We start from the raw sequence: 1,119,977 nt of genomic DNA, 5'->3' as shown, positions 1-1,119,977 counted from the left end.
TTATCAAGTTGTAAGAGTTTCTATATATCTTCCTAAGATACATCAGTCTCATTAGATCCATAATTTATGAATATTTTCTCCCATCCCATGGCTTCCTCTCTTTCCTTTTCTTTCTTCTTTCTTTCTTTCTTTCTTTCTTTCTTTCTTTCTTTCTTTCTTTCTTTCTTTCTTTCTTTCTTTCTTTCTTTCTTTCTTTCTTTCTTTCTTTCTTTCTTTCTTTCTTTCTTTCTTTCTTTCTTTCTTTCTTTCCTTCCTTCCTTTCCTTCCTTCCTTCCTTCTCATTTCACTTTCTTGATGGCATTATTTGAGCACAAAAGTTTTCTGTTTTGATGAAGTTCTTTTATCTATTTTGTTGCAAAGCCTTGGTTTTTGAACTACTTCTTGACGTCCCCTTCAGGGCCACTGAAGTGAGAGAAACCCCCAATGTCAGGGTTCTGCCTACAGTCTTCTGCTCTCCCACTTATTTCAACTTAGCGAGTTTGGCCCTTCTTTGTTTGGCACAGCTACAGAGCAGGATAACGGGTAAAGCCGAGGCACCAGAGTTCATTAGTCGTGGGGTTGAGTGATCCTGGGAAACTTTCCCAAAATAGCATCTGCAATTGTTTCAACTGCTGATACCATACTTGGTTAAGTATGAAGTAACTTCTGGATAAAGCAGCCATTTTATGCAATGCATTTTTATCAGGATGTAGATCCAGTATCTTATGTGTGTTATGATGGAAATATGGATGAAGGGCAGGTAAATAATTAGGGGAGGATGGTGATTTATACTCCATGGGTTTATGTTACTTTCTGATTAAACAGCAAATGGAAAAGATTTGTTAGGGGTGATCCAGCTTTTTTCCCTATAATTTGAGGTGGTATTTTGTGTTGGATAAAAATGCAGTAATGCTTTTGAATCTTTATCAAGCCTGAATCCATGTTGTTCAACCTCAAGGTCATGTTTCTCTAAAAGAAATATCCACCACAAAAGGCAGTATCAACGTAGTTCAAACTCTTTACTTACATTTTAAGAAAACTTCAGAATGGATCAAAAGCAATTCAGAGTTATACTTCTTAAAATTCTCTCCTGTGCATTTTTATAACAGTTCTTTCTGCCCAAACCTCCACTGAGTCTTGTTCTGGAGACTCTCCCTCCATAAAACTTTTATTTTCCCCTCTACCCTCTCTCTTTCGCACTCTCTCTCACTCTTATTTTGGCTGAACTGGGGGTAGGGGTTGGGGAGACCAAACACTTCTACACACACCTGTCTTATTACCTGAAGTGTTAATGTAATGTCTGTCGTGGTAGAAAGCAGTCAGTGATATCTTGAAATTACAGAAAATAAAGCAGAAGGAAAAATAAAATAGGAAAAACAAGAACATAATCCTAGCAACTTCAAATACCCCTATGGAATTTTATGTTTTATTTCTAGGTTTTTCTCCATATTTAGACATTTTTTTACATACCTAAGATAAAAAAGGATCATACTGTCTGAAATTTTTTTTTTTTGTAAATTCTGGAGTGTTTTTTCCAACTCCTGAAGTTTTTATCTGGTTAATCTATGTTTTTGTTAATGTCATTTTACTTTTTTCTAATTTACTAATTAGTTCCTGCTGGAGGCATAGAAGTCTGTTGGGATTTTTGTTTTCGTTTTTTCCCGGGGTATCAGTATGGCCTGGGACTCAATAACGGACTCATAAATACTGGATCTCTAATCCCTGGTCTCCTATGAATCATGTGACCTGTCACATTCTCACCATTTTACTGGAAAAAGAAAAGTTATTTCTGGTCAACTTGAACTATGCTCAATCTCAAATCCGGAGTCCCCTAGGAAAAAGAGTCATGCAGGGATATTAGTGTTCTGGCACCCCCTAGTGGCCACATTGATATTCCGTAAAATCTGATTTTTTTCCCCTTGGTAATGTGCTGACAGGGAGATGCTGTTTTGAGTGGAGCATCAGGTTAAACTAAACCATCCCTTAGAGACCACCACTCACATTATTCTTCCTTTCTGGTTTTCTTGGATGGGTCACATTCCCCCCTTCTAGTTTATTTAATATTCACTCCATTTTCGGACCTTTTAGAAAATAAGAGGGAAAATCATTCATATAGAAGACATTTCTAAAGTGTTGAATCCCATTAGTTGTACATTTTTTGGGGGAAGCAACCCACTGTGGCTTCTGCATATTTGTCCCACACACGGTTGAGGTAGTGAATGGCTGATTGATAGGTGATGAATTTTAATTTTAGCATTTGAAATAATTTTTAAACCTCTGAGGTAATGCTATTTACATTGAAGTTTAAGGATGAAATGAATCTGTTAGCCTGATCAGTAAGATCAAATAGTAACTGTTGAATGAATGAAGAAGTACATATTACATAATTGGGAGTTTTCCATAAATATATGCGTCTTTGGATACTACTTTATTCCTTCAATATTATATTGTGGTCAGTGTTCCATTGTTAAAAATTCTTCAAAAATATGATTTAAAATTTTAAAATTTTTGGGATCCCTGGGTGGCGCAGCGGTTTGGCGCCTGCCTTTGGCCCAGGGCGCGATCCTGGAGACCCGGGATCGAATCCCACGTCGGGCTCTCGGTGCATGGAGCCTGCTTCTCCCTCTGCCTGTGTCTCTGCCTCTCTCTCTCTCTCTCTCTGTGACTATCATAAATAAATAAAAATTAAAAAAAAATAAAATAAAATTTTAAAAATTTTATTTAAACTCATTTTAGTTAACATGTAGTGTATTACTAGTTTAAGGGGTAGAATTTAGTGGTTCATCAGTTGCAAATAACAGCCAGTGCTCATTACATCAGGTGCCTCTTTAATGCCCATCACTCAGTTACCCCATCGCCCACCCAGCTTCCCCCCAGCAACCCTGTTTGTTTCTTGAAGTTCAACGTCTCATATGGTTTACCTCCCTCTCAATTTTCATCTTATTTTATTTTTCTCTCGTTTCCCCTATGTTTATTTGTTTCTTTTTTTTAAGATTTTATTTATTTATTCACAAGACACCCCCCCCCCGCCCCCCCCCCCCCCCCCCCCCCACACACAGAGGCAGAGACACAGGCGGAGGGAGAAGCAGGCTCCTTGCAGGGAGCCTGACCTGGGACTTGATCCAACCTGGGACTTGATCCCACCTGGGACTTGATCCGGGGTCTCCAGGATCACACCCTGGGCCAAAGGCGGCGCTAAACCGCTGAGCCACCCGGGCTGCCCATTTGTTTTGTTTCTTAACTTCCACATATGAGTGAAATCATATGGTGTTTGTCTTTCTCTGACTGAGTTATTTTGTTTAGCATAATACCTTCTAGTTCCATCCACATCATTGCAAATGGCAAGATTTCATTCTTTTTGATGCTTGGGTAATATTGCATTGTATATATATATACCACCTCTTTATCCATTCATCTGTTGATGAACATCTGGGCTCTTTTCATAGCTTGGCAGTTGTGGACATTGCTACTGTAAACATTGGGGTGCATGTGCCCCTTCGGATTACTATGTTTGTATCCTTTGGATAAATGCCTCTAGTGCAATTTCTGGGTCATATGATAGCTCTATTTTTAACTTTTTGAGGAACCTCCATACTGTTTTCCAGAGTGGCTGCCCCAATTTGCATTTCCACCTACAGTATAAAAGGGTTCCACTCTCTGCATCCTTGCCAATATCTGTCATTTGCTGAATTGTTCATTTTAGCCATTCTGACGGGGGTGAGGTGGTATCTCGTTGTGGTTTTGATTTGTTATTTCCCTGATGCTGAGTGATGTGGAGCATTTTTTCATGTACCTGTGAACTATTTGTATGTCTTCTTTGGAGAAATGTCTGTTCATGTCTCCTGCCAATTTCTTTACTGGATTATTTGGTTTTTGGGTATTGAGTTTGATAAGTTCTTTAAGATTTTGGATACTAGCCCTTTATCTGTAATGTCATTTGTGAATATCTTGTCCTGTTCCTTAGGTTGCCTTTTATTTTGTTGATTGTGTCCATTGCTGTGCAAAGGCTTTTTATCCTGATGAAGTCCCAATAGTTCATTTTTGCTTTTGTTCCCTTTACCTAAAAAAATGTGAGTTTTAATGGCTACAAACATTTCATCATAGAGCTAGATCATATTCTCTTTTGCTGGGTAGATTGTCCAAAACTTTTGCTATTATAAAAGAGGCTGAAATGAAATCTTTGGACAACTAACTCCCATTAATATTTGCAAGTCTTCAGTTCCTGCAAATTATTTGAAGCCACCCAATTATTCTGGTCCTGCTAGAATAATAATGTATTAGACTGATAGCCCGAAACCTTCAGTATTGAGTAATTGCTTGATATGAGAAGGGAAGTCTCTTTTCCTTACCTTTTTTTTTTTTAAATTCATGCCATGTGTCATGACTTTCAGTTCTTTTAAGTTCAATACAAAGTTTAGGCACAAGGGGGAGATCCTTTAGCATAGTAAAGTGGCTAGATTTTCCTTCTGTATTATTTACCACAGAGATTTCATTTCAGCAAGAAAAACTGGTGGAGTATAATTTTCATTGTTGACTGCACACATTCTTGTGGTTTCAACTTTAAAATCATTACAGTGGAGCTAGGATTCTGGTGTTTGCTGTGGTAAAATGGAGCAAGGTCAATGACAAAAAAATTGTCCTCATTCCTTTCTTGGCTGAAATTTTATGTATACATATATTTGGAACAAAATATATAGCAGTTTATCGTAGAAGTATATCAAAATAGGTGAGAAAATACAATTAAAACTCAAGATGAGTAAAAAAAAATTTTAACAATATACAAAAATCACACCAGAAAAAACTTTGTAAGAAAATAAAAATAATTGCTTTCCATTCATTTAGCCTTTGCTTGAAGGGAAAAAGCACTACTACTTTTGTTTCCTTATTTGGTTAATTTTAATATAGCAAATTAATTTATACTGTGATTCAGAAAATTTAAAGGAAATGATATGCCAATCGCACCTTACATTTAAGAAGATATGAATTGAAAAAAAAAAAAAAGAAAATACGAATTGGGGCAGGGGACGGCGCCTGGGTGGATCAGTCAGTTAAGTGACCTACTCTTGATCTCAGCTCAGGTTATCTTCTTGGGGGTGAAGATAGAGCCCTGGGTCAGGCTCTGCGCTCAGCCAGGCGTCTGCTGGAGATTCTCTCTCTCCCTCTGCACCCCCTCCCAGTTCACCCTGTGTGTTCTCTCTCTCAAATAAATAAATACATAAATCTTTAAAAAAAATAAATTGTGGTTTGCCTTCAATGCAGAAATTTTTCAAGTGGTGTCAAGTGGTTCATCAGACATATCCAGGCAGACAGTAAACTTGGCTGGGAAAAAGATTCATCTTTATTTTCATTAATCCTGAACTGAAACTTAGTATTTCCTTCAGCTTTTTATGTCAATTGTACATTTTTTAATGGCTTAATGATTTTTAATGATTTTAGTTGCAGAAATATTGGCAAAATTTTTTTTTATTTTTTAAAGATTTATTTACTAATTTATTTATAATAGACATATATATATATAGAGAGAGGCAGAGACACAGGAGGAGGGAGAATCAGGCTCCATGCCAGGAGCCCGATGTGGTACTCGATCCCGGGACCCCAGGATCATGCCCTGGGCCAAAGGCAGGTGCTAAATCACTGAGCCACCCAGGGATCCCCCCCAAAAAGTTTTAAAATGTCAATAATACACTCTTAATTTTTTAGCTTATTCCCTTTCATGTAATTCTATGTTTATACCATTGCGATTATAATGAGCACATTTTTAGGTTTTTACGTGGCTTCCTAAAGTACTTCCTCCAGTTTTCTATCTGGGCCATAAACTTGAGCAATATTAGTGGTACCTGTCCCTTTGTCACCTGTGGAAATCATAGAGCTTTTCATACTACATAACAGTTGTTTCAGCCCTCTTGAATTATTGCTTCGTCATTATGTCAAAACTTAAGACACTTTATTTGGGGACTTGATAGCACAAAAACAGTTAAGAAGAACTGCTCTTATTTTTCTCATTTCCCCCCAATTTTTCTTCTTTCTTTTTCACAAAGCCAGTGGAAGACATGGCTGGATTTATTCTGCCAGAGTTTTTTTCTTTGAGGCAAACAGGAAACACGTTCTACTGTATTTTTTCTTCTCATCTCAACCTTCACTTCATGCTAATCCTCTATCATCCAGCTTGGCTTCTTTCAGGGATCCTTAAAAAAATAAAAGAAGTGGAAAAATCTGACACATGCACATGGGTTGAGTCATCTTTAATCAGTGGATATCAAGCACATATAGATATGTTATCATCAGAATAGATACCATTTATGGAACACTATGTTCCAGGCATGGTATTAAGAGCTTCACTCATAATGTGGCATCATATCCTCATAGCAATCCAGAGGACAAATATCTGTATTCCATTATACATACAAGAGCATGGAGTCTCAGTGATTTCAAGTAACAGGTCACAAGGCCACTCATGTAGTCAATGACAGAGCCAAAATTTAAACTCCGATTGGCTAAATTCCAAAACTCAAGTTATGGCTTTTATTGAAGTTGTTATGCTGTTAGCATAATCTGTAATCATGTAATTAATTTTTTAAAAAATAAGTAAATATACTATCATTAGAAATTAGAGTCATAAGATTATGTGAATCATAAGCCATATTATCAATTATTAATATGTTGAAATCTTAGTAGAAGTAGAAAAAAACCTCAGCTCTAAATATCAAAGATACATTTTAGAATAATGATCTAGAATCGATGAGGCAGTAATAAGGATTTTTTTTCTGAATTATTACATTTTGTATCATTGGACATACATGAATTCATGGAATTTTACAACAGGCTGAACATCACACTGAGAAAGGGAATCTTCTCTGAGTACTTTGGTGCATAGGGCTAAACATTGGCAAATCCGGTAATGAAATGGAAGCCTCTCATGTTTCAGGCCACCAACCAGCTGAAAACAAGTGGGTAGTTATTTTGAAGGGAAATTATTTTTGTGAACAGATGGAAGTGATTTGACAAGAATGAACTGGTTCATTCTTCTAACCAAAGGGATGATATAAAAATGTTTTGCTATCTTGGTGAAATCCAAAATCTGTTCATGTAAATTATCTCAATTCTTGCCTGGTCTTTAATAGCAATGCTGATAAGTTGTTTTATACTAAATGAGGCACACTTTATACAAATCTGTAAAAGTATGCCTTAATTTTTTATTTCTATTTCCTTTCTCATAAATTCCCAAATAGACTGTGATTTGAACTTCTGAAACCCCAATAATGGTGATCTTAGAGAAGACCTGTCAGCCACCTTCCATTTCTAAGGTGGGTTCTTGTTCAAAGAGTTGGTAACTGGGGCAAGGAATCTGAATTCCCATCCCAGCTCTGTTATTAATTAATTATGTGATTTTCAGTTAGGTGTTCAATTATTCTACTACTTAACGTTATAGATTGCTAGAGATATAATTATATATGTTTGTAAAACCTGAAGGATACCATTTATTTTCAGTTAAAATAGTTGATTGAAAATATTCCACATTGTAGACTGCAGGCACTGTAAACAGAAGTTCTTCATGGAGTGGAGGAATATTTTATTTTATGGAGGGGCTTGTCTTAGCACCAAGGACTCCAAGGATAATACTTAGAGGATAATATCCTAAATGAAATGAGTCAGACTGAGAAAGACAAACACCATAGAGATCACTCATATGTGGAAGCTAAAAGACAAAACAGGGCAGCCCGGGTGGCTTGGCAGTTTAGCGCCGCCTTCAGTCCAGGGCGTGATCCTGGAGTCCCGGGATAGAGTCCCCTGTCAGGCTCCCTGCATGGAGCCTGCTTCTCCCTCTGCCTGTGTCTCTGCCTCTCTCTCTCTCTCTCTCTCTCTCTTTGTATCTCTCATGAATAAATAAAATATTTAAAAAAGTAAAAGACAAAACAAATGAGTAAACAAACAACAAAAAGCAGAATCAGACTTATAAATGCAGAGAACAGACTGATGATGCCAGAAGGAAGAGTGGAGGTGGGATGGGCAAAGTGGGTGAAGGGGAGTAGAAGGTACAGGCTTCCAGTTCTGGAATGAATAAGCCATAGGAATAGAAGGCATAGTATAGGGGGAAAGCAAGGTTGAAGAAGAGACTAAGACAGAATAGAATGGTCAGTGAAAGCCCTGTGAGCAGATCAGATCTGACCAGAGACCTGAATGAAATACATCAGTGAACCACGCAGCCATCCGGGGAGTTAGAGTTGCAGGCATAGGGAAAGTCAAGTGTAAGGTCCCTAGGCTGGGACCACCCTTGCCATGTTTGAGCAAAAATAAGGAGGTGTAGATGGTACCAGGGGAGTGGAGATGAGGCCAGGTCATGTAGAGTCTTGAGGGCTATTAAAAAGCATTTGGATTTTTATTCTTCGAAGTGTGATGGGCAGCCAGTGGAAGGTTTCAAGCAAGAGTGAGCTGCTCAGATTTATATTCCATAAAGTCTACTCCTGTTGCTGGACAGAGAATAGACTCTCAAGAGAATGTGTGCAGGGGTTCCTGGATGGTATAGTGTTGGACTCTTGGTTTTGGTTCAGGTTGTGATCTTAGGGTTCTGAGATTGAGTCCTGAAATGGGTTCTGTGCTCAATGCAGAATCTGCTTAAGTTTCCCTCTCACTCTTCCTGCTCTATGCTCCCTAAAATAAAAAAAATAAAGCTTTAAAAAGAGAGAGAGAGAGAGAATTGTGCAGGATTGATTGGAAGATTTGGAAGAAACTGAGACAAAGCAGTTCAGGGCCTGAGCTAGGCTGATGCTAGCAAAAACTGGAAGAAAGATGAATGTAAAAAAATAATATTTTAAAGGAAAATAGAGTTTATTGTGTAAGATGTTACACAGGTTGGAAATTTAAATGATTTCCAAAAGTGCAGATAAGCTGGTAGATGACAAGGCAATCATTATAAGAGAAACTAAGGATGTTTAGCATGATGTTTAGCATGACTGTACCTGTTATTGGTGATTGAATTAATATAAATTGTGGCTTTTAAATTATGCTCTTAAGTGCCCCCTGGGGTTTTGTAAAGTTGTTTCCAGGGATGCCTGGAACAGTTTGGGGATGGAGCCACATTTTCAACCCCACTTCAACCAGAGCAGTGCCAGGATGATCTGTTTTATATGTTTACTTTCCTATAAAATTTCACTGGAATAAAGTGTTACACAGAAAAAAAAAAAAAAAAAAAAAGGAGGAAGGGTTACTCTGTGGGAAACCATACACTGAAAACCTTCTTATTCAATGAACGAAGAGCCCCCCCACCACCCGGCCCTCCAAACACTCTTCTGGCGCACAGCATAGGGGGCAGGTGGGCAGAGTGGATTGAGTGGGAAGGGCACAGCTACTTATATTGCAGATCTGTTTTAAAAAAATTCCCCTTCAATAATTTTATCTCTCCATGTTGTTTTCTAATGGTATCTATACTTACAGATTTGGTTTTACTCACTATTCAAATACTTTACATTTTACTTTAAAAATTCTAAACATTCTCCAACAAAAATTCTCCAAAAATTCTAACATTCTCCAACGAAATTCAGCAGGATCACATGTCTTTTTGCTTTAGTTTTCAGTGTTTTAAAAATGACACGTCATATGTGCTAGTTGTTATACTAGGTAAACACCCAAAGCTCAGCAGTTTAACAGAATAGAATGTACTCTTGGAAGTCCAGTTGCTTGGTATGGGTGTGTGGGAAGTAATGGCATTATTTGCTCTATGCAGACATTCAGGGGTTCAGGCTGTTCAATCTGTGGAGGTCATCCTGGAATCAGAATCCTGCCAGAAGATAGGAGAAGAGAGAGCATACCAAATCACACAAGAGGTTTTTAGGGGCCACACCTGGAAGCCACGGACCTTACTACCAAAGGCCAGAATTCAAGGTCACATCTAACCAGGCTTAGTGAACAGCTAACCAGTCTCTGCCACATTACAAGATTGTGATGTCAAAATCGGAAAACAAGCCTGAGTCCTGGATTTGGTTTTGCTGTGGGGCAAGTCAGGCTGCATCGCTGTTTGAGGTTTTTGTGACTATGTGTGAGCACTGCACCATATAACAATGGATTCAGTGCGTTTTGTTCACATACGTGTTATAAAATGGTGGCTCCTGAAGCATGTTGTGCTGAGTTAGGGAAGTTCTTACTTTTTTCATTGTCTCTTTGCAGTATGGTAAGAGTCAGCTCCTCAGTGAAGTCTTTCCCTGGGTATTATCAGGTGCTTTTACTCCAGCTATAACTTACCATGTTTGCAATATTGCTCAGTGACTGATTTTGTGTGTGATTGTGTTCTATGGTTTTCCTCTTTTCCAGGCCTCATGGTTCCTCATTAATCTGAAAGTCCTTGAGGTTAGACTAAAATACATTTTCCTCTCTTTTTAACTCACCGTACATTCTGATCACAGCTCTGTATGGGGCAGGTATTAAGTAATTGTGGCTAATTTATCCAATGAAATAAAGGCAGTTTACCCTCATAAATCAGTGTTTTATATCAAGGATGAAACTTTGAGAAACAACCTCAAGAGACATCTGTCTTTGGGAAGGCTAAGGCATTCATTAAAAAAAAAAAAAAAGATTATCTGAGGCTCAGCTTTCTGTATTTTGCATTCTTCTCTTTCTCTTTTATTAGAGGAAGCTTTGTTGATCAAGGACATTTATAACTAGTAATGTAAGTTTATAAAGAGGTTATTTTAATTCAGGCCAAATCTCTGAATCAGGAGAAGATAAAAATCTCTTTCAAAAATTAGGCTAATTTATGATAAAATTAGGCTAATTTTATGATATTGTTGAGAAGAGTAGAGGAGGATCGCTTTATTTATATATATCAGTTTTAATATATATTATATGTAATATAGTTGTTTAAACTCAGTTGGTAGTAAAATCTAGCCTGGTCTGAATCAGAAAAATCATCAAAATGTTTTTGATTACTTTTGTGAAAACCTCAGCAGGAAGCCAGGACCAATCCTGAGAAGCCAGAGCAGTGCATATGAGAAACTCTTCACTCTCAACTTTTATAAACGTTTTATTAACAAGAATTATTTGTTGCTTTTTGAAAGAAAGTTGGCATTATTTTAAAAGAAATTTAAAGCATGTCTAAAATGAGGTCAGGAAAATCCCACACTCCCCCACCCAAAGCTGTAAGATTTTCCAAAATAATAAAGACATTTTAAAGATCCAGAAGAGGCTGGGATTTTGCTTAATTTAGAAACCATATTTGCTTTTGAAAGTTGATTTAATGGAATGCTTGGCAAATTATCATATTTTTTGGTGGAATTTTTAACATTGGTCCTGCAAGCCCAATTGTTCCAACTTGTGGGAGCAAAAAGAACCTGAAAAACTGCATTCATTTTCTTTCATTGCTGTTTTAGAGTATGCTGTGACATTAGGGTCCTGTTCTTGGAACATTCCTGACACATTCTATGAATGAATGGGGAGACTAGCCACAGGTTTGCAGGCTTTGAGGGTGGAATCTGGATCTTCTAAAATCTCCAAAGCCTATTTATTAATTTTGATGAGAAATAAAGTAACACGTGGACAAAACATTAACATTTGAGTTCCAGGGTCTTTCCCGTGAGTTCCTATTATAGAATAATCTCTATTGTGATTATCACATTCCCTTTTTATGTGTGTTAAGGTACTCAAGTTACAGTCCTATCTCGGCTGGAGAAATGGCTCTTTATAAAGTATCTTGCATATCTCTGTTTTGGTTTAATCAAAAGAGCCCAACTGATTGCTAAATTTTTGGAGATAAGACACTTCCGTTGCTTCCAGGTGCTACCTACAAACCCTTTCTAATATCCTTATTTTTCAAAGTAAAGAAAGTACTTTAAGAATTTGTTCATATATACTGAGTAGTTAAAAAAATTTTTTTAAGACTATGATTTTCTAAGATGCCTGGGTGTCTTAGGGGGTTAAGCATCCAACTCTGGATTTTGGCTCAGGTCAGATCTCAGGGTTATGAGATTGAGCCCCGCAAAAGGTTCTGCTCTGGGCTGGGTGTGGAATCTGCTTGAACTTCTCTTTCTCCTCCACTTAAAAAAAAAAAAAAAAGACTATGATATTCCAGAGTTCTAGGTAATTTAGAATAAGAATTGGAGTAAACAGGGGATCCCTGGGTGGCTCAGCAGTTTAGTGCCTGCCTTTGGTCCGGGGCATGATCCTAGGGCCCCGGAATCTAGTCCCACATCGGGCTCCCTGCATGGAGCCTGCTTCTCCTTCTGCCTGTGTCTCTGCCCCCTGCCCCATCATGAATAAATAAATAAAATCTTAAAAAAAAAAGAATTAGAGTAAACAATTTTGCCTTTCTAGTCCTTTTTGCAGTGTTTTTTGAAGGAGCTTTCTGTGTTTTAAAATAACAGTGCTAACAGCTAACACTTACTCTGTACTTTGTTCCAGGTTCTGTACTAGGTACCTGAGATGCATTTACTCATGTAATCCTTACAACAACCCCATGGGCTAAGTACCATTATTATCTTGATAGTACAGACCAGGAAATAGGCCCAAGGAGGCAGAGAAATATACCTAAGATCTAAGGCTAGGCAATGGCAAAGCCAGGATTTCATCCCACACAGCCTGACTCCAGGGTCCATCCACTTGACCTCTATTTGAGAGCCTTAAAGTCCAGGGATAATAAATCCAAGGACTTTTACTATCTTTAAAAAACAAAAAGATCTCTCACAAAATCTTATATTTTACTGGTACTTTTTCTTCCCCTATATATATGAAAAGAACTAGATCTCATTTATAATCTGATTTCAATTAAGAGTGAATCTACTGATTGCCAATTTTGTTACAGCAGGGGAAATGCTTGACCCTACAACATTTTCACTTGGTAGTCTATTATTTCCAGCTCCCAAGGAGGGCTGGCTTTTGTCTTGGAAAAATCTGCCAACTACATGGATCAAGTTTTAATTTTTCAGTAATACATCTACTGAAATAATATGGCAGCAATAGTCTTTCAATACTGTAAACCTCTCTTTTAAAGAGTATATCATTGTACAACAGACAAAATATTTTTCTAAGCATTATTGCTTCATTTTTCTTCAGAGACTTTCACAATTTCATAATATGATGCTTTCAACTACACAGTTGTTTGCAGCCTTTGGCCAACGTTTCATTCCATTGTTTAGAGAAATATTTAAATCAAATATGGTCTTTTAAAACAATCTTTAGACAACTAAAATGTCATAGGGGTGGTTTCAGCGACAGGTTTCTAAATATAAGTCAAAAGCCCCCAAAGTTATTATTGTATTACAAATTTTCCTATGAGAAATATATTTGCAAGACAAACAAGCAAACTAACAAAAGGAGAAACCAGAGCAATAAATTTGAGACTTTATAAGAAAGCCTGTTTATTTAACATATACCTCAGTAATGCCAGGTTTATAAACACAATTCAGGATAAAAATTTAACATTATAGTAGAATGAGCTGGAAATTCTGGTTTAAGCTGGATGTGCCCAGGACTTCCTGTTCCCAAATTGCAGAACGTTTGCCTTTTTCCTATCAGCACCTCAGACTAAATTTGTCCCAAGCTGAACTCTTTTCTCTCCTCCTTCCTCTGCTTTATCTCCTTGCTGCTTCTCAGGCCTTCCTAGTGGGGCTGGAAGCTCGGAGTCCACATCCTCCCCCCTCCTCCTCATCTCCATCCCCAGGACACAACTGCCAGCTCTCAGGGGCTCCAGGACAGCTCCTCTGGAAGACCTCCTCGCTCCACCTCCAGCTCCTCTGACATCTTCTGCCTCCTGTTGCTCTGTTGACTTTCTGTGCAGCTTCCCAATGCTGCAATTCCAAAACTTGAGCAGCAGAAGAGTGCCTAGACACCATGGCCCAAACTCAGCCTGGCATCTTATGCTGAAGGAGCAGTTATATGAGGTGTACTCAGCTGGTAGCTTTCTTTCTCATTACAAAGAAGTCTGTATGGAGGTATGATGGATCCTAATATATTGTCCATGCGTGCAGTTTTGTGAGAAATCTGGACCTGGAACTTGCTTTGTGCATTTTTGCCTCCCTCCCTTGCTTAAACTGTCATCATGTCCAGCACTCCCCACCGCGCCCACTGCCAGCCTGCATATTCTATCATCATGCCAACTAGTCCCTTCCAGGGTCCAGCTCAGACCTAAATCCAGACTCTGTCCTCCTTCTCAACCCTCAAAGACACATCATCAGATACTGTCTTGAAGACTCACTTGGCTCATGCTTTGACATCCCAGAAAGTTCAAAGGCAGCTGGGCAGAGGCCAGCCAAGCACTTTGCTCCCACTTAGACACAAGTGCATTGCTATCACTTAGAGAAAAGTTTGTTTTAACACTGATTAAATTTTTTTATTGTGCATATTTGTTTTTCTTCAGCTTTACTGAGTTATAATTGATAAGTAAAGTTGTAAGATATGTAAAGTGTGCACAGTAGGGATCTTTGTATGCATTGTGAAAGGATTCCTCCCATCCAGTTAATTAATGCATCCATCACCAACACTGATTTTTCTTTTTTTAAAGTTGGCTCCATGCCCAGTGTGGAGCTCAATCCAGGGCTTGAACTCATAACTGTGAGATCAAGATTTGAGCTGAAATCAAGAGTTGGATGCCTAACTGACTGAGCCAACCAGGTGCCCCTGACTTTTATTTTTCTTAAAGATCTTTATTTTTGAGTAACCTCTACACCCAGCATGGGGCTCAAACCCACAACCCTGAAAGATCAAGAGTTGCATGCTCTACCAAGTGAGCCAGCCAGGCACCCCAACCACTGCTGACTTTTAAAAAGACTGTGGGAATTCATGTCTTGTGTTGTCAGGAGGAAGAATTACAAGGTTGACACAGTGACCAGAATTAGACTTCATAAAATCGAGTTCTGAAATAACTAGATGCAGAGTTAATAGAGAAGGGACTTTCTCAGCTTGGTTCTCTGCCAGATGTTTTGGGGTTTCATCAATTTATGTTTCCCCCCTGTGGTGTCTTTTCCCTGAAAATTTAAAAAGTGTGTAGTAATTCCACTGCAAGGAAAAACTGCAACTTGAAAACATGGGTTACTAAAAACTATACTATGCTAAAAATTTTTTTTAAATAAAAATTATACCATTAACAGGAGAATTCTGAATGCCTTAGTTTCCCTCAAGGATTCTTTTTTTTTTTTTTTTTCTAATGGTGCTCCAAGTGAAAATCTTTGAGATGATTATGGATTGGATATGTGGCAATATTGACTGTAAAAACAGAAGCCATTGTCAAGGCCAAGATATCCTCAGCCAACAGTGGATGCATGTAGGATACCTGGATGGAATCCAAGGAGAGCTGCTATCTCTCCGATTTTGTTTAATTTCGGTATAGCACACAGGCCCACCATGCCTACAAGTGAGGTGAGTGGGGCTCCACTTTTAGGTTCTGCTACAAAGAGTGGAACCTTGGCAGGATACTTACCTTCTCTGTGCTTTAGTCTTGTGGTCTGGGGTATGATCCTCATTCTGCCCCTGACCAGCTCTATACTCATCAATTTATTTCATTTCCTTGTGATTGTTTTCTCACCTTAAAAATGGATTATTCTAGGGATATCTGGGTGGCTCAGTGGTTGAGCATCTCCCTTTGGCTCAGGTCATGATCCAGAGGTCCTGGGATCCAGTCCTGCATCAGACTCCCCCATGGGGAGCCTGCTTCTCCTTCTGCCTATGTCTCTGCCTCTCTCTCTCTGTGTCTCTTATGAATAAATAAGTAAAAAATTTAAAAGCATGGATTATTCTAATGTCCACTTCATAATCTTGTTTTATTCAATAAGATCACACCTGAAAGCACTTAGAATAGCTCTTGTAAGAACACAGAAGTATTTCATAACGAGAAGCTATGGCTGTTGCTAACACTAGTATTACTATTACTTATATTTTCCTGCAGGTTGTTGAGAAGCTCAAAAGCAAGAACGCTCACCAGGACAGGCTACTTAATTTGCAGAGCCCAGTACGAAATGAAAACGTAGGGTCCCGTGTTCACACATCATTAAGCATGTCAAGGCTGGTACAGCCGAACGTTAAACCAAGCGCGGGACTCCCCGGAGCACAGAGCCTGTGCCGTGGCTCGGCGCGCGCGCCCTGGAAGCCCGCCCCCCGCCCCAGAGCTAGAAGGACTGCAACATTTGCACACAGTAGGTGCTAAATAAATGCTCTTGACCTTTGTGTCAGCACGCTCCTACCGCTCAAGCGCGCCAGCACGGCAACGTTGACCTTAGCACTGGCCACTCGCTGTCCCCTGTGCCTGCCTGGCAGGACACGACCTGGAGCCGTGCTCGCGGGGGGGGGGTCCCACGGCGAAGACCGGCCTCTCACACCGGGGACCAGCCTCGGCCTGGCCGGACCGGGCCGCCTGCGCCGCCCAGGACCCCGTCGGGAGGACCCGGGTCTGTCCGCCGCGCGCGGCGCATCTCAGACGCTCAAGGGTGCGGGGCTCCGCGGGTCCTGCGAGCGTCGCCAGCGTCCGGGGTGAGCCGCCGGGCCCTGTTTACTGGCTGCCCGAGGAGACGCGCCCCGCGCCCCGGCCCGCCCCCAGCCCCGCCCCTAGCCCCGCCCCCAGCCGAGCCCCGCCCCACCCCGAGCCCCGCCCCCAGCCGAAACCCGCCCCCAGCCCCGTCCCCAGCCTAGCCCCGCCCCCACCCCGCCCTGAGCCCCGCCCCCAGCCGAGCCCCGCCCCCAGCCTAGCCCCGCCCCCACCCCGCCCTGAGCCCCGCCTCCAGCCGAGCCCCGCCCCACCCCGCCCCGAGCCCCGCCCCCAGCCGAGCCCCGTCCCGCCCCGCCCCGCGCCCCGAGGCTCGAGCCCCGCCCCGCCCCGAGCGCGCCGTCGGGTCCGCCGCGGCCGCTCCTCCCGCTGCAGGCGTCGCGACCCGGCCAGCGAGGCCGCCCGCAGCACCTGCCGCCCGCAGCGCCTGCCGCCCGCGCCCGAGGTACGTCCCAGCCGGCCCGCCCGCCCGGGCCCCGAGGCCTCCCGGAACGCCGCGGAGCACCCGCGGAGGGACCGCCGCCGAGCGCCTGGGCGCCGGGTCCTTGCAGACTTCTCCTTCCCAGGGCGTGGGTGCCTCGTGGGCATGGCTCCGCCTTGGAAGCGGCCTGAGGCTGCCGGCGGCCGGTTCCTGCGAGCACGTTAGGGCCGGCTGTGAGTCTGTGAAGTGCCGCTCAGTTGTGGTTGGTACCAGTTTGCTTCTCTGAGCATTTAAACGGGTGGAATTCGAGAGCGCCTGTAGCCCCTCCGCGACCCCCGCCCCCCCCCCCCCCAACCTTTCATTGCACTTACACTACCTGCCCGCTGAGAAGTGATTCAGAGCAATGTCTTCAAAATCTGGTGTGGCTGGGTTAATGACGCTCCAGCCAAGTCGCTGGCCTTCGTTGCTGGTGACCCTAGAGACGTTCAGTTGTCCTTGGATCCGTTTACTCAGTTACTCTCAGGAGGTGCTTAGGCATTGAGGACTTTGGGCCTCAGGCTCTAAGACAAACACATGAACTTAGGGCTGGCTTGTACCCCCTTTTGGACCTGGCATCAGGGTCCCACCACGCATAGTTTGTTAGGCGTGTTGCCAGAGCCAGGGGAGGAATTGTGTTGGGCAAAGCTGCTAACCCAGGAGTTGTCCTCAGCCTAACCATACTGACCTCAGAAATCTCTGGGGGACGCTCTCAGAGTCAAGCATAGGGTGGATTCTCCAACATGTTAGAGGAATTCTAATATTTAGAAACTTTGATTGGTGCCTTATATGGGACCTATGTTTAGATTTCTCTGTTTCTTGGCTTATTGTGGAAAATTAGTAATATATTGTACAAATAAAAGTGATTTTGTTTCCATTTGACATCTGCAAATTTTATCCCAATATGGTATCCTCTGTGAATTAAGAATGTTAGCTCAGCGGTGCCTCAGTGGCTCAATCCACTGAGTGGCCCACTCTTGATTTCCCCAGGGGATGATCTCAGGGTCCTAGGATGGAGCCACCACAGCTCCCTGCTCAGCTAGAGTCTGCTTGAGGATTCTCTTCTCCCTCTGCCCCTCCACTGCTTGTGCTCTCTCTCTTTGAAATAAATAAATAAATAAATAAATAAATAAATAAATAAATAAATAAATCTGGGAAAAAGATGTTAGTCTGTGCATAAGTATATAGTGTTTTTTTTTAAATTTTTATTTATTTATGATAGGAACACAGTGAGAGAGAGAGGCAGAGACACGGGCAGAGGGAGAAGCAGGCTCCATGCACCGGGAGCCCGACGTGGGACTCGATCCCGGATCTCCAGGATGGCGCCCTGGGCCAAAGGCAGGCGCCAAAACGCTGCGCCACCCAGGGATCCCAGTATATAGTGTTTTTATATTATTTATATTTGTTTGGAAGAACAATTGAAAGTGAACTGTAGACATCATGGGTCTTCATTCCCAAATATTCTAGTAGGTATCTCCTAAGAGCAAGGGCATTCTCCAACCAAAATGCAATGATCACATCCAGGGTGTTTGACATTGTTGCAGTAACTTTATCTAATGTACACTATCCACAAAAATTTTGCCAGTTGTCCCAATAATACTACTTGCTGCAGAATATTTTTCATTTCAGGATCATGCATTGTATTTAGTTATGTATCTTTAGTCTATAAATGTGGAAGAGTTCCTCAGTCTTTCTTTGTCTTTGGTGATCCTGATAGTTTTAGAGCCCAGGTCATTTGTCTTGCAGAGTAAGTTTGTCTGATTGGTTTTCATTAGATTTTTGGTAGAGGGATCCCTGGGTGGCTCAGTGGTTTAGCACCGCCTTTGGCCCAGGGCGCGATCCTGGAGTCCCGGGATCGAGTCCTGCCTTGGGCTCCTGGCATGGAGTCTGCTTCTCCCTCTGTCTCTCTCTCTCTGTCTCTGTCTCTCTCTCTATCATGAATAAATAAATAAAATCTTAAAAAAAGATTTTTGGTAGAAATACTATAAAGTGATGTGCCTTAGTGTATCACACCAGGAGGTGCATGATGTCACTTGGTCCCACTTTTGGTGATCCTGATGGGGGTGGTATTTGCCAGAGTTTTCCACTGTAAAAGTGGGGAAAATAAGCTTTAGCAATAAATAAGTGATCATATTGATTAATCTTATTGATTCATGTTGAGATTTTTAGGATAAATTTTACTACCCACATAAAGGAAATTATTCAGGGTGCCTGAGTGGCTCAGTTAAGTGTCCAACTCTTGATTTTTGGCTCAGGTCATGATCTCAGCATCATGGGATTGAGCCCCGTCTGGGGTTCTATGCTCAGGATGAGTCAGTTTGAGATAACTCACACCTTCTCCTTCTGTCCTCCCCCCCACCTGTACTCACACACATGCACTCTCTCTAAATAAATAAATAAATAAATAAAATCTTAAAAAAAAAAAGGAAAATACTCATCAAGCCCAAGATTTTAATTGACCCAAAAGACCTAAATTTTACTGAGACAAAAAGTAGAAGCTGAAAGAGCAGCATTTATCATAGTTCATTTTTCAGTTTGCTAAATACTTATATCTGAGATAATCTTATAACTCAGGTAGGCAAGGCAAGAATTTCCCATTATATAGATGTTAAAATGGCTTACCCAATTAGCAGCTGATGTAGCTGGGACTTAAACATCTATCTATCTATCTATCTTTCTTTCTTTCTTTCTTTCTTTTTCCTTTCTTTCTTTCTTTCTTTCTTTTTCTTTCTTTCTTTCCTTCTTTTTAAAGATTTACTTATTTATTTATTCATGATAGACATAGAGAGAGAGAGGCAGAGACACAGGCAGAGGCAGAAGCAGGCTCCGCTCCAGGAGCCTGATGCGGGACTCGATCCCGGGACTCCAGGATCGCGCCCTGGGCCAAAGGCAGATGCCAAACCGCTGAGCCACCCAGGGATCCCTCTTAAACATCTTGTCAAAGTTTAGTACTTTTCTGACCACAGTATCATGCACTGAAAAGCAGACTAAAATATAATAGCATGCAGCTATACGAGGAAGTAAAATACTGCAGAGACCAAAGGTGCTAGTTTGGGGTTCAAGCAGTCCTGATTATATCCCTTATCTGTGATGACATGGGCAAAGAAATTACGTATATCTCTGAGTTTTAGTTTCTTCATCTGAATCGTGGGATCAGAGCACTTACCACAGAGCGTAGTTTTGGGACTTCACGGTTAATATAGATAATGCATCCAAGAAAGAGAGTAAGTGCTTATTAATATTAGCTATCTCTCTGTAACTTTTGGAATATGCCTCAGCATTTACTCCACAACTGCCAACTCAACAATCAGTTATTGAGGATTTGTACAAGGTACTGCAGGTAAAAAATGAATTTGACATAGTTTCTGCTCTCAGTGAAGAATCAAGAGTTCATAATCAAGAGAAACAGACACATAAACAGATAGCTTTTGTTGGTATCATCCATGAACCAAATTTAATGCTGCATTTTTCTCAAGGTGGGTTTACCTCTAATCAAGTCATCAGCAGAGTTGTACTAGACTAGAAAATGTTGTGAATACTGCGAGTGGTATTATGTGACTTGAAGTCTAACAGCTCAAGCATGGAGGGCAGAAACACCCTTTGGGGAAATTTACAAATATAGCTTTGAGCGGAACAGGTTAACTTTGTTGTGGTGTTTGAAATAAGGTATTGTGGGGGGGGGGGAGAAATAAGGAATGGAAGCTGAAAAATGTTACCAAATTATTAAAATAATACCAGTTAGCAAAAAGGTTTATCAGCCATTTGGTAAAAAGTGATTGGATTTGGTATCATAGGTCACAAATATATGGTGGCTCTGCTCTGTTAGTGTTTTCACATACCTAAAAGACCTGAACCAAGTTGAGGCTCTCGTATGTAGCACCTTTGAGACTTTGAACAACTTTCTTCTCTGTAAAACAGGTTTGCTAACTGTCTTATGGGGTTGTTATGAGAAGAAGATGTAAATAGCAACACAGATTATCAACAGCTATAGCTCCTCAAAGCAAAGGCCCTGGAGCTGGTCAGGTATAATTATGAAGGAAGTACAGTCAGTTTTCCCTTTATTTCCCCACTGTTTCCAACTTTAAAAAATTATGAAAAAATACACCTAACATAAACTTTACCATCTTAACCATATTTACGTGTACAGTGCAGTGGCAGTCAGTACATTTATATTATCCTGCAACCATTGCCACCATCCATTTCTAGAACTCTTTTTTTTTAGAACCGTTTTCATCTTACAAAACAGACTCTGTACCCACTAAACAATAACTTCCTATTCTCCTCTTTTCCTTGGCCCTGGAAACCCGCATTCTATTTTCTGTTTCTGAATTTGACTATACAAGGTACCTCATATAAGTGGAATCATTCAGCGTGTCATTTTGTGACTGCTTTATTAAAATAATGTCCTCAAGACTCATCCATATTGTAGCATGCAGAATTTCCTTTCTTTTTGAGGCCAAGTAATATTCTATTGTATGTATATATCACATTTTCTTTATCCTTTCATCTGTCCGTGGACACTTGGGTTGTTTCCACCTTTTGGCTCTAGTGAGTAATTCTGCTTGATCATGGGTGCACAAATATCTCTTCAAGACTTTGCTTTCAATTCTTTTGGGATTGCTGGATGATATGATGTTTCTATTTTGAATTTTTTGAGGGACCACCATACTGCTTTCCATAGTAGCTTAAACCATTTTACATTGCCATCAGCAGTGTGCAAAGACTCCATTTCTCTATATCCTCATCCACGCTTATATTTTTCTTTCCTGCCTCCTTTTTTCTTTTCATAGTATCCATCCTAATAGGTGTAAGGCAGTATCCATTTGTACTTTTTTAAAATAGTATTTTTATTTGAGAGAGAGCAAGAGAGAGGGAGCATGAGCAGGGGGAGGGGCAGAGGGAGATAGAGAAGCAGGCTCCAGGCTGAGCAGGGAGCCTGACATGGGGCTTAATCCCAGGATCCTGGGCCCAAGACAGCTGCTTAACTGACTAAGCCACCAGGCGCTCCTCCATTTCTACTTTTTAAAGAATCATTTCTTCCCTCTCTGGTTTGCTTTTTTTGTTTCCCCTCTTTTTAATCAAACTCAAGTTTAAGAAAAGACATGACTCTAATCACCTGTCTTTGTGATTAGAAGACATCTAATCTTCTTCGTGATTAGAATATTAATTAGAAACATCCCTATTGAAAAAAGCTTATATCCCCCAAAAAAGGCAAGAAAGAAAAAAGAAACAGAAAAAGCAGAGGAAAAAAAAAACCCAGAATGATGGTGGAAATAAATATATTAGTAATTACAATGAAGGTGAAAGGACGAAATGCTCAGTCAACTGACAAAATTGTCAGATTGAATTTTTTTGATCTAGGCATGTGATATTTGTGAAAGACATGTAAACAAAAGTACATGGAGAAGTTGAAAGCAAAGTGTATAAAAAGATTCATCAGGCATGAGGTGCCTGGGTGGCACAGTTTGTTAAGCCTCTGACTCTTGGTTTCCCTTCAGGTTCTCAGGGTTGTGAGATGGAGCCCTATGTGGGCTTCTGGTTCAGCTCAGAGTCTGCTTATGTCTTTCTCTCCCTCTGCCTGCCCCTGCCACGTCTTTCTTTCTAAAATAAATAAATAAATTTTAAAAATTCATCAGGTAAAAGAATAAAAGAAAACTGATTAGAAATACTTTTAAGGAAAAATGCATTACTGATGTAAAAAGTCACTATACAGATTATATCACTACCGCATAATAATAAAAATTTTCATTCAACAGGAAGGTGTAAGAATTCTAAATATATATATATATATAGGTATATATATGCAATAACATGGCATCTAAACTTGGTATTCAAATATGCAAAATAAAAATTGTCAGAAGCAAAAATCTGTAAGGACATATAGACAATCAAACTAGAGTAGAACTTTTTCAGTATTCCTCTGTTATTATCTGAAATAGCAACCAGGGAAAAATTTGGTAAGAGAGCTACTTACTAAAGATACAAACTTGGTTAAGTAGAACTAAAATGTATAAGATTTTGGGATGTGGCTGTGAAAGTTAACAGGATTACTTTTTCTTTTTGTCCAAGGGAGAAAAACACCATTAGACTAGGAATCAACTGGACAAAATCCTAGAAAATATACTCTATTGGTAGGGAGAGGGAGAAGCAGGTTCCCTGCTAAGGAGGGATCCTGATCCAGAACTCTATCCCAGGACCCCAGGATCATGACCTGAGCCAAAGGCAGATGCTGAACTGACTGAGCCACCAAAGTGCCCCCCAGTGTTGATATCTTATGAATGTTTGATGTAAGCAAAAAATGAGATGTTGAGAGGAAATCTGAATCAAAAATATTTTGCTTAGTGAATTATACATCGAGTTAGTCACCTATTTGGCAATCTCCCATTGAATCCTTGGCTTTCTGTTAGGCACAGAAGATAAATTCTTTACTTGAGCAGCTATAAAGTGGAGCTGTATTCTGAAACTGTCACTGGAAATGACGGCCATGTGCTTAAAAAGAGCCCAGCTTGTAGAATGTTCCTCAGTTGGGGTATGTCCAGTGTTCCTGCATAGATTCAGCTCAATCCTTTTTGGCATTTATGGTAATTTTCTATGAGAGATGTGTTCTCAGTATAGTATGTGAGGAGCCCTATGTCAGTTTATCTCATTGCTGATGTTATGAAAGTCAAAGAAAGGCTGAGGACCTATTGCACATCAGACAGGCTGAAGGTACTTGACAATACATGCCATGCAGATAATAGTTGCTCCAAGGAACATTATTGAGATAATTGGTAAATAATATGATGTCATTGTCAAATTTTGCAGATTTGACTGTTTTATGCAAAGGGATGTTCTTGTTCTTAGGAGATACATGCTGAAGTATTTGGTAGTGAGGTCCATGATGTTGGCAAATTAGCCATGATTCAGTGATCATAGTTGTAATAAACACTATTCCTATGGAGAAAGGAATCATCAAATGTGGCAAAATGTTCTCACAGTTGGTGAATCTAAGTGAAGCATATACTTGGGTTTATTGGATTATTCTTGCAACTCTTCTGTAAGACTGAAACAAAACTTAAAAGACATATGCCTGCAACAAATGGAGTGACAAAGTAGAAGACAGTTTCTAACTACTGAGCTTGCAGTGTAGTTAAGTAAACAAGAATGGTAATACATAAAAGTTTTAAAAAGACTGGAGGAATGCATGCCCGGGGTCAAGGCATGGTCTCAGAAAAGGATCTAGCAGGAAATACAAAATTACACAGTCTTCTCTAGTAGACCAGGGGCAAGGATGGAGGTGGGCAAGTTTTGCTTCTGGTGATGGCGGGAAGATGATGTTGACTTTGAAGTACCAGCAGGACATGTAGGTGATGTTCAGTAGACAGTGGAAATAGGAATCTCTAGCCAGAGGTGCAGGTTTGGGAGCCATCAGACACTGGGAATGGTTGAAATCTCAGCAGTTCAAGAAGTTGGCCAGAAAGAGTATCTTCAGTAACAGAGGGTTGAGGACAGAACCCCATCAGGTTGAAGAGTGGTGAAGGATGATGAGCTACAGGAGGGACAGAGGATGAGGGCCAGGAAGTCAGAGGAGGAAGCAATGCAGGGAGGCATGGGAGACAAAGAGGGGTTCAAGGAGAGTGTGCTTTGTGTGGCACATGCCAGAGGGAGGTCAAGTCAGATGAGGAGCAAGAGTGTTCCCTGGAAACACTCTTACACTCTTGGTGGGAATGCAAACTGGGGCAGCCACTCTGGAGAACAGTATGGAGATTCCTCAAAAAGTTAAAAATAGAGCTACCCAGTGATCCAGCAATTGCACTACTTGGTGTTTATCTAAAGCATGCATAGCAAACATAGTAATCCAAAGGGGCACATGCACCCCAATGTTTACAGCCTAACTGTGCAAAGTTGTCCATCAACAGATGAATGGATAAAGAAGATGTGGTACATATACACAATGAAATATTACCCAGCCATCAAAAATAATGAAATCTTGGCAATTGCAGTACACAGAGGGTATTATGCTAAGTGAAATAAGTCAGAGAAAGATACTCATGTGGAATTTAAAAAACAAAACAAATAATCATAGGGGAACAGAAGGTAAAAGAAGATTAAAATTGAGAGGGAGGCAAACCATAAGAGACCCCAAACTCTAGGAAACAAACTGAAGGTTGCTGGAGAGAAGGTGGGTGGGGAAATGTGGCAATTTGGTGATTGGCACTAAGGAGGGTACTAGATGTGATGAGGACTGGGTGTTATATGCAACTGATGAATCACAAAATTCTACCCCTGAAACTAATTTAAAAAAATGTTCCCTGGTTTTGGTGGTGAGGGCAGTCTTCTCCCAGGAAGTGAATTTTAAGCTGAGCTTTGCAAGGTAAGAGTTGGTGAGGCAAAGGATCAGGGATGGTTGTGTTGGATGTCTTCTCGATAGCACAAAGCGTGGCTGATGGCTATGGGAGAGGAGGAAGCAAAGTCCCCTCAGGCAACTGCAAGAGGCTGGTGTGGCTGGAGTGTGCTTGGAGAGCATAGTGAGGTGAGAACAGTCATGGGTGAAGAAGCTGGTGAAGTAGGCAAGGGTCAGATCATATAGGACTTTATAGGAGTTTGGATTTTGCCCTAAGGGCGAGGGATGCCACTGGAGAATTTTAAGTCTTGGGATATATTGAACAGTTCTGCATTTAAAAAAGATCCCTTTAGGGAGCACCTGGCTGGGTCTGTCAGCAGAGGATGTGACTGTTGATCTTGGGGTCCAGAGTTCAAGCCCCTACTTAAAAAAATAAAAATAAAAAGATGCCTTTGGCTATAAATGGACTAGCATCTTGTTGTGGGGTAGGGTGGGGATAAGTCTGAGGTTGGGGAGACTCTGGAGGCTAGTGTGGTAATCTAGAGTAGCATGGTAGGCACAGATGTTGAAAGTCAACAGTTACTTAGGTGTGAGAATCAAGATAGAGGCCTTGGAACTGGGAGGAGAGAGAGAGAGAGAGAGAGATTGTAAAGTATGGGCTTCTGGCCCAAGGAACTGGGTGGGTGTTTGCTATCTTTTGCTGAGATGGAGAAAGAACAGGTTAGGGGAAAGTAGCATGAGTTCAGTGTTGGACATGTTGGATGGGAGGTGTCTGCGTTATCTGGGTGATATCCACTGGGCAGTTAGATCTAGATCTTGAACCTAATAGAGAGGTTTTGGGTAGTGATCATCATATACTTGAGCTCCTCAGCACATAGGTGGGCCTTGAAGTCAGGAATACAGGAAGGTCAGAGAAATAAGAGGTTTTCCCAGGAGATAGTGAGGAGGAATTTTTAAACCATTGAATTTGACCATGTCATGGTTGAGGGGGAGCTGACAGGAAAACTGAAAAGGTCTGAAGGGAATAAATACTTCCTGTCATAGGCACCTATTAAGAAAATTGTTTACTGCGCACCTGGGTATCTTCAGGTGCTCAGGTCATCCTGGGGTCCTGGGATCTAGCCCCATGTTGGGCTCCCTGCTCACCGGGGCGTCTGCCTTTCCCTCCACACCTGCCCCTCCCCCAGCTCATGCTGTCTCTAGCTCTCTCCCTCTCTCTCCAATAAATAAATAAAATTTAAAAAATTATAAAAAGGAAAATTGTTTACTCATCAGCTTATTCATTTATTGAGCAAATATTTGCTGGCCTAAAAAGAATATTAACCTTGGAGTGAAGAGACCCGGATATTATTGACTCTGAAACAAGCTGACTTAATCTCTCCAGGTCTGGTTTCTTTATGTTGTCAGATTCACTTCCACTTCAAATTTTCTAAGAAATACTAAAAACTAATCATAGCTTCCAAAATATTTTATACCAGAAACCTATATAAAATAGTAAGTTAGGACATACGGTATAAGTCAGCCCCACTGATTGCTAAAGGTGAGACCTTATGAACGTCCCTTAACCCTTCCAGGCCTCACTGTCCTCTTTGGAGCATGAACACTTGATATGGGCTTTTCACTCAAGATAGACTGAGCACATGTGTTTATGTCCACTGTTTCACTGAACCGAATTAAAAGAGGAAAGATTAAAAACAGCATAATTTCCCAAGACTGCTGGGAATAAGACCAGATTGTGTGTGTGTGTGTTTGTGTGCCCATTCTGGAAAATATAAAAGCAGTAGCATCATCAGGTATATCAGTGACAGAGGAGAAGGCAGCAGTGGAGGTAGAACTTTTCTTCCCAGAGACTTCTGGAAGCTTCCATGCTTGGAATTGGCAAATGTGGATATAGATTATTAGGAAGTAGGCAGAAATTGGGCAGAAATAATTGATGATTGGAGATGTGGATCAACTACTTAAATCCCCAGCGCCCCACAACTGCTTATAATTTGGATTTATCTGTTCCCACTCTGTGCAAACTCAGCTTGCAATCCGTTGTGCATTGGGTGCTTGTGTCCCTCCCAAATTCATAGGTTGAAGCCCTTACCCCCAGTAAGGGGGTATTACCCCCAGTAATACCAGTGTGATGGTATTTGGAGATGAGGCCATCAGGAGGTATTTGGACTTAGATGAGGTCATGAGGCTGGGCCGCCATGATGGGATTAGTGTCCTTGTAAGAAGAGGAAAAGACTAGAGCTCTCTCTCTGCCTGTTGAGGACACTATGAGAAGATGGCTTTCTGCTAGCTAGGAAGGGACTTCTCACCAGGAACCAAGTCAACTGGCACCTTGATCATGGACTTCCCAGCCTCCAGAAACTGAGGAATGAAATCTGTATCTGAAGCCACCCAGTCCACCTGTATTTCGTTACAGCAGTCCACCTGATGAATAGGCAGTCTTTGCAAAAGTTAGCCTAACCACTCATATCCTCAGAACTCACCCCCAGCCCTCCACACTTCGGGCCACAACCTTCCAAACAGATACGAAGTGTTCTGATGACACACAACGGAGGGTGTCTTCAGTGCAGAACCTTTCTCCGTGGGAAGCTTTCTCATCACATTTATCCGTAAAGCTGAAGCACATTCACCTGTGCCTTAAGAAGTTACTTCTCTGGTGAAATACTTACTGCCACTCTAATGTAGAGAACCTGAGCAATATCTAGTTAACCTGTTTCTATTACTTTCTTGCTCACATGAGGATATTTTTTAAAATTTATATTTAAATTTTTAAGTTTTTGGTACTTAGCAGAGGATCGATGGCTCTCTCAGGTGAGTGCCTAAAGTACAGATACTACATAGGTGGTGAGCATAAAGTAGTGTATTGTCACCTAGGCTGGTAAAAATGAAACTTTTTGTAACAACTTGGCTTAACTCAGGAGACACTGTTTCCTCCCTTTAGAAGAAAAATACCATCTTGTCACTTCAGAGGAACTTACTCCAATTGTTTTCCTCACTCTCTCTCTGAGGTGAACAAAGTTTCTGCAGGTGGGAGTGGGTGTGGTTTTGAGGATCTTGGCACTTTGGGCTGAAGACCACCCTCCCCACCATCCCTTGACTTGGATCTCAGTCTCTGCTGAAGTCCTTTGCTTCTCTCTGGCTTCTGAAGGTCCATCAGTGTGGCATGTTTCTTATTCCCACCTCAACCCCCTCTATGTCTAGAGTCTTCTCTATGTCTACCTTTTTGCTTTCCTTGGGACAAATGGGGAACCAGGCTATGGTTTCTCTTCCCTGCTTGAGAAGTGAATTCTGGGGGCACCTGGGTGGTTTCAGCTCAAGTAGTGATCCTGGGGTCCCGGGATGGAGCCCCGTGTTGGACTCCCTACTCAGTGGGGAGTCTGCATCTCCCTCCCTCTCTCTCTGTCCCTACCCCTGCTGGTACTCTCTCTCTCTCAAATAAATAAAATCTCACACACACACACACACACACACACACACACACACACACACACACAAGAGAATATAGGAGGCAGAGCTGCCTGCAGGCCCCATGGACATGTCATTCAAACATTGTTACTCATTTCCCAGGAGCTGTGCTCCTGCCTGTAGGGCTCTCCAGCAGCCATCCATCTCCAGGGGCAACAGCGTGGGAAGCTAGGGAGTTAGCTGGAGTTTTTATTATTCTCCTTGCTTATTTCAGGTGTTAGGTCCCAAGAGGGCAGGTAATACCTAGGCACTGGTCATGTCTCCTTTTTCCAGGTACTGGAGCCACACATCCTCTTTTGGGTGGGAAAAATGATTCTCCAGCATGGACTGTTCTCTACAATTTAAAGGAATAATTTTTGTGCTGTGAATCCCAAGGATTTGTTATTTATATGCAAAGCTGTGCTTTTGAAATTTTAAATATTTTAAATAATTCTCTTTCAGAAAGCCCAGTTCTGAAAACACAGAACATGATAGCTCTTTTTTTTTTTTAAAGATTATTTATTTATTCATGAGAGACACAGAGACATAGAGAGAGAGGCAAAGACATAGGCAGAAGGAGAAGCAGGCTCCATGCAGGAAGCCCAATGTGGGACTCGATCTTAGTACTCCAGGATCACACCCTGAGCCGATGGCAGATGCTTAACTGCTGAGCCACCCAGGCATCCCCATGATAGCTCTTGAAAGCTTCCCTGGATCCTCTAAATATGGGCCTGAGCTACATGCCCATGGACCCACTGGCAGTATCTACTCACATGATGTACTCCCAAGTAATGGAATGAGTTGACTTACTGGATAGAATAACCTAGAATTGACAATTAGAATTTTAGGGAATAGCTGCCCAAAACAATGATTATGGTTTTGGCCATATTGGCTCTTAAATTTTTTTGATAGTAATTAACCAAGTTTTCAGATTTTATTTTAAGGATTTTTATTTATTTGAGGGAGAGAACACAAGTGGAGGAAGAGGCAGAGGGAGAAAGGCAAGTAGGCTCCCTGCTGAGTGCCGAGCCTGATACAACACAGGGCTCATCCCAGGACCCTGAGGTCATGACCTGAGCTGAAACCAAGAGTTGGATGCTTAATCAACTGAGCCACCCAGGTGCCCCAATAATTAGCTAAGTACTTTATTTATTTTTTATTTTTTAAGATTTTATTTATTTATCACGAGAGCCAGAGAGAGGGTCAGAAACATAGGCAGAAGGAGAAGCAGGCTCCCTGTGGGGAGCTTGATGTGGGACTCAATCCCAGGACCCTGGGATCACGCCTTGAGCCAAAGGCAGATGCTCAACTACTGAGCCACCCAGGTGCCCCTAGCCAAGTATTTTACATCCATTTTTGGTTCATGATTTTAAAATCATGCTATCTGGGTAGAGAAGACTTAGACTTTTTCTTAGACTCCTGTTCATGAAGGCAAATGGGTAGGCTGGCATTTCCTTAAAAGCAATAGTAAAATATTTCTATGTATTTAAGTTTATGACATTAGGGAGATGAAACTGTGTATGGAAGCACTGTCTAGAAAGCATTGATAAGTAATAGAAGAGGTAATACTAAGAGATAGGTAATGGAAAAATTATCTTAACATTGCTTGCTCCTTCCGTAGGCTGATGTAGAACTGTTGAGTACTGAAATGAGGTCCCAGAGGAATTAAGTCTCTTCATGGCAGTTCTCTGGTGCTAAAGAATTGATTTTTTGGAAGATGGGATAAACTATGTCTCAAGTCTCTTGCAAGGGAAATATTTCTGAGAAGCCTGTTTGAGTAAACAGCTTTTTAAAGTTTGAAGCACACTTCTCTGCATAGCAGCTAAAATATTACATCTTGAAATCTTTTTTGCTTTACAATAGTTTATTTACCAAGTGTTTTATAATAGGCAGAGTGAAGAAATCTCATTTGGGAAGAGTTCTAAATCTTTAACATGTGAAAAGATATATATATATATCATGCACATATATATCATACATATATATATCATACACATATATATATCATACATATATATATCATACATATATATATATGTATGATAATCACAAATAAAGTATCCCACCTGGTTGTCAATGGAGATTTCTGTTTCCACCATTTCTCTCACAAAAACTAATCCATATGTGGCATGTTTTCAAATCTGCATTCATTATCAGTCTTAAATTTTTTTTTTAATTTTTTTTTTTTTTATTTATGATAGTCACAGAGAGAGAGAGAGAGAGAGGCAAAGACACAGGCAGAGACAGAAGCAGGCTCCATGCACCGGGAGCCCGGTGTGGGATTCGATCCCGGGTCCCCAGGATCACGCCCAGGGCCAAAGGCAGGCGCCAAACCGCTGCGCCACCCAGGGATCCCCCTCATTATCAGTCTTGACAGTCAAACCCAGTACCTCCCATGAGGCTGTATTCAATATGAATGCTGAGAAACTGCTAGCACTTAAAATACCGCCTGAAGTTAATTAATTTGCCTGTGATTTTCCTTGCATTCAGTCTGAGAAGTTATCTGGCTAATGTAAATAGATTTAAAACAACTTCATAGAACTTTATATTGAACTAAACTATTAGCTTATAAATTGGCTGGATTGGTTGGACTTGACCTGTACAATATTTATGAACTTGTAGAAAGCAGAATGCACCTTCCAAAATGTAGTTGGAAAGTTTAATTACGAATTTATTAAAGTTATATTCTTTGAACTTGACATAACTTATGGAAATGCAACTCATTATTATGACTGCTGGATAGCAGACAGCAATATTGAGAGTGAGAAAATAATTCAGTTTAGAGAAAAATGATCGTTTCAACATTTAACGAGATATATATGCGACAACAGAGGTGTGACTAGAAGCATGGGCTTTGGAGTCAGACAGCCTTGGTTTTGATTTTGGCTGTGCCATTTCATTCAGTCCTTCATTCCTTTTTTTTAGTATTTAACCGAAACCCAGTCACACAGTGGTGAAAAAAACAAGCATTTTCCTGCCTCCTATGGATCTCATAGTCTAGCAGGGGAAGTGGGTATGAAATAAATAATCATATAAATAATGGTTAAGGATAAGTACTGCGTGTCATGAAATCAAATAACACAAGAACTAATTTAGATTGAGGCTCCTGAAGGCCAATGTAAGGAATGAAAGCAGACCATAAGGTGGCTGGGTAGAGGGAGCCAGAATAAAGAGACTGAGAGAGGAGGGGATGAGTCAAAAATACAGCTGTAAGATTTAATCAGTGTTTTCCTTTTTTTTTTTTTTTTAAAGATTTTATTTATTCATTCATGAGAGACAGAGAGAGAGAGTAACAGCTGCACATAGTTCTCGGGATCAAATAACATTGTATTTGAATCATGCTTAATACAGACCTAGCATGATAAGTATTTACTACCCAGTGGCTATAAATAATAATAATAATAATAATAATAATAATAATAATGCCCTCATGGAGTTTACATTCTGGTGAGGTGATAATCTCCACTGTAGGAATAGAAATAAGCAAAGAGGGACTGACAGTTGCTTAAAGAGCTTCAGAGAAAAGTTCTACATTTTTAAGTAATTATAGAAATGAGTTAATCATTACAGTCACAACTGAAGGAAAAAGGCAAGACAAAACATCTTAATGCTTTCTGAGTGAACTTAAGTGACATATCAGCAAGGTCACAGAATAAAGATACTGAAATTATAGTTGATTGATGTAATTTCCCATGTATAAAACTTTATCTATCTAATCTGTAAAACCTCAAGATCAAGACTGCCTGTTGCTTGGGCCCTGGCAAGCTTGTAAAGGCAGGATGAGTTAAGAAATAATTGCAAACTTGTTAGCTAAGATATTTGCCTAAAAAAATCCAGAAAAATTATAAATTAAATAGTAATGGACCTTCATTGTAACAAGGATTAAGATTCATTATTTTGGTTCCTTTAAGGGAAGCATTTTATAAATGTTTTGTACTTTTATCCTTATCTGACAAGATGTGGATGAACAATTCATGGCCTCTCCTCCCCACTATACCTTGGTTAACTATCTCCTGTCCTCTCCAACTTCTTCTAAAGCTCATCTCTCTGTTCTAGGTTGACCTCTAGCCAGAGTTAATTTTAAAAATATGAGGTCTATTATTTTCTATTTTTATAAGAGGTGAGTGAAATTCCATTTATACTTCTTCTGAGGGGCCATGGTTTAGTGCTAGTAAGATGTTATTAGAAATAAGTAAATAAGTTCAATGAGATATTTTTATGTTTGATATGTTAACCTTAGAGATGTGAACAAAGGGGAAGAAGCCTTTCCATTCTGTTGTTTTATTTATTCCATCCATTCATTTATTCCACAAATATTGAATAGATATCTACTCAGAGGACATTTATGGAGGTGTTCATCATGTCCTAGGAAAGGTACCTCATTCTAGGGATACAAATATAATTGATTTCTAGGTTTTGCCTTCAAATGTACAACTTTGTAGCCAAATTGTTCATTCATTTATTAGTATTCTACATATATTTCATGAATGCCTTCTTTGTGCCCAACATTGTTGTAGACACTGGACACAGGATGTGCCCTGTAGTAGACACTGGACACAGACACAGGGTGTGCCCTGGTGCAGCTTATATTCAAGTCGTAGACCTGAAAACAAGTGTAGAAGGTTAGGGTGGTGCTTCCTAAAGTGCTCTGATGACTACAGGGAGTGTACAAAATTATTTATGAGAGGTTCAGGAAGAAAATATTTTGATTTTTATTTATCTTAATCTCATCTTGCTTTATTTATATTTTTGTATATATTTGGTAATATACCTAATCTGAATAGTAGTACTTGTACACCATTTATACGTAAATAAATATTTAAATTCATTAATTTCATACTTGATAAACATTTGCAGACCCCAGGATGAAAGCTGGATTTATTTACTTATTTATTATTTAAAGATTTTATTTATTTATTTATTCATGAGACACAGAGAGGCAGAGACACAGCCAGAGGGAGAAGCAGGCTCCATGAAGGGAGCCCGACGTGGGACTCGATCCTGGGTCTCCAGGATCATGCCCTGGGCTGAAGGCAGCGCTAAACCGTTTTTTTGTTTTTTTTTTTTAAGATTTTATTTATTTATTCATGAGAGAGAGAGAGAGAGAGATAGGAAAGCATGGATTTAGAATAAGATGGACTTATGAGTTTGAAGTCAGTTTATCACTTACTACACGTGGGTCCTTGGGCTAGCCAGAGCTCTGCATCCTTACAGAGATGTTGTAAGGGTAGGCTGTAATAATGTTAGTAAAGTGCTTATATTGTGTCTGTTTATATCAAATCCTCAAAAAAATGATAGCTAATGTTACTATTGTTATTATTTATGTGATCAATATTAAAATACAGGCATCTTCAAAGTGAAAAAGAGAATTTTGAGAAGGGACTGGTTAAGCTGTGACCCTAGTGCCATGAAACTGTTATAATAAATTATTGCTGGGAATGTAAATCGGTGCTACTTTTTATGCACTTATATACCAGAATCCTTAAAATTTTTATTTGCCTTAACCCGGTTTGTTTCCCTTCCAGAAATTTATCTTAAGGAAACAATCAGAATTCTAATAGATTTATAATAGTGACTGATAGGAAAAAAGTAACTAAATGTCCAAATATAGGAGAATAGCAGGTTAAATTACAACTTTATGATGGAATATTGTACAGCTTTTAATATTTTTAAAGAATACTTGGGGAAATAGTAATATTTAGTGAAGAAGATAGGATATAAAATTATAGTGTAATCCCAATTATGCTTTTTTTAAACATATAATTTAAAAAACCCCACACAACTTAATTAAATGGTATTGGGAAAACTGGACAGCTACATGGAAAGGAATGAAGCTGGACTACTTTCTTACAGTATACACAAAAATCCCAAATGTAATAAAATACCTAACTATGAGGCTTGAACCCATGAAACTCCTAAAAGAAAACATAGGTAGTAATCTCTTGGACATTGGCGTTAGCTACATATTTATGAATGTCTCTGCAGGCAAGAGAAACAAAAGCAAAAATAAACTTTTGGAGCTACACCAAATAAACTCCTGCACAGTGAAGGAAGCTTTTAAAACAAAAAAGCAAGCTACTGAATGGGGGAAGATATTTGCAAATGCCATATTCAATGAAATGTCAGTATCCTAAATATATAAAGAACTTATGCAACTCAACACACAAAAAAGAATAATCTAGAAAATGGAGAGAAGACATAACAGACATTTCTCCAAAGAAGAGATCCAGATGGCTAACAGACATGTGAAAAGATACTCAACGTCACTCATCATCAGGGAAATGCAAATCAAAACTACAATAAGATGTCCTCACACTGTCAGAATGGTTTAAATAAAAGATATAAGAAACAACTAGTGTTGGCAAGGATGTGGAGAAAAGGAAATTCTCTTGCACTGTTGGTGGAAATGTAAATTGGTACAGCCACTGTGGGAGCAGTACAGACGTTCCTCAAAAAAGTAAAAATAGAACTATCCTGTGATCCAGTAATTGTATTACTGGGTATTTATAAAAACACTAATTGAAAGGATATATGTACTCCTATGTCTATTGCAGCATTATTTACATAGCTAAATTGTAGAAGCAGCCCAAGTGTCCACTGAAAGAAATTGAGTCTTTTCATTGGGTGGGGAGGAGCTGCAGTTAGAAAAACTGAGATGCCAAACCTTTGGGAGATTTGCTAATCCTAGTGTAATTCATATATATATATCATTCTGATGTAATTCTGAAAAATCCCCATATATTGTGTGTGTGTGTGTGTGTGTGTGTATAAAACACATTATATATATAGGATATGTATTTAAGATGTATATATGTATAAGATATATATATATATACACACACATATATATACATACACATAACTAATATTCAGTGAGCCATAAACTAATTCCATTCACTCCTCTTTTTTTTTTTTAAAGATTTTATTTATTTATTTGAGAGAGAGAGTGCACAAGTCAAGGGGAGGGGCAGAAGGAGAGGGAGAAGCAGACTCCCAGCTAAGCCTGGAGCCCAACACAAGGCTTTATTCCAGGTCTCTGGGATCATGACCTGAGCCAAAAGCAGATGCTCAACCATTGAGCCACCCAGATGCCCCGGAAAAAATATTTTTAAAGACTTATTTATTTATTTGAGGGGAGGGGGAATGGGGTTTGGTAAGGGCAGAGAGAGAGGGAAAAGCAGACTCCCCGCTGAGCGCAGAGCCCCACATGACCCTGAGATCATGACCTGAGCCAAAATCAGGAGTTGGACATTTAACTGACTGAGTGACCCAGGCACTCACCCAAAATACTTTTTTTTTAATGGTCTGAAGGATACTCAATGAACTTATCAAATAATTACCTCTGGACTGGAAGAAGAGGGTCAAGATTACAGATCATAGGGGATCCCTGGGTGGCGCAGCAGTTTAGCACCTGCCTTTGGCCCAGGATATGATCCTGGAGATCAGGGATCAAGTCCCACGTTGGGCTCCCTGCATGGAGCCTGCTTCTCCCTCTGCCTGTGTCTCTGCCTCTCTCTCCTTCTCTCTCTCTCTGTGTCTATCATGAATAAATAAAATCTTAAAAAAAAAGATTAGAGATCATGGAGAAAAGAAATTATAGCTCCATTTGTGATATTCCAATTCTTAAAAGAAAAGTGACTCTAATTTTAATATTAAAATTAATTTCTTAATTAAGTCAAAGACAACTGAAAGTATGCTTAAAGAGTCTAGTTTACTAGGTTCTCAATTTTCACATCCCAATCTCCAGCCTTAAGAAACCGAATATTATGTTTGTGCATTCCTTCCTGGCTGCAGAGGCAACAGGAAACCCCAAACTTGAACCTCAGTGTGCACAAAGAAGGCAGAGGCAGGAAGCAGAATCACTGAGTTCCCAGCAATACTTGGAATGTGTTTGTTATGCAAGTACATCGTTTTGACTACATTTGGGACAGGAAGTTCACCATGAAAATAAGTGGAATATAAAAAATGGTATAGCCTAAATAGTAAGTGTCTTTAAGGATTAAAACAAGAATTCAGTGATTTCTAATATTTTCATTAACTGTAAAAAGATCTCCAACTAACAAAGGACAAGCTGGAGAGAGAATGTGACCTACATAGCTTGTGTGTTGCCGCTAGATCCCTGCTTTCTCTTCCAAGGTGACTGGCCCTTACCTCGGCCCAAAGAAAACTCAATAAAAATTCTGCTGCTTAAAAAAAAAAAAAATGCTGCTGCTTCATTACTTCTAGTGGCATTGTTCTGTGAGAAGGAAGCCATGATGTCCAGTTTACACATTCCTGATAGCAACAAAGTCTCCACAGAGGCCTGCTTTGTTAAAAAAAAAAAAAAAAAAAAAAAAAAAGATGGCAGGGAAATGTTAGCAATATATATAATCCCCACAGGTTTCACTTTAGAAAGAAATCAAATCATGTTTCACCTTCCTGTAAGCATCTCTGCAGGGAAACAAAGCCAGATCCACAATTAAGTTTTTAGAATTAATTTTTCTCTCTTTTCTGTCCAGGAAAGTTTGGATTAATGGCTGATTTCAAATCCTAAACCTCCATGCTGAGCAACTTTCGTGGCTTGTCAAGAAGAGGCTAAGGATGTCCTCGGCACGCTGTGTAGCACAGACTAAAGTGAGTAGACTCCCATTTGGGAAGCCCTTTCTTCTGAAACATAGAGCCCTTGATCTCCTTTTAACTGGAGCTCCTCCTGGGAGTGTTTCTCCCCAGGACCTGTATCACACCCTCAGTGCAGGCCTGACCTGAGCACAGCAGGAGGTTGCTGGGCAAGGCAGAAGAAGGAGGGATCAGAGCCAAGGAAAAAAGTCCCCTAGTGGGCAGTGTATTCACCTAACTAGCAATCCTGTCCCTCCTTTCATATTTGCAATTTAAAATTAGTCTCCCTAACCCATTTTCCCTCTAATTTTCCACAGAACCTGACCAATCTGACCACATTGCTGTCTTTCAGTTATTCTCCATAGCAACCAAGGCTTCTCCTTCACAGCACTTAACAGAATGGCAAATAATAAATTATATGTGTAATTAAGTATTTAATGACTCCCTCCCTCAGAAGATTTGCGAAGTTCACAGAGTCGTCCCTAGCGCTACTTGGGACCTCACAATGAAAATGCTCAACAATTATTTGTAGAATAAGTGAATGAATGGATGGGTAGATGACCACTCCTTTTTACCAGTACCCCAGTCCTCCCATTTGATTCATCCTACAACCTCATCTCATTCTACTCCGCTGTACCAAATTCCATCAGCCTGTGCAGTTGATTGACCTCTTTGGAGCCCCCTGCCCCAGCAGTGGGCTGGTTTTAGGAAGCCCGCAGATTCTAACACTGTGCCCCATTTCACCCTGTCTCTCTCCAGTGGCATTAAGAAACCAAAATTGCCTTCCTTTTAACTCTGCAAGTGTTCTGAAACATCCTCCCCAGTAACTGAATAGCTTCTATACCATGGCAGGATTATAAACTAAAAGCAAGTCCCCACCCTGCTAGCCTTTCCAATAATCTTTGCAGATTACCGAAGGTCTCCATCTCAGAGAGTAACTTCTGACTTCCATCCAAAGTTTCAGATTTATTTCTCATCCAATGTCAAAAAAAAGAGAAGACAGTAAATGGCAATAAAGAAATATTAAAAAAAAAGAAATATTAAAAGAGGGAAAGCATGAGAGGATGTGAAAGAGTATCACGCATATGCCACTGGTGCTGTGCATTTATGCAAGGTACGCCACCGTTTGACTTGGCTCTTCCAAGCAGATCAGCAGGAGTCACACAATCCACTAAGACCACAAGGTGGAGCAGACAAGTTGCTCAGTAACAGCATACCTGTTCACTACAGGAAATCTTGACAAATTTCAAAACCCATGAAACAGTTCAGTGGCCTAATGTAAACCATTGTTCACTTTTATAGCACTTTTATAAAAGCACTTTTAAAGCAGAGTCAAAGCAATGGGGTCCAAATAGACATCCCTCTGAGGTTCTGGCTTTTCAAGGATAATTCTGAAGTAGAGCCTAGGATGCATGAATGCACATTCTTCAGCCAATTCTCTAAATACCACTTGACAACATTAATTTGGTTAATATCAGAAACATATTTCTGAACCTCTTGTCTGAGTATGAAGGCTGCATTCCTCATCATTTGGATCTGGCTTCCTGCTGACAACAGGGAAGTATAATATCTTGTCACTTGAGGGTAGAGGGCTCATCTGTCTAAATTCAACTTATGGCATATATTCTAAACTGATGTAATGATTGTAAGGCATTTCAACATTAGGCTTGAAAATGTCCTTGCCAAAGCTTCATCCAAAAATAAATGTAGGCTGATGCAATCACCTCCTGGCTGTTCTCCCTTTCTTCCATCTCCCTTTGCACTGATCTAATCTTTTCAACACCACAGAGGAGATACAGTGACATGCAGACTTGATTAGGTCCCTCCTCTGGTGGACAAGTGCTGTCCACTTTAGACAAGGTGAAGAATACAAAGGCTCCTTGGATCAGCCAAATCACATTACCAGCGTCTAATATCTAGCCAAACCTTCAGTCACTTGGGAGATTAGATTTGTCTAAGCTTGCCATGTATCTTTAAGTATAACTGTTTCTTGTCCATGGTGCCTTCTGCCCTCCTTCCCAGGCTCCTTTTCTACTTGACCAGAGTTGGAATTAGCTTTCCTGCAGAGTTTTCATGGGACACCCAGGAAGAAATTTTTATTCCAATTGCCACTTCAGCCTTCATCCTCATCTCATTTTATCTATTTTGGTTAATAATTCTCTCTGCAATTAAAAAGTCACCTCCATTACTACCAATCAAAAAACGTTACCAATATATTTTGGTACATTTCTTTATAGTACTGTTCCTATACATATATATATTGTGTGCTTTTAAAAAATTATTATTGAAGTGTAGTTGACACACAATGTTAGAATAGTTTCAAATATACAGCACAATTATTTGACAATTCTATAATTACTCAAATGTTCACCACAGTAAGTGTGGTTACCATCTATCACATGCAATGTTGTTACAAAATTATTGACTATATTTGCTGTGCTGTACTTCTCATCTTCATTTATTTTATAACTGGAGATTTGTACTTCTTAATCTCTTTTACCTATTTCATCTATCCCTCCACCCACTGCCCCTCTGGCAACAATCAGTTTGTTCTCTGTATTTAACAGTCTGGTTTTTGATTGTTTGCTTGTTTGTTTTGTTTTTTAGATTCCACATATAAGTGAAATCATATGGTATTTGTCTATCTCTGTCTGACTTCTTTTTTTTTAATTTTTATTTATTTATGACAGTTACACACACAGAGAGAGAGAGAGGCAGAGACATAGGCAGAGGGAGAAGCAGGCTCCATGCACCGGGAGCCTGACGTGGGATTCGATCCAGGGTCTCCAGGATCGCGCCCTGGGCCAAAGGCAGGCGCCAAACCGCTGCACCACCCAGGGATCCCTCTCTGTCTGACTTCTATCACTGAGCATCACACCCTCTAAGTCCATGCATGTGGTTGCAAATGACAAAAATCTCATTCTTTTTTGTGGCTGAATAGTATTCCTTTACACACTCCACATCTTTATCCATTCATCTGTTGATGGATGTTTGAGTTGCTTCCTTATCTTAGCTGTTGTAAATAATGCTGTAATAAACATAGGTGGTGTGTATATCTTTTCAAATTAGTGTTTTCATTTTCTTTGCAAATATTGAACCACCCTTGCTTCCCAGAAATAAATCCCACTTGATCATAATGAATGATTTTTTAAATGTATTGTTGGATTTGGTTTGCTAATATTTTTTTAATAAAAGATTTTATTTATCCATTCGAGAGAGAGAGGGAGCATGGGCAGGGGTAGAGGCAGAGGGAGAGGGAGGAACAGACTCAGAGGGAGAGGGAGGAACAGGGAGCCTGATGGGGCTTGATCCCAGGACCCTGGGATTGTGACCTGAGCTGAAGGCAGATGCTCAACTGACTAAGTCACCCAGGTACCCCTGGTTGCTAATTTTTGTTGGGGATTTTTACATTTATGTCCATCAGAGATATTGACCTGTAGTTCTCTCTCTCTCTCTGTCTCTCTCTCTGTCTCTAGTCTATTTATTTGGTTTTGGTATCAGGATAATGCTGGCCTGAAGAATGAATTTGGAAGTTTTCCTTGTTCTTCTATTTTTTGGAATAGTTTAAGAACAGGTATTAGCTCTTCTTTAAATGTTAAATAGAGTTCACCTGTGAAGCCATCTGGTTCTGGACTTTTGTTTGCTGGGAGTTTTTTGATTAATGATTCAATTTCACCGCTGGTAATTGGTCTGTTCAAAATTTTCATTTCTTCCTGATTCAGTTTTGGGAGGTTATATGTTTTTAAGAATTTGTCCATTTTTTCTAGGTTGTCCAATTTATCGGCACTTCATTTTCCTAATATTCTCTTATAATCCTCTGTATTTCTGTGGTGTTGGTTGTTATTTCTCCTTTCATTTCTGATTTTGTTTGAGTCCTCTCTCTCTCTTTTTGATGACTCTGGCTAAAGTTTTATCAATTGTTAGTCTTTTCAAAGAACCAGTACCCAGTTTCATTGATCTATTCTTCTTCTTTTTTTAAAATTTCTATTTCATTTATTGTGCTTTAACCTTATCATTTCCTTCCTTCTCCTGGTTTTGTTTGTTCTTTTTCTAGCTCCTTTAGGTATAAGGTTAGATTGTTCATTTGTGATTTTTTTGCTTCTTGAGGATAGCCTGTATTGCTATCAACTTCCCACCTGGAACAGCTTTTACTGCATCCCAAAGGTTTTGGACTGTTGTGTTTTCATTTTCATTTGTCTTGATGTATTTTTTTAATTTACTTTTTTGATATCTTGGGTGACCCATTCATTGTTTAGAAGCCTGTTCTTTAACCTCCATGTATTTATATTCTTTCCAGATTTTTTTCTTGTGGTTGATTTCTATTTTCATAGCATTGTGGTCAGAAAAGATAACTTTTCTATGACATAACTTCAGTCTTTCTGAATTTGTTGAGACTTGTTCTGTGGCCTAATATATGATCTATTCTGAAGAATGTTCCATGTGCACTTGAAAAGAATATGTTTCCTTCTATTTTAGGATGGAATGTTCTGAATGTATCTGGTAGATCCATCTGCTCCAATGTGTCATTCAAATCCATTGCTTCCTTGTTGATTTTCTGTTTCGATGATCTATCCGTTGATGGAAGTGGGGTGTTAGAGTCCCCTACTATTATTGTATTACTATAGATTACTTCTGTTATATTTATTAACTGCTTTGTATATTTGGGTGCTCCCATGTTGGGTACATAAATATTTACAATTGATATATCTTCTTGTTGGATTATTCTCCTTATGATTATATAATGTCCTTCTTTATCTCTTGTTACAGTCTTTTTTGTTTGTTTGTTTGTTTATTTGACAGGGAGAGAGAGTGTACCCAAGTGGGGGGAGGGGCAGAGGGAGAGGGAGAAGAGGCTCCCAGCAGAGCAGGGAGCCTGCTGTGGGACTTGATCCCGGATCCTGAGATCATGACCTGAGCTGAATGCAGATGCTTAACCGACTGAGTCACCAGGTACCCACAGCCTTTGTTTTAAAGTCTATTTTGTCTGATATAATTATTGCTACCCAGATTTCTTTTTGCTTCCATTTGCATGATAAGTGGTCTTCCATCTGTTTGCTTTCAGGTCTGAGATGAGTCTCTTGTAGACAAGATACAGTCGGGTCTTGTTTTTTTAATCCCTTTCATCACCCTATGTCTTTTGATTGGAGTGTTCAGTCCATTTACATTCAAAGTAATTATTGATAAGTATGTACACATTGACATTTTGTTACTTGTTTTATGGTTGTTTTGTTGTTCTTCTCTGTTCCTTTTCTTCTCTTGATCTCTTCTCCCAGCCAGGTTTGCTGGCATTCTTTAGTGACATAGTTGGATTCCTTTCTCTTTACTTTTGCATATCTATTACTGGTCTTTGGTCTGTGGTTACTATTAAGTTTTTATTTGATATCTTATGTATATAGCAGTCAAGTTATGCTCACTTAAGTTTGAACCCATTCTTCACTCCTCTCACCCACTCAACCCTCTCACCTCTTCACCTACATTTTAGGTATAGTATGCCATAGTTTACATCTTTTTATTTTGTGAATTCCTTGACTGATTTTTATAGATATGCTTATTTTTACTACTTTTGTGTTTCCTGTTTTTCTTACTTGTACTTATGGTTTTTCCTTTCCACTAAAGGAGTCCCCTTTAACATTTTTAGATCATGAGCTCTGTTAGCTTTTGTTTATCTGGGAAACTCTTCATTTCTCCTATTCTGAATGATCCAGCCTTTACTGGATAGAATATTCTTGGATGCAGGTTTTTGTCATTTAATACTTTGTTTTTTTTTTTTTTTTAATTTTTTTTTAAATTTTTATTTATTTATGATAGGCACACAGTGAGAGAGAGAGAGAGAGGCAGAGACACAGGCAGAGGGAGAAGCAGGCTCCATGCACTGGGAGCCCGATGTGGGATTCGATCCCGGGTCTCCAGGATCGCGCCCTGGGCCAAAGACAGGCGCTAAACCGCTGCGCCACCCAGGGATCCCTGTCATTTAATACTTTGAATATATCATGTCACTTCCTTCTGGCTTTCAAGTGCCTGCTGAAAAATCAGCTCATAGCCTTATGGGGTTTCTCTTATATGTAACTGTTTTCTCTTGCTGCTTTTAAAAGTCTCTCCTATTGCTACACTTTGCTGTTTTAATTACTATGTGTCTTGATGGGAACCTCCTTTGGTTGATTTTTTTTTGGGAGATTCTCTGTGCCTCCTAGATCTGGATTTTTGTTTCCTCCCCTACATTTTGGAAGTTTTCAGCTATTCTTTAAATATTTTTTTTTGGCCCTGTTTGTCTCTCTTCTCCTTGTAAGATCCCTATAATGTAAATGTTATTACACTTGATGGTGTTACTGAGTTCCCTAAGTTGGTTTTCATTTTTTTATTATTATTTTTTCTCTCTCTTCTTCAGCTTGATTGCTTTCCATTAAGCAATTACTCCAGGTCACTGATTCATTCTTCTACTTCCTCTAGTCTACTACTATTTCATCCAGTGTTTTTAAATTTTAGTTATTGAGTTCTTCATCTCTGGTTCTTTTCTATGTTTTTTATATCTTCGTTAAGGGTCTCTCTGAGGTCCTCCACTCTTCTCTCAAGTTCAGTGAGTATCTTTATGACTATTACTTTCATTTCTTTATCAGACATCACTTATCTCTGTTTTGTTTAGATCTCTTGCTATGGTTTTTGTCCAGTTCTTTCATTTGGGACATATTCCTATGTCTCCTCATTTTGTCTAACTCTCTGTGTGTGTTTCTATGTGTCAGGAAAGTCACTATGTCTTCTGCTAGTGAAAATAGTGGCCTTATGAAGAAGATGTCCTGTAGTGTCCTGCAGTTCAATGTCACCAGCGCCTGGAGCTTCAGGGGTATCTCCTATGTGTGCTGTATGCACCCTGCTGTTGTGGCTGAGCTCTGTTTACCATTAGTCTGGTCATCTGCAATGGCTCCCTTTGCCTGTTGTGGGTAGTGTTTGGTTCCTGTGGTGTTAGTGGGCCAATCTGAGGCCACCTCAGGCTTAAGTCAGACTAGGTGTTTAACAGAGATTTAACACCTTCAGGAGAGTGTGGGGGTGGGGTGCACAGAGCTAGCAACATCTGTAGTAGTGGGAGAGGAGCTGCATCTGGGTTGGCTCTGCAGGATGTGTGGTGGCAGGATGTGTGGTGTTAGCAATGCTCTCTACAGTGGTGTGGCTCCACAGGACAACATGCGAGCAGGGCACATAGCAAGTTAGACAGCAAATGTTGGCTCAGGGCTTATTCCCACAGGTGTTTGTGTGGTTATTGGGAGGAAGGGGGGGTAGGAAATGATGTGTGCCACCAGCTCCTGTGTTCCTGGAGAAGTCTCCCAATGGTCCTTGCCCCATTAGCCCATGCTCTGAGATAAGTAAAGAAATCTCTGTTCCATATACCCCAGCCAGATATTCTTAAATTCCTGCTTCCATGCTCTATCTCTGTGGGGTTATGTGTTGCACTGTTGCTTAAAGTGCAGGGGCTCAGTTTCCTCTTGTGCTCCTGGTTCTCCCACAAACCTACTATTTTTAAAGTTCTAGGTTTTAAGCCCCACTGATTGTTTTTTATTTTTATTAAAGATTTTATTTATATATTCATGAGAGACACAGAGACATGCAGAGATGTAGGCAGAGGGAGAAGCAGGCTCCCTACAGGGAGCCTGATGCAGGACTTGATCCCAGGATCCCAGGATCACGCCATGAACCAAAGGAAGATGCTCAATCACTGAGCCACTCAGGTGCCCCTAAGTCCCACTGATTGTAAGAAATTGTAGAATTTGATCCCTGTGGTTTTGAAAGCCAGATGTTATGGGGATTAATCTTCCCTGTGCAGGCTTCCTCTTGTGAGAGTCTGTTTTCCTGCCTTTTCGGCACCTGTGGTGACTCTCACTACTGGGGTCAATTCTGTAGGTCTGTTTTCTGCCAACTTTGTCTCAGCCCTCCCTACCCTCTTCCATGTGGCCTCCTCTCTACATTTAACTGTGTTTGGTTAGTCTTTGGGTCATTTTCTGGGTCATTTACACTGATGGAGCTGTTATCTAGTTGTATCAATAGGATGAGGTGAATGTAGGGCCCTCCTACTCTGCCATCCTCCTCAGAAGGGTTTTTAAATGAACAAGAGTGACATCCAAGTGGCAAGAAATTGGAAAATAATGTAAAAGCAATAGATAAGCTTTTTCACAAAACTTGATTTTGTGTAGATATGTCTTCTGAACCTTTTCCCATAGCTGCTCAGATTTATTTCCTGGATGCCGCACCCATCACACTAAGCCCTACAGGCACTTGTGAGCCCCAGGAACCGAATCCACGTATACAAAGAAAGAAGATTAGCAGGACCAGAAAAGTCCCTCAAATTAGGGATAAGAACTAATGAGTGGTCGAAAATCAACCAGAGCAGTGATTCTGTTAGAGAAATACAACTTGCAAGACTTAATTTATACACTGTAAATTAGGGAAGAAACTTTATTTTGTGGGAAGAAGTTGGAGAGCAGAGGAGAGGGTCTTAGAGAAGGGATTGCTCATTGACACAGCATTGGAAGCTTGACGAAGGGGGAGGGAGAGAGAGAACGGCTACTGGAAGCAGTCCATACTAGGGGAGCCTTGGTCACACACTTGTGCACTGCGGTATGGGATAATGCTAGAACAAAGGGAAGATTAGGTATGGCCTAGGGAGATAGGAATGGATTAGGAGCTTTTGTGTGTCACAGGTTGGCAGTGATTTTCTTGTCATTTTTTTTGTCCATGGGGTAATAAGACAACTAAGTATCATAGTAGTAAGACTGCCCAAGGTGCTGTCCTCAGGTCAGATAATTGGGCACATTATGTACTAAATTATGAATAAATTTATATCTCTTCTATGCCATTGAGGTTTGGAACCATCCTTTATTCTGAAAAGATTATGAGCCACCCTGTGAGTCAATTTCAGTCATTATCATAATAATATCAGTAGCAGACTCAAATAATATGTAGTTGGTTTTCTAAAATTAATATGAAATTGCTTCATGGCTTAGCTGAGAGATGCTTAATAACTATATTATCCTCACGTGAGGCTAAATGGGTGAATTTTTAATCTTGCCATTTTGAATAGGGTAAAATTAGTTTTTTTAGAAGTGGAGATTAGAAAAAAGTTGAAGAATTTAAAAAAACTATTGCCAACTACAAAGAAACTTAATTAAGAGAGTAAATCCTCTGAAATGTCTGCTGTCACATGTGTTGAGCCTTCTATGCTGCCTAGTGGCTTCATTGTGTTCATATTCCCTATAAAGACACTTCATAGTAGGGTTTGTGATTTTTATCTATTCTTGGCCTTGCTCTTTTTCTTCATTCTTTTTTTTAAAAAAAGATTTTATTTATTTATTTGACACTTTCTTATTTTTGTTTAATGATATATTTTGGAGATATTATTATGTTCAAACATACAGATCTAGTTCACATTTTGTGTTGCATGGTATTCCATAGTATGGAGATGCCTTGTTTTAGTAATTTCCCTGTCAATGGGAATTTATATGGTTTTAGCCCTTCTCACTTCCTTCTTTCGCTGTTATAACTAATGGTGTGATGACTATCCTTATACATATTTTATGCACATGTATGAATACTTTTCATGGGGAGATAATTGGAGAGTAGAGCTGTTTAGTCCAATGGTGTTTACATTTAATAGATAAAATACATAGATTTTATTTTATTTTACTTTAAACTCCTGTTTCTTCTATTTATTTGTTTAATTAATTTTTGAGAGAGAGAGCGCAAGGGAGTGTGCATGAACAGGAGGAGGTGCAGAGGGAGAAGGAGGGAGAGAATCCCAAGCAGGCTCCCTGTTCAGTGTGGAGACTGACATAGGTATTGATCCCATGACCCCAGAGATCACAACCTGAACCAAAATCAAGAGTCTGATGCTTAACCAACTGAGACAACCAGACACCTCAATACATTGATTTTAATACAGCCAAACCAGTAGAACATCCAAGGGTTTAGCCATTTCATATTCCTAGCAGCTACATGTGAAGATAACCTTTCCTTATACTGCTAACACTTACTATAAACCTTTTATTTTTTCCAAACTGATGTACCAAAAATGGTGTGTCTTTGTTTTAAATCTTATTCACCTGATTATTAAGGAGATTAGATGATCTATTTATATATTTTTCAGCCATTTGTATTTGTCTTAATGAGAATTCTCTATTTATATGTATACTTATTTTTTTGGGTTGTGACTTTCTTATTAATTTGTAGGTGTTCAGAGTATTCTAGATTTTAGTTTTGTGCTCAACGGAGAGTCACTTGAGATTCTTGCTCTCCCTCTCCCCTACTCCCTCACTCTTTTTCTCTAAAATAATAAATAAATCTTTTAAAAATATTCTATGTTTTAATCCTTCATCTGGTACATATAAAACAATTTCTTTCAGTCTGTTTAGTGATTTGTATAAATTTTTGAACATGATTGGGATGAAACTGTATGTTCAATTTTATATTTTGTCTTTTTCCACTAAAATTATATTGCATTTTCCCCTATCACTAAAGAGTCTCCAACAGAATGATTTTTAATGACAATATAATTTTATTGTGTGAATATAACATTTTATTTTTCTTCTTTTTTCCTTCATGTTAACATGCTTCTGTTGTTAAGCTCTTAATTGTGTCTGCAGTTTTGCTATTGAATATTTTTGGAAAATTTTGCCAATGATTACTTTTCTGAATATCTTTTTATTTAATCTTTGGGTGTATTTCCATTTCTTTAGATAAGATTATAAGAGGGAAACTCATTAGAGCAAATAATATTAATTTAAATTTCATTGATACATACTATGAAATTTTTTTTAATGGAAATTTTGTATCAGCTTATCTTTCTATGAGTAGTATGTCAGCATGTCTTTCTCACAGAACTCTCTTTTTTTAGAACTATCTCTTAATATAGCTGATTATTAAGTATATTTAAAATGTCAGTTTTAAAGATCAGGAATAATACTTCACTGATAGAATAATTTGTACTTAATTGATGACCAAGGAAGAAGGATACTTCTCAATTATTAGCCATTTATAGTTCTTCGGATAACTGTTAGTTCTTTTATATAATTTTTCTCTAGGTTATTTGTTTTCTTACTGGTTTGAGTAGGTTCTTTGCATATTATAGTTTTTGTGTTTTTTATCTTTTAAATTCATGAGAGACACACAGAGAGAGGCAGAGACACAGGCAGAGGGAGAAGTAGGCTCACAAGGAGCCTGATGTGGACTCGATCCCAGGACCCTGGGATCATGACCTGAGCCGAAGGCAGATGCTCAACCACTGAGCCACCCAGGCGCCCCTGCATATTACAGTTTTGACTCTTTATATTACTTTTGCAAATATTTTTACAGTTTGCTCTTCACTTTAAATTCTGTTTCTATATTTTTAAATAAAGTGTTTATCTTTTTAGTATCTAGAAGTTTAAGAATTTTGTTGTCATATGTTTTTTTCTTGATGTTCTTTCATTGCTTTTATGCTTAGAAAATTCTTCTCAAGATAAGATACATATAAATTTATAGTACTTTTTATGATTGCATTTTTAATATTCAGTACTTCAAGTCTATCTTAAATTTATTTTGGCTTATAATGTGTAATACAGCTCTAAAATTTTTTTCTTTAGTAATCAGCTTTGTTATTCCTTGACCGGTATTTTTCCCCTATTATTTAAAGCATCACCTCTTTTGTCATACACTAAATTCTTCTGAGCACTAGAGACTAAAGACTGTTCCTGGGGTTTCTATTGGTCTTTCTGTTGATTTCCTGCTGAGTATGATTGTTTTTGATTTTTTTTTTTCAAAGTGAAAATTTTTAAAAGGGTATTTTTTTCGAATCCAGCAAAGGGCTGTTTAGTTAAAAAAAATCTATCTGTGTAGGTATTTCTAGTTTAGAAGTGATGATACGCAGGTATCATTTCTCTATTCTATTCCTGGAAACTAGCCACAAGCGACAAAGAAAATGAGAAATAACTTCCATTGTTGGCACATCCAGGAGGAGATGGCTGAAATCTTGCAACACAAAGTAGGTGGCAGGCCTTTCTAAAGCAGCAGATATTGAGGGGAGGTGTGTGTGGGACACACCACGGCTGCAGAGCGTGGGAATTGTTGGGAAAGCTTATTTTGCAAAGATGAATGGCAAACTCGGAGGAATCAAGCCAAAATCTCTTGTTTGCAGGAGAGGGTGGAGGTGTGTGGACTGGCAATGGGAGCTTCTCTGCAGTTTCCTGGCTTCCAAAAAGTAGGAGAGCGAAAGCCAAATAAAAACCATGCCACAAACCAGATTTATAGGAAGGTATGGAGCAGGGGACTTGTGGAAAGTCTGCATTGTGGTAAGCTCTCTGGTTGCCTCTCTCCATGGGCAGAATGACAGACAGGTCAGATGAAGTTATGCACAAATCCTGTGTTTTAGGGAAACTCCTGCTTGGCTGGAACATGAGTGACTCCACTTTCCCATCCCTGTATGCACATTAACCTCTTCCACAGCTGGCCCAGCAAGCACTCACCTTCTGAGCAATCAAAAAGGAAACAACACAGGAATTACTTAAAGATACAACAAACCCTCCTTAACTGCCCAGGAAGAAAAGGAGGTAGAATAGGAAAGATGTGACAGATGAAGAATATCCATCAGAAAACTATTGCTGTGATTGAAGGAAAAACGACCTAACATTCATCATGAATAAAACAATTGAATAAAATCAAAACAACAATTGAATAAAGCCAACATGTACCTGAGGTGTGTTCAGAAAGCAAGAGCTATAGGACTTCAAGAAAGATACAGCAAGGTGAGGAGAGAAGATAAAACATACCTGGCGGGGCTCAGGAAAGAAAAGACAAAAAAAGTGAAGCCATCACAGAAATAACAGCAAGACTGAAAGGTACAAGGGAGGCAGGCAAGTATAGAAAAAAAGTGGGAAGAATAAGAGAATTGGAATGGAAATAAAGAATAGAAAGGAACAGAGAGGAAGTGAGTGAAATGGAATACATACAGAAGAGATTAATAAGCCTGTGCATAATTCTTCTGAAAAGGAGACACCACCATAAGAGAGGAAGAAAGGGAGAGAGGTAGTGTAAGCATTTTGGTTTCTTCCATCTAATAACTTGCTGCTACACTAGCAAGTATTTAGAATGAGAATATAGAGATCAAAAATTAGAAGTCGTAAGGGAAGAACGAGAAGAACAAGGAAGAGAAGATACACTTGTAATGAATTAACAGATGTTGTCTAAAAGGTATTATTTAAAGTGACAGGTTTTAAAAAAAGAACATTTTGTTTATTTGTGTGAGAGAGAAAGCATGCACACAATAGTAGGGGGAGGGGCAAAGGGAGAAGCAGATTCCTCGCTGAGCAGGGAGACCAACGCGGGGCTTAATTCTAGGACCCTGGGTTCATGACCTGAGCCAAAGGCAGCTGCTTAACCAGCTGAGCCACTCAGGCATCCCAAAGGTTATAGTTTTAAATTTAAATCTAGAACAAAAATACAAACCTTCCCAATGATCAGACCAAACAAAGTAAAGCAAACAGATTCGTGGTGAAAGATTTTTGGAAGAGCGATAAAAACAAGAAGCGTAACATAAAATATTGCAACAGAGCTAACACCAAAACGTATCTGTCATGTGAACGGGTGTAAAGGTGGAGTCATCCAGTGTGGGAAAAAGAATTTTAGGATTGATGACAAAGCCAAACCCAACTGTGTTACATATGAGACATCAAAAACAAAGTGATCCAGGAGAGTTGAAGATAAAAATGTGGATCAAAGATATATGTCATCAGATGCAAACAAAAAGAAGTCAAGGATCATGGTCTTAATATGAGAAAAGGCTGGGTTCAGAACAGAAAGGAATAAGTGAGCATGTTATGATGCTACATCATAAGATAAAGCTCTGCACCCCTAAAGCAAGAAGACAGCGGTACAAGGTGATAGAGATTTATAGTAGTGCGGTTAAACTCACCTCTCAGCTCATGAGAGAGTAAAGCATAGAAATGAGGTTGGGCTAGAAGTGCCCAATTAAAATAATAAGTAAGGTAGAATTGACAGATGTTGAACTCCATGCCCTGAAGACAGAGAATGCACCTTCTTTTCAAGTGCCCCTAAAACATTTAGAAAATTGAGTATTCACAGAAACCTCAAGAAATTCCCCAAAGTAGAAATAACATAGACAAGGATGATGGGGAAAATAGGTCCTGGCTGGTAGAGCAAAGGTACCTTCCAGTCCGAATAGACCTAGTTCTGAGTGGAACATGGCCCACCTCACTGAAGTACACCAGTGAGCATCAGCCCCGAATGTGGACCAGGTGCTCCGAGTGCAGTAGAAGTAGCATAGTCTACTTCTACGGAAGTAGAAATCCATAACAAACCCGGCAAGGAAAGAGCCGTAACAATAGCAAAGCTCTTAACTCAGGTGAAAGAAGAATTCCAAACCAAACTGGAGACTTCTAGGAGATAGTATGAATGCTACAGAAGGATCCATCGGGGGTGCTGAAGAGCTTTGTCATAAAGAAATACATTCAGGTATTATTCTTTGCCGCTCTTGTATTGTCTTTTCTTGTCTCTGTAACCCTCTCCTGCTACCGAGATTCATTTCTTCTCTCTCAGGCTACCTCGAGTGTCTTGAAGGAATGGATTTCCGTGGCACACTCCAGAGCCCTCTCAGCACAGAGGCATCTCTAACGCACAGGGTTTTCTAGATTATATATAAATATTCTTCCTATATATATATATATATATATATATATATAAAGAAAGAAATTTATGAAAGGGATTTGGTTTGTGCCTAACGGAAGCTAAGAAATCCCATGATCTGCAACCAGCAAGCGGGAGACCCAGGAGAGCTGATGGTGTGACTTTTAGTCTGAGTCTGAGTCCAAAGGCAGGGCTAGACTGATGTTCCAGCTGGAAGCCAGTCTGACACAGAGAGCAAATTCTTCCTTACTCCGCCTTTTTGTTCTATTCAGACCTTCAGCAGATTGAAGGAGACCCACCCACACCTGGGAAGGGCAGTCTGCTTTTCTCAAGCTACCAATTCAGTTACTCATCTCACCAGGAACACTCTCACAGACACACCCACGATAGTGTTTAACCAAATATCTGAACACCCTGTGGTCCAGTCAAGTTGACGCATAAAACAAATCATCCCGACTACTAAGAGACCAATGAGAATTCCTGAACAAATGGGAAAAAGAGTGATTTTTGTTGGAAGCCTTAGTATTTAAAAATGTCCGTTCTCAAGTTTATTTGTAAAATGAACACGATCCCAATACAAATACCAACGGGATTTTGGGGAATTTGATAAGCGGATTCTAAATTTCATATAACAGAATGCACAAGTTAGAATAGCCAGGAATATTCTGAAAAAGCAACCCTACCTGGCAGTAATGTGTGTGATTGAGCTCCTAGCTGCCTTTCAAGCCATTGTTCCCACTTGCTCTTGTCCTTCAGCCTCATTTTCTTTGCTCAGATCTCTGACCATGCATGTTCCTGCCACAGGACCCTCGCTCAGACTTTGACTACTTGCATGATGTACGTTTTGGCCTGCTTCATTACCTCTTGCCTGTTTAATACCTGCTCAGTCATCACTCCTTTAGAGAAATCTTTCCTTCCCATTTCTCTGATCATAAGTCACTTTCCTTTGTTCTCTTCTTTCTTTCTTGTGCGCATTTCAGTTTGTAATTATGCAACGATTAGTGTTGTTGTCTGATAAATGCTCTTTTTCTAAGTAGGGTGTAAGCTCAGTGCCTGACTGTGAGTGAGTTTTCAGTAAATATTTGTTGGCAAATAATCTCCTCTCTGCTGGACTTTGAAGGGTGATTTAGACCCACCAACTCTCCTCCGAACTCAGTACTCAGGAGTCTGCACAATGTGGACCCTGTTCTGGTGTCCATGGTACTGAGATCTTAATGTGTTATTTCTTTCACCCGTGCCCATCTGAAGATGTAAGTGATTTTTGGTAGTGTTTTGCATTAGACTGTAACCTCCTACAATGAAGAGCCATATCTGAGCTGTCCTGTATGGCTTTTAATATCATGTCCAAGGATACTATTTTTTCATAAGAAGGCAATATAAGATTATGGAATGATTATATCATTTCCTGAAAAAGGATGTTAGTCATTGAAAGAAATAATCATAGCTATTGAAGAACTTAACTCTCCTGATGAATTTTATAAAATAATGTGCATACAAAGATTCCAGGGAGGCTCAGTTGGTTGAGCATCCAACTCTTGTTTTCAGCTCAGGTCATGATCTCAGGATCGTGAGAGTGAACCCTGCATCAGACTCCCCACTCAGTGTTTAGTCTGCTTGAGATTCCCTCTCTTCCTCTGCCCCTCCTCCTCCTGCCCCCCCCAATAGATAAATACATAAAATCTTTAAAAATATAAAACGAAATGATGTGCCATGCATACTCTACTTCAAACATCTCAGAGGTCCTTATGTGGCCTGTTGTAGGAAATCTTGCTGTGGTGGTTAGGGTGGAGAAATCACTTCTGAATATAAAGCTAGGCTGAACTGGATGTGGTTCTCTTATGATGTAGTTAAACTTTTTATGTGTTCTCCCCAGGAGTACATACCTACCATTTTCTGGGATATGTTGTGATTGGCAAATACGGGCTGTTACTAGGTGCACTGAAGGTTTTGTTTGGCATTTTGTGCATTGAAACACACTAGTCATGACAACGCTTGTTGTAAAGTTAAGGGCTTTGAGATGACTTTTGCATTCATGAGTATTTCCAAACAGTAGTCTTTGGCAGTTCAGTAGCTGAGCAGTCATAAACCAGTTTTACTAGTGTGTCCCCTGTGGCCTTGTGGATAATTCCAGGAAACTCTCCTTTATGTGACCTCTTTCATATTCCTTCAAAAAGGAATGGCTTTCCTGTGTGTCTTTCACAAAGACCACGGGCCCTAAAAACTTCACAGAGGTAGACACATAGGTATCTGTCCAAGCTCAGGAATAATTCTTGAAGGAAGCAGGCTTCATGGCCTGAGTAAGATGGAAAAAGAACTAGAGGTTGCAGACTACAACCCACAGGCCAAACCCATCAAATCTGCTCTGCAGATGTGTTTATTTGGATCATATGGTGTTTCTTTTTTAAACATTGAAATTCATTGCCAAGCTGCAAAAACTGTGAATTTTTACTTCAAAAATTCTGAATATATAACTTGTCTTGAAAAATTGGAAAAAGTTGGCCATGCTGGGATCCCTGTTCCTGCATTTGGCAGCCATAAATGGAGCGGAGAGCTGTTTCCTTGTGGCCAGGGCAAGGACTCCTCAAGCACTGCCCCACTATTGCTGGTCTCCTGTATCTGTGTCACCTTCATGATCCAAAGATGGGCTATGGGGTTGAGAATAAGTGGTATAATGAAATATTAGGAAGGAGAGAGCCTTTTGCATTTAACTCAGATGATCTCTTTGATAAATGACACATTTCATTTGAAAGATGAGAGGAGTTGATAATTTTTGTAGTCTGGAAACAGAAGGACAATGAAAACTGCCTTGCTGTGGACCTTGTCACATTGTGTCTCTTCTGACAGTTCTTTGGGGACTCTGTTGGTTCTGGTCAGAGGTCAAATGGCATTTGAGTTGGGTAGAAGGAGGCCCTCTAAAGTGGCAAAGGCCAACTCTTTATTTATTTATTTAGAGAGAGAGAGGGAGAGAGAGCATGAACGGGGGTGAGGGGCAGATGGAGAGGGAGAAGCAAGCTCTCCTCCGAGCAGGGCACCCAATGCAGGTCTTGATCCTAGGACCCTAAGATGGTGACCTAAGCTGAAGGCCAATGTGTAACCGACTGAGCTACCCAGGTGCCCCTCAAAGGACAATACTTAAATGCCATCCTGGGAGAGCACATCATTCATTCCTGGGCTGCCTCCTGCCTCCTTCAGAATTTTGAGAATGAAATGTTCTGGATGAGACACTTCCCTGGGCAGCATGTTTGAGACATTTGCACTACAAAGAATGCTCTGTTTATCTTACTTTGCACAGCTGCACAGAAAAGATTGTTTAAAACTCTTTTTTGCATTCTGTCTTTTGGGGGAACCCTGTCAGGAAATTTATGACCATCTCCTGGAAGTCCCAGTCTCTCGGGACCAATTAAACCACTATCGGAATGTGGCTGAAGACGCTCGAAGTGAACTGGCGGCAACTTTGGTCAAATTTGAATGTGCTCAGTCTGAGGTAAGACTATGCATCTTCATGACTTAGAAATGGGCCATTTTAGCATCTTACAGAGTGAAGCAGAATGTAGAAGTGAGTAGAAATAGGATGGGAGGACACAGCTTTATATCTTTTGGCAAAGGTGATAATTACTCCTATGGTGCGCCTGCTCCCCTCACTGTAGAGAATTCCTGAAAGGTTATGCATTTGCCATGGTGCAAAGCATGGTGACATGGGCTGGATCCTAGAGGTCAGAGATGCTTCACAACCTTGAGAGACCTGGGGACACCTGATGACTTTGGTTGAAGCTTGGCATTGGGGCACTTTTAGCATCACCCTGAATATGTACATTTAATATAGTTTGCTTGGCAATCTGGATCTCTTAGGATAGAATTCTGGGTCCCTTTCTAGTGCTGGTTCTGACTGGCTGGGGGAGATTCTAGGACGATGATTGGGATCCGTCTATCCTCTGGGCTGGATCAGGTCTGTTGTGGAGTTTCTGAGAGAGTCTCTCTAGATCCATTCTGCTCACAGCCTGGTGGCCCTGAGACATCCTAAGCTTGCCTGTGAGGTAACGAGTGCTGCCAGGAATCCACTGAGAGATGATTTTATACCTTGTGTGTGTGTGTGTGTGTGTGTGTGTGTGAACAGTTGTATGCATGTATACTCACAGTTGCAAAGAAGTACATGCATTCATAAATTCTTCACATAGGGTGGACCTGACATCTTAATAGGGGGTACATACATTGTTAAGTATTTTGATGCCATAGAATTCATGAAAGTTAAAGTGCTTGTTTTATATAAATTCTATAAGGATTTTCCTTTTCTTCCATATTTTTCTCAGAAATCTGAATATTATTTTTTTATTATTAATATATATATATATTTACCATCCACAATAAGGATCCATCCAGAAGGCAAGTGGGAGAAATACAGTGATATATCAAACAGTCTGTATCTTCTTAGGAACCAGTTATGGCCATGAAATAGCAAAGGTTTCTTTTTTTTTTTTTTTAAAGATTTTATTTATTTATTCATGAGAAAGAGAGAGAGAGAGAGAGAGAGAGAGAGAGGTGGAGACACAGAAAGAGGGAGAAGCAGGCTTCTGCAGGGAGCCTGACGTGGGACTCAATCCCGGGACTCCAGGATCACGTCCTGGGCCAAAGGCAGGCACCAAACCGCTGAGCCACATGGGGATCCCAGCTTGTAGGTTTCTTGTTTCGTTGTCTGTCAGCAGCAATACAGATTTATTTATTTTTTAAAGATTTTATTAACTTATTTGAGAGAGAGAGAGAGAGAATGAGCAGGGGGAGGGGCAGAGGGAGAGGGAGAAGCAGATTCCCCACTGAGCAGGGAACTCGACTTGGGCTCGATCCCAGGATCCTGGGATCATCACCTGAACTGAAGGTAGAAGCTTAACCGAATGAGCCACCCAGGTGCCCCAGCAATAGATTTAGAAAACGAGTTACCATTGCAAAATATTCCATTGCTTTTTGCAAAATATACCATAAATGTCTCTGAGTGACACTAAATCATCCCAAGACATTGCTCAATTGATGTCAAAAGAGACAGGATACGAAGTCCATTATTTGGGCAAAAGTTCCCATCTGGTGGTGCAAATACACATATGAAAAAAAAAAGAAAGTTGGATTAAGTCACGAACGAAAGAGTGAGATTTGAAATTACAGTTTTGGGTTCCTTAAAAGTACATCATACTTAGGCCATCGAAATCGTTTTCCTCCTTTTTATGTTTTTTCTGTGTTAGCTTCGAGACCTCCGCTCCAAGCTGCTTTCTAAAGAAGCCTTCTGTCAAGAGTTGAAAGCTGAAATGGAGAATTACAAAGAAAATAATGCTAGAAAATCATCTCTCCTCACCTCTCTGAGAGACAGAGTTCAGGAGCTGGAAGAAGAATCAGCAGCACTTACCGCTTCTAAAATTAGAACGGAAATCACAGCTCACACTGCAATCAAGGAGAACCAGGAGTTAAAGAAGAAAGTTGCAGAACTAGATGAGAGCTTCCAGTAAGGGTATTTCAATATATTTCTTAGTTGTTAGCATTAAAATACTAGCTCCTGTAGCTGGATATGCCTTGGAAGGTACTGGTGTGTTGTTGTTGTATTTGGCCCTGAAACTCAATTTGAAAAAAAAAAAATTTGAACCTCAAATATCTTTGGAGTCTTGAAAATTTTTCTCAAGCTCTTTTCCAAATGTTACGAGGGATCTTAACAAACAAGGCATTGTCCTAAGCATGTTTATGTACGATTGATTAGGGCTGCAAATGTTCATATATAGAATTTGGAAGATTTTCTGTAAGTAGAGGTTTAACCAGAGGTGGTGGAGTAGCACACAGAGGGAGGTGTTTATTCAGAAGCTAGCTATAAAAACTACCCTGGAAGCCCAGACCACTCCAGACCACCCCGAACGCTCCTCATTAGGTTTTATTGCAGGTTATATGCAGAAAACTCACGAGACCTGGGTTTTCCACACTTAGTTCTGGCAAAAGGTAATTTTGAGACAAAACTGGGAACTGGTTGTTCCTAAAGTATACTTTTAAAATTTTACATGTAATAACTTAAATAACTTTAATAATATGATACTTGATATTTATTTTACTTATTTATATTTTTATTCCATCTTATTTTTATTTTACTTATTCCATCTTAAAAAAAAAAAACTCAATACCTCCCACTCTTGTCTTCTTTTTCTTTTTCTCCCTCCACTGACAGCAAAACTCCTTAAAATGTTTGCATAGACTCACAGTCTCCAGTTCTTCTCCTTTCTTCTCTCTTGGGTCTCCTCTCCCGAAACCACTCTCCGCAGTGACCAGTGACCACACACTGCAGATGATATGGTTAGCCTTTATCTCACGTGATCCACCAGTATATCAGGCACAGTTGGTCTCTCTCTTTGAACCACCTTCTTCTTCTGGCTGCCAGGGTATGACACATGCCTGCTTTGTATCTTTCCTTTCTAGATGCCGTGCTGTAGTCTCTTTTGTTTTTCCCCCTCTCATCTTATTGACTTCCAAAGACTGGAGTGCTCTGGCACTCAATCTTTGAATCTCTTCTGGTTTCTATCTAAATTCACTCTCTTGATGATCTCATCTAGTCCCATGACTTTAAATATGATTTAAATGCTACTGACACCCACGTTTCTCTATCTTTCCTGGATGTCTTCTTAGAGCTCAAGAAAGACCCACATGGTTTACTGCCTGGTGGGAATTGTCACGCAGATGTCCAATGGGCATCTCAAACGTAACATGGGCAAGACGGAGCTCCTGCTGTTCCTACAGAACCCTCCTGCTCCTTTCCTCATCTCTAATGATAATCCCATGCCTCTAGACATCAGGTCAACAATCTTGGTCATCATCCTTGGTCCTCTTGCTTTCACACTCTGTGTCTGTTCCTTCAAGTCCCCTCGTCTCTACCTTCAAAATAAATTTACATTTTAACTACTTCCCATTGCTGCCCTCATTGCCACTAACTTGATTCAAGGGACTGCCATCTCTCTCCTGGATTTTTGCAGTAGCCTCTGAAGTGATTTTCCTGCTGCTGCCTGTGCCCCTCACAGCCAGAGTGATCCTGTAAAAATACAAATTAGATCTTGTCAGTCCTGTGCTCAAAGGCCTGTAGTGACTTCTCTTCTTACTCAGGGAAAAGACAAAGGATATTCTGTGACCTAGAAGACTCATCCTGACCTGGTTTTGCTTCCATTCTCTCTTATTCTTTCCATTTCAGCTCACTGGCTTCTTTGCTGTCCTTTGAATGTAAGAGGTGTATTCCTACCTCAGGACTTTTTCACTCACTAATCACTTGGCCTGGAAAGCTCTTCCTCTAAATATTGCATGGCTGTCCCTCTGCTCCCTTTAGGTCTTCACTCAGAAGTCACCTTCTCAGTGAGGTCTTCTATGAGTGACAACATCTAAAATTTTACTCTGCTCCTCTCCCCCCACCGCAAATATTTCTTACTTCCTTTCCTGCTTAATTTTTTCTCTCCAGCTGTTTTTTGGTAGCAGTATACATTTTATATACATTGATTTTGATTACTATCCCTCTTCCCAACTAGAACGTAAGCTCCATGAAGGCAAGGATGTCCATCTGTTCTTTAACTATTATATTTTTAGTACCTTTAATAGGGCTTGATGCATTGTGAGTACCCAACAAATATTTATCAAATAAATGAGTAACACAAATGATACGTACTAATTGTAAAAAATATTTTTAGGATATATAAAATTGCCAAAAATATTAAAATTACTCAAGACCTTATGATTCCTGAGAAGCCATACTTCAGATTTTAGTGAACGGGTTTTCAGATAGTTGTACATCTATGACGACATGTAATGAATTCTTTTTTTTTTTTTTACTGAATAATATGTTGTAGATACATACTTTTAAAGATTTTATTTATTTATTTATTTATTTATTTATTTATTTATTTATAGATCTGGAGCAGGGGGAGGGACAGAGGGAGAAGGAAAGATAGAATCTCAAGCAGGTTCTGCAGTGAGTATGGAGCCCGATGTGGGGCTTGATCTCACGACCCTGAGACCATAACCTGAGCTAAAATCAAGAGTCAGACGCTTAACCAACTGAGCCACCCAATTGCCCTTATGTTGAAGATATTTTAAAAAGTCATTCATTATATCATCTTCAATGGCCCATGGTACCCAATGCCTGAAATATCATAATTTACTTATCAATTCTTTTTGTTATTTCCTATAGAATTAGTTTCACTCAAAAAATTATTATAAACCAAGATGCATGGGACGCCTGGGTGGCTCAGTGGTTTAGCACCTGCCTTCGGTCCAGGGCGTGATCCTAGAGTCCCAGGATCAATTCCTGCATTGGGCATCCTGCATGGAGCCTGCTTCTCCCTCTGCCTGTGTCTCTGCTTGTCTCTCTGTGTCTCTCATGAATAAATAATAAAAATCTTTAAAAAAATAAAAAAATAAACCAAGATGCAATGAATATTCATGTATAGTCATATTTTCATATTTATGTGATTATGTCCTTAGGGTAGATTCCTAGAACTTTGTTGGGTCCAAGTGAAATGCAAATAGAAGTGAGAATAGTTCGGCCACCCTTAAGATGAAGAAAGCAAGATTGAAGTCTTGGAGTGGATGGGTGGAATCATACACATAAATCAACCCATGTCATAGCATTATCTGTGCCTTTCATGAGTCAGAGAGACTGAATAAATATTGCCTTTTAAATGCTGCAAATAAGATCTTAGAGATATATTGATGTTGGTCTTTTATTGTTATACATTTTTCTAACTAGAAATATACGCTTCTGAATGTATGCAATTATATGCTTTGTTAATCTTTGAATAGAGTGAAAGAATTTGCAGTAAACACTTAACATGGTAAAAAGGGAAAGCAATAATCATGTTTATTATCTTGGATACTGAAAAAATGATACCAGGTTACCAAAATGATTCTAATTTGCTTTTAAAGTATGTCCATTTTTTTATGATCTTTTAGTCTCTGACATTTCATTAGAAATAGACCTGTGCTATTTCAGCAAACTTATCTGAGATTTGAAATGAAATATTCAGAGCAGAGATAATCAACGGATTTTCCTTGACTGGCCCATATCAATACTCTAAAAACTCTGGATGTGTGAAAACTAATAATGATCTTTGCTGATGATTGAACATCTCTTTTCTATAGGGAGAGTATCCCCTGCTCCTGTTATACTTTTTATTATAGTTATGCTTGGCCATTACCTAGGGTATGCCCTAAGCAACCCATATAGATCACTGTATAACATCTGAAAATAAAACAAACGGATAGAAGAAATACAGCAGCACTGTCCTTCATGAGGACCCAACAGAGACTCATGACTAGATACATCCATTGTGACCTAGAGATTTACTGCCACTTTTACAGATTCTAAACAGTAGGAGATAAGAGGCAGAGTCTATCTCCTCTGCTGTTACTAGATCTAAGATGCCATGAAGACTTCTCTACATTTCTGCAAAGTGTAGGTGCCTGTTTTTCACTTTTCTCCTTCCCTCACAGAGCTTGCGTGACAATGATGTGCTCTGTGTTCAGGAAACTGGGGTTATGATAAAAATGATGATTGGATCAGAGAACTTAAGTGCTGAACTTTGTTTGAAGAATGATCTCTTCTGTTGTGTTACAACTTGACTTATGTGTTATTTGCCTTCTAGAAAGTGTTTAAAGGAAAATGAGGAGAATAAGAGTCAAGTCTCAAAGAATTGCAGACAACATGAAGAATTTCTAGCTCAACTTGGTGACTGCTTAGATCCAGACAAGAAGAATGAAAAGGCATCATATGAAGATTTAATTCTAAAGGTGTATGCACATGAACAAGATGATAAATGTAGTGGTCATTCTGACATGTGTCATGAAAGGAAGTGCTGTGGTTGAGTCTGTGTGTGGCAGGAGAGTGGGATAGTAGCCCAAGTATAGCATTACTTGACTGTGCGACCTGGGATAAATCTTATTACGTCTCTGAGCTGAGTTCCAAAATCCTTTCTAACATTATTTGGGATTAATACTCTCTGGAAAGGATTGTTTTGTCCAAAATACATTTACGCTGCCAAATACAATTAATTATCCATCATAGCAATGAGTTTTAGGTCGTTTTTTAAAATTTTAGTTACAAACAGGACATATACATACAACTCAAAGCAAAACCAACTGTGTCAGTTTCGGGATACTTACTGAGTATAAGGTTAAGCTTAGTTCTAAAGTACTTTTTAATTTTCCATTGAAACCAAATAATAGAAATCCTACTTTAATGGTAGGTTGCCAGTAAGAAGGAAATTAGTTAAATCAAGTGAATAATTCACTTGGCACATAGTGATTCATTAGGGAACCTGACAGTGTTGGAGCTCTCACCATGTCTTTGCTCATTTCACACCTTTCATACCTTTGCTTCCTGACAGATCTTCTTGCAGCCAATTTTTTTTAAATTAAAATTCGGGTGTAATTGACATGCGACATTATATTCATTTCAGGGGTACAGGGTAATGATTCAACACTTGTGTACACTGTGAAATGATCACCATAATAAGTCTGGTCACCATCTGTCACCATGAAAAGTTAGAAAAAATTTATTATTTTTTTTCTTGGGATGAGAACTTTCAAGAGATACTTTCCTGGCAACTTTCAGATATGTACTATGATACCTTTGACTGTAATCACCATGCTGCATACCACATCTCTATCACCTATTCATTTCACAGCTGGAAGTCTGTACCTCCCAACCACCTTCACCCATTTCACCCACTCCACAATCCTCCCCCCACTGGCAACAACTGCTCTGTTCTCCATATTCTTGAGCTTTTGTTTTGTTTGCTCATTTGTTTTTTAGATTCCACATATAAGTGAAATCATAGAGTAATTATTTTTCTCTGACTTATTTCACTTAGCATAATACTCTCAAAGTCCATCCATGTTGTCACAAATGGCAAAATGTTATTCTCTCTCTGGTGGGGTGGGAAGAGAGAGAGGGAGAGAGTGAATCTTTTTTTTTTTTTTGAAGATTTTATTTATTTATTCATGAGAGACACACAGAGAGAGGCAGAGACATAGGCAGAGGGAGAAGCGGGCACTCCGCAGGGAGCCTAATGCAGGGCTTGATCCAAGGACCCCGGGATCATGCCTTGAGCCAAAGGCAGATGCTCAACCACTGAGCCACCCAGGCATCCCAGAAGAGAGAGAATCTTAAGCAGGTTCCATGCCCAGCACATAGCCCAGCTTAGGGTTCCATCTCATGAACCTGAGCCAAAATCAAAGTTGGATGCTTAACTGACTGAGCCACCCAGGCACTCCATTTCATTCTCTTTAATGGCTGAGTAGTATTCCAGATTTTATATGTATACTTTTTATATGTATATAATTTTACATATATATGTAATTTTTATACATGTATCTTTATTCATCTATTGATAGACACTTAGGTTGTTTCCATAGCTCAGTTATTGTAAATAATGCTGTAATGAACATATGAGTGCATATATATTTTCTTTATTCATTTTAGAAAGATAGAGAGAGCGTGTGAGCATGAGCAGGGTGAGGAGCAGAGGAAGGGGGATAGGCTGAGTCCATGCTGAGCATGGACTCTCATGTGGGGCTTGATCCTAGGACCCTGAGATCATGACCTAAGCAGAAATCAAGAGTCAGATACTTAACCTACAGAGCCACCCAGGCAATCCACATAAATCTTTTCTAAATAGTGTTATTATTTTCTTGGGATAAATACTCAGAAGTGGAATTTCTGGATTGTATGGTAATTCTATTTTTAATTTTCTGAGGAATCTCCATTCTGTTTCCCATAGTGGCTGCACCAATTTGCATTCCTAGCCATAGCGCACAACGTTTCCCCTTTCTCCACATCTCCCACAGTTATTTTTTATCTTTTTGATATTAGCCATTCTGACAAATGTAAACTGAAACCTCACGTGGTTTGGATTTGTATTTCCTGGATGGTGAATGATGTTGAACATCTTTTCATGGGTCTCTTTTCCATCTGTATGTCATCTTTGGAGAAATGGCTATTCAAGTCCTCTGCCTGTTTTTTTCCTCTATGAGTTCTTTATATATTATCAATATTAACCCCTTATGAGGTATATGATTTTCAGATATTTTCTTCCCATTCAGTAGGTTGCCTTTTCATCTTATTGATGGTTTTCTTTGCTATGATGTAATCTTGCTTGTTCACTTTTGCTTTTATTGCCTTTGCTTTTGGAGTCAGATCAAAAAAAAAAAAAAATACATTGCCAAGACTGATGTCAAGGAGCTTACTGCCTGTGTTTTCTTCCAGGAATTTTATGGTTTCATGTCTTATATTCAAATCTGTAATCCATTTTGAGTTCATTTTTGTATGAACTATAAGATGGTAGTCTAGTTTTTTCTTTTGCATGTGTCTGTCCAGTTTTCTCAACACCACTTATTGAAGAGACTGTGAATCTATAGATTGCTTTGAGTAATAGGGACATTTTAACAATATTAACTCTTCCAGTCCATGAGCACAGAATAGCTTTCCATTTATTTGTGTCTTCTTCAATTTCTTTCTTCTATGCAGCCATTCTTAAAGGTCACTTCTCAGACTTTTATTAGTAAGCTTCCCCACTGTATTTCCTGAAAGCTGTAAAATCATTTCAGTTAACTTCAAGAAGTGTTCCACTTCACTGATGGGTTTTGAAAGCTCAGGCCTGATAACCTCGAGAGTTCTGGATGCATCTCCTCTTCCTTGTTGCTCCATAGTGACCAGGAGCCTGGCTATAAAAGTCCACAGGGCAGTGTAGCTTGGGAGATTGTTTGTAAAGCCACATGATGGGGAAAAGAGAATGAAGAACCTCTCCTTTTATGACACACTTTCCCCACATCAGAGCCTAGCTCCACATGCTAGTCTGGGAGTTGATACTGTATGAATTATGCCTCATTGTTTTCTGTATTTCAAATGCTTTGACATTCTCCTTGCTGACCCAGGAGAGACTGACTCAGAGGGTTAGCCAGTTCCTTATAAATGACTCTCCCTGGAGCAGGGCTTCAATATGCAAACGAACTGCTCCCACATTGTAGCCATTTTCTGTCTCAGGCTCTGGGCCACTGTCCAGCTCCCCTAATCACCACAGGGCTAGGTACCAGACAACTAGGAACAGTCCCTGCACCCCTCAGATTTCTCAAACTCGCCAGGCCCAAACCTGCTTACTTCACCTCACTCCTTCCCGGAGAAACTGCAATAGGGACTCTTGCCCCTGGTTTTCTCTTGCTGTCCAAATCTCCTGACTGGCCCGGTGCCTCCTTGTGTGGCTATGGCATGGTGTGCCCCCTCTTCTTACTACACTTGATCTTAGCCAAAAGGCCCAGAAGCGATTGTGCCCCCTCCTCTTGAGAACTGTGAGTAACACATGGTTTTTCTTTTCTTTTCTTTTTTTTTAATTTTTATTTATTTATGATAGTCACACAGAGAGAGAGAGAGAGAGAGAGAGGCAGAGACACAGGCAGAGGGAGAAGCAGGCTCCATGCACCGGGAGCCCGACGTGGGATTCGATCCCGGGTCTCCAGGATCGCGCCCTGGGCCAAAGGCAGGCGCCAAACCGCTGCGCCACCCAGGGATTCCAACACATGGTTTTTCAATGGCGGCTCTCTCTAGATCTGTTCACCTCATTGTACCTGAATAACAGAAGAAACTATATTTTATTTTTTTTATTTTTATTTATTTATTTATTTTTTTAAAATTTTTTAAAATTTTTATTTATTTATGATAGTCACACAGAGAGAGAGAGAGAGGCAGGGACATAGGCAGAGGGAGAAGCAGGCTCCATGCACCGGGAGCCCGACGTGGGATTCGATCCTGGGTCTCCAGGATCGCGCCCTGGGCCAAAGGCAGGCGCCAAACCACTGCGCCACCCAGGGATCCCAAGAAACTATATTTTAAAACAGATTCTGGGATTCTAGGGCTTCAGCATCTCAAATTAAAAAACAAAAAGTCACTGGCCAAGAGCAGAAAGGCTGTTGTCTTGATCAATATTTACCAGGAGTTCCCCTGAGAAGAGGAACAAAACCACTCCTTCAGTTTTTAAACCATTTCCTAATGGTTTCCTAACCACATGTGCACACATACTCCCAAGAAACCAAGAAGGCATTCCTAAGGACTTATTTGACATTGATCTATTTCACAGATATTTATTTGTCTTTATTTTTAAGAAAGATTTTATTTATTTATTTGAGAGAGAGAGAGAGAGCGCGCACAAGTAGGTGGAGAAGCAGAGGGAGAGGGAGAAGCAGGCTCCCTGCTGAGCAGAGAGCCAGATGTGGGGCTTGATCCCAGGACCCTGAGATCATGACCTGAGCTGAAGGCAGATGCTTAACTAACTGAGCCACCCAGGTGCCCCCATTTTCCAGATATTTAGTGAGTGACTACTCTCTGCTAGATGAGGTCCCAGGTGCTGGTGGTGCCACAGTGAATGAGATAAGACTAAATCTGTGCTCTTCTAGAAGTTTGTTACTGTGAGATAATGAAGAAATAAATAACTAATATCCCACATAGTAAAGGTTAAGAAAAACAAATGGGGGTGTGGGGATAGAGAATGAGGCATATTTAGAGGCATGGCAGGCTAGTTTAGGGAGACAGGCTGAGGAGTGCCCCTTGAGGTAGGGACATTTATTAAAATTATTTTTTAAATTCAATTAATTAACAATAGTGTATTATTAGTTTCAGAGATAGAGTTCAGTGATTCATTAGTCTTATATAACACCCAATGCTCATTACATCACATGCCTTCCTTAATGCCCATCACCCAGTTACCCCATCCTCCACCCTATCCCCTCCAGCAACCTCAGTTTGTTTCCTATGATTAAGAGTCTCTTATGGTTTTTCTCCCTCTCTGATTTCGTCTTATTTTTCCTTTTCTTCCCCTATGAACCTTTGTTTTGTGTCTAAATTCTACATATGAGTGATCATATGGTATTTGTCTTTTTCTCATTAACTTATTTCACTTAGCATGATACCCTCTAGTTCCATCCATATTGTTATAAATGGCAAGATTTCATTTTTTGATGGTTGAGTAATATTCCATTGTACATATATCACATCTTTATCCATTCACCTGTCGATGGACATCTTGGCTCTTTCCACAGCTTGGCTATTGTGATATTGCTGCTATAAACATTGGGGTACAAGTGCCCCTTTGGATCATCACATTTGTATCTTTGGGGTAAATACCTAGTAGTGCAATTGCTGGGTCTTAGAGTAGCTATGTTTTCTACTTCCTGAGGCAAGTCCACAGTTTTCCAGAGTGGCTGCACCAGCTTGCCTTCTGAAGTTGAGACTTTGGAAGATGTTGGGGACTGAGCATACACATATGTGGAAATGTATTTAAGAGAGTGGAAACAGCCCTGAGTTGGGAGCAGGGCACTATGTTGGCCAGGTGCTGAGGCTGAAAGCTGTATTCCTTCCCCCAGAGTGCCATAACACAGATACTGACTCTGTAATGTGGGGTCCTAGCTCTTCCTGTAGGCGTCCTCATGGCTTTAACAGACTAAGCTGTCTACAGGGCTGGTTCCCTGGGCCAACGAGCGTGTCTGATTTCATTTTCTCTACTTGTAAATCTTAACAAATCTTATTAATGCTTTCAGCTGACAATCCAAATGCACAACATAGAGAGTGAAAAGCTCTGCTAATCCCAATGGTAGCCACTGTATGAGCATGTTATTCAGGATTTTTCTGTGCTTGTATTAATTAGAAAGATTTTCTTTTTAAAAAGAGTCTGGCTTTCTTCTCCGTATTTCCTCCCTGTGCCAGGTAGTGCCTTGCATGCAGTTGGTGCCAGTGGACGTAGGCAAAATAGAACTCCTTTGCTTCCTCGCCCACTGTAATCTCTGTAGACCATCACCTTTCCTTGATTATTTAAACTGGGGGCTTGCTGACGCTGGCTCTGTTGGGAAGCATTTGGCAAGACTCTCAGCAATGTTGCCCTGGAGCTATCTTTTGATTAATTTTAATTTGATCACTGGGTCTGTGCATAAAAACAGAGTTTAGAAGCTGCATTTGAAAATGTGTTCTTTTGAGTGGAGGGAGGAATAGTGCTTTCAGTGGTTTCATGTGATAATGCAGTTAGCAGGGTATGTAGATCAGAGTTGCTTGGAGGAAGCTGTATGAAATTGTTAATTTTTATAGGATAGCTGTAATTGCTTTCTCTTCAGCTTAGAGAGCTGTGCGAAGAAAATGCATTCGTCAAAGGACAGATTGTTACTCTTGAAGAGACTATAAATGTCCATGAGATGGAAGCAAAAGCTAGCAGAGAAACCATCATGAGGCTGGTTTCAGAAGTAAACAGAGCGCAGGAAAAAGCTGCCTCCTGCACTAAAGAGAAAGGCAAGCTGAACCAGGTACAGTATGTGAAGTGTGAGTGTGCATCTCTGATCATGTTTATGAAGCAGAAATTGAAAACCAGATGTGGGTGAGCACACTGGCATTACTGACCACAGTTTCCAAAGGCTGCTGTCAGCAGGAGGGCTGTGGGGGGAACTCAGTGACCTGAGCAGGCCATTTGATACAGTTTTTCCCTAATTAGAAAAAGAAGAAATACAACACACTTAAAAGTAGAGTTTGTTGAGACTATGTCCGACTTCAGTTAGACTTGAAGGATTTTTAAAACTCACACATTAATTTTTTTTGGACTAATAGGTAACGCATCCAGCAGATACAAAGTTCCAAATAGACATAAGGGTATATGGTGAAAATCTTCCCCTACCCTCTCCCGCCACCCACCCAGTTCTCTGTCAACAATTATTTTATATATACCTTTCTAGATATGTTCTATGATATATATACTTATTCTTTTTTATTTAATTTTAATACAAATGGCAACAGGTTCTGCATTATATATTTTTCTTTTTTGCATTATATTTATCTTTAATACAAAATGGTAATATACCATGCACTATTATGAGCAAGGCTGCTATGCATAATCATTTATTATTTGTCATGCATGAGAATGTATCAATAATTAGACAAAACCCTTGATGTATACTTGCGAGGACGAAGGATATAGGTATTATTTAGAAGATACTGTCAAAAGGAAGTGCCTCACTGCTAACTAGACCTTCATTTGCACAATGAATTGTTTGTTCTTTTCAAATTACCTAAAACCCTGTTTGAGCATGCAAATTGTATGATTTTTGAACACTCTATAATCTTTCAGTTATATTTTTATATTTTTGCAACAAAGAAACTAATAATGGGATTAATAATAATGATGAATTTTCAAAAGTGAAAGTGAGCCAGGGCAATCAGTTAAGAAAATACATAAGAGACAATTAAGAGGTAAAGAAGATGTAGTATATATATATTTTTAAGATTTTATTTAGTTTTTCATGAGAGATACAGAGAGAGGGGCAGAGACATAGGCAGAGGGAGAAGCAGGCTCCCTCTGGGGAGCCTGATGTGGGAGTGGATCCCGGGATCATGCCCTGAGCTGAAGGCAGATGCTCAACTGTAGAGTTACGCAGGTGTCCCAAGGAGATGTAGTTTAAAATTAGGTAATGACGAGACTGGATTCAGGTTAAATGTTTCTGGCAAGGATATTTCAAAGGTTAAGTTGTATACTTCATGTTGTAGGCAAGTAATGCTAGTTATTACTCATTGGCTGACACTAAATTTGATTGCCCATCTCTTTAGCATAAAGGGACATTATTTCTGATAATTGGCAGGTTATTTCTGTTCCTCATTAACTTTACTAAGTGGTGTTAGCATCATTGATTCTTGCCTGGATTAATTTACATCATGGATTGCAAAAAGGTAGTATTATAATTTTACTATTCCTTTTCCTTATTAGCTCTATTCTCCTGTAAAGAATAGCTTTTTATTTCTTTTCAGTTCTATGGACACATGGATTTTTATTTATTTAGTATGTTACAGTCACTTTTTTTTTTGAACTCCAGATTCATTAAATTGGCCCAGCAGCAGCCCCTTCTGGATGGTCTCTGTGATCTTGTAACCTGACTCTAGTCCTTTAACACTTCTTGCTTTTCCTGACCGAAGACAGCATTTTAGGCTCACTTAGAATTTTCAGACCACAAAACTAAAATCAACTTATTCTGTAGGGAGCATTAGTTCCTTTTACTGGAGAATGGTGCTTAAAACCAAGATTTAGGCTGTAGGTGTGCTCATTGCTGTTGGGGTATCATTTCTTTTGGTGGAAAAAGCTAGAAATACATTTTTAGTAGTAAACTAATGTTGGTATTTTTATTTTTTATCTTTTTATTTTAAAAAGATTTTATTTATTCATGAGAGACACACAGAGAGAGGCAGAGGCATAGGCAGAGGGAAAGCAGGCTCCCTGTAGGGAGCCTGATGTGGGACTCTATCTTAGGACCCTGGGATCACACCCTGAGCTGAAGGCAGATGCTCAACCACTGAGCCACCCAGGTACCCCAATACTGGTATTTTTAATTAAAAGCAATATTTAGAGTTTTAAAATATCTTTTTGTTATATATTTTTTGAATCTTAATCATAATATATACTCGTTTGCTTTGCCTTACAGTATATATAAAGTTATTTCAAAATTAAACTTTTAATATTTTACATACAAGTAAGCCTTCTGAGTGAAGTTTAAGGCTCTCAGAATTTTTGCATAATGTTATCAGCAGTCATTACTAACATGGTCACCATTTATCGATCATTTACCATTAGCACAGTCATTATGCTAAGTGTACTTTGCCCATGTTCACGTAGCAGCAAAGAGGCAAGGCTGGGATTTTAACCTTGGTCATTACATGATTATGTTATCATCAGTAACCCCTTGCCATGTACATTGACAGCTATCTCTTACATACCAGTCTGATGCCAAAAATTACTTGTTGGTGGAACAACAGCAATAAGTAGCTATGCAGATTTCCTTAGTGAATGAATGACTTTAATTCAATTACAAATAATAATTATTAAATTAGCAAGCTTTGAAAATTAGGAAGAATTTAATATTTATCTATAAAAATACATTTCTGAAGATTAGCAGTAGGAAATGAAAATGTGTTAAGAGTACCTTAACAAAAACCAGAACTATTTCTTTTCATATATGTGTCTTTACTTGTAAATGATGCCATGTTGTTCAGACCTGGAAACATACTCATTTTGGAATGAAGTTCCTGCCAAAATAATAAAAATTGTAAAAAAATATATGGGCAATAAAAAACTTGAGGTCTTTAATAAAGTGCTCATTCATAGGATTATGACTCCAGAGATTTACTACTGAAAAATACTGTCATGTGGTTTTAGTGACACATTAATGACTTTATGAAGGGTCTTCATAATGCTTTCTAAAGCTCTGTTTTTGAGCTAGGAAACTTGCTTTATTAGTGAAGCCCAGAATGACTTCAGAAGTAGTAGTATTTGCAGGCTGGGGTGCCATTTTTACGAAACTCAACTTTTGTCATTTTTCTTAATTACTCTGTTCACTTAATGACTTTTACTTTATGAAAATTTCCCAAGTAAAAATCAAGATGATTTATTATATATATGGAAAATATATTACTTGAAAATCTTGAGTTAATATTGAAGTATGTTTTAACAACTATCAAAGATTGGCACTTTTTCTTTCAGTTATTTTGAAATAATCTAGTGTTGAAAAACGTAGGCACTTTCCTTACACAAGCCACATGCACTTTCTATAGACTGCACAAGTTCAGATCAGCAGATCAGAAACTAAACTTACTTATGGGATTTCAGACAGCTTCATTTCTTTCTTACTGTTCACATTTCCTTTAATTCTGCTAGCTAGCATTGAAGCTAAGAAAGAATATTGGTTTTGGAGTCAGGCAGGTCTGGTTTGGAAGGATGTCCCTTTTGCTTTTTTTGGTTTGTTACTCTAAAGTAGTGAATGAAAGAGAACAGAATGAAACAGTTAACAGGGAGAAGAGGGGTTAAGAGTCTAGGCTGTCAGGTTTTTATCCAGGCTCCAGAATCATTTGGCTGTGTGATCTGAGGCACATGACCTTACCTCTTGGAACCTCAGTTTCTTGTCTGTAAAATAGAAAAATAATTTAAGGATCTATCTCTTACAATTATTCTTAGCATTGCATGACATAACATACATGAAGTAGTCAGGACATGCCCATCACATAATTGATGCTTAGTGTTTTTATTTCCTTTTCTTTTTTTTTATTAAAGATTTTATTTATTCATTCATGAGAGACACAGAGAGAGTGGGGGCAGAGACACAGGCAGAGGGAGAAGCAGGCTCCATGCAGGGAACCTGACGTGGGACCCGATCCCGGGTCTCCAGGATCAGGCCCTTGGCTGAAGGCAGCCCTAAACCTCTGAGCCACCTGGGCTGCCCTATTTCCTTTTCCTAGTTATGTACTTTTACTTAGGGATCCAAAGAAAAAATTATTTTAAGGGTACGGGCATATGGAAATAAGTTCCTGGAACTGAGGACTTACTAGGATAAATTACGAAAGGAATAGAAGATCTCTTTACTATCCTAGATTCAGGACATTGGAAGTGACCTTAAGGCCTTTTAGAATCTAGATCACATAACCCTGTATGTGAAATCAGAATCTTTAAAATGTTACTGTCTAGCTAATTTCCAGCCTTCCCTTGAACTCTTCCAGAGACAGGGAACTCACTACTGGACAAGGAGGTCTATATTCTCTCTATAGTTCTTCTTCTTTTTTAAATATTTATTTGAGAGAGAGAGAGAATGTGTGGGAGGGGCAAGAGGGAGAAGGAGAGAGAATCCCAGGCAGACTCTGCATGGAGCTAGGAGCCCAGATGCAGGGCTCGATCCCATGACTATAGATCATGACACGAGCCAAAATCAAGAACGGGCTGCTCAACCCACTGCAGCCCCCAGGTGCCTTGCCCCTCTCTGTGTAGTTCTAATTGTTTGACAGTTCTTCATTATAGCAAGTCAGGATCAGCATCCCTATAATTTACATCCTCATCCTGGTTCTTCCTTAATGAAACTTCATAGAATAAAATAAAATTTCTTTCTTATGGCTAACTTTAAAGCATTTGAAGACATTTATCATGGATTTCTAAGTCTTTTCTTTCGGTTAAACAGCCTGTATTTTTCAAACTTTGAACCTTCTTTCTTATCATCTGTGGGAGGTTGGGAAAATTCTAGCCTCTGGGTGAGGAATTAAAATGAAAATAAACACTAAAATAATATCTGCTCATATTATAAAACATTAAACTGTTATAAGACTCTGAAGTAAAATTTAAAACCCTCTCTGCTTCCACTTCTAGCCTTACTGGGGCATTCATGTCTTAGCTTCTGATAGTTACCACTGAGACTTTTAAAGGAATACATTTCTATTACTGATTCACCGACATGAGATAGTAGTTTTAGACTTTTTGCTACAGTGTCAGAGGAATTTAATGCCTCTTAGTTTTTTACTTTCCTCTACTTCCCTTTATTTTATTATTGTATTTACATTGTCAAGGTTTGTAATATTTATATTTTGTTCTATAATTATAATTGAGTCTTCCAAGATTTGCCTTAGGTTCATTCTATGCATTTAAAATAAATAAAAATAGTATTTTAGATAACACAATTACAATAAATATTTTTACTACAGCTTTAATGCTAGCATGTGATGCTGATCCATTCCATTTTGACAATGTCCCTCTTAAAATTTCCAGCTGGGAACTGTCCATGGTCCTCCAGGCACACTCTGACCAGTTCAGGGCAGACTGTTTTCAGTATGGTAGTGAAGCCCAGGAACTCATTGGCCTCATGTGCAGCCAAATTCGTTGTCAACTTGTGTTGTGTTTGTCAATAACAGGAATTTCAAATTTAAGTTGAATTCTTAGTATTTTCAAAGGTTGATGATGCTAGTGGGACAGCCTAAGGGGTGTATGTGTATGTGTGTATTCCTATCACATTTGACTCAGCACTTCATTTATTTTTGTTTTTTTATTTTTATTTTTTCACTTCATTTATTTTTAAAGATTTTGTTTATTTATTCATGAGAGACACATACAGAGAGAGGCAGAGACATAGGTAGAGGGTTATGCTCCCTGCGGGGAGCCCAATGTAGGACTTGATCACAGGACCCCGGGATCACGACCTGAGCCAAAGGCAAATGTTTAACCACTGAGCCACCCACGTGTCCCACATATCAGTGAATATTTGTGTAGTATCTAATTTTTGGCTGTATTTTAATGGAAGAGCTTTGCAAATATGTCATTTTCTACATTTAGTAATCCATCCTACAGATCTATTCTTGGACCACAGGGTATGTGCATATTCTATTTTGGTAGATGTTTATACCAGAATAACACCTATTCACACTCCCACTAACAATGTATTGAGCACCTATTTGGGGAGAATTTCTAAGTTTGTTTGTTAATTTTAACTGCAGTAGGTAAAAGTAATCAACTGGTTTTTAATTTTATAAAATTTGTCTAGGGTTGGATGAATTAAACTCAAGCTGGAGGTTTTCCACTGGATGATAATTAATCATGTATTTTTGAGAGGCAGTTTGATCTCAGGCATATCCAAATCCACATAATAGTTAGCACCATTAAAATAGGAAACGATTGCATTAAAAAACAAAACAAAACCTTTGAATGGTTTCATCACTTAATGGATTTTCGTTGGGAATTGATAAAGACATGCATTTAATTGGGAAGGTAAATTGAATGCCTTAATCATATTATTTACAACCGTTTTTGTTAAAAGTAATTGTGAAGGGGTCATTATTCATTTCTTGTATTTGGTAGGTCTAAAGCTAAAGACAAATGAAAAGTTAAAAAATTTTGTTTACCAGGTGATCCTTATCACTATCTCTATAAGGGCTGTCCTTTTTTGCAAATGTGATTTCCTATGTGGAGGTCAGCCCTGATTTTTGCTCCGAGGGAGCTACTTGTTTCTTATTCTGTGTGTCAGTGTGGTCTGACAACAGTCTTCAGGACCTGGCCAGTGATACTGATGTCACATTACTTGAGTGTATCCTTGAGGTAGCCATGCAACCAGATTCCACTCCAGCACTGTCTCTGCTAGCTCTGTGGGTAATTGCATTTGTAGTCTGAGGACATCTGTTTCCAGCAGATCGGCTTAGTGCTTCTAAATCCTGAATCACTTAATCAGAGCACTGAGGAAACAGCCATCCCTAAGGCCTTGTCAGTGGCTTCCAAGGCCTGTACTGCATGTGAGAAGCACCATACAGTTCATTGGGCTGAAACGTGCCCAGAAAAGAAGTCTGGCCTGCTGCCATGTGCCTTTGTATTTTATGCCCACACATGCATTTTCTGATTTTTAGCAGTCGTAAGGGTTTCTGCTTTGGATTTGTTAGGGAGTGTTATGTTTATTGGTCTCTGGGCGGAGCTGCCAGTTGATTAGTACACTCCAAACTGACAGTCTATAGTACTCAAATGAATGTTATATTTTTTTGTGTGTGTATTTTGAGGATCTTTTGTACTTAGTCAAAAATGTCACTCTCTGGGTCATGGAAACTTGTCTTTTGCATTAGGGGTCTTCTCTCCATAAAAGTAATAATATTCTAGAGCTTTCAGGGGATTAGTATTAATTTTCATCTTTATATCATTGAATTTGGAGTTTTCTAACCGCATGTTAGATGGTCGTTTCTAAGTGAAACACGGGCCTAATTTGTTATCATTAATACGGATCCTGGTTACTTGAATTGAGTAGCTATTGTATTACTCTCCGAAAAGAAATCTGTAAAGTGTTAAAATATTGTATTTGGAATAAAGTGTCCTTGACTCTACTTTGAGGGCCGTGATTTAATTAGCAGCAGTGGGGCTTCTCTGCAAAGAGGACTGGTATCGAAAGGGAATGGGGAAACTGGTTGCTGTTGCCAGGACTTGAGCAAAGCATTTCACAAAATAGGTTCCACAATTAGTTTAGCCATTACTTTTCTGAAGGCCAGGCTTCTCTAACTTACCTATCCACACTCGATGACTTTTATTTCGAATTGATGCCAGGGACTCCTTGATTTTAAAAAAGAAATCACCAGAAAAAAAGTAAGATATTCTCTTTTTATAAAATAAAAAGTAAAGAAGTAGCATTTTAAGGAACGTCTTTCTTGTCTCCAAGCTGTTGGTGGAGATAAATTCCTTTTAAAGTCCAGTTCTGGTGCAAAAGGGATGAGTGTATTTTAACTGGCAGCCTGAAATGTTACTGGCCTGTTTAAAGGTAGAATCTGTTATTCAAAGATATTTGACCCTAACATGCTCTTTTGAATAAAAAAAATACTTTTTTTTTTTTTTTTTTTTGCCAGTTAACTAGGCTACAATACTGTAGCAATGCTGGTTAACAAGTTACTTATTCTTACTTAATGTGAACTCATGTATTTTAAAAATTGATATCAACAAGTTTTTAAAAATTATTTTTAAATATTTTATTTACTTATTTGAGAGAGAGACAGAGAGAGCATTGAGAGAGAGAACAGGAGCAGAGGGAGGGGCAGAGGGAGAAGCAGACTCCCTGCTGAGCTGAGAGCCCAATGCAGGGCTTGATCCCCGGACCCTGGGAATCATGACCTGAGCCTAAGACAGATGCTTAACCGACTGAGCCACCCAGGTGCCCCTTTAAAATTACTTTTAAAGATGTCCCTTTTATGCCTCTTTTGACCATTCTAGATTATAGTAAATAGAAGTAGGTGCACAGGTAGCCTCCTTTATGCCTTTCATTTATTTTTGTGAACCTAACAATACACATTATATTCTTTCAATGTAATAATTCAATAATAATTCTTTCAAATTATTATTTTTGGTGTGGTACTTTATTTCCCTCTACTTTTAATTCTCCCACCCACCAAATGGCTGGATATTTCTATATCTTTTCTTTAGGTTCTATCAGTTTTATGAGACAAGGAGATACATAGTAAGTAAGTATTGAAAGAAAGATCTGATTCTCCTTTATGCACTGATGTTTTTATGAAAATGCCACCCTATTTATTACTTAGAATAGTGTTAAGGAGGCATCTTTCTTTAAACAATTTTTAGTGTGTAGGACTTTTAGTAGGTAGGACTCTAAGGGTTTATGGTTTATTCAGAATCAATTTCCATGTATATCAAGCTTTATTCTTTTTTTTTTAAGATTTTATTTATTTATTCACAAGAGACACACAGAGAGAGGCAGAGACATAGGCAGAGGGAAAAGCAGGCTTCCTGCAGGGAGCCCGATGCTGGACTTGATTCCTGGACCCCATGATCAGGATCTGAGCTGAAGGCAGACGCTCAACCACTGAGCCACCCAGGTGCCCTAGAACAGATAATTCTGTAAACATTTCTATCTGTGGATTGCCTCTACCAGCATGCTAGTCAGCAATTTGTTTTTATTAACTCTTTCTCAAGGTCCACACAGAAAAGGGTTATATGTCAGTTTCCTTCTTTTCCTAGCCGTGATTTTATATCCCTTCTCTTTCCTAGGCACCTAAGTTTACCTGACATAGCCTTTACAATTCAATAACTTTATGATGAGATGGTGGGGAACTTACAGTTAAACTGGGAATGTAGAGACGCCTGAGGGGCTCAGTTAAGCATCTGCCTTTGGCTCAGGTCATGATCTCAGGGATCTGGGCTTGAACCCCATATCAGGTTCTCTCCTCACTGGGGAGCCTACTTCTCCCTCTCCTCTGCCTGACACTCTGCCTACTTGTGCTCTCTTTCTCTCTGGCAAATAAATAAATAAAATTTTAAAAAGTAAACAATGTAATGAAGTTAATCCTTACTCCATGAAGTCTGTAAGCAAGGTAAATGAGAAGCAAATGCAGGTGTCCCTCAATGGTCGCTAACATTCCTGTCTTCACTATCTGTAACTGTTTCAGGACTTGCTCAGTGCTGTAGAGACAAAGGAAGCTCTTGAAATGGAAGTTAGGATCCTCCAAGAGAGGCTGCTTGCTGGCCAGCAGGTCTGGGATGCTTCAAAGCAGGAGCTGAACCTCTTGAAGAAAAGGTTTTGTGAGTTGGAGAAGAGTCTAGAGGCCAGCGTGGATGCGGCTGCGGCCTCGCGAAGCCAGTACTTCTCATTTAGGGAGAAAGTCGCAGCCCTGCTTAGAGGCAGCTGGGGCACGACTGGGCCAAAGGAGGATGCCATTTTGGAAAGGATCCGAGAAATAACCAGCCAAGAGGAAAGCAGGAAAAAGGCGAGTGGGAAAGGGCCACTTGTAAGATTCTTAAGGACAGTAATTTGCTGTAGCATTTAAATGTGGTTTTCATTATTTTTTTTTAAGATTTTATTTATTCATGAGAGAGAGAGAGAGAGAGAGAGAGAGAGAGAGAGGCAGAGACATAGGCAGTGGGAGAAGCAGGCTCCCTGTGGGGAGCCTGTTGCGGGACTTGATCCCAGGACTCTGGGATCAGGACTTGAGCCAAAGGCAGACGCTCAACCACTGAGCCACCCAGTGGTTTTTATTACTTTTAATTATATATCATATTTAGGGAGCCTAGAGAGTCACTTAAGTGACAGCTGACTACGGAGGAGGGTTCTGGAGTCAGAGCTACCTGTGCTGAATCCTGTCTCTACTGTACACTTGCTCATGCCAGGTGTGACATGGACAGGTTCCTAAGACGACTGCCCCTGAGATTCTGTATTCTAATCTACTGGACAGAGAAGGCTTTGGGGCCACACTCCTCATCTGAACCCCCTGGGGTGCAATGTGTTTTTGAATTTAAAATTTTTCAGGACCCAGAAAGGTAAAATAGTAACACAGAACACAAAACGCTCTTGCACGTTGCCCCTCGGTGGGGTCTGGGGCAGCACTCCATACTCAGCCACATTCATCGTTCTGCAGCCAAACCCGCGGCAACTCCATCACATGAATGTAGCGGGACTGAAGAGGTTCCTGTCATTTCGGGTCAGGCTTTGCTGCCAAATCCTTTATCAGAGAGTTATGAAAGAGCCATCAGTTTTCAGATGCATTTGAATTTTGGAATTGCAGATAAGATACTCATAGACCTGGAGGAGTACCTGTTTTGCTAGGTTATTGTTTATTGAAAATATTAAATTAAAAAAATTGTTAGGAAGTCCTTAACACACTGCCTGGCCAATAATGATGATAAATTTAACTCTTGCTGCCACTGCTTGTCCTCCTCTCTCTTCTCCTCTTTGTAATGGTGCCTGAACAGCCTTTTCAGGAAATTATTTAACATGTGGAGAAAGATGTTTTAATTCACGTATATGACTGAAGATTGTAGAATTTTGTTATCTCGTTTATACTATTAATAATGCTTCTTTACTGTATAGCTTTGCTTAGCAGAGTCAACTTCAGCCTGACTCTGCTTAAATGACCATCAAATCCAAATTATTGAAGTCCTAATTAATGAGTTTTTAAAGTAAATAATACCCAATTCAATAATACCAAAGTAAATTATACCCAATGGTATAATTCCATTGTGATCAATTTCTTCTGTGAGTTCATGCTGGTTTGAAGGAGAAATTGTTTTTTTTTTTTTTCTCTCTCTCTCTCTTTTGATGTTTCTAATATACCCAGAGCAACCACTCAGAGTTTGGGATTGCATTTGATAATTTTCTTTAATGATCAAATATTTTAAATTCTCTTTAAAAATTCTCTGAAATTTGGGGTGCCTGGGTGGCACAGTTGGTTAAATGTCCAGCTTTTGGTTTCGGCTCAGGTCGTGATCTCTGGATCATGAGATTTAGCCCTGCATGGGGCTCCCCACTCAGCGCAGAGTCTGCTTAAGTCTCACTTTCTCTCTCTCTCTCTCTCTCCCACCCCCCCGCCCCTCCCCTCATGTGTGCGCACATGCACATGCACATGCTCTCAAATAAATAAATCTTTAAAAAAATTTTTTCCGAAATTCATGTATATTCTTAGGAGCAACCCAAGTGACCCCTTGACTAGCAGTTGATGTACTTCAATCGCTAATGGTTCTTTACCATTTCGTTTTATTGCTTCCCTCTTCTGTTTTCCCAAAATTATTTTAATTTAGCATGTGAAACATGGCATAAAATTGTCAGCATGATGTATGTGTTTATTTTCTAAAGCAAAATGATGTAAATTGGTTAAGCTGGCTATGCCTCCCCCAGCCCCCCATAAAAATCAGAATGATTCAGAGTCTTTTTAGTGTCTTTGTGTGCCTTTTCTACCATGTAATTTTTTTCAATAGCTCTTCTCACTATTTAAAAGCCTGAAATCAAGCATATAGCTGAGGTCCTGTGTGACTCATCTTCAAGTGAAATCAGGAGAAAATGGATTTCGTATATTGTCTGAGAAATGTTTCTGCAGAATGGAAGCTCTACAGATGGATGAACCTGTTTGTTGAGGAGGCTGTGCACCCCTGCCAGCTGTCATGGTTAATCGCACACCCAGTGGTTGAGTAATGCCCATGGGAATGCCCAAGGCTGAGTTTAAGCTGGGCCTGGCAAATTCGTGGCTTCAGGTCAACTCCTACTTTCTGAACCTTGCTATTCTTGTTTACCTAGTTGCTACTCATTCTGATTCCCCTATGTTTGCAATTCTCAGAATTCGGACACCACCCAGACTTTTTCAGTCGTTTTTTTCTGGTTAGAGCAAAACCACATTCTCTTTTTAAAAGCTTTACTAGATCTTAGCACTATTGACATTTCAGGTTGGATGATCCTTTGTCAGGGTCCCATTCTGTACATTGTACGCTATTTAGCAGCATCTCTGGCATCTACCCACTAGGTATCAGTAGCACCACTTTTCCCCTCAATTTATGACAACCAAAGATATCTCCAGATAAATGTCCTCAGACAGTAGAATTGCCCCCACTTGGAAACCACTTTTCTCGAGGAATGCCCTACTGTTAGGTTCCTAGCAATTTTAAATGAGCATAGATGTTATTTAGCCTTGAAATTTCAGTACATTTTGTAACAGGTGTTTTTGAAATGATGATGTCTTGCACAATGACAGAAAGTTGCGACATTTTAGTGTGCAATTGAGGCAAACATTTTTGTCTTCCTTTTAGATATTTCCTAATTGGCTAATTCTCTGGATGAGAAATGATTATGTACAGAAAGTACATGGCCATGATTGATTTCTATGTCATTCCCTACGTTAAAGAATTCATACAAGCTCGCAAATGTTTACATGGCTCTTTTGTTCTTCTTTAGGCACACATAGGGCTTTATTTCCCCCACTGGAATGTTTCTTGGTCCAGTGGCTCTGTGGGAGCTCTAGGGACCCAGCCTGATGCCCTAAAGGACCAGAGATGTGTTCCACCTCCTCCCCCTGCTTCCCTCGTTTGTTCTGATCATTCTGCTATGTTCTTAATCCTTCAATACCAGCTTTGGTGGACTCCCACTGACATTTCATTGCTCCAATTTATTTTACGTGGTCACACCTGGCTACAGGAGCATCTGGGAGAGTGAAAAGGTAGAGATTTTGGCTCTCCTAGCATCTACAGTGTAGTAATTTCCTAGGATTGCCATAACAAAGTCCCACTTACTTGGTGGCTTACACAATAGAAGTGTATTGTCTCCCAGTTCTGGAGGCTACAATTCTAAAATCATGGTGTCAGCTGGATTGGTTCCTTCTGAGTCTGTGAGAGAGAATCTGTTCCAGGCCCCTTGCCTAGCTTCTGGTAGCCTCAGGTATCCTTGGCTTATGGGTGGCATTCTCTATCTTCACATTATTTCCCTTCTATTTGTGTGTGTCTCTGTGTCCAAATTTTTCCTTTTGTATAAGGACCCCAGTTGTATTGCATTAGGGCCCAGCCCTGTAAAGACTCTATTTCCAAATAAGGTCACATTCTGAGGTACTGGGGGATTTGAACATACCTTTTTTTTGGAGGACCCCATTTAATCTGTAATAAAAGTTGACATGCACAAAGATGAAGGGAGTAGGGATAGCATGTCAGTAGGGTTGGCCATATAAACTGATATGAAGGAAGGAGAATTTGATTGATGTTTTATTCCTGGGTTCTGACAACATATTTTATATATTTCCTAAGTAAAAATTATAGCTTGAATAATAAAAGAGTTTTATGTCTAAAAGGCACTGGTTCTTAAGTGACCCAAGTGGCTCTTCCCTCCATTTAGAATTCTTATGCTTCCATTTGGCTTAATTTTAGGATAAAAGTACCTTTCTCGTGAAATTGACAACTACTTGTCCTTGGGAAGTGAATTCTTTTAGGGCATTATGACTTGACTTCCAAAAACCAGTCTACTTGTTTTTTTTTTTTTTTTAAGATTTTATTTTTTCATGAGACACAGAGAGAGTGGCAGAGACAGGCAGAAGGAGAAGCAGGCTTCTCGCAGGGAGCCTGATACGGGACTTGATCCCCAGACTAGGATCACGCCCTTAGCTGAAGGCAAACACTCAACCCATGAGCCACCCAGGCATCCCAAGTCAGCTTGTTTTAGAAATGTGATTTACTTCAGTGTCTTTTTTGTTTTTTAAAAAATGAAGTATGTTTTCTTTATTATAATTCCCCTCCCTGCCTTACATCGCTAGTATTGAAATCCTTTACATATTTTGTCCCATGGAATATCAGGGATGTATTAACAGATGATACTGAGAAAAAGAAGAAAAATAAAAGGAAAGAAAGAAAAGGTTACTGTCCTTTGGAGTTCTTGGTGTGAAAAACACAACACAAAAACAATGCAACGTGTTTTGGCAAGACTTGTATGTTCACCCAGGCACTGATATTTGATGTTCCCAAGGACGAAGTCAGATTGGAATGTTAATTTATTTGAATAAATTTATGTAAATTTATCTCTGAAAAAAGATGCTGTGATATTACATGTACTGAGACCTAAATAAGCTTAGTGCTGGGATGCATAGCAAATGAAGAGCTTCTCAGCTGTTTGCTCTTCTCTGGACACCAGAATCTTGGCAGGGCAGTTTGTAGATTCTGCACTGTTCAGCCATCCCCATACTGGTGGTTTTAAAAGTTATACTCTGCTGAGTCTTCAGGTTTTGTGGAACACTCTTGGGTTCACACAGAGTGGGGATACAGGAGGAACCCTTTCATCTTTGATTTAGCACATTGTCCCTTATTTGTCACTGCTCATTTGTTTTTACTTGAAAAACAGGCTCTCTAGGCTGTAAATGGTTTGAGAAACCTGACATAGGACAATTCCTGAAGGGCCCCTTTAACTCCCTATGACAAAAGCATAGGATTGACTGAACCAGCATACTGGCATAGTAATGCTGATGATAAAAAGGGATGCAGTGCGTTGAACTTCAATTGGGTGTAAAATACTGTGCTACTCAAATGATCTAAATTATCATCTGATCAAAAAAAATTATAATCTGATCATCATGGCAAAGACACAGTTTCAGAGAGGTGATTTACTTGCTTCAGTTAACATGCTGGTGAGTAGTAGAGTGGGAAGGAACTCTAGACTGGGACTATCTGACTCCAGAGACACCATGCTGCAGTCTGGTCTCCATCGAGACATCTTTTTTCTTCAGGGTCATTACCACTTTCTTAGCCTAACTTCCTGCAGGTGCCTAACGGGTCATCTTCTTAATGGAGTTTTTACTGATCAGTTTCTATGATAGGCACTGCTTTCCTCAGGGAAGGTCCTTTGCGTGTGGATGGTGGTGCAGTGGTCACACGGTCCTCTGTCTCTCTAGCTGAGGCTCCCTGTGATACGAGAAGTATCTCCCTGTGATTCTCCCTGAGATTCTCCCTGAGATACGAGAAGTATTGAAGGACCTTCAGGTGGAAAGGCTCACTTCCTCCTCGTGGAATATGAAACCACATTTCCTACTGTGCAGAATCACGGGCCATACCTTGTGTAACATAACATCATTAAACAGTCCCCTGCACCCCAAGACAGTATCTTGGGAGTGTTTTTTGATGGCTGTTGTTTTGTAGGTTACTTTGTATATTGTACCAAGACAAGCACACCTTTCTCTTGCATTAAGATCATATCTGTTATTAGGAAGTGCGAACAGTAGGAAATACGACATGAGGGTTCTCTGAGGCTCATATTCTGTAATTAAATTTGAAATTTCCTTGGAGAATATAATTCCTTGGATGTGATGCTAACAGCTTGCCATCAAATATTTTATTTCAAGCCCCAACAGAAGTGTAGAATTAATTGAATTATAGGCCTGGGACCTTGAGAGCCATAGAAGCACAGGATTAGAGCATTTAGAGATCCAGTAGTATACCATTCCTGATTGGAGCACTTCAGTTCACTCCATAACACTGTTAACACATGGTTGGCCAGTTCCTACCATCTCTGGTGACTGGGAGTCCACTCGCTGACATGGGAAGATGCTTAAAATAATGAGGTAAACACAGACATAAAATTGCAAATATAGTATCTTAACTCTGTCTTAACAGTGCATAAACAAATTTAAATACTTTTTTTTTTTTTTTTTAGGGTGGGAGGGAAAGAGGAAAGGGAGACAGAGAATCTTCTTTTTTTTTTGAGACAGAGAATCTTAAGCATAGATCCTGTTTAAGATGTGGTATTGGATCTCACAACCCTGAGATCATGACCTGAGCTGAAATCAAGTCAGATACTTAACCAACTGAACCACCCAGGCACCCTATTTGAAAACATTAATAGTTGTTGCTTCTGGGTGGAGATTATTATTTTTTTATTTATAGTTTTTTTATCCTTAATGATAGTGGGCATGTATTACTTTGTAATTATGGGGACCAGGAGATATTCTTCCTTATATTGAAGTGGAATCATTTCTCTGATTTCTGTCTGTTGGTCCTTAACTTAAGCTCTGAGGGCAACTCAGAACAAACCTTATTGTTCTTCCATATAATAGCCTTTCAAAATATTTGAGGATGGTTTGAGTGTTTTCTTGCTTTTAAAAATGGTTACTGATAGGGTGCCTGGCTGACTTAGTTGGGAGAGTGTGCAGGTCTTGGTATCAGGGTCATGAGTTTAAGCCCCACATTGGACATGGAGCTTACTTAAAAAAGAAAAATGGTTACTGATAGGTAATCAGAATTTTTTTGAAACTGAAATTGTAAACCTGAAACCATCAAAATATTTCAATTTTTGTAAGAATGGTCCTGAGTATTATGTAAATATCTACTTTTTTTCTTTTCCTCTTTTGAAACAAACCATCAGAACAAAACAAATTTTATCACCCTAAACTGGTGTTTTTATTGAATTCAGTGTTTCATAAAAACTGGATTTGGTAGAATCAATTCTCATGAGTATTCTCAGAGTGTACCTGAGATCTTTGGTAAACTAATGTTCTTCATTAAGGGAAGATGAGTACAAAAGAGAAACTTCAGGAAAAGGTGGAAGCATTGGGCAAGTTAGGGGTGTGTGAAGAGGATTGGGACTTTTAATGGAGAAACTGTGATTTCATTTTGTAGGAAAGGAGGTAGTAATAAGATTCTCCTGCCTTCTTGTATGTAGAGTCGCTGTATTAAATTTGACCTTTCAAGTGCTAAAGTGATAATATCACTACATAAATACGCAGCTCAGAGGTAGCACCACTGAAGTTTGGTGCGTGAATAACCAATATTTAATGGAAATTGAAAAGGCTTGAAAAATATCTTTATGCATTTGAATTCCTGATAAGTTTACTATCAGAATGAACTCACTGTATAACCTTTAATACAGTATATATGGTGGAAGATTTTTTTCTGGAGAATGACACTTACATGGGTTTAAAAGCACTTTCTGTCTGAACTTCTTATTCTAGCTAAGCTTTGAAACTCTTAAATTAATGGCAGTTTAGGAGTAAGTAAATATTATCCATAAATATTTATCGAGTAACCTATTTAAGAATTATATAAAAATCAAAAATACCAATAAAATATTTTGTTAGATAATGAATGCAGATTTCTTTTAAGGAGAGGCAAATACAGCTATCACATTACCTGTTTTTTATTAAAATTTTACAAAGAATCTGGAAGTTGGTGTTATAAATAGTTATGTTGCTTGGTCTGAGCACTAGATTTTAACACTTTGTTGCATCTAAAACAAGGCTTATCCTTGTCTGTTTCTTTGTTTCCAGATGGTCTCCCAGCTTGAAGCCCGAATATCTGAGCTTGTTGAACAGTTGGGAAAGGAGTCTGGGTTTCACCAGAAAGCTCTACAGAGAGCCCAGAAAGCAGAAAACAAGTTGGAGGTTCTTCAGGGTCAGCTGACACACCTGGAGGGAGAGCTGGTTTCTGGAGATGTTTTGCGAGATAACTTGAATTTTGAGAAACAAAAAGTAATAACCTGAGGGTACATCCATGGGTAGAAAACATCTGTTGCATTGTAAAATTTTACCTGAAAATATTCTAAATTTATAGTACTTTAGTAGAATGGTTACATCTGAGTAATGAGTAAATGTCAAGGAACAACAGATATTGTCTTGGGGTGTCTTCCTATTATTGGGTCTTTCTTGAGTCAAAATAATCCAGTTAAAACCCAGCAGATATTTGTTGCTTATTCTATATGAGACCCTGAAGGTCTGAGGGCTGATGTATGAATAACACAGAGTTCTTGATCATGAAAGGCTCATAATTCAATAGAGACAGACCTATTAGTAGTTTGCTGTGGCTATAAAGCTGTATGTGTTATAAGATGTATTGATTGATGAAATGCTATCGGAACTCAGTGAAGGGATTGAATACTTCTGGATAAGAGGAAGATTTTTACAGGAGAGAGAATAATGAAGTTCATCTTTGAAGAAGTAGGATTTTAGTAGGGGGAGGGAGCAGATTCTGAAGGGCAAATTGTTTGACAAAGGAATGAAAGCCTGTAGGTGCATAGTACAGTCAGTCCAGAGCGATTGTTCTAGTTTGGCTGCAGCACAGCACTCTTCATGGGGCTGTGGCAGGAGAGAAGGCAAGAGTGGTTTGGATTATGAAGATTCTTTATTCTCTGCTTTGTAAGTGACTTTGAGCATTGTGATGTTTTAGAAAGTTGGCGTGATGTCACTGTGAGGCTGAAAGTGCAAACTTTCAGACTCAGAAATGCTAATGGTGCAAACCCAGTGGGTGAGAAGGAGGGGAGAATGAGAAGAGGAGGGATCCCCATGTATTTGACCATGGGAAGATATTCTGTGGCCTTCAAGAGGCAGTTCTAGGGATAGAAGGAGAGGGAGGAACAGACAGCTTGCTGAGCAGGGAGCCCTACTGGACTCAGGGCTCAAGACCTGAGCTGAAGGCAGACATGTAACCGACTGAGCCACCCAGGCATACCTGTAGAAGTAGATTCTTATGAAGTCTGGTGACCAGAGAAAAAGAGGCATTAGCAGGAGGACCAAAGAAAGATTTTATTGGATGGAACAGGAAGGTACATATTTGTGGGTCACAGGAGTCTGCAGGGGAAGAAAAAGACAAATGAGATTTCATTTGGCATGAAAAGTGCTCTTAGGTTAAAAAATTTGTACTCTGGAAACTCATTCATTCTCATTTTTGTGTACTTAAAAAAGTTGAGGAAGCATCATGCCTGCATTGAGGGTTGGGCAAAGACACAACACATATACCTTATACGAGGCAAAAATGCGTAAGGAGTCTGTAGAAAATCCTAGTCTCAGTGGATGAGACAGGTAATTGAGGACATAATAATTAATTGATGGAGATAGGCATACAATTCAACAGGAGCTTGGATAAAGTTTCCTATTTGTGTGTGTGATGAAGTAAGCCCTCTTCACACAGGAGGCAGCATTCACGAGAGGCTATATTTTTTATTTTATTTTTTAAAATATTTTATTTATTTATTCATGAGAAACACAGAGCGAGAGTCAGAGACATAGGCAGAGGGAGAAGCAGGCTTCCCATAGGGAGCCTGATGCAGGACTTGATTCTGGATCCCAGGATCATGACCTGAGCGGAAGACAGCCACCCAACTGCTGAGCCACCCAGGCGTCCCTCACGAGAGGCTTTAAAGAAGGAGTAGGACTTGGTCAGGCAGAAGAGGTAGGGAAGAGGTTCAAGGTACAGGGAACAGTAGGAGGGATAAAGGAACAGAGGGGTGACAGGGTGCTTGGGAGATTGAACACGATACATGGTGAGGCCAGAGGCATGAGGTAGCTCTAGAGGCCTGAGGTATGGAGGGATAACGGATATGGAAGGCTAATTAATTACCCAAGGCTTTATCCTATGAGTGATGAGATGCCATAGAAAGTTTTTGAGTAAAAGAAAGGTTTCTCTGAAGGCAGACAGGCTCTGAGGGTCTAGAGACTAAAGGTAGGGAGCCCAGCTGGGGGATTCTTAGAACTGCAGAATAGAAGATAATAACTATTTGGACCAAATAGTGGTTTTATGAATGAAGGAGTAGATTTGAGAACTTTGGGAGGATGAAGGCTACCTGAAAAAGGTGTGTTGGTTAAAATATTGAGTTTGAAAGGACACGTTGCATCTGAATACAATATGTTAAACTGGAAGAAGTCTGACTGATGGACTGTCCACCTAGATGTTCCATGAACACCTTGCACTAAACATTTTCCAAATGGAAGTGATCACTTCTCCACAAATTTGTCCCCTCCTGCCTCAGTGATGATGAGGTAATCTGCCTCCAGGTGCTGGAGCTGACAGCCATGACAGCCACAGTCATCCTTAGTGCTTTCCTCTTTTTAACCAATTCCTAAACACTATAAATTTCTTCTTAATGTATCTCACATACTCCCTCACCCCCTACTGTATATTTATACACTGTGTATTTGCAGTGCTTTGATTCCAAGCATTATGATCACTTCCATGGGCTACAGAAACAACCTTCTAACAGCTCCCCACTGCTGCTGGGGAGGGCTCAATAAGATGTATGTCTCGTCTTAAATTTCTCCATCTTAAAACTGGCCAGGGGCTCTCTGTGGTTCTCAGGTTCAGCTACAGATTCCTTCTTTCCATGGCTGAGCATTCTGTGACCTGACCAGTTTGCCTCTTCAGGCTGCCCATCACCTGCCATCTCTCCAGCCCACGATGGCAAACTCAAGGCCTCTGAGAATCATTGGGGCCCCACAAGGGTGTGTGGTGATTGAGTCCAAAGATATCCACATTCAAATTTGTAAAAATACTTTCCTGGCCAAAAAAAAAAAAAAAAAAAAAAAAAGAGAGAGCCCCTGTAGAATTACAAATTGCATGTTGCTATTCTTTCTGAGAAAATGTCCTTCTTATTTTCTTCAACTGTGGCTGTCCCTTGATGATGTGGCTCCAGTATCACTTCCTCTGGGAGTCCTGTAGAGACTTGGTTCTCCTTTGGGACGCTTGGGTGGCTCAGTGGTTGAGCGTCTGCCTTCAGTCCAGAGTGTGATCCTAGAGTCCCTGGATCGAGTTCTGCATCTGGCTCCCTGCATGGAGCCTACTCTGTCTGCCTATGTCTCTGTGTCTCTCATGAATAAATAAATAAAATCTTTTTTTTTAAAGATTTATTTATTTATTTATGAAACACACACACACACACACACACAGAGAGAGAGAGAGAGAGAGGCAGAGACACAGGCAGAGGGAGAAGCAGGCTCCATGCCAGGAGCCGGATGGGGGACTCGATCCCGTGACTCCAAAGGCAGGCGCCAAACCGCTGAGCCACCTAGGGATCCCCAATAAATAAAATCTTAAAAAAAAAAAAAAGAGAGAGAGTCTTGGTTCTCCTTCAGGCAACAAACACCTATGTCTATCACAGCACTTTGCCAACTTAAGTCTTCAGTTTCCTTTATAAGATTTATTTATTTATTTATGAAGGGGGGAGATTGTGAGCATGTGTGTTCGGGGGGAGACGCAGAAGAAGAGGGAGAGAGGGGGTCTTGAGCAGACTCTGTGCTCAGCGTGAAGCCTGTGGTGGGACACAGTTTCACAACCCTGAGATCACCATGGAGTGGAAGCCAAGAGTCAGACACTTAACTGACTGAGCCACTCAGGCCCTCCCCCACATCTTGTATTCAGTTTTTAATTGTTTTTCTCTAGTCAACTCCAAGATTCTTGAGGCCAGGAGAAATATTTGTTTTCTAAGTTTCTCCAGCACTAAGGGGGAAGGGTCAATAAATAGTATTTAAATTATGAAGAAACAGGGCAGCCCTGGTGGCCCAGCGGTTTAGCACCACCTTTGGCCCGGGGTGTGATCCTGGAGACCTGGGATCGAATCCCGTGTCGGGCTCCCTGCATGGAGCCTGCTTCTCCCTCTGCCTGTGTCTCTGTATCTCTCTGTGCTGTCATGAATAAATAAATAAAAATAAATAAATTATGAAGAAACATAATAAAAGGCAGGAATTTTAGGTAGATTGATGTCTCTTTCCTGTTTTTTTCATAGAAATGACTCATTAATTTTAATTGAGATTGTGTCAAAAGAACTCTCAGTTATGAAAGCAAATTATGTAAACAGATTCCATCCTGGTGAGTAGTCTGTAGATAACTGTAAACTGAAAAAGCTAAGTTGTACAGAGTTTAGATTTAGATACAGGTGATTGAAGTTCACACTGAATAGAATATATTTATCCAAATCTGTGACTCAAAGAAACAAGATGTACAGTAAATCCTTCTAGTAACCCTAGCTTTCTAGGCACAGCCAAGATCCTTGAAATAGGATCTTGTTCTGTGGGGTGTTGGCTTGGACCTTTCTTTATCATTTTTTGCCTCTTATAGATCCTTGGATGCTAAGTGGATGGGTCACATATAGACATAGCAAAAAAGGCTTTATACCTCCACGTGAAAGGTACTGATTCTATTTTATTTATAAAACAAACAATAGTAGTTATTTTCCTTTCATTCATACGTATTAGAAATGAGTAATTCCAAGGGCACCTGGGTGGCTCAGTCTGCTAAGCATCTGATTCTTGCTTTCAGTTCAGGTCATGATCTCAGGGTCATGAGTTGGAGCCCTGCATTGGGCTCTGCACTGGATATGGAGCCTGCTTAGGTTTCTGTCTCTCCCCCTCTCTCTGCCCCCACCTCAACTTATATATGGGCTCTCTCCCTCTCTTAAGGAAAAAAAAAGAAAATAAATGAGTAATTCCAAGGGGAGAGCTAAGAGCATTAAGAAGTAATAAACTGATAACGTGGAAACAAAAGCAACCTGTGGTCTTGTAGCACAACACAGGAGCCCATGGTCTTATAACACAACACAGTAACCTGCATCTGGTAGCATAGAAAATAAACAATATCTGCCATGGCTGTGCCTCTCGAAGAAGAGATTAAATTTTAAATATGCCATTCAGCAAAATTTGAAAATGCAATTTCATCTTGATGCCTAAAAGTATAGATAGTTCTGGGCTTCACACTGGCATGCTTTAGTCATCAAGAAATTATACTTATTTAAACCTATAAATGCCTCAAAAATGCCAGATAGATGAGGATTTACTGCAATGAGAAGAAAGCTCAAAGAACCCAAATCATGAAGTGATGATACAGAAAACTCATTGATTGGTTCACTCATCCAGTAAGCACTTAAGAAGCATTACTCTGTCTGATATGGCCAGATAAACCACAGAAATCAAATGGAGGACCCAAAAAATACTGGTTTGAAGGGATATGTGCACTCTGGTGTTTATAGCAGCGCTATCAACAATACCCAAAATACGGAAAGAGCCCAAATGTCCAATGACTAGTGAGTGGGTAAAGAAGATGTGGGGAGGGGTGTGTGTGTGTGTGTGTGTGTGTGTGTGTGTGTGTAGATAATTAAACATGGATGGAACTAGAGAGTATTATGCAAATAAGTCAGAAAAGACAAATACCAAATGATTTCACTCATATGTGGAATTTAAGAAACAAATGAACATAAGGCGGGGGGGAAGAGAGGCAAACCATCAAACAGGCTCTTAATTATAGAAAACAAACTGAGGACTGCTGGAAGGGAGATGGTTGAGGGTGGGCTAGATGGGTGATGGGCATTACAGAGGGCACTTGTGATGAGCACTGGGTGCTGTATGTAAGTGATGAATCACTAAAGCTTACACCTGAAACTAATATTACACTATATGTTAACTAGCGATTTAAAGAAAAACTTGGAAGAAGAAAAAAGGAAATCAAGTGGATAAAGATCCTAGAACAGTTTTGTAATGCTAACCTATTAAAATATGAACCTAGACTTTCTCAATACAGCTCTATTTTATGGTGGTGTTCCTTAAAGTGTGATACATTAAAGATTCTTAAAGACATTTTCTTTGGTATAGGATTTTAACTTAAAAAAGCAAAAATGTTGTCCACGTGTGTTTTTATGGAGAGCTTTGATTTTGGAGTGATCTGTAGAACCCAAGGAAAGTACAGTGGTGACTGTTGTCATTTTTTTTTCACATTTGAGGCCAGAGTCCACTTAGGTGAGAAAAATTGCCTTGGAAGATTTGTGGGTGAGTAGATCCCAGGGGCTGGATTAACCTGGAAGAGGCATAGTGACAGCAGCAAGTAGCCTAAACAGAGATGTGTAGATGTAGTCAGGGCAGTGCCAGAAGAGTGTGTAATATTAGCTTGAACATCAAGATTGCCGACTAGGAGAGTCAAGCGAATTTGGACAAGAAGCAGGACATGGAAGTGGCAGGATGTTGAGGCTTTCATTACCAAACACTAGGGTCAGGAGCTAAGCTACGGGCTGGGTTTAATGAGACCAGTCTGTAAGCTTCAGATGAAGAGAAGGATGCTGTGAGATCACCAGTTAACTTTGTTTTTGTGTCTCATTTTTATTTTTGTTCTTGGGTTTAGTATCTTAAGTTTCTGGATCAGCTCTCAGAGAAAATGAAACTGGACCAGATGGCTGCTGAACTTGGCTTTGACATGCGTCTGGATGTAGTTTTAGCTCGCACGGAGCAGCTGGTCCGTCTTGAGAGCAATGCAGTCATTGAAAACAAGACACTTGCCTACAATTTACAGAGAAAGGTAGGGGATATTGAAACTTGCTAGTGTTGATAGAAGGAATTGCTGAGAGACTTAAATATTGAGAAATAATTTACTCCTTCATATTTGCCACTGTAGTTCGGAAACATGCAAATATGTATTTAGAATTAGAGTCTCTGTTCAAGTGTGAGGGATGGTAAGTATATCACCTAAGGTTATATTTGACTATGAGTAATAGAGACCCCAAATAAAAGTGACTTAAATGACTAGAAGTGGTCCCTTCCCCCACTTCACATAAATTTCTGGAGGTAGGCCTCAGGGTGAGTGCGGTAGGTCTGCTCTGTAAAGTCGTCAAGGGGTTAGGTTGATGCCAGCTCCTTAACCTCTCATCCCTAGGGTGGTCCCCATCCTTATGGTTCAGAATGGTACCTAGAACCATCATGTCTGTGTTCCAGACAGAAGTTTGGAGAAGGGATGAAGAACAGGATGCGAAAGCATGTGTGAGCTGTCTTTTGACGGAGCCTTCCAAAGTTTGCTATGTGAACTTGTATTTATATTCCGCAGTTCCGAAGGCTGAAACTAACTGCAAGGGAAGCTGGAAACTGTCGTCTTTACTCTGGGTAGCCACCTGCCTAGCTAAGAGACTCACTGTTTCTGTTGTTAAGAGGGATGAGGAGAACTGGGGAACATGTAGCAGTTTCCATTTGGATAAACCCTCTTGCTTTGGATAGTAAAGCAAGAAGAGCTTATTTTCCACTCACCCAAAAGAAGAGTTAGAAACAGTTTAGATGAAAGAAATGAATGAGTAGATGAAAAGGATAAAAATATAATTATTGGTTATATAATTATTGGCATTGGTGAAAGAAAGAGCAAAACACAGATGTGTTCTTATAATAGTTCTTAGGAGAAAATTCTATGGTGGAATTATAGTGTACAGGCTGTGTAATGAGTCACATCTGGGACCCCAGTTTGGTTCCACCAAGCTGTGTGACCTTGGGCAAATTATATACCTCTCTGTCTCCTCATATTTAAGATAGTGATAATGTCTTCCTTGTGAGGTTGTTCGTTTTTAATAAAATACATTTTTAAACTCTTGGCTTATAGGTTGTACTCTATTCACATTTGACCTACTCTCCATTTATTAGATTTTTAGGAATATTTTATAAAAGAAAGTAGATTACCCCATTACCACCAGAGACATTGAATTGAGCTACAGTTCTTTCAGTTCTCAGATCATTGATTTCTTCCTTGATATCCAACACTGTTCTTTAAGTATTATATAATTATTAAAATTACCAGTGTACAGAACTTATCAGTACAATTTTGCAGGCGAGTGGAATTTGACGCGAAGAAGCTCAAGGAAGGGCACTTGGTTAGAGAAACATGAAAAGGGCTTTGTTGAAGATGGATCTGGGTATAGACCATGCTGTCGTGGTTAGACAAGATCTATAAGCCTGTGTTTCAGTCTGCCCTGCACATCTCTGAACACTTTACAAGTGTGCAGAGTATATAATTAGGGAAAATGCGACAGTCTTATGCTCTAACATTCTAGATTCCAAAGCTTGATGTATGCAACAGATGAAAGAGCTTTCTGCATTTAATATTCTACTCACTAATTGTGTTATTTGAAGCCTAAGAGGGTTTTTTCCACCCTTAGAGTCCATAATCTTTTTCTAAAAACCACTATAATTTCCTTCATCAAGTTTGAGTGTGAATGATAAGTGCTGTTTGAAAAACTTGTTCTCTGCTTGGTTTGTGGATGATACAGGCCAGGCATATAATAAACACCAATGAACTAAAACCTTATTGAAGTCCCTTCTATTTCAGAGTTTTTAAACATGAAACAAAGCTTTCTTTAAATTCTCCCTGGTATTATTTACTTTACAGATATATCAACTCTCATTTTGGTGTCACTCGGTCTGGACCTAAGGGATTGAAATTAGTCTAGGTTTTTGGTATTAACCTGCACTCTCTCTTCTTTTAAAAAGACTAGTGTAAAAAAAAAAAAAAAAAAAAGACTAGTGTGAGTGTAGTTGCCATGGGGTGGTGGAGAGGATTTTGTCTCTCTACCCTATTCTGATCTTTAGTAGTTTTATTTTATTTTATTTTTTTTAAATTTTTTTTTTAGTAGGTTTAAAAGTAATTTTACATGTCTGTTATGATGTACGTAGTGTTGGAAGGAATCACATGTTGAAAGCTTACTTTTTTGTGCATTCTGTGGCTCTTTTGTCTCATCCTTTCCAGCTACAAAATTAATTCTTGGAAAAATAATTAAAAATGCAACCAGGAAAAGGAATCTAATAGCCTTTTTTGATGGTTTACCAATTAGTCTGATTAAAATGTAGATAAAGATCAGCATTATCTGAGTGATTCATTTATATTTACTGTTCAGTTATTATTTTTTAAAAAAAAGATTTTATTTATTTCAGTGAGAGAGAGGGAGAGCGCATGAGCAGGGGGATGGGCAGAGGGAGAGGGAGAAACACACTCCCCACTGAGCAGGGCTTAATCCCAGGACCCCAGGATCATGACCTGAGCTGAAGATAGATGCTTAACTGACTGAGCCACCCAAGTTCCCCTGTTCAATGATTATTTTTTAAAAAACGCTGTTTATATCAAATCAGCTTAGGACTCAGAAAGAAAGACTGGAGAGCAAAGAACTGCATATGAGCCTCCTGCGGCAGAAAATCGCCCAGCTGGAGGGGGAAAAGCAGGTGCGTTCGGCCCTAGCAGTGGAGAGAGATGAAGCCAGTCTCACCCTAAGAAAGTTGCAGAAGAAGGTGGAGAGGCTGCAGAAGGAACTGAGTGTGTGTCGAGAAGCGAACACGGAGCTCAAAGCCAAGCTGGCTGACACCAGTGAGCTTAAGGCAAGTGCTCAGCTTCCTTCCCTTATTGCTTTTTGCAAGTTACTCTTTTAGTTTATGTGAAAGAGCAGCAGTCTTACAACAACCAGAAGAGAAAAAGGGACAAAATCTTCCTCTGATTTTCTAGAGTTGTGGGGGAAATGCAAAAGCTACACAAATCAGCAAATTATTATTATTATTAAGATTTTATTTATTTGAGAGAGAGACAGCACTAGTGGAGGAGAGAGGAGAGGGAGAAGCAGGCTCCCTCCTGAGCAGGAAGTCAGATGTGGGGCTTGATCCCAGGACCCTGAGATCGTGACCTGAGCTGAAGGCAGACGCTCAAAAGACTGAGCCACCCAGGTGCCCACAAATCAGCATATGAGATCAACTGAGTGTCTCAAATGAAGCCATAGTTGCTACGTGAAAAAAAGGGTGATGCAGGTGGAGGGAATGAAGACATTTACTGTGATGAGCACTGAGTAAGCTATGAGAGTGTGGAGTCACTGTCTTATCACCTGAAAGGAATATAACACTGCATATTTGCTGTACTGGAATTAAAAGAAAAAGAAAATGTTAAAAGGGGGTGATATTAAGTACAGAAAATATAAACGTTTCTTCCTAATGTGGGTAACTGATATTTGGAATCATGTAGGGAGTTATGTAGAAATTTGCTCAGGAAGAAATGAGCAAATGAGCATACCTCTTTACTGAGAAGTCAGCCAGATAACAGTGTTTCATGAGCTCCATGCGATGACTTGCACCATGAAGTGAAGCTGGTACCCAGGTCAGGACAGTGTGCTTCCTGGATTTGAAGTGTTCAACTCTTTTTTTTATTTTTATTTTTAATTTTTTTTAAGTGTTCAACTCTTAATCACTATGGATAAGAAAGGCATTAAAACTTAAAAGAATTTTTAGGGGATCCCTGGGTGGCTCAGCGGTTTAGCGCCTGCCTTCGGCCCAGGTCATGATCCTGGAGACCCGGGATCAAGTCCTATGTCAGGCTCCCTGCGTGGAGCCTGCTTCTCCCTCTGCCTGTGTCTCTGCCTCACTCTCTCTATCTCCATCTCTCATGAATAAATAAATAAAATCTTTAAAAAAAACTTAAAAGAATTTTTAAAAAAGATTTTATTTATTAATTCATGAGAGACACACAGAGAAAGACAGAGACATAGGCAGAGAGAGAAGCAGGGTCCCTGTAGGGAGCCTGATGTGGGACTCAATCCCAGAACCCTGGGATCACGCCATGAGCCAAAGGCAGATGCTCAACCACTGAACCATCCAGGTGTCCCAAAAACTTAAAAGAATTTAACCAAAATCTTGAAATGTCCTGTATGCATGCCACTGGAAAGAATGTGTTACTTCTTATGCACATATCCTTTCTGGCTGATGTGCGTGTTGTGAGTACAGATGCGAAAAATGTCCTGGTTCTTTGCAGATGAGTGCTCTGTACTGGACTTTTGGAATGTTTCTGAATCAGGAAACAGACTAGTAGGGAAAGGGAATCTGTTTTTTTTTTTTTTTAAGATTTTATTTATTTATTCACAAGAGACACAGAGGCAGAGACATAGGCAGAGGGAGAAGCAGGCTCCACGCAGGGAGCCTGACGTGGGACTTGATCCTGGGTCTCCAGGATCACACCCTGGGCTGAAGGAGGCGCTAAACCACTGAGCCACCAGGGCTGCCCGGGAATCTGGTATTAAGTTAGCACTTAAATATGTGTGGTGGGGACATTATTTTAGGGAATATTTCCTTTTGTATTTTTTTCTCCTGAATCATTAGCTCTTTTCCTCTGAAACCGTTCTAAGTTGAGGCTTATTTCCCTAGAGAAAAAAGGGCAGACATAGGCCAGGGGAGGGAACAGAATTAAAAATAAGGAAAGCAAGAAGCAAGGAAAAGCAAGCATCTGATGGGGTGCAAAAGCTGGCGAGCAAATATCAGGGTAAATGTCTTCCACACCCTCTCACCCCTTGAGACTGATCTTTGCAGTGGGGGTGGGGGAGGGTGGTGGTGTGCTGGGGAGTCAGCAAGCCACCCCTCCCAGCAAGGTCTGGAAGGGGCTGCAGGAGGTGTTGAGGCAGCATCTGTGTTGTAAAGCCAGGTTTTCAAATGTCCTACAGTGGATACAGAGTGTTTCTAGGTGGTGCATGATGGGGCATAATATAATGTTCCGTCCTTAAATGATAAATGGGTTTCCTTTAATTTTTTTCTTCTAATTCTTCCATTGTCAAGGAGAAAATCTTAATTAGAAGTTATTGTGTCTTTACTATTACTATTGCTATACCACTGGCCTTGGGCCTAGGAAGAATCTGTTATGCTTCCTCGTGGTGAAGGAAAGATAAGAACAGTTCCCATAATTGGTGTTAAATATGCAGGTAGCAAAACACAGACTAGAAGCATAAACAAAGTGAACTTAGATTTGAAAACAGGGAAGTAAATTCAGCCATAAAGGAAGGGACATGTTTCACTGTAACCATATGTCTGTGGAATAGTTCAAATTCTTCAAAGAAATCTGTGACAGGAAGAAAGGGCAAATAGCACTGTGGATTTTCATACACTGAGCTGCAGAACTCCACAAAGCCCAAGGAGAAGGGAGTGACATGGAACAGTCTGAGTGATTGCTAAGGATAACTAAGCAGTGGTGGTGGGCGGCACTAGCACTTCCCAGAGGAAGGGCCTGAGTGAGGATTTCCTAATAAGACTACACTGTGGGGCACCTGGGTGGCTCAGTGGTTGAGCATCTTTTGGCTCAGGTCCTAATCCCGGGGTCATGGGATTGAGTCCCCCATCAGGCTCTTCTGCAGGGAGCCTGCTTCTCTCTCTGCCTATGTCTCTACCTCTCTCTGTGTGTCTCATGAATAAATAAATAAAATCTTAAAAAAAAAAAAGACCACACTGTGTTTCTGAAACAAGGTGAGGTGGTTCTGGAAGGTACAGTATGAGCTGCCTGGTTTCTTATCCCAAGCTACCTCCACCCTATAGCTAGGGACATCTGGCCCTACCAACAAATTTTTCCCTTCTTATGTACTGTGGTTTTCTGTCCTCAGGAGAAATTAAGAAGCTTAATTGAAAAAGTCAGGGTTGACTCAACCTCGCTGTGTATTTTACTGCTAACCTAGGTTGTGAAATCTGCATCGCTTCCGTGGCTGAGCATCTATTCTCCATAATTGGGTGGCTGTTGTGTTCTTTCTACTCCGCCCATCCCCTTATAATCAGAGAGAACCTTGCTTCCCTTGATACGAGAGGCCTGCCTTGCTTTTGCCAGTTGCTAAGAATGGAGATTCCGTCTCTGGATGAAGTGGGTTGGGCCCAAGAAGGGCTGTCAGGACTCCGTGACATTACCTTGCAGTTCCAGCTCACTTTCCGCATGTTTCTAGATACTGGAAAGCTAAAATAGAATCATATGGTGAATGAAGATACTATAAAAGCTGGTACAAACATTAGTTGCCATTATAGCTAATTTTACAACTGCCGAGGGTGGCAGTTGTACTGTGGGGTTGGAGGAGCCCTTAGAATTGCCACAGTTGAGGAGCCTGAGTAAGATTGGCCTGCGTGGAGTGTAGCAGCCCACAGTTCAGCCACTAAGGAGGTAATGACAGAACAAAAGATTCCCCCCAGGTGACACCCAGGAACCAGGCCCAGCATCTGCTGGGGGAGAGTGGATAGAGTGGTTTTAGAAGTGGGGCAGCTCTTGGTGAATGGCAGTGCTGGGAACCCTTAGTCAAGACAGCCCCATAAACTGGAAGTGGTGTTGGGGAGAGAGTAGCCCACACTTTCTTCTGTAACAGAAGAAGGGAAACAGCTAGTGGGAATTGAGCCCTGTATCTCTCAAATATGTTCCTGTTTGGTCCCAACAACATCTGCTGCACATCTGTATCATATTTTGCCTGGATTACTGTAATTATGTACAAGTGGTCTTTCCACTTAACCTTTCACAAGCAAACTTGATTCTTGTAATTAAATTTTGCTCTTTGGGTGATGTGATTACACAACATGTAGTTCTATTGACAGTGTCAGGCTTAACAATTTCTTATGCCAGTGTCAGTGGTGTAAAGCAACGTTTTCAAGTTGGGGCACATAGCTCTTGTGGCATATAAAATGCTTCTAGGTGGTGCATTATAGAGTTCAGTCATGAGGTGAAAAATGGATTCCCTTTCATTTTTCTTCCAATTCTTTCACAATGAAGGAGAAAAATCGTAGAGGTTACTATGTTTTTATGTCCCTTGAACATTTACTAGTCTATTTTTTAAATAAAGAATAAGCCTTTAAGCTCAGTGCTGGGAACAAGCAATAGTACCTGGTAATACTGTTTTATTTTTATTATACAGTGGTTTCTTCTTCTCTCTCCTTTTTAAAGATTTTATTTATTTAGAGAGACACAGAGAGAGAGGCAGAGACATAGGCAGAGGGAGAAGCAGGCCCCTGTGGAGCGCCTGATGTGGGACTCGATCCCAGGACCCTGGACCTGAGCCAAAGGCAGAGGCTCAACCACGGAGCCACCCAGGAACCCATTTTTCTTTGTATTAAAACATTTTAATCCCAGAATAATTAACATATAGTTACATTAGTTTCAGGTGTACAATATAGTGATCAGCTATTCCATACATTACTCAGTGCTCCCCATAGTATGTTGTATAGTATTTGCTTTTTTGTTATCTTCCAGTTGTGGAAAATTCTATGGAAATCATACAGAATTCCTTTTAATAGAAATAAATTTGGGTAAGTTCAAAAGGTGGTTGAGTTAAAAAATTATCATCATATGTGGTATGTGGATATGGGAAGAATTGTGGGTGTGGAATGGGAGTAACAGAACTACAGACAAATAGATGGGAGAAGGGAATGATACCAGTGATAACCAGATTCAGTAAGCAGGTGAACAGAAGCTCTGGCCAGTTGCTCCTGACACCAGGATGATTTCCAGAGTCAGGGAGTGGTGGAAGAAGCAGCTGGGCAGCACATAGGGGCCAGATCACCCAGGACCTCATGTGTTTCCTAAGATGCTTGGACTTGTCCTCTGGTTCCTGAAAGCCATTGCAGACTTTCAGGCATGAGAGTTAAATCATCAGGGAAGAGACTAGGAAAAAGGAAACAAAGACATGGGAGAGCAGGGGGTCTCCAGAATGAGGCTGTGACCAACAGCATCATGTGCAGCAGTAAGGTAGAGGTTGAACAACTATCCACTGTACTTGGCGCTGGGGCACTTATGGCTCAAGCACCTGTAGTGTAGATAGTTGGGATTGTGGGTGAGGGCATTGAGAATAGACCAAATTCCAGTATGCTGAAGGATGAAGGAGAAATAGAAACAAAAGTCAGTGGCCTGCTCTTCTGGGATACTTGGATGAAAAGGGGAAGAGTCGGGAAAATAAAGTTGGCTTGTTTATTTGCTTTATGTTGCATAAAGAGATCCACACCTTTTTATAGCTAAGATTATGGGAATGGTGTAGGAGAGGTGTGATTTGACTGAGTCAGGAATTATTCAGGCCTTTGCCAAATAGGATGCTCTCTCTAACTTACTAACATGGTGAATGCTCACTTCATGAATTTGTCAGAGATCTTAGCTACAAATGACTTTTTATTTTTTTGTTTGAGACATATATTAGTGTCCAGGACAGACTAATAATATCAATATCTTTGTGTGTTGTCTGTGCTTGTCCTTGTATTGACTTTATTATTCATAAGGTAACATTTCTGAATGTTAGCAAAGATGGCTTTTCTGTATAATTTTCTACGGGTGCCATAACCAGTGATCACAAATCGGGTGGCTTAATACAATAGAAACTTTTTCTTCCATAATTTTGGAGGCCAGGAATATGACATCAAGGTGTTGGCAGGGTTGATTCCCTCTGGGGAGGCTGAGGGCCCATCTGCTCCATCCTCTCTCTGGACTTCTGCTTGCTGCTTTCAGTCCTCAGATTGCATCTGCAGGATTCCTCTCTGCTGCCACCCATAGATGACCATCCACTTGTGTGTCCCTCCTTCTCTGTCTCTTATAAGGACATCCATCATTGGTTTTATGGGCCACCCTATTCCAACATAATCTCATCGTGAGATCCTTGCCTTAATGATACCCCCAAAGGCCCTTATTCAAAATAAGGTCACATTCTGAGGTTCTGGATGGATATATATTTATTATTTGGGAGAAAGGAGACACACACTTCAGCTCACTACACTTATTAAGTTAAGAATTAATTTCACCAAAGTCAATTGGAGAAAGACAATTACATGGTTTCACTCATATGTGGAATATAAGAAATAGTGAAAGGGACTATAAGGGAAGGAGGGGAAACTGAATGGGGAAAAATCAGGAAAACAAACCATGAGAGACTCTTAACTCTGGGAAACAAACTGAAGGCTGCTGGAAGGGAAGTGGTGAGGGGATGGAGTAACTGGGTGGTGGGCATTAAGGAGGGCATGTGATGTGATGAGCCCTGAGTGTTACACTATATGTTGGCAAATTGAATTTAAATTAAAAAATTTCATATTCCAAAAAAGAATGAATTTCACCACTTATGGAGTTTGATATAAAAAATAATAATTTGAACTATATTTCTGTGCCTTTAAAAAAGTCAAGATATAATTTACTTGCCATAGAATTTGCCATTTTAAAGTGTATAGTTCACTTTTAAAAATATTCTATTTATTTGAGAAGGAGCATGGGAGGGAGGAGCAGAGGGAGAGGGAGAGAAGCAAGAAGTAGGATCCCCTCTGAGCAGAGAGCAGGATGCAGGACTCTATCCCGAGACCCCGGGGTCATTATCTGAGCTGAAGGCAGACACTTAACTGACTGAGCCACTCAGGTGCCCCACAATTCACTGGTTTTTAATACATTGATGGGGTTGTACAGGCATCACCAGTTCCTAACACTAGAACATTTCTACTCTGCCCCCAACTCCCCCTCAAAATCTCATACCTGTAGCAGTTCCTATTTTTCCCTTCCCCAACCTCTGAAAACCACTAATTTATTTTCTGTCTCTATAGATTTACGTATTCTGGGCATTTCCTATAAATGTTTTGTACAACATGTGGCCTTTTGCCTCTGGCCTCATTCACTTAGTTTCCTTTCAGTGATCATCCACATTGGGCACGTGTCAGGACTTCATTCCTATATTAGAGCTCTCCAGAGATACAGAACTAATAGGAGATGTCTGTCTCTCCCCACCCTGTCTGTTACATACAAACAGAATTAATAGGATATGTAGGAACTAATAGGGTTTTTCTATATATATTTATTTATATCTTCTATCTATCTCTGATATATATATGAAACGTATTTCATCCAAGCATTCCAGAGGAGCAGGCTTAATATATATATATACATATATATATAATATATATTTCATATATATTATATCAGAGAGAAAGGGAGGGAAGAAGTGGAGGAGGGTGATAGTGAAGGCGACAGGGATTAGTTGATTTTCAGAAACTGGCTCACATTATAATGGAATTTGTTAAATTCAAAATCTATAGAATAGATGGGCAGGAAGAGCTGATGTTGCCATTCAAGTCTAAAGATTGGATTCTTGTAGAATTCATTCTTGCTCTGGGCGACTCACTTTTGTTCTATTCAGGCTTTCAATTGACTGGATGAAGCCCACCCACACGATGGAAGGGAAATCTGCTTTACTGAAAGTCCACTAATTTAAATGTTGATCTCTCTCCTGAATACCCTCACAGAAATATCCAAGTTTCACCAAATATCTGGGCTCTGTGGCCCAGCCCAGGTGACATGTAACGTTAGCCATCACAGTTCCTTTTTATGCTGAATAATATTCCATTGTTTGGATATACCATACATCATTTATGCTTTCAGCATCTGATGGACATGATTGTTTCCATTTTTTGGCTATTATGAGCAAGGCTGTTAGGAACATTTGTATGGAGTTTTTGTGTGCATTTCTCTGTTGCAAAACTATGCTTGAAGACCTTGACTTCTAGGTCATCCCAGTCTTCCTTTTTAAGACTCATGCAGTGCATTTCTCCCTGAATTCTCAACCAGGAAAATGTGGACCTTTCCAGATAAACTATTAAATTTTAAGTTGGCAGGCAAACATGATGATTGTAGAAAATCTCTTTTGGAAAGAAAAATATTCTTTCATGGATGGCCCTTTCTGTGTTGAGTCAAAATAATTTTATTATAATATTGCTTTCATTTATACAAATTTAATAGCATATAAAAATTTCTTAAGCTTGGGCAGTCCGGGTGGCTCAGCGGTTTAATGCCACCTTCAGCCCAGGGCCTGATCCTGGAGACCTGGGATTGAGTCCCACGTTGGGCTCCCTGCATGGAGCCTGCTTCTCCCTCTGTCTGTCTGTCTGTCTCTCTCTCTGTCTCTCATGAGACAGAAATAAATCTTTAAAATAAATAAATCTTTAAAAAAATTTCTTAATCTTGCTACATTTTTTAAAAGTGGTCAGCAGATTTCCCCCCCCCCCACCATTTTAGAGATTTTATTTATTTTAGAAAGAGAGAGAGCACGCAAGTTGGGCAGGGGGAAGAAAGGGGAAAGAATCTCAAGCAGACTTCCTGCTGAGCATGGAGTGTGATATGGGGATCCATCCCATGATCCCGAGACCACGACCCAAGCCCAAACCCAGAGCTATAGGCCCAACTGACTGAGCCACATAAATGCTCCAATCTTGCTAATTTTTTACCATTATAAAATTCAAACCAATTTGGAAAACAAAATGAAGTGTAAAAATCAAATTAAAAATATTAATGCTATTGATTCAATATGCTAGATTATGTTATTTCACTACAGTCACCATTAAGAATGTGTGGTATCAATTGCTTGTGGTACAGGTTCTTTTGAGTTTGGCATGCCTGTGGTTTGTATCGTCTAAGGACAGAGCATTTATTCTACTCTGTGCTTTAATAGAATGCTGCAGATACTTTGTTTGTATATGTACCGTGACATAGTTTGGCCTTCACTTGGCATGAATACATTATTTATGTATTAACTCCACCTTTGCTCTTTTCTCATTAATCTAGAATAATTAAAGTAGTACTACTAATTGGCACAAACAGATTTTTGCACAAATGCAAATACAGACACTGAAATCATAGGATAGAACTCCAGAGGATCCAGAAAATGCTTTGTGTAACTCATATAACACTAGTTGCCTCTTAGCCTGCATTGGTTATGATTTGTTTCCACTAAAATTATTTAAACATCTCATAATAACAGTGGCTTAGGCAAAGGAAATATTTATTACTTTCTCACAGAAAAGAAGACCTGCCATGCTTAGCAGGATGGCTCTATGGTCATCAGCAACCCTGGCTTGTTCTTTCTCCTTCACTGTCCTAGTGATAGCTTTCATCCTCAATACTGCTTCTTCTTCTTCTTCTTCTTCTTCTTCTTCCTCTTCTTCTTCTGAAAGATTTTATTTATTCATGAGAGACAGAGAGAGAGAAGGAGGCAGAGGCAGAGAGAGGTAGGCTCCCTGTGGAGCTGGGAGCCTAATGAAGGACCCTGGGATCAGGACCTGAGTCGAAGGCAGATGCTTAACAGACTGAGTCCCCAGGTGCCTGCTCAGTGCTGCGTCTTAACACAAGCTTGCTGCTGGGGCTCTGGCCTTATCCCAGCCACCAGCACGGAGGAGAGGTGGGAGGACATGCTGTAGGCCACTTTCCAGGAACTGTACAATGCTTTGTATCCCACTGGCCAGACCTTCGTCTCTGGGCCTCACTAAGATGAAATCAGCCTGAGAAATGGATCTATCCTGGGCAGTAAGAACAAAAGAAAGAATAGATACTTGGTGGCGAGGTGTCAGCTTCAGTCTGTATCACATGGCCCAATTTTAGTAGGGAGCTGTGCCCCCAAATCAGTAGCCAGACAACCAGAAACTAGTGGAAAGTCATTGTTATCTTCCCTGTAGTCTCCCAAGGAAACACTGAAAGGGAATAACATCCTTTAGCCAACAGCAAAGGTCTCTTCCCCTTGCTACCTCTCTTGATAATCTCCCACACAAGACAGCTGCTCCCCATGCTCCTTCTCTGCTCTAGAACTTCTCCAGCCCAGTCAGTGCAGCCTTTCTTTATATGCATTTTTTGTAATCTACCATCTTGGACCTGGACTTGCTTTGAGCTCTCCCTACCAAGCAGAACCCTACAGTAAGAACTCGTTGGGCTGTAGAATGGTATGGGAGTGTGCTTAGGCTGCAAAGTCAAACATCTTCCTTTGTGGTCTGCCTCAGTTTCCTTCTGGTAAAATCTTCGTGGTTCTCTTTAGTAGGGACACCACATGTATTTGGGCCTAGGGGAGAGTCTCCTACTTGGTGGTCCCACTGTCTTCAGGGAGCCTGTGGACATTGCCTCACTCCTGCAGGGTTGCATTTTCAAACTCTCCAGCTAGAGGCTTCAGATCCTCTGTGGGATTCAGCACACTACATTTTAAATTCAATCACCATCTCTTTCAGGGCCTTGGGCCCTTTTAACTGAGAGAAAATTATTCACCAGATTTTGGAATGTTTTTCACTCCAGGAGGCTGACACCACATATGGTGTTTACCGGAAGTTAAGCACACTTGGAGCCTTCTCCATCTCTGCTGGGGGGTCTGGGTGGCACATTGGTCTTCTTTATGACCAGTGCTGGCCCCCCTAGAAGAACATTAGGGGCATAGGCTCTTGTTGAACTCTGGGCTGGATCTGGGAAGCTCCTTAGCCACGCCCCACTTCCAGGAATCTTGTTTGTTGGGTTTGATTTAGGAATCCGAGGTCTCTATCATCCCCAGGCTTTCAGTTCTGTTCTGGTGGCTTGGCTCAGAGCTCTATTACTTGCCTTTGCTCACTGAAGACAAGTATTGAGGCAGCCCTTAAGATTGTGATAAAGTCTCATATTTTTCAGACATTCTTGGCTATGGATTCTTCTCATTAGGACCTGATTTATGGACTTCTAGCTCTCCAAGCTGTGTTCCATCACTTTTGGTAGATAGCCCACTGTAAATGTTTTTCCAATCTGAGCAGAAAGGCTGAACATATCTGTTCATACAAGGTTTTGAATTCAATATTCCATTCCCAGCAACTTCCCACTTGGCCACATATTTTCTCTGCAACAGTGTGATAGTTTGCACACGAAGGGAAGCTCCATATTTTAAAGTGAGATAACTTTGTTTTAAAATTGATAAATATTTCATTCATGTAATGTCCCTCAATTTGTAAAATGTTTGATAATCCACAGACTATATTATTTAGAACAGTTGCTTATGTAATTTATAAACAAACATACATGTGTATTCAAAATCTATACTGGCAGGATTCACGTTGTATTGGTCATGCATGGGACAGTTCCCTTTCTTGACTTTTTATTTTGAAAAATTTCACATCTATAGAACAGTGGCACGAAGGAGAGAATTCTCCGATGTGACTCCTGTACATCGTCATACCCAGGAAGCAACGCTGGGGCAATTGTTTATTATACTGTGTCCATCGTGCTGTTCATTTTCCAGTATGGGTTTTGATAGCTTGGAATCCATGAATGATCTTCAAGGTCAGCTTCATAGACCTGTGCTTAGTGGGTGGCATTAACTTGGCTCAGGTGCTGGGTCTTCTAGTGTCATATCATTGGCTCAAAAACTGAGTCCGTGTTCCTTCCCCCAACTATTGTTGGGATAGTATTGCCGGCAGATTTCTCAAGCTGCAGTGGTGCTTTCCACCTTTCTTGCCGCTGTCAGTTTCCCAAGCATTTCCTCTCTCCTGAATGAAATCAGTTCAGAGCTTTGAACTTGTTCAAAGTATGGTTGCCATTGGCCTCCTGTCTGCTGGAAAAGGAGCTAAATATCTTAAGTTGTGTGTATGATAGTAGATGAAAGCACATTTCCATTATCCAATTTCAAAACATTTTCATCATCCCTGAAAACAACCCAAGTTCCTTCCCATCTCCCCTCCCTCCAGTCCCTGGCCTTTTCTAGATCTTTCATTTGAATGGAATAATACAAGGAGCGGTCTTTCGTGACTGACTCCTGCCCCTTAGCAGAAGGTTTTCAAGGTTCATCCATAGTTTGTATCAGTACTTCACTCCTTCTTATTGTTGAGTAATATTCTGTTGCATGGATATTCAACATTTTATTTATCTACTCATTGGTTGATGGATATTGGGTTATTGTTACTTTTTGATGATTGTGAATAGTGCTGCTGTGAACATTTGTGTACAGATTGTGTGTGACAGACATTTTCGATTATCTTGAATATATAAACCTTGAAATAGGATTGCTGGCTCATGTGTTAACTCTGTGTTTATTTTGAAAACTGGTAAATGGTTTCTCACAGCTGTACCATTTTGTCTTCCTATAAGCAGAACGTGAAGGTTCTGATTTCTCCACACCCTCGCCAACACTTGTCACTGTCTCTCTTTTTTGACTGTGGCCACAGTGGATGTTAAATGGTAGCCCATTCATTTTTATTTTTAATGGTCAGTGTTAAAAATTTTGTGTTAGATATATAAAACTACTTCCAATTCTTTTTTTTTAAAATTGTGGTAAATATCTGTAACATAAAAATTACCATTTAAACCATTTTAAGTATACAATTTGGTGGCAATAAGTATATTCACAGTGTTTGCAACCATCACCACCATCCATTTTCAGAACTTTTTAATAATCCTAAACTGAAACTCAGTTTGCATTAAATAACTCCTCCTTCCTCCCGCGGGGATGGAATTCTATTCCACGTTTTATCTCTATGAATTAGCCTATCCTAGGTACCTCATATAAATGAAATTATACAATATCTGTCCTTTTGTGTCCGGCTTATTTTACTTATTGTAATGTCCAAGGTTCATCCATGTTGTAGTATTTGTCAGAATTTTGAATTTTGTCAGAATTTCAACTTTTTAATTCAAATTCTTTTTAATTCAAATTCAAATTCTTTTTGTAAGCAGATGTGGCAAAAATTTAAATACTAAGCTAATAAAGAAAATGTACCTCATGCTCCAGGATGCTCTTTGTTTTGGCTTTAAGATCCTGGGACAGTTTCCTTAGAGAGAGACCCCTCCCCCCTTGTTTGCAGTGGAATGCTATGGCTGCCTCAAGCCTTCCATACTCATTGGTAAACTCAGAAGACCTTCTGAAATATCACTGTTCTAAGTTTTCCTTACATCAGTAATGAAGACTTACTGAGGGGATTTAAGATGAGCTTCCTTGTCATAGACTACTTGGAGGGGAGATACTTTACTGTTGTAGTGTTTCTATGCCAGGGATGACCCTTTGGTAGGGCCAAAAGTACAAGTTGCTTTTGCCTATGGAGCTCATGAGAATCTGTATAAGTACCAGCAGACGTTATTTTAATATTTAACCCCAGAATCATGCTACCATTTGTCTCATTGATTTTCCAAATAATGGTCCTCTGACATGTTGATAAACTGTAACTGCCTTAAGACATGTTTGTCCAGTGTGTATGCTTAACAAAGTCTGTTTAACTGGGATGGATTCCATTCTTAATTCATAAAAAGTTATTAAATGAATCTCATTGACTTCTAGTTTATCCTGTTGATACAATTGTCATAAACAAATATGAAAAAAATTATTAGCATTCCCTTGATTTCTTTTTTTTTTTTTTTTTTAATTAATTTTTATTGGTGTTCAATTTACCAACATACAGAAAAACACCCCCCTTGATTTCTTAGATTAAAACTTTGGAACAGACCAAAGCCATTGAAGATCTAAATAAATCGAGAGACAAACTTGAGAAGATGAAGGAGAAAGCTGAGAAAAAGCTAACGTCTGTCAAGTCAGAACTGGATACCACAGAGCGCGAGGCTCAGGAGGATAAAGAGAGAGCCAAGAACATGATAGAAGTGGTAACCAGCGAAATGAAGACACTAAAAAAATCTCTGGAAGAAGTAGAAAGGAGAGAAAAGCAGGTGGGTAGAAATCTGGGGGTGAAATCTTGTTTAGGAAAGATAGGACAATTCGAAAGCTAGATAATTATTCATAGGTTTCTTCAAAAACAATTTACAAAGCTTGCTTTATCATTCCAATGTATCTGCTTGCCCTCTAGCATCTTTTTAGAATTAAAATAACCATTATGATTTATTCTGCTAAGAAAAGCAATTCACATTTTCATGACACAAATCTTAGGAAACAAAAAGACATTCTCATCAAAGCAGTGGAAAGCTTATGGAGAGCCAGGTTCTGGTAGTGGAGAGGTTTTGATTATGTTCACTGATGGCCTCTGAAGTTTGCATCATCCCAGGCTTCAACCTTAGGATGGAAAGCTTATCTCCAGGAGAGATCAGTGGCAGGAAACAGTCCCAACTCTGAAACAGTGGCACTCAGACTCGATGGCCAATCTAGCCCAGATGTAAGCCATAAAACAGTACTCGCTGGCTGGTTGCAAGGAGGAGAGTTTTATCTGGTGAGCACATCGGGAGGTCAGTCATAAAGAGACTGTACTGGGCAGCCTGACCCCCGTTGCTTTTGGCTTTTAACTCCCTCTCTTTCTGAAGCTGAAAAGGGCAGGGAGTGGACTCTGATCCTAGGATATTTTTTTCTCTTTGACTGCCTCTGCTTTGGCTCATGTGTCAGGCAAAGTTGAGGAAGGCTAAACTATAAAGTGCGTGTTCTCAGAGGGAAACCTCCCAGGAATTAAGAGCTTTGACTGTATTTGAAAGTGGAGAAAAGTTTGAGGGGAACTTTTTCATCAGGGACATTAGGCTGGAGAGAGTATTATGTTCCCTAAATTGGACTCAGCATAGGAAGGAGGTTGGGAAGTGAATGAACACATGGTGAAAATGTTTGGAAGGCAGTTTTCCTGGAGGGAACATCTGTTGGATTGCATCTTTTCTAAAATGGAAGGTACCTCTAGCAAGAGGTTACCCAGATAGCCCTGACTTACCTGCTTCCACTTTTGCACAGAATCACAGCAACCAGTCTACGAGAATTTGAAGGGGTATGAGGTACATCTTCATCCACTGTCTCCAACCCCTTACCTCTTCATTTTTCCTCTCGTGATGGATGGTTGTTATGGGTTGTGAAGGAGGCTGTTTATGTGATGTGATCTGGTCATTATCAGCTAAGACTTTCTTGCCCTTTGTTCTTTTAGTTTAAGAGATTCCATGCATAGGGGTGGCTCAAGTCAGGTAAGTGACTCTTGCTTATGGCTCTTGTATAATCTCACAGTTGTGAGATTGAGCCCCACATCAGGCTTCACGCTCAGCATGGAGTCTGCTTGAGATTCTCTCTCAATCTGTCCCTCTCCTCTCCCTCATGCATGTGCTCTCTTTTTCTAAAATCAATCAGTCAATCAATCAGTCTTAAAAAAAAAAAAAGTTCCATGCTTAGTTAAAATTCCAGTGCAGGGTAGCCCAAGTGGCTCAGTGGTTCAGTGCCTGCCTTCAACCCAGGGCGTGATCCTGGAGACCCAGGATCGAGTCCCACGTTGGGCTCCCTGCATGGAGCCTGCTTCTCCCTCTGCCTGTGTCTCAGCCTCTCTCTCTCTGTCTCTCTGTCTTTCATGAATAAATAAATAAAATCTTAAAAAAAAAAAATTCCAGGGCAGCCTGGGTGGCTCAGTCGTTTAGCGCTGCCTTTAGCCCAGGATGTGGTCCTGGGGATTTGGGATCGAGTCCCAAGTCAGGCTCCCTGCATGGAATGAAGACTGCTTATCCCTCTGCCCATCTCACTCTCTGTGTCTCTCATGAATGAATAAATTAAGTCTTTAAAAAATAAATAAAATTCCAGTGGGTAGGTACTTATCACCCATGGACACAACCACACCTTCGTAAAGCACTTCTTAGTATGCAGAACACAAACGTAGTCATTGTTTCAGTTGATCCAAATTTTAGAACATCCCTGGGAAGTAGATATATGGTTATCCCCACCTGAAAGTGAGAATATGGAGCATCTCATTCATGGTTGCTTAACTGAGATTCTTGACTTGGTAGCCAATGCTACACTAATTGGCTCATCAGAAAAGAAGTTATGAAATCACTGAAAGTTGGGGACGAAAGCATTTTAGAGGTAATTTAGTAGATGTGCCTTCTTATTTTAAGGTTAAAGATGGTGAGTAATTTACCTACCTCATGCACACCTGGGTTTTCCGCAGGGTTTCTTTTTTTTTTTTTTAATTGTTTGTTTGTTTGAACTAGCAGTAGTCCTCACCCTTAATGTGTGTGTTTGATACTGCAGCTGGTGGACTTCAGAGAGGTGATTTCCAAGATGCTGGGCTTGAACATGACCAGTCTTGCGCTTCCTGACTATGAAATCATCAGATGTCTTGAAAGACTGATCCATTCACATCAGCATTATTTTGTCACCTGTGCCTGCCTCCAAGATGTGCCGCCTAGAGGAGAGAGGCACACACAGAGCCACTTAAAACTTCTTCATTAAATACCATCTCTCTTGGGGGAAGTGGAGCTAAGAGATGGGATGCAACTGTTGATTTCACAAATTCCCCAAACCTTTGAAATGTGATCAGTGTGTGAATAGCATATACTTTGATGATGGAGTGAGAATCCATCATTTGCAAAAGAAGATCTCAGAGGTTCCAGCTGTAGGTAAATGTTTCACACTAAAAACACCTATTATTTTATTTGCTAGCACTATGGGACCCAGAAGGATTCCAGTAGATTGAATATCTAGATGGGCAGTGGCAGTTGGGAATTAACATTTATGGGATTCCTTTTATAAGTTAGGGGCTTTACTACCCAATTTAATTCTCATAATAGCCACATGGAGAAGCTTTAATGTTTCATTTTACAACCTCCCTGGGGCTCAGAAGGTGTTACCTACTCTGAGATCGCAATTGGTGGTGATTGAACCAACAGTCTTACCACATTGGCTCTGAATCAAAGGCTGTGCCTTCTCTGTTATTCCACGCTCCTCTAGCTTCTTCTGAGATCCTGTGATCCTGGTGAAAATTGCCCCCATAAGGGACTGAGGATGTCCGAAAAGTGACTGAGATTCATGATTGCTACCCATATGATTTCTTTAAAAAGCAGTATACCTAATTATTTGGATAAAACATACATAGGTCTGAGGTCCTATAGGAAACTTACGTGCTTTAAATGTTGCTGCCAGATTGCCTTTGGTGGTAATTTTTCATGTTTGAATAGGGTTGGTCTCTGTCCTTTAAGAATGAAACCTTTAATGTGAAACCTTATAAAATGAAGGAATCCTGCACAGGTTTATTCCCCAATATGTCACATGTCTGACGGCAAGAGTACTTTTTAAGGATCGGGGTTTTATTATGAATTTCCATCACTTTCTGCCTTCTTTTTAAATTTCTATTCCCCAAGTATTTTTTTCAGAAAACTGTATTCTTAACTTTATTGACAGAAATTTTTACGTTTTGGGGGTGATTATCTTATTTTTGCCATGTGGAATTTTTTTAAGAGTCTCTAAAGAAAGCACTAGGGTCTGATTAAGGGAAAGGGGAAAATAGATTAGAGCCAAAATTAAGAGGAAAAACAAATTCTAGAGGAAAGGAAATGCATTTGACACTTAGAGTTTGAATGACAGATCACACAGAGGGAGAGTGATCAAGAATGTGTTCCCTGGGGGATGGATCATGGTCACCCAGCCTCTTCCTCTTGTGCAAGGACAGTATGAGATAGTATTTATGATAGAATACACATACCTGCACAGCCCTGATTGAGGACATGAGCTAGATTTGCAACAGGCAGGAGAGGTGGCCTTGTATTTTCCCAGCAGAAGGCCTGCAGTCTCTGGAGACCCCTCACATGATCCAGAGATACAGTGGCTGCTGCTCGAAGCCACATTCACCCAGAGTGGAGGAAGCGATTTTTCCATGTGGGTCTCTGGAGGCCTGAATTGCTGAATAGCTCTGCTTCATCCACACCATGGAAAGGTGGAGGTGTTTATAGATGCAGGGATTGTTTTTATACCTTCCCTCTGTTTTCATTTTCCAAATACAATCTTTAATGAACTTCATTTCTTTTCTCCGTAAATTCATCTTCTACACTCTTCAAAGACACTTTTGACAACATCACTTTAAAAACATCAACTGTCAGGATGCCTGGGTGGCTCAACGGTTGAGCATCTGCCTTTGGCTCAGGATGTGATCCCTGAGTCCTGGGATTGAGTCCCACATCGGGCTTCCTGCATGGAACCTGATTCTCCGTCTGCCTGTGTCTCTGCCTTTTTCTCTTTATGTCTCTCATGAATAAATAAATAAAATCTTTAAGAAAAAAACATCAACTGTCATAATTTTTTTTCCATTTCTGGCAGAAAGACTACATGGCATAAGAAAGGTAAGTTCTGCCTATGTATATAGGCCATATGCACATTAACTATTTGTCATTTGGACAAATTGAAATCCCTAATAAAGCCATCTCCCTTCTTGTTGAAATGCCAGTTGATTATTGGCTTTCTCTCTGTGGCATTCACTCTGGAGTTGGCAGCCCAGCCTCACATTTTTGTGTTAGATTTTGTTCTTCCATAATATCCATGTATATTTTATGTTGGCCAATAAAATGTGTTAGGCTGATGAGATTTTTCTAAATAGAGCTTTAAAATATTTAACACTAACTCTCCTACCGAATACACTTGAGTGATAATTGCCTTTGAGATTATTATTCTGGTCATTGTCTGAGACATTTAAATGTATGCATAAAAACCTCAATTTGGAAGAAAAAAAGAATTAAGCCTGAGCTATCTAAATTTTCTGTTCTACCTTCTAGTCTTACAGATGATCAGTGAGTGTTTCAAGGTCAAGGTGTGGTGGGCTGAAAAGTGGTTAAAGGGTGTCTGTTATTTATATTGTTATAATACTTAGTACTTAGAAGTGGACTTTATTTTTCACTGGGAAGCATTTCGTGGCTATATAACCTTGGATGAGGAAGGCTCTGCCCACTGTATGCACAGCTCCATTTAGCTTCTCGTCAGTAAGTGGGGTTTGGACACTTCTCTCTCCCCTATGCAGCCTCCATACTGTTATGCCCGCACTTTTGTATGAAAACCATTGCTCATTTGAGGCTCCTGCTGACTGATATATAACTTTCTTCTTGCCCTCATTGTAGTTACCTACTAACATCCTGTCTCTTCTTCCTACTTAAGACCGTTGCAGGTGGTTCAGAGGTGTCTTCTTCACCCCCACTAAATACTGCCTTCATCTTGGATGACTTTAGTGTCCATAAGGAAAACTCATACAACACTCTGTCTTTAGTTCCTTGGCTTTCTTGACCTTGACCCTCAGACCTTTACCTCCTTTTGTTTCAGTTACTTAAACCTTAGATTGCAGTTTTATAGTAATCCAATTTAGACTACCTAAAGCCAGAGAATTGGTGGTGGTGGCGGGGGTGGGGGGGGTTGGTGGCGCTCATTGGAAAGATTCAGAGGGTAGACTAGCTTCAGCATGGCTAGATCTAGCACTTTCAAATTGCTATTTGGATTTTTCTTGATTCTACCCATCTTTCATTTCTCATTGATTGCTTATCTTTGCATGTTGGTCTCACTTTCTCCTTCTGGAGGTGGTTCCTCCATGCTGCCAAGAAAGTTGGTCACAAGTAGCTACATGGTCTTTACAACTCATGAGCTTAGAAAATGGGAGACTGTCCACCTCCAACATTCAGGGAAGGGATGTCAGAAAAGAATAGTGTGATCATCTTTTCTTAGTCATGTACTCATCCCTGAACTAAGCACTTTAGCCAGGGGATGAACTCACTGGCCTGCATCCCATGCCAACCCTTCTGCAGCAGAGGTGAAGTGAGGTGAGGTTCTGGGGTGATCTGTTCAGCAATGACAGAAGGAAAGCTCCCCAAAGGAAGAGAAGCTGGACAGGCACACAGCACCCATCTATGAAACATGGTCAAATTTAGGATTTTCTAATCACTTACAACTTCTCCACCTCTGGAATCTTCAAATTTCCGTAAAGTCTTATTGCAGACTTCTATCTCTTACTCCTACACAGCTATTCTTTGAGTCTCCTTGGTTCTCATATTTTCTCTTTAGTAGCCTTGCCATCTGGGGTCTGTCTAGATACTCTGGTTCCTTTCTTCAATTATTTCTTTTCCCAACACCTTGAACTCCTTGTGCCCTAGCCCCTTTCCCCTCAGATTTCAATTAATCCCAACTAACAATGTTTCTGCTGCTTTTCCCTCCATGCCAGATGAAGTTGGATGAAATCACAGGTGGGCATGCCAAACTCAAGCCTGTGGTCTCACCTGAGCCCTCTGTACTAACTGGTAATCTTTCACACTTTTCCAGTTAGAGCTCACTGCCATTTTCCAAAATGACTGTTGCAAATCTTCTTCACTTCCTCAAGGCTCTTAACCTGTCTCTTTCTTCACTGTCAGCACATAATCTCGTCTCCTATTTCATCCACAAAATAGAAGTCATTACAGGAAATATCTTCAATATCAGATCCTAAAATAGCCTGCTGTGTGTGCACACCCATCACTGTCTCCTTCCCCATTCCTGTCTCTGACTCTTCCTTCCACCCAGCTGCTCAAATCCTCAGCAACTTCACCCGTCAGTTGTCCTCTCTCCAAAGTGTTTTCAACCTCATGTTTGTTTATGCCTCCTTGCCCTCTGCATTTAAATGTATTCATTTAAATCAGTCCCTCTACTCTGCAACAATATCTGTGTAGGGCCATACTTCCCTCTTTTTCTTCAGAGTCAAGGTACTTGAAAGTGGTTTCTGTGGCTGGTTTTCTGGTCAACTGGTTCCTGCCACCATCCATGGCTTTGGTCTCCACTCACCCAACTCTCACATTTTTTTGTTAGCAAACCTCTGTTAGTTTTAATATGCTTATCTTGGTCTTTCTGTAACATTTGATACAATTGACCATTTCCTTCTTCAACCATTCTTTCCCATTAGCTTCTATGATGCGGCATTTCACTCATTTCTATCCCCCTGCCTCTCTGGGTGCTTAAGTCAAATTATTTTAAGGTTATAAGAAGCAGAAGTGAAATGAAAGTTTAAAGTAAGGAGAAGTATGGATATAAGTGTGGGTGGGAATCTTGACCTCATAGTCAGAACTCAGTGAGGATCAGTTAACATCTCAAAAACCAGAATGTAGTTGACGGTCCAACAACTGCCAAATGCAGGATACAGTGAGGCTCTCATGGCTGGATGCTCTTGCTTGTCCTATACATCCTGGTTTCCTTTGATGCCATGAAGACTCAACTTCCCTCTGTTTCTGCTTCTATTGTTTCAGCTGGTATCTCAGATATCTGGCCTCCAAACCTCTGTGACAACACATTTATGTTGTTTAAACCACACAGTTTTTGGGATTTTGTTATTGTAGTCCTAAGAACCTATGCCCTTACAAGATTGCTCTAAGGATTAAATAATGTAGCATTTAAAAGATATCCTGGCACGTGGAGAGTACTCACTGCATGTTAGCAAATACATTATTGTCAATACCACTAACTAGTTCCACCTATTCTTGTGGCTTTGATGACCATCTATACAGTGATGATGCCAACTGTTATCTGTCTAGATCAGATTCCTGTCCTTCTCTTCTCATCTGTAGGATGGTGTGGAGAGGACACCTGTAAGAATTGTGCAAGATAGACTTGGGTTCAAATATAAAGTCTGCTGAGTAATTTGGGCCAGGTAATTAACCACTTGAAAACCCATGTGCTTCAAGACTAAAATAGGAATAACAAGACTAGTTTTGTCTATGAGTCAATGAGGAATCCATATATATATATATATATATTTTTTTAAATTTTATTTATTTATTCATGATAGACACACACAGAGAGAGGCAGAGACACAGGTAGAGGGAGAAGCAAGCTCCATGCAGGGAACCCAACGTGGGATTCGATCCCGGGTCTCCAGGTCCTGGCCCTTGGCTGAAGGTGGCACTAAACCACTGAGCCAACTGGGGCTGCCCAAGGAATCCTTATATAAGGATTGAATGAGTCAATGTATATAAGATGAGTAGCTTAGAACGTGGATGTTGCAAGTGCTCAGTGAATGTTGTTATATCCTACAGATATCTCAAACTCTACATAGGCAATAGTGAATTTATAATTTCTGCCTCCATCCTCTTCTCACTGATAACTTATTACTCTCCTGGGCTCCCTGCCTCAGCCAACAGCCTGGCATCTGCTCAAATGTCCAAGGCAGGGTCAAGGGAGGGAACTCTGACTTGTCCCTCTCCCTCCTCCCATAGCTGATAAATCACAATGCCCTTTCTACTCTACCTCCTGTCTTTTATCTGTCTACTCTTTCCTTCCACATTAATACCACAATAGTTTATACCTCATTTTCTCTCCCTAACTCACACCTCTCTGGGCTCTGAGAAGATGCTGTGATTCACCACGCAGGTCCCCCCTTTAGGACCAAAGTGCTCCTCCTTCAGCTTCCCAGAGCTGTTGGCTCTTGACAAACCATGGCTGAGTTCCTTGCAAGGACTTGCTCTTACTGAAGGGAGCTACCTCATCCTGGGTTACAGACTTTTCCCAAAGGCAATTTATATCTAGTGACTGGTCAATGTGGGGCTACAAAGACCTGGCCTTCTTGCCTGAATTCAGGACCACCCTGAAGGGTCATGTCAGATTCAGAACTACACCTCCCTGCCCCTGTCTCCCTGCCCATGAGATCAGCCAAGGCCTTCGTGGCACCTGCATCACACTTCAACTGCTTCCTCTGCTTAGTCCTGCTTTCTGACTTTCTTACAGGTTTCATCCTGAGCATGCAATTCAACAAACCCCCTGCCTCCATATCCCCATCTCAGGATCTTTCCAGGACCCCTTTTTACGGTCTTAGTTCAGACAGATTCATTCATTCTCCTTGCAACTAGTTACGAAAGTATGAAGCCATTTGGTATTTTTCCATTGTGTGTGTGTTTTTTTAAATCCATGAACAATTGTTTATTGATCACTTGATGGTGGTATAGGACCCACAAAAACCAGAACGACAACAAAAACTCCCCAAATATCTATGACTTTAAATTATTTGGGTTTTTCCTTCTTTTCAGAATTCTCTGTTAAGATTCATAACTAGGTTCCAGTATAGTGTTGAGTACCAAAAGAAGATTTTATTCTATTTTTCCATTTCCTGTTAGTTTTAACAGTGTAGAGCACAGAATAGACACTACTCCAAGTAGCTTAACCAAGAAAGGATTTATTATAGGGTATTAAGTGGCTTGCAGAATCATGTGAGGGCTGAAGAATAGACTTGAGGTTGAGTTTTCCACAGCAATTCCCAAAGGCACATCATAGAATGAAACCACCAAGATTGCTGCTACTTCTGTAGTCAGAACACCAGAGGATCCAGAATCTCAATGATACTACCAAGATCTGGAAGCTACCACTTTTATGGTGCCTCCTCTCTTGCTAAATCCATTTCCTGCTGCCATCTGGACCAACAGGAAATGGATGCCTTGTGCCTTGCCTCTCAGAATCCACGCGTCTTGTGACTGTATGCTGCATCCTCTGCCAAGGATGCCACAGAAATCCACAAGTGCCCACCACGTGCTTGCCAACAGAAATAGCTGTGGAGTAGAGGCATTACCACTGTCATTTTCCAGATCTCATACATGGGCATCTAACTGGCAAAACCCAAATTACACCTGGAGTCTTTTCTGGAGGGATTCTGGGAAATATTGTATCTAGTGTCTCAATGTCAGAGGTACAGAAAGGTGTGCCAGAACAGTGTTTTCCAAGCTGTTTGATAAACTCTACTCTAAAATTCAATTCACACGTACACACAGTTGCATTCATATCTACCTGAGATAAAAGATTCACAAGACAATGGGATGCCCTGATAGATTCTATTTTAGTATTTGCTGTGCAATTCATTGCTACTCTAGGATATGCCACTCCATTAAGAAATGCCAATCTTGACTCCCTAAGTTGATTTCAAGGCAGACTAATGGATGGCAACTAGCAGTTTGGAAAAAAAAATACTGCCAATCCACAATATTCATTACACTATACTATTCCCTCTTCTGCCCCTAAGTTAACAAAAAGGATTGAAGGCTGCTTATAGAGGGACTTAGTGCATATCGTGCAGTGGACTGAGAATCAGGAGAATGGGTTCCAGGCCTTCTAGCAGCTGTCTCTCCTTCTGTAAATGGGGGCATTGAAAAGCTCTGTGTGCTAATGACCCAACTGATCCATACCTGGAAAAACTGAGAGAAAGGGTGATTGGTATCTTGTGTTTTTTTTTTTTTTTTGTAGAGGATGGATGAAGCTCACGAGGCCTTCTTGGCAGCAAATGCACTTTTGCATCAACTGTTGTACTCCTAAAAAGTATTAGTTGGCTTTTATTATGTTCCTGGTTATGCACATAGGTGTAAAATCTAATGATTCATTCTAGAAGCATGATGGTAGGTACTGGTGAACTGTATGATTAGTTCATGTGCTCCATGTTTGGAAGGCAACTGTTAATTTCTCTGTTAAGGTTTGCAAAGAATTTAATCCCTTAATGTAGAGCTTTTAGGTAAAAGCTTATATTTTGCCAATGACTAAGGCTTTTAATAAGGACTTTTTTTCTAATGTGCAGATTTGAAGGTAATTGGTGTTAAGAAAGAAAAGCCTATTAAGAAGGCAGAACAAAATAAACATTTAATAAATGCCTGTTCTGTGCCAAATGGTGTACCAAGCATTTTCATCCACAATGACTCATATAATTCTCACGTCAATTCTCAAAGGAGGAATTATGATTCTCATTTTTACAGATAAAGGGACTCACTCTTGGTCACTAAACGAGCAAGTGGATGAATGTGGAGTCTGCAGTTAGTTCCAGCAGATTCAGCTCTCGCTTTTCCTTCTATACCAGGATGTCTCAATTGCTTTCATTATTTGTTCAAGGTGCGTGAAAGTGAAAAAAAATTCAAAACAGACCTTATTGAGAAGACTGAAATTTTCATGTTTTAGAAAAAGAGACATTTGAATGGATACTTACATTTCCCACTTTATATAAAAGTTTCCTAAACCATCCTTCAACTCTTTAGAGGACCTTGATTTCCGTAAGCAACAGGGAATTGTGAAGATTATTTGTGGGCATTATTCTGCTTTCATATCTTTCATGACTTCCTTTTGCTTGTGATAGTGTTTAAAGGGACCAGAAGAGTTTGTACGTGACACAAAATACTTCCCTAGGCACCTTCATTTTGTAAACTTCACACAATGCTCATCATACATGTGGAACTCTAGTTGTGCACAATTGTAGCAATGTGAGGAATGCTAGTCTTGTAAAATACATGAGAAAATCTACAAAGTGTTTATGTGTCTTTAAACATTAGACTCAGTACTTGTTTTTGAATTTTTCTTCTTTTAGCAATAATACATAAAATTAAGTAAAATATTAGATTTAAAAGAATGCATTTCCATGTGATTCTTCACCCATGTGATTTGATTTTATTACCCTTAGTACAGAGGTTGAGCTGACATACAAACAGACAGGATATATAATATATGACTTTGGAAACATGGTTTGCATACTTTTGAGAATCACGTTGCCTGTTTTTTCCTTTTTTTCTTTTTCCTGGCCAAGTCAATCAAGTAGCTTCCTTAAAACTTTTCTTTGATTATTTCTTATAAATAAGATAATAGATAATCTACATGTTTCTGCTGATTATCCTTAGAAGGATCGCCACAGGAATGAAAAAGCCCCAGAAATGCTTCTCTCAAATATATGACTAGCAAGGAAAAGGTGACTTCCAAAGAAGTTCTGAAAAGCACTTAATCTTAATAACAATAGTTACCATCTATTTATGTACTAGAGATTGCAGTTGAGTTCCTTGTAAGCTTTATCTAATTTAATCTTGCCCTAAACTCCCTGAAGCAGACACTGTTATTAGCCTCTTTTTTAAGCTGAAGAAACAGTCCAAGGGAGGTTAAGTGACTGGTGTCAGATCATGCTGCTGGGTGGTCTAACTGGTGTTTTTCCTACTGTGCTGTTCTGCTTCCTCCACAGAGGAGCCTAGTGCCAGGCTCTGAAGCGGCGGTAGCTGGCCAGGTTGTGTTCTACCCTAAATGAGAGGGAACTGTATCTAGGTATGTGTCACCCGAAGTCAGGTGAATTGGACAAGGAGAATAGAAGTCTGCTCAGCAGAGGGCTTTGTTGACAGGAAGCCATTCTGACTCACTAGTTTGGGACTTGGGGTGATGGACTTCAATTTAAAGTTAAAGAGTAATTTTTAAAGACATGCCACTGTCACTACACTGGGGACCTCTATACCATCCATTTCAAAGTATGATAATATGGGGATTAAGAGCATGAACTTTGGAATTGTACTCACTGGATTCTCACCCTGAACCCTACCTTTTACTGCTGGCTTCCATATCTGAGCATTGGTTCTGTGGTCCATAAAATAAGGATTTGTAAAGGTACTAATCTTGTAAAGTTGGAATGAGGGTAAAGTGGAATAGTAAACATGAAATATTTAGTTCAATGCCTGGCATGTCATAACTGTCAATTTGTATATTAGTTATTATTGATATTAGGCCCTTATATGTCCAACCATTGTTTTTATATTTAATGTCTTTGTTCCTAAACTAAATCCATTCAATCAGATAATTATTTTTTCCTCCCTCTGGGTAGACTGTTACATGGACAGCCACCACAGAATCACACCTCCTGCTATTGATGCCCTTGTATAATCCTTGGGCTTGGCCATGTGACTTGCTTTGGACCATGGAACATTAGCAGATGTGATGTAAGCAGAAGTTTGGTGAAGTGCTTACACACTGAGGCTTGCCCTCTTGGGACCCACAAGTCAGATCTGGAAAGAGATCCTAAGATCACATGGAGAGTAATTTTTTTTCAGCTGAATGCAACTACATGGGGGACCTAACTAATGAACAGGAGTGCCCAGACAACCCATAGAATTATGAGAAAGGAAAAATCAGTATTGTCTCAAGCCACTGATTTTTGGGGAGTGGTTTGCTGTGCAGCAGTACATGATTAAAACATCCTCTGTGATGCATGCATAATACTGTGAAACATGACTATTTGCCAAACCTGTAGTAATAAAAATACAGCATGAATACTATAATTCCTATGGCATATGGACAGCTGTGGAGAAAGAGAAGAGTTTTCAAAGACCTTAAAGTAGCACCTTTGCATCATGAGCCTGGGTCCTGTTGCCAAGAAGTCTATCAGAAGGTCCCTGGAGAGTTGCCAGGACTCCTGCTTGATGAGAAAGCCATCACTGTGGCCACTAGCCTATGGAAATATGAAAAAAAAAAAAAAAGAAAAAGAAAAAGAAAACCGCAGGCACTCCAACTGCCTTGCCACAATAATTGTAACTCATATTTCCATTTGCCAACAAAACCAGTGCTTACAACAGAAAAATAAGACAATTTATAGTTTCAGAAATAAATGTTTTATTTGGAAAATATCAGTGCCAGTTGCACCCTAATGGTGTTTTTCCAAAACATGTGGTTAGTAAGAAGAGTAGAGTAAGGACTCGGTCATTTCCAGAGAGCTCCAAGAAGTTGACTACATAATATTGGACATTCTTGTATTTCGAAGGGATGAGAGCGTTTGTACTGTGGCTGTTGAATAGATGTGACATGCAACTTAGTCTTCCTACATGGGCCAACTCAGGTACATGCACTGAACCATACTGATCTCAATGATTCATATTCCCTTTCTGGAACTTCTTTTATTCATTGCATTTAGCTGAAATGAATTGAGTAGTTTGGCCATTGGAGAGGATTATAAATCCTTAGGGGAAAAATCCTTAGGGATTAAATAATCCATGACTAGGATAGAGTAAATAAAATAAATTTTAAATGAATAGTTTTTTAAAAAATAGACTTTACTTTTTGGAGGAGTTTTATGTTCACAGCAAAACTGAGTGAAAGGTATAGAGATTTCTCACATACTTCCTCCTCCCCTTCCTTCTCCCTCCCCCCAGCCTCCCTGACTGTCAAAATCTCCCTCCAGAGTGGTACATTTGTTACAATCAATGAACCAATATTGGCACATCATTATTACCCAAAGTCCATAGCTTACACTAAGGTTCTCTCTTGCTTTTGTCCATTCTATGAAGTCTTGACAAATTCATAATGACACATATCCATCATTATAGTAGCAGACAAAGTAGTTTCACTGCCCTACAAATCTTCTGTGCTCTATTAATCCCTCCTCCTCTCAACCACTGAAAATCTTTAATCTTTTTTTTTTAGTGGTCTGCATAGTTTTGTTTTTTTCCAGAATGTCGTTTATAGTTGGAATCATATGATATAGCCTTTCATATCATATCATATGATATGTAGCCTTTTCAGTTTGGCTTCTTCCACTTAGAAATACGCATTTAAGATTTATCCATGTCTTTTGATGGCTTGGTAGGCTTATTTCTTTTTAGCATTGAATAATATTCCCTTGTCTGGATTACCACAGTTTATTTATCCTTTCACCTACTCCTAGAACATCTTGGTTGCTCCAATCTTTGGCAGTTATGAATAATAGTGCTATAAACATCTGTGTGCAAGTTTTCATGTAGACATGTTTTCAACTCCTTTGGGTAAATAATAAGAATCATGGTTTCTGGTTTATATGGTAAGAGCATATTTAGTGTTGTAAGAAACTGCCAATCTGTCTAACAAAGGAGCTGTACCATTTTGCATCACCATCAGCAATGAATGAATGGTGGAAAGTGCCTGGCCTATGGTAGAAGCTCAACAGATGGTGACCATTATTATGTTATAAATAAAATAGACTAATCTGATGCATAAACAATCATAAAATTGTGTTTACACAAGCTGAAGGAGGAATGCCAACTCTTACTGGTTGGGGCAGGCCTACTCCTGGTAGGGACAGGAATCGAAAGGTAAAATTAGAATAACACAAAGAGTGAACCTTGCCTTAGTACAGGGTGCATTGGGTGACCATATTTTTCTGCTGAGATTCTTTCTCTATTATCGTAGTTAAATTTAGGCAAGGACACTGCTCTTATGGATTCCTGTGACACAGGCATATCCTAACTGTAGGCAGGGCAGGAGTGGGTAAAGGGGCAAGGTTATGAGCCAGCTTCAATCCGAGAAGTCACTGCCATCCTACTAGTGACCCACTAGTCTTTAGAGACCCTACAAGGCTCCTACAGAACCCCAAGTCCCCAGGTCCTGGGATTCGGATCGATTCATGATAACCGGTGATTTCTTAGTTTGCTATCGACAGTCATAAAACCCCAAAAACTAAGAAAACATTGTTGATTACGTGATTTTCAGTCCTGCTCCACAGTTTTCTCTGTGGCCTAATATGGAAGAGAGTACTAAGGGTGACAAGAAGTTAACTATTAGAGTTATTGATGTTTTTACAGAGGAAGCCAAGATATGTGCTTTTGCTACTATTAGGAATTGATGTGCGGCTCATGTAGTATTAAAAGGTTTCACTGAAGAGATAATAGGGGCAGATGGATAACTGCAGGCAGATAAATAATTATTCCTCTTCAATAAAGAGTCCCATGAATGTGAGGCCGCTTAAGTAGAGACAGAACTGGATCCATTCTGGGTAAGATTCTGTGGTTCCAAGCTTGTTCTTCACTAAATTCTTTATCTACTTCTGATTCTCAATGACAGAAGCATTAACCACATTAAAAGAATGACAGCCAATGGTTCTTACAGCCCCTGACCTGTCAGGTTTTTCTACCTGATGCCTAAGCTGGATCACAAGAAATATAAATTACAAACAATTTGTAACGTTTATGTGTAATGTATATTTTAATGTATCTAGATAGCTATTGAATATATGTTTCTTCTTGTTTATCAGCAATATGTCTATCTATCCACCTACTTAATCTTGAATGAATCCTCTCTTAGCTATTTTAAAGTTTTCTAGAATTAAATGTTCTATGGATTCTTCTCCAATAACCATGCAGTGTTTTTCTCTCAAATTAGTAGACACAGAACTCCTAGATAATGTGATTTCTTTGCAGCTTTGATCTTTGAAGGAGTTTCTAGATCCCATATGTGTAATATATACCAATACATGCATTGTTCATGAAGCCTCAGATATTGCCCAGAGCCCCAAGGAGAGAAGGAAGAGAAGAATTGCTATCACTTGAATTAAAAAAAATATGTATATTTTCCCCATGAAAATAAAATATGAAAATTAACAAAATACCAGGTAAAGTAAAATTTCTCTCACCATGCCTAGTTCCATTCCTCTATCTAAATACAGTCACTGATACCAGTTTGTAAATGTGTGTGTGTGTGTGTGTGTGTGAGAGAGAGAGAGAGAGAGAGAGAGAGAGAAGAGGGAAGGAGAGAGAGGTATAGATTTTTGAATGTATTGTAAACATAAATGGTATTACATAGTATGTATTACTCTACATCTTACTTTCATCACTTAATAGGATGTCTTGGATCTTTCAGTACATATAGATCTATCTTCCTTCCTATGATGTCCTGCATGGAATTTCATAACATAGATATTTCATAACCTGTATAATGATACGGTTGGATATTCCCAGTTTTACATTATTACCAAAAAATGTTGCAATGAAACACCTTATGTATCCTCATTGCACATATTTCTCTAGGATGGTTATGAAGATGCAGAATGGCTAGGTTAACGTGTGTACTCACTTCTCAAGTTGCTTTTTTGTGTGGCTAAACCAATTTACTTCCAGTAGTATGAGAAAATCTGTTTCTCCACAGTCACCGATAATTGATATGGTCCAATTTAGAAATTTTGCTGATCTCAGTGAGTGAAAAATGGAGTGTGGTTGTTTTATTTTGCAATTCCCTAATGCAAAAACAGTCAGGGGTAGCAATTTTTACATGTGATGCTAGTTCAGGTCATCTGAGAAGCAGAAACCAAGACAAGGTTCAATGTGCAAGAGGTTTATTAGGGATAATTCTTGTGAGGAGAAAAGGGGAGAGAGCAAAGGATGTGGTGGTCAGATCACCATGCAGGTCTAGGCTCACAAAAGAGGGAGGGGGAGGGGAAGGAGGAGGACAAGGGACAAGGCAAGTAGGGTAGGCTGACTGACTCTTATGGTACCGTGTGGTTATAAGAACCCTTCACCCTTGAGCCAAAGTCACCTGTCAGAGGAATCCTGTGCTTGTGCCTTGCAGGAAATCTGTGCCTAGCAGCCTTGCCTTTCTTAGTCACTGACTTGAAGCAATGTAAGGGAATCATGGCCTCAGTGTGAACACAGCAGTGGATTTGGCCACAGTAGCCAGGATGTCTGTCAGTTGTGCTGCCCACAGCAGAAGATCTGAGTGGTGCATTTTCATGGTCACCATGTATGTTTGTTGAACATTTGATTTCCTTCCTCTAGGTAAAGTTTTTCTGTAGAGGATCAGATGGTAAATATTTTAGGCCTCTGCCTTTGTAGCAGTGAAGCAGCCCTAGCCTGTGTGCAAAACGACTGGGTGTGGCTGTGTTCTGATAAAACTTTATTTACAAAAGCAGGTGAGGGGCCAACCTATTATGTAGTTCCCTGAGTGTTGGTTAGTTTATATTACCCATTATTTGAGAATTTTGTAGAGTTTGTCTGTAAAACTATTCAGACTTAGTGTGTTTCTTAGGAGATAGACTTTGACTAATTTTCTACTTTACTCTGTAATTACTGGAATGTTTAGCTTTATTTATTTATGTACCAATATTGATAATTCATATTTTTTGAAGTTAACCATAATCCATAGATTTCACTTTTCTTGCTACCAGTTTTTACCTTGACTGCCCTTACTTTTCAAAGTCTCTATATTTACCATCTTTTTAATTCTACTTTTAAAAAAATTGATGTTTTAGTTTTGGATAACCAACATTAACTCTTTTTAAAAGCCTTAATTACAAATAGATATAAATCAAAATTAATGTATAGAGCTCAAGGTGATATCAATTCATTTGTCTAAATCTTGTTGTTCTGTGGATGAGGAAAAGTAATAGCCAGTTATGTTGACATTTTATCAGCCAAATTTGTTAATATTTTTCTTTTTAAAAATATTTTTATTTATTTATTCATGAGGGACACACAGAGAGAGGCATAGGCAGAGGCAGAGGGAGAAGCAGGCTCCCCGCCGGGAGCCCAATGGGAAACTTGATCCCAGCTCCCTGGGATCACGACCTGAGGTGAAGGTAGATGTTCAACCACTGAACCACCCAGGCGTCCCAATATTTTTCTTTTTAAAAAATCTTCATAAATAAAATCATTTACTGAGTCAAGGTGTTCTACTGCTCTTTTGATTCATGTCTGTTGTAGCTTTTTAAAGTACTGGGATTATTTAAAGTGGCTAAGAGCATTGATTCAGGAGGCAGAGGCTTGTATTCAAATCCTGGCTCTACCATTTACTAGCGTTGTGAACTAGTGCAAATGAACTAACTGCTCTGTCCAAGCTCTTACTTGTCAAATGGAACTAACCATAGCATTTATATAGCCATATTTTGACAATCAAAGGGGTTAATACACATAAAGGACTTATGCCCCGCATGCCTAAGTACTACCTATTGATGGCATATTATTAATTCCACAGCTCTGCTTGTAAAGGTTGCACTCCATAGGGTTTTGTTTCCTTGGGTTTGACTTTGATTCATTTTACATAATCATAAATGTGCTTTTGGTAAAGTTCTTTTGTGAAATTAAGCAAATGTGGGTTCATGACTGTGTCAATACCAGAGATTGCTGAGGGGTCTGTTGCTGCGCCCTCAGAACCTCAGAGGAGGTCTCAGAGTGAGGCCCATCAGTGGTCCCCGCCATCCCACTGACGGTCTTTTACTCCCCACTCTGGGTATTCTCACCACCTTCAGGATATTGTAATGTGGGAGAACTTTCACATTGGCTGAGGTGGTTTCCATGAGCATCAGAGGAGATGATGGTGAAAGCACATGGATGCTGATTTTGCAGGGTTGGGGGAAAGGTACGTTGTGGGAGGACAGTGCTTTGGAGAGTGTTGCAGTGAGAGATAGAAAAAAAGCAAGTCATACAGAGAGCACCTCCTCATATTATTATCCTACTTTACTGTTCTTTTTGAAGAAAAGAAAGAAAAATAAAAGCAGTAAGTCTGATTGGTTAGTAATTTAAAAATTAACTATTTAGTTTATTTGTAGATTTATTTTTTCTGCCTTTCTCTTTATTCATTCCTTTCTTGTATTTTTTTAAGGGGGGAATGTTTTGTTATTTAATTTCTTGAGTTGAGGCTTACCTCATTTTTTAGTCTTTGTGGTTTTCTTTCTTTTTTTTTTCTTTTTCTTTTTGATTTTCTAGTGAATACATTTGAATACACTGACTTTTTATCTGAATACTGCTTTAGTGGCACACCCTTGGCTTTCCTCTCTTCATAGTTTATTGTAATCCTTTTCATTATACACCAATGCTCATAATACTATCTATGGAACTATCTAGTTATTTTAAAAACAGCTATATTGAGTTATAATTCATATGATATACAATTTACCCATTTAAAATTTAGAATTCATTTTTTTTGTAGAATTCAATTTTTTTTAGCATATTCGCAGCATGTACAACCATTACCACAATCTAATTTTATAATTTTTTTTCTCCCCTAAAAGAAACCCCATTCCATTACCTCACTCCTGAGCCACCACTGATCTACTCTTTGTCTTTATAAATTTGCCTATTTTGGATGTTTCATATAAATGGAATCCTATAACAAGTGGCCTTTTGTAACTAGCTTCTTTCACTTAGCATAACGTTTTTAAGTTTCATCCATGTTGTAGAATATATCAGGGCTTCATTTTTTAAAAGATTTTTATTTATTCATGAGAGACACAGAGGAAGCCGAGACATAGGTAGAGGGATGAGCAGATTCCCTGCTGAGGAGGGAGCCAGATGCAGGACTCCATCATGCGTGTGGGATCACGACCTGAGACAAAAGCAGACGCTCAACCACTGAGCCACCCAAGTACTACAGTGTGCTTCATTTTTAAATGGCCAAATATTATTCCATTGTATGGATGACACAATAAATACATTTTAAATCTGGTTATCTGTTGATGAACATATGGATTGTTTTACCTTTTTTGGTTCTTGTGAGTTATGTTGCTATAACATTTTGTACAAGTTTTTGTGTAGATACCTGTTCTCATTTCTCCTGTTTCTACACCTAGGACTGGAACTGCTGGGTCATATGGTAGCTTTATGTTTATCTTTTTGAGGAACTGCCAAACTGTTTTCCAAAGCAGCTGCACTGTAATACATTCCCACCAGCAGTGCATGAGGGTTCCGATTTCTCCACATCTTATTGTGGTTTTGATTTGAATTTCTCTAAAGACTTGTGATATCCAGCCTATTTCAGGTGCTCATTGGCAATTTGTATATCTTCTTTAGAAATATACCTGTTCAGACCTTTCGGCCATTTGTAAAATTGGATTATTTGTCTCCTTTTTATTGAGTTGTAGCTCTTTAGATACAAGTATCAGCTATATGGTTTAGATATCTTATCAGCTATATGGTTAGATATCTTATCAGCTATATGGTTTAGATATCTTATCAGCTATATGGTTAGATATCTTATCAGCTATATGGTAGATATCTTATCAGCTATATGGTTTAGATATCTTATCAGCTATATGGTTTAGATATCTTATCAGCTATACGGTTAGATATCTTATCAGCTATATGGTAGATATCTTATCAGCTATATGGTTTAGATATCTTATCAGCTATATGGTTTAGATATCTTATCAGCTATACAGTTAGATATCTTATCAGCTATACGCTAGATATCTTATCAGCTATATGGTTCAGATATCTTAGCTATATGGTTCAGATCTCTTATCAGCTATATGGTTCAGATCTCTTATCAGCTATATGGTTAGATATCTTATCAGCTATATGGTTAGATATCTTATCAGCTATATGGCTTAGATATCTTATCAGCTATATGGTTTAGATATCTTATCAGCTATATGGCTTAGATATCTTATCAGCTATATGGTTTAGATATCTTATCAGCTATATGGTTAGATATCTTATCAGCTATATGGCTTAGATATCTTATCAGCTATATGGTTTGAAATTATCTTCTATCATTCTTCTGTCTTTCATTTTCTGATAGTATGCTTGAATTCAAAGGTTTTAATTTTTTAAAAATTTTTATTTATTTATCCATGAGAGACACACACACACACAGAGGCAGAGACACAGGCAGAGGGAGAAGTAGGCTCCATGCAGGGAGCCTGACATGGGATTCAATCCCCTGTCTCCAGGATCATGCCCTGGGCTGAAGGCGGTGCTACACCGCTGAGCCACCAAGGTTGCCCAAGTTTTAATTTTGATGCAGTCCTAATTATCATTATTTTAAATTTTTACTGTTTCTTTTTAGTGTCATATCTAAGACACCATATCCAAGGCCACAAAGTTTTACATCTCTGAATTCTTAGAGTTTTATAATTTTAGCTTTTACATTTAGCTATTTTATCTGTTTTGAGTTAGTTTTTTGTATAGAGGTAAGGTAGTTGCCCTACTTCTTTCTTTTGCATGCCACCATCTAGAAATACCCCATTGAAAAGACACTTCTTTTTTCTCACTGAATTATTTGGGTGCCCTCACCAACATCAGTTGACCATAACTGCACATGTTTATATCAGTTCTAGTCCATTTATCTATGTCTCTCATTATGCTCATCATCATTGGTTTTGGTCTCACATCTCTGTCTTGGATTAATTATTTTCTTTAAAACATCTCCAGTAATGCTTTAAATGATAGTTGGTGACTAATGAACTTTCTATAACCTTGCAAGTTTGATAATTTGCTCTTACACCTTGCTTGGGTTTAGAAATATTTGTATTATGACCATTGAAATGTCTACTTCCTGTCCACAGGACATTAAAAATAAGAAATAGGAACTAGACCTTTCCTTTTTTTTCCACCCCAATTTTAGGGATGTGCAATTGGGAGGAGGCAGTTCAGTCCACCATCTTGTTTCCCTCCTACCTAATTAAAAAACCTTTCTGGTTTTTTAGACATTTTCCTTGAGATAAAAAAAGAAAGTCATCATAGAATTATATAGTCATGTGAATTATGGAAACAAGATTTATTCAATCTCTATCTGACTACATAATTTCCAAAAATAACAATTTAACAAATAGTTGTTGACTGCCTTTTATATGCCAGGCACAGTGATAGGTTTTTAGGACACAGTGATGAATAAGACAGTCTTGGCTTTTTAGAAACTCTCAGTGGAATCCAACAGGTTGAGAAAACAGAAATTTCCATCACTTAGCATTCTATTACTAATAACCAACATTTGTATGGAAATTAATAGGTTACAAAGTGCTTTTTAATAGAGGGAGTTTTGGGGATCCCTGGGTGGCTCAGTGGTTTGGCGCCTGCCTTTGGCCCAGGGCGTGGTCAGGGAGTCCCGGGATCGAGTCCCGCTTCAGACTCCCAGCATGGAGCCTACTTCTTCCTCTGCCTCTCTCTGCCTCTCTCTCTCTCTCTCTGTCTATCATGAATAAATAAATAAATTGATTTTAAAAACCCTCTAAAAAAAGGAAATTTTTTAATGGAGTTTTTGGTTAATTCTCACTACAACCTAAAATGTACATATTGTTTTTGTGTTTTTTTTTTATTATGCCATTTTGCTATGAGAAAACAGTTGGACTATTTTCCCCAACTGTCAAAACATAAATTATTACAGATTATGTATATATTATTAAATGACATATAAAAGGTGATAGAACTGGCATGAAGCAGAGACACAACTCAAATTCCAGATCCTAAATTTTGAAATCTTTCTGCTATCTTCTCTGGGTCTATGTTACCTTGGAATGTTACTTAATCTCTCTGATCTTCAGGTTCATGATCTAAAAACAGAGGAGGGGGATGATGGCTAGAGTAATAATTTCTAATGTTCTTCAAATTTAACATTTTATGAGCCTACCTTGAATTGAATTTCCATTTATAGATAAAAAGTTTTAATAAATTACTCTGGGCTCTTAATTATATTATTGAAATCATCATGAGAGCTAGCTCCTATTTTATGGCCTATGTCTCGTTTCACTGATGTACTTTATTGCAAGATACATTTGCTAGAATGATCTATTTTTCCAACCCCAAATGGGATATTGTTGAAATCGCAAAATACAAAACATGGAGAAAGAATTTTTACAAGGCCATCTTTTCTCTAACAGAGGAGCACTAAGAAATCAGATTCTGTTCTGGCCTTGTACTGTCACACAGTCAAATGCCCATGCCTATTTGACGCTGATGCAGTACAGAATGATATGTCATATATGCCATCCTTGTAGAGTACCATTGAGGCTTATGTCCTTTAGGTAACATAACCCAAAATATTTTGTATATAACTGTCCCAGTTTTAGGACTAGAGTAGGGAACAGTTCCAGTATCCATTTCTTTTATACACATATAAAACTTTTTTTTCTTCACACATAGCCAAAGACATTATTTAAGTCACAATACCAGCGATAGTTATATCCTGATTTTTGGCATGGGAGTTGGATATTTCTGAATTAGACAGTTGCAGGTGTGCCAAAAATAATTGTTCCAGAAAAAAAAATATGAACCAGGCAGGGGATATCAGAAAAGTAGGGTCAGAACTTTGATTCTGGACCTGGCTCTGTCCTTTACTCAACATGATGCTTCAGTTTCTCCCTTTACAGTAGGAAAAAGAATATTTGCTTTATTTCATGTGTCTGTTGCAAGGACACAATGAATGATATAGATAAAGTAACATGAAAATTTAAAGCATCATAAGTTCTTTTGTCTTTAGGGGACAGGAAGGAGCATTTTTTTCCCTCTTCATTCCTCCTCCTCCTCCTCCTCTTCCTCTTCTTCTTCCTTCATCTTTAAGTTGTCTGATGCATGGCCAAAGTCTTAAGAAATATTTACTTTGTGCCTGACAGTTTCAGGAGTATTATTATAGAAACTCTTATTTAGTACTCCAAATAATCCATGAGATAGTGATATTACCTTCAGTTTTTGGAGAAGAAAACAGAAGATCAAAGAGGTCAGGTCTGTCACACAAGCTCTGAATACCAGCACAGTGATTGATGACCAGGGTGTCCAGTGAGGTCTGTTGGATTCCAAACTCTGTAGCCTTACTTATGATTAATTTATTGATTTCCTTTGCTTAAATAAAATGCCAGAGAATGAAGACCATCTGACCAAAAAATTGATCTGGGAGAGAAAACTGGTAGGTGAAAGTTCCAGTCTGAAGACCCATAAGACACAAATGATAAGAATCTGCTGTTAATTTTTGGCAGAGTTGGAAATATTTTAATTTGAGCTTTTATTATTCAAAGAAATTATAATCTATGACCAATTGTCCCTAAATGGAGGAGAATTCATGAGAGGACAAATTCACTTAACACTTTACTTAAAATAAGCCTGGATAAGACACCATTATAATTGTATATAACTATAGTCATAGTTCTTTGCTCACCAGCTTCAGGTAACTCAAACAAAAGGGAATGTACTGGAAGAATGCTCGGGAGATCACAGGATTTACAAGCCATTGGAAGAGCAGGGCAAGTGCCATGTGACCCCTCAGGAATGAATAATCTCTGACTGTCTTTCCTTCATTACATCAGATGTAAAGCCCTGGAGAGATGGTCGAGTTAGACCAGCTTGGATTGAGTCCCTAGGCCTTGGCTCTGAGAGGAATTTTCTTACTGAAGTCACATGTGATGACCATTCTAGATGCATTTGGGTTGAAAGTATAAAAGCTCCTTGATTGAGAATTCCATTGCCTTGTGTGCAGTGTGGGAATATTTATACCATTTTACTCCAAAAGGAAATGAAATGATCTCAGAAAGGAGGAATGGCTGCTTAAGCAGGCCCCCTTTCCCCTCAGAATTGTCCATTATAATGTATACTTTTGAAATATTTTTCTTTTAGAATAAGTTTAGACTTACAAGAAGTTACAAAAACAGAACAGAGAGTTCCCGTGGAAGTTTTATCTGGCTTCCCCCAATGATAATGTCTCATATAAAACCATAGAACATTATTACAATAAGGAAATTGTCATTGGTAAAATACTATTAACTGAACTACAGACATTATTCTGGTTTTGCCGGTTTTGACATGTCTTAATTTCCTCTTCTTATAAGGATGTCAGTCATGTTGGATTGGGCCTACCCTAATGACCTTTTACGTTAATTACCTATTTAAAGGGCTTATCCTCAGTACAATCAACATTCTGAGGTACTTATAAATTTTTTTGGGGTACAGTTTAGTCCATAACAGCTCCATTTTAAACTTGTAATTTGGGGGCACCTGGGCCTTGTCAGTTCAGTGTCCTACTCTTAATGCTTAGGTCTTGATCTCAGGGTTGTGAGTTCAAGCCTTGTGTAGGGCTCCACACGGGGCGTGGAGCCTACTTGAAAGAACAAATGAACAAACAAAAAACCCCCAAACTTATAATTTGGACACATGAATGAACTGTCTTTCACTGCATCAATCTTAGTTTTAAAGCAATGCTTGATTATAACCTGTAGGGTAACTCTTCTTATTCCATTTCAGATATATTTAGTCTTATTCTCATGTGCTTATTTCTTCAGGAGGCCTCAACTTAGAAACTAATTTTGAAAATAAAAATACATTTATAATACTAAGTTTCTGAGCCTATAACATTGTGTATTTTTAGAGCTTTTCTATGTGTATAGATTTTTTTGGTTTTGCTTTCATGAATGAGGTATTTTTTCAATTATATTATTTTGAAATGTAGATGAGACAATAGGAAAGCTTTTTTCCCCCTTCAATGTTGAGATTTTGAGCTGAAGTCATTTCTCTCTAGGAAGGCTATAACAATTTGTGCTTCCACTGATAATGTGTCAGAGTGCCTATTTCCTACATCATCAGACCATAAATGTAATTTCACAAATGATCACATACAGCCTTAAAAATTTACAATTCTTTGATTACCAGTGGGGTTGAACTTTAAAACATTTAAGTTTAAAGACTTTAAGTTTTCAGTCTTCTGTAAGTCTTTTGCTAGTTTTTCTGGTCACATGTTCCATTTTAATTTTTTTATTTTATTAAAAAATTTTTTTTATTGGAGTTCAATTTGCCAACATATAACACCCAGTGCTCATCCCACCAAGTGCCCCCCTCAGTGCCCATCATCCACTCACCCCAACCCCCTGCCCACCTCCCCTTCCACTTCCACTACTTGTTCACTTCCCAGGGTTTGGTGTCTCTCATGTTTGTCACCCTCACTGATATTTTTCACTAATTTTCTCTCCTTTCCCTCTATTCCCTGTCACTAATTTTTATATTCCCCAAATGAATGAGACCATATAATGTTTGTCCTTTTCTGATTGACTTACTTCACTCAGCATAATACCCTCCAGGTCCATTCACATCAAAGCAAATGGTGGGTATTTGTAGTTTCTAATGGCTGAGTAATATTCCATTGTATATATAAACCACATCTTCTTTATCCATTCATTTTTTGATGGACACCGAGGCTCCTTCCACAGTTTGGCTATTGTGGACATTGCTGCTATAAACATTGGGGTGCAGGTGTCCTGCATTTCACTGCATCTGTATCTTTGGGGTAAATCCCCAGCAGTGCAATTGCTGGGCTGTAGGGCATATCTATTTTTAAACATGTTCCATTTTTAAAATAGATTCAGGGACGCCTGGATGGCTCCATTGGTTAAGATCTGATTCTTGATTTTGACTTGGGTCATGATCTCAGGGTTTGGGGATTGAGCCCCACTTAGGGCTTTGTGCTCTACATGGAGTCTGCTTGGGAACCTCTTTCTCTCTCTCTGTCTCTGCTTGGTTGTGCATGAGCTCTCTCTCTCTCTCTCTCAAAGGATAAGTAAGATCTAAAAAAAAAAAAAAGAAAAGAAAAAAGATTTAAAAGAGCACTTTATATAGTAAAAATATTATGCCATTGTCTGTTATAATTAGTATTTTGCAGCATCTCTTTTCTCAATATACATTTTCACCTCTAAGGCTCAGAATGCAAATACTTGTTACTTGTTACTCCAACTTTTTCACTAGCTTGTGCTGTGTCTGCCCTGAACACCAGTGGCCATCTGCACCTCCCTTCCCTGTGCCATCTTTTGAAAAAAAATTACTGGTGTATTTTGAGATAGTTGTTCTGTGCTTTCTGAAAGCAGAAATGAGTCTCTCAGGCATGCTATCAATGCCTAAATAAACAGTGTTAGCTTTGTCCAAAAAAATATTTGATTTATAGATCTTATTTTGGTAGGTTCTAAGGTTCTGGTCAGTCAGATAAATGAACGTGTAGCTTCAAATATTTTCAGAATCTGGTACCAATCCATTTGATTAGGAATTACATTCTGTAGCTCTCAGAGAAGGTAAGTTTTATATTTTTTTCCTTGCTACTAAATTTACCTCAGATAATCAAATATTAGAATTGCAAGGAAAAGATGTAATCAGACCATGGCCTTGCATATTATCTTAAAATCACATAAAGCAGAAAGAGTACTCATCTCTTACAAAGTGATGCTGAGACATGAATGTGGGATATATGTAGGCACAGTGGTTGGTGTCTTCAAGGATTTGATATATGATTCCCAGATTTTCAGAGCTCATAAATTATAATGACAATCTTTTTCATTAGGAGAATTTTTAGATTATCAAGGAATGAAAGTCAAACAGCTCTTTAACTATATTAAATAAGTCAATATCTTTTGTTTGCTTGCTTGTTTTAATTTTTTTGTTTGTTTATTTCGGTAAGGTTATCACCTGTCATTCTTAAAAATTCAGATTTTAGATTTATGGTTGTAAATAACTCACTGTTGTGTGGAAATTTAAAATTATTTTTAAAATGTATAGCAAAATATAGATGAATTTCAGATTTTAAGATCCACTGCACCATGGAAAAAGGGACATTGGTCAAATCGCACAACTTCTGAAGATATGAACCTTTAAAAAAACCTTTTTCTATTATATGGAAAATTGAAACATTTAACTATTCATTGTGAAGTTAAATATTTAGGGTGGCAATTGTAGTCTATATATGTTCACAATCTGCATAATCTTCTAAACAAAACAATTCTTTTTTGGGGGAAATTATTCTCAAATTTGATGGTTAGATGATCTCACTGCACTAACATGGTTTACTGGAGTGGATCTACCATGCACGTTTATTTTTGTTTTTTATGAAATGTGTTGGGTGAAATTTTTCTGCATAACTGATCAACTTTTTGTGCTGGTTTTTCAATCCCTGAGTTTAAACATAATGTAATTTTTTTCTCCCCCCAATTTCCCTCAAATCTGAAAAGGCTCTAGAAGAAATAAGCAAGAGTTTAGAGCGGATACAGTAGACCGGTATGTACCGACTTAAAAAAAAAAATAACACATTGAAATGAAAGTTGAACCATATAAAATTTTTAGTTGCTCATGTTAAAAAAAAAAAAAGGTTGAAATTGGCATTTTTTATATCGTTTGATCTAAAATCTTTCTTTTGTGAGGCCATTGACAAAAAATTTGTGATAGCTAGAGAACTGTTTACTCTTTCTCTCAGAAGCTTTTTGTTTTAAAATATTTTTTCTATGTTAGAGTGATACAGGCATATTCTAAAAAACATTGGAAAATTTTGGAGGCTGGCTTTTTTTTCACCATGCTTTTTTTTTTTAAATGGATTTATTTTTGTATTATATTCTGTTCCCTCAAATTAGATTGTAATCATTCAAGACAGGTACCTTATTGTATCCTTCTTAGTAATTCTCCAAATCACTTAACCAAAAATGTCTTGAGTGCAGTAAGCACTCAGTAAATATTAGTTGATGGTCGTGATTATGGTGTGATGACATATGCTAAAGGTAACTTAAACTTTTGTCAATAAAATTTGAGTTCAGATTACTTTGACCTTTTTAGTTTCTCTAAATATTCTCTTTCATATAGAGGAAACAACCCACAAAAGCACCTCTTAACTCTGCAGTCCTTTTTCCTTTCTGCATTTCTGAACTCTAAATTTAAGACGTATTTTATAATCCTTACACTCAAACACAATCAGTGTTGTTGTTTTCTTCTTTTATTAAAATTGTGCCCATGAGTAGTCCTTTTTAAAATAAAAGTCAGCGATTCCCCAGGATTGCACAAAGCACTATTCTAAAGACTGTTGTTCATTTCAATGAGCTGGTAACATTGCTTTGTTTTTCCTTCTGTGAAAAAGTTAGATGCCAGTATTAAATATATATTTGTAAATAATATCTGTTTCTATTTAAAAATTGTTTTTTAAAAAATAATAGTAGATGTATAGTAAGCACCTAATGTGTTGTAGGCACTATTCTAAGTACATTAAAGTTATTATCTCATTTAATCCTCATGCAATCCTGAGAGGAAGGAATGTTATTGTTGTTTTATGGGTGAGGAAACTCAGATTTAAAGCCTTTATATCTAACTAAGATTACAGAGTTAGCAAAGCAGCCAAGCCCACATCTAAATCCAATTTTAAATACTATAGTTCAAAGGTGCATAGATTAAGCTAGGAAAAGTTTTCCTGAAAATAGCCAGCTCAGGGCTTACTAAAGGGAGATGCAAGGAGCATCAACCAGGAAGCACTAAGGCAAACCTTGACCAATAAACAGGGAGACCAGAACCCCACACTTTTTCAGTCCCTGTGGCAGCCTTTCCTACATAGAATCAGCTAGCCACTCCCACGCTTTTCTGGTTGCATTGTTTTTGAAAACTTCCATTCATAAAATGATTTCCTATTTGGTTTGCCCAATGATGCAAGTGTCCCAGATTTTTGCCATTGAATTTCTCACGGCTAAGGAATAAATAGGTATTTGGGTTTATTTGTAGGACTCAGTAAACCAGCCTGTTAAAGATGGCTTCACACCCTAGCTATAGGCAAGGTCTGGGGGTTAGATCCTTGATTGGAGTAATTAATCAAAACAAAAGTCTTCTTGGTCAAGACTCCTAACTTCACCAAGACATTTCTTTTCAAAACAAGTTTGAAGGTTTATAGGGTGAATCTCAACTAAGTAAAAAACCAAAAAAACACAGCAACCCAGGAAAGAATATACATGATGTATATGTCAAGTCATAATGTTTACCACTGAAATTTATAGCAGATTATGGCTGATCATTAAAGCCAAATTAAGGAGGCAACAGATATGGAAAGAAAAGGAATTATTAGGTATAATTTGCCTTTAAGACAACACATTACTTTTCACAGTTGCTTGTGAGAAAAACCTACCTTTATTTAATATGGCAAAAGGATAAGAGAATTGATAGCATTTATACCTAATATATCTAAGTAGTAGACATGTCTGTGTAAGTCACCAGTGTAGCACTTTAAAGTTCAAGAGTTTCAAAGAAATCAGAATGGACATCAGTTCTATACACTTGCTTGGTAGGTGAAATGTGTATATCCATTCTCTGGAAAGATGTAAAATTCCCAATAAACTCTGCACACAACTGTGTGACTTGCTCTGGCAACTTCAGTAAGCATAGCATAGTTGAGGCATGGTGAAATAGCATAGTTTGTGTTTCTAAATTTTCAACTTTGTTATCCAGAGATTTGACTTCCCATGTTCTTCACAATTTTGTGGCAAGTTCGGTACGATGGTTAGCTAGTATAGTTCAACAGGTAAGCTTTGAGATGAACAGATCTATGTTCAGATCTATTTCTACTACTGTTAGAATGTGGCTCCGGTCAAAGTACTTGCTCCTTCTTTTTTTCTTTTTTTCATTTGTTTTTATTGAAGTTCGATTTGCCAACATATAGTATAGGGATGCCTGGGAGGCTCAGTGTTTGAGCATCTGCCTTTGGCTCAGGTCATGATCCCAGGGTCCTGGGATCGAGTCCCGCATCAGGCTCCCCACAGGGAGCCTGCTTCTCTCCCTGCCTATGTCTCTGCCTCTCTCTGTTTCTCTCATGAATAAACAAATAAAATTTTTAAAAAGAGTGGCTCTTTCAAGCTTCACTTTGCTTCTGTGTCAAACCCATATTGAGATTTTTGGGGGCATTAAATGCAAAATGTATAAAATTAATCAGGTATAATTTTGAGTAAAAAATAAGGCACAGAAGAATATATCTAGTAGAAATCAGTTATAAAAATTTGAAAACTGGCAGAAGCAAATGATATTTTTTTGGAAGTACAAAATCTATGAAAAAAATCATAAAGGTAAAAAAAAAGGAAGGAAAGAAGGAAAAAAAAAGGAAGGAAAATTCTAGATAGTGGTTATCTGGCCAGAAAGAACAAAGAACACTAAAGTGGGGAACAAAAAATAAGCTTTACAGATTTTGAAATATTCCAGTTCTTTAGTTGAGTCCACTCAACTATTTGATTGTTTTGGCTGTTCTTTTTCCTGTTGTAATTTAAAAAATATATACATATATCATGTGGGATCTTTTGTATGTGTATTTCACTCGCATTAGATACTTCTGAGGAGCTTTTTTCTTTTTCTTTTTCTTTTTTTTTCTGAAGAGCTTTAACACATATAGTGATGCTCAGGTTCACCCCCAAACATCCTGATTTAATTGATTTGGGGTTGGGACCAGGCATTAATATTTGTATAAAATCTTTCCAGGAGATTCTCACATGAGGTTAAAATTAACTAATACTGGAATTGCTTTATAAGAATTAGTGCAATAGGGGTTAATTAAACTAGTTCAATATTACAGATTTTTAAAGAGCACTCATGTAGATATCATGGGAAAAACCATAACTTTGTTGGACTTCCTTATAAAGATTTTGCAGCTTAGTGTTGCTTCTGTTTTGAAGTATGTATACAGAGGATTAGGGTGCCATGTGGAGAGCTGCTGTATAATGAGACCGTGCCTTGCAATAGGGTGTCTAGATGAAAGGTAAGGGCTAGCTAAAGTCTAGCTGGCTGGCTCCCCAGAGTGTCTGTCTCCTCAATGTGTGTCTCCTAGTGTGGGGTTGCATCCAAGAGGAGGAAATAGTGCTTTTTCTTGTTCACACCCAGCTTCCAAAGGTGCTTGCTTACTTAAGCCCCATAGGCATGGCTTTCATTTTGGTGCTTAAGACTACTACTGAATGTCACAAAATATTCTTAGAGACACAAATAGATATTCATAATAGTTACAGGTACAGCCTGAATAGTATAGACACCAACCAACTAGAAGGGATGTGGCCAGTGGCACATGAGCAGGGACTGGGGTGTCTCTCCCACCGCTCATCTACCCCCGTGCCAGGTACAAACCCTTGAGCTCCTGGGTGGGGACAGATGGGAGGAGCCCTGGCAGCTAGGGTGGCTCAAATGGGCACTCCAGGCGCTTGAGTTAGTGGCCTTTTAACAACTGGTGTGTGGATATTTATTTTGATATTTTAACAACCCACATGGCCTTCCTGGTGTGTACAGAGTAGTTATTAGCTCTGCCTGCCACTTATGGACTGCAAGTCCTTTCTTTCTCCATTTGTTTATCCACTAGCATACAGTTTATGGGCAACAACATTACTTCCAGTTCTGAGAAATAATAGTCATAGTTAACATTCTTGAGAATCTATTGTTCCGTTGCACTTTCACACCTACCTTTGGGATAAGCATTATTTTAAAGAAGAAGGAAACAGATAAATAACTTGCCCCCAATCATCAGTTGGGAAGTGAAAGGAGCACACTTCAAACCCAGGTCTGTATGAGTCTTGAGCTGAGCTTGGAGTTGGTAGCACGTTGTTCAGGAGTGCTGCTGCCAGTTCTCTCTGGCTCCTTGTCCCTTACTTCTGCATCAGCAAATCAATGGGTCATGACATGAAATGCAGAGAAGGCCACAGGTAAGTGAGCGACAGCAGTCAGAGGACCCAGATCAGTAAGAGTGCTTAGAGGCTCTGTTCTTTCTTCTGTGGAGCAGCCCTTGGTCCCAGGATTCAGGAAGTAGAGGGAAATGAGTAACAATTGCACCACTTCTCAGTTTCTATTCAAAATAAGTTGTGAACTAAATTCTACCTCTGAAACTAATAATGCACTATGTGTTAACTAAATTGAATTTTAAAAAAAGGAATAGATTTAAAAATCTTTAGCAGGGGATCCCTGGGTGGCTCAGTGGTTTGGTGCCTGCCTTCGGCCCAGGGAATGATCCTGTAGTCCCGGGATCGAGTCCCGCATCCGGCTCCCTGCATGGAACCTGCTTCTCCCTCCGCCGGTGTCTCTGCCTCTCTCTCTCTGTGTGTCTCTCATGAATAAATAAATAAAATCTTAAAAAAAAAAATCTTTAGCAAAAGAGCACCTGGGTGGCGTAATTGGTTAAGCATCCGACTTTCGGTTTCAGCTCAGGTCATGATCTCAGGGTCGTGAGATTGAGCCCTTCATTGGGCTCCATGCTCAGCGTGGAGTCTGCTTAAGATTCTCTCTCTCTACCTCTTTCCTTCTTCACCCTACACCCTCATGCCCCATGCTTGCTTGCTTGCTCACTCTCTCTCTCAAAATACAATTAAAGTCTTTAGCATGTGTTTGGAAAACAAAGGCTTTTGTTTATTAAAAAAAATATGTGGAGTGTTCCCAGGCTTCTCTGGAAAATTCTTGTTAAACCTTTGTGCAGCTAGTAAATGAAGTCATTGTTTATTCTATGTAATGGAAAGAGTGCCTGAAGTGTGAGTCAAGAGACTTGGTGTTCGGAATGGTTCAATCCCCAATTCCCTGCCACTGGCCAAGTTACTTCAACTACCTGAGCCTCATGATTCTCATCCAATAAACCCAGGGCCTGGGCTAGTCTACTGGCAAGGTTTGCTGACTGCAGGCTCTTGGACATGTTCTCTCATGTATTGAGCCTCGGTTTCCTTTTCAGTGATTATTCAGTTACATGATGCAATAAAAGAAGAGCATTTATATAGAGTCTGGGACACAGGGTATTGAACTTGTGTCTCCACTATAGGAAGGAGTTGACTTAGAAATTAGTTAAATAATTAGGGGCCTGTGGATCATTACAGGAGTTGGGCACTTCAAAATCTCATTCACCTTTACCTACTCATTGCTTTTATTTCAAGACCTTTTCTTCTGCTGTGACTGAGAATTCTGGACAGTTATCCACATCAGCTCAGGATGTTTAGGAAGAACTAGGCTAGTACAGATGCAGACTCTGCCCTCCAAACGGTTGGTACCTTTAGTTTCTAAAATTTTTCACATTAATTGCCCATAATGATTGAAACATTGGTGCAGTTCCTTTGGGTTATTAATCACTGACAGGAAAATTAGGTTTGTTCTTCTTTGTTCAATGCCTTTCATTTCCTACAGAGCTTTCACTGTGTTCCTAGAATTGTGTGATGTGCTAACATGACCTTAAAAAGTAGGGTCTTATATTCAAAGAGATGACAGTCTCATTGGAATAAAAAGCCTTCTACATGGAACAACAAGGGAAGAAGAACAGGAGACAGAATAACACATAATGGAAGTTTGGGTTGTATGTGCTTTATGACTGTGGTCTAAAACAAATCACCAGTTCTTCCAGATTGTGAAGAAATAAGACTTAAAGAATAGGCAACCTAAAAGTGAAATGAATTAAAAGAGAAGTCAGAACATGTAAGTTTCATCGAAGCTCTATTGTTGAGTGTGGGCTATATTTCTTAGTGGTGGCTGTGTTGGATGGAGCTCTCTGCCTCACACGCTGTTCTTTGGAGATGTCCTTTCTCTGAAGGATCATGGATGTGTTTCAGCAGTTTTCCCACCGCCCTGTGGTTTAGGTTCTTTGGTGCCATGCCAGTTGCATCACACTCTTTTAGGTGAGTGAAGGTAAGCATAATTTAAAGGACATTTAACAAAAGAGATAACAATGGTGATATGGAACAGAGTAAATACAGATCCCATAGAGAAAATCATATTTATTTTAGATTGTAGACCATGCTGAAAACTCATATTACCACCAGATGAAGTGAACGCTGCTTTTACAGATTACTGGGACAAGGTCAACCTTCTGTACAAGCAAATAAACAAGGACACCATTACCATATCTTCAAGTAAATTAATTTGGAGAACTTAAGTAATACTGATTTTATCATAGTTTCTAAATGATCTACTATTAAACCCAGTAGCTTATTGGAAACTATTACCACGAAAGAACTATTTCAAATGTAGCAGGCTATCATAAGGGCAAAGCTTTAGATAACATGAGAAGGTAATTTTTCTTTAGGCAGAAAAATACCAGGCACAGATTTATCTTTGACAACGTGACCTGCCCAGATCCTTGCTCTCCAGCCCATCTGATAAAGGTCAACGACTGAACACCCAAACAAATTCATACACACAGCACCTGCCTGACAAAAACAGTGAAATTGTTTTTCCTGACCCAAATTGTGCCATTTTCTTAGAGTTTGGAAAACAATACATTGAATTTCTCAATCTTGTATGTAAATTTTTATTTTCTTTTTTTCATATTAGAGACAGGTCAGTGTTGTTCTGAGCATCAATGAAGATGAGTGTGATGTGTTTGGTTTTTTCTGCTTTTAAATACCTCTCACAGAACTCTTTCATGTCTAAATTGAGAAGGAAATTAGGAAAGGAAGACTATGAATTGTCTCTAAAATGGTCTTTGAAAAAAAAAGAGATAACACTCATAATTGTTTTATTCTTATGAAAAATTTGGGTTTACAAAGTAATAAAGCATTTTCCAAATTACTGCCTTCAACTGTAAATTAGGTAGAAAACATGCCAAATCTAACTGCCAAAAAACTTGCAGTCCCTAAATATTTTTTGTAACATTACTATTATTATTATGAACAGAAATAGCAGTGATAAAAATCAAATGAAGTTTTGTGAACACCCCAAATTCCATTTGTGTGGGGGGTGGTGGTGGGGAGGGTAGTTTTGAAGTAACAGAAATAATGTTCTTCCTTGCTCACAGCTGTGTCCTGCACAATTGCTTTCATGATCTCATTTTCCTGGCTGGGAGCCCCCTCTATTAACTCAAGAAAACAAGGTTTGGAGGGGGGCGAGATGGTCAGAGACATAGCAGGTAACAGGGAATTTGAACTTGAACTCAAGTATCTTCCAGTCCATTGATTTTTTTAACTGGTTTGTTTTTTAGAAGAGTCTGTCACGACATATAAATCATTGTTAAGGTCATCATTAAACTAGCTTTAGAGACATTTTGTTTTAAAGAGACAATGCAAGTAGAGAATCCTGAGCCCCAAACTGGGAAGAGCAGAATTCCAGAGCTGGAAGCCCTAAACCTGCAAACCTGTGCAGGTGCAGCTCCAGGTGATTGGGGCCGTAGGTTTGTTTCCTGTCTGCGGGGCCCACTCCCCTCTGCACGACCTTTTACTTATAGTTGCTCATGCCTCCTCTCCCTCCTCTTTCAGCCTACCTTGAGCTTAGTGGAAGTTAATGTTGACTGTTTTATATTCAGGGTGAATTTTGATTTTTGGCAAATATTGAGTTAGTGCTCCCTCTTTGTATCGATGCCCTAATTGGAGGTGAGGGGAAGGCGTGACGACCAGCTGGTCACAGTGACGGGGATGGCTAGCTCTGCCGTCATCTCACCAGGCCAACTCTGTTCTTTCCACCATTCCCAGCACCTTTAAGATGCCTTCTTTTCTTAAAAAAAAAAAAAAATAGATCTTTCCTCCCTTTTCTAGTAGCAAGACTTAAAAGGTTTCAAATACTTCAAAAATAAATGATTTCCAAATCACTTCAGACTACTAACATAAAATGTTTTATCACATTTCCAAAAGCAGAATGGCATATTAAGAAGTGATTTCATTCTTATCCATATTCTCTTTTAGGGATATAGAGACATTATCTCAAATTATCACTCCAAAGAGATAGAGACAAGAATTTTGCACCATTCTACTTCTCAAATCATTTCAGTTATTTTATTTCAATTCCTCCAAATCTCTTGGACAGCTATTTCCTTCTGTATTTTCTTGTATCACTTAAAAATTATATTTTACTTTGTCGAGGTCTAAAGAATTGCATTGAAAAACTAAGAAATTATTGAAAAAGAATTCCATTAGCACAACTATCGTGATCAGAAGAAATTGGCTAATTTCAGTGTCTTTCTTTGGGCTTTTCATAGAAAATTGTTGAAATGTATCAACCCTAAGTAACTGGCATTTTGAAATTGATTTCAAGCTGTAGAGGGGAAGAAAAGCTACATTGAAAAAAATTAAATCTTAGGTTTGGAGATATTAAAAAAAATCTACTGCCTAGAGGATCCCAAATACTGGCCCTTTGGTTCAGAAGTGAGAAAAAGAAGTCACAAAGCTGGTGTGGAGGGAGAGAAACATGCTTCCTTTAACTGTTATTGTATTGAAAAGTATTTTTAAAGAGAATTTTTGGTTAATAATCTCAACTATTTCTGTAGAGAGCTGCATGTTCCTGCTGTCCTGTGGAAGTAATAATCAGGTTCCCAGTGGATGAGTATCACAGAGGTACCCACAGCTCCTGGGCCACTTGTCTCCTCTATCTGACCTCTACTGACCTTGCCATGCCTACTGCAGTCATCAACTTGATCTAGCTCTATGATCTCTGAGTTCCTGGAAAGTGCTGGGGCTCCTGGTCTTCACACATCTGCTTCTGTGGCCAAAAGCATGTCCACTGTGGGGCCAACCTTTGCTTGGCCAATTCCTACCCACCCTGATGATGTTTCTACTGCCCCCAGGAGACACGTGGTTGGCAGTGAGTGTTTGCGGAGTGATCACTGCAGGTACTAGAGAAAGAAGGCTCTGTTATCACTCTCAGAGCCCCTCAACTCAGTGAAGTATCTTGAACTCTTTGTGTAGGGACTGTTGTATGCTCATGGGAATACATGGAGGATGGATGGGAGGGGTTAGGGGAGAGGCAGGAAAGGAGGACGGGAGGGAGGCAGTGGAAAGATGGAAGAGTAGTTGGAATGTCATAGGAATTCAGAGCCAGAAGAGGAGGATTAGTGGAAAACAGAGCTAGAGTTAAAAACAGTGCAAGAGACAAAAGTTCATGGAGTTGCTACCTGGTCCAGATCTCACTAGCTAACTAGATCCTGTCTCCTTTTTGCTGACTCATCTCTCTCTCTCTTTTTTTAAGATTTATTTATTTACTTATTTATGATAGACATAGAGAGAGAGAGAGGCAGAGACACAGGAGGAGGGAGAAGCAGGTTCCATGCCGGGAACTCGACGTGGGACTCGATCCCAGGACTCCAGGATCGAACCCTGGGCCAAAGGCAGGCGCTAAACCGCTGAGCCACCCAGGGATCCCTGCTGACTCATCTCTCTCTGCTCACCCTTTACCTCCACCTGCTTTTCTTCCACTGGGAGGCTGTAGGTTCTCATGGAAATCTATGCTTTGCATATCAGAACACTAGTTGACATTTTATTAAAATTGCTTTTTGTTAGCTTTCTTTCCTGTTAGACAATTTCATGAAGGGTCTTTTTTTTTTTTTTTAAACCATAATGACCCTAACACCTAGCACAGTGATTGCTGGTCATCGTAAATAACTAAATATTTGTTGAAAGGCTAGCATTTGGGGTAAGTCATTTCAGGTTTCTGGACTGCATGGGCCTTATCTGCACTATGAAGAAATTGGTCAGGTTGATAAATCAACATGCCAGCCTAGCACTGGTCTTCTATGACTCTGTACTTACATGGTACCCAAGAAAACAGGGATGTTGTTTGTAAAGACATTGAAGATCTTGGGATGCAAACTGTGGCTGCCTGGTAGACTGTTCATACATGAGCTTCGCCTGGGCCAAGGTGGGAGGAGGTGTGGAGGGTAGGACCAGTCCTTATTATCAGGGAGAGGAAGAGAGGAATGAGTCATTTCTATGGAAAGACCGAGTTGCCCATCAATCTATCATGAATGTGAAGATATGTTGATGAACTTCGGCAAGTTCACTGCAGAGACAAGCCTGATCCTTCAGAGTGATCAGGGACAGTGATCCAGAAAAGGAAAGGGCAATGAATTATATCTATTTGCATACACTGCTGTATGTATATATTTGTTTGGCCAGCAAATATTATTGACTGTACTCTTGGGCAAGTGCTAAGGGGATAGAGATAAATTGGACTTCAAGGATAATGAAATCTGGTGGGGGAGGAAAAACCTATGCATACTGAGAATATAGCAAAGACGATGGTAACTGGACTGAGACAGATATTCCTCTTGGCTGTCAGTCTTCCCCATTTGGTTTTCCCATTTGTTAAGGCGTTAACGGGAAAGGAATGTTACCTCCTACTGCGTCACAAAAGAAGTGATATTTGAGCCTGGCCTTTAAGAATGGTGGGGTTTAGGCATTTGGAGATTAGAGGTGACATCCCAAACAGAGAAGCAAGGAGAATGGAAAAGCACCTGGCATTTCTGGGAATGGGTGGGAGTCCCATTCAGCTCTAGGAGATTACACGAAGCTGGCTCATGGCAAATTAATTTGGAAAGGTGGCTTGTGACCAGGCTAAAGCCATTTGGACTTTGATCTATAGGAATCCGTGGGATCACGGCAGTTATCTGAGTAGGGTGTTGGCTGCAGCTGGGTTTCAGAAAAATCGACAGCTGTGGTGGGGAAGCTGGGAGCTGGGAGCTGGGAATAGGACGCGTGTGGAAACTATTATAGAGGTCCAGGTTGGGGTGCAGATTTCTGGAAATGAGGCCATGCCATTGTGGAGGAAGGAGAACAATTAAATGTGGGCTACAGAGGAACCACAGGAGGAGTGGAGTAGGTCTTTAACAATACGAAATCTATAGAGGACTTGAGGAAGGTAAAGGAGAAAAGGACCCAACACCCTTGAGAAAATTGTCTGAGGAACTTGAGACAAAAGTCTGATTCCAAAGAGGGAGGGGACACACTCCGCAAGCCCCAGGGGCACCAAGTCTGGATTAAGAGTGAAGACTATGACACTAGGAAGTTTTTTGGTTTTGTTTGTTTTGTTTATTTATTTGGGAAAGAGAAAGAGCACAAGTGGGAGAGAGAGGGAGGGAGAATCTGAAGTAGATCCCGTGCTGAGCCAGAGCTTGATGTGGGGCTCAATCCTACAACTATGAGGTCACGGCCTGAGTCAAAACCAAGAGTCAGACACTTAACTGACTGAGCCGCCCAGGCACCCTGACACTAGGACATTTGTGTCGAAATCATGGGTTGCCACTTGCTAGCTTCGTGAACTTGGGTAAGTTATTAACTACTTGGGCCTTAGTTTCTTTATCTGTAAGATGGGGATAACAAGAATAGCCATGTAATAGGGTTGTTGTAAGGATTAAATGGGTTACTAAACATAAATCTTTGTACTATCTGTGTCTGTTATCATTAGGATGCTTTTTAAAGAGTTCATTGAAAACAAGTATAAAGGGGTCTGGCTGATATGAGTAGCAGAATCAAGGGGAGTTTCTTTCCTTTAATTAGTGGGAGATCTTTAAGCATGTTTAAAGGTGAAGGGAAGGACATATGGAAGAGGGGAGAAATGGGACCTAGAGAAGAGGATTTGTTGGAAGTAAATTCAGACCCAGGCTAAAAGCTGTAGAATAAGTCCATGGGGGTAAATGTAGTCCCAGAGGGAGGAAGAATGGCCCCACTTTGCTCCTGGGCCTTGGACGTAACCTAGGAACTGGCTTCTGTCAGCTTTCCAGCTATAACTCCTCCCATTTCTCCCTACAGGAGTTCCCCCTTAGGGGTGGTTTCACTTTCCGGTTTCAGTTCCTTGGGTCAACTGTGATCTGATCAGGAAGTAGATAACCCTCTGGACACAGCATCAGGTCCACAGCAGCCTAACACTGTGTCACAGTGCCTATGTGATTCCCTCATTTCATCTCTTCTCGTAGGCATTTTATCATCTCATATCATTGCATGAAGTAGGGTGAGTGCAGTGCCATAAGATATGGAGAGAGGGTCCACATTCACAGAACTTATATTGCCGTATGTCGATATAATTATTTTCTTTTATTATTAGTTATTGGTATTAATCTCTTACTTTATAAATTAAGCTTTATTGTAGGAGTGTATATATAGGTTAGCATATTTAGGATTTGGTAATATTTGCAGTTTCTGGCATCCCTCGGGGGTCTTGGAACATATCCCTGGGGGATAAAGGGGTAACTCTATTGTCTTTTATATTTCTTGTGTTTTCTCAGCCCTGTGGAGATTATTCTTTTTTTTTTTTTTCCTTAAAGCTTTTATTGATTTATTCATGAGAGACAGAGAGAGAAAGTCAGAGACATAGGCAGAGGGAGAAGCAGGCTCCCTATGGAGAGCCTGATGTGGGACTGTATCCCAGGAATCACGGATCATGATCTGAGCCAAAGGCAGATGCTCAACCACTGAGCCCCGGAGGTGGCTGGGTGTGTGTTACAGCAAGTTCATTTCTGCTCACTTCCCTTCGTTCAGGTCCTTACTTGGCTGGCCCCTTTGTTATTGTTATCTCTCTCTTTAAATTTGTGAAGACCTTCCCTAAGTATCCAATCCAAAGCAGCTGTGCAGTGCTTATCCCATTACTCACTTTCCATCTCTGCATTGCATTTCTCACCACTCAATGTTTTCTTGTTTATTTATTGGTTCAATGTCTGCCTCTCTGCACCAGATATAAGCTTCAGTGGGGCAGGGGCCTCTTATATTTTGCAGTCATGGTTTCCTTCTACACACACAGTGGGAGTGAATGAATGAATATGGGAGAAAAATGGGAAGCAAGTATAGGTAAAGATGGATTTTGAAGTGGAGAGTTAGGATGTTGAGGAATTGGAGCCATGTTACTCTTCTTTTTCTGTAAATCATGAAGTAAAATCTACAAAATATGTAGAAAGGAGGGAAAGGGGGCACTTGCGTGGCTTAGTAAGTTAAGCCTCTGCCTTGAGCTCAGGTCTTGATCCCAGGATTTCCTGGGATTGAGTCCCACATTGGGCTCCCTGCTGAGCAGGGAGTCTGCTTCTACCTCTCCCTCTGCCCCTCCCCTCTGCTTGTACTCTCTCTCTTTCTCTCTCAAATGAATAAATAAAATCTTAAAAAAAAAAAAAAAAAAAAGAAAGGACGGGGGTGAGACTGAGGCTCTGCACTCAGAATAGATCTCAAAAGATTATCTTACAGAATCATAGAGAACATGGAGTGGTGCACAGAGAGGGAGCTATAGGGCAGCTATGCCCCCAGGGAGTGGAGAAGAAAGTTCCTGGAGAGGGGGCCTGGGAATTCTGTTTTATTTTATTTTATTTTTCTTTGTTTAGGTATATTTTTATTTATTTTATTTATTTATTTTTCTTCTTTTTCTCCTTTTTTTTAAATTATAAATTTATTTTTTATTGGTGTTCAATTTGCCAACATATAGAATAACACCCAGTGCTGATCCCATCAAGTGCCCCCCTCAGTGCCCATCACCCAGTCACCCCCGCCCCCGCCCACCTCCCTTTCTACCACTCCTAGTTTGTTTCCCAGAGTTAGGAGTCTCTCATGTTCTGTCTCCCTTTCTGATATTTCCCACTCATTTTTTTCTCCTTTCCCCTTTATTCCCTTTCACTATTTTTTATATTCCCCAAGTGAATGAAACCATATAATGTTTGTCCTTCTCCGACTGACTTACTTCACTCAGCATAATACCCTCCAGTTCCATCCACGTCGAAGCAAATGGTGGGTATTTGTCGTTTCTAATGGCTGAGTAATATTCCATTGTATACATAGACCACATCTTCTTTATCCATTCATCTTTCTTTTTTTTAAGATTTATTTATTTATTCATGATAGACATAGAGAGAGACATAGAGACATGATAGACATAGAGAGAGAGAGAGAGAGAGAGAGAGAGAGAGAGAGAGGCAGAGACACAGGCAGAGGGAGAAGCAGGCTCCTTGCAGGGAGCCCGATGCGGGACTCGATCCTGGGTCTCCAGGATCACGCCCTGGGCCAAAGGCAGGCGCTAAACTGCTGAGCCACCCGGGCTGCCCAAAATGCTATAGTATTAACGTCACTCTTTTTCATAGCTCATAGGCACCTCTGCTTCTGTCATGTAGTAGCGGGCCTTTGGATTCATCTTTCTAAGACTATAATATCTCAATCTTGAGTTTATCCAGATAATCTATAAAAAATTCCATATCATTCTTTTCCATTTTTTAAAGACTGTGTATCCCCAATATGCTTAATTTGAATATTCGTTACAACCAAAAGATTTTTATATTATAAAAAATAATGCACAATTTTCTATAGGACCTAATTTGCATTTCCATTCTACCTAAGACCATTTAGATTCACCAGTCCCACTACATACCTTCCAATGTAGAGGTGTAATTTTTAGATCACTATTTTCTGAGCCAGAGCAGTGAAGTGCTTTGGTGATTCATAAAAATAAATAAATATTTTCCTACTTCCAGGCCCATTTTTGACCAGTAATATGGAGCATAAAGGTAGGAATAACCAAGGCCATGAGAGGAAAGAGGATGTGTATATACTATTAAGTATCTGTGCAAATGACAAGCAGGTGCTGTAACTTCCAGGCTATATAAAGTAACAAATATTTATAGTGCAGTGAATGAAGGTATGGTTTACAAAGTGCTATTAATTACATGTGCATACGTTCATCTCTTCAACGAATATTTGTTGAATATCTGCTAAATACCTGATTCCAGCCAGGCGCTGGTCATGTGGAGGTGAACATGTCAGGCACATATGCACGTCCTGCTATTTGGGTATGAATGGCTGGATGGTTAACTCAGTGTCTTCAAGTGCTGGAATTTGTTCTAACAAGTTTCTTGTTTACCCAGTAGCATAACTCATTACCTGCAAGTATAAATTCTGAATTGTTTCAAAAACCAAGTATTTCCTCTTCCTCTTCCTCTTCTTTCTTCTTTCTTCTTCCATCTCATTTGTTTCTACTATAGGAAATTTGAAATAGAAAGCAAGAAAAAAATTAATATTACATAAATAGTCGGTTTTTGGAATAACTCCATATTTATATACTGTGTCCTAGTGACTTTTGAAAAAATCCATCATTTCAAGCTGGACTTTTCGGAATGCTTACCACGCTACCACTGTTCTGCATTTACCTTAAAATGCTTTCCCTAAAGTAGCTTGTTTACCCACTAGCATAACTCATTACCTGCAAGCATAAATTGGCTATTAAAAATGAAGAGTTTTTTGGAACCCATGCATTAAGTCAGGCTACAGTGAGACAAAACTAGCAAAATTCGAGTTGTTGCCGGAAAATAGGTGAAGCTGCTTTGGACTGAAGGGCCAGTTTGTCAGATTAACCATCTGTAGATATTGCTGTGGACCAGGTGGGGGCAGCAGAGAGCTGGTTGAGGTCCACCAAAGGTTAGGGCCACACTTCCCTTAGGATCCCAGGGGACAGGTGGAAGTGGCAATGAGACTCTGTATCTGAGAGAAGGGGAGGAACACAAGAGTGTTAGAAATATCACAAAATTCAGGATGCAAAGGAAGCAAGGATTGAGGTAGAACTGATAGAAGTCCAAGAGCTGGGGGACAAAAGCAAAGTGAGCAGGGGAAGGAGGAAGGCCAGTGTGGGTGGGTACGCAGGAGGTACCAGGAGGATGACAGCCTGCATCCCTAGCATTTCTTCCAGTGCCTTCCCAGCACAGCGGCAGGTTCCTACTTGGTCCTAGTTGGTCTTCCAAGGGCAGTGGTTCCTACTGGATAGAGATATGGGAGGTGTCAGCCCCATGTCTCTCTTGAGCTGAGACTGTAATTAAAGTTCTCATTTCACTAACAAGTACCCTCAGCATCATCCTGTCCATATTTTAGAAGATTTTTCGCAACCACCCAGGAAATGCTGTTCAGTACTCCTGTTTACTTGCTGGTCTACTCCACTTGAAACATCATGCTCTCCCTGTGTGGTCTTGTCACAATTATCTTCAAATGGTGCTAATTAACAGAGCCAACACATGGGCACCATTCCCTCCCCTGACTTGGCATCCTCACACACCGCAGTTAGCATTCCTCGTGGGAAGGCACTCTGGTGATCCCTTCTCTGTACTCTCTCCATCTACCTTTTACCACTCAAGTAAGCTGCCTCACCAGAGAAACTGTCATCCAGTAAAGAACATTACCGAGTCCTAGCAGATGGCTGCTTATCTCAAGACACAGATAGTCACCAACATCCTAGCAGTAAAAAGACTTTTCTGTGGCCCCTCAGAGCTAATTATAACAGTTTGAATCAAGGAAGGCAATTTGGAAATGGAGCAGTGCACAGAGAAAGACAAAGGATATAAGACTGTTCTTGCAAAGGAAGGAAAATTTGGGTAAGGCTGTAGACAGAAAACTATAGCCATCAAGGAGATTGTTGGTTACTTGGGGCTGTGCCTGGAGGTAGCTCAACTGCCACTTTGTGCATCAGAGTAGTCAACCTTTTCCTGTCTTTATCTCCCTCTTTGTAAAATGGAAGCTAAAGGCTGACAATGTTTCAACAAGTTCTCTAAGGTATGAATAGAGACTGTTGGTGACAGCCCAAAGGTTCTCTGAGTGAGAGTTACTGTGGAAACACAGAACATTTTATTAATGAAGTTCAGGGTGTCCAGTTTTTCTTTCTAGAACAAACACACGCCCAGTAGTATTGACTCATTTTACATTGTTCTGTTGCGTTGTTTGTAAATCTTTTGAACTATTACCCTGTATTTCTTCTCTATTGTTCAAAATACTCTTTTAAAAGCTGGATATAGAACTTCAGTCCTGCTGGTTTTGTTCTTTTCCACTTGGCAAAGGTTGATTGATATTATCTTTCTTTTGGCCTGTGTTTCTTGGTGGCTTGAAATGAGCATGGTTTTTTGTTTTGTTTTGTTTACTTCTTTACCCACATTGTCAATAATAGAATCTGGGAACGGGGTGCACACAGTAATTTCTGCAGTAGAGTTTCCAAAGGGAGGAGGTCTTGGTGTAAATTTGGAATACTGTATTGTTTCAGCTTTCTTTTCTCAGATGCTACACTGTTTCTTGGGAGTAACTACTTTTTTTTCACAAATGAACATTCACACATTGTCTTAAGCAGTACTCTAAGCCATGTTAAACCTGTAACATGGCATGAAAAATGAAAAATGCTAAAGCAAATGTAATGAAAGAAGCAGGAGTGAGAATATAGAAATGGTACTATGAGGCACTGGCTGTGTCATGGTCTGGTTGGATTATATTTGTGTGAGGTATATGAATGGGCTTGAAGGGGACAGATTTATAGAAATGGAGAGGAAAGATTTATCCAAGTCAGGGGTTTATACGTCTCATTGCACATTAGAATCATTTGGAGATTTTTTTTTTAAAAATTGATGGTTGGGTCTCTCTACCCAATCAGAATGTCTGAGGGTGTGGTTTAGGCACAGACATTTGTAAAGACTCCTCAGTTGCCAGCCAGGATTGAGACCTACTGACAACCAATAGAAAACCACTTCTTAGAAGTGTCTCTAGGCAAAGGTCTTAGCCTCATACCAGATACCTGTCTGGGCCAACACATACTTGTGGATTTTATCTAGCTTTGAACTGACCTCCTCTTTTGGCACTGCTCCTGTGTTATCTGGCTCTTGCTGACTTTCAAAAAAAAAAAAAGTTTTTCTTCAGTTGAATGCTCAGAGCATTTACGATACTGTGAAAATGCTGAATGAAATGATATGAAATAATATTGGTTGCCTTTCTTTTCTATTTCTTTCTTTCTTTCTTTCTTTCTTTCTTTCTTTCTTTCTTTCTTCTTTCTTTCTTTCTTTCTTTCTTTCTTTCTTTCTTTTTCTTTCTTTCTTTCCTTTTAAAAAGATTTTATTTATTTATTTATTTATTTATTTATTTATTCATGAGAGACACAGAGAGAGAGGTAGAGACATAGGCAGAGGGAGAAGCAGGCTTTATGCTGGAAGCCGGATGTGGGACTGGATCCTGGGACCAAGGAATCAGGACCCGAGCTGAAGGCAGACGCTCCCCTGAGCCACCCAGGGGTCCCTGGTTGCCTTTATTTAAATGGTAATGGACATATATACTTTTTCAAAGGGCCTGATCCAAATGTGGAAAGAGTATTTTTGAATGTGGATTACATGCATCTTAAAGGCAATGCCTTCAGGCTTGGAGCAGCTGTCTTCCCCCAATCAATTCAAAAGAGGCTGCATGTCTCATATGTGATCTGCTTCCTTCCTTTGACATGGCCTAAGAGTCCCCTATTCAAAAGAATTCATATCAGTTTAGAAACGGCAATTTACAGACATCTAAATTATACCCATTCATTTAATTTATATATATTAGTCAGTTATACTCAAAGCAGAATGCTCTGAGAGAATGGGACTCCAAAAAAGTAAATGTGTTTGGGGTAGAAAGAGGTAAGAGCCAGGAGCAGGGAAAGTGAACCTGGGCAAAGCCAGATAATAGGGACATAATAGGCAACCTGAGAATAGGGAGGGCAGGGCCCTAAGAAGCTGACCAGAAGGAAAATGATGATGGTATTCAGTGTAACCAACCTGAAGTCATGGTCACCAAAGCTCTAAATGCCATCTGTGTACGGATGACCCTCAAATTGATATTTCCATTCAAACCCTTTCTATTGACCTTCAGTTGCCCATATGCCATACCCATTTGGCTCTCTAGATTGGCATCTTGAATTTAACATGTCTAAAACTGGATTCTGGAACCCTCTTTGACATTTATCCAAATAAATTTTGGATACACCAAAATTGCACCAGCTGGGTGGGGTCTTCCTATCTCTAGCAAATGATAGCTTCATATTTGGGTTCTGGAGGCCAAAAGCTGGAGAGTCAGTCTGACTTACATTCTTTCTCTCACTCCTAGAACACCAACTCTATCAGCAAATATGTTTGCTCTACCTTTCAAATACACTGAGAATATAACTCCTGTGCGAGCACCATTGGTTCTTACCTGGACTGTGGAAGTGGCTTCCTAGTTGATCCCTGCCTCTCCCACCTCCCCACCACACTCCTGTCTATACAATCAGGTGTAGCAAACTCTCTAGAACATGAATCAGGTCATGTCAGACCTGCTCAAAAGCCCTCAGTAGTTTTCCATTGTACTCAGAGTCTTCTCCCTTTGGGGGGATGGCCTGTGAGATCCTACACAACTTGGAGCTCCTTTACCTTTCCTTCTATTCTCCTTCTCCCCTGGGGCATCTATTCAGCCACCTTCACTTCTTCCCTATTCCCAGACATGACTGAGACACTCCTGTCTTTGCACCTGCTATTTGGGGCTTCTGAACATCCAGAATGCTCTCCCCCCAGGCAGCTGCTTGTCTCCTCACTATCTTCAGCTGTTTGTTCATTGTCCTCTTCTTGGGTCACCTTGTCTGGCAGCCCTACTTAAAAGTTTCACCCTTGTCCTTATACTCGTCCCCATACCCTGCTTTATTTCACCTCAGTTCTTGTCACTATTTGACCTTTTCTCTATTTTATCTATTGCATATCATTTATTCCTCTACTTTCTCCACTAGAGTATAAACTGGATGAGGTCAGGATTTTTGTCTCTTTTGTTTACTACTATGTCCCTAACACCTACAAAAATGCCTGGCACATTGCGGGTACTCAGTAAATAATTATTGGATAGAAAAAAAAATGAGCTGATGTCTTAGATAATCTCTAGAATTCTCTCCAAGTGACTGAGTTTGCCTTGCTCATCTATGACCCAGGCTTGGCCTTACACCCTCGTCTTCTGGATGAAAGACTCCCCATGCCTGGGAGAACCTCAGGCCTCATGGCCTCTTATGCTACCTCCTCACTTGTCCTGCCCATCTGGAGCCCTGCCAATTGCTCAAGCCAGTTGCTGGTCCCTTCCTTGTCCTTTCTCAGCCAGCCAGTTGGAGTCTTGGATGGGAGCCTTCACTCTCAGCACTCCTGCTCCCTCTGCCCCCACCTCTCTGCACTCATTTCCTGGCTGAGACTTCACTTGTGCTCACATCCTTACTTCTCCCTTAAATAAACACCCCTTGCCCTCACCAGCTGCTCATCTCTTGAAATCATGATATATTGGTCAACCCCAGTCCTGCTTGGGCATCCATTTTAATAATTCTTAGTTATACTTCAGTTGGCTCTGCGTAGCAGACCGCATAAAAAAAATTATTCTAAGGTTGCATTCTTGAGAGGGCGGGAAATGTGCTTCAGGGTAATCGGAATGTCGTTGTTCTGAAATGAGTGATGAACAGTGAGTGGCCAAACCTTGTGGCCTCCATGAGCTCTCATGGGGGAGGGGGTGGTGCTTGATGGGGGAGGGCCTTGAGCCTGCCATTCCTCATCTGGCTTCCCCAGCTCTAACCCTAACCCCAGAGCCCTGGGCTCACAGAAGCTTCTGGGGGCAGGAGTGGCTCTGGAAACTGGAGGTTGTCCCTAGACTATTTCACAACACTTTTCTCCAGGAAAAAGAAAAAAAAAAAAAAAAAAAAAAGCAAAAGCCAACCTCATTCTCTTCATCCCCAGTGTTACATAACCTAACATTTCCCTTGCTGGTTGAAATGAATATCCTTTCTCTGCCTGAATAAATAGGACACAAACTCTTAGGATAGGCTGCTTCCTCTGTTTAAGCGCTTCTGAGGGATCCGGCTGCTTGTGTTGGTTTAGCGGTGGGCCGCAGCTCGCCGCTGGCGTGGGCCAGGTCTTGCCTCAGGCTCCTTCTGGGAGTGTGGATTCTGTCCAAACACCTTTTAAATGTCTCAACAAGTAGCACACAAAGCCCCACTGTGGCACTTGTGGTGACTCTGGAAGGTGGCTCACCTCTGTGTGCGGGGCCGGCCTGTGGCCCTTCTCCGCTGGAAATCTACTGTTGCTCCTCACACAGTCCCAAGGGTAGCAACCCCACAGAAGGCACCGAAAATGGGCAGTTTAAAAAAAAAAAAAAAAAAAAACAGAGTTACCAACACAGCCCTATCAACTGTCTGTCCCGCCTTTCCAGGATGGCTATTTTCTTGATAACTTGGTACAGATCTTCCTCTACCGACAATAGGATTATGTCTCCATAAACCCATCCTAAGTTGAAAATATCGTTGAGTCAAAAATGCATTTAATACACTAGTACATTCTCCGTTTCCTAAAAGACTAAGCGTTAGTGGTGTAAGGCAAAAGAATTGGATCTCTTTGGCACGAAGTCCGTGTGTTACTCATTCTGAACTCCAGGAGCTGCTTCATATCGCAGCTGGAAATTGCTGAATAGACCTAAAGTTTTGGAAATCAGGACCTCTTTGGAGTTTTACAGGTAGAATGTTCAGAAATGAGAAATTGACTATCCCAACTTATTGTAGAAGAAAAGTGCAAATTGGATAACTTTATTAAGTTGGCAAAAGGTGCTAATTTTTTTTAAAGTTTATTGGAGAGAGAGAGAATGAGCAGGAACAAGGGGAGGGGCAGAGGGAAGAAGGAGAAGCAGGCTCCCCACTGAATAGGGAGCCAGATGCAGGGCTCGATTCCAGGACCTTGAGATCATGACCTGAGTCGAAGGCAGACGCTTAACGGAGTGAGCCACCCAGGTGCCCCAAAGGTGCTAATTTGGGAAAGGAAAAGTAATCATTTAGTCAGTGTTAAAATGTTAAAGAAACAGTAGTGTATGTGGTAGCACATTAAACATTCTGTTTACAACCATAAGCCCATTCCTCTTAATCTTGCTTAGGCTTCTTAAAAAAATCAGATGAAATTTCTAGACTGTTCTCAGAAAAATGCAGATGTGTTTATGTATTCAAAAGATTGGATATAGGGATCCCTGGGTGGCACAGTGGTTTGGCGCCTGCCTTTGGCCCGGGGCGCCATCCTGGAGACCTGGGATCGAGTCCCACATCAGGCTCCCCATGCATGGAGCCTGCTTCTCCCTCTGCCTGTGTCTCTGCCTCTCTCTCTTTCTCTCTGTGTGACTATCATAAATAAATAAAAAAAATTAAAAAAAAAAACCCAAAAGATTGGATATAATTTCAGAGGTTTCCAAAATCCCTTGGTAGCATCCATGTGGATCTTTGCTTTAAAGAGTGGAGTAAGCAAACTGCTCAAGGCTAGGATGATTTTATGAAAGAGAAATATAGATGTACAGTAATCAACCAAAATTTAGCTATGAGGAAAATGATGTTAAATACATTTCCCAAGTGACAGTACAAAATTGTACTCATATTACTATCCATTTTAAGCACATTTTATACTTATGGTGACCTAGTGATCCACATGCTTGCTTTTTAAATGTTATTACCTTCCCATTTAACTTAATGCCCAAACTGCAATTTAAATGTCCTGTCTCTAATGTAATTATCTTTTTTTGTTCCTTGTTTCTATGTTTTATTTTTTACTCTGTGTCCCTATTTCAAGGACCATGAAGGTACTGGGGCTTGGGGAAAAATAGTTTCTAGTATAGATTTTGACATTGTAGAGGAAGCTTTCTAAAGTGATGTACTTGGGCTTTCTACCCTCGGGATGTGTGTGAGGAGCAAGCTTTCTAAAGTGATGTACTTGGGGGTTGGGCTACCCAGTACCCTTGTAAATGTTCTATTGCTCAGAGGGCAAGGTGTGTTCTACTGCTCAGAGGGCAAGGTGAAGGTAGGTCTCTAGGCCATGGGAGATGGCAGAGGGTTGTGGATTGGAGAAGAACAGGCCTTTCTGTCTCTTTTATTCAAGTTGAAATTTGTTTGAATGAAGAAAAAATCTGTGTGCCAGGTGCTGTGTGAATTACTGCCATTGGGTAGGACACATTCCCATTCAACTGCAGTAGACTAGAGGTAGGAGGTGTGGGAGATACATACATAACTGGAGCCAGACTAAATTTGCCATTTGCCTGAGAGTGTTATCAAGTATTCAGCAGAAGTATGTTTCAGTTCTAATGCCTCAGTTACCAGGGTGTCCTGTAAGTCATCTGCTGAAGTGTCTCTCTCCCTCCCCAGATATAAGCTCTTCAAGGTCATGTCTATTCATCCTTGTCTGGCACAGAGGAGATGCTTCCTAAGTACTTGTAGTCAGAAGGGAAAAGTGCAAGCAATGTGCTATTGGGACTCAGGTGGGTGAGACCAGGGTGATGTTGAGCAATCACAAAGGGCTGCTTGGAAAAGGCCATCTTTGAGATGAATGTGGAAGGAGTGGTAGAGTCATAACTCACCTGGATAGGGAAGAGGCAGAGACCAAGGCATAGGATACTGGATGTATGGAAGGAGGCCGCTGGACCAGAGCTTGAGGCTGGAGGGGTAGGCTGGGACCAGATTAACAGAGAAATGGTGAGTGGTTCGTACAATATTTGATCTTATAGTGACACGATGGTGATGATTAGTCAGGTTATCACCAGGTTAGGTGCATTCAATGGGTTAGAAATGGGAGAGGCTGGAGGCAGTCAGACCAGTCAGGACCACACTACATGGTCCAGCTGAGAGTTGAAGAGGCTTGAGTAGTGCTATGGAGAAGGAGATAGAAGGGATGGACTCTGGAGATATTTTGGAGGTGGAGTCTGAAGTTCTTGTAATCCACAGTTCCCTAGAATAAACCAGCTCAGGGAAACAATAGGAAGCAAACAATAACGAAGCAATATTTTTCTCCCCCTGCTCTCCACGACCGTTCAAAATCTTCCTTTCCTGTAGCACCTGGTGAATAAGCAGATGCTATAGTACTTGTCACAGGTACTGAGCATCACTGCAGGCCTGAGGAAGCGACCAAGGTTGGTCAAGTTTGTTGCTGCTGCTGGTCATTGGAGGCACCAACATGGGCAGGACCCACTTGCCACTAAGGTAGCCCACTCTATCCTCAAGTGGGGAGTACTTCTCACCCCTAATCATGATCTGGTTTAGGCATCAAGGCTTCCCTTTGCGCTTGATGTCTTACAGCATCTTTTTTCAGCCTTAAAGGCAACTTCCCCTTTTGCTAGGATTCAAGGGTTTGTGCTAGTTGCTGATGAACTTAGTGACAAATACTATGCTGTAGTTAGAAATCATTTTTCTCTGGCACTGGCTCTTTGACCTTGGATGATATTTATGGAATTCTTTTTCTCCTTAGATGTGCACTTTTGTAGTTGATGACAATAAACTACTGGAAGGGTTACCCCTCTCTGGACCCTAGCTGAGACTTTGCTTCTCTCTGAAGAAGAGTATGTGAATTTGTGGGTCTGCCTGGTTATTGAGATTGATGTGGTCAGGTGACAGTTAGAAACTGGTATTTGGGGAGAAGGAAAACTAAGGGACAGGGTTTTGAGGGAGTAAGAAGGGTCAGGGAGTTATTTTCTATGCTCAATAAAGGGAATAGCTTTTCCATTTGTAATCATTGTATTCTTCAGATGTTATTTCTTTTGTTACCCTGATAAATAGAAAATCCCTTTTATTCTCCTAGTAGAATTTTTTCAATAATATTTCTTCATATGGGACCTTTGTGGTTTGATATACATCTTTTTGTATATAAATAAGAGGCATGTGATTTGTGAAGGCAGGATTTAAAATTTTTTTTAGTTTATATTCAATTTAAGTAACCTGTACTATATTAATAGTTTCAGGAGTAGAATTTAATGACTCATCAGTTGCATATGACACCCAGTGCTCTTTCCATCCCGTGCCCTCCTTAATGCCCATCCCCTAGTTGTCCCTCCCCTCCAGCTCCCTTCCAGCGACCCTCAGTCTATTTCCTTCAGTTAAGTCTCTTATGGTTTGCCTCCCTCTCTGTTTTCATCTTATTTTATTTTATTTTTCCATGAAGGCAAGTTTTAAAAGTCTTTCTTAAGATGAAGTATAAGTTTTAATTGAATTTATTGATCATTTTTCATAAGTTTCTTGTGTCTGAACTTGTTACTTAAAGAAAGATAGTCTTTTTTTGTTTTTGTTTGTTTGTTTTTGAAAGAGACTATCTTTTTCCCTATGAACTTCAACTACAGGGCATCAATGTTGAGTAAATGATAGTAGAAAGACTCATCAGGCATTGGTCATATGAAGACTCTGTTTCAAATATCTGGGACCTGTACACCGCAACCAAGACTCCTGGATTTTGTGCCTTCTGCTACAAAAATTAGTACTTGTGATCCAGAATGAGTGTTTTAGTTACAATCTTGATGGGAAAGAACAGAGACTCCCCCTTGGATATGTGGTAATAAGAGTTTGTGGAGAATTTGTGTGACATCCACAATCCCACCAGTGGCCAGTGCAGCCATAGCCAGGCCCTGCCATGTGCTCAGGGGCTTAGGGCCCCCTATCTTTCATTTTGGCTCACTGGGTTTTCCTATCACTGCATAACTTTACTTGCTAAAGGGCCTTTGCCTACTGTGGTCTCTGGTCTGCCCCAGGACATCCTTCCTGCCTGTGTGCCTTACTAGCTCACTCTAGTTTTCAAAATTCATACTCCAGAGAGCTAGAATGTGATTGGTCAAGTTCATCTTTTCACTTTAGTTCATGTCCTTGGTACTATCTATCTTGGTTAGTTTCCTATCCCTGGCCCAATTAGCTATGATCTGAGGGTCATTGGGATGTGATGTGGTTTTGGAAACAGGATGGGGGAGGGACTGAGCAGGTTCCCTTAGAAAGATGAGTAAGTTGATACTCAGGTACTGACAGGTATCTTAAGGCAAGCAGAGTTTTCAATTTTGGTTGCTCCTCATAAGGAAAACCAGAAGTTCAGAGCTGCTTGTATAGTGTGATGGAATCCAGATAGTGGTTAAAGCAGTGTCCAATAGAAAAATCTTTGCTAATGAGGACAAGTGAAGAATTTGGGCCACTATCTGTATAACTGAGCCCCAGTTGAGTCTGCTGTCATCTGAGGTGTTAGACAAAAACACACACTCCAAATCAAACACCTGATTTTTATTCCAACCCAAATCACCCAGATCACAGCAGGATTTTGCTTGGTCAATTTTCTGCTTTACTTTGCTTGTGGGGACCAGGCTGTTAGTAGTTACTTCTGGAATGAGAGAATGTATTTTAAAAAGGTTGGAACTTGGGAAGATTTCTAGAGTAGCATTATATGGCTTTACTTAAATTGTTCTTTTCTTCTTACTTTTTTCATTATTTAGTGTAATCTAATAATGGTGAATATAATTTAATTGGAAAATGTTCCTCACAAGAGATTTTTTCTCTATAAGAAAGCACAGAATATTTTAAAGCATTAGTCTGAGCCAACATTTTAATTTTTTAGTAAGCTCATTAGAATGATAAACTTTAAGATGATTCATAATAACACTTCTATATCAATCTATAGAAATTGTTCTTAGCCATCCATTGATAATCTTCCCACATTTTCTCCCCAACACACATAGAAAACATGTGTGTTCCCTAGTTTTGATTCTGAAGTGGGGTGTTAAAAACGTGGGTGCTTATGTCCTTTGAATCCTGATTTCAGCTATAACATCTTGGTACAGGTGTGTAATGTTGGCATCCCATGATTTCCTCCTCTGTAAAATGGATTTGCGATAGTACTTATTTCACTGGATTGTTGTAAACTTGCTTAGAAGAGTATTCGGCTTCTAGTTTGTGTCCAGAAGACATTTACTGTTATTTTTATTCCCTCCTTGAGAAGGCACATATGGAATGCAAATGAATGTCATAATGGTCTTTTAAGAATAATTAATCAAATGCATATTTTGTAAGAATCTTATGTTATATATTTATATTTTCTAATGAAAATAGTAATCTATAGCCTTCGGTTCAGAATCCAACAGATGTCGTATTTTGAGAACTGTCACTCTAAGCGATTTTTTTTTTTCTGTATTGATGTGTACAGTGGATTTTAACAGGTAAGTAAATCATGTTTGAAAAGCATAGGTCATTCTGCAAAATAAAATAATTGAAGAATTTAATTAGTTTAGACAAAAATATTTTGCTCTCAAGATGTTTAGACTGTTCAAAACATCTTATTAAAGAATTTATCTTTTGCCAGGAACCATAATAAAAATAATAAAAAGCTAATAAAACCTGATATTGCATTAGTATGTGTGATCATTCTTTTTTGTAAGTGAATCTTGTTGAAATTTAGTTTTTTAAAACAAATTAAATACTGTACATACTAGCTAAAATATGTCCTGTTCTACATATTCTGCAGAAATCAATCTTAGACAAATTTGCATGTTCAAATTATTTTATGGGCTAACACACTTATAGGCAATATTGAAGATAGTTAAGATGCTTTATTTTAAAATGTTTTAAAGTGTTGATTATGAGAATTCTCTTTCTTTCCTAAGCCTGTTTAGAGCTGCATCCCCTGCCCTACAGATATCAACCTGCACTTGGAGATTCTAGAAAGCCCAGTAGCAAAATAGGCTCCTTCACTTTCTCCTCTTTCTCAATTCTAGAAAGCCATCCTCTCCTAAGACTTGAAGAGTAGAAAAATCTAACATATTAAAAAACAATCTTTTAAAATATATACTATATAAAGCATATCTGTTAATATTTTAATGTTATTTCTTTAATTTCCATGTCACTTCTGAGCCCATTTTCTACTTCAGAACGTTTATCTCAGTGTAAACAAAACAAAAACACTGCATAAACTCTTAACTGGCTGCAGGAAATGCCAGACAGTTTGTGGAAAGATCAGATGACAGAAGGAATGGCCTAGGAGTTGGAGAGAAGCTAAGCGTCTGCAGGTTAGTGAAGTCAGGAACCTAATTCATCAGTGACAAGAAGTGCAGAGTGAGTTGTTGAGTCAATGGCTGAAGGAGAAAGTTATGGAAATGCTCGCAGAAGACATGTCCTCACTCCTGCTCTTAGCTGTAACTAATTTTGGATTAGCAAAATTTATGTGCTGAATGAGTGCTTTATTTTTTTTCCAACCCGACATGCCTGTCTAGACTTCAAACTTTATTAGCAGTGAAGAGAAAATCAGCTGGATTACATAAAAAATTTTCAGGCAGATTAACAAATTACTAACCCTTTGTTAAACATCTGTCCTGACCAAAGCGCTAAGAAAGTTAGAATCGGGCCTTGTGCGGAGAAAGGAAGGCCACCCCCTCCTCTATTTTGTACAGGAGATTTTCCACTCCTAGTCAAATGGTGGTGCTAGCTCTTTAGTTTTGAGTTGCTGCATTTCCTAATTTCATGGTCATAACAGCCTCCTGTCTACTGCCTCAGAACGGATTTCACCAAAACTGAAAATGCAGTCTCCATGCTCAGAAGCGCCTTAACGGGCTCGAAAGGTTAGTGTTCCTTTCTCTTGCCCATTCTGTATCATAAGAAGACAGTCTTTGAGTGACATTCTTCTCCTCAAGTAGGTACTCCTATTTCTTTTTCTCAATATAAGTTTTTTTCTTTTTGCTCTATGTGCTGCTGTTTACCAGCGTGATGTAACTTTAGAGCTTCCCTCTCATGTTAAAAGATGTTCATTTTTCTCTTAGTGCTCCAGGGATATTTTGCAAAGTTGTTGGCAAGCATTACTGCGACATTAAAATGTTGAATCTAAACTTGGTACAAAGTGGAAACTCACTTTTGGAATAATGTTCAGCTGAGTCAGAGGGCAATACAACTACCCTTTTCTTAGTATAGCACTGACAGGCTGTCTGCCTGCCTCAGATAACGTATACTTACTGAATCCAGCCCTAGCTAGGAGCTACCGTATTGTTGAAATGCGTTGGAATTTTAGAAGTTCTTATTTGGACTGATCACAGGCTGGTAGGAGCACACTACCTGCTTTCTTAATCTTTGGTGGCATAACTTGTGTTGAGTTTGAACGAGGCAGTCTGAACAAGCCATTATTTGTTTCCCAAAGGCAGTCAAGTTTTCTGAAAAGCTCCGCAATCTAGCAATACAAAAGTGAGACAGCCTGTCTTTAGATTGCCCTGTGATTTTAGGCAACTTCTTTTGAGTCCTGCTGCCTCAGTGTGCTATCACGTGAAAACAACTCGTGGTCATTTTTTGCAGTGGGACAGTGTGTACATTAATGCCTCCCCCACATATGGCAGTGAGCTACTTGAGTAATGATGTGGCAGTCACAAAAGACAGGGCAGGATACTTTCATTTTGGTTAGAGGAATGCCACACGTTTCAGGAAATGTGCGTTGAGTTGTAAGTTTCATGCTTTGTCAAGAGGGTAACCACCTTTTGTTCTCTCAGACATGCTCATAGAAGCCAATCTGATTTTTTTTTTTTTTTTTAAATAAGGTTTGGGCTTTATCAGAACTTGGGATCATCACACTGATGCTTGTTCCAATTTCTTTTGGCTCTTTGGGCCAGATCTAATAGGCTTGCTGAGCAACTCACACGAGGACGCTGGGAAAGTCATCTGGTTTTGAATGTGATATGTATTAATGTTATATATTATATATGTTAATGTTGAGACTGAAATTATGAATATGAGGTAGAAGTATTTGAATTTTATATTAAAAAGCTCTGAGAGCCAAAAGAAATGAAATTGGATGAGAACTTCGGAGACCAGGGGTTCAGAGCCCATTTCTGCTCCATACAATTCCTTCCTAATTCTCCAAAGCAAATGTTTGTTGCCATTTTGTTACTATTTTATGAAGACTGTCCACTGGGCCTTGGCATGCATGGCTATAATGCTCCAGAGGTTAGATGCAATGCTGTAGAGGTTGTTAGATTTTCAAAGAAATTAGGAATAAAAATAATGTAGGTATGAGAGATATAACATGTAGTAAAAAAGCGCAAAATTTTGGTTGTAAAAAGAAAGGTCATATTTACCACCAGGATCTTTTTCTTGGATCCTTGCAAATATAGGTTTTGTTTTATTGTTCTTGACACTCAAGGAAAGGGATAAAGCTCATGTGTCTTAAACTTGCTGCAAGAATGGTAAAAAAAATTAACTTTAATTTAGATTTTTTCATTTAGATTTCAATTAGATTCTAATTTTTCATTCAGCTTACGATTTAGAGCTAGCTACCTCCACCTTCTCCCCAACACTCACTGGAAACTTCTATACAGTATAAATATTTATATTGGGTGTCTGCTAACCATTTTTACATAGTTATCTGTGGGTTCTTTGAGTATTTGTCTATATTCATTCAACCCAGTTGGTTGGAGCAACGTCTCGGGCTTCAGTTTGCTTTGAACAGTGACAGTTGTGTTCTATGGTAGCAGATTGGCTACAAAGAAAAGTAGCCAAGAATGAGAGTGACCAGCTCAGAGTAGACTATCCACATTGTGAAATAGCCATGACATATGTTTCACTAATATCAGTTGAGATGTGGTCCTGCCCACCACAGGGCAGGGCTCTTCTATCAGGGCTCTTCTCCATTGTGAATCCCTACAGAGCTTCCTACAACAGGTGTAATAAGGTGCTATTTTTTTTTAAGGGAGGTCCTTTACAGGTGGTTTTTGATGATAGTGATGATGGTGAGGTTGCCTTCTAGGCAACATCTCAGTAGACTTCCTCTGGATCATTCCCACTGGACCACAGCAGCAAAACCTTGCACATCAGTGAGTTTTTTGGTTCTTTCTAAGGAGTATAACATTTTGCTCTCTGAAAGCATGTGATTCTTTTTGAGGATGGAGAGCCTTGAACTGTCTATTCACCCATAAAAATATTTTGCTAGAAAGCTTATACTTCTGCTTAGGTCTTCCATAGCAGTAATTCTTTGGTGAGGATGCAGACATTAGATGGTTCAATTCAATCCCCAGAAGATGTCTGAATCCAAGCCATAGTATGCCCCTTGTGCAACCTGTGCAGTTCTTCTCTGGCCTTACATACCTCATCCAACAAAGTTGGGAAAATAAGAGCAGCTGTTGGATATAATTGTATGGGATAAGTGAGGTGAAAGTCATTTTTAAAAGATTCGTTTATTTATTTATTTTAGAGAGAGAGAGTGAGAGTGAGCATGCAGGATGTGGGGGGTGGGAGGGAGGTAGAAGGAGAAGAGAAGCAGACTCCCCACTGAATGCAGAGTCTGACACAGGGCTCAACCTCACGACCCTGAGATCACAACCTGAGCTGATGTCAAGAGTTGGGGGTCTAACCGACCGAGCCACTGAGCACCCCAACAAAGTCATTTTTATTGCAAGCATAGTACAGTGCCTAATAATAAGTGTTGGTGGAATAAATGACCAAACTCATGGTGAGCACCATGGCTACTAGGAATTTATATCCATCTGATTATAGCTTTTGACCTATAAAAGAAATGGGCAATAAATCCAGCCAGCTGAGCGTGCCACCTGTAGAAATGCCAATGCTTTCGTAATGAGCACAAAGTGTTGGAAGAGAAAGCACAGACACCTCCAACATCCCTCCCTGCATTATTCCTTTCCTTTGTGTCTGTTAGGATAGCCACATCCCTTAGTGATGAGAAGAGTAGCAAAAAAAAAAAAAAAAAAAAGAAAAGAAAAAAAAAAGAAAAAAGGGGGGGGGGAGGGCAAATTCTTGCTGAGACAAGTATGTAAAAAACTTGTTACAAATGCTTCACATTTGTTTAAAATCAAAAGAAGCATTTTGCTTGGTTGTTAGACAAGACCTGAGTCTGTTCCATGTAGAGTTGTATGCTAATTTCTGATTCAATGTAATGCCCAACATCTGGATCAGTCTCTCACTCCACAGCTCCATAACAAATACTTAGTGCCCATGAAGTGGTAATAAGAGCAATTATACTAGCACCTGAGGTGTGGGGAGCTCTTTGTATAATACTTTTTATAGATATTATCACATTTAATCCTTACAATAACCCCAGATGATAAACAATATTATGATTCTGATTTTACAGACGAGGAAACTAAAGCTTTGCAAAGTTAGTGTCCAGCATTAGACAGCTTTATAAGTGATGGTCCTAAGACTTGAAGATAAACCTTTGCAAAGCCCATGCTCTTAGTCATTACTTGATACAATATTATTTTCTGAAGTTTTTGATTCATGTAGTCCTTGCCTTGGAGAAGCAAGGTGAGCATCTGGGATGCTCAAGAGATAATAGTACACCTTTTCTACACTGCAGTATCTTTGTAAATGGAGAATAATGAATCTGACTTACAAAAGTTTTATGGCTATTGATGAGGTTTAATTAAATAATGTGTATGAAAGGGTTTTTATAAAAAGCTCAGTTTTATAAAATAAAGTTTTTATATGGAACACATAAATTCTTACTTAGTTACATATAAAATCTTGTTGCTAACTGGATGAGAGTAGCCCTGGTGAGGTGCTATGAAATGTCCTGAAGAACTGAGTCTGTGCACCATGGTGGAAGTGTGGGTGGCAAAGTTGGTGAATTTGGCAGGCGGGATGGGTGCGGTTTTGGAGGGAGAGTGGTGGATAGACTTCAAGGCCAACATGTTACTTCTCTGAGTAATCTTCCTGGGACCTCCCTGGAGTCTTTGGGACGCTCTCTGACTTTTTTTGAGAAGCCAAGTGACTAGAAGCTATCCTAACCTTCTATTTTAAAAGCCACAAAGGTTTATCTTGGTTGCACACCTGGAACTCCACTTTCCTATTCCCCAGCATTTTAGAGCTTAATGTGACTTCACTCTCCTGTTTATAGGTGTCACTCATTTTCAGTTCTTTGGTGTTTCTTTTGTGGATACTGCCAATCAGAAGGAGGAAGAAATGCCATACAAAAATGACAATTCTGGGGAAGATGAAAAGTTGTAGCGTTCCTTCTCTTTGCTGGGATAGTACGTTGCCTTCCTTGTCTTATTCCTTATGTGTTTATCTCTAAGAAAATGACATATATATAGTTTACCTTTTGCAAATAAGACCCCTTATAGTTTTATAGCTTAAGTTATATACAAGCTGAAAATGCAACTAAATTAAGTTTTAAAATGAAAACAATAGAAATATTATCAATACAACTATGGAAATAGAAATGGTTATTTGGGATACTCCTAATTTTGGTTCTTGAAATTCTAGTTTAGAATTAAAATTAAACAGGAACTATTTCATGTGTTTCGAATGTAAAAAAAATTTTTTTTGAAAATCCTACTCGTGTCAAGTTTATACTAAAGAATATTTAGAGATTAGGGTTACTCAGAATCCAGTGTAGTTTAACTTGCCACACGCTGTAAAATTCTTTTCTGATTTTATTTAAGGAAGAGGTAATATTTTAAGGGCACTATCACAGAGTCTCTGCTCCTTCACAAACCCAAAGTACCTCAAGTACAAAGATGGGGTATTTAAGCCAGGTTTGCCCTCCTGTGCCTCGGGAATTTCACAGCGATTTTCAAAAATCCATAACAAGGACTCCAGGATCACTCCCTGGGCCAAAAGCAGGTGCTGAACTGCTGAGCCAGATGATCCCCTAAAAATAAATTTATAATCATATTTTCACATAGTTTTAGAGTGATATATATATAAATGGATTATTACAGGTAATGTGCTTGTCTTTATTAAATACCTTTCTGTACATGGCATTAAGAAAATAGATCTTAACAAATGATTGGCCATAGTAAATAAAAATGAGAGTACAAAAGACTAATGTTTTAGTCCCAACACCAGGGTCTTAGGACATAACTGTTGGGTGCAGTAGAGCCTGATGTGTTCTTTGACACTCACTCTCAGTTATGATCAGTAAGGCACATAAGGTGACAGGTGACTATTACATAAGTGTCATGTGCTCTATAGGCTGTAATGTTACAGAAGGTAAGGCAGTAGAGTAGAATGTGCTGGGTACTTTGAGAGTGATAAGCACTGAGGTGTGAAAGCACAGAGAGGGGAAATTATTTCTGGTTGAGATGGGTGGAAGATGGGTGGGGGAGGGAAGAGAAGGGGGGGGCAGGGAGTGGTGAAGGATGGTTGCATATAGGAAGTTTTATATACACATTTGCCAATGAGCTTGGAGGATGGGAGGGAAGAGCATAAGCCAAGGCATGAAGAGAAAGGCTTTGGGGAATCATTCATCAACTTGCAGGTAAGAAGAGTGCTGGGAGGTAGTGTGAGATGATCTAGGAATGGAGATGTCAATCTTTGGGCCTGATAGTGTGGTTGTGAAAGATTTTCATGTAGGGCCGGAAGGAGATACAAACTTAAGCTAAGGGAAATACTGTGTCGGTTGATGTTTTCAGACAAAGAGTGAGTACATCAGTTTGGAGGTGATTGGGATAGTTTAATACAGTTTAAACAATCTTTTAGGACATGCTTTTTGAAGTCATGATTGTTTATGGTTGTAAGGAAGGTTTGAGGGCCAAAATATATTGTTCTGCCACCAATATGCTGAGTGACCTTAGTAAAAAACTTGCATGCTCAGTGCTCTGTGTTCCCAACTGTAAAATGGGCATGATAACTACCAAACTCCTATCAAAGATTCTATTGGTGATACCGTGAAGATTAAGTGATAGGACTTTGAAAAGTAATATACCACATACATGTATAAAACGCTATTAACTTGGAATACTTTTATAGCAAAATTATTTTATTTGGACAAGCTATAGATTCAGAAGACAATTGTTCCTATTTCTATTAGATTGGATGAAAATCATTATACTTTGTTTCTAGTTATTAAATAGCTACTTATATTGGGTACTGAACAAGTCTTTTTGAAGAAGTTCATTGTGGTAAGAAGAGTTAACATAGGATCTATCCTCTTAACTAATTTTAAGTCTACAATACATTGTTATTGACTGTAGGTCCAGTGTTGTACAGTAGACCTCTAGACCTTATTCATCTCAATTAACTGAAACTTTGCATCTATTGATGAATAACTCCTCCCCAGCCCTTGGTAACCACCATGTCGGGTCTTTGCTCTTAGGAATTTGACTGTTTTAGATACTTTGTAGAAGTGGAATCATGCAATAGTTGCTTTGGTGTGCCTGGTTTATGTCACTTAGCATGATGTTCTTAAGGTCTGTCAATGTTGCATGTTGCAGAATGTTCTCTTTTAAGGCTAAATAGTATTCCACTGTGTGTATATAGCATGTATTCTCAATCAGCTCATCTGTTGGCAGACAACGAGGCTGTTTTCACATTAAACAGACTACTTTGAATATGATTCAAAGGAACATGGGAGTGCTAATAGCTCTTCCATATCCAGATTTTAATTCCTTTGGATATATACCCAGAAGTGGGACTGCTGGATCATCTAATAGTTCTATTATTATTATTATTATTATTTTATTTTTATTTTTTGTAAAGAGAGAGACATAGAGTGTGAGTGGTGGCATGGAGGGGCAGAAGGAGAGGGAGAGAGAGAATTTTAAGCAGGATTCATGCCCTCTGGGGAGCCTGATGCAGGGAAGGGGGGGTCCATCTCACAACCCTGAGATCACAACCCAAGCTGAAATCAAGAGTTGGGTGCTTAACTGGATGGCATCCCCTCATAGTTATATTTTTAATTTTTGAAAGATTTTATTTATTTATTCATAAGAGACACAGAGAGAGAGGCAGAGACATAGGCAGAGGGAGAAGCAGACTCCCTGCAGGGAGCCCAATGTGGGACTCGATCCTGGGATCCCAGGATCACCCCCTGAGCTAAAGATAAATGAGCCACCCACGTGCCCCTATTTTTAATTTTTTGAAGAACCTCCATAGTGGCTGAAGCATCTTGCATTCTTACAGTGCGCAAGGGTTCTAATTTCTTCACATCCTTACCAATACTATTTTGCTGATAGCCATTCTGTCAGGGATGAGGTAATATCTCACTGTGGTTTTGATTTGCATTTCTCTAATGATTAGTGATGATGAGCACTTTTTTATATACCAGATGGCCATTTGTATGTCTTCTTTGGAAAATTGTCTAGTCGGATTATTAGTTTTTCTGTTACTGAGTTGTAGAGTTCCTTATGTATTTTGGACATTAGCTCCTTATTACATATATAGTGTGCATATATTTTCTCCCACTCTATAGATTGTCTTTTCATTCTATTGATTTTTAATTTTTTTTTTGCTGTGCAGATGCTTTTTAGTTTAGTGTAATCTTGCTGGTATTTTTAATTTTTTTTTAGTTTCTAAATTTTTTATTGCTTTAAAGATTTTATTTATTCATAAGAGACACAGAGAGAAAGGCAGAGAGATATAGGCAAAAGGAGAAGCAAACTGTTGCGGGGAGCCCAGTGTGGGACTCCATCCCAGGATCCCAGGATCACGCCCTGAGCCAAAGGCAGACACTCAACCACTGAGCCGTGCAGGCATTCCTTGCTGGTGTTTTTAATTTTAATTTTTTGTTGTTGTTGCCTGTGCTTTTTGTCGTATACATGAAATCATTGCCAAGTTCAATGTCATGAAGCTTGTCTTCTATGTTTTCTTCTAGGAGTTTTACAGTTTCAGGTCTTAACTTAAGTCTTTGATGCATTTGGAGTTGATTTTCATGTGTGGTGTAAGATGACATCAAATTTTATTCTTTTACATGTGGATGTCTAGTTTTCTCAAAACCATTTGTTGAAGAGATGATCCTCCCATTGTATATTCTTGGCACCCTTGTTGAAGATCAATTGATTTTATACATGTGGACTTACTTAGAGCTCTTTCCTCTGTTCCCTTAGTCTACATGTCTGTCTAGGCCAATACCTTACTGTTTTGATTATTGTAGCTTTATAGTATATTTTGAAATCAGGAAGTTTGATGCCACTAATTTGAGCAAGTATTTCATTTTTGAGGTCCCATTTCCTCACCAATTAAATGAAGATATTGGATGTGGGAAACTGTATGGTTCCCTTGCTCAGACCGTTTTATGATCCTATAATTCTTGCTTTCAGCAATCTCCATTTAGAACAATGAGTTGAGATTCTATCACAAGCACACATAGGCACCTATGTTGAAAACAAAAGAACGACATGTTATCATTGATTTAGAACTTGAGTTGGAGAAGACAGTGGTGCCTCTTGCTGCTGCCTAAACTGCTTTCTGCTCATGGGAATAGGGGAGCTGAATCCAATGATTTGAGGATAGAGAGAAGGGTACAGATTGTGTTTTCTATTTTCCTTTCTTTTTCTTCTATTTTTTTTAAAGGGGAATAAAAGACAAGGACACCAACTAAAAAAAAAAAAAAAAAGCAGAGTCACTGGGGTGTGTGATGAAGGGAAAGGCCAAGCACACTAGGTAATTTAATTTCAGTTACAATAAATCTTAAATTATGATACTATACTCTTGAGAATGTTCCATGGTGGGCAATGCCTGGGCTTTGCATTTCAAGCCTAGAAGTACAGGGAGAGGATGACATTCAATTATTCAGCATGAGGAACATAGTTCATATTGGTTTGTTGGTTATACCTCCATGTCATTGAGGCCTCGCAAATCAAGGAAAGAGGTACTTCAGATCTACCTTGTGAAGGAAAAGTCTCATAGAAAAATGTTTTCTAGGAAAGGAAAAAGTAGAAAGCAAATGTTTCCTGCTTATGGCATTCATGTTGCTTAAGCAATATTAACGATGAGTATTAATCATGCAGATCAGTTCACAAATTATTTACATTCAGACTACGCAGGGTCCTTCCTTTACTTTCTTCACACCATCTGGATTTTATCCATTTTACTCCTCCTCAGCACTTGGAATAGAAATGAGATTTAAATGTGCCAATTTTTACTTGCTAGCAGCCATGGTAATATGTTCAGTGGGAAAGGGATTTATCCTGTTAAATAGAAGGAGGTTTTTGGATTAAGGCTTTAATTTGTTGATGGGATTCCTAGAATCCACTACCATCGATATTTGAGGACTGAGTACATTAGACAAGTTTGTAGATTTACAAAAGTGTAGTTAATGAGGGCTGCACTTGATTTTTCTTATCCAGCCCTTTAGTTCTAAATTTATTGCCAATTTTATTTATCAGACTTATTCTCAGGGGAGTAGTGTTTGCTGTGGCCACAAGGAAACATCTGTGAGCTTAAACCTTAGAGGCAGTTAGCCAGTTAGAACATTTGGCATATGAGACTTGCATTGCAGAAGAGAAAAATTAATCAAGGCAATCCGTAAAAATATTGAGAAGGCAACTAAGAAAAATGTCTTATCACTGACACACTGAAGTATTGAGTTCATGTTAATTAAGAAATGTCAGAATACATAATGAATCAACTAGGAGTGTCATATTATGGCAAGTTTGGAAGTTGATGTCAATCTCTACTGCCAGGATTTATGGTAGATTATATAATGGAATCCGAGTTCTAAGAGATCAAAGGAAAATGCTGGCTCTTTCTTCATCCATTTTCTTAGGTCAAACCTACCCAGCAAGAAGCCAAGTGGAGAGTTGAGCAATTATCTGAAGTGGGCAGTAGAGACAGCCAAAACCAGATAAAACATAACCAGAAAGTCACCATGGAGGGAAAATGTGGACTGAAAATAGAAGGGATGGGGGTAGAATGTCAAACAATTTGGTCAGTGTCCACAGTTCAAATTCACTGGATAACAGCCAATTCCTTGCTTCGTATAATTAGAGCAAATCTAAAGGACTGGGGTTACAAAAATCAGTTCGTTACCAAGGTTGTTGCATGTTTGTGCAAAATTTCTTTCTATCCGTGTTACTATGACATGTCTAATTCTGAGTATTTCCAGGGATCACATTTCACAATTTTGGATTAATGGGTTGAGGTGGTTGAGGAAGCCCATATAATCTGTAGATTTATGTGGAGAGAAATTGTTTTTCAGAGATTAATTGAATATTGTATTTAATTAGTTCCCTCCTTCTCTCCCCCCCCCCCCCCCCCCGCCCCCACCACAACTCCAAGTATATCCGTATGGATTTTCCAGTGAAAACCCTTATAGTCTCTTACTTTATCATTTTTTCATTCGGCATTTTCTGAATCCCCTTAATTTTAGGAGAATATATTGATGAGGCATACAAGTACCCTATGATAGGATTTGCATTATTTTTGGTTAAAAAAGTCTACCAAAATCTTAGATCAATGTGGTGGTTTTTTTTTTTTTTTTTCTTTATTCGATGTGGAAATCATAAACTACTTATTCTGAGCAGGTGTTTTCTAGACCTAAAATAAAGTTACCTGTCCATTGCCCCTATAAATATGTCATTGTATACCTGCTAATCTTGAAGACTCCCTAATTCAATATTAAGATTTCCATTTGTTGTTTTTATTTTTTTCCATTTGTTATTTTTAAATTGAGAAAAAATTCATAAATTAGGTTCACTGCTGTTTGGAATTAAGAAAAAAAATTTCACTCTCATATCCTGTATATTTGAAGCTGTTGTATAGCATTTCTTAAAGAGATTGTATTTATTTATTTGAGAGAGAGAGCACTAACCTGCTGGGGGTTGGAGGTGTGTGGAAGAGGCAGAGGTAGAGGGAAAAGCAGACTACCCACTGAGCAGGGAGCCTGATGTGAGGCTTGATTCCAGGACGCTGAGATCATGAACTGAGCTGAAGGCAGACGCTTAACTGACTGAGCCACCCAGGCACCCCTGTTGTATAGCATTTTAGAAATAAAAAATAATGCAGGGCCTCTTTTCAGTAGCTCAGTTTGATGTTTGAAATCTGGCGTAAAAATTGCCCATGGAATATTCTTGAAGCACCCCAAGGGAATCTACTGGAATATCTTATAATAAAAATTTAAAGAAGACTTTTTCTTGCAAGTAAGGATTAAGAAAGCTGTTTTATAAGTAATAGGATAAAGCTAAGTATTAAGTGGCGTTGCTGAATTCCTTACTTGTTCGGTGCAGTGACTGCTTTTCCCATCATATTAGCAATGACTGAATCTGTGGAAAACACATATCACACAGCCACAGCAGGTACATCTCTGCTGCTGAACACATATTTGAGAGACTATGAGCCAGGACTTTTTGGTTTAATGGCAAAATTGATCTACAGAAATGGAGGTAGACCTGAATCAGATCTACGGACCTGAGTTGGTATAGCTGGTGGTGGCATTTGCTTTCTCCATAAATGCTTGCTAATGGTGTCAATGGCGAATAGCTTCTGCTCTGCTTAGCTTTGCAAAAGGAATTGATCAAGGAATTTGAACTGAACAGACAAGCAAAACATTGATTCTTCAGTGCCTATTGATGAATGAAACCACTTTGATCTTTAACCACCTTTTTTCATTTAAGTGAGAATTAAACCAGCTTTAATTAAGGAAATCTTCAGAAACTACCTATATCATCCTTTTGTTTTCTGTTCAAAACAAAATGATGAAGAAAACTAGAAGAACTTAAGCACAAAAACTTCTGCACTTTTTCCAGGACTGTAATACCTAATCCTAGTACAGCTCTTTTCAAGAAAGGATATAGATATTAATCTGAATTTTGAATCGCCACTGAGGTATGTGTGAACATGTCAGTTTCCTCTTTCTCTCTCCCAACTTCTTCCATGAATACATTAAGACCTAATTTGGCCACTGATTTTGGAAAATGATTTTTCATTTAACTTCTGTGATTATCAAGAGTGTATTACAGGGACTTAGCAGTACACCCGATATCTTATGAACACTCCACATTTGTTTCCTGAGTTGAAGTGAAGCATATAGCCTATGAGCTATCATCATTTTAAAAAATCCTCTGCATACGCTGTGTGGTCAGTTTCTTTCATGTCATCAGGGAGGTTAACAAATTTATCTACAATGCTCAACAGTTTATTCACCATACAGAAAACACAACCTTTTCTTTCTTTCTTTCTTTTCTTCTTTTTTTTTTTTTTAAAAAAAAAAAACTCTTTTGTTTAATTCTTTTTCCCTCAGCATAGCTGCAAGCAAGTGAAAACACTTCCCGATTTGAATTTCACAAGCTTTTCCCCTTGCCAGTTGTATGGTGCTAACAAGAAGCAAAACGTCTGTGTCTAACTTAACCCTAAAATAGGAGAACATCTTTAGAATATGACTTTGCCTACCCCAAAACAGAGACATGAGGCTTATAGTCTCAATCCTTGAGAAATGTTTCTATTGAATTTAATTATTCAAAGTGACAAGTGGCAGTTTCATAACGGGGGAAAAAAAAGCCTATCAGGTGGACAAGTAACCATTTCACTTGTATTTATGATCACCAAGTAATCACATCATTTTTTATTTAAACGTAAAAGAGAAAAATAACTTACTGACTTTCAAGTCCATTTCTCATTTCCTCCGTAGAGTACTTCTACACCAGTTAGCAGACTTCTTAAAAAGACACACACATATTTCAATGAAAGCACAAGTTGTCATCATTGCCTGGAAGCCAACTAGAGAGGCTGTGTGTTTATTTAGCAGTTTGCAAATCCAGTACCAGGCATGTGACATAAAAGATTAAAAGCCTCTCTTATTTGTAAATACCATGCTGTCCCCCAAAATGGTCAAATGCACAGGAAGTCTGAGTCAGTGGAGTAGTACCATAAAGTTTATTTTTGTGAAACCTGTCCGAATTGCAAGGGAGGGCTGCAATGTGGGACACAGGTCTGTTTGCCAGTCAGCTAGTGGACAAAATCTGATTTCACTAAGGACCAAACTGGTGTGTATTGTTCAGCGGGATAACTTCCTTGTTGTAGAACTGGCCTGTTTTCATGAATTATTTCAGGAAAGTCTCATTTGGACCTGGTCTACCCTGCTGTACAGGAAATGAAGGTTTCTAGGCAAAGACTTTACTTAGTGACTAACCAAAATGTTTAATAATGTCACCAATTCCAGACTTTTCCACTGTCCTCCAAAGTGCAGTGGGACTGGTCAGGCCAGTCTTCTAAGGGCGGATGCACAACGGTTTCTGGGCATGTAGAACCTCCAGCCTCATCAGCAAGGACACGGCTGACTGTAGGCTATTGTCCGAAGAAGCCGCAGAATCTCCTCTGGCTTAGGAGTTTTAAACAGCTCCAGTTCTATTCCTTCTCTTAAGAGTCTGAGCATCTGTGAAGGAAATTTCATGTGAATCACAGAACTGCAAATAGGGTAAAGTGCCACAGCTTTCTACTTGCAAGGAGATAGTGCCTGTAGCTATTTGGCAGCTCAAGGCTCGTTGGAGAGCCAGGAGAAAGCCAGTGAAGAAAGAGGGAGGAAGGAAAAGCTTCTGACAAATCCAAGTCCTCTCCTCAACTGCTGCTGAAGAAAATAGAGCCAGTGCAAATCATTGGGAGTTGGGGTCCCACACGGTTTTCTACTTCCTTTCTCAATTTTGTGTGTTTCTACACGGGGATCAGTCTCTGGGTGGTCTCAAGTTTCTCTTTGTACTTTGTGATCCTGGATTCAAAGTTTGTTATTCTGGAAAGGCCTAGGGTTGTGCTGTTGCTGGGACTTTGATAAAGGTCTGAAACAAAACCATTGGGATTCTAGATGCCATGGAACCTTGGGCTTGTTGTACGTCTATCTGAATAATTCTGTCACTTAGGCAATAACACCAGAGTCATACTCCCTCCTTTTAATTGCCTTTCCATTTATTAACTGCTCATAACATCAGTGTTTCTTCCATTGAGAAATATTTGGCTTTGTTAATATTAAATGTTGGTCTTATGTAGAAAGAATCAAAGGGTTAAAGAACAAAATACATAAAATATATATTAGTAGGTTACTGTGGTGCCCACATATAGACATTGATATGTGTGTGCATGCTTTCTTTCCTTCTCCCTTCATTCCTAGCTCCCTCTCCTTGTTTTCCTTCCTTCACTTCCTCCCTCCCTTCATCCATCCCTCTCTACTCTTTTTCTTTCTTTCTTTCTCTTTCTTTCTTTCTTTCTTTCTTTCTTTCTTTCTTTCTTTCTTTCTTCTTTCTTTCTTTCTTTCTTTCTTTCTTTCTTTCTTTCTCTTCTTCTTCTTCTTCTTCTTCTTCTTCTTCTTCTTCTTCGCCGTCGTCTTCTTTCTTTCTTTCTTCTTTCTGTCTTTTTTCTTTCTTTCTTTCTCTTTCTTTCTTTTTTCCTTCTTTCATCCAGCTCTCACGCTACAAAAATCAATTCTATAAAGGCTATTGTTTTTAGGATCTACTTTGCTCATTCCTGGAATAGTCAGTTCAGTCAAGTAATTAATATACTGACAGTAATACTACCTCTACACTTATTGGTCACATTTTCTGCTAGATATGGGGCTGTGCACCTCACAGAGGATAGCTTATTTAGTCATTACAACATCTCTAGGGGTGGGTATCATTTTACACACTTTCTAGGGAAGCAAAGCAAGGCTTAGAAAAATCAGGTAATTTGCTGAAGATCATCCAGTTCGTAAATGGTATAATAAGATTTGAACCTAGAGTAGTAAACTCAAGATCTTGACCACTATAAATATGGATTTTCAGATTATGTTTGCAAGCAAAGGGCTTAGATGCTGAAGAAAGTATAGAAGCAGTATAAAGAGGAAAAATCTCTTACCTTAAGGTTATAATTCACTAGAATGAGGCTCAGATCACCACTGTGAAATGATATTTATGTCCTCATTGCATGGGACAAGTTCTTATCATTTTCTCTTTGCCGTTTGGAACTCATCCTCTCAAGTCGAAAGCTCTAAGTCTGAGCTTTTACAAGGCATGTGCAGTGACTTTTCTATTTTTCCTTATCACATGAGTACCTTTTCTTGCCTATAAGTGACATTTAATAGAGTTGATTGATTATATCTGGATCAGTTTTACTTAGTAAAAAGACAATAGACAAGGATTAGCTGACCAGTGTCTCAGTTTATTAAGTTCAATTTCCACTTTGACTTCTCTTCCACTAGTGAAATGTGTCACCAGATTTGATCTCAAGCTAGAGAGGTAAAGGGGTTCTTTGACTACCAGGCCGTAGCCATACAAATCAGGTTTGCTCTGCTAATGAAGTTTGACATAGATTAATGGTAAACATTATTTTGGACACATATGAAGTAAAGATGGCAAGAGATGACTCAGATGTAAAAAGACTGGTGGAGGGAAGGATAATCCACAAAATTGATGAATCACTCATGAATAATCAATAACTGAATACAATATAATAATATATGTTCATTTCTACTAATAAATAAGCTATCATTATGCTCTCTTCACTCTTCATTTGGATCAAATTACTTCTCTGCTATATTTCCACTCTTACTGGTACCTATTTGCTGTGATTCATTCCAGTTTTGACTCTATCTCGTGGCTCTAATCTTGCTTGTCTCTACTCTAGGTAAACTGCAAACCAGTATGTTTCAGTATTATTTACTGTAATTCTTGCCTTTATGCCAGGTGTCAAGAGAAGGACTTCTTTTATTAATGTATCTGTCAGGATATGTGCTAATATGGGCCTTAATACACACTTTGATTATGGTTGGTTATGTCTAGCAGATTCATTTTGGTTCATTTAAATTATTTTGGCCTGTCTACATACATGACAGTGCCACACAGCTAATTATAGTAGTTTTCTACTCATTTTGTTGACCCGACACATAGTAGCAAGTGGACCAAAATTTTCTATCCAGTCTGAAGTTATATGTATACAACAACAATGTATTCTCATAAGAGGTGAAAATCATAGTCATCTGGAAGTTTGGGTTCCATGATGCCAAAGAGAGCTGGACACCAGGAGTGAGAATCAGCTGAGGACATGCATACCCACATTCATGCCTACATTTCCTTCTCATTGCAACATGCAGCCATTGTTTTGGCACCTACTTAAATAATAGCATGCTATTGCCCTTTAAGGTATGAATAATATTTTGTTACTGGTTGGGTATTGGAAAACTTTTCAGAATAGTTTTGTGATTTTTACTTAGCTCAGGCGTGCAGAACACATTTCTTCTACCTACTTTGCTAACGAGAGAGGTTGACTAGAATGTTTTTAAAAAGTGTGTTCCTATTTCTGTTGATCTTTGTTCAGTCCTACTGGGACAAAATGTAGTGTGGGGAATCCTTGTTGTGTCAACCACAATGCAAAAGACTTTCCAAGGGATGAGTGGGAAGAAGGTGGGAGGAGAGAAGCATGCCTCATAGAGTTCATTTTTATCTTGTTGGTTTGTTGGATCCTCTCAGGGAAGATTTTCTGAGATAAAAACAACAAATCTTCTTCATTGTCCTTGCCGTGCCATGAGGTTTCACCAGCTCCCTTCATGGCAGGCTTGTCTTTCCATACCGGTGTCTTCACTTTGCATTTCAGCTGAAATTTTCTATCCGGGAGGAGAACCAAGAGAAAAAATGGAGCAAGTGTTTTTAATTTTGAGACCTCAGACCAGAACTATAGAAATCTACTCTAACTGGAAATCTGAAGAAATTAAATATGAATATTGTTCAGTAGAGGCAATGGAAAACACAGCTTTGCTGATTTTCATAGGAAGGCTTTCTGGATAGCCTCTCTGAGGCCTGACCTGAAAGATGCATCCTCAAAACTTGAGAATTCATAGTGTTCTGGGGTTTATATGAAGCTGAAAGGATGGTGTGACTGTTTTGTCAAGGACTCTGTACTTCAACTTTTATCTGAGTGCTGTTGACACAGGTTTACATTATGAGAGACCTGGTACTGCTTTCTAATGTTGCAGGAGCATTGGAGAAAAAGTATGCTTCTGAATATTTAAAACTGACTTTTCATTTTTAAATGAATTCATTACCTTTATTATGAAATAATAATATGGATTACCATTTTGAAATAGTTACTGTGATTTTGAATAGTGTAGAATGCTTAATAATTTTAACAAATTTTGAGAAGAATAAAGATCTAAATAGAAATCATCTCTATACTAACCAGCCATAGATAATTATGAATAATATTTTAGTATATTGTCTTATAGTCATTTGCTTAATATGTATGTATGTATATTAAGTTAAATGAAAAAAAATTCACACAAAATAATAGTAACAAAACTAAATATATAACACAATTTCCATTTGCAAAATACACATATACATATATATCCATATACAAAATGTATATTTATAAATTGAAATTATATTGTATCTTGGGTTTTCATTAATATTATATTGTATGGTATACATGTAGAACATGTTTAAAATACACACATAATGTGTATATACACATACACACAGGTATGTATTTTGCAAATTGAAATTGTGTTGTGTCTTATAGAATTCATTTAACATTATAATTTATTTAATTACTTAGGTGTTTTTTTTTTTAAGATTTTATTTATTTATTCATGAGAGACATAGAGGGAGAGAGGCAGAGACACAGGCAGAGGGAGAAGCAGGCTCCATGCAGGGAGACAGACGGGGACTCGATCCTGGGTCCCCAGAATCATGCCGCAGGCTGAAGGCAGCACTAAACCGCTGAGCCACCCAGGCTGCGCCTACTTAGGTGTTTTAAGAAGCATTGTGTTCACATCTCTGTTTACTTCCTTAAAACTAATTCCTGAAAGTAGAAATACAGTGTCAAAAGGCAAAGCCACTTTCAAGGTTCTTGAGGGAGTATTGCCAGATCTTTTCTATTTCCTTTTAAACCATTATTATATTGCAAAAACTCTTTAAAGTTTCCAAGCAAAAATTATTGACAATCCCATTTGGAAATCAGTATTTTATTTGACTTTGTCACCTCTGGTTCTTGTTTATAAGTTTATTCTATTCTTATTTTCATTACTGCAATGGATAGAATTTATTCTACTCTTTCTTTTGTCCTTGGGTTAGGCATAGTTTCTATTATACTATAGTCTTTGTCTTTCTTCCTCTTCCTTCCTTTTTGCTTTGCTTATATCCCTTTAGAGAAATCAATGAATACAATTTGATGTGTGTCCTCTACTCCTTCCTCTATGCTTACACACCCTATACAGACACATCCAAGGGGATGGATCCTACGTCTTTTAAAAGGTATAATCAGGCCATATACATAGTATATATATATGTGTGTGTGTATGTGTATTACTCTGTATCTTGGTTTTCTCACTTTGAATGAGACTTTCTCACATTTTGGAGACTCTGAGAAAGATAGACCTATTTTATTCTTTTCACTGGTTGCATGAGGTTTGAATTTGCTAAAATTTATTCAAGTGTTCTGCTATCATTAGGGATTCTGTTGTGAAAAATGTTTTCAACACATAAAAAAGTACTGTCACCACAAATATTTGTAGATACATATTCTTAGCTATTGGTGGCTTTATTTTTATGGTTTAATTCCCAGAAATAGAATCACTGGTTCAAAGGGTATGTGTATTTTAAATTTTAATGGGTTTTCCCATATTGTTTTCTAAAAATATTATAGCAAATCACATCCCCACAGCAATGTTTAAGAATATTATTTTCCTTACATTTCCACTAGTGCTTTTATTTCTCCACTTTCTAATTTTTGCCAATCTGATGAGTCAGCATTATTAATTTAATTTTAATTTTCTTGACTTCTAATGAGGTCGAGTGTCTGTTCCTATTATTACTATTCCTTTGGATTCTTTTTTCTTTGGTGAAGATTTTATTTATTTATTCATGAGAGACACACAGAGAGAGGCAGAAACATAGACAGAGGGAGAAGTAGGCTCCCTGCAGGGAACCTGATGGGGGACTTGATCCCAGGACCCCGGGATTATGCCCTGAGCTAAAGGCTGATGCTCAACCACTGAGTCACCCTCTTTTGGATTCTTTTTTTTTTTTTTTTTTTTAAGATTTATTTATTTATTTATGATAGACGCAGAGAGAGAGGGGCAGAGACACAGGCAGAGGGAGAAGCAGGCTCCATGCCGGGAGCCCGACGCAGGACTCGATCCAAAGATTTCAAACATCCAAAGGCAGGCGCTAAACCGCTGAGCCACCCAGGGATCCCCTCTCTTTTGGATTCTTATCTGTCAATTACCTGCATGTATCTTTGCCCCATTTCCTTCAATATAGTTGCCTTCTTCTTATTAATTTGCAAAAACTCTTTGTATATTACAGATTTTTTGTCACATTAGTTGCTATATCTTTCTCACCAATAACTTGTTCTTTGATTTTATTTTTGTAACTTTCTGCCACAAAATTTTAAAAATAGTCTTATGATATCACATCTATCTCTCTTCCTTTACAGAATCTGGATTTCCTGCCTTAGTTTAAAAGGTCTTCCTGCCTATTTTCTTATCCTCTAATTTAAATTCTAATCTCTATTTTTTCTCTTTTCAGTGTGTTAATATTTTTTTCCATCTGGAATTTGTTTTTGCCTGTATAGAGGGTCCAACTGTGTTTCCTTCTAGATGGAAAGCCAATTGTTTAAGCATCATATATTTAATAAATTGTCTTTTTTAAAAAGTGAATTAAATTTCTGTATATCCTAGTGTCTGGTTTTTAAAATTTTTTCTCTGGCCCACTGATCTATTTTTCTACTTCTAGGCCTGGACATATTGCTGTGAGTGTAATAGCTGTGAGTATATTTTAATGTGTGGCAAGTTGATGCCTCCTGCTCCTTCTTCATAATTTTAATCTAGTTTTCAACACTTCTGTATGAAAATTAAAGAAATTTTATTAAAAATGAATCAAAAAAATAAGAGCAAAGCATATTCGGTTTATGATTCTCATTAACTTAAAGATATGTTCTGATTTTCAGTGGTTTGTCAGTTTTGTGGTCTTTACATTTGTTTAGACCTTGTGTTAGGTTCTTCCATAGGATTAATCCTCACGTTGGTCTTGTATCTTTCTCATTATGTTTCCTTCTGGAATAAGAGTAATCCAGTAAGAGGAATAATACTGGAAGGAAATATGTCAAACCATTAACATTAGCTGGCCCTGGTGTTAGGATTATGAATGAATTATTTTTGCTTCTTCAACTTTTCTATATTTTCCAACTTTTCCTTATGGATCATGCCTTATTTTTATAATGGTAAGAGGTTAACAAAGTTTACTTAAAAAAAAAAAGATTTTATTTATTTGAGAGAAAGAGAGAATGCAAGGATAAGAGGGGCAGTAGGGAACAGAGGTAGAAGGACAAGCAGTCTACCTGCTGACAGTGAGCCCCACTCAGGTTCTTGACCCTAAGACCTTGGGATCATGACCTGAGCCAAAGGCAGACATTTAACTGACTGAGTCACCCAGGTGCCCCAATAAAGTTTACTTTTAAATGGAATGGCAATAATAGTATCTTGGAAGATTACATATACAATAGTTCCACATGGAATTCTACTAGTATCTCCCTGGATCAGTGATTCTTAAGGAGGAAAGGTGGTAGGACATAGGTAAAAGCCCTTGGTTAGTGTTATGTATGCAATTTAGGAAAACATTTTCTCTATTAGTCACCATTTTAACCTAGTACTTGGCTGGTATCTAGGAGCACTCTGAACATTTGATAAATGAATGAATGTTATACAACATTTTAACAAAATGTTGTAATACTTTGTATTTGGAAAACAAATTAAAAAAATCTATTGTTTTCTTAATGTGAAATAGGAAAATGAAATTCAATAAAAATATCTCTTCAATTGGTGAAAATATGAAATATGAAATTGGTGAAAATATGAAATATGAAAGATACATGTTTTCTTCTATGAATCAGTGATAAGAAGTTGTACTGAGAAAGCCAGTTCTCTCACAAGGGTTCCATCTAGAGAGGGAGCATGAGATTCATCTATTTATACAAAGGAAGAGAAACACTGCAATGGATTACAACAGAGGCTAGCACTTAGTAAGTACTCACAGAGTATCGATAAACTAATTAAAAATATTGCGTTATTTTTGGTGGCCAAAGAATTGAGTATTATTAAGCTTCTAATTTTCTAAACATACATTAGATTTCTGCATTTCTACCTATTACTGAAATATTATACTAGTGAGAAAAATTATACAAGGTCTGGGAGAAAAATTCACATCTGTCTTTGCCAAGGGGCCGAATGCGGAGGTGATGGAGTGGTTTTACTACCTAAATGACTGAAAAGCAGGTTATGGTGCCCCAAGGAAGTCCTTGTTGCTTGCTGATAATTAGTAGTGCTTGTTTAAATCACACTGTTTTATTGGGCCTTAAAAATATCTTTCAGTTAGTTTCAACTCCAGCAGGAAAAATGAGCTGAGGAGGGTGGAATGCTGCTCACTGTTTTGCTGGAAGCTTTAAACTTCATTCTGTCTCTTTTCAGATGATGGCCTTTTGAAGTTCTTCCTCTTTACCATCTTTGTTTTACTCCCTTCTTCTTTCTTATCTTAGTCTTTCTTTCCTTCCTCCCCATCTTTCCTTCTTCCCCATCAGTAAGAGGCAGGGAAAGGAGAAAAGAATCCATCTTGCTGTTTCTTCATTCTGCTCTCTGCTACCTTTCTTTCATCAAGCTCTGCCTTCATCTGCAACCCTAGATACAATCCAATTTTTAGTGTTGATGTACTCATTCTAAAGATATTGAGCTCCTACTATGTTGAGGTAGAGTTTTGGATGCTCAGTTCCAACACGTAATTAGCACAAAGATCTAGCTTTTATGGAATTTGCATCTTGTGATGGAGGGGGACAGATAATAAAAAGTGAGCATAATGAGTAGGTATAGATGTCACAGGTGGTAGGCGTTCCAGCAAAGAGCAACAGTAGAGCAAGAAAAGGTGGAAGGGTTGTGTGAGTGTGGAGGGAGGATGCAGTGGGATGGTTAAGGTAAGCCTCCCTAAGAAGGGAGCATTTGGGCTAAGACATGAATGAGATGAGGAAGTGAGACACTAGATATTCAGGGAAGGAATTTCTTGGTAGTGGGAAGAGCCAGTGCTGTGCCCTTGTGGCAGAAGCATTTCTCCTGGGAAGCAGTGTGCTTAGAGCCTAGCAAGGGAGAAGTCAGAGGGGTCAGGGAAGAAGAGGTGCAGGTGAACTGCTTTTTAATTGGAGAATTCAAAAGTTAGTGCTTTGATTAAGTTTATATTAAAACTTTCTCAAATTTGTTTTCATACTATTTATAAAAGTCACTTTTGATGAAAACTTGATTGGCAAGAAGAAAGCTATGTGTTTAACCTTCCCTCAGAACTCTAGTTAATATTATCTCATAAATTTTTCTCCCTTTTTAATTCACCAGTAGAAAAAAGAATTAGAAGAGAGCCCCCCCCCCCACCTAATTAAAGCAGAATTGTTCCAGAGCTACTGCGATACAAATATGCTGGAGTTGGAGACAACAGCATACTGGAGTGATCCACGAAATTCTAGAATGTGGAACAGTGATGGATGACTGGTAATCAACTTAGCAGATCAGTTCAGGTGAAACCTAGGCCTGTGGGTAAAGGCAGACATTAAGAAGCAACTCCATTAAACTACGGAGTCCAGAAAGGCTTGGCATTTGGAAGTAATAGTTGCCTCAAGGTTAGGGTTGGCATGCAGCTGAAAACAGAAGAGTTGGTTGAAAGTCTTTAAAAGGAGCAGTAAGAGCTGCAGATACCCTCTTGATTTCAGAATCCTCTACAGTTTGGTGGAAAGAGAGAAACATCTTCCTGAAAATAGAGGGATTTAATAAAGGCTGTCATGCCAAATGGGAGGCACCCCAGCTCCTTCTACCTCAATACTAATTGCGAGGCGTATATCACCCAGGCAGGAGTTGGAGTGGTCTCTGAGAAAACTAACCAACCGCTCCAAATGAGAGGACCCTCAGAAACTGACAGTTAATGGTCTCCCTTTGAGGTGACTAGGTCCCCACCTGATTACTCTAGAGATGCACACACAGAAATGTGATTGGACAATCAAGGATCACCACATAATGCTGGTAACACCAAAGATAGACCCCCCTCCCGCCACACTTCAGTTCTGTTGGAGTGACTTTATAGAATGATGGAAGATTATGATGTTCCTTGAGCTACTATTTGCCAAAAAGAATGACTGCAAGTGTTTGTGGCTAAGTTCATTCCACCCTTCAGACAGATGTCTGTGAGGCAGAGAAAATCTGCTTGGTGTTAATAGAAACAGTGTCCTGGGGCCATCCTGGTCTCTGCCCTTGCTCTTTCTCATTTTCAGATTCAAATCCAGATTTATTACAGATTATAATACCTAGAACAAATTTATGAATCTATTTTCAAAATTCATCTTATCTTCTAGGAATCTCAGGCAAACTAGGAAATATGCTTTTGTTTAGTCATTTTAAGAGCTAAGTTTCTGGATTTTAAATATTTTATCCAATAGTGTCAACAAAATGAAATTAGGGAACGCATTTGCTGTGATTCTATGCATTTTGCCTCATATTTCATATTCAATGTGAAGGATTTAGAAAGATAAGATCTTTCATCTCATGTATGACCACATGGAGGGCTTTCTGCCATAGACTTATTATAATTCTCCCACCTCTGGTCTTAGATCAAGGAATTGTAGACTCTTCTCCATGACAACTCATTAAATCCATATTTTTTTCCCTCAGGGTAATTGGTCTACTCTAAGTAGTTTTGTTGATTGGAGCTTTAGCTTTTGTGTTTGCTGAACAGCCATTCATGGTTTTGAGGTCATGAGGGGGTGGTATGTTTAATTGTGTCCCTCTAGTATTATAAAACTCCAAGAACTTTTGTTTGCTTTTCCAGGAAACTTTGCAACTATGTTCTTTGATTTGGGACTACAGAATTTCTGGTTAAAGTTTCCAATTCTTAGTTTTCTGGGTAAATTCTTGGGAATTGGTAAGGCTCCCAAGATGATTGTCATACTGTTCAAATTAAAGGGAAAAGGCCATATAAATCTTAGATTTCTAAGCTATTGGGATATTGCATCTACTTGGTTGGAACCAATGTGTTGTCTAGTTCTTATCCAGTAATTGTAGCCACATCTTGCATATGAAACAAATTTTACTTGTACATGTGTGCTGAGCATTTCCTATGTGGAAAGCATTATGCAAGAATGAAGCAAAGAAATAAAAGATCTCAATATTTTCTTCTTGGAGTGAAGACATTCTAGTTGGAGAAATGAGTTGTGAAAAGTTGAATTAACATATTTACATAACAGATGCTATAAGAATTTGTAAATATTAAGACTAATTATATATCTAAAGTATTATAGAATTCAAGGCAAGAGAAATGGATTTGAAGAAGGAAGAACTGATTAAAAAGTGGAATTTTGTTTGAATACTGGATTTGGGTAGAAATTGAAGAAAAAGAGGAGAAAAAATGAAGAGGTGAAAAACCACAGGGAATATCAGATTGAGAGGAAGGAAAGGTGTATAGGGGAGGAGCACCCTCAATTCAAAACCTCTGTACCAGTCAGTGTGCTTGGGTTTTAAGGAGTTTAAGCCAGGTCTGGCTTACTTAGGCAGAAAAGGAATTTATAATATTCGGTCTTCTAATCCATGAAGATCACCTTCCATTTATTTAAGCTTCATTTAATTTCTCTTTATTTTTTGTAAGTTGAATAATTTTCTTTGTTAGAAGACTTGCACATCTTCTATTACTTTTTTTTCCTAGATAGTTGATACTTCTGTTATTGTCAAAAATATTTTAGTTTCTAAATGTTGATGCTATGTAGAAATACAGTAGATTTTTGCATATTTGCATTTTTTTTGTCCTTGTATCCAGCAAATTTGCTAATTTAACTTATTAATTATAATAATTTTGCCTATAAATTCTTCTGAATTTTCCAAGTATATGATCATAGCATGTATGAATAATGAATAATATTTTATTTTCTTCTTTTTGGCCTTATAACTTTATTCTTTTTTCTTGCCTTATTGCACTGACTATGACCTTTTAATACAATGTGGATAGAAGTGATGGTGGGCTTTCTTTTCTCATTGCTGATCTTAGAGGGACAGCTTTTAACATTTCACCATTAGGAGTGATGTTTATCTATGGGTTTTTGTAGCTACTTAAAAAAAAACCCAGATTAAGATAGTTAATCTTAACCAGTTAGCTAACAGTTATTTTAAAATACTGAATTCAGGCACCTGAGTGGCTCAGTTGGTTAGGCATCTGCCTTTGGCTCAGTTCAAATCCTGGAGTGCCAGGATTGAGCCTGCTCCCTGCTCAGCAGGGAGTCTGCTTCTCCCTCTGTCCTTAACCCTTCTGCTCTCTCTCTCTCTCAAATAAATAAATAAAATCTTTAAAAAATAATGAATTCATATAACATTTAAGTAACCAACTTGTTATAATTTTATTAATAATATATTATTAATTAAAATAAATTTTATCAAATATTTTTTCTGTATCTATTGGGTAATCATATGAATATTTTCCCTTATTCTGTTAATATGAGGAATATGATGAGTTACATTAGTTGATTCTCAAATGAATTTTTCCTTTCTGAACTACATCCAACTTGATTGTGATATATTTTCTTTTACCAAAGGACAAGTTCATCAATCAGACTCATAAAAAAATAGGACTTAGGACAGGGGAGGACAGAGCCCCTTGATTAACAGTCTTCAATGGAAGAAGAGGTCTTCCCCCAATTCCCTTAAAGTCAGATCAGGAGGCAGCATAGCTTTGTGACTAAAAGCATATGCTCTGGACTCAGACTGCTGGTTTGAAATTCCAGTTCTGCATCTTACTTGGTGTGTGACCTTCATTCTAAGGGCCCTTCTCTATAAATGAGGATAATGCTCTACTTCATAGGTTCATATTGAGGACTAAATGAGGCAAAACGTTAAAGTCCATACGTCATTCTAGACCATAGAGAATGCTTTATTTCAAGCTATTATTATTGTTTATTATTAGAAAAAAACTCTCCTCACAGCCTATAAATAGAAAATTCAACTGAACTCTGAGAAATCTGTAAATTTATCAGAAAAATTTTCATTAGCTAAAAACACAGTTATTTGATGTTTCAACTTGATCCAAAACCCTGAATAATTTTAAAAACTAATTTATAATATCTTAACTGTTCAATGATTTCCATCCTTTAAATTTTCTAAACACCTTGATCGAGGTATGATCAACACGCAATAAATTGTGCACATTTAAGTTGTGCAATTTGTTAACTTTTGGCTATATATGTACACCTAAGAAAGTATTACTGTAATCAAGATAAGGGACATATTCACCCTCTGCCCCCAACGTTTTGCTGTGCCTCCTTTTTTAATCCCTCTTCCCAGAACCCCCTACCCCCACCTGGCCATCAAGAGATGGCTGCTGGTGCTCTGAGGCAGTGCGATCCTGCCTCAAAACTCCATAGAGAAAGACAGCAAAAGTGCTTCTCCGCTCTGGAGTTCTACTGGCTTTTAATGGACATAGATGTGGTTTGGGCCACATATACCTAGTACTAAAATACAGGATTCGTTCCAGAAAGACAATGCTAAAAATGCATGTAGATGAAAGCATTTATTTGTTTGATTTCCAGTGACTAAGGTGAGACTAAGTCTGCCATGACAAAGAAATACTTTCATATTCTACAACCGTTGTACCATCCTTTCATTGTCCATTCACTGCCAGTCAATCCACCACACTGTGTGCATGGGGCCTATGTGTCGCTGGCACTGAGGCAGAACTGTGCAAGATACACAGGGGAATTAATAAGGTTTGGGCCTATTTTTAAGAATCTTAGAGTTTAGTAAGACTAAAGTAAAAAGGCTAGCGGTGTAAAGGAAAGTAATGTTTGTTGAGCCCTGCCACATGGTAGATACCATGCTGATATGGTTTGCACACATTATCTTATTTAAACCTCTCTCTAGGTGTATAAGTCCTATTACCTATTTTTACATGGGGAAATTGAGGATTAGAGAGGTTCAGTAACTTGTCCAAGGCTCCAGAGTTATCTGTGTCAAAATTGAAAGTGATAAAAGGGAAATTTAGAAAGCTTGGGGTATTCCTTCTATAACTCAGCATCACATTAGTTTGGTTGCTACCTCTGTTCTGAATTGTACTTAGGTCTAGTAGCTAATACCTTCTTGGTCTCTGCTGTAGCATCTGCCTCTCCCCCAGGTCCAGTTTTTATGTACACCAATATGAGTTTCTGAGGCCCTAGGCTTTGGGCTTCTGTCTCGCCCCTCTTCTTCCCAGGGTCAGTGCCAGGCATCTGGGTTCCCAGTGTGCCCACTGGGGTATCTCTTCCTGCTGCCTTTAAAACCCTGTTGTAACCACCTGCTGGCTCTGCCTTTTATCCTGCCTCCTTCACCTTCCCCATCTCAGTCTGTGTATCCATCATTTTAAAAAATTATTTTATTTATTTATTCATGAGAGACACACACAGAGAGAGAGAGAGGCAGAGACACAGGCAGAGGCAGAAGCAGGCTCTATGCAGGGAACCTGACGTGGGACACGATCCTGGGTCTCCAGGATCACGCCCTGGGCTGAAGGCGGCGCTAAACTGCTGAGCCACCCGGGCTGCCCAGTATCCATCATTCTCGATGGGAATTCCCTATTTTGTCTTGTTTGTCTGGATCTGGCCCATTCCTGGGTCCTCCTCTCTCTAACCTTCTTCTTTTGGACTGGGCCAACCTTCCATTTTCCACAGCTGATCTATCCTCAGGGTCTGTTCCTTCTCAGAGGGGCTCATGTTCCACCTGTTCAGGTCTTAAGGCCGAGAGCCACCCTTCTCACCTGTCTCATTTGACTTTGTCACTACCTCCTTTTTGGAAATTCTTTCCTTTTTTAATCTAGCTTTGGCCCTGATGCATGAATCATTAACAAACAAATATATGTCTTCTTCACAACTGATCACTTCCAATTTGGCATTCACTCAGGTCTAGTAGTTTCGAGGAAGCAATAGCTCATATTGAATGACTTGACATCACTAAGTAGGACTAGGCTGTCTGTGTTTCAAGGACATGTGATGATATGAAGGTCACAAGCATAAAGTATAGCAATGTAGGCATTCTTACTAGTCTTTCCTGGTGAAATGTTCATCCTCATTTCTCGTTTTGTCTCTGAGACTATGTTCGTACCATCTTTAATAGGTCATTAAACAGATTCAATTTTCTCTGTCTATCCAAATTGTAGTTAGAAGGATCTTTGTATAAAACTAATCATTTTTTAAATAAATTTATTTTTTATTGGTGTTCAATTTGCCAACATATAGAATAACACCCAGTGTTCATCCCATCAAGCAAGTGTCCCCCTCAGTGCCCATCACCCAGTCACCCCCACCCCCTGCCCTAAAACTAATCATAAAAAGACATCTTACCTCATTTCTCTGAAAGGCACCTATGTATTGAGTCACCCAAGGAGGAGAGGCACACTGTTCTTTGTGACTTCTTCCTCTGCTCCTGAGAAATAGATTAGCAGACAGAAACGTGGATACAGATGTGGTTTTTGAAAAAAGTTTTTACAGTTTAAATCCTTAGAAGGATTGGGCTTGGCTGGCCAGGCACCTAAGAATAATATGGACATGGAACAGCAGCTAGTGATGCCCACATGGGGGCCTAGCACAGAGTCACATGGGAAGCGATTTGAGATGTCACGGGTCTCTGTGGCCTCTTGTCAGTGCTTGATCCCCACATTAAGTTTTTGTATAAGACTTTTATAAACTCCCTAAGAGTTTACAGCAATCCAGTGCCTCATCCCTGCGATAGGATACTAATTAAATTTCATCCTGACCTCATGGAAAAATAGCCAAGGAATCCAGTGAGATGAAGTTGTAGGGCCTTTGGGTTCTACTAGCCTTCATAATCTCCCTTCTTCCCTCATCAGGGGGAAAGCTTAAGGTGGCTCCATTGCCACTTTCACTATGCAGTGGTAAGAACCAGATGGAGGTGAAATCTGTGGTTATGACAAGATAGACTGCAGCAAGCAGGCACCTGCCTTAGTAGGCAATGCTGTTTTTCCACTTATTGGAAAGAGAAATTGCTAGTCATAATGAAATGGGCCACGTGAAATGGAAGACTGGGTGTGTGGTACTAGGAGCAATGACAGAAGGTATCTGCATTGCCTTTTCCACCTTATATGTCAGATCCCTGCTATTCATTGGCTGCTGTTTACTCTGAAAGTCTGTTCAGTTTCCCTTTTAAAAGAAAAGATGCAATCTGAAAATGCAAGTTTCTTTAAGTTATAATGAGTAACTTTTTATAATAAGATTTTAGAAAGCTATGCTTCTTTTCTTCTAGGATAATATTTTTATTTCAATTATAAAATTGCTGCTATAAATAGCCAGCTCAAGTTCATAGGGTATCAGTCTTATCAGGCAGTTAGTTTACATTGTGAAAAAAAAAGTATGAGTCATTAAACCAAAAAAAAAAAAAAAAGTAACTGGTATCTTCTTGTCACATATTATATATGGCCCTTTTTGTCAGAAATGTGAAAAATTTTTTTATTTTTAATAAAAAATAATAAAAAAAAGAAATGTGAAAAATGATTTCTTAGTCTTGCCAGTATAATTTCAAAGCACTAAGAATTTACTTGTATTTGCTAATTGAAGTTATTCTGGTTATAAGCAAGGTACCAATTTCTCTCATTAATAATAAAGAAGACTTAGGGTGCCCGGGGGGCTCAGTTGGTTAAACGTCTGACTCTTGATCTCAGTTCAGGTCTTGATCTCATGATGGTGAGTTCAAGCCCTGCTTAAGAAAATAAATAAATAAAATAAAAATAAAAAAGACTTTTGACTTTCAGGATTTTCATATAGGTATATAGCGTTTCCTTGATTTTGAGTGTGTGTATGTGATTATATGGGATGCATATAACTCATACTTCTATGCTAGTAGGTGTTAACCAATTTGGTTATCTTTCCAGTTGACCTACTGCATTTTAAGAGAACTTTTTGGATACAGTGCCTTAATCTAGAAAACTAACTTCTTTGATGTGAAAGACTTTGTGTTCTCATAGAGGTTAGCAAGGGACATATTTTGGGGCAGAAATTCTTTTTACCAGCCATCAGATCCAATTTTGTAGACCATGGCTACTCTAACCATGACCTATGATGGGTGTACAAACCATGATATTGAGATTTAAAGGGATGATTCCCTTTTGGACAAGAGGGGAACTAAAAATTTTTGACCTCTTGAGTCTAACCTCCTTGGCCACATCTCCCAGGGCTGCCCAGCCACATGCCATGTACTCCAGTCTCTCTCCTCCCATGACTACTGCCCTAGGTTTCTCTTATTCCTTCATCTGGAGTTCTCATATCCTTCTGAAACTGTGAAAAACACAGACAACAATAACATAACATTCATTTCTGGAGCACTTGCACTGTTCTAGGTACTTTACACATACTGAGTCTTTCAATCTTCACAACAACCCAATGAGATAGATTCTATTCATACTCCTGTTTTACAGTTGGGGAGACAGGCATAATGGGGCTAAACAACTTGTCCCAAACCATACAATTAGCAAGCAGTGAAGCAAAGATTTGGATCGAGGCAGTACAATTCTAGAACCCAGTTTATTGGCCACCATGCTATTCTGCAGCTTGAACCAAGTCAAATGTATGGCATTGGCCGAGGTTGAAGAGGTTGCTGCCTATGTTCTCTTCTAGGATTTTGATGGATTCCTGTGTCACATTTAGGCCTTTGATCCATTTTGAGTTTATCTTTGTGTATTATGTGAGGAAATGGTCCAGTTTCATTCTTCCACATGTGGCTGACCAACTTTCCCAACAACGTTTGTTGAAGAGACTGTCCTTTTTCCATTGGATATTCTTTCCTACTTTGTCAAAGACTAGTTGACCAGAGTTGAGAGTCCCTTTCTGGGTTCTCTATTCTGTTCCATTGATCTGTGTGTCTGTTTTTGTGCCAGTACCACACTGTCTTGATGATTACAGCTTTATAATAGAGCTTGAAGCCTGGCATTGTGATGCTACCACCTCTCATTTTCTTTTTAAACATTTTTCTGGCTATTCAGGGTCTCTTCTGGTTCCATATAAATTTTAGGATTATTTGTTCCAGCTCTGGGAAAAATGTCGGTGGTATTTTGATAGGGATTGCATTGAATGTGTAGATTGCTCTGGGTGGCATAGATATTTTAACAATATTTGCTCTTCCAATCCATGAGCATGGACTGTTTTTCCATTTCTTTGTGTCTTCCTCAGTTTCTTTCATAAGTGTTCTGCAATTTTTAGGATACAGATCTTTGGTCAGGTTTATTCATAGATATATTATAGTTTTGGGTGTAGTTGTAAATGGGATTGATTCCTTAATTTCTCTTTCTTCTGTCTCATTGTGCATGTATAAAAATGCAACTGATTTCTGTGCATTGATTTTATATCCTGCCACATTGCTGAATTCCTGTATGAGTTCTAGCAATTTGAGGGTGTTTATTTACCCCAAAGATACAAATGTAATGACCCAAAGGGGCACATGCACCCCAATGTTTATAGCAGCAATTTCCATGATAGCCAAACTATGGAAAGAGCTGAGATGTCCATCAGCAGATGAATGGATAAAGATGTAGTATATACATACACTGGAATATTACTCAGCCATTAGAAAGGATGAATACTTACCATTTACATCGATGTGGATGGTACTTGTGGGTATCATGCTGAGCAAATTAAGTTAATTAGAGAAAGACCATTGTCATCATATGGTTTCAAGAAACAGAGCAGAGGATCATAGGGTAAAGGAGAGAAAACTGAATGGGAAGTCATCAGAAAGGGAGACAAACCATGAGAGACTCTTAACTATAGAAAACAAACTGAGGGTTGCTGGCGGGGTGGTGGGTGGGAGGATGGGGTAGCCAGGTGTTGGGCTCTTTAATAAGAGAGCATGTGATGTGATGAGCACTAGGTGTTATATGCAATTGATGAATTATTGAACTATACGCCTAAAACTAATGATGTACTATATGTTGGCTAATTGAATTTAAATTTAAAAAAAGAAAAAAACCCCAAATGTATAGCATCATCACATAATATAATCAGCTCACGTCTATCTCTTCTGCTTACTTGTATGCTACTGGTGGTGAGAAATATATGCCATTTCCAGCACTGGGGGCTAAACATAGCAGATGCCCTATAACTTAATCATCTTCTTCTTCATCATCATCATCATCATCTCTCACATATTAGGCACATTCATGTGTCAGGCACATTTCACAGAGTTAGATTTAATTATCACAATTATCTTATGAACTTTATGATATTATCCCCATTTTATAGTTAAAAGAACTTGCATTTAGAAAAGTAATATATTTTTTAAGATTTTTATTTATTAATTCATGAGAGGCACAGAAAGAGAGGCAGAGACACAGGCAGAGGGAGAATCAGGCTCCAAGCAGGGAGCCTGATGTGGGACTCGATCCCAGGACTCCAGAATCACACCCTGGGCTGAAGGCAGATGCTTAACCACTGAGCCATCCAGACGTCCCACATTTAGGAAGTAATAAAATGGGAATTTGAGACCTCTCCATTGGGTTCCAGAAACCTCTCCATTGGGTTCCAGAATCCTTTCCCTTTACCACTGTACCTTACATGCTCAATTAATTAACACAAAAGGAACTGAGTAGATGAGAAAAAAACCCAAAACGATGGCATGATGAGTTTTTCTCCCCCAGGTGTTAGGATTTCTTTCTTCCTCATGTTATATCCTAGAATTCCCAGATCACATGTAGCTGTCTTCACAAAGTGATGGGCCATGTTTTTTACCTTGGTTTTCTTGCAGTCACAATGGTTCCTCTCTCTGCCCTCCACTGCATACCTCTTCCTTACACAATTATTTTCTTCTACGCATTCTGTTGAGTACATATTCACTTGGGATAATTAGATTATCCCTCCCATTTTAAAACTGAGACAGTTCACTTAATTTCCAACTTAGCATGAAGCTTTTGAATCAGATTGTTTTGTTAGTAACACTTCAGCTTGCACTCCAGGAAGGGGAATTTTAAATGGTTGCAGAATTGAGAAGTTATTTTGCAGCATAGGGGTACTTTAAAAGAGACAAACTGGTGTTGAAATAATGAAGCATTTCCCTGGGCTTTCTAGGACTGCCAGCTGGCCATGTCAGAGGCCTGACTGCTTGCAAGGGGTTGTGAAAGGTTATTATGTATAAGGGAGATGCAGAAAAAGAAGTAGTCATAAACCAATGTGAGTTCCATCCTTCTGATTTGCCAAGACCAGATTGGCAGCTATGATTCTAAGGATCACAAAGGGCATTTCCCCTTGAGCTGTCTTTGGAGACTGTGCCAATACCTTCAAATGCCAAGTTGTGACCACCTCAGCTGCTATGACAAGATTAATTTATGAAAACTTCAAAGGAACTGCAACTTGGTCCTCCCTGGCATCTGACCCAGTTCATTGCTCCTGACCTCCTGGGGAGTGAGCCATACACCCAGGGCAAGAAGGTTCAGGAACTGTTGCTGCACTTTTGGGCAGGTTGCTGCTTTCTATATAAATGCAAAGCCAAGAAAAAAAAAAAAAAGAAAGAAAGAAGAACGAAAGAAAGAATGTGTAAACTGAAATGAAGTCCAGGTCTAATGGATCATTGGAAGATTTAAGAATTGACTAAAATAAACCATTTATAAAGCAGACTGTGAGCAAATTATATTCTTTGGCCGTTCCTTCATTAGACAAAATCATATCTTCCATAATTGTGTTATTTTGGGGATAGATGATAGCTAATAAAACCAATCTAACATCTGCAGGGTTTTTTTTTTTCAATAGTTCTGGACTAGGTTTCTTAGAATAATGTATTGTCGTGATCCTTATGGGCTGTGATTCTTTTTGCCAAGCCTACTTCATCAGTCCCCTGTTGTCCTGCAGATTTTTGAGGCGTTGGAATCCTAGCAACAGATTTCTTGTTTAAGTAGGATCATCCTGATTACCGGTCTCCCACAGGTTGGTAAAAGTTTTGTGCTGCTTCTTATCACTCATGGAACATCCCTAGAGCATTTTTTTAAAGCCTGATCTTCCGTCACTAAATAGAAAAACACACCTTACTTGTGAATCTATGATCAGGTGTCCAAATGAGAAGGCATGCTCTCTCTTAGGAGATCACATTGCAGGCCTCACCTCAGTGGGGAGGTGGTTTTTATTGGTTCATTTGTTTGATTTTGTATAAGAATGGGAGTAATAGAAAGGCTCTTTAGGCCTCTTTAATTTGGAAGGCCAAATTAATAGTGGTCATGCCATCGCAAGAGTCTTGTATTAAATATTTTTTTCATTCACTGTTCTCTAAAACTTACACATTTGTTTTTTTATTCTTAGCAACATGTAATAAAGTGAACGTTGAAATATATAATGGATCATTAACTGGAGTTTTTGAAAGATTTTCTACCTAATACTAAAAGTAAAAGCAACCCTATTAGATACTATATTCCAGGCACTGTTCTGAGCACTGTTCTCAATTAACCAATTGAACTCACAGTAACCCTTTGAGGTAGTAACTATTATTACCCCATTCTACAGATAGGAAAGTGAAGCGTAGTAATGAAGGCACAGAAAGGCAATGCAATTTGTACAAAGTAGCAAGTAGCAGCATAGGCTTTTGAGTCCTGGCCACCAGCTTCTAAGCCCATTCTCCTGACAATGGAGCTGCATTTAATGCAGAGAAGTGCAGGGCAGCCCCGGTGGCGCAGCGGTTTAGCGCCGCCTGCAGCCTAGGGCATGATCCTGGAGATCGAGTCCCACGTCCGGCTCCCTGCATGGAGCCTGCTTCTCTCTCTGCCTGTGTCTCTGCCTCTCTCTGTCTCTCTATGAATAAATAAATAAAAAATCTTAAAAAAAAAATGCAGAGAAGTGCAAAAACATGGGGAAAAGTAAGAGAAAAAATTGCACATTTCCCCACCATTCAGCAATAGCTGTTAAAAGGAAACAGTTAAAACTTAGCTACAGTACCTGTAGAAAATCAGCCCATTGTACATCTTCGACTTAACGTCAACTATATCTCAGATAAAGCTGGGGAAAAAGCTACATGTACTTTTCTGAATTTTTATGTGCATTTAAACTTGTACAAAATAAAAATGGTAGTTTGTTTGCACATTCTGTTTTGCAGTTTTTCTCAAAACATTCTGCTCTTCCACCATATTTTTTGGCTGCATAATGCTCTTCTGTATGGAAGTACATATGATTTACAAAATTAAATTTCTTATTAAAAGGCATTTATGGCATTTCCAAATCTGTAATAAATGTCATGCTACTTTATCTTTAGATGTATGTTTGGTTATTTCCTAAAGATAAATTCCTAGAATCACTTCTGGCTGATTGAGGCTGAGGATAGGCACATTTTAAGTTCCTTTATTCATCTTGCCAGTAGGCCTCCAGAAAGGTTGTCTCAAGTTACATTAGTATTAGCAGTGAACAACAGTGCCTATTTACCTGGACACTGGATGTCCCTGGGTTATTATTCTTTCTACTATTTTTATCAAATAGACAGAACAAAGAAAAAAGTTCTCATTTCAGTGTGCACTTTTTGATTTGCAAGAAGTACAAAAATTAATAAAATTTATTTATTTGTCTCTTGAATAAATATATATGGTTCAAAATGTTAAAGAAACAAGATATAATCCAGTGGAAATGATATGTACTTTCAACACCTGCTTCTCAGACACCCATCAGTAACTCTTAGAAGGCAACCACTGTTATACTTTCTCTAGTAGTTTTCCTAAAATAATTATTCATATACACACAAAGATGCAGTTGAGCAAAAACATGTGTGTGCGCACATGCACGTTAATTTTTCCTTCATGAAGAGAAGCATGCAACACATCTTGGTTTGCCCTTTGCTTTTTTCACTTCACAAAATATCTTGGAGATTATTACATATCAGTAAAGAAAGAATTATCCTATTATTTTTAAAGTCTCCATACTATTGCATTATAAGGAAATGGTTGCAAATATTAACATTTGTTTATTGGCTAAGGGAATTCTTTTTTGTGTTTGCCCATCAGTGTTTTTTAGTCTTTTTTAAAATTGTGGGCTTAATTTTTTTGTTATTGATGATTTGTAGAACTTTGTTGTGTAATAAGGTTACCAGGACATTTGTGTTAAATGAATGCAACTTTCATTTCACATTTCATTGCTGGCCTTTTAATTTTGTTTTGTGGTAGTAGTTTTTGTTTGCTTATTTGTTTGTTTTGTTTTGGTGTGGATATAGAGAAATTTTTTTATGTAATGAAAACTATCAATCTTTTTGGTTTGGTTTGTGAAAGATTTTCCTGAATGATCAAAGGCTACCACTGTCTCTGTTTACTTGAATTCTTTTGACATAGAATCATGGGATTTGGACTAGAAAGACCTTAGAGTTAATGGAGGAAAAATTTCCAGTCGGCAAAATCTGTATAGCGGTGCTAATAGATACAGGTCTTCCTTTGCTTGAACGAATCCATGACCAGGAGCTTACTACCTTAAGAAAACCCATTCTACGGGATCCCTGGGTGGCTCAGCGGTTTGGTGCCTGCCTTTGGCCCGGGGTGTGATCCTGGAGTCCTGGGATGGAGTCCCACATCAGGCTCCCGGCATGGAGCCTGCTTCTCCCTCTGCCTGTGTCTCTGCTTCTCTCTCTCTCTCTCTCTCTTTCTGTGTGTCTTTCATGAATAAATAAATAAAATCTTAAAAAAAACAACAACCCATTCTATTGACCAGGTCTGATTTTTATAAAGCCTTTTGCTGAATAAACCTTAACACAACTCTGTGAATCTTCTATTTTTGCCTCTTAATAAACACAAAACAGATTTGTTTTCACTTCTATGGACAATTTTAAAAAATAATTTATTATTTTTAATTCTCTCTTAAGCAATTCATATTTTAGATGTATTACTTAAAATCGAAGACATTGCAAGAAAAAAAAACCCCAAACAGTATGGAAGCATTACCTTATAGTAATGTGTGTATGTGTATGTTAACCATTTTGAAGTATATAGTTTACTAGTTTTAAGAGTATTCACATTGTTGTGCAACTGATCTCCAGAACTTTTTATCTCACAGAACTGAAACTCTGTACTCCTGAAATAACTCCCATTTCCCCCTCCACTCAGCCCCTGGCAAATACCATTCTACTCATTTTTTTTTTCTCCTGTGGATTTGAATATAGTGGATACTTTATATAAGTGGAATCGCATGGTAGTTTTCATTTTGTGATTGGCTTATTTCACTTAGCATAATGCCTTTCAGGTTCATCCACATTGCAGCATGTAACAGGATTTCCTTCATTTTAAGGCCACATAATATTCTCTTATATGTATATGCCACATTTGTTTGTCCATTCACCTATTGATGGGTATTTGGGTTGCTTCCACCTCTTGGTTATGGTGAATATTGCTGCTATAAATATGGAGGTGCATATATCTCTTTGAGACCTTGCTTTAAATGTCTTTGGATATGTACGCAGAAGAGGAATCACTGGCTTGTATTGTAATTTTATTTTTAATTTTTGGAGGAACCTCCATACTGTCTCCCATAGTGGCTGCACCATTATACAATCCAACCAACAGCCACTAAGGGTTTTGGTATCTCTACAATCTCACCAGCACTTGGTATTTTCTGGGTTTTTGATATTAGCCATCATAATGGATGTGAGAATCAATAATTTGAATATAACATTTCTGTCAGAATTTATTATTTTAAAACAGTTTCCAACATCCTTCAAGTTTCACATATTCCATAAAAGCAGTATCATAAATTACTATGAGTCCATGAGAACTTGTTACTGGAAGACTTTTGTCCCTTATGAATGATTTTGATTTTATATATACCTCATCTATAAAATGATTTCTAATGGGCATAAGCTGAAATTGAATGTCTATGGCCAAAGTGGCCTTAATTTTGATTTTGAATTGGAGTTAAGATAAAATGGCTGACTAGGGGGAAAAAAGGAAAAAGATAGAAGAAAAAAGAAATGATTGATTAGCTTTATATTGACATTATATTGGGATTTGTTGGTGGTGAAATGTCTGTTAAGAAGGTATTGGGACAATGTTGAAAACTTACTTACCTCCATTCCTATTTTTCTTAGCTTTGAATATTGGTCTTGCTTTCAGCACTCAGCAGGTGTTTCCTAGTGTCTGAAGGACACTTGCTGCCATTTCCAAATCATGCAATATGAGCTACTGGTAGATATTTCTCTTTCCTGAGTATCTTCTAATATTTCATACTTTATCTTATTCATAAGTTGAGGCTTCACCAAGTAAGACTATTTTGGCTTGACCACTAGGTGACTCAGGGTCAAGCTTCTTCATCTGGGTAGATAATTGTTAGATTTCTAATATTTAAAATAGGGGTAGTAATATTAATACTAGTACCTATCTCACAGAGTTGTTGAGAGGGCTAAATGAGCAAAGACATGAAAAGCATTTAGCAAAGTCCCTGGCTTGTAAGTGTAATATTAAGGTAATGACTATTGATGTTATATTTCGTAGTTATATTGTAGAGGCCAATCAGATTTTATTTACTGCTCCAAGTACTCAAGATAAAAGTCTAAAACCATGTGGTTTGCTTTCTAGAATTTTACTAGCACAAGATTGTCTTCTGTTTATCTTCAGTGTAGATGGTCTTTCTTTCTTCTCATGAACATGAAGGAATTCCAAGTTCAGTTTTGATTGCATGTTATCAAACAAAGTGAAAAACAGCCATTGTCAGGACTATAAAAGTCTTTAGCATGCTGGGTGTAATATACTTCAAGGACTTGTTTTTCCCTAAGCCATCTACTCTCAAGTGACAAGAAGTCCCTATGGGCTATAGCCACAAACCTCTCTGATCTCATTTCCAAAATATGATTATGCCATAGATTAAATTGCTTTATTTCACCTTGTTCAAGCTCTGAGTTGATTTTGAACTCCTGTTCTCATATATAGGTATCATACTTCAATTTGTTTGGCCGAAGTTCTTTCCTTCCTTAGCAATCATCTACTACATGCTCCTTATTGTTGTCTCGTCCCTCCCTTTTTCCCTTCATCCCTCCCTCCATCCCTCTTTGCTCATTATCCATCCACAAATATTTATTGAGAGCCTACTGTGTGAAAAGCACTGTAGTCCTTAAGAACTGGACCGGACCTGGTCTTTGCTTGTTTTGTCACTGAAGATTATCAGGTCAGTTGAGATTTATGGCTGTGTCATCTCAAGGGTTCTCCTATACATGTTAAAACAAATGTTCTTTGAAGATCTTTGCATCTTCTGTTACTTATGAACAGACTGGTATTTAAGCTGCTTGCCAGGCCTGACTCCACTGTGCTATCCTGTAGTTGGCAAAATGTGCTTCACCTCTGTCTTGAGCCTCTCTGTTATTCTCCAGAGACATTCTTCATATTTTGTTGGAGTTTCCTGAGTTAATTTTTGGTAAATATTTTTCCCTCTCTCTCCTCTCGCTATGTATTTAAACGGACTATTACAAGGACTTGTTTCTGGCATGCCTGTGAATGTCTGGGTTCACATTTCTTTGAATTTGATGCCCAATCTACTCAGAATTTGGTTCACTCTGAAAATTTCTCTTTACTCATTTGTTTAGCATTTCTACCTCTTCTTAAACTCTAGGCTTTTATTGAAGAAATTTCAGGGCGGATGTCATGTTTTTCAGGTGGGTGAGTGTGGCTCAAGGTTCACTGATGCTTCAGCAACAGGCTTTGGTGTCACCTCTGCTCACCGTGGCCCCCTGTGGCATCCCCAGGGTCCCTGTCAGGAGAGATGTGGGTCACTGCTGTGGCTGTGCAGCCAGGTTCCTAGCGGGGAGGAAACATCTCCATCTCTGACTGGGCCTGAGAGGTGGATCTGTTGCTCTCTGCTGCTTCACAACAGTCCACAGCAATGCTGATTTTCTATCCTCTTTCTCTCCCTGATGGTAATCCTTCCAGTATCATAACCATCTCCTTCCCTTTCTCCCCTGTCTCTTCTTCCTACTTATTTTCCTCTCCTTCCTCCTCTTCCTGGCTCCTCAAGCAAGGCTTATCTTAAATGTTTCTCATTATAAAGCCTACACATTTTGAAAATAAAATTAATTGAATCCTCCTCTGTGCTTCTATGGTTATTTCTCTGTTATAGCACTTTGTCATTTCATATTATAGCTCTCTCTGCCCTGCTAACCCCTGAGCTCATACAAGATAAGTACAGGATATTATTAATATCATTTCTCTTAAGCCTAGCCTATTCATGTGGAGCAAATACAGTGCAGTAGTTATGAGGGCTGACTCCGGAATGAGCCTGCTGATGTTCATATGTTGGTCTCGCCAGCTCTTAACTGTGTCATCTTGGGCACCTTACTTCTCTGCACCTCAGTTTTTTCTTTTGCAACTTGGTGGTGATCATAATGATGTGTAGAACAGTTTCTGCTATATAATAAGTGCTATTTAAATGTCTACCATTAAAAAAATAAACATCTACTATTATGTGTTGAATTCAGTTTAACAGAATTACTATAATCAAGTTCATCATTCATTTATTAAGTGAAGAAGCATATGTTGTACAATGATGGTCATTATACCTAAATGGGACTGAGGATACAGTCCTTTCAATCAATATTTTTGAATGGATGAATGAATGACTGTGCTGGGTAGTATAGATACAAAGAAATGCAAGTCCTGATTTCTTTCCTTCAGGCCTCATATACTGGGAATACAAAAGGGAGATAGGAAGTTATCTGAATGTATATAGATACACCATTCATCTGGCTATGGTCACTTTGGTTGCTTCTGCATCTTGGCTGTTGTGAATGATGCTGCTGTGAAGATGCAATGATCTCTGTGACACCTTGCTTTCAGTTCTCTTGGGTATACATTCAGAAGTAAGATTGCTAAATCATATGATAGCTATATTTTTAATTTTTTGAGGAACGGCCTTAATGTTTTCCATAGTGCTTGCACCATTTCATAATCCTGCCAATGCTGCATAAGAAGAGTCATATAATTTTTCAGTTGATCTTAAAGGAAAAATAATAATTTAAGTTTTTGTCTCTTGTGTTACCTGTGCACTTCCAGCATCTTTATAGCTTTAAAATATATGTTCCCTACAGGGAACTATCAAAACACATCTTTTCACCTTCTAAGGATTGTATATATAATTATACTGTATAGATAATTAAAATGAAGGCAATTTATTTTCCTTTGGATTTTCTGGGTCCATAGTTAGCATCTTTCTAAACTCATTGAATAATCAAATAATTCTCAGCCAGTGACTCATATTTCTTGATTTAGGCTTTTCATTATTTTCATATCTTTGGATTTTGCTTCTTTTAAAATATATCCCATTAGGGAAACCACAAACAAGTTGCTATGTGAATTCCACCTGCGTATGCTTTTTTGTTCAAACAGTGGAAGTACTAAAGTTTACCAAACTTGAAGACCTTAAAATACAAACAGATCAATTACTATTTTTACCATTGGGCTACTGACTAGCTCTATATTACTCCATGAAGACATTGTGCAATTCAGATATTTCATCTTAATGAAAAAGGAACAATGAGTTCCTCTCTTTTTTTAGGAGTATATAACCTCAATATTTGATGGATTTAAGTGTTCTTTTGCCTCTATTAATTTATGAGGATTCTATCATTTCAGATATAACACATGAAGAGGATGATTGTTTGAAACTGTTCCTGTGACAACTAGAAGAGATTTCAGTAATTTTCTTAAATGACTCATGATTATTTTTGTGTCTTATAACATACCCTATGTACTTTAATCCCAAAGTTAAATTTTTTAATACTTCAAGTTTGTTTTCCATCAAAATACAGAGCACAAATACTTATTGAAGCCCTCTAGCTAACGGATAACATGACTGTGATTACATTCAATATGATAGATGAAAGTGATGTGCTATATGCAATACAAACGAATCTGGTTGGGGAAGACTAAGGTAGATGAGGGTAAAATTAGGGTGACCATATGCATTTAATTTTAAGTTTTATATTTATTAAAACTATTATTAGAGAAAACACAATATTGTGTCTCTTTTTTCCATATCAAACTGGGATTTAAATAAGAAGCGGGAAGAATAGGTCAAGGGCAGAGATGCTAGAGTCAGTGTTTGGTGCCAATCCAGTCTCTGCCACTTACTAATTGTGTGATACTGGGCAAATTACTCGAAGCCTCACATTCTCATCTGTATACTACAGTTACTAATGGGTTGTTATGACATTTAAATAAGTTAATATACGTAACTTGCTAGAACAATATCTGTTAGGGAGGATGTACTATGTAAGATTTTGCTATTGATTTTCTAACCAACCATGAATTCTTAGATTGTTCTATGTACTATCCCAGGCATCAATGCTATTGTCCTCTGAAAAAAATGGAATCTTCTTTTTCCTGAATGGTTTTGAAAATTTGGACTAACCAAAGGTCTAAAATCTCTTTTCCTTTAGTCAATTAGTAGTGCATAAATTGAAAGAATGGTGGATTGAACATTTTGTACCCCAAAAGCTCTTAGATCATAAATATGCAGGGAACATCCAGAGATTCAGTGAGTGCATCACAAATATTTTTTGGGTGATTGTAAGAGTCTTTAATGAATGAATCATTGACTAGGCAGATGGGCTGTGGGAGGTAAACCCCTAGTAAGCTTTTTCTTTTACTACAGAAATATTTCTGAGCAGTAAATGCCCACCATTCATGACTGTAAACATTCTTTAATAATAAAGTGATTGCTGTTTTTTATCATATATTATCTCATCTGATCTTCACAATCACTTTTTTCCAGGCAGAAAGATCAAATGAGATAATGTATTTTTAAAACAATTTTTGACAGCTTTATTGAGCTATTTCATACAACACAAAATTCACCCATTTAAACTGTATACAGTTCAGGAGTTTTTAAGGTATTCATAGTTGTGAAACTGATAGTATAATCTAATTTTAGGACATTCTCAACTCCTTTATGTTTGGGTGAGACCTATTCTGGAATTTTATATGAATTGAATGATATAGTATCTGGCCTTTTGTGTCTGGCTTGTCACCTACGTTGTAGCAGGTGTCAGTACTTCATTCTTTTTATTACCAGATTATGATTCCATTGTATGGATGTACTCCGTTTTGTTTTTCCATCATTAGTTGATGGGCATTTGGGTTTCCACTTTTTGCCTATTATAACTAATGCTGCTATGAATGCTTGTGTACAAGTTTTTGTGTGGACATGTTTTTTGTTTTTGTTTGGTTTGGCTTGGTGGGGAGAGAAAGAGAGAGAAAGAGTGAGCGAGAGAGAGAACATCTTCAGCAGGCTCCACGCTCAGTGTGGAGCTGGATGTGGGCCTTGATTTTACAACCCTGAGATTGTGACATGAGCCAAAATCAAGAGTTGGGTGCTTAATGGACTGAGCCACCCGGATGCCCTCTGGATATGTTTTTCATTCTCCAGGATGTAGACCTAGGAATGGAATTGCTGACTCATGATAACTCTATGCTTAGCATTTTGAGGGACTGCCAAACGCTTATATACTTTTACGATCCTACTGTATGAGGGTTCCGATTTCTGCACATCCTGGCTAACACTTGTCATTGTGTGTCTTTTTTATTTTAGCCATCACAACTGGCAGGAGGTGGTGAAAATACTTTTTTTAAGTTAAATAAAGCAGTATAGAGTAAAAGTAAAATATAAATAGTACAGAAAACACTATCCAAGTCCAGCCTGCCTCCAAGAGTTATAATTTTTCTATAGTCCTCCAAAGTGGTCTCTACATATACAATATATCCTTAGATATATAATTTAAAAAGAACATATATGGAAGTATACTCTTTTGTATTACTCTTTTCCACTTAATGCATTTTTAGAGCAATTTCTATAGAAGAACGTGTTGATCTACCTTATTCTTCTTATTCTCAGCAGAGTATTCCTTTTTGAAGATATAAGCAGTTCATATAAACAGTTTTCCTATTGAAGAGCATTTTTCACTGTTTCCAGTATTTTGCTGTTAAAAGTAATGTCCCCTTGAGCACCCTTGTGCAGTTGTCTTTGAGTACATTTGTGAAGATACTCATAGAAAAAATTAATTATGCTGCTTCATGTTTCACTGATAAGGGATGAAAGTACTTGTCAGCCCATGGTTTCCCCAACATATAAAACCCATGACTCTACATTTAAAAGTAAAGCATGAAGGAATAGCCCCAAAAGTAGGTATGAGTTTATATAGCACAATATCAAACATAACTTAAGAGTCATCAGATTTTCCTGTCATGGCCAATGTGGTAACTAAAAAATAGCTTAATAAAAGTGAGTTTGATGTAAAAGAGTGAATCAAATGTATATTATTATAAAGTTTGAAGTTTAACTTTCTCAATGTATTGAAGTTCAACCCTAGATAATATGTTAAGCTTTCAAATTTCTGAAATAAATTCAGGCATAGACAGAGTCTAAATTTGCCGTAATAATTTGGAAAACCGGGGCAGCCTGGGTGGCTCAGTGGTTTAGCGCCGCCTTCAGTTCCCAGCGTGATCCTGGAGACCTGGATGGAGTCCCACATCGGGCTCCCTGCATGGAGCCTGTGTCTCTGCCTCTCTCTCTCTCTCTCTCTCTCTCTCTCTGTCTCTCATGAATAAATAAATAAAATCTTAAAAAACAACAACAACACATATTACTCCCTAGGAGTACCTGGTCTAGTAAGGGAAACACGCATAGACCAATTCTCAAAACAGACAGGGAAGAGAGTATGGAGAAGTATGGACAACTGTGTGTAAGCTGTGTGTGTTAGTAGGCCATAGGCTAGACTGCTGTTTTTTAAAAAAGGCCCCCAAACACTGGGGAGATTGCTTTGGGAAGAGACCAAAAACGCTTGTGGAAGAGTAGTCATGGGGGAGTATGCTATTTCTTCGTAAGCAAGAAACTTGGAAGTTGTACACTACTACTCAAAATCCATTGGCAAGCCACTTCTGGTTGCAAGATAAGCTAGGAAAATAAGCCCTAGCTGGGTGACTCCACACCTCCATATTACTCTGGAGAAAGGGGAGGATGAACTTAGCTCTACAGTCTGGGAGGCAGATAGAGGGGCAGCTATGGTGCCACTGTGATGTTTTCAACACCACAGGGAAGGGAACCCCTGAACCTTGTCAAAACAGAGGTTATAGTCTGTTGACTCTAACAAGTCATAGAGATCCCAAGTGATTAATGAACAAGATTATTCTATACAAAATAATAAATATGATTCATGTGATCATATAATAAATGCTATATAATAGGATTTATGTACAATGCCAATTGTGACATAGATGCTTATGTATAAAAGGAACAAGGGAGGGAGAGATGTGAACTAGTGCCATCAAGAAGAGACCCTTAAGATATGTTTGATATTGTGTTACGTAAACTAATACCTACTTTTTTTTTTAATTATTTATTCATGAGAGACACACAGAGAGAGGCAGAGACATAGGCCATAGGGAGAAGTAGGCTCCCCGCAGGAAGCCTGATGTGGAACTCGATCTTGCGACTTTGGAATCACACCCTGAGCTGAAGGCAGATGCTCAACCACGAGCCACCCAGATGTCGTCCCAAACTAATGCCTACTTTTAGGGATATATCCTCATGCTTCATTTTTAAATGTAAAAGCATGCGTTTACATATTCAAAACTGTCCATGAAAAACATGGCTATGGTTCTTTATATCCACTTTTATTAGAAATTGGGGATTCCTGGATGGCTCAGCAGTTTAGCACCTGCCTTCAGCCCAGGCGTTATCCTGGAGTCCGGGAATAGAGTCCCACATCTGGCTCCCTGCATGAAGCCTGCCTTTCCCTCTGCTTGTGTCTCTGCCTCTCTATTTCTCTCTCTCTCATGAATAAATAAATACAATCTTAAAATAAAGAAATTAAATTTTTCTGGGGTATGCATATATGAGTATATTTCCTTCAGCAAAAGTTTTCTGGAAAACAAAACTTACCCGTGTAACTGTTCCTGATAACCAAAGCTGTTTAATATTTCTAAAAAGTGGCAGTTTGGATAGAGAGTTGGTGGCTAGTAATATATAGATTATAGTTAGTGGGACAGTAGATGAGGAGAAGTGCTATTTGGTTTCTTCTCCCCATTGTCTTCCGAGATTTGGGTCAATGCTCCCTATTAACCCTGCTGAGCAAGGAGCATTCAGAGTTGTAGGGATTGCCTTGTTTCTAGGTATTTTCAAAGGGATATTTTGTAATTTTTCTTTTAGAACTAGCAGAAGGATATCTCCGATGACGAACATTTACCAGGTTTTCAATAACAAATTTTTTTTTGAGTGGGTATAATTTTGCTAAGTGTAACTTTTCCCAATAGTTTTCCTTTAGAGTGAAAAACCATTCTCTGATTTTCTTGAAGTAGTAGTCTCTACTTTTGGGATGCTAACCTTAAGACAAGACCCTTTGAGGCAAGTTTTCAATTTTGGCCTGTACAAATGTACAATTTCTGAAGATATAGGATTGGAGAAGTCATTGCCAAGCTTTGTTATGGCAATCAGTTCTAATTTTATGATTATGATTTTAAAAAATCAACTTCTCTTGATTGGAAAGGTCAGAGTACAGACTGTTCATCCTGCCTCTATAAACTTTTGTTCTAGGAATCCAAGATTTATTTGAGGAGAAACCTGGAAAACTAACCCAAGTGGAGAAAAGGAAATTGCTTTTGTGTGAGATGCAGTAAAAGCAGACAGTCTTGAGGAACTGCAATCTAAATAGTATAAATGGTTTCATCAAAGTCTTCAGACACTTTTAACAGCACTCCATGGACTACTTAGGTCTTTTGTTTTTAAATTTATTTATTTGAGGGAGAGACAGAGAGACAGCAAGAGCAGGGAGAGGGGCAGAGAGAGGGGGAGAAGCAGATTCCTTGCTGAGCAGGGAGCCTAACATGGGGCTCGATCCCAGAACCCCAAGAGCATGAACTGAGCCCGAAGTCAGAAGCTTAACCGATTGAGCCACTCAGGCACCCTCCATAGACTGTTTAGAACTTAAGGAAGCATGACAATCTGCCACGTGTCATTATCAGTAGGTTCAATCTTTGGATGACCCTGACTTTGCCATATGACCCTGGGCAAAGTTGCCTGAAACGGGTAATATTAACTTCTTTAGGGAAAGGCTCTCCATTGGAATTTCCTGCAGGTCATGATCTGTGGGGCCTCAGGTGTGAAATAGGAGGGAGCATATAATGGTTTGTTTAATATTTACATTTGTTTGGTCAACAATTGTTCAGCTGGGAAATTCATTCCTTGGACATTTGAGAGTTAAAGTCACTACTTCTGGATTTTTCTCTCTTCACTTGCCCTAAGTAATTCCCTTGCAATAACTCTCTCATAGAAGGTGTCTAATGCAGGCAATAAGACACAAAGAGTCTTGGTATACGAATGGAAGCAATGATGCACATAGAACATATTTATCAGACCTTGAATGTTTTAATGAATTATTGTTAGAGAGTACTGGTAAAATGTCCTGAAGCTGCAAATTTAGAGGAAAAAAAGGGGAAAGACTTCATATTCAACTTGAAGACTTACCTGGTAAGTTTTACTTAGCTGGTAAAATGTGGTCCAATTTAAACAATGTGTTTTTAGTTTTCTCAGAACAAACATTCTACATAAACACAAATGGTGATGTGAGACACAGATAGAATTTAGTTCACGGTATTTTCCAAAAATTCAGTCTACCAACCAAGTGGTAAGACACACCAAAGAGAAGATAATTAAGAATGTGCTAGTTGAAATTCATTTTGTAGCTCACTCTACCAGGTAGGGGACTTGCAGTAATATATTATAGTAGGAAGATACTCTACCGAAATAATATTTTAATGGGAATACTTAGTCTGCATGAGGAGGTCCACCTTTTCTTGCAGTGATCTTGTAAGTGGCTCTTTAAGATTTCTGTCTTTATGCATTTAAGCAAAAGAGTTGGCTCCATATTTTGGTAGGCAAATTTTGCACATGTGTAGCTTGGGTAGAAGAGAGGTACATGCGTGCCCTGTAGGTTGGTGAGGCAGCACTACAGCAACAGTAGCTTTTAGCAGCTACCAGATTTGCTAAAAGCAGCCACATCCAATTAGCAAGAAGTGCCATGCACCTGCAGTTACTAGGAATTCAACCTCTTTGGCGGCTGAATCTTAATGCAGCCTTTTTTTTCTTCTTTTCTTCTCTTTCTTTCTTTCTTTCTTTCTACCAAAAATCTTATACCCTGGAAGAATAAGGAAAATTAGTAATGGCAAAATAGAAACACTCTGAAATGTATTGTTAATATTGATTTAGAATATAGAGGGAAGTGTGCGATCAATGGCATTTAAAAATCTATATTATTTAAAAATACTGTTTTCTCACAGTTTACTTCCAAATCTTGAATTTCTTTTTCATATGCATATTGCAATTATTTTCTTAGAAATACACAATGTGGTCACTGTTCCTCTATGTATGTTTCCATCGTTTTCTGCAAAATTGTTTACCAGGATAATAAACATAACAGTTCCAAATTACAAATACATAGAAAAAAATGTTCAACTTCTTTTCAGGTTTTCAAATTTACTGCAAAGGAAAGGACTCCTGCATACTATAAAAATGATATTTTGGGATCCCTGGGTGGCGCAGCGGCTTGGCACCTGCCTTTGGCCCAGGGCGTGATCCTGGAGACCCGGGATCGAGTCCCACGTCGGGCTCCCGGTGCGTGGAGCCTGCTTCTCCCTCTGCCTGTGTCTCTGCCTCTCTCTCTCTCTCTCTGTGACTATCATAAATAATAAATAAAAATTTTAAAAAAGATATTTTCAACATATATTACTTTTTTCAGCATATAATACTTATTACTTATTTTTAGCATATATTATTTATTCTCAGCATATATTGCTTAATGTTTTTGGCATTTTTTCCTTGAACATTTGATTCTCTTTCCCTGAAAATGTTTGTTTACACTCTGAAAGTATGTCCAGGAGTTCTGGGCAGTATAATCTTCCTTCTTTGTACTTTCCTGCTTTTTCTCCCTTAAAGGATATTATAGAATGAAGACATCTTTGAGTTAAGCATTTTCTGGAGTGACTACTTTCTAATAAGACTAATAGACTAATAAAATAATCTATTGCAACTATATCTTTTCAAAAGTTCTCATCATAATTCTTTTAAAGGTGCCAGGAAAATCAAATAACCAAATCCGATGTAGAATATATCAAATAAATAAATAAATATGTAGAGCATATTTAGAGAGAGAGAGCAGGGGGAGGAGAAGAAGGAGAGGGACAAGTAGACTCTGTGCTGACCATGGAGCCTGATGTGGGGCTTGATCCCATGACCTCAAGATCATGACCCGAGGCAAAACCAAGAGTTGGCCGCTTAACTAACTGAGCCATCCAGGTGCCCTGAACATCTAGCAATTTTTGTTTTCTTTAATGAATAATAATTGACATCTTCAACTGTTGATGTGCTTTAATCCTAGGATTGTGATATCATGGTAAGAGGATCCTACAAATTGTCACTCTTTTAGTTTGTACTGCCAGTCTTTGAGAACTCAGCAATTTCTATATGCATAAACCCCAGTTTGGAAAAATTATGCAAATGAGAAATTATTCCTCAAATTTGTTATTTTTACTGAACTTGAATAGGTTGGTTTCCAATCAGTATCATCCCTTGAGGTCATAAGTAATGCCATAGTGTTTACTAGGTATATGCAATTATTTAGGTAAAAGTGTGGTTGAACTCTACCAGCATGGAATTTCTAAATCCTGCAGTTTCTGGTTTATCTTCTATATGTGGAAAATAATGGAAGCACACAGTGAGTTAAGGCTCCTCCTCCAGCTTCCCTCTTTCTTTCTCACCCATATTTGCCCTTGCTTAGCTTTCTTCTTGCTGGTGTGTTCTTAGGATCCATTATGTCTGTCAGTGACATCAAGTCTGCTGCTGTGGGAACCAGTAGAACTTTGTGATGCTCAAGATGGGATTGATGGGAGTAGTGCAGCCTGGGGAGCTGGAGAAGAGTCTGAGATTGCAAGCGGATGAGACCAAGCGGGGGTGGGAGACATCAGAGATGTACACACAAACAGGAAGTCTACAGAAGTAGTAGGAAGGAGAGAAAATAGAGTACAAAAATTCACAGCAAAGTAGTCAACAGAAATATACATTTTTGCATTTCAGGTGTGATTGATGAAGGGGAAAAGTTTATTTTTTAGAAAAAAAGAAAAATCACCTGTAATTTCCAAAGTCTAGAAAGCAGAGAGTATCTCTACCTCCTATGAAGTTAAGCCTTTTGTTATTAGCTAAGAAGTGTTACTATTAAGTCTGTCAGTGGAGAGAAAATAAAACTGTCTTTTTCTAATGTAATATTTGGGAAATAAAGGACAACTGAATATATAAAGTTTCCCCCCCTGAGATCTAATTATTTAGCCAAAAACTTGATCGATTTCTTTGGCTCAGGCTGGCAGCCATATTTTAGCAGCAGTCACTTCTCATGACCTTACTTGGGATAATTGCTAAACCCAATATCAGTTTTCAGGCATTATTTTATTTGACCTGTCAGCCACATTTGACCCAGTAGATCACTGCCTTCATCTTGAAACGACCCTTCACTCGGCTGCCAACATACTCTGCTGTCCTGGCTTTCCTTCTTGTCTTTTTCAAGTCTCCTCTGCTAGTTACTCCCAATTTCCACAATCTTTTAAAGTTGGAACTTCCCCGGATGATCATTCCTTAAGCTTCTTTGTGTGTTGTGTGTCTCAATCATATCTGGTATCATGGCTTTAGCTTTAAATACTATCAATCATTCTTATACCATACACAAAAATAAACTCAAAATAGATTGAAGACCTAAAAGTGAGACCTGAAACTGTAAAATTCCTAGAAGAAAACAGGCAGTAATTTCTTTGACATGGCCATGTAAAATTAAACTACTGGGAATAACCAAAATAAAAAGCTTCTGCACAGCAAAGGAAACCATCAACAAAACAAAAAGGAAACTTACTGAATCAGAGAGGATGTTTGGAAGTGACATATCCAAAAAGGGATTATTTCCAAGATATATAAAGAATTTGTATAACTCAATACCAAAAGAACAAATAATTCGATTAAAAAATAGGCAGAGGAACTGAATAGACACTTTTTCCAAAGAAGACATACAAATGGCTAACAGACACAAAAAAAGATACTCAACATCATTCATATCAGTGAAATGCAAATCAAAACTACAATGAGATACTTTAAACCTGTCAGAATGGCTAAAATAAAAAACACAAGAAATAACAAGTGTTGGTGAGGATGTGGGGGAAAAAAGGAACCCTAGTACACTGTTAGTAGGAATGTGAATTGGTGCAGTCACTGTGGAAAACAATATAGAGGTTCATCAAAAAATAAAACTGCCATATGATCCAGTAATACACTACTGAGTATTTACTCAGAGAAAAAGAAAACACCTATTAAAAAAGATACATGCATTTTATTATATTATTTATGATAGCCAAGATATGGAAGCAACCCAAGTGTCCATCAAAAGATGAATGGAAGGCAGCCCCGGTGGCCCAGCGGTTTAGCGCTGCCTTCAGCATGGGGTGTGATCTTGGACACCCGGGATCGAGTCCCATGTTGGGTTCCCTGCATGGAGCCTGCTTCTCCCTCTGCCTGTGTCTCTACCTCTCTCTCTCTCTCTCTCTCTCTGTCTGTCTGTCATGAATAAATAAATAAAATCTTAAAAAAAAGATGAATGGATAAAGAAGGTATGATATATATACAATGAAATATTACTCAGCCATAAAAGGAATGAAATCTTGCCATTCACAACAACATGGATGGACCTAGTGATGAGTATAATAAGTAAAATAAGTCAGACTGAGAAAGATAAATACCATACGGTATCACTTATACTAGAATTTAAGAAACAAAACAAATGAATAAACGAAGAAAACAAAGATGAAAAACCAGACTCTTAGATACAGAGAACAAACTGGTGGTTGTCACAGGGAACTTAGGTGGTGGTGGGGTGTGGATGCATGAAATAGGTGAAGGGGATTAAAGGCTATACTTATCTTGAGGAGCACTGAGAAATACAGAGTATCGTACACCTGAAACTAATATAATACTGTATGTCAATTATACTTTGTTTAAATACATACCAGGTATCACTCTCTCTCCCCTTGGAGTTTAGACTTGTCTATCCAATAGCCGACTTCATATCTTTGCATGGATGTCTAAGAGGTTTCTCAAACTTAAGGAGTCTGAAAACACATCCCTAATATCCCCCCTAAGACTGTTTGTCTCACAACACATCCCACCTTGATTTATGGCAAATCCTTCTTCCATTTCTCATGTCAAATGCCATGAAATATTCTTAACTCTTCCATATCACCCATCTAAATACCAGAGAATCCCATTGACCTTATGATAAAAATCCATCTGGAATTTAACCATTTCGTACCTCTACCGTCCGCACCACCCCGGTCCCAGCTACCACTGTGTCTTGCCTGGAGAGCTGTAGCAGTCTGTAACTGCCTTGCCTGCTTCTGGCTTACCTGTTCATCAATGGTCAGCTCTGTCCTTTAAAATGGAAGTCACGTCATGCCATGACTCTGTTTAAAAGTTCCCAGGAACTTTCACTTTCACTGAGGAAAAACCAAATCTGTCCCTGACCCATCTTGACCTTTTTGACTTACTGTTAGCTCTTCCTGATTCTGCCTTAGGCACATGGACCTCCTTACTGTGCTCTGGACGCACTAGACATGCCTCTGACTTGGAACTTGTATGTTGGCTAGTTCCTCAAACACGTGGCTTGCTCCTTCATTTTCCTGAGGTTATTACTCAACTTTTACCTAGGGTGAGGGCTTCCTTGGGCACCCTATTTAAAATTGTTGCCCTCTCCATCGTCTCCCCTCCTCCCTGCACACACTGCATTTCCTTCCTTAATTTTCTCTTATCACTTCCTAACTTACTCTGTACTTTATTTTTCTATCTCCTTACATTGGAATATAAATTCCATAAGGGCGAAGTCCTTTATTTTGTCCATTGCTGTATGCCTAATACTTAGAACTGTGCCTGGCACGTAGTAGGGGTTCAATTAATGTTTTTGGAATGAATTGAAAATAATAAATGGTGATTGGTCAAAATAAATGAGATGACCTCATGATCTATCATTCCTTGATGGGATTAGGAGGCACATGTGTGTGTGGTGGGGGGAGGAGTTTCAAAGAACTGTGCTTGGCATTACAGTGGGAGATCACATGACAGGGATCTCCCCTCTCTACTTGGTGGGTCCCATTCCCTGCTCCTGAGTCAAATCAGAACTACTCTTGAGCACACTTTTTACTAGTGCTGAGGCTATTTTAACATTCCATTAAAACCATTTAAAGTACAAAAACAAGGCTGTACTACTTTAATACTGACCTTAGTAGACTCTCAGTTTTATAACTATTTAGAGAAAATGTGGAAAGGTTGACTATATTTGCTGGCCCCAATCTTTTCATTACTCATCTCTATAAAAGAGGCTTTTAGGGACATATTAAAAAGTTTCCAGCTCTCTTGTCTCTTGCCTTCCTTCTCATCTTCCTTCATCGCACCCCAAATGGTAGAAAGCAAGACCTTGAGAATCTGGAGGAAATGTGTTCTGGTCAGAGCAGACCGGGGTGGAGCTGGTCTAGAACCTTGGGTCTTGCCTTCAGGACTGCTACACAAATTATTGCTTCTAACGGAGTGAGCTCATGCATGTTCACTGCTGCTGAGAACTTCCTTAGCTGTTGTTTGCCCTAGAAGGAGAAGTTCTCTCTTGGATGCTTTCCTTGTTCTGCTTTCTCCCAGGTGTTTCTTCACGTCTGACTAGAAAGAAGATGAAAGCTTCGGGGCTGAGGACAGGTGCTGCAACCACGCAGGCAAAAAAGACTTCGAGTGGATTGTTGTCTGTTAAACAGAGAGAGCAGGTAGTTTTTTGACAAAGTGAAAGCCAGTAATGACTTCATCCATTTCCTGTAATAAGGCAATGGTCTGACCTTGAGGAACCTATTAAAGTATGTTTCCAAACACAGAGGCCATGTCTATGGCTCCATGTTGAGTGGTATTTACCCTCAATTGTATTCTGAGACCTGGTGGTTTATAAACTATTTGGTAGCTTCTAAAATCTTAGGAATATAAAGCAAAATCTCCAGAATCACCGAGTTTTGAAGTTCAACATTTATACCGTGTGAATTCTTTTTTTTTTTTTCATGGCTATTTAGCATTCTTTAGAGGCACCTACATGATAGAAATCTAGCAGGGATTTTGTTCAGTTTTGTTAGTTATGGGCTGGATTGTCTGTTTTTTTTCCTAATAGTGGTATCAAGACAGATGCAAAGAAGCAAACTGCTTTTATTAATATGGATGTCTGGCGGTGGAGGGGGGCTCCTTTCATGAATGTGGCTTAACATATACTTATCTTTTCAGCTCTTTTTTATGCATTTATTTAATATTTTTCAGTTAATTTGTTCTTGCTGAGTTGTTCCATAATAGTATACCAGAAGAGTAATAATAATGATCATGATGCATTTAGAATCATAAAATGACAGTGTATTTGAGCTCCAGGAAACTTTATGGAACACCTAGACAATCCTTTATTTTACAGAAGAGGAAAAGTGAAGATGGGCCTTCACTTGCCCAAGATCTTACACTGAATTGCTGGTAGAATTGGGCATTAAAAGCTGTCTCTAATCTCTCTCTTGTCATTAAATCACAAAGAAGCTATTTCCTAAAATGAAGAAATAACATGAAGTTATTTTTCAAAATAGCCTTTCTATATTTTTCAATCATACAGAAAAATAAAAATTATTATATACTCTGGAGTTAACAAAACAACAAAACATTCAACATCTACTATGTACTCTAGAGAGCCAAAAATAAAACCAGAATCTTCCTGTGATTTCATTGCATATGAACAACCTGGTGCTGCTAATATATTTTTAAAACTGGGTTTATAGATTAGATTTTTATTATTGTATTTAAATGTTCAAAAAATGTTAAGCTTTGTTAGTATTTCCATGGTATGTCCAGCCTTGTTGTACCATGCCATGGAGCTTTGCACTGCACACCACCACCTGGTAGCTTATATCTAGACAATGGAAATCTTGGGACACATTTTCACTTTTCCTAAAAGTGCACAATATTGTGATTCCACTTTGTAAATATTTTTGATGTTTTTGAGAGAGGTGGTATACCCAAGAATAAGCAGCCTTGCTCAGAGGTCATTCATAGAGAAGTGCAGCTTCACTACTCTGATATCAGAATGTTGGGTCCTTCTAGAACCTTTATCAGAACCAGAAAGTGTTAGTGGAAATCTGAATGTTATCAAGTTAGTAAAAGCTTAATCAAGTGTATCTGAATCTGTACTACAGATTAAGCTATGTACAATTTATGAAGCACTTTGACAGAAGTATACATGCATATGTGTGAACAAGCTATGGGTAGTGATCACTACCAGGGAAAATCTAGGTAAGATTGCACAACCCTCAATTTGGGAGGACCGTGTATTACTAGGAGGCTTGTTTCTTCTGGGCTGTCTTTGGCCAGCTCTTTATTCCCGAATTAATTTCATGTGGGTCATTTTACCCTCTTGTGGGTCATGTCTATGTTCCATAGTGAGTGGATTCAGAGATGGAATTAATTCTCTTTCTTTGATTTCTGCAAAAGGCCACTCAGACAAGACCTTGCAGTTACTGCCAGATCCTATCAAAGAAGAGTTTACAGCATAACAAACAAGCACCTAGAAATAGAATCTTAAAATCCCTCTCCTTAAAAATCCATTGCCCAACTCAGACTCTAATGTCCTCAATATTCCTGTCGACTTTTTTCCTTATATCCATCTTGAGAATGAGCCCAACCTCGGTGTTGTTTTTGTTACTGTTTTCTTATTTTGGTTCATTCTTTGTTTTTGTCCTCTCCTTCTGGTCTTCCTTGACTCCGCACTAAAAAGCCAAAAACCAAACCAAACCAACCAAACAAACAAACAAAAAACCAAACCAAAACAACAATAACAAACCACCCCCCAAACAAACAAACAAAACAAACCAACCCAATGTGCCATTAAATTATTTTTCTAAATGAAGAATATTTACCCCCTGTAAGGTGCCACTTGTTACGGTTTTGTAAATACATGGATAAATTATTAGACACACACACATATTTAACTACAATTAATACACAGCTCAAGTAACATATGGTCCTGGTGTTAATTCCAGTCCTTGTGCTTGAAGGATTGGTGAATATTTTAGCCCCGTGTAACTAAAGGAAAATTGCCTGCTATATTTTACATATGAGTCTTCTTTTAATTTACCCAACTTGTACATCTTCAATCAATCTTTTTGGAATAATTTTTTCCTTTTATATGGGCTACTGTACTAATCACTGAGAAAAATCAATTTGTTTACAATTGCTTAAGGATCGATTTTACTGTAGAGTCTTTGGAGTATAGTTCTAGGTCTTAACTTCTGTCCGGTTAAATGCACATTACGGAAGTACAGCTCTTTTAAGCACTTACTATGTACCTAGCAACATCTGCCTCTGAATTGCCCTGCAGCAATGGGAATTTTGGCTTTTCTGGCTTTGGAGTGGAAGAAATAAATTCCAGGTTGAGTGTTCCATCATAAAGTCTTTTAGTTATTACTCAAATATTATGTCTGGTTACCTGTTGTTTTGTCCTAGTCTATGTGGTCTCTATTTGCAGCAACTGGGATTCTATTTAACTTTTTCTTGTCTGCTGTGTAGAGGGTATATTAGCAAAATGGGTCACTACTAAAATGAGTGGGATAGCTAGAAATACCCCCATATGATTGTTATTACCTGAATATAAAAACAACAACAAAAAGCTACCTGTTCTATGCACTTACACCATTTAATTAGGAATGTTGAGGCATGTTTTTTTGTTGTTGCAAAATATTCCAACTTTGAGGAGTGTGGGATCTATTCATGGCAAGAAAACAATGAATAGTTCTCTCTTCATGAGAAGGTAACCAGAGTATCAAGATTGGTTTAAACAGAGGGGAAACAACTGAAGTGCAATGGAGTTAGTATTTCATTGATCATGTTTCTCCAAAAGTCAAAGTAACTCTTTTATGCCACCTGTAGAATTTAGTACAGATATTAGTCAGGGTAGTGAATTAGGATATATCTCTTTTATTTGCTTTAGAAAAATATTCATGGTCCCACAATAGTTAAAGTCTTATGCTTTTCATGAAGAAATATGGGTGTAGAAATTTTTTTAATGAAAATTACTTGGATCTCTGTTAAGGAAAAAATGTCATTGTAGAAATGTTGACATGCCAGTAGATACATGGCTTTGGTCATGGGTCTATAATGGTAAGTGTGGAATCCCCAGATAGGTGTCTTAATACTTCTTTAGCCTGTTCCCCAATACTTGCTTACAAGAAGAGAGTCCTAGAGTCTTTCTAGGCTAGTTGTGCTTCCCAGAATCTCCCCCTTCTTCTGACTATGACAGTAAACTCCCTGCCCATGACTAATCCATAGACTGTTGTGATCACTAAATGAAAGCTATTTGCAAAACTGTAGGCTCTTTGAAAAGAGCTAGACAAATTAGTAGACACTGTTATTTTGGTAAGATGCTCAGAAAATATCAATGGATTCCTTAAATTTCAATTTCTAACCTCTTAAAAGATTAAAAACTCTCTTTATGCCATGGAATACTGGAAATCTGTGTGAAAATATATGTGCTGTGTATGCATGATATTTTGCATATCAATATATTTCACTACATATCTTATAGATTTATGGTTAAGGGTATTACTTTTGAGAAGATATGCATACATCATATTCTGCTTACATTCTGTTCTCTTCCTGAGGAATGGTGGCTGGGCTGATGGTGTTCAGATGATTCTTTATATCTAGCCCTGTACCATTTTTCCCATGGCTAATTACTTGACACACAACTGTTGATCAAAAATATAAAGAATTAACCATAATATACTAGTGTGATCACTTAGGTATTCATTTTAATTTTACTTTTATATATACTTTATATATTTTATACTATATTTATTTTATATATGCCTTCAATAATATTATTGAATAATCAATATTCAATAATTCAATAATACCATTCTCATAGAGTAGTTTAAAATCATAGAAGCTACCATGAGTGGAACTGAAAATTTAGGCATTAGGCTTCTTTAACATTTCTCTTTCACTTATATTCCTTATCTTTTGCATGGGAAAATAAACCGCAGCCCTTCTTTCTTAGAATAAGATTCATGGGCTCTGTGGCATTTTTCCATTACATTTCAGGCTGGAGAGATCAATGTTCAAATCTGTCTTCTGCTTCTCTACTCCTCAGCTCTATGGCCTTGAGCAATTTCTGTACTCTGGTTTCCTCATCTGTGACATCAGATTGTTGAAGTGATTACATGAATTAGTCAATGCAAGATAGTATACCTATTTGCTAGCAGTAAGCCTTCTATAAATGTTAGCCATTATTAGTAGTATTTAATTTCCAGTGCCACTCTGATGAGTCATGTGACCTTGAGCAAATTATTTAAAGCTGGATTTCAGTTATCTCTAAATGAAAGAATTGAACTAGTTCGGTGGTTCTCAAACTTAAATATGTATCAGAACCACCTGGGTGGTGTGGTAAAACATTGGGCCCCACCCTTAGAGTTTCTGATTTAGTAGATCTAGAATGGAGTCTGATAATTTACATTTCTAACAAGTTTCCAGGTGAAGCTGAAGCTGTTGATTTGGACACCACACTTTGAGAATCCTTAGTTTACTCTGAACAAAGCAGTGATTCTCCTTCTCGACTGCACATTAAAATCACTTTGGAAGTTTAAAAATCCTCACACCCAGGCTGTAGCCCAGACCAATTAAATCCCAATCTCTGCAGGTGCTAACCATATCTTACAGCTCTTAAAGTTCTCTTTGTCCTTCCAATGAGTAGTCAAGGTTGACAACCACTTCTAAGGTCTTTTCCAGGTCAAAAATAACCATAATTCTAACTTAAATGAAGAAGAAAATAAATCTGTCAGGAAGACCCTATTATTTACTTCTTCATGCATGGGTTTACCCCCTCAGAAATAAGCATTTCTTTACTAAGGTATGTATTTATCTTTGGAGCATCCATTGGAGCACATTTTGTATAGCCTGTAGCAAAACAGCATAGTCTGGCTGAAAATTGGTTTGGACTTTGCAGATTATTTTATAAATTAGTTTTGCTTATTTGTTATTTTATTGTTGGAGGATAGCGCAGGCATCTTTCTTTGCATCCTGAGAGTTGCTCTCACTTTAAATCCCAGCTCTTCCATTTGCAAATTCTATGTTCTGAATAAGTTTCCTCATTTCTCTGTACCACAGGTTTCTCTGTAAAATGGGGATAATTATAGAACCTAATTTGTAGTATTTTGAGAATCAGATAGGTTAAGTTACTTTATATTATTAGCACTCAAAAATGACCATTCATGACCTAATGTTTAAAAAAATATGTATATTTGAATACTTATTCATTTGAGACACACAGAGAGAGAGAGAGAGAGTGAGCACAAACAGGGGTGAGGGGCAAGGGGAGAGGGAGAAGCAAGCAAACTCCCTGCTGAGCAAGGGGCCCAAATATGGGCTTGATCCCAGGACCCCAAGATTATGACCTGAGCTGAAGGCAAATGCTTAACTGACTGAGCCACCCAGGCACCCATTAAAATATATTTGATACCATAAACATTTTGAGTATATTTCAATATGTTATTTATGTATAAAGATATGTAAATTTAAACATGTTAAAATATATAAGATTAAAATACATAACAAATATAAAAATTAATGTTAGAATATTTAACATGTGTTTAAATATTTCTCTGTGTTTCTAAAAGTAATTTATTTTCTTATGTGTCATGTAATAATTATAAACTATATTTATGTAATTTCCAAATAATATCCTCTGTAGTTCCTGGTAAAGTAGGACTGTGTCCAATACTCTTTTGCATCTCTCTTCATACCTGCCACTTGGACAACCACTTGTCACTGTTCCATATGCAGAAGCCTCTAGGTATACTTCTTTCACTTGTTCCAAACATTCTCTCTCCACCTTGCTGCAATCTTCAGTGGCATAGACAGATTGATTCTCTTTCTTCTCAGAAAATGGAAGCTAGTTTTTTGTTTGTTTGGTTGGTTTTGGTTTGGGTTTTTTTGTGGGAGGGATTATTGCTGTTGGTTTTTGGTGTGTGTATGTGTTTTGGAGTGTATCTCCCTCCCTCCCCACCCCCTGGAGTTGAGGGTGGCAATGGAGTCAGGCAGGGGTTAGTAATATGAGCTGGTATTATCCACTGTGTTGTGGGGGCTAAGAAAAGGGAAAGATTCTTCGAGGCTGAGAAATGGACATCCAGGCTTGAAAACACTTGTAGTTGGTCATTGTGGCAAAAGAGGGGTGAATTACTTGGAAGAAGGCCAAGGAAATGACTCAGAGCTCAGGTGCTTTTCTAGGACACCTCAATGTTCATTCATTCACACGTTCAGCTTCTATGAGAATACACAAATGAATGCCACCTGTTCTGACTTCTGGGTGCTCACACCTGATGGAGCCTTGGGGAATGGACATTTAAAACTTGAAAAGATTACCTCTTACCTTAGCCCAGGGGAATGAGTGAAGGATTTGGGGAGTAAACTATACTTGAAAGATTAATGTGAGTCAGATCAATTAAGGGGGTGGTGAGGAAAAAGACAGCCTGTTGGTAAAGGAAAGGAAGCCAGTTACTACAGGGGAACAAGGCAGCAGGGTGTACTGGAGCAGAAGCTGTGAAGCTCACCTCTCTCTCTTGCTTTGCTATCAACAGGTCAGATTAGCAAGTAGGCTGACCAACCATCCTGGTTTTCTCAAAGGTGATACTTCCAATACTGATGGTTGAAAAAACTATCTTTGTGTGGGTATCTACCAGCTGAATTGAGGGCTTGTTTGTTTTGTTTTTGTTTTCTGAGTAACAGAAGAAATGTGTTGAAGCTGGGATCTGGAAATGAAGGGAAGGAAAGGTATGGTTTTTGTCATTGGGAAGAGGACATCCTCCATGAAGGATGTGTTCATATAATGGAGGATTGTTTCCACAGCTAAGGACAAAAGGAAGGCCCACAGAGAACAGTCTGTGCCCTGTGCTGGTGAGAATGGAGGACAGTGGGAGATTGTTGGGGGCAGTCCTTGAAAATACAGAATGTGCAGATAAAATGATGGAAGTTGGTGGAAGAAATGGAGCAAAATGTGGAACAGGGGGCAAACTTACTGGAATTTTTTAAAAATGTGTTTTCTGTGACCAGTTCATTAACTACAACAAAGATGGTTATGCAGTTGCATTCATCAATATTCAAATTTCCTACCATTTTTAGATAATTATCAGTCACAATGATCATTAAAGATGGCATTAGATAATTTCTTCTAAAACTTGGGTATATTTACTCACACCAATACCAGTGTCTGCTGCATGCTTTTTATTAATCTTGGGGTCAGATAGGACCTAAGAAATTTTTATGTATAGCACTTCATGCAATTCCATGGACACTTAATATATTTACCCATCTCTCTCTCTCTTTTTTTACTTTTAAATCAATTAAAACAGTTCTGTGCAATGGAAATATAATGTGATTCACATGTGTAACTTGAAATTTTCTAGTAGCCATATTAAAAAGTAAAAAGAAGCCAAAGAAACTAATCTGAATACCTTAATATGTCCAAAATACCTTAATTTCAAAGCATTATCAATATAAAAATTATTAATGAGACATATCCTATTTGTTTTGTACTTTTGAAATTTTGTGTATTTTGAAATTTTGTGTGTATTTTTTGTTCATAGCATATTTTAATTCAGATGCTAAATATTCCTTGGGAATATTTGATCTGTGTGTAGATATCTTAAAACATACAGTTAAAAGGTGGATTCATATACCTAAGTTGTTACAAACATACTTAAAAGTTTTCTAATAACTGAATCCATTGTCAATTTTAAAATTTAAATTAATAAATTAATTGAATGAAATAAAAAAATTTTTAGCCCCATTTCTCAGTCACACAAGCCGCATTTCAAGTGCTCACTGGCCACATATGGCCCGTGGCTGTTATACTGGACAGCAGAGAAGTATAATATATTTAGTAAGATCAATGTAAAAGTGGGCACATTTTAATACTCTTCTGTGTCATGCCATTTTTTATTTTTTAGGTGATGACAAAAATGAAATCCCAATAAAGTCCTTTTTATAGACATCAGTTCCATGTGCTCCCTATAGATGGCAGCACTTTCTTCCTGAAAGTGTAAAGGGGAGGAGTTGCTAAAGACTTGTCACTTAGATTCTAGCATTTTCATAGAAAGAGTCAATTCTATGGAGAATTCTTTGGTAGAATAGGTTAGAATCTTTTCAGCTCCATTGTCATTCTGTACAGATGGTTCTTGGTTAAGAAAACAGTCTCTAATCTACAAAATTGCACGTTCCTAAATTTGAGGTAAGAGAAAAAGAAGCTCTAAGGTGAGAGGAGAAAAAGATGCAATTAAAGACTTTTATCAAAATGCTTAATTTGCTTATATCCACACTTTGGAAATGGTGATTCCAAGTGCCACTTAATAAAACTTTTTATGAGTACATGAACAGTAGATTTTGTTTTATATACTGTGGCAATGTTGGTCTTTTTTTCTTTTTCTTTTTCTACTGGGTTTTATAATTGAATTTTTCAGCATGCATAGAGTTTCATACTATATAAGCGGAAATTATATATACCTATATGAGATTCATGCTTTCACATTTCAAAACACCTCTCCCGTCTCTTTCACACTGCATTTGTGGTAACGGAATAGGAGATTAGGATTTGTGGTAACAGAATAGATTAAGATTAGCTACCAAAAAGAGGAGTTGGAGAGAATCAAGGTAGGTCTCCTGAGGACTGGTGCACATCTTTGTATATAGCACCTGAGAGCCTTCTGGTAGGAACACCCAGCAAATCGTGGTGTGTTTTCTTGATTATCTTTCATTGATGTTTTAAAATCATAGGCTCTCTTTCCTACAATTATCACTCAATCTATTTTCCAAATAGAATGTCAAGGTTCTGTTTGAACTCTAATCATGATTTTGCTTATTCTAGTTTTACAGCTTACGAATTCATACTGAACTAGTGTAAGTCTAATACCTATGCTGTTGACTCAAAAATTATAGTTTTCTTCATGTACTTTTTAATTCTTGTTAAACTCTAACATATTCTGTGAAATGGTAGAGAAGAATGGAAAGTTTGGAGAGAAAAAGAGCTAACTTTATTTAGTGACAGGTACACATAGGAAGTTGTGCTAAGTTTCTTTTGTGTGTATTTTGCTTACATTTCCCGTTTTAATCTGAATAGCAATTTTTAAAAAGATTTTATTTATTTATTCATGAGAGACACACACACACACACAGAGAGAGAGAGAGAGAGAGAGAGAGAGAGAGGCAGAGACATGGGCAGAGGGAGAAGCAGGCTCCCTGTTGGGAGCCCGATGTGGGATTTCATCTCAGGACCCTGGGATCACAACCCGAGCTTAAAGCAGATGCTCAACCACTGAGCCACCCAGGTGCCCCTGAATAGCAATTTTTTTTTTTATAGACAGGGAATCTTAGAGAACTGCCATTCTAGTCACTTAGCAAATTTAATTTATTGAGAGAATATGGTGTTATTTATTTATATAATGTCTTACACCATATATTTAAGGTTTTCTTCCTATTATTCAGATAATTCTTCTCTATTCTTCCTTAAGAGTTTTTGTATTGTTTTTTCAAAGTCCAGAACTTGTTTTCTGTTTTTTTTCTCTACTTTTTCTTCAATTATCACATCCAACCTCATGGTTTCAACTATCTTCCTGTGCATATTAATTTCCAAATTAGTGACTTCATTTTTTTCTACTGGTTGGAGTAGGATACTTGCTGAATGAATAACATCATAAATCTCAGTGGCTTATTTCTCTCTCACACACAAATTCTAGTGCAGATATTCCCCATCTGTTTTCTTGGTGGCTCCCCACCCAGTGGTGACTCAGGAATCGGCTCTCTCCATCTTAACCTATCTTACGTTGTGGAACCCATTAGAGGTCTGGTGATATCCATGGGTGTCCTTTAAGAATAATGTTTCTAAATGTGAAAAAGAAAAAAAAAAAGATGCAGTGACCTAATAACTAAAATTCAAAGTTAATTTCAAATTAGCAATAGGTAAATATATTTCAAGATACATTATACTTGATACAGATGATGTGAAATATTTGCAACTTTTATTACAAAGCCACATTTTGCCAACACTATTATAATTGTTGCCCACATTCATAAATAAAAGAAATGCCAAGTTCCAGGCAAAGGTTTATGAAAATAAAGATAGATTTTTTTTTCTGTCCAACTTTATAGGATTTCCTGAATGGTATAGATCTAAAGTTCTAGGGACTCCCCAATTAAAAAAGACTTCTTGGAACCTGTTACTAGATCTTATGCATGCAATTGACTGACATGCAAATGCCTTGTAGGATAATGGGAGCCAAAGCAGGGAAGGGCATATACCACTTATGATCCTATCTTCTGGACTAGAATAAGTTGTATTGGCCCTCCAAGAAAGAGAGCCAGGAACCGTATTTCATTTGCATAACCAGGAAAAAGGTAAGGTGTGGGGAGCATGGAACAATAATTATTTTAAGCAAAAATCATTGATGGATGCTAAAAGTAGTAAAGAGGGGTGTGCTTGGGTGGTGCAGTTGGTTGGGTATCCCGCTCTTAGTTTCAGCTCAGGGGTTGATCTCAGGGTTGTGGGACTGGGCCCCATGTAGAGTGCCATGCTCAGTGCAGAGTCTGCTTGGGACTGTTTCTCCCTCTGCCCCTCCCTCCTGTGCTCTCTCTCTCTCTCTAAAATAAATGGGTAAATCTTTTAAAAAAAAGATAGTAAAGAAAGACACAATGAGAAACAGGATATTTTTTATAGTCCCAAGTTTTCCCACACAAGATACTTGCTAATACTTGTGAAGGGAAAACAGTGACTTTATAGAATGGAAAAAAATCTAGCAGGCATCACCTTATTCAAGTGATCAAAGGTGACATCACCAGCAATGGGGCAAATTAACATTGTGCTTCCTGATATGATGCACAAAGGAGGAACAGCATTATTTGTGTGGTGTTCCTGCCAAAATTGCATAACTTGAATTTAGTTACAAGGAAACATCAGAGAAACCCAAGTTGAGGGATAGTCTACAGAATAGCTGGCTAAAACTCTTCAAAATTACCAAGATCATGAACTGTTGCAGATTAAAAGAGACTAAAAACACATGATGACTAATACAAGTGTGATCCTGGATTGGATATGGAATCAGAAAATGAGCAAAAGTAAGACAATTGGCAAAATCTGAATAATGCCTGCAGGTTAAATAACAGTATTGACTCTTTGTGAATTTGTGGATTTTGATGAAGAGTGCTATGGCTAAGTAAAATGAAATGACTTTTTCTTTTTTTTTTTTTTTTTGGATGTATATTCCGATGTTGGCAACTTCCTCTCAAATGTCTCAGGGAAAAAGAATAGATGATAGAATGATATTAGATAGGTCACAGAATGATAAAGTAAGTGTGATAAAATATTAACATTTAGAGAATCTCGGTAAAACATATATGGGAGTATTTTGTTTTGTTTTTGCAAGCTTTCCCTTAAAGCCTGCAATTATTTAAAAATTGAAATATTGTTAAGCTTCTTATAAAACCAAGGAGGATGGTCCAAACTTTCATATGCCTTGTGCTTTTCTCTTTATCGAAGAACCTGAGGGAGTGTGATAAGCTGAGTTGGTCACTGGTATTCTTTTTAACTTCAGAGTATAAGTCTAGGAGTTGGGATCCCTGGGTGGCGCAGAGGTTTGGTCCCTGCCTTTGGCCCAGGGCGCGATTCTGGAGACCCGGGATCGAATCCCACGTCGGGCTCCCGGTGCATGGAGCCTGTTTCTCCCTCTGCCTATGTCTCTGCCTCTCGCTCTGTGTGTGACTATCATAAATAAATGAAAAATTTAAAAAAAAAAAACATTTAAGTCTAGGAGTTTCTGGGCCACCTGGAAAGAACATAGTTCTCCATATTTTGATTTATTTTCCTCATAAGAGTAATTTGGTATGCTTTAATGTATGGATATTGCCTAGTAATTTGCATTCCAATCCTGCAGATTCTGGAGCATTTTATTATCTTGTTATTAGCTTACAGTTTGGGTAAATTTGAATGTCAGATTGTGGTTTTGCCAAGACATCATTGGGAAATATGGAGCTGGAAGTTTATTTCCACAAAGCATCTCTCCAAACATGGCTGCTTGAACCACAGAAGAAATGATCTAATCAAACACATTTATTAAGAAAAACTTATGATATTGAGTGGCAGCCTCTGAGAATCTAGGGAAATATTTACTTTCACTTCTTATCAGGGAACAACCACAAGAGTCATTTTATATTTTTTAGAAGTGATGATTTACTATTAAATGTATTCGGAACCTCTATCTCCCTAGCTTGACTTTGATTGCATGTGAGCATCTACCATGTGCATGCCAGATTATGGTGATGAGGAGGTTAAAGTGGAGTTAAAGATTCCTAGAAGTTTTGATTATTATTTTGATCACATTTAAGTAACCTATTGGTAGCATTCTGATAGCCACATTTTGGAGAAGATACACTTTTAATTGATGTCTTCAAATGTTAGATTTCTTGGCAGCAATTTGACTGTCGTTTGCCTTAGAAATCGGGTAGGAAAAGAGACCTCCAAACTAAAAGATCCTAATATATTTGTCAAGCAATAAAGTGAATTTTCTTTGCTTCACAGCAAATAAAATCCAGTTGAAGTTACCTCAACCTTACGAAGATTAGATCCTTATGTAAATAATTTATCTGTTCAAAATATGTCTTTTTTTTAAAGATTTTATTTATTTACTCATGAGACACACACACACACACACACACACACAGAGAGAGAGAGAGAGAGAGAGAGAGAGACAGGCAGAGGGAGAAGCAGGCTTCATGACAGGAGCCTGACATGGGACTTGATCCTGGGTCTCCAGGATCACACCCTGGGCTAAAGGCGGCGCTAAACCTCTAAGCTACCTAGGCTGCCCCAAAAATATATCTTAATAAATATCAGTGAGAGAGTTTAGGCCCATCTCTCAGGTGCAATGCTGCAGACTGCTTAGTGTACCTTTTCTCAGGTATTTATAGAGGAATTATAAAGATGTAAATTTCTACTAATGAGAAAGAATTACTGAACCATACAGCCCTAATGGATTGTCTGCTGAGAGCTAAAATATGATCAACTAATTATTAGCAACTTTACAAAGTTTCCAGAAAATGATTTGACTCCAGGATTATTTAAAATCTATTTGAAAAAAATTTTTTAAAGAAATAAAATCTGTTTGGATTGTACATATCATATAAATAAGTTTAACTACAAATGGCACTAAAGAAAAACATTTCAAACATGTGAAATTCCACTATCTTAATCATGATTTATTTTGTGTGAGTGTGGGTGTATGTGGATTCTGCTTGAGTCTGTTCATATGGATTTATGTTTTGTAGTTTCCAATAGAAACATTTATGCATTATGTTTTTTAAACTTATAAATCCTTTTCAGTGTTCCTATATAGTGTTAATAATTACTTGTACTATATATGTAATATTCTATTATTAAGTTTTGTGCCAGAATTTATTCAGTTAGTCCATTATTGTGTGGATATGACATTCTTTCCTCCAATTTAAAAGATGATAACAGTCCCTCCCAGGAGCATCTACATACTTTTCTCTTCTATTGAACTGTTTTCTGAGGATGAATTTCAAGGAATAAGATTGCTATGTCTAAGAATATGCAGATTAGCTAGCTATTGCATGTGTGTATGTGTGTACTCCTACCATGTATTATTTCCAAAATGCCTTTACCAGTTTGCAGTGGTATACACATACCATATAAATGAACACATACCATTTTTTACCATCAGTTTACCAAATTTGGGATTAGACCCAGTTTTTGTTAAACCTAATTATGGAAGGCAACAGAGTAGTGGAGGGTGGTTTGGTTTTAAAGTTAGTTCCAGGATCTGGTCCTGGTTCTTAGGGGTTCTATTATTTTAGTCAAGTTGTTTAACCTCTATGACTTCTTTCCTTTTCTAAAATGTGATTAATGGTTACTTCACAGAGTTTTTTGTGGATATCAAGTGAAGTAGTTGATAAAACACCTTAACAGGGAATGTTTAAATAAATATTTGTTGAATAAGGAAAAAATGAAAAAGTATCATTCTTTTAATATCTACCTTCTTTACTACTCTTGCAGGAATAGTTCTTTCAGTATAAATAAAAAGTAAGATCAAGTTTATCTTTATTTATTTTTTTTTATAATTTTTTTTTTTTATGATAGTCAGAGAGAGAGAGAGAGAGAGAGAGGCAGAGACACAGACAGAGGGAGAAGCAGGCTCCATGCACCGGGAGCCTGACGTGGGATTCGATCCCGGGTCTCCAGGATCGTGCCCTGGGCCAAAGGCAGGCGCCAAACCGCTGCGCCACCCAGGGATCCCCAAGTTTATCTTTAAATAGGAAATCCTTCCCTCAGTATTGTTAAAGGCTGATTAGTACTTCAAACATCCATCCCTCCACCCCCCAGAAAAAAGCCTGTATCAGCTCTCTTCTCAACAAACTATCTTTTATAAGGTAATTATCAGGATGCATTTTAGCAGAAAACCCAAACTGGCTGAGAAAATTAGGAAATTTATCTTACATAACAGAGACTCCAGATGTGGGATGGAATCCATAGTTGGTTAGTTCACTGGTTTAACAGTAGTTATCAAAGATTCAGGTTCTTTCCAGCTTTCTGCTCCATATATCTGCTTTACCCTGAAGCTGGATCACCGAACTGTCCAAAAATTGCTGCCACCAGTCTCTGGAATAATATATTTTCTTGTTCACATCAATAAGGGGACAGAGAAAAATTCTTCCCCAAAGCATGGGATGTTGGTTGTTCCTTTCAGTCTGATTAGCCCAATTTAAGTGTTGTATTCATCCTTGGACCAATGGATTGGCTTGAATTAAACAGGATCTCCTGCTAACCTGGGGATAGTTTGATGGGGGAATATAGGATGATTTAAATTGGGATTCCATTAAACTAAAGGAAATAGATTTTTGTTGGCACCAGTAGTGTCCACTGTGAGAAACACAGGTTTTGGACACATAGTGCAAATGCAATATCAAAGACATTGCATTACTAGTACCTAACATCAAGCATAGCATGTAATAAGAACTCTAAATGATTGTTGAATACATGCACAAGTTTATTATCTCTTCATTTTATTGGACTACTGTGATGTAAAACCCAGTTTTTATTTATTGTTTCTCAACTAGAAGTTTTGCTAAAAGCTGGTTGAACTTTGGCCCATTGCTATCAGAAGGGACAACTCAATAAATTACCCAGACTTAAGCTCTTTGTTTAGGATGGGCTTTCCCCAACATTTAAATGGACAATCTCAAATAGCTTGAGCCAACAGTTTGGTTCATTTAGCAGCACGTATCCTAATACAGCCCCATCAGTACATCGTTCTTAACAAATACTGTGGCATAGATATCATCTTTATTTCTCCCATGGATTATCATAATGGCAGTTGAAATCATGAGTAATGGAATGACAGAGAACATTTAGGATCTATCAGACGGGCTCAGTGATTGGACAGTGAATACATTTTGAAAGTAATTGGATGTGGGGGAATGTAGTGACAGAGAATGCTGAAAGGAAAAAAGATTGAGATAGGCAGAGTAGCTTATATATTCAGTCTGAGACATACTAAATTTGAGGTTTGTCTTAGCCCAGGCTGCCATAACAAAAGACCATAAACTGGGTGACTTAAACAACAGACATTTATTTCTCATAGTTCTGGAGACTGAGAGTCCACCCTCAGCTTTGGTTCTTGGTGAGGCCCTCTTTCTGGCTTGCAGGCAGCCATTATCTCCTTTTGTCCTCATATGACCTCTTTTTTGTGTGCTCCCAGAGAGAGAATGTCTCTTCCTTTTATAAGGACACCAATCCCAACATGAGGGTACTACCCTTATGACTTCATCTAACCCTAATTACCTCCCAAAGGCCCCATCTCCAAAGACCATCACATTGGGGAGTAGAGCTTCAACATATACATCTGGGGGGAACACAACATTCAATCCATAATAATATTTCTGTAAAATGCCTATGTGAAGATGTCAAATAAGAAGCCGGATATTTATGTGTATATTCCTATCAGTCAATAAACTTCAGAGAATATGTGATTTTTAAGACTCCTTTGAATAATAGGAAAGGAAGATCTTAATAAAATACGACGGCCTGATGTTCTGTTGAAGGGTTATAAAGAACTGCACTGAAGGGGGATGAGTGAACTCAGGTTATATTCTTCTGGATAGAATAGTAGAGTGTGGGGAAATAGGAATGATAGTTAAGAAAGAAATTCTTGGGGATCCCTGGGTGGCTCAGTGCTTTAGTGCCTGCCTTCGGCCTGGGGCATGATCCTGGAGTCCCAGGATTGAGTCCCACATGGGGCTCCCTGCATGGAGCCTGCTTCTCCCTCTGCCTGTGTCTCTGCCTCTCTCTCTCTCTCTCTCTCTCTCTCTGTCTGTCTCTCTCTCAATCTGTGTCTCTCATGAATAAATAAATAAAATATTAAAAAAAGAGAAATTCTTTGCCTTAATAACCAACTCAGGTGATTTGTGAATCTAAATTATGTGGTGATATTCTAGTGGATCCAAATCAAGTCACTTAGCATTATGCGCTCTTAATATTTCATTTATAAATAAGAAAATATTATACAATACTTGCTACACTTTTCTAAGAACTGAAAATGTTAATGTGCTTAAAGTGGAAAAACATTTTGTTTGGAAGAGAATTCATTATAAATATTTATTAAATTAGGGTAAGATACTCTAGAAATATTTCTTATGCAGCATTAAAAATGTCATCACTAACAAAGCTGGGCATTATTTTGATTAAAAAAACATTTTAAAAAAAATTTATTTGAGAGAGAGCAAAAGCCAGGGATGGGAGGAGCAGCAGAGGGAGAGGAAGAAGCAGGCTCCCTGCTCAGCAGGGAGCCCAGTGCAGCTTGATCCCAGGACCCTGGGATCATGACCTGAGCTGAGGACAAACACTTAACCAACTAAGCTACCTACGTACCCCATAATTTTGACTTTTATAACACTCTAGTTATTAAATATAATTGATGTATAACTGTAACTAATATATAATTGAACTGTAATATTTTATTTGATATAACTTATAATTAAATGTAATTGATAAAAATAACTGGAAAAGGTTAAAATTTAAACTGTCTGTGGTGCCTGGGTGTAGTTAAACATCTACCTTTAGCTCAAGTCATGACCCTGGGCTCCTGGGATAGAGCCCCATGTTGGGTTCTTGCTCAGCCAGGAAACTGCCTCTCTCCTTCTCCCTCTGCCACTCCCCCTGCTTGTGTTCTCTTGCGCTCTTTCTGTCAAATAAATAAATAAATAAATAAAATCTTTTAAAAGACCATCTTAAGACGAATTCTAAAACTGCTGCTTTTCAAGAGGTGATGGTGGTGTGATTAGGTCTGTATACATAAAAGAAAAAAGAATTAAGCGAAGTCTAGAATCCTAGACAGAAGCGTTTTTGGTATAATTGATGTTATGTATATAATTTTGTTATAAATCTGATTGGATCTATATTTTTTTAGATTCTGTTATAACCAGAAGAAAAAGAAGGTTAGAGAGGTGAAGACTCTAGAAATCTCTCTGTACCTCAAATTAGATCTGGAGATAATTAGTTTGGCTATTTCAGTTGTTTCTGAGGAAAAAAAAAAGTAATCGTTCAAATCAGAGGGAAAAAAGTTTGAAGGGGGAGAAGTAGAAACACAGACAGTACCTAAACGGGTAAGATATGCCAGATATGCACCAGTAGCATGGATTATACTAGAATTTTCTGAAGTATTGTAAATCACTGAGAAATAATGTACAACTTATTTGCTTAAAATTTCCAGTTAATGTGCTTCAGCAGCATTTTGCAGATAACGATTCTCACTCCACCTTATTATAGAGGCAGAGCTGTTTCTCTTTGTCCTGTTCTCCATCCTATGATATACTTTTTATTGCTCAAGAGCTATAGAATTGTGTCCATGCCTATTGTTGTCTGCCTGATGGGAATTCATGTAATTGAAAGCGTTTATCCTCTCTTAGTAGAAAAATTGGGCACTTGGAAGTAATGAAATCCCCCACCTTTGTCCATGGCACAGGAAATACTGTTCACACAGCTTTGTTCTAAAGTTTCCACTTTTCCCAGTATAACCTGTTGAAAATTTAGTCCTGCACAAGAAAAAAGCTGGAATTTCTTGTGGCAGGCTAGCTGTCCATGCTCACATAGTTATATCTGTGGTCACTATTTCACCGTTGATCAAAAAATAAAATTGTATTCTCCCAAAAGAAACATAAAATGACATGAAGAAAGTTCATAATACATTGTGAAGTGAAAAAAAAGTTACAGTGCAAATGCCAAATGAACTCTATCTTTTGAATAAACAACTGTATAAGTAACATCTAAGTATAGATGTGTAGGTATTTGGTTAATTATGAGTGGTGATTACCTCTAGGGAATGGAATTAGGCAACATGAGGAGAGACTTACTTTTTTACATTACACTGTTCACTTCATACACTTCTGTATTGTTCACATTTTAAAAATTGAGCAAGTGTTGTTTTGTAGCTAAACAAAAACAACTGACAAAAAACTACAGGTAGTAAGAAATTACTTGGAATGGAATATGTTTAAATAATTAATTTGTCAATACACTGCTTGACCATTATTTTCTTTTGCTAAATCAAAACTCCCCTGCTTTTCTCAGGAGGTTGTTTTGAAGAGGAAGGGTAAATGTTTGTAACAAAATGAACAGCTCAACCTTCCCACCTCCAGCCTAAATTTTGGTTTTGTTAGTAACAAATGCTACATGCAGATTTTAAAGGTAAATCTAGGAATGTGGGTGTTTAACAGGGCAGTGCACTCCACCGTAGTCAATGGGAAAAGGTGCTTTGCAACAACTGCTTTATCAAATTGGATCAGGAAAGGAGATTTGGAACAACAGGACATGAAGCACCAGTAGGGGTCTCAGCTGTACTGGCCACTGTGACATGCACCCAATGTCAGGAAAGAGTGACTCTGAATTTATGCACCAATCTGAATCCCTCTGAACTTTCTTGATTCCACCACACTTAAAGTAAGAGAATGTAGACATAGTTGATAATAACTTTTGCATCCTCTTACAATGGGTGGGCTGTACGTTGTGTGGTCATGGGTATATGCAAAAAAAAAAAAAAAAAAAAAGAAAGAAAGAAAGAAAGAAAAAGAAAGAGCTAGACTCAAAGTCCTTTTGGGTTTTAATTTTTAAGCAAAGTTTAGAAAAATATGTGGCAGATTCTTCAACTATTTAATAAATAGACGTGGTATACTTTTCAGGGGATATATGATAGAGGTCCTCTTTGGAGGAGTTGGGAAAGCAGTGCAGCCCTGGAGAGTACAGAGAGGAGACTGGGGATTGCTACATGGTAAACTCCCTGCTGGTGAACACTTCACATTGAATTCTGTCAACTGGAAAATGCAGAATTGTAATCAACAACTACAAATGTTGTGTTATTATCAGATGGACAGTGTCAATAACATATGTCAATGCCAAAGGACTGCTTGACAGGGAGTTTACAAACATAAAGGCTCCGAGTGGTTGTAAAGTAGACAAATTGTAAAGCATTAATGCTAGTATTCTTTCACCAATTCATCTATAATATTCTCCCCTATATTTAACTATACCTATAATCTATTGCTTCTTGGATTATGAAACAGCCTCTTCCTTCAGGTTCTTTTTTTTTTTTTTTTAAGATTTTGTTTATTTATTGAGAGAGAAAGAACATGATGTGGGGAGGAACAGAGGGAGAGGGAAGTAGACACCCTGCTGAGCAGAGAGACAGAAGTGGGGCTCAATCCCAGGACCCTAAGATCACCACTTGAGCTGAAGGAAGATGCTTAACCAACAGAGCCACCCAGGCACCCCTCCTTTAGGTTCTTAAAATCTCTCTGTTACAGTTTGCGTGATTTCCCCAAAAAAGGTATGCTGAAGTCCTAATCAATAGTATCTAAGACTGTGATCTTATTTGGAGATAGGGTCTTTACAGAGATTGATGAAGTTAAAGTAAGGTCATTAGGAGGGCCCCTAAAGTGATATGACTGGTGTCTCTGTAAGAGAGGGAATTTTGGACATAGACACAGGAAGAGTTAGGACAGAAGCAGATATTAAGAGGACAACAGCCTGTTACACAGAGGAGGCGTAGCCAAACAACAGAACTGTTCATTGATGGAGACAAATACTAGCAAGTTAACATAGTCTTGGGGGTTACAACTTAGAGTAGTGGACAAAGAGAAACTCTCTTGCAGGAGATGGATGTTTTCTGGCCGCTTGCACGAGGTCTCAGCACTAGGACTGGGCAGGCTGAGAAGTCAGGCCCAGAGGTCTGGTCTAACCAGAAAATGTACTGAGTTTTTAAGATTTGGACAGTAAAGGTTGTGGTCATAAAGTCAGTTACTACAGGAATGAATATGTGAGGTCCTTAAATCTGAGAAGAGAAGTGGAGTGAAGAGAACGAAGGATGGATAGGCAACTTTGCTTGCATGTACGAAGGTTCAGGACTTAGAGGCAGGGAAGGACAGGTAATACAAGTTCAAGGGAAGAAGCTGGGTCATAGTGGATCTGGCAGCAGGAATCAGAGACATTACTGGATGCCTGAAGAGCATGGTAGAGGAGTAGAGAGCTTGGAGAAATAGGCAACACCCCAGCTGGAAAAAAATGGACACAAACAGACAGATGCCATGGCACTAAAATAGGAGTCCCAGGAATTCAGTTCAGGGCAGAAGAGAATTACGGGGGCAATGCCAATGGTTCTTTGCAGCAGTTTTATGGTGAGAAATACCAAAGCAGAGGCTGCTTGTTCTCTGGCTTTGATGGGAACAGACAGGCAGGGTTGTTTGATGGCTAAAGTGAACTGTAGAGCCATGGGTGCTGGTGGATGTTGGTTGTAGGACAAATAGCAATCAGTTCTCACTTGCACAGAGGTAGGGAAAAAATGTATTCAGAAGATTGGCCACAGACTGGCTGGTTGGAGAAAGACTTGTATTGGAAGACCTAAGACGTTGGGTTGATGGGGTGGGCTGGCAGGTAGATAGTCAGCAAGACTATGGATAAGCAAGAAGTTCCAAAATGGTTTTTTGAGGATTAGAATGGCATCTGAGAAAGGTTAATCCAGGCTTTTGTGGAAGCTAGCTTTAGCTTTGAGCTAGAAGAAGCCAGAGGAGGGCATGTCCAGGTCTGAGGTTCGGGTTAGTTTTTTCTTTTCAAATAAGTCTCAAATAAGGGCATTGGTTAGGGTGGTGGCTGTGGAAATTGGGGAGGAGAGGTGAAACTAGCAATTAGGAATTTCCCTGGACACAAACGCTGGATGGAAAGAGCCAGGAGTCGTGGTTAGAATGGTGTTAATGTAAGAATGGACACGTGAGGACCAAGACTCACAGGAGGTAAACAGAAGCCAGAATGGTTAACACAGAGGAAACAGGTGACTGTGAGTGATTGATATGTGTGGTAGACTACAAAACCAGGAAATCCACATCTTGATTCTCAACTACCCAAGACAGAATTAGTTCCTGGCCTAATTTTAAAAAGAGGTTTCTATTCTCCTCAGGAAGTCACAGACAGTTGCTGTCCCTTTGAATTCTTCCCTTTTGTCACATAAATTTTCATGGTTAAGCCCTTTTTTTTTTCCTGTTTTGTGCACAGTGCTGGGTGTAGAGTCAAAAACCCAACCCATGTACCTATACATTGCTAAGAAAAGCCTGTCCTTTTTTTGAGCACTACTTACTTTTCTTCATAGGTTTCTTATTTAACCCAGTGGTTCTCAACTGGTAGCACATTAAAATCACCTGATTAAAAAAAAAATACCTATAGCTACCTCCCCCAAGTTTCTGATTCATTGGTATGGCATGGGCACCACATATATTATGTGAAAGCTCTCTTATGATTCTAACATGTAGCCACGATTGAAAGCCACTGGACTTTCAAGTTTCTCTGTAATTCTGAAAAGGTGAAGCCCAGCCTTGGGCAGAACTCAGGGGAAGGTTTAGACTTATGTTCTTGGTTGATTTCATTGGTTGTTAATGGTCAGTCCACCCAACATGTTCCAGGATAGCATTTGGGATGAACAATTGACCCACAGTCAGTCTGCTAATCCTTTATAGTCCTGAAAGGGTTTTTGCTACTTTGTCCATATAATCATAGTGTGGAAATTTCCAACTAGACACTGTCTCTTTATTTTACATCTCTTTTAATAAAAATCTAACAGAGTTATTAAATATAAGTGGCTCATAAGTCATTGCTGTAGGATGCAAATACCAGCAAAATGATTTTTTTCTTTTAAGATTATACATTTCTTCTCCAAAGTTCTTTTAAAATAAGATTTTAGACATAGAAGAACCTTTGAAAATTATTCTAGTATGATGCCTTAGTCTTATGGAAGAGAACACTGAGAATCCACAGGATGAAGTGATTTATTTAAGGGCACACAGCTAGGAAAGGACACAGAAAGTGAGACCCGGACCTTCATGTGCCTATTCTCACCTCAGAGTCTTCTTTCTCGTGCAATCCTGTTTTCCCCTGTTTTTATTCTTTATGTTTTCATTTATTTGCAACACATATTTGCTAACTGCTATACACCCAAATTGTATACCAGATAGGTCAGAATGACTTCAGGTTTTTATTTAGTGGAGCAGAATAAAATATCTTTCTAATAAACAGTGACAAATATTTGTTAAAAAGATACTGTGTAAAAGATACATTTTCAGGATAGGATATGCTTTCCAAATTACATTTTTAACAGAAACAGCAGAGCTCTTAAGAGTAGCTGGTATAACTGTTTTTATTGTAGCTCTGCTTTTTTAAAAGAGTATGAAGCAGAGGTAAGTGGCCCTGAAAAAACAATAACTAAAATTCTAAAAGGTGAGAAACATTTGGGCAAAGTTCTCTGTTAGCTGTGATAAACTATGGAAATGTATAATATCGTCATGTAAATCAAGAAATCAGGAAAAGTTTGGAGCTTGCCTTGTTGGGCCCAAACCCTTTGTTTTAAAAATAAGGACTTCAAAGTTTGCTTGACTAAAGGTCAACCAACAATCCCTGGGAACTAGAACTTGAATCTGATTCTCTATCCTTCTTTCTTGGCATATTAAAAAATAAAAGAAAGAAGTTTATCAGATGTTTTCTTTTTATTTATGAAAGTAAAATGTGTTCATGTGGAAAGACGAATACAGAAAATATTAAAAACCATAAGGAGGCAAACATATCATGTGTTTTTAGAATCTGGTTTCTTTTTTATTTTTTTTAAGATTTTATTTATTTATTCATGAGAGACACAGAAAGAGAGAGAGAGACACAGGCAGAGGGAGAAGCAGGCTCCTCACAGGGAGCCTGATGTGGGACTCGATCTCGGGACTCCGGGATCACGCCCTGAGCCGAAGGCAGATGCTTAACCATTGAGCCACCCAGGGGTCCCATAGAATCTGGTTTCTTTACATGAAATGGCAGGTCTATTTCTGAACAAATTATTTTTGATAATAGTATTACAATTCAGTATTATAATTGAATTTATTTATGGATAGTGATTTATTAGTCATTTCCCCATTATCAGGTGTTTGGTTATTTAGTTTATTTCCAAGCGTTTAGTAAGTGACATTCAATAAACATCTCTTTGTTATCTTAGATTAGTTAAGATAAATAATTTGAAAAATATAAATATATGTATGACTCTTGATAAATACAGAAATGTGTACATCAATTTGAAAGTGTGTGTGTGTGTATGTGTGTGGGCTCATTTCTCTACTCTCCATTGTCCTGGCCGCCTTCTTTAAATCAAGCTACCCTGATGTTACGGCTCCCCTCCAGAAACCCTAATCATTTAAATACAGGAAGTATATGTGTGAATGGAAATCAAGTTTGGAGCAAATGTGGAAAAACATTAAGAGTAAATCAAAGTCAGCTAAAATATTAAACACACCTCCATCCTCCATCTTGTCCGTGCCCTTCCCAACACCTCCCTTCACTCACTAAAATTTGAAATAAAACTTAACCTTATTTTATACGACACTTGAGGATTATGACCCAGGGATGTGTCTATGTGAGTTTCATTGTAGCACAGACTGGCTTCCCCACTCCAGCCCCCCAGCAGCAGCCTGCAAGACATCCTGCATCTTCCAAGGCCACTACCACAATTTGTGTGGCTGCTTGTGCTGGGCCATGGGGGCAAGTGGTGGTTGTCATCCAGCCCTGATCTGCTCCCCAAACCAAACAGCTTTGCTGTGTGCCTGGAAGAAGAGGCACTCTCTGCCAGTTCCTGCAGGGCAGCAGCAGGTAGCCCCGGGGCTACCTCTCCCTCTGCTGGGGAGATGCCAGTTATTTTGCTGGCTGGGAAAGGATGGATGGTTTGTTGCCAGGAGCCAGGTTCTCAACTACCATGGGTCTGTGCAGGGCAAGACAGGCAGAGGAAACCCTCTAGTGGCTGCAGGAACCTCATAAGCCGTAGGTATAGACAATAACCCAAATGGGTTCATTCCAGAGTCTTCTAACAGAAAGGGGTACCAGAAATTCCATGTATCTGTTCAGAAAATAATTTCAGCTTTCACAGAAGTTGTATATGTGTGTGTGTTTATTTAAAGGAACTTTTAATTTTAGAACAATTTTAGGTTCATAGAAAAATTGTGAAGATGGTAGAGCTTCCCTATATACTCCACACCCAGTTGCCCTATTAGTAAGATCTTATATTAGAACCGTATATTTATTGCAAGTGAGGAACCAGTACTAATACATTATTATTAACAAAAGCCCATACTTTGTAACAGTTTCCTTACTTTTTGCCTAATGTCTTCTTTCTATTCTAGTATCCAGGATGCCATATGACAGTTTGTTATGTCTCTTGACTGTGACAGTTTCTCAGACTTGCTTTGTTTTTTTTATGATCTTGACAATTTTGAGGCAGACTGGCAGGTATTTTGTAGAATGTACTTCAACTGGCATTTGTCTGATGTCTTTCTTATGCTTAGATGGAAATTATGGCTTTTTTGGGAGGAGGATGACAAAAGTCAGATGGCATTCTCATTACATCATATCAAAGGTATATACTATCAACATGATTTATGACTATTGATGTTGACCTTGGCTATCTGGCTGAGGTAGTGTTTGTCAGTTTTCTTCACTGTAAAGTTATCCCCTTTCTGTGCTTTATTCTTTGGGAAAAAGTCATTATGGGCAGCCCCGGTGGCCCAGCAGTTTACTGCCGCTTTCATCCCAGAGTGTGATCCTGGAGACCTGGGATCAAGTCCCATGTCAGACTCCCTGCATGGAGCCTGCTTCTCCCTCTGCCTGTGTCTCTGCCTCTCTCTCCCTCTCTCCTCTCTGTGTATTCTCATGAATAAATAAATAAATCTTAAAAAAAAAAAGAAAAAAGTCACTATGCACAACCCACTGTTAGTGGTTATGCTCCCCCTCCTTGAGGATAACGTATGTACAGAATTTATTTGGAATTTTTCATGGGAGTTTTGTCTGTTCTCCATTTAATTATTTGTTCAATCACTTATTTATATTGGTATAGGTTCATGGGTATTTATTTTATACTTTGGGTTATAATCCCATACTCCTTTATTTTGTTGCTCAAATTGTTCCAGCTTTGGGAGAACACATATATTAAAATATAAAAACACTCTATCAATGAACTATGTCAGCTTCAGTAACAGGAGAAAAATGCTTTGTATTTCCCTTAATGGGTCTCATTTATACTATTCTTTCATTAAAGAAAATTCTGACTGCTTGTCACCTAGAAATTAGCATTTGTTTCCTCATGTGCTAAGATCAGAGAACAAATGACAAGGTTTCAAGGTGGAGTCAGGTAGATGTGCCACTCAGTGTTATAAGACATACCTTTCTCAATCCTCTCCAAGCCTTTTGGTAGTCTGTTGCTCCTGGGTTCAAGATGGACCCCTTGACATGGCTCTTCTTAGGCCACACAGTATAGTCACTATGGCCACTGTCACTTTCCTCATTGGTTTCCAGTTCCTGAAACTTTTTAAGGTTCCTTAAAGAATTTTTTTTAAGCATATTATCTTCCCCCACCAAAAACCTGTTGCATATACTAGTTTCTCTTTTTAGAAAGTTCCTCCATGAGTGCTCCTCACCTTAAACCTCGCTTTTCATGCTTCAGTAACATTTATTAATTGGCTCATTTAATTGTGGTGGCTGACAACTCTAGGACAGTTTGGCAGGCTGGAAACTCAGGTGGGAGTTCATGCTACAGTCTTTAGGTTTAATTTCTTCTTCTCTGGGAAACCTCAGTTTTTCTTATGAAGGCCTTCAATTGATAGGGTGAGGCCCAGCCACAGTATGGAAAGCAATTTAAAGTCAACTGACTGGAGATGTTAATCATTCTACAGACTATATTCACAGAACCACCTCCATTAGTGTTTGATTGAATAACTGGTTACTTCAGTCTAGCCAAGTTGACACGTCAAACCGGCCATTAGAGTGACCAGGATAGAAACATGTTATAAGTAGAAAACATTGTAATGACAGGACAGTAGGAGATGGGAATGGAGAAGGGGTGTGAGGGAGCACTTCCCTTGGAGTGGTGGTGGGGAGATGACATTTGAACTGAGGTATGGACAGATAAGAAGGGAAAGAACCAGTTATGCCAAATATTTGCATTTCTACTGATTCCCAGGTGATATTGATGCAGTTCTTTGGGTCCATTCTTGGAGAACCATTGTGCCTTAAGGGTGCACTTCTTTTATTATATAATTAATCCTGGGGCAGCCCCTTATCATCTCAGAGTGATAATTTTTCTCAAAATCCCTATATTACATGCCCTGAGAAACTGAAAATTTTGTTGAGAAGGTAAAAATCTCAGAAGGGAAGCTTTGCAAAATGCTAGAACAAAGTGAAGGTAAAATAAAGGGCTGTGGCAGGTAAGGACGTGGCTTACCGGGAACCGACACTAAACACTGAGTTCATCCCCTTTGTAACAAGACCATGATTCTGGGTTGTCACTCACCCCACAAAGGCCTGCCTCCATGCCCCATCTATGCAAAGAAAAGGTGTCACAGACGTGCAGTTCTGGACTGCGCTATGGTGACAGTCTTGTGGAATGGGACTTGCCAGAATGATATGGTTCAAGCACTGTGTTGTCAAATGATGTACGTGTGCTTTACATAAAGGCCTTATTTCCATATCATGTACTTTTAGTGGGAGGAGAATCTTGGTGCAGGAGGGTTGCAGAGAATCTGGGATAGGACAGGTGGATGTGCAAGCCTTTATGAGCCTTTCCCTCCATGTGGGTGGGTGGTAGGGGGAAGATTGTGGTTGGTTTACCCAGATGACCTCTAAGATCCTGTCTGTAGCCCTCACACCCTGTTGTCCTGGCTTGTCCTCATGGCATGCTCACAGCACTCCTGACTTTGACAGAATTTTAAAGCTATGAGGCTGCTCCAGATAACAGCTGCTATAGAAATGGCTGGTCATAGTATGTTTCTCAAGAGAATTTTCATGATTCTGGTGGGGCCAGGACCAACCAATGAAGTCAGATGATCTTTGCAAACCCTGTGTGCCTGACTCTCCTGTCCACTCTGCAGGAAGAGGCTGCCTTTTCTGGCCTTGATCTGGTTCCCAGTGTGCTGCCAGGCAAGGAGCTGTGCTGGAGACGGGCCATCCTGAGAGTGGAGACCTGCTGGGCCCTGGTGCTCTGTTAGCTGAATATACCCTTTCTTCACTTCATCCTTGCTGGACTTGATTTAGGGAATAGTTAATGAAAAAACACGTCCCCCTTTCCCCTCAATTTTCTGTTTTTTAAACAACACCACCAACAAACAACCATTTATATATACAAATGTTGCTGAAGGAGCCATTTGGCTTTATACAAGGGTATAAACCTCTTTATACAAGGGAATAAACTGAACCACTTGGAGTGCCTTTTGTTGACTTATTTAAAAAATCCATAGTTCAACAAGTGAAGAGTTATTAAGGCATTTTATTCTGGTGGGCATTAGTGTGTCCTTGAAAAGAAATAGCTGGTATATTGACTTCCTTGGCTTGGCAAATTTTACTCCAATTAGTCTCAACAACCAGTTATAGAATCCATTTGTTCTATTTATTGAAGACACTATGGGGAAGGGTGCGTGAGATGCTTGAATTCCTTGAAGGAACATAAATGTGACTGTTATGCAGAAAAGCAGGTCTCACGGAATATAGGAAGAGAGTATTCACTGTGCCTTTAAATTTGCTCTGTGGGACTGCTTGTTTCCCTGGATGAAATGCAAAGCAAATCTCTAGGCTTTCTGGTCACTTCCAAGTAATAAAGGACCTCTAGTCACTAATTAATATAACCAGTCCAATGTAAATATCAAACCATGTGAGTTTCATTTACTGTCACATCTCCTCCCCTTTCCCAGTTCAGACCCAAACAAGCTTGCTGCCTGCAGCAGCATAGAAGGCAGTTGGCCTCTTTTTCCTTCTCTCCCATTTACTTCTCTTTGTGCATCTTGCCAGCTAAATGTTTGATCCCTGCAGGGTTGAAATGGTTGGGCCCAGCGTAGAGGAAAGAGAGATGAAACATTGTGGTGAGGTGGTGTCATGCTTTCTAGGTCTGGCAGGTGTTTGGAGCTCATTCACGGGTGCTTTTGATACACCCCCTGTACCCCAGCTCTGGTGATCTCTCACTTGTGGATCTCTGCACAGGTAATGCCACATCCTCTGGCTGGTTGTAGATGGTCCCTCCTCAGCCTCAGGGAGTCAACAATACACTTCCTGTTGAGGTCACCTGTCCCCTTCAGGCTGTCCTCTTAGGCTGAATCCAAATTGAACCAACATTAGTTCTTTCTGGCAGTGGCCATCAGCTCCATCCTTTGCTTCCACAAACTTTGTGAGCATAGCCCAATCCCAACACAGCCATCTCTCCTGGTTGCCATCAGAGTAGTGCGCCAGTTTGTTTTGTCTTTAAGATTTCCAGTTGGACCAGCAGCCACTGTGTCTGCCAATTCTCAGCAGACACTTACCAAGTCTTCTCAGGAGTTGTGTTGGAGCCCCTTTTCCAGGGCTGGGAATGAATGTGGGCATGTCCCACTGTCCTACCTCTTCTGTCTGAGGTGGAGTAGATACACAGCAAACAACTTTCTCTGAAAATCCTCTAATTCCCAACTCCTGATCCTTTCATACTCTTGATGTGTGAGAAGAAAGAGTGAAATCCCCCTTGCTACCCTTTGCTTCCCTCCGCCCCCACCAAGTACTGCATGGTGGCTTTAGACTTTACTTTGAGTGTGCCATATAATATTTAGGGATCTTAGCCTAACATTGCAGCAATATAGCAATATGGCTCCATTTTAACATTCTGGTTTTATATATATATATATATATATATATATATATATATATATATATATATATATATCTGGTTTTATATATATATATAAAACATGGTTTTATATGATATATATATATATATATATATATATAAAACATGGTTCAGAAACAGAAAAACATGGTTCAGCTTTTTTAACATATTAATTATCAAATCACTTAATAATAAATAGGCGAAAATAATGAGCCCAATCTTTCTGCTTCCAGGAGTCTCCATCATGTCATTCTGAACTGATTCCTGAACTTAGTCTCCACCTTCAAGGAGTTTATCATATTATTTAGCAAATTAGCTTTATCATTGAAATTTCTGGACCTAAATAGAAGACTGTATAAAGCTGGATATCATGAGATTTTCCCAAAACACCTATATAGGCAGTAAATGCTTGTAATGATCATGAAGAGTTCAGGGTGATTGAGTAGCACTGTTGCATCTGGTCATGAATAAAGAGAGCACCTCTCAGTAGCTGGTCTGCTTTTGGATGTAAGGTGTTAGAGCGCCCCGAGATCCATTCTCTTCATACCTCTTAAGTTTTGTCAGCTGTGTAGGGAATCTGTGGCCACTGGGCCACATTGTTACAGAGTTCCTGGGAATCGTTAGGAGAAACTCATGCTGTGGATTGAGTTGGAATTCAAGAATTTCACAGGAGACTTAGTGTTAACTACCACAAAGAGCCTGTCTTGGTGGGCCTGGGACACCTGGACACATGTGGCTTTCAGGGCATCTGCTGATAAGAACATGTATTCCTTGCCTATACTTCTTGAGGAATGGATATTGTTTCAATATTTCAGATGGTAAAATATGGTAAAATATTATTTTATTTTATTATTGAAGCTAAATAATAAATTGAATAATTTTATTTATTTATTCATTCATTCATTCACTTTCCGTATTTTTACTGAGTACAAATATGTGCCAGGGGTCCAACAGGATCTCAAAATCTAATAAGAAACACAACACTACAGCAATATGTGTGGTTCAAAGTGATAAATCCTATAATAGTAGATTGCCTATCTACTCCCTATGGAGGATTAAATCTACTTGGTTAAGTTATTCATTTTAGATATATGTATTTGTAATGTAAAAACACATTTTAAAAAATATTAGGGGAAGAGGATGTTATCTTTAATGAGAGGCTATTTAATTTTCTCTTAATGGATTTATAAAAAATTGGAATAGAGTACATTTAATTGTGGAAAGGAGTCTCAATATAAAATTCCTTGATGTCTATGCTATGGATCAGAAAACATAAATACATAACAGTTGGGTTTCCTTCTAATATAAAAACAACTATTTGGCTCCTTTTGCAAACAATGAAAAATTAGTCACAAATATGAAACCTCTTCTTTCCAAGAAAAATACATTGAAGGTCACAATCATTGTCTTCCTGTCTCTTACTGGAACCCACAATATCCAAATGCAATAGTCGTATTTATGAATATGATATACATGGAAAGACTAAAAGATAGAACTAAGGAAAATTGGGCGATTTGTGGTTTCAACTTTCCTGATACATTTGTACATAGAGGGATTCTAAATTACGTTTGTCATTTGAGTTCCAAGCATTTTAGTAGTATATTAAAGCATCTCAACTCCTGATCTTGACAGTCTGTTTCAAAATATTTTTTAATTTTTTATGGGAGCCTGTCATCCTGGATGACAGCCACAGTTTGTCAACAATCTACCACTTATTTGCAGAGGTTTACAATCTGATGATGAGTATTTACTTCTGCTGTACAATGCCTCGGTGGGAGCAATAGAAGGTGGTTTGCAATGGGTCTGAAAACATTGTAAAAGAGTAAAAACTGGCATTTCAACAATTCATTCCAAAAACACACTGGATTCATAAGTGAGTTTCTGTTTTTCAAGTTTACATAGCTTGCTTCTGGTATTAATGTTCAACTCCACACCTAAGGAGCCACTCTGCATGGTTATTTTTTATCCTTGGGGAAACAGTCCTGATTTGTACTGAATTTCAATGATGTTGTGTTAAGCAAACTGTCATTTTGGAAAGGTAGAAAGCAGCCTTCAACAACAGCTCTTTATTTCATCCAAATACTTTAGGCTGCACAACCCTGGCCTTTATCAGACTTTCAGTTACCTTTATTCACTTGTGCTTCTGGGGTCCCAGTCATTGTTAACTACAGGAAAAAAAAATTATGGTAGAAATTAACAAGGAGGATGTACGTTTCCTCTATCATTTCATTTAATCTTTGCAACACCCTTTTGAGTTAGGAATTGTCCCAACTTAATAGATTGTAGACTTTAATTTGTTCAAATTCACCTACCTCTGGTATAAAGATAGTATTCATACTAAACCATGTGGAAAGATATCCAGCCTCACTGATTGTAGGAAAGTGCAAGTTGAAACTGCATGAAGATACTATTTTGAGAAAGATCAAAAAGTTCAAAGATCCACCATATCTGTGAGGGTGTGGGTGTTCAAACTGTACAGCCACTATGGAGGGTATTTGGCAACATCTGCTAAAATGGTTACTGCACATGTTTACTTCCATGAGAATTGACTGTAGAATTGTTGATAATGTCAAAAGACTGGGGACAAACTGAATTGCCGTTAATGGGAAACTGGTAAAAAAAATTGTTTCTTCCATGCAGTGGAATACTATGCATTCATAAAAAAAGAGGAAGATGTGTATGTGGCAAAATAGAAAGCTACCCAGGATATATTATTAAAGGAAACAAAACATGTGACACAAAACAGGATATATGCTACCATTTGGTTTTTTAAAAAAAGAATGTGAAAGAGAGAGAGAGAGAGAGAGAGAGAGAGTGTATTTTTTCTTTTATCTGCATGAACCATGTCCAGAAGGAAACTTCTGAAAACTGTTAATATCCGGGGCGCCTGGCTCAGTTGGTTAAGTGTCAGACTCTTGATTTCAGCTCAGGTCTTGATCTTGAGATCGAGCCCTGCATAAGCTCCACCTCTCTGCTTGAGATTCTCTTTCTCTTCCTTTCCCTTTACTCCTCCCTTGTCTAATCAAAACAAAGCAACAAACCTGTTAACATCCATTGTCTCCAAAGGGGAAATTGGTGAGTGGCAGGCAAAGGTGAGAAGAAATCTCAAGATGTCTAAAAATAGCTTTGGCAGTTTAAAACAGAAACTGCATTATATACTTAAAATTTTAGAGAAGTAATATCTGTAAAGAAATGATAGATGCTCAATTAACAACCATCCGGATTTACCTTAGGCCTCTGATGAGGCTTAAAGATATTGGTAAAGAAAGGCTGTTTTGGGATGTTTTAGTTGTTATAACACTGATCTGAAGGAAAAGTCTCCAGAATTGGTGATCATGTTCATACTGTACTAGCTTGGAGTGAACAGAAATAATCCTCACCACTAACCTAGCTTACAGAGAGGTTAAGACAATCTGGTTTCCTCTGCCAACGTCTTTCCTCCCCACATACAGGTTGGAGTGACAGATGATGAAGTTCTCAGTAATACACATGAGGCGCTCACAGCCACTGTAAGCGAGGCCCCCAAGTGGTGCAGGCTGAGACTCATAAGGTTCTGGTTCAGAGTTTCTATGGAAATTCCTTTAAACCATGTGAAGAGTATAAAACCACGGTTGCAAGTCCTACCCACCACTCAGCAAATGTTAGATTACCCAAAACAGGCAGCAGGTCTGGGGGTAAGAGATGAAAAGTGTGTTAACTATATAGTTACAGGTGAATTTGGGCTGACTGAGAAACATTCATTTGAATGAATGCAACATTTACTTTCGAGAAATAAGCATGCCCAGATTCACGAGAAGAACTGTATTTAGTTCAATCATTCTCATGCAGGCTCTGAAAAAGCTAAATTATCATATCAGAAAGAGTTCAAGACCACATTTTTCATGAAAAGAAAAGCCCATGGGAATGGGTCTGTCAGCCTTAAACTTTGAGGCATTTGACACAAGCCTCTAGAACATGACTTTATCACTTTTGTGTTCCTCTGTCTCTAGCATCACAAAGTATGGAGGGATGACATTTTAGGTATTTGGAATGGTCTCACCTTCAGTTTTCCTTTGGGAAGGTGGTTAGTCTCTCTGATTGGACTGCTATGGAGCACATCCTATGAGAGCCCTAACTTGGCCCCCAGGCACTGCTTGTGCTTATTTATATTGGATGGTTAATTGGTTATGCAAGAACAAAGACTGTCCCTGGGAGGAAGAAGGGTGTGTCTTTATTGTAGCACTTCAAGGATTAACCAAGAGATGATTTGATATAGCTCATTTCCGTTTCAAATTTTCAAACCTCTTGAGAAAGACAAGCATGGGACATACTTTACATAGAGATACCTCTTCCCAGGCCCTATGCTTTCCTTTTCATGCTTCTGTGGCTTCCACAAGTAGAGATTTCTTTGGTTTAATAAGATTTCCTTTTTTTTTTTTCTTTCAAGATTTTATTTATGTATTGAGAGGCAGAAAGAGAGAGAGAGAGCATGAGAGTGCAAGAGGGGAAAGAAGAAGCAGACTTCCTACTGAGCAGGGAGCCCCACACAGGGATCGATCCCAGGACCCCAGTATCATGACCTGAGCCAAAGGCAGCCGCTTAACTGACTAAGCCACCCAGGTGCCCCAAGATTTCCTTTTTTAAAATTCAAATACCTGCATGTCAGGTAAGGATGGATATTGGTATATTCAGATGGTATTTCTATAAACTGAAATTAAGGCCTTCAGCAAACTGGAGTTTTGATGGGAGATTTTCAGCTTGAGCTCTGGGCACCCTACTGACATCTACCAAAGGCCCTGGGATGTTTCTGTCCAGAAAGGAGTATGTGACGGAGCTGCTGAAAAGGAAGCCGAAGGAGTTGAGGACACACCTGTAAGACAGAGCACATTGCCTGGGCAAACATTTTTTTATGTTAGGATTCTGGTCATAGTGGAGCGACTCACATTGATGGAACTGGCTCTCAAAGACTTCAGGGAAGAGAGAAGCTTACTAGCAGGCAAGGAGAGGTGGAGAGGTATTAGGGACAAAAGACTGAGGGGAAGGGCAGGGCGGGGTTAAGGGGGAACGTTGTGGTTTGTACAATATAGCCATTTATTAGCATTTGGCATAAAAGTCTATAGTATTATTCTTTCTTTGTCTTTAATGGTGCAAAAAGCTGTATGTCTTTACTCAAGAATTGGCCAAAGGTTTGCCACTAAATTCTTCTGAATCTTTGAGTGTTCATTATAAACACTCAAAGAATGAACTCAAATGAATCTTTTGAGTTCTTTTAAGAACCGAGTGGGGAAAAATTAAAGAGGAAGACAAACCACGAGAGACTCCTAACTCTGGGAAACAAACAGGGTTGCAGAAGGGGAGGTGGGTGGGGAGATGGGATAACTGGGTGACGGGAACTAAGGAGGATATATGATGAGATAACTGGGTGACGGGAACTAAGGAGGATATATGATGAGATGAGCACTGGGTGTTATACTATAGGTTGGCAAATTGAATTTAAATAAAATATTTTTTAAAAAAAGAAGCCATAGTTTTTAGGAAAGCTAGCACGTTTTGATCATTAAGTGGTTTTCTTGATGAGTGCCATAACAAAATGGAAAGGACCTTTAAGTCTTTCAAATTGGATTCTCTTGATAATTGAAACGTATCAAAACAATGAACTTTTTTGGTTAAAGGGACTATAATTTGCAAGTTTTGTATAACTTAGCAGATACAAGAAGGATTTAAAGTTTTTTTTTCTTTTTTGTTTTGTTTTGTTTTTAGCTAGAAAGTTTGATTCTGATGCTATGGTCCTAAGAGTCAGACCTAAATGAACTCTCTTCTGAGGAGTAATGAACAGAACTCATTTCTTCATGTTATAAAGGCAAATTATTTCTCTCACCACAGGTTGCTTCAATGTTTTAAACTTTTTTTTCTCAAATCTTTCTCCCCATTGCTTTACCAGTGATTTGAGAATGTGGGAGCAATCTTGTGTTTTCCAAAGAGATTTCTAAGACTCTGGGAATAGCCCCCTGAGCCACCAAGTTTATATCTTAATTTAGTTTATCCTAATCATGGCCCACACTAAGAGAAGAAAAAAATACGGTATCCACCCAAAGCGGCTGGGGCATGGGGTGAGGTGGGGTAGAAAGCATGATGTATCTTAAATTTGGAAGGCCCACGTGCCAGTCCAGTTCCCCTAGCCATATGACCTTTTGCAAGTCTCTTATGCCCTTCTGGGTCACAGTTTTCTGTGATAACTGAATAAACCTATAAAGGGACTATTGATTTTAATAGCCTGTTAAGTGATAAGAAATTGGATTTATTTGGAAAATATGAATCTGCTTCCAAACTTCCCCCTAAGCTCTGGTTCTAAAGTCTAGCCAGTATATTCATTCCTTTTGTCATTGTTAACTGACTTCCTCAATAACTTAACACAAAAGGAATGAATATACTGGGATGTCTGGGAGGGATTTAAGCAATTCATTTTTCAAACAATATTTATTGGGGGTCAACTGCACATAAGGCATTATACTAGGCAATGCACTTGTGACTTGGAAAAAGAGAGCCCTTGTGTGCCTTTTTTGAATTAATGGGTCAGTGGGAGGATACAGAGAAATATACAGGAAATTCCAACAGCACGATAAGAACTATAACTGGGGGTGTTTAGAGAGCTATGGGCTTTTATAGGAGAAGCCCATTTTCCATTAGGAAATCAAGGAAGACTTCCTGGTGGCTGTGATGTCTCAAGGGAGACTTGGAGGATAGATAGGAGTAAGTCTGATGAAAGAATGGGAAGAAGATTTCAGGTAGAATAAATAATTTATGTGAGTATTTAGACTTAGACAAGATCCAGAGGGTTGGAGTAACTTGAAAAGAATTCAACATGGCAGGAGCACAATACCTGTCTGAGAATGAGAACTCCAGGGAACTCTGGAGAAATGAGAAGAACAATTCAAGTTCTTTTACTGTTGAGGAAGATTACTCTTCTTGCAGTGTGGAGAATGGACAGTGAAAGAAAAAGGCTAGAGGCACAGCTTGGGAGAGTAGAGAATGGCCTGAAAACCATAACAAGGATGAGAAAAGAGAGTAGACTCAGAGCAGTCAAGGACATGGAAATAAAGATTTGTGATGGGTCATATCTATGCAGTAAGAAAGAGGGGCAAGGCTGCAGGCTGGATGTTTTTGCTTACACAGTTAGACGAATAACCGTGCCATTTGCTGAGATAGGAGACATAAAGTAGAATAGGTCTGGGGAAAAGAGAAGTTAATTTTGGACAAGTTGAGCTTCCAATGGCCAGCCCATAGGAGGTACTCAATAAATATTTATTGAATGAATGAATATGCAAGTAATGTGGCTCTCCTAGCCAGCAAAGAGATGTTGGGTGGAGAGATCTAGTTTTTTTTTTTTTTTTTTTAAGATTTTATTTATTTATTCATGAGAGACACACAGAGAGAGGCATAGAAATAGGCAGAGGGAGAAGCAGGCTCCTTGCAGGGAACCTGATACGGGACTCAATCCCAGGATCCCAGGATCATGACCTGAGCCAAAGGCAGATGCTCAATGGCTGAGCCACCCAGGCACCCTGAGAGAATCTATTTTTAATAGATTCACCTGTACTCTTCAATGTACAGATGAAACTTAGAACCCTGGGAGTGGTTGAGATCATCCAGGGGAAGAAGTACAGAGGAGACAGGAGGCCCTAAGTGCTAAAGCTGGAGGAATATCAATACATAGGCTCAGACAGAGGCAGAGATGCTCTTGTAAGTGGCAACGTAGGAGGGGTCATTAAATAGAAGTAAACACTAGCTCCTTAGACATAAGTTCTGTGAGGGCAGAGATACTCATTTTGTTTATATTTTGGTGCTGCTAGGAGCAGAGCTGTGTTTCTCCAAAATTTATATGTTGAAGCCCTAACCTCCAAGGTGACTGTCTGGAAACAGGATTTTTTTTTTGGGGGGGGGCGGGTAATTAATGTTAAATGAAGTCATAAGAGTAGAGTCCTAATCCAATAGGACTGTGGCCTTTTGAGAAGAGCAAACTCTCTCTGCTCTGTGAGGACACAGGGAAAAGGTGACCATCTGAAAGCCAGGAAGGGAACCTTTACTAGAGTCTGACCATGCTGGCACCCTCATCTCAGACTTCCAGTCTCCAGAACTGTAAGAAAATAAATTTCTGTTTTTAAGCCACCTAGGCTATGGTATTTTGTTATGGCAGCCTGGCTAACTGAGATGGTGCCCCACACTTAGAAATGGTCCTGGTAAATAGGGAGTAATCAGCATTTAAAAAAATTTAAGATATAATTGACATAGCATTGTATTATCTATACATTTTTTTGAGTCAATTGAATAAATGAGTCATTCTCTGGCATGCTCATAAGCACACCACTTCCTTGAGACAGCGTGTTTGTAATGAGGGGGCTGGGAGAAGGGAACACTGGCTAGCATGGAGATCTGGGTGCTTAGGGGGAGTGGGAGGGAGCCAATTATCCAGATGAGTATGGTAACAAAATAGGAAGAAAGACCTGAAAAAGCTCAAGATGCACAAATCTCCTTTTTTACCATTTGGCTAAGGCTGGTTCTGAAACTGGGCAGGTTTCTTGGTTGACTATTAGGTGTGTGTGCATTTGTGTGTGTGTATGTGTATGCTTGTGTGTGTGCAAAGGCCCTCCCCAACATTAATTAGATAGGACTATTTGAACCAAAGTGAATTTAGGCCCAGTCTGGATATTGCTCTCTACAGAGAATACCCTTAGCTGGCAATGAGATCTCTCAAGTACATAACAGATAAAGGGAGGAAAAGGGACACAGTGTAATAATAATTGGAATAATTGGAATTCTTTTATCATTCGTGGCACTTATAGTTAAAGTACTTTCTAATGTGTCTTTTGCCACATGCGATATAAGTAAATTATATTAAAGGATTCTAAAATTAAAAAAAAAGTTTTTTAAGAAAATGCAAGATGAAAGTTACTAAATTCCATTATAAGCTGATGAATGAAATCTGCATCATTCACTGATTCACAGTAAAGAGTTGCCATTCTGCCTGACAACCCAAAATTCAAGCCATCTCTATCAACTCCTGGGTAAAAAGCCCGGAAATGGCATCTGAATCCCAGGGTTTGTAAGATTAAGCATCTTGGGGTTTGGTTCTTGGCTTACAAATTATTTTATTTATTTTTTTTATTTTTGGCTGGCAATGGGAAGAAAAGACTGTTTAAGAAAATGTTAGAGAATATGGATTCCACTTGGCTTTTTATTAATTTGTATCTTTGCGGGCTTATGTAACATTTGATCACGTAAAGCCTGTTATACTTTGTGAAGAAGCTGACTCCAAGGAAAGGATTCTTGCTGAGAGGTTAGTTCTGCACTTTGATGCCTTGGCAAAGCTTCATGCCCAGCACTTGACTGATTGTGTCATTGGTTGGAAATGGGGTGTACATGCTCCAATTTGTAAGAGGTCATGGTCCACATTCTGGGCCAAGAGGCAAAATAAATATATGAAATTAGAGCCGAAATTAGAACAGTGGTTGCCTAGAAGGGTTAGGGGTCAACTAGGGCAGGGCATGAAGGGAACTTTCATGGAAGTTCTGCAAATACTCTGTCACCTCACTGAGATGATTGTTACGAGGGCATGCCCATTTATTTAACTCACCAACTGTACACATTAAAATATGTGCATTTCACTGCATATACAAAATTCAAAGGTCAGCTGTAAAAAGTCTAAGAGCACCAAAACCCTTAAAACAAATAGGCTGAATTCTTTTTAAAATGAGCAAAACTTAAAAGGCAGTTCCTTTTTCTTTTACTTTGGAGGAAAATGAATGGTGTCAAATAAATGCACAAAGACAAGCTCCCAAACAGAGCATTTTAATTTTTTTATTCTTTATTAATTTTATTTAGAGAGCGTGCACAAGTCAGGGAGGGCAGAAGGAGATGGAGAGAGAATCCCAAGTAGGTTCCACATCCATCATGGAACTTGATGTGGGGCTTCAAGTCGATCTCACGACCCTGATATCTTGACCTGTGCCGAAATCAAGTCGGATACTTAACTGCCTGAACCACCCAGGTGCACCCCTAAACAGAGAATTTTTAATCAAAGTAATGATCAGTTTAGACACAGCTATACCTTCATGTCTTGGAGTGAAGGAACCATCTCTAGTACTATAAGCTGTTTTGGAAATAATTCCACATTTATTTCCTTTCATGTTTCTGTTGGGGGAATAATGTTTTTGTAAATGTAAAAAGCTTTTAAAGGAGCTAGAGAAGAAACTATGTTTGGTCATAGTATTATCTGGTTACGAACTAAAAATTCAGAGCTCTCTTGTGAGTCATGCTGCCAAGAATTGCAGGCTTAATCTTCAAGATGGTATGAATTTGAATTTTGACTTTATGGCTTCAGACAGTATGAGGATACAAAGATAATCATTTGGCAAAAACACTTTTGAAAATGGTAGAATGTGACATGGAAATTTGGCTTTTAGAGATGGTTATCAGATAAATGTGATACTGTTTTATTCATCTAAGTATCTGGATTAATAAATTAGCCAATATTTGATGACCTGATATGACCAGGCACAGTGCTAGGCACTCAGCAAATTCCCAAATAATTCTATTCTATACGGGCCTTGTTCTCAAGGAGCTTCTGAGCAGGACAGGGGGGAGTTTTTAACATATTAAAAAACATATTAATAACTCTTTTTAAAAAAAGATTTTATTTATTCATGAGAGACACAGAGAGAGAGGCAGAGATACAGGCAGAGGGAGAAGCAGGCTTCCTGCAGGGAACCTGATGTGGGATTCGATCCCAGGACCCTGAGATCAGTACCTGAGCCAAAGGCAGATGCTCAACCACTGAGCCACCCAGGTGCCCCTATTAATAACCCATTTAAAGAAGATTGTAATAAATGTGTGAGAATATCATTGGTGTTCAGTGGAGAGGAAACTCCTTTTAAGAAGGAATAAAGGAAGACTTTACGGTTGTGGTGGGATTTGGTCCGGACCTTGAAAACGAGTGTGCTGGCCCCTGACAAACCAGCAAAGCAGGGGTTGTAGGCAGAGAGGATGTCATCAGGAAAGCTGTGAGTGCTCAGTGTGCTGGGGGAGGGGGGGGTGTTTGTCTGCAGCACGGGGTACAAGTTGTCTACAAGTTGTTAGAGGAGGTACAGGAGGCAGAAGGAAGGCCTGAGCCCCCGGGGGAGCTATGAACTGGGGAAGGGCTAGAGCCAGCTCCTCAGAGGATGGATCCTGAAGCAATGAGATCCTCGGAGGTAAAAGGCAGCAGGATTTAAGACGTAGGGGGAATAGAGAGGCAGACAGGTCCCTAGGAGGCTCTTGTTACGAGTAAGGTAATGCCAGCCGAAGAAGCCTGATGGAAGCGGAGGGACCGGGAGAGGCAGCTCTTCTAGAATGCTCAGCAATGTGGCAATGTGGAAGGCCAGGGAGGGAGAGACAGCCATCCCAGAAGACTGGGAGACTGTCGTCCTGCGACTGACCAGAGGGACAGGGATGCTGTTCATAGTCCAGGGTTGAGAAGGACGTCATGTTTGTGGGAGAGAACAGGATGACTCATATTTCGAGCCAGCCAGAAATGCCCAGGAGACGCTGGAAAAGTGGGTCCGGAGATATACTCGGCGGTGGAGCAAGAGAGAGAGCGAGAGCGAGAGCCGCCCCTTCTTCACCTGCCAGGACCGGGCAGTCGTGACAGTGGGTGAGCACCTGAGCACCTGCAGCGTGACCCCCGCGGAGAGGGAAGGGGGGCGGGCAGAGAGCTGGGAGCTGGCTGCCCTGGGGAGGTTGTTTGCCAGAAGCAGTAAAGGAAAACTGGCAAGGTGCAGTACCTCCCCCGACCCTGTCCCCAAGCCTGGGAGATGGAGCTGACCAGGAAGAAGGAAGAGAAGGCTGGAGAGAGAGCAGTCAAGAAAACTGCCTTTAGTGGACTCACCTTGACTGCTGCTCTCAGCAAATCAAAGTCTAGGAAGATTATTTACAGAGTCTCCTTCGTTTTTCTTTCTTCCTTCTTTTCCCCCCTAGCCTTCCTTCCCTTCTTCCTTCCTGCACAGTTTTGGACTGGCCCAGTGCATGGGGGGCCACCGTTAACCTAAGGAGGTGTTGGGATTCACCACTGTCACCAAAGAAGTGTAACTGTCATTTCAATATTTGTCTTTACAGCTGATTGTGGAGGGAGCTGCTTCTCTGCTCTAATGTTGCAACGTTTTGGGTCTTTTAAAGCATGAAAGATATGTTTGCAACATGACATTAACATTTTTGTAACTCTGTTTTATATAACTTTTTACTTCTTTCTTCGCACTGCTCTCCAGAGCCACTCATAATACCTCGGTAACTGCGTAGGGTCCCAGGGCCAGAGACTGGCCACTCCTGGCATTGTGATGAGAGTTATTTAATACCCAAGGCCATGACTAATGTCTGGCAACAAAGGTTCCACTAGGCGTCACGTGTCCTGGGACCTTGGGTGAGGGCAAAAAAGGGAGCCACCTTATTATTGTGTTGTTAGTACCATGGTCAGGAGAAAAGTTGAGGACCAGGTGGATCCATCCAGGCAGGGCACCTCTTTGAAGTGAGAGACCCTCGCTCTCCATGGTCAATGCCAGCACACCCAGAGAGCCTAAGATCAGTTTAAAACAGAGGTGTCCACCTTTGTCTTATCTTCATACCCTAGGCTTTCAATAATATATATTTTTTGTCATATGTTTACAGAAAGCAGTCAACTGAGCTATTCGTGGAAAGGTTTGTGGGTTTGGTTAACGAGGTGGAGGAGTATTACATTTCAGCTGGAAACACATCCCTAGAATGCCAAAACATTTATTCCAAAGTCTGGTTTCCTGGTGCAATCGGAGGCACGGCAATAGTGTGTCTGTTCAGAGACTAGGGGGCTGGGGCCAGCAAGGCATTTGATCCAAGTGTATTCCAGAAGGCTTTTATTGTTAAATTATATTCTTCAGGAAAAACCGCCCATGTCACATTTTGTAAACTTGATATCCATACACTTTTGACTGGCATTCTATTTTAGCCATAAGCCTATGATTTACAGCAAGCCTGTTTTCCCTCTTGCATAGGGTGGCAGCAGAAAGCACGGGGTGCTTTCCAGGCTCCAAGGATAAGGAGCAAATGGGGCTGGGGTTTTGTTTCTCCCCAATAACGCTGACTCTAGCTGTGCCACTCTGCTCTCCATGAGCAGACAGCAAGCTTCTCCTTACTCCCCACTGCCATTCATCCAGCTCCCTGCAGCAGCCCAGCTGCTGTGTTTGTCGGGAGGGGCTGCCAAGTGCCCTGCCTACTGGCTGCTTCCCGAATCCCTGCCATTCCACACACAAACACATCCACACACGCTCTGCCTCGCTCACACACGGAGCTACACGCACATGCGAGCACATTCCTTCCTTCCTTCTCACTGCCTCAGCCCTTGACTTCTACAAGCCCATGGAACATTTCTGGAAAGACGCTCTTGATCCAGCAGGGTAGGATTGTTTTGATTTCTCTCTTTGTAGCTTTAGCATTTTGAGAAAGCAACTTACCTTTCTGGCCAGTGTCTGTATCCTAGCAAGGAGATGAGGATTTGCTGTTTTCAGTGGGTCTATGTGTGCATCTCCTTTTTCTTCCAGGACTTGTAGGATTCCTTGTGTAATTTATGTATAATTTGGTGGGTGCAGATTTTTAAGAGCCCTATGAAGTGCTTTTTGTATGTGCTTAGAAAAGACATTTGAAAATTGAAAGTGTGATTTATGGGAACGAAATCATCTGTAAAAAAAATTGCTTTGGAAAGTAATGGTTGCTGACCATAAAGAGAAATATCTGTGATTTACCTAATGTGTTTTTAACCCTTTCTTTGCTTACAATCTATGGTTATTGATGCTAAGCTCAATTTTGTCTTCCTATTAAACCAACGACTCTGCATACTGTCCAGAAATGGTCTGTTTGTTCTTGTAAGAACCAGGTAAAATGTGTAGTTATTAGTATAAAAAGATTAAAAAAAATATTGTTAGTCACAGTAACTGTGGCATTTATGTGTGCCATGAATGTTTGTTAGGTAGTCTGTTGGGTGTTTGGGATAGCAATTAAAGCAAAGCATTAATGGTCATATCAGATAGTTGTATCAGAGTCTATTAGGCTGGGGCAAGGGAAGTTTATTAGGAAAGTATAGACTCTCCAAGATTGTGGGTGCACAATATATTTGCCACCTCTTGTGTGAATACGTACATATATATTGTGTTGGTGTGCATGTTTAGATTTTAATTCAGTTCAAAACTTTTTTCTATTCCTTTTTCTGATATTCCTGAATATCTGACTCTGCATATCCTAGCCAAGTGAATGGAGAAGGTTGAATTGCAGGAATAAAGAACAGAAACGTAGCATTGCATTTCCGAATTTGTTGGTTAGACCCACAGTGTAACATAGTGGCCAAAGATCCGGTTAATGAACTGAGGTTACATTTTGTATGAAAAGGTCACATTTCATATTTAGCTTTCTGAAGTTTTGGTTGCATAACCTGTGGAAGACACGAACACCCATGTGTGCCTAACCAAAGGTTTTTGTGAATCATCATTCACATGAGAATTCATAATGGGAGCTAGTACAGTACCGCGGTCCAACACAAACATACAAGTCAGGCTGGGAGCATCTCAGAAAGGTGGCTAGGAGGGACCACTCTAGGGCAATTTTGCAGATGGGGAAACTGAGGGCTGGCATCATTCTGCTGATTGCAAAGTGCGGCTCTTCCTACAGGTACACCTTGAATCTCCTCCCCTCTTCTCCCCAGATGTCTCTCTCCTCTCAGTCCCTGCAGCTGCTAAATATAGCTGTCTGTGGCTGGCTGCACATGCAACCGCACACCCCACTCTATCTGCCATATCTCAGTTACAGAGTGGCCCTCCCCAGGGTCATTCTATGTACACACCACGTATTCCCAGCCAACTAGGAGAGTGGATCAAACAGAAAGAGAGACAAACAGAGATAGATTGGAGTCTGGCATGGGGGCACATAAGGCAGCGCGGTGGAGAAAGCCGGCCCCTGCCTTGGTCTTGCGAGTTTGTCGTACACGTCGTCTTCCCCAGGCCACCTTTAGGAGATCCCTCTGCGCCCCCGCCCTCCTGCGGTGAATTGTAGCCTCCCTGCAGCGGCGACCAGTAAAGTAAAGTTCAGGGAAGCTGGTTTTTTTGGGATCGCTCCAAAACGAGTTGCGCGCCCGGGAGTGATGTTTAAACCAATGTCAGTGCAAGGCAACAGCCCCTGGCCGGCTTCCAGCACCTTTGTAATGCATATGAGCGCGGGAGACCGGTACTTAAAGTTGGAGACCGGGAGCCGGGACTCGGCTGAGCGCGCCCTGCGCCCGGCAGCCCTGCAGCCCTGCAGCCCTGCAGCCCTGCAGCCCTGCAGCCCGGCTCCGCGGGACGCGCGGGCTCCGCTCCCGGGGCAGGGCTCCGGCTCCCGGGGCAGGGCCAGGCTCTCCGCCGCGGGACCTGCGCGGCGCCGCCTCTAACAGCGGGCTGTGCTCTTCTTCCAGGTGGCCGGCCGGCTGCTGAGCGCCCGCCGCGCCCGGGGACGGAGCGCGCCCTGCCCGCCGCCGCGGACCATGACCATGACCCTCCACACCAAGGCGTCCGGGATGGCCCTGCTGCACCAGATCCAAGGGCCCGAGCTGGACACCCTGAACCGCCCGCAGCTCAAGATCCCCCTGGAGCGGCCCCTGGGCGAGGTGTACGTGGACAGCAGCAAGCCCGCCGTGTACAACTACCCCGAGGGGGGTGCCTACGACTTCAACGCCGCGCCCCCTGCGCCCGCGCCCCTCTACGGCCAGTCGGGCCTCAGCTACGGGCCCGGGTCCGAGGCGTTCGGCGCCAACGGCTTGGGGGGCTTCCCGCCGCTCAACAGCGTGTCCCCGAGCCCGCTGGTGCTGCTGCACCCGCCGCCTCAGCTCTCGCCCTTCCTGGGGGTGCACCCCCACGGCCAGCAGGTGCCCTATTACCTGGAGAACGAGCCGAGCGGCTACGCGGTGCGCGAGGCCGGCCCGCCCGCCTTCTACAGGTATCCGCGCCGCCCGCGCCTCGTGGGGTGGCAGCTGCGCCCCCGCGGCCGGGAGCAGCCGCAGGCCGCGGGGCCCTGGGGCCGGGCGCGGGGCAGCGGGCGGGGGCGGAGGAGACTTTGCCCATCTTCGAGGGAGCCGAGTTCTCTCGCTTGGCAGCAGGAGGAAAACCGTATTCTCCACCCCCAACCCCCCTCCCCATCTGCATGAGCGGCAAATCTGAAAACCCGTGGGCTTCCAAACTCATTCTGGAAAACCGTACAGGGCTGCGCTTATTTTTTGGGGGAGGGGGGCAGGGAAGGGGGAGGAAGACCCCAAAGCAAATAAACGCAAAGCTCTTGGAGTTCCTAGTGAATGCCCCGCTTTGGTATTTAAGGTTGGAGGGGTGTGTGTGTGTGTGTGTGTGTGTGTGTGTGTGTGTGGTGGGTGGGGGGGTTTAGCGGAGCTCATTTTAATTTATTATTATTATTATTATTATTTTGAAATGGTTTTTAATGTGCTTGCGAAATCTTCTTTCATCCAGCATTTCTGATTGGAAATATGCGCGCTATTATTATGATGACAATGGTTTTTTTTGTTTGTTTGTTTTAGTAAGCAATGCTAGCACTTACTCCCCACCCCACCCCCCACCCCCCCTCCTCTCCATCCCAAGCTCCAGGGCTTTAGGATTGCTCCTTAGAAGAGCCGTAGAGGAGTTGAAGGAGTCTTACTTAATGAGTTTCTGATTTCTGAGTTATCTGGCTGGGTCCGTGGCGGAGCAGATTGCTGGCATAGGACTACTGACAGCCGAAAATTTATAGGTGTCTTGTGGGTTGAAAACATGCCGCATCGAGGAGTGTTTTGAAATAACTCCCCTGCCAGCGAAGTTACAGTTCTGGCCTACCCGACAGAGCGTGCCCCGGGAATGGTGTTCTGGGTCAGCGCGCGATTCTGTGCCTCTTGGTTGCTGTCGAAGTGTTAGTAAGCCCAGCACACACAGGACACGTTTGTGACTTGAGTGGCCAGTATTTTGTGTCCTGATGTCCCCCACCCCCACCTCCAAGGATTTTATACTCCCCTCCCCTCCCCTCTCCTCTCCCATTACCTACCTTGGACAGTTTCCTCTGTTCTCTTCTTGATGGACCTTGGGAGGGCTTAGGTGGATGATTCTGATGAACACCTGTGCCCTAGGCACCCAATGGCCAGATATACTCTGGAGTGGGTTTGCAAAGCCTCAGGACACCCACGTGGCTGGGTGCTGAGTTGGGCACAGCCAGACTGCAGACTGGTGTCTGCACTAGCCTCCCTGTCTCACCTGGACCCTTCTTCTGCATTGCAAGCAGTGGACTCTTTTCTATTCACTGTTCTATTTCCAGAGATATTCATAGCAGAAGAAACAGGAAGAAGGTGCAGGTTGGCCCCAGAGAATATCAAAGGGCACACTCTTCAGGTATCTGAACATATCCCATAACCTTTGGCCTCCTCGGAGGACTTTAGAGCATCCCACAGCCAGACAGGTTCAGACTGAGTTATTACTTAAAAGATGAAGAATGAACAAAACTTTTAAAAAGTTGGCATATTTCAAATTCATTTTACTTGTTAAAATTCAGGCTTAAAATGGAAAGAGAAATAGAATTTATTCTGCTCACTTTTTTTTTTTTAAGTGTGAGAACAAAATATAACAATTAAGTCTTATTCACACAACCTTTTAAACTCCTTGATGTGAAGGAAGGCACTGGTATGATGTGAATTCCATAACCTTATGGTGGACTACAGAAACTATTTTCTTTTCCATTTAATTTTCAGTTCTTTTATTGCAAATTAATCCTACTGAATTTCAATGGGTGCTAATGAGACTGCTCCTCGGTGGATTATTTACTGCTTGCTAATAATTACAAAGTGAGCATGGTCAAATAAAGAGGGGACCACATTTAATTCAAAATTGTTCCATCATCCCAGTGGCAAATAATATCACTATAATATGCCCCATCTTAAACTTTTTGCATTAGATGATATTCAAATATGTTTAGGATAATGAAAAAAATGACCTGGAACTTGAATAATAAAGTTAAAAACTCATACAATGGATTTTAACGTGGAAACTCAGTTTTAGAATGATTTTCCCTTTGCAGTTTATTTCCTATAACATCCTTACTCTTTGGTTTGAATTTGGCTTCTGGGTAGCCAGGGAGGAAGAGTTGACACTATGCAAGTGTTGTTTCAAATGGACAGATGTTATTTAGTATTTTTGCCCTCTCAGTTTTCCTGTTTGAATAACTCTGGGTAAAAAGAAAAAAATCGATTAAGCTCTTTTAGAAACCATCTGTTGTCTTCAGTAGTTATCAAAGTTTTGGGGGTTGAAAGCAGTGTTTTCAAACTGCTTGTTATGATCCAGGGGATCATGAAATCAGCTTAGTGAGTCTGGAACACTTTTTTTTTCTTTTTAAGGAATAAAATAGAAAAGAATATAATAAAAAATATCGGAGGGCATAATATTTAGTAAGGGTGGATTTTGTTTCCTGAAAATTTGTTTTAATTATATATGCTTTTATGTGCTGACTCCGATATAAAATGTATTTCTTACCATGGACATTTGAAAGTTGGAGGCCTAACATGTTATGGTCAGTAAAAAACAAAAAAAAATTTAGGTAAGTGACTAGTTGTTTTAGCTACACAAACCAAAAAGGTATTTTGGTTGTCTTTATTTTCCCCCTATAAATTAGCTGATGTCTTCAGGCCAGTTGGAGTAAGCTTTATTACTTCTAATTCTTAACTTTTCCATTTGTAAAATGGTGTTGTCATGTGAATTGTCTACTTGAATGTCCCACTGGGATGTTCAGAGAATTTATGTGAAGTTCATATTATTTAGCATTAAGATGCTATGGTTACTTTATTCTAATGGCCATAATGTCCAGCCATATCGGTATAAAGAAATGCAATAGGTAAAACTACCCTGGGCATATGTGAGGAAGATTGTCATGTGCCCCAACAAATTGTTGAGAGGGGATACATTGTAAGCAGGCATGCTGTGGCTTTGCAAGGTGTATTACTTAAAATTTCCTGATGAAGGTAAATGAGAATTGCCTTATCCTCAGTGCCTTCTTAGTGTTCAAACAACTTAGGAGGTTTAAATAAAACTAAAGATGAAATATATTATTTCCACCGTGTTTTTAAAAATTCAGATTAAGTATTTAGTGCTCCGTGTTCATTTCAGTTTTACTACTCAGTATTCTTTTTTTTTTTTTTTACTACTCAGTATTCTTAAAGGCTAAATTGTACCCACTTCTCCCCCCAAAACTTGACAAACACACAGATCTTTAGCATCAAAATCAATGTCGTAGGAATTTGCCTGTTGGCTGTATGCATATTTTGAATATGTGTTCATTGGCCATCATTTAAAAACGATGTCTCAACTTTAAATAAGGCTCATTTCTAGAGAGAGATTTGAAGAGCTAGTTTTCAAGTTTCCAGTAATTCTTTCCTTGTATTTCGGTGATATTTTAGCACTCTTTCTGTCTGTTCTTACTTATTTCATTCATTTGAGTTGTTACTGTTCACCTGACATTTTGTGTTGGTTTAGGGAAGGAACCACATATTGCCTTGGGAATGAATGTATTTTAGGTTGAAAAATGGATTCACATCTTGAATCCCCGTTTCATTTTCACCTACTCCATGTGGCTTGTACCTGTTTGGTAGAAAGCCCCTGAAGGATAATTGCCACTTATTCTAATCTTCTTTCTCACACTCATTTAATTTGGATCCTTGGATTGCTTTTGTGAATGTATTTCGGATATGACATTCATCGTTTGGGAAAATTCAGATTTAGCATTTGGGTTTCTTATTGTTTTAAGAACATAAAAGACAGGGGCAAGATATCAACAATGACAGGAACAACAGATATAGGAAAAACTATAAAAGATGACATGGTTTCTGTTAATGATAAGATATTAATAATTTTGTCAAGTGGATCATGTATAGGAAGGTAGTACATAAGCTACACAAGCATTCAACATTTTATTATTTCTTTCACATATTAATATTCATTCCAGTGCTTTTGCAAGCTAAAAGGTAGTAGGAAAGGAAAGATTTAAGTGCTCAGGAGTTTCATTACAAATATTAATTAATGACAATGTGAAATCATTTTCTGTGGAAGTCAAATTTAAATAAAATCTTTATTAAAATCTGCAACATTTGTTTGCAGCCTGGGTTATCATAAATAACATTTATTTGTAGATACATTAAAAAAATCAAAACCCTGATTATATGAAAATAGTTTTACATAAGGAAATTTATTAATTGTAATTATATTTTTTTCTAAAATACCCACTCAGCACAAAATGAATACATCTGACTCCTCCTTGTGACATCAGTATTATTTTTAATGTAACTTTAGAAGAACGCAGTACAAGGAACGGCATACTAAGTGTGTTCCCTCCTTTTCCAGGATACATTGACTGGATAGGACAAGTTAGTCATTTAGTTTAATTCCAAGACTCCGTTTGCTTTTTGAAGAAGGAAAACAGGATAGCCACAACTGTTCAGAACCAAGATGCACACTCCAGAGAAAGATGATTTATAAATCCCCAAAATACAGCCACTCAAACACAAAGCAACCAAAGTGAAACTGTGAGGGATTTTATAGAAATGAGGCAGCCCATCAAAGCCATCAAATAGTTTTGTTTTAGATTTTAAACTCTGCCAATGAGTTGATAGATAATACCCCTTTTAAAAAAAGGTGTGTGTGAGCTGTTCTCTGCTGTGCTCCTAAAACATAACCCCCTGCTGCCCTCTGAAATCTGAAGACTTCAGTGGGCTGGAGGTTAAGGATGCACCTTTATGATATTCTCGATCTCGAGAGGGAAGAAACCATAATTACCGAGTTCTGCACTTTGCAGGATGTTATTAGGGATTCTGAGGGAAGCTTGGCATTAATCAACATTTTCAATCATATGTGTATGTTTAGAACCTATTAAATATATGAAAGATAGAAAAGACAAGTATTTTGGTCCCAATTGATGAAATTTTATGTAGTTTGGTAAAGTAATAATTTCAAGAAGCTAGGTCAAATAGAAAATGAGGTGACTGACACTTGTAAGTGATATGGTGGGATGACGGAGGAATCATAGTGGTGGTGAGGATGAGGATGGTGACAGGGTGGCAAGAAAGTACTGGTGTCCACTGTGGTAGGCAGTAGTTCTAGATGCCTGTTATATAGCCTGGAGATGTGTATCCTACTCAGAAATCAAATCCTTTTAATGTACTTCATCTATTTTTGCGTAGTTATAATTTAAGAAACAATCAATGTCAATTGAGTAATAGTCAATTACTGATGTTATCAATAATATTAATACCATAATTCTAATAAGTACTACATGAGAAATTTAAAAAGAAAAATCCAAACAAGCCTGGATTTTTTTTTTTTATGTCTCCTTTTTAGATGGACAAAATTAGGTCCTCAGTCTACTCCCATAACATCTGCTTTAATGAAATGTGTTACCGTGGGTGAGATAGTAGGCTACTTTGTCATGTATTTTTCTACGTTCTGTGAATTATGCCTTGGGAAAATTATAGACATTCACTTAAAGCTAATGAAGCTAACTGAAAAATGTTCAGGATTAGATATTTCCAAATAAGTCCTGGGTAAACCCAGATCGGGTTCTTCTTTTTTGAGAGTTCCCCAAATGTAGTTAGTTCCTAGGGGGAGCAAATGGCCTCTGTGATTTAGTGTTCACACACTCACATCCATCGTCCATGGAGCTCTGGAAGGAAGCTGCAGAGCTGTCTGGTCCCAAAGCCTCCCTGGGCTCCCTGCTCCCACTCCAGCCTGCATCCTCCCCGGGGGTGCTCCTCCCTGTTCCCCGGCGGTGCGCGGAGGGCCTGGCAGCCCGCAGCCGACGCGGGCGTGCTGGGCACTGCTTCTTGGGCAGTGTTCTTGGCAACTGGACTCACTTTTCTCATCGAAAGATTTGAGATTTTTTTCTGAGACCCTGCAAGTAAAAGACAATTTTCTTTTAATTTCCTGCAACTAAATGATGTTAGAAATAGTAATTTTTACGTTGGCATATTTCCTCTTTCCTCTGCTGAATTTTTTTTCGTGGTAGTCCGTTTTCATATTTTCTTTTCTCTTTGCTTTGTTTTCTAAGGTTCTTTAAACTCCTTTTGGCTTCTTTTCCCCTATCAAGCTTGCTTCCTTCCTTTCTTCCTTTTTTTTTTTCTTTTTTCTTGTTTTAGTTGCCCCGTCTACGTATTCCCAGATTTTTTTCCCCCTCCTTTTCCTGGTTTATTTCTTTACTGACCTGTTTCTTCTGTTATTTTAATGAAATTTGGAACAGAGTTCAATAGAGTTCCTACCTAGCACGGAAAAGCCAGGGGTGTTAAGTATCACCCAGAATAGCATTAGCTACATTAAAAGTTTTTTCTTTTTCAAATATTTTATTTTTTTATTTATGAGAGACACACACACACACACAGAGGCAGAGACACAGACAGAGGGAGAAGCAGGCTCCTGCGGGGAGCCGGATGTGGGACTCGATCCGATCCCAGGACCCTGGGATCACCACCTGAGTCAAAGGCAGACTATTAACCACTGAGTCTCCCAGGCGTCCCTACATTAAAAATTTTAAAAGCATTTTTTCCCTTGTCTCTAAGCTTAAGACAAAACAGAACAGGAAGAAATTTTCACTTAGTGGACTTGCTTTGACAACTCATTCATGGATTCATTCATTTGACTACCTTGAAATTGTGAAATTGTGTAGCTCATCAGTGGCATAGGTGAAATAGAATGCATTTTTATATTCTGAGCAGTTCACGTATCAGTGTTAGCACACAGTTGCCAGGAATCTCCTTGCATGAATGGGTAGAGTCCTAAGGCCCCAGTCTTCTGAATGTATATTTGGTGAAGTGCGACCTGGACCACTCTCTCCTGTTTCAGGGTTCTAGATCCATGTGGCAGTTGAAGCTGATTGGAACTTCTGATTCTGGCGACAAAAACAAAAAAATTGTTGCTTTTCCAATAGGCATAGGTGGTACATCTGTGATTCATTTTATTTGTATGAGGAGAGTATTTTAAATTGTGCTTTTTTTTTGTTTTTGCTTTTTGCTTTTGTAAGATTTTCACAATACAACATTGTCAGAAACATAATTGATTTTAGGGGTCCATTATGTTAACTGTTACATCTGTTTTTTCTTGGAAGACCATAAAAATGGTTGTATTTATTTCTGCTGGAATATTTCAAGCAATCCAGAGAGAAAGGATGTACATTCTAATTTGAGTACAAGATACAATTTAATTACACTGAGAAGTTATTTTCTTTAGTTATCTGGAAAACTTGTGGGACCTTTGGAACTCTCTTGAATTCTAATCCCTGAGCATTGGTCCAGACAGAGACCATATCTTATTCACTACATTTCTCTCAGCATTAAGCAGTGCATGGCACATGGAAGTCTTGAGCAACTTTTAGCTGAGTGAATGGCCGGTGCCAGGTAGGAAGCACCAATAGTGATTTGCTCAGGTTGCTTTGTGGGAAAATAGCCTGTCAAGAGTGGATCTTTAGATGGGATTGGAGGAATATGGGGAGTTTGTGAATACCCCTCTCTCAGGAATAAAAGTTTCTACTTTTAGAAATCCAACGGGTATTCCACATACAGTTGATTCCCATTATTTGCAGATTCCATCTTTACGAATTTGCCTCCTCACTAAAATTTATTTGTAACCCCCAAATCAGAATTCATGGCACTTTCTGCATCACTCTCAGACATGTGGAGAGTAGTGAAAAATTTGAGTCATCTGACATGCATGTTCCCAGATGAGGTCAAACAAGGTGACTCTCTGCCTTCTTGTGTCAGATCTTCTGTTGTAAACAAGTATCCTGTTCAGGTCTGTGTGGTGCCACGTTTTTTGTTTTTGTTTTTAAATTTTTATGCTTTTTGCTGGTAACTTTGCTGTTTAAAATGACTCCCAAGCCTAATGCTGAAGTGCTGGCTAATGCTCCTAAGTGCAAGAAGGCTGTGATGTGTCTGATCAAGGCTGTGGAAAGTACGTGTGTTAGATAAACTTTGGGCCTGAGTTATAGTGCTGTTGGCTATGAGCTCAATGTTAATGAATCAATAGTATGTGTGAAATAAGATATCTTTAAACAGAAACACACATGAAATGAGGGTATGTATTGACTAGTTGATGGAGATAGTATGATCAGAAGCTTGTAGGAAATACAGGGCTGTATTTCCCCTTGGAGCAATGGTTTAGTATTCACTGATTTACTATTTATGGGAACTTTAAAGTCATCAAATAATGAGAATTGCTAATATGTAATAGGGTGAGTTAAGTGCAGGTTTGGGAGGCAGGCAGCTTAGGTTTCTGACTTAACTCCTTCCTGGGTATGATCTGTGTGGCTCACTGTGCCTCGGTTTACTCATCTGTAAAATGCCAATCAAATTAGGACCTACATCTTTCAGTAGTTTTGGGGATTAAATGAGTTCATAGATGTCAAACTTTTAAAACATGCCTGGCTCATAGCAAGCCATTATTTTTATGGCTCCTGTAGGAGGGAATTGGCAACTCTAGAGTGAAGAAAGTGAATATAAGGGCTCTTTAAGAGTCTGGAATGTTTGTGACTTCCCTATATTTGTTTATTTTGCCTTCAAGGGACCAACTTTAATACCTTATTGTGATTAGAAGTTAAATTTTCCAACCTAAAGGAAGCAGGAAGCTAATTTTTCTGGGAATGCTTAATCTGTGCCAGGTGCTATGCTAGAAAAACAAAACAAAGCAATTGTAATAAACTCCAAGTAAGTAAAAATAAGTAAATCAATAAGAAGAGTGAGGGTTATCAGGTACCGTGGACTGGAGCAGGCCCAGAGAGGGAAATAGTTGAAGTTGAGGAAAGCAATTTATGGAGAGGCTCCGATGGACGATGGACGGAGGAGGGCAGGGAAGGCATTTTTCTGTGATTTGGAAAACAGGAACACGCAGCAGGAAGAGGGACGGAAGCTAACATTCTAGTGTGTCTGCAAAAGTGGATTTTCAATGCTGGCTGCACATTTGAATCAAGAATGACTCCAGAATCACCCAGGTGATTTTGCTGTGTGCCCACTGTGGAGGACTATTTAAACCCGGTCTGCTTGACTTCCAAGTCTCAGTTCATCAGGGCCATGGGTCTCAGAAGCAGAGGTTAAAAGGAGTGCTGAGAAGAAGGATGACCGTAACATTGATTTCTCCTCATCATCCTTCCAAAATAAGATTTGAAGTAGACAGGTGCATTGGATGTTGACTAGATGTCAAGCAGACAAATGGAAGAAGACCATTAGGAAGCACACACACCTATGTGAGTTAGCCTGCATGATGAGGGTTTAGAGGATTGATGGTGATTAAAGCCTTTATGCCCCTCCCCCACCCCCAGCCTGCTCCTCCCCCTCCCCCGCCCAGGGTTCTCTTTACTTTATTCTTCTGATAGTTGCCACACACCAGACTCTAGCTTGTTTATTCAACTTTAAGCCCCTAAATATCAGTACAGTTAATTGCACTAAATTTCCAGTTGTGTGTTGGGTAAGTGCCCTGGAGTCTTGGATGTGGAAGGCTTAATTAGAGCTCCCCTCGTGTACTCTTTTTCCTGCCATGAAGTATTTGCAGAGTTTTTTCGGCAAATAAAATGTGTGCTATTTAATGCTCCCTCCCCACCACCACGTTTTGCATTTTAGAAGACTCATTTATCCATAAGGGAAGTTGGTGGTATCGAGGCACTCCACCTGGGCACGAAGGTCCAGGATGCAGTTTGGTGAAGTTTTTCCACATTGTTCAGTTCTAATGGCTGCTCATTTCCTCATGTGACTGCCAAGAGTCATCAGCTAAAAGCATATCCTTGAAATCACAGAATGTAAATAAATGCAACTCTTTGATTCAGAAGTGAACATAGGTCTCCCCGAGTGCCCCACACGACTTGCAGTATGAATTTTAGCCCCACCCAGTGAGGGACTGTTACCCCAATGGTGTGAGACTTTCTGGTTCTTTGTTCTTTGTGGTGCTCAGCAGTTGTGACTGATGAAACCAAAGCCATTTTTCTTTTCTTTCTTTCCTTCTTCTTCTTCTTCTTTTTTTAAAGATTTTATTTTTAAGTAATCTCTACACCCAACATGGGACTAGAACTCATAACCCAGAGATTAAGAGTCACATGCTCTACTGACTGAGCCAGCCAGTATCCCCAACGCCACCCCATCCCCCGCCCCACCTAAGTTGCTTTTTTATAACAAGTCCAGCCTTGTTCTAAGAAGTCTGTGTTTGATGTTGAGGAATGGCTAGCAAAGTTATCAGGTAACTTGGAGAAGTGTTCACAGGTTCTGGCGTTTTTATATTGAAGAGCTGTAATTTCCAGAAATGCGGTATCAGTCATTTACAACATCTTAAAACACACAGACAAGAATTTTCTTCTCAAATGTCTCTCACGTCATTCTCTCTGTTCTGCACACACAGCCAGCTCTCTATTATTGCTGCAATAAGTTCCCTACTGGCTTTTCAGCTTTTAAGCTTTCAAACTCTGATTTTTCAATTTGCTACCCAAAGTATATACTTGATTTGATCTTTCGTCTGCTTAAAACCCTCCGGTGGCTTCTCACTAGTCACAAAACACATGCATATTCCGTAGTGTGGCATTCAAAGTCCTTGTAATTTGATTTAGACTAATCTCCTCCTCTCATCCATGAAGCTCCTGTTCAAAGCCATATTTAAGTGGCACTTTCTCACTTCTTCACAGTAATTTCCATTTCTAATGTGTACCTTTCTTTCTTCTTGTCCCATCTCTGTTAGACCAGAAGTCAAGGTTCAGGTCAAATGTCAACCTCTACTAACTGGGTTTTCCACCTGGCATTTTCTCAAATGTTCATGGTGCACATATAGCACCTTTTCTGGGTACTTCTGTTCTGGAAATCACCATAGAATGCCTTTCATTATGGTTGTCGATAAATTTGTCTATGGATTTTATTAATTTTATAGGTTAGAGTAATTTAATAGAATTATTTCTTAGTGAGTATATTCACTCACTCTGCAAGTTCTATTAAATGTTGATCATGTACTGACTTCTTTTTTTTTGTATATTTTTTTTTATTGGAGTTCAATATGCCAACATATAGCATAACACCCAGTGCTTATCTCGTCAATTGCCCCACTCAGTGCCTGTCACCCAGTCACCCCATCCCCCTGCCCACCTCCCTCCACCACTCCTTGTTCGTTTCCCAGAGTTAGGAAGTCTCTCATGTTCTGTCTCCCTTTTGGGGGAATATCACCCAAATTGGTGATATTTGGTGTGATAAAAAATATTATATATATATATATTTGTTTTTTTTTTTTTTTTTTGAGGAGCAAGAGGAGGAGGAATCATTCTATTCCACAGGCATCAATTTCACTAGGTCTTTGAAATCTTAGACATTTACTTTCAATTATTTCTAAGCTTTAAGGTGGAAGCCTGAGTAAAAGTGGCTCTGTTTCAGGACAGGTGAAGGTGCTCTGTCCAGTTTGCCTGCAAAATGTGTTGGAGGGCATTTCGACTTGTAGTTTCTGTTGTCTTTTGAAGAGCTGGCTTCTCTAAAGAGGTCAATGGTTCTGGAGTGCTACAACCTGCACAGCAGCAGATGTCACCAATCTGCGGATAGGGAGTCTCTCATGTCCCTGTCTCCCTCCCTCCTTTTCTCTCCTTTCCCCTATAATCTCTTTCACTATTTTTTATATTCCCCAAATGAATGAGACCATATGATGTTTGTCCTTCTCCGATGGACTTACTTCACTCAGCATAATACCCTCCAGTTCCATCCACGTCGAAGCAAATGGTGGGTATTCGTCGTTTCTAATGGCTGAGTAATATTCCATTGTATATATAGACCACATCTTCTTTATCCATTCATCTTTTGATGGACACCGAGGCTCCTTCCACAGTTTGGCTATTGTGTACATTGTTGCTATAAACATTGGGGTGCAGGTGTCCCGGCGTTTTACTGCAATTGCTGGGTCGTAGGGCAGGTCTATTTTTAACTCTTTGAGGAACCTTCACGCAGTTTTCCAGAGTGGCTGCACCAGTTCACATTCCCACCAACAGTGCAAGAGGGTTTCCCTGCCTCCACATCCTCTCCAATATTTGTTGTTTCCTGTCTTGTTAATTTTCACCATTCTCACTGGTGTGAGGTGGCATCTCATTGTGGTTTTGATTTGTATTTCCCTGATGGCAAGTGATACGAAGCATTTTCTCACGTGCTTATTGACTATGTCTGTGTCTTCCTCTGTGAAATTTCTGTTCATGTCTTTTGCCCATTTAATGATTGGATTGTTTGTTTCTTTGCTGTTGAGTTTAGTATGTTCTTTATAGATCTTGGATACTAGCCCTTTATCTGATAGGTCATTTGCAAATATCTTCTCCATTCTGTAGGTTGTCTTTTAGTTTTGTTGACTGTTTCTTTTGCTGTGCAGAAGTTTTTTATCTTGATCAAGTCCCAATAATTCATTTTTGCTTTTGTTTCCCTTGCCTTCATAGATGTATCTTGCAAGAAGTTGCTGTGGCCAAGTTCAAAAAGGGTGTTGCCTGTGTTCTCCTCTAGGATGTTGATGGATTCTTGTCTCACATTTAGATCTTTCATCCATTTTGAGTTTATCTTTGTGTATGGTGTAAGAGAATGGTCTAGTTTCTTTCTTCTGTCCAATTTTGGCTGTCCAATTGGCTGTCCAATTTTCTCAGCACCATTTATTGAAGAGACTGTCCTTTCTCCAGTGGATATTCTTTCCTGCTTTGTTGAATATTAGTTGACCATAGAGTTGAGGGCCCTTTCTGGGTTCTCTATTCTGTTCCATTGATCTATGTGTCTGTTTTTGTGCCAATATCACACTGTCTTGATGATCACAGCTTTGTAGTCATGTACTGACTTCTTTGGTAGCTATAGAGATCAGACACCTTATCTCTTGGTCCAGTTGCTGATAGACTAATGAGGAAGATGATAAATGTAGAGACAATAAAAAAATAGTGGTCTAAGAATTTATATGGAGAAGAGACTCCTAGGAAAACTGTGGAGGGGCACTTAACTTGATGGAGGGCTCCCATCTATGAATGCAGAGATCTAAAAGGTTTGATGGAAAGAGGATTTAGCCAGGCAAAGAAGAGCAGGGGGAGGCTGTGAAGAGATGCCAGGTCTTGTTCCCTGATACATTTCTACATTTCTAGCCCAGTTCTTTCGACAGAATAACTGCTCAATAGTTTATAGAGCCAAACTGTTGAATTAACCAAATAAGGGTAAATTGTTTAGAATCAGAGAAATAACTTTGATAATACCAATTGCTAGTATTTTTTGAGCATAGTGCACCAGAGACCTTGCTGAAAGCCTTAAGTGGAAGATGTTGTTCTATCCGCCTATCAACCATAAGATGCTGGTACAGATACTACTCTCATTTTATGGATAAACCAAGAGTGAGAGAGGGGAGGTGACTTGCCCATGATCACACAGCCAGTGATAATTCAGTAATGGAGGATTAGGGATTCTAAGTGGACAAGTTGGACTTTGCAGCTCAAAAATACTATAGTATGCAGAAAAATTGACCAGATGTCTTCTATCAGTGATCAATTTACTTGACAATTGGTTTGTTAATTCTTTGTAATATTTTTATAGTTAGTTGTGACAATGCTTTTTAATCTTAGATTATGCTCCCAGGCTGCTTCTTTTAGTTTTATGGGAAGTGGCTATTTTTATGATGTTTGCTAAAAGCATGTTTCAACATTTTTTTCTATTAAGAAGGGGGATGGTTTTCCCTCTTAATGTCAGTAAGAGCCATTGAACAAAATCCTATAGGGAATTCCTGATAGCAACCAAATGCTTTTTTCTCTGTATGTGAAACTCACCTAAGAGTGTTAAATCTGGACAGAATTACGTTTGTTTGGTCCAGTCTTCTCTTTACATAGAAAAAAAAAATCATGAAATCAGTATTTTAAATCTAGGAAGGACCATAAGCACTATGTATTCTTACTTCCTTATTTTCCAAGCAAAGTGATTAGAATCTAGAGAGGTGAAGTGGGTTCCCCAAAATATCCCAGCTAGTGCAAGCAGAACAGGATGAGAACCATGAAACCTTCAGCCCATGACTTCATACTTAACACATGGAAGTATGACCAGCCTCTGTTCACTGAGGACATACAGTGCGCATGTCATGGTGCTAGCAGGGAGAGTAGAAGCTCGAGTCAAGTGGGATGAAGAATGCCTGATGCTGACACTACAGAACAGTAATGGTGGTGGAGGAGATTGGACCAGCTGTGCCTGTCTGGAAAGGCCATCAGTTTAATTGGTATATTGGTCCGAGTGAGAATTTGTAACCTTGGTTTGCCATTTCAATTTCAAGGCTCTAGTAGAAATGTCTTTCCTGTACTTACATTTAGATCATTTCCTTTCAGGTCTAATAACCAAGTCTTATTTACTTTGTGATTAAAGATTTCCTTTCTTGTCTTTCTTTTCTCTGTTTCCGGTGCTTAAAGGTTAGGTAGAAATTACTAGATTTCTCTGTAGATTTACACCAGCTCTTTTCAGATTTCAAAGGCAGCTGGATGCTATTTTTATTTCACAATTACCAGTGTGAAAATGGAACTTGCATTATTTCATAATTGATATTTCACCTTTGTATTGGCAAAATTAAAAAAAAAAATTCAATGTGTGCTTGACCCAGCAGCCAGGTCAGCATAGAAAAAAATTTCTTTTTGTAACATGGTCCGTGTGTTGAAAAACATGTGTCTTCTTTGAAGCTAATTAGTAAACCCAACATTGGTTATATACTGTTTACTATTAAACTTTTCCCCTTGTAGTTTAATATTGTTCCAGGAAATGAAATGTAAGTTTAATAAGAATGGCAGTTGGTGGAACCATATGTCCTAAGTATAATTCATGTTCCTGAAGAAGGGCCCACGTGGTTGATGGGTTATAACCTAACTATACCCAAGATCTTTTGGCACCATTTATTCTGTAGAGATTTATATTGATCAGGATAGGATTTATAATTAAAACTATGCTTTTTTTTCACTTTTAATTCTTTCAGTGTTATGGAACTGTTAATGAATTTTAACAGCTCTTTAGCTGTTTGAAGCCAGTGAAAATATATAAAAAAGGAGTTATTAATCTTGTAATTCACAGCACTGTGAAGAGAATCATGGAGAAATTCAATCTGCTTTTATTAACATATTATGGTTTTTATATGTGTGTGAGGAAAATAATTCAAGGTGGTAGGAGCTACTATAGACTCCTTGAGGTGCTCTTTCTTTCTTTCTTTCTTTTTAAAAGATTTTATTTATTCATGAGAGATACAGATAAAGAGGCAGAGACACAGGCAGAGGGAGAAGCAGATTCCTCACAGGGATCCCAATGTGGGACTTGATCCTGCACCCCGGGATCATGCCCTGAGCCAAAGGCTCAGCCACTGAGCAACCCAGGCCTCCCACCCTTCTTATTTCTTTTCTGTTTTGTGAAGAATTGTAGACCAAAAAGTATTTACTTCTGGTTGGGAAACTGCTATCGATATGCTCCCAGCAAAATGATTTCCACCAGGAAGTTGAAAACAAAGCTACCTGCAGTGGTCTTTTGAAAGGCTTTTGCCCTGCGTTCTGTGCTCTGGTGGCTCCTTGTGGGCAAGTGATGCTGTGCACAGAGAGGATGATTAGGTCAGTGGCAACTTTTTCTAAGTCAATATTTCTCCTTGGAAAACGATCATTTTAATCTTCTCTGAGTCTAGGCCAAAAATTTCTAATTGGATCTACATGAAGGAGAGTGGCAACAGGGGGACAGAGTGAGAAAGATCAATTAAAGCCACATGCCTCACAGTGCTTTGCTAGATAGTACTTAGCCGTGAATGACCTAAGCTGTGTGAGTCAGAGGGTACATTAGTCTTTTAACCTCCTAGGTAATTTTAGTAAATGGGTGAACATTAATTTAATGTGATATCCCATTGGCTGAAGACATAATACACTACAAATTGCCTCATTTTGTCCAAAACAGACTTTTGTCTCTGGACGAGAAAAGCGTGGTTAAGCCCGTTATGATTAACCTTCTCCACTGTCCTGAACTCAACTCTGTAATTTCTGCTGAATTCATGTATCTCTGTTGCCTTCTCTTAAAAGCATCCTATTTGGGATTGCCAAACAAAATATAGGATGCCCAGGTAATTTTCAATTTCAGATAAATAACAACAAATTTTGAGCATGACTATATCCTATGCAATATTACACTGAAAAATTCTTTGTTGTTTATCTGAAATTCAATTTGCTGGGTGTCTTGCATTTTTATTGGTTAAATCTGGCAGGCCTAGCTCTGTTGCCTCACTGTTTACTGTGTTTCATTTTTGAAGCCTGAAGGTTATTTTTTTTATGGCTCCCCCTTCTAGCAAGTACACAGATGCCTGCCTGTCTTTTCCTATCAGGAAAGGAGGCAGACCAGTATGGACTTGCACACTTATTTTTGTCATCATTGTTAATTGTAATTAAGGATGTAGTTTTAGAGTAAACACAGAATAATGTATCTGTTCATTCTGTTACCTGAAAAGATAGGGAAAGATAAGGGTAAATATTACAATGTAATATTACAAGATTACAATTCTGCATGAGGAGAAAATTGAGAAGTCGGATCTGGTTAAAAGAGACCTTGTGGCCAGATCTACTAGTTGGGTAACTCCTGTTGAGTGAGTAATATAGTGAGTGCCACAGAAATAACACTGTTCTTTGTTGTCTTTGGGGGAATTCTCTTGTATTTTGGTAGCATTATCAGATCTCGGAAAATAGTAGTTTAGGAAAATAATTCTCTGAAATGCTTTCTAGAGTGTGAAAGATTAGGAAGACAAAGCAGGAGTCTTATCTAAATAGCATGTTAAACAGAGCTGCATTTCCCTTCCTCCATCTCTTTGGTTTGCAGCATGTTGGGATGGCTTACTTGATAGGAGAGAACTTGAGCTTGGCCATGGTGGCTTGGAAGACTACCATGCTATGTGGGGGCTTGTGGGGATGGTATGTGGCGTGGAGATCTCCAGTGCACAGGGTTCAAGGGGGATTGCAAAAAAAATCAAGGCTATGGGGTGAAAAAAGGAGGTGTACTGGAGTCAGTGGGATAAGGAAATTCTCCAATATTCTTCTGAGTATAGGTCAGATAACTGTATGTGTGTAATTTTCTGGGGGGAAAGTCTCTGAAGTCTTTTGAGTGGAGACCACAGGGAATGGAGTGTGAGTGAGAATTTCCAAGTCCTTGGAAATAGTTCTTTTTACTCCCTCCCAACCCAAGGGCTTTGAAGAATTCCCATAGTCCTACTCCAAGATGTATCTGGGAGGTAAGAGTTGGAGCAGTGCTGGATGGGTTTTTCTCCAGGGTTCTCAGCTGCTAAAGAAACTTGTTGCTTTAGAGGATGGCAGCCGAGGCCACTGGTTACCAGCTGAGTGATTTTGTCCCAACTATATGTGAGCCAGGCTTGAGCAGAGAGCTGGAGATGGAAAGGTAGTGAATCAAAGGTTGGTTTGTTCCATTTTTTTTCCTTTTGGCCTCATAGCAAGCTTATGCCTTGCAGAACTATGGCAGAAGAATCAGGAAAAGTATTTCAGAGCTAAATATAAAAAGTTGTAAATCCTACTTCTAAGGGTAATAAAGATATATAATGTTGATTCTTTTCTGACCAAGGCACCAAGTCTTATATGAAGATGGAGTAAGTTGGGGTAGAGATTGGAGATCTGAGTCCTTATCCCCAGAGATTTCAGGTTGCTTCTGACTGTGCTGTCTAGACAAAACCACCAGAGGATACTATCTAGAAACTGGAGGAAGAGCTCCAGGCTGCTGTCCAGAAGTGAGAGGAAATTACAGATGCAGAGCTCCATCATGCCAGCCTGTGCTGGGAAGCCCGAGACCCTACTGTTTCCAAGGAGTAGCAGAGTAGCTGTCTCTCCCCTTCTTCCCCATTTCATAGCATTTATTAATTCTATTTCCAAGATCAGATAATTTACAAAATCACCTGAAATTTATCTCACATAGTATACCTCTACTTATAGCACATTTTGATTATACAAAGGAACCAAAGCCCTTTAAAAACAAATTCTGCTCAATCCTGGGCAGAGTTTTTGAGCATATCCATTCTAGAGAGTTGCTTTGATCCCAGAACCCCAGCCCTGACTTTCTCGGCTGCGTTGTGGGAGGTCAGTGGTTCCAACTTTGCACGCTGGCCACCGCAGTGGTGAGGCCTCTGCTGACCTGTCTATAAGCCCTGGGTTCAGTCTTTAAGAATGTCATGAGGTTCTAAGGAGGGTGCAGGATGGCTGCAGGCCCAGGGGTACATCACTTTGATCAGGTGGTTGATGGTGGAGGCTGGCTGCTTGGTGGAGTTCAGGGTCAGCTCAGGGATCTGTTGGGTGTTCTGGTTACTTCATTCTCAGGCGGTAGAAAACTTGGCTCTATGTACTTTGCTGACTCCCTGGGTACCGCACTGGACCATTGAAGTCACTGTTTGGCCTTTGGTTTAAAGAGATCAGTGCAACCTGCTTACCTGCTCTGGCCTCACCATGATGTTGCAAAACCACCTAACTTCACTTGGATGGCTGACCCAGTTTACTCACTCATGCGTTTGTTCATTGGTTCATTCAATAAATATTTATTGACTGTCTACTGTATGTCAGGCACTATTCTAGGCACTGAGAATAGACAAGCGGACAAATCAGACAAATCAGTAAAGGTTCCATTGTGAAGGTGACATTTAAGCAAAGATTTGAAATAGGGAAGGGAATGGTACCATGAGGATATCCCAGAGAAAAGCATTTCAGCCTGAGCTCATGGCAGTGAAAAGCCCTTGAGGCAGGAGCATACCTGGTGTGTATAAAACAGAGGGGCCAGGATGACTGGAGTAAGAAGTTGGAGGTAAATAAGAGGAGGCTGGGGCAGCCCTAGTGGCTCAGCGGTTTAGCGCCGCCTGCAGCCCGGGGTGTGATCCTGGAGACCTTGGATCCGGTCCCACATCGGGCTCCCTGTGTGAAGCCTGCTTCTCCTTCTGCCTGTGTCTCTGCCTCTCTCTCTCTCTCCTCTCTGTGTATTCTCATGAATAAATAAATGAAATCTTTAAAAAAAAAATAAGAGGAGGCTGGGTAAGACTCCTGTGAGTAAGTGAATGAGGCCCCTGTAGGTCATTGTCAAGACTCTGGCTTTTAAAACTCTGAATGAGCTGGAGGTCCAGTAGAGGGTTTCAAAAGAGGAATAACATCTGACTTTTTATTTTTAAATAAATAAAATAAATAAATAAACTTTATCTGCAAGTTTGCAAACCTTTTTACCGAGATGGAATAATATAGTGATTCTTCATGTGCTCAGTTCCCAGCTTTCTCAATTATATTTATTTGTAAATATTTCTGTATACCTTTTCAAAGGATGATGACTTTAAAGAAAACCACACAATCACACTAATTAACTTTTAAAAACTAATATTATTTCTTTAAATGTCAAGAATTTGAATTGTTAGGTACTTTGAAGGTAGAGAAGATGGTGTTTTCTGGTAGTTTGCAGGTAGCATGTGAAAGAGGAGTCAAAGATTGGATAGTAATTAAAACCCTCTTCACTGTTATACATTTATTGGAAGACTACTGTATACATATTTCAAAATAAGTTTTAAAGATTCACATCAGCATCTGGCTTTAGGATTTTTAGTGGTTTGGGTTTTTTTTGTAAACATTGTCTAGTATCATCAATTACTCTGCTTCAGAAAATAATAATTCTATTTTCAAATGGGGCAAAGTGAGAGTTACTTACATCTTGAGTAACTTGTTCTAAAGTCCCTTATATAGTGATTTAGAAAATTCTGAAGAACTGGAAGTGACTTATCCAAACTTGCAATTTCTTTTGCTCTATTATCTCTTCTTGTCTATGAGAAATTTGGGCAGGTGATTGGACACATTTCAGGACTGATTTCCTAACCTCTTAAGGTATTTCTAGTTATTTTAAGGATGCCATGAAAATAGTTCCATATAATTCACTGAAATGAGTTCAGTGTAAATACATTCAAAACATTGATTGGCTGCCTCCTATATATCAGATGCTGCTCACAAGGTTTCCATAGTCTAACAGGCAGACAACCTGTGTAACCGTTTATTGCAATGTAGTGTGAAAGAGCGTTGAGAAGATGTGGGCACATGTATAGAGGTAGCAGAGTGGAGAAGGTGAGTCTGAATGCTAGGATTTCTCTAGGCTCATGGGGCTGGGCAAGGGTTTTCTTGGTAGGAAACAATATAAGCAAAGGCATGAGGAGAGAAAAGGTATGTCAGGTCAGGAAATAATTGGCACATAATTGGTTGCTGGAAGATGGGCAAAGTAGCAGCAGGAGATGAATCTAGAGGAGTTTGAAGTGTCCCAGAGGATACTAGGTACTTTCACTGTAAGCATCTTTGCTGCCAGTATCTTTGCTGCACATGTTTTCAGTGCATAATTGGCTGTAAAGCAGTTTTGCCAGAAAAGGAAGAAAAAAAAAAAGATTGATAGTTTGGTTTGTTTGTCAGTTTGGTTGATCAAACTGCTTGACAGTTTGGTTTCCTTTCTCTATTGACACAGTGCTCCCATTTTTTATTACATAAATCTTAACCCTCAAAATGCTCTATATAGTAACACAGAGTTTTGAATACACATTTCCCATTGAATTTTGGAGTATCTTATCAACAAACATGTGACATATGCCAAGAATAAATATCAATGCAAAAGGCTTTTGCAATGCAACACAAAGCTTATTTACGAATATGCTTCTTGTATTGGGAAACTGATGTGTCTTTTAATGGAGGGGGAAATTTTAGCAAAAAAAGAAAAAAGTAATGGGGCACTCTGGTGGTTCAGTTGGTTAAACATCTGTCTTTGGCTCAGGTCATGATCTCCAGGTCCTGGGATTGAACCCTGAGTTGGGCTCCCTGCTCATCAGGGGGGTCTGCTTCTCTCTCTCCCTCTGCCCCCTCCCCTGCTAATGCCCTCTCCCTCTCTCTCCCTCAAATAAATAAATAAATAAAAATTTTTAATAATAAAAAAGAAAAAGTGTAATGAGATGAGTCAACCAGCAAAAACAAAAAAAAAAAAACAAAAAAAAAAAACCAAAAAACTTCAAACAACTTTGAAGACAAATCCATAGGTGCAATCCACAAAACAAAATCAATTACTTGTACAGTATTGGCATAAATCTCCACTATACATTTTGAGTGTATCCAAATATTTTGTATTTACAATAAAGTCTTTTTAATTTTGTTACTTGTTTTCATGTTTCATTATGTTCTTTTTAATGAATGTTGCTCTTCTGATTTTTGTGATTCTTTTACCACAAAATTGCCTTATGCGTGATTAGTTATGTGGTGAAAAGGCTTGCAGCGAAGATGTTTCTGATGAAGACACATGAAGGTTCCAGAGATCACTTTGCAGATGTTAACCTTAGTCAAAGAGGTAATTATAGCCAAGTCAGAATCCAAAACTCTCTGAAACTTAATGGAATCGCTGTCCCCCAAAAAGCAGATCATGCACACTAACCCAATCTTTCACCCTGAGATTTATATGGTGTGTGGCTCTGTGTGTCCCATGTGAGTTCCTGCATCTGCATCTGTGGGCATCAGCACATCACAGAGCGATTTACTGTGTCTTCTTAGAAATCAGCAAAAGAATGGGCTGGTCTTTGAGCTTGCTTCCTGTTGAGTGGCTTGGAAAATCAAAGAGTAACCCTGAAGATTCAATTTTAACTTCCACATCTAAGAGAGCCATTGGTACCTACACTAAAGTGTTACAGTTCTGGTCACTGATTAAGTTTAAGGATTTGAAGAAGTTGTTCTGTGCAACAGAATCTCTGTTCATTTTAAACTGTATCCAGGGATCCCTGGGTGGCACAGCGGTTTAGCGCCTGCCTTTGGCCCAGGGCGTGATCCTGGAGACCCGGGATCGAATCCCACGTCAGGCTCCTGGTGCATGGAGCCTGCTTCTCCCTCTGCCTATGTCTCTGCCTCTCTCTCTCTCTCTCTGTGACTATCATAAATAAAATAAAATAAAATAAAATAAACTGTATCCAAATTGTCTCTTATTCTAGAATCATCCATTTGCTTTGGAACTCTTTCCAGCCATGCATGCTTGCCTGGGCAGAAATACACAGTATATGAATTCTACTTACTTTGTCTTTGATACCTCAGCTTTATTTTCTTCTATCAGGCTCCCACTTCAATCATTGCTGGTAGAGTTCAGTGAACTAAGAAAATGTCAAATATACAGAAGTATTTTCTCCTTTTCCTCTGTCTCTCCATTTCTTATGTACTTTCCTGCTAGTTTTTTTTTCTTCTGTGGTTTCTCATGTCACATATCAGAGAAGCAACTTTTTTGTGGACACATCATGTTAGTAGTTAGAAACACAGTGGCCATCCCTGACAGCTCCCTCTGATGGAATGGGTGTTTGTCATCTTTAATCAGTCAGGGTTGTGGGAGGGAGTGCTGAGCACGCTGAAATGCAGTGCTACCACCTTTCCCCAATTCATCTGTACACCTTTTATTACTCTTGGGAAAGAGTTTTGAAAAATGGGCTCTGCATTCATGAGATCCATTGAAGAAATTCTCGCTAGCCACAGATGTATCATTGGCCAGAGCCATGGGACAGAATCATGGTCATACAATCAGAGCTGGAAAGGAATTTAGAAAACATGATTGGGGTTTCTTATTTTCCAGAGAAGCAGCTGAGACCAGAGAGGTTTTCTGACTTTCTTAAGCCATGCAGCTGTTATTGGCAGCCATTTATCTAGAACCCAGGGATTCTGACCCAGTCTAGATCTTTTCACCATAGTACCCTGCCTCTTGTTAAAAAACAAAATTCAACTGAGTAGATTTGAAGATTTAATTGGCTTTATGAAATGATTCACGAATCAGTGAGTATCTCATCTAGCAAGGAGAGGGGCACTCTGAGGGGTTGTACAAAATAGAAGGTTTCTATAGGAAGGAGGGTGGGGCAAGGGAGTTAGAAGCAAAAGAAAAGAAAGGATTATTCCAGACAAAATCTTCTCTTGGGGTTGCAGGGGGTCTTACTATGCAGATTACTTCATCTTCCTTTGGGGCATTGAGAAGGCACAGGTGACAGATTACCTAATTGGTGCTTCTCAGGTAATTAATTCCTGGTTGATAGTTTAAGACCTACATTTTGGGGGAGGTTGAAACTGCAATTAGGTTAGGTATCGAGCCCTGGTTTACTGACTTGAAGCTTTCACCTAAGTGATGCCATCTTGGACCTGTGGTTTTCTTTTCAACAGTCCCTTATTTTATTATGAAGTTTATTATGTTTGTCGCAATGTGATCTTTAATCCCAAATAATTTTTGTTAGTAAAAATTTCCATTTGCAGTTCTGGACATGTTTGTGTAGACTTTTTATGTGATGACATATTGTTTCTATCTCTTGGAGAGGATCATAAACAGAATGATTTATGGATCACACTCAAAAGCTGACCAGAGGCCAGTGTTAGAACAGGACTGTATTTGGTATTTGGAGTTCTGTGCCTGGAGGGTCTTTTCCCAGAGGTCCATGTCTTCCTCTTTGAATTGTCTGCTTTCCCGAGGCAGAGGGACATTTTTCTTCTCTTCCCTTTCCTTCCTCCTCCTCCTCTCTCTTCCCCTCCTTTTGTAGCTGTCCTTTGTCCTAGTATACTCCTTAGCTGGCAGTAAGTACATGTTTATGCAATGCTGCTGAATGAATGAATGAATGAATTTCTTAGTATTTCTGCATATGAGTAGATTATCATTTTCCTAATATATGTCATATTTTGTGTGGATATGAGGCTGGAAATCAGACTCGTTTTAAGAAGGTGCGGTGTCAAACCACAGCTCTCTCTTGACTTAGCTCTTTTGTGTCATCCATATGCCTTGTTTCTTGCATCTCACTTTGGGCTTCTTGTCCTCACCGTTCATTAGCACTTGCAACAGGTTGGTGTGAATAGAGAAAGGAGAGGTGAGGAAACTCAAATCAGGTCATTTAGTTACACATTAGTAACTGAGAACAGATAAAAAGATATTGCCTAAATGGGATTTTTAAGGAACTTTATGCCAGGCTATTCTTATTTCCCATTAGTGTGGAAAATCAGCACTTGCTTGTATTTTGGGGTGAAGATATTTTTCTTAAGTGAGTGGGAAAACCTCTTGACATTTTATGGAGAGCCTTACATTTTGAATGGTGAATCCTAATGTTCTTTGTGCAGAAAGAATTTTCAGAACTCTTATATATGAACATTAATAACACATCACTTTTCATTTATTTATGAGTTAAAGTAGATATTTTCTGTAATCATATCTTAAGGAAATATTCAAACTTTCATCTGGCTATTCTCATGTATGACTGTTAGCTCCATTAAAGCTATGGAACTCAACAGAGTTCTTAACCTTTGTACTAGAAATTAGAGGAGTACTTTTCCCCAAAAAAGTATTATTGGCTGGGTAATAAATAATTGTGGGCAATTTCAAATGGGCTTATTATTTATGAGATTAGGGATAATATCTGAGGTAATGACTTTTTCCCAGAGCATGTAACATACTCTCCCTCTGGCTTTTGTTGCCTTTGGGTGGAGTTCCCAAGGATTCCATTCTCTGTTGTGAGTTGGGGCTCTGGGATCAGATTGCCTGATTCCTTGACTTCACTGTTGCTTGATTTTATCACTTTAGTGACCTCCTTTTCCCTCTCTACCTTGCTTACCTCATTTCTAAAACAACTGCAGTTATAATAGTACTGCTTGGGATAGATAGTTTGAGGGTTAAGGGGATGGTTTACACATAAGGCACTTAACAATAGTGCCTGACACAACCATCATTGTCCTGTGAAACTTTGCTTGCCTGCCCTTCCAGCTCCCCTTATCTTGTTAGGCCAGGAGTCATTGTTGGTTTTCCAGAAATCCAGGGCGTGGTTCAAACTTTGGGCAGAGTTTTGAACCAGCAGCTGTAACTCTCTCTCTTGCTCATTTGGTGGAGCTGCTTTCAATGGTATGTATTGCCAGTCATTATTTGGAAGGAGTTTTCTTTTCCATCTCTTAGGGAAGAATATTATCTGCCTCTGTTTGTTAACTAGAAGACACATAATCAATATAAACAAAAATTACACTCATTAAATGGATAATATGAGGCAAGGATAGATGAAGTTTTCAGATGAGCATTGTCAAGGATCTAAAGTCTTAGACCTATTTTTGTCATCCAGAGGATAATTTTTAGCTTGCTTAAAATACCTAAGATTGCTTTAAAAACTTGCCCAGAAAAGACCTATGATATGACTTAATGGGTTACTCAAACCTGACCCAGAACTCAGTTAATTGGAGCTTTTCTAAAAATGAGGTTCAGGATATTTCTTTGCTAGACACTACCATTTTAGCTCAATTTGTCCATTTAAAAAATATCTATTTATTGCCATGGAAAATAAATAGAGATTATATTAAAATTCAAACACAAACCTTCACAGAGAGAGGAGATACACACAGGTAAGTTCTGGTCATAAGTACAACCACCACTAACTTATGCCCATTCATGTTTACATTTAAGGCAGAGAGAAATACAAGGAACTCACAAACAGATTGATATGGATGTTGATACACACACAGGCATTAATAATTGGCTTCTCATTATCTTGATACATCATTCTACTATTGCAACAGATTCAACTATGCCTCTTGCAATGTTGTTCTTAATTCTTTGCTGATTAATTTATCCAGTAGGGTTTTATTAGATATTTCTTTGTGCAAAGTACTGTACCAGGTTTTTTGGTGATGATAAAAAATATTAAAATATAGTTTCCATAATCTTGAAAATCTTACAGCCTAGTTGAGAAGGCAAGACACATAGTATGGAACATATAATTTTACTTATTCCCTGATGACTATCAAATTCATACTATTTGCCTGTACTTTGCTGGAAACTAGAAAGCAAAAGTACGGTAATAGGATCTCTTTCCTGGAGATACACAGTGACAATGATGGCTAGCTCAAAATAGTTATGTATGTGATATTCTAGGAACACATGTTGATTCTGTTGAGAAATTCAGTGGCTGCTACCTGAGTGGGCATTTTCACTCAGGAGATTTTTCCTTTTGGCAAAGATAGGAAGCAGTGTGGGCATAGGTCCAGAGATGTACTAGGTTGGTCAGAGAAGGGCAACACATAAAATTAACCATTGCAGGGAAGGGTAGGGCTGGAGCTGGAACAGTGGCCAGGTCACATTGGCTGTGCTATGGAGTCTGCATTTCTTCTGTTGATTGGGAATTCTTAGTCCGAAGTCTTCTGGAGGGACCATTCATGGACTTCAGAGGCTAATGAATACCCTAAGATTTTTTTTTTTTAATTTTTTATTTATTTATGATAGTCACAGAGAGAGAGAGAGAGGCAGAGACACAGGCGGAGGGAGAAGCAGGCTCCACGCACCGGGAGCCCGACGTGGGATTCGATCCTGGGTCTCCAGGATCGCGCCCCGGGCCAAAGGCAGGTGCCAAACCGCTGCGCCACCCAGGGATCCCTACCCTAAGATTTTTAAGCAAAATCTGTGTTTCTGTAAATAAGGGTATTTTCCTGTGGTCCACCATCTAAAGAAGATGAGGAAGCCTTTCCAAGATGTTGAGGAGACATGAAGGGTTTCAAGATTGCACTAAACATGGATTAACATATCCTCCCAAAGAAGCATGAAGCCAAAGTGCCATGTCTTTGACAGATGCAGCTGGGCAAGGCTGGGGATTGGGAAGTAAAATAGCGGTCCATTTTACAAATAGAGCCATCACTCCTATTGTAGTATGGAGGACAGGTTTGTGATATGGGAGTGTGCAGGCATGGAGCTGGGAAGGCTTTCACTGTGTCCATAATTCATTCAGATGGCGAATACTGACAAATCACTTTACTGTGTGTCTGGCTGCTGAGCATGAGCTGGGTGACTATGATAAGAAAGGTAGTCATAGTCCCTGCTTGGTGAAAGTTATGGTGCGTGGGTAAGATAATTAAACAGAGGACAACAAAATGATAGTTCATAGCATCAACATTTATTTATGCATCATGATTTCTATACTAAGCTCTCTTCAAGGTGCTGGGGAATTAAGCTTCCATTTCAGTGGGCAAGACACATAATAAAATAAATTAAAATTTGGTTTGATGTCAGGTAGTGATAAGTGCTATAAAGGAATAAACTAGAAGAGGTTGGAAGTAATAGGAAAACTACTTTAGCAAGGTAGAAAGAAATACCTTGAAAAGAAATAGCAAGGTATTTCTCTCTATCAAGAAATGGCACTTGAGGGATCCCTGGGTGGCGCAGCATTTTGGCGCCTGCCTTTGGCCCAGGGCGCAATCCTGGAGACCTGGGATCAAATCCCACGTCGGGCTCCCAGTGCATGGAGGCTGCTTCTCCCTCTGCCTGTGTCTCTGCCTCTGTCTCTCTCTCTTTCTCCCTGTGTGACTATCATAAATAAATAAAAATTAAAAAAAAAATGGCACTTGATAAGGAGAGGAACTGTATGGAGGTGGGAGCCTGTCAAGGAGAAGGGCTTGGAGACATGGCGGTGTTTGGCGTTTGTGGGGCAGCTGTGACTGGCTCAGTGCTTGGAACTTGGGAACCAGGGAAGGAACATGAGGAGTCTTTGGAATGACAGGCAGGACACTGATCATGCTGGGTTTTTTGAATTTTATTCTTGATGTAGTAGGAAGCTGCCAAGAGTTTTAAACAGGGAGGTGTGACTCTGACTCTGTGTGTGTGTGTGTGTGTGTGTGTGTGTGTGTGTTTATATGTGTGTGTGTGTGTTTAATATACCACCAAGCAATTAACTCTATTGCGACACTATCTACTTGGAGATAGCATCAGACTCTACAGTCTCAGCCCTATGAGACTGCTCCTACTTCAGATGCAAATCACAAGCCCAGGTTTTTACCTGTGCTTCTGACTAACTATAAATGAGCTATAAATCAGAGGTTCCAATGAACCCCTTGTTGGGTTTGATTAATTTGCTAGGGTTGCTCATGGAACTCAGAGAGAAACATTTTACTTACAAGATCACCAGTTCATTATAAAAGGATCTAAGTCAGGAATGGCCAGGTGGAAGAGGTGCTTAGGGTAAGGCATGGGAAAGGTGTGAAGCTTCTGTGTCCTCTCCAGGTACACACTTCCCCAGCAACTCCACATGTTCACCAACCTGGAAGCTCTCTGAACCTTATCCTTTTGGGTTTTTATGGAGGCTTCATTACATAAGGGTGATTAATTAAATTGTTGGCGAGTGGTGATTGATTCAGCCCTCAGGGCCTCTCCCCTGAAGGTGAGAGATGGCATGACAGGAGATTGAAAGTTTTAACCCTCTGGTTGAGATGATTTCTCTGGCACCAGCCCTCATCCTTAGGTGAAGTCCAAAGGTTATCTCATTGACATATAAGAGACACCTTTGTTGCTCTCATCACTTCGGAAATTCCAAGGGTTTTAAAAGCTCTGTGCAAGAAGTGGGACAAAGACCAAATATATATTTATTAGCATTTACAGTATTACAAGGAAAAAAAGACAGCTACTCCACTAGGGAGAGTCTAGGGTGGGTGTAATCTAGCTGCTGGAGGTCAGCAAAGCTCCCTGGAGAAAATTAAGTTCAAGCTGTTTCCAGGGATTGGGAAGCAGGGTGAACAGTTCTTCAGGGGCTGGGCAGAAGGAACAGCATACTTAAATGCCTTGGTTGGATCCTAGAATAAGGCCAAAATAAGAATGTAGGAATATAAGCAGGCTTTCTGGGAAAGATACTGAGCTCAGGTTTGTGCATATTAAATTTCAAGTTTCTTAGGGTCATACAAGAGGAGCTACAGAGTGGGTAATTCAAATCTACACCTACAAAATGGGTTTTCGAAGTCCAGGAGAGCGATATGGGATGGCATTTGTGTGTGGCCACACACATGGCAAGATTTCCACAAAGAAAATGTCAGCTAAGGATGACAGAGGGCTGAGGGCAGAACCCTAAGGAACACTGCCATTTAGGAGCCTGGTAGAAGAAGAAAATACTGCAAAGGAAATAGGAGTGGTTGCCAGAGAGATGATAAGCCAATGTCTAACTAGGTGTTAGGAGAAGTGGTGAAGGCTTGAAGTGCTGTAGGAGTTCAAAGTTGAACCAGCATGAGTTGGAATACTTAGGATAATAATATGGAAGACGGGGAACTAAAGCTTGCATTTCTATGAGAGTTGAAATGTGATGGCTGATGGGAAACAGACTGTGGAGAATGTTGTGTGAGCAATTTCTCAAAGATGGAGTTGATAAAATTTTGCTCAGGGAGCTGTAGAGAGAACTGGTTGGATCAGGGAATTCAAGAATTTGAGCTTAATTCTATATGTCAATGATTTTTAAATTTTATTTTTCTGGTTTATTACTCTGCTAGAATTATAGGCACAAGTTTGAGAGTTTATTTATGTATGTTTTCTAGAAAAGATAGTTTCAGAGTCTTTGTTATATTATTAAACAGATCCCTGTTCCCCCAGAAAGGTAATACACTCAGATATATGTAATGAGAAGTTTTTGAAAGATGAAAGTTGTATTTTGTGACCATTCTTTTGACAGACTGTCTGGGGCAGACAGACTGAGTTTGAAGACTTGTGGGAGGCTGAAGACTACTTTTAGTAATTCAGTTATAGGGTTATTTATGTCTTAGGCAAGAATGATGAAAATAAGGAATACAAAGGAAGATAGGCATAGTGTTTTGAAGAAATAACTGATATTTGGTCAGAGATTAGATGGAAGAGGTATATTTAGCTAATGTTTATTAAGGAATTAATTGATGTGTGTCACTTAAAATTGAGAGGAGATGAGACTTGATCTCTGCCTTCATGGAATTTACTATTTTTTAGGGGGAACATATATTTGTCAATAATCACTCAAACTTAGGACTGGAAATTGTGGTAAGTGCCATCAAGAAAAAGTGTAAGACACTTTGGGTGCACATAACTTTGGGGATTTGATTTGGGGATTAACCTTATGAGGTTATCCCACTAAAAATTAACCCACATCTCTAAGGAATGGGCATCTGTTTGTTCTTTAAATTTAGCTTTGCAAGAACATTTCTTCTAGAAACGAAAGCTTTAAAAGTTTTTTTAAAATGCTTGACTCAGCAGGTGAACAATGCCTTTGGATTGGCTGGTGCCATGATTTATGGTTAGAAAACCATCAGTATTTGATTACGCTGAGCTTCAAATTCTTCCTTTAATTAATGAAAATATTCTTGATAAATGCACTTTATTATGCTATGTAATGACTTGTTCTATGAGAGTCCCCTCTCTGGACTCAATAAGAATGCTTTCAGACTTCTCTCTTAATCACATTGAATATGATTGGATGTGATTGATATAGCAGTGTGGCATCCATTGGGGAATGTTTAATAGTCAATGGATGTAATGAAAGGGAACTAAATCTAGTCAGTTGAGTTTCCAGCTTTCATAGGTGCAGTGTTGTTGTCTCTTATTATCTGATCTCTCATGTTCCTGCCTTTCTTTTCTCTGCCATCACTTAGTTCCTTAGCACTTGTGTGCCTTAGAGCTGCAGTGTGTTCAGTCACTCTCAGAACATCCTTCCACTTTTCACTTAAGCTTCTGCCTTACTTCTTTTTAGAGAATCTTTAAACATACCTGTAAGGCTGACGAACATGTAACTTGGTAAACTAGCAAACTTCTTATCTGAGTCTTGTGCCCAAGATGACAAACCATAGAGGTTTGATGACAATTCAGTGAGAAAGGGATAGAATTACAAAGAGAGAAATATTTTAGCAATTTGGCTAAGGAATTAGTTAAATCTTCACCTAGAGGAAAGAGATAAGGGCTTGGTTAGGGTTTCTGAAGTCTTTTATCAGGAAGGCAGACCTGATGACATCTAGATCATGAAAGTGAGAGTAGTTAATTTTAGTTCTGTGAAAATAAGGAGAAGCCAAAGGACCTCTGAGGTTGACTGAGAAGAAGAAAGATTGCACTAAACATGGATTAACATATCCTCCCAAAGAAGCATGAAGCCAAAGTGCCATGTCTTTGACAGATGCAGCTGGGCAAGGCTGGGGATTGGGAAGCAGGAAGAGATGAGCCTGAGACCTCTAATGAGGCTCATTCCTGGGGGCTGATCTAACCGCAGGTTGGTGCCTGGCCTACCCTTGTGGCTTGGTCTGAGTCCAGGCACGGACACCTCCCACTCTGCTCCTTTCCACTGCAGATGAGGCCAAGTGAGTCTGCATTCTGGGGACACAGATCTCTGTCTGGAGGTAGTTGTACCAAATTACCTTGGCCTAGTGGATATTCCAGAACACCTGAACATATTTCAAGGTGCCACAGTATTTTGCAGCCCACGAGAAGATCTCACTTGTCTTTTAGGTTGATCTGGATTATATTTTTATGACATCCCTATTTAGGAGCATTCACAGAGCAGGGCTGGGCCAGAATGATAATTGACAATGTTACATGTATGATTTTTCAAGTTGGATAAAAATGTTCCTTTATAGAGAGGAAATATGGCCTGTGAAATTTCCTCTCTTCTTTTTTGGAGGCCTTCTGGTTTTATGCCCTGTGTCTGCAGTGGATTTTCAGTATTCCAGGGACATCTCAAAGATAAAGTGTAGATGAAAGCCATTTTGCTGCCAGCATGCCTGTCTGCTAGATCTGGGGAAAATGAGCTTTTGCTATTACACATTTTCTACCAGCACTTTTTTTTTTTAAGATTTTTTTTTTGTTTATTCATCACACACACACACACACACACACACACACACACACACACACAGAAGGAGACACAGGCAGAGGGAGAAGCAAGCTCCCTGCATGGAGCCTGATGTGGGACTCGATCCTGGGACTCCAGGATCACATCCTGGGCTGAAAGCGGTGCTAAACCGCTGAGCCACCCGGACTGCCCTTCTACCAGTACTTTTAAAAACAATATTTGCATATTCCATTTAGATTGTAAAAATTATTACTATATTGATTCAGTCATTGATTAATTCATTTGATATCAATATTTATTGAGTCTCTATTTTGGATGAGGCACTATGCTATAAACAATTGGGGTTCCAAAGATGAATAAGAGACCAGCAACTTAGCAGCTCTGGAAACACATGAATATACAAGTGAAGGAGTAAGAATATAACAAGCAGTGGAAGAGAAATAAAGAAAAACAGGTTACTGAGTTCAGAACAGGAATAAATTATTACCAGTGTTGGGATTAGAAGAGGTTGGTAGTAGAGGTGATCTTAAGATCCAGTGATTATCTCAAACCCATCAGGATGGCTACTATTAACAAAACTATACAAAACAGAAAAAAATATTGGAAAGGATGCAGAGAAATTGGAACCCTTGTGCATTGTTGGTGGGAATGCAAAATAGTGCAGTCACTATGGAAAACAATCTGGCAGTTCTTCACAAAATTAACAGTAGAATTACTATATGATCCAGCAATCCAGCTTCTGGGTATACATCCAAATGAATTTAAATCAAGCTGTTGCAGAAGTATTTGAACATCCATGTTCATGGCAGTATTATTCAAAATATGGAAGCAGCCCAAATGTCCATTGCCCAATGGTGGCTGAACAGATAAACAAAATATGGTATATATGTTCAATAGAATATTATTCAGCCTTACAAGGGAAAGGAAATTCTGACACATACTACAACACGGCTGAGCCTTGAGGACATTATGCTAAGTGAAATATGCCATTTATAGGGGGTGGGGCAAGATGGTGGAAAAGTAGGGTCCCCAAGTCACCTGTCCCCACCAACTTACCTAGATAACTTTCAAATCATCCTGAAAACCTACGAATTCAGCCTGAGATTTAAAGGGGGAACAGCTGGAATGCTACAGAGAGAAGAGTTTGCTCTTCTAACAAGTACAACTTGTTTTTAGCCACTCTGCACTGAGCAAAATGACTAGACAGAAAAACTCACCACAAAAGAAAGAATCAGAAACCATACTCTCTGCCATTGAATTTGGATTACAATTCGATGTCAGAAAGCCAGTTCAGAAGCACAATTATAAAGTTACTGGTGGCTCTGGAAAAAAACATAAAGGATTCAAGAGACTTCATGACTGCAGAATTTAGATCTAATCAGGCCAAAATTAAAAGTCAATTAAATGAGATGCAATCCAAACTGGAGGTACTAACGACAAGGGTTAATGAGGTAGAATAAAGAGTGAGTGACATAGAAGACAAGTTGATGGCAAGGAAGGAAGCTGAGGAAAAAAGAGAAAAACAATGTAAAGACCACGAGGAAAGGTTAAGGGAAATAAATGACAGCCTCAGAAGGAAAAAAAAATCTATGTTTAATTGGGGTTCCAGAGGGTGCCAAAAGGGACAGAGGACCAGAAAGTGTATTTGAACAAATCATAGCTGAGAACTTCCCTAACTTGGGGGAGGGAAACAGGCATTCAGATCCAGTAGATAGAGAGATCCCCCCTAAAATCAATAAAAACTGTTCAACACCTTGACATTTAATAGTGAAACTTGCAAATTCCAAAGATAAAGAGAAAACCCTTAAAGCAGCAAGAGACAAGAGATCCCTAACTTATATGGGGAGAAATATTAGATTAACAGCAGACCTCTCCACAGAGACCTGGCAGGCCAGAAAGGGCTGGCAAGGTATATTCAGGGTTCTAAATGAGAAGAACATGCAGCCAAGAATATTTTATCCAGCAAGGCTCTCATTCAGAATAGAAGGAGAGATAAAGAGCTTCTAAGATAGGCAGAAACTAAAAGAATATGTGACCACCAAGCCAGCTCTGCAAGAAATATTAAGATGGACTCTGTAAAAGAAAGAGGAAGTCCAAAGAAATAATCCACAAAAACAGGGACTGAATAGGTATTATGGTGACACTAAATTCATATCTTTCGATAGTAACTCTGAACATGAATGGGTTTAATGATCCCATCAAAAGATTCAGGGTTTCAGACAAGACCCATCTATTTGCTGTTTACAAGAGACTCATTTTAGACCTAAGGACAACCTACAGCCTGAAAATAAAAGGTTGGAGAACCATTTACCATTCAAATGGTCCTCAAAAGAGAGCAGGGGTAGCAATCCTCATATCAGATAAATTCAAGTTTATCCCAAAGACTGTAGTAAGGGATGAAGAGGGACACTATATCATACTTACAGGGTCTATCCAACAAGAGGACCTAACAATCATGAATATTTATGCTCCTAATGTGGGAACTGCCAAGTATATCAATCAATTAATAATCAAAGTTAAGACGTACTTAGATAACACACTTATACTGGGAGACTTCAACACGGCGCTTTCTGCAACTGACAGATTTTCTAAGCACAACATTTTCAAAGAAACAAGAACTTTAAATGATACACCGGACCAGATGGATTTCACAGATATTTACAGAGCTTTACATCAAAACACAACTGAATACACATTCTTCCGAAGTGCACATGGAACTTTCTCCAGAATAGACCACATACTGGGTCATAAATCAGGTCTTAACTGATACCAAAAGATTGAGATTGTCCCCCTGCATATTTTCAGACCATAATGCTTTGAAACTAGAACTCAATCACAAGAAGAAATTTGGAAGAAATTCAAACACATGGAGGTTAAAGAGCATCCTGCTAAAAGATGAAAGGGTCAACCAGGAAATTAGAGAAGAATTAAAAAGATTCATGGAAACTAATGAGAATGGAAATACAACCGTTTAAAGTCTTCGGGATACAGCAAAAGCAGTCCTGAGAGGGAAATACATCACAATACAAGCATCCCTCAAAAATTGGAAAAAACTCAAATACACAAGCTAACCTTGCACCTAAGGAAATGGGAGAAAGAACAGCAAATAAAACCTATCCCCAGCAGAAGAAGAGAGTTAATAAAGATTCGAGCAGAACTCAAAGAAACAGAGACCTAAGAACTGTAGAACAGATCAACAAAACCAGGAGTTGGTTTTTGAAAGAATTAATAACATAGATAAACCATTAGCCAGCTTTATTAAAAACAAAAAAGACTCAAATTAATAAAATCACGAATGAAAAAGGAGAGATCACAACCAATACCAAGGAAATACAAACGATTTTAAAAACATATTATGAGTAGCTATACACCAATAAATTAGGCAATCTAGAGTAAATGGACGCATTTCTAGAAAACCACAAACTACCAAAACTGGAACAGGAAGAAATCGAAACCCTGAACAGGCCAATAACCAGGGAGGAAATTGAAGCAGTCGTCAAAAGCCTCCCAAGACACAAAAGTCCAGGGCCAGATGGCTTCCCAGGGGAATTCTATCAAACGTTTAAAGAAGAAACAAAAAAGCTGTTCCAAAAGATAGAAAGAGATGGAATACTTCCAAACTTGTTTTATGAGGCCAGCACCACCTTAATTCCAAAACCAGACAAAGAACCCACCAAAAAGGAGAATTATAGACCAATATCCCTGATGAACAGAGATGCAAAAATCCTCAACAAGATATTAGTCAATAGGATCCAACGGTACATTAAGAAGATTATACACCATGACCAAGTGGGATTTATCCCCGGGATGCAAGGTTGGTTCAACACTTGTAAAGCAATCAATGTGATAGATCATATCAACAAGAGAAAAACCAAGAACCATATGATCCTCTCAATAGATGCAGAGAAAGCATTTGACAAAATACAGCATCCATTCCTGATCAATACAGCATCCATTCCTGATCAAAACTCTTCAGAGTGTAGGGATAGAGGGAGCATTCCTTAGCATCTTAAAAGTCATCTATGAAAAGCCCACAGCAAATATCATTCTCAATGAGGAAACACTGGGAGCCTTTTCCCTAAGATCAGGAACACGACAGGGATGTCCACTCACCACCACTATTCAACATAGTACTAGAAGTCCTAGCCTCAGCAATCAGGCAACAAAAAGAAATAAAAGGCATTCGAATTGGCAAAGAAGAAGTCAAACTCTCCCTCTTTGCAGATGACATGATACTGTACATAGAAAATCCAAAAGACTCCATCCCAAGATTGCTAGAACTCATACAGCAATTCGGTAATGTGGCAGGATACAAAATCAATGCCCAGAAATCAGTGGCATTTCTATACACTAACAATGAAACTGAAGAAAGAGAAATTAAGGAGTCAATCCCATTTACAATTGCACCCCAAAGCATAGGACACCTAGGAATAAACATAATCAAAGAGGTAAAGGATCTATACCCTAAAAACTGCAGAACACTTCTGAAAGGAATTGAGGAGGACACAAAGAGATGGAAAAATATTCCATGCTCATGGATTGGAAGAATTAATTTTGTGGAAATATCAATGCTACCCAGGGCAATTTACACATTTAATGCAATCCCTACCAAAATACCATGGACTTTCTTCAGAGAGTTGGAACAAATCATCTTAAGATTTGTATGGAATCAGAAAAGACCCCAAATAGCCAGGGGAATATTGAAAAACAAAACCAGAGCTGGGGGCATCACAATGCCGGATTTTGAGTTGTACTACAAAGCTGTGGTCATCAAGACAGTGTGGTACTGGCACAAAAACAGACACATAGATCAATGGAACAGAATAGAGAATCCAGAAGTGGACCCTCAACTCTGTGATCAACTAATATTCAACAAAGCAGGAAAGACTATCCACTGGATAAAGGACAGTATCTTCAATAAATGATGCTGGGAAAATTGGACAGCCACGTGCAGAAGAATGAAACTAGACCATTCTCTTACACTATACAAAAAGATAAACTCAAAATGGATGAAAGATCTAAATGTGAGACAAGAATCCATCAACATCCTAGAGGAGAACACAGGCAGACTTTGGAAGGAGTCTCGGTGTCCATTGAAAGATGAATGGTTAAAGAGATGTGGTCTATATATACAATGGAATATTACTCAGCCATTAGAAGCAACAAATACCCACCATTTGCTTTGACATGGATGGAACTATAGGGTATTATGCTGAGTGAAGTAAGTCAATTGGAGAAGGACAAACATATGGTCTCATTCATACGAGGAATATAAAAATAGTGAAAGGGAATAAAGGGGAAAGGAGAGAAATTAATTGGAAATATTAGTGAGGGTGACACAACATGAGAGACACATAACTCTGGGAAATGAACAAGGGGTAGTGGAAAGGGAAGTAGGCAGGGGGTTGGGGTGACTGGGTGATGGGCACTGAGGGGGGCACTTGACGGGATGAGTACTGGGTGTTATGCTATATGTTGGCAAATTGAACTCCAATAAAAAAATTTTAAAAAATACCATTTACAAAAAAGCAACTACTATATATTTCCACTTTTCTGAATTATCTAGAGTAGTCCAACGCATAGAGATTGAAAGTAGAGTGGTGGTTCCAGGGCCTGGCTGGAAGACGCAATGGGGGATTGTTTAATGGGTGTGAAGCTTCAGTTTTGTGAGATGGAAAAGCTCTGGAGAGTGGTTGCCACTAATGTGAATAGCTTAACATTATTTAACTCTACACTAAAAAAAATTGTTGGGCAGCCCTGGTGGCTCAGCGGTTTAGCGCCACCTTCAGCCCAAGGTGTGATCCTGGAGACCCGGGATTGAGGCCCACGTTGGGCTCCCTGCATGGAGTCTGCTTCTTCCTCTGCCTGTGTCTCTGCCTCTCTCTCTCTGTTTCTCATGAATAAATAAATAAAATATTAAAAAAATAAAAAAATTGTTAAGATGATAAATTTTATGTTATATTTATCCTGCCACAATTTTAAAACTTGCAGTATTTTATTATGCAGGGATGGGTGCAGGATGCTTAATACTTGGGAACTTTTGACGGTGCATATGTTATTCACGCCTGCCTTCTTTCCTTCTTTCCTTCTTTCTTTCTTTCCTTCCTTCCTTCCTTCCTTCCTTCCTTCCATCCATCTTTCCTTCCTTCCTTCTTTCCTTCAGCAAACATGTATAGAATACCTGCTGTGTGCTGAGCCCTGAGCTAGGTATTGAGGCTACAGTACCTAAGATTTATAAGGCACTGAAACTGTCAGTGTTAAGCTTGCTAACTACACTGCCCCCCAAAGGCACTAAGCTTCTATAGTTAAATTTTTAGGGCTGCTTCCTAAGCACTGGAATAAGATGTTAATAAACAAACAGTACAAAATTTTGAGCTTGATTGGGGAGAGGGGAGTTCAATAGCACTGTGATGAAATGGAAGAGAATAGGCAAAAGAATATAAACTAGAATTGAAAACTGCAAGCTACTGTCTCTAAAGATATTAAAAAATAAAGAACTTCCATTTGAGGCTGTCAAACTAAGAGCTATGTCATTTAGAATGGAAAAAAAAAAATGGCCAAATCAGAGATGCTCAACTCAAGGAGCCAGTATTTTGTGAGTATTATGGCAAGCATTGTTTGAGAACCTCCACCACAAAATTGTGGACAATATCAATGAGTGATCAGGGCATGGAAGGGTAATAAAATTTTCGCTAAAAGGAAAGACAGGGCTTGTGAAAAGGAGGGCCAGTGAAAAAGTCAATGTGGTTTGGTTATTTGGGTGGGGAGTAGAAGCTGGAAGCATGAGCTTCTTTAATCAGAGACCCTGGAAGCTTTATATTCAGTTCACTTTATTTCATCCTAGGTTGCTTTGTTTAAATTTTATTTTTTAAAAAAAATTATTTATTTATTTGAGGGAGAGAGAGAGAGAGAGAGAGAGAGAGAGAGAGAGAGAGAATGAGCAGGAGGAGTGGCAGAGGAACAAGCAGACTCCTTGCTGAGGGAGGAGTCTGGCATCCCAGGACCCTGAGATCATGACCTGAGCCAAAGTTAGACGCTTAACCAACTGAGCCACCCACGCACCTCAGCTCTCTCTCTCTCTTTTTTTTAGTGTTTTATGGGACCCTTCACTCTATGTATCCTTCCAATATCTTTCGACTTTTCTTCTTTTCCTGTATACCCTAAAACATTCTATGAGTTCATTTAAGATATTACCAAGTGCCAACTACATACCAGGTACTGTGTTGGGCTCTGACCATACAACCTCAGTTCTCTTCCACTGCTTTTATTCAGTTGCATATGCCTAGCAAATCCTGGATTGATCTAAGTTCCAGTCCTATATTTGGTTAAACAAGAGATGCAAACTTCATTTCATCTCCTTTTCTTACCTCTTTTCTTTCTGTCTTCTTCAAGGTGTCTTTGTTGAGGCTGTGCCTTCTACCTGTGACTTGAATCCCAACTGCTAGACTTCCCTTGACTTTGCTCTGTTCTGCCTTACTTTATAGCCTCAGCTCTTCCCTCTCTACTGCCCATTCCCTTCATTCTAGATGAGGCTTCCACTTCCATTCTGAAAATCCTTTTTTATCTTTATGTTCTTTAGCAACCACCCCATCTCTTTCTCTACCCATTGTCATCCAAGTTCTCAGAGGAATGGCCTTCACTCATTTTCATTTCCTCATACTCCATTCACTTTTCCACCCACTGGCTTTTGGCCTGTGCTTGGACTCATCTACCGAAATTCCCTGCTGAGGTTCCTCTTCGTCAAATCTAACTGCATTCCATCAGTCCTTGCTTTATTGGACTTCTCTGCCCCATTTGGCAGTATCAATCACTGTTTCTTCCTTCTTAAAATTTTTGACTTCTTCATTTCCTTGGTTATCCTAGAACGTACTGTTAATTCTCAGGTCTCTTTCTGGGATATATATCCTCTGTGCACTTTGTAAAGTTAGAATAATCATTTGTTTTTCTCTGCTCTTCTTATTCTACACACTCTTAAAGAGCAGTGTTGAATATTGAATGGCACCTTGAAGGTATAGTCAAGTGATAAAAACTGGTATCCAGGGTTACATGGTAATGATGACTTAAAAATTTGAATTGTTACCTTTCTATAGATGTTTTATGTTGTTCATCAGTTCATTTGAGTTTCAAATGCTCCCAGCTGGTTTATACTTTTTCTCTATTTCCTAAAGATCCGTAGTGTGTGTAGAATTTGAATAACCATTGGTCTCTGATGATTCTTCATTAACTGTGAATCCCTGAAAAAAAGTGAATAAATCTATTAAAAACCAGCTAATTTCATTTTGTCATTTTCTGAATAATATATTCTGGTGTAGGCAGTCCATTTTTTAAGCAAGTTTGCAATAAACAATTTCCCCTCAAGGTTAATAGAATAGGCAAACACCTTTTGCTGTAACAGCCGGCAAGAGGTAATGAAAGATTAGCTTACATTATGATTCATTATTTCAAAATGTCAGAATAAAGTGGATCTGCTGCATCCCCCAAGCCTCTTATTCTTTAGAAGAGTGTACATGTTTTGCTTTTCTAATGTTAATAGATTCACTGTTTTTATTTTTTCCTATTTTTTTTTCCAGGCCAAATTCAGATAATCGACGCCAGGGTGGCAGAGAGAGATTGACCAGTACCAGTGACAAAGGAAACATGGCCATGGAGTCTGCCAAGGAGACTCGCTACTGTGCAGTGTGCAATGACTATGCCTCAGGCTACCATTATGGAGTCTGGTCCTGTGAGGGCTGTAAGGCCTTCTTCAAGAGAAGTATTCAAGGTAATAGTGTGTTGAAAACAACTTATTTCCCTTTAATCTTGAAGGGAAGCAACTGAAGAAAGAAGGCATATGAGCATCCATTTGTAGAAGAAAACACTAATACCTGGTAGGTCCATTAGTATCTCTGGTAGAAACATGAAGATAAAAAAGTTCTCAGTAGAAAGAGTTGATAAAGACCAGGGTAGTTGTGGCTGGCTGAGTAATTATGCTTCCTCCATTGGCAAGATCCAAGCAGTCTTGAGCAACTCAACAGGAAGGGGATTTTAATAGCTGGGTTTCCAGAGGTCTGTGCTCAGATATTCATGTGTTGCAGGCAACGGGGCTTATACAATACATGTAATATGAATTGTCTGTACATTACTACCTTCCACCTTGGTTGTGTCCAGATATGGATTCTGTTCTGATCTTTGCTCCAGAGCACCAGTTCTTTGCATCAACTCTAACTTGACTTGTTCTTCTCTTGCTCTTCCTCCACCTCTTTGTTGTCTCAGTAGATGATATGACTTTTGCTAAAATGAGAAGACTCAATAGCTGGTGACCTGTAATGGGGGACGTATTATCAGTATAAGCAGTTAGTATTTACTTGTAACATTTCATTCACCTGTGTGCCTTGATCCTTTTTCTATATGTGGCTTACCAAGTCACCCTTATACTGCCAGCTGCAATTTATTTTTATTCTAAGAATGTCTATATTGTTGCATTTTAGAGCCTGCCCTGGGAGAAACATCAATCATTTCTACTACCCAAAATATGTATGCTCAAGATTCTTTGTCTGACAGGCATAGCAGTCTGACAGGAGTTTAGGTTAGCTGAATTAACTTTATCTTGGTTCATTTTATATATTTAAAATATATATTTATAATATTTATTTATCTCAGTCCATTTTAAAGCAGTTTTTTTGACAGTTCTTACTTTCAACATCTTTTAGAAATCTACTGTAAGATTTGCACTTTTTTTGTTGGGTTTCTTAAATAAAATTAATGATATTCTCTGATAGTAAATTTTTGTTTATACATGAATACACACATATGTAATATATATGTATAAATATATATAAATGTATACATGGATATGTATATATACACATATCTATGTGTTAAAACAACATAGATTATTCAATTTTACCAAATGATACTGTATTAATTTAGAAAAATGGCATTTCTATTTGGTTTAAGTTAGGATAAGCCCTGAAAGGTCTTTCAACAACCATATTCATTTGTGATATTACTGTTTATTTGCTTTTATATATTCTAAAATAGCATTATTTTCACCAAATATTTAATCTGGTATTGACAAATCATCTGACAGAGGTAGGTTTAGTGAACAGGTTCAATTATAAACTTGACTTATCTGAAACTGAGTTCTCTCATCTGTAAAAATCATTGATAGCAGTGTTCAGCAACAATTTTTTTTTGTAAAAATCCAGATAGTAACTATTTTAGGCTTTGCAGTCATTGTTGCAACTACTCAGCCCTGACATTGTGGCCCATAAGGAGCCATAGATAATATATAAGTAAATGGGTGTGTGCCAATAAAACTTTATACACAAAAATAGGCCAGAACTGACCAGAAATGACCTATGAGCCATAATTTGCTAACCCTTGATTTAATGCATGGAAAGGGAATAGATGTTTCTAAATCTAAAGTTTTGACTATTCATATTTATTAAAAACTTACTCTGTACCTGTGCTAGATGTTCTGAGAGAAATCAAAATATGTGTCAGACATAATCTGTATTCCCACAAAATTTGGAATTTATTTGGGGAACTTATTGGGGTGGCAAAGATACTTGTTCTTATGATACAATTAGAGAGTAAGTCAGTATAGGTAAAGTGCAATTATATGATAAAGATAAGGAATATAATAGAAGAATATAAAAAAATAAATATTTTCAGTTATAAAGGTCAAATTACTAAGATTGAAGATAAAAAGGACCTGTCTTCAAGGAACAATACCAATATTCTCACAAATTATTTTTATCCTATTTGTTCAGCATTGAAGATTGTACTCTATAACTTCACATCATACTGAGTACTCTGAGCATTAAAGTATCAGAGCAAAAAAAAAAAAAGGAAAAAAGAAAAATACACTTATAAAAATAGTGAAGGAAATGTGAGCTAATAAAAAATGTTTTATTGGTATATGGCATTATCAAAAGTTCAAACATTTTTAAAAAATTTCTGCTTACTCTTTGATGGTTAAAATATATATCTTATCTCCATCTTACATATACAGACTAAATAGTAGGATTTCATTGTACTATAAATTATATAAAATTGTACTATATATAAATTGCATAAGCTACAATTTCTGCCTGGCTTCAGAAACTTTGTATTATGGTATGAAGTCACTTAAATACGCTTTACTAAATGAGGTGAATATTGAGTCCAAAGTTTTAGAAGAAGCATAGAAATGAGACAAAGATAGTACCTTTAGACATGAGGAGGGACCTTAAAAATGATTCTGTTTATTAATTCATTTATTTATTCATTGATTGCCTCTCCTAGCCAGAACACTGTGGAAAGCCCTGGAGATAAAATTATAGGAAAGACATACTCCTCATTCTCATAGACCCTAAAAGGTAGTGAGAGAGTTGTGCAAAAAAAATTGGCAACTAAATTACAGTGTGACAAGTGCCAAGATGAGGATGAGTGGAGGGTCTTATAGAGGAGTCCAAATGTCACTCAGTCCTGGTGGGGGTTGAGTCAGGCTATGAGAAGTTTTCTTGATTTAAAATTAAGTCTGGAGGATGAGTCGAGTGAGCAAAATAAAGGAGGGGATGGATGTTCACTCATAGGAATGAGCATATAAGCAAAAGACCAGGAGGTGAAAGGGAGTTTGGGGAGCTCTGTGAATAGAAATTAATGAAATTAATTGATCATTAGATTAAACAAAGACATTCTTGGCCATATATTTATTCTTGGATTATGTAAAAACAAACTAATTTATTTCCTTTTTACTTGAATGGCATTTCTATGTATTTGGCTTGTTTGTGCATATATAAAGGAAATACCAGAGCAAGTTCACTGGTTTCTTGTCCCATTTTCTCATTGTAGTTTTGAAAACTTGCAACTAAAAAGTTTTTACTGAACTTCTTTGGCTCTTTATAAGTCATACTGCCCCTCAAACCTATTTAAGGACAGTGAAGGGTCTGATATGTAGGTAGAAACTTCTGAAGATGCTGTAGCTGTCCCTGTTTTTCTTGTTATTTAAGAAGAGAGCTAGAAATGAGTATCCATCAGATTACTCTAGTGCTCTAAGTGTTTTAGTTGAAGAGGTAAAGTGTTTGATTTGAAAGCATACAAATTTTCATCCACTACTTACTGTATAAACTTGATTACTCAAGAAATTGAGTAATGGCTTTCAGTTGAACATATTTTTTTTTTTAAAGCAAAGTCAAGGATGCTATTTAAGGGAGGGGTAAAATGGGATAGTACATGAGCTTGTTAATCATTGCAGATGGAGAAGCAGTGTTTCTTAAGTTGTGTTGTAGGCAGAGACCTTGGATGAGTTATATAAGCAGATTTGATTATTGGTTCAACAGCCCAGTACTACCTTTGAATATTATTCCAAAGGACAAAGACTCCACTGAGCTCACTGCTTCTCTGACATTATTATTTCTAATGGTCATGAGGTACAGTGGAGTCCCAAGCCTATTTGTCCCAACCACTAGCTATGCTGCCACTTCATATTATCTTTCTCAGATGTACAAAGAAGATAATTAACATTAGATCAAACAGACATGGCCCAGGCAGGTGTTGATTTAAAAGTTAGCTGAGGATCCCTGGGTGGCTCAGCGGTTTAGCACCTGCCTTCGCCCAGGGCGTGATCCTGGAGTCCTGGGATCGAGTCCCACATCAGGCCCCCTGCATAGAGTCTGCTTCTCCCTCTGCTTGTGTCTCTGCCCCTCTCGGTGTCTCTCATGAATAAATAAAATCTTAAAAAAAAAAAAGGGTTAGCTGAGACCAGAAGGACATCAGGTGGTATCAAAGTGGAATCTGGTTATGATTCAAGGCAGTGAGGTGTTAGGTCCAATAAGGATAACTGACAAGCATTAGGTCTTGGAAAGCATGGGAGGGGGAGGGGAGAGCATTCCAGCACCCTGGATAGCTCCCCAAACAGCAACTGAGGGTAAGCAGAGCCTGACTTTCTGAAGAACCTTGCCTATTTAGCTGGTTCCATCCACTTTGTAGAGCTGTATTAAGAGAGAATTTAGGCCTTTTGTGCTTAGGAAATCACCATTATTCTTCTAAGACAGATTAGTTTTTGCATATAGTTTCACATTTCTAGTCACCTTCTGGCTTGACATATGTACCCATGCCTGGAAAAGGCCAGTGGGTGGGGAAGAAATGGAGGCTGCTTTCTCATCTTGTAACTATTTTATCTCTGGAATCCTTTCAGAGATAAAGCTCAAAGTTGAGGCCTTGATAATATATGCACACAATAATACTGAATTTTGATCTCTGTATTCCACACTTGCTCCTCTATCATCTAGTCTCCATGCAACAGCAGGAGAAATCTTTTAAATATATTAATCAGGTCATATGGTCTTTCCCCTAAAACTCATACTGCACTTAAAGTCCAGGTTCCTTCCTATGGCTTCAGATATTCTCCACTATCTTAAACCTGCTTATTTCTCCTCCCTGTTTAGTGCCATCCAGCTACACTGGCCTTTCTTTTCCTCCAGCACACCAACCATGTTCCTTCCTCAGGACCTCAGCACGTTTTTCCCTCTGCTTGCAACACCCACATCTTTACTTGACTGGCTTCTTGTTATTCAGATCTCTGCCTAAGATCATTTTCTCAGAGAAAAAGATCATGTCATGTCATGATTGTGTCAGTATCTTTAGAGAAGTCTTCCATGATTACCTTACCCAAAGTAATCCTACAAACATTTGCTGCTTGTGTGTGTGTATGTGTGTGTGTGTGTTTTATACTCCATTACCCTTATTTTTTAAGGCCCTAAAACCATTAATGAAGTTCTCTTATTTAATCATTTGGTTGATGATTGTGTTTCTGTACCAGGTGCTGCTTCCCCAGATTCCTGCCTGAACCTGAACGTACGCTCAATGAAAGTTGATGTCAGGTCTGCTCTGCCCTGTTGGTTACTGTTGCTCCAATGCCTCTACTAGTGTTGAGTACACTCTACTAACATAAGTAGAGTATGACAAACGGTCAAAAGAGTAGTAGATAAGACCTGCTAGAGGACCTCAGAGAAGGAAGAGATTTCACTAGGTAAGGCTGGCAGGAGAAGCATTAATGCAAGTGGCATATTTGATATAGGCCTCGAAAGAAATGAAGGATTTCCATAGGTAACAAGCAGTTTGGAAAGTAATTCCAGAAATGTAAAATGGCATAAACCAAGATAAGCTCAGGGAAATAAGCCTTAAGAGAACAGAGGGCTATTGTCCTCTTTATGCCTCTTTACTTTTCCTCTTCAGCTTTTTAAAACTAGGCATTCTCCAGCATCTGCAGTCTCTTTACCTTTCCATCCTTTTCTCTAACCAGTTTCCTAGGTGGTCTCATGCATATCTGTTTTGGGCTGAATAGTGCTTCCCCCAAAGCCATATTGAAGCCCTAACCCCCAATACCTCAGTATTTCCAAATAAGTCATTGCAGTTAAATAAGTTGAAGTCATATTGGAGTAGGGTGGACCCTTGATCCAATAGGACTAGTGTCCTTACTAAGAGGGACATTTAGAGGGGCACCTGGGTGGCTCAGTGGTTGAGCATCTGCCTTTGGGTCAGATTGTGATCTAGGGGTCCTGGGATCGAGTCCCACATCTGATTCCTCACAGGGAGCCTGTTTCTCCCTCTGCCTATGTCTCTACCTCTCTCTGTGTGTCTCTCATGAATAAATAAATAAAATCTTAAAAAAGAAGACAGGCAGGAGAATGCCATAAGACCACTGAGCTAGAGATTGGAGTAGTGAATCTATGTGCCAAAGAACCCCAAGGATTGCTGGCAAAAACAAGAAGCTATAAAGAAGCAAGGAAGTAGTAGTGTTCCCCACAGCTTTCAAAGAGTGCGTAACCCTGCTGACAACTTGATTTCAGATTTTTAGCCTCCAGAACTATGAGATAATACTTTGTGTTGTAAAATAGTACTTTACATTTGTGGTACTTTGTCACAGAAGCCCTTGGGAAACAATATTTAAGATCTCAAGGGTCATAACTATGCAGATATCTTCCACATATAGCTCCTGCCTCAACCTGGCTTCCTCAGGACTCCCATGGATCTTTTTTTTTTTTAAGATCTTATTTATTTATAGACACACACACACACACACACACACAGAGAGAGAGAGAGAGAGAGAGAGAGGCAGAGACACAGGCAGAGGGAGAAGCAGGCTCCATGCAGGGAACCTGATGTGGGACTTGATCCCGGGTCTCCAGGATCACACCTAGGATCACGCCACCGGGGCTGCCCCTCCCATGGATCTTCATCTGACACTAGCCACTCCTTTGGGGAGTGTTGTTCCCTTAGGCACTTACACTTAAAACCTTAGGGTCAGTTATCTTTAGCTTCTCACTCCTGATGTTTCCCATCAGAACTGTAGTGGAGTTCTGTTGAGATCACTTTTCTATTTGTCCAATTCTTACTACCTTTCCCCAGGCTCAGTGCAAGAACTTAATTTTTCTTTTTGCTTTTTCTCCTTCACTTAACCCCTTGCTTCATTTGGTTTTCCTTCTTCCAAGTCATTCTGCATACTGCCAGTTTCCTACTGTGCTTGAAGAAGATAACTAATCATGTCAGTACCTTGTGCAGAAGGCTCTAATGACTTCTATGGCCCAGAGAAGAATCCTTCGACCACCATTCAAGGATTTCCAAGTCACCGTTTCTACTTTTGAAGTAGTATTTTTATGACGGACTACCTGTTGTTACTCCAATATGAGCATTCCATTTCTTTGCTGGGAATTCTTTTCCAAACCTACCTGTAAAAGCTCTTCCTATTCTAGTCAGGAGTCATTGTCATCAAACCTTCTCTGCTGTTAATGCAGAAGTTCTCTCTCTCCTGTGGCCTTCTGTGTCTAGGACTGCAAGTACTTGTGTAGATGTGTCTTTTCTTCTTACCGAATGTGAGCACCTCACAGGTAAGGTCCAGATCAAGGTTTTGTATTGTAGGAATCACTCAGTGAATAAAAAAAAAAGTATGAGAGGAAGGTTAGGATCCGTTTGTGGGCCTCAGGTAACACCAAACCATTACATTTTTTCAGTCATGGGAGAGATGGGACAAGACGCACTTTAATTAAGATTAACCTCCCAGAGGCATTACAGGAGAGATTACAGAGGGAGAGAGTGGAAACATGGCTGGTATTCTAATATGTCTGGGCTTTTGGGTTTCTGTGAAATGAAGAAAAAAGGGGTTAGATAGAAGGATATTATAATGCAAGAATCTATGTTGTTTTAAGGTAATTCAGTATGAGATGTCTGGGAGAGAAGGAAGTTAAGAGGTTCACATACAGAGGGAAAATAATAGCATCATCACCTGAGCTGAGAAAAGCAAGAGAAAGGCCAATCAGAGAGGGGTTGTATGGTAAGTTCGATTCCATACATACTGGGTTTGACATGGTAGCTGGGTATCCAGACAGTATTACCCAGCAGCTACAAAGAGATAATTAGCACTCTGCAGACCATCCAGGGGTGAAGATTTGAATCGATTGCCTCAATTATTTTTAAAGAAACTTGGTGAAAAGAATGGTTTAACTACTTCCTGAAGGTTGCCCATTATTAATAGTGGAGAAATAACTCTGGAAACTTCCTCTTGATTCTCATAATAATGTATTATGAGTTCCCTGCATCTTCCCAAAACCTTGTAAGAAACACTCTCATTATTCAAAGTGTATGTTCAAGGCCCTTCTAAAGAGGAAAATGACAAATTAGCCCAACAGGGCCAAATGCTGCTCTCAAGGAGCTTACAATTTAAAAGAGAATATGCTAACTCCATCATAGTAAGCTGTAACAAATAGTAAACAGCAGGAATAAATATAAGCATTTTTATGATTTTCAAATAAAAAACAGGTTTTTTGTTTTTTGTTTTTTTTTTTATGGTGGGAATCCACAGGCATCTTTTTGGACCCAGAGCTTGCCTAATCCTTCCATTATTTCTACTTCTCATTTTTCCTTTACATCTTATAGTAACATGCATGTTGTACAGCAAAGAAGTAAGACCATTGAGGCCAAAGGGCAGTAGAGTTTCCATGTGTACACATATAACTATCATATAATTTTCAAACGAAAGCATTTGTGATGAAACATTTTGAAAGAAAGTCCTTACCCCTAGGTATTGGTAAATGTGCTAAATGTTTGGCTCCTGGTTCTCATCAGACAAAAAGAAAGGCACAGCCTTGAAGTTCAAGAACTGAAAACTTTCTTCCATGTAAGAATGTCATTCTCCTTACTGATTTTAAGTGCTTGTTACTCTACAGCTATAGTATGAAATTTGATGTGTGTGCACATGAATGCATACACTGGAAGAAGGCCTCAGAAAAGCAAAATCACAGTCTTTTTTACCTGTGAAATGATAGTGGCTCTTCCTTTTTCTCCCTTTGGCCAAGTAATCTTTATCTTGGAGATAATTAAGACAAAATGCATCTGACAAATAAAATCAGTATAGAACCCCTATTTCTTGGCAGCTCTTGTGGACACAGCTGAAGCTTTCAGAGGTCTTTAAAAACCATGGCAACAAATGCCTTTGAAGGGTAAGCAAAGGTTCCAAATGTTTTTAATCACTGGTGTTTTTTATGCTACCACTTCAAGCATTCTTCTCCATTTTTTTGTTCATCTGATTGAAATTAAATTTCCAATTTCCCTACTAAGTGGTTCTGTCCTGGTGATGGCATTGACTGTTTCCGTTAATGTGGTAGAGTTTGTGCCCATTTGCAGTGGTTAAGCATATCAACAATTCCATTAGAAAGCCCTATTTCGCACAAAATTTCGCACAAAATTATAGATAGCCTTTAATTGGCACGTTTTCAAAGGGCATCAAATAGCCCTCACAATTACGTGTTGACATTGTTCTTACAAAACCTACCAATGGTGGCCCACGGCCCAATTCTGCCCAAGTTTCTTTTCCTTCATAGAAAGCTGCTGTCAATACCCTTATTTTTATTTATTATTTTTTAAAAAGATTTTACTTATTTATTCATGAGAGACACACACAGAGAAAGAGAGAGCCAGAGACACAGGCAGAGGGAGAAGCAGGCTCCAGGCAGGGAGCCCGACGTGGGACTCGATTCCAGGTCTCCAGGATCAGGCCCTGGGCTGAAGGTGGCACTAAACCGCTGAGCCACCCGGGCTGCCCGTGTTAATACCTTTAAAACGCCATATCCTTTTAAATAGAATGGCCTGTTTTTCTGATATTCAGAAAAAAGTATGCTTTGAGATGTAGGCTGCTCATTTCTGAACTATATAATATACCTTACTATTTCAGATCTCTATACACAGGTTATACTATAACCTCCTTGCAGGCAAGGACTGTTTTTTTGACTGAAAAATAGCATTCAAGAAAAATCTACTTCAAATAGGTATATCATCTAATTTGTAAAATTTTTCTTGCTATAATGTTAATTCTCTCCTCGTGTGCAAGTTATAGGGCAGATTTGATATATATATATATATATATTTTTTTTCTTAAGATTTTAAAAAATTTATTTATTCATGAGAGAGACAGAGAGGCACAGACATAGGCAGAGGGACAGAGGGAGAAGCAGACTCCCGCAGGAAGCCTGATGTGGGACTAGATCCCAGAACTCCAGGATCACCCTGAGCCGAAGGCAGACGCTCAACTGCTGAGCCACCCAGGCATCCCAGATTTGATATTTTTAAAGGAAAGAAATATTTGACTTGAGAGAGAATATAGTGAGGAAGAGCACTTCTATTATTTTCCCCACATTTTATTTTTTGTTAGCTGCAATAAAAAGAGATTTTATTTTTTCAGTTGCTAAGAAATAAAGGAAAAAAGAAAACAACTTAATTATTATTAATTATTAACTATAATATCTCTCTGCAATTAGGTACTGTTCCCCATTTTCTTAGAGAAAGAATACATGGATTTAAATTTTTTGTCTGAATCATTTGGCAGTTTCAAAATCATGTATGATGTATTAGGAAGTATGGAGTGAATGGGTGGCTAGATTACATATATAAATATGATTTTTTTGTGATTGAAATCTAAACACAGTGACTTAAAATAATGGCTGCATCACTTCAATATATTTCATTAAGTGACACATGCAATATTTTCCTTGTACGCCAGAGAATATAAATTACAATTCTTAAGATAATCAGATTTCATGATCGTTTTGTTCCTTTGACACTTCAGACTTACTAATAAGGAAATTCATTTGAGCAGTGTGTAAGAGTGCATTTGCCACTACTGTTAACTAATGCCATAGTGGTACCTTATAGTCATCATAGAGATAATTTTCTCCTTTATTTTTATTTATTATTTATTTATTTATTTATTTATTTATTTATTTATTTATTTATTTTTGATTGTTAGCATGCCCATTACTCCAGGGATACCCTTGCCACTGCACAAGCCCCTGCAGACCAGCTCTGTCTTTTCCTCTACCTCATGCACAGTCCCTTGCACTGCTCCAATGCTTTTCAAGTTAATTTGCTCCATGTCATCACCAAACCCTCGTGGGACTTGTGTTTCCTTACCTGTGTTATCTGGTACATACCATTCTCTCCCCTTTTCACCACCCGACCTGACTTCTGAGGAGTGTGGCCTCTCTTCTACTGGACTCAGTTCTTGGTTTTTCTTACTGTACTCGTTCAAGCACATGTGTGCACACCCACAGACCTCTCTGCATGAGTTCCTCACAAATGCAAAAATCTATAATCCAGAGACCCTGAAGTCCAATGAAGGATTCGGCTTGTGCACAAAGGGAAAGGTTGTAATAATACATATTACACCATAGACAAGTTAAACACAGCACTGTAAGAGATGTTGCAAAGCAGGATACAGGAACAAAAGGGTGTTTAGAAGAAGTTATAAGTTGAGAGGAGGGAGCAGTCACAATGTTTTGGAGTATATCCAAAGACATTGTGGAGGAGATGGTGCTTCAACTGGTGTCTGTCCTGAGGACCAGGCAGAGAATTCTACTGATAATATGTTGTGCTCCATGATTTCTTGTTGTGATTTACATCCTCCCTTCTGCATGTTCCATGCTGTGCAGTGATATATAGTATTTTAGAAGAGTGTGAGTTTTCAAGAACCACACATTTAAAAAACATATTCCACATGTATATCTGTACTGCTATTATTAGCAATTAAATCTATTATGTATCCAGAAGTTAATAATACTTTCTTCATTTCCAGGATGTGAGTAGTGTTTTATTTCAACTTATTTTTGAAGTTGGACCTGAGTGATGTTAATAAAAATCTAAAGATGTTCCTCTAGTAATATATTCTGGAGGTAAAAATATGTGATAGTTGATGCAGAAGAAAACAGTTGGTCCCAAGTTAAGGTATATTTAGGGAGGCTCGTCTTAGACTTCATAATTTTTATGTTTGCAACTTTCTTGATATTTTTCCTGGTTTTAGTTTTATGAGATATTTATGAAGGGATGTTTTGTAAAACGACCAGAGACTTTTGCTTTCGAGAATTGACATAAACTTTTCCATGTGAACCATTCCAATGGTTCATGTGAACCATTAGTAGGTGATAAACATGTGGCAGCAAACTTGATCTTGGAGAAGGAAGACAACAGTTTGGTTAGTTTTCATCAATTGTATGCAGGATATTTGAAAGAGTTCATTTCCCCTCCCTCTGTTCTCTCTATAATACTTGGTCTTAAGGTTGGGACTATTGATGCAGTTGGTGTATGCATGAGATGCCACAGTGTATGAATGTAAATCCCAGAAACGGGTTTTTTTTCATTCTGCTGCCTATATTTTTAAAGATTTTATTTGTTATTTGGCTGAGAGAGAGAGAGAGAGAGCGTGCGAGCGAACACAAGCACAAGCATGGGTACCAGCAGAGGGAGAGGGAGAAGCAGACTCCCCGCTGAGCAGGGAGCTCAATGTGGGGCTCAAACCCAGGACCCTGGAATCATGACCTGGGCTTAAGGCAGGTGCTTAACTGACTGAGCCACCAGGGTGCCCTCATTCTGTAGCCTATTTTGGCAGTATTCCTTCCCGAGTTTTTGTAAATCCAAGGGAGGGGCAGGAGAAGCAGAGTGTGGCTGGCTGGGCTTTGGGACATGGGGATCCATCTCCTTTTTCATGCTTTTGTTCCCACATCTGATTTCTGAACCAGTTAAGGGTATCAGAGTCACAATCCCTAATTTTGGATTTGTTTTTCCAAGAAATACAAATACTGTTAAGAGCCTTGTAGACCATCATTGCTCATAAAATGCTTCTTAGTTTTTCTGAATACGAGATAGGAGAAGGAGCTTAAGACAAAGGTTTCTTGTAAGCACATTCTTTTATGTTTGAGTGTATATGTGTATATTTTGCATATACACATGCACATGAACATAGGTATATACATAATTATGCATATTCATATACATACACATATAGAGGGAAAGGAGTATGAACAAATTTTGGAAATATGTACTATAAAATATTAACAGTGAGTATCTCTGTATCTCTGAGTGAAAGGATCATGGCTAAATTGTATTATTTTATTTATGTACATTTTAATCTTCCTACAATAAGCATTTTTTACTTGTAGAGTAAAAACAGTATTTTAAATATCTATGTTGCAATTGATTAACTGATTTCACACTAGTATTTTCCTTACTCCTTTCTAAGTAGAGAAAGATTATTATGTGCCTAGCAAATCTTCATTCTTTATAATCAAAATGTCTTTATTCTTTGTTTGCAAGAGGACAAGTTTGCATTGAAGTACAGCTTTCATTTTATTATTCATGAACCCAAGCGATATTGCATCAGGTGGACATTAGGTAGCTGAGTCCCACAAAATATTATTTCTTTTGAGTTGTTGAGAAGCTTTAACAAAGGAAGAGAAAGAAGGGCCTTGTGTTAATGATACCACTGGGAATCTAGGTCTTTAGAGTAGCTAACCAGACCAGCAAGGATGAAGTATTATTGTCATGCAGCCAAACAATGATTGTTTACTCTGACCATACATCCCAGGGAGCAGGAGCCAGCCTCTGGGAGGGGCTGGGTGTTACCACTTTGTTGATTGCAGTTGTTGGTAATTGATCTGAAACCTTGCAGAAAGGAAAAATTGCAATCCTGATGCCCAGATGTAGGGGCTCTTAACTTCATTTTCATATTTCTCAGATCCCATTACCTTCAAAAGTCTTCTTTATAATCCTAAAAGATGCCCTCAAAGTCTTAAAATTTAGTCATTCAAGATGACTAGGATTAGTGAGAATTTTTTTCCTCTTTGATTTAAATATGGCAGTACAACCATTGAAATTCGTGAAGCTCTGAGTTGGGATTTGGCTTTCATCCCTTGGTGTCTTAGCTTTTGTCTAAGGCGCTAGACTATGTATGCATTAGATTGACATTTCCAAGACCTTTCAAGAACAAGGAATACTTTAAGAGGAGATAAAATTTGAGGACCTGCACATGATGGTGGTTATATTGTTCCTCAGTGTCCGCTAATTGAGTAAGCACATTCTGACAGTTAGCTTTCATGAAAGGAGTGGTGCTTTCCAACGCATTTGCATCTTAGTTTGCCATGAAGCCCACACATATTTGAATTACTGCATACATCAGGCCAGTCTGGAGACAGTGCTTGATTGTCACCTTGACTGTCTACCCTATACCATGAACTCCCTGTGCCAGTGGCACCAGAAGCAACTGATGCAGCTCCAGCAGTTCATTCTGCTCCTACTTCTTTATTTAGAAATTTTGTATTTTTTTAATTTTGAAGATAGTTGGATAAAAGGTAGGAAAGTCATCTTGAAGTAGCTGGAAAAATTGAAAGCAAAAAGTTATCTTTGACTCTAATGGACTAATCACTGTAATGATTCTATTTTTTTTTTTGTTAAAAAGTAAATCTATATCTTTAAGAAGGCCAGGGGAATAGAAAAATCCCCAATGACAAGGAGCTGACACTGTCTTTTGGTCTAAACTATCTGAAGTCCCAGGAAGTTCTAAGCTAAGCTCTATGTTGGCTTCTGGCTGCCCCAGTTCAGGATCATTAGTGCAAACGTAGAGCATCTTCTTGCTGCTCATGTGCCCCTAGTATAAGCTGTTTCTTCTTTCCACAGGGCAGAGACAGAATATTTTGTTGCATTAACTCTTAGAAATATCACAAGCATCTTGGTGAAATTAATTTTAGTTTTTGAGGTCATTCTCTTTTAAAAGCTCTTCATTTCCTTTCTTTCTTTTAAAAAAATATTTTATTTACTTGAGAGAGAGAGAGTGTACAAGATGGGGGAGGGAAAGGGAGAAGCAGACTCCTTGCTGAACAGGAAGCCCAATGTGGGGCTCGATCCCAGGACCTGGAGATTATGACCTGAGCTGAAGGTAGATGCTTAACCAACTAAGCCACCCAGGTCCCCTAAAGTTTTTCATTTTCACCACCCTGAGAAGAGAGCTCTTTTAAAATACTGTCATGACTACTAAATCAGTCCATTTACTCTTGTAGAATTTGCTTACACATGGCAAAAGCTTTAAGAGCCAAGGAACCATTGACATGGACAAGGTAAAGAAAGTTGGAGGGGACTGGGGAGCAGAACAGGATCATGGGATGTGCATTCTGGCAGCTGTGTGGGTCCTGCCCTCACGGTATGGAAAGGCTGCTTTGCTAGAGGCGAGACAGCAGCTGATTTGGAAGTAGACCTGGCAACCAATCACAATAGACAGACAGGATTTTGAGGGCGAGGACGGGGAGGATTCTGAGATGTTGAGTCAGGATGCTTAGATTTTTTTTCTTTCTTTTTAAATGGTGCATTTGGACGACTGAGCAATAAGACTGGAAGTTGAATTTGAGATGTGTCCTAGCCTACTATCCTGCTTCTTGATCCATTCCTGTTTGTACTTAGTATTTTATCTGTGAATTAATATACTACATTCGATTGCTTTATTCTTTGCCCTAGTGAGTTTAGCTTTGTATTTTAAGAATGCACAAGATCGCTCACACCTGGTCCAGTGGAGTCCCTTTAGGATTGCCCTTTTGCTTAAAACTGTAACTGGATTAGGGATTGCTGTGATTTATGCTTCATGGTATGAAGTCACTTAAGTACTTAATAGTGTATTTAAAGTGAAAGGAATAGAAATTAAAGACTGAATGATTTACCGAGAAATAACAGGTCAGATTGATTTATTTTTGCAAAACTTAGTAGAGATTTGTTCCTTTCTTCAAAATCGGCTTTGTTTCAATTACCAATTAAGTGGGGTGAACTATTATAAGAAGGCGTATGAGTCAGGCTACGGTAGCATTCTTCCAAGAAAATCTTTACAAGAGCAGTCATTATGGGACTATCTGCTTTGTACCTGCCGATATGGCAGTAGATCCAGAAGGGGTCAGAAAAACAAGGCTTCATGTTCATTAACCTTTTACTTTTTCCTTCTTTCACTCATTTTTTTTTTCAACTTGCATGACTTATGACTTGCAAAATAGCATGACTGATCTTTATCCTCTATTTTTTGCACTTTTGATCCAGGTCATAGTTTGTCACAATTTATAGAAGATAGCTAATAAAAATGATTATAATATGAGAATTTGCTGTATAATTATAAATTGCCATAAAAATACTATGGTTTATCAGCTATATAATCTAAGAAAATGTATTTCATGTATTAGATAGATCTTGTTTCAAGTGACCAAAATCAAATTCAAATTAGTTTTGGGGTGGGGGGCAAAGGGTAAGTTTTGGTGGAAGGCTACTTGAGTGTCTTGGTCAGTCAGGACCCCAGCCTTGCCTCTGTGCCTCTCCATGTGCCAGCTTCTTGCTGTCTGTAATCTTGTGTTTTCCCTAAGAAGGGAAGCAGGATGGGCGGCAGCTGCTACGCTTTATATCCTGTGACATTCTTCCATTTAGAAGATATTAGCAGAAGGGCTCTGATTTGCTCACCTTTGTTCAGGGACATACCACTAAACCAACTGGCTGTTGTTGTGGGACAGAGTCACATTTCACAGTGGTCCTGGGAGCTTACCCTATATAGGGGGCTGTTCCAGAGAAAAGGATAACATTGTGAACCAAATACCCCTGTTAGTGTCTACTTTTCCTGGTGTTTCTGAACTTCCATTTCCTCAGTCCTAAGTGGCACAGTGATTTCAACCTTGCTAGACTGATAGAGTGGTTAGGGATTATGTTTAACCTATAAATGGCCATCATCATTATTACCTCTAACTGGCTTTATCAAGTTTCCTCTAGGATATCTTTCTACTCTACAGCTAAGTAGAGTAAATACCTTACCATTTCATTATTTTGCTTCTATATCAATCTTTACCTTACTTCTTAAATATAAATTACTCTCTCATAGCCAACACCTGAAAGTTAGTTCACATTTCCACTCCCATACCAAAGGAAGAGTGTCAGAGATTTGAAAACTTCTCTGTGGATGTCTACCTCTTACCTGTGCTTCTTTAACTTACTGAGAATGTTGGAGTGCACCTGGGTGGCTCAGTTGGTTGGTCTTCTGACTCTTGATTTCAGCTCAGGTTGTGATCTCAGGGTCATGGGATCAAGCCGTCCATCAGGCTCTGTGTTCATCAGGGAGTCTGCTTCTCTCCTTCTCTCTCTGCCCCTCCCCATGCTTGTGGGCATCCTCTCTCTCTCTAAAATAAATAGATAAATCTTTGTAAAAAAAAAAAAAAAAAAAAAAAGAATCTCAAGCTGGGGTACCTGAGTGGCTCAGTTGGTTGAACATCTGACTCTTGATTTTGCCACAGGTCATGATCTCAGGGTTGTGAAATAGAGCCAGCTGTTGGGGTGCTGGGCATGGAGCTGCTTGAAATACTCTATCGCCCTCTCCTTCTGCCTTCCCCTTGCCTTCTGCTGGCACACGTGCTCACTTTCTCTCTCTAAAAAAAAAATGTCAAGCTTTGGAAGGATGCCTGAGTGGGTCAGTCAGTTAAGCATCTGACTGATCTCAGTTTAGGTCTTGATCTCAGGGTTGTGAGTTGAAGCCCCCATGATAAGATCTATGCTGGGCATGGAGCTTAAAAACAGTTCAAAAAAAATAAAAATATTGAGCTTTGGAGAGCACAGTGTATCCTTGGGTCTCTTAAAATATCAAGTATAGGTATCCTTTGTTTTCTGAAAGTTCATGTTAGGCCACTTCACTTTTATGAAAGATGTACATTAGTAATAGCTTTTATTGTAAAAGCTAAAGTCCTCTTCAGATTTTTTTCGGCTAGTAAAAGGAGGTACTATAATGTCAGTCTTCTGTAAAAGCAACGTGGCCCTAATGCAAACTTTTGGAAAGCAGTGGACACTCTTTGCTTTACACCATTTTGTCTTACAAAGGCTTTCATAGGAAAGTTCTGCTTTTGAATGGGGAGGGGGCAAAAACCTATATATAGCTTCTTACATGTAGCAGAGACTCAAAATTACTTGAATGTTTTTTTCTGCTTGCACCACTTCTTTTTGTAAAACTTTTATCTAGTCTTTCCTTAGTTAAAATATCCTTTAAAAAAAGAGCAAATATAATGTTTAACTTGCATTGTATAGAATTAAGGGCAAACACTTTTTAAATTAAAACTTGTTGGATGTATAGATCATTGACATAGACTTTATCCTATGGTTGGATGAGTCTAAATAGTCTGTTTTAAATCTTGCCATGTCTTTGATAGTGACACTAAAGAGTACAATTTCTTTTTATGAAAGCATTCCTGAAGAGTGGGCTCTGCTTCCAAATTAGTCCAGAATATTTTAGTAAATTAGAAAAAAAACACAACTTCATAATAACCTTTATAATTGCCACTTCAGAATGGGAATTTGGAGTGGTACCAAATTATTAATCAGTAGAAAAGAGTAGATTTCAAAAAGGTAATTATACCAAATTTAACACCTCTTGAAATATATTTTGTTTTATAAATGTAGTCCTTCCTTGTTCTTATTTGTAAGCAATGAGGATAATTCAGGTACCTTGAATCAGAAATCAGAGTACAGATTGGCTTAATAGTTTGGGGCTTACTTCTGGCTATAGATGGCTTTTATCCTTTATCTTCTTGGACAGAAAAGGCGGCAACATTTTCCTTAAAGCCCAGAAATGAGTTATTAGGGTAGTTTAGCTCTATTCGAAGAAGCATGTTATGACTTCCCCACATTCCTGGACAGTTAGACTGTAATTCTTGGTTGTTTAGAAAGGTGTTTGAATGTATTTTAAGAAGCTCTAATAAATGGATATTTTTCTTACAGTTTTGCTTGCTTTTTCAAGCACTAGAATAGTTTCCAGCTCTGACAGTTAGCCTTATGCTGACTGGAGTGAATTTTTTTGATATGACGAACTATTTTGGATGATTTACACTTGACTGTATAACTGTAGCCTCGCAAGTTACATGATGTGAAGAGAATTAGTTATGGCTTTTCTATGGATCATCTTATTTAATCTTCCACAAAATCCTAGGAAGTTAGCTCTACAGTTGCTCCCATTTTGTAGGTGAGGAAGCTGAGGCATTTAAGAAATAAAACCAGTATTCAACCCAACTAGTTGGAATACAGAACCCATTGTGTTCTCTCTTTCTCCCCCCCCCCCCCCACTGTGTTCTCTTAACTATTGTGTTTTATTGACTCCCTCAAGGGAGGAATGCTTCTAATAGGGTCACTGGAAATGGGGGCTGCCACTGTAGCTGGCTCCTCATCCCACTAGGTTTAAAGGCAAGAAGAGAGAGGAACAGAGTGGCTGGGATTGGTCCTGCTTGCCAAAGGGAATGGGGCTGTTAGCATGCATTGGGCAGAACCTGGGGCACCCTGTGTGCCTCCTTATATCCTACTTGGCAAAGGTTAAAGGTGACTGATGACTTCACCCTCTCTATGGAGAGGAGACCTCGGTCCCTCAGGAATAAAGGTTTGGGTCAGCAGAAGGGATGCCAGACCCAGCAAGAGTAGGGGGAGGGTCACAGATACTCAGGATGGCTTTGTGACAGGAGCAGAAACAGACTGGAGCCTCTGCCTGTGGTTTGGGTGGTTTGGGTGTCTGCTACTTGTTCTTTCCTGGAGTTTCTGCAGATCAAAAAACACAGCTCATGCTAGCCCTTTTCCTATTCTTTATAAAATAAATGTGGTAAATTTTCCTTTGCTTAACAAGGTTCTGGTGGTTAAGTTTATTACTCAGTCCGTGGGTTGTAAAGTAGAGAGAAATAACCATTGAATGGGTGGTAGCAGAACTAGAAAAGGAATGAAGATTGTTAATGCCAGGTTGGTTTTGGTTGGAAATTTTTAAAACACTTTTTTAAATTGTTATTTTGATTATTGTTTAAAAAACTATGAATACACATGCTACATGTTAAACAGTTTAAGATGATACATGATATAAAGTTAAGACCTTCCTCTGGTCTCTACCAAAATCCATACTTCCTTTCTTGATCGGTAAACTCTATGAATAGTTTCATCCAAAAATTGCATATATACACACATACACGTACACTTACATGCATATATATATTTTGGTTATATAAGTGGCATTATACTCTACACATTATTCTGTGAATAGCTTTCCTCACTGAATAATATAGATTGAAGATTTTTCCGTATCAGTAAATATATGTACTCATTTTTTTGGTCTCATTTTTTAAAATGGCTATATTTTAGTCGATAGGGATACATTCTGTTGGCACAAAGTTTTATGTTTGACCAAATGTTTACATATATTATCTCTGGGCCTCATAGCAGCCACTAAGGGAGGTATAAGAGGCCTGGTTCACCTGGGATCCCATGAAGCCTTGGACTCAAACATGAGCCAGTGCTCTGAGCACAGTGATGTTCCCCAGATACACCCATATTCCTTCCATTTAGTGCAGCAACCATAGATGGAAATCAGTTCTTCAGCAGAAAAAAAAAAAAAATCAATCCAGAACACTAAGAAAACAAATGAAAAGTAAGTATGTCTGTCAGGAAGGGAGAAAAGAGAATAATCAAAGTTTAGAACCAGAATGGGCTCTTCTTCCTTTTCCTTTCATAGATGAGAGCATGAGGCCAAGAATCCAACAATTTAGCTTGTGTGGGGCACTCAGGCCATTTTCTTTCTGGAGGTTTTTTCCTAGGTTTGTGGGGTGGGGTGGGTAGGGAGGAGATTTTAGATTTTTCCAAGCTCTCTTGTTTTCGTTAGTTGGAATGAGCTGTGGACAGGCATATAGACTGAAAAGTCTGAACACCCTTGAGAAATGAGAAAACTCCTTTCTGAGCATTGTGGAGTGGCTCTTCTGAGAATTCTCCTCATAAGGCAGTCTGGCCACATAGACCTGCGCTGTCTGGATGCCCAGGAAGTGTGGATTTCATACATTCCTGCACATTTGTTTACTGAGCTTCTAACATTCATCTAGCTCTTCACTAGGCCACAGGGCTATGTGTCAGAGAAACTGTCCCCAACCATGAGGACTAGAAAACATGTGAGATTATTTGTGCTATTTTGGGTTAAATTTACCATGAAAGGTTCATTGGCAATATTGAATGAACCCATTTATTTCTATCTGTTGGGAGAAATTGTTACTCAAGCCAAGAATGTAGAATGGTAGTCATTTCTAAGTCTGACTGACTATCTTTTGGCTTATTTCCTCACTTTTGAAATAGACTTAAAGATAAAAAGAGTAACTAAACTTGTGTTCAAATGTGCTGGGGGAGTCTTGACCATTGAAACAGAAGCTCTTGCCTCTTCTTTCATGACTTTTATCAGGATATCTGGGAGGAACTTCCCTAGGAATTTCATCTTGGAGGGCTCCTGAAGAAGGATGAGACCCCTTATTTACCAATTAGGTGGCCAGAAGCTTAAAGGACCTTCATATTCCATACCATGCTAGATCTGAGTAAACACCTTCTTTCCCTTCTGTCTCAAAGCACCACAGTGCCTCGTGGGGGAGTGAGAGGGTGAGACAGTGGCTTCTAAGTGGTCCATGGAAGCCAGGCCGGTAAGCACAGTGGTGCTCAGGGTTTCTGAGTTGTGCCCCCTTGCTCTGATAGCCACCCCATTTGTCTCTTACTTGCTTCCTCAGCTTTGGACTGAAATAGTTTATACTGCTTTTGATGCCAGTATTTGGAATTTAAATGACTCTAAGTTGAGAGAAAGCTTGGGGAACTCTTTGGAAACAGTGGAACAGAGCAAAGGAGAGGGGGTATCTGGAGGTGAGCTGAATGCTGCCTGGCATTGGACTAATCACACTGGTTGTCACATTGCTTTCTTTTATGTGATGCTTATCTATTGTCCCAGAAGGAGCAATTTCAGAAAGTCCTTTTCTGGGCTGTAGAACAACCCTGGCTTATTTGTTGAGTCTTAAGAGGCATTATTGAAAGTGGTTCATTGTCTCTGGTGTATTACAATGAGATGGTGGTCACTGATTTCATTATGTTTTCCTTTATTGCAGCTGTTGGTTTGATCCTGTGCCAGGTGCTTAAAACAATTGTGGTTTTGCAGATGGTAAGCAATGCTGGACAAGGAGAGGGATCATGTCCATTACCCTGGCCAAAATTTTTAGCAGACTGGGGTCTGACGAGGGCAAGTAAAGGATTTCCTCTTCATTTTCACTTAGAAAAAGAAACTGTTCAGGACAATTATCTTTCTTAGAATTCCTTTAAATATTTTTTACTTTAAAAATATTCTCAGATGCAAATAATATTTTTATTTCACTTAAAATATACCAGAATTGACTAGCTGTAAAAATATAATTCAGGATGCATTATTGAGGCATGCTGTTTTTATTTGTATGCCATTACATACAGATGTAGTTGTGAAATAGTTCAAATCATGGCACATTGAATGTCCTCACTGGATTTTTAGGAATGTGTTCACTGAGACAGCCAAATTCTATTTCATTTTGTTTGGCTCAATGCACTGGCTATAAATCAGAGAATATTCACTTTAATATCTGAGTCAAAATTTATTTCCAAACATAATACTGCAGTTGTTCTTTTACAGAAAGTAAATTTCTTATTTATTTCCCTAATACCTTGCCTTCTACTCTCTCTTTCTCTATTTTGTGCTGGAATGTGCTGGAATGTCATCTAGGGAGAGTTTGATAATATATGCCATAATCTACTGCTAAATATATTTCATATGATTAATCTCTCGTATCTTTACCTTTGGGAGTCTTAGGAATCACAGGTTCTGGAAATTAATTTCATTGCTGCTTCTGAAATGCCCCCCTGATATTATAATATTGTAATTACATTAGGGAAAAACATTTTGATTGTAGTTTAAAGTATAATAGTATTTAGACATCTGGCTAGGTCTAGGTATTGAGTTCTTTCTATGACACCAGCCCAATGGTGGGTATTCCTGAAGTAACAAGACTTGTGAACGAGGCAGACCAAGGCTTTGATTATGGACCCATCTCTAGTAGTGGAGTGACTTTGAACAAGTTAGTCAATCTCTTGGGATCTCAGTTTCTGCTTCAATAATATGGGAGTTACAATGACCTGACTTATTAGTTGTGATGTATAGATGAGAAAAAGAGCTAAAGTCACCTGGCGTGGTGTGTGGTCCATGGGGACCACATGGCCAATACTGCTAGCCAACCCTTGGGCCCAAGGACATTTTTTTTTTTTAGAGGGAAATCTAAACAGGCCAACTTAAAATGCACATCTTTAATTCTTTTTCCTGCCTTACCTCATGAAGATGCTTCCTATACACCCAGCTTTGTTTAAAACAGTTGTGGTAAAGTATACATAACATAAGATTTCCTATTTTAATACTTTTTAATTCAGTGATGTTAACTACATTCACATTGTTTTGCAACTATCACCACTGCCCATCTCCAGAACTTTTTCATCATCCCAAATGAAAACTCTCTACTCGTTGCACAATAAATTCCCCATTTCCTCCTTTGTAAAACTCTTGATAACTCCTATTCAGTTTTCTGTCTCTATGAATTTGACTACTCTAGGTACTTGATCCAGGTGGACACATACAATATTTGTCCTTTTGGGTCTGGCTTATTTCACTTAGCATGTCTTTAGGATTCATCTATGTTGTAGCATGTATCCAAATTTTATTTCTTTTGAAGGCTGAATAAAACTCCATTTAATGTATATACCATATTTTCCCCCCATTTATCTGCCAGTGGACATTTGGGTTGTTTCCAGCTGTTGGCTATTGTGAATAATGTACTATAAACATGGATATGCAAATATCTGTTTGGGTCTGTGCTTTCAGTTCTTTTGGGCATATACCCAGAAGTGGAATTTCTGGATTATAGGATTTCCAACTTCATTTTGACATGCCTCCCAAGCTTTGGTACTACATTTATAATAATTGTTTGGTAGTTGCTTGTTGGTGTGCTACTGAGATCTCAAATACAGTATGCTTCAAAATTTTCCATACCTCTTCTTCCCACGCTACTCCCAAATCCGATCCTCTTTTTGATTAATGATAAGAATAATTTTTGAGACATCCTGGCACAAGCCACCAGAATCTTTGACCTCCTTCTCCCCTGTTCCTCCTTCTCTAGCCCTAAGAATTTGGCAAAGCTAATTTAAGCTTTTTTTTTTACCTCTTCTTTTTGCCTTGTCTGCTCTACTACTCAGAGATGATTATTTTGGTGCATATTTTGGTATTTTTTTTTCTTTGGCATTACCTTGAACATTTTTAATCCTTCATTTTCTTTTTTTAAAATAAGATTCATTTCTTTATTTGAGACAGAGAGAGAGAGAGAGAGAGAGAATGAATGAGTTGGAGGGGCAGAGGAAAAGGAAGAGAGAATCTCTAGCAGACTCCAAGCTGAGTGTGGAGCCTGACATGGGACTTGGTCTCATGATCCTAAGATCATGATCTGAGCAGAAACCAAGAGCCAGACGCTCAATGTAATGTGCCACCTAGGTGCCCTAATCCTTTTCTAATGAATATTAATATATGATTTTCATTAAAAAATCTTTTGAACTCTCATTTCCAAACAAATTTCTTAGGACCAAGTTTTGCCCTTGTGAACCTCAGTTTTGGGGTCCTGGGTATGGCAGCCATTGTTTTGTTTGGGGTTATCATCTTCTCAGTCATTACTTCCTTTATAGAACTCCAACCTGACCCCTCAAAAGACCTGTTCTCCAGACGGGATAAGGGTGGGGGCAACAGAGTTTTAGCAATTACATTTTGTTCAGGTAACAAATATTTGTTAAGCTCCACTGTGTGCCTGAGAGTGTGCTGGGTACAGAATAAATGATGATAAATGAGACAGATACAATGCATCCCTCATCAAGCCTATAGTCACCTGGGGATGGTGACAAACAATTAAAGTCCAATGTAGTAAGCACTGTGATAGGACAAAAGCTAGGCATCATTGGAGGGGCAGAAAGGAACCCCAGCTTAGTTGATATCTCAACTGACACACTTGAGAGATTAATGGGAGTCAGTTGGGCTAAGTGTAAGGGAAGTGTGTCCCCCCAGGAAAGAATGGTGTATGCAGTCCTGGAGGTAAGAAGGAGAAGGGAAAAGAGAGAACAGAGGACATGGTTAGAACTTAGTGTAAAAGATAAGACCAGGAAGGGAGGTAGGAGCTGATCAGGAACAGCTTTATAAGCTGTCTTGAGGCATTTAGATTTTATCCTTAGAGCTTTGAGGAGCATCAGAATATGAAAGCAGGGTAGAGGCATGGTGGTGTATGATTTTAGAAGAATCACCTGGCAGCACAGTGGGGAATGGTTGGTGGGGGAAAGCTGGAGGCAGGGGGTGGCTTAGTATGCTGCTGTGATAATCTGGGCTGGAGACAGTGTGAGTGATGGTAGGGATGGTGGGCCCTGGGAAAAATTGATTTTGCTTTTTAAAAGAATTTAAAAGTAATTGATTGGATCAGTGTGTACATGTGTGTGAAGGTTTGAGTGAGGAAGAGGGTAGAGAGTCTTGAAATAATACCACGTCTCAGGCTTTGTGGTATGGTGGTAAGTTGGAAGAGATTAATGAGGAAAGATGATCATCAGTTATGTTTGGGACACATTCATCTTGACGAAGCTATGAAAAAGTCAAATCTAAATGGACTGTGGGTGAGTAGGTATATGGATGTGAAGCTCAGCAAAGAGATTTGGTCTGATGTGACTGCCAGAATGTGGTGAGGGAAAAGTGTAGCAAAAGGAAAGATACCCAGTGTTAAATTTCTCTCAGGATACTACTTATTTTATTTTTTTCAGCTTTATTGAAGCATAATTGACAAAATTATAAGATATTTAAAGTGTTCATTGTGGTGATTTGATATACCTATCCTTTGTGAAAGGATTCCCTTCACTGAGTCAGTTGACACATCCATTGCCTCATATGTTTACTTTTTTATGGCAAGAACATTTACATTCTACTTTCTGAGTAAATTTCCATGATACAATACACGTATTATCAATTCTTGTTATCATGTTATACATCAGATCCTCACACCCTATTGGTCTCAAGATGCCATATAAAGTGATGCCATGCAGTATTTGTCTTTCTCTGCCTGGCTTATTTCACTTCACAAAATGCCCTTCAGCTTTATCCATGTTGTCACGAATGATAGGATTTCCTCTTTATTAAGGTTGAAGAATATTCCAATATATTTATATAAATACCATCTTTTCTTTTTTAATTTATCTGTCAATGGACACTTGAGTTGTTTCCGTTCCTTGACGATTATGAATAATGCTGCTATGAACATGGTAGTACAGATATCTCTTTGAGTTAATGATTTTGTTTTCTTTGAGTAAATACCCAGTAGTGGAATCACTAGATTGTAGGGGTAGTTCTATTTTAAATTTCTTGAGGAACTGCCATACTATTTTCCACAGAGGCCACACTGCTTTGCATTTCTACCAAACAGTGCACGAGCACGAGGGTTTCCTTTTCTCCACGTCCTCACCTGCTTGTTTTAATATGGTCTGTTTTATATTTTTTAATATAAGACTATATTAATTATATTAATATAATATAATTATATATATAATATAATATAATAATATATTATTAATTTCTAACCATGAGTCATTGCTTATTTTTGTAGCTAGCAATTGTGATCTTTCTATGTGATGGTAACAATGCAAAATCAGCTACTACTGACAGAGGGAAAAATAAGAAGAAAAGGAAAAACAAAAAGTTGAGAGAAAGAATCCCAGAGACATGTGGGGAAAAGCTGTGTATGAGCCCATCTGCTGGCCTAGGAGCTGTGGGTTGGCCTGGTGGTTCCTGTTCTTCATGCTTTCTGCTTAGGTTTCATTTATCTCCTCTTCTCTCTATTTCCAATTATTCAGACCCCATATTAGTTCAAAAGCTTTACTTTTATTTTTGGTGGGCAACACAGTAGTGATTATTTCTCTAAAACATCACCTGAGCCTCACATCTTGGTTTTGGCCTTTCACACTTCATCCAGGCCTAATGTAAAAGGCACATTAGGGCCTATCTGGTCAGAGGTACATGGAATTCCTCACTGTCTTCAGTGAAAACACTGTATATTTCATTCATACAGTTGGTGTGATTTTTTTTAAAAAATTAACTCTACTTCAGTAGGATAGGCATTGTTTTCACAAGAACAAATAATAAAGCTTAAAATAAAGTTTCTTGTTAAAGAAACTAATTTTGAATTGCTTCAATTGCTTTAATAGCACACCTTTACTGAGGTGCCTGGGTGGCTCAGTTGGTTAAGTATCTGACTCTTGATCTTAGCTCAGGTCTTGGTCTCAGGGTCATGAGTTTCAGCTCCACCCAGTATGGAGAGTATTTTAAAAAGAATAACAACACACCTTTACAAAGTTATACTCAGAGAACAAAAACCTACCTGCTGTTTTCCTTCTCTGATGTAAGTTGAAGACTTATAAATAGTTAATGGTGTTTAGTTAAGAAGATTTTGTTTTAACCAGATGTATCAAATATGTACCTATTCATTTTTTTGTTGTTGTTGCCAATTTACCAATTCTAAATTTTAATGTAGTCGGAGCAGAAAATCCACTTTATCACCAAGAGTTTGCATTACAAACATGATTCTGCTGTGCATCTATTTTCTTTCTAGTTAAGGGATGAATTCAATTGCACAAATCCAGTGTGTTTTATCTGTTAAACATGTTAGTTCAGGAATTTCACTTGGTTCTATAAAGATACACATCTACAGGGATGGCCAGGGCAAACATAACATTTTGCCAATTGGGCTCTGATCCAATTCAGTTCTCCCATCTTCTTGCTTGCAGAACAACTGGTTTTTGAGAAGAAAGTGTATCAGGGTTAATTTTTAGTTTGAATGATTATTGACTCTTTTCTTCTGAGACTTAATATAAACTCATTTTTAGATTTAAAATAAATCAGCACGTAGAGCATAAACATCATAGGAAACCAAACACTGAAAATTTCTTTGAGGTGTCAGAAGACGGCAACTTTTGCTTAAAGTTAACATCTGCCTAGGTAAGTTTTGTTTCTGATTCTATGATTTCCTCAGCTTGTCTGTGTTAATAAGGGCAGTTGTAAACATAAAAACTATTCCTGGATATTTGAGGTGGTGTGTGGTCTTTTACTGAAGTTGTCAGTTTACAATTTTGCTGGCTAGTTTGCTGGTTCCTATTATGGTCAGAAGAAGAATGTATGTGTTAATTTGATCTGAAGCCTGTTTATGTAGTAATTTTTATAATGTATGTCTAAAGATGGAGAAGCAAGTTTTATGAGACCAACATTTCTTGTTAAGGTCCCACTCCACCCTATTCTAATTGAGATTGACCCTTAAGCTGAATAAGGAACAAAGAGTTCTATAGTGAAAACACTTTAATACATGTTACATCTTGCCCTTAGTGAATGGGAAAATGGAGACACAGATGATCTGAATTAGAGGGGGCAATATTTCCTCACTTTTTTTTTTTTGAGAATGGGAAACATTTAAAAATAATATATATCATCTCCATAGTCTAAATTCAGGCCTAAGCATTTGGGTTTTAGATAAATGGATTTCTTCATTAAACATGCCGATATTTATTAATTTGTGGAGTTTAATATTCACATCAGAAACCAGACTTCTTTTGAGGGATAAAGAAATGGAGGTGACCTCTAAATCTTAGAGCAGAAACTTCTTATGGGCAATAGGCCCTATGTAGTCAGAACTCAAAGAAGAGGGTTGGTCTGGGAGTATAAATCTGCGAGTCATCTGCATTTATGACCGCGGGAGCTGTAGCCATGGAATAGATTCTCTTGTGGCAGACTTTGGAATCAGAAGAAGGGCTTGGGGCAGCCCGGGTGGCTCAGTGGTTTAGTGCCACCTTCAGCCCAGGGCCTGATCCTGGAGGCACAGGTATCGAGTCCCACGTCAGGCTCCCTGCATGGAGCCTGCTTCTCCTTCTGCCTTGGTCTCGCTCTGCCCCTCTCTCTCTCATGAATAAATAAATAAAATCTTAAAAAAAAAAAAAAAAAAAGAGAAGAAGAGGGGCTTGACACTGAGTCCTGTGCTGCTCTAGAGTGGATGTTGGAGAGAATCTGCAAATGAAACTAGGAAGCCACAGCCTGAGGGGTAGAAGGAACATGGGGGAGTTCTTTCTTTTACCTCATGTTTACTGCATCTCTGTTGCTCAAATTCTCTTTCTCATTCACATCCATGATATACAACTCTGTTGCACAGAAAAGGTCTCCCGGGACCTCACATCACTCTCAAGCCTTCACCTTACATCCCTTCTCCACTTCTCAGTTCAACTCTTCAGAGAGGTCTACACACTTAAGCTCTGCATTTTCCTCACCTCTCCTGCATAGCTCAACCCACACCTGTTTTCTATCTTAGCTGTCCCACAAAAGTTGCTTAAATCCTTATATCTAATGACTCCTATTACTGAATTCAACAGATATTTCCAGTCCACATCTTACCTGACCTATCAGAGTATCTGCAACACAGTAAAGCCAAGTAGATGACAGGAAAACATCCTCCAGGCAGTTTCCCTCTAGATTCTGACTACATCTCCTGAAATAATATTAATTCTGTCCTCTTGCTTTTATTAGGACATAATGACTACATGTGTCCAGCTACCAACCAGTGCACAATCGATAAGAACAGGAGGAAGAGCTGTCAGGCCTGTCGGCTGCGCAAGTGCTATGAAGTTGGCATGATGAAAGGCGGTAGGTACCTGCCTCCCAAGGGCACCCACCCAGGAGGGGCGTCCATGCCTGCCCCCCAGTGCTGGCTACTTCTGTCCTAACCACCATGGCAGTGCAATGTTTTCCCTTCTAATTAATTGTTTCCTAGTCCTATTTTTCTTTGCAACAAAAGTATTTTTATAACACTTTTTTTTTTTAAATAGGAAGTTCCTGGAACTGGAGATTCTAACATGCCATTTTGTGTTTTATATTTTAGATGTAAATACTTATATTTTGAATCAGAGGTGCGTGGGAGGTGGCGGTGGAAGGAAAGGAAGACTGCTCAGTGAATTAATCTAGAAATATTTTTCAGTGACTGTTTATGTTGCTAGTGCTAGAAAACGGTGTCTGAGAAGAAGCTTTCCCTAAAGTGAGACTTGTAAATGTGAGAGCTAAATAGCTAATTTATAGTCTTCCAATGTCTTCACATCCTTCAGGGAGTTCGAATGTCAATCAAAAGGCAGCTTTCTCCTTTAGAAGTTGAGTCAACTAGTGGCTCCTATAACCTCAGCATCTGGCATGGGGCTTGGAGCAGTGGAATCGGTGCTGAGTGCTGACAAATCATGAGGCTTTCAGGCTTTGTGCCCGTGTGCTTCTGTCTTTGTGGCCATGTGCGTGTGTGCATGCATGCGTGCATGAGTGTGTATGTGTGTGTGGTTTTCTGTCTTCTCATGTATCCAGTTTTCCATTTTCTTTTATGGGAATCCAGTTTCTGGTTCTGGGGGTATTTTTTGCTCCATAGATGTGGTTGCCTGATCTTGTCTTCTTGGAGATCTAGTCTTGAGGAACACAGATGCCAGTCTTGGGTAGCCTTCAAACTACTGGAAGAGAACAAATAGAAACTGTGTAATTAAAGCCATGGTGTATTCAGTGTTTTCAGAGGATACCGAGGGGAGGGAGGGGCCTGGGATTTTGTTGCCTGCTGACTGTAATAGGGGAAGAGCTTTCTGAGGAACAAGAGGCGTGGCATGAGTTAAGGAGAAGGGAATTAGCATGAAAAAGAATGTTGATGGCGCAGGTGGAGGACAGCTAATCTTTTCCCTCCTTAATACTTGCCGGAAAAGGGGAATCAGAAGGAAAACCAAGAACCTGGTTGGAAGGGAGTTTACAGTCAAAGATTCCTGAGTTCCATGGTCACAGATAAGACTGCCAGGTTGAGATTTTAGATACAGTTTGAGATAAATTCTCTCAAAACAGACGAAATATTGAATTTATTATGCATTGTGTGAGCTGAGACTCTGTGTCTCAGATGTCTGAAAAAGCAGCTTTAATTCAAAGTAATTTATTCCAAGAAATTAACAGCTACATTGAGAAAATCACACTTGGAGTCCTAAATGAATTAAATATTTAAGGAATCCATCTTTCTTTGTACCATTGGAGAATCAGTCAAAGCTTAATTAAACTTACAAAAAGCTTCTTAAGGTAACTTGATAAGTGACAGTAATGTAACAGCTATATGTAAAAAGTTTAATTTGAACCAGTGGAGTGTAAATTTAATGTGCTTCCTTGGTGACTACAGGTAGGTTAAGCCGAGTCTCTTAATGTTCTGTCTGAATGCTGAAATAATCAACTTGTGAATATGTCCAAAACATTTTTTCCTTTGAGAGTACCCATACATTGGCCCCACTTCATAAAAACAATCTCTGTTTTTTCCTAATTTTTATCCGAATACAATCTGGCTGTATATTTAACATAAATTATATATGCTCATTTTTAATCTCAGAAAAATTCTAATATGCAAAGATATGATAAGAGTTTTTAAATACAGCTGTTTTTAAATACTGCTCTAGATAATTTGACTATACCTAGGCAGTCTGCATGTGCATGCATATACTTACATGGGCATATTTATGACTAAAATGTACTTATCTGTGTTAGTCTGCTGCTATATTAGTCTCCTTGGCCTGCCATAACAAAGTCTATGGCCTGGGGGGCTTAAACAACAGAAATCAATTTTCTCACAGTTTCTGGAGGCTAAAAGTCCAAGATGAAGTTATTGGAAAATCCAGTTTCTGGTAAGCGCTCTCTTTCAAGCTTAGAGATAGCTGCCTTCCCACTGTGTCCTTTTCTCTGCGGGCACAGACATAGAGGAAGCATTCTCTGTTGTGTCTCTCTTCTTATAAAGGTGCTGGTCCTATTGGATTAGGATCTCACCTTTATGATGACTTCAGTTAACCTGTAATTGCTTCCATGAAGGCCTGATCTTCAAATACAGTCACACTGTAGCTTATGTGACTTCAACATATGAATTTTGGTGGGAAATAATTTAGTCTATAACATCTGCTGTATCAAAATACTATAGATGGGGGGCTTAAACCATAGAAGTGCATTTTCTTACAGTTCTGGAGGCTAAGAAGTCCACGGTGAGGGTGCCAGAAGGTTTGGTCTCATTTGAAAGTTTTCTCCTTGGCTTGCAGATGGTCATCATCTCACTGTGTCCTCCTTTTTTTTCCCTGTATTTACACACCCTTGGTGTTTTTCCTTCTTATAAGGACATAAGTCCTGTTGGATTAGGGCCCCACCTGTATGACTTCATTTGATCTCTGTTATCTCTTCAAAGACCCTGTGTCCAAATAAAGTCACAATCTAAGGTACTGGGGTTAGGGCTTCAATGTGCATTTTGGGGAGAACAAAATTCAGTATATAACAGTATCTCATAGAGAGTTCTCAGCAGTTTATTCAGTATCTGTCTGCATATAATAAAACGTGTCTTTCTGGCAGTTTATATATGTGTGTAAATTTTATGCCAAGCTTTAAAGTTGTAAATTTATAAGCTGTGCATACATCTCATTTTAATGATATGTATAAAGTGTTTGCCATTAAAGCAATGTAATTTATTGTATTTTCTACAACATGGAATACCACACATAACCTTATGACACCTTGTATAACAGCTCCCGAAATCCCACTGAATAAAGACTTAATTTACAATTGGAAGTACAAATATAACTATAAAATTTGAAATTACTTGTAAAAACAGCTGTGACTAAATAAATCTTTATAACATTTCCTCCTGGTTTCGTAAGAATACAGTTTCGTAACCAGGCTTGACAGCAATTAGAATATCGAATCTCTACATATGACATAAAATGGTTAGTTTCTGATAAAAGAGAGATAATTATTTACCCACCCCCTGTTTTTATAGCAAGGTTGAATACATTTACTGAAATATTCTAAAGATACAAAAAAGTACATGATTTACCTACATGAAGAAATTATTTGAATCTGTTAACGATGCCTTTATTACCCTGAAAATCCCGACATCATTATTAGATTTGGTTCTGAGCCACAGTAGTTCTGTAAGATGCAGAATTTAAGATATGCTTTAGGGAACGCGTTTCCCCATCTTCATACATGTACACATCTCTCTGGTTCAGCTGCATTTTCCTCCTCATCTGTATCCCTCCTTTTCAACCTTAGAAGGCAGATTCAATGTGTTTCCTTTTGGGAGGCCTTCCCTGTTGCTTCATGCTATGTTAATTCCCAGTGTTCTACCTTTCATAGCACCTGGCTCTTGTTGAGTTACCATAATTATTATTGTTAGCTATTCTACAACTGTCCATAAACTCCATGATGACAAGGACTCTCTCTGTCCTGTTTACTGAGCTAGCACTAAGCAAGTCACAAAGTAAGTGTTCAAAATTTTCTTTTCTTTTCATGAATTGATGACTTAATTTATTTAAATAATTATTTGTTTAGACTTTCTTACACATGAGCTATTATGGAGCAACAAGAATAAGACCCGGTCCCTTCCATCACTGTGTTCATGGTACAAAGAGGACATTTGTATATGAAGTGGCAAAAAAGTCCAGAATACAAGTTGAGAGTGAGTTGGAAGATGAAGACCAGAGGAAGCATATAACAATGCTTATGTTATATGCTTGTTCAGAGCCAATGGTAGTTCAGAGCTTTAGCTAACCGCTCCTGGGTTAGTTCAACCCAGGGTATTACTCAGATCATCTAACTTTCAAGGTGTATATATTTTTTTAAGATTTATTATTTATTTTAGAGGGGGGAGGGTCAGAAGGAGAGGAATAGAAATCCTCAAGCAGACTCCTTGCTGAGCATGGAACCCAAAATGGGGCTTGATGCCAGGACCCCAAGATCATGACCTGAGCTGAAATCAAGAGTTGGATGTTTAACTGACTGGTGCCCCCACAGTGTGTATTGTTATCAAAGAATCTACTATTCTAGTTTGGTTTGGTGGAAAGGGGGAAGACTTCAGAGATCGAATTCCTGGTCCAAATACTGCTCCTCCTCTGAGCAATCCGGTTATAGTTGCTTTTATGAACTTCATTATCCTCAGATGTAAAATAAAAATAGTTTCTACTTCACAAGTTTGTTACAAAAATTGCAATTCATAACTTATAAAAGTACTTTTTAAATTTAAAGTACCACACAAGTGTTAGCTATTACATCTTTTCTCTCTTTCTTCTTTTTGGAAGAAAGAAAAAGAATGGTAATTTCATCACTTCTACTGGGTATAAATATCTAAGTCCCTGTGGGGAATAAAAACTTGGCTCAGACACATCTGCTTTTCTTTCTTTTGGTGCCATATATTTGATATAGCTTAATGAGGAGCAAGATTGGTTGTGTATTTCATTTTATGATGTCAGAGATTTACACAAATTTGTTAAAATTCTTTTCTCAGAAAAAACTCAGCTGTGTGTAGGTGGTAAGGTTTTCACTCTTCAGATGAGGAAATTGACACACAGAAATTAACTGATGCAGGACATTAATTGATAGACATGCACTGCCCATCCTGATTATGTTTGCATATAACGCATTAAGAAGAAATTTGAAGGGGAGTAGGAGATACAGGCTTTCGGATATGGAATGAATAAGTTATGGAATAAAAGGCACAGTATAGGGAATATAGTCAGTGATATGTTATATTGATATATAATGACAGATGGTAGGTATACTTGTACACGTAGCATAATCTGTAAACTTGACAAATCACTATGCTGTATAACTGAAACTAATGTAACATTGTGTGTCAACTATACTCAAATAAAAAAATGAAATTTGAAATAAAGTAATAAATACTATTTTTTATTTTGATAACAATGTTACAATTTAATTTTGAGAAATACTCCCAAACAATAACTAAATTAAATAAATTAATGTTATAATTTTCAAGTGAAAAGATAACAATAATATAGACAGGGAGATGTATGTTATGAGCCCAGTATAACTCAGAACCCAATGAAGAATTGGAAAGTAAAATATTTGGTTATTGCCTAAGTTTAATATTTATCATCATGGGCTACTATAATTGATTGTACTGAAGAGATAACTCCCAATCCAGAAAATTAGTTTTCCTTTAATCCTACATTGACTGTCTTTTACCAAAAGTAGTCAACTGATTATTTTCCTTTTTAAAGATTGTATTTATTTATTTATTTGAGAGAGAGAGTGTGTGTGCATATGTGAGCGTGCCAGTGGGAACCTGGAGAGGGGCAGAGAAGGAAGAAGAGAGACAAGCAGACTCTGTATGGGGTACAGAGCCTAGTTCTGGGCTCCATCCTATGGCCCTGAGATTGCCCTGAGATTTCCTGAGTGGAAACCAAGAGTAGGACGCTTAAACCACTGAGCCATTCAGGTGCTGCAGTAATCAACTGATTGTTAATATTAGTGATGATAGAACCAAATTGACGAATTTAGAATGTAAATGTGAGGTTCTTTCTTGGGATTGTCCAGTAATTCATGTGAGAATTGTAACTGCATGTGAATCTAAGCTTTTTCAGAAGGCATGGTTAGGGGTACATGTTTAGGGTTTGATTTTAGAAAAATGTTAAAGAGAAGCTAATATTTCTTGGCCAAAGAGATTTGGCAGTAACCTATATATTTATGCTATTAGAATATTATTTTATTAATTCCTATTATGGATAATTTATTCAGAGTTTCCTGCATATGATCATTTTTTATTGGAAGACAAAGAAATACACTGAATCCAGTCCTTGTATCATATATAGGGCCATAAAGATTAATGAATCTTTAATATTGCTTTGCAATATTTAAATCCATCAAATATTTCTACCAGCAATAGCAGATTCTCAGTCTCTAAGACAGATGAAAGCTGATTTGGCATAGCCTCTCTTCACTCATTTTGTTGTTCCTGAGAAACCCAGGCTCTTGGGAACACAGTTTACAAACCACTGATCTTATCTAATTCCTTCCTCTTCTAGGTAAGAAAACTGATCTAGAATGATCAAGTGACTTGATCAAAGTCTCAGAACTACTTAGCAGAAAAGTTGAACTTAGAATTCTAGATTCTAAACTCAGAGTTCTTTCTTTCCCCCAGCATACCTCTTTACTGTAAGTACTCCATGCAACAATTGACATTTAACATGTAAAATAATTGACTAAAAATATGAGTGGCATATAACTAGGTTAATGCACACAAACACATACATATACTCCAAAGAGAACAAATCTAGAGGTAAGAAACCACCTACTAAGACTTCAGTAATCTGTTGATCTGGAGAGCTAAGGGAATTAGGCCTACCAAGTTCATAGCTAACCTATGAATACCACTCTATTTCTGCTTTAGCAGTGGTGGCAGCAATGGCAGTAGTAGGGGATGTGGAATATGTTGGGACTCACCTTGAATTTAAAGAAAAGAGAAAGTGTGTAATGACACCATTGGGGCCCCTTAATTTAGCACAAATGAGAACAAGATGACTAATTAGTCATTCTATCCAAACATTGGTAAAAATGAAAGAGATAATCCTGATACATCATGCCCTCAGCTACCTGATGAGAGTAGATGCAGGTCAGCATCTGTGACTGTTAGTTCAGTTGGGTGAAGCATGGTGGTGGGTAGCCTAGTGCTGCTTCCATCCTTGTAGGAAACATGCTGCCTTCAGATCTCTTATGTAGACAGAACAACTTTCTTACAGATTTGGCAGAGTATGATGGGATCAGATCAATTTGAAGATTGGTGCCCTACTGATGACACCACCAAAACTACTTTTGTTAAGGTTACCAATGACCTTATGTTGCTAAATCCAATAGTCAAGTCTCAGTACTCATCTTGATCAATTAGCAGCCTCTGACAGGGTAGATAGTTCTCTCCTCCTTAATCTACTTTCTTTACTTGGCTTCCAGGACTATATGCTTTGTAAGGTGGGTCTTCAGAGTTACATGCAAAGGTTGAAAAAATTGGGTATATTCTTGTAATTTATCGCAATTAGAAAGATGAGCTTTTCAGATTTTAGACTGAAAAATAATTATAGAGTCATAGAATCTCAGATGTGGAGGGGGCCCAATGGGTTTATTTACTCTTCCTCACTCAATGTAGGAATTCTGTAGACAGCAATCCTGACAGCTTGTGTTGGAGTGCTGAAAACAGATATGTATCTTATTTTCATGCCTCTCTTAGATATGTGATAAATGAAATGGACATAGTAAGTTAAAAAAACCCAGAAGTAGATGTAAACCAGTATTCCTGGAAAGATGTTGGCTAGTTTCAGATATACTAGATTTCACTAATTTATTCAGATGTGGGTTTAATATATGCGTGTGTATGTTACAATTGCTTATGAATGCAAATTAAAAAGGAATTAAATGTAAGGCTATTTAATATTTCAGTAGAAATTTCCTGTGTGTACAAAATTAACCAAAGAACATTGACAATCATGCTTTTATTTTTATTTAAGTTATAGCTAGAATACCATTTTAATTTTTTCATTTTAATTTTTTTTGTACTGAAATAATTTGGTTGCTTATTTAGAGGTCAGTTTAGTTCTTAAAGGATGGAAAGAGAGATCTTCATTTACTTTTCTAGGAATGACCTAGGAAGTTAGAAGGAATGCTGACAGTTTTTTAAGGCCAGGCAAAAATTTCAGGACTGATCTGTCTTACTCCTATGAGTTGCTTTTGCAAAAGTAAATTGGCCTTGAGATGATATAAAGACCCTTTCTGTGGATAGAACTTCTAAAATGTAGAATTTTGGGGGCAGTAATTGTATGAATGAATTGCTGCTTTAAATTGTGTAAACCTAAGACCTCATGAATTTTCATGTGTTTACTTTCAGTTTCAATGAGTGTGATGAGGATAGTGAAGGATGTTTAGAGCTGAAAAGAACTTAAAGATCGCCTAGCCCATTTCTTTGTTTTTTAGTTATTGTTCAAGTCCAAGTCACACAGCTAATTAACTGCTCAGACAAGTGGTCAAGACTCTTTTGACTCCTCGTTCAGTGCTCTTTTCATTGTACTACACTGCCTTGCTGAACTAGAGTGATTTAGATCATCATGAAAGAGAGACAAATGCATAAGTAAGATATTAATATCACATAGACCACAACTGTAGACACAAAATACTACTCTTCTTCAACAAGAACATTAATCAGTGCGTTTGGCTTAGTTACACAGCTCATGTACCAAAATAAATTTATATGGTGATGGTTTTTTTTAAAGAGTTACTTAATATTCAATTACTTAATATTGCATAATATTTAATATAATTTAAAAAGGACATTTACTCCTTCAGGCCACAGGTTTTCACTATTTTCCAATAACAATTTCAATATTTGTTGTAAAGCCTCTTTGTTTTCTTTTTTAAATGTTTAGACTGTTCCGGTATTAAAAAAAGTGACTCTGCCAGGTAGAAGGAAGCCTGGCTTAGGATTGAGTGTATGAGCTGGCTCTTCTGAGTACCCTTGGACAGATCACCTAGTTTTCCTGAACTCAGTTTTCCGTTCTGAAAACTATGGGCTTAGGACTCAGTGGTCTCTAAAATATCTTTCAAATCTTAAATTTTATGTTGCACAATCTAAGTTCAGATTAGTAGTGGAAAGGTCAGAATCTAAAGCTGAAGTTAGTGTATATTCATTTCTGGATATAAGGAACCACCTTAGCAGCCATCATATTTATATATCATGTTAAAATTTGTAGGGGATCCCTGGGTGGCTCAGTGGTTTGGTGCCTGCCTTCAGCCCAGGGTGTGATCCTGGAGACCCAGGATCGAGTCCCACGTTGGGCTCCCTGCATGGAGCCTGCTTCTCCCTCTGCCTGTGTCTCTGCCTCTCTCTCTCTGTGTCTCTCATGAATAAATAAATAAATAAAATCTTAAAAAAAATTTGTAGAACAACTAGCACCTGGAAAAATCTGCTGGCATGGACAAAGCTTTCTCTTCAGTAATTAGCATGGAAAGAGAATCTCTTCTTAGTGGCTAGTGTCACAAAAATGATTGTGGTGTAGCCATGATAGTGGTTGAACTATAGAAGGTAGCTATAGCATCACTACAAATTATTCAACCACATAAATGAGAGAATTCAAGAACAAAGTTTGTTGAGATAGGACTTTAATAAAACTAAGCTCTTTCTGTTATTAGAGATGTAATAGTTATACCTAAGACTGGAGTCCAAAGAACTGGTAGAAGTTTCTAGTTTGCCTTGACGAACAGATGAAGGAAGAGGCTAGACAGTAGCTTTTGAGAAGTTCCTGACTAAGTATCACACAAGCTAGTCCAGTGACATTTGCTTGTATCCAGTAGTGTAAGCTCAGACTTCTGGGAAATATATGCCAGGCCTAAGAGAGAGCCTAAGGTAAAGTGTGGAGTCATGTATAATAAAGTCATGTCTGGTTACACCTTGAGGCAATATGTGGTTTAGTTTAAACTTGACTGAGCAAATAAAAGTTAGTGAGAAGCACACAGAATTATACTTAGGTGTTTATATCTTTAGAAGCTTGCTTTAAAAGACTGGCCATTATTACATTTATTTTGTAATAACTTTTTGGCAGTTTTATTTAGAAAGTTTTACATAGCAAATGCTAGGCTAAGCCCAAACTCCTTAGCCAAATCATCTACAGATAACCATTGTTTTAAAGATTTTATTTATTTATTCATGAGAAACACACACACACAGAGGCAGAGACGTAGGTAGAGGGAGGAGCAGGCTCCCTATGGGGAGCTTGATGTGGAACTTAATTCCAGGACCCTGGGATCATGACCTGAGCCAAAGGCAGATGCCCAACCACTGAGCCACCCAGGTGCCCCTACAGATAACCTTTATTGAGCATTTACTGCATGAAGGTCTTGGAGACACAAGGGGAAGACCACAAAGTCCAGGCAATCTAATGGTGGAAGGAAACCATTTACATAAAAAGGTGACCAAACCCCTTCATTTCCTCATGAGACCTAGTAGTGGAGTTGACCTAAAAATTTCTGCCATCTCAGCTCACCCGGAAGTTCTGACCCTAATGATATCAGTGCTCTCAAGGATCCAGTAAGCTCCAGTGTGCTGGCTGGCCCATTGTACTTACTTCTGGCTAATGTTCTTGGGGATCTGTCCTATTGCCATGTTAAGTCCTGCCCATCCTAGATTTATTTATTTTTCCTTGTGGGTTCCAGTCTCATAGAAAACATACCTGTGTAAAAATACCAACTACCCCATCAGGATATTCTGAGAATCAAATGGACGAATTATGTATTTTGGCAATTATGAATTGGCTTACAGATGTTAGGTATTGTTATTCATATATGGTGTAGCATTGTGGTCTTTTGCTTTTGGAATCAGACTGCCTGGATTCATTCAAATTTTAGCTTTGTCTAGAAATGTGACCTTGAACAAGATTCTTAACCTCTCCAAACCTATTCCTTCATTTTCCAAATGAGGATTATAATAATTCCTACCTAATAAGATTGTGCAGGAATTGAAGTATAGCTTGTAGTATTGTATTTGGCTTTTTGCCAGCTCTTCATAAAGTTGTTTACAATAGGTAATAAGGAGCACACGCAGTTTTTGCCTTATATACTTAATCTAATCTCCAAATACAATGCTATTCCACATACTATCATCATCACCACAATTAATCAAGAGTTCTTAAGTAATTAGTTATTATGTATTTAGTTAAACCTGGGTAATCAGTAGTACGTAAGATGTAGTGTCTAGCTCCAAGGAACCTACAATTTCGTCCCTGCTTTATCCTGGCATTCAGACTTCTCCACCCTCTGAATCACGCTTATTTTTTTCCTGCTTCTTTGCTACTCTTAGAAACTTTTGGCTGCAGCAACCAGGTCTGCCCATTGAGCACAGAACATACCTTATCCCTTCTTGCCTCAATGTGAAGTTTCAATGTGAAGTTAGTTATTAATACTTTATTTATTAGTAATAAATTTTCCCATTTTCAAAGCCCTTCTCTCTGACTCGTTTAAGACTCCCTGGAAACCATAGCCTTTTTTCCTCTGAGTACTAAATAATATTCATTCTCTGTTAATCAGAAGGTCAGGTGCGCTGCTGTTAGAGCTCTGTGTTAATCTAGGTACTAAGTTTTTTTAGTCTTGCCAGCTTGAGGACAAGTCAGACCCATTGGTGTGGAGTCAATTCAAGCTGTAAGAGCGCACTCTCCACCATCTCAGCTCTGAGTCGTTTGACCTCAGCTCCTTTGATTTTAACATATACTTGGATATCTGTCCTCTCTGCCTCACCGCCATTTCTAATCTTTGACATAACCCCATCTACACAGATGCTTTCATTTTGAGTTCTAGGTTATTCAACTGACTACTTATTCTGTCATTAATAGAGTTAATTGCGTACAGACTTTGCTGCCACTTATCAGTAGAGATGCCAACCACTTAGCTCTGCCCTCAACACTGTCACCAAGTCTCATCCCCAGTCTGGCCTCTTGAGTGGCAAGGTGCCCATGCCAATTATTTTCTGGACCTTTGTGCTATTCTACCAGCACCCAGCCAACTGGCCTGGTAGTGCATGTAAGATATCTTTATTTATGGAATACTGAATTGAATAGGGCATAGGATTCACATTCTATGTGTCAGACAGTGGATCCAAGCTAACAGGTTATTGTATTTTAAAAATGTGTATATTATATTTTAAATTGTGTGTAAATTGTATATGGTATTTTTTTTTTAAGATTTTATTTATTCATCACACACACACACACACACACACACACACACAGAGGCAGAGACACAGGCAGAGGGAGAAGCAGGCTCCATGCAGGGATCCTGATGCATGACTTGATCCCGGGTCTCCAGGATCATGCCCTGGGCCGAAGGTGGCGCTACACTGCTGAGCCACCCAGACTGCCTGTATATTGTATTTTTAAAAATATGTTTATCTTGTCTTCCAATTAGAATTTTAATTTTTATAAGGATAGTCATGTGCTTGTTCTATTCATAGCATAGTGATATTTTTGTAAGTATTTGTTATTGATTGGTGAGATTAAGGAAAACAGAAAAAGGAATAGAAGTGGTTTATCTTTTTTTTTTTTTTTCTTTTTTAGAGAGGGAGAGAGGGAGAGGCTGGGGAGGGGCAGAGGGAGAGGAAAGAGAGAAAATCTTAAGCAGGCTCAACACCCAGTGCAGAGCCTGATGTGGGGCTCTATCCCATGACCCTGAGATCATGACTTAGCCGAAACCAAGAGTCATATGCTTAACCAACTGAGTCACCCAGGCACCTCACGAAGTGGTTTATCTTAATGTTTAGCTAAACAATTCCCTTGGCGTTAGTACATTATTCAGGTTTTATGAGCATGAGTGAAGTAATACCACAGCTATAATTATCTTACGCTCATTCCTCCTTCCTTTTTGCATATGCATAGACTTATGGAAAATTTATTATGGAATTTTAAACATGAAAAGTAATAACACCACATACTACAACTATCATAACAAATAAATAAAACTATACATTTAGTCAAAGGAAAGCTCATTTGAAGGGAGTAAAAAATCCACTTCAAAAATTATTAAGTTAAAGTAAAATTTCCATCTTATTGAGTTATTTTAATAATATTCAATATCACAGATAAGATGAACTGTTTCATTGGTTGCTGAAACTTTTTATAGGTATTTGTTTTGAGAAGTTCTAGGTAGAGGTAGAGCATCTTTATTGTTGAATGTCAAATTCCATTTTTTTCCCTTGAGCCTAATTTTTAGGTTTATTTTATTGTTTTGTAGAGGATTAAAAAATATCCCTTTCACACTACATGATGGGGATTTCCTTTAAAATATTAGATATAGGGATCCCTGGGTGGCGCAGCGGTTTGGCACCTGCCTTTGGCCCAGGGCGCGATCCTGGAGACCCGGGATCGAATCCCACATCGGGCTCCCGGTGCATGGAGCCTGCTTCTCCCTCTGCCTGTGTCTCTGCCTCTCTCTCTCTCTCTCTCTCTCTTACTGTGTGCCTATCATAAGTAAAAAAAAAAAAAAAAAAAAAAAAAAAAAAAAAAAAATTATAGTATGGCAGTTCCATAATGAATTTTCCAGATATTCTTTATTGCAAGCAGAGATTAGCTCTTTTTTTTCTAGCGTATTCACACACATTCTCTTTCCCTCTCTCAATATGGTTTTAATTCATTGCATGAAAGTTTTTTTTTAAATCGTTCTAAGCATTTTTATTAATAACTGATTTTGGAATATCTTACTATGTTTGCTCCAATGCTGCAGTTCACCATCTACTCAGTTGAGTCCTTCCCCAAATTAATTGTTGTACATGTGGAATTGATTCACTTCCCTTCGTTGTCCTGTTACCCATCCATACGGGTCATATATTCATAAAGAATCTTCTGATACAAGGATGAATCACAAGACTAAACAAAACAGACAGCAGGACAAATCCTAGCACGATACATTTAAAAAATACTGAGAATATTTAAAAAATAAAATACTCCAACAAAGCATTCAGGTCAATTCCAGAATACTGAAACAGAAAAAGGCAGAGCCAGCTGCAGGAAAGCCAGCCAGGGCACATCCATGGGATGGCATCTGGAGGGAAGGTAGATGAACTGATGTTACTTTAAAAGATAGAAAGGAAAAAGAGAGGTAAGAATGGACAAGGGAAATGATAGAAGACCAAAAAGAAAAAGAGAGGTAAGAACGGACAAGGGAAATGATAGAAGACCAAGATTTTATGCTCCGAATGTGCTCAGAATGCTAGAAGCCATGACAGGGGATGATCTGAAATTTAAGCGAGGTTGCACAGAAGTGAGTCACACAAAGAGCTGATGATAATTCAGGTAGAACAGGTGGACCTAATGATAGGAAAAAAGAGGTTTGAACTTCAAATAATTGGGTGATATGGGAAAATAAACCGAGGCATATCAAATATAGGCAATATTCCTGTAGTTAAGGACTAGATTTGTGACATAATCCTCAAAAACAGACTAGACAAGTAGAACCAGCTTTTCCATTAAAAAGAGAGAGAGAAACTTTTGTGTTAAAAGTAAGATGTTAAACTGTTCCAAGAGCTTACTTCTCCATATTTTGGGGGCATTTAAGGATTGAAGGAAAAAAAATACAGAAATTGAGAAAGATTCCTGAGCATCATGAGCATAGCCTATAGGCAGGCTAACTCTTCTCTTTGAAAGCAGGAAGATATTAGCTCAAGATTTACACTGTAAAAATTAATGCCTTTAAACTTTCAGTGAACATCTAAATCAGGCTTTGCTATTAGGCCCCACACCCACATCTGAAAAGATGAAAAGATGATGGAAGACAGATGGAAGACATTTAAAGAGTAGTGGATCAACACATTAACCAAGGGTGGATGTTAGAAGATAGAATACATGATTATGTTAGACGCCATATTTTAAAAAGTATCAGAGCTTGAGAACTATGAGATATTTTAAAAACTTTTTACACAGGTGGTGAAACAGGGGAAGAGGGACAAATGCAAACAATGAACTCAATGACAGAGTTTACTTAGTCAAGTGAGGAAATCAAAAACATATTGTTTTTTAAACAGATGACTGTTTTTAAGAAACTGTGTTAGTTAAGATTAATTTTGACTTAGGAACAAAACAGTTTAAAATCCAGAGAGAGAAATAAAAAAAAATACATAATTGCCATTAAAAATCAATTGAAAGTGAATTTTATCCAGGACTCAAAAATATTTTTAAAATTAAGCAATATGGACTAGACAAGTGCTAAAAAAAATAATGAACTGGATTAAAAAATATCCCTTCAAGAGAAACCTATAACAACTCTGAATTTTTACATCCAAATACTATAGCAGCAAAGTACCAGCAAGAAAGATGTATAAGCAACATCAGGTTGCCTTTCTTATTGATTTTTCAGAGCTCTTTGTACCTTCTGAATTTTAATTTTTTATTTACTTTGTGTATTGCAAATGTGTTAATATAGTAAGTAGCTTGTCTTTGTTGTGTTTTATGGTGTCATCTATTTCATGGGAAATTTTAATTTTTAAACTATGAAATTTATTCTTTTTCTTTACAGTTTGTGCTTTGAATTCTGTTTAATAAATCCTTCCCTGCCTGAACACTATTAAGTTATTTATCTAATATTCTGTTTTAAAAGTATTAAAGTATTTTTTCACATTTTGTTACTTACTCCAGCTGAAAGAATTTTGTTTATGATATGAGGTAGAGATATAATTTTATTTCTTCCAACTGGATAACCAAATTGTCTCAAAGCTATTAATTAAATAATATGTCCTTTTCTCATTGATCTATAAAGCTACCTCCATTATATGTGAAATTCCCCTATACGAGAATCTGATTCTGGGCTCTCTTTGCTATTTTTTTCCCTCTATTTGTTTATGCCTTCACGAAGCCCAGTTTCAGTTTCCATAACTTTGTAATTACTTTGACTTTATAATCCTTCTTGGAAAGGACTTTGTTCCTCTTCAAAACTGTTTTGGCTATTTATGGCTATTTTTACTTCCAATGAAATTTTTAAATTAATTTTTAATGGAATTGCATTGAATTTGTAAATTAATTTAGGGAGGATTGACATCTTTGTGATATTTAGTCTTCCCACCCATGGACATTATAAAACTCTCCATTTATTTTAGGTCTTTTTAAATGACTTTCAGTAATATTGTAAAATTTCCTCCAAAAGGCCTTCCATATTTTAAAAAATGACTCATATCTATCTCATTTTACTGATAGTGGTAAGTCCTATCTTTTAAAAATTACATTATCTTATTGGTTCAGATATATCATGTATTTTTAAAAAAATTATAACTTTGGAATTATATTTCCAATTTGTTTACCATAGTCTCATGCTATCCAGTATTCTTCAAAACAAGATTTTTAGGGTGGCTGCACTAACATTTCAGTGTGGACAAGCCATAATTAATTTAACTATATTTAAAATTATTGGTATTTATATTGTTTCTAACTTTCATGATTTTCATTCCAAGTTTTGTATACGTGCTGCTGAAGCAAACACCTAACTTTCATAATTTTTATTTAATTTTATTTTATTTGAGTCCAACATGGGTCTTGAACTCATGAGCCTGAGATTGAGACCTGAGCTGAAATCAAGAGGTGGCTGCTTAATTGACGGAGCCTCCCAGGAACCCTATCTTTCATGATTTTAAACAAGACTGTGAACAGCTTTCTTGCTACGTCTTGGCACACAACACTAATTATTTATTTAGGATTCATTCCTAGAACTTGAATTGTTGAGTCAAAATGTATACACATTTGATATATATTGTCAAAATCAATCTAATGGTGCTTTGTTGAGAAATCATGGTATATTGTATAAAAGAACATTCTGCAAATTATGGTATATTAAAATGTACTTATTGACATGGAATATATAATGAAGAAAGTGGATTACAAGTAGTACTTAGGCATTATAATTTGTATAGGATTGTATTGAGCAGTAAAGAGAGGAGTGAATAAATGAATGAATAAATGATTCTGGAAGGAGAGACAATTGAGATGCAGCAGCAGTTAGCCCTGGGTAAGGGAATTATGTATGATTTTTATTTTCTACTTTTAAAATCCTCTATATTTTCTGTTTTCAGCAATATGCGTGAATTATTTATGAATAAAATTATAAGAAACCAACTTTGATATTCTTATATAGATTTAGTGGGATAACATCTCTCCATTTTTTTTTCATTTTTAGGAAACTTTATTCATGGCAGTTCTTTTTGTTTTTATGTTTTTTCCTGTCAGGAATGAGATAGACTAGGTATCTTACTGTGACACTGTAATACATTGTTATAATTGTATTTAGCTGATAAATTGCATGATTAATTATTTTATTCCTCATTTGGTACTTAACTATATTTTAGGTGAGTTCAGAAATACTTGAATGAGTTTATTCAACTCACCATCACGATGTTGAAATATCCATATCATATCTCTGGTGTTTGGGATATTACTATACTTGTTGGTTACATTTGTGTCTTTGATGATGGAAGGCAGCCATCATTGCAAATGGCAAGAATACATGAAAGCCACTAATTGCAAACCCTTCCTCCTCTTTGCTTAAAACTGAAGCAAAAATGACTAGTGTAATTCACTCATGAGATACTTCATGAAGCTGTGGAAAAATAAATTAACTTTTCCATCCCTTACTAGCATGTTTTCAATCCCTCTTGAAGGTAAGTGGGATAACACTAAGAACAAACAGATTTTACGAACAATGAAAGCTTTCCAAACAATTGAGAAAAAAAGATTGTTTTGAAACAATGACCTATGCTCCATCCTTTTATTTGAATGTGTTTTCTTTCTTCTTTCTTTTTATTTTTTAAATGTGTTTTCTTTCTTTTTATTTTTTAAATGTGTTTTCTTAAGGCAAAGAGTTGAATGATTTTATGTTTAAAGCAATTTTTTCTCAGCAAGATACCCCACTGTCATCAGGTCTCTTTTCAGAGGGATTTTGAAACTGATACATGGTCGCTTATTCTGATTGCTTGCTCTACATCTACTCAGAGTGCACAATGTTCAAAAAAAAAATCACAAAGTTGAAATATTTTTATTTGGGCAACTTCTGCAATCAAGGTAATTCACTTTATCTTCAGAGAATAAAATGGAAAAAGGCAACCCAGTCTCTGTGACCTTAAACTTCTATTGAAACTTAGAGGCATGTTAGCTCATCTGGTGAGAGCTTGGTGCTACTGACACCACGGCAGTGGGTTCTATTCCATTACAGGGCAGTGAGACTCAAAGGGAAAGCCTCATCACATTGGTGCAAACTCCCTGGGGTATCTGCTAGGCATTCTCAGTGAGTCAAAGGAGTGTGGATTTTTTAATGAATTATATCATAACCTAGGGATTATCCAAACTTGAAGCTATTTGTGGGATCAAGGAAGAGGGCCAACTGAGGCTGAGTGAGAGGCCCTACTGTACCTTAGGCCAGAGCACAGTAGAAGATGAAAAAAGTTAAATGAGCTTCAGGAAGTCCATGTCAGTCCAAGACACTGCTTTGGGCATACCGAATAAGATGGAGTTTGGCTACTAGGAAGATTTGCAGATGGAATCACTGTGTAAACCAATGTCAGGATATCTGTCAATAGGGATTAGGACCAATCATCAGGCAAGGGCTCTGGGAATGGAGTCCATGTCTGGAAGGCATGTGGGCAAGTGCTGTAGACAGTTCCTCAGCTACCACTGGGTTCAAGGCTGAAAAGCTTGGACAGAAGCAAGACCTCTGGAATTTGGCCAACTGAGCTGTTAAGGAGTGGTGAAGGGTGGGAAGTGGGGAATGTTTGGTAAACTACACAGATATGTGCCCAGGCATTAGGTGTGGTTGTGGAATATATGCTGTGGTGTGTCTGGGAGCATGATTTAATTATAAGCTTCACCAGACGGATGAAGAGGAATGCTGACATCCCGTCTTTCTCTGCATTGGCTGGCTTGGGGACAGGGAGGGAATAAGGTGGGGGCCACAGATAAATCCAGCTGTAAGATGCTATGAACATAGAAGGAGAGGATAAAAGAGGGAGTGGAAAAGGTGTGAACAATTAGCAGTATTGCAAAAACGAGGTGGAGAGGATGTTCTATTGGCAGCAACACGTTTTTCATCCCTGACAGTTCCAGAAGGATATACTACATATCTAATGTAGCACTGTTTAATAGAATTTCTGCTTAATATGGAAATGTTCCATCCATTTCTTTTGAAGTAGGTTTTTCTACAAATTGTGGTAAAATATACAGGAGAGAATTCACAATTTTAACCATTTTTAAGTGTACAGTTCTGTGATATTAAACACATTCACATTGTTGCACAACCTTCAAGTGAATTAGATTTTTAAAATAGTTTTAATGATGACCAAACTCAGCCTCAGAGAGTTTGAGTAATTTGAATATTTGTTGGTAGTAGAATGAAGATTTGAGCTCCATGTTTGTCCAACTACAAATTCCATACTTTTTTTTATACAGCATACAGTGCCTTTATCAGAAATAACTTAAAACTTATCCTCATTTGATTATTTATTACTTTTTATTTTTTTAAAGATTTTATTTACTTATTTGAGAGAGAGAGAGAGAGATAGAGATAGCGAGCGAGAGAGAGAGAGAACAAGCAGGGAGGAAAGGGAGAAGCGAGCAGGGAGCCTGGTGCAGGGCTTGATCCCAGGATCCTGAGATCAGGATCTGAGCCGAAGGCAGACACTTAACCAACTAAGCCATCCAGGTGTCTCTGATTATTTATTTTTATATTGAAGTGTGGTTGATATATAATATTATATTTGTTTCAGGTGTACAGTATAGTGATTCAACAGTCATATGCATTGCTTAGTGCTCACCATGATAAATGTAGTTACTGTCTGTCACCATACAAAATTATTTCCATATTATTAACTATATTCTCAATGCTATGCTTTTTTATTTCATGATTTATTTATTTTATAATTGGAACTTTCTACCTCTTAATCACCTTTATCCATTTTTATATCCATTAGTCACATGTAGCTATTGAGCACATGACATATTGCTAATATGAGGAACTTTTTAATTCAACTTAAATTTAAACAGAAACATGTGACTAGTGCCTACTGGAATAGACAGAGCAGATCTAGATGCTAGAGTAAGTGATAGCAGCAAATCCTATATAGAGAATGATAAATTAATAATTATTAAAAAAGAGCGGACAAAACCCAATCTTTCTTGTTGGCCTTGGTCATGCTCCTGACCTCAAATAGATGGCATTCAGATTTTAACTTATAAAATGTAAACTCTGTCTGTAGTGATGAAAGTTCATTTTTAATACTGAGATTCTTCACAGAGAGCATTGAATTCATTTTCTGGACCTGTATTGTGCCAGAGTTTGTCCATCTGTAAAATGGTGATTCAAATCTTATTAGTATTTATCACAAGCAGTAGCTAATGAGTCAGTTTCTAAATATTCCTGTCAAATCATTTAGTAGTCGTTTTATAAACAGTTTCAGAAGCACACCACACAATCTATTCAAGTGTAAGAGAAAAAGAAGATAATTTCTTACTTTTTTTTGGTCTCATTTAGAATATTGTGTTGTATTCATGTCACATGTTAGTACATTAACACTTTAATGTAATTAAATATATACATGTATTGCAAGTGCTGGCTCAAATATTTTTTCCTAATAGAGATGTACAATCAGAAAAGTATAGAGCTGTCTGGTCAGTAGTATATCCTACAGAAAAGGCTATCCTGGGCTAATGTGATTGAATGTTTATCCTAATCTCAGATATTTTGATAACATTGTTATGAAAAATACATTTTTAAAAGGCTTTTCTTTACAGTATATTCAAGAACTATATTAGCTGGTTCAGTTGTTAAAAGTTTGATAATTTTGTTTTATACTCAGTTTTTCCCATTTCTTCCCATGTCTGTATCTTTCCTATATTTCATTTTCCTATATCTTTATAGCTCTTTGTAACTACCTCTGAGAATCAATCAGAAGCTTTAAAACTCTACAGTCTCACTTTGTAACCTGCTCTGGTTCTGGAAAGGGCTGCCTCCCTACTGACATCTGCCTCCACAGTAATGTAAAATGAATACAGTTCTGGAAACTCTAGTCTTGAGAGCATCTTCCTTACTTATTTAGGTTCATTTATTGTTCTAATTTAGAGATAGCAATTCTGCTTCTATTGCCCTTCTCCAAATCAATTAGGTTAAACTCTGAGGTACAGTCCCAGAATGGTTTTCAGAATTCCTCAGATGATTCTATTTTTTAAGAAAAGATTTGTTTATTTATTTGAGAGCACTTGCATGACACAGTGGAGGGAGTGGTGTAGGGGAGGGGGAGAGGAAGAGAACCTCAAGCAGACTTCCTGCTGAGCAGGAGCCTGTCCCAGGGCTTGAGCTCATGCATGAAATCATGACCTGAGCTGAAATCACAAGTCAGATGCTTAATTGACTGAGCCACCCAGGTACCCAGAGAATTCCCTAGACATTCTAATGTGTATCTGAAGTTGAGCCCCACTGAGATGGCTGTTTTTTGTTATCTCTGAGAACTGTTAAGCATCATCAAATATTACTCATTGTTACACATTGGTCCACTAGTGGCCACTCACCACTTGTGGCCATTTAAACTTAAATCAAGTGAAATCAAATAATATTACAAATGCAACTCAGTTGCATGAGTCTCATTCAAATGCTCAGTAGCCACAAGTGGCTAGTGGCTGGCTACTTTATTGCATAGCCCAGCTATATATAGAACATTTCCCTCACCACAGAGAATTCCATTGAGCTATGCTAATGATCAGGAAACATCAATTTGGAAAAGTGAAGGAGGGAGGGTCCACTGTAACAGAAACCCAAAGCATTCAGTGTGGTTGGTAGATGCTGTGTCTTATATTACATGGGAATTTCGTTTATGAGTCTCTTAATTTTTAAATTTAGTTGAAATGAATTTTGGTTAATATAACTGAAAGACTGATTTAATTTGATATGACTTGCTTGGCTTACCTTGCTCCATTGTTAAGAGTGTTTGTGGCTGCAGTTCACTCTATCCTGACTTGTTTTTTGTTATGTGTGCCATTTAAAGACAATTGAATCACAGAGGTTATCCCTTCTGAAATCTATATTTTTAATGGAAGAAGTGAACAGCTGGTGAAAAGTAGTCCCAAGGTTTCTAATCCCACCAAAGGAAAATATGGTGTCAGTCATTGCCTTGCACCATGACATTTGTGAAATCCAGGGAGGGACAGATCTCATGCTCTAATAACACGTCAATAGAAACATCTTAGTTTTCCACTACTGCAGAATTTTATGGTAAGAGGAACATTAGCAGTAAGGGAATATTGAACTTATTATCATTTTCACTTATTAAAAAACCTAAAAGCTGAAAGTAGCCATTTTACAGCTGAGGATTTGCATACTGACTTTTGGTATATAAATTTGAAAATCACTTTCTTAATTGATTACATGATGGCTCCAACTCAACACCATGGGATGGATTTTCACATGTACCTGCTATTTCCCTTCATATGCCCTCCTCCTATTTCGGACACTTTTATTAAGTCCCCCCCTAGCATGTAAACAGAACACATCAGTCCATTAATGGAACTCATTATGCTCGTTTGTCTCTGCCAAGAACTATTGAAAATGATGACAATTGACTATGTAATTATAATTAAGCTTTTGTAGATGCATACACTTCATTTTTAACAAGTTCATTCTGTTAAGTTTCACCCTGTTTCAAATAATGACATTCACTGGTACAAAGTAGAATTATTCAAATGACAGTTTAAGTAATATGTTTGGCAGATAGCCTAGTTATTATATTCGATAATTTTAATCGTTGGCTCATAGTATCCAGATAGTAACTCTAGGAAGTTTATTCGATTAGAATACCTATGAAGATTAGGTAGTATGGCTTATTCTGATAGGGTCTGATAACCAATGTGATCTTTTTTCCCACTTCAGTTCATATATCATCAGATTTAATTTCCTTCTCCCAAAGAAGGCTGTCTTTCCCAGTGTGATACTTCAGATTTTGTAAAAATGTAATATTTTGAAGAATAACATATTAAATTAGATCTTCTTTTTACCTACTGAGCTAAAAATTATAAGCATCACCAAATTACCAGAAAAATTCTTGTAACTTTCAGGTCCTTAATTCCAAAATGATTCCTTTTAAAAAGTTGTGATAATCTGGTATTTTTCAAAAGTAGCATCATTAGAAACTCCCCTTTCCCCCTCATTATTTATTATTTTCCCCCTCATTATTATTAGTTTCTGTTCAGGGCATTTCATCAAAACTTACATTTTTCCTTCCTCTACTGTATGTGGTCTTTATATGCTTTCTCCCAGAAAAATAAAATCTTTAGTTTCAGGAGCTCTGTGTTCTATTCCTTCACTTTAAAATCATGGGAAAAATAACTGTCATTTCCTTATCCCTGTCTCCAATTCCCTCATCATTTTCAGCAAGCCAATTTTCTTCTCTTTCTTCTCCCTACTGTAAGAAACTTTATACTCTGCTCCATTCTCTGCAATTCAGGGCTCACAATTTCTTTGAGTTTCTTAGATTATCCTTTGTACTTGTGGCTACTTTTTCATTAAAAAAAACCCTTCAATCTTTTTTTGACTTCATCATCTGTATATTGCCATATTTAAAGGCCATTTGCTTATTGATTGAAACTGGCTTTCCATCCTACTTAATCATATTGAATGCATAACTTCTAAATGAGTTAAAAATCATCATGTGCTGTGAAAGAATTTCTAGCATATTCAGGTTACTACATTATGTGCAGTGAAGCTGAAGTGAAATAGCTTATAATGAATATAATATCAAGAAATAATAATGAGAATCTGCTTATCTGTGCACTGGGTCAAACAATCTATAAGGCAAGTCACCATTTCATTAGAAATTTGACAAATCATACTAGTATTTGGGGAGGTATAGCAGGGAAAAGAGCATGGACTTTTGGACTGGTGTCTTGAATGCTAACGTTTGTCACTACCTAATTGTGTGAATCCATTGTTACTCTCCTAAGCCTTTCATTTATAAAATGAGGGTTAATATCTCAGGTGTTTTCAATGAAGTGATGTGTAAAGCACCCTCCACAGAACATAGGATAATAGCCCTCTGTAATGATAATTCTCTCCCTTCCAAAAAATGGTTACTTGTGCTTTGAATTCTGAAAAAGTGAACTGCATGTTAGATATAACCATTTTAATAAAGGAACACTTATTTTTTTTTAAAAAAAATTTAAAATAAGAGAACATTTTAAGAGAAATCATTACTGCATAAATGTGCTCCATGGTGGCTAAACTTGCTTTCACCTCTTTCACTGACTAAAACCTTGGTATCAGCTCTAATGAAAATATTAGGTTGAATATCTCATCTGCTTAAAACTCAACTAAATATTCTTTCTAGGTTTTAAAGTATTTCTAATTCAGTTACAAAGCAAGCCTGTCATTCGGCCCAAAACAATTTCTGCTACCTTTTCCCCAGGCAGACCATTCAGGCAGTTTTTCACTGACAGAAATTAAACAAGCCTTTTCTGGAAGGCTGGAGGTCTTAGACAAGAGGTAACTTTATGAATAAATCTAAAAGTCCATGTGTTCAACTCTAGTGGCTTCTTTCTTAATTGAAACAAAGGCCTGTCAGTTTAAATGGGATTTTTTCAGATAGTTTATTGGAGACATATAATCACAGCAAGGATATACTTTACATACCCTAACCATTTCCAAGCTTCATAAAAAATGGCAAAAGTCCTTATGTTCTTTCCAGAAGGGAAAGGGTGCCTCTAGAGAGGCCCTTTCATTACCAAGAAAACTTGAAATTTCCTTATTAATTTTCCACCTATATCTTCTTTTGGAATGCATGTTAATTATTTGTAATTTCATAACCTACGAATAAAGTCTAAGAAGCTTTCTCAGAGATTATACCAATAGGAGCAATTTGTCTTTTCATTTGGGCTCCAGTATTCAGAATGAATCCTCCTTTATCTTTTATCATAACTTCTGACTTCTACCAAATGCGGGCAGAACGAATGGCTTTTAGAAATGGGTGCAGGTGCAGTAAGTACAAGGCCAGGGAACCACTTCATTGTCTTTACAAAATATCAGGACTTCAAAGAATCAAATGATGAAATGCACCTCACTCTGGGTGAGTTAGACTTATAATTAGCCTGTTGACCATGCCTGATGACTTACCTAAGTCTTGAACTATTTCTACAGTTTTTTTTTTAAATTTTAAGATTACATATGTATCTTATCTGGATTTAAGAGTGTTCTGGCCAGCTTATTTTGGAATTTTTTCTGCTACCTAACTATTGTAGATATCACTGATGTCAGCTTTTGCATTTCGACTAAAGGCTTTTTTCTTTCATTCTTTCTCTTTCTCTCCCCGCGTCTCCAGCAATAAAATCTAGGTTTTATAGGAAACCAATAGTTATGTCAGGTTGCTAAGTCTCTTCCCACTGAAGGGCAAGTATTCTGGAGCAGCATATATTTAGCATTTGACATTTGATAAACAAGCTTGTTTAATATATTTCCAATACAGTTTCCACTCTGGCAATTGCAAGCAAAGAGTCCGGTTGGTATTTCGTGAAGCAAACAGATGTGGACATTCTGTCTGCATCAAGATGCATTAATTTTTCTGAAAAGTGGTAAGAAATTGTGAGAGTGAATAATAGAATTCAAATCAGATGGGGCAAGATAGTTGATATTCAGGAATAAATCATCATCTAATGAATTGGCTACTTTGGATTGAATGAGGAGTCACTGATACTGAAATATAGTCTGAGAAAAGGAACATGGGGATTCTGTAGTAGAGAGGCTAGCACTGGGATCCTCCTGCCCACAGTGGAATGTTGTCTTTGAAAGTCACTGGTTCAGTTCAGTGCATAAAACATCCATTGATCATTACTCAAGAAAGGTAATTTATTTACAAACACAGAGTTAAGTATAGTGGGAAATACACAGAACTAGGTACAGTTTTTATTATTATGAAAATTTTAGATCAAAGCATGTTTCAGAAAGAGAAATTTTCTGGCTCAGGGCACTAGATGACTTTTTTGGCATAACCATGTGAGAAAGAATTGCTCTTGATAGATCAGTGATAAGAATTAAATATTTCGTTTTGCTGAGCTCTCTATTAAAACAAGGGTGGTGGAACTTTGTGATCATTAAGGCTCTTGAATAATTCTCAGTTCATCATCCTTCTAGTATTAGTACTTGTCAGATCAGTATTTTAGGAAAGGAGCCCTGGTGATTTCTGTTAGTCACAAGGATATGACATAAATTCGTCCTTTAACACGTACTTACCAAGCCTCTAATTTTCCCAGCTCTGAGCTTCCAGGACTATAAAGCATATCAAAGATCTCTGTTATATTGAAGGTGACAGAGTTCGCAAGTGAAACTTTATAGAAAAGAATAACCCCTTTAAGCTTCAAGAAATCTAACATGCCCCCATTTGAGGATTTGTTAAATCACCAGCTAAAGGTGAACTAGTTTGTGATCAGTGGTAGGATTATTGTTTGAGACTGTCCCACTGGCAGGCACTACTTGTCCAGGAGAATGTAATTGGGTGTTGGTGACTCCAGCGAGGCTGGGAAGATTCATCCATGACCAAATTAAAGACAACAGGGACTTTATTTGTATCTAACTCTGCACCGATTAGCGGGAGACGAAGAGACCCACGGGGAGACTGGGAGACAAACTGTTTCTTTTACAAGTTGGAGAAGGAAAATTGCAGGTCTGAGTTGCAGAACAGCTAAGGAATGGGAGAAAAGAGAGAGAACTTCACAGACTGAACCTTGGTGTCTTATTTATTCCTCTTGGCTACAGAATGCTTGCCAGCGGGAGACTCATCACTAAGATATTACAGGGAAATGAAGCCAGGCAAGAAAAATATGTATTGCTTTTCTCCTCACCCCATAAATTTTGTTATTAATAAATCAGATTCTTATAGAGCAGCCTGCTACAGCTGTCCTTAGAAACAAAGTTTTATTAGTAGAGTTTTTATTAAAATGCACAGTAGTTTTAAGAGTGAACATTATACTTTTAAGTCAAAATGCATGTCACCGAGAACACATGTGGTTGTTATTTACCCTTTACTTGATTTGGACTTTGAATCTTAGTTTTTTTTGACATGCCAATAAAGGTGTGGTGACCTGTGATTTTTCCATTTTTGACACTCCCTACCCAGACTTCTGGGAAAATTCCAAAACAAGGCATTCTTATTGGTGGGCAACCTCTTTAGTTGCCTCAGTTTCCACGAGGGACATTTTTTTTTTTTAATTTTTGTTTATTTTTTCATGAGAGACACACACACAGAGAGGCAGAGACATAGGCAGAGGGAGAAGCAAGCTCCATGCAGGGAGCCCGATGCAGGACTCAATCCTGGGTCTCCAGGATCAGGTCCTGGGCTGAAGGCGGCACTAAACCACTGAGTCACTGAGGCTGCCCAAGGGACTTTTTTTTTTTTTTAATAAATTAATTTTTATTGGTGTTCAATTTACCAACATACAGAATAACACCCAGTGCTCATCCCGTCCAGTGTCCCCTTCAGTGCCCGTCACCCATTCACCCCCACCCCCCCCCTCCCCTTCCACCACCCCTAGTTCATTTCCCAGAGTTAGGAGTCTTTATGTTCTGTCTCCCTTCCTGATATTTCCCACACATTTCTTCTCCCTTCCTTTATATTCCCTTTCACTATTATTTATATTCCCCAAATGAATGAGAACATACACTGTTTGTCCTTCTCCGATTGACTTACTTCCAAGGGACGTTTTTAAACAGAGCAGCAACAGTCAGAATAGGAATGCTGTGATCATTTTTTAAAATTAAATTTGAGATAAATATCATCAAAGTAAATTATAATTTTCCAATATGATTCGACAAAGAGAATGATTAATATTATATGCACTTGTTTTACAGAAAAATTAGTTTTAAAAGTTATAACATATATGGTTTTTGTTTTCTTGATTTTAAACATGCTAGTTGCAAAGAAGAATCAATGTGTTGTTTTGTGGTTCGTGTTTGTCAAGTGCTCTTCAGTCAGACAACTCCAGTTCAACAGGGCAGAGACTTGGACTGTTGTACACTTGTGGGCACATACTCTGGGGAGGGAACAGGCATGACCAGGGAGGGAAGACGGCATATTAATTACGTTTTCTTCAGTGGTAATGCTGCAGCTGCTCTCTGCCATCATTGCTGAGCTTCTAGTGTAAATAGGAACTTTGTTCCGGGGCTGGGATGAAAGAGAGCCCAGATTGGGTTTGGATAACATGATTGGCCACCATGGTGGGCCCTGGTTTCTCCTGTGCAACTGGAACAATTAGAGCAGGTATGACTGGAGTTCTAGATCAGGAGGAAAGAGGAGGAAATGTACCCTTTGCACCCCCAGGAGGAATCACTGTTCATCTGTATCCAAGTAGACTCATCAAGGACAATTAATTCACAATAGACCCTAGTGTTAAGAGAAGTTGTCAGTTGATTTGAATTTGGGTGCTGGAAGATGACATCATGGGATATTATGGTTACTTATGAATACAGCTATTTATTGAGAAGATGGTAGATAAGGTGCTGGGCTGGGAGAAGGGCGAAGTTGGTAAATAGTCCAGGGGACAATTGAGGTTAGTTGGTGGTTGTGATTGTAGCATGATGGAAAAGTTGGTAATTAATTACCTTGAAAGAAAATTGAGCTAATGAACCAATGCTATTTGTATCATATACACAACTTTCTCCCCACTACTAATAGACTTATTCCCAAGTTATACAAGATACTGGAAACAGAGCATAACAATATGGGGGAGGGGGCAAAGGGATAAAACCATAAATTGGATCTCAGGCTAATTAGCTTACAGAGCTGGATCAGGAGATTTAATGCAGAAACATGGATTCTAACTTACTTCTTTTATTTAGCAATTTGTATAAGATTTCTCATACTGAAATTGATTATGTAAAGTGAATTGCCTTACCAGAAAGATCTGTTTGGAGGACTGCAATAATAAAGTTTCAGCAACTGATAGTGGCCAAGATGTTTTTAATGTATCAAATTTGTGTTATTAATATATTTTCAGTATGACTTTGGGTCATACCAAAACTCATTTATGTATTTAACTAACTTAACTATTGAAGTCTAAGAGGTAATTATGTCTAATAGTAGACAAGACAGATATAGTCTCTGCTCTTGTGTGGTTTGCAACTGAGTAGACTGATATTTTGTTGTGATTGTTTTACTTCTTTAATTGGAGAAGCTAATAATTTCGACTTGTGTTAGGTTCTAGTGTTAAAAATGAAAATGTAAAAAAAAAAAAGAAAATGTAATGTGCATTTCTGAGGTTCAGCAATACTTAGTTTTTCTTTTCCATTTAAAGATAAATCTAGTGTCCAACATAGGCTAATATATATATATTTCTTAAACACATATAGGTTTTGGAATCATGTTGCTAAATATCTAGGAGTCAGCTTTATTGCAGGAATTATTTTCCTGGTCCTAGAAGAGAGTATTAGCTCTGAAAATGATAATAAACACACTATATTCATATATACAATAAATGTTGAAGCCCACTACAGAATTGCATTAGAATTGGAGGTTATAAAGTGAACTTCATGTAGAATATGTTGACTCCATCCCTGTAATTAGTTTGGTATTACACAGTCATTTAAATATTAAAGTGTCAATTCGTATTTTAGTTGTAATTTTGGTAAATGCTGAGAGGGAGTATTAGTGCTATGAGAACAGCATTTATTATTATTATTATTATTTTATTTATTTATTAGCATTTATTATTATTTATTATTATTATTGTGTTAGTGTGGAGAAAATTTCCTTGAGGCATTTATTATTATTATTATTTATATTATTTATTATATATTATTTATTTATATTATTTATATTATTATATTATATATTATATATATTATTATGTTATAATATAATATATATAATATATATTATTTATTTATATTATTTATTTATATATTATTTATTTATAAGCATTTATTATTGTTATTATTTTATTTATTTATTTATTTATTAGCATTTATTATTATTTATTATTATTATTGTGTTAGTGTGGAGAAAATTTCCTTGAGGAAAGAATGTTTGATTGGATTCAAAGAGATAAGTAGGAGTTAAATAGACAAGAGAAAGGAGAGGGTACGTGAAAGAGGAAGAACCTTCTAGACAGATTTCTTGTTATCTCTCTACCTCTATCTTCACTTCTGTTTCTCTGTCTCTCTATCTGTATCTCCCTCTATCCTTATATTTTAAAAAATATAAAAAGATACAGTAGGGATAAATTTATGTGCCAAATTACAAAGCTTATTTTATATCCTGAAGATAGAGATGAGAACTTTTTAAGCAGCAAAGGTATCATCTTTGTAGTTTCTATTTGTTTATGTATACTGTTTCTGGTAGCCTTAACTTTCCCTCTTGACTAGCTTTATGGTCTTCTCCAGATGACAATGCAATCATTATTATAAAATTATATGTATAATTGAGATGAAATTGGCATATAACATTACATAAGTTTCAGGTGCACAATATTACAATTCAATATTTATATATACTACACAGTGATCACCGCCATAAGTTTCATTACCATCTATCACCATACAGTTGGGTCTTTTAACCCATTTTGCCCACCCCCAACCTCATTCCTTCTGGTAGCAACTAATCTCTTCTCTATATTTATGAGTTTGTTTTTGTTTTGTTTTATGTGTCCATTTGTTTTGTGTTTTAGATTCCATATATAAGTGAAATCATATAGTGTTTTTCTCTGACTTATTTCACTTAGCATAATACCTATGGTTAGGTTCATCTATGTTGTTGTAAATGGCAAGATTTCCTTCTTTTTATAGCTAAGTGATGTTCTATTGTATATTTATAAACTACATTGACTTTATCCAATCATCCATCAATGAACACTTAGATTGTTGCTATATCTTGACTGTTGTAAATAATGCTTCATTGAGCACAAGGGTGCATATATCTTTTTGAATTAGTGTTTTCTTATTCTTTGGATAAATACCCAGAAGTGAAATAGCTGGATCATATAGTAGTTCTATTTTTAATTTTTTAGGTATCTCCCTACTATTTTCCACAGTGGTTGTATCGATTCACATGCATACTAACAACTGCACAAGGGTTCATACTAACAGTGCACAAGGGTTCTCTTTTTTCCACATCCTTTCTAGTACTTGTTATTTCTTATCTTTTTTTTTTTTTTTTTTGAGAGGTAGAAAGAAAGAGGGGGAAGAGAGAGAAGAAGAGAGAGAATCTTAAGCAGGCTGTATGCCCGGCATGGAGCCCAACACAGGGCTCTATCTCACAACCTTGAGATCATGACTTCAGGGTCATGAGATTAAGAGTCAGATGCTTCTCACTGAGCCACCCAGGCATCCCCATTTCTTCTCTTTTTGGTAATAGTCATTCTAACAGGTATGATGTGATATCCCTCTGAGGTTTTAATTTGTATTTCCCTGATGATTAGGGGCATTGAACATCTTTTCATGTGCCTGTTGGCCATCTGTATTTCTTCTTTATAAACATGACTATTAAGATTTTCTGTCCATTTTTAAAGCAGAAAAGTTGTGGGAGTACTTAATATATTTTGGATATTAATCTTTTATTGGGTATATGATTTGCAAATATTTTCTCCATTCAGTAGGTGGCCTTTTCATTTTGTTGATGGTTTCCTTTGCTGTGCAGAACCTTTCTAGTTTGATGTAGCCCCATTTATTTATTTTTGCTTTTTCCCCCTTGCCTTTGGAGTCAGATAAAAAAAAAAAACTTTAAGACCAATGTCAGTGAGCTCACTGCCTATGTTTTCTTCTAGAAATGTTATGGTTTCAAGTATTATGGACATTTTAACAATAATTAATTCTTCCAATTCATGAGCATAGAATATTTTCCATTTTTTGGTATCTTTTTCAATTTCTTTTATCAGTGTCTTGTGGTTTTCACTGTATAGGTCCTCACATCCTTGTATTCCTAGGGATTTTATTCTTTTTGATTCAATTGCAAATGGGATTATTTTCTTAATTTCACTTTCTGATAGTTCATTATTAGTATATAGAAATTCAACAGATTTCTGTATACTGATTTTAACTTTGCACCTTTACTTTTTTCATTTATTGTTCTGTTTTTTGGTGGAGTCTTTAGGGTTTTCTATATATGGTATTAAGTCATTTGCAAATAGTTTTACTTCTTCCTTGCCAATTTTTTTTAAGATTTATTTATTTATTTATGATAGAGACAGAGAGAGAGAGAGAGAGAGAGAGAGAGAGAGAGAGGTGCAGAGACACAGGAGGAGGGAGAAGCAGGAAAGGAAAGCAACTGACTTTTGTATATTGATCTATATCCTTTACTTGGTGTAATCACTTCTTAGTTCCAGGAGGGTTTTATTTTGTTTTGTTTTGTAAATTCATTGGAATTTTCTGCATACACAATCATGTCATCTGCAAATAGAGACAGTTTTATTTCTTCCTTTACAATCTGTATACCTTCATTTTAGTTTTCTTGCTTTATTACACTTGCTAAGATTTTCAATGTGATGTTGAATAGAGAGTGGCAGAGGACATTCTTGCCTTGTTCCTGATTTTAGGGGGAAAGCATCCAGCTTTCATCATTAAGGAGATGTTAGCTATAGGTTTTTGGTTTTTAGTTTAGTTTAGTTTTTTTTATGGATGTCTTCTAAGAAATTGAAGTCATTAACTATTGCTACTTTACTGAGAGTTTTTTTTTAAATCATGAATGGGTATTCAGTTTTGTTAGATGCTTTTTATGTGTCATTTGGTATGATCATATGACTTTCTCTGTTGATGTAGTGGATTAACATTGATTTATTTTCAAATATTGAACTTGCCTTTATGTACCTAGAAAGGATTCCAGTTGTATAATTGGTCATGATGTATAATTCCTTTCTTTCATTCTGGATTTGACTTCATGACTTTAGTTGAACATTTTTTGTGCCAATGCTCAGGGCAGATTTGGTCCGTAGTTTTTCTTTCTTGTAATGTCTTTATATCATTTTGGCATCAGAGTAGTGCCAGATTCATGGAATACATTTAGAAAGTGCTCTCTCTGCTTTTGTTTTCTGAAAGAGACCATAGAGAATTGGCATGCTTTCTTTCTTAAGTAGATTTTTTAAGAAACAATTCATGAACCACCTCAGCCTAGTGAATTTCTAGGAAGATTGTTAATTATCAATTGAATTTATATTATAGATTTAGGGATATTCGAGGTACTTGTATCTCATGTTGTAAGTTTTGGTAGTTTGTGCCTTTCAAAGAATTAGTATATTTCCTATAAATTATCTGATTTATGCATATATTTTGCTCATGATATTTCTTTGTTAACCTTTTAATGTCCAGTCAATAACGGTGACTCTCATTTGTGCTATTGACAATTTATGGCTTCTTTCTTTTTTCTCAAGTATACTGGTTAGAACTTTATCAATGTTGTCTAACTATCTTTTCAGAGAACCAGTTTTGGTTTCATGATTTTCTTTGTTGTGCTCCCATTTTCAATTTAATTAATTTATGCTCTGATTTTTATTATTTTTCTACTGCTTGCTTTAGGCTGACTCTTCTTTCTCTAGTTTCCTAAGGTGGGAGCTTGGGTTATTGACATACTTCACTTATCTAATGTGTGAATTTAATGCTGTAAGTTTTCTTCTTGAATGCTATAAGTATTGCTTTTCCTACATCCCACACATGTCATGATAAGTTTTATTTTCATTTTCATTTAGTTAAAAATTATTTTTTTAAAAAGATTTTATTTATTCATGAGAGACACAGAGAGAGAGAGAGAGAGGCTGAGACACAGGCAGAGGGAGAAGCAGGCTCCATGCAGGGAGCCCAACGTGGGACTTAATCCTGGGTCTCCAGGATCCCGCCCTGGGCTGAAGGCAGGTGCTAAACCACTGAGCCACCCGGGCTGCCCTCATTTAGTTAAAAATTCTTAAAAATTTCTATCAAGGCTTCTTCCTTGAGCCATATGTTCTTTAAAAGTATGTTGTTTAATCTCCAAATATTTGAGAATATTCCAGTTATCTTTCTATTATTGATTTCTAGTTTATTTCAGTGCTTTTTAGTTTATTTAGTGGTTTATATTATTTCTTTTTAAAATATTTGTTAAGGGTGTTTTTATGGCCCAGAATGTGGACCATCAAGTTCTGTCTTGGAACTTGAGAATAATATGTATTCATCTGTTGTTTGATGGAGTATTCGATAAATATTAGCTAGATCAGGTTGATTGATAGTGTTGTTGAAGTCAACTTTATCCATATTGATTTTTCTGTCTACTTAGACTTATCAGTTATTGATAGGGAGATGATGAAGTTTCTTTCTAGCTGTAATAGCAGATTTGTGCCATATTGCTTCCCACCAGAAACATCTAAAAAAATAAACAGGATAAAATATATGAAATAAGAGTTTATAAACCTCCGATATCAGGCAGTGTGAGGCACTACTTCTTGAGAAAAAGAAATTAAATGAAGTGAGTCGTACAATTGCTCCAGTTTCTTACATAGAGAGAATTCTAGACCATAGCTCAGGGAAAGGGAACTCAGATGTAACTAATCATAGAGGCAGCACATGATAGTTGTTCAGTAAATCACACAGGAAAGAAACGTTACAAGAAAGGAAGAGGTAGAGCCACTAGACTGGGGTGCATCCAAAATTGACTATAGGTGAAATGAGATTTTACTTGGGTTTTGGAGGCCAATATAAGAGGATTAGAAAGAGAAGAGATGGTGATGTTGGAAAGTATCATCTAAAAATAGGTACAGGTCCAACCCTGTTTCATAAAAATAAGTTTGTGGAGGGAAATTGTAAAGGTAGACTTGAAAAGTACCGTGGGATTATTTATGGAAATTCATGAGACTTAATGTAATGTTTGATTTTATTTAGTGGGTCAGTGGCTTTCTAAATGTAAAGTAGAACCAGTAAACCTCTTAAAAATAAATTATTTCCCTAATCCCAACACAACACACACACTCAGACATAGTTGCTTTAGACACGGGGAAAATGTGGTGACCAGAAGTCCCAACTACACCACCTGTGATACTTCCTCAGAACTAAGTTTTCAGAGCATAAAGTTTCTGTAAGCTAAGGAAGTCTTTGAGAGATTCAGACAGAAAGTAACAGAATGAATTGGGTGTGTAATGAAGATAAACCAATTGCCAATTGCGAGGTAATTAGATTGGAAGGGAAATTGAAGTTAGGCAAGGAAATGCATTAGAGTTGCTGCATTGATCTAGGCAAAAAGGGATGGGAGCAAGAAGTAGGATGGTGGCAGTAAAGGCAGAAAGAAAGAGGCTCAAGGAAGAAATACACAAGGGAATACTAGGTTGTGGTGATTTCTTGGATGTGAAAGAAGGAGGCAAAGAGCATTAAATTGCTCTTAAAGAACTGGATAATGCATAGTCCCTTGACCTGGTACACTTAGGGGCCATGACTATATAAATAACAATTTATGGTTACATAATTCTCTTTGGTTCAAATCTCTGAGCTGTCCTTGGGACCTAGGGCATACTAGTTACCTAGGGCACACTAGTTATTCTAAACTTATTTCTCCTGTTAGTGGGCCACTGTAACAGCTTCCACCTTATAGGATACATGTCTAATATTTGAAGATAAAGCATTAGAATTGATGCAGGGGAGTTTCTCTGGAGCAAGTTTTATTAGCTCTTACCTTTATTTAATTAACTAATTAGCACTTCTGTTTTCTTCAACATATTGAATTAAAACACTTTTAGTGTATTTCTTTGGCTTTTTAATATCTCATGAATAATGTGAAATTTTTGAGAAACAAAAGAAAAGTGATTATGTAAATGTTTGAAATATTTAATAATACATTAAAGTAGTCTTAGGGAACTGGAAAAATTACTAGTTATACTTGCTTTTTTGTAGAGGCACAGGGTATTAAGAAAAAAGATCATTTCAGAAAAAGTTTAAAAAGGAGAATGCATTACAAGCAAATAATCCAATGAATTATTTTAATTAATGAATATTCAGATAACGTATTAATTTTTCCTGAGATACAGAAGCCAGGCCAAGGAATTTAAAGAATGGGGAAAAAAAAAAGAGTGATTAAACAAACTTAATTAGAAGTAATCTTTTAAACTAACTTGTATGATCCATAGGACAGATGTTTTTACTTTAGGACCAGGACATAATTGTTGAAGCAATTGATATGTGTGTAGACCATTTTTCCTTGCTTGAACTCAGCCCCTGAGCTGCTTTATAGCATACCTTGCAGATCCCAGGCAGCCTTGGGGGACATTCCCTACAGCTTGCCTTAACCTGGAGAGAACCATATGTACCTTCTCTCTCCCTTTTATTCCCATTCCAGTTGCCCATGTTACTTAATTTAATAAATTCCTTTAAGTTAACACTTCCTAGTGGATTAGAATCATTCAAATTAACTTTGAGTGCTGCTAAGTGGAAGTTCTATACTCAGTCTTTCTAAATCCTTGCAACAGTGTGACAAGGATATTAGAGAAGGCTTAACCCAAGGGTATAAAATTCAAACTGGTGGCATTTCACACTAAATGGTGGGCTTGCTGGATGAAAGATAATTTATTTTCTTAATCCTTCATAGGAAACCAGTGGATAATCCTTGAATTATTGCAAGCTTAACATTTTAAAAAGAGAGTATACAGGAATTTGCTTTGATGCCAGTGTTACCTAATCAGTAACACAACCTGAGAGCTAATAATGTGTGTACACTAGTATATCCATAGCAAGATATTTGTATTGTGCTGCTGAATATTTAACTCAGCCACTCTGGAAAAGGATATTTTAGTGTATTGAATGACACTACGTCTTGTTTATATGACATTACAAGCTAAAATGCTATTTGCTGAAAAATAAATGTCTTGATGTCAAGAGCTGCCTGTTTAATATTTACGTGATTTAAGCTAATTGTTTTTTTCTCTCTGCTTTGTGAATTCAGTTTTGGTCTTTTGATTTTTTTTTTTTTTACCGATAGTTAAATTAGACAAAGGGAAGTGAGCTTAAATAAAATACATATCAATCTAGGTTACTGCTCTACAAATAATTCCGGAAAATGTCTTGGTGGAGAGCATAGAGTTTTTAATTTTACTTTTGGATTATAATTATACATGTCATTCCTATGCCCCATTACTCTATATAATTAACTGGCTGTATGTTCCATAGCAACACAGCCTGTAATCATTGGCTCTGATCTGTGATTCTCATTTAACCTAGGTTAAAATAGAAGTAGAAAATGGGTCATTTTTTTACCTTCTTCCACTCAATTCCAATTTGATTTTTTTTGAACTCATATAAAATATTTGTGCAATATTGTCACTGGTAAATGACACTGGTATGTGACAATTACCATTTACAATGTAAAAGGATGCCTTCCTCATTGAGCTATGCCCTAGGGTCCTGCCACATGCAGTTGAACAAATAAAATGTACAATATTCTATTTTTGTTCTGTTTGTGTGTTTTTAAAAAAGATTTTATTTATTTTAGAGAGAGACAGAATGAACTGGGTGGGGAGGAGCAGAGGGAGAGAGAGAGGTAGGCTCCCCACTGAGCAGAGAGCAGGACACACAGGGCTCCATCCCAGGACCCTGGGATTATGACTTGAGCAGAAAGCAGATGCTTAACCCACTGAGCCACTGAGGTGCCCCCTGTTTGTACATTTTGTAGGGACTTTGATGTTTGAAAAATATAGTACATTGAAGGGTAGAGAAAATACTTGTTAATGCTAATTGAATCCATCTTTCCCTGTTTGACTATCTGATGATTTAATAAATATTCTACTCTCTCCTTGATATATCCAGTTGTGTCTATTGTGGCCATTTTTGTTTGTGTTCAACAACCTTAGATCATCTATTTGTGACACTCAACTCCTCTGAATATACTTCTTCTAAATTTCTCCAGAAAAGGAAATTTCATGATTTGGCTTAAATGTAACTTCCTCTCTTAGAGAAGTCTTCTCCTCCTTGATCCACCTCCTCCCTTCCATTGTGTTTTGGGAATTTTGTTCATTCTTTCATTCATCCAGTGACTACTGAATGATTCTTGATTGATGTCTTTCTCTCTCTAAGCTGAAAACTTAATGGATGGTAACATAATCTATTTTTGTTTACCACTGTATCATCTGTGAATATTCATTATAAGTAGTGAATACATTTTTACCAAATGAATAAATACTTTGATAAATTTGAATTTGATAACTGCTACTACTAGTACCTAAACTGAGCCTAAAATCCTTTCCTGGAAATCATATTGTCTGTACAATGACTGCTGGGGACTTTTAAAGTGGGTGGTAATAGTATTTTGTTCTGTTGTATAAACCTATCCTTACCTCTGAAAACTTTTTTTTTTTTTAAGATTTTATTTATTTATTCATGAGAGACACAGAGAGAGAGGCAGAGACAGAGAGAGAGGGAGAGGCAGGATCCTCGTGGGGAGCCTGATGTGGGACTTGATTCCCGGACCCTGAGATCACACCCTGAGCCAAAGGCAAATGCTTAACCACTGAGCCACCAGGTGCCCCCCTTTGAAATTTTAACAAATAAATTACATTTATAATCACATTTATTTTTAAAAAGTAAATTGCTTATGTATAGTTGTGATCAGGTAACTCTTGATTTCATCCTAGGAAAAACAATATCATTTTTAACCATTTTTTGTTTAGTCAAATCCCTTGATTTTATCTTTCAATGTAGATCAAATAATAAAAGATTTTCATGGCTGCTGCAGATTTCCTCTAATATCTAGTCACATTCTCAATCTTTTTCTAAAATTGTAGAGTAGGGAAATTAAGAATATTTGAATAATACACTAACATTAAAGAACAGTGCACTTTTCTTTTTATTCCAGTCCCCAACCAAAGTATGTAAACACCAGTCACAATTCATCTTCTCAAATTTCTGACCTCTAAATTTCCTAAGAAATGTGACTGTAAAGTAAGTTTTTGCTTTTGACCCCCCCACCCACCTTTTTCATTCCAAGGCTACTGGTCTTACATTCCAAATGGAAGACCATAGAGTCATACAGTCTTGAGAAAGTATATTGAAGGTCACCTAGTGCAAATGTTCACTTGATAAATGAATCCCTTCAGTAATATCCCCATAAAGTCTTCATGTGGCTTATTATTGGGAATCCCCAGTGATCCAAAGTATCATTTCCCGTGGCAGCAGATTCTTTGTTGTCAGCTTTGACTATTGCATACTGCTTCCTTATATTGAACTCTAATCAAAGTTTCCACATATTTCTTCTAGGTTACCATTTGGGCTCATAAAGAACAAGTCGAATCCTTCTCTCACTTAGTTTAAAGAACAAGTCAAACTCATCTCTTACTTAGTTTGGGCTGCTATAACAGAAATAGTATAGGCTGCATGGCTTAACCACAAACGTTTATTTTTCACAGTTCTGGAGATTGGGAATTCCAAGATCAAGGTGCCAGCAGATCTGGTGTCTGAATAGGGTCTGCTTCCTGTCTTGCAGAAAGCTGTCTTCTCGTATCCTCACATGGTAGAGAGAGCAAGCTCATAGTAGCTCTCTGGCCTCTTATAAAGGCACTAATCCTATTCATGAGGGCTGTATTTTCATGACTTAATTACTTACTGAAGGCTCCACCTCCAACTACCATCAGTTGGGGATTAGATTTTAACATTAGAATTTTGGGGGATACAAACTTTCAAATCATAACACCATCTTTACAGGATAGGCTAGCTCAGTTGAGGGTGACATTCATGTTTCCTCTAAGTCTTCTTTTCTCTATGTTAACCCCTCTTAGTTGCTCAGCGAATCTCCATGGGACCTGATTTCACGATTTCACATCTCTCCATCATCCTAGTTACTCTAAAAAGTTTATTTTTCTTATACAGGTAGCATCCAGCAATGGGTATGATAACTCCAGGTCTGCACTAATGAGCTGAGAGTAGAGAGTATCGTCTTTCTTAATTCAGATAGTCTTCTCTCATTAGCACCCCTGGCAGTGAACTAGTTGAAATGTCTAAGGACAATGATGGGTCAGATACAACTGTTCTCATCTGAGTTATTTTACTTCTGGATATTTTTAGATTTGTTAACTTTGTTGATAATTGCTAAGATTTTAAAACTGTTAACTGAAAAAACATCTTCATTTTAGAGCCAGGATCTCAAATCATACTTAATATAGAATGGTCTTGGACAAGTTCATTTACCTTTCTACGTAGCTGTTTCCCACTATTTACCTTACAAGATCATTGTGAGGACTGAATTAGTTATAAAGTGCTTTTATGTAAGTGTAGATAAAGTGCTTAAAATACATGGCGGTGCTGTGTATTAGTGATGATAATCTTTACTATTATTACTTATTCCAAGAGTTCTTAGAAATTCTTATTTTAATACTGAATAAATAGGGTCTGTGACTTTGTTATATTTTGAAGGTGTTGTCTAATATATCTAATCTAGACATAAGAATAAAAGTTACACTTAAAAAATTCACAACCACAAATTTTCTCAATTCTTTGACAAATTAGAACAGAATAGAACAAAGTTCTGACATTAGTTATTCATTTGTTATGGAGAGAACAGGTAATATATTACAAAAGTGTAATATATTACAAAAGTGTACTTCTCATGTCTTCAATATTAAAAATAATTGTATTAGCTTTTTACCAAAATGATTATTTTTTCATATAAATCTAAGAACTGTTGCTGTCCAACATATTTTGGCGAGAGAATATTTTTTAAAAGATTTTTTGTTTATAATTTATTCATTTGAGAAAGAGAGTGAGTGAGAGCATGAGCAGGGGGGAGAGGGTGAGGGAGAAGCAGACTCCCTGCTCAGCAGGGAGCCCAATGTGGGGCTCAATCCCAGGACCCCAGGATCATGACCTGAGCTGAAGGCAGACGCTTTACCGACTTAGCCACCCAGGCACCCTGATGAACATTTTTGAAAATATGGAAGCTTGTGTTAATTTTTGTCTTTTTAAGATATTTGTTTCTGCTGATACATTTCAGCACTACAGCATGGCCTTTTCCAGGTTAAGACGCTGAGCTGAAACCTTGAAGAATCACTGCAAAAGAGATTGGATTCTCCTTCTCCCTATAATTTAGTTAGTGAGAACCACAGCTGGGTAAGCCTTTGGGGGGCAATTATTTTCAATTATTTTAAAAGCTTTTATATTAGGGAAAGAGAAATACATTTGTGAAAATCTTAGAGCCAGGTAAATGACTTGGCGGTCTTAGGTTAAGTACTGAGTAAGGTGATAAGGTGCAGCTTGGCTGCAATCAAAGACTTGCTGAGCACCTGTGGGAGCCAGAGGCTGTCAGATGCATTTCCAATAAGTCATTTCCCTTCAGTGTCTTCCATTAAATGGCCTACTTGGAAAATAAAGATGGTTAGAAAGTGATTTTTTTCATTGTCATTTAAATTTCTGTTAAAAGAATATTCACAGTAGAAGTCTTTGATGCTAAGCCATATTTCAAGAATAACTAATTATAATTCCATTCTATTTGTAGCATCTGTGACACACCTGCACATGCACACACACACACACACACACACACATACACAAATGGTTTGTCAAAATCAGCTTGTACTGGCCCATAAAAGTCTACTGTTAACTTTTCAGGAGTTTTGTAAACCACTTAATATCAGACAAGTAGCTTGAAATTTATCACAGTGGGAGCATTTACACCATGAAAATTGGCGAATGCTACACATCAAAGCCTGTTTTTCCTCTTAGGCAGCTGGTTGGTAAACGCTAGTACACCTGTGCCTCAAAATATTTCTGTAAATAAAATAAAGGCTGTTAGCAATTAAGTTGATTTTAGTATGAAAGTTTATATGAGAAAAAGAAATAAACAGGGTGCTTTTTTCCCTTTGTTCTCAGGGATACGGAAAGACCGAAGAGGAGGAAGAATGTTGAAACACAAACGCCAGAGAGATGATGGGGAGGGCAGGAATGAAGTGGGGTCCTCTGGAGATGTGAGGACTTCCAGCCTTTGGCCAAGCCCTCTCTTGCTTAAGCATACTAAGAAGAACAGCCCAGCCTTGTCCCTGACAGCCGATCAGATGGTCAGTGCCTTGTTAGAGGCTGAGCCCCCCATAATCTATTCCGACTATGACCCATCCAGACCCTTCAGTGAAGCTTCGATGATGGGCTTGCTGACCAACCTTGCTGACAGGGAGCTGGTTCACATGATCAACTGGGCAAAGAGGGTACCAGGTAAGAACTCTAAGCTCAAAATTGATTTGAGTCAATAACTACTCATGACTTGATTTTGCTGTCATGGGAGAAGTGGTGGGAAACAACAGTTTGCTGTCGAATTGGTTTCAAGGTTACATCTGAATTTATTATTTTACTATCAACATACTATAATTCTCCTGGAAACTAGGAAATAATGTTTTAAAATCCAAATCTGGAAGATTAAAGTCTTTAACCTGATATTATTTTTAACCAAAGAACCTTGGATGGTCACAACATAATAAGCGTATGTAATATTATGTGTTCATATTGTCAGAAATTTTTAACACAAAATGATCCATGTGCTGCAAATTTGTAATATTAAGAACTTCTGTTTAAAACACCTCAATTGTTATAGACAGTTTTACTTTAAAGTATTTTCTTTTAAGGTTTTTATTGACTAGAGAGATAATAATAGGTATCTTTACTGAATGTCAATTATTCACTCAACTGTCTACTCATAATAATTTAGGAGAAAGGCAATACAAAAGAAAAATAAATTAGGTTCTCATCCCTGAGAGGAGCTGATAGAAAGATGCACTGGCTGAAGTGACACTTGGTCATTCAGTTGGTTCTTTCAGAACTGGTGTTCCTGTAAAACTTGACTATTGCTCTTGTTGTTCAGGGAGAAGAACTCTAGTTATTATGGAAACAAGACTAGAAAATGACCTCCTCCATGCTCCAACATATCCATTCAGGAGCTAACATAGATGAACCAAGGCAAGAGGAAGTTAAATCTTTTTTCTGGGCTTATAGATCAAATGAGTAATGGTGTTAGACAGAGATTGTCTTCCTTGGTTTCTTTTAATAGATGAAATTAATTATTACCTATGAAGCATGAGATTTTTTTTTAAATCAAACTAAATAAATGTGGGGTTTGGTTCTTGCATTTCACAGTTCAGTTATAGACCAAGTGAACAAATGTCTGCCTTGGAGACTATTTCATGTATTTGCATATATTAACATATAAACATGTGGTCCTTTGAATAATGTTTGATTCCCAACTTGATAGAGGGCATCCATTTAGGTGGTGGAGCTTGCATTAAATGGAGACATGGGGATTGACAGGCATATTTAGATTTTTAGGGTCAATCCAACTGCCATATCAAAAATATTGGCCATCTTTGAAATTAAGAGTTTTATTGAGCACCTACCTCGCTTACCATTCTCATGTGAAGCAGATCCAGGTAAGCAAGTCTAAATGTAATGTGGTTATTATAGGCTTTATCTTTGTATTTGTGTACCACCTTTTAAAAAATACTTTGGGAAAAGAGAAAAACAAAACAAAACAAATAATGACCATATATCTGAGAACCGACTCTTGGTTGCTGTTAAGTTTTATTATCCTATAAGCATATATTTTCCCTCTTGAAGTCTTGTCAGTATTAGTTCAGAACACTGTCGAACTCAAGTATATATTTTCATACTTATCTGTAGATTTCCTTCACAACATTTTTGTAATTATAAAAATTTGAAGGGCATGTGAAATAGTGGAATGAAGTTCAAGTATATTAGCAGTAAATGAAGCATTCATAGCAGTAATCTTCTAAATTTAGGAATGAAATGGAGACAGAAATCAAGGGAAAGAAGATATGTCCATGCTTAGCTATCCCATTGTTTAACCCAGAATTAAACAAAATTTATGATAATAAGATGTATAGCAAAACCACTTGATTCTATTAGTTTAAAAGACTGAAATGATTCCAAACCCTTGGACCAAATGATGCTTTATTACTTGATGGTTAAAAAAAAGGATTATAAAGGCAGAAATGAAATTGTGTGTTTGTGCACTATTGAAATACAGCTGTTATAAATCAGAAGCCTACTTGTCTGACCAAGCAGAATAAAAATAGTCATTGATTTTAAAAAGATAAAAAAAAAGAAGAAAAAGTCTTCAGGAAAAAATTTGAAGATAATTACCAAGTTTTACAGAAAACTGACAAAATCACATTTTGGAAAGCTTTTACATATCCAAATGCCATCTGTCATTTAAAAAAAAAAAACCAGTACTAAAAATCTAATATAGGCAATGTTGCATGGTGATACTTCAAGGTTAATATATAGGGAAGACAAAAAAAAAAAAAAATCATTGTTAAGAGTAGTAAGAAAGCCAGTTCTAAGAGAAGTACTTGGAATTAACTGCATGATACAAAAACCTGCATGGAACATTTGGTTAGTCTTTGTTTTTTATTTTTTAAAAAGAGTTTATTTATTTTTTATTTATTTATTTATTTATTTAGAGTGCAAAGCGGGGGTGGGGAGGTAGGTGGGTGGGGCAGAGGTAAATAGAAAGAATCTCAGGCAGATTCTATCTCACAACCCTGAGATCATGACCTGAGCCAAAATCAAGAGTCAGATGTTCAACTGACTGAGCCTCCCAGGGGTCCTTGGTTAATATTTAGATGCTATCGATAAAGAAGAAATCGTGAGTTGATTTCATTTTTAAAAACTTCAGTTTCAGTGAAGTATTGACAAAATTATAAGATGTTTAAAGTTGTGCTGATTTGATAATACTTAGGCTTTGTGAAAGGATCCCCTCCCATCTAGTTAACTAACACCATCCATCGCCTCACTTTTTTTTTTTTTTTTTTTTTGGTGAGAACATTTAAGTTCTACTCTCAGCAAATTTTAATTATAGGGTACAGTGTTATCATTGATAATCACCATGATTTAGATCTTCAGACCTTTTTCATCTGCTAACTGACAGTTTATATTCTTACCAACCTCTCCCTATTTGTCCCATCCCCCAAATCCTGGCAACCACTTTTTTGCTCTGTTTCTGAGTTGGACATTTTTGTCTTCTTTGATTCCACATCTAAGTAATATCATACAGCATTTATTTCTCCCTCTTTGGCTTATTTCACTTAATATAAGGCATTAAGATCTTTCCATGTTGTTACAAACAGCAGGATTTCCTTTTTCTCTCATGGCTGAATAATATTCCACTATATCTGGATCTAGATTTGTCAGATCTTACTTGTTTATCTGTTGATGGACACTTAGGTTGTTTTCCTCTCTTGACTATTATGTATAATACTGCAGTGAACAGGGGAGTACAGATATCTCTTTGAAATGCTGCTTTCAATTCCTTTGGATATATGCCCAGAAGTGGGATTACTGGGTCATATAATTATTTTAAAATTTTTTGGAGAACCTCTATCTTGTTTTTCACAGTGGCTGTGAAACACTAGGTTACAGTTCCATGAACAGTATACAAGAATTCCTTACTCATCAATATGTATCTGTTGTCTTTTTGATGACAGCCAATCTAACAGATATAATGTGATATCTCATTGTGATTTGATTTGTCTTTCCCTACCGATTAGTGATGTTGAACATCTTTTTATCTATCTCTTGGCCAGTTTGTATGTATTCTTTGGAAAAATGTCTATTCAGTCCTCTGCCATTTTTTTTTAAATTAAGAAAGTATGCTTGCAATTTGCAAGGGATGGGGTGCGGAGGGGCAGAGGGAGAGAAAGAATCTTAATCAGGCTTCAGTCCTGGTACAGAGCCCAATGCAGGGCTTGATCTCACAACTCTAAGATCATGACCTGAGTTGAAAGCAAGAGTCAGATGCTTAACTGACTAAGCCACACAGGTGCTCCCTGCCCTTTTTTTAAATCACACTGTCTTTTTTGCTATTGAGATACATGAGTTCTTTATATATTTTGGATATTAACCCCTTATCAGGTATATGATTTGCAGATATTTTATCTCATTAATAGGTTGCCTTTTCATTGTGCTATGCTAAAGTTATTTTTAGTTTAGTGATGTATTCCCACGTGGTTATTTTTGCTTTTGTTGCCTTTACTTTTGGTGTCAGATCCAAAATAATCATTGCCAAGATTGATGTGAAGGAACTCTTTCTCTTATATTTTCTTCTAGGAGTTTTTTGGTTGCACATCTACTTTCAAGTCCTTAATTCATTTTGAATTGATTTTTTGGTATGATGTAGGATGGAGGTCCAGTTTTATTCTTGTGCATGTGGCTGTCCAGTTTCCCATCACCTTTTATTGAAGAGACCATCTTTTCCTCATTGTATATTCTTAGCTCTTTTGTTATAAAATAATTGACTACATATGCTTGAGTTTATGTCTGGCCTCTCTGTTCTGTGCCCTTGATCTATATCATTGTTTTTATGCTAATATCATACTTTTTTATGACTATGGCTTTATAATATAGTTTAAAATCTGGAAGTTTGATGCTTATGCCTCTAGTTTTGTTCTTCTTTCTTAAGATTGCTTTGCCTATTCAAGGTCTTTATAGTTTCATTGGAATTTTAGGATTTTTTCCCCTTATTTCTGCGAAAAACCTCATTGGAATTTTGATAGACTACACCTGAATCTGTAGATTGCTTTGGGTAATACAGACATTTTACTAGTATTATTTTTTCTAATCCATGACCATGAGATACCTCTCACATTAAGTCTAGTGAGTTGTTTAAACCCAATGTTTCTTTATTGATTTTTTTTGTCTGGATCATCTATTCATTGTTGAAAATGGGGTTATTTGAAGCCCTTTATTATTCTTGAATTGCTGTCTGTTCTTCTCTCCAGGTCTGTTAATGTTTGCTTTATGTAGTTAGGTGCTCCATTGTTGGGTGCATAAATATTTACAAATGTTTTTCTATCTTGTTGGATTGACCCCTTCAACATTATGTAATGATTTTTTTTGTATTCTTACAATCTTTCCTTTAAATTCTTGAATTTTATTTTATATTTCAATCCTTTCTTTCTTTTGATTTCCATTTGTGTAGAGTATCTTTTTCTATATTTCACTTTCAGTATTTTTGTATTCTTAAACCTGAAGTGAGTCTCTTGTAGATAGCATATAATTGGATCTTGTTTTTTTATTAGTTCAGTCACTTTATGTCCTTTAGTTGGAGGATTTAGTTCATTAACATTTAAAGTAATTATTGATAGATGTGTACTTGTTGCCATCTTGTTTATTGTTTTCTGGTTGTTTTGTAGTTCCTCTGTTTTTTTTTTTTTTTTCTTTCTTTCTTCCCTTATGGTTTGGTGACTCTAGCAATGGTTTGCTTAGATTACTTTCTTATCTTTTCTTTATCTACTATAGATATTTGCTTTGTAGTTCCCACTAGGCTTACATGTAACAACTGGTATTTATAACGTATTTTGGTGATTTTTGACAAGTTAAGTTTGAACACATTTTAATCTCTATTTTTTTTTTATTCTCCCTCCATGTTTTATGTTTGATGTCATAATTTACATCTTTTTACCTTGGACATCCATTATAAATTATTGTAGTTATACTTATTTTTACTACTTTTGTCTTCTAACTTCCTACTAGATTTATAAATGATTTATCTATCACTATGGCATTAGAGTATTCTGAATTTAACTTTATTTTTATGTTACCATTGATGTTTATACTTTGATATGTTTTCCTATTACTAATTAGCATTTTTAATTTTAGCTTGAAAAAAATTCCTTTAACATTTCTTGTAAGGCAAGACTAGTGGTGATGGAAGTCCTCCAGCTTTTGCTTGTCTGATAAACTCTTGACTTCTCCTTCAAAATTCTGAAGGATAACTTTGCTGGGTAGAGTATTCTTGGTTGGTGGTTTTTCCTTTCAGTGCTCTGAATATATATTATGCCACTCTCTTTTGACCTGTGAAGTTTCTGCTGAAAACATGCTGATTGTGTTAACTGTAGATAGCCTTATCTGGTGGTAGCACCGTGTGTAACAAGTTGTTTTTCTTTTACTGCTTTTAAGATTCTCTTTTGTCTTTAACTTGTGACACTTTAATTTTAATGTGTCTTTTTTTTTTTTTTTTTTTTTTTTTAATTTTAATGTGTCTTGATGTGGCTTTCTTTGGGTTCATCTTTTTTGTAACTCTTCAGGCTTCCTATATCTGGATGTCTCTTTCTTTCCCCCAGATTAGGGAAGTTTTTAGCCATTGCTTCTTTGAGTGAGCTTTCTACATCTTCCATTCTCTCTTCTCCTGGGATCCCTATAATGTGAATGCTGAGTTTCTTGATGTTATCCTATAAGTCCCTCATGCTATCTTACTCTTCTTCATTCTTTTTCTCTTTTCACTCCTCTGATTGGATGAATCCTCCATCCTGTCTTTGAATTTGTGGATCCTTTCTTCAATCTGATCTAGCCTTGTATTGAACCCCTATATTATTTTTTTCAGTGTACTTATCATATTCTTCAGTTCTGTGATTTTTGTTTAGTATTTTCTTATATTTCCTGTCTCTTTGTTGACATTCTCACTTTGTTCATGTATTGTTCTCCTGATTTTGGTAAGCATCTTTGTGATTATTTTGGACTCTTTATTAAGTAAAGCACTTCTCTCCATTTTGTTAGTCTGTTTCTGGAATTTTATGTTATTTCTTTTGTTTGGAATATATTCCTCTGTTTCTTCATTTTCCTTGACTCTGTGTTGGTTCTTGTGCATTAGATGAAATAGCCCCCTCTCCTAGCCTTGATGGAGTGGTCACCTCATTGTTCAGTCCAGCCTGAGCTCTTGGTTGTCTCTCAGACTTCTGTGATTGTCTAGGCAGGCTTCTTTGTTCTTAGTGGTTCCCTTAGTTGAGGGTATGCCAAGACTTGTCAGTATCCCAAAGGGGTGGATCTCAGGGAACACCTAGATTCAGGCTAATTGGTAGCTGGATCTTTGGATAGCAGCTTTTAAAGGATACAAATAAATCAGTTTCAGGGAAAGACTGAGATGAGAGTTTTTATTTGCTCTGTTCTAAGCCCTGGGGGATAGCCCCTTAGGAACTGTTTCTTTGTTTGCTACAGGCCTGTGGGATTGGCAAATATAAGCCCTGCTGGCCAATAGAACCAGGTGATCAAAGGATGAGTTCCCTGGGCAGCAGCCACAAAAGTTGGGGCACCAGAATGTGTGTACAAGACCCTTTTAGGGAGAGATAGGTGAGTTTTGGATCAGACTATAGGGATAATGGTGTTTATTTGCTTCCCCAGTCTCTGAAGACAATCACAGCCTTTAGATGATGCTAAATTAGACTCACAAATAGCAGCTCTTAAAATATGCAAGTAGACCCCTTTCAGACAAAGACTAGGAGATGTTCACTTTTTCCATGCTGAATCCTGGGAGAATAGACAGTGAGTCCTTATAAGCTCATAAAGAAGTTTCTTTGTTTGCTGTAGTCTTCTATTTCTCATGTATTTCAGAGCCACCTGTTTTGGTGGCTCATCTGTCAGGTGAAAGTCTCAAAAGCTGGAGTGTTATATGTTGGTTCCAAATCTTTTACTCCTCAGAGAGATTATGGGAGTTTTGAGTTCCCTCTTGATTGTTTGTCACTGTTCCGGGGGCGGGGGGGGGGGGGGGGGGGAGGTTTATGGTAATAGTATGTCTCTCACCATACAAACAATAGGTAGTCTTTACTACCTATTCTGATGAGGGTTTTTTTTTTTTTTCATTTTCCCAGTATGTAGGAATCACTTAGCTAGTTTCAGAGGAAATTGCTCTTTTTAGTTAGAGATTTACTATATCTATGGGAGTATGTGAATTCAGGAATTTCCTATGTCTCCATCTTGGACTGGAACCCCCCAAATTGATTTCATTTTGCATGATGAATTTTAATAAAAATAATTAATTGGATTATTTTAGTAGTTCAAGAAGTTTGTTTTTTTTTTTAACCAATAGAATATTGTCAGGATTTTCAAATGTTGGTGATTTTAAGTTGAATTTTCCTTTTTCTTAACATGTGGGGCATATTTTTGAGTGGATGATATATTTCTTCACTTAGACTCAAAGTATGAACAGCATTATGATAAAATACATCATGCAGTTGTGGTAGTCAAGTTCCAATCTGTAAAGTAGCTATATTAGACCTGACTATAGTTTACAGCAATAAATTATTTTTTTCCCTTTGCAATTTAAAAACAACAGCAAGAATGATAAAATCTACCTACCCAGCTCTGGCAAGGGATGCTTTTTTAAAATAATGTGTTTATATCTGCTTTTTGATATCTAGCTATAGAAAAGGCTTTTCTCTTTATTGTGAAATTTGTTCATCTTTTAAAAAGCACTTTACATTATGTATCCATGGATAGAAATTTAGTTTTAAAAGGGTTATATCACTAAATATTAATTTACTATTATTCAGTACATGGTGAAAACTTCTTAACAAGAATAGTGTTTATCTGAAGATCAAGAAAGGAAAAAAATGACTGTGAAGTTGTTATATTTTTAATATCTGCATCACACACAGTTACGTCATTACCTGGCTGATTCTTAGTTTCAGTGCTAGTGAAATACATTTAATTTTTTTTCCTAGAAGCTTGAATCACATTATAAAACTGTTACTTTGATTTATTGAAAATTATGCCTTTTCTAAAATTTTCTGTAATTATACATATCTCAAGGACAATTTCATACTTCAAGTTCTAGTTCTATCTATTTAAGGACTATTTGGATAAATATCTAGTCCTGGGCTCTTTGTTGTCTTTTGAAAACTGATAACCAGAAACCTGACAGCCTCATTGACCACTGGGCACAAATCTGGGACTGTGTGCCTAAGCTGCTGTCCCGGGAAGAAGAATAAAGGAAAATGATAGTTGAGCTCAGTTTCATGGGAAATATGCTACCTTAAGCACTTCATCATTCTTTTGGTGGCAAAATAGGCAACATTTCCCCTTCCCTTTTCCTGCCTCAGTCACTGATGACTCAATGCTGAATTAAGCCCCACTTCTTTCTGTGCCCCTGACTCCCCATCATTTTCTTTGCATTCTCTTCTTGCTCAGTTTTGGCCCTGGGGGGAGAGAATCCACTTTTTCTGGACATGCTTCCTATTGGCTACAAGCTGTGTTTCTTAGAAGCTTCTTGTGTTGTCTCGAGAGTGTATGATTTTCTTAGCCATTCCAGGGCTCAAGGCTTCTTCTGCTCCTGTGTTCACCACAGATCTAGTAATTAGCTTTACTGACTCTGTACTCTTCCTCATCACTTAAATCAGCAGTGAAGCACAGGGAATGCTTATTGAATGAATGAATGAATGAATGAATGAATGAAGGGATTTTTTTGGAACTTCTGATTTTAAAAAATCTCTGAGCCCTGTTAGAACTTAATTTTTCCATAAAGAAGAAGTGATTTTTAGGGCTGTGGTGTTATTCTCTTTTACCTCTCTTCAGAATCTACCTACTGTTCTAATATCTCTCTAGCAGCTGCCTTAGCAAGATTTATTTCCAACCTCTCTTTTGTAAGGGGCAGAGCAATATTCAGAGGAATGTGCACAGCTTGAGCTCTGAGGACTTTAACAGGCGTCTGTTGGCTAGCAGCAAGTTAGTTTCACTTAGTGTATGTAATTTAAAACTTAGAATGGGTAGGGACAAGGGGGCAAGGAGAGGGCACAATACCTCAATGTGGGAACTGGGAGCATCTTCAAGGAACATATTCTATTCTGGGAGGTTCTTGTGGATTCCAGGGACTTGGCTATCCTATCTGGTGCTCTGATCCCCAACCTGTAATTAGACCAGTGGACCCTGCTCTCAGGCTGTCATAGTGTTCCAGCCTGTTTTGGCATGGCATAGTGATGAAAGATAACATGACATGGAAGTATGGTGACATCCTGGAGAGGTGACAAATGCATATGTTTAAGGGTAGATTCGTGGTTTAGATTTTGCAACCATTCAGTAAATAAAAGCCTGGGGACTGGGTTAGAATTACCCTAGCATGAATGGTGGCAGTCCCTCTGGGCTGGCAATGCAGAGCTTTCTTTGGAGTGTTCCACTTCCAAGTCAGCCCAGCTCGGCTTTTCACTACTCCTGTGGAAGCTCTGGTTGGAGCCCAAGGAAAGCAGCTGCTTACTAGATTTGTCTCTCACATGAAACTTTGAGGGCCCATAGATGCTCCCTGGCTCAGATGCTTTAAGCTTTTAAAATCCTTTTCTCTTCTTGAGAGTATTTGAGGAAAATGCCCCATTTGGCCTCTTTGCCTCACCCTACCCAGGGTTCTGTTGCAGTGAGTGTGAGTTGGGACCTTAGAATCTGCATGTTTATCATGTTTATCTCTAGTTGGGTGACATGTGGTGCCGGATGTCTCCAGGTCACCCTGTGGGAAGTGTTGGCCTGTGGCTCTGCTACTCCCAGGGGGATTTGGCATGGAGAATGTCAGTTTTTTGGTCACTATTTAGATGTATTACTATTAAAATGTGTTAAAGTGGATTGAATTGTGCTCCCCCAAAAAGATATGTTGAAATTCTAATGCTTTGTACTTCAGATGTGGTCTTAGTTGGAAATAGGGTCTTCAAGTTCAAATGAACTCATTGGGGGTGGGCTCCAATCCTTATAAAAAAGGGGAAATTTGGATGTAGAGATAGAAATGCCCTGAAGGAAATAATATGAAGACTCACAGGAAGAAGAATGGCCATGTGAGTGGAGCAATGTGCCTCTAAGCCAAGGAATGCCAAAGGTGCAGCAGACACCAGAATCTAGATGAGGCCAGGAAGGATCCTCCCCTAGAGCCTTCAGAGAGAGCCTGGTCTTACTGACATCTTGATCTCAGACTTCTATTCTAGCCCCCAGAACTGTGAGGCAATAAACTTCTGTTGTTTTAAAGCACCCGTTTTTTTGTACTTTGTACGACAGACCTAGGAAACTATTACACATTGTATTAAAAAGAAAAGGTGCCTGTATTTTTGAGGCAAAAGAAATAAGGAGCTTTTGATTTAAAGAGGAATGTTTGGCTCACTTAGTGTAGGCCTGGCTAATCATTTACTCTTTTTTGCCCGCCCAAGTGGTTCACTGAACTTCTGGCTTTGAAGTTGATTTAGGATTTTAACAGTTCCGTGAATCTACCTGGCAAATACCTTTAAGAAAATTTTAACCCCCAGAAAGAATGTTTTAATCTGGTACCTTAGTAGTTTCCCTTTTTGCATTTATATCTTTGATCCATTTGAGTTTGTCCTACTATACAGTATGAAAGTGGTTCTAGAATCGTTTTTATACAGATGGCTGCACAGTTGTATCAATTCCATTTATTGAACAGCTTCCCACAGAAGTAGTTTTAAAACTTCCTTTACAGTTGACTTTCCAAGTTTGCTCTTTGTTAGAGTTTTCAGAGTAAAGAGATATTGGTTTCTGTGCTTGGTTATTTTTCAGAATTCTGAAATCCAGAAGAAAAAAGAAAATAAGCTATTTAGTCATAAGTTATATGCTTTGCTTAACTTATAATAACTGAATAGATAGTGTGAATGAGTCTGTCCAGGGTAGATATATTTCACAATTCTCCATTAATCTTAGAAATAGAGGCAAGAGTTCATGAGACTTGATATGTTTAGAAAAGCCCAGAGCCGAGAAGAGGTCACTGGGTAAATTACTGTTCGATATTCACAGGACAGAAAAATTGTTCCCAGGAGAGAAGAAAGAAGCTATACTAGGCTATCCTTCTCTTTTTTCCCATCTGTTGTATGTGTCTCCCATTACTCTAGTACTTGGCCCTGGCTGCTACTGTTGCTTTAAACCACCTTGAAAAGTTACTCTCCTCAGAGCTTCACCTGTTAACTTTTTAGATTCATCTGAAACCAAACTTGCCAAATTTTTAACTCAATCGTTGTCTCCTCCAAAATTTGTATCTACCCAGAACCTGTGAATGTGATCTTATTTGAAAATAGGGTCTTTAGGGATGTAACCAACTAAGATGAGGCCTTAGTAAACTAATTAGGGTAGATCCTAAATATGATAGACCTGGTATCCTTAAAAGAGGAAAAATTGAACACAGACATACAGGGAGAACATCACATGATGACAGAGGCAGAGATTAGAGAATTGCATTTTCCCCTTTCTCTCCTTTAGAGCACACTTGTTTGTTTCTTCTGTTCCTTTCCATTTCTGCAAGAGGCTCTATCCTTCTTTATCTGACTTTGGAATCATTCATGTGTCTGGCTCTTCTTCACCATGTATTATCAGTTCTTTCTATTCAACATCTCTAGGTTTTGGCTTTGTTTTTGTTCCACTGTCACTAGCCTGGCCCACATCCTTCTTGTTTTCCAAGACTGAATGACTATAATATCCTCCTCACTGGTCTTTTTGGTTCCAGCCTCTCCCCCTTTCAATTCATCCCACTCATCACTGCCAGAATAATTTCTGTAAATCATCATTTCAGAATGCTTCACTCCCTGCATTAGTTTCCTACGGCTGCCATAACAACGTTTCACAAACTGGGTGGCTCAAAACAACAGAAATTTATAGTGTTGGAGGCTGGATGTCTAAAATCAAGGATTCAACATGGCCATACTATCTCCAAAGACTCTGTGGGAGGATTCTCCTATGCCTCTTTCTAGCTTCTGGAGGCTGCTGGCATTCCTTGGCATTCCTTGGCTTACAGATGCAATTCTCTAATCTCTGCCTCTGTCATCATGTGATGTTCTCCCTGTATGTCTGTGTTCAATTTTTCCTCTTTTAAGGATACCAGGTCTATCATATTTAGGATCTACCCTAATTAGTCTACTATGGCCTCATCTTAGTTGGTTACATCCCTAAAGACCCTATTTTCAAATAAGACCACATTCACAGGTTCTGGGTAGATACAAATTTTGGAGGAGACAACTATTGAGTTAAAAATTTGGTAGTGGACTTGATTACCTAGCTTAGTAAAGGCTTTAACAGATAAATGATAGTGCCCTTGAAGCCTGAAATACAGAATCTGACTATGCCTCAGAGCACCTAACCCTCAGCCTTTTTTAGAGTAGAAAAGCTGTTCACCAACTGGCACCCTCCCATCTTATTTGCGCTCTACTTTCCGGTTTGATCTCCTGGCCCCGTTCTCCACTGGCTATTCTCCCCTTCACACAGTGTGTTCATTTTATTTTTTTGCTTGAATTCCTGCATCTTCCTCACTCTGTTTCAATTCTGTGCTCATTTTTTCCCCTGAAGGGACACCTCAGCTTCTACTTGCCTTCTGAAACTTCAAATTACTCTAACCAGCATAATCATGTGTTAAGTTTGCTGTGGCGAGACAGCCAGTCCATGGTCCAGAGTATCTTGTCAGATGTATATCGCTGAACTAAATCAGCTGGGGTCTAAAACATAGCAGCAGCTATTAAACTGTAGTCTTGTTTCACTAATAGTAGATTTGTTGCCGGATGATTCATTTATACTGTGGTTGGATTTCTTCTTTTAAATGGAAAGATGGATAGTTTTTGTTGGCTGGGTATCTATTTTTGTCTCGGGGACTTTGTCAAGGGAAAAGTATTTCTACGATCTGAGTTTGACTTGCTTAAGCCATAAGCTTGTTTTTGAAAAGTTGTGTATATGAAAAATGAGTTTATATTAGGTGAATTATATTTTACTTGTGGTGTGTGTTTCATTTAAAAACCTACTCAAAACAAATGTTCTCCTTTCTATGGGAATATGATTCTTCACAAATTGAGATTTCTTGACATGATGACCATTTGGACTGACTTTGTACAGTTGCATTCTTAGAACGATGCCAAAATTGTATGGCTTCTCCAGGATACATGTGGCTGACTTTCTGGAGTGATTACGCTTGACCTTCCAGCATCACCAATTCTTTATCTGGATTTAATACCCAAAACAGTAGTATATTTAGACCCCCCATGTGCTTAGCTTATGTGTGTCCTAAGCATCAACACAGCCACACTGAAGTTTCAATGTCCCTGCTAGCCAGTGGAGGGTGCATCTCAGTGAGGTAAGATGTTAGCTTTCTGTAGAGGATTGAAGAACAGAGAACTGCAAAAAAGGAGAGAAAATCAGCGCTGGCCCTAATAAGATCTAAGTTTAAACAGAGCCATAAAAAACAATGGGAACCTTGGAAACATTCTCAGTAGTGGAGTAGAATGAAAAGAATTCACCCTTTCCCCCATACATTTCTCTATCTAACCAATAATTTCTGGAGAAATGTCAATAAGTAGATTTGAAATTTGTTTCATACCCCTACTATGTTATTGCTTTCTTTTGCAGGAACTGGAGAGCTCTAATCAATGGGTTTACACTGTAGTCTTTATATTAGACTGTTGTTCAGTTTATTTTTGGCACAATTATTACCTCTCTCTCCTCAGCCCACCCCCTAGCTCTCAAATACTCACCTGTTAAGCATTTTTCTTGCTAAGGTGAAAATAAACCCACTGATTCTACCAGGTGGTTAAACACTGAAACGAATTAGAAAGTGTTAGTATTTGGACTAGATAGAACAACATAGCTATGTGTTCCTTTTCTCTCAAATACTTTATTTCCCAGAGAAGGCCGTGTAACTGTTCTCTTAAGGTGATTCATAGCTGAAACATAATAGTCATTCATTAGGTAAATGGATGCCCACTCTCTACCCCTGCAGCTACACAGAGGGTGAAAAATAAGAATAACTGCAGTGGGAAAGGCCTCTTATGGCTTGTGGTATTTCACCATTAACAATAAGGTAGGTACAACCTTGGAGTTGTTTATGTTTAATTTTCAAACTCACCTGAGTCACCATAAGCTGCTTGGTGTTCAATTCATCTTCTTCAAAAGGCTATGTGACAGAATTAGCTGTTCCTGGTTGGGAACCCCTAGTTCCAGGGAATCTTAGGATTTCAATCCTGTTGCCTTGGTTACTAAACTGTTCCGTGCAGTTTGCTCAACTTTGAGTGAGTACTTCTCTTAAGAACATTCTCCCTTGTAAGTAAATTGCTCGATGTATTAAATATAAGTTGTGTGTAAAAATTCTGGAGTCAGGTTACCCGTGATGCAGTTAAAAAAAAAACAAATGGCTTTGTCCTCTTGGTCTAGGATTTATCCCTTAGTTGTACCTTGCAAAGCCTCTAACACAATGATATGAAAAATTAGAAGTGTAATTGCTAAATAAAGGTGAGATTTAATAAAATGATGGCAGTGCCTTTCTCCAGAAGAAATTAAGTTTATGTTTGTAGTATAGCATGTGTTTGTTGTGTGACCATTTCATAAACATGAAATCTAATAAAGTGGTGGCCAGTTTCCTTCTCTGGAGGGGATTAAAAGTGTCTCTTCACAGAATAGCATGTCACACATTGACATTGGTTCTTTTGTCCTGGTCAAGATGTTTGCCGAAGTTTGCTTAGGACATTTGAAATGCATATTTGAAAACTAGCAGATAAAGCTGTAAATTTGAAAACTCATTCTCATTCAAGGCCTTAAACTCTGGAAGAATATTTTCTAAGGCAGGCATTCTAGTTGTGTCGGGCAGTGTTTTTCTTCTTGTATCAATAAGGTAGAAATGGGATATAAACAGATGTTTTTTTCTGTTGACTATACACAATTCAGAGATGAAGGCTGAAAAAACAAAAGTATCTTGGCCTTTCCCGAATAGATCTTAAAATTCCCTAAACTGCAATCCAGAACAATGCTACCTTTATATTGGGTCTGTGGGATTAGAAGGCTCCACTGAGATTGGCTGTAAAAAGCTCAAACTTAAAGGGTTTACAAATATATAGATGTATAATCGACTAGTTAATTAGTGTCTGATAATGCATGTCAAAACTCGTGACTCCCCATCTCATGAAATCAGAAAGGCTGACCTTAAATATCTTTAATTTTCTTGCTTAACAAGTAGCAGACCACTTTGACAGAATCTTTATTGTTAACGTGATTGTCAAAACGGGAAAACAGTTCTCACTGGCCTAGGTAACCAATTTCTGAGTTGTCTCAACAGTAGTTAATAAATAGAACTTAAAGTATACCAGGAGCCATATTTTTAAAAGGGGGGTATTTTCTAGAGATGGATAATGATGATGATTGCATAACAATGTGAATGAACTTAATGCCACTGAACTGAATGCTTGAAGCCGGTCAAAATACTAAATTTTGTGTTATGAATACTTTCCCAAAATAAAAAAGGAGGTATAATACTTTATGTAAGATATGTGAAAGGGGAAATACGCATCACATGGCGAAAAAAGCAATAGGTAAAAATGGTACTAAATTCAGTGATCATTTCTCTTATCTGGAACTTAAAATTTGATTTTTAGATAGAGTATAAACAGTGCAAGAAGGTAAATTAATCAACCAGCGAAGTTGGGTGGAATAATGAAATAGAAAGGTATGCCTTAGGTTCCTACAGAGTTTTTTTCATAATAAATACACTAAACCAGTTCTATTTATTTAACAGTAATGAGTTCCTTGTGTGTACTATGTACTGTTCTTTGTGTAGGGATGTATTGGAGGACAAAACTGACAAAATTTCTGCCTTCAGGGGGCCTCCATTCTATCAAGCTAGTTATTCTATGAGGAATATGGACACTGTTGTAATGGTTTGCCCATCTTACACATGAAGAAGTAGAGGCAGAGCTGACTTTAGTATAAACTTATCTGTTACAGGGACGCCTGGGTGGCTCGGCGGTTGAGCGTCTGCCTTCGGCTCAGGGTGTGATCCTGGAGTCCTGGGATCGAGTCCCACATCGGGCTCCCCGCGAGGAGCCTGCTTCTCCCTCTGCCTGTGTCTCTGCCTCTCTCTCTCAGTGTCTCCCAAGAATAACTAAATAAAAAAATATTTAAAAAAAAAAACACTTATCTGTTACAAATAGTAGCTGACTATGGCAGGTACTGTTCTAAGCATTTTAACCTGTATTAACTCAGTTTTTATTGCATTTATTATCTTAGTTTTATGGATGAAAAAACAGGCATAGAGAGGTTAATCTTAGAGTTTAGTATTGGAGAAACAGTTTCAATTCTAGAACACTTGCCTGTGTGAATCTCTTAGAATAGGCTAAAAAAGGGATGGCACAAATGCAGAGTTGTATCATTTTAGTGTTATTTGATTTTTTAGAAAACCTTTTCCCCCTCTCTTGCTATATGACACAGACATCATGAAGGAGGTCTGTATATTAAGTGATTTAAAAACATGACCTCTGTCTTTGGACAACCCTGGTCTACAGTAACGATTCAGTAAATACTAGCTATTGCTATAATTGTTGATTTGAAATGGCTTGATATAATTAATTTTGGGTCTAATCGTTAAGACTATTATGTAACTATTAATTAAAATCATGAGATAACCTGGCATTTTGAAAACTAGGCTAGAAACCAGTTTTCTAATGCACTTTTAATATTCAGCCCATGCATTTCTTTTTACTTGTGTTATTAAATCTGTCTTCATGCTTCTATGTATTTTTTTCCAAATAATCTTATTGATGCTAAGACTAATTCAGATTTGATTGTTTCTTTGCTTTTGTTTTATTTTTACAAACAATGTTCTGTTTTTTTTAAAGGTGTTACAATTAAGAAAAAAACATTCCTGAGGTATATCAGTTCCTGCCAGTTTTCTGAGTTAATATAACTAGAGGTTTGGGCTACACTTGGAAGCTTTAAGCTATCCTCTAGGCTTAAAGTATTTATACATACAAATATTTAAATGACGTAAGAAAGAATGTAAGGGTAAGAAATCGTATATACTGTAAAAGAAGTCCTATTTCAAATATAACTGTTTTAAGCTTAGAATTAACCACCTATTATTATAACAGAAAACACTAAAATAACAGTGGCTTATACAACACAAAGTTTCTTCTCTCATATAAAACAAATCTGGACTTCTTTACCAGTGGTACAGCAGCTCTGCAGTCAAAACGACCCAAGCTCCTTCTGACTTTTTATTCTCTAACTTAGCTTAAGGCTTAATTTTCAAAGTCAGTTCCTAGGCACATGTGGCTACTGGAGCTTCAGCAGTCATAGCTGCATTACAGGCTGCCAGAAAGTGGACAAGAGGAAAATCGGTAGGGACACACTTTGCTGAAGCAGCTTCCTTTAAGGAGACTGCCGGGAGCTCTTACTCAGCACGTCCTCTTATGTCCAACTAGTCAGAACTTAAGCTCCATCTACCTGCAAGAGACATTGGGAAATAAAGTCTTTAAATTATGCACATTATACTTGGAATAAAACCTGAGGTCTGTTAATAACAATAAGTGTCGAATACACATTTGGTGGGCAAGTGGCAATCTCTCTATAAGAATATGCTTCAAATTACAATTTGAATATTGGATATCCCCCCCCCCTTTTTTTTGATATCCTCTTGAATAAGTATTCTGGCTTACTGAGTGTGAACATATATCAGAGATCATCAGTTTAAGAAAGAACCAGAACACCAAACACCAAAATTCACATGAAAGCCATATTGGAAAAAAAAAAAAAAAAAAACTACTATCCATTGAGTGTATTGTGAAGCGTTGTATGAAATATCTTCACAGCATCTTTATGAGTTAGATACTATCATTGTGGCCACTTCACAGATAAAGAAACAGAGGCCTCAAAATGATAAGTGACTTTCCCAAACGTGGCATGAACTAAGGAAGTTGCAGAGCACAGATTAGTCTGGTTCCTCATCGTGTGCCCTCAAGGTGATTGCATCATGATGCTTCATTTTGTAACTCAGAAGGTGTTTCAGGATGTTCCAGTTGGTCATCTTGAGCATCAATTATCATTTTATGGTCCTGTTAAAAATTTCGGCCAAACTATTTGATCCTTGGGATCTGTACCCATGTGGTTGTACTGCGCATATTTTTTTTTTAAATGTATGCTATAGACCAAATTACGCACACTCACATTTAACTCAGAACAGTTCTAATATTGACGGGAAATTTCCCGTATGTGAGAGAATGTGTTCTGAACACAAGTGGTGAATAAATATTACATACTTGTTTTCAGAAAGCACCACTACCCTGAGTCCCAGAATGCAGCCTCAGGGCCATGGAGAGCTAGCAGCTTCGGTGACCTGAAGTTTTTGTGACACTTCTGCTTTTGCTCCTCTTTGGGATTAAAGATGATAAATTTGAAGTGGTGTCCTACACTTCCATTGGAAGAGATGGAGTTTCTGTGTGTGTATGCGTGTATGTGTGGTTAGAAGTTCCGTGCACCTGAAGGGAGTGCTGCCATTAGGGAGGAGAGTGGAGTGGAATGGAGAGGAGAGTGGAAAGAGGAAAAGTTTATAGGGCCAGGTCTGGCATCACTTGGGGACTTCAGAACCAGTCACCTAATTGTGTAAATATTTACACACCCCAGTATATTAACTGGTCATCTTAGAACTGAAATGTTTAGCGGGAAATTCCCTCTTCAACCTTCACCTTTTTGGATGCAAAGCTTGGCTTGTTTCTTCTATTTTTGTTTGAATCATTCCATTAATCAGCCTTAGTGAGAGATCACTTAATCATCTGTGAAAGCATAAACTCTTAATTGTTAAAAATCACTGGTGCAGCACACACCTTTCTCTACCCACCAGCAATTTCAAATGCAGATTTTCTCATGGTTTTTTTTTTTTTTTTTTTAAGTTTCTTAGGCTAAATAATAAGAGTTTTTTTTTTTCTTGTGTCCCTCTCCTTCCTAATCTTACCTTTCTCAGTCCATATATTCCCACATTTCTCCATCTTGTGTCCCCATGCCAGTATTGTGCTGTGGGTGGCTCCTATCTAGCCACCAGCTTTTGAGGGACCTACAACCCTCAGAGGTTACAAACCTGGGCTGGGGTAATTCCTGGAGCATGGGAAATTAATCTGAGACCCATGAACCCAGGGGACTTAACACATTGTAGCAATGTTTCCCAATCTTTTTTTTTTTTTTAAGATTTTATTTATTTATTTGAGAGAAAGAAAGAGAGCTCAAGCAGGGGGAGCAGCATAGGGAGAGAGAGAAGCAGGCTCCCCCCTAAGCAGGGAGCCCCATGTGGAGCTTGATCTCAGGACCCTTGGATCATGACCTGAGTTGAAGACAGACACTTAACCAACTGAGCCACCCAGGTATCCCTCAATTTGTTTTTTTTTTGTGTGTGTGTTGACTCCATCAAGTTGAAAAATCCAGTTTGGTGACAACAGTTGATACTAAGAAATAAGACTTTGTCAGATACTTGGGCTTTAGAAGACCACAAACCATTGTAATATGTAAGATTTCTTGATCCTTCAAAACCAAGTTTTGCCCCTCACAGGTGATAAGTACCTTGATGAAAATGCATTAATATAAGTCCACTACTGTGTATGAGCACAATAATACATCTTACACATGTATGAACTATGTTTTCAAATGTTTACAAGCCCATGGAAACAGTAGATTGTACATTCTTTGAGAGCGGACTTTTACTATCTTTGGTTTCTAACACAGTACCTTGGAACATAGTAAGTGCTTATTAAATATTTGATGACATTGCATGATGATATTTCATTAATACAAATCGATTTCCTTGGCTAATGGAACAAGGTAAAAATACAGATTCAGTCTATGCATTATTAATCTTAGTATTGTTTGGGTTATTATGTGTTTTCCCAAGCAACCCACACTCAAGGGACATTAACTTATGTGTGTGTGTTGGGGATAGGTCCTCGGACTTTTCTGATGTTCAGATGTAGTCTCTGCAGTTAAAAAAAAAAATAGGAGAAACACTGCCCTAATGAACCTGTGGTATGATTGGAATTGGAAGCTTCACTCATTGCTTTGTTCATTTAGCAGTTTTAACTGAGCTTGCTGAGAGCCATCCCTGCCTCCCTGGTGCTTACATTCTAGTGGTGGAAACAAAAAAGCAAGCATGATGAACAAGTTAATTATATTTGGAAGACACGGGTATTATGGACAAAGGAAAACAAGAACTAGAGATAAGGGAGCAGCAATGCTGGGGAGGAGGAAGAGACAGTGTTAGAGTAAGCCTTTTGGAGACATTTGAGCAGCACTTGAAGGAGGAAGTGAGAGAGCCATCCAGAGACAATAGCATTCCAGGCAAAGGCCCCAGCAAGTGCAGAGTCCTGAAAGCAAGAGATGCTCTAGAATATTCTAGGAGCCAGCCTTAGTAGAGCAGAAGGAGGCAGGAGTCAGGAGTGAAAGAAAATGTGGTAAAAAAGGTAAACAGAGGGGAGACATTGAGTTCATGTGGCAACAAAGATTTTGGTTTTATTCTGAGGCAAATGGGGACTCATGCAGGACTTTGAGAGGCAAGATATGACTTCTATTTCAAGTTCTCACTTTGGCTTGCTGGGTTGAGAAAAGACCCAAAGGAGGCCAGCGTTTGAGGCAGGAAGAACTGTTAGGAGACTATTACAGTAAGGTGGTGAGAAACGGGTTGATGAGCTCTGACAATGGTGGTACTAAAGCAGACAAGAATTTGTTGATGGCCTGGGTGTTGAGTGTGAGAACAGCTTTAGGGATGACTCCATTTATTTTCACCTAAACAATTAGAAGGTGGAATTGTCAACAATTGATATAGGAAAATCTATAATGGACAATGTTTTCTTGGGGGGAAATCAGTTTGGTTTTGGCCATGTGGAGTTTGAGATGTTTTTAGACAATGCAAGTAGAGATGTCTGAGCTTGAGGAGTGGGTCTGGACTTGATATAATGTCATGAGGCCTCAGCACAGAGAAGATAAATGAAATCTCCAAGGGAGCGCATGTAAAGAGAAAAGAGAAGGAGACCAGAGTTTTCCTATTCCTTTTTCCTTATGTGTCTACTATGTTTTTAGATTATGGCACTTTTTCTTAACATCTAGGATTTTTCAAACATTTGAAAAAAAATGAGAGAATGTTATATTTCAATTCCTTTCAACATACTTTTGTGTTTATGTGTGAGTTCTTAAAAAGAAAGTCTGAGACATTATATTTTACATCCATAATATTAATACCTCAGTGTATATCCTTACCAGAGAAGGACTTTTAAAACTATAGTCCCATACATTGCAATATTTAACAGTGAAATGAATAATTTCTTTTTCTAAAGATTTTATTAATTTATTCATGAGAGATACACACAGAGAGGCAGAGACATAGACAGAGGGAGAAGCAGGCTCCTCGCAGGGAGCCTGATGTGGGACTTGATCCCCAATCCTAGGATCACGACCTGAACCAAAGGCAGACACTCAACTGCTGAGCCACCCAGGTGACCCAAAATGAATAATTTAATATTAAGTTCCTTGTTTCTCCACCACTCACCTCAGAAATGTCTGTTTATAGTTAGTTTGTTCCAATTGTCATCCAAAGTCCGAATAGTGCATTTGCTGGGTATGACCATCCTTCCCTGCCCCCTTCTTTGCCATTTATTTGCTGAAGAAATGACAGAAGTTGTGTAAAATATTCTACACTTTGGAGTTAGCCAATTGAATATTTTTGAAAGCATTTAGCATAATCTCCTATAATCCCATCCTTTATTACCTGATAAATTTTCATTATATCTTAAGGCTTAATTAGACTCTTGTTCAATATTTTTGTAAGAAAACTACTGAATTGCACCAGGAGGCCATAGGTTCTGGAAATACCATTTTTAGTGATGTTAAGATTTATCAGTGATTCAGGGGTGCCCAGGTAGCACGTTGGTTATGCACCTGACTCTTGGTTTTGGCTTAGGTTGTGATCTAAGGACTGTGAGATCAAACCCCATGTTGGGCTCAATGTTCAGTACAGAGTCTGCTTATGGCTCTCTCGCCCTCTGCCCCTGTCTCTCACTCTCTCTCAAATAAAAAATGAATGAATGAATGAATGAATGAATAAATAAATAAATAAATCTCTAAGAAAAAGATTAATCAATGATTTGGTGTTAACAACTTAGCCATTATTAATTTTTCCATGAACCTTTTGTCTAATAGTTTTAGTCACCACTCATTGCCTAGATTCATTATTTCATCAAGGTTGAAAAAAGAAAAAAGAGAAACCAAAGACCAAAGTCAGAAAGAAGAGGAAGAACTGATGTAGGAGATTTGAGATGGAGGCCCCCTTTTTGTGGCATCTTGAAAGACAAATGAGGAAAATGTAGGAAGAAAAAGTGATCAGTTGTGTCAAATGTTGCTTTTAGGTCAGGTACACTGAGAATTGATAACTGGCCACTGGAATTAGCAACTTCATGCTTATTGGTGATCTTGTCAAGAGCAGTTTTGATGGATTGGTCAAGGAGGTCTAATTGGAGTGAGTTCATAAGAGATTGGGAAAAAAGGAGTTGGGAACATCAAGTACAAACATTTCCAAAGGAAGGAGAAAAAAGAATCATGGAGTAGAAGAAGGGTAGAACTTAATGCACTAGTGAAGGGATTGTTTTCCCCTAGGAGGGTGTGCAGGATGACAGAGTTTAGGTGCAGGGCCCATAGGTGGGCAGTAATGGGCACTGTTTATGCATCTTTGGTTGCCTCAAGTCTTAGGGAATTAGGAGCAAGGTCATCAGCTGAGATTGAGGGTGAGGGAAAATGTTTGAGATGTTGAGGAGTCTGATCTTTTCAATCAATTCAGCTCCATAGGTGGCTGGAGGAGAGTTGCATTTAACCAAGACAGCAGTTCTGTATGATGAATCAAAAGAGAGTAGAACCCTCCTTGTCCCTTGTAATTCAGGTCAAGAGCCTCTTGCATCTCCTAGGAATTCTGCTGGTTCAAGGGACTCTGATGTGAGATTCTTCATGGATGTTTTAAAATCTGCTGAGACATGTGTTTGGGAGACCTGCATTCTGTGTATCCTTATACTGGCCCTTTGGGAGACCCTGCGGAAAATTTCTGTGGTTAGTTGAAACTGAAGTGGGTTACCTAAGCCTATATTAGTTCCATCCTGTGTTCCCTGTGAGGATCACCAGAGCACCCCCCTGAAATGGTTTTTCTGTTCTGCTACCCTCCTGCCTGCTTTGATGTGATCACAGCCTTCAGCAGATGTCCTCAAGTGTGATGTGGGGCTTCTAGATGATGTAATACCTTTCCAAATGAATCTTATAGAGAAATATAGCCAGGAATGGAATAGTGATTGAGTTGTTTTTTCCTTTACAAACCTGAAACAAGGTGTAGGGGACAAACTAAAACAAACAGAAGAGAAAACAAAGAGCAGTTTAATGTCAGAAACCTTGAAATAGTCCAGTCAATGAGGCAAAGTGACTTGAAATTTCTTATAAATGAAAATTCTCCAACACACATGCTCAGAAGCAGCCACTAATGTAAGTTTACTGTTTTCTTCACTAAATCAAACCAATACAGTTTATCCAGGGTCTTCCAGACCGCAAAAACCTGTTATTAGAAAGCAAAAGACATGGTTTTTAAGTGACTACTATAAGTGGAGCCACATGATCATTTTTGATTTTCTGCAAGAGAAAATATGCAGAGATCTTTTTCTAGTTATAAACAGGAGAGAAAAAGAGATGAGTATAGATAAATGTACTGCATAGCTGTGTTATTGATGGGTTATGCCATCACAGTGTTACATGAACAGAGGAAATGGAGCTGGAGAAAACTAGTGACATGGAACTGGCCCAGTGGTTTACAGGTTTGAAGCTTTGGGCAAAGCTTTTACCTGCTGATGTTATTTATACAGCAATGTCCTCTCAGAGGTGATCTGAAGAAGCCTGTGTGAAGCATTCAAACTAATGAATGAGACAGACTTGGATCAAAAATCCAGCTTTGCTACTAATCAGCTGGTTAACCTTGGAGAAATCAATCTCTCAAACCTTTTGTCATCTATACTAGTATAAATTTCCCAAGGTTAATTGTAAGCATTGAGACGATAGATACTTTTAGTTACAAAAGTCTAGTACCATAATAAGATTTATGAGAGATAACTGTTCTCTTACACCTCAGATACAAGTTTCTTGTTATTAACTAATGCAGTTATATAGAGTCTGTGGTATGGCAATATTTCTTAACCTGCTTAGCAATTTAAGACCCATTAACTCTTTGCTCATAATTGTGGAAGATAATTTAACTCAGTGCAATTTTCTCTTTCTTCCTTTCCCCCAATATAATAATTATATCACAATTGTTGACTAAGTCATTACTGTGATGCATAAACAGTGCCCATTACTGAGCCACATAAGGGAATTACAGCCACAGTTTTCTTTTTCTTTAGACCTTTTATTTTTTCTATGGTTAACAACTGCATCATGTTCTCTGTTGCCCAGTTTTTGCTTTTTTTTAAAAAAAGATTTTATTTATGAGAGAGAGAGAGAGAGAGAGGCAGAGACACAGGCAGAGGGAGAAGCAGGCTCCATACAGGGAGCCCGATGTGGGACTCAATTCCGGGCCACCAGGATCATGCCCTGGGCCGAAGGCAGGTGCTAAACCACTGAGCCACCCAGGGATCTCCTCTTGCCCAGTTTTTAAACTCTGATTTTTTTACCCATATACTTCAATGTTTCTGTGATATACCTGTCAATAATATTTTTCATATGCTCAAATACAAAGTTACAATTTTTACCCCTGGAATAATGCCTGGCAAAATCTTCCATCTGTCTGCTCCAATTATGATCCTAAACCTTCAAATGGTTTATTTTCTTGTCTCACTTTATGGGGTAAATCCCTGAGGAACTTCCTAAGAAAGGACACGTTAGCTATATTTCTAAAGTTCTTGCTTATCTGAAAATGTCTTCTTTCCTCTCTGCTAGACAAATGATAGTTTGGCTGGGTATGGTATTTTCCTTTATTCTTTTGAAGCCATTTTTCCATTGTTTTCTAATTCTCCTTATTGCTACTAAGTAATCCACTGCTAGTGTTATTACTGGTTCTTTTACTACAGTCCTTTCCCTCACTCAAGTCTTTTGCCTGTTTTATCTCTAGTATTCTGAAGTTTCATGATTATGTTTTTTTTTTTTTTTTTCATTTATTGTGCTGGCCATACACTCAGAAGATCCTTTCTGGTTTAGGGGTATTTTTCTTTTTTTGGTGGTGGCGGGGAAAGGTCTACTTTTCTAGATTTTGTCAAATTTACCTTCCAACTCTTATGATGAACTTTAAAAAATGATTTCTCACCTATTTTTAATTTCTAAGAGATATTCTTTGTCTTCTAAAGGTTTCTCTTAAAAATATAAAATTAATAATTATATTTTTTTGTAAAAGATTTTGGCTCACTGTTACAGTATCCTTTTTAACCTCCCAGAGGATATTGATTATATTAATTATAGTTGTTTTTAAAACACCTTTCTTCTGCTCCCTGAAATATTTCTTTTCTCTAGTCTTCCTCCAACTCTCCATTCCTTCCTAATTTCTTTTCTTTTCTCTTGCTCTTGATTTTGGAAGCTTATCACAAATACTTAACCATCCATTCAGTTGTAACTGTGAAGAACTAAAAATGTTGATTGGAGACTCTTGAGTGTGTAGCTTGATTTGGGATTTGGAATAGTGAGTTTTAAAACAAGGCTTTCCTGGGACTGATGAAGTTCTCCAAACTATGATTTCCCAATGTCCTTTTCAGGGACTAGGAAAGCCTAGTTGCCTGTGGAGTTCCCTTATGGAAGTGCAAGTGAGGATAGAGGAAGTCCCCCATTCAGAATGCAGACTCATTAATTTGCTTGTTTGTCTTCCACCACCCTCACTCCACTTGGTATCCTAAAGTGTGAACTCCTTGATTATTTTTTCCCAGAAAATTAAACTGTAGTATCTTGACAGGGGTTTGGAGGGATGGTGAGTAGAAAGTAAAATGTGAAGCTTGATATTGCTGGGTCAGATGGTAGGCCTCTTAGTTTAACCGATATACAGATTTTCTACCAATTCCTCTGGCATTTTAGCCAATGCCTATGCTGTACTTTATCCCTCTGAGCCATTTTGGGATTCTTAGGGACAATTACTTCTCACTGTTATTTGTTTCTACCCTCATCCCTTTTGTCATCCCTAAAAAGGATAAAACTATTTCAAAAGATGAGTTTTAGATTCTTCCTTAATACAAAAAAAGAAACATAATTTTCTCCCCATTAGAAACATTTCTTTCTGGCTGTCTACCTACTACCTTCTGCTGGAAGAGCTCTCATATGACTGGACACACAGTAGGGTCCACTGGCCATAGGGATTCCAAATCCTTTTGTTTTCTGTTTTCAAGTTTAAAAAGTGCTATAAGCTCAAAGTAAGGTATGATATGCAGAAGGCACCTCTACCTGACATTTTTCATTGGCAGAGTGAACATTTTTAAGTTTTAAGGACTCTTTTTCATACATGATTCTTCACAATAATGTGAAGAAAATTCCATTAAAGTAAAAAAACAAACATCAAACTGATGCTTCCAAATGAACATTGTCCTTCAAATCTTCTTGAGAAACTATATGCCTGAGACAATAATGTTGCATTTCTCAAAATATTATTGAAAATATTCTAAGATTTCTTTTAGATCCAACTTGTAAGCCTGACATATCATTATGTTGCTGTTTTTATGATCCCTTAAGTGATATAAAGGACTTAATTAACCAGATTTCCATTTGTATAATGATGGGCTGATAAAAAAAAATTTCTTTCACTTATTGCCCTACTTTGTGTAAATAGAGTTCCATACCATTTGTAGTTTAAGCTAGAGTTTCTACCATATGACTCAGTAACCAATAATCAAAATTGGTATAAGCAAATAGAATCTGTAGAAAATGCTGATATTTGTCAGAGTCAATGAATGAATCCTTTATTGAGTTTTTTTTTAAGAATAACTCATTATGTGTGATTATTAGGATAACTTACTGTGATTATTTGGTTAAGGTTTTTTTATGTTTTGTTTTGTTTTGTTTTTGTTTTTTTTGTTTTTTTTTTTTTTTTTGAGAAATGCTTAGCTCATTTATCACTAATTCTGTTCCCGTTAACCTCCTCACCAGCCAATTTGTATAATACCGGTCATAAATTTTATAGTAATTACTTTTGTTCTAGAAAAATTTTGAAATCAACATACTGTATTTTCTTTTCAGGTAAGCCCCTAAGTTTTAATTTTCAGAAATTAAAGTTGTGGTATTTGGTGTCCCTCTAGATAGTCTTATGGTGATCTCTTAATGATATTCATTTGTAGAAGGGAGACGTATTGAAGAAAACAGGGTCTTCCAATCATTTGTGGCTCTTCTGGAAAGCAATATAAAATGAACTAGATGCATTTTTTTTTTTTTAACCCTAACACATTTAGTGTCAATTTAGGCTAAGAATTTTGGTTGCAGGGCAAGAAGTATATAAATAATCTGCAAGAGATAATTACTTTACAGATGGAGTTTTTTTTTTTTCCTATAATAAATAAGATAGCTCATTAATTGTGAAACTGTTTGACTCTTGGTAGTGTGCAATCAGTGCTATCCATTTAGAGATAGATGTTGCTTTGCCAAGCACTATATTAAAGTTAATCTAAATTATAGATCATACAGTGTTGTAGACCTTTTTATACTGATGTGAACAATTCTCTTTGTTTAGGAGTAATATATTGATCATATGCTTTCTTTTCTTAGTTGTGTGATGTATACAGACTTTTTAAAAAATCTAAATGATAAGTTTATAAGTTTTAAGTTCATAAGCAAAACAACATAGTTTTTGCTTCTCCAAACCACTCCTTTTAAGATTGTTGTGATTTATAATTACTATTCTGTAGTTATAAAATACATTCATGTTTCATATAAAAATTGATTATATAGCTAACATTTCCAACATTATTGTTGTGATTGCACAAGGAAGCTCAAAAAAGAATTTGCTAAGCATAGAGGTGTTTTTTTTTTGTTTGTTTGGTTTTTTTAGATTCCAGTTATGAATAGAACCATATGGTATTTGTCTTTCTTAGTCTGATTTATTTTACTTAGCAGAATACCCTCTAGGTTCATCCATGGTGTCTCAAAGGACATGATCTCAACCTTTTGTATGGGTGTGTAATATATATATATATATATATATATATATATATATATATATATATGTGTGTGTGTGTGTGTGTGTGTGTGTGATTCTTCACAATAACGTGAAGAAACTTCCATTAAAGTAAAAAAACAAAACAAATATCAAACTGATGCATCCAAATGAACATTGTCCTTCAACTCCTCATGTATATATATATATATATAATATATACATATATATACATAATATATATATTATATATATACACACCTCATCTTTAACCATTTATCTATCAATGGACACTTGGGTTGCTTCCATATCTCAGATATTATGAACAATGCTGCAATTAACATTGGGGTGCATATATCTTTTTGACTTAGTGTTTTCATTTTTTGGAGGGGTAAATACTCAGTTCAAATTATTGGGTCATATGGAATTTATTTTTAATTTTTTAAATTAATTTATTTTTTAGAGAGAGAGAGCATGAGCAGGGAGGAGCAGAGGGAGAGGGAGAGAGAAACTCTAAGCAGACTGGACTGAGTGCAGAGCTTAATGTGGGGCTTGATGTTACCACTCAGAGACCATGGCCTGAGCCCAAACCAAGAGTCAGACACTTAACACCCAGGTGCCTCTATTTTTAATTTTAACCTCTATACTGTTTTCCACAGTGTCTGTACTAATTTATATTCCTACAAATAATGCATGAGGGTTCCTTTTCTCCACATCCTTTCCAACAATTGTTATTTCTTGTCATTTTGATTTTAGCTGTTCTGACAGGTATAAGGTGATATCTTTCTACGTGTCTGTTGGCCATCTGTAGGTATTTGGAAAAAAGATCTTTTCAGGTCCTCTTCCCATTTTTAATCAGTTTTTTTTATTGAGTTGTAGAGTTTATTGAGTTTTATTTATTGATTTTTTTGTATATTTTAGATATTAACCTTATTGGACATATAATTTGCAAATATCTTCTCCCATTCAATAGATTGTCTTTTTGTTTTGTTGATAGTTTCCTTTGCCATGCAAAAGCTTTTTTTTGGTATAGTTCCAATAGTTTATTTTTGCCTGTGTTTCCCTTGCCTTAGGAGACATACCTAGAAAACTACTGTTACGACTGATGTCAGAGAAATTACTGCCTGTGTTCTCTTCTAGGATTTTTATGGTTTCAGGACTTACATTTTAGGACTTTAATCCATTTTGAGTTTATTTTTGTGTATGATGTTATAGAAAGTGATTCAGTTTCATTCTCATGTAACTGTCCGATTTTCCCAGCAATATTTGTTGAAGAGACTGTTTTTTCCCCATCATATTTTCTTGTCTCCTTTGTCATAGATTAATTAACCATATAAGTATGAATTTATTTCTGGGATCTCTCTTCTGTTCCATTGATCTGTGTGTTTATTTTTGTGTCAGTACCATGTTGTATTGATTACCACAGATTTGTAGTAGCCCTTGAAATCCAGGATTGTGATACCTCCAGCTTTGTTCTTTTTCAGAATTGCTTTGGCTATTTAGGGTCTTCTGTGGTTCCATACAATTTTAGTATTATTTGTTCTGGTTATGTAAAAATACTGTTGGTATTTTGAGAAGGATTGCATTGAATCTATAGATTGCTTTGGGTAATACGAACATTTTAACAATGTTATTTCTTCCAATCCATGAGCATGGAGTATCTTTCGATGTGTTTGTGTCATATTCAGTTTCTTTCATTAGTGTTTTATAGTTTTCAGAATGTAAGTTTTCACCTTGTTGGTTAAGTTTATTCCTAGCTATATTATTCTTTTGGTGCAATTGAAATGGTATTTTTTTAAAAATTCTCTTTCTGCTACTTTGTTGTTACTTTATAGAAACAACTGATTTTTACTGATTTTGGGGTATTAATTCTGTATCCTGCTACTTTACTGAATTCATTTATTATTTCTAGTAGTTTTTTGATGGAATTTTTAGGATTTTCAATGTAAAATATCATGTCATCTGCAAATAGTGACAATTTAACCTCTTCTTTACCAATATGGATGCGATTATTTATTTTTCTTATCTGATTGTTGTGACTAGAACTTCCAGTATAAAGCCCTTTTCTTTTTTTTTTAATTTTCAATTTTTATTTAAATTCAAGTGATTAACATATAATGTATTATTGGTTTCAGAAGTAGAGGTCGTGATTCACTAGTCTTATATAATACCCAGTGTTCATTACATCATATGCTTCCTTGATGTTCATCACCCAGTTATCCCACCCCCCGACCCCCCACCCCTCCAGCAACCCTTAGTCTCTTATGGTGGTCTCCTTCTCTGATTTCATCTTGTTTTATTTTTCCTCTCTTCCCCTATGATCCTTTGTTTTGTTTCTTAAATTCCACACGAGTGAGATCATATGATAATTGTCTTTCTCTGCTTGACTTATTTTGCTTAGCATACCCTCTAGTTCCATCCACATAATTGCAAATGACAATATTTAATTTTTTTGTTGGCTGAGTACTATTCCATTGTGTATATATGTATATATATATACATATATACACTACATCTTCATTATCCATTCGTCTGTTGACAGACATCTGAAGCCCTTTTCTTTTGATTGGAGTATATTCTTGAGTTATTTTTTGAAATAGATATAAGGTTTTTTTTTTTAAGATTTTATTTACTTATTCATGAGAGACACACACACACAGAGAAAGAGAGAGAGAGAGAGAGAGAGAGAGAGGCAGAGACACAGGCAGAGGGAGAAGCAGGCTCCATGTAGGGAGCCTGATGTGGGACTCAATCCCAGGACTCCAGGATCACGCCCTGTGCCAAAGATAGGCGCTAAACCGCTGAGCCACCCAGGGATCCCCGGATATAAGGTTTTTAAACTTTCTGATTTCTCATGTGTCTAAGAAGTTTGCCTTCCTATTTACTAATAGTTTGATGGAGTATAAAATTCTGGGTTCAAATTCTTTCCCTGTGAGAACTTTGAAGATAATGCCCTATTCTGCTTTAGAATTTATTGCTGCTTATGAGAAATTTTGATACCAGTTTGAGTCTTATTTCTTTGAGGAATAAACTTCTTCTAGGAGACTATCCTCTGAATGATGAAACTTCTTTATCATGTCTCTAGGTGTGAGACGTTTTGTTTAATTCTGTAGGTCTTCAATAGACCATTCAATTAAAGTCTTACTTCAGGTCAGTGAAATTTTCTTCTGCTGTATTTTGGTTTCCCTATTCCCCTTTGTTGTTTCTATTCTTTCCTTCTTGAAAGACTTTTTGATAGGTACTGGATTTCCTATCACTATCTTTAAAAAAATTCTTTATTTAAATTCAGTGTAGTTAATATATACTGTGTTACTAGTTCCAGGGGCAGAATTTAGGGATTCATCAGTTGCATATAACACCCAGTGCTTATTACATCAAATGCCCTCCTTAATGCCCATCACCAGTTATTCCTCCCTCCCCACTTCCCTCCAGCTACCCTCAGTTTGTTTCCTAGAGTTCAGTGTCTTTTATGGTTTGCCTCTCTATTTTTATCTTATCTTATTTTTCCTTCCATTCTCCTATGTTCATCTGTTTGTTTCTTAAATTCTACATATGCAGAGAAGATAATTTGCAAATGTCTTATCAGATAAAGGGCTAGTATCTAATTACCATCTTTCATATCTTTGAGTTATCTTATAGTTTCCTATCTTGTTTTTTTTTTTCCACTATATTTAGGATACTCTTCACTTTAGGACATCATCTATTAGATCTTTAGTTATGTCACTTTTATTATTAAATTTATCTTTGCTTTTAAAATTTTCAATTTTGGTAACAATATTTTTAATTTTTTAGGAATGTGTTATTTGTATTCTACTTTTTCCTGAAACCCTATGTTATATGCTGCAGTACTCACTTTTATCTAGAGCTGATTAAATGGAGTCACTCAGAGTGCAGAATGTGGTGGAACAAACATTTTGTTACTATCCTCAGGTTTCCCCTAATGCTCAGAATTATCACCTCCTTCATCATCCTTACTGTATCTTCTACTCTATCTTCACTGTCACCCCTGAGTTCCAACTTTATTTTGCTATCTCTCTTTGTAGTGAGATAAACAAACCTGTGTTTCATGTTGTTGTCACTTTGATCTGCATTGTTCATCTTGTTTTGCCTGCTTTTATTTAGAATGAGTTCAGAAAAATATTGTGAAAGACGAAGAATCCAATCCCACCATACTTTTTTTTTCATTGAAGTCTTCTTCTATTTTATGGATATAGTAACCTGTTGCAGATCCCTCTGAGCATGGACAAAAGAATGATTAAAGTATTCTTGTATTCCCAGAATGACCTCTATTTTTTTTAATGGCTCATTAATTCTTTTTGTTCATCTTGTGTTCTTTCTTGCTTTTGGTTTTCTTCAAACATCCAGTGGTCCATTGTGGTCTGTTTGTAGTGTTTGCATTTATTAGAGTCAAGGTTGGTGCAGATAGCTGTCGTTGATTGCACTGTAGCTGTGGGAATCTGTTTCCTTGACATGCCTCTCGCCACACTGGGCGAGCTGATCTAGTTCTGGGTCAGTGGATGGAGCATTTCCTCCTGCAGGCATTCCTCCAAGCTGATGGGTGAAAGCAAGCAGAAAGATGGTCTGGAAAAATGTCAAGTTAGAGAAGACTTCCTCTGTGCATGGTTCTAGTCAGAGCTTCCTTCTTGATTTATTTTTCCTTTTTTTTCAGTTTACGGTTAAGAGCTAGATTTTCTTAGGCTCTCTCTGGAATCAAAACATCTGGCAGGAATCTTCTTCATTGGGGCCACCCACATTTTTAACACACAGAGCTAAGGCTTTGGGTGCAGGGTTAAAGGCCCAGGTTTATTGGGAGAGAGGTGGAAGGATGTAGTTTTCCAAGCTTTTCTGAATTCAGTTTTTTATTTTATTTTTTTAAATTTTTAAAAAAATTTTTATTATTTATGATAGTCACACACAGAGAGAGAGAGAGAGGCAGAGACATAGGCAGAGGGAGAAGCAGGCTCCATGCACCGGGAGCCTGACGTGGGATTCGATCCTGGGTCTCCAGGATTGCGTCCTGGGCCAAAGGCAGGCGCTAAATTTACTGCTGCACCACCCAGGGTTCCCTGAATTCGGTTTTTTAATGAACTACTCTGATAATTGCTCCAGGGTGCTTTGCATTTGTGTACTTCCAGCTTCTAGGAAGAACCTCTAGTGTGTTAGGTTTCCTCTGCTCTAATTTCTGTGCTCGTCCAACCGCTAGAAAGAAGAGGTACAACGTGGGTGTGCTCTGGCCCTTTCCTGAACCAGAGCCCTCTGATTTATTTTAAGTAAGATTTTATATTTTTACAGACTTACAAACTTTATTGTTGTAGCTTATTAGTGTTTAGTCCAGAGTCAATAAAAAAAAAAAATCAGCCTTTATTTTCATGTGCAAGGTAAGAGCAGATGAAAATGAAGTTCTATATCCCAGAATGCTTTGAGATGTTTTTCCAAATGAGCTATTCAGATATACAACAGGCATGAGCCCCTGAATGTATGTGCATATAAATACACACATGCACACACACACACACACACACACACACACACACACACACACACACTGTATTTTTCCATGTCTCCTGTCATCTAACTATTCCAGCAGAAACAGGCAGTAATTTCACCATTTGCAGTGCCAGTGGTAGAACTCTGTGCAGAGCCAGTCATGTCAACCGTAGGAGTAAAGTTTTGAGTCAGAAGGAAATGACTTTCCCTCCCACTTACCTGTTCTCTTCAGCAGACAACTCCCTCAAATAGCAGTGGGGGCAGCCTCAGTTGACTTGCTTATTAGCCTATGCTCACTGTGAACCACAAACATTGAAAACATTTTGTCATTTCAGAATTCTGGAGCTCCGTGCAATTAAACTCATTGTTTCTCCTCATGCCCTAAATCCTGTTATAATGCTTCTTTGTTAGTGGCACTCTCCCTCCCTACCTGATCTTCCTTTTGAAACATACCTAAATGTTTTCCCTAACTTTAAGTTAGTTTATTCATTGTCACTCATGGGAGTCCCCTCTTTTCTAGTGACACTACTGTTCTTCAATCCCTATAGTCTGGACTCTGGTCTCTCCTGGGCTTCAGCCTTCGGTCATTTATACCCTATGTCTCCAGGGAGGCCCTTCCAGGTAGTGTATGGCTCTGATGATAACTAGATTAGACACTTTTCTGTTTGCTTGCCTTTCTACCTGCTTGCCACAGTGACCAACATTCAGTGAATAAAGTTAGTGAAGTCCCGTGATATGTAGCCGGTAGAGAATGGAGGTCAAAGAAAGCTTGATTTCTGCCACCACTCCTTCCCTGCATATCTTTCACCATGGCTTCCAGCATCTCTTAGTCTTTCTGTCATGACATGCATGGTCAAGGACACTCACATGAGCATACCCAAACTTCATGAAAATAGATAAGAATTTGTAAAGAAGCAAATCCCTACAAGGCTTCTTCCTTCTGGGCCTCCTGAAGGGTAACCAATGCAGCAGTCACAACTCTGGTACTTAGGGGATGCTGTCCCCTTTCTTTCCCATACCAGAAAGAAGACACAAGGTAATGAAAGAACTATTGTGACAGAGAGTCCTTTAGATTTCCTTCAATTTGTATTTTAAAGGGAATTATTCACAATTTATTATTAGTAATAGATCATATGGGAAACACTAGGTGGCTGACCAGGAAACCTTGCACTTAGAAGAACCGAAGCCTCTAGTCCTTGGCATGGCAGCAAGCCTCTTGTCTTGGGGTACCAGCGCTTTTTGTTCTCTGTGCACTCTGAGCTCCTGGTCAATGGGTCGACTTTCCATTGTGTTGAACTCACTGTGTCTTTTTCTTGTGTCTTTTCCCATTCCCTTCTCTCCCCCTACAGTGCTTTTCAGATCCTCCAAGGCATGCTTAAATGCTTTTTCTGTGATGTTCCTTACCCTTTTCCCAATAAAAATCTTGGTTCCATCTAACTATTGGTTTGCATTTTTATTATATTATGGTTCAGCTGTATCAGGTTTTTTTGTAGATATGCCTATTTCTTCCAGACTCAGTATATTTCACTCATTTTTATACATTTCATATATAGTGCTTAGGTGCCTTGTACACCATAGATAATTAGCAGATACTTATTGACTGGATTTGTATTAAATTGGCATCATTTATTTGTCCTGGCTAGTAGAGTTCTAATCTGGGGGAAGACATTGATAGCTAAATATTAAATGTAGCTAATAGCCTGCTTGGAAAAACAAATGTTTAACAACACCATAAGATTATCTCATTTAATCTTTACAACGACTCAGTGAGTAGGGATTTATTTTCATTTTACTAAAGAGGAAACAGGCTTAGAGAAGTTCAAGAATTTGTCAAGAGGACACAGATGGTATAAAATAGTAGCACCACTGTGTTCTGTGTTCAAAAGTGTGTGCTGGGTTATTAGTTCCTGCATCGTAAACAAGCTAAAGAATGCAACTAGATTTTCAGTCTACCCCTGTTTTTATAATTTGACTTACTGTACTGCAAGGTCAGCTAAGGTAGATGATCTTGCCCTTGAAGAATACCAGGGAATTGCCCTGAGTGCTTAGGATACACAAAGCTCTTATTACACAGTCATTGTTACCATTTCCCGAGCGCCTACTGTGTTTCCAGCCTCACATGTCCCCTGGTCTCCTGCCCTCCTCCACTATGTTAGAGGCAGGAGCTGAGAAAGTCATTGTGGGAGGTACCATAACTTTCCAGATGCTTTTGGAAACAAGACACAATTTTATAGGCGGGCCAACGAGTGCCTCTTAGTAGAAAGTGAAGTTTTGCATCCTGTAAATACTCAGTGAATGTTTCTTGAATAGAGACAGGATTGGAAGAACATATCTCCCTGGCTTTCTTGATTCTCAGAGGGTTCACAGACCCTTCCTGTTTCTGTAATTTCCTTAACCTCTTGTCAGATACATAGCAGGGTTGTTAGTTTTGTTTTCCTTCCATTTTCATCATTGATTTAAAGCAGAGGTTGGCAAACTTTTTCTGTGAAGGGCCAGATAGTATATGGTTTAGCTCAGTGGGCCATTCAGTCTCTGCCATACCAACTCAACTGCCACAGACATGAAAGCAGTCACAGACAATGTGTAAAGGATGGAGCATGACTGTGTTCAAATAAATTTTTATTGAAAAAATGAGGAGTCAGCCCATGCTGTAGTTTTATAATCCCTGATTTAAAGCAAAGACAGAATGTGCTTTGCTTATTAGATGTCACTGTGTTTGAATCTGTGTTTCCTGTATTTTTCTAAAACTTACTGGGCAGGAAATGACTAGGTTGATGATACAATCATCTAGTTTAATAATTGAGGTAATAATGGCTAACACTTACTGAGTATTTGCTATGTGTCAGGCACTTTCTGAGCACTTTACATGCTTTATGTGATTTATAAAGCAAGTACTATTCTTATCTCCATGGAAGCTGAGGGAACTGAGTCAGAGAGAGCTTATATAGCTTGCCAGAGTTTATATGATAAATCGATACAGGTGGTCTAATTGCAGGATCCATGAACAGCAGTACTGATAATAATGTACTGAACTGAGAGGGAAAAGCATAGGACTTGTCATCAGAAGTCTGGGTTTGCATCCCAGCTTCATGCTATGGCAAATTGTATTAGCGCCTAGCCTCAGTTTCCTCAGAAATCATGGGAGAATAATAATACGACTTGACCTACCAACTTTAGAGGTTGCCTAGAGAGAAAAGGGTACATGAATGTACTTTACTTACTGCAAACACAATACACTTTTAGTTTTTAGTCTGTCACTTGGCTATATATTATATATATTTTTCCATGTGAAATAAACACTTAAGACAACAGTGAAATTCTTGAAACTCTAAAATTTAAGAAAGTGTCAATACCTAAAGCCACCTTCACATTTCCTTGTTGATCTCTCTCTGCTCTACAGCACTAACCTTTCCTGGGAGATTGTTGTACTGTATCCAGGCCCATCTCTGCTATAAAAAAGGAAAAATAAATAAATAAATAAATAAATAAATAAATAAATAAATAAATAAATAAAAATAAGGTATCCTGTTCATTCTTTTTGTCCCTCGCCCTGCTGAGCAAGATTAAATTTTTTAAAAAGGGTTTTTCCTAGGTTGCTTGACCTGGGGAGACATGGGGTGGGTAGAGATGAGGCATAGTTAGGGCTTTTTTTTTTTTAAGGTTTTATTTATTTATTAATGAGAAACACACAGAGAGAGAAAGAGAAAGAGAGAGGCAGAGACACAGGCAGAGGGAGAAGCAGGCTCCATGCAGGAAGCCTGATGTGGGACTTGATCCTGGGACCCTGGGATCATGCCCTGAACCAAAGGCAGATGCTCAACCCCTGAGCCACCCAGGCGTCTCCATAGTTAGGTTTTTATGGAGTTCAAATGTGTTATCTTAATTTAACCAAGTCTTGTTAAAGGTCAACTTGGTTGGCATGGTTTTAAGGCACCTGCTCCCCAATCCCCTCTGCAAAGCCTCTGGCCAGATGTTAGCAACATAGTCACTATGGGGTCAATGGTGCACATCTCCCCATCTAAGAGGGTGCACACAGGAGTCAGTGGTGCACATCTCACCATTTTAGAGGAAACAAAAAGGGTGGAGAGATTCTTGAATGCTGCTCCTTTTCCACCTAGGCAATTCCTTTACAATATTGTGCTTAGTAAACTCCCCTTTACTTTTAACACAGCTCTCTTTTGTTATCTCTTTAGATAATAAAAATCTGTATCAATTCTATTAGTCAGAATTCCCTAGGGAAATGAACCTGGTCATTTCTATCTATCTAATCTATCATCTATCTATCTTTATTTTTAAGAACTAGTCATGTGATTGTAGGAGCTGGCAACTCCAAAATCTGTAGGACAGGCCAGCAGACTGGAAATTCCTATGTTGTACTTCTGTAGGTTACCCTCCTCTTTCTTATTCTTCCCATTTTAATTCTTTCATTTAAAAAAATGGGAAGAACAAGAAAGAGGAGGGTAACCTACAGAAGTGTGATTGCCTATTCTTTGATGGCATCATAATTATTTTCATATAAGGTTCAGAGATTTTGTTTTGCTTATGTGGGATTTTGGCCAAGTTTAAGAATTATTCAGATCGCTTGCAAAAAAAAAAAAAAAAAGTCCATCTACCAGTTACATTTAGTGGGAAAGGGGAGTTTAAAAAATAGTCAGATATTTAAAATTTTCAGTGACTTGATTTAACCAACTGCTTGTTTTCTATTGTACTTATATACATTTCCACATCCTTCATTTGAATTCTTGCTTTTAATAACCATAAATTTGGGGGATTATTTGATACTGAAAAGTTGGATCCTCCAACTTTGCAGTATCAAATAATCCTCCAAAAGCAAGGATTCAACTCTGTGGTTGAAAATTAAGACAATGCTAATGAATACTTTCAAAGTGATCCCAGGATAGTAAGTTAGAATCATTTGAATTTATCCATTTTTAGATTTTTTTTGTTTTCCCTAGCATTTATACATTTCTGCCACAATATAAGCTTCTTGAATTCTGACTAAGCTAGTTTAAAAGCAAATTTCTTTAAACATTCTAGCACTACATCAATTTAAAAATTTCTTTAGTTTTTACAAGGCATGAAAATTATTCATATAAATTTACATAAATTTACATATTTAAATATATGTTTTGTAATTGTTGCAGTGAAGCTGTTTGTGGTTGTTTAAGGCACTAAAAAATAACTTTTACATTAAATATCAAGATGTTAAAACTCTTTGCTAAAAATTTAAATGGAGTGTTGCTTCATGGCTATTGATATGATGGGACAATTTCTCCTAGTAAAAGTAACACAATATACTACATTATTTTGAACACAATTCAAGATTTCAGTAAGCATTTAAAAATATGTGCCCTTTCTGAGTAAATAAATAATTTTGCTGCATCAAAACTAAAAATTGACATAATCAAACATGATATCTCTGTGGAGAGTTTTTATCATGAAATATTGTTGAATTTTGTGAAATGCTTTTAATACATCTATTGAGATGATCATATGATTTTTACCTTTCATTCTACGTGGTATATTACATTTATTGATTTGTGTATGATGAAGCATCCCTGTATCCCAAATATAAATTCCACTTGGTCACGTTGTATGATCCTTTTAATGATTTGTCGAATTCACTTTGCTAGTGTTTTATTTTATTTTATTTTATTTTATTTTATTTTATTTTATTTTATTTTATTTTATTATTTTATTATTTCATTTTTAAAGATTTTATTTGTTTATCCATGAGAAACACAGAGAGAGAGGCAGAGACATAGGCAGAGGGAGAAGCAGGCTTCCAGTGAGGAGCCTGATGTGGGATTTAATCCCATATACCTGGGATCACAACCTGAGCTAAAAGCAGACGCTCAATCACTCAGCCACCCAGGTGCTCCTGCTAGTATCTTATTGAAAAGTTTTGCATGTATATTCTTCAGGGATATTGATCTGTAGTTTTCTTTTCTTGCAGTTTTTTTTTTTATTTTTATTTATTTATGATAGTCACACAGAGAGAGAGAGAGAGAGAGAGGCAGAGACAGAAGCAGGCTCCACGCACCGGGAGCCCGACGTGGGATTTGACCCCGGGTCTCCAGGATCGCGCCCTGGGTCAAAGGCAGGCGCTAAACCACTGTGCCACCCAGGGATCCCCTCTTGTAGTGTTGTTATCTCACTTTAGTATAAGGGTGGCACTGGCCTCATAATATGCTTCCCCTTCAGTTTTTTGAAGAGTTTGAGGAGGATTGGTATTATTCTTTCTTAAATGTTTGGTGGAATTCACCAATGAAGCCACCTGGTGTGTTGGGAGGTTCTTGGTTACTGATGCAATCTCTCTACTTGTTATTGATACTTTCAGAACCTTTTTGGTTTTACAGGTGCTACTTATCTGGAAAGTACAGTGAAAGTACAGGTGCTACTTATCTGAAAGTACATGAGAATAGGATTTCTTGTGGTGTTTCATTATGTCTTGATTTGGGTTAATTGAAAAATACCATAAAACTAATCACTCTCTTACATTTAGCTCTTATTTCCTATCCCAACAAATACAACATAGAATAACAAAATCTTAAAAGCAAAATTTTAGCCATTGATAGAAAGTAAATTATCTCTGCATTAGCCATTCTCAACTGAGATCTTAAATATTTAGCCTTTTTATAGTGCTCTCCCCTTTACTTGGGTAATCCTTTAACAATACAAAGTTTTGATAATTCTTTCCCTTTTAGCACTCATAGAAACTCCAAAATTTCTGTATGTTATCTATGTATGAAATATATGTAACTCTATAAATACATAGTTCAAAATGAAATCTACCACTCAAAATAGTAAGGGAATTTTGAATTGAGGCTTTTTGAAACCCTTACAAATTTATTTAGAGACTTTGTTGGTAGTATGTTGACTAGATATCCTGGGTAATCCACTGGAAACAAATATAATTGCTGGATTACATGTTAAATAATAGCTTTCAAAATGCATCACTGAACTGGCTAGCAAGTATGACATCGTAAAGAACAGAAAAAAGTAAAAGCTGGAATCCTGGGAAATAAGAGAGCCTGGAGATATTTATGAAACCTGATGGCTTCAGTTCTCCACTTTGATCTACACATAGTCCAGTAGGAGATTCCTACATAAATCTGGGTCTCCAAAAACTACACCCTCAGTGTTAAGATGAATGAGGAATCAACTTTTTGTATGGAAGGGAACAGTAACAAAACTTGTCTTAGGCAACCTCAGTTCTGCATATAGGAAAGGAAAATATCTTCCTTGTGAAATGATAACCACAGTTGGCCCTCATGTGAGTTTACACCTAGGATTGATGTTATCATGTAGTCTAAAAAAAAAAAAAATCCATAGCCAGACTTTGAGCTTTAATTCAGACTCAGGTTGATAGTGAATGTAGGGCATGGGGAAAAGGAAATACATATCCTCACTGGGAAATGGGATTTCAAATTGGGCCTCAAAGATTTCCCACTAAAAAAGTTTCAGAGAATAGGCACTCACAGTCAGAAATCACCAGCCACTCTTTCCACAAGCACACTAACATGAGCAAAAGTGTAGGGAAAAAAAGAAGAAAGTAGAACCACATTCAGAAACTTCAGATACTGAAGATTTAGACATATAATGCAAAAGATGTGTGTTAAATATGTTTAAGAAACAAAAGGGGGATTGAATATTTCAGCAAGGAGTAAGAAGCTATTAAAAAATGATGAAACAGATTAGAAAACAGAATCAAATAGAGCACCTGGAAATAAAAAGTATAATAATTATAGTGAAAAAAATCATTAGACGGGTTACATAGTAGAGTGGTTATAGCAGAAGAAAGTTTAGTGAATTAAAAAACATTGAGACAGTTGGTCAGGAATAAACCTTCAGAAAACAGGTAGATAGCAAGTATGAACTTCAATTTAAGATACAGAAGACAGAATATGAAAGTCTAATAAATTCTAATCAGGGTTAACAAGGAGATGGTAAAAAGAATGGAAAAATACAACACTCAAAAAAAAAAAAAATAGTGGCTGAGAATCATCGAGAAATGTTGAAAGACACCAAAACTCAGGTTTTAGAAGTCTATAGTTTGCAAGCAGATAAAGTAAAAAGGAATCCACACCCAAACCCCTCTTGGTGTTTAACAGAATATCAAAGATGTGGAGCTTATCAAAAATGCAGCCAGAGAAAAATGACAGATAACCTTCAAAGGAGGAGGCAGTTAGAGGATTGATTTCTCAATAGTAACAATCAAAAATGAGAAACTGGTCAGATGATCTTTTAGAAATCCTGAGAAAACCCATTAACCAACTTAGACTACATAGTAAAGTCATCTTTCTAGAATGAAAGTGATAGGACACTATCAGATGGAAATGGAGTTTCCTACAAAAAGCAATCACTAAAGGAAATTTTGGAAGGTATATTTTAGGCCAAAGAAATACGATCCTAGAAGGAATGTTTGATTATGCAAGGAGGAATGGTGAGTAAAAATTGTGAAATATGTGAGTAAATAAAAATAAGGTTTTACTAGTGAAACAGTGTCTAGCTTGAAGATTAAATAATTAAGTAGATCTATAATATGGGACAATAATAGTATAGAAGTTGAGAAGAGGATGATGAGATCTGAGGGGTTCTATGAACCTTGCGTCCCTGGTGTCTCCTTTGTGTCCACATTTCCTTATGGGGACACCAGTCCGATTGGATTAGGGCCCACTCCAATGCTTTTATTTCAACTTAATCGCCTCTTTAAAAGGCTTATCTCCAAATGTAGTCATATTCTGAGATACTAGGGGGTCAGGACTTAAACATATAGATTTGAGAGAGACATCATTCAGCCATAATCATTATAAATGCAACTTTTGTAATAACACCTCATCTTCTGGAACAGAGGATTTTGGAGGATTGAACTTGTCTATTTAATTTAAGATAATTTTGGAAGAAAGCAGACATTAAACATACCAGGTTCTGTCCTTTATAAACCATAAAAAAGCTCAATAAAATAAATAATAGGCTCATAATCTTAACTCAGTTTCCTGCTGCTTATTTTAATGTTACAGAACTATTTCTATAAAAATAAAATCATAGGGACGCCTGGGTGGCTCAGTTGGGCATCTGTCTTTGGCTCAGATAATAATCTTTGGGTCCTGGGATTGAGCCCTGCATCAGGCTTCCTGTTCAGCAGAGAGCCTGCTTTTCCCTCTCCCTTTGTTCCCCCCTCCTCTCAGGCTCTCTCTCTTTCATAAATAAATAAATAAATAAATAAATAAATAAATAAATAAATAAAATATTTTTTAAAAATCATAAAAAAAATCATTAAACTTCAATTTACTTTTAAGAATGTATGGGAACTCAAATTAGGAAAGCAGAGGGCTGCTTTAATGAATAGATAAAAATGATTGAGAATGAAAAATTAATTACATGTAGTTCTAAAATTCTTAAGAATAATTTGATTTAACGGGGATAAATATTCCTCCTCTTCACTATTGTTTGTAGTGTTGCTTTTCTTGATTAATCTGGCTTTTTTTCTAGATAACGGAACATAAATCCTGGACACATTTGCCTTCTACATGCCAATAGCACGTGGAATTAGAATTTAATGAGCTTGTAGTGCTGTGATCTCAACTTGTATAATCTTTGCTATTGATTTTTTAATGAGAAATATTTTATTGGGTCATACAGTGGATTGTATAAGAACTTTAAAAATAATCGGAGGGACAGATTTCCCAAATTGTATAATGCGACTGCCTAGTTAATTGCACATAATTTTTTTGTGTGACAGCCATTTTGCTCAATATGTGCTTGCCTGAGCTTGAAAGATTCACACAACACACTTTGATTTGTCATAGTTTGGAAAGGGATCTTAAGAAAAAATAGCCTTTAGTTGGTTGGTAAGTGATGAAACACATCGCTTGCTAATTTTACTAAACAAGAAAATAAATTCAAATGGTCAGCTACATTCCAAATTGTATTCTTCCTCTAAAGTCCTCCCCTTTTGCAGTCTTGGACTTTGACACTCCTACACACCAGTTAAAGCACTTGTTAGAGTGTTCAAAAGGAATTGTTGCAATTAATTTCCTGGTTTCTTCTTTCTTTGATGTGTCACTATAATGCTTTGAGTAATTTTCAGTGCCTGGCGTCTGTTCAAGGACAATTTTTTTGACTTTGAGGGCAGAGGGAAGCAATGAAGGAATGAATGTGTATTTTTTTCTTAAATAAAAGATAGAAACTATTTTTGTCCAAATATTCTAAAACATTTTTTAGGTGGGTGATGAAAAATAGATAACTAATTGGCACAGTTAACTACCATTAAGATCCTTTCTCTTTGGGATGGTCATTAAGGACAGAATTAGACCAGAGGTTTGTAATATCCAAAAGGCTATCTTGCCCTAAAGAAATTCAGATAGATGAACCTTGCAAACTGGAGCCATCTGAAGTTTTAAAATGGCTGCAGGTGTCTTAGTAGGAGACTAATTTTATTTTCTAATGATTAGAAAGAATGACCAGACCATGAACTCTAGGGTTATGCTTCGTTTCTTGTGTCCTGCACAGAATGTTCTGAGCAGTTTCTATTTGTAGTTGAACAGTGGATCTGGTCTTCCTGTTCACTCTCTACTTGCATTTTAAGGTTTAGAGGTATTTGATCTTGCCTTGCTTCTTTACAAACTTGTTTTATTTTTTTTCCTATATTGCCATTCCCAAAGTAATGACTAATTTTCAGTAGTGGGTAAGAAAGGAAAGAAATGATAAAACTATCATCTGGAGGATTTTCTTATTCATGGTCTTATTCACTTTTTAATAACCAGCACCTAGTAAGGTGACTGGCACCCAGCAGTCATTTGGCTGAAGTTTGTGGCTTGAATTGGATTTGTCCCTAGAGTAAACAACAATGAGAAAAATAATAATACAGAAACTTTCAATATAAGGAAAGTATCAAGAATAAAGTTTCTGTATTCTCCTTCTTAAAACCTGAGTTTTTTTTTCTCATAAAACAAATCCACATTTAAACATAAGCATTTCTTAGTGACAGATCAAGGCCAATAGAATGGACTTGTAAACTATGTGGAGAATTTCTATTTAAAAATCTGTTGTGGGGCAGCCGGGGTGGCTCAGTGGTTTAGCGCCGCCTTCAGCCCAGGGCGAGATCCTGGAGACCTGGGATCAAGTCCCACATCGGGCTCCCTGCATGGAGCCTGCTTCTCCCTCTTCCTGTGTCTCTGCCTCTCTCTCTCTCTCTCTGTGTCTCATGAATAAATAAATAAAATCTTTTTTAAAAATGTGTTGTGAAATATAAACCTAAGAATATAAGATTATACTAACTCTTCACATAAAGTCATTGCTGCTTTAGTTTGAGCACTTTCAACTATACTGACTTTAAAAATTCAGATATGTGCAGTCTCTTAATATTCCTTATGTTCTGGGTAGACATTGTTCTCTGTCCCATCTGGTTTCTCAGTAGCCTGTCATTGGGCTAAATTCCCTCAAAAAAAATTTTTTTTTATTTGAGTGTAGTTGACACACAATGTTATATTAATTTCAGATGTAGGCTAAACTCTTTATGTTCATAATGAACATGTTTTCCTCCAAAGAGTCCTATGTCTTCAGTCAAACATCAATGCCAAACTAAGGAGTTCTGAAGTATTTCCATACAAATCAGATGTGTTTTCATCCTCTCTGTCAAAAGTTGACTTTAACATTGCGTAGATATTTTTATACATTACACATATATTTACATAGATAATCCCATTGAATTTATTCACTCTGTGTCTAACTTAATTAAAATTCATTGCCTGAATACTGTATGCAAGTTGGTGAAGACCCAAATATGGTTAAGGCTGGGTCTGTGCTCTAGAGAAGCTCTGGAAAGCTGACACACACAGATACCGAGCAAAAGAGATGATGAGAGCTGGGACCCACAAGCCGTAGAGACCCGGTTCAAATCTCACTATAACTGCTCCCCTGGCCATGTTAATTATTTCTTTTTAGAAGCCTGTTTCCTTTCTGGTAAAACAGATTTAACATATAAAATTCTTATCTTGCTAAATAGCATTAGAAAGTGTTCACAGAATGTCTACAACACGACTTGTCAGATAGAAATATAATTCAGGCCACATATATAACTTAAAGTTTTTTACTAGCCACATTAAAATGATGAAAAGAAATAGATGAGATTAATTATTATTTTTTAAATTTCACCGTCCCTCTCCTGATAACCAGTTTTCTCCCTGAATCCATGAATCTGTTTCTATTTTGTTCTGTTTGCTGATTTGTTTTGTTTTTTAGATTCCACATGTAGGTGAAATCATATGGTATTTGTCTTTCTCTCTTTGATTTATTTCATTGAGCATAATGCCTCTTAGGTCCATTCATGTTGTCAAAAATGACAAGACTGCATTCTTTTTCATGGTTAAGTAATACTCCATTCTAAGTATACACCACATCTTTAGCCATTCATTTATTGATGGATGCTTAGGTTGCTTTCATATAATGGCTATTGTAAATAATGCTTCAAGGAATGTAAGGGTGCATATATATCTCTGAATTGTTTTTTTTTTTTCATTTTCTTTGGATAAATACCCAGAAATAGGATTGCTGGATTGCATGACAGTTCTATTTTTAATTTTTTTGAGGAGTTTTTATAACATTTTCCATAGTGGCTCCGTCAATTTACATTCCCACCAATAGGGGGAATGTATGAGGGTTCTGTTTTCTCCACATCCTCACCAACACTTGTTATTTTTTGTCTTTTTGATTTTAGTCATTCTGACAGGAGTGAGGCAATATCTCTTTGTGGTTCAGGTGAAATTACTTTTAATGATATATTTTATTTAATCCAATATATCCAAAATACTAGAATTTCAACATGTAATCAACATAAAATATTATTAATCAGCTATTATGCATATTTCGTTTTGCACTAAGTCTTTGAGATTTTTATTTTATACTTATAGTATCTCAATTTGGGTGTTAAATATTCATTGAGAATATTTGATCTGCATCTAGATTTCTTAAATTTTAGGGCACCTGGATGGCTTAGTCAATTAAGTGTCAGACTCTTGATTTCAGTTCAGGTCATGACCTCAGGGTTGTGAAATAGAACCCTGCATGGGGCTCCACCCTGGGCATGGAACCTGCTTAAGATTCTCTCTCTCCAGGGATGCCTGGGTGGCTCAGTGGTGAGTGTTTGCCTTCAGCTCAGAGCCTGATCACAGTCAGGGATCGAGTCCCACATTGGGCTCCCTGCAAGGAGCTTGCTTCTCCCTTTGCCTATGTCTCTGCCTCTCTCTGTGTCTCTCATGAAAGAGTAAATAAAATCTTTAAAAAAAAAAAGATTCTCTCCTTCCGCATCTACCCCCCATCCCCCTCACCCCAGCTTGTACTCTCTCACTCTCTCTCTAACAAATTTTTTTGATGATTGAATTATTAATTTTTTAAATGTAAGTGATTAAAACTAAATAAAATTTAAAGTCCTGGGGATCCCTGGGTGGCTCAGCGGTTTCGCACCTGCCTTTGGCCCAGGGCGCAATCCTGGAGTCCCCGGGATCGAGTCCCGCGTCGGGCTCCCGGCATGGAGCCTGCTTCTCCCTCTGCCTCTCTCTCTTTCTCTCTCTTTATGTCTATCATAAATAAATAAAAATAAATTTAAAAAAATTTAAAGTCCAGTTTTTTAGTTACACTAACTGCATTTTCAGTGCTCAAGAACCAGAGGTGGCTAGTAGCTATCATGCTGGATAATGGAGCTCAAGGATGACAGTTTGGTATGATAAATGCAATAATAGAGGCATGAGCAGAGAGCTCTAGGGAGACAAAAAAGGAATCAGTGAAGTGGATCTTAAAAACCCAGGAGGAATTTACCAAATAGAGAGGAAGAGGGAAGACTCTGTAATTTGATCTCTTGAAAGCATGTGGAGTAGCAATTAGTAGATTCTAATTATTTCACAGTAACTTACTGAATGCACTTACAGGTGCATGAGCTAGGTATTGGGGCTTTATTTAGATAGATATGGTCCTTGAGCTCAAGTAGTTTAGAGTCTAAATATTATTCATGGTCCCATTCTTCAGAGAGGTGGATATGGGTATGATGTAGGTTGTGCCAAAATGCTGTTACTTCTATAGCCAGATTTCTAGCTTGTCACTTTTGTGATTTCCTTGTGAATTAAGACTTTTTTGTACTGTAAGCAAATTTACTTTGCTTATTCGTTTCCAGTGGAAAAAAGCTACTTGTTTTTCATTTTGTTTTATTTTGTTTTTATTATTGCTTATGATTGGCAAAGATAATATGGCCCATACTGAAAGCTTTTTGTCACTTCTGGGGTTTACTAGTCATTTGCTTGTTGGCATTTTAACTGTCAGCCAAATTTGGGCCAAATTCCATTCTTGTCTTTGGCTCTTTCACTTGAATACATGGGGCAATGGTGGGAGTGGTTGCTATTCCCACATCTAACATCCCAAATAAGTGACTCTCACCAGGAGTCAGATGTTAGACCTGTCCCCTAGACAAATAGATGATTTAGATTCAGATGACTCTTCAGCGGCTAGCTGAGATCAGTATATTGCTTATTTTGCAATTCTGAATCCCTAGTAAAATCAAGTGAACTCTCATATTTGCAGATTTCTATTCAATTGACTTAGCGTAGATTTTGCCTTGTGACTTTTGTTTTTACCAATTCTCCCTCAAGATTGGGGGAACAAAAGAGAAACAAACTGAAAAAACAAAATTGAACGAAAGAGAAACAGAGACTAGGACAGTCTGGTATATTTAGAAGGATTCTCAAGATTATTTTTTTGACAAGATAATTATTTACTCATTACACTTTACAGTAAAGGAGATTTTTTACTGCCATCTTTGATTGTTTTTTGGTGTCTCATAATCCTCCTAGTCACAGGGATCTTTTCCTCAAATTGAATCTGTATGTCTGTTTTCTTACTGGATATCTTCAATAATGCTACTTCTTATCAGTCATAAAGTCTCTCCTTTTCTGAAAAATACAGGTGAAGATGAAACCAGTGGATCTTTGTAGAAAACTAGCAAGACTGCTCAAGCCCAAGTGAACATATCTAAGTGAGATTCAGTCTGAGAACCTAAACACCAGAAATAATGAACTTAGTGAACAATTTTGGCACTTTAAAATAGGCTAAAATCAATCAAGTTATGGCACCTATGTGTACAACTGCAAAATTTTTTATGCAAAGTGATTTTTTTATCTCTGTTAATGATTTCCTATCAGTGCTTGAGTAGAATTCACAGTGTACCCTGAGTTGTATAATCTGAGAACTAGTGCATGTATTTTGCATGTATTATTTTTTGCATGTGTTATTTCTGTGTCTGGTTCTTCATCTCAGAACTGGGGATGACTTTCTTTATTAAATGAGCCACATCATTTCTTATAGCCATATGCTGTGTTCATGTCATCCTTGTATCTGCGTAATAATCTATACCCATGTTGAAATTTCAGACAATTTTAACAAATATTTAGAAAACTTATTTTTTCTTCTATTTTAAGTGTTTTCCTACCTTTGCTTACCATACTTGGATACTTTAGGACATCTGTAAAGAAAACAATCCATCTTTGAAAATGAGTATAATCTATAGATAATGTCATCAATGAATCATCTGAGTTTTCCCACCCAAATATAGGCCTTATACTGCACGAAGGAGGGCACAATTCTAAGCTTTAAATTGGGGCACCCACTTGCCCTCAGGGATCTTGGTCAAATTTTCCTCGTATCAGTTTTTAAGGTTGTCATTTACATGTGTGGTGTGGGATAAGGGGGGTAAATGTTATATTCATATTGTTGATGAGATTGTGTATAATATGAAATTTTGGTGGGTGCTCTTACTTGCCTTCATAACAGAGGTGGGATTGGGGAGAGATTGGTGAGGCACTTGCCTTGGGCACAAAATTTAAGGCTAAGTCAGAACACCCAATAGTCAAGACAGATAGTATTTTAATGCAATATCCTAAAAAATCAAAAGTAATGCAAAAGTCTATGATGAGCAAAATATTGAGATTTTAAATAAAGACATCATTCTTTTCCTCTGTATTGTAACACACCACTGCTTAGTGATGAACCAAGTTTTTACTTACCTCCCTCCCCATATAACAAGTTAGGTTCATTTCCATATCTAGTTCTTGTGCAACCATATCTTCTAAATTCAATTCTACATCTGTACCAATGCACTGAATTTTTTTGCTATTATGATCCCTTAAGAGAATGGTGTCTTAAAGGAGAATGCTAAGCAAAAAGCCCAAATCACATTAGCTCTCTACTGATGATATATTAATTTCTTGAGATCTATGACTCCTGATTTTCTGTCATGACAGAGGAAATACTGCTAGACTTCTAGGTTACTCTGACATGTGGAGAAATTGAATCACTGTTTAGTGCAGCCTGAACTTCTTTATCCATATATGAATTATTTCTCTGGAGAAAGCATTTCTTTTGTAGAATTGTGTTTGAGTTTCATTTTTATTTCTTAGAAGACAGGACTTGGAAATTTAAGAAGAATTCAACTCCAGGAACATTTATTAGAAATAATTTTGAATCTCACCTGCTAGATACTGTGAGAGACAAAACAATACATAGTTTCTGCCCTCAAGGGGCTAGAGTGTATGATTAGAAACAAAACAAGTAGTAGAGAAATGTCATGAGAATGTTGAGAAAGGGAAGAAAGTCATAAATTATCTTGAAAAGAGAAAATTTGGCAAAAAATTGGCCCTCAACAGGTGTTTGGAGGATAGATCAGATTTGTCTAGATGGGACGAGGGGCAAGGAGTAGATAGAAGAAATGTGGTGGATATGATACTGTGAATAAAAGTGCCTCTTCTGCTTCATGCCTTACCACTCTGCCTCTCACCTGTGTTTCTGCAGCACTAATATGCCTGAAGTGCCTCACACAGACCCAGTCCCTCTCTCCCTCCAGGCTGTCCCTTTGCACAACTGTACTATCCCTGTTGTTCTTCCCATTCACCTTGTCCCTGCCACCATCTCTTTCCAAACATCTTCAAACTACTAGTTTATTTCCTTTTTAATGTCATGAGGTGACATGAACAATCACCTCACCCAGGGGAACTTTCTTTGACTCTGGGCTTAGTTGTCCTTGGCCTTTGGTGAAGTGTGATACATACTCCTATCAGTACATCTACTATTTTGTTTAATGATTGTCTGGTCGCCCTAGCTATACAGTGGACTCCGTGAGGGCAAAGACTGTGTCTTATTCATGTTTTTGTTATGCTTATTTTTTCGTTGTGATAAAATATAACATTCCATTTAGTATTTCAGCCATTTTAAGTGTGCAATTCAGTGGCATTAAGTACACTCATATTATTGTGCAGCCATCACTACTATCCGTTTCCAGAACTTTCCTTCATCCCAAATTCTGAACCCATTACAATAATGCCCCACTTTCCCTCTCTCCTTACAGTTCCTAGTAACCTCTAATTTATTTTCTGTTTCTTTTTTTTTTTTTTTTTAATTTTTTTTTTTTTTTTTTTTTTTATGATAGGAACACAGTGAGAGAGAGAGAGGCAGAGACACAGGCAGAGGGAGAAGCAGGCTCCATGCACCGGGAGCCTGATGTGGGATTCGATCCCGGATCTCCAGGATCGCGCCCTGGGCCAAAGGCAGGCGCCAAACCGCTGCGCCACCCAGGGATCCCTATTTTCTGTTTCTATGAATTTAATAACTCTAGGTACTTCATGTAAGTGAATCATACAATATTTATCCTTTTTTGCCTGGCTTATTTCACTTGGCATGTTTTCAGGGCTCATCTCTGTTGTCTAATTCATTTTTAAATCTCTTTTATACTGCCTAGCACATAGAAGGTAAATAATATTATTTTGAATGAAAGTAGAAGAGCAGAAAGAAATAGTTTGTTATATTCTAGAGACACACAAGAGTTTTTTCTGGGGACAAGGACACTGTAGCTTAGGGTTTGGAAGAAGATTGGGAGAGATGAGGTTGGCAAGGTAGGCAGGGTAAAAATGGGAAGGTGTTGAATTTCTTGAAGTGTTTGAATTTGATTCAGAAAAAGTGGTAGGTCACTGAAAATTTTTGAGGAGGTAGATATCTTAAGTTTTCCTGGATATACTTATGCCTATTTTAAAAATGATAGTTCTTGTGGCTTATATGAGGATCACTGTCTCATCCCAGTGAATTATTTATTTAACTGGTAGAGAAGAGAGGCAGATTAAAAAAGGAGTAGAGCCAGAAATAATGGGGAGTGCCTACTTTTTTCATAAACATGTCTGACATACTATATGTTGTTTAGTATTTATGGTGTCCACATAGGAGCACATTGTATTGTGCAGTTAAGCATACTTAGCTTGTTAATTTTAGTGATTTTGTTTGCATTGCAAAATGTTGATATGAAGAAGAAGAGTTTATCCTCACTCACACATTTTAAAAATGAAATTACTAAAAGGAAAATAAACTTCATGAAGTGAACAGTACTCCATGATAGAAATGAGTTATTATATTTTAGGTGGTTATTCTGCAAATTTGGTCATCTGGCTCTTCTACAATCTAAGGTGCATGTGTATATACATATACATTTATATACGTTGTATAAACATACACATATACTGTGTGTGTGTGTGTTTAGTTGTCCTGGGGAACTACCCATCTAAAAGTGAGAGAACCATCTTGAACTCCATTGAGATCATAAAACCACATTCAATTGCAAAGTGCTACTGACATATAACCCAAAAGGATACCCAAAACCTTTGTGTTATAGCCAACAAGATATGGAAAAAGATGTGTTAATCTAATATTACCTTCTCTTCTCTGGGTCAGACCTGGTATATAGCAAGTGAACAGAACCTATCCCCTTCTCACAAGTCATAGTTTCCTGACTGTTACAAAAGTCATTCCACAAGGGAAACAAGCCAAGGAAAAGATACATGATTTTCTCCTGAGTTCCTGGGACCAGCACCACCTCACAGGTCCTTGTTCAGAGCTCTCTTCTTTAGTTCTCTGGCTTTGGCTCCATTTCCTGCCCTATGATTCTTGATATATACAGAACTTAGGAATTTACAACTTGCACTATTATTCAGTATCTCAACTGAACCTTTCAACAATCGGGCAGAAAATAGAGTGGGTATTATTGTTCCCACTGCATAGGTAAGGAAATTGAGATTTATTTATTTATTTATTTTTAAAGATTATATTTATTTGAAATAAATAAATAAAATCTTTTTTTTTTAAAAAAAAGAAAGATTGAATGGTTTACCCAAAGCCACACAGCTACTGATAGAAAAGTTAGGATGTGTACTCTTGTCTTACATTATATCACATTGTCACTTAATTTGATACTTATTTTTTCTTTATAGATGAGGAAGTATTGAGACTTTGGTACTAGATATCTCCTGAAATTTTATACTGAAAAATAATGATAATAGTAATAGTGAATAACTTCTAGAATGCTAACTCTATGCCAGACATTCTAAATGCTTCATATGAAGTAATTTACTTAATCTTTCCAACAATGAGGTAGTTACTATTATTATCACTATTTTTTTAAATGGAGAAACTAAGACACAGAGATATTTAAAAAGTTGCCCAAGGTCACAGAGACAGTCTGATTAGTAGAAAAAAAATCTGAGATTATTCAGCTTGAATCCAGATGCTCTGTGTGATATAGTTCACACTAAATACCTTTCTCTCTATAGGCCTCCCATTCTGGGAGAACAAGTGCCTCTGGCTTACTGGTCTGCCTACCTATTTGCTTTTCTTAGTTCATCTACCCATCCATCTATCCATTCAGCCACTGAAGATTTGTTGAACACTTATGTGCTAGAAAATATGATAGAGAAACAAAAGAGAATTGTACACAATTCTTCTAAGAGCATGAACTCATATTTAAGAAAAATTTCAGGGATCCCTGGGTGGCGCAGCGGTTTGGCGCCTGCCTTTGGCCTAGGGCGCGATCCTGGAGACCCGGGATCAAATCCCACGTCGGGCTCCCAGTGTATGGAGCCTGCTTCTCCCTCTGCCTGTGTCTCTGCCTCTCTCTCTCTCTCTCTCTCTCTCTCTGTGACTATCATAAATAAATAAAAATCTTAAAAAAAAAATTTCATATAGGAAGTGATGCTTGAAGTAAGAATAGAACTTAAAAATGTGTATTTAATATTTGATGAGGGTATTTTTAACTTCAATGCTATAATTCTAAAATATATTGTGTTCTTAATTTCTGTTTTCCAATTATACACTTTTTTGGTCAAATCTTCAAAAACTAAATTATCAGTATTATTGTTACTTTATTTTGTTTATTTCACATGAATTGCAAGAGTTTAGAGGAAATTGATTACCCTAGACACAAAAATACTTTTACACTAAGCTGATGCTACCACCTCGAACCAAACAGATTCTATCACCTTGAACCATAAGGAAGCTGTTTTAAAAGCTTCATATTTATTTATTGGTTCATTTATTCATCATAGTAACCTTATGAGGCAGGTGTTTTTATTTATTATGTTTGTTTCAAGTTTTTATTTAAATTCCAATTAGTTAATGTATAGTGTAACATTAGTTTCAGGAGTAGATTTTAGTGATTAATCACTAATATTGAACACCCAGTGCTCAGAGTGGCTGGTGTGGAGCCTAGCAGGCACTGTAATACTCCTGTAGAGAAGGAGGGCAGATAGCCCACTAATGTATGCATGATCTGAGGATCCCCTGGGACACACTGGGAGAGATGACTCCCCTTTCTTGGAGAGCATTGGAAAGGTGGCATTGCCTTTCTGGAAACAAAAGAGCCAGCAGGCATCATTACCATACCCTACCCCTCAACATAGGCACAGAGACACCTGCTGAGGGTGGCTAACCTGGACACTGGCTCTTCGCATTGTTTTACTCCCAAATCTGCCCGTTTTGCTTTGGTACAACTGCCCTCTTGGGAGAGACTGGCATCAGTCCCAGAATTGCTTGACTCTCCACCAGAGGACCAGAGTTAATCCCTGCCATATCAGGTCCTTAAATTTTGGAGTTTTAAAACTCAGCCATTTCCTGGGATAGAACACAGGTATACTGCACTGCTGGCAGGCAGATGGCTCAGACACAGTCAGGATGAAGGCAGGAATCTGAGAGACACCTGAAACACAGGAGGGGAGATTGTTTGATCTTCTGGGAGCACTTCCTGGAGAGTGGTAGGTGTGAACTCCCCTCTCTAGGAGAAGGATGGAGGGAGTTGGTTCCATTTTTCCCCTTCAGCATAAACCAACTTTGGTAAGCAGCACAGTGCCAACAGTGGTGGCTTAAACCCACTTACACCAAGTCCCACCCTCTTGTGCTCTGCTGGTGCTGCTTTTCTTAGGCAAGTGTGCCTGAGAACCAGAGCAGTGGGCCCCTCCCCCAAAAGGCCAGCACAAATCCCTTGCATGTGCCACCTCTACTGATCCTAGAGTCCTGGAAAGCTATAGCTCTAGTGGAAATAGCATCAGGTTACTTTTAACAAGCAGACCAGAGAACATCTAGTTAAAACTCGCCACACTGGCCAAGGTCCAAGCACCCCCATTGCAAGCAAATAAAAACTCTGTAGAAGACTGACCTGAGGTAAACAGCAGCCAAAACACAGCAGAGTGAACACAGCATACACCAGAGACACTTTCTGAAGCCTCAGGCCATGGACAATATATGATTTCTTTTTAAAGCCATTACTCTCAGAAGCAGGAAACGTAATAGGCTTTCCTAACATACAGAAGAAGACAGAGACCTATACAAAATGCCAAGATGGAGGAATTCATCCCAAAAGAAAGAACAAGAAAAGGTCATGGCCAAGGATATAATTGAAACAGATATAAATAATGGGCTTGATCCACAATTTAAAGCAAAAGTATTAAGGATACTAGCTGGGCTTGAGGATAGCATAGGAGACACCAGGGAGTCCCTTACCCCAGAGATAAACAACCTAAAAACTAGTCAGGCTGAAATTTTGAAAATGCTATAACTGAGATGTGAAACTGGATGCAATCACAATGAGGATGGAAGAAGCAGAGGAATGAATAAGTGATACAGAAGATATGATAATGGAAAATAATGAAGCTGAAAATAAGAGGGAAAGAAAAATATTAGATCATGAATGTCAACTTAGGTAATGCAGTACCTCCATAAAGTGTAACAACATTGGGATTATGGGAGCCCCAGAATAAAAAGAGAGGAGAAAAGGGCAGGTTTATTGGAAGAAATTATAGCTGAAAACTTCCCTAATCTGGGGAAGGAAACAGACATCCAAAACCAGGAGGTACAGATAACTCCCTTCAAAATCAATATAAGCAGGCTAACACCAAGATATATCACAGATAAATTTGCAAAATATAGAGATAAAGAAAAAAAAAAGCAGCAAGAGAAAAGAAGTCCCTAACCTACAAAGGAAGACGAATAAGGTTAGCAATAGAGCTCTCCACAGAAACTTAGCAGGCCAGAAGAAAATAGCATGATATATTCAGTGTGCTGAGTGGGAAAAATATGCAGCCAAGAATGCTCAATTCAGCAAGCTGTCATTCAGAATGGAAGGAAAGATAAAGATTTTCCCAGACAGATAAAAACTAAAGGAGTTCACAGCCACTAAGGCCATGCAAGCAGTATTAAAAGGGATGCTCTGAGAGGGAAAGAAAGACCAAAAGTGACAAAGACTAAAAAGAAACAGAGAAAATCTCCAGAAACAGTCACTTAACAAGTAATACAATGGCAATAAATTCATATCTATCAAATATCATTCTGAATGTAAATGGACTAAATGCTCCAATCAAAAGAAATAGTGTCAGAATGAATTAAAAAAACAGCACTATATGCAGCATCTATATGCTGCCTACAAGAGAGTCATTTTGGACCTAAAGACAAATGCAGATAGAAAGTGAGAGGATAGAGAACCATTTATCATGCTAATGGATATCAAAATAAAGCCAGAGTAGCCATACTTATATCAGACAAACTAGATTTTAACCAGATAGTCACAAGAGATGAAGAAGGGTGCTATATCATAAGAAAGGGGTCTATACAACAAGATCTAACAATTATAAATATTTATGCCCCCATGTTGGGAGCACACAAATATATAAAACGTAAAGGAACTAACTCACTGATGATAACACAATAATAGTAGGGGACTTTAACATCCCACGTACATCAATGGACAGATCATCTAAGCAGAAAATTAAAAAGGAAACAATGGCTTTGAGTGACATACTGGATCAGATGGACTTAGCAGATATATTCAGAATATTTCATACTAAAGCAGTAGAATACATTTTTTTTTCAGAAGTGGAAGTGCACATGGGACATTCTCCAGCATATATCACATACATAATAAATCAGGCCTCAACAAATACAAACACACTGAGATCATACTATGCATATTTTTGGACCACAACACTATGAAACTTAAAGCCATCCATAAGAAAAAATTTGGAAAGACCACAAATACATGGAGACTAAAGAACATCCTACTAAACAATGAATGCGCCAACCAGTAAATTGAAGAAGAAATTTTAAAAATACATGAAAATAAGTGATAATGAAAACATGTTGTTCTAAAAATCTCTGGGATGCAGCAAAAGCAGTTATATGAGGGAAGTACATAGCAATACAGGCCTACCTCAAGAAGCAAGAAAAATCCCTAAATATACAACCTAACCTTACACCTACAGGAGCTAGAAGAACAACAACAAATGAAGTGTAAAGCCAATGGAAGAAGGAGAATAATAAAAAATGGAGCAGAAATAAGTGATACAGAAATAGTAACAACAAAGAAACAGTAGAACAGATCGATGAAACCAGAAGCTGGTTCTCTGAGTTTAAAAAATTGGTAAATTCCTAGGTAGACTTATCAAAAAGAAAAGAGAAAGGAGTCAAATTAATAAAATCACAAATGAGAGAGGAGAGATCACTGCCAATACCACAGAAATACAAACAATTATAGGAGAATTTTGTGAAAAATTTTATGCCAACAAATTGGGCAAGCTGGAAGAAATAGACATATAAACTACCAAAAGTGAAACAAGATGAAATAGAAAACTTGCACAGACCAATAACCAGCAAAGAAATTGAATCAGTAATCAAAAATCTCCCAAGAAACAACAGTCCGGGACCAGATGGCTTCCCCGGGGGGATTCTATGAAACATTTAAAGAAAAGTTAATACCTATTCTCAGGCTGTTCCAAAAAATAGAAATGAAAGGAAAACTTCCAAATTCATTATAGGAGGCCAGCATTACCTTGATTCCAAAACCAAAGACTCCATTATAAAAGAGAATTACAGGCCAATATTCCTGATGAACATTGGATGCAAAAATTCTCAACAAAATACTAGCAAATAAAATCCCATGGTACATTAAAAGAGTCATTCACCACAACCAAGTAGGATTTATTTCTGACCTGCAAGGGTGATTTCGTATTTGCAAATCACAACATGATATACCACATTAATAAAATAAAGGATAAGAACCATATGATCCTCTCAATAGATGCGGAAAAAATATTTGAAAAAGTACACATACATTCTTGTTTTTGTTGTTGTTGTTGTTGTTGTTTTGAGAGAGAGAGAGAGAGAGAGAGAGAGAGAGAATGAGCAGGGGAGGGGCAAAGGGAGATCTTTCAAGCAGACTCCCTGGAGATCCCACAACCCAGGAGATCATGACCTGAGCTGAAACCAAGAGTTGGATGCTAAACAAACTGAGATATCCAGGTGCGCCCCTACAGCATCCACTCAATAAATATCCTCAACAAAATAGGGATAGAGGGGACAAACTTCAAAATCATAAAACTGAGTGCTGAATATGTGATGAATCACTAAATTTTACTCTTGAAATATTACACTGTATGTTAACTAACTGGAATTTAAATAAAAACTTGAAATTAAAAGAAAACCACTCAGGGCTCATCACAAGTGCCCTCCTTAATTCCTATTACCCACTCACCCCACTCCCGCTTTCCTTCCCCCACTGCTTCCCCTCCAAGCAACCCTCAGTTTGTTCTGAATAGGCAAGAGTCTGTTTTATGATTTATATCTCCTTTTATTATTTTTCCTCTGTGTTCATCTGCTTCATTTATTGAATTCCACATATGAGTGAAAATTATATGGTATTTGTCTTTCTCTGACTGACGTATCTCACGTAGCATAATACACTTTAGCTTCATCTATTTCATTGCAAATGGCAAGATTTCATTCTTTTTGGTGGTTGAGTAATATTCCATTATATATATGTATATATATATATAATGGAATGTGTATATATATATATATATATATATATATATATATATATATATATTTATACCACAGCATCTTTATCCATTCATCAGTCGATGAACATTTGGGCTCTTTCCATAATTTGGCTGTTGTTGATAATGCTGCTGTAGACATTGGGGTGCATGTGTCCCTTTGAACCAATGTTTTTGTATCTTTTGGGGAAATACCCAGTAACGAATTGCTGGATCATAGAGTAGTTCTATTTTTTACCTTTTGAAGATCCTCCATACTTTTTTCCAAAGTGGCTGCACCAACTTGCATTCCCACCAATATGTAAGAGGGTTCCTCTTTCTCTGCATCCTAGCCAACACCTGTTGTTTCCTGTGTTGTTGATTTTAGCCATTCTGACAGTTGTGAGGTGACACCTCACTGTGGTTTTGATTTGTATTTCCCTGATAATGAGTGATGTTGAGCATCTTTTCATATGTCTGTTACCCATCTATATATATTCTTTGGAAAAATGTCTATTCATGTCTTCGTAGGGCAGGTGTTTTTTTAAATCTCCTTTTTGGATGTAAAAACTGAGGCATTGAAAATTTAAATAGACTTCTCAAAGTTTCTCCACTATGACATGGCTGAGCTGGGATTAAGCCAAGGTCATCTATTCCAAAGGTCACACTCTTAAGTAATCATGGCTACATCACACCGAATATTGCAGCTACCTCTAGTGCAGTGTCCTGTGAGAAAAGACCTTTCCTATCAAGACCTTTAATATCTTTTCATAAATGACGATGTTTTCTCAGTCACGATGGAATTTATGGAACAATGTCTTTATTTTCCTATAGGAACTTTTTGTAAACAGATACTGTCTCTTCCTATATAAATGCTCTTCCTAGTCTTGGCCAAGACAAAAACAAAATGGCAAAATACAACAAAAATATAATGTGGAGAGCATCTCACTGTTTATTGTTTTGCCCAAATCTAGTTGATAGGACTAGATATGATCAGTTTTAGGGGGGAAATCAGTATTGATATATACTTGGGTCCTGAATTTCTTTTTTTTTTTTCTGAATTTCTTATACTTGTTTATTTCATCTATTCAGTTAACATATAATTTACAAATCAACTCCTAAATGAAGGGATCTATGGTAGATCATTCAAGACATAGAAATTAAGCATTATAGGAGTGTAAACACTAACCTTCATGCTCAGTTTGCATCATTTCTTTTCGTAGCAGCCTTAATAAATTTAGAATGCTTTTTACACTTATATTTTTAAAAGAATGTGGTTTTTTTTCGACCTCCATCCCAGGATTGCAAAATGAGACAGAAGACGGAAAGTATACCAGAGGGTTAACATTATAACTGTAGGAACTTCAGGAGGACAAATATAACCCATTACAACTGTTAATAATGATGCATTCAGATAAAACTATGCCATGAGAAGTAATGTGCAGAGTAGCTATGATTGCTGGAAGCTGATTGATCCAAGAACTGGAGTTATTTTTCAACAAACCATTGTGCCTCTTTCTGCCTCTTTCTTGACATTGACTATGCTTTTAGCAGGGCAAAAGTGATTTGAAATTTTTCTTAGAGTTCAAAATTTAAATTGTGTTCACTTTGCTGAAACGCCATTGGATAATGGAGTAGCAGAAGAGAATACCATGCAAATAAAAGAAGGAAAGGAAAAGGAAATGGAAAAGCTTTAGAGATGCCATCATTGTGAAAAGATTAGAAAACTAGCCACCAAAAGCCAAGGGCAGGGAAAAGAGCACTTGGAAGTGTCCCTAAAGTTTTCCAAGAGTTGTGAGAGCATTCCTAGTCCATCTCATTATTTGTTAGGATTTTGTTATTAGGAAAATTATTTATTTTCGATCTATTTCTTTTAGATTCTTCCATGTAGTGAGGACTTTTATTTGTCTCTTCATCTTTGTTGTTTCTCTGAAGTATCTCAATTTGGGGAGAATATTAAATGTTTAGGTAAAATTTATGTGTAAATATGCCATTTACATACAAAGATAATGAGGCCCCACCTGGGAGATTATACCATTAGGATATTATAGTTGCCAATAAAATCAGCATGAGTTTGTTTCTTTTTCTCTGTTCTTTTTTTAGTTCCCTGCAAATTTTCACTCAGAATCTTTCCAAATATCAGTTTTGTGAAAAGCACTGTTCTGAGTTCTTTGGGGAAAGCAAAGATGAGAGAGTCTGCATCTTTCTCTCTAGGAAGTCTACAATTAGAGCAGACCCTGTAAATCATACACTGGAAGGGTAGTATATCTTCTAGAACTGGGGAAAGACTGAGAAAAGAGTCAGAGACCTTTTTCAAACAACCATTCAATTACTTTTTTCTGAAAGCATGTCACTAATCATGCACCATCTTGCAGACTCCAGATAGAGATGATATCACTGGTCTGTGTAAACAAGTATAATCAATTCCCATATGATCTGGGATTCCCCATGTATTTTTGACTAAGATCTGTTTCTTCCTGTCAACTCAGATTCAAAGTATAGGTGTTCTTCACATTTTTATTCTATGCAAAGCAGAATTCTTTCACATAGCTGTATGCTTTGAGTTGATTTGGCTTTCCTATAAATTTCTAGTCCAAAATTCGACTTCTATTGGTACCTAAGCTGGCCACAGATTATGGCAACTCCTCATAATGGTCATGTCAAAGCTAATGGTTGAGTGGGCATCCTAGTCTTCCCGGCCAGTCCTCAGCTAGCCATGTATGGGTCAGATACCAGATAAACTCCACATATCTGACAAATCTTTATGAGAGATTTGAAAGATAAGAAATACATATTTTTGAAGTTTTACCTATTTCATGAATAACTCCTTATTAACAGATTTTGCTCTCTCTCTCTCTTTTAAGATTTTATTTATTCATGAGAGATGCATAGAGAGAGGCAGAGACATAGGCAGAGGGAGAAGCAGGTGCCCTGCGGGAAGCCCAATTCAGGACTTGATCCAAGGATCCCAGGATCGCGACTTGAGCCAAAGGCAGATGCTCAACCACTGTGCCACCCAGGCATCCCAGATTTTGCTTAAGAGTAAATAAACGTGTCTTTTAACATTCTGAATTCATTTTATAATTCATTAAATTAATAATCTTGTTATTTAAAGACTTGCCATTTACCTTCAGTCTTTAAATCCTGATGAATTTTCACAGACATTCTTTAGTTAAATAAGGATATTAATAATTTCCCTTAATAGCTTATGAAGTGAGTCAGTGAAAGTGAGTCATTAAGGCCAACTCCTGTGTGTGTTCTTTAACAGCAGTTGTTGTACTAGGTCTGTATTACAACCTTTTTTCCCCAAGATCTCATCTCAAATGTAGGCAGCATTTGCAATAGTTAATAACACTCTCTTTGCTTTTCAGTAGTTTTATGAGAGCATTCCAAGCAAAGTGGGGGAAAGGATGAGGAGGTTCCTGTTGTAACGTGATGTGCATGAAAATACCAGTAGCCCTTGGTCACCTGAGAAGTCATTGACTTCCATCCTTTCCCTGTGAAAGGTTCTTCATTTGGCATCCATAGACACACTGAATTCTTAAAAAGAACTGGATTTCAGGGATGGCTGGTGGCTCAGTTGGTTAAGTGTCTGCCTTTAGCTCAGGTAATGATCTCAGGATGCTGGGATTGAGCCCCAAGTCAGGCTCCCTGCTCAGTGGGGAATCTGCTTCTCCTTCTCCCTTTGCCCCTCAGCCCCCACTCATGCTTGCTGGCTCTTCTCTCTCTCTCATAAATAAATAAATAAATAAATATTTAAATAAATAAATAAATAAACAAATATTTAAATATTTGTTTATTTATTTATTTTTTAAAAAGAACTGGATTTCAGTATAATTAGTTTTATTTTGTGATTTTTAAATATTTTATTTCATGCATTCAGAACCTTATTCTGAGAAGCAGCCCATGGACTTAAGACTACCAAATTGAACAAAAATGTTTAAGAACCTTGTCATAACTCTGTATGAAGCTATGCATTATAGATGGTGCAACTCATGATCAGGGTATGGGAAGAAAATTTGTCATCTGCGTAATATTTGGCACTTTAATTATTAATAAAGAATTAAAGTGGGATTGCCTGAGTGGGCTCAGTTGATACCACATGTGACTCTTGAGCTTGGGGTTGTGAACGAGAGAGTCCCACGTTGGATGTAGAGATTTCTTAAAAAAATAAAATCTTTGAAAAAAATAAAAAAGTAACTAAAGCAATGGCAGTGACCATTTATTTGTTGGCCACCAGTGTTTTCTAAGCAATGTGATAGGCTCTTTATATACTTTTAAGTTGTCACCATAACATAGTGCAGGGATATTATTATCATTCCAACTTCGTAGATAAAGTAACTGTGAAGCCTAGGGCTATTCATTCATTCAAAAAATATTCGTGGAGCATACACCAAGAGAGACACTGTGCTAGGCACCAGAGATGAAATAATTCACCTAAGGTCATATACCCAGTAAGTGACAAACCTGGTCTCAGCAAAACCCATTACCCCTCCCCTCACACACTGCATCTTCATAACTCATTCTACATTTGAAACATTAAAAATCCTATTGAAAAACATGGAACTCTTAGAAGTTGGCCAACAGAAGTTGGCCAATTTTCTCTTTATGTAAATGTGAAACATAAATATGTCTTCCTGGACAGTGGTACTTCTGCTCATGCTTTTCTTCAATCTAGCATTGCCTGAGCAAACCAGAGCCCAGTCCATGATTTCTTGGATTAAGCTCCTTCTCTTCTTGGGCCATCACTAATCTTATCATGAGAGAGACAAGAATATATGTCATTTCAGTGATGGCATTTGTGTGTCCTTGTATTCAAGAAAAAAAATCTACTCCTCTGCCTTGCTAACTAGTCATAAACTTTATTTCTAACTTGGTAGATGTGCTATTGGTTTGTGTGTTTGTGTGTGTGTGGGGGGGTTGTTTTGTTTTTTTCAGTGACCTTAAGATTTTATTGGTGGTTTGAAATACTTAGAACAAGAGATTTTACAATCTTAAAAAAAAAAGAGAGATTTTACAATATTGAAGACAAAATATATTTTCACTGCTAAATGTGAAATAGATCTGTGCTGTGAATCAAAAGAACCACCTTCATGCCCATCTCCAATTCTGGCTCAGTTCCTCTTTCTGAGTTGGAAATAGACTTGAGAAGCTGAATGTAACACTAGAGATATTGAAAGTGTGCTGAGGAATTCTAGTCTATTGTTTCCTGAAGAATTTCCTAACTGCTTCATAGGTGGTAGGAAGAGAGAAACTAGATAGATATAGATATATAGATATAGATAGATAGATACATAGATAGATAGATAGATAGATAGATGATAGATAGATAATTGGTAGATAGATGATAGATGATGATAGATAGATAGATGATAGATAGATGATAGATGATGATAGATGATGATAGATAGATAGATAGATAGATAGATAGATAGATAGATAGATAGATATAGATAGATAGATAAAGTTCTTCCCTTTGGTTTTATGACAGTGTAAGGTAGTTTGGAAATCTGACTACTCCAAAATTGTGGATAGTGTCTTTAATCTTAATTTATACAAATAAAGACAACTTCTATTTAAGAAGAAAAAAAGTAATTCCATTCAACATTCATTTAGTTCCAGGAACTCAAAATAGACAAAGTAATTTTGAGTTTTATTTTCCTCAAATTTTATTCCACACTATTACCTTGCTTGCCAGCTTTGTGAGAAAAAACTGTCCTGTGGCTCTGCTCACTCCCCTCAGGGGAGGGCATGGCCAGCTCCAAGGCTAGCAACCCTTGGGGCAGCTCAGTGACATTTAGCTCCCCAAAGAGGAAGCTGGGGCAAGGTCTGTTGGGAAGCAGGAGGTGACATCACTGCTAAGACAACCCTGCATTTGCCACTGAAGTGCGTTTTCACGAGGCCCAGGTGGAGGGGGGGTGGGGGGGTGGGGGGTGGGGGTGGTTAGGGAGAACAGAAACTCAGGCCTCCAGCTGCAGGAGGCTCTTCAGAGCTGGGACCCCTGTCTCTCTTCAGGAACCCTTTTGAATTAAAGGAGAGGGACATAGGTGACCTTCTGAAGCTGATCTCCTAATTTGATTATGTAGAAGTGTTGTATCACCCTAGGCAGGAATGATCAAAAGACAAGGTATTTCATGCCATTTATGAATTCTTGTTATTGAAAGTATTTTGACAAAAAGTCACGTACATAGCCAGAATTGATCTTTTTCAGAATCAGTAGATAACAGATGTTTATTTTTCCCTTTTTGAGTTTCTATTTAATGGTGTTGGACATAATAAGTACAAAGAAAGGAAAGCATATGCTAGCCCCATACTGTATTATTATTATTATTATTTTACTTTGAAATAGTCTCTTTGATGCACTGGCATTTTTCATGACATTTTTGCCTCTTTTCTCTCTGCATACTCCTTCTAAATGGTACCACCCATCCCCAGTGATTTCAGTTTTTACCTCTTTGCTGATAATACCCAATTGATGACTTGAGGCTGCCCCAGACTTTTTCGTTTTATAGCCTTACTTCAGCAGTCTATTAAGACTTTTCTCCATTATTGCTCCTCAGGAAGTTTAGACTAAACATATTCAAGCTGGTGCTCACTGCCTTCCCCATGAGCCCTCTCTTCCTTATGTATGCCCATCACCATGGCCAATCACACTGGCCAGACACTTAAGAGATCATTGACCCTTCCCCCTATTTTCATCCCTCAGTTAAATTCAGTTAATTCTCCTCCTTCCTTGCTAATTCAGCAATGAGTCTTTCTATTCATTCTCTTTACCTTCACCCTAGCCAAGAATCCTATTTTTAAAACACTCCAGTGGTTTGTCTTTGCCTCAAGGATGAAGCCAAAACTCCTCAGTATCCCCTGGCTTCTGCTTCCTTTGACATTTCTGACCACTCTTCTCTCTATGTTCTGGACCCCTGCATGTCTGGTATAGAGACAGTTTCTGGGTCATGCCATACCTTTGGTCCCTCTGTCACATTGTCTCTCTTTCCATCAAGTATGCTATCGAGATGCAAATTAGAAATCCCAGGAAGTCTTACATCTCTGGATTAGGTACCAGTCCTGTGTGCTTCTAGTGAGCCCTGGATTGTCCTTCAATGTGGTCTTAGATACTGTTTCTCAATCAGTTATTAATTGGATTGTCTTCTCTGATAGCTTTGATGTCAGAGACCAAGATTATTAAATTTTTTTGATCCCTTACATCAATCAGTATGTGCTTGACACCTAGTAGGTGTTTAAAATAGTGAATCAATTAATTTTTCTGTAATTAATGCATGCTTTTAAATACTCCAAAGAGTACTATATTTAGGAATGTTATTAAATACTTTTCTTTGTAGGAAAAAGATGTAGTGAGTATTTAAATTTCACTCTTTGCTCCTTAAAAAATTGGGTCTACACATAGATTATACTGAATTTTAGGACTTAAGTGACATTATATTCAGGAGGACAATTTTCCAGTTAAAGGGAAAGATACATTAATATTTTGTTCTATGATCCTATTTAGACTGATTTTTAGTTAGATTGGAGAATCCAGCAGTTCTATTTCCCAAGTATTTTACTTGCCCATCCAGCACATTCTCTCTTTCTGTCTTTCTCCCTTTCAGTCTCTCTCTTTCTCTTACCTTTCCCTTGCTCTTGCTTTCTTCCTATTTCCACAGCAACTATTTCAGTTCTTCACTAAGCCCCTCTAACACCCTACCCTGTCACCTCCTTATTCTTCAGGGTAGAGGATCTCACCTCTGCTTCACTGAGAAATTGGAGACCTTCCAGGAAGTCCTTCAAATTGCAAAAGATAACTTATTTACACTCATTCATTTATTTACCTCTTCCCCCCTGTTTATTTGACAAATATTTATTTAAGGACCTTTTTTTCAACCAAGTACTACATTAAGTCCTGCAGGTATAATATCCTCAAGACATAGTGTTTGTGCTCAATCTGTTTCCCATCTGGTGAGAGATATGAATTAGCAAATAAGCCCTGATACAGAGAAGGGCTACTATAGGAATAAGCACCTAATCCTGGTGTTGAGAGTGTTGAAGTCATTAGAATAGTGTACTTGGAAGAGGGAAAAACATATGTCATAGCCTAAGGAATAACCTTTCCTCAAAGATTGAAGGTGCCCACTGTTCAGATATTTTCCTGTATGTTGACACTCAACACATATCATTGTGGTCTTATGACATTTTTCTTGATTCTTCTATAGATTATGACCTTTTTGAGAATGAGAATGTTGTCCCATCTCTGTACGCACACTACCCAGCCTCATGCCAGTTTTATATATACTGGAGATGCTCAATGACATTTGGTGAATGTTGAGCATGACTATGTAAGAGATACAGGTTTACAGTTTGTTATTGGGTTAAATTGCATCTCCCCAAAAGATATGTTGAAGTCCTAATCTCTAGTACCTGTGAATGTGACCTTACTCGGAAATAATTTGCAGATGTGATCAAGTTAAAATGGGATCATACTCAATTAGTGTGTGTCCTAATCCCACATGACTGGTATTCTTATAAAAAGATAAGAGATACAAAGACATACAGAGAACATCATGTGATGATGGAGGCAGAGACTGAAGTGATGACTCTGAGCCAAGGAATGCCAAGGATTTTTAGCAACACCAGAAGCTAAGAGAAAGGCATAGAACAGATTCTCCCCAATGTCTTTGAGAAAGCATGGCCCTGCTGACACTTTGATTTCAGACTTTTGGCTTCCAGACTATTGTTTCCTGATTTCTGGTTTTGTTTTTTTAAGTTACCCAGTTTGTGGTACTTATTTATAGCAGCTTTACAAAACTAATAGTTATTTTTTTTTTTATGAGAAAATATTGTGGTTCCTGTTGTAGTCCTTAGGAAGTCATCATTGTTGATGGAACCCAATACCAAGGCAAGGGCCATGTTGAACTAATAAGAAATGAAATAATTCTTGCTTTGAAGGTAATTAGCATTTAGAGAATCTCTCTTATAGTTTCTCCTAGCTACCTACTTTATTTTTAGTATGGTTATTTAATGGCCTGGCAAGATCTGTTGTGCTCATAGAAGGATCCATCATGGGTTAAAGGAAAACAATCTCTGGCTCTCTAATTTCTTTATGGCCTCTCTCTACAGTGGTATATATAAGATCAGTGATAAGTGACTTCAGTTCTTATCACTGAAGAACGGATGGAAGAGGCTGAAATAATTCTTTCTCCTTTATTTTGATGTTTGTTCTCTCTGGTGCTGAAATTTGTGTAGCTTAATGGTAAGAATGTAAGAGGTGAGTTGTGGGAAGACTGGAAGGGAGGAAGCAAACTTTTCTAAAGCCATTGCCTATGTACTTGTGAGACTCTCAGATCCCTACTGGCCTCAGACTTGGGACTGCCAACCCCTTCTTGGTATGGGGTCCTGTACGTTGCTCTCTGTTTCTCAGAGGCAGTATTGTTATGTGATTTGATACTCAGCATTTCTATAACTTCTGGGTGATTTTGCTTTGGAAGACTCCCATTTTAACATTCTGAATTTAAGTAAAACAAGAGAGAATAAGCCTCTGTTTTGCTCATAATTCATTCTAGAACTAGATGTCCCTGGGTCATTAGTAATAACAGGTGTTCCTCTAGCAAAAAAGTGTGTATGTACGTCAGAAACCTAAGACTGTAAGTTGATCATCAATTCTGGTTCCATTGAGGGGCTTAGGCAGGGTGGTGGTGGGAAGAAATCATCATTGTCCATTTGTTTGGGGAACTTGCTTAAAAAGAATTGTCTGCTCCCCTCTCAGTCTTTGTGTTGACATTTGTAGTGTTTCCCGGGAGCATACAGTTATCCGGAAAACTCATGCTGATGACAATGACAATAGTATTTGAAATGCTTCTGTAGGTCTGCTTCTAGGTAGACAGGAAAAAAATGTATGTTCCAAGGTACAAGTGCTTGTTGACTTTTCAAACACAGCCAATCCATGCTTTTTATGAGCGAACCCAGTGCCGCTCCCAAGTGCTGGCCTTCCTGTGCATTTGCCAAGCACGTCAAAGGACAGGCTTGAGTACTTTATAGTTTATTAATTTTTTTCCTCCTTTAGTTTGCAATATACTCTCAGAAACTGGAAAATAATTTCTTTTACTCTTTTCCCCTTCTGCATTTAGGCCAAAATTGATTTTTTTGAGCTTATAAGGAAAAAAATTAAGCTAGAGTTAATACTGTTGCCCTTGCAGAATAAAAATAAAAGACTAGTTTACCTTCATGCTGTGCTGTATCAGAGTAAAGATCTTTTCTGTCCCTCCAAGGGGGATTTTGACAAGACAGAGTAAAAAAATGTATACTGTCAATAGAGAATAATTGTAGCCAATATAAGAAGTAATAGAATTGTTTATTTGGTGGATGGAGGGAATGGTTTTTTGTGTGTGTTTCAAAAATTGGGAAACTAGGAGACACTCTTAAATCCATCAGCTTCTCCAGAACTCTTCTCAAATGCTTATTGTCATGACAACCATCTCTTCATAAACCAAGGCTCTGAGTGTAATACAGATGGGGTTGGTAACAAGGTAGAGTTGCCATCTGCTTTGTTTTCTCTGAGGGACATTTTTTTTTGATCCCCACATCTGATCCTGATATCTAAAAGTCTTGACTTATTTTTCTTTTTGGAGTCAGATATGGTTGTAAGATTAATTCTTTTCTTCTGACAAACCACTTCCTTATCTGTCATCATATAACTTACTTATTGTTAAATGGAAAGAAAAAAAGGGGGGCATAATTATGTATGTGTAAAAGCAAACATATATTTTAATGATTTATTTCTCTAGCTACTTGGCAAAGTCTGATATATGAGGTGCATTGTAATTCAATACTACAGTCAAAAATAAGTCCAGAAAAAGTAGGAGTAAGGTGGTAATTATCCAAGGAAACAGGTACAATTGTTTTTGCCTTTGAATATTCTATTAATGTCCATGCTTCCTAACAGTAGGGCTACATGCAATCTGTAGTAAGCTCTGTTGTCTTACTTTCCAGCAAAAGGAGCACATCAGGTCTTTAGAAGGGGAAAATCTTTCCTTATTATTAAATTTAGAGAGAAATTTGCAGAATAAATAAATGCTTACATGAGGGATGCAGCCCAGTAGTTTCCTCTACCCTTTCCTAAAGATGCAATGACATATTCAAAACTGAAAGCATCATTTTTATAAAGAAAATATTCACCATTTCACAAGTTCATACTTGCCATGATCAGAATTAAGATATGTACAGCCTTAGAAAAATAAGAAAATAGGTGTCTGGCCATTTAAGGGTGTTGTCAATGAAATTGCTAAAGAAAGGTTAAGGGAAATATTTTATGAAGTTTTATTTATGATCAAGAATAATTTACTTCTTTGCATTATAATTATTTTACATATGCTACAATATATAATCCTAAATTTTAAGATCTTGAGGTGCTTTTCAGTATAGCTCTACTTTTCTTACTAATCAGAGATGTTCTATAATTACCTCTTTAGATCAGGCACAATTTATTTCCATATACTTTCTTCATATCCTATGTGTTGATATGTAAAAATAATCAAATACTGGTAGGTAAATAAAATGTAACCTATAATATTGGTAGGTAAGTAAAATGTAACCTATAGTATATCACACACACAAATACATACCTAGAAACATGTATGGTAACTAAAGAATAAATATGGCCTAATGTCCAGAGCAGGGAAACAATGCTAGACAATTTTTGAAGTAGATTCTGAATATGCTTCCATGGGTAAGTCTAATAATTTTTTGAAGGAGTGTTATATGGGATGTAGTTCCTTGAATATAGTGTGGGGGATGGTGGTTAAAGTCCAACAATGGTTGGTGTGCCTGGATGGCTTGGTCAGTTAAGGTTCCAACTCTTGATTTTGGCTCAGGTCATGATCTCAAGGTTGTGGTATTGAGTCCATGCTCAGCACTCAGTGGAGAATCTGCCTGAGATTCTCTCCCTCCTTCTCACTCTGCCCCTCCCCTCACTTGCATAATCATGCACTCTCTTTCTCTCTCTCAAATAAATAAATCTTAAAAAAAAAAAAAAAACAGATTCAACAACAGTTGAGTTGGCGATGATGTCATAAATGTCTTCATTATATTATGTCAGAACATGGTACTTTTGTCAGTCTTCAGAGTCAATATTGGCAAGTTTGGGGATTTATATAGATATCATGATATCATCTGTAATTCTTTTAACATATGATCATCTTAATAAGCAATTTTCAAGATATACACCATTCATTTTAAAAGGCACTTTTTCTGTTTACTTTTAAAACTCTGTCCTGAATTGTTCAGCCTCTACTCACATTAATTGGCTGTCAACTATGCTAAATGTGACATATTTTTAAAATATCAAAATTTTCACATTCAGTTCTTTACTTACCACTGGTTTTTATTGCTGAGCATTGCCTAGAGAACACTGTTTTATTTCCCAAGGCAGGTAGTCATCACAGGGCAAGTTTCATTCTATCTCAAGGCAAATAAGGGCAGCAAACACTGTGGAAGTCTGCTGAGTGCAGTAGAAAACCATCAACCGTTTATATGGGGGTATACAAATACAGCTGCATTCTGGATTTGCTAAACATCTTGAAATGCTTTGAGTGTAATAAAACCCCAAACGTGCTTTCTTTTCTCATTTCTTTGCATATGTATTTTAGGAGAAATATAATCCACATGCTCTTGTTCCTTCCACTTTTAAATCATGAAAATGTTGTTTTGTAAGAGCTGTTTGATGTCCAGGAAGTCTTTTATCCTTTTTATTAGGTTATTTTTGTGTATGAATAAAGAGCAAAATATAAACAGAAAACACAACATGACTTAGGCAGGGCAAACACAAAGTGCCCAATTTAAGTTTGAAGCTCTAAATCTAAAATATTTTGAAGCAAAACATTTCTCTTGGTGCTTTGTAAAAGTTGTGTTCCCTTCTATTAGGAAGAAGTTCCAGGCCTGTTGGGATGAATAGGAAGGAGAAGAAATATTCACTGAATAGGACTCTGGTACTCGGGGACATCTGGCAACTCCTTAATTTTTACAATAACCCGAAGTGGTAGGTCAGTCCATTTGCATTTTACAGATGGGAAGAGCTTTCAGAGATCTTAAGTAACTGGCCAGGGGCCACAGAAGAATTTCAAGCCAGGCCTACTTGACTCTTCAGCTAATACTCTTTTCATTACTTTTATCCTCCTCATTCCATTGGGAGGATGAAATGGCGGGGGGGGGGGGGGTGTTGTATCCTCCTGATAATAATAAAAAAAAAATACCAAGTTGGAAATACCTCATACTCAGGCCTGAGAATTGAGGGCTGTTGTAGCTTCAGGAAAATGTCACCTTGGTATTGGCAAGGTGGATGTCTATTAGTATGGTGATAAGAGCATTGGATAAGTGGTATTATGGCAGAAGGGGGCCTGTGCACACTCCCCTTTATTATAGCAGAGGAAAGCTGAATACACACAGACATGGTGATGTAGAGCAGGCCGGGGAGAGGCCTATGCTCTTGCATTGTGATTCAATATTTCTAAACAACTGATAATCTTTTGCCATTTATTGCAGTTTGTAACAGTGGTATATATTTGGTCAGAGTGTTGCATGACAATATTTAAATAGATTCAGCTCGTTTCTTAAAACAATTTTTCAGTGCTTATGTGTTATTGGATATAGCTTAAAGTGTTACAGAACGGGAATCACAGTTTTAATGGGTCTCTCTATAATGGAACTGCATAAAAGGAGAATCTAAGGTTTTATTTGAGGTGGGAGATCATACCATGAGGCACATGTCCATAGTATGACATCAGATGACCATTTCTTGAAGAAAAAGAGAAAAAAACTACAAATGAAGAGCATGAGGACTGCTTAGCATTTGAACTGGGATCTCGGTTCCTCTGGTATTATCTGTTCTATCAGCTTTCTCCCAGAAATCCCAAATTTTGTTCAGCTAGTAGCTGTCTTTATGCTACAGTCTCATGTTCCATTCTTCTCTCCCCGTTCCCCTACCACCTACTCTTCCTCTCCCTTCCTCCTTCTTTTTCCTCCCCCCTCCTTTTTCTCCTTCTTCGCTGAATCTTTGGCATCCAAAGGAAGAGATGAATTATTTAAATCTTCTGTTGAATTAAAGCAATCTAAAAAGAGTTTAATAGGCAATTTCATAAATGACATTCTGGAGAACATTGGGGTCATTGTATGACTGAGAACATGATTAATTTTTTCTGAAGGTCAGGAAACTAATATTTTTTCCAGTGGATTTACTAAGGGAACCAACTACCTGTGATTTACCTTTTACCTCACTGCAGTGCAGAACTTTACAAGTGTTCATATTTTATTACTCGTTTTGCTCAAGGATCTCAGTACACTTTCAGTGTCATTTCTGAGAGCCTTGTTGTACCCCACAAGGGAGGCTGAGGCTTGATGGATTGCCTGTGTGCCAAGGCAAATTAAATAATTTTTTTTGCAGTCTCCAACAGAGTGATAAAGAGGGTTTAGGATCTCATGAGCCCCAAGGGAAGGAGGAGGACATGTCATGATCTCTCTTCACAGTTAAACCTAAGATAAAAGTCTTGGAGGAAAAACAGTTTATAATGGAGGACAGAAGGATAGAATGTATTTATGCGATGATGAAACTGGAGATAATAAGCTGGTTGTATGTATAGGGGGTTATTTCTCTGGGAAAGAGACCTTCCTCAACTTCATTAGATCCTTGCCCACACAGTGGGTGGGGAGTAGGAGCTAAGGCGTTTCTGTTTCCAGGATAGCCCATCCCCAGGATACTCTATTACTAAATCTGTGAACGTTTCACTGTCACTGTCGCTAAAATGGGAGTCCCCAAGTGATGGGAGGTGAATCATCTCTCACTATGTCACCCATAAAAATATCTGTCACTGATGCCTCTATCCATATCCTGTAAATGCTGCTCCCTTCCATCTTCATATTGGCAATACTTTCAAGTGTTCAAGAAAGGCCTTGTTGAATGCCTCTAAATTATTATAGCAGATCCAGCTGAAATTGCACATTAGATCATTCCTCTTATTTATAAGGAAAATAACCAAGGGTTGAAACTCGATGTCTATAGATAGATAATATAATTGTATTTGGGATTTAGTACATTATTTGTCTCCTCCATTGGCTATGAATTGAGAGTCTTTAATGAACAGTCTTCAGTAGTCTTCACATTCATTGAGAAGGTGGATTGATAGTCATCTCTGCACCCCCACTGCTGTCTCCAGGAACTTGCAGAGGACACTATGCAAGAGATTCAGTGACCCTTTCTGAGGGCAGTATGCATAGCTGGGAAAGAGAACTAAAGAGACCATTTATTTTTGAGAGATCTACATCATCTCAACAGAAGGGCCTAGCGATTCTATTGGACTCAGACTGAAAACTATTGTTAACAGACATATTTCAGAAAGATTTCATAATCACCAGATTTGTGTGGTACAAATGGTTATGGTGAGCTTCTGAGGCTCCCAAGAGACCACTAAAACTGTCAGGCTTAAATAGCACTGAAGTTTTGAAGTGAGAATTAAAAAGTATGATTCAGTTTGATATGTAAGGCTCCTACCAGAAAATACTCCTTTGGTTTTCCAAAATCAAGTGGTTATGTGGCCAGCTGTGGTCCTCTCGAAAGATACTTCCAAATCTCATCCTGTGTGATTGTTTGAGGTTTCTGGAAGGTATTGGAGAGTGTGGTGTACGTGTCATCATGGATGACATTATCACGTGATTATATTTTTTCCCATATAAAACAGCGAATGCCATAAAAGAAGACTTCAATTTTTTTTTTAGATTTATTTATTATTTTAGAGAGGGAAAGAGAAAGGGAGCAAGTGAGAGCATGGTGGGGAGGGGCAGAGGGAGAGGGAGAGAGAGAAAGTCTCAAGCAGACTCCACTCTAAGTGCAGAGCCTGATGCAGTGCTTGATCTCACAACTCTGAGATCATGAACCAAGAGCTCAACCCAGTGCGCCACCCAGGTGCCCCAGAAGACATCACTTTTGAATATTAACATTTCTGAAAGTGAGTTTAATTGACAATGTCCATTTACATTTCTTTTATGAGATTTTACCCAAAAGATTGGGGTAAAATCTTATAGAATTAAAACTTCCTTGAGAGCTTTCCTTTTAAGTACTACTTACTAGAGTCAATTTATCCCATTAGACATTGGGCATTGAGAGAAAGAAACAGTTCCCATTTCCTCAGGCAGTGTTTCGTCCAGAACAAAGTTAGTCCATTTTGACCCAGTGTACTTTAGAGGCAAATAGTTGCAGGTTGTACAGATACCCGTTCCTTTTTCTATCCAAGAGGCCTGAAACCCAGTCACTGTGTTTTTAATCTTTTAGTTTTTTTTTTTTCTTTAATGAACAGAGCTACCATTTTTTTCTCCAGTTGCAAACCCTGCTTTATGTGAGACCCACTTTTTCCAATGGGAAGACACCTGCTCTGAGGAAGTCTACACTGTTATGGGCCTTAGAATGGTTAATTAATTGGTGTAGGAAAAGGTGCAACAAATTGGATTTTAAAAAGCAGAATTTGATAGAATCATGCATTTGGTGCTTCTAATGAATACAAAACCTAGCAGGATTTACAGATACTTGCATAATTAACTTGAATATAATGTATGATAACTATCTGTTAGAAGAAGCACATGAAAAAATGCACAGCATCATTAGTCATTAGGAAAATGCAAATTAAAACCACAGAGCCAGTGTGATACCTCTGTTCACCTACTAGACCATCTATAATTAGAAAGACTGACCGTACCAACTCTCCATGAGGATGGGAGCAACTAGTGCTCTCATCCATTGCTGATGGGAATAGAAAATGGACAATTTTGCAATTTCTTAAAAAGTGAAATACACATCTACTGTAAGATCCAGCCAATGGACTCTTAGATATTTACCCCCAAAACTGAAAGTGTATGTTCATACAAAAAATTAGTACATAGATTGCTCATAAAAGCTTTATTTGTAATAGCCACAGACTGGAAACAATCTAAATGTCCAATGAAAGGATAAGCAAATTGTATTTATTTGTTGTATATATCGACACAATGGGCAATAAAAAGAATCAGCTATTCATACATGGAAGATCATGGGTAAGTGTCAAAATAATTATGCTGAGTTATAAAAGTCAGATGGAAAGGTGAAAGACTCTTAGGAATTAAAGTAGTAACAGTGGGACTATAGAAAAGAGAGGAAGAATTTTAGTGTTACCTCAAAGATAGAATTGATGAGTTTGATTAGGGGATGATGACTGCAGGGGGGGGCATAGACTCTGAGATCTTTCTCTAGTTGGGGTTTCTCGATGTGGATAGTGGTAATAAAGGCCCATCCATGTATCAGAAATGATGAGCTAATTGTTTAATGCTGATCCTGTGGTAGCTTCAAGACCCCCAAAGGGAAAGATACAGTAGGCAACCATTCATCCTTGACTGCTTTGAGAAATAAATTTATGTTTTGGCTTTTTTATAAACATAACCATTATGTAGCTAATAATAGTATAAATTAGTGAGAATGAATAAAGGAGAGGACACAGGAAAAGGGATTTCTAGAACCAGTCTCATGGATGACTGAGAACAAAGGGTTGAAAGCAGAGGGAGAGAGGAAGGATATAGCCTGTGATATGACTGGGAGCTGATTTGGAAAGCAGCAAGATTTATGGTCATCTTGTTCACATAATGCCTGTCATTCTGGCAGATCTTCATTTGTGTGGTTGTATTTATTTAGTTTTTGATCCAAATTCTATAATTGCAGCTCATAAGAGGTGGTCAAGGGCACAGGTTCTGAAGATTATATTCTTTTTTTTTTTTTTAAAGATTCTATTTATTTATTCATGATAGTCACAGAGAGAGAGAGAGAGAGGCAGAGACACAGGCAGAGGGAGAAGCACGCTCCATGCACAGGGAGCCCGACGTGGGATTCGATCCCAGGTCTCCAGGATCGCGCCCCGGGCCAAAGGCAGGCGCCAAACCGCTGTGCCACCCAGGGATCCCTGAAGATTATATTCTCATCTCTGATCTTAACAAATGTATAAGCTCTCTGAACATCTGTTTTCTTACCTGTAAAAAGACATCCCCATCAATTTCTACCTCTTAGAGTAATTGTATTAATAAGGATAAGAAAATGTGCAGGAAATACTTCGTATTGCTTCAAGACCATGGTAATGGCTCAGTAAATTGATCTTCCTGTTCTTCTTCCTCTTCCTCCTCCCCCTTTCCCCTTCTACTCCTGCTTATTGTTGTTGTTGTTGTTATTGTTGTTGTTGTTATCATTAGGCATCCACCGTATTGTTAGTGTTGATTTGGAAAAGCTTTCATCTCCCATTAAGGCCTTTGGCAAACAAGGACACATTAGTGTTTATTACCAGAAGTATTTACGATGTCACTTTATTCATCTGATTCATTTTCTCCCAAGATATTTATTTACACGTACTGTTTCATTAGCCTTTCTTTTACACAGTGTGAAAAAAAGAGCATGGCCTAGTGATGAAGCAAATAAATAGAAATTTAGTGACTTTGGTCTTGCCCTTGCTCCAATTCCTGTTTGGTTTAAGGCCAGTAGTTTAAATTTCTTGTACGTAAATATATTCAACTGAATCAGAAGTGAAATATAGTAATCACATAGAGCTATTAGAGATGTCTAAGTAAAAAAAGATGTCTAAGATCTTTTAGACAAAAGATCTTAGACAAGTTTTAACATTGTTTAAGTACAGAACTTTATAGGAAACTAAATGGGTTGTATAAGTTAGTATATTTCTATAGATACGACACTAAGGCACTTAGAAACTTAAATACTACATTAAAGTTCCTTGATATACTAGGTATAAAAAAAGTTACTTGACTTTCCTATTAAGTGTGCTTCCATTACATGTCATACGATGTATTAGAAAACAGACCTCACCAGTTCAAATCCCCAGTTGCATTCATTTCACTAGTAATGATGACTTTTAATTTTAAGTCAGCAAGCTTTTCTTGTCTTGTTTTAGGCTTTGTTGATTTGAGCCTCCATGATCAGGTCCACCTTCTGGAATGTGCTTGGCTAGAGATCCTGATGATTGGACTTGTCTGGCGCTCCATGGAGCATCCAGGGAAGCTCTTCTTTGCTCCTAACTTGCTCTTAGACAGGTAAGTGACCTGGCTGTAGCTTGGGGAAGTACATCTTTTATAATCACCAGTTTATTCCTAAAACTTTTATTCAGTACTCCGTGAAGCACCCAAGAACTTTGTCTGATATGTTTACATTACAAAGGGGTGAATTTGAGAGATGTGGTCTAGAGAAGTTCACGGAAACCTAAGGACAACTTTCTGCTAGATATCTCTAGGATAACATCTGCTAGATGATGCTAGGCCATCAATAATCAAGTATCCTTAGAGGAATTCTGATATAAAATTTATATATTATATGTACATATACATATAAAATATGTTTGCATGTATATACACTATGTGTGTGTGTATATATGAATCTATATAACTGTGGACTCTAATTTTCTAATTTTGCCTTCATCTTGTGTTACATATATTTTTAAAAAAGGATATCCTCCCTTAACTAAGGTCTCTTTTGACCCATGTATACCCAAACTACAATAGCCTCTTCATTTCCTTCTCTAATTTTCCTATCAGTTAAATGAGGAAATTTGACCAGCATTCTGAAGGCCACGTCCAGTTCTATGAATTCATAAAAGCTACTTGTTTATTTTCAAAAGTGAAGATCTCTGTTTTCAAATATGTTACCTTATTTAATGTATTGTATTTCGGTTGACTTAGAATGTGGGTCCTATTGTTTCCTTTTTGTTTCCTAAGCAATGATCCTTAGAGAAATAGGATTTAGACATGCTACATCAGCTATCACTGATGGAGTCCCACCTTGGCACCAGTCACTATGTTCAATATTTTATATACCTGATGTCATTTAAACATCATAGCACACCTGAGAAGCTTATCAGTCTCACATGACTAGAAAGAAGCCAAGTTTCATAGTCATTCTGCTACTCGCAAACAGCATCAAACTAGCCAATGGTGAAACTAAGATTGGAATTCAAGATCTACCTGGCTCAGTACTATCCTGCCTCTGTCCTGTGCTCATGTTCTTCATCCTCTTTCTTGGTCAGTGATGCCTCCTTTGGCTTCCAGGCATACCTCGTATTTGTGGGCCACATAACAATTTGATTGGTAAAGGACCATCTCCTAAGTCTTTCTTGCAAACTTCCTCTGCCTCTGTTCAGCAGTCCGAGGCTGCCAGGTTGCTTATGATGCATCCTTCCATATTCCTTTGTTTTGGAGCACCACAATATCTCCCCATCTCTTGTCTCACTCCAGGTTTCCCTACCCCTGGCAAGTCCCCTGGAGCAGAGTCACAGCAAGGTTTAAGTACTGGAGAATTATACAAGTATTGGTTATTTTCATTTTGTGTTTCATGGCTTTAGAAAAACAGTGATGATACTGTTCAAGAAGCAGATTTTGCGCTTGTGGAATAGATTCCCATATTAGAGTTTAGCCAAATTTTGGGGGATGACCACTAGTCTTGCTCCTTAGAACTGCACTCACACTGTATTCTGTGTCTTTTAAAGGTTGTCTCTACTATTCCATTTCCTTTCTTTCCCTTCCCCTTGTTTCTCTTGTCTTACCATTTTCCCCCTTCCACTCCTTTTTTGTTGTTGTTTCCTTTGTCTCTTCTTTCTTTCTCTTCTTCTCATCCACCTCTTCCTCTTCCTCCCTGTCCCTTCCTCCTCTTCCTCTGACTTCTTTCTTAATTTTCTTGTGTTATAGTCATGTGGTTCTGTGATTGAGTTATAACAAATTTGCAGACCACATACAATGCTTCCTTGCTACACACTGGAATGGATCTTCAATACTTCATTTTTTTTGGATGTTCACAACTGATCTTCTCCATGATACCCCGTTTCATTCATATCTTTTTTCTTGGATCCACACTTCCTGAAAAGTCATCATGTCATTGCATGTTAAATATGAAAGGGTTGGGGCACCTGCCTGGCTCAGTTAGTAGAGTGCATGACTTTTGATCTTGGGGTCATAAGTTTGGGTCCCATGGTGGGGGGAGAGTTTACTTCAAATAAATGTGAAACAATTTGTGACATTACTCCATCTCAAAGAACTCATTTTGTAAAGGAGGTGATGATATAGCCTAGGATTTTGTCAGCTACCTGCTTCTTTTTTTTTTTTAAGATTTTATTTATTTATTCATGACAGACACACACACACACAGAGAGAGAGGCAGAGGCATAGGCAGAGAGAGAAGCAGGCTCCATTCAGGGAGCCTGACGCGGGACTTGATCCCGGGTCTCCAGGATCACACCCCAGGCTGAAGGCGGCGTTAAACCTCTGGGGCACCAGGGCTGCCCCAACTACCTGCTTCTCTTTCTTTTCCATGCATTCTCATTGTGGTTAATGCTCTCTCAAATTTCTTACTGCAGTATGAATGAATGAAAGTTCTCATCTCCCTCTGTTCCTTCAATTCCAGATTGGAAGTTCTCGCTTCCCCTAAACCAAGATTTCTCAACTTCTGCACTACCAACATTTTTAGCAGGTTCATTCTTTCCCATAGTGACCATCCTGTACATTTTAGGTTGTTTAACAGCATCCTTGGACCCTACCTCCTAGAGGCGCATAACACTCCCTCTCCCCAGTGATCACAACCTCAGATGTCTCTAGACATTTCTATACATGCCCTGTGTGTGTGGCAGGAGGGGAGGTGCAATATTGACCCTGATTGAGAACAATTCTTCTAGACTTCTACTTCAGTGCCCTATAAGGTCTTCAGATTCACCATATCCCTCACTTGAATGCATTATCTTCTTTATCCATTTTGTTCTTTTTCTTTATTTTCTGTGTTTGTGACATCAACATTCATATGGGCACTGAAGCTATTAAGATACAGTCTTGATCCTGATGCTTCCTGACTCACCTTTAGTTGGCTCTTTCTATTCCTTAAAAGAAACTGTCTAGACTTCTTATCTTGATAATCATGACTCTCTCTTATGACTCTCTAAACAAACATCTGCAGAGACAGTCAGATCCTGTGAATGAGGAAGGCCAGTGGGTGTGAGTCCAAAAGGCAGTGATGGGGATTAAGTGAATTTAGTGAGCTCTTGTCCAGGCCAGAAACACCCAGTTACTGAATTCAACTCAAGAGGCATAAACATAACTACACACTTCAGGATTTTCATCAAGTTTTTCTCAAAGGTCCTCTGCCTTTAGGATTCTTTGTCAGCAACTTATCCATTCTTTCTGGCCCATTTCACATGTACTCTTCCATTAAACCCTTTACACTCACTCCTCATCAGGTGAAGAGGATCTTTCCTTGGCCTCTGTTCTTGTGTGTGGTCTGCTCCCAGTCCCGTTCCACCTTGTATACACTGATTGTGTGTCTTCTCTTCCTCACCAACTCATAGGCTTCCTGTGGGCAGGAACGAGAGCTTGTTCATATTTTTGTTTTCTTCAACGTACAAAGTCTTCTATAATTCTCAGTAAGTGTTTGTTAATCTCACTGGCTGAGGTCACCCTGGTGGCTAGTAGTAGTCTATAAAGTCTACATCTTCTGATGGGCATTTCAGCTACTCTTGGCATCGAAGTCTCTCACTCCTTATTCATTGCTGCTCATCAATTTCTGGCTTGGTCCCTTAAAGATTTTGCAGAAATTAAAATCTGTCTGTTCTGAGAGGATTTTTGCAATTACTAAATGCATTTGGCTTATGCTTACCCTTCTGCTTATACTCCACCAACCTGTTCTGCAGCTTCTGAATTCCAAACAAGGATAAGCCTAATTCTTATTTTTTCCCATAACTAGACCCACTATTGAGTAAACTTCTCAAGATCTTAATGCATTTAATGACACTCAGGGGCAGCCCAGGTGGCTCAGCGGTTTAGCACCACCTTCAGCCCAGGGCGTGATCCTAGAGACACAGGATCGAGTCCCACGTCAGGCTCCTTGCATGGAGCCTGCTTCTCCCTCTGCCTTTCTCTCTCTCTCTCTCTCTCTCTCTCTCTCTGTCTCTCTCTCTCTCTGTCTCTCTCTCTGTGTCTCTAATAAAAAAAATGAAAAACCTTAAAAAAAAAAGACACTCAGGTACATTTTACTAATTAGAAAAGTACATAAAAAAGTGTAAATTATACAAATAATATAGAATACAAAAAATAAAATTTGATCTATGGTATAAAATTCTCTACACTTTCCTAATTAGCATGCACCCAAATATTAGGACATTTCAATATTATTAAATTACCCCTTATATTGGAGGGATGGATCCCTTTGATGGCACTGAGCTAAATATGTGATCTGGGCAGTCTGGGTGGCTCAGTGGTTTAGCATTGCCTTTGGCCCAGGGTGTGATCCTGGAGACCTGGAATCGAGTCCAATGTCGGGCTCCCTGCATGGAGCCGGCTTCTCCCTCTGCCTGTGTCTCTGCCTCTCTCTCTCTCTCTCTCTCTCTCTCTCTTTTTCTGTGTCTCTTGTGGATAAATAAATAAAATCTTAAAAAACAAAAAACAAAAGCAAATATGTGATCAGCAGCCCATTTGAAGTTCCAGATACCTGCAAGATGGTTTTGAGTGATAGCAGAGAACGCTGTTGATGTTTTCACCATTCAGCCTCCTAACCCTTTTGATAACATTCAACTCTCTAATTAGCATAAATCACTCTGCTCCCCTTTCCATCAGAGTGTACACAGTACACATTTTTTTTTTTTTGGTAACAAACTGTAGAAATCCCTAAGTCTCAAAGCTAACTGACCGCTGCTGGTAAGCTCAAAATGAGCATTAGCTTCCTTTTTTAAATTTTAGCTCAGGCTTGGTGACACGACCTTTGAAAAGTCAGCCACTTCCATAGGCTGTTTACTTTTACATAGAAACAGGGAAAAAGGAAAGCCAGGAATCCCATGTAGTCCCATCACCCATGGATTACCAAGGTTGCTAACTGGAGACAGGGTTTATCTGTGATTGATTGCAATGCTGTCCCATGCTCTCAAACCTTGTGCCTTGCAAGGCCATCAGGAGGATAAAATTTGCCCCAGTCTTTCCTTGTAATTACTCAGATGTCAGTGCTGGTAAATGGGGTTTAGTGATTACAGGAATATAAAAACCTGCTGGGTTGCCATCCCACATTTGTGAACAGAGGACATATTTCCTATCTTGAGTCTACTTAAAAAGAGTTATTGCTTGATTTACTCCCTGATGACAACCCATGATATCTTGATTCTGGTAGTTCAGAGCCTTCCTGGTAGTCATATGCTCGAAGGCTAATTTTACCCTTGGCGTGCTTAGCCTACCCACACTTTCCAGCTCTTCCCTGTGTCCTGCAGCAGTGAGTTCCAAGCACTTAATGCAGTCATCTCTTCCTGCGAAAACCGAGAAATAAAGGTTATTATAAGGTATAAATAAAGAACCCAGTAATTTCTCGTGCTGTGTGTGTGTGTGTGTGTGTGTGTGTATTTTACAAGAGGAAAGTTAAAGATAATAAGAATGCCTGTGAAAGTAATCAGGAAATGGAGAGAACTATTTTCCATTCTAGCACCTAATCCTCTGGTGTGTTTTGGCACCAGAAAACACAAAATATGTCCTCTGTGTCAACTAGGAATGCGTCTCTTCGTTTAGTCCTGCTTGAGTGCTCGCCTTGGAAAAATATAGACTGAAAACAGAAGCAAAAATGCTCAACATAGATCATTCCTGGTGGGGTCTCTTTGTTCTTACAGGAGTACAGTTTACTATCGCTGGAAGGCAGATGTAATGTTAGAGGAAACAATGTAAATTGTGTGTTTGGTAAGACTATATCCAGTTTCTAAGGGACAGTCTAATTCTGTTTTGCTGGCGCCATCAGTGCTAACAAATTCTGAGAAATATTTGCGGATTTCTCAGTGAAGCCAAAGCACTCTGTTTTGAGTCCTGTTCACTCTCAGAGAAACAACCGTTCATCCACTTGAAAAGCAGGGCTTAATTCAACAAGCAGAATATTCCCTTCACCAAGTGTCTGTCCAGAGGGTTGTTGATCTAGCTCTTTCCTTTGCTCCTGTATCAGGAGGCTCTGCCTGTAGGAAATAGTATTGAACAGCAGAAAGTTCTCCTTGTAGGCATGGAATAGGAAAAAGTTCTCTTCCTTAAGAGAAAAACAGGTTGCCGTACAAGAGAGAACATTTGGCCTCTTCTACTAAATAGCAGACTGTTTCCAGATGATACATTCATTTTAAATGGAAAAGTCATTTTCTAGAAGCAAGAACATTCTCAATTTAGCTTGTTTACTGTAAATATTTCAGAAAAAAAATGTAAATAAAAACATGCACATAAAACAATGTTTCCAGCAACAACTTTACTGGCTTAAAAAAAAAAAATCGCCTCCCACACCCCCCTGTGTAAGGCTTGATTTAAATTCTTGGCAGATATTTTACTTGGAAGAGTAAATTAATAAAGTTCTGAAATAAGTTGATGAATTCAGAATGTAATCTGTCCAAAGGTTTCCTGGGTATGAAGAGGGACCCCTCCAAATAGTCCGTTTTCAGATTTCTCCTCTCTGAAAAATGTGTGCTGCATGAAAGGAAGGCATTGTAGTAGTTGGGGAAGCAGGTGCAGTATTGGGGAGGGGAGGGACGAGTGATCCGCCCATCAGAAAAGTCAGTCCTGGACAGTTTTCATCACTCTGGTAGTTCCACTGGATTCCCTCTATAACTTTCTAGGTGTGCTTTGGTTCGCATACCCATTTGCTTCATTCATATCTCAAGAAATGTGTTCATAAACTTTTTTTACTCTAAAGAATTGAATTAAAAAAGGAAGAAAGGGATCCCTGGGTGGCGCAGCGGTTTGGCGCCTGCCTTTGGCCCAGGGCACGATCTTGGAAACCCGGGATCGAATCCCACGTCGGGCTCCCGGTGCATGGAGCCTGCTTCTCCCTCTGCCTGTGTCTCTGCCTCTCTCTCTCTCTCTGTGTGACTATCATAAATAAAAATTAAAAAAAAATAAAAAAAAATAAAAAAGGAAGAAAAAGGAAGGCAACATTTATTAAACTTCTTTAAAGTGTACAGTACTGGGGTGGGCTGTTTTCTATGCTACATCTTATTAATTGTATGAGAATACAGGTAAAAGGATTTATATTCTGACCCTGGATCAATTGGTTCTTTCTAGTTCTGAGTCCTTAATTACTCAACAGTGGATGCCAATTGACTGATTTGTAAAAGTCTTTCATTTAGCATTCTGACAAATCCTGGGAATATGAAATTGTAAACAGTACAGGAGAAAAATTGAGGCCAAAAAAAAAAAAAGGGAGAAATTAGCAACTTGCCATTATTACTGCTTACTTGTGATTGAAAAGGAATCAAAATATTTATTGGACTAAAAACCAATAGCATTATATACTTTAAATGGCTAATTACATTATATGTGAGTTATATCTCATGAAAGATATTAAACATACACATATTGGAATTTCAAGAGAAGTCATTTTGACCATCACGGCATAAAAGCATTTGTAGAGGTTCTACTGAAAAAAGTAAAAAAAAAAAAAAAAAAAACCTAAACATTGAAACCAAGGTTTCTACTTAAAAACAAAAGTAATTAAGTAGCACTATATTATAAACCTTGCTAAGCCACAAGTCTTTAACTTCTCAAGAGGCATAAGCCTGTAAATAGTAAGAATCCACTCAATGTAACTCAATGTAAAATTGCCCCAGAGGAAAAGGCATAATTCCAACCAAAGAATTAATCCTGTGTAGGAGGTTAATTTGACTTCTTATAGTTTTACATACCATATTATTTTTGTATTTACCATTTATTATTAACAATTAAACATCAGCTTAATTGACTTAAATATAATCAAAATAGTATTTTTGATAGTTTAATTTTTAAATATCTTAACATTACCTAAGTTATACATGCTTCACAGGGATAATCAGTAATCCCCTTCAGATCTGCTTTCATCAAGGTACTTCTCCATAGTCGGGGTCAGAAAGATTCTCATTAATTTTAATGTGTCCCATTAAAATCTAATGATAAAGGAAGGCAACTAACTTCAAGTCTGTGTTAGTAGGATTCAGTGTAAATCAACTCAATAGATATTTATGGAGTACCACCATATCTGTGAGGTTCTGCAGGATACTGGAGGATTGAAAACAAGATGTGTAAGAAGCAAACCTATCCTCAGGGAATCTCCTGTCTAGTGGTAGAGTGATATTAATATACAATCAATGGTGGTATACAATTGGTATACAGATGAATGCAAGTAAAAGCAAGACATAAGTGGGTCCCCATCCCACTTCATTCATGTGTAGTGTATTTTCCTCCATCAATTTCTAATGACTATAGATTCTGAGTAAAAAATCACTCCTTGGTTTACATTCGCATTTATATGCTTATTCACTCTTGACATTCCCATGTTGGCATAAATATACTTACTATACATTTATTTAACCTAAAAGTATACTCTAATATAGATAAACCTAAAGGTGAGATCATACCATGTGTTGGTCCTTTTGGAGCTGGCGGGAGGGCAGCAAGAATTTTTGGCAAAGGCTTATCAAGATCGACAATCACAGATTATGCATCATTGAAACATTACTTTTGTCAAGGTATTAGTACTGCTTGGATATTTTCCTGTTGATGACAGCTTTTAATTTTATGAGTGCATTGAGGTTTGGCTTCAGGATAAATAAAATTACTATGTTTGTTTCCATTTCCTAGTAAAAGTCAAAATTGTCTTTATTGTTAGCATCACAGTTATATGACCTTATACTCTATGATTAAGTTCCTTGTGTGTGTGTGTGTGTGTGTGTGTGTGTTATTGACTTCTCCTTGTGGGCTCCTAATACAGAGAATAAGGATGAAGTTACTGTTCTGATGCTTCTAGTGGCATTTTAAGTCATTAAATATTGTTATTTGTTATTTTACCTGTACTTTCATTTTATCAAATGGAAAAGAGATGTAAAAAAGCACTCCATTGGTATTTTCTTTGGTTTTATACCATAGTAGAGAATCCGTTTCTTAATGTGTTTACATGATTTACCGCTCTTCACTGCCACTAACTCCAAGATCCATCAAGACTTTATCATTGGAAAGTAAGATGCAACAAACATGTTATGATCCTAAAGAAAGGTTACTTACTGCCTACCCCTGGGAGGAAAAGGGCTCTCCTGTACCTTCCAGGTTTGGTCAGGACGAGCAGTTGAGGCTGCAGCTAGATTCACTTCAGCCTCTGAGGAGAGCAGAGACTCAGCAAACCCTTACTTCAGTATGGGCGTGTCAGAGAATGCCCAGATGAAGAGGTTTTCGAGATCTGTGGCCTTGGCCGTTGAAGGGATGGCAGTGCTATGGACAGGAATTAGGAAGACAGGGGAAGGAGTAGGTATTGGGAAAGCTGATTAGCTTTTCATTATGCACATTGAGTTTCAGGTGCAGGGAGGCTATCCTGAAGATTGTGTTCACCAGAAAGTTGAATATCAAAAGAAAGATGGAGATAGAAAAATCGAGTCATCTCCATAGTTAAAAATGTGGAATGAATATGAGAAGCAGGCAAGAGAGTGGAGAAGGAGATGTCTGAAGGACTGAGGAAAGACCTCTTAAAAGGCTTATCTTTAGGAGTTCTAAGTAGAAGAGAATCCCTGCCTGCCAGCCTGGGGCCAAGGCCAAGTTGTTTGAGAACAGAAGCACAGTCTCTGATTCCAAGGGCAGGAGGATTGGGGGTGGTGGTGGTGCCCGGGGTTCACAAGCATAGATGGCTTTCAAAAGGAAAAGGATGGTGAATTATGCTAAACACTACAGAGATGTATATAGGAGCAAAAGGAAGAGACTAAGTATTTGTTAATTAGGGATCACAGTTGTCCCTAAAGAGGACATTTTGTGTAGTGTAGGAAAATAACAACAACTGGATTATCAATGTGTTTTTTTTTTTTTTTTTGGATTATCAATGTGTTAAATGAAAGTATAACGTATAGAAGAGAAAATAGGCGAAAAAAATAGGGAAAGGAAATGTAAACTAGCTTTTTGAAATGTTTGGTGGTAAAAAGCCATGGAGCTGTAGTTCTCGATAGCAGCAGCATCAGGGAGAGCTGCTGTCTGAGCTCCATCAAGTCATATCCCACAAGAATTTTTTAGTGGCATGACATTATGAGCTCGTAGAGTTTTGTTTTATCCAGTGTGTATCAATTAGTTTATTATCCTTTAGTACTTCAATCGTCCCATCTGTGGCTAACAGAGCTCCTTCATGTGACTTTTGTGTCATTTTGTCCTAAGCCATTCATCCTTAATGCCTCCTTGAACATGTTCCAACCTTGTATTGTAAATTCCCTGCCCCAGAAGTGGAACCAACCATTTCTACAAGGAGTGCTCATTTGTTTCATAGAAGTTGGTATTTATTTATTTTATTCTTTATTTTTTTTAAGGATTTTATTTATTTATTCATGAGAGACACACACACACACACACACAGAGAGAGAGAGAGAGAGAGAGGCAGAGACACAGGCCGAGGGAGAAGCAGGCTCCATGCAGGGAGCCTGATGAGGGATTCGATCCTGGGTCTCCAGGATCAGGCCCTGGGCTGAAGGTGGCGCTAAACCACTGAGCCACCCAGGCTGCCCAGAAGTTGGTATTTAGAACTCAGTCTTGGCACTTGGTGTGTTCACTATATTTGAGTTCACATCACTTCTAGGCCTTTTCAATGGATAAATTAGGATATAAGCACCTTTGAAACTATATATATATATATATATATATATATATATATATATATATCCCCACTTCCTACATGAAAGTAATTATTATATATAATATTCTGCATATTGCTTTGGAGGTTATGGCATGTGTGTATATAAGGAGCTTCTTTATTCCTTTTCATGGTTATTTTATATTTCTTTGTGTGGAATCCCCTATGGAATGGAATGTAGGTTCTTTCCAGTTTTATGCTGTAAACAACAAAAAAGGCCACAATAAATAACTTTGTGAATAAGTCATCTGTATTTGTAATAGAGTCTTAGAAGTGGGATTATTGGGTCAAGAGATACATGCATATACATCACTAGTCATCAGAGAAATGCAAATCAAAACTGTAATGAGATATTGACTCCCACCTGTTGGAATGGCTAAAATCGACAACACAAGAAATAATAAGTGCTAAAAAAAAAAAAAAAGAAAGAAAAAAAAAGAAATAATAAGTGCTGGTGAGAATGTGGAGAAAAGGGAAGACTTATATACTGTTGGCAGGAATGCAAATTGGCATAGCCATTGTTGAAAAAGTATGAAAGTTCTTCAAAAAATTCAAAATAGAACTACCCTAGGATCCAGGAATCACACTACTGGGTATTATACCCCCAAAATACAAAACCACTCATTCAAAAGGGATCCATGCACTCTGATGTTTGTTGCAGCATTATTTACAATAGCCAAACTGTGGAAGCAGCCCAAGTGTTCATCAAAGATCAGTGGATAGAGAAAATGTCATATATATCTATATATCTATACAGTGGAATATAATTCAGCTTTAAAAAATGAAATCTTGCCATTTGCAACAACGTGAATAGAACTAGAATGTATAATGCTAAGTGAAATTAGTCAGAGAAAGATCAATACCATATGATCTCACTCATATTTAAGAAACAAAACAAATAAGCAAAGGGAAAAGAGAGAGACAAATCAAGAAACAGACACTTTATTATAGAGAACAACTGAATCATTGCCAGAGGGGAACTGGGTGGGGAATGGGGAAAATTGGAGATGGGGTTTAAGGAGTACACTTATTGTGATGAAATAAAATGATAGAAAAAATACATGCATACACAATTTTGCTAGATATTGGGGAATATATTTACTACCTATGACATTGTGTCATTGTGATTTTTTAGCAGCAATGTATAAGAGGGCTTGTTTTTTCACAGCTTCGCCACAGAATATATTGTCAAACTTGGATATTTGCCAATCTGATAGGTAAGAAGTATCTCAGAATGGTTTTAATTACATTTCCTTTTATTTCTGGATGAAATCAAGCATCTTATTTATGTTTAAGGGCCCTTTCACATATTCTTTGTTGAGTTATATCCTATATTTTTGCACCAGCTTGTCTTTTTCTATTCCTTGATTTTTAGGAACTGTATGTATGTTAGAAATACACTAGTTTTTTTCAGTATAAATTGGCCAAAATCTTTTCTCAGTTTCTCATTTGCATTTCAACTGTTTGTGGAGGATTTTGCCATGCAAAACACTTTTGTAAGTTAAGATTTATAGCAAAAATATATTAATCTTTTACTTTATTGGAAGGGTTTCCCTGCCACCAAGTTATAATTATATTCACTTCTGCTCGCTTTTAGTACTTTTTACTCTTATGTGGTGGGTCCATCCAGTTGGAATTTAACTTGATATACAGTGTGAAATAAAGATTGACTTTTATATTTTTCCAGATTGCTTTTCAGTATGGCCAGCACCATTTATGAAAACATTATTTTTTCAAGTGATTTGAGATGCATCCTTAATTACATGCTCAATTTCTTCATAAACTTAAGTCCTTTTATGAAATTTTACTTATCATTTAGGGCTTATCTATTTATGAATCAGCATCACATAGCTTTATTTATGGCGGCTCCAAATTTGGTTTTAATTCTGGTCAGACTATATCTCCAATGCTGCCTGCTGATTTTTCAGGGGTTTACAGATAATTCTTCCTGGTTTCTTTTTACAGGTAATCTTTGTTTAACTCCATAAGAAAACTTGTTGATAATTTTATTAGGATCATGTTAAATTGGCTTAGGAAGTAGTGTCTTTATGAAGCTGAATCTTCCCATCCAAGAACAAGGTGCCTCTTCATTTGTTCAGATTATTTTCATGTGTCTTTCAGAAGTGTTTTCAAGTATCTTTATATCTATTTTGCATATATTTTTAAGATTATGCCTAGTCATTATATATAGATAGATTAATGTTGTTTGCATATAGATAATTGATATTTACATGTTATTTTTGTACACTACTACTTTACTGAATTTGCTTGCTGTTTGAAGTATTTTTTCCATTAATTTCTATAGACTTTCCTAATATGTAATCATAACATAGATTGTTTTATAGATTGTTTTACCTCTTCCTCTCTATCCCTAAGAGTTGAAGTGTTTTTTCTTATCTAGTTGTGTTGAATAATACCTCATAAAAATAGTGGCAAAGTAGGCATCATTTCCTTGTTCTTCTACATTCATATTTACAAGAGTTTCTATGGATTTCTGTGTTATTAGGTGTTTTATTAGGAATGAAGGTTATTGTTTTTACATTAGAATTTATAAGAAAGTTCGGCATGAAATTTTCTCTTTGGGTTGTCTTTACAAGTTTCTGTTATCAGTGTTACACATTTCTCACAAAACTAGTTTGGAAGTTTTCTTTTCTATGCTCTGAAAAGTTTAAGTAGCTTTGGGATTATTTGATCTTTAAAACTTCAAAGTTTGGAACTCTCTGTTAAAAATTTCTGGACTTGGTGGCTCTCTCAGAGAGGAGCTCTCTGGAAACTAATTCTTCTGTAATAATTAGTCTCTTCAGACTCTTTATCTCTTCTGGAGTCAGTTTTGTTATATAAATCTGATAAAGTTATTTATTTTATCTAGATTTTCAAGTTTATTGCATTGAATTGGATAAAATTTCTGAGATTTTTGGAAAAATTTCCTCTGGCTTGATGGTTACTTCCACCTTGTAATTTATTTTGTGTATTTATCCTTCTTTTAGAAAACTTAGGTCAGCTAGTGGTTTCTGTATTTTGTCAGTTCTTTCCCCCCAAAAGACTAGCTTAAATTTTTTTTATTGGTTCTACTGGCTTTCTACTTTCTAACTCATCATTATATTTTTAGCTTTATTAAGTCCTTCCTTTTGCTTTCATTCAGTTAACTTTGTAGTCCTTTCTCTAGCTTTTTGAATTGGTTTTTAAAATCACTTATTTTCATATCACAATATAGGTAGTTAATGCAAAGAGTTTTCTCAAAGGTTTTTTTTTATTATGTCCTATAGATTCTGATGTATCTTGTTTTTATTATCCTTATTTTTAGGATAATAAGTAAGATAAATCATAATATAAATTATCTTATTATCCTATATTCCAACAACCTCACATTTTATTTTCCCTTTTATTCAAGAGTTGTTTTAATAAACAGTTTAATTTCCAGAGTATTTTTTGGGGGGGTTTGTTTTGTTTTATTTTTAATAATTTTTTTTTTTGGCTTTTGGATCAGAGAATACTGCTTAGATTATTTCAATTATTTTTGGAACCTATTAAAGTTGTCTTTGTAACTTAATGTAAGTTCACTTTTTCTAAATGTTCCATATACATTGGTATGAAAGCTTATGTATTGTTATTAATTGATATATTCTGTAATTTGTGCTTAATGGAAATCTATAACCTGTTATCTAATGCATACATATTTATATTTTTTTAGCTGTCTTGACCATTATAGATTTCTGTGTTGCAAAGTTTTTTATTCATTTGATCTTTTTTTCTGAATTGAATTTTACCATCTAATATCAAGACCATGACCCCTGGTTTCTTTTTATTTCACTTAACATATTTTTCTCATTCTTTATTTTTAATATCTGAATATCTTTGCTTTGTGTCTCTATTTTTTATGGTCAACAATTGGACTTTTCCTTTATTAGTCAATCTGGGAATATTTTTTAATAGGTGAGTAAAGCCAACTTAATATTTATTGATACAACTTCTATGTTTGATTCAAATTGTTAGTTTATATTTTCCACATATTAAATGGTCTCTTTGCTATTTTTATTTGCCTATTTTCTTTTGTTGTTAGGTCTTTTGTATTTTTGGTTTGGTTATATATTTAGTCAGTTCTTCCTGTAGAAATCATGAGTAGTAGTGAAGTTAGCTAGCAGTTTACCATCCTCAACCACCCTCAAATTTTAGCCACTAGGGTTATTTTTGTGTTAAGTTTTGCAGTGTTAGGTATACTTAAGCTTCTACTACTTTTTTTAAAATAATAAATTTATTTTTTATTGGTGTTCAATTTGCCAACATACAGAATAACACCCAGTGCTCATCCCGTCAAGTGCCCCCCTCATGCCCGCCACCCAGTCACCCCCACCCTCCGCTCACCTCCCCTTCCACCACCCCTAGTTCGTTTCCCAGAGTTAGGAGTCTTCCATGTTCTGTCTCCCTTTCTGATATTTCCTACCCATTTCTTCTCCCTTCCCCTCTTTTCCCTTTCACTAAGCTTCTACTACTTGATTTGTCAGAGACAAATACCAGTTTATTCAGCTAATATCTATGAGGTAACCATTAGCTAATAATTTCTAAGACTCTTCCTTACTCATCTGATTTTTATCACTTGTATTTTTATACATTGTTGGAGCTTATAATACTTAGATTGGGGTTTTCTTGGTAATACCTAACCCCAATTTTTAGTGTTAACTCTATTTTTAGCATATTTAATGTCCACCTTCAGACCATATGCTGATGATTTTCTAATATTTTTAGGTTTTTTTTTTTTTTTTTTTTTTTGTCTGGAGCTTAATTTATCAGGAAAGCTTCATGAGAATGTTTTTTTTTTTAATTTTAAAATGTTTATAATTGTTTTTCTGTGTCCTTTATGTGAAAAGTCTTTGGTTCACATTTTTCCTCAAGTATTTTAAATTTCATTGTTTTCTAGTATGAAATGTTGCTGGCAAGAAGGTGGATGGTAGTCTGATTTTCTTTTCCTTATTAGTGGTTCGGGTTCTGAATGCTACAATGTTGGGTTTTTTCCCCCACAGACTTAAATTTGGTAATCTTATTAAGCTGTCTCCTTGCTGACCATTTTGGGTCAGTTTTCCCATACACAAAGGATACTCTTCACCTGTACTTTATATGTATGACTTTCACTTAAATCCTTTTATCCTTTTTCTTTAGTATTTATCTTTGCATCCCCCACACTACGTTGTCTATAGAGCCTATTTGGTGTTATGTCCTGTCCAATTTAGTTTGCTTCTGAATGTTTTTTTTCTTAATTTTCAGATTTATTTCTAAAATGTCTCAGTTCTTATTTGTTTCTGTTGCCTGACCATATCATTTCTGCATTTTTGGTTTCCAATATGTGCAACTATTCAAGGATTTTTACCATATTCTTTAGTATTTTAAATTCTGAAATACAAGGCTACAGTTTTCATTTACTCTGCAGAAGGAGTACCACAAAGAGCTCAGTTGTCAAAGTGTACCCCAGTGAATCATAGACCTCATTCAACACACCAAGTTTTTACTAACAACTAGCAAAGGATACAAGCTAAAGATGGGTCATACTACCCACTTTCTGGATTTTGTTAGTATTTTTATAGATAAAAAGTCTATGAGGTTAGCTTCCATTTTTTAGCAGCTGCATCTCATAAAATAAAAAGATTCCAAGTTTCTGTTTTTGTTTTTGCTTTTTTTACCATGAGCAATTTAGACAAACTCAATATATCTGATTTAAAACATTCTTAGACAAGAGTTTGCCTTGTTATCTTTCTGATATTCAGTTCCAGCAGAATGTTTATAAGATCCAGTTAATCAATATATGACATACACAAAAACCAAATCTATTTTTTTACACCAGCAACAAATATAAAATTAAGGTACATACATAATGTATTAAACATATATGTAATTAAATATTACATAATTAAATATGTATTTAAATATACTTTAATTTATAAATTGTATATGCTTTATAGTAACAAAAACTATAGTGTAATTTGGAATAAAAATTTTTTAAAAGATTTTATTTATTTGAAAGGAAGAGAGAGAGAGCATGAGCAGGGAGAGGAGGAGAGGGGGAGGGAGAGAGAAAGAGAGAATCTCTCAAGCAGACTCCTCACTCAGCTGAGCCTGAGACAAACTTGATCTCACAACCCTGAGATCATGACCTGAGCTGAAACCAAGAGTCAGATGCTCAACCAACTGAACCACTCAGGTGCCCCTTTTGTAATAAATTTAATAAAGAAATGGCAGGAGCTCTATAGAGATAATTAGGTTCTTCTATTGAAAGACATTAGGAATATAAAGCATTGTAAAGAAAGCTATACTTTTTTATACATGTTTATGACTAGGAAGTGTTATTATTGAAAAATGTATTAATTCTTCACAAATCAATCTATAAGTTCAGTGCATTTCCAAACAAAATTTTGGGTTTATTCTAAAATTTATGTGGTAGAGGTCAAAGACCAAGTATAGCTTAAGTGCTTCTGAAGGCTGAGATTAAGATGGGAAAGTTGGGTAAAAAACCATAATAACTAACTAAGTTATGAAGCCATAAAGCTATTTTAATTAAGACAATGTGGTATGCCATAGAAATAAGCCTTTTGACTAATGAAATAGAAAAGGGAGTTCAGAAACTGATATTTATGAACAATTGACCTATGGGAGAGAAAACATTGAAATTTTTAGGGAAAAGAAGAACCATTACATTAATAGTCCTGGGACAACTGATTATCTATGTAGAAACACAAATAAATAAATCGGATTCCAATAGATAACGTGAAAAAATTAATTCCAGATGAATGAAGGACTTGAGAGACAAAGCTAGAACTTTTTTTAAAAAAGATTTTATTTATTTATTCATGAGAGACACAGACAGAGGGGCAGAGACATAGGCAGAGGGAGAAGCAGGTTCCCTGAGAGGAGCCTGATACAGGACTCAATCCCAGGACCCCAGGATCATGACCTGAGCCAAAGGCAAATGCTCAACCAATACACCACCCACGTGCCCCCAAAGCTAGAACTTTTTATAAGAAAATGCAAGAAGATGTCTATGATGGGGTCTGAAAAAGGAGACTAAAAGAAATATTGATAAAGTGAATCTCTCCGCAATTAACAGGTTTTATAAAGAAAATGAAAAGAAAGTTGTAGAAAAGTGACTATTCATTTTTTATTATGCTTAAAAAAACATATATGATTCAAATCCCTTTGTTTGAATCAAATAGGACACTGACAATATAGTAAGGAAAGAAAGAACAACCTGAACAGCTCAGGACTGCCTTCCTTTTCCATCCACCGCCAGCTAAGTCAGGAACTGGCGCCACTTAAAGTTCTCTGAAATGTGAAATGGAAATACTTGTGGAGAGCCCTCACAGATGCATTTAGAGATTGTATGCTCAGGAAAATGGAATTGAAATGTTTTAGTAAGAGTCATGGGCCCAATCCTTGAAATAGATGTTGGTCGAGTTTTCTATAGTATGTAATTACAACACAATAAGACTCAAAAGCATTTCAATAAAGTGTGGGTGGAAGAGAAGCAGCTTTCTTCAAGGGCTTCATTAGCTTTCTGCAGACTGGAGCTCTCCAAGCCCTTGGGAGGAATCCTGTTTACCTTGGTTCAGAATCAATTTTAACCATCACTGAGGCCTGGGGGGGTCAGAGTGCAGCACGAAGTCCTTGGGAATACATGGGATAGGGAAAGAAAGGATGAAAATGTTTTTCTAAAAGCCCAGGAATGGGTTCAAGTTTTGTTTACTAGTTGTTTCCAGAACAATACGTTATAGTGCCAACCACTGATGAAATGATAGGATTATACTCCAATTCCTACTTTAGTTTCTTTAAGAAGTTCCTGGTAACTTAGAGTAATGGCATTGGCCTGGTTTAGTGTTATTCTGTTAGACTAAAAGTATAATTTCTACATGTACTGCGGCCTGAAGCTTTGGAAATATTTAATAAGGGGAGAGAGAAAAATGAAAGAGTAGGAGATATCAAAAAAACAAATGAACAACAAAACACAGAGGCCAGAACATTGCCCTTCATGGTAAGGATGATGATAAAGACACATTTACCCATAAAGGACACACAGATCATCTCTCATTTCTTTCCTGAAAATGCCAGTACACATGACTCTGCTTGGAGTAGAACAGGTTCACCTGGCCTTTGAGGTCACATAGATGGTTTTGAGCCTTGCTGTTAATAAGACTCAGTGAAGTTTTCTTAATTTTTATTTGTTTCTAATAAACATTCATGAGCTATTACCTTTACCTGTCTTACACTGCATTACTTTTAAAAAAAGCCACAGAGTTAACCCTTTTAAGAGAAAATAAGGTAAGTCTTCAGTGTGATGGTCATTCTAGAGTATTTGTCATCCTCATGGTTTATAATGTGCTCTCCTACGCATTCTCTCATTTATCCTTAGAAGAGCTCTGTGTGGATATAAAGATAGACATTATAACTGGGGGAATATGTGATTTATAGCTGTTAAGGTATCTACCTATGACTGCAAGACTGGTCTGTGGCAGGAATCAAGACTCTTCATTCCAACGTCAGTGCTTTTTCATTGCACCATGCATAAGTGGTATTGACTGTTAATATCAACATTTTCCTAGGCATTAGGAATAGAGAGAAAAATAAGATACAAACCTATCCTCTGAGTGCCTATTATCTACTGAGGGGAAAAGGACAGTTACATGAATATATAAGGCTTAATGTGTCAATAAAAAGTAGACAAGTACCAAATGAGGGGGAGACGTAATAAGTGAGTCTGTGGGTATGCCAGTAGTCCAGGCCTAATCATACGAAAGGTGGCACAGGAGAATAGATGGCAAAGCACAAAAGTTATTTACTGTGGGCAAATGAACGGCCCTCTCCCAGGGCAGAGGAAGAAGATAAAATTTTGTGGAATATTCAATCTATGGATCTAGTACCCAGCTTCCGAGTCTTATTCCCAGGACAGACACTGTGCACTTGATCATTGAACACACTTTGGAACCTTTGAGAAGAGAGTTGTGGGTATCTTCATAGTCTTAGCACAGCAGTAGCTTGGAGATCAATGAGGACATGGTTCTCCACACTATTGTTCAGATACATAGATCTACATGTGTGAGGAGGGTCCCAGAGAGACCTTTTAGGAGGGTTGAGCCTGGGATAGGGCACAATAAAGGGTAAAGGCCATGGATATGAGCCCAGCTGGTGAAGGGAATGGTTGTAGAGGGGCCATTCTGTGTGATGCCGGAGAGCCCAGGCTCTGGAGCCAGACTGCAGACTGGCTTCCAACTGCTTGTGAATTGGAGCAGTTGCTTAACTTCAATTTCTTTTTTCTGTAATCATAGTATCTTTGTCATGGAGCTTGATAAGGATTCTATGAGTGGATGTCAAGTGCTTGGACCACACTTGTTAGCACACAGTAAGAAGAGAATAAATGTTAGCTTTTATGGCTATTATGTCACTATTGTTAGGTCCATAGTGGAGCTGAATTGCATCATGGCCTAATCTATGAGATTTTGTTGGTACTAAGGAAAGAGTAACAATCTTAGTAAGTGTGGTCACCAAAAATGGAGCTAAGTAATTCAAGAGAATGAGTAAATAATTTTCCCTTTTTTGCAAATGTTAGTAAATCTGCAGAATGTTGTTTCTATGAGGTATGATTTTGGGGACTTACTTCATTTGCACTTACAAAGTCACTGAATCATTATTTAAGAACTGAAATAGCTTTAGAGACTTAGGGTGGTGCTCTTCAAACTGCCTGCTGTGAGTCTTTCCAAGGAGATGACTAAGGGGTGGCCTGGAAGGAAGGAAGCAAGGAGTGGGTCTGTGGGACATGCTCACAGTTCTTCCAAAGCAGATGCACTTTATTCTGTTTTATAGTTGGAGTATCACATATTTTATTTAATAAGGGCACCACTTTAAAAAATGGTTTGAATACCGTTGATTGGTTCAGCCTGTTGTTTACAGATGAAATAGCATTTCAGAAAGGTTAAGAATTTGCCCAAGGTTGCACAGCCATTTACTGACAGAGCAGGGGGCCAAGAACACAAGTCCACTTTTCCTGATACAGTGCTCTTTACTATTTACATGGTACTACCTATTGCTACACAGTGCAAGATTACTACATTTTTCAGATTTTAGCAAAATCGAAAGGAAAATTCAAAAATATACTTTTCCTAGTTCCTAAATGTGAGAACTATGTATGAGAAGCAACTGCCAATAATTTGGCAGACACATATCCACTGCCCCCATCACACTGTTTTCAGTATCACTTGTAGGTATGTTTGTTCCATGTCCAAATTTTTATTTGATGAAAACTTAGATTTAGAAACATTACATGAAGTTATTAGAAAATAGAAATTATAAGGTAAACACTAGGCAAGGATTGTTGACAATAAAAAAAGACAAAAAGGATGAAGGAAGCAAAAGAACACCACAAGAATGACAAGCAGTAAAGAAAGATATGTTCAATGAAACAGAATTGTTTCAAATGTGAGCTCAGAAGTTCTGGTATCTTCTGTTGACTCTGTTCATGGGCCTGGTTTGTGAACTGGCTTCAAGCCCTTTTTTGCTTAATGATTGCAGTTCCAATTTCATTATGAAAAGCCTGCGATTTTAAGAGGAAGATAGTGCTCAGGTCACTTCTGAGTCTACTTTTTAAACTCAAGTTTCTTGGATTGTTTGGCAAAATGGTTTGCGTTTGTTGGTCTTCCTTACTGGATTTCAAAGCCAGAACAGTGCATCCTAACTTTAAAACTAACACTAAAATAACTACCTTGTTCTATTTCTTATTCTAATGAAAAATACAAAACATTTCTTTTCTAAAAATGGAGTCTGGATCACCTTAAACCGTCCTATACTCAGTTCCATGCCACCTGCTCAAGGACAAGCTAGCAAAGATGGCCTTCTACCAATTCTCCTGCTGTTCCCTTTTAATTCCTAAAAGCACTTATCACAATAGGAAATTATCTTATATGTATTTATTTGTGTGTTATCTGCCTCTGCCACTTGAATGGAAGCTTCAGGAAAGTAGAGGGCTTTGATTAACTTGCAAAGTGCTTGACATGGAATAAGAGCTTGATAAATCCCATTGAATGAGTGACTAGGATCCCTGTGAGAATTCTAGGTCATTGGTTTAGTTATCGGAATTTCAACACTCTCTATTGAATAGTGTCATTTGTCTTGAAGGATGGTGAATGGATTAAGATATTATGTTTTTTTAAAAAGTTTTTATTTATTTATTTATGAGAGACACACACAGAGAGAGAGAGAGAGAGAGAGGCAGAGACACAGGCAGAGGGAGAAGCAGGCTCCATGCAAGGAGCCTGACGTGGGACTTGATCCCGGATCCCCAGGATCACGCTCTGGGATGAAGGTGGCGCTAAACTGCTGAGCCACCCGGGCTGCCCAAGATTTTATGTTAAAATAAAGAAAGAAAAACATTGTGTTTTCTTAGGCCCTTCAATGGCCATGACTGATTGTAATTTGTGTATTTTGTTTGGTTTTTGCGTGCATAAGAACTTTTGCAATTGGGATGGCCAGGTTAAGCAATGTGAATTTTATTTTCTTCCTGCTATAAGGACATGGGGGAATTTCCTCCCCCTCCCCACCCCCCGTGAGTCTCATCTTTGGAAAACACAAATCTCAGTCACCCTTCTCTTAAATTCTTTCAGGAATTCTCATGAAAGTGCCATGGCCTCTCTTGGCCTGGGGATGAAGACCACCTTGCTGATCAAAGCCTGAGGCCCTGTTTCTATGGCTGCTTCTTCAGTCTCATCCAGGACCACTTGTGTCTGGGACCTCCGAGTTCCAGAGTTTCAAAATGTTGACTTTCTCTTAGTTTCTCAAACTTATCAAGCATTTTCTTGCTTCCAAAATCTACACACAAGTCTCTCTCCTTAGTACACTCTTGCCAGTTCTTGTTCTAACTGCTAGTTGTGCAGGCTCCAGATTAAATGTCGCCTCCCCAGAGCGGCCTTTTCTGATACCCACAGTCCCCTTATCTCACATAGTTCCCCAGTTAAGCTCTCTCATCTGACCCCATACTCTTCCTTCTTGGCATTTATCACAATGAATAGTTTTATTTTATTGTTTGTGTATGTGTGTTTGTGTTCAGTATCTGTCTACCTGACCAGACTGTATACTACAAGAGGGCAGTGGTCTGCTCATTGTTATACCCTCAACACCTATGCGGGGCCTCCAATGGTAGATTCTGACTCAATAAATATTTACTGAATGAATAAAAAAATACATGAATAAAATTGATCTTTGAGTGTTTAGTGTCTAGCACAGAGTATAACATATATAAGGGACTCAAAAAATAGTGCACAACTAAAATTGGATTAATGATGATGTGAGGTGTTAATTGTATTTTCTCTATGAAGAAACAATGAATGGCTTATCCAAAACAGAAACCCTGTTCTCACATCCAGACGTAGCACACCTTCTGTGTTCATTGGTTTTCCGTCACTCCCAGTAACAGGACCTGATCCTCTAAGTACAGTGGAGAACAACTACTCAATCATTTTGTTTGTATAATTCCAAAACATCCAACTGAAAAGTGAATAACTGAGGCATCCTTTTTTATGTTTTACATACTTGATGTAGGTATCTTAAAAGATTGATTGAATCTCTTTTAGCTGGGTATTTGAATAGACACAACCATTAGAAAATTTTTTCCCCCTGGGGACCTCCTTTACCTCTTAAACTGTACACGCTGAACAAGCAAACTCAAGTGGATCATTGTCTATAAAAGTACAGAATTCCATCTCCTTTTGACAAACCATTCAAACCCAGAAGTGTGTTTTACACGTTCTGACAGAAGCATCTGTGATTACCAACTCTAACCTCCTTTCTCGCCACTTTAGCATCCAAAAGTATATGAAAAGAGTGCATGTTAAGGCTTGTTCTATTTATTAGAAAATATCTCTTGGCTTAAAAACTCTTTTGACTATCAGCCTCCTGATGTGAGAAAAGTAAATAGCAAAGAGTTGCCCGGAGTCTTACTCCTGTGTAACAGCTTAATAAAGATAATTGGACATTAGATGACTAAGGTTGGAAGCTAATATCCAGACATGTCTCACAGATAGGTCAAGCTAAGGTTTCCTATATAATTTTCATGATAGCCATTTGCAATGTTATGAACAAAGAGGGTCTGAATCTTTTTAGGTGAATAATAAGTATATCAATTATCTGTACCCTGTCACCAGGATTGAAGGTAGGCTCCCAACCATGTTTGCAAAGCTGGAGCCCACCTCAGGGACTGGCATAAAGAGGGAGGAGGAGGGAGTGAGAGTCCTCCAAGTCCTGTGTTGGGGCATGGGTAGGGGGCATGGATATGGCCTTCATTCTGGAAGGGGTTGGGTATGGAGTTAGGTGTGTGTGTGTAGCTTAGTAACTATTAGTAGCCACTTCTACACTTCCATCATCAGCGAGTTAATACCTCAGCAAGGCAACTGTGAAGGAGAATGACTTTTTCCTTGAGCTAAAAATATCCTGAGGACACTGTGAGGAAAATACTTACCCCTTTCTTTGATTACAATGAGCATGTCTTCTTTACGCTAAATGGATCTTGTTGGCTTTTCCCTCATTTTCAATGGAAGTCCATTTACTGGACACTGATGTTGTGTCAAATGGTTGTGTGTCAAATGAAAACAGCAACAGTGACAAAGCTAAATATGAATTTAAGCTAGGAAAGGCAGAGAGCTAAAAACTTTCTTTTAAGAATCACATTTCCTAACTTCTTCAACAAGGTCTGCTTCACTTGAAATGTGGCTTCTGAGAACTTTACATTTCTAGAATGCTGCTAAATTGCTCCGTGCATTGATTCTTCAAACACTCAGTGAAGATAGCCCTGGCTTTCGGTCTCATAGCAACTCTTCTCAAGAAAATGGACCCAAATTCATTTCCTCTTGAAGTCCAATCCTTCTCTGAGTCATATACAACATGGTTTTTAGCTCCCTTTCTCAGAATCACTCCAAGAGGATGATCTTTTGGCCATTTTCCTAAGATTTGCCTTATTGATTGTCATTTTATTCCATTTTCTCCCATAATTCTCTACCTAAACAGTACCTTTTTTAAGAGGATTGACATATTTTGCTAGTTATTATCATGTTTTTAGCTCTATTTCCTTGACATATAGCCTGTGATAGTTAAAGTTCACTAACATATAAAGCACCGAGTTTGGCCCAACTCCACAAGGTTCACATTGACAGGTACACAAAGGGAAGGCTGGGAATGAGAGAGGAAAGCTCTCTTCCCAGTGAATTTGCTGGGCCCTATTCTTGTAGCCTTCAGATCATTGCACTTGTTCAGAATAGTTATACAAGGAAAAGACCTCATACTTGGGAGGTCTTTGAAGAGTCTGAAACAAATGAGCCCTGGGAAATTTTTTTAAAAAGATATTTTGTCAATTCTTTATCAACTGCTCAATATTGTGCTTTGTTATAACAACAGAAGCATTGGTCTCAGTGTTTGTAAGGGTCTACAATCCAGTTATTTGGTTTCTTTTCTACTTAAGGAGATGCCACCCCCTGGAAACTCTACCACCAGCAGCATCATAAATTGGAAACTCCCTTTCCAGAGTATATTCTCTGTAGCTCCTACTTCCTCTCCCCTTATTCCTATTGGACTGATTTTTTATCTTTGACACTTAATACCTCCTATTCTTTGATTACAGTCTTCTGATTTCATTTTCCTCCTGGTCTATCCTAAACCTCATTATGAATAACTGCAAAACTACCCTCCAGAATCTCTGCCCCCTCCACTTTTCTCCATGCTTCCAGAGTCAGTCTTCTTACTTTGAACCCCATCCACCATATGCTTGCTTCCCTTTCATCCCCAGGCTACTCAACAGTGCTAGAAAAAGCCAAGATGCCATCATAATTGGGACTCAATCCATGCTTATCTTCCTTGACTTCTCTAACCTACTATGCAGAGATTATTCGGTACTTCCTGACACCTTCCTCCCTGGTTCTTTTTCATCTTCCCCACTAGTCCTCTTATGTGTCTTGCACAGACTCATCTTCTTTTATTTATTATAAATAAGTAAATAGATAGATGATAGATAGATAGATAGATAGATAGATGATAGATTTTTAAAAATTTTATTCATTTGAGAGAGACAGAAAAAGTGCAAGCAAGAGGAGAAACAGAGGGAGAGGGAGAAGCTGACTCCTTGTTGAGCAGGGAGGCTGATGTAGGGCTCTATCCCAGGACTTAGAGATTATGACCCAAGCCAAAGGGCAGACATTCAACCATCTATGTCACTCAGGCACCCCTCATCTTCCTTTTAGGCAATATCCCCCCACCATGCCATCTGCTCCTCTCTCTCCCCACTCAGACACCCTCCAGTGGCAGCTCCCAGAGCTGAATCTCCAGACTTAAAGGTTTTTCTGAGCTCCAGGTCTCTGAGATCTATTAGGGTGGCCTCTCCCACATATGGCTTCCTGTTTTTACTATCATAGCACCTAGTTTTTTCCTCCCTTTGTACCACTAATTAAAATTTTATCAAATTGCTCCTTTTTTCTTCTTTTTCTTTTTAACTGTCTGCCTCCCAAGTAGACTATAAGTTCTTTTGAGGCAGGCACATTCCTGTCTTGCTCATTATTATGTTCTTACTACCCAACATGGGCATGTAGTTGGTACTCGATAAATTCATTGAATGTAGAACAATGTACACAGCAGGTATGAGCAAAGCATGGCCTATGGGCCAAATCTACTCTGCTACTATTTGTAAATAAGTTTTATTGGGACAGAGTCTTGCTCATTAGTTGTATATTGTCATTGGCTGCTTTCACCATAAAAAATATTGAGTCAATGCAACAGAGACTATATTGCCCATAAAATCTAAAATATTTACCCTCTGGTCTTAAACATTAAGCATCTGCTGGTCACTAATATAAGGGATACTCTCAGAGCACAAAGGAAGAGTGTATAACACAGCAAAGAATGGTAGACTGTCAGGGAAGTCTTCCCAGAAGAGGAGATACCTATCTAAGCCTTGAAAGATGAGAAAGAGATATCCAAGGACAAAAAGGGGTGAGGTGGGGATAACAATCAAAATATCACAAGCAAATGCTTTGGATCATCTGCACATGACCTGCAGCATGAATTGCAAGGCAGGCAGTAAGAAATGGACTTGAGAAGACTGGACAATGGTAAGAAATCCAAGGACATTTTTTTTTTTTAAGATTTTGTTTATCCAGAAAGAGAGAGAGAGAGAGCATGAGCAAGTGGGGGCGGGGACAGAGGGAGAGGGAGAGAGAGAGAGAAAACCTCAAGCAGACTTTGCACTGAACGAGGAGCCCAACTTGGGGCTCGATCTCATGACCCCCCCTTTGGTTCATGACCTGAGCCAGAACCAAGAGTTGTACTCTTAACTGTCTGAACCATCCAGGGGCCACTCCAAGGGCATTCTTAAGCTTCACCCAACCCCAGGGCCCTCACAGCATTGACACTTTCCTCTCATGTCCCAAAGTGTCCAACCTCAATCTACCTTCTCTATTTTCTGCAACTAATATCACTTCTTATTTACTAAACAATTTGAAGTAGTATTATTTCTAACCATAACTGCAGAGTTTCTCTGTTTTCACATTATTTCTTCTCTTATTCTTTCTTCAGTTAAAAAAAACACATTCCTTCTCCTGCAATGATCTTAAGTCTGCACTCCTTCATTTTCCATGTCTCTCTCCTTCCATCTCTGCCACCTATCCTATGGCATGCCTTCTCCTGGCCACCTTGAAACTTTCAACATTGTAGTCTCTCTTGTCCTGCCACTTCTGTGCCCACTTCTTTTGACTGGTTCAACTTTGGCTCCCAGCCAGAGATGTTTCACTCCTATTTCCTACCTCTGCTTCTTTCTTCTGTCTCTCCAGCTGTCTGTCTATATTTCTCTCTCTCTCTCTCTCTCTCTCTCTCTCTCTCTCTCTCTCTCTCCTCTCTGTGATGAGCTCACTCCCTTTCCCAGTTTTATTATTTAAAAAAAATTTTTGGATTTATTTATTATTTGATGGGGGGGAAGGGGCAGAAGGGGAGGGAGAGAATCCATAAGCAGACTTCCTGCTGAGCATGGAACCTGATGTAAGCTCAATCCCAGGACCTGAGATCATGACCTGAGCTGAAATCAAGAGTTGGATGCTTAACTAACTGAGCCACCCAAGTACCACCCCTTTTCCAGTTTTAACCGTCTCTATTCAGATACCTCAAAAATCTCTATTTCCAGACATTTTTTTCCTAAAGATTTTATTTATTCATGAGACACACACACACACACACAGAGAGAGACAGAGAGAGAGAGAGAGGGACAGAGACACAGGCAGAGGGAGAACCAGGCCCCATGCAGGGAGCCCGAGTGGGACTTGATCCCGGGTCTCCAGGATCACACCCTGGGCTGAAGGCGGCGCCAAACCGCTGAGCCAACCGGGGCTGCCCTTTTCAGACATTTTCATGCTCTGTTTGGGGCAGTGTAAATTAGCACAACTTTTTTGGAAGGCATTTTGGCAATATTTGTTAGAATTGTATTTTTTTTACTGCTTGACTCTGATATTACAATTATCAGTTTTTTCTATACACTTTGGCAAGTGTGGAACCTATGTGTGCAAGCATGATAATTGCACATTGTTATTGTTTATTGTAGCTAAAAATGAAGAACAATATAAATGCCCATCAGTAGGGAAGCACTTAAATTAATATGAATATAGTAAAATACTAGGCACTCATTTAAAAGGTGAGATACATTTTGATGTGTTGTTTTGTAGATGCCCACTATTAGAAGTGGAAAAAACTAGTCCAAATTCACATATTTAATCCTGGCCTCTTTCCCAAGTTCCAGACATACATTTTCAGTTTTCTGCATGTCATCTCTACTTAGATAGTCTTAAGAAATTTTAAGTTCAATATTTTTTTTCTTCTACTGGCATATGACAAATCCTTGGAATTTCTTTATTTCTGCTAATTTTTCTATTTCTTTCATCATCTTTCCAGTCATTCTGGCATACAATTTCAAAGATGCCTTTAAATTCCTCTTTTCTTTGCCCAACACTGTAGATCAGTCACCCAAATATGTTGATCTTTCTTGCAGAAGTTTTCCAAAATATCCCTTCTTTATCCTCGTAACCGTGGTCACAGTCTTGTGCCTTCTCTTCCTTCCTTTTTTTTTTTTTTAATTAACTTTTATTGGTGTTCAATTTACCAACATACAGAAAAACACCCAGTGCTCATCCCGTCAAGTGTCCATCTCAGTGCCCGTCACCCATTCCCCTCCAACACCCGCCCTCCTCCCCTTCCACCACCCCTAGTTCATTTCTCCGAGTTAGGAGTCTTTATGTTCTGTCTCCCTTCCTGATATTTCCCAACATTTCTTTTCCCTTCCTTTATATTCCCTCTCACTATTATTCATATTCCCCAAATGAATGAGAACATACACTGTTTGTCCTTCTCCGATTGACTTATTTCACTCAGCATAATACCCTCCAGTTCCATCCACGTTGAAGCAAATGGTGGGTATTTGTCGTTTCTAATTGCTGAGTAATATTCCATTGTATACATAAACCACATCTCCTTTATCCATTCATCTTTCGATGAACACCGAGGCTCCTTCCACAGTTTGGCTATTGTGGCCATTGCTGATAGAAACATCGGGGTGCAGGTGTCCCGACGTTTCATTGCATCTGAATCTTTGGGGTAAATCCCCAACAGTGCAATTGCTGGGTCGTAGGGCAGGTCTATTTTTAACTCTTTGAGGAACCTCCACACAGTTTTCCAGAGTGGCTGCACCAGTTCACAGTCCCACCAACAGTGTAAGAGGGTTCCCTTTTCTCCGCATCCTCTCCAACATTTGTTGTTTCCTGCCTTGTTAATTTTCCCCATTCTCACTGGTGTGAGGTGGTATCTCATTGTGGTTTTGATTTGTATTTCCCTGATGTCAAGTGATGCAGAGCATTTTCTCATGTGCTTGTTGGCCATGTCCATGTCTTCCTCTGTGAGATTTCTCTTCTTGTCTTTTGCCCATCTCATGATTGGATTGTTTGTTTCTTTGGTGTTGAGTTTAATAAGTTCTTTATAGATTTTGGAAACTAGCCCTTTATCTGATAGGTCATTTGCAAATATCTTCTCCCATTCTGTAGGTTGTCTTTTAGTTTTGTTGACTGTATCCTTTGCTGTGCAAAAGCTTCTTATCTTGATGAAGTCCCAATAGTTCATTTTTGCTTTTGTTTCCTTTGCCTTTGTGGATGTATCTTGCAAGAAGTTACTGTGGCCAAGTTCAAAAAGGGTGTTGCCTGTGTTCTCCTCTAGGATTTTGATGGAATCTTGTCTCACATTTAGATCTCTCACCATTTTGAGTTTATCTTTGTGTATGGTGAAAGAGAGTGGTCCAGTTTCATTCTTCTGCATGTGGATGTCCAATTTTCCCAGCACCATTTATTGAAGAGACTGTCTTTCTTCCAATGGATAGTCTTTCCTCCTTTATCGAATATTAGATGACCGTACATTTCAGGGTCCACTTCTGGGTTCTCTATTCTGTTCCATTGATCTATGTGTCTGTTTTTGTGCCAGTACCACACTGTCTTGATGACCACAGCTTTGTAGTACAACCTGAAATCTGGCATTGTGATGCCCCCAGCTATGGTTTTCTTTTTTAAAATTCCTCTGGCTATTCGGGGTCTTTTCTGATTCCACACAAATCTTAAAATAATTTGTTCTAACTCTCTGAAGAAAGTCCATGGTATTTTGATAGGGATTGCATTAAACGTGTAAATTGCCCTGGGTAACATTGACATTTTTACAATATTAATTCTCCCAATCCATGAGCATGGAATATTTTTCCATCTCTTTGTGTCTTCCTCAATTTCTTTCAGAAGTGTTCTATAGTTTTTAGGGTATAGATCTTTTACCTCTTTGGTTAGGTTTATTCCTAGGTATCTTATGCTTTTGGGTGCAATTGTAAATGGGATTGACTCCTTAATTTCTCTTTCTTCAGTCTCATTGTTAGTGTATAGAAATGCCATTGATTTCTGGGCATTGATTTTGTATCCTGCCACGCTACCAAATTGCTGTATGAGTTCTAGCAATCTTGGGGTGGAGGCTTTTGGGTTTTCTAGGTAGAGTATCATGTCATCGGTGAAGAGGGAGAGTTTTACTTCTTCTTTGCCAATTTGAATGCCTTTAATGTCTTTTTGTTGTCTGATTGCTGAGGCGAGGACTTCCAGAACTATGTTGAACAGCAGTGGTGAGAGTGGACATCCCTGTCTTGTTCCTGATCTTAGGGGAAAGGCTCCCAGTGCTTCCCCATTGAGAATGATATTTGCTGTGGGCTTTTCGTAAATGGCTTTTAAGGTGTCGAGGAAAGTTCCCTCTATCCCAATACTCTGAAGGGTTTTGATCAGGAATGGATGCTGTATTTTGTCAAATGCTTTCTCTGCATCTAATGAGAGTATCATATGGTTCTTGGTTTTTCTCTTGCTGATATGATGAATCACATTGATGGTTTTACGAGTGTTGAACCAGCCTTGTGTCCCAGGGATAAATCCTACTTGGTCATGGTGAATAATTTTCTTAATGTGTTGTTGGATCCTATTGGCTAGTATCTTGTTGAGAATTTTTGCATCCATGTTCATCAGGGATATTGGTCTGTAATTCTCCTTTTTGGTGGGGTCTTTGTCTGGTTTCGGAATTAAGGTGATGCTGGCCTCATAGAATGAATTTGGAAGTACTCCATCTCTTTCTATCTTTCCAAACAACTTTAGTAGAATAGGTATGATTTCTTCTTTAAACGTTTGATAGAATTCCCCTGGGAAGCCATCTGGCCCTGGACTCTTGTGTCTTGGGAGGTTTTTGATGACTGCTTCAATTTCCTCCCTGGTTATTGGCCTGTTCAGGTTTTCTATTTCTTCCTGCTCCAGTTTTGGTAGTTTGTGGCTTTCCAGGAATGCGTCCATTTCTTCTAGATTTCCTAATTTATTGGCGTACAGCTGTTCATAATATGTTTTTAAAATCGTTTGTATTTCCTTGGTGTTGGTAGTGATGTCCCCTTTCTCATTCATGATTTTATTAATTTGAGTCTTCTCTCTCTTCTTTTTAATAAGGTTGGCTAATGGTTTATCTATCTTATTAATTCTTTCAAAGAACCAACTCCTGGTTCTGTTGATCTGTTCCACAGTTCTTTTGGTCTCGATATCATTGAGTTCTGCTCGAATTTTAATTAACTGTCTTTTTCTGCTGGGGGTGGGGTCTATTTGTTGCTTTTTCTCTAGTTCCTTTATGTGTAAGGTGAGCTTTTGAATTTGAGATCTTTCCAGTTTTTGAATGGATGCTTGTATTGCGATGTATTTCCCCCTCAGGACTGCTTTTGCTGCATCCCAAAGATTTTGAACGGTTGTATCTTCATTCTCATTAGTTTCCATGAATCTTTTTAATTCTTCCTTAATTTCCTGGTTGACCTTTTCATCTTTTAGCAGGATGGTCCTTAACCTCCACGTGTTTGTGGTCCTTCCATACTTCTTGTTGTGATTAAGTTCTAATTTCAAGGTATTATGGTCTGAGAATATACAGGGGACTATCCCGATCTTTTGGTATCGGTTCAGACCCGATTTGTGACCCAGTATGTGGTCTATTCTGGAGAAAGTTCCATGTGCACTTGAGAAGAATGTGTATTCAGTTGAGTTTGGATGTAAAGTTCTGTAGATATCTGTGAAATCCATCTGGTCCAGTGTATCATTTAAAGCTCTCGTTTCTTTGGAGATGTTGTGCTTAGAAGACCTATCCAGGGTAGAAAGAGCTAGATTGAAGTCACCAAGTATAAGTGTATTATTATCAAGGTATTTCTTGAGTTTGGTTATTAATTGGTTTAAATATTTGGCAGCTCTCACATTCGGGGCATATATATTGAGGATTGTTAAGTCCTCTTGTTGGATAGATCCTTTGAGTATGAGATAGTGTCCCTCTTCATCTCTCACTATAGTCTTTGGGGTAAATTTTAATTTATCTGATATAAGGATGGCAACCCCTGCTTTCTTTTGAGGACCATTTGAATGGTAAATGGTTCTCCAACCTTTTATTTTCAGGTTGTAGGTGTCCTTCTGTCTAAAATGAGTCTCTTGCAGACAGCAAATAGATGGGTCCTGCTTTTTTATCCAGTCTGAAACCCTGCGCCTTTTGATGGGGTCATTAAGCCCGTTCACGTTCAGAGTTACTATTGATAGATATGAGTTTAGTGTCATCATATCTATTCAGTCCTTGTTTTTGTGGATTGTTCCACTGAACTTCTTCTTAAAGGGGAATTTTAAGAGTCCCCCCTAAAATTTCTTGCAGAGCTGGTTTGGAGGTTACATATTCTTTCAGTTCCTGCCTGTCTTGGAAGCTCTTTATCTCTCCTTCCATTTTGAATGAAAGCCTTGCTGGGTAAAGTATTCTTGGTTGCATGTTCTTTTCATTTAGGACCCTGAATATATCCTGCCAGCCCTTTCTGGCCTGCCAGGTCTCTGTGGAGAGGTCTGCTGTTACCCTAATATTCCTCCCCATAAAAGTCAGGGACTTTTTTTCTCTTGCTGCTTTAAGGATCTTCTCCTTATCTTTGGAATTTGCAAGCTTCACTATTAAATGTCGAGGTGTTGAACGGTTTTTGTTGATTTTAGGGGGGGATCTCTCTATTTCCTGGATCTGAATGCCTGTTTCCCTTCCCAGATTAGGAAAGTTTTCAGCTACGATTTGTTCAAATACATATTCTGGCCCTCTGGCCCTTTCAGCGCCCTCAGGAACCCCAATTAAACGTAGGTTTTTCTTCCTCAGGCTGTCATTTATTTCCCTTAATCTATCCTCATGATCTTTTAATTGCTTGTCTCTTTTTTCCTCAGTTTCCCTCTTTGCCATCAACTTGTCTTCTATGTCACTCACTCGTTCTTCCACCTCGTTAACCCTCGTCGTTAGGACTTCTAGCTTGGATTGCATCTCATTTAATTGATTTTTAATTTCTGCCTGATTGGATCTAAATTCTGCAGTCATGAAGTCTCTTGAGTCCTTTATGGTTTTTTCTAGAGCCACCAGTAGCTGTAAAATAGTGCTTCTGAATTGGCTTTCTGACATTGAATTGTAATCCATATTTTGTAACTCTGTGGGAGAGTGGGCTGTCTGATTCTTTTTTTTGAGGTGAGGTTTTCCTTCTAGTCATTTTGCTCAGTGCAGAGTGGCCAAAAACAAGTTGTATTGGGAAAAGGAGAAAAAGAGAGAGAAGGAAAGAAAAGAGAAAAAGAAAAAAGAGAAAGAAGAAAAAAAAGGGGAAAAAGAGAAGAAAAAGAAAGCAAAAGAAAGGAGAAAAAAGAGAAAAAAAAAAGGGGGGGTGGGGGAAGCAATCAGAAATCAAGAAGAAAGGAAGAAAAAAAAAGCACAAAACAAAACAAAAAAAAAACAAAAACAAAAACAAAAAAACAAAAAACAAAACAAAAAAAAACACGGGGGAGTATCTTCCGATTCTGTGTACTTTAAGTCCCTTGACTTCCCTTGGAACTGGTCCGTCTCGCTGGTCTTCTGGGGGAGGGGCCTGCTGTGCTGATTCTCAGGTGTTAGCACTTGGGGGAGCTGTTCTGCCCCTGCCTGGTGCAGGGCTCAGTGGGGGTTGTTCACCCCGTGAGGCCCCGGGAGGAAGCCACAGTGGCGGGGGCAGCTCTGGGACCCTGGAGTCAGCTCCCGCAGTAGCTCCGGGGCTCTCCGGCTGCAGGGCCTGGGGGCTCCGGGGCGGGGCCGCTGATCTGCTCAGTTCCAGGCAGGAGCGTCCTCGCTGTCCTGGGCCCTCCCGGCCTCTGCCTGTCCCGGGGGGAGGCCGGATCCTGGGCTGTGTCCCGGCGCCCTGTGCTCTGGGGCCTGCGCTGTTGGATTCGCGCTCCCGGCCGCAGCCCCCTCCGCGGAGCCGCCGCCCGAGCCCCTCCGAGCTGTTCCCGGAGCCCCGCAGCCCCCTCCGCGGAGCCGCCGCCCGAGCCCCTCCGAGCTGTTCCCGGAGCCGCGCAGCCCCCTCTGCGGAGCTTCTTCCTCTGCCCGAGCCGCCGCCGCTGAGCTGCTCCCGGAGCCGCGCAGCCCCCTCCGCGGAGCCGCCGCCTGAGCCCCTCCGAGCTGTTCCCGGAGCCGCGCAGCCCCCTCCGCGGAGCCGCCGCCCGAGCCCCTCCGAGCTGCTCCGGGTCCCGCCGAGCGCTGCAGCCCTTAGTGAGCTCGGCGCACTCTCCGGGGCGCAGGTGCCTGTTAGTGTCCCAGGGAGCCCGAGGGCATCCCCGCCTTTCTGGGGATCCTGCTCCAATTCCCCGGGAGGCCTTTCCCCCGGGAAGGTCGGTGCAGCTCCTGCTCCTCCGGGACGGGGCTCTCCTGTCCTGGGGACACTCGCCCCGGCCTCAGCCCGGCTCCTCGCGGGGCCCCTCCCCCTTGGAGGCCTTTTGTTTCTTTATTTCTTTTTTCCCGTCTTCCTACCTTGATAGAAGCGCGAACTCTTCTCACTGGAGCATTCCTGCTGGTCTCTCTTTAAATCTCAGGCCGAATTCGTAGATTTTCAGGATGATTGGATGGTTTTCTAGGTAATTTGTTGAGGACAGGTGACTTGGGGACCCTGCTCTGCCGCCGTCTTGCCCCTCCCCCCCTTCTCTTCCTTCCTTACGCCTGCAGTCTCTTTCCAGACTCTCCTCTCTGCCTTACCCTCCTCTGCACACTGAAGCCAAATTAAATATAACAAAGCACTTATTTGATCATGTCATCCGCTGATAAGCTTTCATGGTCTTTCCTTACATAGTATCTTTTAAGCCTTTTATTAACCATTCCACATGCTGACTAAGTGCTTTCTAAGTCTCTCTCCTTACAAACACCAAACTCTACCAGCTGGATTCCTCATCATTCCGTCATCACTTCCACCTATCAAATTTTACTGATAGCATTTAATCTGCGTGGAATGTTCTTCCTCCTATTCGATCTACCCATGGAGACCTAGATCAAAGGCCATATACTCCTTGACATTTTTCTTAATCATGCCAGTTGGAAGTGATTAAAATCTATAAAGCAAGTTGCCAGAAAATACATTTCTTATATCCTTGTGATCAGTCAGTAGCCATGTTTACAGAAGTTTATCTTTGTATCCTAAGTGTGCCTGTGTGTCAGTGTGACAGGAGTGAGTTGGGGCAGGTAGTAATCAGACTCATCCATCTATTTTATGTTATGGGGTTCAGGCTAGTGGTTACCACAGATATCCATAAATTTTCAGCTGTCAACACATGAAAATTCATTTCTTACTCAGGTCATTGTCCAGTATAGGCATCCTGGGGGGTTATCTTCTCATTCAGAGACCAAGATCCTTCTAACATTTGGTTCTGTCTTTTACTAAGTCCTGGAAATGCTCTTCATTTGGGAAGTAGATGAGGAAGAGGACTGGGAACGGCACACCGGTTTCTTTCCTATTTCACCACAAAAGTGATGTCAGTCACTTCCACTCACTTTTCACTGGGCAAAATCTAGCCACATGGCCACTCTTAACTGCAAGGGATGCTGGGAGATGTGTTTAGGAGGAAATACAGGAGAAAAAGGAAATGTGTTTTGGTGAATATAGCAATATAGCAGTCTTTGTCAGTCTTTACTTCTGGTTACCAAATAGCCATTCCTCCCACACACGGAACACACATTGCTTCTCCCCTAGGGAAACAGGGCAAAGCTCTAGCCATGACTGTGCCCAGCTCCAAGGCCATTCATTGAAAGATTTCTCACTGACATGAAGTCCACTCCATCGAGCATGGATATGACTCCTCCTGGTTTGACAGCCTCACCCCACAAATACACTTAATATCTGGTATTGGGATAAGGGAAAACTCAGTAAAAACTCCCCCTGAGAAAAAAAGGGAGGAGGGAATAGTCAATGTCACTCTTGTGCAGAAATTGTGATGTTCTATTGGGCATAAAGAAGAGGCTTCTATGGGGAGGAGCCTGAAAGTTCTTTGATTAGCCCCTGAATCTGTTCTCTAGAAAAAAGGAGCTTTCCACTGTTTTCCATGTAGTCTGGCTTCACCCTCTGGGAGGCTCTTTCTTTCCATTATTCTTCTTGGCCATATCTGAAGTGAGTGGTGAGAAGCTGGTCCTTCAGGTGAGCTAACCAGTGTTCTCAGCGCTTCCTGCTAGTGCACATCCTGTGCTTGCCTCAGCCCTTTCCCCAACAACTTGTCACAAAAAGAACATTTCAGGGACCTAAACAGGGCAGAATCAGAGTCCAAAAGGATCCTGGGCCCCTGAATGAGAAAGTCGCCTTACCATGAAGATGCCTACATTGGGCAGTGATGAAGAAAGAAAGAACTTGGAGCACCTGGGTGGCTCATTTGGTTGAGCATCTGCCTTTGGCTCAGGTCATGGTCCCAAGGTCCTGAAATTGAGCCCCATGTTGGGCTCCCTCTCCCCCCAACTTGTGCTGTCTCTCACTCTCTCTCAGATAGATAAATAAATATTTTTAAAATTAAAAAAAAAAGAAAAAAAAGAAATTACTCTTGAATTTCTGAACTGAAATGTTAGGATTGGAGGCGGGAAACTCAGAGGCTTTTTAGAGGGGGAAGAGGTGGAGAGGAGTGGGGAGGGGCTGCGGGAGAGAGAGCGAGAATCTCAAGTGACTCTGCACTGAGCATGGTGCCTGACGTAGGGCTCGATCTCATAACCCTGAGATCATTGACCTGAGCTGAAATCAAGAGCCAGAAGCTTAACCAACTGAGCCACCCAGGTGTTCCAAGGCTTTTGTTTTTTAGTTCAGGCTTGTGATTTTTTTTGGCAGTACAACTGTCTCAAAAAAAAAAAAAAAAAAAGTAGGCTTCTATTCTATTTGCTCATCGGTTCTATTTGCTTGTAACTGCAACCGAAGTGCTTTCCCAGTGTCCGTCCTCAAGACTGCTGCTCCTATTTGCTTCTTTCTCCTTTGGCCCCTCCCTCTAGATTTACTGGTGACTCCTTGAGGCTTTTTAAAACAGTGTGTTTGGATGGGGAGGTAACACCCTGTAAGTGTCCCCCTTACCCACCTGAAGTGCTCTGAACACTGAGTTACTTTGTAACCTGAGAAACCTTCTAGATCTTTCCTCATGCACTTAGGTGGCACCTAAGGATCATTCGATCTTTGCCTGAGCTCACCTCTTTGTAACACTTACTAAGGCAGCTGTCGAGTCCACCACACACCGTCACTCTGACTCTCTCCACCCACTTCCCCAGGTACGTGGTCTGCCTTCCAAGTTATTTCAGAGCACAATTTAATCAGATATTTTTGCCATTACCAGATAATGTTGTGACAGAGTCCTCTGGCTTGCTCTATCTGTTTCTTGCTATTTGGCACTGGGGAGCAAATAGTTTTTATGGCACTGACCCACTTCCAGTATGGTTTCTTTGTTGATCCACGTAGGCAAATGGCTGGCTCAAACAGCTGTTACATCCCAATGGATTAATTATTTCTTATTCAACTTACAGTCCACGGTGGGTGATTCTCTCTATACACTCACTCAGGCACACAGTTTAAGTAATTGGTTCAAGGTCACACAATTGATAACTAGATGCACCAGGATTTGAACCCAGGCAGTCAGACACCAAAATCTTAACCACTTTCATCAGCTTTGAGATACAGCCATTCAAATTTTACATCTTTCAAGATGTATTGCTTATAATTTGCCACTTTTGGCATTTTGTTCCACATGCCAATGAGTTGTATATGTAAACCTCTTGATCATACAAATATATATGGAGTCACAGCATTTCAGAGCATGTATTGAGAGCTTTTGTAGCATCAAAGATACAGAAACTCTTTAAATACAACCAAACCTGCCACTGTTGATTTTAAACAGCATCTTAATTTATAGTCTTTTTCCACCCCTAATTGCACTTTCTTTGCAGGACAACTAAATTAAATGTCTTACATTGCTCTCCTGGGTTTTCTGTTTCCATCTGTCAATGTCTTTTCATCCAGAGAGGTGATGGGGTAACTACATTTTGTAAGATTATTTTTGAAGATGTACAAGTGAAGGTTTGATCTGCCTACCAACATTAGGACCCTTTATCTCCCATGTGAAGGACTAAGTACCTAAAAGCTTTCATTTCTACAGAGGAGACACTTCCAGAACATGCCATGAGCAAGTGTTCTTTCAAGTTCTCTTCCTTCTCCCACTACTTAAATGCAAGTGGACTGTATATGAAGAGGGCAAGGAGCAGAACAAGGTTTCTTCATGTGGGGACTCTGAGGTGCTCTGAACGTGGACTGATGCAGTGGGTAGAGGAGCTCATTGTCACAAGCTGTCACATCTCACGATGCGGGGCATGGCTGGTCTGCTTGGTAAACTGCTTCTGGTCTGTGACTATGCTTCCTCTAAAATTAAATTTTGGTCTTTATACCCTACATGTTTCTCTACCTCAGGAGCACCTCATGGATTTAGCCTAATTTTGTCTTATTTTGATAACTTTACTTCCAGATTCTTAGTAATCACCCATTTCTGGTGCTGTTGATTCATGCAGTTAAATGCTCTAGGCTGATTGGGTTCTTGAGGTTAGTAGAGAACATTTCAGCAGGACTTTGAAAATTAAGCCCTGACCCCAGCATGTTAATGACTTTAGTGGACAGTAAAGGATCCTTTGTGTTAGGCAGGTGACAAGTGTCTGTCTACCCTTTGGAGTCCACATAGGTTTGTACCTGATCTGAGGGTGACACATTATCCATTCACTAGCTCACATCGCCAGCCTTTTCACCTATGTGAACAACACTGGTGGGAAACCCACACATGCCACACAACCAGGCAGTTATTTCCAAGAGAGCAACTTTCTAGTGATTTACCAGAAACATCTTCAGAGTCACATATTTTTATTTTATTTTATTTTTTCATTTCATTTCATTTTACTTTATTTTCTATTTTGAGACGGAGGGGGGAGGAGTAGAGGGAAAGGGAGAGATAATCTTAAGCGGGTTCCACACCCAGCGTAGAGTGGGACTCAGGGCCTCCCTCTCACAACCCTGATCACTACCTGAGCCGAAACCAAGAGTCAGACTCTTCACCGACTGAGTCACCCAGGCCCCTCAAAGCACATATTTTTAATTTATTACACAAATAGTGGATTGGCTGAAGTGTTTAGAACAAGTGAGTTTTTCCCATTGAAAGGACAGTGAGTTTAGTCTTATAGAGACATCAGTGTGAAGTTCTTCAGGACTCTCACAGCACTGCTTAGACTATTGCAACTTCACTGGAATGAATGTCCCCAGGGGCCCTCAAAGTTGAGGAGCACTTGTTTGCATGGGAGGTAAGCCCCAGGATCTTCTTATCATAATGTCTCAATGACTTATATTTGATGTCTGCTCCCTTCTCCTCCTCTAAAGGGACACACCCACACACTCACCCTCGCCCTCACACATTCACACACATGCACACACTCACCCTCACACTCATGCACATGCACACACTCATACGCACTCACGCAACACTCATAGACACTCACCCTCACACACTCATGCACAGACTCATAGACACACACGCACATGCACACACTCACCCTCACACACCATGCACATGCACATGTTCATACATACTCACCCTCACACACTCATGTACGTGCACACATGCATACACATTCACCTTCACACACTCCCACTCACACACACCCTCACAGACTTCCACTCACACACACTCACACATACCCTCACACATTCTCACATACTCCCGCTCGTAGCACTCTCGTACAGTCACCCTCACACGGTCATGCACATTCACACACCCTCACACCCTCCCACTCACACACACACTCACGGACACTCCTACTCCCACACCATGAGTTGAGAGCTCTGGCTGGGCGCCCTTGCTGGGGCTCCAGCTCTGGCCCCTACTGGGTGCTGAGGAGCACGTGTGTCTCGTGCTTGGGTGACAACTGCTGATACGAAACGACACAGATGTCCTACGTCCAGGGAGAAGAAGCTGAGAGGGATACACTTCTCATGGGAAAATGTGGGGACTGCTGAGAAGGTGCGAGCAGAAAGGAGAATTGTTAAGGCTCCACTTTCTTGATTACTGAGCTGAACTTTTGCTCACAGCAGGTGAACACAGGCTCCCTCCCACACTGAGATTTCCTCCCCTGCCGGCCTGCAGTCTGTTACGTAAACAGAGACTTTCTACTGAGAAAGGAACATTTCTCTATTTTGGCTATGGGTTGTTATTTTTAAAGCTTCCTCCTCCAAACATTTTCCCCTGTCCTTGTTTATTTTTTCACTAGAAAGAAAATGTGCTCCTTTAAAAAAAAATTTGAGTTCAGGACAAGAAACACTCCATTGTAGTGTGCTGTCCCTGCTTACGGCCAAGTCACCCTTCGGCGTGACCACCGTCTCATCCCCTTGTTGGGCAATGTAGCTTTTAAAGATTCCCCTCCACTTCCATAGAGCTTCCGTGAGCCTGGGTGCCACAGTTGAAGCAGAGGGCTCTGTGGCAGTTGTTTTCTGGATACTTTAGAGAAAAAGGCCAACCTCTCCCTGAACATCTATGTCTCTATTTACCCACCTATCTCATAGTAATTGTTAATATAGCTGCTACGGTGTACCGCGTATCATTCTAAACACTTTACATAAAACCTCATTTACCTTTATCTGAGAAGACTATGGCAATAGCTTCAGTGTAGATGTGGGTCAGATGTGGAGAGGCTGACATTAGTTGTAAGGCTTTCTTTCTATACTTTTTCTGGAGGAATGTAGCTCATAGCCTTGCACCTGCCTTTTCTCTGTGTCTGTCTTGCCTCTGTTTTGGATCTCTTTATGAACAAAGCCCGTGTCTTTCTTCTCTGTACCCTAATGTCTAGCCCAAAGCTTGGTATATAATGGGCAAGTATGAATTAAAATAGGGCAAGAAGGGAAAAAAAAGAAAATCTTGTTGGAATTCTTTCCTGGGAAGTAGGTAATATGGTTTGACTTTCCAGTTTTGGGTCCTAATACCCTCATTTGGACAATGACAAAAATAATATTACCTTAGAGGGCAATTGTAAGAAAGAAAGGGATTCATTGAAAGCACTTAGCATATTTGAAATATGGAATTTTCCATCAGAGTGGAAAAGATGGTTTACTCCACAAGTGGTGTTAAAATGACCTAGCTGCTTGGGACAAATACTAATGCTGAGTTCTATCCCACATGTCATTCGCACAGAATAAATCCTGAACAGTGGGTGCACAGCTTTGGGAATATACTAAAATCCGTTGACTTGTCCACTCAAAATGAGTGAATGATATGATATGTGACTATGTTTCAATACAGTTGTTACAAAAAATAAATCTCAGAAGATGAAAGATTTAAGCATAAAAACATGGAACTATACTAGAGGGAAACATAAGATGATTTTATGTATGTTACTGGAAGGGAAATGACCTTTTCAAGTAAGACATACTATTCTAAACAACACAGTTGGCCAATCGATAATGTAATAATTAAATATTTTGTAGAAGAAAACACCAGAAAAAAAAGAAAAACATGACAAACCAGTAGAAAAGCATTGAATGTATATAGATCAAAGGGCTAACTACTACAATATATAAAAAGCAGTTAAGAATCAATGTGAAAATGCTAATAACCCAACAGCAAAGGATAAGAACAGGTCTCTTAGAGAAAGAGCTTATACCAATATATTCTTCTACCAAAAGCCTATTAGTACAAACTCCTTGGAAGCAGTATTTGAAGTATTTATCAATATTAAAAATGCATAAGTCCTCTGATCTAGCAATTCTACCTCTAGAAAATTTTTATAGCTATTTATACATCTAAAGACCTAAACATAAGAATAGTTATTGCATGAAATATTTGTAACAGCAAATACTTGAAGTCAAACAGAGTGTCAGCTGAAAAAGAAGTGGTTAAAAAAATTTTAGCAATTTGTTCAGTGCAAAACTTATGCTGTTGGAAAGTTATGCAGCTGTTAAAAACAGCTGATGAAGAACTCCAAAATACATTAATTAAAAATAAAACAAAATCCTGGACAATGTGCTTACTGTTCATGTTTTAAATTGTTATATTTTTCACAAATATATGTTTGCACATACATAGGATATTTTAAATTCTTCTTGCCCCCCTCGAAGACAACATGCCCCCAATTCAGCTTGTGAACAGAAAGATCAGTGAATTTCTTTCACATGTATTATCCCATTTAACTTCTGCAACAACCCTATGGAAAAGATACCAATATTTCTTTTTTGAATATTACATATTATGAACCTTCGGGTTTGCTTATTTAGTAGTTGCAACTACCAATGTTAAATTCTTGATGCCAGGGTGCTGTTGCACAGGGAAAAAGGCTAAATTTTTTATAATATAGGACATCCTTTATCACCTAACCTTTTCTTCCTTTCCCAGATTAATCTCTTATCTCTTTCGTACATCTAGCACACTGCTCCATGTTCCTTCACTCTGCTCTTCCTTCCCGTGTTTAAGACCCTCTTCCAGTGATGCTTTCACACTCCTGCTCCATGAAAACCTGCATTTCTTCAACTGTCAACTCAAATGCCACCTACTAGGCAAATCCTTACCTGTCATCTTTGGCAGCGTAAATGGCTCCAGCCCAGCCACCGTCCCTTGCTAGAGTTCCTCCTGTATTTCAAAAGCACTTTATAAAGTCTGTTGGAGCTGATTATATTATTTCAAGGTTTTGAGCATATTTAGAGTAGAGGCTCTGTTTTTATTCCCATAACTACCACAGTGCCTAGAATATAGTAGCAGAATAACACACACTTAGAATAATCATTTATCTGAATCTTAATCATTTTTATTAGGTTGAAGAACTCTATATTTTTTTAAAGTTCTTATTTTAATTCCACTTAGCATACAGTGTTATATTAGTTTCAGGTGTACAAGATAGTGATTCAACAATTCCATACACCACCCGGTGCTCTTCACATCAAGTGCCCTCCTTAATTCCCATCACCAGTTTCCCCCAATCCACCACCCACCTCTCTGCTGGAAGCCATATTTGTCCTCAGTAGTCAAGTGTCTGTTTCTTGGTTTGTCTCTCTTTTTTCCCCTTTGCTCATTTGTTTTTTTTCTTAATGTATTAATGGAATAATATGGTATTTGTCTTTCTCTGGCTGAGAAAGACATTTAGCATTACATTCTTTAGCTCTATCCATGTTGTTGCAGATGACTAAATTCCATTCTTTTTATGGCTGAATAATACTCCATTGTATAACTGTACCACATCTTCTTTATCCATTCATCAAGCAATGGAGGACACTTAAGACCCTTCTATATCTTGGCTATTATAAAAAATGCTGCTCTAAATATAGGGGTGCATGTATCCCTTTAAATACGTGTTTTTTACTTCTTTGGGTAAATACCCAGTAGTGCAATTACTTGTACATAGGGTAGTTCTATTTTTAACTTTTTGAAGAACTTCCATATTATTTCCACAGTGGCTGCACCAGCTTATACCCCCACCAAGAGTTCACAAGTGTTCCTTTTACTCCATATCCTTGCCAACACCTATTGTTGTGTTGTTGATTTTAGCCATTCCAACAGGGATGAAGTAATATCTCATTATGGTTTTGATTTGCATTTCCCTGATGATCTGTGATGTTGAGCATCTTTTCATGTGTCTGTTGGCTGGCTATATGACTTCTCTGGGGAAACATCTGCTGATGTCTTCTACCCACTTTTTAATTGGGTTATTTGTTTTTTGGTTGTTGAATTTGATAAGTTCTTTATATATTTTGAATACTAACCTTTTATTGGATATGTCATTTGCAAATATCTTCACCCATTCAGTAGGTTGTCTTTTAGTTTTGTTGATCATTTCCTTTATTGTGCAGAAGCTTTTTATTTTGATGTAGTTCCAATAGTTTATTTTTGCTTTTGTTTCCCTTGCCTCAGAGGACCTATCTAGAAAAAAGTTGCTAGGCTGATGTCAGAAAAATTACTGCCTGCGTTCACTTTGAAGAACTAGGTATTTAACATGGCAGATTTAGGGATTGGACAATATGTCTCTTCTAAGAATTTGAAATGAAATGTTTTATTGATGGAAAAACTTTTTTTTGTTTCATTTTGCCTTCCAGAATCCAAATGAATGTTCATGTTCCATGAAAAAAATGGGCTACAGTTTTTTTTGTTACAGATTAGGAGCCAGTAGATTTTTATGAATGTGAACATTATCAGGGTCTGGAACCTTTCTGTTCTTTATTTTTTTTTTAAAGATTCATTTATTTGAGAGAGAGAGAGAGAGAGAGAGAGCAGGGAGAGGGGCAGAGGGAAAGAGAGAATTTCAGACAGCCTGCTGAGTGCAGAGCCTGACTAGGAGCTCCCTCCCAGGACCCTGAGATCATGACCTGAGCCAAAATCTGGAGTCGGACACTCAACCAACTAAGCCACCCAGGCACCCCAACTTTTCTGTGCTTTAATACTGTTTTTTTTTTTTCTTTTTATATTCTATGTTTTCATAGGAACCAGGGAAAATGTGTAGAGGGCATGGTGGAGATCTTTGACATGTTGCTGGCTACGTCATCTCGATTTCGTATGATGAATCTCCAGGGCGAGGAGTTTGTGTGCCTCAAATCCATCATTTTGCTTAATTCTGGTGAGTTGATAACATGGAGGAATTTAATGATGGGTTACTGGAAGAAAGATTTATTTGTATTTCAGCCAGATACATACAAGCTATTACAAGGGCATAATCATAAATTGAAAGAAACAACTGATGCACATTTAAATTAGCCTATTGTCATTGTAGATGGCTTATCGAGGTAGAACCTACAGTGGTCAGATGTGGTAAATGAAGAACAAAAATTGGACACTGAGTCAAATGGCTTTTTTGTTGAAATATTTGCATCCCTTTATAGATATTTGGGATGTTTTATTTGATTTATTTATTTTGAGCTGCATAGTTTTACTAAAGTGGCACAGGTGTATAGGCATATATCTTTTGATAGTTGTAGATATCAGAAAGTAAGTAGACCAAGTGACCAATAATATCAAGCTCCAGATCATAAAGAAAAAGGCTTGAGACTGACCATGTCTCTGGTCAAAATGGATTAGGTGACAAATATAATTGGCTCAGAGATAGAAACACCTGATCCTAAAATTGAGACACATAGAGTGCAGGCCCAGCTGAAAAAGAAGTTTTCATTAGGTCTCTGATGACTAATTCAACTGTGCCCTCCTATTGATTCATTTGAGAAAGCTTAGCTGAGCATGGCATCTGGTTAGGGGTTTGTTTTATTTTGTTTGCAGTAAGGTCGGCTATTGTGTAGAGTTTCTCTAGGTCACCCAGATGGAAACCATGGCTCAGCCTGAATTAGCACCACCGTGTTCCTCCTGGCCCTCGGTATTTGGATCTGAGCACTAGATCTCCAGTCTGTGGGACCTGAAGTTAAACAACAGGGTGCCAGCCACACAATAGATGCCTGTAGCCTGGACCTTTACCCCCATCCATGGCCCTCCTTCATGCCTCGGACCTCATTCTCACATAGAAACCCTAGCTATTTTAAAGCCCTGGGCCTGATTTAGAATCTGATACAGTCTCGAATTTCCCAATAGCTGAACTAGAGTTTGTATCAATCCTATGCAGGGAAAATCGGCACTTTCTTCTCTTTTCAGATGTTTTGTCTTTTCCTGATGAACACCAACCCCTGCGCACCTCCCCTACCTGTTTTCAGCTTCCCTTCCACACCAGTGCTAATAACCTACATCGCTTCATGGTTAGAAAGCAATCATTCTCACTTATCAAGTGATAAATGGAAATCTGTACTATTCCACTAGGCAAGGACTGAATTACAGAATGAAGTTACCTGAAAAATGATGTGACCCACACCAAGGAAGTGATTACCACTGCATTCAAGTTTTCTGGTTCTACTCACATGCATTGTGCTTTTCATTTCAGTCATTTGTCCGGTACATTGAAGGGTTCAGATCCCACAATGGCTCTTTATTGGACGAGAGTTCTGGGAGCAGTGCCACTCGGCTGCGCGGCGCCAGGTCCTGAACCTGTTCCTTCTTCAGTGGAGGGCTGGCACATGCTGACAGCTTTCATATGGGCAATCTGTTAACTTCAGGGAAGGCAGGCCTATCAGGTGCTGGGACTTTCTTTCCACTTTTACTGGGAAATAATACTCCAGACAGGAAGCGAAAATTACCCGGAGTTATATAATCAAGCACAAGTAGATGCTCTGATCTTGGTAACCAGAAATAGCCCCTCCACATCTGTGTAGCCTCTTTCTCCTTTATTGTTCTGTTCCTATGACAGGATAGGATTTTTAAAATATTATATAAAAAAGGGCAACACTTTTTGCCATCAACATACTGGATTTGTAGACCCAAGTTTTTTAAATCCTGGAGGAAAAAAATTCAGCCCTCATAAGAAAGTCTTTTGTTAAAAAAGTGGCCCCAGGAGCACCTGGGTGGCTCAGTGGTTGAGGTAGAGGTTGAACCTTTGGCTCAGGTCTGATCCTGGGATCCTGGGATAGAGTCTCGCATCGGTCTCCCCCCTCCGGCAGGGAGCCTGCTTCTCCCTCTGCCTATGTCTCTGCCTCTCTGTGTGTGTGTCTCTCATGAATAAATAAAATCTTAAAAAAAAAAAAAAAAGAAAAGACATATTTCCCACTGCGGGATTTGGACCTCCACCTGATTCCTCCTCACACGGGTTAAATTTTCCTACTCTGTGTTCTTCTGCATCTTTCTCAGGATCCTCTGTGAGATTCCTTGCACTTAAGCGTTGGAACACTGTTTTGGAAACACAAGGCACTGTATTCTGACAGAGTTTATAGTTGTCCCTCTTATGAGAGAGATATCAGTGTGGCAACATGGCTTTTCTGTCAAGGACAGCACTGCTGGCTCACAAACAGTAACAAAACAGAATCTGTCTCCTAACCTGTAAAAAGTGAAAGCACTCTTCAATCCAGAAGTGAGCTATGTTTGGAAAGGCAGGTCTGCTGCTGACCACAGCTCGTAGTGTCTCATATTGTTCCTGAAAAACAGAATCAGAGAGGACCAGACTGAAGCACAATGGTATGGTATTGGGAGATTTTCAGAGTAAAAAAGCAGTCAGTCCTGGGGTGACCACAGTCCTAACAATCTTTGCCCACAACTGGAAGTATGGATTTTTCTAAGAACCCAACCAATTCGTGACTCCCATCCAAGGCAATTTTTCACCTGTTGTGAGATAAAGAACAAAGTGATGGTCATTCCAGGAATCTCTGGCAGAGGCCAAGCTGGAAAGGATTCAGGGAGCCTGAGCTGGAAGATGCTTTTCTGATTCCTGGGAGACATAACCTCAGTGTATGGAGTAACTTTGGGTTGTGCTCTGTGCCCCTGTCACCAAAGTCTGAGGGGGTGTGTTTATGTTGCCTTGACTTCAAGGCAGAGGCACAGGGGTAGTTGAAAGGTTGTTTTGTGGGCTACAGGAATGACTTTCTGCAAGTCTCATGAGGGTCTCCCAAATGCCAAGATTTCCATGGGAAGCCCCCATCACAGCTGTTTGGGAATGGGGAGATAGTCATTATGATTTATGCCTCATGAAGAATAATTCATTACATTGCTTACAAAAGCCTGGAATCATTCATAGTACAAACACTATTTTTCCACTCTCCACTAAAGGACAGAGGCATTCCTGGTTAATCCAGAGATGCTTTAGCAAAATCAATGCCATCTTCAAGGTATTCTGAGAACTAGCTGGACAGAACTCAAGCAAAGGAAATATGAGCAGAGCAGATGAGCTCAGGGCAGAAGGCCAAGAGGGAACCATGACAGGAGGCAAGGCCAGTGCTGCAGAAGGGGACCAGGGGACCAGGAAGGAGTTATCTGTGCCTGTTTACCATATTCCCTCGGTGTGCTTTCAGTCCTTCTTGATAATTCCAGTATTTCTAATTCTTCCAGGTCCCACTCTGACCTCATCTCATTAAAGAAATCTTGCTACCACTCAAGTCCACAATGAGCTTTCCTTTACTAGACTATTTTAGTTCTGAAAGCCAGTACTGGACAATCTAGCATTTGGTTAATTGGTTGACTGATTTAATTCGTTGTTCAATAATTCAGAAACTGTGCAAAAATAAATGACACAGTTTTTTTATTTAACCTGGATGGATTCTTCATGCATGTATATCCTGATTTCCCTAGAAACTATTTAAACTTCTTTTTGACATTCCCCACATCTTTAACCTGTGAACTGTCAACAGGTACCACACCATTCAGTCCCTCAATATATATTTATTTGCTATACATGCCCAGGAGGTTGTGGAAAGTTCCCATTTGTCATATGGTCTTTCTACCATCATGAAATATATCATCCCTTTTTAGATCCGGCTAACATTAGACTATTAAATGAGAAAAATAATGCCCATCTCCTTGGGTTACTGTGAGCTAAAAGGGAAATTGTATATAAAATGTCAAATCCAGTTTATGAAACACATAGGCCTTCAATCAATGACAGCTATCACCATCACTTGGGAAGCTCTGGTTCAAAGGGAGCCAGTCCAGGGGCGCTTGGGTGGCTCAGTTGTTTAAGCTTCCGAGTCTTGGTTTTGGCTCAGGTCCTGATCTTAGGGTGATGAGATTGAGCCAGGCATTGGGCACCTTGCTGGGTGTGGAACCTGCTTAAGATTTTTCTCTCTCCCTCTGCCCCTGCCCCTCTACCCCCTGGCTCACATGTGCACATACTCACTCTCTTTCTCTTACTCACACCAATTTATTTATTTTAGAGATCTTACAACACTGAGACCATGACCTGAGATGAAATCAAGAGTTGGATGCTCAAAAGACTGAACCACCTAGGCACCCCATATACCTTTAAAAAAAAAAATATATATATATATATATATAATAAGTATTTTAGTTTTAAAGGTTTCCTGCTAGGCTCATAAAATACGCAGGGACTGCTAGGCTCATAAAATACGCAGGGACTGAAGGATGATAATAACAATAGAGACTGTGACTCTTCCCCTGAGACTTGGTTAATTGTGCTGTTTAATTTTATTGAGAGAAATTTTACAGCAAGATTGATCCTGTGGATAATTATCGAACCTTAATATTGGCCGACCCTGATGAAAACGCTGTGGTGAGCAGCAGACAAATCCCAGTGTGCTCACCCATCCATTCACTGTGCTCATTTTCATCCCCTCCCTTCCAACATGAGAGTTTCACAAGCCTTGAGTCTGCTCCCATTTGGATCACTACCCTTTTAGTGAGTGTTTTTTAAGACTCAGAAAAATTCACACATCAAAGCTTAACATGGATAAATCTGCAATCTCTAATAAATGTTTGGTTTGGCCTTCAAAATTCAACTCAATAATTATTTCTGCCCCTTTTCTGAACCCATTACTGACCATAGTTCTCTACATTCCACAGTAATTCCAAAGAGTGTCACATCTCTTACTTCCTGGTGACTTTATCCCCCTGGCTCCCGGAAGAGCCCATCAGGCCCCAGGTCCCAGACCCCTGTGCCCCTGTCCCCTATTCAGCAGTAGAGCCACTTTTGTCTCCTGACTCACAAACAACTCCAGCCCCCCCCCAAGTCTTCCTTCAGACAGCTGGATCCTTGCGTCCCTCCTGCAGTGTCTTTCTCTGTAGAAATGTTTTCTTTTGATTACTTGTTTGTCACAATGGCCTTCAGATAGCATTTCTCTTTCAACTGGTGGAGTAATTAAGAAGAGTGAAGGTAAAAAACTATAGGGTGAAAAGGAAAACAAAATACCAGAAAGAATTATGGCCACATTTCTCAAGTGCATACCCAGATGTTCATTTAGGGAAAAAAGGGATATGGAATGTCAAATGGATGCATACATATTACTCAGAAATGTAAAATTATTTTTATAAAGAATTTAAGCTGAGAAATAAGACAACCATTCAGAGTCCCTATATTTAGATGAAAGAACATTTTAAAAAAATATTGACTGTTAACATTGAGGAGCATTAATTCTCAATAGTTGAAAGTTTCTGATAGGAACAGGGCTTGGAAATTGCAAATGGGCACATTGTCAGGTATGCCCGTTGTTGGCATGGTGGAGAAGAGTTGATTATATTATCTCTTGAGTTCTTTGTGATGCCAGGCTTTCTCCCAGGAAGCCTTCCTTTATGATTTTGAGATAAATGACACTTCATAGTTGTTAAGTGGCTCATTGTCTCCTTCTCTCTGGCTGACTGGATTCTATAGGCAGTGGCTTCAACTCTTTAGAGCCTTTTCCTGCTACAGACTTTTGATGTGACTTGAAACAAGCCTAATGTCTTCAATAATTTCCTGAAAATTTGGTGTGGCATGGATTTTGTCATTAGAGCGGCCTGTCATTCAAGAGAAGCAACTCTGCCACTTAATTTAGAGAATGTCGGGTACCCTTTGATATGCTGCTTCCCTATGAAAGGAATTACTGTGTTCTTCTTAGCAGATAGATAATAAATAAATTCCTGCCAGGAAGTTCTGAGGCGGGGTTTCACCCCTGCCATTTGTGGTTAAAAAAATTGCATTCTTATGACCAAAATATCCTTCTTGTGAATGGAAGAGTCTCAGGCCGCAGACCAAGTATATCAGGTCCTATATCTTGCACACACCTTTTGGAGCTTCTGTGGAACTGGAGAAACCAACCAAGTGCCTATAACCTGGGAAAGACTTGGGAAGTCCTAATGTGACCTCCTGGGATAGTAGAAATAATGCAGCAGCTCTTGGAAGACTAGAAATCCTTGCATTCTGATATTAGGAACGGTTTCCAATCATACTCAGAGCCTTGGGGAGGGACAGCTGCTTACCATTTTGTGCTCATTAAGGGGACCAGGAAAGGGGGAAGCTATCTCCCAGGTCCTTGATCCAACCACCCTTTGGATCAGGATCCAGACATGATGAAATCAGTATCCTTAAGTCTGACCCATTTAAAAGAAAAAAGTATCACAGACTCCCCTAACACTGACTTAAATGTTCTTGTTCTTTGAATCATAATGCTGCTTAAATATGTATAACTATATTTATTATTTAAATAGACAACCAAGTATAAACTCTGTTTATAGCTCTTATATAAGGACAAAACCAAAACAATTTCACAAGTTAAATACAAACTAAAAGGTAAACTGATAATGTTTTTGTAGAAATTGAGTTGCTATTTCTAACATGCCTGGGGTAGACCCCTGGTCTGCTGGTCTACCAAGTGCTCTAGTGATGACTCAGTTTCCCCACCACTTGCCTATGTCCAGAATGATCACAAAACCTTTGCTCATGCAGCATGCTGTGACATCATATGGCTTTGGCAAGAACATATCAGTTACATATTTTGTTGGCTTCTGTATTTATTTATGATATACTTATAATACAACTATTGGATTTGAGGCAATCATAAATACTGGTGGAAAACGTGTTACTTAGGAATCAAAGATGGTCTAGATTGGTGAGTATCAGTGCTCCACACATTTCAATCATCTGGGGGCCTTTAAAAAAATCTGTGTGGGGACCCACCTCCAGAGATTCTGATGGAATTGGTTCAGATGTAATTCAGCTTCAGAGCCTGAATATTAGTATTGATTAAAGCCCCCCACCAAGACTCCAATCTCACCAGGATTGAGAACCATTGATATAAGTGATGCAGAACATTCTGATATTAATGTCTAATGGTATTTCTTAGAATATCATTAAAATAAAAACACAAAACTATAAAACTCTAAGACAATATAAATATCTCTATGGATCAATTTTTAATTCTCAGGAATATGTGAAACCTTGTTTGAAAACTACCAGTGTAGAAGATGATGTTTTAGCTACATTAAAATAGTTCTCTAGTGTACTTTGAAACTAGCCATTCTGCAGACCCTGAGGGAGCAGCTGCTCATGCTCAGAACTATGCCAGCATTGGAAGCAAATAAATGATTGAGAGCTGGGGTCACAGATAATTAACTTGTTATTTGCATATCATGAGATAAGGGCTGTCATATAGTAAGCACATGACAGTAAGGTCCCTACATGAGGACTGATATGTCAGCTGAGCCTTGAGGTCGACCAGGACTTAGCTGGAGTGAGAAAAAAGGCCACCAGTCATTCCTCTAACAGTGAGGATCTCCTCAAGCCACTGGGATTCTCTTCATAGGTTTCCTCAACTAGCAAAGAGAAAGAAGAATTCTAAACAGTCCTGCCAACCTTATGGGTTGTTATGATGGAGTAAGATAGCAGGATGATATAAGCTAATATCATCATTACAATTATAGTCCTTTTTTTTCCAAAGGGAAAATATTAAGCAATCGAATACCTACTAAGATTTTGGTGTCAAGATCACCCTGTTCTAATCAAAGGACTAGAAGTACACTTAAGGTCTATATTTGGAAGGGCCTTACGTGCCCTCCCTTTACTCTCATGCCCGGCATATTGACCTATAGTTTAAAAGTGTTCTGATACTTGAACTGAAGAAAACCACGAGAAAACAATAAAAACCCACTAATTTCTTGAGCTCACTAGTAAAATAAAATATTGTTTTTTAATGGGTTTATCTTTCCCCACAAGCTATTCATTGAATAATTAAAAACCATAATAGAACATGTATACTTCCTGAAAGATTTAAATGGAATGTCAAACTGTCCCGTCAGGATTAGTCTAAACTGAATTTAGTTGGAAGTCTTACTTCTGAGTGTTGCTTTTCACTCAGGGCCTCATGGCTTTCTGACTGCTTCTGTCATGGTAAAAGAAAGATGGAAAAAACAGACTTCCTGCTGCAAGTTCTATCCTCCCCACCTCCTCCCATAGGGGTCCTGAGCACAGCCTCTCTCAATACCGCACTGAACTGAGTGACATCCATGGCTTTATAAGCTATCATTTGGTAGCTTCACTACCATTTATTGAGCAATTACTACTTTTCAGGCCAGTACTAAGTGATGGAAATGCAAAATTGCCTTTAGTTGCCTTATCTGTAGTAGTTTTTACCCAGTGGTTTATATGAGATGAGGCATAGGAACTACTCCCCGGTGTATAAGAGTGGTGACATCAAGGTTACCCAACGGGTAGTGATAGAAATAGTGGTGATTACTAAGGCAGTTCCTACCTCAAGGTCCTCATAGTCTAATAACAGAGACAGATATATTTAAAAAATATCTTTTCAAAAATAAAGTTGCAATTATAAATAAAGAAGTATGTTCACCTGAGACCATTTAAGAATATAAAATATATACCTAGAGAAGTTAACAACCCAAAGTTAGCCAACCATTTGGACTTTTTGATGTACGTCATTGCAGTCTAGTGTAAGGGTTAATGGACGAGTGTTGCTAACACCCTTTGTGCTTCTGTTTCCTGGTCCATGAAATGCAGATCATAATAGCGCCTACCTGCTAATCCGAATTAGTTCTTCAAACAAAGTCTACTTAGGCTAACACTCCCACTTGTTTGAGATACTATTTTCTTCCTTTTCCCTACTGTGAATGTGTATAACCATATTTACATTTACGTATTTTAAGTGTTATACACATATACTTTCCATAAAAAGAATATTTTAAATGGCTGTATAATCATTGAGGCTATGTGCTCATTAATTCGACAAACCTGATATTGTTAAGCATTTAAGTATTTTCTTTTTTTTTTTTTTTGCATTATAAACTATGCGTGTTTTGCATTCTTTTCATTATCTCTTGCCCACATTTGCTTATGACTTTGGATGTTTGTAGTGGTTTGCTGGTGAAGGGATATAAAAAGGTTCTTGATCCGTGTTACCTACTGTTCCAGAAAGCTTTATCAAATTTCACTTTTGCATAAATGTAACCTTATCATGCAATTTGAGAGACAGAGGTGAGTGCAGACCGCTGGCCAGTTGGGAGAGAGAGACCGCTTCCTCCTGCCCAGCTACTGCCTTCTGCTGTGACGGACCCATAGTCAGCAACTTCTACATAGGTCAAATTATAAGTATCATGTCATGAACCTTCCAAGCTCACCTCATTTGAAGCAGATTATCATGTAGAGAATTTTGTTTTATTTTATTGTCTGTATGGGTGCTTGTTGGGCTAAGCTTCAGGTTTGTGACTTACACAGACTCTGAGCTGAGGAACTGGCCTTATTCCAAGCTCTTGGGGTGCACATGGGGCTGCCATTTCATGTCTGACCTTCTTCTCTTGGCTCCTTCACCACTGATTGCTTAAAGTGATATTTATAAGAGAAAGACACCAGGTCGAATGGCTGGAAGTGGACTTCTCTTCATTGGTTTCCTCAACTAGCAAAGAGAAAGAATTCTAAACTGTCCTGCCAACCTTATGGGTTTGTTATGACAGGACGAGATAGCTTAAAAATATAAGCTAATATCATCATCAATATTACAGTCTTTTTTTTTTTCTTTCCAAAGGGAAAATGTTAAGTAATCAAATAACCTACCAAGATTGAAAACTCATCCAGGGAAAGACAACCTGGTTCCTCCCATGGTTTCATTTGTTCTGGATTCTGAGGCTCTGTGACAGTGACATGACCTTTCTTGGTCCCTAATGAACTTGGAAGAAGCAGCTTACCATGTGAGCCCCCTATTGCTCCAACCATGCCATTCTTTGGTGATGGCTCAAAGAGTGCCCTGTCCAATGCCGCTGACACTCCAAGGATCAAGTGCAGGCCTGCTCCACACTCACAACTGGAAGCAGACAGATGCTGGCCAAGCTGGTCCATCAAGAGCTCAGAACAATAGTCAACCCTGAGGATGGCTGATCAGGACTCTTAGGAAGGGACTGACAGGAGCATTTTATTCATTCTTTAAAATGGGTATCAACAGAGATGAATTAAACCCAGAATGTAAAATTCATTTTCATCTTGACAGGTGAAGTATCTCCTCTTTTTCTCGGCATAGCAAAAGTCACTCTTTTTTTTTCCGACTTTTTAAAATTTAAATTCAATTAATGAACATATAGTTTATTATTAGTTTTCAGAGGTTGAGGTCAGTGATTCATCAGTTACATATAACACCCAGTGCTCATTACATCACATGCCCTCCTTAATGCCCATCACCCAGTTACCCCATCTTCTCCCACAAATGTCACTCTTTGAGTGAGAGAATATAATCTTCACATCCAGTGAAAGCCAAACACTCAGTTCCTCCTAATAAAACCATAGCACCACACTTTCTTTGCATTCCAACTTACAAGTACTCCGGGGACAAAAAGGGTTGCCAGTCTTTGAAGTTAATCTTCTTTTGTACTTAGACATGTTCAGGTTATCAATGACGTGTCAGAAGCATTTCCAGCTAAGAAAATTATTCTCAGAAGCTTTAGTGACACATATTAGTTTTATTTCTTGTCAAAATGACAAGCCTGAAGATTTCAGGCTTAGAGCTGATAGAAATATTATGAAAAGAGTAATAAGTAATATCCCTACAGCAAGCTCCTTAGTCCTTGGAATTTCCATTCACCAGCTGTGTTTCTCTCTCATCAGTCCAGGCATTGACAAAGCTCATGAAATAATAGGAATAAATGGGACTTAGATTTTGTATTTTTAATAGCATTTTCCTCCACCGAATTATAAAAATCATACATGCCCAAGGCAGAGAACTTGGAAAATACAGAAAAACCACCAAGAAAAATAATCTCCTAAGGAATCATAATTTTGCTACACAAAAAGCGTTTATTGTTAACATTCTGGTGAAAGTTCTTAATTAAAGAGACTCTTAGAAGATGTCTGTGCACATGGTGTGCCTTCGTTTCTCCACACCATCCTGCATGATTTGCAAAAGCTGAATTGTTCCTAGGTCATTCCAGGAAAATTCTTAGTGTTTTCAAATATCTCTGGAGGTGAGTCCATTGGCAATCATTTCTAGTTTCTCACAGTGCTTGAAGTTAGGAAATTCTTTGTGTAGTTTTTGCATGGTGATCCAGATGTGAAGGATATTTGAGTTCTGATGCCAGCTCTGCCAACTTATTTACCCACAGGGTGACCCCAGGCAAGTCTGGCCTAGCTGCTCTGTCAAAAACCCCTCTTAGAGCTCAACACATCATTTCTTTTTTAGTGCTGAGTAATATTTTATTGTCTGGATGTGCCATAGTTGATTTATCTGATCACCTACTGTAAGACATTTTGGTTGCTTCCAAGTTTGGGCAATTATAAATAACAGTGCTATAAATATCCACATGCAGGTTTCTGTGTGGACATAAATTTTCAGCTCATTTGGGTAAATACCAAGGAGCGTAATTACTGGATCTTATGGTAAGGGGATATTTAGTTTTGCAAGAATCTGCCAAACTGTCTTCCAAAGTGACTACATAATTTTTCATTCCTACAAGAGTTCCCATTGCTCTGTATCCTTGCCTGCATTTGGTGTTGTCAGTGTTCTAGATTTGGGGCATTCTAATAGATGTGTAGTGGTATTTCATTGTTGTTCTAATTTATAGTTCCTTAATGGCACATGATGTGGAATATCTTTTCATACGCTCATTTGGAATCCGTATATTTCTTCTTTGGTGAGGTGTCTCTTCAGGTCTTTTGCCCATTTTTTTTTTTTTTTTAGTATAGTTGACACACAATGTTATGTTAGTTTCAGGTGTACAACTTAGTGATTGACAAATTTATGTATTATGCTGTGTTCACCACAAATATAGCTACCATCTGGTCCATTACATCATTGCCTTCGCAATATCACTGTATTCCTTAAGTTCTGCTTTTTTGTTCCCATGCCACTCTTTCTCCATAACAGGAGGCCTGTATCTCTCTCTGTCCTTCACCCATTTTGCCTAACCACCTATCTCCCTCCCTTCTAGCAACCACCAGTTTTTTCTCTGTGTTTATAGGTCTGATTCTGCCTTTTGTTTATTCACTTTTTAGGATTCCATTTATGAATGGAATAATATGATAAATACCATAGCCAATCTTGTTTCACTTAGCATAATACTCTCTAGGTCCATCATTTTGTCTCAAATGGCATGATCTTATCCTTTTTATGCCTGTGTAATATTCCATTGTGCATGTATACCACATTTTCTTATTTGTTTGCCCACTGGTGTACACTTAGGTTGCTTCCATGTCTTGGCTGTTGTAAATAATGCTTCAATAAATATGGGGGTGCATATATCTTTTTGAGTTTGTGTTTTCCCTGAGTAAATACCGGATAGTGGAATTACTGGATTATATGGTATACCTATTTTTAATTTTTTGAGGAACCCCCCTAGTGTTTTCCACAGTGGCTGTACCAATTTATATTCCTGCCAACAGTGCACGAGGGTTCCTTTTTCTCCACATTTTCATCAACATTTGTTTCTTGTCTTCTTGATTTTAGCCATTCTAACAGGTGTGAGGTGATAGATATCTCATTATGGTTTTGATTTGCATTTCCCTGATGATTAGTGATTTTGAGCATCTTTTCATGTGTCTGTAGGCCATCTGTATATCTTCTTTGGAAAAAGGTCTGTTCAGATCTTCTGCCCATTTTTAAATTAGATTGTTTGTTTTATTGGCGTTGAGTTGTATAAGCTCTTAATATATTTTGGATATTAACCCCTTACTGGATATGTCATTTGCAAATATCTTTTCTTGGTTTCTTGATGGTTTCATTTGCCGTGAGAAAACTTTTTAGTTTGATGTAGTCCAAATGGTTTATTTTTGCTTTTGTTTCCCTTGCTTTAAGAGACGTATCTAAAAAAATGTTGCTACAACTGATCTTAGAAAAGATTACTGCCTGCACCCTTTTCAACGATTTTTATGGTTTCAGGTCTTACTTTTAGGTTGTTAATCCATTTTGAGTTTATTTTTGTGTATGGGTTAAAAAGTGGTCCAGTATCATTCTTCTGCATGTGGCTGTCCAGTTTTCCCAACACCTTTTACTGAAGAGCCTGTCTTTTCCCATTGTATATTCTTGCCTTCTTTGCTATAGATTGACCATATACACATGAGTTTATTTCTGGGCCTCTATTCTATTCCAGTCTATGTGTCTCTTTTTGTGCTAGTGCCCTATTGTTTGGATTACTACAGCTTAGTAGTAGGTCTCAAAATCTGGGATTGTGATACCTCAGCTTTGTTCATCTTTCTCAGAATTGCTTTGGCTATCTGAGGTCATCTGTTGTTCTATATAAATTTTAATATTATTTGTTGTAGTTTTGTGGCCTGTTTTTTAATTCATTTTTCTTTTTCATTTCTTTTTCTTACTCTTGACTTTTAAGAGTTCTTTGCACCTATTGTATAAGAGTCCTTCATCAGATGTCTTTTGCAAATATTTTCTTCCAGTCTGTCTTGCCTTCTCATTCTTTTGCGATCGTTGGTTTTTAAAGTTCTGCTTGAAGACTTGTGTTGTAGAAGTAGCCTCTGGAGGAGGAAGAGAGGTTGAGTGAATGGGATCCAGCACCCTTCCTTCATTTCTCCTGCTTTTGAAGTTTCACCTCACCTAGTTTATATGTGAGGAATTCATATGAGGTTCACAGTTTTCAGAGGTTTTGATTCTCCAGTTTGAAAACTACTGAACTAGATGAAATTAAGGCCCCTTATAAATCTATAATTCTGGAATTCTGAGTCTCCTTTTTTACAATGTAATGTAACCTTTCTCTCCTTAAGGAGAAATGAAAAACTCATCACAGTCATGTGACACTTTTTAAGATATAATTTTCATCTACTGTAGTGTTTACTCAAAAGGACTGTAGTGTTTACTTGAAATGATAAGCCTAAAGAGCATGCACCATCCACATGCCCACTTGTCTTTTCAAAACAGTAATTTTTGACACTAATTATCTTTTCCAAAATAATCAGAAAGAACTCTCAGCCATTTCAGTTTCTGTTTCGTATCTATCTGAAACTTTGTGGCCCTGGATATAAACATAGAATGTGCAACCTTTGTCTATTAGCAAACAGTGCTGAACTTTGCAAGGCATTCAAGCTGTGCTGTTCAATTCAGGGTAATGAGCACAAGTGCATTTCAGCCTACTATATATTCTTAGATCATATGGCACTTTTTTCTGGCTTTGAAGCTAAGTTAGATGAATGTTTTATAAACATTTGCATTCACACTGTTTATTGATTTGGCAGGAGATGGAGGGATGTCTTTTTCATTACTTTATGGATATATTGCCTCTTCCACAGAGAATTTGAAACAGCTTGCTAAATTTTGTGCAATGCAAAGGTAGTAAACCAATCAATGACAAAATCTGTTTAAAAAAAAAAAAGGAAAGTCAAGTGAATAAAATAATAAATCCAGGAGTCAAATTAGCACACAGAAGTACATCTGTACGGTTCTTAGGAACAGGCCACAAATTTGGCTCTAAATTTCCTTCTTTTGGCCAAAGCATAGAGAAGAACACATTCCATTATAGGGTTCTGAGACTTTTAATGAAAATAGAAGTAAACAGACCAGTTGTTTAACATAAAAATTCTCCTTAGGGCAAATCTCTACAAAGTCTATTTCTCACAATTAAGGCTTGATAAGGATAGTGCAACTGAAAACTCAGAGTGTTTTATTCTATGGTGAGAAACCAGATGGAGATATTTTGGGTTGCCAGTTAGGAGAAGATCCAGATGTTTTGATAGTAGGCTAGGCAGTGGTCAAGGCTAATGGCTCCCAGTGAAAATTGTTAACTGCGCGCAGTACCTGATAGGATGAGTTCAAGCCCTTACCGTTGTACCACGAGTGAAGGTCGAGGGCTGGATGAAGGCATGAATAGGCAGTAGGGTTCATAATGTGGGGGAGGAAGTATTCAAATGTAGTTTCATTTCATGATGCATCAGAACAGGAATCCAATCTCCAGCCTGCCTATTCTGGGTCATTTTCCTTTCTGAGTGTGTTGTGCAGCAATCCCCATGTGCTCTGCCTACTGCTGCTGTGTAATTCATTACCCCTCAAACGTAACAAGTTAAAAAAAAAAAGTTTGGCTTCCTTTGGTCATGAATTTGGCTAGGACACAGAGGAAATATCTTGTCCTTTCTCCACCATGCCTCAAATGGGGAGACTCATGAAGTAGGGGTAGTTTGATAGTTGTGGGTGCCGTCATCCTAAGGTGTCTTTATTCACATGCTGGCAGTTGATGTGCACGGTCAGCTGGGACATCAGCTGGAGCTGTGGTCTCCCCCAGGTGGCTCCCCCACAGCCTGGTACACCACGCCTTTTAGAAGGTGGCAGGGGCTCCAGAAGCCAGTGTCCCAGCTGATGAGGTTGCATGGCTTTGTATGACAGCCTCTTAGACATCACACAGCATCACTTCCAGCTACCCCACCCCTTTTTTAAATGCAAGCGAGTCACGGTTCCACGCAGACTCAAGGGAGGGCATAGATTGGACATCTCTATAGGAAGAGTGGCAGGATTATGTTATAGAAAAGCATGTTGGATGGGAAATACTATTGTGGTCACCTTTGGAAAGGATAGTCTGATCCAACGTGTAAGAGTTGCTTCCTGTTCTGTGTTGTTGATCCATTGCCCTTAAATGCCAAGGAAAAAAAATGTGAGATCCAGGGAAATGAATTTATGCAGATTATTTTGGCCTCCCTTCTCTGGGGAAAACATGAAACCCTCAAGGCCTTCTGAGACCAGGCCAGCTCACTGGGACTAGGAGTTCTGCATGGAACCTTGTGAATAAATCCCTCTGTAATAGAAGGGCTGCACATTTTCATCAAATGTCCCTTCAGAACATCTTCTTCTTGACCTCAGAAACCTAGTATTTGACTGTTTGGAATAGGAAAATCAAAACCCTGGCTGTTTCTTTATGTATTAGAAATGTAACTAAGCCAAAGGCAAAACATAGATCCATATTGATTCATTCTAAAAGGTATAAGGCTAAGATATGATTTAGTACAAAAATTAAAAACTGCAATATTAAAAAATTTGACTGTAGTTGACACACAATGTTACATTACTTTCAGGTGTACAATATACTTATTCAACAGGTTTAAACATTATGCTGTGCTCATCCAAGTGTAGCTACCATCTGTCCTCATACATCACTGTTATAATACCAGTAACTATATTTCTTATTCTGTGTCTTTTATTCCTGTGACTTATTCATTCTGTAACTGGAAACATGTATCTCCTTTTCCCCTTTACCCATTTTTGCCCAATCTCCCCCACAACTGCAATTTAATATGTAAAAGCTACATGCAAAATAATGAAACTAGACCACTCTGTTATACTCTATACAAAATAAAATGGATTGAAGACTTAAACATAAGACCTGAAATTTTAAAAATCCAATTTAATAAAAAATGGGCAAAGGACCTTAATAGAAACTTTTCCTAAGAAAACATACAGATGGCCAACAAGCACAAGAATAGATGCTTAATATCATGAATCATCATGGAAATGCAAATTAAAGCCACTATGAGTTATCATCACACTTGTCAGAATGGCTATTATCAGAAAGACAAGAAATAACAAATGTTAGAGAGGGTGTGGAGAAAAGGGAACCCTTGTGCATGGTTTGTGGGAATGTAAATTGGTACAGCTACTGTGGAAGTTTACTTTAAAAATTAAAAATAGGACTACCATATGATTCAGTAATTCTCCTTCTGGGTATTTATTCAAAGAAAATGAGAATGTTAATTCAAAAAGACATATACACCCCTCTGTTCATGACATTATTTACAGCAGCCAAGATATGGAAGCAGCCCCAGGATCCATCCATCCATAGATGAATGGATAAAGAAGATGTGAAACACACACGTGCACACACACACACACACACATACACACAATGGAATATCACTCAGCTATAAAGAAGACTGAGATGTTACTTTGCAAAAACATGGATAAAACTATAGGGCAATATGCTAAGTGAAAAGATTCGGAGGAAGACAAATACTGTAAGATTTCACTTATATGTATAATCTAAAAAGCAAAATAAATAACAAACAAAACAGAACAGAAACAGAGTCATACATACAGAGAACAAACTGGTGGTTGCCAGAGGGGAGGGGGATGGGGAGATGGATGAAATAGTTGAAGGAAATTAAGAGTTCCAGTCTTCTAGTTATAAAATAAATAAGATACGGAGTCCAGCACAGGGACTATGGTCAATAATATTGTAAAAACTTTGCATGGTGACAGATTGTAATTAGACTTGTCATGGTGATCATTTCATAATCTGTGTAAGTATCAAATTACTATGTTCTATATCTGAGACTAATATAATATTGTATGTCAATTATACTTCAATAAAAAGTGAGACACATGGCTTCCACTTAAATTATTTTCTTAAAAAGTGTACATTTGGGGATGCCTGAGTGGCTCAGCAGTTTAGTGACTGCCTTTGGCTCAGGGCATGATCCTGGAGTCCCGGGATCGAGTTCCACATTGGGCTCCCTGCTTGGAGCCTGCTTCTCCCTCTGCCTGTGTCTCTGCCTCTCTCTCTCTCTTTGTGTCTCTCATGAATAAATAAATAAGTAAAATCTTTTAAAAAATATTAAAAAGTGGACATTTAAGATTTCTTCTCAAGTCAATTGAATCAGTTCATCAATTTCACTATCTGAAGTCATTAAGGGATTTGTCCTTTGTGATAGCTTGAAAGCATTGACATAGTGAGTATTTACCTTTTAGGATTTCTAGATTTCATTAAAAATTATACTAAAGTGATAAATATCACTTAATCATTAGCATATGATCTAATAGTCATCTGTGCCAACAGGGAACTCATGAGTACATAGTGATGCCAGATGGACCACCATGTTCTCATGCTGGATTCTGGCAAGGACACTTATCTTCATTGTGATTCCTCTCACTTTGAGTCTACTTAAAGGAGGACTTGAATGACTGTGTGATTTTACAAATACTAGTATAACAGTAAATATTGTTCAAGAATTAGGTTTTGAACACGTTTTTCACTTTCAGGTAAATAATCACATCAGTAGAAGGATGAGTTTCCTACTTATGTACAAATATTACTCAGAGCAATACTCTTGTTCAATTCATAAAACAAGGTGTCAGTTTCTACATGGCATAGTATAACTTTTAAATTCTTGGTAATATTGGAAGCTGCATCTTTCATTCATAACTAATTAAACATTCTAATGTCCTGGGCTTGCCCCTTGATTGTTTAACTTATCAGTTCCTATCAACTATGCTAGTATCTGAAGTGAATGGTTAGCATTCAGGAGAAAATGAGGTGGTTCTAGAATCTAGATCATGGTTTCCATAACAAAATGTGGCAATACTGGCATTTGGGAAAAGAAATAACTTCTAAGTAAACTAAGAAACTAAGGTCTTAGAAATGTGGAAAAATTTCCCAGAGGATTCTGAAAAACAACCACATTTGAGAATCACAGACCTTGGAGAAAAATCTAATAGAATTGCCAGTAAACAGTACCAGTTTAATAAAAAACACAGGGATGCCTGGATGGTTCAGTGGTTGAGCACCTGCCTTCAGGTCAGGTCCTGATCCTGGGATCCAGGATTGAGTCCCACGTCCGGCTCCTAGCGGGGAGCATGCTTCTCCCTCTGCCTATGTCTCTGCCTTTCTCCTTCTGTGTCTCTCATGAATGAATGAATGAATGAATGAATGAATGAATACATAAATAAATAAATAAAAATCTTTTAAAAATAATAATAAAAAATACATATCCCTTTGAGCAGGCTAAAATGAAATAAATACTAGTTTCTCTATACACATAGTTTTTTTTAAAAAAATCAATGTGATTTTATAACTCATATAAAGGAGAAATAATATTAAACTAATGTAAAATAAAATGATATGTATTTCAATGCAGATGCACAGGCTTGACTACAGTAGAAAACATAATGAAGTAGTAAAATACTTGTACCTATCTACAATAAATGTTCAGATATAAGATGACCAGGAGCTTTTTCTTTTTTTAGATTTTTAAAAAATTTATTAGAGCATGCAAGCATGCATGCGTAGAGGGAAGGGACAGAGGGAGAGGGAGAAGCAGACTCCCTGCTGAGCAGGGAGCCAGATGAGGGGCTCAGTCCAAGGACCCCAAGATCATGAACTGAGCAGAAGGCAGATGCTTAATCAACTGAACCCCCCAGTGCCCTGACCAGGAGCTTTTCTATATAAGAGGTACAGACATATGAAAAAGCAGAGGTAGAGAGAAATATCAGAATAAGAAAATTAAAAGCTAACTAAACCTATCTATATATGGTAAGAAGAAATAAATAAATTAGATTGATTTAGCAAAACATTCTGAGAAAAACCAAAGACTGTCAAAGTGAAAAAAATAGTGAGGAAATAAGAAAATTTGGCAAATGAGGTGCACTTTATTATATGTATTGTCGAAGTAATTCCATCTGTTACGACATAGGATAAATAAGAGCAGAAGTGTATAGAAACATATTCTTTTTTTTAATTGAGACAAAATTGATATATAACATTAAATGAGTTTCAGGTGTACATTATAATTCAATATTTGTATGCACTAGAAAGTGAGCACCAGAATAAGTCTAGTTATCATCCATCACCATACAATTAACCCCCTTTACCCATTTTATCCACCCTCGACCCTCTCCCCCTCTGATCACCAACTTGTCCTCTGTATCTATGAGTTTTGTTTTGTGTTTTTTTTTTTTTTTTTAGATTCCATATATAAGTGAAATCATATGGTATTTGTCTTTCTGGCTTATCTTACTCAGCATAATACCCCTACCCTAAGGTATATCCATATTGTCACAAATTACAGGATTTTCTTTTTTATGGTGAGTAGAATGCCACTATATATACCACATCTTCCTTATCTATTTATCCATTGACTGACAAGTAGGTTACTTCCATATCTTGGCTATTGTAAATGATTCTGCAATGAATATAAGGGCAAACATAGCTCTTCAAATTAATGTCTTCATTTTATTTGAATAAATATTCAGAAGTAGAAGAGCTGGATCATATAGTAGTTCTATTTTTAATTTTTTGGGGAACCTGCCTATTGTTTTTTATAGTGGCTGCACCAATTTACATTCCCACCAACAGTGCACAGTCCACATCCTCTTCAGTACTTCTTGTTTCTTGTCTTTTTTATAATAGCCATTCTGATAGGTGGGAGGTGATATCTCATTGTGGTTTTGATTTGCATTTCCCTGATAATTAGTGATATTGAGCATCTTTTCACGTGATTGTTGGCCAGCAATAGGTTTTCTTTGGAAAAATATCTACTTAGATTATCTACTCACTTCTTACCAAATTGTTCATTTTAAGTTGAGCTCTTCATATATTTTGGATATTAACCCCTTATTAGATATTGGTGTGTAGATATTATCTCCCATTAAATAGGCTTTTTTTCATAGCTTGTTGATAGTTTTCTTTGCTGTGCTGAAGCCTTTTAGTTTGATATGGGTCCCACTTGTTGATACTTGCTTGCTTCTACTGCCTTTGCTTTTAGAGTCAGACTAAAAAAAAAAAAAAAATCATCACAGAGTGATGATGTCAAGGAGTTTCCTTTAGGTTTATGGTTTGAGATCTTACATTCAAATATTCAATCCATTTTGAATTAATTTTTGTGCATGATACTATAAGATAGTAGTCTAGTTTTTGCATGTGGCTGTCCAGTTTTCTCAACACCATTTATTGAAAAGACTTTCCCCATGGTATATTCTTGGCTACTTTGTTATAAAATAATTGAATATGTATGCATGTCTTTATTTCTAGACTCTCTGTTCTGTTCCACTGAGCTATGTGTCTGTTTTTTTTTTTAATTTTTATTTATTTATGATAGTCACAGAGAGACAGAGAGAGAGGCAGAGACATAGGCAGAGGGAGAAACAGGCTCCATGCACCGGGAGCCTGATGTGGGATTCGATCCCGGGTCTCCAGGATCGCGCCCTGGGCCAAAGGCAAGCACCAAACCACTACACCACCCAGGGATCCCTATGTGTCTGTTTTTAAGCTGTACCATACTGTTTTGATTTCTATAGCTTTGTAGTATAGTTTGAAATCAGGATTGAACCTTGAAATCTTTCTCAAGATTGCTTTGGCTATTTAAGGTCTTTTGTGGTTTCATGCAAAGTTTAGAATTATTTGTTCCAGTTCTGTGCAAAATGCCATTGGGATTTTGGTAGAGATTACAATGAATCTGTAGATTGCTTTGGATAGCATGGACATTTTGACAATATTAACTTTTACCATCCATGAGCATGAATATCATTTGATTGATTTGTGTCTTTTTCAGTTTCTTTTGTTGGTATCTTACAGTTTTCAGACTATTGGTCTTTCATGTCCTTGGTTAAACTTCCTAGGAAGTTTATTCCTAGGAATTTTTTTCTTTTTGGAGCAATTGTAAACAGGAGTGCTTTCTTAATTTTTTTTTTTCTGATGGTTTCGTATAGAAGCATAACAGATTTGGGGATATTGATTTTTGATTCTGCATCTTTACTGAATTCATTTATTAGTTCTAACAGTTTTTTGGTGGAGATTTTAGTGTGTTTTTCTTTTTCTAAGATTTTATTTATTTATGAGAGAGACAGAGAGACAGAGAGACACAGGCAGAGGGAGAAGCAGGCTCCATGCAGGGAGCCTGACATGGGACTTGATCCCTGGTCTCCAGGATCACACCCTGGGCTGAAGGCGGCGCTAAACCGCTGAGCCACCCGGGCTGCTCATAGTGTTTTATATATATACTGTCAAGTTGTCTGCAAATAGTGACAGTGTTACTTCTCCCTTCCAACTTAGATGCCTTTTATTTCTGTTTCTTGTGTAATTATTATGGCTAGAATTCTAATACCATATTGCCAAAAGTAGCAAGAGTGGGCATTCTCATCTTGTTTCTGATCTTAGAGAAAAAGCTTTCACCTTTTCATTGTTGAGTATGATGTTACCTGTGGGTTTGTCATATGTCCTTTATTATGTTGAGGTACTTTCCCTCTATAGCCACTTTGTTGGTAGTTTTTTTTTAAATCATAAATGGATTTTAAATTTTGTCAAATGTTTTTTCTGCATCTATTGAGATGATCATATGATTTTTATTCTTCATTTTGTTAGTGTGGTATATCACATTGATTGATTTGCAGGTATTAAATCATCCTTGCATCCCTGGAATAAATTCCACTTTATTGTGGTGGATAATCCTTTTGAGTATTATTGAATTTGGTTTGGTAATATTTTGTTGACGATTTTGCATCTCTGTTCATCAGGGATATTGGCCTACAATTTTTGTGTGTGTGTGATGTCTTTGGTTTGGTATCAGGGTAATGCTGGCCTCATAAAATGAGTTTGGGGGCATTCCTTCCTCTTCAATATTTTGGAAGATTTTGAGAAGGATAGGTATTAAATATTTGGATGTTTGGTAGAATTCACCAGTGAAATCTCCTGGGTGTTTGTTTTTTGGGAGTTTTTTCATTACTGATTCAATCTCCTTACTAGTAATTGGTCTATTCAGATTTTCTATTTGTTCATGATTTAATCTTGGAAGATTTTATGTTTCTAGGAATTTATCTATCTTTTTCTAGATTGTTCAATTTTTGGCACATAATTATTCATAGCCATGTCTTATGATCCTTTGTATTTCTGTAGCATCAGTGGTAATTTTTCTTCCATTTCTGATTTCATTTATTTGTGCCCCACCCCCCACCCCCGCTTTTTTTGGTGAATTTAGCTTGAGGTTTATCAGTTTTGTTTATCTTTTGAAAGAAGTAGCCCTTACTTTCATTGGTCTTTTTTATTTTTTGTTTGTCTTTATTTCATTTATTCTGCTCTGAATAAATGCTTAATTCTTAATTCTTCTGCTTAATTCTTTCCTCTTACTAACATTGGTTCTTTTTCCTAGTTCCTTTAAGTATGAAGTTAGATTACTCATCGGAGATTTTTCTTATTTGTTGAGGTAGGCCTGTATTGCTATGAACTTCCTTCTTAGAATGGCTTTTGCTGCATCCCAGAGATTTTGAACCATTGTATTTCCATTTTCATTCATCTCAAGGTATTTTCTTTCTTCATTGACCCATTGGTTCTTTAGTAGCATGTTGTTTAATCTCCATGTATTTGTGATATTTCCAGTTTTCTTCTTGTCCTGCGTTTCTAATTTTGTACCATTGTGATCAGATAAGATGCTTGATGTGATGTCAGTCTTCTAAAGTTTACTGAGACTTGTCCTGCAGCCTAAAAATTTATCTGTCTTGGAGAATATTCCATGTGCACTTAAGAATGGGTATTCTGGTTTCTAGCAGCAATATCCACAATAGCTAAACTGTGGAAGGAGCCTCGGTGTCCATCGAAAGATGAATGGATAAAGAAGATGTGGTCTATGTATACAATGGAATATTACTCAGCCATTACAAATGACAAATACTCACCACTTGCTTTGATGTGGATGGAACTGGAAGGTATTATGCTGAGTGAAATAAGTCAATTGGAGAAGCACAAACATTATATGGTCTCATTCATTTGGGGAATATAAATAATAGTGAAAGGGGATAGAGGGGAAGGGAGAAGAAATGGGTAGGAAATATCAGAAAGGGAGACAGAACATGGAAGACTCCTAACTCTGGGAAACGAACTAGGGATGGTGGAAGGGGAGGAGGGCGGTGGGTGGGGGTGAATGGGTGATGGGCACTGAGGGGGGCACTTGATGGGATGAGCACTGGGTGTTATTCTGTATGTTGGCAAATTGAACAACAATAAAAAAATAAATTTATTATTTAAAAAAAAAAGAATGGGTATTCTGCTGCTCATGGATGGAATGCTCTGAATCCATGGATGTATTCAGAGCATTCCATCCATGTTATCTAACGTGTCATTTAAGACTGGTGTTTCCTTACTAATTTTCTGTCTGGATGATCTATCCATTGATGTAAGTGGGGTGGTAACTCCCCTACTATTATTGTATTCCTTCCTTAGGTCTGTTAATATTTGCTGTATATATTTTGACCCTCCTTTTTTGAGGCATAAATATATATAAATGTTATATTCTCTTGTTGGATTAACCCTTTTATTGTCATGTAATGCCCTTTGTCTTTTGTTAAAGTTTTTATTTTAAAGTCTGTATTTCCTATAACAAGTGATACACTCACTTTCTTTTCATTTCTAGTTGCATGGAATATCTTTTTTCATCTCTTCTCTTTTGGTCTGTGTATGTCCTCATATCTTAAGTGAATCTCTTATACAAACACATAACCTATCTTAAAAGCTCATGAATTTCAAGACAAATATTCAGTGCACAGAACTTAAAAAGCCTTGGGAGGCTATATCCTTTGGATGCAATGGAGATGAGATGATGAATCGGAAGAGGAAATAGTAGTACATGTAAGATATGATCAAGAAGTCTGTGGGAAACCTAAGGGAGACAATGTCAGTCCAACACAGAAGACAAGAACCCCAAAATAATTTTAGTATGTACTTTTCACAAAATGGATTTCTAATTATGCCACAAAATTATTTTAAAACACATAGGGGCAATAACACAATATTTCATTGATGTCTCCTGTTTTATAATAGTTGCTTCTAATTTTGTTTAGAGGACTCTTTTTTTTTTAATTTTTTATTTATTTATGATAGTCACAGAGAGAGAGAGAGAGAGAGGCAGAGACACAGGCGGAGGGAGAAGCAGGCTCCATGCACCGGGAGCCTGATGTGGGATTCGATCCCGGGTCTCCAGGATCGCGCCCTGCGCCAAAGGCAGGCGCCAAACCACTGCGCCACCCAGGGATCCCTGTTTAGAGGACTCTTAAATCTGTTCTATATATTGACTGCAACCAGTCACATTGCTTCTGTAGTACCTGTACACCTGCACTAAAATCCATCTCACCTCAATGTATAGCTGGCAAGTGTATGTAATACATTCAATTGGCTGCATGAAGTGAGTAAATTATTGAATGCTTTTGAGAAAAGGTATTCCATTTAAGCTTCCCTTTCTATAACCAAGCTGCATACTAGATGTTTTGTCTACAGTCTTGTAAAAACTTTTCACTACAAAATTTTGATTTGTAGTAGGGTTAATTCATTAGCACGTTCAAGGAAAAAAATCCTTCATCACGTGGAATGGTCCCACGCCTTGTAGGACATCCCACAGGTTCTATCACTAAATGGCTGTAACAACCAGCACCCCACAAGTGACAACATGAGCCCCAGGAAGAACTGCAGTCATAGGTGAAGCACAAGACAAATGGAGCACTTGCCACACTGTTGGTCTCGAAGGCACTTCTGAGCAGACATGCTTCTTGCTTACTTTCAGGTTAAAGGCCTAGAGGCTGACCTGCAGATTAATCACTGGGTGAACAGAGAAGTCCTTTTTATTTTATTGCCAGTGGAGTGTCATGCTTGCTGGCCCAGACTACTTACCACTATGAACTTTGAGGAGTTTTCTTTGCTACCACTTCCTTTTTAGTCTTTTTTTTTTTTTTTTAATTTGGTTAAGCTGCCATATACTGAAGGATTATCTCCAGTTCCACTGGCATATTCTTTGTTTTGGAAAAGAAAACATGTGTCCTTGCTTGAAGAATTTGTCCTGAAGCATCTGCTGAGCTGTGGGCCTCATCACTTCTCATTTCTTTAGGAACAGCTAGGTGTGCCCACCAGTGCAGGTCAGTGGTTGGTTATGCTAGTGCTTCCTTCTGGCCACAGCCACATGCATCCACATCCTCAGTGTCCACACCTACATTGCTCCTACTTCTGGAAGACTCCATTATCTGGAAGAGTGACAGAGTCTACGCAGAGGTTCCTGCGAAGTGGAGAGAGAAAAGGAAGAAGGAAGAGTGAGAGGATCCAAGCAGAATGAGAGCAGAGAGAGAGAGTAGAATCCAGAGTCAGTGAGAGCAAGAGGGTGAGAAAGACTGAATTGAGATCTCTTTTATGGGGGGTCCTTGTGGTTTCACTCTCCATTCTTTTCTGCCACCAGATTTCTACATATACTCTTCCTGCATCTTCCAGCGTTGGCCAAGATTCAGAATATGTACAAGCTCAGATTTGCTAATAACACTTAAAGACTGGATAATGACATCCAGATTGTTTTTTTCCATCTTGGAGATTTGGAGCAGCTTTGAGAGTTGCAAAGCCAGCCTTATTGCAAGAATATTTCTGAAGGCCCTCACTGTATGATCACTGGCTCTGTGCTGCTGGGCACAGTGGTACAGCCGTCCAGGGTGGCAGAGACCACCTGGGATATGGAAATTACCAGCATCTCAATTTTGCATTTGCCGGACCATGTGAAGCATTCTGGGAATTTGGAGTTCTGCTGTTTCTCTCAAGCATGCCCTTAGGGGCAAAAGGCAGCAAACTCAGACCACATTTTGCCAGAAAAACCCAAAAAGCTGATGATGGCTGCTGTTGTCAATTATTGGCATTTCAACAGGACCATATTTTTTTTTAAGAGTACATTTGCATAGCTTGGAAGCATCTGCTGACAAGGATGAAATGATAAGCTGTATTGGTGCCAAAACAGGACTAGAGAAACAGGCTTGTTCTGAGAAGGCCTGAAGCCCCAGAGTCAGTGTTAAGAAAATTATTTCCCCACAGGCAATATCTGCACTTCTGCAATTCTGCAACATCAACACTTCAGATAAAGCTTGAGCAAGAGGATCCCTATTAAGTCACACAGTGCACACACACAGTAGGTCCTTAATGAAAGCCTCCATAGGAAGGAATCCATGTGTGCACATGGAAGAAGGCAGGAGCCCAGAAGCCCGAGAAAACTTTGCCTCCTGCCATCTGGGTGCCAAGGCTCTTTACCTTCACTGGAGAGAGCATGCTGCCAACTGGCCCTCAAGATGTCTGAGATCCTAGCCCAGTGTGCTCCATCCTTGAACACACAAGGAGGAAGAGCAAGTGTGGCTGGGTGTCACCTCGAAGCTTGCATGCTCCTTGAATCCACAGTTCCCTTGAAACAGAACGGGATTACTGGTGAAGGAGGCCAGCATCCCTGGTGGTGACAAAAACGGAAATTGGTAGAAAATGCATCATCCAAGTTGGATTAAGTCGGTTCTGTGGCCTGGGCACGTTCCCAGAATATCCATCCAGATGCAGGGCCTCGGGGACATGTGAGGCTAGAATGGGTGTGATGACAGAGGGGGAAGTTAGAGGTAGGGCCAGAGGGGGCTCAGAGGTGCTCCTGACCTCCAGCCCTCTGGTGCACCACTCTCCTGCTATCCATTGTCTCGAGGCTGACCCCAAGGTCCCTGGACAGTTGCCCATTTTTCTGATGGACACATTCATTCTCTATCAACAGTTCACATGGAACATAAGTGAAGGAATCCAACAATTTCTTACTTCACTGCCTGTCTGTTGCTTACTCATTCTGTGGTCTGTTTGCTTTGGATTGAAGTGCCTCTGGGTACCAAAAGCTACATTATTCTATTCAACTGCATGTAAGCCAGGTCCTGACCATCCTGGTTTTGTTGTTGTTGTTGTATTTGTTTTAAAGCTAAGCTACTTTCCATTCTGGGCAATTACAACTCTATTTACTATGGATTCCACTGTGGAGGTGCTTTCTCCATCTCCAGCCTACGGGCTGCAGTGCGAGCAGTAACTTGTCACCACATTACCAGTACACGGGCAGGGATTAATAGACTTGGGGGCCTTAACTTGAAGGTACCATTGAGGAACCAGAGGGGAAGGAGAAGTCTCTTTAGGAGAGGGCCAGTGACAAAAACAGACACATAGATCAATGGAACAGAATAGAGAATCCAGAAGTGGACCCTCAACTTTATGGTCAACTATTATTCAACAAAGGAGGAAAGACTATCCCCTGGAAAAAGGACAGTCTCTTCCAAAAATGGTGCTGGGAAAATTGGACAGCCATGTGCAGAAGAATGAAACTAGACCACTCTCTTGCACCATACACAAAGATAAACTCAAAATGGATGAAAGATCTTAATGTGAGACAAGAGTCCATCAAAATCCTAGAGGAGAACACAGGCAACACCCTTTTTGAACTCAGCCACAGTAACTTCTTGCAAGATTCATCCATGAAGGCAAGAGAAACAAAAGCAAAAATGAACTATTGGAACTTCATAAAGATAAGAAGCTTTTGCACAGCAAAAGATACCGTCAACAAAACTCAAAGACAACCTACAGAATGGGAGAAGATATTTGCAAATGACGTATCAGATAAAGGGCTAGTATCCAAGATCTATAAAGAACTCATTCAACTCAACAGCAAAGAAACAAACAATCCAATCATGAAATGGGCAAAAGTCATGAACAGAAATCTCACAGAGGAAGACATAGACATGGCCAACAAGCACATGAGAAAATGCTCTGCATCACTTGCCATCAGGGAAATACAAATCAAAACCACAATGAGATGCCACCTCACACCAGTGAGAACGGGGAAAATTAACAAGGAAGGAAACAGCAAATGTTGGAGAGGATGTGGAGAAAGGGGAACCCTCTTGCACTGTTGGTGGGAATGTGAACTGGTACAGCCACTCTGGAAAACTGTGTGGAGGTTCCTCAAAGAGTTAAAAATAGATCTGCCCTATGACCCAGCAATTGCACTGCTGGGGATTAACCTCAAAGATACAGATGCAATGAAACGCTGGGACACCTGCACCCCGATGTTAAGCAATGTCCACAATAGCCAAACTGTGGAAGGAGCCTCGGTGTCCATCGAAAGATGAATGGATAAAGAAGATGTGGTCTATGTATACAATGGAATATTACTCAGCCATTAGAAACGACAAATACCCACCATTTGCTTTGACGTGGATGGAACTAGAGGGTATTATGTTGAGTGAAATAAGTCAATCGGAGAAGGAGAAACATTATATGGTTTCATTCATTTGGGGAATATAAAAAATAGTGAAAGGGAATAAAGGGGAAAGGAGAAAAAAATGAGTGGGAAATATCAGAAAGGGAGACAGAACATGAGAGACTCCTAACTCTGGGAAACGAACTAGGGGTGGTGGAAGGGGGGTGCGTGGGGGGTGGGGTGACTGGGTGACAGGCACTGAGGTGGGCACTTGATGGGATGAGCACTGGGTGTTATTCTATATGTTGGCAAATTGAACACCAATAAAAAATAAATTTATAAAAAAAAAAGCAGAGGGCCAGTGGGCTGAATAAAGGCAAGACTGAAAAAAATATTGCTGCATACATGATGCATCGTCTGGAGAAAAATACAGCATCATCTGCTCCCTAGAAGATGGTATAATTAGGCAGAATGGAGCTTATTTCTGGAGAGTTCACTTGATAGGAAATCCACCCTTGTGGTCCCAAGACAAGACTAATGCACCCTCCCACCTCTTTATCACTCAGCTTCCTCTGGTCCTCGGGCTGAGTTCACAACTCAGTCAAATAGTCAGATTCTAAAAAAAAAAAAAAAAAAAAAAAAAAAAAAAAAAAAAAAAGATTCTTTTAGTTACAAGTGATAGAAACCCAACTCACACTTTCTTAAGTAAAAGGAATTTTTGGATTCATGTGTGTTAGAAAGGATACTGTGAAAGTTCCAAGGTCAAAGGAAAACAATGTAAGAGTAGGATCTTGTTGCTGGATCCAGACGTCCCCCCTGTGCCCCACTACCATGTACCTAGCACCCTCTGTTTACCGTGGCTCTGCTGAGTTCTGCAGGTGGAGCAGCCTGTGAGCAGGGGAAGAGGCCGCTACTAGAAGGTCCCATACCTTCTCACCCTCCAAACTCAGCAACCTAGAGGGAAGAATTTCTTACAACTTCCATACACAGTCCCAGAAAAGCTCTGATTGTCTAGCCGAGGGTTAATACTGTCCCAAAGAATCGAGTGAGCTGATCGTCTAATTTCTGTCCTGAGTCTGCTCATGGCCCAGGAAGTAGGTCGATTACCAGAAGAAAGGCAAGAGTGGAAGAAAAAAACCACCACTGAACCAAACATGCCTGGCAGTGAAAAACAGCAGTTCCCAGGGGCCTCTCTACCCCCTCCCTCATAAACCTTTCAGCTGAGGATGAAAAGGCCCTACGCCTGACCTGAAACGTAACAGCACATTAGATCCTCCCTGGAAAAATGACTTGTCAATCACTTTGCAAGTCATCCTCACTCCCTGTGCATCTTACCAAGTGTCATATGTCTCCTGAGAGGCTCCATGATCATGACCACATGTGGAGTCAGCACGTGGGGCTTCATTCCCAGCTCTGCTTTGTCCTGAGGACTTTTATTAGCAAGTTAATGCATCTCTCTGCCCTTCAGTTTCCTCATGAGAAAAGAAATAGTAATGCCTCTCTTGCAGGGTTGGTCAGCATGGATGGGCTAGTTTGTGTGGGTGTCAGACCTGACAGAGAGGGGGTAGCCCCAGGCTGACAGTGCCCTTCCTGGGAATCTTGAGTGAAATCCTAAAAATTGGCTCAAACACAGGAGGCCAAATGAGTTCCTTAGCGCTCTCAGACATGTATATTGAGAATTTTGTAGAGCTGCTTAGGTCAAATGGGTCCCAAGCTTCCCCATTGCTCTGCAGAGGGTAGGAGGAGACACTGGCTGGGGAACATAGCCCACGGATGCTGCGAATCTCTAGACCTCATCCTCTTTGAATTTCTCTCATTGTCTCCTTGCACATTCAGGAGTGTACACATTTCTGTCCAGCACCCTGAAGTCTCTGGAAGAGAAGGACCATATCCACCGTGTCTTAGACAAGATCACAGACACCTTGATCCATCTGATGGCCAAAGCAGGCCTCACTCTGCAGCAGCAGCACCGGCGTCTGGCCCAGCTCCTCCTCATCCTCTCCCACATCAGGCACATGAGGTGAGGCGGTCTTGGGTTCCCACTTGAGCACCATAATGAACGCGAGCCCTCAAGCATGTTACAGATGGGCCAGAATGTGCTGAGGCCTGAATGCAGACAGCACACTTGGCACAGTTCCTGGCATGTGTATAAATGCTGTGGGGAGGCCAGAGGAGGGAGGAATGAGATCAGTCTAGGGCATGGGGCCGGCGTTAGTTAGAGAGCTTACAGAAAGGAGGTGCCATTTGCACTCAGTTTGAAGCCCCCACAACAAGGTCCCACCAGGGCAGGGGTGCACAGTGTGCAGGTTGAGGGAGGATGGCGATGTTTGGCCACTCGCTTTGTCCTACTGATCAAGGCAAGACACTTATCCTCTGAAGGCACTGGGCGCAGCTGTTAAGGTTTCTACTTCATACTCCCGTCAGAGACACGTAGAAGCCCTGAGAGAACTTCTGTCCCTAAGCCTCTCAGAGTCAACACTGGTTCCTCCAGTCCAGTGTCCATTCCTCTCCGATACCTTCTTGCCACCCCTCATTCCCTCTCCCCTCATCCATGCCACCATTTCCTTCTGGATTCCTGCAGTGACCACCTAACACACCTCCCTGTCTTCAGTCTTGACCTCTTCTAATGCATTCTCCACACCAGAGCCAGAGTGACCATCTAATACCACATCTGCTCATGTCATTCCTTTATTTAAGACCCTGAATTAGCTTCCTATTCCTTTAAACTATAAGTCCCTTCATTTTGCTTATAGAATTTCTGTGCTCTAGTCCCTCAACTTCCTAGAGCTTCCTGAGATCTGAGCTCTGGCCATAAATGATTGTTCTTTGAGTCATGAGCAGGATGCAGATTGGCTGGCAGCTCTGTTCATCCCACCCACCTAGGTTCACTCTCACATCTGTGGGACAGCTTATGGAGCCCAGGCTCATCTGAGAGATGCTGCTCCCAGGCTCATCTGGGAGATGCAACCCACAGGCCTACAGGTTGGCCAGGTGACTCTGCACCATGTGTTTTTTATCCTCCTCGCCCCCGCAGGTTAACTGGGACATGCTCTTCTCATAGTGATGGCAGAAGTACAAGAAAGCAAGCCTGTAAGGGCAAGTACATTTTAATCTCTGAGTTAAGTCACATTGACTGGCCAACAAGTCACACTATGAGGGTTAAAGTCAAGATCAGGGGCATGTGGCCTGAGGAATGCATTTTTGTCAACAGTAAACTAATCCATCTTGGCTTAGATATTCTTTTCAGGAAGCATCTCCTGATCCTTAACCCAGTTGGGATTTGCATTCTGTTCTTCCTGATTGCTGCCCCATTTTATTTTTCTCACTACCCAATTAGACCGTAAACTCTCTGAGGCAGTAACCACAACCCATCTTGGATAATCTGTGTACCCAGTACCACTGCGTAGGGCTTAGCATATAGTAACTACTCGATAAAGATTTTGTATAGGAGTTAAGGAAGGGTATTAGCAAAGGAAATGGGGCCTTTCTATGCCAAAAGGAGAAAGTGGTCTCATCTCCACTTCAAACAGTCATGTAATGTGGCTGGCCCAGGGCTGAACTCAGCCTGCAGGGCACAGATAAAGAAAGTAGAATATTACTCAGCCATTAGAAACGACAAATACCCACCATTTGCTTCAACATGGAAGGAACTGGAGGGTATTATGCTGAGTGAAGTAAGTCAATCAGAGAAGGACAAACATTATATGGTCTCATTCATTTGGGGAATATAAAAATTAATGAAAGGGAATAAAGGGAAAGGAGAGAAAATGAGTGAAAATATCAGTGAGGGGGACAGAACATGAAAGACTCCTAACTCTGGGAAATGAACAAGGGGTAGTAGAAGGGGAGGTGGGCGGGGGGGGGTGGGGGTGACTGGGTGATGGGCATCGAGGGGGGCACTTGGCGGGATGAGCACTGGGTGTTATGCTATATGTTGGCCAATCAAACTCCAATAAAAAAAAATAAAAAAGAAAGTGGAGAAAAAGGAGAAAGAAAAGATTATTTACTCCAAAAAGGTGATAAAAATGAGGTGAAGTGATGATACTAGGGATCAGATACCCATGCATGAGGAAGTCTGTATGACCTTGGGCTTACACCCAGACCCTAGGAATGAAAACGAAATTTCTTTTCTTAGTGGCTGTGAGGGAAGGGCTGTGGTGTCTGGAGGGTTGGCTTAATTTTGAAGGGACTTTCAAACCTTGAGATTATGCATCAGGTGTCAAGAAGCTTGTCCCATCAAAGTCCCATGAGCCACCCTCTCTGGAGAGATCTTTGAAAATTGATAGCTTCTTGAGAAAAAAAAATGTATGTTTCTTTCTATCCCTTCACAGTCCTACATATGACGACCTCTGCTATGTCGCATATGCTCACAACATTATTGCTGAGTGAATGAACACGTGAGTGAATGGATGAATAAGTTATTTGTGTAGTTTCCCTACCCCATGAATTCAAAATTCCCAGTTGGTGACTTCCACTTGGCAAAGTTTGAGAGAGAGTGATTGTCGTTTCTGTGCTCAGGGGATTCCCTACATATCTGGTATCACAAACGGAGGACTCACCTTGGCCAGGTGATGACTGCATTCAGAGGACACTTTCCAATCCTTTCCCATGTGTTTGTTTTTATGAATATAAAAAGGGAGGCAGGGAATGTGTCAGAATAGCAATTCTCTACCAAATTTCCTGGCTAGAGAGTAAGCTTCCCCTTGAAGAGCTGTGTTAGCTTTTACTCTGGGCTAGGAATTTTCAAAGATGTCGTAGAAATCACGTATTGCAGATGAAGGTTTTTATTTGTTGGTAGGAATTGCTGAACTTTCAAATCCGTCAACTGCTTTCAGCATTAGCAAGCCTAATGAGCTAATACCCCAATATATCTGCACTAAATTTATAGGGCTCTGGTAGTTTTATTGGCAACCTGTGGTGGAGGGCAACAGCAGTGAGAGAGCTCTCTAGAGTTTGTTTGACTTGTGTGAAAAGCTGGAGAGAAACTGCTATTCTGTTGAAAGCTTTGAGCATTTTCTCTCTCCCTGGGGTGCGTGTGCGCATGCGCACCCATGCACAAAATAATGTTTTGGTGCCTTGTTACAGCCAGTCTAAATCACAGAACTCTGTTTTATTAAGTTTGACCCAGCCATATGTTGTTACTCAGAGAACTTAACACCAGATTCCATGTGACTATAAATGTGATTCGTTAGGTTGCAAGAGCAAGACAGTGTGAGATCCAGCCAGCATTTAACATTAACAGCATTTTAAATGACAAACAAACAAACAAAAACCATGTAGATATGTAATTAGGTTGTAGTGTTGTAAGACCTGAATAGCTTGATGCTGTGTTTTCTTGGCATGTCTCCAACTTGGGCTGACTTTTCCTCTATTAAAAATGTAAATTAAAAAAAATGTAAATATTTTCCAGGATAATACTCTTGGTCCTGACTACTCATGATACATGATTCTTTCTAAAAAATTTCAAGCTTGATAAGAGTTGTTCTGTATTGTTCCCATTGGTGGTGGGGTGGGGAAGACAGTGGTCAAAAGAAGAAATGACATTTGTCTACATTTCCTTGTGTCCATTTGCCCCGTATTTTTCTGCGCATCTACTGCATCCATGGCGAGGGTCGAGGCCGGCAGGTTGGGCAGTTCTCTGTCCCTCCAGGAATTTGCCTGGTGCATGTTGGTGTGTGCGTGTGCGTGTGTGGCTTGTAGGTCCAGGGGTGCTTGGGGGCAAGACCAGCATGCACTCATCCAGAGAGGAATTTCAGGTTGTCCTAGAGCCAGGAGGAAAACAGAGTAAATGCAAGAGGACAGGTAAAAACCGCAGGACCTTGAGGTGACTGCCACCCGTGGCAGCAAAAGGCTCTTCAGAGAATGTGGCTCTGGAAAGAGCACACAAGTAGGGGAACAGTAAGTATAAACACTTGCATCTGGTAGTAAAGAGCCCAGTTTCTTCAAGCTCTTTCTTAAAAAGCTGTTTTTGTTTGTTTCTTTTTTTTTTTTTCCCCCAGCATGGCTAAAGAGTATGAGCTAGCGGAGAGAGGCAGGAGGAGCCCTGAGAGGTCGACAAAAGCCACATCAGTTAGACCTTGAGAGCACGGAAAGAAATTCAGATTTTATTCTGATTAAATGGAAAACACTGGGGAAAGTCTGAAGGAAGGGCAGTTCTTGAACCGCTTTTATACTTAAAAAAACAAAAACAAAAACAAAAAAACCTCCCTCCTACATGACCATATGGCCTCTGTTCTCTTTTTAGATACAATGCTAACAGTGGGGAATAGAATCTTATTGGAATCAGTGGAAGGAAATCACTTGTATAGCAAATCCTGAAATGGCTCTTTAAACAGGGAGAGAGGTTGGCCTACAGGTGTCTTTGGAGTTTCCCTTACTTTGGTCCCTGCTGAGGGGTCGCAGCAGCTCTAGGGCTTACGCTACTCTAAAGTGGTCCCTCTGTGTGTCTTCCCACCCACAGTAACAAAGGCATGGAGCATCTGTACAGCATGAAGTGCAAGAATGTGGTGCCTCTCTACGACCTGCTGCTGGAGATGCTGGATGCCCACCGCCTGCACGCCCCAGCCAGCCGTGGGGGTGTGCCCATGGAGGAGACAAACCAGAGCCAGCTGGCCACCACGGGCCCAACTTCATCACATTCCTTGCAAATGTATTATATCACCGAGGAGGCAGGGAGTTTCCCTACCACAGTCTGAGAGCTCCCAGGCTACCCCACGGTCCTGAGAATCCCTGTACCATTTTACCCACGTCATGTATCACAATAGCAGAGTTCTTCTGCTCCTGCACACGCTCCAGCATGCATCCACCACCATGGCTTTCTAATATGAGTGGCCATTTGTTTGCTTGCTCAGTTCTTAGTGGCACACCTTCTTTTGGGAACAGCCAAAGGGATTCCAGGGCTAAATTCTTTCACTCTCTCTCTCCCTTTGCTATAATACTAAGCATGAGGATTCTATAGCTTTTCATGATCGAACTCAGTCTATGAGCTGGGACTCAGGTGACTGTGCATTTAAGCTACTTGTTGAGACCCAGACCTAGAGAGTGGACATTTCATCTCTGTGAAGCACTTTTTAACAGATCTAAGAAAAAGCCACAGGAAAGACTTGAAAGTGGCCCCTTTAATTTGCTGACTTGGAGAAAGCTAGGTCAAGGGTTCATTATGGCATCATCTTGTATTCCTGTAGTAATGTAACATTTTATTAAAGCTTTTGCTCTGTTGCATGGCTGGAGCTGAATATGCAGTGATTGTCTCTTCATTTGCCCTATAGGAATACAAGATGCCCACAGAGAAGGAAGGTCCCCTAATTGTCAAAACTCTGTCAACTTAATACACTGCACCTTCAGATTTGCTGAAAGCTCTTCCACTGGTTTTTGAGAACACTATGTACAGGTCATGGGTTCCAGTTAATTCTTGCTTCCCATGGATCTATGGAAAACAGCAAGTTGATCCCAGTTAAGTCACCTCCACATATACCAGTTTCCTTTTAAGGGATAAATTCTTGGCATTTGTTTTTTGTTTTCATTTTATGAAAGAAAGCCCTTTCCCCGCAGGACTTGGAGTAAATCAGCTTCAGAACCTGCTCTAGCGTGGTCTCACAATTACCAGCAGAGGGCGCTCTGCTTGGTTCTTCCTGGTGTGTAACTGACACAGAAGGTCAATTAGGGATAGTGCCCAGCATATGACCAAGGGCAGTTTAAATGAGTGGGTACTTGGTGACATCGTTAGCCCTAGGGCACTTGGGTAAATAGTAAACGTGCACGATTATTGTACATATTAGAGAACAGGAGGAAAGTAGGGTGGAAACTAAAACTGAGAGGCTCACGGTGGCTCTGCCACATGCTATAGCTTTACACAGGAGTGGCCCTGGCAGGCCCTGTGTGCACTGTGGGGCAGCCCTGGGATCCATGGGCAGCCCTCCTCTTCTTGCCCCCATGATTGGAAGGAGCAGCAATAGACAAGACAGCTGCATTCCTACAGCTGGCCCTGCACATGGTTGGGTGAGGCTGGAGGGTGAGGATAGGAGGCTCACTACTCAGGCTGCCTGGGATCTGGTAAAACTTTACCTGCTCTTGGTTGTTTAGAGCTCATCCAAAAACCACGGTTTGGTCTTGGAGAAAAAACTTTACCCAAAGCTCATTTCATTAAACTTCATAAGCCAAGAGAGCGAGATTAGAATTGGGCCATAGGAATCCTTTGACCTATAGGCTAAACAAGAAAGACTCACTCCAGCCACAGGGCAGCCTTCCCAAGGCCTTTGCTTCTCCAGATCAACTATGGTTTATCTTTCTTCTCAGTGAGTTTCCTCTGGTGACCTCATTGTCTATAACTCAAACCCCATTGAGAGGTGATGGGTTAGCGAACAACCCAGCCAAGATTCTAGGGCTTCTCTTGGGATGCCTGTTTCAAAAAATGGATTTCTTTCCTTTTTGATTACTTAGTAAGTGATCACCAAAGGACTGGGAGCCTGGGAGGGCCAAAAAAAAAGTTTTTTTTTTATATATGCGCATCTGAATTTAGGGGCAATATTGTGTATCTGCAGTAAGAATATGTTTAGAACATAATTCTTTTGTTGTTGTTTTGTTTAAGAAGCACCTTATATAGTATAATATATATTTTTTTTGAAATTACAATGCTTGTTTATCAGACAATTGAATGTAGTAATTCCGTTCTGGATTTAATTTGACTGGGTTAAATGTGCAAAATCAACAAAAGATATTTAGTTTTTTTGTATAGCTACCTTGTCATGTATGCAGTCATTGATGCCTACGGCCTGGTGATTATTCATTTTAATGAAGATCACATTTCATATCAACTTTTATATCCACAGTAGACAAAATAGCACTAATCTAGATGCCTATTGTTGGATATCGAACGATAGACAATCTTATGTAGCAGAGATTATGCCTGCAAAGGAAAATTATTCAGGGCAGCTAATTTTGCTTTACCAAAATATCAGTAGTAATATTTTTGGACAGTACCTAATGGGTCAGTGGGTTCTTTTTAATGTTTATACTTAGATTTTCTTTTAAAAAAATAAAAACAGACAAAAAAATTCTAGTACTATAGATGATGTAATACCAGCTAAATCCAAACAATAATGAAGTGGAGGGTTTTGCATTATTCATCTAATGTGTTTGTATTCATGTTAAAGATACTACTACATTTGAAATGGGCAGAGAACACCAGATAGTTGGAATGTTAGCACAGCAAAATTCAAATAATTTTAGAAATCTCTTTTTATTCTTATTTGAAGTGCCACTAATGGACAGCTGACACTTAGCAGCTGATACTGCTGTTGGGGGTAGGGAACATGTTGTATTCCGCCCCCCTCCCCACTCTGAGGCAATTTAAGTTTTGAAAGACGTAATCAACCTGGGGGGTTAGGGTAGGGTGGGGAAGTAGGTTCAGGAATTTCAAGACTGGGAAATACAGTAATAAGAGCCTTGAAATATTTTGAGGCAGATCAGTTCTGGCACCTGGAGTATGAACCAGAGTTCCATATTCCACTTGTGCCCTGTGAACTACAAATGACAAGCATTTCTAAAATGGCAGCTGGAATTCTATGGAAGAACAAGCGACCGCACAATCTACGGAGTAGCTAGTGGTCTGGGTTTCTTTTGGCCATTGCCTAGCTCCCGGCTTGCGGTAACGATTCTGGATTGCTGTCATGCAACAATCAGAGACGCTAGTTCATCCAAAGAGAAGACCCTACAGAGGTTGCAAAATCCAGCCCCTAAGGAAGGGCAGTCATTGGTTAGATTTTCTGATGAACCTTGCAAGGCTGTCTAACCATGCCACCATATCCCATACCTTTTGGGGACTGAACAAATAAGGGACTTACTGATAATTTACTCTTGATCACATTAAGGTATTCTCGCATTAAAATCTTATACACTGAAATGGCCATTGATTTAGGCTGTTGGTTTAGAAACCAATTTCAAATCCCTTCCTGTTCATACTTTCCCACTCTGAGATGGACTGTGGATGCCGGGAATGATCACTAGGACTGTAGTAATATCTAATATTCACAGGCAAATCTGCTTTGGGAAACTAGTTATTTGGAAGGCAGATAGTCATATACTAGTTTCTGAGGCAATCCTGCTTCCCTTTGGTGCAAGTCTTGGGAGGATGATCCAGATTACACTGCACACTTCCTAGGTGAACTCCCTGAAAACTTACTCTCAACTGGAGCAAATGAATTAAACTGTGGTCCCAAATATTCATCTTTTTACTACTAGTGTAATTTCTCTCTTTCTAACTGCATCTCCTTTTCATTTGGATTAAAGTGAGTGTGGCCTCTTTCTATGTCGTTTATAATTGTTTTCTAAGTAACTGCTGCCTCTATTATGGCACTTCAATTTTGCACTGTCTTTCAGAGATTTGAGAAAAATTTCTATTCTTTTTTTTTTTTTTTTTGCATCCAAATGTGCCTGAACTTTTAAAATATGTAAATGCTGCCATGTTCCAAACCCATCTTCAGTGTGTTTGTACAAAGCTGTGTACCCTGGAAACAACATACAGCCCCATGAGCAGGTGCCTGAGATGTGGACCCCTTTGCATTCACAGAGAGGTCATTGGTCATAGAGACTTGAATTAATAAGTGACATTATGCCAGTTTATGTTCTCTCACAGCTTATAAACAATGCTTTTTGTGCACAACATATTCTTCAATGTAGAGCTCTTGTTTTATGGGAAAAGGCTTACATGCCAAATCGTGTCTGATGGTTTAATATGCCTTTTCGCTGATGCATACTATTATTGATGTGATTCTGTTTTGTTGCAGCCTTGCTTTGTTTACTGAAACACACTTGTAAACCTCTTTTGCACCTTTAAAAAGTAAGGAATCCAGTGGGATACTCAAGCACCTGTAAACAATTTTCTCAATCTATTTGATGTTCAAATAAAAAATTGAACGAATGATAATGGGCTTATTTTTTGTAAACTCCTTTCTTGCTAATGGCTCACCACTGACTGCCTCAAATCAAGGTGATGGGATGCAGTGAATCCTGAAGATCACTCTGATGATCTTCCTCCCAGGCTCCTTCCTCCCAGGCACAGGAGGAAGTGTGTGGACATCTGAGGCAGGCCAACCTGGCCTCACTTCTTGGCTCTACCACATACAAGGTTTATGATCCTTGGCAATGAATTTTTCAGAGCCTCCACTTCCTCATCAACAAGATGGTTACGGTAACACCTAATTCACAGAGTGGTTGTGAAGATTATATGAGGTGTTCTTTAAAATAGTAGCTTTCTAAAAAAAAAAATAAATAAAAATAAAAAAAATAAAATAGTAGCTTTCTAATGGCTAACCCTATCCCATTCCCTGTAGGGGAGAAGAAAGAAGCTTGAGAGTAATTACTCCTGAATGAAGAAGTGCAAATTGGAATGAACAATATGAAATTTACATGATTTGCTCAAAAACAATTTTTTTAATCATGACCTTAAAGCAGGAATGACCTGCTTCCTACATTGCCTTCCCATCCCACCCCATCCCACCCCACTCCACCCTAGGGTTTCTGTTGTCCAATGGCTGCTCCCTTTTCAGAGCTACCTCTTGCCCATTTTCTCTACAATTTAATGAATGAGTTGAGGGAAACTAATGTGACTAATTAAGAGGCAACAGAATACGGCAACGCAGGCTCTGCAGCTAGATTACTCAGTTTGAAGCTTCATTCTACCATTTCTCATGTGACCTTGCACAAGGCAATTTCCCCATGCCTCAGTTTCTTTGCCTATAAAGAGAGAAAATAATAGCGCCACCTGCCTTGAAGTGTTGCTGTGAAGACCACAGGGGTTAACACAGGAAGCATTTACGGACAGTGGCTAGCACTGCTCTGCTCTCCCTGAGTCCTCTCCCATGCCTGTCTGTATTCACTTCTTCACTAACAGGAGTGTAGGTTTACCACACTGAGTCACTTTGACACCAAGAAGCTCTTCTGTTTTCTTGTTTTATCATCCCTGGGCAAGTTCTTCAATCCCATTTTACCTTGTTTCCTCCTGCCTAAAGTGGAAATGAGAACTACCCACCCTATGGGACTATTACGAGGATTATAAGAGAAAACTATCTAAAGTGCCTGGTCTAGGACCTGCTCCTATGAAGCTATCCTGGGGATAGCTACCCTAATTGTACTTGTTACCACCCTTTGTGAGAATTTACATTTAATGGAATCATTGATAGGTTTGGATTTACATTTGCCATTTTTGGTATAAGTCTCTTATCTTTTTCTTTTCTGTGTTCCTCCTTACTGGCCCCTCCTTTTTTTATTTGAATAAATATCTTTAGGATACCTTTTTTTTAAAATATTTTTAAATTTTCTTAGTGATTGCTCTTATAGTGTGCATCTTAACCTACCATGGTCTTTTTTCAGATTAATACTCACTTAAATCTGACAAAATAAAATAAAATATTACAAAGATATTTATAAAATAAATATCTTTGTAAGAGACTTCCATTCTTTCTCCTTTATATTATTATGTGATATATTTATATATATAAATATAAATATATATATTATTTATATTTAATATTTATAAATATTTATAAATATTTATATTTATATTTATATTATTTATATATAAATATATATATATTATTATGTGATATATTTATATATATTTATATATATCTCCTTTATATTATTACTGTGATATATATTCTATCTATATGGAATAAGCCCAACAATAAAATGTTATACTTATTGGCTTATACAACTTTGCATCTTTTAATTTAAAAAAAAAGATTTTATTTATTTGATAGAGACACACACGAGAGGGGTTGGAGAGGCAGAGGGAGGGAGAAGCAGATTCCTACACCCCACCCCCGCAGCAGGGAACCTGACTCTGGGCTCAATCCCAGGACCCTGAGAGATCAGGGCCTGACCCAAAGGCAGAAGCTTAACTGACTGAGCCACCCAGGCACTCCTAACTTTGCATCTTTTAAAGAAGATAAGACGTGAGAAAAAAATTACTTACATTTTTTCCATCAATCTACATATTTTACCATTTTCAGTGTTTTTCATTTCTTTCTGTGGATTAGAGTTACTGTCTGGTGTCATTTTTCTTCAGCCTGAAGGAATTCCTGCAGTGTTTCTTGTGGGCAAGTCTACTTGAAATGACTTCTCTTTGTGGATCCAATTATGTATTTATTTCATCTTTATTTTTGAAGGGTGATTTTTCTGAATATAGAATTCTTGGTTGACAGTTTTGTTTTGAGCACTTTGAAGGTACCATCCCTCACCTGGCTTCTATAGCTTCAATGCTTATGATTCTCACCTCTATCCGATGAGTCATTTTCTCCTTGCTGCTTTTCAAGATTTTCTCTTTGTTGAACAGCAGAGGCTATGATGTCTGTAGATGTCAATCCCTACTTGGGATTTACTCAGCTTTCCAGATATGTACTCTGATGGTTTTCATCAGGTTTGTGCAGTTTTCAACCATTATTTTCTCAAATAATCTTTCTCCCCATCTCTTCTGTGACTCTCATTATATATGTGTCCCCACGAACCACAGTCTATTTGTCCCTTATTATCCTTCTCTGAATCCAAGGAATGGAGTTGTCATCATGTGCCATGTGTTATTTCCAGGGCTCACCAGCTTTGGGGAGAATGTTTAGCAGTCTGTGGAACTTTTAAATTTATCCAGTTGGAATACTGCCTGGAGGTAGATTCTACTCATGAACTTGTTCCAGATCACGTTCTCCAACATGATATATTCTTAAGCCTTTAGGGACAGTTATATTCAGAATTGCCATATTTAGATTTGCTTCTCCTCAAATACAGGATATATGCCTCAGGGAAGCAAATTTTCACAACTTTTATTATTTAGCCTATGGACTATGTGCATTAAAAAGCTAGTTTTATGTTCACATTCATGGTTGCAATATTTATAGTTACCACCCAAAAAGTAGTGCTAAGTCCAGGGGAGAGATGTTCATTCATGATAGAGATATACTCTCTAACGGAACTGCCTGCAGACAACCTGGGACACCTGGTTGATAGTACAGGTGAGGCGAATGCCCAACAGGCGAACTTCCCAACAGGAGTTATGGCTGCATGGATGAGATAATCCCCAAGCCAAAATGTTGAGGGTTTTTTCAGCATAAGAAATGATCCTTGATTTTCCTTTCAACCCTGAGTTACAACACACACACATTCATACACACAAAGTACCATTTATGAGGTGCTTCACAATGCCAGGTAACAGCTTTATACAAATTTTTCTAGGTAATCTTTATAGCTATGATATGAGGGTAGATATATTACTGTCCTTACTTTACAGGTAAGGAAACTGAGGATCAACAGTTAACTAAGGTTCCCAGGATCAGAAATCTTATGAATGGCAGACATTCAGTCAGTTTTTCTGACTGTAAACATGATTCCCACTTCAAAAACTGGAGTTAAAGCCACACAGGACATATGAAATTTTTCAAAAGATTTATTTATTTATTAGAGAGAGAACAGGTGCATGTGTGAGCAAGGAAAGGAGCAGAGGGAGTGGGAGAGAAGGTCCCAAACAGACTCCCCCTTGAGCATGAATGGAGCCCAAAGCTCCATCTCATCACCCTGAGATCATGACCTGAGCAGGCTAAACCCACTGAGCCACCCAGGGGCCCCAATACATATGAAATTTTAATCAAGACCAGAGAAAGTGCTCATTTTGTATTTAGACAAATTTGACATTTTGTGAGTAGAAAAATTCACATGAACTTTTAAGGGAAAATGTGACTCTTTAAAGAAATAATGGCATTTTGGACAGGAAGCCTAATACCATGTACCCCAAGTTCTGAAAAAATGTGTCCCCCTCTCTTTCCAGTGGGTGGTCCTTGGATAGGAAAGCTTGAGAAGCACTTCTTTTGCTATCGTCCCTTACACTTAGTGCCAATGCTTTCTGGTTTCTGAGGTTGTACCAGGCACCCTTCCTGCCCCAGCTTTCTGCCAGGAGTGGCGGGTGAGCTGAGGAACGATTTTCCTCTGTACCTTGGCACCAGGAGGAGCTCTATTTGTAGCTGATGGCCTGAGACCTTGAGATCTGGGGCAGCGGCACCCCACAAGCAGTGGTGCCTTCAGAGGTGACAGCACCTAGGCTAGGCCTACTCCCTTTCTTTGCCACAAGACCAGTTCCTATCTCATGACCTGTGGTCCATGGCCAAGGCACCTGGTAATCGTGTAGAAATGACAAAATGGTAGCTTTTGTCCTAAGTAGATGAAAGTGAAGGGGGAAAAAAACTGAAGCAAGGAAGCATTTGGACAAACACTTTCAAAAGTGATTTTGAAACTGGGTGGGAAATCTCAGTGGCCAGACCAGCTAGGAGCAGAGGAAAGGACTCCAGAGTGGCTGATTCAGAACACTTTGTGAAGAGCCAGTCACTCAGAAGGCCATGACATAATGCTCCGGGTGACTTTGCAGACTCAGTGCACTGCTAGGCCTTTCTGCAGCACTCAGTCCATCATCAGATGCCTTTTCATTGAGAAATCAAGAATTGTGGGAAAAGCCAATGAAAGGTTTGTGAGCTGGTAAACATGTTTTTGGGCTGATTGAATTCTTGAGTTCACCCCAGGCTCAACAGAGTTTAAGCTGTAAAGATTCTTGAATATTTCCACATTTACAACAAGAAAGGACATGTTGTATATACCTAGCATCTCCCCAAACACAGGCCAGAGGGGAGGTGGGAAGAATAAAAGAGGGTGCAGTCTCCGGAGGGGTCCCATCACCATCAGCGGGAGCTGCTCTGTGTGTCACCCTAGTCCTTCAAGGACACCAGGTGCAGCTGGCTTTCTGGGGCTCCACAACATTAGGGAAGCATGTCCTTTAACATGAAGAGGAGGGCTGAAGGTGCCAAACTGGAACTGCCACGAGCTTCACTAGAAAGGATTACAAACCAGAGCAAGTAGTCTATCCATCTATTTTTGAATGTATTATTAAATGTTTAAAAACTCCCCTTAACAATCCTTACAATCTGGGTGCCTGGGTGGCTCAGTCAGTTAAGCATCTGACTCTCTTTTTTTTTTTTTAACATTTTATTTATTTATTCACGAGAATACACAGAGAGGGGAGAGAGAGAGAGAAAGAGAGAGAGAGAGATTGAGAGAGGCAGAGACACAGGGAGAGGGAGAAGCAGGCTCCATGCAGGGAGCCTGAGGTGGGACTTGATCGCGGGTCTCCAGGATCACGCCCTGGGCTACAGGCGGCGCTAAACCGCTGAGCCACCGGGGCTGCCCAAGCATCTGACTCTTAATCTCAGCTCAGGTCATGATCTCAGGGTTGAGTTTGAGCCCCATGTTGGGCTCTACCCTGGGGATGGAGCCCACTTAACAAACAAAACAAAACAATCCTTACTTTCTAATCCATTCTTTAATGCAAAAAATAAAATGTGTATAAGGAAAAGCATTAGCGGGTTTATGAAAAAAAACAAAAACAAAAACAGGAGGTTTGGATAGAGAAGTTTTTTTCATTACTTGGCAATGTTGATACGAAGCCCTTCCAGCCTAGGATCATGAGGGCCTGGGTCCAGGAAGTAGAAGAAAGATCTGGACCCCAAAAAGAGAGAACCCAAGGAGGCTCCAGGCTTCTTACTATGGAAAAAGCTGCTAAACTTTGGACTATGTTTAAAAACAATAATGAGAAGTGAATGTCAGAGAGCTTCAAGTAATATGGAGATTTTTCATTTTTTTTCTGTGACTGCAGAGAGGCAGAAAAATAAAATAGGAAAATAGGTGCCCTCTCAAGTTTCCTGTGTTCCACTTCCAGTAAGATACCCTGACAAGTCCTCCTGTTCTCCAGCCCCCTACCCCTCTGTGGTATTGGGAGACTCAAGCTCTCTGAAGCTGGCAGGGCTGCTAGGCCTCTAGGGTACCACAAAGGTCACCACGAGAAGAAGCTGCTTGGTGAAGCCCCCAGGAAAGTGGTGCCAGGACATAACAGAATCGAAAGAATCCCAAAATCTTGAACAAACAAGGTTTATCACCTGCCAAATTATGTCACCATCTGGACCCCTACTTCCCATTCATGCTGAGCTCTGGGAGGCCTTGGGAAGTGCCCGGCCCTGAGAGAGTAGCTCTGTGCAGGGGTCAGAGCTCTTGTGCTCCTGATGTCAGCACTCACAGTGGAGGGAACAACAAGGACCATGGGCCTGGCTGGTGCTCCAGCTAGGACACAGGCAACGTGATCTCTGAGAGGCCAAAGGATTTGCAGAACCTTCCATGCCTATTACCTGGGAGGGAAGATGCCATTTCCATTCCAAAGATGAACATTATAGCCCTGGCCCTCCCCCACCCCCAACACAATCCAACAACAACTGGGGAAAGAAAGAAAGAATTTTTCATGGAAGCTGTAGAAGTGTTTTCAAGGGAGGAACCCCAAACGGTAGGTAGCCAGATGGAGGTGTGGGAAGACTGATCAAGTGCTGAGCTGCCCCAGCAGGGATGTGATTCTGAGAAATCCTATCAGGACGAGGGAGTCTGAGTGGGGCCCAAGGTCACGATGAGTGTGGCCCTGCAGCTAATCGGGTTACTCTTGGGCAACTCTGTCTCATGGATCAGAAACCCTGTCAAGGGCCAGAGAGTATGTACATAATGTGGCTTGCAAACATTTTCTGTTTGTCCATTTTTGTTTTATACCCCTTTAAAAATAGGAAGCCCATTTCTGTGGCAACACACAAACACATGCCACAGGCTGCAGTATGCTGACCTTTGTCTTATTCTATAGTCTGCCACAATTGTCAGGCTTATTAGCTCACAAGTCTCCTCCTCCCTACTCAGCCATGAAGAGAACAAGAGTCTAGGGGGGTCCTACTTGGGAAGGGCAGTGAGAGGATCTGGAAAAGCACACACCAGGGAGAGGGGCCTTTATTCCTGCCAGCTGGTTCCAGAGTTTCCAGAAGGGTTTTCAAGATTCTAAGAGCCTTTCTCCTCCCATAAAAGGTTAAAAATTAGTATGAAGTCTGGAAAGTTCTTCCCCACAGCTATTTCTGACATCAATTCGAAACTAGAGGAAACAATCATCAAAGAGCCAGTGTATCTGCCCCGTTGTACTGTGGAGGCCGAGAAAATCAAGGCCATTCCACTTTAAGTTCAGAGTTAGCACAAGTACAGCCATCCAGGCCCCTGGGAATAAGAGCTGAAATTTACATTACTTCAGTTACAAGAAAAAAACAGTTTACAGCTTAATGTCCTAGAAAGCCCCATATTAGAATAAGAACAGAGCTCAATGCCCTTGAAAGCCCCATATCAAAATGTAAACAGAACTTGAGAAATTCCTTCACCCCTTCTGGAGGTCCCCTAGACCAGCCCTTAAAACTAATCTGGCACCCACCTCGGGGGTCCAAGTCCCTGCTCTGCTGTGTTGGGCATACTTGGACCCAAGCTCGAGCTTGTAAATAAATCCTCGTGTCTTTGCACTGGCGTCGGCTCCTTGGTGGTTTCTTGGATTCGCAATCTTGGGCACAACATTTGGGGGCTCATCTGGGATAAGAGAACCCTCCAGGACCTCATCCGGAGGGTTTCACGCATGGTGACCGCACTCAACTTTTTCCACCTTTTGTGCGTATATTTTCTGAGAGCTCTAAACTGTACTTTTACCTGTAGGAATTCCAATCTGTATTGGGTCGGCATTGGCTTAGGGGGACGCGCTGGCGGGCCGTCAACTGGGGGTCTTGAGGAGATGTCCCTTGCCCCCGCCTGGAGGATGGGGTCCTCATCTGTAAGGAGGACAGGAGTCCTCGTCTGTAAGGAGGGCTGACTGCCAGCCCTATGGGTTACTTTCCGTTGTGTCTCTGCGGCCGCACTGGAACGTTTCTCTGTTACTATGTCCTGTTTACTGTGCATTTGTCTGTGTTGTTGGGTCCTTGTTAATAGCCTTTACTGTGTCTTGGTGTGGTTTGGGGACATAATGGGGGAGAGAGAAACCACTCCCCTGTCTCTTATGCTCTCCCACTTCTCGGATGTTAGGGAAAGAGCTCGTATTCTGAGCACAGACATACGGAGAGAGAGATTCCAAATTTATTGCATATCAGAATGGCCAACCTTTGGCATGGGATGGCCCCAAGAAGGAACTTTTCACCTACCTATTATCTTACAGGTTAAGGCTGTGATTTTCAGGGACAAACCGGACGGCCACTCTGACCAAGTTCCCTACGTCCTGATCTGGTAGGACATGATCGAGAATCCCCCTCCTTGGCTAAAACCATTTTTACCCCCCAAAGCAGGATCCACCGAGATTCTAGCCCTGCGGAAAGCCAAGAAGGAGACCGATTGACTCTACGCCCCAAGCGCCCCTTTATCCGGTCTTCCAGGATTCCTCCCCAGAGGACCTCATTCTCCCGCCGCCCTACCGGGCATCCCCTCCCCTTTCCGCCCCTCCATTGGAGGCACTAGGGGCTGCAGAAGGGGTGCCCCCCCTTCCCTGACGAGGGAGTCCCTGTGCGCAGGCCAGCAGTGGGGACACGCGGTCGGACCCACTGGTCGGCCCCACCTCCAAATGCGGGCTGGCCGACTCCACCGCCCTTCCTCTCCACGCTATGCCCTCCTCTCCCCCTCCCCCCCCCACGAGACTGGCGGACAGCTAATGTTATATTGGCCGTTCTCCACCAGTGATTTATATAATTGGAAAACCCAAAATGCAAAGTTCTCTGATAATCCGAGAGATCTAATCGGGCTTTTAGATACTGTTCTCTTTACCCACCAGCCTACTTGGGATGACTGCCAACAGCTCTTGCAGGTTCTCTTCACCACCGAGGAGAGAGAACGAATTCAGGTGGAAGCCTGGAAGTCTGTCCTGGGAGAGGACAGACAGCCGACTCAAAACCCAGACCTCATAAATGTTGCCTTCCCTTTATCCCACCCCACCTGGGACTACAACTCGGCTGAAGGTAAGGAGAGACTCCGGGTCCACCGCCAGACTCTAATGGCAGGTCTCCAGGCTGCCGCGCACAAGCCTACCAATCTGGCCAAGGTCTATGATGTGAGGCAGGGTAAGGATGAGAGTCCAGCAGCCTTCTTAGAGAGAGTCATAGAGGCTTTTAGGCAGTACACCCCTATGAAACCAGAAGCCTCGGAAACAAAGGCTGCAACTATCATGGCTTTTGTTAACCAGGCTGCTCCGGACATTAAAAAGAAATTGCAAAGAGTAGAGAGACTGGGAGAGAAGAGCTTGCAGGACTTAGTAATAGTAGCAGAACGAGTCTATAATAATAGAAAAAGTCCAGAAGAACAACAAACCAAACTAAGTGACTGGCAGACCCGAAACCTGGCCAAGATCCTGCTGGCCACAACCATGGATGACCCACGGGAAAGATGGAGGCACCTCAAGAAGCTGGCTTCAGGGACAGGTAAGGAGGATGGCCCTGGTCCCCGTCGGGAGCCCCCTAAGCTGAACAAAAACCAATGTACTTATTGCAAAGAGGAGGGCCACTGGGTGCAAAGCTGCCCTAACAAAAGATCTAAGGCCCCTGCCAAGATCTTGGAAATGGAGGACCTGGATGATTAGGGGAGTCAGGGTTTGGCACCCCTCCCCGAGCCCGGGGTAACTCTTAAAGTGGAGGGGCAACCTGTTGAATTCCTAGTGGACACTGGGGCACAACATTCGGTTTTATTACAACCCCAGGGGAAATTGGCAAACAAGACTTAATGGGTGCAAGGGGCCACGGGCACCAAACAATACTCATGGACTACCCGAAGAACTGTGGATCTCGGCATGGGCCAGGTATCCCACTCCTTCATGATCATCCCTGAGTGTCCCTACCCGTTGTTAGGTCGGGATTTGCTCACCAAGATGGGGGCACAAATTTGCTTCCACCCCGAAGGGGCAAAGGTCCTAAACAAGGAGGGGCACCCGATTCAGGTGCTTGTCCTGAGTTTAGAAGACGAATATCATCTCCACCAAATGCCCTCAGCCCCAATGACTGACATTGACCATTGGCTGAGGGAATTTCCCCAAGCGTGGGCAGAAACTGGGGGAATTGGGCTGGCCTGGCACCGACCGGCCATATACATAGAACTAAAGCCAGAAGCAGACCCTGTCAGGGTCCGCCAATACCCCATGCCTCTCGTAGCACGAAAGGGAATCACACCCTACATACGGTGACTACTGGACTCGGGCATATTAAGGCCTTGCCAATTGGCATGGAATACTCACTCCCTTGCTGCCGGTTCAGAAACCGCACTCTAATGATTACAGGCCAGTCTAGGACTTAAGGGAAGTCAACTGATGAGTAGAGGATATGCACCCTACATTCCCAAACCCATACACCCTCCTCTCCACCCTGCCTCCAGACAAAACTTGGTATATGGTATTAGATTTAAAAGATGCCTTTTTTCAGCCTGCCTTTAGTGCCCAAGAGCCAAGACCACTTTGCCTTTGAATGTACGGACCCTGAGAAAGGCATCAATGGCCAGCTCACCTGGACTTGACTATCACAAGGATTCAAAAATTCACCATCTTCGATGAGGCCTTACACAAAGACTTGGGTGAGTTCCATTCCGAGCACTCTCATTTGACTTTATTACAATATGTAGATGATATCCTGTTGGCAGTGGAGGACCAGGACACATGCCTGCGAGGCACCAGGGACTTGCTCCAAACCATAGCGGCCCTAGGATACCGGGCCTCAGCTAAAAAAGCCCAGGTCTGCAGAGCAGAGGTGAGCTACCTTGGGTACAAATTAAAGGATGGACAAAAATGGTTGACGGATGCACGGAAGGAAACCGTCTTAAGGATCCCACAGCCGCAAACCGTCCTCCAGGTATGTGAATTCCTGGGGTCAGCAGGGTTCTGTCGCTTATGGATTCCAGGTTTTGCCGAGATGGCCCGACCCCCCTATGAGGCCACCAGGCACCAGCAAAATTTTGAATGGACAGAGGCCGTGAACAGAGCTTTAATGACCTTAAACAGTCCTTGCTGTCTGCCCCGGCTCTCGGGTTGCCGGATCTAGCCAAGCCCTTCTACCTGTATGTGGACAAGAAAGACGGGGTGGCAAAAGGGGTCCTTGTCCAGTACTTAGGCCCCTGAAGAGACCCATAGCCTATCTCTCCAAAAAGCTGGACATGGTGGCTGCTGGATGGCCCCCCCATGCTTAAAAATTATTGCTGCGGTAGCCACTATGGTCAAGGATGCAGACAAGCTCGCCATGGGGCAAGAACTGCATGTTACCACCCCACACGCTATTGAAGGGGTACTCAAACAGCCCCCAGACTGCTGGATCAGCAATGCCCATCTGACCCATTATCAGAGCCTACTGCTAAACCCCACCAGAATTTTATTTAAGCCACCAACAACCCTAAATCCAGCAACGCTACTCCCTAACCCAGACTGGGACACCCCTCTGCATGACTGTTAAGAAATTTTGGCACAGGTGCACAGAATCAGAGCTGATCTCCAGGACCAGCCACTGTGGAACTCGGACACCACCTGGTATACAGACGGCAGCAGTTTCATTTGAGAAGGAATCAGATATGCGGGGGCAGCTGTAACCATGGAAATGGAGACCCGCCCCTGCCCGACACCCCCAACTATACTGATGCTGATTTACAATGGATCAAACGCCCATGACCCAGTGCTTGTGTGGCTGGTGGAGGGCCGCAGACTCCAGCATCATCTTGCCAAAGGAACTAGGACAGCGGGTCCTATCCAAAATGCATCGGAGTACTCATATGGGGACAAGGAAGATGGAAGACCTCATACGACATGCAAAGATCACTATTAAAGACTCTCAAGCAAAGATCGAGCAGATTGTGGCAAGCTGCCACACATGCCAGTTAACTAATGCTACAGCCCACGGATCTAACCCGGGCACCCGGCTCCGAGGGGACTGCCCAGGAGCCTACTGGGAAGTGGACTACACTGAGATAAAACCTGGAAAATACGGATACAGGTATTTACTAGTGTTTGTAGATACTTTTTCAGGATGAACAGAACATTAAAGGAGACCTTAACTAAATTAGCCCTGGAGACTGGTGGGGACTGGGTGACTCTCCTCCCCTTCGCCCTAGGTAGGGTGAGGAATTCCCTATATAAGATGGGACTGACTCCCTATGAGATCATGTTCAGTCTTCCTCCACCTTTAATTTAAAACCTGAGGTGCTTGTTGAATTTGATGATCACCAACTTCTTTTCTCCCTCCAAATGTTACAACAAACCCATGAGCAGGTGTGGCCTAAGCTGAGGGCCCTTTATGAGACTGGGCCACCCCTGGACCCCCATCGATATCCGCCAGGTGACTAGGTGTACGTGCGGAGATACCAACACCAGAGACACTTCAACTTCACTGGAAGGGACCTTATATCATGATCCTGACCCTCCCACCACTCTCAAGGTCGACGGGATTAATCCCTGGGTCTACTACACCCATGTCCGGCCAGCTGACCCACACGTTGTTCTCAAGGACTTTGTTCCAGAATGGAAAAGCCAACCAGACAAGGACAATCCCCTAAAGCTAAGACTGTGCCGTTCTCACTTATTTCCCACCTCCAAAACTCCCTAGTCTGAGGTTGTCCTTCAAAATAGAAGGGGATTAGATTTAGTCTTCTTACAACAAAGGGTGTGTATGTGGGGGGGTTATGTGCTGCCTTAAACGTAGGATGTTGCTTCTTCGCTGGAATGTGGGAGCGAGAACAGCAACAAGGTTGGTTCGAATCCTGGTTTAATCATTCCCCCTGGCTCACTCTGAGAGCAACCTGGACCCATGATTGGGTCCTTCCTTAGGTTCCTCTGAGAGGGGGAAATGTGGAGGCCGAGAAAATCAAGGCCATTCCACTTTAAGTTCAGAGTTAGCACAAGTACAGCCATCCCAGGCCCCTGGGAATAAGAGCTGAACTTTACCTTACTTCAGTTACAGGAAAAAAAAAAAAAAACAGCTTACAGTTTAATGTCCCATATTAGAATAAGAACAGAGCCCAAGCCAAGGGCAGGAAGCCCCTATTAGAATAAGAACAGAGCTCAATGCCCTTGAAGGCCCCATATCAAAATGTAAACAGAACTTGAGAAATTCCTTCACCCCTTCTGGAGGTCCCCTAGACCAGCCGTTAAAACTAATCTGGCACCCACTTCGGGGGTCCAAGTCCCTGCTCTAATCTGGCACCCACTTCGGGGGTCCAAGTCCCTGCTCCGCTGTGTCTGTGTCGGGCATACTTGGACCCCAGCTCGAGCTTGTAAATAAACCCTCGTGTGTTTGCATTGGTGTCGGCTCCTTGGTGGTTTCTCGGATTCGCAATCTTGGGCACAACAGTACTTGCCAAGAACCATACAGCACAGAGTGTGAATCTATCATACTCTGATGTATTCAATCCTCAATACAACCTCCTGCGTTCTGTGCTAGTATATTCCTTTGAACAGAGAGATTAAGTGACTTGTCCAGGTTACACATCTAGGAAGTGGCCCAGCTATGGGGTTGAGCACAGGTACTGTGGCTCTTGAGTCTCTGCTGTGGGTGGAACCTCCTTAGTGAGACTGGACAGAAAGGACCTTATGAAAGTCCAGGTCCTTTGTTACCCTATCAGTTTTCCATTCTGATCAGCAGACTCCCATGAGGGTGATGGAGGAGAGGAGGGGCCGAGCCCCACACAAAGCCTGGCTTTCGTAGGCAGGGTATGAAGGGAGGCTGTTGATTAGGGGCAGACTTCAAGGAAAGCCAAGCAGGTGAATCTGCAGCACCTATACCAGGGAGGAAAGGTATATTAGAAGCTGCCTGGGCCTTTTCAGGGGCTGTTGCTGTCCCTGCTCCCACCCCTTCAGGTGACCAGGCTGCTCCTGATAGGACTGCTCTCCCCTGCAAGCAGTGACTTCTGGAGGAGATGGTAGTTTAGAAAGCTGGGGTTTTTCTTGAGTCTCCTGGGAGGACATCTCTTCCAGGAAAGCTCTTCTCTGGGATTCATCATGAACCCTGATCAAGGAGCCTCCTTGTCTGAAACTGGGGCTTGCCCACCTTGGCTCTTACGCCCTGGAAATGGAACCAAAAATAAAATCAGGATGATTGGGGCACCTGGGTGGCTCAGTGGCTGAGCGTCTGTCTTGGGCTCAGGGAGTGATCTTGTGGTCCTGGGATCAAGTCCCGCATTGGGTTCCCCGCAGGGAGCCTGCTTCTCCCTCTGCCTGTGTCTCTGCTTCTGTCTCTCATGAAGAAATAAATAAAATCTTAAAGAAAAAAAAATCAGGATGACCACCCAAAGCAGAGTCAGCCATTAAGATGCTACTTTTAATAAATGACCCATCACCATTAATTTTTAGCATACCCAAATTATTTTTTTAATTAAAAAGCAAGTCAAATGTCTCTCATGCAAGAACAGAAGTACTCTTTTGTTTGATTTTTAAATGATCATTACAGCAATTAGCATCTCAAAAACAAATCATGCTCCTTGTCATGGTTTAAGTAATGTGTTTAAATTGTTTCCCTGATGATTCCATTCATGATGTTAAGTCTTGAATTTCATATATATCTTTTTAAAAATTTCCTTGCCTTAGGTAATTAATATGGGTTTTCTTCCTACAAAAATGGGAGCCTATTATAGAAGCTATTATATGTCTTTTTAAAAATTTTTGACATCTTCCTCATAAATAAGTATACATTGATCTCATTTTAAAAAATAGTTGCATTATAGTAAACATTATATATGCACTATAATTTATTCAACAAGCTTTATGCTCACTTTTTGGATGCTAAAAGCTAGTAATAAAAGGATTTATCCTTGTCTTGTTTTACTGGCTTTGGGATAATTGTTTGTTTGGAAATTGATAAAGTGGTTTCTTCACTAATTACAATTACACCAATTACACCAATTACAAAAATGACTCCAGATTATAAATGTTCTAGAAGGAAATACAAGCAACCATTTTCATAACTTTGGAGAAGAAAAGACCTTCTTAATATAGACTATTCAGAAACTATAAAGGAAAAAGAACCTGTCAGATTTGATGACATAAAAATGAAAACTTTCTGTGTAACTCTAGGAATTATATAAAGTCAAGACAAATTGTATACAGGGTTAATTTTTCCAATATACAGGGTGTTCCTTGGAAGTTGCATAAAAAAGTAAAAAAAAAAAGAAAGAAAAACAGAGTCTACAGAGGACGTAAATAAAGCACAGAGGTAACACAAAAGGAATCATCATATGAACAGGTCAAAGAAATGCAAATTTTAAAAACAATGAGCTACTGTTGCCCTCAGTTGGGCAATATTTTAGGAAGTGATAACATTTGGTCCAGTCCTTCCAAACTTGTCTTACTATGCAGAGGAATCACAGAGAGCTTCATACAAGTACTGATCCTCAGAGACCATGAGTTAATTGGTTTAATGTGAGGTGGGTGTGGTTCTACATTTCTGTAAGTTCCCTGAGACATTCTAATGAGCAGGATTTAAGACATTAACAAACTGGGAATAATTCCCATAATTTGGAAATCGTTGCTCTAGATTGGTTTGAGGAGGGGTGAGGTCTGAGGTAATAGTTCTCTTCCCCACTGTGGGGATACCATAAATCACTACTTTTCAAAAAAAAATCTAGCAAATTTATTAAAATTTAGAATGTACATACCTTTCTGATTCAGTAATTCCTCCTAGGACAATTCTCTTAGGGAAATTAAAGCAGGACTACACAAAGATATACACGCAAATAAATACATGCAAGCATGTTTACTACAACATTGTTTGACAGCAAGAATCTGGAAGGAAACAACTGTTGAAGGAAGATACTGAGATGTCCAGTGGAATTAACACATATATACTGTGCTAAAAATGGAAGTCACAGGATAATAAAAATTGGGCTATAATTTTTAAAAGCAGTATGTGTATGTTGTTTGAATAAAAAAAATCGAAAAGCATAGAATGGTAACATCAAATTGAGAGATGAATGAGAGGGAGATCAGAAACTTCATTTTTCTTTAGAAAACAAGAGAAAGTTTTGAGATTCGAACGGTTGACTTTAATAATTAGCCTTTAAAATGGACACACATAAAAAAGAGAAAGAAATGGTGTTTGTCCTAAGATGTATTAAAACTTGTAACAAAGTAACTGATACACTGTGCCAGTATATTAATAGTCATAATTATACTATTTATTTACTGTATATCTGTATCTATAGATATATACATTATCTTTATAATCAATTATTCTATTAAGACAACAATGAAAAGACAGATCAACAGCACAGGACAGCATCCAGAACAAAAATCTAGATTTACATGGATACCTATTAGTTGATGAAATGTACATAACAAGTCTGTGGGGGAACATGGGGAAATGGCTTACAACATTTTCTATGTGGCCAGCTAGGGAGAGTTAACCAGTCCCAAGATGGAGACATCTGGGGCAGGTGGTGGCCTAGAGCCCAAAGTGGTACTATCCTAATGAGTTTCCAGGTAACACCGATGCTGAGGATCAGAACCACACCCGGAACACACTGGCCTGGACAGACCTCATCCCTACAGTTTCCGGTCAACCTGTAAATCCCATAAAGAGGTGTTGTAGGGAGGGAGGTGAGCTGTGCTGGGTGCTTTGGGGTTGGGGTGACTGCCTGGGAACTGTCCATAGTGTTGGCAGCTGCTCAGCAGCCTCACTTTCTGGGCTCAGCAACTGCCTCAGAATGGGTCTGGCAGGATCTAGGGCTGGGCTTGGAATGCACATCTGTGCGTCCTGATCCTACTACTCTGCTGGGAGACCTGGATTTCTTCTCTACTGCCTATGGCATCAATGCAGTCAGCCAGGTGAGCACAGGTTACCAAGGACTTTCTTCTGATAATGGGTTTTCAAATTCAGTTATGTTCCTGCTCCTGTATTAGGTAACAGGTTAAAAAAATTTGCAAGGTTGATTTATTTTACTGTGACTTTTGTATTTTAGAAAGATTGTGTCCACGTCCCAACTAGTTTCCTCGGCTCCCCAGACTAAATGTTCCTTGTTCAGTGTGTGGTGTGCTGTTACAGCATATCACCTTTTTTTATTAGCAATTCTCAATTGTCTGACTTCTCTAGCCTTCCAAGATGCTCCTTCCTCAACACACAGTTCAATGAATTCCCCCAGCGGCCGCCTCTGCCCAGTGTCCTGCCCAGTGGCAGGAAGTGCCCCCAATTCATCTACTTCTTTCACTTACTCCTCTGAATGTGGGTTCTTCCCTAAATTCAGGCTCCTCTATGGCATTCACATATGGATTCCTGGTAGAGATTTTAAACTCTGGGGGAGAGGTTAGTGAGAAGCCAGGAACTGAAAATAAAAGGCATTTCTTTTAAGTTTCATTGTCTCTGGATTCCTTTGGGTCTGACAATCAGCCTATTATCATCACAGTGTATTATTAAATCTAAAATTGAAATGACCCCTCTTGGTAAAACGTCCCTTCGCATCACCCGAACTTGGTGCTGCTCACAACAAAGCTGGGAATGGCCTCTGTGCTTGTGCCATCACCTCACCTGTCTCTGTTTCCACAGACTATCATTCATGCTCTTCAGAAACGCAACCCACCGTAACATAAATCAGGTGACAAAGAAGTTAAAAGAAGAAGTGTGCTGGAAAATTAACAAGACTTAACCTCCCTTTTCTCCCCTAAAACAGGTATTGTTCCTGTGTCTTAGTTCCCCTTTTGTCTCATTTGCCCTGATTGCCAGTTTCAGGACATTGTGGAGGAAAGGACAGGTTCTTCTGTATGTCAAAGGCCCTGTGAGGGTTGCCTTGATGGATAATTAAACGAGAAGTGATGGGGTCCTGGTGGAGCCTGGCCTCAGGAGGTCTGGGGCAGATCACACGTCACAGCAGGCATTTGATAAACACCATGATAGGAGGGATGCTGCTCTGCCTGGCCTGTCTGAACCTATTCAGTGCTTACTCTGAGACTCTTACTTACCCAGTTTCCTGAGGACACATTTGGTGATGCTGGACTGGTGGGAGGCAGGGGCAGAGATCCCAACTATTAGGACTGGTCTCAGGCCCATCCACCCCAGCTCCCAGAGACCCTGTGTTTTTGGCCACGATTGCCTTTCATAAATCAACTCGCTCTACTTTTCTTTGCTTTACGATCTATTCTGTGGCTTGTCAATAAAGTCCTGTAGCTTTAGTTTCTTAATAATTGGCCCCAGAGCATAGGCTGTAAATCAGTCTACCACAACCTGCCTTTCGAACAGGAAATCTCAGACCTCAGCTCGCTGAATTCTCATCCAAGCCTTTTGAAGGTGTCTCTCCTCTCTTCTTACAAAAACAAGAGAGGCTACTGCCGCCCCATTTTCCAGGAGGCAATGTTCCTGCTCCCCAGGGGCAGTTTTCCCGAAAGTCTTTTACTCTTCTCTGGATTTCTTGGTAAGTTGCTGCTTTTAGTTTCCAAACTTTCATTTCTCCATGTTAGCTCTATGGATTTTCTCCTTCCTCATTATTTCTAATATTTCCTTTTTGCCTGTGCAAATCTCATTATGCTCCTAGCCAGCCGATGGGCTCTGTGCTTTGTCCTTCCTCACCCACCACTCTCGGGATCACTGGCCACCTCTAGACCACAGCAGGGCCCTTGGCAGTCTTCACTCCAGGAACAAGAGCCCTTTAACTCCCTGAATAATCTCTCATCTTGTTCCCAAAGCCTTTGCTGAATCATCCTCTTTCTCTGTTACCAGGACTGCTCCTAATGGTGTCCTGTGGCCCCTTCCTCAAGAGGCAGGTGAGAATATGAGGGCTCTGGGCAGAGGTACCAGACTCAACTGTGGCTGGCTTGGCCCTCACTGGACTGGTCATATCATCACCTGGGGAAAGCCATGACTTCACAGCTTCAACGCTTCCACTCATCAGGACTTTGCCCTTCTGTTCTGTTCTGTTCCAAGGTTGGATTGAGTCTTCAACAATGTAATAGAAATGCACATCATGCATCCCTCTGGGTGATTCCCAGGGGTTTCTAGAAAGACACAAAAAGACTATACTCCAAGATTCTTCTTAATCAAAACCAAACTTTTTTCTTAGCCACATTTATCACTTGATTCTTCAGGGATGGGAGATGCCTAATTAGTCAGTTAGGCATAATGTGGAGAAGCAATGGCTCTGCAATCTCTTGGTGCTGATCTCTTCCATAGCTAATGTCTCATTGTGCACTGATTTTCCTAAGGGCTGGACTGTTCCCAGCTCTCTACTTCCCGGAGTTCAGAGCAGGAGTGGAGGGGAAGTAAGGGAAGGGCAAGGCCCAATCTCAGATAAGGGCACCAGCAGCTCCAATCTCTGCCCCTGCTCACAGCCTTTCCAGAAACAGGAAGGGGAGAAACCTGTGCTAAGGTTTCTCCTCTTTAAAACAGAACACCTCAACTCCAATCTGTTCCTTGAGCAGGGTTCCAGGGACATGAGACAGGAATAATCTGATGGTAGGTAGAAAGCAGAATGCCCATGTGAGGAAAATTCAGTAGAGGGAAATCTTAAATATAGTCCAATCACTGATCAGAGAAGTCTTTAGGGAGCTGGTGACTCTGTAAGTTGAGTCATAGGAGAGAGGAGTAGTCAGAACAAAACTGTGGAGGTAGAAGGGATGGGACAGTGCTTTTCAACAGTTAATGGGGCAAAAATCACCTCGGGTGTCTGTTTTTAACGTAAACTCTCAGCTTGTATGCCCAGAGATGGGACTAGAAGTTCTGCGGTGATCCCAGGAATTGGGAACCTAATAATCCTCAGGAACCCTAGTTGAGATGGCATGCAGGCTACAAACATCATGGAAACCATGGTGGGCAGTTTCAGGTAATGTTGAGTACCTCAGTTTGGTTTAAATTCTCCATGTAGAGTATCTGTAAACTAATACTCACAGGAATTAGACTGGTTTTAGTGAGAGGAGTTAATAGGATATAAAGGCAAATGTAAAAATTATATCTTCCTGTTCTTCAAGGGACAGCAACCAAGTCACCCCAGCAACCACGTCATCCCAGGAATATGTATCCAAGGCACCAGGGATTCCCATTTTCAAGAGAAGCCTCAGACCTGGGCTTTCTATAAATCCTCCTCTTCCAACTATTAAAGGATGGATTAAAATGCCATGAACACCAAGCAATCCCACGATGGCCGCTGGTTGGCAAGATCAGAGGGGCAGAATAATCTTTTGCATCTGGACTTGAATGGGGAATGAAAACTGTATTTCTTCTGGGAGACAATGAAAAGCAATAGAAGATTTGGGATTAGACTAGGGATGTGAACAAGAGTCCTATAAAAAAATATCCACACAGCCATTGTGTATCCTTGAGATGGAGTGGGGATGGGGCCTCAGTCAGGAGATTAGGTGGAGTTTCTTCTAACTAGGCAAAGGGAATAGAGAGAAAAGGGGTCTGTAAAAAAATGTTGGGAAGTAAGAGGTCAGGAGATATGACTAGCTGTGGGAAGAGGAGGGGGAAAAATCATCCAGAGTCCCTTATGTCTAAATGTGCGCCACTTGTAACCACCCTTTTTCTTTACTATGTATTTATGTTTCAGGTTCTCTCATTCTGCAAAAAAGATCATTTAGGGTGTGCTCTGATAAGTGCCTGCTTAATACATAAATTTAGAGTCATTTTCTTAGGGGGAAGAAAAAAAAACACAGACAAAATATTTTATAGTATCTATAATAAATGCAGAGAAATCAATACAAACAAAACTTGGCTTTAGCAAACTGTACATACATAAATATCTTTTTTTTTACTGTAACATTCAACTTTTTTTTCACATAAAGCCTTCCATGATCTTATTTATTACATCCAGTTTTTCTTTAGAGCTTTAAAAAAGTGCCTTTTAGATTTACAGCTTGTGCTTCTAAAGCAAAGGTTAGAACATCATGCCCCAAAGGAAAACAAGGTAAAAAGAAAGGTGCCATATAAGCTCTTAAAAATTGTATGTTACAAGGTTCTAAAATCTCTTCAGTACTGGTTGGTTGGTAGATTGTTCAATGCCAACCTGGCATTCAGGGAGAAGCCTGTGTTGAATGGATGGAGCAGCACCAGGGGAGAGCTGCTCAGTTACTTAAGTCCTTGGGTGTGCAGAGGATTCATCCCAGAATTCATGCGTCCAGAGAACGCTGGAGGTCCTGGCCCTCTTTAGCACTGAGGCTCAGAGTTTCAGACAAAATTTCCTCCCAAACTGTTGTCTGTCTGTTCTCCTCTTGTCATTTTTTACTATCTCCGAAGCCATAATTTGCACACATGGGATACAGAGATGAGCTAAAGGTGCCACATCAAGGACATTCGCCAAGATTCCGGTCCTCTTTTTACTAGTTTGGGATTGCTTTTGGCCAAATCCTCCTTATGCTATCAGCACTGCTTCAGATGGCATCTGCTTGATTCAGAGCGGAGGAGGGCCATTTGTGTATCTGAGCATGGGGTGGAATGATCGGGCAAAGTTGTTGGAGAGGGCACAACTATAGTCTTCCTCTGACATTGGTACAAGGCAGGCGAGCCCGATGAGGAGAAGCAGGAGAAGCTGAAGTGGAAGAGCCGCTCGGAGGACTCTGAATAGGAAGGCTCGGCCGGACCGAGCTGGCTGAGGCTCAGAAAGGGAGGAATCGGAGCCACCTTTTATGGACCTGAGAGGAGAATCAACATAAATAACTCAAATATCTCAAATGCTGGGTGTATGCTGCTTTTTGCTTCCTCACCTTCGTGGAAGCTAAGGGACCATCCCAAATACAACCCAACCTGGCAATTAGCTGGCAGCCATCTGCAGTATGCCCACGTCATCTTCCCACCACCATATGGAAGGTTTTTTTGGGAAACTTCGCTGATGAAAAATAAATATTTAGTCAGTCAACTAAAGGCGACTAATTGGGTTCAAATTCTATCCCTTAATTTGGTAAAACATTTTCCATCAACAAAGAAAACTGCTCTACACACATTCTATCAGCATAGATTAAGTAGGTCCAGGATAATTAAAATGTGGATGTTTGATGCAGGGCACTTTTGGTTTAAGAGTATCAGTAGCATCATAAGGCAAAATTAGTTGCTGTCAGAATTATGCAAAATGTCCATCTTGTCATCCCGAATGTGCCAAAATCTATGCAGCAAGGTTAAGAACAGCGCAGCCATCTTGCAGAGACTCATAAAGTTTAAATAATCTTAGAGTATACCCTGGTTTTATCTTGCACTGAATCAGCATCTGGCCCTGACCCAAGTGGGTTCCAAAGCTGTATGAACAAGGTGGCAGCAGGGTTAGCCTACAGAACACTGGTCTGGAATGGCATAGATTCTAGGCTGATCCCATTTATCACCAGCTCTCTGACTTTGGGAAACAGATATCATTTTCTGATGGGAACAGATTGTCCTATTGAAAGCGTCTTCTGGACTCAAAGTTTCAAGTTTTCTTATCTATTTCCATTTTCCCATCTACTTTTAAATATGGAAGTAAGTCCTGGGTGAGGTGCACTATTTTCTCTTTGTGAGCATCCATTAACATCTTATTTGGTTACTAGTAGAAAAGTCATAGAAGAAAACGTTATTTACAAGAGGCATTTTGTATACACACATGCACACACGCGCACACATGTGCACACACAAAACATTCTGGGAGCAAAAAAGAATGTATGTACTAATGAAACACATTCCCCCATACCTAGTATGAATTCCCTAATGGGTATGAGATCACTAAAGGTAAGGACACTGAATGTGAGGCCACTGGAGAGATCTGAAGGTGTAAAAACTATATTGGTTATTCTGTACATTTTTTTCATAAGAAAATATTATGTTTCCAGATATCCTATTAGCCATTAATTTCTGAAAGTAAATTACATAAACATCAGTGAGGGATAAGAGGTGGCACCAAAGAAAATAAATGTTAAGATAAAAACAGACACAATCCCCTTAAAAAGGAACAGAGGGAGTACTCAAAGCTTTCTCATTACACCATCAAAGACATATGTGAGACAAGCAGACTAGACCTGCAGAAGCCCTAAACAGCCACATACCATACTGTGTTCCTAGTACAATTCTTGCAGTGTAATGAAAAAAAACAAATTGTTGGCCAAAACTGGGATTGTATTCTTTTCCAAAGTCTGCAACTTACATTTGTGTAACTTTGAATAACTCACTTCACCTCTACATGCCAACTTCTTCAAAACCTTCAAATTAGATTAGATGTTCTTCCAAGTTGAAAGTTCCATATTTTATACATTTAATGTCTTCTACTAGTTGGTCAGTAGTCTACCAACTGAGAGGCCATAAGAGTTTAATCACCATCTAGTGGTCAAATTGATTAACTGCCCTTAGGCTAAGGCCAATGAGTTATTCCTCATGAACTGCATGGGAAAGGCTATATATTGTGAAAATACAGTAAAGCATAAACAAAGTATGTCACATTCCTACTAATGGAAGGAGAAAACAGAAACTGCTCAAGCTATCAAATTATAAAATATTCATGTTGAAATAAAGTCTTAAAGAATATCCAATCCATCTTCTAACTTTGTAGATAAGTGGCTAAGGAGAGTTAATATTTATTCTTCTAATTGCTGGGCAACACACTAAGCATTTATTCTATTCTCTTACTTAATCATCATGGTAGTCTCTGTGTGCTCATTATCTTCATTTTATAGATAATGAAAAGGAGACTAAAAGAGATAAAGTAGCTGGCTCAAGATTATATAGCTAGCATATGGAAAAATTAAGATTTTAACCCTGAGATTTTTAGTCCCAGAACTTGGATTCTATGTATAAATCACTTGCCCCAAATCACACAAGGAAATGAAGGGCTCCAGCAGGAAGTCAGGGTTCACAAGTCTGCAACACTGTGTTGTTTGATGACACAATGAGGTTGTCCAGGTCATATTTATGTATCTCACCTGTAGAGGCAAAGAAGACAATACCTGTATCCTAAGATACGTGGAAGTGAGTGGTTTGAGTCTGAAATAAATGCCTCTAATAGTGAAGCCTCACAGTATTATGCAGATCCAGTCTGTATATGGAGCTGAGGACATTTTGTCTCAAGGCAACTGTACAATCTTGGGCAAGTAATTTAGTCTCTTTGGTCTTAAGCAAGTAATTTAGTCTCTCTGGTCTTAATTTTTTCATTTGCAAAGACAAGGGGTGTGCATTAATATCCTAAAATTGTTTTGGCTCTGTTTATAATTTCAGTGGTTTGCCTTAAAGTGTCTTGAGAAGAATGGGATAGTTACTGATGAACTCTGGATTGAATTTTCTTTCAATGTGTCTTTCTTTGACCTGAAAATATGCCCTGGCAAATGACACTCACCATCTATCCCTGGATGAATTATAACAGGAACACAAAAGACAGTTCTACATTTCCTCATTATTCAGTATTTAAACAAAATGAAAGAGATTTCTGAGTCTTTTTCTTTAGAAGATATTTAAGGACATTAGTTATGGGCAGGTTCATGCATATACTTAATTATACAATTTGACTGACAGAGATGAAGAACTCCTGTTTGTCAATTATTATCTTCTTTGAGCTAGTAAGCCAAAGATCAAAATTAATACAGGGGCCACACATTGACAAATCCACTCCCACAAAAAACTAGAAAGGTCACCATCTTGGAATATGGGTTCATGTGTTATAGAGTCTGTTGAAGGACATGGCACATTTAACAGCATCAGAGCATTTCTGATTAAAATTTAATTAGTATGTGCCTTCTAACATTGAAGAATGCCAACCTGGGAGAAGTAATGGGCTGAGAGGGGACAAAGAGAACACTGAGTGCTTAGTGAGCTTCCAAGCAGTTGACTGCTCTTGGAAACGTCCACTTTATCTACTGAGAAAAATGCCACCTCCTTGGGGGCAATTCCCAGGGTTTCAATGTTGCCCAAAGTTGTCTCTTCTTAGATGAATCTGTACTAGAGCTTCTAGTACCAACAGGATAATGGTGCCAGGGTAAGAGGGTGCTTTTAATATTTACCCGTTGATCTAAGATCACCTGTTTCAAGAGCCTTGGGAAATTTGACAAGGGAAAGAACAAAGACAACTCATTAACTAGTCACTCATCACTCTCCAATGGCCTTATTACATAAATAGATGTGAGTTGAGATTGTGTTTATATGGGAAAAATGAAATAAATGTGAACTTATCCAAGGAACTTAATTGATGGAGATATTTCAGATAATTCTGTCCAGCAAAAATGTGTTTATTCTCTACAAGTAAATATTTATTTTATCATTTTTCTCACTCCCCTGACTCATTCAAATTTCTGGGTAAAAAACTGCCCAGGAGTTGTTTCATCACAAATACATATAGTTGCGGAAGAAGGAAGATGGTAAAGGAGGAAGCAGTTATAATAACATATCACACAAAAGAAAGTATGCCCCCCCACAAAAAAAAAAAAAGTATGGCCCAAGGATGTAAAAAGCCTGAATAGCATGTGTGAAGTAGGACTCATTTCAAAAATTTTACATAATCAAGGAGAATAAAATGAATTACTTCTGGGCATACATTATTTAAAAGCAAGTGAAAAGAAACTTTCAATTCATTTTGTTACTTGTTAGCTAACACTGGCAGTGTAGTAATAGGAATTTACTCTGAGAAAATACCGAGGATGTGTATGATCTTGTTGTCTGTTCTTGTGTGGACGGTCTTTGTTCCCTGGATGTGTGGTTCAGAGACATATTTCCAGAATCAATTTAGCATTTCGGTCTTCTTTTTTCAAAAAATGAACTGGCTGGTCCTAGGCAGTGTCAGGCTGCCTGGGGCAGCCGAAGCCCCAGAACTATCATGCAAAGGATTCCACACCCCTTTGGCAGAGTGAAGTGCTTTACAAGCTAGGATCCAGAGTCAGGTAGACCTGGTTCAAATCTTTAATCTTCATACCTCTGATCCTGTGTCCTTGACTGTAAACTTGCGAATATAGCCATGCCATGGGAATGTGGTAATAGTTAAATGAGGTAACAAATATACAATGCTTAGCAGAGTGCTTAGGACACTTAAGTGCTAAATAAATATAATTTATCATTAATAACTTATTATCATTGTTAAAGCAAAGGCGTGATAACTCATACCATTAGAGATTGGCTGTATTTAGCCTTGTCTCCCAGGAGAAGGAGAGTCCTGGTTTATTAGTAGCGCTTTCAATGATGTGATACATTTGCCAAAGTGACTGGCTTATTCCTGGGAAACACTGGGGATGCATACCTCAAAATATTAGAAAAGGAACATTTGGTTCCTTACCCTATAACTGCCCTCAGCCTTGGAGGCCAGCCTGTCCCAGAAGTGCACCTGTGTAGATTGAGGCTCTCTGAATGCTATGAATAAGTAGATCCCCGGGGAGGAGCCTGATAGGAAAGACTTGAAAAAAATTCCATAAGAAACTGAACAGTGAAGTGTTCAGTTTCCCTCCCCCTTCCTTCCGTTTGCTGCTTCTCATTTCACCTTGTTCTCTGTGTAGAAAGTGCCAGAGACCAAAGGTGCCCAAGGAAATTTTGCATGTTAGAATTTTTTGAAAATTTTTTTCAGAATTTTTGGTTAAGTTTTGGAATGAAGTCATCACCTCATTATATCCAGACTACAGAGCAATTAGTCCTTTGCCTTGCTGGAAATTGGAGTAATCTTCCCGTTTGTCAACTTCAAATAATCCACTTTAGAGTTGTGAAGACTTACTGGTGATTGAGTTAGATTATTTTAAGTCAAAGGTAGAAAAAAAGTCCAGCTGGACCATTATAAACATTGCTTTTTAAACCTTTTTAATCTAAAAAATTACGAATAATTATTATGAATTTATGCAAGATGTTTTTCCAATGTTTATAATTTTAAAAGAATCTTAAGGAGCTTCTTATAATTGATTTGTGGAATCTGTAGATTCTGACATATGGTAGGAACCGTACAGCATTTTGTAAGCCCAGTGCCTAAACACAGTAGATGTACAGTAAATATTGGCATCAATCTATATGTAAGCTTAGACTATTACATAAGAGGACATAGAAGTGTGGCTATAAAATCAACCTGAAACCATAAGTAGCAGATAAACAACTGTATTATTAACAATAGACTTTAAACAACAAAAATAATATAAGAGCCCCCTCCCTTCAAACTAATACCCAGTTTCTTCCAACTCAGTCTCTTTCCTCTCTAAGAAAGAATATGTGTCTAAAATTTTCCATTGTAGATCGGTGGGGTCAACATTCTACATTGTTTGTGCTTTCAAATTTGCTAGACCAGTGCAAGATCAAACAACAAGGTACTCTCTAGTCTCAATGTAAAGGAACACTGTAACAGGCTGGATTATGAGTGAAGTTAATTCCTTCTTAGCAGACTCCACATTCCGTCGTTGGGGTTCGGTGTATCCCAAAACAGAGGTGTCAAGAAGTTAAGAAGTCCAAGAATGTTCAACCACAACCTGTCTACCAAGGTGTTTGATGAAGTTTGCCATTCGAGTGTAGATCATTTGTATTCCAGAGCCTCTAGGTAGCAAAGTAAACACTGTGCTGTATGCTCAGAAACATGTTAATAAATAGCGCTGTACAGAGCAGAGCTGAGTGAGAATGTGGCTGTCCCAGCTGCAAAGCCCTGTTAGGAGACATGTTGAAGCACTTGCTGCCCTAAGAAACAATGCGTTTGACATTTTCCGAAGACCCATGCAACTAAGAGGATTGGGGGAGCAGACTGATGTGATATTTGGGAACCAGAGGGCAGTTGCTATTGGTGTTGCATAATAACGTAAGAGCTTTCCCCCTTGTCATCACCATCATTTAAATCAACCAAAGAATTGATCTCTAGTATCGCTCTGGGGAGAGTCCCCATCTTTGTTCATGGCACATCAGCAATTTGTGGGGAGAAGATGGACCAAGCAATGATCTGTCTATAGTACATGATTGGCTTTTCTCATAGGGGACTAAGACAACATCAGAGCACCTGTAGAAGTCCATCACTATCTTCAAAAATTCTTGTGAGTTTTTCTCCATTCATATTCCATTATTGATTTATTATGGACAAAAAAAAATCTCACAAAATTATTGTCAAACCAAACCAAAGGGAAAGAAAAAAAAAAAAAGCACAGTAAAGGGAGGCTTAAAACCAAAAAGCACATCAGGGTATGTTCTGCATTACTTCAGCTGAGTAGGAATGACCAAATCAAATATCTAATCCCTTCAGCATACAGCTGGAAAATGAAAACTATTACTCAGGGGTTGTTTATAGTTCTACACTTCCTCATCCCTCACCCTCCTTTCAGGAATTTGATTCCAGCTCAGTGGTGATAAGTTTCCAGAGGGGCAAGCTACTTTAACAGTGAACTGCTTGGGACTGGAATGAAAAATCAGCTCCAGGGACACTATTTTCATTTTTAAAGAGTTGTCTGAGGGAACATGAATTGATTAGTGAAAGGGCAGGGGAGCACAGACATCACACCAACAACGAAGAAGGCAAAAGCACCGCTAACTGCAGAAATAAGGGATTGTTGGAAGCCAGGCGTAAAGCACGAGTGGCAGTTGTGAGTAGGCTCTCTGGACATCCCCAGGCAGGAGTACTGATTGCCCTTGTTTCTAGCGTGAAAGAGCTTGCCAAGTGTCAGGAAGGTGAGTGACTGAGTGTGCTGGCAGAAGAGAAGTATTAGGGTAAGCAAAAGAGAGAAGGTGCTTATAAATTTTAAATAATACCAAATTAGGACTTGTCATTTTGAGAATTCAAAACCCACAATCTGGATAAAACATTAAAATAAAATAAAAAGCTGGGGATGTTAGTATATTTTATTCAGATTTGTGGGTTCTGTGAATGATAAAATAATTCATTGATCTATTACCTGTCTTATTGTAAAATCTAGAAATAAAGAGGATGATGAAAGTCTGCCATGAAACAAATGTTGGCTATACCATTCATTGCACTGAATCCTTAAGTGCACACAGAATATGATGTGATGAAAAGTATCAGATAGCCTAAGTATAGCTAGATAAAATTCTGCTGGGATCCAAATATTTTGTGCTCTGAGCTTTACTTATACTTTGCACTTAAAAAAAAGTCTCTTTAATTTATTAGAAAAAGGGTCTGGGATGAAACAAGTAATTTTTCAACTACCCTGAGGCAGACCAGATAGAGGTCTACCAAAATCATGGACAATTTTCATCATCCTCTTGGAGTTCTAGAACAGTGTGGAAACCAGGAGAATAAGGTACCTGCTATGTGGACTGTTGACAGAGGGTCCAGGCTGTGAGAGACTACATTTGCCTCGTGGCTGTTTGCAATGAACAGGGGTAAAGAAAGAAGAATGTTCAGTCCAGGCAAATAAAGACAAGCTACTGAAAAAAAATTTAAACTAAAAATGCGGCAAAGGAAAAAATAAATCAAATGAAATGATCAGTACCCATGAATTCAGGAAACTGGCTTTTCTTTTGTTGAAGAAGTGAAACAAATTCACATCTCTATCATTAGTCACTGAGGAAACAGAAATTGTGGTTCAGGAGTCCCCACCACAGTGGGCATATTTTCCCCCATTTTTCATGGTGGAAACACAGATAACTCTGCACAAGCCAAGGATCTACTTACAATAAATATAAAGGTCAGTGTGCCATGTCATGCCATATTTTTTCATCTTCTAGAACACTGAAATAGTATTGAAATTCTTGGTAGATAAAAAAATACCAATGGCAATATGAAATTGTTCTTTATAAAATGACAAGAATCAGACAAGTTAAAATAGGGCTAGAATTTGACCTGAAAAGCCAGTATTCCTTCACATTCTTAAACTAGGATCTATAGGAAACTAGTGAATGTAGTAAAAAACAATCCTAAATAAGATAATAACATTTATCAGCATAGGACTTAAGTGTTTATAACAAAAAGAGTACAAACAAAATCAATACTTCTAAAAACTAAGGAAAACGGGATGTAATAAAAATGAATATAGTCATAAAGCCGGACAAAAAAAAAATAACAAAACAAAAACAAGCTTCTAATTACACAGAGAAATCAAAGTATAGAGGGTAGTAGGGGCCAGATTCGTCTTTCCATCCTCTTAGAACGCCAGCGAGGCAGCCCCCCAAAGGCTCTGCGGGTGAGTTCTCTTGAGCTGTTGCCTCTTTGGGGGCAGCACAATTGCCAAAATCCTTCACGAGCTTCTTTGCTTGAGAGTTCAACAGAACCTCCACGTGTCTCATGCATTTAATGGTCTCATGAGACGCTCCCTATTTTGTCTGCTTCTGGCTGAGGTGCCCCTTTACATGGTACCTGCTGTTTTTAAGTGGACTATGGTGGTAGTGGTTTGAAGGGAGGAGCCACCAAGGAAGCAAGGGAACATCATTCTAGCAATGGCCCTTGGAGCAAGAGAAATAATTTGTCTCCCTGTACCAACCACACATTGAGCCCTCAATTCTTTTGAAAAACAGAATGTTCTTTTCCATTCCTGAGTGCATGTGGGAAAGGCATGTGGCAGGGCTGAGGAAACAACACTTCACTGTGTTACAGTGTGACAATGCTCTTTTGTAGGGAGACTCTCACTTTCCTGGGGGGAGCCTGTGGAACCTGAGGAAGGTATAAATACTGTTGCTCCCCAATGTTCCCACCCATGGGCCAACTGACAAGGACCAGTGGAAAGTTACCGTTCTTTGTCTGTTTGGGGTGCTTCTTCCTGATGTAGGACTCACAGATCCTGAGGTGTCCAGTTCATCAGCAGAAGACCAGGAAGACAAATCCTGCATAGGAAATAGATTCTTTTAATGACTCCATGTCCCAAAGCTATGATGGCTTGGTCATAGGCAATGAATTTACCAGCGCATCCGTACTGATAAAAAGCAAACCATTCTTTCGGCAAAACAGAATCAGACATATAAGAACAGAACCTAAATCTTCTAGTGTATTAGGCTCTTCTGGGCATAAATTTGGTCCTACTGGAAAATACAGATATAGTTTTGCTATTACTATGTCACTTGTAGATTTACTATTTCTTAGTGACGCGGATGTGGATGAAAGGAAGTAAAGGAGGTGGAGGAATGGGTCTTACACTACAGGTGTCTCACGCCAGAGAGAAACTAATTTTAAGTTAGAAATGAAAGATATTCATCCAGGAGCCTACTTTTGTAGTATTTCTAACATTTTTCTGTTATTCGGAGTAGACTGCTCTTTTGCATGCTTACAAGAGGGCAGGGTAGGGTGTTGGTGTGTTCATAACAGGATTTGACAACTGAATGTTCGAAGTCTTACCAAGCATCTCTGTATCTACAAATGCATTTCTCAAAACCAATAGTAGTACCATGATGCAATAGATTTAAGAAAAAAATATAAAAAGTAAATGAGCAGAGGATATTTTCTATGAATTAATTGCCATCTATGTCAGGAGAACACATGCCTTTAGTGTTTGAAAACAAAACTCATATTGCAATGATTGGTTATGATCTACCATAGCTGTGTGGCTGAAAACATGTGAATTCTTAAATAAACAGGGTAAAATACAATGCCACAGTAGTGATGGTAAAGGGTTAGCAGTAACAATTGCAAGAAGTCTTCTTGATGTAATAGAATCAATAACAGTGTCCTATTATAAAATTTTATGAGTCCCTTAAATTTTTTTTCTTTTAATTTTGAGACAGGACTCCTAAGAGCAGTGATTGAGAGTGGGCACTTTATTCTGACAAGTACTACATTCAAAGTCCTTTTAAAAATGGATAAAGATGATGCTTCTATGGTTTCCTGTAAGAAATGCTACACAATGATGTCTGCTTAGAGCTTACCTGCTGACTGCTTGACATATCTAATAACTTCTCCAGCTCCTTGATGTGACGACTGACCTCCTTCAAGAGAAGTTTGAGCCGATTTCCAATCACATGGACTTTTTCTTTGGCTTCTAAACAATCTGTGCCTTCAGCATTCACCAAGAGTTGGCAAGACATGTCTTGCAGTGAGGCCACTTTGAGCTGGGATTCCAACAGCTCATGCCTTATTTGCTATGTACATGATAAGAAATACTTTACTAAGAATTTTGGATCATTGTGGAAAATTCCAGAAAGGCGGAGTGACATCAGTTTAAGTTAGTGAGCCATCAATACCTGAATATCTGAATGCTGTACTCACACAGGAAGAATGAAGCATCTCATGGCATTCAGGAATTGGGGTCTGGGTTCTAGCCCTGCTTCTGCCAAAAATATTCTATAAGGCCCCTGAATCTTTCAAATTTCAAGTTTTCTCATTTGGTAAAATGATTATACTATTTCCTGTCTCATCCACAGTAAGTATATTGGAAGGTTCAAACTGGTGAATATATGTGAAAGTGCTTAAAATATCAAGTATTATGCAAATGAGACATAAGATATTATTTTATACAGAAAGTGAAACATTAACATAAATATAGCAAAACACATATGTCTAAGTATACTCTGATATTTGTTCAAGATTTTTTTTTAAAGGATACAGTAGTGATTCATCATTTACAACTAATGTCTGAGGTCAAAAGTCAGTAGAAATGCCATTGCATAGCTCTTCCCCCTTGGTTTCTAAGACCTTTATTGTACTGAATTAAAAGCTACCAATTCTGTTGCTTAGGTTAGTAAGTATAAGTATTAAATGTTGAGAAATGACATTTTAAAAATACAGAAAGCTACAAAATGCAAATCATTTTCTCCTAATGGAACTGAAATATACTTCTTTATTTTCTATAATATCCCTTAAGTACAGTGTACATTATATTGTCCAAAGTCCTTTGTATGAGAATCGACAACTTTCCTTTTGAATTCAGTGCTAGAAAAAGTTTCTTTCTCCTTGAGAACTAGAATGTTGTTTTTTTTTTTACCTCAGATAATGAAAATAACTTTTCGCACTTTCCTTTTTGTCTTCATTTTCACAAAACTTGGTGACAAGGTTACTGTTAAATCTGGTAAATTTAATTTCTTCTAAGGAGTCTGAATAATCTCTTTCTATTTTAATAGTTTAAATGCCCATAAAAATAAAATTTAAGCCACTCAATATACTTACTTTATACAGAGATGTAGCAAATACAGTTTAAATTTAAAATAAGTGTCATTGCCAAAGATCTGCTTTAGTAAAAACAACTTATTTAAGATGAAGAACATCTAAGATCTCTACAACTGAGCAATGACTTTAGAACCAAATTCTAAAGCTCATAGACGTCATCTTCTATGAGCATGTTTGCCTCACAAAAATCAGAAACTATGATGAGTAAAAAAGAGAAAGTTAGAGACAGGTAAAAGGTGTAAAAAAAAATTATCACCTATATTCTTTTCCTATAAATGAAATGGATGGCTGCTATGAATAACCAGCAGCTGCCAGAGTTCACACATCTTACCATAAGCTGTTTGTGATGGTCCTGAAGTGTCTCTGCATCCTGGTTAGAATCAATAGGGACAATTTCATTTTTCCTTCTGTCGATGTTCTCCAGCATAAGCAGCAAACCATGACTCATTTCATGGAAATCCTATGAAGAAAAAACATGGGATATAAAATCATCTTAAATAGTATGTTTTTTTTCTCTCATAGCTTAAATTCCCATCCTTTCCAATTGCTACCACTGTGGGGTTTAAGCTCTTATGCACAACTCCTTTCTGACAAAAGCACTGGTGCTGTTGTAATTATCAGAGTTCATATTCTCCCCCAAAACATCTAGTTTATTATTTGAGGGAGAGTTTAGACATAAGGAAAAACTGTCATGAAATACTTAATTTCTAGGGTTACTATTCAGTTTGGAAGAAATCAGCTCTGCTCCCCTTTCTTCTCCCTGTATCCAAACCTTTCCATCTTGTAAGGCCTTAATCTGATTACCTATACGCTTCATTCATATTCAATGCATAGTTCCTGAAGATCTCCTATGTGGATAGCACAGGCCTAGGAGGCGGTACAGGGATGAAAAGTGAAAGGGGGTCTAGAGGTGAAACAACAACTTGTGTACCTGCTTTCAAGGTATTCTTGGGGCACATAGAAACCTGAAAAGAAGGCTTACATTGTGCTCAGAATACAATGCACTCTCAGCCAGGACCTACAAGGCCCTGTGTGATATGGCTGCTAACCATCTCCTTGATCTTTCTTATCACTCCCTGACTCTCTGACTACATTCTGTCACACTGGCCTCTTTTCTGACCTTAAAGACACTAAGCCTTTTCTTGTTTCTGGGACAACCCATTTGCTCAGTCGCCTTCATGGCAATGTCCCTCCAGTGTTAGCTCAAAGATTCATAGAAGTTCCCTGACCTCATGTCCACTCTCACCACTGCTATTCAACATAGTACTAGAAGTCTTAGCCTCAGCAATCAGAAAACAAAAAGAAATAAAAGGCATTCAAATTGGCAAAGAAGAAGTCAAACTCTCCCTCTTTGCAGATGACATGATACTCTATATAGAAAATCCAAAAGACTCCACCCCAAGATTGCTAGAACTCATACAGCAATTTGGCAGTGTGGCAGGATACAAAACCAATGCCCAGAAGTCAGTGGCATTTCTATACATTAACAATGAGACTGAAGAAAGAGAAATTAAGGAGTCAATCCCATTTTAAATTGCACCCCAAAGCATAAGATACCTAGGAATAAACCTAACTAAAGAGGTAAAGGATCTATACCCTAAAAACTACAGAACACTTCTGAAAGAAATTGAAGAAGACACAAACAGATGGAAAAATATTCCATGCTCATGGATTGGAAGAATTAATATTGTGAAAATGTCAATGTTACCCAGGGCAATTTACACGTTTAATGCAATCCCTATCAAAATACCACGGACTTTCTTCAGAGAGTTGGAACAAATTATTTTAAGATTTGTGTGGAATCAGAAAAGACCCTGAATAGCCAGGGGAGTATTAAAAAAGAAAACCATCGCTGGGAGCATCACAATGCCAGATTTCAGGTTGTACTACAAACCTGTAATCATCAAGACAGTGTGGTACTGGCACAAAAACAGACACATAGATCAGTGGAACAGAATAGAGAACCCAGAAAGGGAATCTCAACTCTATGGTCAACTAGTCTTTGACAAAGCAGGAAAGAATATTCAATGGAAAAAGGACAGTCTCTTCAACAAATGGTGTTGGGAAAATTGGACATCCACATGCAGAAGAATGAAACTAGACCATTCTCTTACACCATACACAAAGATAAACTCAAATGGATGAAAGATCTAAATGTGAGACAAGATTCCATCAAAATCCTAGAGGAGAACACAGGCAACACCCTTTTTGAACTCGGCCACAGTAACTTCTTGCAAGATACATCCACAAAGGCAAAAGAAACAAAAGCAAAAACGAACTATTGGGACTTCATCAAGATAAGAAGCTTCTGCACAGCAAAAGAAACAGTCAACAAAACTAAAAGACAACCTACAGAATGGGAGAAGATATTTGCAAATGACGTATCAGATAAAGGGCTAGTTTCCAAGATCTATAAAGAACTCATTCAACTCAACAGCAAAGAAACAAACAATCCAATCATGAAATGGGCAAAAGTCATGAACAGAAATCTCACAGAGGAAGACATAGACATGGCCAACAAGCACATGAGAAAATGCTCTGCATCACTGGCCATCAGGGAAATACAAATCAAAACCACAATGAGATGCCACCTCACACCAGTGAGAGTGGGGAAAATTAACAAGGCAGGAAACAACAAATGTTGGAGAGGATGTGGAGAAAGGGGAACCCTCTTGCACTGTTGGTGGGAATATGAAGTGGTGCAGCCACTCTGGAAAACTGTGTGGAGGTTCCTCACATAGTTAAAAATAGATCTGCCCTACTGCCTCACACCAGTGAGAATGGGGAAAATTAACAAGGCAGGAAACCACAAATGTTGGAGAGGATGTGGAGAAAGGGAACCCTCTTGCACTGTTGGTGGGAATGTGAACTGGTGCAGCCACTCTGGAAAACTGTGTGGAGGTTCCTCAAAGAGCTAAAAATAGATCTGCCCTACGACCCAGCAATTGCACTGTTGGGGATTTACCCCAAAGATACAGATGCAGTGAAATGCCGGGACACCTGCACCCCGATGTTTCTAGCAGCAATGTCCACAATAGCCAAACTGTGGAAGGAGCCTTGGTGTCCATCGAAAGATGAATGGATAAAGAAGATGTGGTCTATGTATACAATGGAATATTACTCAGCCATTAGAAAAGACAAATACCCGCCATTTGCTTCCACATGGATGGAACTGGAGGGTAGTATGCTGAGTGAAATAAGTCAATCAGAGAAGGACAAACACTATATGGTTTCATTCATTTGGGGAATATAAAAAATAGTGAAAGGGAATAAAAGGGAAAGGAAAAAAAAAGAGTGGGAAATATCAGAAAGGGAGATTGAACATGAGAGACTCCTAACTCTGGGAGACGAACTAGGGGTAGTAGAAAGGGAGGTGGGTGGAGGGTGGAGGTGACTGGGTGACCGGCACTGAGGAGGGCACTTGATGGGATGAGCACTGGGTGTTATTCTGTATGTTGGCAAATTGAACACCAATAAAAAATAAATTAAAAAAAAAAGAAAAAAAAGAAAAAAAGTTCCCTGACCTCTCTCTCAAAGTGGCTTTTCTCAGTTACTCTTATCACCCTTGCTTATCAGCATCTTCGTTAAACAATTACTTGCATTTTTATTGTTTGTATTTCCCAACAAAAGTAGAGGCAGTGTTGTATCCTGACTGCTCAGCATAATGTCTGTTAAAGAGTGGGTACTCATCAAATAATTTTGGTAGAATGGATGAATAAATATTTGTAATGTTCACTTTCATGTTCAGAAAATGTCTACCAACATGCTCAGTAAATATCTGTTGAATGAATGTGTTGGGGCTGAGATAAACTTGTGGGAATAGTGCAGTTAGCTGGATAAAAGATGGGATTCACTGGCTTTGAACTTCTGTTCAAATGTACAGATTCTCCAGTATAATGGATAGTTTGGGCACAAATTTATCTCACTTAAATCCCAACTCTGGGGAGCAACTACATCCCTCTAAGTGACCTTGATAAATCAAGTCACAGACTCAGCTATAGTTGAAGTGTCTGACTCCAGAGCATAAGCAGTCTGATGTCCCACCAACCTGACACTGCATCAGTGCATCTTGGAGCAGGCCCCGCCACTCTTCTAGCAATGAGCACACATGGTCCCAGCGCCCGTTCATCTGGGATAGGCGATCTTGCAGATCTTGGCTTTTTTCACTGTCAGTCTGGGTGAACTCAGAGCTGCACAGGTTGATGGAGAGGATGAGGGCTTTGCGGTGGTCCACAGCTTTCTGGAGCTCCTATAAAGAGAAAGGAGAACAACCAAAGAAAATAACAATAAAAACATTTAAAGCATAGTTTAAGACCTTAGGAAATGCTTCACCCAAATTAAAAGATCCACTCATTAAAACTGGCCTTAACCAAATGGCTAGCTATAATACAGTGGTACACACTACCGAGGACTATACTGTAGTTAAAAGAAATGGATTGTATTACACTTGACAACTTGAAGGGATTTTAAAATATGGTATAGTGTGAAAAGATTCAGAAATAGAACACTGTGTGTGATACAATAGCATTGGTGTTATTTAAAAGGCACGTGCACACACACAAATCCACATTTTTCATGCCTATATGAACCAATAATTTAATAAAAATACTCCTTTAATATTTAAGAATGGTTGCCATGGGTTTCAGGAATGAAAAGGTTAAAGAGAGTGGGGGAAGAGTGAGATTAAAGAAGAGTGTGGGGGGGGAAGGATTAATAAACACAATTACGAGGAACTTTGCAGGAAGCACTGATGATCCTGAGCAATGAACCAAGGAGTATGATTAACTCAATCCACAGCACGGGAGTTCAACAACAATAAGACAGAACAAACGCAGATCTGGCTCTAAGAGTTCTGGGCAGCAGGAAATGTCCTGGGGAAGAATCTCATTTCACTAGACCATTGGTACTTAAAGTTGTGTGTAGAATGAAATGGGAAACCTGTGAAGCAGGCAGATTCCCAGGCCCCAGCCTCCAGCTGTTTGTTTAGTTAGGGCCACTAACTCTCTTGACAGGCACAGAGAGTTAGTGGCCCACAAAGAAAGAACCGTGCTTATGTCTTAGGCCACATTCTTGTGATGGCAAAGAGAATAGATTGGGTATTTCATCAGCTAAACCAATTTAGTTTGATTTCACAAAAAATTAGGCAACTGATTTTTGCCTCATGCATTTCCCACAAATCTAGAACTGTTCCAAGAACTTGTGCAGCACATGATTATGCACTAATGATTCAATATCTGGGTACTATTTAAACATCCCTAGATTAGTTTAGGGGTCAGTGATCCTGCAAATCACATCTACCCACGCTACATTTTCTTCTAAGTTCTCAACATTTCCATTAGGCCTCCAGCTTGTCTTAATTTTTCACTTTCTAATATATTTAAAATGCAGTAATACAGATTCAAATACAGAGACATTATAAGATCAAGAGATATTGTGGAAAGATACTTGGTTATTCTACAGATTTATCCTCAGGGAACAGACCGGAAAGACTGGGAAAGCACACGGAGGGTGGCTTTTCCCTATCACACAGGCTGACTTTCAAGGTCTCATTTTCCCAACCTAATTTCACTTAGGTCTCAGACTCTGGCCAACATTTGCTTTATCAACTTTTTAAGGAGCCTGGTCATAATACACACTGCCTTACATTTTTCCCAGAGAAGAACTAAAATAATTTAAGTACTCTAGAGAAAAATGCATTTTATAATCCAGATAATATAAACTGCATCTCCGGGCAGTCCCGGTGGCGCAGCGGTTTAGCACCGCCTGCAGCCCGGAGTGTGCTCCTGGAGACCCGGGATCAAGTCCCACCATCGGGCTCCCTGCTTGGAGCCCACTTCTCCCTCTGCCTGTGTCTCTGCCTCCCTCTCTCTGTGTGTCTCTTATGAATAAATAAATAAAATCTTAAAAAAATATTAAAAAAAATAAATTGCATCTTCAATCTGATGCTTCATCTAGAAATTGATGGGGCTAGTGCAGAGGCTATTCTATCAATCAAGTCGTCTGAACAGCAGTGGGGAAGATTCATTTCTCTGAAAATTTGTAAGAAACAATATGCCACAATAACATCCACCCCCAAATAAATAACATACACGGAAACGGAGTGACACAAAAGCAGCATGCTTAATCCTTAAGCCTGGCGAGCCTAGAGGAAGAACACATCTTAATGCTCTCCAAACAAAAAGAAATGACTGAAGGAGCTATTAAAAACAAACTGGGCTCTCAACCCATAGTATGTTTACAAAAGTCTCCATATATTAATGCATTTCAAGAATTGTGCTAAAGCAGAGTGTTAAGATCTAGAGACGGAGCTAAAGGACATTATCCAGTGTCCTACATCATCCAGGCCAAAATCAAATGCACATGTCAGGTGTTTTACCATAATGACTCCACAGTTTTGTTTTATTCATTACACTGCAAATTGCTTCTGTTACTACGATAATCTATTTCAGATGTTCTGCTGATTCCAGAATCTCAAACAATTTCAATACGTCTCTACAAACTCACAGAGACACAATCTTGGAGAGGAAACCTTTCTAGCTCTAGATACAGACTTGCAGGAAACCTGGTCATTGCTGCATTTCCCTTAAAAGAAATTAAAGAGGTTAAATAGGTCCCGGAGACACCTGGATGTTTCATGAACTTTTAATTAGTCTTTCCTTAAGAACCAGGTCGTTAAATCACAAATGTTTATTTACGTGGGGGATAGTTCTACAAGATGATCCATCTCTCTGTCCTTCCAAGCCTTCTGTATAAATACTGACTGGGATGGTTGGGGGAGAGGAGGGTATCTGAGTTCATTTCTGTTGACAACTTCCCTGCTGCTGTGTGATAACAGAGCAGCTAGTACTAGTGGTTTCATCGGAGCAGGCATTGCATACGGCAGCGTTCTTTCTGGCTGCTGTGGGAAAGGCTGAGGGCAGCTACCTTGAGCTTTTTTATCTGGAGCTCGATAGCCTGGATATCAGTGCTAAGCTCTAGGCGCTGCAGCTGTTCCAACTCTTCCTCTGTCTCCCCCAGCCAGGTCCAGATGTTGTTCAGGTCCGAGTTGAACTGCTGCCACTTCTGGAGGTTCTGTTTCATTCTCAGCTCCTTGCTAAGGGCCTGTGCTTGGATGAGTTCCCATCGGTCAATCACACCTGGAGAGACACGCCACACACAGAATAGTGAGTTGTTTTTCTCCACACAGTGTGTTTGGGAAATGCTTTAAACATACATTAGTGGCCAACTTTAGATAACAACAAAAAGAGAAGTAATTCTAACGGGGACTTCTGTTGTTGTCAGTTATAAAAAAAATCCAAACAATCAGTATAATGGCTGTTTCTCCTACCTGCATTTTTAATCATAATGGGGTAAAAAAAAAAAAAAAAAAAAACTACGTAGGATTTAATACCATAAAGAGTTTTATGAAGTAATAAGCAGTAATGTGCATGAAGATAACATTCAATTGGTTGTTTTCTGCAACAGAACTTGGAGAGCAAGCATAAAATGCCAAACGAGAGGCACCTGGGTGGCTCAGTCAGTTAAGCAGCCAACTCGATTTCAGCTCAGGTCATGATCTCAGAGTTGTGAGACTGGGCCTCACGTTGCCTCATTGCTCAGTGTAGTTTGCTTGAGATTATCTCTCCCTCTTCTGCCCCTTCCCCCACTCACACTCTTTCTCTCTCTCAATAAATAAAAGCTTTAAAAAATGTAAAATAAAATAAAATGCCAGATGAGAGATATTGAGACAGTGCATAAAATAAATGGTATGTGAAAGAAAACACTATAATGCTGTTCACCCCCTCTTCTGTTAGATCACTGTAATGCAGAGAAAAGTTCTCAGGAGAGAATCATGTAGAATGAGATGAGCATCACAGGGTAACACAGGGCACAAGGTGCTTCAGGATCTTCTATTTCCCTCTTTCCTGAACTGAGCATCACTCACTCACCAGCTGTTTGGGTTTCCGTACTATTCAGGTTAACGAAGCCTGGAAAATTCTCTTCTTCCTCCCTTAGTTTGTGTTCCAGTCTCTTCACTGAGTCTATACTGCCGCTGCACTCACCCAGCAATTTCATCTGTTAAGACATAGAATATAGGCTCCTGTCACAGAATTCTCAGGTTCTCACAAGTGCAAGAGCTTCTGGGGGAAAATATCTTTCTATTCCTTAAAATGGACAGTGGCTGTGTTTTATTATTCTGTGGGAAAAAAAATCCACTGAAAATAGAAAAGTCAAGTTCAGAAACATTCTCCTTAAACACAGGACAGTTTCATACACACAGAGAACAATGCCTTGAAGATACACTTCGCATACTGGGTTTTGCATGAGAATCCCTCAAAATTTATTTTAAATTTCTGAGTCAAAACAGACTAAAAACCAATCTGGGATTTAAAACTCAGAGCCCTCAGCTGGCAGTACAATATATAATTTTTGGCAAGTTGCTTCCTCTTTCTTAAACTGAAATGTGGGAACAATAATATTACCACAAATCTCAAAGGAACATTTTTTTGCATTAAATAATTAAAATACTTAGAAGCAGAAAGTACTATTAAAGCCAGCTGTTTCACAAGAAAATTTAAGCAATGTTTAATAGGTGTTAGGGGAATAAATTCTAACATCAAAGGAAAACCTTCCAACCCTACGTAATGTCATGCACAACATTCAGAGAATTCTTGCTATACTAACCATAAAGTTATGTTTCAAGGTCTTTAACAAGTAACACTGCCATGAAATTACTTTGACTATTTTTGATTGAGACTGAATATAATCTCAGTGATATCAGCATGGTCACCATAAAACCTGAATATATTTTAAGAAGAGAATATATTTTATATATTCTGTTCACTATAACAGAAGTTGGTATAACAGACTACACTGGACAAGAAATGAATTCATGATTGCTTCCTCTCTTGTAATTGTGAGGACATTAATATCAGCATATATAACTATAACAGTTCTCTTCCCTGGTTTCAAAAAGCAGTACATTTAAGTTGTCATTAGACTTAGGGAAGTAACTTTTTTTTTCCTTTTACTAGGCAGTCTTTTGGGTATGAAAAGTAGGGCTGAGCCTTGGAAGAGATTTGGTCTTAAATTCTCTTGCTTAAGTATGTGTAGGAAAATGGGTAGTTCTCCAGGAAAAATTATTTAGTCAGTAACTTGAGCAGAGCAAATAAACTTAGTATATACTTCACTAGGTATGAACTTCGAAAACAGAAGTTAGTAACGTATACAATCATCTGCCATTTTTTCCCAAATCCCTCTTGTAAGTCAGATTTGTTTTCTCCAGAATGAGTATATTGATAACAGAGAATAAAAACATTCCCAAAGCCAGTAAGTAAATCAATAAACCCCAGAAAAGAACTACAAAAAAACAAAAAAACAAAAAACAAAAAAAACCAAATCCATGTTAGTAATCCATTAACCATATCTGCTGCTTCAAGGATAACTTTGGCCCCAAAATTATTAGCTGAGTTTGGAAAAATGCCTAATCATGTTTGGGAGCCAAAGCATTTTGTTGCTTTCAATTAAATAGATCTCACTGAGTTCTCCATGTAAAGGAACAGGCTGGTCATTGTAGTAGGTTAGTGTGTCTGAGCACGGGCCAGTTTTACTCAAAAGGTAACTTGCTAGCGTGGCTTCATTTTGTATACCCAAACCAACGAGTTCAAGGGCAGTGTGGTGCTTAGAGAGCTCAGAAAGCTCTGTGCTGCAGACAGACTGTTCTTTGTCACACAACTATGATTTCTAGGTACATGTTGGGATCACAAGGGTCAGGATACTTACATAGCCTCTATAGCTGGAATCTAGCTCCGGTCCTGTCGGAGTTTTGCTGCGGATAATATTTTCAGTTTGTTGCATCTGAAAACGGCTCTCATCCAATGCTTTGTCCAGTTGTCGGATCTGTGACTCTAAGGCACTGGGAGGTCCTATAGCGTCAACCACAAGAATCTTTACATGCTTGACATTCAAGAAGTTTACGAAATTACTTCAGCTAAGGTGATACAGAAATGGCATATGTGTACGCAATTACGAAGCGAATTTAGTACTAACGTGCTGGTGAGTTAGAAGTTCAAATGACCAGACCAATCAATGAATGTGGTTGGCTAAGAGTCCTAGCAGCAGATATTGCAAAAGGGCTCTGCAATGGGTTCTAACAGCCTGTGTATCTGCTCCTTTTCCAGCTGATTCCCTGAAAATCTACATGTCGTAAGTTGTGGAAGGCTTCTCCAAAAGCCCAAGGTGGTGCCTTATGCACTCCTGCAAAACAGGAGGCAGTTATTTCTCATATTCCCTCTGCAGGCACTTATCAAGCAAAATAGATATAATCCTTTGTTTTCTTCCTGCATCTCAACAGAAGACAGTGCTCAGTAGAAGACAGTCTCCCCTGGCTGCATCCTTCACTTAAGATATGTGACCCAGAAAAGACTAGCTTGAGTTACATATGGGTGGAGACACTAAATTACCAATGGCTTGCTTTTGTTTAAAACCCAAAACAAAACCAGGAGAAAGCTAAGATTTTAGCATTTGCATCTAAGCATGCTCTCAGGGCCTGGAACTCCTGGCTTATCACCTTTCAGAGATATAACACCTTTTGTGCATGCACAAAATGTGTGTATGCAAAATGTGTGCGTGTGCGCTTGTATTATAATTTTTGAACTAAACAAGAACATTGATTGTCAGAGTGAAGCTAACACAGAGTGAAAGCAGAACGTGTATTAGTAAGCTTTATTAATTTCTTTTGTAAAAAGGCTAAATACACCTGGAAGAGGTCTCTCACTGGGGTTCACTCAGGAAGTTATCATTTCAGTAATGCTACTTTGCTTCCTGTTCTTTAGCTTTTCTTCAAAAACTAAGTGTAAACTAATATCTTTGCAATTCAGTATCATATTGTTGTGTTTGAATCCTATTCTATCTTCCCCCAAATTGTTTAACTATGCTAAACTATAGTTTATTTAGTGCAACATTAAACAAAACTGGCTCCATTTTCCTTTATGGGGCAAGACTTATTAAAAATTATAATTTTTTTAGAGCCAAACATCTGGTCTCACCCCTTGTCTTACATATGGAACAGAGGTCACAAATGCAGGCTGGTAGACTTGGGCATGAGAGTCCCCAGTTGCCCTAACTGCACAGGTTAAGGCCCAGGTAAGTCTATAAGCCCTGGAAATCATGAAGTCGGTATGGCTACAATCAAGCAGGACACTAGGGCACAGATGCTGAATACTAGTAGTTCCATCTCCTATTTTCTGCCATTCATGGGCATCTTAGGTCTACACCTAATGAAACTCATTCCCCTTTAACAAGATGAGAAGTTATTTCACTGAAACTTGATTGCTAAAATCTTATTCTTGTTGTTATCAACAGAATACTTTTGGATTCTGTTTGTTTTCTACTGTAGCAGTAAGAGAAAGGTTGTTCTTAACATGCTGGTGTCACAGAGCTGTGAGAAGTACAGCAGATGTGCTCAGAGAGGAGGCTTGTTACAGGTGAGGGAAGGAGGCTTGCTGGCTTTTTGTGCCTACCAGAGGTATTTCTGATTGCACTTTCTGTGAGTTTTACATAGGCCTCGGGACTTTCGGGGATCATTACATCTGCAAAAAGAGCACAGTCTAAGTTGACAGCTAGATTCCTTGTGGCGGGAAATAACTTTCCTAGAGAAAAAAAGGAAGTTAGTCACTCTAGATAGACAGCTCTTGAATATACAGAGGAGTGTGAGCATGCTTACCCAAGATTTCCTGAAATAAATCTTAAAAGCTCACACTGAAAATGCTTTATGAGTCAAGCACTGTTCTAAGCACTCCTTTATCTTTGAAGAAACTGCATAGGGTACATGGAAGTCTTATTCCCATTTCATTGATAAGAAAAACTGAGATCCAGAGGAATAAGTGACTTACCCAAGTTTCAATAGCCAGTAATTGGCAGAACTGAGATTTCAATCTAGACAGATTCTAGAGCAGTGCTGTCCAATAGAAATAAAGTGAGCCACGTATATAATTTTAAAGGTTTTAAGAGACATATTAATGGTGAAAACGTTAGTTCTTTACTTTGCTAGACCAATATATCAAAATTGTAATGTATTATCAACATAGATATTATCAATATTTTGCATTCTTTCTTTGTGCTAACTCTTTGAAACATATAAATTCATGTAAGTTCATTTGACATAGCAAAACACAATTTTGCATGGTCACATTTCAGGTCTCAAAAGTCACATGTGGCTAGTGGATACATACTGGTGAGCACTGCTATAGATAAGAAATACCTAGTAGGCTCTACTGTGAAAACAAAATAGAAATGAGGGAAATCATGTTCTTTTTAGATCATGTCATATCCTTGGGAATCCAAACGTGAACCATCAGAAACAAGCAGAGGCAGCCTTTTGCAGAATGTTTGAGATGCATTTACAAGGGCTGCAAATTGGCCTCTATTCCATTTTTCCTCACCTTCTGTACAATATTCCTCTTTCTCTGTCCACCCCTTCACTATACGTTTCTTTCTTTCTTTCTTTCTTTCTTTCTTTCTTTCTTTCTTTCTTTCTTTCTTTCTTTCTTTCTTTTTTTCTTTTCTTTTCTTTTCTTTTCTTTTTCTCTTTTCTTTCTTTCTTTCTTCATGGATAGCCACACAATGTGCATTTCCAGTTCTAGAATTTCAGACCCATGCATCTATTGCTGGGTATTCTATTTGCATATTCTACAGTATTTCGAATTCAGGTGTGTACCACCAAATCAGCACCTCACCCTTTCTCATTGCCCTGTCTCCTGGCCCACAGACACCCACAACATTCTCTGCATCTTTCACCAAGATGCCCAAGTCTGAAAGTTGCTTCAATCCCAGTTCAATGAACCATCACTGAAGGAGGAGAGTTTTCATGATTCCATTGTCTCCATCCCTGATGTTTTTCCCTAGTTCAGGCCACTATCCCATCTCTATCCTTGATCATAAAATGTTTCCATCTGAGCTCTTCTCCAACGTGATCCCTTCCACCTAGTATTGAGACAGGTTATGTGAAAGTATGTATCTGATCATGTGAACTCCTCCTTAGAGATCTGTGGTGGTGCCCCTGTGCCTTCAGGAGAGAACTCCCCTCTGTGGTGAGCAGGCTGCTTTATGACCAGGTCCTGGTTTGCCTTTCCACCTCCTCTTTGTCCACTCTATGTCTCCCAATCTACAGCCTTGTCATTCTGGACAAACTTCTGGTGACCAAAAGCTCTGTGGCTGATCATAAAGCTCGGTGTGCACCTCTCTTCTTTTCCTCTGAACTTTGCTGTGTCTATCTAGGTGACTCATTTATTCTTCAGGTCTCAGCTCAAGAGTCTTTTCCCTAAAGCCTTTCCTCAAAGCTCTGGTTAGTCACCTCTTGGCTGTATTTCTGTACCACCATGTGTACATTACTATCCTAGAACCAACACTTCACACAGCTGTTTCTTATCTGTCAGTGTTCCACACTAGAATGAACCATGTATCCCTAATACTTATACAGTGCTTGTCATATAGTAAGAATGTAACACTATGTGGGATAAACCAATGGTCACGTCAACTTTTGTATTTGATAATCACATTAAAATGCAATTATTCTATTATGTGCAATTTGCTCTAATGGTAGAAGGAAGAAGAGAGTTCTGCTTAGTTTATGCATTTCTAATACCATATTCAGTCCTTTTTATTTTCTTTCAAGTTGGCCTATTGGAAGAGCTCTTTCCTACCTGATAAGCCAACAGCTCCCCTGAGGTAGAAATCTTTATCATCCTGACCCTCTTCATCCTCAGAGGGCAGAGTTCTAGACACAGCAGACTCCAGGTCACGACTGAGGTCATAGTCATGGTCCCACTCCAGGGGGATGGAGTCCACACTGGCAGGCGTGTCTCGTCCCGACCGCTCACTCCGCAGGGGCTGGACGAGTGAGAGGGAGGGGTTGGAGGAAGGCTGGGGAGAGAGCACGCTGTCTGCAGAGGTGTCACGCCAGTGGAGGTCTGAGAGAGCTGCAGAGTCATCCAGCTCCAGCTCCCGGTCAGAGAGGTCATGCTCATCATCTGGGAGCTAGAAATATAGGCAACCCAACTCCATTACCACAGTGGTCAGATGATGCCCTTACCACTTCTTGTTCTGCTTCTCAGGGCTCAAGCTTATCTGGGCCATATTCCTACCTCAGTGGGGGTAATTTATAACTTCCTAACATCAAATAAGTAAGAATCCTTTGATCACTTTTTAAAATGTTGTATAAATTAATCTAGCAAAGCTCCAGTTTTATCACTGGTGAAATGGAAATAATATTGAAATGTACTTCAAATAATTAAGATTAAATAAGATTATGTAAATAAATGCAGCAGAGTAGTGTGCCTGCAACACAATGGGTTCACAATGGCACATTTCAGGAATAAAAGGAAATTACTAAGAAAACTTTACCTGGTCCTTTTTTTACCTTATATCCCAGATGCAAAATATATTTTATCACAGAATATTCCAAATATTCTAACATTTTGTGATGTGATTATGGTAGCTATTAGGAAAGTGGAAGGGAAAAAATTTCAACTAAACAACTTCATCAACTGAGCAACTGTTTTCACTGCTCACTATCATCTCCTTATTTATTCTAGAACCTTCTTTACTTTCCATAGAAGATATCTGCCATGTACTAAGTTTCTTACACATATACTGACTTGTTTCCTATCTGAAGTGATCTTGTCTATAAGGTAGGTAGTATTATTAGATCAGTGTTACATTTGAGAACACCAAGGCAAGAGATGTGACTTGCCCAAGGTTATGTAGCCAACACATGTCAGAGCTCAGAAGGGAATCCAGGCATTCTGGCTCCAGAGTCTAGGGTTTTCCCCACTGTCCAATGCTACCTAACCCTATATAACTAACTCTCTTTAGACTTTGTGACAATGAAAAAAAGAAAAAAAAAACATCACATACAGGCAGGCGAATCAGTTTCTTATGGTATCTTTCCACACGCCCAAAGACTTCCTGACAGTAACGCCGGAGTTCATCTAGCTCTTCCTCAATGACTGCCGCATCCAAGGGCTCACTCTTTTCTATAAGCTGTTCTCCTTGGGCAATTATGTGCTCAATCTTATTGTGGTTCAGTGAAATTTCTTGCTGGAAGGCCTAGGGAACACAAATCTCATGTAATTTTTTTGTTGTTCACAGTGACATAAAATAATTATAAGATATATATTTAGAAAAACCATGCAGGGGATATTGAATTTACCATATAGGGTGATAAGCCAAGAGGCTATTACTTTCTAAAGTCAAACATAAAAATTTTAAATCAGAACAGGAGTCAGAAATGGAATCATCAGAATTCCATGACCAGAACGGCGCCTTTGGCTAATAAAATTTACCACCATGGACAGTGTGGGTAGAGAATCACAGAAAAAAAACATTTAAACCCATCATAACATTGATAGTATTGGTTATCCCTAATGAAAAGCAATGGTAAGCAATACAGTGCCACTGAAATAAATTTAACATTTTAGAGAGTTAATTAAATATTTTAATTTTAGATTTTCTGATCATTTGTCAAACATGACTAAGAGAAACCAACTAAATGATAACTAATGTCACAAATTCTTCTCAGATGATTCTTTTATTATTTCAGGACATAACCAGAAAAGATTATAATTATTTAAAAAACAAGGAATTCTAGAGGATTATTTATACTCGTTATATAAAGTTGAAATGAGTTAAGCTAGTAGGGATAGATTTCAGGGATAAATTTTAATTCAATACAAGAATAAACTCTAGAAGAGTTGAAATTATCCACTAATGAAAAGGGAGCATGGTGGTAAGTTCTGTGACCCTGCCAGAGTCTAAAAAGAAAAGATTCAACTGCCACTTGGTAGAAATTTCCTGTTGAATGTTTTAAATATTGGTTTGTCTATGAAACAACTTAGAATAGTCAGTGGGGGAGGGATCGGGCATAGGATCAGGGCTCACTGTAAAAAAATTTTTTTACAATTTTTTCATCCTGAGAATCTATTTTATGATTTTTTTCATCCTGAGAATCTATTTTATGATTTTTTTCATCCTGAGACTTTATCCTTGCATAATATTCAAGTTGTTAAAACACTTTTCCTTTTTAGGGACTCCTTATATTTAATGTGTATCACTCTTATATAAATTTTTAATTAGTCACTGCATTTGAACTGCATGGTGAAACATAACAATTATGCTTAAAAATTAACTTGGCCTCTAAGGATAGGGAATAATAATGTGGACTGAAATTCCAACATGAGAAAGTTGGAACATGGAGGTCAAATAAGCTATTTGAAGGCGGTAGCAACAAAGCAAAAAAAAAAAAAAAAAAAAAAAAAAGAAAAGAAAAGAAAAGAAAAGAAAGAAAAGAAAAACAGCCAAAAAACAAGATTCCTAACACCCTGGCAATGAAGTTAATAATTTAAAGTATATAGGCTAATGGTAGCGATCTCTGGGTAATGTTCTTTATTTTTTTAAATATATTTTGTATCTTCTGAATTTTTTTCCAATCAAGAACTAATTTTTTTCAAAAGAGTTCTTTACTATGTTCTTTACAAAAGGATCTACAAATCTCTTCCTCTTCACAACTTCTTCACAATTTGAAAAATCACTACTATATTACCTTGAGTTGCTTTATTTTAGCTTGAACATCACACTCAGAAAAATGCTCAATATTAGTGAGCTGTAGATCCATCTCTGTCAGCCACACCAGAATGCTGTCCCGTGCAGTCTCAAACTCCTCACGCTGGCCAATGAAATGCTAGATGTGAAAAGAAAATGATAAAAATTAAAGTCCATATGCACATATAGAGATGGTACCACCAATTCCAATGTTCTTATGGGAAGTCATTTTCTCAACAAACAATGTGAACTCTGTAATCCTTTACAATGTAAATTATTATATAAACCACTCTTGCTACCCAATCTTACAAAATCACTAAGATTATGTCTAATGTGTTCAAATGGCCCAATCCTGTCCTCTGGGTCTCTAAGCGACAGAAGAGGCGTAATTCAGACCTTGAGTCTGCGCAAGATGGAGGTGACACGCTTTTGCAGGTTGTCCCATCTCTGGTTGCCTTCATGAACCATCTGCTTTAGGCTACAAGCAGAATCGGTGCGGTTCTCTCTGGCCAGGCGACGGTACTGCTTGTTGATTAGTTCTAGCTGGGTCAGGCTCTCGTGGACCTGTCGCTGGAAAGCCTAAGACCACAGAGAAGCACGCATGTCAGTGAGGGGATCAGTGAAGGGCTCTCAGCGAGAGCACCTGGCCTCATACTGTAGTGACAAGGAAAGGACAATTTCTAATGAGGGTTTATTTTCCCTTGTTAAAGCAGAGTAATATGACCCATATGGCTTAAGGAAAGGGCGTAGATCAAACAAAAATATGAAAGAAATTGGTAAATAGTAATAACTATATGTGTATATATATAAATACATATACATGTATAATATATATATGTTGCTGTATTATAGCTTTTAAAATACTGAACAGCCCCCCAAAATTTTCTCATGAAACAAATGGATTACGCAAATATTTATGTGTGCTCAAATGTGAGTCTGAAAAGTTCAAAAAAAATTTTTTTTTAATTCTTCTTTATTTATGATAGGCACACAGTGAGAGACAGAGGCAGAGACATAGGCAGAGGGAGAAGCAGGCTCCATGCACCGGGAGCCCGACGTGGGATTCGATCCTGGGTCCCCAGGATCGCACCCTGGGCCAAAGGCAGGCGCCAAACCGCTGCGTCACCCAGGGATCCCCGTTCAAAAATTTCTGATGTCAATACTGAGAAAAGATATATCTGCCAAAGAATTCTCTATTTATGAAAGATGTATTCAAAAAAACAAACAAACAAAAAGAAAGATGTACTCTAAAAATCCAGAAACTTCAATTCTGATGTCTATTAAAATAATTAAACCCACTTTTGGCAGAATGTGTCTGAATGCGAGCTGTTATATCTTGGGCAAATTTCATAACTATACTGTCATTTTAATGATTAAAAGTTAAGTTTTTAAATGATTAAAATATTGTCCAATCCACTTATGGCTGTTTAGTTTTGAGGTTATCCTATGTACACTTTAGAGTTTCAAAAGGTAAAATACTCTTTCTTCTTTCTCTCTGCAATATAGCATAGTTTTATCATAAGAATCATTTAGTCAAAATAAAATGAAGCTATTTTTTTCCAAATTCATGTGTATGATTTATGACTGGTGTTTATCCTGACACTGGACAGAAAACTGTACAGTCTAGCAGTCTGTACTCATCTAAATCACAAAACTCTGCTTCCTTTGGCTCATTACACTGTTTATATACTACTACATCTGTGCCTCTGATACGGCTTTCCTTCTGAGAGTTGCTTTAAGAGACTTGGTCTTAGTAAGTCTAATCTCCAATTCAATAACACAACTTGAGTTATTTCCCCAGAAGAGGAAGAAGGAAGGGAAGTTCAGCTTTAGCCATTACTGGGAGTCATAGAGTTTGTTTTCCCACTGGAGCAGTGATAGGCACCACAAGTGGGTACTCAGACCCATCTCAAACTGTTATTATTTGAACAGGAAAAGGGTGTCCTCGAACAAAATCTTGTTTTTTTTAAATTTATTTCTGTCTCTCAAGAACATTAACTAAAAAGTAAATGATAAAATCATTTATGATAGAAGCTAGACATATGGCTAACTTTTGCCATAAAATCTGATAGTCTAAAATAGCATCAAAAAGGACCAGACATAATCTGCTTTGTAGTGTAAGCCAATTACAGAAGGTTTTAACCTTTATGAAGCAGAGCATAATAAGACGGAGTACATGAATACCTCACTACCACTGGTTCATGCCAGGAAGACCTGAACTCCACTGGATAGTGGCTCTTCACTAGAAATTTTCCAAGAGAAAACATTTTAGATATGAAATTATTTTCCTGGAATTTAGTGGGCTTGTTACACATAAATCCATATTCAGACATCGGAATAACTTTTACTTATTTTACACAGTATTTGAACATTTTTATAGATTTCTATAGCTGCTCATCTAGGACTCTTTGATTTTAAACCCCACAAGCAAAAAGCCAAACTTCATATTTATTCTGACAGGCCTCAGTAAATGCCGGGCAAACTGACATTACAAAGTAAAAATAAATTCAACTGGATTTGGTTTGATTTTTAGTCTTATTTTTAATCATCTCAGGGAGCTTGGGGCAGAATTAGCAACCAAGAATGATTTTTGTAAGACACACGCATCAGGACGTTGCTATCAATATCTATGGGTACACACCTGCCTGTCAGAGGGAAGTGATGGGAAAAGAAACTTCAAATTAAAACATGGTGAACTTTAGACTGTCAGGTCCTCTGTGGAAGTGAGAGGCAGCTGTTAGGGTTGTTTTCATCCCATGGGGATAGAGTAGACCGAGATCACACAAATAGGCAGTACACTGAAGTCAGTTACTGAGAGGGGCATTCATGAATATGATTATACTGTTGCTGTTTTTGTCTCTGTAACTGAAAAGTCTTGGGGATCCAAGGATGGCATCATTCTTCATTTGTCATTAGAAATGGCTTATGATTAAACGTATTTTATTTAATTCTGGAGCCAACTCTACATTACAATGATTATATATCTATATCTATCGATCTATCTATCTATCCACATCTATTCTCTAATTATAGATAAAATAAAAATCAAGAAAATATATTTGGAAGAGAGATTACAATGATTGTATATCTTTATCTCTATCTATCTATCTATCTATCTATCTATCTATCTATCTATCTATCATCTATCTATCTACACATATCTATCTATCTATATACACATCTATTCTCTAATTGTAGATAAAATAAAAATCAAGAAAATATATTTGGAAGAGAGATTTTGATAGTATAGAACATCATATTTTCACCTTAGATGGTGGATAGTAAAAAATTATGAAATTTTTAAAAAAGCCAAGATCTTTTTTTTGGGAATCATGATTTGTGTTTTGTAACAGAATTTCTTGTCATTATGACTTTGTTTGTAATTCATGAGAACTTAACATAAAGCCCTCTTTTTCCCCCTTCTTTGCCTGTGTATGAGGTAGTAATAAAGATGACCACAAAGTCATCATCCAACTGTTTCAACAAATAATGTGCAGATGAACAGTTAGTTTATGTCTTGAGACACCAACTACTAACTGGCTATACTCATAGCAAAATAAGGGCCAAGTATTTAGAATTATAAATCACCTCAAATTTCTTTAGTTCTTCCTTGGCAACTGTATAGAGCACCCCAGAAGAGCTGGGGAAGGCAGCTGTCCTTTCTGAAATCTTGAGCCAATCTTCAAAACGAGAATAATCATCGAGAAACTTCTGCCACAATCGCCATGTCTCTTCAATTCTGAGACAGAAAACGAAAAAACAGTTTCTGATTGTTTGAGACTGTTGATGCTTTAGAACTCTAATGCCTGCAATAGGATTAAGAGTGCCCAAGCAAGCAACTATTGTGCCAAACAATAACTGTGCCGTCCGCCAAATTTGACCAGAGTGAAAAAGGGACAACTGTCTGAGCTAAAATGAAACAGCTGTGAGTTTGGAAATTTTTTTTTTTGTTTTTGTTTTTGTGTGTTTTTTTTTAAAATACACATCCTGAAGCTCTGGACTTGGAATTAGTAAAATTATGTATTACAAACATATAAAACCCGAACTGTTCTGTATACATGCAAGGGAGCTCAAAAGTGCAATGCCATGTTTGCAGGGCACACTCATGCTAAGATTCCACTGAAATTAAACCAGAGTCTCAAGCTGCATGTAGGTCCAACATCAAACTCACCCTCACTAAAATTAACCAACCTATCACAGCAAGACAAATATTAACCTTTCAAGAGTTCTCCAAATAGTACACAAGATGATTTTCTAACCCACTACTATTTATTACTGCTTAGAATTTCAAAGGGCTTTTCCAAAACCTTTAAATTTCATTTTTATGTAATTAATATTACTTTTCACACCACCAATTTTTTAACAATATACTTATTCGAGGGCGTATTTTTATTTTTCTGAATTACATTTAAACTATTAGGTCAGGCATAATTATTTCATAATATACAGTATATTATATTTGTATATAGTAAATTTATATATAGTAACTCCCCCCATCTATGAGGGATCCATTCCAAGACTCCGTATAGATACCTGAAACTGTGGATAGTACTAAACCCCTGTATATACTATGTTTTATCCTAGACATACATATAATAAAGTTTAAACTATAAATTAGGGACAGTAAGAGATTAACAATAACCAATAATAAAATAGAACAATTATAATAGTACACTGTAATAAAAGTTACATGAATGTGGTCTTTTTCTCAAAATATCTTACTGTACTGCATTGACTCATCTTTTTTATTTTTTCTTAAGATTTTATTTATTTGAGAGAGCAGAGGAAAGAAGTAAGAGTGTGGGGGAGGTGCAAAGGGAAAGGGAGAAGTAGACTCTCCACTGAGCAGGGAGTCCGACCACATGACACATGGAGCTCCATCCTAGAACTGATCATGACGTGAGCTCAAGGCAGATGCCTAGGTACTTAACTGACTGAGCTACCCAGGCACCCCTGCATTTACCCTTCTTGTGATGATGTGAGATGATAAAATGCCTACATGATGGATGAAGTTATGTGAATGGCATAGGTGTTGTGACTATTGTTAGGCTACTGTGGATCTTTTGACCCTACCCCAGAAGGAGTATCCTCTGCTTCTGGATTCTGCCCGACCATGGGCAACTGACACCATGGAAAGAGAAACTATGGATACCGTAGCAGGAGAAACTATGGTATGACTTTTATGCTTACTTGTTTTCCCAGCTAAATGTAGATGATGGCAACTTTGGAAAATCAATGCTCCTTTTGGACATTACAACCAAAATGAAATAGTAAACAGTGAATACTCTGGGTAGGTTTTTTTTTTTTCCCTTCTATTTCTGGTCCTTCCTCTTTCCCAGCTCTTTGAACCTGCCCACTTACTTGAGCCTTCTTTCCATGGACATGGCACAGATATTTCTCCATCGCCGGTCCAGGTTTCGCGTCGCCTGCTGGATGGAATCACACTCTGCATCCGTGGCGCAGGCATCACAGTCATGAAGCAGGACCTCACATAAGTTGAGAACAGAGGCCACGCCTGTGCTATGTTTCTCAATGTCTCTCTGAAGCTCCTGTGGGGAATGAGACATGCTTTATTAAAATACTTGGATACAGATGAGAAAATCTCTCCTTTCCTTGAATCCATGAGGTTTCTTCAATGTCTTTAATGAAATATGGCAACCAAAACGGGAGAAAACAAATCTAGAGATATTTTGGCTATGTGAGCAATGCCAAAATATAAACGGAACAAGTGAAATAGACTACATTAATTGTATTAAGAGTAAAGTTAGCCACATGGGCTATCATTCCATTTATTTGTATCTTCTTCAATGTCTATCTGATTCTTACAGTTTTCAGTGTAGAGATCTTTAAACTCCTTTGTTAAATTTATTCTGAAGTATTTTATTGTTTTGGATGTTATTGTAAAGAAATTATTTTCTTTTTTTCACATAATTCATTGCTAGTGTATAGAAGTGTAACTGATTTTTGTATGTTAGATTTTTTTATTAATTTATTTATTTATGATAGTCACAGAGAGAGAGAGAGAGAGAGAGAGAAAGAGAAAGGGGCAGAGACACAGGCAGAGGGAGAAGCAGGCTCCATGCACCGGGAGCCCGATGTGGGAATCGATCCCGGGTCTCCAGGATTGCGCCCTGGACCAAAGACAGGCGCCAAACCGCTGCGCCACCCAGGGATCCCTGTATGTTAAATTTTTTTCCTGCAATTTTACTGAATTTATTAGTTCTAAGAGTTTTTTAGTGGAATCCTTAGGACTTTCTTTACATAAGATTATGTCACCTACAAGGACAATTTTATATCATCCTTTTTTATTTAGATGCCTTCTATTTTTTTCTTCTCTGATTACTCTAGGAGTTTGAGTACTATGTTGAACAGGTCTGGTGAGAGTGGGCATCCTGGTCTTGTTCGCATCTTAGGTGAGAAGCTTTTAGCCTTTCACCACTGGGTATGATGCCATATAGTCTTTATTATGTTGAAGTGTACTTCTTTTATACACTCACTTGGTTGAGAATTTTATCATTTGAATTTTATGAAATGCTTTTTCTGCATCTATTGAGATATTTTTATACTTCAGCCTAGTAATGTAATGTATCACATTTATTTTTATATGCATTTCAACTAAATCATGGTGTATGATCCTTTTAATGGGCTATTGAATTTGGTTTGCTAGTACTCTGTTGAGAATTTTTGCATCTACATTTATTCATGAATATTGGCCTATAGTTTTCTCCTCTTGTGTTGTCCTTATCTGGCTTTGGTATCAGGATAATGCTGGCCTTATAAAATGAGTTTGAGAGTGTTTCCTTCTCCTTAATCTTTTGGAAGAGTGAAAAGAATTGGCTTTAAATGTTTGGTAGATTTCACCTGTGAAACCATCTGGTCTTGGACTTTTCTTTGTTGGGAGGATTTTGATGACCAATTCAGCCTTCTTATTCATTTCTAGTCTGTTCATATTTTTTTAAAGATTTTATTTATTTATTCATGAGAGACATAGAGAGGCAGAGACATAGGCAGAGGGAGAAGCAGGCTCCCCACAGGGAGCCCAATATGGGACTCGATCCCACAACCCAGGATCACGGCTTGTGCCAAAGGTGGACCCTCAACCACTGAGCCACCCAGGTGTCCCATATATTTTCTATTTCTTCATAATTCAGTCTGGTGGGTTGCATGTTTCTAGATATTTATCCATTTCTTCACGGTATGCTATTGTGATCCTTTGTATTTCTTGTAATCTCTCCATTTTCATTTATAATTTTATAGATCAGACGGTGCTACTGGCTGGACTCTGTGACTGGGTAGAGCTATAGGCTGGGCTCTGCAATCACTCCTGGTTAGGTAGGATAGCAGGCTGTGATCTTAGATCAGACGGTGCTACTGGCTGGACTCTGCATTCAGGTAGAGCCACAGGCAGGGCATGGCAGTTAGACTGGGTCTCAGGTTGTGTTCTTGGATTACATAGAGTTGCAGGCTATGCCCTGGAATTGGGTGAGGTGATAGTTTGGGCTTTGCTTTCAGGTGGGGCACTGGCTGTGCTACTCTATTGGGCAAGGTCACTGACTGGGCTCTCTGATAAGGAGGGACCCTCCAGCTATATTCCAAAGTGTGTGGAGCTAGAGACTATGCTCCATGGTTGAGCTGGGTCACTGTCCAGGCTTCCTTGTCAGGTGGGGTCACAGGCTATGCTTGGTGATTGGCTGGGGTCACTGGCAAGGCTGCCTGCCTGAATAAGGTTGCAGGCTGTGTTTAGTGATCAGACAAGGCCAGAGGTTGGATTGCACTGTTGAGTGGGGTTGTCATCTGGGCTCCATGGCTGGCTAGGTTGTAGGCTGGACTCTGTGGCTAGGCAAGGATGTAAATTGATATCTGAGGTTGTCCAGGGTCACTGTCCAGACTCCCTGATTATATGGGGCCAGAGGCTATGCTCAGCAGTTGGGTAGGGCCGCTGGCTTGGCTCCCTTCTCAAGCAGGGCTGTTGGATGGGTTCCGGGGCTGCCTGGGTTCTCCGGCCAGACCTTCTGGTGAGGAAGGATGAAGGCTATGCTCAGCTGTTGGGCGGGGCTGGGAATTGGCTTCCCTGCCCAGGTCAGATGGTAGAAAAGGTCTCTAAGGTTAGTATGGCCCATTGTCTGGGGACTCAAATCATGCAGAATTGCCAAGTGAACTCCCAGGTCAGATAGGGCCACTGGCTAGGCTCTGCTGATGGGCAGCACAGGCTGGAATCTTGGCTTGGGTGCAGCTGCAAACAGGAATGCAGTCTGCCAAGATGTGAGTGCTGGTTGCAGTTAAGCCTCAGCCCCGGTCTCCCTCACTAACTGATCCCCAGTAGTCAAGCCACACAAGTTCCCTTAGTACTCCCCATGAGTTGAGACTAAGACTCCTGGGAAGGGTGGGGCAGCCGGGGGAGCTAGATGCCCATTTTGGTCAAGTGGTGCCCTTTTGGTACAACTCTGTGACAGCCAGGAAGGATTTTTGCGGTCTAAAGTGTGACCACTTCTCTTAATCTTTTAACGTGGTCCTTCCTGGTCTCTGGGGTCCAGGCTGGTGCTTCAACCTTACCCTTGGGTTTTGGGAGTTTTACAGAGGTCTTTTGTCTATAGAGAGTTCCTTGTTGGTGAGGGGAACTTAAGTCAGAGATAACCTACATAGCCATACTGATGATGTCATTTCTCCACATACTTTTGGATCTACCCCAGTGCAGAAACTCATGGGGAGACCACTGTGGTAACCAGGGTGAGGGTATGAAAACCAGAACTGTAAACTGATGGATTGTTGGAGGCTCAGTGTAGACAAAAAAGATAAAAATTCCAGATGAGCTAGTCAATGGATGGAGGAGCCTGCACAATTTTTTGAAATTTACTCCAGGAGATCAACCAGGTTCCCATAGTAAATATCAGAGAAAAGACTCCTTGCTCATCTGCTCAAAAGGTTTTGTTAAAATCAATTATATGAAATAAGCTTGAAGAGGGTTATAATTATTATCCATATAATTATGGATAAGCTCTAGTACAGATAAAGATTTCAGTCTTAGTTTTAACCTCCATTGGTAATGGTCCTGACTTGACACAGTGTCTGAATCTGTACTTCTTTATCTATAGCACAGAGAAATTTGACAAGATGTTCTCTGAATCATCTATGTATATTCTATGTATATTTATGTCCAATTAAATATGTAAGAATTAACTACATTGGCAAGAGAAACATACAGAAATACTAAAGAGGAGAACGGAAGAAAATGTATTTCTTTTGAGTGTAATCTCTTTTTAAATATTTAAGAGAATCTTCCTCTTTGGAGATAGATTACTATTTATCTATCTTTTACAGCATGGATCCCAAATGCTACAATTTTTACAGAATCATGGTTAAACATTTGCCACAAAGGAAACTGCAGTGAATATGATAGGATTGACATAAAATTTACTAAGTATGCACTTTGTGCTTGGTGCTGTGCTAAGTGCTTTTCACATTAATTTTTATAATAATACTGTGAGCCATGTACTCTGATTATCAGCATTCTATACACATGGGGGTTAAAATGGTTCACTATTCAGGTCATGCAGAAAAGTGGTGAAAATCAGATTTGAACCCAGGGAGCCCTTACTTTTAACCACTGATACAGAATTATTTTTTCAACTTTAACTTTAAATTAAAAGGCAGTATGAACATATATTAATTAGTCAAAAACTACTACTAAGCTTCCAGTGAAATAGTTCCCTTTTCACTCCTGATTCTCATTTTCCAGAAATAACCTTTTCTATCTCTTGTATCTCTGTCTTCTGGTTTTAACTTCCATATTTATAAGTGGCATGTTTATGTTGCTAATTCTTGATTTTTAAATTTTAGACATTATCTATGCTTCTATAGTAGAGACAGAATACACTTCTACCTGACTCACATGGCTCCAGTTACTGTTTCAGCACATCTTATAGCTGGAGCAATAATGATTGTTTGACTGTGGTTATTTAATATGGTTACTTAATATTTTTCATATATGAGCAACAAACTATACTACGGTTATATTTCTTTTCTTACATAACTTTTTGTGTTTATGGAACTAGTAGCTCTCTCGTAATAGTTAGACTGTCTTACTCCTTGGAGACATCCCTCCTGTAGCACCCAATGCCTTACTTCAGTCTGAACAGAGGTGCTCCAGGCTGCACGACAGCTGGCATCTGGGACATTCCTGTTCCCTCACCATCTGTCCTGAGAGTTTGCTTCTCTCTCTTGTGTAGAATATTCTTCTTGTTTTTGTTTCAGTATGTACATCTTTCATTAGCTTCTTCAGAACGTATGTGTAGGAGGTATTTTATATATAAAATGGCAGGTACAGTGCTCTAAATTATAAATAATTTTCTCAGTTTTTTGAAGGCATTGTGTCATTATCTTTTTGCTTCCACCATTATTTTGGAGAAGTCAGACTTTTTCATCTTGGAAACCTTCAAGATCTTCTCTTTGTCTCCCATGTTTTGAAATTTTATAATGGTTTTGCCTTGTTTTTAATTTTCCTGGGCATTTGTAGGACTTGTGCTCTAGAAGCACAGTTGATCCATGAACAATGTGGGGGTGGAGGTTGCCAATTCCCCACACAGTTGAAAATCTGGATATCACATTTGACTCTTCCAGAACTTAACTACTATCAGCCAACTGTTGACTAGAAGAGGCCTTTCCAAAAGCATAAATAGTCAAATAATAAATATTTTGTATATGAATTATATACTATATTTTTACATTAAAAAGCTAGATAAAAGAAAATCATAAGGGAAAGTAATCCACAGTACTGCATATTTTATTGCATAAAAAAATCCACAAATAGGTAGGCCCACACAGTTCAAACCTGTGTGGTTCAAGAGTCAACTTTACACATTTTTCAGTTTGGGAATTTTTTTTTACATTACTACATTAATAATTTCTTCCTCTCTATTTTCTTTCTTTCTTTCTTTCTTTCTTTCTTTCTTTCTTTCTTTCTTTCTTTCTTTCTTTCTTTCTTTCTTCTTCTTTCTTTCTTTTTCTTTTTTTTTTTTTTAGGGGCCTTTATGGAAATACTAATTGGATTTTAAAACTCTTGCATTAACCTTGGCTGTAATATAAGACTAGCTAAGGGGATCTCTGGGTGGTTCAGTGATCCCTGCATGGGGATCAGACTCCCTGCATGGAACCTGCTTCTTCTTCTGCCTGTGTCTCTACCTCTCTCTCTCTCTCTCTCTGTGTGTGTGTCTCATGAATAAATAAATCTTTTTTTTAAAATTTTTATTTATTTATGATAGTCACACACAGAGAGAGAGAGAGAGGCAGAGACACAGGCAGAGGGAGAAGCAGGCTCCATGCACCGGGAGCCCGATGTGGGATTCGATCCTGGGTCTCCAGGATCGCGCCCTGGGCCAAAGGCAGGCGCCAAACCGCTGCGCCACCCAGGGATCCCCCGAATAAATAAATCTTAAAAAAAGAAAAAAAGACTGGCTAGTGACATGGTGGGAGCTGAGGCAATGGGGTAGGAGTCATACATACCATTTGGTACAGAGCATCTTACTTAATCTCTTTATTTTTCATATAGTGACTCCAGCTTCATTGGTGCCCTGTAGCCTCAAACCCAAAGTCCCTCTGGTTTGCCTTCTCCAGAGAGTAATCCTCGGGTCTTCCACTAGAGTGAATGAGGCAGAGTTGCCTGGCTAGCTGGGATTAGGGGGAATCTGCCAGTCAAACCACTCCTTATTCAGACTTTCAAGCAATCTTCCATTTAAAAACCCTACAGACTTACTCTCTCCACTCCCTGAGCCTTCTTGGAATTCTGTAGCATGAATCAGCTTTTTCCATCCTCCAGTCTGCTAACACCAGTAACTATTCATCTATCCACTTCTGCCTCCCAAAATTCTGATGGAGGTCTGTCATCTTTATCATCTTCTTTCCTGGTCTCTTTGCCATTGTGGGTCTTGACCTCCCCCGCCCTTTCCTATCATTTTATTGAGGTTTAGAACTAGGTAAGGCTATAAATGCATATGATCGATTTGCCATATTTAATTAGATACTGTTTTGATTTTCTTACATTTGCTAAATTATAATAATGGCTATTAGGATTTTAACTGTTTTTAACCAGTTCTCATTGGTAGATACCATTACCATGTTCTCCAGGAATATTCAAGGAGCTGGAGGCCAACTATAACCCCAACAGCTCAATTATTGAATTTCAAACATGAGACAATCCATCACAGGGCTTTACTCTTACAAACATAGAAAAATGTTCTGCTATCAATTCTTTTTTTAAACAAAGAAATGCTACTGAAATAATCCCAATATCTAAAAACTGTATTTTAATATCTATTTGCATTGGTTTAAATAGTTTGTAAAATAAAGTATATGAACTATTTCATAAGATTTCATAAATAGGCCTGTATATATTTTATAGTATTTTTAAGTTAAGAAACTTGGCTATAATGGCCTAAATGCAATGGAAGTAACCAGAGTGTGGATAGGTTAGATTGTTAGGAGAATCTAACAGCATGGAGTATCAAAATTTCTCATGGACGATTTATGGTATTTACTACTAACAACTGGAGTCTGCTAAGCTTAGTAAAATCAAGGAAGGGAAAAAAATGAGTAAGGGGAATAGGAGTTAAAAGTCCTTTGTGTATGTATTTTTCATGGCCACTCTTTTTTACTTTTTGGGGTAGTTTATCATATGCCAGTGTGTTGTGTTGTCTTTGCTACATACATTAAGGTAAAATTACACTCTGTGGTCTGCAGGTCATGAAACACTCCTTGCAAAACAAAATTGTTGTATACTCTAAAAACTCTAAGAATACCCTGTAATATTTCTTCAAACAGTATATGCAGGAAAAAAAGGCTCTTATCTATGTATATAGTAGTTGGCTCATGACCCAGAAAGAAATAAACAAAACGTCAGCACTGTTATGGATACATCATGGCAGCTCAAGCAGCTCCTGATGTCTTGTTGGTGGACTGACAGCATCAACCCTATGAGACCATATCTTCTAGACTCGACATAGGACCCATTTGTCCCAAACACCTGTCCTGCCCAAGCCTCTCCTTTCTCAGCAATCCTGTCTAGCTTCCTCCTGATTTTCCATCTCGATTAACCATCTCACATCTGCCTCTGTAGCCTCATCAGGAGCGCAGATGTTCAAGAGCCTACTTACTTCCTTTGGTTGTTTTAAGTTTTACCTGCTGCTCAGTAAGCTTTTTCTGTATTTCATCCGAGTCACAGGAATCATAGACTATGGGCTTGGCCAGCTCTGACTCGATGTGAGCCAGCCACGTCCTCAGGCTGCTCATGTTCTTATCCAGCTGCTGTACGGCAACCAGGGTCTCCTTCAGCTTCTTTACCCTGTGGGCAGAGGAGAGACTTAACCCTCAGTGAGAGGCTTCACTCAAGTGTTTCTTGTGGGCAAAAGTGAGCACTGGATTTAAAGCTAAGATGCCTAAAGCCAAAGTCCAGCCTAGCTCAGCCACTCAGTGTCTGGGGACTTCCGGCAATTGCATACCCTTCCTGTGTCTCTGTTTCTTCATCTATAAAAATGAAAGTAAAGAAAAAATATCTGTGAGATTTTAATGAGTTGAATAATACATGGTCCATGGGAAACATTTAATAAATACCAGCTATGATGATGCTCTACATAGTATAATGATATAACAGTGACAGAAACCTCATAGTGTCATAAAAATTGTTATTGACACACATTATGTAATTTATACTCCTATGAAGAATACCTGGGAGGAAAAAATGAACATTTCCAATGGATTGTCACCAAACAAATCACAAATTCACAGTTCTGATTACTCCAGCCCTGGTGGGATGTATTTCAGCACCCTCGTGGCAGAAACTCAGTTAAAAGAAGAAAGCACACTTAAGATGAACCATCAGTGAGTGATCATATGTACTTAATGCCAGATCACATCAGAGGAGCATTTGGGCTGCAGGTGGTAGAGGGAAGATACAAGGCCAACCATCGTCCAGTCTTCACCCATGAAGCCTTGTTCAGTGCACTATTTGCTACACAGCAGGTTTAAAAAAAGTTTTCCCCGTTCTTTCCAGGAAAGAGTAAAAGCCAATTTGCTTAAGACTGCCACTTAGATCTAACAATCATGTGTGGATATCCTATGTGTCAGATGCAGGGAAGACAGAATAAATAAGACTTTATTATTTTCCTAATGAAATGTACAATCTGACTCAGAATATGGAGACAGAAACAATGAAATATAACAGTGTGGTAAGAACTAAACTAAAGAGATGAACCAAGTACCCTGGCTAATAAAAAAGGAGGGATTGATTCCATTTGGCTGCTTTCAGTAACCATTCACTCATCCATTCCCCATTTTTTTCATGTCTGTATTCCTTCTACAAACATCTATGATGCTAGGTAGACAGGTGTTAAGGGACAGAAATACAGTGATGAAGTTTCATTCCTGCCACTGAGGAAATGAAGTAACATTAGAGCTGCATCTTGAAAAAGGTGGATATAAGCCAAGCTGAACATTTCTGGCCTAGGAAACACAGAGAAGAAGAGAAGAGATTCTGAAGGCACAGTGTTATAATGTCCAGGGGGCTGGGGAGGGTGGGGAGGGTGGGGAAGAGAAGCAGAAGAGGGTTGCAGTTGCACTGCGGCAAGACAAATGGACAACCTGAAGTAACATTATACAGGTCTTGTGGTAACATGACAAAGGCTTTGTGTGGAGTTGAAAGATAAATAGGAACTTTGCCAGGATGTGTTAGCCAAGGAATGATAGGATCTGTCCTGATTTTGAATGTGTAAGTTTGAAGTGAGGTTCATGTGGAAGTCCACTCAGGAAGTCAAGAAAACAGCCCAAGCATCAAAAGCCTATAGCTTGGGGGTGTTACACGCAACTGATAAATTATTGAACACTACATCTGAAATGAATGATGTACTGAATTTAAATTAAAAAAAAAAAAGCCTATGCTTGGGAAGCCAGGGATAGAGGTGAGGTGGGATTGCTAACTTCATGAACTGACATGAGAGGAGGCAGAAGGAGTTAAAAATGATGTATTTTCCAGCTAGGTAACTAGATGGATGCTGCCATCTTAGAGAATGCAAGATGAGGAGCCAGTTCATGAGATTAATGGTGTAGGAAGTTTACAGTATGATGAGTCTGGGGGATAAGGTAGACCTGTATGGAAGGTTCTTAGGTTCATAGGTCCAGAGGAGAGAACGGAGTTTATTCCATTGCTTTAGGGATTGTTGGCACAGAGTGAGGTCTATGAAAAGATGTGTTTCATCCTGAAAGGGAATGGATGAAAAGAATGGATTTTAAAAGGCTGGCTAAAGAAGGAGGAATCAGAGACAATGGGAGAATCAGAAAGGAAGAAGGTGAACCAGGAAAGTGTGGCATGTAACTAAAGACAGGAAAAGCTTCAAGAAGGAAGTGTGGGTAGGGGGATAAGATTGAGGTTGCTTAAGGGTACAAACTTGCAACAAGTAGTAAGTAAACTAGTGAGATTTAATGCATGAGAAATGAATAAAAACAACAATCTTGTGCTGGAATTATGTAATGTGATAAATACTGATACAATGGTAACCATATTATAACCTATAAATGTATCAAAGCAACATATTATATACCTTAAATTTATACAATGTCATATGTCAAATATATTCAATAATTTTTTTTTAAAAGTGTTGGTTTAACTAGAAAAAAAAAGTGTGGGTTTAGTGTTATCTGAATATCCCCTTGATTAGATTCATCTGGTTTGCCTCATATAAATGCAGACCACCAGCTTGATTCCAGGCCAGTTCTCTTGAATCAGAACCTTTGGGGATGTAATCAGGGAACCGGCACAAAGACTCCAGATAAGTCTTGTACATATTAAAGCTTGAGAACCACTGTTCTACTTTGTCAATGCACAGCAGGATAGTATAATGAGACCTAAAAATGATGCACTTGGGTTAAGAAATACACTTATTGGTAAAGCAGTGTGTTAATTATTTTTAAAAATTAGGCAGTGAAGGTGAGTAAATATGGCATGAAATCTGTGGAATGATGTGGCTACAAGAAAAATTGATTTTTTTTGTTTTGTTTAATGTAGTTTAGTATTTGGAATAACTTTAGAATTAAAAAAAAGATTTATTTAGTTATTTTAGAGAGAGAGAGAGTGCATGTACACAAGTGTAGGAGGGGTAGAGGGAGAGGGAGAGAATCTCAAGCAGACTCCCTACTGAGTGCCTAGCTCAATCTCATGACTCTGAGATCATGACCTTAGCCAAAATCATGAGTCAGAAGGTTAACTGACTAAGCCACCCAGGCACCCCAAATTTGGAATGTTTTTAAGAAGAAAAGAGAGGGAGATGGAAAGGAGGAGAGAAATGACAGCTGAATGCAGATGATGGAGCAAGGATGCAGAGGAGACAGGGTCAAGGGCCTAAGGCAGGGGTAGTTTTGAAAGGTGCAGGGGGTAAGCAGGAGTTTGGGAGGGACACAGCTAGTATTTCTCAGCTCCATTATTATCAAGTAATAGCTAGCAGCAAAAAATCCATTACTGAGTTCCTGGTGCAGGTATGACATGGCTGAGTATCCATAGATTGCTCTAAAGAGAAAGGTGATTGGGGGGGGGGGGGGTAATGAGCAAATGACCAATGATTTCCTGGTACAGTCCTATTTAAAATTCACTTCTGCTTTTAGACCAGGAATCCTGCCTCAGGTTCAGGAAATGTGGTCACCTTAATGACGGTGCTTTATAATATAGATGAATGCAGATAAGCAAAAGACTTCAATGTCTGAGGTGTCAACTTGGCTCAATGGAAGAGGTATCTACCCCCCCCCCCTCCAAAAAAAAAGGTCAAGAGCAACACGGCTTTTAAAACTCTAGGAATGTGATATATTTCAAGACAGGAATCTGCAATAGCAAGTTCTAAGACTAACAACTGACCCACAAAGTCATCAAGTATTTCTCAGCTTTTTTACTTTCAGGTAGTAGAGAGGTGATTCTCAAGCTGGGACTGTTACAGGATCACTGGTGCTTTCAAGACCCAGATACCAATGTCAACTCTCTTCCTGCCTCACTTAAGGACTCCCTGGAGGACTCTGATAGGCCGCCTTGGTCAAGAGTCATGCTCTGAAGAAAATGTCTCATAACCGTTTTTTGAGCATTTTCCTTTCTTTTTTATTTATTTATTTATTTATTTATGATAGTCACAGAGAGAGAGAGAGAGGCAGAGACACAGGCAGAGGGAGAAGCAGGCTCCATGCACCGGGAGCCCGATGTGGGATTCGATCCTGGGTCTCCAGGATCGCGCCCTGGGCCAAAGGCAGGCGCCAAACCGCTGCGCCACCCAGGGATCCCTCCTTTCTTTTTAATGACTTAAAACTGATATCACTATTTCTATGTTTATAAACCAATGTTTCTCTCTCAGATGAAAATCTAAGCATGATACAATCTCTTCTTTTTGCAACACAGATGCTTTTAAAATGATTTTCACTATGATTGGTTATTAGTAATAATACCTGTATTTCATTAATTATAATAGTGCCTATATCTGAAAAATGTTTTCTGTTTATAAAGGCACTCTTAGGCATTACCTTATATTGTTTTTGAAAAAAATGTGTGTTTAAAAAATTACATTCATATGCCACAATATAGTCTACTGACAGGAAACCAAAATCATGTGTTGCTCTGTTTCATGACTCAGAATTCCATTCAAGGTAAGACTTCTCTAATTAGCTTTGTAAAGTACAAATTGTACCAGCCCCCAGGGAACTTCAAATATTGGCCTTGCATAAAAATTCCAAGAATATTTACCTACAACCTACTCACATGTTTTTCACATATAAGACAAAATTCACTTGCATGTCGGTCAGTGAATAACGGTTTTAGAACGTCTCCTGGGTGCGAAGCTCTGGGTACACATTTTGCAAATGATTCTGGTAAGGGCTCACAACTTGACATGATCCTGGACATCCTGCATTAGTGGCCCAAACTAAAAGGACAATCTACAATTAATAAACACATGGGAACGGGACTACAGAAGGCTTGTTGCACTGAGATGCCTGTCCTGTTTTTACCTCTGTAAGAAAGTTCTTTTGGGAACCTCTGCCACTGGACCAGCTTCCTGTCTTCAGACTTGGTAGGATCTGCATGCTGACCATGCTTTTTGGGATAGTGTTTTATAGGAACCTCAAAATATAACCAGGATTTTGTGTGGAGCTAGAGACTGGAAGAATACCTCATTCAGTGCTTGCTTCCTTCTTTCCCTTATTTTAACTCCCTGGCATTGCTTATACACCAGTTCCTCTCCTCATGTTAAATTCCTTGGAAAACTGGAACTGTGAATTTCTACTTTTGGTTTTCCCTTCCCCTGCAATGCTACATTCAGTGCTTGGCCCAAAGTTGGGCATGACTTAAATGCCTGATAAACATTAATAATTAGTATACCTTTATTTGGTTAGCATATTTTATTTTCAATTTAGCTGATATTAAATATATACTTAAACTATTCCTCCAAGCCCAACATTTGCAAAAGGACTGTCAAGTACTAAAATTTATTCATTTTCTTGGTTCAAAATTCACTTACAAAAATGATCAAAAGAGCTAAGGCACAAAAGAATGTAAGTAAACATTGTTCCACTGGATATTGTCTACACTAGTCAAATAATTTACAAGATTAGTAATCTTGTATAATATTGAATGAGTTCCAATAGTCAGAGCAGTTAGTGTGCAATATGTCAAGGGCATCGTGACATGGAAATGCTTATTCATATAGCCCATTAGGGACAAGTTCCTCCTTCAAATGAATGTGTAAATCTTAGTAAAGTCAATGGGAGTGAACATTTAAGTGGTTTTCCTTTCTCATTTTTTAAAAACATGTATTTGGGTACAAATAGCACAATGCATTGTGAGTGTGTTGGGGGGGTGCAGATGTGAGCTGAGGGAAAGTGGGTAGTTAAGCCCAAACATCTTCCTTGAACTAAGATTTGCAGGACATGGATCTTAGTTTCTTTCTTTCTTTCTTTCTTTCTTTTTTTTTTGTAAGAGAAATGTTCCATATTTTTTCCATTATTTCTTTAAAGAAAATCCTTGGGTAAAGTGTCACAATATTGTTATTTATCTATCACTGTAAGAAGTTTGAGCAACATTCTTTTTGGTAGCATCCAGGATTATAATTCAAAATGGATGTTTGCAGATGTTACAAGTCTGGGTAAGTTTAGCAAGTCTTGTACATCCATAAGTCCCTACAGCTGATGAGTCTCTTCACAGTCCATTGTGCCTCATAGGACTTTACCTTCCTGAGTAGGATTCTACTACTAAATCTAGTTGCATGAATATCTATATATACACATTTACATAACATGTATATATTTATCGCTACTTTCCTTCAAGCTAATTTAGTAAATCCATAAACCAAAACAAAAAAATTCATATTCTGAATTTAATAGAACCAAAAGTACCATTAGTAAATCCTGTTCACCAGTAGGAATTTATTCGGGGGATGTTATGGTACAAGAATAATATTTTTTAAAATGGGTTAAATTTTGTGATATAATGTTAATATTCTAACTGAAAAAAAATAATGAAATAAACATTTGCATAATGTACAAAATTACCATTTTAGATATAAATCTTTACATTTTGCACGTTTTAAAACCTTTCTACAAGTCAGTGACCAAAACTTAGTGACAAACCTATTCAGAAACAACTTTTTCTCATACACAAAACCTCCAGGCCCCCGTACTATGAGCAGATTTTTATTTAATAAAGGGAAAGCCTTCAGCTACAAAGCTGCAACTGTGCTAAGGTTGAATTTCAATTTTATCAGGAGCTTATCCTTTAAATAGCAGATGATGGACCAACTGGATCTTCTTACTGGGTCTCTTTTAAATCTCTTTCCTGTGTCTCAGGCTCTCTACTGTAGCATTCCCCTTGTATGACGCATACAGTCCAGAGACAACTGGAATACCAAACCATAACCAAGTCCGTTAACCTTTCCCTCCGCATGCCCAGTAGGGGGGACAAGAAAACAAACCGATAAATAACTCTTGGGAGTCCATGGCCAACGATCTACTAACACCAAATCATCTCCATTTAACATTGGCAAAAACGATTACGGATTAAAGATCCAGCATCTATCCTATGAACCCCACGTAACATGAAAGCTATGCACAATGGAAGAAACTCAAGGAGATGCCTGCCTTGTGACATCGCAGTTACATTCTGGGAGATCTGCATCCACACAGCCGTCCTCTGCCATCCTCAGGGCACACAGATCTTCTGCCACCACCATGAAGCTTCCAGCTTGCAAAAGTTAGGTCTGCAGAGTAAAAGGCTAAATCCTGTGTGGGGATGAAAGTTTCCCCTTGTCTGCGTATGGAAGTATGAAAATGCTCACTCTAAACAAATGTTGGTAGGTCTCTGCCTGATAATATGACACTGAGCAGTGACAAGTGGTCATGTTTCTAAATAAAACCTACATTCATTAACATGTGCCCGGCCTGATCTCCTGGAATGTAGGCCACGAGTGTAAGAAGGGGAAAGGCTCAGTGTAATCTGCAAGGAGGGGGAGGCTTTCTAAAGAAAGAAGGCTCTCAAAAATAAGGCCGCTGCAGACACTTTGCCATTCTGGAAGGACGGGCAACTCTTCCTGTGGGCTGTTTGTTAAGTTGGAAAGGATTTCTGAAAAAGACAAATCACTCAAATGCAAACAAAAACAAAACCTCTACAAGTACGGCAAGTTGTGGTAGCAAAAAAGAACAACTCTTTTTTTCCTTCTGTTTGAAATGCCAGCTACGGTGGTGTAAGTAGGAGTTTTCAGGGGTTGTTTGGGAAGGTGGGATGGAAAAGGTATTCTGTAGAAAAGTAATTGGTCTTCATTTTTGAATAGACTGTTTAAGCAAGAAAAGTAATTGAAGAAATACTATTCTTCCCTTACATATTCAAAACCTTTGTCCTTTTAAAAATGATGTAAAGTGATAAAAGTAATATGTCCATTTTAAGGTAATAATAAAAAAAGTATGTTCATTTGCTTGGTGGGATTCAGAAAACTTTCTTTTGTAAGTTTCAAGAGTTTCAAATTTTCTGCACTGAACCTATATTAATTTCATAATTTAAGCTTTTAAAGAAAATGAGCTCTCAAATTATTAATTACTGGTAATTTAATAAAACATGATGAATGCTGACTGCTTTAAACCCTTTTCAGATCAAGGTATACATACACACAAATAGATTACAAATAAATAAATAATGAAATTTGCTAAGTTTTTTTTTTTTTAAAGCCCTCTATGATGAGCTGCAAAATAAAACAGAGTATTTGGGTCTGATTGTATGAGATAATTAATTTTAAAGCAGGAATATATTTTCTTTTTTAAAGGCAACAAACCGATATTTTACATAATAAATTATTTATAAATAAAATTATTTTTCAAATCCTGATATTTAAAGATATTCTATTGTGAATTCTTTATAAAGCAATCACTCCTCTAAAATATTATTTTTAACAATGAGGAAGATAAACATATAAGCTTTGGTTAAAGGAATATATTGGTCATGATTCCAAAGCAGTAGGTATATTTATTTTTTCTTGATTATGAGTAACATTTCTGAAAATTTGAGATCATTAAAAAATTGTACTGCCATCATTTTCCTAGTTCAATTCCTTTTTACTTTATTTAGTTCTCCTCATGGGCTCAAATTTTGTTCCTATGCTCATTATCATTAGGACAACATATTTATTGCAACAGATTAAACATAAAGCACGGCTCTAAAGACACAGTTACTATGAAAGTAAGATGGTAATATCAATGTCAATGGATGGGAGAAATATTGGATAAATCATGGTATATTAAAACTATGGCATACTTTGTAGCTCTCCAAAAGAACAAGATTGACACATGTGGCATTTTGTAGTATGCATGGCATTGTCCCTTTCCCCCTGCATTGTCTCTTTGGAGCAATGGCAATTATTTTAATGAATATTTTGAAAATGAGGAATCTAGGTCTCAGAAAGGTTATGTAGTAAGCCCTAGGTCACACAGCCATAGCAAGGTGGACCAAATTCAGGACTCTTGATCTGTTCTGTGCTATTTACATGCTTGACGCAGCAATACATTCCTGATCCTGGCCAGTTTTCCGAATTGACCCCCATGAGGTAATGGCAGCCATAAATTCCAAGAATCAAGTTTTATTTTTCCTCTAGTGGTGGTGGAACACCTGTGAAACCAAAACCTGTTCTAATGGCAGCTGATCCAACTTCACAAAGCTATGCATACACGGTTCACCTACACAGCCTCTAAGCTCCCTCTGGGCTGAGAACTGTCATTTGCTGTGTGCTGTGCTAAGTAGTTTACAGGGACTTTATCATTTAGTTCTCCTAATAACTGTTTACACCTGTGGTTATTGAGGTACTGAGAAGGTAAGGAACTTGCCTAACATCCCATTGTTGGCAAAGCAGAACAACGCGGTAATTCAGGCAGGTGAGGCTGTAAGTGCATGCTCTGCTTTATTATCTGCATTTGCGGCACTTTTCAACCTGTCTTAGATTGGAGAAATGCACAAATACTGGATTGACCATTATGTGCAAGGAGCTATGTTAGGTTCTGGCTTCATACAGATACACCTACACTGTAGTAGAGAAGAGAAACTGTAAACAACTGATCGCACAAGAGACCTATTACAGCAGGGAAATTCCATGGAGAGCACAGAAAGCCCGCTGAGAAGGTAAGAAGAATCTCACCCAGTCCAAAGAAAAGGAAGACCCTGACGAACAATTAGGAATGGGCCAGGCCAGACGGGGGCAGGAGAGTGCACAGGCAGACGCGATGGAGGGAGAAGACCTACGGTGAGTCATGTGTACACTTGCTCCATTCCCTTACTTGGTTAGGTGCCATTTCCTCTCCCATTTTTACATTCCCTAGAGTGGTGTCAGCCAACTATGGCTAGACACCTGTTTTGGTAAACAAAATGTTATTGGAACCCAACTGCATTTTTCTGTTTCTATGGTGTCTAGGGCTGCTTTTGTGACATGGCAGAGGGGTTTCAGTAGGGACCATTTAACCTGCAAAGCTGAAAATATTTACTAGATAGTCCTGTGCAAAGAGTTTGCCAATCTCTGCCCTGTAGCAGCATCCACAGTACTAAATATGCAGGAGACATTCAGTGATTTTTTATTTTAAATTTTTTAAATTTTAAAAATTTTTTAAAATTATATTTGTTTTTTACTCTACTTCTATGTAGTTTTTAAGGGGATTTTAATAAATACACAGTTTAAAAGCAGCCAGCTGCAAAGGACCACAGATTGTATGATTCCATGTATATGGGCTGTCCAAAATAGATAAATCTGTGGAGGCAGAAGGTGACTTAGTGGTTGCCTGGGGCCAGCAGGAGGGAGAGTGGAGGCGAAAAAGGTGAGTAAGGCATTTATTTGGGGATGATGAAAATATTTTAAAATTGATTGTGGTGATGGATACACAGGTCTCTAAATATGCTAAAAATTACTACATCATATATTTGTGATAGATGAGTTGTGTGATATGTGAAATTATATCTCAACAAAGCTATTATTGGAGAAAAAGTATGCTTTTGTTTTGGTGATGGGGAGGTAGGTTTGGCAGATGCAAGAGGAATATCCTTATGTTAGAGAGTACAGTTAATTAAAAAAAAAAACATAATTGCAACAGAGCACACTTGAGTCTGACCTTCCTAGATACCCAAATGGGAAATATTCAATAAAATACTGTCTAGTATAAAAAGCACTGAACAACTAATGCTAAACAACAGATTTCCTATTATTCTGAGCTCTAGAAAACTACTATGTGGGTTTTTTCATAGGGTTCACAAGCAAAATTAGAGCCAGAATCCCAGCAGACGGTTTTACAGAAAGTAAAGTACACCAGTGACTGTTTCTTATGTTGACTGTTAAGGAAAGCCAAGGGCTCAGAAATGCTTTCGCCAATTGTCTTGGCCAGTGTTGATCAAAAACTTTCTGGGATGAAGAAAATGTTCTGTATCTACAGTGCCCATAAAGTAGCCATTGCCCTCTTATGGTTATTGAGCCTGAGGAAATGTGACTAGACAACTGACTATAATTAAAATTAAACAGTAATTTAATTAAATCCCATTTCAGTTCATTTAAATAGCCACAGGTAGCTAATGACTGCTATATTAAACTGAGCAGGTCTAGAAAATATGGACAGGATACTAGAGCATTAACCACTGAGACATAACTAAGCAAATTTTGTTGTCCAAAAAAACTGACAATTCTTAGTGACAGTTTAAAAATGCAATGGAAAACACATTTACTTTGTACTCATAATGGTCTAAGCTAATCCACTAGTGATAGGAAGTTGGCTCAAAGTTATGCATTCTATTTGTATGCAAATAGGGTTATTATCAGTAAATATATTTCTTTCTTTTCTTTTTCCTATTTATGTTAGCTGGGAAACTGTTCACCTGAAAACATGATCTTCAAAAATAACCTCTCCATTCCCACACGAGCACCAAAACAGCATAGAAATATCAAAAGGCCCAACTAAGTTGTGTTCTGCCTTAATGAATCAGTGTGAAAAAAAAAAGGAAGAGCTAAGAGTGGTGAATGGGATTGAACCATAGAAATCTGATATTTGAGCTGGCTGCTCATAGTTGAAGATGGGGGTGGAGGACAGACATTTAGTTTGTGTACTCTCAAAGCTCAGATAAACAAGGGAAAGAAAAGTAAATATGAAGACCAAGTATCATTTAGGAGAGGCTTCAAAGAGACTTTGAATCCAGTGTGGCATTAAACTCTAAAACAAGTGAATGGTCAACACATCATCTGGTGTGAGTGAGGCAATCAGAAATGTACAACACATCTACAAAAATCTACATCTGTATATGATGAGACTCTACTAAAATAGAAACATATGAGCGTTTTAGTGACTTTAGTGACTATAGATCCAAAAATATTTAATTGATTCAACTTTACTAATGTGTTTTTGGAAAAATAAATAACATTTACAAAATCCTCACTTGAATAACAGAAAAGTTATTCAAGTTAAACATAACTTTGAGGAGAAAGTACTTAACTCATTTGATGTAATGTTGGCTAACAGCTGGGTATACACTAAGCTAGCTTATGAATAAACTATATTAAATTCAATTTAAAACATCTTTAACATAGTGTATACCCCATTCTATACCACTGAACCACTAAAGATTAAAAAAGAACATTAACTAGTTTAACTGGATTACATGGCAATGCAAGCCAATCCATGAGTCATAATCTGACCAAAAAAAAAAAAAAAAAAAAAAAATCAAGGGATGTTTACCAACTGGGTGGCTTCCCTAAGAAGTGTATTTATAGTACAAAGGGCTTTGATTTGTCCTTCTGAATAAGATTTGGTTATCACAAACTGAGAAGTGAGGCTAAACATAGCAATGGGGTTCTAAAACCTACATATGCCAGAATATTTGGAAATTATATATATTTTGAGCTGAACCGTATGTTTCCATCCCTTTGTAATAGCTTTATCGGGGCATTTAGCTTGTCACTTTACTTGATTTCTTTGCATGTTTATATGCCCACCATGAGCTCCTCAAGGAAAGGGGCCTCAAAATATCTCAGAGCTGCTGTGAGCACTTTACAAAGGACTAGGAAATTAGATTGTTGAAATAATTATAGAATGTAATTTCCTTTTAATTGCATTCTTTAGAACAGGGACAGGAAGTCATAAAATTGGCTGACGGGAGCATGTAGTGCTCCAGAGCATGGGCTGCAGAGTCAGAGTGCAGGCTCTGCCCCTCAGCAGGTGTGTAACCACGGGCAAGCCTGGGTGTCAGCCTCTGCATCTGGAAAATGGGTATAATAAGAATGCCCACCACAAACGGTATTGTGAACAAGAAATGTGAAGACATATATGAAGCTGTAGCATGGTCATTGACACATACCAAGTGTTCAATAAATGTCTGCTATCAGAGTATTGTTAAACATTTGAAAATTGGTAAACATTTATTCCATTTTTGTTTCATTATTGCTAAAATAAATCATAATTTCATCTTCTTCCTAAATTGGCTTCTCTCTGAAACCCCCTTGGAGAAAACAAATATACTATTTTCAGAATCAACATATAGAATTGCCCATACACAATTTTTGTGGGCACAGAGCATTCAAAAAGCACTATTTCATGCCCACATTCATGCAGCATGGCTGAGGAAAAGAACCTAGATTTTTAAAAGTGTATTCTCAGTTAGTTCCAAATCAGAAGCATTTGTAACTTTCTACCTCTCCTAACTGCCGTACAAAAGAATGTCCATTCAAATATTCAAGTATTCATTCATTCATTCAAATATTTATTGAGCCCAAATTGTATTCAATTACTGTTCTTGATGCTCATGATATATGGTGGATAGATACACAAAGGCGCCTGCCCTTGCAGAGCCTACATTCCAACATAAAGCCAAATTCACCTGAAGTAAAGCACTTACTTCGTCATTTGCTTTATATCAAACAATATAGTGCCTCATTCATTACATCAGACTCTATATTGTTAATAAAAACCCTTACATATTTTTTCTTTCTTTACATTTCTGTTTTTCCTAACCTGCCCTTCAACAGAAACTGAATATAATATCCCTCTCAGATACAAAGCAGATACATATTAACGCTAAAAACAAAATTGCAATAATGCAGCAGATTATCTTAAAACTATGCTGAATGGCAATAATTAGCTTTATTTCCACTCTCTGGTAGCCAGAAATATGGTAGGAAAGTAATTATATATATATCTTTTTTAAAAATTTTTGCTACTACAGACAAAAGTGCCCGCCATGGATACTAGTCAGCAGTTTTACTTTCTTCCTCATAGAAGGATGCATACCCATGAAGCCCTGAAATAAAGAATTTTTGGGGGGAATGGGTTTTGTTTGGATATGACTTTCTTTCAGCTGAGTGAAAACACCACTGGATTTATTAAATAGGGAGAATTTCAAAGTTAATGAAACTGACATTTATGAGAAAAGCTAAACTAAAATGGCAGGATAAAGAACACACACAGAGAGAGAAAGTCATTGGATTATCTTGAGCTGCAATGAAAGATGGACAAAATGTTTTTAAAATTCTGCACACATGTCCTATTGACCAGGATCCTTTTTACCTGGCTGCCATGAGATCCAGGAGATGCTGCCACCTGTCATTAACCTTTCCGAGTTTGTATTCAATCTCAGAGGCTTTGCTTTCATGGCTGGCTCTAGCAAGTCGTTCTCCCATTTGCTGGAGCTGTATTTTGTTCTCTTGGGCAACAGCAATTTCCTCTTGATAATCCTGCATAATAAATAGCAATCACGGAGATCAGAAATCATATTTTTAATGCATTCAGTCTGGCTCTACTAGAAACATGATAATTACTATTTTCTATTGCTTGGAATAGTTTAGACATGAGGAATACTGTGTGAATATCAGTCTATGTACACAAGAATTAGTGGTACCTATTATTTTCAGTATGTGCATAGACTCTAAATGGAATTTTCAAAGAGATTTTCTTAAAGAGAATTGAGATATTTTTATTTACTTAAAATGGGCATTAAAATCAATAATAGTAAATAAATAGAAATAAAAGAAAAAGCTTGAAGGATTTTAATGCTGGGAAATTATACCTTATTTTTATAATCACCAACCTGGTGTTATATTTAGAATCAATCCTTATAGTTGCTAAGAGGCTTAGAATATGTGTATGTGCCTGTGGGCAATGCACAATTATATATGTGCAATTGACATATATGTGTATTTACATGTAAATGTATATTATGTGTTTCTGTTATTTGTGCAGAATGCTTTCAAAAATAATACTTTCATTTTAATGAGCTATCCTCTATACAATGTCAATATTTTACAAATAAATCAATGGGAAATTAACTTGAAAGAATAATAACCATTAGTCTTAGGGGATCAGTGGGTCTCACACCTTTTTCATTTATCCAGTATTCACTCCTCTTAAAGATTGTTTTGGATAGGGAAACACTGGCTTCATATGCAAGACAGAGGCCACCAATGGTATGTTCTAAGTGATGATGAATGGATATGCCCTGTGCTCCTCAACCCTCACCACCTGACCAATGATCCTCTTACTCTTGCCACAGTGACAGAAGCCAATCTTTAGAATCACTTTTTCTTCATTTTGGAATCAAACTTCTGTCATGCCGCATATATTATCTTAACAAAATAATATACAAAGACAGCTTAGAGGGTCATGGGTATTTTAATGCTCTCTTGCTCTAAAGTTAGTATGGCAACAGGGCTATCCTTTCAAGTGAGTTATCAAAGCAAGAGGCCCCCTAAAAATGGGAGAAGCCAGTGTAGTTTTATTCTATCTTGGTGTTGAGTGCTCTTTTTAGGCCCAGAAACCCCACCCCACCTCACCTACCTTCCATTTTATGTTACTTCACCACAGTGGGATTCAATGGCCAATATGCTAGATGCACTCACACCACGGAGGCAAGCTCATAGAGATGTCTTTTTAAATCTCATAATTCATTTTATAGACAAAATAGTATAGCTAATATTTTAAAGATTATTTCTGACATTGTGCCAAAAAGTAAAACATAATTAGGTGAAACACTAAAGTTTTTCTAAATTTTTTTTTAGTTTTTCTAAATTTTAAATTGTAATTGTATTTTGTCTAAGAGAGAGTTTTATCCACACCCCCAAAATATGCATCTTAAATTTCATGAAGAAAATCAATAAGAATATAGATACACTTATCCAAAATTTATTGTATAGCAAGCTTCACTGTAATACATATAGTACATTGTGTCCAGTAGAGCATTCCCTGATATCCAGAAATTATTACTGCAAGCTATTAGCAGATGTTATAGTGAAATCTGTATTATCTTAGTTCACATTTTAAAGGTTTACCATATCAAATATACAAATGCTTATTGCTAGAATTTGAACATTTTAAGTGGAAATCTTAAAGTTATACTGCATGCTGACACTGGAGTTGTTTTTTTTTTTCTCTTTATGCGTATGCATGGATAAAGATAGTTTTTCTTAACAATTATTTATCTTTATTTTAGAATGAATAAGGCTATAATCCATTTATTCAGTAATGACTGAGTACTTATAAGAAGTTCGGAGTTCAGGAGATACAACAATAAACAGACAAAGACACTTCCAGCAAAGCTGACAATCTAGTAGGGCATCTACTGGACAGAGATAAAAAATAAGTAAAGAGGGAAAGTATGGTGGAAGCCAGATAGTGATATGTGCTAATAAAGAACATAAACTAAAATAAAAATGATTAACTGTTCAAAATATGGAAGCATTACTGATATCACCAAAAACATTTTTAAATGCTAGTAAATTTGGTCAGCCCAACGGAGACATGAAATATGTTCTAGAGCCAGATGATATATAAAGTAATTTAATAGTCATACATAACTTGAAAATAATATGAAGCCAAATCTCAGGGAGGTTTTCGTTCTTTTTTACCTTAAAATTTATTTATTGAGAGAGAGAGAGAGAGAGAGCCCACAAGTGGGACAGAGGGGGAAGGAGAGGAACAAGCAGACTCCATCTGAATGAAAGCCCAAAGCAGGGCTTATCCCATGACCCTAGGATCCTGACCTAAGGTGAAATCAAGAGTCTGACACTCAACTGCTCAACCAACTGGGGTGCACAGGGAAGTTTTTGTTCTTTTTTTTTTTTTTTTAAGATTTTATTTATTTATTTATGAGAGACACAGACAGGCAGGCAGAGACATAGGGCAGAGGGAGAAGCAGGCTCCCTGAGGGGAGCCCAATATGGGACTCGATCTCAGGACCCCGGGATCATGATCTGAGCCAAAGGCAGACAGATACTCAACCACTAAACCACCCAGGGACCCGAGAAAAGTTTTTATTCTTGCAATTGTCTGTGCATAGTGTTTTATAGAGAAAATGTCAGTTTAATGAATCCTAACAATTTTTTCTTTTGGTTCCTCTCTAGTGATTTTACCTCTTTAAAAACAAAAAAACAGGACACCTTGGTGGCTCTGCAGTTAAGCATCTGCCTTTGGCTCAAGGCATGATCCTGAAGTCCCTGGATCAAGTCCCACATGGAGCCTGCTTCTCTCTCTGCCTGTGTCTCTGCCTCTCTCTCTCTCTCTCTGTGTCTCTTATGAATAAATAAATAAAGTCTTAAAAAAATAAAAACAAAAAAACACAAAAGAAGACTAATACACATAAATGATTCCTTCTGAACAGGTAGCTAAAACGGGAAAATACTGAACATTTATCTATCAGCAGATAATTTACTTCATCATATCCACATATATTGTATATAAAGGAGGCCTTTCCATGCAAGTTTATTTTGTATTAAAAAGATAAAACATTTAAAAGATAGTACTCCTTTTACAGGAAAGTAATTTAATAATGAGTAAAACCATATTTTATACCTGTTAAAAGTACACCTAAGTGTTATGAAGAGTAAAAATATACATAGTTAGGCATCCTGTACCTTCTTGAGCTTTTCTATCATATCTTCAATGAGGATGTCTCCATTTTGAGAAACTTTGCTTTCCATCTGGGTCAACCATTCACAAAGCTCCTTGTTCTTTTCACTGAAGACTGCCCATTCATTCAATCTTTCACTTACTTGCTGCCGCCTTAAGGAGAGCTGAAAAGTTTAAATGGGAAAAAAATGTGAAAGGATAATCAGAGTACAACTTGTACCCTGGGTCGCAGGGGGGTGGGGGGGACCAATAAACTGAGTTGGGTGGAGGGAAATAAGCAACAGTTGTGCATGTCTTTAGGTACTGTTCCCTGAGTTTGAGTCCCAGGAGGGATCTCCAGCAAGCTTTCACAACAAGGACCTGCTATGAAATGCCAGTGGGAAGAACCCCACCCTGTATTTCCACCCCTCTAAAGAGCTGCATGGACCTTCATTTATTCAAGGTTCCAAGCAATCAAGCCTCACACTGAAATTAGTTCTATGCAGATTTCTACGGCAATATTTTTTTTTAAAGATTTTATTTATTTATTCATGATAATCACACGGAGAGAGACAGAGAGGCAGAGACACAGGCAGAGGGAGAAGCAGGCCCATGCAGGGAGCCTGACGTGGGATTCGATCCCGGGTCTCCAGGATTGCGCCCTGGGCCAAAGGCAGGCGCCAAACCGCTGTGCCATCCAGGGATCCCTCTACAGCAATATTGAATGTACTTTTACTAAAAGATAAGGAAGAGCTAGGAAAGAGGGAGGGATAGAAAAAGAAGGAAGGAAAGAAGGAAAAAGGGGAAAAAAGAAAAGGAAGAAAAGGGGAAAGGAACAAAAGAAGGGAAAGAAAGAAAAAAGGGAGAGTGAATTGAATCTCAAGTGTCTGGAGAGTGGAGCAGAGGCGCACAGTGCAGAGAGGTCTGAAGTGGAAGACGGATCCCTGCTGCTCAGCTCTATACTGATCCTTTTACTTTGAGCAAGTTCTCTTACTTCTCTGCCTGCTTTCTTTTCTATTTATTTACCTTTGTCTTTTTCATTTCCTTCTTTTGCATATGGCTTTACTGAGATATAATTCACATACCATACAATATTGCTTAGCATAATGTTTTCAAAGTTCATCTATGTTGCAGCATGTGTCAGTATTTCACTCCTTTTAATTGTTGAATGTATCCCATCAGATGGATAGACAACCTTTTATTTACCAATTCATGGATGAATGGTTATTGATGGATGTTTTGGTTATTTCCACTTTCTGGCTATTATGAATAAGGCTGCAATTGTACACTTGTAGACAAGTGTGTGTGGAGACACATGTTTAGTTGCCTACGGGGTACATACCTATGAGTAGAATTGCCGGGTTACATGTTGACACACTATAGAGTGTCTACCAATGTACATTCCCACCAGCAGTAAGGTATTCATTTCTCCACATCCTCACCAACACTTAATATTTATCTGTCTTTTTGATTCGGTCATCCTAGTGAATGTCAAGTGGTATCTCATTGCTATTCTGATTCATATTTCTCTGATGACTAATAATGCTGAAAATCTTTTCATGTTTCTTGGCCATCTGTATATCTTCTTTGGAGAATTATCAGGTCAAATCTTTTGCCCATTTTTGAATTGGGCTGGGTTTTTTTTTTTATTTTTTAGCATTGAGTTGTAATAGTTCTTTATGCACTAGAGATACAAGGGGTCTGTTTCTTATCTCTAAATCTAGAATGTTCCAAAAAAAACCTAGAATGTTCCTTTCCAGTATTTTAAAATTTTATGATTTCATAATACCCTTGTTTTTGCAGTGCTGCTTACGATACTAAGAAATATTTTTAGTTAAGCCAAGCTACCTGTTAGCAAAATATAATGTGATTTGACTGGCAAGAAGATGATCCTTTTTTATAGATGTTCTACACACTCATGTTGATAATGCTAGACATTCCACCAGTCATCTCATCGCATTAAACACCTACCTCAATTTTCTTTTCTTCCACCACCATTTTATTATGAAAAACATTAGACATACAGAAAAGTTGAAAGAACTGTAATGGTAAGCAGCCATAATATATTCCCTAGGCTCCAAAATCGTGAACATTTTGCTACATTTTGCTTTAATACATATATTCCTTTATCCATCAGTCCATTTTACTTTGTGATGCACTTCAAGCCAATTTCCTTTAAAAATGAAAATATTTCTAAGGTACCTTACATTTTCTAGTTAGCAATTCTGTCTCAGATTGGCTCTGCTAATGATTAGGTAAATAATAGTCAAGGTCCCACATAACCCAAAATGTCTATGATTCTATATCTGAGAAAATACCTGGTAATTAGGCTTTGAGAGCAGGTTCCCTATGCCTGGGCTAGCCCTCATCATAGTGAGGTGCTCAGATAGTGGGCCCCATAACCTAACATAGTTTCTAAAATGTCACCATTACAAATTCATTCTTTTGAATTATGATCTTTTAAAATACAAATTTCTCTGAGTAGGGTGACACTGATACATCCATTAAGTATTTCCCCATTAGTAAAAATCAGCTTGTTTTCTTTGAGGCAGAAAAATACAGAACAACCAAAAAGCAGTGAATTTACTTGGGGTGGGTACTGGTAGGAATGGAAAAGACTAAGAAAACATAGGTTAAAAAGTTTTGGAGACAAAGTTCACCTACAATAAGCTATATCAAGACAGCGCTGTAGTTAGGAGCACAATCCTTCCAGTACTCCCTTACCTCTTGAACTCTGATAGCAGAGTGTATTCTGATCTTCTACAGGAATGCTACAATTTGGAATTTTGTAGTGGATATGACTTCTTCCCTCTCCTTCACACAGCATCAAAGTCAAGAGTGTGGCTGGTCATTAAAATTCTGGTTCAACTGATGTCCAAACTGAAACTATATTTTCATAATTGGGACCTCTCAAAGCAACTGTTTTCTAAGAAAAGGCTAAAAGCCCCCACCCTTCAGATTCAACATTAATAGTTCTTGCTATATGTATCTCCTTCTTTCCTCTTTCCCCAAATCTTGGCCATGAGTAAGGATGAATTCTCGGACTTTCCTCAACAACATCTTCAGGGAAGATGACCACATTATAGAAAAATATTATCTATTTCTTTGAGAGGTGGGTTTTATTTTTTTAATTTTTTAATTTTTTTTTGAGAGGTGGGTTTTATTACCCCTATTCTACTCCTACTCCTCCTACTACTCCTACTACAGGACATGATTTGAGGTTTTTTTTTCATCATTTGAGTTTTTAACATTTTTTCCACCTCGACACCCATGTATTCAATACCTCCGCTGAGCAGCTTTCATATGTATCTCTGGTACTTATCATACACCATGGAAGTGTTACTTTCATTTGCTCACTGTAAAGCAACAGCTGAAAGAAGAAACAGGTAGACCACAAACACTTGCAAAGCAGCACAAAAGCTTCTAAAAAGATTTAAATTCTCAGTGGAGACAGCATTTACCTTTTAGTTTGTAAAACTAGTGTTTAGGCTATATGATAAGTGAACATTACCACCCCTTTCTTCGGGTTTAACTGAAACCCTCGTATTACTTATCAGTTTAGCACAGATTTATGTTTTCTCAAGAGTATAAACACTCTGCATTAATAGCTGGCAAGTACCAGCTGAAACCTCCAGAGTGTGAGGCAGCTGAACAGGAAATACATCCTTTTCTACTTCAAATATTTTTGCCTTGACAATTTGAAAAACACTGAGCAATTACAATGATGATGTATTTATATCTCAATGAGAATTACACACAGATCTACAAACCCAAACAGGAATAAAAACAAATATAAGCTATGGCTGAATACAGACACAGCAAACTGTTTGGGGAGTCTATTTATGAACACTATACTTTTATACGTCAACTCCCCTCTGAAACATTTACTTACACCATGTCTTCCTCCTCCTTGGTAGTCCCAATTGCTCCTGCCTTCTCACCCACTGCTTCAATCAGAATATGAACAGATTACCGGCTCTTTAATAGCAGATAATGTCAGGTTTAAGTAAAGTTTTTAACTTTTAAAATGAGACCATAGGCTCAAGCTCATTTCCTTTTGTGGTTTCATACTTGACAGAACAACTCCGGAAACACTAACTCAAGAACTAGTAACTAATTTATATTCTCACTTATAGTTATATCCTGGCACCTTTGGCATGACTACTCCGAACTTTAAAATCTCACTGGATTAAATAGTATTTTTAGGTTGAAGCAATGTGAGATCAGTATGCTTTAGCTTCATGCCTTAAGACATTCAATTTAGAAAGTTTCAGAAACTATGTATTCGATGTACTTCCTCTTCTTCTTCTTCTTTTTTTTTTTTTTTTACTTAAGTCTTAGTCCACTCCCAGGTGCAAGGTATTCATCTCTTCATGGCATATCATATGATCAATAGCATCCTTCAAAATGTATTTCCAAACAGATATATCTAAGTCTGGTGAGCAATTTTAAACATGGAAACTTTGGCCCCCTTTTTTCTTTTTCCAGTTTTACTAAGATATAATACACATATCACACTGTGTAAGTTTAAGGTGTATAGTGTGGTGACCTGATGCACATTTATACTGTGAAATGATCACCACAAGATTAGTTAGCACATCCATCATATCACACAATTACTATTTCTATGTGTGTTGTGAGAGCCTTTAAGATATCACTCAGCCATAAAAAGAATGACATCTAGCCATTTGTAACAACATGGATGGATCTCGAGAGTATAATGCTAAATGAAAGAAGTTGGTCAGAGAAAGACAAATACCATATGATTTCACTCATGTGGAATTTAAGAAACAAAACAAATGAAGAAAGAAAAAGAGATTAAAAAAAAAAAGAAAAGAAGAAGACTCTTAAGTGTAGAGAACAAACTGGTGGTTGCCAGAGGGGAGGAAAGGAGGAAAGGGTGAATAGGTGAAGGCGATTAAGGTTATTAATTATAACCACTTATATTGATGAACACTGAGTAATGTACTGAATCACTCTACTGTATACCTGAAATGAATATAACACTTTATGTTTATATTGGAATTTTTTTAAATAAATAAAAATTTAAATAAATTTTTAAAATATCTTTCCTCTTAGCAACTTTCAAGTACATGATACAGTCTTATTAACTAGAGTCACATTGCTATACGTTAGATTCCTAGAACTAATTCACTTTATAACTAGAAGTTTGTAATCTTTCTACCTCATGGCATTTTTACATAGGACCGGTTTTCTTAAATCAAACAAATATTGCACAATTATAATCTTCCTAACTTCCAAACTATTCAGAGACTATGTCATTATTTTACATTTAGAGGAACACAATGACATAAAATAAGTGCCCTAAAGTCTTCTTTTAATTATTAACAGTATATATATGAACACTTACTTAGCTGTTCTAGGCACTTAGCTGTTCACAGGCCAAAAGGGAATTGGGGAATAGGAAAATACTGAGGTCTGAGCATCTCAAAAGGTGACATTCTAGGGATTGTGGCATTTGAAAAAAGGTGGGTTAAAATCAGAAGGGAAGAAATAGTCAGTCTAGGCAGAAGAGTGGTCTGAGCAAGGTCTTGGGGTAGGGCAGTTCATGACAGGTTTGGGAAGGGAATGGAAGCCATTATCTGAAGTGTTACCTCTCTGAAAGCTCTGTAGACATCAATTAGCCAGAGAAGTAGATATAGTATAATTAATTTCACAGGATATGCTGAAAAGTATTGGGTCATGAAGTAGTGCTAGATTTTTCTCAATTTTAAGAAAAACAAATGGATAAGGCTCATAAAAGTAACTGAACCACTGCTGTGATCATTTTCCATTATTTGTACCCACAAATTATCTTTCACTTACATGATATACCCTGATAAAGTCCTTCCATTAGAAAATTATGTGAGAATTTACTGGATAGTTATGTATTGATTTTGGGCTGAATAATTCAGAGAAGAATAAAATATTGTGATTAGCATTATCATACTCCATGTGAGTTTCTCACTGTGTTCACTAAGAATATGAAGCTCCATGAAAAATGGCTAAATTAATTTTGAACTCAAATTACTCACATGTTTATGAAAATCATCTCTTACACTCCTCCCTTTTCAGAGTATATATTCAGAAGAAATTGTTCACACTTTTAGGAAGTGTGCTCCAGAGTTACCCTCTGGCTCATGGTCTGAGAAATATCTTGGTTTTTATTTAACACAGAGAGAAATTTACCTAACAACAAATTTCTTGTTGCTGTCAAATGAATCAGGAGGCTATAAGCCTCTTAATCTCTGTTTAATGTTTCCTGAAGCATGAAGATAAGTATCTCTAAAGTCAGGGAAAATGGGAGGGGAGGACGGAAGTGGAGAGAGCTCTAGATTAGCACACTTGGCCTGAAACTGGAGAGGCACGAAGAGACCCCTTCTCAAGAGCCCCTTCCTCATCCTTACAGCACTTGCTTCTCCCCAGCCAGCTCCTCTGTCTCCTCCTCTGCCTTCACTCAAGCTGCAGCCACGTCCAATCCACCTGCTTTCTCCTTCCACACCAATCTGTCTCTTGTGCTCCCTGTCTCAGTGCTCAGCTGAAGATTTATCCGCTGCAACATGTGTGTCCTTCATTGCCTGCAGTGCACACTGCCCTGGGTTTGCTTATACTGCTGTACATTGTTTTAGCTTGTTAGAACCAGTTCTCTTCATGGCATAGGTTCTTCTGGACTGTTTTTTGTTTCAGCTCTGTTGTTAAACTCGATGGTAGGAACACTTACTTTAGCTTATGAAATTCACAATTAGTGTGACTGATTCATTTACCAAACATGGACCACAGCCTCTCATGTCCCAGGCAATGCAGTCAGGTGCAGCAAGGGACATGACTGACACACACCCAGCCTCCTGGAGGGGATGGTCTCAAGGTCCTCAGTCAGAGCCTGTTCTTCACTTGTGTTTAATCTATGTTATGTTATTAATCTATGTTATTCTTCTTTGTCTTTGATTCCTTCTCATTGCCTTTCCAGCAATCTCTTCCTTTCATTTCAAAATCAAAATCCAATCCGGCATCCCAATTTTAAGGTACAATGCACAAGAAAGGTACTGAATAAATGAATCACATGTAACTAAAAATGCCAAACACATGAATTCCTAGGGAAAAAATACGGTAAATCATTAGCCACAATCATTCCAAATACAAAACCATTTCCACAGTATTAGCTAAAATTGCAAATAAAACAAAGGTCTTTCATATGTTCAAAGTAAGAAACAGAGCATCAGTACTTAGCAAGACTACATCTGTGAACCAAAAAACTATTTTCCCCTTACAATATTATGTCAGCCAGTGAAAGGGGCAGCAAGAGAATCCAGTTGAGATGCATCTCAAATATAATGTTAAGATGTAATTGTCTTAATCTATAATATTCTCACAAAAGCCAGAGTTCTTCCTCCATGTATACTCTGAGTTATAGAATCAATACAAACATGGGTCAAGCTATTTGACATTTCAAGTCATCTTCCAGTTTTCCACCTTTCTGAGCTAATGCTCAATGTAGAGTTTGTCTTACCTGGTGGCACAGTTCTTCCCACTGCCTTTGCAGAAGCTCCATGCGTTCATTCAGGATGGAGATATCATCGGCGCTGATGTAGGCACAGAGAGTATCCTTCAGCAGTGTCAGCTGAGCCATATCATCTGTCCAGCTCCCAGCTACATTTTCCAGCTCCTAGATTAAAAAAAACAAAAATGTGAATACTCACAAATATCTATCATAAACAATTTGTGTGTGTTAGGAATCTCCTCATCATACAATTATCTTTCCATCCCTTTCTATTTTCTATTTTCTATTTGAACATCTCACTTGGTTTATTCTATTTGCTCTGGTGTTGTCTGACACTTTGTCAAGTTCTTATGATAAAATCCCAGGTTGTGGGGTGCCTGGGTGGCTCAGTTGGTTAAGCGTGCCTTTAGCTCAGGTCATGATCTTGGGGTCCTGGGATCATCTGCATTGGGTTCCCCGCTTAGTGGGCAGTCTGCTTCTCCCTCTGCCTCTGTTCCTTCTCCCTGTCATATTTTCTCTCTTTCTCTCTAATAAATAAATTTTTAAAAATCATAAAAAATAAAACCACCCAGGTTGTTGGAAGAATCTTCCTACGATCTATTTACCTTTTAACTGATCATTGTGGCTCACCTTTTCTTCTTTCTTTCTTTTTTTTTAAAGATTTCATTTATTTATTTGAGAAAGAGAAAGAGAGAGAGAGAGAGAGCATGCAAGAGCAGGAGGAGGAGCAAAAGGAGAAGCAGACTCCCCACTGAGCAAGGAGCCCAAAGCAAGACTCAATCCCAGGACCTTGAGATCATGACCTGAGCACTTGAGATCATGACAGGCACTTAACTAAATGAGCCACCCAAGTGGCCCCCTGGCTCATCTTTCCTAAATTGAACTTTTATTACTGCATGATCTTCTTTAATTTAAAACTGATTTCATAAATTGCTAATCCAGCCTTTATTTTTGTCCTGGGTTATTGATCATGTTAATAAAATATTTTCAAAAAACCAAACTTCTAGGTTAACTTTCATCTTCAAACACTATGCATTCACATTCTGCAATATAAACTTAACATAATCGCTGAATTGCTATTATTACTCAATTGAAAATAATGGACTGAATTCATTTCCTGTAGGAACATAGACTTCTTCAGGTTACTAAAAAAATTATGTACTCTGTCCTTTTGGGAAATGATTTAAGAAAAAAATCCATAAAGCAATATTTGAATGAGTTGACATTGGATTTTGCAATGCTTTGAACCGATGACCAGTTTTGCAATTTGTATAATTCTTGCTTTTTGCCAGCTGTGGATGCTTTTAGATTCTGGCTAATTTTGTGTATAAATAGAGTATTTCACATGGCTTTTTCCTTCTCTTTTTGCCTCTTCACGCAGGAGACAAGTTTCCAAAGGCAAATGCAATTAACAGTAGTGTTTGAGGCTAACTTCTCAGGCAATTTAGGCAGATGAGGTTTTAGTCTGAATTTTCCAGGTAATTGCTTTGTTTTGCTGCTAAGGGTGGTTTAGGGAAGAGTAGCAGAGAGCTGGACCAAAATGCATCCTTTTAATCTCCAAGCTTAATAGCCGGGTATGTTTGTAACTGTTGTATTTTGGGTGATGAGGTCCCATGGTAACAGCATTTGGCTGAAAGACCATCCCGGTGGAGTAAAATATGCAGTATTTCTGCTTATATTTGTACACATATTAAACTGTCATGCCAATGTAAAGATTTTCCCCTTTCTTTCCAATTTCTAGCCCCTAACTCCAACATCAGACATAATTCACAATGTAAGGATTATAAAAGAAACAACAGCACTACCAAAACCAACTGTTTCAGACTCACAGACTCTATTAGATGAGTCTATATAGTAAAAATACAGCCTCTAGATTCAGGCAGCCTTGATATTTACTAACACTGAAACATTATTAAACTTCTAGAAGCCTCAGTTTTCACATCTGTAAAAGGGAAATAACAGACTGTCCTCATGAGTTTGTGTTTATGTCAACTAAGATAACACTAGTTTACTGACTGGCACATAAGAGCAGCCCAATAAATGCCAATTTTCTTTAATCACTTGTTATAAATTTACAATCACAGATTTAAAACAAACTTTTTAATATTTGCATACTTCTGAACTTACATCTCAAGATAATATTTTCCTCACCTGCTATCCATGATGTCATGTATATTACCCCTTTATTTTTCCTAAATCTGCCTCTTCTGAGTTTCAAAGGATATCCTTAAATTTTAATACTAAAGAAAAATTCTTACATCTACGCTTTTTGTGATTTTAAGACTCCTTTAAGAATTAATTTTTCCGGGGGGGAGGGGCAAGATGGTGGAGGAGTAGGGTCCCCAAGTCACCTGTCCTCAACAAATTACCTAGAAAACCATCCAATCATCCTGAAAATCTACGAATTCAGCCTGAGATTTAAAGAGAGACCAGCTGGAACGCTACAGTGAGAAGAGTCCGCGCTTCTATCAAGGTAGGAAGACGGGGAAAAAGAAATAAAGGAACAAAAGGCCTCCAAGGGGGAGGGGCCCCGCGAGGAGCCGGGCTGAGGCCGGGGCGAGTGTCCCCAGGACAGGAGAGCCCCGTCCCGGAGGAGCAGGAGCTGCACCGACCTTCCCCGCGGAAAGGCCTCCCGGGGAATTGGAGCAGGATCCCCAGAAAGGCGGGGACGCCCTCGGGCTCCCTGGGACAGTAACAGAGGAACTGCACCCCGGAGAGTGCGCCGAGCTCCCTAAGGGCTGCAGCGCTCGGCGGGACCCGGAGCAGCTCGGAGGGGCTCGGGCGGCGGCTCTGCGGAGGGGGCTGCGCGGCTCTGGGAACAGCTCAGCGGCGGCGGCTCGGGCGGAGGAAGAAGCTCCGCGGAGGGGGCGGCGCGACTCCGGGAACAGCTCAGAGGGGCTCGGGCGGCGGCTCCGCGGAGGGGGCTGCGGGGCGGGAGCGCGAATCCAACAGCGCAGGCCCCGGAGCACAGGGCGCCGGGACACAGCCCAGGATCCGGCCTCCCCCGGGACAGGCAGAGGCCGGGAGGGCCCAGGACAGCGAGGACGCTCCTGCCCCGAGCTGAGCAGATCAGCGGCCCCACCCGGGAGCCCCCAGGCCCCGCAGACGGAGAGCCCCGGAGCTACTGCGGGAGCTGACTCCAGGGTCCCAGAGCTGCCCCCGCCACTGTGGCTTCCTCCCGGGGCCTCACGGGGTGAACAACCCCCACTGAGCCCTGCACCAGGCAGGGGCAGAGCAGCTCCCCCAAGTGCTAACACCTGGGAATCAGCACAGCAGGCCCCTCCCCCAGAAGACCAAGGAGACGGACCAGTTCCAAGGGAAGTCAAGGGACTTAAAGTATACAGAATCAGAAGATACTCCCCGTGTTTTTTGTTTTTGTTTTTGTTTTTTTTTTTTGTTTTGTGCTTTTTTTTTTCTTCCTTTCTTCTTGATTTCTGATTGCTTCCCCCACCCCACCCCACCCTTTTTTTTCTTTTTTCTCCTTTCTTTCTTTTTCTTCTCTTTTTCCCCCTTTTTTTCTTCTTTCTCCTTTTTCTTTTTCTCTTTTCTTTCCTTCTCTCTCTTTTTCTCCTTTTCCCAATACAACTTGTTTTTGGCCACTCTGCACTGAGCAAAATGACTAGAAGGAAAACCTCACCTCAAAAAAAAGAATCAGAAACAGCCCTCTCTCCCACAGAGTTACAAAATCTGGATTACAATTCAATGTCAGAAAGCCAATTCAGAAGCACTATTATACAGCTACTGGTGGCTCTAGAAAAAACCATTAAGGACTCAAGAGACTTCATGACTGCAGAATTTAGATCCAATCAGGCAGAAATTAAAAATCAATTAAATGAGATGCAATCCAAGCTAGAAGTCCTAACGACGAGGGTTAACGAGGTGGAAGAACGAGTGAGTGACATAGAAGACAAGTTGATGGCAAAGAGGGAAACTGAGGAAAAAAGAGACAAGCAATTAAAAGATCATGAGGATAGATTAAGGGAAATAAATGACAGCCTGAGGAAGAAAAACCTACGTTTAATTGGGGTTCCTGAGGGCGCTGAAAGGGCCAGAGGGCCAGAATATGTATTTGAACAAATCCTAGCTGAAAACTTTCCTAATCTGGGAAGGGAAACAGGCATTCAGATCCAGGAAATAGAGAGATCCCCCCCTAAAATCAACAAAAACCGTTCAACACCTCGACATTTAATAGTGAAGCTTGCAAATTCCAAAGATAAGGAGAAGATCCTTAAAGCAGCAAGAGAAAAAAAGTCCCTGACTTTTATGGGGAGGAATATTAGGGTAACAGCAGACATCTCCACAGAGACCTGGCAGGCCAGAAAGGGCTGGCAGGATATATTCAGGGTCCTAAATGAAAAGAACATGCAACCAAGAATACTTTATCCAGCAAGGCTCTCATTCAAAATGGAAGGAGAGATAAAGAGCTTCCAAGACAGGCAGGAACTGAAAGAATATGTAACCTCCAAACCAGCTCTGCAAGAAATTTTAGGGGGGACTCTTAAAATTCCCCTTTAAGAAGAAGTTCAGTGGAACAATCCACAAAAACAAGGACTGAATAGATATGATGACACTAAACTCATATCTATCAATAGTAACTCTGAACGTGAACGGGCTTAATGACCCCATCAAAAGGCGCAGGGTTTCAGACTGGATAAAAAAGCAGGACCCATCTATTTGCTGTCTACAAGAGACTCATTTTAGACAGAAGGACACCTACAACCTGAAAATAAAAGGTTGGAGAACCATTTACCATTCAAATGGTCCTCAAAAGAAAGCAGGGGTTGCCATCCTTATATCAGATAAATTAAAATTTACCCTAAAGACTATAGTGAGAGATGAAGAGGGACACTATCTCATACTCAAAGGATCTATCCAACAAGAGGACTTAACAATCCTCAATATATATGCCCCGAATGTGGGAGCTGCCAAATATTTAAACCAATTAATAACCAAACTCAAGAAATACCTTGATAATAATACACTTATACTTGGTGACTTCAATCTAGCTCTTTCTACCCTGGATAGGTCTTCTAAGCACAACATCTCCAAAGAAACGAGAGCTTTAAATGATACACTGGACCAGATGGATTTCACAGATATCTACAGAACTTTACATCCAAACTCAACTGAATACACATTCTTCTCAAGTGCACATGGAACTTTCTCCAGAATAGACCACATACTGGGTCACAAATCGGGTCTGAACCGATACCAAAAGATCGGGTTAGTCCCCTGTATATTCTCAGACCATAATGCCTTGAAATTAGAACTTAATCACAATAAGAAATATGGAAGGACCACAAACACGTGGAGGTTAAGGACCATCCTGCTAGAAGATGAAAAGGTCAACCAGGAAATTAAGGAAGAATTAAAAAGATTCATGGAAACTAATGAGAATGAAGATACAACCGTTCAAAATCTTTGGGATGCAGCAAAAGCAGTCCTGAGGGGGAAATACATCGCAATACAAGCATCCATTCAAAAACTGGAAAGATCTCAAATTCAAAAGCTAACCTTACACATAAAGGAACTAGAGAAAAAGCAACAAATAGAACCCACCCCCAGCAGAAGAAGAGAGTTAATTAAAATTCGAGCAGAACTCAATGATATCGAGATCAAAAGAACTGTGGAACAGATCAACACAGCCAGGAGTTGGTTCTTTGAAAGAATTAATAAGATAGATAAACCATTAGCCAACCTTATTAAAAAGAAGAGAGAGAAGACTCAAATTAATAAAATCATGAATGAGAAAGGAGAGATCACTACCAACACCAAGGAAATACAAACGATTTTAAAAACATATTACGAACAGCTGTACGCCAATAAATTAGGAAATCTAGAAGAAATGGACGCATTCCTGGAAAGCCACAAACTACCAAAACTGGAGCAGGAAGAAATAGAAAACCTGAACAGGCCAATAACCAGGGAGGAAATTGAAGCAGTCATCAAAAACCTCCCAAGACACAAGAGTCCAGGGCCAGATGGCTTCCCAGGGGAATTCTATCAAACGTTTAAAGAAGAAATCATACCTATTCTACTAAAGCTGTTTGGAAAGATAGAAAGAGATGGAGTACTTCCAAATTCGTTCTATGAGGCCAGCATCACCTTAATTCCGAAACCAGACAAAGACCCCACCAAAAAGGAGAATTACAGACCAATATCCCTGATGAACATGGATGCAAAAATTCTCAACAAGATACTAGCCAATAGGATCCAACAACACATTAAGAAAATTATTCACCATGACCAAGTAGGATTTATCCCTGGGACACAAGGCTGGTTCAACACTCGTAAAACCATCAATGTGATTCATCATATCAGCAAGAGAAAAACCAAGAACCATATGATCCTCTCATTAGATGCAGAGAAAGCATTTGACAAAATACAGCATCCATTCCTGATCAAAACCCTTCAGAGTGTTGGGATAGAGGGAACTTTCCTCGACATCTTAAAAGCCATTTACGAAAAGCCCACAGCAAATATCATTCTCAATGGGGAAGCACTGGGAGCCATTCCCCTAAGATCAGGAACAAGACAGGGATGTCCACTCTCACCACTGCTGTTCAACATCGTTCTGGAAGTCCTCGCCTCAGCAATCAGACAACAAAAAGACATTAAAGGCATTCAAATTGGCAAAGAAGAAGTCAAACTCTCCCTCTTCGCCGATGACATGATACTCTACATAGAAAACCCAAAAGCCTCCACCCCAAGATTGCTAGAACTCATACAGCAATTTGGCAGCGTGGCAGGATACAAAATCAATGCCCAGAAATCAATGGCATTTCTATACACTAACAATGAGACTGAAGAAAGAGAAATTAAGGAGTCAATCCCATTTACAATTGCACCCAAAAGCATAAGATACCTAGGAATAAACCTAACCAAAGAGGTAAAAGATCTATACTCTAAAAACTATAGAACACTTCTGAAAGAAATTGAGGAAGACACAAAGAGATGGAAAAATATTCCATGCTCATGGATTGGCAGAATTAATATTGTGAAAATGTCAATGTTACCCAGGGCAATTTATACGTTTAATGCAATCCCTATCAAAATACCATGGACTTTCTTCAGAGAGTTAGAACAAATTATTTTAAGATTTGTGTGGAATCAGAAAAGACCCCGAATAGCCAGGGGAATTTTAAAAAAGAAAACCATAGCTGGGGGCATCACAATGCCAGATTTCAGGTTGTACTACAATGCTGTGGTCATCAAGACAGTGTGGTACTGGCACAAAAACAGACACATAGATCAATGGAACAGAATAGAGAACCCAGAAGTGGACCCTGAAATGTATGGTCATCTAATATTCGATAAAGGAGGAAAGACTCTCCATTGGAAGAAAGACAGTCTCTTCAATAAATGGTGCTGGGAAAATTGGACATCCACATGCAGAAGAATGAAACTGGACCACTCTCTTTCACCATACACAAAGATAAACTCAAAATGGATGAGAGATCTAAATGTGAGACAAGATTCCATCAAAATCCTAGAGGAGAACACAGGCAACACCCTTTTTGAACTCGGCCACAGTAACTTCTTGCAAGATACATCCACAAAGGCAAAAGAAACAAAAGCAAAAATGAACTATTGGGACTTCATCAAGATAAGAAGCTTTTGCACAGCAAAGGATACAGTCAACAAAACTAAAAGACAACCTACAGAATGGGAGAAGATATTTGCAAATGACCTATCAGATAAAGGGCTAGTTTCCAAAATCTATAAAGAACTTATTAAACTCAACACCAAAGAAACAAACAATCCAATCATGAAATGGGCAAAAGACATGAACAGAAATCTCACAGAGGGAAGACATGGACATGGCCAACATGCACATGAGAAAATGCTCTGCGTCACTTGCCATCAGGGAAATACAAATCAAAACCACAATGAGATACCACCTCACACCAGTGAGAATGGGGAAAATTAACAAGGCAGGAAACAACAAATGTTGGAGAGCATGCGGAGAAAAGGGAACCCTCTTACACTGTTGGTGGGAATGTGAACTGGTGCAGCCACTCTGGAAAACTGTGTGGAGGTTCCTCAAAGAGTTAAAAATAGACCTGCCCTACGACCCAGCAATTGCACTGTTGGGGATTTACCCCAAAGATTCAGATGCAATGAAACGTCGGGACACCTGCACCCCGATGTTTCTATCAGCAATGGCCACAATAGCCAAACTGTGGAAGGAGCCTCGGTGTCCATCGAAAGATGAATGGATAAAGAAGATGTGGTTTATGTATACAATGGAATATTACTCAGCAATTAGAAACGACAAATACCCACCATTTGCTTCAACGTGGATGGAACTGGAGGGTATTATGCTGAGTGAAATAAGTCAATCGGAGAAGGACAAACAGTGTATGTTCTCATTCATTTGGGGAATATGAATAATAGTGAAAGGGAATATAAAGGAAGGGAAAAGAAATGTTGGGAAATATCAGGAAGGGAGACAGAACATAAAGACTCCTAACTCGGGGAAACTAACTAGGGGTGGTGGAAGGGGAGGAGGGCGGGTGTTGGAGGGGAATGGGTGACGGGCACCGAGGTGGACACTTGACGGATGAGCACTGGGTGTTTTTCTGTATGTTGGTAAATTGAACACCAATAAAAATTAATTAAAAAAAAAAGTAAGAAAAAAAAAACAAATATTAAGTGTTAAATAGACAAAAAAAAAAAAAAAGAATTAATTTTTCCTTAATGCTTATGACTTCTTAGCCAGAGTGAAGCAGAAAACTTCTGATTAAATCCGAATCATTTAAGTATATGTGAAGTTTCTTTCTAAAAGATTTATTTATTTATTTATTTTAGGGGAAGAGAGTGGCAGAGGGAGAGGATCTTCGAGCAGACTCTCTGCTGAGCACTGAGTGTGGAGCCCAACCTCACAACCCATGTGATCATGACCTGATCAGAAACCAAGAGTCAGAGAGGCTTACCCAATTAAGCCACCCAGGCACCCCAGTACATGTGAAGTTTTACAGCATTGCTCCAGAACAATAATTTGCAAATGATTGGGAAACACAGGGACGTGTATTATTTGGGGAGAAAAAAAGAGACATTCGTAAAGGCAGTTTTGACTAGATCTGCATACTGCTTGACAGAGAACTGCCAAACACTTCACTTGCCTATATAGGTATGAACAGAACGAATCCTCTGCCACCACATCATGTTAGTCTCAGCGAGCTCACGATGCAGGGAGTGGTCTATATTAGCTCCTGATTTGCTTTCAACTGTGATTTGAGGTGTTGCTCATGATCTCATAAATAGGGCCCTGATAACTGAATGACTGTGTGTCTCCTTGCTATTTGCATTCCTGTTTTCCTTACAGAAGAGCCTACAGGGCAGGGTGTTCCCCTAAGAACCACTGTCTGCAGCATTTCCAGGCTGTCAGGACTAGACTATTCTGCTAGAACAACTCTCCAGTACAGACGCTTTAAAAAGGATTGTGTTTATTGCTTTTGACCCCACTTTTAAATATCTTTCAATGCTGTGTTTTATATTTCTCAAGATGTAAACCATAAGCCAGTCTAATTTCATCAACCACAATAAATCAGCAAGCAAGCCTCACCAGAGTTGTCTGCCCTAATGCAATATCCAGGAACTTGTACCAACATATACACTGCTGGAGCAGTTTGACTAGCATATGCTTTCAAAGGCAATACCACAACAGAAGGGCACAGGCCAGTGACAGCTAACAGCTCAATCCAGTCAGCTACCTTGCAACGCATTTGCTCTGCATGCAGCTCCTCATGGTGATCTGGAAGAGGCTGAGAAAGCTTCTTTTTGAAAGTTCGTAGTTTCTCCAGAGAATCAGCTATTCCGTTCTCACAGTTTTCCCAGTCCTGTAATGGGAGAAGGAAGAAATTTCATGGCTTTGTTTTTGTTTTGTTTTGTTTTGTTTTATAAGAAACTAAAACAAAAGATCCACACTCTTCTTAATCCCAGAGAAACAATTAAAGATTTATGGGGGGTCCACATCCATTGTCATGTAGGCAGCATCAGAAGAGCCGAGTTCAACACTTACTCTATGTGACTTTAAGCAGGTAATATGCTATGTCTCAATTTTCCCTATGAAAATGGGCATAACACAAACTCTATAATTGTTGGAGGGCTGGAGGAAGCCATGGCTATGAACACACTAAATACAAGGCCCAGAATATTACAAGTAATCAAAATTGTTATTTGCATCTGAATTAATCTGCAGAGGTAAGAAAGTAATCACAGTATTTTGCCTCTTTTCTAACCTCACTGTTAATGTGTCTACACTACCTCGGATGTTCTATAAGAGATCAAAAAGAGGATATGGAAATTCTTTCAGGATGAAATGTAAAAATAATATAACCCTGCCTCTGATTCAGTTCATTATATGAACACTATGAGGCACATACATTTGATTTGTTACAGAAGTAGAAATACACAAGTACCAAAGGCTGGCAATGGGTGGGCTTCATCTCAATATGCTGAAATATGTATCACAAAAGGGTAAGTATATAAAAACTGAAACAATCAATGGATGAAGAGAGGTAAGGCAAAATTTAAAAAATATACATCTAGTATGTCAAATATGAGTGAGTGCTCTGAAGAAGAATATAGCAAGAAAAGCAGTAGAGAGTGGCAGCATAGACCAGTAGATCTCTACAGAGTGACAAAGAAAACATACATTATTGTGGTTATGTTTTGGGTGATTACATACCAGACTTGTAACAGTGGTTTATTCCTGTGGAAGATTACAGGGTTTGGTTGTGGTATAGGGGAAATTTTGTTTTTTTGCTTTACATATTTCAACTATTATCTGATTTTTTTTAATCAGACACATGTATTTCTTTTTAATTGAAAGAAAAAATTAAAGGAATCATAATGCTTTATATCATTAGACCTACAGATTAACTCCTATCCAGTGTCTCAGTGAAAATTCAAATTAAATTCATCTAAACAAATCTCCTTAATTTCACCTATGACCATCCATTCTTGTCCCCCCTTCCTAGTAACCCTTCCCAGTAGCCACTCCCTGCAACTTAAATTACTGAGCTCTGAAGAAAGACAGAATTGCTTTTAGTAGTGAGCCTGGTAGCAAAATTATGCCGCATTTTCCTTCACATTACCTCTTCCACCATTACCAGTCTTTTCTTGTCTGGGCTCTTTCTGTCTTTCTCTTCTGATGCTTTATTTTTAGCACAGCAACCCATAGGTGCTATGACCAAAACTGTCTTCTGTTAGAAGTGCTGACAAAAGTGTGTCCCTATTCAAAAGGTCTTTTGGTTTCTAACTGAACTGAGAATTTGGCCTAAGGTTCATTTCTCTTAAATTTCTTCAGGGAACTTCCTAGAGTACATAATCACATTCCCTCTTTCCATTTACCAGAAAACACACTAACTGTCTGTCTTGGACAAATTTGTTCTAATTCCCCTTTGTTAAAGTACCTCCATGTTCCCAGGCTACAATTAGTTCATCAATGCTAAGCATAGTGAGATCCTTTTACTAAACTGAACAAGCATTCTCAATGAAATCATCACACCCCCTGAAGCCCATCAACATGCCATCAGTAAATCTCCACTGATCTAAAAGAGAAAAGATAAGTTTCTTATTTTTTATAATAAAATTAAGAGGCCATAGTGAAGCAGGTGAACATGCAGGCCACAGAATCATCATCACTCTACTTTTGGCATATTTACTCAGAGCATTAAATCAAGAGCTAAAAATAGATAAGCATTATGGCTGTGATATAAAGATATCCTAAAATAAAGAAAATGACATTAGAATATAGCTTCATAAATTCTTTCTTCGGCAAATGGGTCCTAGTTTATGATTTAAAATAAAATAAACTTTAACAAGAGAAGAATAAGGATTCCCCTTTCCAAGAATGGCTTAGATTCCAAAGCTATAACCCAGTCTTTTTACTACATGAATTACAAGGACATAACAAAATGTCATGGTCTGCAAACATCTATCAAAGTGGATGTTTTACACACCAGCAAACAGACTGGCAAGAAAAGCAAATGCAATGACTCAGCCATTTTGCCTTATTAAAGTCTTGGGAATCTGTCCAAAAATCACATCACAAATAAAGAAAAAATATATGATTAACATATCTCTACAGAATGAGTTACAGTATTTTTAATCTTTTATTGAAAGTAAAAAAGAAGAAAAAAGAATCAGACATATTGTATTACGGATGAATTGTGCTGTATGCAAATAATAGTTCTTTAACAAATGCTCAGTGGCATTTTTGATTGATTGTTTCCTACACAGAAGGTAATATATTATTAAATAAAATTCAATAGAATAAATCCAATGGGTGTGCATACTTTAAGCATTATAAAAGCAAACTGTGTTCTATTAACTTTAGTTACTACCTGTGATCCAAAAAAGCGTCAGGCCAAATTTAATAGATACTTTTGTTAAAGTGTTGGTGATTATCAGCATGTATAAAACTTTACTATTTAGCTCTGTTCACTCTTTAATATGATGATAATATCAACAACGATGATTACCACCCTTTACCACATGCTCAATTTGTGCAGGTATTGTGCCACATGTTTACTTTCCTTATTTCATTAAATCCTCACAATGCCATCCGAAGGAGGGGTAATCATATCTACTCCAGAGAGGAGGAAACTGCCGCTCAGATAGGTTAAGATAACCAAGTTACTTAGTTTATTAAGATTTTAATTTGGGTTTATCTGAGGTCAGAGACCATGCCCTTTTTCCGATGCATTCTAGTTATGTATTGAATATGGTACTGAAAAGTAAGGGAGAAAAGCATCTTGTGGCGGGTCTGAAACTTGCAGTGTGATCAGTATCCTCTCTGTATCCAACTAAAGGCTGAATATACCTCCTGAATTTTCTCTCATAGCAACATGCTTGGATAAACTAAGATGAAATCAAAAGTATCCTCTTGGATAAGTTTTTCCCTGCTATAAAATAAAAGATATCAATCTTAAAAACCACTTTAGAGTCTTAGATCAGGGAGTGGAATCTACTCTTTGCATTCCTGTTTGGATTTATAAAGTCATTGCATGGTTCTTGGCTAAGCACCGACCATTAATCAGAATTCATCACTTGGACAGTCTTATTAGACTTAAAAGTACTTAGCTGGGTGATTTTTCTGAAAGACAAACTGCTGAAAATTGGGAAACTTCTCCAGTTCATGCAAGACAGGACAAAGTCTTAAATAAGACACAGGGCAGGGGATCAAAATACTGCAGGGTATGACTTATGGATCTTTGCACTGTCTGATTGGAAAGCTAAAAACAGGAGTAACAACTGCTTACATGGCTTCTTAAACTGCATTGCATCTAGAGGAGGAAAAAGCTGAACTTACTTTCAACAAGAAGGCCAGTTTTTTCTTCTGTTCCTCCAAACGCACGCTGGCTGATTTCCACTTCTCTTGGATTTCAGTGAGTTCTGCTTGCAAGGCAGCCTCAGCCCCACTGTCCGCTGAGAGCAGGAGCTGCTTGCCAGCCTCCACTGTTAGGATGTAGCTGCCTTGCTGTCGCAGGAACACTTTTTCTTTGAACTGAAAGGAATCGTAGCTTTTTACTTTCTCATTCTTTTTTTCAGCAGTTCCCTATTACAAGTGTTTTTAAGTAACCCTACAGTTTTTCATACATAGCATGCCCTCTTTATCCAACATTTATTGAGCTAGTACTTTGGGTGTGAATGAAGCCCTGCATAAATGAATGAGAATTCATTCAGGATGAGCCTCTGGAGAGGCTCAGTTTCTGTGTTCAACTTAAGTACAATGACCGTGCAATATGGAAACTGCTCTAGAAGATTGATGTATAGGGAATACACTGTCACATGCTTCGTTTAAGTTTTATTAGGATCTCTTAATTTCTTCTGCAAAAAACATTCATGATGCTTGTTTGATACAAGCAACCCACTTCGAAGAAAGACCACTCCTCAAATATCTAACCCACATGGAAGCAAGATGAAGAGGCTTCATGAGTCTTGGAAAATATATGAACATGGCCAGATTAAGGAGGAGCTGGTGTGATGAGGGCCAGGAATCAGGGAGAGGAATCCTTCCACACGGAGAAATGAAGATAGGCAAATTTACTATAGGAGATCAACAGGATGAATTTAGGACCTTGGATGTAGTTCTCAGGACCTAGGATATATTATACTTGTGAAAGAGTGGCAAAAGATGACACGAGAGGGACGCCTGGGTGGCTCAGCGGTCGAGCGTCTGCCTTTGTCTTAGGGCATGATCCTCGGGTCCAGGACCCAAGTCCACGGGTTCCCCATGGGAAGCCTGCTTCTCCCTCTGCCTGTGTCTCTGCCTTTCTCTCTCTCTCTCTCTCTCTCATGAATAAAATAAATAAAATCTTTTAAAAAAGAGGACACTAGATGATACCCTGCATGAGAATTTTTTTAATAGTGAAAGTGACTGAGATTCACAGGAGAAAATTAAGTAGGGAAGTCATGTGTCTGGATTAAAACACTCTGCAGTAGAGTAGAAAATGAAATGGAAGAATGGTAAATATTGGATACACTAAGATAGGTTAGAAAGCTATTGTCTATGTAGGTAAGAAATCAAGAGCTCCCCATCTAAGGTAGTGTCAGTGGTGACAGAAACTGGAAGTGTATTAGAAAAGAGGACGAAGAGAAAAAGAATATAGCTGTAGAGTGACTCTAATGTCCCTGACTGATAGACCGGATAGCTGGTAATGACATTTCCTCAAATTAGGGACACAGGAAATGGGACTGCAGGAGAATGGCTGATCCCGGCATCACAGACTCTGCTGGAACCCATAGAATATATTATATCCTTGATGTATATATATATATATATATATATATATATATATATATATATGTAAACCTAAAAGGCAGTTGAATACATAAATTGAAAGCTTAGGAGGTGGATGTGACTAGGAGATACTATGTGGGCCCTTCTGTGCTGGTAGAAGGCCAACAAAGCCATGTGTGCATGGGGTTTCCCAGAGAAGCGAGGAGAAAGGAAGCTGCCAACAGTGAAGAGACCAGAAAATACACTGGGGAGGACTGACTGGTAGGAGGGATCTGTCTCAGGGGCAGGGGGTCCTGGTTCCCGGGGAAGACAAAAGGAAGCAGCCATACCAGGAATGGACAAAGAGTCCAGACAGGACTGAGACTTTTATCTTTTTCAGAATACTCAAGTTACACATTTAAATTTTTCATGATTATGATCATTGCAAAGTGCTCCTTTCTTGGTCATTGTTTTTCTCTCCATGCTGGAAGTCAGTGAGCTGCTGGGAGGCATTGGTGTGGGCCATGGAGTGGCTCTGTGAGCGGCTGGGCCTGACCAGACTATCATCACTATAAAATCATTATAAAATGTAATACAATCATTTTATATGTTCCTGTTGATACTTTGGAACCATATTTGTCCTCATTCTAGTGTCACTCCAGGATCCTTGTGAAGAACTGAGGCAAGGGTAAGGTGTACAGTGGAAATGTATAAGAGGTTTAAAAAGCATGTGTTTTGCACCTTACCTGCACTTCATCAAAGAGGGTCCTTGCCTGTTGCAGTGGTATTGGGACACTTCCGAGAGCACTCACGGGAAGATAGGACACTTCAACCAACCATTTACGAAGCTTCTCTGCCATCTCCCTGTACCGCTGCCACTGGCGAATCTGGCTGTCAATGATGCCCCTCCTCTGCTGGGCCCGGCGAATCACTCCCTGCCACTGATTGCTGAGAAGTGTCAATTTCAGGTTGAATTCATCCCTGGTACAGAAATAATTACATAGGGAAGAAAAATTGTTACCCTGGATGCATTTACACATCAGCCAGATATACACACTGTATATACACTTTATGACAGTAATAAACCCTGGGAAGTGATTTTAGGGCAGAAGTTTTGACAAATATTATGTCATAATCTGTTACTGGGTCTATTTCATGTGATTTTTGAAATTAATAACTAGGTCACCCAGGGGCCCCTAAAAATGTTTTTTAAAACTATACTCATAAACTTCATATTCCCTCACAATAAACAGCCCCAATCTTTAATGATTATTCCATATGTTAATCTAAATAATTCCTTCTACATTTTAAACCCACTTCATTTTGTTCTTAGAAATGAAAACTATCCAGTTATCACTGTCTGTATGAAGGTTGTCCATATACTTAGAGATAGTAATATATAAGTGTTCTCAATTTCAGGCTAAATAATCTCAGATCTTTTAGTTTGTTCGTCCTTTATACACCTGTGTTTTCCACCTTTAAAGAACATTGAAAAAAAAAAAAACAAACAAAAAAACAAAAACAAAAAAAATAAAATAAAATAAAGAACATTGATAGTTCTTTATGAAGTTTTCTTTAAAATTCAATTTGTAGCTCTAGAACTGGTTTGTCTAGTAACAATGCATTTCTTTGTACGTTAGGGTATTATTCACATTTTAATATTAAAGTGTAACATTACTTGTTTTTTCTCTATTGTGTTAGTTTCCTTTTCTTCCCTAGATATACTATTCTCTTCTCTTAAGGGTGGCTTCAAATCTGAGATGGACTTATTGTCGTGGACTCCTATATTCTTGTCACCTTCTATCATCTAGGCCTGCTGTAAACCTTGCTTTTGTAACCAAATGTGTAATTGGTAACCTCTGTGTTTGAAAGGAAATTCTGATATTAATAACTAATTGCAGTAGAACTAAACGCGATGGATTAGGTTCATGAAACTCTCCTAGAAGTTAGAAGTATCTATCATCTCTGAAAACATTTAACTCTAGGACTTGAGAATGTCCTACAACATGAAAAGTGCCCTGCATGCTGCTATCCCCACCAGACCACCATCTGAGATCTCTTTGGAGCCCTTGTCCTGGCTTTGGAGAGCTCAACTGTCCTGAGCCACCTGCCAGCGTAAGGAAATACTTAATACATGACAGTGTTCCCATGGCTGAACTTGAACTCTAAAACACAAAACTGATAAATGAACTTTTAATACATGATACATTTGTAATCTGGGGCCCTCATGCTCTAATCTGATTTTTTTTCTCTCTCTCAGCTTTCAGAATTATCCTCATCCAAAACTTCCATTTTCTTCTCTTTGGTGTTTTCCCTTAACTGTTAACATTTATAATTTAATAGATGTTGGCTTATACATGAATTTTAAATTTTATTTATTGGCTTAAACTTTTATAATACTGTTATAGAGCTGACCAAGGGAGGATAAAGCAAAGGATAAGTTAATTGCATTTCAATTTCTTTTTATTTTGAAAGCCGTATATTCTCAGTAAAGCTCACATTTACATTTGGCTTACTTTGAACAGAATAAATATGGTATCACATTTTGTTGTTCCAAACTTAACTATGAAAATCGTTCATGTTACTTCCAAAGAAATATCCACTTAAAACTGAAATTCATTCCAGAACACTAAAAAAAATCCTCTTAATAAAAATAGTGATTTATGTTCTTTTAAAAAAATACTAATTATAATCAGAACTACTGGTTCTTAATATGGGTAAGATGTTCTTATGTAAATGTATAAGTTTAAATGAGGTTTGTACTCCAAATATCACTACATAAAGTAAGTGGGATGGACTAGATATTGTTTTTGGGAAATGTAAATATAGTATGAAATCAGCATTTTACATAATGGCAGTCAAAAGAGGAGCTGGATTTTACCTCGTCGTTTTTAATAAAGAGGTAATCTGCTAAGTAAATGAAGAGGAAGCCAGATTTCAGGTTGAGTGTCATCTGACTTAAGGTAACAAACCTTTTTGAAACCTGGAATTACCATGGTGGGGGAAAGCTGGCTGGTCCTGACTAAAAACCAGATATACAATTCTACAGCTAGTTGAGTGACCTTGGCCACATCAGTTTGCATTTCTGTGCCTCAAGTTTTCTTCTATAAGTAAGAGAGATGATCAAGTGATCTCTATGCTCCTTTGAGGAATACAATTTCTGTAAGGGTAGGAGAAGATTAGAAGCATCTGTTTACAAACCATTGATACATCATTGATACAATTTTTTCTGATCTATTCATTAATTCCAGTCTCCTGCAGAGGTCTGGAGAAGGTTGGCTAGGTGATTTCCAATTACTCTATGTCCTTCATGTAATATAATAGCCATTCTTTAAAAAGATTCAATACTCAGTCATTTCAGAGATTCAGACAAGCCTTTCTTCCAATTACTGAGGCCCCACTGAAGTACAATTGCCTTAGGAAGATTAGACATATGCCCTCTAATCTGCTCATTAAAAAGAAAATGACTAATTCACTGGAACCTTTCTTCATAAAAATATATCAAAGATCCTACCTGTCATCAACTTGACCTTGTTCTAGAAGACGCTGACCATCAATAATGATTGAGTGCAAAATCTGCTGACGACTAAACATCTCTGCTTGAAACAACTATTAAGTGAAAAAAACAGAAAAATATACTTTAGAGTTCCCAATTTTAGTGACCAGTTTTATAGTAACTTCACCAAATTTTGGTTTTAGCAAGGCTTTGAAAAATATTTCCAGTTGAATTGGAATTTGTGTGAAGTCCCACAGTATAGGAATAATGCATTTTTAAACAATCACATGAGATATAATTAAAGATAAAGTTTAGTTTTTGCTTACAAAAACTAAGTGACTAAAAGTAAAATTATGTTTTCCTTCTTTCAAAATCACCTAATAACATTGGTTAACACATAATTTATATTCTAATTTATTTTCAGATAGAGAATAGCTAAAGACCTTTCAGAAAGTTAAAAAAGATTTAAGAAACTCCACATTTCTCTTCTCTTTTCTTTTCTTTTCTTTTCTTTCTCTCTTTCTTTCTTTCTTTCTTTCTTTCTTTCTTTCTTTTTTGGAACTCAATATTCTTTTATTTAATTTGGTTAATAAAATTATTTCATTACAAAAAAATTCAACAGTTTTTCAAATTATTGCTTTTGTTTTTAAAATAGATTTACTGAGATATAATTTACATACCTTATAATTCACCTATTTAGAGTAACTTAATGTCCTTTAACATATCCACAGACTTGGCCAACCATCACCATAATTGATTTTAGACCAAAAAGAACTCCACACTCAGCAATAACTCTCTCTTCCCAACCTGTGGGACCCAGGAAATTTAACAAAAATCCCCTACCCCTGGACAAGCAGAGCAGGACCAACTCCATTTTGTGCTACACCCGCCACCTCCTATATGACCCCCACATGACCTGCTTATTGCTTAAGGTGCTGCCCCACCCTAGTCAAGCCGCTGGGCACACCCTAATCGGAAATCGGCTCATAACAATTAACTCTGCCTTGTGCCCGCCAAAACTGCGTGCCAATTCTGACCAAAGTAATAGGCCAGCTCAAATAGATACTGTAGGGTAAGATGTAATTCAATCAGACACCTGCGTGTGGACCGACATGACTGTGCAACTATCTGCGTATCCCATGGGCCACTGGTCCCTATAAAGCTGCTATGCCCCTTAGTCTCGGGGTCCAAGTCCCTGCTCCGCTGTGTGGGATATACTTGGACCCAAGCTCGAGCTTGTAATAAACCCTCGTGTGTTTGCCTCGGTGTCGGCTACGTGGTGGTTTCTCGGATTTGCGATCTTGGGCACAATACAACCCATAAGCCCATTAGGTAACCACTGACCTATTTTCTATCTCTGAAGATTTGTCTACTTTGGACATTTCATGTAAATGGAATCATGCAATGTACTGTCTTTTGTTACTGGTTTCTTTCCACTTAACATGTTTCCAAGGTTGATGCATGCTCAGGATGCATCATCACCATATTCCTTTTTATTGCTGAATAGTATTCCACTGTACAGACATACCACATTTATTTATTAATTCATCGGCTGATGGATATTTAGGGTTGTCCTCATTTTGCAGCTCTTATAAATAACATTGCTATGAACAATATTGTCGCACAAGTTTTTGTGGACACATATTTTCATTTCTTTCTGGTATAAACCTAAGATTGGAATTATTGGGTCATATGATAACTCTGTAAAGTATTTTGAGGAACTGCCCAACTGTCTTCCAAAGCAGCTTCACCATTTTACATTCCCAACAGCAATGTATGAGGATTCCAATTCCTATATACCCACGCCAACACTTAACTGTCTTCTTCATCAAAGCCATCACAGTGGGTATGGTGATATATCACTATGGTTTTGATTCATTGTCTTTTATTTCATCTTCAGTCAACTTAATAAAACTTGACTTAAAAATACCTTATACATAAATTCTTTATTTTTAAAATATAAGTAAAATGCTTTAAAGTTAGTTTCATTCTCTTGTAATTTATTTTCAGCTTTTCTCTGCTTTTAGGTAAATCCTATCTCTCCATTTGTGTATATTCCAGAAACATACAGCCCAATGTGGTTATACCAGTAAACAGCAAAATTGAGATGAAATGCAAATTAATTAATTTGCTTTTTGTATCTAGTTCTCTCTTCAGTGTTTCTTAAGAAATAATTATAATGCAATTTGATCAAGAGGTACTCCTGGAGGGCAGCTGCGGTGGCGCAGCGCTTTAGCGCCGCCTGCGGCCCCTGGCGTAATCCTGGAGACCCAGGATCTAGTCCCACATAGGTCTCCCTGCATGGAGCCTGCTTCTCCTTCTGCCTGTCTCTCTCTCTCTCTCTCTCTCTCTCTCTCTCTGTGTCTCTCATGAATAAATAAATAAAATCTTAAAAAAAAAAAAGAGGTACTCTTGGAGATATTTGGTAGTTTGAGCTCCAAGTATAAAATATATACATGTTTTTTACGTAACACACAATTTTCATTTATCAAAGACTTCTGATCAAAACAATCTCTTTAGCAACTAGCCTTGGCAAGATTAATGTAGTATGTAACTAATTTGAAAATTGTCTATTTCTGTATTCCTTTCACACATACCCTTGATCCCCCCCCCCCCCCTTGTAAATAGACTTTTACCACAATTCTGGCTGTATATATTGCAGGATATCTAAGCCCACCACATTTTTAAAACCAACTAAGGAAACAAAGAATAGGACCACATTTTTGTAATTAACATATGAAAACCTCAAGCTTAAGAAAGAAGGCAAACAATGACTACACCTGAGCAGACTCAACACAAAATATAGTGCTTGAACTACTCCCCATGGCATTGTGCAGCATTTTTCAAGGATCAAAAACTATTTTATTACCCCACTAACCTACCAACATAACTTACCTCATGCGCTCTCTGCTGCTCCAAAAGATGCTGATAATTGCCTGAAATCTCTACTGCTAATTTTTGTTCCGTTTGAACCAGGAATTCCATCCATGTTTCACATTTTTCCAAGAAAGTCTGATGTTGTAGCAAAAATGATTGCAACTTACTGACAGAACAAAGGAAAAGAATAATGATTATGTTGTTGTTCGTTCTTCTAATGTTAGCAATAAAACTACACTAAATAATATTTTCTGCCTGCAATTCTAATTTGACCACCATGAAGCTTTTGATGTTAGGTAGTAAATTTTTAAGAAAAAAAAGTTTAAAATGGTAAGTTTTCAGGGTGCCTGGGTGGCTCAGTCAGGTAAGCATCTGCTGTCAGCTCAGGTCATGATTCCAGGGTCCTGGGATGGAGCCCTGCATCGGGTTCCGTTTGGTCGGGAGTCTGCTTCTCCCTCTCCCTCCACCCTCCACTTGTGTTCTCTCTCTCTCCCTCTCTCTCTCTCTCACTCTCACATGTTCTCTCTCTCAAATAAATAAAGAAAATCCTTAAAATAAAATGGTAAGTTTTCAAAATGATAAAATTATGTATCTATCTTTAATATATTATGTAAAAGAGTTTTTCTTTTTTGTTAAAACAATATTTAGCACATCAAGCATGGGAGCCCACTTCACAATTTGATTTCTCCACTTCTACTTCAAATTTTGTGAATATCACTAGAAAGATTGATAAACATGTACAAACCATGCACTTATTTCTCCTGATAGATCAGAATGGCCCAGACATGTACCTGAATCTTTCTGTGGTCTGAGAGGAGATCAGAGACCAGCGCCGGTTCAGATTCTGCATCCTTTTGATTTCTTTATCATTCAGTGGTAGCCTATACCCAAGCTCATTTAGACGGTCTAGATCAGGGGCCATACTGCTGAATTTTAACATCTGTCCCTGAAAGCAAGATTTAAAAGCCAGTTTAGCACTATGGTCAGGAACGGCAGAGTTCTTTTAAAGTGCATGGGGAACTTCTGATTTCAGGAAGAAGTCTCTACATTTCTAAGCCACTGATTTGTAATCTCAGATCTGCAAATAGAGCTTTGTCTCCTAACCAGCTCCACTGCTGTCACTGCCACAGCTGCTACAGCTCACTTATTTCCACTGAATGTTTAGTAGTTTACATGTATTACTTACTTGCCGATGGATGAAAATTCTGTTGATGACTGAAAAAGCATATTTCCTACTCTGTATTCCATTTCTCTATGCTAATCTGCTCTTTGTTACCTAATATCAGTAAGAACATTTATAATGATAACCATTTATAATAACAAGAGCTAACATTTCTTGAGCACTTATTATGAACCAAGTATTCTTTTTTTTTTTTTTTTTGAACCAAGTATTCTTATAAGAGCTTTACAGGTAATAACTCATTTTGTTTCCAAAACAATCCCCTAAGGTAAGTACCATGACTATTCCCACCTTATGAGTTTAGAAATGGTAAATAAATTACTCATGGCAACCCAGCTAGTAAGCAGCAGAGCTGGGTAAACAAGAGTCCTTAAGTGCCTGCAAGATAGAATTTGATTCCATTTGAGTTTTGAAGTCACCACACATTATCCAGCAGCTTCAATTTTAGGTGTTTGGCCCCAATCCCAAAGTTAGTAAGACTCAACTGACAAAGCAGTCTGTGCTTTCAGAGCTCTTCCCTCCCTTCAAACACAGGACAAAGCTGTCTTTTCTGGTTTTCAGGGGTTGGGGAGGTGGGTAGTGGTGGGGGGAGCAACTGTAACTCCAGCTAGGAAATTGGCTATAGAAAGGGGGAAATGGCAGGACACCTTTGGCTGTGTGTGTTTTCTCTTTGTATGCTCTGAAATGGGCTCATTACTCTAAAGACAGAATAAATCTTTCCAACCGCTAAAGTTGAAAGCATAACAATTAGATGGCAGATTTTCCATGGGTAGATATTAGCAGTGAGCAAAACTAATATACAGGGCTCCTTCTCATGGGTCCTACAGACAGTAAGATGCTATTCCAATAATACTATTCCACAACAGTAGTCACCTAATCACACAAAGGTAATTAAATGGTATGAAAAAATTTTGAAGAAGAAAAATGGTATGCTATGAGAGTATGTGAGGAAGCACTGTGATGGACACTGAGATGACTAGTGGAGGAAGACAAGATCCTTAGGAAGATGGAAGCCAGGTCCACTGGTCTTCACCCTGAGAACCATGGGAACCTGTGGAGAGTTTTAAACAGAAATAATATGATAAAACTGGCATGTCTATTGTATCATTTTATTTACTGAATGTTTAAAATAATTCATAATTATGTAAAACTCTTTAAAGAAAAAGATCATTCTGGCAACTATGGGCTAGAAATGCTATACAGAAGGCTATGGAGGCTATTGGTGGGGTCTGAGAGATAGAGGACTTGCCTAGGAGAGGATAAGGGTATAGATGGAGATGGGAGGCTCAAAGGCTCCAAAGGAGAAGGTGACCTACTATGCAGGGGAAGATATGAGAGGTGGGAAGGAGGAATGAGCTGGAATCCTAGGACTGCTCCTGGCTGGGCTCCCATCATAGGGTGTGAAATCAGCATGTGCTCACTACAGGAAAACAGAGCAGGTAAGGATTTCTTTGGAAGTTCACAATAAAAAGTAGGCGTATGTCAGGAGTTGTGAGTAATCCTTAAGATCTGGGGGCACAAAAGAAGATTTAGGCCTAGGATTTGAGTGCATTTACCTTAAGTTCTTCCATCCTTTCCTGAATGGTTGAGAGGTCAGATGAGTGGCTAGGGTCCTGCCCTTGTAATATGTCTTCAGCTTCTACTATCCAGGCCTCCAATGCTTCTAAACTCTTGGTAAAGGTCTCATAGTCAAGAACTCCAACCTTTTGTTTTCATAAAAGAAAACTGGTATTTAGATATCTAGTGAAAGGACAATTGGATGCTGAAATTATTTTTCATATTCTTGTGCCAAATTGCTATCCTCAAGAAGCAATAACTAAAGAAATAAGACTATATGATTTAACCTTTATTCTCTTTATTAATGTAATTTTTTGAAAACTTGGAATTACTCTTATATTCCATTTATTAATTAACTAATTAAAGTTATTTTTAAAATATGCTACCAAATAGAAATATATTCTGATTCTTGGCAAAAACTTGTTATATAAACAAGAATGTCAACACTAAAGCCACTTACTGTTTATTAGTTGAACATATTTCACTCAGTAACATAGAAGGAAACATTGCTTTAGGAGCAAAATCACATTATAAAGAATAGTGTTAAAGACTTCCACCTTCCTTTGTCCTCACTGGAACTTCCAAGTTCATTTACTTTTTAATTCTTTGGTCTTGAAAGAGGTATTGTCTTAATGATGAAAAAATTTTCTTTTCCTGTGGTTAGGTTCAGATATTACAGAAAATCAATTTATAACACATACCTATTATGAGCTCTGTAACATACCTGTAATGTAGTCTGCTGCTTGCAAAGAGCCTGTTCTAGGGCACATAGGTGTTGACTCAAAGACAGCTGATCAGATTGAATGGCTGATGCCGCTGAAGCATCCACTTGTTGCTTGAGCTGCTCTCCCAGCTCATGGAGAACAAAAAGGGAATCCTTCACTATCCCCAGTCCTTTGAGGAGATCCTATAGATGATGAAAATATGCCCGTTATGAAATAATATGGTAAGTGTACTCCTTAAACTGATAATCAGCAAAAGGTCACACATCTAGAAATACTTAATTCTTACTTGTCAAATTACTACACTAAATAACCTTTACACCTGCAGAAAAATAATGAAGAATTAAATCTGATTTTTAAAAAAATGGATATGTTAACATTTTTAGAAGTATATGTACTACCCTTATAATAAAAGCCAAAGAAATCCATTGTAGGATCCTGGGGGAGATGCAGAGAAACATACAGAAAAGGAAGAAACATTTTCTTCATGTAGACCCAATAAGTGGAAACATTTGGGCATTTTTCCCCCTATCTTTCCATGTAGTTGATACCAAGTCAAAATACACAGAGCTACATTTGACCTTTTTCTGCTTAATATTATACACACAGGGGATGAATTTGTCAACAGCATCTTTCATATGCATGGTTGCATTATAGTGGTTGCGACAGACCCTCCTGTCTCAGTGGAGCATAGAACCCCAACAATGGCCCTGGTGAGCAGGGATTAAAGCATACTGTAGCTCCATTTTCTTCTATGGCTTCTCTTGTCTCGACCTTTTGTGGGACACTCTTAAATGTTCAAAATGTAACCAATGGAAATTCCCTATTTCTGGTTTCCATCTATTACTGAGAGATGACAAATGACTTATTTTACCTGTTAAGGGTGCTCCACCAGACATGGTGGGAAGGGTAGAGCCTGTTAACCCTGAACAGTGACTCCCATGAGAGGGAGAAAAACAAAAGGCAGCTTTGACCTTGACATAGATCTTAGACAAATTCAGAGAGATAATTTGGAGTATTACCCCTTAAAACCAGTGTGTATGTATCAACTCAGGAGGACTGAAAATTGAAAATGACAAATCTTGTAAGAATAAATTATGTGGAAGGAGGAGAGAAAAGAATTATGTTATCATTACTGTAAATATTAAACTTCAGCCCTAAAGTCATTATTCAGTATTCACGTGAAAGTATTACAATAGGTTGAAATTTATATGCTTTTTATAACTTGCCTAATCCTAATAAACCGATTTGGGAAAGTTTACAAGAAGATCTTTGAAACAAGTTCATTAAAATAAAGACAAATAAGGACACATGACACATGGTAGGAACCATGTAATGGGTGAAACAAGAGAACAGTTTCTGAAAACCTAAAGTAGGTTATTGGCAACTTCAGAGAAAAAGAAAATATTAAAAAGCTATTAAAAAGAAGCATACCAGTAAATCAGGAGAGAAAGACTTATTAAGTTCTTAGAAGAAATAATTATGTGTGATGCTTACATAAGAGATAATGGACTTAAATAGGTAATATCTTTCACAGTGGATTTTTAAAAGATACATTATTCTCCATATTCTCTCATTTCTTGATATTGACCAAATGTGTAAAAACAAATAACCTAAACCTTCATGTGGATGGCAGGTTATTTGGAAAAATGCAAAAACAACTTCTCTTTAAAAACAGTGGGAGGGACCTCTTAAATCTGATACATGTGCAACAGTGTTCTGAAAACCTAGCAGACTCTAATACTTAAAAACAACTTTTGGATAGCTGTCCCACATACCGAGACTGTACTAAAAGCTTACACACATCAGCACTAGCCTTGCTGAAATTGAGAGAGAGTCTAAGACCAGCCTGGGGGGAAAACATACATTGCAATCTTGAATCCATGTAGCAGCTTCGTCATCAGCAATGTCCTTGTTAGTGGCTGCCTTCAAGAGCTCATTGGTTCGGTCCTCTTGCTGCTGAACTGTAGAAGCACACTGTTGGGAGTAGTCCTTGTATCTTTGCCAGAGTTGAAGTAGGGCTTTGCTGGAGTGCAGCTGCTCAGAAATCTCTTCCAGCAAATTATTCCATCTAGAAACAATAGCCAACACTCATGGGCAGATTAACACCCCTCACCAAATGCTGTTATTTGCTATTTTATTTTTCATGATCCTGCTTTATATGAATATGGAAATAATGGGGGGGGTGTCATTTCTATTAGACATAATTTTGCCATGTAGTATTTCCCACTTGTATTTCAGGGGCAAAAATGAGGTCAATCTTTGGGTATATAGCAGTTGTAATCTCTTTCTAAGGCTCTTCACCACATTCAGTTACTTTAAATTCATTTGTGAAAACTGAAACATTAATAGAATCTATACAGCTTGAATTCAAAATGCCAGCAAATTTTAATTGTATCATTATTTATAACAACGCTGTGATATAAATAATGTATAGCAGTGTAAAAGTAGCATGTTCCATACCTCATATTGACATCTTTTAATGTATTGGTAAGAGTTTCTGTCACAGGTGGGTGACACTCTTTTAACAGTTGGTTGGTGATAGAGCCAAACCTCTGTAGGTTCTTTTCCTGTTTTTCCAGATCATCTTGAAGATTCTGCCCCAAAATTAAAAAAAAAAAAAGTGCTACGGATGACATGCCAAGATATAAATTTTAATAATCAAGTTTAAAAGGAATTTATAGCTGTTTTCACAAATATATACATAAAAATATGTAAGCCATAACTTTGTTCTGATGCTTTATGTTTTCTTTAGATAGCCATTTTTTTCTTCTATAATTTTGTTCTTATGAGTGTGAAAAGGGATTCTTTAAAACTAAATCTTCTTATAGTGGCATCTGGAATTCTGCTGGAAAAGCTCACATGAGTGTCCTTGTCCTTCACCTAGTAGGAAGCTATGGTGGTGGTATGCATGCAATCTGTCACACTGGTTCTCTTTGTTACTCAGAGTCAAAACCCAGGTTTCCATTTTATTACATACCTAGAGTTGTTCTACCAGAAACTTCAGATAAATAGACCGTAAGAAGTCATGGCGTTTCTGAGTATCAGTTATAAATTCTATCTCTGGGTGTTCTTCCTTGCAAAGAGTATTTATTAGACAGGCTATAGACTTGGTCCAGTCTTCTACCAAAAACTAGTGAAAGGTCTTGAAGGAAATATTGCTGAGGTGCTAGACTCAGTTCTTAATAAAACTCTACAGGTGACAGAGGCTACAAAAATCCAGTTTTGGGGCAGCCCAGGTGGCTCAGTGGTTTAGCGCTGCCTTCAGCCCTCCAGGGCGTGATCCTGGAGACCTGGGATCAAGTCCCACGTCGGGCTCCCTGCATGGAGCCTGCTTCTCCCTCTGCCTGTGTCTCTGCCTCTCTCTCTCTCTGTGTGTCTCTCATGAATAAATAAATAAAATCTTTAAAAAATACAGTTTTATTTAACACCAATATCTGATTGCCATCAAATCAAAATCCTTTCAGATCTTAAAGATAGCATGTGCTGGTATTAAATACAGACTAGGCTAAATTAAAAAGTACTTCTAATCTCCTCAAAGTTATAAAATGTTTTCAAATTTACTATTTGCATAGCAAATTTTAATGATTTTCAATATATGCAACAATTGTTTAAGGTTTAAATATATGTATTTTTTATCCTTCCTCCTTTCTACCCCATCCCCAAGAAAAGGTGTTTCCTGCAGATCAGAGTCTGTCTATGAGGTCAGCAACATATAAAATTTCATTGCCAAGCCAGGGAAAGGGATTGATGTAAGGAGGGTACATGCTGGGCTCTTGCTGGCAACTAACTCATCTCTTGAGGGCCTATGCTGCCCATCTTGTATCATATAGTCTGCATGAATTAGCCAGGGAGAAAGAGTGGCCATAGGTGAGAGTGCCCAATCAGTGCCCAGTGTGCAGGAGAGTGAGGGCTGGAGCTGATTTGAAGGCAGTGGCCTGAGTTAGGAGACAGTGCTCTGCAGAGTCAACAGCAGCGATGTCATTCTGTATGACAGGAAACCAAGCAGTAAGTGCTAGAAATAGAGGCTTATGTATACAAATCAGGCAGACCACTGTTACTATGCTGAACAAAAAGAAAACAACTTAAGAGTTTACAAGTTTACCATTTTTGCTATCCTTCTCTTTGTTTTCTCTTTACTTCCTTAGAATATTCTTGAAGAAGCAGGATAAAGAGAGAAAGGGAAGATATAAAAGTAGCAACGAGATCAAGGAGGTTGGTTTGGATGTGAAATCATTTTATAAAATGCATTCAAGTGGATATTTTTATAATAGAATTTTTAAAATCATTTAGTTATATATCAACTAATCCAGAAATTTGGTATCTATAGGCAAGTTTAAGTTACAAATAAAGCAGGTAGGATTGATTCTACATATTTAAAAATAATTAAATGCAAACGATATACAGCAATATTCTAGAATGCTGTTCATGTTTGCTTTTTTTATTTTCTCAAATTAAAAGGAATATTAAAGATGGTTTAACTTCATTCCTTACCTGAAGATTGTCTACCTGAACTTGTACAGCTTCTAAAGAGCCAGTCAGCAGACGGAAGCGGGAAAGAGAATATCTGGCCTCCATGAGGTAGCTGTTTATCTCATCAAAGGCCACCTTGTGATTGTTCCATTGGTCAAACACGGACTTCAACAGTATCTTTAATTGCCCAACCTTTTGAAAGAGGCAGATGCTTCTTATAATCGCATAATATTTAAAATTTTAAATATTTAAAATGATGGAATTCATATTGAATTGATGGAAACATTAATATTTAAGAACTTCATCAGGTTTCAGACATTATAAATAAACTAGAAAAGAAAGATTTGAAAAGAAAGACATAGAAACACTGAAATTTATATATTTTTTGTGAATTTTTGACCACTCAGTCTTAATTAGAATGCTTAAAAAAGTAACATACAACCTTTGAATGTAAATATACACAATATGTATTCTATATATCTATATAATATACAAGTGATAAAAGATTAATATATTTAACACCACAGTTAGGAAATATATTAAATTATTGTTTTAAATGCATTAACTCATTTAATTCATATAACAACCTTACGAGGTGGGTATAATTATTATCCCTATCTTACAGATTAAAAAACTGAGGCTCAAAGAGGTTATAAAAATCACCTGAGATCATACTACTGGAATATGAGAGACCTAGATTTGAATCTAGGCAGTCTGGTCCTAAAAAATGAAATAAAAATCTATCTATCTTTTCCCTCATTTCCTTTCTCTCTCTTTCTCTCTTTTTAATCTCACATATGCATGTTCACACACACACACACACACACACACACACCCCAACACTCAAATTCATATCTTAAGACAAAACATTTAAGAACATCCTTTCCCTAGACTTATCTGCAACAGAAAATTTAAGCTCTTTGTTTGGTCTGTGTTATTTGGAAAGATATCTACTTTGGACTTCTTGAATGGCACCCTTAATCTTCTAAATGTAATATTTTGAATAAGGTAGAAGTATGGCCATAATTAAGAAAAGAGATAATATAAATTAGTTTATATCTACATTCTCTGCTTTTGTTCTTAATATAAATAAAAAAATGCTGAAACCAATCAAATTACTATCTAACGGGCCAAAGGACTATGAAAGTGCTGCTTCAGAAATGGTACAAAGCCTGGAGGTGCAGACAGGGGTGAGCGCTTAGTTTATGCAAGTCAGGGGCAGACATGAAAATAAAGCCAGGAGATTAATCAGAGTTTTTAAATAGTCTATTTCTTCTTTGTATTATTTTCACTTGCTTTTCATGAGATGTTTCTGTGAAAGAACCACTTAATTTATTTACATAGTAAATTATTTCCAAGATTTGTGATGATTTATAAGAATGCATAAAATTAAGTAAAACAGATTTAAAACTGGGTTAAAGATAAGGTAAGGACAGCCTGGAAGGCTGCACCTAGAGAGGTAGATAGACTGTAAGGAGCTGTTTGCTGTACGCCATAGGTCCCAGTCACTTAACCTGTTTGTGCCTTAGCTCTCATCTCTGCAAACTGCCATGATAAGTACTTGCACAGGTGTGTGCAGAGCAGATTTGTTGTTGTACATATTTTTTATTGGAAACTTCAGCACTCCATTAGGCATAGATTTATCAAATGTCTTCATAGAGCTTACATTTTAATGAGAGAAATTTAAACAAGTAGGCTGATTACTTTGTTAGAAGTTGATAAATGATAAAGGCAAAACAGAGAAGGGCTTCAGGGAGTACGAGGTAGGGATGTGGAAGCTATCATTTAAAACAAAGCCAACAGGAAAGCCCTCACTGAGAGAGCAGATTTGAAAAAGTTTGTGGAGAGGGAGCGGCCCATGCGGATACGTGGGAGGAGGTGTTCCAGGTGGAGGCAAGAGCCAGTGCAAAGCCCCTGAGTGTGAAATGTGCCGAATGAGTTCAAGAGTTAGGAAAGACCAGAAGCAAAATGAATGTGTGGGACAGAAGCAGAAAATAGGTTGGAGAGACCATAGAAGGCCAGGTCCTAGGGGCCTTCAGGCCCTCACCAGGCTTTGGCCTCATTTTTAATAAGACAAGAAGCTACTGGAGGCAGGGGAAGGGTTTGGTCAGATGAGTGGTGTGACCTGGTTTCCATTTAACAGGAGCTCTCTGGCATGGAGGCCACTGGAAAAATCAAGGCCGGCAGTGATGTTGACTTATACCCGAGTGTAGGCTATGGAGATGGGGGGAGGGTAAGATTCTTGATTTGTGCTGAAAAGAAAGCTGACAAGACTGCTGATGGATCACATGTAAGGTATGAGAGGAAGGAGTGAAGAATGACTCTGGCTTTTGCCTACGCAACCAGGCAGAGCAGTCATTAACCGGGATGGCAGAAAGCATAGGTTTGTGGGGGAAGAACAAGTGTTGGCTTGGGCATGTGAGTTTGAGGTGTCTACTGGTCATGCAAGAGGAGCTGTCTATAAATTCAATTTCTCTCTCTGCCTCTGTCTGTGTCTATAGTCTAGGAGAGAAATCCAGGCTGGGGATTTACATTTGAGAATTGTCTGTACCTAGACAGTACCTATAGACGTGGGAATGGATGAGATTGCCAAGAGAGAATGTTCATAATAATGTTTATTATAGGAAATATCCAAAGCTAGACTTAAAAAAAGAAGTCTAATAGGGGTGCCTGGGTGGCTAAATCAGGGAAGTATTCAACTATTGGTTTCAGCTCACATCATGATCTTCCAGGTAGGGAGACAGAGCCTTATATCAGGCTCCCTGCTCATCAGTGAGGAGTTGGCCTCCTCTGCCTTTCCCCTTGTTCTCTCTCTCTCAAATAAATAAATAAATAAAAATCTTAAATAAAATAAGGAAGAGGTTAACGAAGTAGACCTAATATAAAGAGATAATGTAGAAATTCTGTAACTATTTACTGTTATTTTCAGAAAACCAAAACACCATGACATGTTTGGACACAAAACAGCCTTGGAGTCAGGTCTCTGCAAGCAATATTACCATGTGGTCTAAATTTGCCCAGGTTTGGTTCAGCTCCCGCAGCGTGCTCATGACAATGCCAGAGACTTCTTCTTTCTTGTTCTGAATCAAAGCAAGTCCACTCTGCTCAATTCTCTCTACCTCTTTTTCTTTTGCTTTAACCAAATCTTCTAGATCCTGAAAGATTAAAAATAGTCATTTTAAATTGTTCTATTGTGGAACTCTGTACACTGAAATTGAGCTATTACAGCCCCATATCCCCCCCAAGTTTTTGCTAATCCAAAAAATTTATCATTCTAGGGAGAGGGTCTCTACAGCAATACTTGTTCCTACATTTAAATTTTTAAAATAGCCTTTTAAGGGAAATTAGCATAACTTTTAAAAAGTAAAATTTGATTACCTAATAAAGACAAGGCAACATGTAATTTTTTTTCAGGAAGTAAGAAGGAAAGAAATATATGTGGGAAATGGTAACATGATTTATATTCTTAAATTCATGAATCTTGGTGTGGGAAAAGCTACATAGTCCTAGGCCACAGGATGAAATGTAATAGGATGGTATTCTCGGTATCTGAGTTTAGTTACATTTCTGCTACTATTAAGATGTGCCTCTTTAAATTAAGAACTTCTACTGGGTATCTTTATTCTGACAGAAAATCAGAATCTCTTTTAGCCTTCCTTTCTCCCTGATTCTATATAATTCTGAAAGGTTATAGGCTTTTTTTTCATGAATCAAATCCTATTTTGGGGGGGCATGTGCTTTTATAACAGTCAGTATGAATTCTTCAAAAAAGAAAATGCAATGAGGCAACATTGTGGAGATCAGCCTTAACCATACATTATAACCCAGTTTATATTTTAATGTCATTTGAAACTTTGGAAAGCTCATTTGGGATGGATGAATAAGTGGGAGATCAAGTCATATAACCTGTCTTGGATTATAGAGCTGGTGAGGCGTGGAGAATGGATTAGAACCCAAGCCTGCTGGGTGTACTGACTCCTAGCACAGTGTTGGAAGCGAGTCCCCAGATGTGACCTGTGGAGAGGATGTAAGTTCCAGATGCGGCTGATGTGAGAAGCCATATATTAAAGCCTGGTTGCATGCTTATGTTCAGAAGCATATCTCCCGAACTAGATATGTAGATTTGTACGCACTGGAGTTTAAAGTGAAGAAAATTCCTAAATAATATACATGAAATGTCTTTTAAGCTGTTAAAAACTTGGCAAATGCAGAATAGTATTAGTCTATTCAGCTATTTGGTCATCAGCCATGAGTCAGTACTAATTTATTTATTTTTCTCTCCTTAATTATCATAAAGCTATTTTTTTCTTGATGTATTAATTGAAAATTCATGCAATTAGTAGCCTGAAGATATTGTTTTTATTTTTAATATTTTGCTTTCATTTTTACATCATAATTCTGTCAATATTTTGACAGCTTTAATTGATCAGAGAATGAATATGGTGATTACCAGAGTCATAGGTCCTTTATGCAATATGGAAAACATAATTAATTTTACTATTTAAGGATTTCTCTCTCAACTTTTTTAAAGGGTTAACCATAAATAATCCTTCCAACAAGTCTTTAATATAATTCTAAAATCCAGCCATTGAAATTAAATTTATCTTATTTATCCATAGATGGTAACTTTTTTAGTGAGCAATATTAAATGAATGATCCATTACTTAAAAACACATCTCTAAAATGGCCTGCATGCTTATGCTGGCATAAAAGCAAAACCCAGGAAGGAAACAAGACTGACTGAAATATATACTTTGTCCAAAATGAAATTGTGTTTTTCTTTCCTTTCAATAATTAAAAGATAATTGTTTCTGATCAATGCAGAAAAAAGCCAAACCTAACATTTTTTTGCTCTAATAAATTATTGAGTTAATTCATAAATATTATTTTTTATGTTGGTTTCAATTAATAAATCACCTCTGAAAAAGTGGGAAAATATTCAAGACGTTTTAAAGAAAATAAGCTTAAATCCAGTCACCGATTTAAGTCTGCTGGCTTGAATTTCACACTTTGGTCCAGAGGAACAATTTCTCAAAAATGACAATAAATTTTTATCTAGATTTGTGGTACTGCCAAATAGAACCTGCCATTAAGCTGTTGTGATTTTTATGCGATGCCCCAAAATAATTGTGTGGGTTACATTCATTTGGTTCTTTGTTTCAAAAAATAAACAAAGATGAAATTTGAAATATCTAATTGGCATTGTGTGTGAAATTCTCTAAACGACATTTCAAGCTTTCCCTCCTGACGCTGCCTGGTGTGACCTTCTGTGAAACTTGGCCAAGCTTCTGCTACATCTTCGATAGTATTGTCTCTCTTAAATAGAAGACATGGTCATGAAAAGAAACAAAACAGAAAATGGCAGAAAAAAAGTACAGGAAAGAGAAGAAAAAACAGTAAGAAAAAGTAGTAGAGAAAGTAGAAAAAAGGAAAATTTAATGTATTGTTTCACTTTTAATAGTAAGGTTTATCACAATGGTATAACAAAGAAGCAGTAATGTTACTAATGCTAAGACTTAAATGATCTTTTAACTTTGGTGGAAACATTTTAATTTAGAAGCTTAAGAGGTCTGACTTCTCATCCCTCAAAGGGAAATTGTGAAATTCTGGATTTTTTTGTACATTTAGATATACAAAATTGATGGCCCAAATTAGAAATACTACAGGCCCCTGGAAAACTGGAAATGCAGTAAGATTAGGTGATGCATAATTTTGGTCTTCAGTCTTTTATATGCCCATCTTCTGATGTGAAACATTTTTTTAAATTTTCAAGGTATTTCTCTATATGATTATTTTCTTTGCCATTTTTATGTACTCTGGAAATTACAATCCATTAGCTTGTCAGCCTGGCACAAGAGCATCTGCTCTTCCTTTTCTGAATGGAAAAGCTTTGACTGAGAGCTTAAATATATCTCTCTTTTCAGGTGCCCCAAGGAAAAAAAAAATGCTTGTTAGAAGTCAGATCATTATGAAAGGCCTTTCTCTTTGGAGTCTACAATATGAAAACAAGATTTAGGGAAAAGTGTTTCTGTAGAACTATTTCACAGCTGAGTCTTCAATTGTTCTTTGGAAATACTACAGAGAATAGTCACAGCTAATCTGTACATTAAAAATTATTGAATTATTTAAAAATTTTACTATAGCATTACCTGTAATGACTCATATTTCTTTTGTAATTCACAAGAATACCTAAGCAAATGTTAAGTGTTCTGAAGTCACTGGAAAACATTTAGAGTGTGCTCACTCCACCTGAACCAGAGATTCTTCTAATAGTAGAACAAGCATATGCTGCTGAATGCTTTCCATGGGACATGGGAGAAATTAATGGTGTCACCTGTGAAGTACTCTGCTCCTCAGAGCTAAAAACAGAATTAAATCAAGTTTCTGGTGCTAACTTCCCTTTACAGGAGATACAGAGGGGAAAAGAGCAAGGTAAAGGACATCTTAAATGAAGTCCAAGGCTCATCCAGAACCTGAGGCCAGTCTACAGGTTCTGCAGCAAGTTAATTGTATTAAGAAATATTAAAGAGGCTTAAGAGATCCAATAACAAATGTAGCATGTGGACCTTGTTGTACCCTTATGTGAGTAAATTAACTGAAAAAAAAAAGACATTTCAAAGAAAACTGAGGAAACAGTATTATGAGTTGAGCACTGAATAATACTACGGGATTATCATTAAAATTTTTGTGGTGATAATGACGTTATGATTATATAAGAAAATGTCCATTTCTTAAAGATGTGTATTATAGTATGCAGAAATAAGATGACATGATGTCTGGGATTCACTATAAAATATTTAAAAATAATTCAAGCAAATATGTCAAAATCTTAATATTTGCTAAATCTGATGATCAGTATAGTGGGGTTCATAGCATTCTACTTACAAGTACATCTCAAAATTCTCATAATTTCAAATTCTTTTAAATAGGTGAAAGAACATAATAGTTAACAAAAAACTCTATAAACTCATATAATCAGAAAAACTCATTACCGAACAAAACTTCTTTCAGTATCTAACTCTCAACTCCCAGGGTCATAAAACTGTGACCTATGCATGTCAGCCACCTGGACAAGTTACCTGACAGTCTTTCATTGCGTTCTGAACTGAAGCCTGATCTCCAATTCGATGCTGTTGCTTTAGTCTGTTTTCCTGGGTTTCATACCAAGTTTTCAGACTTTGTACATTATTTTCATATTCTGACCAAGATTCCAATAAGCCTTCCAACAGCTGGATCTGAACAAACATAATGAAATGAAATGTGCAATTTTATTTTAAACTGAAGCCACTATTTCCTCCAATTACTCAAGCCACTATTCCCTCTAAATTAAGAATTCTTACAATATAGTTTATTGGATATATGATTAAAAAATGAATCTTATAAAGTGTGAATCAGTGACTAGTATTGATGAGTAAGTAAAAAAGTCAACTTGAAAGGCAAAAGAAGTTGAGCAGCATCTTTTTAAAAAAGATTTTATCGATATATTTGACAGAGAGAGGGAAAGAGAGAGGGAGAAGAGAGCATAAGCAGGGGGAGTGGCAGGCAGAGGGAGAGGGAGAAGCAGGCTCTCCATGGAGCAGGGAGCCTGATACGGACCCCATCCCGGGACTGTGGGATCATGACCTGAGCCGAGAGCAGATACTTAACTGAGTGAGCCACCCAGGCACCCCATGAGGCAATTAAAAAAATAAAACAACATGTTAACAGGTGAAGAATAGATGATATATAACAGAAAATAATGAAAAAGTAAATATTTGGAACAACAGGATTCAGTGGTGTCCCCTGCAGGAACATCAATGTGCCCTGTGTAGCTATACAACTTGTGAAATTAGTCTTCTTTACAGAATGTGACTGTTCTTGGCATTTTCATGTAAATATGGACAGCAAAGGCCACTTGGCTTACCTTCTCAGTCACTAGACCCTGCAGGATTTGCCAACTTTTATTCATGGCTCCAAGTTGTTCAGCAAAATCAGTCTTATCACTGCGTTTACTTTCCACATCCTGACTACTGATTTGTAGCACAGACTGATTCACAAAATCAACTGTCAACTGTTTACAGTTAATATCTATCTTAAAACCCTGAAAAGTGAAGGGATAAAAATAAGAAAACAAGGCTATGCATATAAATATCTTCTATTTTATCAGGAATTGGAAAGCCTCAAGTAACCTTAAGATTAATTTTATAAAAAAAAGATGAATTTTATCATTTTGATGATTTAGCCAGAAGGCACAAACTGCATATATTTATATAACTCATTATTATCAGAAGTTGAATATATATATGATCATCCTGAATCTATAAATTTTGAACTTATAAATATATTGATACGAATTTGAATTTATAAGATTTTTAATTTATTAATATGCTGAATGTAAATATATGTATATATTTTTAGGTAGAGGATGTAGAATTGGATAAATTGTATTATCTCACTAAACATGTTTATAAATTATAACATTTTTATGATTATTTAAATGACACGAAATCATATTTAAAATTATTCCTAGTACCAGACAACTTTTCTATGGTCTACAACTAGGGAGGCAATTTCCTTACCCTTGTACCCCTCTCTGGTCACTATGTATGAAACATATACTCCAAAATCTGATGTCCATAATTTCAGTTCTTTTGGATAAAAGAATCTTAAAATATGAAAAGTTAGAAAAAAGTTCCATTACCTTATATTTCTGAAGGTATTCATGAATTGCCTTGTAACCTACTGAATTTTGTATATTCTCTTCATCCTTTTGAATAACATTTTCCATAAGAGAAATCCAAGTCATAACTTCAGAAATGGCATGACGGGAAGGCAGCTTATCCATTTGGAGCTGCCCAATAAGAGACAGAATAAGACACAAGTGTTAAAATTCAAACCAAAATTCTTCCAACCTAAAATCCCTACATTAATATTTATTAATGTCCAACTGAGATAATGATTCCTAATGACATCTTTCGATCTTAAGCTCATTAGAAACTTGAAATTAAACATCAGGCAAACACTGAACAATAATAGTCATCTTATGTTTACTTGACATCCAATACTATAAACATTGCATAAACATTAACTAATTAATCAAAATACCAGTAAGAAGAAAATATTATTCTTATTTTATAGCTAGTTTTATGAGTTAAAAAAACTTAACTACAAAACATTCAACAGATGTATTTTATTAATTATCTTGTAAAAATTTCTGTGTATTATGACTCAGGAATGTTAAAGGAAGAAAGAAAAATACCACACTACAAACTATCATTTTCTAGATTTTTGGCACTCTGATATTTATTCCTAAGAGCATAGCCAATTTTCTTACTCTTTAACTAAAATATACTAAGAATTCTGAATCTTACTTAATCTATCATACATTTTTGTAGATACTTATTATAATGATTTGGAGAAACAAAAGCAATCATTTAAAATATTTATGGACTTCTATGTGGTGCAGGAAGATATAGAGATAGATGTGACCTGTTTCCTGCCCCCTGGATGTGTATAGCTGCTGATTAGGAGGGTAAGAAGGCATTAGACACAGGTATTATACCTGGTAGAATGATGAACATCAAAGAGAGATAAACATATACTGTCTGGGATCTAGGGGAGAGAAATGTATTTCCAGATAAGGGAAGTACTTACATTTATTGAATGCCAGTTGTTCTATTGTAGGTGAGATTATAGGTCTTTTCTATATAGTGTGATTGAATCCTCATAACTACCCACTTTATGAGGGAAGTGTAGTCACCCATGTTTTACTCATGAGAAAACAAAAAAGTTTAAATAAGGCCAGGTGAAGGTTCTACTACACACACACACACACACACACACACACACACACACACACACAGAGTAAAGAACTCCTTGGAAGATATGACATCTGTTGGTATGGCTTTGTAGAGCAGTTCACTTTTAGTATGCAGAACAATCCAAGAGAGAAAAGTCAAGATGTCCATGACAAAGCTGATTTAAATTTGGAAGTAAAAGCAGATTAATACTCCTTTCATTTAATATTGCTTAAATCAATTATTATGATTTAAACCTATGATTATTTTTATACCTGATGGAGCTTTTCCTGTACAGTTGGAATATTTGTCAGCAGGTCAGTCCATTGGCTATCAATGTGTGACAGCTCTGAACGTAGGGCAGCTGTGTCTACTTTCTTTAATCGAAGAAGCTGATTTCCAGTGCTGAGGACAGACGATTTCAGAGAAGATTTGGCATCCACTTCTTTGGAAAACTCCTAAAAGAAGTAGCAACGTTCAAACCAGGATTAAATGGTCAGACCTTTAATTTAAGGAAAGAGAACCATTTATTGCATAAACAATTTTTCTTTACCTCTTGAGAGTTATGTTAAGCCCTCCAGAGGAAAACAAAGGCAAGCAGACCGTTGTCTTGAATGAAAGCCAACAACAAAGCCATTCCTTGAAAATTATTTTGATGAGGCAATTATTGACCATACATAGTTAACACTGACATACCATCTATAGCTTGGTTTATGAAGTATATAAAACTGAATCAAGTGCTTTAGATTCTTAGGCTTACCAGGAAGGCATTTAGATGATCACGGACCATTTCCAGTTCTTGTGGGACTGTCACAGATTGTTGAGTCCAAAATTCTAGCCTGTCTTTTGCAGATTGCAACCAGTGAATAAGTTCTACAGATTCGCTTTGATATCTGTAATTATATTGATGAGCCTATTAAGTAAACACCCAATACATCTCTTCTGTTAACCCATGTTATTCAGCAATGCCAATTTTAAAACAAGAAATGCAACAGGTTTGGGAGAATAAATGTCTTGCATTCACACTGTCAATTTCTCTTCAAATTTATACTGTAAGCAAGTTTCAACTTTCTCATTTCTAAGCTGAATGTAAAAATATACATATATCTTTCTCCTACTCCTTCACATTGAGGCTATTTATAAAATATTAGATGACTGCTATTAAAAGTTCTTAGAAATAAAGGTGGCACTGATATAGAGTATTTCATTATGTAAAATCAACCTCCACTTTCTTGCATACTTCCTAATGCCCTTGAGAAACTTTAGTTTCTCAAACACACTTTCCTTCTATTTCTCCTAAGATTTTACTGTGACCACTCATATACAGTCAAAAGGCAAGGCAGGATCAAAGGTCCAAGATACAGTGTATCAGGCACTTGCTTCCCTGCCTATTTCTAATACATGTTTATACAACTACATAAGAATCTAATTAGAGACTTTGTTTTTGCCCTTATTTTTTAAAATATAAGAATAGTGCCTAAAGGGATCAAGTCTTTTTAAAGTCCCATACCCAGAAGCCTTATAAAGATTCTGTAACACTAATCTAAAACGATGTCTAGTAGTCATTGTATTACCTGGTCCAGTGTTTCAATACTGTTTCCAATCTGTGAAGTTCCTTAGACACTTTGTTGGTATTATTTAACCAGTGTTCTCCAAGTTGATTTAGCTGGCCTTCTAGATCTGAGCAGCTAATGGATATAAGCAGTCGTTTCCCATCATCTAATACCTGATATAATTTGGGCTGGTATTCATTAAGGCTGGATTTCAAGTGCTAAAAATGATTAAAAATAGCGGGTTAAATGTTTGGATGATACAATTTTTCTCTTTAAGAATTCTAGTTCCTCTGATGTCCATAATATTTCTGCTCCATTAGTCAGACTTCAAATATTTGCACCCAAGTAAGATTAGAAAATTTGAGATAGCTCATCCATATCTAAGTATAGATCTTCTTCTCCATTGTCGTCATTGTCGTCATCGTCGTCGTCTTCTTCTTCTTTGTAGTAACTTCAGGTACATTTAAAACTATCAAGTTATAGTTAAGGATATTGTGACACCAGTATATACCACATAAAATGCTTGGTAGAGGCTAAATTTTTAGAGCTCTCTCATTTAAAAAAAAAAAAAAAGAAAAAAGAGCTTTCTTATGTTCTACTATAGATAAAACACTTAAAATCTGTTTTGAACAATGTCAGTAGCTTGAAATAAAAGTAAAAGTACTTAATAAAATATTTGATTGCAAGTTTGTTTAGAGTCCTGTTAAAACCACGGAAAAGTTTCAAAAGAAAATATGGGTACTTTTCACACCAAGATGCCACTGGACGCTGCTGACCTGATAAAGTGCAATCCGGTCGATGAGCCTGTCCTCACTTTCTTCCACCAACCCCACACTCGGGATGCTACTTTCCACCACCTCCAGCTGTCTGCTGAGCTCCTGATAGTCTTCATCCAGATGAGACCATGTCTACAAACATAGTATCAGTCAGTGAGCTAAAGAATCCTCATTAAGGAACAGTGGTACTTTTTTGTGTACAAAATATGCATCTGACAGATTCTCTTTAAAGTTATGCTGGACATGTTTGTGTTGGGGGTTTGCTCTGGGAAGCAAAGGATGGCTTTGAAGCAAGTAATCAGATGGTGACCCTGAAAAGCACAGGCTTTGGTATCTGCAACCAACCAGCTGATGAACATGGGCAAGCCACTAAACTTCTCTAAACCTCATTTACAGTATTTCAAAAAAAAAAAAAAAGGATAATAGCTATCTTGTTCATCATGAGGATTTAGTGGAATAATTGGATGCAGTGCACCTGGGACACAGTAGGCACCTAATATGCATGGTTTCATTGTTACCGCAGTAACAATGTATGATTTAAGTAAAAGGGAAGGATGTGTTTACTTCATGTACTAAAGCGAAGTAAATACATTACATTCACAAATAAAAAAGCTATAACAGACATTTAAGAAATATAAATATATGGTATAGACATTTTAATAAGGAGAAATCCCACACCAGTCACTCTGAAATTCTGATTTTTATTTTATTTGAAACTGGAAAATCTTTGTAAAAATTATTTGAAGCCTTTTTCAATAATGTAAAGCAAAGGTTGGCATTTTTCAGTGTGACTGTCAAAACCCCAAATATGGTCATGCTCTACCTGAAGTCAGTATTCAGGGAATATAGCTGACTCAAGGTATGGCATAGCTCTTATCCAAATACAAATAAGAAATACAAGTGGGACAAGTCAATTGGGTAAATATGTCTTGCCTTAATGGTGTGTTTTGCAGTTAAGTTTGCTGTAGGGAAGGTGCTATGTCAACAGTCTCACCTCTAGAATGTACTCCAACTCCACACCCCTCTTGTGGGCCCGTTTTAGTACAGCTGAAGCCTGTGCCATCAGTTCTGTGTGGAACTGAGTTTCCTGTGGGACTGCAAAGCTGATTATCTTTCTGAAGAGTGTTTCAGTCAAGATCATATGAGATTCCAGGCCCTGAAAATATTCCTGCAATTTTTCAGATAGAGAGAGGTCAGCAACTCACACATATACCATCTACAATAAAAGCTGCTTCAGATGTGAAAGCTAATGGAATTCAATACATGAGCAACATCTTTCCATCCCTGCTCACCCCCACCTCACATAGGTATTCATGGCTTCCTGCCCAAACAGGGCTCCAGTCTCCTCACTGGCCTCTCATCCCCCCATTCATGTGCACCTACACAGGCTGTGCTGCAGATACTCCATCCCCACAACAGATGTGACCAGCTGCTAAAAAAAAAAAAAAAAAAAAAAAAAAAAAGCCCTCTGCTCTCTAATGATCTAATGACTTATCCCTGTACAATCTGGGAGACTCTCACTAATTCCACCACGCAAACTGGCCTTCCTTTTCCCTGGACACATTAGCTCCCAGTCCCTCATCTTCAGCCTCTGGCTTTACTCCATACTTCCTAAGATGTCCTCATTCCACACATTCACAACTTTTCTTCCTCTATGGTTGGGTTTGAGCTCTACTTTTCCAAGTTCCCACTTGTTGTGTTCCAATATTCACTGCCAAGCATAACTTGACATGTACCAATGGGTATTATACAGTTTTAAATTTCCCTTGCATTATACCTACACAAAACAGAATTACAGGCCTTGGACAGTCCTACAAATGTGTTTTCAAATGTTATTTTCTATGTGTAGAAGGCCCCAGAGGAGGGAGACAGGGATTATCCGACTTCCTGTTCCCTCCACCGTGGGTAGAGCTGAAGACTTGCAAATTGATAACAATATTTAGTACAGACGATATGCTGAAACTCTACCAGTGTTTTACTGACCAACTCAGTTAATCCTCGTAACACTTCTCTGAGGTATGTAGTTTTATTTCCCACTTGGTGGATGAGGACACTGAATGACTCAGTCTATAGAACATGTTCAAGGTCACTGCAGACCTCTCCCTCCCAAAATAGTCTGGTCAATAGAAGCCAGAATCTTCATTTTTTTAGCTGACAATTATTGTATCATAGAATCTTGAAGTTGGAAGAGAACTTGGAGGTCATTTAGTCCAACATTCACCAAAAACTGATACTCTTTTTACAACCCAATCTCCCCCTAATGGCCTTGGATGTTGTATGGTCTTCTCATGGCCAGGAAAGTTGTCTGCTCAATGGCAGCCTATTCCTTTTAGAGTGCTTTACCTATTGGGCCTACTCCTCTGTTATTTATACTCATTGATCCTAGCTTCCTCTCTGGAATAACTCAGGATAATATTTTATTGCTGTTGTCAAAATTTGAGGGAAACCAGCTGTGAACTTTAAAGCAATTTTTTCAAAGCCAAATGATAAGGCTTTAATAAATCACAAAGTTTTGGACAAAAGTCTCTGGGAAAAATAGCAAGAAGTAAAACTAAAAAAAAAAAAAAAAAATTCACCTTTATAAGCCATTACAGAGCTACATAATGGTAGAATGTTAACTATCTACAACCCAGTGAGATTTTCAAAGTTTCCATGTATGACATTCCTATAGTCTAGGAGTTTGGGTTTCTGGATTGGCAAACCTAATATTTCTGTAGTCTAAAAATGTTTGTGTGTGCACATTAAATAGGCATTCCTTTACTAAGGTGTGGTGTCTAACTTGAGCTTGGCTATGGCACATATTGATAGGGCAATCTCAGGCCTACCAGTTTGATCACATAGTTAAAGGACTCATCCTACAGCAACCAGAGGAACATGTGCTTACAGGCCAGAAGAGCTGAGTGATGGACATAAGAAATAGACACCCAGTCCCACAGCTGAGTAGGTAGCTCTGCTTTCCTAAGGCTTGATGAGCAGCTGCTACCCAGGACAAAGAAAGGCAGAGAGAATACTCAGAGCTAGATGAATAAATGGGCATAAAAGACCCAAAGACAAATCAAAATAGAGTTAAGAGGGAAGCCAGGCACTTTGAAGAAAGTCCCCAAGTTTCCCTTTGGTTGCAGTAAATGATGAAGAAAAGCCTGGCTAATATTACTGGGACTGTTGTTATTCTTCTTCTTCTTCTTTTTTTTTTTTTTTTTAAATTAACTCCACACCCAGCATAGAGCCCAACACAGGGATCAATCTCATGACCCTGAGATCAAGAAGTAGGCCAAGATCAAGAGCCGGATGCTTGACTGACTAAGCCACCTAGATGCCTCTGTATTCAACTTACAGAATTAGAGGAACACATCCTCTATAATTTTTCTGTGCTATTTAATGTCTATGGATTTGAAGAGACATTTGTTGACCATTTTGAAGAGTAATTTATTCAAGGAGGGACTCATAAAAGATTAATATTGGGTTTTACCATGTAGATACATATCAGTAACTAAGAATATGCTTTCACAACTATTTTCTCTCTCTCTCTCTTTCCCTCTCTTTCTCTTTACCTTATGTTTGTCAAGTAGTTGTTGAATTTCCTCTTTGGAAGACACAATGATTTTCTGGTCACCTGCCATCTTCTCCTGTCCAGTCTCGAGCAGGTCAGCCAGATCTTGCAGGGCCCTTTCGTACTGACTCTTGAGTGCAAGGTTCTGGTTCAGACCACTCCGCCGGGAGCCTATGGTCATCATTAGTTCATCATACATATCCTACAAAACAGAGACAGTGATACTCACACTCAATTAGTATGTCGGCTCTCCTCTGAAAAGCCAAAATGTTGGCTAGAAATGATGTGAGGTAGACTTGACAGCTCTCTTCTTGGGGTATCAACAGTTTATGGTGGGATATGGGATCAAAATGTTGAAAAGGTGTTCATGGGCTGAGGGAAATATAAGTGTAAATTCTAATTTTCTAATGTAATTCTAACTTTTATAATGTTCTTAATATTTACATAATTTTAGAGTAACTGAATAGTATCTTTCACATTTTATCTGCTAAATAATGGTCAGATTTTGGACTATTCCCTAAATAAAGATCTAGAGAAACAGAGGAGTTTAATGTGAGCAGAATGCCTTAAGACTTAAAAAGGCAATGTTTTTGCCAAATGTGGTGGAGTAAATAAATATTTAAACTGGAAAGACATTTCAGGAGATGATGATACACCAAACACAAAATTTATTTGAACCATATGGACCTGATTAATGTATCATATTAAGGTTTAGCAGGTCAAAATGGTTCAATCTGGAAAAGTTCAACTTTAATGCCCATTTACAACTATGACGTTTGACTCTTCCACCTGACATTTAAACACTGTTGGAAAACTGTCTAAGTGCAAAGTGGGGGCAGTGGGCTCATGAAATTGTGAAATGTTAGATAATGGAATGAGACAGTTAAAATAAAAATGTTCTTTTAAAAATAAGGGCTATTTTATTTTCTCAAAAGGAAGAACTTGTGACCTTGTGCTGAAGTTATGCTATTAATCCCTCAATGGTTCTCTGTAATGCAGAGAAAACTTAACATGTGTGTGTCACTGTACACATTTTTTTCTTAATGTAATTTAAGTATGTTGCTTATCAGCTGCTAAATTTTGCTGGTCTAATATCCCAGTTCCTCCCTACATCCCCATATTGGATTTCTGCCTAGCAGCCTGGTAGAAGAAAGCAAATTAACTCCAAATTATTTCCCAATCCTGAAGGATCCTGGGAAATCTATTTAGGTTTCACCTACTTTCTAGTTTATTTTTTTCTTTTGTTCTGGTATTGACACTGTGTCCCTCTTCTATCCGGACATGTTGGAAAGATTAACTATAGTTTTGAAATACCAGAGAAAAACTACTTTGTAAAAAAATATTAGCTTGAGCCTTTTTTCTTTAAAATAGTTTTTTGAGGGACGTCTAGGTGCCTCAGTGGTTGAGCGTCTGCCTTTGGCTCAGGGTGTGATCTCAGGTGCCTGCATGGAGCCTGCTTCTCCCTCTGCCTATGTCTCTGCCTCTCTGTGTGTGTCTCTCTCATGAATAAATAAATAAAATCTTAAAAAAAAAAGTTTTTTGTGGTCCACTATAATGCAGGGTAGATGTCTCTCTTTTAACTCTTCTAGATAGGAGTGATGATTATTATGTTTTCTGGAGTAGAAAATAATATGCAACAACTAAAGGCATATATATAATAATGCTTAACCACTAGAATAATAATAAAGTAAATGTCAGAAAAAAATCTTAGAAGTTTAAGAATACAATTTATTTTATCACATTAAACCTGGTAAAAGTTTCAGAAAAATCTCTAAGTGTTACTTAGAATAAAGATTAGGATCTAAATGAAATGAATTGTATAGAGAAAAACCAAGAAAATAAAGAAAATAATTTCTCTTGACTTCTAGTTAGGATGTATCATTGAAGCTGATTGGTAGAAATCTGTACCTGAAGTTTGGACAGTTCCTGCATGGAAGGCTGCTCAATCTGCAACTTGTCACCACGCCTTTTTAATTCAATGATTCCTGCATCCAGTTCCTTTAGCCCATCTTCAGCCTGTTGTATTGCCTATGTAAGATTTATGATATTTCATTAAAATTCCCATTAACAATTTCCCACACAAAATGTGATTACTAGGTCTCTCTATTTGTTCTCTCCACAGTAAGTACTTTCAATGCCTACAAAAGGAGTCATTTTAATACAACATAAAAACCATGACCATCTAGTATATAGAAAAGAGAAGGAGGTCCTTTATTATACCACAGTTGGCTACCCTACAGGTAAGGAGGTAGGAGGGACTTCATTTGGAGGGTTGGAAGGACAGTGGCTTCCTTAAACAAACATGGGAATTCATAAACAGCAAGATCTGAAAAAGAAGCATGACTTTAGGACATGGTTAGAAAAGATATTTGCCTGAGATTTCCTAGGGGAACGTGTTTTGGTTTCCAGAAATGCATTTTGAGCATCCTTGTAGAGAGATTCTCAGTGAGGTAAGAGGAAAATATCTCACAGCATCGTCAAACAAAGCTCACTCTTTGTTTAGTAGAAAAGCAAGTGATCAACAATTAAAGTGGCTGCTGGCACTATGCCTCATCTTCCCAGTGTGAATTCTATAGAAGTAGTACAAGCTCTCACTCTGGCCTTCAAGGAGCTTACAGTCTGGTTAGGAAGTCAGAGTAAACAGAGCAACACAAAACAAGGATGAATCCAATGACATACTCAACTTGATGCAACTTACCCCTGTTAGAGGAGTTTGGAGAAGAGAGACAGCAGTGGATTCTGGAGCAGTTAAAGCAGACTTTTGGAAGAAACACAACATTAGTTGCACTGAAGGATGAAAAGAACATGGACTCCAGATGGCAGATGAAACACATGTGTCTTATTTTCTCCTTCCTGAATCATTTACTACAACCACAGTAAATATTCTGTTTGCTTGTTTTTTGGTGCCCCTCGCCTGCCCATAAATCTACCAGGACAAAGAAATGGGAAATAAGGCAATACCAACAAAATTTTGAAAGCTGGAATTCAGAAGCATACAGGATAACTGACTTAAGACATCTGAGAAAGCTGAATTCTAAGTTCATGGGAAAGCTACATCACCTGACTTATAGCAATAGGAATCTCTGGCACTCTGGGTGGGTGGGATGGGGAACCAAATAAGGAGGGTTGATAAAAAGCTGTTTAAAGAGCAATGAAATTTCCAGAGCCTCTTCCTCATTCCACATGGCCCTTTTTTCCTTCTCTAGGAAAGATAGGGAGTTTATTTTCTAGAGAAGGTAAAACAAATAGTCTCTGGACTGAGGGGTACCACGTAGTTGTAAGTTTGAGTACTTGACTGAAAATAAGGGATATGTGACTGAATGCCCACAGAATGCTAAATGGGGAGCCCCCCTGACATATTCTAGAGTAGTGCAGCCTGACTTCTAGTCTCCAGACAGGGAAAGAGAAAAAAAAATGTAGAAAGACCATTAGAAAAACCTAAAAACTGGATACAAGAATTCTCTAACAAATAGCCCACACAGCCCAACATTCAGTAAATCTCAAAACCATCAAGCCACATCCATACACAAAGTTCCCATTCAGCGGTTTAGTTTTCCATTCTAAATGTGAAGAGACAACAACAGAATTTCCATAATCTCAGAAAAGTTGCTAACATGAAAGATGGAGCCTAAAACAAATGAATAAAAGCAAGTTGAAGGGAAACAGACTATATCGGAAAAATAAAACTCTGGCCAAAAAATCATTAATATATCCAGAGAGATTACAAAAGATAATGCATCTATTAGAAAAAGAACAGGATACTACAAAAAAAAGGATCATTCAGAGAACCACAATGAGCTCAGGGAAAATGAAACAAATGAGAGCAGAAATGCAAAACTCAGTAGGAAAATTTACAGTTGAAATCAAGAAGTCTTCCAAAAAATAGAGCAAGATACCTTTTAATAAAAAAATTAGAAGACTGAACCAGAATATCCAACATCTGCCTAAAAGGAGTTCCAGAAAGAGAGATAAAATGGAGGAATGAAAAATGTTAATCTATTAGTTTTCCAAAATGGAAAGAGGAGAGCTGCCAAATCAAAATAGCCTACTACACTTCCAGTCTAGTGGATAAAACAGCCCCTTCCCAAGGTGTGTCACTGTGAAATTTCAGAGCACTGGGATACCTCTGGGAATTAGAATGATTTTAGATTCCTCAAGCCAACACCAGAAGACAGAAAACAATCAGGTGCCTCAAAACTCTATAGAAAATTGATTTCCAACCAAGAATTTTATAGTGAGCCAAGTTATCAATAAAGTGTGAGCACAGTATAAGGACCTTTTAAGATATGCAAAATACTAAAAGAATACATCTGGCATGCATCCTTTCTTAGTAAGGATATGTACTAACAAGACAAGGAAGCAATACAATAAAGTCAGACTTGAGACTCAAAAAAGAGAAGATCCAACAGAGGGAAAAGTGATGAAAATTCTCAGAATAGTGGTAAAGGGCATCCCTGGAAGTCACCTGTGCACCAAGCTTGTGGAGACAACAAGTCTATTCTAAATCAGAATGACACAGCTCAAAAGATGAATATATTGAGAGATATCATCTTCATGCTTTCTGCTATTATTACCTTTTAACCCAAGAAGGGTTGAGGTGGAAAAGCACATTTTTTTGGTGCTTTCCATTTATTCAGAGAAATAGTCTAGTTATTTATTTTTATCTGTGGGATTCACTTTAGTGATACTGGTTAATAATTAGTAAAAATGTTACTTGTGATCATACATATCCTATATTTCACATTAGAAAATCAAGGCAAACATCATTATAGCTGCTGAAATCTTTTTTTTTTTTTCCTTTGGAGTCAGGTATGCTAAAAGGCAAAAATTAAAAAGTAAAAAGTTCCTTCAAGTAGAAGATATGACACAGAAGAATGCTTTTTAATTTGGGGGAAATGAGCGATTTGTTTTAAAAAGCAGATGAAATTATGGTAAAAAAATATACATTCACAAACAATTTTGCAAGTTATTTTAGGTGATCTCTCGGATGGATGGACAGATCGATCTAGATATCTACCTTGAGAAATATTTCAAGGGATTTCTATCACAGATGATTCTCTATAGTCTACTCATAGAACCCTTAGAGGTCTGCTGAAATTAGGTTAAGAAATTCTATTTCTAAAACACATACTTTTCATAATTACTTAGCTTGGGAAACAGGAGATATTATATGTAACATCCTTCCCATTACTTCTTTCCTCCCTGTGTTCAATGACATCACACAAGTTAGAATTCTCATTCCTTCTCATCAGTGCAGCTATGTGAAGCTTCTTGCGGTATATGATGCTTCATAACCTGGCACTGCCATGTCCACCATCCAGAAACATTTTTGCTTTCAAACATCCCTGCTGACTCTGTATTCCCAGTGGTCAAGTGCAGACACCCAAAAGTATATGTAATGATTTGTGAGGATGAAACACTACATTTTTCATTTATGTTCAATCATATTCTTCTGAATTTTTGTGTATTTGCTTTATAACACTACCTGATTCTAATTCATAAATAAGTAAATATCCATATACTTGTGATGTATGCTTATTTTTTTAACTAAGGAGGTATGGCATCAATAAAGTTTAGAGACCACACTGGTTTGTAGAATGAAGTCCAAATTTCTCTGACATTCAAAAGGCCCTGCAAGCTGCCTCAAATTCATCCAAACTCGTGTCCCCTCAATTGTTTTTCATTCATCATAAATTCACCCAAATAGGATAACTTGATATTCTCTGGAAGTGCTCTGAACGGTCTGACATTTATGCCTTTGTTCTTGTCCCAGTCTCTGTGTGTCCAAACTTCTCAGTCCAGTTCAATTTTTCCTTTACAAAATGTCCTCTGATCATACCCCTGCTGGAGGCAGTCTGCTCCTCTTCTGAATGTCCACAGTGCTTCATCTGTATTGCCCAAGGACAATCTGACTTTCTGTCATATGTCACTAAGGCTCATGTCTAATCTCAGTGTTAAGTGGCAAACTTCTTCAAGACATCATCTGTCACCGACACCTTTACCCATCTCCTATTTCCTGGTTCCGTACAGGAAGAAGTGATGGATTCCATATCATCTGGCCAGTACTCAAACCTGGCACTTAAAGACAAAATGTATGACAAACTAAAATGCTATAGTAAGCCATGAATCTTTTATATAATATTTCAAATCTCCTAGTAAATCAGATCTACTCTATGCATTGGTTCTTCTGGAAAAAGGCAACTGTAAATACCTCTATTTGCTCTGCCACAGGTTGTTCAAACACATTTGCCAGTTTCTGTAGAATGATGTATTTGTTGTCAGCCAGTGATGTACACAGCACCTTCAGATCATTCTAAAGAGGAAAGCAGTAGGAAGACTCAACATGTGTAACAAGGAATTCAAATTGTTGTAAAAATAACACACATTCTTAGAAATAACATATAGGTGTAGGAATTTAGTGTCCAGGAGAAACAATATTGTCCCAGGGAAAGGGAAAAGGAACTGGTCACAATTTATCTAGATGTTAAAATTGATGTTTGATGAATTTATTATACTAAGTATTTCCAACACAATGCAAATAGTGATGAAGCATACAAATAAAAGGCAGTACTAGTCACCCTAATCTTCTTGTTATGTGGGAAATAAATGTGCATATTTAAATACTGCAGTGGAAATATTACATTAATGATTCTATTTAGTAAAACAACCTAAGTTTGTTACCGTTATTTGGAAAAAATGTGATCATTTTATTTTATTTTATTTCAATTTATTTTACATTTTTTACTTTATTTCTAAAAAATTTTTTATTTTTTTACTTTATTGATATGTCCAAATTTTATTTAAAACTACATTTTAGGGTCAGCCCGGGTGGCTCCGCGGTTTAGCGCCACCTTTGGCCCAAGGTGTGAGCCTGGAGACCCAGGATAGAGTCTCATGTCAGGTTCCCTGAATGGAGCCTGCTTCTCCCTCTGTCTGTGTCTGTGCCTCTCTCTCTCTCTCCCTCTGTGTATGTGTGTGTCTCTCATGAATAAATAAAATCTTTAAAAAAAATAAAACTGCATCTTAAATTTAATGAAAAATGTGATTCTTAAGATTAATACAATTCCTTTCTTCCTCTCTCCCCTCATTCCCTCTCTCCTATACTTCCTTTTTTCTCCTTTTTTCAGAGAATTTGCATAAGCTTATAAAAAGCCACCCTGAAGTGTAGAAAATAAATTTTATCCGTACAACCAAAGACCTATGATAAGACAATACAAAAAGACCTTAGTAAAGTCTTTTGTTCAAAAAGATTACTCACTTAAAAGTCTAAATATGTATGTTGAGTTACATTTATACAACAAGAAAGTTAACTATCAGAATTTTGGTCCTCAGTTTTACAAGAAATAATGAACTGGAACAAAATTTGAATGCTATAATTCCTAGCTTTCCTCCCTGAAATGTCGCAAATAAGTTCTACTTATTGGTCAACAAACGATGGGATGGTTGTTTAACAGAGGCTGAAGTTTTGACTCATCACATCCTCTTTGCTGGGGACTGATGTTATATACACAAGGATACATCACCAAGATGTAAAAATCTGTCCATAAGGAGAAAGTTAATAACAAGGAAGAAAAAAACATCTCTAAGGATGTGTGCCAGCCTTATGACACAAAATGCAAGGCTAGAAAAGAAAATAGTGAGTGGATTATGCAGCAAAATAAAAAGAGAAAAAGAAAAAAATTGCACATGAACATTAGAGAAAGCATACGATCCAAAGAGGCAATAACTGTCACTAACGAAAACCCAAACCAGTCTGCGCCTAGTTGTGGATTCATTAGGAAATTGTTGTAACAGCCCTGGAAAAATGATGCCAGAAGCAAGGTTTTTACTTATGAATTATAGCAATGTTTGTATTATTCAACTGTGCTCAGGGTGAGGGCATGTGGGCAATTAGGATGATGACATATTTATCTGTTTGTATGCCTGGGAAAAGATGTTTCCCATTCATTTGAACAGATTCAAAAGAAAAGGTCTCTATTCGCTATATATATTTAGAATAACATTAATTCAGTTAATCTAAATGAGTAAATAAGTCTAAATAGTATAGCGGGTTAGAAATGAAGATTGTGGAGGTGCCTGGCTAGTTCATTTGGAAGAGCATGAGACTCATGCTCTCAGGGTCTTGAGTTTGAGCTGCACGTTGGGTGTAGAGATTACTTAAATAAATAACTATCTAAAAAAAAAAGAGAGAAAAAAGAAATGAAGATTGTAGAGATACTTCCTGTACATCATCTTTATATTTTCAAAACATACTTTCTGTCTTAATTATATTGTACTAAAGCTAATAGAAAACAGAATTCACATTTCTGGAAGCCTCACTAATTACTGAGAGGGGCCAGTCAAGATGATACTAAAGCAGAGAATATGATTGACTTAAAAATTACTAAATAAGAGACCTTGAAGAGGTGTTAATAACCATAAGGATGCTGGGTTTTTTTTTAACTTGTTTTTAAAGATTTTATTTATTTATTTGAGAGAGAGAAAGAGAGTTCAGGAACATGAGTGAGGGGGAGGGGTAGAGGGAGAGGGACAAGCAGCTCCTTGCTGAACAGGGAGCTGACATGGGCCTCAAATCCAGGACCCTGAAATCATGACCTGAGCTGAAGTCAAGATATTTAACTGACTGAGCCATGCAGGCATCCCATGGATGTTGGTATTTTTTTAAAAATTAAAATCCAAAGACTTTAGCTGGTTTTGTCACTCCACATGCAATACAGCAGGATAATTAAGGCATCTCTATATCACACACATATCAGACATCACAAGTTTTATCATATGGTCACTGGCATTGCTTTTAGGACATAGAGAGGCAGGACTCTTGCTTTTGAAAAAACAGGTACATATAAGGTTTCAAGTTTTAAAATCATCTGTGCTGCCTCGCTCATTTAATAAATAATTCATTTTTTTCAGTTTTTATTTTATTTTTTTTTAATTTTTTTTTTTATGATAGTCACAGAGAGAGAGAGAGAGAGAGGCAGAGACATAGGCAGAGGGAGAAGCAGGCTCCATGCACCGGGAGCCCGACGTGGGATTCGATCCCGGGTCTCCAAGATCGTGCCCTGGGCCAAAGGCAGGCGCTAAACCGCTGCGCCACCCAGGGATCCCATTTTTTTCAGTTTTTAAATAAAATAGTCAATTATAAAAATGTCTAGTAAATTTATTTGAGGTTAAGTCTATAGAAAAAAAATAGAATAGTTGATGATTAACTTATGATTCCATGGAGATAACATACATTTACATACCATCAACATGTTCTTGCAGATTGTCTGTTGGGTATAGGACAACATTAACAGCCTGACAAAAGCCAATACTCAAAAGTAAAATGGAAAATAAAGGCATATCATTCTATTATCTACTGAGCACTGACAGCATACCAGGTGCTTGGTGCAAAGTAAAATAAAATGGTTGGTGACTTGACCTTTAATTATATTAACTTTGGAACTATGTCTTTTAATTAAATTGGAACACAAACATTTTGAAATGTCAGTTGTTGTTCGTGAGCTGGCCACCAACAAGGAGAAACTTGTTGGCAGAAAAAAATAGGGAACATGATTTAAAGGGAATTTCATGATTATATGTCCTTCTCTTGGTCCTCTAGAGAAAATCAGTTCCAGAGTATTTATTCATGCTTAATTCATATTTTACTCTGGCTGGCTATAATTACCAATAAAAATTTTAAAGTACTTTAGACACTAGCATAGTAAAAGCAATTTGAAAAGGGAAATATGCTTCCAAGTGATACACACATTTGTACTTTTAACCTCCCTCATTGGTGGCTGATAAACCAACCAGAATACTGTTAAAACTCAGTGCATTTTATGCAAGTGCATTTTAGAGTAATGAAACAAGTTTCCATAAATTACACAACACTTTTGCCGATTCTAGACAGATGGTGTATTCATGTACACACAATCAGATCTTGCATCCAAAACAAAATATCCAAATAATCAACCCCAGCTTTTCTGATTCCAAGTGAAATGTGTTTTCCTCTCTATGACCTACATGTCATAATCAATACAAATGCAAATATCTAGTCCAGGCCATTCCTCAAAACCAGTCTTGTATACTCAAATGTAGACTGCAGCTATTCACCTGAGTATTTTAATTCTATGGCATATCCTTGTCCAGCCAGCAGCTCAGCCCTGCCCATTGGTCAACAGCACTGATCTTCACCAGCCCTGTCAGTCAAGGTCTCTGGACTTCCTCAGCAGTGCTCCTTTCTCTCACTCTCCATTTCTAAGCCACACATAAATATGCTCCTATCGAGTCTCTCTTCAAAATACATCTTGAAGGGGTCTATTATTCTCCATATCCACTGTGAGCACCCTAATGATATGAAATATAAAAATATTCTTTGAGTCAAATCCTGGCTCTAGTTCTTGATGGTTGAATTAGCTTAGAGAAGTAATTTAAACTCCATATTGGTTTCAGATTTTATATGTGTTATCATGAATACTGCCATTAATAGCAATAACAGTAACAGAACTTACTGAGTGCTTACTATGTTTCAGGCACTGTTCAAAGTATCTTCTACATTTTAACTAATTTTACCCTCACCAAACCCCATTAGACAATTATGATGGGTGTGACTTAATAGTCAAGGACACTAAGGTTCAGAGAAGCAGCTAAGCATATATAGCAGTAGATGACAAAGCCAGAATTTGAACCCAGGAGGGCTGGTTTTAGAAACTGTTCCTAATTTTTTTGTTCTTCTGACTTTGCAAAATGAGTATGAGAATAATGCTTAGCTAAGAAGTATGTTGTGAAGATTAATAATACAGGTGAAATTTTTTTGAGAATAAAAAATGATACACAAATTTTTCTCATAATTTTTTTATAGTTTTAAGAATACAAATTACTGAAAGGCAGTAATAATCTGTCCCTGTAGGTGAATATCTAGAAAATTCCACATATCTTGGCTGATATTACAGTTGACACTTTAACAGTATTTTTTACAAATCAAAATTTTGTATTAAACCCTTGGCCCTAATTATGTAATTTATAAATCATCCAGGTTTCTTAAAAATAAAACTCAATTAGGGGCTCCTGGGTGGCTCAGTCAGTTAAGTGTCTGAATCTTGATTTTGGCTCAGGTCATGATCTCAGGGTCATGAGACTGAGCCCCATGTCAGGCTCTGTGCTGGGCGTGGAGCCTCCTTAAGAGTCTTTCTGTCCCTCTCCCTTTGCCCCCTCCTCATCTGTCTGCCCTCCTCTAAAAAAATGAATAAATAAATGAAACTCAATTAAAACTTACGTATTCCCAAAAGATGCTTTTTATTAGAAATGGAAATCAACTCAAAGTTTATCAGTGGCTTTTGCACTTGCTGAAGTTTATAGTCTAAGGAAAAGTTTCATAGGCAGACAATTACTCAGCTGACAATGGAACTCTAGGGCTAAAAGGCAGTAAGTCTGAGGAGTTAGGAAGTCATGCTGTAAACTTTTTTAAAAGATTTTATTTATTTATTTATTTATTTATTTATTTATTTATTTATTATTTACTTCTTTAGTGAAGTGGGAGAGGCGCAGAGGAGAGAAAGAATCCCAAGCAGACTCCATGCTGAGTGCTGAGCCCCATGTGAAGCTCGATCTCTCAACTCTGAGATCATGGCCTGAGCTGAAATCCAGAGTTGGATGCTTAACTGACTGAGCTATCTAGGTACCTCAATGCCATACATTTTTAACAGAGATAGAAGTAAGTAGGCCATAGTCACTTTTAATAGCTCCTGGTCAATGGAGTCCAGGGTTCTGGAGTATTATAGCACTTGTGTATTTCTTTAGTTATGTTTTAAATAAACTTTGGTTATATGTTTTAAATTCCAATTATCAATTAAATATTATAATCATGACTTATAGGTTAAATTTAAAGTTCTATTCAGCCCTTAGTTTGGTTAGTTGGTTTTCTCAACTTTCTATTTCTAGGAACGTTAAACTCTTAGTTTCCTAATCCTAGAGTTCTATTCCCTTATTTTTCTGTAATGTTCTTGTTCTTCACTGCATATTTGGAAAAAAAAAATAGGTCTATGTCATACCTCAGTAAGACATCCTGCTTATTACTGACTATAGCTAGAGAATGATCAAACATCTCTTGATGATGTATTACCTGGAAATTTAGTATTTGCTGAAGTCTTTCCTTCATCTGATGACAGCGCTGATTTACTACTGAGTCTAGCAAGGACAACCTGCCCAAAAGACAACCCAAAGTGTCTTCAATGACATCTCGGTTATCACCATTCTCTGGAAATGCTTGGGAAAACAAGTTCCTGTTCTTATCCATTTCTTCAGACATTTCCTTAATATCTTTGGCAAGAGTCTAGGGTTGATAAACGAGAAATCACATTTCAATGCTTAGATCCATGAGTCTATATACAAATCAACTCATTTTGTCATAGAAAGTCCACTATATCTCTCCTACTTTTCAGTGATAATTATACATCAGGCAAGTTGACCCACTTTCACTTCTATAAATATTAGGGAAGCTGATACTGGAGAGATTTTTCTCAGAAACGTTACATCATTAGCTAATATTAATAATATGTATTCAGTGAAAAATGAGACTTTGTAAAGGGCTATTTAAAACTCATACAATATTTTTTAGGCTATGTTTCATATGTAGAAAATTTACAATACACAACAAGTTTCTACTAAGAGTCCTCCACTTTTTTCTTCCTACTACATATATAAGATAGAGAACAAAATGCAAAACATTAATATCTCTGGGAGCTTTTTACATTAGGCAGTTCTCTTCTGCATTATGCTGCTTGGAAATATGCCTAATTTGTTCTTTATTAGAACTGTTTTATGTTTGACCTTCCTTATACATTAATTATCCAACACCAGAATTAAAAGTGCTTTCTAATATCACATACTCACACACAACAGCTGCCAAACTTACCTCTTGGTTGAAGAGGCAAGCTTCTGTTTCTTCTGGTAAAAGTGCTGTGGCAACAAATAAACGTTCCTCAACATCATCCAACCATGTGGAAGTAGCTGACACCCCATCATATAACTTCTGTTCCAAGTGAATGTTCTGCCTCTTTTTCCCCCCACTCTGAGAAAAAGGAGAGGAGGACACAGAATTAATTATAGTGCTTTCGAGAATCAAAGAAAAATATCAGGATGAGATACCAGGGTCCAGTGGCTCTGCCTTTCAGGGCTAATCACTTGTGCTTGATCTCAACCATTCAATGCCCTGAGGTAGAACAACTTCATGGAGACCAAGATTCATGAGCAAACCAAGAGTGCAGCCCTACCTGTGATGAAACCTCTTCGAAGACCTGGTTCAATCCATCCAGCAAAGATGTCACTGCAGATTTGTCTTGGGTCTGCCCATCCCCTTTGTATAGTGGCACAACAGACAGGAGCCGATTTGGCCTGCTGTATAGCTGTGGGCAAACAGGGGCACTTATTTAAGAGCCTATGTACTATGTTCAGGTTTCATCATTTAGAATTATACTGTGAAGTAGATGCTGGAAAAACTATCCATATATAAAAACTTCTTCTAGAGAAATATGGCCTCTTCAACATATCATGTCCACTAAACATGGTGACGAAATTCAGCAAGAGTAATATTTCTACTGATGGACTAAACAACAACAACAACAGCAAAACATGGTGGGAAAAATACCTGAAATCTATCACAGCCTTCCTCTCAACTTGTCTTCTTGGTTCTAGACTACCCATGATGAAATCATCCATCCTAGATAACAGATCTAGAGTGATCTTTATGCTTTCTTCATTCACCTAACTTCTCCTAAACTCTTGTAGGCACACACAGTGTCTTCCTGATAAGGTCCATGATATCACTTAAACTTGATTGGAAACATCATTCAAAAGTTTGAGTGCTATACTTTATAAAATGTTTGAGTCTTATATTTTATAAAATGTCTCATCCTCATCTTGCCTTTCAGGCTGATTACTCATTATTCTCTAAACAACTCCTTTCCCACTGGAGCTAGAACACCCACCATACAGCAACTCTTTAAAATCCACCACCTCAAATTCTACACCACTACAATAGCCTTCTACTTTTTTTTTTTTTTACTTCTGCTTCCTTTTTAATTCCTGCTTACAGAGCCTACCATGATTGCCTAACTTCTCAGAAATAAAGATAGAGATAATGTCAACTTCGCCACAGTGTTGTTAGAAATAACACCTAGAACACAAAATATATTCACTAAACACAAAATATATTCACTAAACAATCATCCCTTTCTTCTTGGAAACTCTCAAGGCCACACTCTTTCTTCCTCACCTTTTCTCTCACCTCTTCACACCAAAAAGAAGGAAACCACCAAGGGCACACTCTCTATAAATGACCAGTGATTATGGAAAGAAAGTACTCAAATAAAAAAAAAGCCATAAAATAAAGAACATTTAATGAATGCTTTCCATTTCCAATTCCAAAGGCAATAAAATATGGACCTGAACCTAAACTTTAACAGTCTAGGGAGTGTGGGAATGTCAGTGAAAGCAGGCAGGGCTTTTCTGGCAGGCTCACACAAGAGGATGTCAAGATGATAGCACAGCACTGACTGAAAATGTAGCTCTCTGAGACAAGACTGGGTAATAGATGAGACACGCAGGAAGTCTGGAGTCCTGGGTGAACCATGCAGATGCTTTAGGCTGGATGGACAACAGGTGGAATCCAGGACTTGGGCATTTACTGAATATAGAATAGTAAGTAAACATAAATATTACTAGGAATGCCTTGGATTTATCTGACTTAGGATAATCAGAAAAGACTGCAGTCCCTGATTTAGGACTTGAACTATCCCTTATAGTCAAAGGCATGGGGAACATTATAAAATAAAGGTGAGGTAGTGCTCAAGTCCAGGAGCTCTACAACAGAAATCAAGAATTCAGGCTATAAGTCAGAAATGCTTGATCAGGGATATGAAGAAGCATTAATTCAAACAGGTCGGAGGTCCACGTGAAAGCTCTAAGGCACCACATGCCAGGGTAGAAGAGGATTCTGGGATAACTACCTCCAAGAATGGAGTGCTTTATGATCCCCAGAGCCAGTGCTGGTGACTATTCACATGGACACCAAAAAAGAAGGCTGCTGGCCAGAGTAGAGGAGTGAGAAAGGGTGGCATGACACAAGAGTCTGTAAAATGAGATAGACATGCATGGTTCCCCACAGATAAGGAGACACACTGTGACCATCAGCCTGTCTCCTTTTCAGGTATCTGGCAAGCTGTATCTGTTTTATAGTACCTGCCTTGCCATCTCCTGCCTTCTCCCCTCAGAGGCACTCCAGTTACTAATATTGTTTCACTTCCTGTTGCAGCCTCTCCCAGCCCAGAAGCTAGTCCTAGTCAGATCAGTGGGAACAGCAGCTTCCCCAGATCTAAGGACCTAGACTTTACTCTGATTGTACAATGGTCACAGAATGGCCTAGAAAAGCACTGCTGGCCCAGGACCCAGGACTAGGGTTCTGTCTTCAAAATCCTGCCAGGAAAAAAAAAAAAATCCTGCCAGGTTACAGCTGTGATAAACATCGGAGGGCTGTCTGGGTTTCCACCTCATGCACTAACTCTCCACAGAGTCGATTCCTCTGACTCAACTGTTCTCTAGCTTCTGCTTACAGTGAACTAATAGCTATTATATACCTGGACCCTTCTGTTGCTATATTAGATTCCACTGGATTTGGCTTGCTTTGTGAAACATGTCGAACATCACACAGTATCTACCATCCTGGGAACAAGCCTACAGATGGATCAGTAACCATTCTAGCTGACAACTGGCTTCCCCTTCCTTTTAGATCCACTGAGGTCCCAACATGTTTCTCATTAAGATCTTCTGAAACTATTAAATACTGGAAATAGTAATGGAAAAAAGATAACTTAGCATTTACTTCCAGAAAGTAACCAAATTTGTTGAATTTCTCTTGTCCTAGATGTGTATATTCTTGACTTGCCACCTTAATTTTCAAGGTTGTGAAAAAAAGAAGGGTTGCTAATTAGGTTTATGCTAAAAAATCTCATCAGATATTAACTAACTCTGAGGAAAAGAGTATCTAGAGGGACACCCGGGTGGCTCAGAAGTTGAGCATCTGCCTTTGGCTCAGGACGTGATTCTGGAGCCTTAGGATTGAGTCCCACATCAGGCTCCCTGCAGAGAGCCTGCTACTCCCTCTGTCTATGTCTCTCTCTCTCTCTCTGTGTGTGTGTGTGTCTCTAATGCATAAATAAATAAAATCTTTAAAAAAAGGGTATCTAGAAATCAAATAAATTTACACACATAAATACATAATTATTAAAGGAAACATGAAATATGCTTAAGAAAAATATAAAATAAATAATTCCTTTATGTCTTATTTTAGAATTGATAATGAAGTTACAGATTACTGTAGTTACATTCCATTAGCATAACCTACACATCTTTTATATTAGTTAATATATAAAATCAAAATATTCAGATACCACTTGCTCTTGTTCCTGTTCTAGAACATTCTGTAGTAGCTTCTGCTTGGTACTAAATTCTTGATGTAGGCTTTCCCATTTCATTCTCATCTGGTCTTCAGCAGCTGATTTCTCCCCTTCCATCCCCAATTCCTGGGATAACACATCAGGTTTTTCGCTATTAGAAGAATAAATAATCTAAGTTTACAATTTGTGCAAAAAGGTGTTAAGTTCCAGGTAATTTATTGTATATACTAGATCGGGCCTCCAAAATTGGAACTAGATTATTTTAGTCATTAGTTTAAACTTTAAAACTATCAATTAAAAGAGAAAATTTGAGACTAACCATGAACAAATATATTTTTACTTGTAAGTATAAGAACTGTGAGCGCAGTAATTTAACAATTCATTGAAAATAGCTCACTAGTAAAGATAAAAAAATAGTTATAACTTTTAGAAACAGAAAGTGTACAATTAGACTAGTGTCCATCAACAAACAGCCCACAGAATAATGAAAAAAAACTAAAAATGCCACCTAGTCTGAGAGTTTTCATTCTGAGTCCAAAGAAAATGCTACAGACAATGTTTCAGGACATGGAACAGAAGCACAGAGGGTGGAAGGAAGGTACTGCAGTATCATCCTTATTAAGGCAGCAGGGTAGCATCAGAGAAAGACTATGGCTTTGGAGGTGAGATAGATCTGGGTTGGAATCTCTGTTCCAGCATATTAGATTTGTGACTTTGAGTAATTTGTTTCAATTCTCTGAGCCTCTATTATCTTATCCTCAGATAAAGATAACTAGTGTCTATCTTATAGAAGTATAAGAATTTAGAGAAGACATGCACAATGCCTAGAATCCTACCTGGAACATAATAGCCACTTGATAGGTGGGGCCTAACAAAACGAAACTGGGGGACCCAAGTTCCAATAGATCCTAGTTTGTAAGAAGTTTTAAAGACCTAACTAAAGGGGTGCCTGGGTGGGTCAGTCAGTTAAGCATCTGCCTTCAGCTTCTGTCATGATCCAAAGGTCCTGGGATCAAGCCCCAGGGCCGGGGACAGCGGGGGTGGGGGGGGGCTGCTTCTCTCGCTCCCCCTGCAACCCCACTGTTTGTGCATTCTCTCTCTCAAATAAATAAATAAATAAATAAATAAAGCCTTTTAAAAAAGACCTAATTAGAACCATGTCATCTGAAAGACATACTAGATTGTAATTAATATTTTGACAGAACTTTTGCTTAAGTGGTAAAAAAAAAAATAACAAGTTCATTGGCCAGATAAAACTATACATTACCCTAACGTCTGCTTTTCTCAGAATAAGTATTGAATACAATAGCTTTTTAGGTAAATCTGTTGAAGCAAGCCTTTAAAAATTATCTATAAGGCTATAATGTGGTGTATTCTACTTTCTGGGATACGACGTAGAGAATCTCCCCAACCTGTGCACTTAGAGACACTCAAGAAGGCTAACTTCAATGATGCTAATATTAGCGAAAAAATAAAAAATAAAAAAATTTAAAAAGTGGCAAGGTAAATGCCCATCAGCAAAAAAAAAAAGAGTGAACAAGTTATTTTCACAAGATACCATTAAGTACTTAAAATGATAGAACTAGAACTATATGTATCAACAGGGATTGTTTAAAAAGCTGATACTGAGTGAAAAGTGCTAAAATCAAGTTAGTATCTCTAATTTGGCTCATCATCTTAGTCTCTGGGGTTTTCTGTGTTTTTTTTTTTTAATATTTTTAAATAAAAAAAGTTTTAAAGTTCTTATGAAATTAAATTTCTTTATTGTGATGTCATTTGTATTGCTGGACTGTATTTTTAATTCACTTATGTTTACATAACACTTTAGTATAAAACCAAGGGATATTAAATATCTCTATTCTTACACTTAATCATTAATGCATATAAAATGCCAGCAGCAAATCAGTCTTAAATTAGAACAAAGCCTTTTATTTCCCATGGAAAAATATTCTTCCCTTTGATATTTATATCAATTAATATCCAATTGAGTTTCCTTATCTTAGAAGGATCCCTCCATCAACCTTCTATTCATCATATAGTATTTATTCTTTATATATTAAATTTCTACCCTTGAAGCAAATCATGCCCCTCCCATAGGGGTTTTCTTACATAAACCAATTCATATTTGATAGTCTTAGAAATCAGCTAATAAGGTGAAGTCTGACTACAGGGTTGTTTTTTTTTCCCTAGCAATGTTATTTTGTTCTTTTTAAAATACATGTTATTTTTTCTTTTGGATACTAGATACTGCTTACTTTATGTTTGTTTGTTTGGCTTATTTACACAGAGACTTGAAAGGCATGGTTGAACTTTAATCAATAGATTTACAGGTGAATTTTCTAAAGATTTGGACTAAAAATTTAAAAATTTATAAAATTTATAAAGTAGTATTTAAAGCGAATCTTGTGTGGAAAGGCAGTATTGCACTGTGAATTTCTCTTTAAAATATTTTTGTATTTGAAACAGCAATTTATAGTTGTTTGTCTTTCATCTGAGTTGTTTCCAAAGCTAAAGGCCAAGGAAAGAAAAATATCATGGCAAGAAAGTCACAGAAGATTCCTACTGCTGCTTTTTGTGACTATTCATATGATGAGGAGGCAATGTGTGAATGAGTTCTTTGTAAAAATAGCATTTGGCAAAAATATTCAGAAAATTGTGAAAAATGAATAAATGTTTTAGAAGAATCAGAGACAGAATAGAAAATGAAAAGCAAAGGCACGTCTTGACTCAGTCAGCATGCAAGGGATGGCGTTTCTCACGTTGGATTTACACAGACACACATATTTACAGCCTTATCTGTGCTTGTAAGCATGATGGACAATCAGGATTTTTGAAAACTCCTTCATATTTTAACATAATTTTTAGAGTTTTAAGGTTATTTTAATGGAATTCCTGACTAGTGATGTCATAACAGTTTTCATTTGTATTCTTTTTAAATTCATACTTATTAGTTTTATCAATATTTCTGCTGTCTTTTTGTTTCATTTTTCTTTTTGATGACAACCTAATTCCTATATATTTTGTCATAATATGTCTATTTCAATTGAATTGTAGTTCAATTTCTATCATCTTGCATTTTAATTCTTAAACATAGCCATATATACAAACATATAGTCAACACTGATGTTATATGTCAAGGACATTTCATAAGTATTGATTAAACTGCAAAAAAAATACAATAAAAGGCTCTGTATCTATCTTTTCCAAAGTTAGCTTTTTTTAAAAGAGATTTTATTTATTTATATGAGAGAGAGAGAGAGAGAGAGTAAGTGTGAGAGAGAGAGAGACCACAAGCAGGGGCAGAGGGAGAGGGAGAAGCAGACTCCCCTGCTAAACAGGTGGCCTGACATGGGGCTTGATCCCAGGACCCTGGATCATGACCTGAGCCAAGGGCAGACACTTAACCTACTGATCCACCCAGGTGCCCCAAAAGTTAGTTTTGATCATCTATATTGTATAGTCCGGTTCTTACTCACGCATATACTAAAACTACAATTTTATATTACACCTTTACTTAGTATCACATATATATTTTCTGGTATCATTACATAGTTTTTTGTTAATATAATATATGCAAACACTTTTCTTAGGCTTTTTTTTTTAATACTAGCAGGCATTTCCCCCTTTTCTATTATTTGGTATTCTAAATGATATTTCAAAAGTCACTTCCATAACATATATCTCCTCCTTTGGCTATTACCTCCAATAAATGCTCAGAATTGACAATGTTGGAGTCAGTGGAGTTAAAACTATTTGCTGTTTTTTGGTTGCCGAAGGATACTACTAAATCACAATCTTTACAATGCATGAGCACACAGGTTTCACTGAAACTTTTTTTTTTTTTTAAATGTTTTGGATTTTAAAGTTTTCCTGCATATCCTTTCAGTTGTGCCCACCACTTTCATAACCCCTCTGAGATGGAGGGGGTCAATTATTGCTGTAATCCTAAAGATGAGCAGACTGAGGCTTAGAGTTGAGTTCCTCTTCCATAGTGACAGCTGGAGAAACAGAGTTAAAACCCAGATCTGACTTAAAATGCAGGGATACTTCAACTCATCCTGCCTTTGAAATCAAAATCTCCAACTTGAAAATTCTCCAACTTCCTTCACTTTTATTTGAACACTTTGCTCTGCTGTGTACAAGGCTTTCAGTCTCCATTCCAAACCAGGCCTCGAAACTCAATGAGAAACTACAGACAGATATGATCAAGAAAAATCAAGATATTTAGTGGGCACATACATTTATTTTATTTTTCAGAGTGATGTTAGGGGAAGATAAGCTCTTCCAGGGAAAATGCTTTGCAGTTAGATATAATCACTCAGCTAGAAACACAATGGATCTAATTTTAGAATGCATTTCTTTTTTATTTTTAGAATGCATTTCTTATTTGATTCTAAAAAATGAACTCATAAGCATCTTCTTTGGATAGATATGCTCAGCATACTGGAAAGAGGGCAAACAAGTTAGCTATCAGCCATGAGCCATCATAATTACTAGCTATACTCATGCTGTACAACAAATGTTCAAAATGCAAATAATTTTAATATCTTAAAGTGAAAACATTTTGCAGATGTTTAAAATTTTGAGTGAGATGTTTACATTTCTTCAAATCAGGGCAAGTTGGGAGAAAGTGTTTTGAAACATACCCAGCACCACCAGAGGTCTCTGCAGCTGAGTGCTGGGTGAGAATTTCCTCTCCACGACTGGCCACTGACCGCAGGAGGCTCTTCTGTTCTGCTAATTCCTGTTCCAACTCCTGCTCAAGGAAAAGGAGAAATGAAAACATGTGTTACTTTATGATTATTGCCTACAATCATGGTTTTAGGTCTAGAAAATTCTCAGAGAACTCCTGTAATAAGTTTCTAAGTTCAGATGTTGCATAAAAGGTGTGGTTTAGGTAAATGCACAAACATGTCTCCAAAGTACTCTATACCTTTCTTTAATTTTTATAAAAGTTATCTCTGAAATCTCTTGGAAAAAAATTAATGGGGGGAAAAATTCTGCTGGGCAATGGTGCCCTCAAGTGGTACACAACGCACTTTCACTCTTCAAAATCAATACAGCCAGAGCTGAGAGAAATCCTTGAGTTCAGCAGCTCTCTTGAATTCGCAACTTACTTGATAAACTGGACAAGATTTGGGTTTACTTTTTCATTATTTATGAAAAATTTCTTTTCTGTTTGAGAAAATAAAATATTTTAATATGCCCTATATATAGTTAAAGTATCAATGAGAAATCATTCTTATTTATCAGCTCATTTATTTCACTAGGCAATTAATTTTTAATCCTATTTTGTGATGGTATCTACTTAAAAGTGAAAAATAAATTTAATTTTTAATAAGTTTTTTAAAAACACATAACTCAGGCTTTTACCAATTCTCAAAGGCCTTCCTGAGGTTATTATATAAAATAGGCTCGAATTGGGGCAAATCTGAAAATAGAGTAGGTAACCTTCATAAGGCAGATTATAATTGAGTCATGCTATTTGTAAACCTGAGCACAAGCTTTTCTTAAAGAACAGGCTTTAAAATGACTAATCATTCCAGTGGTCATCAGAAAGTACACTGAAACAGTTAGCCAGGTCTTGTTTCTGTCCAAAGAGAAAATAAAGGGGCACTTTGTATTTAGTACAGAAGTCACTTGTCCATCTAAAACATTTCTCTCAAGGTGTTTGCTTGGCAGGTCTACAGGCTACAGAGGGGTCAGAAATGCTTTACTTTTTGTTGCTGGAGACTGCTCTGTCTCTGGTGGGTCCACGTGGTCCGTGCTTGGGCCAGCCATTCCTGGACACCAGGGCTCTGGCTGGCAGTCAGGTCCACATGGCTCTCCTCCTTCTCTTGTGCTGTTCCCTGCTTTTAATGAGGCAGAAATCAAGAGTCATACTATCCACAGAAAAACCTTAACCAAATGGAGTAAAGGCAACTTTGGTGTGGTCTGTATAATGATACCAAAGTAGATCCATTTGGATGTGAAACCAGACTTTAAAAAAAAAAAAAAAATGGTAAGACAAAACCCATCGAATTTATGGTATTTGCAGAAAAGAGAATAATAAATAGATGATTATACTCAAATATTTGAGGGGGAAACTGTCTACTTAGAAACTAGGCTTTTTTAGCTCACTGATGTGGTCAACAGATATTCCAGAAATTTTTCCATGAGAATATAACTCTAGATCTCACTTCCTCTACTATCACCACCCAGACCAGACCCCACTGTCATCTGTTGCCACTGCTGGCGTGGATAATGTTTGGTTAAGGGAGAAAGACAAGAGTAATTATTAAATACTGAGGCAGGAATTTATCCATCATGCTTGATGATTCTGATGGAATTTGAAAGGCCCTCTAATACTGCATATCAGAATGGAATTAGTTCAAATGAGAATCCTTCAACCCATACGTATATATACGTCAAAAAGATAAAGTACACAATCTTAATATAACTCATTCACTAAATGTTTATTAAATAACCATGCATTGTGTGTCTGCCACTATTCTAGGCATCTTCTGCCAAGAAGCCAGGCCAGGGTCCTTCTGGGGAGACAGATAATAAACAAGATGAGTTGAGATAAGAGCCATAAAGAACTTAAAACTAGATAATGGCATAGAGAGTGAAGGGGAAGGTTTCTTAGGCTGGTCAGGGAGAGAGCATCTTGAGAAGAGACAACTGCATTGAGCACTGAACGATGAGAAACCACCTGCCTGGCAAAGACCTAGGTAGAGGGCTTTCCAAGTTGAGGAACAGTTGGAGCAGAGACCATGAGAGAGAGGAATCTGGCATCTCAGAGAGAGCAACCACAAGTGAAGGGGCCAGTGTGGCTGTACCATGGGGGCAGGGAAGGGGGACAGTTTACAAGTAGCTTCCGCAAAGGAGTGGTCCTGCTCCCTTAAGCTCCAGGGCTCCTATATCTAAGTCCTTTGGTTCTTCATTGCTATATCTGACCATGGACTGGGATCCAGCTGCTCTAGGTCATCCAGCTTGATCACCCACAAAGACCCTTCTCTTCCTCTTATTTTCAGAATTTTACCCTAACTGTTAAGGAAAATAAATGGGGTCAATTTACTCTTCTGTTTTATTCATTAGTCTCATGATTAAATTGCAAAATGTTTGAGATAATGTGGAGATAATGAACTTGTAATGTTGGTATCAGTGCCTGAAGAACAGTGAACGGAAGGAAACCATGAAACTCACAGGTAATATGATACATAATCCTCTCCCAGATTCTGAGCCACCTTAGCTCACAAGTAACTTCCTTTCCTTTAAGATGATCCAGCTTCCCAGAAAGAAACTATGGCTCATATAGAACAATGGGGATGCCAGGGCCTAAAGTATTCCATTTGCATTTCACAGGACCTTCAAAATGGGTGACTGGAAACACCCCATTCAGTATATTCCCCACTCCTCCAGTAATGCTTCTTACAGATGAGCAGTGATTCTCCTGAAGGTAGGAGGTCTGAGGTGAATGGGCACTCTTCAGCACTGAAGCCAGTAATTTTCTGCCTGAAACAGATTCTCTCCCATCTGAGAATGCACTATCTACCCAACATAAACTCTGAAAGACTGTGGCTCTTCTGGTAAGGATGAAACAGCAGGTCAAAGGGGACCTGTGGAGAATGACCCCAAGGAAGTCAGTGTACAAGGCTGAATGCTATCTCTAGGGAAAGCTGCCCCAGCTGATGAAATGGTGGCCCTGGCCATGACCTGATGCCTCTTGTGGGATCCGATCACTTTCCCTCGCTTTGCTCTTCAGTAAAGGTTTGTTTTCAGAGCCCAGCCTAGAGACTCATATGGTAACCTCTCAAGGGCATCACCTCACCCTTCTGCACAGGTTACTACTGTCTGATTAAGAGGTTTTTTGTTTTGTGGGTTTTTTTTTTTTCCAAATTCCTCACAGCAAATTTGTGCTTGGAAAAATAACAATTGCAATGTTAGATCTTAAGAATAGCTTAACTAGTTTTACATGCACAGACACATATTCAGAATCTAAGACTTAAAATCTAAGGGGAGTCATATTTCACTAATTGAATCCACAGCTTTAGAGAAACAAAAATTAAGAAGCATCAAAAGCAGATGTTTAGTATATATTTTCTAATGTGGTTAAGTTCCATTTTTCAGCTAGTAAATTTTTCTTTGACTGATTTAGCCATTTTGAAACATAAGACTTGGACCACAGGAAACAAAAAATGATTAAGGATCCAGTTCAAATTTCATTCCTTTTCCCATGGGGATGAGAAGGCACTGACAGAAGGAATAGAATAATGGTAATTACATTCTAATATGTCTGATAACCATTTTCTCTCCTACCTAAGGAAAGAGGAAGTAAGGCAGCTTTAGTCCCTAGAGTCCCCCAGGGGTGGAGCTACATAAGCTGTTTATTTTGGAAATACAAGAACAGTAACCACGGTTGCCAGGAACATTCTTTGGAAGATTAGTGAGGATTGGAAATGCTAAACATTAAGTAAAACATTTCTTTACAAAGCGTTTCACTATTTATATAGGGCAAACTCTGCTCCTTCAAAGGATTATAATGTGTGAAAATGATTAACCTTTTATGAGGAAAGATTCAAGAGAGTATTACATGCCCATATGTCTCTGTCCCTTCATAAAGAGAAGGAATCTATTAGTGGGTGGAGGACTCAAGGGATTGGTTATTTTTTGATATATACAGAAGTCCAACTAGTTAAAAAGATGACTGTGATAGATCTGACCATTTTGTAGGCAAGCAGCACTGAGAAATGGTGTGCTTATGGCCATACAAGACAAGACAAGAGGTGGTACACCAGGATGGGGAGACTTTAGGATAGCAGTTGCAAAGTGCTAGTCAAAGAATCTAGTTTGCCCTCTGTTTGGCACACAAATTATTTTAACTTAGAATTTTTAGAATTAAATGACAGGGTTTTAAAATTGGGAGATTTAAAAAATAATCCAAATGTCCCTTCTCTGAAAGATCTAGCAATGCAGCCTATAAAATCTTCTGTAATAGATGGAGCTGAAGATAACTGCTTGACGTGAGACCAGCTTGCCAAGATTCTGACTAGGCCTGCTTCACTCATTTATATGCCTTTACCAGGCCCTGAGGCCTTGGAAAGTGTATCCTTATCCCCTCACCCTTCAAACCCCCTTTTATCCTGACATGTGCCACTTGCATATCAAGTTCCCCCTCCCTTCCTACCTGCCTTTAGGGTAATTGCAGCTTTTTAAATTACTATTCCAGATGTGAAACCTTGAAGTCTTTCCTTTGATTTGGTTTTTTTAGAGATAAGGTTCATTCATACAACACCATTAGGAAAAAAAATGCACGATATATTAGATTGATGATACTTTTCTATAAAACCAAGTAAATTAGTATAGACTTTTACCGTTAGAAAATTAACCTCATTTTGCTCAAATTTAATTTTTTAATTACAATTTAAAATTTTTTTTATATTCCTTACTCTCTAATTTTATATTTTTAACACTTTTCTTGTTGCTTTGATTCATAAAGTCAGATTGCATGTACATTTTGAAGTATGTAAATATAAAGTGAAAAGCTGTATTTTCTCGTTATTTGCATTTATTTAACCAACAGTGAGTTAAAATATCTTTTCATACATTCACTGGCCATTTGTAGGTCTCGTCTCTTCATTTGAATGGTCTCTTTATCTTTTGTTCATATTTCTATCTTTTTATATTGGTTTACAAAAGATTTGTGGAAATTAAGGGAATTAATTCCTTGACATGTGAATTATGCAGTTTTTTCCCTTTTTGTCCATGTCTTTTCATTTGGTTTCTGTGTTTTTGGTGATAATAGAACTTTTTCATTTTTGTGTTGTAGTTTTTAAAGAAACTAAAATTCTGGGCTTAGGGCATACTGGCATAGATCCTTCCCATCCTAAGATTTTTTAAAAAATACCCATATATCCAGAACTTTAGAGGTTTAAATTTTTACATTTAAATATTTGGTCCATCTATGATGACCTTTTTTTCTGCAAAGAATGGTATAGGAAATCTAGTTTATCATATTTCAAGTGGTTCATCTATTACTTTATTATTATTTTATTCACTGATTTGAAATGCTACATTAACCATTAATCAATCTCCCTTAAATATTGAGGTCTCTTTCTGGAATATGTATTCTGTAAAGTTTTTTGTTGATCCATTTACTGTGCTAATGCCGACCTATTCTAATTATTGTAATATTGTATTTTAACATATGGTAAGATCAAATTAGCCCCTCATAATTCTTCAGTTTCAGAATATTATGGTTATTTTCACATTTATTTTATTCCAGGGAAACCTGGAATCATTTTGTCACATTTTATATCATTGCATTACATTCCAAATAACTTAAACATATATGCTAGTACAGGAAAAAACTGCCATCTTTAAAATATTATATTCCTAAGAATAGAGTTTATCTGTCCATTTTTTCACATTTTTTCTACTCATGTTTTAAAATATTTGTTGAGATTCCAAATATTTCATATTTTGTTGATATCACAGATGGAAAACTTATTTCTCTAAGTTGTTTTTTGTTTCTACATGGCAAAGTTATAGATTCTATATTTTTTAAAAAAAAGATTTACTTATTTATTTGAGAGAGAGCAAGCAGAGGGAGAGGAAAAATAATTCTCAATCAGACTGCCAGCTCAGTGTGGAGCCTAACGTGGGTTCCATCTCAGGATCCTGAGATTATGACTTGAGCCGAAATCAAGCAGTTGGCCACTTAACCGACTGAGCCACCCAGGTGCCCCTGGATTCTCCATTTTTAAAATAAGCCAGTCATCTTACTAAATTCTTCCATTGCTTCTAATAGTTTTCTGTTGATCAGGTTTGATCTTCCAGATCACAGAATTATATTATTAGCAGAAAGAACTGAAAATATGTAGTGTAGTCTGAAAAAAAATGTCATTATACTGAGAAAACAAAAGCAAGCAGAATAGTATGTTCATTAAGTTTCCACCACAATATTGGTGCCCTGTCTCCCGCCAGCACCTGCATGGAGATAAGAGGTTTCCTTGGTACTGTAGTTCTGAGACCACACCCTGCCCTTTGGTCCTATCTTCTCCCTCCTACACATTTTTTATCAACTTCTTTTTCATCATTCTTTCTTCTACTGAGTTGTTTCCATCTACATGTAGGCATGCCACATTCTTCTGATCTTAAATTTTTTTTTAAAGATTTTATTTATTCATGAGATGCACATGAGAGAGAGTTCATGAGAGGGGGGAGCAGAGACACAGGCAGAGGGAGAAGCAGGCTCCATGCAGGGAGCCCGATGTGGGACTGGATCCCAGGACTCCAGGATCACGCCCTGGGCCAAACAAAGGCAGGTGCTAAACCTCTGAGCCACCCAGGGATCGCCTTAAAATGTTTTCTAAAGTATATCATTTCTCTGCTACTCTTCATAGGGAAACTCCTGAATCACTTGCTCTCTTCTCCAACCCGTCCCTCCTTATCCTCACTTTCATTTGAATGTCTTTGCCTTCTCTATACAACTGGAACAGCTACTGTTGAGGTCACCAAAGACCTACATATCATGAGATCCAGTGGTCAGCTCCCAATCTTCATCTTGCCCCACTTACCTGCAAGTAGCTTCTAGAAACCAAACTCTCCATCTTCCTCTCACCTCCCTGGCTTCTCCTTGTTACACTCTTCTATAGGCTCCTCCACAACTTCCAAACCCATAACACTGGAGTGTTCTAGCGCCTGATTCCAGGACCTTGGTCTTCATCTCTCCTCAATCCTTTGGGATCCCATAAAGCCTCATACCTTAAAGAGGACCACCTAGAGGCTGATGACTCTAGGTCTCTCCCCTGAACTCCAGCCACTACATGACACTGAATAAACATCACAAACTTCACTATCTGAAATTAAACTATTGATCTAACTACTCTTTCTCTCCCCACATCTGTTCCTCAGATAGTTTTCACCTTCACAGTTATCCAGAATCTAGGAAGTTCTCATCACCTCAACCTCTATGCCATGTCTTCAAACTGGTGTCTGAGCTTCTACTCTGGTTCCCTATAGTGGATAAAAGCTTATCCACTCCTCTATTCCCAAACACTCCAGTGGCTTCTCATTTCCCCCAGGGTAAAAACCAAAGTGTATACAATGCCTATAACATCCTTTTACCATGTTCCCTGTTACCTGTGTCTGGCTTCATTTGACGCCACTCTCCCCTTGCTCATTCCATTCTAGCCACAATGGCCTTCTTGAACAGACCTAGGATGATCTCACCTTGGGGCCTCTGTATTTGCTTTCCCCTTTGCATAGAACTCTCTCCTTCATATCTGCATAGTTCACTCCTTCAAATGTGACTTTAGGGGGCTTTCTTGGCCACCCTGTTTAGCACTGCAAATCCAACCAGATTGCCTTTCCCCATCTATCCACTTTATGGTATCTCACCTATAGCTCTTATCATCTCCTAACTTAATATATAATAATGTATTTTAATTTTATTTATTGTCTATTTCCTCCAACCATAATCCTTTGACGTCAGGAATATATAGCTATAAATACAGACATACAAATACAGGTAGTTATTTTCCAGGCTCTTTCACTCAATTGTATAAAATAGCAGCTGACACACAGTTGCTTCTCAATAAATGTTTGCTTAATATTTGTATAGGATAACAATAGCAATATCTAATTTTTACAGATTAAAAAGAACAAAATTAAAATATTGGACAGTATCAGTATGAAAGGTATATGAGGAGAAGTCTGAGTGAAAGTGTTCCAAGGTTCTAATTATACTGCCCTAGAAGGAGATTAAGAAATAAACTTAGAATTTATGAGGTATGAGTGGTAAAGAGTAGATATTAGGAGTGGGGGGAAGCAGTCAACCACTTAAAAATAAAAGTTAAAAAGGAGAAAAAAGAGAACAAAAATTTTTTAAAAGTAAAATAAAAGACATCTACACACATCAGTAATCACAGTAAATTTAAATGGGCTAAGCCTGTCCTTTCAATGTCAGAGATTTTCTTTTTTTTTTTTTTTTTTTTTTTTGGTCAGAGATTTTCTGATTAGATAAATGTTTAAAACCAACAAAGTATAGCCAAGAGGTAAATCTAAAACAGAAGGACACAGAAAGGGTGAAATTGAAGGAAAGTTAAAGGATATGCTAGGCTAATATTATGCCCCCAAAAGTTCCAGGGATATAAAAGAGAAATGACTATTTGGGAATATTAAAGTCACTACATGAGAATAAAATGGTTCAATTCATTTGGAATATATGACAATGTAAGGTATGAGCCCTAAGTCAAAAAGTCTATCTGAAAAATAGAATGTAGGAAAATAGAAGAAAAATATTAAAATGTCATAGAATATCTTAATCTATGACCTATGTTGAAATACTTTCTTAAAAAGTATATTTGCTAAATATGGGTATTTATTTTCATGATCTTTTCTTTTCCTGTACTGCAGGCTTTGGGTCTATGGGTTCAAACAGTCCTTACAAAACCTATCTGAAATCAGTGCCAAAGTGTGTGTAAGTATGTACATTCCACAGCTCTTCCTTTACAGATCCTAGGCTGGGAAAAGGCGCCTTGGCGGCCATGTTTTAGGATGGAGCACTGGGTGGCTGGAGCCCTCACCTGGATGTTGAGCTGTTTGTCGTGCAGGGCTCTCTGCAGCTCCAGGAGGCTCCCCTTGAGCACTCTCAGCTTTATGGCAAGCTGCTCAGCCTCCTCCTTGGTGTGAGCCTTGCCTTCCAGCAGCAGGTTGTCATTGTGGACTGAGAGTTCTGATAAGGCCACCACCTTCTGCTCTATTTCCAACAGCATGTTCTGGAAAACCAAAACGAGGATGAAATTCATACACCCTGCCAAGTCTCTGCACATAAAGATCATTTCTCACAGCGAAACACAATACTTCTAGTCTTTCACCAAAAGAGTATGCATTCATGTTTTTTTCCTACTTTTCTGACAGACCTGAAGGGTAGTTATAGATTTTCAAAGATTCTTTGAGCTTCCTAATTTTTCTTGTCTTTAAGATTAGATGTTATATAATGGAAAACATCTTAAAAGCATGCAAAAGCATATTTCATATAGCCAAGGGATAAGGAGAAAAGACCACACCTTTGCTTTATCCCATTATTCCAACTGTTTTACCATTTTAGTGTTAGATTGTGATGCTTATGACAAATAGTAGTAAAGATATCATATTATCAACCATTATTCTCTCTTTCAAGACATTGCTTTTTTTTCAGGTTGTTGCTCTTATTTCTTGATTTTAATTTTTTTTTTTGTTTTTATATAATGCATTTTTAACCTTACATTTCTAAAAGTTCTCCTAAGAATTTTATTTTCATTTTCTGAGACAACTCTCTAAGGCTGCTTTTCTTCTCAAATACAGGCTAAATTTTGAGAAGGAGCAAACTAGTCTCCCTTCTTCCAAAGTGAGGTTTAAAACAAAAACTAAAAAAGAACAAGATGAAAACATCAAAGGTAAACAGATAACAATCATTTTATTTTCTGCAGAAATCCTTCTGTTTTTATATTCCTTAACTCTGAACTTTTAAAAAATGCACTCTCTAATTTCAATCAAGATATTTACTAATAAGAAAAGTATTTTAAATCAGAAAAACTGCCATCAACTTTTAAGAGTATATGTTTATACTAAAAAACTAGAACTAAATGAAAGCATGAAATATTTAATGAAATGGGGCTTAACGGATGATTCCCTGAAGATTCTTTTTGAGAAACTAATATAGTTATATCAAGACTTTACCACTAGGCACACTTTCACAGCGCTAAGGGCTCATAATACTTTTAGAGGCCCAATAAAAATCTTAATTTTAATTTCTTCTAAAATCGGAAGAAACAAATGAATATAAAAATGAATATGTAATAATGAATCCACTCTAGATCATATTAGTCTTTGGACCAAAGTAATTATAAACTAAAAATACAATTTTTAATATTTTTATAGAGGAAGAAGCCCACAGAAGCAAAGTGCCCAGAGCCCCAACAGTCATAATAGGACCCTCATAACAGCCACAGTTCTAATTACACAACTGGCTTAAATACTACACTTGAATTGACTGAGGAACTGCTGTGTATTTGTGTGATTCCATATGGTTCTAGTTTCTAAAAATGTTACCAAAATACCATTTCAATGCTTCATAAAAATCCTGAAATATATTATCTGAATTGTGAAATTTATGCATAGCCATAAAAATAGAGACATCCAAAAGGGAGAGGTAGGAGTAATGGTAAAATATAATTTTAGAATGCTAGTTAGTACATGTGCTAATTTTAAGCACTTAGAAGGGAATGCAAAAAATAGATGTTTCTTTCCAGTAAGGAAACTTTAGAAAAGATGATATAAATAATTTAGAAAACATTCACACGTGGTTCTCTATTCTCTACCATCCAGGCAGAGAATAACAATGCTTTGAATACACATAAATAAATTGCCTAGACCATTTAAAAATCCCAGTTATAATGACCAATATTGCAATAAATCTAAAATCTAATAAAAGGAATGATCAAAATAGCATACTACATATTAAGAAGAAAGCATTCATTCATTCATTAATGGTTTTTTCATGTTTCCTGATTCCAAATAAGAGACATATGGAGTCACACATACTGATATTTTAACCCTGTAGATTAGGGAAGTCTTACTAGATAGTTGCTAGTTAAATGAAAGAGCTTTTAGACATACTTCAGCCATGTGTGAAGTCTATTCCTTTGATAATCATTGAAATTCAGTGATTGGTACATTGGAGTTCATTACCTAGTCTCTATACTTATACATGTGTTTGAAATTTTCCATAATGAAGAGATTAAAAAAATGCTACAATAAAAACCTTAATGTCATTTTACATTAATTCCTAAAGACCTTGGGACACCTGGATGCCTCAGTGGTTGAGCATCTTCCTTTGAACCTCAGGTCATGATCCTGGGTTCCTGGGATTGAGTCCCTGAGTCCTGGGATTGAGTTCCTGGCACCCAGAGGGAGCCTCTTCTCCCTCTTCCTATATGTCTGCCTCTCGCTGTGTCTCTCATGAATCAATAAATAAAATCCTTAAAAAAAAATTCCTAAAGACCTCACATCAGAGGAAGGAAATTCTCTGTTCCAAAAGACAACCTTCCTATCTGCCTATCTGTCTATCTGCCTGTAACTGAGTTTTTCCAAGTTGTCCAAGTAATATATCCAAATTAGAACCAATATTGCAACAGAGCACTTAAGGGCACCTCCTTTTTTGTTTATCCACAGTCTGATTTACTGATATTAATTCTTTTCATTGGGTTTGTAGTCCTTAGTAGCCACTAAATATAGATACCATAAGTGTTTTAGTATTTACAGTCTTTAAAAAAAAATATGTCCTTTAGGAAGCTAAAGATTTTCTAAAGAGTAGACACCACTGGTAAAATTTTTCAAAAGACTAATAAGTCCAATTCTGAATTTCACTTAATCTTTTATAAGATATTATTTTTCTACATATATACAAATACATAAATATATGCTATATTTATACAATAAATATATACAATATACAGATTGAGAAAAATCATATATCCATATCAAGTCTTTTTACTGTTATAATTTCTGTAGTTAAACACAGTATTCTCTGTGATGTTGGAATATTCTTTCAAGACCATTTTTGTACCTGGCAGTCCACTAGCTGGGCTTCCATGTCCATAGGCTCCTTCGCTGTACCCAGTGCTGTGTCCAAAGTGGCTTTAGTGCTCAAGAGCCAGTGGTCCAGCTCATCGGCTTCACAGCGATACCTCTGCAGGGCCTGTTCCTGTCTCTGTTCCTCAAGCTGATCATTTAACTTCTCCTGATGAATAAAGTAGAATGTAACATACATCACCATGAGGTAAAATCATTAGGATGCAACACAATACAGAACACCAGGTTCTTAGTCCTGGTTGTGCATCAGAATCACCTGTGAAAGTTAAAAAAAATAATAATAATAATATGGGACACTTGGATGGCTCAGTGGTTGAGCATCTGCCCTTGGCTCAGGGCGTGATCTCAGAGTCCCGGGATCAAGTCCAACATCGGGCTTCCTGCATGGAGCCTACTTTTCCCTCTGCCTATGTCTCTGCCTCTCTCTCTCTCTGTCTCTCATGAATAAATAAATAAATCTTTAAAATAATAATAATAATAATATAATAATAATAATAAAAACAAAAAAAACATGCTTAGGTCACATCCTAGAGCACTAAATGATAATTTCTGGAAGTGAGTCTCAAGTTTAGTATTTTTTAAAAGCTCTGATGATACTAACATGAACCCAGAGTTTAAGCTTCTTACATAATATACCTATGGGGCTTGGCAGATAATGTAAATAATGGAAATTGACCAACAATTAGAATGAAACAACGGCATAAGAGAGTAAATGGCAACAGGTACTTTACCTTAGTGTCTGGGAAAGTATAAGGAGTGGTGGGCAAGCCCATTCAGAGCACCACAATGTGATTTCAGGCAAGTGATTCCCTACAGGAACAGATGGTTCAGTGGTACTAGTTTCTTAAGTAAAGGAGGAAATTCAAATTTTTGGTTATGTCTCTGGGTTTTCTCAATGATGGCAAATAATTCATATTAAAAAAAACCCTCCAAGCCAATCACTTCATTTTAAAACTCCACAAGGATTTCAAAGTATGATTAGGGACAATATTAATGAATTAAAAAATTAATTTTTAAGACAAGTACTGGGAATACCTTATTTTAAAAATTATTTCATTAATAATTTGTTATGTTGTTATTTTTAAATTTCAGTTTTTATTAAATAGTTGAAAAAAAAAGAAAATAGAGATTAAATAAAGCTAACACACTGATTTTAAGTGTCTCCCATACAAAAAATAAATGAGTATATGACTTGATTAATCTTATAATAGGTAAAACTGGAAAGAGCCTACACACCCAACAATAGGTCTGTGTTCAACTGAATTACAGCATAACCAGCAGCTAAATAATGTTAAATTCATATAATAAGAAATTGAGAACATAATTGAGAACTGATTATGTGCCAGAGAAGCCGCTTGACCCTGAGATACCAGGAGACAGATACTCTCAAGGTCCTTAAGCAGTCTCTAGTCTAATCAAATTTATAGGAGCAACAATATGAACATCACATATGTTTAGGGCCAGGAATGATAAGAGAACAAGAAAAAGCAAAATAACTTATTTTGCATGTTATTGTTACCAAAATTTATCTATTAAATAATGTTAAGGTTAAGTAACATGAGAACCAGAATTGCAAAACTATTTTCATGAACTAATGTGCTTAAACTGGCTAAGGGTGACTAAGGATTTATTCTTCAGAGTATTAGTAATACTAGTCATAAAATGCTCTTATTTAAACAGAACAAACCATTATGCAAACCTTTACAATTATTCTTCACAAGGCTCACGTCTACCAAGTTTTGCTTTCCACATTCTCAATTTTTCATGCTGAAATGAGTCAGAAAGTAGTGAAAAGACACATTGAAGGCTACACACTGACTCAGTGCTCTATTCATGAGACCCTCCTTGAGACACACACAATACCAGCTTCTTCTGAGTGGGAAACCATAAAAATGTAGATCACGTAAATGACTCGCATGCTTGTCAACACAAGTTGAAGAGTTAATTTGGATGTGAGGGGAACCTGCAGAGTGGCTTGTTACCTCCAAAAGCTGTCGCTTCCCTGATGCCTTCATCTTGATGGTGGACATCCGCTCGGCTAAGACAGTGAGTGTGGACTGCAAGGCTAGCTGTTCGGCGGGGTCGGACTCGGGAGACTCGGACACCAGCTCCTCTGCCAGAGACGACTGGAGCTCACTGATCTCATCTTGAAGCATGAGAATCTCATCCATCAGTGCCTGTGAAGAAGACTGTGGAATCACACTCCTGTATGTAGTTTTTTTGGACTGAGGAATCGTGTCCCTAGCTGAGTCTCACATCGATTGAGATTAGGTTAGATACTTCACATGCAGGTCATTTAGCCAGCAAACAGGAGTCCCACTAACCTAAGTTCCAAAATGAAAGGGCATTCCTGACTTCAAAATCATTTGTGTCCCTAACATAAATGGATTTGAACAAGTTAACGAATCCTTCTGGCTTTCAATTAGGCTCTCCTGCAGTCCAAGAGTGGGGACATGCTCAGTCTCAGTCTGACTCTACGATTCTATGTTGAAAACAACTCACTACTTTCTTCCTCAATGTGATTTTTTTCCATTTCAAATTTCCCCAAGTCCTCCACAATACCACACTTTAACCCAAAGCTCACATTATATAACCAGGGAGATCTCTCACCTGTTTCTTTGTTGTCACATCTCATTTGTCTCCTGTCCATTCCTGAAGCTTCAAATGCTTTCTAACACTGAATGCTCACAGGGGTGTATCCCTTACTCAGACATCTCTTCTAAATTTTAGGCTTTATATTCCAAGTATACATTTCCCTGGGTATCTCCAGAGTATTACATACAAAGCCTGCTTCCTCCTTTGTCTTCCTCATCTCAGTGAAATGTAGCACTCTCTCATTGTTCAAGCTCAGGACCTAGGAGTCCTCATCACACCTCCTCTCCTTCACCTGCCATATCCAATCCAACACCAATTCCTCCATGACGCATCCTATACATCTCCTCTGCCCATCCCAATTCAGCCGGCTCTCTGAATTGCTCTGTCTACAGGTGGCTTTCCTGCTTTACAGGCTTACCTAGTCTCCCCAGTCCACTCTGCACAAAGCAATTCGAGTAAGCTTTTAAAAAGGTAATCAGAGCCTCTCACTCCCCTGCTTTAAAATATTTAGTGGCTTATCGTCTGTAAAATAAGAGCCAGACTCCTTACCCTACTGGTATGTCTCATCACTTCCCACCCTTCTACTATCCATACTCCCTTCTTGCTTGCTACATTTCTGCCTTCTGTACTTAGTCTACGACCTCCAGCTCTTTCAGGCAAATAGCACACTAACTTCTTTATTTGCATCCATCACAATTATAGACATGTTTTTTTATCCCCCCCCCCCCTTTTTCTTGTATGTTATGACTTACTCTTTAACTTGAATCTTGACAGGAGAAATTCTTATTTAGAATTTGAATGGTATGTTAAAAAAAAAAAAAACAGGTCCTACCACATGAGGGGCCACCAGCACTTCAAATAAAGAAATACTGGCTTCATATTTGAATTCATATATGAATTCATATTCATATAAAACCATATTTTCATGGTTTCTAATGTATCCATATTTGCATAGCTCATAGCTCTGCCACAGGATTGCAGGCTTCAGGCTAAGCCCAGTGCCTCCTAGAATAGGCTCTCAACAAATATGAAAAACCAACAACAAAAAAAACCCTCTATTCTCCTAATATCAAGTGTCATCATACTCAACCGATTTTAAAAATATTTATAGTGAAGTTATTCTATACATCTATATATCATGTAAACATCTATACATTAAATATTTATATTATTATATATAAAAGTACACATATTCTAAGTATATATAGTTTCATATATTTACACAAACTGCATATACCTATGTCCTACCACTCAGATCTAGAAACAGAACATTCCTAGGGCTCTATAAGCCCTTTTGACCTCCTCCCTGTTACAACTTCCCTTCTTCCCAAAGATCATCACAGTGTTACCTTTGAACATCATAGATTACTTTTGCCTGTTTGAAATCATGCCTGAGGTACTGTTCTATGTCTAGCTTTCTTCACTCCCTGCCATGATTGTGAAAGTTGCTTATGTTGCATTTGTAAAAGAGCTGGTCATTTTCATTGCTATATGGTACTCCAGTATCACCTGGTTTGTGGATCTTTTCCAGTTAAGTCTTTCTAGTAGGTCATAGTAGTAGTTCATTGTAGTTTTAATTTGCATTTCCCTGATGACTAATGAAACTGAGCACTTTTTCCTATGCTTGTTGGTCAGAAGACGAAGAAGACTTCCAGCAAGGAACCTGAAACAGGGCTCCATCCCAGAACCCTGAAATCATGACCTGAGCCAAAGGCAGCTGCTTAACCAGCTAAGCCACCCAGGTACCCCTTGCAAAATATTTTAGAATTAGTTTGTCAATCTCTACCAGAGAACTTGCTGGAGGATTTTAATGAAATTGTAATGAATTTAAAGACTGAACTTGTTTGTTATACATTCAAAATGTTTTTTCTCCAGTAAATTATTTTCCATTACTTCATAACCATTTTTTGGTTATTGCCAAATATATAAAATTCATATTATTTGGTTTCTTTTAAAGGATTCTCCATAACTGGACTAACCCTATTATGTCTTTCTTTTCCTTTGGCACTGATCCTCTGTATAAGCAAGGAGAATCCCCCACTATCTTCTACCATGTTCATTTGCGTTACCTCCTCCAGGCTTTCTTCACACGTGTTTATATTTACAGTGCCTTCTGCCCACTTCTGTTGCCACTACAAATTTTTTTAATCTGTGCTTCTGAAAAGACCTGATAGAATTTCCTTTATCTATTTCCCATCATTGCAACCTACAATCCCATTGCTGTTTTTGCACAACATGTTGGTAATTCACTCCACCCCTAAAGCACATTTTAAACCATATATTAATGAGAAAGTTTGTTCTTTTCAGCTGTGCATGTAGTTGGTGCTCAATACATCTAGTTGACTTAATTCTAACTCACAATAGATAAAATCGGTATCTGAATCATGAAGCAACCAGGAAGAAAAAAAGCCACCTCCTTTAACCTCAGTGGATTTGACCAATCCGGTGTACAGTGAAATCACCAGCTTCTGTTGTAGGCTCACAACATTCTAAAACAGCTCTCTGAATGTTCTGCAGTAAGGAATAAAAGGGTTTAGGAATCTTAGAACTGTTGGTTTTCATCCTCTTAGGGTAAAGCCTCCCTATTCATATGCTTCAGTTTACTCTCAAGGGAGAGTGGTTGTTTTTGGAAAGCAGCTGTAGTTTTAAACTTCAAGATCCAGCAGCTAAGCTTACTGGACATGGGTTTTCTTCTGAGGTAAAATGTTCTGAAATCAGATAGAGAGAGGGTGATTGTATGACATTGTGAAAGCATTAAGTGCCACTGATTGTACACTTTAAAGGAGTTAATTTTATGTGATTTGAGTATCACTTCAATTTAAACAAAAAGATCCAGCAGTCAAATATGTCTTTACTCCCTTAACTCTGTCTCACCTGGTAGCCAGCTGTTGCCTTACAATATCTGACTTAAAACTAAAATAAAGAGAAGAAACACACATCTTTGGGTTTCTGACTTGTGTTTACAATGAGGGTATGTGCATGACACTTCTGTGGTTTAGAGAAATACCTTGGGCTTCTCTAAAATGACTCACTCTAGGGAGAACATAAAGTTAACGTCTGATTTAACACCAAAGGTAAACATGAATTTCATTGTGACTTTCAGAATTATCAACATCCACATAGCTCGTTTCAAACTTTTGAGTTGTCATATATATTGAAGAAGCAAAAACAATAACAAAATTACCTCAGTGCTCTGCTTACTATCTATCCAACACTGAGCTTAATGTGCCAAAGACAACACATACCCATAAAGCATTAACTGCCTATGACTATGAAGGTCTCTATGACAGAGGACTTATCACTTAGAACAGCCACAAGTGAGCTTATGAACTGTATTAATGTCTTAAAATTAGATCTACCATACAATTTAGAGAAGATAACAGGAAAGACCCAGCACTCCACCCAAATTCAGTAGATTTAGACAAACGTTTAGAGGATAAATATAGGAATTAGATTAGCTTTTTAAAGAAACATTAGTACTTCCAAGAAAGTGTTGGGAAAGAAATAACAATTTAAGTGTTTCTACTAATTTTTAGAAAATATAAAAAAGTATACTGGGCTTCCTCATCCACATTCAGCTGGAACTTAGAAATAGTAATTCTACAACACTTCTTGGAAGTTTTAAAATACCATTCCAGAAGCTAAGAACCAATTTAGACTTTGTGATACCATTAGCTTTTCACGTGGGCAGCTCTGTCCCAGAATTTGTAGAACATAGGTACAGATGGCAAAAGTAGGTCAGATGGAAAATTTTAGATTTGCAATTATATGAAAAATAATACATTCTATATTTTTTGCCTCTCATCATAACATTAATATAATTGTTAAATTCAAATGATGGGTAATCATCATGGAATTAGCTACATCTCACTGCTAGAATTGTTTGCATTACCATTCTCAATTTAGAAATACACAGAAAGTCAAGGGGTTGGCCTTAAGTATTAAAAAAGTCACAGATTCATTTCTAGCACTTAATACTTAGCATTAATATACAATTTTGAGTTTTCTCCATTAAAACCCTTGAACAAAATAATAATTTTGCTCTACATTGCTTATGCATGTTTTCACACCAATGCCAGAGATGCAGGGGGTGGTAGCAGTGATTGACAGCTAATTTGCATTTTCAGTTAGGAACCCTGGAGTGTCCAGACAGACTACCAGGATCCTCTTTTATGCAGTTTCTAAATCCTGGGGGATCTAGTGAAGGGTCTTTGCAAGCTGTTGTCACACACCTGGGACACTAGAATGATGAGCTTTGAACAAAGGCAGAGATGACTCAAAAGTAGAAAGAGTCTAAGTATGTAAACCCTGGAGCATGTGCTCCTGATAATATGAGCGTGTGATACTCAAATTCATTCTAATGCAGCCTTTGGACAACTTATGCCAAATTCCTTTTGAATGTTTAAAGGAAAGCTGTAATCAAATGGAGGTAAGTTGTCCTCCCCCTTTAGGCACACTGAAGCAAGGGGCTGGAGGGCAGAGGGGCAAACAGAATCCCAGAAAGCACACTGGCACTCTACAGACAACACTTCAGATGACAAAGAGGTGATGGCAGTTGACCATCTGAAAACTGGAGTAGCACATAAAGAGGACTGAGGCACTTGGAAGGAAACTGCACTGTAGTAGTCACCAAAGTCCCTGACTGTCCTCATGTTTGGTTTGGTCCAGGTAAACAAAGACTGACTTTCATTTTATATTTGTACAGCACCCTTCCCAGCCAGACTATGAATGACTTTGGGATAGCAGAGAGCCCCATAGAAGGCAGTGTTACCAAAATAAGGCCTAAAAATGGGTGCTATACACATTGGTCCCTTGTAACTTAAGAAGTTACAAGAGCGTCAAAAACCTGAAACCCCTAATTCTCAGTATGTTGTCTCTAGATGAAATGTTCTTCTTTTGGGGTTATACTGTAAAGTCCTATATTGTAAAAGAATGGAATTATCAATAGACCATACATATGGACAACCAATGTATTCCAAGGTTATCCTGGGTTCCAAAAACAACAAAGTACAGAGTTTCACTCTTAAAGCTAATAAATTACCCAGTATTTGACAGATAAACATCTCATATACTGCTTTTATAGCACTTAATTTGCATCTAAAAATACTTTCTTTTCCTCTGCCTTTTATAGGGTTATCCCATGCTCCTTCATTCTGCTCAGGATCAAGTAGTATTTCAGTGTCAGTGAAATATGAATCTCACTGCATATTTAGGTGAATACCTCAATACCTCTAGCTTCCACTTATACCTGATTGTATATTAATAGTACACTTGACCATACTGCTAAAGCATTGACTAGATCTTAATATATGCACTTTCTTAGCATGCATCTTAAATTGATGCATTCTTAACACCTTTCCAAGTTAGGTTAATGTAATCATCCCTATTTCTCATGTAAAGTTAAGCTTTCCCTCATTTATATAACTTTTTAAAAATAGATTCAAGTCAGGGACAACTGTAAGATTATAACTTTGAATCCTTACTCTTCAACTGCCTTTGTGTCCACTTAAGTCTGAGAATTATTCTCTAATGATAATGGGAAGCTGCTAAACACATGCTGGCTAAATTTCTTAAAACAACAGTCACCACAGAAGGAGGGTGCGGGGTACATTTTATTCCTACAACAGTTCACAACAACAATAGAATGATGTGGCAACTATTAGGAAATGTACTTTATGTGATAAACATAAAGAAGCAAAGCCAAGGTATGCAGCTTTCTTTAATTAAGTTCAAGGTCTGAATTTCTATCTTTCCCTCTTAGATCCCTCCCTGAAGCAGTGGTGGGAACAACCACCATTTGGAATATTGTTTACTCTGTAAGAAATGATATAATAATAATTAAAAAAAAAAAAAAGGTCAGTCTGCTCTCCCAAAAACATGCTTGGCCACTTGGCCGGCTGATTAGTCACAAGAGCGTGCACCTACTTAATCATGCAGGAAACTGAAGTCATAGCTATTTTTACCTGATGTTCAGCCATCTGGCTTTCTGGACTCCTGCCATGCTCCAGACTCTCACTGAGTTTCATCTCAATGGCCTCCATCTTTGTGGAGATGGACTGTAGGGAGTCCTGGTACTTCTGCTGGCGTTCCAAAGCTTCATAGAGAGTGCGCTGCTTTTCACTTATCTAGAGAAGAAAAGGATATTACCAAATGTTTCCTAGTCCCTTATCTTGTAGATTATGACATTTCTTTCCTCATGTGACATTCTTACCTCTGTGGCCCAATAGAGGGTATTCAACTGTGGACAGTGTGTAAACTCTCTGCATGTGTTTCATAAGACAATTGCTAAGGTAATCTGTGGCTGGTCCACTAAACAATTCCATGCTTCAGAGACTTACCACATTCTTTAAGGTTTCCCAAGAACGCTGCAAATCATCCAGTTTAGCAGTAGCAGATGGCTCCAGTCCTGGTTCGTAGAACTCCTGAGATGGCAATGTGCTGGGGTGGATCCTTGCGGCATCAGTCTGTAACCTCTCAGCAGATAGTGCTTGGTAATAAGCAATGTCCTGTGGGTACAAAGCCCAGTGTTGGACTCAGGAGGAAAACAGAGTCTAAGTTAACATGCTCTGGGTACTATCTGTCATGTGGAGTAAAGGTTTAGGACTCACCTCTGTCCCAAGGGGCTATAAACTATAGAATTTAGTATAATTCTTTGAATTTTGGCTTCTATTAAAAAATGAACAGATTTACCAATATTTCAAGTTGTCAAAAGTCATTCTTAGTTTGTATTTGGTAAAATATACAAAGGATTTGAGTGGTACACATGTTTAAAGCTTGATTAACCAGCAGGGCAAAAAAAAAAAAAAAAAGAGAGAATCCACTTTATTTCCTAAAATGTTTTTTAATGAATTGATTATAGTTCTGCATAATTTTAAAATGTACTTTATTTAAATAAAATGAAATCTAAGTCATTTTTAAGATATAGCCAGATTTTCAGTATTTGTGAGTTCATTATTCACAGAAATTAATTAAAATATTTTAATATTAAATAAAATGTAATACCTTGAAAATTAAAACTACTCTAAGAAACAATAAAAGGAATTCCTTCCAATCAGTTCCTGGAAGTACACTAGAAATAATCAAAGTGAATGATGAAAAACAAAACTTTTGAATTTTTTATTAGTTTGTTGGGTTATAAGTAACATTACATATCTTTTAGTATTCATAATAGAATCTACTATATCAAGACATAATTCATGTGTTTTCAATTGTTTCTATACTTATTTATACATATAAATAGAAATTGAACTGGTGAGTAATGTTTATATTCTAGGAATTTCTATTACCAAGTTCATTGCTTTTGCAATTATACTGTTGAAGACTATTATGTATATGAATATAAAATACCTTATTGATAATAATATATTGATAAAAAGTCTTGAAGAAGGTACCAGCCACTGGGGAAATCAAAGTAATAACAAGAAGGGGCTGGTGTTTGGCAGTCTGTACAAGAACAGATGCAGGATTGTGTACTAGGAAGAGTTCACTCAGGAGTCTGACACCTGAGGAGTCAGGACAAATGAGATTCCAGGGGAAATTCTCCTCCTAAGTAGCTATACTCACGTCTCACGTATCAGCTCTCTCATCTGTACAAAACTGGGGAGTTCTGAGTATTAAATAAAGTCGTATTTGAGTGGCCATGAGGCCTTCTACCTGTTTTGTTGTTGTTGAAACTTCTGGATAAGTCCTCAGCCTTAACTTATGACACTGGCTCCTCTTCATTTGTCACCCTGTCACCATCTTGAGTAGATTTCCTTGCTATTCTCAAGTCTTTGCCCCACTAGTTCACCCCATTCATCCTGCCCTACTTTTACTCCACTTCCATCCTCCACCCCTTGAACATGATAGCCTGTCATCACTGAATTGGTTCACCCCATGTGCACTTCTAACTATGTCTAAAGTTACTCAAACCCTTCTCTTGCCAACACCTTTGCTTCCTTCTCCCCTTAAACTCTGCTTTACCCATCTGGAAAATCCCAAGCAGTACTCAATCCAATTTTACTTTCCAGAGTGCATGCGTGTGCATGTTCAGGCACATACACATACACTCCACACACATGCACAGACACGCAGCTGAAGCCACTGAGGAGATACTCCTGAAACTTCTCAAGTTTCCAAAAATCTGTCTATTCTCAGACTCACCTTTATCTTAACACTGTCAGTTTCCTTGCTTAACGATAACCCTCCCAATGACTCTCAGAATGCCATCCACCTTCACTTTTTCAAGGACCTTGGTCATTAATACCTTCCTCCTCTCCCTCTCTATTAACCTTTTCTCTAGCATATAGTCAAATATTTTCAATCTAAAAACATCTTATTTTTGGTATTTTTCTTACAGGATATCACATAATGGAAAAGTCCACAAATCACAACATGATGAGTCATCACACATGAACACACAGTTGTGATGACCATATCTTCCTTTTCTCCCTTTCACTTGATAATCCAGTTTCTGCAAATGGTCATTTATATTTGACAATGTTCACTTTTGATCTACTTCTAAACACTCAGTTGAACTTTGACTTTTGTGACTCTTTTCTATGAAACAAAATAATTATTTTCAGCTATTTTTCTGCCTGATCTTTCAGAAGTATTCAACAACTCTGACTGTCCCCTTCTGGAAACACTTTCCTTTGAATCTGTTTTCCTTCTAGCTCCAGTCATTCAAGCTTTCTCTTGTGTAGTTTGTTTCTTCCACTCACTCTTAAATATTGGTTATTTATAAGCTCCACACTCACATATTCAGTTTGTACATTTATAGCCTTTAGGCTCTATCAAACTCAACATTTTCAAAAAAAGATCCAGGATGAGAACTGAATTTAGGAAAAAAAAATTAACATTCTATCCACCTTGCAATAAATGGAACTTCTACTCATCAAAGCACTGGACCTGATATTTATTCTCTATTTCTTCTCTCTTTTCACATCCCTTGCTTATTTAGGATGAATTCTATTGACACTTATCCTTGCCACAGCACTGGTTCAAGTTCTCCTTAGAGCAACAACTTCCTAAATCCCAGGCTGTAAACTGGCAGCCTCTAGGCTGCCTCTGGCTTGCATACATTTAGCTTGGCTTATGCAGTGTATGAAATTGTTGAAAATTTCATCGAAGTAGAGAGACTCTTATAAGAATCCAGATTCATAGCTCCTTTTGCAAACCAGGAGGTACATAAGACTGGATTCTGTGTCCACGTGGCTACAGTAATTCTAACTATAGACTTGCTGAGGGATCCTCTTCATCCCTTAGCCTGTTTCTCCCATTGACATCACCAGTCCTAGCCAGGCATCAGAGTATGCAATTTCTGTCCCTCACTAGCTTCTCTGGCTCCAAATTTGTCTATCTCTCTTCTACTACTTACATTGATCCAGAATGACCTGTTCTAAAACTTCCTTCTGTACATAGCTTCTCTCTGTGGTTAACTATTAGCTTCTGGATGAACGTCAGATTTTTTTGTGTGTGTGGCATTCAAGGTCCTTCATGATGTGTTTCCTTTACCCCTCTCAGTTTCTTTTCTCCCCCACTCCCTCCCCCAAATCTGTTTCTCTCATTATACTGATAATTATTTGCAGTTGGTCTGATGGGTCATCCTCATTCCAGCCAGCATACCTTCTATATGTCCTTCCTCCTCTGAAAAATTTCACTTCACTAGAACACACCAGCTGCCTAACTTGTATTCCCTCCCTAAAGCTTTGGGTGCCATCTTTGACAGCCCCACTCCCCGAACTCCAGGGTCAGGTGCTTATTCCAAGACCACACTCACCACGCAGTTTTCCCATTGTCATGGCACTTGTTCTATTTTGTTGTGATTACTTGCCTGCTTTCACACAGACCGTGAACTAGGTCTCTTAAGACCAGAGTGAGCTTTTTATCTTTGACTCTGAGCATGTCTTAGGGTGTTTGCCAAATAACAGGCAGGCATATGCGTCCATAATGAATCGTATGTGTAAAAACCCTTTTATAAACTTTATTATTTTATATACGTGGAAGGTCGTACTTTTACTGTCCACAAGGAAAAGCAAAATGTTGCTTTAAATGTAAAAATTTTAAATTAAATACTCTTTTATAAATAAAGAAGCAGCCCCCCCTTCTCAAAAAAAAAAAAAAAAAGCCAGAATAAAACAAATGGGTTGTTAAAAAAATTTTCTTTCTGGTTCTTTTGTACACGAATATGTGATTGTGTGTGTGTCTGTGATTGTGGATGTGTTTGTTTATTGGTCAGGCCAATTAAACAGGAATGACAATTCCTGGTTTCTTAAAAGCATTTGAAAATATGTCACCTTCTATAGATGAAGAATTTGTATCTATTTGAGGACTATATAGATTCAACAAAATAAAACAATCAGTCTCATAACTACTAAACAGAGGCACTAACTGGCCTAGTGAGGAATCATCCTTAGAAACATGTCTCTTGTTGCTTTGTGCCTAAGTTATGAGAGTTATTATCTATTCAGTAGATTCCTAAGGGAATAAATTTGGAAAGCTATAGCTACTATTTTATTAACATTGTCCGGGTTAAAAAGTACTTCATGCTACACATCACATTTAATTTTCAAAATTTTGTGAATTGAGGAACATTGTTTCCTATTACAAATGAGGCTGCTTAGGGACTTTGTGGGACCTTTCAGCTTAAAGGGAAAAGAGCTGGCACCCATTCTGAGCTTTTAACCTGGGGCTTGCCACTCTTCCTGGTGCAAGATTGTGCTTTTCAAACTTTGACTTCTGTTGACTCTACCGAGGAACCCAACTTTGCTTTGCTTCTGCAGCAAATTTGGGAATTGCCTGGTTATTTCTAGTCTCCAGGAAGCTAAACCATTACCACATTTCAGCTAATAGCTACTGTCAGAGGCAGAACACACTGACTGTGGGGTGGGGGCGTGGGGGGAATCAGTTAGTTATGTAATGAAGATCTACTTACAGAAGCAGCAAGCACAAAACCTTTTTTTAACAGCTGCAATTTTATAAAGCGGTTGCTTTATTTGGCTGCCCCTTGAAACAGTTGTGCACATTCTGTACAGTATTTTGAGTCTGAAAAGTGGAACTTATGGGGATTCGAAATGTCCTCCTCAGCTTCAGAAGAAAGCCTTTGGCCATGTTGTAGTATTTATTCATTTTCCTCTGACTTATATTACTGTACAAGAATAACATGTGGCCATAATGATAGAGTTGATTTGTTTGAACAACACCAAGCATAACACATTTGCTTCTTAAAAGCCTCCTCTGAGGAAAGCCGTCTGACAAAGACATTTTTTGCCAATCTGCAATATCATATAAAAGAACATTAACAATGTGATTTAATAGATGCTTTCCTTTGATGGGGAGGGGGTGTCAAAATAGACTTAAAACAAAAATCTCACTCATACTTTTAGGATGTGATTGAGTTTGACAGTTAAGGTAACCATAATAAAACATTCACATATTTTAACATTCACAAGACTTTTTCACATGTACGTTGAAAGAACTTTACAAGAACTATCACTGAAACAACCTTAGAAAAGGCATATTCTTCCCACAGTGTTAATCTCAAGGCCAGTGTTTACTGTTCAATTTGAAAATTTTAAGAACATTGTATATTATAGGGGTAATTTTTTTCCTATACAATAAACAGCTGACCATAGCCAAATTTCTCTGATTCTAATAATATCTGTGACCACACAGAAGAACACAACGTCAAATAATGAGTAATATGTATTTTAAAAACAGAATTTGAAGAACAGTTCCCCCCAGAGTGCCCTGAACTTCTCCCTTTTTGTTTTTAGTTTCCTCTCAACACTTCTGTTATTATTCATCCCACATCCACCTTTCTTTTTAGATTACAAGGTCTTTGAGGGTAGGGGCACTATTGTCTTTTATATTACCTATCTGGGACCCCACACAAGATTTCATACCAAGCAGGTGCTCAGAATGTGTCTGATGAATGAATAAATTGATAATTTCCTAGAGCTATATACATTTTTACCAAGATAATTGTTTTATCTAAAATTTTCATCAATTTTATTTTCTTCCTTTGGGGGAAGAGGGCTTTTTTTTTTTTTTTAATCACAGAAATACCATTTCAAATGCTTCTTCTTTAAAATAAAAATAAGGGAGGCCTGGATGGCTCAGCGGTTGAGCATCTGCTTTCTGCTCAGGTCGTGATCCTGTGGTCCTGGGATCGAGTCCCACATCAGACTCCCTGCAGGGAATCGCTTCTCCTTGTGCCTAGGTCTCTGCCTCTCTCTCTCTCATGGATAAATAAATAAAATCTTAAAAAAATAATAAAAATAATTGTAATTGATTTGTAAGACAGCCTATAGAACATGTACTCTGTTTAATAATTCTTTCTTAATAATAAATCTCTATTCCTTTGAACACTTACATAATTTCATAGTAATGTAATTAAACTTTTCTAAAGTTATTTGGCTAAAGAAAAAAGGAAAGTATTACTTAATGTGCATTAAAAATTTTTAGCTATTGTAAAAGCATATTTTTATTTCTATCCAGTATTTTTCATGAAAATCCTTTGACCTATTTAATTTAGTACAATCTAAATTTAACAGAATACATGTTGAAAGGCACCACATAACAGGTATTATTACCTCCACTTTATAGGAAACAGAATTTAAGATTACTGATTATTAAGATTAGTCAGTAAAGAACACGAGTCTACTGAGACATTCCAATAGGTACACTGGCAGACACCCCTTAAAATGGTTGACAGTAAGTAAAGAAAAAGTATAAATCGTGAGCAGAAGCTTTTCATCTTCAAAATCTGAGCTGGTAAGTGGTAAAACCATGTTTAATGAATGTTAAAATACAAATAGATATGTTATTTTGCAATAGTGACACAAATATTTCATATTCTGTTAGGCTGCAGTACTCCATCGCAGACAGCTATCAGGAACTAAAGCCATCATGCCTTAAAACAGGGCTTTCTCCATCTATAATTTCTGTGACCTAAATTTTGCTCATCTCATTGCCAGCAGCCCAGAAGTGGAACTGATGTGCTGAGCCAGGAGTAGTGTCCTATGACAATCACAGTTTGTGCAATTTCACACCTAATGGTAAGTCCCTCAAAGTCTAAGATTCACACCCACAGTCTATTAAGAACAGAGAATGGAGTTCTGCAACCATCCAGAGATTGTAACTAGAGGAATTCCAAATGGGTGGTACCTGGTTAACAGAGGCATCTGCATTAGCCACAGGTGAAGGGGAGCGACAGGCAGGTGGAGAGGAAATTTCACTGTTGGTTCCCTCCTCCCCAGACTCCTCCGTCACAGGTGACAGCAAAGTGTGACAACGACCTGCAGTCATCTATCACATAAAATGTAGCCCAAAGGACACAAACGTCAGTTAGCCATGTTAATAGAAGACCTAGTCAGGCACAGGTCAAAATGAAAGTCATAATATAACAAAGGTTAGGGATACAGAGACCCATACCTACATACAAATTCTGTGCTAGTATTTAAAAGTTTTGTCCTCAAGTGACTATGACTCTAGGGATCATATGGGAGAGAGGGTGTATATCACAATAAAGACTTTTGTTCTTGATTATTTATTTTCCTTTCCTTGAGGTGTGTATCTTTATAAACAAGTAGAAAAATCACGAATTATAAAAGCAAGGGAAGGGTCTACAAAATAAAACTTGGGTCTTTTGTGGACATCTCAAATTCTAAATATTCTAGGGAGATAAATGCACCCAAAGTAATATTTTGCCAGAAGAGTTCAGGTATGATTATATGCTACCTGAGGCACAGCACACATGTATGGAAAACATACAGCACTGGAAAACATTTTAGTTACTAAAATAAGTCATGCATTATAGATACAAAGTGATAGGCAAGTGATATTGCAGAACAGAAATTAATGGAACCTATTTATTTTAATCCAAAGCTAAACTTTGGATTCTCAGTTTTCTTATTTTCCTAACAATACCTTTTCTTCCATATTTTATTGAATATCTGTACAACAGAATACACAAACATATCTAGTCGGCCAGTGTTTTAGCTTGAAAAACACACAAAAAATATATATACAGGATGATTCTCCTATCCCCCAGAAAAACTAGAAAACTGTGCAAAGGAAAAACATTTTTTTAAGCTCAGAGGCTTTCAATATTATTGTTTAATTATAAACAAATGCAGGGCCAACCTCTGGCATATTAAATAATTCAGCCCCCTCAAGCAAATAGCTTCATTTTAGCTATCCCTGTTTACAGTATGAAAAACTGGCCTTGGCCCAAAGGTAGTCAGAGTTAAGGAAACTGTTCTCTCAGTTCGAATCTTCAAGAGCTAATACTGATCCCTAAGAGAAGTGACGAAGAGGGAACCTGGAACCACTGGCCAGGCTGCGGGCAGAAGGGAGCGCGCTGGCTCCCAGCGGACCCGGCCTTCACCCTCACTTACCATGACCACAGAGGGGTGGGCCGAGGTCGCGGGGAGGAGCTCCCTGTCCAGGTCCTCCGTCCCCTCCGCCAGCCCCTCCACCTCCGTGACCGTCAGCAGCATGGTGGCGTGCTTGGCTTTCATCGTCAGCATCTTGCACTTGGAGTTCAAAGAGGCGATCTGCTCCTGGTAGCCCTTGATTTTCTGAGCCAGCTCCTGGGGAAACATTTCCACCACCGCCCCCCCGCCCCCCAACTGTGTGTCAGAGCAGCATCAAAAGGAAACACAACTCGCAGCGTTCATCTTCCTCCAGCGCTGGCCAATGAGATCGCAGAGCTGCGCCAGGCGGCAGCAGCAGCCGCGGCCGAGGCAGGATGTGGACGTGCGAGCGCAGGAGCCTGTCCGCCGCGCCCCTGCACCGCAGCCCGAGCACCGCGCAGCCGGGCCCGCAAGAGCTGCTGCAGCGCGGGAGCCCAGGGCCCTGGGCCGGGGGATTCTAATCCCGGGAGAGGCTCGCCGTGCAATCGGGAACTTATGTAACATTAGGCACTGGCAACTTTCTTTAAAATGTCTAAAGAATCCGAACCCGCCAGATGGTTCATGCCATGGAAATGAGGTCATGTGATGACTAAAACTGCAAAAAATGCAATGCTCAGCTCTTACCATACTGAACATCTCAGATAGAGCAGTCATCTGTTAAGGGGCAGCGTCTCAAAAGTAACCTGCACCTCAATTCCTGTGAGCCATAGAGGTGTGTGTGTTTTTTTTTTTTGTAGATAAGCTAAATATTACATAGGAAACCCTAATTTTTTATCTTGATTACCCCCACAATAACGTTTTGTACATTCATCAAATTTTCCCTCATGTACTCCATCATGCCTCACATGTTTCTCATGTTTCAAACTAGAGCTTTGAACTTGAAGTTCAGTTCAAATTTAATGTCTTTTAAACTCATCTGTTGTTGAAAAACTTGTTTTAAGAGAGAGAGGTTTTAAAACTTTTACCAAGAGCTTATTGAAAATATATTATGGACAGCTGGCAGCTCTCAAAAATCTAAAATATTAAATAAATAATCTAAAATGGTAATTCTAAAATATTAAGTTTATACTAAAAGATGTATACATGCTTAACAAAAAAGATGTATATTTCAAAATATTAATCCTAAAAGTATCAAACCATTACTTTTTTTCTGTTCCTTTTATTTGGCTCCTTTTCCTGAAAAACTGTCATTTCGTGTTTGTACGAAACATATTTCGCAACAAAAACATTCAATGTCAATGTCTTTAAAAACGATAGTGTTTATATACATATATGCCCATATATACACACTGGGCACATATACATACTTCACCTATATGTATATATGATACAAATACTATCATTTTAAACACATTGACATTCAAACTAGAGCTTTGAACTTGAAGTTCAGAAACAAAATAACAACAAACTGGTATATATGATGTATGTGTATGTACAATGTATATTTATGTGTGTATATGTATATGCACACAGACACACTCATATATAATTTAGTTTCTCCCCTCCCAGACAAAACTGACTAATAGAAGGAAAAACCTTGCAAAACTCAGCCAGTAGCCTGTCTTCTTGATTTCTTCTATAGCACAAGAATTTTTAAAGCAAGAATTTAAAATGTAGAAAATCATCACTTCTTCACCTTTTAGAGCTGCAGGTACTTAATTAAACCTAATATGGGTTTCTATTTTTAATTGTGATTAAACAGTTGGCCTAGTGCCTAATACATGGTTACTCTATTATAATTAGTTGGCATGCACATATAGAAGACATCTACCAATCAGTGGACTCCTTGAATACTGTATTTTCATAGGACAAATCACTAAGCCTTCTTACAATGGCTTGCCACACTGGGTAGATTTGAGGAATCTTTGTGAAGTAGCATTAATTTTAGTCCTTCCCCTTTTCTGGCTACATGCATGGCTGTGTCCCCAACTGCTACACCCTGCAAAGGTGTGCCCATGCTGACAGTAAACATCCATCTCCTAAATTGGAATTCTACACTTTATTGTGTATAAAACTCATATGAGTTGTTTGTTAACAATGCAGTTCTGTTCTCTACAAAAGATTGTGATTTACAAGGCATTTTATACTTATCCCCTTGGAGAAACAGCTCTTAGAACTTCCTTCTGCAACAATAAAACCTGTCTGTATCAGAATAACTGTGGGTTCGTTATTAAATCTGCTAAATTAAAATGGAACCCCACTGGCTTAATGTGTTCTCCATTTTCAGGAAGCACATATATTTTTAATTTTTACTGGATATTTCTGAAAATGATTACAAAGGATGAGCATAAAGAGGTGGGAATTTCAGATTCAGTGGCTGTTCTAAGGAAAGCTGCCCTCTGTGGGCAGTCTCCTGCACTCAAGAGAAGGCCTTGTACATAAGATAAAAAGCAGGGAGGCCTGACTATTCTTATGGTTTAAAAGCAGCAAGATAATTTTTTCAAGTTAAACGCAGCATTTAAAAAATTACAGAAAAAAAGTTAATTTCTTAGACACATACATATATTGTAAATAATTTATCAATTTTTGATAAATTATCAATTTATGTCATTATTATAATCAATTATTTTTATCAGTTAAAGTTATCCTAGATGCTAGATTCACCACACAGTTGAAATTCCATTGAAAGCAGACTGAAAATACAGGAAAAAGCAGTCTTCCACATTTTTATGTTATCGTAAATCAGGCTATCTCCACTCAGCACATTCCTTCCTGTGTTTGTTTTATACATACAATGAATCTCACACAGGACTATGCCATTATTATTATGAAAATGTATCCTAAATCACCTGACAGAACTTACAAAAGTCTACACTCCTGTTTAGAACTGGAAAGAGAAAATGTGACAAAATGAATGGATCACAGAACAGGAGCCTGGAGGATAGTCTACAGCTGATTGTGCTCAGAGCCAGCTCTGTGACCTTGGATAAGTCATTTATTTTCTGGGCCATCATTCTTTTCTTCTGTGAAATAAGGTAGCCCAAATAGTTGCTACTGCAGGGGGAAAAAAATCATGGAATTTGAAGCAACAGATACTGGCTTAGAATCTGGTTTCTATCAGTTACTAGACTTGGGAGCTTGGGAAGTCACATTTAAAAAAATCAGTTTCTGTTTTCTTATCAGTATAATGGTGATGATTAAAAAAAAAATCCTTGCCTCACAGCATTGATATAAAAGATAATGTAACAACTTTATAAACTGTTTTTTTTTTTAAAAAAAAAAAAAACCCAAACTGTAGTAACGATAATTATTGCTATTTCAGACAAGGTTTTTAAAATATGTACTTTCTGTACTCTGATAGAATGTTGTTACAACAAAATTCTGGATCTTCTGAGGTTAAAAATAGTTTCAAAATTAATTTGTAATATATAGTCTAATACATAGTCTAATGTATGAATTATACAAACAGTGGTTTCAAATATTTGCTTAACATATTTTCATTTAACCAATGGCATAAGAGAAATAAATGGTTAACATAGATAATAGCTATGGTGTAGAAGTAAGTGTAGGTGGGAGGTTTATTTATGTAATTTTATAAATAATATATAAATGTAAGTTACTGATATGTTGGACATGTCAAGAAATTAATTGCATTTGGAGAGTAGGTAGTGAGACATTTTATCCTTCAAAGGCAACAACTGAATCTTCTGAGAAACTCACTATGATATTTGGTTTGAAAAAATAGTTGCTCTTATGACAACAAAGTTAAAATGGAGCAGATGAAGAATAAACTAAATATCCACCTTTAGCCCTGAGAAATTAGACACTCTCCTCTGTCCTGTTGCTTCCCCAATTCATGATGCTATGAGCCAGTTCCTAAGGGAAAGAGTCCATGTGACCCAAATAGGAATTGACAGGTCAGAAGAAATTCACTGCTAGATATCAATGGGCCAAAACACTGAAAATCTATGATCTCTGAGACCAAGTCTATGCAAGGGGTGTTCAAATCCTAAGCTTATAAGGAAGTTATAAATATAAGAAAGAAGACATATTTGAAAATGGAGAAGACGCTAAAAACATGACCTGAAAATCAGCAAAACAACATGGGCCATACTGATTGCAGTGGAAGGGACTGAAGTAACCTCTATTTAAAGAGCAAATGATTTTGTTTTTAATATGAAATATCTCTTTTTTGTAAAGAGGTCAATCAAAGCAACAAGGCTTTGAGCACTGCTGTTTCTAGCAGTTTTTGAATACAGAGCAGACCATGTGTTGGTATAAATAACTGTGAGAATTTGGGGTGCAGGAGACAGTTGATGGATCCCAGCTAAGATATATCATCCCAATATGTAAAGAGGTTTTGGCCTCAAGGGGAAGACTCAGGCTCCTGGGTCTTGGAAAACACCAGCAAGAACAGGTAAAATCAGTCAGAGAGGATGCCCAAGAACTGAGCACACTATGTGCACAATAGGGAAAACTTTTCTCTTAGATTCACTAGAAACCAATGACATAGTCTAACCAAGCAAGCACCTTGCCTGTGTGCCTGTCTCACCTCATGCCGAGAAATCTGGGCTTGCAGCTCCTGGATGTTACTGGTGGCCACAGGTGTATCCTCGATTTCTCTGTGCGCTCCTTCTATAAGCTCCCGGAGGTGCTGCATTTCTTGCTCATACTGTTCATATTGCACCACAGCCTCCTTTGAAAGAGAAAACAACACATGATTATCTTTCTATATCAATAACTACATGGAATCATTCTGTGCTGCCGTCTACAGTGTTAACTGGTATTCACCTGTGTGTCTGGGAATAACAAATGATGGGTAAAATCCCTGGGTGACTCAAGTCCTCAAATTTATGCAGATATTTCAAAAGCTTCTCTCTAAAATAGTTTACTAAGATTATTAACAGACTCAAAATACCTAAATGGCTAGATCTTCTCTCTTCTCCCTATTCATATTGTCCTGAATATAGCAATGTCATGGTCTGAACAATGCCATGGTAGGAAGCGGTATGAGAAACACGATTGCTTCATTTTTCCATCTAAGAAATACTAAATATATATGTAAGGCACTTGTCTAAATGCTGAGGTAGAAGATAAAAAAATGAAGTAAGCATGACTTCTATCCTTAGGAATTTACTATGTAACAAATTACAAGATAATCCAAGGAGCAAGAATAGTTGACCAAGTTGACCATTAACTATTTAATGAAAAGATATGTATACAATTTTTGGATAAAGTAAGTAAAGTATTAGTTGAAAGGAGATATAAAGTGGAGAGTGTCATTCCTTCCTGTAAATGGTTTTTCTCTTATTAGCTAAAAAGAGTAAGAGTTCCACTTGGGTGCACTTTCAAGGCCAAAAAAAAAATGCATTTAGTGTATCAATAAGCTGAAATATGAAAAAAGATTCTGCAATATTATGCCAGCAACAAAGGCATTTTACAAGGTTTTAGAGGATTCTCAGATGAATAATGAGATAAAAATATATGACTGAAGATAAAATTAACCTTTATAAGTTATTCTTTACTAAAATATATTGCTAAAAGATAGCTTTCACCAAAGGCTATTTTTTATAGAGCTTTCCCCAGGCTTTTGTGGGTGATCCAAATGAGAGCATTTCATCTCCTTATTTTATATAACCACAACAATCTGTCAAATTTAACTTTCTGGATGTGTTTTGATGGCTGAGCCCACACAGTGCTAAGAAAAGAAGCCCATGACTCATTTGCTGTTGCTCGCCTGGCGCGGGGACTACAAGAGACTCTGGCTGGCAAAGCAGTACATGCCTGCATGATGTTGCACTGCTGGATTGCTGTGTGCTGTAACCGGCTGGCCTCCTCCTGCAGGTGCAGAGCAGCATGGCACAGTGGCAAGCTGGTGACCACATCTTCAGGGATCCTCAGTGCACTCTGGCAAATCTGCACAGCATGGACCTTTGGCTTGAGTGACTCCATCTCAGATAACAAATGCTGAAAGTGCGAGTTCACATTTTATGTTTTGTAAAAATGTTTAAAAATGTTATACTTTAACAGCTTATTTCCTAAGCAACAGACATTTACTAAATTACAGCTCTGTCACATGTCATAAATATTTTCCAAGGAATTTTTCTTTTTATTTATTTTTTTAAGATTTTATTTATTTATTCATATGAGAGAGAGAGAGAGGCAGAAAGAGAGAAAGAGAGAGAGAGGCAGAGACACAGGCAGAGAGAGAAGCAGGCTCCATGCAGGGAGCCTGACGTGGGACTCCATCCCGGGTCTCCAGGATCAAGTCCTGGGCTGAAGGCAGCGCTAAACTGCTGAGCCACCCAGGCTGCCCAGAATTTTTCTTTAAATAATGCAAAGAGTACTAAGACTACAACTGAGTTTAAAAATCATTTTTCCTCACTATTTTCTTCTTCTTCTTCTTCTTCTTCTTCTTCTTCTTCTTCTTCTTCTTCCTTCTTCCTTCTTTCTTCTTTCTTCTTTCTTCTTTCTTCTTCTTCTTTTTTTTTTAAATACATCTCTTTTCTCATTTCCTCTGGATTATCTTTGCTTACCTGTCGATGAGAAAGTTGCTCCTTGAGACTAAGCCGGCCCACTTCTGGAGAAGTCAAGGTTGTCTGGGCTTGCTCCAAAGCAACTTGTAAGTTTTTTAGCTCGGTTTCAAATTTTTTCATATCCTAGAGAGTAAAAGCAATATGAATGTTAGTATATAAGCATTTGAAGTTCAAAGTCATCGGAGAATAACATCACAGTCAAGAAGGCGTTATCAGAGGTGAGTACTACTTCTCTACTATAACACCACGGTTAAAAAAAAAAAAAAAGACAGACTTTCCAATTTGAATTACTATTTTTTTTTTACCTTGGCAGCATCTTGGAGATTATGCATACGAATTTTGATCATCTGTCGCAGCTCCTCAGACTCCCGTCCCAGTTCTGCCACTTGCTGAGACATTTTTTCTGTGGAGTACACACTAGCAAGGTACTGTAATTTCACAATCATTGCTTCCAGATTGCTGTGAATTTCTTCAGATTCTTCTAGCATGGTCTAAAGTGAATTATCAAAATTTATGACATTGACAGGCAGACAGAGACATATAGGTAATCAATCTGGTGTGGTATAAGACTGTCAGACTGAAAGGAAGGGAGCTGTTATCCACAGTTCTCATAAGTACTGTGTAGGTTCTGTATGTCTTACTGTGTTTAACCCTCACAGCCCTGTGCCTACTCCCTGCCTATTCTTATCCCCATTTCACAGAAAAAGAAATCAAGGTTTAGAAACTGCCAACCATTTGTCAAGGCTACATGTTATTAAGTGTTGGACCCTAAGGCTAATGCTCTATCTACCACCCTAAGCTGCTCTCTGGGGAGGGTCAGGACATAAGTATCCCAGGAGTGTTGATGCTCTGACATGTTGGGTATCTTCATCAGGTTGCTAAGGCTACTTTTTCTCATTTTAAACTCAAGAGATGCTTTTCAGCTCCCATATCCTATGTCTAAGATCTAAGATGCCTATCAATCCAAGAAACAAAAATAACACAAGAACATTACAAACAAACAAAAACTTTTGAACACTGGCTTTAGTGAGACAAAGTGGGTAGAAGCTAACTTGAGATACCATGAGGAATAAAACGCAGCCCTTGTCATTCAGGATAGTATCATCTAGTGAGACCAATAATACAGATTGTATGAGTAGAATGAAAGAGGAGAAATGTTAAAGATGGCAGAAATGAGATGTGCTAATACTTGGAGGAAGACTGGGAGAAGGCACAGCAAAACAAAGATGCAGAGGTGAGGGAGCACAAAATGGGAAGGTACTGGGATGTGTGATGTGTAAAGAGGAGGAATGGGAGCTGGGACATTATTCTTAGGCAATAGATCTTTATTTTTTTAGAATAAAGTACAGTTTTTTCCTCATAAGGAATGCTATATATATATATATAATAAAGCTTCAAAAGTATTGAACATATTAAGAAGAAAATAAAATACTCCACAATATGTCAGAGATAACTTTAAGTAGGAGATAACTGTTGTTATATTTGGGTATATTTTTAGGTAATTGAGACCATAATATATGTATAATTTTCCTTCTTTCTTTTCCACCTGACATTAGAACACATGCATTCTCTCTGTGTACTGTTTTTGGCTAAACTTGGGCAGCCCCACCTAAGGCAGTCTGACCTAAGGCAGGGACGAGAGAACTCTCCAGAATAATATCTACAGGATGAGTTCTCTCCTGAGCAACTGAGAGAACCCTCGACATGTGGTGTCTGTCCTCCCATATTCCTGAGGCATCAATCCACCCAACTGCCCAAGTCAAAACACCTAGGAGCCGTCCGTGGCTCCTCCCTCTCTTTCATCCACATCCAAGAGCCTCCAGAGTCCAGCATTCTAGCTCAGTAGTAGCCCTTGCGTCTGTCTTCTTTCAACCTCCAAAGAGAGACCTGTCACTCTCTAGCCTAACACTGAAACCACCTTCCATGCTGTCTTATCTTCATCAGTCTGTTTTCCACAGGCTGCTAAATCATTCTTAAAATACAAGCCTGAATTTGTTGCTTGCCTGAAAAATATCTGTCAGAGGCTTTAGAGTAGGGTAAAGCCCAAGTTCTCAACAGGCCTTTTGATCTTTTGTTCTTTCTCTATTCTTACCTCTTGTGCCTTTTCCCAGGTCTCCTCCACACCTCCTCCTACTGTATTGCTCCCTCCACTGCACCAAATGGAGCACCCCTCACTTTTACCACTGGAATTTCAACACAAGTAGGTAGCCTGTCATTCAGGACTCAGCCCAGAATTACCTTCTCCTAAGAAGGCCTCCTTAAATGAGGCAGTGTGGGTGGAGCATGCTCCTATGGGCTCCCTCAGCATCTTGATCATCATTTCCTACACTTACCACATTGTTTGTAATTGTCTAGATCTGTCTGTCTTGTGCCTCCTTTTATCAATTCCCTGGGGCAAGAACAGTGAGTATTTTTTTGTATTCTAAGGCCTAACAAAATTCCTAGCTTTGGAGAGAAAGTATTCTAAAAATATTTGTTGAATAAATAAATGAGTGCAGGACTGATTTCAAGGAAAAAAAAAGTTTTGATGGTTACTTTAAAGACTACATTGTACTTTATGATATCCAAAATGTCATTCAGAAAAGTGACTTGACAGTTTTCTTTAAATTCCACTATAGGGACGCCTGGGTAGCTCAGTTGGTTAAACGTCTGCCTTTGGCTTAGGTCATGATCCTGGGGTCCTGGGACTGAGCCCCTGCTACTCCCTCTCCCTCTTCCTTCTACTTGTGCTCACTCTCTCTCTCTCTGAAATAGATAAATAAAATCTTAAAAAAAAAATAAAATTCCACTATAGTGGGGTGCCTGGGTGGCTCAATTGGTTAAGCAGCTGACTCTTGGTTTCAGCTCAGCTCATAATGTCAGGGTCATGAGATTAAGCCCTTTGTCAGGCTCTATACTCAGCATGGAGTCCCCTTCCTTCCCCCTCTTCTTCCCTCCCATTCTGCTCCCCACCACAAACTCTTTTTCTTTCTCTCTCTCAAATAAATTAACTAAATCTTAAAAAATAAAAATAGAAAAATAAAATTCCAGTATAATTATTAATACTGCATAAAGTATTTTCTACATTTTGGATTGCAGAGTAATAACTAACATTTTAGTGATCATGATGCATTTTGCCAATTGTTTTTCAAAAAGATTTTAACAATTAAACTTTAGGGTTGAAAGCTCTTTCTTCTTTAAATATGAATCTCAAATAACTTTTAAATGGTATTAATTTGATAAAGTGCTCTCTCACACTCTCTTTTAAATTTTCATTTCTAGATTTGTAATGAGGTTGAATATTTTTCTCATCATTTACAACCAGTTGTAAATTAAGTCTTGTCTTGAGTGGTTTAAGAAAGATTCCAGAAGAGTATACAAGATTGATTAGAGAATATGAAAACTGATTAGCATCTGTTAAAGCATTCCAAGGAGGCAATGAGGCTTTAATCTAGAAACCTGTCCACAGGAATGGAAAAGGGAATGGTTTAAAAGATATGAGTATACATAAATCAGAATAAAAAAGAGAGAATCTAAAATACTTCAGGATATCCATGTAAGTAAGTAAAAATCATTCTGTGTTGTATTGTAAGCGAACTGTGCTATTACATACTTGTATCTAATTCAAGCTAAAGATAATAAAAGGATGAAATAATTTCCTGGATGATACAACCAGAAGAAAACTTCCGGAAATGAAGTAATGCAGCCACCTTCTGATATGGACTCTTTGCTACTTTCTAGCTGACCCCCACTTCCTCTGGAGAGCCAGACAACTGAGACCAGGCTAAGTGCTGAGAGTGAGGAGGCACCCACATGGCAGATAGTGTGCTTGATATTTGCACATATGTTAAACCATTCGATCCTCCTAATAATTCTGCAATAAAAGTATCATTTACATCTCCATCTTAATGAGAAAACACAATTCAGGGAGGCAAAAGAGTTTGCTCCAAATTGCACAGCCCTAAATAGCAGAGATTGGTTTTCCCATCAGTCTGAGTCTGAAGTCTATAATCTTTCCACATGTCATATCTCTTGATGGGGAAGAATTTCCCACCATATCCAAGCATCTGATTGTTTCAAAGAAGCTGCAAAAAAAGAAAAACCTATACAGGGCTATTTGGGTCTTGGAGAGAAAAAAATCTAGGGGAGATAGAGGATATTTATTTATATAGTTTTATGAAATCTTATGGGTAACCTCTTCCTTTTAAACCACTGGACAAGTCATTAGGGTTACGTTAGCTTTCTTTTTATCTGGAAACTACAATAATTCTACATCATGGCCCTTTAAATTTTCTGCCAGTCTAGCTAGTTAAATCAAATTGCTGCCTTAGTTACTCTTTGAAAACTATTTTTCCCAAAATTACCTGATGTAAAACATATTGTTCTCGAAGTTGGTTTGCAGAATTCCATGTAATCTTTCCATGTACCAACACTTTAGCTTTCTCAATCCACTTCAAAATGAATTCAAGCATTTCATTGTATTCTTCTAAATGTGATGCTGCCTGAAAAAATCATTAACATTCAGATAGCAATTGTAAACTCTGCTTCATGAACTAGAAAACAGTCTTCTATTTCTCTTTCTATACAATAATCCTAGGGGTTGATTTTTATAATATCTGTGTTATCTAAAGGTATCATGAACAATCATTCCCTTGTTGAAAACCTGTCAAGGACTTCCCAGTGACTTTAGGATAAAGTCCAAATCCTTAATATGCTTGAATAATTTGTCTTTTAAAAATATTCTATCTTCTCATCCCTGAGTCATCAGTCTAGTACCTCTCTATCCCTCCTTCCATACTCCACTCTCACTGATTCAGGAGGTGGTAGTGGGGATTATAGCTGCCAAATTTTGGTACTATTATTTATTTATTTATTTATTTGGTACTATTATTTATTATTGCCAAATCCTAATTTGGTTTGTCTGTGATTACGGAAAAAATACATAATGAATTTATAAAGGTGAGTCTACAGTCAACAATTATGACAGATGTGTGACCCAAACCTATTAAGTAAATGCAAGCATATCATATATCTTTATATTATATATATACCTTCTGTCTTATATCTTTGTATTTTTATTATATATATAATTATATATAAGTTATATATATAATTATATATAAAATAATATAAATACTTAAAATTATATATATATAAAATATATATATATAAAAAATATATATATATATAAAATACTTAAAGGTATTTGAATTCATCCCAAACTGAATTTGTAAAACATGTTAAGGGATGAGTATTAATTTCACAAAATACTTCTCCAGTTGACAAAATATTCATTCCAATAGTCCATTTATATGACCACCTTTGTAAATGAACTTATAATATAGTTTGATATAAAATAAAGGGAAGTTTACATGTAAATTTTAGGAACACAAGTGTGGTATGAAATAAGCTACTCTTATCATTGTTAATATTATCTTTTTATTTATTTTTTTAAAAAAAAGCAAACAATGAATATCTGCCTTAAAGGATTTTGATTCCTGTCCTAGACATACCTGACTGAGCTTGGAGAGCCGATTCTCAGCCTGCCTAATGGTCTGTTGGTGAAGTTCACTCAGTTTTCCTATCTTCTTGGCCAGTGGTTTACCCAGTTGTCCATTCTGCTCTGAGAATTTCTGTACTGCTGCATCTAGTTCCATTAATTTTAAATTACAGCCGTCTAATTCCTCTCCTAGCACCTAGGTGGTAATCAAAACAAAAGAACATTAGACTACAAGAAATAAATTCCCCTGGATTTCCCAAGGTCATGGGTGGTATTTTAAATGATTTTTGTATGTGTTAAATATTATAAAGAATGATTATACTCTGATCAGGTCATTTCTGTTTCTTCGGTTAGATAGGCAGAGCAGGCAGGATGTTTTATAACCTTGGTGTTTATTTCCTATGAGGCTGAGTGAGATGGTTGTTTTCCTTCTGCCCCACCCAAAAAGGATTAATCACTTAACTCATCAGCAGAGCGAGAACACAGATTTAACCACCAAAATAATCCTTCCATTTGGAATTTTTATATTTATATTCCCAAATCATTATTTGGTCCTGTGACACTTTTCCCTATTACACATGTATGCAGGGACATCTATTAATACAGCTCCACTGTAATCATGAGATATATGTTGTAAGGGATCTATGCTATTATGTTTATACAATGTCTTACTGTCTGCCTTTACTTTCTGGATTTAATGAAGCTTGCTAATCAAGAAAGCTTTTTTCCCCCTCTATATCCCCAAAATAAAATAACTTCAAAAATAGTTAATTCATTCAGTAGCATCTCTTATGTTTCCACTTCTCCTTCCTTACCTTTTGGTCAGATTTAGCTTGTGCTAAATTATCTGTCTTTGCTCTCAGCTTACTTAGAATAGTTGTGAGATCTTTGGCTATCTTCTGAATTTGCCGGCTGAACTCCTGGCTCATGGCCTTGCTCTGTTCAACTTCTCTTACTTTGTCCTGGATCTAAATAATCAATGAGAACAGCAAAACCAACTATGATTAAAATTGCATAATTGCTGCTGAAAACCTCAATCATAAGATGTTGACAAGAGAGACACTGGCATGGTTAATGCCATTTTGGCATCGATGCACTTTGTCAGACAAGCCACATGCTGTTATGAGCTCTCATGGCTTTCCACACAGCTTTGCTTCCCACCACCTTTATGCATGTACTGTCCCTTTCTGCTGCTGTTTCAGCAAAGAAACAAGCAATGCATGTACAGTGATCTATGCATCAAATGTTTATAGAATATTCATTATAGATAGCAATATACATATAGCTGTTTGAATCCTATCCTATACATATAGCTGAGTTTGAATCCTATCAGAACACAAATTCCTTTAAGCCTGTTCTTCCAAAAAAGGGAAAACATTTCCAGATAATTGGAAGCACCTGGATTTGTTTCCAAGCACCTTTTTATATATAGCTGTTGGTGATCTGTTAACTCCTTTTCCAACTTTCCACGTACATCCCTATAGTATATCAAAAAAAGGTTAAGCACATCTAATAAAAAGAAAGGTTAAAAAAAAAAGTACAGTTAACATTTATAAGTTTCTAATGGCTTTGGTTTGATTTGATAACAGTGATATTTTTACTTCTAATAAAATGCTTAAGAGAAAACGGTAAAGAAATATTTTCTTTATATAAGTGAAAGGCCTTAAAAAAATCACTTTAGTACAGAGGAAACACATCATTGAAAGAACACTTTTTTGAGGTGACTAGATAGATGGCTCAGTCAGTTGAGTGCCTGACTCTTGGTTTCAGCTCAGGTCATGATCTCAGGATTGTAAGATGGAGGCCTGCATGGCTCTGCACTCAGCAGAGACTCCACCTGAGATTCTCTCTCTCTCTCTCTACCTCTGTTCCTCCTCCCAACTCACACTTGCTCACCCACTCTATCTCTCTCTCTCTCAAATAAATAAATAAATCTTTTTTAAAAAAAGAATACTTCTTTGGCTTTCATTAATTTTGAGTGCCAATGTAAATGGGATGCATGAAAATAACTCTAATATAGAAAAATTTACCCAGAGAAAAAGAAAAATTAAATTTAAATTTTTTTTTTTAAGATCTGAGCTTTCTAAGTCATCCTTCCCAGTAAACCTTCCAATGTCTAAGAAGAAAAACCAAATAGGCCAATTAAATACTTAAAATAGAAAATAACATTTTAGTTTAGGTCAATATCATGATGTAGCACTGGATTTTGATGAAATTTTTAAAAACACTTTACAATATACATTGGAGTGTCCAAAAAATGCAATGTACTTGTATGAATTTTTTAATTGTTATGATGTGATACTACTTTCCATTTTATGTAGCACTTTAGAATTAGGGATATATCTTCTTTTTGTCCTCTATAGACCGCTTTCAACTTAACTGTGCTTTAGCATTATGTCACCAAGGAGGTCCTAAAAAGCTATTATGTTTCCAAACAGATGCTATCAAGGTTATTTTCACTACGTGAAAGCATGTCCTCTCTTTAGGACCTAACATAGAAATCTCCCTCTGATCTTAGTACTATGAATGATTATGTATCTCTTTGTTAAAAAAAAAAAAAGACTTGTAAAATTTATAGTCATGGATTAGATTACATGGCACATCTTTCATTGGTCATTTGAAAGCTAGAGTTATTTGATGAGCCTTCCTCTAGCAAAATTATATGACTCACAAACATGCATTTTGGGTAATAACTTCTACCTTAGCTTTACCTTATTTTTTTCACTCTGATTTTCCCTTTTTTCAAGTATCTTACCTACTTACCTTATATTTTACTGAACTGAAATAACAGCTAGAGGAGTACCTGGCAGGTCCTGGGTACTAGAAAAATTTGTTGAATACATGAAATACAGCTTTTAGAAAAATTTAAGTCATTTTTAAAGAAAAAGGTGAAGTGGTAAGTTATTTGTAATTATATTAATTATATTATATATTATATTAATTATATTATATTTTTATATTGTTCATATCTGTGATCATCTGATATATTGCCAACAAATAAGACCTCTAATTTAATATTGTCATTTTATACCGATGTGTTTTTAACTGTTTCCATGGAGATATAATTATGAAAATCAAGAACTCTCCTACAAGAACACTGAGCCTCTGAAAGAATGGAAAGGCATACTTTGTGATCATAGATTTACCTGGTCATGGATAGTTCCTAGGTCCAGTGCCACTTCAGCTAACTGAAGGGATACTTCAGAAGGTAATATGGAATAAAGACCCAGGTATTTATTTTTCTGCTCTTCAGTCATTTTCTCAATGTTCTGTCGGCGATTTGTGGCTTCTGTTAGGAGAATCTAAAAAAAAAAAAAAAAAAAAAAAAAAAAAAAAAGACATCAGACCATGCATGTATTATTCATCAATATATGAAGTGTGGACTTAGAAAAACATGATTTTAAAAACTCAAGCCTTTCTGGGGAGAAGCGTGTCCCCTCTATACAGAACGAAAGAAAGGCCCTTGAAATAATACTAAAAGCCTTTTATATAGTACATTTCTGAAGAATTTTAATTCAATACTCATTGAATATAAGCAAGCATATATCATTAAAATCACAACAACATTTTAAAATGATGAGTATAGGGAATAAGAAGAGTTTTGTACCTGAAGTTCTTCAAGTTGAGCATCTATTTCTATTGTTGGATTCCCCAAATATTCCTTTGTTTCCTGAACCCAAGATTTCACAGAATTGATCTGAGTCTCCACAACTTCTCGTTCCTTTAGCTCTTGTTTTACCACCTTTCCATTACTCTTCACTTTTTCCTGCATGCTTCAGAAACATTAAAACGATAAACCAGAAGTGGATTTGAAATGAAAGGAAGTCCCTAATTCATGACATCATATTATTAAAAATAGATGTAAAAAAAGCGAAGCCTCATATCTTTTTTTGCAAGTAAAGACGCTTCCCAGAATTGTGAGATGATATTCAGTAAAACTTAAGTCAAGGACAACAGAAGAATATATGTCATATGAAGTCAATGATTTATCCCTGGAAAACAAAGCTGACACACTTCCAAACCCCTAAATTGCAATGAATTTTCCTATCTTAAGTAACTAGTGATTGTTTATTTATTTTCTCTTTGGAAATCTACTCACATGGTGCAGAATCATCAGCATTTAAAAGTAATGTATAATTGGAGTATTTGTGACTATTAGAGGCTAGTCTCTAAACAAAGTATCGAGCTTTGGAAATTTGGCAATTAATAATGTTCAACATCCAAATTGTAAGTTTTTATTTGAATTGACATAAGTCTGATAAAAAGTTCAAATAAATGAAATCAGATTATCCTGAATTCATTTATAAGTAGAAGAGGTGAATATAGGCTATGGATGAGTATTAGTTAATACAGCATAAAATTATCTATTGACATTTTTTCTCTGGCTCAGTAAGTGAATTGGGCTGGCTATGCTTCCTTAAGATTAACTTTCTCCTTCTGCTAAATTCACTATCAGTAAATAGTTTTTATTTATCTGGACTTTGACATTACTCTTATCTCCCTGTCCTCCAATTTAGCAAAAAGTTATCAAGCTTTAACAAAATGTTCTCAATAGCTCTCACCTGTTTACCTTTCAAGCTTCATTTCTCATGAATTGCCCCATTGCCCAACAGCTCCTTGAAAGTGACATGCTCACATCCAAGCTTCCTTACATTCTATTCCTGTTTGCTAACCTTTCCTCCCACTTCACTGCCTAGCTTAAGCCTGCCCAGTCTTCAGCGTAAGTACCTCTCCTGAAGGGAAGCCTTCCTAGTTGCTTCTGCTTTCTATGCCCTTACCACTCTTTCCATGCTCTACCTAAATGATTCTGTAGTTGTCGGTCTCTGCTGCTTGAGTGAAAACCTCATGAAGGTAGAGACTGAATCTGTATGGTTCATTACTATATTTCTAATTACTACTAGCATGTATTTATCAGATAAATATTTCAAGAGTTAAGAAAAATGAAAGGCAGGGATGAAGAGAACAGTTCCCCCCATTTTTAAGGCAGCATGATGGAACATTCCCAGACTCTAATACCATGCATATCCTTTTGGGTTATGGCCAAGTTTAGTAACAGAGAACTAAAGCAAGTGTATACTTACTTCAGGCACCGATCTTGCATTGCCGTGATTTCCTGGACAATGGATGGCTCTTCTCCAGGGGACTTTGTGGCTCCATCCTGGAGCATACTTAGAGCTTGCTGCCGCAGCAGGCCTAAGGCCAATTGCTGCTGTTCCAGCTCCAGAATGAGTGTGTCATGAAAGTCAAGAAGAGTTAAGAGTTCTGCTTTTGAGGCTTTCTCTGCTGAACTTCCCGGTAATTTATCTTGTAGCTGATCAATTATTTCAGTGGCTTTTTTAACCTGATAACAAATGTATATACTATGAAGCTCAAAAACAAAATGAAAAGGCCGAGCAATTCCAATAAATGTCACATTTGATACTAAGGCATTGAAACACATTAAGATCATGGCATAAAGTCTAAATATCAGGGACTAAACATGAACAATCTCCTTAATGTGAAAGGAAAGATTTCTGGGTTTTAGGATTTAATCTCAAAATAATAGGGCAACCAGACACCACATAACATAAAGGGTTTTTTTTTTTTGTTTGTTTTGTTTTGTTTTTAAATACTGAACAGATAAAAGAAAAACTCTTTCCAATATTTATGTTGACATGAATGCGTGCCTTTCAGTCATTAGGGAGGATATGGTTTAAAACATTGAAGCCTACTTAAAAGATAAAAAGAATTAAATATGGGATTTTAAATTCTTGCTCATTTTCATAGCAAAGAAAATATTTTATACTTTTTCAGGGCCAGGTAAGACATTTCTTTTTAAAAATTTGTTTATTTGAGAGAGGGAGGGGAAGAGAGAGACAGTGTGCCTAAGTAGGAGGAGGAGCAGAGGGAGAGAATTTCAAGCAGACTCCCTACTTAGTATGGAGCCCCATTTGGGGCTCAGTCTGAGGACCAATGAAATTATGATCCAAGTTAAAACCAAGAGTCAGATGCTTAACTGACTGAGCCACCCAGGCACTCCATTCTTCTTAAGATTTATTTATTTATTTTAGAGAGGCAGGGGTAAGAAAATTATATTAAGAGCCTAGCTAAAGGGGCAAAGTGGGCTTGTATTTCTTTCAAAATTTAATTGCTTGGTTTTCTCATTAAAATAATCAGACCTTAGGGAACCTGGGTGTCTCAGCTGGTTGAGCATCTGACTCTTGATGGCTCAGAGTTATGCGATTGAACACCCAGTCAGGCTCCATGCTTAGCAGTGAGTCTGCTTGGCATTCTCTCTGCCCCTCCCATTGTCCTCACTCTCTCTTTTTCTTTATCTAAACTTAAATAAATAAATCTTTAAAAAAAATCAATCTTAAACAAAAATCAGATCGTGGCTTGGGGTTAAATTTCACATTAAATTGCACATTGTATTTCATATTTTGGTTTTCACGTCACTGAAATAGAGACTTAAAAAAGAAAGGCTTTTTGGTTTTCATAAAGTCAATTTCAAAAAAGGAACAAAATAATACTGCTTTTGAAAATACATTGTCATCAGCAAGGAAACAATTATTTGGGCCCATTAATCATGGAAATTACCTTATTGTTAAAGCTCTTCCACTCATCTACTGCATCTTCTAGTATCTTCTCCTGGTCCTGAGCCACAGCACGGAGACGTGTCCAGCGCTGCCAGACAGTAGTCATGGACCTGCTTATGGCTGCTTTGCTTGCGTCATTTCCAGTTTTTTCCAATTGTAAAGTTTTATCCTCAAGGGCCACAACTTTCTCATGGAAAGAGTTAACTACTGACACTAAAGACTGAGGTAGCGAGAGGATAAAAAAGGTTATGAGGAGAGATTGATTTTTTAAAAGTTTTATGGATTTCAGTAAAGCCCAAATTACCTGCAAAAGGAAATGTTCCTACATATATTTATTTCCCTTAGTAACTCTTACTTTTACACTTAATTTTTTATTCACTTAGGCTTGAATTTTTTAAAGAGGTAAGATAAATATATCTTTATTAAAATTTATTAAAAAGTTTATTTGCAACTTGAGATAACATTCTCCCAATTTCAAAAAGCAGTTAAAATGTAAGTAAACTGCATTTGATATTTTTTTTTTGCATTTGATATTTAAGTATGTTACATTCCACCTTATATTTCTGTGATATATGAGTGAGACTCAGTTATTAATATCTGAATATAATTTGAATTTATTGAAATTATTTACTGAAATTTTCAATTTATTGAAATTATTTACTGAAAAGTATTTATTGAAATTTATTAAGTATCATATCTTATCAGAAGAAAATTTCTCTGAAGGTCTTTTTATAAAACTAGCTGTGCATTTCATCAGGAATCCAGAAAGGTGGTAGCATTTAATTTATTTATTTAATTAATTTATACTGAAATTTATTAAGTATCTTATCATATCAGAAGAAAATTTCTCTGAAGGTCTTTTTATAAAACTAGCTGTGCATTTCATCAGGAATCCAGAAAGGTGGTAGCATTTAATTAAATTCAAACTGTTATAAAATATGACTTAGTGTATCCTTTTCATATTTAGATGCATCCAGGTGGGAATGAAGATTTATTGACCTGTTTCTAGAACTCTCAGATGCCAAAGACCCATTACAATTACAATGAAAGGATATTTAAAACAACAACAAAAAACTAACCTTGTGTTCTGACAATTTTTCTTCTGCTTCATGACTGGAAGAAGTCTTTGATAACGAAAACTCAGACAATTTCTTTTCTGCATCATTCATCAATTCAATAACCTCTTCCCTTGCTTTCTGATAATCCTGCCATTGAGCTGCACACCTTGAATAAGTAAAAAAAAAAAAAGCCAAAAAACAGCATAAAATCACACATTTCTGTGCAGAGCTCTGATGTTAATATGTCTAACGATACTTAAGAGAGAAGAATGAATTTACATGTACATCATTGGTATATTCCTGTTTTCTGTGTGAAAATTCATTTCATTGGAATATAAAAACCAAAACAAATCTAATACCTCTGTAAGAGATCTAATTGGGCATGTGAGTCCTGGATTATCCTTTGGCTTTTATCTTCCAGGGAAGCCATTTTCTGTGCCAGGTCCTCTTTTCCAGTTGGCTTGATGAGTGGGTCCAAGCTGGCTACCAGACCTTGGAGCTCTTCCAGGTTTCTGTGGAATTGATCTTCTGTACTAAAAAATTCCATGTGGCTTTTGAGATTTTCTTCTGCACTCTCCACATCTATGCCATTGCCTGCCAGTTGTAACATCTCATGAGCATCCTCAAGCCAGTCGTTAGCTGCTTGAAATACTTGATAGTACCTTTGACATTGACCGTATATTTGAGTTAAGGCAGCCTGAAAAACAGTAATTGCAAACATAATCAACTCTCATTTGCAATGTATTTTCTGTAAATAGTTTAATTTTTTTCCATTTCTTTTCTAGTTCTCAGTTATGTGGATATATATGTAAAAGTGAATTGATAAGTTGGTGGAATTTTTTAAGGTGCACTTCACTATTATCTTTTACTTTTCCTTCTGCTATCCTTGTTATGGTTTTATTATTACAGTTAAAATAAATACAAAAGGAAATAAAATAGAATAGAAATTATTGGTGGTATCTTGATTACTTCTGAAACTTTGTTCTCTCTCTTTTTTTTTTTTCTTTTTTCTTTTTTTTTTTTTTTTGCCCCCGCCCCCGCCCCGCCCTCCCCGGCTTCCCGGCCCTGTTCTCTCTCTTTTAAAAATAAATATGTAATGCTTTGCAATATATGACAGGCTGAATATTTACCAAAGTGAAATAATGCCTTAGTAGGTTGGAAGTATAACACCAGTGGGAATGTAAACTGGTACAGCCACTGTGTAAAGCAGTATGGCAGTTTCTAAAGAAATTAAAAATAAAAACACCATATAATCTAACAATCCTACTTCTAGGTATTTATCCAAAGAAAATGAAATCATTATCTTGAAAATATATCTGTACTCCTATGTTTATAACAGCATTTTTCAATAGTCAGGGTATAGAAACAACATACGTATTCATCCATAGATGAATGGTTAAAGAAAATGTAGTATACAAAAATAAATTCAGAATGGATTAGAGACCTAAATGTGAGACCTAAAATTATTAAAGTCCTAGAAAAAAACATAGGCATTAATTTCTTTGACATTGGCCTCAGCAACATTTTTCCAGATATGTCTCCTCAGGCAAAGGAAACAAAAAAAATTAAAATTAAAAGCTTTTGCAGAACAAAGGAAACCGTCAACAACAACAAAAAAAGGTAATCTACTGAATGGAAGATATTCACAAACAATATATCCAATTAGGGGTTAATATCCAAAATACATATTAAAAAAAACCTTAACTCAATACCCAAAAACCCACAAATAAAATGGGCAAAGTATCTAAAGAGACATTTTCCCAAAGACATACAGATAGTAAATAGACACATGAAAAGATGCTCAACATCCCTCATCATCAGGGAAACAGAAATGAAAACCACAATGAGATATCATCTTGTGCCTGTCAGAATGAAAATGCACCAAAAAGACCAGAAATAACAAGTGTTGGCAAGAATATAGAGAAAAAGGAACACTCATGCCCTTTTCCCCACTCAGAATCAGGTGAGAATGTAAACTGGTACAGCCACTACAGAAAATAGTATGGAAGTTCCTCATAAAGTTAAAAACAGAAATATCATATGATCCAGTAATTCCACTACTGGATTTTTACCCAAGCAAATGAAAACACTGATTCAAAAGATATATGCACCCCTATGTTACAGAAGCATTATTTACAATAGCCAAGATACGGAAGTGCCCAAGTGTCCATTGATAGATGAATGGATAAGGAAACTGTAGTATATGTACACAATGGAATACTACTCAGCCATAAAAACAAAGGAGATCTTGCCATTTGTGACAACATAGATGGAGCTAGAGGTTATTATGCTGGGTGAAATAAGTCAGACAAAGACAAATACCAAATGATTTCACTTATATGTGGAATATAAAAACAAAAGAAATAGCCAAACAAAAAGCAGAAACAGACCCATAAATACAGAGAACTGATGACTGCCAGAGGAGTGGGTGAGGGAATGGGGAAAATGAGTAAAAGGGAATGGGAGGTACAAGCTTTGAGTTATGGAATGAATAAGTCATGTAGATGAAAGGTACAGTGTAGGGTACATAGCAATGGTATTGTAATAGTGTTGTATGTTGACAAATGGTAGCTTCACTTATGGTGAGCATAGCATGACATATAGTCTTGTCAAATCACTGTTGTATACCTGAAACTAATGCAATGTGTATCAACCATACTTCAATTAAAAAAATAAAATATGGTATATATGAATATTATTCAGCCTTAAAAAAAAGGAAGTCCTGTCATTCGAGAAAACGTGGATGAACCTAGAGGATATGATTCTAAGAAAAATAAGCCAGACAGAGAGAGACAAATACCACATGGTCTCACTTATATATGGAATCTAATGAAAAAAAGGAGTTGAAATCATAGAAACTAAGCAGACTAGTGTTTGCTAGGGGGCCTAAGGGATGGAAAAAATAGAGGAGGTTGGTAAAATGGTAGAAATTATTAGTTTTAAGTTGAATAAGGTATGAAGATGTATAACATGGTGACTATAGTTGATAATACTACATTGTATAATTGAAATTTGCTAAAACATTAGAAATTAAATGTTCTCAACAAAAAATGTGAGATAAAAGATATACTAATTCACTCAATGGGGGAAATCCTTTCATAGTGTTTACATATATCAAACCATTACATTGTACACTTTAAATATCTTAGAATTTTATTTGTCAGTTAACCCTCAATAAAGAGGAGGTTGGGAGAAAGGAAGTATAACACCAAACTTCCAAACTGTCATTCACCATACTAAATAGCAATTTCTGAAAATGAACTAGTATCCCATAAGTCTTGAATAGAGACTAAAACAAAACAAGTTTAAGAATGGAAAGCTGACCCCATAAAGTGAAATCCATTGAAATGCAGAAGGAAAGATCATAACCAGCCAGCAGTGACTGGACAAGACAAGCCATTACTATGCTAGCAGACACAGAAAGTACATGCAAGATTAGCACTTAATGTGGAAAGGATGTAGATGGTCAAGCAAAGAATCAGTGTGGAGATTAAAATACCCCTGGAACCATGACCTTTAGTTACTGGGACTGAGACAACCAATAAGATTATCAATCACAAGATGGCAGAAGTAGGGACACCTTAACAGATTCAAGATTTTGGTTCAAAAAATCAATAAATCAACAGAAGCAACCTTACAGGACAGATGTTTCTCAGAAATGAAAACTCCAGGTAACTTCTGTCCTGATTCTTCACCCTAGATTAAACACTCTATAGCTATAGGGAAATTATAAAAAGAATTTAACAGTGACCTTGATTCAACACAAAAAGGTAAAAGTATACTAAATAGACTATTGTTTAAGAAGTCAGAACTTTAGCTAATGAAGTTTCCCAAGATTTTACCCAAATACTAAGATTAAAAAAAGATTTACTATGTAGTGTTAACCAATCTATATGGAAAATAAAGTTAAATCTTAGCTATCAGCTAAGATTCTTCGGGGTCTACTTCTGTCTCCATCAGGCCCTACACTGAGAGTATAAATCTAAGAGGGAAATATTATTATCCTTCTTCCACAGAACAGAAGCTGAGATTGAGAAATGTAAGTCATTTGCCCAAGATCAAATAACTGATAATAAAACCCAGGTGTGCCTTACTCCAAAGCTTTAGCTACTATGTTATCCTAAGGAAAACTGTCTTTTATCTAAATGGCTGGTTGAAATTCCACAGAACTAGGAAGCTCTGTGCATGTTCTCAATTCTTTGTTATTCCCCAAGTAAAGTCATGAACGAATCTTGTAGTCTTGCTTCCTGCTGCAGGGGAGCAAGAGAAGATGAGGAAAGGATGAAGAGAAGGGGAAACTGATGAGGAACCCCACAATAAACATGGCTTGGAATCAGGTCAGGATTGCATCATGTCCACAACACCTCCTTTGGAGGCTCTTCATCTAGCACTAATCTTAGAAATGTCAGGCCTCACATTGTTTAAGAAGGGCATCACTAATTATTCATTGCTAATTAATTAATTTTAGTATTAATGTACTCATGTGTGGTATTGATTATATTAGTGCTTTCATGCATTATCTCTCCTAAAGGTGAGAGAGAACTGAGGTAACACAGAGAACTGTGTTATAACTAAGGAAAAGTAAAAGTCTGGAATACATGAGATTAATGCCATGCATATGAGCAATAAAGATGTTGAAGATGATTCTACATAGTGTCAAAAAAGAAATATAGGGATGCCTGGGTGACTTAGTTAAGTGTCCGACTCTACTTTCTCTTAGGTAATGATCTCAGAGTTGTGAGATGGAACCCTGCATCAGGCTCTGCACTGCACACGGAGCCTGCTTGAGATTCATTCTCTCCCTCAGCCCCTCCCCCTTCCTATCTAAAAAAAATTGAACGAAGCATCTCTAACCAATAACAAAAACTAAGAAATTTCTCACAACTGTTTACAAATAAGCAGAGTAGAAAAAAGAAAAGAGAAGCCCTAGTATACTAACCTGTCTGGTGCGTAAAGCTTCCTGAATGTCTCCATCCAGCTCTGAGAGCTCAGCAAGAGTGTGCTGTAAATCGGCAGAAATTAGCTCTTTGGCTTTAGTGAATTTCTCCTTCTCCTTGTTACTCAGGGCATTCATTATTCTCAGGCTGGACTGTACCTCTTCTTGATGAATCTGGATCTTTCTGATCTCCTCCTGGATGTCCTGTAGGCTCAGTTCCAGGCAGACTGGCCCACTCAGCTCTGCCTTCACACTCCTCAGCCAGTCCAGGGAGCGGCTCAGCTCTGTCTGGAAGTCTATACTCTGTACCATGCGGCTCTCACACTCTGTCACCGTCGCGCCAATGGCAGAAGTCAACAGTTTTAACTCCTCTTGCCAGGACTGGATCTGTTGCTTTGCTTTCTCATAAGCCAAGGGATCAAGATGTGGAACCAGATCTTCAAGATGCACAGTTACTCGTTTTAGTATGATTTCTGAATCCTGAAGACTTCCTGCTAGTGAGTGATACATTTTGAGCTTCTCCTCTGCAGGAAGTGTCTCCTCATTTACTTTGGACTGCTCTGTTTTAACAGCCTCTAGTTGTTTTTCTAGCTGGTGGCACATCTTTTCATGCTCTTGATACGCACTGGTGGTATCTTCCAATAAATTCACTCTTTGTTCCGCTTGTCGCTTCAGCCTGTGGTACAAGGTGACAAGGTGCAGCATTTTGTCTGGCTGCCAAGGCTGACCTGTGCTTCTAAAACTTTCTTTCTTCTGGTTCAGTTCATCCACTGCCTCCCCGAGGCCTGACACCTCTCTCAAAAGGGCTCTGCAACCATCCTGAAGAGACAGAGCCTCTTCAACTATCAGGTCAGTGGGGACTTTGTTCATCTTTAAGAATTGGTCTTCAAGTTCACTCAGAGACTGAGCTGTCAACTCGATCAAGGAAGCATACTCTTTCCGAGCAAGAATTGCTTCTTGGACTTTATAGAACTTGTCTTTAGCCAAAGCAACAACTACATTAAACTGCAGGGGCAGAGCATTTAGCTTTTCATTGAGGTAGGAATGATCAACTTCATTCAGTGATGGCAATATGGCCTGCCCAGTTCTCTGTAGTGTAAGCAGGAGATTTTCATATTCTGGAGATTGTTCAAGAATGTGTTGGTATTTGGCCAGTTGTGTATGAAGCTCAGCACTCTCATTCATTAGATTGATTTCAGGAAATGTAACAATATCTGCTTGTTTTAGCCAATGACAAGCCTTATCAAAATCTTCCTTAAAATGCTTCCTAGAAACTAAATTTTTTTCTAGTTCTTGTAGCCGATGGCTACACTTTTGTAAGACAGTGTCATAGACACTCTGCAACTCTTGAAGTTTACCCAGTACTTCACTCTTTTCCTGCTCTGTGGCTCCTTTCATTAATTCACGACCCTGAGCCCAAAGTCCAGTGACTTCATTTTGGTAGGTCTTGAGGCTGGCTTGCGCGCTCTTACATGTCTTAACTTGTTTGCTCACATCATCTGGTAACAGACAGATGTGCTCACGGAACATTATCTTTCGCTCATGTTGCTGAATTTGGCTGGTCGCCTGGAACACTGCCATAAGGAATTGGGTTTTCTCGGATAGGGCCTTGTTTAAGTACTTTCGTCTCTGGCCCACTAAGTCGCTGAGACAATTCACATGACTCTGTGCATCAGAGAGTGCCTTCTGGATTATCTGCCGCTCATTTAGGCCAAGATCAGCCATCACCCTGTCAGCATCCTTAATAAGTGATTTCAGGAGCATCTGTTTGGCCTCCAGTTCACTGCAAATGGCAAGGTGATCCATGAGGAGGTTCTGAGCCACATCTGGTGGGGGACTCTGCTTCAGGGCCTCAGAAATGTTGGGCTGTTGCTCCTCTGCCCACTCCATTAGCTCCTGAAACCTGGACCGCACCACATTTAACTCCTCCAGGTTGGTGACAGACACTTGGATTTTCCTTTTAACAAGGTCTTCAAGCTGAAACCAACGTTGTTCAAGGTGACTTGTCTGCTCTTTGACTAGTTCTTTGTCATCTAAATTCAGATGTTCTATCATTTTTTGTTTTTGATCTTTCAGATCTTCAATAGCCTGCTTTCTATCCTGCAGTGCTAGGGCTAACTTTTTCAAAGCTTCTAGGTGGACAGCTGTACTCTCTGCATCAGACCTATAAATATATTGAAAGATACAAAAAAACAAATAGCTTTAATTAATATCTATGTTTGTTCATACCATGTTAAATTATATTTCAACAAATGTTTTCTTAAAGCAGATGTTCTTAGCTTACAGTAGTTCAAATTCACATTTATTGAAGAGGTTCTGTGATTATTATGGAATAAAAGACTCTTATTTCTATATCAGAAGTTGAACCAAAACAAGTTGCCTTGATACTTCTCTGTGCTTCTTCTTCTGCATTCTTAAAGAAATAGGTCGGGGATCCCTGGGTGGCTCAGGGGTTTAGCGCCTGCCTTTGGCCCAGGGTGTGATCCTGGAGTCCCGGGATCAAGTCCCACATCAGGCTCCCAGCATGGAGCCTGCTTCTCCCTCCTCCTGTGTCTCTGCCTCTCTCTCTCTCTATCATAAATAAATAAATAAATAAATAAATAAATAAATAAATAAATCTTAAAAAAAAAAGAAATTAATAGGTCATTCACAAGCCATGTGCTTTCCTATGAGAAGAACCTCCAATAAACAATATAGTACTAATTTAATCTGTAAGATATAATCAATGACTTTAACAGTCACTCATCTGTATAATGAGATTTTTTTTTGCTTATCATTAGAAATCTTTAAAAATAAGTGTGAAATGCAAAGAATTCTCAACCCTTTGATTATAAAACACACATGAGAAAAAGGAATCTTACAAGTCTCTTTCAATTATAAAATGATCAACTCTGAAATGTGAGTAACAGGGTTGGGAGGTAGAATGATGAGTTCTGTTTGGGCCTTACTATATCTGAGTTGTCTTTGGGCCAACCAAATGGAGATGCCTATATAAACCCAAAATATGGGTTTCTGCTGATATCAACTGGATTTATTCTAAAGGCTAGTAGGATGTTTAGCATTGATGAAAAGTAAACAAATCAGAAAATAGTGCACCTTTCTAAAAAATACCTCTATAATTTAATTACATCTAAAATTATGTTTTCCATATTAATCGCTACAAATTAATAAATGTAGGCAGAAAAAGTGAAGATTTTAACAATTATAGTGATAAGAAGTACAGAAAGATTTCCATATGAACCCCATATATGTGGCAGAAAAGGAAATTCTTTTCAAACAACAAGCTAAGAGGGGTTCAACTGCTACAAAATCACAAAGGACACACATTAATTAAATTTGGATTGTTCACTAATTTCTAGAATTCCACAAGTACAAGACAACTTGGCTGAATTATAGAGAATGCACTACTTTACAGAATTGCCAAAAAACCTACAGAATACATAGATTTAAGAAAGATTCATTTTATGAATTGATAGATGATAGTACTATAACTGATGATTAAACAAAGCTAGAAATATTCTTGAGATACTCTTTAAAGGTTACACTGTAACAGTCTTTGAATATCCCTTAAGGTCACAGGGGAAAATGGTACTGTTTTCAAACATTTTCTTTTTACTCACTGGTTAAACTGATACTGAGCAAGAAAAACCATGATTCTGTACCCATATGGCATTAGATTCTTAATAATGTTTTATCAGAATTTATTATGGTAGACAATAGATGTTTAAAATGTAAGACATTTTTGATTTTTATAAAGATTAGGGAATTTCTGGTTTAGCATTTTGGTGAGTCACTAGAGAATTGCTGTTACCTGGCTAAGTTATCCCATTCTGTAGTAAATTTTTCTAAGAACACTTCAACAACATTCATACAGTCATGGTAATCTCTTGTTCTCTGAAGATCCTCTTCCCTTTGCAGGCACAGATTGTTAGACTGAAGACACAGATCTAACCATTGGTCATTTAAGTGACTTATTTCCTTGTGTTCAGGAGACTCCTGCTTCTTGGTTAACTTATTCACCCTTTCTGTAATAGCAGTCATTGATGCCTGTTTGCACTGTAGCTTCTTAACAAAATCCTAAAGAATAACAATAATAACAAAGTAAATGATGTATAATAACCTCCCCCTCCCCGTCCAATAAAGACAGAGTGCGACATAGATATAATACCTCCAAACACTTCAAGTATCTGAAAAATGTATAATGAATGGGTCATGGGAGACAAAGAGGAAGTCTAAAAATCATACCTCTTTATGAATTTACAAATTTCAAGTATATAAGAATCAAAGGGTAACTGTGGTATTTTCCTTCACTATGCTATTTTGAAAAGTATAAAGAAAACTGATAAATGTGAAACAAGACTATAGTCATTAAGAAAAAAAAGGTAATACTTTATCTAAAAGTACAGCCCTAATTTTCTTAAAATTTTTAAAGTTCATTTCTTTTGAGACAAAAAAAAATCTAATTTTTTAAAAAAATCTAATTTATCTCTATTCTTTCTGCATATGCAAACATGCAAACAATATTCCAGTAGAAAATATAATGGCTCACTATCATGACAAAAATAAATCTTAATGTTTGTTAAAAATCTGGTACAACTTCCAATGAAGTTAATAAACTAAAGAATTTTCTGTTACATTTAAGGTATATGTAAATATACAATATAAATTCTATTTATATTATACTTAAAATTAATTATATATTAATACATGTTTTATGGGTTAGATATATTTAATTAATTGATACATTTACAATCCTACAGCTTTGGCAATATCATGATGCAAGCCTAGTAAATAATAAGGCTCCATGTTTGTTTAGTGGCAGTACCTTCTGGCTCTATTGGCTAAACCATAACTGCTTTATTCAAAAACAAACTACAGAGTGAATGTCCTTCAATCCAAGTAGTTAATTGGGGCTCCAAGAAAATATTTGAATGTATGCTTTCTAAACTGTCCTTTCCTGGCACCAAATGAAGGTTATTCTGATTCTATCTCATTCCCTAAATAGCTCTACTAATGTTGAAGGACTGGCTGCCACATACCACTCCTTTATCTCCCCTGGAGACTCATTAATTCCTACCTTCACTTGGGAAACCATGTTCTGTGCAATGTTGAGCTCCAGTTCTGAGTGTCTCCTCTTCATATTCTGTAGTTGCTGATCAGCATCCTGGAGGTAAATCCAAAGCTCGGCCTTCATGTGCTTGATCTCTCCCCAACCCTGAGTTAAGTTCTGTGCCTGGGCAAGCCTTTGTTCAATCTTGAGAGAACACAGAGGCAAAACTTAGCAGCAAGAGATAGAATATTTAGGTTTAGTGAATCAGACATGTGATCCTTCAGGCTGTCCATGTACACAGGCCAAAATACATGCACACACACACACACACGCACACACACATACACACACTCTATAATAAATAAATCCAAAACAAATTCTTTATTTGCTTGAAGTAAAGCAGATTTATATTTATATATTTATATTAATTATATTATATATGATATAATTTTAAATGTCAAAGACTAATGCCATGTGATTTCAATTAGTTGTGAAGCTCCAGAAGTTTTAACAATTAGGTCAGAGTTACCCTAGTGGCTTTTTATGGTGGGCATTTCAGTAGACACAACTGCTTGACTGACTCATGAATTTAGTCTTGGGAGTCTGGAAAGGGGAACACCCAAGAAACTTCTACATCTTTCCAGATTCTCTGCCCATATTTTAGGTTGTTTTCTATTTCAGAGAAAGGATCAGTACCCTACTCTGGCTACTTCATATGTTTTTGTATGTTCTGGAGACAGAAAGGAAGAGATCGTTGTGTATTTGTAGACTTCCTTGGAGTCTGGTAAAAATGCAAGTGCTATGAAGAAGACTTATATTGTTCTCTCTGGTACATTTGTTGATACTTACCAAACACCAAGTAATTGATGCTTTGAATATATTTTTAGATCAGCTTCACTGGTTTTTGAAACCACATAATTTATTTCAATAAATAATTTCTTTAAAAAGATATATGAATTATATCACCTTTCATAAGGATTTAAAGAGAGGTTTGTTTTGGTAATATAAAAGTAAAAAAATCTACATTATTTTGGTAATTTTAATATCTACATTAGTATTTATTATTTGATTTCTTCAATACTTTTTTCTTTTATATCCTTTTACTATTCTGTGAATATTCAGTCAATAAATATCAAAACCAAGTATTTTTTTCTTTTCTTTTTTAAACCTAAATGTGTTGCCTTGACAAGTTTAAGGCAGCAGTGGTGAGCACATGGCTCCTGTGATGCTATATGCTGTGGACATATATGTGGACCCATATGTTTTATGGGTTAGATATATTTAATTAATTGATACATTTACAATCCTACAGCTTTGGCAATATCATGATGATACTTTGCAAAGCCTACAGCTTTGGCAATATCATGTGAGGAGTACTGCAAACTCCTCACAACATTTTTTCCACTGAGCCGAGATACAGCTTCAGAATCCTTCTCAACACTACACTCAGTAACCACCCATGGATTAGAAGAGTCTTGACGGATGGCATGCTCTTTGCCATCCTTGATACAAAGCAAGAATCAGGACCTCTTCACATTATTACCTAAAGAAAAAGTTGGAAAAGAAAAAAAGAACAAAAATGTGACAGGAAAAATTAGAAAAGAGAAAAAGAGAATTGTAATTAAGGAGAAAGGAGGAGTGGAAAGAGACAGTGCAAGGGGACTAAATGTTCCAATTCAGTGGCATTAGATCAGGATGCTTACTGTCTGTGACTTAGTTGAAATTCAAATATCTATTTATTATAATGACAATAAGAGCCTTATAGAAAGAATAATCCAAGGAGATATCTTCTTTCACATCTCACATCAAGCAAGAAACAGACAAATCCAATGTGATTTTTAAACTTTTACCATTTGCTCTGTTTGTTGAATGTCTTTTGCTGTGGTTTTCACTGAAGAGTTTGACAAGTCACACATGGAGCAGAGGAGATCTAAGTAAGTCCTTGCCTGTTCCTGCAAAGCTCTGAAGTGTTTGACCTGAAAAAAAAAAAAAAAAACCCGAACTTGTCAGAGTGAAAGAGAAACATGCTATATTTAGATAGCAAATATTTGTACCATTTGTAGTATTTTGTTGACATTTCAAAAATAACCTTGCTATGCTCAGTAGTTTCACCCTTGTTATAAATGACACATATTAGTGACTTGCAGGAAGGAATTCAAAACACACTGGCAGGGATCCATTTGTTCAGCAGCTGCTTCTCGATGTAATTAGTCTGTACAGTCTGGGAAGGGGAACACCCAAGAAACTTCTACATCTTTCCAGATTCTCTGCCCATATTTTAGGTTGTTTTCTATTTCAGAGAAAGGATCAGTACCCTACTCTGGCTACTTCATATGTTTTTGTATGTTCTGGAGACAGAAAGGAAGAGATCGTTGTGTATTTGTAGACTTCCTTGGAGTCTGGTAAAAATGCAGGTAGCTGGGCTCTTTTTCTATGCAGAAGTTCATATAGTGCTCCTTCCTTTCCATAACCCCAAGAAAGGCTGATGGGTGAATCTTTATATACAGAAACACAGAGAGATGTGTTTCTGTGAAGATACCCAGAGTGCATGTAAGCTCTGCATTAGATACTGGGTACAATGCAGCACCCAAGACAAAACCCTTGTTTCCATGGAGCTTGCAATCTTATGAGAGAGACAGATAATTTATAAACAAATAAACATGCCATGCAATGTTTGGTAGTGAGAAACACCACGTAGCAAAATAAAGGAAGGGACGTATGATGAAGAGGCACTGCTACTTTAGGAAGAATGTACCTCCAAGATCTCTCTGAGGAACAAAATTAAATTCAAGAAAGTAATAAGTATTGCCAAGGGGTGATGAAAGGGACAGCAAGTGCAAAGCCCTGAAGCTGGAGCAGAGTGACTCAGTAGGAGCGACTCAGTAGGAGCAGAGGTCAAAGAGGTGAGTGGGAGAAAACCATGGAAGACCTTACATCTGAATTTGTTAGGTTTATGCCTCTGTGCCTTTTCAACCTCAAATCTACTAACATTTGAAGCCAAGTAAATATTTGCTGGAGGGACTGTCCTGGTGATTACAGGGTGTCCAGCAATTTCCCGGGCTGATACCAATAGCATCCCACCACTCCCAGGGGTGACAACAAAAATGTCTTCAGACATTGTCTAATGTCCCATGGGGGAACAAAAACCACCCCTCCTTTCAGTTTCTAAATAATGTGGTATGACATTTGGATTTCTTCTTAACTTCCAGAAGTAAGTATACTTATAATCATCTCTTTATATATGAAAACACTGAGGCTTGGAGAAATTAAGTGATTTAACCCATGGTCACCCTGCTGAGTAGTTATTAGAGTTATGTCTTGGTTACAGGGCCCACGCTCTTTCTTTCTTTTTTTTTTAAGATTTTATTTATTTATTCATGAAAGAGAGAGAGAGGCAGAGACACAGGCAGAGGGAGAAGCGGGCTCCTCACAGGGAGTCCGATGAGGACCCGATCACATACACACTGGGATCATGCCCTGAGCCAAAGATAGAAACCCAACTGCTGAACCACCCAGGCATCCCCCGTGCTCTTTCTATTCTACCATCGGTATTGTGTCCGTCTTCCTAGCTAAAACATGAACTCGACTAGAGTCAAGCTCAGACCTTATTCATACTTTCATGCCCTTGGGAGCCAGCACAATCTGGCACATAATAAGTACGTAATACAGTTTCATTGAATGGATGAATCCCAATATAACATGAACTTCCAGGAGTCTACTACCTGCTTCACGGCTTCTGCCCTGCTTAGAGGTGGAAGCTGGCTTGGCTTTAAATCTGGTTGGATTGCTGTGAGCCAGGCCTGGCACTGCTGCAGAGTGTCCTGTCGGCTAACATGCTTCTGAAGTTCATGTTCCAAACTCTGGTACACCTAAGACAAAACAATCATGCTACGGTTATGAGAGTTCAAAGAAATCTCTGCTGATTTCTATAAAGATCACGGATTCAAATGAAACATACTGACAAGTCCATTTAAGTACATTTTATCCACAGGACTCCCCAGAACCATAATACATATCTAAGGAGTTTGCATATGTTCCAAAATGTTGCAAAGCTCAAAGGCCATCTTCAGTTCATAATTTCTCAACCCACACATTATAATATAATATCCTGATTAGGGGAAGAGAATGTGGGCAGGGTTGATGTGACTGTAGGAATGTGTTAGAAAACATGAAATCTTTGAAGTAAATTGTCAAACATAAATCAGGGGTTTTGCAGTACCCCCTCCATGGTATAATTACTGCACTTTTTGTTTAAGCTAGAAACTAAACATAAAAATAAAATATCATATCATGAAAAGGTAACCAATATTTCCCTAACTGAAATGCTTAAGAATATGGTCAAATTGAAACTAAACTATGACATAGGGGAAGGGACAGTTGGATGCCCTCATTTCATTTTAGAAGCTGTGTTCTAGTATAACAATAATTCAGAATAATCCAAACATTTTCTAGTATGTCTATTCAAATTAATTAATCTTCAACCAGCCAACCAATTTCCATTTTATCCATAAATCCTGAGAAACTAAGTGAAATATACCTTTATGTTTTTCTGAGCAAACTATTCTATTTTTAAAAAGAAGAAAGAAAGAAAATAAAAAAAGAAGGAAATTAAGTTAGCCTGGCTTTTTATTAAGACAAGTGAAACAATAATTGAATTCTGTTTTTCTTTGTCATCTATTAAACTCATTATCTTCACTGATATTCGGATGGTCTCTTATTTAATCTTATTATAGCAGAACTAAAAAGAAAAAAGGTGTTTTGTTCTCTTTATCGTTTTTACACACTTTAATTATGAGGTTCTGATTATGTTCTTAGAATTTCATCTGTTTTTTAAAGATGTATTTTTAAACTATATGTCTTTTGAACATTTATCATTGTTTTTCAAATTTGCAAAATCCTTACTGTGTAGAAAATGCTTGCTATGTCAGTGTTCAAAATAATCTCTGCTGAAGGAGAACCCTAGCCAGCTCACCAGGAAGTTCCATGTTGTTTTATTTTACTTCACTCCCTTTTCCCCTCCGTGTCATCTTCTGAAATCATTTGTTAGATTTACTTTATCCCTCCTTTTTCTTAACTTTTTTTAAAATTTAAATTCAATTAACATATAGTATATTATTAGTTTCAGAGGTAGAGTTCAGTGATTCATCAGTTGCACTTAATAGCCAGTGCTTATTACATCATGTGCCCTCTTTAACTGGGTGAAGGGTTTCACCCAGTTACTCCATTCCCCTACCCCCATCTCCTGCTCTTTTTTCTTAACTTTCTGAATGTGAATTTTTCAAGTCTGGGAAGTCATTTAATGTCACTCAGCTTTTTTTTTTTTTCAAATCAGGATGAAGATAGAGCATTCTTCCCATGTCATGTGTACATCTCCAGTTCTTACTGGCTAGCCCAGCAACAAAAATGCATGGATTCTTTTGTGATGCCATTTAAAAATTCTAAATTATTAAAAAAACAATTCACTTATTTTACCTAATTTTTGTTAGAAGAGTGATTCTTATCCGTCTCAGACTTACTGCTAATGTCATACATTAAGAATTCTATTTTAGTGTTAAGTATACTCATAAATTATAACTCAAATTTGGTACTCACTCCATCCAATTTCTATATGAATTCATAAAAATACTGAATTGGAGTATAACCTAGGTAGCATAGAGTTAAACAGAAAATAATTATTGTGAGAATTACAGAATAAACTCACTTTGGTGTTAGAGAAAAAATGGCAAGTTAAAGTATTGATAGTGTGCAAACAAAATCTTTAAAAAATTTTCATAATCAATCTATGAAATAAAAGGATTGGGTAAAACTGAGTATCTGAAACTTACCATTCCATCACAATAATCAAATGTATGATATGTTAGTCCTGTGTCCACACAGACTATGAAACCTATCCTCCTATTCCCTTTCTGGACATACAACAAAACTAACCCAAAATCTGAGGATCAAAGCTATTTTTAAGAATCTCTAGATAGTACAGACTTTCTCCTTAATTCATCATCACTCTAGAATGTTCCAGGGGTACTCACCCTCTGAGCTGTACTGCAGATAGCTGAGTAACTATCACTTGTGCCCTGAAGATGAGCGTGCACATTTTGTTTTAGTTTTGCTTGAAGGTGGTCTGCACATTGGCTGATCAAATTGTCACCTTTAATTTTAAGGTTGTTCAAACGGTCTTCAAAACCAGCAATTTCTTCCATCATTGCCTGCAAAAATTAGAGAAATATAGAATTCTCATAATTCCATTTTCAGTTTTTAAATAACCAGTTTATCAAAGTTTAAGTAATTTTACTGTTTAATGATGTTTGGAAAAGTTTCATAATTTGTCTTTGTTACTATATTAACAAATAAAAAATGTATGTTTTCAGGGAAACCCTAATGGGAAGAGTTAATGAGTTTAATGGATTAAGTTCTATAGGGATGATGCAGTAACCATTAAGACTAGAGTGAATTCATGGCTAATCTCAGTTATAGAGTTACAGAGGTATCTGTTTCATGGTATTATTATCAGCAAAAAGGATGTTCATACTTTTTTTTTTAGCTTTATAAATGATAATTCTGGTACGATTTATACCTGAAATAATCTAATTACTATTTAATCTAATATACTAATACCTAGTTTACCTAATAATACAATATCTGGTTGATATAATAATCTAATATTTAATTAGTAATTTATATAATATCTAGCATATTGAATAGTATTTATACTAATAAAATAATATTTACTACACACCATTTATTAAACCCCTGGTATAGTCCAGGAACTATATATCCTTGATAAATGTATATTATTATCATCATTTTACAGATAAGGAGATTGAAGCACAGGGAGGTTATATCATCCTCAGAGTCATACACCCAGCCTGTGGACCTTGGGTCACCTAACTCCAACTTGTACACACCACTATTCCCATACGCGTTCTCTAGGGAGCATTCTCATAGATCACTTAAAGCAGAGAATCAACTGTTTCAAATCAGGCTTTAGTTTCCTTAATGCTACATACAATACTAATGACAAGTGGTACATTTCACCACAGATGTCCTAGATTGATACATTAATACATTTAAGAGAAATTCTAGTGGTCTCTCAGCAGCTCAGAGTCCACCACTTTCCATGGTGGTGCTGAGTTACTGTTTTAATATATCCACCATATTAAAAAGAACCATTTATTTGTCTTTGAGCTGTTATAGAACCACTACATCATGAGGTGACTGAGGGTATTTCCTCAGTGCCTAATAGAATATATTATATAGTTAACTTTTCTATTCATATTTGCTAAGTAATATTTCCTCCTACATATAAGGATCCTGAAGCCTAGAAGGGTTAGCTGGCTTTCCTAAGACACAGTAGATAGTTGGCCACAGATGACTACAATTCAGTTTCCTACTAAGATCACCAAAATTGCTCCACAAAATTGTGAACATATGACATCTATCCTCTGGCACATATAGTTACTACAAATATATATTAATAAAAATAATAACACTGCATATCAGTATCTTACTTTGTGGTTTATAAAATGCTTTCATGCCTATCATCGCCTGTGATGACCACAACAGCTGTGTGACAGGGTTGGCATCATTACTGCTCTTAACAGAACAGTGAAAGGAGGAGACTCAGGTTAAGTTTCCCTAGCTGGGAATGACAGTCTGGCGAGAATCCAGAATTTCTGATTACTATTCCTGTACCATATCTCTGGCTAAACTTTTCTAAAATACAGATAATCTCTTCCTTTGATAAATTACTTTATGAAGATTAAATTGTATGTGTGTGTGTGTGGGGGAAACTATTAGCTGGGAAAAATGCCACTATGTGTTCAAAAGTTGAAAGCCAGGATTTAACTGTTGTTGATTCACTGAAATATTGAATTCAACTGTTTTCAGTTATCATATGTTCTTGAGACTTGACCTGATTCTTTAGTACAGCTGTTATGATCTAGAGTTGGGTTCTCTCTCTCTCTCTCTCTCTCACACACACACACACACACACACACACAGAGCTGTTAAAGCCAACCCTGCGTTCCTTAGCTATTTAGAGATGAGGCATACCTTGTGGTGGGCCAGTTGCTGGGTAATTGTCTCTAGACTGCTCGTCTCCATGAGATCAGGTGCCACCAGTCTGCCTGACATTTGCAGCAGCCACTTTTCTACTTCTTGGAGCTCACTGTTATAATCTTCGTGGTCTTTGACTTTCGCCTCGAGGCTGCAGACATGCTCCTGTGAAGCCAGGTGCCCATTAGAGATGAATTTCAAGCCAAAAATCTACTGATAACTGCTTTATATTTTTAAAAACCCAGTGCAACTCACAGGGCAGGTATAGCTACATATTTCTAAAAATTACTAGGAACAGAAAAAAACATAAAGAATCATCATATCATTGAAAATCCTATCTGAATAAAAGGAAAAAGACTGACTCATACCAGCCCTTAATTTTCTAACAGAAAAAAAAAAAGTCAAGACCCCTTTCTGTCAAATAAGCACATTTTTATTGAATTTCTGATCTCTCCTTACCTTTCCTGCATCACAGAGGTCCTTGTAATCACTTTGAAGTTTATCTATTTCATCCTTTAAAGTGACATCCTGCACCAGCTCCAGGAGAGCTTCACCTTTTTCTCTCACTGATTTTACTGATGGTTCATGGGACAGCACCATTTGTTGAAGTGACTTAAGTACAAAGAAAAACAAAAAGAGCCAGTTCATCTATGTGATCAAGGTGAATACATACATATGTCTGTGCCATGTATGAGATGATCTACCTCAATCAAAGATCTGATGCATATTTTATAAATTGATAAATGTCAAACATTAGAGAATAACTTTTAGAGATAATAAAGTTTTAAAATACACAGTAAGAGTAACATAGCAAATAGCCCTTCACATGTGGAGAGGGACATATGGAAAAGAATCACCTTTAGCTAAGTTTAACATAGTTCATATTTCTGGCTCTTACCACATTTCTTCCACTGGAGGGGAAAAAAAAAACTCTAGACAAAAGGAAGTGAGGTGTTATCATTTGACTTTAGCTCATGAAGTTAATTGTAGTTTGAACTGGATGTGAAGTTAGAGATTTAGATTCCAGGTGCAATTCTGCTGTGACAGGCTAAAAGAGCTATTTAAAAATATCCAGAACTCAGTGGGGGAGAAAAAAGAGAAAGGCAGTTATGATCTAATGTGGCACCTTCAAAAGACAGACTGCTACCCTTGGCACAAAAACCCAAGAATAGGAAAAGACATATTGGCTAGAGGAGGAAAAAGCTTGCAGCAGGAAAAGCTATGAGGGAAGCCATAATACTGAAATTCTCAAAAAAATATTGCTAATAATTTGGATCAAATTTATAACACAAATTATTCCACATATAAGCCTCAATAAGTTGTTTCAAAGATTTGAGCAGGTGAACTATCTATATCTACATATCCTATATAGCTATATCCATATCACCATTTATTCTTTCAAAAATTAATTTCTAAGATGTTTAACTACAGTTGGTTAATTAGAACTTATTTTCCTACAAATATGGCATCTCATTTTTAATTCACCATAGATCAGCTTATAGGTATTGGGTGCCAAAAGATGAAGGAAAGACTCTATATAAAAGAGATAAAGTTTACAGATATGAGATCCTGATACCAGGAAGACTCATCTGGAGTACCCATGTACCTGAATCAGACTGTTAGAATAGATCTCCATTTATTGATACAATCTTTGAATATCAGGCAAATAGGATTTCTGAGTGGAAAAATAAGTCTGATGTAGCATACCTAGACAAATCAATCACTCACCAGCAGCAGAACAGATACATTAGGGATATCTTCCAGCACCTGCACACACCAGGGCTCTCATGTTTCTCCCAGTTAAGTCCCTACACGTATGACCCTCCTATGCATTTGTCAGTGAGTAATGGCACACTACCTTATATTTAGATAATTGAGCTTTTTTCTCATATAATTCCATTTTGGGTTCCTCAGGAGTGTGTAGGATTTCTTGATATTCTGATATCCACTGAGTTAGTGCTTTATATTTATCTGAGAACTCCTTTGCTAAAAGAAGGCCTTTTTCCAGAGTCATGTGCTCTTTCCGGACAGTGCTGGTCAGTTCCTTCAACTGCTCCACGTGCTCATGGATCTCATTCCTTAATGTCTCTGCCTCGCTGTCCTCCAGGTATTTGAGAGCCCTCTCTCCCTTCTCTCGGGTTGATTTCAGCAAACTATGGCCTTTTTCCATGTCTTTTAGCAAACCCTGAGAGGAAGCAAATATAGAGTTAGCATTTCTTTCCTTTTAAAGAAAAGGCTTTCAAATCCCATTCTCGAGTTTCCTCTTTATGATATATTTTTGAAGTTTTACGAAGAGGTGATCTGCCAGGCGTCAGAATCTTCTTTTCTTTACTTCAATATAGGTTTTAACAAGTCTTTAAAAAAAATTTTTTTTATTTATTTATGATAGTCACAGAGAGAGAGAGAGAGAGAGAGAGAGAGAGAGAGAGAGGCAGAGAAACAGGCAGAGGGAGAAGCAGGCTCCATGCACCGGGAGCCCGATGTGGGATTTGATCCCGGGTCTCCAGGATAGTGCCCTGGGCCAAAGGCAGGCACCAAACCACTGCGCCACCCAGGGATCCCGATTTTAACAAGTCTTAATCAATATATCATTTTCAAATCAGAGACTTAAAAAAGAATATGATGTTCTTCTCATCCTTAGTAGTATTCTTCAAGATCTGAGTAAAAACTCTTTTTTTAGTATGTGGGGCCATGAATTCGGGATAATTTTTTTCTCTTAATATTTAAGTGTAAAACTGGAATTCAGATATAAACAACCAAGTCTACTCATTCAGATGACATGGCATCACAAAGAACTGAAAGCCAGCTTTTAGTCTTACAGAGATTATAACTTAATATGTAGAGTGAAGTGTGAGCCATGAACTATCACTCATCCCAGGTACACATGCTCCCAATGCCTGCACTAGGGAACAGAGCAGCAATGTGGAAGAACAAAGGCTTGGAGACAAGTCTGATGTATGCACACCTACCTCCAACATCTTCATTTTTTTCCCCATCATCACTTTATCTACTCTGTCAATTTTGGTGGCCACATTCTTGAAATTTTTATGAGTAGAGGTGTACCAATCAGAATAGGAATTTAGGGATAATTCTGATTCCTCCAAACTCTGGATCTCTTCCTCCAGGAATTTTATTTGTTCCTTTAAAAGGAAAAGCAGAATTGGACAGTAAATTACAGACCTATACCAGTGCCTCTTTTGATAAGTGTGTGTCTTTACCAGAAGTTAATGAAAGGGAGAACATTTTCGCTGGTGAAATTTGCTGGCCTGTAGTGAGCACTGGAAGCCCACTCACCAGCACTTGGAGAAGAAGGGCTTGGTATCTGGAAGTCAGCTGGGTGGCCTGGCAGCCCATTCTGCTGCTTACGTGGTTCTCATCCAACATCTCCTGTGCTCTGGCTCCCACTTCCTCAACTTCATCTTTGTACGCGGTGACTTCTTCATGCCACTTCTGAAATGACATAAATGTTGCAGAAACAGGTTTAATCTTAGGCAAAGAAATATATATATACCATACATAATCTTCATGAAAAATTGTATTATGGCAATATGATAAAAACTGCACACTTATTTGGGCACTTTTCTGTATGTGTTATACTTTAGTACAAGAAAAAAGTATTAAAAAATATATAAATCATCCTAATAGTAAATGATTTCAGTGTATGTTTAGAATATATTTATTTTGAGATGTAGTTTTGAAAATGTGTCTAATATAAGCTTCATGAAAAACTGTATTATAATAAGACAAAAACTATTTTTTTAAAAGATTTTATTTACTTATAGACACAAAGAGAGGCAGAGACACAAGCAGAGGGAGAAGCAGGCTCCACGCAGGGAGCCTGACGTGGGACTTGATCCCAGGTCTCCAGAATCACACCCCAGGCTGCAGGCGGCACCAAACCGCCACACCACTGGGGCTGCCTGACAAAAACTATTCTTTATGAGTTTGAATACTTTTCTGTATATATTACGCTGGTTCAAAACCTTTTTTTAAAAGATTTTTTAAAAAATTATTTATTCATGAAAGACAGAGAGAGAGAGAGAGGCAGAGACACAGGCAGAGGGAGAAGCAGGCTCCATGCAGGGAGCCTCACACGGGACCCGATCCCGGGACCCCAGGATCACGCCCTCGGCGGAAGGCAGGCGCCAAACCACCGAGCCACTCAGAGATTCCCTGGTTCAAGACTTTTTTAAAAGAGAAAGAGTGGCATAAATTTTTGTATCTTCTTTTAGATAAATTTTAAACTAGATGAATATGGATAAGAAACTCTAAAGGCCTGGGGCACCTGGGTGGCCCAGTTGGTTTCTGCCTTCGGCTCTGGTCATGATCCCAGGGTCCTGGGATACAGCCCCACATCTCAGGCTCCCTGCTCAGCAAGGAGTCTGCTTCTCCCTCTCCTCCCTGTTCATTCTCTTTCTCAAATAAAGAAATAAAATCAAAAAAAAAAAAAAAAGAAAGAAAGAAAGAAGAAAGAAAGAAAGAAAGAAAGAAAGAAAGAAAGAAAGAAAGAAAGAAAAGAAAAGAAATTCCAAAGGCCTAAGCATTACTTTGATCATTCCTATTGAATTTGAATAAAAGTTAGAATAAAACTAATTATCAAGTATTATTTCAATGTATTACATCAGAGCAATTTCACATGAGAACCACAAACTTAAATGATTTCTCTTTTTTTTTAACTTAAATGATTTCAATACTATTATTCATGTATCCTTACAAAGCAAGGCAATAGGGTATGGGAAGAAAGTACAAAACATTTAATTAAATTATATTTTATTAAAGACTAATTTAAAATTCTATTAAATAACTGCTGTAGAAGAATGTTCTACATAGTAATTCTTTGCTGCCAGCAGGAAGAGATTTTGCAAAATTTAAATCTTGGACAAAAAAAGTTACTAAATATTTTAATGAAACAAACAATGCAAGGTCACAGATACTTTGACAAAGATCAAGAATTTATAAGTGTTGTACCTTCATCTGATGTAACTGTATCTCCTTGGCTGCCCTGTTGGACTGACGCCCCGTCCTAACTTTCACTTTGTTCTCCAGTGTTTTGAGCCACTCATCTATTTGCTGATACTTTTGTTCCATCAGCCTCAATTTGTTGACTACATTATTGAACTGAGTCCGGGTCTCTGTCAGTCTCTGCTGGTAAGCCTGCCAGTCCTGCCGGAGAGACTCTAAAGCCCGATCCTCTGTCTGGGGGATGCCTGATGGTATCACTTCCTCTCTGGTGTGCAGCACTGAGTTCAACAGTGCCTGCCCTTCTGCGCAGCGCACCTGTAACTCCTGCAGGGGAAAGGTATGCATATTTTACACCTGCACAAGTTATCATGTCTCACCCAAGTCAACTGTGCCATCTTGAACTTCACATTAGAAAAGAATTCTTTTATTCTCTCTTATATCAAAAAAGTGTATCTAACACTGAACCCTGTTTCTCAAGTCAAAAGACTCAGATATATTTCCAGTAAAATGATCATAATACATACATACTTGCATAAATGTACACACACATAGCCCAATAGTTGTCTTAATCATCTTAGAAACAGTTTTTGAAATTTGACTTTTCAGCTTATAGGCAAAACCATCTGTGATTAAAGGGGTTTTGTTTAAAGGAATAACCTAGGCTTTTTATGGCTCATAAACTACTCAGAGTCCAAGCCTTTTTGTTTAGACATTGAATAAGATCAGTACTATATTTGTAGCTGAAAAAGGAACCATGGACTCTTTTTTGCTAAGAAGGATCCTTTGCGAGAGTTGTTCTAGAAGATGTGATGGTCAAGAAAAGTTGACCCTGGAGAGTACAGGGCATACAAACCTGGAAGGCTGATCATCATACCTGCCCACTAGGAACTCCCAGGTACAAAAAAATAGCTTTTCTTCCACCAAAGCAGAAGCCCCAAAGATTTACCCTATGAATGTGGTATGAATCAAATCTTGAAGAACATAAACTATGTTTTATGGAAAGAAAAACTGTTATACCCCCAAGGATGTTGGCAAAACAATGTTATATACTTGTTTTTCTAATGTTTAAAGAATCCATACTGTTACTTGATCTGATCATCTAAAGTTAAAGGGAACTAAGTCATATCTCACCAAGAATGTTAAAAGTTTCAACATATTTAGTTAAAATGTGGTATTATTTTAAAAATCTTCAACATCAGTTCAAGCCATTTGAAATTCTGATATCTGACAATTTTTTTAATCTACAAAAATAGAGCTCTCTTGTGGTTCAAACTAATGGATACATTTTTCCTCAACTATGATGCCACTCCAAGAATGTTGTATGCTTTGTAAATGGAAAATAACAAGACGTATGGTAAAATATGAATCAAAATGTCCACAAACAGAAACTTTATTCCAAAATTCTTAGTTTTTTTAAAAGTTAATTTTGTACAATTCTCTTAATTCAGGGTTGGCAATTTTTTTAAATAAAAAGACACAAGAGTAAATATTTTAGGCTTTGAGGGCCATACAGTCTCTGCTGCAAGTATTTAACTCTGCCATTACAGCACAAAAATATCCAGAGATAATACATAAGTAAATGGATGTGGCTATGTTTCAATAAAACTTTATTTGAAATGTAAGCATCATAGCCATACGCTGTAGTTTATTGGTATAGCACTCTCTCCATATACTACTGAGATCCCAGAATGCCATAAATCAAATCTCCCTTAGTAACTATCAGCTCTTTATAGGATTATGGTCATAGTGACTTCCCATTGCCTAAAATAATAATTGCATATTCAGAATGAAAATTCCTTTAAGATGAAGTAGACTTTACCTGAAGATCCCGCAATGTTGTCTCATGAGTGTGAGCATCACCTTCAAGAACTGAATGCCGGTCAAGCTTTTCTTGTTCTTGTCCCAGCCAAACTTCAAATGCCTTTAGGTCTCTCTGATATTCTTGGTGCAGGCGAACTAGTTTTTCTGACTTGGTTACTGCTTCCTATTATCAGCATTTAAGATGATTAAGATAAGAATACATTACCACATGCACTATGGTACTATAGTGTACTATAAGTTTTGATGTACTATAAGAACTCACTTTTGGAATTTTAGGAAAACATGATTATTAAATCACTGGAGTATGATTTCCTCAAAGAATGAAGCTTCAAGATTTATATAAAAAATATAAAAACATAATATCACTATGAAAAGGGACCTTGAAGATCATTTTGTTGAATTAACTACCTGATGTCAGAATTCCTTATGAGATGTTACATGAAATGCCAAAGAAATGAATTAACTTTCCTTGTCATAAGGATATGCTTTTACTAATGAAGAAACGTGAAATTCTTATATTGTGCCATAAGTGAGGATTAGGACTTACTGTGGATTTAATTTTTCATGTACTTTGCCTAATAAGGTAGGATATGTTTGAAACTTATTTTTAGTTTCTTTGTGAGCTCTAAATGAAGAATGATAAATATTATTTGTAATTATTTACTGCTTAGAAAACTCTCATCACAAAATGTATTAAAACTTTTATGACTCTTCATTATGAAGCTGCTCAATTTTTTTTCTTAAATTGGTTAACTTCTGGGAATTTTTATTGAAAATTATTTTCCTTCAGTAACTTTCATGAACTAACAGTATTTAAAGGCTTTTGTTTGGTTTCACCAATGATTAAACTATTAAAACTCATTTGTTCTTTTGTACTTTTACAAATCAGCATTCCTGAAAATAAATGATTCTTTAAATAAGCATAGGTCTAACCCTTCCTATTCAGGGAGTCTGCATGGAACATGGTTAGGCATACCTTGGCCCTCTCTTTGATGGCTCTGTATCTCTCCTGAAGATCCTGAAACTCTAACTGGGTGACATAGTGCTCTGTCATGCCAGCCCCTTTGAGCTCAATGGTCTCCAGCAAGCTGCTGTAACTCAGCACTTCTTCACTTAGTAACTAGAGAACATTTAAAAGAAAATAAAGCAGTTACCATGTATACCATTGTATTAGTAAAACTGCTAAAATTAAGATATTTTAACTGTGTAGTTGACAAGTGATCTTAGGTCATCTACCTCTAGACAAGTAGATGGATAGATCCGTCCATCTATACACGTATATAGACTGACTGTGTGTGTGTGTGTGTGTGTGTGTGTGTTACACATATGGTTCAGAACTTGTCTGAAATACTGATTCCAATTAACTTTGATATCCCAAACATAATTTGTTCAAAAATAGGCTCCTAATCTCCACTCCATTCCCATTCCTCTCCAGTCCCCACCAAACCCCAAATCCACTTCTCCTTCAGTCTTTTATTTCAAGCAGCAAATGCCACATATGCCACCCAGATGGCCATCTCAGAACACTGGAAGTCACACTTGTTCCCTACTCTCTATCATGGCATCCACAATGAAATCTTTTTAGTTCTATCTCCTGACTATGTCCTGACATTTGTCCTCACGTCTCCTGCAAACTCCCTAGCCCATGCTGCTACCATCTTTTACTGGACTTTTGCAATAGCCTGCTAGGCAGATTCCCTGCCCCCAATTCTTACTCTGTTCCTTTTCCCCACTCCACAGAGCGGCCTGGGTGATAAAAGATTTTAACACTGTAGATGGAATCTTGTCACTTTCCAGCTCAAAGCATCGACTATCTTCCCCAGGCTGGGGGGATGAGTGGAAATCCTCAGGCGAGCCCAGAGGGCGATGCACGGCCAGGTATTTGCTTCTCTGCCAGTTCACCTGGCAGCACTCACTCTGCTCACTCTCTGTTCCAGCCGCATGTGGCCTTCTTCTAGTTCCCATGTTGAGACAGATTATCCCCCTCCTCACGGCCTGAGGACATGCTGATTATTCCATCTGGGCCGCTCTTTTCCCACCTCCTCCCCAGGATAACTTCTCTGCACTGCACTCCTTCTGGCATGGTCTACAAGTCTGCTGCTTCAGAGAGGACTTTCCTGTCCCTCCCTCCACTACAAGCAATCTGTACTAGCTCTGTGAAGTTTACTCTTTCACCATGGGCCACTTCATTCATCCTAGCACTTATCACCAGTTATAATTATTTATTTATTCATGTACTCTGAAGAGTATATGTGTCCTCACCAGAATACAGTCCTTCTCTGTTTTCTTTGCCTAGGATTGAGCATGATGCCTGCATGTAGCAAGATCTCAATAAATATTTATTGAATAGATGAATAATTTAATTAATTAGGCAATAAATCATTATAACAATATTATGAAGTAGATAATTACGATTCTATTAATTTTCAGATGCATAAATGAGACCCTAAAATGTTAAGTGACTTGGCATAGGTCCCATAAAGCCATTTAGTCTTTCAAATAACTTTTATTCAGCATTTGCTCTGTGTCATACAGAGAGACAAATGGTAGGATATTAAAACAAAGTTAAGCATCTCTATCCATTGAGGACAAGAGACATGTAAGCATATATTCTATGTAATCGATAAAGAGATATGAACGATAGAGAACAGAAGAACTAAGTAAGCTCAGAGTGGTGGTAGTATGGCAGCAAAAAGACTTCTGCCAATTCAGAAAGGTGAGTGGAAGGTTGCTGGCCACAGAGGTAGAACTAGATCATTACAGCAGAGGCATGGAATCTCTGTTCCATCTAAAGTGCCATTTTCAGGAAATAGTGAGAAATACAGTAAGGCTGAAGCATGGGAAGAAAGGGTATGAGAGTGAAGGAAACAAGGGTGACAAAGGAGAGTGTTAAATTCTTATAAACTAGATAAAGAAAGCTGGTTGGGTGCCATAGACAATGGCACCCATAGGCAGGAAAGTGAGACATTCGCCTTCATATGAAGATAACCATAGGTGGAGAGACAAGAGACAAAATGAAGAGGTAGGAGCCTGTTGCAATTTAGGAAAAGGAAGATGGATTATAGTCAAGAGACATTTCTGAGATAAAATCAGCAGGACCTAATGCCTAATTCAAAGTGGGGATAAGAAAGAAGGATCTGGGGATAATGAACTTTCCAATTTAGGATATTCAGCCTGAGATGATACAAATGAACTGAGATGGAGAATATCAGAATTTGAAGGCTTTAGGGGGTAGAAGTAATAAGTACTGATTAGAACGTGATAAAGGTTGAGGTCATCCAATAAATACACCCTCGAGTAAGGATATAAATCAAAGGTTTATTTGATTTTATGTTTGAATACTATTATTAATGAAAAGATTTAAGACTATATCCCCAATATCTAGTCAGCTAACTACTTAGCTAGATACTTATTTAAAAAATATATGTAGCACTATACTAATATAAGCATTATGGAAATGTACGAAAGTAGAAGTACAAAAGATGTGATAAAAAGAAAGCATTTTTACTTCTTAATGATGAGTAGGCTGAAGATATTAAAAGATATTACAAGTTGTCAAATTTTAAATGTACATGATGAATTTAAATGAATATGAATCTATAGTTTCCTTGGAAGAGAAAAAAATTTTTTTTTGGAAGAGAAAATTTTCACTCACAAATAAAATAGTCACAAACAGAAGATTAAGAAGCCGTTAGAAATTATAGTAAAAGCCCCAAACACACTTTACCTATGTGCACAACCCTAGCATACAGGTAGTCATATTTATATGTAACTAAGGCATTTTGAAGAAGTCTGCCAGAGGGCAAACGGAATCTGAAATCCGGCTCCCACCTTGGCTTTTCCCAGAGCGCTTGTTTTCTCCCGCAGTTCAGCATACTGCCTTTCAGATTCATTTAGGCTGGCTTCCATACTGTCCATCCAACCGGAAAACTGTCGAACATCATCCTGATAACTTGTCCACTTAGAAAGCGCTCCTTCGAGTTGACTGTAAGGTATGCGAAAGGACAATAATCCACATTGAGAAGCCATGTAAGTCCCATCTTTATTATGCACCTGCTCTGTCCACTCCACCAACAGGGAGCCCACAGATCAGGACAAAGGCCAGCTGGGGTGGGCTCAATGGACAGGACTTATCACACCTGAGTCTGGGTCCTTGACAAGCCTAACCTCAGGAAGCAAGGGACCATGAAGTCCAGGCCGATGAGTGGAGTAGTGGGACTGGACATAAAACTTAGAATCAATAAGCAGGTCACACAAGACCCTGGGAGAGACTTGAGGGCAAAATTGGGAGAGATCCTCTCTATGAGGCTTTTCTGGAGCCAAGACCCTATGCAGGAAGAAAATCAGTACTTAACTCCATCAAGTTGAGCAGGACATCCAGAGGAGAGAAAAAAATGAATTAACAAGAGAAGGAAGGAAGAACTAAGTAAGAATAAGTATAGTAACTATCTTGCATGAGATTTAAAAGTCAGAAAATCATGATGGAAAAATAGGGTAACGTTTTCTGAACTGGTCTAACCTGATTACTTCTCTTCCAGATAAATTAAGACCTCCTCTCACTATGGATGTTATGTTTTCTACTCCATTAATCATCTGTGCCTAATTTAACTACCATGCTTTGGGTTGTTTTGTAGCAGACACTCTCTGCACCCCACCCCTATTTACCCTCCAACCGTACCACTGCAGCACACTGTCAGCTGGACTTCTGATTGCCAGCTCTCTGCCCTCCCGACCTGAGGGCATTCTTGTCCCCAGGGCCTGCTCAGCTTGAGTGCAATGCAGGTGAGAAGTGCCAGGGATTGTTGCCCTTCTGGAGAGCAGCCCTCAACTGCCTTCCTCATGGGAGACTCATGGGAGTCTGTTTACAAACATTCTAGTCCTCCTGTCCTCGGTGCATAATTCTGAGACACGTGTTCTACACTGTTTCCCAGCACTGCCCAGCTCAATGACATTCTAACTGTCTGCTGGGGTAACCTGCTTGAGAACGTTCTCTCTATCACCTGCCATTCCTTCCTCATCTGTCTCCCCTGTCACCTACTGGTATTTCCTAGGGTTTCCTTCCAAGTAAATACTTGGTTTAAATAATATATCTTTAGATGATGAAACCCTTATTTATCTTGTGACTTTTTAAGCAATGAATACATGTAACAAACCATGTAGTTATATTAAAACATAGGCATGGTATGGCAGGCCAACCTAAATGCAAGAGTGTACCTATAAGTTTCTTCTGTTCTAATAAGAAGAAAGGAAAAGGTAAAGGAAAGGAAAGGAAGGAAACTCCAGGAATAGTCTGTTACCATGCTGTAATATTGATCTTTTGGTAATGGCTTGGCAGGAGTTGGCTTCAGTTCACTTACCTTTTACACCGAATTGCTGCAGACGAAAGGGAAGCCCACATATCCTTCACACTCTGCAGCTGCTGCTGAATAGCAGGAATGCCTTCTGGAGAGGTATTCTGCAGGACAGATTCCCCTCTGGTCACTATCATTTTCATCTGGATCTCTTTTTCCTGTTTCACTGATAATAGAGCCTATAAAAACAAAATCAGAAGTCCTTTGTCATTTGCATCTTTAGCATTTCTGGCTTTAAATGTTTCAGAGCTCCTGAAGACAGTAGAATGATATACAATTGCAGGTGAGCCTTGAATCTCTCAGGCTCACTGGGTGACAGGTGGGAGAATCACTTGCTGGCGAGAGTCAATAACCAATCCACAGTCATCTGCTGGTCTCCAAGGGGTCTTGCTTTTTAGGTCCCAATTCTTCTCTGAATAATCCCTTCTTTCCACTGAAATTTTATTTTGTTGGTTTTCTTTTGCTTTGTTTTTTTGGTGTGTTTATCAATTTTTTAAATTAGTTTCAGGGGTAAAATTTAGTGATTCATCATTTGCATATAATACCCAGTGCTCATCACAGCAACTGGTTTTCAATAGAGAAAAATAGAGTACAGTAGAATTCATAGATTTTCAAAGGTCACAGGATGAAGAGCTTTATAATGTTAAGGTCTCTAGTACAACAAGCCTAAAGAAATATATCAATTGATATTAAATGTTAATTTATAGATTTTGATATCTTCACAGGCATTCTTCTTCTTCTATTTAAGAGGGGAATTTGAATTCAAAGTTATAAAATTGGCATTATCACTTAAAAGGCAAAGTTTCATCTCCCTCCCTAATCTGGACCCTCCCAACCTCTACAGATTCAGCATCAGCCCCTCATTGCCATCACTTAGCGCTTCAACAAGAAGAAACTACTAGCAATTTCTCCCACGCCATGCTATTTGTTTTCTTTGGCTTTTGCTTCTGCTGGTACCATTCTCAAATCACAGCCTGGGTAGGAGACTTCCTGAGAAAGCTCCTCTGAATCTGGACCAGGTCCCTCCCACACATCCCACTCTTTCATGTGTCTGTAGCACCACAAGCGTATACTCCTGTTTTTTACTGACTTGTCTGTGTCAGCCTCCAGCTTCAGACAATGAAATCCTGGAGGACAATGACCATGTTATTCATTTTTGAGTCCTTGAAATCAAGACAGGGTGCCAGTCTCCTATCAGACACCCAGCAAACGAATGTCAGGTGAATGACTGCAGAACAGTTATTTTATCACAAATGCGAAAAAGAACTAATATGCTGGGATGGGAGAAGAATTGACTGAAGGGTACAGGCAGACAAGCAAGTTGACCAAGATGGGAAATGTCTTGCTCTAAAAAAAGTTTTATCAAAATATTTTCTAAGAATAAATGTGTCTATGATGTAATTAGAAACACATCTCTTAACTGTATCAAACAAGTAACTACATTTGATTGCAATTTTAGTTTAATTTTTGTCAAGTATTTGTGAGTGGACATATCTGGGGTCAAATGATTCAGGGATGCTCAGTCAAAGCCGCCCTCTGCAAATAGGATCACACCCATAGAGCATTCTTGGATTTGTTGTAGAGAGAGTGTGACATAATCACACCAGACAGAGACTTGAGAAATTTTGAGAAAAACAATTTTGTAAATTAGAGACTTTCCTCTAAAAATGCACACCTCAAGCTTGAGCATCCTGCTGTCCAGCACACTTTTGTCGGATGTTGGGTGGCAGTAAGAGTCCAGCATGTGAACTGCATCTGTCAGCCAGTCTTGGAGCTCTTTAATCCCCAGGGAGAACTGATTGTGTTCTGCAACAATTCTATCCAATCTTGACACTTTCTCCTGGAAATGACAGAAATCGTTTTCCAGCTGTCCATACTACTTTACAGCCTGCCCAAACTGTAAATCTAACCAATAGTTTCAAATAACTACAATCAGGCATAAATTCCTGTGCTGCACAAATACGATGGAAGTCTGTATTGATCTGAGATGTGGGAAGTATCTTTGTAATTAGAATAACTGGGTCAAAAGCAGAATGATTACAATTATAATTTATTGCCCCCACTTTAGTCACTAATCTTCTTTATGACAATTGTGATTTTTTTTTTTTTTGGAATGAGCAAACCTTTTTCCTAATTCTTTACGTGGGAGATGAATCAGAATAGTTTCTACCTTTCCCATACCACATTTGGCTCAACTGATACATGGACCTATATGGCCTACCTTGTGGCCAGTTCTAAAAGGTAACTATCTGAGATTTTGTAGTAATCCTAAATTTTTATTTTTTTAACTCTTTTTTTATTATTATTTATGATAGTCACACACAGAGAGAGAGAGAGGCAGAGACATAGGCAGAGGGAGAAGCAGGCTCCATGCACCGGGAGCCCGACGTGGGATTCGATCCCGGGTCTCCAGGATCACGCCCTGGGCCAAAGGCAGGCGCTAAACCGCTGTGCCACCCAGGGATCCCGTAATCCTAAATTTTTAAAACTGGGACCATAGATATGATTTTATTTATTAATTAGAGGCTATTTTTGACACAGTGAAGATTTTATAAAGACTATGTTTACAGTTCTTAAAGCATTCAAATATCTATTGATTTTGGATATCTAAATAAATACAAAGGACTAGAAAGAAGTCCTTAATTCACTCTAATTTCAGATATATCCCAGGTTTTCTAAGGACAAAAGAGAAGGAACTTATTCATAGAAAAAAACTGGATGAAACAAACTATTTACTGTAAGATCTATACTAGTGCAACTGTCTCAATGATGCTTATTGAGGACCCAAATTAGCAGACCTTGAAGTAAGTCCATACTAAAATAGGTGAAGCCGTATTACGGTAGGTTCCCTATATTCTAAGATCTGAAATGCAAAAGAAAAATACAGGGAACAAATGTTACAAGCCACATGAAGCTCAAGGTAGACCTGCCCGATAAAGTTCAAGATAAGCCTGCATCATACCTGCTAAATATTCTAAATTAGGTCATGATGGTATCCCATTTACTTTTTTTTTTAACTATTAGAAAAGATATTTAATCAGTTATGTGAGTCATTGCCGATTCTGAGCTCTGCTCTAGAATACAGAATGAAAGTCTCCATCAACACATCCTTGACAACTATAATTAAAAAAATTATCACAAACTCATCATGTTAAATCCATTAAATTTAAACTGCTCTGAATTCATGCTTTTCTAAAATAATTTAATCTGAGATTGTTTAGACCCCAACTCTGAACTTTGCCTTATGTTTACACTTCGAGTCTTCAAGGTAAAAGCCCTGGAGAACATCTCATTTCAGTATTGAGGAGACTATTTTGTGCAACAACAGAGATTGGTCTCTTCAGCCTTTGAAACCTCTCTTGCCTCTTTTCAGACATGCACACAAAGGTGACATGGCACAAATGCTTGACAAAGACTGGAAGGCCAGGAAGGACACTTGACATGCCTTATTCCGAGCCAGCACACAACCTCGCACAACCCTACCGAGGCTCCAGATCTGTGGCTTCAGGACCACACGCACACACAGCAAGGACATGGCGGGCGTTACCTTCGTTAAATTGCTTAGAGCTAGATACTGAGAAGACAGCTGCGACACTCTGTGCATAAAGCTCTTGCTGGCAGCTTGTCCTTCCCACAGCTGCTGAGCTTTCTCTCTTAGCCTGTTGAGCTGAGGCTCGTAGCAGTTTATTTCCTCAAGGACAGACTGAAAAGCACAAGCAAGTTACTATTAAGAGGCTGGGGGAAAGCACATCACGGACGAAGCTTTGGCCCAAAGGACATGGAAATAAACATGGCGAGCAAGGGGGGTGCCTTGAAGGCTTTGTTATTTCCACGCACCATATAGACTACAGGACTACAGACTACGGAAACAGACTGCACCTTAAAGGAAAGCCAGGAAACACAGAATGTGTCAGAAATTGGGAAGGGGTACGCTCCATCTCCAGACAGCATAACCTAACCAGGGTCCACCTGAATGCAAGGTGTGCAGAGCACAGGGGTAAGGATGTGGCCAGAAGGGCGGGGGTCCTCTTACCTGGAGCTTCTGCTGTTCCCTCCTCTTTGCGGGCAGATCATACAGGCGATTGCTGCTTTCCTGCACCAACTTCTCAGTTTTACTCAGCCAGTCCTGGACGGGCTCAGCACTTACTTCAAAGTCCTTCATTTGGATCTTTAGATTCTATGAGGTTTTAAATCACGTTAGGGATAAAAACAGATTTTATTTTTATTTTTTTTAAGATTTTATTTATTTATTCATGAGAGACACACACACACAGAGAGGCAGAGACACAAGCAGAGGGAGAAGCAGGCTCCATGCAGGGAGCCCGATGTGGGACTTGATCCCAGGACTGCATGATCATGCTCTGAGCCGAAGGCAGATGCTCAACCACTGAGCCACCCAGGTGTCCCAAAAACAGATTTTAATAGCAAGTCCAAAGTCCTTCACTTGACATTGAAAGCCAATGGCAGTCTGGCCTCCTCACCCTTTTGCCCTCTTTCCTTGTTCCCAACACATAGAACATTCTATCTTTCACTGTAGCCCCTACGGAATTTTTTAATATCCTTTTAGAGCTTTTAGGCACAAGTTTTTCAAAAAGGAGTTCTTGCCTCATTATGCAGCCTACAACAGAGTTCACACCCACTTCTCAACTTCTATCACACTTGTTAATATCAGTCACTATACTTTATCACAGACTGGGTTAGATTGTGAGTTTTCATCTCATGCCAGCATGTCTTATCTCCACAACTAGCTTACAAGCTCTGCAAGGAGAGGGCCTGGGACACACCACTGGTACCCTGTACAAATATCAATAAATACTAACATACATTTTGTCAATTTTGATTAATGATGGGATAAGAAATAGCATAAAGTTTGTATGCTAATTATGTTTTTAATAAATAATTTGTTTATTCTAATTAAAAAGATACCAAAAAAATACCACATAGTGTTCTGTGCTTATTACATAAGAAGCTGTGACTGCTTTCATAGATACTTTGTAGGTATTAATAGCTGTAAAATGTATTTGATAAAGTTGTATACAGCACCATTTAACTTTCGCAAAGATGTTTATATCCTCTATTACTTATAAGAATGTTATATTGAAGTGAGTTTGAAAGTTATGTTATCATGCGAACATACTAAAGGCTTTTAAACTTAAATTTAAATCAGAACTTTAGGTAGTACTGTCAAAGAACAAATCCATAAAGTTTAGCTGAAAAATTTAAGTGGCAAGGGCTGCAGGAGACTGTGGGAGAATGCTCCAGATTCTGTCAGCATCTGAGCTGGATTGTCTACAATGTGGGAGAGTCATACCTGCCGTGGTCACCTCTTAGGGAGACATGCAGCTGTAGGAATGCTTTGGAAAACTAAGAGTGCTTCACAAATGTAAGATACCAGGATAATTCCTAGAGCATTTTACAAAAATTTAAGCTTCATGAGGGCAAGAGTTCTGTTTTATTATTTGCTATATCCCAAGAGCTTAGAATAGTCCTTGGCAAATGGAAGATGCTCAACAAATATCTATTGAAAAATTAAATAAATTAATAAATTCAAGGTGTTTCCATCATTCTATTACTGAAGTCTCACGGGACCACTAAAGGACAAACTGGAGACCATGTTATTAGGAATTTAGTTCTACAAAGAAATGGAGCTAAGAAGCAGAGCAATGCAAGATGGCTGGGTTCCTTAGGTAAGGAGTGAAGTCACAGGCTGTGAGCAGGGGGCCTGAGGAACAGGAATAAGAGCTTGATACTAAGTCAAACAACTCCTAACATTTCTCATATACTTCTTTTCTATGGGGCTGTAGAGACTTCCCATTAAATGTTCTTTCTGCACATGTTTCCAATTATTTCTCCCAAGGTCTCAATGGCCATCTACAAACTCTTAAAATCCCACATTTATATAACTGTATTTATGTAACACTTTAAGTCAGAGTGCCTAAGTTTGAACCTGTCTTCATCACTTACTAGCAGTAAGAATTTGGCAGATTATTTAAATCACCTTTTGCCTTAATTTCCTCATCCACAAAACCTAAATAAGAGAGTTCCTACCTCAGAGAATGGTTATGGTCATTGATGCATGCTCAGTGCTTGCACTGGTGCTGGCACTGGTAAATGCTCACTGTCATTGTTATTATTGTAGCTTTACTCTCTCTGTTGGACTCTGTACTTATGGTCGCTGCTACTTTCTTGGCAATACCTGCTGAGTATCTTTCAGGCCCATCTAATTGAACATATATTATATTGAATTAATTTTTCTATCCCCTCTAAAACTACGTTTTCTACTATATTCATGTGTAGGATAATGGCATTACCATTCATGTCATCTTCCAAATTAAAAACTAGACTCACACTTCACTTCTTTTTCCTCACGCCCCTCACTGAGTTAGCTACCAAATCCTGTGGTGTTTTACCTTAGAGATCATTCTCTATCCATTATTATTTCCTTAATTCCCTCATTTTCCTCATTTGGACCATTATGAGAAATTTTTTCTGGTCTTGCAGCTTCCCCATTCTTGTCTACACTGTGGTCAAAGTTGACACATTTATCTCCAACTTGAAAACCAGTAGGTTCCTTACTCAGCCTTTTTCAACTAGAATTTTGAGAAAAAACTAAGCCCAAGTGTCCTAAAGCATCCATTCTCTGTAATAACTTAACCTTTCTCTTATGCATCATTGTCTCTGGGTTATGTTACATCCTTGGAAAAATTGAGAACATAAATGCTATTTAGGGGTTCAGATAAAAAAAACCTGGTAAGAGTCAAGATCAAATTGCTTAGTACACAAAACATTTCCTATCTTGCCCTAATATTCATTTTGAATCTTATCTCTGTTGTTAATCACAAAACCCCACATGGATGTCAAACTTCTCAAAGTCCCCCATTGCTGACACTCATGACACTCTGGCCCTGCACATTCAGTTCCTTCTACCTGAAAGCAGGTCAGCCTTGGCAGATTCAAAGAATGTTTAGCCTTCAAGGTTCAGTTTAAATGTCACCTTTCTGGTAACTTTCCTTGATTTCTACAAGTGGAGTTAGTTGTTTCCTTCTTTGAATGACTACCATATCCTGGATGTATCTAGATTATATTGCAATCATCTCTTTATATACTATTTCTCGGTGTAGAAAGTAAATTCCCTGAGGAAAGAGAAGAAACTAACCCTTTTGTATTCCTAACATAGTGGCTGACACATATTGTTTTCTATTTTATTCCTAATAGAAATAAAGGAAAGAGGAAAGGGAGGAAGGGAAGAAGGGAAGGATACAGGGAAAGAGAGGGAGGAAAAAGGGAAGGATGATAAAAAAGACAGAAAGGCAGGTTATTCCTCACCTACCCATCTACTCTTGGACATCTCTTGAACTAGGTAACCATGAAATCAATGCCAGATGTACTACCTTCAACAATAAATGCTTCAGAGCTCAGGCCACATTACACTAATGATCTCTGTAAGGTTTTGAATACATTTCTAGGCACTGCACAATGGTTATCACTCTCTATTAAGTGGAAGATGCCTACTACGTAGGAGTAGCCACCATTACAGAGAAGAATTACAATAGTCTTGGTCTAGGGAAGAACTGAGGGAACACACATTTTCTCTTTCAAGATATTAATCCTCTATTATTATTTTTTCTATTCCAATTAGTTATTATCATAATCAAATAAAGGATCTATTCTGCCGGGAAATGTTGTTTAAAAGGGAAAAAATTACTCTCAATGCCTCTAAATATTCCTCTGAGTTGATGCACAAAACAAGTAATCTCACAAGAAAAAAACACTTGCATTGCGGCAGTAATTATGATTATAATAAATTCAATTTATGTTGTCTCTGGATAAAAGAATTTTGCATAATCATTGGCTCTTTGCATACTTAACTCCTAAAACCTATTACTTGACATTTGCATTAGTTATAAAATACCTTGTCATCAATAGCATTTTGTAGTCTTACATGGATATTTCTGTTCATTCTCTCAGAACAACTTCCAAACTTGAGGGATTTCAAATGAATGATTGAGTGATATGTTTAAAAGTAAAAACCAATTATTTCTGGTGGGACAATGAAAGACTATGATAATAGCCCCTACCAGGCAAGAAGCTATCAAATTCCTCATTGAGGCCCATACTTCTAAAATTGAGCTGTTTCTTATGGTTACCCAGTTATCCATTAATATTCAGAGAGGAATACCAAAATCATTGGCAACCATATTTGGATATAAATGAAAGTGTGGTTTTTAACTGACAACGACTACAGCAACAAACTACTGAGGACATGTCCTTGTGCTTGGCTATATTATACCTCTAGGGCAGATTCCTTCTGGTGGAGATTTGAATGAAAATTTTTCCAATCTTCTTTTGCAGTTACAACTTTGGCCTGGATGCCATCAGCTTTCTCTTTGGTCAACAGAGTACCCAAAAGCTCTCCTTTGGACAGCATCATGTTTAGCTTGTGCTGTCCGTTTTCACTTTCTGACAAAAATTCCTACAAAAAAAAAATGCTAAGATTAGGTATGATAAAATGCTCTATGCTTTAAAATACATTGATTTTCTACTTCTTTCTTGATACACTCAAAGAGAAGAAATAAACCATTTTTCATTTCATATATTCAATCATTAAGACTCTTTTACCCTCTTTATACATGGGAATAATAATCTTATGCACCTGATATGCTTATTGTGAAAATTAAATGAGACAATCTGCCTAGGGTGCCCAGGAACAGTGCTTACATTATATAAAGGAACTTTTATTAGTCCCCACATCCCTGTAAGTATATAAAAATAGCACACATTTGGGTGAATGGACTAGTTTCTCTTCACAAACACAATTAATTGTTTCCAGCAAGGATTTATTTGAAATTTGAGTTTCTTAAGCATGACTTTAATATGCTTATAAAAAGATCTAGAGGCACCTTTTTAATTAACTTAAGCACTGTTATTAATATTAATTGTTGGCATTCTTACCTGTATTTTCTGAAGATTTGTTGAAACTTCATTAATATTTTGAGGTATATCAAAACATTTGGCAGTAGTGATTTTTGCATTAACCAACCACTGCTGGAAATCCTTGAAGGCTCTTCGAAATCGTTGCTGTAAAATCTGTTCTCTATTCTGACAGCCCTTGGATGCTTGCAAACAAAGACTAAAACCATGATTTGGGAAGGAAACCATGATAAGGGAAGGAAAAAATGATAAAATAGATTTTTAAAAAGTTAGAATCAACAATTCTTAGAGTATGCAGTCACATTAAGCAATGTAGTTAATGACTAACTTATTGTACCTTAAAATAAACAAACTTCTGGCTGCTTATTTGTATAAAAATATTTTGAATACCAGTAAGGTTCATGCTCACCAATTATATTCTTTAATCAGGCTAGAAACTTTTCCACTGTATGTACTCAGGTCTCTGGAAAATCGACAAAGTTCATTTAGCTGAGACTTAAGATCCTCTGTTTTAGGCTCTGCTTTTTGTAGGGCATCCAGTATTTCCTATTAGGAAATAACAAGACAGAGAAGCAGTATTTAAATTAGGTAGTTTCCATATCCTCACACTATACATTCATAAATCATATTATAAATTATTAGTATAGAAAGAACCAACATAATAAGTTCAGTAAAGAAATACATCTTATTTTTAGGATTCCTCACTGCAAAAATAGCCCTTGGCTTATTTGCATCTTTTTCTAGGCAAAGATAGGCACTCCAGTACCAAATGTTGCCAAGTAATCAAATGATCAGGTGGTCAAATAAAGTGTGACAGAAAAGAAAAAGAGAAAATAACTTAAATTGCTTAATAATAGTTTGACTAGGCCATTGGAAGATAGGTATATTGTTTAAAGGTAAAGAAAAATCATTTGAAAGCAAGGTAATACTGATTTTGGATTAAAAATATACATAGCAAGTGATTTTACGTGTATATACAGTTAACTTTCACACTAAAAATGTCTGATTTAACTAGTAATTCATTCATTTCATAGTTTTATTCACACAGTCATCAAATATTTGCTAAATGTCTGCTATGTGCCAAGCATTTTTCTGGATTCTAGGACCCCCTAAAATGACTGAAAATATGAATCTTATACTTGAAGAGCACTCAATTTAACAGAAGAGAAAGACACATGAACAATCACATTACTGTGAATATCTAATCCAAAATAAAGTCTTGAGGGCAGCCCTGGTGGCGCAGCAATTTAGTGCCGCCTGCAGCCCAAGATGTGATCCTGGAGACCCAGGATTGAGTCCCACATCGGGCTCCCTGCATAGAGCCTGCCTCTTCCTCTGCCTGTGTCTCTGCCTTTCTCTCTCTCTCTCTCTCTCTCATGAATAAATAAATTAAATATTTTTAAAAAATAAAAATAATAAAGTCTTAAGACTGTCAAGTACATCTCTAAAATCAAGGCCATGATCCCCTGAATTATACAAGGTGCTTTTATGGGATTGTCACAAGGAGCAAATGGGATCACACAAGTACTTAGCATAATCCCTGGCACACTGAGAAATGCCTAACTAGTAAAAACAGCAGGTAAACGACATGCAAATATTTAAGTGGGACTCTATAAATAATGGTATTGCCACAGTTAAAAAAGAAAGAAAGAAAGAAGAAAGAAAGAAAGAAAGAAAGAAAGAAAGAAAGAAAGAAAGAAAGAAAAAATTAATTGAGGAGAGCCAAGAAGATGAGTGACTACTCAGATGGCTGTTGGTGTTACTATTTGTGTTCTCAGATTTTTATCTAGACATGGCCTAGATTTGTAGGAAAACCACACCTTTCAACAAGCCAGGTCTGTGTTGCATTCCTCATCCTAGTAAATGGCTCCACCGTCCTCCCACTGATCTAAATCAGAAAACTAAGCTACATTTTGGCCTTGCCAAGAAACAAGAAACAACGAGGTCCAGTCTGTTCTAAGTCTTAGCTTTCTTTCAGTGACTTTTTTCCCCTCTGCATCTTACTCAGTCTCCATTCACACATCTGTCATTTCTTTCTGGAATGGCACGATGTCCTCTCAATTTGAGTCCTGTTCTCCAGTTTTCTCTCCTGTATTTTCTTGTTCCCCACCAATTTTGGATTCTGGGACTGTTCCTCCACCTCACCTATCTGGTCAGTTTGTAACAAACTTCAAGATCCTGCCTCCTTCCCACCTCATGGTGGGGGCTTCTCACCTGAGGACACACAGCACCTCGTCAGCTCATGACAGTGGAGCATCCCCATTGGCTTTGAACTCACTGGCCTTTCCACCTAGACTGGGATTCTGAGAGAGGGATAGTGTTCTCTTGGTTTTAAAATTATTTATCTTAGTGTCTGGACTAGGGAAGCCTAAGATATTTTTATTTGCAAAATTCATAATAACTAGAAAGCTTCTCTCTGAAACTCCAAATGCTAAACAAACTAGTAGCTACTATTTTATACCATATTGTATCTTTTATTTAAGGAAGAGCTTAGTAAAAGCTGTAGAAACTTACCACATACCAAAAAAAGTAAAAAACAAAACAAAAAACCCACCAGAGATTCAAATAAGTCACTTATAAAATAGAGGATATCAAAAGAAAAAAGCTTCAGATCAAAATTTTACACTAAATAAATTTCCATAACTTCATTACAAATTAAATTGTTTTAATAGCATCTTTCATTATATAAACATCAGGTTATATACTTCTGTTTCAGTTAAGTCCTGGAATGCATTTTTCCCTTAGGTTTTAAGTTAAGAAATCGCCTAAATTTCAAACACTAATAACCCAATGGATATTAAGAGATGAATTTTACAAATACAGCAAACAAGATTTTTTGCAACATGACTTTATATAGTTAGTTTATAGATGGTGACCCATTTTTACATTTTTTTTTTAAATTTTTTTTTTAGTTTTTATTTATTTATGATAGTCACACAGAGAGAGAGAGAGGCAGAGACACAGGCAGAGGGAGAAGAAGGCTCCATGCACCGGGAGCCTGACATGGGATTCGATCCCGGGTCTCCAGGATCGCGCCCTGGGCCAAAGGCAGGCGCCAAACCGCTGCGCCACCCAGGGATCCCCCATTTTTACATTTTGAAATATTTCTTGGGTATTATCATTTAATTGCAAAAGAGAAAGTAAATACTTGTGAAGCTTTATGACTTATGATTGTCAACAATGATAAGCCCTCTGTAACAGCAAAACAATGCTACAAGAATCCTAACAAATTCATTATTTTATAACATTTTTCCTATGTATTCATTGTAATGGAAGTATTACCTCCATTTAAACATTTAAAAAAAATTTTTTACCAGCTTTATTGAGATATAATTGACATATAACATTGTGATAAGTTTAAGGTATACAGTGTGCAGGGATGCCTGTGTGGCTCAGTGGTTGAGCATCTGCCTTTGGGTCAAGGCATGATCCTGGAGACCCAGGGTCAAGTCCCACATCAGGCTCCTTGCATGGAGCCTGCTTCTCCTCCCTCTGCCTATGTCTCTGCCTCTCTCTGGGTGTTTTTCTCATGAATAAATAAATAAAATCTTTTTAAAAATTAAGGTATATATACAGTGTGCTTATTTGATACACTCATATGTTGCAAAATGATTACCCACCCCAAGATTAGCTAACACTTCTATCTCTCATCACATAATTACCATTTCTTTCTTATATTATCAATAAAAATAAGAGAAAAGATGAGCATTGGGGGGAAACATACTATTGTCATCAAAAACATGAGCTCTGGAGCAGCCAAACTTGGAAGTAGATCTAAGCAGAGAACTATCATCTTTGAATTGCTAGTAAGCTAAAAGCCCCCATTTACTTTTGCATTATCATGTGGATTTTTTTTATAGGTTTCACTTATAATTTTCACTAGCAGTATCCCTAATGCAAAAATTAATGATAGTTCAGAATAGTAATATAATTTAAATATCATCAAATCTTTCTTTTTAAAAATGTCACTCATGTTAATGATAGGAAAAGGAAGAGAAACAGAATTAAAAAATTATAACTGATTTTTTTTTATCAGAGTGAATAATACTGCACATGGAACAATTACCGACTTCCTTGTCTCCTTTTTACAAAATTGCTTTCTACACTTTATTCTAGTGTTTACATCTAAAAGACAGGTCAGGTATCGGAAAAAAACAATAAGCTAGAAACACTATAAATAAACCTAAAGAGATAATAATAAAGTTTTATTTCATGGTATACTACATTTGTTTGAAATACTTGATTTAAAACAAGACAATGTTGGAAATACTACATGACTTTCTAATTGGCTGAAGCTATTTTGAAATGATTATAACATAAATAGAAACAGAAGTTTACTTCACTGAAACTTCCTTTTAAGGACATCCATGCTTCTGAGTGTTATAAAACTGCAAGTAACAACAGTGTTTTGAAGACACCATTTAACAGTAAAAGAAAGGATTTCAAGCTTCTACTCTTTCTTCATTATCCTTTCTACACTTTGTTACATTCATGTTCTGAAAGAGCTGCCATTAGTTTAAAAAAAAAAAAAAAAAAAAGTCTGGAAGGCAACCCGAAAGCATGACACAGGGGTTAGGCTGACGGGTTAATTCAGCACAGCTGTCAAAATCACCTCTAGGAGAGCTAATCAGGGTGAAAACTAATAATTGTGTTTTAGGTGATTACCAAATGCTTCTTTTTAAGCTATAAGTTCAATCATTTAATTGTTGGAAATAATTCACTGGCAGAAAACCAGCTATGACTCTCTGTCTATTTATGCCTCTACCCACAGGCTAGTTTTCAGGCTGAATGGCTGAATACAATATTACAGACTCTTACACCATAAGAATGAAAGTAAAATGTCTGCACTAACAAATGTTTCCTACAGTAAATAATAACTAACTCCTTCTCCCCTACATCTTCAGTTTTACAGTAGTCTGACTTATGAGCAAAAGGAAACAAGCTAGATTTGAAAATTTAGTTAGGTAAATAGTTATTTCTTTTAAGTCTAGAGGTTGCATGTTTTTAGTTAGCAAGCATTTTTTTTTTAAAGCAACCAAACAAAATTGTTAGCATAACCACCAAGAGAAGACAGGAAGCCAACTTACTTGTCCTTTCTGCCAGCATTCCACTATCTCCTTATCCGTGTTCTTGCCTTCCAGGAGAGCTAACTGTTGAGCCCAAGTTGTCAGAAGGGCGCTGAACTGCTCCAGGGCCTGCTCCAGTTGAGCCACCTGGCCTGAGAACTCCTGCTCCGAAAGGGCCATCTGGCTAACCAGGTTCTCCAAGCTGGTCTGCGTTTGGACTACACTGTCTTCCCACTGCTTCCAGTCAGCGCGCAGGGCCTGCATCTCCGTGTCCACGAGCTCACACCCACTGGCACTTGTGTTCTGTTTCACTGTAGGAGCCAGCAACTCCACTCTGCTTAGGCGGCTTGCACCAATCTCTCTGGAATCCATCAGCTCCTGTAATGGAATATCGTCATGGCAACTGAGGAGGCTGTGAGTCACTTGGGCTGCAAGTTTACAAATGTGTACAGAGGGGGACCCTGTCCTGCTAGGAAGTTTTAGCAAGTGTGCCACAAGGACTGGAATCAATTCATCCGCCCACACTTAAGTTGGAATAGTGGAGTTATCATCATGAGTGCTGAGATTTGTGGCTAAATAAGCTGCGGAATCTGTGACATCCTGGAACAGACTAGACAGGGACCCTGAAGTCAGGCATTGTTTGAATATGTGAAAATTTTTTGATAGTGATATAAACATTTGCTTGTACTGTGTTTCTCCTATAAATATGCAAATCTATATTTCTCCCTATGTTCACAGATGAGTGACCAAGACTTGTGCCCTGCCCACAGTCTCTGCTCCATTTCATCATCTTCCAGAAGATGGTGGCTGAAGTCACTTCTATGCTGCAAGGAGTCAAGCCACGCCATCATCACCAAAGAACTAGTCCCACTCAATTCCAAACACTTCAGTACCTTAAACATTTTTATAGTAACTAAAATGGATAATTCAGAGACCTACTTAGTCAAAAGTTCAAAGTAACTTTTAGACTGGGCTTATTTATTGCTATTATTTTTACTTTTAAGAAGCTTACCAGAAATTTAACAATTTAGGTATAGCTTTTAGCTTAAAGCACACAAGTACTCTAAAGGAAAAGATAAAATATGCATTACAAATTAGGTAGTGACAATTCTTTCTGAGAACAGATCATATTACTGAAATTTGTCTCACTGTATTCATCATCTGGGTGTTTATATATTTACATATCTATTGCTCAAGTTAGGATTTAGATAGTATTAATGCAAAATTATGACTTCCGTCCTCGATTAAATAGAAGGAAAAGAGGATTATTAGGGAAAAAATTTCAAGATGAAAATCAATTACAAATTAACAAGTGTACAAAAAATAGGAATGTTAAGTATGAAGCATGTTAACTAACCTACAAATATAGTTCGTATTTCATTAGATTCTCTTGAAATAAATATACTTTCTCAAAATTATGTATAAGAGCTACATTTTAGTATAGATCATTTAAAAGTATTTATACCATAGTCCAAGGGGAAATCACATGAATCTGACACATAGTTAGCATTTAATTTGTATACCCATTCTTTCCTCAGCAGCAGGAAAATAAGGCAGGATACTCTGCCTTATTTATCAGTGTATAAAGTAAGTAGAGATTTGGGGAAGAAAACAAATAATAGATTTTTTTTTTAAATGAGCTATGTCTAATTATTGGATTTAAATATTTCTAATTTGCCTTTACAACTGATTTCAAATTTGGAGTTTAGAGAGTATCAATAGTCAAAATCAGTTTCCCAAAATACTCTCTATTTTGCATTATCTTAGTTTTCTTTGGCATAAAATGGGACATTTCAATATCTGCAATCACTAATTCTACTCATCCAGATTTTGAATAAGAATGTCATCAATTTTTAAAAGATTTTATTCATTTATTTTAGAAAGAGTGGACGAAGGGGCAGAGGGAGAAGGAAGAGAGAGAGAGAGAAAGAGAGAGAGAGAGAGAGAGAGAGAATCTCCAGCAGACTTCCTGCTGAGCATGGAGCCTGATATGGTTCTTGATCTCACAACCCATAAGATCATGATCTGAGCCAAAACCAAGAGACAGACGCTTAATCAACTGAGCCACTCAGACATCCCAAGAATGTCATCATTTTAAAGTATTTGAAATGACTTGTATTTGTACTTTCTTGTTTTGGATTTAACTATTTAAAAATCTCATATGCATAACACACCCTTATACACACACATATTTGGCTCGAAGTTGTCTCTTTTTGGTGGTTACTCTTGGGAGTGGGGAGGGACAACACTGAAAGATAGAGGAGGTGATTATTTATATTTCCTCCAAGATCTCTCCTCACCCACTCATCAGCCTCCAGGAAGATTTGACCTGGACTTCACTTTCTCCTCCCTAATTCCAGTTTCTTCCTGCCAACTACTTCTCCATCATTTCCCATATTTTGGGAAGTATTTTATCAAGGTATTGCAAAAAAAGAGCATATAGTCTAGACCATCACTCTTTGCTTCTCCTATACTGTCACCCCATAGCAGTTAAATCACTCATTTACCAAATCTACTGAATTTTCTTACTAAGTGTATTCCATGTGTCAAACATAATGCTGAATGTTTTGTGTGTGTGATCTAATTTAATCCTCAAAACCTCTTGGTGAGGCAGGTACTATTGTTATTAATTTATCAAGGAAGAGGTTGAAGCTCAAGGACATCAAGTGACTTGCCCAACACAGCTAGAAAACCAGTAGTCACAGAATACAGCATTGGGGTCTGTAGAGCCTAAACTCTAAATGTATAGTGAGCTATTATTACATTTAATGTATTTTTTTTAAAACATCAGCCTGTGCATCATTGTTTCCAACTACACAGCAGGCTCCTTGAGGGAATGAATAACTCTGGTTGAATAAATGGATAAATGGACAGGTGAATAAAATATCAGTGAGGAAAAATGTATCAAAGAAATATTTTAAAGAATCACACACTCTGCATTACTTGCCATCATTTGTGGTTTACAAATCAAAACCACAATGAGATACCACCTCACACCAGTGAGAATGGGGAAAATTAACAAGGCAGAAAACCACAAATGTTGGAGAGGATGCGGAGAAAAGGGAACCCTCTTACACTGTTGGTGGGAATGTGAACTGGTGCAGCCACTCTGGAAAACTGTGTGGAGGTTCCTCAAAGAGTTAAAAATAGACCTGCCCTACGACCCAGCAATTGCACTGTTGGGGATTTACCCCAAAGATTCAGATGCAATGAAATGCCGGGACACCTGCACCCCGATGTTTATAGCAGCAATGTCCACAATAGCCAAATTGTGGAAGGAGCCTCAGTGTCCATCGAAAGATGAATGGATAAAGAAGATGTGGTTTATGTATACAATGGCATATTACTCAGCCATTAGAAATGACAAATACCCACCATTTGCTTCAATATGGATGGAACTAGAGGGTATTATGCTGAGTGAAGTAAGTCAATCGGAGAAGGACAAACAGTGTATGTTCTCATTCATTTGGGGAATATAAACAATAGTGAAAGGTAATATAAGGGAAGGGAGAAGAAATGTGTGGGAAATATCAGAAAGGAAGACAGAACATGAAAGACTCCTAACTCTGGGAAACGAACTAGGAGTGGTGGAAGGGGAGGAGGGCAGGGGTGGGGGGTGAATGGGTGATGGGCACTGAGGGGGGCACTTGACGGGATGAGCACTGGGTGTTATTCTGTATGTTGGTAAATTGAACACCAACAAAAAATAAATTTATTATAAAATAAAAAAAAATAAATAAAGTGATAAAACAAACAAAAAAAAAGAATCACACAGAAAATATGAATTTCAAAAGATCCTTTATGCAATTATCTCCTTTAAAACCTACACAGTCATTGTAAAATTTAAATAATACTTTCTAAGCACCTAAAAATACCCTCTTAAAATGTAGTTATTACTGTTATCATCAACTAGTATTTTTAGGACTTTTATATTCTGATGTCTAGGGATCAGAACATATGTGAGTCTTAAAGTCCTGACCACAATTATACTAGTCATTCCCAACATTTCCTCGTCCGTAACTAAGTCATTTAGAATTTCATCATTGCTTAATTTTTAGGTTAAAATATGTTATTGCAACCTAATGGGGAAATTATTGCAATTTAATATTCAAATAACTAGAAATATACTTGTTCCACTTTCTTCAGATACATGAATTTCTATTTTTTTTAATTTATTTTTATTTATTTATGATAGACATAGAGAGAGAGAGAGAGAGAGAGAGAGAGAGAGAGGCAGAGACACAGGCAGAGGAGAGGGAGAAGCAGGCTCCATGCTGGGAGCCTGACTTGGGACTCGATTCCGGGACTCCAGGATCGCGCCCTGGGCCAAAGGCAGGCACAAAACTGCTGAGCCACTCAGGGATCCCCATGAATTTCTATTTTTAAAGTTCTCCCTGTGAGGAGTAAACTAGGCGATAATTTTAATGTCCTTTAAAGCACTGCCTTCCATTATGTTGTTGTACTGTTGAGTAGGAAAGCAGAATAAAACACCTAGCACAACATTTCCAAGTTACTGTTCAAATAATTTAACTAAGTTATGTTACAAACTTAGTTACTGAGCTGGAAAATAGTATCTGGTTAGGCCAGCCCATCAAGCTGGCATATATTTCATAGTCTCCCCTACAATGGCCATAAGCACATTGCATGTGGAAGGATATATACACGGACAATATTCCATTTTACTCACAGGTGTAAATGTTTTGAATTATTTCCCCCTTACTTATGTTTATAATTTATGAGGTGCAAGGCAATAACTATCAACAAATAGAAAATAGGAAACATTTAAAATAAATCTTATCTACAGAATCTTCATCACAGATACATCTTACTGAAGAACCAATGAAACAATGAAGTTATAATATCTGACCTTGATTTTAGATAATTTCTTCTGGGTGGCTGATGAGTCTCCAGACATATCTGACCACCGATGAAGTTCCTCCTTTGCTGAATGGAGCCAATCTGTGAATTCTTGGACGGCATCTAAATACATGAGATGGTCCTTCACAATCTCTTCTGCCTTCCTCATTTTTTCCTAGTAGACAAAGAAAAGGCTACTGTAACAGCAGGCATTATTGAGAATATTAAATCCAACAAAACAACAGGTCTCTTAAGGATTTCAGAAGACTTCATTCCTATTATTGAACTTTCTGTTTATATCTTAACATGAAAACATTAAATCTTAATTAGACTGAAAGACTTTGAGGAAGCAACCAATTCCTTTAAATTTATTTTTGTCTAGGTTACAACAAAATCTATACTGAATGAAGGTTTACTAATATCCCTCACTAATAATCCATTGAGTAATAATTATTATAATAACTATTCTTATTATTCAGGCAACAATACAGGATATTATTACAGTATTATGCTCAGCATTTTAAATGCATTTGCTCATTTACTACTCACAACATCCCTGTGATATATATACTATTATTATCACTATACTGTAGGAAAGGACACTTACAGACATTATAGAAGTAACATGTCCAAAGCAGACATCCTAAAGAGAGTCAAAGCCAGAATTCAAATTTAGGTCTTTTTGACTCCAGAGTCATAGGGCTTAACCATTATCAATGTAAAAATTAAGATATACTAACACAAATGTTGAAGAAAATGATAGCTTTAAAAATACAAAGATAGTTCCCAAAAGGAAAACTGAGAAAAAGATGTTGTCACAAAGTACAAAAAAGAAAAATCATGGAGAAAATAAACATTCAGAGAGAACTAAAAACAATCTTGGTATTACATGAAAGAACCTATATGTGGAGAATTAGGATAGGAAAAGGTGGTTTATACTGCAGTGAGAAATGCACAAAATACATTGTACATGATTGAAATCTGGGAGGTAAACAGACTTGCATTTAATACAACAAATATAAACTGCAATAAAAGAAAAAGAACAACAAACACTGGCATTTATGGCTCAGTCTTACAAAGAAAAGAAATGGACTAAAATCCTAAGTGAAGAAGGATAAAACACAAAGAATAAAAAATAATCCTAAAACTGCAAAAAGAGGAGGATTCATGAGCATCCACAGGCAAATATGATATTCATGTAGTAACTGTTCACTAAACGTATTAATACTTTAAGAGCAACCAGGTCCCCTATAACTCAACCTGTAGTATGTTCTGCTTTTGTTTTGTTTTTGTTTTGTTTTTTTAGAGAGAGAAGGAGAGAGAGAATCCCAAGCAGGCTCCACGCCCAAAGTGGGGCTTCATCTCACAACCATGAGAGCATGACCTGAGACAAAATTAAGAGTCGGAAGCTTAACTGACTGGGCCACCAAGGTGCCCTGAAGTGGTAATATATTCTGTTCCTGAACCTTAAAGGTTTTTTTCTTCAATACAAAACACTAACCTTGGAAACAGTGATTATGTCATTAAACTGTGTTTTCAGTTCCTCTTGAGCCGTTTCCTTGAAAGATTCATTCTCTGTCTTCTGGTAAAGCTCCCTGGATTTTGAGGTGAGGTGCTGCAGGGCTCCAGCATGATCTTCTGCCTCAGATACTATGGACTGGAAGTGATCCAGAAGGGAAAACTTCTCCTTCAGACCTGGCTGCAGTTGCAAGGGATGCTCTACTTTTTGATCCACTGATTCCATCCACTGCTCCAACTGGTTCTTCCATTCTAGATAGTCGTTCCATTTGCTAATCACAGACTCCAAAGTGCTAGAATTAATGTCACATATTACAAAAATAAGCTATCTTGTCATCTCTACTGAAACCAAGTATGAGGGCATTGCATACATGTAAGCTGTTTGACTTGAATGTTATTCTGTGATGAAAACACTGATTTTAAGTGCAGGGAGAAGGACTTCCTCTGACCCATAACAGTTTCTTCAAATGAAAAAAATCTATGTCGAATTTGAAGTAAGGTGGTATAGTCATATAGGCATCTAAAGTTTGTCTTCCAAATGCTAATTGATCTAAATAAACAAAGTTATATGTTTTGTTTTTAAAATATCACTGCTGGGGCACCAATTACATTTTAATATATATCAATTCTTAATTTTCCTGGACTCTGTTTACCCCTTATTCAAATCAGTTGATAACTATTTATTAACTAGAATTCAAAATTTAAAGAGAAAATTAAAAAAAAAAAACTAAAAAACTAAAAAAGCAAAAAAAAAAAAAAAACCCCAAAAAACAAAAAACAAAATTTAAGGTATTTTTCTTTAAGATTTTATTTATTTATTCATGAGAGACACAAAAAGCACAGAGAGAGTGGCAGAGACACAGGCAGAGGGAGATACAGGCTCCCTGCAGGGAGCCCGATGTGGGACTCAATCCCAGATCCTGGGATCATGTCCTGAGCGGAAGGCAGACGCTCAACTGCTGAGCCACCTAGGTGTCCCTAAGGTATTCTTTCTAAGTAAATAATATCATTACACTGATCTTCACTTAAGGATGTATATGCATAGGCTTAGTGCTTCTGAGTTGAATGTTGTGAAGGAAGAAAAAGCTTAATGTATTTATAAAAACATAGTCACGTTAGTCATATAAATAATAATCAAGTAAACAGCTCTCCAGATTATCAAGTAAAAGGCTCTTCACACTGGTATTTTTTTAAAAAAAATTCCATTATTTAGCTTTATAAACTATTCTCTATTTATTTATTCATGAGGGACACACAGAGAGAGGCAGAAACATAGGCTCCTTGCAGGGAGCCTGATACTGGACTCCATCACAGGACCCAGGGATCATGACCTGAACTAAAGCAGACATTCAACTACTGAGCCACTCAGGTGTCCCTACAAACTATTCTAAACTCATCTTTGGTGCCCATCCTGAGCGTCCCATGCATATGACCCTATTATCCTGGAGTATTATCTCTGGTAAATATACTTCCAGCATCTCCTAAAATTGTCCCTTTTGCATCAATATTAACCTCAGCATAAGTGCCTTAAAGTGCTATCCTTTCCTCAAAGAATTTACCAGAAAATATAAATCTCACATCTCCAGAAGCAACCCCAGAAGCATCATCCGATAGTCCCACAGTGTTGTAGTAATGCAATCTGAGTCAGAGTGTTTTAGGATGCATGCTACCCTAGCCTCTGAGCACTTTGGAAGCAAAAACTACTTTTCTTTGGTTAATTATTTTAGCTTAACAATTAGAGCACCACTACTGCTCAATATGTGGTTGTCAAATTTAATTTCTTGCTGAAAAGGAAGAATCAAGGATTTGAATCTGCTTCTTATATTTAATGTTTTATTCCAACATCCCAAAACTATTCACCCATATTCTTATTCGCTTTTCTGGAACTGGCCCATTGCCAAGCACTGGGAGTTAGTCCATGCTCCAGTGGTCCATGCTATCAGAACCACGGGATCTGACTTTTTTTCTTTGTGGACCATTATGAGTATTATTGGATTCAAAGTCCTGCTGACTTTAGGAGTCTCCACCTGTGTTCCCTATTTAAAGGAAATAAAACAAAACAGAATGAAGCTTCCAAAATTTTAGTTGTAACCATGCTTCACTGTTTACATTAGAGTGGATAATCGCAGAGCTGTTTTGTTTTGTGCTGAATTTTAATCTTTTCTTCATCCATTTATTATGCTATTCATTTATTTATTATTAAACACATACTTCTTCAGTGACCTAACTTTACATAACTTTCAGAACATGGCATGGGAAGGTAATTTAGTATAATTTAGTATAATTCTGACTGAGGGTCATTTGTCCAACCAGCCAGCCAGGTTATTTGTGGATTCTTGGAAAAGAGAGGAAGGTGGAAAACCCCCACTCATAAATGTAACAGCAATAAGCAATAATAAGCAATAATAACAATAAGCAATAATACCTGGTGTAACAATAAGTATCTTCTCTAATTGCTCCAGTGCCTTTCAACAGGGGAACCAGGGAATCCTGGGTGGGTTGATTGTTGGCTGTGAGAATGTGCTCACGCACTGCAGGATGTAAGCTCTCCTGGCCTCACTCACTAAATGCCAGGAATGCAACCATCGCTATGATAATCAAAAACCCTACACATATTTCCACAGCGCCTTTGTGGGTGACATGACTTCTGGTTGAAAAAAACACTCATAGTTAAGCTCCATAGTTGCTAACAAATTAATTTCCCATATGTTCCTTTAAAAAGGGAAAAGTTATTAAAGGCTTGCTTTGATTAATTGAAAGGTGGTATCTTACTGAGCCCATGTCGTGTATAAGATTCCATGAGAAATATTATGGGAGATATAAATATTACACACCCACCCACCACACACACACACACACACACACACACACACACACAAGCAAACAAATACAACTGTCTTTCCCATTACAGAAAATACAATCCAAGCAAAGACAAGAAAGCATACAACTAGCTAAAATAATATGCTTGGTAACTCTACCGCAAGATACACTCTCAGCATTGTTCCATCATTTTACTAAGCCCAGTAGGTTGCGTGTAGGCAAATAAACACTAAAAATAGGCTCTGTACCTCTGAGCATGTATGGAGGAGCTCATGATGTCAGCCCACACATCTTTAAGGGTCTGTAGTTGAGTCTGAATCACCTTCTGACCTTGTTTGTTGCTACTTCTCAAGGCCTGTTCCCCTTTGCCAATGGCCATGTTCAACTTAACTTCTCCTTCACCTTTCATCAGGAGAATATCCTATGGAGGAACAGTGAATACAGGTCAGTAGGAATATTAAAACCTTCTCATATTTTTAGGAACAGTTATGTTTCCCATGAGAATCAATATAGGGAATACTTTACTCACTTTATTTTTTTTTTAAGATTTTATGTATTTATTTGAGAGAGAGAGAGAAAGAGAGAGAGAGTGTGTGTGTGTGTGTGTGTGTGCAAGCATGAGTGGAGGGAGGAGCAGAAGGAGGAGTAGCAGATTCTCTGCTGAGCAGGGAGACTGATGCAGGGCTCAATCCCAGGACCTTGGGATCATGACCTGAGCCAAAGGCTGACACTTAACCAATTGAACCACCCAGGCCTCTCTACCTTATGCACTTTAAAATGAAAACACAATCACAACAACAACAACAAAATCAAAACACAACAAACTCTGTACCCTATTGTAATATGACACTTAATTTAAATATCAGATATCAGGAGTCTGGGAATCAAGGATTAACTCCAATTTAAATTCCTGGAAAACTCTGGGCCATTAACCTAGAAAATTATACATTTATTGAATGTTGGTTTCAAAATAAAAATAAATTCTTTTGAAAATGAAGACACACTTGTCACAAACCTAACGGTCACTACCTGCCTAATTCCTAGGGGTACTGCAAGTAATAATTCATACGTTAGCCTCTCCCACTAGACTGTGAGCACTTAGAATGCAGGCACCAATTCTTACTTCTATTATCCCAACAACTTGCATAGTGCTTGGAGTAAGTAGTCTACATTTGCTGAATACTCACTAAGTGAAATTCAAAATCATTTTAAAGCTATTGAAACAAAAATGTTCCTTCACAAAGGGGAAACATGATCCCTCCATACCTCTTTTGCAAACAGAATATTTTCTCCATTTTGCCCCAAAATCTTTATTTAGAGGCTCACAGAACAATTGGGACCCAATTCAAACATTGTGAATCTGAGCAAATTGGTCTTCAGAAGTTGTCAGGCCTGGCTGGTGCTCTGCTTACCTGTATTTGTAACAGCCGCTTTTCTAAAGTGTCTTTGCTTCCGATGGTGCTCTCCGCAGCAGCCAGTCTGTCTTGAATGGCTTTCACCCAGGACCACATGCTCTGCAGGGCTTCCTCCAGGGCTTCGTGCTCTTGCAGGGCCACCTGGCAGCTCCGGAGTTTCTCTTTGGTCATTCTGAGTAAGTTCTGGTAGTTAGTGAGGAGCTGGGAGCACAGGCGTCCTTCTTTCCCAGCACCATGGCCTTCTTCACTGAGAAGCTGCCCTCTCTGGGAAAGTTTATCCAAAGATTCTCTAAAGAAAACAGGAAAAAAAAAAAAAAAGAATTCTGACATCCTAAAGCACAGCAGAGTGACCAGTGATTGTTGATACTAGAGAAGTAACCAGACAAGAGTTCAGCTGACATGCCTTTAAAATGAAGATGCTGCGCAGCCCGGGTGGCTCAGTGGTTTAGCGCTGCCTTCAGCCCAGGGCCTGATCCTAGAGAACCTGGGATAAAGTCTCATGTTGGGCTCCCTGCATGGAGCCTGCTTCTCCCTCTGCCTGTGTTTCTGCCTCTCTCTCTCTGTATATGTCTCTTATGAATAAATAAATAAAAATCTTTTAAAAAATAAAATAAAATAAATAAAATAAAATAAAATAAAATAAAATAAAATAAAATAAAATAAAATAAAATGAAGATGCCGAGGGCCGAGGACCTTCACAGGGCCGGCTACTTACATTCTCTACCATTTCTCTTAATGTAGTCAATTTACACCAGGGAATTTCATTCTGTCTGTGCTGTGCCTAGATCCTGGCCTCTGGATTATGAGGAATTCACTTCAGAAAATGGCCCGGACTGCCTCTTCAGCCTCATCTCTAGCACCTCTGTTCTGACTTAATATCCTAATCCTGAAATGTCCCCAAACCTCTGCTTTTTGGTGTATATGTGGGGATTCCTCCTTTGTGAAAATGCATCTACTCTCCTCTGCTTCCCTCCTGGCTAAACCTTCAAATCACAGGGCAGGCATCACCTCCCTGGGCAGTGGTGTGCTGACCTCATGTGCCCTCTGCCCTGTCTTGCTCTATCCCCTCCTACACCCTGTCTCAGTCCACAGCTTTCACCTTCTGGAAGCCAGGATTATCACATTAATCTCATATCCCCAGGACCCAATCCAGAAGATAAAATGTAAAACACCAGTTTCTTTCAAAAGCCATTATATGAGTGCTGATGAGTTTCCTTGTTGTACCTTGGGCACTTGGCTCATCTCAGTTTGGAGTTATGTTAATTAAGTCAAGGGAAAGTGTAGTCATATGTGGCTAGGTTGGCTTCATCTTGTTTTACAGAGTTCTGAACTCTGATCAGCATGTCTATCAGGAAATTCCCAGGATACCAGAAGGGAGAGTACAGATGTGTGAACACGAACTCTTCTGAATACTAGAAAAATAATACAAATTTTATCTCCTACAAGGTCTGTCACTTTTTTATCTCCTACAAGGTCTGTCACTTTTTTTCTGTCATCTACCAAAGACATAGCATCCTGTGGCCCTCTGGGAGATATATAATTTATATAATATTGCATCCACTCTAAATTACATTTCTTATAATCTGATAAGACAAGAAGCTGGCTTAAGCAAGGATGTGAGCTAAATAATTCAAAACAAGGTATATCACTTGTTACTACAAGGATTGTTTCATGGATGATAAAAGTTCAATAATTATTAATCTGGGGTACTTTTAAAAAAGGCAACCCTCCAAGATAGTTGAGTACTAGAAATACTATGATGAAAAATCCAGAGGACTGGGGGAATCAAGTGGCCAGCAGGTGAGGGTCAGGTGACTCAGCTGGAGAAGCTGGGTGAGCAGCAGAATACAATAGAATTGTCTAGAGAAGTAACCAGGTACAAAGAGCCTGGGAGCAGACACACTTAAGGACTCTTAGCATCTGGTCCTGAAATGTCAGGGGTAAAAGCTCAAGAAGAATATGTAAAGTCATTTTAGAAGTCTGGAAGAAAGAGAGAAGTAGATCAGCCCATGTTACATTTTACCTAGACCCAAGTCAAGATTTAAAAAGCAAATAAAATGCAGTATAATTTTCAGAAAGCTATATAGTTGGAATGATTCTGCTATCATATTAATTCAGCAAATATTTTCTTTTCCTGGCACTATATCAGACATTGGGACTGTAATAATGATAAAAACCTAAAGATGCCTGGCCTTGAGGAACTCACTGTCGGGGGGTGGCATGTGCAGAGACAACAAAGAGTGGACCTAATGGTAAGGGCTCATAGAATGGGACCAAAGCACTGCAGGGAAATTTTATAATAGTCATCAAACTAAGACGCTAATAATAGCTCATTACGTGTCATGTTTGTGGATGTGTTTGTTTTTTAAGGCAAGGAATACTAGGTAAGTTTGACCAAAAAGAAGACTCAGCAGAAACAAGGAATGAATATGATCAGAATTAGACCTGAATTGATCACTGCTGCTAATTTTTCTGATTAAGCAAGCAGGGTGCTAGCCTCTCTTGCTTCACAGATGAGTGTATCTGCTCTTTAAGATGATAGATAAGAAGTTTTGGGTCAAACTGCACTCTAAGTACCAACAAAGTCAGTTGGATCATGAATTTAGGGAGCAAAGCCCTGAAGCTGGTGGAGTCAAAAGCATAGTCCAGAGAACTTTGCCTGGGAAAGGAGCCAGAAAGATTTGTTTAGTCAGGAAACAATGAAGAGACAAATAGTAAAGAAGCGAAACCTCCAGGACAGTCAGATTTAATGACCATACCTTTTGCTTTACTAAGAATATGATAAGGATGGGGGTGGATTAGATATGGAACTAGATGCTAAAGTCTGTGAAGAATATATGCAAACAGGGTCTATTGCGTTGTTTCTTTTTTTCTCTTTTTTCTTTTAATTCCATTATAGTTAACATGCAGCATTATATTAGTTCCAGTGTCCAATATAGTGATTCAATAATTCTATACATTACTCTGTACTCATCATAAGTGTAATCTTAATCCCCTTTACCTATTTCATCCATCTTCCCTCCTACCTCTCCTCTGGTAACCATCAGTTTATTCTCTCTTGTTAGAAATCAATTTCTTGGTTTCTCTCTCTCTCTCTCTTTTTTCTTCTTTGCTTATTTGTTTGGTTTCTTAAATTCCACATATAAGTGAAATCAAATGGTGTTTGTCTTTCTCTTAGCATTTCACTTAGCATTATACTCTTTAGTATAGTATTATTATGTAAGTGAAGACTACCTTTATAATGACCTTCTATCCTTATAATAACCCCCAAGAATAAAGTATGGTATTACTTAGCAGCATATGGTTAGAGGCTGATATCAAGAAATACAAGAAATGAATGGCCTGTCCAGTTTGTTGAGCAAAGGGACATGGATGAAGATAGCTCCTCACTTCTATATAGGTTCTCTCCAGATTACCAATCTGCCAGAGAACAATGCACAATCATCTGTATTCTAGACATTTATTCTATGTCTAGAATACATATAAACATACACAACCACCTCCAACTAACCAACCAACCAAACAAAAACTTGTTGGTAGGGAAAGGACCTATTTCATTTCAGCACCATACCTTGCAGCCAGCAGTTCTCCTAGAAACATTTCAACTTTATGGACTTCATTCTTCTTCTCAGGAATGTGTTGTTTACTCTCTCCTAAGTTTTCTGTACTTAATCTTTCATCCATTTCATGGATCCATAAGTTCAGTTTTCTATGCTGATCCTCAAAGCTACAGAAAAGAAAATACTTTGTAGAAATTCTTCTGCACTCATTATGATCAATAAATTCTAATATCTGAGGTCTCAATGTCTATGGCAACTAAAAATCTCATGAATTTTCAAGTATGGAAGAAAGCCCAACAGTAAGCCCTTCCAAATTATTACTTATTTCAGTAACAAAATGAAAAATCATGGAAATTTCTCTTGAGATCCTAACACAGTCACCCTATCTTGCTGAATGGAATTCCTGGTAATCAGCTCGTAATTATCAGCAAGATTCCATTCTCATGTCAATGTGCACTTAACTTTGTGTCTTACTACAGGACTCTGAATTTGGGCCAATGGATTAAGTATGGCAGGGGAAGCCCTGGAAAAAGAAGGGAAAGTCATTTCTGTGTCTTTGTATCTTACGGAGATTTGAATATGGCATAAGAACACAAGGCTCTAAGTTTTGAAAACAACAAAACTTCTCTAAGAAACCTAAGTAAGAGTAAAGCAAATTACTTTGTGATCAGAAGTCATTTTGATTATACTGACATCTTTTTCTCCCTAGTTTTTTGGGTTTTTTTCTTCTAATTTTATATTTACCTCTGTTAGCATAGTTTCCTGACCAGAATCTTCATTCACAGAAATTTGGCAAGTGTTTTTTGCCATCACTCCAACCCAACAGAAGTGAACACAAATAAAAGACTTGAATAATCTAAAACCTGAGCATCAAAGCTCTCATATTTTGAGTTAATCACACAGACAAAAATACATGCATGCATGCCATTTATAATAACCAGTGAATATAATTCCTTACTTTTTCTATGTAGAAAATAAAGCCAAACAGCATCATCAGAGTCCAAGCAATTAATTATTGTCCTAGTATAAACCTGTACTTAAGGCTGAAGCTTATTATAATTTAAACACAGTTTCAAATATTATTTGTTCACTCACAATGTCTCTTTTCAAAGTCTTTGAAAACATATCCTGTGTATGATGGAGTCTACACTTTTCAAAACAACCTACCTCCCAAGTTCTAAAGCACAGTCTTGAAGAGTCTGCTTGTCTTTAAGGCATTGTTTCAGAAATGCTTGAAATTCCTCATTAGCCTTTGTAATTTTTTCCTGAATGCTGCCGACAATTTGCTTAGACACATGAGCATACAAAGTCTGTCCTTCCTGAGTCACAGCATCAAGCTTGCTCTGCCCATCACTGATTGAGTCCAAAATGTTCTGTTTCAAGAAATAAAGGTGGCATAGAATATTCACTATTACTCAGAGACCTGGAGCATGGGAGCACTGATTATAATTTTAGTTGAGATAGTAGAGCAAGAGAAGAAAGACAGAGCCTAGAGGCAGAAAGTCTTTAAAAAGGCCCAAGTGAGAACATACAACTAGATAGAATCCAGCTCATCATCGAACACGGTACCAGCCAGTCATGGGAACCACTGACTGCAGACTAAACTGTGAACAAGGCCAGCCTGCAAAGAAAGGTGTTCTCATCAAGGTATTTCTCTTAGCTTTGCTCCATTCTCACTGACCCAGTCCAGGCTATACTTCTTCACACATTAGTGTGACGTCCTCTAACTGGTTAGCTGCTTGCACCCCTCTTCCTCTTCTGATCCACCTTGTACACAAAGTTCTCCCTTCAGGTCCCTTCTTTTCTTGGTAAAGAGCCATGCTCATGCATATGATCTTTCATATTTTTTAAAAATAATACTTAATGCAGTGCTTTGTTCAGATGAGCTACTTGAAAAGCTTGTCCAAAACTCAATTTGAGCCAATCACTTCTGAACTCTACTTCACAAGGGCTTTTTTCCTTCTTGAAGTCATATATTTTTCAGTCAGTAAAACCTGTAAAACCTATATTATCTATTACTTTGAGTATATCCTAGCTCCAAATTTAGAATGTAGGTTATTAAAAATTATAAGCATGTCTTCCTTTTAAAACTCTTCCACAATAGTGATATGAAATAGAATTATTTATGTTTTTACTGCTAGAAAAATTAAAACTAGGTTTAGTTTTGGATGAATTCCAAAGAATGGTCAATAGGTTAAAAGAGAGAAGAACAAGATCAAGAAATTCTGTAGCTCTGACTTATTTTCTCAACTTACTTTTCATATTGCTTATCTCCTTACAATTCAAGGAATCTAATTCTATTAGAGAAGAAGAAAAGTTTGAATAAAATAAGATCTGTAGAAGAAGATGATTTAGGTCTGACCTGAAGGCACAGGAGTGCAGTTTAGGGAAGAAGGAAAAGCATTGCCAGCTCTCATACCTGAAGATGATGGAGCTTTGCCTCTAGAACTTTGCTGTCGCCAGTTCTGTCAGATGATTCTTTTGCTGCTGCCTTTATTCCAGAAAACCACTCTTGGAATTCCTGCATAGACTCTTTTGAAAATAATGAAAATGAGAAATACATCCAGAACATTCAATGAGTTTCTAGGATTACCACAGTGAATTAATTCTGGCCTTCAGCTCACTGCATGTTGCCTTACAGAATGTTCCAGAAAGAAAATAATAACAAGGACAACAATAATATTAATAGAATATATTACAACATGATCTATAACTATGACTGTTCGGGGCAGAATGGAGAAATTATCTCAGGGAAAAGGCTGAAAAGAAATTTGTATTCCTGAAATATCTGATTTCCCATTGTGTTTCTTTCTCTTGGTAAAGAAAGAAAATTGCCTGAATATGGAAGAGAGTGAAGGAAGAAAGGCTGTAGGGGTGTTAAAGCCATTTTTATGGCAAAGGAAGGAAACATCTCCTCTCCCAACCTGACAGACCATCATTCTGCATCTTCATCAGGGCAGAGGCACAGCTGTGTGGAAGCCGAGTTAGGGACACGAGACTGGCATAGCTCTCCTGGACTATACAGCTGCTGCTGTTTCATGGTGTCTCCTGGTTTCCAAGCTTACTGTGTTGCTTCATCACAGGAGTGGAAGTAATTTTCCACAAAAATGAGCTAAATGTAGAAAATCCCGATAAAACTCGGAATCCTCAATATGGTGGATTTCTACTTGCTTGGGGAGAAAGAGGAAGAAATCAGCTCATGATGGGAGTCCAAATACAGTCCTTTCACTGCCCAAATTTCAACACACAAATGAATTTAAAATAATATTCTTAATAATATTCTTCTGTAAAGTATTTCCAACTATTGCTGGCAGTTTCTAGGCAGCATTTGGTTTGGATTCTTTCTTATAAACAAACGATTCATGCTAAGCCCTGTCAGAGCTCACCATTGAAGTGCTTCTCCAGAGAATCCTGAAGGCTGGCCTGTGTTTTGGAGCACAACTGGCTCACAGCTTCCTGGTTCTTTATAAGCCCGGTCAGGGCACTCCCCAGGCTCTCCAACTCAACAGAGTGGTACTTTCGGCACAAGCTGTTGAGATTTTCTTGGGTGGAGCTGATGTTGCTTTGCTGACTCTGAAGTTCCTTTTGTATTTCCTACAGAATAAAAGAATGTCATGAAAGATATTCATCACATTCAAGGGAAAATAACCCTCTACCTCACTATGGTACTTCTTTAGAAACTTATCTTGTTGAAATCCACTCAGTAATGCATGTATTTTTGTGGGATTTTTTTTTTTCTAGTATAATAGATCTGTGTTGACTCTTTCAGAGTTTTGCCCAGTTCTCCTCAGGAACAACTGCAAACAGCTGTTCAAAGGTACTAGGATTTGGGCTATAGTCTAGGATTCCAAGCAACTAAATATGTTCTTAGGGATTCTCAGCCCATAATATTGGGTTTAGTTGATTAGAAACTATTAATGGAGTCTCTGCCTAAGTTCACATTCTTTGATGGGCTTCTTGGGCTTTGTTTTAGGGTCATGGGTCTCACCAAAATACCATTAGTTACTTTTTAAAATTTAAGTACAGTAAGAAAATATGCTAAAGACAACAGATCACATATGTTGAAGAGTCAAATCAACTCACAAGCTTTATAGACAGTTGGTCAGGAACATTATCTCTACAGACAGATGACATAGTAGTAGAATATTGTTTCTCAACTGTTTTTTTTTAAATATATCCTTCTCTAGATAAAAGCAGGCATAGCCACCAATAAAAATAATTAAGAAATAAAAAAAGTATTTGGCACTCAAATGTGAAAATTCATGGAAATTCAAACAGGTGTTCTATAAGCTCTACCCATTTACTAAAAAATATATGAATATGCATAGCTTATGAGCAGGTCCTACAGTAATACATACTTTCTGTTTTTAGATTATTAACCTTCTATTTCCTACTACCTGCAATCATTTCTTCATCTGTTGACTTACTTTGCTGTATCCAATATCATGAATTAGTCAGGCTGGTGTTAATATAGGTAACTGAGAGCAAAGGTTTTATTTTTATTCCAGTCACCACAAAATAGGAAAACCAGTATTACCATTGGAAGTATAAATGCTTAATGATAGATAATTACCTACCTTTACTTTTTTCAGCCCTTCCCATGTCTCAGTCTGGGCACAGTTCATCAATGATTCTTCTACTTTTGTCAGCCAGCTTGTTATGTCATTAATAGATTTCTCCACCTGTGTACTCTGAGCAGTGAAATCTTTCAAGGTTCCTTTTGCTTCTTCAGTAATTTCTTTGGCATGCTCCAGTTTCTGCCTTAGGTCTGCTTCTACAAACTAAACATGAAGTAGGATTTCATTAAAATCTGTGAAGACCAAAACACTCATTGAGTAGGAATTCTGTTCATGTGCAACTTAACAGAAAAACAAAACAAAACATAAGCCTAACCATGGATGTTAATTCAACTTTTCTAAGAAGGGGAATCAGCAGGCACAAGTGGTCAAACATTGTAAGTGATGGGAAACTAAAAAGAGTAAGGATTACAGTTGACACTGGATGTTGAAGTGGCATTCTGATTGATGGTCCAAGGAATCACACTTCCAAAGCAGAGCTCAACCTACACGGAGTTACCAAGTTGGGGACCAAAACCCGCTCTTACTTCTTCCTGGGAAACACTCATTTCATGCCCTGATGTAACCACTGCTTTGAATACCACTGTAGGATTTTATCTTGAAGCAATTTTAGTTTTGTCTCCCACTTTAAAGTATTCAGTGAGGCTACTTCTTCTCTCCTCCCAAACGATCTGTTTTGGGAGGGCTCCTGACTTCTCTGGCCCTATAGATAATAAAAGGACTTATAATCAAGATAAATTGCAAAATGGTTTCAATTCCACAGTTAAAACATCTAGACCCATTTAATAATCAACACATTGAACTTAAAGTTAAGGCTTTTTTCTTACCCCTAGCTCAGATCTGCTATAAACAGGAAGCCCATCTGAAGAAAAGGGCCAGGTGCCTTTTTCTCTTTCTTCACTTTACTTCTATTCCCCCATGTTTTCCAGCTTCTGACCTCTACAGGCTTGGACAAGCAGGAGGTGGGTGAGGGGCTTTGAAATTTTGACAACTGTTGTGAGCTGGCATCCAACTGTTGTGAGCTGGCATCCAAGCTGTTCCAAGGCTGGATGATGGTTCCCATTCTCTCCTGTTACACAACTTAATCTGCGGGGTTTTCTGAGACTCCCCTTACTGCTGGGACCTCCCATTGACACTGCCTAGATGCAAGCTATGTACTCCTCTTTCTCCTTCCACAGCCTGTGGACAGCTCTGTATCTTGCTGCTGAGGCCTGTTCCTCCCCCAGAAAGCCTTCTGAGATAATCACACACAGATGCTTTCTCCTTGCTTTTCTTCTGATAATTCACTTCTTGACGGGGCGGAGGTGGGGGTGGTGTCACACTCTGGCATTCACATCAGATGATTCTAAGATACACACCACTCAACACAATTACTTCTCTTTTGGCAAATACACCAAGGGTTAGCCAGCCTGTCTTTCACCCATAAGATCTTTTGGGGGAGTTAGATAGTAACTTCAGAGTCCACTAACTGCAGGGGCATGTGTTATTATTCCAGATGGTACCACTAAAGCTTTTTTCCTTATTTTAATAGGTAAAGAACAGGTGTCCCAACACTCTTTTGTTGAGTGTGTGTGTGGGGGGTGGTGTAAGAAGGCAGAATATAACAGTAGCTCTCTCCCAAAACCCTGCCTCCATCTTAACTCTGCAAAAGTCTACCTGTTGCTCATTTATATTGTGGCACAAGCAACATGCATAAGCACTCCTTTTTAGTTTTCTCTGTAATTAGCACCTTTTGTCTCTTCTTGCTTCAGGTGAACTTCTAACATTCTGGTCCATGCATATCATTCACTGATGATATTAAGTGACAGATATACAGTCTCTGGTCAAAGCAAATGTAGAATCAAGCAAGATAGATGGGTAAGCAAGAAGCAGTAGGTAAAGGACAAAGGCACAACAGGAAGAAGGAAAATGCAGAGAAAATCCATGAGGGCAGCAACAAATTCACAGGTTAAGGTAAGGCAGTAGAACATTTAGCCTGGAGTCTTTAGTGCTGCTGCCAAAAGGCCCCCTATGCTGGCTGCTCCTAGAGTTCCCTCACTGACCTAGCCCAGGCTTCCTGGTCAGAGCTGGTCTACCCCAGTCTCCCTCCTGTTCTCTGGGGATCTGTGACACCCATGAAGCCCTGAAAAGAGGTCTGCAATGGCAGACTCAATCACTGAGTAAATGAATTAGGAAAATATCAATATTCATAAATGTGGTTTCTGGTCCGGTCCAGACATAAAATGGTCCATATGAGGCAAGCAGGATGATACTACTGCCAAAATTTAGTAAGGAAAAGGGGAACTTATATTATTTTAATATTTGTGTTAGATATATGCTATTAATACTAGCACAAGGAATTCTAAAGATGTTAATGTTTTAACATCCATATATGGTAAGATCCACATGTTTGCTTGAAATTATGATGATGACAATGAAAATACATATATATAACAGATAACATTTGTTTATTGTTATTATATATCAATGATATTAGAGATTATACTTGAGACAGAGTCAGTATACAGTAGTTGTTACTAACCTGATTGAGTACTTACCTGAAGGTCTGGTGGTGTTTCTGGATTTTTAGTTAATTCTTTAAGATCATTAACTTTGCAGTGAAGTTCTTCCAGTCTCAATGCTTTGTTTTTAACTTCAGACTGCCAAAATAAAAGAAAGAGAAAAAGCATAACTAGTCCAAACATTGTCATATTACATTTGGCACTTAATAATTTCAAGAGTTAACCCAACTTTAAGCCAGGCTTTAAAAAAAAAAAAAATCTCTGATTTTCTGAGGACTCATTATTTACTCATGTGGAAAAATGTCATCATCAACTTTTACTTTGAATGTTAGGGAGTATGCAGAACTTTCTTCCCATCCTCTTTTATTGGAAAAAAAATCTGGAAAAAATTAAACACTAACTAAAAAGTCTTGAGTTAGTGGGAATTTACAGTAACTGTCATCTACTAATTAGCATTAATAGCACTGGCTCCCATGGCAGAATTAAGTTTTGAGGAAGTATTTCAAAGCAAATATATGTCAAGAGTGCCTCACTATATGTAGACTATATGTAATACATGAGAAATGTTTCAAATAAAAACATAAAATACTTGTATTTTAAATAAATACCTTTTTATTTTTTTGCCTTCCTATTTTTTATTATTTTGCACCAACACTAACACAAAACAAAGAAAAAATAGGCAAAGAATCATTACTAAACAAATTAGATGCTTGTAAATTGCATGGTTTTTTGGGGGCCACAAAGGAACATTTGATAGAGTATCCTTCTCATCTTAAATACAGCATTTTGGTGCTTTGTGGACACTAACAGACCTCCTGATGCCTTCAATCCAGAAAGTAATTTACTTACCCAGTGAGCCATGATGAACTAACTGTCAGGCCCACTGGCTTTCTCCAGGAGCAGGCTGAGCAATTAAAGAATTACACCTTCACCCTTATACACTTTACTTTTGAATTGCAACAGCAGTTGCAAGGGCAACAGGGCTCAATCTAGGCTGCTAACTTTATTAGTTGCTATGCCACAAAGATAGTCGGTAACATTAAAAAACCCACCTTTGTGAGTGACTGAACCTGTATATGAATGTGGGACTGATGCCCTTTGGTTTCCTGGATCCCAGAGGTCAGTAGTGGAAGGTCCCGCATGCTGATTAAACAATCAGCTCTACCCTGACTTGTAGTATTTACCACCATTTTGCATTATACCACAATGTCACCACACACAGTTTGGAAGCACTGCACTACAGCACAGCATCCTACATTTCACCATGCAGATTTAACAGACACCAACAACTCAAGAGCCTAGATAATAGTTGTATGTAGAGCTTAAATTAAAAGTGATAAGTTTTAAGTATTTATTAGCTTAATTTTTAATATAATTTGATTGTGAACTAATTTATAATTTAATTTTCAATAATGGTTGTGGTTAACACTGGTTTGCAAACTTCTTTAAAATTTACCAATTGACTTTTGAAAGCTAACCCTATTCCAGGACACACCACTATTTTGAGCTGGAATGTTAACAACATCAAAGATAACTTAAGAAACTGCAGTATCGGTCTCCTGATTGCATTTTCAGTCTGGCTAATTTCCTTTACTTCTGTTTTCCCTTAGAAATAGGCGTTTGATTTAAAAATCACCAGAAAGTTCTTTAGGTCAAAGCTAGACAACACAAGTATACAGTTGATTCACCTACATTTTTTCCGACCGCAGCCATTCATTACCTACATGTTGTGTTCCATTTGTGTGCTGGGCACAGTACCCAGCACCCAGACATGCAATGGTGAATAGTCTCTGCCCTCATAGAGAGTAGTGTTTATAGGCTTTATGAAACTTGTCTTCTCTTATCACCCTTTCCTCTTACCTTACTTCATTTTTCATCCTAGCCTAAACTAGGACTGCACATTTTACATACATAGTGTAATATGAATAAAGTAGATGCCACAAGGGTAGGGACTTTGTCTGTTTTACTGTTTATTCTCAGTGTCTAAAATAGTGCCTGACATATTTTAGGTGCTTATTAAGAATCTGATGAGTGAATAAACAAGTGAATGCAATAAATGAAAATAAAAAGTTTAAAATAAACTGGTGACTAGAACTTTAAAAGGCCACTTTCTGAGGAAGCCTGTCATATTCCAATCTCCAGTTTTCTCCCATTTCTGAAGAGGAAGTGGGAGAACCCAGTACCTAAGATAAGTGTTCAGCATATGGTAAATACTCAATAGACATCTTGTTTGAATGAAAGAAAAATCACCTGTAAATATTACTAAATTATAAAAACCTTCAATTTGGTTTTCCAGTAGGAAGGTGCCATCGTCTCAGATGAATGGAAAATGGAAAAATACAGATTTCATGGGCTTTTACTTTTTTCACTAATATCTTAAGTACAGAGTCCCAACTAAGAAGTGATAAAAATAGGAAGAAAATCCTTATCCGTTGCCTATTCAGCTTTCAGGTAAATAACAAAAGATAGTTAAAACTTCTGTAATGTTCATATGTGTCTCTGAAAGAAAAAACAAACTGTACAAGAAGGACACAACTTTCCTGTATTCTGGTCAATGAGCTCACAAGCTCACCAAGGTAGATGTAGTCAATTTACCTCAAATTCTTTAAGGAATTCTTCTGCTCTGAGGCTGTTATTCAGATTGCTGATGCTTTCCGCCAGCCGCGGAACAGAACTGTTGCACCATCCATCGATCTCATCTTTACTTGAAAGTACATCAGCCCAAATGGTCAGGCTTACCCTCAGTCTATCCATGTTTTCCTCAATTTTCTCTGATATCTGGGATAGAAAACAGAAGCCATAGCATCATTAATCCAAAGTATGAAGATGCTCCTTATCCCACCAAAGTACTAATTATGTCAATGCTGCCTTAATCAAAAAATTATATTCTGACTGAAAAACAAAGTTTTACAAATATTATTGCAAGGGAATCAGTGCACTTGACTCAAACAAATGCTAATGATTACTTAATTTGTTTTTGTCATTTAGAGAGTTGACTGAACTTCTGAGACATCTGATTTTCATTTGTAAATTGGGAAAGAAAGAATAGGTCTATTGGAGTCAACTTCTACAGGATAGAGGTCCATCTAAGGAAGTATTGTATTTATCTTTGAAAGTAACATAATAAGCACTTTTATTTGTAATGCTGAAATATAAAAATGGACATTAATTAGACTTGAACATATTTATCGAGTAAATAAATACAACAGACAGCAACCAACTTTATATGTTTAAACTAAAGAATTATTGCTTAATACTCTTCCTATAGTAAGAATGTTCTTTTAAAAATGGGGGCAGGTAAGGTTTTCTGCAGTCCCCAAATTATTTGATTACATTACACAATTATCAATGTCTAACTTTAGTAATTCAGCTTAAGTAGTTAAAGCTTAAGTAATGCACTGTAGGTTAATAGAAGGACAACAGAATCACTGGATTTTTGAGCTGGAAGCTACATAAAATATGTATGAGTTGAGATGGAGAGTTCTAGAGAGATCAAGTGACTTGTTCTATTGTCACAAAACCAGTAAATGACAGAGCAAGAACTAAAACCCAAGGATATAAACTACAAGTCTGATGCTTTTCAATGCAAAATTATAGTTTGTTATTCTAAATTATGATACATTATAGTTTAATATTTTGTAGGATATTTATAAATTATCCTTCAGTATTTATCCATAATCCCAGAGTTTTGAGAAAAAAATTAAAGTTATAAATTTGTTTTAATTAAAGCTACCAAGTTCAGTTCTAGAAAATCTGCCACTGTTTTTTTTTTTTTTCTAAGAGTGGGGGGGAGGGGCAGAAGGAGAGGGAGAGAGATTCTTAAGCAGGCTCCATGCTCAGCATGGAAATCAACTTTGGGCTCGATCTCACAAACTGAGGTCATGACCTGGGCGGAAATCGAGTTGGACTCAGCTGACTGAACCATCCAAGTGCCCTCAAAAAATCTTCCACTAAGTTTTAACAAAATAAAGCAAATAAATTTTTTTTTACTAATTCTAAACTTTAGGTGAATACTGTTTTTCTTCAAAATATCATTTTGCATGTAGCATTAAAAGTTAAAAATGTAATTCCATCCCTGAATAATCCTTTGCCCAAAATTATGATTGACAAATGTATTTGAATGGTTCGTACAACCCAGGGGATTATCTTACATCCAGCCATCTGTCCACAGTGCTCTCCATGTCTGTTTTCACCAAGATGAAATCACTACTGTGGATTTTTTTCAGCTCAAATAACAACTGTTTTCCTTTACTGGTAAAGTTATCCAATTCTTTCTGTTTATTACACATTTCATTCTTGGCAGTTTCATGCTGTGGACATAAATGTTTCCTTAATTAATAAAATAATCAGTGATAAGTCAGACATTCAAAACCATTTGACTGAGAAATTTAATTCACAGTTGACTTTATGCAGAGTTGGTCAGCAGAATTTTCTACATCTATATGCACTGCCAAGAGTTGTACAGAGAATCATTGTATGTGAAAATCAGATCTACTAAGTAGTCTACTACAATAAAATAGTTTTGAATTATTACCTTGGACAAAGCCCATTTAAGATCCTCCTGGTCTTTTATAGTAGTTCTAGTTGCAATCACATTGCTGGCATTTTCTAGGACTTTAGATACAGCTGACTTCAAGTTCTGATATTCCCTCATTAAGTCAATAAGTCCACAGCATTGACCCTGGCTATAGTAATTAAAGAAAAGGTATCATTTATTATCATGTATGAAAGTAAAGGGTTCCTTATGATTGGACCTGATATGTCACTACATAAATATATTCATAGATGGATGCTGGAATCAAGAAGAAACCATATTTCTACCTAGAAGTCAAGAGTTCTGGTCAAACCAACTTAACTCTAATGTCCAAATTGTTCTCCATGAGTAAAGAATGCAGTCATTAAAGCAAAATCTGTGACCTCAATGACAAGAAAAAAAATATGTTCTTGACAACTAAAACTTCTGTAGATGCCAACAAATTTTTGTTTTTCAATTTTTTTCATTACTTTATTACATCATAATGGTGTGTATTAAGGGGAGGCAAAAAAACAAAAACAAAAACAAACCCCAAACCAAAATAGATGCTTTTTGTTTATAAGTGTAAAATGCCTCTGAGCAAGCAATTGTACACATAGTAATTTTTCCAGAATAAAAGATGTTCCCTAAGATTTAAGTAAAATTATATTCTTTATACTAATATTTATAACAAGAGAAAAAATAGAAGTAACCCAAATGTTAAAAATACACTAATAATTGAATAAATTCTGATACCTTCTTATAATTGAATACTACTGTACAATCTCTAACAAAGCACAATTTAGGAGAATGTTCAATAACATGGAATAAAATCTTATAAGATAGTTAAATTTTTAAAAGCTTACATTAATAATCTACAGTGTGCAATAAAAACTTATGTACACACAAAAAATTGAATGTGAATGTTTATAGATGGTTTTTTATAGTCATCCAAACTGGAAAGAACTCAAATATTCATCAACTGGTGAATGAATAAACTGTGGTATGCCTATTAAATGGAATATTATCTGACTATAAAAAAGAATGGACTTTATTAATACACATAGCAATGCACATAGTGCTGAGTAAAAGAATTTATTTACCCAAGTGCAGTAAAAACTTATGCACACAAAAAAATTGAATGTGAATGTTTATAGATGCTTTATTTATAATCATCCAAACTGGAAAGAATCCATTTGTATGTGATTCTGAAAAGACAATACTACAGAGACAGAAAATTGATCAAGGTTGCCAGGGACTGGGAGTGGGGGAGAGACTGACTACAATGAGATAGAGGGGAATTTTTTTTCAGGTGGTGGAATGATCATATGAGATTATAGTTATAATAGTTACTCATATAATGTGTGTGTAGTCATAAACTGCATGTGTGTTAAACTCATACAGTTTAAGAGCATATACTAACGAGGATGAATTTTACCATTTGTAAACGTATCTTAATTACAAACAAGTACAACAAAACAAAAAAAGAAAATCGAAGGTTAAGATTCTCATGGTAGCACTTTATAATTTTTGACAGCTTCTGCTTTCAAGCACTGAATTACACCTATCATTGTCATCTCAACTTCTTTAACAAAATTCTGCAGGACTAAATTTCTAATGTACTAAAGGGACACAGAATACCTAAGATGGCAAAAGATATTCAATTCTTGATCACACTGATGCAAATCAACAGACAACAGCCCAATGCCACAAAAAAGAAAGTTGAAAAAAAAAAAAGAGAGGTTTTTTACTTACTTTTCATGAATGAGTTTTTTTGTATCATTCCAGGTGACCTCCAAGCGGTTTACCTCTCTATCGACTTCAGATGCAAAGGCTACGTCTTTCTGAGCAATTTGTTTAGCTTTGTCTTTCAACCAACATAGCTCATGCTCATGAGAATTCAATTCATCTTCTAACTGATTAAAGACTCTCAGTCTGTGAATTAAAATGTTATTTTATTATTAATTTACTAAAGGTAAGGACTAATATTTCTTCTCCATTAAAGCATACCTATAGATATCTAGAAAAACTCTTAACACAGAAATTAAGTTAATATATATCAATTGTGAAAGACACCTTTAAAATGAACTTTGCAGAACTCAGACTATACCTTGGGGAACATTTAAAGTCATTTTCACTATTGATCTTCAACTTTCTATGAAGTTTGTATTCTTTTTCTATTTTGCTTTCATGATATATGACTTTTAAGACTGGGGCTGAGCTTGTAGACAAATCAGATGAGTACTTATTACAAGACCTTTGGTAAAAAATCCTTCTGTGTCCTGAGGTCCAACTCATGTAAAATAATAATATTTCAGGGTACAGTTGTTTCACTTAAAATAATAGCTTTAGGGCATCCCTGGTGGTGCAGTGGTTTAGCACTGTCTGAAGCCTGGGGTGTGATCCTGGAGACCCAGGGTCAAGTCCCACGTCAGGCTCTCTGCATGTAGCCTGCTTCTCCCTCTGCCTATGTTTCTGCCTCTTCTCTCTCTCTGAATAAATAAATAAATAAATAAATAAATAAATAAATAAATAAATAAAATAAATAAATCTTTAAAAAACCTTAAAATAATAGCTTTATTTTTGGTCCTTAATATATTAATATTGGAATACTTGTAAAAGGTGGTCATATAGAGGCAGCCATGGACTCATACATTCTTGCATTTTAGTATATAGTGCTATAGAGTTATAAAGTGAGTGTACATGCATGATTCCATTTCATTAAAAAAAAAAAAGTGGTTAAGAGGATGCATTATCATTACCTGCAGCTTCCAAGAAGACAGGCGATTTGCCCAAGATCACACAGTGAAGCATAAGTATGGGGGGAGTTTAATAACTATATCAACTGAGGGCAACATTTTCCAAAACCTCTGTGTGATGTTGGAGGTTAAGTGTTAGAGATATTGATATGGCTCTTGAACCCGATCTGGGCCTTCTTCTCTAGCAACTTTAGGATTTCTTGTCTGCTTGGCTTAAGCAGGCCAGAGAGGGCTATGCCATTCTGCAGCACCAATCCTAGTGCTGACTTCCTGGGTAAGCTGTTTGCTCCTTTGCCATGTTGGCTTCTCTTTTTGTCTTTACTCCAGAGGCTGTTTTTCCTTCTCAGATCTTACTTTTTTTTGTTAAGTTTACTGTTAAACTAGTCAACCTCACACTTATCACGCATGTAACCTCAAGAGCCATTATTATCTAGCTGTAAGTCTTTGCTAAATGCTTGATTCAATTAAAAGGAAGCAAATCACAATGGTCTTGGCATGGGCAACACAATCCTTATCAATTATGGACACTTTGGTATGAGTGCATTTCAGCTGTTTATTTGTCCCTGAAAAAAATGGAAGACAAATGACCCTGAGAACATAAATGGGGAGAAAGTTCTATGAAGGAGGAAAAATAAGACTGAGAAGAAGGTTATAGTATTAGAGGAAAAAAATTACTTCCAAAATTACTGCAGGAAAATACCACCGCCCCCTTAGGTTCTCTATTAAACTCACCTGACAAAACCAAAATTTAAGCAGTTTAAATTCACTTGTCTGCCTTTTCCACATCTCTAAGCAGTTACAGGTAGTTGCTGAAAACTACTCTGCCAAGCTGATCGGTTTCACTTTAAGTGAAGGAATAGGGAACTCAAATGGCAGCTTTATCATCTTAACAAGCTCCAGAGATATCATTTCCATTTCTTCTCTATAAAAGAACCATTTATACCATTTTCTCTCTGCCAATATCCTGTTACTCTCATCTAATGAGCTTATTCAGTCTTTCTGAGGGGCTGGCAGCCACCGGGAAGAACTCCCTCATATTTTCACCACCAGGACTAAAAAGCTACTTGGATCACTCCCTCTCTCTTCTGCTTTCATTCTTACTACAGAAGATGGGGACCTTCTCCTAAAAGCTAACCGTTGCTTAAAAATAGGTAATATGCTCTACCGTTTGTTATAAACAAGATCTTAGAGAGGCTTATATAGACAGAGCCCTTAGGAAAATCTTTAAGGAAACCAAAGAAATTTTAGTACTTCGCAGGAGGCAAATTAGTCACTAATTTTATCCTCAAAATATTAAAGGAAGTTGCTGTGACACTGTTCAAATGTTGCATAAAGGTTAATTCTAGAACAAATAAAAAAAATAGAACAACCGGCTCCAGCCATTTCTTTCTACCTCTGCTGAAGAGCTTGGCGGGTAAGCTCCTTCAGCCTCTCTTTGTCTGTCCTTTCTTCAATGTCCTCAATGCTTTTCAGCAACTCCTCCTTCTGGTCTTGGAATGCTTTCTTCAGTACTGCTAGGGCATCTGCTTCGCTCTGCTTTATTCCCAGAAGGTTCTGGATTCTCTCTAATTCAGAACAGAGGTGATCAGCTGTAGTTCTGCAGGAAGTCCTTTGCTCCGAGCTTCCACTTTTAAGATGGTATTGAGCTTTAGCAAGAACGCTGTCGAGGCTGATGGCCACAGATTCTAATGATTTAGCATCTTGAATTGCATGATTTAAGTCCTTCTCCAATAAATCAGTCTGTTTCCTATTCATACTGTTGGTTGCTTCCACTGTGTGTCTCAGCCGGTGGAGAACCCCCGACAGCGAGACATGGCTCTGTAGGAATTCAGCCAACTGGGCCAGGGCAAGCTGCCGCCTTTCCACCACCTGGCTGGCCTCCTCGAACAGCTGGAAGCAGTCCTCTGCCTTGCCCTGGAGGAGGGGGAGGCTCTCAGCTCGAACCAGAGCACCCAGCTTCACCAAGTGATCCTGCAGACTCTGCAATTCTCCCTTTTTACTCTCTACTTCTGCTGCGTGGTCCTGGAAGGGAAGAGTGAGTTACTGAGTCCTCAGATGCACTGTGGCTAATAACACAGACATATTCACTATTTGTGATGTCAAGATAGTTTTCAATGCAGTGGATGGTATAGGATTTAAAGGTCATCTATGGGGAATCTTTTAGAAATGTTCCTAAAATTTCCTGTTTTCTCATCTGTATGTTTCACATAAAGCACAACCATGATTTGGAACTAATTCATTGCATGGAAAAGAATGTCTTCATGAATAGAAATTGTAAAAGGAAATTTTATATAAATATAAATATATGTATGCATAATTTAGAAGATTTAAAATATATATGTATACATGTATAATATATATGTGTGTATATATATATAGTAGAACTATACATGCAAGTGTAGTACATGTAGTATATATATTAGTATATATAGAAAGTATACTAGAACTATACATGCAAGTGTATAATTCCAGTATATATACCATGCAATATATGTAAAAACTATATTATAGTATATATAATAATGGCATATATATAGTCAAAAAGCAAATCATATATATATAGTCAAAAAGCAAATCATATATATATATATATATATATATATATAGTCAAAAAGAAAATCATAGGCCCAAAATGGAGTCACTTAGGTAGGTCATGTCACCAAACTGATGTTTCATACCTAACCTAATTGCAGTTTCAGACTCCTCCGGAAATAGAGTGTTAACTTGTCAGGAATTTTTTGGTCAGTACCCATGAGGTAATCTGTCACATTGGTTCTCTTCTCCCCCATGACTCCCCAACCCAAGGAAGATGAGGTAATCTACAGGATAAGACCCCCTGCTCTTACTCATAAGGGAAAGGGACCTTGCCTGAAAGGATCCTTTCTTTCTTTTCCTAATAACTTCCTTACCCCACTCTTCTTCCGATGAAAACCTTCCATTTTATACAACTCCTCTGAGCTCTTTTCTATTTGATTATTCACAAATCGCTTAGTAAAGCCAATTAGATCTTCAAACATAGTTAAATTTTTGTTTTTTAAGAATACTATATATAAAATAACAATACCATATATTATATATAACTATATAAGATATTGAAGTTTGAAAGATTCTAAATATATATACAATAAAGTTAATTCTAACAGAGCTTCTAGGAAAGGAGTGTAGGAATAGACGGGCATTAGCTTCTCTTCAGAGGCAGTGGGTGAAACAGACAAAAGCACAAGTTTAAGCAGCCTCCCTTAAAGAAACAAAGGGGAACTCATTGAGAGTGTTGTATAGGAAATTTGACTTGCTCACAATAAATCATGTTTGAAATCTCTAAGAGCATTGCTAACAAGCTCAACATGGTACCCATTAAAGAGAAATTAACACCTATCTTAATCTTGACCACAATGGCCTTAATATCTGTCTCTGCTTGACTATTAAACTTTAGAAAGCTTCTTGGAGCATTTACTTCAAAAAATTTACAAACTAATTCTCTGCCCTTTTGAGATATAAATCTTTTTAAAAGCTTCTTTTTTTCTTTTTAAAGATTTTATTTATATATTCATGAGAGACATGGGGGGGTGGGGGGGGGCAGAGACACAGGCCTAGGGAGAAGCAGGCTCCATGCAGGGAGCCCAACATGGGACTGGATCCCGGGTCTCCAGGGCCATGCCCTGGGCTGAAGGTGGCGCTAAACCACTGAGCCACCCGGGCTGCCCCTTTTTAAAAGCTTCTGTATAGTTACAACACAAGTATATGTTTCTCAAGGACACGTGAGTTAACCTTTTGAAACCAACACGTGAGTTAACAAATGCTTGATTTTACCCTAAGAAAACTGGTTGACCTGACTGATTGATGAGCTTGGTTGGGCAAGTTGAATGAGCATGATAAGCTAAGACTAGAACAACCTGGGAAGAATCCTTGCGGTTGCATAGAAGGGATCAAAAATGAGTAACTCCTGTGACAACACACCCCATGTGTAAGCAAATTGTGCTTACACTGCCACTTAATGAACAGGTGACCCATGACAAGACACAATTTCTGAATGCCCATGGTCAAAAAGAAGGACACCTCCATTTTTCCTCTATCTAATCAGAATATTCGATTCAACCTACATAGCCATGACATCCTCACTCCTTATCCTTAAATGCACCCAACCCCAACCCTTTGGAGAGACATATCTGAAATAGCCTCTTATCTCCTTTCTTTGTAAGAAATCCTAACCCTTTGCAAAAGACCAGTGTTATGGTATTCGGTTTTCCATTGCAGGAGGGCAAATGAACTCTTTCCAGTTTGGTAACACGTTTGAAATATAATCCTGAAGGAAGATAGTGCTCCCATCTCCCTTGTCTCTTTTAGAGGATAGGAGCCTAATTTCAATGGGCATCTTGCTCCAAGTTGTAAAACTACTTGAGGTCGTAAAAATATAAGAAAATACTATTCTTTTCCGTAAAACCAATTAGCAAATTCAGCACAGAGTGAACACTCCATAAATATTAAATGTTTTATCATTAAATATTGTAATAAGTTTATTGTGGAGCTTATCTCCAACCACTCCAATACTTAATATCTGATTTTTTAAATGTTTTTTATGCCAGGATAGATATTACACATAATTTATAATTAAAGAAAATAAATCATGAATTTTAAATAATTTTCAAGCTAAACAGTAATTCAGTAAACCTGTAAAGCACTGGAATTCGGTATTCATTTTCAGCACTGGAGCAAAACAAACCAGAAAGCTTAAAAATGAACATTCTCCTCACTTTGCCCTAAGAAATCATTTGCTCTATTTTGAAGAAATAGTGTCTATATTCAGTTGCCTATTTTATCTGAAGTGGCTTTATCTGCTTAATTTATCTGCATAACACATTGCCAGGACCCATATGTTCAATTATTAAAACATTTGCATATGAATGCAAGGGTAAACTGGTCCCCATAGTTGGTTATTTTCTTAAATGCTTTTCTTTGTAATTCAAGAGCTCTGTTTGATGAATAAATTCTCTGATCTTAAAAGTATGTGCTTTACCTTGTGCCGAGTAAATGCTGCTTGATGGTCTGTTATGCTAATCTCCGAAGTAGATTGTAATTCACTAAGAAACAGCTTAATCCAGACAGAAAGGGAAAGCAACAGTTCATCAAACTGCTGGTGTTCAGCGACCACAGACTGAAGAAAAGCAATCCTATGGAGAGAAAGGTGTTAAAGTTAAAATGTCTCACAAATGAACAAAGAAAGTTAATGAGACATTTTTACAATAAGCCTAATCGAGTGCAAAAGTGACGTTGTCATACACGGACAAACCAAAATTTTTTGTTTTCCACTTATCAAATGCTTTCTACTTCTCAAGCTCTCAGTTTTCCACATCTCACTTAACATCACCACCGTCCCTGAGGTGGGCCTACAAGCCATTCTTCATGCCTCTAGTTCTTTTTTTTTTTCTTTAAGATTTATTTATTTATTCATGAGAGACACACACACACACACAGAGGGAGGCAGAGACACAGGCAGAGTGAGAAGCAGGCTCCATGAGGGGAGCCCGATCCAGATCCTGGGATCATGCCCTGAGCCGAAGGCAGACGCCCAACCACTAAGACACTCAGGTGTCCCCATGCCTCCAGTTCTTGACCACCACGTCTAATCTGTGCATACCATGCACCCCAACACACACAACACAGTGTGTCAGCACCCCCACTACAGATATTTATTCTATGCTCTTCTCTCCATTTCCACAAGCCTCCGGGGTCTAAATTGCTTCATCTCTTGCCTGGCCTCCTCAATGACATCCTTCCTACTACCACTGTCTCTACAATTCACTCTCTAGGTAAGAGCCAGGAATAATTTTAATGTAATCAGAACATTGTGAAGCTTAAACATGGAGGTAAATTTCCTTATTCCACAAAAGCAGGCAAACTCCACAAGTCCTTACTGCAATCTGTGAGGGACCCCACATAATCAACTTGTCTTATCTCATCTGATACAGTGCTGCTCCACACTACCATCGCCTCTGTTGAGAAATACCATGGGAAGCAAAATTTTAATTACCATTTTTCTCCTGTACACAAATAGCTTTGGCAAAAATAATACAAACATGAGCAACCTTACCCTCTTCAATATTTGTCAATCACTTTGATCATCTGCCCAAATGGTAAGACAAAAATTTTAGACTGAGGTTCATCAGAAATGCTAATTTTTGAACACTTTGAGGTTTTTCTTCTTTCTTTGTTTTATATTTTAATTCCAGTATAGTTAACATACAGTGTTATGTTAGTTTCAGGTGTACAAAATAGTGATTCAACAACTCTACACATTATCCAGTGCTCATCACAAGTTTACTCTCAATCCTTTTCACTTATTTCACCCCTCTCCCCCCACCTTCCCTCTAGTCACCATCAGTGTGTTCTCAAGAGTCTGTTTTTTGGTTTGTCTCTTTTTTTCTTTGCTCATTTGTTTTGCTTCTTAAATTCCATATATGAGTGAAATACTGAAATCATATGATATTTGTCTTTCTCTTATATTCTCTAGATTCATTCATGTTGTTGCAAATGGCAAGGTTTCATTCTTTTTATGGCTGAGTAATATTCCATTGTATATATGTAATTCATTTCTTTTTCATCTGTTCATCTATTGATGGACATTGGGCTGCCTCCATAATTTGGCTACCGTAAATAATGCTGCAATAAACATAGGGGTGCATACATCTTTTCAAATTAGTGTTTTTGTATTCTTTGTGTAATTACTCAATTGTGCAATTACTAGATCATACAATTCCATTTTAATTTTTTTTTTTTTTTTGAGGAACCTGCATACTGTTTTCCACAGTGGCTGTACCAGTCTGCATCCTCACTGACAGTATACAAGGGTACCTTTTTCTCCACATCCTGGCCAACACTTGTTTCTTGTGTTTTTGATTTAAGCCATTCTGACAGGTGTGAGAGGATATCTCATTGTGGTTTTGATTTGCATTTCCCTGATGATGCATGAGGTTGAGCATCTTTTTATGTATCTATTGACCATCCGTATGTATTCTTTGGAGAAATGTCTGTTCATGTCATCTGCTCGTTTTTAAGTTGGATTATTTGTTTTTTGGGTGCTGGGTTGTATAAGTTCTTTACATATTTTGAATACTGACCCTTTTTTTAATTGAATACTATCCCTTTATTGTATATGTCATTTACAAATATCTTCTCCCATTCAGTAGGTTGTCTTTTAGTTTTGTTGGTTGTTTTCTTTGCCATAGCACTCTTATTTTTTAAATGACAAAGTAATTTCTTTCCCTTCTATACTTATCTGAATAGCTTGGCTACATAAAAGCAAATAAAAACTCTGCTTTCTTAAATTTATATGCTCACCACTTAAAAAATGAATGATATAAATATTTTTTAAATCCAACCTTTTGCTAATTATCTGTGGCAAATCTCTCCATCTTTCATCCAACTGTTCCAAATGTAGTTTCATCATTTTCACATCATCTTTGGAGGCCACAGAGAATAGTGATTCCTTCAATTGCAAAAGGTTGCTGTAGACTGAGGCCTGGGATACAACTTCATTTTGCAGTGCCTAAGAAAAGCAGAATACATTATAGATCTCAAGCTGGTATGATTGACTAGGAAGGATCATGTGACACAAGTAGTTGCTGTCCAAAGGCTTTGCATTCTTGCAAAACAGAGGTCACTGGGACCAGGCTTAAAGAGAGTTTTTATTACTTGATTTAGAATGGATCTGCTTCACCTTTAATGAAACATTTAAAATACTACTGAAACCTTAATTAGTTTTCAAGAATCTGAGTTCTATTAATTTAGGTAACTTTAGAAGCTGTAGAATTTCTTTCAAGATTAAGAAACTGTGTGGGTAAAGAGAATCAAGAAAAGCTATTGCTAAAGAGAAATAATGCATATCTAACAATAATAGAGATGCAACTCTGGGTACCAGAAATGTGGTGTCCTTCTTCATTTAAAGACTATGTTAGGCCAAACTGGGGAACTTAAGGGCTCTTCATTTGTTTTCATGCAACAGAATGACTTATTTTTAATCAGGCAATGAACCTGTAAGGTGCTGTGAGTGGCACATAAAAACATAAAAGTTGTGATTCCTATCTAATAAGAGATAAAAGGAGCACATACAGATACCTAACAACATAACATGATATTAAATGGGATGGTAGTGCAGCATGGCGCATAGCAGATGCTTGTCAGGATGCTTTTTCCCCTTTATTAATGAGGCTGTCTGTGTGATACAAACAAACCTGCTAAAGGTAGTTACATAGCCTGTGGATAGCAGGAAAGACCACAAGGCAGAACCAGGATCTAAGCCAAGCCAAAGCCAGAAGATGGGGGATGTACAAAGAATGTACAGTGGGAGGCAGCTTGGCGGACACTGTGCCTGGATATGGGAGTCGCAGAGGCCGTCAGCCTCCTCTTGGTCCCCTAATCTGTATAGCACTTACTTTCTGTGTAGAAATGTATAGGAATAGTTTTATATGGCCAGATATCTTTGTGTCATTTTTAAGAAAAGGAGCTGGGACTTCCCCTCTTAGAACACTTCACAGTGTATTTATAAAAAGATAAGATCTTTTTTTCCTCAGTGTGGAATGAGGATTGCTCTTTATCCTCAGGACAGGAAACAGTCACTGGGGGTTTCTGAGGAGCAATTTTTCGGGAGATTAATGCAGAATGTCAGTGTACAATTAACTAGAAAGTCAGGAGAGAGAACCAAGAGTGCGAAAAACCCTTAAAGTCAAAGAAGGAGGAAATCTGAACTTGAACTTGCCTGTATTGACTGAAGTTCACTCTCCACTTTGACTCTGTCTGAAGAAATGTCCATTTCTGGGGAACTGGTTATTGCTTCACACCGCTCTAACCAGGTTAAAAAGGTTGATAATTCTTTCTCCAACCTAGAGAAAGCAGAGATGAGAGACAAACTTATTCAAAATAATCATGCCAGAAAACAAAACCTTTCCAAAGTTGGAGGTCCAACACAAACCATTATGAATAATACAATGTTGATTATCTTATTTCTAGATGTGAAGGTAAAAATACCATTCTCTTCACATTCATATATATATTTGGACCCATGTTTACATCTGTGTAATATGAAGGATACACATACATCTTCTCCACTTTCACGGGTCTTCAGCTTCTACAAAGACCAACAAGATCTTCCCATGTTAGACACATAAGTTGTGTTTTATACCTGGGACGATTATTTCCCAACAGCTGGTCCAGAATTTCCTACTTAAGAGTGGTGGCTGAAATCCATGCTGCCAACTCAGGAAGGAAGGCTGCTCACCTCTGCCAGTGGGCCAGCAGTTTCTCTAGTGCAGTCTGCCTCTCCTTGGCCTGACTCTGCATCTCCTGGTACCTCTGCTGCAGGGCAGCTGCCTCCTGAACACAGGAACCTCTGTTAGCGACCTTCTGGGCGTTGGCTGAGGTGGTGGCCACTGTACTGCTCAGTGCCTCCAGAGTCTGGCAGAGGTCCTGACAAGAGGCAAAAGGAATACAAAGAAAGCTAAGCATCAAGAAATGAGGCCTATGTTGTTCTTTGAGATCCATTATCACTAAAAAATTTCCCTCAGTCCATGGTTTTCAGCAAGACATAGTTAAAGTGACTTCTGAATGCTGAGGTCAAAAATGAAAATGGAAAGGCTCTTCCCCAAATAAGAATTTATTGCTGTAATCTGAATAATTTCAACTTTCCCTTAATGATTCAATTTGTGAAATTATTCATTTTATGCCAAATGTATATTTTAAAAAACTCTATTTAATTTATAAGAGCTATATGTAACATCCCATAATCTCTATAAAAATTATAAAGGGAGTGTTATGGCTGACATAGCTATTAGGAATCATTGACAATAATAGTAATAATGGTGCCTCAGAATGTGGCAGGTAGGGATCCCTGGGTGGCGCAGTGGTTTGGCACCTGCCTTTGGCCCAGGGCGCGATCCTGGAGACCTGGGATCGAATCCCACGTCGGGCTCCCGGTGCATGGAGCCTGCTTCTCCCTCTGCCTGTGTCTCTGCCTCTCTCTCTATCTCTCTGTGACTATCATAAATAAATAAAAGTTAAAAAAAAATTTAAAAAAAAGAATGTGGCAGGTACTATGTTATGTGCATGTCATATATTAACTCATTTAATTTTCATAAGAATCTTAAGAGTTATGTTCTTTTATTATCCTCATTTTAGAGATCAGATAATCAAGACAGAAAAATAATCTGCTTTAAGAAATATAAATACTAGAAAAAATAGAATATTATACTCTCTGGTACTTAATTATTAGCTTAGTTAACTATTAAAATAATTCCATGAAATTCCATTTTCCTACTTTTCATCATGTTTTGGGTTTTAAAAAAAATTTTCTAAGTAGCACAAAAAATGCATTCCTTTTTTAAATAAGGATTTTATTTATTTATTTGAGACAGACAGAAAGAGAGAGAGAAAGAGAGAGAGAGCAAGGGGGAGGGGCAAACGAAGGGGGAAGAGCAGACTCCCTGCCCAGCTGGAAGCCCTGCCTGGGCTCCACCACAGGACCCTGAGATCATGACCTGAGCTGAAGGCAGCCTCTTAGCCAAATGAGCCACCCAGGTGCCCACATTCTTATTATAAGTTTTCAAATGACATAAACTCCACTCTCCTTGCCAAATGTGCATTTGTTACAAATGTCTTATTTGTTACATGGTTTTTATCACTGCAGCCCCGTCCCCTGGCAAACATGCACATACATAGGGGTAACAAGTTTGGTTTTTTTAATTAGCACAATGGTAACGCATGCCTTTTAGTTTTCTTTGTGCCTGATTCTCTCCCTTTGCTCCTTCCCTAAATTACACCAAAGGCATCTGTTCATTGCTCTGTGAACATCCCACACTAGTCACCAGTTCAGGCACCAGACCAAAAAAGCCAGTCATTGGTTAAAGGTTAATGAGGACATACTATTTGCATATCTGACTGTTGTGGGTTGAAATCTAAAATCTGCTCTGCATATGTATGTTTTATGCACATCTGACTTTTTGTAATGCTCCCAAGAAGTAACAATTTACTAAAGCTATTGTCAGAAAAAGTTACATGTCCTAAGTATGAGAAAGAAATATTATAAATGAATACTCCTTTAATATGCATTTTTAATAAAAACTTATCTGCACACTTGTATTTCTTCTGTTATATGAAGTGAATATGTTTGATCTATATCATTCCTCAAGTAACATAAAAAAACCCTTTCAATTTTAACCATCATGAAAATATTTATTATGTTTCCTAGCAGGAATTATCATATTCCTCTTACCATATGTTCTTGGAGAACTTTGTATGTTTCTGTGGCTGACGAACATATTTTAACTGGATCAGCAAGTTTATCTTCAAATTCAGACACAGATTTCTGGATCTAAAATATTACGAAATATAAAGATAATGGAAAAATGTACATCAAGGCAGAAAAAAGTTATTAAGGAAGTAACATGCTTATCTTTCTGGATAACTTTCAATTAAATGATAATAAATACATACTTAAAAAATCTAAAATCAGTGTGTCCCATTATTTGAAAGGGATTGATAAGCATTAATGCCTATCTGAACATAATGTATAATAACTTTTTCTTATTCCCTCAAAAAAGGTACCACATGAATAATGGAAAACTTAGTCATCATTGACAACTTGGCAAATGATTAGTTAATTGTGTCTTCCCTTAGTCCACTATTTATTGCATTTCATTATAAATGCAATAGAAGTGATAATTTCGGAATGCATGGACCCATTCTTACCTTTCTAAGATTCTCTTCAAACTTTTGCTGCTGAGATAAATGTCCCAGGATTGTTCCTTCCAAGCACTGTGCATGCTCTCGGAGTTCTTCCCAATACCTTCTTATTTGTGTCAACTTGGCTTTGATTCTAGCAGATTCTCCAGTTGTGACAAACTGAGCAAAAGATTGAGCTGATTCTTCTAGCTCTGTAATACTGCTGAGCTTGCTTTGTATTTCCTGAATTATGACCTAATATTTAAAATAAGAAAAATGACAATGTAGGCTAAGCAAGCTTGTCTTCCTGAAATGATACATTATCTGCAGAGAGAAACTCAGGAGAGGTCTTCTTAGCTGACATTTCAACATACTTGGACCATTAGAGAGCAGCTATGAACAAACACCATATGTTTCCTCACCTTATTTGGAGAGGAGAGATATGCAATGTCTGAAAAATACAAAATGATGGTGTTCGTGCTCACTGCACTTTATTTTTATTTTGAAAATAAAGAGAAAGAGCTAACTTTTTGCAGAGAAGTAGGGAGATGTCCTTGTATTTCATATTTTTCATTTTTGCATTTCATGTTTTACCAAACAAGAAGTATGTCTAGAGGTAAAGAAAATTCTCTGCTTATCCTAAGAGTCATACCTTTTGCCAGCTGATCTGGCAAGCAGTGTGTTCTAGTAACTCGTAGAAATGCTAATATTGACATTCATATAATTTTCCTCAAATATAGTTGAGTATTTCATATTTACCAAACTAAAAGCTTTTCTGATTCCACTCTTACCTAAAACCAGTGTTTTTTTCAAATTTATTATCTTTATGCCAGTGGTTTCCAAATTTGGAATACATTAGGATTACCTGGCCCCCATCCTCAGGGACTCAGGATCAGCAGGTGAGGCCAAGACTTTGCACTTCTATCAAATACCTAGGCGATGCTGCTCCTGTTTATGCAGGCTGTACTCTGAACCACTGTCTTACTCATTAGCTGTAGGCTCCACAATGAAAGGCCTACATACTATCATTTCCATTTGGAGCAGGATGACACTTCATATATTAGTAACACATGAAAAGTACTGAAAGCCACTAAGGATGTGTGTGGGGGGAAGAAGCATGTCTGTCACAAACACAGAGGCTTATTTATACACAAGAGAATGAAAATGATTTCTCTGAGAAAAAAAGCCAAACCTTCCAATCAAATACAGCCAAAAACTCAGACAAGTCTCAGTTTCAAATAATTTAAATGGAGAATTCTGTTACCCTAGGAAAAAAAATGTGTGACTTATGTCTACATGAGACAACATAGTCAGAAATAACTTATGTCTAGATGAGACAATCAGAAATAACTTGCATCAGATTTGTGCCAGGTGCTCATCACTTACTGATTTTTATTTTTCCTATGAATCACTACAGTGGTATATCCAATAGATATTTGTTATTTGAACATGAATACAATCTTTCTTTGTTTTGCTCTTTTTCAAGATGATGTTTTTTAGAAAAATTACTCATAAATTCAACAAAAATATATTTGGTATCTCCTATGTGCCAAAATTGTTCTAGGTGCTTGTAACACCTCAGTGAGGTGTTAAATAAAACAATGTTAAATAAAACAAAATTTCTTAGTTTTTACAGTAATACACATTATCAACAAATTCATAAGTGCAAACTATGTAATCATATTATTGGATTCCAATCCAGAAAAGGAAGATGGAAGATGAACCCAGGGTATGTTCTTATCATTTGGAAATTATCAACTAAGAATAAAAAATCAGTCAATTTGGAATAGCATGGCCTTATAGATAAAAACCTTTTTGACAATGCAATTGCTTCAGTAATTTTAATCCTAAGCTTGTTTAAAGTGAAACATTATGACAGGTGTTACCTTATTTCTAATATTTCCTATAATATGGTCTCTGTATGGAAAGAGAACATGAACCTACTAGCCTAAATTTCACAGTACTAGTGTATTCCACACCATTTTGCTTATTTCTAGCAAATACTTCGTTCCTATTATTCATATTCATTTAATACATCTTTAGATAGCTTTCAAATGCCATATTGGAATGTTAAGATGTATTTCTAGTCTAAATGGTATTGAAATATACAATTAAATGTTTATATATTTAAAAATAAAATGTGTAATCATTTTGTTTCCCAAGAGTAAAGAGGCAATGACAATTGATCATTGATATACTTCAGAAGCCCTGGAATTGAATTAAGGTTTAAATAATAATAAACTGAATTATAGCAAGAATAAGCACATTAAAAAGTGTATGCCAAAAATTTTTGAAAGCATATTTTTGATAAAAGTATTTAAATGTACTATTCTTTGTTTACTTAGGATTAGTGAAATGATCAAATAACTACTTTCAAATACAGTTTTAGAGATTAAACATATTTTATGTATATTCCTTAGCAGGTTGACATCTATTTTCCCTAGTATACCACACAAAACATAAGCAGACTCCATATACCAGACTCTATGTATCCCTGATTGCAAAAGATGTGTGATAAACCAGGATAATCTACGCAGCAACATAATCGTAGCTAAGGGACATGGTAACCCTCCACTGTGCACATGGTAATGACTTGTTCTGATCCATAATGTGAAATACATTGGTATTTATTTTACTATTTTTAATTGAATGAAATGGCAGAAGGTTTTCCCATTTTTAAAAAAAATGAGATTAGATAGAAAAAGTGGCTGCATTTTGCAAGTGTGTTGTGTAAAAATTGTATAAAAGAAAGAGAATTCATTACTTTCAGTACATTTTTTCTTAAACAATTTGAATGAAGTGAACAATGACTATCTATGCACATGGTCATTTTAGAGCTGGGAGAACTAAAGTATCTGAGTATTTCAGTCTGTGCCCAAAGGTCATCATAAATGAAAGCATCAGACAGTGGAGTCTGATGGCTTCACCTAAAGAAAGTAATCGCCTCTCCCTGTGGTTTGTGAGGGTAAATGCCACTACTATTGAGCTAGCTATTTGGAATAATACTTAAAATGTACTATTGTAAGTGATAAATACATTTCATGTTGCATAGGTGAATCAACAAAGCACTCCAATGGGGTTAATTCAAAATCAAGGAAAAGAATAATGTAACCATAAAAACATTTTAATGATATTGCACACAATACTGACTTTGAATGCATAAGTCAGAAAATATTAATACATAATTCCAACTATAAAGTGTTGCCCAGTATCAATCAAGACCTCTCAGCTCAGCATTTTGTGTGAATTGAATTTTAATAGAGTCACATAGCAATGAAAGATTTGTTATGGGCCAACTAGCATTTGATGGAATAATGTAAGAAAGGAGTTCTTAAAAGCTAGATATGGATTATAAATGTAACGTGTGAGCAGGTCACCTTAATCTGGTTGATTTGCATGTCCATGGCAGATGACGAAGTTTCCAAGGTATTGAGTTCTTTTTCTTTCTCAGTTATCCAGATGGACAGGGTCTCAAAATTATTGCCAAAATGATCCCACTTGTTTTTCACCATTTCCATGGTTTTAATACTAAAATTAACCAAATTAAGTAAATAAAATGCAGTATTTTAATAGAAAACAATAATACATTTTCCTTTAAATCACCACATGTAAAGATAGCGAAGCATTTGTGACCATGTGAAAGTGAAACTATTGGAACAGGAAAGAAATGCACATTTGAACTGAGTAATAGTCCACAAGTCTTCCTATCTATCTCCTCTGAGAATGAGCATTTAACGAGGTAGTATCTACACTATGTCATGAATGGAACTGTGCTTCGAACAAAATATTATTAGGTCCAAAGGGGTTTGAATCCAGGTATAATCTAGGTAAACTCTTCATATGACCAGTAGTTGCCAGGACTTTTAATAAGCTGCCCACATAAATTCCAGTGTACAGAGTCTTTTAGCAGTCCTGCTCTTGTGGACAAGGTCCTTTGCTCTTAAGAGCAGAGATACTGCAGGGATACTCTATACTCAAAAGATCTTTATAAAATGTACCTTTGTGAATCAAGAGAGAGCTTGTAATCTGAATCCCATGCTGCCTTACAGGAACTGCTTCTATCATTAGAGCTAAGCCTGCAATTTATAACCTATAACGATTTCAGCTAAATTTAGATGTTTGTACAGTCTTGATTCCAAAAGACTCATACATTCTTGTACATGAGCACCCTAACTGCTTTTAGAAAATTTGGGCTTTACTTGTTACAAATCTAGTAAATAAAATTTCAGCTATAGATGTCCAGTTTGTAACAGCTATGCATATATAACCATGTGTTTATGGTTTTCAGTTAGAAAAAGACTAAGAAACTAACAGTATATCATTGAACTGATAAGTCTTAGGGTTAAAAAAAAAATGAAAGAATTTCCCGGTTTACCAAAAGGCACTTGAAGACATCAAGAAGAATGCAGTGGCATCGTTGAATGTTAAATTAAATAATATTGCAGTCTCTAATGTATACCCTGGATGTGCCTAATGCTCTCATCAGTACAGTTAATGCAAGCTAAGTTGTATTACAAGTTTTCAAATGAAATAGATTCAAATGGGTATTTCTAATAAAAGTAGCTTCTTTTCTAATAAACTCTGTTTCATCATTTCCATAACTTGATGGATAATATTTAATATAAAGTTCTCAAAGTTTTAAGTCATAATTTCCTTTAAATTATTTAACAAATTTTAAAGTTTAGGCAAACATACAATGTTAATTTCCAGGTGTCACTGGTTTTAAAAACAAATTTTACATTTTAAAATCCACTTTAGAAATTATATCCTCTTAAGAATAATATGTGTTGGTGATTTGCCAGTAAAGAACTTTTAATAAAAATGTGCAGTCATATTATGTTGAGGAACATTGGCCATATCTTCATATATTTATCCCCTCCAATTTTTTTTGTTTATTTTGTACATAATAGAATACCATAGGCCAAACTATTTTTTCTTTCTTTTTAAATAAACAAATATTAAATGTTGAAAAGTAAAATAAATTTTTGAAGTTAATTTTTGGAAACAGTATATCAATTAGTGACAATTTGAATATTGAGGCACTATAAACAAGCTCTGTGAGCTTCTTGGAGATAGAGACACTTAGTCTATGTCACACATATTTAGGCCCAGCATCTATACAATCAAAATATCTCTTCTTCCCTCTAACTGGTGACAGCAGTACAATACAATAAAAAAAATATTTTAAATATTGGTTCTCTTTTGATATTGCATGAAGGCCACAGAATTTAATAGATATGGCTTTCTCATGAACAAAGTCAGTTTACAATACAAAACCACATCCCTTATATTTTTCTGCTCTGTTATATAGACGATGGTTTCTGTCTTGGTGACTTTCTTTTGAACTGTGAGTTGCTTCCTCAAAACATGCTGAAATACACAGACACTTTGAGATTTTAAAGGAATGTTTTGAATACAATATACAGGAAAGACTGTATGAAACTTTATCTCAGAGAAGAAAGTTTAGGACTTGTCAAGCACATACTCTTCTTCAAGTGTGTCTTCTAATTTTTTGACTTGCTCTTTGATTGACTTGGCCTGCTGCTGAAGCAGCTGCTTATTTTTGGGCCCAAGTGGTATCTCAGAAGCTTCCTTCACAAGATTTTCAGCCTGGACTGCAATACCTTCTGTTCGTTTAGAAAACTCCTAGAAAAAGATATCATAATTGTTAGGAAGGCATCTTCTATTAAATTCTGCTCTCAGCTAAACTGCATATACTTGCAGAGTCTCTACTAGAAAAGATGAATGGCTAGATAGATTCATTCACATATGAATATTAGTATATAATATTTGTAGCAACAAGACAGACTTCTATACATCATGACCAGAATAAACACTTCACTAACTTATTTTCATTTTATATACACAGCCAGATATATACATTCACAGTTATCCATCAATTCTCACAAAAATCTTTTTCCATTGTTCCCTGGTTTGTGTTTATTGCTTAGAATTCTGAGCTGCATTATAATAACTAACTTTTCCACAAATATCTTAGTTTATTATATAGGCCTGATTCAGGCAATGATCAACAGTGATTGTTTTTCAATCATAGAGGTAAGAGATTTCTAGGACAATAAATATAAATATTTTTAATTTGAAGAATATTTTAGTCAATACAGTGTATCACTGATACCTATAAAGAAACATTTTGTTAACTCATTCCCCTAAAAGACAGCTGACCTGATCTTAATGCTATTAAATCTTATTCACTATGTACCTATACTATATGATGAAAAGAAGATAAGTTCTCAACCAGTAGAACCTGGACTAGCACTCCAGATTTGCTAATTACTAGTTGTTTGACTTTGGTGAATTATTTTTCAGGCTTTCATATAAAATGCAGATAATAACACTTTTCTTGTAAGGTTGCTGTTAGCATCTGATTACCAATTTCATTTTTAAGTACCTGGCATCTAGCAGGTACCTATTATTGCTTTTTTAATGTACCTTACACAAAATTAAGGACAAAATGGTTTACAAAATTCATACATTGATTTTCATTAATAATGAACTACTTCAATTCAAAGATGAATTTAATATGGGTGAGGCACTGGTAAATTTGAACTGTTACCTCAATTTTGTCAGGTAAATGTATCAGAAACCAAATTTATAAAGCTAAACCCAGAGATAATCTTGTATGAAAAAAAAAATTAGCTTAGTGTCTTATTTCTTCTCATGGAAGAGAAACTCACAGGAGATTTAAATTTTGATATGAAACTCCTCTCTCCAAAATAGGTAATGAATTCTGACGTAAATATTTTCAAAGATAAGACTTCTGAGAGCCATCTCTTCTCACAGAGTATCTCCCAGATTTATTACATAATAAATAGTTACTACATAATACTACTGTATATTCACGTTTGAAAGAAAGTCCTCATGGAAATATCAACATTATTTCATGGTGGATTCATCTGTGAAGGCTGTGAATCACAGTATAGTCTCTCAGAACCCCATGAACAGAATCAAAAGTGCAAAATAGTATTTTAGTATTTTTTCCCCCACCATTTCCCAGAGCCCAAGAAAATCATGGAGAAAGTGGAGTTATGTCTGAAAATGCTTAGATACATTCAATCTAAGAGCCTTCTATAGGAACTATGTATGGGGAAAGCATATTGCAGAGGATTGCAAAGGACAGAATGATGTTGATAAAAACAAATTGAACCAAAATAGAATAATGGTATAAGGCTTTATCTCTAAGTCCTAAAAAGAAGTCATGAGGCCACAGTAGGTGCAGCAGGGAAGGATGGACTCTGGCATCAGAGAGGTCTAGAGTTGAAACCAGGCTATGTCCCTCACTGGCTGTGTGAACCTGAGTCACATAACTCTCTGAATTTTCATTTCCTCATATTGCCTTGCTGTAAAGAATAAACATGATATTGCCATGGGCTCCCTACCACATGCTGGCAGACAGAAAGTACTCAAGTCCTTTAGCACAACCACACAAGGGCTACAACTAGAATGAAGGCTGTATTAACAATGTCGACTGAGCAAAGAAATAGAGAACAATTATTATAGATTACATGTGCATGTGCAACAGCATACATAAACAGTAAAGTAGCTTAGTTTTTCAATGAAAAATCTAGTAGCTAAAGGTATGTGTTCTGGACCTCTGAGGTTTGAATCCCAACCTCACCAATTAGTAATCCTGAGATCTTGGATAAAATCATTAACAACTCTGTACCTTATATTTCCTCATTCATCACAATAGTATTCATAATGACACCTATTTCTTAGGATTGTTCTGGAGATTAAAGAAGATGATAAATATCAAGTGATTAGGGCAGCCCCAGTGGCGCAGTGGTTTAGCACCACCTGCAGCCCAGGGAGTGATCCTGGAGACCCTGAATCGAGTCCCATATCAGGCTCTCTGCATGGAGCCTGCTTCTCCCTCTGCCTGTGTCTCTGCCTCTCTCTCTCTCTCTCTCTCTCTCTCTGTCTCTATGAATAAATAAATAAAATCTTTTTAAAAAATCAAGTGATTAGACCAGCATATATATTTTTTTTCAATAAATGTTAGTTTACATTATTAAATCAATCCCAAACCATGCAAGATTATTGGCTAGGAAAAATTTTAATAGTAAGACTAGAAAAGGTTACATTTGCTTCATCCACAGCTGACAAATCAATTCAAAGGGATTAGAGCCACAAGGTATCAGAAACCCTGGATGGAACATGGGTATAACATGATAATTAACCCAATAAATCTGTTTGTATTTATAAAAAACACCTGATATATTTTTAATATATAAAATGATTACAATTATAATTAAAAATGATGTTCTATTTAAATGGCTGATGGAAATCACACAGAATTGAAGAATTCTGTGGCTTTATAAGACTTCAAATTCCTTAGTGAATTAGGAATAGGAGAGATGATACAAAATTGTCAGTATGAGAGACAGAGAAGCCTTTTACTGGAAAGAAAAAAACAGCACAGGAGTTAATTTGCTAAAGGCCATTAACGGGTAGATAGGAGTCTTCTTTCATATTCATTGGTTAACACATTTCTATACAAACTCAAACATTCTATAAACCCCAAGTATGTGCAAAAGAAACCAAGAGAACTTACACAACTCTCTAAATGCTTCAGACAATGTATTGGTCTTCTCTGACTGTTTAAAGTGTTTGGGGTTATAGGCTTGGGCTCATGAAGCACATCTACTAAATATTCTCTGTTGGATATCCCACTGGATCCTCAACCCCAATTTGTCCCAAACTGAATCCATCATGCTGTCAGTTGAGTGGCTTTCTCAACTGACAGCCACTCCTTCAGGCTCCTATCTTACTCCCGTTGCATCTGTCAAGATCAGAACCTTGGGTATCATCTTATTTTCCTTTATTTTTTATCTCTTGTTTTCTCTTCTCACTGCCATCCCCATTATCCTAATTCATATACATATTAATACACATATGCAATACCTTTCTAATTGGATCCTATGACATCAGTCTTTCACCTTTTCAATTTTCTACACTGCTTAAAAATGCATCTTCCTAGGAGCATCTGGATGGCTCAATTGGTTGAACGGTGACTCTTGACTTCAGCTCAGGTCATGATCTCAGGGTTGTGGGATGGAGCCCTGAGTCAGGTTCCACACTCAGCAGGGAGTCTGCTAGAGGGACTCTCTTTTCTTCTGCCCTTCTCACTGCTCACACATGCACTCTCTCTCTCAAATAAATAAATTTTTTTAAAAAATGCATCTCCCTAGAGTAAAGCTCTGATTATGTTACTCTTTCTCTTAAAAACCTTTAGGAGTTCCATGTTGCTTACCAAATACTGCTTCAGACCTTCCAGTGTCTTGTGGTATGGCCCAACTTTCCTTTACAACTGTATTTCCATTTTTCTGCTTTAAAACAGAATTTCCATACACTATCATACTTCATGACATTCCCAATGCTCATTTTTTTTTGTCCCACACTCTGCTTTTCTGTGTATTATCTGCCCTTCAAGGTTTAGTCAAAAATATTATTGCCTTCAGAAAGATTTTTTTAAATGTATACATCTATGAAGGAACCATTTCCCACTTTAATGAAAACTTTCTCTTAGTTCTTGATGTTTAAATCTTATTTATGTTTTCATTCCCCAGAGCAACTTGACCTGTCTGTTGAAGAGTGGGTGATCAACAAATAAGAAGTGCTGATTAAATGAATAATTATAATAATTAATAGTAATAAGGGATATAAACACTGTGTTTCTTCTGAATAATGAGTACCAAGGGATTGTATTGTCGTACTGATATACCTTTGTCTGTTCCAATTCTGAAGATAAACTTTCCAAACTGCTATAACTTAGGAAGCGCTCATGGCTGGAACCTGTTTGAAAAAGGTATCTGACCACTGTCTCTTTGTTCGTTTCAAATCGCTCCCACTTTCTTAATGTGACCTAAATTTGAAAAAAATAAACGTATCATGTTATGATTTATCAAAGTATGTCACAAAATATTGTTCACATTTCCATTCATTTGTTAGGCTGTCAACTTCCAGTTAACTTTGTTCAAATTTCACATATTATGCTTAACAAAGAGGATCCTAATGTCTCCCATAAGAATTTCACTCTGCATTTCAATTCACCTACAAAATGAAGATGGGTAGACTGCACTCTGAGTTTTCTTTCAGTTGTAAAGTCCTATGAATCTAAGGATATTACTTAAGATGTAGATAAGGGATAAAGGGGAAAAAAGGCCTCTCCATCAGCTTCAAAAACCGAAAAAAAAAAAAAAGGAAGAAAGAGAAGGAAGGGAGTGTGTAGTGAGCAGGTGGCAAGAATTCAAAACCCTTTTAAAGTGTCAAGATTACAATAAGGCTGCTGGACTGCCCAAAAAAGTGAAATGACCCACTGCTAATTCCTAGATTCAGACAAGTGTGGATTAAAATTCTGGCTTTATCACGAATCACTGCTCTGTGACTTTGGGTAAAGACCTCAAACCTTTTATTTTTAAGCTTCTGGTAACGCACACTGGGAAAATGTGCTAATTATTGTATCTATCTCATAGAGTTGACCTGAGGACTTAAAGAGTTAATTTGTGTCAATACTTAAACACATGTTGGAGCATCAGAGGTGGAAACAAACTTTTGCTCCCCCTTGGAGATGTAAACTGTGACCCGGAAGTCAACAGGCCCTAGACTTTTGGTCTCCTACCTGGATGCGGCGTTCCTGTTTCTCCCTGCTGTGCTCCATGTTGTCCAGGGTGCTCTCCAGCTTTCGCAGCTCCTCCCGGACTTGGCCCGGCAGCCCACCTTCTCCCTGCTGTGCCTGCTGTATCTGCTGCTGCACATCTCTCTTCTTTGCAGAAATCCTCTTTGTCTTTTGCTGGACGACAGATGGGTATAAATGTTACTCTCTGAGCAGCTAAGCAGGACAGAAACACCTACAGTCTAATAGAGGTACAACCTTACTGTGGTGTGGGCTCAAACTGTCTTTTAAAAGTTAGTATTGACAGGGGCACCTGGGTGACCCAGTTGGTTAAGCATCTGCCTTTGGCTCAGGTCATGATCTCAGGATACCCAGATAGCTCATGGCATCCAGTTCCCTGCTCAGTAAGGGCTTTGCTTCTCCTTCTGCCCCTGCCCCACTTATTCTCTCTCTCACTTTTTCTCTCTCAAAGAAACAAAATCTTTTTTGAAAAAAGTTAATGTGAACAGTTAAAATGGCAATGGGGACTCTATGTTGGTCAAAATGGGCATTATTTATGAATAGTTTATGTTTTTAATGATAAACAACATAGTTAATTTGATCTTGATGTTTTAACTGTGTGCAAATTTAGACATTTAGCATTTTGTGCAATATTCCAGAAGGAATTTGACAAAACTACTCCTTTGGCATAATTCTCCTTAAAGAATTATTTCTGCCTAAAAACATGAAATCCCAACTCTATTTTTTCTTATCATTTATGTTGTTAAAATGCTGATATTAAGAGATTTAATTCCTGGGTCTATTCAGAATGATAAATCTGCCTAGGTATTTGGGGAAAGTTATGTTTAAAAATAAACTTTTGGGGGCGCCTGGGTGGCTCAGTTGGTTGAGTGTCTGCCTTCAGCTCGGGTCATGATCTAGGGGTCCTGAGATGGAGCCCCACATCTGACTCCCTGCTCAGCTGGAAGCCCACCTCTCCCACCTCTGCATGCAGTTCCCTCTGCTTGTGCTCTCTCTCTCTGTGTCAAATAAATAAATAAAATCTCAAATAAAAAAAAATAAGCTCTTTATTGAAGTATAATGTATAAACAATGGTGTACAAATCTCAAGTATATACCTTATGAATTTTCACAAAGTAAACACAGGCATGTAACAAAGCACCTGGTCCAAGAAATGTGAGGAGTTTTAAAATATTAATGTAAATATCTATAATTACATATTTCTCTGACTTCAATCAAAACCCAAACCAACTTTTATAATGGTTGAGAACAATGTAATACCAAGCATTAATTTTTTTGTACTCACAGTCTTTTTATAATTAAATAAATCTGTAAAGCCTAGAGGCTGCTGTTTTACATATACTTTTAATGCTACTTCCATGTTTATATATCATTATGTATAAAATTAGCTAGTATTTTGCTACACATTAAGTTACCTAGAATTTTGTCATTAAAATATTTGATTTGAATCATACTTCTACTTATATTGAGTTGGCAAGTAAGCTGGTTAGAAGTGTTTATTATCAATATATGTACCGGAATTTCTTTACTTTCAGTTCTAATCTTTCATAACAGCATAGCATCCCAAAAAGGTCTGGTACTTCATGTAAATTTTAATCTTCCAAACTGATAAGTATTCAAAATTGTAAATTGAAGAGCATGATTTTAATATAATGACAAGGAATAATGATTTCAAATATGGAGCATTTATCTCTATGCTTTCCTTCTCTGTTCGAAAAGGACAATTGAGCAAGTTTTATGGTTTTCATAGCTAAATCAGCTTTTTCTCCAAAATTTTCCTTGAATTTTTTGATATCATCAAATCACTCAGGCTAAGAATTTATCTTACAGGCTCTTCTGAAGGTGACTAATATTTAACAAAGAACAGAAGTACCAATTTAACCATTCACCTGGACTCCTTCCTGCACCCTACTTCTCTTTGTCCTTACCCTGTGGACATACAGTTCTCTTCAACTCTCTGGGTATGTCAGTGACTAATGAACTCTGCATAAGTGCTCTGGATAAAGAGCATCTTACCTGGTGATGAAGAAGTAACTGCTGTGCTTCAAACAGATTTTCAGTGTCCAGGATCTTCTCAGCTTGTTCCTGGATTTCTTTAGAGCCAGAAATTAACTCCTCAAGGGAGCTTTTAACTATTTCTTTGTACTGGACACAGTCCCCAAAGTTGCTTAACATCTTTTCAACCTAGGTTTTCATGAAAAAATTATAACTCATATGATGTTCATGTAATCTTAAATATTTTAAGAGTATGTGTAAAGTCCATCTCAATAACTTGAAATATATACACAGATGTCTTTATTTTCATATATTTTTTAGGTTTGTTATTATTAAACTGTATAGCCATTTATATGAATCGCAAGCCTCATTTGATATGGCACTTTGTGCCCACTCGATCTGACAATCAAGGCATGATAATCAAAGTGGGTATATTGTATTTTTTGTTTCCTGATCCCCTTTAATTACAACGCCATGAATAAAATCTAATTATAAATTATTAAAATGCATTATAATAAAGTTTAGTCCACCGTATTTAAAGTAAGTAAGGAAAAAATTTGTGGAGGGGAAAAAATGGAAAAAATAAAGAGTATTTGTTGAAAATGCACTTCCAATATTTTTACATAAAACATAACATAATTTCTAATTTTGTGGTTCTTTACTGAATTCTTTTTCCTGAATTTTCAGCTTTCTTTTCTGTCTCATTTCTGCTTCCTCTAGTTCAGTGTCATTAGCATCTTTTGTTTCAAAGTCTATCACTGCCCGTCTTCACTAAGATGTCGTTTTCACACTTTGGAGTTCCACAGAAGCCTTCCAGTTTATCCTTCTCTTTTCCCACCTTTTGACCCTCTTCTGCTCTGAGTTTGTCCCAGGTAACTTGAGTGTGCTATTCTCCAAACAAACAGCAATAAGACCCTATGAAAACCACAAACTCCAGATCTCAGTAAATCACAGTTTTCATTGAAAGAAGTGACTCATCAGTACACACTGTCAGTCTATCCACAGTCTCTTTTTCTTATAGTGGACAATTGCAAATACTTTGTGTTCAACATTGATTTAAATACAAAATGGATTATAATCAAAGGATGGGCTGAATGTGTCAAATCCATCTTTTAATATAAATCCAGTATCCTTACCTTGTTCCAACTTATCTCTTGTGTTTTTAGTATTGTTAATATGTTGTATAACAAAAAGAATGTTTTCCATTCCTTTTTACTTGGTTTTGCTAATGAATAATTAGCATACAAGAGTATGTATACAAACGATGCAGAAGTTCAAGGTAGATGGGTGTGCAAAGAGTCAATATCTGACATAATTGTTAGAGGCAGATTTTTGCTACAAGTCCACAGGCAGTGTCATGAGAGTAGTTGGAAGATAAAGTTAAAAATGACCTCGGTAAAGTGTTAGGAAGACTAATAATTCCTAATTTTAAAGGCTGCCAAATTGTTTTATGTGTGCGTGTGAAAGTGGAACAAAATATACACTCATCTATCAATATGACTAAAATGATTTGTTAAGTCTTGGATCAAAGATCACCTGCACGTATATTTATTTTTAAAACTGTAATCCTTACTTACGCCCTTACCTTCTTAATCAAAGAGAGAGTAGAAAAGAATGATGTCAGAATTTTACTTAAAATATGATAGGAGCTATATTATCTGAACTATTGCTATGAAATTTGTATATCAAAGGATTGAAATAACTCATGTTCCAAAATTTGATTAATCCTATCACTATTTTCAATTTGTCAAAAATTTTTAAGAAAGTTGATATACAATACCAAAATTCACACATAAAACTAAAATCGCATGCGGTTCAGAGTATTTTTGGCTTATGTAAATTCACTGCTTGAGTCTTAAGTGGATCTATGTGCATTTAAAATATAAAAGGTTAATTGTCCAAACTGTTAGATTAGGGACACCTACAGAGAATTCCAAATCTTCAGAATTAGGGAACTTTAAGTCATCTAGATGATCATTTTCCCATGCAAGTTCATAAATGACTTCAAGAAATAATGGTAGCTATCTATTCAACTTTCCATTCTTATGTCATCTTCCCATGCACAAATTCATTAGACATGCATGACAGCCAGGTTGGTAAAAATATTTTCACCGAGGGTAGAAGGGGTCCTACTAGAAATGAAGTAAATAAGTTTGTATATTTTAATCCAACTTAAATGCATATCAAGAAGTTTAAAATGAGTAGGTCTTGCATAAAATAGAAATTATGGTCTGCTAATATTGAATATTTTATTATTACCAACTATCAGTTATTGAGCATTTATTCTCAGGCACTATACTAAATGTTTTACATTTGCATTTTGGGAGTAAATTTTTCTAGCTCTGTTTTATAAGTAAGAAAACCAAGGCCCAGGGATGTTAAATGACAAGCTCAAGATTACATAGGAAGTGGGCTATCAGAGTTAAATTCTAACCTCTTGGTTCATTTGACTCCCAGGCTTGTGTTCTCAACCTCCATAATATACCTTCAACTGACCATGAAACAAGGCTTTTAATAAGAGCAAAGAGTGTGGATCTGATAAGGTTTGTACTTTAAATAGAAGTTGTCACTCTGAACTAACATATCCAATAATGGCACAGACTGTAATTCAAACATCTTCTCCACCAATCTTCATATAAATAAGTATCTTAACCATTGTGTTTCAACTATACTTTCTTTACATAATTACTTCTTAAACCACAACCAAAAGAAAAAGAACCCTCCAGATTCTTCATCAAAACTATCTATTTAGAATACAAGTAAATGGTATACCTCTGACAATAAAGCTACAAGAGCTTTGAAAGAACCAGATAATTTTGCTAGCTCATCTCCTTGCTTTTGGGCTTCATTCTCAGAAGAAACTTCAATTAAAACTTTAAGCCTGGATTTCAGCCAGTTGAGAGTCTCGCCCTTTGTGGTAACATCATTTCTGATCTCCTGGAATGAAGAGAATACATTATGAATCAAGAAAGGACTCAGACTAAGAAAGTTCATACAGTGGAGGTATGAAAGCCAGACATTATTCACCAGCAGAGTGCCTGCTTCTTTTATTTTTTATTCACATCTTTAATAAAAGCCCATAAGTGCTAGAAAAAAATATTTTCCCAGTGCCAATATCTTATATGTAAAATCAATATTTTCTATATCAAAAAGATGACTAGATGGTTAGTTCATACCTAGATGGTTAGATATTTATAGATATTCTCTTGATCACAAATAAAGATGCTTCTAAAAGTACTGTAGAAGAAAATGGGATACCAAAATTGGGAACTATAACATTATTTTCTGTTAGCTGGAAGGAACATGGTATTTTTAGAAAAAAAAAAAAAAGGTTGAAAGTCATTTTTTTTAGTGAGCTGATTTTTTTTTGTTTGAAGAGTTTAATTGTTGAATATTATTATGGATTCCCTAAAAACTGATTTTAACTTTATTAACTTATATTTTATGCCTCATTTTTGTTAGCTTTTGGAAGTCAATACCCCACATAGTAAGATGTGCAAACAGGAACACAGCCCTAATCCAGGGAGGGATGGCATACTGGCCAGGACAATGCCAGAAAGATTCTGGTGCCTTAGCCCTTGTAAGCCCTGAGAACCATGGGAATGCTGAGTGGGGCAGCCTCTTCCTCCTACACACATTCTGGGTAGCATGAGGAAACCACCTGTGTCGCTACAGAGGATCTTATAGGGTAAGTTCACACCCACAGAAAATGACCGGTTCCAGAACCAAGTGATCTCTTCATTTTAAGATGTGAATGGTTTTTTGTACTATAACAGCATCCAATACCAAATATAAATATCTTTCTACAGGGTAAAGCATGATATTACTGAGCATCTCTAGTATTTAATGGGATTATAAATTTAAGAGAAAAACACGGAACTCAGGATAGGAATAGAAAGGAAATATATTCTCATTAACAACAACTATGTGACTTTCAAGAATTCAAAATGCTGAAAAATAAGGGTTTTCGCAATGTCACGTGTCTACAAAACACAGTAGAGCCACACTAAGAAGGAGAGGCTCTCTGTGTGTCATTCACAGAATGTGAACTGGGTTCAGGCTTGAGGTTTTGTCACATGGCTGAGTTTATCAGGCTGGACCCATGCTTACAGAGCTGACTGATCCAGACTGAATATGATGTAGAAATGATACTTTAGAGACCTTGCCCAATTCTGTGATCTGGCTTTTAAATGGCTGAAAATTAAAAACCTATAGCGTTGGGATCCCTGGGTGGCTCAGTGGTTTAGCGCCGCCTTCAGCCCAGGGCATGATCCTGGAGTCCCGGGGTCGGGTCCCACGTCGGGCTCCCTGAATGGAGCCTGCTTCTCCCTCTGCCTGTGTCTCTGCCTCTCTCTCTCTCTCTGTGTCTCTTATGAATAAATAAATAAAATCTTAAAAAAAAAAAAACAAACAAACTATAGCGTTCTTGTTTTCCAGGACAATTCTTAAGTCTCTGCTGTGCTGTACGCCTATGCATGCAATTTTCCTCTCAGGATTTTCCATTAGCTAAAGATGTATTAGAGGTACCACTGAGCATGACTAAATCTCAAAGCTAACAATGATTCAAGAGGGAAAATCCCCTCTTCTCCACAGTAACATGAGGAGACACTCTTGACAGTTTTAAGGAACTTAATTTTTTTACAGAAGAAAAAGAATACATCAGTCAAATTAGATTGTCTACCATTAAGTTTTTTATTAATGAAAATTTTCTGGTAACAAAATATGGCCCAGAACTAACCTCTACAGCATGTTTAACCTTTCCATGGTTGGCAGTATCGATGGGCTCATTCTTAAACCCTTTCAACTCTGTCTCCTTTGCAGATATCCAAGATGAGAACTGAGAAATTCTGAAATAACATAGATATTTTCTTATTAAAGGGAGAAAATATCCCAGCGGTTAAAATACATTTTCTATTTTGAATTTATTCATGTAAGTTTAACAATCAACTCATTAGCAAGTCAATTAACAAATTTTCTGGAAACTGTTCTTTAACATGAAGCTCAGGGCAGAGGTTGGCTGCCTTTTGGAGGAAAGAGAAAGCAGAGCAGATGGAGCTCAGCTAAGGAAAAAGGTGTGTTCCAGGGCCTGAGCACCTGGGAATATGGAAGGTACCAGGTGAAGTCTGGCCTCATAAATCTCCACCAGACTGAGAAACCCAGAGGCAGAAGTTCCCCTCTGGGGATATGAAGAAATAGGGGAGAAAGGAAGTGCCAAATTTGCATCAAAGAGATAACATCTAGGTCCCCTGGAAATAAAGTGATTCACTCTGTTTCTAACTGAAACCCATTCTTTTTCTTAAATGCAGCATTTGTATACAAGAGCATGGACAAGATAACACAATCAAATTTTCTTTATTATTTAAGATGAAACATGTCACTTCTTGTGATGCAATGATCTCTGAATTAACAGTATTAGGACAGACTATGTCCATCTCTGGAAGTGGTTCTACAAGTACCTGCTAGTATAGTCCTTCCACTTGTCTGGGTCCTCCACGAGCTTCATATAGGTGGTATCAATGGCAGCTCTGAGCTCTTTGAGAGTCACGTGACAGGTTTCAGGTGTGTTCCTTACTGGGTCCCGGCCTGGGAGCTTCAGACACAGTTCTTCAATAAGCTGTAACCTTTTCTCACAAACATGATGAGGACCTTTGTCACTGAAGAAAATCTAATGAGCAATAAACGTTTATATAATCCCTGTGAGAATCCATACAATAGTTCCATATTTTCATAGATGATTCCATTTAGTTGACTAGTATAAAAGATAATTAAGCTATTTAGTGCTTTCAGACTCAAACCAAAGTATCGGTTATATATCTTTTAGGTAACAAATATGACTTTGCATGCCTGCACTTGGGGTGCATGAGACATACCCTGTGCTCTTTAATAATCTTTTCACTGCCTTCCTGGGGCACCAGCTTGGTCTCTCGATCCAGCTCAGTCCTGCATTCTTCTACAGAAGCTAAGAATCTATTCTTCTCCACATCAATCTTCAGATGAAGCAAATGATATGGGGCTTCTCCTTGAAGATCCTATATTCCATAGGAAGATTTAGAAAATATGATACCATTCCTGACTATATACATTTTCAATGAGAGGGGTAAAACCCATAAAATATTCCCTTTAGGGGCAATGTGATTAAATCACTATTGTCTGCACCTGGCTGCTTGCTGCTTTGTACTTTTCCAAATATTAGTCATGAAATGAATCCTTTCAGCCTGCAGGGCCAGATTTTTCACAGGAATTATTCTATTTAATTTTTACTATAGCCTGACACAGTATCAATACTCCTATTTTACAGATTAGACCATTGAGGCTCAGGGATAAGTAGAAAAGCTACATTTGAATCTGAATTTAAATGATGCACTGATTCCACATACTCTCCTCGATACATGTCCTTTTAAATTTTGTCAATGATCCTCTGAGGCAGGAAGAACATATATTATACTCACTATACAAAAGACAAAGAGAAAACTTTATTAGCAAGAAAGCCAGGATCAAGCAGCCCATGCTTTTGACCACCTGCCTGGTCCTTTATCCTTAGAGCATCCCACAAAAAAACAAGCCAGCAGCAGGCAAATAACATGAAATGTTTTATTATCTTTTTTTGATATAAGCATAAGCTACATCATTACCTTCCATCCTACAATGGGTTAATTTTAGCCAGCTTGTATCCTTTGCCATCTCAAAGGTTACTTTTAAAATAAAATACTAAAATAACTGATGAGAAAATGATTTCCAGCTATTGAAAGACTAGAACAGATTAAGTTCTCTCTCCTAGAGAGCTTAATGTATGTGTGTGTGTAAAATAAATACAGCTTTCAATTAGAATCTCTATTCCATAATATATTTATGATATGTTAAGCTTTAAAGACACCTTAAAAAGCTGGGGTTTCTTTAAGAATCTCTTTCTAATTTTCAAATTTAGCAAGTAAACGAAATATGTCCTTAACTGTGTTTTTTCCTAAGCATAGGGCTGATTTTTTAGCCTATGTTACTGAGATGAGTAAAAAAAAATCTAGAAGAAAAAATACAAAAGCTGATGGAGAGGGTTTTAGCTGCCTATCTTCCAGACCCTGCGACTTCTTCATACAACACACATGACGTTTGCCACTCACTTTTACCTTGTGGTAGCACTTGTTAACCTGCCGTTAGTTAGCATAGCTGCCTTGAGGAAGACAGCCTTCTGGTTGTCTCCATTGTACTGTAGCTGCTCCCCTGGCAAGCAGATTCTAGAGTTGGCTTCCTTGTGACAAGCTCAGTCTGGGGCACTCAAGTTGGACAAGCCAAGTGAATCCCTCTGTCCCCTGCTCACATGCTCTCCTGCTGTCCCTCTTCCAGTTGCTGTCATTTCCCCCTCCCGCCCACTTCCAGATCTCTGCTTCTTCTTTAAATTCCTAGCTCAAAACTAGTTACTTGATTCACTCCTTTCCATTCTCCCAGGGGGCCCACTTCTCTCTTCCAAAGCTTTCATAAGTATTACTTACACTTTTGGGGACTTATTAGATATTATACTTTCATCATCTGCAACTAATTATCTCCCCTACCGGACTCTAAGCTCTTTGGAGAAATGGATTGTGCTTGTTCGTCACTGAGTCCTTAACCAACAAATGTTCATTATATATATATATTTTAAATCATAACAATCTAAACCAGATGGTAAAATCCTTGTAAACAGCGAAATGTTAGTAATATCTGACATAATTTCCTTAGATGAGAATTGTTTGCTAAATGTTGCCAAATAAGTAAAATGCCCTTGTCATTCCTACCCACCCCCCCAAAAAAAATACTCAGGAAAAGCAAAAGAGCATTCTTAAGTAATATGATAAAATGGATGCTACTAAAAAAAAAATCGTATCATATTTTATCACTGCTTTATTCAAGTTTGGTTCTTTAAATGGGAGAAGTTCCTGTCGTGACTTTCCATGAATTTCTACATTTCTCTTACAATTGAACCTTATCACCCTCATGCTACCCCCCCAATACGTGTGACCCCTACTTATGTGTGTGCTCTCATTATGCCCTGACTCACCTTCCACTGTTTGTGGAGCTTTCTAACAGCTTCCTGTAGGCCCTGCTGTTCCTGCTCAGGGAGAATGTCGGTGAGCTCATCACAAGCTTTTAGGAAAGCATTGAGCACTCTCTGGTCCAGCTGGCTGAAGAACTCCTGGCCGGAAGAGGGGGAAGTGGTTCAGAGTGTTGGGCAGAGAAAAAGGCAGCATCAGACACTATAGAGTTAAACAGTCATGCCTCTACACAAGCCCCTTAGCCAGCTGTTGCCCTCTTCAAACCTTCCTGGCAACTACTCTTTTTTTTTTTTTTCAGGAATGAACTATAATTATCTATAGTTATGAGTCAGAAACCACCACATCTGAAATTCAACTAGTGTTTTTCATTTTCTAGAAAAAAAAATGTGCAGTTTTCAAATTTGGTAGAATATTCTGGAAGACCAAGGGGCCCAAAACCTTGATTCCATAGTAACAGAGTTTTCATTCCTCTAAGTGAATGGTAAGGTCAGAAGAGCTGAACAGAAGCTAGCATTTAGCCTTACAGTTCCTCATACCTTAACTGGAGTGTGTTTCAGGCCCTGCTGCTTCATTGTGAGCCATTTCCATATTCAGACAAATACACACGACCCCCCATACACTATGGATGGAATTGTGCTTCCCTTCCCCCCTGCCCCACCATCTGTCCAAATTTATATGTTGAATCCCTAACCCCTAATGTGATGATATTTGGAGATGAGGCCTTTGGGGTAATTAGGTTAGATGAGGTCATGTGGGTGGGTCCCTCATGATGGAATTAGTGCCCTTATAATAAGAGACATCAAAGATCTTGCTCTCTATTTATCTCTGCCTTATGAAAACACAGTGAGAAAGTGAGCAGTCATGAGACAGGAAGAGAGTCCTCACCAAAACCAATCATGCTAGTATTCTGATCTCAGATCTATAATCTCTAGAACTGTGAAGAAATAAATGCCTGTTGCTTAAGCCACCCAGTCTGTGCATATTTTTAAGGCAGACCAAACAGATGAATACAGCATGCGTGCATCTCTGTGCAGACCAACTCTCACACAGGGTACACATGTAGAGATATTCTGAAACAACAGTGGTTCAAAACAAAGTGCCATACTACAGCAAATGAATCAGTGGAAGGAGATGTTGAGTGGCCATATGCATCAACCCCAAGGTCAGTCAGCTACATCACAAATACACAGCAGTCATCCTTTGATAGTATGGTTTATACTAATATTCACTGAAATTTCAGGAAAAATAACTCAAAATACATGTTTTAAGAGGGCCCATCCTCTCCATTCAGAATTTAAGAGATTACTAACATTTTCAATACTGGTATGACTTAAATGAGATGATTAACAGGAATATGGCTTCACAATAGGACAAGTTGTGGATCAGCTATCCAACTTCAAATGACACGGTGTTCACACTTTGATATGGCAGGTTCATGAAATGAGCACAAGAACTTAGACATCCATCTCTTAAAAAGAGTGTGTTGGTTATATAAGAATTTCTCAGCTAAATAATGAATAGTAATTTGGAGAGTCTGAATTATGTATCCTGTAACTCTCTATTACTTTAGCCGCTTAAGAATGGCCAATTATAAATGCAACTTATCAACTGCTCTTGGAAGTTCCTTTTGCTGCCGCCAATTTTTGGGTCTCATAACCTAAAATGTTTCTGTCTTCCTAACTCATTTCTTCTACTCGTTGCCTCAAAAACCTATTAGAACACAACACTTTTAATTTTTCACCCAAGACCATTGTCTGTGTCCTCAGGTCAGGTATCCCATGAGGGACAAACTCACGGTATGTCTCCTCAGGAGGTCTTCTGGATTTCCCTTTTCTTCCAAGCCCTCCTGAGCTATCCGCAGCACCTTCTCCAACTCTGCTCGAGACTCCTCAAATTTCTTCATCAAACGACTATTGGTTTCCACATGTTTCTTCCAGTCTCCAATTTTCTTCATCATATTCTTGATTTAAAAAAATAACCCCAATGTAACGCTGCTTTCTCGTTATTGAGAACATCATTTTATTAAAGAGTGTTGTTTCTTTAAAAAACATGTGGAAGGAATAAATTTCATTATGAGAGTAATCAACTCCTTTTGACATTAATGAATATTAGAAAAAGAAGAAGTACAATGATTGGTTCCAAACCTCAGCAGGCAAGGCATTTAGCTAGAGGGAAAGCATGAAACATGATGATTATATGTCCTCATTCTTCTCATGTCTCTATAGCAGGGACAAAGCTTACCTGGAAAGCACCATGGGCATCTGCAATCTGTCTGTGCAGCTTTGTCTGATCAAAATGCTTTAACACACTGCTCAAGGTCATGAACTTTTGAACATTTTGACTGCCTTTCTCAATTTGTGTCATGGTTTTCTTACAGCTTTCTTGACAAGCTGACAGTTCCTACAGGGAAAGGAAGCCCACGACAATAGTATTTAAAATGGTGAGAAAGAGAAGGAAAGAGAGTAACCATTACAAAACAAAAAGAACAACATTATATAGCTTTTAGGCTTTTAGCCAGCTGTAAGTAAAATCAAAAGTACAGAGAAGTGTTTCTTTTCAGAAGAGCTCAATTTTAAGCAATCACTTAAGTCAGTGCTTTTTATATAAGGCATTTAAATGTCACATTGAGTTTTCTGAGATTTTTTTTATTTCATGCCTGTGTTATTAACATTAAGAAAACGAAAGGGCATAAATTGTTATTTGCCTGCATGTGTCCAACCAACTCATAGGCCTATTGTTTATTGAGAGAACAATTACAAAATCAACATATTAGGTTTTAATCTGACTAAATAAATTTAATACCAATGCACATTATACTTTACTGAGAGAGCTGCAGCAAATTATATATTATTTGTGTGTCTCAAAATGTACAACATTGAATTCCTAACATTCATTAGCTGTCAAACTCATTAACAGAACGGTGGACCTCAGATCCTAACCACAAAAGGGCAGCAAACTGGTGGGTGTGGGAGGACTTGCAGTTGTCACACATTCACAGAATGAGGAACCATGCTGACCCAGGCCTCTGGGTCTCTTCCACCTCTGCTTAGTAACCTGGCATTGTAGTGATTTCTGCAGTTAAGAGCATGGAAATTATTTAGCCCAGCCAAAGGCCAATAGTCATTTTTTGACTTGAAGCCACACTTTTGTATTTCAACATCCTCAACTGCTTTGGAAAAGTATTTCAAACTGCTCATTTGGATACCAGTTTTGGTAATCTAGATGCAAATACTAAGACCAAGGTTTTGTTGTTGTTGTTTTGTGTTGGCAAAATGGAGTAAGGACATACTTTTTCCTTTTGAAGATTTAGGACCGAAAAGAGTAATGTATGTTAGAAAGATATTATTAGGGGATCCCTGGGTGGCTCAGGGGTTTAGCACCTGCCTTTGGCCCTGGTTGTGATCATGGAGTCCTGGGATCGAGTCCTGCATAAGGCTCCCTGCATGGAGTCTGCTTCTCCTTCTGCCTATGTCTCTGCCTCTCTCTCTCTCTCTGTCTCTCACAAATAAATAAATAAAATCTTTTTTTAAAAAAAGAAATAAAGATATTATTAAATATTATTAATATATTATTACTAAAATATCAAACGTTATCTTAACCGTGGAAGGATTCTTTGATAGCAATTTATAGCAATTTGAGAATATGAGAAATGGCCCTATGACTCAAAGGGAAAGACAATCTTTATCCAATATGATGAGAACCTACTAGAACAGGGTTTGGTGATATAATCATTGTGGATTTACAATCAATAGTAATAATCATGATAATAATTGCTACCAGTTATTGAGTACATATTATGTGCCACTATTTGCTAGTTACATTATAAAACATACAATGTCATCTCCACAATAAGCTCTCAACTTAGGTATTATCACTTGCATTTTAAGGTGAGGAAACAAAAGCTAATCAAGACTTTGTAATTTGTTATATCAGATCTAAGATCTGAAGACCTGACTCACTTCAGATACTCTCTGCTCTATGAACTGATGCTGCCTTCCTTCGAGGAATCTACTTCAGTGAATGAGGTGGTAAACCTTCTGCCCATTAAGTTTCACGCTCCTCTGATGGATAGGGTCATTTATAACAAACTACTTAAACAAGTCAATTAACTCCAAGAGTGGGAAGCTGTTCTGCATAGAGATCTGCTTACTAAAAATGAGGCAAAGAAAAATGATTATCACTCCAAGCACATTTCCAGAATTTTGTGATTGTATAATGAGACTTAATCTTAGAGGCAAAGAAAAGATCTCATAAGACACAGATTATAGACACTGGATAGAAATGGAATGCCACAATTTGCTTTTATACATATCTAAATATCTAAAATTTAAAGTTCATTTATAAAAATGTTATCTATACACACATTTATATAGATAAATAGATAAAATTTATTTTATCTTTAGTGGGCAGGGTTTTCATCTTTGGACAGATATTTTTGTTCTGAGATGCCAGTGCTATTCCACTTTTTTAAAGATTTTATTTATTTATTTGAGAGAGAGAGAGCACAACCAGCAGGGAGAGACATAGGGAAAGGTAGAACCAGACTCCCCGCTCAGTGGGGAGCCCGATGCAGGGCTCCATCCCAGGACCCCGGGATCATGACTTGAGCCACAGGCAGACACTTAACTGACTGAGCCATCCAGGTACCCCAAGATGCCAGTGCTATTCTAGAAAAATGCTTCCTGTCCTAACTGAATTTCTACTACTATAAGCACCACTCAGCCTTACTACACATGCTTTAAAATAACTATGTCTCCTCAAGGGGACTTTTCCTTACCTGTTGTTTCTGTTTAAAAACAGCACTAGATTGTGCCTCATGCTCAAGAACTGTTAAAATTTCATTGATTTTCCCAACTGAGTCATAAAAGAATGTCATCTGCTTTTCTAATTCTTCCAATGGTATCAACAGCTGCTGAGACTCATAAAGGAGTGGAGAGTAACAGTCCTTGACCTTTAAAAATACAGAGACAAAAATTCAATTAAAGGCCACTAACTACCACAAACGCAGAACACTCTTCACAGCCCTCAGGAACATTTTCTTCAGTGATATTGTCAACAGGCCTTACAGATCTCCAAAGATATTTATTTAATGATATTCCCTATGTTTTGTTAAATTTTGATATAAAAAACAATACTACTATATCACTGAGACAAATATATGTTACAGAGTTTTCCCATGAATACTTACCCAAATTATCCAAATGGATAGCACTTTCTCTTTTAAATGATGCTGTTAGTAAGCCAGATGGCATCAAATTCCAATTCATAGACTATGCAGTTATCTTCACTTCATCCTCAAAATCTGACCTGAGATAGTCATGAATTACATTATCTAGACTAACCTCCCAACTTTATTTTCAAGGTCTCTGCTACTTGAACCCTTACCTCAAGACCAACCTATAGCTTTGCTGACTCATTCTTCCCAGACAGGCCTTGTGCTTCCCTACATCCCTCAGTTCCATGCTTTGCTGCTCTCCCTATTATCTTCTTCATCTCAAGTGCACAAATCACCTACCAATTTATTTACAAAGCACCCCCCACCATGCCAGAGGATATTTTCCTAGTCTGAATTGATCAGCCCCTTCATTTGAAATTTGTTGTTTAAAAAAATGCTATAACTTAATACACTTGTATTCTTTATCTTAATGCTGAGGCCATACACTCCTGGGGATCAAGGGATCTGTAAAATTTCTGCCTTATCACCTTTATGTTGGAATCCAGGACCAGGCAATTCTCCTGTTCCCACTCATTTTACTTAGAATTGCTCCCAAAATATTATTCATACTTTTGGGAACCAAGGAAAGGAAACTGAGTACTTGTTAGTTGACTATTCTCTTTTCTTAAATTATAAATATTTTTACACTGTCGGATACCTACCTGAAGGATAAGTTCACCAAAAGAAAGCTACTAATCTGCTACAAGGCTCTGATAAAATGACTCTGAACCAAATGAAAAGAATCTGCTAACATGCATTAAACATCAAGTATGTTTAGAAATATTTCCCAAATACAGCTGAAAACTTACTAAGATGCTACAATTGACATAGTAGTTTTAAAAAAACAGAACAATTTAGATGTGTTTACAAGGTAGAATTTGCTTTCTCAGAGATTGCCCTAAATTATTAAACTTGGCCTAGGCTAAGATGTGCAAGCCCAAGCTATGGCTCTGAAAGCTTGAAGATTATCAAATCGATAATGCTGACTTTGAATTGCACCCAATCTTTATAAATAATCTTCACTTGAATATTAAAATAAAAAGAATTAGGAATTAACATTCTAATTTATACCAGTTTAGCAAATGAAGTTTTCTCTTTTTTTCAAGACCATATTCTTCCTATTTTCACCTATCTTATTTATTCCTCTTTTCATTAATTTTCCACTACTGATTTTGCATAGGTTATTCTCTTTCTGCTTTTTCTCTCCTAAATAACAGTTTTCTCTGATTTCTTTTCCTCTGTTTCTCAATTCTTCATTACAAAATTTTCCTCATTTATATAGTCACTCCTTTCTTCTATCAGAAATGAATTACCCAATTGCAAACAATACAATCTTTATAAAATTCAACTTCAGGTAGATTAACAAATCCCAAATACAGAGTTCTTAAGGAAAGTTCATCAATAGAACAGAAAAGTCTATGGCTAGTGCTTGATGTTCATGGAGTTCTCTGTACAGAAGTGGTACAAATGTATATATCTTGAATCCAAGGTGAGCTCCATAAGCTGAAAAGAGCAGAATTTCCACTGCTTCATGGCTATGCAGGCAGAAAATAGCATAAATAACCTTAGAGCAGACAGATGTCAAATCCACCTCAATAAAAGGCATTTGGGAATTCTTTCTCATTTAAATATCTGTTCTCTTCCTCTTCCCTCCCCTTCCTTTTCTCCCCTCATTTGTTTTATTCACATTTAACTGACTCCTTATTCCTCCAGAAGAGACTTAGCTTTCTATTAAAATAAAGCTATTATTCCTAAATGAACAGAGGTAATACCTGACATCAGCTCCACAGTTTGAGCTTTGAAACTCATGACAAAGTTACTAAATATCAGAATTACTAAATGAAGAATCCCACTAAAAAAATAAAAGCATGATCTCTTAACAAGTAAAGAATTTGCCCATGGGTGTGACTGAGGAGGTGTAAAGCACTCTGAAGGCAATGTAAGTCCTATACAGTGTGTCATGCATTAAAGTATTTCCCCACCTTGGTTAGCTGTTCTTTGAGCCCAGACATGGTTGCAAACATTTCATTAGCTTCTTCTTGGGAACTCTCTTTGGTAATGAGGTGTGCAGTCTTTGTAATCATCTTGTATTGAGCATCCATTACAGGCACCCTCTGCTCAATGTCCTGCATGAATCATTGAAACAACTAAATTAACACATAGTACATTTCCTTTTAATTTCAGAATTCCACAGAAGTCTGGACAAAAATCAATATGTACTGTATGAAATCCTATACTTCTAATACGTTTTTGGAGATTCCAGTTATTGCTTTCCTTCATTGCTAATATATTATATATTGGTAATATTATATGAATAAACAAAAGGTTTCCTTTATAAGTAACTGTAATCCTTAAGTTAACATACAGACAAGCTGAAGTAATCTTTACGCTTTCAAAATGTATGTGTTAATGTAGTATGTAAGCATTATATCAAGTAAATGCATGTTAATTTGGGGCAAATCCTCTGACTTTAACAATTATACAACCTAGTTTTTCTTAAAAAAAAGTAACATACTGTCATTGTAAAAAATTTATAAATCAGAGATAATAAGACAAAGAAAATTTAAATTACTTACAGTCTTCTCACACAGTGATAACCAGAGCCAACATCCCATCACTATATCATTAATGTTTTCCCTTGTGCATGCTTACAGCCATTGTTTATATTTACAAAAAAAAGATACAACTTTTTGCTTTTCTCATTAATAGTATATTAGAAAAGCTTTCTGTGTCATCAAATATTCTTCTACTACTTCATTTTTGAGAGCTGCAAGGTATTCAAAATATGTAAACAGCACAATTCATTTAGTAAATCCTTTATAGAAGAGGCACTTATGTAGAAGTGTTCTCTGTAGATGTTGCCTGTTTTTTCCTAGTCCTCTGTAATTTGGTTGTAGAAAAAAATCTCAATTAAAAAACTATTTTGAAGTTACTCTATGATCAAAACATATCTTTAACATATTCAAATTTATTTTTTTATTTAAATGCGTTTTTTTCCAATTTTGACATGCAAATCAGGATATGCACACATGTCAACTGGTGCCAAAGAGACACAGGAAAACTTTGCAATGATTTGAGTTAACTTCTGTGATCTTCCTTTCACAGGAGATCAGGCTTTCACTCTGTTGTCCAGAAATCTCCTCACCTCCAAGTCTTGAATTAATAGCTTGACATTAAGAAAAGAGACTTCTAAGGGTTCGGAAAGTTTCTTATGGGCTCCCATTGCAAAATCAGACAGGGCAGTGACACAGTCTGTGTATTCCTTCTTCATTCTGTCCAGCTCATCAGCCCGAGCATACTGTTAGGAAAAGGGAGGAACATAACATGGAAAGTCAATGAACCAAACCTCTGTGAGCCTGTAGCCTGCATATCAACATACTCTCCAGTTATGTGGCGAGAAAGATGCCACTTTCTGATTCTTATTTGAGATACAATTGAAATAAGTCCAAATACTGTGAAAGTAGAAAAGGAATGAGCACAGAAGCAAAGAATTATGATCTCGAACATAGGTTGCTCCATATTAGTAGGCTCCATATGTCAATATAATCCTTAATCAAACTATACATTTCTGTAATGTTCCTCTATTACAAAGGGGAAAGAATAAAGGGCCAAAAATAAACATAACAGTTCTACACACATCTGCCTAAATAAGCTCATGCTACAACAACAAAACAGTCTCTAAACGGACTGTTTATCACCACGTCTATAACGCATGCATGTTCTGAGTATGTACAGATTTGAAAGACATACTTGCTTGACTTCCATGAACAACTCCCTCCATCGCCCATTGAGCAATAGCAACTGCTGTTTAAGGTCTCGGGAAACCATCTCATCACATGTTTCAATTAGAAAATTGCCTGCATCATTCATGGCAGCATGCTGCTGTATCCAGTGAGGCAAATTTCGGAAAAAATCCTAAACAATAAGCAATGCATACTATTGTAAACCAACAAATCAAAACTTAATGAATGATATGGAAGTAACCAAACTATGAGAAAAATCTTTCTTCCCAATTTGTGTAAATTTTAAGGTAAATCTTAGCTCTCTTTCCAAATGCAATTTTCAGTAAAGAGGTTCAAACATAGGACCTAGAAACGGCGAGTGACTTTTTATAAGAACGGCTTATTTCTTTTGTCATATTGTTTGCTGAAGACAAAACAAAACATTATGACCATTTTCTGTTATTCTTATTTTACAGATGAAAAACTGCATTGCTGTAAGTGTAGGACTTGTACATGGTCTTTAGGCTTGTAAATACCAGTGCCAGAGTCATATAAAAGGTATGGTGTGTGTGTTTTTTAATTTTTAAAAAGATTTTATCTATTTATTCATGAGAGAACAGAGAGAGAGGCAGAGGCACAGACAGAGGGAGAAGCAGGCTTCTCGCAGGGAGCCCTATGTGAGACTCAATTCCGGGACCAGGATCATGCCCGGAGCGAAAGGCAAACACTCAACCACTGAGCCACCCAGGAATCCCAAAGGTATGGTATTTTAGAGTAATGCACAGTTTTCTGTAAAAATGATAAACTTTTGACCTATTATTTTTTACTTTAAAATCTGAATATGGTACATGAAGGTAATTAACAACCATGGATATAAACCATTGAAGGAAAATTTTTAAAATTAAATATCTGGGCCAAGAACACTTAATACAATAACATCCTTTCTTATTTATTTAAGGTTACTCAGTTGGCAATGAAGCGGTTTTCTGCTGATTTCAAGTTAATACATGTGTGCTTGTGCATATACACATACACCACAGTAAAAACCAAGGATACCAAAGATAATTCAAAATCTATTTTACAAGCCATGTGTGGGAGGACTTCCCACATAAATAGATGAGAACACTTCTGTTTCTGGTGGTTATAGTCCCTTGGATGAAATTAACACATATGACATTTACTAGGGCACAGCCAGTCCAATCAGCAGAGCCAAAATCTGTATTGGTATATGGTTCTTGTCATCCTTAGCTACACAAGAATATTTAATATATGTGAAACTGAGACTGGTAAACATTAAAAAAATTATGCATCTACTTGCATAACACAATAACAGAAGAATTTTGGACAGCAAGCACTAATTCTAATGTATTTGCTATATTTTTAATGGGAGCCTGGCATTTTAATGTCTTTTACATATAAGTTGATTTTTCATGGGAAAATATCATCCCCACTAAGAAGTACATATACAGAAACAATCCATTTTATGTGATATTTTAGTGTGATACTAAAGTAAAACTGCACCTCTTCAAGTCACACATACACACCTATAATTGGAGGAAAAATATCACTCTTGCCCACTCTTGCCTGCTCTCAACCCCTGACTGAAAGCTCATAAAATCCAAAAAAGAATATTTAAAGAGATGAAAATATTTGACTACCCAGATGTCCAACTGGTGTGTGTCATTACACAGAGTTAGTATTACATTATCCTCTCTTAAATGAGGAATTCCACAGAGGTTGGGACATTCAAGTACAGACCTTAGGGTGAGTATAGTGACCTCTCCTGCCCACTGGGATTGGCTGCCCCTCCACAGGTTCCTGCTTTTTTGAATGCAAAAGCAAAACTACTGAACTGATCAGAGATGAACTCTTTTAACATAACTTCTATAAAGCAGTATATTCCTCGGCTTAAAATAATTTGCTAACGTGAAAGCACAACTTTTCTGGCCAAGTCAAGAATCCTGAATCATCCTTGAAAATATATAATACTCCTCAGAGAACTATGCTGGAAGTGCCTCACTGCTAAGTTCCTGTGAACTCCTTTCCTTGGGTAAGAAGCAATCTTACCTTTTTAGCGTGCTCTGTCTGATTTAGCATTTTCTCAGCATCCTCCAGCCAGGCCTGAAGACTGGCCACCGTATTGCCATATCGATCCCAGTTAGCGATGACTTCTTCAAGCATGCTCCGCACACTCCTAACTTCCACTGAGAGGTTCCTCCACTGGGCAGTGGTTTCATTCATGAATTTCATCACATTCTCAGCTTCTTCCACTACAACAGATACAACAAATTATAATTCTTACTTTATATTTTAAATCCACCAAGCCTTTTTTCTATGGTCTATATACTGGTGTGCAATTATAATTCTTCTTTAGATTATTACATTAACAGATGACATGTTAGAATTTCATTCAGCTAATGCTGGGAATATGTTATACCAAATATGATAAACATATTTACAAAATGAAGCAAACATATTTTTCAACTTATGTCTTCACACTAACTTAAGTTTTCATTTACTTGATAATAATATTCGTTACTTTATTTTTTTCATTTAATCCTCAGAATTCAAAATAGGTTAGAAAATTGCAATTTAGAACATGAATGCTGTTTTTCCCCCCCCTTTTAGAAGATCACACACACAGACATGCACACACAGTTTGATTATACAGGTTAGACAGGCAATGCACAAACTGAAGGGGACTGAAGCCAGTATATGTTCTTCAGGCCCATAGCATGGTCACAAAAAGATTCTGCAGGAAAAAAAAAATGACCTGATCACACAGAAACCTGTAGGTTCTAAATTGTAACTCAGTCATAACTGCAACCAATTCTATCATGTATTTTACCTGAACCATCAGCTTGGATGTACATCTCCGCTGTCTGTTTTAAGATCTGGTATGTCACTTCATACTGTTCAAAGAACTTGGTATTTTCTATAAAAGACTAGAAATGAGGAGTGGTTAGAAGACAGCAAACGCTAGGCACAGGTAGAAATATCAAAGTTAGTTTCTTCAGAAGAGGCATATGGGTATTTTTCCCAAATCTATCAACCTCATTCTTATAAAAAAATATCAAGTTAATTCAACTGCTATAAAATAACCTGATTATTCTGAGAATATAAATTGATTCCATGCTTTTAATTCTAAATCAGCACTATTGAGAAAGTATTCTATTTCTCCTCCACCAAAGGGTTTGTTTTCAGAAGAGACTGCAGTCTCTCCAGACAACCTGGGGCTAACATTTAGAAAGAACTAAATTTGGACGAACATTTTAGTGTCCAACTGTGTCTTAGCTGTGGGATTTTGTTGCTCTTTGAACATTAATTCTTGTGAATAATGGCTCTGAGAAACTTAGACTATAAATAAATGGCATAGTGCACATTTTTCTTAAAATAAAAAGTACAAAAAGTGTTTACAAGTAGAAAAATTTTAAATAATCACATATCCCATCCACAAGTATAAAAATTATGGATAAGACACGTTTATAGCTGTATGTAATTCCCATATGTAATAGAGTCACCACCATCCAATGGGCACTGTAAAATTTAGAAACACAAGAAATCCTTAGGTAAATTTTATTGTTAATTCCAGGAAATATGAAATAACTCCTGTTTCAAAGATTGGTCTTGCTATTAAAATAGCAAAGTAAAAAAGAATAATGTGATTATAGTTACCAATGTATCACCAAAGACTCTTTTCCTTTTAATAGCATAATTAGTTCCTACAATTTGAACCCACTAAAATACTTGATAAGTATCTGTATTATAAAATGCAAAATTAGCCTTTAAAAAAACAGCTAAAGTCCAGTGTAATATTAATATACTAATAAATGCTTAATATGGAGATGCAAAATATTTGAGTGCAGATATAAAACTTCATACAAAATTTCATAGACATCCGTTAATTTAACTGAAAAATGTTTATCATATTTCAAGATAACACTTAGAAACATTACATGCATAACACATTTCATAGCATTTTATGTTTATAAAGCATTTTACCTATATATTATGTTTCCTGGATATAGTGAATAGAGAAAGCTGGAAGTTACCTGGAATGAAGGAGTCCATGATGAACACTTATCTCAATAAGTTAATAGACTGTATTATTTTTGGTAAGTAAAAGAAGTAATTAATTGGTTAATTATTTAGCCTTATGCTCTCTTCCCTTAACCTCCCTGTTTCCCAACTAGGGAAAGAGTAATTTACTGTAATTTAAATTTGGAATAATTTAGCCAAATAAGCATATAATACTTTGATCAAAAAAGGAAAGTCACACCTAATGTGCAAGACACTGTGGATAATTGAAGAGATAAAAATACTTGTCGGGGGTCCCTGGGTGGCGCAGCGGTTTGGCGCCTGCCTTTGGCCCAGGGCGCGATCCTGGAGACCCAGGATCGAATCCCACGTCGGGCTCCCTGCATGGAGCCTGTTTCTCCCTCTGCCTGTGTCTCTGCCTCTCTCTCTCTCTCTCTCTCTCTCTGTGACTATCATAAATAAATATTTATTTAAAAAAAATATTTGTCGATGTTTAAAAAATAGTCTCCATTTATTTTTGGCATAAATTTCAAGAAGCTAAGGGGAAAACAATTGTTCTAAATATCAGAGGAATGAAAAATAGTGCCTATGTGGGACAGAAAGATTTCATTAAGTATGCTTTTGCTATAATTGTTTACAAATTAATTGAAAATGAACAAGAGGGAACTTGTTATTATTTTCCAGTTTCATTTGTGATCCAAGAGGAAAAACAGGATATTTTAAGAATATTATAAATGTTGTAGGGATTCATTAAAGTATTTTTGAGCTTTCCTATTAGGAAGACTACGCAATTAATTTTTAAAGGAAGGAATCTTATTTGTTATGTTACCTTTTAGCTGTTTCATTTATTTTGGCACTTTTTTTCTTTCTGAACACAAAGTAAATCCATTTAGTAGCATGAATTATTTTTTCTATTAATATCACTGTAGCAGGAGGACTTTTGTTTTTTGTTTTTTGTTTTTGCAAGAGGGCTGTTAAATCTCCTTTTTACCATGAGCTAACTACACAGTCTCTCAGAAGGGTGCAAAAGAAAACACAAATGTATACATTAAAATAATGATAGGATTAGTTTATTTCTTTCAAAATAAGGCTTACATCTGGATATTAACTTCAACAAATATGCCATGTTATAGATGATGGCACTTCAAGAAAAATAAGATACCTCTTTATTTCACTAAATCCAAATTATTACTGGAAGATACTAAACTTCCACTCTCACAAAATAAATACAAAGACAAATAAATTTCATTCACTGATCTCACTGGAATGGAGCTAAACCGAGTAATTTAAGATTTAAAGCTCATCTTTGAGAAGAGGCTTTATCACAAGTTCTACTTACATTAATAAAATAATTACAAATAATAAAATACACGTTCACATTACTAATGTTGTGTCCACATAGGCCACAATTCCAAGAGCTCTTCTTTTATGGAAAAAAAAATGAATTCTCCTATTTCTTCCATAGTAAAACTGAAACCCGTGTTAACAAACACAGTCATGTCAAGAACAATTCTGACAGCAAAACCAAACCAATTATCTCCTTGTTTATATTACAGTATGTAATCTCTTATGAATAGCATGTGGCCTAGGTTTAATTAACAAGCATTTGTGAAGCATTTTTCCAAGAATTTCTTAAGCACATAGCAGCATCAATACCTGAGCTCCTAGTATAAGAGGTAAGTAGGAAGCACATTTTCTGATTCTCTAATCCTTTAAAAGATGGTGTAAGTTTTTGCATATGAGTAAGATTGAATTGAGAATTCAAACTAAGGAAAAGATAATTATGGAACTTTTACATCCTGCATATTACTTTGGTTATTAGATGATGGAGCAGCCATATGGCTCATTACAATAAATTTTTTTAGAAACTAAAGAAAGGAGTGGATTTAAGAACCTGATTTTAGGATTTCATTTGGAAGTCTTCACTTTTTGAAATAGTCTGTTCTAAAGAAAATTATTTTCTCACAAATTCCAAAGGGATGAGAGAAGCTATAGGGGGCATGAGATAAAAGGAAAGAAGTGTGTGTCCATCATTCTTCCCTACAAAAGTCCCTATAATTTTATCATCATCATTATTATTACTAAAATTTTGGGAAAGACTAAGTCTCCTCGAAAATAAGTCATTTATAAAGTCACATGGGTTGTAAGTAGCTGAACCATGATTGAACACATTTCCATGAGCCTGGTGGCCAGACTGTAACAATCTCACATACTTCACCCCACCCTGCCCCAATACCATGCCTAAAACAGAAATAGTAACTGTCAATATCAGGCTACTGTATGTAAGTATAAAATATTGTCAAATATGAGCTAACATTAATTGGAACTAATATTTTTGTGAGCTACATTCCTTAGTTCAGTAAGCTACAGGAGATTATTTAAATTATTTGGGCTTTTAAGTAAAAAAAAATGTTCACAGTCAATTTTGTTAGATAGTCAAGTTCAGTACTTAAGCTTCTGGTTCAGAAAGATGTGATTTCAAATCCTGACTCTACTTCTTATCAACTATGCCACCCAGAACATGGGGGTTGAGCACAGGAAGGCTCTCTTACCTCGATGAAACCATGTAAAAATGCCTAGCCCATGGGGTTGTGATTGGGATGGAAGATAACACATGTAAAACACCGGGCTACATGTAAAACACTGGGCTACACTCAATATCCCACAGTTATTAAAACTATTAAATAAAAAATACTGTAAGACTCTTTATAGAAAAGAAAGGCTAGCAATAAATAGATGTTTTTCCACCACGGAATAAAAATATTAAGAGATGTTCATTAAAATGTGCTACATTTGTAGTTTAATTAGCAAGGTTACCAATAATTTTAAGTTATGAAGCAGTTTAAAACTAGCAGCTTAGTGCACGTCTTTTTACATTATGGAGAAAGCAGAAGTACTGTTTTTTTTTTTAATTAATATTTATTAATTTTTTGTCATTAATAAACAACTCTACTTACATATCCTTTATTTGAGAAGTTCAAAGAGAATTACCAACATCCTTGTATTACAACATTAACCTGGTGGAACAGTCCCATTAGGCATTTCAATCTGATTGGCTGTCCTTAAATAGCTAGAACAAAGCTGGATCCTGCATAATTACCTGCTGAGCTCATTGTGTATCATTTGACATGACTAAACCCAAAAATATAAATGGATAACTGTATTTAATATTTAAAAGACTCAAGTAATTGCTTGAATTTTAAAAATAAGATTTTTCATTACCTTCCAAAATAATTCAAAATGAATAAGGGAACATATCATAACAGATTTCACATTTTTTGACAAGTGTCTTCAAGACACTTGTAGTAAACCTAAAGAAAGATTTTACTGTAAATGTATTTTTTTCCTAAATGCATCTTGTTCATTCATCACTTAAAAAATGTATTCAAAATATAGTAAAATATATTCTGATTCTAGAATGCTTCAGTAAAGATATGGTTTCAATAAGCATTCAGTCATACCAGTTACAAAGCCACTCAGACTAGTCAGGTTAGAAATGGGCTCGTATTTTAAACTTACTAATTTATCATTTAGAATTTGTGATTAAACACATTAAACACATGTTTAATATGTGATTAAACACATAGTGCAGGACTGAGATGCCTCACGGACATTAACTTTGAGAGCAAGTTTGTATTGCTAATAAATTTTGGGGGTAGTGTTTAACAGAAATAAACTATATTTAATAAATAACTCTGATTACACGTAAATAGAACCTGCTGGTTACAGAACAACCTAATTTTTTCATTAATGCAGGGCTACTATACTTTGTAGCTAAGAGAATTATTTATACTGATAGTCCAAAATATAAGATAATCTCTAAAGATTAAATTGGTACAGTGATTCATAGACATAATTTTACTTTTCCTGGACACACACAAGAAACAATGAAACTCGGAGACATGCTAGACCTAATCTAAAAAATAGAAAGTCCCCATGTGGATAACTGAGAATGTTTATTTTTTTAGAGACATGAGGGTAATCTTTAAGTGTTTTAACTTAGTTTTAATGGTGAGCTCACAAAGTCATGGCTATGCAATGCAAAAACTTTTTTTTTTAAGCAATAAAGCCAGTCACAATGGCTGAGTCTGGTTAATGCAGCAAAATCTTTCTATATTTCTAAAGAAAAGAGGTGAACATTTCAGATTTTGAGAAGAGTTTACTAATTTATATCGAACCCACTTAACACACTGGTACCTTTATATTTAAGTTCAAGATAAAAATAATAGCATCAAATAAACCGGTAAGTACTAAATGCTAAATCCATGTGTCCTCTGATTTCTTTCTCAAAGCTCCAGGGAGACTTACGATATAGTTTTGCAGAAGCAGCTCCACTGACTCTCTCCTCCCATACTTGATGATCCAAGATTTCAGCTTTGACTCTGCAAGAACCAGCAGTGAGAGCAGACGGTACTTTAATTCTAGAAATTCCATTTTCATTAAGTGTAGCTCTGATGTGGAGGAAACAAAATGAAACCTAGAAATAAAACACCGAGAATTTACAGAACGTAACTAATAGTAACAGAACGGTGCTTACTTAACCTGTTACACGTCAGTGCTAAACATAATGCAGGCACAAGGTCTTCTAAACTCGGGCTGATCAATCACTATCAGGAGATCTGATTCCTTTCCTAGCTCTGGATTTAAAGGCAAATCGTGATTGACTGGAGTATTTAATTTAGTTCTTTCCCTTGCCAAGACAACTCTCATCTGTTTCTTTTATAAGCTGTTTTTGCAGTATTACATAATGTTCCTCACAGTACTGAATAAAAATACAGTCTCTGAAGAAACCATTTCTGTGATTTCCAGGCTGTGCGTATATTCAGGTTTACTCTTTTCCAACAATAATATATATTAGAATGTTGGATTCTTAGCATATTGTTACGGAAGCTCAATTTTTATGTGCCCAAGGTAAGCATCTCTGTAAAAACAAAACAAAACAAAACAACAAACCAATTCATTGAAAAGAAATGGATAAAACACCCACAGAGCATTTAAGAAAGATACTTCCTTTCCAATCAGCCATTCTCTTACCTTTCTGCCATGTCCTCTAATTGGTCAGGTGGCACTGGGATCCCGTTAACAGACCTGGTCCGGTAGATCTCATGGAATGCTCTTTTGTGGGCATCTGTGTTTTGAAGCAGATCCTAAGATATAATTTTAAAATTTTTTAAAAAATGAGAAAACATGTTCACAGGAGGCTAAGAAGCATAATTTTCAGCCTGTACCGATGAGTCAATGTACTCAACAATTTGATCATGCTGCTACATCCATGTGCGGCTTGGTGCCTCTCCTAGGCTTTTACCTTTTTCAGGAGCTCAGGCACTTGTCTATAAGGCCTGTGCTCGAGCTGCTGTATCTAATAATTATGGCATCTTTTAAACACACATGACACTTGCACAGCAATGCATTCAGACATTTTAAAGGCACATGGTCCAAAGGAAAATGTAGTTACTGCTATAAACAATAATTTGTTAGGACTTTTCTCCTTCCTTGATTTTGAATACATCGGTTTTTAGAAGCTGAAAACGGAGCACAACTAATTTAACCCTTTAATGGTAATACATACACACATTATACTCTATTGTTATTACACTTTGAATACATGTAGACTATCATAAAGTGATATTTGCTCATCATTTAAGTCAATTATATTACAACATTATGAAAATACCCTATGGTTAGAAGATTTCAAATAAGCACAGGGAATGTCCTATATATATCAGAGTGGAAAGATCAAATGTAATGTTTATAAATATTCTTTGTAGACTGTACAGAACTACACAAATTTTAATAATCTTTTTAGGCTTGTTTTCCGAGCTTTTCACTGTCAGTAGACTGACTTACATAAAGATTTACAGGTATGTCACAATTCCTAACCAATTTCTCACATAGAAGAGAGAGAGACGGAAGGAGGTTCATGCCATAGTCTCTAGAGTTTGATTTGTTTCTCAGCGGCAGAATAAATACCCAAAAGTTTGTCACTCACTGAAAAGTAAGACCCATTAGGCCACCAGAATGGTACATGAAGATTAACATTGTTTAACTCACACTGACTGAGATTATGTGGATTAATTGGAGAAAATAGAAGCAAAAAAACAGGTAAAGCCGTAAGAGAAACACTTGATGGAAAGGCAATAAAAAAAAAAAAAAAAAAGGCTCTCATAAATAAAATGGTAAAACCACATGTGCTTTTTCTCATAAAGCCAGATGTGTCTGTGCCTTTTAATGTGAGGGACATTAATTTTTATACTGTAGAAAAATCTACGGCCAAACTTTCTATCGTGGTATATTTTGCTATTATCACCTATTGATCTGCTTTGAATCTCAGGTAACTGCACACATATTCACAGGTCACTCATACCCACAGGCAGGCTACTATGTGCAGGAGCTGATCACAGGGGACAAAAAAACCAATCTAAAGTAGTAATGATTATGAGAATTTTAGTCACTCCCTGCCTTCTCTGTAACATCTAGACACATTTCTGTGGCTTATAATCTTGGCTGAGACTCCCCCAAGTAAGTGCAGGGCAAATTTAGAGCTATCACCACACCTGCTCTGATTTATTATATATGACTGTATGTTAATATATGAGTAGGGGTCTGTTACTATACTGGAATACTCATATGTCCAGTTGTTTCCTAAAAATCTTATTATAGGCAGTACCTAGTTAATTAGAAGAAGCTTGACAAGATAGCAAAACAAACAAAAAACATTTTCAAAAATATCATAAAGGAACTACAGCTGGTGTGATGTCTCTGGGATCTCTGAAAACCCATCACACTAAAAACCAGTGAGATGCTGAGCACAGCATGTGATTTTAATTCACTGGTAGGCTCACAGGAGGTAAGAGAAATCTTTTAGGTCTCTTACTCCTGTTAAAATATGACCCCAAATTGATTCACAGGCCTGTGAGCAAAAACAAATAGAAAAAAGCCGAATGTTTGAAGCAAATACCTATACCATTGCTGCATGAGTTTGAGTCTTGGAACTTGGAGAAGGTGGAAACAACAAAACTCAGAATCCTAATGAGCCAGGACGCTTAAATATTAACAAAAAGAAACTGGTATGAGTATAACAATATCAGACAGAAGGTTTGAAAATAAAAATCATTATATGTAATTAATTGCTTACGGATCAAACTTTCAATTTACTAGTGGCTATATTAATTCTGAATTTGAACATGTCTAGTAAGCCTCAAAACACACAGAGTAAAAACTGATAGAACTAGTGGGAGAAACAGACAAAACCAAGTGGCTCTGGGAGGTATCAATGACCCCCTCTCAGTGACTAAGATGGAACAAAAGAACTGGGATAGCAGGTGATGGAGGGAGGAGGGGCGGCCAGGGGAAAGCGCTGCAGATCTGTGGGTCTCAGGGGCCTCTGTAATAAGACTTTTGGAACGCTGATTTTGAATAGGTGGAATCTAGTGGGAACTTCTGAGAGTGGTGAAATGAACTGACTTGCATTTTAAGAGCGCTGCTGTGGCCAAGTTACTGAAAATGCCCTATCATTGATGCACTGCTTGTCTTAGCTTCTATAACAACACAGGAGCTGGATTTCCTCCCACCTCACTGATTGCTCTTTCTCTTACTCTTCTGCTGTTCCACCTTCTACTCTTTGATTTCTTGACAGTACATTCCTTTAGGGTTAAGTTCTTAACATTTTTTTTTCTCTGTCTATGCTTTCTTATTTAATTTCTTTGGTCTCAGAGCTTCCAATATCCTTCTACATACCAGTGATTCTGAGATTCTGAATATTTATTTCCAGCCTCTACCTGTGTCTCAAGCTCCTGTCTGTTATCTCTTACTGCCTACTCCACATGTATGCTTGGATGTGAAAAAAAGGCTCATACTTATCATGCCCCAAAGTGAACTTCTGATCACTTCTCCCAAACCTGTTTCCCTGTCTCTCTATCTCAACTGATGGAAACTATTCTTCCAATTGCTCATGTGAAAAAAAAATAGTGTCATGTATGACTGGAGAGATTTTTTCACAATCAAAATCTAATGCTGAAAATTGCTCTGCCCTAAAAATATTCAGAATCACCTTTTCTCACCATCTCTACAACCACCATCTTGAGTCAAGCCACCCAATGTGGATTATTGAGACTGGTTCCCTGGCTTCTATCCTCCATTAGTAACACAGTCTCTATTCCCACATGACAGATACCATCATTCCTCTGGTAAGAAGGTGGATGGGAAAAGGCAGTTATAATACACAGAGAAAATCAACAGTGCCAAAAGTGTGCAATTAAGGAAAGTAAGAATATGCAAAGAAACAACATTGGGGAAAAATAGAGAGGCTTAACTACAGGCACAGAAAAGATTACCAATTTTTAAAAAATATTTTGAATAATTTTATGTGAATAATTTTTAAAACTTAGTCAAATGGATAATTTCCCACTAAGTGTGAATCTGCATTACTGACCCAATAAAATTCTGAAAGCCTGATTTTTCTAGTCTTTTCTAGGGGCTGGGAATACAACAGGGAAAAAACAAATAATTCTTGCTCTTATGGAATTGATACTATAGTTTAGGAAATCAAGCACTAAATGAAATATGTAAATTAAAACTGTAGTTAAGATGCAGATAAATGCTAAAGTGAAAAATCAAACAGGGAAGAGAGGTTGCACTTTCAAAGAGGTGGCTAGGAAAGTGTTCACCAAGAGGTAAGTTTTCAAGAAAGGCCCAAAGGAGATAAAGAAGGTAGTGAGACTAATCAGTGGGAGAATGCTTCAGGCCAAGGACAGAGAACATTCCAGAACAATGGTAAGGACAAATGGGTTGAGGTGGGAATGTACTTGCCTCTTTGATGTCATCTTTTCAGTAAGTTTTCACTGACTAACCCTAGTTAAAATTGCAACACCCTCTAAAACTCTGTCCTTTTACTTTTAACCTAGTATGTAATTATTTTATTACTTACTTACCTTTGTTATTATCTGCCTCCTCCCACTAGAAGGCAAATTACATGAGTGTAGGAATTTGTCTGCTTTTCTTTTCTTTCTTTTTTTTTTTTTTAATTTATGATAGTCACACACACAGAGAGAGAGAAGCAGAGACACAGGCAGAGGGAGAAGCAGGCTCCATGCAGAGAGCCTGACGTGGGACTCGATCCCAGGTCTCCAGGATCGCACCCTGGGCCAAAGGCAGGCGCCAAACCGCTGCACCACCCAGGGATCCCTTGTCTGCTTTTCTTATGGGTGTATCACAAATGCCTAGAACATCACTTTGCACATAAAAAAGTACGCAATAAATATTTTGTGGAAAGACTGGGAAGGATTAGAAAGGTGTAGCCAGAGGAGTAGAAAGAAAATGAGGAATCCAAATGAAGAAAGTGGTTCAAAGATGAAGAAATAGCTATGTGAAATGCTTATGATTGGCAAGGTAGGATGAAGACTGAGAATTGACCACTGAGTGAGGAATGAGGAGAACTCTCATGAACCTGACATGAGTAGCATGGCAAGAAAACACTCGACTGGAATGGGTTCTAAAAAGAACCGGAGGAGAGAATTCTGAAACCAAAATGAGCACAGGTAACTCTTTCAAAGAGCTTCACTAAAAAAGGAAGGGGGGGGGGGGATGGACAGTAGCTGGAGTAGGGTTAAGAAAGAATTTTCATTTTTAAAATTTGATTTATTCTTTTTAAAAGAGTCTTTAAGATGAGATGATTAGCAGCATATACTTTATGTGGATGGGGACAATCCAGCAGAGAGAGGGAAAAAATTTAAGAAGGCAAGAAATACAGGAATTGTTTACTGGAGAAGAGCAGGGAGGATGGGATCTTATACACATGTAGAGAGGCTGGTCTTAGCTTGGAGCACAGATGGTTCATCCCTAGTAACAGAAGTGAAGACTGAGTGTATTCAGGCGCAGATGCATGTAGGTGGGTTGATGTGGTCGTGGGAGCTTGCGGAAATTCTTTTTTGACTGCTTCTATTTTCTCAGAGAAATAGGAAGCAGTGTCATCAGCTGAGAGTAAGGATATGCGAGGAGGTGTAGAAGATTTGAAGAGACAAGGTATGGAATAGTTGTCCCCAAAATAAAGAGGCAGTGGAGTTGGGAAATGCCTTTGGAGTGCAAGGCAGCTTTAAAGATCTACTTGGGTTAGTCATCATGCCTGAGGGTGTGTTTTTCTGCAGCCATACTCAGTTGCATATGTGTGGGCAGGGAATAGGCAGAGCGTGGGCTTTAATCAGGGCTGTGTTTTAACCAGGACCACAGGACAAAGGAGACCTGGTCAAGACAATTAGTGTGTACTTTTGGTGACCTTTACTTCACTTTTGGTGACCTTTACTTCATCATTGAATTTAAGTAGAAGACAAAGGAAAGGGATGATATAAAGAGAGTGAGAGGCAATAAAATCATGGATTATAAGGCACATAGTCCATGAAATTTGGAGTCAGGGCAAGTTTGGGTGGACAGTGAGATAGATGCTTGAGAAAGAGATTGTGGAGGGGTTTCAGTTCCTAGTGATGACAAGTTCTAGACTATGCATAGGCTTTGGAGGGCTAAATTAGAGTGTAGGATTCGATGACTAGAAAACAGGAGACCAAGGAACTAACAGTCCAGGTTATTGGTAGAATCACCTATGGGTTACTGAAGTTATTAAGAATTATGGTTTGCATTGTCATGCAGGAAATAAAATCCTTAAAACAGGAGGAGAAGTGACCCAGGTAGGATTAATGACCACAATAAGGATGGGTAGCAGGTAGTAGAGTTTGATGTCTATTTTCATGATTCCTTAAGACTGAAAGTCTTACTTGGCCAAAGCAATATTACTAATAAAAATTAATAAGTTTAATTACTGTATGTGTATTATATGCAATAGCTTTGTGGGCATGGTTTAAGGTTAGTGTTTAAAACAATCTTGATTATCAGCTATGTACCTTGGGCAAGGCACTTAATGTCTCTCTGCCTAAAGTTCATTCATTTGCAAATGAGGATGATAACACCTATCTCACATCCTACATGTCAAGTGCTTAGCAAAATTAAGTGCTTAAGATAGAAACATGGCTAAATACTCAATTATAGTTAGCTATGACTATATTTGTTATCTTCCTAGATAACTAAGCATTAGAGTATCTGGAAAATAGAAAAGCTAGTAAAGGCGTATCTTGCTCTTCAGAATAATATGATCCTACATACATGTAAGTTAATTAAAATAAAAACTTTGGTAGAACCATTTGTAAAATCATCTCTTTGCAAAAAAAATATTTTAAAAATTATCTGAATCCAGTTTTCAGACACTGAATATATATTAAGTAACAAACAATTGTCATGTGGTATATATTTTTTAAAAAACGATGTGAACAATGCAGAAAACCAAAAATTCTAGATCTCGATAGCATATATAAGTTTTTGTGATAAAATCCATAGTTACTTATAGACTGTGATAGGAAGATAATATTCTAAAACATTCTTGCTTATGTATTAAGGAGTCCTATATCATGTTTTTTTCAATTTTATCATCAGTAAAACATATAATTTAATACACAATTTGATAAATGTTCTTATTGGGCTAGAATTGAACATTAGACTTGGAAGATGATTTGTAAGAATTGGAAGATGATTTATACTATATTGTGTTTTTAATTTACATATTGCATTTCCAAGTGAGTCCAATATAGCAGCACAAAGAAGTGATATCAAGTTGATGGGCTGATTTTTTTGCTATTGAAGAAGCCTGAAATTTTAGTTATCTTAACAATGATTCAAATTTCTCACATCATCAAAGTTTATCTTATTACAGGCACATGATAAATATATTTTAAATAAGAATTGATTTTATAATTGACAATGGCATTGTTTTATGACTCTACTACTTTAAGTGCCTGTGCCCAGACCCAGTAAAAGTTCCTACCTCAGTAAAAAGATCATTCTGGAGATCTGCCTTGAACATCGTCTTCACCTTTACCTGCCTCTGCTTGCTTCCTGTTGTCTCTTTACTGCATTCCCCAGCTTTCTCTTCAGTCCTTTCTGATTTTTAGTCTCAGATAAGCTTCTTCTCCAACTCCTACCACTCCCCTTTTCCCTACTCCACTTCATTTCTGTTTTTTATGGTTGTTTACTACACTTTAGCAAAGGGATGGTTCTTGCTGCACACTTGGTGGTTGGCACAGGGTTTCTCTCTCAAGGGACCCAGAGGGGTCATATAATTACTGAGAGAGACACTGACTGCATCTGTGCGTCCAGCTTAAAACTTAGATTTCAGCAGGGGTTGCTGCAGCCTAGAGTGAGCAGCAAATTAACGTATCTGCTAAATCTAATCACCTAGTAAATAGCACAGCTAATATTGCAAGGCATTTTCTCAATGGTGGAGTATTCAAATAAGACTTAAGTATGTCATGCCAACAACAAACACATGCCATGTCTTGAACTTCTAGATTGGAGGTGCCTTCACCAGTTTCCCTGATGCATAAAGCTGACACACAGTAGACCTGCAATGTATATTTGCTGAATTAACACAGCTGACCCATGATCGATACACACTTTACATTTGATTTTTTTTACATTTGATTTGAAACCCTAAGGTGACTTTCTTTTATATGAAATAGTCATATTACTTAAAAATTATGTTGATTGCCATATAATGTATTTACAGAATTTATGATGAATTACTAATTTGTTAAAGTGGTATTATTTGTGTAACACTGTTTCAACATGTCCCCTTATTTTTAATATCCTGGGAATCTTAACATAGGCATAACCTAGGCTTTTCTGCTTTTAAGAAGCCTTAACCATGGTCAGTCTCAGAAAAAAATCTTATGACTTGATCTCTTATTTTCTGTCTTCAGAGAAAGCACAGACTATTGGACCTGGATTTTATGTGTTTGTATTTCCACTGATGATACAGACCTCAAATCATGCTCTTACCTGAGAAGCAAATTCTGAGGAGTTTTCTGTGTGTTTGGTGTGTGTTGGTGGTGGCGGGAAGGGGAGAGGTTAAGAGATAATCAACAAAAGATCAGTGTCTAAACTGAAGAAGGGACAAGAATAAATGCAGGAAGGACCCTGACTAATTGTGTACGAACACAAAGTCTTGTTGTGTCCCGCTTGTTTGGTAGTTGAGTCTGGGTTCAATGTGTTGAGTTGAGAGGGACAGGAGCTGAAACTCCGTGACGCCTCTGTACCTCCACATTTCTAGTTCCAAACATAAGGTCCCAAAGGGGCATAAGACAAAATCTGTCATGAATTTGCTTTACAATCTGGTCTAGAATACCTAACAGTCTATTTCCCTGAAGCAGTTTTAAAAATATTAGTATTTTGGCAGAAAGTATATATGAGCTATAAATTGCCCATATGTGGTCATCTCCACTGGTCTGTTTTCCACATATAGAGTAATCCCTGCCATGACCCAGGAAATGTGGTACACAAATTCAATTGCACAAAATGCAGGATTGAGTTAACGTGATGTGATGAAAATAGCATTTTTGTACTATCACAAAACACAAAGATGCAGGATGTTAGAATTTATACTAAGAACAACTGACTTTACTGCAAGTGGAAAAAGTCACAAATAACTAAAAAGTCATCAAGGCCTAGTCCCACCGCTTCCTAAGATCACCACTCTCCCTCGACCCCTGCTCCGTCACAGCACAGGACATAAGGACTTGGCAATCTGGCTTGCCTCCTTTTGAGAATGGAGATGGGAGTGAGATCTGAAGCCAAAGGCCAACCACATTTTATACAAATGTGTGTGGTCTATGGGTTTACCTTTTGAAAAGTAACGTATAGCAACAACAATAACAAAGATAACCACAGATGAAAAAATACCATGGAGCTATTGGAAAATACCTCAGAAAACAAATCTATTGGAACATCTTTGAATTGGTATGAGTGGATGTTGGGGAGACCCAGGTGGGTGGGAGGTCTCAACAGCCACATCTCCAGACTACACCAGGATTGTTGTGCCAGATTACCCCACCAGAACTTTACCTTGTGTTGCTCACGTTTCCGTTGTATTGTGTTGGCCGTTTCCTCATGGACCTGCTGAATGGTAATTTCCTCCCTCAGAGCTACCTCTGCTCTGTATAACCAGGCACCTATAGTGCCCAGAGGTGCAGGGAGAGATTTATCAAGCTGTATATGCCAATCAAAGAGCTGCAATACAAAAGTAGAAAAATAGAATTATCTTTAATACGGAAAATTCCTAAAACTCACCCAAATGACTTCTAAAGACATAAGGATCCCAGGTAATAATTTCAGGTTAATTTAATATATACCAAGTAAGAAAATATTTGTGTTCTGAATTTGATACTTTGAGAATAAGGAGGAAATTATAGTTATAAGCAAGTTTTGAGGAAACCTAAAATACATTTTAGACATGGAAGGACATTATTGAGAACTTAAACAATTTTTTTCTTATAGGAATAGCATAAAGCCCCCACTGATTTTCAATAGAGCTTCTGCTGAGAGGGAAGGGACTGGATTTTTTGAGATGTTCAAGGATACAGCTGTTATACACTAGCTGATGTGTGTCCTTTAAAACTTGCCACATGAGGGAAGGTCCAGAAAAATCAGGGTCATCCAGTCATCTCTGGAGGAAGGAAAATATTTGAGATTCTTTCTATTATAGTAACTATTTCTTCATTTCTACCACTTTATCCGATTCTTAAGCAGTGTTTCTCCTGACTTATTGGAATACCAGGTAGGATAGGTTGAGATGCTTGGGAACTAACATATTCTCTGGGAGAGTTTGTAGGAAAAAGATTAGGTTATCAAAATGAATAAAACAGAGTAAGTTCAAGGCTAATATTTCCATTTGCAATAGAAGTTTCAGATGTTTTAAAATCCTGGTCTTTAAGTTTGCAAAATATTAACATGAAAGTTACTGAGCAGCTTTTTTTTTTTCAGGTTTATGAATGACCGGATAAGATTTGCTTTCATTAAAGACTGTAAACATGAACGTGTATATAGAAGGAGGACCTGTTGATGAAACCTGTATAGACTTTAGAGAAATTCCTGAAGCTCCATTCTTGGGAGAGTCATCTCTTCTAAATGACCCAGAATTTAGCGGGTAACCCAGAGAGCCTTTGAGGATTTCAATCCATCATCTACTCCATGGGGAAACTACATGTAAGGTGGCAAAGCAGAAGAGTTGTTAAACCAAGTACTTCCCATAGTACTTGGGGAGCTTCTCCTTCCTCAGACATAGGCTGTAGGACTAGATGGAATATCATTGTGTAGGAAAACATGAGGGAAAATGTTCTTGACTAAATTATGTCAGCCTTAATGAAATTAATCACGAGACAACTTACCCTGGAGGACACTCTGTCCCAGGATTGTTTTACCAATGCTTGGTCAAGTGACAGTTTACCATCTCTATGTACTGGTTGTATTAAATGTTCAATCTGTTTCCTTTTTATTTCATACTGAACTCTGAAGTGCTTAAATGACTAAAAGAGGAAAAGCAGCAACAACATGGAAATGAGTCAAAAACAGAATGTAAAGGAAACCACACTTCCTAAATAACAGTCCTTTATATTGGGATTACACTCAATGTATGCTGCTGTTAATAATGATGACAGTCATGATACTGATAGCAGCTACTGTTCCTCAAACCCTGGTGATGAGCCTGGTCCCATGCTATACACTCTCTCCATTTTATTCCTCTGGATTTCTCCATAACCCTGCAACATCCACAGTCCTATTATTATTATCACCACAGGAAACCCAGAGGTCATTTGGCAAGAACAAGTAGTAAAGTAGAATTAAAACTTAAGATTTCTCATTTCTGGTTAAATAATCTATGAGCCAGTCCATACTCATCGAGAAATAATAGTAAATAGGAATATAAACCTATACTAATAATCAAAATAGTACCAAATTATTCAGAGTACCAAATTATTTAGGTTAGAAATTATGTATATCGAAATAATACCGACTTAAAGATAGCTAAATTTATGCTAAAATAAGCCTGTGTAAAGTAGGGGACCCCATTTATATAATAATATTTTGTTTTAACTTTGCGCCATTAAAATGTTAATTATTGTATCATTTCTTTTATCATAGTGTGTTTAACATAAATTTGTAATATGTAGACTTAACCGTAAGTCTAATACTAACCTTAAAAAGTAGTGATTTTAATTTTACATTTTATATTAAATTAATAAATTCTAGAATAAGACTCCGAGGCCAAGTATTAATTGAAAATATCACTAAAATGTGCAATTATGTTAAAGAACATGAAAATGTCCTTACAGAATCTAGCTGGTAACACATCTGAAAAAATTTGTCAAACAAACATGTAAGTTCACAGTACGAACACTGGGGGGAGACGGTGAGTAAATATTTTACCACAACTTTTATCTTTCATTACCTCTAACTTAATTTAAAAATACCAAAACATAAAATCGATCTTCAATTTTATTCCACATAATTCTATGCATGAATAAAACAGGAAAATATACTACTTACTGATAAGTAGAAAAAGAAAAATGCTCTTTGGGGACTGGGACAAGGAAAATGTTCCCTATGTTCAGCTTTCAGATGGTCTCTCAATCTTTCTTAAGAGATAGCTTATTATCTTTAGACTGAAAGGAATGTTTCTGTTTCATACTTTTCTAATACTCTGTTTTCCTTTTATACAATAACATCTGTACAACAGGTAATTTCATAATTTGGAATTGATTTTTTATAATTTATGACCAAACCAAAACTCACCAATGGTCTATTAAGTATATTCACTCTGTTCGTAAATTTCTATTCTCAATTTACTGGCTTAATCTTTTTTTAATTAAGCTCATCCAGAAAATTGTATTTTTGAGAGAAAAGATTACATTGAGTTTCAAAGCAAAGAGGGCACATACATTTAAGCACATATATATTGCTTTGCCATGTTCAGTAAATATGATATTGATGGCATCATCCATCTAAATTCAGGCACATTTTATAGAAATTATTACATAAAATTGCACACTAATGCCAATAGCTAAATCTTTTATCATCTGCCATGTTGAATCTCATATCGTTGCCCCTTTTTATATAGCAAAACTGATTGAAAAATAATATGGACTAGGATATATTATAGTTTAGCCATTAAAATGCAATGCTATCTTAAATAGGAGGATAACATCAATAAATCACAATTTAATAGGAAAACCTATTACAAGAGCTTGTGTCTGAGAAATGAAAATTAGAAGCCAAATCCAAGTAATGGTGGTATAAGGAGACTGAGGGATGGCAATAACACCTCTGGCCTCAGTTTGAGAGCAACAGTGTCGAATCAGGCAGGCTGCAACAGAAACTGATCCCATTAATGGGCCCACTCCAAACATTCATATTGCAAACTTTTCTTAAATGTGGCTTATCCCATAGTAGTTTTCAGTTTGGCACTGAAATTATTTTTTGTTATATGACATCGACAAGATCATGAGTTATAGAAAGACAATGGCCAGATGTTTGTGTTTGGGGTCATTTATAAGACTCCAGAAAAGTCATGAAGCCTCAGAGGTCTACATACAGGACGGACACACATAATTTAAAACTACTAATTCTATCTCTCAGTATATGAAAGGAAATGAAAATAAGATACTGAAGAGGTATCTGCATCTCTTATTTATTGCAGCATTATTCACAATAGCCAAGATATGGAAAAAACAAGTGCCCATTAATGGGTGAATGATAAGAGAGGTGTGGCAGATATAGATATCTATATCTATAAATATCAAGAGAAAGAAAGACATTGTGCTATTTGTGACAACATAGATAGACCCCTTGAGGATATTATCCTAAGTGAAATAAGGCAGGCAGAAAAAGACAAATACTATATGACATCACTTATATGTAAGTATCTAAAAAAGCCACACTCATAAAAACAAAGTTAAATGGTGGTTACTAAGGAATGGGAGGTGAAATAGGGGGACAGGAAAGATGCTACTTAAGTGTACAAATTTGCAATGAGTAGTAAATAAGTCCTTGAGATCTAACACACATTATAGTAAATATAGATAACAATATTGTATTATAATCATCAAACTTACTAAGACACTAGAATTTAATTATCCCAACCACAAAAAAAGAAATACTTATGCAATGTGACAGAGGTACTAATTATCTCTACAATGGTGGCAATCATATTACAATACATAAATGTATTAATTTTTTAAAACTACATATTTACACAGAAATACAATTATTAAATTACATGCAAACTTAAGATAACACATATTATTTCTTTAAATATTTTTCTCATTAATATCATTCAAAAGATTGAACATAGATTAAATGATTTATATGAATCTTACTCATAAAAAGGGTTTTAAGAACCTGAAATGCCTCTTATACATTACCTGATATTTATCTTGCAAATTTGATTCTGTCATCTGTGCCCTTGTCAAATCTCTTTCAAATTGTTCTATCCAAACTTTTGTTTCCTTCAAAATTAGCCTGTCTTCTCTCTAGAAACCAGAACATATTACAATTTTATTAATAACTATGCATTTATTTAATTGCTGATTAATACCTGGCTGATTCTAGAATACACTGAATAGTTAATAAGTTCCAACTGTCTCTGAAAAACTTCCTCCTCTCCCTCACCTCTTTTGGAGAATGAGGGGCAAAAGTTTAAATTCTAGAAAAATAGCTTAATTATCTTGCTGAATACTAAAATTATCTACCTTCAGGCAGCCCGGGTGGCTCAGCAGTTTAGCGCCTCCTTCAGCCCAGGGCGTGATCCTGGAGACCCGGGATCGAGTCCCATGTCAGGTTCCCTGCATGGAGCCTGCCTCTCCCTCTGCCTCTCTCTCTCTCTCTCTCTCTCTCTCTGTCTCTCATGAATGAATAAATAAAATCTTTTAAATAAATAAATTTTAAAAATGGTAATCATTAAAAATAAAATAAAACTACTTTCATTTTTTTTTAATAAACAGTAATTTAATTAAGAAAGCAGGCTCAAGAGGAGATGTCCTAAATACAAAGATACTCAGAAAGAGCAATGGTTGGAATAAGACTGACAACATAGGCCTGGGGGTGCTTCTTAACCCACAGTTATTTGTACCTCAGAGAAGTATTCCAGATGAGATTTTTTCTTCCAATAAGATTAATTTTGACTGAATCAAAGGAGTTACAGTCACAGAACACTGTGGACTAGTATTATTTAAAAATGCTATTCAGTATTACAACATAAGCTCATCCAAAATGACAGAAAATACTCTTTTTGCTCAATATGGTATTATTAGACCCTGGTAACACAGCACCTATAAAATATTTACCAAAATATTTCCTGAATGAATGCATCCAGGCTACCCCTCACATCTCAAAAATGAAAAAAAAAAAACCCACCCAAATCCAGAGATTTATATAATTGTTTCCACAAATAATCACAAGCCTCTCGCATTGATTTAGTGAAAAATATCCTAATTTTTCGCCAAGATTTCTTATCTCGTAAAAATGTAAAAGTGATCAAAAGTAATCAAAAACACATTTAACATGGTTCTTGGCTCTTACAAATCACTTCCAACTACAGCATCTCACAGCCTTGTGACACAGATGAAATCACGATGACAGGTTAAGTGGCAGAGGAGATAGAGTGATGGCTGTGGTGGCAGGCAAAACTGGTTCCAAATTCTGGTTCTGACAAGTATCAGCTCTGTGACTTTGGACACATTTTTTTTTAATCCTCTCTACTGCTGTACCATCATATGAGTAGACACCACACACTGCTTCCCAGGTTTGAGGAAGAATTCAAGATAACCTCTGTAGCACATCTAGCACAGACACTAGCACACAACTGTCATGATCCATGCCTCTTCTCACTTTCCAGTATCACAAAAGCAATCTTGTCCTGCCTGAAAACATCTTCCTCTGGATAATGCCTTCTTCAGAGCTCAGCTCAGACACAACCTCTCTAGTAAGCTTTTCCTGACCAGAAGTCTTGTTGGAGTGTCTCTTCTGTGCCAGCAGTTCTCACACATTAGTGTGCACTAGAATCACCTGGAGGGCTTCCGAAAGAAGACTGCTGGACACCACCTTCAGTCTTCCTTGGCTTAGTATGTCTAGGGTGGAAGCCAAGAATTTGTATTCCTAATAAGTTTCCAGGTGAAGCTAAGGTCTAAGGACCACATTTTGAGAACACTTCTCTGATCTTGCAACAACTTGAGCTCAAATATTCACTGAAAAAGCATTATTTTGTATCATCTACTTAATTGTCTCTTCCTCTCCACCCATAGTACAAACCCCTTATGTATCTTATTTTTCTCTAGCCTAACACAGTGTCTGACACCACTGGAATAAAAATGAGACCCAGTATCACTCAATATATCATAGTAGAATAAATGATTGGTATAATAGGTAAGTAGAGAAAGAAATGGAACAGGAGCCCAAAACTCCAAAGTTTTAGCTTTTCCTAAGATGGCTTCTCTGAATGAACAGATAAATGTGACCAAGGTACATGGTTTGCTGGTTGACCATCATGCCCATAAAAGCACAATGGAACATTCTTACAAGGTTGGAGGAACTATATGCTCTTGGTTTACCTCCAAGGTACCAGAGGCCAATGTGACCACTCAGTGGGGGGTCGGGGGAGATCATCAAAGTGAGCATGGAACTTCACTGTGAGCCTCCAAGGACCTATTTCTCACCAATTGAAATTATTTCACAAAGTCGTTTGAGAGAAAAGATTATATTTTTAAAATAACTATTAGAGTTCATCTAGTAAATGACTTTTTACTGGTGGGGTAGTGTCAAGCAAATTGCAATAAGGTAAGAAGAATGTAGCTATTTACACACTCAACATTCTCCTTTTAAGAGGAGATATTGTACAAACAATATTTAGGTTCCCAGAGCCCAGTTAGTCCAGTGGCTTTTCTTCAACTGTTAACTTTTACATGCATTCAAAGACCCGGGTGTCTATTTGCCTACAGAAGACCACCTAAATTCCAGGCAGCCAACTGGGCAGTATTCTCATGACTTTTTCTTTCTCTCTTTTTCACTCAAACTTACAGGCATATTTACATGTTCTGTAGCATGTTCATGTGTACATCAACTTACAACTTATGGAGCATAAAATAGAAATTAATTTAACATGATATAAAGTTACTTTCATTTTTATTCCAGTGTTGGCATAGAGTCTAGTTTGTTGATAGAGCCTTAACCTCAGACCTATATGGAACATAAAGAAAGATAGAAAAAGTACAGGATAATTTGGAATTAGGAAAGAACTCAAAATCATTAATTCCATCATTCCATTAATGATTGGAATCATTAATTCCAATCATTAATTGCCTGAATACTTACCTTTTTTCAAATAATTATTTCCTGCTTAATATTTGATAACATAAAAATAAATCTTTAGCTTTATTTTTTACTTTTCATATCACATATAAAGAAACCAAAAAGTTATTGTAAATTTTTCCTTTTATTAGTGCTAGTGACTGTTATTAAAAAGAAATTAATTGATGCTATCTTATAATTAAAGATTAGTCCATGGGAGTGGCTTAGACTGTAACTAACATTCAATAACACTTACCTATGTTATTTATTCTATTAGAAAGGAAAAGGAAATAACAGAATTAATGCATTAAAAGAAATGTGTATATAAAGACAAATACATGCAAAGGAATGGCTAATAAACTATGGAATGTAGGATGTTTGAAAGAGGTCACTAATTCAAGATTATTTAAATCTTACCTTAAAATTTTGGATAGAATTTGCAAAAGATGGAAAACCTGGAAGTATTTCCTAACAATATGAAAAGATAATATATAGAAAAATAATATAAATCATGGACAAAAATTATATAGGAAACAAGAAAAAAAACAATGGAGAGGCATTTGTCCATAAATAAATAGATGATAATTTTACATGTACAGTTACTTTAAGAATTTTCATAACCTTTGAAAGCATCAAAATAAGGTAATGTAGTATTCTAGCATTTCATGTTTGATTTTAACTTTTGGAAATATTTATATCTTATACATATTTATATCTTGAAATATTAAGCATTTCATATGGTGAACTATGAAGAAGAGGCATATTAATTCATTTCTTTTCTCTTAAATACACTCATAAGATGCATCTCTGTACCCCTGTATCAATTAAGATGGTGCTGTGCTTCTGAGAGCAGTCAGTAGTATTTGTTGCAATGGAAGAAGGAATGAATGAATAAATAACTGAAAGTTTAACAGCTCAGAGAGAAGGACTAATAGGAATATTTTATCTATTTATGATTGAGTGCTCATTACTCAAGGACACCTTTAGGGAAAAAGTTTATCAGTTTTATTGGTTGGCGTAAAATAGGCATAACAATGTCTATTTCCAATAAGAAAATCAGATTTGACGGGCAGTGAGAGGGGCACTGGACAGTATGAGCACTGGGTGTTATACTATATGTTGGCAAATCGAATTCCAATAAAAAAAATACAAAAAAAAGATTTAAAAATCATAGCTATAAAGTATCTAATTTAAATAAACTCATAAAGAGGATACAGCAATCAAATCCACCAAAAAATGGAAGCCTGGGAGACACACTGATGCTAAGCTTTCTAAAGGTGAATTAAAAGAACTATTTCCTAAAACTTAGAGAAATACTAAGTATTTTAAGGTGATGCTATCAATAGCCCTAATATATACTCTATAAAATCTTAAAGTTTCACTAGATAAAATTAGGTGGCCATTTAGCTGCTTTACACAACTGAAAAATATATAAAAATACATAAAATTCCTCTTTTCTTATTGAAAATATTCATTTTTAGATGCTTATCCCCAACATTACAAACGCCACACTAAAAAGGGGCAAAGCTTATAATACGTTTTCCTCAAAATTAATTTTTGAAATAACCCTGAAAAATGATATGTAGTCTCTTTTCAGGAAGGGATAAAGGAACCTTTTTAAAAAAAAATCAGAATTTATTTTCTAGATAATGAAAGTAATCTCTTAATAAAACATCTTTAGTAAAGCTTATTAACAAGCTCATGTCAGTAACAACTGTCTTCCAAATCTCGAGTAGTTTTGGCATTGAATTCTTGCTCATGAGTATTAGCAAAAGCACCTCCTTTTGTTTCTCAGACTCAGCCAGTCACAGAGTTTACTCATCTGGAGAGATGATCAATGTCGTAGAAATTAAAACAGCACAATCTCAGAAACTTGATCAGAAATGAATTCAATTGGGTAATATAAGGACTTGTGATATGAAAATCAGATAGAAAGCTGATTTTCTCTATGCTGTATGGGTCAGGTCTAATATGCTTTCTAATAGAGTTTCTTATTCACACAGCAACATCCATACCCAATTATATTCTCAAAACCCAGAAAAGCCCCAAATGTCACCAAAGCACATGTATCAGTCTATGCTAGGAATTGTACAGATAGTTTGCTTTTGCTTCCTGTGGTGCTTCTTAGAAATACTTATCTTACTGACTATGGATAAGTTACTCGGTGGTCAATGTTTGTGCCTGAATCTTGTCAAGGAACAAAACAGGTTTCCTGAAATGATAGTTTTTTAAAAAAACTAATGTAGTTCTATCAAATGTCAAATTACCTTCATCCAAGTAACCTAGGAAACACCAGTTACCATTGTTTAAGTTAATTTTTTATGAAGTCACAGATTTCTATTGTGTAATGCCTTTGCCTATTTGAAAATTTTGGGTTATGAGCCCTTCCTTAGCCTTTTCCTTTCTTAGACCTGTTTCTATTTGGAAAACATATTAAGTTTCTTGTTGTTTTCTTGTTTCTTTTCATTATAATCTCAAAATGTTTTGAAAATTCTAGTTGAGAACTGAGCAATGAGGTCAAATAGTTTTAAAAAACACATCATGAAAACTCCATTTATTTCTCTCCCTGGTGTCATTCTATCTTATAATTAATTTTAAATTCAATAGTAAATCCACCTCTCTATAATTAAAGAAGGATAATAATACTTAAAAATTAAAAGAATAGAAATGTCCATTGTTAAAGTCTAGGAAAATAGGTATTCTGGTGTGTGGCTAGAGTATAAAGTGGGACAAATTTTCTGCAGGAAAATTTGAAAAGTAAAATTCAAAAAAAGCATTAAAAATCTACATGCACTTTAGCCTAGAAATTCCACTTTTAAGGAAGAATAATAAAACAATGTTTTATTATAAAAGTGTTAATAGAAGTACTTTTTATAATGGCAAAAATTCAGAAATTTTCAACAATTGAGATTGGATAACTTATTGTACATATACATATAGATGATGTCCTGGAAAGAATGGCATAGGAAGAGTTTTCTATGATGTTAACAGAAAAAAAATGATGAAATTGTATGTATATTATAATTCCATTTTTGTTAAAACATTATACATGTCAACATATATATATAGAAAAATGTTGGAAACTTATACCAACATATTAATTTTTTTCTAGAATAGGGTCTCTCTAGAAAATCAAGTACAGATAATTTTCTTTTTCCTTTTTTTCACTTTTTTCTTTATTATGACAATGAACATATGTCATTTGAGCAGTATGAAAAATATAAATGTTATTTAAACTATTGAGAGGCTGAAAAAAATTGAAAGGTCCTGAACAATTAGGACTTTTACAAGTTTGCCTTACTTTCGTATGTTTGTTTTGAGTAGTGACTTATATAATAAACCTAAAAGTCAAAATTAGATTTTCTCAGAATGAAAAGAATATGAGGGCTCCAGCTCTAGAGGCATGACATGCTGGATATAAAATTACTTCAATCTTCAGACTACTAACTGGATTTCCCAACATGGCTATCTTTTCTCAGTTTTAATTCATCAGTGTCATATGTCCAGCATTTATCATTAATAATACTTTCTCTCACATACCGAATATACACATCAGAAAAATCTTTCCCTGTAATCTTCTCCCTAATTGGTTATATCTATTATTTACTCAGTTGCTCCTTTTTTGCAATGCATTCCAAAATAAAATAAAACAAAATGAAATGAAATAAAATAATAAAATGTATTCAAATTTAATTTTTCAAAAGCATCATGTTAAAACATCTAAGTCACTATCATTGAGTGCGCTATCAATACCTGAAGAAAAAAATACTTACATCAATTTCTTGCCCATCAGTGCCTGTGTTGTGGATGTCAGGGTAATGCTTCAGAAATTGGGCTACATAGGTCATAATAGACTTCTCATCTGGTTTATCCACATCAACATCTGGAACAACCAAAACCAAATGTGAACAAGTTAATTAGCATTCTTTATATTTTAATAACACAACCTTTGAATCCTAGCTACCATACCAAAAGACACTATCCTAAATGCAGAAGAAAAACAGAATTAGTATTTCGAGACAGTGAGGGAGGGCAGACCAATTTAGTTTGGATGACACATGATGGGAATGTTGTGACACACAAAGATGACACATTTTAACCAAGAAATTTTAGGAAGTAATGCAGGTTTCATTTAAATGATCTCAACATTAATTCACCAGAAATCTGAGATACTCTATGGTAATTCAGATATTCTGTGTCATTAATAAAACACAAATACTATGTAAATTTCAGAACTGAAGTGAATGAATAGTAAAAAATGCTTACAGGTGTGGTGTTGAATGACGTGACTCTAGAGCTTGTATACTGTATCTGACCAAATATAGAGAAGATCTGTCTTATCCCCACAAATTTTATTTTGGAAAAGAGGGAGATGCCTTATGTTCAAATCCTTGGATAGACTCTCCCTTGTGCATGATTCTCTCTAAATTACTACACTTTGAACAGTCAAGTACTCTGAAGGAAATACAGAGCCTGAAAACATATTTTTAAGCGTACAGATGTTTATCAAATAAAACCAGTAAAAATCAAGCAAAGGTATTTATATAAGTTTAGTCATTATAGAGTTTTTTTTTTAATTTTTATTTATTTATGATAGTCACAGAGAGAGAGAGAGAGAGAGGCAGACACACAGGCAGAGGGAGAAGCAGGCTCCATGCACCGGGAGCCCGACGTGGGATTCGATCCCGGGTCTTCAGGATTGCGCCCTGGGCCAAAGGCAGGCGCCAAACCGCTGCGCCACCCAGGGATCCCTAGTCATTATAGAGTTATACGGGGTAAGACTGCATACCTAAAAAGTGTTCAGTGTTTTAAATCATCTCTGCCTATCTCTTTTAAAGGCAATGAAAAGGTAATTACATTCGGAGTTTACAAATATTTACAGAGCAAAAATATAACAAAACGAACAAAACCCATGAAAACCAAAACATAACTAAACTGCCCTAACATTTTGTAATGTGCCTTGTTATCTGAGATATAGTTTCTAGGGACACTCCCATTATAGTGGCAAATATTTTTCCAAAAGAAAATCAGTGCAGAAAAGTACTATTTCTTCCACTTTCCTAAAGTTTTCTGGCCTCTGATAAGTTCTCAGAAATCATTTGTAATTTCCGCCTTTAAGACATAGAAACGTACAGAGTTGAAATGTGTGTACAAGAACCAACAATTACTCCTTACCTTCAGGATCCAACAGTCTGGGGATTCCTAGTTCTGTTTCAGCAATAGTGAAAGCCTCCTCCAGGTTTTCCTGGTTAGATCTTCCTTTCACTTTCTCCAAGTCCACTAGTTCTGGTCGAATGGCATGGATGACAGAATGGAAGGCAACCCCACTTCTCCAACTCCGCCCAAAGTCCTTTACTTCTATTCCCGTCTGCCTTAGTGTGATAGAAAATAAAATATTTATTTAATGTCACATTCTGAATAGATAATATGCACTTTCCTCAAGGACTAATGCCAAATCCAATCCTCAGCAATGATGTGCAGTTAGTTATAGCATTTAGCTGCTTGAAAAAAAAATAAGCAAAACAAAAATTTTAGAGGATAACAAGATAAGAAGGAGTTTTGTTTCCATACTTTGAGTTTTCCATATTAAGCTTTTCAGTAACTGAGATACTCAATTTAAAGCACATTTTAAAAGGAAACTAATAGGGGCACCTGGGTGGCTCAGCGGTGGAGCATCTGTCTTTGGCTCAGGGCATGATCCTGAGATCTGGGATCAAGTTTCACATCAGGCTCCCTGCATGGAGCCTGCTTCTCCCTCTGCCTGTGTCTCTGCCTCTCTCTCTCTCTCTCTCTCTCTCATAAATAAATAAAATCTTTAAAGAAATAAAAAATAAAAGGAAACTAATATAGAGAAAACATGTCGGACAAAATAAAAAAGAAAATTATAAAAACACCAAAGATGACAGTAATTCATCATTATATGTTTTTGAAGTCTCTAGTGCATTTTTAATGACAATGATAAACAATGTGTTGTACATGTACAGATATTAACACGCCAAAATAATACGGTTGAATTACATCAAATGCTTTAGAATGAACAAATGCAAATGGATGTGACCATCTCTCAACCAGTCACACAGGAGCCTACACTCCACATAAGCCCACACAAGTTTCCATTTACATCACTGATCAAATAGTTTTTATAAAATCTGTTTTTGGAACTGCCTTGACAGCAATGTCCTGGTGGCAAATCTCTGTTCCTCTGTGGTAGATATGATTAATTCAAAGTCAGTTACGATAATTAAGACTTCATTCAAATTGGTAGTAATATCTGCTAGTGAAAATAAAAGTGTACAAGCTCACAATGATTTTTTTACATGTAATTTATCAACTATATAAACTGTATACGAAAGCAGCTCCAAAAAGGAAGTTGTGAAGATGTCTTTGAACAACATTCCTTGGTTAAGTTTAGAGACCTCCAAAAGTGATCAATTAGATGACATTCAATTGATGAATATTCTGGTAGTCTCTTTTTTAAAAAAATTAGTCTCATTATAGTTGTTTCTAGATGAAGCAGAGGTAGTATCACCTAACCCCCCCCCCTTTTTTTTTTACTATAATCTCAAGATTTCCATGAAGTGTAGGGTATATTTGACTGATACACTGATTAATATACAAAGTTGGTAAATACCCTTAGATTTTATCTCTGCAACCTTAAGAGTCACTTTAAATCCTGTTATACCAATATACATTCAGCTTGCATAAAACGTCTTGGGCTGAAAATAGCATCATTGAATCCCATCAATAACTTCAAAAATAAATATTTCCAAAACAATTTTGTAAGATTTCGGTAATTATAAAGTAATCCTGTATCTCCTTTTAGTTGTTTCAGGGTTTCTGTCTCGGGTAGTTTGCATCCAGTATATTCAGCCAAAGTCTGGCACATGGGCAAATACCCACACAGGTGGAGCAGGTCACTGTGTTCTTGTCACCTCTTCACTTTGTACATTTGCTCCTGGCTTCATCTTACTTTTCCACCTACATTTTCCTTTTGGTTACACTTACACATTTTTAAATGTTTTTGTGTTCACAGTTACTTCAAATTGTTTTTTAACAAAATAAGGTGGGTATAAATAAATAATTAGCTAGCAAATATTCATTATGTATTAGATATTTTCTGACTTTCCTCAACTTGTTTATTGTTTCAGATATTTTTTAAAAGAAATATATAAAATATTTCCCTACATATTACTGTTGGAATAATTTTTCAAGTTTCAGTACATTTTCTTTTTCTGTATTTTTTGAACATACACACATACACACACACACCCCTATAGTGTTTTGTATTACATCAAAGCAGTAGGTGGTATTTCTAAAAAGTTTTAGTTTTAGTTCAAGTCTCTCATTTAAGAATCTTTGATATAAATTCTAAAAAAAGTAAATATGTTACTTAAAGAAGTGTTACAAACTTCCAGAAACTTGGACACATCACTTAAAGTGATGAAGTATATCCAGTTTATATGCATTTCTGCTAATACATATTTACTTCAAGTCATCATTCAAGATGGATCATCTTGAATGGATCTGGATATACAGATTTTCATTTGTTTTGCTATCTTATTAATTTTTGTCTTGAAATACAATTTTATTCTTAGACATCTCAAAATCAAGTTTGCAAATATCAAATATGCTATAATTTAATGCTTTTATGTCTGAGAGTATATATTTCCTATCAGGAAATGAAATTAGTAAAAAAACAATAGAGAAGGCTTAATCATATTACATCACCAAAACAGTTTTTATTCACTTCTCACATATTTTGAAATTTTATATGAAAACAGTGAATACATTCTGACAATATGTCTGGTGTTTACTGGATATTTTGTCATTTCTTGTCATGTTCAGTCCTATGAGACTGATAAACATTCAGACCACAGAGTATCACATATTATAATTTTAAAAACACGTCTATACTTAAATAGGTATAGATAGTTAAGTATTTATCCATATCAGTAGGAAAGTTGCTTGGAAAATACAGAGTAAGATAGCATTTTTTAAAAAGGCAGCTTTTAGGAAAATTATCAACAATTTGGTAGGTATAATGGAATTATGTGTTCATCAAAGAATTTTTGTTAGAGAACAGTCCTCTCCCCAAATCTCTCCCCTTGATGCAGCTGTAGAATAAATGGATCTCACTCATACGCTGATGGGTGGAAAAGCCTTGAATCATAAATCTGGACATTTATTCAGATAAGGAAAATACAACTTGCACTAATGTTAAAATATAACGTTTGCAGGACTGACTTTTAGGCCATTAGGCCTCTGCACATTTTTGAAAGCTAACATACCATATATAAAACAAAACCAAGGCAGAAAAACTCCAAAAAATTTGAGTTTACCTTAAGCTACTATAATAATAAGTAGAAATCAATTTATTTTTGGTTAATTTAATGCTTTGTGGAGCAATGGGCAAGAGAATATCACATTGATATTATTACAAAATTTTGCTGCAATGCATCATAACAAATATCCTAGTGTGTGGTCACCTGTCTCTTCCTGCCTAGTACATTTCTTCTCTCTGTTCAATTAAGCTGCAAAAGAGTTTAGTAATTGCCACTATGGATGGCATGCAAACAGTATACCAGCAATGTGGTCAGGTTTTCAAAATTTCATTTCTACTACAGATTCTAAAAAGCCACAAAGCTTTGCTTTCAGAAATATTTTTGAATACAAGTTGAATCATAAAAATATACCCCAAATTAGAAATCCACCAACACACTTTAAAAGTTAAACAAAACTATATAAAATAGTAACACTAATTACATCTTCTCTATGTTTAGTTTTTCTCTCCTTATTTTTGCTCTTTAAACACTTTAAAAATAGAACTCCCTACGTTTAAGTGCTTCAATATTTTATAATGATAAGTACTCATTGAAAGCTATTTTTCAGAAGTAGAGGGTAAGATTCAAATTAGATTTAGGCATGCAAAAGTAAAACAGAAAGTAAGTTGATTTTACATGTCATTTAGGAAGTCATACAAGAACACAACTTCTTTATGAAGAGATCTTACTACTGACCACATCTGACCACAAAATACTGGTAGTCTCAACTGAAAATGCTCTTGAAATTGCTTTGAAAAGATATTCATTGAGAGCTATAATTTTCTATCATTATCACATGAATGTACACACATATAAATTTATTATGCCCAGAAGCAAATCCACAGTCTATAAAACTGAGGTTGACAAAGGAATTTACATTCTAGATGAAAGAGGAGACACGAGGAAAAAGAATTTTAAAATAAAATTGCTAGAAAGTTTTGGGAAACAAAAACAAATATAATTATTTCAGAATGTGGGCCTTAGTTCCATTATTATTAAATAGAACTCAACAATCTTGTGAAGAGATAATCACATTTAAATCTCTAATTTATTTGTGTAAAGATTATTTAATAAAACAGGAAGTCCAAACAATGACCTAAATATAATTACTCCTCAAATTACCAAAGCGTGTGTTAAAAAAACTTAATTGGGCCCAATCACATGAATGGTGAAAGAATTAGTTTGATTATAGCATTTTCCTAGAATATCAGTGATGATTTCTGTTTATATTTTAATTCAAGGAAAGAATGGAACAGCCTGAAGCAAAGCCTTTCATTCAAATGTCTCTTCAAATTCTGCAATATTGGAAGGGACTCTCAGTAATAAATTGGTAACCAAATTATTTAAGGGTTTCAAATTTAAACAAACTCTTGGTACTTACTTGGCTACTGTGTACTGGACCCACTTTAATAAAGCCTTCTTAGCATTTCCTTGAATCTTGGTGGCCACTTTCCGTTTACTTGGGGGGCTGGCAGTCTCAGCACTAACCATGCTATCCACAGAGGATGTGCTGCCAGACAGAGACTGCAGCTGTGGCAGGTTGCTGGTCAACTCCTCAATCTGTTTGTGAGTTAAGAGTTGGCAAAAACATAAGAATTATCTTGTTCTTCTTTCCTTGGATGTTTTACTTTTCCAACTAAGTGATTTAAATTCCCACCCTTCACCCATTGACAAAGTAAGCCCTTAAGGGCACGACTGACACTGTACTTGGCTTCCTACTTCCCACTGCATCTGAAACTACTTTATACACAGTAAAAAATACTTGTTAAACACATGAATGAATGAATAAAATAAAACCTAATGGTTATCCTAACTCATAGAGCATACAACATCAAGAGTGAACACAAATGTAAACTATGGACTTTGAATGATAATGATGTGTCAAAATAGGTTCATTAATGGCAACAAATGTTTCACCCCAGGGGAGGATGTTGGTTATGGGAGAAGCTACACATGCTGTGCAGACACATAGTAAATGGGAAATCTCTTTTTGTTCAGTTTTACTGTGAATCTAAAACTGCTCTAAAGAATAACCTTTAAAAAAATAAAACAAAACCTAAGTGTCTGCCTTCAGCTCAGGTCATGATCTCCAGGTCCTGGGATAGAACCTGGCATCAGGCTCCCTGCTCAGTGGGGAGTTCTCCCTCTCCTTCTGTCCCTCCCCCTCACTTGTCATCTCTCTCTCTTTCTCAGATAAATAAATAAAATTCTTTAAAAAATTAAAATTTTAAAAATTCAACAACCTAATGGCTAGAATAATTATTTTAGATCCCCTTAATGTCTAATAGGAACATACAACTTGTCCCTTCCAGAAAAGAACAAATATTTTCTTGAACTCTTTATACACCAATATTTCATCTCCATTGTGCCCTGCTCACTTTTCAGATTGAGTACCTATACCACAGTTCTTTGGGAGGAGTTCCATATATAATGTCTTTGGTAACAAAGAACAATGTATATGGGAAGGTCAAGTTTCTGCTCACTTAAGAATCAGCCCCAAAGGTAGGCAAATGAGAGTATTATTAAAATTTCCACCACTACCTCCATCCATGACATTATATCAACTGAAAAGGGAGCTATGGTACAATACCTGGAAATATAGAATAATGGTCCACATCAATCCAAGAACTATTGATGGTCGGCCATCAGCTATATCAGTGGAGTTAATGTTGACTAATTTAATCTGTGTAAAAAGAAAAACTGTACTAGTAATGTACTAGAAGATTATAGACCCTTAACTATTCAATAATTAGCACTTTATTAGACATCAGTAACATTTGGTCATGCCTATGTAGTGGTACATAAAAGTAAGTAGGGTGAGCCATCAAAACAAACAGGCACATGGTTTCAGTGGAAATTTCAGGAGCATTCATTAGGTGCACACAACAAAAACAACTATAGAATGAATTTCAAAAACTTGTTTAAAATTTTAAAAATGTGACATCATGCAAGGAATTACCAACAAAACAAACACAGGAAAAAAAATGTTATTTGTTTACATTCAGAAGCTGACTGGAACTTAAAAGAAACTGTGATGAGTAGTTTAAGAAAATGCACTTACTTTGAAGTTTGTTACCAAATAGCATGAAACTTATGTTCTCTTTTACCTATAAAAGTCAGGAGTTAAAAATTCTAAAATTTGTACTAACCGGTGATCCTCTGTACATGGACTGACATGAAAAACAAAGGGAGAAGATGATATACATATATAAATAATGTTTCAAAATCAGAGTTATTTGTTCAAAGGGAATAAAAACGTAGGTAGTAAATTTAGAGCATAATTTGGGGGAATACATTATAAAGACAAAGGAAAGCCAAGAAATAATTAAGTAGAAGAGAACTTTAGGGTTCAGTTCCTGACTTTTGGGCCTTCAGGATAGATGTTAACTTGTCTACAGTTGTCTCCAATTATTTTATTTTAATGCCTTCTCAACTATTAAAAATGTTACTCCCTAAGTCCCAGCAAAATAGACTATATGGTAAGTCTATCTCAGCCAATCAATAAAAAATACAATTAACAACTGCTCATCATCCTTTGCATAATCTCTAAATAAATCAGAAAAAATTAAATACTCCTTAGATTCCTTGCTCAATAATTCTTAAACATGATTTAATAAAGTGTATTATTAATAATAAAGTTCAGAATTTTGTAAGTGGTTTACTTTTTAAAAAGTATCAGATGCAAAATCATCCCACAAATACTTTACTCTAGAGTAATTAGTTTATATTTACTAGTAGAGTAAAATCACAAAGTTACTGTAAATAATCTGAGATATACCTATGGAATTTTGTCTCACCGATGAAATTCATTCATCAGGTTTAGAGACAGAAAAGAAAATTGAGAACTTCCATAGATTACAAGCTTATGTGTCAACTTCTTTTAAACCTAGGACAGCATGAGACATATAATACATGTTTATGGAAAATGAAGAACATCACATTTTTTAACCTTTTATGACAGAACCTATTGCTATGTCCGTAATCATTTTGATTAATCTTGTTTATAGCTTCTTCAGAATTTTCTCCACATCCATTTTAGCATCCACAGGGCACAGATATATAATACATGTTAATAACCATAAGATTAATGCATTCCATAAAGAGAAGATTATTTCTCTTTCCTTATATATCATGCTTTTTAAAAATGACAAGTTGAATTTCCTACTCAATTTCCTTCCTCAATCCAGCTACACCTGTACTATGAAGTTAACATATTTAATTTGTTCAACTTCTGAAGAAAAAAATGTTCTTCATACCTATTTTTTCTCTTAAAACCTGTGTGTTCCATAATGGGGTCATGGAACTTATTCTTATGGGTTTATGGAACTTATCCTATTAAATTCTTACTAGCCTGGGAGTGTGGGATGGGCAATAGAGACATTCAAAGAGAATGAAGAATTCCCAGAAACCAGAAAAAGAATGGGATCACATTGATGGACTTCACCTTTGACCTGCTGACCTTAGGCATGCAGCCCCAGCATATGCTTTAACAAAACCTCTAGGTTTTATTGATTCTGGTGCATGTCAGTGTTTGAAAATCCCATACTAGACAACTGTACTTGGCCCATATCATCTGAGGTTTGATTTTGCAAGCCAGAGACCCATATTGTCTGATGTATGTTCCCCCCAAATTCACATGTTGAGGCCCTAACTCCCAATGTGACTGTATTTAGAGACAGGGCTCTCAAAGAGGTAATTAAGGTCAAATGAGATAATGTGAGTGGGCCCTAATCCAATAGGACTGGTGTCTTTATAAGAAGAGGAGAAGACACCAGAGCTCTCTCTCTCCATATCTACCCAGAGGAAAAGCCTTGTGAGGAGACAGTGAGTACGTGTGTCTGTCTACAAACAGGAAGAAACAAAGAAGCCAGCTCTGCTGGTACCTTGATCTTAAACCTCCAGCCTCCAAAACTGTGAAAAAATAAATTTCTGTTATGTAAGCCATCCAGTCTGTGCTAGTGCTATGGTAGCCATAGCAGACTAATATAAGGCCCACAGATGTTTTAAAAGTATATTCAAATTATTTGGGAATAAATTTAAATTAAGACTCCAGATTACTAGCTTTTCTTGCTAAATTGGGAAACCAAACAAATGGATGCGTTGCCACTTTATACTAGTTACTTTCTACAATGAGGTGTCAAGTGAGTTATTCTAACCATTGATACAGGTAGCCAATTATCTGCATTACTTAGTAAATAACTTAAACAAATAATTAGATTTCAATAAAAATCCAGATTGCTGACTTTTCTTGTTGAAGTGGAAAATCTGGGATCCCTGTGCTTCCATTTCACTGAGGCAACTATAGTCAGAACTGAATGTTCACTTTGTTTTCAAGACAGGGCCCAAGACTGCTCAGTTCTCCTGTTTCCATGGGTAACCTCTAACTCACTTCATCTTCAAGATCACCTATCTGACTTCATAAGAGTCTAAATTTGTGTCCCTAGTCTGCACTAAGGAAAGTTTTAGGAAAGTTAGTCAGTGGTTGGCTCCTTTTGTTACTGTTTACCTGATACCTCACTGGAGAAAGAAACTGGTAGAAATGGCACCAGATCATTCGAGTCACATTTACAGGGTTCCTAACAGGTAGTAATGTATGCTTTTTTCCACTGCCCTGTAAACAAGTGGAAAATAAACACAATGGTAAGGTTTTCTCCAGTAAAATTTAGGAGTGCCCTCATTATTCCTTAAATCAAGCTAGAATCCAAGGACTAAACTAATTTTCCATTATCTAAAGAAAAAAATATAAATGGAGGGCAAGGTAAGTCCAAAGGTCAAAAACGTGTTCTTAAAATTCTTAAAAATATGTTTGAGACATAAGTTCTTAAATTATTATTTTTAAAAAATTAAAATAAATAGTGAGAAGGTGGGCACCAAAAAAATCTTTAAAAACTCATTCCTCCCCACAGTCAAATTTTTATTACTTAAGGTTGTTTTGTGAAAATGACCTTGGATAAAACAAGTCTGTGAAAATAAGATTTTTTGGTCCTCTTTGTAAACAATGCCTTATACATTAAGTTCTTAAATTTTCTCCAAAACATTAATAAGAGGAATTTTGTTTTTATATTCTAGCAAATAAAGGATAGCTCAGAACAAAATAAGACATCATTGTCATATAGATAAAATGGAAGACTGAATGATTTGGAAAACTATAAATATCTTGTTAAACATGGTTTTATCAGCTTTCTATGAAAAATTCATGGAAGAAGCTGGAAAAAGAGAAACACTCCATTAATAATGATATTAGTGATCCAGAAACAATGTCCAATATTCTATAAGAAGCTAATATTGTTTTTCTACATCATCTTAATGTCCAGACTCTCTTTTTGGCATGGAATCTGCACAACTGAGTGGACTTTATATTGTTTTATAATAGTATCAACTGATCAAAATATATATTGTTCAACCAGCAGAATCAAGTTTTTTTGTATTTTCCAGAGTTCTTAAAATAGAAAGTATTCAAATATGCATTTGGGCAGTAAGTAAATGAATTTAGTGCAGATAGACTTTGAAGGAAATAGTTGAATCATTCTGTTTTCCAGGAGTATCTGCATATCCACTTATAAAGCTGGTTTTGGTATTGCCAAACACAGACACCTGAATTCTCATAAGTTAGGAAAAGGCTAAATCTAAATCAGTTGGTGCAACTGATTCAGAAGGAAATATGGCAATACCTAACAAACTACATATACATTTATCTTTTGACTCTGCAATCACACTTTTAGGAATTTACTCAGAAAATACCCTTCTAGTAGTGTGAAAGTACTGTGGACAGCCAGCCATTAACTGCATCATTGTGTTTGAAAAATACCAGAAACAACCTAAGTGCCCCTTTATAGAAGAGTAGTTGAATAGACTCTGGCACATCCAGATAGTGAATGCAGCCTGTGAAAATGAATGAGGAAGATCTTCAAGAATTGATCTGAATAATTTTCAGGATACACTGTTAAATGAAAAAAGCAAAGTGGAGGAGTGTATTATAGGATGTTACCCTTCATGTAAAAAAAAAAAAAAAAGATGGTGGATGAAAATACATCTGCTCATTAGTGCAAAAGAAATGCTGGAAGAATCAATCTGAAGCTAAAGAGACTGGTTCCCTAAGATGAGAGGAAATGGAAGAAAGAGAGATGAGAATAGAATAGCAAGGATATAGAGGGGGTGCCTTCTCTAAGCATAACTTATACTCTAGGAATCGCAGTAATGTCTCATTCCTCAAAATAAAAAATAAAATAATCGTAATAACTAAAGTTAACTAAAATGTATGTGTGTATGAGGGGGTATTCTTCAAAACTGAATATACCTTGATTACCTAACTCTATTACAAATGGCTAACAAAATCACGCTGAAGGGAATGAAAAAGCAGAAGTAACCTAAGCAAATTTGGAAAAATAGTCTTTTGACTGAATGCTGTAATATCAAAGACCAAAAGAACAAATCTATTTCTCACAGGGGTGTGGTGAGCAATTCTTAAACAATTTTATATCTATACGAGGATTAAAAAAGAGGTGAATTCATTGTAGGTGAGGGCCAGGTTTCTCGCTGTCAGAGAAAAAAGCAGCAAATAAGCATAGAAGGCTATAATGAACCTTGCGGCACTGGACTGGAAACAGTAGTATCAGTTTAAACTAATGGTACGTACACACACACACACACACACACACACACACAGAAAGGAGGCAAGAAGATAGAGAGAAAACACACAGATGCATATCCTGGGTTAGTAAGCATTCATATTTCCTAGATTTCCTAGAGGGCCCAGGGGGAATAAAACTTCAGTAGCAATGAGTATACCGGCACCTAAATGTCTCTCACTAATAAAAGGAACAAAAGCCTGCTTAGTGAAGTGGTTGATTCTAGAACTGGGGTAGTGAACATATGAGATAAATGGGGAAAATCTGTAGCTCTGGAAAATGAGGAAATGCATGGAAACGTATGGAGCTGTGTCAAAAGAGTTACAGGGGCCAGTCTGAAGGAACTTTCCATAGCCAAAGCTGGAATTATTTGAGCAGAATAATAGTAATAATAATGACAATAATAATAATTGTAGGATTGGATTACAATTATAGAATAAAATAAGTTCATGCCAAAGTAAATAATTGAATAAATAAATAAATGGTGGAGGGGGGAAAAGGACAACCTTTTCTTACAAAATAATTTCGATTAATACATGTGAAAGGACTGAGGGAAACGAAATCACCATTAGATAATTACAGAAACAATCACTGAAGGCGATTAATGCTAAAATCAGTGAGCAAAGTTTGCAGACAAGCAGGATTTGGCATAATCTCAATTACTTCCCCTAAATTGTTCCTCGTTATAAAGAAAAAAATAGTATCTCTATCATAAAAAATATAGCATAAAGCCTTACCAAGTGATTGAGGTTAACATCACCAGCAATAAGATGTAACAGAATTCTATATGCGCTAATATGATGCCCTGAGAAGAATACATCATTTCCTTGGAATTCTTGCCAAAAATGTATAACCTCAATCTCGAGAAAACATCAAACACAAATTGAGAAACATTCTGCAAAATAACTGATCACCAGCTACTATCAAGGTCATGAAGGACAAGGAAAGACAAGGTTGTAGAATGGAAGAGACCAAGGAACCATGACAATTAAATTCAAGGAATGTTACTGGATTGGATCCTTGAGAGAAGTAAGAAATAAGTGGAAAAAATGGAGGAAATTAGACTAATGTCTATGCTTTAATGAATGGTATCACACCACATTAAAATTCATTCTTTAATAATTGTGGGATATATATTTTATATATATAATAATGTATATATTATGTAAGTTCTTCATTGCATTAGAGGAAGCTGGCCAAAGTATAGACAGGAAATCTTTCTGCCATTTTTTGCCACTTTTCTATAAATCTAGAATTATTTTACAATAATGTTGCATCTTTTGCTGTATAATTTACATGCACTGTTTTTACTGCATAGCCAACACTGAAAAACATTAGTATGCTTTCTTGTTTAAAAAGCTGTTTTGTTTTGTCTCTCTCTTACCTTCCTTCCTTCAAGGAACTTGAGTGCTGTGCCAATATTAGCAACAGCATGGATCCGCTTCATACGGCGTCCTTGTTCACAAGGCTATAAACAGGAAGGAATAGGAATAAATAAAAATGCACACATTAAAAAGATAATTATGAAATATATTTAAATGGATTAAAATATATTCAAAGAATATTCAAGAACAATATTACTCAATTTCTATAAAAGTTAGTAGACACACAAAGGAGCATTATCCCCACAGCACTTGGAAGGTGTACTAATTTACTCAACAAAGACTCATTCCCAACTTATCTGTTGGCACATGTGCCTGTCAGGTTTCTGTATGCCAAGAGCAGAAGTCTGGAAAATTCCCATGCCATCTATTGAGACCGTCCTTCCTATATGTTAGGAAACATTTATATGAAAACTGCTCTTGGTACATGTGTGGGAGCCAGAGATATATGGGAAATCTCTACACTTTCCTCTCGATTTTGTTGTAAACTTAAAACCCCTTTAAAAAAAAAGTCTTTAAAAAAAGACTTGATCACACACCATTTCTTATTTCAGTCATACAAACATGAAAGGTTACTGAGAATATCAGTAACACTTCTTGTTTCAAATGACCAAAATACATGGCGCATGAGAGCCATGGTTAAAAAGGAAGATTGCCAGGAATGAAAATGGTATTCACACACTGGCATGTCTGGTACAAGGACACTCTAACTGACGTGCATTTGCATTATTAAAATGCATTACGTGCTTTCTGTGTGCCACAATATTAGCTCTAAAACTCAAAATAGTTTCAATAAAGTAGATATCATTAGCCTCCTTTACATATATGGAAAATAAATGGATAAGTGTGGTGAAGTAATTCTCTGTGGTTGTATAGTTGGTAACCTGGTCTCTCCTCTGTGACACCAGAACTCTAAATAATCTTCCACTAAAACTCAAAACTGCCTATCTTTTATATTCTAATTGTAGTGTACCAGGTAATGATTTTTATAATATGACTCTAAACAAATATTTATTTATTTATTTATTTTTTAAACAAATATTTAAATAGAAAATGAGCTATTTTACTTTTTATTTATTCTCTCCTTGGAAACCCCTGTTAAGCATGACAGTCTCACTGTTGATCCACACATGGCCCACTTAGTTATTTCATGAGTTAACTTTTATAATGTATGAAGCACCTATAGACCTTCCAACTAAGACGAGGCCAGGGCCTAGAAATTAAGTACAAAAGCCACACCCCTCAATACCATCACCATCTATTTCATCCTCCTGCCTTTCTCGACCCATGGCAACCATTATAAAATCCAGTCCAATGCTTTCCTTTTTATATAGATTCATTTATATTCATTTATGAAAAATATTTATTTTAGTCTTTAATTTTATATATAGGATATCATAATATTAATCTTTTGAGGCTTACTTTCCCATCTAATAATGTGTTGTTGAGATTCATCCATGTTCCTGCTGTCACTGTATTTCATTCATTTTGACAGCTCTTTTCCATTTTTCAATGAAATCTGGGTTATTTTCAGGTTATTACTTTTTTTATTATTTTCAGGTTATTTCTATTGTGACCTATGCTGATAGAAAATCGATGTACATCCCATGTTTGGTACAAGTATAAGGAGTTTTCCTTGGTTGTAAACCTAAGAGTGAAACTGCTGGGCCAGAGGGAATGTGACTTTGAACTTCTAAAGTAATGCCAAACTTTCCCAGAGTGTCTGCACTTCTTTCCACTCTTGTCAGCAATGCAAGAATAATCCTATGGATGCATATCTTGTCCAACACTTGATTTTGACAGATATTAAATTTTTTTTCAGTTGAATGTATTGTAACATGATCTTTTCACTGAGGTCTTCATTTACATTACCCTGATGAACAATGATATCAACATGTCTTCCTCTAATCTCTGACAATGTCTGTTTCTTTTGCAAAAATGCCCCCTTCACATCTCTTACCCCGGTTTTCCTTGAGTGTTTGTGCTGTTGATGTTTTGAAAATGTACCTTCTGTATTCTTGCCATAATCTTTTCTTAATTTTTTTTTACTTCATGTATTGTGAATATCTTTGACCCATTTTTTAAAAAGATTTTATTGATTTATTCATGAGACACAGAGAGAGGCAGAGACACAGAGAGAGGGAGAAGCAGGCTTCCATGCAGGGAGCCTGTCATGGGACTCCATCCCAGGTCTCTAGGATCACACCCCAGTCTGAAGGCGGCGCTAAACCGCTGAACCACCGGACTGCCCTCTTTGACCCATTTTTAACTTCTTTTGTCATTTTCTTTAAAAGTTTTTAATTTTAAGATATCTTTAATTCTAATACAGTCAAATGTAGCAATCTTTTATAGTCAATATTTTATGCCTTACTATTTTTCCCTGTTCAAATGTCTAAAAGATATTCACCTATATTTTCTACTAAGAATTTAAAGTGTTTTTGCCAGTAGGTTCTACTCCATGTATATTTGATTTTTGCATAGGTCATAAGATAAGGATTCAATTTCATCTTTTTATATTAGGATAAACTTTTTTCTATTTTATTTATCGAACAGTCTCTCCTCCCATCCTCTGATCTGATAGCCAGTTCTGACATATATTAATGTTCCATTCATGCCTTGATCTGTTTCTGACCCTACTGCATTTGTCAGTATGTCCATACTTGCACCAATACCACACTGTCTTAAGTGATGTAACTTCACTGTAAGGCTTGATATCTAGTGGGGCAAATACCATGTGGAGGTACCCTGGCAAAGTGAGCAAGTTATAAACATCTATTGTATTGTCCCTCTCAAGTTTGCATCTATTTTTAATACAACTTAATCTGCCCTAATACAGTGATCATCCCTACCAGGCTACAAGGTCTTACAAGGCTCTGACCATATCTCATTTACCTTTGTCTTCCTTAGAGGGCATAAGGTAGTGTCTTATCTATAACAGAATTCCAGAAATGTTAGCTGAACGGATATTCAGTGGATAATACCAAGCTCAGTTGCAGATTTGAGTTCTATTCTAAGTATATGATCAATGACTAGTAAAGTTACTTAGTAAATATTCAGGGCTTTTTGATGCTCCAGATTTCCTAAAAGCACCCAGTGTGCATTTTTTTGCAAGCCTATTTTCTTCATAAATACTTTATTGAAATATAATGACAAAAACATTATATTAGTTTCAGGTATACAGATTAATGATTCAGTATTTACATGCATTGCAAAATGATGAGGACAGTAAGTCTATTTACCATACACAGAATTTTTTTCTCATGATGACAACTTTCAAGATCTATTGTCTTAGCAACTTTCAAATATGTAATAAAATATCTATTGTAATCACTATGCTGTACATGACTTACTTATTCTGAGGTTTTGTACCTTTTGATCCCTCTTATGTGTTTGGCCTACCACCACACTTCTCCCCTCTGGCAATTGCCAATCTGTTCTCTTATCTATGAGTTTTGTTTTATTGTTTGTTTTGTTTTTTAGAACCTACAAATAAGTGAAATCATAGAATATTTGTCTTCCTCTGTCTTATTTAATTTAGCATAATATCCTGAAGGTCTGTTTGTGTTGTTGCAAATGGCAAGATTTCATTCTTTTTCATGGCTGAGTAGTATTCCATTATTTATATATGGAATATATCCATTATATATTCTTTATCCATTCATCAATTGATAGACGCTCAAGTTGTTTCCATGTCTTGGCTATTGCAAATCAAACTGCAATGAGCATAAGTTTGCATATATCCTTTTGAATTGGTGTTTTGTTTTCTTTTATTGTGTACTTTTAAGTGGATTGTTAGGCTTCTTCCTAATGCAAAATGTTAACGAGTTTTTTAGAGAGAAGGTTAACAAAATGGATAAGAAATAAGTTTCTCGGGGCAGCCCGGGCGGCTCAGTGGTTTAGCACCACCTTCAGCCCGGGGCATGATCCTGGAGACCCAGGATCGAGTCCCACGTTGGGCTCCCTGCACGGAGCCTGCTTCTCCCTCTCCCTATGTCTCTGTTTCTCTCTGTATCTCTCATGAATAAATAAATAAAATCTTTTAAAAAAAAAAAGAAAGAAGTTTCTCTGCAGTCCTTTAAACTCTGTTCATATTGCTACTATTATATCTAATTTTTCAATGGCAATTTGTAATATTCTTTAAAAAAATCCTAAGTGCAAATTAAATTTAGTGTTTCTACGTTTATGTACAATTAAAGATATATAATCATTGATCCATTTAATAAAGAGTAATGTTCCACAAATAATAACCAAAGAATGTGCAGAAATCTAAGGATAGTAATTAAAAAACTAAAAATATTCTGTCTTTAAATATAATCATAGAGATTTCTCAAGAGATGCTGGCAGTGCAAAGGCATTAAGCCTTTTGGCCACATCTCCCAGATGATCATGGTCAGAGTCAGAGGCCCCAGACTATGTGAGCCCTAATGCTAAGCATAGTGTTCTTAATAGAATTATACCTATGAGATATTATAGAATTCCTGAATAGTGTTAACATTCCTGAGGGAAATGTTCTTACCCACATTCTCCCTTTGAAAGTTCTAAAAGAATACATAGGATATTAATTCCCTCAAATGATGCTTTTCATGTTAATGTGGTCATTACCATAACGACATCTACAAAATTTAAATAACCATTTCCAAGGTTTATTTATTTGTAATTTCAGAGTAATCTAATTTTATGTAATTCAGAATCTTGATAGGCTCAATATAAATAAATAATAAAGGTTAAATCGGAAATTGTTCTTGTATGTCTGTTTTCTTATCTGATACTTAAGAATGCTAAAATTCTTAAAATCTCTTCTAGCTTCAAGGTCTTATAACTCTATGTCTGAACAAGTATGGCACTTAAACAGAAGGACTCATATCAAATATTTGCTTTTTTTAGAATTGTCTAGCTTGACAATCAAATGGCCATCAAGGTTTCTGTACCCTATTGGTCAAGTACACTGGCAAAATTATATTGATATAGCATGGTATACCTCTTTAATACACAACTGAATTAGAACAAAGGTTCCTTTAGCTTTCTAGTAAATAGCTTAATTCAGGAGGATATACAAAGGATGGACAATTATATCTGGAGATTGGGGCTATATTTATCTTAAGTCAATGACTCCCACATTCGAATGCGAATTTAGTTTATTTAGCTCATGCATATACTTGTATATTCCAAATTAGCTTTTCATATGTGTTTTGTTTAATTTCCCCCAAAACAGACCCTAAGATAAGGCATTGGGTGTGTGTAGTTTACTGGGGAAATGACTTCAGGTAGCAAGAGTGAGGAGAGGCACAGAGAGTGAGACAAGGAAAAAAGAGGCCCACTGTGAGGAACTGGGCCTCAGTCCTGCTGGGGACCCAAGCACTCTGAGATATGTGTAAAATGTGTCACAGAATTGTCCTTCCTACAATGTCAGGCTGGAACATTTATTCATGGATTCTCATCTCCATTGGTTGAAAGAGGGACCATTAATCCTTCCACACTTCAGGGCTGCCTTGAGCAACTTGTGCCTTTGATAAAAGCCATGAGGATGGAATCCTGGAGACATGTTAACAGTATTTGAAGCAAGATGCTGCTACAGTCTACAGTAATGCCCCCACTGTCGGAAATCTCACTTGCTGAAGTTGGAGGCAAGCTAAGATGGCAGAAGGGGCACTGAAAGCATCCACTATAATATGAATCCAATTAGATTTACACAAAATTATTATCAGTTTACAATTTTCCAGCAAATTCTTTCACAAAAGCTATTTGGAAGACTCTGCACAAAATTAACTGAAAAATGGTGTTTAGGCAAAAACGCTTTAAAAAAACTCAATTATCCAAGTATGAATGATTGTGTAACTATTGTCAAGAAGGAACAGATAAAGAAAAAAATGAGTACTCCCAATTTTGGCCTCTGTGTCTGGCATGTCATACAACATTTTGAAGATTATTTCCTGAGTATCTTTTTGTAATTACAGTAAACATCATTTATAGGTAATTCATCTTTGCAAACTACTTACCTTTCTCCTACTCTGAATTAACAAAACATAGGCCAGAAAAACAAAATATAGATCTTCCTCGATTTACAATGGGATTATATCCTGATAAACTCATTGTAAGTTGGAAATACTGCAAAATACTGTAAGTTGGAAAGTGCAAAAATGCATTTAATATGCCTAACCTATCAAACATCACATTTTAGCCTAACTCACCTTAAATGTGTTCAGAACCACTTACATTAGCCTACACTTATGCAAAATCATCTAACAGAAAGCCTGTGTTATAATGAAGTGTTTACTACTTCATATAATTTATTCAATATTGTACTGAAAGTGAGAAACAGAATGGCTATGTGGGCACAGAAGGGTTGTAAATGTATCAGCTCTTTACCTCATGATCATGATTCCTTGCCACTGCCTAGCATCACAAAAGAGGATCATCCTGTGTGTCATTAGCCCAGGAAAAGATCCAAATTCAAAATTTCAAGTATGGTTTTTACTGAATGTGTATTGCTTTCACATCATCATGAAGTCAAAAAGCCATGAAGTCAAACCACTGTAAGTTGGAGACTGGTGATACTTTATTAAATAATGTGGAAACATATATTCTGTAGTTCACTATCAATGTGCTTTTTCATTCTACTGGTTCCACTGCCCCTAAAAATAAGCTGTTCCTGTGACAAATGACTGACTATGGAGGATGTCCACAAGTGCATGAAGAATGTCACGCTGATTTCAAACTTAATTTTCAACAAACAACTACATAAACAATGCACAGTTATGGACCAACAATCCTTTCCAAATGGAAAGCAAATGCTATAAAGTGAGGTAGTGTTAATCTGCAAATAATCTTCCTGGATACTACCCAGAAGCAGTAATTAAACATGACAGATTACTGATGAGGTTTTTTACTTTGCCTTCTAAGGTAGCTACTACTATATATAGAGTTTCAGATCCACTAAAGTTGTGTAGGAATTAGAAAGGAAAGATATTCCCTGCTCCCAGAAGTGATGACTGATAGGCTAGTGTTTCTAGTGTATTACCAACTATAAAAAGAGAACTTTTGTTTTATAGGGACAGTACCCTTTATGCTCCCAACTCCCAAACCCCCAAATTCCACAGGGGAACAGTGACAAATCTGGTCACAGGAAAAGTCCTTACCAATTTCTGCCCGGACAGAACCTCCAGAAGTGCAAGCAGCTTAACACCATCTTTCATGTCTTCAAAAAGATCATCTACCACCAGTGGGGGTTTCCGCTATAAGATTAAAAAATGAATAAAATTGAATGAATGCAAAAAAAATGCTTCCATCTCTCTCTTATACCTTTGCTACTCATTTTGGTGAAATTTCTAAATACCTAAATTCTTTTGGATATGATTGGCAACTACCAATTATAGGAGAAAATCCTCTGGAGATAAGCTTACTCAAAAACCAGAGATTTAATGCTTGGGTTTTCACATATACACTAGCTTCTTTCTAGAAAGGAATTTTTGTCAAGGGTCAAAAAGATGGTACGGGATAAGAGAAGGAAAAGAGGTGACAATCAACATAAAAGATAAGAAAGACATTAACACAGGGCCTAAACAGGGAAGAGGAGGTGCCCCAACCAGTGGGTGAGCACATTACGAGGGCTTACTCAAGGTAGGCATTTTTACAGCGTATTCTTGCCACAGCAATCTCCTTGCCTCAGTGGCCAGCTGTGTGAGCTCTGCTAGGACAACCAAGGTTGCAGATTTAATCTTCTGTGGGTTAGCAAGCCATGTTCTGTTTCATGGCCTGGCAATCTAGCACAGCTTTCTCACAATGTGGCATTGAGCGCAGAGGACGGTAAGCATAAGATTACAGACTGATCAGTGCAAATCCATCACCACTTCTAGAAAAATAAGTCAAAGCCCATTTTCAATTCATGGAAGGTCTTTTATTTTTTCATAAAGATCACTAAAATATCTAATATATTGGGGTTCATCAAACCTTGAATTAAGGTCTATCTTAGCTCAGAAGAAAGGAAAGAAGTGATAATGCTCATGTTCACCATCAGTAGAAGATCAGTGTCCTCAGATTTCTCACAGAACAAGAATTTTTTCATTTATTACCTGGGTTCAAGGCCTACAGTTTTCTGGTTCTCACTGAATCATGTTAAAAGCCTAAAGCTATATTTCTGACTATATTCAATTGTCTTTCTAAAAAAGAAAAAAAAAAGGAAAAGTTCTATGAAAGATATTTAATCACCAAATGTTTTATTGAAATATGACTTTTTTCTCTACCCACTGATATGGAGCATTTATATTTCTCTTATGACTGCATGAATTACATCCTCTGAATGGCACAATCCTAATTTTAAATCCATTTCTCTCTTTATAAAATGAACAGCTGAATACATTTTGTTCTCGTGCTGTGAAATACATGTTGAAAAATAATAGAGTTTTCATTTTCAAGCATTCTCTTTTATATTCCACTATTCATACTTTTTATAATTAATATAGCAAAAATGTAATAATGACTTAATATTCTAAACATATAGATAAAATTATTAGTGAGCTACAATGAAAACTATTCCGTGTGACAAGAATAAAAATTATTGCATTAGTTACATTTAATCATTAAAAATATGGCCTGTTTATCATTGAAAATGGCCATTTGTAAACTAATAATATAAATGCAGTGTAACAATGAGGAAAAAGTTAATAAATGTGATATATTCAATGAACAGATGCAAATGAAGTTTTTTTATATTGCATTAACCTGAAAATATGTAAAGAAAATGAAACAAAGCAGGGAATTTTCTTGAAATAACAAAAATTCCAAGAAATTTGACACACACAAAAAAGTCACATTCATCCATCCATTCTTCCTTTTTTAAAAAGATTTATTTATTTATTTATTTATTTATTTATTTAAGAGAGATCATGCACATGAGAGGGGGTGGAGCAGCAGAGGGAAAGGAACTAAGTCTCAAGCTAACTCCACACTGAACCCAGGGCTCCATCTCACAACCCTGATATCATGACTTAAGCCAGCACCAAGAGCTGTATGCTCAACCAACTGAGCCACCTAGGCCCCCCTATTCTGCCTTTAAACAGCAACTCGTGTCTGCCACTTTGAAGAACATTTTCTCATGACCCCACTTCTACGTCTGATGTTCCTTGAATCTACTGGTGCCCCACAGTCTTCCTTTCCATCAAGCTGCTCCTGCACATGCTCGTGGACACAGCCATCAGGTCAGTAGTGATCACTGAGCAATTCAACTCATTAGTCTCTGTGCTGACTGCTGGTACCAACCTCTCCTTGATCTGTTCCTCTCCAAACCTCTTTGATCAGCCTGCCTGGTTCCCAAGCTTCTTTTCCTTCTCTCTTTCTCCTTTCTTTCTGACTGTGGCCATCACAAACTCATCCTGACTCCTCTGTTCTTCACAAAATTTTGTAGGATGGACATGACTCTTGAATCCTTCTGTCCAGGTAAATGTTCTCTTTTAAACATTGTTGAGCCCATGACAGGCACTCAATATTATATCGTTGGCTGAATGACTGACTGGATGAATGAATAAATGAATGAATAAATAAATATATATAATGCCTTTATATATAATATATTTATTCATATATAATGCATATTATAATATATAATTATATATATAGGTATACATATACATATATATATAGTGCCTATATCAATGGCTTTTAAAATGTGGTACATATATAATAAGTAAAGAAAAATGTTCTCCAGGTTTTAGGTAATCAGACTGCAACACAACACAAACATAGAAGTATCTTGTTTTTGAATGTCTTATTCACAGTACGAGCTCATTAAGTATTTGTTGAAGGTATGAATTAAGGTTCCAGTCTGCATGATAAAGAAGAGTGGATGGTTTTTATTTCAAGAACACATATCTAGAACACCCTCACTTTTCCTCTTTCTCCACTTAGTAAATTCTTGCTCAATTTTCATGACTCAGCTCATAATCTTGTTCAGTTTTCCAACTAGAATTAAAGCACTACTTTTGCCCTAAGTACATTGTTCAGATTAGAATGATCATGTTACATTACAGTTAGTTATTTACAAATCTGTGTCCCCAGGAATTCAGATCACGGGGTTTCTTGAAGATAAAGAAGACGTTGGATATATTATTATATACCTAATACCAGGCACAGTGCTTAGCAGTAGCTGGCAATAACATGTAAATGGTGAGTGAATCAAACTCAACAGAGATATGTGATGCTTATTTGCAAATATCTTTGGGAATCTTAGAGATGCACATAGGTAAGGTCATGATGCAGAATTTCTCTTTTTATAATAAATATGAGTTGCTTCTGGAATTTTTCCACCAGTGCATTCCTGCACAAAGTAAAGAGATATAGACCGATGTCTATTACCAGTCCAAATAGAAATTGGGAGAAAATATTTCTTCTTAAAATAAAAATGTTTTAAAAATGTTTATATCAATTTAATTTGTAATGCACAAATATTGTATTTGCAACACACTGAATTATAGGACGAAACATTATGTAACCAATTCTTTACTTAACTAATTCTTTACTTAATACCTATACTAGTAAAAGAGGGGGAAAAGTAGACTTCTGGCTACTTTACTGCAAAGAGCTGGCAAAAATGAATACTAGAGAATGATCTTCATATTTCTATAAGCTCTATCCAATCACATGTAATGTAAATACTGTGCAAAATCAACAAAACACTTATCAAAAATTATATGAGAAAAAATGTTCTAGTAGTAGTGGACAAGATTTGTTATCCCATTTTGTATAAAGAATTGTTTACATATAGTAAAGGGTCAACTACAGAAGACCTTTAATATTGTGACTATATAACAATTATTTTTTGGAACAATGTTTTTTTTTTTTTTTTTGGAACAATGTTTTAATAAAAAAATCTGTCAGCTAAAATGTCCTTCCTATTATATATATATAAATACTTACAGCAGCAATCTGATTACTCTGGCAGGATTAAGGTGCCAAAAGTAAGAGTTAGGAATGAAGGTAACTAATTGGAACCTGACTTAATTGAAAATAAAGATAATGTGGTTTTGTGCCCATTGCCCCCCAATTTGCAGTTTTAAGCACTACTGAATGGGGAAAAATTATAGAGGAAGACAAACCATGAGACACTCTTAACTCTGGGGAACAAACAGGGTTGCTGGAGGGGAGGTGGTGGAGGGATGGGGTAGCTGGGTGGTGGGCACTAAAGAGGGCACATGATGTGATGAGCACTAGGTGTTATACTATATTTGATGAATTGAATTTAAATAAAAAATCTATCAGGCACTTTTCAAAACCACAATAATAATAATTATTGTTATTAATTATTTATTATTAATATTATTATGGTCAATCACACTTAGATATTCTGTAATGGAACCAAAATATATTCATGCCGAATCTGAGGTTGTTCAAAGAATAGAACTTCCCAACGGCGTCATAGTGGGAGAGGGAGATAGAGATGGGACAGAAAACAGAGAAAGAGGTACTTCAATTCTGTGGCTGCTCCTACGGGTTCTCCCCAACGAGGTTTAAACTTTAAATTCTGGCTCTAAAAGGGCTGCCTTGGTCTAACGGCCCTAGAAACGCAGAGAAGCTGCACATGCCTCTGTGCTTGGCTTCACCCTTGGGAGTTAACTCATGAGTGAAACAGACTTCACAGAGCTTTTTTTTTTTTTCTCTCTATTTCTTCTCCTTTATTTTTGCTATGTAGCTCCTTTAATGACACCTAATTAGATTTAAAGTTCATCCTTGATCTTTATGGAATGAGAAAGTACAGGTATCTTAGACATAATTTTTGCTGGCCATTCCCTCTAATTGGGGAAAATAACCTATTTTCTAACATTGTGTGTGTGCATACATGCATGCGAATATCTTGTGTCACTTTACTAATCTATAAGCATCAGTACATATTCAAGCCTTATCTACCATCAATTTTCATATTTATTCATGGAAGGATGGCCATGTTTCCTCTGCCACATATTGATTTTATGCTCCTAGAAACAATTATGTTACTTAGAGGAAAAAAGGAATACGAATATAATTTTGATGAAAAAAGATATCAGACATAACCATTTAGATCATGGGGCTATAATTAAAATTATATGTGAAATTAAATTTTTTGATGCATGAAGTAAATATTATAGTCACATTACAGACTACATATATGAATTCTAAAATTTACTAGATGATTCTGTGTCTTAGGTATTTATGCATTTTAATTTAATAGATATTTTAAATAGCAGTGACAGAGGAAAAAGAGAAGAAAAAGGTAAGAAAGAACTAATAATGTATTGTTGAACATCTCAATGTGTCAAGCACTATGCTGAGGGCTTGTACATGTTATCTCATGTAATATTCATAACCACCACCCATGGGATTATCACCTCCTCTTTTAAAGCAAGCAAGGAATCTGAATCTCAGAGAGGTTCAACCATTGGCCTAGATCACACCCCTCGTAACTGATTAGATTTGAGCCAAGGTTTAGTATACTTTGATACTGTTAGATAGGAAGCTTAGTATACAAAATACAAGTATTAACCAATTTTTCCTGAATAATACACAAACTTATAAATGTGATTTTTATTTAATATCAATATGGAAAGTATTAACTAATCAGTTGAAGTGCCTCCCATTCTACTAGAAACAACTTATTAACAAAGAGCTATTTTAAATGAATAGATATAAGAAAGACTAAATTGTAATAACAGAAGTATTATGTATATAAATACATATTGGCATAGACAATAGTTGGCCTAATTCACACCATGTCATGTCCCCTAGTGGATATGTTTGTGCTAAAGCCCTATCTTTTGTTATGTGAATGATCTGAATTGCACTCCTCACATTCTCTGCTTGGATCCAGAAGTTGCCTGTAGTCAAGCTGTCACATGGCAATGACCCAAACACAATTGTCACTAGGTCCTGCTATTGAGGACCCAAAAACCACTTGCCTCGATCTTTCTCAAGATTGGGTCAGTCAGTATGCCAAGGTTCCTCAAGACCATCCTCAGCTCTACAACACATTAGAAGGACCCACAGGACTCAGAAGAGCTATTATATACATAATTAAAATTTGTTATAGTGAACAGACACATTAATATCAGCAAAGGGACAAAGCTCATAAAGCAGGGTGCAGAAGAAACCATGTATAAATTTCCAGGGATGAATGACCTGTTTCAGGACATGTCTATTTTTTCCCATAATGGTGTGTGATGATGGTATGGGTAAAGTGTCACCTGCCAGAAAAGCACACTTGAGCCCCAGTGCCTGAGTTTTTATTTGTAGTCTGTCACTTAGGCATACAAAGGTTGCAGAACAAACCTCAGCTACTTGAACTCCAGCCCTTCCCCTGTCTTAGCTCCCCCAGAAAAAAACAGATAGGTGTTCACCATAAAACGCATTGTTAAACCGATCTCATCAAAGTGGTATAGCACGGCCCAAAGTCTAGGCATTCAAAACATTCCTATCAGGCAAACTACTCCAAGTGTTCTGAGGTTATCTCTCAGAAGCCACTCAAGGACCATTCCTAAAAACAAGTCTTTATTTACAATGTATAGAATTTGAGCAACCCAAGCCTGCTGAGCTAACCTTTTCCTGCCTGGTCAGAATGTACCTTTCAATAGATTTCACTTATTAATTAAATAATTTAAGATGATTTTATTTACTTGCAACAAAATAAAGCACAACTGACATGTGGGTCTATTTTATTATTACTTTGCAAACACTGTCTGAGTGTAAGAGTTTATATTTTAGTGACCTTCTACTCCTACTCCATGATGAGATCCACATAAGTGACCAAAAATAAATCTATGCTATTTTAATGAGAGTATGCATTTTCAGGGGAACCTAATTGTATATGATGTGAAAAGATCTTTTATAACCTTTTGATCAATTGATACTTGTAAATGATGAAGGCAGACACAGCTGAATGTTGTTGATAAGCAAATAAATAAAGCCATTTCACATGGACAACTGTATGGCTATATCCAAAAATAACAAAAATGGCAATAAACTAAAAAAATTTTACCATTTTTAACTTTGCATTAAGAGGATGACCATATGCACATCAATTAAGGTGAAAGAAGCATTGGGCATTAGATTTCATTCAGAAATGTAGAAGAGTACAAATTTACTTTGAAACATTACTAGCATATCATTACTTCATCAACAGATAGCTACACATCTTCTAGAATCTTAAAGTTCCTTAGCCTCAAACATCACATAGCTATCAAAGAGATTTACAGCATACAGGATTTACTCTTGAACAAATAAAAGGGCAAAGCCTGTTTCATGCTGGGACCAACCCAGGTCTTCATTTATTATCATGACTTTTAATCTCAGAACAGTTGGACAGTCTTTTACTGAATGCTTTTCTGCTCAGGGAAAGAACTCTCAAAATATTTCATGACACACACAAAAAAGTTACAGCATTTTACCTTAAAATACTAAGTATATATCCTAGGGTTTAAAATTTGTGATTGCTGGATACCCACTGGTACCAATAAAACTAAACTAGAGAAGGCCTAAAGTAAATGCACATGGCACAGATTACTCTTTACTCCAACTGAGACACACATACACTGTTGAGCATTGTCAGGCTTGCTGAAATTGAAACAATAATCGTGGCCTAAAATATTCTCAAAATGACCTTCTGCACAGGCTGTAGAGAGGTCTCCAGGCAAAGACAGATTCTCAAGGTGTTCTGTACTTTGTGCACCCTTAAAACCTTTGTATACAGAATGACCCATCACCTCCAGAGCCAGACAAACCACAATCTCTGGTTTCCATAAGTTTCAGGCAGGAACTATTTCACAGGCTGAAGGACAGTATACAGGGAAAAATCCCATCCCAGAATCAGTCTGCAGGGTTCACATTCTCTGATGGTTATCTGATGGGTGGGAGCAGCACGCTAAACAACAGGAACAGAGAGGAGAGTGGGAAGGGAAGAGGGGTTGACCAGCAGATGTGAAGTGAGTTACCTCCCTAAAGATTGGCTAAGAGCCAACCACACTTAAATGTCTAAAAATGCCAAAGTACCCTTAGACCAGAGCAGTAAAATCATGATTACAACCACCGGCAGAAGCCACATAAAATTAATTCAATGTCTAAAAGTTTTGTCATCTTATTTAGAAAATCTAATCAGATGTTCCCAATATGTCCAGAAACAAGATGAAGTAATTAAAAATTTTATGTGTAATCTGGTTCTCTTTCATTGCCTTCATAAAAATACTATTGTGATTATTTTCCACCTCTACTTGTCAAAGGTGAGAAGACAATTCCCATTCTTTTTTATTTCCTATGATAGCATAATCATTTCCACTTCCTTAATCACTTAATTTAATTCCAAATACACATCCCAAAGGCAATGGCTACTTTTTCAGCCCAAGTTTTAATCTGCTTGGAAAACTTTGCTCTTCACAATTTTCATGTGTAATAAAATTATTTTCACTATATAGCATAAAAGAATTGCACTCCCCTTAAATTATTTGTTTTATTCAGTACAAAGTTGGGGTTATCTGCTACTCTTCTCCTTTGCTCATACACCATATCTTCTCCATCAACAAATCTTGGTGGCTTTATCTTCAAAACTCATCCAGAATCCATTCACTTCTCACCACCTCTGCTGCTTACTTACCTTGGTCTAAGACACCAGGGTCTTGCCTAGATGACTTCAATGGTTCCTAACTTAAATCTCTCCTTGTGGCCGTGCCCCTCTTCAGTCTATTCTCAACAGAACAGCTTATTTGCCCTCTTTACCGTCCATCTTCCCCATTAAGATATAAGCACCATAATGCAAGGATTCTTTCTTCTGTTTTGTTCACTGTTACATTCTCAGTACCTAGAACATTGCCAAGTAGATAAACATCATCTTAAAATATTTAATGAGGGCCCCTGGGTGGTTCAGTCAGTTGAGCATCTGTCCAATTCTTGGTTTAGACTCAGGTCATAATCTTGAGGTCCTAGAATCAAGGCCACATCAGGCTCTATGCTCAGCATGGAAGTCTACTTGTCCCTCTCCCTCTGCTCCTCCATCTGCACAAGCACCCTCTCTTTCTCTCTCTAAAATAAATAAATATTGGGGTGTCTGGGTGACTCAGTCAGTTAAAGGTTCTGCCTTCAGCTCAGATCATGATCCCAGAGTCCTGGAATTAAGCCCTTCCCCCTCCATTAGGCTCCCTGCTCAGTGGGGAGTCTGCTTCTCCCTCTGACCCTGTGCTCTCACTCTCTCACTCACTCTCAAGTAAGTAAAATCTTTTTTAAAAATTAAAAATAAATAAAACATTTCTTAAAAAGTGAGAAAAATATTTAATGAATAAATGTCAATAAAGTACATGTCTAAAAAAAGAATCTTTAACAAATATTATCAAATGTTTATTAACCTACATAATCTTTGCTAGATCTATATCTATGTTATCAATGAATTAATAATTCTATTAATAAATTAGTAAAGGCTATTTTTTAAGTGATGATTTTCCTTTGTAACTTTTTAGTTACCTATTTGGAAATAGTGAATTTAGCAATATGTTTAGTATTATCAAACTAAAGTGGCTTTAGAAAATAACTGAAGAATGACTAGGGGATGAATTATTATATTTTCCTTTTCCTTTTTGCTTCTTTTTGTCATCCTAGTTCACTAATAGTCCCACTAGAGTTTGTACAAGGAAATGCTTGGAAGTAAAATGCAATCATGGAAGTGTTTCTATATTATCTTTTAGTACTGTTGATGGAAAGATAAAGAAGTGGGCAGCCACAAAAGAGATACTTTATGACTCTGAAGATGTCAGAGTCATCATTAGTATAGTTTATTAAAAGAAAACATGAAAAATCAAAAGTGTTCCTTCCAAAGAGTGTATGAATCTAACATATTATTAAAACAGAATGTTTAATGGAATATATTATGCATTGAATTGTGCCCATTCTCCCCCAAGATATGTGGACATTTTAAACCCCTGTACTTCAGAGTGTGATCTTATTTGGAAACAGGATCTTTGGAGAGGTAATCAAGTTAAAATAATCAAGGTGGGTCCTTATCCAATATGACTAGTATCCTTGTATAAAGGGGAAATTTGGACACAGACACAGGCAGACACAGACACAGGATCTAGACTAATAGAGCTGTAAGCCAAGGACTGTCAGGTATTTCAGGTCACTCTCAGAAGCTAGGGAAAAGCCAGAGTGGATTCAGAGTGTTAGGAGAGCATGGCTGTCTAGCCTTGAGGACACCGAGACAATAAATTTCCCATTTTAGGCTACCCAGTATGTGGTACTTTGTTATGATAACTTTGGCAACTGAATACAGAATCTAAGTAATGTTTTATGATTCTTTTTAAAAATTCTTCTAAAAAGTGAGGAGATGCTCATTCCATGCCCAAGTTTATCCAAAAGACATTGTATTTTAAATATTTAGTGCCCATCCTTAATACCCCATAGCTCTAAGACTAAGATAGAGAAAGGTTTGTTTTTTGCATATTGAAAGAGCAGCTCCATTTATAGGAACACTAAACAATGATTCTTTGAGACCTATTTACTTTTCCCTAAGGACTTAATGCCAAACCATATACTTATTTTACAGCAAATACCATAAAGATTGGATCAAGGGGATTTAAATACAAATATAACATTCTATTCAATTTAATGAAATGAGAGAAAATGTGAAATTACACAATTTTGAAACCAATGGCAATGTCAAGATTGCTTACACTATCTTTTGCTAATTAAAAATGTAGCCTCTTGTGAATTTTTTTGACAAATGCATCTTTAAGTTGTTCCCTTTGGGGAACCAACACCTTTTTGACCTTCAACTTTTAAAGTATTTAAGTATTTATCCCAACATAAATTTTTTACTAGAAAATGAAGACTATTCAATTGGATTTAAAAAACATGGTAACCATTAGGTAGGAATTTCCTCAAATTCAAGTCCATATCATCTCTGTCTTCCTCTCTCGCTCCATCCCAAATTCAGGCATATCTACACTCATCCTTCCCATTCCCTCTAGTCTCAGAGAATGAGAGGTGTCCCTCCTCTGGTACAAATTTACATTGTTCTACCTGTGCTCTTGATTTTCTCTCCCACCTTGATTCCTTGAGAGCCTGAGTCTTAACTTTCATTCCTTTCTTTTGTAGTTTCTCCTCCTCTACTAATTTTCGATCATTCCTTTCAACATACACACATTTAAAATTCGCCTTTATTAAAATAGCTCTTGGGATGCCTGGGTGGCTCAGTCAGTTAAGTGTCTACCTTCAGCTCAGGTCATGATCCCAGGGTCCTGGGATGGAGCCCTGCACTGGGTTCCCTGCTCAGCAAGGAGTCTGCCTCTGTCCCTCCACCTGCTTATGCTCCTTCTCTCTCTCTCTCTCTCTCTCTCTCTCTCTCTCTAATAAATAAAAATCTGAAGAAAAAAAAACTCTTACCAGATCCTATGTTCTATTTTAGCTGATACTTTATCTCATGAACATGTTATGTGCATTCAGTATCCTAATATCCTTACCTCTCGTTTACTCATCAGTCTGATTTCTGTTATAACATGGTTACTCCCTATGGTGGTCAATGACTTCCTAACTGTCAAATCAAATGGGTTTATCTCTAGTAATTTCTCTATCTAAAACTGGACTACTAGATATTCCCCAAGTTTGTTGTATTCTCTCTGTCTGTGAATTATTTCAATCATTTGCTCATGTCAGAAATCTAGATGTCATTCTTGACTCTTTCTTCTCCAAGTTTCTAATTACTGAATCTACTCCTACATCTCTTTCAGTATGGCTATTTTTATTCTACTCCACCTCTAATGTTACTTGTTTCTGTTCTAATTTATGACAGAGAAAGATACAGAGAGAGACAGAGATGTTTAGGGCCAGAGTGATCATTTAATTCTCCTGCCTAAGATTCTTTAATGTCTCCCACTCCCCAGAACACAGTCCACGTTCTCTTAATGACTGGCCTTTGACCAATATTGCCAACCCACTCCTGGAACCGTATTGTCAGGTATTCTGAACTTCCATTTCCTTTACTGTACCATGTTCTTTCTTATCTCTCAACTTAAAAAAAAAAAAACAAAAAACAAAAAACAAAAAAACATTGGTTCCTTCTTGGTACCAAACCCTGAGCATTCCTCAGGCTCTAGCTTAAATGTTTCTTTCTCTGAAAGTTTATTCTGACACCTTCCACGAGATTTCCCCTGTGGTTGGTTGAGCTTGCCATGTGTTCCCTGACATGTTGCACTTTCCCTCTCATGTCATACACATCACACACTTTGCTCTAATTGTTTGTGTCTTCTGTGAGACTATCAGTTCCAAGATGGCATGGACAATTGGTTTATTCACCACTGAGTCTACAAGCCCTAGCACATTATAGGTGCTTAAAAAGTATCCGCTGCATAAATAGAAACAAATGGACCATGAGAATATATAATATGATGGTTAATGCCCAAATTTAAGAGGCCTGTGATTGAAATCTGGTTTTTCGTCTACTTGTTATGTGACCTTAATTTAATAATTAACTCTAAGCTTCAGGATCATAATTTGTAAAATGGTGAAAATAATACTTTATATTTGATTCTTGTAGTGAAGGTTAAATAAAAGACAAAGTTGCTAAAGCAGAGTAACTGGCACATGGTAAAAGTTCAATAAATCAATTTTAAAATATTTTTAGTGATGAGATGCTAGAACTGTGTCAGGACCTAACTTTGAGAAAACAGTACTTGAAATAAATATTGGTCTAATTAAAAAACAAATGCTTTCTTTCCTTAATAGGGTAAACAGAAAAGAAAGATTCAGTTATTTTCCTGAAAAGGAAGAAAATGACAGAGTCCATGTCTGATGAAACCCCATTACTGAAAAGAACTATAAGGCATATAAAATAAATGTAACCCATTAATTTTTGTTAAAATTATATTACATTATATTGACAATTTGTGATTTGTAATGTTTTATGTATCTGTAGAAGCATAAGGACTTCAATTTGAAAAGAGAGCAAACATCAAAAAAAAAAAGAACTGATAACTATATGGACAAGTTTGAAAAATCTACATCTGTGTACTAAAAATGGCACAAAACACATATACACAGAAGATTCTTGGGGTTTTTTTCCTGCTTCAGTAAGATTTTTGCTTAAGAAAAGCATTTTTTTGAAAACAGATTGCTCTTATTTGCACCCTATCTCTTCATAGGGCTGTCAAAATATTTGTAAAGAATTGATACAATCAAATAGAATGCCATCAGTAAAAGAGCTTATTATTTTACTTAATTAGAAGTAAATAGTTTGTCAATTTGCAACTGAGGAAAGCAGCCAAGAATGAAATTAAAATTTTCCCATTAAAAACCCTCCCCAAATTCATCTCCATGAAAAATCTTTTGAACATCTCCTAATGTACCTAAGATTGAATGATCTTAGGAGAGAAAAATCAATTTTCCTATTTCTCAGTTCAACATTCCAGCTTTTTTGTTTGTTTTTGCAACATTTCAGCTTTTAAAACCTGACACAACCTAATTTTGATGCCATTTCTATAAATACTCAATTTCCAAAGAAAATTTTGAGAAAAGAGTTATAAATTTTCTTTCTAAATAATGAATCTTTTAAATTGTCCTTTAAAATAAAAGTTTTATTCTTTTAGTTTCCTTAAAAATTTTAAAGAAGGCACTGTAGTAGCAAGATTTTATCATGGAATTTAGGATGAAATGGTTTACCATTCCAGTTTAAATCCACAAACATTCCCATGACTACTGTGCAAAAGCTCTTAGACAACTGAGATCTGCCAAATATTTACAACTTACATTCTAGAAAAAAATGGAAACTCTTTTTTCCCTGCCAATTTAGCACTTTTCTCCTTTCTTGTTCTTAGAGATAAAACAACTTGGCATATTATGTAGCATAAGAAATAAGTGAATTAAGACTAATATCATGATTACTAGTGTAACAAATATTTTGACATGGGTCATTTTCTTACCTTTATTCATAGGTGTCAACAGAAAATTATAGGGAGAAAACAGTCAAGGAATAAAATGCATTTTAACTCTTTTAAGTGGTTTGGTTCTGAGATTATCTGAAATGATCCCAAAGCACAGAGCTATATACTACAGGGATTACGAGACAATGAAATGAAGTCCTCATGCCAGGATTGAGTTCCAATCTTTATATTATACATCTGGAAGAAACTCTCATGTGCTTCAAGTCAGATCTCAAAGTGAACTTGGGGCCAGTTATGGACTGAATGTTTATGTGTCTACCAAATCCATGGTGAAGTCTTAACCCTCCAGTAGGATAACCTTTGGGAAGTTATTAGATGTATATGAGATCATGAGGTGATGCCCGCATGATGAGACTAGTGTCCTTATAAGAAGAGGAAGAGAAACAGAGTTCTCTTCTCTCCCTCTCTCTCTCTCTCTCTCTCTCTCTCCCCCTCCCTCTCCCTCTCGTTCTCCCTCCCTCCCTTTCTCTCTCTCTCTCTCTCTTTCTTATTCCCTCTCTCTGCCATGTGAGGACACAGCCAGGAGGGTCCTAATTTTACCAAGAATCAACTTGGACAGCACCTTGATCTTGGGATTTCTCAGGCTTTCAGAACTATGAGGAATAAATGTTTGTTCTCTAAGTCTCCCAGTCTACTGCAGACATATTTTATTAGAACAGCCTAAGCTGTTGTTGAATATTTGTTGGACAAAGTAAACAAGCAGACATACAAACAAAACATCAAACCAGATTCAATCTGACCCAACAAATTAAAGGGTACCCAATCCTTTCAAAAGCTGACAGTAATTATGTTTCCATCCTGGGGGTAGAATATTCCTTAGTTATAGGATAAACCTCTGCCTTGGTTATTTAATAAGCAAGAAGCAAAAGGAAATGTTGGTTTGAGAAAGCTCTGGGGGTAATAAAAAAAAAACAAACCACATGTTGAGACAAATCAAGTTGCTTATTGGTGAATTACTTTTTCCGGTGAAAAATGTTTTTATCCTGAGTACTTGGGACTTCCCTGCGAATGAAAGCCTGGGTATTGCTGATAAGTGATTGTGAGCTGAGGACCAAAAATTCATGAAGCTTTCACAGGAAACTTAGTAAGACTTCAGGACTAACATATACTTCCGTGAAGCTTAGCTGACTTTGGGTGTACACATACACCTGTGTGTATGTATGTGTGCATATGCATGCCTGTTGTCCATGTCCATAGGTGCTAGAGTGATGGAACCAAGCACACTCAAGCATCACAGAATGGCTCTGAGAACAAGCTTTCCAACAGAGGCAGTTAAAAAAGTGACACAATGTCCTCGTCCAGAGGCCAGATCAAAGATATGAAGTTGACCTTTTCTTTTTGCAAGTGGAATATCATCATTCTCATCTTGGAAGTAAGTGAGCACACTGCAATGGAGGGGGAAGGGTGTGTTTCCATTTCAATTTGGGTGTACATGTAAAGACAACCTCAATGAGACTGTGAAGCCCAGGATATGCAAGTTACATGTGTTTTTATAGGGATAAGATATAGGCAGAAAGAGATAGACAAAGATGAAATGGGGTTGAGTGGTATAACAGAGTAGGAGCTGGGGTGGGAGAAAGAAATGGTATAAGGATAGGGAAGGGGTGGGAGGAAGAATGAGAAAGATAGGGCCGGAAATGAAAACTCAAATAAGGGATAAAGTTGGGCAAAAGATGGGAGAGAGAGAGAAATGAGTAAGAAATCATGTGCTTAGCTGCTAAGACAAATGCAGACAAAAACTGACTCTATAGCTATCTTAAAAACTCTGCCAAGGTAGGGCCATGGGGTCAGATTTGATTTTTAAAATGTTTTCCAAGTATAAGCGATCAGAAAATGAAAATATTCTCAAACAAATTTGAGGGTTTTAGCTATGTTTGGCAAGATAGTAACTACAATGTCAGTATAAATAAGTTTGGGCAAGAACTATAGGTACCATTGTTCTGTTCCAGTTTTTGGTTTTCAATGATCCAAGAAAAAAAGAAATCAAAATACAGAAGAGAAAAAAAAAACAAACCAAACAAAAAAATCTCTATCACATTAAGGCTATAATGGAGCAGCAGTTATGGAGGTAGTAAGTTTCTGGGTTTCTTTAAAATAATACCCTTGATGCAAAAATACTATTTAGCCATTAAAGTTATTACATTCTTCTGTATCTATTAATATGGAAATATTTACTGAGTGAAACAGAAGCATACACACAATAGTATCCTACAAAGCCATTTTTGTGAAATAGCGTGTGTCTGTGTGTAGGCACATCAACATGTTAATGATGGCTATGTCAGTATCATGAGATTTAAAATGATTTCTACTTTCTTTTTTTTTTTTAATTTTTATTTATTTATGATAGGAACACAGTGAGAGAGAGGCAGAGACATACAGGCAGAGGGAGAAGCAGGCTCCATACACCGGGAGCCCGACGTGGGATTCGATCCCGGATCTCCAGGATCGTGCCCCGGGCCAAAGGCAGGTGCCAAACCGCTGCGCCACCCAGGGATCCCGATTTCTTTACACTGTGTAAGAGGTTTGTCATTAATATTACTTACAATAGCAAGTAATCTTTTTAACAATATGAAGAAAACAACTTTTCATTTTGGAAAAAAATAATCTTTCCCAATTGGTGACAATTCTGTAGCAAAGTAATGGCCAGCTGGTACCAGCCAAGATCAGAGAAAGTGAGCCGCTAGGGGCATTTACTGCCTTTTTACATGGCAGATTCTGGGGGCAACCACTATAGCAGAGAATTCCCTTCTCATCAAGGGGCTTTTGGAAAGAGATTATAGGAGTGATAATCCCAATTTATCCTCTATCTAGACACATCATTTAGTCTTCTGTCTTTACTGGACTGTGAGCTTCTCAGGGTCTGGGAAAGTGCTTTCCAACATTTTCCTGTCTCCAAAGCCCAGCTTAGACATGTAATAAGCAATTAATTTGTACAATGTGAGTGTAGTAAATTGCCATGCTTTATTTGCTTCTGAACTATAAAAGAGGCTTTGGGGAATTCCCTGATCAAAAACTGCTCCTAGGGGACACCTGGGTGGCTCAGGGGTTAAGTGTCTGGCTTCAGCTCAGGGCGTAATCCTGGAGTCCCGGGATCAAGTCCCACGTCGGGCTCCCTGCATGGAGCCTGCTTCTCCTTCTGCCTATGTCTCTGCCTCTCTCCCTCTTTCTCTGTGTCTCATGAATAAATAAATAAAATCTTTAAAAAAAAAACTGCTCCTAGGATTATGCCTGACACACTGTAGACATTACTCCCAGCAAAAGGACCCATTAACTGAATTCAGACAATTGTCCTAATGTCTATATTTATTTTTACAAATGCAATGTTTCTTTGGTTCACATATTTTTTCATCTACATATTTATGAGACTAGTTTTATAGTAATATAGCCATACTGGAATTTGTTTTATAGTAGCATTTATGTTCAAAGTCATTACAATGTACAAATACACAGTCATCTGATACAACCTAATGTTGGTGTGGATACTGTCTGAATGATTAGTTTTTTTCAGTGTCCTGCCACCATGGTTACTTTGCCATCAAAGTACCTAAGAGGGGAGCCCAGACACTGTCATCATCTGCTCAGACTAAATTCTTTGCTCAAGAAAGACCACCTCTTGCTTCTTTCTGTTCCAAATAGAAACAAATGTATAAACAAAAACTGAGCACAAATTCTCCTTTTTTTTTTTTTTAAATTTTTTTTTTATTTATGATAGTCACAGAGAGAGAGAGAGAGAGAGGCAGAGACACAGGCAGAGGGAGAAGCAGGCTCCATGCACCGGGAGCCCGATGTGGGATTCGATCCCGGGTCTCCAGGATCGTGCCCTGGGCCAAAGGCAGGCGCCAAACCACTGCGCCACCCAGGGATCCCCTCTCCTTTTCATATGATATATACACTAGTACAGAAGAAATAGTTGAACAAAATATTTCATCAGAAGTCATAGAATTGACATGAAGTAACTGCTCGATTCTATCCATTCATTTCTTCTCAAAAACAATGTTAGCAAATGTCACATATAGGCAACAACTAAATTTATATCATTGATTAGTATTAGTGAAAAGAGTGTCAGCAGTGTTCCTTTTTTACACTTGGCATTTAATGATTTGTTGGCTCCAAATAAGTAAACCTAGAACACTAGGGAGTTTCCTTTACCTTGGCCAGATGAGAGTTGATCCATTTTGTAAAAGTACGTTTTTGTACTATCTCTTGCTCATCTAGAAGAAAAAAATGAATCTAGTTAGGTAACACAGTATATCATTAAGTTGCATCCTAAAAGACATTGGGTTACAAAGTCTAGAAGTAATCATATTATTTTATTTTCTAACCCGTTTTGTCAATTGTTGTCTCGAACGAAGTGTCAGTACAACTCCAATTTGAAGATTCCTTTAAACATTATCAGCAAATGCTTCAAATTATTCAATATTTTATCCCTGTTTGCCTTCATTCTCTTTTTCAAAGTTCACTATAGAATCAGACCTCAATCAAGCTGTTTGAAAAAAGTTCACTGAGACCAGCTAAGTGCCAAGTTTTATATTATGTGCAGAGATAGACAGAAAACAAAGGGCAACATCTCCACCATGAAAAACCTAGAAGCAGAGATAGACAAGCAAGGGCTTATGTATAGTAGAGGGTTATACGGTAATGTAATAAGATAGAGTTGTGTATGTGAGGCATTAGAGGGATGTTACTCAGACTATATGACCTCCAAAGATTTCACCACTTGAAGTCCACAGCTTTGTGTAGGCAGACTGCAGGCAGTACCTTTGACTTGTTCTAATCAATAGAAAATAGCAAAAATGATGGAATGTCATACCTATAAATATGTTATTTTATGTTAGATTCCATCTTAGCTGACCAGAGTGAAAGATTCTCCTTCTGGCTTTGAAGAAGCAAATAGCCATGGTGTGAACTGCCCATGGAGCCATGTGGCAGGGAAGAGAGAGCTGCCTTTAGTGAAGGGATGGTCTCGGGCCAAAAGCCAACAAGAAGCTGGGACCCTAGTCACACAGCCACAAGGAAATTAACTCTGCTAACAATCCAAATGAGTTCGAAAGTGCATTCTTCCCTATTTTAGCCTCTGGATAAAAATGCAACCTAGCTGATATTATGAACTTGTCTGCTGAATTACAGACTTGTGTGACACTGAACAGAGAATGTATCTAAGACTCTTGACCCACAAAAGTTTGAGGATAACAAATGAAAACTGTTTTTTGGGGGGTGGGGGTACAGGGTTTTTTTTTTTTTTTTTTAAGATGGAGGAGAAAGAGTGCGGGGCAGTGCAGAGAGAAAAGAGAGAATGTTAAGCAGGCTCCACACCCAACATGAAGTCCAACATGGGGCTCTAGGGCTCTATCTCACAACCCTGAGATCATGAAATCAAGAATCTGTTGCTTAACCCACTGAGCTACCCAGGAAAATTGTATTAAATTGCTAAGTTTATGGTAATTTCTTATTAAACAATAGAAAACTAGTATCAGGGGAGAAAAAGAGGTAGGGTCCAGGAAGGCTATAATTAGAGGCATAAAGATATGAAGGCCAGAGAGAAAGGGGCCCATTAAACACCTTTTAAGAAAGGGTAAATTCTATTCATCCTACAAATATCTACCAAGCATCAACTGTTTGTAAAACACTGGATCAGATGTTGTGAGGAATGCAGTTGAATAAGACATCATTTCAACTCCTCACCCTTTCAGGTATGGTGCTCAGATCTGTATCTCTGGAACTGATCTCTCTTGGGCTTCAGCAGAAAACATCTGACTACCTGAGAATATAAGCCCTATGAGGACAGTAACTTTGTTCCCAATATCTACAAATATGACCAAAAAACAATACTGTTCAGTGAAGGAATGAAGAAAATTAATAACAAAGCATTTTAATTTGGAGAGCTTTTGGATATGTCCACAGAATTTACAGAATGCTGTTACTTCTAATGTAGTTTAAGCATGTGCTTTTAAACTTTCAAGTACATACAAAAACACACCAGTATGATAATAGGCAACATTTTTAATATATCAGACACAGATATTTTTTTTCTCTTTCTGTTTTTAAAGAACTTAAGAATTACATGGGATGTTTGAAGGGCTGAGTTTGAAAGAAGACTTTTGTCCACATCTTTTTGGAAAACCCAGGTAAAATCTCAAATTGAACTACAAAAGAAGCTGGAAACAGAGCCCCTCTATGTTCCTGGAAAAAGAAAAAAAGGTAGTGGAGTTGAATGAACACCTGACAATGTCCTGCCAAACTTGCTGAAAGTTGAATTCTAATAATTGTATTTGCTTTATTATTTTTTTGTATTATGTATCTTCCTTTGAATTATCTGACACATCTGACTCTAACCAAAATACTTATTTTTAGACCTTTCATGATATGAATGGCCTGTTACATTGAGGATTAGATAACAATTTACTGTAGAGAAAGAAACATAATTTATTGGAAATTAGAGAAAGTAAATTTTAAAATACTAAAATGGCATGCTTTGCTTTAAATTTTAAAAATATCACTCCATTTGGTATGTTTTTTGACCAAGGAAGGATATAAAGGGAAAAAATGAGAAATAATTTATTGAATCAAAAATCTGATTATTTTGGACTGCCTGGGTGGCTCAGCAGTTGAGAGCGTATGCCTTCTGCTCAGGGTGTGATCTCAGGGTCCTAGGATGGAGTTCCTCAATGGGCTCCCTATGGGGAGCCTGCTTTTCCCTCTAGTCTCTGCTTCTCTCTGTGTCTTTTATGAATAAGTAAATAAAATCTGTTTTTAAAAATGTGATTGTTTTGGCAAATGCTAAGTGAAATAATTAGCACAAAAGCAGCTTATTGTCACCTATAATATATAAATTCTGTGCTCTAACATAATATGACCCATAATATTTTTTTAAATTATTTGCAGTATGGGAAGTGATAATGCAAATTTAACTTCTGGTTCCAGGTATATTTAATTATTTCTAGTAGTGTTCTTTCCCTAGTAAATCAAAGTAATTATTGATTTGTCAGTTTGAAATGATTCAGCAAGCAAGTACTCTGGATGAGTCTACATGTATGTAATCATCCCTTCAACAAGATTATTAACATCTTCTTTCCCTACATAAATATACCCAGCAAAATCCTCATACCATTTATACTTTTGAACCATTCTCTTTTTTTCTTTTCTTTTTATTCAAGTATAATGAACATACAGTGTTATATTAGTTTCAGGTATACCCAGGTACTGATATTTCTCTCTATGTCTCTGTATAGATCCCATTATATTTTAATTAAGCCAATTATTATATATCATATGTAATATATACTTATTAACTCATTTAATTCTTTAGATTTTATTTGTTTATTCATGAGAGACACAGAGAAAGGCAGAGACATAAGCAGAGGAAGAAGCAAGCTCTCCACAGGGAGCCAGATGTGGGACTGGATCCCAGGACCCTGGGATCACAAACTGAGCCACAGGCAGATGCTCAACCACTGGCACCCAGGTGTCCACCCACTCATTTAATTCTTATAACAAATCTTCAAGCAAGAACTATTATAATGCCATTTTACAAATAAGAAAACCAAGGCACATTGAAGTTAAGCATTTTTACCAAAGCTACTTAGTAGCAGAGCCAAATGTCAGGTTTTTACATTGTTATACTGCTGTCCAAGGATAGCAGAGAAATTACTATATTAGTCATATCAAATATTAATCAAATTAAAATGATAAATTCATAGTTAAATCAATTTGAGTTTGACATTAGAATCTTTAGGTTCTATAAATAGTCAGGTAGCAGCAGAATAATCTTAACTAATCAAGCAAACTAGATTTGATGAAATTCAGAACTTCTATAATATATAAAATCCAATTCTAAGATTAAAATAGACTACATGTACAGTTAGAGTGTATGTAAAATTTTAAACATTTTGAGATTATGTATAATTTTATTAATGTTACAAGATATCAATGTTTTAAAATCTTAAATAAGCATAGTGTTAGTTGTACAAGTCATAAATTTAGGTAATAATCTATTGATATTACTTCCTGATTTTAAGTTGTTATATTTTTACTACTCCCACCTTAATGAAACAATACTGCTATTATAACAGTTTCATCTGATGGTAAATCTGAGTTTATAAGTTAGAAAGCTCATATTAGAATTTTTTTTTAGAAAGCTCAAATTATGGGGTTTTTTTTTGGAGCATGCATTGTATATATCTAAGTTTCAAATTCTCTACATGTTTCCTTTTACAATATAGCGCAAATGTAGAGTTTATTGGATCCTAGCAATTTACTCTTTATATATCAGACACAGCCAACTGAATTCTAAAATATTCTAAATATTTTCTGATTTTACCTACTATATTCCCCAAATAAGGAAAAATTCCTAAAATATGTCAGCAAATATTCACTTTTTTCATACAAAAATCAAAATAATTTAGTCCAAGTTTTGGTAATTAAATCTGATATCAATAGCATAATATGTTTAAATCATGGAAATAACATAAAACATGAAATGAACGTCTACCACATTGCACTAAAACAACATCCATAAAGCTGTTGATGAAGAACTGACCTTACCAACCTCCTTGATACAGGTTTATAGTTCTTGGGAATATGTAGTTCTATTTCAAAAAGCATTATTTAAGTGTATTTAACTGTTAAACTTATAGCAATTTTTCTATCTTACACTTTTCAGAACAACAGCATGATATGGTCTTACCAAGTGTCCATATGTATGTGTGCTAAACATTTCCACTTAAATTGTAAAAAGAGTAATTCATTAAGCCATTTAGCTGAACAGGCATGTTACTTGTAAACACAAAGAAATTTGTCTAAGTCACACATGTAAACTTAGGTCTCCAGTTCTGGGAATTACAGAGAACAAGAAGTTAATTGTTTCTAAATCTTATTCTCTAATTTCTATTAATGCAAACTAAAATCTATTTAGTCCTTAAGCCAGTCTGCTGGAGGCCATCCTTGGGTCTTTACTTATCCCAATCCCCCACAACAAACTCATTAGGAATTGCTGTTGGTCTAATTTCCCAAATATCTCATCAAACCAACATCAATCTACTGAAAACACCATCATCCTTCAGATGCCTTTTCATTTCTACTACTAGAATTTAAGTTTTAGATGAGATGGCATGGACCACATCGGACTTATACATCACTGTCTTATTCATTATTGCATAACAGATACTTAATAAAGAAATTAATGGATGCATTTTGTAAGGAAGTGCTGGAGACTAAAAACCTGTCCCTATTCTAAGGAACTAGTAATAAATGAAAGAGACAAGTATGTAAATAATAGCTCAAAGCAATGTGTCAGCTACTATAATTGGAGAAAGATAAGATGTTGAGGGAATATAAATACAAGAGCAAGTAATTCTCTTACAGGGTAATGGAACAGGCTGAAAGATTTCAGAAAAGCTAAAAAAGGATGTGCCATTACATCAAACATCTACAGATAAGTAGAGATTTGCAGGTAGAGAACTTTTTAGGAGAAAGAGGCTGTCTTTTAAAAGCATGGTATGATATATTAAAGTGACAGTAAAAATATGTTATGACTGGAGTATAAAGTGGAGAGGGTTTAAGAAAGGCTAACAAGAAAGTAAGCCTAGAAAATAGGTAATGATCAGGTTATTAAAGTCTCTGAATAGCATGCCATGGAGTTTGATGTCTATCTCATGGACAAAGGGGAGCCATCAACAGTTTGGATAAGCCAAAGACACGATCATATGAGACCTGAGACACAGAAATGGTAATGTAGAGGCTTAACTGAAAGAAGAAGCTGGGAGTAAGGAGGATATTTGGGAATACACGAACAGAACGCATGTTAAAAGTGATGAATTCTGTTCTGGGGACATGCCAAGAGGGACGAGGTGCAGGAGATGGCTGCAAGATAACTGTCAGAAGTAGACAGACAGGAGCTAGGGGTGCTTTCTAGACTTTTATCATAAGCAACTGCAATAATGATGCCACTAACCAAGGAAAGAAAGAGAAGCAGCAGGCTCCAAATGCACTGCATATGCATCATGAAATGTCTAGGTAAGATAAGTGCATCAGCACAAAGGTGAGGTGAGGTGGGTGCTCCACAGATAAGAACCTGTAAGAGGCTCTGACTTAAGGCCAGGTTTTGATCTACATATTACTGGGCAGAGGCAGTTCAAACTCTCCTCCTCTGTAAACTTGAATCTTGTTTTCCTTCTAAAGGCACTGGGTATTATTTGTAACTGATGAATTATGGAAAGCTACATCTGAAACTAATGATGTACTATATGTTGGCTAATTGAATTTATTTTTTTTAAGATTTTATTTATTTATTCATGAGAGACAGAGAGACAGAGATAGGCACAGACTAATTGAATTTAAATTAAAAAAAAAATAAAGTAAAAGGCCAGACTGTGTGAAGAAGAAAAGAAACTAGTTGTGGAAATTAAGTCCTTCACCCTGAGGTCTCTGTCACTGGTTCCATTTCAAAGGTAGTTGGTCCGACAGACCTCAGGAGTTAGAAGCTGTTAGGCCTTAAAAGAGGCCTACATAGGAAGGCTGTTTAGTACAAGTATGGCCCTGGATAATGTTGTTATAACAAATAATGTTGTTATAACAAATAATCTCAATATTCCAAGGCACTATCCCTCTTTAGAAACAAGTGAAAGATGAAGGGAGCTGGCTCTGACATTCAGTTTCTCTATTTCTTTGTCAGTTTTCTTCATGATGAGTCATAGTAACAGTGACTTGCTGATTTTGCACTATACTTTGTCCCAAGTAACTTATACATATACCCGCAAGCAAAGAGGCCATAGTAAAAAGTGGCCTGGGTTATTTTGGGCCTTTGCAATCAATCATGAAAATTTTGCTGTCTACGAACATACTAGTTAGTTGTATTTTCATTTTACCACATATAATATGTAAAACTGAGAAAGCATGAGGGTGGGGGAGGAGCAGAGGAAGAAGGACGACTCCCCAGTGAGCAGGGAGCCCCAAGACTCAGGGCTCATTCCTCAGCACTTGATCCTGAGACCCCAGGATCATGACCTGAGCCAAAGCAGATGCTTAACCAATTGAGCCCTACCCAGGAGCCCCCTAACAGATGGTGTTTTTAAAAATACTAACAATATTGAAGTTAGCATATTTCAATACATTTAACAAATTGTCTATAAGAACTTATTTCTGAGAGAGGATTTCATAAATGGATATGCACATAAAGATGTATATTTTTAACAGAGTCATGAACAATCATGAAGATCAAAATACTGAACTCCTGGATGTATCCATCCTTAATCAATGTCATGTCAATATAAAAACAACCAAGAAGGAAGACTGTTTAAACAGGTAATTAAAATTGTTAAGTCTGAAATTGCTGTCTTTTACAAAAATATTAGTGTATCATGCATTTATACATTGATAGCTTGCAATAGGTTATGATCAACTTTTTGGTTTTTTGCAGATTATCATTTTATTCTTTAGGTGCTTTAATGACAATGATGGCTTAAATAAAAGTCTTATAGATTTGAGTTACCTGAAATATATAAATGCTAATTTAAAATAAAAAATTTAAATCATAATTTCCTAACTATATCTAATAAAGTTTTTTCATTATTTCTGATGCAGATGAATTCACCTCAGTAAAAAGTTGGAAAGAAATTTTAAAGTAGAAAGTAGATAATACATAATAAATGACATGGCTACAAAGGAAAAGACAGCAAAAACAGAGTGACTATGAAATCACTAATGTGTTAGTTAATACAATGTATTAACTAAATAACAGCCCCAATAAGATGGCCTCAATCAAATTACTGGTTTTGGGATTAGAATTTTATGGTCCCAATGGTAGATCTACAATTGCTAAAATCATCACTAACTCTGTCATACAGAGGTAGAGTTTATGGTATGTTGGCTATTTCTTCTTCTTCTTCTTCTTTTTTTTTAAGATTTTATTTATTTATTAATGAGAGACAGAGAGAGGCAGAGACACAGACAGAGGGAGAAGCAGGCTCCATGCAGGGAGCCTGACATGGGACTGAACCCCGGGTCTCCAGGACAAGATCCTGGGCTGAAGGTGGCGCTAAACTGCTATGCCATCTGGGTCTGCCCAATGTTGGCTATTTCAACATAATGAAATAGAGTTTATAATTACCCAATGTTTAGATTTGTAAGTTAAACATAAATGAAAACAAAATGTACAAAACCAGGTTGTGCCTGATTACAAAATATGTACACAAATTCCTTTTATCCTGAGCATCATACCCTTTGCAATCTGATTTCACTGCCTCCTATCAGCACCTAGAGTGGAGGGATGCCTAGGTGGCTCAGAGGTTGACCGTCTGCCTTTGGCTCAGGGTGTGATCCTGGAGTCCCGGGATGGAGTCCCACATCAGGGGCTCCTTGAAGGGAGCCTGCTTCTCCCTCTGCCTGCGTCTCTGCTTCTCTCTCTCTCTCTCTGTCTCTCATGAATAAATAAATGAAATATTAAAAACAACAACAACACCTAGAGTGAATTTCCCCACCCATTGAATCTAGATTGGCTTTGAGATTGCTTTGACCAATAATGTGGCTGATATGATTTTATATGACTTCTGAGGCTGGGACTTGAGAAACCTTGAGGGTCCATTTTGGTTTCTTAGAGCTCTACCCTGAGACCACACACAAGGAAGTTGATCTAGCTTCCTAGAGGGAAAAAGTCACGTTGAAGAGAACTGAGGTACCCCAAGTGACAGCCAGCACCAATTGCCAGACATCCAAGTCAGTAGACCTAGTAGTCCTACTAATCCTCTAGCTGAATGCATCCATGTAAATGAGCTCAGGCAAGCCAGCAGAGGAAACACCCAGCCCACCCACAAGAACATGAGAAATCGTAATGTGTTACTGCTTTAAGCCACTAAATTTCGGTGGTAGCTTAGCAAAGACTAAATGAAACAGAAACTGCTACTGGGAATATAGTGCTTCATTAACAAAAATCTAAAACATGTGGTATTGGCCCTGGGACCAGATGGGAAGGAGGCTGGAAGGACACAGACTGTTAGTAGAGACTGAAAGGACAGCAGCCCACTGCTATCAGAGATTGGAAGGAGAGCCACATATATTTTATCTATTACATATTCTGTATACAGTAACTTGAACTTGTGTATTTGGCTAGAGAGGTTTCCCTGCAGAAATCTGAAAGCATCAACTGCCTTTCTATGAGGAATTGGAGGAGAGAAAGATGAACCAAAGAAGGCACTTTTTGGTTCCTGCATTAGATTAGAAAATATGATGCTTTGTCATTCCTAGTATTTCCTGAAAAAATATTTGCAAAGTAGAAAGTAGCTTCAGGTTAACAATAAAGCAACAGTGTTGACTATAAGACCCACTGTTAAGAACTCAGAAAGATTTAAGATAGTGCCTACTTGACCTTTTAAGCTAGACAAACCAGCTTCTAAAAACGTTAAGGGCACTGCCCATAGCAGCCTTACATGTAGTCCAAAATTTTTTTAAATTTTGGATTTGAGGGGCGCTTTGGTGCCTCAGTTGGTTAAGCATTGGTCTCTTGATTTCATCTCAGGTCACGAGCTCAGGGTCATGAGATTGAGCCTCACAATGGGTCCATTCTCAGCGAGGAGTCTCCTTGAGATTCTCTCCCTCACTTTCTGTCCCTCCTCCTGCTTGTGTATGAACATTCTCTCTCTCTCTCTCTCTCTCAAAAATAAATAAATAAATCTTTAATAAAAATAAATAAATTTTGGATTTGAGTGGCACAGTGTGAACTCCAAGCAGATTTTCAGGAAGTCACCAATCTATAAAAGACTATTTATTTGAGAGAGAGAGAGAGACAGAGACAGAGACAGAGAGATTGAGAGTGAGCAAGCTGGGGGAGGGAAAGGAACAAGCAGACTCCATGCTGAGCTCAGAGCTCAATGTGGGGCTCCACCTCATGACCCTGAGATAATGACCAGAGCCAAAATTAAGAGTCAGATGCTCAACCAACTGATCCACTCAGGTTCCTCAAGTCAACAAATCTGTTAAGCAAAAACACCACCACCTTGCACTAAAGGGACAGGACAGTTCAAAATGAAGACAATACTTGAGAACCACAACTTTATATGACTAGGAAGAAGGGTAAGAAGACTATCAGCCATAAACATGAACTACTTCTTAGCAAAAAAGCAGGGAATGTCACTGGCCCCCTGATTAAAGAGACTAGCCACATGTCCCTAGCTGGATTTCAAAATTTCAGACCATGACTGTTATCTCTTTTCCATTCTTTGTACAGACACATCTACTGCAATGGTCCTGGCCCCTGGTCTCATCATTGCATATTGGATGAATAGGGTGTAGCCCCTTCTCTTTTTAGTTATAGGTCTGGGGATTGAGAAGAATTATACTTGAGGAGTCTCATTTGTATGTGGACCAGATGCAGATCACAAAACACTGGATTTGGAGCTTGTTGACATTAATGGATGAGATTTTCAAACTCTTGAGAGGAAGTGAATGTGTTTTGATGTAAAAGAATATAAATAATAGTGACAAAAGGACAGATTTTAAACTGTGACCACAAAATTCTCTGTTCCCAATATGCATCCTCTTTTCCAAGGTGACTTTGTTCTTTCTCTCATCAAAGGGTAGAATTGATTTCTCCTCTCCTTGAATATGATCTTGTATTATCCTTGCTTTGATCAATAACACAACAGAAATGACTTTATGCCATCTGATTCTAGGCCTTAAGAAGTCTTGTACTTTCTGTTTTAGCTGTCTTATATTTCTGTCTTAAAACCAGCATGTAAAGAAAGCAGTCTGTATGGGAGGACAAGAGTCCATGTGGAGAATTGAGCCAGAGCCAACTGTCAGACACATGGATGAGGTCATTTTGGACCTTATTCAGCCAACCCTGCAGATAAACTCATCCCAGATGAAACCAAAAAATTGAGACCTAAGGATTCAAGATTGATACATCTCTTATCTCTTCTCTCTGACACTCCCATACATACATGATTTCAAATTCCTCAAGGCAAGAACTCTCCCCATCATTATATACATAGAGACTAAATCACTGCCTAGCACATTGTCTTATATATATGTCCTTAGGAAATAAGGACATCCATATTTAACTGTGAACTAGTAAACCAATCCATAAATCCATAAAATGATTATCTTTAAGTTTGGTGTGGTTTGTTACACAAGTGATGGCTAACTAAAACAAACACATGTAACACACAAGTAATCTTCCTTTTCCTTCCCCATCACTCTGTCTTCTACAATAGGTTTCTCCGCATACTTGGTTGGGTCCACTTCCTGGGCCTTTGATGCTCTGATCAAATAAGTAAAGTAGAAAAGAGTGATAAGGAACAAGGACACCCAAAGTTATTCTCCATATGATTAAGCATAGATTAACTGGGGAGGACAGAAGAGAAGATCAATAGCTATCAGAGGAGTTTGAGGAAAAAGATGAGAAAAGAAAATTTCTAGGGAACTTTGCCTCTGTTGAGTGCCCTGACCATTGCTTCAATTTTTTTTTAAGTATCAGTAGTTATTTGGTGCTCCTAAGAGTTTTGGAATTGGAATCATATTTCTTTTATATGAAACCAATGACCAGATATAAAAGCTGTTTCATTAAAGTTACTTTTTCAAAATTTAGTAACATCTTACTATGAATCTGAGTTCTTTTCTAACCTTATTTTTTAAAATATTTTATTTATTTATTCATGGAGACACACACACACACAAAGAGAGAGAGAGAGAGAGAGAGAGAGAGGCAGAGACAGATACAGATACAGAGTGAGAAGCAGGCTCCATGCAGGGAGCCTGATGTGGAACTCTATCCTGGGTCTCAGGCCCTGAGCTGAAGGCAGCACTAAACTGCTAAGCCACCGGGGCTGCCTTCATTTATTTAAACAAATACTATCACACCCCTCCTATGAGCTGACACCCTACTCTGACCCGCTATGGACACAATCTGAGAGGATGATGTGGCTCCTTACACTCCAGTAGGGAGAATAGGAATCAAAAAGAAGTATACCACAGCCCAGGTTCTGTGCATGCAACATAAAGGACAGTAAGATGGAATATGTGAGTGGATTAAAAAAAAAAAAGTCCACAGTATGAAATGGAAGACAACTTGAACAATACAAATAGTGAAAGCCAACCCCTACCACTTGCTCATAGGATCTAGGTGGAAAATGCTGCTTCTACAACTAAATTTTTTTTCTAATAAATTACAAATAAAAGTCACATGATAAATAAAAAGTGAGAACAGCTAATCTCTTTGATGAAAGATTACTTCTAATTAGGGCAGAAACCTTTAGAAAAGTTTCAAGCTGGTACTGGATGAACTTGCTACAACATAGCTCCCTAATTGTACAAAGTGGTACATCTCCTGATTTTGCAAGAAAATTACCACAACTTTGAAATCTCTTCCTGTTGTGAGTGCTTAGCAATATGAGTGCAGCAGAGGAAACCAGGTATTAGAAAATGTTGTAAAATACCATCTTCATACAACCATTTTATTTTAACATTAAATTGTACTTCAACACTAGTATTTCAATCAATCAAAATACAGTGTTTTATTCTGGTTAAGGAGAGAGAGCAGAGAGCAGTTGATCACAGTGTTCATATATTCTATTTTTGATATTTAGAGTACACTTTTTAAAAACATATATAGTTCTTTCATATAAATATGACTTTTTCTTAGCTAGAACCTCCAAATTTCAGTTGTTTTTGTTTTTTCTCATTAAATTATGCCCTTTGTCTTAAGTAGGTTTATGATTACAATCCCATATTTGGGGACTTTGTATGTCAAATTACTGCTAATATTATTTCTTATTTTCAACCTGTGATCTAAATTTTCTTTTTCCCCCTCTTCATTACTTTTATCAAGATCCAAACACAAATATAATAATTTGACACAATTTCACTTCTATTTTATACTGCACATCCTCTTCAGAAGTAAAGAGAGGTACAATTTTAACAGTGAAATCGCAATTTGAAATGGAGGCAAAATAATAAAAGCTGAAAACAGTAAAACTGAAAAATAAGATCAAATCACCAAATTTGAGAAGGAGATGCCACAAATTCCAATCTCAAACCTATTCAACCCTGGATCATAACATTAAGTTAGCCACTTGGAAAACCTGCATTCAGTGTTCAGTCACAAACAGAGCACCAGACTGTATGTAGTTTTTGGTTGCTTTAGGACTGGAGTGACAGCAGTGACCTTTGTCATAAAAGAAAATTCACTGGATAATAGAACCTGTGACTGACCACTGTGCCAGTTGCAAAGACTTCCACATGAGACAACAGCTGATGAGTGTTTTAAGCTTTAAAATAATAGTAACAGTCATCATCTATTTAGAAAATATCATGTGGCAGGCATAATGTTATGTACATTCATTGTACATATTATCTAATTTAAACTTTGCAACAACCCTAAGAGGAAATATCACCCGACCTGTATTTTGCCTGTAAAAAAGACTTGTCTAAGGTGATACAGTCACTAAGAGGCAGAGCATGGTTCTGTGTCTCTCCAAAGCTGTGACTTCAATTACTTCACTCTACTTGCACATCCCAATTGCCCATTGGGGTTTCCAGAATATTTTTATTTATGTCATCTGATTGTTAACCAACCCTAGAGATACTATCCTCAACTCACAGATGAAACCACCATTTCAGAAATAAATTGTCTCAGCAAATGAGTGTTAAAGCCAAATTAATAAGTCTGACTCCTTGCTTTCTGCACCATATTAGCAACTAACTGACCAGAATCTAGCCAATAGACAGAGCACTTCCAATCCAAGTCATGACTGTTCCACCATCTTCTTGAACTACAAGCTAAAAGGACTTCTCTCAGGAGACACCTTAATGTCTTCAGTTCTCCAACCTTTTCCATCTCTTTATTCTCCATCTCTATATTTGTATCTGCCTTAGTATTATCATGTGTCACAGGTCAGGCCAACAGGGAAACCATAGCTAGAAGAAATTTTGTCAGCAGGAAAGTTTTTTGGGTATGTGCTCTCAGAAACAACATTTTTAAGGCTGTGAGGGAAGCAGCATTGGGCAGAGAGAGATGTTGAACAGAGATGCAATTATGTCTCTGAAGCTGAGATCTCTCTTTTTTTTTTTTTTTTTTTGCTGGGATCTCTTTCAAAGATGTCCTAAATTGAGGCAAGGAGCTGCGACTTTGTCCCCAGGCATTGGCCACTCACTGGATATGAGCTGCATTGGAGAGGGGCATGTCTAGGATGAGGCAAATCTCTTGGGCGGATGACATATCCTGGGGAGGGCTCAGGGTATGGACCTCCTACAGGCTACACTCTGGGTGGCTGAAGAAATGAGAGCCCCAGGACTAAAGGGCAGGACTTGTGCTGTACCCTATAAGTCGTGCTGCATCTGACATAAAGAGGATAGCATAAAGAAAAGGGCAGTGTCATACCTCTGATAAGATAGTCAATTACACAGGTTCTCCAAATCATCCAGTTGATTTAGTCCTACCAGTTTGAAAGCTTTCTCACTAATTTATGTGCTTTCTCAATCCAACCAACAAAGCTTGGTTCTGCCTTTCTGCCCTCTGGGCCTTCCTACCTGAGGTAACTTTCTACTTCTCCAACCAGACAATTCCAGCAGCCACTGGCTAGTCCTGCCCTCTGTCTGGCCTCCATATTATAGTCCATCCTGTCAGATTCTTTCCGTGTAGGGGATTCTGTTCTTTCAATTACTAAACACCATCAACCAGGAGCCTAGGCAAATAAGAAACAGAGAGTGTCCAACACTTCTCCAAATGTGTTTTCTTTCACCAATGTTCTAAGAAAATGTTTTAACTTGAATGTTTCGGGGTGTGACTTATCATTTCCCAGTTTTCCACATACCCATTACTCTATTTTCTTAGACCAGCTGCTTCTCCAATCACCTGAAAGTAACTGAGTTTAAGACATCTAGAAAAAAGGAAGACTTGCCCTCCATATATGCATAGGTAGGAAGTGAAGTAAAGAAGGCAGTATGATAAGAAACCTTAGGAAGAGGTAACCAGCAGAATAAAGACTCTCCCAATTTAAAAAGAAGCTATTATAATTTTTAATATAACTATTCTAATTATATCCTTAGGGAAAGAAAATATATAAAATATATAGATTACATCACATATAATAATGTATAATATGTAATATCTTACATTAATATTACTTATATGGTATTGTATGACTGTTTTAATTATATCCTCGAGAAAAGTAGAAGAGGTTTTCTGTTCTCCACTACCTCCCAGTATTTTAAATTAGTATAAATATTTAAGTACATTATTTCAACTGAATTATTCCATGGAAACTCAGAACAATCAGGACTAGTTAAACATTACTTGTAATTACGTGAAGATTTAAATCAAGGAAACATATAGCTTAATAAGTACATATAAAATATAAGATTTTGGTGTTTTTTATATAACCAAACACCAGATTCCAAATCTCAATCAGCTATAAGAATGCATGGTACCTTTTATATAAAACTTTGGAAATCACCAGAGTCTAGGTTAAGAACAAACTTGTTGCTAACAGGATATTCCATGCACCCAAACAGTAGCATAAGATGTGCTATTGTTTCTACATTGTTTCTTAGTAAGAAAAATGTCTCAGCTACCTAATTATGTTTAGAGGTCTCATCACTGGAAAAAAAAAATTGTGTGACTCCAGAAGCAAACTAGAATGCATCTGGGTACCGTTTTCTATCTAAACATAGTGGTAAGGTATTGAAATTCTGAGTCATCCTCACACTTTATAAAAATCTGAAAACAACAAAATATAAGATGAAATGATTTCATTACATTCAGATAAAAAAATGAAATAGTAAATGTACTTTAAAAATGAGAATTTAAAGGTGCCTGAGTGGTTCAGTGGATTAAGCTTCTGCCTTACTCTTGGGTAATGATCTCAGGTTCCTGGGATCAAGTCCTGCGTTGGGCTCCCTGCTCAGTGGGGGAGCCCCCTTCTCCCTCTACCCCTCCCCACTGCTTGTGTGCTCTCTCTCTCTCAAATAAACAAAATCTATAAATAGATAAAATCTATTAAAAAAAGAAAAAATCTATAAAAAATAAAGAAAAATTAGAAGTTAAAAGCAATAATACTGGAAGTGAAAAGAAAATTAAGTCATTAACAGACTGACAAATTCTTGACCAAAGATTCAGGTTTCAAGAGTAGTTTTCTTCATTAGTTGGAGGAAGATATTTAGTTCTGTCATAAATGGCAGACATTAATGTAATAATATCTTAAGTTTTAGAAGCCATTTCTTTAAAACACCTGAATATCAATCACCTAAATTTTTATGCTAAAATTTGGCTTTTATCTTATCTTAGCATTCCTAGCAAATTTTCACTGTTCAGGATTACACTGTAAATACTAGTTTTAGGTTTTCCATGAACCAGAATTATTCATTTCACTTCCAATAGTGTTCAAGTCAGATAAAATAGGAAAAAAAATTCAACTTAGAGCAGTTTTAAAATCTATTTTATACAATCTCAATGTTTTTGTACCAAGGATTCAGACTGAAATTATGTGAAAAAAAAGTACAAATGCTCACGTACACATACACACTACACGCACACAGATACACACATAGACAACAATACCAAAAGTACCTTTTATCGCACCAGGAGTCTTGGAGTTTGTTTTTATCATATTCCACATATTATAGTAACTTTTGGAATTTGTCCTAATTCAATCAGTATCTAAATCAAACACAGCTTTCACCAAAGGAACTTCCAACTCTGCTAGCAACATTCTCCCTAAAAGTATCCCTATAGCAACGCCTCTATAAAAGCATATTATTCTCTCATTCTTTAGCCTTACCCCCTGCTTACTGACCAAATGCACCACTCTCCAATGCCAGCATTTCTACAAAGACAGTTTTTCTATTGATTTATAAAAAGTGCTTCAGCAGCATTTTCAGGGGGAAAGAATAACTCTTTTTTTTCTGTGTATACCTAGGAATTCAGCATTATTATGTTAAAGTCCTAAAAACATACAAGGGTTTGTTTTGTCTTGTTTTGGGGTTGAAAATAAATCACTCAAATTTTTTAAAGTCCCAAATTATAACCTTAGATGTATATGTATATGTAAAGTTTTTAGAATTTGGGATAGAAATTAAATGAATCCTTTGTAGACCTGTATTACAATGACATTTAATTTCTCATATTTATTTTTATACAAGATACAATCTTACTTATTTCTAGTTTGTTCTTTGAACTTGCTGGAATGTTATATAAATATCTAATATTGTGACACACAAGTTAAAAATTATAATTACCTCATTAGAGACATGCATAATTATAGCGAGTTACCAAGGGAATCATACTGCCATATATATAGTTTGTGTCTGTGTATGTGTGTGTACATAAACAATATTAGAGAGTTTTTACATTATTTAAATACATAAAATATCAGTTAAAGAAAAAGCCATACAAAAGAAAAACTAATATAGGTGCAAGAATCCACAAAGAATATTTAAAAAGTTCCATGTTATGCTTCCTAAAACAATTTAGGACTAGATCTCTAAATTAAAAATGTTTACAGATTTGTGGGTCTCTCCAACCTAGAATACAGTAATTTCTTAACCTGGAAATTCAAGGTAAAATAGAAATGGGTTGTAGCCATATTCATTCCTATTAAAATGACACCATAACAAAATTAGGAATGGAAATTGTGGGACGCCTGGGTAGGTCAGCAGTTTAGTGCCAGCCTTCGGCCTGGGGTGTGATCCCAGAGTCCCAGGATGGAGTCCTAAGTAGGACTCCCTGCATGGAGCCTGCTTCTCCCTCTGCCTGTGTCTCTTCTCTGCCTCTCTCTGTGTCTCTCATAAATAAAAAAAAATAATAAATAAATAAATAAATAAATAAATAAGGAATGGAAATTGTTTTCATTTCTCTGTCCCACTTAGAATTTGGGAGAGAAATTAAGTCTTAAGGGATGTTTTTTGTGATGTCAAATTTGATTATAAACTGTGTTTATAAAGAATGGTAGCTATTACCATGACTTACAGAAAACAACAACAAAATTACTGCTTAGTAGAGGCAGAAATGGAATGATTAATTTCCTCAGAAGTAAATGTTTGACTCTGGGATGGTAACAGTCCTAACTCGGAATCCCCAGAATCATTATTTACTATGAGACTCAGCCATTTTATACCTCAGTTGACTCTTTTGTAAAAGGGAGATGCAAAAAACACAATCTCCACAAAATCACTGTAAAACTTAAATATTTTACATAACTGTTTTGTCCCCACATGGCATTTATTCATCAATAAATGTTTATTATATTTATTTTTGCTCATTAATTTAAATATGATAGTAACAGTTTGTGTTAAGCAAAAAGAACTGATCATTGATTTTTTTATTTTATTACTAGAATATGCATTTAACAAAGGCAGGAAAATTAAGAAATTTCTATAAGTCAGAAGAAACTTGATATTTATTTACATGTATCTTCACCTGTTTCCAAACACTAAGAATCAGAGCTTCGTGTAAAGTTTAAGACATTCCAGCATATGTTAATTGAACAAATCTGTGCCATTAGGTTTATCTTGACACATTTAGAATAAAGTAGGAATAAATAATCCTACAGCCTTGAGATCAGGGTTTATCACTTCCCCTATAAGGAAGGGATTGTCCTCCATCCAGTATGGCAAGTGTTGTAATGAAAAGTCAGCAGAAGGTATGGACTGAACAGTATTCTTTTGTGTTTACTGGCACTATTTTTTTAATCCTTTACTAGATGGGGAGTATGTCCCTTCTCACCCAATCTCAAAATATTTAACACTGAATTTTCACATTTATAATTTTTGAAATTCTCACTTGTATTCACTCAAGACCCAGAAAAAAGTCAAAAGTCACTAAACTCATCACTTTAAATTTTCTCCCTATTCAGAATCTTCTTTGCTGGAAGAAAGAAATTTTAAAAAGCTCTTTTGTTGGAGGGGAATGGGTGACAGGCACTGAGGCGGACACTTGACGGGATGAGCACTGGGTGTTTTTCTGTATGTTGGTAAATTGAACACCAATAAAAATTAATTTAAGAAAAATTTAAAAAAATAAAAAAGGGCATTATTTATAAGAAACATGGAAGAAAAGAAGACAGAAATTATTTACAAAGGATTTACAAATAGGCTTTCTCATTTTTTCAAATTTCTCATTTCAGCCTTATTTCTATTTGTTAAGCAGCTATTAATGGCTAAGGGCAAGGAAATGTGGGGATGAAAAGTTAAAGAGGGTTTGTAGTCCTTAAGGAGGACCAAATTTTTAAACTGGCTTTAAGAAAGATTTACATACAAATTACATGCAAGATAGATTGGGTATACTGATGATTTGGGGAGAAGTGTGGAAAAAAAGAAGATGCAGATCCTAAACCTCGACTCTTTGTAAACTTAGTCCCCTCACATCCCTGAAGAATATTTTTTTTCCTCTGCAACAGTACAGCTCTGTGTGTGTGTGTGTGTGTGTGTGTGTGTGTGTGTGTGTGTTAGGGGAAGAAGCAAATATAATAGCCTCAGTTTGATTTTACTGCTCCCAAAGTTTGAACCTGTGGTCCGTGAGGGAATTCAGAGTGAAGCATCTCATCTTGTTGATATAAGAGAGAAAGGCCAACAAAGAAGGTCTTGGGCAGAAAGATGTTGGCTTGTTTACCAATAAAATGTTCTCTCTTCTCAGAAGCTAGAGCATGAACCAGCATGACCTTCGCTTTTATTTTCAGTCCTGTAAAGGCAATATTGTTTCTCTTCAGGAAGAGACAATAAAGAAAAAAAATCTGGCTTAAAAAATAGCAACAACAAAAAAGTGTGATAGGAAGGAATTGCAAAGATAGCAAAGGAAGATACAAGGGCAGTAAAATGTATATTTAGAGGCAATTTTAGTCCAATCCACCACCTTCCTGGTAAAATAGCACTTTTGGCAATAAATCTCAAATACGGTATTCTAGGATAAGGTTTAGTAGAATTATCAAGAGTGTGGCTGCCAAATGGCCATCAGGCAGGAAGAAAAACCACAGGTTCACTTTCAGCAAGGTGTCTTTATGGGATTATTCCGCAGAGAGCTTGGCTTGACTCAAATATTAATTTCACAAACAAATGCAGCTATAAGAGTGACTCTCACCATTTAGAATATAATTTCAGGGGTAGAAAAACAATCCATAAACTCAATTTTTTTTGTGGCCTGTAAAATATCCTTTGGTTTCCTACATACTATTTTAAATATTAACTAAATCATGCTAACACTTCAACAATGAAACATACATATTTTCCTTTTCACAATAATACAAGATTGTACATTCTTTTATTTTCCTAACCTCCTTAACTCATAATTTCCTTAAATTTCTGATTTCTTTAAATTTTCTTTAGAAAGGTCTCTATCAGTGGATTGTTCTACAAGTCTATAATGAAGTATATATATAATAGACTATTCTGATGTTTCTATCAAATTATTTGTGCCCACTCTTTGGAGACATTGACTCTTTCTACCATGCTCTGAAACAAAGGCAACAGAGAAGAATAAAATACTGATTTTTCTTGGGTCATGATTTTCTTCAGTCAGAAACTCTCCTGTTGTCCCAATGCTAAAGAATTATTGTAAGAATGACTTTGAATTTATAGATTTTTCTGAAAAATCCAAGAAAATAATGATCTTTATTATTAAGTTGTCAAAAAATGGTTTCTTACATGTTTTCTTTAAAAAATAAGAGGGGTCTGACTCCTTTATGAAGATAAAGGAGTTATATTATCATATATATATGTATATGTATATATATATACATATACATATATATATCTTAGTATATACAAAAGAATCATAAGGATCAGGGGAGCAAGGAGCTCACCCTACCAAATACTCAAATACAACAAAAAGCTAAGTGAATTGAAGCAGTGTGATAACAGAGAAGGAATAAACCAAGATGGAATGGAAAACATAGTTCAAAAGGACACTCCAACCTATCAAAAAAAAAAAAAATGAGAAAGAGGGGCACCTATGTGGCTCAGTTGGTTAGTCCTCCAACTCTTGATTTGGGTTCATGTCATGATCTCAGGGTCTTGGGATTAAGACCTGTGTAGGGCTCCATGCTCAGCAGGGAGTGCCCCTCTCACTGTGCCCCTCTCACTGCTTGTACTCACTCTCCTATGCACTCACTCTCTAAAATAAATAAATCTTTTTTAAAAAATGAGAAAGATTATCTGGCTTAGGCAAAACTAGAAGGCAAATTAAGATAAAAAAAGTCAATTTAGAGCATCATTTCACAGCAAAATAAATTCCAAATGGGTAGGGAATTAAAGTAACATTATATAATAAACACTTGAAAATAAGGTAAATATCTGTTTACTGAATAAAGAAAGACAATAAAGGCCTCAAAATAACTGAAGAAGGATAGATTTCATTGCATAAAAAGTACACACCCAGCAAATTTTAAACATAATTAAAGACAGAGTATATGGGCAAAATATTTGACAAAAATTTAACAAAGGGTTAAAATTTTAAATAAAATAAATTTTAAAAATCAATAAAAAACCTTAAGATATATTACATTGTTAAACAAAGATATGAACAAGTAATTCACAAGATGCCTTTTAAGATATATGAATTAAGGTTTGAAATTATTTGAATAAAAAAATGAATATTAAAACAATAAGATAAGCTTTTTTTTTTTTTTTTTTTTGAGAGTGAGAGAGAAAGGGTAGGGAGGAACAGAGAGGGAAAGAAGCAGACTCCATCCCTAGCATGGAGCATGACACAGGGCTCGATCCCATGACGCTGAGATCATGACCTGAGTTGGATGCTTAACCAACTGAGCTACCCAGGCACCCCAATCCATGGGTAATTTTTTTTTAAAAAAGAGAGATTCTGAGCTACAAAAAGTTTTTATTTTCAATTATTATAATAAAGATTAAACAACATGGATAAATAAGCTATTTATTTTCCATAACTTCAATATTATGGTGGATCAATGGTTCTCAAAGTGTCTGGATCAGCATCACCAAGAAACTTATTAGAAATGTAAAATTCAGGCAGCCCTGGTGGCTTAGCGGTTTAGTGCCGCCTTCAGCACGGGTAGTGATCCTGGAGACCCCGGATCAAGTCCCGTGTCAGGCTCCCTGCTTGGAGCCTGCTTCTCCCTCTGCCTGTGTCTCTGCCTCTGTGTGTGTCTGTTTTAACAAGACAGGTGATTCTCAGGCACAATCAAGTGTGGGGATCACTGTGTGGATCATAAACTGTATAAAACACTGTAGCATAGTGGTTAACAGTATGCATCCAAAATGCCTGGTTAAGTGCCAGTTCCATCTCTTGGGCAAATTACTCAGATGCTCCATCTTTCAGTTGCCTCATCCGTACAATGGGGATAGTAATATCATACCCCACATCTTGTTAGCAAGACGAGTTAATATCTGAAAAACGTACAAAATAGTGATTAGTATATAACTATATAACTATTTAACCCTGCTGTTAAATAGAAATAAAAAGCAAATGATTTTATATTTAAAAAGGGAAAACACCACATTAAAAGTTGTTTTTAAATAATCAATAATTAGGGCAGCCTGGGTGGCTCAGCAGTTTAGCGCCGCCTTCAGCCCAGCGTGTCATCCTGGAGTTCCGGGATGGAGTCCCACATCAGGCTCCCTGCATGGAGCCTGCTTCTTCCTCTGCCTGTGTCTCTGCCTTTCTCTCTGTGCCTCTCATGAATAAATAAATAAAATATTTAAAAAAATAATAATTACACTATTAAAAATGACAAGTCAATTTGCATATCTGTAACAGGAAGCAAGGTAAGTAAGCTTTATGAACAATGAAATGAATAGAGAAGAGAAAGAAAAAAGAATATAACAGCTGCATTCAAAATAATCTCAAGTACTCTCACAATTGAGAGCCACATATAAGTAATTCAGGGATCTTTGTGACGATAACACTGGAAGTGTGAATTCTTATGCTGTCTAAAATAATTTGGGAATATAAAACTTCTTTCCTTGATGGTAAAAATATGTTTGTTTGATTTTCTATGCTAATAAAGTGGCTGTAGAAACATGGCTTGAGGCCATATTTTGATATAATAAATAACCTTTTATTAATTTACAAGTGATCCAAATATGATCTTAACCTGTCATTAAGATGTGATCCCAATGGATTTGGTCTATTAATACTTTTCTGATTTACAATTTAATACTGACATAATTTAAAAATAAAAAGTGCAAGTATAGTAATTATTTCAGTGTTGTCTAGATCCTGTCTGACAACTCCACTGAATTCCTCAATTATGATGTTGTTAATAATAACTAAGTCATCATGAGGTCACAGCAAAATAAATGAAAAACACAACCTTATATGTTCTATTTTTAAATATTCTTGCCCAAGACTAAGTAAAATACAAAACTTAAAAAGCATTAACATTTACCCTTTATTGTAGATATGATTGTCCAAAACATTACAATTTTTAAGTTTTCCAAAATCTTTTGAATATCAGCCTATAAAATGTTTGCTCTATCACATTCCAAATATGTGCTCCTCCATCTTTTATAATTTTCAGCTTCTTTCATATAAACAGAATAATGAGGGAGTTCCCTGTGCATTTGGGATCAGGTAGATGGGGAATTTACAGACACCCACAAAAAAACAAGGTTGTGGGATCCCTGGTGGCAGAGCGGTTTGGCGCCTGCCTTTGGCCCAGGGCGCGATCCTGGAGACCCGGGATCAAATCCCACGTCGGGCTCCTGGTGCATGGAGCCTGCTTCTCCCTCTGCCTATGTCTCTGCCCCTCTCTCTCTCTCTCTCTCTCTCTGTCTGTGTGTGACTATCATAAATAAATAAAAATTTTAAAAAAAACTTTAAAAAACAAGGCTGTTGGAGAATGAATGGGTCAGTTTAAACTTTTTGTGAGGCCAGACTTGTCAACTTTAGGGACAGGACTCAGAAGCCATCTTGAATCTTTAGTCTCTCCTCACAGCACAAGGAATGGTGCTGGGTTCTTCCTATCATTTACCCTTAACAAATAGAGGATGGGTAGTCCTGTGCCTGCTCTTAACAGTAAATCAGACTCACTGTCTAATAATTGTTCCCACAATCAGAGGCAACTGACACAATAGGATTCATTTCCTCCTACAAATTCATAAAGTGCTATCTAGGAAAGTTTGGATCCCAGGACAATGGCAAGAAAGCTTTTCTTTGTTGCCTCTATCACTGACAAGGGAGAAACCAAATTCCTATCCATAGCAGTTCGGAGATTGTCAGTGGGTGAGCACCTGCCCAAGACACTTCCTCTAACCTGGCCCCAATCTGGACGGATTTGAGTGACACACCTCTGCCTGGTCTCAAGAACGGGCAGACATGGGGTGATTCATACTTTTGGTTGAAAAACTAGAAGGGAGACAAAAACTAGACTGGAGACAAAAATCAAATTGCCTCTTTAATCTTATTCTTAATCTGGTCTTTTGACCCAGGTAAAAATACAGAGATCCTTTTCAATTGACAATTTATCTCAGTGACCTAGTTTTAGTAAATATAGCCAGTACACTTTACCTTAAAACATGTTCACTTCTGAGACACCTCTTAACCCAATGTAATGGAAATGTTTTTTTCTCTTGGTTTGTTTTGTTTTGTTTTGGTTTGGTTTGGTTTTTGTCTTGAGAATGCTTAAGAACAGGAAACAAAGTACCACTAGACTTGCTTTTTTAAGCAACAGCCTTGGCAATGAGTTCTAGCTGAGAACTGCCACTTCTGTTGAATCTGAATATTCAGAAAAAGAAAATCAAGAGAAGAAAGAAAAACAATGTTTAGAAACAAAAAGATCCAACAGATTCCTTAAAAAAATGGGGCATATATGTGCTTGTATGAATCTTATAACACACTGAAGTTAGAACTATGTAAGTACAGTCCATTGGAGGCACTTCATAACAGCTTCAGGATGAAGGGGAGAATATATATTTAGCATACACATAAATATATATATACTTTTTTACCCTATCCCCCCAAAAAAGGGGAACATACATTTTACCTTTTTGTGAAAAACAGTGCAATTTAACTTGTTTGCAAATCTATGCCCATTAGGAGGGAAGAAGGAAACTAGTTGTAGAAACAAAACTGTCTAATTATAACTATATTTGTATTGGACCAATTACTATGACAGAAGGGCCATTTTCTTTGGTAGAAAGAATATCAACATTTTATTTTCTCAAATAATTCAGAGTAACATGTGGCTTAACTTTTAATTTGCTTCCTGCTTACTTGCTATGTACAACTAAACTGTTATTTTTAATGGGTTTTTAAAAATTGTAATGCTAGTTTGTGTATCATCACAAATTTTCATGATGCCCTTGAGAAGAGATTATCATGTCTGTAGGTGCAATGACAAAATTCTTTCCAGTCACTTCCTGAATAAGGCAGGGATGAGGAGGGAAGCTTCAAAGCCACAATCTTGGACTGGCCTTTTGCCTTAAGCATTTTAGGAAGTGAGTAGAAATCAATATTTTTAAAAATAAAATGTCTACATATTTAATGGTATTCTTTAACGTCTGGGTGATTATTTCTATTGTCATTAGATAATACTTAGCATTTTACTGTCATGGCTATGACAACCAAGGTAATTTTTACTACAATCTGCATAAACTGAAGTTTCTACAAAGTATTTTAGTATTTTGCCAGTTTTGTCAGTTAATGTTCAATTCTTCTCACTCTCCTGTTAAAGGTGGGGTCCATTAATGATACACATTGAAAATGCATTATAACCTGGTTAGCTGTTAGAATGATTCACTTGAGCTGTAGATGTCTTGCTTTTGTAAAACCGCTCATTTCATATGCCTTATGGAGAAATTATTCAGATTGGAAGGCCTTCAAAACAAACAGAGGAAGGGAACTCATACTATAGCAAAATTTTAGAATTAGAGTATTTCATACAAGTTAGGAAACTTGTAGTAGGAATCTGTGACCTGCCCAATGTCACAAAGCCACAGAAAGTCAGAAATAATGCTTATCACTGTCAGGTACCCAAAAGCTCTATTTTCTGTAGTTAGAAAGATTAGCTACAGAAAAAGTCTTTCCCTAAGAGTGACTCACTTGCTGCTAGGGGATGAGGAGTCACTTAGAAGGGGAGGGAACAGAAGTAAAGAAAATTAAATCATGTAATGCCAAAAAAACTATAAAACAGATTCCATGAATTTTGTTCATTGGTGTTTTCATGTGTGTTGGTGTGTTTTCCTGGTGATTTGGCTTACAAGGATATACAGGGAAAGCACTTCAGAAAAGAAATATTTCAACTATGAATTATGAAGCAGGGAGTTGCCTTTGGTCTAATAAACATTTCAGGAATGTAAACACCTACTGGGAAGGGTAGGTCTTTTTGTCATTCATGCCTCCTGTCAGCTGCTCTAATTAGAAGACATTTTGTTGAATAGCCTCAGGCAATGAAAATAGTGAAGAAAGAGAAAGGAATACTTTTCTAAGGGTGAGGCACTTAGAGGTGGTTTAGGTCCCTATAGAGAAAACCTGGAGAGAAAGGTTGAAAAAGTAGACTGAATTCCATTTCTCACAACTGTCCTCCCCCCTTAGATGGCCTCAAATCGTCACTCTCCAATTTTGAATATGGGAACAGATATTCAAGAAGCTTTTAGAAAACTCATCCTCAGGAAATGCTAAAGCATGTAACCTTGGGACTCTCGTAAATGATAACTTCTCTATGAATTTGCTCAAGATTTACCATATAAAAGTCTATTACCCAGGCACTTGAACATGTATGTTTGAAAATCAGGACAATCATTTTTTAAAAATCTGATGATCAAACTAATTGTGGTAACAGCATCAACCAATCCTAAAATAACATTTATCTCAGAAGGTAAACTTCTACGACAAAAAAGCAGAATGAGTTCATTTTCGAATACACCAGACTATCATTGAAGCTCTGTTTCACCTGTTGGAACCAGAGAGTGTATTTTAACTTCACAAGAAAAAAAAAAAAAAAGATTAGCGACATTCATCCAAGCTCTGAGTCATCTCTTTACCAATTACAGCTTCTCAAAAACAAATGACAAGAAAACCCAGGCATGCAAGAATCTCTTAATTCCAATCTGTGAAAATGGACACTGATAATAAACTGAATCTCAGAAAGGGGTAAGAATGAAGAAGAGAGACCAAACCTATTACGTGGAGATATATACACATATATGTTTGCAGATGACACTTGGAAAGTTGCCTAGGAAATGTACCTACAACTTTGTATGGCAAAGGTATCCCAAGCTCAATTCTGCATGCTTATCTCCTCTTTGTTTTTATAACTGCCCTTCCTTTTCTAATTGCTAATTGCTTGAATTGGATTAAAAAAAAAAAGAGTTAGGATGCCCTTCATCTTCCCTCACTCTCACTGCTGTCAGGATTCTCTTCAGGCCTTGGTTAGTTGACTAAGCTTGAACAGTATGATCATTGATCAAAATCTCCTCATTAATTGGATTAAATGACGTTTTGAGGGCAGAGAAGGGGATGAATCTGACAGGTGAAGGGTATACACTAGTTATTTTGCAGCCACAGAGTTGTTTCTTAGGTAGCATATGCTGGACATCACCTGAAGGTATGTTCTTTAACTATGTTCATAAACAATTATTTAAGGTATTTAAGGTAATCAAAGTGACTTGCCCCAGTGTATAAGCCAACTTCTGGTTTTATCAAGAATACAAATGCTTTCAGTATCCTCTAGGAGACACCATTAAATGTACTACTCTGGGATCCACTTGTCAAGTCTGTATAGGAAATGGCTTTGAACTTCATTTTACTTTGGGCTGGTTTTTGTTAGTTTGTTATTTTGTTTTGTTTTGTTTCTCTATGGCTTTAAGTTCTTTTAAGCCAATATGTAAATACTTCAAGAGAATAACCCTTGGAATCATGCTCTTCTAAGAAAAATAAATACAAGTAAATATATCAAAACCTTAAGTGTAAGAGTTCCTAGAGCTGAAGCATGAATTATATCCCTGAAAAAACACTTGGTAGGATATCCAGTTGATAAGGTTACTTCTGGCTCCATAGTTTAAGATTGTAGTCTTCAATCTGGAAATATAACAAACATCCTAAAGGACTATTTCAAGAAGACCCACTTGATACAGATTTTCCTAATGCAATAGTACTTTGATCAGAACAATTTTAAAAGAAGCTTTTCTTGATGCTTTGGGCTGAATTACATTTCTTTGAATTTTTACTGTCAAAAGCTATTCATGGACCAATGGCATCAGAATGTGGTGATTGTTAGAGGTATAGTTTCCTGGGTTCTGCATCAGATCTTCGGAATGAAGATTTCAGACGAGGTTTAGAGGTCTTCTTTGGACATATTCCTCATGTAGTTCTTATCCAAACTAAGTTTTAAAAAACAGTGCTTCAGATCCTTAAAATATCTGTACGATAATGTAATTATGTTAATTACTAGTAACATTTAAGAGAGCAGTGATACAGTGCCTCACTATAGCTCAGTAATCATCTAACATGTCTTTCTGTTTTTAGCGTATGGTATCATGAGAATAAACATGATCTTTGGGGATCCCTGGGTGGCGCAGCGGTTTGGCGCCTGCCTTTGGCCCAGGACGCGATCCTGGAGACCCGGGATCGAATCCCACGTCGGGCTCCTGGTGCATGGAGCCTGCTTCTCCCTCTGCCTGTGTCTCTGCCTCTCTCTATCTCTCTGTGACTATCATAAATAAATAAAAAAAATTAATAAAAAAAAATTTAAAAAACATGATCTTTGGAGTCAGAATAACCTAAGTTTGCCACCTCTTACTAGCTAGTTCCCAAACTGAGCAAGTGTCTTAACCTGAGCATCAGTTTCCTTTAGTCTAAAATGAGAAAACTAACAACTACCTCACAGGGCTGTTGGGGAGTTAAATGGGCAATGTATGTATAAAACATACAGCACAGTGCTTAGAACATAAAACACATTTAATCTATGGTAAATTTTTTATTATTATCCTCCATTTTAGCAAGTTGATGTGCATATAATCTCTTTGAAAATATTCAGTTTAAACAAAGTTTCTCTTGTAATTCTTCAGCATTATCAGCAATGTTCTGGGAAACAACTATTACATAATCTGCCCAATAAAACAAAGTGGACCTTGACAAATCAGCCAACATGCCTGTGCATGTTTTTCTGGTACCTATTCAGTCAGCTATTATATTGTTCCTGCTGAGGTTTCTTTTCTTTTCTTTTTTAACATGTACCAAGCAATCTTTGCTTACTCATGTTAAGTCTAATCCGCATTAGTTATTTGCCTTGGGCAGTTATTGGCATGTATTGACATTCTATAGCTGCAAGATATTCCAAAATAAAGATTGTTACGCATAAGCAGATTCTCAAGTGGTCCAGAGCAACAAAATATTACTGTGCTACAGCTCACAAGTACAGATTGGGAATAACTGATTAGTAGGCATATATGGCAGAAATACTAGTACACATTTAGTCTTGATTTTTTGAGCCCTGCTATGCCAACTCTACAACACTCCCATATACAGTGTTATTTTTTTGTTTTAATAAATCAGTGTCTGAGAGTAGATTATACTCCCAGTTCTTGATAACTAATTATTTGCAACTTGGTGTGTTTACTTCTCTAAATTTAGTCCTTTTGCCATCAAAATAACTTCTAAAGTATACATTACTAGATATTAAGTATTATTATTTTAAATTTGTCAGGGATAACTAAGAAGCATTACTTTAAATGGTGACTCATCCCAAAAGACACAGGTATTTCCAAGTGAGACAATGATACATAGACCAAAAGGCTTTCAAAACCTTGGCAAGAAACTTTGGGTCACAGCAGGTGTAAGAATAAATAGCCAGATTCTTGACCTTCCTATTAAAATTCGCTAGAGGAAGTACAGAAATTATTTTACATTCCCCCAAATCTGGCCGTCAAAACTCAGTGGAAAAATCCAGCTTTTTCTCTGTGCTTCCCAAATCTAATCTTGTTTAGTCCTACTAGGTTAAAGAAGAGTAAGTGACCCTCAAAGCAAGCGGAGGAAATGGAGATACAATTTAACTTAATAATTGAATATTAACAAAAGATCTATGGAAAGCAGACTGAGCCAAAGTAAAAGAAGCAGAGGAATACATAAAATGCCAGCTTTCAAATGTCAGACTATAATTGTTCATGTATTAAAAAGGGATATTCTTGTCTTTTCTTTAAATTAAATCAAGCTACTCAAAATCACTGGGGCTGTGTTTTTTATTCTTTAGCAAGAATAAAACCTGTTGTAAATGGTTCAGTAATAGAATTTTATTAGGAGCTATAATTAATGTAGAACCTTAGAGAAGTCACTAGTGAAGCTAGAGCCCATATTTGCAGGCAGAAATACAGACACACACACACACACACACACACACAAAGAAATACGGACACATTGCCACATCCTTTGGAAGAGGCTGTGTATCCTGCTGCTGGTTAAGAAAATTCACTAAAGGTTTGAAAACAACTGAATCTAAAACTGACATACTTGTATTTTAAATCAAAAAACATTTTCTAACACTGAAATGCTCCTAATTATTACAGTAATTTCTCATATCAGACTTGGAGTAAAGAGTTACATTTACTGGTTTTACATCTCCCCATTATTACAGACTTGAGTGGGTTTTTTGTTTTGTTTTGTTTGTTTTGTTTTGTTTTGTTTTAGTTCTGCCAAGCAATATGGCAATAAAATAATTTACTTATTTATTACACTATACCTTACCTACTTACGGGATTTACAGCATCTAATAGGCCTCACTCAGAAAGTAAACAACAGAAACAAACAGTTCTTGGAACAATCCCCACATCTTTACTTCCTGCATTTCCCTTGCCTGTAGATACTATAATGTGACACAGGGTTTGTGTGGGTATAGGTGTGGGTGTCTGTGTGTATCTGAATATTTGTAAAGTGTCATTCTTTCTGTTAAATATACAAATCCAGATAGAAGCAACAGTTTTTTTTTTTTTTTTCCAATTGGCCCCCAAACAACAGCAAACTATTTTTCTTGTGTTAAACTCTTAAGATGTAAAATTTCATATTCTTTAATTCTAACATCTTGACTTTGGTTCCAAGGCTCCTTTGGAGGCTTGCAGGCTAGTCAACCCTGTGACAGTGATAGCCCTGATTTCCTGCTAACTTTAATAATTATGAATTCTGACCCCTATTGACTGCATATATCTCTTCCATGAATTCATCTAAATAGTATATTTTGCATCATTGTCACTCCTCTGTTTATTTCATTAACATCTTTTTAGCAGTAAGAGCCACATTTTATTTTAGGTTATCCACCTAAAAATGTATTAAATCTTTGGTAACAGATGTTAATTTAATATTCTAATTTATTTCAGAAGAGCTTTGACTTCATATGCCTATAACCAAGCAAAGTAAATCTATAGTTATAATACTTTACCAGCTGCTTTTCACTAAATAGACTCCATTGGTTTAAATTTTGTAACATCAGGAGGTTTACTTTTTAAAATCATATTGTGGAGGATTGAATTTTCTGAAAAAGACAACAATACCATTTCTGGTTCTATGTGCTCTTTCAGAACCTTGCTGCCTGTTCCATGAGGGAGCAGAAGCTGTTTTCCCTCCTCTTGAAACTGAGTGGGCTTTGGGCACTGCTGTGATAAGTAGGCTGTGTCAGAATGATGCTGTGTGACTTCTGAGGCTTGTTCTTACAGGCAAAAAGGCTTCTGAGTTGCTCTCTCTCTTGGGTCACTTGCCCTGGGAATGCAGCCACTATGTTTAGAGGACAACCAGGCCCCACAGAGAAGCCACATGCAGGGGCTCCAACTAAAAGACTCAGCCAAGAGCCTGAATCAGCTACCACATGTGGTAAGAGAGTTTTGAGATGATTCCAGCCCCTAGCAGGGCCAGTGTTTGAGCTAAGAACCCAGATATTATGGAACAGAGATGAGCAGTCTCTACTGTGGCCTAAATTCCTGATCCATAAAATGTGTAAGTGTAATATAAGTGATTGCTTTCGGCTACAAAGTTTCTGTGGTTTGTTACAGAGTCATGGCCAACCAGAACACATGTGCATTTAGACTAGAGCATGCACACAAGGTCTATTTGGCACTTAAAGTGGGACATCCGCCAACATCTTGTGATGTTGCTTTTCTCTTGGCTTTCTAAACAGTTGCTTACTTTCCCCATTGACCAATTTTTCTCTACTTGGTAAACTCTACTAAAATTGACCCTTGTAGAACCTGTCAATGAAGGTTTTTAAAAAGTTTTCCGAGGAGGCCTCAGGAACCACTGATGGGGAAACTGAAGTGTGTAGAGCTGTTCTCCTGAGAATGTCCCCCCCATATGACACTTGCAACTACCTGAATTTCTAGCCAACCAGAGTATGCTCAACCATATATGGCTCATGTGGGACAGTACTTTTTTGTGCATAGGTGTGAGGTGATATCCACAGGGACAGGGTTAGGGAAGAGCTCAAGACTTCTCTGTTAGCCACAAAGGCAACTAGAACCTGAAAGTGACTCACTTACTTTCTAAGAAGGGAGGACAGATCTATAAAGGTGCCTCTGAACCTGCAAAGTATGGTGTCACTCCACAAACATTCACTGAGTGCCCACCATGTCTTAAGAGTGTCCAGCAGGGACTTCTGGGTAGGGAAATGACCATGCACTTAATGTAACCTTCAGCCGACGTTGGTCTTTCTCCCTCACCAATTCTCAAGTCACTGCTGATTGTTGTAATGCCTTCCACCCCCAGGCCTCTCCCGTTCCAGTTTTAAATATCTCTTAACTCTTCCTTGATGGGTCTTAAAGGGTACACAGCACTCCCCCAGTTTAAGAATCATTTGAGCCATTTGAGTCTGATACTGCAGACCTCTGGGCCTCTCCAGACTCACTGAATCAGAATCACTACTGGTGGGACCCAGGCTTGGTATTTTTGTAAATACTCCCAGCTGATTCTTAAGCATCTGTCTGGCCTCCCCTGTCTCCAGTCTCTCTGCCACCTGATTCATACTATTCACTAACACTAGATTAATTTTTCAGAGCATAACTCTGAGAACATCATTCCCCTGCCACCTTAAAATGGGTTACCACTGCCTAGCAGGGTTCTTATTCCAGATCCCAGGACTCAAAACCTTTTCCAATCTGGCCTCAACCTACTTTCTAGTCATGTCACCAATAACCCATATAGTGAGTTGTACTGCACTGCAGCTTGCTTCTGACAAACTGTACCCTCCACACACTTCATAAACTCAGCCTTGGCTCCTCTCTCCAGCTACTCTGACCATGTTTATGCAGGTCGACCCTGACACCTTAGATACCTTCAATTCCTTCATTGCTTCTGGTAAAAATTCTCCTCCTTAGGGCCTAGTTCAAAAGCAAGCTCTCTCATAATATCATCATACCCAGAAGTTCTCCTTCCTTTCTCTCAAAATTAGTAGCATCTTGTCTTAAACCCTTCCATAGCAGTTCTCCTACTATGTAGAGTAGTATTATGTAGTATATCTTTCCTTGTAATAATAATGTCAAGATAGCTATTTACATTTCAAAAGGCCTTTGAAACTAGACATTAATAGAATAAATTATCACAGGTGCTATAACATGACTTGTTTCTGAATTTCCTGCTGAGATTACTTTATATTTGCAACTGTCCAGGACTGCCACAGTAAATTATAAATTTGCTCTTCTTTTTAAAGTTAAATAGCTATCTTGACTCAAAAATAATATAGCATAAAATATAATTTAGGGCTATAATCACTCCAATAAGAAACTGACCTTTATTTATTAATTTCTAGACAATATACTTCTTTTTTTGGCAAAATGAATGACTCATTATACATTTAATTATTAACAGCCTCAAACACAAAGTCTATACTTTCATTTTAGCACAATTGTGTTATACCACTTTCTTGCACTCCAAATACTATTGGCCACTTATATTGTAGACTTTTCAGCATTTGCTGATATTCATAATTCTGCAATGAAAATTTATTTCATTGTTTCTCAATATTTTGTAGATGGTTGTAACCATTCAATATTTAAAACCATTTCTTTAATTAAATTATTATATGCAGCATTTGTTTACAAATATGGATAAAATCATGGACTGCTATTATAACTAAATAAATGCTTTTATTAGAGCAGAGAGCTTTTGAAGTGTTGTTATAAATCTTATCACACATTCTATAACTATTTTATTAATAAAGAAAAACAATTAAACTGCTCTCCAGTAATATATTTACCACACTAAAAGTTATTTTTCACTACAAAGGAATATGTGAAAATATGTTATTAATTATCTCTACTCAGATTATAAATAATGACCCTCATTAAAGACTGCTGCAACTCAGGACTTCTGGAACACAACTGGCCCCACACATCCTAAAATCAAGGAATCTCAGAGGAAAAGGGCCTGCAGGACTATCACAATCAACATTATCTTTCTGACACCTCCAACCCATAATTGTACACTTTGCATAATTTCCATTACTTGTTTAGTGGTCTTGAGCAGGTTATCTCACTGCTGTAAGTCTCCATGTCATTACTAAAATGGGGTATACCAGCTACCTAAGGATATTATGAGGATTATAGAAGATAGTAAAAAATCTACAAATGTTACCTATTTTAACAATCCCAACCTAAGGATATTATGAGAATTATAGAAGATAGTAAAAAACTACAAATGTTACCTATTTTAACAATCCCAACATGTGGTCTTAAAGTCTTTATCCAAACAAAAAAAATAAAAAAAATAAAATAAAAAGGAAAAACAGGGAACTTCCTACCTCCAGAAGCTGGGAAATGGCTTGTATGTGTATTCACAGGTCAGGAACTCTCCTACCTCAAATCTCTGCTGTCAGTCTCCAACCTCATGAAAACTTCCACTAAGTAGAGCTTTTCAGTCTATAATTTGTGATTCATGCCCTCCTTAAACAGAATAATGATTACAGAAATCCCAGGAGAACACTCTACCTTATCTGCCATTTGTTCCTCTGCATGATTGAATGTATTAGGTCTTTTCCTGAGAGAGCAGCTGTGGGTAGATTAATCAATGCATGAGCCCTGAGGCAGAGCAGAAAGAAACAGGTATGGATTGGAGGCAGGGAGTTGTCAAAAACACATTTCCATTACTCAAAACTGCCTCAAAAATAGACATTTCCACACAAGGAAGGAGAAAAGCAGAAAACATACTCCCTGGAGGGGATAGGGGGAGAAGCAGTGAGGAAAAAATATACATAGAATCTTACTTTTTTCAGTAATTAAATTATAAAGCAAGGTAAACAAACTCCAAGAATTTTCCAGCTGAATATTTGATAACTTATTAGGTTGAAGCACATGAAATCGCGAATTTGGTAAGTCAAAAACAGTCACATGAAGATAATTCCATAGACTGACATACTTAGCTTGTGTTAGCCACCTCATAGGAAAATCTTATATTTAAGCCCAGAATCATACTTAGGGAGCTGAGGTGCCTGCACTGAGACAGGTGGGTGTTCAGGTTAAGTGGGGGAAGAGCAGGTTCTGGACTCCCATCTCAATTCTTCTCAAACTTGCTCCAGGGCCAGAGGAAGACGCAGAACACTGTACCATCTGGATAAATGTCTCTTCTCTTTCTTCCAACCATTGTGTGCTCAATTGATACAGCTGAATTGACTTGTGTCCATGTAATGCAACAGGCAACATTTATTGAACACACTATATATGAGTTCTGGACATTTGACATGGATAAACATTTAATCCTTACAACAAATCAAGAAGTCTATCCTTTTCATAACACCTATGTTGGCCAAACAAAGGTAGAGAGAGGTTAAGCAACTCATCCAAAGTTGTACAACTAAGTAGCAGAGGAGATAGTTATACTCCAGCAGGATGCCCACAGAACCTGTATTCTTAACCATGACCCTGCCCCACCTCCCTAATACTGAGGAGACAGAAAAGGTAGTTGGAAAAGTATGTAAGCATCACTTGCAAATTCTGAGGAAACACAGAACTTCTGAAACAAAATAATAATGATATATTAGCATATTATAAAGAACTATGTTACTTATTTTATTTTCCTATTAAGCTTCTCTGACTCACTAAAACTAATCTTCAAAGATTGATACAAAGTGTCCATCTTAGTATGCTGCCTATTTTCTATTTAGTTATTTGTATTTAGTTAAAACCTTTCCTCGCAAAGGGAGTAGAATATCTGCAGTAGTTCCCCCCTTATCCTAAGGAGATATTTTTCAAGATCCCTAGACCCCTCAGTGGATGTCTGAAACTATATATATATGAAACCAAACCTTATATAACTATGTTTTTCCTATATATACATACCTATAATAAAGCTTAATTTATAAATTAGGCTCAGTAAGAGATTCATAATTATTAATAAAACAATTATAACAATATATTGTAATAAAAGTTATGTGAGTGTGGTCCCTCTCTCAAAATATCTTACTGTACTATATTCACTCTTTCAACACTGTGAGATGATAAAATGCCCTCATGTTGGGAAGAAGTGAAGTGAACGACAGAGGTATTGTGATAAAGCTTAAGGCTACTATGAGCCTCTGACAGTGTGTCAGGAGGTAGATCATCTGCTCTGGACTGTGGCTGAGTATGGGTAACTCTAGAAAGCAAAACTGTGGATAAGGGGAAATTGCTGTGTTTGTATAGTTTTGTCAATCAGTAGGATACTATTTATGATTTCCTCTGGTTCCTCCTGGGGTATAAACAAAAATGTAATATAACTATATAATAATTCATGAAAATTTTTTAAAAAAATAAATACATTAGGTTTGTATAGATGTATGGCTCTGGCTAGCTGCATCATTTCTACAATCAGCCAACCAACCAACCACTTTGTTCTAGCCTTGTGATGCAAAATCACTTTGTCTCAAACACTGTGTTAGTATTATCAGTGATGTGTAGCCAAGGACAAGACTTTAGATGGCGACCATGCAGTCATACCTGTAAGTAACTGCTATGGAATAAACATAAGATTTTGAAATAGAAAGTGACTTGAAGTGGATAAAAAGTAGTTATACTTACTCCATGAAAAGCAAAAACTCAGCATCCTTCTTTATACCAACTTAAAGGTCAAAAATTCATCTAAAAATAACTACATAATAATCCCATTAGAATAAAAAAAGAAATTCACGCGCTAAAGAATTCCTACAATACTTCCTGTAAGCTTAGAGCTCTAAAAGACTTCTGTATCAAGCTGTGTGAGCAAAAATCAGGAGCAGCTTGGGAGTAAGCAGTGCCCAGAAAACAGTCAGGGGTTCATCTGCAAAACAGTCCAGGAAACTTGAAAATGTACCTTCAAAATGGTGAAATTTAGCTACCTCAGACAATATTCTATATAACATCGTCATGGAAAATCAACACATATAAATGTTTGCCAATAAATGTATTTTTGACAATGATGAGCCAGATAGGTCAGTCGTCAAGCCTTGAAAAGCAGTATGAACACGAAACAAAGACAATATGTTATTATTCCACTGAGTCTCATAATTAAAAATCAACATTTTTAGAAAAATCAGGAATAGTGAGCAATGAGAAAAATGAATTACAGGCAAAAACCTAACTTAAGAAAACTGCACTTGGCTTAGACTGTTGAAACACTCAGTAAGGATAAAAATCAGCCTGAAACAAACCACAAAAACATTCCCAGACACCCTTAACAGAGAGACAGTTGCCTTTTATGCAGCTTTTCCCCAAGAAAACAGAGGCTGATAAAAGGTACGTGGGAACACCAGTATAAGAAAGTGCTAATCTTATCACTTCCTTAGTAGAAAGTAGAAGTCTAAAATACCACAACTAGCTACTAGGTAACATGCTAGACAGGCCCAGGTGCATTAGAGTTTTTAACAGCAGATATGAGGGCATTATGTTTGATTTACAAAACAAAATAGTAGTAAGCACAGTAAAATTGTATAATAGCCATAGAATGTATAATTTACATATAGAAGTATGATTTAAATAAAAACACCCTATTAAAAATGTCATGCAAAAAAATGCACGTGTTGTAGAACAATATATAGAGGAAAAATTATAAGGAAAAACAAATACTTATAGTATCCTACCCAGAGACTATATAATTATGTTCTTCCATACACTTTTTTCTTTTTTTTTTTTTTTTAAGATTTACTCATTTATTTATGATAGACATAGAGAGAGACAGAGGCAGAGACACAGGAGGAGGGAGAAGCAGGCTCCACGCCGGGAGCCCGATGCGGGACTCGATCCCGGGACCCCAGGACCGCGCCCCGGGGCCAAAGGCAGGCGCCAAACCGCTGAACCACCCAGGGATCCCCCAGACACTTTTTCTATGTGAATCTGTGTGATGAACTTCTATGCATTTATATGAAGAAAAGCAGTTTGCCTAAAGTTCGTGAACAACATAAGCTATGAAGCCAGACTGCCTGGCTTCAAATCCAGGCTCTGGCATTTACTAGCCCTGTGATCTTTGGCAAAGTACTGAACTCTATGCCTCAATATCCTCATTGGCTAACTAGGGACATGATAATAAAAGCGTTACGGTTACTGTGAAGTTTAAATAAGATAATCCACGTAAAGCAGTTACAATAGTACCTGTCACAGTTTTAATAAATATGGCAAGTGAGAGAGAAAGTGAGAAAAAAATGGGAGCACAGATGGGGTCATATTATATCTAACTTTTTCTACTTAATTTATCTTGATGTCAATAAATTTTCATACCTTCTTGGTTATCCTTACATTTTTACTATAATGTTTAATATAATGAGTTAATATATACGCTCCTATGCTGCTTCTAGATTGAAGTATATATATCCTTCTGCATCTTCACATTATGCTGCATATAAATCCTCCTTACTTTTTTAAATAGATGCATAATGTTTCATTATATGGATATATTTTATTATTTGGGATACTTAGGATATTTCAAGGTTTAAATATATATGCATGTATTTACCAAAATACTGCAACTAGACTTTGTAGTCTAGTTTTACATATAAGTGCAAATAGATCCATGGGATAAAATCCTACAAACAAAACAGTTGATTGGACATCTATCCATCTATCCAACTTGGAGGAACACTACCTAAATGCAGATGTTTTCTTAGGTCCTTTGCCCATTTTCTACTGCTTGACTTTCTTCTTTTTCTGATTTATAAAGATCTTTGTTTTTACAAAATTATATAGCTTGTGTCATATGTGTGACATATTTTCTCTAATTTTTCATATGCTTTTTGTTTAGTTATACATTTTGTTGTGCAAATATTTTTACATATTCAAAGGTACAAATCAATTTCCTTTTTAATTTTGGGTTTTGACAAGATAAGAAAGGAATTCTCCACTACTAGATTATAAAAGACAAAAAATAACCTCTATAATTTCTCTTATTCTGTTCTGTTTTAAATGTGTTTATAATGTGTCTTATTCAGTTGTTTTAAAATTTGCATTAAACCCTGTAAAATAACTAATAATCAAGTGGTGGTAACCTATAAAAAGTCAGCTTCAAGCAGACATACTTAACTCTTGCTCCACTTGAAATTGTGTGTGTCTGTGTGTGTGTGTGTATGAGAGAGAGAGAGAAAGTAAGGGAGAGAGATGGAGAGAGACGAAGAAGGGAAAAGAGAGAGAATGTGTAATTATGCATTGAGAGATGTAAAGACATAGCAGTAATCAGTCAGCTGGTTCCCTCCCGACTCCATGGTCATCCAATTGTCTCCAAATGATTTAGTGAATATCCATCTCCCACATCTATGGGCCTATTTTGGCCTGCATTTTGGCTCTAAGGATGGATCTAAATTACTGTGGTTGTTAAATATATTACAATGTCTGATAGAATCAATGTTCTTTCATAACTCTTCTGCGGATTTTTCTGTGTATTACATGATGCATATTTTTCTAAATGAACATAATCATTTTGGTTAATCCAAATTTAAAAATATCTTGCTACTATCTTGCTTGAGAGTGAAATATTAGTTTAAGGAGATTAACACCTTCAGTGAGTTTTCCTCATCATAACTTCCAATTTAATCAAATCCTCTTTTGTATATTCTTCAAAAGGGTATTCAAATTTTTTCTTTATATAATTCTTCCACATTTGAAATCTGCCACTTTACTGAATTCTCTTACTGTTTTAACAATTTTTCAAGTGATTCTCTTGTGTTTTCCAGTCATGCATTCACATTAAGGTAACTAATAAAATTTGCCACACCACTTCAAGTCTTTATGTTTTTTATTCTTGTCTGATTACAATGGCTGCTGTGTGACTATTAACTTTAGTGGAGATGTTTCTAAAACTTATTAAGCCTCATGTTGGCTAAATACAAACTAAGAAGATATTTTAATAGTCAGAAGTGTCAAGTTCATATAACGTAATCTGCATTTGGATGACTATGTGGTTTTTCTCTTTTGAGTTATGATGTTGAGAACATTCACAATATTGAATCATACCCAGAGTTATAAAAGATACCCCATTTGGTGGTATATTATTATTTTAATAAACTGCTAAATTCCTTTCATTCAAGATCAGAGAGAATAAGCATACGTCTGTTTCTTCAGCCCTGATGCTCTCATGTGTTTTAATGAGGCAACAGGTCTGTATAAGCCTATCTACAACGGCGTGTCACAGCCTCGGTCATGCAATCTTTACAAAGGGTCCTCTCAGGATGGTGATGCTTACTTTTAGAGAGGCCTGTGCCCTTGATGTGGTGACCTCGGACTCTCCAGGGATGGACATTCACGTCAAGGGGACTGCTCTCCCCACTCTGCGCTAAGGCCCCTTGCCTCTTCTCCAGGCCACGGGGCGGTGTGCGCAGGCTGCGGCTGCAGACCTCTCCCCGCCCTCGCCCCAAGGCCCTTGGCCTCCTGGGTAGGCCCTCTGAGGCAGCGCACTCACTGCGCTGGTCCTCCGGCTCTGGAGCGGCCCTCCCGACAGCGGGGAGGACCATCCTGCTGTGCGGTTCTCTGACGCCAGCGCCTCGCACCTGCCATCCACCGTGCCTCTGGAGCCTCCAGGTTGTCCCTCACGTGCCTGCGGCCGACCAGTGGCGTCCTTGCCAGTTGCCAGAGACCCCTCGGGTCACCACTCCTGGCGGCTGTCCAAGCTGCAAGGGTGCAGTGGGTGAGAGAAGCGCACCCCTTGTCCTTTCGGACCCGGCGCCTCGCGGTCCCCACATGGAGAACCGGATGTTGGCGTGACAGCTTGCACGCGGACGCGTGAGCATGAGGGCCGCCCAGCCAGCCGTAGGGGGCGTGGCCGTCTCCGAGGAGGTGCCGTTTTGCACAAGCGCGTGTGCTTGGTTCCCTCGCAAGTTTCTACGGGAAACACAATCTCCCAAGCAACACCAGAACCTGTGTAGCGTTCTCACGAGCCAGGGAGGCCACGGAGGAGCCTGAGGTACCACCAGCCTACCGTGCCGCCCGCCAAAGGTGGCCACGTCGACCTCCCAGGATGCCCTGCGCGTGCGCACGCCGCCCACGAAGCCCGCAGGCCCCGCCCCCGCGGCCCGGTGGCTCCCGGGAGAAGTCCGCGGATGAGAAGGGGCTGGCTGTGCCTCAGCGTTGGCGTGTGTGCGCCGGCTCTCAACGTCCTTCACCGGAGCCCATCCAAATGTCACTACCTATTTGTCAGGTATTTAGGGGGAGGTTAGATTCTGACTATTTTCACATTTACTTGACTCGATTTTTTTTCGATTTTTTTTTAGAACCATCTTTCCATTCTTTTTTACCGTTTTTGATAAATATCAGGGAGACCTATAAAATAAAATATCCTTTCTCCCAATCTCTTACCATAATGCCTACACCATGACTCTAACAGCTGTCTATTGTTCCACTCTATGGCTGTAATTCACTGTCGACCCCATCTCCTCCTTGTAGAGAATGAGTTGGGTTGCTCCAGATTTTCACTGACATAAATATCACTGAAAAGAAGAAAATTTTCAAAAGACCAGGAGTGGGGGTTCCCAGGGTGGCTCAGCGGTTTGGCGCCTGCCTTCGGCCCAGGGCGTGATCCTGGAGACCCGGGATCGAGTCCCATGTCCGGCTCCCTGCATGCAGCCTGCTTCTCTCTCTGTCTCTGCCTCTCTCTCTCTCTCTCCTCTCTCTCTGTCTCTCATGAATAAATAAATAAAATCTTAGGAAGAAAAAAAAAAAAAAGACCAGGAGTGGAGAAAATCTAATTCAATCACACAAAATAATGAATAGCAGACAAGTAGAGGATGCCTGTAGAATAATGAAAAAGCTGTGCTACTTCTATGGGCTGAGTTCCTCAGGCAGAAGGGAGTATAAAGGGAACTTAATCTCTTGAGTAAGTTCCTCTTATTTAATATCTTCTTCTCTTTTTCCTTCCCACATCCTCTCTCATACAGACTCTCTTGTGGCAATATTGTTGCAGGAGGTTAGAACGCCTCTGTCGCTCTACGTGTAAGATGCTAAGATATTAGGGTTGTCATTAGTAATGTGTTTTAGGTCAGACTTACTGTCTGGAGGAAATTTTTTTTTTTAAGATTTTATTTATTTGTTCATGAGAGACACAGAGAGAGGCAGAGACACAGGCAGAGGGATCCCTGGGTGGTGCAGCGGTTTGGTGCCTGCCTTTGGCCCAGGGCGCGATCCTGGAGACCCGGGATCGAATCCCACGTCCGGCTCCCGGTGCATGGAGCCTGCTTCTCCCTCTGCCTGTGTCTGTGTCTCTCTCTCTCTCTCTATCATAAATAAATAAAAATTAAAAAAAAAAAAAAGAGGCAGAGGGAGAAGCAAGCTCCGTGCAAGGAGCCCGATGTGGGACTCGATCCTGGGACTCCGGGATCATGCCCTGGGCCAAAGGCAGACGCTCCACTAACTGAGCCACCCAGGCATGCCAGGAGGAAATTCCTTTTATGACATGGAATTCAACTAACATAAATCATCATGAAGATAGTACATCAGTAAAAGGTCCGGTGGTTAGGCACTCTGAATAAAAGAGGCAAACTCCTTCCTTGAGCTTGTATATGCTGTTTTGTTTAGGAATAATGATACCAAGATTTCATTGGTCACCTGTCTTAGACATAGATGCCACAAAATTTTTTAAAGCTTTCATTTTTATCCTGTATCTGAAAAACCTATAGATTTAAACAGTGCAGCTGACTCTCGAGACTTTTCAGCATGGATCGCCCATCTACTTCATCAAATACAGATGCCTCAAATTAGATCGAATGCTAAGGCAGACAGTAGGAACTAAAACAAGATCAATGTTGACAACAAAAACCACAGAAACGTAAAAAACAAACAAACAAACACCTGCAATGTTGAGGCAATAAAGACAAAGAAGTTTATTATATAATCTATGCCTAGGAGAGTCTTACACTGTCCTGTATTAAATAGGTCATTTACATACAGTTGACAGTATGTAAAATATTCTAAGATTGAAATGATCAATAATATAGTACCATATAGAAAGGCAGGAACTATTCTACAGGTTCATTTGTTGGGCTTGTTTTATGGTTTCATTCCCTGAATAGATACAAACTGGACAGCCAGTAAGGGACCTGACCAGTGTTTGACTTGGCTCTAAGACAAGCAAGGTCAAGGTTAAACTTGCAGAAGGAAAAGGAATCCTCCCAGAGGGCCAAGCTGCTCCTACATTATAGATACTGGAGATTGAGGAAGAGGGAGAACAGGTTATATCAAACTAATTAAAGCAGTTCTTTTGAAACACACATGCCTAGGCTTCCTCCCTTGAAGTTCAAGTGGGGACAGGAGGAGACATGTATACACGTTATATAGAAGCTTCCTAGTTGATGTTTTTCCCTCCCTATTCGGCAATCACATAGGTTGGGGTAGGGGGGCAACCACTGTTCTGGATAGGCTCACCCAGGTAGGTCCTTGGGAGGGTACCCAGACCGAACAGCACTTTTTGAGAGCTTACCCCTTTACAGCTACATAGGAGGAGAGTGTTGCTCAGCTAGTAGACTGCAAAAGCAAAACTGGGAAATTTCTAGAGTTTCATTTTTAATTTTTTAAAGATTTTATTTATCTATCTGAAAGAGGAAGAAAGAGAGGGAGCATGGGGAGGAGCACAGGGAGAGGTACAAGCAGACTCTGAACAAAGTGCAGAACCCAATGCAGGGCTCCAAGTAGAGCTCGATCCCATGACCCTGAGATCATGACCTGAGCCAAAATAAAGGGTTGGTCACAAGACTGAGTCACCCAGGCACCTGAGAAGCCCAGAGTTTTAAATTCTTGTATTGCAATCCTTCCTTTTAAAAGAGATCATAAGTATTTTTTAAACATTTGTTAGCTTGGGATTATTGAAGAAATATGTAATAAAGAAATCTCCTATTAATAGTTTTGGTTTTCTAGGAAAGGCTACTAGTAATCTCAGAAAACCATTTCCTACTAGGAAATTTAACATAAATCTAGCTTATTTTAAATTTTTATCCTTTATGGACTTTAAATAAAAACCCATTAATGTGAAAAATTTCATCCTCTTACCAGAATCAATCACAAAAATGAGTTTGGGTAATAAATGAATCTAAACAGATAGAGGTGCATGGCATAAATTACAATCTGAAAAGTACAAAAATAGAACAAATGGGGATTTTTTTCTCTAAGTCTACAGTCAGCATTTTGTCCAATTTATATCACCATTAATATTTGACATCTTTAAGTCAAACAAGAATCATGTTACTAATCCTAAGGGCCCAGGAGGACAGCAAAGGACCAGTATGACAACCTTGTGTGAGCTTTAACTAAACATGAATTACAGTTATTCATTTGGAATATTGACTCAAAATGAAATAAAGGATTTAGCAAATCTTAGATGAATCAATTATTTTTTCTTATATACAATCTTTCATATTTCACCAGTTTGTTAGTTTAAAATCTATATTCTCCATATATAAAAGCATACTTCACTCAATAGGGGAATTAGAACTGATTTTCCCTAATATTTCACTTATCTCTTGTTCCAATAATTTTGTAAGTTGTGTTCATCTTATTAGATAATCACCTGAAGATATGACAATGTCTCAAATTGCCAAAAAGCTTTTAAGGTAAGTAATTGATGAGGCAAATCATCTTCCAAATAAATGATATTCCAAATAAGTTGCAGCATATTACCTATTCTTATATGTAAAATGGTCTTTGCACAGTATCAAAAGGCCAAAACAGTTAATCATTCTTAAAATAATTACAGGGGCACCTGGGTGGCACAGTTAGTATAGCAACCAACTCTTGGTTTCAGCTCAGGTCATGATTTCAGCATCCTGAGATCAAGCCCAGAGCTGGGCTCCACACTCTGCACAGAGTCTGCTCGGGATTCTCACTCCCTCTCCTCCTCCCTGTGCTTGCTCATGCTCTCTCTCTTTCAAATAAATAAATAGTTAAAAAATAATTACAAATATTATTTCTCTTAACCACCAAAACAAAACCAACACTCCCTTCCCCCCAAAATGAAGCTCCTATATTTAGAAAAATTATTACTTTTCTAAAAAAAAATAAATAAGTCCCATATGGCTCTTGTTGCCATGCAAAGTAAAAGTCATATTTTTGTCAATATGCTCCTGACTTTCTTCGCTTGTCTCCCATTGATCTCTCTCCAATATGCATCCTTTCCTCTAACTAAACTAAATCACAAGCTGTCTTCTGATTTATTTTAGGGTTTCCTACCTCCACTCCATTGTTTATGCTATTCACTAGATGTATAATATATACTCCCGTGGACAATCTTACTCATTCATCCTTTAAAATTCATCTGACAGTTAACTTTTTCAGGGAGAATGTCAAGATCTTCCACTTGGTCATGTCCTCCCAATCTCCATACATAGTTTATTAATATATGTTAATAGTGTATTATTAATAATATTAATAATTCTATTAATAATTAATATATAATTATATATTATAATATAATATTGCATAATAATTTGTTAGTGCCTTTCTGCAAGATCACTCATCATATTTCACCTTAGGTAATTATTTATGTATTTATATTATTTTTTCTACAGAACTGTCAACTTCTTAGGGACCGGGATTGAGTTTTTTCCATCTTAGCATATCCTAAAGAGCATTGAATAGTACCAGACCAAAGAAGATACTCAATAGAAGAATGTAATATAATGAAATATTTTATAAAATAAAACATCTGAAGAGTATAGTACAATGAAAATCACACTATAATGAAAAGTATAACATAATGAAATGTGTTAAGTAATGACACATCTTAAAGAACCATAGAGTGAGGATAATATCCAAGGTGCTCCCAGCCTTTTATTTGAGTATATTAACAAGTACCTAGGTCATGCCTGAAAGAAACCTCTGAGGTCAGACAGATTTTGGTTTTAATGTCAAAGGAGCCACTTGCAAACAATGTGACTTTGGACAATTTATTTAAAGTTTTGGGACCTGTATTTTCTCATTTACTGAACAGGGATAAATACTTAATTCACAAGTATCTGCTTCAAGTGTTGTGAAAATTGTATAAGAGCACTAAGCAGAGAATCTAGATATTTTCTCAGCATATACATAAAGTAGGACTCCACAAACTATATCCTTTAATCACTCAGGTCAGGAAAAGACAATAGTGACTGCTCCTCCGTACCAAACTCTCCACTGACAAGCATATACCCACAGTCTCATTAACTTCTTCTTACCATTATTTTAGATCAGGAAAATACTCATTTTTCCCTATTCTGCTCAATTCCTATTCACTTAGATTCTGGAGAAGCATAAGTGGCTGAATAAGGGAGTCATTTCTAGGAGCTGAACTCACAAAGGAAATCTGCTGGTAATACCATTTTATGGGCAGCCCCAGTGGTGCAGCGGTTTAGCACTGCCTGCAGCCCAGGGCGTGATCCTGGAGACCCTGGGTCGAGTCCCATGTCAGGCTCTCTGCATAGTGCCTGCTTCTCTCTCTCTCTGCCTGTGTCTGCGCCTCTCAATCTCTCTCTCTCTTCTCTCTTTCTTTCTCTCTCTCTCTCTATGTCTCTATGAATAAATAAATAAATAAAGTCTTTTAAAAAAATTTTATGTGGGAAATGGGCCACTGGAAAAGAACTGCTGTCAGATTGGTAAAGGGATGTGAAACCATGTCATACAAGCAGTGGATGGGGGTGGGGGGTGGAAAAAAAGAAATACCAAGAAAGAAGACCTGGGTCATCTCATGTGCAGTGGGAATGAGACAAGGTTTCTGTGGCCTAATGGGATAAAACTAGGACACCAAAATGAACTTACAAGAAGACATTTCTGTTGGGTACACACGAAGAACTTGATTTTGACTGTTTAGCATCTCTAAAGATGGAATGCACTGCCTTACTGACAGAGATGTTGGTCTGAGAAGAGGTCTGACTATATTGTCTCTAGGATTTATTTTAAACTTCATATCCAATAAATCTATGAAATCTTCAAAAAACCTTTTTTGTGTTTGGTGACACACAGGACTCAAGTTATAGCAAATAGAGTCATTATTTTAAATTATTGAATCATGCAATACTTTTATTCTAAAAATAACTAAAATCAGTTTATTAAGTAAATACCTCCGATGACATGATGTCTTTTCTCCTTCCAGCTACCATCAATTTCCCTACTCTCTTGTAATGAAAAACTTCAAGGAATTTCTAATACGCTAACCCACATTTCCTTACTTCTTTCCCAATCTCTCTTGAGCCTACTCTGGTCAGACGTTCATCCCACCCGTATCCATGGAAACATTCTTGTCAGTGCCACACCTACACCTTACCAAACCCTAAACTCAATTCTCAAGTATCATGTTACATGACCTCTCAGCACATTAATGTTGCTAGTTATGCCCTTGTTTTTGAAACTTTATTGACATGAATTCCAAATCATCTCTCCTCCTGTTTTGTTTTGTTTTCCTTATCCTCCTTTCTCCTGTCCTTTTGCTGAACTACAAATATTGGCGAGGACCAAGTAAGCAATGATCATTTCTTTCTCGGCTGACATTTTTCCTTCAGGAGAGCTCATCCAGATTAATGTCATCTTTATACCACTGAATCATGAACATCTATCCCTAGTCTTGAATTCTCTCCTGAGCTCCAAGCTGTTAGATGAACAGCTTTCTCCAATGCCACTGGATATCTTATAACATCTCAACATGAACATTGCTAAAGCACAACACTTAATTCCATGCCTCATCTTCCAGATATATTGGCCAAATTTGTTCCACAGAGCTTTACGTTTGTTGTTTAAATAGCCTGGAATGTTCTAACCCATTTCAAGGACCCATCCTTCTTGTTCAGATCTCTGATCAAATGTTAACTCTAACACAAGCCTTTGCTGATAACCTTATCTCAGGTAGCATTGCAGAGGTTTATTAAATGGTTTATTAAATAGTGAATGAATAAATGAGCAATCATGGATCTCTTCTTATCATAGTACTTAAAAATGCTGCTACAAGCTATTCCAAACTGCCTTGCCAGAAACTATATATTCTTTCCTGAATTTGGAATCACTGGAACAGAAATCTGTTAACAGAGCTGTTATAGAAAAATGTACTTGGCTCTGCATCTGCCCCTAGGAGGAACTCTGGAACTTTATAAAGGGGGTATGATAGCCTCAAAGTTAACACAAAGTTTAGACTTTGACAAAGCATGAAGCTTCAAGGCTATCACTGCCTCACCTATAAAATGCTGCTGTTGAATCCATGATCTCTACATTCCCATTTAGTTATGCTTTTATGCTTCAAATATTTTACATCCTGAGTAACTAACTGGGGACTTTGCCTTATGTGTATACCTAGGAATGAGATGAGAGGCTGAGCTGGCTGATCTAATCATGGCCAAAGAGCAGGGGCAGATCCATCAGACTTCTTCAATATCCCTTGTGCTTTTCTTTCAAAAAAGTGTACCTAGAGCAAAAGGAGATCTTTTAAAAGAGAAAAAAGAGAGGAAAAAAAAAAAAGGCCTCTCTTATCTGTTTCCTTAGCTGGATCTTCCTTAGAGAAGAATTGTTGATTATTCACAATAGTCAAGAAAAGGTAGTAACAATCTAAGTATCCATCAACAGATGAATGGGTAATTAAAATGTGGTATACATATTATGGAATATTATTCAGTCATAAAAGTCTTGCCATTTGTGACAGCATAGATGGAACTTGAGGCCATTATGCTAAGTGAAATAAGTCAGACAAAGAGAGACAAATATCACAAGATTTCAGTTACATGTGAAATCTTAAAAATCCCCCTAACAATCCCTGGGTGGCTCAGCGGTTTAGCGCCTGCCTTCGGCCCAGAGCGTGATCCTGGAGCCCTGGGATGGAGTCCTGCATCGGGATCCCTGCGTGGAGCCTGCTTCTCCCTCTGCCTGTGTCTCTGCCCCACCCCCTCTCTGTGTCTCTCATGAATAAATAAATAAAATATTAAAAAAAAATTCCCCTAACAAGCTGATGGATACAGAGAAAAGATCGGTGGTTGCCAGAGGCAGGGGTTGGGAGGTGAACAAAATAGGTAAAGGAAGTCAAAAGGTACACTGCCAAAATAAATAAGTCCAGGGAATATAATGTACAGCATGTGATGATAGTTAATAACAGTGTATTGCATATTTGAAAGTTCCTAAGAGTAGATCTTAAAAGTTCTCATCACAAGAAAAAAATTCTGTAACTCTGTATGGTGACAGATGTTAACTAGTAGGCTTATTAGGGTGATCATTTCACATTATTTACAAATCTCAAATTATTATGTTGTATGCCTGACATAATATATGTCAATTATGCCTCAAAAAATAATAACAAAGATTGTTGATATCTACCTAGGCCAACTTTGTTTGAAGAGATATTTCTCGATGGTTTTGTAATTTTAAAAATATTAGAGTTTTAACTTGATTCTCATTAATTATTCTTATTTCTTTAAATCTTCTGCTACATATAGTGCCTGGAATTGTTTACAGTTAGGTTATGCTTAAGGTCAGTGTTATATATATAAGAAGAAGGAAAGAAAAGGGAATAGAGGTATGATTTTTATAGGACTGTTTCACTTATATCCTCCTAAGTATGGAACTCAAAAGAATGAAAAGAGATCTTCCTTCCTATTATTTTCCCTTCCTGTTGATTTTGACAGCCTTAAGTAAATTTGGCATTATATGCTTTCTACCTCACTAGAGCACTGGTTTATTACATAAAGAACTGGTTCTTCATAGAAGTGCAGACAAAAGCATAGGCAAAACTGCCTGACCTCTGCGCCATGAACATGAATGCTTTCATATGTCTGGGGAAAATGTAGATATTATATTGGTAGATAAAGTTCAATAAACTCACTCTTACCATCTTCTTTAAATCTTAGCAACATGGATGATTCTTTTTTTTTAAGATGAATGTGAAATGGTGGATCTCATTTTCATGCTCAGCTCTGGAGAACTCCAGATATTTTATTTTAATAAAGCAACAGACATTTGAGTTTTGAGCAACATGATGTTTTCCCATTAAGCATATGCAGGCAAATTTATCTTTAAACATCAAACAGACGTGCACCTTACAGTAACTAAAACTCCCTAAAGTATCTTCCTCTTTGCCTCAAATTTTCTACCGTATGAAATTTATATGGTTTAATGAGTGCAAGACAAATACCTATTGAGTTGGATTCAACTCAGTAGCTCAGGTAGCTGTTGTGCTTGGAATGAGTGTGCCTAAGCTCCAGAGACCACATCCACTATTATCCAATTGTACAGTACAGGTCTAATGAGAAAATAGCCACATGTGAGGAATTTCCTTTTGTTGTAATTATTATGAATATATTCAAAAGGAAAAAATGCAAAATGCATGCTTGAATGCAGTTAAATGGAAAGTTTTTCTTCTTTAGAAAAACTCCCTTTTTTTTCATAGTCCCTATGGCAACTATGGATGGTTTTGAGTATCCTTTACTCTTTATATTGAGATGATTCTTTTATATCCATTTTTTTCTTTTCTTTTCTTTTCTTCTTCTTCTTCTTCTTCTTTTTTTTTTTCTGAGACTAAGACTTGACCCATAAGTTCCCTCTAAGTAGAGTCCTGAGTTGCTGAAGTGATAATAAATGTGCCGTCCTTTATGTATACAAAGTATACAGCAAAGTAAGAGAGGGAAAATATTTTCTGGGGCTAAGAGGAAGAAGCTCAGGCTTGGAGCTCAGATTCAGAAACTGAATGTACACATCAAAATATTAAGATTACTCTTCTTTAAATAATTTAACTAATTAATCACTTTGATTGATTTTTCACAAATCCAATGGTGTCTTAGCAATACCTCCCAAAATAAACATGGTTTCAGGTTCAGGATTTTCAAAATAGCATCATGTGAACATGGTATACTCTTGACTTGCAAGATTAAAAGAAAGCTTACTCTTTGTAGAGCACAAGAGGAAGGGACAAAGTGGTAATTACTCATCTTTGCTGATAGCTAATAACAGTCTTTAAGAGTCTGGGTAAATCTGCTCTTCTTGTGCATAAAGAGAATCAAGTAAACTAAGCATCAGTAATATATACAGATACATCCAATAATTGATCTATATCTGACAAATAATACACTGACCAACAACATAATTAATAGTGGTTTTGTTCTTGTAGCTGTTCTCCACTAATCCAGAAGTTTTGCTGCTGTTTCATCTGCGTCACAGAGAGAAGCAGAATAACTAGTAATTTCAAGTGATGTCATACTCTTTTGTAAGAGATCAGAGGCCTCTTCTGAGTCTGCCACAATATTCAAAAAATAAAAAAGAGAGCAAACAGGGATTTTATTTGCAAGCTTCATATATGATACTAAATAAGCAACTCAGTCTAGGAAAGCTTACTGTTTGTTTAATATCTCAATAACAAAAATTCACAGGAAACGAAAATTATCACTCTGAATTTATTTAAAGCACTAAGTCCAAGCCCTTGTGAGTCTCTCAAATTGTCATTAATTTTAGACTGGAGAACTCATGAGCTAATAAATGCTCTGTAAGCCTGCCAAGGAAAACATCACTGTGGTTTGTTCTAATAAGTGTTTGGAATACAGAAGAAGAATGGGTTTTGGGGTGGGGGGGGGTGGTAGCAGTGGTTTTGTTTTGTTTTGTTTTCCTAATCCTATTTGGATCTACTTATCTGATGGCGTTAGGTTATCACACACCCACAGGCTTTCCAGAACTACTCTCACTTCCCTCTTGACATACAGAGCAGTTCTACACAGGTGACACTTTCAGATCAAAGAACTAAAAATACCTTTGGTTCCTAAAGGAATAAGACGTGGAGGATTTTTATTAAATTGATTGTGAAATGGTGGATTTCAGTTAAATGCACTGTGCTGGGAGATTCTAGATATTTTAATAAATCAACAGACATTTGAGTTTTGAAACAATATGATGTTTTCCCTTTAGGCATATGGAGGTAAATTTATTTTTATTTTTATTTTTTTAAATTTTTTTTTTTAATTTTTATTTATTTATGATAGTCACAGAGAGAGAGAGAGAGGCAGAGACATAGGCAGAGGGAGAAGCAGGCTCCATGCACCGGGAGCCTGATGTGGGATTCGATCCCGGGTCTCCAGGATCGCGCCCTGGGCCAAAGGCAAGCGCCAAACCACTGCGCCACCCAGGGATCCCGTAAATTTATTTTTAAATATCAGATAGACATGCATCTTGGAATTAATGCTCTGGACATTATGTACCACAACCAGATATATCGGTGTTTTTCTCTTAATTTGCAGATAGGATGAATAAACTGCAAAATGTTACATGAGACTTGGTCCTTTGGTAAAAATCTCCAAATTATTGATTGTAATACTGATAATTTGCATAAATAAATTTCTACTGCCTGCCTATGGTAAAAATTAAAATCCATCAGTCAGTTCGTTTGAATCAAGTAGTTTTAGGGTTATTATTTTATTTATACCACCCTGTCTTCTATGGTTTACTTATCCCAAGATAGTAATGGCAACCACTCAATTCTATATTTGGCACTCTGATAAGGTACTACAGGTCAACAGATGAGCATTAAATACTTGGAATAATAACTGGTAGGTAAAAAGCAGAAGACAAAGTATAGACACAAGAACCAATAGGATAATGGAAAGTATTAGTTTGGTTGAATCCCAAAATAATGGGCTTGAGAAGATGCCCATCAAATAATTTATTAGAAACGTCTCTTCTTTAGTAGCAGCAGGAGACAGAAAAGCCCAGTAGTATTACAAAATATATTGGGTTGACCAATATATTAAATGTAGTGGCAGTTGACAAGCTCTGAAATGTCACATATAGTAACAAAGATGAACAATTTAAATAACAGTAAGAGGAGGGATGTGTGGTGGCAAAAACCTTAGAAGAGGTGACAAAACAAGACAACAGATGGAGAGAGGCGATAAGGAACAGCTGTTATCATCTATGTGAGAAAGAACTGATAGTCCAAACAAATCTCACCTTTGCATAGCTTTCTTTTAGACACAAGAGTACAAAATGTAACATCTGAGCAATAATTCTTATTTAAATGGCTAGTAAATGGGGACAGTTGTGTAGAAAAAAGAAGTTACCTGATTTAAAAAAAATAAAAATCTCTTTTTAGCGTCCCCTTTATCTTATATGGAAAGTTGGATGCAGACCTTTAGGATCAAACATGACCAAGTAGAAGCTACAGTAACTTTTCTCCCTGGTGGTAGAAGTGTTTGATTGCTGGGAAATAATTCAAAAAAAGAAGCAAATGAATCTGCTGAAAATTTGCCTCTGTATTTTTAAAAAATAATTCTATTTATTTATTTGACAGAGAGGGAGAGAGAGAGCACAAGCAAGGGGGTGGGAGCACACCCAGGGCTCCCTTTATGCAGGGAGCCTAACATGGCTTGATCCCAGGACCCAGAGATTCTGACCTAAACCCAAGGCCAACACGTTTAATCGTTTAACCGACTGAACCACCCAGGGGCCCCTGTATTTTTCTTTTAAATAACAACAGACTTTTAGCTCTATTCCTTATAATTAGTTTCCTTTGGCCTTTGCCCTCTAGCAGTCTAAATTTTCCTTGATGTTTTGAGAAATTGAAAGGGGAAGAAGTTGGAATCACTGGAGGAAAGTTTTCCTCTAGATGGCTCTTTATTTCAAAAAGAAACAAATGTAATCTGTAAAGTTCTCAGAAATTCTGAATATGAATTTTTGCACCATGAAACTTAAAGCCCTTACTTAAATATAGCCATGGTAAAGTAAAAATGATAATTCAGTAAGAAACGCAAAGCCCAGTTAGGGTATGAACAGTTTCCCTCTTTTCTTAATAGAAACCTTGCTATAAATCTCCCCATATATTTATGTTGTCTTACAATTGCAAGCCTTAAATCAAGTAATTTGGGAAGGTAAGATCACCTACCAAATCTAAAATACCAAAGAGAACTTGTGAATTAGAATAACAATGTTGGTCTGAGATTCTCCAAGGAGAGGAAGCTTTGTTCACTTGACTGCTCATTTAATATACAGGGCATATTCTAATGATTTATGCCAAGCTAGGGGGCACTCATTTATACTCAAAACAGGAAATTGGTAGAAGTTTAACAGAGAGTTAATGTCTAAAAATAGAAAGAAGACAAGCATTTGCTGATTACAGAGAGACAAGTTTTATGGATAACAGTGCCTGTTGTTGAGACCATGAACAACAGTAGACCTAGCTAGGCACAAGGTTAACTTACCTGAAGAAACTGAGGTTCACTTAACTGGGTGTTCAATCTTAACCATGAGCTAATCAATATATCTGAGACAAACCAAAGAAAAAGGAGTAATAGGTTGAGGTGGAATTTCAATAACCAATGCCATTTAGGTCTCTGGTAAGGGAAACCCAAAGCAAATAAAAGGCAGCAGACTAAACTAGGTAAGAAAATCACAGCAGGATAAGGATGCAAATGCTTTCCTTTCCCAAAGGACAAAGAACCCAGAGATACAGTCTTGCTGAATAGCTACAGAGTAAAAATGAAGGGCAAGCCATGAGCAGAGAGGCACCTTGGACACCTATGGAAAAGACTACAAATCATGACCTAAAGTGATCTGAGAGTCACTAGACTTAGCAATAGTTACAGTAGGAATGGAATCTAAACAGCACAGAGAGAAATGGTTCTATATAATGAGACCTAAGCATTAAGCAATATGAGAACATCTCAAAAATGAGTGTGTGTGTGTGTGTGTGTGTGTGTGTGTGTGGTGAGGTATCTGTTCCTTACTGATTCCCTACCAACTCCTTTATAATCAGTCATAGGCTGTGTGCAAAAAGCTACTCATACTTTGAAATTCATCTGCAGTGTTCACTGGCCACTTGTGTCCTGGATTGTCTTATCCCTTGACTCCTACTCACTTTGGTCAATACTTATGATCCCCAGGTTGATGCTAAAGCTGGCAGTTAGCAACTTGGAAGTAAGATATTCAGCAGAAGTAAGATCCTCCACTTTCCATTCCTCCACCACCACAACTCCCTCAGCCCTCAGTGTGAGAAAAATTTGGACACGTCTTCGCTAAGTAAAGAAAGAAAGCAGTGCTAATTAGTACTTTCCAGGGGCCAAGTTGCTCACTTCCTCACTTAAAAACAAACTGAATCTGGTTGTATGCATGTTTGTTATTTTCCATCCTTTCTGGAACAAGGAGGGTATAAATAAAGACTCCTCATTATCTGAAACTACACCAGAGCTGTTTGATATTTTTTGTGAATACCTGTCGAGTTTGAAGTAGGTACTATTTGGAGAGAAGGGAGGGAGGGAGGGCTGAGTCCTACTGTCCAGCTAAGTTGGAGGGAGAGGCACTCCTCTGTGGCCATTCACCATCAGCTGAGGAACCAAATCAGAGTAAACATGACACAGGTCAGAATACAGTGGCGACTGAGGCAGGACCAGCTGGGAAGACGATCCATTGTTGTTTCAGACTAAAGCAACTACTTTGCAGGTGAAGTAACCGTTGCCAGGAATATGAGGCAAGACTTCAGCATCTTGGCGCCTATTATTTTCATAACTTCTCACAACTTCTCACTCCCACTCACAGCAGCATAAAACTGAGAGCTCAGAGAGTTGTCTGGGTGATTCAAGGAAATGGAAAATAAAACTCCAGTACCTCAATGGCCTATGGATTACCTTGGAGTTGAAGACTTTGTTGGCCAGCATCCTTGATTTCACTGTGACATTCTGCCTTTAAGGACAAACTTCAGCTTTATTACAATATAGGTGGTGTTACTTTGCAAAAGAGTTTGTGTCCTTTTAAATGACATGCTGCTGACAGCTCTGCCCTTAGCTACATGGGCATCAGTCTGATGAAAGGAAGCATCAGCTCTTGACAGAAATGTCCTTTCAGAACTTACCATTCAAATGGATGTGGATGCCAGCACTGCTCTTTCCAGGTTAGGCAGTTCGACTGTATCTCAAGAAAGGGTTTGGGGGCTTCGTTGAAAAAGACTCCATAAGTAATGGGAAATTTATCCTAACTTACATTAAGATCTTTAAGTTGCTGATAATGATGATTAGACTTTCATGATCCCATTTTTGGGGAAACTTATTTACTACAATTATTATAAAGCTGATTCTTAAAAGTCATAAGCAATCTGATATTCAGTCTATATTTCTTAAAGTAAAATTCAATGCAGAAAGAAAAGCATCCTGTTTTAAGGGATTATTAGTCTTACCTAAAATAGTGAAAAGCTAGATACAGTAGAGTAGTTAAACCAACAGCAGAACTTTTCTAAAATAGAATAGTATTTAACCATTCAATGTCAATGTAGATTTGTATTTATTGATGTGTGAAGATGTGCACAATATATTAAAACAAACAATTAAAACATTAAAAACAAACGACCAAACCCAGAGAACAAAACAGCATTCAGACTGAAAACCCTTTCCCTCATTTGTATGTGTGTACATAGAAAAACACCTGGGGATATGTCCGAAAATATTTTTTTTAATTTATTTATTCATGAGAGACACAGAAAGAGGCAGAGACATAGGCAGAGGGAAAAGCAGACTCCCTATAGGGAGCCCAATGCAGGACTTGATCCCAGGACCCTGGGATCATGACTTGAGCCACCCAGTTGTCCCCCAAAATATTTTCTTTCTTCCTTCCTATCTATCTACTATTATCTATTTACCTCTTCTCTCCCTCTCTCCCCCTCTATCTATCTATGTAGTGGTATTGGAAAGACTATCACTTTATTCTTAATACTTCTCCATATTGGTTGAATTTTAATAAACATATATTTCTATAATTTGGGGCAATCAAGCTATTTAAACTTTGGGAAAAATTCAGAAACCTATCTAATATATTCTTTGGTTAATCTCACTGATAGAATGCTAAAAACAATCACTATAGGTTATGAAGAATATTTTTGCTTAAAATATTCTTACCAGTTTTCCATTCGGATTCATTTCTTTTAGCCTGAAATGAAGGCTGAAAAAAAAGAAATGATAAAATCTACTTTCTAGGCATCACATTTTCTAAGTTAAATTATTAAATAGCTAACTAGCGATGAAGAATTGGACTCGTGTTTCCTTCCTTAAACCAGAAACAAAGGCCACTTGGTACTTCAAAGCACCAATTGTCCTTGAAATGTGAAGGGAGTATCTAATGTTCTGCATCAATAATCTGACCCACATTAGAAGCTATTTTGGACAACAGGAAATAGTTTTCTTTATCAAACATATAAAAACTCACATTAATGTGTAGCTGGTTATGAAGAAAATTTGCCAAAAAGAAATGCATTATGGCCCTTCAGTTCAGTGGTTTGCACTTAAGTCTGATTCAACATTTCTCTTTTAAAACCCCACTTTTTGAGGCATCAGTAACTGAGCCAATTAAAACCAATTCTAGGTTGAAACTGCACAAAGCTTTCTGGGAAGAAAGGCTCTCTTTATAGTTTGAACATAGGAACATTTTTACTTTTCCAAAAGCAGATGTTTGAAGATATTTTTATAGTTGCAATTATGGGTTGGGGCTTTTACAAATTCAAAAAGTTTTATTTTTTTTAATTTTTTTAAATTATTGTTGGAGCAATGTGTGTTTATTAGAGTTGTGCTCAGTTTTAAATAAAATGGGCAGCGTGTGCTATTCAACTAGTCCATACTTTCCCCACACCAAAGTTAAAATGTGAGGTGCAGTAAAGTAATAATTAACAATTAGTATTCCTAATTGTCTTGGATGTGGAACAAAAGCCCACTTTCCTTAATATAACGAAGAAGAGATTAACATTATGGAGGAACTGTGGGGAAGGAAGTGAGCATCCTTTAACCCTCCATCTTCACAGTCTGCGGCTTGGCAGTGCTTAGAGAGAAGGAGCCACAGTTTGTTGTCTAAGACCCAATGGCCCATCTGGAGTGTGACAAGAAGGGGAGCTCATTGGCAGTTCTGTCAGAATGTGGCCTAGTTCTGAAAATCTGGCATGAAAATTAACATGAGGAGGAACCAGTGCCCAAGCTGAAGCACAAGCACAGCAGTAGCCAGGGAGGCTCCTGGGACTTGCCTGGCACTAGCCCAGGAGTAATCTCAACCAACTTCCAAAGGATCCTCTTCCCCCTGTCCAGAGTGACTCATTGCAAATTCTTCAATCATGGCTACAACCTAATCACTAGCTTTGAAGTCCCTGAAGGGCCAGGACACCACTGTCAATTTCAGAGTCAGATCCCTTATGTTTAGCAAAGTATCTGGAACATAGGAGGTGTTCAGTTTATATTTGCTGTAAGAATGGGATATCTGCCGAATTGTCAATCATTAACGCATTTCACGACAAAAGATCACATAAAAGCACGTAAACTAATCAACCACATGGCAACATTTCTAGAAGAAAAACTATCCTTAGGAACAGCATTATATTTTAATCTATAGCCTAATAGTTGATATTTGTCAGTTCAAGTGACCACTTGAATAGGTAAGTTGTACCTATAAAGAAATCTTTGCAACAGCCCACTAAGCACAGTTGAAAAATGAAGTGATAAGCTAAAAATCTCATTCTCTTTCTTCCCCACAGATCTCTTTCTTTCTGAATTTACTAACCTAACATCCATTCAACAAATATTTAGCGAACATTTATCCTATTTTGCAAAGTTGAAAAGATATTAGCTACGCCCTCAACAGCTCCAACTATTTGTAATAAGTACTCTAATTAGAGGTAAATACAAAGTACATAACTTTATATAAACTAAGCACACACTAAACCCAATCTTGCTTTTCAACTCAAAACAGAGCCAAAAAGGCAATGCTAGTTATAAACCAGATAATTTTACCATGAAGGGAAAATTTCATAAAATTTCACAATCCTGTAGTCAGATAATCTATATTCTAGTCCTATTTTGCCTCAACTAAATGCACAATTTTGTATAAGTCATTTAATCTTTAGAACTCCCAATTACTTATAAAATCAGAATTAAACAAGTTGATCATTTAAGATTTTTTTCCCTCAAACATTATGAGATTCTGTAAGTATTCCAGAGCACTTAGATTTTGACCATTAAATGTCACTTAGAAATCTAAAAAAATGCAGATCTTTTTATGAGCAATGGTTAAATACCCTAAGTTGGATTTCTTACTATCACTAGCCATATTCCAAATATTTATAGGTATTTAATGAAGTTTTATGCAACCATTGCTATCATTATATTGAACTCATACAAGTATCTTTATGATTCAGTATTGTTATAAAACTATTTTTTTAAAGTACAAAGTATCAAAAGAAAAAATTTACAAAGTTTTAAAACATATTAGAAATAACATTCCTTCTTTGTTATCTGATTATTATTGTGCTGGTGAGACTTATTATTTTGAAAAGGAGCCATTTTATCACAAAGGTGTGACACATGTATTTCACAGAAAACAAATATTATAAAACCAAGCAGAAAGTGTTAAAGGGGACTAGCTGTTTACACGTTTCTAAACAGATTTAAAGATGCTTTATATTAATTTATTAAATTCATTAATTATGCATAGGTATATCTACCAAAATTACATAAAGTAACATTAACACTAGAATGCAAAATGATCTCAAAATATCTGACTCTTTTTTTCTTTTAATATTTGACTCTTAATATCTGAGATCCATGAACTTGGCAATGCTTTTACAACTAAGTGTTTTTACACCTTTTGACTCATAAACACAAGAGCAATGTACTCTTTAAGGATTTTCCACCACTTCACTGAATAAGATGAAGTCAAGATAAAAAATTTCCAACAAATCTTTTTGTTTTGTTTTGTTTTTTAATTTTTTTTATTTATTTTGATAGTCACACACAGAGAGAGAGAGAGAGGCAGAGACATAGGCAGAGGGAGAAGCAGGCTCCATGCACCAGGAGCCCGACGTGGGATTCGATCCCCGGTCTCCAGGATTGCACCTTGGGCCAAAGGCAGGCGCCAAACCACTGCGCCACCCAGGGATCCCCCAACACATCTTTTTGTATGCCACATATCACATTTCTTACAAATTTGACTATAGTGTTACTATATTGTAAGGATAGAAAAAGTACAGAGATATGATTAGCCTGAATATATCCAGAAATAAGAAAAATAATTGCTAGTTTCTAATCATGATTATTTAGTATGACCTAAATGTTTTTGGTAGAAAACTGGCTATTAAAATAATTAATATTCAAATGGTCTTTCCTTTGAAATCTGTGGGCAAATTTAATTCACTAAGAGGCCATGGATTCATTTCTGTGAGAAGTTATTTTGAACCCAGAAATATAAGGTTGCAAGTGATAGGAAGGCTCCCCAGCCCCCAGTGTGTTAACCCAGAGCACAACTGACTAATACTACCAGCAGTGCCTGAGGACTAGCTTTGTGTTGGGCTGAGGATGAGAGAGAGGCCTCCTCTTCTCTCTTGCCTTTTATACACGATTGATCCCAGATACAAATTTTGAAATAGCTGAGGGCTCTCTGATGTTTTGCTTCCTTTCTTCATCCTGTTCCACTTCTCAATTTCTCTTTAGTGATGGCCCTAAAATCCTCAGGGCCTCAAGTTTTCCATCTATCTGTGCCAGCCTTATGGGTGTGTGACTTGACTATTGCACAAGGCTCTGTACTAAGATGGGCCACACACATGCTTTAATGCCCTGTTGCATATTAATTATTTGTAACAACTGTTGAACAGGGGCCACACAGTTTTATTTTGTACTGGGCCAGAATAAAAAAATCAGGTAGTCAGTTTTGCCTCCTATTCATAATGATCCAGGGATCATTAGGAACTGTGCAAAAGAACAACCTTGAAGGAATATGCACTAATGTATGAATACTGAATTACCCCTCAATTCTGTCAGAGAACAGAGTTCCTCCAATACCTACTTATGACCTTTGCTTATCATTTCACTGCTCTAGAACTCTGTAACTTCAACTGAAAAATAAGAACATCAAATTATGCACTGTAACTCCCTTTCCTTTTTTTTTTTTTTTTTAAAGACTTTATTTACTTATTTATGAGAGACACTCTGAGAGAGGCAGAGACAGGCAGAGGGAGAAGCAGGCTCCCTGCGGGAGTCTGAGGCAGGACTAAATCCCAGGACCCTGGAATCATGCCTTGAGCCAAAGGCAGATGCTCAACCTCTGAGCCACCCAGGTGTCCCTGTAACTTCCTTTCCAATCTAAGCAACCACAATAGCCTATATTAAAAACAAAAAAAAAACAAACAAAAGAAAAACTAAGTGTTTTCAATGCAGGCAGAATAAAAGATTACATGAAAATAATATGGACCATTAAACGGTCTGCTAGGTGGTTTAGTGCCACCTTCAGCCCAGGGCATGATCCAGGAGACCTGGGATCAAGTCCCATGTCGAGCTTCCTGCATGGAGCCTGATCCTCCCTCTGCCTGTGTCTCTGCCTTTCATTCTCTCTCTGTCTCTGTCTCTCTCTCCCTGTTTCTCTCATGACTAAATAAATAAAATCTTTAAAAAAAATAATAAGCGGTCAATTTACTTAATTCCAACTACACATTTTTGTGGAAATTTAATTTATTCATCAAACATGTACTTACTATCATCATACCTATCACCCAATTTATAAATTTTTCATTACTTATCACATCACTCCAGTAGACTACAGCCCCAGGAGGACAGGAACAGTGTACACGTTCACATCTATAGTCAGAGGGCTTGGGCACAATAGCTGCTCAAAAAACATTTGTTAAATGCAGGAATGTACACTTGAATGAACTGAGTACCTACTATATGTTAAGTTTTTGTGCTTGGTACTGGGTTTCCAAAGCTGAATAAGACAAGACCCTCTACCCGCAAGATTCTAATATTCAAATAGGACACAGTAAGAAAGAAACGATCGTAGGCTGATGTAGTTAATACTTTAATAGAAGCATGTTCAGAACACAAAGACGGAATCCTTTCATTTTGGCTGGTGGTATTGGGGCAGGCTTCACAGAGGGGACAATGTTTTAGCTGAGTCTTACAGCCTGAGTAGAAGTCCAGGTAAGGAAAAAAGAAAGGAAGGACTGTAGTGGAAGACATGAAAAGATATGAAGGTGAGATCAGAGTTAGTTTGGGCAGAAGTAGGAGTGGTGCAGAGTGATTGAGACACCATGATTTAATCTGTGGAGGATGATCCCAAAGATAGGAAGATTAAAAGGATGAATTTATCTTGAAGGCTATGATGAGTCATTGTAAGCTTTTAAACAGGGAAAAGGACACAATCATAGTTATATTTTGTAAGATCTCTCTTGTAACAATATCAAGGGTACAGTCTAGTGTAGTGCCCAGGTTTCTGGGTAGGAAGTCTCCATTTGCTGTTCATTATTGAGGCAATGAATGCTTATACGAACCATGGTTTGATAAATGAGATAACCCATGAGAAGTCTTAGAAAAGTGAAGGAGCTGAAAATGTGGGCCATGAGTACATAACTAGAGTAATTCTTGGCAAAATGAACACTATGGCTCATAAAATAATAAGAACAGTAACAACAACAATAAAAATTGTTGTTGATCAGTCCTGGAAATCTGGAGCTCCTTCCCAAGTTTGTAAACAAGTCAATAGTATAATAAAGAATAAACAGATAAAAGGGACTCAAGTGCCATATGAACAATTTTGATGATACGTGAGGAGAAAGTAAGCAAAAGAATGGAGAAAAATTGTGTAATTCAAGGTAAATAATTTTTTTAAACATAGTTGGAGACCAGTGTTTACTAAACATGGAAGATTGATATCAGTAGAGGAAGGAATTGTTTGTTTTTAATGCAAGAGGTCATTGTGAACAATGAGAAAAAAAAAAGAACATAAGTTACCATAGAAACCATTTTAAAAACACTGAAGCAAACTTCACTATATCTAAGGAATTCAAAATATTACATAAATCATTTGGCCCAGACCCTATTTGAGGCAGTCACCAATTTCTCTTTCTCCAAGATAGTTCCATTCACTTATTTAAATAGAAACAAACAAAAAGTTATGATTTGCCTATTCTCAGTGTTATGGCAAAGCTGCGTATATTCCTATACAAGAACTTCTTACCTGTTCAAATAAGTGCATGATTACCTGAATACCTATGTATTTTTAGGGTATCATGTAAAGAATGCATTGACAGTCTTATTGGTCCCAATGAGAAAGAAAATAAAAGAGAAAAAAATTACTCAGAATATGAACTGTTTGTGTAAGCTCTTAAGACACAGGAGGGATTTATCACATGAAATTTAAGGTCTAGTATTTTCTCCCTTTATAGGAATCTATTACCCTAAATAGACATTAATGGAACAAAATTCATGGGCACCAGTGTGGTCTTCATCCCTTCTGAGGTTACCCCAAAGCCCCAATCTAATCCAACACAAGCCAGGTTAAAGAGCTCCCAGTAGTACCGTGAGTTTTCCTCAGTGCAAATGTAGTTTTCCCAAATTCAGGTACAGTACTTTTAAGAAGGGTACCATCTGGTCTTGATGGAAAGAAAATGTTTCAAATAATCTAAACACTTATAATGACATGCTTTCTCAATTCTTTTCAAGAAACTGTGCCCTGGAGGAACTAATTAAACAACAACCCAAGCAATGGAAATACAGGACACTGACTCAGAGACTTTTCCCAAAACACAAGAAGAATGCATTAACCTTATTATGTGGAAAGAACCTAGAAAAATATGTCAAGAGGTGCAAGTATAGATTTATGAGGGGAGGAAGTACACAATGAAGGAAGGCATTGAGATGCAACAGTCACACACAAAATGGCATCAGTAAGAGCACTGTTCTCATGAGGACCATCTGTCAGTTCACAGCAGGGACACCAGCTCCTTAAGAATGAAGGTCTTACTAGGGCCTAAGTGAGAGACATTTTATTCCTAGGATGCATTTTTGATTGGGTTCTATGTGAAGTAGAGATTTATATTTAATAAATTCTTCAGGAATTGCCCTTATCCAATTAACTTCCAAGAATTTTGCAACTCTTCCTGGGGAATGCACAGGGCTATTCTTTTATTCTTCCAGAAATGAATTTGAAACTATATGCACATGTACTTGGCTCACTCAGCCCTGATATTTATATATATAAACACATAATCTTTTTATATACCATAAACATTTGGAAGCATGGACAGATAAAGAATGTTAACAACATTAACACACTTGATCACTCTCTCCTTGAATTCTTTCTTCTCTTCTAGATCTTCCTTCTCTCCTCCTTTTCTTACCACAAAGGCTGCAGCTTCTCAGTCTCCTTTGTGGGACCCCTCCTCATTCCCTCACCACCAGTGGCTGATGCTCTATGTTTCAAGGCTTTTTTTTTTTCCTATCTGTCCTTGTTCTCTGGGTGGTATCAATCAACTGCATAACTTTAAATTCTGTGTGCTTAAGATCTCCAAATGTTTTCTCCAGCTGTGTCCTCTCCCTTGATCTCTACAGTTCTATATGCCCAGTTACTTTCTGGGCTATCCACCAGCCTTCTAAAATGTAACATATCCCAAAAGAGCTCTTGGTTTCCTCAACCCTGTTCCCAACAGTGTTTTGTCTTACCTCATTTCAAAATGAAAAATGAGAGGGTCAACTTTCATTCCTCTCTCTCATACACCACATCCAATCCTTGAGCACATTATTTCAGCTTTACTTTAAAAATACATCTAGATTTTTACCACTTCTCTCTCCATCCACTGTTTAACATCTAGTCCAAGCCACTCTAATCTTTCTGTGACTTATCCAAATTATCCCCTTCCTGGTCACCCTGTTTCCATCACTGAAAATCAATATCTTACATATTTATATTGCATTCACTCAACAAATATTTATGAAGTATCCACCTTATGAAGTGCACTGCCTAGTCAATGTGTAGGGAGCACTGATGTGTATATGACCCAATTTTTGCCTTCAAGGTGTTTATATTCTGAGTGCACAGATTAGCCACAAACATAACATAATGCATACCAATTGTAGACAATTTCAGGAATAGTGCTACAAAGTGCTAAAGGCATTTAGACAGAATTTCTGATTATATCAGCAATAGAGCTCTCTCGGAGGATGCTGAATTTAAGTTGAGCCTTGATGATAAGATGAATTTTAGGAGTAGTCAACAAAGCTCATTTATGAAAGTCACAGAAGGACACAGAAGGGTCAGGGCATCTTGAGAGCATTGCAAGTAGTGGCATTTGGCAAGTATCTAGGGATAGGTAGGGGAGTGAGAGGAGACAAATGTTGGGCAGTTAAGATGAAGTTTGAATAAGGAAGCCAAGTCAAGAAGTTGGGACATTAAGAGGGAGGTCAAGAAGTGAAGGAAGAATTATCATCATGAAAGTAACAAAATTAAGTGGTATATTAAGAGGAATTAATTTGAAAGCAATGTGTAGGAATGCTTTATGTTCTGTTTGTAAGCCTCAGATGCTCTTATATTTAGAGGCCTGCCACATACTATACAAGAGCAATAATGTATACTCACACTGCATATTTAAATATATTTACATATATAATATAAAATTTTTGAATTAACCTGATTTACATTTGACTAGTTGACATAATTTTAGTATTTGGAAACCTCTATTGATTTTGATTTAGCAGTTTTCTTTTTCTATCTGAAAACCAATATTTTTCAGAAAATCCCAGAAGGCCTCTGGTACTTTCTCCATGATGTGTGATAGATAAAAAGGCTCTGCAAACAGATAAGTTTGGAGGACAGGGCATTATTCAAATTTAAATACTTTAATGCATTTAAAAGTAATATGAACATGTAATATACCGTTAGGAAGGAAAAATATCTTTAAAGCATTCAAGTTAAAAAAACAACACACAATAAGCACTGGTTGTTTTGTTTTTAATTAATTTATTTATTAGAGAGAGAGAGAACGTGTAAACGGGGGAGTTGCAGGGGGAGAGCAAGAGAGAGAATCCTCAGCAGACTCCCCACTTGGCATAGAGCCCCAGGCTCGATCCCAGAACCCTGAGATCATGATCTAAGCCTAAATCAAGAGTCAGGTGCTTAACCATCTGAACAATCCAGGAACTCTGTAAACACTGGTTGTCATATGTAAGTAATGAATCACTAAATTCTACACCTGAAACCAATATTACCACATATGTTAACTAACTAGAATTTAACAAAAACTCAGGATAAAAGGCAATACAATAGGTAAATGAGTAGACGGTATGAGAACCTAGAACTGATATAAAATAAAAATCAAAGTAGTAAGGTAAAATGCATTTTGTTTTTTTAAGAGTTACTTTATTTGGTTTTAGAGACACTGTGTGTGAGCAAGGAAAAGGATAGAGAGAGAAATAGAGAATCTCCAGATTTCCCACTGAGCATGGAGCATGACACAAGACTCAATCTCATGACTTTGAACTCATGACCTGAGCTGAAATCAAAAGTTGGGCACTTAACTAACTGAGCCACCCAAGTGCCCCAAAGGTAAAAAATGTTGTTAAACGTTAAAAAAAAATTTTTTTTTTAATTAGAAAAAAGCAAACAAACAAAACAAACCCAACAAACATCTGAGAAGTCAACATGGATGCTTGTTCAGGTCAGATATTTGTCCTTAAAATGATTTTATGGGCAAAAATCAAGTTTAATTAAAAATAAAACTCATGAAAATTTCTTTTAAAGAGGGCAAATAAAGTAGGACTCAATTTAACTGATTTTTTTTCCTTTGCTTTTATATGCATCTTGAGTAATTTCATTTTCAACTCATTAATTTAGGGATTGTGATTTATCTATTTACTCATTAAATGTTTATTTAACTATGATGTTCCAAAATATAAATAAGTGATCATTGTTTTGTGCTGAGTTTTGCTTAGTATTTAAATCTGAGGGACTAGCACACAACATTCATTATAGGAAAAAGATTAAAGCAAAAAGAGAATTTCAGCCTAAATACAATAAATGGATTTTTGATAACATTTTGAGGTTTAATAAGAAGAGTCATTAAGTCAGAGTAATAAAATTTAGAACCAAATCTCTCAAGGCACTCTAAAACAAACAAACAAACAAACAAACAAACAAACAAACAAAAATCCAGAATCATCATGACTGGCAAACCTTTCCTTCCCTGATACTTATTTCATGTTAAACTAAAAGGGAGGGGTTAAGATGACTTAGTAGCAGGGGGATCCTTGTCCCTCAAACAGAACTAGGTCAACATCAAATAACTTTGAACAATGAAGAAATCAAATTGAGGATTAAGAAATTATCTGCACAATTGGAGGGAAGGAACATGGCAGATATGAGGTTCAGAAATGTGAAATGGGGGAGAGAAAAGCCACAATGCCACAGTGGGGAGGGAGCCTTTCTTGTGGAGAAAGTTGGTGGGGGGGGGGGGGTAGAGAAGAGGAAGCAGTGTGTAGGGTTCAAGTAAGTTACCAGAGTGTGGGGATACCCTGAGTTGCACTGGGAAAGAATGCATCCCTTCCTGGAGTACATTTGGAAGAAGGTATATTGCCTCTCTAAGGACAAAAGGCTCACCTGGTGCCATTGAGTAGCCATTCAACAGAAGGGGAAAGAGGGCAGATAACTTGGTTGAAGCTTTTCACTGTTTCATCATAGACTCCAGGCACCTGCCTAGCCATGCAACTGCTTTTCTGGGGCAAAAAGGTGCCAGGCACAGTGCATTGAGGCTGTCCAATGGGGGAGGGAAGCAGGTCTGTGCCTTGCTGAGTTCTTTAAGATTTGGAGTTTTGAATCCCAGCTGATGGCCAGAGATAAAACATAGGTAGAATTATGGTATCAGGTGTGCCAATGGCTTGAGTACAGACAAGTTGAAGGCAGGGATCTAATGAAAGCCAGGGCAGGAGGGGAGATTGTTCGCTTTTCTGTGATAGCTTTCTGAACAGCAGTAGCCTTGAGTTTCCCTCCCCTGGGATGAAAGTCCAGGGTGACACCATCCTCCCCCACTCCCCGCCAGACAGCCAGCACAGTTGAACATCAGAGAGAAGCACAGAACCTCCAGTGGAGGCTGGAGTTGCTTACACCAGACCCCACTACCCTGCACCCTATAGGGGCATCTTTACTAAGGGAGGTCTGACTGTGAGACAGTGTAGTGGGCCTCCCCCTCAGAAGACCAACACCAGGCTCCTATGTGTAACAAGTACACTGATCATAGAGTGTTACAAACCATCAGCTTCAGTTCTGGGGGAAATAGGAAAAGGCCTTTTTTATTTTTAATTTAATTTTATTTCTTTTTTTCTTTGGAATTAGGCTTACAGTTTTTGGCTCACTTGTTTGTTTCCTTTTTTGTTTTTTGGATTGCACATTTTCTTTTCTTTTTTCCTTTTTCCTTCTTTCTTTTTCTTTGGAATCAAGTTTCTAGTTTTTCATTTGTCTGTTCATTTGCTTTTTTGTTTCTTTTCCTTTTCTCTTTTCTTGATCAGGCTTTTTTTGGTTTTCAGGCTTACTTTAACAAACAAATCAAAGAACACTAGTTAAAGGTCCAAACACTCCCCACGGCAATTAAGGAGGAACTCTGCAAAGGATGGACCTCTGGGAAAGAACAGCCAAAACACCACAGCAGACTGCATACAGCACACACCAGAAACACTTCCTGAAGTGCCTGAAGTGCCCTGGACAGTGTATGATCCCTTCTTAATATAGTATTACTCTCAGGAGCAGGAAACATAACAAGCTTTCATAACATACAAAAGACAGAAACCTAGACATAAATGACATGATGGAATTCTCCCCAAAAGAAAGATCAAGAAGAAATCATAGCCTGGCATTTGCTCAAAACAGATATAAGCAATATACTTGAACAAGAATTTAATTTTTTTTTAATTTTTAAAATGTATTTATGATAGTCACAGAGAGAGAGAGAGGGAGAGAGAGAGAGGCAGAGACACAGGCAGAGGGAGAAGCAGGCTCCATGCACCGGGAGCCCGAGGTGGGACTCGATCCCGAGTCTCCAGGATCGCGCTCCGGGCCAAAGGTAGGCGCTAAACCACTGCGCCACCCAGGGATCACAAGAATTTAGAATAACAGTTATAAAAATACTAGCTGGGCTTGAAGAAAGCATAGAAGACACCAGAGAAACCCTGGCTATAGAGATAAAGGACCTAAAAACTAGTTAAGCCAAAGTTAAAAAAAAAATGTTATAAGTGAGATGTAAAACTGACTGGTTGTAATCACAATAAGGATAGAAGAAGCAGAAGAATGAACAGGTGATATAGAAGATAAAACTATGGAAAATAATGGAGCTTGAAAGAAGAGGGGAAGAAAATTACTAGATCAAAGATATCGACTTAGGGAACTCAGTGATTCCACAAAGTGCAATAATATTTCTATTATAGGAGTCCCAGAAAAAGGAGAGTGGGGGAAGGGGACAGAAAGTTTATTTGAACAAATTATAGCTGAGAACTTCCCTAATCTGGGGAAGGAAACAGGCATTCAAGTCCCAGAGGCACAGAGAACTCCCCTCAAAATCAACAAAAACAGGTCAACGCCATGACATATCATAGTGAAGTCTGAAAAATACAAAGATAAATAAAGAATTCTAAAAGCAGCTGGTGACAAAAGGCCCTTAAAGTACAAGCCTGACACATCAGGTTGACAGCAGATCGGTCCACAGAAACTTGGCAGACCAGAAGAGAGTGGTATGATATATTCAACCTGATGAAATGGAAAAATATGCAGTCAAGAATACTATATCCAGCAAGGCTGTCATTCAGAATAGAAGGAGAGAGAAAGAGTTTTCAAGACAAGCAAAAACTAAAGTTCATGAACTCTCAACCAGCTAGGCGAGAAATATTAAAGAGGACCCTTTGAGCAGGACAGAGAGAACAAAAGCAACAAAGACTAGAAAGGAACAGAGACAATCTACAGGAACAGCAACTTTATAGGTAATATAATGGCCCTAAATTCATATCTATCAATGATTACTCTGAATGTAAATGGATTAAATACTCTAATTAAAAGACCTAGGTTTATTAGAATGGATTAAAACAAAATGAAACAAAACAAGACCCATCAATATGTTGCTTACAAGAACCTCATTTTAGACTCAAAGACAATTCTAGATTGAAAGACAGGGGTGGAGATCTATCATGCTAATGGACATCAAAAGAAAGCTGGAGTAGCCATACTTAGGTCAGATGAACTAGATTTTAAATCAGACTGTAATAAAAGATGAAGATGGATATTATAATAAAGAGGTCTAACCAACAGAAGGTCTAATAATTGTAAATTGTTATGCACCAAGCTTGGGAGCAGCCAAATATTTAAATCAATTAATAACAAAGAAACTCATTGATAATAATACAATAATAGAAGGGGACTTTAACAACCCCATTCACAGCAATGGACAGGTCATACAAGCAGAGGATCACAAGGAAACAGTGGCTTTGAATGACTCCCTGGACCAGATAAACATAGTAAAGCACATATACATTCTTTTCAAGTGCACACGGAGCATTCCACGTATACTTCACATACTGGGTCACAAATCAGGGCTCAACAAATACAACAAGATTGAGACCATACCATGCATGTTTTCAGACCACAGTGCAATGAAACTTGAAGTCAATCACAAGAAAAAATTTGGAAAGACCACAAATACATGGAGGTTAAAGAATATCCTACTAAAGGGGCACCTGGGTGGCTCAGTCAATTAAGAGTCTGCCTTCGGCACAGGTCATGATCCTAGGGTCCTTGAATCGAGCCCCTTATTGGGCTCCCTGCTTGGCGAGGAGCCTGCTTCTCCCTCTCCCTCTCCCCCTCTCCCCACTTGTGCTCTCCTTCTCTCTCTCTGTCAAATAAATAAATAAAATCTTTAAAAAGAGAGAACATTCTACTAAAGAATGAATAGCTTAACCAGGAAATTAAAGATAAAATTAAAAAAAAATACATGGAAGCAAATGAAAATGAAAAAACCATAGTCCAAAACCTTTGGGACACAGCAAAAGTGGTCCTAAGGGAAGTATATACCAATACAGGCTGTCCTCAAGAAGAAGAAAAGTCTCAAATACACAATCTAATTTTACATCAAAAGGACCTGGGAAAAGAGCAGTAAATAAAGCCTAAAACCAGCAAAAGAAGGGAAATAATTAAGATTAGAGCAGACATGTTCTAATGGTAGAAATTAAAAAAAAAAAACAGTAGAACAGATAAACAAAACTAGAAACTGGTTCTTTGTGGTTGTTTTTTTTAAAGATTTTATTCATCTATTTGAGAGAGAAAGACAGAGACAGTGGCAGAAAGCACAGAAGGGAAGAGAAGGAGAAGCAGGTTTTCTGCTGAGCAGGGAGCCCGACGTAGGGCTCCATCCCAGATCTCTGACATCACGACCTGAGCTGAAGGCAGACGCTTAATCGATTGAGCCACCCAGATGCCCTGAAACTGGTTCTTTTCTTTGAAAGAATTAACAAAACTGATAAACTCCTAGCCAGACTTATCAAAAAGAAAATAGGACCCCCCCCCAAAAAAATAGGACCCAAATAGATAAAGTCATGAATGAAAGAGAAGAGATCACAATCGACACTACAGAAATACAAATGGTTATAAGAGGATATTATGAGCAATTATATGGCAACAAATTGGACAACCTGGAAGAAATGCATAAATTCCTCAAAATATATAAACTACCAAAACTGAAATAGGAATATATAGAAAATTTGAGCATTCATAATCAGCAAAGAAATTTAATCAGTAATCAAAAATCTCCCAACTAACAGGAGTCCAGGGCTGGATGGCTTCCCAGGGAAATTTTACCAAACATTTAAAGGAGAATGAATGCCTATTCTTCTGAAGCTCTTCCAAAAAATAAAAATGGAAGGAAAACTTCCAAACTCATTCTATGAGGCCAAATTACTGTGATTCCAAAACCAAAGACCCCACTAAAAAGGAGAATTATAGGCTAATATCCTTGATCAACATGGAAGCAAAAATTCTCAACAAGATACCAACTAGCTAATTGAATCCAACAGTACATTAAAAGGATTATTCACCACAATCAAGTGGGATTTATTTCTGGGCAGCAGGGGTGGTTCAATATCTGAAAATCAATCAACGTGATACACCACAGTAATAAAAGAAAGGATAAAAACCATATGATCCTCTCAATAAATGCAGAAAAAGCATTTGACAAAATACAGGATGCTCTTTGGTAAAACCCCTCAAGAAATCAAAGATAGAGGGAACATACCTCCATATCATAAAAGCCATATATGAAAAGCCGACAGGGAATATCATTCTCAATGGAGAAAAACTGAGAGCTTTTCCTTTAAGGTCAGGACCATGACAGGAATGTCCACTTTCACCACTGTTGTTCAACATAGTACTGGAAGTCCTAACCTCAGCAATCAGACAACAAAAAGAAATAAAAGACATCCAAATCAGCAAGGAAGAAGTCAAGCTTTCACTAATCACAGACAGCATGACACTCTATGTAGAAAACCCAAAAGACTCCACCAAAAAATTGCTAGAATTCATATACGAATTCAGCAAAGTTGCAAGATATACAATCAACATAAGGAAATCTGTTGCTTTTCTATATGCTAAAGATGAAGCAGCAGAAAGACACATCAAGGAATCTATCCCATTTACAATTGCACTAAAAACCATAAGATACTGAGGAATAAACCTAACCAAAGAGGTAAAAGATGTGTACGCTGAATACTATAGAACATTGCTGAAAGAAACTGAAAAAGACACAAAGAAATGGAAAAATATTCCATGCTCATGGATTGGAAGAACAAATATTATTAAAATGTCTATACTGCCCAAAGCAATCTACACATTCAATGCAATCCCAATCAAAATAACACCAGTATTTTTCGCAGAACTAGAACAAACAATCCTAAAATTTGTGTAGAACCAGAAAAGACCCTGAATAGCCAAAGTAGTGCTGAAAAAGAAAAACAAAGCAGGAGGTATTACAATCCCAGACTTCAAGCTCTATTACAAAGCTATAATCATCAAGACAGTATGGTACTAGCACAAAAACAGACACATAGATCAATGGAACAGAATAGAGAACACAGAAATGGACCTCTCAATTCTATGGCCAACTAATCTTTGACAAACCAATAAAGAATATCCAACGGAAAAAAGACAGTCTCTTCAACAAATAGTGTTGGGAAAACTGGACAGTGACATGCAGAAGAATGAAACTGGCCCACTGTCTTACACCATAAAAAAAAATGAATTAAAAATGGATGAAAGACCAAAATGTAAGACAGGAAACCTTTAAAATCCTAGAGCAGAACATAGGCAGCAACCTCTATGACCTCAGGATCTCTTGCTAGACATGTCTCCAGAGGCAAGGGAAACAAAGCAAAAATGAACTATTGGGACCTCATCAAGATAAAAAGCTTATGCCAAGTGAAGGAAATAATCAACAAAATTATAAGGCAATCTATGGAATGGAAGAAGATATTTGCCAGTGACATATCAATAAGTGCTAGTATCCAGAATCTATAAGGAACTCATCAAAATCAATACTCCAAAAATAAATAATCCAGTTAAGAAATGGGCAGAAGACATGAATAGATATTTCTCCAAAGAAGACATGACATACAAATGGTCAAGAGACACATGAAAATATGCTCAGCATCACTCATCATTAGGGAAATACAAAATCAAAACCATGAGATACCACCTCACACCAGACAGAATGGCTAATTAACAGCTCAGGAAATAACACATGTTGGCAAGGATGCGGAGAAAGGGGAACCCTCTTACACTGTTGGTGAGAATGCAAACTGATGCAACCGCTCTGGCAAACAGTATAGATTTATCTCAAACATTAAAAATAGAGCTACTCTACAACCCAGCAATTGCACTACTAGATATTTATCCAAAGGATACAAAAATGCTGATTTGAAGGGACACATGCACCAATGTTTATAGCAGCACTATCAGCTATAGCCAAACTATGGAAAGAGGTCAAATGTCCATCAACTGATGAATGGATAAAGAAGATGTCATACACACACACACACACACACACACACACACACACACACACAGGAATATTACTCAGTCATCAAAAAGAATGAAATCTTACCATTTGCAACAATTTGGATGGAACTAGAGGGTATTACGCTAAGTGAGATAAGTCAGCCAGAGAAAGACAAGTATCATATGATTTCACTCACATGTGGAATTTAAGGAACAAAACAGATAAACCTATTGGAAGGGAAGGAAAAATAAAATAAGATAAAAAACAGAGAGGGAGACAAACCATAAGAAGCTCTTAACTATAGAGAACAAACTGAGGATTGTTGGAAGAGAAGAGGGTGGGGGGATGATGCAGTATACGGGTGATGGGCTTTAAGGAGGGCACTTGTTGGGATGAGCACTGAGTTTTGTATACAAGTGATGAGTCATTAAACTCCACTCCTGAAATCAATACTACACTATGTGTTAACTAACTTGAATTTAAACTAAAAACAAACAAAAAACAAAAAATTATTTCATTATTTATTATTGTTGATTCTACTTTTCAGTTAACTTTTTTGTTAGCCTAAGGTTTTCTTGTATAGTACAATGGATTTATAGGAAATATTACATTTAACCAAGGGTTTAAATTTGGTCATAGGGCAGCCGGGTGGCTCAGCGGTTTAGCACCACCTTCAGCCCAGGGCGTGATCCTGGAGACCCTGCATGGAGCCTGCTTTCTCCCTCTGCCTGTGTCTGTGCCTTTCTCTCTGTGTCTCTCATGAATAAATAAATAAAACCTTTATTAAAAAAGTTGGTCATAAAAGCAATTTTAGAGGGAAACCACAATTATCTTTTACTGAGCAGTTAGCAAACCTTATAGATGTATCTCCAGGAATACATATTTATCCCTTTTCTCATTTCTTTGTCTTTGAATTTATTCACAGGTTTAAAAATAAAAGTTTCACCTTGCAGTCAATAATCCTCCTTTTTTACCAGAGTGATCTCTATAGGACACTTTAGTTTGCACGTTTTGAATCTTCTCTGGCATTTACCACTCACTCTATAAGATTATATGGATGCTTCCCTGTCTTACAATAACAAATACTGATATGCTAATTAAAAAATCCTTATACTTTGATATATCATCTTCAGATAAAAAAAAAGTATTCGATAAAAGCCATTCAACACATCTTTTTTAAGCAGACATTATGCAGAAGCATGATGAAATTGACAAAGATATTGTCAGTATCTTCAAAATTTTATAACATTAAGAGTTCAGACATCTCCTTTTTTTGGATGTGACTAAAAACTAAAGTCACTCCACAAGCCACCCATGGAATGGGTTCCCTTAGCCTTTAAAGAATGGAAAACGTATATACTAATTATGTGAATTTAAAATTTTAATACTCCTGTATTATTCTATTGTCTTATATTTGCTTTTAAGGTCATATTTAACTTGATGAAAGTTACAGAAACATTCATTATTCTTAAGAGCAAATGAAACTCTGCATTGCAGTCTGCTGGCTCATCCATAATTCAGCATCCCAGCCTAAAACATTATGCTCAAACAAGCACAAATATTGGCAAAGGTGAAATATTGAACTGCTACAGTAGCAGCTAAATTACGTAGCAATCTGTGTGTGTTTCAATTTCCTAGCACTAGAAATAAAAATTAAAAGCAGAAAAACAGTCAACAATTATGGTTATAAACTAAATAAGCAAAAGAGCAAAGCCAAGTTGCCATTATTCAAAGCTACATGATTTTTATTAGTTATACACAGATCTGATATGACAATAAAATCCAAGAGGGGGGAGAAACATTAGTTGCTTGGCTTATCTATCTAAGCAAAGAAAAGAGGATTCTAGAAGAATGTTCTTATGGATTTGAACTTTGAAAATAGCAGCTGTGGTTCTTTTTTTTTTTTATTATTAGCAGCTCTGGTTCTATTTAAGTTAACAGATTTATTTTTTCCTCAAATATATTCCCTCATTTGTCATAATTATCTGGGCAATAATGCCAGTCCTCCATTTATTAGCACCATGATTACTGGTTCTTACCATCAGGCAAGAAGAATCACTAAATATCCTCGACAAAAAAACAAGTCTCCTCTGTCCAGGGACTTTGACTCTTGCTTGGTCTCAAAGCATCAGGAGGATGCACAGTGAGCTGTGAGATGCAGGGGAGACACAGACCTAGTCAGCTGAATCAGCACAAGTAACCCTGCAGATCAATATGTTAACAGATATATCCACCAGATCACCTTCCCTTCTGACCCTTTTGTTCTGTTTCCACTGCTGTAGGCTAGATTCATTGCATCTTGTGGCAGTACAGACCTTACATTTGTTGCCATTAATAACACACACACATATATATATAGCAGAATTGATGTCAAAACTAATGATAAATATCTAGTGCTTAGAAATTTTGTCTTCTTTCGAATGGTAGGATTTACTGTTCTAAATTTGTCAGATATCCTTATGACATGTTATAATTCTTTCTTTTACTAGAAAGGGGAAAGTAATTAATACAGTGAGTATAGTCACTTTATTATGTAATAAAATTACTAGTTTTAGGTACCACATGATATATAAAACCATCAACACTCCTCCTCAAATTTGCATAACTAGAAAAATTTGCAACAAATTATCAAACCTATGTCTCTTCATCCACTTTTTTTCCGTGACTTTTTGAACATCTCACCAGATGACTGTGTTTATAACTTTTAAAGCACCTTTTGTCATCATCTCACTGAGCTTTGAAATTATCCAGAGTGAGAACAGTCCACATTTTATAAGCCAGGGGTCCGAAAATGCACAGATGTTACATAGGACATCCACTGTCATAGGCCACGTGTAGGAGGGGAGTGGGGGCTCCAATGCTTTACCCCACTCCACACACCTCTCTAGAAAAACCACTGATCTATACACTACGGAAAATAATAAAACACCGAGGCATCAGTCCTCTTCCCCTTCCCTCTTACCCCAACTACTATAACATTGGAAAAGGTTCCTTCAAGCCAAAATAAGAATAAAGAGTAAACTGTTTGTAGGATCATAGTCTGATTCTGAATTTTTTTTCAAATTTACCCTGTATAATTTCACCTTATTTTCAATATGTGTATGTGTCTCACCCGAAGAACTTTCACGCTTCATAGACTCAAAGGAATATCTGCTTTATAACCTAATTATCTTCCCCTACACTTTTGTAAGGCACCTGCTACTTTCCTTTTCATCACTTCATAAATGAGGTCACCGAGACACAAAATGGCTCAGGAATTTGTGCCCAGAAAACAGCAAAGAAAGACATGGACAGAAAAATGGAACTCCATCTCAGTATTCCATCCACCCTAATAAAGATGCACAACTTAAGTTGGATATCTTTGGCATTGGGTATACTCCCAATCAGAGGGGGTTTTTTGGCCAGGAAGGAGGTCTATGCCCACATAGATCTGTCCTTTTATCAGCAAGGATCTGTCCTTTTATCTAACCAGGCTCTTTCTGGCATGACAGTGAGAATTCAACCAGAAACATTTGCACTGAAGCCTCAAATATCAGCCCAAGACACTCAGCATGAGAGGGAACCATGTGATTACAGGAGCTTCAGTGAAACTGGTGGTCCCTGGTTAGAGGGAGAAACTCTGCCTTTCTAGAGCTGAGAGCATGCTATAGGCCATGAATATCCATATTCTCATCTGTATTTGAAAGTCAAGAGTGCTTCACTGGAAATTACTGCTATGCACATCGAATGCATTGTAAACAAGGAAGGTGGAATTGTGAGAGATTAATAAGATGGCTGTAGTGCCAAACCACAGTGATCACCTGCTGGAGAGAATAGAAAAACAAAAAGCCAAGTATAACATTACTTTTAATCTCTCTTGACAAAGACCAGAGAAAAACCCTATTAAATTTAGAGATTTTTATACCTAAAAGTACACATTTGAAGCTGGAGGATGTGGCATTAGAATAGTGACAAAGAAGTAATATTTTCATATTCTTATAGATGATTATTTTTATGGCTTAAGGAATATACATGTTTAAATGCATGTTTAATTCATAATTACTTTATTAATTGCATAATTCAGTCACTATAAAATTAATTTTTAAGCTGCCATAACAGTTCACTGCTAATTCTCTGCTAAAACACAGTTTATTGTTAGAGAAAGAACAGTGGTGGAGAATGTGGTTCTAGTCCACACGCTGTCACTTACCATTAATCTTATCATGTCAAAAACTCCCTGGTTCTCATTGCCTCATTTTGCTTAAAGACTTTCTAGATATCTAAGGGCTTTCTAGTTGGGATAAGTAAACTCCTGGTTGGTTTATTTGACCATAGCATAGTTCTTTGTTACCATCATCATGATAACCTTGTGCACTGTCACTGGGTTGTATTGTCCTTGGTGATTGAAGGACAGCTTGATAACTGGATTCCCAACTGGAAACTGAATGACCATCAAGGTCACATGAATGCAGACACAAACCAAACAGAGATCTTTGTCTTTTTTCTACATGAAAAAGATGGCACCTTAAAATATCATGGACTCATCTGGGAATGCTAGGAAAAGAGATCACTGTGATTCCTTGCTATAGACTCATAAAACTAAAAGGAAGTGCAAGCATATTGAAAAGACCCTGAGTTAAGCTGGCATTTGAACTTTAAAGTGTAGTTAAAAATAAAGACCAAACCTTTACATTTCTGCCTCTTACCTTGCAGCCTCTGCATCACATTGGCAATGTCCCGAGGAGACTGTGAGGTCGTCCTGGAAGCTGCCATGGTGCTTCCTGTAGCATGAAACCAACACCAGAGACTCTTCACCTAGGGCAGTGTAGCAGTACACCACTCAAGAAAACATCCTGGAGCTTCTCTAGATCTTTTGAGTCATACACGAATCCCAAGGAACTTGGGACAGAGAGCGAGCGAGTGAGCGGCAGTGCTTCCAAAGATTGAAGATTGAATCCCTTTTTCTTTTTCTTCTTTTATTTTAAGACTGTTCTCTTAAATGAACTCAGGAACCTGAAAAACAAATTAAAATATACAGCATTAATATATATATATATATATAAATATATATTATATACCCTCATGCTAAAAAGAAAACACTTTTTATTCAGTTTGATAGGTGATTCATTACTAAGTGAAACACTTTTAAAGTATTAGGCAAATGTTAAGAATCCTTATATCTGACAAAATAAATGCATACATGAGAGATATATAATAAAGTGGGTTGCTAAAAAAGAAATATTTGCTTATTCTGTGTTTTCTTTTTAAGCTATAATCTCTCTCCATTCATCTATGAAAGTGAATGTACTGTGAAGCCAAAACATTAAGTCCTATTTCTCAATATTCCCAGTTCTCTTATCGATGCTATTTCCGCCTACTTTGTACATACATTTTGCTGTTTCATCTGTACACTTTCCAGGAGTGATATTGAATCTTAGCTTCTAGATAAGCATTGAGTAATGCATAGAATTGTTGAATCACCAAACTGTATACCTGAAACCAATGTAACACTGTATGTTAACTACCCTGGAATTAAAATTTTAAAAAATAAAAATAACTTAAAAAATCTTAACTCCTAATAACAAGTTGCTGAATTAAAACACTAAAAATATCAAAGTATTTCATTCTAAAAATGTGAGTTTCAAATATTCTGATTTTAGAAGTTAAAATGGATATGACATAGCTTCTTTCCTTCCCATAAAGACTCCAAAGTCGGTTGTAAAGCTAGTGTAGGGATGGCCTGAGCAGAGAGGCCATTTCCCTTCTAACCCCTTCCTGAATTCTCCATTTTGAGCAAGTTCAAGTCATTATTATGGACTGGGCAAGGAGAAAAAGGGATAGAAGAGTAGTTGATGAAAGCTTGATATTGATACATCTACTTTGAACAAGGATTTCCTTACCCTAAGGTTAGTTGAAGAGAAGATTTTGCTATGAGAGGATAAATAATGAAGAAAGGAGAAGAGGGTGAACATGCACCCAGAAAGAGAAGCTCAACCAAGGGGCCACACTAAGGCACCCCATGCAAGATGACACTTTATACAATTCCCACTTATTAAGATGAAGGTGAAGAAAAAGGACGGGATGGGCGCAGGGGAGGATGGCAAAAGCAAACCTGCAAACCTGTGTAAACACATACATGTGGGATGGTCCATCTGCTGGAAGGAAGAAAAGAAACCAAAAAGAGTCTATGATGTTATCAAAAACTATATCATGACCTGAATGTATGGTCACAGAAGCAGTATTTTTTATGAGACATTGGTTATATAATAAAGTCTAATTACAAATTACAACTGACTTTAAAAAGGCATTATTAATACTAGTATACATGGTATCTGGTTAGAATGCATGAATGCAAAGCGGTACTACCTATTTTAGAATACTATCTAGATAAAGATGCAAAATATTGCATAGGCTGCTGCCCTGTGTGAAAAGGCATCAGAAAAGTATAGTGGAGCAAGAAAGGATGTACTAGTCACTTGACAGGTTAGGATGAAGTAGTGCAGTGAACAGCCTTAATTGGTAAGAAGGCACAAGCGGACTTCTCTCAGCTACTTGAAAAGATATTTAGAAGGATACTTGGCAGCTTCTGGGCTAGAGAGGTACCTCTCAGTGTGTAGGTTTCCAATGGACCTCTGAGGAGAAATAATTACTTATAGCTAGCCTATCATGCATCAAGGCCTTAAGCCCTGCTGGAATTGTGTACCCATTAGCAGCCTTCATCTCTTGAGGGAAAACATTCCACTTGCCTACATCCAAAAGCTACCATAATTTGGAGACTAATAAACAATGGGAAGTGCCTAAAATCTTACAACTGGCTCCTCTAAACTGTTAGAAAGTTAAGTTTTCCAAATGCAAGAATATAACTTTCTGAACTCTAGCTAGCTAGCTAGCTAACTACGTACATAGAGATGAGGGAAGAAATTCATTTTAATTCAGCTATCCCAAGCCAGTCCCTGCCCAGCACTGGCATTCACAGAAGATATGTCTCCTATCATCAATCAAGAATTATGGAATTAAAAAGGATTTCTCTCAATTACTGCATTACAGATCACCATGTTTCTACCTTCTTCTAGTTCACATTCATGTTACACAATAGATTAATTTTGAACTCTCTGTCTCTCTCCTTCTCTCTCGTATGTGTGTGTGTGTGTGTGTGTGTGTGTGTGTATTTGAGATATATTTGATATATACATAAGAGATATATACATCTTATGATGGCCACGTTACACTCAGAATTTCTCTACTTATGTCCAAAGTCAGGTTATGTATCCAGTCTTACTTCTACAGTATAACAAAAGCATTCTGATGTCAGAGTTCAATGCTGGGGGTACCAAGATGAATATGACATAGATTCTATTTTTTGAGGAGTTTAGAATATAGTGGGAGATACAACATAGGAAAACAACCAGTATAACAATACCACAGGCAAGTGCAAATATAGAGATGGAAAATGCAAATAAAAAGTTGTTAACCTAATCAGAAAATTCTCAGTGTCCTGGGAGGGAGCCTACCCCTGAACTGAGTCTTGGTAAATGAGTCAGGTCTAGTGAGGAGAAAAATATGAAAAATACAGTTCAGACGGAGTGAATAGTTCAAGCAAAGTCATGGACACAAGAAACAACATGACTCTATGTGGGGGTACCAAGAGTTAGATTGTGAAGGACTCTACCAGGTGACACTCTGGAGCTGAGGCTGGAGAAGGAGGTAGCATCAAATGATTGAGGGCCCTGTGTGCTATGCTTATAAGCTTGGTCCTGATTCTCTGGGAGGCAACAGGAAACCTCTGCAGGAATTTAAACTCTAAGTGCCCAAGTATAATTTAGATTATTCTAAATACAGTTCTTTCTTTTTTTTTAAGATTTTATTTATTTATTTATGAGAGACACACACACACACACAGAGGGGGCGGGGCAGAGACACAGACAGAGGGAGAAGCAATCGCCATACATGGAGCCTGACCTGGGACTCAATACTGGGTCTCCAGGACCAGGCCCTAGGCTGAAGGTGGCGCTAAACCGCTGAGCCACCCGGACTGCCCTCTAGATACAGTTTTTAATTTTAAGGGTGTATTTAAAGGAGACAAGACTGAAAGATCCAGAAAGATCAGTTAGGAAAGTATCTCAGAAGTCAAGACAGGAGATGATAGACTGAAATAGGACAATGAGTACAGGGTAGAAATCTGAAAAATCAGGGAGGGGAGACAGGAAGCAGTTGGTGGTGTTGTCAGAGTCTCTTGGATGACTCTCATGATTCTGACTTGAGATGTTGTGGGCCATGTACCACCAACTGAGCTTAGCAGCCAGAAGAGCTATGCAGGTTTTACTTCTAATACTTTCGCCTCATACACTTATGTCCTTGCTGAACAACTTCACCCCTGTGTGGGGCACGCTCAACTGAGCAGATTCAAAGTGTCCCTAAATACCTGGCCCAGGACTCACACTCTGCTTGAAGCCATCCCTAAACACTCCAGTACAGACTCAGCACTAACAATCCATACTATTATAAATATGATTTTTCTTACATTCATCATCATGGTTAACCTTACACTCTAAGTAGACTGTGAACATTCTGTGGGCATAGTCTGTAACTCATTTTGTTTTGACATCCCACCCATCAATGCCAAGTACATCCCTGAGAACATCCTAGGCCCTCGATACATATACTTGTTTTAGTGTCAACTTCATAATACTTTCCCTTGATGAGAGAACCCCCAGAAAACCCCTCCCACCTCACTGCAAAAGAAGTTAATGCAATGTCCTTCCTTTTTCAGACATAAGATAAAATATTTTGCTTTCATCATCCATGTATACACACATTTCCTCCTTTGTGAAATTATGACATTCTTGTTTTTTACTGATACTCTCACTTGATGGGACATATGATCTGAAAAATTAATTAAAAAATATAAAAGAAGACTGGGGATTAGAAGGTAGGGGTTCTAGGCTTAGCTTTGTTCCAACTAGCTGGATGAGTTTGAGCTGGTTCTGTGTATGGACCATTCCTCAACAATGGCCAATCACAGGGAATGTGTACCGGGACATGCACACACTATGGACTAAGAAAGATCTAGAGCAGAGTCTTAGTTTTGTCCATATGACCTTAATAAAAGTTAACTTTTCTAAACACTTGTTTCTTAATCTGTAAAGTGAAGATATTTTATGCTAAATTAGGTTTAATTTTATCCTGCATAAGTTAAATTTAAAAAGATCATGATGTAATATGCTTAGCAGATTGTTTGGCATGTAGCAGAGTTCCAGCAAATAACTGGTTTCCACGTCCCTTCCCTCAGCCTCAGTTTCTCCACCTGCAATAGGAGAAATGGACCCAGAATGGAGAGGCGCTCTCCAGCATGCTCATCAGTTCCAAAACCAATGGCAGCATAGGTGACAGGTGAAATAACGACTGGTACAAGGTCACGAGAACTTGAAATTCTTTCCAAGAACTGACGGATTACCTAGCAGTGCTCTTGCTGTGGGCCTGACCTATAAAGCCAGAATGTCAGAGGAAGGCTCAGCACCATCGACGAGCTCACTACTCCCAGGGAAATTGAAAAAGTTTTAATAGGTGCAAGAGATTGTGGGCAGTGGTGGTGGTTGGGAGGGGTCCAGTACTGGGATGGAAAGGGAGAATCAGCTAGACACCGATAGATGTCTACTCTACCAATGAGCAGTTCCAGCACAATCTCCAAATCCTTCCAGGAGAAGGAACGAAGATGGCACTGCAGCTAAGTACATCCACCACGCCTAGCAGAGAATCAAGAGCCCATGCTTACTTCGTACATCAAAAATATATTGAGAAACTATTCGTAAAGGACATTAGTACTGAGTAAATAGCTGTGAACAAGACAGATAAGCCCTTCTTAAAGCTTATGTATCCAGAGAGAGAGAGATGTTATCAATAATACCACAACAAAGTAGGGTGAGTTTTGTCACAGAGGAGTCCAGGGAACTGTGAGAGCAAACTGAATACCCAATCAATAACCATCTGCTGCATTTATTGTGCAGAATGCAGGGGGAATGTATACTGTCAGCTATGTAGGATTTTCCTATCTGAACAACATACTCTTCTTAGCAGCCCCTGTGAGAAGCACAGGAGTGAATCATCAAAACTCGACTTCTCCGGTCTCTAAGCAGAATGGACAACTGGCTGCTAAAGCAGTTTCTTGTTTGTGGTCCTAAAAAGAAATGCAGAAAACGTTAGGAAGAGCACTGCTGGGCTCTAAGAACACATCATAAACCAACACAACTACAATTGTAGGTATTGGGAAACTACAGCAGAAAATTGCAAACCCTGTGACCACTAGAGATGATGTGGTTCATTTCTAACTGAAAACGATGTACCATAAAACGCAAACAGATACACAGTAGAGTAGGAAGCATAAATGTTACTAAAATAGATGTCTAAATATGTAGAAGAATAGGACCCCTATTAAAATTCACTACTAAACAAAAATACAAAAGCTAATAACCACATCTCCACCCCGTTCTCTCTAAGTCCTTTGCGGGAGTGAGTCACATGAGTGTCTAATTTTAAATTTAATTATTGTTTTTCTGTATTCATCCTTTAGCGATGGTGTTAATTAATAATCATGAAGAAGGCTGAGCAGTAGAGAAGGAGAGGGACATCTGGAGTTAATATAAATACATAACTTATGTATGTATATGGGCTATCGGTGAATAGTACTGTGAATTATTCACAGTTTTGAACAGGGTAACAAATAGGAACCGGTCCTTTTTCTGGAAGAACAAAAAAGTAAACAAATAAGCAAATGACAAAGTACAGAGCTGACCAGCATGACAGAGAGGAAGTGACATGATTCAATTTTTTTTTGGTTTAACTTGGAATATAAATCAGGCCCAACGATATCTGTTACCTTCCTCCTCTTTTTGTTAGAGTATGTATCACACCCCTTGCCAAATAACTAGATCTGGCTAGATCGGATCACAAGGAGGGACACATACAACACATATAAGAGGAGGAGAAATGTAGATTCCCTCACAGGGGGATCTTGGGCCTCATTGCCTATCATGGGGTGTGGCTGCAGTGCCTAGAGCTGAGAAAACGCTACCAACCTCGCCCTGCCATGGGCTTCTTACATCCTGTTCAGTTATGCCTCCTTTCATTTCCAAGAAGCTGTGTGTGCAGCATACTTCTCAGAGAGTGGGTCCTAGTGTGGCATCCTGTGCATTTAATGCAAGGCATTCTTGCAAGATTCTGAATGGTAAACTACCTTTTCCCAACCCCTGCTCCCTTGCAGGAAGGAATCAAGTGACAAGAATTTTTGTATGGGGACAATGAGAAGAGAAACAAACCAGCTTGGGAAAAATCATTAGTTAAGAGAGATAAAAATGAGTCTATACTGTGATAGCTGAGCAAATAGTTTCAAAGGCCAGCAATATTACTATCTGAGTTTGTCTAAAGATGTGGTTTTATCTTCAGCATGAAACATATTAAGTTAGCATTGATCTGGTACATTTTGTTCTAAATTTGACACAAGTAAGGAACAGACTCAAAAACACAGGAAAAAAATAGCCATGTGTTTTATTACACTGTTCTGGCAATAATAGGTACTTTTTATCCCTAAGATTTATCTTTTTCATCATGGGAAACAGCAAGCCTCTGAAAGAACCACCTTCATGACTAATGATTCAATCAGCATTTTATACAGATGTGGGTCATATTAATAACTGTTGTTTAAGTGAAAATTACTACACAGTCTGTTGCACAAGTCTGGCTTTTGTATACAAATGTTTCCTCTAGGAAAGGGGCTCTCAGATGAAGACAAAAATACAGACACTGAAGGAGAGAACAATAATTCACTTAGAACTTTCTTAACGTTCACAGAAGGTCAGATACATGCAGGTTCTCCACCTCACACTGAAAAGCTCAGAAATGAACATCCCAGGATGCTAACGCTGGTTTCACAGCTGATGCTTCCCCCTAGGCTGGGCCTGAACTTGCAGCCTCCACGCTCTGTCACTCCCCGCAGCACACCCAACCCCGTTTCCCGGATGGACTTTCTTTGCCTTAGGCTGAGAGCTGCTTTATTTTGCACTATTTTCCTGCCCTGTGCCATGCACCTGCCGCCCTGTGAACCACCATTTCACAGAACTCCTCCAGTAGCAAGGTAATATCTCCGTCTGCAATGTGTCTTTCCAGAGAGGAGATGAAAGTTATCTTGCCCTCTAGCGTAGGCACCGCCTGGAAGCCACTGCACGGTGACAGCTCGAGCAGTCTGAAGCCCTGGCCTCCGCACGGTCTCCAAGCCCTGGGCCGTGCTACTCATTTCCCCTCCCCCGCACCCCCCCCCCCCCCCAAGCCCTTCCTAAAATAGTCGAGAGTGGAGGAAGGGAGGCTCCTAGATTCTGTCCAACGCCCCGCATCTCCCATCTGATAGTAGCAACAGTACCGACCATCACAACAAGAGGGTGGCTGCCTTTTGCTTCTGCATCACTGGAGCCCAAGAGAAGTGCCACAAGCGGAAATGACAATCCGAGAGGGGGATATTAATAGGGATATCTACGTACGAGATGTGGGGAGGACGCTCCCCACCTCCTTATCTCCTCATCCCTGAGTATCCTACACGTACACACGCCACCACCACCACCATCACCGCCCTCTCCCTCCCATTAAGCACGCACAACCCCAGTATGCAAGTACAAACTTGCTTACAATTTGCTGCAATTTGCTCAGCTTGCACCCACATTCATATTCTCTCTCTTCCCCCTCTCTCACTCCTTCCTTCCATCTCTCTCTCTCTCTCCCTCTCTCTCTCCCTTTTACCTTCACTCTCCCGGGCTCGTCCAGGTTCCCGGCATCTACGCGAGCTCACGGCCGGCCGCGGGCTCCGGGAGGGAGCGCGGGCGCCGTGCAGGGCTGCGGGGAGCCGGGCCGCCCTGGTTAGGGGTGCAGCGCGCCGGCCGGCTCCCTGCCCGCGGCAGATCCGCAGCCGCGCTCCCCCGGGGCGGCTCGCGCACCCGCTCTCTCCTGCGCCCAGCCGCTCGGCGACTCTGCCCTCCCTCTGCAATCGGGTCCTCCCCTCCGAGGCACCCTGGGGTTTTAGGCCTCCCCCCCCCCACTCTCCCCCGCCCCCCCGCACTAAAGCTCCTTTCCGAGGGGAAGGTCGGCCCGCCGGGTTCAGCCCCCGGGCAGGATGCGGGCACTACCCCTGCCGCCACACCCCTCCCCGGCCCGGCGCCCCGCGCCCCGCGTCCGGAGCCCCGCGCCCGGCTCCAGGAGGAGCAGGTCCCTGGAAGAGCTGGGGGCGGGGGCCTGGAGGCTCCCTCGCAGGCTTCCCCTACCTCTGCAGATGCACGGCCTACGGCTCTCTCCGCGGCTGCAAACCCGAGCCGTGACCCACCCTCTCGGCGAACCTTTCCACCGGGTCCGCCTCCGGGGGAGAGACGAGGAGAAGGAACGGTCGAGAGCCCCGGGAAGGAGATGCGCTGCACTAGCCGCTAACTTTTGCTTGGGGTTCCCGCTGCCCGGTTGACCTTTCTAAGCAGAATGTGTCTAGAAAGGCTGGGGTGGTTCCCTGATGGTCCCAGGAAGGAAGTGATGCAGTTCAGGGAGGACATTTAGCAGACTCCTTTTAAGTCAACTTTCAAAAAGATCCTAACAGCTGACCTTTGGCTCTCGGATCCGTATTGAACAATTTTAGGGAGATTGGTCAGATTATAGGCTTTTGCTGTTGTTTATAAAGCTTAGATTCTCTGAGAAGGCGCTTGACATCTTAATTCTATTTATTCTTGGTTATTCATTAAAATGATTCAGAAGAACCACCAGTCACTTTCTTCAGACTCCCTATATGCATGCTGCACATTGCAGAGCCATTTGTCATTTATCACGACCATGGTGTTGAGGAGCTCCTGGTGTTGCCTAGTAGCGTTCAGGAGAATCTATTTTGTTGTGGTTTTATGGTCTCTAAGCAAAGTCAAACACAGTCTCCCTTCACCAGCAATGAAGCCCAAGTCCAACAGGATTATGGCAACCAAAATAATGGGACTATGTTGCAAGAATCTTAAAAATAATAATTACATCTCATATTTTTAATCTGACAAAAAGAGTTTTCTATTCTCTAGATTTTCTAAATGGAAGGGTGGTCTTATAAAGTTGATGACGTTTCTCTTTGCTTCCTGTCTTTCCCTCACTTGCTGCCAACACTACATGATTAAGCTGTGCATTTTCTTCAAATTCTTTTTTCTTCCAGATCCCCTCAAAACAGCAATATCTGAAAGGAATCTGATAAACCAATCTGATGTGCCCTTTTTATTGGGTTTACGTTTTTTAGAGACCAAAGAATGAATCTCTAATGGCAGAATTTGTTACACCAGGAAGTTGGGCCTGGAGAGGGCACAGTTTGGGGGAATTGCTTTCCATGTATACCCTGCTTCTACCTCAGGATGATACCCTTTATGGATCCCCAGAGCTCCCTGTGGAGATAACCTGCAGAGCCCTAGAGTGCAGTCATTTCAGATAGTGCTCTCTTTCTGTGTGGTCATGAGACTGGGTTCCAAGCTTCCAGGCCTGCTGCTCAGGGGAAAAGGATCAGCCTCTGCTCTCCCTGTTGGTTTCCATCTTTATAGAGCCAATTTACACTGAAGGCTTTCCAAGACAGGATAAGAAGGTCTATTTTACAAACTCAAAAGCTCTGTGTGTTACTTGCCTTACTTGTAAATTCTGAGACTGAAGCATTGCTCCCACCAAGTGAAACTCCTTGATGAGACCTAGCCGCTGTCCTCCTAGGCTCAAGACTGGGGCCGTGGCTGGCACTGGTTCCCTGATGAGCTAACTTTCCATTCTCAACTCATCTCCATCCTCTGCACAAGGGCTAAGCACATTATAGACTTCGGGAAAATGCTTGTCTTTTTCATACACCCTCCTCCAGGGGAGGTTTGTTACAGCCCCAATTATTCAACAACTGATGCTTGAACACTCTATGCCAAATGTTGTCCTAAGTACTGTGGTAATAGGGTAAGCAAAACCTGCCCTAGTTCCTGCCTTCACAGAGCTTACCATATGATTAGGAATAGAGCCATTCATCAGAGAAGCACACAAATAATTATAAAACCCAAACCTCCAAGAAACGGCATGTGTTATGAGAGCCTGTAGTGAATTTATTTAATTAATTAAATTAATTCAGTTTAATGATCAGAAAGACTGCTAGGAAGTGATCTGCAGGAGGACTGGCATTAACTAGGTGAAAGAGGGGTAGAGTGCAGCGTGGAAGAGCACTCCAGTCAGAGGGAAGAGTATGGGCAAAGGACTATGGAAGAAAAGGGCATAGTGCATTGGCAGAAGTGAGGAGGTCCACTGTCACTGTAGAAGAGACAGCAAGGGAAAGGATGGAACTTTGCAAACAATGGGCCCCATGAGGCTCAGAAAGAATGAAGGACAGACTGGGCAGGCCTGGAGGGGAGCCTGAATTGATGAGCCTTCACATGAAGCCATTAAAATGTTTTCACTAGGTGGTACAACATGATCAAACTCATGTTTTGAAATGTTTCGTACGGCTATAATATGAGAACAGATAAGGCATGGGATGAAAATGGGTACAAGTGGATCATTTAGAAAGCTGCTCCGGTATCCCTTAGGGAGATCATAGCATTCATAATAGATGGTGGTGGAAACAGTGGATGGATTCGAAGGGAATTTAATGGATGAGATATATGGGACATAAGGCCATGTATGGCCAAAGAAAGTCAAAATAGTAAAATGATTAAAGACTTGGGTTTGGGTTCAAGAAAGCCCTATGTTTGGATCCTAACTCCATAGTTAGCTATCTGTGTGATTTTTAGCTAGTAATTTAACCTCTCACAAATTCAGATTTTACAAACCTATAATTGGAATTATAACAGTATATCTCATTCATAGGGCTATTGTGGGGACTAAATGAGTTGATACCTGGAAAGCACTTTATACTTCAGTGCCTGGCATGTGGCCAGATGCCAGGAAATGCAATATAATTACAATGCATCATGATCATAGTTATAGCTATTACTATTATTCTAGATGCTTCTTAAGTTGGCAAATAAAGGGAAAACAGTCTTTACTTCACTTTGCAACAGGCTGCTTGGATGAGGATACCAGTTCCTAGGAGCAGTAAAATATAATTGTGGGACATCACAGGCTGAGAGACAGCTGCCAGGGTAGCAATATCCACTTTCCTCCTCCATCAGTCCTCCTCATCTGTCTTCTCTTCATACTCTCTTAGTTTACAGAGAGACACATTCTCATATAGCATGGCAGCTGGACCCCCAGTATCCCCTCTCTGCATTAATAGGAGGTGCTAAAGAACAGCAAAAATTCACAGGCTGGGTTCAATTCAGTTTTCCCCAATGCCTGCATCATTCTGCTATATGTATTTGTAAATTTAGAGTTTTAGTGCCCACATGAAATCAGCAAATAATCATTTTTTTTTCAAAGATTTTATTTATTTATTTATTTGTTCATGAGAGACCAAGAGACATAGGCAGAGGGAGAAGGAGGCTCCCTGTGAGGAGCCCAATGAGGGACTGGATCCCAGGACACCAGGATCACGACCTGAGCCAAAGGCAGACGCTCAACCACTGAGCCACCCAGGTGCCTCAGCAAATAATCATTTTTATTTCTATTATTTCTTTTTTACATGATTGTGTTAACACTAAGGCCAAAACTTGCCTTAATTAAAATATGTTGTTTATTTATCAAAGGGATTTGCTTTAGGGGCTTACAGGAAGTGTATCTTTATAGCACAAGAACATGTGCAGCTCAAAACTGGAGTTTCTCTTCCACTTGTCTCCCCTAGTCTTAAGGCTCTTCAAAACACACTTCTAGGCAAAGAGCAGGGAAACTTTAAACAAAATAGCTTTCTTACTGTTTAAAGGTCAAGAGACTTGTAATTTTCAAGATCTTGATATAGTCAGGAATGGTCTGGCTGGGGTAATTTCTGCTGGTGGAGTTTGCTAACAAGGGATGAAAGACAGACCAGGTAAGAAGGGTTGACTTCTGCTGGCAAGGAAGCCTCAGAAGGATTTGGAGTTCAAAGTACTAAGCTCACCCAAATTCTCCAAAATGCCTCTTTCCCAATTCACAGGACCCACTTTAAGTAAATGTCTTCACTTTCACATAAGAGCAAGACTTTGAATTCATCTTGCATTATAAGGTTGCAGCCTGTGGCAATAGATCTTAGGTCTGAGTTTTGGTTATATTAACAATACAGCTGTAAGCATAAGGGTCCTAGAAGCTTTCTGGGTCTTTGACCATGCCTTGATCCAAGACTGTAAAGTTCTTGGTCTTGCCATTTTCTTTCTTTATGGTCTCTATTATAGTCAGAAGTAGTTAAGACATACCCCATAGTTCTCTAGGGGGTATATTTCTCCTCATAGTTCTCATTTCTATTCCACAACAATAGCCAGTGTGGGTTCCTGAATCCTTGACTTCAATAAGCCCTTACTTTTAGGCATCTATAGGTGTTATTTTAAGTAACCGTTAGTCACTACCTGCCTGTCTCCTTAGAATTCTGTTTTACAGGGATCCCTGGGTGGCGCAGTGGTTTGGCGCCTGCCTTTGGCCCATGGCGCGATCCTGGAGACGCGGGATTGAATCCCACGTCGGGCTCCCGGTGCATGGAGCCTGCTTCTCCCTCTGCCTGTGTCTCTGCCTCTCTCTCTCTGTGTGTGTGACTATCATAAATAAATAAAGAAAAAGAATTTAAAAAAAAAGAATTCTGTTTTACATAAGAATGAGATTATCACTGCATGCAAACCCAACCAGATCAACCAACCAACACGAAATTCTCATCTTGGTAGATCTGGAACAATCTTGGAGTGCAATATTGTGCTAAATTCATTAAAATAAAAATCAAAACAACGTGAGGGTTTGATTCAGGGATTCAGGGCCTCAAAAGTTGTTGGTAAAGCTAGAGAAGTGACCGTTAGTGTGGCTGCCACTGGAGGTACAGTCCAGAACTCAGAAACTTGCTGCTGCCACCTAGATGTCAAGATAATGCAGCAAATGGCCAGCAGTACCACAATGCCCCTGCTCTGAGGCTCCCTCTGATGATGAAGCTTGGCATTCCATCAGCCACTGTAGAATGAATGAAGATGGATGGAATGAATGAATGCCCATCGAGGTGGGAGGGGCAATTATTCCGTGTTTCCTTTGCTTTCATATGTCTTGTGAGAGCAAGGGCAAAGTGCAAATTTCATCCAAAACCCCTAGGAAAGGGAACCTGGGAAGTGTAATTCCCAAACTTCCAGCCCCTGAACATAGAATGGATTGTGAATGAAGGTTATTTGCCAACAAAAGTGTTCAGTACGAGCACAGAATTAAGGTAAGTGGGATCATACAAACATTTATTTAAACCAAAACTCACAGAAATTGCAGTCTAAGACACGGATTTTTTTTAATTTTTTGACTCATTTAATATTGTTCTAGAATTCTAAAAGCTAGGATTTAAGACTATTTTTAAACAACAAAACATTTAGCTTACTGATATATTTTAAGATAAAATCATTAATTCCTCAGTGTGGTTTTCTTGCCACTTTCTCCCTATGATTCCTTCAGAACCTGTTCTTCTTAGATTGTTGTTGTTGCTCTCCTACTTTAGTCATCCAGTCCCATGATCATAGTTTTGATTTTGTCCTTATCAATAATGACAATTATTCCATATTGATAATATCAATTGTTAACACCCCATTCTCTGACCACTTCTTTTTTTAATTCAGGCCACACCATCTAGTGCTCCAATTCCAATAATCCCTCAACTGAGCAGGACCTTATATCCATTGTTAGGGCCACCATATACCCTATGATGCCTTAGAATTAATGAGTTTTCAAGACACTTCACTTTAATCTTTTGGAAACTACTATAATAGACCATGTTTTGATAAAACAAGACATTTGAATGCCATCTTCCAGAAAATAATTATAATATATATACAAATCATAAATTTCAGATATGAATGGCAACCACTTAAAAGGGGTACCCTAAGGTGTATATTGTGTGTAACCTACATTAACCATATATGGCAGCTTGGGGACTACTGATCCTACCATTGTTTTTCATTCTTATCATCCTTTTTATGTTTATTACTCTTTAACCAGTTTAAATTCCATATTTAATCATTACATTCACCTTCTTGCATTTGTCCTCAACTACTTTTCCTCTTACTTTGTCCTATTCACTTGGCTAAACCTCATACCTTATTAAATTCAACTCTACCTACTTGGTGCTTGCCCTCACGCTGCTGAATACAGCTGGAGAAAACTCGATCACCCCAAATGGACTTTGCATTCACAATCACTAAATCAAATACCCTGGAATACTTTGTTTCTCTAATCAATATACCCTGACACTTCCCTAAGCAAATTTCATACTTCCTCCTGTTTCTTCAAACTTCCAACATCTTTCTCCAAATCTAAATTTTCAACTTCTAACTTTTCTTCCTATTTTCCTTGAACATTTTAAGTAATCAAAAGAGAATTTTGAGAAGCTCCTACCACCATCTGCACTATCTGCATCAGTGCTATATATAATATGCAAACTTGTCTTTTATTGCCACTAATGAACTCCTCAAGCTCTTAGCTAAGGCTAACTCCTCCACTTATATATTCAATCCATCCTTCCTGCCAATGATATTTTCTGTCTTCTCAGAATCATTAATTTCTTTTCTCTTATTAGTTCATTCCCATAAGCATGTAAGCAGGCTATTATTTATCTCATATTAAAAAAACAACAACCTTGATCATGACCTGAACTCCAAATACCACCCCTTATTTTCAAGCTAACTCTGATGGAGTTGTCTATACTCACTGTTGGCATTTCTCTCATACCCCTTGCTCTTGAACTCACAGCACCAACTTATCTAGTTACCAGTAACTCCTTCTTTGCTAAATTAAATGGTCTTGTCTCTGTCCCTATCTTGACCTATCAGAACCATTTGACTTATTCCCTCTCTCTTATTTTTTTTTTTTTAGATTTTATTTATCTATTCATGACAGACACACACAGAGAGAGAAGCAGAGACACAGGCAGAGGGAGAAGCAGGCCCCATGCAGGGAGCCTGATGTGGGGCTCGATCCGGGGACTCCAGAATCACACCTGGGCTGAAGGCAGGTGCTAAACCGCTGAGCCACCCAGGGATCCCCCCACCCCTCTTCTTTAAAATTTTCCTCACTTGCCTTCTGAACCCACCACACATTGTCCTCATGTTATTGCTTCTTCTGGCTACTCCTTCTTGGTCTCCTTTGATACTTTCTTCTCATCTCCTCCATGTCTAGACTCTGAAGGACCAACAATTCCATCCTTGGAGCTTTTCTGTCTTCAGCTACACTAATTCCTAAGGGATCTTATGCTGCAATTTTATAAGAAATTCATATTTCCTTTTTAAATATCATGTATATGCTATGAATTCCTAAATTAAATATCTAGACAAGACCTCATTCCTGAACTCCAGACTTTAATATCCAATCATCTACTTGGGTTTCCACTAGGAAGTATAAAAGATATCCCAAATAAAATACTTCCAAAACTAAATTTGTAATCTTCTCTTCCAGATCTACTCCTGTTTCTTCTTTCCTCACATGATAACTCATCCTTCTCAGTTGCTCAAGCTAAAGCTTTGGTGTCACACTTAGCAATTCTTTTTTTCCATTTTTCACCTTTGGCCAATCAGCAAATCATGTTGATTCTATTTTTAAAAATATATCTATAGAACATACTTGTTCTTAGTTAACAAATTCTGAAATATTTATTCGTTGTAGGACATGTGTACCCAACATATTCTCAAGTGATTCAGAAAAAGTGTGATGAAAGACAGATTTAGAGGACAAAATGTAAACAATCAATGTATCTGGTTGAAAGGTACATGTACATGGAGTTCTATGTAATAATCTTATAACTTTTCCCTTGATTACCAAAAACATATCTAAAATCCATTACTCATTAGCTCTACTGCTCTCACTGTGGATCATCATCACTTAACTTCAGGCCATTCTTAACATAAGGATCAAGTTAAATCTTATCACAGCATAAATCAAATGCTGTCACCCTTTGCTCAAAGCTCCTCAGTAGTATTCCATCTTATTTAAAGACTCAAGTCCTTTTATTATTTGCACAGCCTACATTATTTGCCCCTACCTCTCCTTTGGTTACCTAGTCTCAGCTACAATTCTTCCCTCAGTCACTGTACTGCAGACCACATGGACTCCTTGGTGTTCCTGAAGGTTACCAGACAAGCACCTGCCTCAGGACTTTTCCATGTAATATTCATTCTGCCAAGAAGTACAACTCTGAAAATAATTCAGAGGGCTTACTCCCCAATCCCTTTCAGGTCTTTTATTAAATGTCACTTTCTTCTAAGTCTTTCTTGGATGCCCTATATAAAAATTTAAAATATCCTCACTCTACCTTGAACTTTCAATCCTTCTCCATTTTTTTCTCCAGCATTTGGCACCCAGATTTTATATTTTCTCTTTACTTGTCTAGTTTATTGTCTGTCGACCTTTAGAATGTAAGCTCCACAAGGGCAGATAGTTTTGTGTTTCTTAACTCTTATGTTCTCAACATTTAAAACAGACACAAAAGGGTGCCTGGGTGGCTCAGTCTGTTAAATGTGTGCCTTTGGCTCAGGTCATGATCCCAGAGCTGCACATCAGGCTCCCCACTTGGCGGAGCCTATCCCTCACATCTGCTCATTCTCTCTCTCTCTCTCTCTCTCTCTCTCTCAGTTTGCTCCCTCTCAAATAAATAAATAAAATATTAAAAATAAATAAATAAAACAGACACATAGGGGCGCCTGGTTGGCTTAGTCAGTTAGGCATCCAACTCTTGACTTTGACTCAGGTCATGATCTCAGGGTTGTGAGATCAAGTCCGTATCAGGCTCTCCAGACTGGAGATTCTGGAGATTCTCTTCTTCTGCCTCTCTTCCTGCTCTCTCTCTCCCTCAAAAATAATTTTAAAAATTTAAAAATCTTAAAAATATAAATAAAATAGACATATAAAAGGCACTAAATAAATATTTGTTGAATAAGTGAATGAATAATGTCCCAATCTTATTATACCTCATGGATTTCTGCATATCATCAATTATACCTGTAATGCTCTAATCAAAGCCAGTGGAAATTGGTTACCCAAGTCTCCAGGATATCTGGATACTCAGTGGATCACCAGCATAGGATAATCCCTTGTTTCATCATGTAAAGTGGTAGAAAATAATATTTTTCTTTCTTTTCAGCTCTTAATTTTACCTATTCTTCTTTGTTCACAATTTTGTAACTACTCTAAAGCACTTCTGCCACTGTACTTTTGCTCTGTTTAGGGATATATATATATATATATTTGTGTGTGTGTGTGTGTGTGTGTGTGTGCCTCAAATAGCTTCTGATCTCTGAAATCTCCTGATAAATTTGCTTCTGAGATTTTGTGTTCTTTTCATAGTTCCCTTGAGTTTGTGTTACAGTCTAGGTATATTGGAGTCTTGTCTTTTCTTGTTCTTCATCATATGTTAATATCACCTACCCTTTCTCTGTCCTTATTTCTCTTTCTCAAAGGATTAAAGGACCTCTTTTTATGGATACTTCAAAAATTGATTTCATTGACCATTATCATTCTGCTTCACTTGTGTATAAAGATTTCCCTAAATACTGTTTTGAACTGAGATTTTGTTTACAAGATAACTGTGCCAGTAATGACATCAGGTTGTAGATGAGTTTGCAATGGGAAAAGATCATGTGGATTGAAGAACTTCTTAATTGGACTCCCACAAAGAGTGTTCCAGACTAGCTGAATGAGCTCACTGGTACATACAGTTTTATTGGCCACTTGGAAATACTTCAAGGAGCCCCTAAGAATGAAAAGGAGATCTTTACTTGTATATTTCTTCTTCCTGGTTGATGTCCCTATCCCTACCTATTTCCAGCTGGAAAATTTGTGGGAAATCATCAGAATCAAGTTTCTGCGTAAACATGTGTTAGTTCAGACTCCTTATGATGCAAGCTGCAGAAAAGTCAGCTGAAATTGGCAAAAACAATACAGAAGACGTATTAGCTCATGAGAGTCTGAAAGGATAAATTTCAAGATTCATCAAAAGTTTCAGTCAAGGATTTGGTTTCAATAACTCACTGTTATGCTGCCCACATGTTGGCTTCTTTCTAAGACTGATTGCCCTATGGTTTTAGGACGGCTAGCAAATAATATGCTGCATGCTTCTTGGTTTATCCATCTGTAAAGAAACTACTTTTGTCTAAAAGTTTCAGGCAAAGTTTACAATATTTATTCCAATTGAATCAGCTTAGGTTATGTGCCTAATACCCTTCTTCTAATCAAGCCAAAAGGAATAAAATGTTCTCATTGGCTTCGGTCAATCAGAACCCATCCTTGGCATTACACTCAACACAGTATTTTTGCAAGTAAGTCTACACGAAACAAGTTACAGATGTCTGTATTTGTCAGAGTCCCAAAGGAACCAGAAATCATATACACCAAGTTAGGATATTTTGAGGTGAGATGTATTTGTTTTTGTTTTTATTTTATCCAGAAGACCAAATTACAAAGGTATAAATGGAGTATAGTAGAATTATAAGGCATAGCACAGGGACTTGGAGAATGCAACAGCAGAGCCATTACCAATCCCACACCCAAAAGGAAAAAGAGGAGGGAGAGATTACTAGAACCTGGAAGAAGAGCCGTATGGAAAGCAGCATGTTAAAGGGAACAGTGATCCGTTAGAAACACAGGTAATTTCAGAAGAGGTTGGAGGAAGCTAATGAAAACAATAATCTTATATTCTTGTTTTCTCCTGTTTTTATTGCTAGTTCTCATTGTTTACACCGAACCAGAAACCTGAGGATGCCAGAGCCCTGTTGTGTGGCCCATACTGGTCAGCATTCTAGGGCAGAAGGCAGAGAATAGAGCTGTGAAGACAAGTGGCCTGTACTCTGCACAGTATCTGAATTAAAATTTAGGTGCTGTGAGGAAGGTGGAGGATGGGTGATAAATCCTGAGAAGACAGTCAGTCAATGTTCCCCACAAACCAAAAGTATTTTACTCACTAATCTTACTAAGGACTCTTAAGATACTTAGGGCAGCATTCCATAAAGCAGATAAAACTTTTTAAAAATACTTAGAATATCACATTATATGATATGAATATTTTTTACCCCAAGACTGGAAACATGAACTATTTATCTTAATTAACCATATTTATTGTCATCCTCTATATTAATAGCTATAGAGAGGATATTAGCTAATTGGTGGGACAAATTGCTTAACTTAGGAATGCTTCCTAGACAAAAATATTTTTCACATAAAAGATTATCATGTGAATGATAGAGACCTCCTATTCCTTATCTTTCTTGAGCATAAAATAAGAGAAAATGAATGTACTATTAGCACAAGATATTTGGATTAACTAGAGGAGTGTCTTTTTTAAAAAGATTTTATTTAGGGGCAGCCCCAGTAGCTCAGCGGTTTAGCGCCGCCTGCATCCTAGGGTGTGATCCTGGAGACTCTGGATAGAGTCCCACGTCAGGCTCCCTGCATGAAGTCTGCTTCTCCCTCTGCCTGTCTCTGCCTCTCTCTCTCTCCTCTCTGTGCATTCTCATGAATAAATAAATAAAATCTTAAAAAAAATAAAAGATTTTATTTATTTATTTGAGAGAGAGAAAGTGAGAAAGAGCACCAGAAGGGAGGAGAGCAAGAAGCTGGCTCCCCACTAAGCAGGGACCCTAGGATCATGGCCTGAGCCAAAGGCAGATGCTTAGCTGACTGAACCACCCAGACACCCCTCGAAGAATTTCTTGATACTAGGATATGTTAAACTCCAAAGTATTTTCCCTGCTGAATATTTTTGAACACAGTTTTGGATTCCTCTAAGTTCTAAGATAAATATGGCAACCAAACAGATCCTTAAGTGGATATAAAAAATTAATTTTGCCTCTTCAACCACAGAGCTGCAATGTGTCTAGAATAACTACCAGTGTGACAGCTGTTGTGGTTATAGAGTGAGTGGACTATTTTCCATCTTCATCTGGAGCTAGCTTAGAGTGATTCACATCACTGAGGCATTGCACTGCCCATCCAAGTCCTCAGATTTCTCTACAGCCTTCATATATTACAACTGGGACATAAGCATGGAATTATAGACTAGATCAGAAAAAGTAGGATTCAAAATACAGGCAGATAGGAAGAGTTAAGGATCTTAACATTCATTCATTTATTCATTCAAAGTTTACTGGATACCTACTATGTACATACCATATAATATACTTTGTGTTTGTTAGAGCAGTGAACAAAACAGAAAACACTCTTGCATTCATGAAGTTTATCTTCCAGAAAGGATAGCAGACAATAAATAATGCACATGCAAATATATACTACATTGGATAGTGATAGCTGCTAAGGAGAAAAAAATAAGGCAGAGAAAAGACAGAAGATATATTCAGTAAATGGAGAAAATATTAGATTGTGTGGCCAGGGAAGACAGAACTGAAACTGGAATTTTGAAAAAAAAAAAAACTGAAAGAAGTAAATGAAGAAGCCATAGGGATATCTGGAAAAAGTATTGTGGGGGAAAGACTGTGGGAAATGCAAAGGCCCTGAGGTTGAAAGCTTCCTGTTCTATGTGAGGAATAGAAAGGAAGCTGGAGTGACAAGAGCTCAGTGAGTAGTGGGCATAGCCATAAGAGATGAAGTCAGAAAAATAGCAGTTAGTAGTGGAAGACAAATCTTCAGTCTTGGTAGGTGATTACAAGGCCTTTGCTCTTAATCTGGGTGATATGGGAATCCACTGAAGAGTCCTGAGCACATGAATCGTATGATATAACTTGAATTTAAAATTCAAGAAAACTCTGGCAAATATGTTGATAGTAGCCTGAATTATCAAAGGCAGAAGCAGGAAAGGTGATTAGGAGGACATTACAGTTACATCAGCGGAAAATGAAGTGAGTGGATTGGAATATGGTAATTACAGTACAGGTGGTAAGAAGTAATTACATTCTGAATATATTTGGAAGTGGGAGATTATAGGATTTACTGACAGGATATGACACATGAGAGATAGAAAAGTCATTAAGATGCTAAGGCTGGCAGTGTTTCCAAAGAATTCCATGAAAACAACATTTGAGTTCTAACAGGCCTAAAAGTGGAAGTGGGCCATTCTTATGGGGCCACTAACAAGGAAAATTCTAGGCCAATCACAATGGACAGAATAACATTTCTAAATATTTATTTATTTATTTATTTATTTATTTATTTGAGACACGGGGGTGAGGGGGTGGCAGAGACACAGGCAGAGGGAGAAGCAGGCTCCATGCAGGGAGCCTGATGCAGGATTCAATCCTGGGTCTCCAGGATCATACCGTGGGCCGAAGGCAGCGCTAAACCGCTGAGCCACCCGGACTGCCCCCAATAACAACATTTCTAAACTCAGGATAAGATCCAGAGTGAATCAAGGGGATGCAAGAATTGCTGAGAAAAAATGGCAGAATCAGCACAGATGTAGGCAGAGTGGCATCAGAGATACCTAGGAGGATATATCATAATACTGACTCTGGTAGAGTTTAGTGTTGGGCAGTGATTTGATCACTGTGGAAGAAGATAGCAACTTATTGTTTCAGAGAGGGATCTAGTTTCAGAGATTCAAGGCACTGACACATTACTAAGATATCCAGACTGAAGCTGGAGAGACAGAATAACCTCTCTCAAGCCACAGCTGATCTCAGCGATGGAGGTTGGGTGAAACCGAAGTGAGGAGTAGAGCAGTATATATGACTGGAAGCCAGGTAAGTCAAGACCCTGAAATGATGCAGCCAGAGGCGTATCTCTCTCAAAGACTCAAATGCTAACAGGACCTGAAGGTCAATTATAAAGTATAGAAGGTATTTTTATCTTTCTGGGTCTTCCATAGCCTCTGTAGTTTACATGGCTATTCTAGTGACTTTCCAATGATGCATTCAGTCTGGCCACTATACTGGGATGGTTCCCTGGGACTTCTTCAGACAAGGCTCTTGCTACTCCTGGCTGTTACTGAGGTCAGAGAAAGGGTGTGCATTCCCAGATAGAGAGGCATAGACAGGGAAAGGCATGGAAATGAGAAACTATTTGGGATGTGTAGAAATGGTGAGGAGTCCTGGTTTTTTTGGAAACATGAGAATGGCAAAAGTCACATCCAGGATGAATGCCCTTAAAGACCAGGATGAGAAATCTCTATGGGAAGTCATTAACAATTTGCAAGGAGGAGAGTAACAGTGAGTGTCACATTTAAAAAAGTTTTTTCCACCTTCCCTGTGAGGGCGTATTAGTTCACTAAGGCTGCCATAACAAAACATCACAGACAGGGTGTCTTACATGACAAAAATGTATTTTCTCATAATTTTGAAGTCTGGGAGTCTTAGACCTTCTGCTGAGGTCTCTTTCCTCGGCTTGTAGACAGCTACCTTCTGGCATCCTCACATGCACACTCATCTCTGGTGTGTGTCTCCTCCTCTTTTTTTCTTTCTTTTTTTTTATTTTTTAAGATTTTACTGATTTATTTGAGAGACAGAGTCCAAGTGCAAGGAGGGAAGGGCAGAGGGAGAAGGAGAAGCAGGCTCCTCACTGAGCAAGGAGCCTCACACATAGGGCTCAACCCCAGGACTCTGATTCATGACATGACCTGGGTGACCCTTCTTCTCTTTTTATAGGAACACAAGTCATATTGGATTAGAGACCCGCCCCCTTATGACCTCATTTAACCTTAATTTGCTCTTCAAATGTTTTATTTCCAAAATACAGTCATACACAAAGATACAGATGCAGTGAAAGACCAAGACACCTGCCCCCCAATGTTTATAACAGTAACGTCCACAATAGCCAAACTGTGGAAGGAGCCTCAGTGTCCATCAAAAGATGAATGGATAAAGATGTGGTCTATGTATACAATGGAATATTACTCAGCCATTAGAAATGACAAATACCCACCATTTGCTTCGACGTGGATGGAACTGGAGGGTATTATGCTGAGTGAAGTAAGTCAATCGGAGAAGGACAAACATTATATGGTCTCATTCATTCAGCGAATATAAAAAATAGTGAAAGAGATTATAGGGGAAAGAAGAGAAAATGAGTGGGAAATATCAGACAGGGTGATAGAACATGAGACTCCTAACTCTGGGAGATGAACAAGGGGTAGTGGAAGGGGAGGAGGGCGGGGGGGACAGGGTGACTGGGTGATGGGCACCGAGGGGGCACTTGACAGGATGAGCACTGGATATTATACTATATGTTGGCAAATAGAACTCCAATAAAAAAATATACAACAAAAAACGAAATAAAACAAAATATAGTCACACAAGTTAGGGCTTCACCATAGGAATTTTGAGGAGACACAAATCAGTCCATAGCAGAAGGATATGAAATCAAAGGCAAGAATATCATTCTAAGTGTCTAGGGAGGAGGAAATTGAGATCTGTACTAGGTGCTTGTAGTGGCAAGGAAAAGAAGATGGATAAGAAAGACATTTCATAGGTAAAAGCCACAATGACTAAGCAATTGATCGAATGCAGAGGCTGAGAGAGAGGAATCAATAAATCACAAGTATTGAGCCTGAGTGACAAGGAGAATAATATTGTCCTTAAACAAAAATAGGCCTTTTTTTTTATGTGTAGTTGTTTCTTTCACTTTGTCCTTCATTCATTTTCTCCAGACTCCGGCTCCACTCCTATTTCTTTCTCTGCTTCCCATCTCCTTCAATTTGCCACTGCAGCAGAAAGCCTGACATTCTTCACTAAGTTAATCTTCTGTAAGACAATTCCAGGAAACAAATCTTTCATGTCACTTCCACTGTGCCTTTTTCTGTCCCTCTTCCTATATTTTCAGGCATTGTGATGGTTTGCTTTGATTGCTTTTCTCTTTTTGCTGGTTTGTCTGTTTTTCTTGGTTAACTTGCTCCACTCTCATTTCTGGTGTCCTTTCTCAGGGGGTCTCAGTTATTGCCCTTGAGAGTCATTATGTCTGAGTTATTACTTGATAATAACTTGCATGTAAAAAGATCATTTTATTTTTTAAAATTTACTTAAATTCAATTAATTAACATATAACGTATTATTGGTTTCAAAGGTAGAGTTCAGATTAGTCTTATTTGACACCCAGTGCTCATTGCATCATGTGCCCTACTTAATGCCCATCACCTAGTTACCGCATCCCCCCAACCAGTAACACTCATTTTGTTTCCTATGATTAAGAGTCTCTTATGGTTTGTCTCCCTGAAGAGATAATTTCAAAGAAAATTTATTTTGAAGGAGGGAAGCATAATGGAATTTTGAAAATTTTACCTTATAAACTGTGCAGCTTTTGGAACTCAGTTCCCAGAAGTGATGCTAAAATATAAATAGATTACTGTAAATGCAGGAATAAAAGAACCCATATATGATATTATAAAAAGGAAGACTTAGATAAATTTGTGGACAGTTGTTATAAAATAAATTAAAAATAGAAATTGTATAATCCAAGGGTATTTTTCTAAGTTTTATGTTTTATGTAATAGCCATGATTTTACATGCTATATCTGAGTGACCTGGGGAGCTTGCTAAAAATACATTTTCTTGGCCCTTAACCTCCTATATTCTGATTCTTTAGGTCTTGGATAAGGCATGGAAATCTGTATTTTAAAAACGCTCAGGTGATCAGAACTAGTTTCAAAGAGCAAAACTATACCTTCTATGGCCAACATAAGAGCTGAATGCTGGCAATGCAGATTTTGATCTGACAAGTTTTGAAAGTATCGTCATTTATTTTAAACGAAAAAGAGCAGATGGAGTGCCTGGATGGCTTAGTCAGTTAAGCGTCTGACTCTTAATTTTAGCTCAGGTCATGATCTCAAGTTTGTGAGATTGAGCCTTGCATTGGACTCGGCAGTCAGCAGGGAGTCTGCTTGAGATTCTCTCCTTCTCCCTTTGCCCCTTCCCCAGCTCATAGCCATGCATATTCTCTCTGTCTCTCAAATAAATAAATAAATAAATAAATAAATAAATAAATAAATGCCTTTAAAAAAAGGGCAGATGACATATCCTGTTAACTTTACTATTTTAAGTTGATGAGGTGGGACAATCTGTAGGTAATTTTAGGAAAAAGTGTCATACTAATCGAGCTAAATATGAGATCCAGATCCCCAAAAAATAAAACAACAAAAAAATTAAAACTGTTGGATGTTGGTAAAAATAACTTACTCATTATATTCTGAAAATCCTAATCATAGTAGACATACAAAAATTCTTATTTACCCACTCTTTGTCAGGAACTAAAGATAAAAATTAGCAAATAGGTCCTAACTTCACATCTAAGACAATCTAACCACTTATATCTTTATTTCATAGGGATTTATAGTTAGAAATTAATATTGATAAAAATCCTGCAATTAATTTAACTTCTTTTATTATCATAACAAAATGTATGCCAACCTATTAACACTTAGCAAATTTAAAATGAAATCCTGGAAATCAATGCTGTTAGGCTAACTTGAAAATTTGCAAGCATCAAACATCAGTAAAGAGTAAGCCAAATGATTACTGTGAAACACATTTTGTTATTCAACTGCATTTGATTTATTCAAGATGTTTAATCCCTTAGAACATGCATATAACCACCCAAATCACCTTGCAATGTGAAGATACCTTTATTTCCTGCTTTATGGGCTTTGTTCTTAAAGCAAAATGGAAATAAAACTAAACTCCTTCGAAGTATTACTTCTTGTTATTCTCCCTTCCCAAAGGCAACAGACTGGAATACTTATAGCTATGTTTAATTTGTACTTACCTTCATATCTTTAAGTAACATGCTTCCTGATTTTGGTATCTTGGGCATTATCTACAGACTTCATGCCGTGGAAGATGAGTACTGAACTCTATTCTAGCTCTCTTCTCTCTCTCTTATACTCACATACACTTCCTTCTTTCGTGTTCCTAATGGAGTATAATCCTAATTCTAATTTGGTAAATATCTAGTATTTACGTTATCATGACCAGATGAATAGAACATACGTAGATTGTGCTGTAACTGCTCATCATTCCCAATAACAGTTTCTTGTTATTAAGTTAGCTCATTTTTTAATGAGAATTTCACAGCCTCAACATCCAGATTTCCCTGCCCAATAGTCTAAATCTCCTCACAATATGGACAAATGAATCAGGTACACAACAACTACTGTATGAATATAGGGTGATGTCAATTCAGTCAGACTCTTCTGAAACCTAAAATGTTAGCTAGACTTGTGTTCTTCTAAAAAATGCCTGGGGAGAAGTGAGGGAAGAAATATTAGGAAACACAGTTGTTATAACCATGAGACCTCAGTTCTCTCCCTTTGCTAGCACCTCAGCTGGATAGATTTTTCCCAGGTAGGTGACCCCAACCCTCATTCCTGAAGAATCTGAAGATTTGGTCGTCTTGTTTTATCCTGCTGTAGTACTCAATTTAGGACTACTAGAGGAGGATATATTAAAGAATTTCAGGAAATCCCCTCCTAGATTCCAACTATAACTCTTCACATCCTATTGAATAATAGCAACCCAAATGCCGTCTGCAATTGGGACAATCACAACATTCAGAGAAGCTCTCTTCTTTGCCCCTTTTTTACAGAAGTGTGAGGAGCCCATAATGGCCAGTATCAGTTTCCAGTTCATTGTATCACAACCTGGTAGACACATTCCTTTTTTAGGCCCAAAGATCTTCGAACCCATAGTGTCTAAGGCTATAAGGACTTTAAGCAGTAATTTGTTCAGTGGCAATAAGACATGATAGTAAGGAGAACTGCTTCTATCATGAACCCCGATTTCCAGACCTGTGTATCATGGCTGTGCTTATGTAGCCTCTGTTGGTCTCTGGTTTAAGGCCTAGACTGTATTTGTAAGACAATATTTCAGTCTCAGGATCTTGTCTCTCAGCTCACGTGGTACTGGGGCTTATAGCATTACATATCACTGTTTGATTGAGACAGCTACATTTGGGCAATGAAGCACATTTAAGACTAATGGATTTCATGGTTATGAAGTGATTATCAATTTTATTTGCTATAAATTGTGTCCCCTAATCATAGATGCTATGTCAGAACTATCAGAGCTGTCAGAAGTGGCTGCTGCTGTTTGCAGATTGGGCACTCGGCAGTTATAGTCAATGAGGCCAGCCTTAGTGGGGGAAGCCCATGCTGTTGCATTCATGCATATCCTCCACTCCTGCCACCTGATGATATTGTATATAGATACATCATTAAGCAAACACATGGCAAGGGAAAGAAGCTCAGTACCTCCAGAGGAAAACTAATCTTGTCTACTCATAACTACTGAGAACCTTCTCTACCAGCTATGCCCTCTGGTAGGCATTTGATGGAAAACAAATACTTTCACATTCTCTTGCTTTTCCAAAGAATCCACCTATATAGCCTTCCTCCAGATTTTCTCATAATCAATTTTCTAATTTTGTTCTTTGCAAGTCCCATTCCAGCTGGCCAACCTATTTGTTTGTTCATGAATCACTATAGATTGACAGCCCAGGCCATCTTTACTTTGACACAAAGCAAACAATCATATGTACCACTCCAGGTCTGCAGACTGGGAAGGTTTTCCTCCATTACTGAGTTGGTTTTAGTACAGTAGCTGTTCCTTTCAACTCTGCTGGCACAGCAGGAATTTATCTTTGAGCCAGGCCTATGTTTTTCCTTTAATGAGTCAGAAAATTCCCCATCAAGTCATAGGTATGGGATGAGGAAAAGACAGCAAAGTAATAGGATATGCATTTTATTGTGCCCTCCAAACCTGTTGGAGCCAGATGTATCTCACAGATAACACTTCCATTTTATAATGACAAGCTGCCATTCACACTGAAGTTTATGGTTTGGTGATCATATAACACCAGTTCAACACCAGTGTAACAGATTGTGTGATTGCCTATAGTATTGGCTTCCTAGACTGTGGTAACAAAATACCCACAAACTAGGTGGCCTAGCTACAACAGAAATTTATTGACTCAAGGCCTAGAGGCTACAAGTTCCAAATTGAGGTGTTGACAGGGCCATGCTCTCTCTGAAAGCTCAAAGGAAGAATCTATTCTATGCCTCTTTCTTAGCTTCTGGTATTGCCAATGATCCTTGGCTTTCCTTGGCTTGGAACACATACTCCAATTTCTACCTCTGTTGTCACATGGCATTCTCCCTGTGTGTGTGTCTTTGTGTCTCTTCTCCTCTTACAAGGACACCAGTCATATTGGGTTAAGGGTCTACCATGCTCCAATAAAACCTCACCTTAATTTATTACATCTGCAATGACTCTATTTCCAAATAAAGTCATATTCTGAGGTTTCAGGATGGACACACACTTTGGGGACATTACTCAACCCTGTACATATCTGGCCCCATGGTGTGATGTTCAGTTTCTGTCAGAGCCAGAAAAACTCTTTTCCCATCAAGAATGGTGGTTGATAGAAGAAGGCATGACCTTACTACCATACTCTAAGGGTCTGCACTATCATTCTCTCACTGGGGCTTTTCAGAGGTTCCATATTGTGGGCGACCATGAACTAGCTGGAGTAACTGAACCAAACCAGGCCCGGACTTGCGTCCCTCATTCACTCAAAAGGCTCGAGAGCCTAAAGGGTGAATAATTGATAGACGCTTGAGAAAGGGCTTGAGCAATGGTTCTCAGGGCTTGCTTGTATGTGATCGCCCACATAACACAATAGATACAACTTATTCTGACCTGGGCATAAATGTAAATAAGAATCTGTCTGTCCTTGCTGGTCTATTTACCATACTTAATATTCCTTTGAAGTATGCACATCTGGAGCAACAAGCTTATCTATTTACCAAGGTCTTCTGGCACCCGTGAGTCTGTCTTGCATGCTGAGAAAGGGGAACTTTGGAGAGTCTCACAAACCTGCTAAAGATAAAAACCTTCTTGGCTTTGTTTTGCTCATGCTATAAAATATTGTAAAACTTTGAATAAAGCTGGCACTGCTTGGACATCTTCCACTGTGTCCCTCCTGTCCCCATCTCCTTACTTTTCTTTTATTTTCCTCATCCCCTTATCCTCAGGACCCTGATCGTGTTGCCGCAGCGCGCACAACACCATATAGCATCTCTGTTAACCCTGGATATGTCTATTAACTACTGCATCATGAAGCCCACATGTCAGGCCAACTGTCATGGTGTGGACTTGCGGGGGACCCTTTTTTTCCTCTGAGTCCTACTCAAAACAAGCAACATTATAGGTTACAGTAAATGGGTTGGAGTGGCTTACCAAATGTGACATGTATTACCAGTAAAATCTAAGGCTCAACCCATATTACACTTCTTGCATAATGGTGCGCTATGCAAGGTACAGTGACATGTCTCACCCTAGAAGACAGAGTCTGATGTGCCTCATATCACTGGACCCACAGAAGCTTTACCAGTAAGAAAGGTCCTAGACCATATGGAACATTCATCTCCCATCTCAGGGTAATAAATAGGTATTACTAAGGAATTGAAGGTGCTTGCTACTTCCTACTCACCAGGTCCAATTAGAATAATGTCATCAATGTAATGGGTCAGTGTGATATTTTGTATATCTAAATGATCAAGTTTCCCCTGAGCTACATATTATGATAGCAGAAGAATGGATAAAGTCCATTAAAAGTATACTTCGGCTTTTGCCATGTAAATGCAAACTGCTTCTGATTTTCTGAACTGATGGGAAGGGGAAAAATTGCCCAGCTGGTAGTTTCATACCAAGGGCTGTTTGTATTTGCTCTAGCAGATGCCACATCTGGAAATACAGCAGCGATTGGTTTCACTACTTGATTAAGGTGGCCATAACCTGCTGATACTCTGTGTAACCTATCTGGCTTTTGCTCAGCTAAATCAGATTTGCTAGATGAGGATATGGCAGGAATCACTAGCCTTGCACCCTTAAGTCTTTGTTGGTGGCACTAATCTCAATAATTCTCCAGGTATGTGTCATTGCATATTGTACACTATCTTGGAGGGGGGATGTGGGTGTAGAAGGAGTAATTCAATTCCTGGAGTTTCTAATCTGCCTTTTCTTCCAGAATAGATGTTTTGGAACTAGGAAAATAACCTTGGGATAATATCTAAATATGTTATTATAACAGCTTTTGAACACACATAGAAGTAGAGCAAACTGTTATATATCCATCATGCCCTAGGAGACAGACATGGATAAGACTGTCACTGACTCCATATGTCCCCACTCTGACTATGGACCAGGCGTTTTGGGGTCCCAGAGTCAGGACTCAATCAAATCTCTTCAAGAAGGACTATTCCCCCTTCTCCAGTAATCTGGGTAAATAGTCTCACATTCTTTATAGAAATTTTGGGGAAATATTCACAGTTTTTCCCTATGGCTAATTTATAAATCCATTTTTTTTTTCCTCTCAGTCTAAAGACTCAGAGTTAGCAAAGTGGTTTAGACTTGAGAATTAATTAAGAGCTGTGAATCCTCACTTTGGCAACTGCATTATGCTTCTGCCAAATACACTTAAAAATTTCCTCTCCAATGTAATTTTTCCATGAAATTTTGAATTAACTTGTTTTTAAAATTTTGGTGTCATAAAAGAAAAATCTGATAAAGTTCCAGTCTTAGTTTGAATCTCTTTTCTTTGTGGGTGTTATTTCTTCTTTCAAATAACATTTAAAATCTTTTCTTTTTCTCAATCTTTTGAAATTTCAATAGGATGATGTATCTAGTTATGGCTAGTTTTGTTTTTTTAATTAACTATGTCTTTCTTATTATTGAGACATTCTCATCTACCTTTTACTTAAAATTTTCACATCTCTTTTATCTTTGTTACCTTTTCCTGAGAGAATATTTATTGAATGTTGGACTTTCTGCTTGGCCCTCTGTGTCTCTTACCTCTCTCTCTCTCTCTCTCTTTATATCTCTTTACTAGACATTTTACAAGATTACCTGACACTATTTTGGTCTTTAATTTTTATTTCAGCAATCATAATTTTAAGCTTTTTTAAGCTTTCTTTCTTATATTATGCTTTTCATAGTATTCTAATAACTTCTTAAATCTCTCTCAGTATATTAATCTGGCTTTCTGAATTATCTTGGTTATCTCTAAGCACAGGTTTGGCTTGTGTATGTACTTATGTTGGTTTTCTACTTTATGAGGCCAATTCTCATAGCTGGAAATTCTTTGGTATCTGTTTACATTGAAAAAAAGGATTGGAAAGATGGTATGGGTATTCTTTCTGTTGAATAGAAATATCCTTTATTCTTATAACTCTTTTTCCTGAATAGTAATTTTTACCAAGAGCTCTGTGTGAGATAGCGTGGGCTATGTGTCAATGAACAGCATTACTTTGAGTGATTGTCCAGTGGCAGGTTCCTCAGTCACCCAATCGAGGAGAACTTTGCTCCTGGGCACTGACATTGACACTAGAAACCATAGCTTCCTCCAGAAGTTTCATTAAAATTCCTTTAAAAAAAAAAGTTTTATTTATTTATTCATGAGAGACACACAGAGAAGAGAGGCAGAGAAAGAGGCAGGCTCCATGCGGAGAGCCCGATATGGGACTCGATTCCAGAACTCCAGGATCACACGCTGGGCCGAAGACAGGCACTCAACTGCTGAGCCACCCAGGCATCCCAGGTTCATTGAAATTCCTTAGAAGAGTCATAAAATTTGTTTCTCATCCCTTCCCCCATCTCCTCCCTTCAGCCTTGGGCAAACTGGCTAGGATCTGAACTCAGTGAGGTGAGAAAGAAGCAAAGGAGTGCCACCTGGTATCTTTGTTCTACATATAGGTCTTTAATAACCTCTACTTTTCAATAGTACTCTTTTTCCCACTCTGCTTACCTTTCTGACTTGGAGGCAGGAAACTTTGTGGGGTACCTCGTTTGCTCTACAGAAACCACATAGGGTATTCTTGGTGTGGTTTTCTTTGCTGATTTCATCCATCAATACACATCCTTCAGTCTTCCAGAAATTTGTTGGAGTCTCTCCTATACCAAAGATACTCCCTCCTATTATCTGTCTCACTTTGTGGTTATTCTTTTTTTGTGCTTGTTTTATTCTTTTATTTCATTCAAGTTCAGCATGGATGGGAGACAAATGAGTGCACTGTTTGCTGTCTTGAACTAGATACTTTCTGTTGTATCAACAAGATATTATTTGTGACTGTCTACATTTCATATGGAAAAAACTCTAAACAAATACAGAAGTAGACAAAATACATCACCTAATTTTATATGCAGCACTTAATCTTATCCGTTTTTAATATTTTGCTATATTTACTTTATCCAACTTTTTGAATTTTTCTCTTGATAAAATATTTTATGGCAAATCTTAGATGTCAAGTTATTTCAGCTTTACAAATTTCAGTATATATTTATTTATTTATTTATTTATTTATTTATTTATTCTCATTAAACTTTTGTTTTAATGGGTCTCAAAATTCTGTGACAGATTTTTGGTCAAGTTGTTTCCATTAAAAAGGACTGATTTTAAAAACTAATAACTTAAAACTGCCACACACGCACACACACACACACACACAAAATGGTTCACAAAACATTTTCCTTTCCTTCTGAAGGTTTTACGATGCATTGTTATCATTAACCAGTCTTTTACTATTTAAACTTAAATGGCCAATTGACACAAACAGTTCTGAGACTGTTCTTCCACCACTGATTAAGACTGGGGTGGCAGGTATTGGGGATAATATTCATTTAGCCTTCTGAGCTTTCTGGGCAGACTTGGTGACTTTGCCAGCTCCAGCTGCCTTCTTGTCCACTGCTTTGATGACACCCACAGCAACCGTCTGTCTCATGTCACGAACAGCAAAACGGCCCAGAGGAAGATTGTCAGAGAAGCTCTCAACACACATAGGTTTGCCAGGAACCATATCAACAATGGCAGCATCCCCAGATTTCAAGAACTTGGGACCATCTTCCAGCTTCTTTCCAGAATGACAATCTATCTTTTCCTTCAGCTCAGCAAACTTGCAAGCAGTGTGAGCTGTGTGACAATCCAGCACAGGTGCATGTCCAGCACTGATTTGTCCTGGATGGTTCAGGATAATCACCTGAGCCGTGAAGCCAGCTGCTTCCATTGGTGGGTCATTTTTGCTGTCAAAATCCAGCCACGTTGCCATGACGAACATCTTTGACAGACACGTTCTTGACATTGAAGCCCACATTGTCCCCAGGAAGAGCATCAGTCAAAGCTTCATGGTGCATTTCAACAGACTTTACTTCAGTTGTAACATTGACTGGAGCAAAGGTGACCACCATGCCAGGCTTAAGAACACCAGTCTCCACTCGACCCACTGGGACAGTACCAATACCACCAATTTTATAGACGTCTTGGAGAAGCAGACACAAGGGCTTATCAGTTGGACAAGTTGATGGCAGAATGCAATCCAGGGCTTTAAGCAGTGTGGTTCCACTGGCATTCCCATCTTTACGGGTGACTTTCCATCCCTTGAACTAAGGCATGTTAGCACTTGGCTCCAGCATGTTGTCACCATTCCAACCAGAAATTGGCACAAATGCTACTGTGTTGGGGTTGTAGCCAATTTTCTTAATGTAGGTGCTGACTTCCTTAACGATTTCCTTGGATCTCTTCTGGCTGTAGGGTGGTTCAGTGGAATCCATTTTGTTAACACCAACAATTAGTTGTTTTACACTCAGTGTGTAAGCCAGAAGGGCATGTTCACGGGTCTGCCCATTCTTGGAGATACCTGCTTCAAATTCACCAACACCAGCAGCAGCAATCAGGACAGCACAGTCAGCCTGAGATGTGCCTGTAATCATGTTTTTGATAAAGTCTCTGTGTCCTGGCATCAATGATGGTCACATAATACTTGCTGGTCTCAAATTTCCACAGGGAGATATCAATGGTGATACCATGTTCACGTTCAGCTTTCAGTTTATCCAAGACCCAGGCATACTTGAAGGAGCCTTTTCCCATCTCAGCAGCCTCCTTCTCAAATTTTTCGATAGTTCTTTTGTCGATCCCACCACATTTGTAGATCAGATGGCCAGTAGTGGTAGACTTGCCCGAATCTACGTGTCCAATGACGACGATGTTGATGTGAGTCTTTTCCTTTCCCATTTTGGTTTAGGTTTAGCGGTGGTTTTCACGTGACTTGTGTTCTGGCAGCAAACATTTTTTTAATGACATAACCGCATACATAACCGCAGTACCATTATCAGTGACAAAATCAATAATCGTTCCTTGATGTATCTAATATTCTATCTGTACTTAAATGTTCACAATTGTCCTCAAAATGATTCCTTACAGTATTTTTCTTTTCTTTCTTTTTTCTCTTCCCACCCACCCTTGCTCCCTCCCTTTCTTTTTGCTTGCTTGCTTTCTTTTCTTTCCTTCTTTCTTGAACTCAGCATTCAAATATAGTCCACACTTGGCATTTTGTTGTTAAATCTTTTAAGTTATTTATATCTAAAGCAGTTGCCCCCCCCCATCTCCCCTTATTTCTTCAGCCTTAGATTTCTTACTGAAATGGAGCCAGTTGTCTTACATGACACCTGACATTCTAGATTTCTTGCTCTGCTTTTTCATGGTGTCATACTTCATATAAATGGGAGTTCATTCTAAAGTTTTGATAAATTCAGGCATACCTTCTTGTTAGGAATTCTTAGTGCTGTGGCTTAGCAGTTGAGCATCTGCCCTTTGGCTCAGGGCATGATCCTGGGATCCAGGATCGAGTTCCATATTGGGCCCCCTGTGAGGAGCCTGCTTCTCCCTCTGCCTGTGTCTCTGCCTCTCTGTGGGTCTCAAATAAATAAATAAATAAATAAAATCTTTAAAAAAAGAAAAGAATTCTTAGTGCTATAGAGAGTTTGACACTACCTCATATTAGAAAGCACATGTTCAGTTGTTCTTTCTGTGATGCTAAAATGGCTTGGGAGGGCTCAGGTGATAACAGCTTGGTCCCTTTATTGTAATGTTCCCTCTTAATCTATGTTTGGATGGTTCTACTCCGTGATGACCTTTGCTTAATTAATTATTTCACTGTGCATTGAAAAATGATGATTCAAAAAAACAACTTTATCTTTTCTTCTACATTTAGTACTTGGGAATATTCTGTAAAAAACTTTTACTTCTTCAGCTAGGCTTACCCAGAGATAGTTTGTTTAGAAAACACAGAACAAATACTTTTCTTTCCTCTTATTTTCCAGTGTTCAGAGTAAGTGGTGCCCAGTGGTAGTCATTGTTTCTATAACAATCATTGTCCCTTAGATTTCTTCAATTGCCATGCAGATTTGTTTTCTCTGACACAATCACATTATATTTGTGTTTGTTTTGTTTACAAGATCTTTTATTTATTTGAGAGAGAGAGCACAAGCAGGGAGGAGGAACATAAGGAGAGGGAGAAGCAGACTCCACACAGCAGGAAGTTTGATACAGAGCTTGATTCCAGGACCCCAAGATCATGACCTAAGCTAAAGGCAGACGCTTAGCCAACTGAGCTATCCAGGCACCCCACAATCATGTTTAAAAGTCTACTAACATTGTCAGATGGTAGGGTATTTTGATATCTGGTATGTAGTTTATTTATAGTCTTATTTCCTATTTATTAATTTTTTAAAAACTTCATTGGGGTATAACTGAAATGAGATAAATTTCACATATTTACAGTGTTCCCTTTGATCATTTTTTATGTATGTATATATAAAATTTTCACAATAATCAAGATAAATAGTTCTATTACCTCCAAAAGATTCTTCCAGTGCCCCCTTGGTAATCCACTCTTCTCTCCCTGTTTTACATTTCATCGTAAGGAATTAGTTTGCATTTTCTAGAATTTGATAGAAATTGAATCATATACTATGTATCCTTTTTTGCCTGGCTTCTTTTATACAGCATAGAGATCTTCAGATTCATTCACATTGTTGTTTATACCAGTAGTTTATTCTTTTTTATTGCTGAGCAGAATGCTATTATATGAATATATCATAACTTGCTTATCCATTTGTCAGTTGAGAAACACTTGAGTTGCTTCCAGTTTGAGCAGTTGCAAATAAAACTGCTATGATTATTCTTGTGTAAGTCTTTGGGTGGATTTATGTTTCCTTTTCTCTTGGGTAAATACCTAGGAGGGGAATTTTTTGTCATATTGTAGGTATATTTTTAACTTTTTAAAGACCAGCGAGGTCTTTTTTTTAATCTACACTGTAGATCTCAATTTTAACTGGTACATTCAGAGCTTTGCTGTCCAATACAGTAGCTGCTAGCTACATGTAACTATTGAGCTATTGAGCCTCATCTGAACTGGTATTTACTTTAAGTGTAAAATATATACTGAATTTCAAAGACAATCCAAATACAGAATGTGATATATTTTATTTCATTTATAATTTTGATATCGATTGCATGTTGAAACAATAATATTTTGGATATAAGGGTTTCTTTTTATTTGTTTAATGTGGCTGCTAGAAATTCTAAACAACAGAGGCAACTTGCAGTATATTTCTATTGGCAGTGTTTGTTTAACATTTATTGTAATTATATAGGTGGATGTAAGTCTGCCATTTTATTCTTTTCTATTTGTTCCTGTTTCTTATTTCTCTATTCAGTATTTTTTATAGTCCTTAAGTTGTTGCTTTGGCTGGTGGGGGGGGGGAACAGGTATTTTACCAGAAGTCTTAGTTGTAATCAGCAGAATGGGCTACAGTGAGTCTAAAGAATGTTTAAAGAAGGCATTTTATTGTTTTTTTTTTGAAAGGTTCTTAAACATTACCTGAAATACTTAATATATTAACTCTATAACCCACTTTTCTCTAATGATTTAGTTGGTTGGTTGACTAAAATTTAGATTCAATTGTGGCTTACGTTAATGAAGCTGAGCTGCCTGAATGCCCCTGATGTAATATAAGAGGATCTTCACTAACGCATTGATAAAAACATTGCTGAGGGGAGGAGGAGAAGCCTTGAAAGGCTCTGTGATAGCGATTCTCTGTCACCTGAATATGATGGCGAGAGGCTGGTTCATCCATTTCACTGGGCGCAATGGAGTAGAAGAGGCTGTGGCAACTCCTAATCACCCAAGATAAGATGGACACACTTACCTTAATAGATATAACAAGTTCAAAGTTCTGACATATTTTGTCCTGAAGGGATCTTTGGTGGCAACTATTTGATCACAGTGTCCTTGGGATTGAAGTAGATTGGCAGCCTACTCAAATGTTTTAGATTCAAATAACAGAAAAATATTTCCAAGTCTGGTTCCTTAGAAGCCAGTTACCATACTCAGAGTCTTTTGAGAAGGGGAGATCAGGCTCTTCTAAGAAAGGATTCTGCACAACTGACACAAGATTATACTGTAGATTCTTCCCTAAGTCGTTTACCAGAGTGACTGTGTATCAGGGAATAAAGAACTCTTCTGGCTTGTCAAGGATTATAGACACTGGGTCTAAATTGATTAGAATTGAATTCTTAGATATTAATCTATTAATTAGATCTCTTAGATATTAATCTATTAATTAGATTAATATCTAAGAATTCAAAATCCCATTTTTTTCCACCTTTCAGAGTAAGAATAATGATCAGATGATAAATGGAGTTTTGTCCCATTGAATCACAATGGCTCATTGACCCATCTTGTTAGTTTCTCATTTCTGGAATAGTTAATTGGAAAGACATGTGTCACAACTGGCAGATCCCACTTTGGCTCTCTAATCTTTGGAGGAAGGACGATATGGTAGGAGTCAAGTGGAAGCCACTACAACTTCCTCTTGCTGTCCCAATAGTAAGCCCTGTACTCCTTTGGAATGTGCCGTCAGTGTAGAGAAATTCAAAGGTGCTAAAACCTAGCAATTCTTGTTTACCATTTTAGAGGTCTTGGTCCCATCACTGTGGCACATCTCCAAGCTGAGAGATACCAGCACCAGTAAAGCAGAGGCCCCTACTGAGAGTTTGAGTTTCAGCTCATGGAGCTCTTCTTGAAAGCATCTAAGTTTCATAACTCCAACCTCTTCCTTTTGATTCTCCAGCTTAAGAGGTGGTAGCTGCTTTCTGAAGTCACAGTTTTTATAATTCCCTAATGTTCTGTTTGGCTGTTCATAATACTCCAGTAAAGAGCCTAATTCCATACATTTTGATGTTTGTCATATCTCCTCTTTCTACGTGAACCTGGACAAGCTGATAAGAATGCCCAGTGCTTCCTTCTTTGGTTCAAGTGGGGAAGTTTAAATTGTATAAGACCCCACCAACAGGGAACCCTCACCTTGGCTCCACTCCATCACTAGCCACCACAAAGCCACCAAGACTGTCTCCTGTCTGTTCTCTCCAGTCTTATTTCAGACATGCCCTGGAACTTTGCTCTACCTAGAAAACCTCATTATTTAAGTAATAAAACTTTTATACCTGCTTGGTATGTGGGAGGTATCTGGAGCCTTGACATTTGAAACACATTTGGGGTAGATATCTTGTAGTTTACATGCTATGAGAGTTGACATCCACATCTATTAGCTTGTCATTGTGCATTTTATTCTCTATAATTTTTAAATGGTTTAATGTCTTTTTAAATGCTTTCTCTCTTTTTGCTTTTAACATACACTGATATTGAGAGTGTGACCTACTATTTTTGTGGCTGTTGCTATTTGCTTGATATTTTTAGATTTTATTTAAAAATATTTCAGACATTCAGCGCCACTGGTACTGTAGATGTACTTCTTGTACATAACAGAGTTTGCTTTGAGGTACAATCAGAAAGTCTTTTTTCTTAATGGGTGAATTTAGCCCATTTGTGTTTCTCAATATGATAGATATGTTTAGTGTTAATTCTGCCATCATAGTTCGTTATGCTTCTTGTTTTCTGTGTGTGTGTATGTGTGTATTTCAACATACAGTTCATTATACAGCTTGGTTTTCTTTTATTTTTTACATATGTGTGATTAACTGTTAATTTGGTAGCTTTGCATTTTATTTTTTTTTAAGATTTTATTTATTCATGAGAGACACACAGAGAAAGAGAGGCAGAGACACAGGCAGAGGGAGAAGCAGGCTCCATGCAGGGAGTCTGACATGGGACTCGATCCCAGGACTCCAGGATCACACCCTCGGCTGAAGGCGGTGCTAAACTGCTAAGCCACCTAGGCTGCCTCTATATTTAGACCATTATTTGTTGACTTTTAAATTTGAGCAATGAATATTTACTCTGTTTCCTCTACGTTCCCCTTCTTTTCCTACTAAAATTAACATGATTTAATTGTATTATTTTTCTTAGTGTTTATACCTGTATATTAAAAAAAAAACATATTGCTTGAATTATTGGCTCTTACATAAGGACTAATAGGAACTGCTCATCAAAATCACCAAGACTTATGAATTCAGATTATAATTGAAAATGTTTTAAAGGTTGTTAGAAATATTTATGGTGGGGATAATCACAAAAGAGTCAGGGAGAGGTGCCTGGGTGGCTCAGTCAGTTAAACATCTGCCTTCAGCTCAGGTCATGATGTCAGGGTCAGGCCCCCATGTGGGGCTCTCTGCTCAGGGGGTAGTCTGCTTCCCCTCTGCCTCTGTCCTCCACCCCACTCACCTGTTCTCTCTCTCTCTCTCTCTCTCTCTCTCTCTCTCTAATAAGCAAAATCTTGAAAAAAAAAAAAAGGAAAGAGAAAGTTAGAGATTTTTGCTAATAAGAGGTGGTGTTGGCAGACCTTCAGGTATGGAATACTAGTCTTAAGGAGCCAAGAATATATACAACAGTATTAGAAATCAGGACATCTGGGCTATAATTGTAAAAATATACACTTTTGATCTATCCAGTTTTTTTCAAACCTATAAAATCATCTTCCCATTATTATATTATTATTCCCATTATCAATGCATGGCTGGGGTTCTGAATTCTCCACAAAGGGGGAGAGAGCCAGCAGAAAAGGGAGAATAAGTTTTCTTACTATTCTTAGTGTGACAGAACATGGCTTATCACTATTCCCACTTCTTTGTTTTTTTTTTTTTTAAGATTTTATTTATTTATTCATGAGAGACACAGAGAGGCAGAGACATAGGCAGAGGGAGAAGCAGGCTCCCTGCCAGGAGCCCGATATGAGACCAGATCCCAGGACCCAGGGATCATGACCTGAGCCGAAGGCAGATACTCAACCCCTGAGCCACCCAGGTATTCCTCCCTGATTCCATTTCTTATTTGGTTCCATCACTTTTATAGTTAGTAAAATTCCTCCTAGATTTTGGACATTGCTTAAATTTCAGTCCTACAATTTTATCTTTTTTAAAGTCTTTTAATATATTTTAGAGATGAGCTTAAAAAGAATACAACAGGTTCTGCTTGACTATTTGGTCTTTCTTCAGTTCCTAAACCTGAACATTATTAGTGAATTGATCTTTGACAAATGCCCCATTTGACCTATTACTGCTGGGAGATTTAATGTATTTTTCACTTCTACAAAGTGCAAACTTCCACCATTTTTATTATGTCTTTCTTTTTATCAGAGATTTAACTCTAAGCAACCTCAGCGCCAATTGGAATTAAACATAAGTCTTTATTTTTCACCTGCTTTTAGATTTCTAGAGTAGTAAGTAGTACTTATTCTGCTTAAATAAGTAGCAAGTTTCTCCCACATTTTTATGAACGTAACTGACCAACTCATAATTTTAAATTACTGGTGTTATATTTACATCAGGTAAACCCAATTGATTTAAAAGTGAGCAGCTGAATGTTTAGCTGCTTCCATTAAAAAAATGTAGAGCAAGCAACTTTGAAATATTTTTATCTTGAATTTCAACTAGAGAAGTATTTTGCATAACTAATGAAGGTTAAGACCTGAATTTTTTTAGAAGATTTAATTATTTAAATTATTTAATTATTTAATTATTCATGAGAGACAGAGAGAGAGGCAGAGACACAGGCAGAGGGAGAAGCAGGCTCCATGCAGGGAGCCTGATGTGGGACTCGATCCCAGGACCCCAAGATCCATGCCCTGGGCTGAAGGCAGGTGCTAAACCGCTGAGCAACCCAGGGATTCTAAGACCTGAATTTTTTTCAGGAAAAATAAAATATACTTGAAAATTTTTTACTACAATAAATAAATACATGCATTTTAAGGCTAAAGATTCTAGGGGATCCCTGGGTGGCTCAGTGGTTTGGTGCCTGCCTTTGGCCCAGGACAGGATACTGGAGTCCCGGGATCAAGTCCCACGTCGGGCTCCTGGCATGGAGCTTGCTTCTCCCTCCTCCTGTATCTCTGCCTCTCTCTCTCTCTCTATGTCTATCATAAATAAATAAATAATTTTTTTAAAAAAAGGCTAAAGATTCTAATTCAAAAAAAGCAACTAATGTAGGGGAATTCTACTTCACGTTAATAAATTTTGCTAGGCACATTGTTGAAAATATAGGGAAAGGATGATGAGATGGAGTAGATGCCAACGATGCCTTCCTATGGGCCTTGAAATCTGGGATTTTTTTTTTTTTATCACATCGTACTTTTAAACTACCCGATCATCAACAAAACCTATAAATCTGGCAATGCCATGCTGCCCGGTGATCAAAATATGCATAGCATGCCTATTGCAAAGGACAAAAATGAGAAGTATGATTTGCGCTTGTAAGGGAGGTTTTGCAGGCTAGATGCAAACAGCGTCATTTTTTGGCTGCAGCAATTTGGACAGCAGGGAGAGAGGAGTTCTGTATTGCCATCTTCTGGTCAGTTTCATCAATGCCTCTCAGTGCTTCCCCAAACAGGGGTTGAAGTTTAACAATAGACCCTTAATGTGGTTGCCTTTTCAAAACTAATGCTTTTATCAATGCAAATATATGTGTTTATTAAACAATAATATAAATTGTGACTAATTGTGACCTAACTGTAGACACAGATGGTTTTTAAGTTTCAAAGCTCTGGAATTGTGATTGTTTTGTTCATCTCTGCATCCCTAGTACCTGCCACTACTTATGGCACACATGAGCACTCAGTATATAGATGCTGAATAATAATAGGTTTCGTTACTGTCTTTATGTAGTCTTGGCTTTATTTTCAGAATTAAATGGAAATTGATTCCTGAGTCTGGTGCCTCTGGGCTATGTCAACAGTTTTCTACGTTCTTCATCTTTTTTCAACCAACATATTCCTATTATTTTGGGGTGTTAATAAGCACCCGTCTTCTACTAAAGAGGTGAGTTTCTGCCTCTTCCAAACATCCTGTCTTTTTCCCGTGTCCAGAATAATTTCAGGCACCTGATGTTTTCTCCATGGACTACACAGACAATGCCTGAGATCCCTCCCTAGCTCTGAAATTTTATCTTTTTGACTGCTTTTTCTCTATTATGAAAGTTTGGGCCATAATGATATGTGATTTGTGTTATCTTTTACATATGTTCCCCCAGCACTGGGCCATATTGCCTTTTCTGGGATGCCTCTTTCTGATGAATGACCTCAGAGAATGCAAATTTGGTTTCAGATACAAATGACTTATTGTAAATTTTATTTACTGAATCTGGAGGGATTAATAGCCATCTGGTTCTACCTATGCATTTTGCGTATCTCAAACAGTGGCACATCAATTTAGAGTGACTTACTTAAAGCACAATAGGAATATACTTTTTAGCAGTTTTGTCATCTTTTTTCTCTTGGATTTTTTTTTTTAAGATTTCATTTATTTATTCATAGAAACACACACAGAGGCAGAGACACAGGCAGATGGAGAAGCAGGCTCCATGCAGGGAGCCCAACATGGGACTCAATCCTGGGTCTCCAGGATCACGCCCTGGACTGAAGGCGGCGCTAAACTGCGGAGCCACCCGGGCTGCCCTCCCTTGGATCATTTAAACGTATTTGCCTCTTTAGCACAGGAAGAATAGTTTCATAGAAAACTCTGAAACTATAGTTTTTGTTGTTAAGATTTTTATTTATTTATTTATTTGAGAGAGAGAGAGAGAGAGAGAGAGAGAGAGAAAGAGGGAGAATGAGCAGAGGGAGGAAAAAAGAAAAGCAAACTCCTTGCTGAGCAGGAAGCCTGATGATGGACTTGATCCCAGAACCCTGGGATCATGACACCAGCCAAAGGCAGATGCGCAACCTACTGAGCCACCCAGGCACACCAGAAAACTAGTTTTATAGAAGACTGTTTCCTCACAGTCTTGTAGTGAGAAATGGTTTTTCCTTCACTATTTGATCATGTCATTATGCTTCTTAGTTGTTTCTGGTATGTTTCTAGGAGGAACATCTTCTGAGATTAGCTTTTCCCCTTTCTACCCTTGGATTTATGTGCCTTTTTTAAAAAATATCTCTCACTTTCCCTTTTTGTACCAGTTTATTCTCTCATCCTTTTCCAGATTCATTCATTTCTTTGAGGTTGTATATATTCCTGTCCTGGCTGGGCCATTTCCTCCCTGTCCTGTGATTACCATGATCACAAACACTCTTGGTGCAAAGCTTCTGAAAGAAACTAAAGCCTTATAAGATACTTTTCCTAGCAAATAGACTCATACTTTATTCAAAAGTTTAATTTTTGTGTATGATCAATATTGCTTGTTTTCCATTTATTAATAAACACAATAACTACAACAGGTGAATACCTACTATGTGTCATCCACTTCAGGAAGCACTTTCCATACATAATTTTTAATACTTATAAGCTTCTTAGAAGTCAAGCATCATGTTACCCTTTTTGCAAATAAAGGGACAAAGACTCAGAAACTAAAAGTCATAGATCCAAGGTCATTTAACAGAGATAAGATTTGAATCCACAACTGTCTGACGTCATATTTTTTGAGCACATGAAATGTATCTGGTGTGACCAACAAATTGAACTTCTAACTTAATTTAATCTTGATTAATTTAAATTTAATTTTAAATAGCCAAATCTGGCTACCATTTTGGATAGAGTGAGTATAGAATGCAAAAGCTTTCTTGCAATTGTTTACTATTATACTAGTGTTACAGCATTCCCTTCTCCACTTTTAGATCTTCTGTTTTATTTGGCCACTTGGAAATCACTGTGAGAAGGGCAAAGGAAGTAATTTGAGTCCTTGATTATAATTTTGGTAATGGCTGTTAATGAAAATTACCCTTAAATGTTAACTTCTAAGAAAAATATTATGGCCTCACATTATATCATTGCTCTTGCTTAGCTTCTTTTCAGAGAATGTTAAAAACTTAACAGTTTTGTCCTTAATTAGGACTTAATTATCTTTAATGTGTAATGTAAAGGTTTTCCCTTAACACCACTAATTCACAGCTTCTTTTCTGCACTGCATGGCTTCATTTCTTACACTTGGTACTCATACTCTGTACTCATGCATTCAGTGTTTATGGTGCAAAAAAGCTGAGATTATATCTTCTACACTGAGGGATATCATCTCTATGTCATGTAACTTATGTACCAAAACAAAAAATACCCTCAAAATTGATTCAGGATAAGATTTTATTTATATACATTTTTTAAAAAAATGTTGTTCAAGAAAACCCAGAAATGGACCTATAACTATATGATCAACTAATCTTTGACAAAGCAGGAAAGAATATCTAATGGGAAAAAGGCAGTCTCCTCAACAAATGGTGTTGGAAAAATTGGACAGTGACATGAAGAAGAATAAAACTGGCCCACTATCTTACACTATACACAAAAATAAATTCAAAATGGGTGAAAGACCTAAATGGGATACAGGAAACCATCAAAATCCTAGAGGAGAACACAGGCAGTAACCTTTATGACCTTGGCCATAGCAACTTCTTACTAGACACATTGTCAGAGGCAAGAGAAACAAAAGCAAAAATGAACTATTAGGACTTCATCAAGATAAAAACCTGCACAGTGAAGGAAACAATCAACAAAACTAAAAGGCAGACTACAGAATGAGAGAAGATATTTTCAAATGACATATCTGATAAAGGATTAGTATCCAAAATCTACAAAGAATTTAACACATTCAATGCCCAGAAAACAAATAATCCAGTTAAGAAATGAGCAGAAGACATAAACAGACATTTTTCCAAAGGAGACATGCAGATAGCTAACAGACACATGAAAAGATGCTCGACATCACTTATCATCAGGGAAATACAATTTAAAACCATAATAAGATACCATCTCATACCTGTCACAATGGCTAACATTAATAAATAACATGGGAAACAACAAACATAGTGAGGATGTGGAGAGAGGGGAACCATCATGCACAGTACTGGTGGGAATGCAAACTGGTGCAGCCGCTCTGGAAAACAGTATGGTGGTTTCACAGAAAGTTAAAAATAGAACTACCCTACAACTCAGCAATTTTATTACTAATTATCTATCTAAAGGATACAAAAATACAGATTCAAAGGGGCACATGCATCCCAATGTTTATAGCAGCATTATCTACAGTAGCCAAACTGTGGGAAAAACTCAAGTGTCCATAGACTAATGAATGGATCGAGAAGATGTGGTAGATAGGTAGATAGAGGTAGAGATACAGATATATAGATATAGATATAGATATAATGGATATTACTCAGCCATCAAAAAGAATGAAGTCTTGCTATTTGCTATTACATGAATGGAACTAGAGTGTATTATGCTAAGTAAAATAAGTCAGCCAGAGAAAGACAAATATCGTATGATCCCATTCATAATATGGAATTTAAGAAACAAAACAGATGAACATAGTGGAAGGGAAGGAAAAATAAAAATCAGATAAAAACAGAGAGAGAGGTAAACCATAAGAGACTCTTAACTATAAAGAACAGCCTGAAAGTTGCTGGAGGGAAGGGTGGTAGAGGGATGGGCCAAATGGGTGATGGGCATTAACGAGGGCACTTATTGTGATGAATACTGGGTGTTATATGTAAGTGATGACTCACTCAATTCTACTCCTGAAACAAATACTACACTATATGTTAACTAACTTGAATTTAAACAAAAACTTGATGAAAAAAATAAAGAAGAGGAGATATATATATATATATATACACACATATGTGTGTATGTATATTAATATTATTCAACCATAATAAAGAATGAACTCTTGCCATTACAATGTTATAGGTAGAGCTAGAAAGTGTTATGCTAAATGAAATAAGTCAGCCAGAGAAAGACAAACACCATATGATTTCACTCATACCTGGAATTTAAAGAACAACAAATAAGCAAAAGAAAAGAGAGAGAGAGAGAGAGAGAGAGACTAACCAACAGACTCTAACTATAGAGAACAAACTGGTGGTTACCAGAGGGGTGGGGAGATGGGTGGGTGGAATAGGTGATGAGTATTAGGAAGTGCATTTGTCGTGAGGAGCACTAGGTGATGTATGGAAATATTTAATCACTATATTGTACCCCTGCAATCAATATATCACTGTATGTTAGTTATACTGGAATTAAAGTAAGAAAAAACTATTATTATTATTTTAAATTCAATTTTTTAATTTAAAAAATGTTAAATAAAACAAAATAGATAAAAAATAATAAAAAGATGTTCTTCACAAAATATATTTGTTTAACGAGCCAAAACATACAATAAAGTCTGTTTAAAATAAGTAAAAACTTATTTTTTGTAAACATATAATGTCAACCCATATATTACATATCTACTTTGTTTTTAAAATGAGTTATTGTTTGATTTTTTCATAGTATAAAATGAATCACTACTTTACCAAAAATAATCCTATAGAGATTCCTCTAAAAAATGAACACACATGTTTTATTTAAAAGATATAATTATCTTTGGGGAAGTATATCTATTGCCTATATATGAAAAATAAAAAATTTTTTTGATAAGGGCAAATTCAGGTTACAATAATAACAAAACAGAACTGTTTCAAGCCAAAATTTGTACTTTAGAGTGTATAACAAAATCTCAGTTACAAGTTGAATATTTGGACATTGAGAACATTGGCTGTATGGACATTTGTTATGCACTAAAGTAAACTGTGATGATAAAAAAATAATAATCACTCCCAGCGGAATACAATTCTACTGATTATACATAGATTTTCAAGGACATTACTCTACTGTCTCCTCCCATGGAATTCTTCTCTTAGGGTGTGAACCAAGTAAGAGGAAATGAGTCTTTAATAAAACTTAAAAACAACCATTCCAGCTCCAGCTTGCTTTTTGTTTTCAAAATTCTAATGACCTTTAAGAGACAGGGTAAGAGGCTAATGGAAGTAAAAGTGGGAGAAAAAAAATCAGTTACTTAGAATATTATATTTCTCTTAGTATAGTAACACCATTCTAAATCTTAGACAGCCTTTTATTTATAACCAACAAGTACTTTTGGTAGAGAACATTACTGAAAATATTTTCTATCTGGACAATTTATTTGAACTGCTTAGCCATAAGCTTCAATGAGTCATGAATAGCCTCGAGACAGGTAGATGTGATAAGAGATTTTTTTTTTCCTGCCTATAGGAAAATACAAACTCTCTCCTTTTATTAAGTATATTTCTTCAAGGAAAAATTTATTTTAAATTATTCAAAATTATAAGACTATGCCACTGTTACAATTTAAGAAACAACAATAAATTACATTCAAGATTTAACATTCCCTGAAAAATATTTTCTACCTTTGTTTTGTTACTTCTCTTCTGTTTCTACCAATCCATTTAACTTTGAAGTTATTTTATATAAATATAATTTCTACTAAAATTTGTGCTTGGGTAACTTAATAAAACTAGTTTTGTCCTTGTTGAAACCCACTATCACTTTCATTTTAACTTTATTTCATTATCTTCTCAGATTAATAACCTGACATTAAAAAATAGGAATTCATTCTAATGTAAGAACTCATTATAATTAAGAAACAATCACCATAAATTAAAATAATAGCTAAAACAGCTCTTAGAGATTTCCTAAACCAAGTCGTTTTATAAGATATTAATAGTAGGGCTTCCTTTAAGTCAGACATAATTATGGTTACCATATATTGACCTCAGGATCTAAAAGCTTTTTAGGAGTCCTTTCATTGAATCACTTCTCAACTATGTGGGGTGAATATTATTGTCACCTTAGCACAAGAAGAAATTTGAGTTCAGAGAAGGAAAGACAGGAAGGAGTAGAAGTAATGGAAGAAGGAAATCAATTGACAAACAACCAACAAGGTAAATGCCTGCAACACATGATGAGCAAGGCACATGCCAGGTTCTAAAACATGAAGGAACTCACTCAGTGAGTGGAATAGGAATATAAACAGGAAATTAATAAAGAGTTACAGGTTATTGGAAAACATATTAAAGAAAGAATACAAATTCTAACTATAACCAAATTGTAAAATTTAAGAGGAAATACAATTTCTAATCTGTCAAATCAGAAAAGATTTGAAAGATAAAAATGAAGCTCTCATGTTTCCTATAGGAGTATTATATTTATGACCTTTTTGGCATTGGTCAACTGATGATCATGTGAAATAAGCTTTGAAGACAAACAGAGTTTAGGTATACTGGCTTTAGGTTAAGTTGTTCAATTTCATTATACAGGGTAGGAAAAAAGATCATTGTGGCTAGATCAGTTGGCCAAGGTCACAGAGTGACATTTTTACTGCCTGAATGTTGACAGGAGAGTCTAGCCCAGGGCCTCGGCCTGAGAGAAGGAGATTTTGGAAGAGGAAAAGCAAAGAGAATACTTTCCTCCTGACTCTTGTACGGTCATTTTCAACATCACAATTATTTGAGAGGAGGAATGAGCTTCCTGATTCTAATTTTAACAATTGCCTTGCTGTCATGGCAGACAAGAACACAAAGTTTTGAGCAAGTGATATTTTGACTATGAGTCCCACTGGAAAGTGAGACTATGGAGTGCTTTGTGACCAAGTGAAAACCTGTACCAGGACAGAAGGTGCAGATAGAGCACAGGGTGCTTTGTTTAGAAGAAAAGACTCCAGTATGCAGTGCCTTTATCACTAAGCCAGGATACCGCCATGCCCACCGACAATCTTGAGCATTATCTCTATTTGTTCCTTCCTCCTTAGATTTGCCTTATTTGGAAAAGACTTGCTACCTTTTTGTGATTGGTTGTCCTAGGTTTCAATTTCTTAACCAATGGCATTTCCATCCTAGGTTTTGGTTTGCTTGCTTAGGTTACTATGGCATTAAAGCCACTGCAGTCCAATGGCCTCTTTGTTTAATTACTTCAACAGATTTCTAACTATTATTATTATTGGATTTTTATTAACCAAGCCTTGCATAGCCTATCACATATTGTAAAGTTATGTTTACGCTACGTGCCAGATATTAGAGTCTCTGGTTTTCAGATAAAGCTTTTGAAGCTTTAGAAGTAGATGAGGTGATGGATGTTGCTGTGGGAAATCCTGTAAAGACAGGAGTCCCTGAGCTTCGTTCTGGAACATGGACTCCCAGACTAAATATCCTACATTTCCCCAGAAAGTTCACAGCACTTCTGCAGAAAGGAAACCACCATTTACAGGAGGGAGGAGTGAGGAGTGGTGATGGAGGAGAGAGAGTGGGAGGTGGCAAGAGGAATACCTGGTTATCTGGCTGCAGGTATTCTTAGATTGGAGACTTATGGGGCAAATGGGCAATGGACAGCACAATGTACATACTTATCATTCATCTCCTTATTTTCATTCTCATATCTCTTGTACTTTTACTCAAACTAGCAATTTTCATGTTCCAGCATTCCCTAGTTTGTCAAGGTAGAGAAACTCAATTCCTAGAGACCTTCTCCTATGTCTTTTTTCCTATTCATTCTCTTAGAGGAATCCCTTGTATGCTTTATCTGGTATGTCCCAGTGCAGCATCTTGCAAAAGTATAGTGCAATATCACAACCAGGATATTGACATCGATACACCCATTGATCTTATGTAGTTTTATCCAATTTTACATGCATTCAGGTATGTGTGTGTGTTTATTTCTTTGCAGTTTTATCACAAATGTCAATTCATTCACCTACCACCAGTCAAGAAGCAACAGTTCCATCACCACAAAAATGCCTCTATCCCACACCCAACCCCATCCCTAGCTCCAGGCAACCACTAATCTGTTTTATTTATAATTTTGTCATCTTAAAATGGTCTTATGAATGGAATCACACATATGTAACCTTTTAGGATTGGCCTTTTCACTCATTTTAATTCCCTTGAGATTCATTGAAGATGTTGCACGTAGCAATGATTTGTTCTTTTTTTTTTTTCTGGATATGATTCCACAGTATAGAGATACTATAGTTTGATAATTTATCTCTTTTTTTAAGAGATTTTATTTATTTATTTATTTATCAGAGAGAAAGATCACAAGTGAGGGAGAAGAGCAGAGAGAAGCAGACCCCTGCTGAGTGAGGCGCCCGATGTAGGACTCAATACCAGGACACTGGGATCATAACCTGAGCTGAAGGGCACCCAATCATTTATCTGTTGAAGGACATTTGAGTTGTTTCCAGTTTGGGGCTATTATAAATAAAGCTGCTATTAGCACTCTAGCATAGGTTTTGGTGTGAGCATAAGTTTTTATTACTCTGAGATAAAGACCCAAGAGTAGGGTTATATAGTAGTACATGTTTAGTCTATAAGAAATTGCAAAATTCTGTTCCAGAGCAGCTGCACCATTAAAAATCTCCTTTAGCCTTATGTCAACAATCCAGTTTTTTTCACATTCATTTGGTGTTGTCACTATTATTATTTTTTAATTTTACCCACTCTTGTAGGTATGCAGTGTGATACCTCATTGTGGTTTTATTTGGATTTCTCTGATACTAATAATGTTGAACATATTCCCAGGTACTTATTTGTGATTTGTATGTCCTCTTCATTGAAATGTTTGGCCAGGTTTTTCTCCTAATTTCATACTAGATTTTATTTCTTATTGCTGGGTTTTGAGAAGTCTTTATAGATTTTCAGATACTGGTCTTTTATTGGATTTTTGGTTTGCAAATACTTTCTTCAAATCTATAGCTTATCTTTTTAATTGTGTTAGGCTTTTTCAAAGTGCAAAAGTGTTACGTTTTGATGAGTTCTAATTTGCAAACTTTTCCTTTTATGGATTGTACTTTTGTTGCCTAAGAAGTCTTCACCTCACCTAGATTTCCAAGGTTAATTCCTATGTTTTTTTCCAAATGTTTTACATTTTATAGTAATAAATTTTACATTTTTATAGTTTTACATTAAAGTCTGGAATTCATTTGCAGGTTCTTTTTATATAAAGTGTGAGATTTCATTTGATGAAATTCATTTGATGAATTTGATGTGATTCTTTTTTTGTTTTGTTCTGTATGTGTTGTTGAATTGCTCCAGCATCTTTTGCTCAAAAGGTATCTTTCCTCTACTGAATTGCTTTTGCATCTTTGTGAAAAATCAGTTGGGCAGTAAGTTTGTACATGTTTTTCAAAAACCTTGTGGGATTTTGATAAGAATTTTATTCTTTTGAAAACACATTTTCTCCTTAGCTTTGATATCAGTATACCCTTCTGGTTTTCTTTCTTTTGCCACTAATTTTATCCTCTTTCAGCCTCATCTTACTTTACCTAAATGGTAAATACTAAGGCTGCTTAAGTTTTGAACCTAATGTCATCTTTTTTCTCTATACATACTTCAAAAGATGAACTCATCAACATCAATTGCTTCAATGACCACCAAAAAACAAAACGTAAGACTTGTACATGATTATGTCCGCCGCCTACTCTTCAGAACTTCAGACCCTATGTCCAATTCTCTAATTGAAATCTCTGCTTGAATATCTCAAGACACATCAAAGTCAGTATAGCCCGAATTTAACCCGGATCCTTCCCACTAATCTACTTCATTCAGGTTTCCCTGTCACTTACACGTGCCAGCAAACCTGTTCAACCTCATCCAATTTTCAATGTTTATCTCCTAAAAATATCTTGAATATAGCATTTTCTACAGCTCTACTTCCAGCACTTTTTTTTAAAGATTTTATTTATGTATTCATGAGAAATACAGAGAGAGAGAGAAAGGCAGAGACACAGGTAGAGGGAGAAGCAGGCTCCATGCAGGGAGCCCGACATGGGACTGGATCCAGGGTCTCCAAGATCACACCCTGGGCTGAGGGCAGCGCTAAACCGCTGAGCCATCCGGGCTGCCCTACTTCCAGCACTTTAAAACAAGCTACCATGATACTTTTCCTGGATTACTAAAATAGCCTTTTAATTTACCTATTTTCCTCAGCTGTGTTCCATTGTACAAAGAAAATTTTTGAAGTGAAATTATGTTCATCTCTTCTCGCACACACTGTTTTCACCCTCTGACTTCTCCAAATCAATAGACATTTCTCTTAGGATAAAAATAAAATCAATATTTTTAAATGAATTTCTGAGAAAGTAAGAAATTAAGAGACATGTTAAGTTAGAGACATGTCTAAAGGCAAAAACAAAAACAAGTAGCAATCACAAACATAATAAACACCATGGAATTATGACTGGAGAAGGAGGCAAAACTCTCTAAAGTTAGGGTTGTCCTGGGAACAGATGTTGGTACCACGAATTCCCAATTTGGGGTTTGGGATCTAAAGAGAGAAAAGAAAACTAGGCCTAGGGCCCATTTAACAGGAGGAGATAAGCCTGAAACACTTGCATAAAACTGCAACTCTAAAAAAGGATTGCATTTTAATGAAAGCATTAGTTAAAAAAGAAATCCTGCCTGTGGGCAAAGAGTTAAGAAGAAAAAATGCTTGCCTTGCCAAAGCTCCCACATTTCAAGAGAGATAATTGTTTCTTCTGAGCATTTGTAATCACTGACTATCCTCATGTACATATGCGGTTGAAATTCACAGTACCTGAAGGGAAACCCTACACTATGATAATCAAAGTCGTTCCAGATTGGATGAATCTCCACTGACCAGCAAACAAACAAACAACCAAACACCCAAAAAACAAAAATCCCAAATACATTCTAAAAGAAAGCAGCCTTAATCTCACTTCTCAAGATTCCCATAGATGATCTTCTGCCAAATTTAAACTCACAATAGAAAAAATTAACAAATATATGAACAAACAAACAACTATGAGGGCTATCCAATTAAGACAATAACAAAAACACATTTGGATGCTAAGATCTTGGACTTAATAAAATTAAATTCAGAATATTAAGTAATTAAAGAACAAATGACTGTAAACATAAGCTACTGGATATCTATGAAAGAGATTTTTAAAATGTGTTTCTTATGAATAAGAAAATGGGGTGTTCCCCACAGATAATACATAGACTACTTCTAACAGACCAGATGTTCACATAGCAAAATGGATAGGACTTTTAAAAAGTGTTATACACACACACAACATTATATATGAAAGGATAAGAAACAGAATGAGGCCTGAGCACAATGCTTCTTACTAAAAATGTATTTACTTAAGCAGTATATGTTTTACCATGACCTATCCAAATAAATGATGGCTGGTAACACAACAGTAAATTAGGAAGCATAGACCAATGATGAAAGATCTTATGAATGGATGAGTATGGCCAACACAGTCCTCTACATCTAAGCTTAACCCTTTCCACCAAGCAATAAAATATAAGAACATCCCTAGAATGATCAGGCCAACTCACTCTTGGTTGGTTCTCACTCTGTGACAGGTGTGCAATTACCTAGAAAAACAGGTCATATAAACAATTCTTAGCTGATGGGTTCTATTTATTTAAGTATGGAGTATATATAGTAAATGATGAATAAAATTATTTTAAATGAATTTTTTTGTCAAGATATTTTCAAAGTTTGCTCTAATATATCACTCAAAAGCCTTCAAATGACCAGTAAGGATATAATCAATATACCTAAGAATCATCAACATTTACCATGCATTATTAAATACATGAAATACTTTATGTTTATGATAATGCATAATAGCAAAATACTAGTATTATTTTAAAATAGAAACTTTTATTAGGTTAACTGATACCCAATGATTAAAATAGTTAATAAGTCATACATCATATTGATCATTGAATACTCTATGTAAATATAATAGTTATTAAGTAACTATATTATGCTCAAAGAGATAGTATAAGATTCTAAAAATATGAGGGAGGTAAACACCATGCATCATGATCTAAGGAAAAAATTTCAATATCAGGAGGCATTTAGAGAATAAACAATTACAGAATTTTACACTTGACAAAAATTGCAGTGGAACTCAGAAATAGATGAGAAATGGTTTTGTAGAGCTGAAGCTGAGTCAAGAAAAAGGCAATATGTGGAAAAGTAGGAGGAAAATAATTTGCATTATAGGTGGATCTGAAATATATATTTTAAGAGAAATGTGCAAAACAAAAAGAATATACAGGAATATAATATATGGGAATATACGGAATAATACATTATAGGAATGTAAAAAACATAAAATGAGATTTGCAAATTTATTACCTACATAAAGGGCTTTTAAAATTATCATTGGAACCAGAAGATCAAAATAAAGTAATGGCCAATGACATGGTGAAGAAATAGAACTCTCATCTCTTTTTTTCACTTCTTTCCAGTTAGAGATAAAGATCTTTAGACTGAAAGGAGGAACCAAAAATTGAAAAGAAAGACTTGAAGTTATGAATCACGAAAGAGATTATATATCAATATGTAGTTAATGAGTAAAATCTCCTGGTCTGGGCAATTTGGATTCTAGTGTAAAGGGAGTTTGAATATTAATTTATCAAATGTATGTTTAGAGAACGATAGAGAATAGGAAAGGTTTTTATCTAATAAAAAGAACAAATTTCGGGGAGGGGCAAGAAGGCTGAAGAGTAGGGTCCCCAAGTCACCTGTCCCCAACAAACTGTGTGGAGGTTCCTCAAAGAGTTAAAAATAGACCTGCCCTACGACCCAGCAATTGCACTGTTGGGGATTTACCCCAAAGATTCAGATGCAATGAAACGTCGGGACACCTGCACCCCGATGTTTCTATCAGCAATGGCCACAATAGCCAAACTGTGGAAGGAGCCTCGGTGTCCATCAAAAGATGAATGGATATAGAAGATGTGGTTTATGTATACAATGGAATATTACTCAGTAATTAGAAACGACAAATACCCACCATTTCCTTCGACGTGGATGGAACTGGAGGGTATTATGCTGAGTGAAATAAGTCAAGCGGAGAAGGACAAACAGTGCATGTTCTCATTCATTTGGGGAATATAAATAATAGTGAAAGGGAATATAAGGGAAGGGAGAAGAAATGTGTGGGAAATATCAGAAAGGGAGACAGAACATAAAGACTCCTAACTGGGGGAAATGAACTAGGGGTCTTGGAAGGGGTGGAGGGTGGGGGCGTGGTGGTGAATGGGTGACAGGCACTGAGGGGGACACTTGACGGGATGAGCACTGGGTGTTATTCTGTATGTTGGTAAATTGAACACCAATAAAAAATTAATTTATTAAAAAAAACAAAAAAATAAAAAAATAAAAAGAACAAAATTTATAATAAATATTTGCTAAAAAAAAATCCTAATAGATTCTAGAATGAGATTCTAAATGAATGACTTGGTATGTAGGGGGTTGGGAGCCCATGGAAAGGTACTTGAGAATAAACACTAATCATTTTAGGATCTGGGATTATTGCAATAATTGCAAGTAATATCATGCTAAATTAATTTTCTTTTTTTTAATTAATTTTTATTGGTGTTCAATATTGTTAGTGTATAGAAGTGCCATTGATTTCTGGGCATTGATTTTGTATCCTGCCACGCTACCAAATTGCTGTATGAGTTCTAGCAATCTTGGGGTGGAGGCTTTTGGGTTTTCTATGTAGAGTATCATGTCATCGGCGAAGAGGGAGAGTTTGACTTCCTCTTTGCCAATTTGAATGCCTTTAATGTCTTTTTGTTGTCTGATTGCTGAGGCTAGGACTTCCAGTACTATGTTGAATAGCAGTGGTGAGAGTGGACATCCCTGTCTTGTTCCTGATCTTAGGGGAAAGGCTCCCAGTGCTTCCCCATTGAGAATGATATTTGCTGTGGGCTTTTCGTAGACGGCTTTTAAGATGTTGAGGAATGTTCCCTCTATCCCTACACTCTGAAGAGTTTTGGTCAGGAATGGATGCTGTATTTTGTCAAATGCTTTCTCTGCATCTAATGAGAGTATCATATGGTTCTTGGTTTTTCTCTTGCTGATATGATGAATCACATTGATGGTTTTACGAGTGTTGAACCAGCCTTGTGTCCCGGGGATAAATCCTACTTGGTCATGGTGAATAATTTTCTTAATGTGTTGTTGGATCCTATTGGCTAGTATCTTGTTGAGAATTTTTGCATCCATGTTCATCAGGGATATTGGTCTGTAATTCTCCTTTTTGGTGGGGTCTTTGTCTGGTTTCGGAATTAAGGTGATGCTGGCCTCATAGAACGAATTTGGGAGTACTCCATCTCTTTCTATCTTTCCAAACAGCTTTAGTAGAATAGGTATGATTTCTTCTTTAAACGTTTGATAGAATTCCCCTGGGAAGCCATCTGGCCCTGGACTCTTGTGTCTCGGGAGGTTTTTGATGACTGCTTCAATTTCCTCCCTGATTATTGGCCTGTTCAGGTTTTCTATTTCTTCCTGCTCCAGTTTTGGTAGTTTGTGGCTTTCCAGGAATGCGTCCATTTCTTCTAGATTTCCTAATTTCTTGGCGTACAGCTGTTCATAATATGTTTTTAAAATCGTTTGTATTTCCTTGGTGTTGGTAGTGATCGCTCCTTTCTCATTCATGATTTTATTAATTTGAGTCTTCTCTCTTTTCTTTTTAATAAGGTTGGCTAATGGTTGATCTATCTTATTAATTCTTTCAAAGAACCAACTCCTGGTTCTGTTGATCTGTTCCACAGTTCTTTTGGTCTCGATATCATTTAGTTCTGCTCGAATTTTAATTAACTGTCTTCTTCTGCTGGGGGTGGGGTCTATTTGTTGCTTTTTCTCTAGTTCCTTTATGTGTAAGGTTAGCTTTTGAATTTGAGTTCTTTCCAGTTTTTGAATGGATGCTTGTATTGCGATGTATTTCCCCCTCAGGACTGCTTTTGCTGCATCCCAAAGATTTTGAACGGTTGTATCTTCATTCTCATCAGTTTCCATGAATCTTCTCAATTCTTCCTTAATTTCCTGGTTGACCTTTTCATCTTTTAGCAGGATGGTCCTTAACCTCCACGTGTTTGTGGTCCTTCCAAACTTCTTGTTGTGATTAAGTTCTAATTTCAAGGCATTATGGTCTGAGAATATACAGGGGACTATCCCGATCTTTTGGTATTGGTTCAGACCCGATTTGTGACCCAGGATGTGGTCTATTCTGGAGAAAGTTCCATGTGCACTTGAGAAGAATGTGTATTCAGTTGAGTTTGGATGTAAAGTTCTGTAGATATCTGTGAAATCCATCTGGTCCAGTGTATCATTTAAAGCTCTCGTTTCTTTGGATATGTTGTGCTTAGAAGACCTATCTAGTATAGAAAGAGCTAGATTGAAGTCACCAAGTATAAGTGTATTATTCTCAAACTATTTCTTCGTTTGGTTATTAATTGGTTTAAATATTTGGCAGCTCCCACATTCGGGGCATATATATTGAGGATTGTTAAGTCCTCTTGTTGGATAGATCCTTTGAGTATGAGAAAGTGTCCCTCTTCATCTCTCACTATAGTCTTCGGGGTAAATTTTAATTTATCTGATATGAGGATGGCTACCCCTGCTTTCTTTTGAGGACCATTTGAATGGTAAATGGTTCTCCAACCTTTTATTTTCAGGTTGGAGGCGTCCTTCTGTCTAAAATGAGTCTCTTGTAGACAGCAAATAGATGGGTCCTGCTTTTTTATCCAGTCTGAAACCCTGCGCCTTTGGATGGGGTCATTAAGCCCGTTCACGTTCAGAGTTACTATTGACAGATATGAGTTTAGTGTCATCATATCTATTCAGTCCTTGTTTTTGTGGATTGTTCCACTGAACTTTTTCTTAAAGGGGAATTTTAAGAGTCCCCCTTAAAATTTCTTGCAGAGCTGGTTTGGAGGTCACATATTCTTTCAGTTCCTGCCTGTCTTGGAAGCTCTTTATCTCTCCTTCCATTTTGAATGAAAGCCTTGCTGGATAAAGTATTCTTGGTTGCAAGTTCTTTTCATTTAGGACCCTGAATATATCCTGCCAGCCCTTTCTGGCCTGCCAGGTCTCTGTGGAGAGGTCTGCTGTTACCCTAATACTCCTCCCCATAAATGTCAGGGACTTTTTTTCTCTTGCTGCTTTAAGAATCTTCTCCTTATCTTTGGAATTTGCAAGCTTCACTATTAAATGTCAAGGTGTTGAACGGTTTTTGTTGATTTTAGGGGGGGATCTCTCTATTTCCTGGATCTGAATGCCTGTTTCCCTTCCCAGATTCGGAAAGTTTTCAGCTAGGATTTGTTCAAATACATATTCTGGCCCTCTGGCCCTTTCGGCGCCCTCGGGAACCCCAATTAAACGTAGGTTTTTCTTCCTCAGGCTGTCATTTATTTCCCTTAATCTATCCTCATGGTCTTTTAATTGCCTGTCTCTTTTTTCCTCAGTTTCCCTCTTTGCCATCAACCACTCTTCTATGTCACTCACTCGTTCTTCCACCTCGTTAAGCCTCGTCGTTAGGACTTCTAGCTTGGATTGCATCTCATTTAATTGATTTTTAATTTCTGCCTGATTGGATCTAAATTCTGCAATCATGAAGTCTCTTGAGTCCTTTATGGTTTTTTCTAGAGCCACCAGTAGCTGTATAATAGTGCTTCTGAATTGGCTTTCTGACATTGAATTGTAATCCATATTTTGTAACTCTGGGAGAGAGGGCTGTTTCTGATTCTTTTTTTTTTGAGGTGAGGTTTTTCTTCTAGTCATTTTGCTCAGTGCAGAGTGGCCAAAAACAAGTTGTATTGGTAAAAGGAGAAAAAGAGAGAGAAGGAAAGAAAAGAGAAAAAGAAAAAAGAGAAAGAAGAAAAAAAAGGGGGAAAAAGAGAAGAAAAAGAGAAAGAAAAAGAAAGAAAGGAGAAAAAAAAAGGGCGGTGGGGTGGGGGAAGCAATCAGAAATCAAGAAGAAAGAAAGAAAAAAAAAGCACAAAACAAAAAAAAAAAAAAAAAAAAAACAAAAACAAAAAAAAACAAGAAAAAAACACGGGGGAGTATCTTCTGATTCTGTATACTTTAAGTCCCTTGACTTCCCCTGGAACTGGTCCCTCTCGCTGGTCTTCTGGGGGAGGGGCCTGCTGTGCTGATTCTCAGGTGTTAGCACTTGGGGGAGCTGCTCTGCCCCTGCCTGGTGCAGGGCTCCGTGGGGGTTGTTGACCCCATGAGGCCCCGGGAGGAAGCCACAGTGGCGGGGGCAGCTCTGGGACCCTGGAGTCAGCTCCCGCAGTAGCTCCGGGGCTCTCCGTCTGCAGGGCCTGGGGGCTCCCGGGCGGGGCAGCTGATCTGCTCAGTTCCAGGCAGGAGCGTCCTTGCTGTCCTGGGCCCTCCCGGCCTCTGCCTGTCCCGGGGGAGGCCAGATCCTGGGGCTGTGTCCCGGTGCCCTGTGGTCCGGGGCCTGCGCTGTTGGATTCGCGCTCCCGCCCCGCAGCCCCCTCCGCGGAGCCGCCGCCCGAGCCCCTCCGAGCTGTTCCCGGAGCCCCGCAGCCCCCTCCGCGGAGCCGCCGCCCGAGCCCCTCCGAGCTGCTCCGGGTCCCGCCGAGCGCTGCAGCCCTTAGGGAGCTCGGCGCACTCTCCGGGGGCGCAGGTGTCTGTTAGTGTCCCCGGGAGCCCGAGGGCATCCCCACCCTCCTGGGTCCTGCTCTAACTCCCTGCGGGCCCCTTTCCACCCGGGAAGGTTGGTGCAGCTCCTGCTCCTCCGGGACGGGGCTCTCCTGTCCTGGGGACACTCGCCCCGGCCTCAGCCCGGCTCCTCGCGGGGCCCCTCCCCCTTGGAGGCCTTTTGTTTCTTTATTTCTTTTTCCCCGTCTTCCTACCTTGATAGAAGCGCGAACTCTTCTCACTGTAGCATTCCAGCTGGTCTCTCTTTAAATCTCAGGCCGAATTCGCAGATTTTCAGGATGATTTGAAGGTTACTTAGGCAATTTGTTGGGGACAGGTGACTTGGGGACCCTACTCTTCAGCTTTCTTGCCCCTCCCCCTAAATTTATTTTCTTATTAAAATGTTGAGGCCTTAGGACCCTTACTATAAACTATTATCATATCAACCAAAGTGAATTATTCTCATGGGTGACATAAAATCAGTGAGAAACATCAACTGCTCAGGAGTTGGATCATTCAAGCTCCTTTGAGTTGGTTCTGAATGTGAAGGCATAGATAGAATTGAATTTGTTATGTGAAAATGCTGGTAAGCTATCCAAGCTTTATGGTAGCTACAATTATCAGGTCTTAAGGTTTTTTGTGGGTGGGGTGTCCTACCATTCTTCCCTTTTTTGTGATTGAGGTAAAACTGGAACATAATTTCGTATGGGTGTCAAATGTACAACATAATGATTCAATATTTGTATGTATTTCAAAATGATCACCACAATAAGTCTAGCTAACATCCATCACCACACATAGGTACAAAATTTTTGTGTGTGTGATGAGAACTTTTAAAATCTCTCTTAAAATCTTTAAAGCTGGGGTTGGGGGCAGGGAGAGTGTGTGCCTGGGTGGCTCAGTGGTTCAGCATCTGAGCATCTGCCTTTGGCTCTGATTATGATCCTAGAGCCCTGGGATTGAGTCCCACATCAGGTACCCCGCAGGGAGCCTGCTTCTCCCTCTAAGTCTCTGCCTCTCTCTCTCTCTCTCTCTCTCTAATGAATAAATAAATATTTTTTTCAAAATTTAAAGGCTTTTATTTTTATTTTTATTTTTTTATGATAGTCACAGAGAGAGAGAGAGAGAGAGAGAGAGAGAGAGAGAGGCAGAGGGAGAAGCAGGCTCTATGCACCAGGAGCCCGACATGGGATTCGATCCCGGGTCTCCAGGATCGCGCCCTGGGCCAAAGGCAGGCGCTAAACCGCTGCGCCACCCAGGGATCCCTATTTTTTTCAAAATTTAAATAAAAAATAAAATCTTCTCTCTTAGCAACTTTCAAAGCAAGAAGCATTACTAACTACATTCACCAATTACATCCCTATACCTTATAACTGGAAGTTTACACCTTTTAACTTCTGCTCATTTCACCTACTCTGCATTCAATGGCCAATCTGTCCTATGTATATATAATCTTGGTTTTATTTTGTTTGTTTGTTTTTATTTCCACATATAAGTGAGATCATGCAGTATCTGTCTTCCTCTGTCTGATTTACTCACTTAGCATAATGACCTCAAGGTGCATCCATGTTGCAAATGGCGAGACTCCAGTATTTTTAGATTTTACCACTTTTGACTATGGCTTTTACCTCTTGATTAAGTGGCTGCTCCAGCAACTTCCTCATCATCTGCTTTCTATCAAGAAGACAGGGAGGGAAGTGGGGAGAGAGGACACTTCTACCTAATTCTAAGGTAAGGTCAGGAAGTGGCCCTTTTTACTTCCCTTCGCATTTAATTGGTCAGCACTTGATTGTGTGCATAAACCTGGTTAGTAGGATGCTGGGGCTTTTAGGATTTAGCTGGGTCACTATGTGAGAGTTAAAAATTCTTTTCTGAGGACACCTGGGTGGCTCAGCAGTTAAGCATCTGCCTTTGGCCCAGGGAGTGATCCTGGAGTCCCAGAGTGGAGTCCCACATCGGGCTCCCTGCATGGAGCCTGCTTCTTCCTCTGCCTATGTCTCTGCCTCTCATTTTCTGTGTCTCTCATGAATAAATAAATAAAATCTTTAAAGTAAAATTATTTTTCTGATGAAGAAAAGAATATTTATTGGAGAAATAGCACGCAATTCAACTTTATTAACTAGTACATCATGTTTTCCCTTTGAAGATAATTATTCAAGCAACATATCTAAATCTATTTGTAAAAATCTTAAATACAGAGCAAAGTAAAAGTCCTTTAACATTCACTCTATCAACTTAATCATTGGTAACGTTTGATTCTTTTTCCTATGCATTTTCAGGTAAATTGCATATATATTACACATATTTATATCTAGCCTTCTGTTTTGTTAACCAAATTGAAATATTACTACCCTTGTTTTGTAGCTTGAGTTTTTTCATTTAACTATATCTCTTAGAGATTGTTCTATTTTATTTCACATACATTTATCTAAATCTAGTAAGTAAATGCATAGTATTTTATAGTATGAACATTTTTTAAATAAATTTATTTTTTAGTGGTGTTCAATTTGCCAACATACAGAATAACACCCAGTGCTAATCCCGTCAAGTGTCCCCCTCAGTGCCCGTTCACCCATTCACCCCCACCCCCTGCCTTCCTCCCCTTCCACCACCCCTAGTTCATTTCCCAGAGTTAGGAGTCTTTATGTTCTGTCTCCCTTTCTGATATTTCCCACACATTTCTTCTCCCTTCCCTCATATTCCCTTTCACTATTATTTATATTCCCCAAATGAATGAGAACATACACTGTTTGTCCTTCTCCGATTGACTTACTTCACTCAGCATAATACCCTCCAGTTCCATCCACGTTGAAGCAAATGGTGGGTATTTGTCATTTCTAATGGCTGAGTAATGTTCCATTGTATACATAGACCACATCTTCTTTATCCATTCATCTTTTGATGGACACCGAGGCTCCTTTCACAGTTTGGCTATTGTGGCCATTGCTGCTAGAAACATCGGGGTGCAGGTGTCCCGGCGTTTCATTGCATCTGTATCTTTGGGGTAAATGTCCAGCAGTGCAATTGCTGGGTCGGAGGGCAGGTCTATTTTTAACTCTTTGAGGAACCTCCACACAGTTTTCCAGAGTGGCTGCACCAGTTCACATTCTCACCAACAGTGCAGGAGGGTTCCCCTTTCTCCACATCCTCTCCAACATTTGTGGTTTCCTGCCTTGTTAATTTTCCCCATTCTCACTGGTGTGAGGTGGTATCTCATTGTGGTTTTGATTTGTTTCCCTTGTATGAACATTTTTAATTGATCTTATTAGGGATATTGAGGCTGTTCCCAAATTTTTTGCTAATTCAAACAATTTTTCCACAAAAATACTGCATTTTGTGATCATGACCTATGCTGCAGTGAACCGCGGATATGTTTCTGTGAAATGAATTCTTAGGAAGAAGCTTATGTGTCTAAATATATACTCATATATACATTCTTGCACATTTCTCCTTCCATGAATATTTTAGGACGAACTGATCAAATCCAATAAAATAAATCTTGTTAATAAGATCTTTTAAAATATACATTAATCTCTGGTATTACATAGAGTATATCAACAGAAACTGATATCTTTAATACTATATGGTTTTCCCATTACAGGAGTGTGATGTTTCTTTCCAATATTTGCTTTTTCTTTAATGAAAATTTTCAATTTCCTTAAGATAGATATAGTACAATTCTTATTAGTATATCCTAGTGTATCCTTTTATAGTTTTTTTTTCATTAAGATGACTACATTCTATTATATTTTCTATTGGCTATTTATGATATATAAGAAAACTGCTGATTTTTAGTATTTTGGTGTTTTATTCAGTAAAATTACCAGACATTGCTTCTCACAGTTTAATATTAAAACCTCTTGGTTGATATCTGTCACTGAAAAATCATGATCCCTCCTGTGGTTTCCAGATTTCATCTAGTCTTAGACCTAGAGTCTATCAACTAAAGCAGAGTCCAGGTCCCTTTGAGGATTGCAACATAAAATTCCATAGCACATATGTATAGTAGAAATTTCATGAATTCTCCCACATAGTGACCTATAGCTTCCAAGGTAAAAGAAGAGTTTATGTATCTTGCACCTGACATATGACATTTTATTATATACTACAATGTTTTTGGAAATCTAAAAGTAAAACTATAGTTATTTGCAGGTGGAGTAATTATCTATATGCAAGGTTTCAAAGAATCTAACAACTAATTATTAGAAATAAGAAGAGCTTTACAAAAGTTTGCTGGAGGCAAAATCAACATACAAAGTCAATTAAATATCTATACCAGCTTGTGGCTTGTATTTTAATTTTCTTTCTGAAGTTTCTTGAGGGACATAAGTACTTTATTCTAATAAATTCAGCGTAATCAATCTTCTTTTAGATCTGTGTTTTTGGTGTGTCTTGTTTATCAGGTCCTTCTCTACTTTGCTTTCTAAACTTATCTGTCTGGAACTTTTATTTTTATATGGTACAAATTAGGGACCCATTTTTGTCCTAGTTGGATGCTCAGTTGTACAACAGTGTGGTTTTCTGAACAGATCATCTTTCTACATATATTGGCGCTTGTTTTTCTGTCATATATCCAGGTTCCATTTATTCTGGATCCATTTCTGGGTTCTCTGTTCTGCATCACTGATCTGTTCCTCTACCCCTGAATCAATACTACACTGGAATGAATGAATACTAGAGCAGTATTATAAGCCATAATATCTCTAAGTCCCCTAAGTTAGTTTTCTTTCTTAAGTGTCTGGCTATTTTTGGCACCTTGACCCTCCATATATATTTTAGAATCAGCATGCCAAATTTCTTGAAGAAAGCTGGTAGGATTTTATTTTAGGAATAAGAGAAATTTGTATGTTGAGGAGCATTGATATCTTTTCTGTACTGAGTGTTCTCATCCATGAACATATTAGAGTATTACATTTTAAAAGTTTTCTTTCATGTCCTTCAATAAAATATAATCATTTTCCATATAAATCTTACACATTTTTTCTTGTATTTTTGTTTGTTTATTTTATTGTTATTAGTGACTCCTTTCTTTTATACCTTTTGTGGTAATGTAGACAATCATATAATCTGTAACAATCATTTTATTTATATCTTTCCAATCCTTTTAAATTGTATATTTATTTTTCTTATTGTACTAGCAAGACTGTTCAGTCTGATGTTAAGTAGAAGTAGTGATAGTGGTCAAATTTGTCTTGTTTCTAAAGGAAATATTTGAAAAGTTTTACAAAGAGTATATTTTTATATTCCTTAGGGGATTATGATATTTGATGAATGTTTTTGATGTATACTATATTTCAGGTTAAGCAAGTTCTGTTCTTTTCTTTGGACTATAGTTAATCATCAGTATCTTTATTGTCTCACTGAACAGTGAAGCCACCTGAATGCCTTACCTCTTTTGTACCTTTTACTTATAATCTATATTCTCCTATAGGCTTTTGGTTGTGTTTGATTTTTTTTACTCCTATAGTTTAGAATTTATTGTTATCATTTCATAATATAAATGTTTGGATTTATTTGCATATTTATCGGGTTGTTTTTTTTTTTACATCACATTTTCTCTCTAGAATAATTTTCCTTCATTCTGAACCAAAATTCTTTAGTGATTAATTTAGGATAATAAAATCACTCAAATTTTGTTTTCCTAAAAGTATATTTCACTTTTATCTTTAAAAAGCAGATTCACTGAATACTCACTTGTGCCAGTGATATTTTTCTCTCAGCACTTTGAAGATACTATTCCATTTTCTCCTCATTCCCATTGTTACCATTACAGGTCATCTTTTAGAGGAATTCGGTTTCTTTGGAAATACTCTGTTTCTGCAGGCTAGAAGTCTGGCTACAATGTGGGTTAGCTGATTCTTCTGTTCCAGGCCTCCTAAAACTGAAATCAAGATGTTAGAACTGCATCCCTTGGTTGAGGTTCCAGGGGAGAATCTGCTCCAAGCTTGTTCAGGTTGTTGGCTGAATTCAGTTCTTTGCACTTGTAGGACTGGACTCTCCATTTCCCTGCTGGCTTTCCCTGCCCTTGGCTCCTAGAAGCCTCCCACTGGTCCTTGGACATGGAACCCACATTTCAGACTCCAAGGAGAGAAAGTTCTATTTTTAAGATCTTATGTGATTACACTGGGCCAACTAGATTAATCCAAGATAATTTCCCTTACTTACATTGGCCACAATCCTTTTACCATGTGATGTGACACTCATATCAGGGATTAGGGTGTGGATATCTTAGAGGAGAGATTATGCCTTCCAGATGGGCTTATTGATTTTTTTTTTTAATTATAAATCCTTGTTTCTTACAAATTTTTCTCTGGGCATTCTTTGAAATCTTGGTTTAAAATGTGTTCCTTTAGAAAATTTCCTTCTCTAAGCATGTAAGTTATTGCTAATACAGCTAAATAATTTAAATTTCTAATGTGATGTTTTCTGGTACTATGAATTCAGGCCCTAACACATGTAAGCACAAGTTTTTCATTAGGAATTTTCAGAGAAGCCTTATTTTCTCCTATTTCCCTGAGTCAAGGCAAGGTAAGCAAATCTCTTACAGTACAATTTCTTTTTCTTCGTTGATTTGCGTTGCATTGACCAGCAGGGGCTGACAGCATGCTCAGGCTGGACCTCAACTCTCAGGCTGCCACCCTGCAGCTCTAGCTCAGTTTCTCACTGTTCATCTGGGTCAGCTCCTCCCTCTCCAATCATCACTTGCCATAGCTTCATTCTGACATTCAGGAAGACATATTTGCATAGGAAATCGTCCATCTACAAAAAAATACCCATCTACCCTAGTCCCAGAAGGTTATTTTTATTTATTTATTACTGTAATTTGTAAAACCCTAAACCCCAGCAGTGAGATTTTCAGACACATAACCTGACCTCTACTTTTGTCTCTCTCTGTTTTGCTGTCCCCCTCCGAAAGGGAGTGAATTTAAGGAGAAAGGAAAAAGAAAACTGATTTTCATGCCATGTAAACAAGAAGAATAAAAGGGGCATAAATATGTTAAAATGATATGTTTACATTTTAATTTATCCTCCAAGTGACTTTTTCAAATAGATTTGAATTTTCATTTTTTTGTTGATAGTTCTTATGTGTCTTGAGAATCTCAGTTTAACGGAATTGTTTGGATTAATTTAATATGGGGAAGACAAAACCCATGACAGTTTTAAAAGATAAAGATAAAAAAGGAGCCTTAAGGTCAAATATGTATCTTCTCTTAAGTGTTACAATGTTCTTTTGTGTCATTTGACCCTATATCAAGTTATTTGTCAAGTTTTTAAAATATTGAAATGCCCATTAATAAAGGGTTTTGAACTTCAGCTTTTAAATGACATTTTTTATTAACTGGCCTTGGAATGTCCAGAATACTTTCATCTTCAGATCCCTTGGAATTACTTCTTTGCTTTATTTAATAAATATTTATTAAGAGCTTGTTACTAAGAGCCTGTTGTGTTGTGTTATTTATTAATAACATTAATAACTGTTATTAAGAACATTCTATTAGCCTCAGGAGAAGTAGCCATGAGCAAGATTAATATCCCATGAAACTCAACTGCTGGTAGAAGAAACAAAAAGCAAAGTAAAGCAAAAGAAGGTATAGTATAATAACAGGGAGTGATAAGTGCTCTAAAGGAAATGATAATGCAAGCTCTAGGGACAGTGACTGGAGTGGAGACGTTTGAAGCAAGGTGGCTAATAAATGCCTGGTGAGGAAGTGACCTGAGCAGATACCTGAAAAGAGGAAGGAGGTCCTGTGTTTATCTTACTCAAGAGTGAACCTCCAATGTATTTTATGACTACTGGAGAATCCAGGTCTAAAGGCCCAACTTGTGGAATAATGAACAGTAGAAAAGCAGACCTAACATTTTTTTAAAGATAAAAATCAACTTCCTGTTTTGGCATTATAAGTCATGGGACTCAAAAATCCTGTAGACATAAACACTCATTTATATGGATCTCTGCCAAGGAAAAGTACAAATCCTTACCAAGCACATTACATGCGCAGATAAGAACTCATGCTACTAACAAGCTGTTAACAGTGAAGAAAAATATGCCTAAGTCATACATTGTTAGAGACCAAATTTTCTGCAGGATTTCTGACCATCTGCAAAAGTGAAAACTTCTGAGGAGAAAATCTAGGTGATTAAGCATGAAACAATGAAAGGAAGTCTCAGCCTATATCCCAGCCCCAAAATGGAGCGAGCTCTGCTTCTTGCACAGAAGGCAGTTTCAACAAACCCAGACTCATCTGTTCCGCTCACAGGGTTTGTTGTTTTAGCGCAAATGTGCTCTATATAACTCTTTCTTAAAATGTACCCATTTTTAAAATTAGTATTTATTGAGTCAGACAGACTATATAAACACAAAATGTGTACTTAAAAAAATACATCTAAAATTGAAGAATCCCACTCTGTTTTGGTAAGAATTTAGAAGTATCTCAATATACTTTCATCCAGATTATGTTTTTCCAATATAAGATGGTCTTTTAATTTTCTATTTTTATAAATTTTTCAACAAATATTGAAAAGTAAAATGGGGTCTGAATGTAGTTTAGTGCAGTTAATGCCGTCTGGCACTACTACTTCTACTTTCGAAGGTTTCTCAATGCTCAGAGGATCTGATCTAAACTAATAAAGCTAAAACTAAGAAAGACTCTTGAAATTTTAACTTATCTACATCTCCTGAAAAGTTTCATGTAATTCTTTCCTATAGTCACAACCACAATAACCCCTGTGTGAATTGTAATGATTGTTCTACTCTGGTCATATTGACCTTCCTACCTTCTTATTCTCTCCCCTTGGTAAGATTATTTTCATACTTTCCCGCAGAGTACAGAAGTCATCGCTTTTCTCAGACATCTCCATAAAAAACATTACTGTGATCATTGTACTTGTTGCTATAACACTGAACATTCTGTTGTAATCGAATGTTAATATTTATGTTTCCCTTGCTTGCTTTTAAACAGGCTCTTTCACTGTGGATATCATCTTTTTCATACTTAAATACCAATAAAAGAGTAATAAAAATTAAATATAAGTTGTATTTTAGATAAATATTTATGAAATGAAGAAATAGCTTTTCAAAATTAATATCCCAGATAGAAAAAGAGACATGTTAAGAATTTTAACAAATACCTGAGATTTATAAAAATGGGCATTAGATAAAATTAATTAAATGTACTTGAATACTATATGGATTTCCAAAGACTTCCCCACCCACCCCACCCTTCTCAACTTACTGTAAAAATCTAATTGTCAAACGTTGGGAGTGCTCTCTTTCTCTATCCTATATAAATTTAACCCAGACTGCTGTAGCTGAGATTTTGGAATCTTTCTATGTATGTCAGTAGGAGTTGGAGAAGGAACAAGAAAAGGAGCCTCTTACCCCAAAAGCAGTTTGGAGGTGGCCCAGAGGAAGAAACTTAGTAATTTAGCTGAGGAAATGACGAGAAGGAAATTGTTTTGTGTCCCTGGAACCATGTGGAATTCCAAGATAAGAAAAACAGTTGCTAATTTGAGTATAAAAGCAGGAAACATGATACACTTGTTTCCTTTTATGCAAACACAAGTATATGAGGGGTTGTGTGAAAATTATTTTTCTCTTGCCGAACCACAAAGACATAGAATCAAAGTGCTTCTTTTGGACATACTGGCTTTTCTTTCTTTCTTTTTTTCTTCTGTCTCTTCTATTTCTTGTGGATATTATGGCTAATAACACAACAAGTTTAGGGAGTCCATGGCCAGAAAACTTTTGGGGTAAGATATTTTCTTTAACTGTTCTTAATTTAAAGTTAGGATGCAGAAATTGTACTGCAAAATTTACTAAAACATTGAAAATCTCTGAGGCATTTTGTTTACCATAAACTGATTAAGTTTTCATAGATTTATTAAAATAAGTGTATTCATGTAAAATGTCTTGAAAGTGGGTTATGAAGACTTTCAAGAAGAATCTGGGCAACAAGCATAGATTTTGGCTGGTGTTACAAAATATAAATAGAAAATAATGAGAATAAACATGAGAAAAAATAAAAGATAGAAGTAATTGTTTAGAATATGACAATGTGGATTTTGTTGGAAAAATAAGTTTTGTTCTAAAGTTATAAATTGATATCTTATTTAATGAAATCAAGAGTTGTTACAGAGGCTATTTTAACTTAAATTGTTAATGTTATACTCCTTAATTTCCAAAGTGAATCAAAATAACAAAATCTATACTTCAAGAGTGTAATGACAGTTAAAATAAGGAATCTTATGAAGTTAGAGGACGAAAAAAAATTAGTAGAAAAGATTCACTGTATATAACATCACATAAAACGTTAAAAGGAAACCTACCATAGGAAAACAGAAACAGTATAAAAGTATTTTTAGGCTGAGTTCAGACACAACTGCTAGTTAGTTAGTCATCAATAGCCGGGTAGAGCTAAAGTTGAAATAACCAGTTCTTCTAGGCTAAAGAAGGCAAGGGCTAGTGAAGAAGAGCCGGGATGTAAAACTGGCAAGTATTTTTGGATTCAGGGAAATTTTAAAAATTAAAGAGGCTATTTCAGTTAAATTCAGGAAAAAAAATTTAACGGAGACAATAGAGTTTCTGAAGAGATCAATAGCCCTATTTATTGGTCCAGAATGAGTTTCTAATCTTCTCAGAGCACGATTTCATACTTCCGTGATTTGTGGAGATGCTTTGTAAACTATCAGTGAAAATAAGTAGCAGTGATGACCATCCCTAACAACCTCACCTAACTGTTCACCATCCTACAAACGTGCATGAAGGGAATTCATTCATTCATTCTTCTTCTTCTTTTTTTTTTTTAAACCATAAACCCTTTATGTTTGCTTCAGGCCTGGAAAGGAGAGATATTAGTGAACATCCTAATCTAATTATTAAAAAATAATAAGAAGAAAGTAAATTATGTTTGCATATTGTAAAGGATGGCTTTGATAATAAGTAATTCCAGGTAGACACCAACACACAATAAGCCTTAGAATTATGGAAGTCTTAATTATATATATTTGTTACAATATTGCTTGCTGTCCCCATTTATAGAGAAAGTGAATGCACTAAACACACTGAACATAGCTAGAGTGTGTTTGCACTAAATTCATCATTACAAAAATTGCTATACAAATTATTCAAAAGTAGAGTAGTTCTTTCCATAAAAATTAATATGTAAAAGCCAATTCTATTTTTTTTCAGGCCATTTGAAGTTAAATTTCAGGCTTACTTATGTAAAAGAAATCATTAGCCACTGACTAAAACGTAGTTAGTAATCATAAAATAAATATGAATTAATAAAAGAATGCTTAATTGAAGCCTATTTACCAATCCTAAAAATACTGATTTTTGTTTTAAGTGCAGAAATTTGTGCTTGAGAAAGAACTTACTGTTCCAAAGATAGTTGCTAGTGTTTCTTGTCTTAGTATGTGAATACAATGGAAAATAGATGGAAATAATGAAAACCAGGAAGGGGAGTGTTCATGATAAGCATTAACAAAACCAATACAAATATGTTGAGCAGATACATTAGGAATGATTTGGGGAAAGTATATGAAAAATCACATTATTTCTTCTAGGATAAAAAATATTAAGTATAAAATGTAAAAATCTAGATGTAAATATACTAAATGTAGAAATTTCCTAAGATATAAATGTTGACCTTTTAAGTTTTTATTTCTTTTTTGTAACTAAATTGACATCTATTTTGATCATTGACTCCACAAATATATTATTTTGAAAATCTTATAAAGTACAGTATAATGTGTTGTCTATTGCCTCCAAAGACAATTGTCTGCTTGACATTTCGAATTTAGAGAATAAAGATAGAATAGTTGAGAAAAGCAAAACTTATGCATTGAATCATATGAATTTCTCAAACTTAACACACTTAAGATGTATAAAAGTTGTTTTCCAGATATCATTTTTTGGTTTACTGTAAAGAATGTTGAAAAATAAGATAATGATACCAGGATATTACCAATAATAATAGCTTGCATTTCATTACTATACTGCAAGCATTATAGTAATCAGTGCAAGATGGAGCAAAAAAATTGGCTTGAGCCTGACAACACAGCTGAAGACCACCTTGTGTTTCTTACTTTTTCTTTCTGTAATGCATTTCCCTTCTCTATGAATATTCCCCACCAAAGCAGCAGGAACTAGAACCTGTAAAAGTTTGCTGGATCCTGCCTTCATAAAACAGTAGACACAGATCCTTAAACTTGGTTATCTTTTTGGTACTTAGCATCATAAAGAAGACATAGTTTGGGTTGTGTTTCCTGCCTTACCATGCATTTTTTCTTTTGGCTGGTACCATGGAAAATTGGGGGAGTTACTGGTTCAGGAGCTTGTATTTATTCACCTCATTTAATCCTTACGTAAACTATAATGTCTGGCTTCAAGAAGATCACACTCTTGGAGGAGATTAGGTCTCCATACATATGCAAATATATGCCTATATTCTTATGGAGTAACGCTAGACAATACATGGGGGAAAGGCAATGATTGTTGAGTTTTTTTTTAAAATGGCCAAAATGGTCCCCAATTTTTTCTTTCTTAGAAAAAAAAATGAGACTTTACCTGTTCCTATAAGTCAGATAAGGTTCAAAGAAAGATAATCCTCAGAAGGACATTTTAGTCATTCATTCTCCCTTTGTTAACTTATTAATGCATTGACTCATCTATCAATCCAATTTATTAGTTTACTCAGAAACACTGCCTGACCATCCACTAAGTAGAAGTCAATGGGTTAAGTGTGAGTAATACAAATAAGGCATAGCTGGACAATTTCAGGGAGTTCAGGAGAAATATTATCAGCCAACATGCAGAAGCAAAAACACACAAGCCACATTTGTGGAGATGAATGGTTTGAGGCAGATTTGTGCAAAGTTTTGAATGTCAGTGTAAAAGTTTGACCTCATTTAAATAATAATTTTCGATTTTATGACTTCAGCTCTCCCTGTTTTCCTCTTCCTTAAGACTTTTCTCTGAGATTGGAAAGGGCACAGGGTGGGAAAGGGCACTGAGATTGGAAAGGGACTTTTCTCTGAGATTGGAAAGGGCACAAAGTATATGGGAGTTATATACTTATAGAGGGTATTGGAAGGAAAGAGTCTGATTCTTGATCAAGTTCTGATCTCTGCTGACATCTACTGATGCGTATTTCTCATCTGTTTTTAAAACATTGCCCTTTCTCTCCTCTCCGCTACTGAGGGCTCTTACATAAAATCTGGCTCATGGTCTATGCAACATTTGTTAATGGATAGTTTCTCCTTTCTTTATGTCCCCTCTGGTCTACTGCCTTTCATTCAGGTACTTTTCCATCTGTCTCAGTGGTACAGAACAATATTGAATGCTCTTCCATAATCCTAGAGTTGTGAAAGGCTTTTGAGGTGAAGCTGTTTATCAGATGCCCTAGGCCCAGATATACCAATATCTTCCATCCTCACTTCTACTTTGCCCCTTAGACACCCAGGGTTCTCAGAGGGGCCAGTCATCTTCCCCATTTGGCCTAGGAAACTGAGAATAGATACCACCTTCTCTGAGATTCCCTTAATCAATCTATAATTCATCCCAGGGAGAGATGGAGTGATGATTCCTTCTCCAAAACCCTTACTAGTCACTAGGTCTTCTTTTCTCTCCAAAACCTCTCCTTTTTGCACTGCTTTTGATAACTGACTTATTATGCCCTGAATGTTTGTGTCATTACCCTCATCACCTTCAAATTCATATGTTGAAGCTGTGATGCCCAGGACAATGGATGGTAGTAGAAGATGGGATCTTTGGGAGGTAATTAGGTTTAGATTAGGTCATAAGGGTGGGGGGCTACATGATACATTTAGTGGCCTGAGAAGAAAAGCAAGTGAGATTGCTCTCTCTCCCAATCTTTGGGAGCATACATTGAGGAAAGGTCAAGTGATGACACAGCAGGAAGAAGAGGGTCGCCTGTGAGCTAGGAAGCTCTCACCAGCCCCTGGTCATGCTGGCATCTTGGTCTTGGACTTCCTAGCCCCCAGAATGATGAGAAACAAGTGTCTGTTGTTTAAGCTATGCAGGCTATGGTATGCTGTATGGTAGCTCATGTTGACAAGTACATGACTCATAGACTATGGTTTATTTTTCCCAATACTGTTCATTAAGGTAAAAAAATATACTTTTGAGTCCTTTAGATTCTTAGCATTTTGAAACTCCAATAAACAAAGCATAACACTCATATTTATCAAAATATCTAGCTATTAGAGTAAAACAACTGGTTTTCAAGATTTTTATCTATTTGTTTTCATCTATTCTATATATTTAGTCCAGTTAGAAATTCTAAGCATCAACTTTTTGTTTTCCTATGCATGCTAGCTAACAGTACTAATCCTTTCCAAGGTAATCGAAGAGATGAACGGTTGTGAATTGATTTATTGAGTAGTCAAGTGTCAAGGGAGAGAAAACCTTGTTAGTAGCTGAAAATTCTTTTTTTTTTAAGATTTTATTTATTTATTCATGATAGTCACACACACAGAGAGAGAGAAGCAGAGACACAGGCAGAGGGAGAAGCAGGTTCCATGCAGGGAGCCCGACGTGGGATTCGATCCCGGGTCTCCAGGATCGCGCCCTGGGCCAAAGGCAGGCACTAAACCGCTGCGCCACCCAGGGATCCCAGTAGCTGAAAATTCTATTCCTCAGACTGTAAAAGTATGGCTTTTAGGAGTCTAACCCCTACAGATGGGAGTAGGGAGTTTCCAGAGAAACTGGGGACAGAGTAAACTTATAGACTAGACATACAAATCCCAATGATGTCCTCTATATTATCTGCTAAATAACAAACAAATACTATTGTGTTTCTTTTTTTTTTTTTTTTACTATTGAATTCCAAATGCATATCTTTAATTTGTAGTTTTAAAACTTTGGGCCTGTATGCATTCTTGCATATTACCAACCTACCAATTATTTCTCTTAACTCATTACCTAGAAAGCTTGAAAAACAAGTGTTTATAAATGCTTGTCTTTAAACCTGCTGCATCTGAATTATGCAGAAATATTTTAAAATACATCTCTCACTGGGCTCTGTGATTAGAGATAAGATTCAATAAGTATAAGCCTAGAGGTCTATAACCTTTAATAGGACCCTGACCTTAGAACTCCTGTATCTACATTCAAGAGAGAAATTTGCCTATAATAACCTTTTCTTGTGATAGCCTGGTCACATTTGGTATCAGTGTTATTTATGCAGATCTCATAAAACAAGTTAGGAAGTGTTTCCTATTTTTCTATTACCTGGAAAAACATGTACAAGATTGGCATTGTTTTTCATTTAAATGCTTTAGAAAATTTACCAGTGTAATTATCTATAGCATTTTTAATAGGAAACTTTTAAATGACAGAACCACTGTCTTTAACAATAGTGGATCATTCAGATTTTCTATTGATTCTTCTAATAATTATGGAAATTTGTGTTTTCTAAAATTTTTCCCACTTAAATTTCTAAATATGTTGCTTTACAGTTGTTCAGGATATTCTTTCATATGTTTTTCTAATATTTTATTATGAAAATGTTCAAATTTAGAGAAACATGTAAAGGATTTTTATAGTTTATACCCATATATCTACCAGTTAAGTTCCATCACTGACATTTTTACAATACTTATTTTATTCACCAATCTATTAGCTTACATTTCAAAGCAGATTGAGGACATCAGTGTACCTCCTCTTAATTAAATTACTTCAGCATGTATATCATTAATCAGAATTCAATATTTTTTGTTTTTTTTTCTTTTAGCATCAGATTTACCTACAATGAAATGTGTAAAATAAATAATAATGGAGTGCACAGACCATAACTCATCATATGTTGAATTTTGGCAAACATGTACACACCTGAAAAACTCAAACCCCAATCACAGTAAATATTATCACCAACCCCAAAAGTTCTCTAATTTCACATGCCAGTCAATTTCTATCTACACCATCCCCAGAGGAAACCATTATTATTTTTTTTCTAGAACAGATTAGCTTTGCTTGTTCTAGAACTTCATATAAATGAAATCATACAGTATTTACTCTTTTGGCTATTAAGAATAAAACTGTGGCAGATATTCTTCTGAAAGTCTCTTGTTAATATGTTTTTTCATTATTCCTTTGTATATTCTAGTCACGAGTCACTTGTCAGATATATATTTGTAAATGTTTTCTACCTGCCTGTGGTTTGCTTATTTATTTTTTTACCTGTCTTTTGCTGAGCAGGTTTAAAAATTTTCAAGTCTAATCTATTCACCTTGATATCACCTATGTACTGTGTGTTTTTATTTTAAATGAATTGAAAGAAAATAGTCTTTTATGTTTACACTGATACTATTTCTGATGTTTTTTTATTTATTCCTCAAGATCTAAGTCTTTTATCTGGTATTATTCCCCATCAATCTAAAGATTTCCTTGAGCAAAGCTTTTAATGTAGATCTTCTAGTGATGAATTTTTCTCCTACACCTGAAAGATTCTTTATTTCACTATTATTCTTAAAGGATAATTTTCAGGATATGCAATTCTGGGTCAATTGGTTTTTAAATTACTTTGAAATATGATTGTATCTTCCTGGAGATTAGTAGTTATTCAAATAATTAGTTTTTCTGAGTGTACTATGTCATTATTACATTGTTATTTTTATTTGGCTAATTTCAGTTTATCATTGATCTTTAGCTGTTTGATTATGATGTGCCTATACATGGTTCTTTATGTATTTCCTGCTTGGTATTTCTGAGACTCTTGAATCTGTAAATTAATTTCTTTCACTCATTTTGAAAAATTTCAGCCTTATTTCTTCAAATAATTTTTAGTTCCATTCTCTCTTTCCTTTGCTTCTGGTACTATGTGTATGTGTAATTACACATATATTAAATATTTTTATACTGTTTCATAATTCCCCAAGGCTCTGTTCCCGTCCACCAATTATTATTTTTTCTGTTTTTCAAATTGGATAATTACATTAATTTATCTTTAAGTTTACTCTTTTCACTGTCATCTTTTTAAAAAAGATTTTATTTGTTTTGAGAGAGAGAGAGAGAGCATGTGAGCACAAGCAGTGGGAGGGGCAGAGAGAGACAGAGAGTCTCAAGGAGACTTCCCACTGAGCACAAAGCCCAGTGTGGTATTCAATCTCATGACCCTGAGATCATGACCCAAGCCAAAATCAATAGTCGGACACCTGACCAACTGAGCCACCCAGGTACCCCTGTTTTCACTGTCATCTTAAATTCAATATTAGATTCATTGAGTGAATTTTTTTAGATATTCTCTTTAGTTCCATTTGGTTCTTTCTTAGAGTTTGTATTTTCTGTTGATATTTCCCACTTTTCATTCATTATGAACACTTCATATCATTGAACATAAATATACAAGTTTAAAATTTTCTCTCTCTCTCTCTGTCTCTCATGAAATAAATAAATAAAATCTTAAAAAAAAAGAATTCAAATTTTATCTGCTAAGTTCAACATCTGGTCATCTTAGGCTATGTCTTTGTCGACTAACTTTTTCCTGAGAATGGGTCATACTTTCCTGTTTCCACATATGTCAAAGTACTTTTATGTATCACGGACATTTTAAAGGGTCCTTTGGATTCTGCTATATTACCTTGAAGAGTTTTTTTTTTTTTTCCAGTTTGTTCTCACAGGCAAATAACTGTAGAACTCAAACCACAAAAACCTGTAAAGCCTGTCTCATGGAAGGCAATTCAGGTCTCAGTTTAGTTCAGTTGACTTATTTATTTCCTCTAGCTGTGCTATTTGAAACATGCAATGTAGTTCTGGAGTCGGCCATAGATACAGGAAGTGTTTATCAATAATATTTTGAGATCCTCCTCTTGGCATTCTCTTTTCTACAATTTCTCTCTCACATTTAAGTGGCTCTGATTACCACAATTTCTGTCCTCTGTTTCTCTAGACTGGAAATACTGTAGGTTCTCAATTGGTATTTTACCTGCCCACATAATTCAGACTGAAACTGTCCTCAGGCTAGAAGTTTTGAAAACTAGAAAATTCACCTACTGCTTGCTTTTCTTGTCATTTATTCAGTGCCTTTAGGTAGGATTTTTTGAGGCGGAGAGCAGTGTTGTTTCCAGTGCTTAGTCCTAGTACCTGGAAGGGTGAGTCCATAAAAGCTAACTTGGAATCCTATCTTCATGTTTTCACTGCCTATATAATCTGTTCTAATGCCATCTTTTTAATTTTTGATACTCTCTCTCCCTCCTTCTTCCCTTCCCACTTCCCATCTTGGTCATTCCCATCAATAGTTAATCAACTTTTTATTAGATTTTCTTTTTCATGGAAACCACATTTGGTTTTGGTAATTCTACCTCTTTGTTTCTTTCTTTTTTTTCTTTTTGTTTATGTCATTACATTCCACTTTTTAAAAACTTATTTACTCTATTCCATTTTACTTGTGTTCGATTTAGTTTTTTTTTATGCTAGTTTCTTGATATGGAAGCTTATATCATTGGTTTTTCAGCTTTTTTCTTTTTAAATGTATGCCTCTAAAGCTACACATTTTCCTCTAAACACAGTTTTAGGTGCATTTTAAGTGTTTTGATATTTCATATTTCTAATATAATTTAGTTAAAATATCTTCTAACTTTAATCAAGTATTTTTTTATTATTTTTATATGTTCCTATTCTTGAAATTTTTCAACTTGTTAAATATTTTAACATATTAATTCATTGTTTTAATATTTGTGCCTGATAACTGTAATATGTTGATAACTTATAGTTATTTTTCTATGATATATTTGTTCTCTTGGTTTTTGTTCATCTGATCTTGTCACTTGGAATAATTGTAATGTATTATTTATGCTCAATATTGTTTTGGGCATTGTAGAAACAATTTAAGACTCTGAGTAAGGTTATCTTTTTCTAGAAAGGATTAATTTTTCTTCTGGAGTTAGTTGGGGTCATTTCATCTTAATTTAATCTGATCTGATGTGTACCTACATTTCTATCTTTGTGAGGTCTGCTCTTCTGTTTGCTCTTACTGTTAGGGAATAGGCCTTCAAGGGCCCTACTAAGTGTCTGGGATATTCCCAGAGTCCATCTTCCTTGGTAGTTCTTAACTCCAATTTTTGTTTCCAAGACTACTTAAATTGCACAGAATTCTACTCAGATTTTTTGCCTCTCTTTAAAGATTATTGTCAAGTGAGATTTTTTTTCTCCTGTACTTTGTTATTTTGAGGTAGCAGTCTTGGCAGGTCTTTGATGGCTTCAAACAGATTTTTTAAAAATATTTTTAATTTTTATTTTTTAATTATTCTCAGTGTTTTCTTTTTTTTTTTCTCAGTGTTTTTCTATGGGCTAATTCATCACATACAAAAAAAATAAGGTATGCTACCCTCTTCCTTTCAAACTTACTTTATACTCTAGCAATATTGTTAACTAAGTATATTCAGTATATGGCTTATGCTCTATGCCCTTAGTCAAAACTATGTACAAATCTCCCAGGCTCTTGTTTATTTGAGCCATAGCCATGCACAGAAGACAATTCAAATCTCATTTCTTTCATCAAGCTTTTTATTTATTTTCTTTCTCTTTTTTTTTAAGATTTTGTTTGTTTATTTGAGAGAGAGAGAGAGCAAGAGCATGAACATTGTGAGGGGCAGAGGGAGAGGGAGAAGCAGACTCCCTGCTGAGCAGGGAGCCCAATGCAGGGCTCAATCCTGGCACCCCAGGATCAAGACCCAAGCCAAAGGCTGACACTCAACTAACTGAGCCACCCAGATGCCCCTCATCCAGCTTTTTCCAACCATTCTAGATACAAGTTATCTTTCATTTCTAATGACACTTATATAGCCTAAACACTTACGCATCTTATTTACTGTTAAAAATAGTATAAATTAATGAGTCTAGTTTCCATTACTCTGGAAGGAAAAGGAAAACCAAGGGTGTCGGTTAGGCATTAGAAGTGGGACAAGATGAAATTTTCAATAGGGTGATCAGGGTAGGCCTAAATAAGGAAGTGATATATGAGTGAAAACCTGAGGTTAGCCATGGGATAGCTAGGGAAAGAATTTCAGGAATAGGCTACAACTCATGCAAATCCCTAAGTCAGGAGCATATCCAGTGTGTTTAAGAAATGGTGGGATAGGGCTAAGACAGAGGAAGAGTAAAAATGAGCATAGATAATTGGGAACAGGTCAAGTTGGAACTTTAAGAACACTTTTAGGAGTTTGCTTTTGCTCTGGGAGAAGTAGAGAGGTTAGATCTGACTTACATTTTCAGAGGTTCAGTCTGGCTACTGTATTGAGATTAGAGTGTTGTTGGGGAGTGGCAAAAGCAGGAAGACCAGGTAGAGGGTCTGAATACTTCAGCTCATAGGTAGGGATCACTTGGACTAGGGAGGCAGCAGAGTAGATAGGAAAAGTTGAATTCTGCACATATTGTAGAAAAAAAACCAAATGGGATTTTCTGGCAGATAAGCTACACATAGAAAATATTTACTCTTTGTTTACTTTATTATAACTAGTCGAGTTTTCTGTGCCCTAGATGTTATTCTCTCCAAAAATATCTTTGTCAAATTCTTATTGCATGAACCATCCTCCTATGTACTTCAGGGTACTAAGAACAGAATAGCTTGCTTTGGCATTAGCTGAGCTTCTGATTCTTATAATTGCAAAGGATTCTATGAATTGATTCATGTTCCATTATGTTGACACTGATAAAATCGCTTTTCAGATATTGGAACAGTTTAACAAAAGGCCACTAGATGGTGACCTCTACTAAATTTTAATACTATGAAGCATTGATTAGATGTACGGAAAACCAGATTCAATATTAGAATCTTCAAATTGAAAGACACATAGTGGCCATTATTATTAGGTGGAGGAGTCAAATGATTTGGGTAGGTTATACAACTATTAGTAGAAATAGTTATTATTCATTGAGGATTTATGTACCAACCCCTTGTTAGTTGTACAGACACACATTATAAATCATGATAAGGATACCTAATTTATACGCCTTACCTTATTGTTGTTAGAATTTGTTCCTTTTGCCTTCAAAGGGAGATCTGCATTTTTAAGTATAATCATTTGGTCTCAAAAGTTGCATCATATTTTATTATATAAAGTAAAATTACAGCACATTTTTCCTCCCCTAAGATTGTTGATAAATAAAAACGCAAACTGTCCTTTAAAAAGAACTATCTGTGCCAATGTATTTTTTTGGGACAATTTTAAAATAGTGCATCTAAAAAAAAGTCTTCCAAAATTTCTTATAAAAAATCTGTCACAATGAAATTATATATATGAAAATTTAAAGATGTATGGCCAATAGATTCTGTTTCATTATATATTTTCTGGTTTCTAGTTTGATTCAGAAAAATCATTAACTACAGTTAAATAAAATCACTATGGAAGATGATTCTGGAACAAGCTATACTATAATTATGGCTCGAATAGATAAAGGGTATTAAAGAGGACACCTACCTTGATGAGGACCGAGAAATGTACAGAACTGTTAAATCTTTATATTGTACATCTGAAACGAATATATCATTGTATGTTAATTAAATCTGAATAAAAAATTTTAAAAAATATAAATACATTTCTTTCTAACTGCTTTTCTTCATTTGTACACTTGTTTTTGCATTCTTGATTTAAGGGAGCTTAACAAGATAGATAATAAGCTTTTTACCAAAGAAAATTAAGTAAATCCATATCAAAAGCAGTATGCTTTTTTAATGTCATTTTTATAACTTCTGTAAGCTCCATCTTATCTTACTTTATATTCATTCAAAATGTAACTAGTTTGTTACTAATGTATATATATTATTCTCATGATTATTTAATCTTTTTCAGATATCTCTATAACCATATGTAGTCTTCTGTTTATAATAGAAATATGGTATTTTGAGTCATTATTAACTATTCTGCCTAAATTTCAGGCACATATGAAAGCTCCATGTCAAATATTATATTTAATATTATAATATCAAAAATATTATAGAAATATTATAAAGCCATAAATAATAGTCATTTAATATAGATTTGTCAAACTGCTGTCCTAGAAATATTGTTCTAGTTTTAGTGCCACCAAAATAATCTTTTTACCCACAAAACTGAAATTTTTCATATAAGAAGATTTTGATTATTGAACATATTTTTTACCAACTGATCTACTCGAGTTTGGATGTTACCCTTGTTTTCTTTCTTCTATCTATCTATCTATCTTTCTTTCTTTCTTTCTTTCTTTTCTTTCTTTTTCTTTCTTTTTTTTTTTCAAAAATATTTTTATTGATTTATTCATGAGAGACTCAGAGAGAGAGGCAGAGATACAGGCAGAGGGAGAAGCAGGTTCCATGCAGGGAGCCCAACATGGGACTCAATCCCAGAACCTTGGGATCACAACCTAAGCCAAGGGCAGATGTTCAACCACTGAGCCACCCAGATATCCCTGTTACCCTTTTTTTCTTATATCAGAATGATATATTTTGGAAATCAAACAATCATCTGGCACATAAATACATTTCTTACTCCATATATTTTGGTTGACTTTGCTAATTTTCTTAATCAATTTCATAGACAAAATATCATTTTCCCTTAACTCTATATTTTAAGTTTCTGATTTTTTTTCTTGAAATTGAACCTCGTGCTATTTTTCAATACAAATAAACCATTGGAAACATTTTATTTGTCAGGATAGACAGCAATAGAGAGGCTCAAAGGGTACAAACATGACCATGCCTAAGAACCCCTGAATATATCACCCATTGTCTGATTATATTCTGAGCTGTTTCGAATCCTCAATCAGATGATAGTGCCTGCATGGGCTTATTCAGAAAGGCAGGGGCATATACTCTTGCAAATTTGAGTATTTGTCTTCTCAGTGTACATCATACATGAGTGAAAGCATAGTCCCCTGACAGTGCTAGCTGTCATTATTCAATTATTAAAATAAACCAAGGATTAGTTCTACTACATAAACCTCAGACACTGTTTCAATATCAATAAAATAAGGATTCTAAGCCAAGGCATTTTTAAGAGTTGGTTTTAGCTGAAATCCCTTATCTATAATTCTATATCTGAAGTTGTTAATATTTAAAATTCTCCAGTAGAGGCTGTTGATCCAGGAGACTATATGTATAGAATGCATAATACTGCTTTAGCACAATTTCCCCAAGTATTTCTGTTTGTAACAGGCTACCAAATTGGGGGTGGCTCAGTCAGCTAAGCAGCTGACTTCTGGCTCAGGTCATGATCTCAGGGTCCTGGGATCAAACCCCATGTTGGGCTTCCTGCTCAGTGAGAAGTTGGCTTATCCTTCTGTCCCTGTCCCCTGCTCATGCTCTCTCTCTCATAAATAAATAAATAAATAAATAAATAAATAAATAAATAAATAAATCTTTTTTAAAAATCTGGTATTAAATTGATAATTTTTGTGAATTTTACATTATTCACTTTCATTTTAGATTAACTTTTCTTACATCACACCTAAGAAATAAACTGTTTCCCTTATAAGGTTACTTGAGAATCAAGTGATATTATATATAAAAAAACAGTGCCTGCAACCTATAAACTAAATTAATTTAATTAGAAACATACTATAGTGTTTTACAAAATAATGAAATAAAAAATAAAGTTGCATTTTTTTAATAAGTCATATTTCCCAAAATGTCAAAAGCTTCCTAAAGCTTTAGTGATAACTTTCTGGGGTGGAATAACAGAACTTCAAATTTAGAAGGAGCTTGTAGTTCACCTACTAGGTCTCTACCTGATGCACTGTTTTCCTATTCAAAAGAACAACATCTAGATGAACAGGAGTACATCTTTCATTCATTATTCTAAACAAGAAGACAGCATTTCTGAGTGATTTTGTTCAGATTCTTTGATTAAAGTGTTTCTCATAATTAACTCATGGATTCTCTGGAGTATAAATTATAAATAAACTTGTCTAGGGATGACTGATCTCTCTAATAACATATAATAATAAATTATTCAATTTATATGCAATACATCTCACCAAAACAAAGATTGCCAAAAACACTCTGAAATAAGGAAAAATTAGCATTTTTTAAAAAACCAAAGTACCAAATTCAGTAAACTGCCTGGACTTATTTGAAGAGACAAAAGACTTAGTTCTATGAAGTTTTTGAATTGTTTATAGTTTTTATTTATTTTCTAGAGCAATTAAAACATTTTTTAGGGAAGTAGAGAATTTATACAGCCATTACAAGTGACCAAAACTTAAAGGAAATTTCATGTTAATGATTATGATACAAATAAAAATTTGAGCAAATCTATTGTCTCATAAACTTACATAAAAGAGTAAAGTGAGCATGACACTTAACCTTTCCTAAAACATTATGACTTAATCTGATTATTAAGTTACTGCCAGTGGGATACGTGGGTGGCTCGGTGGTTGAGCATCTGCCTTTGGCTCAGGGTGTGATCTCGGGATCCAGGATCCAGTCTCACATTCGGCTCCCTGCAAACAGCCTGCTTCTTCTTCTGTCTGTGTCTCTGCATCTCTCTGTGTTGCTCATGAGTAAATAAATAAATCTTAAAAAAAAATTATTGCTAGAATATAACATTATAATTGAGATCTTAGGAACAAAAGCTCCACTCCCCCCATATCTTATTTCTACTATATTATAAGGTATCATACTTTGGAATAATTTTTAGATTTTTTTTTGACTTTGTGTGTCTTTCATGATCAAGTTTTTTCTTTCCTATTTTTACTCTTGCTTCCCAGACTAAGTCATTACTATTGTTGCATATCTGAATCATGGCAGGCATGTCCAGACTCGTTTCGTTATCTTCCCTGCTCTGGGCCTTGGTCTATTTCATTCATCACTACTAGCTCTATATGCTGTCCTTCCTATTAGGTCACTTTGTTCAAGCCTCTTTTTTGCTCTCTCTTGTTCATGATAGAGACTGAACCTTTCTCAAGGGGCACTTGTAACTTTCCGTCATCTGACCTCAATCTACTCAGGGCAAAGTAGCCAATGGCCTCTTCATTGCCAGGCTTAAAGGACATTTTTCTTACCTTAATTGAAGTCTTATAGAATGTAAACTCCACCAGGGCTAAGGTCTTTTTCTTCATTGTTGCCTATAAACTTAGCATTACTAGGTTTCTAGTGGGTGCTTTATACATTAAACAAATGAATAGATTAAGTATCTCTGGGGCAAATTAATCCTTCTTTGTTTCCTTGTTTTTTTTTTTTTTCTGCCACCCGTTAAACTGAGTTTCCTGGAAGCCTATTTTCAACTCCCTTGTACAAACAGTCTTACTTTTAGTCAAAGCACTTTCTTTCCATGGATGGCTGCAAGTCTCTTGTAGCATGGAGATTCCAAATGCTGCTGCTTTTTAAGTTCCATATTTATGTAATCTCAATTCCAAATGAGTACCTCAGGGGCACTCAGTTCTGCATCTTCCTAATATCAACTTCCCCTAGTTCCAGTCTTGCCTTTCTCCCCAGTTTGGATGAATAATAAGAGTATCCACCCTTGCCTGTTCATGCCAGAATCCCAGGACTCATTCTAGTTTCCTTCTTTCCTCCATGTAGCAAGGTGTGGCATTTTGATTGGTGGATTTTTATTTTTGGAGGATGGAGGTGGGGAGGAATTATATCCTTTTGTTTTTAATTTTTTTTTTTGTCTTGAAAGATCTTAAATTTTCCCTTCCCTCTTCCCTCTTCTCTTCCTCATTGTCTGGTGTCCAAAAAGCACCTCTCCTCTTTCTTTCTTTTCTGTTTTTTTTTTTTCTTTTCTGTTTTTAACAGCTTGCTTGAGATATAATTTGCATCTCATAATTCTTCCACTTGAAGGGTACAATTAAATGGTTTTGTTATAGACACGGAGTTATGTGACCATCACATCATCTAATTTGAGAATACTTTGCCCTTCAAAAAGAAACCTGTGACCATTAGCAACCCCTCCCATTCCTTTCCATCCTGCCCATCAGCCCTAGGCAATAACTAATCTGCTTGCTAACTCCATAGTTTTCCCCATCCTGGACATTTCCTGTAAATGGAATCCTATAAGATGAGATCTTTTGACCACACAATTTACTCTCTTCTTCCTCAGGGAAAAATTACTTCCCAAGCCTGCCTCCTCACATTCCTGCCTGCATGTGTTAAGACCCTTTACAATAGTCGGTGCCCTCAGAGAACAGGATACCTTTTCATTATTTTCACACTTTTTCTGGAATTATCCTTCATCTCCAAGACTTGAGGTAGAAGTTTGGGAATGTATTGGTATCTGTTTTACTTTCTAGGTACCTTGAAATTTACATGTTCTCTGTCTTCTGAGGCATGGGTTTTGCATAGTTTTATTTGTGCATCTTGTTTTCTATTGGTTTTTGGAAGAAATGTTGAGAAATCCTGATTTAGATGGCTTGCCAGTGCTGTGGCAACCCAGAATTAGTGTAACTTCCTTTTTAGTTTCCAAACATTTGGGGCACTAATAGTTAATTTTGAATGTTACTATATAATCGATAGGTCTGATTTTAGTTTCTGACTATATTTATTATTTATTTTCTTTTTTCAGATAAAGCCTAAATCTCTGAAATCTCTGTCTCAAGAGGTTACATTTTAAGGCTATGAGTCAATATTATTTTTATGAGACACATTTTGGAAGAACAATACTTGGTCTAGCAGAGCTGTTCTAAATTGCCTTGTAATTTAGAAGTCATCTTCCTATTATAAAGAATTTACTGTTTAGATTTAATATAAACCGCTGTTTTAGAGGATTTTAATAGAAGTATTTGTGAAGGTATTTGTGAAAGTAGAACAAAACATAGTCTTGACAAAGGAGATAAATGTAACAACATTAGGTGGAAGAACACTAAATATATCCTAAAATTAAAGAACAATAATTATTCTTATGTATCTGTTAGCATTGGTTTATTTTGCTATTTCTGCATTATAGATTTTCTATGTATTATCATAGATTACAACAATAAACTGAAAAAAAAACCTTAGTAATCATAAAATCTAACTCTTTCATTTAAAAAATAACGAGTCCAAACAGATTTCTAAAGATCACACAAAATGTTAGGAATAAAGCTGAGTTGAGAATGCTGCACTGGTCAGCTTTTTCTGTTTAACAATCTACCCCAAAACATAGCAGCTTAAAAATACCATTTATTTAGCTTATAATTCTGTGAATCAGGAGTCTGGGCTGGGATCAGCTTAATAGATTTTTTTTTTTTTTTTTTTTTTTTGCTGCCTTCCCTCTTGTGTCACAATCAGTTAGGTTGATGAACATCTGAATTATCTAGGATGACACCATTCATGTGTTTGGAGGTAGCAGGCTCTTGGTCAGAGCAATAGGGGTAACTGGTCCAAACTCCTCATCCAGTAGGATGCATTTGTTCAGAGGCTAGTGGTTACAGGGCTTTTGGGAGCAGCAGAGGTAGAAGCTCAGAGATCTCTTAAAGTTTAGGCTTCATTTGGCACAGCTTCATTTCCATCCCATCTTTTTGGTCAAAGCCAGGTGTGAAGCCACCCCAGTTTTGAGGGTTAGGAAATAGACTGTATGTCTCAATGGGAGGAACCTCAAAGCCCTTCTCTTGTTTTCAAAATCTCCAAACCCCGTTTAGCTAATTTCCAGTCCATGGCCCTCTCAGTACAGAATCCCTAGATGAGCAATTAGATAAGATAGCCTACGTTTTTACTTAGCCTTAACTAATCTTTGTTTATGAAACTTAGGAGTCTATCCAAAAAGTGGTACTTGAAATGAATCTTGAAGAATAGGTTTTTCTGATAGAGATTTAAAAATTTGTCCAGATATAAAGAAAAATAGGTTTAAAAAAAATCACAGAGCTTCAGAGAAGAAGACAAGCTTTGGGATAGTGCGAAGGTCAACATGACTCACGGGTTAGATTACGGAGTGGAAGGTGGGCAAATGTGGTGGGTGATAAGGCTGGAGAGTCTTCTAATATCCAGTGTGTCTTTACATCCAGGGCAAGGGCTCTGCTATGCAGCTTTATTCAAAAATATGTTTTCAAGTCACAAGAAGCAATAAGGTAGAATTTCCATTTTGGGAAAACAACTCCCCTGCCCCCTGAACAGGAAATCCGAACAAATACAAGTTCTGTGAATTGATACTGATGCATAGCAGAGATTCTATGGATTCAGAGGATAAAAATTTCATTATCACAATGAGGGGCATGATAGCAGCATGAACTGGAACCGGTGGTCCAGGAGCTCAGGAAATAGAAGATAAATCAGTCAGCCCACCAAATGGTTCTAGCTCAGCATTTCCTATCTCAAAATGAGCACAGGAAGTGAGACATCATGAAGCCTGCAGGTGGGAGACATCACTGGGGTTGATGAAAGCAGACAGAGGAAAAAGCACAGTCAATTTGACTGCAAAATCCTTTATCAATTTCTGGCACATTATTACTGCTGTAGCTCAAAAGGAAATAATCTTTGGACTATATTTGCAATCTTGTAAAAATTTATGAACTAAAGAATGGCCTTTAAAAAGAAAGATTATTTTTATTCTTTTTCTTTAAAGGGAGAAAATAGTATAAGCAACAGGAAATGCTACAGCTAAAAATGCCGTTTTATATTCTTTGGCTCTAATAAATGGAAGCACAACAGCTGATATTCACATGCATCTAGCACTTTTATTTCCCTGACACAAAATCTGTCTCAATTGATCATGTATTCCATAGTTACTATTTGGACTCTGTCCTGTGTTTTTTAACTGAACACCTATTTACAAATTAGGTTACCTATTTGATTTTTGTTTGCTTGTTTCAGAGGATGTTATAACGTCCTTCACAGTGTCCATTGCAATCGTGCTTGTAATTGGAGGATTTATCTGGGCTCTGTTTGTTTGCTTGTCTCGAAGAAGAGCCAGTGCCCCCATCTCACAGTGGAGCTCCAGCCGGCGATCCAGGTCTTCTTATAACCATGGCCTCAGCAGAACTGGATTTTACCGCCACAGTGGCTGTGAACGGCGGAGCAACCTCAGCCTGGCCAGCCTCACCTTCCAGCGACAAGCTTCCCTGGAACAAGCAAATTCCTTTCCAAGAAAATCAAGCTTCAGGGCTTCCACTTTCCATCCCTTCCTGCAAAGTCCACCACTTCCCGTGGAAACTGACAGTCAGCTGGTGACTCTGCCCTCTTCCAGTACACTTCCCGCCATCACCTCGCACAACCTGGGCCGTCCAGATTTCCACTGGTCCAGCAACAGCCTGCGAGTGGGCTTTTCCACACCGCCCCCACCTGCCTATGAATCAATTATAAAGGCATTCCCAGATTCCTGAGTAGGGTGCTTTTGGTTTTAATTTGTTTCTTCCTTTTACTGAAATAGAATTACAAATAGGCTAACTGGAATTTTGAGGGCATGGCCCAAACAGCTAATGAGTTTCCAAGCTGAGTTATGCTCAAGTAGTTGGACATGACAGTGTAAAACACATTTCTTTGAATACATTTTTTCCTTCCTTGTGTGTCACAAAATAGTAATATTTTCCAATTAGTTGTCTATTTATGTATTTTGTACTCAACGTGAAGGTTATTAAAGACAGTGATTCTTATCTAAGACTCAGCTGTGATACAATATATATATTAGACTAAAATTAAAACTTTAGGTATTCGTGGTTTACAATACTCATTCACTGTCCAATGTGACTAGAAAGGGGAAAAAAATCACTATGTCACTTTTTAAAAACAAAACAAAAACTATCTTAAGGAAACTTAATTTTACTTTCTTCGGAATGATGTGAATTGTTTTATAATCCTGAATTTTTAATGGATTATATAAGCACAAAAATGACAGAACAGAGATTTCAAAGTTCCTTGAAGGCATTCATTTATGAGAGGAGTCAGAACCAAGGAAAGGAAGGGAACTTCTGTGGGTGTTATAGAACACTTCAGTTTTACCACTTATTTTTCCCCCAGACTTTGTGTCTTTTCTGAGAATAGTTATCTACACCACTGAGGCAAAATCCGTAAGTTTCCTGAAACGACTGAACTCTTCTTCACTGTTGTAGTTATGTTGTTAGAAAAACAGCAATAGCAAATCCAATTCATTGACCTAACAATACACTTTAACACTGAGCTTACATTTTCCTAAAGGATACATTTTATTTCATAGATCTAAATCTAGCAACCAGGAAACACTTTATCTAGGGACCTTCTCTTGGAACTCACAAACAACTAGGGGTCAGTAGTGAGAGAGTTTGTCATGAAATAAATGTTATAACCATGAATAATTCTCCTTCCTGGATCAGCTCATCAGGCATCATCCTTTGTTTGCTTTCCTACGAATTTCAATCTCAGATTCTATGAAGAGTCTTTGTATAATGATGAAACCATGTCATATGGTCCTGGTGCAATCACTTAAGGAGTCTGCTTCCACAAAGAGCCACCCCTGTAAAGAAAGGTACATTCCCAAATATGGGTACCAGAGGGCTTCAGTGGCCAAATGCCCATGGCTGCCCTTTTTCATTTAAGGACACGAGTTCACTGGAGTATTATTCAAAAGTCCTGTGGTTCATATCTGATATAGTGACTATTTAGCTTATGTTGCTGTTTACTTGTTTCTCTGAACATTGTAATTTTAGTGAAGAAAAAAATGTACTCTCATTTTAGCTTCTGCAATGCAGCGCTCACAGCAAATAGTATCTGAAGATGGTTCAAGAATGTAATAATATCTACATATAGTAAGAGATTCTGTATAGCATTTTCTTTAATATTTTTATTAGCATTTATCTTCCACTGTTCTTCAAGGACAATTATTCTTAATGATGTCTATAGATCAATGCTCTCTAATGTAATATACCAGAAAGAAAGAAGAGGGAGGGAGGGAGGAAGGAAGTGAGGAAGAAGGAAAGAGAAGAAGAAAGAAAGAAAGAAAAAAAATCTCACAGGATAACCAATTTGTTATCAGTTGGTTTTCAACAAATTTAGCAATTGTCATATAACCATGTAAGATTACAGAAGAGCATTAACTTAGTAACAAGGTTATCTTTTGCTTGTATGTCATCCTTAATATTTAATATGAGAAGTGAGGAAAGTGTATAGTTTTTAATCTAGAATTTATATTGGGAATAAAAATTGCTTGGTATCTCTCAAATTAGGAAAATAGAAGCAGAAGTTCTCTGGTGAATTTAACCATCTGGCGGAATTGTTATCACCTCTCTCTCCAAGTTATGGAACAATCAAAATGAATATCTTATAAATACTGTGCAATGTATGAAATGTGAAATTAAAGCGAAAACGAAGGACTTTTTAAGTCAATCTGTTTAATTTGAAATGTTCAGTTGATTATGAAATAAAATTAAACTGATGTCAATTTTGATTCAGTGTATTAAGTAACCATACTTACATTAACATTTTAACCCAATCTAGACCATTCTTTATCTGCTCTTGAGACACAAACATTATTTTATATAAAAATATGTAACTAAAAACAATGACATTATAAATAAATGGAACAAGATATTTCAATTAATAATGCATATAGAAAATGACTACTTTTTTGTTCAAAACATTAATTTAGATTCTTACTTCACTGAACATGTAATTCCAGAATTATTTATTTAACTTTTTTTTAGAGAATAAGCTTTTTCCTGAGATATGGTTGACATGTAACATTATATTCATTTTAGGTATAACAGTATAATGATTCAATATAAGTATATTTTGCAAAATGATCACCACAAGTATAGTTAACATCCATTACCACACATAGTTACAAATTCTTTTTTCTTGTGATGAAAACTTTTAAGATCTACTCTCGTAATTTTCAAATATACAATTCAGTATTATCAGCTCTAGTCACCATACTGTACATTACATCCTCAGAACATATTTATTTATTTATAAAATATTTTATTTATTTATTCATGAAAGACACAGAGAGAGAAAGGCAGAGACGTAGGCAGAGGGAGAAGCAGGCTCCAGACAGGGAGCCTGATGTGGGACTTGATCCTGAGACAGCAGATGACACCCTGAGCCAGGGGCAGGTGCTAAACCACTGAGCCACCCAGGCGTCCCACATATTTATTTTATAACTGGAAGTTTGTATCTTTTGACCACCACCCATTTCACTATACCCCCACCTCTGGCAACCACCAATGTGCTCTCTGTACCTATTAGTTTAAATAAACATTTTAAATAAAGACAATTTTAAAACGAGGAATTCAAAATGTTTAGCCAATCTATGAAACAGAAAAGGATCACTTTTTAAGAGCCAAAGGGATGGAATAAATTATAGAGAAAATATTAATAGCTTTAATTATTTGAAAAATTCTGAAATTGGGGATCCCTGGGTGGCTCACTGATTTAGTGCCTGCCTTCAGCCCAGGGTGTGATCCTGGAGACCCAGGATCAAGTCCGACATCGGGCTCCCTGCATGGAGCCTGCTTCTCCCTCTGCCTGTGCCTGTGCCTCTCTCTCTCTCTCTCTCTCTCTCTGCATCTCATGAATAAATAAATAAAATCTTTTTTAAAATTCTGTTTAAAAAAAAGAAAAAGAAAAATTTTGAAATTCTGTTCATCAAAAGACAAACTTACTCAAAGTTTAAAAGCAAGGAGAAGGAAAGGAAGAGAAAGGAGAAGGAGAAGAGGTAAAAGAAGAGATCCACCATAAATATAACAAACAAGTGACCAATATCTTCAAGTTATAGTTAGCTCATACAAATGGATATGGAAAGCATTCAATTCTAAATTGATAAAGGAGTAAAGGACCAAAAACGATTATTCATCAAGAAAGTTTAGTTGATTAACCAGTATATGGTGAATTGGGCAGTATTACTACTAAGAAATTGCATTTGTATATTTAAACAATATTCTAGTCTTTTTGTCTATCATCTTAGCCGATCATTTTTAAAAGAATGGATCTCCTCACTGTTGACAAATATTCTAAGAGTGGTTGTCTCACACATTTCTGGTGGCAAGGTAAATTGGGAATACCCTTTTCAAAGACAGTCTGGTAAAATGTATCTAAAGGCTTGCACCAGACAGATCATGAAGTCTCACAGTGTCTGCTGGGTACATAATTTCCTTTGAGAAAGATGGCAGTGGGCTTGTAGGGACACCAATCTTGCTATACTGGCCACGGATGACTGAATGAGAACATCTCATAGCAGATGGTGAGTAACTAAGCAAATTAGTTCTTTCCTGCTTTGGGCTGAGAAGGTTGGGATAAAGGAAGAGTGTGGGAGAATTGCTAGCAGCAACACCTCAGGAGGGAAGGAGAAACTAGAATAGCAAAGATCTAAAGCAAAATCACAGCAGCAGCCTTTTTATAAACTCCTATTACTACTTCAGGTTACTTATATATATTTATGATTCCAAAGTTTGAAAGACACTAACTCCCAAACCAGTTCAAGGAGTAGGTGATGAGAAACAGACCCTTAGTGTGTCTTTACTGGGATAATTCTGCTCTCACTCAGGCAGGTGGATCACTGCTCTGGGCCACATGTCACATAAGACTCCACACTTTGGGTTAACTTTCCTGAAATTTACAACTCAGTGTGTAGGATGGCCACCACTGGGAATGCTATCCTGGATAAGGTGCCTTGAACCTGGATCAGAACCCATGTGGCTCTTGGTCCTTGTTTCTTCTTTTTGCAGTGTTCTTTGATCCTCTAGCCTATTACAGAGTGGACCATATTTCCCAGGAGCTCCCCAGCTTTTATTTATGGGGCTTCCTGAGTCCCTCTGGTGGTCCCAGTTCCAGGAGGCAGCCTGGCAACCAGATTACTTCTGCTGAATAGGGCATGTTTCTTTCATAGAATCACACATTGGATAACCAGAATGGTACTAACATGCTAATTTGGGGTAACTCACTCCGAACGAAGAATTTTTATGTGCATTGACTGTATAATAAACAACTATTTAAGTCTTATTTTTCAAGATGTTTAAAATATTTTGGGGGAGATCACTATACTTCATAAGTACTCATGAATTTTGTAAAACATTTTTTTTTTTATTTTTCTAATTGGCTTTATTAGAAGTATCATGAATGGTGCAGCATTCCATCTAGCAAGTAGAGGCAAACTCCTGTAAAACATTTTAAATCGATTTTTAATAGGGTTAAAGCCCCACAAAAAATATTAACCAGAGCCTCATATATCCTAAGTGTGCCCCTGTGCCGAGAGAATGCAGGGAGACATAAGACTTTTGCCTAATCTGATTTGCAAAGTAAACAATCCAAGCTTCAAGGTGATGAATGGTTACCATTTCTGACACTTGTAATTTGGATATTATAGTTACTGAAGAGCTTTGAGTCTTGTAGCTTTAGAGTGATTCCAAGAGGTAAAGCCATGCAGGAAAAACAAATCTCTGATCTCTCTTATGGTCTAGGTAAAATAGAAATTATCCATTTAAGTACGGTAGCATACATGGTGGCTTTTGCAAGGTATGTTATGGAAAAAATAGCTCCTAGATCCAAAGCTGCTGACCAAGAGGAGATAGAACTCCAGGGTTCACCTGTATCACTGCAGCCAGAAGTCCCTACTGCTTATAGCCTTCACTTTGAGACTATGAAAGCTAGCTGCAGAAATGGATATGTTTATGAATTGTGGGATTTCCAGAATGCCAGAGACTCTATGATTAAAGATGGTCTTTGCTGATAAAATGTCAGGCTTATAGGTAAGCCTCAGCTTATCTAAAGGCAGGTGGTGGGAAGACTGAAACTTAAATTGTTGTTGACTACAATTAGGACAGGAAGAACTAGGGCTGGCAGCTAGTACATAACAGAAGCCAAATGGCTGAACAGTCTTGGGAATCCCAGAGAAAGGTGTTCAGGGTATCATGTTTGTTCAAAAATAAAGAACAAATTGATCGACAGTATTGACAAAATGCATGACGATGAGTTAATGATCTCTACATAAAGCACTCATGTGATCCTTACAAGAGAGAAATTAGGAAATCCACTGGTGAAAATGTAAATGAAAATGAAAAGTCCTGAATAGGAAACAAAACTCCATCTACACTGAAAGTAAGGGAAACTAAAAACTCCTATTAAAATCCACAAAGGATAGCAACAAGGTACGATAAACTTTGGTTGAGATTGACAAGGGATACCAAGAACAATGTGCACTTTCCAGCTCAAGGACATAATATGATATTATAGAGAGCCATCAAAGTGAAGGAGATTTTAACAGGCAATTCGAATACCCAGCCTGGAAAGACACGGGCTGGAGACAGGAATATGTTGGAAAAACCTACCACACCTTGCTCCAAACAGCTGCTGATCAACTGATTGGTCAGAACTCAAAATAAAAGAGTAGGAAAGAAAGAAAAAAAGAAAAAGGAAAGAAAGAAAGAAAGAAAGAAAGAAAGAAAGAAAGAAAGAAAGAAAGAAAGAAAGAAAAAGAAAGAAAGTCAAATAATTACTCTGTCCAGTAGCCCCCCCTTCCCCCCACTCCAAACAGACTTTCCATCAGGGACTGTTAAAGTCTGAAGACAAACTCTTTGTAACCTCAGAGAAATATATACACATAAAGTTTTTTTCTACTACTTTGATGTAATTACCTCATACATGATCAAGAGATAAAATTATACTGGTAGAAAGTCTTACAAGATCATTTGGGATTTTTCCCAGCACATTCATGTTTTGAAGTTATAGGAATAAACTTTCTCAAATGAAGAAAAAGAGCTCTAGCAACACCTGAAAATCACAAGAAAAACACTGAAAATCTACAGAAGTGCACTGGAATTCATGGAGTAGTGGCCGATTTATTAGCATCACAAAGCACTGGGTTTTCCATATGGTAAGCTATCTGGCAAGGCTGTGATTGTAGATGGAGAAGCTGCAAAAATATTTCTCCATATTAAAACAATGGTTAAAGAAGACAGCTATCTCTTGGATCAGATTTTAAACTTATATGAAAATAGTCTCTTGATGGAGAATTAAATGTCCTCCAAGACTATACCTTGAATGAGGAAACATGAGCTTCAGGCTTAAGGCTATAATGGATTGACTTACTCTGATCCTAGGTACAAATACTGTGTAGAAATTGAACCTCCATCATACTATTATTAGGAAGGTTATTGCTTTTGCTAGTGCTCTAGTTACAAAATTCCACAGGTCTTTTGGGTTTTTGAGTGATCTGTCCCCAATTTTATCTTATTAATAAGCAGTATTATCTATAGTGCTTGATTTTTTGTAGAACCTGGGATTTTGGGGGAATGCATATATAGTCTTATAGCAAAAACACAAATACAGACATACACACATGTACAGATGAAAAGTTTCGGAAATTAGGGTATCTTCTTCTAGTATGAATGTCTTATCAACAAACATCCAGCTAAACATTAGGCAGTGAACTAAGTTGCAATCCAAGGTTATCTACCTCAGATTGTAAGAGACTCTTCCAATATGAAAGAAGTGGCCACAATTGATGGAAATTTCACAAATTAAGGGAAAAAACAAAGAGTCAAAACTCAGATTGCAGACTCCCACTGCCTTATCCACTTGATATACTGAATATTCAAACCTACCTACTCTGTCCTCCATCTCCAAGTACTCATCAAAAGCCAAAGGGCCCCAAGTAGAGAAGGGACACAAGAGATCCCACTAAATCTTTAATAGCAGATTTGGATAGAGTCGTCCCTATATTCATTCTCAACAGTAGTTCATTTGAGCCAGGTTTCCAATATTACTGTAGGAGTTGATTATAGAACTATCTCAAGGAAATCCCAAACGGGGAAGAAGACAGGCTTTAGAAGCAAATCAAACAAACTGCAATCATGGATTTCAATGCCAAGTCTCTTTCCCTCTCTTATGTTTGCTTTTCTCAACATGTTATGCTTCTCTTTTTCTTTTTGTAATGTAAAATAGAATGTCAATCACACACTAGGGGAAAAAGTAAAGCCAGAAATTGCCACAGTTAATTAGCTACTGGAGGATGGGAACCAAAGATGGATAGCTCCCTTACCTTTTATAGTACGAATGTATGGGACACACTATTTTGTCTGCAAAACCCCTGCTGTTTTGAAAACCACATTCTCTCCCCCTGACTACCTACCCACATGATTATGGCAGGAACCATCACTGCATCAAATATCATCTCACAGGATGCCTGGGTGGCTCAGTGGTGAGCATCTACCTTTGGCTCCGGTGGTGATCCTGGGAGTCTGGGATCCAGTCCTGTATCAGGCTCCCTGTGGGGAGTCTGTTTCTCCTGCTGTCTATGTCTCTTGCCTCTCTCTGTGTGTCTCTCATGAATAAATTTTTTTAAAAAGTCATATCTGTTGGTCTAGGAGAGTGTATCTGATCAAGCAAATCCAGTAGCCCTTCCCAAAGGATTTTGTGGGAGGGATCCTGAGAAAGGCCACTATCTCTCAGATAGCTAAACCAGTTAAGAAGTAAAATTTAAAAGCTCTATTCTGTCATATAGTGGGCAAGACATACGGCCGATTCACAGAAAGAGCATAATAAGATAAAAGTGTCAAAGGCTTTGAAATTCTTAGTTCTGGGAAGCTCCTAAAGCCTGGCTATGTCCAACCTTCTCCTTCCTAATGGCATGAATAAAGAAATCTTTCTAGAATTTCAGGAGACACCACAAAAGCTTTCTAGCAAATCTCCATTCACATACAAAACAAATTGGCTTAGATTACAATAACTTGCCAAAAAGATTTCCAACTAAATAGGAAAAAAAGAACTGGGAACAATATTCCTGGATTCTATGGTAAGTCTATGCTGAACTCCACAAGAAATTGTAAAATTCTTTTCCAAAGTGGCTGCATTTAAAATTTCACTAGCACCATATGAGAGTTTCCCTTATTCCATGTCCTCATCAATACTTGTTGTTTTCTATGATTTTAGCATTTTATTGGTTCTAGTGGATATAAAGTGTATCTTACTGGAGTATTAATTTACATTTTTCTGAGGCTAAAGACTCTAAGCAACTTCATTGTGCTTATTAACCATTTATATTATTTCTTTTGTGACATATCTTCTCAAAATATCTCAAATATTTTGCCACTTTAACGAAAATTGAGTTGTCTTCCTCTTATAGAGACTCAATAGTTCACGTAATCTAAACAAAAGTCCTTTATCAGATGCATGTATTGGAAAATATTTTCTCTCAACTTTGGCTTGCCTTTTCATTTCTTAATGTGTATTTAAAGAACACAAGTTCTTCATTTTTATGAAATAAATTGTATCAACGTGTATTATTTTATTATTTGTATCCACCCCAAAGTCAGAAAACATTGGTTCCTTCTGTGTTAGAACTGTGTAGCAACTTGTAGCTGCCTTAGCCCCCAGAACTCTGAACTCTCCTGAACTCTCTCTATGCACTGTTTAGGATCCCTCTCTCAGCTCTGGAATTTGTCCTCCCCCAAAATTTGATTGTAGGACTAACCTCATTTGTTTTTCGTCTTTCAGGAATCAAACTCATGTGCTGTCTGTTGCCCAATATGTAGATTTATCACTCTGCTGTCCAGCTCTATTTTTTTCTTTGACAAAACCTGCTTTGACTTCTCTAGTGACAGGCTGTCGGTTTTCACAGATACCCTGGTTTCAAGACTGCTGATTTTCAAGACTGCCATGGAACTGGAAAGAACAAGCTGGGAAGAAGCAAGTTAAAACGCGGAACAGCCCACTGTTCTTAACCAAGATTCAGTTGTTTCTCTTGAATAAATACTTCGTGGGTTGTCCTAAGTCTTTGGTTAATTTCCAGAGTACTGAAAGATTGATTGATTGATTTTTGCCTGAGATGTGACTTTTTTAAAAAATGTATTCATGAGGGACACACAGAGAGAGGCAAGAGACATAGGCAGCAGAAGAAACAGGTCTCCCTACAGGGAGCCTGATACAGGACTGGATCCCAGGCTCCCAGGATCACCACCAGAGCCAAAGGCAGATGCTCAAGCACTAAGCCACCCAGCATTCTGTGAGATCACATCTCAATTTCAAAATCTGTACCACATATTCCAAGGCTTCCAGTTTTCTAATTCTCCAGAATAAATTTTCAACGTTATTAAATCAGTGTTTTCTGGATATTAGAATTTCTTGTTCCAATCCATTCTGGAAAAGGATGCTCATGTGTGATAAACATTAAGATCTAATATATTGCTAAAGGTAATTTCAATCTTTGTGTTTAAACACTTCCATTCACCTGACCAAAAAGAAACCCAGTCAGAAGTGGTATTTTCCCTGGGACCTGTGTGTAGTGACTGGTTTTTCTCTGCCTTATTCCTAAGTGCATGCATTTCCACAGTTTGTTCTTCAGTGAAATTTTCATTAGAGGAGACACTTCAGTAACATTTCCCACATGCTTTGACATTTTTTCTTTTTTAGGAAAATGTTTCATTCTATTAGATTAATTCCACCCTCAGGTATTTGCATAAGTGGTGTGGATCTGGCCTTTGACGTTATCTTCCTGAATGATCTCTGATTGCTCACTCAGTCATATCAGAGACACACAGTCTCATTGAATCTTGTGCTATCTTTACCAAATCAAATCTGTAAAGTTCACTTGTAATTTAATGTATTGTTTTTGAGTCATCTTGACATTTTGACTTCATAAGTGTAAACTGAAAACTGCATTTACTGGAAATTTGTTTTTAAAAATAAAACTACAAATGCCAGATCCCTGATCTACAGATGCTTTATAAAATTAGGCAATGTTTATGATGAGGTAATGCTCCTAAAAGAAAATGTTTAAAAAGAAATTTATATCAATTATTTCTAAAGTCCATAAAAGAACTAGACTATCTTCAATAGTGGAATATACAAGGAATGGTGTAAATTACTAGGACAGAATCCAATTGTTTTAAAAGGAGGTCCAGAACATAAACTAATGTTAAAAGGGTGACAATGTTTAGCATTCTTGAAAGAGCTGGAAGAAAAGCTTTTCTTATTTCAAAGTTATAAATATTGTAAATACATAAATAATCTTTGTGATACAGTGAGCCCATATTGAAAATCAATGCCCTCAATTTTAATTAATAGAACTTCTGAATATTTTATATTAAAACATCTTAACATCTTATTTTATAGTAACATCAAAAGTTGAAATTTTCCTAGAGAATAATTTTTATTAATAACCTAAACAGACTAGAGTTAACTCTTGCTACTAAATGGAATCACAGCAGGATCAATCCCATCACTTCATTTTTATTTGCCATTTAGCTGGATCCATGCATGTTAGTGTTTAAAGGTAAAGGAAATGGCTAAACACAGGTGAAGAGGAACTTTGAGTATCTTTATGTTACACCTTCTGAGATTAAGAAGTTTGGGAGTTATAAAAGGTATTTTTGGAAGGAGGATAACTGGGGAATTTGAACTGATACTCTATATTAGCTAATATTGGGAGGTTATTATGATTTCTGTTAGATGTGAAAAATATTATGTTATTATATAGAAATAAGTCCTTACTTTTCAGAGATACATACTAAGAGTGAGATACTGTTAATTATTATTTACTCTATAATACTTTAGCAGAAAAAAAAGTAAAATAAGCAATATAGCACAATATTAACAACTTTAAAATCCAGGTGATAGGCTTATGAAAAGCTCATGATACCACTTTCTCAACTCTCTGTATGTTTGGAAATTTTTTTAAAGATTTTATTTATTTACTCATGAGAAACAGAGAGAGAGAGAGAGAGAGAGGAAGAGACACAGGCCACAGGCAGAGGGAGAAGCAGCCTCCATGCAGGGAGCCTAATGCAGGACTCGATCCCGGCATTCCTGGGTCATGCCCTGGGCTGAAGGCAGGCGCTAAACCCCTGAGCCACCCAGAGAAGTTTTTGTTTTGCTTTTGTTTTTAAGTTTTATTTATTTATTAGAGAGAGAGAGAGAGAGAACAGGAGGGAGAGGGAAGGAGAATCTGAAGCAGACTCCACGCTGATGCCAAGCTCCATCCCACAACCAAAAGATCATGACCTGAGCTGAAACCGCGTGTTGGACACTTAACCTGCTGAGTCACCCAGGTGCCCCTGTTTGGAAGTTTTAGTAATAAGATGTTTAAAATGTTTTAGAGCTAAAAAAAGAGAATGAAGTTTTGGCCATCGAGCTTTAGCAACCCCCCAATGGAATACATGGATTAACAAAAGAAGTATTACTTGTTTCCTTTTATTCTAATTTTTCTAAAGTCTTATAAAACTTTAAAGTATAAATCAGAATTAATTAATTGCTTGCTTTGAAAGAAGTTGAATATAAAGAAAAATAATAATTAAAAACCTTTTTTTCCCCTTCTTTTTTCTTTTATGTCCTCCTTATTGGCATTGTTTTTTTTTTTTTTAAGATTTTATTTATTTATTCATAAGAGACACAGAGAGAGAGAGAGAGAAAGAGAGAGAGAGAGAGAGAGGCAGAGACATAAACAGGAGGAGAAACAGGCTCCATGCAGGGAACCTGACATGGAACTCTAGGATCCCAGGTCTCTAGGATCACACCCTGGGCTGAAGGCAGCACTAAACTGCAGAGCCACCCTGGCTGCCCTTGGCATTGTTATGTTAACATTTGTTAAAGGACTTCTAAACAGAAAAATGTAAATAAAAAATAGATGATAAAGCTAGGAGGAAATCAAGGGGAGCCAGTAATTATGTTAGTTCTCAAAAACACAGTCTTACACTCCAAACACAGAAGAGCGAAGGGTCTCAGATTTGACTTTTAGTTTTCTAGCTGTAAATTTTTAAAAAGAAACACGAATGGATGCATTATTCAGAGTGCTCCTAAAATAAAGGCAAATCATGCATTAAGGCAAATCATTCATCCAGGCAAAGCCAAGTAATTTCTGATTTTTAAGTCCTAAAAATTATTCATTTGAAATTTATCCTGAAGGGGATCCTTTATGATGTAATGAACAAAACTTGAAGCAACTGCCTTAGGATAGCTAAAGCAAGGAGTTTTTTGGAATGTGTCTTAATTCAGGCAGTTGTCATTATGACAAAAGAAAATCAGTAAAAATAAACCTATTGGGGCAAATGTCACAGTATCTTCAAGGTAAACAGCACTTCTATGGCCCTGGAAGTAGTTTTTGACATATGTTGAACAGAACTTTTTTTTTTTTTTTTTGAGATTTTATTTATTTATTCATGACAGAGAGAGAGAGAGAGAGAGAGAGAGAGGCGGAGACACAGGCAGAGGGAGAAGCAGGCTCCATGCAGGGAGCCCGACATGGGACTCGATCCCAGTACTCCAGGATCAGGTCCTGGGCTGAAGGCGGTGCTAAACTGCTGAGCTACTCCGGCTGCCCTTGAACCGAACTTGTTAACCAATTTCAAGAACCCAGTGGGAGTTGACAGATGAACTTTGAAGAGTTCTAGGAATCCTATAAATTGTGTACATTAGCAGGCATTTATGAACATGGATGCATTTGCGGAGGACAGGATTGTATCTTTTATTAGAAGGATATTTGTTTCAGAAGAAATTGAGAACCAACTGATTCACAGAAATGAAGAGACTGTTCATCTGTTATGAATATCTTTTTTTAAACTAGCTTTTTGAAAATATGTATGATAATGAGTTTCGAGATTATGCTCTCTACCCACTTCTCAAAATGAAAAAATTCTGTATATCCACTAAAGAACAAAATTGCATGCTCTGAGTCAGCTCATCAGGGTAGGCTTGATCTCCTGACAGTTGAGGTACTGATTTAGGACTAATTGGTAGAGAAACCTATTTCATGTATGCATAGAGATGAGCCCGGGGTATATTCTTTAGCTAGGATAAAGATTTTTACAGACAATAAATTGGGGTGTATTTCAAATAAAATTGAGAAAATAGCTTCATGTAATGTGTTAAGTTTAACATGAGTATTTTAAGAGCAAGTACAGTTGCTTATCTTAAACATTGCAAAAGAAAAGTTGAATAAATCACCCAAAGGCTGTCTGGCTTTGAGCGAAACAATTTCCTGGAACAACATGCTAATATAAATTGCTTGCAAAATGTATTCCTCTGTAACTGAATAAGGTACCTTGCTGAATATGGTTGTTAGCTATAAATGAGTTAAAAGTTTTCTTTCTGGCAATAAGGAGTCAGGCCAAAAGTTTCTTAAGGTCTTAGGTAGATGGTAAGTATAAAAATTTATTATACATCTTGTGTCTTTGTGTGTGCATTAAGATTTTATATTTATATATTATATATTAAGAAAAAATATTTTTAAAGATTTTATTTGTTTATATGACAGAGAGGAAGGGAGAAAGAGAGAGAACAAACAGTGGAGAGCGGCATGCAGAAGGAGAGAGGGAGAAACAGTCTCCCCGCCCAGCAGGGAGCTGGATGTGAGGCTTGATCCCAGAAACTTGGGATCTTGACCCGAGCCAAAAGCAGATGCTTAACTGACTGAGCCACCCAGGTGCCCCAAGAAAAATACATTAAATGTATATGTATGTAAATGTACGCATGTATGTACATGGTGGAGCTTGAGTTCAAATCAAAGCAGTGTAACTCCAGAATGTATGCCTTACCCACTGAGCGAGGCTCCCTCCATGTGAAGAATACAATCGTATTATTTGCTAATAAAAGAATATTGCCTTTCCACTCTCTGTAAAGAGATTTAATAAAGGAACAACGCATCTATCTCACTCAAAATACTATTTAGTCACTAAAGAGCAAGTAAATGTTAAAAAGAAAACTATTATTTTCTCCTAGAAATAATTAACTGTTCTGTCAAGACCATTTGTATAGTGAACATTTTGTTTTAGGTTTCATAATTGAGAGAAGTCTAGAACAGTTAATGTAATAGCTGGATGTCTTTCAGTCAGCTATTGTCTAAGCATAGGAAGTATTGCTTCATTTGTACATAATTAAGAGAGTCCATTTAAATGGTTTATTCTTCTTACTCTCGAATGCCTCCAGCCAGCCTCATGATTGTTTACACAAGTTCCCACAATAATACTATGAGGAATTTATCCCAATAAAATTATATAGAGAAGGCAAAAAGCTATATTCATGGAGATATCCAGTCTATCTTTATTAATAGTCAAATATAAGATGGGGGGAGGACCCCAGAGGTCTCATATTAAGGGGCAGAAAGGCAGCTATATCAACAAAATGAAATATTACCAGAAATGTTGTAATTATGAAAATTCCATAAAATCATAGAAAATGTCTGTCTAAGTGTTGAGAAAAGATATCAAATACTAATTTATAAATGTGTATTAACATCTACTATAACTTTAACAATAAAAAATATAAACTGGTAAAAGGAAATGTGAAAAATGGAGTCATATAATGGAATTATACACATTTTGTTATTCTTTCCCTAACATTGTGGTTTTTTTTTTTCTTTCTGATTAACATTTGAGAGTTTCTTGACAGATTTCTGGGTTTTCATTAGAAGCCTTTAAAGTTTCACTGGTGATTGAAGCCCCTGGGTCATTCAGTTGGTTAAGCATCTGCCTTCCACTCAGGTCGTGATATTTGGCATTTCTAGCTAATGATACTTCATATTTAGTGACTATATTGTTTAAATAATTATAATTTATATCCTGTTATGCATTTATTAACTACTTTTCAAGCTATTTCTAGGTCTTTCAAATGGTTTCTACAAATGAGAGAATATATTCAAAATTAAAACTATTCAGGAACAGCTGAGATATCTGTTTCTCAATTTGGCTTCATAAAGCATATGGCTTCTCCATGTCTGCACTAGTTTAGTAACTTCAGAAGCCAGCTATTACTTGATGACACTTAGGTTAATAAAGCTAGGAGGAAGGTTTTAGAAGGACGTTGGCCCTTTTTTATTTTCCATGAAAATGTATAGGGAGTATAGAAATGGCAAAGAGTGTAGTACGTATACCAAATCTGAAGCCCAAAGTTAAATAATTTTTCCCTAGTTTAGTACATTAACTTCAACTATTTCAGAGGACAAATTAAAAATACCCCAATATTGGTAGAGTTTCCAGTCTAGGTTAAAGTGAGTAAGAAATTTTGACATCTAATATGTCTGCTTATCCTAATGAAAACTCCCAGCTTAAATAAACCCCAATTTGGAAGATTTTAAATCCTGGAATTAACTTGATTCTCTACACTTTAAATCACAATTTAGGGTGAATTGACTTTTGGGGTATTTTTGTAAAGATACAATAATCTTAATACATTTGAAACCTCCTATTTCTTAGAAGAAGCTGCAATTGATGACAGCATCCAGTTTCTAACCTTCCATCCATCAAAATCATTGAAAGAGCATCTCTCCTTACTAGTTTCCAAGAATTGTTTTTTCCCCTTTGGTCTTAGGCAAGAATAGAAATATTACTCAAAAGACTTATTTTTTAAATGTATTTGTATGCCTCAATTATTCTTGGATACCTCTTTACAATTTCATGTACTCCCCAAAAATAGTACATATTAAATGCAGATACATTAAAATTTAGAAAAGTGGATTGAGAAGAAAGAATTTATCAGTAACATGCTCCCACACATGGATAATTACTATTATGATGTTGACATATATTTTAATAATTCTTTCTTCTCAAGAAACTTATAAAAGGGTAGTGGAACAAAATAAAGCCCCTGCTGTTGCACTGGTCTGCCACTCAAAATCAAGACTGAAATTCATATTCTCCACTATAGTAGTCCTCCCTTATCCATGGGGAATATATTCCAAGACCCCCAGTGGATGTCTGAAACGGTGCGCAGTACCAAACCCTATACATACTATGTTATTTCTATAAGTACATACTAATGATGAAGTTTAATTTATAAATTAGGCACAGTAAGAGATTAACAACAAAGCTAATAATAAAATAGACATACTCTAATGAAAGTTCTGTGAATGTGGTTTCTTTCTCCAAATATCTTACTGTACTGCACTCACCCTTTTTCCCATGATGAAGTGAAATGACACAATGCCTATAGGGTAAAATGAAGTGAGCTGAATGATGTAGATATTGTGACATAGTGTTAGGCTGCAATTGATCTTTTGACACTTCGTCAGAGAAAGAATCATCTGCTTCCAGACCCATTGTTGACGGCAGGTAACTGAAACCATGGAAAGCAAAACCAGATATAATGGAGGACCCCTGTACTGCTCATTCTAGATTCCCTTCACGTTCAGCTAGCACACCTGATAGACTCCATAACACACCTACGGATGGCATGAAACAGACTCTCATTTGTGAGATGTCTGAGTCTTTGCCATCACTCTGTTCTCAGAATGTAAGTGCTATTGACCATTTAATATACAGAGTAGAAAACAGCACTAAAAGATCACATAATTTAAAAGTGAATGGGACTCTTGCTGCACTCGCAGGTAGAAGCTTATTCCCTCTAGGTATTCAATACCTCTATAAACCCAGAAGCCCAGATTTGCCAGAAATGGGAACTACAAATTCTTTAAGTGGGTCACTGAGAATGATGGTGGTAAGCAGGTTTAATTCTTACTTCCATCCCTCAGTTTCTGAGCTCAAGTATTATATCTACTGGCCAGTAGCTTCTGAGAGAAGTAACATGTACTTGTGCAAGTAGGTCCCATAGTTATATGCCATTGTTGCGTCTCCAATGCTGCAAGGAGACCCCTTGATCCCTGTGCAATCCAGTTTTGGTAGATTGAGCAGTCTATAAATCCTGGAACAGTAATCAATCAATCAATCAATCAATCTTTAAAATAGAAAAATAAAATAGCTGCTAAAAGTGCTCAGATTTTCTTCTATTTAACAAACAAACAAGCAAACAGGCAGACAAAAAAAACCCCCTCTTAATCTGATTTCTCTTAAAGTATTGTCATATCTGTCCTTCATAACAAAATCAAACTTCTTGAAAGCCTTCTCTTTAATTTCTCTACTTCCTCACCTCCCAGAAGCTACCATGGTCCGACTTCTGCTACTACAGTCTTTCTCCAATTGACTTATTTACTCAGCATACTACCCTCCAGTTCCATTCATTTCAATGTAAATGGCAGGTATTCACCCTTTCTGATGGCTGAGTAATATTCTATTGTGTATATACACCACATCTTTATCCATTCATCTGTCAATGGACATCTCAGCTCTTTCCCCAGTTTGGCTATTGTGGAGATTGCTGCTATGAACATTGGGGTAAATACCCAATAGTGCAATTTCTGGGTCATAAGGTTGCTCTATTCTTAACTTCTTAAGGAACCTCCACAATATTTTCCAGAGTGGCTGCACCAGCTTGCATTCCACCAACAATGCAAGAAGTTCCCCCTTTCTCCACATCCTTGGCAATATTTGTTGTTTCTTGTCTTGTTAATTTTAGCCATTCTCGCTGGTATAAAGTGGTATCTCATTGTGGTTTTGATTTGTATTTCCCTGATTAGGTACCTTAATTTTTTTTTTATATTTTCAACTCTTCTCTCTCACAAAACTGTCTCTTTCATCTAAAAATATTATACTTCTACCTGCCCTCAGATTAAGATCTCACCTTCTATTTTCCATAAGTGTCAGAAAATATAATTTGCTCAACTCCCTACTAATACAACTTCACATCTACATCAAACCTTTTATCCTTTTCTGCAGATGCCATGGAATAGACCTTAATGACTTCTCAGAAGCCTGGTGCTATTGACTAGCCTACTCTTCTGTCTTGAATATTCACACATTTAGTTTTCCACTGGCATCTTGCTATCATCTCTAAAATATATGTAAGCCCCATTCACCATGAAGAGCCTTTCCTTTACAATTGCTATGCTGTCTTCCTCCTCCTTTTCCACAGTCAGTGTTTTTAAGAGTTTCTGGCTACTTTTACTTCTGACACTCCAACATATTAGAATCAGGATTTCTCTCTCCCCATTTCACCAATATTGTTGCTGAGAACCCCCCTTGCCAAACAATCTTATGTAAAGTTTAAATTAGCATATTACCTGAAACTCAGAAAGATTCACTACTACTGATCAGAAAGATTCACTACTACTGATCACCTCAAAAAATATTAGTTTCCATTTCCTTTTAAAACCTCTATTCTTTAGATTTATCCTGTACCACCAACAGTCTTCTTTTTACTTGTCCTTTTTTCTTGTCTCTCTCTACACTTTGTCCTTAGGCAATCCAACCTAGCCCTGTGAGTTCCTTTACTGTAGTCAAGTTAATGAATCATATATTTCTTTTTTAAAAGATTTATTTATTTATTTATTTATTTATTTATAGAGCACAGGCATGAGAGAGTGGGAGGTAACAGCAGAGGGAGAAGGAGAATCTCAGGCTGACTCTGTGCTGAGGGCACAGAGTCCAACTTGGGACTCAATCTCAATATTGAGCAGAAAACCAAGATTCAGACGCCCAACTCACTGAGCCATCCAGGTGCCCAAATCTAACATATTTCTTGCTCTTACATTTCTTTTGAACTCCCAAGTCATGTGTCCTTCCATCACCTCTGCAATTACATTATAGGATTTATAGGTCCTTAAATTTAACATCCAGGACTTAATTTATAATCTTCATTCTCCTCACCTAATTGTACCAATAGTTAGTTTCTTTCCCCCTATTTCCTATTCTACCGAAAGCTATCAATACCTGGCCCAGTTCAAGCTAGAAATCTAAGAAAACCTCTTAGTCTTCTCTCTCACATCTGCCATTTCCAAAGAGTCACTAAGTAACCCATCCACTGCTATCAGTTTAGGGCAAATCATTACTATATTTTCACTTTTACCATCTCTTAACTCACTGATTTAGTAATAATTGCTTGGGAAAACCCAGCTGAGGGCCCATGCCCTTTCAAGCAACTTTCATCCACATGTACTTACTACCATCCAAAATTATTGTCTTGAAATGTTCTTTCATTATTTTAGATGATTATTGAATATTCAAATCTTACAACCATTAACTATCAAAGATGCTACTCTAGTTTGACTAAAGTACAGCAATTCAAATTTAGGCACCAGTGTCATGGCTATGAAATATAAGCATGTATTGACATGTTAGACATGTGCCTTCCAAGGACTGGTGAATTGTTCTTGGGCTCAATTCATTGAATATCTGGCTAATCACTTAATGTCCAATCATGTTCAAATCAATTAACTCCTCAGCTTCTGTATGTCCTTCTACTTGAAAAAAGAGTAGATACTCTACCCAGCCGGTCCTTTAAAAAGGAGTGAAGAATGCCCAGCTCTCTAGCACACACACTAGGCCTGTTGTACATCCTAAAACTATTCTATTTACCAGATAAAAGACTCAGTTTTTTGAGGAACAGTGTGTACTAGGACCATGCCTACCCACTCAACATTGTAAAATTGCAATACTATCCCCTTACCACCAAAACTAAACAGCCTGGAATTTAATTCTCTTTGTGATCAAAACACCTCCACTTTTATTCCTGCTGTGTACTGTGAGGCAGCATTAAATTTGATTTTGTTTTTCTCATATTCTGTGAATTGACATGTCTATAAAAAGATCTGCTTGTTCTAAGAAATAAATCTGCTTTAGTATCCTTTGAAACTTGAATTCCAATCTTCCTCAGACTGATATGTTGGTCTTTCTCGAGTCAGTATTTAATGGGTACTTCATGTAGCACCTAGACTGATCTCTTAAAAACCAACATCAGCTTGGGATGCATGGATGGCTCAGTCCGTTAAGCATCTGCCTCTTGGTTTCATCTCAGGTGGTGATCTCAGGGTCATGGGATTGAGCCCCATGTTGGGTTCCACACTCAGCACACTGTCTGCTTGTTCCTCTCCCTCTGTTCTTCCCCTTGCTCTCTCTCTAAAAAATAATAATAATAAATAAGATCTTTAACAACAAATATCAGCTCATATCATATCTCTACTTACTGGCTTTCCTTTCCCTTAGGGTAAGGCCCTGTATCAAATTTTTATTTATGCCATACCTCCAGATCTTCTCAAATGTTCTTTGTTAAACCTGGAATATTCTTCCTTATTTCTCTTTTGTATTTTTTTAAGGTGCTCTAGTCACTCAATAAATCTCAGCATCAATATAACTTCCTCAGAAATACCTGCTCTAGTTCTCATAATACGTACTTTTTACATCAATCCACATACATCACCTACAAAGCAGGTGGCAGGCTAGATTTGGTCATGGGCTGTATTTTGCCGACTCTTGAAGTATAACCACATAATTGAAGAGATATTTCTTTGGGACACAAGTCTGCAAACAACTTATTCTATGAATCCAATGAATACAACTCTAAAGGTTTTACAAATTAAAAACAATAATTAGAAGTTTTATATAGAAGAGAATTTCTAATTTTTTTTCTTTTTGGTTCAATCTAGGAAGTAGAAGAGATTTAACATTAAGATTAAATAGTGCCAGATGGAATTAATTTTTTATTTAAAAAAACTTTCCATTTTTCCCATTTAAATTACTAAGTTCCTTCTGATCAGTAAGCATTTTGGAGGAACTTATACCAAGCATTGGGGCTATAATGATGCATAAGACTCAATTTCAGTCAGAGACGTAATTAAATAAATTGTCATTTAAGTGCAGTGTGAAAAAAACCTATGAAAGAATAATACAGATAAGGTGGTACAAAAGCAAGTCTAGTGGGTGAGAGAAGGCATTCTAAAGGAGTGGTGAATCACACTTTTTAGAAAACATTCCCTTTTCTTTTGTGAAAAAAAAAAGTTATTTTATAAGAATTCTACTGGCTTCGGCCAATATTTATCCAGGTTAAAATATTTATCAATATACTAATCAAGTATTAATCAGAGGGCTGCTAAAACATATTATTTCTTTATGAGACTAAAAAGTAGCCTATTTATTATTTAGTGAGACTTGGCCTGGGAGAGATAATAAATAAGCCTGAGAATTTTTTCAAAAGATAAAATTGGTAAGATTAGGGGGGAGAAAAAGCATCCTAAGACTAAATTGAATTTGAGGATGGGAAATACTGGACATAGCCCAAGAGAACCAAAAAGTGATAAAAATTAAAAGATTTGAGGCCCAAACCAAAAAAAGTTGAAATGAGTACAACTTCAATCTTATTCATCTATCTAAAGTAATTACTGAGCACTTATTATGTGTCAGGCACTGTTAAAATTGTCTCAGAGTATATGAAATGTAATACTCTGCAACAATACAGTATGCTCAGTGTTATCCTAGGGGAAATACAGAGTTGATGGGAGTTCCAAAACAGGGTATCTGGTCCAGACTGAATAGAAGAGTGGTTTGAGATTTTCTGGAAAAGCTGGGACCTGAAAGAGAGGAGATTGGATTGGGTGTTCCTGAGGGATGAAATGGTATTGTATGAAAACCACAGGCAACAGAGAATATGGTCCTTCTGAAGAACTGAAGGTTGTTCAGCATGGCTTGAGAATAAATTATGGCCAGATGGTTTGGGGTCAGCAAGGAGCCATTGAGAGCAGCATGTACCAGGCTTGCCTGCCTGTTACTGGGTCAGTACTTTACAAGAAAAGGATCACCCATAGAAAGGCTCAAATGGGAGAGTTATGATCAGAGATACATTTTACAAAAATCATTTTGGCAGCCTTGTGAAGGAAGGATTGGAAGAAAGGCTGGACACAGTGCTGGAGACTAAGGCAGTAGCACAGGAGAGAGAATGGCCACCCAGCCTTCTCCGGAGAGTCCTTAGCTTTGTTTCCAGAGATCCTAGAGTCTCACATTTGACTTTTTTCCTCCTTATTTCAAATGATAAGAACTCTCACATATGTGCATATAATTGTCAGATCATTGATATCTATGCCTAGAAACATGGATAACTTGGAAATCATCTACTTCTTTTTCCTTTTTCAAGAAGAATGCCCAGAACACCTCTGCTTGTTATGAAGAAGAGAAGGACGCATTGTGTGCTTTCTTTATCTAATATTTAATTACAGAACTGTTATAAGGGAAAAACTGGCAGAGCTTGGCTTTCTCCCTCTCTTTACCTGGTGTTTCTTTGGAGGTAATCTAAAAACCTTGGAGCCGTAGACTAGTGTGGACTCAGGAAGACATTTCCTATTGTGATGCCACTCAACACAGTTTCAGTAGGCTATTATTTTGGTTAAGAACTCTTTCCAACAAATGTAAATCACTGGGCATAACTATCTGTTAATATCATCAATATGGTCAAATGTCTGTGGATAAACCCACATTATCACAGCAGCAAAGGTAGTCATGCCCTCTTCCCTTCACTTCCCTGTTGCTTTGGTTTATGTAACACATTCTCTATTCTGTGGGTTGCTAATCTGCCAGATTCACAGTCTAGTGAAAAGTCAGTGGATTTGGAGAGAGAAAAGAAGGATCCCAATTCCAGCTTTGCTACTCATTTGAAGTCACTTGCTTCTTTGGGATATGGAATTGCTATAAACTCCCAAAATGAAGTAATGGGATAAAATTATCTTAAATTCTTTCTAGCTAAAAATTATGGTTTTATGAGTCAGATAGAACACCAGTTTCTCAGGCTGAAAGTCCAGAGAAATGACTACAGATACAGGATATTAAAATGATAATTAAGAAAGAAAAAAAAACTCAAACAACTAGTTTATCAAATAGCCAGAGCTCCTGCTTCCTAGACAGTGAGGTTTTCTTTCCTGAGGCTGAGGCGCCAGGAGCCCTGGTGAGGTGCAGGCCATGTTTGTCTCAGATCTTCTTCCCCAGAGCATTTCTGCTACTTTACTTCCGGAAAAGACCCCTATCAGGGCTTGGTGATTGGCTTCTGGCAGCACACTGACCTTTCCTCACCAAATGGATTAGCAATGGATCTAACCTCTTTTCCTGGAGGGGCTTGAGTAGCACCAAGTGTATGAATGGGCTGCTAGTTTATTTGCATTTTGGCCACAATCTTCAAAAACAAATTGCGCACCAATCTAACAGACCTGCTTAGGGCAACAGTGACCTTCCTCCAAGCTTCCACATTGATTTTTCTAAGGAGTCTCCCAACTTGAATTAAAAATATCAAAAGTTGGGACACCTGGGTGGCTCAGCGGTTGAGCGTCTGCCTTCGGCTCACGGCGTGATCCCGGGATCTGGGATCGAGTCCCACGTCGGGCTCCTTGCATGGAGCTTGCTTCTCCCTCTGCCTGTGTCTATCTCTCTCTCTCTCCTTGTCTCTCATGAATAAATAAATAAAATCTTAAAATATATATATCAAAAGTTAAAAAATGAGCATGTTTTCTAAAGCTACTAAATCCCAAAATTAAATGTCTCCAGATAGTCTTAAAAGTGTGAGGTCTGGTGCAGGAGTGGGAGAGCAAAGGTAGGGACTGGGCAGGATAAAAATGGCTCTTTCCAAAGGTGAATGGATGTGAGTTTAATAAAGAACTTAAGGACCAATGAAGTAGCAAAAGACTCATGGGCTAGCCTCCGCAGCAAGCTGTAGGCCCCTCTAAGGTTGCAGTTAAGGGGCCACCTACAGAATCTGGGTTTTGGTGGAGGAATGAAGACTATGTAGATCATGGTCTATGGAGAATAAATATTCAAAGCTCTCTTTCTTCTAATATTCCATCCTTTTAATTTCCTATCACTTCTTCCCCTTGGCTTAGCCTGACAGAAGCCAGAGGAACACAGGGCAAGGATGGATCTGGAGGTCAGCCTCTAAGGAATAAAAAGCAGTGTGAAGAAAAGCAGTTAGCAGATTCAAGGCAGGCAATTGGAGAACATCTAACAGAGAGGAGCATCTGGGTTTGCAGTCTGTGGGATCAGACCTGCCTGAGAGCAAAACTCAGGTATACTAGAAGGCCATAGAAGGAGTGAGGCAAAATGAAAGAAATAGCCTGGGAGCTTGAAGGCCAAGGAATAGGATGGGGAAGCCTAAGGAGGCTTCAGCCAGAACTGAAGCTGGGAACCAACTAGAATGACTAGAGAGACAAGGGGGTCGGTCTTGTTATTCTAGGAGGGGTCAATGGCTTCTGTTTCACAGTCTCTAATAAAGTGATTTGATCCTAAGTAGGATACAAGTTTCTGGAGAGGCTTCTCCTATGCAAAGCATGATCAGAGACAAAACACAAGTTCATTTGTAAAACAATAGTAAAACACATTTTCACAAGCCATGTAGTAGGACATACAAAAAATTAGCTTTACAATCTTTCCTCTGACTCAACCTCTGTTTTGATCTCCCATTCCACAGAAAATGTACAATGTACAATTACTGCGTTTACCCAGAAATTACTAAGATTTAAAATTCTGTCAACTCAGGATCTGCTATTCCCTTCTTTTTTCTCAGAATAGCATCTAAGTTTCTGAGAGTGTATATAATAACATGAAATCTGGGAGGCTGCCCTTGGGTCCTTGGGAGATATTCTGTGCTTTGCTGTCATCTGCTGTCAGGTATGTACAGGTCCCTGGTTAGATGTCTGGCCTTTGGTGGACTGGTGGGTCCTTTCCACTCTTTACCCTGACAGCATTTAGGGTTTCACCAAACAGGGTGTTTGTTTGTTTGTTTGTTTTGTTTTTGTCTTATAGCTTTATCTATTTCCTCTTGTACCATAGCAAAGAGTGCTTCTCCATGCTTTGCTGTGGCAATCAGATAAGAAAAGAAGCCAAATTCATCTCTGTTGTTTGGTTCCCAAGCTTAATAGGATGGTGTTCTGTCACCAATTCCTTCAGCTCTACCATAAACTCCCACCTAGGAGCAGAAGGTTGCCTCCTCATCTTTAATAATCTCTTCTCCCTATCTCCCTGTCTGAGGAAGGTGGATATAGTGGTGCAGGGGACATGAGAATTCACTCAATAAATATCCTTGCCAAATCATTCATTCTAATATCTAGACTTCAGTGTTATTTAAGAGCCAAGAATTGGACACTGTCATCTTTCTCTTCCTTCACTGTGAACTTCTCCCTTTCCTTGTCGACCTCACATATTCTGATCCTCAAGGTGAGGAGGTCAGCAAACTCATTACATGGAATGTGTCTATGGGGGAGTACTTGTAGAGGACAGATGATATTGTGAAGCAGATAAAATTTGGTCTTAAAACTTTAATACTTTGTTTTTAAACTTTCCTATCTTGGAATTGTATGCTTTTGTGATTTTTCTCTACAGCTTTCCTCCAAAATCTACTTTTGTAAAATTATCTCATAAACATAACCTTAAAGTAAGGTATAAAAGGTTCATAGCATTGTTCTTTCTGCATGCATTTTGGTTAAAACAAGAAAATTCTGAAATATAAGGATGATTTTCTATAAAATTCTCAGCATCAGTAAATGGGGTAGGTGATGGTATTGTAGAATTAAAAGAGAGATCGTCTCTCGTCTTATCATTTACATGTCCAGTTGCTTAATGTTTATTAACACATTTTTAGACTCCAGAATGAATTCTAGTAGTAACTTTAAAGGAAAAATTTACATTTGCTTTACACATTTTCTTAATCAAATCACTGATATCACAATATACAAATCTTGGAAGTAAATTGAAATTTTCTAAGTTGAAGAGATTAAAAAGGTTTATGTTGTAAAAATTATAAACAATTATATATATGTACTGTAAGTACTTATAAATATTAAATATATATTTAAATATTTAAAATACTAAAGTACTTTTAATATACAATACAAATATTATATACAGGTATGTGTACACATACTTTTAATATTAAAATGATACAGGTGTATATAATATTTATTATACATATATGCAGACATATATTATTCATAATATTTAACACAAATTATACATAATATATATAAAGAATGCATGTATGTATGTATTTCCTAGTACAAGTTATTGAAAGCTATAGGACTTAAGAATATTAAAGCAAATGTGACCTCTTAAGTAACTCCCCAAAGAGGATGCTCCAAACCAGACATTGACAAAGCTTTTCAGTGAAGGGCAAATATAAACATTTAGGCTTTGTGGGTATATATATATATATATATATATACATACATATATATATATATATATAGTCTTTGTCATAACAATTCATCTTGGCCATTTTCAACATGAAAACAGCCATAGATGGTGCATATGTGATAAACATTTCCATATTCCAGTAAAACTTTACTTATGGACACTGAAATTTAAATTTCATATACTTTTCACGTGTCACAAAATTTTAAAAAATTTTTTCCAACCTTTTAAAAATGTAAACATCAGGGATGCCTGGGTGGCTCAGGGATTGAGCATCTGTCTTTGGCTCAGGGCATGATCGCAGAATCCGGAATCCCAGAATCCCACATCAGGCTCCTTGCATGGAGCCTGCTTTTCTCTCTCTGCCTAGGTCTCTGCCTCTCTCTCTCTCTCTCTCTCTCTCTCTCTCTCTTTCTGTGTCATAAATAAATAAATAAATAAATAAATAAATAAATAAATAAAATCTTTTTAAGAAAATGTAAGCATCATTCTTAGTTTAAGAGATGTAAAAACTGAAGGGGTTTCCAGACCTCATTTTGACCTAACCCCTAGAGAATAATTACTCCAGCGAGATGGTCTCAGAGCGAGTGTGAGTTGGGGTGAGTTAGGCCACAAAGCTGTCACACCAAAAGGCTAGAGAGGACACATTGGGCATGTCATCCATAACAGCAGTAAAGACTCTCTATTAGCAATTTGCACTAAGAAAAAAAGAGTGAATCTGAATTTCTGCCTGTCTCCTGAGCTTGAAAATTCCTTCCATCTGACTTCCCTACATTCAGTATATTTTAGTTCAGTTTTCTTGGCCTTGTTGGTGAGAAGACAGGACAGATGGCAATATTTTTATATGCTTTTATTTTCCTTCTTTGATGTGTCAGCATTGATTATAGTAGTAACCAAAGTTACAACAAATCACCAGTTCTTGACAGAAAGAAAGCTATTATCAAGATCAAAACAGCGACCTTTCAATCCCTTATTTGTTATTAACTACCTGAATGATCTTGCGAAAAATACTTCAACTCTGGGTGTCAGTTTAAGTATTTGTAAAAGAAGGGTCTTGGAGATTTGTTCTAAGTGTATGAATGAATGATAGTTCTTCTTACAAACATCACTTCACTGAGAAGCGTTCCAGTAGGGATTATGTTTTGCTAAAGATGTTAGAAGGTATGAAGGTATAAAGATATGTTAAAGTAGCAAAAAAAGCAGATTAAAAAACTAAATTCACATTTGTATTTTTGTATTTACTGAGTTTTATAGTAAAATATTCAGGAGTAATTCAGCTGCAGTATTTTTCTTATGTTTATTTTTCTAGAAACATCCATAATTTAAGTGGTTAAGTGCCCCTAGTTTACATCCATTTTTTTGAAAAAAAAAAAAAAAAAAGACAAGATACACATCAAAAAAAAAAAACCCCAAAAAAACAAAAAATGAGGAAAAAAAAAAAACCCAACCCTGTGAATTAAGACTTTAAACCTGCAGATGGTGCTATGACCCCATTTGAAATTCAGTTTTGCTTTCTAGCTTAAATTCATAGGGGAAATGCAGTTCTTTGATTTAGTTTATTTTTATCCAGAAGTAATAAAACTGATTTCTCTTTACTTTTGTGTTTTATTATTATAATGGGAGAAACTGTCTTTACTACTGGAAAAACCTAATATAGTTACTCTTTGTGAATGCTAAGGGCTTCCTTAGACCAAATAATAATCAATTTTATGTCTTTTTTCACTTAGATTTTTCTGCTTATCATTCAGCACTGGTTTTTCTGTGACTTTCAATCAACTTACTTTGCTGTTTCTGTTCTTAGATAAAATTGTTTCATTGAGAATTGAGTGACAAAGAGCTAAGGATAAAAAAATTCCACATGAGAACCATTTCAACCTCTAGTTTGTAATAATCAGGTAAAAAAAAGATTTCCTGGAATTAAGCCACAGGAACTCTGGCTAAAGTCAGAGCTGTCAACTGGGAAACAAATTTCCAGACATTTTGAAATTTAATTCATTTAATTTTTCTTGTAACTGGATTGGAAAATATGATTAAGCATAGCAGGATATTCTTTTACTGGATCAGCCTGGCTTTGAATGAAGCCAATAGATACTAAATTTTAAAGTAAAAGACAGGGGGCTTTACAGTGTTTCTCCCTTGAGGAACTTATGAACAAAAGTGTAAAAGAATACGCATGCTGGAAATTTTTTAAAATTATAGGAAAGATGGTATTTTACTTTGTTGTCCACGAAGTTTTCATGTGGTTATATTTTTACCTGAAACTCTGGCTTGAATAGATGCTGTCTAATTTGAATTAAAACCCCTACAAGCAGAAATTAAGTATTTATCAAAATACTCCACAAATACTTTCGAACTAGTTCTTTGAAACCTGTCAATTGACTAAACTGGAAATGTTCAATGGGTGTGAATGTATATTCAGGGATGGAGGGGAGAAACAGAATAATTCTATATAGTTCAGGGACTTATACAAGTGATGAAGATTTCTTCCTTTACAAAGGGAGAAAAATTGAATCCCTTGAGATATACAATCTGATTGTTTTTTGGATCATATGAGATCACATATATGAAAGTACATTGGGAATTACGATATTTTGTACAAATGTGAAACAGCAGTACCACTATGACTTTATACAACAGCGTGTATATTATGCTATCTTAGAGCCTTTCTGAAAGTTTTATCTTAGAAATAGTTTCAACACAAAGGAAATGTAATAATAGAAAGATAGGAAATTATTTCTAGATGTTTTGAAATTAGATTTCAGGAAAGACTAAATCAAAATTTACATGAATAACATAAAAAATTGTAAAGGCT

At 37.8% G+C, this 1,119,977-nt stretch overlaps 4 protein-coding genes and 1 pseudogene across 30 annotated transcripts; 4 read left to right on the top strand and 1 right to left on the bottom strand.

Annotated features, from left to right (window-relative positions):
• Positions 1-16,748: 16,748 nt before the first annotated feature.
• Positions 16,749-113,484, top strand: CCDC170 (coiled-coil domain containing 170). 10 transcript variants are annotated; one of them, XM_072767795.1, is made up of 13 exons: positions 16,749-16,883; positions 37,158-37,272; positions 55,268-55,396; positions 57,141-57,397; positions 61,554-61,698; positions 68,062-68,247; positions 77,654-77,971; positions 85,760-85,960; positions 92,364-92,537; positions 95,120-95,362; positions 108,957-109,193; positions 110,375-110,411; positions 111,460-113,484. In XM_072767795.1, exons 2-12 carry the CDS (start codon positions 37,240-37,242, stop codon positions 110,393-110,395), a joined length of 1,944 nt encoding a protein of 647 aa, XP_072623896.1. In that variant the 5' UTR covers positions 16,749-16,883; positions 37,158-37,239; the 3' UTR covers positions 110,396-110,411; positions 111,460-113,484. The 10 variants fall into 10 exon arrangements, with proteins under 10 accessions (XP_072623896.1, XP_072623925.1, XP_072623931.1 ...); XM_072767824.1 differs by lacking the exon at positions 68,062-68,247; XM_072767830.1 differs by lacking the exon at positions 85,760-85,960.
• Positions 113,485-165,484: 52,000 nt separating this feature from the next.
• Positions 165,485-539,829, top strand: ESR1 (estrogen receptor 1). 6 transcript variants are annotated; one of them, XM_072767773.1, is made up of 9 exons: positions 165,485-165,985; positions 264,897-265,417; positions 305,634-305,824; positions 334,826-334,942; positions 376,442-376,777; positions 454,831-454,969; positions 499,915-500,048; positions 530,745-530,928; positions 535,369-539,829. In XM_072767773.1, exons 2-9 carry the CDS (start codon positions 264,966-264,968, stop codon positions 535,601-535,603), a joined length of 1,788 nt encoding a protein of 595 aa, XP_072623874.1. In that variant the 5' UTR covers positions 165,485-165,985; positions 264,897-264,965; the 3' UTR covers positions 535,604-539,829. The 6 variants fall into 6 exon arrangements, with proteins under 6 accessions (XP_072623874.1, XP_072623855.1, XP_072623866.1 ...); XM_072767754.1 differs by having other exon boundaries at positions 165,890-165,985; positions 305,634-305,830; XM_072767765.1 differs by lacking the exon at positions 165,485-165,985 and adding an exon at positions 260,518-261,086.
• Positions 539,830-548,382: 8,553 nt separating this feature from the next.
• LOC112919411 (uncharacterized) lies at positions 548,383-557,347 on the top strand (annotated as a pseudogene).
• A 3,062-nt stretch (positions 557,348-560,409) lies between these two features.
• SYNE1 (spectrin repeat containing nuclear envelope protein 1) lies at positions 560,410-1,010,585 on the bottom strand. 13 transcript variants are annotated; one of them, XM_072767661.1, is made up of 147 exons: positions 1,009,813-1,010,029; positions 1,001,736-1,002,042; positions 923,136-923,197; positions 905,190-905,285; positions 898,056-898,139; positions 892,193-892,213; positions 891,634-891,726; positions 890,425-890,603; positions 885,898-886,094; positions 884,496-884,605; positions 881,140-881,190; positions 877,803-877,910; positions 874,770-874,907; positions 873,448-873,612; positions 864,544-864,656; positions 863,818-863,986; positions 858,320-858,416; positions 857,539-857,741; positions 855,500-855,664; positions 854,895-855,047; positions 853,732-853,875; positions 851,312-851,485; positions 848,776-848,934; positions 848,330-848,494; positions 846,540-846,674; positions 844,381-844,539; positions 843,967-844,175; positions 843,249-843,357; positions 841,283-841,447; positions 838,532-838,699; positions 836,502-836,672; positions 835,605-835,745; positions 831,348-831,508; positions 829,240-829,390; positions 825,890-826,117; positions 825,414-825,512; positions 823,425-823,612; positions 822,906-823,029; positions 821,530-821,696; positions 819,168-819,321; positions 815,547-816,175; positions 813,150-813,329; positions 811,416-811,566; positions 811,033-811,191; positions 809,477-809,659; positions 806,918-807,019; positions 804,381-804,584; positions 803,190-803,397; positions 802,223-802,335; positions 800,971-801,176; positions 799,815-799,970; positions 796,241-796,532; positions 795,077-795,249; positions 791,992-792,301; positions 790,501-790,665; positions 785,655-786,011; positions 780,977-781,113; positions 780,589-780,766; positions 779,927-780,109; positions 775,670-775,813; positions 775,184-775,339; positions 773,312-773,476; positions 771,643-771,815; positions 770,117-770,270; positions 767,262-767,405; positions 766,284-766,448; positions 764,471-764,788; positions 762,797-762,952; positions 762,472-762,642; positions 761,361-761,687; positions 759,962-760,114; positions 759,500-759,667; positions 757,477-757,653; positions 755,173-755,319; positions 753,301-753,426; positions 751,478-751,654; positions 750,212-750,477; positions 746,404-748,564; positions 741,824-742,161; positions 741,486-741,630; positions 740,408-740,626; positions 738,913-739,172; positions 737,439-737,604; positions 736,978-737,133; positions 734,647-734,799; positions 733,845-734,027; positions 732,696-732,833; positions 728,658-728,843; positions 728,353-728,475; positions 727,601-727,783; positions 726,369-726,512; positions 721,859-722,053; positions 720,627-720,767; positions 713,816-713,983; positions 713,441-713,602; positions 706,865-707,071; positions 704,857-705,030; positions 701,834-702,025; positions 693,980-694,114; positions 692,909-693,018; positions 688,257-688,413; positions 685,083-685,214; positions 684,725-684,880; positions 683,933-684,142; positions 678,044-678,145; positions 673,741-673,860; positions 671,834-672,034; positions 669,277-669,450; positions 668,283-668,414; positions 667,528-667,724; positions 666,714-666,846; positions 666,229-666,411; positions 664,858-665,007; positions 664,081-664,257; positions 663,257-663,412; positions 659,177-659,332; positions 656,199-656,369; positions 654,168-654,301; positions 653,571-653,775; positions 651,707-651,889; positions 650,982-651,128; positions 649,037-649,191; positions 648,264-648,411; positions 645,387-645,481; positions 642,619-642,853; positions 640,463-640,657; positions 636,858-636,983; positions 627,151-627,306; positions 619,670-619,828; positions 616,332-616,498; positions 602,427-602,589; positions 594,618-594,805; positions 592,845-592,995; positions 589,653-589,835; positions 589,258-589,395; positions 587,574-587,765; positions 586,361-586,694; positions 584,180-584,248; positions 582,441-582,583; positions 580,607-580,733; positions 579,603-579,814; positions 576,727-576,927; positions 573,010-573,138; positions 571,442-571,654; positions 570,314-570,406; positions 568,892-568,950; positions 560,410-561,378 (listed from the first exon to the last, which is right to left on the bottom strand). In XM_072767661.1, exons 2-147 carry the CDS (start codon positions 1,001,800-1,001,802, stop codon positions 561,138-561,140), a joined length of 26,502 nt encoding a protein of 8,833 aa, XP_072623762.1. In that variant the 5' UTR covers positions 1,001,803-1,002,042; positions 1,009,813-1,010,029; the 3' UTR covers positions 560,410-561,137. The 13 variants fall into 13 exon arrangements, with proteins under 13 accessions (XP_072623762.1, XP_072623829.1, XP_072623764.1 ...); XM_072767728.1 differs by having other exon boundaries at positions 693,980-694,111; positions 706,865-707,059; XM_072767663.1 differs by lacking the exons at positions 892,193-892,213; positions 1,009,813-1,010,029 and adding an exon at positions 1,010,331-1,010,585.
• Positions 1,010,586-1,071,144: 60,559 nt separating this feature from the next.
• On the top strand, positions 1,071,145-1,092,855 carry MYCT1 (MYC target 1). Its single transcript, XM_025998017.2, has 2 exons — positions 1,071,145-1,071,345; positions 1,090,317-1,092,855. The coding sequence occupies exons 1-2, from the start codon at positions 1,071,162-1,071,164 to the stop codon at positions 1,090,823-1,090,825; spliced, it is 693 nt and encodes a 230-aa protein (XP_025853802.2). The 5' UTR covers positions 1,071,145-1,071,161; the 3' UTR covers positions 1,090,826-1,092,855.
• The last annotated feature ends 27,122 nt before the right edge of the window (positions 1,092,856-1,119,977 follow it).

The sequence above is a fragment of the Vulpes vulpes genome, chromosome 1, assembly GCF_048418805.1.
Source record: "Vulpes vulpes isolate BD-2025 chromosome 1, VulVul3, whole genome shotgun sequence".
Classification (NCBI taxonomy): domain Eukaryota; kingdom Metazoa; phylum Chordata; class Mammalia; order Carnivora; family Canidae; genus Vulpes; species Vulpes vulpes.
This window is presented reverse-complemented; position numbering and strand designations above follow the sequence as displayed.

Coding starts and splice junctions, on each gene's coding strand:
- CCDC170 (XM_072767785.1), top strand. CDS start 37,240: ATGTCCTCGGCACGCTGTGTAGCACAGACTAAA. Junction 55,397..57,140: donor TTGAATGTGCTCAGTCTGAG/GTAAGACTATGC, acceptor TTTCTGTGTTAG/CTTCGAGACCTCCGCTCCAA. Junction 109,194..111,459: donor TAGAAAGGAGAGAAAAGCAG/GTGGGTAGAAAT, acceptor TTGATACTGCAG/CTGGTGGACTTCAGAGAGGT.
- ESR1 (XM_072767754.1), top strand. CDS start 264,966: ATGACCATGACCCTCCACACCAAGGCGTCCGGGATGGCCCTGCTGCAC. Junction 265,418..305,633: donor GGCCCGCCCGCCTTCTACAG/GTATCCGCGCCG, acceptor TTTTTTTTCCAG/GCCAAATTCAGATAATCGAC. Junction 334,943..376,441: donor AGTTGGCATGATGAAAGGCG/GTAGGTACCTGC, acceptor CTTTGTTCTCAG/GGATACGGAAAGACCGAAGA.
- SYNE1 (XM_072767661.1), bottom strand. CDS start 1,001,802: ATGGCAGCTTCCAGGACGACCTCACAGTCTCCTCGGGACATTGCCAAT. Junction 760,115..761,360: donor CTCAATTATCTAAATATAAG/GTAGTGTGCCAT, acceptor TTTGTACTTAAG/TCACTTCAACAAATGGTGCT. Junction 663,413..664,080: donor AGGGTCTAGTGACTGAGAAG/GTAAGCCAAGTG, acceptor ATGTTTGTTCAG/ATCCAGCTGTTGGAAGGCTT.
- MYCT1 (XM_025998017.2), top strand. CDS start 1,071,162: ATGAGGGGTTGTGTGAAAATTATTTTTCTCTTGCCGAACCACAAAGAC. Junction 1,071,346..1,090,316: donor ATGGCCAGAAAACTTTTGGG/GTAAGATATTTT, acceptor TGCTTGTTTCAG/AGGATGTTATAACGTCCTTC.